The 1,153,433-nt window shown below is 41.7% G+C and overlaps 3 protein-coding genes, 1 non-coding gene and 1 pseudogene across 7 annotated transcripts; 3 read left to right on the forward strand and 2 right to left on the reverse strand.

Moving 5' to 3' along the window:
* Positions 1 to 195,932: 195,932 nt before the first annotated feature.
* RORA (RAR related orphan receptor A) lies at positions 195,933 to 919,450 on the forward strand. 2 transcript variants are annotated; one of them, XM_036841390.1, is made up of 11 exons: positions 195,933 to 196,199; positions 735,360 to 735,389; positions 877,813 to 877,898; positions 894,870 to 895,011; positions 898,593 to 898,988; positions 905,049 to 905,170; positions 906,767 to 906,899; positions 907,557 to 907,664; positions 909,395 to 909,505; positions 910,443 to 910,555; positions 912,459 to 919,450. In XM_036841390.1, the coding sequence occupies exons 1-11, from the start codon at positions 196,034 to 196,036 to the stop codon at positions 912,621 to 912,623; spliced, it is 1,572 nt and encodes a 523-aa protein (XP_036697285.1). In that variant the 5' UTR covers positions 195,933 to 196,033; the 3' UTR covers positions 912,624 to 919,450. The 2 variants fall into 2 exon arrangements, with proteins under 2 accessions (XP_036697285.1, XP_036697286.1); XM_036841391.1 differs by lacking the exons at positions 195,933 to 196,199; positions 735,360 to 735,389 and adding an exon at positions 820,211 to 820,578.
* A 9,731-nt stretch (positions 919,451 to 929,181) lies between these two features.
* On the forward strand, positions 929,182 to 1,017,718 carry ICE2 (interactor of little elongation complex ELL subunit 2). 3 transcript variants are annotated; one of them, XM_036843175.1, is made up of 22 exons: positions 929,194 to 929,265; positions 930,215 to 930,351; positions 932,323 to 932,428; positions 938,723 to 938,984; positions 939,925 to 940,044; positions 954,263 to 954,400; positions 955,530 to 955,646; positions 955,819 to 955,978; positions 956,949 to 957,130; positions 962,942 to 962,983; positions 964,367 to 965,363; positions 966,070 to 966,245; positions 970,907 to 971,036; positions 985,344 to 985,428; positions 986,687 to 986,737; positions 990,578 to 990,836; positions 994,679 to 995,395; positions 996,442 to 996,566; positions 1,004,218 to 1,004,326; positions 1,005,966 to 1,006,092; positions 1,012,068 to 1,012,218; positions 1,017,371 to 1,017,718. In XM_036843175.1, the coding sequence occupies exons 3-17, from the start codon at positions 932,325 to 932,327 to the stop codon at positions 994,799 to 994,801; spliced, it is 2,946 nt and encodes a 981-aa protein (XP_036699070.1). In that variant the 5' UTR covers positions 929,194 to 929,265; positions 930,215 to 930,351; positions 932,323 to 932,324; the 3' UTR covers positions 994,802 to 995,395; positions 996,442 to 996,566; positions 1,004,218 to 1,004,326; positions 1,005,966 to 1,006,092; positions 1,012,068 to 1,012,218; positions 1,017,371 to 1,017,718. The 3 variants fall into 3 exon arrangements, with proteins under 3 accessions (XP_036699071.1, XP_036699070.1, XP_036699069.1); XM_036843176.1 differs by lacking the exon at positions 962,942 to 962,983 and having other exon boundaries at positions 929,182 to 929,265; XM_036843174.1 differs by lacking the exons at positions 996,442 to 996,566; positions 1,004,218 to 1,004,326; positions 1,005,966 to 1,006,092; positions 1,012,068 to 1,012,218; positions 1,017,371 to 1,017,718 and having other exon boundaries at positions 986,669 to 986,737; positions 994,679 to 996,007.
* A 5,351-nt stretch (positions 1,017,719 to 1,023,069) lies between these two features.
* Positions 1,023,070 to 1,067,385, forward strand: ANXA2 (annexin A2). Its single transcript, XM_036843177.1, has 13 exons — positions 1,023,070 to 1,023,166; positions 1,034,470 to 1,034,528; positions 1,037,681 to 1,037,780; positions 1,051,843 to 1,051,937; positions 1,054,975 to 1,055,088; positions 1,058,587 to 1,058,677; positions 1,059,641 to 1,059,720; positions 1,061,108 to 1,061,167; positions 1,063,135 to 1,063,228; positions 1,063,814 to 1,063,909; positions 1,064,709 to 1,064,767; positions 1,065,879 to 1,066,001; positions 1,067,012 to 1,067,385. The coding sequence occupies exons 2-13, from the start codon at positions 1,034,481 to 1,034,483 to the stop codon at positions 1,067,069 to 1,067,071; spliced, it is 1,020 nt and encodes a 339-aa protein (XP_036699072.1). The 5' UTR covers positions 1,023,070 to 1,023,166; positions 1,034,470 to 1,034,480; the 3' UTR covers positions 1,067,072 to 1,067,385.
* Positions 1,030,565 to 1,030,637, reverse strand: TRNAE-CUC. Its single transcript has one exon. It is a non-coding gene; the product is annotated as a tRNA-Glu (tRNA).
* Positions 1,067,386 to 1,074,308: 6,923 nt separating the features above from the next.
* LOC118889838 lies at positions 1,074,309 to 1,076,257 on the reverse strand (annotated as a pseudogene).
* Positions 1,076,258 to 1,153,433: the final 77,176 nt, after the last annotated feature.

Consider the following 1,153,433-nt stretch of genomic DNA (forward strand, 5'->3'; position numbering starts at 1 on the left):
TATTTAGAGCATTTACATTTAATAAAAGTATTAGTATGTTTAAGTTTAAATTTATCATCTTTCTATTTCTTTCCTATTTGTCCCATTTGTTAGTGTTCCTTTCTTTTTTCCTACCTTCTTTTGGACTGAGTTGTTTAACAATTCCATTTTGTGTCCACTGTTGGCTAATTAGCTATACATGTCTTTTTCTGTTTTTTATTTATTGGTTGCTCTAAGGTTTACAATGTGCATTTTTATTTATATATGCATATCACAGTCTACTGTATACTTTATTGTAGCAGGAATCATAAGTCCCATATCCTTTTTAGAGCTTAGGTAGTAATTAAGTTGATTAGAATTAATGAGTGAGACATGACAAACAAAAATACAATTAATGAATCTTTATGTGAGATAGAGTATAGACCTACTTTTCATTGTAGGAGTATCTGAGTAGATTTTATTTTAAGACTTTTCATCCTTTTGTTTTAGAGTTCTAGAGAAGCAGCTCAATGTAATAGAAAGGGAATGTGCTTTGGAATCAGGCCATCTAAGGTTAAATACTCTGGACCACCACTTTCTGTTATGTGACTTTAGACAGATTACTTAAAATGTGTGAACCTCTTCTGTAAAAAGGGGGTAATAATATCTATTCTTCCGGAACTTTATGAGGATTAAATGGCATCATATGTGTAAATGCTTTAGTGGTAGAGAGCACATGCTTAGTAGGTGATAGTAGTTTTCAATTAGGAAGATGTGTTCATCTTCATTCAGTAATTTTTAAATGGCTTTTTTTGGTCAAATTTATATTGGAGTCGAAATGAATTTTTATTTCTCTTAAGATCCCCCCACACCCCCCAAAAAGTCAGGCTTCAAATCCTGGCTCTGACACTCTACTACTTGAAGTCAGGTAAATCGCAAAATTTCAAGTCTTTGCTTCCTCCTCCATGAAATGGAGATAGTTTTGTCATAATTTTTTCAAAAAGTGATTGTGAGAATGAGTAGAACTCTCTTTTTAAAATGGCTGTACCAACAGTATATCTTTATCCAAATGTAAGGTACTATTAAGACTTTGATGATGATGATAATGATGATAAATACTGGAGTTTGTTACCATGTTCTTACCCAAACATGAATAATCCAGACATGGATTGTGCCCCCAATGATCTCACCATCTAGTTGGAGGGAGATGGATAAAAATTTGAGATCATATCTAGCAATAATGGGTAGCATGTCATTACCATATAAGGGGCATAAGCAGAAAATGCTAAACTATTGCAGGGAAGGGAGAAGTTTGTGGACTCAAAGTCTTCCATCTTGGTGAAGGGATGTATGACCAGGTTCATAAAGATGGGTAAGAGTCATGTGAGTAAAGCAGAGAGAGGAAGGGGAGGCCAGGTGGAGCAGGACTGCAGCAAAGTGTTGGGGTGAGCAATGTGGAGGCTGATGTGCTTCTCCCAGAACATAGGATCCACCAGTGCAGCTGGGGTATGGTCTTGTAGTGGGAGACAGGGCCAGACAGGTACACCAAGGCCTTGCATCCTCAGTGAGGAATCTAAACATTTTTCTGTAAGCTAAATGTTTTGGGAATGGAGTAGGATAGAAAGGGATTGGCACTATATGAGGAAAGGGGTGTTAAACTTAATCAGACCCCGTATTTGTTGTTTCCATTAAGGTTAACATCTAGTCAAGAGCATCATTCCATTAAACTAACATCTTGCAACCTACAAACATGTTTTGATAAATACAGTAATTTTTCAGGAATATGGCAAAACGTTTTTATATAACCCTATTTATCTGGAGTAGTCAACTAGTTTTAAACTAAATATGTATATTTTATATAATAAGAGGATGTTATGCAGAAAACAGTACGTCTCTAAACAATTTTTGTTCCACTTCGTTGGAAACATTACGTAAGCACCACACACTCTTTCAAAATTGAATATGGAACCTGAGTTAGAAGACACTTTTCTTTCAAGGCTGCATTCCCATAAACTACCAACCCTGGAAATGGATTATTCTAGAACAGGGTTTGGTCTCCGATTTAAGAGACAATCCACAGGCTTTCACTTTGGCTCTTTCCAATCTGTGGCTTCTTTGTCCTGTTCTTTATTGACGAGTTTCCTCCTCATAAGGGAAAATGTGGGTAGCAAAGTTTTGCAGGTGAAGTAAAAGTTATTTTTAGCCTTTTTATAAGCTCCTGGGGAAAATTGCATTTCATTTACCATATGTCATAATGGCTCTAGATAGAATGGAAGACTATTGGACCTGAGGAACGTGAAGATTCAGGCCAGTAATATAAATGTTGTCAATCCAAAAACACTCAAGGACGGTACTCGCTAGAATAATTATTTTACTTAAGCTATGGCTAGTTCAGTTAACTTGGCAGGCTTGAATTGAGTTGAAATTCATTTCGGTTTTAAAAAACACTCAGGCAGGCTGATGGAGTTAACTAGTTATTTGACTAAATTGACTCCCAGTGTGAAGTAACTAGTCAATTTAATCAAAATGTTCCAACTGACTCTGCATGCAGAGGTAAATGCAGACAGTTGAACGTGCTCTCCTGGCTATTCTTTATTAAATGAAATAACAAATGTAAAGAGTTTTATAAAATGTAATATGAATAGCAGATGACATAAAATGGGCCAGAAAGCAAGCAGTTTCTGCCCTGGGATTAGCACTCAGCAATCTCACTCACAGAGTTTCGATCCTCTAAATATATTCGCCAGATTACTGCTTAAACTCACAATCCACCTTGGGTCTTCCTGACTATATCCGCTAGGATATTTCTGGTCATTCTCTGTAGAGCCAAAATGTTTTGAGGATCTACTCTGTTCTATACATGCCTTTATGCATACAAAGATTACATTTTCCACTTACGAGGAAAAAACAGAAAATTAGATCATTTGTAACATGCTCTAACAATGGACTAAAATATTTTCTGCCTGGGATGTATCACTGCCAATTGTTTTGTGTCACAGGAAGAAAGGAAAGAGGGAGGGAGGGAAGGAAGGAAGAAGGAAGGAAAAAGAAAAGAAAGTCACCGCATATTAGAGAAAAAATATTAAGTGGAATCGGCATCATATAAAATGAGTAGTAAATTGAACCAAGTTAAAGCATAGAATCAACCCCCTTCTAACCCTAAGAATCTCTGGGTCTCAAAAACAAAATCATCTCTTAGCATCCTCCTTCCTCCCTCTTTTGTAACATTTTATTAAGATGCTGTGGTGCTTCTTTTTAAAGAAAAGGACAGGTTTTTAAAGATGCAGGATATATTCAGTAGCATGCAGGACTCTAGAAATAGGGGTTTTGAATGCTAAGCCTGAATGTTACTATCTTGTGGGAAATGGGTTCAGTAGATGAGTCCTCCTTACTGTGGAGAAAGAGGAAAGTTGAACAGTTTGAAGACTTCTTAGCAGTGAGACTTGACTCTGAAGAGCCTTTGAGGTGAGTGAAATGAATCAGAAACATATGGATTACATTTCGCTTCAAGTGCCTCAGGGCTCAGAGTGTTTGGCTAAGTACATTTTAGGTTTTTCCCAGTACAGAATTAAAAAAATACGATTGCCTGAAGCAGTTTTCCAAGCCCAACTTGTACTAGGATTCAGTTCAAGGAATGTCTTGCCCCACTTCTATTAGAAATGCAAATGAGCCCCAAGCATTGGATTTTTCAGAATGCTCTCAGGGAGTACATGGCTGATCTGTAGGAGGCAGCTGTATAGATGGCATCATTATGAGAAGAGAAACAGAGAAGAAAGAGAACGAGAGAGAGAGAGAGAAAATACCCTTTCTTCAACTATCCAGATGATGAGTTATCAAATTCAACTACTAGAATCTTCTCCCTTTGTGCTAAAGCATTATTTGTGTCCTTTCTAATTGTCTCTTACCCTGAGCAAAGGGAATTCACAATGGTGTGTGAACCTCTGAGTGTGAGTGAGGTCCTTAGGTTGTCTCCAGTGAAGGTCACTAGAAAAGACTGGTCCAGAGGATCATACCAGAAACCTGTCAGATCCTCCAAAAAAGGAGAGACTAGTACTATTGCTAAAATGAATACAGGATACATATTTCTTCCCTAATACAAGGGTATTGGTGGTATTGGGACTAGATTTCAGTTGATTAACCTAGGACTCAAATAATAAAGATGATAATAATGTCAGATATTTACTTAATATGAATAATCTGATTTTGATAAATTTTAAGACCTCATCCCTAGACATTCTGATTTCAGTTTCTGGAATAGGGCATGGATATTTAGTGTCCAAGACAGAAGATGTGCACCAGGAAATGCATTTCAGGACTGTTGGGAGTAGCATTCTTTTTGTAATTAAAAAATAAACAGCCTGAATGTTCCTAAGCAGCAAAATGGAAAAATAAACTGTACTATTTTGTATTATGTCATACAATGGAATTTCTCTACAGCAGTACAATGGACTGTGGACACAAGTTATGAACACATAAATATGGCAGCATCTTAGAAACACATGGAGTGGACACTCCCACTGGAACAACCACTCCTCTTGCCTCTGGAGACCAGATGTAGCTGTCATTGCTGCCACCTCCCATCATCAAGACAGATGTTTGCTGTCCTTGGGGTGAGGATATCTGATTGGCAAGCCTGGCCCCTGCTTTCAAGGCAGCCTGGTAAAGCAAATCTCTCTGACTTTAAAATTCTCTAGTGGTAGGTAGAGTAAGGTCTAGATTGTGAGGTAGGAAATTTCCAAAATAGAGGAAGGAAGATTGATGTTGGGAAGCTGAAAAGAATACCAACCGTTATTGTAAACTCCACGAGAAAGGCATGAGATATGAGAAGCAGGAGTGAGTCAGGAAACCAGTGAACCCATTATTAAGTCTAAATAAGCTGTAGTTGATGCTTTAAAAATACTAGTAACACACTAGAATTTAACTCCTAGATAGTATCTTATGGGAGATGAAGAAGAGATGGGGAATTAAACACATCATAAATCTTTTGTCCAGTTTTGGAGAATAATATAGATAATGAGTAACTCTAGGGATTGATAGAAAAATATGTCTAAATATTACATTTAAAAGTGTAAGGATGAGGGGAGAGAAGTGAATAGCTGGAGCACAGAGGAGTTTTAGGGCAGTGCTCTGTATAATACCAAAATGATGGAGACGTCATTATATGCCCAAACCCATAGAATGTCTGTACATGCCAAGAGTGAGCCATAATGTAAACTATGGACTTTGGATGTCACATCATAATCATGTGACATTAAACCCAGATATCATTGGATCTTTTAACCTTCTGAAAGTTCCTTGAGTATTGTTAAAGTAGAAATAAACTCTGGCTTCTAAAAAAAATGTGACAGTGTAGGTTCATCATTTATAACAAACGTACCACTCTGGTTGGGGGTGTTGATAATGGGGGAGGCTCTGCACTTGTGGGGTCACGGGGTATATGGCAAATCTCTCTACCTTTCCTTCAATTTTGCACTGAACTTTAAACTGTTCTAAAAAAATAGAGTCTTAAAAAATTGTAAGGATAATTTCTTGGGGTAATCATTAGAATGGGCCACAAGAACGGCTTCAGAGGTGCTGGTAACGTTGTACTCTGATTACATCAGTGTGTGAAAATATATCAAGCTGTATGCTTGTGATATATTTTACTTCAATAAAGGTTTTTATATTTTATGAAAGAGCAATATGGGTACATGGTAAAAACACACACACTTTTTTTGAAAGTATAGAAAGACATAGAGTAAATAACGTCTTCCTATACCTCAGACCCACAGCGTTCTATGTCCCCTACCTAGAGGCAATGCTGTAATAATTTCTTCTAAATCCTTCCTGAGATATTTTAAGATTGTGTGGATTCATGTTTGTGTGTATGGGTGTACTTATGAGATATATATGTATATATACACATATATTTATGTACATATTTATTTATGTGTATTTCCCCCTCTTTTATATAATCAGTGTACTATTATATTCTACATGGTGTTCTCCATCTTGCCGATTGGGTTGATTTGCCTCCTCCTTTTCAAGGGCTCCACAGAAGTCATGGATTCTATTGTATGGTTATACCATTATTTATCCAGTCTGTGCCTACTCAAAGCAATACAGCAGAGAATATCTGTATAAATATGTCATTGAAGACATGTATGACTGTATTATATATCAGTTACACATATATGTATGAATATATGTATATAAACATATGAAATTGCTAGATCAAATGGTAGATGCCTTTCTAATTTTGATCTCACCAAATTGCTCCCTGAAAATGTTGCACCCTTTATATTTCACCCTTTATATTTCACAAAGTGTTATCAGAGTTTTTCAACATGGCCAATCTGATAAATGAAAAGCACCACTTGTTAATTTTAATTCACCTTTATTCAACTAGCTAATTTAATAGTAGTTAGATAGAACTTCTCTCATGTGTTTAATAGCCATTTGTATTTAGTTTTTTGTATATTCTTGTTTTGCTCATTTTTATAGTGAGTTGCCATTTCTTTATTAATTTTTATTGTGGTAAAATACACATAACATAAAATTTACAATTTAAACTATTGTTTTAAGTATACAATTCAGTGGCCTTAAGTACTTTCACAGTTATGCAGCCATCAGCACTATCCAGCTCGGGAACTCATCATTCCCAACTAAAACTGTACCCACTAAACAGTAACTCCTCATTTCCTTATTAATTTGAGTCCTTTATATATTAAGATAATTCATGATTTATCATTTAAATCCCCTTAATAATCATATGAAGTAGGCAGTTGCTTGTATGATTCATTCCAATCAGACTTTTACCCTTGGCATTCAACTAAATCTGCTCTTACCAAGGTTGTCAATGACCTCCATATTGATAAATCCAGTCATCACTTTCATTTCTCATCTTGCCCTATCAGCAGAATTTGACACAATTGATCACTTCTTCTAGTAAAACTTTTCACAGTTGGATTCCAAGGTGCCACAATCTCATGGTTTCTCTTTTATCTCATTTGCTTTTCCATCTCAGTCTCCTTTGTCAGCTCTTCTCCAAGTTTTCTAATCTTTGGAGAGGCCCAAGTCTCAGTACTTACATTACTTCTCTTCTTCGTCTATACTCACTCCTTTGGTGATCTCTTCCAGTCTTGCAGCTTAATAGCATCTATATGCTAATGACTACCACATTTATAACCCCAGCCCAGATCTCTACCCCGAACTCCACACTTGTATATTTAATTGCCTCCTCAATGTTTTTACACAAATATTTAATAAATATGTCAAAACTAACAGGTTCGAAATTGAATTTGTAGATTATAGCTTCTGATAATAGTACATCAACTTGGTTGGACTATCCCTCCAATAAATAGCAGTTTAAAACTGTGGGCAAAATATTTTAAAAACACATTAGAAAGCACTACAGAGCAAAAAAAATATATAGAAAGAAGTTGTAGGGAAACAGCCCCATGAAAAAATAGGAATTGTATGTGGTATATATACATTTTTGTGGCTATTTGCCTGAGGGCACTCCCTGATCCACATGAGGCAAGGCTAGAGAAAGTCACAGACTTGCTGAATTGAGGTGTCAGAGGACAGAGTTTTGGGCTGGCAGAATGACTTGAAAATTAAAGTTGGGAGAAATACCAGAAAGAAGGGGCTGAAGAGGGGTCAAACCCCCAAAATACGAATATAACTCTTACGACTATTGAGTAATCATTGAATCATGCATGTCATGGGACTATTCCAGGGGCCCTGCAGAAAGAGCATATGAAGGCTAAATGAACTGAGAAGAAATCTCAGCTGCTTCCCGCTACAGGAAAGACAGTTTGGGTTTGAGTCAATGCCCTTCACAGGGAGATGATGGAATTCAGAGTGTCTACAACTTACTACACACTGTCCAGCATTCAGTAAAAAAAAAAAAAGAAATACACATACACACGCACACACACACACTGGACAGATGAAGAAACAGGGAATGGAGATCCAGACCAGAAAAAAAAAGCAATCAATGGAAATGACCCAGAGATTTTTCAGATGTTGGAATTAGTAGATAAGAACTTTAAAGCTGATATTATATATATTTCAAGGAAATAAAGTTGTATTCATAATGAATAAATATGAGAAATCTGGCAGAGTAATTAAAACTTTAAAAGAATACAATAATTGAAATTAAAATTCTATAAGGTGAGTTTAAAAGCATATTGCAGATGGTAGAAAAAGAGTGAATTTGATGACGTATCAATAGAAGTTAACCAGTTTAAAAAAGAGAAAAAAAGTACTTAAGCAATTTGCTTCATAACCTATGAGAATATATCAAGCAGTGTAATATATGTGTAACTGGAATCCCCAAAAGGAAGCAGAATGGTGCAGAAAAAAACATCTGAAGAAATAATGGCAGAAATTTTCCAAAATTTGATGGAAAAACACTAAAATTTCAGATCCAATAAGCTTAGTAACAATGGAAATTAGAGAATATTTTGAATTAAATGTTAATAAAATTACAATATGTGAAATGTGTGAGGTGCAGTTAGAACAGTGATTAGGGAGTAATCTGTAGCTATAAATGCTTATTTTTTTAAAGTTTTAAAATTAATGATCTGAGTTTTCACTTTAGTGAGCTAGAAAATTAAGAGCAAATTAAACCCAATATAGTAGAATGAAAGAAATAATGAATACAGAAATCAACGAATTTGTAAGTGGAGGAATTTAAAGTCAATTGTGTTTCTACATACTAGCAACAAATTAATATTATTCATTTATAATGCCTACCAAAAATAACAGATTTAGGAATAATTTTTGTGTGAAAGACTCATATCCTGAAGATTGCAGACCATTACTGAGAGAAATTATTGAAGACTTAAACAAATAGAGAGATATATCATGTTCATGAATTAGAGAACTTAATATTGCAAAATAATCCATTCTCCTCAAATTGATCTATAGATTCAACACAATCCCAATCATAATCCCACCACAATTCCTTATAAGAATTTAGAAGCTAATCTTAAATTTTATATGGAAATACAAAGTACCTAGATAAACTGAAGAAAAGGAAGAATGAAGTTTAAGGACTTGCACTCTCTGACCTCAAGACTTTTTATAAATCTATAGTAGTCAAGGCAATGTGACATAAGATGTAGAAAGACAAATAGATCTATAAGGACAAAAAAAAGGACCTTAACCATTACTTCATATCAAACTCAAAGATCCATTTGAGAAGAATCATGAAATATAAAATCTAAAACTATAAAATCTTAGAAGAAATTATAAGAGAGTATCTATGTTACCTAGGGTTAGTCAAAGATTTCTTAGAAAAACAAGAAAAACAATTACCATAAGACAACAACAACAGAAAAGATAAATTAGACCTCATCAAAACTAAAATCATTTGTTCATCATTAAGAATATTAAGGAAATTAATAAATACACCACAGATTGAGGGGAAATGTTTGTAAAAACATATCTGGAAAAAGGTATTCTACAATCAAAAGGCAAGCAAACTGATAAAATATTGATATAAAGACTCGAATAGACATTTGACTAAAGAAAATACAGGAATGGTCAAGAAGCACATGAAAAAGTGATAACATCACATTCATTAAGAAAATACAAATTAGGTCCACTATGAGGTATGCATTGCCTACCTTTAAATTGGTGAAGATTAAAGAGACTGTTATGCTTGTCGATGGGAGTATAAAATGATATAACCACTTATTTTTTAAAGGTCTGATAATTTCTTTAAACATCTGTGACCCTAATTCCACCTCTACCTCTAGTATTTACCCAAGAAATAAAAGCACATATTCACAGAGACTTGTATAAGAATGTTCACAGCATCTTCATTTATAATATTTCCAAACTAGAATCAGCCCAAGTATTCATCAACAGAATGATGATATACAAAGAAACACTAAGGGGCAATAAAATGCGGTATATTCATATATTTATGCCATGGAATACTATTTAGCAATAGAATGGAACGAATGAGTGAATGGTGCAACAACATGGATGAATGAAAGTAGACTTACAGAAAAGTGTAGTGCTGTCTGGATCTCACAGATACCATGCTGAGCAAAAGAAGCCAGACAAAAAAGAGACACAAATGGTTCCATTCATATAGGCAAAGTAACTCTATTCTGAAAAATAAAAAAATAAAAATTGGAGCAGTGGTTGCCTCTGGTAACTGAGAGGGACAAGGGGGAACTTTACTGGATGATGGAAATATCTCATGTCTTGACGAGGGTTTAGTTTACACAGGTATATTTTTTTTGCCAAATCTCATCAAATTGTGTAGTTTAGATTTATGCATGTGAATATATGTAAATTTTAGATTAAGAAAAAATGTAAACTAATATTCAACTCAAATTAATAGGTTTTCTTTTCACTACCTTCTGTGTATTCCGAGCTTACACAAATGAGCAAATATGTTGAGGATAAGGAAGTTAGCTTTCTCACTGTTGGGGAAGGGGGTTACAATCAGGGGAGGGAAAAGGTAAGAATGTACCCTGTGCTTCTGGATTGGAACTGGAGATATCAGTATGAAATCATGACTCTTAAGGCAGGTATATAGATAAATAGACGGATAGATGAAAGAAGGAGAGTGAGAAATATTTATATATAACACAGGTATGTATATATATATATATATATGAATGATATATACATCTGTATGTCATAGATATTGACACATATTACCCAGCTCTATTTGCTGAGAGGGTACAGGAGCAATTACACAGCAGTATTACACAGCAGTAGGAATAAACATACCTAGTGCCCAGATCTTAGTTTCTGCTCAAATATCTTTCTTTCATACACCCATCCTTCAAGTATGTTCTTAAATGTCTCCTCAGTGAGGCTTAAGCTGCTCTATCCTATGTAAAATTGCAACTTTTCATCCAGTCTACTCTTCTCATCCAACATCCTTGGTTTTTGTGCACAGTGCTTTTTGTATCAATTTCTAACATGCTAATTAATTAATTATATATATTTTCTCTCCTCCTGCTAGGGAGTGAACTCCTGGAGGACAGGGATTTTTGGTTCATTGCTGATTATCTAGCACCTAGAACAGGGTCTGGCACATATTAGGTACTCAGTAAGTGTTTGTTGAATAAATGAATGTCTGACCACGTTACCAGAAACAAGGTTTAAATTCATGGCCAGTAAGTAACAGAGGTGGGATATAACACATCTTATATTAACTGCAGGATTCATTACACAAAATGCCTTTATCATGTGAAAGATCTATAATATGAAACCAAACGTGACTCTGCGTTGTAAGCACTATATCCCCTGTGGCACTGAAGGTAAACTTTCTTGCTTCCTAGTTCAGCCCAGGCTAAGGTTAGGCCAGTTCAGAGAGTAAACTCAAGAGATATACTTAAAATCCTTTTGTTCTGAATGCTCATTTAGGTCACTGAAGATAGACCAGGCCTTTTAGGTAGATATGGTGGCACCTGCCAAATGAGTTCACCTTGGGGGCATGGTTTCTCAGCCCCAGGACTTGCTGGGGCTGCAGGTCCTGTGTAACCTCTTTCTTTATCCTCACACGCTCACCAACAACCTGGTAAAAGAGTGTTCATGTGAACTCCTAAGAAATTTGTCCACGTAAGGGAAAAAAGGGAGTGAAAGGAAGAAAGATGTCGCATCTAGAGATCAAGAAGAAACAAAAATTAACATCAAAAGAAACAGCTACTTGTTTGGCAACTGATGACTGTTTTTTGAGAAAAAAAAAATATTTTCTCTAATATTAGTTTCTAAAAGGGTAACTGCAAAAGACAGAAACATCTAGATTTCTCCTTAGCAGAAGCACAAAGCTATAGACAACAATAAGCAGCTAAAGCAACAAAAGAGGAAAAGCTCTGTCTGGACATTTTGGCTTAAAGCAATTGGAATTCGGAAGAGGAAAAAGAATGTGACAGTTTAGGTATCACTCAAGTCTGTTCAATTGCAAATATGGACCTAGAGGTCCAGCAGTTCCTTTAGATTCCCCAGTCCATTAGGTTCTGAAGGGGCTGCTAATTATACAATATATTCCTTTGGTTGTAGGTAAACATATGACCTTTGCCTGGCTGATCTTAATACCAAGAACCCTTGGCCATGGTGTTTGGCTTAGGAATGATCTCATGCCTTAATGGGCAGGATCTTTCTGTAGATTTCATGTAGAGACTAAGCGAGATAAATCCTCATTTTCTCCTGAGTTTCCCAACCTGGGATGGCATAAACCTGACTTTGTTGGTGGCCATGCTCCCCGCTTCTTGTCAATGGAGAAAGCCTGTGGGCAGCAAAAACAAATGAAGCCAAAACCAGGTATGAACAGAGAGAGAAACAATGAGAGAAGCTAGGTTCACTGTCTGAATTCCTGGGAGCCTTCGAGACTAATCCTGCCCCTGGACTTCCTAGCTGTTTGGGTTTTTTCTAGCTACTTGCAGTAAAGAGAGTCCTGACCAACAGACCCACCCTTCAAAATGCCATTTGTCTATTTGTCAAGTGATTCTTTACACCGTTATCTAAGCACTATAAAGAGGAAGAAACTGCCATGGACCCAGTCTTCTGAGAGCTGAAAACAAAAAACATGCAATAATAGCTGTTGAGATTCTAAGAATTCCCCCATTGCAGTTTAGTAAACCTCAGGGTAGTTTTTTCATTGAGCCATGCTTAGCCATTGGTTGAACTCAGGTGGGCTCAGGAACCAGTCCCATTGGATCTCAGCAGCATAGATAAGTAGGAGGAGGAAATTGTGAGGAGACCAAGCCCAGGGGAACTTATGTAACTATAGGGATGACTCTGAGAAGAGCAGTCAGGAGACCAGCTAAGAGTGCTAGATTTAGGCCAGCCTCACAATCAAAGGAGATCCAACATGAGAGTGAGACAAAGGGGTAGAAGTGGATGAATCTGTGAGTCACAAGAGGTAGCAGAATTACAGTTCTAGGTGACTGATCCATGGGAGGAGTGGTATCCAGACTGTGGCTGGAAGTATGGGAGGTGGTACCAAGTTATACTGGCCAGAGTCCGGCAGAATTCCAGCCTAACAGGTTACAGTTCTTTGGAGATCTGGTTTGCCTTTTCTGTGTGGGCAAGACACCTATCAGCCAAATATTCAAGGTCCATGTGAGAACCCAGAGTTCAGAATTCACAGTGAGCTCTGAGTCTTCACCCAAAACAGTCTGGAGAGGGTGAGTCAGATGATGAGTGTAAGCTACAGTCCTAGAAAGGGTCCAGGGACAAGCCAGAAACCAGAGTTCAACATTCACATCCAAGGGCTTGTGGGGAATCCAGAACTGGAAATGAAAGACCAGAAGAAAGTGGTTCAAGGCTGAAGAACCAAAGGAACAGACTAGGAGACAAGAGAGATGATGAGAACAAAGTGAATGCTTCTAAGAAAATTTCACAAAGGACGTTGCAGTGCTCCCAACTTGTTTTTATTAATGGGCTATTAAGTGTGATGTGGCAGTTGGTGGACATCAGGGAATAGAGGAAGCAAAGGCAGAGGCCATTGACACACAATGAGCAAACTGTGGGCTCTGGGAAAGGCAGCATTCAGTGGGTATGCAGGTTGTTTGGGCCCTTTCCTGAATACTGTTGGGGTGAGGTAGTGGCACTATTCACTGGACTTATAGTCATGTCCCAAGAATGGCAGGATCCTGTTCTGCCATCTGCCCTGTTCACTCCAATAGAAGAGAGAGGTGTAATGGGTATGAGCAGACTGCCTGGGCTCAAATGCTAGGTTCACTGTTAACTAGCTCTGTGACCTTGAACAAGTTATTTAATCCCTATTCCTTAACTTCCTCATCTGTAAAAAAGGAGAATGTTTTGGTACTACTGCATAGAATTATTATAATAATATCATTAATACACATTAAACACTTAGAACTGTCCCTAACAGATATTAAGCACTCACTTAATGTTAGCAGTAATTACTCTCTCAAGAGAGAAATACATAGGAACAGTTAGGAAATAGGAAACAAAGGGCCACTTTGCTTTTATCTTGCAAGTATCTAATAAGCCCAGTGCAGAGCACATGATTTGAGTTTAAAGTCTAAGGGATCTTTGCTACTCCCTAAAGCTTAAATCCAAATCTTGGATCTTAACAATGTCTGGCCTGGCTTATTATCAGAAGCTAGAGGAATGACCCCTGTGCTTGGGAATGTTTGAGAAAAGAGTCTACTTATTCACCAGCTGCAGCGAAGAGAGGACAGCAAAATGCGGAATGATGATGCCCCTAGTAAATGTGGCCCAATGAATGCCCCAGGCTGCTCCCCAGTCATATTAGTAGCATATTTCCCTACCTAGGTAGGGGTACTTTGGAAAGGGGGAGTGGGCTGGATACATAGGGAGTAGAGCTGGGTCTCTGTGGAGAGAGCCGTGGCAGGTATGTCCATGCCTATACATGGATATCCAGCCAATTATAATAAAGCTACTTCCAGAATCCACAGGCTGGTGGGTCTGAGCTTGTTTCAAAAAATTCTGCCTCCTGCTTTCAGGATTTGCTTAGGAACTGGCTGGAACAAGAAGCAACTCATCACGTGCATGGCTAAGTGGGTAATACGGCAATTGACTGAAACTTTACCCTTGACCATACTTGTATCATTTCTAATAAAAAGTGTACAAACTTGGGTGATACTTTACATAACAATGAGTTTATATTGATAACATTTTATTTCCATCTTTTAAAGAAGCTATTTTTTATTACTAGTTGGCTCAGTTAAAGCTGTTTAAGAGGTGTGAACAGTGGTGCCTTTCAGTGCAGGGTCCTGTAATGCTCTTTCAACAACTCCTCCCGAGCCTTCAGCACTGCTGCAGGCTGCTTTCACACTTACAGTTTCCTTTTTTTTGTTTTTTAACATCTTTTTTGGAGTATAATTGCTTTACAATGTTGTGTTAGTTTCTGCTGTATAACAAAGTGAATCAGCTATATGTATACATATATCCCCATACCTCCTACCTCTTGCGTCTCCTTTCCACCCTCCCTAACCCACCCCTCTAGGTGGTCACAAAGCACCGAGCTGATCTCCCCGTGCAATGGCAGCTGCTTCCCACTAGCTATCTATTTTACATTTGGTAGTGTATATATGTCAGTGCTACTCTCTCACTTCGTTCCAGCTTACCCTTCCCCCTCCCCGTGTCCTCAAGTCCATTCTCTATGTCTGCATCTTTATTCCTGTCCTGCCCCTAGGTTCATCAGAACCATTTTTTCTTTTTCTTTTTCTTTTTTTTTTTAGATTCCATATATATGTCACACTTATAGTTTCTGATGATACTGAAGGCAGCCCCCCATGCAGAAGTTATATAGAGATATGACATAACCTTGGTGTGCACCCTAATTTGAAATGATGAGAATACACAGAAGGAAATGTGTGAGCAAATATTAAGAATATTGTATACAATTAATATTTATGTACAGCATGAGATGGGGGCATCTACTGGAACGTAGTGGTTGCAGCTGGGGAGGGTTGTTACCTGTGAATCCCAGTTTCTCTTCATTTTTGGCATATTGGATTCTACAGATAAGATTTGTGGCAAGCCTCCTATAGTGAAATATTGCTGCTTAACCTATGAGAGCAGAAATTTTGTTTTCCCTTTCTCACTTCTCTCTCACCCCAAAATAGTCTCTTCTGCTTAGGTATGGACAAATTTCAAAGAAACACAGCATTTCTGGTCTGGAAGCAATCTCTTAGCTCATCATTCTTTTTTTCTTGATACGTATTTCCCTTCTAGAATCATGTTTCTTTTTCTTAAAATACATCCTTTAGATATTCCTTGAGTGTACATCTGTTGTTGGTAAACTCCAACTTTGTTTGTCTAAAAATGTTTTTGTTTCATTTTCATTTTGGAAAGATCATTTTCCTGGGTGTATATGTGTAGATGGTTATTTTTCCTCAGAATTTTGAAAATATTACTTAACTGTATTTGATTTTTGTATTGCCGTAAGGAGTGTGATGTGAGTCCAGTTGTTATTTCTTTGGAGATAATCTTTTTATTTTAATTTATTTTTTTAATTTATTTATTTTTGGCTGCATTGGGTCTTCATTGCTGCACGCGGGCTTTCTCTAGTTGTGGCGAGCGGGGGCTACTCTCTTCATTGTGGTGCATGGGCTTCTCATTGTGGTGGCTTCTCTTGCGGAGCACAGGCTGTAGGCGCGCGGGCTTCAGTAGTTGTCGCATGAGGCCTCAGTAGTTGTGGCTCTCAGTTGTGGCAAGCGCAAGCTCAGTAGTTGTGGTGCAAGGGATTAGTTGGTCCGCAGCATGTGGGATCTTCCCAGACCAGGGGTCAAACCCGTGTCCCCTGCATTGGCAGGCAGATTCTTAACCACTGTGCCACCAGGGAAGCCTCCTGGAGATAATCTTTTTTAAAAAACTGTTTTTGAGATTTTATTTATCTTTTTTATCCTATAATTTTATTTATAGATAGAGATTTCTTTTCTATTTCAGATTTATTGTGCTTCTTGACTCTGAAAATTTGTGATTTTTATCATTTCTGAAAAATTTTCATTATCTTTCAGATATTATTCTTCCCACTTTCTCTGGTCTTTTCTTCTGCAATTTTGATTAGATGTTTTCTAGACTTTCTCTTTCAACTGTCCATATTCTATTACATTTTCATCTTTTCCTCTAAATAGTAAGTGCTTCAGTATGTACTATGCAGTAAGCTATTTCCTTAGAGCTATTTTTCAGTTCACTAATTCTCCCTTTAACTCTGACCATTCTGTTATTCAGTCCATCCACTGATTTTTAATTTTAAGAGTTATGTGATTTTTTTATTCATAGACATAATTTGTTTGGTTTTTCTCAAAATGTGCTTATATTTTTTCTTAATATATTGTTCCTTGATTGTCTTTTCAATTTCCTCTCTTATTTCTTTACATGCCAATTGTTTATTCTTTTTCTGGCAACTCCTTCCTGAAGTCCATGGAAGCCTAAATCTCTTTCTTTGTAGGTTTGTCAAATCTTACGCATTTCGATTTGTTTCTCAGAGTTTTGTAAATTTGGTTTCTCAACTCTTATTCATTTCAGTTACACCTGTATGAATTCTGCAAAGTCCGCTTTGAGTGTGATTCTTTACAGGAATAATTTGCTTTTGTTTCTGCCTGACACTTTGTCCATGACCATTGTAAGTTAATTTGGGGCTGAGGCTTCCTAAGTCATCTACATAGTATAGTAATCCATGTAAACACAGACCTGTGTTCACAAATTTGAGAATTTTTTCCTCACAAGAGCTTACATCCAGATTAACAAGTTTCTCCTCTTCCCAGCAGGCTAATGTTTTCTACCCACCCTTTCACTGAAGTTAAACTCCTTTTAAAGCTCTTGATTCTGTATAGGAGTCCTAATTTCAACTCTGTATCTTACATAGCCCCAGGGTTTGTCTCATGTCCTCATATGCAACCATTAAATCACACTGAGTCACAGGGACTAGCAAAGGCCCTGAGAGCAGCCCAAGCTTCAATATAAGTCTATTACTCTTGTTCCCATTCCTTCTTAGTTTTTGGCCCCTAAGGATTTCTCTTACTTTGTTGTAAACTTGTCCAAACCTTTAAACGTCTCTGTTATATTTTATCCCGTGTTTCTAAGTGTTTTGAAACAGGAGAGTTTTTCAAGATATTTATAATAGTTCTTAATAATTCCCTGATATGAGTTGCAAGGTTAACTTAGATCAATCTGTTCTTTATCATAACACAACTCTGATTTCAAATGTTTGTTAAATCAATATGTTTAAATAAATAAAATACAATAAAAGCAGAACTTCTCTGGCTATATAGCTGGGCAAGCTCGGAATTCTGCCTCTTTGGAGTTTTCCTTACTCTTCATGGCAGCATCCAAGATACCTGCTAGGACCTATAGGACTACACAGGTAGTGTAGGACTTCTCTCTTAGACTGAGTCCATGCCACAGAACGAAATGAGTTAAGACAATAAATTGAGGTAGCATCTCTCTACTGAGGCATTCGGCTTCCTATTTGTAAATACAAGTGGGGCTTATACCTAAACTTAAGGCTAATGTATTTATATGGTTCTAATAAGTTTAAGTGCAGGCTTACGTTGATTTCTATAGCTATGCTCATGAAAAATTTAATGTAAGTCAAATCCTACATTCCCACTTACTTTCATTGTAATATCAGAGCTATGTTACCATGGGAAAATTAGTATGGCCCCAGGACCCAAAATCACCTTAAAGAATGCAGAAAATCTATTATAAGTACATATTAATTGGAAAAAAACCAATTCTTTATAATAAAATATTATCTCTTAATAAAATATTAAGCACAAAAAATGGAACATTGTAAATTAGATTGTAAATGAGATATGGAAGAAAGAAGCTCTGTTTCATTAACCAAGCACTCCAGGCTTTAAAAAATTATATTTATTATATCCACAAACCCTATCACATGCAAAGACAGCTGAATTAAGCATGTCTTCTCTGATAGTTTCTGGTTCACACTTTTCCCAGGTATGTTAGAACAGTTGAAAATGTAATGGAGTAAAAAGCTGGTCATAGACACAGACAGGTTTAGATATCTGTAACCAAGAACCTCTGTCAGTGTGAAGCTCCCACACTTTCTCTTCTGGTCACAATTGCAGGCAATACCTTTTAGTGGCTGGTTTCAGAAGTCAGAGCCAGAAAGATTTGTGATCGGAAAGGTTGGAAAAGTGGGATTGGGTGGAAAGACCACATAACTTGGAGGTTTGTTTGCTTCCTCAGCAGGACAGCAAGAGCAAAGGGAAAAACATGAAAGTGAGGTAGGAAAGAGGGAAGGGAGACAGAACAAAGAAAAACACAAGACAGGATGCGAAAACCAAAGTGCCTTTACTGGAATGAGCAGAGTCAAATTTAGGAAGGGGCACTTGTATGTGTCGGCTCCTCCAGACTCCCTCACCCAGTGGCCAGTATTCTCTATATTTTGTGACATGTCTTGTCCTCCTTACTCAAATAAATTTCTTAAGAGTGGAGCATAAATAATAATTGTTATATTTCTGAAACACTTTGTTTATAATGAGATTCTCTCTTACCTTATCTCACTTATTATTCAAATTAAGGAAGGCATTTGTTAAGATTATCTCCATTTTACAACTGAGGAAATTGAGTCTCAGGAAAGTTAAGAGATTTGCCCAGGATCTCATAGCTAGTAAATGATAAAGCCAGGAGTTGGAACAAAGTACTTTGACCAACCTTCCTGTGTTTGTCCTACCAAACCAGTACCCATGTCCAGTTCACTTCTGTATCATTTATCACATCTTGCATAGGACTTTACACAGAGCAGATGTTTATTTATTGAAGGAATAAATGTTTCTGGAGGGAAACAAACTTTCTATTGAGATGGCTTGTGGGAAGCTTTTCAAGTATTCATGTGAAATTATATCATGTCCAATTTGACTCTCCAATTGTACTTCATCTCTTATGTTATATGTGGTTATCTGTATAGCCATGATTTTCCAAATGTCTCCAGACCTTTCTCCCACATGGGAGGGGCCCATTAGAAGAATACAGCCTCTTTCTGTAATAGCTTACACTTCATGATCTCTTCTTCTGGATGCTGGAGTTGGCTTACACCATTGGGAGTGATGGTTAAACTGCTAGGACTAACATTTGTAAGCCATCCACCAGAGGCCAGGACAGTGCTTGGAGTTTTAGAATCTTCATATCATTTAATCCGCTCAAAATATGATCATGGGCTTCCCTGGTGGCGCAGTGGTTGAGAATCTGCCTGCCAATGCAGGAGACACGGGTTCGAGCCCTGGTCTGGGAAGATCCCACATGCCACGGAGCAACTAGGCCCGTGAGCCACAATTACTGAGCCTGCGCGTCTGGAGCCTGTGCTCCGCAGCAAGAGAGGCAGCGATAATGAGAGGCCCGCGCACCGCGATGAGGAGTGGCCCCCACTTGCCGCAAATAGAGAAAGCCCTCGCACAGAAACGAAGACCCAACGCAGCCAAAAATAAACAAATAAATAAATAAATAAAATTAAAAAAAAAAAATATGATCATGTGAGAAAGAATTATAATCTACAAGACTCAGAGACATTGCCCAGGTTAAGTAATTTTCCCAAGATGATTGTGCTAAGTGAGACAGTACGGATGCAAACTGAGGGTGACCTCATTCAGCAAACATCTATGTCAAACCTACTCTCTTCTAGTAGGTTAAAATGCTAAGCACTGCCTCCAGGGAGTTTTCATTTAGCTGATGAGACAGATAAGCGAAGAGCTAGAGGATTGCAATGCTGTGTAGCAAGGGCTATGTGAGAACCAAGCCCGATGTGCTGTAGGAAGGGGTTTTGAGGAGTATCAAAAGAAGACTTCATGGATTGCCATATGATCCAGCAATCGCATTACTGGGCATATACCCAGAGAAAACCATAATTCAAAAAGACACATGCACCCCAGTGTTCATTGCAGCACTATTTACCATAGCCAGGTCATGGAAGCAACCTAAATGCCCATCGACAGACGAATGGATAAAGAAGATGTGGGACATATATACAATGGAATATTACTCAGCCATAAAAAGGAACGAAATTGGGTCATTTGTAGAGACATGGGTGGATCTGGAGACTGTCATACAGAGTGAAGTAAGTCAGAAAGAGAAAAACAAATATCGTATATTAACGCATATATGATATGTGGAACCTAGAAAAATGGTACAGATGAACCGGTTTGCAGGGCAGAAAATGAGACACAAAAGTAGAGAACAAACGTATGGACACCAAGGGGGGAGAGCGGTGGGGGTGGGGGTGGTGGGAGGAATTGGGAGATTGGGATTGACGTGTACACACTGATGTGTATAAAATTGATGACTAATAAGAACCTGCTGTATAAAAATAAAATTAAATTAAATTAAAAAATTAAAAAATTAAATTAAAAAAAGAAGCCTTTGAAAAGAAGATTGTCTTGAACTAAGTCTCTGGGGACGTTTGGAAGTTAGTCATATACAAAAAAGAACAAAATACATTAAAGGCAGGGGTTATAATATATATAATATACACAAGACAGTATATATGAGAAAGGAAAATGAAATATCACAGGTCCTTGGACATGATAAATATTCCATAGTAGTTTCATAAAGAATGAACAAGAGGGACTTCCCTGGTGGCACAGTGGTTAAGAATCTGCCTGCCAATGCAGGGGACATGGGTTCCATCCCTGGTCCGGGAAGATCCCACATGCCGTGGAGCAACTAAGCCCGTGCACCACAACTACTGAGCCCGCAAGCCACAACTACTGAAGCCCATGTACCTAGAGCCCATGCTCCACAGCAAGAGAAGCCACCACAGTGAGAAGCCCACGCACAGCAATGAAGAGTAGAGAAAGCCCGCGCACAGCAACAAAGACCCAATGCACCAAAAATAAAAAAATAAATTAATTAATTAAAAAAAAAAAAAGAATGAACAAGTGAATAGATAGATGGTTGTTCTAGTCAGAGAACTGTCAAGAGAGCCAGAACTTAAGAGGGTGCGTGGTTTAGTGGAGCTAAAGAAGTACGAAAAAAATTGGGCATCAAGCTTAAGAGTCTGAATCTGGTCCTGAAGTTAATAGGAAACCATTGGAAAGTTTTGAGCAGGGGAGTGCTACGAGATTTAAGTTTGGGAAACATCACTCTTACAGCAAGCTATGTATAGGGTATAAGTGAAGAAGGCTCAAACTCTAAGCAGGGAGAAGAATTAGGAAACTCCTGTAATAATAACACAAGAAGATGTTGCAAGAGGCTAGACTAAAGCAGTAATAGTGGAAATGGATGGGATGGGACTAACTTAAGAAAAACTTAGGGACAAAGAGTCTATATATAGGTTTGGGGAATGATTGGATTTGAAGATGACCTGGTGGTGGTCTTCTCTTTTAATGAAGTTGAAGATAGTGAGAGTGGCAGATTTGGGGGAGGGGAGTGGATTGTTACACTTGGTGATGAACACATTGAATTTGAGACCCATATGAAAACATCAGAGGACATCTAGATGAATATATCAGCCTGTAGCTCATGAGAGAAATCTACTCAAATGTTGATTTGGGAGTTATCAACCTACAGGTGGAATTTTAATCAAGAATTAGGATGAGATCACCAGGAGATAGGAATGGAGATCCAAGGATACAGCTTCAAGGAACACTGAATATAAGATACAAGAAGAAGAAGAGCCCAAAATGAGCCTGAGAGGGATAATGCTGAGGAGGAGGAAAACTAGGAAGGAGGGAGGGAAAGGTGGTATGGACACCAAGCCAAAGAGCGGGTAGTTACTCCTCTTAAATGTCAGAGAGAAAACACTTGAAACAAGGACACAAAGTTGTTCTGTGGGTTTCACAACAAGGTGACTCTGGAAAGGAGGACATCGGGTTGGAGGCATAAACCCCAATGCAGAGGGTTGCAGGACAATGTGAAGAGTAGGCAGCAGCAAACAGTCTTTCAAGAGGCTTGTCTGTGGAGGAAAGAACTGACATAGGACAGTATCAGAAGGAAGATCAGATATATGTGTTATGAATATTTGCTCCTGCTCTGAGGCTTATTGGTTTATTAATCATGTCTTTTGATGAGCTGACGTTTTTAATTTAGATAGAGTCCAATTTATCTTTTTTTTCTTCCTTTGTGGTTAGTGTTCTCTATGATCTCTCGATGAAATCCTTACCTAGCCCCAAGGTCATGATGATATTCTCCTATGTTTACTTCTAGAAGTTTTATAGTTTTAACTCTATGTTTAGATTTATGATCCATTGTCAATTAATTTTTGTGTATGGTGTGAGGTAGGAATTGAGGCTCTTTTTTTTCCCAATGAATATGCAATGGTTCTAGCATCACTTTTGAAAATACTTTCTTTCCTCATTGAATTGCTTTGGTCCCTTGTCAAAATGTATTTGACTACATAAGTGTGGGTTTGTTTCTACCCTCTATATCCTAGTTCATTAATCTATCTGCTTATCCATTTGTCAATACCCTATTCTCTTGATTAGCATGTCATCTTGGCTCCAATTATTCAATTTTTAACTAAGCAGTTAGTTCAGTTGACTCACCATAATTATAGAGACATTTGCCATTGTTTTATTCTTTCATTTATTTGTTTTTTTGTTTATTTAATGCATATTTATGTATTGCCAGCCTTGTAACAGACACTGTGGTTGGTACTGGAAAACAGCAATAAATTAATTAAATGTAATTCTTGTCTTAAGGAACTACCATAGTGAGGGAGACACTTAAAAAAACAAATCATTATTATACAATGTACTAAAAGTAATCAGTCAAAAAATATTTATTGAGCACATACATATTGAGCTTGGCAGTGCGGGTTACTGAGCTCATGTCAAATTTCAGCTTTGCAAATGCAAGTGTGAGCTGCTCTTCCTAACCTCATGTCACCCACATATTACCTTTTCCAAGCTACACATTCACTGCTAATTAGTTGGATCCTTCTCTTTTGAACATTTTCCTACCACAATAGTATGAATAGTAATACCTTATATTTGCACAGTGCTTTCAACTTTTCAAAGTGGTTTTACATCCATTATCTTGTTTTTCTCTTTACATTTCTCCTGTAATTTAGGAAGAGCAAATAATGTTATTTTTATTTGACAGAGCCAAGTAGATCACAGAAGTGTTAAGTGATTTGCTCACCGTCACACAGCTAGGTTTACAAACCTTCCCCTTTCCACCACCTCAACTCCCTTTCTGCTTCTTTTCCATTACTCTCTCTTTTCAGCATCTTACCAGTACATGCTGTACTGGGAAGGCTTCCAGTTTCAGGTACCACTCCTGGGCTCCAAGTTAAGCTGCCACAATGGTTCCTTATGTTGAAAGACTACAATAGGTTGTCAGTGTTATCTTCAAGTGCTGACGGAGATTTATGAATGGGAATGGAGAAAAGAATCATGATCATTTTCACTATTACAGTTGCCTGCAGAAGATTCATAAAATTTCTGACACATTCTTCATCCTTTTTGCCAGGCATCAGCTGTCAAGGGAAGGTCACCCCTTCCCACCCAGCTTTGGAATGAAGTGCTAAATGTGTCAGAAAGCTCATGCCAGGTGCAATCTTCTGCCTTGTAAACAGTTTTCATTGATAATACGTTAAAGTTTGCTTTCTTTTCTTAAGCCTTCATAAAGGTGCTTGAAAACCAGCACTGTCACTGATAAGTGTCTCCCTTATTGTGGGACTTTTATGGATATGGGCTTGTTTAAAAAAGTTAAGTTGTATAAGTGGCTGGATATCTTGAGTCTTGTTTGACAATACGTTGACCAGGGTGTCAGGGCAATTGCTTTTACATGAGGAAATCTACACCAGAGTTCTGAATTTTCCTGAGCTCATTCCCTTCTTCCATCCCCTCTCCTTTCCACCTCCAATAGCTTACAAAAAAAAAAAAAAACCCAAAAAAACCTTACCAAGCCTCTAAAGACATGGAAATGTTAAATGCATATTTTTTAAAAAAGGATTTTTAGGTCAGTTTATTTTTTTCAGTGTTAATGCAGAAAAGGGCCCCATTTTGCATCCCCGCTGGCAGTGTAGACAGAGTGAGGAGTGTGTAATTGGGATCACGGCAAGAAGTATGCTAGGGACTGAGAGAGTTTTGCAAAATTAAACTATCAAGAGGATGGGAGGGAAAAAAGGAAGAATATTTCTTTGGGCAGAATACGGGATACAGTACATGCCCATTTTTCGACAGAAGATGAAAGGGATGCATTATCCTACCAAATCAGAAAACAAAAAATGCTGGCAAAAACAGAACATGAAATGATCAGTTTAGCTCTAGGTATTATTATTATTATTATTAAATCATATATTATCCAACCAAGCTTCAGGGTAGGAGAGTAAAGTCAAAGTTGGATCGGAATTTTGGACCAAGAGTACGTCTACAGCGCTTTCACACTCTCAATTTCTTAGTCACCCAAACTCATTATCTTGGGCTCCATTGATGGATAAGTCAAGAGAAGCAGAGGTTTACCTAAGGTTACACAGCTGGAGACTGTCCAAGCAAGAAACTAAGTCTTTTTTGAGTAATTCCTCCTTTGCCTGATTCTTATCCAGTCTGTTACAGTACCCTGACAGTTTTTCTGCTTCTGTGCTTTCATTTCATCCCTGCTGCCTCCATGCTTACCAAGTCTCTCAGCACTTTACCTCTAAGGTTCTTCATTCTGACCTCCTCCTGTCTTACATGTACTGACCTCTGACCTTCAGAAACATGGCTCTCACCATGTTACACCCAGGCATGCCTGTTCACCCTGGGCTGCCTTTTTCTCAATGCCAATCAAAATCCCTATAACCCATGTCCTTCTGTATTCATTTCCTAGGACTACCGTAACAAATTACCACAAACTGGGTGGTTTGAGACAACAGAAATGTATTGTCTCACAGTTCTGGAGGTTAGAAGTCCAAAATCAAGGTGTCGTGGGGCCACACTCCCCCTGAATCTTTCCTTGACTCTTCCTTTTAGGGTTTTGCCAGCAATCTGTGCCATTCCTTGGCTTGCAGCTGCGTAATTCCAATTTCTGCCTTTGTCGTCCCATGGCACTCTCCCTGTGTGTCTCTGTCTTTACCTGGCCATCTTCTTATAAGGACGCAAGTCAGGTTGAATTAGGGCCCACCCTTCTCCAGTAGGATCTCATCTTAACTAATTACATCTGCAATGGCTCTGTTTCCAAATAAGGTTAATGACCTTATTTCCAAATAAGGTCATATTCTTAGGTATCAGAAGTTAGACCTTCAATGTATCTTTTTTTTTTTTTGGTGTGTGTGTTTGGGGGGGAACTTTTCAACCTGTAACATCTTAAAGTGGCCACATCCAACCTAGCTAGCTTTAAATCCCAAGCCTCCCAGCATGTAACCTCAGTCTGGTTCCACGTGTGCAATACAGACAAGTCAAGTGATAGCGCCACCGTCAAGGAAAAAAGGCTGAGTCCTGGGGAGAGTGTCTACCTGAGAGGGAAGTTTATTCAAGGCCTCCTAAGGCATAACAGCTGGAAGGTATTGTGGTCAAGGGGAGCATAAAGTTGCTGGAGAGGACTACATACTCTCTCTTGTGTAAGACTCACCATATTCATTCCCACTTCCAGAGCTTGACTTATTCTGTTTCTTTCCACCCCCAGATAATATCCATTCTGCTTAGCCTTCAAAATCCTATCCATTCCAGAAAATCATTTGCACAGTACACATTTTCTTGGAAGCTTCTGGACAACAATCCAATCTTCATTTTTAATTCTCCAGCCCTCATGGGACCTGCAGCTTGCATAGCTCAACTTTGCACCTAGCTATGTACTGCCCATTACTGTTTGCACCAGGTCTGACCATTCATTCTCTGTCCCCCAGAGGGCTATGGTCTGGGATGAACCCTTGGAAAGCTGGGACTCTTTAGGTTAGATAAAGCTTAGGCACCATCTATTTCCTGATTTCTTAAACTATGCTGAGAGGTGCCATGCAGATGAGTGTGGTGAGAGAGGATGTCAGTGGAAGAGCTTCTAAGCCAGCCACCCCTGTTCAATTAGTCATCCTACTTTGATCTATTTTTTTTTTTTTGGAAGAGCTATGTAAGACATTATTTGGATTTGAAAGAGTTCTCCAGCTAAAGAAAAGTTTGAAAACACAAATTTAATTTAGTTTCCTCATTTTACAGGCAGTTTACAGTTTAAACTGAGATGCGGACAGACTTAATGTCTCCTCCACCATGACACAGCTAGTCTGAGAACTAAACACCTTCTTTCTACTAGGAGTATACCTACTTCATCTGGTATAATTCTCTTAACAAACTTGGGGAACAGCTGTTATTATTTCTCTTTCAAAATGAACAAAATTTAATACAAAATAAAATTCACATGATTTGCTTGAGCTGTGCCAGTTAGCAGGGGTGGAGTTATATCCTAAAGCACCTGTTCATTCCACTGGACCACACTGTCTCAGAAGAATCAGGAACTCTTGGAGGTAAACCATGAAGATCATTTAGTTGAACCACTTTTATGATGTTTGTGGCAGACCTCTAATCATAAACTCATTAAAGGCTGGTTACCATCATGATGTGTGACACGTTAGGAATTCAGTGAAAATTGATTTAAATTATTGTGTCATTTGGTCATATTTTATATATGAAGTTTATATATTCAACGTTGTAATAAAAGTAGTATTCTGTTTCTCTATATCCTTAGTAAGCCTGAGATGGAATGGGTTCTTATTTAATGCATAGTCCTGCTGAAATTGTGCCATAATGAGGTATTTAATCTATTGGTTTCTTCTTTTTCTCATGTATTGTACTAAAAAACTTTAGTTTTCATTCATATTCCCTCTTTTTTGTGCCTCATGATTTCCAAACATGGCTGGCTTCTTCTAAAAGCACCACCGTAAGTGGTCTTGGGAAAGTATTTCAGTTCTTCTGTGGAAGCCCCTTTATAATCCAGAGAAGCTAAATTAGGCCACAATAACCTAAGGGTCTGCAATGGTCCTGTTTTTTCTGACCTCAGGCAAGAGACCTTCTCTGGTAACGAATAGGGATACCTAATCTCTCTTTCCCCCTGGACAGCATGATCCTGAACCCAAGATGCTATAGGAAGGTGGCATATAAGAAAGCTGACGAAAGGATCTTTTAAGTTTCAAGTGGTTATTAAATATTTTACTTTTGCAAGCCTTTAAATTGCCACAGGTGCTGGCTGGTGTCTCTTTGTGTTAGTTATGAGTGTTATAAAACTGTCTGGCCAATGAAAATTTAAAGGGATGCTTTCACTGTTGTCTGTGCTAGGTGATATTTCTTCTCAGCTCAGTAAGCATACAAGAATTTTTGAATTCTGATGCTGTGCTATGTGCTGCAGTGTTTGAATATAGGGAGAGGTAGAAATTTGTCTCCAAAGTAAGTATCCATTTAGAAAAAGGGAAAGGCTAGCATGAACCCAGCGGCGTTGGATTGGAATTAGAAGTATCAGTATGAACTCATGGTTTTGTAACATATATACAAAATGATAGATAAAAAAATAATTATAGGGCTTCCCTGGTGGCGCAGTGGTTGAGAATCTGCCTGCCAATGCAGGGGACACGGGTTCGAGCCCTGGTCTGGGAAGATCCCACATGCCACGGAGCAACTAGGCCCGTGAGCCACAACTACTGAGCCTGCGCGTCTGGAGCCTGTGCTCCGCAACAAGAGAGGCTGCGATAGTGAGAGGCCCGCGCACCACGATGCAGAGTGGCCCCCGCTTGCCACAACTAGAGAAAGCCCTCGCACAGAAACGAACACCCAACACAGCCAAAAATTAATTAATTAATTAATTAAAAAAAATAATAATAATTATAGATGTGTGTACACATGGGTTAATAAACATATATGGATTTCCTATCTCTGTCCAGGAAGAGGGCCTATAGGAAATGGCACTCTAGCAGCCATGATCACACCTAGTACCCAGATTTTGGTTTCTAAATACCATTCTCCAATAAAAGGAACCTGGACTTCTTGGAGAAGTGGTTGATTCCAGGGCTGGGGCAGGGAAAACACAAGATGAGCCTGGAGTATCTGTGGTGCCACAAAGTAAGAAGGATGAGGGCATGCTGAAAAGGCAGGAAGCTCTCAATGGCCAAAGCCAGCACAATTTGAACAACAGAAAATAATGATAGGGCTTCCCTGGTGACACAGTGGTTGAGAGTCTGCCTGCTAATGCAGGGGACACGGGTTCGAGCCCTGGTCTGGGAAGATCCCACATGCCGCAGAGCAGCTGGGCCCGTGAGCCACAGTTACTGAGCCTGCGCGTCTGGAGCCTGTGGTCCGCAACAAGTGAGGCCGCGGTGGTGAGAGGCCTGCGCACTGCGATGAAGAGTGGCCCCCGCTTGCCACAACTAGAGAAAGCCCTCAGACAGAAACGAGGACCCAACACAGCCATAAATAAATAAATAAAATAAATTAAAAAAAAAAATAATGATAGTATTGGATTAGAGCCCATACAATAAAGCAAATATTCATGAGTCTATGTTAATATAAATTAAAAATTGAATAAGTAAATACATGGGGAAGAAGGGACATTTTTTCCTTACAGAAGAAGTCCAATTCATCATTGTAAAAAGAATGTGCCAAATATGAAATCAACGTTAGAACACCATAGTAATAATTGTTTTAGGCAAGATCCACCAATGGATGCTAGAATTAGTGAGAAGAAATAGGATATTTGCATAGTCTAAAAGTATCTCTCCCAAGATTCTTATTCATTCCAAAGGGAAAAATAGTAACTTTACAGTGGTGATATCTGCAAGCAGCATTTTTACTAAGTGACTAAGGTCAGCTTTGACATCATGTATCCCCTGGTACGATACACTGTGATGTGCTTGCCAAGACAGCAAGACTTGACATATCTTGCCAAAATGTCTGACCTCAGTCTAATCATGAGAGCTCATCAGACAAACCCAGATTGCAGGACAGTCTACAAACTAACTGACCAGTACTCTTTAAAAGCATCAAGGTCATGAAAGACAAGGAAAGTTTGAGGAACTGTCACAAGATTGAGGGAGGCTACGGAGGCATAACAACTAAATGCAACATGGGATCCTGGGTTGGATTCTGAAACAGAAATAGTCTGTTAGAGGAAATACTGGTGAAATCCACACAAAGTCTGGAGTTAGTTAAAATTACTGTGCCAGTATTAATATCCTAGTTTCAGTCATTGTACAGTAGTTATTTAAGATGTTAACATTATGAAACTGGGTGAAGTGTATATGAGAGCTACCTGTACTATTCTTGCAACTGTTCTGAAAATATATAATTATTTCAAAATAAAAAATGTAAATGGTACGTAAGCATCCAGCTAGGACATTTTCTTTCACAGTGAAATTTGATTAATTGCAATTCAACTAACTGGAACCGTAAAGTATGGAAAATTTTCTTCTCTTTATCTTCTGTAATTAGCAAAAAACCTAGCAAATAGGCTGTTACCTAGGATTTATTCAGAAATTTCAAGGGAAAACCTGGAGTTAGTGTAGCTCCAGTATAGTCTATAGTCCTGGATTCTGAGGTGAGCCCCGCCTCACCTCCCTGTCTAGCCTCTTCCTCTCTGGGCAGCCTACTCTGCAGTTTCTAAACCAGTTTCTGAACCCATCAGGCACTTCCACATCTGTACTTTATCCATGCTCTTTCCTCGACCAGGAACTGCTTTTTCCCTTCATCTATGCACTGGCTTTGGGATCAACCAGAGCTTGGTTCGATTTATGGATAGTCCTGTCAAAAATTTGTTATACAAGTCTAAGTGAGTTCCTTAACTCTCTGAACCTTGGTTTCCTCATCAGTAAAACACAGGCACTAATCCTTGTTCTACATGGATTTTAAGGTGTTGAGCTCAGTGGCTGATCCCCACAGACACTCCGTAAAGGGTAGCCCTGCAGTTGGTATTAATGATGCAAGGTTCATCTATGCCATCTTTCCTGCGAACTCCTTAATTGATTAATTTATTTGTGTATCCATTAAACAAAGGTCTACTGCGATCTACCCCGTGCCAGGCACTGTGCTAGACCTTAGAAAGACAGCAGTCAGCAGTGCTGAAGGGCCCAGCTTACAAAGGCTAATGCAGGAGGCATGTATCAAACAAGTCCTTCCAAGTGAGAACAGTGCTGGGAGAGGGGAAATGTTGGTTTCTGAAACCTGCTCTAATCTCATTGATAAGAATCAGTTACTCTTTCCTCTGCTTTCAGACAGCAAGGACAGACTCTTGATATTCACCGATTTCCTCTGGTTAAGCAGGAGCAAGGGAAGGTAAAATTAAAATAGATTATTTACGACTATTTAAGAAACGCAGACTTCTCCAGAAAAAGTTCATTTCAATAGCAAGTGCTGCTCTCATTCATCATGTCCTAATTATCTGAAAATTAACTTTAATTCCTTATGAGTACTACTCTCTTCATCCATGCATTCAACTGAAATCTCTGAGGGCCCTAGCTTGGGCTGGATACTTTGTTGGACTTCAGCTTCAATGAGCTCCCTGTCCAATGGTTGACGTCAAGGTACATAAATATTATAATACAGTGTGATGAGTTAAAACCCAAAGGCGGGAGCATTAAATGCTGCCTCGGGGGAGAAGTCAGAGAAAGCCTAACCAAGGAGGTGATATTCATCTGGGTCTAAAGGAAAACAAGACTACTTTCTGTGAAAAGGACCAGGATGTCCTTTATCCTTCTGCAAAATGGTAGAGAATGTACTGCAGAATAAAAAAAAATTCATTAAATAGTCAGTAGTGTGTTCCCAGACCAATAAGTTGTCGTTTTACTTCTGTCCCACTGGATTTTGTAGGCTAGGAGGCAAGGACCAGCTAGGGCTCTGAGAAGGCGCACACTGGATGTTGTTTGCAGACTGTCCTGAGTGCCAAATGTAGGCTAGGCCTCAGTATGTATGTTCATCAAGTTTGCAGTCGTTCTGGGTGATTCTATTCTTTCTTCAAGTGTTAAGTTTCTTTTGATTAATATCTGCATATGAGTCACTCCCCAAGCTGTATTTTTTCATACTCGTCATATCTCTTTCAGTCATTTCCAAACACCTCCCTGCCTCTCAAATGCTTCTCTGCTGTGGGTGTTTTTGCAGAGAACACGTCCTGCCCAGAAGCCTCAGGCTCCCGTGTGTGCCACCAAATATATCAGCAGTCTATTCAGAATGAGCTTAGAAATTCTTGCCTGGAGGGCACCATCTAACCCCCAGGGATGGTTGCCAGAGGTTCTGTAAACTTTGTTTCTCGGAAGAGTCAGGCAGTGGGATGTGCCAGAAAGGGGTCATATATGCTGCACCTGGAATCTTCTTCAGAGTCTACTTTTTATTTTAATAGTATACAGTGGGGATGCTACAGCTGGGGTTGTAGAAAGAGCTTTAACCTTGGAGTCAGGTGATTTGGATTAAACTCCAGTTCTATCTCTTGTGAGCCACTGTGAGTAAGCGTTAACCTCTCTAAATTTCAATATCCTTTTCTGTTAAATGGGCAGAATAAAAATTGATCATGCCCATCTTCTTGTGAAAGTCTGATGAGATAATGAACATGAAAGCTCTGTAAACTGCAAAGCACTGTAGAAATTTGAGCAAGGTATTAATTTCAATGATAACCCTAAATAATTCTGAATATAATGGAATGATTCTTTGATGACATTCTCAGATTTAAAAATTAATCACTGCCATTTTTCTAGACAGCTTATTATGATTATCATACATTATTGGAAGAAAGAAATTATCATTTATCTGAGCTTTTCTAGATATATAAATTTTTGCTCTGTATGGTTAGTTTGTCATATACTTCAAAACCCCACCAAACTGCAAAATGTTAACAAGAGCTGATGCATTTATATCCCTCCTGCCTTTGAAGTTAGAGGAAGAAAAATACTGAGAACGCATATCCTGTGTTAAGAGCTCAGGCTGGGGGGCCAGGCACATGAAGTTTGGATCCCGGCTCATCTGGGTCACAGCTGTTTGACCTGGGCTTCAGCTCCTCGTGGGAATAATGACACCTCCTTCATAGGTTAGAGTGGATATTAAATAAAATAATGCATGTGGAAAACTCTTGGTAAACTATTCAATGCCTCAGATAAATTATAGTTACCATCATTAGGTGAGAGATCTTGTATTCTTTTTTAGATTGACACGAAACAGTCATATCTCTGGGCGGTGAGGTGTGTCTGACAGTGCTCTGTATCATAACACGTTAGAACATAATGGAAAAGACCATGAATTACAGTCACACTTCTTGAGTTCAACTCCTCTTACTAGCTCAGTGACCTAGGGCAAGTTATTTAACCTCTCTGTGCCACGGTTTCTCGTTTCTAAAATGGAAATGACAACTCCCTCAACTTCACAGGGGTGTTATGAAGAGAAAATGAGTAAGATAATGAATGAAGACTTGATGTCAAAGGTTAATTCTTTTTATTACTACATATTTTGTGTGCCCAGTATTTCAAAAGAGCCCCTTCTTTCGTGATCAGAGTGAAGACATGCCAAAGGAAACACTTATATACTGTTAATGGACAGCAGCCCCCCTGCCTCAGAAGCTGTTTTCCTTTGGCGGGTTTATTTATTTTATTTATTTATTTATTTTCACACACACACACTGTATTTTATTTTTACAAGAGATAAATAGACTGACACCAAGCATTGTAAATGGATGACCACAACAAAAGCAACAATGATTGCAATTACCAAACACGAAACACACTCATACTATGTCATAATATTGACATTCAGTCCAGTAATCCTCCACTGTAACAGCTCCTTTACTTTGCAGTGAAAATTGATTTGTATATTCTTTGCCTCTGAGTCCTTGTGGGATTTTTTTTTTTTTAATAGTTCAAACAGAAAGTCACAAAAATTATAATCATCCTGGCGGGTTTATTTATGCTGGTTTTCCATTTGGGAGGGCTTGCTTTTCCCCGTCTCTCCACCTGCGTCATAACTGGCTGCAACATCCAAAGGCAAGATTGGCTTTTTCTTGGAAACCTGCTGTGATAGGACACATACTAAACTAGAAAGGCTTGTTTGTAGTTTGCTCATCATATTTTAGGCACCGCCGTTTGCACGATGGGACACTGGTCTGGGAGTTGCCAGCTTCTGGCTCCAGCTCTGCCACCAACTCACTGTGGCCTTGAGCAAGTCTTTCCAGCTCCCTAGCTCCCAGGGTCCTCCTGTGTGCACTAAAGGAGAGATTCTCTGTTTAAGGAAATGTTCCAATTACCAAAATACTTCCTTTCTGCATTCTTCATGTTTAAATGTTATTTTTAATTTCTAAAACAAAGCAAAACAAAAGATGGTGGGCGTAGTTGATAGGTTATTTAGGGATTGTTTCTTTTGATGCCCATTTTGAGGCAGAATTCAAGGTGGCAATTCTCTCTTGCTATACATTTGTGCTTCTTAAACCCCAATTTGAAAGCCACTGCACTAGATAAGAGGCTGGCATGAGTCCCTCAGGGGTGACTGATAACTGAGCCCCACCTCCCCAAGCCCACTGGAAGGAAGGACATTTGGGGCTCCACATTCATTAGGAAAGTCTAGATTCCCGAGTGCATTGCAGAATTATTATTTCCTGGGAACAAAGCGGACAAATACAAAATGTTTAATGAACAGTTGTGAGAATAGATTGTTGCTTTCCATTTTCCTTTCTCTTTCCTCCTGGCACCATATCGTTCTTCACCTCCTACTGCAGTGATCTGTCTCCTCTTTCTCCCCTCTAACTGGAAGCACTTCCTTTGGGGCAGGGGTTATATCTTACTCCTCTCTATGTTCCTAGTGACTAGTACCTGACTCTGCACATTATAAACACTTAATAAACTTAGTTGAATGAATGAATGATGGATGGATGATCACTAAGATCCTTCCACCTTGCACACTCTAATTCCTATACCAAAATATTGACTGATTTACTTTTTCCGTTACATCTGGCATGGTCTCTGGTCTTTGGGGACAGCATTAAAGTATAATTTATTAAATATTGACGCATGTCCTTTCTCTTTCTTTTATTCCTTCCTTCAGTCTGTAACAGACACTGGGTAGGTATGACTGAACAAGACAGACATAGTCCTGCTGTGGATAGTAGGAAAGCAGAGTGCATGAGGTGGAGGGAAAATGCAAGCTTCCTAAGGTGGAAAACTCTGAAAGTCCAACTGGGATCTTTCTGTCGTCATTCCAAGGGTTAAAGTAAGCTATGTCATAGACTAGTCAAGTGCTTCTCCTGAGACCGTCCCTACTTAAATTCATTTCTGCCAATCATAATGTCCTACTTGTGCGAGCTTGCTCGGGTATTACCTCTGTCTCAGTAACGTAATCTTCTACCCTCTCCTCCCCGCGCTGCCATCTTACTTTCATCCTCATAGATCACACTTCCCTCTCTATCTGACTCAGCATCATATTAACTCCTCACTGGCCACCTCCCTCATTTCTCTTTTTCTGTTTTTTAGTGTTGATATTTTCTGCTTGTGTAGCTGGCCTTTCCACCACTGGCCCCGTTAGCTAATGGGAGGCAACAGATTTTAGAGAAAGAGTCTGAGCTTTGAAGACATTCAGACTTGAATTTAAAGTCTAGCTTCACTAATTAACAGTTATGTGACCTCGGGTAAGTGTCAATAATTCCAAATGCCCAGAGAGGTCAAATAAAATGAGGAAACTGAGTTTCAGAAAAATGTCTCTTACTGTTTTCATTCAATCTTGATTGGCTATGTGCCTTTTATAATAATAGCACTTAGGATGTATTAAGTGCTTTTATAAATGCCTTGCACGTATTCACTCATAAATTCCTCACAGTTTTCCTAAGAGATGAAATAATAATCCTTATTCTCATCTCTATTCCTACTTTATATAAGAGAACGCAGACACACAGTAAGTTGTGGTATGTGCCCAAGGTTGCAATAGCTCATGAGAGTCAGAAGCCTGATTTAAACAAGGGCATTTCACTCCACACCATGCACTCTGGCGCCTCCCTGTTCCCAATTATACTTCACTTTCTTACCTATAGAATGAGACTAATAATATACATTTCATTTTCATGAGAATTAAATAAGATAATGTATAGAAAATCCCTGATGCTCTCCTGCCATTTAGTAGATGGTAAACAAATGTCGGTTCTAACTCTCTCCTTTATTAAAAAAGAATACAGTCTGTGATTTTACATTTGTCTTCATTTTGTTATGATACACCCACTGTGTTCTACCTGTTCTTCATTCCACATAGATATAAAAAATGTGTCATGCTTTTCCTTTTATGAATATTCTCTCTTCTCTGTTCACTCATCATTAAGTCTCCTAGCTGCCATCCCATAGCCTTTATTTAACAAAAAATGATTTGCATCAGTGTAAACATGTATGTAGTTCAAAAAGGCAAGTGGTACTAAAAGATTTATCCTGATAATGTCAGTACCCTGCCTACTCTGCCCCGCATTCAAGTGCTGCTCCTAAGAGGCAACTACTTTTAACTCTCTTAGTCTTTTTCCTAGAGTTTGCTTTTATATTTTTAAATAGTATGTATGTGCTCTATATCTTGATTTTTAAATTTTATTGAAGAGTAACATTTTTATTGACATCTTAGGTAAGATGAGGGTTTAACAACTACCACCACCACTCCCAGTCACAAACACAACTGTCCCACACATCCTTGTATTTTAATTACATCACAGTTTTGAAAAACGTAATGTCCAATCTCTATATCATTATGAACACTGAGTTAAACATATGTAGATAGATAGATAGATAGATAATGTGTATATGTCTAGCTTATACATCATGTATATATACATATATAATGTGTGTATATAGGTGTGTGTATGTGTATATATATCTCTCTCATAGCTTAACCAAGTAGTATTCTATGATTACATTTAGTTTCTCAATCACCTTTTTGTTTTCCCTGGAATTAATAACTGCCTTTAGCTCTCTGTGTCTCATCACTAAATCATCTGACACGAGGGAGAGACCAAACTTTTAACAGAAGGAGCATCTACTCTACCTAACCCCTGGCTTCCAGTCCGGCACCTCACCTTTCCCTTCTCTGTGCCTCCTGTTCCCAGGTTTGGAGCTTCTCTGGTCCAGTGTTTTCACAGAAAAGACCTCTGGTTACTTTTGGGTGGAAAAGCAATAGAGATTTGTCTGCACGAGTTCAGAGAGGGGTGAGGGATCCTTTAAATTAATGGTTCTCAACTGGTGGGAAATTTTGCACCTGAAGGGATATTTGGCAATGTCTGGAGACGTTTTTGGTTGTCACAACTGGAGAAGGGGGTGCTTCTGGCATCTAGTGAGTGGAGGCCAGGGATGCTGCTACACGTCCTATGATGGGAGACAGCCCCCAAACAAAGAATTCTCGTGCTCCAAATGTCAGTAGAGCCAAGGCTGAGAAACTCTGCTTTCGACAGGATTTCCAGCAGTCATCTTGTTTGAAGCCCCTCTGCTGTCTCCAGAGGAACTTGCCATCTCTAATTCCTGAGCTTTTCAAAGGCCCTAAAGAATGAACCAACTGGCTTTTCACTCGTACCTCCCTGTGCAGACACTTATGTTCCAATGATCCCTCATCTACAAGTTTTCCACCTTCCAAAATACTTTTTAGCATTTCTGGTCCTCTCTTGTCTCCCATCCCATTTTCCTTGTCCTCATAGGCGCAAACCTGTTTTATTCCTTACCTGTCTTTTCAGTTGAGTTTTGAGAGAGAGCCGAAATAAATGGGTGTGTTCAATCTGTCATGTTTAACTGGGAGTTTACAGCTTTCCTAAAACTCTTAAAGAACTATTTTCCCACTTTCTTTTTACAGTCCTATGTCATGAACTACAGGTTGTTCCTATGTTTTTTATATTGGGTCGACCAAAAAGTTCATTCGGGTTTTTCCACATCTTATGGAAAAAAACCCGAATGAGCTTTTTGGCCAACCCAATACAAAGATTCTGGGAGTGAATTGTCATATAAGGATGGACAAGGGGTATTTTGTCCTCTGTAAATGTGTCTGCGTTATGAATAAAAACAGAAGTCAGAGGGCATGAAACATGAGAAAGCTTAGGCTCAAGTGGTGTAAGGGCTCTGAGTGATCATCTAGACCAGTGTTTTCTACCTTCAATCATATCACTTGACCATTCCAGCCATATCCATTTACCTCTTGTACAAATAATAGTACTCAATAAGCATACTTTTAAAACTTAAAATTCAACTTATTTTCAAAGAGAACGTTGTATTACTGCTATCAGTGGAATAGCAGGATCACTTGCCATAATTAGAAGGTGACCTTAAAATCAAATACCATTGGTGGGAGCGGTGGTGGTGGAGACAGTATTTCAGTTCTAGCCAGATACTGCTGCCTGCCAAAGGCTCCGAGCCTGAGGCCCACTCTTTTTAAAAGGAAAGTCAGTGAGGGATTAGAAGGGTGTCAAAGACATACCAGTACCAAACTGAGGCTTTCTCTATGATGATACAATGTGAGAAAAGACTGAATGAAAGTTGAAAAGGGAATTAATGTTTTTGCTATGTGGTTCAACGTGATCATATGTTCCCAAATCCCAGATCAGCAGCGTTAGGCCTCAGCTCCACTGGGTAGCTCTAGCCTAGTCCAAAGCTGCTCTTTATTCTTCAGATGATGAGTTGAAGGATGAGGGGGAAATACCCTTCACAGCATCCCCAGCTGGGTAACAGCAGTGTGAGTGCCCCATTCCTGGTCTCCAGGCCCTAGTCTGTGCTTTCTCTCCTGTACACATCCAGCGTCCCACCAAAGTACAGGCGCCAATAAGGAAGTGTTGAAAGAACTGAGTAACAAAATGCAAAGTCAAAAGCAGTGAGACCTGTTTCTCTTCCCCCTTTTCCTGTCAAACATGCAGCAATACATAAGGATTGTTAAATTGATGCACACGTGTCATGGAAGCCTGCTGGGTTCCCTCTTCCTTTGGACCATTTTTCGGTTAAGGATTGTTTTCCTTTTGAAAATATGTTCTAGCTACTTTTTCACAACATTATCCACACTCTACAGAAAGGAAGCTTATTAAAAGTTAAAAAGGAGCACAGAAAATAGCACTTAAGTTGGAGCCGAACAAAAGAATGCATATGGTGGGAAAACTGAGAATCGTGCCTTTATTAATTAACAGTATTACAGGTTCCATTTTCATATACATTTTTAACCCGACAGATTTAGAAATAGATATTGAACAGTCATGATCCTGAAAATATAAATCATATTTTGACTTGGAGTTTCAAAAAAAATAAAGAGAGGAAAGCTTATATCAGGCTAATTAATTCCATTCACCATATCTACAATAGAGATTCTCACAAAGAAACAAAACCAAGGAAACAACGTAATTCCCCCAAATTCCTGGGCTCTTTTATTTCTCCAGTCTTTATTTCTAGATGCATTTCAAAGGCAACTTTCACTTCTACAATTAGGCTAATTTTTGCTAATCAGGATGCCCCGAAATATGGGGTGCTGGGGAGTCTAATAATTATTGAACACCTTTTTGTGTAATGCAAGTGGGTATTTTTTTAATGAGGTGGAATTCATCCAAAAATGTTACTCCCTACATATTTTAAACATCTCTTGTTTTATTTGTTAGTGACATCAACCATAATAGATGAAGTGTTGGCATGTTAGTCATGACACATATGCCTCCCCGGGTCCTTTTTCATCCTAACACATGGAGCCCTCCCTGGCCAGGAAAGCAGAGCTGTGCTGCTCTTTGCACAGAAGTGGCCCCTTACTGAGGAAGGTGGTCATTTGACCTGAGACAGGCCTCTCAGTCAGTGGTCACCACCAGTGACCTGTTTTGAAGGGCTTTATCCAACTGGGCTGAAAATAATGAGCTAATTCAACCAGACTATCTCCTTCCTCAAATTGGCATTCATAATACAGAGCTACAACAGACACACAGCGATGGAAATGCTTTGCAAGAGAAGTCATTTGGGCCATTAGAGAGGAGTGGAGGGATCCATGGGCCTGATTCTGATCAGGTTTCTACTTCCAGGCTAATCTGCTTATATTTTTGTAATTACTCCCCTTTCAGGGTAGTCCAAGGGAATTCTGTTTCCTCACTGACAGAAGTAGGTATTAGCAGGCCCATTTTATAGGTGAGGACACTGAGGCTATGAGGTAGGCTATAAAAATCACTCATATAATTCAAATTCAGGCCTGCCTTTGTCCCAACCCAGTGCTCTATTCACCATGCCTTGCTGCTTCCCCAGATTCACCATCTGAGACCCCTTATCCCAGGATCACACAAGTCCAGAAACATTCACAAGAAGGGAGAAGAGACCTCAGTCAGTCCTATCTTCAAAATGCCTCCTCATCCTTTTCTCTCTCCCTCTCTCTCTCTTTTTTTCTCTAACTCCCTCAGTTCTGACTTGGCCCCCTTATCTTGCACTTGAAACAGGTGCTCTTGAACCTAACTAGACTTTTATTTCCAACTTCTGCCCTCAGCCAAGCCCTCTCCACACATCAGCCAGAGTGATTTTCTCAAAACATCTGTTGATGTTCAAATGATGCTCTGCTTCAAGATGGTGGATTGAGTGAAGCCCCTCACCCACCCCTCTTCATAAATCCCATCAGGCTTGGGAAGCATAGAATGAAGCACACTTTTCCAAGTGTTGAGAACAGGAAGGGGAGAGATATATCCATAGCAGAGATTTTGATAAATTTATGGAGGACTGACTATAAGGGGGATGGAGTCATGTTAACTGATAAACCAGGGAGAAGGGAGACCCAAGTCAGAAAGGCTGCAGGAAGGTGGAGGCTGCTCCCAGAGCAGCTCTGGGACAGGAGGCAGCAGACAGAATTCCTACTGAGGACAGAGGCCTAGAGGGGAAGCAGGTCCTAACAAGTCTGTGTTGAGTGCTCTCTTGGGTCTGATGCTCAACATGTTTCTTCATTTGTAAATATGGTAGGATGACCAAGGACCACCAGACAGCTGAGGCAATCCAATAGCAAGAAGGTGGACATCCACAACCAATCACCCAGGAGGTACAGAGAGAATTCAGGAAGAGAAGCAAGCTTTTAATAAATTCTTATTAGTATCCTCAGAGAGACTTAAGAATGTATTTTCCCTATAAAGCACAAAACAGGCCATTATGGAAAGAAGCAGTCAAAGAACAAGAAAAAATTCATGGAAAGAAAAGATATATATTTGCTTGCCAACAAATTCATTTAAAGAGCTACTAGAAAACATGGAGGAGTTTTTCTAAACATGGAGCAAAAAATACAAATACAGAAAAAGAGGAGCTGAACAAATATGAGACACAGAAAATCAATCAAGAAGGACCAACATCCATCAAAAGAAAGAATGTTTAGAATGCCCAAAGACAAAGCAGAAATAAAGAAAGAAAATATAATCTTGGAAATAAAAATGATATTAATATTAAAAACTCAATAGATGAGGTAAACTTTAGATTGGACACAGTTTAAGGAAAAACTAATGAAAGAGAAAAATGAAAAGTACTAAGCAGATGAAAAAGATGTTCAGCTTCACTAGTTATCAGGAATTTGCAAATTGAAACAGTAGATTCTATTTCACATCTCTTTGGTTGGCAAAATTTTCAAAAAGTCTTAAAATGCTAAGTGTGGATAAAGATGTGAATAGAAATGGGAAATCTCATATACTGCTGAAGAGTACAAATTGGCACCACCCCATAATTAAATATTTAGCAGGATCTAGTAAAGACGAAGATGCATATACCCAACAAACTAGCAATTTCACTACTTAGCATCCTAGAGGGAATTTCACACATGTGCACAAGGAGATATTTATAAGAAGGCCTACTGCAGCATTGTTTGTGGTAACAAAAAATTGAAAACAACTTTAATACACATCAACATAAGGGATAAATTTAGATATAGCAATACTGTTGAATACTTTAAAATACCTAAAAAAGAATGAATTATAATTATCCATGTATCAACATGAATAAATTTCAAAAACTCTATTGAAATATGCAATATATAAATTTGGAAAAAATGTGCAAACCAGTTCTACATATTGTTTAAGACATGTATGTATGTGTAGTAAAACTATAAAATTATGAAAGGGAATGAAAAACACCAAATTCACAATGGCAGTAAACTCTGGGGAGGAAGGGAGGAGAATAGTGTTAGAGAATGTTACCCAGGAAACTTCAGTATCTATAGTTTAAAAAGATATTGTGGGAAATTTCAAACATACACAGAAGTAGAAAAAATAGTAAAACATACCCCCCTGTACCTAACACCCAGCTTCAATAATTATCAAATAATTATCAAACACTTTGCAAATCTTATTTCATCCATTTTCCCTTCACACATATCCACTTATTTTTCTGGAATTTGTAAAGAAAATATCAGACATCATGCTTTTTTTACCCGTAAATATTTTAGTAAGCACTTGTAGCAAATGAGAACATTTTAAAAACTTAATTACTATACTATTCTCATATTTATCAAAATTATCAATAACTTCTATAGTAAGATGAATAGTGGTCCCCCTAAAGATATCCATAGCTTAATCCCTGGAATATGTGAATATGTTACTTTACATGGTGAAAGGGACTTTCCAGGTGTGTGAAGTTAAGCCTCTAGCAATGGGGAGAGCATCCTCAGTTATCCAGGTTAATTCAATGTAGTCATAAGGGCAATTAAAAGAGGGAGGCAGAAGTGTCAGAGTAGGTGATATGAGGAGGGAAGCAGAGTGAGCTTTGAAGATTCTGCACTCCTGGCTGTGAAGGTAGAGGAAGGGGATGTGAGCCAAGTAATGCAGGTGGCCTCTTGAAGCTGGAAAAACCAAGGAAACAGATTCTTTCCTAGAGCCTCCAAAAGGGATGCAGACCTACCGAACCCATGATTTTAGCCCAGTGAAAGCCATTTCAGACTTCTAATTTCCAGAGATGTAAGGTAATAAATTTGTGTTGTTTTCAGCCACTAAGTTTGTGATAATTTACTGCAGCAGAAAGAGGAAACTAATGCAATTTCTTAATATCATCTAGTGGACAGTCAATAGTTAAATTTCCCCATTGTCTCAGAAATATCTCATTACAGTATTTGTGCTGGTACATCAATAGAAGAACTAATTTAGGGGACTTCCCTGGTGGCGCAGTGGTTAAGAATCCGCCTGCCAATGCAGGGGACACGAGTTTGAGCCCTGGTCTGGGAAGATCCCACATGCTGCGGAGCACCTGGGCACTTGAGCCACAATTACTGAGCCTGCGCTCTAGAGCCCGCGAGCCACAACTACTGAGCCCACGTGCCTAGAGCCCGTGCTCCGCAACAAGAAAAGCCAGCAGAATGAGAAGCCCACACACCGCAGTAAAGAGTGGTCCCTGCTCGCCGCAACTAGAGAAAGCCCACATGCAGTAGCAAAGACCCGATGCAGCCAAACATAAATAAATAAAATAAATACATTTAAAAAAATAGAAGAACTAATTTAGGAATCAGAGGCCAGCCAGGATTTGTTATCGTGTGACTTTGGGCAATTCATTTGCCCTCAGTGTTGTTTCTGGTTTGTTTTTTAATGTGTGTAATGGGAAGTTTTTAATCAGCATCCCTATCACAGGGACTAAATTACCAAATGTAAACATACTTTAAAAAGTTTAAAATGCTGTGTACTATCAGGTGATTGGCTCATAATCCCAATTAGCCAAATAATATTTATTGAGCAACTATTATGTGCGGGATGCTTCCAAGCAGAGGCAGGACACCCGTATGAAAAAACCTGATTCCTGACCACAGGAGGTTTACCGTCTGGTTGTGAAAAGCATCCTAATGTCAGTGGAGGCCGTATGAAATAGTGGGCACCCCAAGATGTGAAAGTCAAACAGACCTATGTCCAAACCCAGTCCTATTCCCAGCTTGGCCACGTACTCTTGGAAAAGTTGCTTAAGCTCTGAGGGCTCTTGTGTCCTTCAGAGAGTTGATAGGGTGATTCAAGGAGTTAAGCCCTGTAAAGCTTTGGGTAGGTGAAAAGTGCTCCAGGCGAGCTGGTTTCCCTTCCAGGTGTTTTAGCAGCAAGATTAGCATTACTCAGCCTAGATTCATGACTCAGCAGGATGAAACTATCTAAAGGATGTCCAAGCCTGAGGTGTTGGCAGCTCAGAGAAGGTGAGACCATTGTCAGGTGGAAGCCCAGAAAATCAATGGCTTAAAGAAGATTGTAGGATTTGACCCAAGCCTTGCCAGGTGTGGATCATGTGGACAGGGAGAAAGTGGGGAGGAAGCCGTTCCAGCCGGGAGAGGACAGGGATGGGGAGGCAAGCTCACATTAGGAGTCAGACAGCAAGGAGATGGGGTCAATGGCAGAGGAGATTTACAAAGGGCAATAGCAGAAGAAAAGATGGGGATGGAAGCTCACAGCCAGATTACAGGAAGTGCTTTATCAACTCATCCTTCATTTACCAAGTAAGTCGTAGCATCTACAACGTGCCAGTCATTATGAACCCTTCTCTTTCCCACTGCTACTGCTTCTTCAAAGAACCTTGAACCCTGATTTGTCTTGCCTTTTGGAATTCTATAGCTTAAAAAATAAATAAACATAGTACAAGCAAAATTCATAAATCCCAGGCAATGGCATCGTGACAGAGAGCAGAGCACATTGAGGCCACTGCCAGAAGCCAGTTCCTGCTCTGAACCTTCCATTAATCCCCACAGTTTCCATTTAATTTGGAGGCCTGTACAGAATGTCCCACACAGAATTGCTTGCTGTCTTATTCACCTTCATCTCTGAGTTCCTGTTTGACCCTTACATCAGCATATATTACCCAGCCCCATACCCTTCATGGCTTTTTATTTGAGGGGAGTGACTCCGAGTGAAGCCATTCCTGGGTCATGGGCCCAAAAGAAGCTGAGTGAGCAGACATATGGAAGGGGAGTTGTTTCAGTGTGAAGTGCTTGTTTCTGTCCTCCTTTCTGGCTGTAGGTTAGGAGGCTGGATAGGAAAGAGTGCTGTTGGTTAGGGTTGAGAATAGCAAACAGAAACCTCCTGTGTATTTAAGACAGAAAGGCATTTAATATAGGAGAAGGACTTATCAGATCACGGGGAGGGCTGGAGAGAGAGCTCTAGGCTGACCCTGCTCCCAAATAGCTCCCAGAGCACTGCAGAACTGACCCACCAAGGGAGCCACCTTCTGTGCCCCAATCAGGAGGCTGTCCCTGGAGCTGAGGACACTCCAGGGTAACCAAGATGCTGGGATAGAAAGTCACTGCTACAGACACCATCCAATTCTGTAACTGACTCCCACCTCCACCCCTCACCAGTTTGTATGCTGGGTAACATACATAATTCTCTGAGCCTCCATTTCCTCTTCTGGGAGATGGATGTAAAAATCCAACCCAGATGGTGGTGGTAAATAGGAAAAGGGATAGGGTAGTGGAGGAATCTACCCCCACTGGTCTGAACTCAATGAATTTCCATCCCCTCCTCTTCCTTCTATGGCTGCTGAACACCTCAGAGAAAAAACACGTCCGTATGGGAGTGAAATTTTAAGTTTCTGGCTACTGACTGAGGGAGGAGCATCTGGGACAATATCAAAGAGCAAGTGAGAGAAGTTTTAACGCTGTGTTAAAAGTCCACAAGAAAGTCGTCAATGTATTCCATTTAGTTTAAAAACAAAACTTTAATTTGCATGCGTTGTGGAGATAAAATCGCCAGGTGGACAATGGCCTTTTCCACTGTCCAGGAGAGAAGGATGGCTTCATATGGACACTGCTTTATCATTCTTTGCCCCTTATCAGCTCCATCCTTTTTCTCAGCTGTAGAGAAGAGCTTCTCCAATGGAGCCCCAAGGAGCCAGCCCTGGGGCTCTGGTTGCCAGCAGTGTCCACGTCTCTATTACGATGTCTGCCTGCTCGTTTCTTGCCAGAATGAGTCATGGCCCCATCATAATCTTCATGAGTATCTCTTCAAACACAGTCTCCTCACTCCTGCTGGTGATCAATCTTTTTAATTCTCTTAACATTTCCTGGGAACTTACACAAGGCCAAACACTGGGCTGCCTCTGGAGGAAGTGAAGTAGGATCACTCTCAGACTAGAGAGGGTGGCAGGCATGTTAACAAAAACTATAATTCAGTGTAATGAGTGTATAAAGAGGATCAAGGTTGGGGGTGGTGTAGAGGAGAAGAGCCCTGGCTCTGCCAGGGGAAGTTGGCAGTGCTTTCCAGAAGGGCCTTACCTTCGTCACTCTCTCGGCAGCATCCCACAGTCCACCACTGCATCCTCCCTGGACCCTCCCCGCTTGGTTTAGGGGGACACTGCTTCCCCCTTGCTTACTCCCCCTTCCTCATCAGTCTCCTTTGCCATCTCTTCCTCTTCAAATGCAGCTCTAAATGTTGAGCCTACCCAGGGCTTCTACTGAATCCAATTTCTTCTTTCCCTAAAGTTTGTCACCATGTGACTGAATTCATTCCCATGGGTTTAAATGCCCACTTTCTGCTAATACACCCAACACCTCTTTTCTGAACTCATACATCCAACTGCCCACTTAGCATCTCCCCTTGAAGATCTTAAGAACATCTGGAAATTATGTCCAAAACAGAACTCTTGATCCCATGTCCCCGACCCAGGTTCCTCCATCTCAGTAGTAGTACAATCATCCACCCTGCCCTTTGTCCTCCTAAATGCCACCTTTCATTCCTCCCGTATACAACCCATTAGCTTGCTGGTGTTCAAACTCCAAGCTTTATCTCTAATCTCTAAGTTTAGGCCGTCATTTCCGGCCTTGACTACTGTTAGCCTGCCTCCGCTTCCGTCCCTTCCAATTCATTTGCACAGAGCAATAAACATGATATGCTAATAATGAGAACTACAGCACATCAATCATCTGCTTAAACCTTCTAATGGCTTCGCATTGCATTTAGGGTAAAATCCCAATTCCTTCCCTTCCATGTAAGGCCCTGTATGATCTGGCCCATATCTACGTCCCTAGACTCATCTCCTGCCATGAAACTAGATGTGTCAGAGAAGTTGCTTCAAACCCAGCTCCGGGAACACAGCAGTGCTGACAGGACCAGGACCAGTGAGCCAAAAGAGGCTTGAGGTCAGGATGGGGTGGGGGGACATGGCTACCTGAGCAATCTCAGGTTCCTGACCCCCGGTAGTGGTACCATCAGCACACCCAGATCAGACAGACTCAGTGGACCCCAGAGCAGGATCCCCAGTGACCAAGCAGGCCATGTGTGCTTTCACGGGAGGCCAGAGCAGACCCAAAGGACAGGCACACTGCCTCCTGTGCTCTGGTACCATGGAAGGAGGAGATGGGGGAGTCTGCTTGAAAGTTGAGAAAAGTACAGATAGGAAGTTTAAACTTTGAATTGATTGAACATTTATCAAAAGAGAAACTATTTTAAGTCATAGTCACTTAAGTGGAAATGCTTCTTTTCTTTTTTCTTTTTAACTCCATCACTTGGAATGGAGCTCCAGAACAAGGTGAAGACAATTACAGTAAGTTTTAAAAGTTCTTTATTTTGAACACATCTTATTTGTGACCCATTACAGATATAAATATAACTATAGATGTGGACATAAATTGGAAATAAGTTAACCTAAATGTTAATAATAGTCATTCCTGGGATGTGAGAGCAAATATTTTAACTTTTTAATATTTTTCTCCTTTCCAATTTTTCTGCAATGAGCATATGTGACTCAGAATCAGAATAGCACAGTTACCGTTTTTTTGAGAGTTCAAGCATCTCTTCATCTGTGAAGACATTCCTGATTCCAAAGGCAACACCTAAGAGCTCCTTCCCTGTCCTCCAATAATTATCTGGCTTTCTCACCAGGTTGTGAGCTCTTCAGAACAGGGGCAGTGTCTCGTCATCTATATAATCTCAGTGCCAGCCCAAGACACACAGCCATTGGACATTGAATAAGCATTTCTTAAATAAAAGATTAAGAATCCACCATGAGAGATTCTTCCTTTTGGCTTTAGACATTGCATTTTTAGGATACTTTTGTTCAATTGCTAATGTCTAATAGGATAATAAACCCTTTGTCAGCAATTAACATTCAATAAAGAATAGCCGAACAGGGCTTAGAAAAGCAAGGCAGCAGACCATAAATTGGGCTTGTCAAGGAAGAAGCTGAGGGACTTCCCTGGTGGCGCAGTGGTTAAGAATCTGCCTGCCAATGCAGGGGACATGGGTTCAAGCCCTGGTCTGGGAAGATCCCATGTGCTGCAGAGCAACTAAGCCCGTGCGCCACAACTACTTAGCCCGCGTGCCACAATTTCTGCAGCCCGCGCGCCTAGAGCCGGTGCTCCACAACAAGGGAAGCCATGGCAATGAGAAGCCCGTGTACCGCAACAAAGCGTAGCCCCGACTTGCTGCAACTAGAAAAAGCCCGCGCGCAGCAACGAAGACCCAGCGCAGGCCAAAATAAATAAAGAAAAAGAGGAAGCTGAGACAGGGTCAGGGGCCAGTACAGCCCGTGAAATGATGTAACGTGGAGGGAGGCAGGACCAGGGCTGGCGACGTGAGTGAGGCACTGACCTTGGGCACAGAATTTCAGAGGGCTCAAAAAACTAAGTGATCAAGATAAATCATATTTCAGTGCAATATTTTTAAAATCAAAATTTATGCAAAAAAATCCACAATAAGCAAAAATCAAACTTGTTCAATAAAAATAAGCTCAGTATCACTAATTTTCCTTTTTGCCTCAGGCTACAATGTGGTCAGTACAGTGCTGCTACTGATCTTGTCTTGACTTAAAAGTTTGGTAGTTTGTTCATCCTGGAATTTTTTTTAAATTAAGTTTAATTTTTTAAAATAATACATGGAAATATTTATCTTGATGATGGAGTTTTTGCCATCACCTTAAATTTTGCCCCAGGGTGAGTGCCTCCCCTCCTCCTAGTACCAACCCTGGGTGATTGCCAGCTATGTGGGGTGGGGGGGGTGGGGGGGTATTTGAAGTCCACACTCTGGGGCAGGAGAAGGGATCTATCTCCCTGGCCTAACACCAAGTGTCTTAGTCTATTGGAGCTGCCATAACAAAATACCACAGACTGGGGGGCTTAAACAACAGAAACTTATTTCTTGCAATTCTTGAGTCTAGAAGCCTGAGATCCAGGTACCAGCATCGTCAAGTTCTTGGTGAGGGCCCCCTTCCTGTCTCGCAGACAGCCACCTTCTCCCTGTGTCCCTTATGGTGTAGACAGAGGGAGAAAGCACTCTGGTGTATCTTCTTATTAAGATACTAATCCCATCGAGGGGTGCTACCCTCATGACCTCATTGAACCCTAATTATGTTCCAAAGGCCCCATCTCCAAATACCATCCCATTAAGGGCTAGGACTTCAACATATGAATTTTGGAGGAGCATAATCAGTCTGTAACACCAAGGGTGAGCATTGCTTTTGACAACAGTGCCCGAAGCAACAGCAGGGATATTAATAATATTAATAATGTCTTAGAGCATGTCCCAGCTTCACTTACACTGTCTCATCTAATCATCACGGGAAGTCTGTGAGGAAGGATGAGCAGGCATGGTTGGCCTGTCTACAGGATGGGGGGGACCTGATGAAGGCAAGTGGTACATGACTAGCAGGGTGTTGTTTGAACTCAGGGCTCCTGGTTCCAAAGCGATGCTCTTTCCACCACTAGAGCGCTCTCTCTCCCTCTCGCTCGACCGGTGAAGGACATTTACTTATCAGGTACTTTAACCTCTGTTATCTCCTTTACGATTCTATCCACTCTATGAAGTAGGCAGGACAGGGATTCTCATCACTGTTTTACAGTTGAGGACACTGAGTCCAAAAAGACATTGCGTTGGCTCAAACCATAGAACACCTAAGTGGGAGAGTCAGGTTTCAACCCAGGTTCTGTGAGCACACCTCCTCCCTAGCAGAGACACCCAGGTCCCCACCCCGTTCCATTGTGAGGGGTGAGGGGGTCCTGCCTGCTTGCTGGGCCTGGGCTGCTGTGATGACAGGAGACCTTGCAAACCTGCTAAGTGAGAGGGTGTCTTCCTGCCAAGGCACCATGGGGCAGCATTTGGCTTCTTGGCATGATGGAATGTGCTGGCATGCTGGCAAGCTGTTCACATCCAGCTTCAGCCTTTTCTGGAGGCCCTCTGATGTTCACAGCCCTCCTGTGGATGATGGCAGTTTCCAGGCTCACAATATGCAGATGGTCCTCAGGACAGGCTGTGGGGAGCCAGGCTCAGGTCCCTCATTTCACCTGCACTGATCAATTGGTAGCATGAGGGGCTTTCAGAGTCTCCCATATACCATGTTTTCCTCAAAACAGGAGATGTGCCCAGAGTCCCTCCAGGAACTGTAAAAATGCTAGCATGTGGTAAATGGACCACACATCTTAAAATTCAAGTATGGCGACAGGAGCAAAATACTGGGGAGAGAAAGTTGATCCCAGCCAAAGACATGTAATCAAAGAGGAGCCAGATGAAATCCCTTGAGGAAGAATTCAAGGGGTGTCTCATACAGAACTCAGCCCTTTGAAACCCAGGGAATCAGTCACTAAAGGCTTTCATCTGCTTAGTGGAGTAATGATGAGTCTTTAGAGAGAAGGATGTCAGGTAAATGCGTTTGTGGCTCCGAATAAAGAATTAATGCACACCAAAAGTTCCAGTGGCCACAATATTAACTATAATATGAATGACTGAGAACAACAATATCAGAGGCTGGCAATGTGTTGGAAGCTGCCAATGGGACGAGCATCCAAGGAAAGTTTTTTGTTTTTTTTTTAAAATTAATTAATTAATTAATTAATATATATTTCTTGGCTGTGTTGGGTCTTCGTTTCTGTGCGAGGGCTTTCTCTAGTTGCAGCAAGCGGGGGCCACTCTTCATCGCGGTGCGCAGGCCTCTCACTATCGCGGCCTCTCTTGTTGCGGAGCACAAGCTCCAGACATGCAGGCTCAGTAGTTGTGGCTTACGGGCCCAGTTGCCCCGCGGCAAGTGGGATCTTCCCAGACCAGGGCTCGAACCCATGTCCCCTGCATTGGCAGGCAGATTCTCAACCACCGCGCCACCAGGGAAGCCCCAAGGAAAGTTTTATCTTCCTTAGAAAGCATCTATCCTGTGAGAGTCTAGAGCAGACCACATTAAATAAGAAAACACCAGTTATTTGCCTTTTCCTCTTCTCCTTTTCATTCCTTCTCGTCCTCTTCTCTTTCCTTCTCCTTTACATGTTTTCCATCTGTGTCATATTCTTTCTCCTTTTTCCTCTTACTTCCTCTTTCTCTTCCTTTGTCTCTCTCTTCCCTCCTCTTTCTAGCTTTCTCTCTCACCAGTTATTCCTTTTTCCACTTCCCCTTTCTCTACCCTTTGCAGCTAGATTTTTTGCTCCTAAGTTCCTTTGGTTATGTGATCTGGGGCCACCTGGAAACTGAGAAGTCCCCCTGGAAATGAAAAGATTATACAAGAGGCTTGTTGGCACAGGAAAGGAGAGCATGTGTATTGCTTTTAAGTTTTCGAAACTGGAATGTTATACAGCCATTAAAAATGATGGCCCTGAAAACGATGAAATGGGTTGAAAACAGCTTATCTGCTACATTGAAATGAAAAATTCAGGATGCAAAATTGTATGTGCAGCATGATTACAATTGTGTTTAAAATCCAGCCTAAATCTATGCAGAGGGAAAGCCTGGAAGGAAATACACCAAAAGGTTGACAGCCATCTTTTTCAAGTAGGGAGACTTTAGGTGATTGTTCTCCATTTTTTACTCCTTTCCAAGTTTTATTTAGTAAGCACACATTGCCTTTCTAGTGACAAAACAGGCAGTAGGATGGTCTTGCCAGGAACTTGCTATCAGGGCACTACCACTTTGCAGCTTGAGGTCACACCTTGTAATGGGCAGGGCTTGGTGCCAGCTGAGTGAGAAACAGCTACTTATGAAATGTCTTACCAGTCCCCACACAATGCATGGTTCATGGAACCCTACTTGCTTTTCAACTTCGAGACAGGAAATTCATTTTTATTGAGTCCCCCAATGAGGGAGCCGGCATTATATTGGAAGCTTCACATACCTTATCATTGCAGCCCTAAGAGAGAGGGGCTATTATCATCCCCCTTCTACAGAGGCAGAAACTGAGACTTGGTAAATGATTCATTCACCATCACACAGAAACTCAGTCATAAAATAAACTTTAACTCAGTTTGGTCTGAATTCTCCATTACCCCAAGTGATCTCCAAGGAGTTCAAGCTTCTGAAAGAACCAAAGGTGGGGAAAAGCTCCTGAGGATAGTGAAAAATTATAGAAACCAGACAAGTTTGGGTTGGGAAAGGAACTAGCTTATTGTACGGAGGTGAATTCCCTGAGTACCGCATGATATTGGTTATCACTACTGGCTTCTGAGAATGTCTTTTCCCTTGACATCTTAGTTCAAAATGTTTCTATATGGAAGCAAACTATTAACTAGGGACCCTAAGAGTTCCACATTCAGTGCACATTACCATGCACTGCAAAAAGTAGATTTTTAAAATAATTTTTCGGTCTATATCATTAATTATTTTTACTTACTACTAAGACAACTTTATAATATATCATGAGGAAAATAAAGATATAATATGACCATTCAATCACATTAACTGTTCACATTTTTCATTGGTGTCTATAACTTTTTATACCTGTGTGTATGTGTTTATACAGTTGCAATCATACTTTTACACAATTTTTGTCTCCGTTTTGTCCCTAACATTTGATATATGCTTTTCCATTTCCTATACTTTGTTATTATAATTTTCAGTATGTACCTGGTGTTCCTGAAATGAATATGCCACAGTTATCTTAATTCCCTATCATTGGGCATTTTGTTGTTTTAATCATTACAAATAATGCTGTTATAAATATGTTTTATATATCACTTTTTTTTTCATGTGAATTATTACCTTAGGACAAATTCCCAAGACTTAGATTACTGGTACAAAATATGTAAAAATAGTAATGATTCTAAATATGTGCTGCTGAATTATAATCCAAAAAGGATAGACCAATATATAGTACCCAGATCTTAGTAAGTACTTAATAAATGTTTAATGAATACATGAATAAATGTCATCAGCAACATATGTAAATCTTCTTTTGAATATATAAACTGTTTAAGCGAAAGAGACATGTCCTTAATTTATTAAATGCATGTATTCTAGTCACATTGGATGAAACCAGAACTTCTGAGAACCAAATGTTCTTTTCTCATTTATTTTAGTTGTTCTAACCAAAGATTTCCAATAAGGGAAGGTTCTTCAGGAGACTGATTTGGAGACTTTTGCTAGGGAAAGGGTGGAAATGGGCCCCTTCACTGTGACCACTGGGAGCCTGGGTCTGGGTTGGAAGCCCTTGGGATTTCCAGGCTCCCTCAACCCGCCAGGTTTTCCCATGTCCACGTTGGCTTCCCAGGTCTGTGCGTATTTCCCCCATCCCTCAGGATCTCTTGAGTTTAAAGCTCCAGTGTTACCAGTTCTCCTCTCCTGATTCCAGACTTGAGCAGAGTCTTAGACAGTAGATCCACCACAGACAACCCAAATGAAGACACTGGAAATGAAGAAATGCACCAACTAGAACTCAGAATGTAAGCCTCAAAACCAATGTGTAAATTTGAGGGAAGTAAGAGGGAATCTTTCAAGAAAATACTCATTATACTCCCCACAGGACTAGAAAGCCAACAAGAGCACAGGGAAGACACCAGTAATGGTGGAATCGCCCTAAAGGCAGCAGAATCATCAGATACTAGCTCATTTGACAGATAATAGGAAAAATAATAACTACAAATGGGAGCTTGCAGGAACAGCAAAAGATAGCACTAAACTTGTAAATATGATAATAGAACCAAAGGGATCCATGGACACCTTTTCATCAGGGTAAAGAATTAGCTATAGAAGCCTATGCATATCCAACCCAAATCCCACAAAATGTACAAACATTTGATATAATGCAAGAGAACAAGAGACCTGGGCAAAAGAATGGGGGGTTACAGCCAATGGACAAAAGAAAACCAGGCCCAACAGGGCCAGTGGTGGAGAATGTAAAACAGGAGGGTGGGGGTGAGTCCAAGCAAAATGAATGGTATTTATGTGAAGAGTGTGTTTCTCAACTGCTGTCCTTAAAGATAGACCATCAGAAGGTGACCGGTCAGAATTGAAACTGAAGGACAAAGACAAGCTCTCCTAAGTGATCATATGCAAAAAATAAGAATTATGTCACACTTCGCCCATCCACATTTGGCCCAGAGCAAAGGCCCTTGGAGGGACATCCACCCAGAGCTAAGAGAAATAAAGCTAGTACACATACAGCTTCTTGCCAAGATTATTGTTCTCCTCGTAAGCACAAAGAGAATGTTCTAAGACCCACCCACAGGATGTGAAATGATTTGTCAACAAAGCTCCACAGATACAACGATCACTTTAGGAAGTAATGTAGATTTAAAGCTCAGCAGAGTACAACATATTTTTTCTTAAAAGATATTTCCTAGTAATTAATATTCATTTTACCAAACTTTGCTGTCTCATGTGTGATGTTCTCTAGCCTAAGTGCTTCTTGCGTTTGATGCTCTGGTTAATACACAATGAAGTGTTGTCCCTTCTTTTTCAACAAGTCTTGTAAGGTCAAAGCTTTGAACTTCATAAGATGAATTTATTTAAAATGATGCATTCTTGCGACTCTAGGAACAGTACTTAACACACTGCTCTGCGAATTTTGCGCGTTTTATAAGTGTTGGTAATGATAAAAAGGCCTGTGTCAAAACCAGGGAAAAATGTTTTCAAAGGGGTTGTATCATCATGCTCACTGAACTTGGATTTTTTTAACTTAATATTTATTTTTATCAAAGTAATACATGCACATAGTTTAAAAGTCAAATAGTTCTAAAAGCCTTATAGCAATTTCTAAGTAATTCCTTGCCCCACCACTTCACACTTTTTCCAATGTCCCTCTGTAGAGGCAACTATTTTGGTTTTTGGGGTGTTTCTTCTGGCATTTAAGCATACACATTTCTAAATAATATACATATATTGCTCTCTTTGGATTAATGAATTTTAAGTATTTTTTTCTGTCTATTATGATAGATGAGGATTTAGCTCCTTCTTTTCTGCTTCTCCTTCCCCATTATATTTGGATAAATCAATATTCAGTTATTTCTTATGCACATGTTTCTAGCTTTGTATTGTAGAGTACTACTCGATATTTGCTTTCTTCCTTGCCCTTTGTCTTTTCTGAAGTGGATTGACATGTGTGTGTGCGTGTGATTGTGTGCATTTTCATGTTACTAGTCGTCTTTGTATATGTTGTTAATTTCCCCCACATTTTCCCAAAGCTTTTCAGTACAATTTTCTACACAGTCAGCCACATCAAGAAATTTTAAATTTTCACTTTTTTCTTGGGTATATCCATCTGGAATACCTTTATCCTCCTCCTATCTCAGCCGAGTGCTGTCCAGACCAGTGGAACAGTGTCATGCTAGAAATTTCCTTTGGTTTTTCTCCTGAGTTGGATTTCCTGCCTTCGAATTTTTCATGATGCTTTAGAAATCTAAAGTTATTCTGATTCTTCTTTTTATGTACCTGTCCATTCTCATTGTCAGCTTGTAGGAACTTTTCTTCGAGCCAAACACCCTGAAATGTCACAAAAGTGTCCATTGATGAGATCCCAGTTCCTCCCACAGTACCCTCAAGGGACCCTTTTAATCTGGAGATTCATGTCCTTCAATTATAAGAAATATTCTTGAATCATATTATTGATTATTTCCCTTCCTACATTTATTCTGTTCTCTCTAGAACGACTGTTTTTTGAATGTTGAAACAAGTTAGTTGATTCTTTAACTTTTAAAAATCTTTTCAAAAATACTTTCATTGAGACTTTTTCATTTCTGCTATCATGTATTTGATTTCCATAAGTGTGCCTTGTGTGTGTGTGGGCGGGGGGGAGGGGTGTTTGTTCTAACTGTTCCTTTTACACAGCATTCTGTTCTAGTTTTGTGGATGTACTATCTTTTCTTATTTCTGAGGATAATGATGATTGATGATATATTTGTTGTTCTATTCTCCTTGTATAACCTGCCACCTCTGATTTGCATTGTTCTGTTTGTTTTGGCCTCCATCTTCTGTGTTAGAGGCTGTCCTCATGTGTTAGGTGATTCTTCTTTTTTCATGATAATAGGAAATAATGTAGTTGATTAAATTTGAGACCCGCAGTAGCATTTTGTGGGCGAGCTCTTTAGGGGAACCTCTCATGTGATTATTTTTTGGTCTCTTCCCTTGGTCTTGTCACATACTCCAGGGAGTACTGTTCCAGCACCCTGCTGGGAGGGCAAAATCTGGCTGCCAGCATTCTAAGCTGAACCACAGAAGAGGGTTGGAAGTTCTCAGCATTGGGTATGTTATTAACCACTCAATGCCGTCCACTGCACTTGTCTACTCCATGTCCAAAGACCTTTTTAAAAATCTTATCCAGAGAGTAAAGCTCCAAACTTTTCATGAAATGGGAAACGGATAGTTACCCAGGAATGAGGATTAGGGAAGGGAATCTCCTTCAAAAAAAAGTGCCTTTGACAATCATTTGATTTGATCTTTCCACCTCTTCTCTCCTAGTTCCAGAACTTCTGGTGCTGACAGTTCCCGAGCCTTTTAAAGATTCTACAGTACAACTTTGGTTGGTTGTCAGATTTCCTCACTTCATCTTACAGTTTTATCACAGCTGCTAGGTGCATTATCACTCATCTGCCTGCTTTTCCACCTTCAAACGTTTGAATTGTTGTTGCCTCTCCTGTTTTCCCTTCCTCTTAGGTTTATATCTTTTAAACCAACTACTTGCCTTGTTTTAGTGTATTTTAGGAGTGAGCTGTATTACCGTAGGTGTTCAGGTATTGCTGTTTTTGATTTGAGCCATATAAAGCTGCCATTTTTTATAGGTTAAAAAATGGTTTGAAACTGGCAATTTCATATGATTCAACCCTATGTATGCCTCTTTTTCCACATCACTTTAAAGTTCTCTCTTTTTTTTTTTTTTTTTTAAGTTTGGTAACTTTTTAATTTTTTTTTGGCTGCGCCTCAGGGCTTACGAGATCTTAGTTCCCCGACCAGGGATCAAGCCCATGCCCCAGCAGTGAAAGTGCCGAGTCCTAACCACTGGACCACCAGGGAATTCCCAAGGTTGGTAACTTTTTTCTTTTTTTGAATTTTTGAATTTTATTTATTTTTTATACAGCAGGTTCTTATTAGTCATCCATTTTATAAACATCAGTGTATACATGTCAATCCCAATCTCCCAATTCATCACACCACCACCCCAACCCCCTGCCGCTTTCTCCCCTTGGTGTCCATACATTTGTTCTCTACATCTGTGTCTCAATTTCTGCCCTGCAAACTGGTTCATCTGTACCATTTTTCTAGGTTCCACATATATGCGTTAATATACGATATTTGTTTTTCTCTTTCTGACTTACTTCACTCTGTATGACAGTCTCTAGATTCATCCACGTCTCTACAAATGGCCCACTCTCGTTCCTTTTTATGGCTGAACGTGGTACATTGTACATATGTACCACATATGGTACATTGTATATATGTACCACATCTTCCTCATCTATTTGTCTGTCAATGGGCATTTAGGTTGCTTCCATGACCTGGCTATTGTAAATAGTGCTGCAATGAACATTGGGGTACATGTGTCTTTTTGAATTATGGTTTTCTTGTATATATGTTCTTAAGTTGTGCTTCACATGAAAGCATGAGATCACCCTGTAAAATCAACCTGAGTATTTTTGACTGCATGATACCTGCCCACATTTTTACTCCCCGCATTAATTGCTCCTTTTCCCAGCAAAAGGATTTCTGTGTGCCTTGCCAGGGTAAATACACCAAGCTTTGGTGTATTGAAATGAGTAATGGTGTTGACATTAAAGGTGCAATTCTTACCTTCAGTATTTACTCTCTGTATAATATTAGGGATTCCCTGATCCTTAGTGTTTTCCTTAATAAATCCTTCTGTCTTTGGTGTTAGACAGCACTGATTTTACAAATTTATTAGCTGAGTGACCTTGGAGAGTCTTCCTTTCTAAATCAAAGTGATAGCATGATGGGAGGACTAGATGTGACCATGAAAGTAAGGGTTTTAGCATTGGTATCTGGCATGCAATAAAGGTCTCAATGTTAATATTATCATTATCAATTGTTAGCAGTATTAACAGCAATAATACATACACAACAGGTATTAAGTTATAAGGATCGAATACATGTTCATTTCCTCTCTCACCATCACTGCTCTATAGATGTGAGTCAGTTAAGACAACATATGGAAAATTTCTATGTAAATCCTATCTATAGTTTGCCATGTATTGCAGACCACTGATCAATATTTTTCTTTGGATTGGTTAACCCAAAGGAAGCTGCAGAATGTTTAAAGTAACTGCTTACTGCACCTGCCGATCAGACAAATGTACTTTCTGTTGCTTTTGTACCTTTCTGAAGTAGCTCCCCAAGCCACTGGGATCCAGACCAGCAGAAGTGACAAGTTAGGTGCAAACCAATCTCTTCTAGACCCAAATGTATTTTATTTTTCAAAACTGAAATTGGTGTCAAAGAATAATCCTTTCCCCTAAAGCTTTTAAGAAATGTAATAATTAAGGAAAGACTAAATGTTAGGCTTTCTTTTCCAAATGTGGTCTTCCCTGCGTATTTTTCAGATGTCAGTAGATGAGACTAACCAAAGCATTGTTGGTCAATGTGGCTCTTAGTTACACTACTGTGAAACCTACTGTGATCTTGTACAACTTTGTGAGATGTAAGCATATGAAGAACCTGTAGATGGATCAAAGGATGGAAAAAACTTCCCAGGTTATCTTCCCATTGGTTTGAGACTATTTCTATGAGAAAGTCTACAACAAGAGTGTAAGTCTTTTGTCAAATGGATAAAGTAGAGTCCAATAGGAAAAAGTCTTTAAAAGAGCTGTATTGTGATGTATTATTGCTAGTAACTTGTTAGGAAGAAATGTCTTATAGATTAAGAGAATTATTCAAACCATCCAATAGTCTGTTTTTAGAATTACAGAACACCACGGTTATAGAGCAATCAAAGTGGAGGAGCAAACTAACTGTTATTGAACACTAATTCTCCTTCTTAGCTCCCTGGGGAAGGAAAAGTGGGGATTATTATCTATTAAATGAATGAGTAAACAGAGACTCAGGGAGATTAAGTAATCTACTCAAGAACTCCCAGCATTTTATGTCGAAGTGGAACTGGAACCCAGGACTGTTCAGTTCTAAAGTGTTAGCTTTATATTCTCTAACCTGACATATGAGATAACTAAGACTTAAAAAGGGGAAGCGATGCACTTGAGGTTTCCCTGCTAGTTAGTAGTTAAATCAGAACCAGAACTTTGGTTTCTTGACTCTTAGTTCAGTTCACCATCCTCTACTTTATATTGTCTTTTTCACAAGTCACAAGTCACCCCGTAGACTGTCATTGTATAGATAATTTTGCCAAGTTCATAAGTGAGAATGGATTTGTCCTGGTCTCAGGTTCTAACACAAGGTTAGTAGAGAGAATGGAGATGAGTCCTGCCCTGGGAAGAGTTCTTAGATAGCCAGGAGCTTAGTCAGCAGAGATTCTTTGTCGTTTCTTGGCTTGGTCAGATAGTGGCTGTTGAGATTCATCATTTTGTTACTTCTCAGATGTCTGTGAAGTAACTGAGAACTAACAAGGCCCCCTTTCCAACTGTGATATTGAGACATAATCATGAGAACCTACAATGTTTGCTTGACTTTGCGTAGAGAAAGCTCATTTGTCTAAAGGAATAATCCCTTTGAGCATGATGATTCAGGCTGTCATTCTCTAAGTCCCCTCTAGTTGTTACAGATTCCACAGGCTTGGCCATGGCAGAAGGACTTTAAATGAAACCTCTGAAAATGTTTTAAGGGACATCTTGATAGCTAATTGCTGTACTTAATGCTAGGGTGTTGGAAATTTTTCTTTTAAGTAATGGGATGTTTTTCATGCAGTGAAAGAATTGCCTTACTAATGAGCTCCATGTTAAAACATACTGAATACCAACTCTATATGTGTATGTATAAATGACAAGAAAAATTATCATCAGGAAAGTTATTATTAACTTTCTAGAATATTCTAAGGGCAAAGAATGAATTACAGAAAATATTCAATAGATCCATGGAGATTGCTAGCAAATAGGAAGAACATGCAATGAAATTAAGCCTGTTTTAATTTTCACTTCAATTTTAACCTTATTTACTGAATTGTTAAAGTGTCAAATATAACATATGTGTTTGTACGTATAATCTGTGTAAAAATTAACTGGAATGCAGGTAGTTTGGTGAATTCTGATCTCATGGTGGAAAGATTTCAGCTTTGAAACCAGAAAGACATAGGTTGAAATTCATGATTTGCCACTTAATGGTTGTGTTATCCTTAGTGACTAGATGTAAGCATTTTGAGCTGTCTATGGAATCAGGGTAATAATGCCTACCCATGATTAAGCATCTAAGAGCCTGGAGCTCTTAGAAGAGTGCCTAACACATTGTACAGATTGTGTTATTGCCTCCAATTCGTCACCCTTTCCTGAATTCACATTGCTTGCTATGTATCTTTACAATGCTCTCCTGCTGTGAGCATGGCATACTCGCTTGCCTCTTGTCTTGGGTGTGGTCCTGTGATATGCTCTGGCCCATAAAATGAGGCAGACTGTGACATGTGACAGTTCCCAGCTGAGGCCTTAGAGGCCTTGTGTCTTTCTGCTTTGCTGTTGCTCCTCTTCCATCACTGTGAGAGCATGCTGGACTAATCTGCTAGTTTCAGGAGGAGGATAAGAGACATATGGAGTGGAATTGCCCTAACTAAGCTGCCCAAGCCTAGAGCAGAAACCCCACCACTCCCCTGCCACAGCCAACCCATATACACATTGAGTAAGTCCAAGCAGAATGAACAGAGCCACTTAGGTAAGCCCAGCCTACATTAGCCAACCCTCAGAAGCATTAGCTATAGTGATAAATGTTGTACATTTATAAAATCAATTGTTTTAAACCACTGAGTATTGAGGTGGTTTGTTACACAGCAGTCGCTAATTGATATACTCCTAATAGGTACCTAATAAGATCTTTTTCTTTTCTTTTTTTTATAAATTTATTTATTTATTTATTTGTTTTTCACTGTGTTGGGTCTTCGTTGCTGCGTGCAGGCTTTCTCTGGTTGCAGCGAGCGGGGGCTACTCTTTGTTGTGGTGCACAGGCTTCTCATTGCAGTGGCTTCTCTCATTGTGGAGCATGGGCTCTAGGTGCACGGGCTTCAGTAGTTGCAGCACGTGGGCTCAGTGCGGCACGCGGGCCCTAGAGTGTGTGGGCTTCCGTAGTAGTGGCATGTGGGCTCAGTAGTTGTGGCTCACGGGCTCTAGAGCACAGGCTCAGTAGTTGTGGCGCACGGGCTTAGTTGCTCCGCGGCATGTGGGATCTTCCTGGATCAGGGATCGAGCCCATGTTCCCTGCGTTGGCAGGAGGATTCTTAACCACTGGACCACCAGGGAAGTCCAAAATCTTTTTCTAATGAAATCCAGAGTTTAAAAACCACAACACATGAATCTTTCAATGACATACCTGTTTGTACCAATTTGGCCCCCTTAACAAACTCTGTACATGCATAACTGAGGCTACAGATACCCTACATATTCCTTCCAGAAGCTCAAAGTTTGTCTCCAGTGTCCTCCTTCTCTGTCAAGGTATCCTCAGATTCCATTACTTAGTGCCTGGATTCTTTCTCTTGGCCCAGCTATGCTGACTTTCGTCTTGGTCCTTTTAACAGCTTGAGTTTTTATTTTGATTGAGGCTGGACACTCTCACATAATATTCAGCTTTATGCCAGCAGCTCACAGGGCTTGTCCCACCACATCCCCATACTCAGCCCAAGCTCTGAGACATGATTTCTGACTTTCCTTTTGTCTAGGAAGAAAAACTGAGCAAGAATTACCCAGGATGATAATGGCTTAAGTAGCACTCTGATTGTAACTTTTGTTGGAATCTCTTGGCTAAACAATTCTAATTGTAGCATGAGGGCAAAACAAGAAATTTTACAGAGTCCTGTCAAAATCCTCCTCTCAGATAAGTGAGAGCCCAGGACACTGGAATCCCAGAAGCCCATACTGGGCAGAGGGTAAAATGAGACCAATCTTCAGGTTTATAGAGAATAGAAATAAAGAAGGTCCAAGAGACAACAGCAATGAACGAAACTCAAATCAAAAGCCAACTAGACAGTTCAACCAAAATATCAATACAAAGGACTTAGGCCAAGAGGCGTAATCCAGGAGTGAGGTGATAGCTAGGAATCCCAGTCCATGTTAGAGTGAGAAGATTTCCACTAGAGAAGGAAATGGGTCCTGGAGAAGATCCCTGAACTCTACGTAGAGCTCCTGAGAACTCAGCTATGGCCAGGGAAAAAAACTCCCCATGTCACATGACAATTCCAGCTGTACCTTCAGTGAACTAACTATACATCAACTAATCATTACTGTCAGAAGACTTCTAATGGTTCTTGGGCTTTGTACATAATACACATTCAAAATACACATTCACATTTTAACATTCAAAAAGCGAATCTCACCCAACCACGTTTCTCCCAATTACTCCCAATCATTCCACAGGAGAAGAGAGGAACAGAACAGCTGCCCTTACTCACCATACCCTGGGGACAGCTCAGCTTTCTCAGTTCCCAAGGATTCCATGGGTACAGGGAGATGTCATTGACAGTGGAGAGAACTGCTGTCTATATATGAAGAAAATTGTTCATATCTGCCCACGGGCCATATGTAGTCATAGAATTTTAACACAGAAGTGTGTGTGGTGGGGGAGAAAGAAAACTAGATGACCAACAAGGGATCAATCTTCCAATAGGTTGAGTTAGTAGAGATCTAGGTATGGATGTATTTCAAATGTCTAGTAAATCCTGTAGCCTTCTAAAATACCTTACATCTCTGTCTGACATTGTATCATTAGAGATTCATTTACTGGGTTAAAAGAATACCTTAAATATTTCTCCAAGAGTACTCTATTATAATAAAGTGGTCCTTGGGAGAGGTGAGAATCCACTAGTCATCTAAACTTTAGTGGCAATTAGCTTAATAGAATGAGGTTGGGATAGGCAGGCAGACTTGGTGGAATTTCATGGTGGGTATCATAAGGCCCTAAGCACCTGGCTGTGAAAACGGTGGCAGGGTAGGCACCAGGAGACAAAGAGAAGAGTAGACAAAGTGAGAGAACTGAGAAAATTTTCACATGCTCAATAATTAGAATGTTGGAAACAAGTAGGAGAAAGGACAAGCCAGGGTTCTAATGCTAACATCTTTCTCAGTGGACCATCTGGGGGACCACCTAAAATAACGTACATAAAGCATCTAGCACAATGCTTGACACACACTAGGCACCCAATAAATGACAACTATCTTAATTTTATTATAAATAAGTTTTATTTCCCTAAAGAGATGCCTGTGTTCTGAAACAAGTGGCCAGAGACCAGTCTTTGAGGCTCAGATCTGGAATCTCTAAACCTCATTCAAGCCCACTTTTAAATCCTTATTCTACACAGTTTTCCTGCTACCAAGCCTGCTGCCCATCTCCCATTTAAGCCCTTTCTCTCCCCTTCCATTTGGATATACCATCTGATTCTCTGGTCCTTCTTTCTCACCTGTTTTCCTTTCATTTCCTTTGTTCAGTGTTTACACAGACCTAACACGCTTCCTAGAATGAACCACCCTTCAGACTCTCCTCCTATATATGGTTACCCTTATGCAGACCTTTCTAGTCTGTCCTGGATTCACAGGAACAACCTTAATGGGAAGAAACTTGCACTTTTAGAAAAACTGAATGTTAGACCTCGTGCTGCCCTTGGTGGCTGTGTGACCATGAGAAACTAACTTATCATCTCTGAGCCCCAATTTTCTCATCTATAAACCTGAGATAACATTTTCTACCCTGTCTATTCATTCAGCATTTAATTCATATTTATTGAACAGTGATCCATGTAATAAGTATCCTATAGTGAGTGGAAAATAAACATGGTCCTTCTCTCCACAGACCTTATAGTCCAGGGTGGGAGAAAGCAACTCAGACATTACTAAATAATGTAAATAAATATAAAATAATAAACATGATTTAAAATAAAGTCAACTGTGGCAGGTGCTGTGAAGAAGGGGAGTTGAGGGGCTTCCCTGGTGGCGCAGTGGTTGAGAATCTGCCTGCCGACGCAGGGGACACGGGTTCGAGCCCTGGTCTGGGAAGATCCCACATGCCGCGGAGCAACTAGGCCCGTGAGCCACAACTACTGAGCCTGCGCGTCTGGAGCCTGTGCTCCGCCACAAGAGAGGCCGCGATAATGAGAGGCCCGCGCACCGCGATGAAGAGTGGCCCCCGCTTGCTGCAACTAGAGGAAGCCCTCGCACAGAAACGAAGACCCAACACAGCCAAAAATAAAAAAAATTAAAAAAAAGAAGGGGAGTTGAGCATATATTAATAGTAGAAGGATTTTACAGAGCAGTGGAATCAGGGAAGATTGAGTTGCCCTGAGGAAGTAAAGCTTGAACTAGGGTTTGAAGAACTGGTATGAGTGAACAGGACAAGAATATGTAGGAGAAAAGCATTCTGGGCAAATAGAACAGCATTTTCAAAGGTCCTATAATTACATGGGATATTGACAAGACTTGATGTTGAATTGTATAAAAAGGTGGAGAAGGTGAAGTTTTGAGAATGTTCTTCCTTTCTAGTGGGTGAATGGCAGTTCCAAGCAATGTATAGCTGTCAAAAACTGAGAAGGGTTGGGACTTCCCTGGTGGTCCAGGTGTTAAGACTCCATGCTCCCAGTGCAGTGGGCCCAGATTCAATCCCTGGTCAGGGAACTAGATCCCACATGCTGCAATGAAGATCGCTCATGCTGCAACTAAAGGAGCCGGCGCAGCCAAATGAAAGCAAACAAACAAACAGACAAACAAAAAACTAAGAAGGGCCTAAGATTTTACCCTACTTAGAAGCTAACAAGTTAGTCTCTTACAGTTTTATGGATGCTGGCAGAAGACATGAGACTCCTGGGCTAGAGACAAAGGACTTTCTTACTCATGTCATAGCCAAGTGTGGGTTTAATGTTTACATCAGTTTCCCTTGCCCCAAATCCCACGGGGGTGCCTGAAGTGGCCCAGGTGGATGCTGTGCACACAGCAGGTTCTCACAACTGGGGACCTCCAAGCTTAGGTAACACAAGTCCTTTATAATGAGTGCACACAAACCTGCCATTTGCCCTGGAAGGAGACATAATCTTTATTTTATTGGACAGCAAGCAAATCTGCTCTTTGTTCCAGAGGTTGTCACTCCCTATAGAAACATCCTTAATAAGACAGTCCACAAAAAGGCCATGAGTGCCTCTGCTCTCAAGATGTGCAGAAACATAAGAGTCCTAGAGGGAATTGACATCCTATGGTACTAAACCCTGGAGAAGAATCATCAGATTTTATGGCTGCCGTGGAGATTGAGGATGAAACATAACAATGTATGCTAAATTGACTGCAAAACTACAAAAAATTAAGAATTAACCATGTCACCATCTTTTCTTAGTCAAGTCACACTTTGTGTGTGCTTTGCTTGAAGCTTTGCAATCAATAAGAAGGAAAAGAAAACAGGGAGGGAAGTGACATTTGGTAGTAAGAGACTTTTGGGATATTTCTCACATGCCAGGTTGAATGCTAAGGTAGAGTTTCTTATTTTGCTCTCATAAACACATTATAAAATTAATTTTATCCTCATTCTACGTACATGTAAGGAAATTGAGCTTCAGAGAGGTAAAAAAACTTCCTCAAGGCCCCTCTGTAGGTCAGCGGTGAAGCAGCCATTCAATGCCAGGTCTCTTTGACCACTAAACCCATGTTCTTGACCACTGTTTTACATTATGTACCATTTTGCTGCATTTAATCTTCACACAAACTCTATCCTCAACTTTCACAAAAGAAAACTGACACTTAGAGAAGTTGAGTAACTGGCTTGGTTTTACATTCTGTGATATGTAGAGCTCTGATGGGCCACCTTTCTTAAGTCTCACCGATTAAGGTGACAGTATGCAAAGAGGAGGGGTCATGGCAGTGGCTGTCTGGCCTTGGTCAGTAGGGGTAGAATTATAATAGTCATATGTGAGTCTATGAGAAATGATGCCTTTTCTCATATCCCTTGAAAAATGGGCCAACAGGCCTTATTTGAAAATCTGTTATTAAAAAAAAAAAAGCTCTGTGAACACAACAAGTATCATGAATATGACACTAGCTAAATAAATGATGGAATATCCCTGCTCTGAGATACGATGTTAGCCATTAAAAAATAAAGTAGATATATAGGTACTGACATGAAAATAGCTCCAAGATATATTAGTATGTGGGGAAAAAAAGAGCAAGTAACAAAACAATATTTACATTATTTTCTACATTTGTGTAAGCAACAAAACCACAAATATACATGTGACTAGAGGTAGATGAATAGGAAGAGGATAAGAGGATCACTAGTTAACATGCCTGGGAATGTGTGTGTGGGGGAGGGAAGGCCAGCGAGGAGGCTGTGGCCCCCAGGGGGATCTTTACATTTCATTTTATATATTTTTGTACTGTTTGAATCTTTTACAGTGAGATTGCTTTTCTATATCACTTTGGTAATGAAATGTAAAGACGAAAAGAAGAATAACTTCACCACCCCCTTATATTTGTCACGTCCAAGTGTGTTCCACGTGCACAGTTGGCGCCACAGGACACATTTCCATGTATTACCGCCTAGCATTTAAACCCAGGGCTTGAATTTTGCGTGTGCCCAAGTACCTTTTAACATTGCCTATGGAAGGATTGTCATTTAAAATATGTTTTGTACTGCTTTTGAAACACATTTAATCTTTTCTCCATTAATCTGCTTTCCCTAAACCTTTCCCTAATTCTTCTCAAGGATTTCCCACCTGCTGTGCAGGATATACAACAGAGTGACTCTAATCATGTTTGGAATTATTTTTATCAATTTAATCCATATTTGGCAGTTATTTCCATTCCCAAGTCTTAGACATTTTAGGAAGTATGCTGATCAACTTCTCAGTGTTACATGACATTGGCAACAGATAAGATAATAAACAGATAATTATCTTCTGAAAAATAATGTTAGCTCTTCACATAGGCTAAGCTTAGCTGAGCTCTATCTACTGAATATGTTTTAGGCCTTCCAGTTGTGAAAGTTCTCTACAGCCGAGAATAATACTCTTTGACCAGGTTCTATACAGGCTGCATTTGTTTTGAAGCCCTTTTTATGCAGGCTTACGGGTTTGTTGTTTTTTGCTAGCTTATGGGCTACCTTTTGATGTGTGATCCAGTTTGAGACTTTAAGTAGAGAGGGAAGGTCTAGTGGCCCATCATTTGAAATTCTGCTTCCTTAGATTTGGCCAGGACTCCCTTTTGTCCTTGAAGGAACTGGGGGTCAGTTTCTCCCAGGGTTTTGACCCCCTTGGCTGCAGATGCTGGGTCTGCTGCCTCACTTTGCTTGACAGAAATGGCATGCCCCTCAGTGTCTCTTCATTTACGCAAGACACAGCCTTTGGGAGCATGCGGGAAAAGCAATGAGGCTGGCATCAGAGAGCACAGCCACTGGGCACTGGGTGGGCCCAGGGCTGCCAGGAGACAAGGCAGACATCGTGGAGTGTATTGTTTGACTTTGTTTGTTTGTTTATTATGCTTTTGTCATGAGAAGGAACCATGAAATGACACCTGGTAGTTCTGATAGAAAGCTCTGTGTTTTGAGCCATAGGGTTTATGTCCAGTTTGACATGCTGTGTGATTTGGACTCTATCTTCATGGTCTTTGTGCACTGTGAATTCCGACCTTTGCAAACTGGAAATTATATCCACTAGCCTTGTTCTAATGCTGTCATAAAACACTAAAAATCCTTTACATCAGTGAAACCTCACCAGAATGAAGTATTTAGTTTCTTTCTATACCCAAAGCTTTACGGGTCCAACACTGGCTCTGCCACTTACCAGCTGTGTGTCTTTGGACAAGTAATTTAATCTCCCGAAGCCTTGATTTCTTCATGTCTATAAAATGAACTTCCTTCATGAAATTGTTATGAGAATTAAATGGGATAAAAGTAACAACCCCGAATCTACCCCGCCTCTGGACTTCTCGTCGTGCAAAATAATTAATGTCTTTATTGTTTAAAACACGTTACCTGGGGATTCTTCTACTTGGAAACAAGAGCATCCTGACCAATGGGTCACATCTGATTTTGCTGCTTCCAGCCCTTAGGGTTATGCTTAAACAACTATAGCCTGGCCCCTCAGGACTCAGCCCAGGAAATGGCCATCCTGGGGGTCATTTTCCTTCTTCCCCTGCCTTCTGACAATAAACATGTGGTAGCATCTGGAACTAATACTTCGGTTCCTGAATTCTTGCCCTATATGCTATTTAATTGCTTCAAAGAGACAAACCCTTGACTCTTTCCTCTCAGCTATTCTACTTGGAGTCTGAATCGTGTGGCTGAGTGCCTACCCTATGTTTGTTTCATATCTGCCATTTGGCCTCAAATTTCTGTCCCATGGTTTCCTCCACAGCCACTGCTGTGACTTTCCTGGTGAGGATCTCCTGCCAGCCATACTTTATTTCTCTGCCAACAGCACTAAGCCTCATGTTCCAAGCTTCCCAATTTCTCCATAGTTCTTGTACATGAGGAAGACACTGCTAGGGAAAAATTAAATGATATTTCCTTTCCACTTTCTTTTTCCTACATTCTTTTTTTCCCACTTATATAATAATGCAATAATGTCAATATATATGAAATACTAAGACCTAAATTTTCTTAGAATCTAAGCTGTTTTGTTGAACTTCTTCAAAGCTCCCCATTCTTTCCTCATCAATACCAAATTCAGCTGGGTGTTGTGTGAAATAGCCTGTGTGACCCTGAGTGCATGCTCTGAATCGCTGTAATTGCTTAGAGTAGGACTGAGTTTCTTGATTATTGAATAGATGAATAGATTTTTCTTGCCTAATATAACTACTAGCCCCATGTGATTTTTAAATTTAAATTCAGTATAATTAAATAAAATAAAAAGTTCAGTTTTTAATCACACTAACCACTTTTTAAGTGCTCAGTGGCCACCAGTAGCTAGTGGCTACCATATTGGACAGCACAGATTATAGAACATTTCCATCATCACAGAAAGTTCTATTATACAGTACTGTTCTGGATCATGAAGTGTCAAATTTTAAAAAACTGAGTATTAATTTTCCAATTATGGAAGGGATATGAGCTTAAATATGGTGATAACTTGTTGACCTTCAGGGTCACACCTCTGCTCCACAGACTAACCGTGTGACCTTCAGCAAATTACTTCCTTGAACTCTAGTTATTCCAGATCTACAAAATGGTGGTAAAATGTATTGCCCACTTCCCTGAGCTGTTGTATATGAAAGTGCTTTGTAATTAAAAAATTCATATTGAACTTGGGGGGGATTGTGGGGGGTGGAGGTACTTAGTAGAAGTGATCACCATGTGTCCTTTGCCAGCTCTTAAAATAGGGGGACAATTTTGGGGCTGACCTTCACAAAGGTGGGGATAGAAATGTAGTATTGGCCACAGCTCCACTAGAAACTGGGATCCGTCACATGCTGTTTTTGACAGATTCATCATATCGTCAACCTTTCCTCTCGACCCAGCTGCACCCAGGAACTCACACTGGTTTACTTGACCATGTTTGACAACATTTCATCCAGGGCCACAGCCTTAAGGGACAATTCTTACCCACATTCTTACCAATGAGGATCTGAGTAGCACATAGGGGTCCCTCGTTTCATTCGGTGGCTGTCATTGACCTTTCAAGACCAAATGCCAAGAGTCCATTCTGCTTTTTGATTCAGGTACAGAGGACCACCACTCACCCTGGGATAATGCCCTGGTATAGCATCACTGAACTGACTCTTAAATAATCTCGTCACAAACAACCTGTAAGCCATTTGTAAAGTCCCACAATTTATGCCATTTTCCCGTGGTGGAGGACATTAGAAACTCAGCCCCATTTCATTATCCATTTGAATAACTTTTTCAATTTCGAGCTTGCTGCCTAACCATGGGGGCTGAATTATGACTAGATGCCCACTCTCGCTCTTTCTCTCTCTCCTGCCTAGTGGGAGCACTAAATAGATAAATAAAAATCACTGCAGAATAATTGTAGGTGCTGTGGGCTAGAAGCCAAACTGGGCTGATCTGCAGCCTCTGAGCCTTGTCTGTCTGGGTCTTTTTTTTTTGGCCCTTCATTATAGGGAATTCAATTATAATCTTTCTCCATAAGCACAGTGGAAGTTTGCATACACCAGCCCTGAGGCATTATTCATCATAATGCATTTTGAGAGTGAAAGAAAAAGAGGAAGATATCTCTGGTTTCCCCTAAAGCTGTATTTTTCATTTGGAGACTTGGTCAAATTTTAGCATTTTTAACCCTCCCCTAAGTCCCTTTCTCAAGCATAAGCTATTTTCAGAGTGTCCTCAGAAAAGTGCTAGAGGATGGCTCGAGTACGAAGTCAAGGCTTGTTGGCATTTGCCAGGGAGGGTCCCTCACAAAACGCCGAGCAAACAGAAAGAAATTTAAGCCTGGGAATTTGTCCCTTTCCTTGTAGGATTTTGGGACTGGGGGAAATCTTAGGGAAAGTTTCCACTGAAGGAGAGACAACCAGATCTGTAGGAATCTGCTTTCTCTGGTACTACACCCTGTCCTAGTAATGACAGCTACCACTGAATGCTTCCTACGGGCCTGGCACTATTCTGAGTGCTTAAAAGGTATTAACCCATTTAAAATTCATAGAACTCCTTTGAGGAAGATAGTATAATTATTCTCATTTTGCAGAGGCAAACCTAGAGAGTCTTTTTTTTTTTTTAAACTTAGTCCAGTTCAGAGAACTAGTAAGTGGAAAAGTTGGGATTCAAAATCTAGATAGATCCTCTTCCATTATCCTTTATATATACACAAATAGTTTATATCAAAATAAGGAAGAAATACTCACATTACTACGGTTCTCATGTCCGCATCTTGTCAGGTAGTTGTAGGTGTTAGTTATAACTATTTTTCCCCACTACTCATTCTATATTGTATTCAACAAGCATGTTGGTTGGTTGTGGTTCCTTTCCTGGTGGAGTGACCCAAACCTTTGTTCCTGAAGGGTATTGACCATAAGCAGTCCTGCATATATTAAGTTGTTGTAGTTTTTTAATTTAGTTTAATCATAGGTCAGGGGAGTATTAAGGGGCTCCAGGGAATTTCTTGCATTCCAGACATATTCCTCCTTTACTTCATGGTGTAGTAGCAAACCAATTTCCCCCTATAGTCAGGCTCAATCACCCCAGTCAGTAGAATAGCTCCCGTTTTTTGCCTGTTGATTCTCTGGTTTGAGGATCCCAAAATGGCCAGGTGGCAGTTTCAACTTCCACTTTCAGAGAACCATTGCTGTGTCCCATGGTGGAAGCGTTCCTCCTTCGGAAAGTATGTCCTGTACCAGATCCCTCACTTGTGGGGACAAGATGCAAAAATGTTTCTAGCGGATGACTAGTGAGAGAAGTCTCAGCCATTTCCACCCCGGTCACAGTCCCATGAGTCCTGTCTATGGGAGAAGCACCACCACATATTGGTTGCTGATTTAGGGCACATACTGCCTCCTGTGGAACATCGTCCCAGCCCTGCAAGGTTTTGCTACCCAGTTGTCACTGTATCTGAGTTTTAAAAGCCATTCCACTATTCTGTCAGGCCAGCACTTTAGGAGGGAGTGGGGGACATGGTAAGACCCTGAGCATGGACCCATTCCTATATTTCGTTTGCTGTAGAATGAGTTCCTTGACCAGAAGATAGGCTGTGTAGAATATTATGATGGTGAAGAAGGCATCCACAGGTCAATGGATGGCGGCTGTGGTAGAAATATTGCAGGTAGGGAAGGAAAATCTATATTCAGAGTAAGTGTCTATTCCAGTGAGAATATAGCTATGCTCCTTCCATGGTGGAAGTGTTCTAATATAGACAACCAGATAGCTGAATGATACCCCTGGGGAAAGATGCCATACCAAGGGCTCAGCAGGCTGTTGACAGATTGGGCACTCTGTAAGGGCAGAAGCCAGATTGGACTTCATAATTGGAACTCTATGTTACTGAGCCCATGCATAACCCCCGCCATGTCACCAGAACTACTTTGTTTGTGAGCCCACTGGGCAAGGATAGAGGAGGCTGAGGAAAGAATCTCACTGATGTTCACAGGACAGGTTAGCTGATCTACCTGATTAAGTTTATGATAATCCACAGTTATTCTTCAAGATGTATGTGTCTTCTGCATTGTTGAGTGGGGAGGTGGTAGGGATCAACATCCCTACATCCTTCAAGTCCTTGATGGTGTCACTAATGTCCATAATCCTTCCAGAAATGTGGTATTGGTTTTGGCTTACTATTTTGGTAGATAGGGTCAGTTTCAGTGCATTCCACTTGGCCATTATTACCATAGTAGCTCTCATTCATTGGACAAAGGAGTCAATATGGAGATTCTCCCAGTTTGTAGTACTTCTATTCCGATTATGCATTCTAGGCCTAGTTTAATGACTACAGTTTTCACTGTTATTAATGGCCTTTATAAGAACAACCACCACAGTTCTCTTTAAGGAGGCTGGAGCCCCCCTTGCAAATTTCTTGTTCACAACCTTGGTAAAAAGAATGTGTTTATAACTCCTTAGGGGACGTGATGAGGAAGTGAGTGAGCAGGTCTTACCTGATAAACCCACTCTAGCACTCCAGTCTCTCTAAGAGTTTAGATAACTTTACAACATACTAAGGAAGTTCTGGCTTCAAAGATATTCTTTAGACCTGTAAATGAATGTTCATAGTATCTCTATTCATAGTAGGCCAAAACTGGTAACAACATGAATTTTCATCAACAGATGAATAAACAAATTGTGTTATATTAATACAATGAAATATAGAATGAGCTACTGATACATGCAATAATATAGATAAATCTCAAAAACATTTTATTGAGTGTTAAAAGGCAGACACAAAAGAGAAAATATTAGATGATTCCCCGTTTGTATGAAATTTAGAATAGGCAAAACTAATATATTAGTGTTTGCCTAAATCAAAGGAGATTGGGGATTGGCTAGTAAGGAGTACAAGAGAACTTTGGGAGTGATGAAAAGGGCCTGTATCATGAATGAAATGTTGCATTTTTCATCTGTACACTTAAAATGGGTACATTCATTTTTTTTTTTAAATAACTTTATTTATTTACTTATTTATTTTTGGCTGCGTTGGGTCTTCCTTGCTGCAGGTGGGCTTTCCTCTAGTTGTGGTGAGCGGGGGCTACTCTTCGTTGCGGTGCGCGGCCTCTCATTGCAGTGGCCTCTCTTGTTGTGGAGCACGGGCTCTAGGCACGCAGGCTTCAGTAGTTGCGGCACGTGGGCTCAGTAGTTGTGGCTCGTGGGCCCTAGAGCGCAGGCTCAGTAGTTGTGGCGCACGGGCTTAGTTGCTCTAAGGCGTGTGGGATCTTCCCGAACCAGGGCTCGAACCCATGACCTCTGCGTTGGCAGGTGGATTCTTAACCACTGTGCCACCAGGGAAGCCCAGGTACATTCATTTTTTAACAACTTTATTGGATTCAAAATACCATATCATTCTCCCTTCATAAATTTACAGTTTGATGATTTTTAGTGAGTTAAACAACTGAGCAACCGTCACCCTAAAAGTTTCCCTCCTGCCCATATGTAGTTCACCCCCACTTATTCCCAGCCCTAAAGAATCACTGATCATATTTTTATCTCTACAGTTTTGCTTTTTCTTGAAATTTCATGTAAATAAAATCATGAAACACATAGTCTTTTGTATCTGACTTCTTTCATTCAGAATAATGTTTTTGAAGTTCATCCGTGTTGTTGCATGTATCAGTAGTACCTAACTTTTTATTGCTGGATAGTATTCTATTATATGAAGAAACCACATTTTGTTTATCTCTTCATTTATTGGTTGATTTTTTTCGATTGTTTCCAGGTTTTGGCTATTACAAATAAGGTGCTATTAGCATTTATGTGTAAGTCTCTGTGTGGACATATGCTTTCATTTCTTGTAGATAGGTAGAAGTGAAATTGGTGAGTCCTATAATAAGTGTACATTGAAATTTTTGAGAAATTGCTGCTTAAAAACTTTTTAAGAGACTTTTAAAGAACCTGCTTTTTAAGAAGCATCATGGTATAGTGGAAAGAATATTGGCATTAGAAGCCAACAAATCTGAACTGACTTTCCATCCCTGCTGTTTAGCAGCTGAATGACCCTGGATAAGTCATTTAATCCCTCTGTTTCCTCATCTGCAAATGAGTGTAAATAATTCTATATTTTATCAGTGTTGCAAGAAATACTTTAGATAATGTTTATAAAGTGCCTAAGTACAAAGATAAGGAACTCAATAAAGGGTAACTAAGAAATGAACCTATTTACAAAACAGAAATAGAGTCACAGATGTCGAAAACAAACTTACGGTTCCCAAGGGGGTAAGGGGGTGGGGAGGGATAAATTGCAAGATTGGAATGGACATATACACACTACTGTACATAAAATAGATAACTAATAAGAACCTACTATATAGCACAGGGAACTTTACTCAATACTCTGTAATGACCTATATGGGAAAAGAATCTAAAAAAGAGTGGATATATGTATATGTATAAATGATGCACTTTGCTGTACAGCAGAAACTAACACAACATTGTAAATCAACTATACTTCAATAAAAGCTAATTTTAAAAAATAGTAAGGATAATCACAATAGTAGTAGTAGTAGTAATAGTTAATGCCTCAAATACTTTGTTATTTGGGGAATAGAGTTAGCACAAGCAAATAGTCCACTGATCATCCCCAAACCCACAGCCAGATCAAACAACAGGTGTTCGTTATATAAAGTGTTTGCTGGTATTTATTTTCATTCTTCCTTCTTTTCCTGAGCTTCACTTGGCATATGGATCAGTGAACTTCTCCAAATGCAGGCCACTAGATAAAGTTGTTGACAGGAGAGAAACCAGAAGGCAAGAGAGAACAAACCAGAAAAACAACAGTAGTCTTATAACTGTGCCTAATAAAGCCTTCCTGAGCAGCTCAGGATCTCAGAGCTTATCACACAGGAGAAATCGGAATGAAAGAAGCATGTCTCCTTACTTAACCCATTCAGTGTAACAGTTTGTCTCTGTACCTGATGTGGCCAAGGAATAGGTTGTTAAGGGCTCAAGGCACCTGGGGAGGACTACGAGTATCCTCTAGCTTTAAGAAATACACCATCTAGTTAAGAAAAGAGCCTATCACTCAGGAAGGAGTCAGCCGTCTGTCTACACAAGACAGTGCATAGTCAGTTGCTCAGTGATGTGGTCCAGATTCACTGACTGCGGGAGTCTGGCGGGGAAAGATTTGTCTGTATATGGGGGAAATTTTGTCGAACAATGTAGGCTTGAAGTGGACACCAAGTATTTCCTTTTTTAAGATGGATAACTTTAATAAGGCCTCAGAGAAAGAGGAAATATAGGAATAGCGGACAGATATTTGGAGGGTAAAAGGGTAGAAATGGATGTACTATGAAATGATCACTCAATTTCTGGAACATGACACTTTAAGACATGAACTGATACCAATGTGGCCATTAAAACAAAGCTGATGTTCAGTTTAATGTTCATAAATCAAATAATGATGGGTTTTACACTCAATGATTTTGAGGTTAGCTATCCAGGAAATAGTCACCTTGCAAGAGAGAAGGTAGCAAAAGATCCTACAGTTATGTAGGATTTACTACATACTGTACAGTGTGTACATCGTCCTGATTGGTAAGTACAGTGTGTCCTGTGGGAACCTTGAAAAACATAGAAACGTACACATACACAAACATAACAAGGAAACTGATTTGGCCATAATCACACCATCCAGAGATTCTGTTTGTTAGAATGTTATCTTTATCTTTTCAAAAATGTTTACATGTGTGGTTGGAATGATTGTAGTGATGTCGCATATGCAGTCTTACACTGCACATTAAAACTCATTCATCCTCCCCTCAGATGAAGACCAGGTCAATTCAGATAATGAGAAGTCTTCCAGTCACCTTTGGTCACACAGCAGTTTAATTCAGTAATTAATGTCCAGCCCAGAGTAACAAGATAAAGTTCCATCTTTACTTAACGGCAAAGTCCCCACCCCCACCTCTCCCACCCTCCAGTTTGCCCCGTGTAGGTCCACTGCCTGCTGTGGGAAAGGGGGCTTCTTTCTTCTTTCCTCACCCAGTGCTTCTACTTCTCCTGTGACTTGCCCACTTGGTTTCTGATTCTATGGAGCTGGCATGTGAGAAGGGAGAAGAGAAAAGGACGCAGCAGAATCCGTACTTGACTGATGCTCAGTACTATCTGGTCTTGGCAAGTATTTAGGCTCCTTTTTTCTCTCACAGAGCATTTCTGTGGGTTTTTTGGAGATCCCCTCCCCAACCCTATTGTTGGGAATTTCTCACTTATAATTCCCTGGGTACTAGTGGATGCTTTGTCCTGGCTGATCATTTAAAATGCCTTGCTGAGCCTTTAAGATCTAGCAGTATATCTCCAGTTTGCTTTGCTGAGGTTCCTGTGTCGCTCCAGGTGGCCCCTCTTGGACAGGATCTCAGGCAACTTCTCACCAACTCTCTCTGGCATGTGGCCCTCAAATCTGGCCCACAAGAAACAAACCTTCTACCCATGACGGGAGTGAAATTACTTCCCGAACTGCCGCCCCTAGTCCCCCTCTGCCAGCTGCTGACTCCAGCTTCTCTCTCTCCAGACTTTTCAGGCATGAGTGACACACTCCAGAGTTCTCCACGTTGTCTCGCTGAAATCTCTTCCCTGGACTTAAAAAGGGGAAGAGAGAGATGAGCCTCACAAAACACCAATAACTCTCTTCCTCTCTAAATAACTCCTCTTTGCATCTGTAACTTCAGATTCTGTTTACACTCTTGAGGTGGATGAGAGGTTGAGTTGCAAGACTGTTTTGTGAACACCTTGGGAGATCCTCCATGCCTCTCTCACATCTGTTGTCTTAGGGTCACAGCTTAAACTGAGACTAATCTAGTTTTATGTGTGTATGTTTAAGTGGATATATATATAAACAACTTTTGGCTCCCATAAGGCATGGGATTTGGCTGTGGCTGAGATGAGATAGTGGTTCACTCACCATTTCCTCTTCTTCCTAGATATACAGCTATACAATATTTCCCTCTCCCCTTGCACTTATGTATTCTCATGGGAGTGTGACTCAGTTCTAGCCAAAAGAATATGAGTGAGTATGACACGTGCCTCTTCCAGGCCAGGCCTGTAAAAAACATCCCATACACGAACCCTCTAGATTTTTCCTTTTCCACTGCTTTGTGCAGTAGAATGCAACCGTCTTGGAAGCCACATGTTAAAAATGATGGCACCACAAGTGGAAAAAGCTTGGGTCCTAAATTTTTACAGGGAAAAAAGCCTCCCACCAATAAGGAACACACACTTATGTTAGACTTTACGAGAATGAGAAAGAATTGCTATTGTAAAAAGCCACTGAGATTTTGCTGTTGCATCTGTGGGCATTACCCTAACTAATATACCTTTTTTATGTTAGGGTATTGGATGTTTCTTCCTGATTTGCAAGATCCTTATATTTATTATTAAATATGTATTATTCACTTTTGTCATAAATTTTGCACACACACACAAAAATCCCAGCTTGCTCTTTGCATTTAAAATTGTCTTTATGTTGAGTGCCTGAAAAAATTAAGTTTTATACAGTGGGATCTGGCAATCAGTATTTTTATGATTTGAGTCTTTTGCCATTATGTTTAGAAAGGTATTCTTGAATGTTGGTAATTATAAATTCAATTGCCAACCTCTCCACTGATATGCTGGTTTTCCCGGCAAGTCTTAATTCCTGGTTTGGAGGCTTCTCATCTAGAGCTACACTAAGATTTTCAAATGGTCACTTGAAACTCACTTTGAAATTCTGAGTGAAAGGTTCTCAGCTAAAGAGGGAAACAGTATGTGCAGCTGGGCCTGGTGAATAAGATTAATCTTAGACCATTAAAGAAAAATGTCTTGTCAGAATTTACATAAGTAAAGTTCAACTTTAGAGTATCACTACTTTGTATCTTCATTCCCATTTCCGGCCAGACACTTAGCACTCCCAAGATAATTCCTGGATGGGTAGGAATCTTCAAGAACTCTCTCTTTATTCCTGGCCTTTGAGCCATGATTCACGAACCCAAGTTTCATGATGCCACCCTCCACCTTCTCTTGACCTCTATCCTATTTATTTAGATAACTGCAGTGAAAAACAGAATCTGAATTAACATGAGCCCTCACATCTGCATTACTTATTCTACAACCAAAGTGGCAAAGAATGGCAGAATTTGTGCAACTTTGGGGAGGAGACCCTTAAATTCATGCTACCTCAGGCGCTCCCACTTCATTTGTGGGTAGGGGTGACCCTGAGTTAGACAGTGATTAATGTAATTATTCAGCATCTGATTTGATCACTTGCCAAAAAAACCCCAGTGTTTTCAATGGTCTGATTTCCAGTATTGACATACTCAGGATTTCCGTGAAATACAAGGTGTTATTTAGGGAAAATGTTACATGTCAAAAGCATTTGCCTTCCTAGTACTTAACATAGTATCTGACTTATAAGAGCCACTCAACACACATGTGTTGAATGATTGAAAACCTTTGCCATCCTCGGACACAGAGAGTGGCTTGGAGGTGTCATGTACAAGCATACCCGAGAAACAAGAGTAACTGGAGGAAAAAATCATGAGAATTGAGGAGAATGAAAGCTTAGGACATCAAAACAACAACAAGAAGGAATGGCAAGACTAGAGCCAGGGATATGATCAGGTTGCTGTAGGTGCTGGGAGACAAGGGTTGTCCAAGAAAATGACACCAGCTTGAAGAACTGCCATTTGTGAGAAACCAAGAAGGAGTTCCAAGGGAGAGAGAATCTAGGAGAGACAAATATGACAGAGAGCCACTCCCAAAGCCTCATGGGAGAGAAACAGAAAGATCGGTGCCTGCTCTGGTGATATATGAGCTCAGTCACTCCCCAGTGAAGGACTCCCCCTCACACAAAGCAGGACTCTCCGTCACTTTGTGCACCCTTAAATCATCATGTGGGAAGACGTTGCTTTCTTTTTATTCAGCCCCTTACTGAAACACTATCCTGAGGGCTTCTAGAGCTGGGGCAGGAAGAGGAAGAATCTGAAATACTGGAAGGGGACTCCAGATACGGAGAAAGTTGACACCATCCCCCCACAAAGTGAAAAACATGACCAGAACACCCGACATAAGAACTGCACCCCTGAACGGGCTAAGATCTACCCTGACACTGTTTCATCTGAAAAAGCAAACCATTTGTATGTATCTAAATGTGTGGCAGGGGACTTCCCTGGTGGTGCAGTGGTTAAGAATCCACCTGCCAATGCAGGGGACACGGGTTCGAGCCTTGGTCTGGGAAGATCCCACATGCCGCGGAGCAACTAAGGCCGTGCGCCACAACTACTGAGCCTGCGCTCTAGAGCCTGTGCTCCGCAGCAAGAGAAGCCACCGCAATGAGAAGCCCACGCGTCACAACGAAGAGTAGCCCCCGCTCACCACAAATAGAGAAAGCCTGCGCACAGCAACCAAGACCGAACACAGCCAAAAATAAGTATAAATAAATAAATAAATAAATGTGCGGCAAATATGCTTAGCATTTAGCAAGTCCTCTCCTATTATTTATCATTATCATCTCATGATTTATTAAGTCAGAATAGCATCTCAGATTACTTTAGCAGTGAACAGGAGTGGAAGGATAAGAGGTCTAGGGAAGCTTAACTCCCATAAGAAGCTAAAAGATTAGATGGTTAAGGTCTAGAACAGTGGTTCTCAAAGTATGGTCAGCTGGACCAGAAGCATCAGCACAACCTGTGAACTTGTTAGAAATGCAAATTCTAAGTTTTGGATTTTTTCCTTAGAATAATTTCTCAGAAGAACAGTTACGGTACCAAAATATATAAACACCCTTAAGGTATGTTATATGTATTTCTAAATTGTTTTCTAGAAGGATTATATCAATTTACATTTCTATCAGCAATTAATAAGCATTCTAGTTTGACCACACATTTACCAGAATAGAGTTTCATTATTTTGGTTAGTTTGGGGCAAATATTATAGGACAATTATGGTACAAATAGAGGGGTGATTTAATTCTCATTCTTTTATCTCTTCCTTCCTTGTACTTGAAAGTAGAACATGAGTTGACATTGCCCATTCCCATCATTAAACTAGAACCAGAAACTTGAATTTTCTTATGACATTATTTGCTCAGGAGTCTGAATAGGGCAAGTCTGATTTGAATCACATCTAAGAGTTTAGTTAATTTGGTTCTCAAAAGAATTCTTAATAATAACACCACTTACAAGGTGCTATCAAGGTATGATCCTTGAAGTGTTAAATTGAAGTTTCAATATGAAAAGAAGGAAAAAGTAAGAAAAGATAGAGTAAGCCACATTCAGTCTTTATAACTCCTCATATTTATATTATACCTTTTAACTAAGCACTTTGACATCAATTATTTCATTTGTACCAACACTGTTATTCTAAGTCTTAAGAAGCTAAATAAAACAAAGCTTTCGGAGGTTAAGTGACTTGCCTAAGGTTACAGAGCTGCTTATAGCAGAGATTGACCAAAACCCTAGAATTTCTATTCATTCATCCGACTATCCATCCATTCATTGATTAAGTGAATAAATATATATTGAACATGCTGTATTTCAGTGCTAAGTCCTGAGACTAGAGCACCGAACAAAAAATAGAAGTGGTCCTTGCCCACATAAAGCTTGCTGTTAGACAATAGGAAACAGACAGGGAAGCACTCAATTACATAATACATAATCAACTACATAAATTAAATTGTGGTACATGTTATAGAGGAAGGAACCATGGAGAGAATAATAGAGAGCTATTTTATTTAGATAGAATGATCAGAGAAAGCTCCTCTAAAGAAGTGATGTACAAGCAAAGATCTAAAGGATAACAAGGCTTCAGGCCAGAGCATGGTGTGTGTGTGTGTGTGTTGGTGTGTGTGTGTGTGTGTTTGTGTGTGTGCGTGTGTGTGTGTGTGTGTTTGGTAAAAGGTGCATTCCAGATAGATCCTGATGTCCAAATACCTGACATGGAAAAGCTTTGGACAAGTTTCAGGAATAGAAAAACACCAGTCCGGCTGGTGCAATCTACAATCTCTGCCTCAAACTGCAGAGCCCACGCTCCCTGGAGCCTGTGCACCACAACTAGAGAAAAGAAAACCCACACGCCACAACTAGAGAGAAGGCCGCGCACCGCGGTGAAAGATCCCACATGCCTCAACGAAGATCCCGCCTGCCGCAACTAAGACCTGATGCAGCCAAAAATAAATAAATAAATCTTTTTAGAAAATTAAATAAATAAATAAATAAATAAAAGGGACCATTGAGTGCCCAGCACAATAAATGGGGAAAGACCTACAACATGGAACTTTCCATTATGAAATTTAGAACCCAGAGGTAGAAGACCCAGAGATAGACAAGAAGAAAATAACCACATACAAAGTAAAAGGAACCAGCATACCATTGGACTTTTCAACAGCAACACTGAAAATTAGAAGAAAATGAAGCATTGCTTCAAAATTCTGATCGGTCATGATTTTTAACATAGAATTATATTCCTAGCTAAATTTTTAACCAAAAGGATGAAAATACAATATGTATATTTTCATAATTGCAGGAATTAAAGTGAATGTATTCTTTCTTAGAAAGATTGAAGAATGTCCTTCAGCAAAATCAGGTTGTAAACCAAGAAAGAGAAAGTGATGCAGGAAAGATTTTACTTAACACAGAAGAGTGATGAAGGGGAGTCATGAGATGTCAGCTGTGCAGGAAAACAAGGATTGACTGAAGCAGGAGGGCAGAAGGCTATGGAAGTAAAGACTCCAGAGAAAGAAATGGAACTCTTAGATTATCTGATGTGTTTGCTTTTTGGAGAAGATTATAAAAAGCCAAATAATACTGTTAGGAGTCCATTAATTCCGTGCATATGCTTCTTTGATAAAAATGAAAACCAGTTAAAAAAAGGAAAAAAAAAACATAAGCCACTGGATGAGTTTGCTCAGGGAAAGAGAAAAGCAGCTACGACGGAGTCCTGAGAACATTCTGGCTCAGAGGTCAGATAAAGGGAAGAGTGGGTGTCATGGGAATCAGAAGGGAGGGTGTAAAGAAAGGGTAGATGATTGCTGAGACACTGAACAAGCTGAGAATTGAAAGCTGTCCTTTTGATTTAGCATCCTGTAGGTCTTTGGAAACTTTGGCATGCACATTTCCCGGGGAAATCATTGGCAAGTTGGAAGGGGGCAAAAGCCAGAATGAAGTGGGATAAGTTAGTGTGAAGCCAACGTATAGACAACTCTATTTGTCTTAGTCTATGAACTCAAGAAATAGTGGTATATGGAAAGAGATGTGGGGTCAGCAGAGACTTTTTGTTTTGTTTTCAATAGATGCAGGAGATTAAATAGAGCATGTTTGTTTATTGGTGGGCCTGACGCAGTAAGAGAGAGAGGGACTGAAACTGTAGAAAGAGGGAACAACCAAAGTAGGACAGTGTTTGAGGGGATGAGAGCCAGGGTGCACATAGAAAGGATTGGACTTTGATAGGCTAAAGGGCACTTTTTCCATTTTAACCAGAGCAAAGAAGGGGAAAATGGGCCCCAGTGAAGATTGCACGTTTGGTGGAGTAAAGATGGTTTTTCAATTTTATCCATGAAATGAGAAGTCATCATCTGAGAGTAGAGGAGGAAATGTAGGAGGTTTCAGGAGAGAAAAAGAAGTTAAAAGTCGTCTTCTCAGGGAATAGGGAAGTAAGTCAACAAGAGAAAAATACAAGACTTGCTGGGCAGTTTTGAGTGCCCATTTGAAGCTGGAGCTTGTGAATTTAAAGTGATCATATAGCTCCATTGCATTTTTCTATCCACAGTCAGGAGTTCAGGCACAAGTTCAGAGAAGGAGAAGGTGGAGTTTACCCAGTGCTACTGTCTTGTCTGATGAATAAGATGGAGAGAGTGAAGATCAGAGGTTTTCTCAAGGAAAGGTAATAGTGAGGGAATGCTAGAATCTAGACTGATGGCCAGAGGGAATGGGCTAAAGAAAAAATGGAGGGGATCGGTAGGCAGGATAGCTTTTTGCCCCCAGGGGCTTTGCAGTGTCGATGGAAAGTAGGCATCTGAATATCATGACACAATGTAATCATTTTTGCTGGGATGGTCATTGGAAGAATAGGGTTGCATGCTTGTCGAGAGAACCTGTGGGGCTTTCCTTCAGGCTGGTGTCCATGGCAGAGCTAAAAGTGCCAACTTCTGAGTTCCTGCCATCCTTCTTCAGAGTCCCGAGGGAAAGAATTTATTTAAATGAGGGTTGACCTAAAGTTGATTCCCAGGTCTCTTCTAGCAAGAATACCCTATGTCCTGTAGAAGCCAAGGCCTAGGCTATCAGAAAACTGGTGTTTTAAATCCTGGGGCTGCCACTTAATGGGCTGTAAGGCTTCAGGGAAGCACATAATCTGCCTGACCTTGAGAAATATCCCTGGTTTTTAACATGTTTCTTAAAGATCTGATTTTGAATGAGCAGAATGTATGTGTCCCGCCATAGAAAAGAGAACATCATGCATCATCTTACACATAAGTAATAGGGTTTTATTATGTCAAACGAGGAGTGTCCAACTGGCCTTGCTGAATACTTATTGTGAAGAGGAAGAGCTATGGATCAATTACTCTGAAATCAATTATCTTGGTTGACGTTTCCAGGAATAACTGCGTGGTAAATACTAATCCCATAAGATGTGACCATTTAGTTACTTTTTGCCTGTTCCTCTAACTAGCGTGCTTCCTCCAGCTTCAGGGGTTTTGCACCCAGGATGCTCTTCCCCAGATCCACCCACATTTAGAGCTTCACATTCTGCAGGTTTCATTTGAACACCACCTCCTTGGAAACACCCTCCCTGACCACCTCCTTGCGTACCGTCTCAAGCCCACTACCCTTATTCTCATAGACACAGTCTGTGAGTTTTCTCCTAGCACTTAGCTAGCAACTTTTATAATTATGTATTTATTTGTGTCATTTATCATCATATCCCCTATCTAGTGCCCAACAGATGGAAGACATTAAATTTATATTGAAAGGTTGAAAAACTGGAGAATAGTAATACCTTGGGTATGATGACTTTTTGTGTGATTAAGTGGTTATGTGATTGTGGGGTTTCCCACACTGGTCTTCTACCTCTATTTGGGCAGTGATCCTGTGTTGGTTTTTTCTTAATTTAAAAAAAAAATTTTATACAGTTTTAAAGGTTACTTCCCATTTACAATTATTACACAATATTGGCTTTATTCCTCGTGTTGTAGAATAATACATCCTTGAGCCTATCTGACACCCAATAGTTTATACCTCCTTCTCCCCCACACCTATGTCACCCCTCCCCACCACTGGTACCCAGTAGTTCTCTATATCTGTGAATCTCCTTCTTTTTTGTTATATTCACTGGGTTGTTGTATTTTTTAGATTCCACATATAAGTGATGTCATACTATATTTGTCTTTCTCTGATCTATTTCACTTAGCATTATGCCCTCCAAGTCCATCCATGTCGCTGCAAATGGCAGAATTGCTTTTTTTTTTATAGCTAGGTAGTATTCCATTGTGTATATGACAACTTAGGTTGTTTCCACATCTTGGCAGTTGTAAATAATGCTGCTATGAGTGATCCTGAGTTTTGTTCCCAAGAGTATGCCTAGTACGTGACAGGTGCCCCTGAAAATGCATTGGCTAAGTAAATAAATTGAGGGATGAATGAATGGATGGATAGACAAATATGTTTCACAAATAATTTTTCTAGAAGTAACATTGCCCAAATATAAGTGTTCTACAGACGTTTTATTGAGATTTTCTTTTAGCCGTGTTATGTGAAGTATTACTTAAGACCACAGTCATTCAACTATGTGGATTCAGAAGAGCACTTTTGGAGAAGAATCCTGTTCCTGCTCAGAGTTTTCGCTAAAATTTACTCACCTCAGAGCAGGGTTGAGACGGCTTTTGTTCAGGTTGTGTTCTTGTTAAGCAGCTGTGCCCAGTTTTCAGTTAACTCATTTGGGTCTCCACTCAACCAAAGCCCCCTGCTCTTTGAATAATCTCTGACTCACTGCTACTTAGCATCTTCCAAGCTGAGCTTAGGAAAATGGCACTGAGGGATGACAATAGAGAGAAAGGTTCCTTGAAGGATACGTCCATTTTTCCAAGTTGTCCAGATGTAGTTCTGAATTAAACCAGAGCAGCCAAAAGCTAGGTTCTAGACCATATCCCATTTGTCCCAGAAGGACTACATTTCTGAATTATGCTTGGTTTTGATGCATTAGCCTCCACTGGGGATCACTGTAAACATAACCCCATGAAAGCCATCCTAGGGTCTATTGTGAGTAACTGTTGAGAAAGTCGTTCACTGCGGCACACCATATTCCCTGTAGGAAGGGCCACAATAGATATCCTCACATGATCTGGGTGTGAAGAAAGGTTTGCTTTCGTTGAGAATTGTTTATATTTTTAAAATTACGTAATCACTGTGAACCGTTCAATGATCAGATTCCCCTTTTCTTGTTGGCTTCTGGAAAGTTGAGAACTAAGAATGGCTCGCCCCTAGCAGGCATGCATTCCTCATGTGCTCATTGAGAGCCTCGTTCCTGGCTCTACTTTGTTTGCACCCAGATTTTTCTTCTTGTCCCCACATTTAAACTTGTGCTGTCTTGTCCTGTGTGAGATATTCTTGGACATTGCTTCAGATTACTTTATGGATGAAAGTAGAACACGAATAACTGAAAATTCATAATAATCTCTGTCTTGCTGAATTACTGTAAGAATTACCCATAAAACACATATGCAATTTAAAATATCAAAGGTATTCAAGTAATGATTCTGCTGCAGCTACTATTATTGCTGGTGCTGGTGCTGTTATTGCTGTCTACACTCTATGGTCTCACCTTAAATTTCCTTACCTTGCTAATCAAGCATTGCCTGTAGCTTTAAAGAGACCCTGGTTAGATTATTGCGTTAGTTTCCACCCTCCTTTCTCCCACACAGTTACCCTAATGGCACATACTGGATAACAGCTGGAGAGTATTAGGGATGTCAGTCTGGTTTTAATTTCATTAAGAACTACTTGAGACTGCTTCACAGATCTGGCCGCTAACCACTTCGTGAGAGAAGGGAAGGTACTGAGCTTTGAAAAGAGGGCCTGTTCAGAATCCCGTGAATCATTCGGAAGCATTGGTCGTCAGCTAGGACTTTGCCACCCAGAGTGCGCTCAGCAAGCCAGCGGCATTGGCCCTACCTGGGCACTTGTCCGTCAGGCCTCCTCCAGACCTACTGAATCCGTGTCTGCAATTTAACCAGAACCCCAGGTGATTTGTATGCACTTTAATGTTTGAGAAGCACTGAACTAGGACAAACTGTGAGGACAGCAGTCCAGGCACCCTGCATTAGCTGCTGGAGAAGTGCCATGCCGCCAGCCCGCTTGGCAGAATTTCGATGGGATTGTGGGAAGCATGTGCACGCTGTGATCTGATGAGTGGTTCAGATCCTAGCTCTACCACTGGTGTGCTGTGTGACCTCAGACAATTGGCTTCACCTTTCAGAACTCGTTTCTTCATCTGTTATATAGAAATAATCACACACATGCCCCTGGGAAGGTTACTATGAGGATGGAATGAAATTGGGTATGTTAGGATGACCCACAAAGATATAAAGTATGACAGTTTCTAAACAATGCCTTATGACGACTGGGTGCAGTCTTTGCCTAAAGGACACTGGGTGTTGTGGGATGTCTCTAGACCACAGGACCTAGAAGGTGGCTATCTATGGACCAGGTGCCAGAGTCACTGCAGGCACTGTCTCTGAGGGTATAGGGCTCTCCAGACTGTGGGTATCTGCCCTTGGGGCTTCTGTCCAAGCAAAGCTTAGCCAGGACCTTCTTGCTTGATTCTACCCTAAGGGGAAACCAACTGGGAAGGAGTAGGCCACCCTAAAGAATAGGAATTATTAGTCCCATTTGATAGGCGAAGAAAGGGGAATTGATTGACTCACAGCTGACAGTCACAGACTTGGTGTTTGGACACAGCTTTTTCAACCCTGTGCTCTTTCTATCTACATGATGATTATTGTGGATACATTGACCCCACCATTATAATTGGGATTTAATTCATACCAGTCAAATAGTACCAATCCTAAGGTAAGGTGCCCTCCTGTTTAATACACACCCAGGATACACAGTCCATTCACCAAAATAAGGACTGTCTTGTTTAAACACTTTTGTAAATACAAATGGTGTCTCCTTAATTATAACTCCCTACTATCCCACTGGCCTTGGGGCTCTAAATCGATTTTATGGTTCTGCTCATTGCAATGAGGATTCATCTCACATTGAATGGTCCTTTTCCTTAAGGACAGTGACCAGTGGCTTCCTGGAGTCCACTCTACATGATTAACTTGGTAATATGTCGCCTGCATCTTCCTGGGCTAAAAAGCATCAACATTTCGCATCAGGACCTTGATTTACTAACCGTCTGCTCAGAAGTCTGTCATCAACGGGGATGATTTCTTACTCCCTCCAGACTGCACGACTTTGCCAAGGTTCTAGTGAGTCAAGGCCTGACCTTGAAGGCAAAAGGCATACTGTACCTCCCTCTTTAATTGGTTTAATCGTCTGCCTGTAAAGGTAGGCGGCAAGCTTTTCTGGTTTTTCTCGCAAATCTCCTACATGTTGGAGATGTGACTTCAAGACAACCTCGTATGTGTATCTCTGAGGAATTTCTTCTTTATCGAGACTTTATTGTTAGGATCTTTGATACAGCAGTCTTTTAGTTGGAAGGAACAGATTCGCTTCGTGCCTCTGGGAGGGAAAAAGAAGAGATGAAATGAAAAGATACATGTGTGTGCTCACCCAGGAAAAGTTGAAGAAGTGGGTAATAGCAAAGTCACAGACTGGGCTTTCTTTGGGGGACAGCTCTTCTTATCTGTCAACTACACTTTCACGAGGACTCCTGCTCTGCTTTTATTTCTGCTGTGTTTAGTTGTGATTTCCTCATAACTTTATCCCACATCCTACATCATGGCTGACAGGTCCTCTACTCCATGGATATTGTTTGACACTCAGGCCTTACTAACTGGCACCAACCTCTCAGTCTCCACATGGCAAAATTCCTTAAAGAGAAATCCGATTGGTCCAGTTTGTTTTGACTGGTCAGGCATTGATTGCCTTCGAGTTGAGTGTCTACCCCAGTCCAGTCTGATCATGGCTCCGTCATCTCCCTCTTTCAGTAGTGACCATGAGTGGGGTAGGTCCTCTGGGAGCCATCATGGGCAGGACATGGACTTGTTAGTCCAGGCACAGCCTTGTCATTCCAGTTCTCTGATCCTCGGTTGAGTCAGGGCAGAACAAGTATGCACAAAGTTACATCAGCTACAAGTAGCACCTGTTAAACTCCCCCATCCCCAGTGACCTCAGGAGCACCCAAACACAGCAAGCAGGGTGAGTGGGAGAACAGACAGCAAACACCCCGTAAGGAAGGATATTGCCCTGGCCAAATCCCTGGGGCACTCCAGGCCCCTCTGTTTAGACCCTCCAGGTCTTGTGTCTTGCTGACTTCCTGCCTCTAGTTAATCCTAACCTCTGACTCTGTAGACCCAGCCCCGAAATCTTAGTTCCCTGGTTCTAACCTGTGATTCCTGATCTCTGATGCTTGTCCTCTTATCTAACTTGTTTTCCTTTTCATATCCTCATTTTGAAAATCCAGCTTGAGGATAATAATATACTATAGTGTCTGCCTCAGTTATGGGCATCTAGCACAAGGATAGTTAGTGGAATGACACACATAAAATAAATTGGTTCTTTCCTCTAGAAATAATGTGATTGGGCCATTCACTTCATAGAATATCAAGTAGCCATCAACATTGAGAAAAAGCATATATGAAGAAAGATTCTAAAATAGAATGTTAAAAAGAATGTGGAACTGTTCTTACACTATGAACATTCTTATATAAAATAGATACAGGGATTAAGAGAGACGGAAAATTTTGAAAGAGAAAACCTAGGGGTGTTCACGTTGCACTTTTTCTGAAAATCCTTCAGAGTTTGGGTTGCTATACTGCTTTTCCATGTTGTTTAAAAGGGAGGTGGGGGTGGGATGAGAATGGTGTGAAACTGCAGAACAAGCGATCAGAGGGAGGAGGAAGTGCTTTCTAATTAGCTGCCACCGTTGGATGTGCGAAGTCGGCCTGATGCTCCCTCGCGCTCCCTTGAACACAGCAGAAATGTTTCAAGGTGCTTTGCCAAAAATGATCAGTAAACTTTCTTTCAAGTCTGCTTTGTCAAAGTCATGATTAAACGGTGGAGGATGCCGACCAGAAGTATGGAGGTAGAGTGGGGTCCTAACGGAGTGAAGGGAATAGAGTCTGGGGATCAGATTGAAAGAACAGAAGCATTCTGGGCAGGAAGCACCAACAGCATGAAGCAGAATGGCCTTCCAGGGTGATGTATTTGGAGGTAACTGAGACACCCAGAGAAGATCCGGTCTTGGTTGGTCTTTGGGAGTGCAAGGGACCCACGTCCCAAAGGCCTGTATGTTAACCAAGATTCCGAGGCCCAGGCGACAAAGTGATAGGGGGCACTCAGGATGGGGAGGTCAGCCCTCTGGAGCTAATACTGTCCAGCTACCAGAGTTACGAAAGCAGAATCGCCCAGCCATGTGCAGCACCAGGGATGGTCGCCCCAGGCCTCATTACATCAGCCTCCCTGCACTTCAGCTTTCCAGCAGGGCACCATGGCCTCGTGTGGTCTGGCTGCCCTGCTCTGAGCAGCAGTTAACACTGGGAGAATGTGTTGGTTTGTGTGCTGCATACTAAACTGGTCTCTATCGTGTATAAGTGACGTTAGACTTCCCAAATAAGCTGCTCTTCTATTGATGACTGTCATGTATCTGAATCCCAAGGAGCATGTCTGTATCACCATGGACTTCAGGTAGAAGATTCTGGGCCTTGACTGTAACCCTTTTGCAGCTTGACAGGAGATAGACAGTGGCTCTCTGGATGAGGATCTTAGTAAATCTGAGTTCTATTACCCCGTAGATGCCAAAGAAGCAAGGATGAGAAGTAAGGTGATAGGGTAGCCAGAATGTTGAACTAAGAGTCCAGGAACTGTATTCTCTCAGCAGCTCTGAAACTCACGTGTTGTGTACCTCTGGCAAATCATTCAGCCTTTCAGGATCTGAGTTCCTCTTCTATCCTATGGGAATAGAACTATTTCAGATTTGTTTTAAGTTATGTTAATAATTACCGGATTCAGTCCTATTCCTTTAAACCTGTCAGCCCAAGGTTTCCTAGCCAGAACCCAATAATAATGAATCCCTGGGAGTTTCTTATATGAATTACAGTCCATATCCTGAACTGTTTTATCCTGTCCAGCCTTGCTTCCTAGCTGCTCACACCTCAGGTCTTCTTGGCTTCTGCATCTCATTTCTCATCAATGTTGAGATGAGCTTCTTGGGGAAGAAGCCTCTGATTCCAGTCTGCCCCTTCTCCACACACTCTCCTCTTGGACTTGGCATTCTCTGAGACCCTCCCCATGGCAGCCTGACTCACTGGACCCTCCCTGGCACCATTTTCACTGCATTTCACCCTGGATCCAACAGTGAGAACTACATAATCATTATTTAGTGCTCTGTGATTTTTTTGAGAGTCCCGCCCTTAATCAGAAAGCATGTTGGTATAAGACAGGAGCTGGGCCTTGCTTCTTTCTCTTTTGCTGTTTAAGAAATATTCTATTTAATACTTCACATAATTGTCCTGACTTGGGGACTGACTATATTTTAAAAACAGAAAATCCTGAACGAACCTGAAAACACTCTGTTGTAAAGTTCATTACATATAAAGTAAGCCCTAAGAGACATGAAAACGTATCCCATAAACAAAAGAAGAATTTTAGGGACAGTTCGTTTGGAAAATGCTGTACCATGCATAAAAGCATATTAACGGCTCTGAGAAATACTGTATTAAAGAAACCTATTTAAATTTGCCTAATCCAGTATTTGCCACATTAATCTGACCAAGAATCCTTTGTTCATGAACATCTATTCGTATATACCACATCATTGGAGCTATGCAGGACATTTAGACAATTAGATTTAGACAATTTAGACAATTTAGATTGAGACAACTTTAATGTTCCCTATCTATCTATTTATCTGTCTATCTATCTATCTATTGCTATCTTTCTCTTTTCTCCTATCATCATCATTGTTGTTATCATTTAATAAACCTCCAGTTGTCTGAAGGTTATAATATTAGTGATCAGAAAAAAGTCTGATGCAGTGCTACACGAATACTGTGTTATACATTGAGAATGGCTTGTGATGATACATTGAACGTGTCGCTTAGAAATAACTTAATAGTTACCTGCAGGCATCAAGTCCTAGATATGTGAAGTGTATTAGACACTCTGGGGAAATAATCAAAGAAAAAAAAAGAGAAGACTTTAAGAGGCTTATAATCAAGTTGGAAGAAATAACTATCAAGTTACATACAAAATAATTTGAAAATAACTCTGAAGAAACCTATTAATGCCCAAAAAATAGTAAAATAAAGTCTATAGAGCTATCTAAGAAAATAATGGTCAGAGGAAAATGGAATTGATATCAGAAGTAACTGGAATTGGGTAATCAGAGAGCAATAGAATTCTGGAAAACATTTGGGCAAGGCATAAAGAACTTAGCAGACCTGGGAAAACTAATTCTAAACTCTCAGAGGAAATTGGCAAGAGTCCATTTTATTTCACAGAATCTGCAAAAGACTCAGGAGTTGATCCAGTCAGTTACCTCAGGAGGCACAGAGTTGGGGTACGGGTGGGGGATATGGAGAGATTAAAATTAAGGATGCTGGGTTGGAAGTCTACGGAGCATTTAGATCTCCAGATCCCCTTCACTGCTCCTAACAGCCCAGGAAATGCCCTTCCTTTACCCCCAATAAAAGGCTAAAAAGGATAAAACAGAGTCTCTGGTTTGGGGGAAGTCGGCACAGTTGAGGATGGGAGTACTATAGCGAAATTGCGGCAATTAGCAAAACATAGACATATTAAATGGCAAGAGCGCCAGTTCCCCCCACCCCTGCCCCAGTCGTTTTTTTTTTTTTTTACATCTTTATTGGCATATAATTGCTTTACAATGTTGTGTTAGTTTCTGCTGTACAACAAAGTGAATCAGCTATATGTATACATACATCCCCATATCCTCTCCCTCTTGAGCCTCCCTCCCATCCTCCCTTCCCCACCCCTCTAGGTCGTCACAAAGCACCGAACTGATCTCCCTGTGCTATGCAGCAGCTTCCCACTAGCTATCTATTTTACATTTGGTAGTGTATATATGTCCATGCCACTTTCTCACTTTGTCCCAGCCTCCCCTTCCCACCCTGTGTCCTCAAGTCTGTTCTCTACGTCTGCATCTTTATTCCTGCTCTGCCACTAGGTTCATCAGCACCATTTTTCTAGATTCCATATATATGCGTTAGCGTACGGTATTTGTTTTTCTCTTTCTGACTGACTTCACTGTGTATGACAGACTCTAGGTCCATCCACCTCACTACAAATAATTCAATTTCGTTCCTTTTTATGGCTGAGTAATATTCCATTGTATATATGTGCCACACCTTCTTTATCCTTTCATCTGTCGATGGACACTTAGGTTGCTTGCATGTCCTGGCTATTGTAAATAGAGCTGCAATGAACACTGTGGTACATGAACTCTTTTTGAATTATGGTTTTCTCAGGGTATATGCCCACTAGTGGGATTGCTGCCACAGTCTTTTGGCAAAACAATGGCAGGGAAGCCAGGCAGGTACGATCCAGACAGACCTCAGAAAGGGTCAGTTCTTGGGGATCTGAACTGCCCAAGAAGGAACATTGAAACAAAAAAGCACAGTGAAACAAAGATGTAAGACATCTAGGGAAAGCCTCTAAAGTGGAAATTGAAGACCAAAATAAACTAAAATAAGCAACTTGAAGGAAACAGAGATGAAATGGGAAGAAATTTGCAAAATATTATCATCAGTGTCCTAAGAGATAGATTAGAAGATACTTCAACCATGAAATAAGAACAGTGTACCGGGACTTCCCTGGTGGCACAGTGGTTAAGAATCCGCCCACCAATGCAGGGGACACAGGTTTGATCCCTGGTCAGGGAGCTGGGATCCCACATGCCGCGGAGCAACTAAGCCCATGTGCCACAACTACTGAGCCTGCACTCTAGAGCCTGCGAGTCACAACTACTGAGCCTGCGTGCTGCAACGACGGAAGCCTGCATGCCTAGAGCCCATGCTCCATAACAAGAGAAGCCACCACAATGGGAAGCCCGTGCACCGCAACGAAGAGTAGCCCCCACTCGCTGTGACTAGAGAAAGCCTGCGGGCAGTGATGAAGACCCAAAGCAGCCAAAAATAAATAAATAAATTTTAAAAAAGAAAGAATAGTGTACTATAAAAAGAATCATTCAAAGAACAACCACCACCGCCAGCTCTTGGAAATTAAAATTAATTAGAAGAAACAGACCAATTGATAGGAGTTTTCAAAGATTAGTGAAGGAAAATTCCTTGAAAGTTAGGAAAAACAAAGAGGAGAGAGTAAGAAAATTAGACAGCCAGTTCAAGAAGTCCAACATCTAAAAGTTCTAGAAAAGAAGAACAGTAAAAACACATGGAAAGAAACAATCAATAGAATACAAGAAAATTTCCCAGAGATAAAGAACCCAAGTTTCCCATTCAAGAAAGCTAAGTGCCCAGAAAAATAGATAGCAATAGACCCATACAAAGAAAATCATTCTGAAATTCCAGAACACTCAGCTTGAAGAGAAAAACATATAAAGTTCCACGAGGAAGAAAACAGGTCACATAGGAACAGCTATGAGGAATCAGAACGACTTAAGAGTTCTCAGAATTAACATTGGAAAGTGTTAAGCAATTGAGCAATACCTTCTTTTGAAATTCTAAAGGACTATTGTTTCCAATCTAGAATTCCATAATAAGCCAAATTATCATTCAAGGAAGAGTATAATAGACATTTTCAGTGATGCAACATATCAAAATATTTACTCACCCCAAGACAGTAGAAAACATGGGATACAGGAAACAGTAGATCCACCAAGAGGGAAGAATCCGCAGGTGAAGGAAGATCCATGGATGACAATGGTCCACTCGGTGTAGAGAGCAGTCAGTCTACTTTGGAGCAGGTCAGAAGTCTCCCATAGGGACTTATTCAGAAGATAAAGCTGATAAGAATACTGCATCTGAATGTCCTGAAAAGAGATTTAGACAATTGGTGAGCAGTTTAGTTTGGGATTTGAATTAGTGCTAAAACATAGAAGCTAAGCAAAGAAACAAGTAAAAATATCATCATTATTTAAGCAAAACCAACAAGATGCGGGAAAGGAAAAGCTGTCTCAGTTTTGAATAGCACTTAACATAGTCTTTATAATAAAACACTAATGTCATATTTAACCAAAATTACCATATGACTCCATTAATAGGTGGAGAGATGGGAAGAGTACATTGTGTGTAGGAGCAGAGGAAGGAAAGAAAGATAAATCCTCATCCCTTATAGTGAGAAATAAATACTTCTTACTAAAACTGAAAAGTCACGAGGTAGCAATGCAAGCATATTTTCCAGAAATCTTGAGGTAAATGTCAAAATGATCAGCTAAAAGTTTTTGCCGCTGGGGAGAGAAAAATGGTAGGTGTGGGGAGAGAAAAATGGTAGGTGTAGGGAGAGGTGCTGGGGAGAGGGAAGCTTTTTTTTTTTTGGTAGCAAACCTTAGAGAAACCATTTTACTCTTTAAAGTGTGTGCATTTATAACAAACTGTAAGAAAAAAAATGAGGGAAGGCTTTACAACTCATTTTATAAGGTTATAATAGCCTTGATATATATGAAAATGAATTTATAGACCAATCTGTTACAAGCATAGATACAGAAATCTCATATAAAATATTGACACATATAATTTAGCAGCATTTAAAAATAATATGCCAAATCCAAATATATTTAATCCCAGAAATCAAAGAGCAAAAAAGCATTTAAAAATTGAACAATATAACACACTGAGTTAACAAATGAAAGGGGAAAACATGAGACCATTTAAATAGATTTAGGAAAATCATTTGATAAAATGTAGTCTTTATTCAGGAAATAGACTCTTAGCAAACTAAATTGTAGAGACAATTTCTTTCATATGATAATAGGTATCTAAAATCTACATCATACATTATATTTAATGAAAACTTTAGAAGCAGTTCCATTAAATTGAGAAACATAAAAGAATACTCACTATCACCACTTCTAAGATTCTAGCCATTGCTTTAAGAAAAGAAAAAAAAAAAGTCATAAGTATTAGAAAAGAGAAATGTCTTTATTTATAGTGATTTTTTAATAGGAAGTCCACCAAAATTTACCAAAAACTTCCATAATTAATAAGAAAACTCAGCATGATATCTGGATATCATTTTACTATTCAAAAGTCAGTATTTTTATATATACCAAAAATAAACTCTCAAAATGAACTGGAAATAAAATTTTCATTCACAATAGCAACAAATCTCTGAGATAATTAGTATGAAATCAACAAATATGTGTATTATAGCTCTGGAGAAAATTTCAAAGCTTTATTGAATCACATAAAAGATTTTCTGATGTAATAGAAATTGTATCATGTCCATCAACTGGGAAACTCAATATCACGTATATGTCAGCTCTCACCCAATTTAATCTATAAATACAAAGAATGTCAGTTAAAATCCCAAGGAAGTTTTTAGAACTTGGCAAGTTGATCCTTAGGTTCATGAGGAAAAGAAAAATGTGTAAAGTAGCCAATACAATTTTGGAAAAAAGAACAAGATTGGGGTTGGTGGTGGTGACTGCCCTATCAGATACCAAGATGCCTTATAACACTATACTAAATGAGATAGTACATTACAGACAAAAAGACAGAAAAATAGACCAATAAAGCAAATAGAGACAAAGTCATCAAAAGTGAAAATTGATATATAACAGAGATGGCATTGCAAATCAGGGACAGAAATGGACTATTAAAACAATAAGAGGGAATTCCCTGGTGGTCCGGTGGTTAGGACTCCAAGCTTTCACTGCAAGGGCCCAGGTTCAATCCCTGGTTGGGAACTAAGGTCACACAAGCTGTGAGGCACGGCCAAAAAAAAAAGAAAAAAAAAAAAAACCTAATAGGATGTGGGGACAATTGGCTATCTATACGGAAAAAGATAAAATTGGAAATTTGGAACCCTATCTCATACCATACACAAGTACATTCTAGGTGGATTAAAGAATTGTAGGGGAAAAAGTTTCATAAAGTATTCTTTATGAAAATGTAGAAGAACATGTTATGACTTGGGGTAAGGAAGGATTATATAAACGACACAAATGTGATTATATAAAAATTTAAAAATTCTGTTCAACAATAGACACAGAAAATGAAGAAAAAAAAAGCCCAGGTTGGGGGAGAGTATTTGCCATAACATTAACTTACAAAGATTGATATCCAAAACCAATAAAGAACTCTAGAAATAAAAAGAACAGCAAACTGATGGGGAAAAGGGCAGAAAAATAAATATACAGTCCAGAAAGAGGCACCTCAAATGAAAAATAAACAATGTACCAACACTTATCCCTACTAACAATCCGAGGAAGAGGAAGGAATGCCAAAACAAGACAATCAGAGGCCAGTTCATACAACCAGATTGGCAAACATTTAAAAAGCCTGATGACATTAAATGTTAGCAAATGTGGGGAAATGGAAGCTCTCAAGAAACTGCTGATAATCATGCAAATCAATACTGCCTCTTTAGTGGTTGATTTGAAAATATCTAGAAAAGTGAAAATGTGTGTGCGCTTACATATATTCCAGCTTTTTCCACTTTTACTATGTACCCTAGAGAAATGTATACCAAGAGCCATGTATACAAAGAGCCATGCAGAAAAATGACATTCCTAGCATGGTTTGTAATAGCCAAAAACTGAGATATGATCTAAGCTAACAATGGCTGTACTGTTTGGATAGAAACTTGAATGCCATGACGTATCTTATGTGGCTGCATTAAATATCTCCAATATAAGCAGCTCAGAAGTTTTACATTCAGCCATTTCAGGCCCAATGTCATGTGAGCTACACACACTCTAAAAACAAACCTTATCTATTCCATGTTGCAGCTTGGTGCCTGTTATCAAAGGGACAAAGCCATATCATCATTTAGAACAGAGCTCAGACACCTCAGTTGTGACAGGTTCAAAGCTCAATTTTGCCAATTTAAGAGAATACAAATGTAATCTTTTTGGATATGAACAAAGACTGACAACTATGTTGATCAAATATTTATTTGCCAATTGTAAAAATGTCTTTTAATTTTGTGCGTTTGCTCTTAGTGAGAGCCACAGGTTCTACAAGTGTAAATGTGGATGGAATGGATCGATGTAAGCTGATTCCCTAATGATCAGTGGGCTCCTCTGAACAGTCCCTGGTGACACATTCTCCTTTGAACACTTAGTACTTTCGGCAAGAGGCACCACTTGGACCAGGCAGCTGTGCTTTCCAGAGCTCTGAACATCTGTCCAAATTGTGGCACAAAACCTGCCTGTCCCAAATTGACCTCATTACTCATTTATAAACATCCAAATAGATGATAGGGGAAAATCATCCTTGTGCTGCACGAGGGATCGCTCATTATTCTCCCCATCAGCTCCGCTGCTGGCTTGCATTACTGGGGAGACCTGGAGAGCTTTTCAAAGGGCTTAACAAACACCACGTTACCACTTTGGATGCAGCATAGACATAACAAGCCTGGAAGAAAAGAACAGCCTTTGTCCCACCTATTCAGAGATGATTCATATATGTAGTATGAACACATAGTCCAGAGCACTTGTTCTTTGATGCTTATTTCCTGTTTCCTCTTTTAATGAGCAGCCCAGGTTTCCCTGTGTGCTGTGGGCTTTGTGAGCCCCTAAATGGTTTCTAGGGAGCTGCCAGTAGCATTAGCTGGTTTGGTAAAGCATTTGGACTCTTGCCCAGTTTCCACTTCACCTTCAGATGAGGAGGAACCCAGTTGAAAGCCCTGATCAGACTCTGTGCTTCCTGTAGTTTTTCTAAAAGCCCAAGGGCAGCCTGAGAAGGATGAAATGTTTCTGTTCAATTTCAGATCAAATCCAAGTAACAGGAAATTAGTAATGCTGTTAAGCATGAGCTCCTTTTTTGTGCAAAGGATACTTTATTTTAGAATTAATTTTTATTCCGTTTCAGATAAAGTCAATAGATCTGTTAACAAGTATTAAGCATCTATAGATTACCTAGCACAGGCCATTTACAATAAGTGGCCAAGGGTATGGACAGCCTACATTTGAACCCTGCCTCTCTTATTTCCTAGCTGTGTGGTCTTGGGCAATTAATTGAATTTCTCTAAGCCTCAGTTTCCTCATCTGTAAAATGAAAATAATCCTAGTAGCTGCCTTACAGGGTCGTTGTGAGGATTAAACGAGTTAACACATGCAAAGAGCTGGGAACAGTGTCAAGCGCATGGCAAATATTCAATAAATGTTGGCTACTGTGAAAACCTAGTGTTATGCTATACATTTGGAGCAAAAAGAAATTATACAGCACTGCTGCTTCCCTCAAAGGTATTTAATTGAAAGAGACAAGTACTATTCATATGAGATAATCAGTGCACAAAGCATTTTCTTTGTCAGCAGCATAGGCTGAGGTAAACTCCTAAGCAGAGTGATGCAGGCTGTTAGGAAAGAGGATTGCATCTGCTCTGCCATTTCCACCACGTGGTGTTTAAAGAGTTAACAGAGCAATGAGATCTGAGAGCAATGAAAACATAAAGCAAGACTCACAGAGGAGACAGAACTTGACCTGGGCCTTGAAGTTTCAGCAAAATACACACAGGTAGAAGAGGGGTCTGGCGAGGCCATTTTAGAAGGAAGAACTACGTGAGAGAAGAAACAGATGGAGTAAATCTGGCATGTGAGGAGATGATGAGGCAACCTTAAAAATGGGATTTGGGCACCTGTCACTCTTTGCAGCACCAGTTTTGAACTGTGCACCTGCAATGACTTTCTTCATTGCTTTTCCACCCAAATACTCCTGTTTCTTTCCATGCTATCTCTTCCCCACTTTATCTTCTTTCCTTTACCCAACAGACCAGATGCTTCCAACTCGTGATTACAATTGAAATCTTCCCCTAGCTGAACAGCCTCTGGACATTCTTGTAAAAATCTCTCCCGCCTCAACATGGTCCCTGGTATCCATTCCCCAGGATGGTGCTCTTGTCAGAGTTGAACGTACAGGAAAAAGACACGTTAGTCATTGATATTCATTTCAACTGCTTCATGAAGACACTTTTTTTTTTTTTACTTTTATGTTTTTTATAAATTTATTTTATTTATTTTTGGCTGTGTTGGGTCTTCGTTGCTGCACGCGGGCTTTCTCTAGTTGCAGTGAGCAGGGGCTACTCTTCGTTGCGGTGCGCGGGCTTCTCATTGCGGTGGCTTCTCTTGTTGCAGAGCACGGGCTGTAGGCACGCAGGCTTCATTAGTTGTGGCTTGCAGGCTCTAGAGCACAGGCTCAGTAGTTGTGGTGCAGCGTGTGGGATCTTCCCTGACCAGGGATCAAACCCATGTTCCTCGCATCACTTTGTAGTGATTTCCAGTACAATTGCAATCTTGAGCCCTGTCACCCTCACCAATAGTAAGGCCTCCAAGTAACAGGGACATTGGACCTGGTCTCCAGCTGAGCAAGGTGGACTATATTCCAAGGACTTGCTCATCCTGGAGCCTGTTCCTTCTAGATTAGTCTATAGCTTCCAAGTTCTAGGGTTGTGCTTTATAGGAAGAGGTGATGGGGAGAGGGAAACTTTCTCAATGGGAAGATTTCCCATCTGAAGCCCAGGCTCTTCTTAACCCTTGACAAAGGAATCTTTTAAACAGTGCTCCTTTCCGCACTGAATTGTCAATATCTGGCCAGAGGCCTTGGAATCAGAACAGAATAATTCTGCACAAATGTATGGCAATAACTTGCTCACTCCTTGGGAATCTGGTGGCCTATGATGTCCTGGTAAGTGGCCTAGAGAAGAAACACAGTCAAGGCAATGATAAAAGGGAAGGGACTTTCACCTTTCTATGTTATAAGCCAAAGACTTCTATAGACAAGATGAAGCAAACCACAAACACTGCCTTAAGGCAAATATGCAGGTCAAGTGACCAGACCTTGCACGTAATTCTGAACTGGTCCAAAGACCTCAGAAGTACTAGGTGGAGTCTCCTCCAGTCCACAGACCTTTTGTCAGTATCTTACTACCTGCAGGGACTTGTGCAGTGCCTGGCACATTTGAGTATTTGGTAAGTTACCAAAGCTCGTACGTTAATGGCTTCAGAGCATCTGAACAGAATCAATCAGAAGAGTGAGAGATTGGGGAATCAAGTGGGTTAATGGGGTTATGATTATGTTTGTTTAGTTCATAGGGACATGCACATTTGTGATTTAACAGGTCAGTTTCATCCTTGCAGGAGAAACTCAGTGGTCCATGATGTGGGGAATTTTCATTTTCCTCTGGCCCTGGTTTGAATTGCACGTGCTGATGAGTTAATGTGTGTGATCCCATCAAATGGCTCCTGAGTGAGTCTAGCAGAGTGCTGGAATCTACGTTTGACACAGATATTTGTTCTCTACTCATATCTATGTATGTGTTTATGGGAAAATTGTGTGGACAAGTTGACAGTTTAAAGTTCCTGAGGGTCTCCTATGATTAAAGTCTTGTCATACTAGAAAAGGAAGGAGGCATCAGATCTAATAAAGGGTCCGATTAGAACTAAAGGACAAAATTTCCTTCCTTTCAACACTAGAACAGGTTTCTTTCCAGAGCAGCTTAATGATTTCAAGGGGGTCCTGGATAGGCAATTTTTCAAGGATTTTGTGGTCAGGGGAACCCATGACATCTGTCTTCGTACCTCCAGTACTCAGGTCAGTGGCTGGCACATGAAAGGTCTGAGTGAAATCATAAAATATTAGAGATATTAATGCTCTAATCCAACCACACCACTAACTCAAGAGGAAAACAAACACCAGAAAGGCTAACTGACACCCTCAATATCTCACACTGTGCCAGTACTAGATACAGCCCAGGTCTTTAAATGCCATTTCAGTGCTATTCCTGATAGAGAAACACTTCACATTTATATTCATAAAAATACTCTTGAGGGTTAGATAGGCTCACATATTAAGTGGTTTCTCAAGCTATTTCTAGAACTTCTTGAAAGAAAGGGTTGTTTCAGGACATGGTGAATTGGAACTTTTCCTTTCACCCTTAGCTTCACCATTGTACCACCTTCTCCTCCACGCAGAGACTGACATGAAAGGACATGAAAAAGGCACACAGTAGATTCACTGCCTCCAAAGGGCTAAAACCCCCTTTGAAAGAACTGGGACTTTAAGGACTCACTTGGGGGCGGGGGCTCACTTCCCAGTTCACCCTCATGATTGACACAGACGCATGGAGGAGTTTCAACCATGTGTTCAGGAAGCATGGATAGCATCATTTATGCTCCAAGCACTGGGCACTGTGGATGGTGCTGGAAGGATGTAAAGAGAAAACTGATGCTGATGCTGATTAGTCCAGGGGAGAGAGAAGACAACTGCTCCCATACACAGGACATGCACTGAGGGCCAGACGAAGTGCAGGGGAAGCTCCAAAGAGGGAAAGACCCCATCTCCTGGGAGGCAGTCAGAAAAGTCTTCTTGGTCTCTGAAGGATGTGTAAGATTTGCAGATGTGGTTTAAAGACCATTCCAGACACAGGGGAAGGAGTGGGCTAAGGCATAGGGGCCGGAAATCTCTGATCTGTGTGTGAAATACTAAATCATTCTGTCAGAAATGTAAGATTTATGAAGGAAAAACAGTCAAGCAGAGGTCAGTGTTTGGTGCTAAATTATTGGGACTTTGATATACAGAGCTTAGAGCATTTAGGGAGTCACTAGTGATTGCTAGGTAGAGCAAAGCAACGATTGAGCAGTAGTATCACAGTGTTTCGCTGGCAGTACTGCAAAAATTCGGGTGGTGGACGCTGTCAATGTTCTATCAAGTGCCTGGGTCCCTTAAAAGTCTTTTGCTATTTCTCTGTGCCCCCCTTCCCAGCTTCTATATGCTTCACTTCTAACAGCTCACAGCTGAGAGTTTATTCAGAGGACCATCTTTGGGCTACAGGAGGAACTTTGACAAAACCAGCAGAGTGCTGAAAGTGCTGGTGAATTGACATCCCTTGGGGCAGCCCTTAGCCAATGATTGACAGTGTAGAGGTATGAAAGCCCAGCTCCCTTTCCTCCACTTGGCACAAACTCTGAGGTGCAATGTACACTCCAGAGTTCCCTGCGGGATCAGGCGAAGGCTGGACTGTGTGTGAAAGCTCATCTTTGCTTAGATTCTTCCCCTCCCTGTCTTGCTTCCTGTACTTCCTTAGCAGTTTCTCCAAGAAGCACTTCTTGATAAATTACTTGCTTATGAATCCTCATCTCATCTCAGGGTCTGCTTCTAACAGACAGACAGGTTGGAATAGGAGGAGTGGTAAAGTCAGGCCAGTTAGGAAGCTCCTGCGAAACTCTAGGCAAGAGATTGCGGAGACCTGTGCTAGGAAAATGGTCATGTGATAAAGGTCAGGAAGGCAGAGGAGAAATATTCCAGAAACAAATAAACAAGACCCTTAGATACATAGGGGAGGTAGGGGGAAGTAGAAGTCAAATAAGAGCCTATAATTTCAATCCTACATAACAGGATTCTGTTAAAAGAGTTGGAGAAACCTATAAGGAAGAGCATATTTGGGAGAGGAGACTGGTTTAGTTTGGAGAGGCGCCCTTGCAGTACGAGGAGAAGAATTCTGTAAGAATGCTGAACAGCTGACAGAAGGGGTCAGGGATGGAGATCCCATTTGGGCCTTCATCAGCACTGAGCTAGTCACTGAAGCCATGAACTAGGAGAAGCTTCTGGAGAGAGTCTGGGCTTTGTGTCCATCTATGGAAGTCCCCAAAGAGGAAAACATGGCAAAGCTCTTAGCGTTTGGGAAACCAAGTGCAACCCCAGCAGTGGGCATGACAAGGTCTGGGATGGATCTGAGCTGACTTCTGTACCAATGTCTGTTGACAAAAACACTCAGTGAGAACTCTGCCTAGCAAGTGACCTCCACTCCTGCAGCCCCTTCTCTCAGAAATGTGTCTGGGAAGCATTCGGGGGCCTGATGCACACTGGAAAATAAGCCATGACAGTCCCGAGGATGTTGATCAAAAGGCAACATTGTCTGTAAAGAGTTCATTGGGGAATTGTTCGTGAATCTGTTATTTTATTCTAAAGATCTTATCACAGCATATCAAGGCCGGAAGAGACCTGAGAGGTCATTTAGTTCATTTGGCAGATGAAGAAACTGGCAGAAAACAGTTGCATGGTCAGGCTGGATCGTGACCAGAGAGCTCATGCCTCCTAAGGCCAGTGCTGGGCTCTTTCCTCACCCCACTCCTGTGTTCTCCATCCCTGTCCTGTCCTGCCATTCACATCCTGGTCAGGGGTGGGAGGCCCTCTGCATGGAGTCATGTTTCAAATGAAATGATTTTATAGCAACTGGAGCATCTTAGTCTGTCATAGGACAATTGTTAAGGATTTACTATGAGGAAGGATGTGAAAATGCAGAAGAATGCTATTCAAATGTAAGAATAACGCAGAATGTCTCTACTTTGTGGCGCTGTTCCTATGCGATGATTATAGATATAAATTAGGATCATGAAATTAAGTGAAGCCACCAGACCTCTGCAGGACTAAACACTCTTCTATCCTTTTCATTTACACTGGACTCCAAGCAACCAAATGAATATCATTTGTATCTGTTGAAGGGAAATCATGTTTAAACCAAAGCTCCTAGTTAATTAAGTCAAGTGGATGTCTCTGCCATGAAATAATCAAGCACAAACATGTACTGATCAGCAAACATGGGCCACGCATTGTACGAGGTTCTGGAGTTAGAGAAGTACCATCCATGCCCTCAAGAGATCACAGTCTAGCAGAGGCAAAAACTTGTAAAGAAACGATCAAAATACAGTGAAATAAGTGTATTGATAGAGAATTGTCCAAGGACAGTAATGGAAAAATAGGAGTGCAGGCTCTCACTAGGGAAGGACTTGATTTACAGAGAAGTTGGTGTTTTCCATGGAGCTTGGATGAGTTGGAGGTGAGCCAGGTAGGAAAAGCAGGAGATAAAGGACATAGAGTCAGGAAAGTCAACAACAATACCAAAGGCAAGGAGGTAGGGAGAGCTTTGCTGTTTTCAAGAGTTATGTGGGATTTAAGTATCAGGCACCTATTTGAATGGAAGGCTGAGTGGATGTCAATGAGTGGCAGCAATGGAGGGCAAGGTTGGAATGAGGAAAGGGCCAAATGATTGAGGGCGTTATAGACCATAATGCTTTGCTGGCTGTATACAGTGGAGGCCAGTGGTTCTCCAGGTGTGGTATCTCCAGGTGTGGCATCCAGCAGCATCACTATTACCTGGGAAATTGGTAGAAATGCAAATTGTCAGGCCCCAGCCCAGCCCTATTGAATCAGGAATTCAGGGGGTAGGACCCAGGAATCTGTGTTTTAACAAGACCTTCAGGTGATTCTGATGGATGCCAAAGTTAGAGAACCACTACTCTAGGCGCTGGGGAGAAAGAAAAAGGTGAAAGATGATTTTATGAAGACAAAGAACCACATTCATTTATTGGGGCTAAAAAGGAGAAAGAAAGCACTGACTTTTCTCTACAAAAATGCTAGCTCAGTCCTCCAGCAGTGCTCAGCTAGAGCCTTCTGGGGTCCTATCTGGGTCTTTTCAATCGAGTCCTGTCTCATCAGGTAAGTAATCTTGTAGAAACAGCACCTTATTACCCTCCATCAAATGAGCAGTGAGGAAGTACTTTTCATTTGAGTTAGATGACTGAAAAGATTTGTCTGGGGCAATCACAGTAGATGGCAGTGATTTAAGCTAAGTTCAGCTCTGGGAGACAGCTGAGCTATGGGACAACCGGTGTCAAGTTTAGGCTGAGGTGTCAGCAGGCATGTTGAACTGCACTCACACCCGAAATAGCAGGAATTCAGTGCATTCCCTGATCCTCTTTCAAACCAATTTCTATATTGAAAAAAATGGAAGTTTACACCTGACCCCTCATCTGAGGGTGAAGTCAGATAACCTTATGACTCGGTTGACTGAAAAAGCAAACAGTCACCCGCCACTATCACCTTCCCCCCAAGACACTAATGAAAGAAAATGGAAAAATCAGTAGAGAAGCCAAATGATTCATAAAAATCAATTGAAGCAGCATGAGATAAGCAGAAAGCTTAAATTTTAAAAAATGCAGTTAAGGCCATCAGACAATTCCAAATGAAAATAAATATCTTTAAACAAGACTCTGTGTAACCTTGGGTGATTGCATTGGGCAGGATTTGACCACAAAATTCATGGTTAAAATCCAGAGGGATCTCCTTGGCCAGGGACACATTATAACAGACCCAAAAGAGGTAAAAGGAGCGATTTGAGCATCAGCACACTGGACAAAGGCTTGGGCAGGATGGACCAACAGGCATGGAAGCTGGGTTGGTGTACATGTTGGAAGCTTCCCCTTTTACCATGACACACACTGCCCACAGCTCCCTACCCCGACAGCTGGAGCTGGTGTGGAAGCCGGCAGAGCACATGGTCAATAGGCAATTACAGTAATCGACTCTTGGAGGAAGTGACACAAGTGTAAATAGCCTACTCCCAGTTGGTCTGTGATTAACGTGACAACTTGGACGTGATTCCCTCCATGGAAGCAAGGACAGCCTAGTCACTTGGAGTAAAAATGGATAAAAGAGTGTCCTCTTCTATCCATCGTGCCCAAACTCTCAGTTAGTATCAGCTGAAGAGGAAATCCAGGATGGAAGGAATAACTGCATATACCTTGAAATAAAAAAAGCATGTGTTGGAAGTACCAAATATTTGCAAAAGACCTCACATATACATTAACGCACTCAATCCTTTATGAAGCAGTTGTTAGCATGGGCCCTATTTTATCCCTTTTTGACAAGGACACAGGCTCAGAGTGGTAAAACAGCCTTTTCAAACAAGCTGGGTAGCAAACGTCAGATTTGAGCTCACGAGTTTTCTGAACTTAGATCCTAAACTCCTCCAACCACAGGAAGAATTAAGATAATTAACTGGGGCTGCAGAGGAGGCAAAGTGATGCATGGGTGTGCAATCAAAGACATTAATGAAAAGCTTATTAGATCCAACCTTAGGCATTAATCATGGCCTCAAAACTCAACACCACCTCAGTCGCTATGGCTGTCGCTCCTTTGGGTACTCAAGAGTGTGGAGACTCTCCAGACCTTGGCTGTTAATGGACCCACAGAGGGAAAAAAGACTTCTACCTGCACCTTGGGATTCAAGAGATAGTAGCAGCAAACTAAGAGAGGTGAAGATTTTAAATGTGGTTTGGAAAATGAGGCTTGGTAGAACAAGTTAGGAGGAGAGCCATGTATGACAACCGTGATGGGAGAGAGTCATACCTCCCCAATGGGGTGGAGATTGGGAATTCCCAAGGTCTTTTGTTAATGAAGCTAATTTTAAAGTTACAGAGGAAAATGGAGGTGATAATTACAGCCCTTGGAGGATAAGATCAAGTGTATTGGAACCAAGGCTTCGTGTCAGAAATAGGGGAGAAGATGGGAAAGCAAGCTATTCTAAGGGGACAAAATGTCTTGGCAGACAGGAAATCTCATGTTCCTGGTAGAGGCTGAAGCTCTAGAGAAAGGAGCCAGGCATCATCCTGGTTAAGGGGTAAGAAGCCCAGGGTGGGCCACATCTCTGCGGGTGAGGAAGTGTGGGGAGGCCTCGGGCCGTGGGTTCAGCCTGCCTGGGGACCAGTGATACCCTGTATGCCTCTCTGTTTGCACTGACTCTCAGAGCTCCAGCTGACACGTAACTGGTGTCATCAAGGAGGGTGAGGACCACTCCTCACCTGTGAGCTATCAGACCCAGGAGAATTCTTCAAGCTCTCAGAAGCAAGTGCTTTCAGAGCAAGTGCTTTCTCCCCTTAGGAGAAGGGGAGGGAGGCTGTGCCTGAGTCTGAGGAGGCCTCAGTACCGTCTATTTATTTTGCCTTTTCCATAAACCATCGCTCCCTTGAGAGAACAGTCATATAATAGCTTATAGGGACAGGGAAGACATTCTCTTTGTTGTGAGGCAGCCAGTGAACGAGAGGTGGGAGAGGGGGAGATGCTCTAATAAGCTGCTTGTGATGGGGGCCAAGAGGACAAAAGCAAGCTCAAGTGACAAAAGATGGCCAGGACCTGCCTTCAGGAAGGAGTGTGCTCCGAACTGGAAGCCCTTGGTTTACAAATGCCATGATGAGTTTGGGCATCCGCGTGGGAGGGGAAAGGCTAGGAGAGAGTTAAATTGGCCTGACTCCTCACCCTCGAGAGAAGTTAAAGTTGGGAACAATTGAGAGAAGACATCCAGTGACACTTGGGAGCTCCATGATTCCTGGGTCAGGGATAAAATGACGTGGCCAAGAGGCCAAAGGGGTGTTGGGAGAACAGCAGTGTCCAAAGAGGGAGTTCAAGGTGTGGGTTGAAGGGTGTGATGTTACTTCCTTTTCTCTGTCCTCTACAATATTTGTCAGACTCTAGATGCTTATTGTTACTTTTCCATGAATGAGTTATTATTGGGGGTCAAGGTTGTCTAGGAAATGAGCTGAGTTCTGCCCTTTGCAGGGATCCAGGAGCCAATGCTTAGAGTAACAGCCCTCTGGGTTCTACACGGACCATCTCATTTAACGTTCTCAGCAACTTGGTGGAATAGATATTATTATCACCATGTGAGAGTGAGGAAGCTGAACCTCCAGGAGGTCTGGAAGTTTGCCCAAGATGTTGAGGCAAAGTTGCACACAGATCTTGGTGATGGTAAAGCTCCCTTGCTTTGCTTCCGTATGAATCGTTCTCAAATGTGGTCCCCTGCGCCAGCAGCATCGGCCTCAGCCTGGAACTCGTTAGAAATGCAAACCCACAGGCCCCGCTCCAGACCTACTGAACCAGACGCTCTGGGGGTGGGGCCCGGCATCTGTGCTTTACTAGGCCTTCCAGAGGATTCTGATGCTCACTCAAGGTTGAGGACCATTGATCTGTACTCTAGTGCCTCTCAGAGAGCTCACCCAGCCCTTCAGGTCTGATGGGTCTGTGACTCACTGCCGGGGATGTGACATGCCCCTTGACAGCTCCAGGTGCCTGAGTGAGCAAAACCTGCAGAGGCACAAAATTCAGTCCCTCGGCTGTACGATGAGATCAACTTCCAATCTCAGAGGGACTGATGGGACCCCACGGGTGGTAAGTGTGTGCAGACGTAATTATAGTTTGAAAGTCAAGGCGACGATGTTAGAAAGACCCTTAATCAGCCTGCTCCAACATCACCCTGCCTCCAGGCCACCTCAGTAGTATCTGTCTTTGGGCAGGACTGTCCACTTTTTGTTTTGCCATGTCTATAGACTGGGAAAATAGGGGCAGTGCATCTTTCAGATTTTTATATATAATATATACATATGGCTCTGGGCTGAGCCACAGAGAAGCAGAAAGTGTGGTGGAATGGGAGTAGCTCCTGGCTTTTGAGCTCTAAATTCACGTTTTAACTTCGCAGACAGTTCTCTCTGTGATCTGGGGCAACTCACATAACCTCTTTGTAAAGCAAGGATTATAATAACATCTACTTCTCATAGTTTGTCACAAGAATGAGAGACCCTGCATGAGGCAGTGTTTTGTAAAATGCAACATTTTATGTTGTTGTCATTGTTTAGAGAGTTAGAGTGTCATCTACTTTCCTACCCTACCTACTTCAGACTTCACAGGTAGGTGCCTCATTCCTTCAAATTTCCCCTCTCTCTGGAGTCAATGATTGATAACGGGTGTTCATCTGGTAAGTGAGTCCTGGTATTCTCTGATCCCTATTGGATAGCACAATGCCCCATGTAGAACATGCCAGGGAGTGCTGGGACAGGCCAGAGGTGGAGGGATGTTTCAGTCCTGGGAGCCTTTTAACCACTTTTCCTGAGGAGACCCATGGTTTTTAGGTCAGACAGGGGCACTTGGAAATCATGGAATCCATTCTTACCATCACCCACCCCCTTTATTTATAGATGGAGAAACAGAGCCCAGAAAGGGGAGTGACCTGCCCAAATGGCCTGTTTCTTTCCTTTTTTTAAAAAAAATTTATTTATTTATTTATTATTATTATTTATTATTATTATTATTTTTTGGCTGTGTTGGGTCTTCGTTTCTGTGCGAGGGCTTTCTCTAGTTGCGGTGACCGGGGGCCACTCTTCATCGCGGTGCGCGGGCCTCTCACTGTCGCGGCCTCTCTTGTTGCGGAGCACAGGCTCCAGACGTGCAGGCTCAGTAGTTGTGGCGCACGGACTTAGTTGCTCCGCGGCATGTGGGATCTTCCCAGACCAGGGCTCAAACCCATGTCCCCTGCATTGGCAGGCAGATTCTCAACCACTGTGCCACCAGGGAAGCCCTAGCCTGTTTCTTTTATTTATTTATTTGTTTGTTTATTTATTTATATTTTGGCTGCACTGGGTCTTAGTTGCAGCACACGGGGTCTTTTAGTTGCGGCATACGGACTTCTTAGTTGCGGCATGCATGTGGGATCTAGTTCTCTGACCAGGGATCAAACCCCGGCCCCCTGCATTGGGAGCGTGGAGTCTTACCCACTGGACCACCAGGGAAGTCCCAGCCTGTTTCTTCATAGCCTCCATTCTGAGAGGATGTTTCCCTGGAAGGCGAGAGCACCTGTCCTGGGCAGTGACATGGGGCAAAACCCTCCCCCCAGGTGCCAACACAGGCCATTTCTCTGGTGCATTTGTACGTGACAAAGACCTACTCCTGGCCAGAGATTTTTCTAGTTATAGTATGTAACCAAAGTGCCTGCTAGATTGCGAGTCAACGTGGAAGCTGGGAAAAGAAAAGAAACTTTTGAACGCAGTGCAGTTAGAATGGTACTTATAATCTGTGAAAGATAGCACGGCGATAGAAAGCATGCTAGCCTTGGGAAGATAAAGACAGTGTGAATTTACATATTCTTCATCACCATCATTATCGCATTAACATTTATTGGGTTCTTACCTAGTGTCAGGTATGATGCCAGGTTCTTTGTATGGGTTATCTCATTTCATCCTTCAATGGGTCCAGTGGATTAGGTATGAGTATCATCTCCATTTTGAAGATGAGAACACTGAAGCTTAGTTAGGTAGGAGATGCTTAGGTAAGTGATTTGCCTGAGGTCAAGTGAGCTCGCTATTAACCAGTCAGACCCAGAGTTTGAAATCATGCTGCTATCCTTTCTGAAAGGGCCACAGCTTACAAACTGGTGACTTGAGCCAGATTAGTTCACCTCTCTGAAGTCATCTAAAAACATTCCAATGATAGTAATCCAGCCGCCGTCACAGGGTTGTTGTGAGGATCAAAACAATAAATAAAAATCACTTTGTTAACTTACCACACACAAAACTAATTACTATTATTGCTAGCTTACTTACAAAAAGAATAAAGGACACATTTATTGTAGGGTAATTAAAATGGGAGTAAAGGAACAAGAGTAGTACCAGAAGGCCTAGGGTAAAGTGAGTTACTGCAACTGAGAGATGAACAAAATAGCTTGGAGCTTCCCAAAAATCAAGGCAAAAAAGGGAAACAGTACCTTTCATAGTGCTCACTGGCTTATCAAAGAAGGAATGCCATAATGTCAGGGAAGACCAACCTCTTGCACTACATTCTAAGGATAATTTATCCCCTTATTATTCTATAAAGGATATTAAATGACACAGTAGAGGCTGCTTGTGGTGATGACTTTACAAAAATTTCAGGAAAGTTTTTTTGAGTGACCTTACTTATATAAACCGAGGGCTTGATTGTCATTCTAGGAAGGTGTTCCAGTAAGTTAAAATGATACAGCCAATGCATGTGTAGTGTTCTGCTACCTCATAGAGAAATAGAATCTGTCTGAAGAAGAGTTTATAATTTGATCTCAGTGACATTAGAAGGATTTTCAGTATAGAGCCTTTTCCTTTGAGGACATGGGTCCAAGATTTCTCTAAAACTATTCCATCTTCTGCCTCCCGATATACAAATAGAGGCCTTCTCCAAGACAATTGTTCTTAGCCTTCTTTAAGAGAGGTGTATATGGCAGGGAACTATATTCAATATCCTGTGATAAACCATAATGGAAAAGAATATGAAAAAGAATAAATGTGTATAACTGGGTCACTTTGCTGTACAGCAGAAATTAACACAACATTATAACTCAACTATACTTCAATAAAATGTATAAAAGAGAAAGAGAGAGGTGCATATGGGACCACATGCCGAGGAGAGAGGTCCATCCAGTGAAGGCAGCCCAAACAGCCGCAGAGGGAAGTGAGATCAGTGAGGCAGATGAGACCAGGAGGAGGCAGGTGGCTCCCCTGGGCACCCAAGAAGCTGCCAGGTGGAAGAAGGCATAGGCTTGGTTTCCATAGCTGCAAAGACCAGGGTAAAATGAACAAGTGGAAACTCCCCAGAGATCCATTGATTCTATCACAGCCTCAGGTAGCAGTTATTGTACCTTAGATGCAACTCTTGGGTGACTTTCCTTCTGAGAAGTTAACTTGTATTCAGATTTTCATGGCTATGACATCTCTGGGGGATTGGATGGGAAAAAGGAAGCTAACTTGGAGGAAATAGAAGCATTTTCCTCCCTTTCTTCCTCTACTGTGAGCTTTTGGAAAGCAGCATAGCACAGTGTTGAAGGCATGGGTTCTGCCACTAAATTCCCAGGGTTCAAATCCAGCTGCTGCTGTTTACTGAGAATAATAGTAATACTTGGGGTTGAACTGGTTGTTCAGCTCCCACCTCAGATCCATTTCTATCCTTCTCTGCTGTACTCGGTACCTGAGAGGCTGAAGTTTATGGACTCTATCACCCAGCTCAGGGCCCTCTGAATTCCACTGGAGTTCCGCCAACAGAAAGTGAGAAGAGAAGGGTCAGGGTATTTATTAACTTTCAATACCTTCACTCTGCCCACACTCAGTGAGATCCTAATTGGGGCAGTGGATGCAGTCTTCGACAGCCACAGCTCCTGTGGGGCGGCCACAGCTTTCACCCCTAGATTCTAAATACGCTGTTACCCTCCTTGACCTTTCCTGTTGTTGTGATGAGCAGTAATGATTCTCATTGTCTCTCGTCTGTGGGTTCTGTGCCATTCTTAGATGATTCCCCTAATCCAGATGACACATCCACAAGAGTAAATAGCTCTTTTACTTAACTCTCTTCCCTTACACCCTGTGCTTCAGGCCATCTGTTTTCTGGCAGGGACCCTGATTGATACAAGGTTGTAGGGAAGTTAATGTGTTTAGTGCCTGACACATAGTAAGTGCTTGATACATGTTGGCAGTTATTATGAGCAGTAGCAGCCCAGGCCCTCCTGAGCCCCAAGGGAAATACAGAAGTTTTTTTCTTATCTCTATTGTGGGAGCCATCCCAGAACAAGAAGCTCTGCCTGGTGAACCATTGGGTTCAATGATGGGAGCAGATTAGCTGAAAAACTAAGAGAGGGAGTTTATCCTGAAGGGAGAAAAAGGATAGCTTAGGGTTGGAAACCTCCTCAGACATGAGCCCTGACAGCAAGTGCTGGGGCCAGAGGATGAGGAGAAGCCCCAGGAATAGTGGGAGGGAGCCCCCAGGAACAGTGACTGGCTAAGAGGAGCCATCCGAGACCCAGGCAGGGAAGGGCTCTCCGGGCAGCTGCCCTTGTATTTTGGGATGGGAGTCTCCCACCATTGGTTCAATGACAGTGTGAATCCTCCCTACCACACCTTAGGTCACATGTAAGGAGACCCTTAATGGGAGAGAGATGAGCTCCAGTATCTGCGATTTGGAAACAGGCTTGGTGCAAGCTGGGGACCCAGGGGAGAGGATACTCCTGTCACTTGTGGAAGAACTTCTAACTGTTGGAGTTGGCCCAAGAGAAACTTTGCATTGGTGGAGATGGTTCCCCACCACTAGAAGGCCCACTATGTTAGAGAAAGGTTGTGTCAGTCGGAGTCCTGGGAGGAAGCAGATGACACAGTCAAAGTGGGTAATTAGTGCAGAGATGAACACAGAGGCTGTTTACAAGGTGTGGACAGGCAGTAGCAGCAAGCCAGCTCAGAGGGGCCCATGACAGCCTGTGGTGCGTGCTCCTTCCCAGCTCTGCCTGCCTTGAGCAACTTCCTGTTGGTAGTTTGACATCTGCCATGATGGAGCATTTACATCAAACACCACAAATCAGGCTTTTGGGTTTTGTTTTTTGTTTTTCATTTTTGTTTTTGGAGAGCTGGTTTACCAGTATATCACCGTAAGAAGCATCCCAGGGCTATGAAGAGCTAGAAAGTGTTACCACTTCTGGGCTTGAAAGAACGAGGGGAGGTAGCAAATACCAGAACCTCCAGGCAGAGAGCTGTGAAGGCAAGACCTCTGGACAGAATCTGAGGTCTTTGGTAGAGAGACAGACATAACCCATGGCTACCCCCAAGGGAAGGAGCCAGGGAAATATTTACCAAACTACGCTCTCCTACTGCACGGCTCCCATTGGCCAAACACAATGAGAACCAGAAGGATAGGAAGCCAGTGGCTTGAGTTCATACAGGCCAGTCTCCTGAGTCTGGACGGTGAGCGTTGCAGGACACATCTGGAGCAAAACAGCAATCATGCAACCCCCCCTGGTAGAGGAAATTCAAGCACTGTGATGAGAGTGGAGATAGGGGCTGGACCTGGGAATTTTGAGCCTCTTGCAACCCAAGAGCCTATGATAACAGGAAGGGTTTTCCCAAGGTCCAAGGGTTCAGGCAGGTGTTGAGATGTTTGAGGTGAAGGGCAGGGTGCCATGGAAGGCAAAGAAGGAACTCCAACTGTGTAGAAACCAATCTGCCTGCCTCAGTCTGGTCCAGCGCAGCATAACAGCATCCATGTCGGAATTTGACTAAGGACCCCCCACTTCAGAAAACACGGCCCTTGAGTCCTTGGAATTCATAATGAATCCTTTTTCTTTGGCTTCTGTTATTTAGCACATTTCAGACTAGAAGAGAAACATAAACATTTTCATGCCACATCTAATACAATTATAAGGTCATTACACATTTTGTAGTGCAAAACAGCTGTTTCAAAGATTCTTATTAGAATTTAACAGAGTTTTATTTGTTTGGGGCAAAAAAAGCAATCTTTTAAATTATGACTTAATGAGACTGTTAAATGTTCATCACCAAGTGGTTACTTACTAAAGCTGCGTGGAGCTTGGCTATTTGAGTTCAGAAGAGGTTTACACACACACACACACATGCACACAGGAACAAATCCGCACATTTTTCTCTAAACCCTCTTTTCTCCCAAATTATGACCCATTCTTTTAAGGACAAACTTTATAAAGCGAAATAGATCTAAACTCCAAATTTCTGTGGCTGAGTGGCTTTTAAGTCAAATTCATGAGTCTTTGTAAAAATACCTTGGCTTCTAAAAATTATCTTTCCAGCACCTTTAAAGAGGGATGTGTTTGCATTGCAATTCACCAAATGATAAAATGTCTGTTACCAGCCCTAATATTTGGGGTTCTATATATATAGGTTCTTGTGGTTTTTAGAGTATTTCTCACTAGATAGAGAGACTTGACATACAACCTTCTTTTCTGGGGTGAGTGTTGGGGGTAGAGGGAGAGGAAGGATTTTGCCTGATGACCTACCAGTGATCTAATACAGATGTGTCATTTTGTCAGTCTGCAATACTGTGGCAGTTAATCCACCAGCATTTATAATAATTGCTGTATCCTGCAGAAGCTGTACTGTGATACAATGTATCCCTGGAATTCATAAGTAGGTTGTTTAAATGCAAAATAATTATTAAGCACTCATTCTTGGAATTCATCCTGAGATAAGTAGCCCTTAAGAAAATGTCTAATACAAAATGACATTTGGGTTTTAGAATATATAACCTTTTGTATTAATGGTATCCCAAGGTGTTTTACATAGTAATTGGATGGTAGTGTGGTAAGTATTTCACTAAATGAAATGGCTCTTGGGACTGAAGTAGAGGTTTAGCTATTCTTGGATTTCAAGTTGGATTTCATTGACTACGGGGAGGTGAGGGGGAATGCCAGGCTGTTTAAAAGTAGCCCACGGCCTTCTTGAAACTTCACTAAAAATATCAGCTTCGAAGCAGAAGGGATCTCAGAGGTAAAGAGACCAAGCCTCTCTATGATAGATGAGGGACCTGGATACAAAGGTGAGTTAGTGGCCCACACAGGGCTGGAAACCAGGTCTCCTAACTGAGAGGACTTGAGGCATAATATTCCTTCAGGGTTCACATTTCTCTCTGTCTACTAGGTCCTAGCTAGGTAACTCAGAGCAAGTGAGCAAGTTCCTTAATATTGGTGGGACTCCATTTTGTTATCCACAAAATTAAAATAAGTTAATCTGCCAGAGTCACGGGAGAAATAAAAATTATATATATACAAATTAGTTACACACACACACACACACACACACAAATTCAGTTCCGAACATTTTAAGTACTGATTTGCATCACTTTTCATATTAATGCTGTTATGTTTTACAATTACAACTTATAATTAGGCAAATATGACTCATCCGACTTTCCATGTCCAAGTCTCAGCACTCCACCCGCACATCAAAAAACAAACCAAAATGCAGTTAGATGCCGACTAGATGCTAAATAGAAAGTTTGTAATTTATTGTCTCATCGAAGATTACATTGTGCAAGTGAATTGATCTCGTGTCAGTCATGGACGTCTTGAGACTAGATGTACGTCAGACTTGGAGAAGATGAATGTAGATGCTAACTTGATATGTTTGGTGGGGGAATGCCTTAAATTGCAATGGGTGGGTGTTAAAAAGTACAACCACACAGCAACAGGCTGAGAGAGAGATTGCCGGGCATATTTGAACAGATAATACTCTGAATTTTTTGTACATTAGAATATATATTTATATACATGAATATCCTTATAGATTGACCACTGCCACCCAATTTAGATTTATGGAAGTTCATACTGAATCCTTAAAAAAAATTAAGAATAATTACTAATTTACCGAAGGGGTCACAACCAGCGGGTTCTTTGAAATGCCTCATCTCTCTAGTGTGAGTAAAGTATGATTTGACTTGTTTTAAAATCAATTTACGAGTAAAATTTTCAGGAACACATCTGCTAGGTAAAGCAAGTTCTGCCAGTATCCTGCAATGAAAGTGACAGTGATATGTTCAGTTTTTGTAATGGATAAAATTATGTGAGCAGAGAACATAATTATATATTTTAGAAAGCTCCTAGAAATACTTATAAACCTGGATTTTAAAAATCACATTTTAGATTTCTAAATCAGTATATGAAACTGTTCAGCATTTACCTCTTTCTCTGGATTGGCCACCTTTGAGACACCGGTTGGGTCATCCCGCAAATACTATGGAAAACCTACTAACGACTGCACTCTGGAGGCTGTTAGAAAAGCCACAAAGCCTTTGCACGCTGGTGACCTAATTTAATCCTTGGGCAGCTCTATGGACTGGAATATCATTATTCCCATTCTACTGACAAGGAAATTAAGGCCCAGAAAAGTAAAGCCATGGATCCAAGCTCACGAGGCCAGAATTCTGGGCTGGCTTCCTGCCTATTTCTTAAAGCACACCGCTGCCCCTTCTCCCACTGCCCTGGTTCAGAGCAGCACCATCTCTCACCCCAAGTAGCACAGCACCTCTTCTTCCGGTCTCTGCCTCCAGCTTTGTTCCAGTTCATACATCACAATTCTGACCTTTCTGCTCTCTGCCCCAAACCCTAAGTGGCTTCTTATTACCCACAGATAAAGTCCAAACTCTGTAACATGAATTCCAGACTCTCCGCCATCTGTTCCCCATATATGTCTCTACCCTTATTTTCACTCCTCCCTGCTTTGCATGTTTCATTCCCAGCCACGCAGTCTGACTGTAGGTCTCTGCAAACACTACATATGTCACCTTACTGCTTGCTTCTGTGTCTCTTCTCCCAGAAATGCCTTCCTCTCCTCTTCGTCTGGCTCACTCCTGCTTCGCCTGGGTATCGCCTCCAAGGACCCTTCTCTGCCCTCCCCCCATCTCCCTCGGTGGGCTTTGCTGAGCCTCCCCAGGGTTTTCATAATCCTCTGTTATGGCCCTTGATGCATTATTCCATGGGCATGTTATTGACTGGATGTGTCCCTCGACATCAGAGACTCTGGGATCATCTTCTTCTCCCCAGAGCCTCACTCAGGGCCTGGTCCACATTAGGTGCTCAGTAAATATTTGTTGGATGGATAAGTGCATGCATGAATGAGTAATGAAACATAGGCCAGGGCTCTTAAATGTAAGTGCAGTGTAAGTCTAGCTCTCTTTTCAATATGCCAAAGCTCTAAGTAACAAAACACAGCGAGCACTACCACCCACACCCCGCCTCATACTTAAGAAACTCACAGACCCAGCAGGCATGGGACATTCAGACCCAGAACTAGAGAGAAATGGCAGCAAGGGGTGCTGCATCAGGGGCTCATGGATTCCTTGTAGCACCCTACCCTCGGGGAGCTGTAGGGAAGAACCCTTCCTTGCCGCTCCCTAGCTTCTAGTGGTTCCCAGCAGTCCTTGGGGCTTCCTGGTTCGTGGCTGTGTCACTCCAATCTCTGCTTCCGTTATCGCATGGTCTTCCATCTGCAAAGACCTTCTATCTAAATAAGGTCACATAATATTTCACATTCTGAGGTTTCAGTGGATATGAATTTTTCAGAGACATCATTCAACCCATAGAAGAGGTGTCTCTCAGTTCTTTCTACAGATGGTTCCATTTACAAAGTGGTTACCAAGACCCTTCTTTATCCCCTGCCCAAGCCCCGGTTGGAATGTCTGCAGAACTTAGCTGGACTGGATGTCTTTCCCTTGAACCCCCAGTATCCCATAACTGGGATCCCAATAACCCATACCAGACTTTCTTTTTTTTTTTTTAATTAATTAATTAATTTATTTATTGGCTGCATTGGGTCTTAGTTGCGGCACATGGGATCATCGTTGAGGCACGCAGGATCCTTCGCTGAAGCGTGCGGGCTCCTCATTGTGTCACACGGGCCTCTCTCCAGTTGTGGCGTGCGAGTTTTCTCTTCTCTAGTTGTGGCGCGCAGGCTTCAGGGCACATGGGCTCTGTAGTTGTGGCACGCGGGTTCCAGAGCATGTGGACTCTGTAGTTTGGGGCATGCAAGCTCTCTACTTGAGGCGCGCGAGCTCAGCAGTTGTGGCATGTTGGCCCAGCTGCCCCACGGCATGTGGGATCCCAGCTCCCCGACCAGGGATAGAACCCATGTCCAATGGGAAGGTGGATTCTTTACCACTGGACCACCAGGGAAGTCCCTACCAGACTTTCGTGATATCAGCCCCTCTTTTTTCTGGACTCCAGCCATCTTCCTATCCCTTCCTTCTGTTTGGATGATACTCTGAACTACAGTGGCCTCACTCAGGACTTTTGTCTAATGGTACTTTGCATCCTCCTCCTGTTCCCCGCACAGACTGGCCCCCATATTCAGAGCAACCACAGACATATCTCCACGGATGTGCTCCCAAGCCCTGCCCTGGCTCCCCACCCTGACACTTGACCTTGCCTAGGCTGCAGCTCTGATGGATTCCAGTCCTGGCATTCTCCAGGCTGGCTTACCTCACCTCTCACAAAACCCTGATTCTAACAAAGTAATATATTTTCCCTGAAGTAATTTTTCCCTTCCTGAAATCCCCTATGACTGTTGCAGATCTCATTTATAAACTGAAATAGTCCAGATAACACGTTCCAAGTGTACTAACACTTCAGCATCATAACCTGTTAGAAGGGAAAAGATTCTTGGTCGTCTTCCTCTCTTTTAAGATGTTTTCTGTTGGTCAATCTGCATGCTTCCCTCTAGGGCCCCTCTTTAAAATACTTATAGAGGCAAAGGCAGAGGATTCAGCTATATTTGTACAATCGTTGCTGGCGTTATACAGGAGACAGATGTGGATTTCATCTTTCATTAGCACAGTACCTATAGTCTTTTAAAGCAGACCTGCTTATGAATGTGAGGTATGAAATACATCTGAATGTACTCTTCACCTAAAAAGAAACAAAAAAACCCAGCAAGTTTCACACCAGAAACTTCTTCCTGTATCAGGCAATGGGGTGAGATGAGGCTCTGACAAAAATGGTAGGTATTACATAACCGTCCCGTCTTCTTACAGACGCGTGCGCAGCTTTAAAATAGAAACGGCAAAGTGGTGCATTGTCTGCAGAAGCAAACTATTTGAGGGAGGTTAGCAACATTCCCATTGCCCACAGTATGGAAGTAACAAATAAGAAGGGGATGAAAAAGATCCCTATTGGGCATCTCGGAGTGATATCAGAGAAAGGATGCTGGTTAGACATCATTTAGGAGAGTTTCAGTGGTCAAAGGAAGAGTTTCCATCACCTTGAGGGGTCAGCTCTCCTTGAGTCAGGAGAATCTGTCCCTGTGTCCAGAAGCCACTTTGTAAATTGTACTGTCTATAGAAAGGATGTACAGGGTGGAATAGTGTCTCCTAAAAATTCATGTCCACCTGGAACCTCAGAATGTGATCTTATTTGGAAACAGGGTCTTTGCAGATGTAATTAGTTAAGATGAGGTCATACTGGATTGGAGTAGGTCCTAAATCCAATCAGTGGCTGGTGTCCTTATAAGAAGAAGGCCATGTGAAGACACACAGGGAAGACCAGGAGATGACAGAGATTGGAGTGATGCAGCTACAAACTAAGGAACTCCAAGGATTTCTGGGAGCCACCAGAAATTAGGAAGCGGCAAGTAAGGATTCTCCTGTTTTAAACCATCAATTTGTGGCAATTTGCTACTGCAGCCCTGGGAAACTAATCTACCACCCAACCCATTTTCACAACTAGGTAAGAATAAGCTCTCTTGCTACTGCCCCCCACGAGGATGCTGCCCCAAGTCACACAAATGCCCTCTCTGTTCACCTATCTGCCTTGCTCATTCCCGCCCCCAGGCGCCGGTTCACACTCTGACATTGCCCTGTCTCCTTACCCACCAAGTCTAGTTCTTTCAAGACCTTGCTCAAGGCCTCAGCCCTCATCAGGCTCAAACTAACTATTCTAGGGTGTCCTTCTGCTTCTCTGTGAATTGTTTAGACCAATGATTTGGGCCCACTGCTGTCAGTTTTGACCCCTCTCCAAATTCCAACCTCCTGCCATTCCTCCAGACACCCCCTGCTCCCCCAGCCTTGGGAAGGCTCTGCACTCACAAGAGACACTCACTGAATTTGTACTGAATTTGTGTCACATGTCTAGTGGGTCAACGGCCCAACAGAAAATTTTATAGCATGTCATATGGTCCTCTGGGGCTTGCTGCAGTGCTGGAATGCAGATCCAAACACGCTGTACACCTAAAGTGGGTTTAGAAGGTGGTTTGGCATTGTGGGAAAGAGACGTCACCTTGGAGACCCAAGGTGGAGATCCAAAGCCTTTGCTACTTATTAAGTATTGTAAGCAGATCAGAGGTGCAAGAAGGCAAATGACTTCCTCCCCCATTGGCACTTCTTAGTTTGGGGCCCATCTTTGAGCTTATGTCCCCTGTTAGACTGTTGGTTCCATCCAAGTGCACTGCCTTTGTGGGCAAGGAGAGGGTTAGGTGTGCTGCTGAGGCTCAAATTCAGGAATTTTCAGTGGGAGCATAGCAGAAGGGAACACACCACTGGGCATGGAACCCACGAAGCTAATCAGGAGAGATGTTCTCTGCCCGCCATGGGGTGCCCTGTCCCTTGCGTCTCAGATCCAGTTCCTCACAGGCCCTGCTGTAGCCTACAGTCAGACCCTGCTCCCCACCATCAGCTGCTGCTGCCAAGAGACAGGAAGGGGTGGGCAGGAAGGCAGCGGCCTGCCTGCTCCCTCTAAGCAGCCTGTCACGCCCCTGGGCCCCTGCTCAGGGCACCCACCACTCCCAGGGGTGGCGCACCCTTAGCATTAGTCCCAACTTTCATCAGAGAACTCACAAAAGAGTCTTCCGTCTAAATCCTGCTGCTTCCTTTGAGATATTTCTCATCGTTCCTTCTAGGCCATTGTTAGTTTCCAGTGTTGCTGTGATTTTTTTTTGGGGGGGGGGTGGGTGGGGAGTAGGGATGGTTTTCTTTCACTTCTAGGGCTTTAAAGCAGGAAGGGAAGGTCATCGTGTGTGCTCAATCTACCATGTGATCAGGAAGCCCCAGGCAAATTATTTAACTTCTCTAGGCTTTGTTATTTTAATCTATAAAATTAGAAAAATGATAGTAGCTATCTCATAAATACGGATTCAATGAGATAATGCACGAAAATGCATAGTACAATGGCCACACACAGAAGGGGCATAGATATTACAAATGCATAACCTTTGATGAATCACCTGACTTCTCTGAGCCTCAGGTTCCTCATCTGTAAAATGGGGTCATAATAATGACTTTGTATCTGACACCAGTCAATGTTGTGGTCTTTCTACTTTTCTCCTGAAAAACCTGCGCTCCAGCCACAGGGACCCATTTGATGTTCCTCACACAGTTCATTGTTTCTGGCTACTGAATTATCCTTTTTGCCTCTGATATTCACACTGTGCCTGTACTTTCCTGCCTAGGGAAACACTACTCATTGCCGAGGTTACTCAAATCTCACGTGCTCTGGTAAACCTTCTCCTTCCTTCAGTCATTCATCAAGAATTAGTCACTGAGCACCACACGAGGCTAGGAGCTGAGAATTCAGCAGTGAACAGAGTAGACAAGACCCTAGCTCTCACAGAGATATATTTTTAAAAATAGGCTTTATTTTTTAGAGCAGTTTTAGGTTTACAGGAAAATTGAGAGAAAGGTACAGAGATTTCCCATATACCCCCTGCCCCTACACATATGTAGCCTCTTCCATTTTCAATATCCCCCACCAGAGTGGTACGTTTGCTACAATTGATGAACTATATTAACACCTCATTATCACCCAAAGTCTATAGTTTACATTAGGGTTCACTCTTGGTGTTGTACATTCTATAGGTTTTGACAAGTGTATAATGACATGTATCTATTATGGCATCATACAGGGTAGTTTCACTGCCCTAAAAATCCTCTGTGGTCCACCTATTCATCCCTTCTTCCCACTAACCCTTGGCCACCATGGATCTTTTTAACATCTCCATAGTATTGCCTTTTCCAGAATGTCATTTGGCTGAAATCACACAGTATGTAGCCTTTTCAGATAGGCTTCTTTCACTTAGTAATATGCATTTAAGTTTCCTCCAAGTCTTTTTGTTACTTGATAGCTCATTTCTTTTTACCTTGGAATAATATTCCATTGTCTATATATACCACAGTTTATTTATCCATTCACCAGCTGAAGGACATCTTGGTTGCTTCCAGGTTTTGATGATTATGAATAAAGCTGCTATAAACATCCATCTGTGTGCAGGTTTTTGTGTGGACATAAGTTTTCAACTCCTTTGGGTAAATACCAAAGACCACAATTGCTAGAATGTATGGTAAGAGTATTTTTGGTTTTGTAAAAAATGGCCAAACTGTCCTCCAAAATGGCTGTACCGTTCTGCATGGTGCACCATCAGTGAATGAGAGTTCCTGTTGCTCCACATCCTTGTCAGCATTTGGTGTTGTCAGTGCCCTGGATTTTGGCCATTCTAATAGGCAGGTATTGGTATTTCATTATTGTTTTAATTGGCATTTCTCTAATGATGTATCGTCTTTTCACGGCAGCTAATATTTTAGGGCTGGCAATTCAGTCTCTCCTCTACAGAGCACAGAGTTCTCCAGACGCTCCATGCATCCCTTTATCAGTGTTTTCTCCTGCAGGCTGGCCGACTTTGGAGCAGGCCTGTCAACTTTCATTTTCTTATTCCCCAGAGCACTTGGCACAGGGTGGGTGCTCAATAATTGTATGTAAGGTGCCAGCATGTTGAATGATTGGTTGAAAATTTGATCAGCATGCTGGTTTAGAGGATTCATGGCAATGGGCAAGAGTAAAAAGGTGTGCAGCAGCATTTGTGAAATAATAAGCCACAGGCATGTATGCCAGTGCCTGGATCAAGTGCTGCTCTCAAAAGCTGCGAGTTGACTTCTGGCCAGAGCCCTCTTGGAAGTTTCCTTATTCTGCAAGTGCAGCTCTTTTCCTTTGCTTGACAGGGGAATGTATTGAGCGCTCCCAGATGGGCCTTTCCCCAAACAGGACCCACTGGGGCCCAAATGAATCAAGTTGAAGGAAGGTGAGCAGAGTTAGTAGCGAGAGAAAGTCTTAGCTGCAAGGTCAAGCCTCATCTGAAAACAGGCACAACGGAAGACAGGCAGTTTTTCTCATATCATTGTACAAGGAAAAGGGATATTTCCTTCCTTTGCTGGTGAATACCTTCTCACTATATGACTAAGTAATACTATCATGATTGATTCCATCTCCCACCTGAGATGAGATCCCAGGAGAATTCTGGCAAAATCCTGGAACCCAGTGTTGGAAGACCCAGTCCCAGCCCTACCACCACTCTAGACAACTCAGATGACCTCAGACTCCTGACCTCTCTGTGCCTCAGTTTCCAGATCAAATAAAATGGACATGGTGAAAACTTCCCCCTGGGTGTGTAGTCATGAAGAAGTATGGCAGTTAACTTGAAATGCTTTGAAAAACTGTAAAGCACTCTATAAACGCAAAGCATTAATATTTCCCTCTTAGAAGCAAGTTCTTAAAGTGACCCCTTGCCTACTCGGCATCCTTTTCTCTTCTCTGTCTCTGCTGCAGGAAGCAGCACCTGAAAAACAGGGAGAAAAGAGCAGAGAATGCAGACTTGAGGGAACTGATGGCCTCTACGAAAGGAAAGGAGCAGAGAAGCTAGAAAATGAAGGAGCCAGTAGTTCAGCACAAGGACGCCGAGGAATACCTGACCTTGTTAGAGTGTTTTGCCTCATTCAAAGCACGTTCCCCACACTGTTTTTTTCTCACAAGAGCTGGTTGAGTCTATCTAGGTCAGATAGATATTCTGTTCCATTTGAGTGACAAACTGAGGCCTAAAGAGGATAAGTGACTTGTGTGAAGTTCATGGAAGTTCAGAGTGGAGCGGGAACTACAAGAAAAATCTCCTAAATCCCAGCCTGGAGCTTTTTCCAATACAGCCCACCATGCTGCAGTATTAGGCAAGAGAGAGTGCGCCTTGGTCCTATGGTCCCTCAACTGAGAAGGATCCTGGGAGACAGTCTTAGCTTCTGTAATCTTAATAAACCACTTTGAGATCATGATGAAGCTCTGTTAAACCCAGCTTCCAGGAAAATGCATGCACCTCACTCCAATTTTAACACACAAGTTCAAGGGCTTGCTTGAAGCCAATTTACAGATCTGGAGTTGAGTCCCTCTTCTAGGGTGTACTTAGAGACGTGTTCTAAGCAAAGAGGTGAAACGTTACTGACTGCTTAGGGGATAACTGACAGGTAAGGGAGTCATTTTGTTTTCTTCTACTTAGAATACCTCAACTAACATATACATTTCAAAAAGGAACTGATTTTGAAAGCAGGAAAATAAAAAATAGACTTTGATCCAAGCAGCCTGTCCCAAGGACTGCCAAAACGTGAGTTACACATCCAATATTGAAAAGACTTCAAAGTAGACCCAAAAGGTTATTAATTTTAGAAATTGCCACTGTTACTACTATTATTGCTTTTTGAAATTATGACTTTTTCTGCAATTTCTGTCACTCTTTCTCTCTTAAACCTAAAATTTTAGCTAAGTAATGCTAGATAGGGAAGTTAAATGTAAAATACTGAATTTTCAAAACTCTTTGCTCACGAAGGCCTCAGCTGGTAGTTTATAAAAGGTCAACAGCTACTAATAAGAATAGTTGTCTCCTGCTTGTAAATTGAAATCGTGACAAGTTTAGAATGAATTTTGGTTGTGTTTTTTTTCTCCTACAGCCCAGTGTTAATTCTCATAGCCATTCCTTTAAGCCTTGAGTCCAAATATTTCTATACCATTTTTTATGTACAATCTAAATGTAAATTTATTTTAAAAAAAAAAGCACTGAGGAAACTCTTGGTTCAGTGGTGTCTGAGCTTCATAATCCAAGATGTGTTTGGTTCATTTAACGTGAGATCTGTTTCCTGAGTAGAAATTCTTTTAAACCTGGGTATTTAAAAAATCTTGCCCAAAGTTAGGTCATCCACTTTCATGGCTAATGTGAAGCCCCTTCAGACTCTTTCCAGGGTTTCAGTCCTTTACCTGAAAATTGGAGGTGTCCCTGGAATCCTTTACTTAAAATATCTGAAGCTGACATCTCTTTTCCCCTTGAAACTTATTCCTCAACTTCCAGTTCCTACTGAAGTCACCATATTTGCTCAGGTATGCAGGTGATAAGCCCCTAAGATACTTTGGGTGCTCCCATCCCTGTACCCCACCCATCCCTGTTCATTCCAGCCAGTTGCCAGGTCCTAAGTTGTCCATCCTCACAGCATCTCTCAACTGCCCATCACCTTCATTCTCACAGGTGCTCTCTAAGCTGCTACCTGGACTGATGTTACTGATTTTCCCACATCTAATATCGATGCGCTCTTTCTTAATGCTATATTTTTGAACAAAGCCCAAAACTAAACAAACAAACAAAACAGCTCTAATCAAGTCATTCCTGTGCTCAAAACCTTCAAAAAGCATTCTTATATCCAAATTATTAAGCATGGCATTCAAAGCTCTCCAGGGCCTGGTTCCCACCTATATTTCTAGGCTTTTCTTCCTTCTCCCAGTTACACACTCTAGACTCTAGTCATATTTCCCTGTTTTCTACTCCCAAGCTTCTTTCTGCTCACTCTTTACTCATTAGAGGAAGAGTGTGGGAGCTTCACTGCTTAGTTTTTCAAGTTCAGCCCATTACAAGCTGTTACGCTGGCAAGGCACACAACCTCTCTCTGCGTCTTGTTTGTAACAGGGGGATAAATAACACAGATGCTGTAAGGATGACTTGATTTAAGTATGTAAAACCCTTAGCAGAGTGCCCCCCACACAGGAAAGACAGAAATAATCGTCAACTACTGTTATATTCGCCCCCGATTTATTTTTATCCCAATTCCTGTCATTTTTCAATGCCAAACACACGTCATCAATCTCTTGAAGCCTTCTGTCATCCTCAAAGGATAATCTTTCTCCTATGAACTGTCCCACACCATTTTCTAACTCACATTTACTTGTATCCACACATTATCTCTGCCACCAAATTGTAAATTCCTTTTAGAAGCAGGATTTATTCATTCAGTTAATAGCACTTGAGGGCCTGCTATGTGCTGGGCTCTGTGTTAAGCACAAGATCAATATCTCATTCCTCTTTCTGTGTTTGCCAGCATCTAGCTCCGTAAGACATAGCTGGCACTTAATAAATATTTCTGTCATAAATGGATGATTATGCCCATTCAATTAATGGTTTGGTAAGAACATAAATGATCTCTTTTCCCCCAAATTGTGAGAGTGTGTAAGCCCCAATACAGTGAAATTAGTAACCTATTTTAAGACAAAACTTTAAAATCCTGTAATCTTAAGAGATGCTACCTTTTTTAATATTTTAAAAATGAATCATTTCATTTAACAAAATTCCTAGTTTTTTTTAGAACTTAAAAACATGCACAGGTTTACGGAATATTACTCAGCAATAAAAAGGAATGAACTAATAATACATGCAACAAGTTGGATGGATCTTGAGGGCGTTATGCTAAGTGAAAAAGCCAAATCTCAAAAGGTAACATTCTATATGATTCCAGTTATATAACATTCTCAAAAATGACGAAATTATTATTTTCTTAAAGATTTGATATTTGTATAGATTATACTTCATTTAAAGTTATTTTAAAGTATTGGCTATATTCCCAGTGCCATACAATGGATCCTTGTAGCTTGTTTATTTTATACATAGCAGTTTGTATCTCTTAATCCTCTACCCCATCTTGCCCCTCCCCCTTTCCCTCTTCCCATTGGTAACAACTAGTTTGTTCTCTGTATCTGTGAGTTGATTCTTTTTTGTTATATTCATTTATTTGTTTTATTGTTTAGATTCCATATATAAGTGATAGCATAAAGTATTTGTCTTTCTCTGACGTATTTCACTAAGCATAATACCCTCTAGGTCCATCTATGTTGTTGCAAATGGCAGAATTTCATCCTTTTTTATGGCTTATATTCCATTGTGTGTATATATTTACACACACATATACATAACATCTTCTTTATCCATTCATCTGTTGATGGACACTTAGGTTGCTTCCATATCTTGACTATTGTGAATAATGCTGCTGTGAACATTGGGGTGCATGTATCTTTTCAAATTAGTGTTTTCATTTTCTTTGGATACATACCCAGGAGTGGAATTGCTGGATTATATGGTAGCTCTATTTTTAGTTTTTTTGAGGAACCTCCATACTGTTTTCCATAGTGGCTGCACTGATTTTACATTCCCACCAACAGTGTACAAGGGTTCCCTTTTCTCCCCATCCTTGCCAACATTTGTTACTTGCAGACTTTTTGACATTAGCCATTCTGACAGGTGTGAGGTGCTATCTCATTGTGGTTTTGATTTGCATTTCTCTGATGATTAGTGATGTTGAGCATCTTTTCATGTGCCTGTTGGCCATTTGTATATCTTCTTTGGAAAAATGCCAAAATTATTGAGATGGAGAACATATTAGTGATTGTCAGGGGTTGAAACAGTGAGGGGAAGGGGGTGGGTGTGACTTGAAAAGGTAGCACAAGGGAGATATTTGTGGTGATGTTCTGTATCTTGATTGGGGTGATGAGTACAAGCATCTACACATGTGATAAAATGACAGAGCTATACATACACATTGCAGCAATATCAGTTTCCTGGTTTCAGTATTGTGCTCTAGTTACATAAAGTGTGACCATTGGGGGAAACTGGGTGATGGGTACACTGTACCTTGTCTATACAGTCTTTGCAACTTGCTGTGAATCTGTAATTATTTCAAAATTGAAAGTTAAAAACTGTCCAGGTTTAATTAAGGAAGTTGTCTGGGCTCTTCTGAGAAATTAAAAGGAATCACCAAGTTTCCTAGGGACCCCGTGGGCTGGGACCCTCATTGGAAGCGTAAGCAACTTCATGGAGACTCTCCGTTGGTCCTGAATGTCATTGCTCATCAGAGTTACTCCTGTCATCACATTACTCCTCTTTATACCTGTCACTACTTTCTTTTGGTGCACATCTGCCTGCTGTATGCCATTCTTTTGATCCCTTCACTTTTAACCTTCGTTATGTTTTAGGTATGTTTCTCATAAAGAGCATTTTATTTGTTCTCAATGCAGTTTGAGACTCTGTGCCTGCGAAGATGTGTTTCATTCATCTGTGTAATGTATCAGTTAGCATTTAAGTGGAGAAACAGAACAAGTAAGAGATGTATATTAGGAAATTTATTGCAAGGAATCAGGTCAAACAATTATTGAGGCTGGTTTGGCAAGGCTGAAATTGTAGAGCAGGCTGTCAGAAAGGGCAGGCTGGAACTTTCAGGCGTAGACTGAAGCTGCTATCCACAGACTTGAATTTCCTCTTCTTCAGGGAAGCCTTGGCTCTGCTTTTAAGACGTTTCAGCTGATTAAATCAGACCCTCACAGATTGTCTAGGATAATCTCCTTTACTTAAAGTCAACTGATTACGGACTTCAGTCACATCTACAAAATACCTTCACAGCATCCTCTAGATTAGTGTTTGAGTAACTGGGGACCATAGCCTAGTCCAGTTGGTAAATAAAATAGACCCTCATAAATAGTATATTGTTATCATTAACATATTTGGATTAATTCCTACTGTCTTATATGGATTTTCTCTTTTACTAGGTTTTTTAGTTGTTGCTGCTGTTCCTCTCCTCTCCTTCCTCCCCCTCCTTCTTTCTTAATTCCCTGCCTTTTGTTGAACTGTGAGTTTCTCAATTACCTTTTAGCTATTTTCTAGTTTGCAAGTTATAATTTTTATTCTTTATGTGATTGCCTTTAAATTTTTTAAGATCCATATCTGACTGTGTTTTTCTAACCAAGTCTAAAAGTAATCGTCTTTATTCACCCAAACAACAATGAGGAAAATAGAGTATTCTAATTATTTCTGAACTACTCCACACTTAAGAAAATAAGTCATGTTTTATAAGGCCTTATTTTTAAAATCATATTAATTGTTATTTTTTTCACTGCCCAGTGTCATTTTTATTTATGAACATGCTTACTAATATTTTTCTCATCATCACCACTTAGATTCTATTTCTCCCTTCTAGATTCGATTTCCCTCATCAGAAAGTTCTTTCAGTAAGTGATAAGCTCTTTGTATTTCTTAAAATATCTTTATTTCATCCTCATTCTTGAGTGATAATTTAGTTAAGTGTAAGATTCTGAATTGGCTGTTATATTTTTCCCTTGATACTGTGAAGGCATTATTCTTTTTTCTTCCAGATTACCTTCTGACTGAGGAGAAGTCCAACATCAATTTGATTGTTTTTCCTCATAGATTTCCTGTCTTATCTCTTCTGGTGGTTTTTAAATTGTTTTCTTTATATTTGATGTACTACAGTTTCTCTGTCTGTCCGTGTGTCTGTCTCTCTTTCTCTCTGTTTCTCCTACACCCCACCTCAGTTTTCTTCCATTTGGGAGTTTGTGTGTGACTTTTCAATCTGAAAACTCATGTCTTACTACAAAATTCACCAACATATTTGCATGTTACTACTCCTTTCCTTCCTCTCCCCTTCTGGGACTCTTTTAGACACATAATGGAGTTTCTTATTCTATTCTTCATCTCTTTCATTGCCTCTTTCTTTTATTATTATTATTTTAATGTTTATTTATTTGGTTGCGCCGGGTCTTAATTGCAGCAGGTGGGCTCCTTAGTTGCATCTCACAGGCTCCTTGGTTGTGGCATGCGAACTCTTAGCTGCAGCATGCATGCAGGATCTAGTTCCCCGGCCAGGGATCGAACCCGGGACCCCTGCACTGGGAGCATGGAGTCTTAACCACTGCGCCACCAGGGAAGTCCCTCTCATTGCCTCTTTCTTATCATACATCTTTGAAGTCTCTAAGTTGGATTCTTAAATTCATCTTCCAATTTATTAATTTTTGCTTTGGTCTACTTTGACATGTTCTGTTGAATTTTACAACTATGACAGCAATATTTTTCATTTCTAGAATATATGCTTATTTTCAAGTCTGCTTACTCTGTTTTCATAGTAAATTCTTCTAGCATGATGAGTTCAGTTGACTGATTTATCTCTTTGATCATTCTTTTATTTTTTATTTTTTAAAATTTTTTATATATATCTCTTTATTGGAGTATAATTGCTTTACAATGCTGTGTTAGTTCCTGCTGTATAACAAAGTGAATCAACTATATGTATACATATATCCCCGTATCCCCTCCCTCTTGAGCCTCCCTCCCACCCTCCCTATCCCACCTCTCTAGGTCGTCACAAAGCATCAAGCTGATCTCCCTGTGATCATTTTTTAACATAATTATTTTGAAGTCCTTTGGAAACTGCTCTATTTTCTTTAGTATCTCAACTGAAAATTCTCTCATTTGTTGTGTCTGTTGCGTCTCTCTTATGAGAGTGGGTTTCCTGATGTGCTTCATATTTTTTACTGTTAGATTCTTCTCAACAGTTGTCTTCCACAGTAGTTTCTCAGTAGTGCCCTAGATTGTGGAGGTGATCTCATCCAACAGTTAAGCATTTGCTTCTAACAGTGCCCTCCAGATTTATCAAGTATGGAACACTTAAAAATTGTTTTATAATAAAATATTTCAGGCATACAAAAACGTATAAAGAACAGTATAATGGGTACCTGTATAACCTTTTTCAGCTTAAGAAATAAAATATTACACATACTTTTGAGGCCTCCATATATCACCTTTCAATTGCAATTTCTTCCCCTCCTACCTCCAGAGATAAACACTATGCTGAATTTGGTGGGTTTTGGTCCCTTACACATCCATATATTCCTCCAAATAATACGTGTGATTGCTTTATATATTCTTTAACTTTATAAAATGGTATCACACAGTATCATTTTGCTTTCATTTTCAATTAAAATTTTTATTTTGTCATTTTAATAATACATAAATCTCTAGTTTATTTAGTTACAGTTCTATATTATATTCCATGGCATGGATGTACTATAATTTAATTATTCATTCTACTGTTTATACATATTTAGCTTTTTCCTAAATTTTGCAGTTACCAGAAATGCTGCTGTCAACTGTCCTGTACATGCCAACTTGTACACACATGCAAGAATTTTTCCAGAGAAAATCCCTAGGAAAATAATTGTTGGATAATAGGGAATCTGTTGTCCACTTAATAGATTTTGTCCAACTGCTCCCCAAAGCTACACATAATTTACTCTTCCACCACTTATAAATATCATTTCATCTGGCTCTTCATCTTCACCGATTCCTAAAATTATCAGCATGTTAATATTTCCCACTCTTGTGGGTTTAAAATCATATCCCTTTGTGATTTTCTCTTGTGTTTTATATCTCTAGTCCGCAGTAAGAGGAGACTTTTACACTTGTACATTTGCCATTTGAGTTTCTCCCTCTTATTCCAGTTCTTTCAAATTCTTTTTCTTCTTGATTTTGGGATGCTTTAGAATTAGCAGGATGCAAATTCCCAGTAGTAATCATTGAAAATGTCTCCTCCCAGTCTCACTTATCTTTCACTTTTCTAATGGTGACTTTTGGTTTATAGAAGTTTTCATCTTAATATAGTCAAAGCTCTCAATCTATCAGGTTAACATTTGTGCTTATTTGCCTGGTTAAAAAATCTTTCCACACTTTGAGTCATAAAAATATTTTCCTACTTTTTGTTTAATTTTAAAGTTTTGCTATGTAAATTTAGCATTTAAACCCACCTGGAATTTATTTCAAGTATGGTGTAAGATAAGCTTTGCTTTTATTTTTGTATATGAGTAATTAATTGTGCCAGTAACTTTGATTAAATTTTCTTTTTTCTAACCACTCTACAGTTCTACCACTATCATAGATCAACTTTGCATTCATGTACAGGTCGGCTTCTTGCCTTTTATTCTCTTCCATTGACTTATCTGTCTTCTCTGTGCCAATTCCACACCATTTTATTTATTATAGCTTTATAAAAACTTTGATATTTGATAGAGTAAGCCCCATTTAGCCTTCTTCTTCTTCAAAGTTGCCTTAGCTATTTGTGGCACATTGCTTTTCCATATAAATTTTAGGGCCAGCTTACCAAATTCTGTCAAAGAACTGTCCATTTTTATTGGAATCACATTGAAATATTAGTGTACATTGTGCATTTTACACTAATCCTACTATTTAATTATGTATATTAGTGTAAATTATGATATTGAGTCTTATAAATTCTTGATACTCAAGTGTGGTTTGTAGACCAGCAGCATAGGCATCACCTAGGAACTTGTTAGAAATGCAGAATCTCAAGTTTTGTTTTACTGACTTATCTTAAAATTCATTAATCCTTTCTTCTACTATTTCTTATCCACTACTAAACCAATCTATTAAATTCTTTTTATTAGTTATTATCCTTTTATGTCTAAACTTTTTGTTTAATTCCTTTTTTACAGATTCTGCGATGCATTCTCTAATGAAATGCTCTATTTTTCCCTCGATTTTCTTGATCATACAATCACGCTGTGATCACTTGTGGGACTATTTCTATTGTTATATTTTTAACTTTGGTCATTTGATCCCCTTTCTAGCTTTCTGTGGTAATTTCCATTGAATGCTGGACATTGTATCTAACAGTAAAAAATGTAAAGGCTCTGGATAATGTTATCTTTGTATATGGAGGGATTTAATTTTTTTCTGGCAGGTGCACAGAGTACAGGCAGATTACTTTGATGAGCTGAGACTGGGCTTCAGGCTTTGCTGGAGACAAGGGACTCTATTTTCAATTTGCGTTTGCTCCTAGGGCCCAGCTGTCAGCCCTAGAGCAGTCAGTCCTCAACGGAGTCAGTCCTCAACGGAAAGCCGGGCGTGTTGACCAGGGCCTCTCCACTTCTGTAGGTTCCAGCTCCAACCTCTTTCTCTCCAACCAAAGCCTCTACTCAAGCTCTTCAGCCTCACAGAAGCTGCTTTCCACTTGGATTCTTGGCACCTTGCCCAGTGCACATGCAGCTTAGGAGCTGAAAAACAGCTCTAAAGACAATTACCTGTAGAATTTTTAAGCTGACTTCTTTGCAGTTCCCACTTCTGTGAGATCTGGACTTCTCAAGTCCTGGCCACCTGGGTCATCCAAAGTCTCCAGCTCAGTGAGACCATCACAAACCTCAAGCTGCTTCTTTCTACTTTTCCTTGTTCCACAAATCAGCAAATCCCCTTAGGGGAACAAATAGAGGCTAATGTGATGTTGCCCTCAGTGGGCTTATCTTCTCTTTAAGACCTTGAACTCTCACATCTTATCTACCTTGGTTGATCTCTGATGACTTCAAACAGTTCTTCTTATACTGAGCAAAACAGTTTTTACCCAGTATAATTATTCTTGAATAGTTATTGTTGGTAGTAGGGTTAGTGTTATACAATTTTTCCATCATAGACAAAAATAGAAGTCACTTTTTTTTTCCATGAAAAGAGTATATTCTTTTATTGTTTTTGTTCATACATGTTGTTTCAACTTTCAATAGTAAAATTCAATAAATTTGATTCCTTAATTATAAAAACTTGCTTTACACATTATTTACATGTTGCCAAAGTCTACAGCCGTACAAAACATCACAAGGATTTGACTCTATGCATGGTACCGTCACAAAAACTATGTATAACTAAGTAGTCACTTTATACATAGTTTTATTTCAATCTATTTCCTAATTTTTTTGAGTAAGTGGTTTTCAATTGGTTTTCAATTCTTTTTCTTTTTTTCTAATAGGAGAATGTGAGGTGTGATGTTCTTGTATATATACCATTGTAACTATACCCCACAAGTTTGTATATATCCATTAGTATTTGGTTCTAAATATTTTTAATTGTCTACTCTGATTTATTCCTTGACCTATGAGTTATTTAGAAGTGGAGTTTTAACTTCCCAAATATTTGGGATTGTTTAGTTTTCTTTTTCTTACTCATTTCTAAGTCATTTGCACTTTGTTCAGAATTGTGATCTGCACGATATCATTTCTTTGGTATTTATTGGGACTTGCTTTGTGGCCTTGCTTTGCGAGACATGATTCTTGGTCAGTTTTCACAGAAAATCTATAAATGTTTGAAAAGAATGTGTATTCTCAAAAATTGTTGGGTATAAGGTTCTATTTGTACCCATTCTGTCGAGCATGATGATTGTGTTGTTCAAATAGTCTATATTCTTACTAATTTCTAGAGTTGTCATTATAGTGAGTTATATATTAAAACTTCCTGCTGAGATTGTGGATAATTCTATTTTTCCATGTAATTATGTCAATTTTCGCTTCTCTGTATTTTTGATATTCCAATTTAGAATTGTTATAGCTTTCTGGTGAATTACATTTTTATCATTATGTAGACAGTGCTTTCATCTCTAATAGTGCTTTGGGTCTTAAAATCTCTTCTATTTTTATAAAGCTTTCTAGCTTTTATTTGGATAGTATTTTCAATAGATAGATAGATAATGTATTTGTGTTTACATTTATTTATTCTTTTATTCTTTTATTTTCAAACTTTTGATTCAGATGTAAGTACTCAATTCTTATTTTTTAAACTAACCTGCAATATGTTTAACCACTGAGTTTAGATCATTTATAGTTATAACTCATACATTTGGATATATTTACACTGTATTATTATATGTTTCTTTTTTAATTTTCCTATCTTTTTGTCTCTTCCCTGGTTTTTCTTTTATAATTGGTCAGGGTTTTGGAGGGGATTTTTCTCCCCCATTTTTCACCTCTGCTGGTTGGGAAATTATATGTTCTTTATTCTTCTAGTGATTCCCTTAAAATTTTAGCAATGTGACATTTTCAGTATGGTTTCTGGGAAGAGACATCCACAAACAACTTTAAGCCTAAGCCCCTGTGCTTCCCAGGTAATAGGAATTTGGCCCACATGAACATAAGGCACATAGCACCTAGCATGGGATTCCAGTTTCTTTCTTAGGCAAATGTTTTACCCTCCACAGCCCAGGATGAGTTGTGTGCCACCGGCCACTTCTTGGGCTATGGATCTGAGTTGTTCAGCACAGTAGCCAGTTGTCCAGTACCAGCTGCCTACGGTCCGGACTCCTTCCTAGTCAGGACTTCCCTGCCCTGTGGCATCTAGCAGTTCCTGGCAGCTCCGTGGCCTCCCTATTGTCAACTTCTTGTTGCTTTTGTTTTGGGTGTCCTCCTCATTTTTGGTATCTTGATATTTTCACGTCTTGCTTTCATACTTAGTTACATTTCTAAGTTTTTTCAAATTCTATCCATAATTTCTCATGTTTGGAGAGAGAGAGTGGCATCCACAGTTAGCTCAATATACCCATCTAAATTCACTCTATAAAGCCAGAAAACTTGCAAAATTTAGAAAATTATCTCTTCTAGTTTGGAAGATCCTTACATCTAAATCCCCTCACCATTAAAGAGTGTTTCTACTACAGTATAAGGGATTGGTAGTGTAATATATCAAAAAATTCAGTTAGTAGGTAGACAGAGGACTTCATTCTGTGTCAGGAAATTCATGTGAGTTCTGGTTCCATTGTTAACTTTGTGACTGAGTAAGTTATTGAGTCTCTCTCTGAGATAAACTTTTGCCCTCATATAATGCGGCTAGTAGATGCTTCCACCTACTTCCTATTTCAAAGAATCCCCTTGAATATTAAATGGAAGATTAAAAGATTAAATTATGTAAGTGAAAGTTCTTAAATTTTTTAGAAGTATCTATCAACAGGTAATTACTACTATTATTGTCATTATCAATGGCTAGTTATATACCATAGAGGAGAAGAGTTGAAACTCCTGGAGCATAATAAGTACATTTCAACTAACCTACAGCTTCAAGCATAATGCCCTGAACAGAACAGATGCTTAGAAATTATGGATGGGGGACTTTCCTGGTGGTGCAGTGGATAAGAATCCGCCTGCCAATGCAGGGGACACGGGTCTGAGCCCCGGGCTGGGAAGATCCCACATGCCGCAGAGCAACTAAGCCCATGCACCCAACTACTGAGCCTGCGCTCTGGAGTCTGTGAGAGTCACAAATACCGAGCCCGCGTGCCACAACTACTGAAGCCCCGCGCCTAGAGCCTGTGCTCTGTAACAAGCGAACACCGCAATGAGAAGCCTGCGCACCCCAACAAGGAGTAGCCCTCACCCGCCGCAACTACGGAAAGCCCGCACGCAGCAACGAAGACCCAACGCAGCCAAAAATAAATAAAATTAAATCTTAAAAAAAAAAAAAGAAATTATGGATGGATCAATGTACAGCAAAGAATCCATAGCAAAACTTATAGACTAGTTTTTTTATTTGTGTTTGAAAGTTAATGCGTTTGAGGTATTAGGTCAGGAAATATTGTCAGTGTATTGCTCTCTAGAGTAGAATTAAAGCAAATCCAAATGTACTTTCAGTTATTGGTAGACACGTAAGCTTTTAATAATGGGTAAAAAAAAATCTTTCTCAGAATGATTGTCCTTGATAGCTGAAGTGTAGTAAGGCTTTAAAAAATACATTAACTAATTGCTTGTTTTCTCTGATGTTTGCTATTAATGGTTTTTAATTGTAACATATGAATTTTAATTCATTTGCCCCCAGAAACCAGAAAAAAATGAAAGTAAACATGGTGACTGCTGCCAACCCCAGGGGTTAGTGAGGTACACTTCACGTTTCCCCTATTTGGATGATATAAGTTGAATTCTCTGCATGAGACCTTCAGACAAGTTCTTTACGATAGAAACCCAAAGCGAGAAAGTTGATTGCAGTAGCTACCCTGGGCAGAGTCTTTCTGAAAGAGCTATTGCCCAGCATTGTTAAAAATGTACTTGTGGAATCTCAATGTGGTTTTTGGTCCCAGAGGGATATTGTAGGCACAAGCTTTGCCAGCAGGACAAGGGGGCAATCTTAAGATCTCTCCTTTATATTTATAGATCTGACCAAAATGTGGGAAACCATCAGGGAAGCTGAGGCTCTAGCCATAATTAGTCTGTGTTCACCAGTGCCCGTAAGTTACTTCCTGATGGGAATGTCAGAATCCTCATTACCTGGGGAGTGAAGGAGGGTTATCACCTCCTACCTTAAATCCACTTGTTTAAACTCCACCCTGGTGAACCCAACCAATGCTCTTTTCAGTCCAGCAAGCTTTCCCTTCTTCTAGTCGTCCTCTGCCTTGGTATTAAAACACCATCAATTTCATACCAATCTCCTACTCAGGAGTAAGCAATGCCTCCCCATTGGTTACTCTCTAAACTCATTCTGCATTCAGAGCCATCCACTATGTTTTCTGGCTTGGTTCTGATTCTGGTTCCTCTCTCCTGCGTTTACTGCCACTGCAGACCCTTGCTCTGACGGCCCACTCTATGTCGGGCTTCTGTGTGTTCTATTCATTCCCTCTTGTGTTCCTGGAGCTCCTCTAGCAAAAGCCCTCAGCTTTTGAAGGGCTCCACTTGGAACAGTGTGGGATGAAGGACATCCTTTAGCCATGCAGGTGAGCCAAACCAATCTAGTAGAATCACCTGCATGGGGGGTCTTGCTGTCAGCTGTCCCTCACATTCTGCCTTCTGCATCTCTTTCAAAACTAATCCAAATCTCACCTTTCTCAGCCATCTCAATGCATTCTCTTTTTCCTCTCAGTGATTTTAAATCTTAGAGATTTAAGATAAAACAGATAAAAGATAAAAACTTCCATATTGGGAATCAATATTTCCCAAACCTGAAAAATATATCAACTCTTCCAGTGGGGGAAAATAGTCTCTCATATCCTTACTGTTAACTTAAATTAGTGTTATGATGATATGTAAAATATACAACCATAAAATGAGGTACAAACCCTTTATAATTTTATATTATATAAAAAGTTATAAATTACGTAAAACAAAACTTCACAACCAAAAACAAGTTCACAGCATGTCACAGACAGTGTTCTTTTGCTGCATTAATTATGACAGAGGATGTCATTTTGCTGAAAGTAAACCAGCAACAAAAATGTGGTTCTGAGTGCCACAGTGCAAGTTCTTCTGGGTTCAATCAATAATCTGCCACTTCTTAGCTGTGTCACCTTGGGCAGATAACTTCTCTGAGCCTCAGCGTCCTCATGTGTAAAATGGGTCAGTGGCTGTATCATACAGTTATTGTGAGATCAAATACGTCTGGAAAGTATTTAACCATAGGACGTTTGTGAAGTTTTCTGCATAGTGTCTGATACATCATAGGTGTTCAGAAGTTGGTAACTTTTACTATCATTATTAGACTTATACCACTGTTCTCATTTTATAATTTTAAAATACTGAGTCTTAGTCAATTAAGTAACTGTCCTTAGGTAATGGAAGATTCTTTAGGTTAAAATGCTCTGGTAAGAGCCTACAGTACAGAGAAGAAACATTACAAATTTAGGCTTTCTTATGGTTATAGATTGACTCCATTCGGACAATAATCCAAACACCACAGAGCATAATGTTAGCGTTACAGGAATATTTCATTTCATTAATTTATTTATTTATTCCCAACCTTGTTCCCAAAAGCATTTGAGGCACCTCACATTATGTGTAATGCAAAAACATGATAAAATAAACTGAAGAGGAAAGCAAAATAAAGAGAAAATAGAGACTCTAGTAAGAAAGTCAAGGTTAATATCAGTTAGGCATACTCTACATTTCAATAAAGTCACTAAAGGTAATGCAAAAATTTCCAACTTTTCAAGGAACTGAAACATAAGGGATTTTCCTCCTATGAGTCATCAAATAGGAATACTGTTTGAAGGAGTGACCTTGATTTCAACAATGTTGTTGCTTGAACCCAATTGTGAGTTTTATGCAAATGATAACTGCCTTGTTCCCCAATGCAAGTGAGTAGCATAATGTCAAAGATATAGTCAGTAAGAGCCTACTTTTACAGTAGGGTAGCCCAGCCTGGTCTGCTGATGTGGAGGGACTGCCACCCTTCATGAGACCTCCAGGGACAGTTATTTCTTTCAACTGGGCTTTTGGTAAATACTGAATAACATATTTTTTGGTTGATAAAGATAATAAAAGCATCTGCATCTTGAGTGACTCCTATGGTCAAATCCTCAAATGCTTTGTATTATCTCTGATACACTAAGGACTACCGTTTATGTGATGCTTTCTGTGTGGCAGGTATAGAACCTATAAATAGTGACTATAAATAGTTACTGCATTTTATCCTATAACTATCCTATTTTACCATGAGAAACCAAGGCTCAAAGAGGTTATTTAACATGTCCAGGGTCGTAGAGCTAATAAGTAACAAAGCTGGGATTCCAACCCAGGCTCATCTGACCACAAAGCCATCCCATGGCTACAGATAATCAGCTCTTCTCAGAACTGCGGGGGGGAGACAGAAGGGCAGGACCAGGCAGTTCAGTCTTGCTTTTGTATATATGTCTTGTGGTTTTTATTATAGTAATGATTACAAACATTTATTGAGCCTATTATGCACCAGACACTGTGCTGAGCACTTTAATATCAATATGTCATTATAATTTAGTATTACCCTGTAAGCTAGGTCCTGATATTATTATCCCTATTTTATAGGTGAAGAAATTGTGGATTAGAAAGATTACGTAACTTACTCAGAGTCTTGGAGGTAATGGTGCCAGAATTTAAACCCCGGTCTAACTGTTTTTGGAGCTGGTCTTACTATGTTGCATTACTGCTAGGAAGTGTACAGAGGGCAGAGGGAAGGTACTATCATTATAGATCTTCGTATCTCCTGAGTCATATGGCCGTGCAACTGTGGGTACTCAGAAACTATTCATTGAACTGCCGGGAACATTATCAATCGTGGGTTGCGTGTTGATGGCTATCTACTAAGGATCCATATAGAAGGAGGTAAAAGGCTATGTATGCAATGATGGCAGATGACAGATGATGGATGGATGGATAGAAAGATAGATTGATTGATAGATGATTGATAGATACATAGATATAGGTAGATGGTAGATATATATATAGAGAGAGAGATAGATAGGTAGGTAGATTGATAGAGGTAGACGGTAGATATAGATAATGAGGGAGAGAGAGATTGATAGATAGATTTTACAGTACATCTCGACTCAGATACCCACTCCTCAGGTGTGTCATCTTCAAAACAGTTGACCATCATAATCATTGGTCAGTTTGCCAAAATAGCACACTCTTGTGGTTTCTGATACAGGTTTTATGTCAGCAATTTTGAATAGGGAACTTGTTCTTTTCCTGGCACAATCCAGGTTTTCATATTTTTAAACAATGAAGTCATATGGTGAAACATTACATTTGGTGCTCATTTTATCAGAAAATTAGTCCCAATTCTCCACTTCTCTTAGTAAGTGTAGCCTGGCCAAGTTGTCCTCAAACATCCTCTCCCACACCTGAATGCCAGCCAAGCTCCAGGGCAGAAGGTAACAGATTTCCAGAATGAAACCTTTCAGCACCGGCAGCCAATCACGTGGGAGTGAAGGAGGCTCTCTCCTACAACTGAAACCACAAGGGAGTTAGAACAGGAGGCAAGATAATTACCTACCTGGCCAACAGCCAGGGGAGCAGCCCGGCCTCTTGTGAAAATGCCATGGGAAATGTAATGACCACATGTGGTAAGGAGGACCTCGCTTTCCTACCTGATCTGATAAGCAAGGTCAAGGCAGGACACTGATCCCAGGGACAGAAGGGACCGGTATTTATTATTTATCCAACACTAGGCAACAGGCAGGTTCTGCACGATGCAGGGATTGGTCTCAGCACCTATTTTAGGGCTTAACATTTTTCTCTGGGGACCTAAGTTTCTTGAGTTTAGTGTTTCCCATTTCCTTAAGCTGAGCCCTGATGTCCAGGGGTCTCTAGTGACCTGCATGGGAGTGGGGGTCAAGGCTTCACAGATATTGGAAGTTCACCCTGTCTCCTCACTCATGAATTCACCTCGGCTTCTCTTCCTCTGTCCTCTCCATCTCCCTGTTGCTCATCCATCAGGACTGAGCTTAAATGTCTCTTCTCTGGTCCCCCAAGAGTGGACAGGGGACTCCCTTGGGGGATGCATAGCGCGTTGTAACATCTGCCACAGCGTGCACCTCACTGAACTTTGAACTCCTGTTTCTCTCACTAGACTGTGAGTTTCTTGCCATCAGGGACTGTTCAGTATTTTATTCAAAGGTGGTAACCAATACCATCTGTTCTTGTGTAACACGTGGTCCCTGTGATGCAAATGAGCTCATACACAAGTTGCAAAGAAGGGTATGGTGTCTGCGTGATGTGGAAGTCTCATTGGTTTGTAGGCAGTTCGTTCTAACACTTTCCTCTTGTTCCATCAAACAGCAGCCAGTGCAAACTAACATACTGACTCTAGCAAGCCACGAAAGGACACGGTCCTGAACCCAAAGCCCATTCACCTCAGTGTGTACAATCCCCATTTGTCCCCTCAGAGATGCTGTAGGTTTCCTGCCTGGATCCTTCCAGCCTACCTGCTTCTACCAGGGTCACTTCCAGATTTCAGGACCTGTCAGTCACTTTCTGGCTCTCCCTCACTGAGGGTATTCTCTGCCCTCCGGGAGGGAGCGCTTGGCTTGTGTATAAGGCAAGAAGTGCCAAGGAATTAGTGCCCCAGGAGTGATCTGCAACCTGCCAGGGTCCCACTTGGGGTTGAGTCCCAGTTACCCGCAGTGGTAGCTCCTCATTAATGGCACTTAATAAAGGGAAGAGATTTTCCTCCCTTCCCTCTTTCACTACTCTACTCCCTCATTGTGCTTCCTGAGATCACCTCCCAGTAAACTCCCTGCACCAAAATCCTGATCTCGAGGTACATTTTGGGGGAAAGCTACACTAACCCACCTCGCTCTTCCTCTTGACTGCATCTTCATGTGGTACTGTGGGTGCCTGTAGCAGGGCCCTCCATAGCCTTGCCCTTGGCCCTGGCCCTGCCTCCGTAACCCAGCAGCTTCCAACTCCCTTACCCCTCACACCCACTTCTACCAAGTAACATCACCTTTTGAAAACTACTTGTTTAATAAATATTTACTCTAGTTTTTGTCTTTTAGAAATTTAACATGTCTTTTTTAACTATGCTATATCTTCTTAGAACACCTATTTGTTGTTACTTGTGTTAATTAATGCTCGGGTTCCAAAATTGCCTAGGTTTTGAGTGGTCTATTCTAACCTTATTTTACCTCCAAGTCCTGCTATTTTTTTTTTTTTTTTTTTTACAGAATATGAGGTTTTTTAGGAATATGTATATTGTGTTACAGCATAGCCACCTGTGTTTAGCAAGGTGCCTGGCATTCATAAGTTGATCAATAAATGTTCAGTGAATAAATAAATAGATGACTGGCTGCATGAGTGTTCTAGTTGTCCCACCTAACTTTGGAGAAGCTGCAGTTTTCCATGTGACAGAACCTTCCATTTAAAACTAAGACACCAATTCATATGTCCATCAGAATTTTCAGCAATGTTTTCATTACGATGATTACCTATCTTATTGGATTTCATTATGTATCATTAAGGTATTGGAAGAAATTTTTAAATGCTTAAAGGAGAATATTCTAATGAAAAGGCCCTCTCAGAATTTGAATGTGTATAATTCATTATGTCTAGCTACATATTTATTTCTACAGAAGCACCACGACCTGTAAATTGGGTGGCAGCTATTTTGCTGTCTGCATGTAGGTTGTTTTTATTCCTGCTAAGTTTTAAAAACATTTTTCACTGACAACGTGCTATTATAAAGACTACAGTCAATTTATACAATTTAGATAAATATATTTCAGCCAACAAGATTAAAATGATCCACTTAACTCCATAGAACAGTCAATTAATCAGCATGTATGGAATTGATTAAACATATTTCACTTGGAAGGGACTATGCTATGAATCATGGGAAGATACACAAAAGTCTCAAATGATCATAATTTAGGTTTTTCATGGTTGGACTTCAAATATCCTGCCCTCTTTTCCCCAGGAGTACATGAGCCCCATTTTGGGGTTTGAATTAGGTAGTACCCATAATAATCAATATCCTCCATCTTCAAGGGGCTTTTATTTACATGGGAAGATAGACAAGCGTGGGAAGGAAAATAAATTGAGACAACAGTGCAAGTAGCACAGATCTATTTCCTCCCAAAATATGTTCCCCATGTGTCCTAAGGGTTCTTTGGGAGATGGGCGAGGAGCTGAGTGTGGAGGGTCTCGGACATCTCAGAACTCCACTTCTTTTTTCAAATTGGGCTCATGCATAATGTTTATTATATTTTTAAAAAGATTCCACTGCTGGGGGAAATGTTGAGATTCACAGGCAGAATCAATAAGAACAAAGAATTGGGAGGAAGGGTTGGAGCTGGGGGTTCCTGTGAGCTCTGGTTGTGTAGGAAAGCCTTTTGAGGGAGAACAAGGAGAAAGGGTCTTAGGTGGGCCTTGAAGAAGGGGTGAAATTTAAGATAAATGAAAAGAAGGGAAAATGTTAGGTCAGTAATGAGGCCCATCAATATATATACACACAAGGATATATAATTGCAACGAACAACTTAGTGCTGCCCTCTCCCAAAATACCAAACCAAAACAAACAAAAAAACCTGCCACCTGAAATATCTAGATATCCAAGGCTGAGTGTGCTTAACCTGAATTTTCCGTGTTTCCAAAAATTTTTTAAAAATTCACTTTGCTTACAATCACCACTTAGCTGAAGGCAGTGGGCATAAAACATACTTTGGGGGGGGATCAGATGTTCCTGGGGTAGAATTTTGCCTTTGAAACTTACAAGCACTCAACCTCTTAAGATATTAGTTTCCTCATTTGTAAAATGTAGAAATACCACCTAACGGGTGGTGTAATTATACACTCTACAGAGGGTGTAACACACTGCACACTACATCCTAATGTTTCATGTACTTTTTGAACATGAGTGAAAATAATTTAGTATGTTGTAACTAAGTTTTATGTCTATAAATTTTTCATTACTCATCACCTGCTAAATAAGAGTAATATGGGCCCTCATGCTTCCTATATTTGAGAGGGGAAGAAAAATATCTCTGCAAAAAAATAAAGTGCAAGATAGCATTAAGGCTGTGTGTAGCAGAGGATCAAACAAGTGACTGATGTTCCATGCGGAGACCACCACACTATTTTGGGTGTCTGTGCATTTGCACGTGCCATTTCTTTAATGTACCCCCTACCCTTTCCCACCTAGACCAGAGCTTCTCAAATGTTAATGCGTTACCAGGAATCTAGTTAAAATGCAGATTCTGATTCCCTAGGTCTGGGGCAGTGCCTAGGATTCTGCATTTCCAACAGTTCCCAGGTAATACCATGTTGCTGGTCTACAAACCACATTTTGAATAACTAGGACCTAAGACTAATTTTCAGTCTTTAAAACCCTGCCCTTGGGTAAGACCTCCCTTGAGGAAGCCTTTCTACCTTTACATTGTCTCAGTCATGGTGAAATGCTAAGCAATTAAAGCTTCAAGACAAGTCCTGTACCACTAGGATTGCCAGCTAAAATCCAAGGTTCTCAGTTAAATTTGAATTTCAGATAAATAATCCCCCAAATTTAGTATATTGCATGGGACATACTTATGCTAAAAAAGTATTTGTTGTTTATCTGAAATTCAGATATACCTTGGAGTCCTTTATTTTTATTTGCTAAATCTAGCAACCCTATCTACCTCCTACTGCTCCCACCTACTCCCAGCGCCTGCAATCACGTTGCTGCTCCTCAAAGTCTTAAACAGACATCCCAGAGCAGGCACAGTCTTTTGTCCACGCCAACATGGTAACTTGGGGGCACTTCTGATTTTTCACTTAGTGCACAAGATGAGCTCATTGTTCACTGGACATCTGTCTTCCTGTGAGCTCCTTGAGAGTAAGGACAGCAGCAAAGAAGGCCTAACACAGCCCAAAATAAATAAATAATTAAATTAAAAAAATATATATATGTGTGTGTTGATTAATCCAATCAAGGATTATCTGTCGACATATTAGAACCAAGTGTAGGCAGGGGAATAAAGGAGGAGCCCCTGCTTATCTCTAGAACTGTCTCCATCTTTCAGCCAAATGGAGCACTGACAAGGTGTTGCCATGTGACAACTCTGATATTCACGGAGGCTGACATAGGGCCTGTTGCCTCGAAAACCACACGAAGTCATGGAAGACCCATCGCAAGAAGCAATTTCAATTCATTATTCAACATTTACTCAAGCTTAGGTTCATTTGGTATATGTAATCGCTAGCAAGCCACGTTTCTTTTATGAAAACCGGGAATCCAAACACAGAGTAATTACTCTATGGAGGAAAAAACCACCGTCGGTCAAATAGTGCCACTCTAAATATTGACACTGTATACTTTCTGCTCTGGGTTAACCATGTGGATCCCACTGGCCTCCCTCTGTCATGCTGTCTCTGCATACAGAGAAGGAAGGTATTAGGTATAGGAGAATGATAGGGGGAAGGTTGAAAGTCTGAGCAGCAGCCCAGGAGGCAGAAATGAAATGGTCAGTGTGGTAAGAGGGAAAAAGGAAGAGCTGTACATCACATTTACAAGTTACAATGACCATCACCACCATAGTACCCTGTGGTTATCAACCCCCATGCTAAGTGCTTTATGCATGTTAGCTTATTTGGTACTCAAAAAAAGTCTTCTGGAAAGTTGTGCAATACCCATTTTACCCCACCATCCCTGAGGTCTACCCAAGCAGACCATGCACACCTACTGTGGATAGAGCAGAGGTCTTTTGATTCCAGGAAATCAACTTTCAACATCCCCTTGCTTGGATACCTCTATCATCCCACCTCCCAAAGTGAATTTCTGTTAACATTTGCTTTGTATTTTTTCCCCCTCATAACAATTTACGTTGAGCATCTTTTCATGTCAAGAATGTTTCCGTGAGAACTCTAGACCTCCGGCTGAGCTCAGGGTGGAAGTACAGGATGCCTTGTCCCCAAGGCAGGAGTGCCTTTCAGATTGTAGAGAGGCAATGACTTTGGGTGAAAACAGTCACAGGTCTTCAAAACCAATCAGTTCTGCTTTTTTTGTTTTGAGAGGTCAGACCCCAAGTGGACATCACAGTGGAAAGAGAATCCCAACACATTTATCATTCCAAGGAAAAACTTAGCAATCACATGCTTCAGTCTCCTTATTATTCCAGTGTAGAAACAGGCTCAGAGATGTGAAAAGCATGCCCAAGCCCACATAACCAGTTAACCTTCAACCTAATCTGTGCCTGTGCTCCACCAGTCTGCTACCTGGCTTCTGTCATGAAGCCAGTGCTAACTGGAGTGCCAAGCTAATCTGAGTCTCAAAACTACCCTGAGCAAGAACCTAAAACTATGAATATTCAGCACTCTCTTTCATACAGATGTGAAAGTTCACCCAGCAAACTTACAGCTTCAGTACTGTTTGCTCATTACTGAACAGAGGCTCCCTCTTTCCCCTCAATACCGAGTTTCCAGGATATCAGCAACAATGCTTCTCCAGTCTAGAAAGATGTAGACGCCCCCATTTCCAGGTGTGTGGGGCTGTTGAAATGTGTGGCATTGATAAGTGAAATGTCTTCCTAGTATTTTCTTCCAGTAGTGGAAACGCTTACTTAGAAGCCATGCATGATTATTATTTAATTAAGAAGATAAGGGTAATGAAATCAAATTTAAGGACATCTAAAATCTCATCACCCAGAGATAAGTACTGTCAATATTTTGTCTATCTTCCTAGGTATTTTTCTATGGATGTATGTGTGTATGTGTGTTTCTCTGTATTTAAATATATTTCTCTTACAAAAAGAAGATGGTATTATACTTACTGCTTAATCATTTTTCAATTAACAATAATAGCAAATTTCTCCTCATGTCAATAAATGCATTTCTTAACCTGTTTTGATAGATGGAGAGCATTTTATTGTTATGTATTCATTTAGCAAATATTTACTGAGCGCCTACTTTGCCCCACATACTGTGCTTGGTACCAAGGATAGAGAGTTGAATAAGACAGTCAGCATCCCAGCCTTCATGGAGTTGCATCACTACACAATATAACCAGTTTGCTTCCCAGCACCATTTGGGGTTCTGAAGTTTGAACTTCTAGGCCTGTGTAGCTGGGGCAATAGCTGGCACTCAGTATGTTGAGATAGCATCCTGCGGACACAGTTACCAAAGGCCAGGAGGTCTTTAGAATTGGTTTCCAGAGAAGTGACTTTCTCACGTCTCTCTTCTTCTCACCTTCTGACTCTGTTTTTGCTATAGGGCCTGATACATATTTAGTACCCAATAAATTCTTGTAGAACTTAGTGAACGCAAGTTATTGTTATGTGATATATGAATGTGCTCTCTGCTTATAAAATGTGCATTTTAAAATAATTTACTCCCCTGCAATGTAATGTTAGCAAGCAAAGAACACTGCACAGAAGTTACCTTGCTGTTCTTTTTTTTTTTATATATAAATTTATTAATTTTATTTATTTATTTTTGTCTGCATTGCGTCTTCATTGCTGCACACAGGCTTTCTCTAGTTGCGGTGAGTGGGGGCCACCTTTTGTTGCGGTGCACGTGGTTCTCATTGTGGTGGCTTCTCTTGTTGCAGAGCACGGGCTCTAGGTGCATGGGCTTCAGTAGTTGTGGCATGCGGGCTCAGTAGTTGTGGCTTGTGGGCTCGGTAGTTGTGGCTCTTGGGCTCAGTTGGTCCACGGCATGTGGGATCTTCCCAGACCAGGGATCAAACCCGTGTCCCCTGCATTGGCAGGTGAATTCTTAACCATAATGCCACCAGGGAAGTCCCACCTTGCTGTTCTTTATACTATATACTAGTATTTAATACTGTACTATATTAGTCTATTCTACACTATACTATGCTATGCTGTAATTAGTACCTTATGAATAGCTTGTCACATAATTGCTATACTTTTGTCCTAGCAATGAGTCCACAAAAAAACAAAAATGCTTTTTCATTCACTATCCTAGGTGATAAGGATAGCATTAGCCCCTTTTAAATGTGGGGAAGTGAAACCCAGAAACATTAGGTAACCCACTGAATATCCTAAACTAGTAGCTGTTGGAGCCTGAGCCAGAATACAAGCTATTGCTTTGCTTGTTAGTTTAGCTACAGAGCATCAGTAACAAAGCAAGTAAGTTCAAGTAAAAGCAAAGCAAACACACTAAATTGGAGGAACGGATAACAGAGTCAAGATGGCAGTGTGGGAAGACACCGCTTTAGTGTCTCCCCACAATTAAGGTGCCTGCTGGCCTCTGTTGGGGACCCTGACACCCAAGGAGACGGGAGGAACCCCCAAGTGAACTGGTAGGATGTTGGGGTACTAAGGGGGGAGGAGAAGTGGAGGCCAGACAGGATTGGCGCCCCTGAAGCTGGGGAGATCAGGAGAGGCAGGTGGGCGGGGCCTTCCGGGAGGAGCGAGAGAGGAGCAGAGGGCGATCGCACGGCCCACTCGGGCACGGGGAGCCTGCTGAGCTCACTCCCAGGCCGGTGCCCTGCCCTCCAGGGCCCACCCTCCCCCAGCCACATTGGTCCTGGGGGCATAGGAAGGAGGTCGAGGGGAGAACAGGAGAGGCAGGTGGGAGGGGCCCTCTGGACTGGAGGAGCAGGAGAGGAACGGAGGGCGTTTGCCTCACCCACTAGAGCCCAGGAAGCCTGCAGGACTTCCAGGTGAGGTCCCCTGCCCTCTGAGACCAGGAGTGGAGGGCTGTTCAGTTGAGCCTAAGCCCCACCCCCCACAGCCCCAAGGGCCTTTTCCAGCCCTGTAGGTCCTAAGCATAGGCCCCACCCAGTGCCCAAACCTCACCCTTGCTTAGGCCCTGCCCTCCACAGCCAAGGCCTTTTCCCCTTATTTTTTTCTTTTTTTTTTTCTTCTTTTTTTTTCTTTTCCCTCCTCCTCTTTTTTACTATTGTGGTACTGTTGTAACTTCCGGTTGTTGATTCATCTATATTTTTATTTTTATATTCTTTCTAACATATCTGTTAGTTTCCTGGTCTAATTTTATTTTTTACTTTGTTATGGTTCTCTCTCTCTCTCTTTTTTTTTTTTTCTGCCACCCCACGTGGCTTGTGGGACCTTGGTTCACGACCCAGGGGTTGAGCCAAAGTTCCTGTGGTGAGAGCTCAGAGTCCGAGCCACCGGACTAACAGAGAACCTCAGGCCCCAGGGAATATTCATCAGAGTGAGGTCTCACGGAGGTCCTCATCTCAGCACCAACACCCAGCTCTACCCAACAGCCTACAAACTCCAGTGTTGGAAGCCTCAGGCCAAACAACCACTAAGACAGGAACACAATCCCACTCTTAAAAAAAAAAAGAGATGGCAAAAAAATATGTCACAGATGCAGAAGCAAGGTAAAAACCTACAAGACCAAACAAATGAGGAGGAAAGAGGCAATCTACCTGAAAAAGACTTCATAGTAATGATAGTAAAGATGATCCAGAATCTCAGAAATAGAATGGAGGCACGTATTGAGAAAATACAAGAAATGTTTAACAAAGATCTAAAAGAACTGAAGAACAAACAGAGAGGAACAACACAATAACTGAAATGAAAAATACACTAGAAGGAATCAATAACAGAATAACGGAGGCAGAAGAACGAATAAGTGAGATGGAAGACAAAATGGTGGAAATAACTGCTGAGGAGCAGAATAAAGATAAAAGAATGAAAAGAATTGAAGGCAATCTCAGAGACCACTGGACAACACTAAATGCACGAACATTCAAACTATAGTGGTCCCAGAAGAAGAAGAGAAAAAGATAGGGTCTGAGAAAATATTTGAAGAGATTATAGTTGAAAACTTCCCTAACATGGGAAAGGAAATAGTCACCCAAGTCCAGGAAGCACAGAGAGTTCCATACAGGATAAACCCTGGGAAAAACACACCAAGACACATACTAATCAAACTAACAAAAATTAAATTCAAAGAAAAAATATTAAAAGCAGCAAGGGAAAAACAAAAAATAATATACAAAGGAATCCCCATAAGGTTATCAGCTGATTTTTCAGCAGAAACTCTGCGGGCCAGAAGGAAGTGGCAGGATATACTTAAAGTGATGAAAGAGAAAAACCTACAACCAAGATTACTCTACCCAGCAAGCATCTCATTCAGATTTGATGGAGAAATCAAAAGCTTTTCAAACAAGTAAAAGCTAAGAGAATTCAGCAACACCAAACCAGCTTTACAACAAATGCTAAAGAAATTTCTCTAGGTGGGAAACACAAGAGAAGAAAAAGACCCACAAAAACAAACCCAAAACAATTAAGAAAATAGTAATAGGAACACATATTGATAATAACCTTGAATGTAAATGGATTAAATGCCCTGACCAAAAGACACAGACTGGCTGAATGGGTACAAAAACAAGACCCATATATATGCTGTCTACAAGAGACCCACGTCAGAGCTAGGGACACATACAGACTGAAAGGGAGGGGATGGAAGAAGATATTCCATGCAAATGAAAATCAAAAGAAAGCTGGAGTAGCAATACTCATATCAGATAAAATAGACTTTAAAATAACGACTGTTACAAGAGATAAAGAGGGACACTACATAATGATCAAAGGATCAATCCAAGAAGAAGACATAACAATTGTAAATGTTTATGCACCCAACATAGGAGCACCTCAATACATAAGGCAAATGCTAACAACCATGAAAGGAGAAATCGACAGCAACACAATAATAGTAGGGGACTTTAACACCCCAATTACACCAATGGACAGATCATCCAAACAGAAAATAAATAAGGAAACACAAGCTTTAAATGACACAATAGACCAGATAGATTTAATTGATATTTATAGAACATTCCATTCAAAAGTGGCAGAATACACTTTCTTCTCAAGTGCACATGGAACATTCTCCAGGACAGATCACATCTTGGGTCACAAATCAAGCCTCGGAATATTTAAGAAAATTGAAATTGTATCAAGCATCTTTTCTGACCACAACACTGAGATTGGAAATCAGTCACAGGAAAAAAACTGTAAAAAACACAAATACATGGAGGCTAAACAGTACACTGCTAAATAACCAAGAGATCACTGAATAAATCAAAGAAGAAATAAAAAAATACATAGAAAAAAATGACAATGAAAACATGACAACCCAAAACCTATGGGATGAAGCAAAAGCAGTTCTAAGAGGGAAGTTTATAGCAGTTCAGTCTCACCTCAAGAAACAAGAAAAATCTCAAATAAACAACCTAAATACACTTAAAACAACTAGAGAAAGAAGAACAAAGAAAACCCGAAGTCAGCGGAAGGAAAGAAATCATAAAGATCAGAGCAGAAATAAATGAAATAGAAATGAAGTAAACAATAGCAAAGATCAATAAAACTAAAAGCTGATTCTTTGAGATGATAAACAAAATTGATAAACCCTTAGCCAGACTCATCAAGAAAAAAAGGGAGAGGACGCAAATCAATAAAATTAGAAATGAAAAAGGAGAAATCACAACTGACATCGAAGAAATACAAAGGATTATGAGACAACTACAAACAACTATATGCCAATAAAATAGACAACCACAAGAAGAAATGGACAAACTCTTGGAAAGGTACAATTTTCCAAGACTGAACCAGGAAGAATTAGAAGATATAAACAGACCTATCACAAGTAATGAAATTGAAACCATAATTAAAAATCTTCCAACAAACAAAAGTCCAGGACCAGATGGCTTCACAGGCAAATTCTGTCAAACACTGAGAGAAGACCTAACACTGATCCTTCTCAAACTCTTCCAAAAAATTGCAGAGGGAGAAACACTCCCAAATTCATTCTACAAAGCCACCATCACCCTGATACCAAAACCAGAAAAAGATATCATAAAAAAAGAAAACTATAGAACAATATCACTGATGAACATAGATGCAAAAATCCTGAACAAAATACTAGCAAACAAAATCCAACAGCACATTAAAAGGATCATACACCATGATCAAGTGGGATTTATCCCAGGGATGCAAGGATTCTTCAATATATGCAAATCAATCAATGTGATACACCACATTAACAAATTAAGGAACAAAAACTGTATGATCATCTCAATAGATGCAGAAAAAGCTTTTGACAAAATTCAACACCCATTTATGATAAAAACTCTCCAGAAAGTGGGCATAGAGGGAACCTACCTTAACATAATAAAGGCCATATATGACAAACCCACAGCAAGCATCATACTCAATGGTGAAAAACTGAAAGCATTTCCACTAAGATCAGGAACAAGACAAGGATGTCCACTCTGACTACTCTTATTCAACATAGTTTTGGAAGTCCTAGCCACGGCAATCAGAGAAGAAAAAGAAATCAAAGGAATCCAAATTGGAAAAGAAGAAGAAAAACTGTCACTGTTTGCAGATGACATGATACTATACATAGAAAATCCTAAAGATGCCACCAGAAAACTACTAGAACTAATCAATGAATTTGGTAAGGTTGCAGGATACAAAATTGATGCACAGAAATCTCTGACATTCCTATACACCAACAATGAAAAATCAGAAAGAGAAATTAAGGAAGCACTCCCATTTACCATTGCAACAAAAAGAATAAAATATGTAGAAATAAACCTGCCTAAGTAGGTGAAAGACTTGTACTCAGAAAACTTTAAAGCACTGCTGAAAGAAATCAAAGATGACATAAATGGAGAAATATACCATGTTCTTGGATTGGAAGAATCAATATTGTGAAAATGACTATACTACCCAAAGCAATCTACAGATTCAATGCAATCCCTATCAAACTACCAATGGCATTCTTCACAGAATTAGAACAAAAAATTTTACAATTCGTATGGAAACACAAAAGATCCCAAAGAGCCAAGGCAATCTTGAGAAAGAAAAATGGAGCTGGAGGAATCAGGCTCCCTGACTTCAAGCTATACTACAAAGCTACAGTAATCAAGACAGTATGGTACTGGCACAAAAGCAGAAATATAGATCAATGGAACAGGATAGAAAGCCCAGAGATAAACCCATGCACATCTGGTCGCCTAATTTACAACAAAGGAGGCAAGAACATACAATGGAGAAAAGATAGCCGCTTCAATAAGTGGTGCTGGGAAAACTGGACAGCTACATGTAAAAGAATGAAATTAGAACATTACCTAACACCATACACAAAAATAAACTCCAAATGCATTAAAGACCTAAATGTAAGACCAGACGCTCTAAAAGTCTTAGAGGAAAATATAGGAAAAACACTCTGACATAAACCACAGCAAGATCATTTTTGATCCACCTCCTAGAGTAACGGAAATAAAAACAAAAGTAAACAAATAGGACTTAATTAAACTTAAAAGCTTTTGCACAGCAAAGGAAACCATAAACAAGACAAAAAGACCATCCTCAGAATGGGAGAAAATATTTGCAAATGAAACAACAGACAAAGGATTAATCTCCAAAATTTACAAACAGCTTATGGAGCTCAATATCAAAAGAACAAACAATCCAACTAAAAAATGGTCAGGAGACCTAAATAGACATTTCACCAAGGAAGACATACAGATGGCCAAGAGGCACATGAAAAGATGCTCAACATCACTAATTATTAGAGAAATGCAAATCAAAACTACAATGAGGTATCACCTCACATTGGTCAGAATGGCCATTATCAAAAAATCTAGAAACAGTAAATGCTGGGAAGGGTGTGGTGAAAAGGGAACCCTCCTGCACTGTTGGTGGGAATGTAAATTGATACAACCACTATGGAAAACAGTATGGACGTTCCTTAAAAAACTAAAAATAGAACTGCCATATGACCCAGCAATCCCACTACTGGGCATATACCCTGAGAAAACCATAATTCAAAAAGAGTCATGTACCACAATGTTCATTGCAGCACTATTTACAATAGCCAGGACATGGAAGCAACCTAAGTGTCCATTCACAGATGAATGGATAAAGAAGATGTGGCACATATATACAATGGAATATTACTCAGCCATAAAAGAAACGAAATTGAGTTATTTGTAGTGAGGTGGATGGACCTAGAGTCTGTCATACAGAGTGAAGTCAGCCAGAGAGAGAAAAACAAATTCTGTACACTAACGCATATATATGGAATCTAAAAAAAAAAAAGAAAAATGGTACTGATGAAACAGTGGCAGGGCAGGAATAAAGATGTAGACATAGAGAATGGAGTTGAGGACACGGGGTGGGAGGGAGTAGCTGGGGCTAAGTGAGAGTAGCATTGACATATATACACTACCGAATGTAAAATAGTTAGCTAGTGGGAAGCAGCAGCGTAGCACAGAGAGATCAGCTCTGTGCTTTGTGATGACCTAGAGAGGTGGGATAAGGAGGATGGGAGGGAGGCTCAAGAGGGAGGGGTTATGGGGACATATGTATGCATATGGCTGATTCACTTTGGTGTACAACAGAAACTAACACAGTATTGTGAAGCAATTATACGCCAATAAAGATCTATTAAAAATAAATAAATAAAGTGGAGGAATGGGTGACAGCAGAACCTCCTCAGTCTATGTTGCAGCAGAAAGAGTAAGAGTTTTAGAATCCCAGGGAAGTGGGTTCAGATCCCAGCTCCACCATTTATCAGCTCTGATACCATAACAAATTTCTCAATTTCTGGGACTCAGTTTTGTCATCTTTACGTAGGAACTTGCAGAGGCATGATGAGGATTAAAGATAATGTATACAGAAGTGTCTTACATGGGACCTGCACATCATAATGCTCGATATGAAGATGCTATTGTTGAGAGCATCATCATATTATTACTATTGCTATTATTACTATTATTATTAACTTCTGTGAGAGGGAGGATATTCCCTTCTCCAATCCTTTATTAGAATATTCAGAAGCTGAAGAAGTTTGGAACTGCTCATCTGCCATGGGGCTCTGTTTACATCTTGAATTACTCAAATGAAATGTAAAAACAGCTTCACTGCATCGTAAAGTGCTCATTACTTTAATTCAAACAGCACAGAGTTCCCCTCAAAATAAATGACTCTGTCCATCTGTTTATTTCCCTATGCTAAACTGGTTTCCTGCTTTTCTTGGGCTGGTGAGAAACACTTCAAAGACAGCTGATGTAAACTAAGTAGGGAAGTCTCCAGCCCACATCACTGGGCCCTGGAGGGCCTCAGACAGCCTGGGTGGAAAGGCAGTAGTACAATATCCAGCCTGTGTATGTTGTGATGTCCACAGTCCATAGGCATTGTCACTCAGAGGTCCACTTTAGGGAAGGATTTTTGGGATGCCACTTTTGCCATTTTTTAAAAAATTTATTTATTTTTTGTTATTATTTTTGGCTGTGTTGGGTCTTCGTTTCTGTGGAGGACTCTCTCTAGTTGCGGCGAGCAGGGGCCACTCTTCATTGTGGTGCGCGGGCCTCTCACTGTCCCGGCCTCTCTTGTTTTGGAGCACAAGCTCCAGACGCGCAGGCTCAGTAGCTGTGGCTCACGGGCCTAGTTGCTCCGCAGCATGTGGGATCTTCCCAGACCAGGGCTCGAACCCGTGTCCCGTGCATTGGCAGGCAGATTCTCAACCACTGCGCCACCAGGGAAGCCCCTCTTTTGCCATTTTTGACATCAATTTCATTTTGTATGATCAAATATAATTTTATCTTTGTAGTCCTTTAGATCATGACTATCATAGGACACAATTTCAATCAAAATCTTGATGATAACACATAAATGATTCTGTGTAAAGGCCAGAAAAATAAATTGTATGAAATTGATACCTAATTTATTAAATGTGTTTGTCAGTATCTTATTACTCTTCTAAGCCTTGAAAACTCATCAAAAGATCCCTCAGGCATATGCAATTATTAAACTAAGTTATCTTCAATAATTTTCTTATTTTTAGTCATACAAAAACCATAAATTTTCACATATTTTTAAGTTCCGTCATTATTTGTCAAAACATAATTGATTAAACTGTCTTTTAAACATTTGATGCCTTTAAGTGTTTAGACTTGTTATATGTGGGCCTCCATTTGTATTCTTGCTGCAGGCCTAGCACATGTTAGGGACAGGCCTATTCCTGGAGCATGGTGACTACAGTGATTATATGAATCGACATGTCTGATGGTGCTAGTGTTGGATTGATCAGGAAGACTAAGAGACTTTGACAGAGTTATGATCTGTCAAAAATCTTCTTTTATGATTTTTACATAGAATTGACCCTTCTAATCTTTTTTAAAAATTGAAGTATAGTTGATTAACAATATTCTATTAGTTTCGGGTGTACAACATAGTGATTCAAAATTTTTATAGATTATACTCCATGTAAAGTTATTATAGAATATTGGCTATATTCCCTGTGCTGTATAATATATCCTTGTAGCTTATTTATTTTATACATAGTAATTTGTACCTCTTAATCCTCTCCCCCTTCCCTCTCCCCACTGGTAACCACTAGCTTGTTCTCTATTTGTGTGAGTCTGTTTCTGTTTTGTTATATTCACTAGTTTGTCTTATTTTTTAGATTCCACATATAAGTGATAACATACAGTATTTGTCTTTCTCTGTCTGACTTATTTCACTAAGCATTATGCCCTCCAGGTCCATCCATGTTTTTGTAAATGGCAGAATTTTATTCTTTTTAATGAATGAGTAGTATTCTGTTGTATGTGTACACCACATCTTCTTTATCCATTCACCTGTTGATGGACACATAGGTTGCTTCCATATATTGGCTATCGTAAATAATGCTGCTATAAACCTTGGGGTGCATGTATCTTTTTGAATTAGTGTTTTCATTTTCTTTGGATATGTACCCAGGAATAGAGTTCCTGGATCATGTGGTAGTTCTATTTTTTGTTTTTTGAGGAACCTCCATACTGTATTTCACAGTGCGTGCACCAATTTACATTCCCACCAACAGTGTACAAGGGTTTCCTTTTCTCCACATCCTCGCCAACATTTGTTATTTGTGGTCTTTTTGATGATGGCCATTCTGGCAGGTGTGAGGTAATATCTCACTTGGTTTTGACTTGCTTTTCTCTCATGATTAGCAGTGTTGAGCATCTTTTCATGTGCCTGTTAGCCATCTGTATGTCTTCTTTGGGAAAATGTCTCTTCAGGTCTTCTGCCCATTTTTAAATCAGGCTGTTTGTTTTTGTGATATTGAGTTGTATGAGCTATTTACATATTTTGTGGTCATATCATTTGCAAATATTTTCTCCCATTCAGTAGGTTGTCTTTTCATTTTGCTGATGGTTTCCTTTGCTGTGCAAAAGTTTTTAAGTTTAATTCAAACAATAGAATTTAAATTTAATAAAATCATGGAAAAGATCAATGAAACTAAGAGCTGATTCTTTGAAAAGATAAACAAAATTGATAAAACTTTAGCCAGACTCATCAAAAAAAGAGAGAGACAGCCCAAATCAATAAAATCAGAAATGAAAAAGAAGTTACAATTGACACCACAGAAATACAAAGAATCATAAGAAATTACTATAAGCCACTATATACCAATAAAATGGACAACCTAGAAGAAATGACCAAATTCCTAGGAATGTATGATCTCCCAAGACTGAATGAGGAAGAAATAAAAAATGTGAATGACCAGTTACCAGTAACGAAATTGAATCAGTAATGGAAAAAAAAAATTCCAACAAACAAAAATCCAGGACCAGATGGTTTCACAGGTAAATTCTACCAAACATTTAGGGAGAGTTACCTATTGTCTCAAGCTATTCCAAAAAATTGCAGACGAAGGAATGCTTCCAAACTCATTCTATGAGACCAGCAACACCATGATACCAAAACCAGACAAAGATATCACACAAAAAAAGAAAATTATAGGCAAATATCACTGATGAACAAAGATGCAAAAATCCTCAAAAAAAAATCAGCAAATCAAATCCAGCAATACATTAGAAGGATTTTACACCATGATCAAATGGGGTTTATCCCGGGGATGCAAGGATGGTTCAATATCTGCAAATCAATCAGTGTGATATACCACATTAACAAATTGAAGAATAAAAATCATATGATTATCTCAGTGGATGCAGAAAAAGCTTTTGACAAAATTCCACATCTCTTTATGATAGAAAACTCTGGGCATAGAGGGAACATACTTCAATACAATGAAGGCCATACATGATAAGCCCAGAGCTAACATCATACTCAACAGAGAAAAGCTTAAAGCATTTCCTTTATGATCAGGAACAAGACAATGATGCCCACTCTCACCACTTTTATTCAACATAGTGTTTTAATTCCTAGCCACAGCAATCAGAGAAGAAAAAGAAATAAAGGGAATCCAAATTGGAAAGGAAGAAGTGAAACTGTCACTGTTTGCAGATGACATGACAGTATACATAGAAAATCCTAAAACGCCACCAAAAAACTACTAGAGCTTATCAATTAATTCAGTAAAGGTGTTGGCTGCAAAATTAATATACAGAAATCTGTTGCATTTCTATACACTAACAATGAACTATCAGAAACAGAAACTAAGTAAATAATCCTGTTTCCAATTACATCACAAAGAATAAAATACCTAGGAGTAAATCTAGGGAGGTAAAAAACCTCTATTCAGAATACTATGATTCTGATGAACAAAACTGAAGATGACACAAACAGATGGAAAGATATACTGTGTTCATGGATTGGAAGAATTAATATTGTTAAAAAGACCATACTACACAAGACAATCTACATATTCAGTGCAATCCCTATCAAAATACCAATGGCATTTTTCACAGAACTAAAACAAATAATTTTAAAATTTCTGTAGAAATACAAAAGACCCTGAATAGCAACAACAATCTTGAGAAAGAAGAACAGAGCTGGAGGTATCATGCTACCTGACTTCAGACTATTCTACAAAACTACCATAGTCAAAACAGTATGGTACTGGCAAAAAAACAAAAACAAAACAAAACAAAAACAGACACCTAGATCAATGGAACAGAATGGGGAGCCCAGAAATAAGCCCACACACTTAAGGTCAATTAATCTATGACAAAGAAGGCAAAAACATACAATGGGGAAAGACAGCCCCTTCAATAAGTGGTGCTGGACAGCTACACATAAAAGAATGAAATTAGAACATTTTCTCACATCATATACAAAAGTAAACTTAAAATGGATTAAAGATGTAAATGTAAGACTAGAAACCATAAAACTCCTAGAAGAAAACATAGGCAGGACACTCTGTGACTTGCAGCAGTATATTTTTGGATCTGTCACCAAATGCAAAGGAAACAAAAGCATAAATAAGTGACCCTTCTATTCTTGATTATAAATCTCAATCAAATGTGCAGGGTTCTCAAACTGCTAAATTCTTAAGCACTACAAAGCTCCTTTTGATTTTCAGGCAACCTTAAATTCAGTTTCATCCTGGATAATTCCTAAATAGTTAATAGCATGCAGATTTTCCTGTTTAAATTAGGAAAAGAATTACCTAAAATCTTACCATTTCCACAAATCACTTGTTTTTATTTTTCTGTATGCCACCTTAGTCCATATCATTTGCATTACTAAGAAGAGTAGTATATTTTAATTTCTGACCTATTTAGAATTTTATATCCTATTTTTTTCTGCTTAACATTGTAGTATAAGTATTTTTTCTATGTTGTTACAGAATCATCACAAATAACTGCAGAAATTTTTATCAGTTTGGTAGACTGTATTTTATGTAATCATTTTCCTATTGTAGGTTTTAGTTGTTTCCAATTCTTTCCTATTAATAAATGTTGCAATATATTATTCTCTCTTTCTCTGACTGGTCTTATTTGTGGGATTTCTTAGCAGAACTAGTAGTAATAATAGTAGTAGAAGAAGAAGCATTCTACAATCCATTATGGAGAGCCCTTGGGAAAATTATGTTTCAGAATTCAGAATCATTCAGATTTTAGAAAGGTCATATGGTGAGTATACTATATATCATATAAAACTCCCAGTAGTGTCTGAAAGCAACACCCCATAATCAATCCCATTGATATTTTCAATAGTGAGATGTATGAGTATTCACTCTATATAGTAGAAATAAAGACTATAAATAGCCTCTCATCAGTTTAGCTCAAGGTTTTTTTTATCAGATGAGTTGAGATCAGGTCAGTTATTGCTGCCAGATGAGTTAGAAACCTTTTCAGAGATGTTTGGAATTGAAAATAAGAGATTGGAGGATCATATAAACTGTAATTAACACTAGCTACCATGAATTTGGAATTTATTATTAAGGCCAAGTACTATATGAAGCTCTTTTAAGCAGCATAGATTTGGATTTTTAATTTATATGAAAATTTGAAAAGCTTTTTCTTTAATAAGCAAGAAAAGTCTATTCATATTTATTTACATTAATGTAATCTTTGGTCTCAGTGCTTTCATATCATCTTACTTTTAATTATTGGATGTATTATGTTGTATTTACTAAGTGTCTGTCTCTGTTTGAGGTACCTCTTTGCTTTTTCAAAACTTTTATTGTAGTATTTAAGTAGGTCTCTATTTTTATTTTAATGGCTACATTCATATTAATACTTTTTATAGTATTCTTAATTCCCTCTTTACTTACTTAACCTCTTCCTCAATTATAATAGTATTAGTTAACTCTCATCTATTATATAAGTCGATGATCTTACTTTAAGTTCACTCTTTTTTTTCCCTTCTCTCACTTTTTAGTTTCATTCTTTCTATTCTATTAGAACATCTGATGATATTATTTTTTTTTAATTCTTTTTTAAAATTAATTTTTATTAGAGTATAGTTGCTTTACAATGTTGTGTTAGTTTCTACTGTACAGCAAAATGAATCAGCTATACATATACCTACATCCCCTGTTTTTTTGGATTTCCTTTCCATTTAGGTCACCACAGTGCTTTAAGTAGAGTTCCCTGTGCTATACAGTATGTTCTCATTAGTTATCTATTTTATAAATAGTATCAATAGTGTATATATGTCAATCCCAATCTCCCAATTCCTCCCACCCCCCATTCCCCCTTGTTATCCATACATTTGTTCTCTATGTCTGTGTCTCTATTTCTGCTTTGCAAATAGGATCATCTATACCATTTTTTCTAGATTCCATATATATGCATTAATATGCGGTATTTGTTTTTCTCTTTCTGACTTACTTCACTCTGTATGACACTCTCTGGGTCCATCGATAACATATTATTCTTCAACCCACAATGCCACTCTCATTCTAGTCTTATATCTTTAGCTAAATATATGAAATATTCATCATCAGTCCTTCTGCAAAGTTTTGTCATTTATCCTTTGGTTGAATGATATGCATCCTCTAAAGTAGAGACCGGTAAACGTTTTCTGTAAATTAGGGACAGAGAGTAAATAGTATTTTAGGCTTTGCAAGCTATATGGTCTTGATCATAAATACTCAACTCTGCCATTGTATCACAAAAGCAACCATACACAATATGTAGACAAATGGGTGTGGCTGTCCCCCAATAAAACTTTATTTAAAAAAAATTTTTGACCTGTGAGCTATAGCTTTTACCCCTGCTCTAAATCCACAGGAATGGAATGTATGTCCAGTATTCTCTGAGTTCTAGCACATTCAAAACTATTTTCATGTGGCCTTGATAGTTGAAGGAGAGTATAGCTGGATATAATAGCCTTGGTTTGCACTTTCTTCCTCAAGCTTACTGAAAATGCTGGTCCTCTGTTGCCTTGCCTTGATGCCATTCTGATCCTCTTGCCTTTGTATTCGATTTTATCTTTTTCCCTGGAGGTCTTAAAGAGTTTTCTTTTTCTTTAAAGATTTCTTTCTAATCGTTTTACCAGGATATTTTAAAGATATCTAAATCATTTTCCACAGTACCCAGTGAGCCCTGATTCAGGTCTTCTTTTATTTATGAAATGCTTTTTTTTTAGATTTTAGTATTAAATATTACACCTGATTTATTGTTTCAGGTTTCTTCTTCAGACCACAATTATATTTATGCTCAATCTCCTCTGCCTGACTTCCATTTCAACCACTTTCTCTCTAACCTGTTTTACTTTTTTCTTAATCTTGCTTTCATTCTCTTGGTTATTTACCTGTTTACTGCTCTTTATTAAGTTTTTATTTCTGATATAATTTTGTCTTTTTCACCCATTTTGTTCCTGAGTTCCACCAGCTCATGTTTAATTCTTCTTTTTTCTGTCCATTTGGGTTCTTAATTTTTATATTTCTGATTCAAGGTGTCCCCCCCACCCCAGTCTTGATTGAAGATATTTAATTCCATTTAGAATGCTGTGTTAAAGTTTTCTTCAGATTTATGGTTCACTGGGGTGGGGGGGATTTTTCAGCAGCAGAAGAGTTTTATTCACATCATTTGACTTTTTGCAGTAACTTTGTGTAGATATGGTATGCTTTTTTATTAGTTCTGTCCCTTGCATGGATAGATTTCCTAGTTAGAGAGCAACTTTCTCTGTCAGCTCTGTCTTCTTTGGGGAAGGTTCTTTCAATGATGATTTTGTTGGTGAGCAGAGGAGGGGAAATAATTTCACATTTAGTTTCCCTTCATTTCTTAAGAATCCTTAATTTTTCTCTTATTTCCTTCTTTTTCATCACTGCATCATTACCTCGGGATACCACCTTCTTTATATTTATCCCCTTCTCCTCCAGAAGCACCATTTCTTCAAAGCTGACACTTCTGGTTCTGCACACTCTTGAGTTTATGTTTTGGGGGGAAGGAGGAAAAAAAAGATTTATAATCAGGTGTTTACCATTGTTCTGCAAAACTGGAAGTCCCACCTGTTTATTATGACACTTTTGAAAGTATATCTTTTTTTATTTTTTATGGATCCAACAAGGAAGCCTGGTATGCTTTTTAAAGATACAATTGCACATCTCCTGGGTTCATAGTTACATCATGGAGACTGTCTTAAATATTCATTCCCAAGGATAAGAAACACCTACTAGTCAACCCTGTTTTCCTTTACATAAAAGTTCCTGGCATGATTGAACATAAATTCTTTCACAATGTAATGAGGTATTATACAACAGAGTTATTGTTTGCTTTCGTTATTCAGTTATAATTCATTATTATGTCTAATTTACTAGCCTTATAAGGACTTGTCAGCTTTTGGTACTTGAATACATTGTGCAAGTCATAAAATCTCAGAATGTTATCCTGAGCATCCTTCCTCAGCCCAGGAAGGGCACACAATCTGATGGGGTTGCCCCAGGGTTCATAGGCTCCGAATTTCTCTCCTCCTGCCCTTCGCCAAGAAGTAATGGTATTAATGGTTAAAGTTCTTAATTTTTTATATTAATGATAGTAAGTATTCCTGTTATAAATATATTATCAGGAGAAGAGGCACATTCAGTTATTACCATCAATTAACAGTTCAATGCTCAAGCATATCCCTGAGAAAATGAGAGTTAGGACCAGTAAGGCTGTTAAGGAGAGGCATTGAAGGGGCTAAAAACAATAGCAAAAACAAAACAGCAAAAGTAATAGTAGCAGCAACAGCGGTAGTATTGACTACCATGATACTGTACTAATCACAGAATTCCATCCGTTTGACCATCCTATGATTTTTAGTATAGTATAATTATTCCTATTTTACATATAAGGAAACAGAACTGTAAAGAAGCTAAGTCACTTTTCCAAGATACAAAAGAAATGCAGACTTGATGAACATAAATTATCTCATTTAATCCTATAATAGTGTTATGAAGAATTTAGTGTTATTTTTACTATTTTTCAGATAAGAAAATGAAAACTCAGGCAACAAAGTGTCCAACTTGAGAAACTTTAGAATTAGTTAAAAACAAAAATAACACACAGGCAAGTTAAAAAAGAAAAAAATTTAAATCACTCATATTTTTACCCTCTTGTGATGACTGCTGTCAATGTTTGGCTGTATTCCCTTTCAGTAAATACACATATGCACACATGGGATCCTACTAAATGAACTGTTTGTAAACTGTTTTAATAACTATGTGAAAATTCCTCATGTGCATGTATTGTTCCTAAAATTTTCTATTGTTGATCACTTAGGTTGTTTCTTTTTTATTTGTTTGTTTGTTAGTTTATAAGTAATGCTGTGATGAATATCATAGAGGGAAATTTTTTTGCACATGCCTAATTACTTCCTCTGGGCTTAATCCTAAAAGTTCATTTCATATTTAAAAAGTATTGTATCTTTAAAAGATTTAATACTTAAATCACATTTCTAATAATCTAAAATGTTCCAGATCAGAATGATGCCACTTTATGTCACAGTATTGAATTTCACTCAATATGTTGAGATGTGTGATCACAGAACTCTCTACATACTTGCACATTCATACTCCAAATGCATAACAGTGCCTAATAATATATTTCCACTGAAATAATTTTAAAAGCCCTATCACTGAAAAAGTAGACAAACATTTATGTAGATCAGAAACACCTAAGGCAAGTTGCATCTGAAACCTTGATCTTCTATTCTGCTTCCAGAATAGAAGCAGAAAAAGGCAGCCAGGTTTCATTCCAGGAGAAAGGAATCAAACACAGCTATTCATGGTGACAAATCATATTTAGACTCACTTTGTGAAAAAGGTTCTAGGGTAGGGCTGTCTCAGTGAACTGAGGTTGAAAAGGTTTAAACTCTTACGTGGGTCTGCTGAATGGCTGAGTAATTAAAGATCTAGTCCCATGGGACAAGAATTTAGGGGTTCCAAATATGAAACCTGTTTCTGAACAAGGGATTCTACACTGAGGGCCTCTATGAAGGCAACCAGGGAAAAAAAAAAAATCCAATAGAGAAGACTGAGATCAGAGAGAAAAACATAATGAAACTTTCACACAAATGAACTTGCATGCAAAATGTCAAAGCTAATGTGGAAAACTGAGGTGCAAAAGATACCTCATCAACCAAAATAATTTGACTTTGAGGAAATGCATAAAAAAAGGATTCTGAAAGCAATTTCAAAATAAATATGTTTAAGGTCTATAAAGAGATTAAGGAAGCAATGACAATCATAAATATAGTAAAGAAGTTACAGAGGACTATTAAAGCAACCAAATAGAAACCCTAGAAATGAAAAATATAGCCATGGAAAGTAAGAACTCACAAGACAGAATAAACACCACACTGACCAACACAGTTGAAAAGAGAATTGTTGATTGGAAAGATAATTCTGAGGAATTTATCCAGACTGCAGAATGGAGAGATAAAGAAAAGAAAAAAATATGAAAGAGAATTTAGGAATTACAGATAATAGAATAAGAAACTGTAATATATATTAGAAGTTCAAGAAACAAAGGACAGAACTGCAGAAAGCAGTGTTGAAGAGATGTTAGCTGAAATTTTGCAGAATTAAACAAAGATTTCAATTATCAGAGAGACAAAATGAACACTGAATTGCACACAGGAAAAATAAAAATGTGAGTGAAACTAATGAACCCTAAGTTTTCTATTATGTAGTATTATGGAGCATTTCTATTATTACAAGGTTACATGCTTTATTTTATAATTTTGGTCACTATTATTGGTTTTGTTCCTCTTGAAACAATTATAAAGTACACATGACTAAATAATGGAAAAAATACCTTGTGATACAATACAATGAACTAAATGACATGAATTCTTCCATACTAAACATGAAGGACTTCAGTATAGAGCTCAGTTTCTCCAATATCTGCCCACTAAGTACCACTTAAAGGCTATTCTTTAAGTCCACATAAAGGCGATTCTTTTTTATTTATTTATTTATTTATTTATTTATTTATTTATTTATTTATTTATTTATTTTTGGCTGTGTTGGGTCTTTGTTTCTGTGTGAGGGCTTTCTCCAGTTGCGGCGAGTGGGGGCCACTCTTCATCGCGGTGCACAGGACTCTCACTGTCATGGCCTCTCCCGTTGCGGAGCATAGGCTCCAGACGCGCAGGCTCAGTAGTTGTGGCTCACGGACTTAGTTGCTCCGCGGCATGTGGGATCTTCCCAGACCAGGGCTCGAACCCGTGTCCCCTGCATTGGCAGGCAGATTCTCAACCACTGCGCCACCAGGGAAGCCCAAGGCTATTCTTTATGTCTACATAAAGACAACTAATTTTAGGTTAATTTTTAAAAGATTTATCATAATTTTTATAATAAAATATTAACATTTTCAAACTAAAACATTAATGGTATTTTTATGTTAGTCCCTTTTATGTCAAGTGTGTATTGTTTACAATCTATCACCAACTTATCTGTACCAGGCCTACTATGAACTTCCCCAGATCTACCCAATCCCACTTACAGTGGCTATTTGCCTTACCTCCTGACCAAAGTTGCTTTAGCCATAGTTCACTCCATTCTCAAGATTATAAAGCCTAGGTGCTGCCACCAAATGCATGCTTAAGTAGCCCCTGTGTATGTTGTCAACTGATAAGGAGAGGACGCCACACCTGTGTACTTGTTGGAGTGGACCCATGGAGACTTCGGCTAAAGGAGAGTTGCCACCTTTTAAATGGACCTCAAACACTGGAGGAGGAAAGGCAAAAGGGAACCAGGAGATAAATTTGTCAACCTTTCTCCCACTTCCATCCCTCTTTACCTTCCCCTGCCCAGGGTTGTTCTGAAACATGTATGTTTCATATGGCCTCAAGGATGATACCTCTCTAAGAATGAACAACTGAGCTGTATTATGGCATTTGGCCACCTCAGTAATGCACTCCCCTGTATTTGATCTCTCCCCTTCCCTTAATTAATTCCCCTTTCCCTCACTCTTAATTCCCTGGAATTGTATCTCCCAATGAAGTGTTAACAGATTATCTTTTGCCTTAGGCTCTGCTTTCTAGAGAACCTGGGCCAAGACTGTATTAATATCTGAGAGATAACTTGAGCCATAGGCCACGTTCTGTATCCAGTCAATTTCTCTTTTTGCTCTTTCTATTCACTATATTAGAAAATCCAAATTTACCGTCACAGGTTGTCAGGAATGGCAGTAAGTTTTTGGTGATTCTGACAAATGGCTCTGGATTGAATATGGACATAGAAATTATGAAGAGATTTCCCACTGAAAACTACTTTCATCATTCAGTCAGATGCTAAATCAATTAGCATATCACATTCAAAAGCCAGAAGGTTGAATATTTCAACTTGAGAGATGGCAGCAAATGGATTCCCAATTTTGCTCTCATTGCATTTGATTTTGGAAAGTATGTCTGCATGTCCTTATGGTTCACATTTCTGATGAGTGTAGAAAATCAAGTGATGGAAAATGTCAAATTCTTAGTGGTAATGTTATTTGCACCACACTCTGGTCTTTGTAAGACATCCTAACTTTTATCCTTGACATTAAAAAGCATCTTTTAAAACCTGAAATAATAGGTTTATCTTATTCAAAAGGCTTAAGTTATTGCTAAGAAATACCACCTGATAAAACACCTGAATTCATAGAAATGGTCTTTATGAGAATTATGAGAATCATTATTTTATTTACTTTTATTAGACACATTTTAATATGTTATTATGAAAGTTTTTCAAACATACAGAAAAGTTGAAAGAATTGTACTGTGACCACTCATATATTACCTAGACTCTACGGTTAACATTTTACCTTATTTGCTTTATCATATATGTGTCTCTCTATCCATACTTCTATTCATACCTTAATTCATCTCATTTCTGATACATTTCAAAGTAAATTGCAGCATGAACATTATTAACTGGAGTTCAGTTTCTTTTATAGTTCCTTGTAAAAATAAAATTCATTGTATACAATGAATGTATAAATCTTCAGTATACTGTTCTGTGAGTTTTGACAAATCTAAGCACCTATGTTATACAAACCTCTCTTGATATGTAGAAAAGCTGTCACTCCAGGAAGTTCCTCGTGCCTCTTCCTAGACAGTTTCCACCTCTATCCAGAGACAATCACATTCTGATTTTTTTCACTATAGATTAATTTTGCCTGTTCTAGAGCTTCATATAAGTGGAATCATAGAGTCTACACTATGAACTGTTTTTTCTAAGAACTTTTTCACTGAGCATAATGTTTTAAAGATTCATCCAAGCCATTGGGTATACCCGTAGTCTATTATTTTCTATTACTGTGCTCTATTACATTGTACAAATACATCACAGTTTATTTAACCATTCTCCTGTTGATGGACATCTGAGCCATTTCCAGTTTGAGAATATTATGAATGAGCACCTATGAACATTCTTGTATAAATCTTTTTGTAGATATATGTTTTAGTTTTTCTTAGGTAAATACCTAGGAGTAGAATTTCTGGGATCTAAGGTCAGTGTATATTTACTTTGATAAGAAACTACCAGACCATTTTCCCAAAATGATTAAAGCACTTTTTACAGGCCACCAACAGTACGTGAGGGTCTCTGTTGCTTCACAGCCTTGCCAACATTTGGTGGTGTCAGTCTTTTTAGTTTTAGCCATGTTAACTAGTTTATAGTGGTAGTATCTCATTACGGCTTTAATTTGCGTTTTCCTGATGATGTTAGCACATTTCCATGTGCTCATAACCATTTGTATATCTTCCTATGTAGAATATTTGTTCAAATATTTTTGTGAATTTGTTTATTATTGGCTTGTGGAAGTTCTTTATACATCCTGAATACCAATTTTCTGCCAGACACATATATTTTTGTGAATGTTTTATCCTAGTCTTTGTCTTGTCTTTTTATTTTCTTAATTGTGTCAATTGATGAACAGAAGTTTTTATTGCAATGAAGTCTAATATATCATTTTTTCTTTTATGGTTATTGTGTTCTGTGACTTGTCTAAGAAAATTTTGCCTACCCCCAAGTCACAAAAAAATATTATTTTATATTTTCTACTATAAGTTTTAAAGTTTTAGCTTTTACATTAAGCTTATTATCTATCTTGAATTAATTTATGTGTATTATGTAAGGGAATGGTAGAGATTAATTTTTTTTTTTCTGAATGGACATCCAGTTTTTCCTTCACCATTTATTGAAAAGACTTTGCTTTCTCTACTGGATTACTTCTTTACTTTTGTAGAAAATCAGTTGAACCTCTATAGAACACTCTACTCAACAACAGCAAAGTACACATCTTTCTCCAGTGTACATGGAACATTTTCTAGAGTAGACCATATGTTAGGCCACAAAACTAGCCTCAACAAATTTTAAAATGTTGAAATCATACAAAACTATATCCTCAGATCACAATGGAATGAAATTATAAATCAATTTAAAATGGAAATTTGGAGTATTCAAAAATATGTGGAAATTAAACAACAGAGTTCTGAATAACCAATGGGTTAGAGGGAAGAAACTACAAGAAAAATTAGAAAATGCTTTGAGATAAATCAAAACAGAAACATAGCATTTCAAAACTTATGAGATACACTGAAAGTAGTGCTCCGTCAGAAATTTATAGCTACAAATGCCTACATTAAAATAAGAGAAATCTCAATTCAATAATCTGACTTTCCACATAAAGGAACTAGAAAAGAACAGCAAACTAAACCCAAAGCAAGAAAAAGAAATGAAATAATAGATATTAGAGTGGAGATAAACAAAATAGAGAATAGAAAAACAATTCAGGAAATCAGTAAGCCAAAAGTTGGTTCTTTGATAAGATCAACAAAATTGGCAAACCTTTAGATAGGCTGAACAAGAAAGAAAGAAATTACTAAAATCAGAAATGAAAGAGGGGCTCTTACTACTGAATTTACAGAAATAAAAGGATTCAAAAGATTACTATGAATAATTATATGTCAACAAATTATATGGCAACAAAGTAGATAAATGTAATGGACAAATTTCTAGAAATACACACAACTGCCAAAACTCATTCAAGCAGAAATAGAAAACCTGAATAGGCCAATAACAAGTAAAAGGATTGACTTAGTAATCAAAAAATTTCCAACATAGAAAAGTTATGACCAGATGATTTCACTGGTGAATTCAACCAAACATTTAAAGAATAACTGACAGCAATCCTTGTCAAACTCTTCTAAAAAATAGAATAGAAGAGAATACTTCCTAACTTATTCTATGATGCCAGTACTATCCTAATACCAAAGGCAGACAAACAAAACATATGAAAGGAAAACTAAAGACCATTATCCCCTGTGAATATAGATGGAAAAATTCTCAACAAAATACCAGCAAACTGAATTCAGCAGCATATTAAAAGGATTATACACCATGACCATGTGGGATTTATCTCAGGAATGCAAGGTTGGTTCAACATACAAAATTGAATCCTTGTAATACGTATTAAGAAATTAAAGAAAAAAATGATCATCTCAATAGATTCAGAAAAAGTATTTGGGAAAATCCAACTCCCTTTCAAGATAAAAACACTAACAAACTTGGAATATAAGGGAACTTCCTCAACCTAATGAAAGGTATTTATGAAAAACCCACAGCTAACATCATATTTAATAATGAAAGACTTGGGGCTTCCCTGGTGGCGCAGTGGTTGAGAATCTGCCTGCCAATGCAGGGGACACGGGTTCGAGCCCTGGTCTGGGAAGATCCCACATGCCGCGGAGCGACTAGGCCCGTGAGCCACAATTGCTGAGCCTGCGCGTCTGGAGCCTGTGCTCCGCAACAAGAGAGGCCACGACAGTGAGAGGCCTGCGCACCGCGATGAAGAGTGGCCCCCACTTGCCGCAACTAGAGAAAGCCCTCGCACAGAAACGAAGACCCAACACAGCCATAAATAAATAAATAAATAAATACATAAATAATTTTTAAAAAAAAATAATGAAAGACTTAAAGATTTCCCTCTAATACCATAAGCTAGTCAAGAATGTCAGCTCTTAACACTTCTATTCAAAATTATACCGGAAGTTCTAACCAAGGAAATTAGGCAAGAAAAATATAGAAAAGGCATACCTATTAGAAAGGAAGAAGTAAAAACAATCCCTATTTGCAGATGGCATGGGTCTTATATATAGAAAATGACAAGGAATCCAGAAAAAATATATTAACACTAATAAGTTAAGCAAAGTTACAGGATACAAGATCCATGTAGAAAATCAGTTGTGTTTCCATATACTAGCAGTAAACAATTAAAAAATGAAGTCAAGGAAACAATTCAATTTATAATGCCATCAAAAAGAATAACCTACTTAGGAATAAGTTTAACCCCTACACTGAAGACTATAAAATATTACTGAAAGAAGTTATAGAAGGCCTAAATAAAGGAACAATATCCTGTATTCATGAATTGGAAGGCATAATATTTTTAAGATGGAAATACTCCTCAAATTGACCTACAAATTCAATGCAAACCCTATCAAAATTCCAACTGCAGTTTTTGCATAAATGGGCAGGCTGATTTTAAAATTCATATGGAATGTAAGGAACACCAAATAGCCAAAATTATCTTGAAAAAGATTAGCAGACTCATTGGAGGATTCATACTTCCTGATTTAAAAATTTACTTTAAAGATACAGTAATAAAGACAGTGTACTGGGACTTCCCTGGTGGTGCAGTGGTTAAGAATCTACCTGCCTACACAGGGGACATAGGTTCGATCCCTGATCCGGGAAGATCCCACATGCAGTGGGGCAACTAAGCCTGTGTGCCACAACTACCAAGCCTGCGCTCTAGAGCCCACAAGCCACAACCACTGAGCCCGCACGCTGCAACTACTGAAGCCTGCCCACTCTAGGGCCTGTGTGCCGCAACTACTGAACCTGCATGCCACAACTAATGAAGCCCGCGCACCTAGAGCCTGTGCTCCCTAACAAGAGAAGCCACCGGAATGAGAAGCCTGCACACCACAACAAAGAGTGGCCCCCACTCACTGCAACTAGAGAAAGCCTGTGCACAGCAACAAAAAAAGACCCAATGCAGTCAAAAAAAAAAAAAAAAAAAAGGACAGTGTACTATTAGAAGGATAGATTTTATAGACCAAAGGAATAGAAGTGAGAGTCCAAAAATAAACCCAGACATCTGTGGCCAATTGATTTTTGACAAGGGTGCCAAGATCATACAGTGGAAGAAAAAATATACTTTTCAACAAATGGTATTCAGGCAACTGAATATCCACGTGCATAGGATGAATTTGGACCCCAACCTCACACAATATGTAAAAATTATCTCAAAATATCAACAACCAAAACTACAAAATGCTCAAAATAAAATGTGGATGCAACTCTTCATAATATTAACTTAGGCAATGATTTCTTAGGTATGATACTAACAGCACAAACAACCAAAATAAAAATGGATAAGTTGGACTTCATCAAAATTTAAAACTTTGTGCATCAAAGGTCACTATCAAGAAAAAAATGACAACCTACAGGATAGGAGAAAATATTTGCAAATCATGTATCTGTTAAGGGTCTAATATCCAGAATATAAAAAGAATACTTACAACTCAGCAATAAAAAGAGAAACAACACAGTTAAAAAATGGTCTAAGAATTTGAATGGACATTTCTTCAAAGGAGGTATACAAATGGCCAATAGGCACATGAAAATATTCTCAACATCATTAGCCATTATGGAAATGCATATCAAAGCTATAATGAGATACCACTTCATGCCCACTAGAATGGCTGTAATCATAGTAATGTTTTTAATGGAAAAATAAGAAGTATCAGCAAGAATTTGTTGAAACTGGAACTTTCATACACTGCTGCTGGAAATAGAAAATAGTATAGCTACTGGGAAAACTATTTGGTAGTTTCTCAGAGAGTTAAACTTCGAGTTTCCATATGATGCAAGAGTTCCTCTCCTTAGTTATATATGCAAGAGAATTGAAAATATATGTTCATATTAAAACAAATGTTTATAGCACTATTATTCATAATGGCCAAACAATAGGAAAAAACCCTAATGTCTATCACTGGATGAAAGGATTAATGAAACGTGGTATATCTGTATACTGGAATATTAATCAGCCATAAAAAAGGAATGAGGTACTAATATGAACCTGGAGAATATTACACTAATTGTACAACGTGGATGAACCTGGAGGATATTACACTAATTGAAAGAAGCCAGACACTATAAAGTCCACATATCATAGGATTACATTTATATGAAATATGCAGAATAGGCAACTCCACAGAGACAGAAACTAGATTAGTGGTTTCCAGGGAATAAGGGAGAAGGGAACAAGGAGTGACTGCTAACAGGTACAGGTTTTATTTTGGAACGATGGAAATGCTCTGGAATTAGGTAATGGTGATTGTTGCACAACATTGCAAATCTACTTTAAAAACCCACACAATTTAAAATTGTGTACTTTAAAATAATGAATTTTATGTCATGAATTTTATCTCAATACAAAAACATGTTTTGAAAAAAAAAATCAGTTGATGACATAAGTGTGGGTCTATTTCTGGGCTTTCTAATCTGTTCCATTGATCTATTTGTTCCTTATACCAGCACCACCCTGTCTTGATTATTGTAGCTTTATTGTAAGCTTCCAAGTCAGAGTAAGTTTTCTAACCTTACTCTTCTTTTTCAAGATGGCATTGGATAGGTTGTATAACCCTTGCTTTTAAAAACTCAGGTGCATGCCTTTCCCTTTCACAGCAAGCATACATCAGCGTAGGAGAACATTCTTGTACCTACTGCCCATTTCTCTGCACAGCAAATTGAAAAAACAATGTGCTTGGTGGCTCTGATTTGCTTATATTCACAGAGGTCAATATTTCCTTCAGTATTTAATCAAGATCAAAAGGAGCATTGTTTACTCCCAATTGCCTTTTTTGAATAAATCATTTTGTGGACTGGTGTTCAGGGAAAACATTTTTGTGTGTCTGTGGTAATACATCTTGTTGCATACATGCCTGGTGTTCCATCAGTATTTTTTACAATGTACCTTTTCCAGTTTAATCTTAGTTCAGAAAATGCCATTACCTAAACGCCGGTACATGAATTTTTTTTTTAATTTATTTTATTGATTGATTGATTGCTATGTTGGGTCTTCGTTTCTGTACTAGGGCTTTCTCTAGTTACGGCAAGCAGGGGCCACTCGTCATCGCGGTGCGCGGGCCTCTCACTATCGCGGCCTCTCTTGTTGCGGAGCACAGGCTCCAGACGCGCAGGCTCAGTAATTGTGGCTCACGGGCCCAGCTGCTCCGCGGCATGTGGGATCTTCCCAGACCAGGGCTCGAACCCGTGTCCCCTGCACTGGCAGGCAGATTCTCAACCACTGCGCCACCAGGGAAGCCCCATGAATTTTTTAATGATTCACAAACAAAAGCTTATCAAGCACTTCTTCCTCATACGTATACCATTATATGTCAGGACCTGATTTGTATGCTACATATTGCTGTTTCTTTTCCAATTGTGAGAGAATAATTGTTCTTTTACATTGTATGCCACAGTTGTTTTGCCATGTCCATCTTTTTCCTTTGATAAAGGAATTTTACCAATAGCTTGTTCTTTCTAAGTATAATATTTGTTATATTGGGGATTACTTTATAAGCTTTTCTTTCAGGAGTGACACTTGCTCCTTGTTATGCTATAAAGATGTGACTTTGAAGGATGCTTCTGTAATTTTGGATTCTTCTTTGCCTTTAGTAACAATGTACATCAGTTCTGTGTTTATTTTGTGTTTATTTTGGAAAGATTATTTTGTGTTTACTATGGAAAATCTAAATGTATTTACTAGAGAAGTCAGTGTGTGTAGACAGATTTTTTATGTGGCAGTTTCATACCACTATTTGACAATTTCATATCAGAAAAAACATTCAGAATTGAAAGTGAGTGGCTGGCTGGCTCAATAAAATCTAATTTTCAGATTCATCATGATTCTTTCTATTATCTTTTTCCTTTTTTGAATGTGTGTGAAAAATCATCACACTTGTAACTACATGTTGTCCCAGAACACAGATGCACAGCTTCTGTTTGCACTGGGGCTGTTCACTCTTCATGTTTCAGACATTATTTTGAATTGTGTTTGTTATTTTATCACCACTCGTGTGCTTCAGTCAGTGACTGCTGAATTAGTGATCATTTCAATTTATTGGAACTATAATAATAGAGTAACAGTAATAAATGCATATTTCACAAACAAAAATGATAACATACAAGAGACATAAAAAATGTTTTAGCCAATATTAACTCTACCAATTACCTGAAATTAGCCAAGACAGAATAACTAATATAATTCTAGTAGTGCATAACCAACATTTAAGAATATAGTGATTCAGAGTATAACTCAATTTCTAGAAAATCTTAATTAAGCTCATATTTCAAATGTATATAAACAGAATTTTTAAAAACCTTTTCCTCTGAAACCACAAAAGACCTGGAGAACATTTGATAGATTACCAGAGACCACCAAGATGCCCAAGACCCACCTGAAAAATACTGGTTTATAGACTTACTTCTCTATTGAGACACATAACCAGAATGTTTAAACATGGCCAACTACCAAGCCTGTCTTCTTGAACTGCTTCACTAAGTTGTTACCCAACTTTGCTAACAGTCTGTTCCCCTTGCTTGTTGAACAAGCTATAGTTCTTAAACACCTCCCAGGCCACTGAGCTTCATATTGCCAAATTCCCATCCAGAAAGTGTCTATCAACTTATATTTCCCACCAGCTGTGTGTGAGAAAGTCCGTCTCCTCAACTCTTCACCAACTCTGGGTAAAGAGAAGTTGCATTTCATATGATGCTTGTATTCTTAAGATAGCACTTAATACAGAAAATCAGATACAGTCCAAATGACTCTTGAAGGTCCCTTACATTGTCCATGAAGTATAGAGTGATAGGGCCAACATCTCTTGTCTCAAGTGCAAGCAGGTTCATTGAGTGGGATGTGAGCCAAATAACCCCAATAGTTTTCATTGTGATTTTTCTCTCCCTTTATCTTTTTATTTGTTTTTGACTGTATTATAATTGTTTTGTGCATTGCCTTTGTCATGTTTTAATTTGGAGCATTCATCTTTTTCTTATGTTAAGGATGTGATTACGTTTTATTATGTGTATAGTTTGAATATGTTTCCTAATATGCCATCTCTGTGCATGGAATGGCATGTGTGTGTTTGTATGTATGTGTGTGTATGTTCTGTTTATGGCCCTCCCCACTACTAAATTAAGTATGTAACATCCTAAATTTAATTGTAGAATACTTCCATTTTTCATATTTGAATTTTTAATCTTTATGAAATTCCTTTTTATATCTACAGCATGAGGTAAGCATCAAAGTTTGTTTTTCCTCAAGAGCTTAAACTACTATCTCCTGGAGGGACATCCTTGAAAGTTCTCTGATATTTTTATATTTTCCTGTTCTGTTTTTTATATAAGACTTAATAATCTGAAAGATAGGAAAAAATCAAGACATATTTTTCCTGTAACATACTTGTGCCCAGGGCTTTTCCTTCCTCTTGGAGGAGAATGGTGCTACTTCGATGCTTTGGTTATAAATAAGACAGTGGAGAAAAGACAGAAAGCAAGCTCTTTAAGCCTGTGGCAAAAGCTGTTATTTATCCCTCAAAATCAGTTCTTGCCTTCCTCCTTAGTAACAGAACTCCCAATTCTTAGCTAAGTACCTGACCAGCCAGCATGACTATATAATTACTAACTTCCTGAAAGCTGGGAAGTATCTGATTTTTATGAAATGTCTTTAAAGGTAGGAGGCATGACCTTTCTTACCTCTGCTTCTTTATTGCTGGCTAGGATGTGGCATGATGGCCGGAGCTAAAGCAAAAATGTTGGACTCTGTGGAATCATGTTAAAGAGCCCAGAGCAGTGAGACAGAAGTAGCCTGGGTCCCTGAATTTGTTGAGCTGGCATTTTAGTCCTGGACTGCCTGCTCCTTCTCTTTTTTTACCCAAGAAACAAAATTAACTCCTAGCTAGGGTAAAACATTGTTGTTTTGGATTAGATTTCTGTTATATGTAGCTGAACTTAATCCTGAATGATATAGAAACACAGAGAGGGCTATGTGTTATTCAGCATTATAGTCACAGGACTTGACACTGGACCTAGAACATAGTACATGCTCAACAAATGTTTGTAGGAGGCACATATTTCCATTTATAGGCAAGATAGTAGTGATTCTGAGAATTTCAGGAAGGTTGATATATATACATTTCGCATCTCATCTTTCATATTTGGGCCTATGACTTTGAAACTTTAAAGAAAACATTATATCCTCTCAGCCATATTTTCCTAATAGTCATCTTTCACAGGCAACTCTTTAAGAGACCTTCTTTTGTTTGACTTTTATTTTTTATTTTTTTATTTTTTTAATATAAATTTATTTTTATTTTTGGCTGCCTTGGGTCTTTGTTGCTGCCCACGGGCTCTTCTCTAGTTGTGGCGAGTGGGGGCTACTCTTCGTTGCGGTGCGCGGGCTTCTCGTTGGGTGGCTTCTCTTGTTGCAGAGCACGGGCTCTAGGCATGCGGGCTTCAGTAGTTGTGGCACTCGGGCTCAGTAGTTGTGGCTCACGGCTCTAGAGCGCAGGCTCAGTAGTTGTGGCACACGGGCTTAGTCGCTCCACGGCACGTGGGATCCTCCCTGAGCAGGGCTCAAACCCGTGTCGCCTGCATTGGCAGGCAGATTTCTAACCACTGCGTCACCAGGGAAGACCTAACTTTTATTTCTTAAGAATGGGCAAATCCAGGAGTACTCACCACCATTTTGATACATTTTCCCTTGGAGCGTACTATGAATGGGGGATGGTGAGTTATCTAGAATAGAGCCCAACTAAGCTCTGGCACTGTGGTGACAGCTCTCTGCAAGGTTCATGCGCCTATTCAATTGTAGTTACATCCTTCTGCATTCCCTGGGGGCCCATCTTTATGGAGAAATAGGCAGTTGTCCAAGGATGTTGGAAGTGAACATTCCTTGCTAATTATTTAATTTTCGTCTGGCACAAACTAAAGCTCTCAAGTTTAGCGGGACCTGTAAGTCAATTACCTTCCTTTGCTACCAAAGAGGCTACCACTTAGAACTAAAAACAAACACAGAGCTCTATTCTTGCCCTTGTCCTCCGCCTCAGCCAATGAAACTGCTGTTTTCTTTCACCTGCTGTTCATGGAATAATGAGAGCGAGCATCTCCAGCTTTCTGTTGTAGATTTGAGGCATCAGTAAAAACGGAGGGTAGACAAAAATACTGGCATCTCATACTCCATTTTCTTGCACGTGCTCAGATCTTCCTTTATTTAACCTACAATTTATCAAGTACCAGCTTGGCATGTAACACCCAGAACAGCCCAGGGAGAAAGATGTCAGGAAAGTAGGGCTTAGAGAGGTGAAGCTACTCACCCAGGGCCACACAGCTAACAAGTGGCAAAGCAAGGGTTTGCGCCCAGCTCTGCCCTGGTTCTGATTTAGGCCCCAGACCATGGTTATGTTACCTTTACTGTTAAGAAAGTTTTTACCTTCCTTCTTTTCTTAACGAACTCTTTTTCACCTTTCAAAACACAGCACAGGTGTTGCTTTCTCAGGATGTGGTCCCTAATGCCAGGACTGTGAGGCTCTCTCTGTGCTCCTGCAATGATCTGCATCTTTATTCCAATAAAATGTTTATTTTGAGCACTGCATTTACTATGTGTCATAAATGTTTTGCATGGATTACCTACTTCAGTTCTCACAAGGCTTCTTGGGGAGGTTACTATGATTGTGGACAATCGCTGAAGATGAAACTTGAATAAATAGAACCAGGGGTGCAAATTCAGGTCTTTTTGATTCTGGAGCCTGTGCACTTAACCATTGTGGTGTACTGTACTACAACGAATTAATTTATTCATTTGAAGATGTCCCTCATGGACTCTACGTTCCTTAAGACCAGGGACAGTTTGTATTCACTCTGTACTCTCAGTAGGTAGTACAGGATGACACAGAATAAGCACTAACTCATCTGATTTAAATCTCCCTCCCTCTCTGTCAGCCCTTGAATGGATTACCGCTGTAGGAAGTAGGAATGTTCATTTGTGGGAATGGACATAGTTCCCCCAAAAAGTGCACATCCATCAAAATAGAGAACTGTGGATTCATCTTCCTGTGGCATACACATACTTACAACTTGGCTGAACTTTTCTCCAGGTACTTCCAGATACGTGATGAAAAATAGCTTTCAAGGAAGTTCCCACACAGGAATGTCCCCTTTAGTCTGGTCATCATTAGCTGATTCACCAAATATTTCCCAGGCTCCCTTCTGGGAACGTGTTGGGATTTCCCTTCCCTGCCGCCTTGAATAAGGCGAGCCTGTGTGACTTGCTTTGGACCATGTAGTGTGGACAGGGTGCCAAATGTTACCTCCGGGCGAAAGCTTGAAGAGCCCTCATATGATTTCCCACTGGTCCAGTGACCAGCAGTATTTGAAATAGGACTACGAAGAGCAGATCCCCACCTCTGACCTGCAGTGAACATTAGGGTGAGCAAGACACAATCGTTGGTCGTTATAAGCTATTAAGACTGGGCAGTCGATTGCATCCACCATATAACAGTCTATCCTGACTGTGGCACTCTTGAAAGTCTCCAATGGAGTGATTCTTGGCATTTTAATTTTGCATTGAGGAATTAGAAGGAGAGTCATTAAGCTGAGGCTTAACCCCAAAAGCTTTAGACCTACTGGAAGTTTAATGACAGTCATCAAGCTGCAGAAAGTTCTGATTCAGAGTGTACTGCCGATCGAGTGTCCTCCATCTCCACAGGAGGCTGGGAACGTTGAAATGAGCCCAAGCTGAAGGGGTTTAAGTTAGATGAACAGAAATATTCTGAAGGTCAATGGGTGGACTAATGTTTCTGGAATCTCCTTCCTGACTCTCTTTTGAAAATCAACAAGATGTCAACCTTGCCTGAGACTGGGTGGTGAGAGTGTGCCCGTGACGGGGTGGGTGAAACTGCTGCTCTTGAGGAGTGCCTTCTGGCTTTGTGATTTCATATCTTCTATCTTGGCTGGTTAGAAGATTCATTTATACATTTAACCAGATTTTTTCCCAGGGTGTAAATTCCCCCCAGAGATAAATTAAACACTTTTAGGGATACAGTCAGTCTGTGAGGCCACTAGGGTACCATTCAGTGCTTTGCAGCAGCAATTTACCACACGGTACCCTGGTGACTTGGGGAGTGAGTGCGCATCTATAACAGGGCTTCCTTCACATCCAGAGATGCACTCTCAGAATCCTCCCTGCAATGCATGGACAGCCTAGGGTGGAAAATGGGAAGAGCAAGGCCCCCTAGCTGCTCTTCTATTCCCATCACACTCTCACGCTGGGCTGCTGTGTCAGTGGAAGATAAGCCAAGGTGAATTAGTGAAGGAGGGGACTCAACTCCTGAGTATGTGCCATTTCCCTTTGGGTTAGAGACACCTCTTCCCTGGGATCATCCCTCCCTGAGGGGCCGCTGTGTTGCCCGGATCCCAAATGTCAAGGGTTTTTTCCTGGACCACAGTCCCAGGAAGATGTCCGTGCTTTTCTCCTACCTTCTCTCTCTTGCCTCATAAACATATGACCCTGTTATTTTTCCTTCTTTGAGGATATTGAATTCATATATACATTCATTCAACAAACAATTACCAACTGCTTAGTATATTCAGGATAAAGTCTTAGTTAATCGCACAGTTTCTGATTTAGATGGATCTGGGTTTAAATTTAGACTCCACTATTTATTGGCCTCCTGCCTCTATGCCTCACTTTACCCATCTGTAAATTAGGGGTAATAAAAGTGCCTCCTTCATGGTATTACAGTAAGGATTAAATGAATCAATGTTTCTGAAAGGTTTAATAGTGCTGAGCACAGAATAAATATTACTTATTATACTTACTTACCATCTACTGTATGTGCCAGGCACGGAAGTACTAGAGATATAAATATAACAAGAACCTGTTTCCTACACTCAAGACGCTCATAGTCTAGAGCTATGATTCTCGAAGTGTGGTCCGGGACCAGCATCAGCAGCATCACCTGGGAACTTGTTAAATAGATGAATTCTCAGACCCCACCCAGACTTACTGAATCAGAAACTCTAGAGCCCAGCAGTCTTTTTAACAAGCCCTCCAGGGGACTCTGACCCTCACTCAGTTTGAGAGCCTCTGCTTTATATTACAGGAATGCTAGTATCTTATATCTGCAGAGCGCTTAAACTATAGAAAATATTGCTACATGCTTTTAATACTGGTAACAGTCCTGCAAAGGAGCAATGGTTATTTTTCCTATTTCCAACTGAGGAATGGGAGGTTCTGTAGCAGAAATGGCTGGCTCACTGACAGGACTGCATTTGTGCTTGGGTATCCATCCCTCAGGGAAGGTGACCTTTCAACAATTTAGAATGAACCTCAGTTAGCCTAAGCCAATTCTGGTACTCCCAATCCCTTTTTCAGTGGTTGGTTTAGGAGTGGGTTTGTGACTCAGTCTAGCCAACAGGCATGAATGAAGATATATTGAGGAGTTCCTGGGGCTTGTTTTCTCTCTTTAAAAAAAAGCACAAGGACGAGATGGCCCTCTTCTCCTGCTGGACATGATACCTGGTGCAGCAGCAGTCATACTGTCATCAAGAGGGAGGTAGCATGAGGCCCAAGCCGACATTCAGAGAATGCAAAGTAGGGAGATGGAAAAGCCCTTGTCGATGTCACTGAAGGCAGAATTAGCCAACCCCAGGACCATCCTATCATAGGACCTCTTGTATTATGACACATTTTTATTCTTAAGACATTTTGAGTGAGTTTTCCACAACCCAATAAAGTCCCACATGGAGAAAGACTGGCCAAGGGTAACAGAGCTAGCCATCTGAACTCATATTCAGAGGTTTTAAACCTCTGCTCTCTTCATAACATAACTTGCTGAAGGATGGATCCTGATGGATGATGGTTCTGATAGATGGGGCAAAATTAATACAGTAATTCACACACATACTTCATACTGCATTCCACACCACTCCCACCACCCACCCCATCAGCTTGTTTCTTGAGCTGAAATTCTAGACTATCATATCTTTATCTCCAGTACCTAGCAAAATGCCAGGCCCACAATAAATGGTAACTAATATTACTTTTACAATGCCCTAAAAAATGTTTGTCAATGGAGGGAATGACCAAATAAACAAATGAGTGACTATTGAAGGGTGGATGGCATATATGTATACATTTAAGGTACTCCCACTCTGTAAAAGTCAGTTTAATGGTAGTCTTACATGTTTAAACCCAGACAAGCTCTCACTGTAAAAAATGTCAGAGTTCAGTGGAGGAAGTACCGGAGAGGAGGGAGGCTTATTCTTTTGATAGAATCACTGCCCATAAGAGCAAAAGGGGAATTTGTGGTTACTGAGACCATCATTTTAGAAATAAGGAAACTGAGGTCCAGGAGAAGCAGTGACTCACCTGAGGAAACAGAGCTGGTTGGAGCCAAACCCAAACTGAAGGCTGTTTTCTGTGTCTCCAGAACACAGGGCTTGAACTTCTGGCTCTCAAATGCCTCTCAGCGCCTTCAAACACCAGGGCCCTTTGCTTTGAGAGGATTCTGCTGACCAAAGTGTGGAGGACTCCTCTGGGGGGAGGACCGGTGGGAGGGAGGCTGTCTCCACTCCCCTGGTCTACCCTCTTCCTCCCCCTCCTCCTCCTCCTCCTTCCCCTCCCCTTCCTGCTCTCCCTCCTTCTCCTTCTTCTTTTCCCCCTCCTTTCCCTTCTTACTCTTGTTGCTCTGTAATCATGTCTTTTTTTTTTTTTTTTTAAGTCTTCCTGTCTTACATAGAATCAGCAGATGTTAGATTTGGAAAGGACCCTACAACTCATCTAGTCTAGCCTCCTTGTTTGATTGATGAGGAAGCGGATGTCTGGGGAGAGGAGAGGAGAGGAGAGTGATTTGTCCAGGAAATCTGAACAGTTCTAGAGCCTGCATTGGGCAGTGAAGGGCAGGTCTGGTGTCGTCTGAAGTTGGGAAGGGGGGCAGAAGGGGGGCAGGGTTGTCACCCTCAGATCTGCCATCCATGAGTTGTATGATCTTGGTCGTGTTACTTATCTGCTCTCTGTGCTTCAGTTTCCTCAAATATAACAGGGGAACGATAGCTTTAGCTGTTTATTGTGTCATTGTCTGGGAAATATGTGTAAAGTGCAGGAAATATGTTTAAAGAACTTGAAGGCTGAGTGCTCAGTTGTTAGTTGTATAATAATATCTAATATCTGCTGATGAGGAGGATGAGACAATGATCAAGAAGAAAGACCTGGAATTTGGACCCAGGTTTCTTAATTCTTGTTTATTTCCACGGATCCATCCATCTGCCCCCTTTTCTTCTTCATTTCCCTAGCTTGAGATTTAAGCTTTAGTTTTGTTTTTCATTTTATTATTGTTTGCATTAGAAAGAAAATGTTGTCATAGAAAGAACATGGGCACTGCAATTAAACAGACCTAGATTGAGAGCCTATATTCACTGAATATTAACTATGGAGCTCTGGTCAAACTCCCTAAGAATCTGGGCTAAGTTTCTCTGTAAAGCAGGGAATCCATCACGCAGTTCCTAGCACTGTGATAACGTAAGTAACACTCCTTGTATGGTTCAAAACATGTTTGACTTTTCCCTGAAGCCACAACCCAGTAAGCATGCAGGTAAAGATTCCAAGTCGTAACTATATCTTCTCTGGGGCACCCCCAAAATTGAAGAGTGGAACTATTTGCCCAAATGGGCCAAGCCCAGAGTAACTCGAATCCAGCCTGATCATTTGGTTAAGGCTGAGGCCAACTGGTGACTTTGTAGAGTCATATGGTTAAGGTGTGGTTGACAATGAATGTAAAATATTGACCCCATTTGGGGCCACACTCATGGGGATCACGTTGTCTCCTATCTTAAAGGCTCTGTCTGTCCTCAAAGATCCCCCTGCTCACAGTAAAACAAATGGTGCTCTCAAGTGACCTTTCTGTCAGCCAAATGAGGACAGCTGCCAGTAAAGTTTGGTTTGCTAAACTTGGGCCCATGAAGCAGCCTGGGGCGGAGGGGGAGGGGTGGTAAGTGGGGAGATGGGGGTCCTGGATCCTCCTTTCACTCGGCCATCAGCTCTGTGAGTGACTTTGGCCAAGTCCGCACTGACCTCTCTAGTTTCCTTGCTGACACTTAAGAAACCTTCCTGTTCTCTGGGTCCACAGTGTTATTTCTCCATTTGATGAACTTCCTCAGCACCAGAACATTCCATCCGTAACATCTTCCATATTGAACATCTGCTTTATTCCATCTCTTGTAACACAGCTCCCTCCAACACTGTGTCTTTTGTAGTGCCAAGAATTCTTTTGGCAATTAAATGGAATTGCAGAGGGGCCTTGGAAATCATCTGGTTCCATCAGATGAGAAAACTGAAACCCAGAGATGTTGAGCAACTTCTCCAAAGCCACACAGCCTTTTGGCAGCTGTTCTGTGGCTCCTGCCTTCAGCCTCCTGCAGTGACACAGTGCTTAGTGCATGATGATGTATCCTTTTTGGTCATATCATCATGGAATAAGTGCAAAGGGTAACAGCTGTGTAGACCCAAGGCTTTATTTTCTTTGTTTTGACAACATGTCCCCAGGAAGAAAATATTTGCGGATCTAACTTTTGGATGTGAAGCAAGTGTCAAACTGAAATGTTATTGACTCTTTAGTGCTTCCTACTCTGATAAATGTATCCAATATGTTCCCAGTGACTCATCTGCAGGGCGGATGTATCTTTTTTTTCTTCTCCTTTGACACTGACATTTTTGTAGTTCTACACAGCGCTCCCCCTCCCCAAATCTGCATATGCATCCACAATTAGCCACAGCACTATGGAATTTCATCCAAAAATTAATAATTTGATTGGTTATTCAAAATCTCAAGCATCTTGACAGCCAGCAATCAATTGAGGGGGAAAATAATATGTAAACTGATGATTTATCTTCTTCTTTTTCCAACAAATGAGCCTGTCTATGAGCCAGACAACATGTTGGGAAATTATGGGAGGATGATTTGCTTGATCACTATATCTAGACGATCCCTGAAAGATATGAAGGGTTTTCTAAAACTCAGGTTGGTCCTTGAAATATTAGCTTTCTTACTGTAAAAAAAAAAATCAGAAAGGGGAGTACAACGTAATATTTTTATTTTCACAGTGTCATAAAGAGGTTCAGAAAGATCCCAAACTGAAAACTGTGAAATAAAATTAGTGATGAAATAAATGACATGAGAGCTTTAAGACTAAATATACACTGAGACCCTTAAGTGGCGAAAACTCTGCTGGGAAGAAGCGTGGTTTACAGACGACTAAAGCTGCTGATTTTAATTAGCCCCAGGTATCCCTTTTCCAAAATGTATGGCAGAAAACAACTCCCTTAGAACAGATCTTTATAAGATCAGTTATAAGGTCTTTTATAACTTCCACGTATTTACAGAATTTTGAATGCCAGAAGGCACAAAAAGGAAGAAAGCGAGAGAAAGAAAAAAAAATCTTAGTGTACCTACATACTGAAAATATGAAAAGATATGAAAAGCAAAATAAATACATACATTATCTACACAAGCATCCTATGCCTTGAGACTATAGATCCTAACTTCTAATAAGAGCAGGATTCTATACTCTTATACACAGGTTCTCCAGAAATATAGACATTTAGCAGTTAGCACCCACACCAGTGTTTTCACTTTAACGATAGATAAGTAGCAGACTCACCAGCAATTCATTAGAATTCAACCCTAAGAAAATCTCTGATGATACCTTTTTATGAATTTGACCTGAGGCTGCTCACTAGAGGGAACAGAAATTGCATCTGACACAATAATGTGCTTTAATTGTAAAAGGTCTTAAAAGATAGGGAGTTCCCAAAATGAATAGGAGCGGGACCTCCCCAAAGCAGTGGTCAAAATTTTTTGGTTTATTTTATTGATGGCATTTGGTTTAACACCAGTGGTTCGCAGAGTGGGCTGTTCGTTAGAGTCACCCATGGAGCTTTTACCACTCCCAGCCTGGGCTGCACCCCAAACCAATTAAACCAGAATCTCTGAGGGTGGGACACAGGCATCAGTAGTTTTTAAAACTCTCAGGTGACTACAGTGTGCAACCAAGCTTGAGAACCTCTGGTCTACAGATAAGCCATCTCTGATGATTGGATTATTGGCCGCAATTGTTCACTCTCCTGTGGTAAGTAGTGCTACACATTCATACCCTTGCCCTGGCCTCTTGGTGAGCTGAGGGTGTTTCCCCACCCCTTGACTTTGGATTTGGCCATGTGACTTGTTTTGGCCAATGGGCTGTTAGCTCATGTGATGCATGCAAAGGCTTGACCTGTGCTTGGTTGATGGGCTTGCTCTCTTGTGCACTTACCTTTGGCCATGAACAAAGCAGGCCTCAGTCAACCACTGTCCCAAGAACAATGAGAGATGCACAGAGCAGACCTAAATCCAGTCAGCCAACAGGAGCCAAGCCCAGCTGAACCCTAGCCTGCCTACGACATAAGAATGAGAAAAGAAGTGCTTATTTTTGTAGCCACTGAGTTTGGGGATGCTTGTTATGCAGCATTGTTGTGTAAAGTAACTGACATATGTAAAATTAAAAAAAATTATTTAGTGAGATGGCCAACTACATTTTGGGGCCAACTACATTCCTTTTGGCATGAAAGAGAGGAGCAACTTAGAACTATTTCTAAAGGAAAGTTTGACCCATAATATCTACTATGATGTAGCTTTTTGGAACAGTGCTACCGTCTTTGTCACCCTTCTGATCTGTAAGCAGAAATATTTCCTGCTGATTTCTTACTCAGTTTCACACAGGCCCTCCATCTAAACATTTATCTTCACCAGGGCAGAACTGGCATTCTGAATCATCAGTGCCCCAGGCTAGTTTAACAGGTTTTTTTTCTTTTGCCTTCTTTTTTTTTTTTTTTTTTTTATTTTAAAATTTAAGCTCTATCCAAGTTTTTGTGGAAAAAAGGGAAAAATGCCCTCTCTATGTAACTACCACCAAAATAATGAGCCCGGTATAGACTTAGTTATGGTAAGGTTCCTTACAGGGACGGGGTTGGGGGGTCAGTGGTTGTGCTGGAGATGTAGGCCAAGTTAAGTCCACAGAGGCATGGATCTTTTCTCTCATAATAAGAGCCCTCCTTAGGATTCATAGTTGTTCATATATGTGCATTTATAATTTAGGTAGTCTTGAATTTAGGACAGTGGTCCTCAAACCTGAGTGTGCATCAGAATCACAAGGATGGCTTGTTACAACACAGATTGCTGGACCCACCCCAGAGTTTCTGGACTCAGTAAGTCTGATGTGAGACCAGAAAATCTGTATTTTTAAAAAATTTTATATTGGAGTGTAGTTGATTTGCAATGTTGTGTTAGTTTCAGGTGTGCAGCAAAGTGATTCCGTTATACATATACATGTATCTATTCTTTTTCAGATTCTTTTCCCATTTAGGTTATTACAGAATATTGAGTAGAGTCCCCTGTGCTATACAATAGGTCCTTGTCAATTATCTATTTTTTATACATGGTAGTGTGTATATGTTAATCCCAAACTCCTAATTTATCCCTCCCCCCAACCTTTCCCCTTTGGTAACCATAAGTTTGTTTTCTAAGTCTGTGAGTCTGTTTCTGTTTTGTAAATAAGTTCATTTGTATCATTTTTTTAGATTCCACATATAAGTGATATCATATGATATTTGTCTTTCTCTGTCTGACTTATCACTTAGTATGATAATCTCTAGGTCCATCCATACTGCTGCAAATGGCATTATTTCATTCTTTTTTATGGCTGAGTAATATTCCATTGTATATATGTACCACATCTTCTTTATCCATTCATCTGTTGATGGACATTTAGGTTGCTTCCATGTCTTGACTATTGTAAATGGTGCTGCACTGAACATTGGGGTGCATGTATCTTTTCGAATTATGGTTTTCTCCAGGTACATGCCCAGGAGTGGGATTGCTGGATCATAAGGTAGCTCTATTTTTAGTTTTTTAAGGAACCTCCATACTGTTCTCCATAATGGTTGTATCAATTTACATTCCCACCAACAGTGTAGGAGGGTTCTTTTTTCTCCACGCCCTCTCCAGCATTTATTGTTTGTAGACTTTTTGATGATGGCCATTCTGACGGTGTGAGGTGATACTTCATTTTAGTTTTGATTTGCATTTCTCTAATAATTAGTGATGTTGAACATCTTTTCATGTGCTTTTTGGCCACCTCAATGTCCTCGTTGGAGAAATGTCTATTTACATCTTCTGCCCATTTTTTGATTGGGTTGTTTGGTTTTTTGATATTGAGCTGCGTGAGCTGTTTGTATATTTTGGAGATTAATCCCTTGTTGGTCAGATCGTTTGCAAGTATTTCCTCCCATTTTGTGGGTTGTCTTTTCGTTTTGTTTATGGTTTCCTTTGCTGTGCAAAAGCTTTTAAGTTTAGAAAATTTGTATTTCTAACAAGTTCCCAGGTGACTCTGATGTTGCTGGTCTTTGGACCACCCTTTGAGAACCACTGACTGGAGTACAAAGTATATATGTTTGAGATGTATTCTCTTTGGGACATTGCCTTGCACAGGGAAGATTCTTACATATTTCCTCAATGGAAAAATGCCTGTATATAACATTAAGAGTTGGTCCACCTGGAGAACAGAAATGGAGTCAGCAGCCTCAGTTCTCTTTGCAAAAAGCTCATCTGTTCCCACAACCACTTCCTAAATGTGTATCTTTAGTCCTGACTCCAGCAAAAACAACTCATGAAAAGCTCCCTTTTCAAGGACGCCTTCCTTGATTTCTCCAACAGGGAACACTGGCTCTTTCTTTCCAATCCTAGCACTTTATCTGAACCTGTCCCATGGCATTTAATACTACATAGCTTAGAGTACAGTCGCTGACGGACTTGTCTTAGACCCTCATAGAAGATGTACAATCTACCTGATTCATCTTAGAATCCCTTATAGCATCTTTCCATAGCAGGTGCAAAATAAAAATTTATAGAATCTAAAACCAATTAGTGAATATCTATGTGAAGGTGGCACAGAAGTTCAAAAGATTAAAACTTGAAATTAAAAGCCTGCACCATCGATTACAATGACCACTAGCTACATGTGGCTATTTAAGTTAATTGACATTAAATAAAATTTAAAATCCACTTCCAAGCTACAGTAATCAGGACAGTGTGGTATTGGTGAAAGAACAGACAAACAGACCAATGGAACATAATAGAGAGCCCAGAAATAGACCCACACGAATACAGTCAACTGATGTTTAACAAAGGAGCAAAGACAATACAATGGAGAAAATGTAGTCTTTTTAATAAATGGTGCTGGAACAATTGGACATTTACATGCAAAAAAATGAACCTAGACACAGACCTTACAACTTTTCATAAATATTAACTCAAAATGAATCATATTCCTGAATGCATAACACAAAACTATAAAACTCTTAGAAGGTAACATAGGAGAAAACCTAGATGACCTTGGACACAGTGATGACTTTTTAGATACAACGTCACAGGCATGATCCTTGAAAGAAAGAATTGATAAGCTGGATTTCATTAAAATTAATCATTTCTGCTTTGTGAAAGACAGTGTCAGGAGAGTGAGAAGACAAGCCATAGACCAGGAGAAAATATTTCCAAAAGACATATCTGATAAAAGAATGGTATCTAAACTAAACAAATAGCTTAAAAATCAATAATAAGAAAACAAACAGCCCACTTAAAAATGGGCAAAAGATCTGAAAAGATACCTCACCAAAGAAGGTACACAGATGGCAAATAAGCATATGAAAAGATGCTCCACATCATATGTCATTAGGGAAATGTAAATTAAAACAACGAGATACCACTACAAGCCTCTTAGAATGGCCAAACTTCAGAACAACAAGAACACCAAATGCTGCAGAGGATGTAGAGAAACAGCAACTCCCATTCATTGCTGGTGGGAATGCAAAATAACAGAACTTTGGGGGCAGTCTGGTAGTTTCTTACAAAATTCAACGTACTCTTACCATATGACCCAGCACCTGGGCTCCTTGGTATTTACCCAAAGGAACTGAAAACTTATGTCCAAACAAAAACCTGCACATGGATGTTTATAGCAGCTTTATAATTGCCATAACTTGGAAGCAACCAAGATGTCCTTCAGTTGGTGAATGGATAAATAAACTGTGGTATATCCAGACATGGAATATTATTCGGTGCTAAAAAGAAATCAGCTATTAAGCCATGAAATGACATGGAGGAAACTTAAATGCATATTACTAAGTGAAAGAAGCCCATCTGAAAAGGCTACATACTGCGTGACATTCTTGAAAAGGCGAAACTATGGAGACAGTAAAAAGATCAGTGGTGGCTAGGGGTTGGGAGGAGAGAGGGATGAATAGGTGGAGCACAGGATTTTTAGGGCAGTGAAACTACTCTGTATGATACTATAATGGTGGATACATGTCATTATACATTTGTTAAAACCCATAGAATGTACAACACCAAGCGTGAACCCTAATGTAAACTATGGACTTTGGGTGATAATGATGTGTCAGTGTAGATTCATTGACTGTAACAAATGTACCATTCTAGTGGGGGATGTTATTGTGTGGAAGACAGTGAGCGTGTGGAGGCAGGAGGCATATGGAAATCTGTGCACTTCTTGCTTAATTTTGCTGAACCTAAAACTGCTCTAAAAAAATAGAGTCTATTTAAAAGGAAAAAATTCAGTCACATCAACCTTATCTCAAGTGTTCACTAGCCACATATGGCTAGTGGCAATCATACTGGATAACACAAATATGGTTCTATTGGAGAGACTCCTCTAAGAATTCCCAAGTCACTTTCATCTATATTATCAGACCCTCACCAACTCTGCTGTAAGTGGTTAAAAAAAAGGTGATCAAACCCATTTTATAAATGGAAAGATGGATCTTTAGAGAAGTTAAGTGAATGCTTCATGGCAAAGTGGAGGAGTCTAATCTATAGAATAACTATGAGACATGAGAGAGTATCTAGAATCTAATAGGTGTTCAATAAATTGCACTCCTTTATTTGTTGATGTATTCACAGCTTCCTTTATTTTTAAACCATACCTGCATTTATCAATGTGTTAGACACAGAGCTCAGCACTGAGGATGCATAGGTGAAGAAGTGAGACACACTCCCTGTCTTCAAGGAGCTTACAGTCTAGCCTTCTTTCCCCTTGTGTATTCCAAAGTCAGCCAAAGACGTTAGTGAGCCCAATACCAGTGGGCTCATCATGATGGTTCTTTAACAAACACTGACCCAATACATCACCTCACCTCACCCAGGTGAAGCTTAGGTGTTTCAGGTTGGAAACACTGGACTGCAGGACACCTGTTCTTAGGTTCCCTGGCAATTGCATGTTGTCAAATGCCTTTTTTCTTATCAAAGTCGATGGCCTCAGGTCCAGAAGTGAACGAAGGGAACATTAGCTTCCCAGGGCAGAGCCCTTCCTGCTCCATTCCCTGAGGGAGATTCTTAGTTCCTTTTGTGGTGGTCTCTAGGGCAGCTGAAGCCTCATCACTGAATGCCACTTAGTTTTGGTGAGCACATCTTACTTTCTCTGTAAAACACAATAGTTTTGCTTCTCTTTTCCTTAGCACCCAGCTTAATGCCCTGCAAAAAGTAGGCACGCGATTAAGATCTTGTAAAATGACAAGATGGATGTTAACTTTTGACCCAGTGGTGCCCCCCAGCTGAACCCTAGCAGTTACTCTAGTTAAATCATTAGAATACCTACTATGTACCAGATACATTCCATACCAGCCCTGACCAATAGATGTATAATGTAAAGTACACAGTAATTTTATATTTTCAGTAGCCAGATCTTTAAAAGTTAAAATAGATGAAATTATTTAAATAATATATTTTATTTAACCCAATATATCCAACCTATTGTCATTTCAACATGCACTCAATATAAAATTATTAATGAGACACTCTACATTTTTTTGTACTGTCTTCAAAATCTAATGTGGATTTTTAACATTTATCACGTATTTCAGTTTGGATTAGCCACATTTCAAGTAGCCAATAGCCACATGCAGCTAGTGGTTACTGCATTGGACAGTACAGTTTTATACAGTATTTTATTAAAGATGCATAACAATAATAGCAAAATTTTGAGTGGCAAGCATTTTAGAAGGCTCATCTTATCTAACCCTCCTAATTACCCTCATCTATAGATGAGGAAACATAGGCGTAGAAATGGTGAGTGACTCATCCTTGACCACACTGCTAGTATGTGGCAGAGTTGGATCTTGAATTCAGGTAATAGGAAGATTCCACATCCTGCCATGGATTAATTGGGTGTCTTGAGCAAGTCACTTTAGTTTCCTCTTCTACAAAATAGGAAGAGGGGTGGAGTGGATCATCCAGAGTGGACATTGCATGCCTTCATCTTCCTTTTTATTTTGAAGCATCTGGCAAGCCTGGATCTCCTGTTCCACCCATGAGGACTTCAGATTTACACCGGTCCTCCTCTGATTTGAACAAAGTGCTGTTCTTAACCTGGACTTTTCTGGTTGGGGCTGCTCTGACCATAAACCTATAAACCTTGCAGCAGGATGGAGAGCCCCTCCCATGCCCAAGAGCGGTGCTGCATGTTCATTTGAGTTTCTTCTATTTTCAGCATATTGTCCAGCTGCAGTTTCTTGATGCTTTTTTGAAAGAAAAGAAACTTCTTGCCTGGGCACTTGGTTTTAATTTTCTGTCTTCTTTGTTCTTAGGTATGTTGTAGAAAGCTCCCCTCTCCCAAGGAAATTCTACTATATATTTCCATAATTTTCCTTCTCTCCCTCTCCAAGAAATGCAAAGAAAATAACTGTCAACATTTTTTTGCATATATAAATGTTAACAGCCCATACGTGTCAACTAATCTTTTATCCAGGAAGGAAAAGCTTATTTCAAGAGATTGAAAGTTGAAACACTTTGGTTTTCATTCTTGTTGTGTAATGGAATCACTGTGTGGACATGCTACCTTATGATTAGATCATCAATTCCATTCCTCAAATCCACTAACTCTAATAAGTTCCTACTGTGTGCAAGGGCAAAGCCCCTGTTTTCTAGGAATGGATCTTCCACCAGGGAGGGTAAGGCAAGTGTTCAACCAACCACAGCACAAGGCAGACCAGATGCCTTAAGAGGGGTGCACGGTACTAAGACAGTGCAAATATTTGGTTTGGGGTAAACCGGGGTGGTTGTACAGAGGAGCTGCCTTTTAGAATGGACCTCTAAAGAAAGGTAGGGATTCAATTAACAGAGAAGGCAGAAAGGGCCTTTCAGAAGAGGCAGAGGCAACTGTGCCTGTATCCTGCACTCCAAGCAGGAAGAGGAGTAGAGAGAAGCACGTGGCCTGGTCTGAGGATTACACATGGATTGCAGGAATTATGTAAGGATGTCAGGCCGTTTAGCAAACTCCTGGCGCCAGTGTCCCGCTCCCAATCTTCCACCCATGGGAGACAGCATTCATCAATCACAGCCCACACCTTTCCAAACAGCCTCAGGAGTTCCTTCATGAGATGACATCAATTTGCCATCCCTGGTGCAGGAGTGCAGGGCTAAGTGAGGTAGAGCCTTGAATACCTTGTTGACTAGTTAGTAGTTAATTGGATAGGCGATAGGGAGCCATTTAAGTCTTGTAAGCAGGGGAGTGACATGGTGGGAAATGAGAACTGTAGGTCAGGATAATGAACTTGGCAATGCTTTCTGAGATGGATTAGAATGGTTATAAGACCAAAGGCCAGTTATTTGGAAGGTTATGGTTTAGACGAGCAGTAATGTCTGGAATTGGAGTGTTAGCTGCAGAAAGGAGGGGCAGATGTCACAGAGGTAGAATTGAAAGCAACTGGCGAGTCTGGCCGGCTGTGGAGAGCGAGGTGCAGGAGTGAGAGAGGGGAGTCAAAGCCAACTCTGAGCTTCCCAGTAATGACCTTGGAATAAGAAAAAACTGGAGTCACCATCAAGAGGGGAGCCTGTGATTGAAGAGGAGGTAGGGGAGTTCTGGTGAGTTTGGGGAGGGCTAGAGGAGTCTACAGAAAATGGTTTTTAGGCTTCTCTCTTCTACAAAGCATAGGTTTTTCTAAGCCATTGTCTGTCTCAGAACTCAGTAGGCAAAGTAAAATAACCATTTTTAAGCAAACACTATTGCCTTTCACAATGAACAGAGTCTAAGGAAGGCTCCCATCCTTCCAAATATTTGGAAAATTGGAAAGCCTTATAATTAGTAATCAGGGAAGGGACATGAGGGAAGGAAAGAAATATAAACCTAATCACTGTGCTTCTCAGGTTTCAAATGCTTCCCCAGTCGAGGTAATTTACACTTTAGTAACAATGATTGACAGTCAAGGAATGTATCTAACTCACTTTTATTTTTCCCTTAGGGAAAGCATGTGAGTTCCCAATTGTTTTAAATTGCAGAAGCAGTAATTGTTTTAGGAAGGCAAGAGAAATGGCTTTTTGGTATCCTCAGGGGAATATGGAGTTTCTCTTAACTAAGGTCACTGGGGCCATTTTCAGGATGGTCTTTCCTGGGTAAACAAATACCAGTTTAGTCAAAGGAAAACAGCAAAGGAACCCATAGAGGCCCAGGGGAATAGATCTCACCCAAAATATTAATAAGTTGCTATTGGTACGTAAAATGAGCCAGAGATATTTTTTAAGCTGCTTGGATCCCAAATAGAATCACTGGTGAAATTTAATATGAAAAGTTTCTTTTCTCTCAAATATTCTAAAATAAATATGGAGCAGTGGATGTATTTTGACACACTTACTGTCCCAGAGGAACTTGTTTATTAAACCGTGCACTTTGATATATTTGTTTACTTAGAAAAGTCAAGTGTGACAAGCTAGGTCAATTGCATCAAGAACGTTATTAACAGACTGACCCATTGTAAATGGTGTGAAGGCTGCTCTGGAAATCTGTGCTTTGATGTATGGGGAAACCGACACATCTGATTTGGGAGGGAGGAGACAATCATGGCATTGTTTGTAGGCGCCACAACAGGCAAAAGCCAGGGATCCTTGCAGAGACTGGATTAAGGTATCAGAACTGTTCACATCTCATTTGCATCACTCCGAAGAGTGGACCACAGGTTTTGCTGATTAACACACAGACCATGGCAAATAGCATTGTGTATTTGAAATCAGACCAAGATCAGTAACAGTAACACAAACCATGTGTGAAGTTTGGCATATGGAGGTTCCTCTTAAGCTATTATCTAACTAGGTTTTTTTCCTTCCTCAACAAAAGCATTTTTCCAACCAGGAGTTAGCAAAAGCAAAATGTTCCCCAATTCCCCCCCCCCCCTAAATACTCAGATTTATGCCACCTTCGGGATATAACAAGAGTCAAAAGCAATCTTCTGAAAGGAAGGGGGCGTGTTAAAAGGGACGATCAGTCGGTCTCGGCAGGCAAGAGGAAATGGTGGATTGAGTAGGAGGCAGGGAAATCAGGCTACTACCACCTGAATATTTTCCACTCATCCAATTTGTATTTTTCCTTCACAGTGGAGTTCGGGATCAAAGTAACACTGATGCAATTCTTCACTACCCTTGGGTTTCATTAAGCACCTACTATGTGATGGGCGTGTTTCAGTGGAAGGGGGGAGAGCAGAATGATGCCTACAATGATGTGACTTATTAAAAGCTGTTAATTACCTGAATTTTATCATCCAGATGTTAACACCTCTCCAGTATATCTTTTATGGATGAGACTGTACATTTTATAGCAATAGTACCAGTGGGAATTGACAATTAGCAGCCATGCATTAACTAGATGCAGTGTGGCATATTTCATCCAGCTTAGATAGTCCTCGACCAAACAAGCCAAAGTTTTCTTTAGTAGAAATTGCCCTGCCAAGTGGTTTCTGGATCCTTCTCGGAGGAAACAGCAAAGGAGCTGAAAGCGACCTCTTTCAACCATACCAAAAATTGGCTATCCATGGCAATTCTAGACTCACAAATTGTGTTTTAGACACATCTATCAAACCAATACTGGAAACCCACTGGACGTCCCATCGCAAAGTAAGAAGTGCCACGTCCTCCGTCCTCCCATCCTCTGCCTTGCTTGGGGTGTCAGCCCAGGTCTAATTCCTTTTTAGTTTCTCCTCAGTCCTGGTCTGGGCTGGCAGGGAGCTACCTGCGATTCCCCAACGTGAATAACCGGATTTGTTTCTTCCCAGGCTGGCTGCGGATGGGGACAAGTTCTGCTCCCGGGAGTCTCAGAAGTAGGTACAGAATCATTGTCGCCAATCTTAATTTCCGTCCCTGGGCTAGGGGGGCACGTGAGGCTCTCCCCTCCTCCTCCACTCTTTTCCCCACCTCCCAAAATTGGCAGCCAGTCCGTGGCTCTCGGTCTGGGGTCTGGAGGGTGGGGAATGTGGGTGTGGGGACCGGCTGGAGAAGCTCTCGCTAGCGCTGCCTGTGGCCAGACCCGCCTCCCATCCCCTCTCCGGCGCACACACACGTCCACCCAGACACACTTCGCGCGCTCCCTTGCGCTCTCGCTCGCCCGCCCGCCCGCCGCCGCCTGCTCTCTCCTTCTTGCTCTCCCCGGTCTCCTTCTCCTTTTTTTTTTTTTTTTTTTTTTGGGTACCATAGAGTTGCTCCGAAAACAGAAGATAGAGGGAGTCTCGGAGCTCGCCATCTCCAGCGATCTCTACATTGGGAAAAAACATGGAGTCAGCTCCGGCAGCCCCCGACCCCGCCGCCTGCGAGCCGGGCAGCAGCGGCGCGGACGCGGCCGCCGGCTCCAGGGAGACCCCGCTGAACCAGGAATCCGCCCGCAAGAGCGAGCCGCCCGCCCCGGTGCGCAGACAGAGCTATTCCAGCACCAGCAGAGGTAGGAGGCTGCGAGAGGGGCTGAGGAGGGGGCGGCGGGAGCCCCGGCGCGGAGCTGGGGGCGGCCGGGAGCGGGCGCCCGGGGCGCGGGGTCGGGGGCCGCGCGCGAGCCTGCGCCGGCGCCCCGAGCTCGGAGCACCCCCTTCCCCTCCCCCCTCCGCCCCCCAGAAATGTTGCAAACTTTTGCAGCCCGTTCTCGGGTTGCGGGAGGAGAGGGGGGCGGGGGAGGCGGCAGGAGGCTTGACAGCCGGCGGGTTCACCCCCTGGCTTTGATTTTTCTGCAAAGAGAGGAGGAAAGCCGCGTTGCCGAAATTAAATACGCTCCCCAAAATACGGAGAACCGGAGAGTGGGGGCCCGGGAAAGAAACTTTTAAAGCGGCAGTGTCCTTTAAAAAGGAAAGGAAGGAAAAAAAAATTCTGTTTATGACCACCCTCTTCCCCCTTTACCTTTTCTCCTCTTGACAGTCTCGGCCCCGGCAGCCCGAGACGGGGTGGGTTTTCGGCCCCCAGCAGAGCTGAGGGGGGCGTTAGGAGTGGGTGACCAGGGCAGCCCCGGGGGTGGAGAGGGGGCGCTCCTGGACTTGGGGGGCGACGTGGGCACCTTCTCTGGAGCACGGCGGTGGGTTTGGGATTTGGAGATTGGGCTGGAGGAAGCAGGGTGCGGGCGCGCGAGGTGCTCGCCAAGTTGTCTGGAGGGCGCGGCGAGGGGAGATGCGCAAGTTTGCAGACCCGGGGTTCGCAGCCGGACGCCCAGCCTGGCGGGGGGCGTGTGCGCGTCAACTCGCCCGGGGCGGCGGTCCTGTGGGGCGCTCCACGCGCATTCGGAGTGAGCGTCTGCAAAAGCAAACAGGCAGAAAAAGAAAGATCGCCAAGGCACCCAAACTTATTTCTGACCTGGGAAATCCTTCCCTCTCCAAGCGTTTCTGCAAGAACCTGGGAATGGTCAGTGCGAGTTGAATGCTGGTTGGATAGTGCGATCGATGTTCCCCCCTCCCCGGGCGATATTTACACACTTCATTTTGTAGAATGTGTGTGCGTGTGTATGTGTTTGTTTGGGGGGGCTCCATTGCCGCCTCCTTGCTTTTTTTCTAGCTAAAGTGGAGTGTTGGGGAAAGCTCACTCTCTTCCTTCTTTCTTAAAGGTATCGGCACCTGATGTGGGGTTTTTTCTTGGGGATGGGGGATTATTTATTTGAATGTGCCTGGAGTTTGCAAAGAACAGGAGGAAGCTACGGCTTTAATTACTGTTGTTAATAATGTATAAATCATCCCTGTCACTCTAGAGGAAGCAGGCTAGCGCGAGCCGCCCAGGGCTGGGGGGCAGAGAGGATCTCCAGCCCTGGCTTGGGCACTGGCCCAGCGGGCCCCCTCCTCTTGCCACTCGGCTTCTGGCGGCGATTGGGGAGGGCGGGAGAGGCGAGTGCGGGCCCCCGGGAGCCGCTCCCTTCTTCTCGATGTTAGAGTTGGAGGTAGGAACATGGCTGATCATGTGCTAGCTGTTTTACAGTATTCCCCCCCTACACACACACCTTAGCCACACCCCCTGTCCAGGCGCTTTCCCATTCACGGAATTCGAGTACAGTAGAAGCCATCAGGATGACACACGCGAAAAACATTTAATTAAAGGCGATTTCGAAAGAGTGAACACGTTGAACTGCGGTTTGAGCGGGAGGGAGGGGGCAGCGAGGGTCGGGAGTACAGGGAGGGGGATCGGGGCTGGGGGCCGGGACCTGCAGCTAGCTCGGGGAGTTTGTGTGTGGCGAGCTTTTGGCTGCACAGAGTATATTTAGACCTGAGACGGTGGATTTGGAATGCGAGCGGGTTATGTAACAGGGTTAATCAGAAACACTGGAGAAAATCCCCTTCATGTGTTTCTGAGCCTTTTTTTTTTTTTTGGAAGGGTGGGGGACATAGTATGTAGGAAGCCACAGTAATTTCTGGTTTGTGCTGCCACCCCCCTCCGTCTTAGGCATCCCCCTCCCATGTGTTATTAGCATCTTCAGGTGTCATTCTTGCCAGAAGGTGTTCTTGCAAGAGATGGGGATGGCAGGCTGCAGAACCGACTAGCAAATCCGTAACTTGCTGTTCTTGCAAATTATATAACGATGGGGCTTTCAGTACCACCAGCCCCCTAGGCTCAGCAACAAGGGGAGAGGGACAGAGTAGGGGTAGGATGCATCTTGCACAGCTGACCTGCTGACCCACATCCCCTTGCCCCCTAGAGGGCCACCCCCCACTCTCTCTTCTTTGAACCAATCTCTTGTCCATCCTTCCAGAGATTTAATGGGGGGAGGGAGAGGAGGTAAGGCCCAAACACTCAACTCACATCCTGCACGCAGGCACTAGGTTATATAACAGTCTGAATGGAAAAAGGAAGGTCAGAGATGGAGGCATCCTTTAGCTAACACAGCAGTAGTAATAGCTTCCAGAAATTATGTGCATTTGCAGACTTTAACCTCAGATGTACTGTCTGCTCCTGAGGGGTACCAATCTTTGAACGTGAGAGCTAGGGAGAGAAAGAGAGAATGTGTAAGTATGCTTGGTAGATGAGAGTGATTTGAAAATGGGAAATGTTTGGGTTTTCAGATGATGTAATGGAGTTGGCAGAATATGCAAGTCGGCTCCCAGAGTGTAAGCAGCAAGAAAATTGGAGCTGGCATCCAGTATTAATGTTGCATAAATTACAATATCGGAAAGAAATTAACCTACACACTAGGTGATTACGCCTTTTTAATACTTAAAACATAAAGGCACACAACTCAAAAGGAAAAGCAAACATCGTCACCTTAAAATTAGCATTTTCAGCCTCAAGGAGGGTTGAGTGGAGTCCTTGGCATTGGGTGAAGAAGTGGGATGCTTTCTGATTCGGAAGAGGCTTTCCAGAGAGGTAGCTGGGTTAGCTTCCAGGCAGCCAGTGTTTGCAGTCCACAGAGATTGTGGTCAGGATTCTCATGACATTGAGGTGACCTCATGAGACATTACCTAGGTAGACTTGAAGCTGTTGCTGGATTCTGAACTCCTGGGAATCTACCGGTGAATGGGCCATGCACCGTGAGTGCCTGAGCTTCCAAAATCAGATGTGTGACTTTATAATCTGAAGGACGGCCTCCCCTTCTTCTGAAAACTGGGCAGGGAATGTTAGCAGTTTCAGTGGAACTGTTCCGTTTTCTGGGTGTTATTAATGATGGCTGGTGTCATTCAGTTCCATCTTTTCAGCCCAATGAAAGGGAAGAAAGAAAGGCAAGAGGCAACATGGGAAGTAAGAATGAAGCGGAAAAACTACAGCGAATCTTTAATTTAACAAGGCTTTCAGGGACTTCAGGGAGCCATGAGCATTGTAACATAACTGTTGTTAAAAACCCTCTTTCAAGTAAGTCAGAAAGAGAAAAACAAATATCGTATATTGATGCATATATGTGGAATCTAGAAAAATGATACAGATGAACCGGTTTGCAAGGCGGAAATAGAGACACAGATGTAGAGAACAAACGTATGGACACCAAGGGGGGTAAGGGGGGGGTGGGAGGAACTGGGAGATTGGGATTGACATGTATACACTAATATGTATAAAATAGATAACTAATAAGAACCTGCTGTATAAAAAATAAATAAAATAAAATTTAAAAATTCAAAAAACACCCCCCAAAAAACCCTCTTTCAGAATCTCGTTATTCTACGCATGCCAGAGCTTACATATTCTACCTCCCTAAAGTTAACCTCACGGAGCTGTGTGCCACGCAGCTGGTCTGGAACACCAGTGCTGAAGGTGGAAGGCTTTTAGGCCAGGCTGACCTAAGGGAAAAATCGAAGCCAAAAGATGGGATTAACACTGAAAAGCTCGGTTGGGTTGAGATCGAACCCCCTGGAAGCTCAGCTTAGATTGACTTAAAATCAGTTAAGAAGGCCTGTAGTTTATATGGAGCCCTGAGGACTTCTAGACCCACAGACGTCTTTGCCTTTCAAAGTGCTTTGCCACCATTCCCCTCCTCCGTCTTGGCTGATTCACTTTCTGGTTTGCTTTCTTGCCTGGCAATTTCGAGCACTTTCTAGAGATTGATTCTTGCATCAGCTTTTCTTATGTGGACCTGGCTCTCCCCAGTGAACAAATGATGCCCCATAGTTTGAAGGAGCTACTGGCTGGGATAAAATTCTTTGCCAGAGGGATGGAATAATTATTTTCTAAACTAAGGGACTTTCATTTTCCAGTAAATTGCTCATAAAAACATTTATAATTATACCCTTTAAAAATGTAATAGAATAATTTTAGAAAATGCATTTGATGATGATTACGATAACCTTTTCTGTTGCTTCCTCCTTCTTTCTTAAAAAGAATTGAATTATATTAATCCAGAAGTCAAAACCTGAGTGGCTAAAAACATTTACAACAGACTCTTTTTTTTATGTTAGTCACCTGCTGGAATTTTCCAAAACCTACCGGCGTTAAGAGGAGCCCTTGGCTTTAGAAAACGTCTCTGTTTCCAAAACTGAAATCTGGAGCCTGCATGGACCAGACCCCTCACCAGGAGACCTTAAGCTTGTGTTTTCCAGGTAGCAGAGGTCCGGGGGGTACAAGCACGAACTGCTGGTTCCACATCAGACTCCTAAGTGGGATGTAGGGAGGTGTAGGAATGTTAATCACAATAGCTGTTGCCTCCGGATGCAAATGTTCTGGGGTCTTTGGTGACAGCTGAATCACTTTTGGAAGCAAACTGATCCCTGTCCAAAGCTAACCTTTGGAGTGTGAGTGACACAAGCCCAGGGGTTCTTCTCCATGGGCCATACTCTTGTCAGTTCTGAGTTAAGATTCACGTTTTTCTCCCGATTCTCCCATTCTTGCCTTTAGGAAGTTGTGGTGTGATGTTGGAAGGACAGACTGAGTTGGGTGTCACTTCGAATTCCGTTGGTGTGGTGTGGTCCCTAACAGCACGTGCCACTTTTTCTGAGGGTGTCCCCCCCCCCGCCCCCCGCATCTTCCTGGTCTGAATGGTGCTTCTAAGCTTATCTATGTATTTCTGTGTCTGTGGAAGCAAAATACTTAACTACATTTCAGGTGTCTGGGGAAAGAGTTTTAATGTGATTGCCCCACGCACAAAATTTTTTACAGAGAACGCCACTCTCCTCAAATGACGTATCCTGCTGCTTGCCCTCTTTGTCTTTCACGAGCTAGTGTGCTAGGACTCTGAGGTGGACATCATCCTTCCCCTCCTCAAGGAGATTCCTGACCCATTCATCCCAGACTAGTAATAGGTTCTTCCAGAGCAAGAAGAGTCTGCTTTGAAAGGCCTTGAGGTGCCAGAGTGAGCACCAACCTAGAATGTGCAATACCTTTCTGAAAATGAAGACTGTCTTCCTTGCTGAGAATTTCAGAACAGCCTCCTATCTACTTCTTTCTCTGTCTCTCTGAGGTGTTCTCTCTTCCATCGTTTAAAGAAAATGTTTTTTTACGAGGGTGTTTTTTTTTTTGGTATCTCATTCAGAATGGAAAGTGTTGGTTTGAAATGAGCTGTTAAAATGTTCATCCATCTTATTAAGCTGTACATTAAGAAAAATACAATTGAGTATTGTGAATTAACACCTCCCCAAAACTCTACAGGTAGACAGTTTTGGAGCATTGATTAATATACAATAAACCATGATTTTTCTGTAAGAGTACTACCAAGGTGTCACTGATGAATTAGTTTTTCTGGCTAACAGGAGATTGATCAGAAATATTTTTTGTCTTTTCCTTACTGAATGTGTTTTTAAAGTGTGCTGGTCCCCTTTCCTGCCCTGGAAAGAACATTGAGGATGTAATTGAATCTTTCTTGGAGGTTCGAGGATCTTAGGGTACCACAGGGTCACTGTTCTGAGGATGAATTCTGATTGTACATTATACAACTGTAAATGGAGACAGTATCAGAAATTGGGCTAATCTGTCCTGATCCCTGCTTGGAAATTGTTTTCTGTTTTTGGTTAAATCTTCAATATCAGTATGTTTTGTTACTTGCCTCCTTTGTTCTCTGAGTTGCAAGTTGCAGAATAGAAATTCACATCAGTTAGTTGATTGTGATTAGTTGATATTTTTACTTTAGAGGAAAATTTCGACCTGAGTCTAGACCTTAATTCTTTCTCTAGTGGCGTAGAGGATGTAAAATCATCCTTAAGAATTTAGGAAGGCTATTGTATTTACAGATAAGTTACGTGCTGTATTACCGTAGCATTATGTAACTTCTCCCCTGTGTAGTGGTAGATAGAAATGTCAGCTATTTTTGCCTCTCCTTTAGATGAGTTGAAGGGGTTTCATCAATCCTGAAAGTTAGGAAATTCTAGGGTTAGAAGGAAGACTTACAAGGATGTCAATAAAGAACAGTTAGATTTCTCCAGAGGAGACTCTCTCTCCAAGCTTAGGCCCTTGTTCGCTGGACCAGTGTGGAAAGCATCCCAGGTACTACAATCAGAGGCTGACTTTCTCAAGACCATCCCACCTGATTTAATGGTAGTCTGCGGTTATCTTATGATATCTTTTTTTTTTTAACATCTTTATTGGAGTATAATTGCTTTACAATGGTGTGCTAGTTTCTGCTGTATAACTAAGTGAATCAGCTATACATATACATATATCCCCATATCTCCTCGCTCTTGCATCTCCCTCCCACCCTCCCTATCTCACCCCTCTAGGTGGTCACAAAGCACCGAGCTGATCTCCCTGTGCTATGCGACTGCTTCCCACTAGCTATCTGTTTTACATTTGGTAGTGTGTATATGTCCACGCCACTCTCTCCCTTCGTCCCAGCTTACCCTTCCCCCTCCCTGTGTCCTCAACTCTGTTCTCTACGTCTGCGTCTTTATTCTTGTCCTGCCCCTAGGTTCTTCAGAACCATTTTTTTTTAGACTCCATATATGTGTGTTAGCATACGGTATGTGTTTTTCTCTTTCTGACTTACTTCACTCTGTATGACAGACTCTAGGTCCATCCACCTCACTACAAATAACTCAACTGAGTTATCTTATGATATCTTTGATATCCTAGTGTTGGAAATTCAGCTTGGGAGTCTTGGTGTTCTTTTGTGACAGCCTTATTCTTATTATTATCATTATCATCATTATTTTACTTTTGGAGTATAGACATAAAGGAGATTGTCTAAAGAAATCCTTAGAAGAGTGGAGTAGGGCATGATGAGGAATAAACGTACCATAGCCCGTGGGTTAGGCTGGCTCCATTTCAGCTCTGGCTTTTACATGCTAATGTGAAAAGGAATTACAGGTAACAATTCCCTTGTGTTGGTGGAAGAACAATCTTTTTTTTCCTAACAGATGTTTATGGCCTCCACTGACACATCATTATTACAAACTGTCTTATCACATTACATGCTGTGGCACGTTGACAATGGCACGGCCCTGTGGTTTTCCAGTGATTGTCTTGTCCACAGAATGTGCCCTTCGTGGCCCTGTCTGCAGGACCCACCACAGTGGAGGGGACAGGTTTTCCCACACCCTGGAAGGTGCTGGAGGCCTCCAGGCTGTCCCAGGTAGTTTCTACACCCTTGCTGCTTTCCCTGGAGCTCAATCAGAGGCTGGAAACGGAGAGGAATAATCAAGGTGTAGAGGATTTACAGTCACCCAGCCTCCGATGATCTCTAACAGTGTGGTTGGGCATTTGAGTTTTGATCATGAACTATCGTAAAGTTTTTTGAAACAATTAGGAAGTTCCTACATCTGTGAACAGACCATAATAGATGAAACTCTTCCTGGGTACCAGGAAGGGTACCACTTGGTACAGGATTCTCACGCCTGTGAAGGAGACAGTGCACTGTTAAAAATACCTAGCTGACTTCGGGGGAGGATTTGGCTGAATACTGATGAAGTTTATGAAATAGGAATGTTGTGAAGTTGCTGTACGTAAGTGGTAGGCGTGTGTGAAAGAAGTAAAAAGCAATAAAATGGTGTATAAATGACACTCTGAAACTTGATGGACTTGTATACGTGACAAGAATGGTGACGTTCGGGTCTGTGCCTAATGGGGGAGAGTCAACTGGCTTAAAATCTATATGTCAGACTCTCAATGTGGGACTAAAAATTACAGCGTATAGAGTCATTTGACTTATTTTATAAGCGAAGACTGCTACCAAGGATAAACAGGCAGGTTGCAAAGAAGAGAGGTGAAACGGAATGGGGGGAAAACAGGAGGGACCAACACTTGAATTTATAATGAGGTATGGTAATCACTGTTTTAAATAATCCAGACTATTAACAGCTGTGCTGCTAGGTAGAGAATTCGTTATAGCCAAACAAAAGGCATCACTATGAATTTTAGGTTGTGTGGGAGAAATCCTCTTGATCCCCAAAGCATAAAGGCATGTGCTGAGAAGCAGAGCTGCACACGTAATTTTTTCTGTCTTATCCTGATTAATTGACAGCCGACTGTATGCCTCTTTCCTGAAGGTGACTTTACAATCTCCAGACACAGACATTTCTCTCAGAAGTGGAGTGAAGGAAGGAGAGCCACATGCTAAAGTGTGTTTCACTGGGTGAAGTATTTGGGGGGAAAGATAAGAGTGGTGAAATAGGGGAAGGGGGTCGTGCATACAGAGATTAAGGATGCTGCCTGTGGGGGGGCTGGGGAGCAGGGGGCTGTGAGTGAAGGAAGGGAATCTCTAGAGGGAAGGAGATTCCCATGCAAAAGAGGATGAAATTAGCATTGGCTCTGAAATGGCTGGGACTGTGCCTTTCTAATTTTAAATTATCTTTAACAAGGACGATGAACAGAGAAAAAGTTGACACTTTGAGAAGTTATGACAAACTTGTTGAGAATGCCAATTGACAAAGGCAGGTAAGGGAATATTTGGAGAAACAGAACAAGAACAGGTCTGAAGGGCAGGCCGATCTGCTGCCTAGTGTGTTAAGGGAATTGGCGGGCGTGTTTATTGACTCTTCCAATTAGTTTTAAAGAAACCCGAAGAAATGGACAAAGACGGAGAGAAGACAACCCGATATGATTCTGCCCTTCCAGAAGCAAAGAGGCCTATATCATCCCATATGATCGACGCCAGTTATGGGGAAGAGTGATTGCTTAGAAGTTAATGGATTTTCAACAGACAAATCGCAGAAGAAACGGGTACATTTCGCAATTCTCTTCAATAAACTGCATTGCTTTTCATTTTCACTGTACACTTATAAAGCCGGTGGATGGTAAAAAAGGCCACGGTAACAATAGAGCATGTACTCCCAGGAACGTTTGTGTGATAGGGATATTATATCTGGAAGTACAGAGCACCTGCTAGGGTGAACTGCCCATAACTCTCAATTGTGCAGGTAATGAAGCAGGGGGAAAGCAAAGGCAAATGAAATACTTTGATAATCAAAGACGATGCTTCTTCTAGTGATTGTATTAGTTGACTGATGATGAGAAGGATGAAATTGCTGGAGTTGTATTTTTTACCGTTTCTGGCACTGTGACCCACTTTGGATGAGCACATTGCTACAGAAAGTGCATGAAGCGTGGTGAGCTGCTAAACTTTCTCGAGGCCCCCCAGAAGAATCAGTAGGAGAACTGAATGTACCCCTGAAAGGGCTCTAGAAAATTCAAAAGCTCGCTTTCTCATCTTGAGCTTGGGGGTGTACATTAGATATGTAGGGCTCACTCATGAGGCTGCCATGGGTCATGTTTTATTAGACTAAAGCCTGTTAGAGCCAGAAGAGGCCTTAAGAACCATCTAGCCTACACCCCACCCCCCATTTGGACTGGTACCCACAGAGATCAGAATGTGCCTGAGGTCCCATTCCTAGTAGGTAGCAAGGCTGTGACCAGAACACAGGTCTTCTCCCTCCCTAACAATGTTCCTTCCACTTGTGTGCTATGTCAGGATGCTCAGAAGTTCCAGCAAGTTCTTGTCCACAGGAGACGCGCCCCCGCCCCGCCCCCGAGGCTATTACGTTATGTACGCAGGTTAACCCAGCCTTAGGTGGTGGTAGATATGTATGAAAGTAACTTTGTTTTGGTTGTGCATCACAGTAGAACATTATCAGTATTATTATATTTTAATCCCACTGGGCATTTTTATTATTCATTAAAAGTCAGCTGGTGAGCTTGTGGCTCTGCCAGTAAAGCCATTCGAAAGAATAGTGAAAATTGTGCCTGTGTCTCCCGCTCTGATTTGGTAGAAAGTAAAATACAGGACAGAGGGTGGGGCATCCAGTACTTGGAGCCCTTAGGTTTGCTGGAGCTAGAGGCAGCCAGCTCTAGCTGTGCAGTGGGGGAGGGTTATCTCTCAGCAGCTGTCCTCCTTCATCAAGGCAGAGGGTTTAAGGCTATGTCTTTTCTAGGGATGCTCCTGAGCAAGTCAGTGAATGGAATAGTATGTAGCCAGTAAAAATCATGTTGTAGTGGAAGATGCTTGGGATCTACCACTTAGTGGAAAGTCATGGCTTTCATAGTAGTGTGCACGGAATGGGATCATTTTTATAAAAACTATAGTGTGTGTGTGCGTGTGTGTGTGTGTGTATGTATGTATATATTAACATGGGCCCACGTGTACCTAAATGATGAAATGATAAAGTGGTCAACTCTGGATGATGGGATTATCTATGAGTTTCTCTTTCTCTGTGCCCTTCTGTATTTTCTGAGTTTCCTGCATTATGCATGTATTATTTTTATAACTCGAAAAAATAAATCTTTTTTTTTTTTTTTCGAAAGAGATTGTTTGTGTGTTGTGAAACTGAGGCTACTTTGAAGGAACTGATCTGAACTTAGTATGTTACACAGAATTTCTTGATGTTTCAGGATGGGCCAAGTTTACTGGCCCAAAGAGCAGTACCTTTGACAGTGATATTTAGCCAGGAAAGCAAGGGTCATTCAGCTGGATATGAAAACAAGTGTTCTAATATTGGAATTTCTTTTCCCTCTAGTGCAGTGTCTTTCAAGGGTTATTATGAGAAAACATAATACATTGTAAGCCAGTGTACACACACACAGTAAACTTTTCACATTAAGTATCCATTACCTGCAATGCACCGTTATTTTTGCTTTATTATTTAAAGACAAAATACAAGTCATGAGCCACCAAATTGGTTTCATGATCTATTTATGGGCTGCTCCTCGAAGTTGAAAACCACTGTCCTGGGCATGAGGTGTAGAAGCAGCCTTTCTGTGGGCTGTGGCCTGGAGGTGGGAGGAGAGGAGAGAGGGAGGGAGGGTTTCCACAGTAACTGATGTCGGACTCCAGGTGTTACTCATTATAGTTTCAAGGAAGAGTTGGGGGAGGGAGAATAAGGTAAATGCTTATTATTTGTAATCATTCGGTGTCTTTATGCCACTTATAGCACATGCTCATTAATATCCTGTTCCGTTTAGACATGCATCTGCCTAGTTTGGCTTAGCATGTAAATTCCGGGATCCCCTTTGCTTGGAGCTGTCATCACTGTGTACTGGCACGAGGGTGGCATTGTTTCAGTCAACAAATATTTACTGAGCACCTTCTCTGTGCTGGGCACTGTGCTAGGCTCTGGGGATAAAGCAGCGGACAAGAGAAGTCAGATCCCTGACTTCCTGCATCCTACATTCTCATGGTGGCATCTCAGTGTAGCCCGTTGTCTGGGTCGCCTTTGACCAGACACTCCTGAGGGTTCTTCTCCACATGTGTCTTGAACTTAGCCTCTTTTTACCTCTGTTCCTTGTATGGACCCTGCCCCTGGCCCTTCTCTTCTTCCCCATCCAATCTCCCATCTTATGTTCAGTCTCTTTGCTTCTTGAGATCCTACCATCGTTTTAACTTCAGATAAGACTCATCCCGTCCTTCCTGCAGTTCTCAAGCCCCGTGTCTTTTACAGTGGTCAGTCACATGGGCCTTACTCATTCAATCAGCACGTGGCCTCTTCCTTCGCCAGGTTCCCTTACACTATCTTCTAGTGTTATTTCCTGGGCAGGAGCCTAGTCCCTGCAAGAAGACGAGCTCCGTGGTTTATTCTTTCACCCCTGCACAGCGCCTTGCAAAAAGTTGGTGCTCATTAACTGTGCAGATCGTCTCTCCCACGTTGCCCTGCAGAGCTGTTTGCTGTCTCAAAAGATTCAGCTCTGCACCTCCCAACTCTGCAAGTGCAGCTTCTAGTTGCTTCTACTTCCAACTGGGCCTTGGGTTTGGACCCAGCCACCCTTGTTTGTCCCACTTCTGTCTCTCTTGGATCCACCAATCCTCCCCTCCGTAGCAGGTTCAGGCCTGCTCCAGTCTTGAGCAACTCAGACCAAGGCTAGACGTGTTGGGAAACAGCATACGTGGCTGGTACAAGCCTGCTGGGAGTGAGGCCCAGGTGTGCCGTGTGCTAGCTGTGTGACCTTAGGTAAGTTCATTCACCACTCAGTCTGTTTCTTATGTCACCTGAAAACCAGGGATGTTTATGATGCCGGCTTCCCACGGTACTTGAGAAGCTCACCTGCGAGGATGCCTGTGCAGCAGCTGGCGGGATGCCCAGCACACATTCGGTGTCGCTCCAGTGTTGGTGGTGACGGCGGAGCACACCCAGGAGCAGGGGGCCCTCTGGCCACTTCTCCCCTGTGGCCTCTTCAGGTCTGCAGCTCCCTTTGCTTCCAGCATTCCTCCCTGGTTCTGATTGGTTGCTCTGTGAAATAAGCAAGAGTCCTAGGGCATCTGAGTCTTTCCGTTTAACCACCAGTTCTCTTTCCTGAACTGGATCCTATCCCAGTCCCTCAGCTCCGCTGCCACAGGCTAGATCCTGCCAAGTGCAGGCGAATCACTTAAGTTCAACCCCATCAGCCCCTTGTTGGGCTTCCCTGAGGTTACACCCCACACCTTCAACTGAACCAGAGGAGGGCCTCATGTCTGCCTGCTCCCTTCCCCCGCCCTCACTATTCCTGTAGTACCGCTGGCCGCCCCCTCCAGCCATCTAGGCTGGGGGAGTGCCCTCCTTCCCACTCTGCTGGGTGCTCTCTCATGCCTCATTTCTCAGCAACCCATCTTTGCTTGCCCTCCCTCCCCCCTTAGTCACTTTCTCCTCCCTGCCAAAAAAAATCACAGTGGAGAAGCTTGTCTTCGAGGGTTCCATTCAACTTGCTCCACATTAATGCTCCACTATGGTGACCCACCGCTGAGTCTTTCACTTGTAATGTAATCTAATAATTTACATGCACTTTGCAAGCAATACTCTCAGAGACTCACAACCTGCTTGAAATCACTCTGCTGTTACAGTATTTGAGCTGATGAGAGAGCAGCACGAGAAAGAGTAGTTATTGGTACTACAATGGTATTGGGTAAATCTGGGAAAATAATGTTAGCACAAGGTGAGGGTGTGCCGATGGATTATAATATCCTTCCTTAGAGAATCATTTAAGCTTGCTAAGGGTCTTTGATTGATTTTTGGCTTGTAATTGGACTAGGCTCGGTCAACGTATTGTAGGGATAGAAGCATAGGAAGCTAGAGAAAGTGAGCTAGGCGTGGAATCCCATCTTCCTGGGATGCTGTGAAAATGTTTTCGTTTTGATATACTGTATGACTTTTACAGAATTAATTGGCACTGTGATTAGGTTGTTTTATTTCTTCACTCAAACATGTTGGAAGCCGAGCCTAATATGCAGTAGTAATGAAAATAGAGTAATGCTGTAATAATAGTGCCATTGTAAAGTGAATTACACCATTAAACATCTATTATGTCTAACTTGTATTGTGATGGTGTGAGTGATACACACACACGCAGACTTAGAGTAGCTGGTCTTTAAGAAACAGACTCTAGCTGAGAAGCCCCAATCCTATAATATTGAACAGTCAGTGAATGAAAATAAACCGTTGTTCAGTGAAAAAGTGAATTTTTATGTATTTAAATATAAATGTATATATGTATACACACATATATACAAGTACAAAACACATAATACACACAGGCACACAAATATTGTACCAGTCAGGCAGATCAAGAAGAAGATATATGACTAGCATCAAAGTGCTTGCCTGTGTTGCCTTTTTAACAAATTGGCTGGCCCGCCTGGGGACAGGTATCAGTTACGGCAGGCCAAGTCAATAATAGTATCAAGGGTAGGGTTTGAAAACAAGGCTTCGTGTATTTGTTTCAACCTTTTCATGCTTATTATGTCTGGGCACCTCTATTAATTGACATGTCTCAAGTTGGGAAAGAAGCATTAATGGCCCAGGAACTGTGGTCATTTTATTTTGTCATTTGTCTCCCAAGGAAGGACATTGGCCAAACAACTTCTACCACAGCAGAAAGAGAGAGGCATATTTTTACGCCTTAAGTCATAAGCTAACCCTAGAGCAGAAACAGGATCTGAGAAGGCGGCATCAGATGTGGCTGCTCCCAGTGGGGCATGTGAATTAAAAAGTCCCAGAATGAATTACACTTTGCTTTGGTTCCAGTGACTTTATCCCTGAACCTTCAGGAGAATTGGCATCAGTGGGATAGTTTGGCAGTAAATGTGCATGGATTTGCAGCCATTTCCGGGGAGGTCCTGAAGACTTACCTGGTTAATCTCCAGGCTCAATGCCGCCTCAAGACCTCCTCTCCATGTTTTTCGTGCAGAGGCCATCTGGAAGGGATTTTGTTGGTCGTCTCCACCTCTCACCTGCCCTCACTCCAGGATCTTGCTTCTGCAGCATTGTCAGTCATTACCACCACCTGATAATCTGAAACCCCAGAAAGACCTCGTCCAAAGAGTTGAGATTTTATGTACTTTAGAATATATCTAACTTTCATATATATACAATGCTGGCTCTGATGACCAGAATATCAAAAGCAAATTTTCTTCATAAACAACTGTGCACTTTCTGTATCTCAGGTCAACAGTGTTGATTTTTTAAACTCCGTGAGCATTTGAGGAAAGAGTACACAGCATCCATGCCTGCCATCTGGATTAAGAATATATTTAGTGGAGAAATTTTATTGCAAACCTCGATGAAAAAATATCAATATCACATTGTGCCCAGTAAAACATTATAATGAAAATTACCATGGTGTTTGACAACATCCTGGTATTAATTGGTCTTGTCCATTATTATTTCTTAGTAGCAAACACACTCTGGTTTTATCACTCATTAGTTATAGTCTTTATTGAAGTCACATTTTGCTGCTTCAGCTCTGTTTATCTTCTTATTGGTCTCAGTTCCTGGAGGGCAGCGTTGTAGATTGTCTTGAGTTTTCTGTCCCACATCTCTGCCTCTTACTTTGTCGTTCAGTGAATGCCCTCAGGATGCCAGTGACGGTACAGTTTAGAATCAATATGTGAAAGATGAGCCAGCTGAGGGAAAACTGGGATGAGGCAAGAAAATCTAATATTCTTCGAAAGCTTCAGATGTTTAAAGGTGATGCAGGGGCTTCCTTGGTGGCGCAGTGGTTGAGAATCTGCCTGCCAATGCAGGGGACACGGGTTTGAGCCCTGGTCTGGGAAGATCCCACATGCTGCGGAGCAGCTGGGCCCGTGAGCCACAATTACTGAGCCTGCGCAACTGGAGCCTATGCTCCGCGGCAAGAGAGGCCGCGATAGTGAGAGGCCCGCGCACCGCGATGAAGAGTGGCCCCCGCTTGCCACAACTAGAGAAAGCCCTCGCACAGAAACGAAGACCCAACACAGCCATAAATAAATAAATAAATAAAAATTAAAAAAAATATATATATATATATAAAGGTGATGCAATATATTGCCTCCTTTCATTGATACATTAGGTATTAATTGAGCACTTACTATGTGCCACATCCCCTGTTGGTCAGTGGAGGTACAGAGTTAAATTAAGGGAAGAATCGATAGGCAGGAAAGACACATTAACTAGTAAATTTCAAAAAAAAAATATGGAGCGTGCTATAATAGAGATATTTACAAAATGTATAGTGCACAGAAGAGGGAGGAAACATTTCACGAGGAGTCAGGGAAAGCTCACTGAGTGGGTATCTCTGCCTAATTTTTGGAAAATTGGGGAGTGATTTGCTTAGAGGGCAAAAAGTGAGAGGGCATTCTGGGCCAGGGTTCATGAAGTGCAAGTTCATGGCACATTCAGGTAGGGTGAACGAGGTGGAGCCTGGCCTAAGCATAGACTATGTGGGCAGGACTAGGAGATGAAGCTGGAGAAAGAAGACAGGGGCCAGGCTAAGCATTTTGGACCTTTTCCTAGGGCAAAATTTTGAGCAAGTGAAAACTATCTGATTTCTTTTTGGCGAAGTACTTAAGCCTAAGTATGTTGAGGTTGGGGTGGAGGATTGACGGTGATAAGGAGCCAAGTTAGGAGATCTCTGGGGTGCTTCTGGAGAGCCGTACTGTAGGCTGGGACTGGAATGCTGTGAGGAGGTGGGCTCTGAGGGAGCATTTCCCAGGGGGCGGAATTGGAGGTGCATGGTAGAAGTTCCGACAGGAGTCAGTCCCAGAGTTGGGTGGCATTATTGGCTGGGACGGTTTGGGGTGTGACGTGAAGAGGGGAGACGGCAGGGGTTCCATTTTGGATGGGCTGAGTTGGAGGTGCCGGGGAAGTATCTGGAAATGTAGGTCTAGCAGGGAGCGTGTGGACAGTGTGGCACCTTTGGGATTAGGAAAACCAGTCTTTTAACCAGGGCCTGGAGCTCAGGAGGGGACCGACGGGGCTGGAGATATTACAAAGCAGCATTTATGACAGGGGACTGGCAGGTGAAATTTTCTTTACACAGGACATGTTCCTGGATTTTGAAGTGAAACCAGGAGAAAATAAGCCTAAGGTCAGGTGGGTGTTGGCTAAGAAAGTAAGAGGATGGATTGGTGCAGCGAAGAGAAAAGTATCTCGGAAAACTGGCTTTGGAACTGGAAATCTTACATTTACTAGAGGCACACCACACACACAGAACAAACCAAGAATGTCTTTAAATTCAGCAGTGAGGTTTTAATGCACTTTGCTGCTTCGGATTGCATTTGAGTTTTATCTGCTTGGATTGGTGGTCTTGTTCCCAACATGTCTAATGATGATTGTAGAGTTGTTGCCCTTTTTAAAAAAACTTTCTACACAGTCCAGCTTTGATTTATCCTGTCTATAAAGGGAATCTGCCTCACACTTGACAGAACCTCAGGGTTGGGAGAAGTGGAATGCATAGTAGCTGTGGAGAGCCACATTGCCCTGGGAGAAAGGCTTTGTGGGAGAGAAGGTTGAAAGAGGGTCTTGAGAAAGGGTGTGAGATCTTCAAAGGATGGGTCTAGCCGTGGGAAACTAAAGGGAAAAAACTTTTTTTTTTAAGTTGACCAGGAAGAGACAAAGAAATGCACAAGTGTTTGTTGGTGGGCTGGTGGTGATAATGTTGATAATGATGCTAGTGGGATCGCTATTCTGCATGTTTGCAGCACTTACTGTTTGCAAGGAGCTCTCCAGTATTCAGTAGCCTCTGGAGGCCCTGGAAGGAAGTTGATAATGTCGGAGGCCACAGAGCGACTAAAGAATAAAGAAGTGTTGTGTAATTAGGGAGACCTGTTGACTTGAAACAACTCCAGTGAGTGTGACAGGAGGGGCTTAGCCTGTTGGAAGGGCCCTCTCTTTGCCTTCTGACGTGGTGGCCGAGCTCCTATTGTTTTCAGTGAACCCTGACTAAACACTTCCCCCGCAGGTACGCCGCTAATATGTCACATGAATTATTTGTGTTATCTCCGTGCTGTGAACTTAGAGGCCTCTCCCCACAGTGCGATACGCAGATTAACACGAAAGCCTGTTTTGTGTGGTATGGGGGAAACCAGGCACATATCAGGGAACAGTTTTGTGTGTGTTTGATCTGACAGTGGGGAGGCCTTGGGACGCCAGTGTCTTCTAAGACGCGAAAGCTGAGCTCCGGCTGGAGTTTTCTTCAAAGAGGTTTAAATTTTATCCGTTGGCACTTCTGAGAAGGGGAAGGAAGGTTTGGAGTGGGTGATTCTGTGATGATTCTTTTCTTGCTGCTGTTTTCTTCTCGGTCTTTTTAACTTTGCAGAAAGCCCTTCCAGTTGTACGGTCAGACCCTGTTCAGGACGTTGGTGGCCAAACAGTCCCCTTTTGTTCAGTGAGCGTCCTATTTTTGTTGCTCTTGAAAGGTGCCCTTTAGGACAGCGGAGCCTTTCTTTGGGCTGTTTAGAATCAAGGCCTGAAGAAATCTAAACAGAAATCATTCTCAGCCCAGGCCAAATGTCTCCTTTGCTTAGCGAGGCTAAGCTAACCCACACAAGATGAAATCTAACCAGCTGGTTACCTGAGAACCACCTTGGGGAGTTCTCCAGCCTGACTTCTTGCTTTGGCCACCATCCCAAGAGCCAGGGAAAGCTGAGGGTCACGGCCTTTCTGTGCAGAGATGCAGGAAGAGAGTTCCGGCTCCTAGTGAAGAAGCATAGGTTGGGTTATGTTTTAAAGGGTCCGGTGTCGGCTTGCAGACGGTTGAGGCTCTATAAGGATCCTGAGAGGAAATAGCTCAGAGTAGATATTTATGATCATTAGCTTAGTTGTCTTAGAGTGGTGCAGTTTTTTCCCTTTATCGCTCAAGCTTTCAGTGAGTTCATTTTATTCCGTTTACTTACTTTTTTTTTTTCAAAGAAAGAAGTATCCATAGCTTTAGCCCACCTCACATATTTCTATTATTCCCAGTTCTGCCTTTTTCTTTCACAAATTAGGTAAACTAAGTCATTTGAGAAAATTAGGCCATATATAGGATTTGATAGTTTAGAGGTTGTGCAGTTTGACGTTGTTTTATTTGCTTCTGTTATAACAGGTATGAGGTTAGGCTCTGTGATTTGTAACAGAATCTTTATTCCTGCCCCAAAGATCCTCTGGTTTAGGGCTCACAGACCTCATTGCACAAGTACTGCCTTCAGTTTTGGAATTTTTCTTTCCACTTTAGGTATCGCATGGGTCAATCAAGTGGAATAGGGGAAGAGTTTTGGGCTTTGTTAGAGAAAGACTGGCTAGACAAGTTTGATCCCTCGGGGCAGTTTGGAACCTTCTTGAGCATGAGGTCATTGGTATATTTAAATTCTGAGCTTCCACTCGTACTGGTCAGTGAAGCTCTGTCCCTCCTCATTAACTGTATATTTTCCTCTGTGTTTCCAGAGGAGGAGACACCTGCCTGTCTGGGGAACCCCAGCATCCTGGGAGTGTCCGTCCAGCTGGCCCCTGTGTATACAGACAACTGAAAAGTGAAGCGGTTTGGAGATGGGCATTGTTTTAAAGCTCAAGTCATATATTTCAGAAAGTTAAGGACTGGTTCTGTGACAGGGAAGTTGAGCTAAATATGCAGTTCTATTTTAATTTTCACTTTATGCCAAGGCGAAAGCATTGGTAGATAGGCTATAAATGTATAAGTAAGTCACTGCAAGAATAGCCCCTTGCAAAATGCAGATTTAGGAAGGCTAAATATTTTCTCACATACTTTAATGCACATGTATAACTAACCTCTGATTGAGTTCCTGAGAAAGGGATGTTGTATAACCACTTAACCTTGTTCACTGTAATGAATTGTACAGCGGTCTGCACAACTGTAATGGAAGTATTTGGTTGTCTTAGCTTAGGCTGCAGTGACAAAATACCATAGACTGGGTGGCTTAAACCACGTTTATTTTCTCATGGTTCTGGAACCTGGGAAGTTCAGACCCAGGTGCTGGCAGATTTGGTTCTTAACGAGGGCCCTCTTCCTGGCTTACGGTTGGGCGTCTTTTTACTGTATCCTCACATGATGGAGAGAAGTTCTGGTGTCTCTTCCTCTTCTTATAAGGGCACTATTCCCAATGGGGACCCCACCCTCATGACCTCATCTAAACCTGTTTACCTCCCAAAGATCTCACCTCCTAATATCATTACAGGGGGCAGCGGTTATGGCTTCAACATATGAATTTGGGAGGGGGCAGGGACACATACATATAGTCTATAATGTTGGTGGACACTTAACGCTTTTTAATAATTTTCAGGGTGGTCGATTTGTCTCCAGAAAGTTGTTTAAAATTCTTAACTTGCTCATTTGTTTGTTTAAACAGAATCCGATTTTTCTGTGTATGTTTTATCGTAGGCATGGCTGTGTCTCATCATATTCCTGTACTGTTTGAAAGCTACAGTAGTAAAGCCCAAGGTAATTAAGGCTGTGGTATCATTGTTTTAAATTAGTGTGGGTGATATTTTTAATGTAATTCAACGACAAATTCCTTCCTATTCTGCATAATTGGATCACATGTTAATTTTGTGGCAAATAAAGATCTATTTTACATTTCTATTAGAAAGACAAGCCCCTGTGGCTAGGTCTGAATTTGGATGTTTGCTGTTGGTGGTACTGAAGCAGTGAGCCTTTTAGAGTCGATTCAGCTTCTAAAAAAAACGCATCTGTGACTCTTTTGGGTAAGGAAAGAGTTTTCAATCTAAAGGTCATAAACAGGCATAGGTTTCACATAAAAACAAATATTGAGAAGACAAGAAAATGAAATATACAAGCACTAATGCAAGCAGAGAATAACTAATTCATAGGTTATCCAGTATGTTCTATATTCCCCAAAACGTTGACCTTTGACTCAAGCACATCTGTTTGTGAATGGTTATCTGTATGGTTAATGCCTTGGGAGTTTGCATGAAGCAAAATAATAAAGATAAGTTGTGAGTAGTGCACTAGACCAGTAATCAAGAGACCTGGGTTCTCATCCCAGCTTGACCATTAATCATGGAAGTGGCTTTGAGCAACTGGCTTTCACCACCACCACCTCCTCCCACCCTCCCCCAGCCCCCCAGCCCCACCTTCTTCAGGTGAGTCCCAGGTGTAGCTTATGGAGGCACTGAACTACAAGTTCCGCCAGCTCTAACGTTCTGTGACCTCGTGACTAAGACCCAAGTTTTAAATGCAACAATGAATATACATTCCTTATTTTTTTCTCCCTTTTTTAAAAAAAAGAGGCATAATTTACATATCATAAAATTCACCCTTCTGAATATACAAGTTAATGATTTTTAGTAAATTTATACAGTTGTATAACCACCACCACGATCCAGTTGTGGAACACCTTCTGTCACCCCCAAAAGATCCCTCATGCCCATTTGTTGTCACTACACCCTCCTATGGCCCAGTCTAAGAGTCATTCATCTACTTTCTGTCCCTGGAGATTTGCCTTTTCTGGATGTTTATTTAAATGTAATCATATAATATGTGGTCTTTTGTGTGTCACCTATTTTACTTAGTATCATGGTTTTGGAGTTCATCTATGTTGTAGCAGGTATTGGTATCTGGGTCCTTTTTATTGCTGAATCCTGTTCCATTGTATGGACATACCGCATTTGCTTTATCCATTCATTAGTTGATAGTTTCCTTTTTCTTCCTTTTTTGTCCTGTGGGGCACTTATTCTCACTGTAGCCTACTCCATATGGGGAAAGAACAGATCTCTCTTAGAGAAATGCTAATTCTTTATCTCATATCTTCTTTAGTAGAAAAGGCCAGAATTTTGTGTTTAAACCACTTAAAATCTTCCAAGTTAGTGGACTGAGCTGTCTGGGTCATTGAAAATGTGATCAAACAACCGTGTAGTAACTATCAGTAAATGGGAAAACACTAGCTGTGGACCCTTCTCCATGATATACAATTAATGTAAATGTGAGGTTTCCCCATAAATGAACTTGACTCAAAAACTTTCCCAATGACAGCCTGCTTGTTGTTTTACACATTGGGTGATGAAATACTTGGAAGCAAGTGTTAAGGATACTGGCCATTACTCTGACGTAATAATGTTACTTTTCAGCATTTTCCTCTGAAAGTCATCAGAATTATTATGAGCAACAACAAATCCAGAGAGGGAAATAGTTGCAGAGAAATTCATGCTTCATTTTTCAGCTATGAATCACAAAGACCACTGAATATAATTGTGAAGAAAAGGTGGATAGAATGAGAGAAGCTTGAGTTAAGTATTCGGGCCGTTGATTTCTTGAAAGAGATGCCATAGGCTAGACTCTAGGGATTTCGATATTTGGTGTTCTTTTTGCGTTGTGAGTGAAAATGAGATGTGTAGGCCCATTTGGTAGGCTCTTAGCTAATGGAGGGTAGCAATTCAGTACTCTTGATGCTTCTCAAATGGTTCTCCGGTTTGGAGTTTACCTTTTGAAATGTGGCTAATCTGCAGTATGTTTCCATCTTCATCTATTCCCAGGTCCATTCAGTTTTCTTGGCTAGTGTGTCATGGAGGATGAAGGAGAAAGACTACTCCCTTTGCCTTTCTCACCTCCATGGGGTCAATATGTTTTGTAGCCATGCTCTAGTCTAAATCTCAGAACTGGACCCACAAGGTAGTGTGTGTGTATGTGTGTGCGTGCACGTGCATGTGTGTATGTGTGTGTATGTACATACATATATATACACACATAGATTCACACACATGTATATTCTTCCAACTGCGTAATACAGCTAGGCCTCTGAAAGCCAGCAGCTTGACTCTGTTTTATTTAGCATGCTAATTATAAACAGCATCAGTAATATCTTTTGGAATTTAGATGTTAGACTGTTTACTATTCCCAGTGGTGGAAATGATGTTTAGAGCATCACACCCTGCCTCTTGGATCCTGGGAAAGCTTTGCCTTGGTTGAATCCATATGGTCGGTTACTGTAGAGAAAGATAAACCAGGACATTCTTTAGTAAACCTCAGACCCTCCTTTGTGCCGAGCCTGAGCTATGGTAGCTGTGGGCAGAGAAGCCTGCCCAGGGCTGGGTGCTTCCAGGCCTTCCTAAGGATGATCACATTCTTACCCTTCTCTCCCACGGCTTTAAAGAGGGAAAAAATTTCCTCCTCTCACGCAGGAAGGAACCAGTTAGGAGAAAAGTGTCATGTCACTTTGTGGGTGGGGTGAGGGAGGGAAGGCCGGTGGCCTGTCTTATTTGGACCCATGTTACAGTATCTCACATGTTGATCATTACTAGAATTTATGTATGAGTCTCTGCCCTATCATGAGATCCTTGAGGATAGGATTGCAATAGAGTTACCTCTGTGTTTTCCAGTGATCCCAACACAGGGCTTTGCATGCAGCAGGCACTCAACTATCGTTTTGTGAATAAGTAGATGATGAGTAGATACTTTCCATACAACAAACGATATCTGTGACAATGTTAGCATTCACTGTAGGGCCTGCTACTGTTGCTGGGAGCCAAAGATAGAGAAATAAAGGACCTAGTCCCCGGCTCTCTCCCTCTCCACCTCCCTGCCTCCTCCTCTCTCCTTCCTTCCACAACCATGTATTCAGTTCCTATGCTTACCAGGCCCTGTACTAGGCATTTAGGTTATAGATATGAAATAAAATATTACCCTGTACTAGGCTTTTAGGTTACAGATATGAAATAAAATATTATCTGTATCTTTAGTGAGTTTGCAAGAACAGTTACCTTGATATGTGATTTGATAAGAGTTCCTAATAGTTACGAGCTCCTACTTATTGGTCACTTACTCTGCTCCAGGCCCTGGGCACACTGAGCTCAGCTCTTAAAATTCTCTCTACCTCCCTATGAGGCAAGTATTATGATCCCCATCTTGCAGATGAGAAGACTGAGGCCTCTCGCGAGTGGCTGAGTCAGAGCCCAGGACGTGGACCTCCCCTACCACAGCTCACATCCCCTTCCCCTGACTGTGATAAGGGTGTCTAGACAGCAGCCCTGGGGCCCCGGGGGCCTTTTTGTCTCTGTTTATGCTCCTCTCCATCTGCAGAGGTGGGAGGTTGCAGTCTCGGCGGGTGGAGCCCCTTGGAGTTGTGCAGGGTTCAGCCAAGTCAGCTGACCACAGCCGCCCCTAGAGATGGTTCTTTACTCTCTCTTGCCCTCTGGCTGTTCCTGTGGCAGCTTCTTCATCATTCCGGTTGCAGGTTTTCCTTTCATTCCTTAGGTATCCTGTTGCCCTTCCCGGGCTGGAGGTGGTCCTGCCAGAGAACTCTAGAAAATTTAACTCTTCCTCACTGCCCTGGCCGACTTCTGGCTGACTAGACAAAGCGAAACCCCGATCTTCTGGAGGAAGTCCTGCATGCAGTCCTGACAAGTAACTTTAACCGACTGTTCAGAGCACCTGTGATTGCGGCTTGGCAGCTGCATGTGCCGTCGACTGTGCCTGTTAAAGATGCCGAGTTTCCCACGTGCCAGGGCCCGTGAACATATCCTCAGAACCTCCCCAGCTCCTTCAGCGCTTTGCAGCCCTAACAGGAGCTGCCAGCATAGAAGCTGCTGAACTTGGCATTGGCTGGGGCACGGTTTTATTCAGCCAGATTCTTGTGGGCTTGCCGCCCCTGGTATGGAAGCCGTCCGTACAAGAAAAGTCATAATTATTACCATGGACCCTTCTCTGGTTCACTGCTTTCGCAAGAAGGGGGGAAACCCAAACTTCATAAAGTTAGTGAGACTTTCCTGGGCCCACATGTGACACGTTGGTATTTCGAGGCAGGGTTTGGCCCGGTGCAGGGCAAACAACATGAGAACAGCAACGGTGCCGACAAGCACACTGAAGTTTTTAGATTGAAAAGCCTGAACAGAATGTTCAGCTGGAGCTGGGGACATATTCCTTTCCTATTTTATCTCTGCCATAAGCCTTGGGGCTGATTGGAAAACACACCCGCCGCAGGATGTGGATAGCCAGGATTTTATGTTTATTTCTTAGACCTGCTCATGCACGGTCTCTCGGTCTCTCTCCTTCCCTCCCTCCTCCACCCTGCGGCCCCTCTCCCCCTGCTTCCCTCTTCTCTTTCTCTCCCTCCCTCCCATCTTCTCTCTCAAGCTCTTTTGGGTGAAATCTGAAAGCTGCTCCTCATGTTACTGGTGAGGAAGTATTCTTTCTCCTTATAGAACAGTGCTAACTTCCCTGACATTGACACTAGGACCCAAGTGATTTTTGCAAATGCAATCTAATATACCTCTCCCTTGCTTAAAACCCTTCATTGAATTCCTATTAGCTCTTAAAAATAAAATCCACACCCTTTAACATAGCCTAAATTGGTCCCTGTCTAGCTTTCAAGCCTCATCCTGCACCTGTCTCCTCATCACCCCATCTTCCCCGCACTCACATACATACTCTGTTCTCTAGCCATACTGAACTTTGGTGCTCAAACATGCAATACTTTCTCGCCTTCACCTGCTTTCTCTTATACCTGTGTTCTAGCCACTCCACTGATTTGCCCGTCACTCATTCATTCAGTAAGCAATACAGAGCATCTTCCTCCCCGGTGCCAGGTGCTGTTCTGAATCCTAGGGATACAGCAGCGCAGACAGTCTTCCCTTGCTCTCACAGATTGAAGTCCTCCCTTGCTAATCCTGTTCATCTGATGGATCTCAGCTTGGATTTGCTTGTTCCTGGAAGCTTTCCCTGACCTCTCTCCTCTGGGTTAGATATATTTCCTTGGCCTTTTAGATAACCTGTATTTCTACTGTCAAAGTATCTGAATCCAGAGTTTTGAGCTCTTTGAGAGCGGGGAAGTTCCTTGACCAGGGTGGCACATAGTAGGTGCTCAGTAAAAACCTGTTGAAGAAGTGAATGAAGGATGCATTTAACATGGAAGGCTCTTAGTGAGAAAAATGTTCTCCCTGCAGTCATTTCAAACAAAATGCATTCTCCACGTTGTCAACAAGTTGGCAGTGGCCTTTGACCAATAGGAGGAACCAATTGTGCAGATGATGTGTTGGCTGTCAGTCAAATCGTTGCTTCTTTATAGGTAATTTGTCTTCCTGGTTGCTTTTAACCTTTCTCTGTCTTTGCTGTTCTGCAGGGTCGCTATGATATGTTTATGTGTGGATTTATGTGTTCATTCTGCTCAGGATTTGGTGTGCTTATTCATTCTGATAATGCTTTCCTTCTGGAAAATTCTCAGACCTTGTCTCTTTTCTCTCTCTTTCTGAAACTCCTTTTAGATGTATGTGAGATCTCATTTCGTCTTCTGTTTCTCTTCTCTTTCATATCTTTTATCTCTGTTTCTCTCTGTTCAACATTCTGGGCAATCTCCTTGCTTTTTTCTTTGAGTTCACTAACCTTCTATGTCTAATTTGCATCTAAACGGCCCATTGAATTTTTTACATGGTTGTTTAATATGCATACAAAGAATAATCATGGCATTACCTGTGAATACTCTTCTGTAATCGTACCCAGATCAAGATAGAGGACATTGCCCGTTCCAAAGCTAAACGTTCTTTTGACTTCATTGTCATAGATTAGTTTTGCTTTGATTGAGTTTCGTATGAGTGGAAACATACCAAACATATTCTTTTGTGTACGTTATTTGAGTTTTTAATTTAAATGACTATATTTGTCCTTTCTAGATATTTTTTTTCAAATTTGTCTATTTTTTGCCATAGTGTTCTGTCGCTTCATTATTTATCCTCTTTCTTTTTTTTTAACCTCTTTAATAATTTCAGAGTAGCTTATTCTATAGAACCTACCATAATATTCTATTATGTCAAGTTCTTATGGTGCTAATTTTTTTATTTGTATCTGATGTATAACAGATCTTTTCCTTATGTAGTTTTTGATTGTGGATTCATCTTCAATCAGAATTTTTCATCAGGGAGTCTTGTATATATGGAGCTGTAGAAGTGTTCCTATCTTACAGCACAAGGGTAGTATAAATTCAGAACCTGGATACAGTTGCATATTACATTGGATTAGGATTTCAACTTCTTATAGGAGATTTTTTTTTTATTACCCACCTGGAATTCTCAGTAGGTGGCGAGTTTCTTTTTCGCTTCCTTTGGTCAGAGGTAGAGTTTTTGTAGTGTTTCTTTCATGAAGGGGGAAATTTTTTATGGATCTCTGTTTTAGTTGAGATCTCAGTTCTAGCTTTTGGCCTAGCAAAGGTACAAGGTCACGTCTCCCATCACTGTGAGGGTGTTAGGACCCCGACCCCTATGTGCCCTCCCCAGGGTGTGTACATATAGGGATGTGTCCCCCCTGCCCCCAACCCAGGCCATCACTGCATCATGACGTCATTACTCTTCTGGCTCTAACATTTTTGCTTTGTTTCTGGCCTCTGTGTTTCATCCTAAGTTTTGCTTCTGGTAAGCTTGTATAACAGAATACATTATGGAGGCCCACCCAGATCTCCTGAATCCAGATCTTTAGAAGGAGGACGTAAAAACCCTGTGTGTTTAGGAAATGCCCCAGGTGGCTATTAAAATCAGGCAAGTGTGAGACATGTTACATATGGTAATCTCTTAGGTTCTGTTTAGTCTGTGATGTTACGAGGACCTAATGTTTCTTTCTCTGTTTCTGTCCATCCTCCTTTATCTTACCTCTCATATCACATCCCTACAAAAGTGGGCATTGAAATGTCTAATCTGGATATTCAGGCAAAAATGAGTTGGTCTCATTCTATTTTGAGTTACATTAATCTTCCCTGGCCCATGGCTGGAGGAGGCCCTGTGAGACAGTGGTTTACTATTTTCTGTCTCTGTCTCATCAGAAATGTCATGATAACCCAGTGGTGTGCAAACTTCTGAAGAACAATAGAATTACTAAATACTTTAGTTAATTCAGAAATATTTCCTGGAAAAATTTGAGTTAATATGCAGGGTTTGAAGATACTTGTGCGGTTAAGTACCCACAGGACTGAATCTGACTAGAGGCAAATCACCCAATTACTGGCAGGGAATGAAATCATGTTTACAGAGAAACCTTCAGAATCCCACCTGCCCCTGTTTCATCTCTTCACCATTTTTTTTGGCTCGCAGCATGATTGCATTGTTTTGGGGGCCTGATTCCAGATTTATTTCTTAGTGGGTTATTCTACCCACCTCTCTTACCAGCCACCATGGCTACTGTGCGATATAAGAAACCGCCTGTAATTCTTTCCCTTTATTTTGAAGAAGCAGCAGGTTCATGGGTGCGGAAACAAATTCACAGAGACTTTGACATTCACAACATTTAACAGGATTGGTCAACCTGGTCTGACCTTGCTTGGGCACCTGGGTCTGAAAACAATAGCTACCCATCCTTTGGGTTTGTGCGTGGTACCTCCAAGAAATGCCTCAACTTCCAAACAAAACCCAAATGTAAATTACGAGGGTGGCATGGAAGATAATAATTGTTATGAAGAACTGATTTAGAAAAATCGTTTATTGTGCTGCTCTATCACTGTGAAAAATACGTAGCTTCTTGCATTTGTTAAAACCAGCCGGCTTCTTCTGCTTTCTGGTCTCAAAAACACCTTATGCATTTTTTTTTTGTTTCCCCTGGGACCGTCAATTTAATTCAGGAATGATCTAATTATGAGGAAGTGAATCCAGTCCTCTGGATCATACGTGTTGACTACCGTGGGAGAAGCCCTGGCAGATGGTTAGTTCAGAGTGAATTTACCTTGGGATTGGGGCTTTAGACTGACAGCTTTTTTCACTCAATTATGTGCAACAACTGCCAAAAGGACAGCATTGAATTGATGCAGATCACGACTGTTTGCAGGCGTTGATAAGTTTAAGCCCATGCCCTGAGTCAGCCAAACTTGTTAGGGTGTTTCAAGGCACCACGTTGTTAACGGAAAGCAAAGCCCAGTGATGTACAGAGGAATATGAGGCCCCTCCTTTAAAATGCAGGTATTTATTTCCTTTTCCAGGTCAGTTGCTTTATTTAGGGCCTCTATTTTGGTGTCCTGTCTGTCAGTGATTCATTAGGTATCTCCTGCAGTTGGCTTTTGCTCTGGGCCCCGCGGACCCTGCAGTGACTCTGTGTTCCCCAAAGTTAATTTATTACTATTTTATTTGGGATACACAATGACCCCACTCTCCATGCCCTGCCTACCCTGGATGGCTCTCTAAACACCTGAGAGGCAGGGTCCCAAAAGGAGAGAGACCTTCCCAGCGGGTGGGGTGCTTCCTTACATTGTCGAGAAGGCCCACATAGCTTTCTAGGCCATTCCTCAGCAAGTCAGCTTAGGCCAGAAACTGTGCAGAGCGATTCTTCTCCCTGACTTCTGCCAGGTGGCGCTCGGCAGTCTCCAGTCCTCACCGCAATGGACAACTTTGACTTCTTTCTGTCTCTTTCCGCTCCCCAAAGAGTCCCCTGACTTAGTGCTGTGTTTCTGTGGTGTCCAAGGTCAGGACCCATTAAGATGTTTTTGAGCAGGGCAATGAGAAATTGCTTCCTGCAAACCACGGTCTTGGAGGTGGGCCCATCAGAGGGGCTCCTTTGCCCATCCCCACCCCCAGTACCAGGCCTTCCTCACCCTCCATCCTTCACCCCAGAGGCGCCCAGTTGCCCAGCAGTGCCACACAGCTGGTTCAGTGTTGTTATTTCTGTTTTACAAGCCTGGGGAATCTGAGCCTGAAATTCCTCAGTCAGGTATATGCCGTTGTCAGCCCATTATCAGTTTCCTGATTTACTGTGTAAGCAGTTTTGATCATCCCTGTCATATGTGATTACATTCCCCCCCCTTCCCATAACATCTCGGTGTAATTGGTTTGATAAACTCAACCTCAGTCCAGTAGTTTGCTTGGAATATACTTTCACCTTCTATCTGTGTGACTGAGATGGTTTTGAATTGCTCTGCTCAGGGAAAATCAGGCTTCGAGCACCAGGCCCTTAGCTGCGGAAGCAAATCACCTGGGGCAGGCGGCACAGGCCTGGGATAGCTGGGGGCTTCTGTTAAGCTTCAGGACTCGCAATGGAATTTTCCTTTCCTCCCCTGCTTGGTCCAACAGTGGTGTGTGTTTCTGTGCGTGTGTTCTTCAGCATCCAGAGAATATTCATGTTGTACCTGTATCTGGGACCACTGGATAGACCTCTTTTCCATACTTCATCTTCCTTTTTTTTTTTTTTTAAAATTATTTTTTATTTTATTTATTTATTTTTGGCTGTGTTGGGTCTTCGTTGCTACGCATGGGCTTTCTTTAGTTGGGGCGAGCGGGGGCTGCTCTTCATTGTGGTGCATGGGCTTCTCGTGGTGGCTTCTCTTGTTGCGGAGCACGGGCTCTAGTCTAGGCGCGGGGGCTTCAGTAGTTGCGGCACGTGGGCTCTGGAGCGCAAGCTCAGTAGTTGTGGCGCACGGGCTTAGTTGCTCCATGGCATGTGGGATCTTCCCGGATCGGGGCTCGAACCTGTGTCCCCTGTATTGGCAGACGGATTCTTAACCACTGCGCCACCAGGGAAGCCCCATACTTCATCTTTCTTAGAAGTTGGATGTGTTCGGTTTTTTGTTGTTGTTGTTCCAGGAGGAACAATGAGGAAAAGGAGCTTTATTTTTTCCATTTTTTTCTTTTTCTTTTCTCCCCTCCCCACCAGCGGTACTGCTCCTGAGGGCAAAGAAGGAGGAATCAGTATGCTTTGACAATGGGGCATTTTTGGTCAGTTAAGTGTTTTGGTTAATTTTGGGTTAAACTGAAATACAGAAGCTACTTGGAACTCTTTCTTACTAACATTAATTTGTCCTACAATTTAGCACCCAGAAGAGCTCTAAGGCTTCATGGAGAAGGTAGTTGTAGAATTGAGATTAGAAGAATGAATAAGATTTAGAGAAGGACAGATGGTTGAGCAGGTTCGAGAGAAGGGTGTTTCTGCTTCTAGGGGGCCACACCCTCAGCAAAGGCAGGAAAGCTGGAAAGCCAGGGTGGGGAAAGGGACAGGCCTCCTGGTATGTGGGTGGAGGAAGGGGGAATAAAGCCGAGTCATGGGAATTAGCATAGAGAGTAAGGTTCTTGATTACTTTGGGCTTTGGAGTTTGAATTTAAGTCTGTGGGCACTTGGGAGCCATGGAAGGTTTTTGAGCGAGGGGTGGCATCATCTGAATTATGCTTCCAGCAAAGTAAACATAACAGCTGCATACAGAGTTGTCTTTTCCTTTTAGAGGAAAATATAATGCAGGCCAAAGCTTTAGCAATGCTTGAATAGTAATTATTTTAAAGAACTGTCATTCTAGAATATACCTTTTTTGGAGAATATTTCCTTCCAGGACACAAACTTTCCTGGGAGTCATCCTTGAGAATTTGTGCACAGTCTGGTCTTAGCACATAGAAGCCGGATCCCCCTCATTGGCATATCCCACCAGCGTGATTCTGCAGAATAGTACTCATTCCCAAATATCCATGATCAGAATGTTTAGCAAATGCAGATGTGGATGTGACAAGGATGAGAATGTGGATCAGTCATCAGCGGTAATTTCCCCTGGTTATTTTCTTAGATCTAAATTTAAAGCGGGATGGGAAGACGTTATGATGGTTTATTTCACACAAACTAGACTTATCTTTTAGAAGAATCTGGCTGTCTGGTCATTCCTGGACTGCTCCTCTTTCTGTTCAAGATTCTGTTATTTTACTCACCATGATTTTTTTTCATGAATGTTAACTTTTAAAGTGTTGTATTAAAATATTATTTATCTTGATTGCTGAGTTTTTTGGTCCCCTTTAAATTTTGTGCCTGAGGTATCTCGCTTGCTTGCTTAGTCTGGCCCTGTTGAGTTTACAAAACAGAGTGGAAAATCTTCTCCATGCTGTGAATTTTTTTCAGCATCTCTTCCAGTCTGCTCTGTCCTTGTGAAATATGCCCCTCACACCACACGAAACAAACAACAACTAAACCAACACAGCTCTCCAGCCTCCGTGAACTCCCTGGGGGTCTCTAGTGGTGATGGCTTCTTTCCTGGCCACCCCCGCTCCCCATCAGGTTTTGAGATATGCAGGGGGGGAACATCTTATCAGTGGACACCTCTTTGTCGAGATCGAGTTCACCAAGGCTTTTTGGATGGGGTCCAGGACAAACCCACTTCATCATGAGTTCTGCTGGGGAGTGAAGAGGATTGGCAACATGGTCCAGTGGATTTATCTCTTTTGACATCTTGACAGTGAATGTCCTTCTCTTGGCCTCACCTGACATAACCCAGTTTTGAATGAGAGGTTCCCTGCAGAGTTATTCCTTGTCGGAAATGAACAAAGATCTGCCAATAAAACCAGAGGGAGAAATGATAGATTTGGAAGGGCCTCCTGGAGAGTTAACCCTTGTCCTTATTTTGCAGTTGCCAAACCTGAGGCACAGGGAGGTGATGGGGCTCCTCCTTAGCCCCGCGGCTGGCAGTGCCAGGCCTAGCACCCAGCCCACAGTTCCTCCCTGGGTAGCCTTCGCCACGCCGTGGCCATGGTGGAGCCCTCGCCTGGGGATGGGGATCCACTTTGTTCTCGCTGGAAAGCAGCTGGTTATTAAAGCCTTGCCCTGATTCTAGGTTTCAGTGCCTTTCCTTCCGGACTACATTAGGCCCCCTAAGTGCCTTTATTGCCATGTGGGGAGAGAGAAAATGCAGACAGCTTGGTAGTTGAACAACCGTGCTCTTGTCGGCCCTCGGTGTCTTCCAAGCAGCTATTATAGGGGGCTAGTGCCCTAGCATGGCACAGGCTGGCCGGGCTGGCCTTCTCCAGCAGCTCCTGAACCAGCCCCCTGGGGTCCACGGGGCAGTGTGGCTTTAAATTTTCATTGTTTCCTAAGTTGTGCTCTGGCAAGCCAGCTCTGCCTTAAACCTGCAGAGTTAAATTTACCCCAACTGACAACTGTATATGCAGGGTTTAGTTACATAACAGCAGTTGCTGCCTTTCACATCGTGCTAATCCAAACATGGGGCTCAAAGAGACCATGAAAACGCAAGCTTCCGTTTGGTGCGCTCCATGGATGACTGGCTTATACATCTTTGAATTTTTTTAAGCACTGTAACAATTATCCCATTATCCTGACTTGGGTGCCATTAGGTGACTTTTTAAAATATCTTAATTATTAGGTTAGCAGATGCTGTGTGCACATGTGCAATTTGTTAATTTATGCTGTTTGAAATGAAATCCAGTTGTTTGCAGCGTCTTTCATAATATTATGGCTAACTGAATAGGAGTGCTGCTGGAATTGTAAAGCTCCTCGCAGGGAAAATGTGCATGCGAGCCCCCGTGTACTCTTTGATCATAGCCTTGTGTGCTGTTGTGTTACTTCTCTGTGGCTCTCACCTCCCCAGTTTTCCTCTGAGAAGATCATTAGATCCCTTGCAACCTGTAGTGGGCTGGTGGGCCAGGCATAGTGTCTTAAGAGCTGCTGCAGCCAGAAAAGGAGGCTTTTCCATCTTGAAGCAGCCTTGGCTTGTTGGGGGACTGCTGAGCTGCTTGAGTTGTCACACAGAGGCTCAGGGGGTCTGAGGACTGGTGACACATGTTACTGGTTGGTTGATGGTCTAATCCTGCCAGGTATTCAGCACAAGCTGCTCCTTAGCTATTCAAGCAAGCCCTAAATATTTATTGAGGAGGTACTGCTCACGATGCTAAATAGACATGATTTAATGGGGCAAAAATACATGGCTTTCAGGGTCAGATCTGGCTTTGAATTCTGGCTTTTGGCTTACCTACAGTGTGGCCTTGGACAAGTAATTTTATGTCCTTAAGGCTCAGTTTCTACAAAGGCAATAGAAATATCCATCTAATAGCATACCGATCAAGATTATAAAACGGCCAGCAATGTGCTTGGCGCATATGAGATGCTCACTAAATGGTCAGACCTTCCTTCTATTGCTCTTGGACACTCATGTGGAATAGAAAGACATCTGTGGCCTCAGGAGATTATAGTCTCGTTGGAGAGGCAAAGCATCAATGTGTACTGAGTTAAATCAAGGTTCAAAGTAATCGTTTGAGATCCATCACAAATAGTCTGGGACTCATTGGCTAGGGATTGGTATAGACCTAAAGTTCATCTAAAGGAGGGGCTAGATCACTAGTAAGTTGAAATGCAGGTGTACCTTGATGAGTCTTTGAGGGACGAAAAGAATTTAGGTAGATGGAAAGCTCACTGGGGATTGTGTGTGTGTGTGTGTGTGTGTGTGTGTGTGTGTGTGTAGGGGGTCTCAGTTGCTTATAAGCAGGGGCAAAGAGTGTGTGAAAATGCACAGAGATGAAAAGGCCCATGGTCGATATGGGAAACAGTAGAATATGCTTTGTCTGGGAGTGATGGTTTGTATATGGTAAATAGTGGAGTAGGAGGTAAGAAATGTAGATGTGAACCCCACTGTGGAGAGCTCTGAATACCAAGGAAATCATTGCATTATCTAATGTGGTTTGGCTTGTTTAACCATGGAACTCAGGATAGACCAGCAGACCTCTGGGAAGCCCAACAGGGCAGTGAACCAGGGGATGGCGAGTAGACCTCTAGTGGCTGAGAGAGTTACTGCAAAGTCTAACGATACGAATTTTGCTTCACGCGTAATTTTCACAAGCTTGGCTATATTGTAAATTAGAAGCAGAATGTAAATAATTTCCAGGCTGACAGCAGTAATGGCTCACAGTCTGAAATCTCACAGTGTCAAAAGAACTACAGAAAGCAGAGAAAAAAATTATAAAACAGCCTGGGATCATTTAGGGATGGCACAAACCCACCTGTATACCACTGTTGATCCTAAAGAAACCACTGCTTTACAAAAAAATAATAATTGATGACATAAAATAACAACCTTAACAATGTTACTTATAATGACAAAAAAAGGGCTAATTTTCTTTTTACTGGCACAGTGCTAAGCATTTTACTTACTTAATTCTCACGGCACTTAAATGAGAATGGTCCTGTTATTATCCTTGTGTTACAGATGTGGAAAATGGAGCTTAGAGAGGTTAATTAACTTGCCCAAGGTCACAACAGTTGGAAAATTGTATAACTAGGATACAAACCCAGGCAGTGAGGCTCTACCTATGCTTTTAACAAAGACTCTCTACTTCCTAATAACCTCCAAACCTTTAGTCATTTTAAAATAATATTCAGGAAACTCTTTTAATAGCACACTGAAATGTCCAGTGTTTCATTCAAAAATACAAACAGTGAAAAACTAAACTGAGTTTCTGTTATCTATGAAATCAGTTCTGTTGCTTTCTCCCAACAATATGGTCTGAGAGAGTATCACACATTTTAAGTCAAGGTAAGAAGTATGTGTTGCTTTGTGCCTATTCCCCCTGCCCCCACCGTGTGCATTTTCTTTTCTTCTCTGGGAACTTGGAAGGGCACAGGGTCGTACATCTCTGAAAGGCATTCAACTTACCTTCTGCTCTAGAACTTGAAGCAATTTCATTAGTGCGCTTATTGATTCATGTTGGACTTCAGTGTACTTCTCACTGGCCATTCATTATGAGTCTGGCCTGGCTGCAAGGGTGAGCGAAGGGCAGCAGGAGGTGAGCTTTGTAACAGTGCCCTCCTCGGGGCTGTAGAGAATCACTATGGAGCCCCTTTCAACTAAGGCAGTTCTTGAAAATGGGGCCTTAGAAGACCAGTAACCCTTCCTATGCCTCAGAGCCATCCACTTAGGTTAGTGCCTCCGGTGGCTTATGGTGGTAATGGAGCATTAAGCCGGGAGTCTTGGCCTTTGATACTGGCACTACTGTGTGATCTTGGGGAAATTATCAAACCTCTCTGGTTCTCAGCAGATCTACCACTGTAAAAGTGGAGAATTAAAAAGATATCATACATGTAAAGCAATTTACATAACGTTTTTCACATTCAAATGGAGCTACTATTGATATTGGTATTGGTCACAATTCTTCTGAGTTCAAATGAGAAAAACCAAACTCAGACTAGCCAAAAGAGGAAATTAATGGGCTCACGTAACTAGAAAGTTTAAGGGGAAGGTCAGGACAGCCAAAGAGTTTCTGAGTTGGCCTTTCTCTGTTCTCAGGCATTTCTTCTCCAGTAAGACATCCAAGGGAAAAAGTACAATTGTCTTCTCTCCCTGGGGCTATGTGAATCCTTAAAAACATACTCATTGGCTCAGGCTGGATCATGTGACCCCACCCTGCACCCTTAACCACCTCTAGTGGGGGCTGTATGACCCTCCACGGCCACCCTGAATCTTGTGCCTGGCCTTGTGGAGAGCACAGTGGATTCTACAAATATATTATTGTTTGATGAAAGGATAGAATTTAGCTAGGCTGAGCTGAGAGAAAGACAGGAGTATTTCAGGATGATACGAACAAAAGTAAAAGGGATGGGAATTGACATCATGTGTTGCAGGATTAATCAAAAGACATTATGTTTGGAATAGATGGTTTATCCTGGAAGGGAGGGAGATGTAAGGTGGGAGAGGGAATATGGGCTGCAGTGGGTCTTGACTGCTGGGGTTTTTGTTATTCTCTTGGTGAAAGAGAGTTGCTGAAGGTTTCAACACTAAAGAGTTATAATAGTAATAGCAACAACTAATATTTGCAGACACTTCTGCATTTACCAGTCACTGCCATAGATACCTTGTCTGTTGGACCTCACAGCAGCCCTGGGAGGCAGGTGTTAGGTTTCTTTTACAGATGAGAAAGTAAGTACTCTGAGATATTAAGGGATTTGCTAGAGCTCTCTGAGAGCCAGAGGCTCAGAGCTGGGAGGTGCTCTGCTCACCAAATCACATATGCCGGGTGAGGGACACAGTGCGTTTGGAAGTGAACTGGGAGCCATGTGTGTCAATCATTCATTCATTCCCTGACTCACTGTTGAGTGCTAAGCAAGGAAAAGCAATAGACTGACTCACTGCCCAACTGGCTTTGAGTCTTAGCGAAGTGAAGAGCCACCTTGGGTCCTGCAGGCACCTGTATTTGGGATGCTTCCAGGTAGCTGAGACTGGGCCCAGCACAGAGCTGCAGATGAGGCCCGGTTACTGAGCACGGTTCCCCATATTTTGTAGCACGCCTGCCTTTGCTGGTGAATGGAGTATCTGTAGGCCCCTGGTAGGAATGGTAGATCTGTCATCCTTTCCCTGCCATTTAGATTTTCTCTTGGACCCTGGGTCGAGTGGGCTGGAACCCTTGTAGCCTGGTTGGGAAACCGGCAATCCAGAGTAATTTGCTTTGAAGCACAAGCCAGTACAACATGTCACTTTTGAAATAAAACACATTAATTTACAGGATGACTATTTTATGGTGAAGAGCAGCCTGCCTAAATGAGGGAAATTAAGGGCCAACGGTCAAGTCCTCTGCATTATTCACACCATCCTCCTCAATAAATCACAATGGCCGAAACCACAGGTTAGCACTTAACTTAAATAGCCATGTGTTGGTTAGGGACGACTGGTGTCGACATGACCTCTGTTTGCACACAACATGCTTTATGGAGAGCTATCCCCCAAAAGCTGTGCGTCTCCCTTGGCTGTCCACCTAAGTACCTTGTGCACCATTAAACAAGGTTGAGATTGAACCTGGCCTGCAGTTGTCATCTTCATTCCAGGCAGCCTTTTCTGTGAGAAGTGAAGCTTGAATGGCAATAGTCGTTGGCATTCAGACCTTATAGCACTCTGCAGACCTGATTTTTAAATATTCCTGTTGCCACCAGGTTTTCAGAACAGAAGCCAGACTACAGAATGCGGGGAAGCAGAATTCACGGATGAGCCCATTGGCAGCTTGGGTCTTGCTGAAGGTGCCTTGATGGACAGAACTGTACTTGGGGTTATGAGGGTGTGTCCTTGGGTTAGTGCGTGGGTCGTGGTTGCCTGAGTGCCACTTTATTGTGTTTATTGTTTAGAGAGAGAGAGCCTAGATCAGCAGTCACTCTCTCCATTCCACTGGAAGGAAGGGTAGAAGGGGAAGATGAATATTTTAAAGCTTGACAGTGTGTTCATCTGTGAAGCTCCGGTTTTGACTAAAGTGGTTTGGACACAGTCTGAGAAACCCAGTAGCCAGCCTTTTGGTGTCCTGGTGCACATCAACATGAACTTGAAAGGGGCTGGGTGGTGGTGTCAACTTCCCATTTCACTTTTCACTCTCACCTGTTAGGTGTGCCCTGATCAGAGTGGATTTCTCTTTTTTTTTCTGATGATGATACCACGAATAGCAATTTGTGAAATAATAATGTAGGTAACAGTTACAGAGTGCGTGCTCTCGGCCGGGAGTGGTACCAGAGGCTTCGTTTGTAGTGTTTCCATCCTGCATGATGATAGTGCAAGGGAAGGGCTGCTGTTCCTATTTTTAGATGAGGAAACAGAGGTTCAGAGCTTTGCCCAAAGCCACAGCAGTGGGGCCAGCCTTTCGACAAAGGTCTCTTCGACTCTAAAGATTATGTTCCTTCTACTACACAACACTGCTTCCCCAGTGAAAACCCAAATATACAAAATATCTCCCTGATGCATTTAGTCTTTGTTTATAGACCATTAATTTCTCAGCTGAAAGGCTAGGAATCTCAAAACTATGCTGTTACGAGCTGTTGAAGATCAATTGGGTGTTTGTTATTTTTAAAGGAAGCCAGTAGGAAAATAGAATTCTTATATATAAACAGAAGTATTTATGCTTTATGTGAAAAATGTATGAAATTATACATATATATACACACATATACATATATACAAGCATTCTTTAATATATCCATTGGGTGATATATAGGTTCTTCCTTGAATTCTTTATGTAACCTATTTTTCATGGCTTTATTTTTTAGCAAAAGCATCTTCTGATATTTAAAGGTAGGCTTTACCTGATGTAGAAGATGTCTTTGTAAAGTTTAGTCAGTTTAATTTTCACGAGACATCATGCTTTCCGTGCACCCTGTAAAATACTCAACTTTAGGGAACCTATTGGAGTCCCTTTTGTTAGTGGCCACCCTTTGTAAACTGAGGAGTTACAGCTTTTTTGTGTGTGTTTCCTCATTTTAGGTCTGAGCACACTGATCTTCTTAATGCAGGACACACTGATTTTTTTTTTTCTGGCCAACGTACTAACTGATGGAGAAAATAACTGATTTATATACATGAGAATTTGCTTCAACAGGCTTTTGGAGTGAGGAACAGATAAACTTCAAAATGTATCGTGGACTTCAAGTCAATGTATATAAATCTAATTTATTCCTTTTATTAAGAATTGCAAAATTTCCCATAGTGTAGACACGTGTTAATTTATTCATCCCTGTTGATGAATATGTATATTGTTTGCAGTGGGTTTTTTTTTTTTTCTTTTTTTTTCATTTCACACAATTCTGGAATAAGTACAGATATTCGTTCTATCTTTAGCATCTGGGGCCCCTTTTAGGCTGTAGCTCTCCTTCTTGCTGGGACACTGATATTGTATTGGCCTCATATGGCTCCTTCTTCTGCCATCTTTTAAATCATCTACTCTGGATCTACTAGGAGCTGGGAAGCTAGGTAAGAAGGCTAGTAGATCTTTTCTAAGAGAAGAGCCCAAGGATGCTGAGTAGGAACCTGCAAACACAGTGCCTACATATGGATGCTGTGTATTATTTATTGTCTTCATCCTTTCATGTTCTCTGTTATTAGACCATTAACCCTGGGAAGTCAAAGGTCATCTCATATTCAGTTCTGAATCTTTTATAACATCAAGCATGGATGTAAAAATTCATTCATTCAAGAAACATTTACGTACTGTGTTAACACTGAAGAGTCAAAGATGAAGACGTGGTTTTTATCCTCAGTGAGTTGCTACTTATCACCCAGCCAGGTCATCAAGAGAAGCAAGGTCTCTTTACTCTTGTTTTCTTTCCCCAGAGCTGTGTATTTTTTCATTTTCCATTCAGTTCTAGAAAATCTGGGCCTGGGTTTGTAGTGCCTTTGGTTCTGACAGGCTTGTAAAATGTTTCCTTTCTCAGTGAGTCCTCCAGATATTCTTTCTTAATATTGATAACGGTGGTAAGGCTTTTTCTCACTGACTTGTGTTATTCATGTGTTAGGAGACTATGTCCTCCTTCATTAAAAGTGTTTTGAGCTACCTGAGGGAATCTCCTAGAGAAACATGTGGCCTTAGATGCTTTTGAGATGCCCTGTTTGTGTATAAGCAGTAGGACCACTTTTATTACCTGCCCTCTTCCAATCACGGACCTCATGCTTTGAAAGATTTTGATCACCTAAGTATTTAATGGTTATTTCCCAGTTTTCATTAGTCAGACAATGGAAGGCATGTATTGTCAAAGTAAGTAGCTAATACAGTTCCAGCCGGGAGATCTGGGTTAGTCTGTGCTAGTATTGCAAACGCAAATACACCTTTTCTGTCAGAATTTTGGAACTATTCCATCCAGTTTTGCATAACTCATTAGCACCTGGATCCCTGGATCGGGCACTGCTGCTGTAGAGTAAGAGCCCGCCAATTTACAATCCACAGATCAAACCCGGCCCACGTACTGCTCAGTTGTGCAATAAAGTTTTATTGGCACACAGCCATACCCATTTATATATATATCGTCTACATGTGCTCTCAGACTACAAGGGCAAAGTTGAGTAGTTGCCACAGACACTGTAGGGCCTGCAAAGACTGAAATATTGGGGGGGAGGGATAAATTAGGAGCTTGGGATTAACATGCCCACACTACTATATATAAGATAGATAACCAACAAGGACCTACTGTATTACACAGGGAACTCTACTCAGTATTCTGCAATAATCTATATGGGAAAAAAATCTGAAAAAGAACGAATATATGTATATGTATAACTTAATCACTTTGCTGTACACCTGAAACTAACACAACATTGTAAATCAACTATACTCCAATAAAATTTTAAAAAATATCTTTCTTAAAAAAATATATATATATATACACATATCTTTCTTAAATTAAAAAAAAAAAAAAAGACTAAAATATTTACTATCTGGCCCTTGACAGAAAAAGTTCTCCCATCTCTGGCCTGGTCTAAAGGAAGGCTACTGAGGTAGGTGGTATGTGAAACCTCTTCAAAGCATAGGCAGCTCGAGGCTGGGTTAGATTGTAGTTGGAGGGACCACAGGGAATGTACAAGATGTTAACAGAAAAGGTGTGGTGGAGAAGGGCACCGCCCAGAGCCTGTCAGGACCCTCCCTCTCATGGGGCAAAGGTGGAAGGTCTGGAAGGCCTGAGGCAAAGAGCTCAGGGCTGTATTAGGGGAGCATCAATCACCGGAGAGGATGTTAGGGGACTGCCTTTAAATTCCTGCCTTAGGACCAGCGCAGAGGGAAGTAGAAACACTGACAAAGCGAGACACTGGGCAGTTCCGTCTTCTCCCTCACAGAATGTTCTCCAGAGCCCCCCAGGGGGCTTCTGGGGAAGCGACCAGATAAACAGCAGCTCTTGCCAACAGTGCAGGCTTGTAAACTCTTTCTCCTTCCTTTTTATGCCTGTGGTGATAAACATATGCTTTGAAGCATGAGATTTGATTATCCTGTCTTAGCGCTTATAAATACAAATGTGATTAATGGTCATAAAAAACAGGTTGACAGTGTAAGTCTAATTCTCCGCAAAGTCTCCCCGCACTGTTCTCTGGAAATGCTCATTTCTTACAGGGGCACGTTGAGCAGCGTGGATGACGCAGGCCCCCAGCCCGTCCCCACCCCATCCCCTCCTCCTGCTCCTGGTTTTCCCCTCAGATGCCCCTATCCTCTCCTAGGAGGCTCTTCCTCCTTGATCGTTAAAAGGGGTGGATTTTCCCCTAGAGAGCTACCTGAGGTAAGCATCTGAGCCTCTTTGTCATGCCATTAATAGTCCGGAACTCTGCAGAAAGGCATTTGGCTGCATCCTCCATTCCCCACTTGGGCCTGGCTGGCCGCCTATACATGTTGGGGAACAACACAACCTAAATCCGGACAATTTGTATTTTAGTAGCAACGGGGATCTTCGTGCTCTCCCTCTGTCATTTTGCATTAAAGACCTGCCACTAATAAAACTAATTAATAACTGCTGGCTCAGTGTGGAAGAGTTGGACTTCTTAAACCTGGCAGGCTGCCACCGCTGCTTTTGAAAGAAGCACTTCATCTCTGTCATGGACAGGATGAATATTTCTCCACACTTCTAATTGGACAAAGTGCCTTTCAAACTCACTGGCATTTCGGAGAGAGCAGAGAAGTAGTTTGTGTGCTCTCTAGATACAATCACCTCTCGGCTGCCTCTGAGATGGGGAGCCAGTTCCTGAGGGAAGCAGGCACGGAGGGCCCTGAACTTTCTCTCCTTTAGTGACTTCTTCTGAGTTCACCTCTGACCTCGGACCCCAGAGGGAGGGAGTTTGAAGGGCAAGCGGGTGACCTGAGCTCATCAGACCCACACTGTGAAAGAGTGAGTGGTTCTCATGTTTGGGGAGCAGCACAGTCAACTAGCAGGAGTGGAGAACCCAGTGGAAAATACCGATTTCCAGAACCCTCCCCAGTCCTCTGAGTCAGAATCTGCAGAGGCTGTGCTAAAGCATTTGCATTTTTAACAAGCTTCCTGGATGCTTCTGATGCACGCAGGAGCTGAGGACCACAGGTATAATCCCAGATTCTTTCATCTCCTGGTACAGGATGGTTTTTCAGTCACTCACTACCCCAACACATCTTTTTAAATGACCCACGTAGGCTGAGTGCTGTGCTGGGAGATATGAGGGAGGGAGGAGCTCACCGTCTAGTTAGAGACACAGCACATACGCACATGAAAACATCAGTGACAAAGAGTTAAGCAATTAAATGCAACAGACAAATTGTATTCCATAGACAATTCATAGATGCGCCATTCTTCACAGTGTGGTGGGTCCGGCCACAGAGAGAGCTTTAGTATGGAGTACTGAGTAATTCAGTGTGTTTGTGTCTTCCCTGGGGCGAAGGTTAACCAGAGCACTTTAGAGCTGGGCAGCGAAGGATGTATAGGAGCTTTTTACTTAGAGAAAGAGAGTGGAGCATCCCAGGAAAGGCGAGGGGTAGCAGAGCAGGTCTCAGTCTCTGGGCGTTTCACGGAGCTTGTGTGGTAAGAGACCAGAGGGAGAAGGTGACTGCAGACCATCTTCTGGTGAGGCCACCAGAGCCATGGGAGGAGCTGAGATTTTTGTTGTGCCTAAGGTCGGGTTGGTCTGTAGGGAAACCAGTGAGGCCCTTGTCCCAGACTAAAAGCAAGAGATGATGGAGGCTGGGATTTGAGCCCTGCCTCAGGATGGAGGAGAGACTTTTATAAAATTTGAAATAATGTCAGATATGCAGAACGGTTGCAAAGATAGTACAAAGCACTCCTGCCCGCTCCTCAGCCAGCCCACCCAGAGTTAGCATTCTCCACAGCATCCCCACGCGGCGGTTACCAAAACCGAGAAATGAGCCTTAGCAAGACCACGCCATCGAAACTACAGACCTTATTTGGATTTCACACTGGCTTTCCACCAGCGTCCTTTTTCTGCTCCAAAATCTAATCCAGGATCCCACATTGCATTGAGTTGTCTTGCCTCCTTAGTCTCCCGCAACAAGGACAGTTCCTTGGTTTCTCCTTGTTTTTCACAATTGAGCCTTGTGAAGAGCTTTAGTCAGGTACCTTCTAGAGTGTCCCCCAGGTTGGGTGATCTGGTGTTTCCTCATGGCTAAGTGGAGGCCAGGGCTGCTGGGGAAGCCCACAGTGGTGCACTGCCCTTCCCGGCACACCATGTCAGGGGAACAGGACCCCACTGTTTCCCATTTTGGGAGATGTAGACCCCCCATCCCTTAGTGAAGGTGGTGTGTAATAGGCTTCTCCACTGCTTAGTCACTCTTTTTCCCTTTGAAATCAACGAACACTTCAGGGAGACACTTTGAGGCTAGGCAAACGGCCCATCTTCTCAAACATACAGAAGTGTGGGCCGCTCCTCAAGCCTGGGCCTGAGCTCCCTCTTGCTGCCTCCTCGTAGGATCAGCTCTGCTGCTTCACGGTGATAGTCTGTCTTCCATCATCCCTCAGTCAGCTCGAGGGAATAAACACACATGCTATGGATGTTCCCGGGGTAGCGGTGGCAGGTGGAAAGCATTGCTTTTATTTATGTAGGGAGGAAGTGGTGCTCAGGGCTAGCGATTTGTCCAAACACACATTTCCAAACGAGTATCTGTACTTCTTTGCTTTGGTATGATGGAAACAGCACTGTATTGCAGGAAAGGACTGTTTCTGACAGTCCTTAGCTGTGTGACCCCATGTAAGGGATTTGAGTTCTCTGGGCCTCAGTTTTCCTAAAGTGGATGGGGTTAAATTAGTCACTTCCTGGGGTGACTTTCACCTCTTAACACTCTGTGGTTCCGCAATGAGATTTCCCCCTGGGCTAAGACTCTAGCTCTAACGAGGAAAACTGAGTTATAATGGAGTAAAGAAAAGAGATATGGACCGTGTCTGGGTGTTAGTTGACCTTGGAGTCTCTGATAATTGAGACATCCAATAAGGGTGGTTTGAAATCAGACTAATGAATGAGAAATAAATTGCTATTTTCAAAGTCTAACAAAAGGATACACATCCAATTATACAGGGTGGTTGTGAGGATGGAAAACCTCTTTTATGCTTCAAGACCTTTGCTCTCTGTAGCTTTTCATAAGATTAGATGGCCTTTAGTTACCCAATCTCAAATTTCCACTTGAGTGCTACTGGTATTGCTGTCATCTTTTGGAGGCATGTGGACATCTCTTCCATATTAGATTCTGGGCAGCATCTTAATTCTTACCATATGGCCACGTTCTTAAAGGTAAACGTGGAAACGACCTACTTTACCCATTTCTTTGCCAACACTAACCCTAGGCATACAAATTCTTCCTTTGCTGTACTAATGAAAATGTGTGTTCTTTGCTGATGGGCATGTCACTTGAAAGGTGGCAACAAAGCCTGATTGATCTTAGAGCGTGACTTTCCAGCCTTCTTTGATGTCATATAAGCATTCAGATAGTTAGATTTCCCCTCTTCTCCAGTCTTTTTCTGCTAATAGACTGTTTGTCACTTCACTACAGTTTTTTGCCTTGTGAAGTTCTTACCTTGGTTTGATTTATCATTTGCAATACTTGCCTCTACCATTTGCAATTTGTATCCTTTCAGAAGGATGAAAAGCTAAAGCTTCTTCCAGGAGATATGTTTTTAGGAGATGGCTCTCTTTCAGTGGGCTGCTCTTCATTCTCAAACATGGCAAGACTAACTCATCATCACTAAGACACACATGCTGGATTTCTAGCCGGCTGGAAGCAAGTAGAATTTCAAGTAGTAAACTTCCTTATTATTGTTTTGCATTGTACTTAATTCTGGTAGTTGTCTTATGCGTCTGTAAGGTGACTGACTAGAGTTTGTGTGGGTTTTTAAAATGTCTACAGTGTTTTGGTGCTGATAGGTACTGGAACACAAAGGTAGGCAGTGCGTGGGCCCTGCCTGCAAGTGGCTCAGGGTCTACTAAGGAGATAGTGGAAGTGAAGAATTTCAATAGCATGTGCTTCATGCTGCCACAGACATATGTACAAGGTACAGAGGTAAGTCAGAAGAAGGAATTTTTAATTTTTTCTGGGAAAGAAGGCAAGGAAAGCTTTTTGGAGGGTGTATTGTCCAAAATGGATTTTACAAGATAAAGAAGACATTTCCAGGAAGAAAGATTGGAAGAAGCACATGAACACCATGGAACCCAAGAAAGTTAACTAATTGGTCCACACAGATGACCCTATGACTTCGTGGTCTTCTTAGCACTTGAATCATTCAGGATGTTACATAATTTAATTAGCCTTTGTATAAAGTCCTCATAAACCCCTTTGGAAGGACATGCTCTCTGAATTCAGAGAACATACTGTTTCTCTGAAATGAGAAATAAGTGGTGATAGGATGGATAAAGGAAATCCACTGATAATGAGAACCCATTGCCACCAATACCTACCCTCCTTTACTTGCCTTTACCTGTCTTTAACCTGTACTTACCAGGCATCTTCTGTCTTTGTTTTGGCTCTACACTTTTGTGTTCTTACCATCTTTTAAAAAAATCATGTTGTGAGCGGGTACAGAGGCCTGAACATGGTCATCCCAGGGTCTTTACTGGCCATATCCATATATTGAACTCTGGAGTCTCTTGTACATTTAAAAATAGTTAATGCCCTTTAATCAGTCAATTTGCCAAACATTTGTGTATTGAGCATTTACTGTAAGTCAAGAACTGTGCTAATAACTGGTTGTCAAACTGTTTGGTTTCAGGATCCATTTACACTCTTAAAAATTATTGAAGACCTTCAAGAGCTTTTGTTTATGTGAGTGATATTTGCCATATTAGAACTGAAAATAGAGTTTTAAAAATATATTTATTTAAAAATAGTAACAAACCCATTGCATCCTACCATAAATAACATATTATAATAAAAATAACTATTTTCCAAAACGAAAACAGAAGAATGGCGTTCTTTTGTATTCTTGTAAATAATCTCTTTTATGTCTGGCTTAGCAGAAGATAGCTGGATTCTCAACTCTGCCTCTGCATTCAACCTGTTGCCATACACATCATGTAGCCTCTGGAAAACTCTACTTCTTGTGATAAGTATTATTATGAAAACAGTTTTGACCTCATCGGTTTCCTTGAAACAGTCTTGGGGACCTACAGGGGTCCAAGGACCACATCTGTGGGAACTGCTGTGCTAAATGATGCCCTTACTCTCCCTAGAGTGGGGATGCTGAAACACTGGAGGTGGCTTGAAAGGAACCAGAGGAAGCTGACTGCAGACTGGTGGCCTCCAGCCTACGCTACACGTCAAAAGAGGAGTCCACGGATATTTCATGAGACTGTGTTTCTCTGGGTTTAAGTCCACAAAAGAAAAGAGACCTCCTGTATTTAGGTTTTCTTTGTGCCAAAGTATATGGATGAGGGAGGGTCATGGAAAAACATTAAATAATGGACCAGATATACGAAAATGTTTTCATCCCATCAAAAGATATTTCAGAAGTTGCATGTATTCTATGCAGTTAGCTATTCAAGACTGTGCCATTGGTGTGATGTTTCTGTTTATCAGATGTCTCTTGGCAGTTTTCTGTTTGTCAGTTGTATGTGGGGTTGTTTTCCGTTTAAACTAACTCATAAACCATTTTCTCCTGTCTGGTGGTGTGTGCGTATTGGTAAAAGGGGTGTCATCATTGGTAGTTTCTTCTTAGAGAGTATCTTATATCTTTAAGGAACATTTTGGGGTGATGGTTTATTTTAGAGTTAAATTAATCAAAATATCAAAAAGCTTTCCAATGCTACTGTAAAAGCATTTTTTTTAATTTTTTAATTTAATTTTATTTATTTTTTTATACAGCAGGTTCTTATTAGTTATACATTTTATACATATTAGTGTATACATGTCAATCCCAATCTCCCAATTCATCACACCACGACCACCCCCCCCCACCGCCACTTTCCCCCCTTGGTGTCCATACGTTTGTTCTCTACATCTGTGTCTCTATTTCTGCCGTGCAAACCAGTTCATCTGTACCATTTTTCTAGGTTCCACATATATGCGTTAATATACAATATTGTTTTTCTCTTTCTGACTTACTTCACTCTGTATTACAGTCTCTAGATCCATCCACGTCTCTACAAATGACCCAATTTCGTTCCTTTTTATGGCTGAGTAATATTCCATTGTATATATGTACCACATCTTCTTTATCCATTCGTCTGTCCATGGGCATTTAGGTTGCTTCCCGTCCTGGCTATTGTAAATAGTGCTGCAGTGAACATTGGGGTGCATGTGTCTTTTTGAATTATGGTTTTCTCTGGGTATATGCCCAGTAGTGGGATTGATGGGTCATATGGTAATTCTATTTTTAGTTTTTTAAGGAACCGCCATACTGTTCTCCATAGTGGCTGTATCAATTTACATTCCCACCAACAGTGCAAGAGGGTTCCCTTTTCTCCACACCCTCTCCAGCATTTGTTGTTTGTAGATTTTCTGATGATGCCCATTCTAACTGGTGTGAGGTGATACCTCATTGTAGTTTTAATTTGCATTTCTCTAATATTTAGTGATGTTGAGCAGCTTTTCATGTGCTTCTTGGCCATCTGTGTGTCTTCTTTCGAGAAATGTCTACTTAGGTGTTCTGCCCATTTTTTGATTGGGTTGTTTGTTTTTTTAATATTGAGCTGCATGAGCTGTTTATATATTTTGGAGATTAATCCTTTGTCCGTTGATTCGTTTGCAAATATTTTCTCCCATTCTGAGGGTTGTCTTTTCGTCTTGTTTGTAGTTTCCTTTGCTTTGCAAAAGCTTTTAAGTTTCATTAGGTCCCATTTGTTTATTTTTGTTTTTATTTCCATTACTCTAGGAGGTGGATCAAAAAAGATCTTGCTGTGATTTATGTCAAAGAGTGTTCTTCCTGTGTTTTCCTCTAAGAGTTTTATAGTGTCCGGTCTTACATTTAGGTCTCGAATCCATTTTGAGCTTATTTTTGTGAATGGTATTAGGGAGTGTTCTAATTTCATTCTTTTACATGTACCTGTCCAGTTTTCCCAGCACCACTTATTGAAGAGACTGTCTTTTATCTATTATATATCCTTACCTCCTTTGTCATAGATTAGTTGACCATAGGTGCGTGGGTTTATCTCTGTGCTTTCTATCCTGTTCCATTGATCTATATTTCTGTTTTTGTGCCAGTACCATATTGTCTTGATTACTGTAGCTTTGTAGTATAGTCTGAAGTCAGGGAGTCTGATTCCTCCAGCTCTGTTTTTTTCCCTCAAGACCACTTTGGCTATTCAGGGTCTTTTGTGTCTCCATACAAATTTTAAGATTTTTTTCTTCTAGTTCTGTGAAAAATGCCATTGGTAATTTGATAGGGATTGCATTGAATCTGTAGATTGCTTTGGGTAGTATAGTCATTTTCACAATATTGATTCTTCCAATCCAAGAACATGGTATATCTCTCCATCTGTTGGTATCATCTTTAATTTCTTTCATCAGTGTCTTATAGTTTTCTGCATAAGGTCTTTTGTCTCCCTAGGAAGGTTTATTCCTAGGTATTTTATTCTTTTTGTTGCAATGGTGAATGGGAGTATTTCCTTAATTTCTCTTTCAGATTTTTCATCATTAGTGTATAAGAATGCAAGAGATTTATTTCTGTGCATTAATTCTGTATCCTGCAACTTTACCAAATTCATTGATTAGCTCTAGTAGTTTTCTGGTGGCATCTTTAAGGAACATTTTGGGGTGATGGTTTATTTTAGAGTTAAATTAATCAAAATATCAAAAAGCTTTCCAATGCGACTGTAAAAGCATTTTTAATAGACACAGTACTATGAGTATTTTTCAGTACCCTTGAAAGAAATGGGTATGCATATTCTAGATAAAATTGATATATTTATCTGTACTCTTCAGCTCACATAATGGAATTTGATCACTTTTGGATTATATTTTGAAGTATTTAGTGCCGGGTATTTAAAATGTTTTAAAAGTTAACTAGAGAGAAAAGATGAAAGACTTTTTAATTTCCTTGGATCTGAATAATTCAAGTTGAAAGCTTCTGTATTGAATTTTCCTTGACTTCTGTTGGTTGGTTTGGGATTTTTCTTGGCCTGAGATTGAATATTTTGTGTCACTTTAGGAAAGTCAGGATGTATCTAGCTTTTGAAGTAATAACCCAGATTTATAGTTGAATGGATTTAGAATCAAAGGATTTTGAAAAACACACATTAGGTCCATTGCTCTTTTTTTTTTTAATACCATTAACAGAGAATCAGAGTATTCCAACACACTTTCCGGTGGAGCTCTTGGAAGTTTTCCTTAAGGCTAAGAATAAAGAAATGGAAGGAAGACTTTTTTCCCTCCCTTGCTCTTTCCTTCCTCTTCACTTTTTTCTTCACTTTCTTCTTTCTTCCTCGTTTTTGCTTTAAAAACATTTCCTTATTCTTTCTCCCTCAGATTTGCAACATTCAGAGGTCCATTAAATTGTAAAAAACAGCGATGTGATGGAAACTGGGCCCTGGTGCTGACAGCAGTATTTTTCACGTGGTTGTGAACATGTGTGCAACCACAAATTAGTCTTTGGTTCAATTATTTGTAGTAAAAATGCAGTGATTTATAAATTTCCCCTTTCAAAATGAAATCTGGAGTGTGCAGACCACACAAATTACAAACATATTCAAAGATGTAAAATGTCCAGAGTGAAAAACCCAAGCCTATTAGTATTTTTAAAAACAGATTTCTGGAAACACAAGTCCCCACTCATCCCCTCAATCCCTGTGCTCGCTTGGATTCTCTAACCTTAACCCAAAGCAGCGAATCCTCTTCCTTTCTGCTAGAGGTAGCATTATTTGTGGGTGCTGAAATGTTCTAGACTTAAACATGAGAGCTCCTTCTATCATTTCATGGCAGACCTGTTATACACACTGAATGGCTGTATGGGGATTATTGGATTATCTCTTCAGTGTCTTTGATATCTTCAACCACCAACATCCATCTGAGGCCGACCCACCCTCCTCCCTTCTTTTTCACCATCTGCTTCCCCCCACCTATGGGAACAGGCATTCCACAAACACACGATAACATGTTAATAAGAGGTCAAGACATAGAAAGCATGAACAGTCATATCATAACCTTTGTCCCTCTTTTGATCATGTGTGAAGGCCTGCCTGAAGTTCAATAACAACCATAAGAGCGGTAACCATTTTTGTTAAATGCTTATTGTATGCCAGGCATCGTGTTGGTCACTTTATATGTATTATCTCATTTGATTTTGAATTGCACAACTTCTTTAAGGTAAGTACTATTATTTTCCCATTTTGCAGATGGAGAAACATTGGCTCATCCAAGTTCATGCCACTTAGGAAGTAAGTTTTAAAGCAGTCAGTAAAAATATTTTATTTTCATAGACTGGTTTACTGGAAGGGCTGGCCATCAGATGTGCCAGGAAACGGAACCTCTCTGAAAACTAAGGATTCCCCTAGTCACTCCATTTAGGCAAGATTGGCTATAGACTCCACTTAGGACACCAGGTTTTCATTTTGATCCACATGAAACTAAATGCGTTAGAACCACCCCCCCTCCCCCGACCCCATACTGGCGGGATTCATTACTTAAACGGCAGTAGGATGGCCTGCAGAATGTGCACCCCACGATCGGACTGTCCACAAGTAAGAGGCTGTTTGAATGCACTGTACACCCTCCTTGCTGTGGAGTGATGTGCAGCACTGAGTAAGAAGGAACTAGATCTAGTTGACCTGGGAATATAGTCAACATATGTTAAGTGATTAAGGTTCAGAAATGAATAGATGTGTGTGTGTGTTACATTTTTGTTAGTGTGAGTCTAGGAAATAGTATGACAGTATATGACTTGTACATATCAAGCTATTGATCTCTGGAAGGTAGGAGCCTGGGGTTAGAGTGAGACGGGGAACGCTTTTTTCTTCATGTCAGCTCTTCCTGTTCTGCTGCTACAGTGATCCTATTTTCTTTGTGATTAAAAAAAAAAAATTATTAAGGAAAAAAAGACAAGTCTGACTCACAGCAAGAAACATGGGTTAGGGCCTCAGCTTAGGGGCTTATTAGCTGTATGACCTTGGCAAACACCTAACTTCCCTGGGCCTCAGTTTCCCATCTTCAAAATGAGAAGATGAGACTGGGGATGTCTGGAGTCTCCCTAGCCCTTGCGTTTGTGAAACTTTGTGAGACGCAGTGCTGGCAAGGTGCCAGGTCCCCTTGAGCCCAGGGTTCTCAGGACTGAAGGGCACAGCCCTTGTGGCATCTTTAGTTAGAGGTGCCCCTGGGCAGGCTCGAACCTTTGCCTGATGAGCTCTGTGCCCCTGGCCAGTGAGCTCCCGTGATGAAGCTGTGTCCTTTGAAAGAGTGTTTTCCAGCCTCGATCTAGAGCCTTTTCTTCTTCCACTGATATTTTGATGTCACTACTTATACTCTGGAAAATCATAAGGATGTTCTTATTTAAAAATTAGCAGAGTAGTTAAGAACATGGGCTTTGCAGTCAGGCAGATTGGAGTTCAACTTTCAGCATTGCTAACTGTGCAGCTGTGGGCAAGTTAGTCAACCTCCTGAGTTCAGTTTTCTCATCTAGAAAATGGTGATCCTAGTATCCCAGAGGGCTCTGGTGAGGATTAGATATCATGCATATAAACAGAGGCTTCAGTTCCTGGAACACAGTAGGTGCTCAATATACATTAGCTGGTAATCAGTAAATTCTGTTCCCCCAGGGAACAGCTGCCAAGTGAAAATGTGGAGTTGGATGGCTGAGGCTTCCTGGGGTCTGGGAAGGTGCAGTCAGGCTCAGGAGACATTTGTTCTATTTTGGGTGTGAATGAGGTGGTTGATAATGATGACAAATGCAAACATTAAAACTTTATGTCAGTTTATTACAGGAAGTTTTGATCACAGTGAAATACTAGTTCCTGAGAACCATTTGTGCATTATTAATCCTGGATCACATTCTTAAGGGAAAAAATGAGCCATCATTTTTTTTCTCTTTGTTTAATTGCTGTATGAGCCCCTCTCCCTTCCCTTCCCTTTCCCTCTCCCTCCTGTTTCTAGTACAGTAGCTACTCCTGGTCTCCGGTGACAAATTAGACGTGCTAATCCTTATTAAGAACCTTCTTTGGCCAGTGCCTGTGCTGAGAGCAGGGGGAGCAAAGAAGGTTAGTGAGAACCGGTCCTATGCTTAAAGAGCTAACTGTCTACTGGGTCAGACTAGGGACAGCTCTCCATGATAGAAGGCAGAATGTAAGCAGGGTGCTGTGGGGGCGGGTGGGACCTGACAACTGCTAACAGGAAACAGCAGGCAAGGTTCTCAGAGGAGGCCTGGGAGCTGGGCCTGGGAGGAAAGGGTAGGACAGGCTGGGGAATGGTCCAGAGCAAAGCACAAAGCTGAGAGAGCAGGCAGTGTGCCTATTACGTGGTGAGTTGCCCTGGGAGATTAGAGTTATCATGTCTGTGAAGAGTCATGGTCAGGATGGAAATGTTGCCCAATCTTACCTGCCTATAAAGGTCTCCTGGGGAGCCTGCTACAGATTCTCAGTCCTCTCACCTCTTGTTCCAGACTCTGTGCATAACACAGTTCTGAAAGATGGATTTGAAGAGATAGTGAGGGCCAAGTTAAGAAGAGCCTTGAATGTCATTCAGAGTTTGGATTTGATTTGACCTTAGATCCCAGGGCATCAGACAGTATTTTTAACTAGCTCTTTTTGTGCAGACCTAGAAGATGCTCATTGCAAATGATACTCCGGTAGTTCTAGGTTAGGGGTTCCTCATAGGAGATCTGGGAGAGCTAGGGCTCCACAGAGACTTCACTGGGGATCTTCAAGCTATGTTAATTGTTTCGAAAAATCTAATGCAAGTTATGTGTTCATCCTTCCTAAGTTTGTAACTAGTTTAACTAGTCCTTTCTTTGGTCTGGAAGTGTATTAACATGGTGTGGCAACTTGTAAGGTAAGGCAGCACTGTACAGTGGTTAAAAGCACAGATTTTGGAGACAGATCTGAGTTTCAGACATGTTCCACCGCCTTCCAGCTGCAGGATCTCAAGCAAGTTACTTCACCTGTGTGACTGTAGCTCCTGTATGTAAAACGGGGATAACAGTAGTACCCAGCTCAGAGAGTTGTGGAGAGGATTCCATGAGAGAATGCATGTGTAGGGCCTGGCATAAAGAAACGCTCAAAACCCGTTATTCATATTAACCTGTCTCATGGAAAAATAATCATACATGACTATGTGTAATTTGTCTGGTAGCAAAACTCCGAGGAAATAAAAATAACAAAGGAGCCTTGAAGGTGAAGAGCCTGGAAAGCTTCTTAAAGGGCTTGTTTGGAAACAGCCTCTAGAGCGGAGAGCAAAGACATGGCTTTTCTTAGCTCCCCGGTCTAGGATGGATGCTCCTTAGAGGACCCTCACACTTAAGCTCTGCCTCTGGAATGTGATCTATCCTGGAAATGGTTCTAACGGAAAATAATAGAAGATTACTTGCCAGGAGAAGAATCAAGGGAGAGTGTGTATTTACTTTGGGCGATTTTCCCATTGCACTGGGTTAGCCTGCCAGGAAGTTAAAAATAGTGGTGATAAGCAGTCTGTGAATTGGTCCCTCTTGGGGTGGCAAGGGTCAACTGAAAGCAGAATTGTTCCCCTGGGCCCCTGAGAGCTCCACTGTATCCCCCTCTAAGTCTGTTTCGAGAACCCCTCTTGCAGCTTCTGTTGGCTGATCTCCTGCCATCTGCATACCCTGCCCGAGTTTCCCTGCCTGTCCTATCAATTCCTCAGACTTGTTCTCAGCAGCCTATGTTAAACCAACCCGTTTTGGATGGCCTCATGCTTTAAATACTCTATTTATAACCAGTAATTTATGTTTTCGTGATACTTCATGTAGCAGCTGGTCTTTGTGCCACCGTAGTAAGGGAATAATGAAATACATGGTATTTATATGGGTGGCTGTAGTGTTTGTCGTTTTGTATATGGATTGCTGTTGTAGGAAGCATGTCAAATTGCAAAGGGTCTTTTTTTTTCTCTTAAAGATAAGCCCCAGCGTATTAAATATTCATCTGCCATGTAAGAACATTACACCATCTTTTTGTTTCCTTCATCCTTATTTTCTCATGGAAATATATTCAGATGTCTATAATATATATTGCTCTCATAAAAAGCTCCTCCTTGCAACTGGTCCCCTGAGCAAAGTGTAAAAAAATCTTCATCAACAGTTATTCCAAAATAGGCTGATGTGCATGACCTTCAGGCTGGAGGGTCACATCTAAATACCACCACGTATTTTCAAAGCAGAAATAGAGACACAGACGTAGAGAACGGGACGTATGAATACTGAGGAGGGGGGAGGGAGTGAGATGAATTGGGAGATTGGGATTGGACATGTATACACCACTATGTATAAAATAGGTAATAATGAGAACTACTGCATAGCACAGGAAACTCTACTCAGTGCTCTGTGGTGACCTAAATGGGAAGGAAATCCAAAAAAGAGGGGATATAGGTATCCGTATGGCTGATTCACTTTGCTGTACAGCAGAAACTAACACAACATTGTAAAGCAACTATATTCCAATAAACATTAATAAAAAATTTTTAAAATAAATAAATAAAATAAATACCACCACGGAGCACACTGGAGAACTTGGCTCCCGAATTCCTTGAACCCTGGCAAGCTCATGACCTTGAGCTGTGGATGAGGTGTTGAGGATCCGTGGACCCAAGAACCTTTGCCCTTTTAAAGGCATCACCCCGCTGCCCTGCTGCCTCATTCCCAAAGGGGATGTTTGGTGTCTTACGTTGTATTTCATTGTTTGGCCCAGCTGCAGAGACTGGGAGGACCTGTGACCCAGGCCTCCTTCTGAAGAGGATACAAGGCTAAGGCTTCCAATAAGCGCCACCTGGAGGAGTCGGGGTGGGGAGGCGGGGGGGTGGAGTGAGCAGTGTGCTGTAGGTCCCGTCCCCTCTGCTGGATATATTAGTCAGGTTGCCCTAGCAGCTCTGTGGAAATCAAAAAGTGGAAAGAGTGGGTGGGGACCAGGGAGCATGGATCCCACAGACCTGAGCCATTTATTCTCCTCTAATGAATTTATCCCCAGATCACTCCAGAACAGTGTTTCTCAAAGCGTCAGCCAGCACCACCAGCAGCATCACCTGGGCGTTTGTTTGAAATGCAAATTAAGACCTATTGAAGTCTGGGGGTGGGGCCTATGATCTGGTTTCTCAGGCCCTGCAGCTGATTGTGATGCCTGCTCCCAGTTGAGAGTCATTTATCCATCTCATCGGAATCTCCTGCTCCTCAAAACATAACCAGGGCGTCGTGGCCCACATCCCCTTGTGTCCATCGATGGGTGGAGGGCTGAGAGGACACGAGAGAAGCACAGACCTGCCTTCTGCCCTGAAAGAGTGTGCTGGCTGCTGGCGGGGCCAGCCTGGCATCGTTCTGATGACCAGAGTGCGTGTGAGCCAATCCTGGTGCCTGGAAAGAGAATGGGCTCTTGAGTCGAACCAAAGAGGGTTCAAATCCTGTCCTTGCCAGACACTAGCTGAATAACCTAAACAAACTGTGTAGCCTAAGTCTTACTATGAGGAGTGGGAAGTAGTGGTGTCTAGTGGGTGCCCAAGAAACATTTTTTTACAAAAAATGAAGGGTGAGGCTATGAAACTAAAGGGATGTCTCTGGGCCACAATAGCACTTCCTGCGGCTCGCATTAAAATTTGACCACGTGGCCCCACTTTACCTAAGGAAGCACCAACAACCAATTCCCTCACTCCTGTGATGCTTGCATTGCTTTATTGCTGTAACCGTGGCTGACATCCTGGGAGTCCTTTCAGGGGGCCAGGCAGTGTGCAGGGGACTAGACATGTATTCTCTTCTCACATTTAAATAATGATCCTGTAGGGAAGGGTGGGAGGCACAATAATGACCCCCCAGGGATGTTCACATCCCAGTTCCTGGAACCTGTGAGTACATTACTTCACAGATGTGGTAAGTTAAGGACCTTGACCGGGGAATTCTCCTAGATGATGTGGGTGGGCCCAGTGTGATCACGGGGATCTTATAAGAGGGAGGCGGAAAGTCAGAGGTAGAGGAGAGGGGTGAGGAGAGAGAGCATGCCTGCACGCAGGAGAAGGAGGGAGGGAGAGAAGTTGGAAGATGCTATGCTGTTGGCTTGGAAGATGGAAGGGGGGGCCATGAGTCACACGCTGCAGGTGGCCTCTTAGAAGCTGGAAAGGGGAAGATAAACGAATTCTCCCCAGTGCTTCCAGAAGGAACACAGCCTGTCAACACCTTGCTTTGAGGACTTCTGACCTCCAGAACTGTAAGTAATACATTTCCGTTATTTAAGCCACTGAGCTTGTGGTAGTTTGTTCCAGCAGCCATAAGAAAATAATATAGGAAGTCTTACAACTGTCCCCATTTGACAGATGAGGAAACTGGGGATCAGAAAGACAAGGCAGCTCCCCCTGGGTCACTCAGCCGGGAAGTGGTACAACAGGGAATCATGCCCAAACCCAGCTCCAGAGCCACACTTGGAACTCTCATGATACACACTGCCTCTGCGGGAGAAGGTGTCTGGCATAGTATGACTTGAGTTCTGGGCCCCCTTTTCTATTTTACTTGCCTAGCAGAGTCGGCAGGAAGGTCGACAGCAGACTCAGCTCTGGGGTGAAATGAGATGAGTTTTTCTTCCCAAGGGTTTTGTACCATTAATGTGAGCCGTCTCTCTTTTCTAAGGCATTTTGTAAGGAAGGCAGTTTCTGGGGGTGGTGATGAGAGGAAAACAGGAAGTGGCTTTAGCATCCAGTGCAGCTCCGTCAGCTGATTCAAAACAGAGCCCCCCAAAGTGCTTTCTCATGAAAAGGGGGGAGAACAATTAAGCAACTAAGAAACACCGGGGTGAAGAAAGCCTTGTAAGGCTGGAGAAAGTCTGCGTGGTCCAGCTCCCAGCTGAAGTGTGTTGTTCATTTCCCATGTGGAGGAGGCTTGGAGGTGAGAGGCTGCATTTCCACTTATTTAGGAAGTTTATGCTCTGGGATCAAAGAGTCTAGGAGCCTAGAGAAGAGGCAGCAAAACTGCCCACCCGGAGAGAACTCCAGGGGGGTGGGGATGCCAAGCACAGCGATATCATCAGGATCCCAAGAGCCAAGCTCCAGACTGAATGTTTTTAATATCAAAGTCAGGCCAGGGTTCGAAAGAAGCTCAGACTTCGTTTGAAGCTGTGTGCAGGGATGCAAGAGGGAAAGGGCCAGAATGTCCCTGGTTAAGGCAAAAGGAGGCCCAATGCAGTGAACACCTGGGGGCCAACACTGTGCTGGCAGCTACAGGGGCTGGTTGGAGAAGTCAGGCCAGCTCTACCTCCAAGGGCCTTAAGCCCTGGTAGGAAGAAGACAGCATTTGCACAAATTGCTCTAAGGTAAGAAACAGGAGGATAGAGCCACAGGGAGGCACAGAGAATAGTGGGTGTTGGGAGGAGAAAGAAATCAGTGCCTGAGGTAGAAGGGAGAGAAGGGACTAGTTACGGAGGGTCGCTCTGAGGCAGGTTCCATGCTAGACATATTCACATAAATTCTCTCATTTAGGCAGTCAGAGATGCTGAGGTGAACGTTACACTGTTTTGTAGAATGAGGCTCAGAGAGGTTAAATAACTTGCCCAAACACAGCGAGTCCAGGCCAGAACCAGGAGTGAAACTTGGTTTTGGTTTCAAGCCCGGTCACACTGTGTTGACTCCTGGGGGGAATCATAAAATGCCTCCTGAGTTATTTAATAACGTGGAAAGATGTTCAAGAAATACAGCTAAGTGGATAAAGCAGGTTATGTGATCCAGCTCTTATTAACACACATTTATCCTAAAAGATCAAGATGCATATATAATACACTCTAATGCCCTAATGAAATCAAGTGGCTAACTCAGAGTGTTGAAGTTGGGGGTGATTGGTTAAAATTCTTCTTGCTATTTTACAGATTTTCTACAGGGAACAACACTTAATATATTGATAAATACTAACAGAACTCTGGGCTTCTAAACCCATTTGGAAGAGTTTGGTCTGAGCAGAGATTTCCAAGTATTTTAGAGGTGCCTGAAAGAGTGGGTGCCATTGGGGGATTTCCGAACATATCAGAAGAGCAAGAGCAAATGTGTAGGAGCAGGAAATGTTATGACTATTTTTGCGTCCCTGTGAATGTGCAGGAAACAAGGATTCACTACGAGGATCGTGTAGGACAGTAGAGGGGGTGAGCATGGTTTGTGGAGTTGTTGCCACCTTGGAGGGCCTTGAATGCCAGGTTAAGATTTGGTGCAGAGTTCAACATTTTATGAGGGACCTAGTCCAGAGGTGGTGGTTGAAATGCTTTGCTAAAAGTAGCAGTTGAAATGTGGCGGGGAATTAAGTGGGGGCTTTGTTTCTGAGGTTGCTTTTTTGATAGAGAAAACCTGGGGAAAGTCCCCTGATCCCAGCACTGCTGGTTCTGGGTTGTGGCACAGGATCACCAACTAGCGGTTACACAGCCAAATTGTAGGGCTAGTGGTCTTACAGTCCTGGGTTGTAGAAAAACTGCATCAAAGACAAAAATCCTGGTCAAGGTATCTACATCTCCAAAGACTTCCAAAGGTTTATAAATATCTGTATAAGGAAAGGAATATTTTAGTGTTAACCTGGGCATCTTTGGTGTGGACACTTCTTCAAGTAACTCAAAATTGTTCACACCCAGCAGATAGAAAAATAACATTTATATCCTCTGGAATATATGAGTATCTGGGTTCAGCTAGAAGTTGAGAGCACTCAATAGTTTTGAGACTTGTAATGAAGAAGGAAAAACTTTAATTCCTACCAGGTTGGCATTTAAGAGACTTAACTGAGTACCAAATGAGCAGTGATTTTTACGGAAGCCCTCGTTTCAGCTGATTCCACTGCCTGATTAGATGTCATTACAACAAGGACTGGATTTTGAACGGAAGAAGAGTTGAGGATGTAGCCGATTCTGTGATTTTTTTTTTTTTTTTTTTTTTTTTATCACTGCAACTGATTTGAGCCATCTTCTGGCAACCAGGACTTTTTCCTTTTCATTCTCTGTTGTAATTCTAAGGAGGGCTGGGCTGAAGAAGTGAGCACAGCTGGGCTCAGATAATGGTTCCTTGGTAAGGATGTTGGGGAAGGTGCTTGGGGAGGAATAACCATGATCAAGGAGATGTAGTGAGGAAAAGAGTCCTTTTTTTTTTTTTAAACTGTGTTAGCTTTTAGCAGGCAGAGTAGCTATGGATAAACACATACAGGATCTGTCTGCTTCCCATGGAGCCCTGTGTGTGTTGGGATGAGCACTTTGCAAAGAGTCCTGAGGTCTGGGTGCTAGACCTGGCTCCACCCCTAATTTGCTCTATGACTTTGGGTAAGATGACCTGAGGCCACATGTTCCTTAGCTGTAAAGCTTGGTTTTTTATCTGCCCTTTCTACAATATAGTGGTGCTGTGAGATTCAGTCAAACAGCTCTGAGTAAATATAAGGTGATATAATAGTTAATCAGTGGATGTGCAATTTCTATGAAAAGCCCAAATGCTGTGTAAAGTTTACCTCTAATTCTCTCCCCATTCCTCTCCCTTTGTACTGTTCCTGCTCCCATCTGTGTCTGTTCTTATTCCTATCTCTGGCCATTTTCTCTAGTCAGATTCAGAAGGTGGACAGGGGGAAATTATTCTGGCATTCCAGGTTGGCTTATTCGTCTGTTACCTACCAGTGCTTGACCATGTGGTGGGTATCCAGTAAAAACTGGCTAGTTTAACAGGTCCTGAATACTGCCAGTATCAATCTTGTCTCTTTCCATTAGATTCCTCAGTAACTTCTTAAGGAAACAGTTCTTTAAAAAGGTTGGTGGGACCCCAGGCCCCACTCGGCTCTAATCAGGCAGCCTGCCTTCCATCTGTCTTACATATGGGATTTCTTTGGGGTAAAGATTCTTTGGAAAAAAGTTTGAAAACGCCAGTGTTGGCCTTGGTCTAGGATAAAGACATTGGATCAAAAGAAAAGCGTTAGATAAAGGAGAAGACTCCGAAGAGGTGGAACAGCTATAAAATGATAGAAATGCTCTGGGAATAAAGAGTAGACCTAGATAGATGTAGCTGCTTTTGAACTGTTGAAGATGGGGCTATCATTCCAGTAAGAAATAACCCCAAAGGATGACAGCTGGAGTTGCATGTGCAATCAGTTGTTCAATTGATGGCATTTTCCTAAAGCTGGCGAAGAACTGACTTCTGTCACTGGGTGCTTGGTGTGGTATTGACCTGGGGATGCTCCTCCCCAGGTTGGAGCAGCAGGAAGGTGAAAAGAGTGAAACTTTGGGGACTTGCCTGGTGACGCAGTGGTTAAGACTCCACACTCTCAGTGCAGAGGGCCCGAGTTTGATCCCTGGCCAGGGAACTAGATCTCACATGCATGCCACAACTAAGACCCGGCTCAACCAAATAAATAAAAACAAATTTTAAAAAAAGAATGAAACTGCGTTCTTCCTACAAGACACAGATGCTGTGTTCACAATGATAGCAGTTGATTCTTTGGGTTTGAGAGGAGGGCCTGGGAAGAGAAACAGGATGCGTACCTCTAAGTAGGAGCTTCCACTGGAGTAGGTAGTACTGGAGGCAGGGTGACTGGGGGCAGGGCTCCTAGTCTGGCTTGGGAAAGATTCTCTGTTATAAAATCGCACTGTATTCTTTAGTATACACGGGCACTCGGAATTGAGTGGGGCTGGGCACTCGGAATTGAGTGGGGCTTCCTTGAAAAGTACTCTAATTACTTGCAACAGTCTTATTTTTCTGTTATACCTCCATACCTTTCTTTTAATAATTAAAAAAATCAAATTTGCAGCTTCCAGATCTCTTGAGCCCTTACAAAGGAGCCCTCTTTATTATCTGCAGATCTAGTACAGAAAAATAAGTGTTCATTTAGGCTTGATGGATTCAGAATTTGTGATCGCTGTGTCAGAGGTAGAGCAAAAGTGGGCCTAGCTCTGCTCAGGAGGAAAGGGCTGTCCAGAGCAAGTTCATGGGAACAAGGTGCTGGTAGGTAGTTAAGAGAGTGCCACGTGATGTCTTCATTACAAATCCTCCTTGCCTTTTCATTAAATCAGACCTCTCAAAGTAAGGTTGTGTTATGTAGGCTTCTGTTGCTCTTCTTGATAAAAAGAATGACACCTGATTGTTCAGGAAAAAGCAGACTTTTTCCCTTTAATTCTCATGATCCTCCATCCCCTCTTCTCCCTAATTAGTCTGAAAGAGAGCGGCTTTACCACATAGGAAAATTATCAGCCTGCCAACAAGTGCTGGCCATTTTTGGGTTTGGGGACTGCAGAAAGACAACAAATATGGGAAATACATTTAAAGTGCTGATGAAACCTTATCCTCAAAGTCAGAAAAAAACACACATTAATACATCATTAAGAATGCACTCCCCACATGTTTGTGATCTGAGAGGTCACTGAGCCACCTGGCTAACACATTGGCTGTTCCAGTGATAGGCGCACTCCCACAAGAGATGAAGTTTCCAATTATAAGAGCTTGTCTGGGTTTTCCATTGTTGTTTATTTTTAGCATACAGGTGATTAAATTATCCAGAAGTCTATTGAGCCCAGCCTCAGTAATCTGACTAATTTAGATCAAATTAGTCTGTGTTACCTTGGGCAAGTCACGGGATTTCAGCCAAGCCTTAGCTTCTGCATGTGAATTATGGAGATAATAGCCTCTTTTTGGAAAGAAACAATATGAAAAGAGCTCAGTGCCATCCTTTGCCTGTAAAAGGTGCTCTGGAGAATGATAGGTATGATGTTAGACAGGCTGTGCATTGGTTTGGATGAGAAGATGACAGCAGATTTCCTGGGAGAACTCTGTGTAAGTCATCTTTGCTCCAGAGCAAACCCACAGTTGTGATTTCTCTCCTCCCTAACCAACTACCACTGACTTTCTGGCTCACCTGTGTACCCTGATCTCCACACATCCCGTCTCAATTTTCTCACTTCCCTCCACATCCCCCCTCCTCCAGGAGGAAGTACTGAGCATGAATTGTTCTTACTTGAAGGTTAGGCTCATGTCTGAGTGTTGGTCGCTGGTGCTTTCTTGCCTTGTCTAATTTGTCAGTTTCTAGAAACTTCTACGTGCCCTGCCCTCTGAGGTCTTTCTGGTTTTTGGAATGATGACTTGCCCATGAACAGATAGTCATAGATGCCCTGACCCATTATGGCACTGATCTGTGGACTTTGACTTACCTGGGTGTGAACTGGAACACGAATGCCCTTGGTTTCTCCTCCAGGACCTAGGACCCTTGTCTGCTTAATTCCCATGTAACCTTCTGTGCTTTGGTAAACTGCCACTGAAGCAACTGATGTGTACAAACATAGACACACAAATAAATGGAGAAATAGATAACTGGAGAACAGTAAATAGAATTTGGTAAACCCCCCTGGAATAGATGGAAAGAAGTCATCATGTGTAACTACGTTGGATGTGATTCTTGGGCTGCCTGAAGCCATTGACATTGATTCGTTGATGCATTGAGTTACCCGGCCTGTATCAGGTCTGTGCACCTTATGAGCTATTCTTCTGGGTGCAGTGAGGGACACACAGATTGGAAGACCTGTTCCGACCCTGTTAAATTGAGCGTAAGACAATTCTACCTTCTGCCAAATTCCCCAGTGATCGTGGGCTTTTGTCTGGTTTTCCGTTGAAGAATTATGATGAGGATTGAGTAGCTGGAACCTGTCACAGAAAGCCCAGAAACCTGCTTCACAAAGTAGCTTGTATACAGCTGAAGGAGGACTGGATTGTGTGTCTGGAGACCTTGTTTGTGGTCTCGGCTCTTGACTAAGTGCGACTGTGGATAAAACACTTAACTTTCGTCTTGGACTTTGGCTTCTTTAGCTATATGATGAGGCAGCTGATCTAGGTGAGCCAGCTCTTGAATTCTATTAATTTATAAACATTAATTTGAAATGTCAGGGCTGAAAGAGCCCTGGATTGCTCTCACCTTATCCCTTAACATTACTCAGAGTTGGTAGATCCCCTCACCAAGACCATTGCTTGTGAGCCTGGTGTGGAAGCAGAAATGCCTTCTTGGGCAGCACCTGCTTCATGAACAGTCCACAGCATGTGGCTGGTCTCCTGGGTGTGGCCGGACAGGGCTTTTGCCAAGACTGGTTTCTTTAAAAATACACACTTACAAAGATGTTTCTTTTTGCTTTACCATTTTTTCACTTTATGTGATATGAAGAGCAAAATTAGCTGTTAGAAGTTATCACCATTGTAATGTGACCTAGAATCAAAGACTCCACCAGGTGGTCACTAAACACATCTTTCTCTGGGGCTGCTGATGACTCAGGGCACGTTGACATGTGTACATATGACACGGGAAAGCTACATGTATGTTTCAGAGCAAGTTCATTCAAGTTACAGAAGCCTATTATTAAACTGTGGAATATTTTTGAAAGCCATCCTTAATTTCTTTCTGATTATAGGCAAAATATTTGCTTATTTTGGAATAGAAAACAATAAAATATCCCAGAAATGACCACTTTTTAGCATATTTGTGTATATATAGATACATTTCTATTTTGTATATGTGTTCAGCCTCTTGTGTCAAATATTAGAACTTATCCATTTCCTATGTGATTAAAAGTAGTTCAAAAACATAATCTTCAGTGGCTGCGTATAGTCCATAATGGCTGTACTGTAATTCATTTAATCTTTGCCACAATGTATCAGTGTTTTTTTATTTAGACCTGGTGAGCTTTTTGTTCATTTTGAAGTGGCCTTTGTAGGTAGGAAGACAAATAGGTCTTCAGACTAACAGATTTGAAGTTTATGTTGATTGGGAGAAGAAACCACATGTAATTAACATCTTAAAATTTCTAGCCACAATCTAAGATGCTTAATGTTTAAAAATTCAAATAATACATAAGGACTTCTTTTGGAGATTCTATTTTTATACTTAAGTGTGACTAAACCCTACAGTAGAGATAAAAACAGTCAAAACAATAAAACATGCAGAAAAGATAGGAAGGGATGAAGACATTTATGGAACACAGGCTATGTGGATGCACATATGTTATTCATTCTGTTCTCACGACCAGGCAGTGAGATAAATGGTACCTTATTTCAAAGAAGACAAAACTGAGCTCAGAGAGGTTTTGCACTGGCCCAGGTTTATCCCGCTGGAAAATGGCAGAACCAGCGTTTGAACCCAGGTCTATCAAGTCCAAAATCCCAAATCCTCCTATATTTTACCAGTCTGCCTAAATACAATTAAAGCCTGGCTTAAGGTAGTCGCTACCTGCTTCCCTGCCCCACATCACTATAAATCTGTAGGAGAAATTCAGAAAGACAGCCACTGCTCTTGAGGATTCTTGGCTCCTTGGAGCTACTTGGGCCTGGGAGGTTGGGGTTCACGTGGGATCCAAGTTGATACTCAGTTTCCAGCATCTACCCTCCTTTAACTTCAACCAGAGCAACCTAGCTTCTCCTAGTATTACAGACTGGGCTTCTGAGTGAGATGTTTCCCTCCATTTTTGCAGCTTGCCCCTCCTCAGAGTAGCAAAATTCCTGCCCGAGTGTTGGACAGGAATGCGATTGGCTTTTCATGGGAACTTGGCTTGAAGCAGGTCTTTGCTCCCCTCAGCACAAAGTGGGCATGTTAGAGTGGTACATCCGCCTGAAACGTCCTCCCCAGATTTCTAATGGAACTCTTCCTTCATTGAACAGATTAGTGCTTGAGACTCAGTGAAAAAAATTTTTTCTTTGTACTAACTCTGCATTTGTGACTTTTATGTCTTCATTTATAAAGACAGTTCTCTTCATAACCCCCTAAGAGTTCCCGCTCAGAGAATTGTCTGTCTTTGCTATGATCAATTATGATAGCTCTAAAATAGCATGCAGTTCTGAAATTCTTCACTCGCCACTGTTTCTTATCACCTCTGCAGTGTATTCACTCATCCATTTATTCATCAAGCAGATACTAAAGACCAGCTCAGGACCAGACCCAGAGCCTTACTGCCTCCTCACCACTGTCCCTTTCTTACCATTTGTAGAATGCAGTTTTTCAAGGATTTTCTACCTTTATTGAAAGTACTAATAAGCATAAGCTTACTTACTTATTAGTACTTACATAATATAGTGAATATTAAAGCTCAAAAATAAGATGCTATAGTGTGAAATGTGTTTCAACATTAAAATAACAATGCTGTGAAAATAAATTTAATGTAACATGAACTTGTAAATTACAAAAAAAAAAATTATCTTTCTCACCTCAGTTACTTTACATATGTTACCTTAGGCTAAAGACCTAGCAAGTTAATGCCTATAAACAGGGAATGGTTTTTACTAGTATCAGCAATTGGAGGCAGGTTCATGCTACTTTGCTATTTTTTGTTTGTTTGAACTTCGTCTTGTCAATTCTTGGATTAGTGATTCCTGTCAGTACCGTGAGAGCTTATGTGGTATAGTGCTTTAATTTTGTATAACACTCTCCCATGTAAAAAATTCTTCACAACAGCCTGTGATGTATGTAAATATTAGTGTTCCCACTTTATAGACAGGGAAACTGAGGTCACCTAGCTGGTGATCAACAGAGAAGGGAATGGAGCGAATCATTTTCCCAGATTCCACTACACCATATTTTTCAGAACTGGATAGGAATGGTGTTTTTTATCATTTGGGTGTACTCATCCCCAGAGCCTCACAAATGAAAATCTCAGTAAACAAATATTCCTACTTAAATAAACAAATGCTTTTCATTCACAGTAGAAAACTGAACTTCAAGAAATGAATTTGGCAATAGCTGATACTCTTTATGGACAGCTGCCCAAACTAGTGAAACATACATAATATACACCTCGTTACTATTGCCCATTCAAAATGCAGTGTGATTGATGTGAAGGTACATTATTACCCTCAGTCAGTATGTTGCCTGAATGTATGAATGCAACATGGAGGGGGTATTTTGGAACACGATGTGAGGTTTCCTGATTGGAAATGTTCTTGAACTAAAATATCCTTAGTGAAAAGCTTTTTTGTGATTACAAAAAAAGATCAGCATCTCACAGGTTACGCGATTTGCTAATTACTTTGAATTCAGATCAGGTATTTGTGGTGAAATTAGCATGCAAAAACCAGTTTTTTACCAAATATAAAATAGATAGCTAGTGGGAAGCAGCCACATAGCACAGGGAGATCAGCTCGGTGCTTTGTGTCCACCTAGAGGGGTGGGATGGGGAGGGTGGGAGGGAGACGCAAGAGGGAGGAGATATGGGAATAGATGTATATGTATAGCTGATTCACTTTGTTATACAGCAGAAACTAACACACCATTGTAAAGCAATTATACTCCAATAAAGATGTTAAAAAAACAAAAACAACAACAAAACCATCAGTTTTTGACAAGGACTTCTGACGGAAGAAAGGGATAGCTGTAGGTGATAACATGGTAAGAGAAAAATGGGGAGTAGATCTTCAGAATTAAATTTTGTCGCCTAGGTTAGATGATTGCGTAATGTTTTAATGATGTTTTGCCAGAGTAGATGGATACATAGGAAAGGCAAAGCCATTTCTTAATGAGAAGTGTCTCAAAGGGTGTGGCTTTTCCTTCAAAAAGGCTAATAACTGAAACTCTCTTACGAGGGCTAAGTTACCCCCTCGCATTCCATGTAGGAGAACTTGCCAGAGCTGGTTATTTTCTAATTAGCAAAGGGTAGGAGGTTGTTCTTAATATATTTACTCAGAGGCCCTGATTCATTTATATCTATTTATATATATCTCTCCTGTCTGTATATTTATATGTGAGTTACTCTATGCTTGCCGTTTACTGCAGTCTAGTCCTCAAATGACTGAGGCTGAATCCAAGGAAAAAGCCTACAGACATTTGGGTCATGTGCTTCCCCTTTGTGGCTTCTGTCCTTAGCTACAGGTGCTGATAAAAACGTGAGTGCAATATTAACGATGTACTTTTTTCTTGCGGTCCTCCCCACTCCATCCATGCCTCCATCCTTTAAATGCGAGAGACTTTGCTTCAGAATGACTCACCCCTGAAAAGGAATGGCGCTCTTTTATTCTCAAGTCTTTCATCAAATATTGTTTTACCCAACATGACAGCTCTTGCAACCACCCGGATGACGAGCTGTTTCTTTGGGGCCTCAGTTACTACATCTGCAAACTGGGGGGAGGGGGGATAATGGTACCTACCTCAAAGGACTGCATGAGAAGTGAATGAGTGGATACTTGTAAAGCACTAGAAAGGTGGTTAGTACATAGCAAGGGCTCAAAGAGTGTTGATTCAATCAATAAAGGTAAAGACTGACTGCTCCCCGGAAAGTAATGAGCTTCCTACCTATTTAGACATAGAGGAGGTCAAAATAATGTGCCTGTGAGCAATGTTAACTACCCTGGGGCAGGAATGGAAGGTTAATGTCCAATTCATGTTCCAGATTGCCCATCCCCCACCAGTTCTAGAAAGTTGAGAACGCAGGACTTAGAAAAACATCCTGGCTGACTTCCAATAGAGATGACCCCTCCAGGGAGGAGACTGTCAGACCTTCCTGTAAGCCAAGGCAGATCAGCACGTATTTCCCTGTTGTCTGGAGGAATGGAAAACTCCACGCTGTCACTGCAGGCGCTCTGGAGATCATATCTGTCAGATGGAATTGCTCATCCCACACTCTGTGGGTAAGGGCTTGGTCTCCAAGTCTGACATGTGATCAGCGCTCTGTTTGGGACAGTGGTCCTGCAGACTCTCTTGGAAGGAAATTTGGTGGGTTTTCCTATGCATCAGTGTGCAGCTGGGGTTGGGCTTTGGCATGTTTTGCCATGGTTTGAACTGTGGCTCTCATGCCCTCCAGGGTGTGGGATTTGGCTGCAACCAAGGAACATACACATGCTTCCGAGGCCTGACGTTGTTTCTCTTTCAGACCCTGATGTGGGTCTGAGGCATGCGGTGATTGCCCGGTGCTGCTTTCATTTTCATCCATTCATTCTTCCACGTGTACATTTATCCATCCATTTATTCAGCAGTCATGTAATAATGGCCTAGTGTGGGGCGGTCCCTAATCTAGGGCTAGTCACTATAAACACTAGTGGGACAAATCTACGTAAAATCAATCACAAGGATTTTTATTTCATCTGCGCAGGCCAAGTACTTTTCATAGCGCCCGGCTCACGGTGGTGGGTGTGTCCCTTAAATCTTGGCTATTCGAGAACAATAGGATAAGTGTTATAATCAAGCTGAATGCGAGGTGCTCTGAGAACCAAATAAATGGTATTTGTGTAGCACAAATACCTGATTCTGTCCAGTATTTAACTTTACAATTTGGTTTCATATTCACTATATCCATTGCTTTACATAAATAACTCTTGAAAATTAAAAGGTGTTTTTCTTTCCTTGGTAGATGAAACACAGAGGAGCTAATTTAGCTCCCCAACATCGGACAGTGTTGGTTTCTGTGTCCAGCATGAACTGTGTCTGGTTTGAAGCCAGTTTTTGCATTCATGGCATCGCTTGTGTCATGCTAAAGGGCTATTCCCACCCCTCACCCCCCAGAGGTGGTAAAACCTAATGCTTCCAGTGATATCATCTGCTCTCGTTTGGCCAAAGTACTTGGTTTTGGTCATCTATTAATCCCACAAACATACTGAGTACCTACCACGGGCCAGGAGCTAACTTAAGTATTGTGTTTAAGATTTACTCCATGGACCATGTGGGGTTTTTCAGTTTTCTGAAGGTGGGAAAAGAATCAATTATATTCTACCTTGAAAAAAAATTTTTAATTGACTTTACTGAAGTATAGTTGATTTACAATGTTGTGTTAATTTCTGTTGTATTAATGTATTAATCATATTATTGCTTGGGTGATTGAGAAGGGTCTCGGGGCTCTGGCAGTCCCCAGGTTCTTCAATAAGAACATCCTTCTTCCCATTCGTTATAGAAGATAGATGGTGTTGAGCTGAGTCTGCACAGGCTGTCGTTTACATTCTGGAAGATCCTTTTAAAAGGCAAAGCCTCGTTAGGGGCTATTACTAAGTCACAGAAGTGTGATCTTGAACAAGTTTTTTGACCTCTTCTCACTCAGCTTTCACATGATCTGTAAAATGGAGGGGTCTGGAGGAGTCTCCAGTTCCAAGGGTCTGTGTAGTTCCAAGCCTTGGCTGTATTTCATGACCCTAACCTAGAGGATGGCTTTTAGAATGCCATAGTTACCAACATTTTTCTCCTTCCCAAACTGCCTCTACCTCCTAGGGTCTCAGGCTTCCTGTTTGCTTTTCACTCCCACAGATTCCTGCTGGGCTGTTCTCTGGCGCCATCTCTTCCTGTATTTGGGGAAGATAATAGAGAGGAGCTGAGAAGACTCCTTGGGGGAGCCTCTTCCCTGAGCTAATTTATGATTCATGTGCTGTAGGGGGTGCTGGCCTGTGTGGGGAGAAGGGAAACTTCCCTTTGTTTCTTCCTTTCGCTTAAAAGAAACAACTCAAGGAACCTCCTATCTCAGGCGGACTCCTCTTCCACACAAGGTATTGGACCAATTATCCTAAACATGGTAACAGAAACAGCTATTTAAATATCTTTATTTAAATATTTTAATACCTCCCTTGTGACCCACTCTTTTTTTTTTTTAATCCTCTGCTTTATACTCAAAAAAAAAAAAAAAAAAAAGGGACAGGCAACTGGCTTGTCACCCAATAAAGAGTAGGAACAGCTCTTTGGCTTTGAGCAGCTCATGAGACTTTTTGTCTGTGAAAGTTTTAGGGAATTTCTTCCAGAAAAGTCATGTGTGAGAAGGGTAAATGGTTGCAGCTGGATTAACACCCTGGCTGTTGGGTTCCGAGGCATCAGTGGCATCTTTCTCTCTCTAATTGATCCCATTTTCCAGAACACAAAGCCTGGAAGGCACACTTGCCCATTCCTGCCTTGACTTGTTGAAAATGTTGGAGTCACCCCTCACCTTGAGTGTGGGGAGGGGAAAGTCACTCTTGTGGGGTGTCAGAATCTCCGGACCTGTGTCCAGTGATTCACTATACTCTGTATCTAAACACATTATCAGCCGTTGTCAAGTTTCTGCTGTGGTTGGATAATTAATGTTATTGGAGGAAACAATGAATTTCTTCCCCTCACAGCTGAAGACAGAATTTGTCAAGCTTCACACACAAGTGTATTTTGCTTAATCTTTCCCATTTGAATGATGTCTGTTGCCCAATAGCCCAAGGACTCCTCCAAAGTTCTTCCCATGCCTGAAGCCACCACTCCCTAAACAGCCAGGATCCATTTAAAGAGGAAAAACCAAGCGACTCTTGCAGCTTTGCTCTTTAACTTCTCTCTTTTCTTGTTAGTATGGAAACACTTTTGGTGCCTTTTCTTAAGTTGAGTTTGGCTGTGTTTAAGGTTTACATGCCTAAAGAAGTGTTGGTTCCAACATCTTGAACCAGGGAAGTCATAGTATCTGCATCATTGATTAGCCCAAAGATCTTGCCCAGGTTGACACCCCCTCCATAAGGGAGAAAGCAGAACCATCATTCCTCACATGTCTCAGTTCACTCTTTAATGCTGAGCCAGTGAGTATTTTCTGCCACAATACATGGCAGACATAATCAATGACATAACCAATGACTTTTCCATGCAGGACACACACCCACATGGAGGCATAGATACAGTGGGAATCTTAGCTCTAAACACCACTGTTTTCTTTCTCATTTGAGGAAACATACCGGAATGTAGGGCTGCAAGAGGAGCTTTATTATGTGATAACATTCAGTCCCTTTAATTTATGTAGAAAAGCTTAATTGTTTGAACACTTGAGAAGGTGTCCTATTCTTAGCTACAAATAGTGGATGACACATCTGGAATGACAAGTCATCTAGAGTCACTGAGAACCACTTCTTTCCATTCCAGAGATTTTTCTACTGACCTCTTGCCCAGAAGTTTGGTTGGTAATGGAGCACTGTGGCTTAGTTTCTTAGTAATGGTATTTTTCACTTTGAAAACCAGGGCCTGAGAAGGCTTGTGGGCCTAAGAGTCATAGCGACCTGCCTGGTATATTAACAGTTGGCAGCTGGCCTCAGGGAAGTCTGGTATATAAGCATCAAATCAGCTTATCTGTGGATCCTTCTACGTTGCTCTTCCCTCCCTTAAATAGGATGTGCTAAGAGGAAGAGTGTCATTCAGAGACCCCAAAAGAGTAAAGTGGTTTTGTTGGTGGGGAGCAATACTTTCAAAATGAGCTATGGGCTTTGGAGAGGTGGAAGGGTAAATTATGCATGAGAAAAAAAGGGGTAAGTTGAAACCTTGGTATTGGGACAGGAAGGAGAGATGGAGAGAGTGTGGTTAGGAACTGTGGGGTATAAGTATTTGCGATCCACTGATCAAGCAGAAACATCTGCTTCATGTCAGTAAGTTGTGTGAGCTCACTGCAGGCAAGATGTCCAAGTGGCCGGAAGTGGCTTGGCCCTAAAGATTCTGCTCACTGTTAAGAGCCCGATAGATGCTAGCGAGCATGAGTGGTAATGGCTGAGAACCGCGCTCCAGCCTGGGCCTCCATATCATTGTGTGTCCTTGCATAACACTGTGCTCCTGAGGGTTCTGAGCAATTGAAGAGGGAGCCCATGCATGAAACCCACGATCCAGAATGCACAAGGTCATTACTGATGCATGTAGCCATAGAGAAGAGTCATGGAGTTTCAGAGCTGGAAGAAAATTTAGAGCGTGTCATGCCCAAATCCCCTCGTGCAAATCAATTAACAAAAATTATATAGCCAAGCAGTCACATCAATGCCCTGTAATTAGTAACTGGAGTTTGAGGTACTCAACAAGGTAATAAAGCCCATTAACAGCCGTCAGACCCGTGGAGTCTCTTTGGCACAGCTAGTCGGTTAGCAGCTGCTCACTGGATGGAGTGGTTGAAAGGAAGAAAATACTCTCTGGGTGTGTTGTGCCCCATCCAGCCTGGGCCAATCACACCCATGTTTCCTTTCCTGGTAAAAATTAGCAGAATTTCCCTTATTTGTCTGGAGACTGGAGGAGGATCAAAATCTTGAGGGACAAACCATCCCATCCCACTTAAGGAGTATACAGTGTAAGCTGATTAGAACAGGATATTAACCAGAAAATGGGTGTATCGTGTGGTTCTCCGTGGTTCAAGGACAAACTCCTGGACTTGGCATTGAAACCCAGCCCCTTGGGGCTCCAGCCTGCCTTTCCAGAATCCTTTCCCAAACCACACCCATGCTCCAGGTATTCTTGTGGATCTTCCAACCTTCTCTGCCCTCTCATGACTATATCTCAGATGGAATTCCTCCCATAGTCTACTTGGTTTACTTTGGTTCAAAGTCCAGTTCAACTATGACTTGTCTTCCCCTGAAAGGTAAGGAACACTGATCAGTCCTCTGTCCATAATGCTTAGTCCATACCTGCCCGATGGCAGCCCATTACAGAATCCTGCAATGCATTGATTGTTGGTCTGTAAGTGCTTGGATATTAGGATCTTTTTGTTCTCCCAGTTTAACCTAGAGCCTGGCAAGATGTATAGTTCCCTAAGAAATACTTATGAGTGTACAGAAGGACAGATGCATAGATGTGTATCCCCAAAGCTGCTTTTCTGGTTTTATAGTTTGTATAAATGTAAACTCTATAAGGGCAGAGAGGTCCATCTGGTTTGTTCACTGCTGAATGGCCCAACTTCTAGAATAGTACTTAGCACATAATAGATTGCAAAAAATATTTGTTGAATGAATGAAACCCAATAGAATATTTGTTCAGGACTTTAACTGAAAAGATAATCGACTTCTGTTCACAAGTATGATTGATTTAGAAGAAAATAATTATTAGACCTATGATGATTCTTTTCTTCACAGTGGGCTCACATTGTTGTTGTCTTCCTCAAGGACTGCATATTGCCACTTGCTTCTGGTAGCTTCTTGTCATTGATAGTTGGACAGGAACTTACCTCTTTCTTCATGGTAAGAATTGGGTAATCCTTAAGGGAAGGTGAATTGGAGGTGCTGACTTCAGAAAAAGGTCCATTTAAAATGTGTTTATAGCACTGACTTTTCTACCATGGCCTTTCCTGGTTTATCATTCTGTACCAGGAGATTTGGTGGTGGTGGGGCAGCAGGGAGGTGGAGTTGTTTTTAGTTTATGTATAGAGGAGAGAAGCTGTTGACTTGCAGAAAGTGTTTGAAATAGCCCTGGAATTCTTCCCAAGCTACTATGACTGACAGCTTGATGGAGAAAGATGAACAGCTATTTTAACCAACTCTAAAGCAAACTGGGCCTTCTTTATGACAGGAATACGGCAAGTGCAAGACAAACCACCCGATAGTAGCGGACACACAGACTGGAGAGCAGCATCGTGTTTTGTTTGTTGATTTTTGCCTTGCACCAATCATAGCAGTTTGCTTACAGTAGGGTATGAATAAATAGGTGCTGCCTTTAAAGGAAATTCTGACGAGTTTCATCATCAAAAAGGGTGTTAGAGGTCAGGTCTTTGAAACTTTCCATTTAAAAATGAAAAAGATGTTACCCAGGGAAGGGGATATTCAGTTCAAGGTGTCACAGATCTATAGTGGCAAAATCAGGACTGGTATGCAGTACTTATCCTGTGGGATTTAACTTGTGGGCTATTTGGATTGGCAGTCATGAGATGTATAGTAATGGGATGCTCAGTATTTTTGAATCCAGGAGTGGGTTGCAGTACTTTTCATTTGCCTACTAAGCTTCATTTGGTGCCCAAATATTATGACTTGATAATGATTAGGAGCACTGTTCCATACATGTCTTCCGCAAAGGAAAGGGGAAGGCATTAAAGAACACAAGGGAAATGTTGGTGTATTCATTCATCCCATTTAGTGATGGCTTATTAAGTCTACAACAGTGCCCGTGGTGTCTAGTGAAAGAGCACTGGATAAGTAGTGTAGAGTTCAGGGTGTAGTCCTGACTCAGGCTTAACTACTGTGCATCTTAACCAACTTGGAGTTTGGGGTCTTCATGTCAGCATCAGACTTGTCGACATCAAAGATGCGGAAAGCTTTCACCTGATGTGTTGGCAATTGGTATTAACTGCCTATAGTGCTGGGTTGAAAAGAAATCTGAGGCCACATTTGGGTGTAGAGTAAATGAATGCTATCCATGATTGGCTGGTGATATCTGCTATGGACAGTGGGTAGGAAGTTACATCGTGTGTGCAACTTAATTGCTATCCTGGATCAGGTAATCTGTGAAATTCTAATGCCTCTGCACTATTGCTCCATAAGGTTGAGTCATTGCCTTCCAAGAACTAAAAACCTCTGCAGATATGCATAGTTGTTTAGTTTAATCGAAAATGAAAGCACCAAAGGGCAACTGAAGCAATGTAATGATTACAAATGTAATGATTACAAAACTGTAGAGAAACGGCAGGGTTTTTTTTTTGTTTTTTTTTTTTTTACAAGCAGTTTTTTTTTTTTTTTCCTTCGGACCATTGGCCTTAAACAGAACAAAAGAAAGGCATAGTTTACCCTGGCCAATCCCGTTTCCATGTGTTTTGATGAAGAGTATTGAAACTATAATCCAAATGCACCAGTAGAATTCTTCCTGAGTTACTATTTATCCTAAATGAAAATTTAGTCATCTGTGCGTCATTTCAGTGAAAACCTTGAATCTTTAAATAAGTCACATGAAGTTTAAAAATATAAGCAAGAACCTTTTGTATATTTTGGTCTAGGAGACAGATTTAACTCTAATTTGAAGTTGTGTTTCATTAGGGATGTATTCTTTTGACTATGGGTTTAAATTAAGGTTGTTATACATAATAGTGTTAGCATAGGGAGGGCTGAACAAGGTCATTAAATATGGACCAAATTTGAGATGGTCTGCTTGTATGTACATACAATCTGTGTATGTTCATCTCGGCAAAGGCTCCAAAAGAATTATTTTTAAATTGTACATCCCATTTAAAAGAATGGCACTTGATGTAGATAAGCTTCAAAAGCCCAAGCAGGATCAATCAAACGAGGGTGGTAAGTGTTTTACAAGTGATTTTCTGATAGTGTATTTCTTTTACTTCTAAGATATATGGTAGAATGTCCCCCATCAGGTGTGCCTTATTGCTACACAGAACCATAAACTGTGATAGGATTTCTCCAAAAACTAAACTTTAGAGTTAATTTAGAAGGAGGATTTAGTCCTGTTTTACCATGTGTGGTACTCCTAAACTCTTCAAAACCAATGACACTCATCTTAAAAACCATGTAACGTTGGAATTGGAAGTGCCATACTTGGTTCTTGTCTCTTGTTTTACTGGAAATGTGAGGCTGTTTGCCTAAGGACCCCTGGCTGGTTATGGCAGAGCTCGTGACTCCTAGTCCAGTGTCTGTTCTTAAATACTTAAGAAAATAAAGGCAGTATAAAACAGGATGAAGTCATGTGGATATTATAGCAGAAGAAATGGGAGTACTTAGCCAATGACTTGACCTTCCCCAGTCAATGCTCTGAAAGCTGCTCTGAAGCTTTATCCTCTGGGGTATTAGTATGTTTGATCATTTCTGATGCTAAGAAATAAGCACTGTTAGGGAACAGCTGCCTTCACTTTTGTTGAGGCTCCTTGGACACCCCTGGTTAACGTTTGTGTTGAATCTCAACAATTCCTGATCCTTATAAGGTTAGTATGTTGACTTCTCCTTCTTTGGAACTGATTTTCTTTATGGTGTACCTGCCCTTTGCTGTAAGTTGCTTCAAATTCTCTCTGGGAGGAAATGAAAAAATAAAAAAGAAATAATTTAGAGAGAATGGTATCTTCTTAGCAGCTTGAATAACTTTTAGGTGTTGGTGATGGGGTTCTTTCGATGAGAAACTTGTCTGATACGCTCTCTGTAGGAGAGAAGGAAGCCTTTGGGGTACCCAGGTTTAAAACCAAAGATAAGGTGCCTCTGTAGATGAAGAGGGACGAGAGGGACCATAGATGGGTAAGCACAGAGAGATGTGGAAGGGACTGTCCAGTGGGGACTCTTCCTTATGGCCCCACAGATCTTGAATAACATGAAGAATCACGATAGGCCAGAATGGTTGAATTTCTCATGGAAGCTGGTGAAGGGGCTATCTTTGCTGTGGGTGATAGCACACAGTCACCTGACTAGATGAAGTCCTTAAACCTGAGTTACATTTGCTTCTGTAGACCTCAGCATTTGGAATCCCCAGGTGTAGCTTCTGTCCATTTGTTAGAAGCATCATCAAGGGGAACACAGCAAGTTGCCTGATACGAAGCCCCAACAGAGCCAGCAAGGGACTCCCATCTGACAAGCACGAGGGGAGGGATCTGAAATGGGTGCATCTAGATTACATGCTTTGTATGCAGGGTTTGTGAACTTCCTTTGTTTAATCAGCTTTCAAAAAGGGTCACCTGGGAGATTTTTGGGCCCATACAGAAGATCACCCAGGCCTCCTTTCCTCTTGGACTAGTCAGACCTCATGATTCCATTATGATCTGATTTCAAAGTAACTGCTGAGGAGGTTTATAAGGACCGTGTAATAATATGGAACATTTGATCAGGGTGTTATCTGCTCTACTTTCTGACCTGAATGAACTGGCTATGAAATTGCAAGAATGCTATAAACATATTAGGCAATTCCTCCCACTCTGCTTTTGTTGTTCTCCTTTCTTTTGGGGGGTGGAGGGGGGTGGTTTGAATTAATTTGATCTTTTAATAATACTTCATAGCAGTAGATCAGTTGTGTTTCATGCCTTGGCTATGTTTCCGGAGGTGAGGGAGAGCTTTTTGATAGTGAGCTAGGTGATGTGGTGACCCTGGTAGCAGGTCATTCTCTCCCTGCCTTTGTAGTCCAGCGGACTGTGTAATATCTGGGGAAATGAAACTGCAGGCCAGACGTCCAGCTCTGGCTTCTGAAACCTCCATTTGGATGTACCTTAGGCATCTGAAACTGAACACACGCAAAGCAGAGCTTGCCATTCCCCTCCTCCTCTTCCCCCTACACACTCCGCTCCTCTTCCTCTTTGCCTCCAACCCTTAGAGACTAGCGTTACCTTCTACCTCCCTACCCTGGCCTGATGCTCAGAGCCATGATGCCTCCTCTCTAAGCGTGCGCTGCTGCCCACCTCACTCTCCCCCATGGCCGCACCCTTGCTCTACACCTGTAGTCCCCTTCTCCCTGGACTGATGTGGCAGCCTCCTCGCCAATCACTGTATCCCCTTCACACCACTCGCCACCTTGTTGCCAGAGGGATGGCTCCAGGAAACAAATCAGACCCTGTCACTCTTGGTTTAAAATCCTCCTGGTGGCTCTCCATAACCTTCCCGATAACGTGCATATTTCTTAAGGTGTTTCTGAATGAACTGTCCTTGTTTCTGGTTCTGTTCTCTTTCTCACCATTTCCTCCACGTGATACCCAGGCTGTACGCAACTTGGGTTTATACAGTGAAGCAGGGAGGTCAAAACCCTAAAATCTGGGGACACATAGCTACACACACTCTTGCCTACTGACTGACGGCTCCCGTGTTAGAACTGAGATCAGGGTGCCTCCACTCCGGTTACCTGGACTTACAAACGTGAAAGGAGTGTCACCTGGTTAAGAGAACGCCCCTGCTTACTCTGCTTACCCTCCTTCCTAGCAGAATAAGAAGTTACTGATGGAAGGCTCATTTTTCTCCTCAATTTCATCTTTTTTTTCTTTGGTCTCCAACTATTCTGTCTTCTGGGAGGGCTGGAGTCAGGACTTCCTGAGCCAAAATCAGCTAGCATCTAGCAAGGGCTGGAAGCTTCCAGGCTTCTTCTTCAGTGTCCTGTGGCACCTGTCAGATGACGCACCTCTCGCTTCCCTGAGGGCTCGGGAGGGTGGCTGGGACTTTCTGTGCCCTAGTAACTTGGCTTCCATCAGGAGATGGAAGAGCCAAGCCCAAGTGGACTGGCCAAGCACCAGAGAAGGCCAAAGTCACGGCTCCCCAGCCTGCAGGTTCCTTCAGTGCCCCTGCCCGTCCTCACGGTCCCCTCAGATGGTGGAAATGTCTGTGGCTCAGGCCGTGGCTCTGTGAGTGACTCATGTGAAAGTTCTGGGGAATAAAATAAGACAGCCTGAAAAGGGCCAGAATGCATGAGGCATCTGCCAAAATTGGACCTTTTGTGATGCTTGGCCTGCTCATTGCTCTCCAGGCACTCAGGGGCGGCAGAGGAAGTGGAATCCGTTTAGTTCCCCCGTGACTGCCCCCCACCACGAATAGCCTGGAGAGGGTTTTCTTGTGAAAACGTCTGCTTCAGCCTTCTGTTGCTAGCCTGTGTTTTATTGTCTCCCCCTCCTCTGCTGCTATTTTACTGCCTCCACCCTGACAAAGCACCAGGTTTATTCTCTTGCTCTGTGTTTTTGCCCACTTGGATGTCTAACTGATGTATCAGCCTCAGCTAATACATTAGAATTTGAATAAATGTATAACAGCAGGTAGCAAGTGAGTGGTGACAGGGTGACATATTGACTTAATATCTTGTGTAGTGTGATATGAAGGATGTGCCTTTTGGTGTGTATTTTCATTTTAATTATTTTTTGTTGCTTTTCTTAGGCAGACACTTGTAGGCAGTTTTGCGTAATTGTCTGAAATCATTAACATGTTTATTAAATAAGGAAGCAGAGTGCATTATCTAGCGAATCAATTATGTAAATGCACGAGAAGCATAAGAAATTAGTCTTTAACTGTTGCTGAACTACATCCATTTTCTAAATTATAGATGAAAGTTGCTGGGTGTACGTGTGCATGTGTTGGGAAGAGGGGGAGTGTTTAAATTCACACACACACACACCCCCCGCCGCCGCTTTCTCAGTTTGAAAGCAGCAACAATTAATTTACGGTTTTCTTCGGGAGGGGGCATTTCTGAGGTACAGAAACTAGTAGGGGTTTCTGTAGATCCTTCGTGTAGATGACAACAGATGGTTGGCAGTGAGAAACAGAGCAATCTCTATTGAAGGGTCTGGGCAAAATGACAAACAGTGTCAGTGAAGCAGAAGCAATAGTATCCCTCCTCGGGATAACAATACTATCTAGGTTCAAAATCCTCAATATGTCTAAACCAACCCATCATTCACTCCGATTGCTTATGATTAAAATCTTTAAAAGGTTCCCGTCATCGGTTCAAGTCTAATTTTTGGTAACATTGGCTATTTTCATTTGGGAAGCAGTTGTCTCAAATATTCAGGAACTCAGAGTACCCACCATCCCCTAACTCATTAACTGATCTTGACATGTAAGAGAAGCATCCTTCACTTTGTCCCCTTCTTGGTTTTTTGTCTCAGAATTTTGTAGGTCTCCTTTCTCCCTACAGATTGAAATAGTTCACCCAAACAGACATAGGTTTCCCTTGTTCAGCCTTGAGTTTAGTGACTAACAGGAAAACAATGGTGTTGGACTCCTGCCCTTTCTCTTGGCAGAACATACTTCCCTAACCCTTGGTCTGATGGCAGTCCAAACAGGAAGACGGGCAGAAATCCACCTACTGTGAATTCTCTTCTAGGGAAAGGTTTATGAGCAGGTGAAAGTGTACTTAGAGGAGACAGTAGGAAGATGAAGACTTGCATTCAAGGATGTGAAATTTTAGCGCTCTCAGCTAGAGATACTTGCCTGTTACTGTTTCTCGATTTTCTTCAAAATGGAAATCATACCAACCATTTAGAATACCAATGGTTGCTTACAAAATATTTTGGGAGGCAAAAGTAAAATTCTGTGGGACGCAGGAGGATGTAGAAAGAGGTAAATGGCTAGATGTGAACTGGACTTGGCCACTTGGAGTTATCATTTAAACTTTGTGTGCTCTGTAAATTGGTAAAGTGGGCATGATAAGACATAACTCATAGGGTTGTGAAGATGAATTAGAATATATATTAGTGTCTATTAGCCTAAGTTGCGCATAATATTTCAGTAGCTCATGTTTGCTTTCCAAAAGTGTTAAGAACTACTAGTATTTGAGTTAAATTTACGGTATAGTTTCCTATGAGAATGTAAATAAACCTAGAGACTTTATATAGATTCCCTGCATATAAGAGTAAGTTTATGATAGTAAGTGAATCCAGGAGATCGTCTTGCTGTAGTAGTATGGAAACAAAAAGAGGGTTCTTTTAAATGTAGAAAATATCTTAATACATAGACCATAAAGATATCTCTATAGGTAGATATTTCAATTTCATGTTCAGATTTTCTTTTTGACCATTACTTTAAAAGTAATACATATACAGGGTGGGAAAAAAAAATCAGCATAGTATCAAAAGGTGTACAATTAAACACATCTCCTATCTGTTTATTTCTGGATTGACTCCCCAGAAGTAACTAGGGTTAATAGGTTTTTTGCATATTTGGGATATACATATGAATCTCTCGGTAGGAGCAATTCCGAGAAGTGGAGATGCTGGGTCAAAGAATGTGTGCATTTTGAATTTAGAAAGATAGGCCAGATTGTCCTCCAAAGAGGTCTTAGGGGTTCACAGTCCTCTCACCGGTGTTGTAAGAGTATCAGTACTGACCACTATGCGTTGGCTGCCATCTTCTCTTTGCCTCTCTAATAGGACAAATGGTACTCGTTGTTTTAACCTGTGTTTTGTTAGTTGTGAATGAAGTTGCGTATCTTCTAGTATGTTTGTTAGCCACGTCCTTTGCTTTTTCTATGTGCTGGCTCTTCGTAAAGCACAGGCCACAGTGCTGTGCTGCTCAGGACAAAGCTCCTGTTCCCTCAGCTGCTGCCCAGGCTTTAGCAAAAGGAACTGCCAGCCCCGCTTTGGGGACTGCTGCAGCTGAAGAGATCCCTCTAACCCGAGATCTCTCTCCCCTGCCCTAGAATACCCATATCCAGCTCTTAGTCAGTATGGGACTGTAAAGGCCCAACCCCTTTGCTGCCAATTTGGCATTTCCAGTCCCTGAGCTGCCCCTGGAGCCAGTGGAGTTCTTTGTTGGGATTTCATCACTGCCCAACTTCTTTTGTGTAGTTGCGGTTCCTTCCCTTCCCCAGTGGGTATTGGTCCTCAGAACACTCCCCAGTGACCCTCCTGCACCCTATTCTCCATCTCTAAATCTGCTTCCCAGAGAGCCCAACATTCAACACTAACCTTACCATTTGTATGCTGGAGTCTTGGTCCTTTTCTAAATGATTTGAAGACACTCTGTTTAGGAGAAATGAGCCATTTGTCTCACTTAAGAGTTATAAATATTTTTCTTCTTTGTCATTTGCTTTTCAGTTTCTTGTTGGTGCTCTTTGCCTTTCGAACGTTTCAAATGCTGATGCAAATTTATCAATTTTCTTTCCTTTTATTTTTAAACTTATGGCATTTGGTTTTTTGTCCCTAGCCTAGTAGAGCCTTCTTAGGCTAAGAATAATTTTTTTAATGTTCTCTTTTTTTGTTCTAACAACTTTATTTTTTACACTTAAATTTTTGAGCCATCTGGGATTTATTTTGATGTAAGACGTGAGAATGGAACCAGCAAAGTTTTTCCCCCTAGTAACTGGCCACTTGTACCCAACATATTTATTGGGTAATCCATCATTCTCCCACATCTGAAATTCCAACTTTATTATATAATTTCTATGTGTATTGTCTATTTCTGAACTATTTTTGTCCCATTTTTCTGACTGATTTTTTGCTAGTAATAAATTGTTTTAATTACCTTAGCTTCATAGTATGTTTTAATATCCAGTGGGGTTAAAAACTGTATATTTCCTGACAGTTCTCGCAGGTTAATTTTCCATGTGCATTTTAGAATTAACTTGGCAAATTTCAAAAACAGTCTTACTGGCATTTTTACTGGGATCACATTAAATTTATAAAGTAATTTAGGGGGAAATAATATCTTCACAATCAGTTTTACATCTGTGAACACTTCGTCTTTCTATTAATTTGTCATCTTACGTCTTGCTGTAGGATTTTGATTTTTTTTCTTATGAATTCTGTATACTTCGAAATTTCTTAATTCTACGTTCTTTTGCTCTTGTACCTAGTATCTTTATATTAATTGACTTTTGTTTTTATAAGAAAAGCTATTAATTGTAATCTAGTTTAGTAATCATCTAGCTTAATTGTCTTTTAATGTTTTTATTCATTTTCAGTTGATTCTCTTTGGTTTTCTAGATTCAGAAATGTATCATCTGCAAAAATAATAATTTTGCCTCTACCTTTCCAACTTTTAAGTGTTCATGACTGTATTACTGCTTGGGCTGCCATACAAAATACCATGGACGAGGAGACTTAAAAAACAAATCTATTTCTCACAGTATTTGAGACTGGGAAGTCCAAGGTGAGAAGCAGAGAGGAGCAAAAGCATGAGCTCCCGAGTACCTCTTTTTGTAAGGACTAACCCTATAAGATCAGAGCCCCACCAACAGGACCTCAGTTTACCTTACTCCAAATACAGCCACCCTGGGGGGTTAGGGCTTCATATGATTTGGGGGCGGGGCACAATCATTCTGTCCACAACAGTGACTTTCACCTACTTGCATTGGCTGGCGCTAATTGGGAAGTATAAGATTACAGAGTATTGGTAGTGGCCATTCTTGTCTTAATGAGGATGCTGTTTACGTGTCACCATTAAGCCTGGTTCTGGCTTTTAAAATATCTTTATATTTATTTCTTTTTCATATTAAGAAGTATTTATAGGGGTGGGAGGGAAAAATTAGGAGTTTGGGATTAATAGATACACACTCCTATATGTAAAATAGATAAACAACAAGGACCTAGTGTATAGCACAGGAAAGTGTATTCAATATCTTGTAATAACCTACAATGGAAAAGAATCTGAAAAAGAATAGATATATGAACATGTATAACTAAATCACTTTGCTGTACACGTGAAGGTAATACAACATTGTAAATCAACTATACTTCAATTTAAAGAAATTTAAAAAATTAAAAAGTATTTGTAGATTCCTAGTTTATTAACACATTAGTGATTGTGATTTTATCACATGCTTTTTTAGCATGTATGGAGATGATCGCATGGTTTTTCTCCTTTAACTTATTAATACTATGAATTATAGAAGTATAATTCCTGTTCTTGAAAGATCTCAGAATCCTTATAATTAGTCCTATTGGTCGTGGTATGTTTATTCTTTCATTGTGCTGGTGGATTCTATTTGCTAATATTTGAGTTAATATTTTTACATAATTATTTATAAGTTAGATCTGAATTTTCTTTTTTGGGGTATTTTGTCAGGTTTGAAATCAGTGTTTTGAAAAAGCTGTTTTGAAAAGATAAATTGGAGGTTTTCCTTCCTGAATACACATTTGAGTATTTTAAATGTAAATCAGCATGAAACAGCTTATTGTTAGTGTCTTTTTCAGTACGTCCCTAAATATGTTTTTTAGAGGAAAGTATTTGACGAGTTATAGTTAATAATTTTCAAGGCTGAACCTGTCCTATTCAAGCTGAAGAAGAAAGATGGAGGGCAGACATATATTCCTCAGTTAAGGAGAGATGCCAGAGGAGCTGAGAAATGCATATGTAAGTTCTATGAGAAGGTGAGGAGCTGTGGAAATCAACTGGAACACTCTGGAAATCCATAGAGAAATCTTGGAGATATTTAAGGTAGCAACAACCAAAAACAGCCTTTGTAAATTGGTCTTTTTGGATTGGTCTGCACACTGTATTGTGTGCAGTCTGCAATTATAACTCTTTATTCACACAGTTATCCTGTAGCAAAATGTGAGAAGGCTAAGTGGTGTCAGAGTTCCTTTGTCCTCCCTTCTTTATACTCTACTTGGTAGACCCTCCCCATACCTTAGCCTCCTGCCTCTCCTTCCCCATGTAGCCCAGGACCCACCTGGCACTACTCACTGGCCAGACACCAGGACTGTCCTTTCTCCTTCCCACCAAAGCTTACCCTTTGTGTGTAAGGAGCTGTTAGGCCAATCCAAACTCAAGTGCAAATTGGTCATGGTTTGGTTTTGTCTCCCAAAGGTGACCTGTGTGTATTTTGCAGGGTGCTGATAATATTTAAGCCCAAGGAGCAGGCAGTGTCCTACCAGGTGGGCTTGCTGGGCCTTTTTGTGTGTATGATGGAGCTGTGTTCCCCACATCTAAGTGGCTGTTAGGGGTCAATCTTGTACTTAGGAAGTCAGTTCATGGTACCATCTGATTCAGCCTCAGCAGTCTTTGCTCTCCTCCAATAGATTTCTAAAACTAAAATTTAAAAAACAGCATTTTTTTCTGGTTTGTTTCCCCCTCTTTCTCATGCAGGACAGTGGGATTAAACTGGATCATTTTGCTGCTTTTTTAGGTTTTTCTTTTGCTCTCTGGGTCTCTCTTTGCTCGTTCTGAGAAATTGCGTTAGACTTTATAACAGGGCAGAAGATTACTTAGGAACGTGTATTGGCTTAAACCTGTTCCGGTCACACATGGTTCTGATAAATTCATTCCATATTCTACGTTAATTCCAAACTTAACTGATCATAAAAATTTACTTCTAATAGCATAAATTGAAGAACATCGTATATAAGACAAATCTATGAATGTGGCTTAACACCAGCAGTCAATATGTACTCCTTTCTAAAAGATATATCTGCATCCATATATCTGAAATGCAGCCTCTTGAAATGTGGACAGAACTCCTTGATCAGTTTTTGGCTTTAAAAATGAGGAGGATTTTTTTTTAGGGTCCAGTTCACACTTTTCTGTTGTAATACAGATAAGGGTACTGCAAATAGAATGGGAGTTTAGGATTGAGGGTTCTGAAAGGAGGTTTCTTGTGTGAAAAACAGCTTTTCTTGACAAGCTGCTTGTCATCGTTTGCAGCAGCCTCTCTTTTCATTTATTTATTTGGTTTGAAGGAGTTAAGAAGGTGTTTGGTGTATTTTGTGCTGGCAGTTCACACGTCAAAGACACGAGACTAAAAATATTCCCCAAATATGAATATACAGTGGTTTCTTCTTCTTCCTTTTTTCTCTTCCCCCAGTGTTAAAACCCCTGACCCAGCCTGTTGCAATGCCCCTGAGGTGACCCCCTGTGCTTCTGCTCTTGATTTCCTGGGCCCCCCACCCCCGGCCCTACATTGTTATTTTTTACAAAGATTTTGGGGTTCCCTATCTGACCAGCTCCTCCCCCATGGTTTGAACAATTCCTCATCTCTTCGTCTACCATTGCAACTTAGCTTTCCTGGTTCGATTGCTTTCTGTTAAAAGATAAACTGAGGCCTGTTAAATTTGAGTCCATTTGAGCAAACATTGATTTGAATCTGGTCGTGCCAAACCGGAAGTGGTTAGGAGGACGGCCTGCCTGCAGGAGCCACGGGAAGGGGGGTGTAGAAGCCTAAAAGGGAAATGACATGACCGGCTGGAGCGTCAAGCCTAGTGGGCTGTTTGTGATTGGTTGTCCTTAGCATTTTGATTTTGTAACCTTGAGACATTTACAGGCTCAGGTTTTGGTTTGCTTATGTAGACTGCCAGGGAATTAGAGCCACCTCAGTCTGAAGGCCTCCTTGTTTAATTAATTTAACACTCTGTAAGTCAGACAAAGTCAAGTATCATATGATGTCGCTTATATGTGGAATCTGAAAAAACGATAGAAAAGAACTTATTTACAAGACAGGAGTAGACTCACAGACATAGAAAACAAACTTACGGTTACCAAAGGGGAGAGAGGTGGAAAGGGATAAATTAGGAGTTTGGGATTAAAATACATACACTACTGTGTATAAAAATAGATAACCAACAAGGATCTACTGTATAGCATGGGGAACTATACTCAATATCTTGTAATAATCTATAATGGAAAAGAATCTAAAAAAGAAAAAAATATGTAAATACACATATATAACTGAATCACTTTGCTGTACACCAGAAACTAACACTACATTCTAAATCAACTCTTTCAATAAAAATTTTTAAAAAACAACACTATCAGGACTTCTCTGGTAGCACAGTGGTTAAGAATCCGCCTGCCGATGCAGGGGACATGCGTTCAGTCCCTGGTCCGGGAAGATCCCACATGCCGTGGAGCAACTAAGCCCATGTGCCACAAATACTGCGCCTGCGCTCTAGAGCCCGCGTGCTACAACTACTGAGCCCGCGCGCCTAGAGCCCGTGCTCCTCAACAAGAGAAGCCACCGCAATGAGAAGCCGCGCACCGCAGCGAAGGGTAGTCGCTGCTCACGGCAACTAGAGAAAAAAGCCCGTGCGCGGCAACGAAGACCCAACACAGCCAAAAATAAATAAATAAATTTATTCAAAACAAAACAAACACTATCAAGGCATTGTCTGGAAGTTCTGGCAGAGGACCATTAAAGAGTGAGGGAGAGCTCACACCTGGGTGGGAACATGGTAGAATGTTTGTTGAAGGACATGACATTTAACCTGGATCTTTATCATGAGTAGGATTTTGACAGGAGGTTATCAGTGAAGCACACCTATTCGTGCTGGTCTGTTAAGTACCCCTACCAGGCAGCATAATTCCTAACTTAGTTGAAAAGCACCTAGAATGCAGAGGCCTTGAAGGAATCACAGAAATGCTGAAAATTTCAGGGACTGTGCTAGGCCTTCTGCCAAAACATGAAGCGAGTGAACTCAGAACCAAGTTTTCTTTGCATTTCTTTCTTCCTCTTTCTTTGCATTTTTGGAAGTGAGCAGATCCTGGTAAAATGAGGCAACTGACACGTTGAGGAGCAATTTTCTCTCTTGAAAAATAAGTTCGACATTGTGCATTCAGTGTACTGTGAATGTATATGCGTACTGGTGGTTACATTTATAGCAGTACAACTGAGAATGTGCAAATGGAGTCTGGGAGGTGCCGAATGGTGGCCTCCAGCATCAAGCAGAACTTTCCTGGGATGAGAGGAACTTCCAATCAGGTAACATTTCCTTTCATACCAATTTTTAAAGCAGTATTTTTAAAGAGAACCTGGAAAAAGGCTAGAGTTTTGGGAAAACAAAAAGAAAAGCTTTTGGAGAGCATCTTTTTTTCTTGTGAGTGCGTGTGTGTTTTTTTTTTAAGGTTCTTTTCTCCCATCGGGTCTTAAGCTCCCCCTGTCTCACCAGTCCCTGGTACCAGCCACCAAGGCAGAGCAGCACGTCAGTGCTGGCCTGTGGTCAAGTTGCTGGGTTTCATCAAGCCATAGGTGAGCCAGGGGTTTATCTGAAGATCTCCCTGCAGAATCGAGCTCATAGGCTTAAGGGATCTGCTTCCCTGGGCAAGATTATAGTCCCTTAAAGCTACAGGGTTACCATCAGGCTGCTAGCTCAGGTGGCCCCTGCATTGCCTCCATCACATTTTCTCACCTGCAAATCAAAAACCTTTCTATTAATTTATCCATAAGTTGACATGTTAAGATCCTCTTCTTCCTTTTTTCCCAGTCTGACTCCACGAATTGGAATACTTTGTGTTCCTTTATTTTTTTGTTGGTATGTCTTTATTTTCTAAAAAAGTAAATAAGACTTTGGGTTTTTTTCAGGCAAATTGACTAATTCTTCTCATCTATTAAGTTAAACAAGTGTTGTTACCCAAACTGGGTTCCATGGAACACTGGTGATTGGTGAGGGTGTTAGAGTTTTTCTGTGGAAAATATTTCCGGGGTCAGTTTAGTTTGGGGGATCACTACCTGCCTTGTCTCGCCTTGGTTGCTTCTCATTGCACATTAGCATATTAAAGACTGAGAGATTTGCAGGTAAAAGAAACGATCTGTAAAATTTGTTGAGTCCAGCATTTGCAGAATTATTTTTTCCTCATAGTACCTCTTAACATCCAGGGGACACAAGGTGTTCCACAAACCAGTCTGGACTGTGGGGAGTAAGACCTTCCCCACATCTCGTGAGGGCTTCTCTGTGTGGATCACAAGTGTTTTGCTGGTATAGTAGTTTGATTTTAAGGCGTGAAGGGACTTGGATTCCTTGCAATAGAAAAGCTCACACATTTTGCAAAAGATTTCCGAAGATCTGTGCTTAAAACAGGCAGCCGCTAAAATCTGAACATTTTCAGAGTGGTCTTCTTTGCCCTAGGGAAGGAGTGACAGCCAACCCGAAGCAGTAAGTTTTCATACTGTGTAAAGTCTGCTTGCTCTCTGAATATTTTTATTCAGACATTATTCAGCATACACGGAACCATCTAGCTCCATCCCACATCTCCGTGAGTCACTTTTTTTTAAGTACTTCTTTTTTAAAAAGTGTCTCATGCACATAGATAGAAAGAAAAAAGAAAGAGTAAAAATAAATCCTGTTGTTTAATTTAAAAACCCAAATGAACCTTAAGCACCAAATACATATGTTTCTCACTTTCTTGGATTACCAAGAATTATCACCTGTGTTCTGGTCCTAATCCAAGCATGTGAGTTAGCATTTTTTAACCATAAAAATGAATGCTACAGAAACAGCATGTCAAAATAGAGATGATACTGTGTTAAATTCTCCCAAATGACTCAATATAAACCAAACATGGAAAAGCCCGTTATAAGCATATGCTCAGGTTAACAGCTCCTTCTACTTCTCTTTCCAGGGTAATTATGTTGTCCTAATGGACAATACCTTTGCAATTTATTTGTCACTCTTTCAATATTGTTGCCCAGGAAATGGGATGTTGAAAGTTACTCACTATTGTTGAGTGAATTTACTCATTGTGTGATATTTATGTCGGAATTGTAACCTGTTACTGCTTATTATTTCATCATTAAATTCAGTGCATGAAAAGTGTAATTTTATAGCTCTCTATTACTGTGTTAATTTAACGTAATGCAAATTGATTGTTCAGCAGGAGTGGCACTCATTGCAGACACATTTTAAATTTAAAAAATGGTAAATGTATTTGAGCTCTGTTCTGAGAATGGAGAGGAAGTGCATTTTGTGGTGCTGGAGAAAAATCTGCATTTGGAAAGGCCTAGAACACTGACACAGGCACAGTTGTTCAGTGCTGCAGGGTGATGCCTTTCATCACCCTGCAGCTCAGTCTGGCTACAGACACATACTGCCAGGAAAGGGGGCATTTAGAAAAAGAGAACAAGTATGTGTGTGATATGAATTCTGCAGGAAAGATCTTAAGGCCTGTTCCTTTAAGAAAATTAATACAGTATTCACAAACACAAAAAGCAGTTGAACCTCATTCTCCAGGTTTGGGCTGCCTTCCTTTCTTGAGAGAAAACATCTTTGAAAGTTAGACCATCAACTACTATTGCTTCTGCATTGTATGTGCTGTGGACCAAATGAGTGATCAAGAGCCTGCAGTGAAATACAACTGGTCAGAGTTGGTAGTGTTCAGAAGACAGTTTAATGTAAATAGATCCAGATTTTGTTCAAATCTTGTTTTTCATTCATACTGAGAAATGTTGGCCACGTTTATTTGGGTCTGAAGACATATCTGCTCCTCCTTTTCTGACTCTTACTAGCCTTGATCTCCGGTCATCGGATATTGGACCATGCCTACTTGGCATGGCTAGATGCCTAGATGACAAATCCCAAGAAATATCTATATGTGAAACTGAGACCATCTTGACTTTGGACTTAAAATAAACATGATGTTTATGAATCTTATTTTAAGAGCATAAACTTGAGGAAGAGATGATATCCTGTACAGGAAAGCACTGCGAATGAAGTTTCAAGGGCTTCCCAAGGGCATTGTGTTATAATAGCCATTATTGTGATGATCACCATACTCAATGCCAGTCTCGTGTTGATTGATCCATACTGGTGTCTCTGAACTGTTTTAATTGAGCCCTTTAATCTGAAGAACTGCCCTGTTTCCCCCACCAACACCACCAAAATGAATGAATCATCTTGTTTTTCTAGTTTTACTGAGACATGACTGACATACAGCACTGTTTAATGTGTACAGCATAATGACTTGACTTTCATATATTGTGAAATGATTACGACAATAAGTTAACATCCATCATCTCATAGGTTTAAAAATATTTTTCCTTGTAATAAGAACTCAAGATTTACATGCTTAGAAACTATCAACACTGCCATATGGTATTTTTAATCATCATGTTGTACATTATATATCCCTAGGACTTATTTATCTTATAACAGGAAGTTTATACCTTTTGACTGCCTTCATCATATTCCCCCTCTCCCCACCTCTGGTAACCGTAAATCTCTTTTTCTATGAGTTAAGTTTGTTGTTCATTTTTTGAGTCCACAGATAAATCAGATAAAACAGTATTTGTCTGTCTGACATTTCACTTAGCATAATGCCCTCGAGGTCCATGTTGTTGAAAATAGCAGGATTTCCTCCTTTTTTTTGGGTGAATAATATTTCATTGTATACATATATGCACCACAACTTCTTTATCCATTCATCTGTTAAAGGACAGTTAGGTGGTTTCCATGTCTTGGCTGTTGTAAATAGTGCTGCTGTGAACATGAGACATCTTTTTGACATAATGTTTTCATTTCCTTCAGATATATTCCCAGAACTGGAATTGATGGATAATATGATAGTTCTATTTTAAATTTTGGGGGGAACTTCCATGATGTTTTCCATAGCAGCTATACTGATTTACAGTTTGACCAAGGATGCACAAGGGTTTCCTTTTGTCCACATCCTCACCAGCACTTATCTTTTGTCTTTTTGGTGATAGCCATTCTAACAGGTGTAAGGTAAGATCTCATTGTGGTTTTGATTTGCATTTTCCTTACGATTAGTGATGTCGATTACCTTTTCAGGTACTTGTTGCCCACTTGTATAGCTTCTTTGGAGAAATGTCTGTTCAGGACCTTTGCCCATTTTTAAGTTGGATTGTTGTGGGGTTTTTGCTACTGAATTGAGTTCTTTATATATTTTGGGTGTTAACCCCTTAGCAGATATGATTTACAAATATTTTTTCTCATTCTGTAGGTTTTTTTCATTGTGTTGATTCTTTTGCTGTGCAGAAGCTGCTTAGCTTCACGTAGTCCCACTTGCTTGCTTTTGATTTTCCTGCTTTAGGTGTCATATCCAAAAAATCATTGCAAAGATCCATGACAAGGAGCTTTCTTCTAGGATTTTTATCATTTCAGTTCTTATGTTTGAGGGTTTAATCCATTTAGCCTTAATTTTTGTGAGTGGTATAAGAAAGGGAGCCAGCTTCCTTCTTTTATACGTGAATATTCAATTTTTCCAGCACCATTTATTGAAGAGACTGTCTTTTCTACATTGAGTATTCTTGGCTCCCTCATCAAATACTAGTTGACCATATAAGGATGGGTTTATTTCTAGGCTCTTGATTCTGTTCCATTGGTCTATGTGTCTGTTTTTATGTAAGTACTATACTATTTTTATTATCATAGATTTGTAATATAGCTTGAAATCAGGAAGTATGAAGCCTCCTCCTGATTTGTTCTTTCTCAGGATTGCTTTGGGTATTTGGAGTCTTTGTGACTTCATATACATTTTAGGATTTTTTTTTCTACTTCCATAGAAGATGCCTTCAGATCCTTGAAGGGATTGATTGAGTCTATAGATGGCTTTGGGCAGTAAGGATATTTTAATAATAACAATTCTTCCAACCTGTAAACATGGAATACCTTTCCATTTATTTGTCTTCAGTTTTTTTTCATTGGTATCTTAGTTTTCAGTGTAGAGATCTTTTACCCCTTTGATTAAATTTACTCCTAAATATTTTATTGTTTTTGATGCTATTATAAATGGGAGTGTTTTTTTCTTTTTCAGATAATTCATTGCTAGGAGAACTGCCAATAAATGACTGTAGGTTCATTTATTGTTTGTTTACAAGAAATAGAAACCTCTTTTCTTCCCCAACTCTGTTTTGTGGTAACAAGGTACCCATTCTCTTTTGTCTCATTGTAGTCTATTCATGCCTTTTCTATCCTTTAATTAAAAGAACTAGTAACCAGACTTTTAAAAAATACTTAAATGATTTTGCTTGGATTGTTAACAACAGTAGATTGAACCTCAAACATTCGATAATGGCTACAAATTTGCTCCACTTTGAGCTTTATGACCACTAAAATGGAACCATCTCTAGGGTCAAGGGTAACAGCTGGTTAACAATGCTCATCTGGTGCCACATGACCATTTAATGGTATACAGGAGGATAACAGGGAAAGTATAATTTCTGAGAATGGGTTTTTTTTTTTTTGGGCTGCATTGGGTCTTTGTTGCTGCGCGAGGGCTTTCTCTAGTTGCTGCGAGCAGGGGCTACTCTTTGTTGAGGTGCGCAGGCTTCTCACTGCAGTGTCTACTTTTGTTGCAGAGCACGGGCTCTACGGGTGCAGGCTTCAGTAGTTGTGGTGTGGTGCGTGGGCTCAGTAGTTGTGGCGCATGGGCTTAGTTGCTCTGCGGCATGTGGAATCTTCCCAGACCAGGGATGGAACCCGTGTCCCCTTCATTGGTAGGTGGATTCTTAATCACTATGCCACCAGGGAGGTCCCTCTGAGAATATTTTAGTGGATAAATATTCCGGGGGTGGGGGAGGGTCAGATTTTATGTCGGTGGGGATGGACATGGATTCTGAGCTTGTATGGTGAGGAAATCTTTTCTTTCAAGAATAGCGGATAATAAATTCTGGAAGTGGCATGCTAGATTTAAATCAGGGTCAGTCCCTACAAAGGAAGATGGGTGATAAAGATGCTTACAACATGTACCACGTAGACGTTTTAGTAGCCCCTTTTGTTGAATTTTTGAAGATCCGGATGCTTTTTGTACTCCACCCCCCAGCTTCAAGTTTTTTACTTCTTCTTCTTTTTTTTTTTTTTTTTTTTTTAACGATCAGACATTGAGGATTCTTTTTTTAATTAATTAATTAATTTATTTTTGGCTGTGTTGGGTCTTCGTTTCTGTGCGAGGGCTTTCTCTAGTTGTGGCAAGCGGGGGCCACCCTTCATCGCGGTGCATGGGCCTCTCACTATCGCGGCCTCTCTTGTTGCGGAGCACAGGCTCCAGACGCGCAGGCTCAGTAGTTGTGGCTCACGGGCCTGGTTGCTCCGCGGCATGTGGGATCTTCCCAGACCAGGGCTCGAACCCGTGTCCCCTGCATTGGCAGGCGGATTCTCAACCACTGCGCCACCAGGGAAGCCCCAAGTTTTTTACTTCTTTACCCAACCTGTATACATAACCATGGGTCAGTTTTACTAATGTTTCAGAGGTGGCAGCGAGATGGCCGGCTAGGTCAGCATCTCAGTGGTGCGTACTTGATTGTCCTCCTTGTTCAATCTAAGATGATGTGTCAGGTCTTGTTCCCAGTGTTGCTTGGTATCCCTCAGACTTTCTAATCAGCTGGTTTGTCACTTTCAGCTGCCTCTGAGCTCACCACCCATGGTTCTAATCGTCCTGCTCTCCACTTACCTGGCGCCAGGCTAAGCGCTTGTGCAAAGGATGTATTTGTAGCTACATGGTTTTGGGATTTGGTGCTAGGTTTTATTTTATTTTTTGAAATGCAGAAATAAAAGTCTGACATTACAAATGTGAGAATAACATCAAAGTGTGAGAAAAGCTCTCACACTTACATATTATTCTCACACTTTGGGGAACAAAATAAGGCTTTATTGGTACGTTGTGTCTGCACTGCTATAAGTGGAATATATCATATTATTCCTCCAAAATTATGATATAAACAGATAACAACACAAAAGTTTTGTTAAAGCAAACATTTAACTAGTATACATCCTGGAAACAAAACAATATAAAGAAGAAGGGGAACTGGTTACTGTTAGAAAACAAAAGGAAAGGAGGCTACTTTCTGTGATTTTTCAAGGATTCTTGATCTTATCTGCAAGAATGGTTCTAACCTCAAGAAATGTACAGCCAAACTGAGTTCTTCTACTACTTAAGTGATGGAAGCGCATATCAGATGCTGACTGAACTAAAATCATGGTGCCCCTGACCTACTTCATTCCAGATTAAAAAGGAAGGAAGATACTAATTTTTTAAATTATTATTTTTAATATTTTATTATTATTATGGGTATTAAGTTTGAACAAAAAGACTTTAAACTGATTTCACAAACAGATGCATTCTACCTCTATTTGGGAATTAATGTAAATAGACCACCTATCTCCTCATCCATTTATGGTATGTTGTGTGAGTACCAGCTCTGATGTCCTTTGGTTTGATTTCTGTTCCTATAAAGGGTTCCCATCTTTAAAAGGAAGCTAATTATTGACCGAGATTGTTGACTTTCATGCATACCTTCCAAAACCAAGGAAAGAATGGAATAATTATCCAGATACCAAAGAATAAAAACATGTTCCCCTTGATTAAACAGGTAGTTAAGGCCAAAAGAATTCTTCTTATGTGCTTTTCTTGATAGACCAAATAATTATTTGAATTTTCAACTCTATCACCCTAGGGAAAAATAACCTTACATGGTGAGTTCTCTTGAAATCTCTCAGGATGTGGGATGTTGGAAAGGGCCATGTTTCTGGCGGTGATAATCAGTAAACGATGGGAGCTGTTGGAGTGATATACTGATGAAGGAAAATGCCTGCTCTCCTGAAGGCCCATCAAAACACAAAGACGGAAAGTCTCCAGGTGTGATCACACCTGTCAGACACTTGGTTATGTTATGTTTCTTAGGCCAAGGACAACCAGAAAAGGTCAGAGTTAGGTTCGAAAATTGTGTATTTGGTAATCTAAAAATGAGTTGCACATTTCCCTTTTTTTTAATAAATCAAGCTTGAGTCATTGCATAGTTGTGTATTATTCCTACCCAAGGGATTAAGAACAGGAATTCTTGCTCAATTCCTTATGGGTTCACTATCAAGGCTAATAATTACTGAGTGCCTGCTCTGTTCCTGGTACTCTTCTAAGTGACTTACATGTGTTCTTTTGACGCTGCCTTACGGAATTGGTGAGGTACGGTTACTGTCTTCTGGCCTGTCCATGAAGAACTGGAGCTCAGAGTTACCAGGGACCTGGTATTCAAGCACTAGTGGTAGCTGCAGGGTCTGTGCTCTTTGCTAACCCTAGACTAGCTGTTCTTAGGTGGGAGAGGAAATCTTTTGTAGGCCACACTGATCAAGAAACTTTTATATTAACACTATTAATCTTCAATAAGCTCTGAAAGTCTAGCAGACCATTCAGCACTTTGAGACTGGCCTGGCCAAGCCAGTTCTCAGACTTCGGCAGATTTCTTAGGGAAGGATGTAAGGTGTCAATGAGCCATAAATGGCTAAATGAGGGTGCTAAATGTGGGTGCCCACTGAGAGTTCCGAAAGCCCAGGGCTGCTCACTTAGTCAACTGTGGTTCCAGAAATACGTGATCTCCCTGCCTGAGCCTGCAAGGCGTCAGGCCTATCACAAAAGAAACCAGCCAGTGCTTTCAACAAACTGGGCTTCCCCTTTCAGTTGGGTTTTGGTAAGATGTTCACAAGAATTTGTCTTCGTAGTGGGGAATCTCAGTGTACTATGCTGCTGTTAGAATCATTTTCGTCGAAGCTAATGACATGGTAGGAAGAAGGGTAGGTGTTAGAAAGGTAGGGACAGGGGTTGGTGGTATCAAGGCAAATGTTCCTAGATTCTTGGAACTTGCAAGGAACCTAAAAAAGGATGCCGGAGAAACCAGTCCATTTCAACAAATGGCTGATTGATTTCAAGTTGGAGGAGAGCAGAGAAGGTAGGCTCATGGAGTAGATGTAGTCATGGCCTGAGAGTCCCTCCCTTGGAGCCGATGGACCTTGCATCTGTCTGGGCTTCCTCTGGCCACTCTGACTTCCAACTCAGCCCCATCCCTGGCTTGCGTGATGTCACGGTGCCCGCTGAACTTCTCCCTCTCCCAACGGTCAGTGGCCACTTCCGGTTTTCTTGCTCCTTATATATGCTTCTCCAGATTGTTCTTGCCTTGGGTCATTTTTGTTTTAGTTTGTTTTGTTTTCACAGTAAGATGGTTATGTAAACCTGCTGAAAGGGTAAATTTAACTTGTTTTACTGTTAATACAATCGTTACCAAAGTCTTGTGAGAATTAGGCAATGCCAATTTGTGTTGCTATCCCATAGTTAAAAGGTTCAGGAAGGTGTTCAGAATTACTTTGTCTTTACACTCCCAGAGGGCGTTAGCAGTTACCGTGCAGAACCTGATGTATTATCTGATTGACATTATTTTATATACATACTAATAATTAGGAAAGTACTTCAAAAAAAAGACAACTTGGGTTTGGGGGTAAGAAACAAAGCTGTTTTCTTTTATACATTTTCTAGTATTTACAGTTTTAAAGAGTTTGCTTTTTGAAGCATGCTTAGTTACTATTAAACTATTGTGTTCTCATAGTTGGAAAAATTGGAAAAATCTAGTGAAAAGTAGGCTATTTTAATTAACTGCCAGATTTCACAACAGTGGAGTGTTCCATTTTGATCCAAAGAGATATATAGCAGGATTTATTCAGCGAGTTCTTGATATTTATAAAAGTGTCACCAGTGAAAACGACACACATTTATACAGGTCAGTCATATAACTGTACCCGGCAAATGGTACCAAACGTATGGGCTGTGTTTCCCCCGCTAGCAGTGCAATTTGACCTTATTTATAGAACAGTAAGTAAAGTCGATGTTCTTTCAGCTGTTTGCATTTCTGACAGCAGTACTGTTACAGCAGAATGTATCCAAAAGCCAGAGGAAATTCAATTTATGTTTATAATCACTAAAGAACAAGCCCTTAATTATTGCACTTCATTTTTAAGAATTATAGTTATAGCACATTGAAATTTACTTTTTTATTATTCATCTTTCGACATTACTTATTACAGTATCATGAGATTATTAAATACAATATTGGAAGGAAAAATCTGAACTGGAATGTTCGATGCCTATAAAACAGGAACAAGGATGATTATACTTTATTATGGGAAATACTTTTTTTAAACAGCAATAACAATCTAACATAGGAGACACTTGGGTGAATCGTCTTTGTTTTGCCATGATGAAGGTCATGGTTTATTGATCATTCAAACATCCATTAAGATATAAAAAATTAATAATTTTCTTGTTGACATGTATATGTGCTAGCATTTAATGTGGTTACATTTGGGGGAAATTAAGATGAATTGAATTTATTTTTCCGGAATGCCATGGTTTCTGTAAACCACTCTGAATTACGCACTTCACTGAATTTCTACTTCCATTTTATTTGGAGAATAGGCAGATTAGTGAGCAAAGTCCCTCTTTTTTAAAGACTTGGATGCAAATCTGATTTCTCTTTTATAAAGAGAAGAGGGAGGGCAGGATGGAGAGTAAGAGGGAAGCGACTGGGAATGCCCAGAGGGACGTGAAGTCTGCCCATATGTTCCAGATCCTCTGGTAATCAGGTTCTCAGCACCCACCCCCCCCAGTTCCAGTTCAGTGCTGTTTTTCCATATGCAAATTTCTCCCTTTGCCAATGATGAAATTTTACGCTTAGAACCATTTGGTTCTAAGGCAGGATTCAGGAGTCAGGTCTGCTTTCTCTCAATCCTGTGCTCCTTCCCTTTGATTCCCCTGCCGGCCTTGGAACTTCTCAGTGTGTTTGTCCACTGCACCAAAGCAGGGCTTGGATTTCGGAATGTTGACTTTCATTTCATATTTAATGTATTAATATATCAAAAGTGCTTAGGACACCATCTAACAGATAGTAAACAGTATAGCAACGTTGGCTAGTAGTAATATTATTATTTTTGTAGCATTAGTAACTTGACCCCAGTTTCCCGAACTTTCCAATGAATGATCAAAGCCGCCCCCTAGAGCCTCCTGCCCTTGCCCAGCAAGCCGCCAGCCGGCCCAGCCCCCAACACAAGAATGGCTTCCAAAGAGACTGCAGCTGTGTTCCCTCCAGAGAGGCTGAAGCACCCTGCCCAGCAAGCGCTGCTTCAATCTGCTAGAAGTCTCTTTGACAAAGAATCTAGATTGATTTTTTTCCACGCGTGAATCAAAAACTTTCAAAACAACTATTTTTAACAGATAAATACATAAATAACGGAAACATTTTGCTGAGACATCAGCTGGATCTGGTCCTCTGGAGAGTTATGGAAATAGTCCCTGGTAAAAAACAAAGGCAGGAGTGTTTGAGACTATCAGGTTCACACCTAATGTTCAAAAGTGGTCTGACTTTGCCGGCCGAGCAGAGCAGGCTTGTTCTTCCCATAAAACACACTGGTGAACTAGCTCTGGGGTGGTTGGTGGTGGTTTGCGTCACTGGATACTATAGAGGGTTTGGGTAGTGGGTGTATCCTGGGAACTCCATATGCGTGCTAAGATTATTTATAAATGTGTGGAGTATTGGGAAAACTTTTATATTGGGGTCAAGAGACCTGCAATTCATCCACTACTCATGAGCTGGATCTTATTGATACCAAAACTACATTGCGAACATAGATGTCAGCCTTCTCTTCTTTGCTGCTGCTTTTTTTTTTTTTAAATACATTTTCTGACATTTTATTATGTTGAAACATACATAAAAGTTGAAAGAAATGTATAGGGAAAATCCATCCTAGAGTGGATTTCAGCAGTTGTCATGCCGCCAACTACAATGTACTGAGGACTTACGTTCCAAGTCCTGTGCTAACCCTTGACCTATATTTTCCTCATTTAATCCTCTTGGTGACATTAGAGATAGATAAACTTAGCTCTATTTTATAGATGAGGAAATCAGGCTGAAAGAGATGAAATTACTAACTCAGAGTACTTTTAGCTATTAAGTGGCAGAACACAATTGGAACTCAAGTCTATTAACTCTAAATTCTGTGTTTAACTGCCACCCTACTGCCAAAACATCTCATGCTGCTAGTGAGAAAGCTTTCACTTCGTTCTTTCATGTTCATAGAATCAAAATCTTCAAAGCCCACCATAAAACATTGTCTTTTTCAGGTCTTCAGGTGTCTTATTTGACCTTCCTGGGCCTCTTTTTCCATCTGTGAGATGAGGAGGTCATAGAGGATTTTGACCTCTTCCAGCTCTAAGATCATGTAGAGCCAGTTACCATTACCAGTCTTCAGATAGGTACATGTATGTCATCCCTTCCCAAACACATCTGAGTTACCTCCATTGTATGGATGAATAAACAAGTAAAATATTATGCCAACATCACTGTAACTAATATTATTATGCCTCCTCTTCAGAGCAATGGAAAAATATTAATTATGCTCTCAGGATTCAAGGGAAGGTTTCTACGGGTACTGTCATCTCCCCTACTCTTTATCCTCTTTCTGCTTCCTTCCCTCCCTTCCTGGTTTTCTCCTGCCTTCTTTTTATTTATTTATTTATTTTATTTATGGCTGTGTTGGGTCTTCGCTTCTGTGCGAGGGCTTTCTCCAGTTGCGGCAAGTGGGGTCCACCCTTCATCGCGGTGCGCGGGCCTCTCCCTATCGCGGCCTCTCTTGTTGAGGAGCACAAGCTCCAGACGCGCAGGCTCAGTAGCTGTGGCTCATGGGCCTAGTTGCTCCGCGGCATGTGGGATCTTCCCAGACCAGGGCTCGAACCCGTGTCCCCTGCATTAGCAGGCAGATTCTCAACCACTGCGCCACCAGGGAAGCCCTCTCCTTCCTTCTTGATAGGGAGACATGATCAGGGTGTAAGAGTCCAGAGCGTTTTGGAGTTGATGAGCAGTCATCTTCAATTTCCTGTTGTTTGCAAACGTTCTTAAGAAATTGAAAACATCTGAAACTTTGTTAGCTGACTGTGGGTTGGTCACCTGCTTAGTTGAACTCTCTGAGGACTTTCTGATGAAGAAGGGAGGGAGAGGTAGTGGTCTGTGTCCTTCTTGCTCTCTCCTCAATCTTGAACCTCTTTGAGCTGCAGACAGATGTCAGGATGAGAAGGTGGAAGCAGGCAAGCAGGTAGTTGGAGGTGTTTCCTTCTCTCATCCTTCACGAAGCCCTGGCAGAATGAGCAAGTGCCCAGAGTTTCTGATCCTTTGATTCATCAGAACCGAGACTTTGAACTTTGCCATTTAAAACTTTGTCACTTTTTTTATTGTGATAAAACACACGTAACATAAAACTGACCATTTTAGCCGCTTAAAAATATGCAATGCAGTGGCCTTAAGTACATTCACAGTGTTGAGCAACCATCAGCACTCTCTAGTTCCAGAACCTTTTCATCCACCCAAACAGAAACCCTGTCCTCACGAGCACACACTCCCCACACACCCATAATCCCCTCCCCCAGCCCCTGGCAACCACTGATCTACTTTCTCTATGTATTTGCTTATTCTGGACATTTCATATGAATGGAATTATATAATATGTGGCCTTGTGTGTCTGGCTTCTTTCACTTAACATGTTTTAAGAAAATAATGACATTTCTAATCTCCAGGTAGTTTTACTTTTTTCTTAATTTGCCCTCAGATCACACATGGTACCTGATTTTCTAAGCCTCTTCAAATACTTTCTGTAATATGCAGAAGGGGAAAATATCTAGAAGTGAAGATGATATCTAGAAATAGGAGATCAAATAAAGAGTAGACGTATTTCCATAATGACTTATAAAACTGCCAAATGCAGATTTTGATTTTCTGCCTGGCTGGAAAGTCATTGAGTGTTAACAAAACATGTGAATTCTTAAATTATTTTTTTAAAGTTATTTTCAGCTATTTTAATTCATGACACTAAATTGCTATTGTCCAAAGGGTCGGGGGCATTCAAAGAAGGGAATGGCATATAGGCACATGCCTGTGGTGGCCCATGTTTCTTCGTGGGTGGCATGTAAGTTAATGTGTAGGACTAGATGGGTGAGTCTCTTTCCCGGGCCATGGTCTGCTCATGACCTTGGACTTCACTTATCACTTGATGTCCTATCTGTCGGGATGCTTTCCCAAGGTTGGCTTGTGCCCTGAGAGACTATATCCCTTGTGATCTGCTTTCACTCCCTTGGAGGAAATTCAGAAGGCATTCTCCTCTCCCCTTTTCTGACAGTTATCACAGCATTCATATGTGTTCCTGGCAGTTGAGAACCAGAGAGAGAACACTGCAACCCTTCCGTAAAGCTGGAAAGACCAAGGGAGCATATGTGACAAAATTCATTGCACACCCCAGGTTTTCTCTCTGCCGGCATCCCTGAGTTACCTAACGTAATCCACAGCCTCAGAGGCCCGTGCTCATGGTATCTGTAATTAAATTCATTTGTATGGGTGCCCAGGGAATTCGAGTGACGAGCCCTCTGAGTGGTTAACTACAAACAGGAGCACACTGGAATTACAGCATCCTTTGGGGTCTTGCACATTTCATTGGACTGATCTGGAGTTTGGGTACTCTTTGGTTTTCTTTATTTGCAGTTGAAAAAATAAAGGCAAACCAGTCATTCTCAGGTCAGTTTATCATTTTTTTTCCTTGGTGCTTTTTCAGTGTACCCCTGGAGGAGAAAAAAAAAAGCCACACAGCAATCATGATATAGGGGAAATACAAGAATCAATCCAACTTAAGTAGAAATGACAAGCTGACTCCTGAGATCGTTTCAGTGTGAAACCAAAAGGATTTTCCCTCCGTTTCCGCTTCCTTTTTTTTTCCTTCAGATTTAGAACGCTATGGGTAAGCCTCTTCCACTGACTACAGAGTTAGGTAGATTAATTAGCACCTGCCCTATAGCTGTAAGAAGTTGGTGCATACAGCGTGGACTCGGAGTCTATGCCAGACCACTTAAAAAGGAACAGTGTGGGGTTCAACTTCTGGCCCTTAGACATTTTCATAAATTAGAAATATTGAGAGCCAGCCTTAGTGCTCTGTCCTCACTAGAGAGCCGGATGGTTGAATGGAGTTGTGCTGGGTGATTTGTCTGGATGGCCCATGTTAACGATGACAAATGAACTTGAAGACAACTGTTGAAAAAGCCTGGAAGGCTGAGTTCTGTAGTTGAAATGTTCTGTCAAATTTTTAAAAATCAGCTTAAATGCCAGCAGTGCAAATCTTCTAGAAGGCCACCGGAAGGAAATTCCTGCATCTCCAGATAGGCTGCGTATTTGTTATTGCCATTAATTGGGTCTGTAAATCATGTGGTGAGAGAAGAAAAATCTTGGGTGGTGGGGAAATGACTGCCTATTTCTTGGGATAAGTATTTACTAAACATTTCAAGTCAGTGAAATGACAAGTTGTTGAAACAAAAGGACTAAAGGGTGTAGAGTCACACGGGGACCTTTTTTTGTGACCCTGATTTTCCTGATCATGCACAAATTCCATCTCTTTATTCCCACCAGTTGAAATGCTGTATTTAATTTGTTTAATAATATTCATGAGGAAGACTTAGTATTCCTCACATGTCATCCTCCAAAGTGAATTGGTAATGGTGTTATCAGAGTTACTCCATCATGAGAAATAAACCAAGTCCTTTTGCTGTTGGAGAAAGGCTGCCAGGCATTGTTTACCAGACACTCAAGGTCAGAGGGCAGAGTCAGAAGTACACTTGGAAGCAGTTTGAAGACTGTGACATACTGCCTTTCAGAGAAGATCCCTGCTGGATCTTTCCTGGGTAGGTGTCTAATATTGTAATATAATATAATTGGATTTTAATTGCAATCTGATTTTAGTGTGTGTGTTTCTGTTTGCTGCTGCAGAAGGACGATGCTCCAAATGAAATTATACAGTACCTCTCCCAGGGCAATTTGTTCTCCACCAAAAATATACTGGGAGAATAAAATGCACGCTGTGTTGTTTGCCTTAGTTTAAAGACTTAACAACCTAAGTCACTTTATTCTTGGGTGTTTTATCTTCTTTTGTGGTTCACCCCAGCAGTGCAGCCTGGTGGAGAGAGCATGGGCTACGTTGCGGGCTATGGAGTTCCAAGAGTGACTCTGCTTCTTCCCAGCCTTGAGTGCCTGGGCAAGTTACTTAGCCTCTTAAAGTTTCAGGTTTTTTACCTGTAAAATGAGGATACGCAGTTTATATCAGGTGTGTGTATGTGGGTGAAGGGCGGTTATGATGATTAAATGGAATAAGTCATGGAAAGTATGTATCTGGCATGTGGAATAGAAAGTGACTTTCTGGATAATGGTAATTTTCGCATTTAGTATTCTTCACTGTCCCCATATAGTAATTATTGAAAAAAAATTTTGAGAGCCTTTGTTGATTTGAAGATAGGGAAAATCAAGGTCTGGCTGTTGACTGGAGGAGTGGTGAACGATAGCCAAGATTAATTCCTCATAGCGTCAGAAGAGGGACTATCTAAAGAAAAGTGACCAGAAATCTTCCCAGCTCTCATTACTCAGCGCAAAACTATAACTTAATGTCATTTCTTGAGGTCTCATATTACATTAATACTGGTGTCAACTGGTATTACAGTATGGCTTCCCAATGTGAAATTTTGCTTTTTTGGTTTTTGTGCTACAGTTCTGTGGCCATTATAGTATTGCGCACAGTAAATGTGCCAATTTTTCACTACCTTTTAGCTAATTGATTTTTTAAATTGTGCTAACGGCACTGATTTTATTCAAATCAAAAGCATTTGATATGGGACTTCCCTGGTGGCGCAGTGGTTAAGAATCCGCCTGCCAATGCAGGAGACACGGGTTCGAGCCCTGGTCTGGGAAGATCCCACATGCAGCAGAGCAACTAAGCCTGTGCGCCACAACTACTGAGCCTGTGCTCTAGAGCCCACGAGCCACAACTACTGAGCCCTTGTGCCACAACTACTGAAGCCCGTGCGCCTAGAGCCAGTGCTCCCCAACAAGAGAAGCCACCGCAATGAGAAGCCCGTGCACTGCAACAAAGAGTAACCCCTGCTCGCCACAAGTAGAGAAAGCCCGCGCACAGCAACGAAGACCCGACGCAGCCAAAAATAAAATAAAACAAAAAACATTTGATAGCCGGGCTTGATGGAAAACAGAAATTTTAGGTTCATCCTTGTTGGCGGTTGTGATTCAGCTAGGAGGAGAAATGGAGAAGGACAGAAAAAGAAGCAAAATTTTAACAGTATTTGCTAAAGAAATCAGAAGCATTGTCAATTAGAAAACTGTTCATAGAAAAAATAATTAAAACAGTATAATAAAGCTATCTTATTCTAATCTAATTTTTTTTTTAATTTTTATTTATTATTTATTTATTATGTTTATTTTTGGCTGTGTTGGGTCTTCGTTTCTGTGTGAGGGCTTTCTCCAGTTGCGGCGAGTGGGGGCCACTCTTCATCGCGGTGCGTGGGCCTGTCACTATCGCGGCCTCTCTTGTTGCGGAGCAGAGGCTCCAGACGCTCAGGCTCAGTAGTTGTGGCTCACGGGCCCAGTTGCTCCGCGGCATGTGGGATCTTCCCAGACCAGGGCTCGAACCCGTGTCCCCTGCATTGGCAGGCAGATTCTCAACCACTGCGCCACCAGGGAAGCCCTAATCTAATTTTTACAAAAGAATATTTGGGATAAAATAACACATCATATCCATTGTAATCTAATAAATGGAATGATTTGCTATATAATTGAAATAAGCATGAATTCTAACAAAACTAATAGACTTTCTGTGCCCACTTGTTTGAACGCCATTCAGAATAGTAGAATATAAATATCTCGTAATCTAAACTGCTCTGCAGATAAACAATACCAAAGTCCTGAATTTTGAAATTTGATAATACCTCTCTACTTGTAATATGAAGAATATTACCAAAACTCCATTAGTTTACATATATATATAGGGTATTTAATAACTCGTTCTGGCGTTTCCTCATCCTTTTTGCTCTCAAAAGATGTGCTTTTTGCAAAAATGTGATAATTGGCTTTTGCTACGAATACTAACATTAATAGATGTAAAATATGACATTTAGTGAGGAAAAAGCAGTTTTATATTTTATAGCCAATTAATTTTCATACCACCAATGCTGCAATAATAGGAAGAGTTGATAAAGATTTTTTAAAATTTGATTTATTTTGATTCTCTCTCTCCCACCAATCCAAACACACCTTTTTTAGGGGATGGGTTGTACAAGGAAAGGTAACAGTGTTAACTCCTGCTGTGGATTAGATGCTGGAAAAAAGACAAAGATGATAAATAAAAGGAATAAAAAGGTATTACAGTCTTAGAGTCCTGAGTTCAGCATGGAAAATCAGCAGTCACCTAGTGAAGTGTGATCTCCTTATCAGATGGGGAAACTGAGGCCCGGAAAGGCATTCCTTGTTCTTCAGAGTCCTGAGGCTCATTAACTGCAGCACCTGGGTTAGGATTGAGTTTTTATTGCTCCTGGGCCAGATTTGAAAAGTCATTAGGGAAAAGTGATGCTGAGGAGGGGAACAAAAAGAAAAAGAAAGTTTAAAAAAAATGGTTGAATAAATGCAGACAGGGGGTTGCTTGTAGTGACCAATGTTGGGAACTCCAGGGTTTTTCTTCTTTTGTGGTTCTCTGTCCAGAAAGCCATGTTCAAGTTCAGCCTTCTTCTGCTGTTGGTCTTGCTAAGCTGTTCTATGAGAAGCCAGACGTGTGTGGCCTGTCCACCCTCCACTTTTAAGTGGGCAGAGAGGGTGCTGAATCGGCATCCAAGGCAGGCAAGCGCCTCCCCGTGCGTGCATTTTGTTCCCGCCCGGAGGTAGACTGCAGTCAGGGTCCACATATATGGGAAACAAAACCTACCAGCGTGAATTATTATAAGCTGCCCCCACTAGAATATAAAAACAGTATTTTCCCAGTGTTGGCATTATCTCTGAGCCCTGATAAGGGAATGGCTTTAAGGAAAAGGAGCTGATACCTTAGTGGTAGAGGTTGCCAAGCTGCATAATTGGCCAAGAGGCGGGAGGCTGACCTTGGGGAGCAGGGAGGGAGATGCGCATTGAAGGGAATCAGCAGAGCCCCCGTGGTCCTGGCTGCTTAGGGATAAGGAACCTTGCACTGGCCTCCAAGGGCTGTTCGCTTGTACTTAAGGAAGTCTGAGGCCTGATAAGCATTTTATTTAGTAGAATAAGAAACTTCAAGGACTTGGAAGCGGTCAGAAGTGAGTTGTTTCTGTCTTCTCACCAGCATCCTACCCGGAGATGGCAAGTGCCTGGAAAGGTTGGCCCCAGGATGGAGGGTGTGGACAGCCTTCCCTCTTCCCCAGGCAGAGGTGGACATGGGGGGGGGGGGCGGGAAGACATTTTAGGTCAAAGGCATGCTGCGAAGTCTCACCTAGGCCAGAGCAGTGCTTCTCAAACTTGCCTGTGTATTACAATCACCCCGGGAGGAGGGGAAGGGGCAATTAAAAATCCCAATGCCTAAGCTGCCCTCCAGACCAGTAAGAATCTCTGGAGGAACTAGGGGAGCTGAAGCACCAGCATTTTTTAAAGACTACCTAGGGACTTTCAATCTGGATCTAAGTTTTAAGAGCTGGGGGACTAGAACATTCCCAATCTGTAGATAGTTTTATCTGAGGAGTTTTTGAGAGGGAATCGGTTGTCTTGGGCCACAGGAAACTTTTCAGAGGCTCTGCACCCTAAAGTGGATTAGACACACTGGTTTAGCCCAGGAGAAGGAAGAGGAAGAAGAAGACACAGACAAGATGGCACCCACCGTCATTATTTGGGGTGGTGCCCTAGCTACTCTGTTTTGGTGTACACTGGTCTGTGAGTCAGTGAAAGCTCTGTTCCCCCTGCCCCGTGTGCACGTGCATGCGAGCACACACACACACACACACACACACACACACAGAGGCAGTTAACTGAGCCTTTGATGTATTAAGAAAGATTCTCACTACCTATATAGGGTGCACCCTGCCCCCCAACCCCCCATAATAGAGCAGAGCCACAACAGAGGAGTGGAGCCTCAGGAAAGAAGTCTCATCATGAGTCGATTAAAACCCCAGCCTCCTGACCTGCAATCATAAGTTCCTGGCCCGGGGAAATAGCTCTCTAATGGGCTTTAGGCAATAAAGCAACAAGGTTGAAATTGAGGTTACATTAAAGCCTAATTTTCTTATGAGGAAAAATGTGCAAATGAATATGAAAGTGATGTACCTTTGTAATACAGCTTCTTGCCTGTGCCCAAACATCCTTAGCCTTTTGTCTCAATTTTCTCAGTACAGCATGTGCCTGAAGCTACCCGAATACATTTTACCCAGTAATGCGGTCTCTCTTAGCTGGGGCGTGGACAGAGAGGGATGTTTTAGCTCCACTTGGGGTGATTCAGGACTAATGAAGCTTGGTGCAGGTAGGGACGTCTGCCTGGCCACCACACACCTAACACAAGCCCTTTACTGGATACCAGAGGACGATTCCAGACGCATGGCTTTAAGATCTGCCCCTGACTAGCTGGGTAGGCTTAGGAAAAATGTCACACTATCTTAGCCTCAGTTTTTCCACCTGAAAAAAGGGTTACCCTCAGTAGGGTATTTATGAGATATCTGGGAAAGGGCTTGAAGCATTAGAGCCACAAATAAAATGTAAGTTATGGCTTTATTAGATCCAGTTCTGGCCAGGAAGCCAGCTTTGTAACCTCAGGCAAATCATCTCACTGTGCTGAGCCTGGTGTCCTTAGTTTTAAAGTCAGGAGTTTGGAATGGACACCTTTTAATATGTTCTAGCTCTCTATATAGTTCTTGTGTCTGTATTCTAAGGAGATGGTGGGTGTGCAGGTTTCTAAAAGTGTCCTTTTTCAAGTGCATCTTAGTTCTCAATGCCTCTCTTCCCCTCTCTGTTATCCATTGTGAAATTGTAGAAATAGAATGGGAAGTGACGGAATAACATGGAATAAAGGCGGCCAGAACTTTTCAGCTCAAACAGCAGAGTTGGGCTTGAGAAAGAAGGAAGTTGTGTGAGTGCAGGGAACTGCTGAGATGCCTTTTGGAAACACTGTTTACTCTCCTGCAAGCACTGAGAAAAGTGATCCAGAAATACCAAGTGAATATTTTTCCTCTTACATGTGCTGCTTATTTCCCTGGTGTTTCTAGGCTGTGTTAGCCTTTATGCTTAAGCAACCCGTCTTACATTGTCCAGGATTTCATACACAGTGGATGACATTATGCTATTACCACTTTTAATGTTGCAATAATGTTTATAACCTGCAGTATGTCTATGGATCCTTATTATAACTTCTACTTGGGCCTTTTTTTTTTTTTTTTTTTATAAGAAGTCATTTTTTTTCTTTTGGCAGCTACATTGCTAGGGGCTTTGAGGATTTTCTTAATGCCGTCACTCAATGGGTGTACATTCTGAATTGTCATTTTCTGCTTTTGTGCAGTTTCTCCTGTTCCTGTGAGCTTCGTTAGCTGCTCATGCAGAATATGACTCTTTGGAAGTCTAGATTGCAGGCAGCCCCAGTGATGCCCAGAGCCTTGTTAGGAGGGCATTTCTTCTTGCCCTTGGCATGACAGATTGGAGATTCTGGTGCAGACTGAAGCTGAAATGAATTGCAGAGATGAGACCCCAAAGACAAAGAGACATGCAAGTGGCTATGGGCTTCAAGGAGCAATTTAATCATTGCTGACTTCAGGTTTACTAGTTTGCAGAAATAATAATTCCTGTAGCAGCAAAAAGCTCCTGCTTTAAGAAGTTGTTAGAGCTTGAGTCAGAGTGGTGGGCTCCCAAAGTCACCTGATGGTATTTAGTAAATTCTCTTCGGAAAGGATGCATGGATCCCTCAGAAAAAAATACACATCCCTGCACCGCACACAGCCTCCTAGTTCTGCTTCTTAAAGGCTGTGTGCCCTTTGGGAAGAGAGTAACTTCTCTGAGCCTGTTTCCTCATCTGTAAAATGGGGCTCTAACCTATTTATTTTACAAGGTGGTGTGAAAGGATTGAAGCTAATGCTTGTTTAAAAAATCACTAAAAGGACTCCCAATGCATTTTATTTTTATTAATTTCCTCCTAGCAGATAGTGGAATGTAAGGCTTTGATTCCTCTTAAAAAGATTTGTGGCCTTTAAACAAGGGGATTTAAAAACATTTTTTTTCCCCTAGGACAAGGGTCTTCAGCCCCTCTTTTGCATATTCCATTGTGACTTAATTGGTCTGGAATGGGGCCTGGGGCTTTTAATTGTTTTGAGGTGTGATTTAAGATAGTATAGTAGGGACTTCCCTGGTGACTCAGTGGTTAAGAATCTGCCTGCCAATGCAGGGCACATGGGTTCAAGCCCTAATCCAGGAAGATCCCACATGCCGCGGAGCAACCAAGCCCGTGCGCCACAACTACTGAGCCCACACCACAACTACTGAAGCCCGCGCACCTAGAGCCCATGCTCTGCAACAAAGAGTAGCCCCACGCTTACTGCAACTAGAGAAAGCCCGCGTGCAGCAACAAAGACCCAACGCAACCAAAAATAAATAAATTAATTAAAAAATAACTTTAAAAAGTATAGTACACAAATCTTTAGTGTATGGTTCGAATTTTTACATAGGAATACAGACAGCCATGTGCTACCACCCATAACAACATGTCGGACATTTGACATCTGTATTTTTTTTCTCCAGATGATTCTAATGGACAGTCAGGGCTGAGAACCACAGCCCAAACAGATGGCCCACCCACACTGGGTCTGACACTAGCTTTTCTTCCCTCCTCAAAATGTCCTGTGTGTTTTCACACCCCAGTGCCCATGCTCTTCCCTCTCATCTTCTGTTTCACAAAGCTCTAGTCCCACCCCATCCATGTGCCCCCAGCGTCTATACCCTCCTCCTTTGTTGCTCCCTGCACTTAGTGCTACGAAGCGTGTGGGTAGAGCTTGGTGCTAGGAGCTTCTCCAGCACAAAGACTGGATTTCTCTGGCTCTTCATATCCCCAGGGCGAGCTCACCGAGCATGCGTGGAATAAATGAGTCGACCCTGGTACAATCCTATCATCCTGGCCATTTGCTTCTCACCACAAGAATTAACTGTGATAGAAGGGGTTCAGGGAACAGGTGCAGTTAAGTCTAATTTTTTATTGTGGCCCTCGTGGCCAACCTGGAGCAGCAGTGGGGCAAGCCCTGGTCACAGGCGACTTCTGAGGACGTCTCTGGGAGTTGTCCTGTCTCTGGACAAGGCCATTGCTGGTCCCTGCGTTCTGATTCATTCAGTGGCTGCTCTGCCTGCTCTGTTCACTGAATCTTCCCAGACTTCACCCCCAATTTGTGCCGATATCCTGTGTTTACAGCGTCTTCCAAGCACCCCAACCCTCCTAGATTTCCTTTTTTCTTTCCTGTTTCCTCTTGTATTCCAAGTCCATATCATGGTCGCTTATGACAAGCTTGTCAGGGCCACCTTCATCTCAAGTGAAAGATGAACTGAGTCTTAATACCTGTTCTGTTCTGTCTGCCTTGGAAATAAGTGGAGAAGAGTGTTTCAAAGATATTTGGGGAGTTTAAAATGTGGATTTTATTTGTTTACTTTCTGATGTGTTTTTATGAACAACCACCAAAAAAAGAGAAAATGACTCCTCCCATTTTTGGCAGGAGGAGTGTCATCCTTGAGAAGAGTGTGATGAAAGAAAAATGCCATCTCCCACCATCACCCCCACCCGGGCCTGAGCTGCTCTCGGACCTTTCTTCCTTTGCAGTCTTCCCCAACTCTCTGGGCCCTGTGTCGAAATTTCCTCATCTGTGAAATGGAGATGTATAGTCCTTTCATTTTAAGTCCTCTCTAAAAACAGATAAGATTGAGAAAATCGGCTGAAACTGGACTTTTAAAAACCCTCTTGCAAGTCATGTTTGGATGTTTTCCTTAATAGCCAGAGACGCCAGAGAACTCATTCATTATGCTGCCACTTGCTATTTCTCACCATGGAAAATAATCCCAGTCCCCCTTTTTTGTGCTTTAGTTCACAAGGCCCTTTTCCAGGCTTTATCTTACAAGAGCCTTACAACTGGCCTGTGAAGCCGAGACAGGGCAGGTATTAAGGCTCAGTGGAGGTATTCCCTTCTTTAAGAAACCTTGAAACCCTGACATTCCCCCCTCATCACCACCCACTTTTCTTCCTCACACTTCTCTGCCTATCTTTATCAACATACCCACCACATTGTAGGATCATCTGTTTGTATGTCTCTCTCTCCCCTGGACTGTGGGCTCTTTGAAAGCAGAGACCATCTATCATGTCGTTATAACCGTGCCAGTGTCTTGCTGTCAAGTTCAGTGTGTCTTCTTAGTTGAATGAATGAAAGAAAGAATGAATGAATAAGGTTGCAGAGTTCCACTTGATATCCTGAGACCAAGCAATTTGAGGACATTTCATCTATTTCTTCCATATGATTTTTGTGGCTGTTTTATTGTGGAATTTTGAAACCTTTTTTGGTTTTTGTTACAATTTTTTTATTGTTGTATTTTGTAGAATCAATCATTTAGAAGACCTACGTTCTTATTTTGATGGTTTATGTGATGCTTCAAAATACAAAATTCGGAATTTTAGAAGCCTCAGTACAGTAGGTAAACTGCAGTTGACTCTTTTGTTAGTAAATGACTTGGAAAGATTCAAGTGATTTCAAAATTCAGCTTCCCAGTGTCTGAGAGAACATTCCTCATACACACGTAGCAGTCAAAACAATTCTATAGGGTATAAAAGATGAAGTGATAGCATTTCTATTTCAAATTAAAGTTTGCTAATTCTATAAATGAGAAAAGGTTGAATAATGGATGACAAAATATTTTTAGCAGGAAAAAATTTACTTTGGGTGGCACTTAGGCATATTGTATTTTACTAATGTACAACATATGAGGCAGTTGATAGGAATAGAAGGAACCTGGATTAAGATAAAGAACTCTTTATTAACATTTACACACTAAAGTGGAAAAAGGTGTGTGGATGTGAACTTAACGAAATCATGGTAGATAAAGAGGAGAACAGCATCCTTGAATGGTTTTATTTTGGATTTAGTTACTGCCATTAACAGGATATTTGTGCCTGCAACCTAGTGGGGTTTGATTTTGTTTTAATCTGATTTGTTGGCTGAGGCAGTTACCTTGTTTAAAAAAAAAAAAAAAAAAAATATATATATATATATATATATATATAAAACTTTTAACATCCAGCTGCTTTTCTGAGAATTACCCATCTATGAAGGAGAAAAAAAGGTGGCACCATTAACATTTATGAGAAACAGACTTAACATTATCACAAATTATACAGTAAAGTATCTTGGCCTTGGATTGAAAGGTGTGTGTTTGTCTTTGAAGCTGATGTATTTTGACAGCACACCAGGAGGCAGCTCACTCTGAATAATGGGCAAGATGAGAGCCTCAGAGGGAAGAAATCACTCCCTTAAGTGAGCGTAAACCAGATAGGGGGTAAATGAACTTCCCCACCTGGACACATCGCAATTTTAGAAGGACTGATCACGCAAGAAGCTAGTGCTTGCAGGGACCTAGGAGCCATTTAGTTATATCTTTTCTGTTACAAATACAGAATCTTGAAGCTAGAAAAATAATTCTTTCAGCTTTATCCGGTGTGACAGTGGCAGAGCCTTCACGGGATGAGCACTTTGTTTGAGCTTCACATCCACTCCAACCGGAAAGTCCACATTGCAGTGATATTTGTAATCATCTGGGTCATTTCTCTATTTTACTACCTCGTCATTGCAGTTCGCCTCAAAGGAATGGCTGCTTGGTGTGGGAAGTCTAGGAATGGGGTGTCTCGGGGTGGGTGCTGGTGCTATGAGGGCTTCAGGAGAAGAGGCAACGTGGGGATCCTTTTACGGGCACTCTCCTTTTATTCTTCTGTTACCCTAGAATTTTCTTTTCTTTAGGCCAGTGGTGCACATGGCCAACCCCTATCCTGTAGTGTCTACACCTAAAATGCTAAAATCGGAACCACAGTTTGGCAGTAAGTCTGATGACTTGCTCGGCGGGGAGGTCATCTCTCGGGGGTGCCCTATTAATTGACATTTCCATATCCACCATCTTCATTCCAAAGCCATCTTACATCACACTTGAGTGATGACCGCAGACTTATCCCTAGTCGTCTTGCCTTTCCAATTCGTCTTGCCCATTATTGCTAAAATGGTTCATTCTCCATCAAGACAGTGCTTTTGAGAAAGTGTTGAAGGACCAGCAGAGGGTTCCTGTGGGTTGCCTACAGAGGTGTTTTGCCAGTGGTAGGTCTGTCTTTGACACTGAGCCCCCCAACCAATCTACCTTGTGTTCCCTACACGTGGCTCACCCTTCTCCACCCTACCCAAGTAGCTTTCCTCTCTGCCAGCACAGAACTGAGCTCATGACTCCCCCATCAAGGAAGCCCCTTCATTGATAACTTCTTGGCTTTTTGGCCCATGGGTGGTCCTGGCGGAATAATCACTGCATCATTCGGTTCTGGAGTCCCATTCCTCTTGTGGTGCTGAAATTGCTTCTTCCTTCCCAAGGTTCTTGGGGGCCAGCTTGTCTCCCAAACCACGTGGCACCTGAATCAAGTAGCTTTTCTCTTCCTGTCACACTTCTCTCGGGAGGCTGACTCTCTGAGACTGGTACCCTGTGAGGGAAAACAAGCCCATGTAGCGATGCCATCTCTCTCTAATAGAGAGAAACCTCACTTCGCTCTGTAGCCACAAAAATGTGCTCTTGGCTTTGTTGGAGGGTGTCTGTTTTGGAAATTCCATGGTCAGAACCAGCAGAGCCGTGGCAGGAGGCCGTGTGGTGTGGCATGTCCAGGATCAAGTGTCCTGTCTTTTGAGTCAGCCAGGCTCCCTTTAAAGCCAGTGGTTTGCTGAGAGATCTTGTGTGGGTTTTTATTTTAAATGGCGCCCTTGAATGTGGCTGGTAATGTGCATTTCGTTGGAATATCCATTACAAAGGCTTCATAGTGGAGCACCTCCCAGTAAGAGGGGCCAAATTAAAAGAGTTGAAAGGCAACTCCTTCCTGCACTCCGGAGATATGAAAGGGAGCAGTGTCTTCACTGAGCCAGACCCAAGATTCCAAACCTATGGGCGCTGGATCCCTACGGACCTCAGAGTCTTCACTAGGGATGTGGGAATCCGTACACCTCTCACCACCAAACAGTACCTACCTACTCATTGCACACACATCTTCTGTGCTATTCTTTTGGAAATAAATGTAGATGGTCTTGGGATTTATAAATACTTAAAGCTGTGCTAAATAATTTATGAGAGTTTTTAATTAATGGGCTAAAATGATAATGATGTGGGAGTTTACATAATATTTTGTCATAAAGGAGTCCTCACCCCCCTCTGGGAAAAGAGCCAATGTACAGAGACCCTGGGGGTTGTCTGTGGCCACATCCCTGTGGACAAACATTGGCCAAGACTGTTAAGTCAGAAGGGGTAAGCCTGCTTGGGCTGCGTGCTGTGGGAAGAGCAAGGTGTAGGGCTAGCTGTCCACACAGAAAAGCCATTTATTTACATAACCAACTTTATCCCCGGAGGGCTCACAGACCAGCAGCTTGTTCAAACCCTTTTTCAGGTGTAGCCTTCTACAGAATTTTCCCTGGAGGAATCACTGGTAAGTTCTTTCAGGCAACAGAGGTACGTGTTAACGCCCAATTTTTTTACTCACAGCAAGAACCATTTTAGTAAATATGGATGTAGTGAAGAAATTGAAGAACCAGCCCTAACAGCAGGACATTTTTTTTTGCTGAGGATGACATTCATAGAATTGCCCCCCTCCTTATGGAACAGGTGCTGATGGGAGTAAATTATCTAGTCTTTTTCCCCACCGTGTTTCTTAAAGCTGAAACTTACCTGAGCACTAAATGAGTTTGGAAATACGTGCCAGCCGTGCAGTAAAGCTGAAATTTCAGGCCTTTGTCACTTTCTCCAGAGTTCACTTGGGTTTTGGGGAGAGGGAAGTGGTGACATTGAAGAGACAGCACAGTGACATCAGTCTCCAGGCGTTTCAAAAAATAAAGGTCTCTCGTCGCCTCTGCGGTGAGCCCGATTTTCAGTCTCCGCAGTTAAGTTTAAACCTAGAGCTGTGTTGGCCGCAATAAGAACTTTGTGGAGTGACATTTCTGTTTTAAGGGCTTCTGTGGAGACCGTATTGCTGGCGTAGGAATTTAGCTTCGTGGGGCAGGAAACGGTTTCAGGCCCTGGTGAGTAATGTTTCCCTATTTCAGATGGAAAAACATTGAAAATCATGATTTTGGCCCTTCAAGAACAGCTATTCGTGGCTACGACGGTTAACTCTGTCTCTAGTTTTGCTTTGGCAACGATGGCCAATGTACCACAATAACAGGGACTTTGATTTTATGGCGCTTGACATTTTAAAAGTTGCCGAAGTGCCTCACAAGTTAGTAAGCGGACCAGACCGAATACACCTTCTTCTGTGTGGGGTCTCAAGAAAAGGTGGAGGTGTTATGTGTGTGTGTATATGTATATGTATGTGTGTATATTTTAATATTATAAATTATATTTATGTATTATCAATATTATGTTTAGTATTTTAATGTTATATGAAATATTTTAAAGCAGGCTCAAGAATTCCCTAGGTAGACATTTTAAGGCCCTGTCTGCAAAATGTGGACTTGGGAATGTCTACGGGCATCATAGGTACCTGGTTTAGGAAGAGATGACTGTGTTGGTTCAGCCCAGTTCCCCCCCACCCCCCAAGAGGACTGTGACCTAGGGCCCCATGAGTAACTGTGACCTAGGGCCACAGGAGTAACTTGGTCATTTTCACAGTATTGTTTTGTTGTGCCCAAAGAATGGGCTTTGTGGAAGCAAAGAGCCGCCCATAGGATTTTTATGCTCCTCTAAATTTCACCCTCAAATCTACGTGAAGGGTTATAAAGGCTTACTCTCCATTTCTGTACTTTTCCTGCCCCAGACAGGGAATGACCATTTTGAGGATGTGTGTGCTCCCTCATGCGCACACGCTCTGAAAAGTGCACGGTGACGCCATCTGTGTCTCTACTGGTACCATTACTCAGCTACATGTTGAATCCAGTGGCCTCAACCTCCCACACCTGGCAGAAGCCGTACATAGAGGGCGCTTGATAAATGAGTTGAGTTGAGTGAATGAGTAAATGAAGGCACAACAAATATTAGTTGAATGAATGAATTGATTGTGCAGAGCATATTTAAAACTCATAATCCTCAGGAAGAGTTTGCTTAATGGCATGCCAAAGGGATTATAATTTTTTTTATCGTTGCCTTTTATAAAATTCACTCATTTGCATTGCATATTAAGACTCATTCTTTTTCCTTAGTTTTTAAGATTTTCTGTCTCTGATAGCTAAATGAAGATAAGGTTTATGCTTTCACCAGAATATGGACATACTTGATAATATCCTGAGAAACAAGACATAGGTGAGAATCTTAGTAGTTCTCTAAGGCACACTTACCTTGTGCCTTAGTGACAGAATTTCTGAGTTTAATGAGTGCTAATTAGCAGAAGGAAGAGATTTTATATGTGTGTGTGTGTGTATGTGTGTGTGTGTGTATAACAGACTTGACATGAATAGTCACAACTCAAGAACCATAATTGAATTAACAGGGTAAAAGTTTATTTTGTGGTATTGCCTTCAATCACCAAGTCAATGTTGAATAGAAAGAAAATCTCCCTCCTGAGGTTTTCTTCCTCCTTGAGGAATGCACTCTGGTAATTTTCAGAGATGTGCAAAGGAACCAGTGTACCAGCTAGCAGGGCTGCTCTCCAGAAATCTCTGCTTCCGTCTCAAAAGAAGAGAGACCAAACTCAATCTCTTCTATTAACTACCTGAAGTTCTGAGGTTGAGGATGAGCTTATATACATTCTTCTCAAGAAATTACATACTGCTACTGTTTCTTACCTTAAAAAAAAAAAAATCAAGACTGGCAAATCATTCAGCTTTCTTCATTTCTTCATCTCTAGCCACCTCTAGTCTCACCTCGCCACAGACTCTTCAAGCCCACAGTGCTCTCTCCTTCCTTCAGGGTCCACGCTGCACAGTCATTCAGTTCAGTAACATTTATGGAGGTTTCCTGTGTGTGAAGGCAAGACACACAGAAGCAAATAACTACACACGTGTGATTGACAGTCTGTTGCACAAGTAATTTCAGGAATAATGCCTCTGTAGAAAGGAGGTACAGGGTGCAAAGAGGATGGGGATCATAGGGCGGACACTGACCCACTTGGAGGATGGGTTGGTCAGGGAAGGGTGCCCAGAGAAATGACATTGAACCTCAGACATGTAGGGTGGGTGGAAATTAACCAAGGGAAGTATTAGGGAATGAGCATTCCAGGACTTAGAGAGGATTCTGTTCTCTAACCATCAGCCCTACCAACACATGGGATTATAAAATTATAAAAGATAAGGTACTACTCACTAATCACCTCAGTTGCAGGTTTCTTATTTTCCCATAGGAAATAAATAAATATCAAAGAATGAAGTAAATATAATAAGCCACTCACATTAATATAAGTGTATATTAATACTTACTATGTAACAGGCACTGTGTGCAACAACCCTCTTAGTCAGGTACTATAATCGTTCCCATTTATAGATGGAGAAACTGAGGGCTGGGCAGTTAGATAACATGCCCAAGGTCCCATAGCAAATGAGTGATGGAGTCAGAGTGTGAAAGCTGGGCAGTCTTTTTCAGAGTTCATGCTTTTAACAGCTGCACTGTTCTGTGTGTGCTGTAGGCAAAAAACATCTCATGTTTCTTTTTAGGTTTGTAGTTTCTAATGCAGTGCTAAGTAAATCAACCCCCAACAAACGCTTACCATTTAATCAGGTTAGATTTAGTTATCCCATTGCCAAGGAGTCTTTATTTAATTGAAAACAAGGCGGGCTGGAGAAGCGCTTGCTGATTGAAGCACGTATTAGCACAGGCAGTGAGGTATCAAGAGATTGAAACCTCCTGGTTTCACATCGCCACTTGGCCACTTTACCTAATACTAGAACAAACTTTGTGGCCTTTTTGTGAGAACTTTCATTCATTCCTCAAATATTCGTTGGGTAACTGCAGTATGCTACCCACTGTTCTAAAGTACTGAGAATTCAACAGTAAACCAACCCTGCCCTTGTGGACCGTTTATACTGATCACCTAATGACGTGTCATGTGTGCAGTGCCTCTTACTGGTTATCTGTTACTTTTATTATTTGGTGCTTCTGTTTAGTGCTTTTTACAGGCAGTAGTGGTACATTCCTAGTTTTTTTGATAAGACACGTCAAATGAGAGGGCAAAACTGGGTTTATAGATGCTGATGGTAAATTGGATCATACAAGATGATGATGGTGGTTCTTTGGAGGTCTTCATCGTGATCACTGTTGAATTCATCATACAACAGTTGGCCTCAGTTTTTAAGATAGCCGAAGTGTTCTCTTTGGGCCTTAGACTAGCATTTTGATACTATGCATTTTAGTAGTAACATTTTGGTGGTAACAGAGGTCTACCCACTTTTTCTGTAAATGGCCAGATAGTGAACATTTTAGGATTTGTGGGCAGTGGGGTCTTTGTTACAACTCTGTCCGTCGCTGTAGCAAGAAAGCAGTCATAACATGTGAACGAATGAGCATAGCTGTGTTCCAAGAAAGCTTGTTTATAAAAGAAGTCATTCAGCCCATACATCATAGTTTGACAACCTCTGTTCCAGAAGGAAGTAAAAATTATTAGTGATAGCATTGTGGATGGCATTAGTTTTTTAAAAGAAAAGAAAATGTGAACTGACATACAAAATAACATTGACTTACGTCAAATTCACAAGATACTCCTTAGATACTTTTATGTTTGGATTCCACTCTTGATGGTTTATTTCTTACTTTGCCTGACCTTCTTTCTTGATTGGTTTAAGACCAAGACCAGTATAAGGAAGATGTTTCAAGAACCCGGAAAGGACATCTTTCCTGGAATAGAACCAGAGTTCTGGTTCTATCCCAGGGGATTTATGTTGGGTATAAGAAAGAATTTTCATCAGTGAAGACTTTGCAATAGATTTAAATAGATTACTGAGGTGGGTTATTGCTGAAAAGGCTTTTCCTTCTCTAGACATTTAAAATTCTAGATAGGGCCCACTCTGGCAGCTCGTCAACACAATTATTAATCACTCAGTGATGAAAAATCTGACTTTCTCCTTATCTTATCTGAGATGGTTAGTTCCTGATCTGGCCAGAAGGCTGATGGTGGATGAACTTAATGGATTGTATGTTCTCCCTGGGCTTGGGTGATGAACTTTATAACATTAGCAAACTAAGATGAAGTCTCACTGAAGTATAGTAAGGGAGAGGAAGCCGCTCTGAAATAGAGTAAAGGAAGCATTTTCTAATGACTTTCATGAAATGAAATTTTATTCAAGATGCCGAAAGTGCCACAGGGTAATGGGACCATGACCAGCAAACACCTATGTTAGATAAAAGCAAACTTAATTAACATATCAATAGTTTGTAGATCTTAGGTGCTTCCAAAGTGCTGGAGGGTGTTTGACAACTTTTTTCTTCCCTATAGCTCTTTTGCTTTCTGTTTGAAGAACTATTTTAAACAAAGAAAACCCCTGTTCCAATCTATTTTGGTCTCAAGGATGTCTGATTTAATATAATTTTCTCACGTTCCTACCAACTTGCCCAAGGTGAGGAATAATTTATTTTGTTAGAGCAAAAGAACAAAGAACTTTTGGGGAAATGGAGAATAGTGGACTTCTTTAAAAAAAAAAAAATACTGTAGTTCTGAACATATTGGCAAAACTGCCACTTACCATTTTTAAACCTCTATATTCTTATGGTCTTACTTGCATTCGGAGGCCTTTGTGAATTTTTTCAAATAGGCAGTCATGCAAAAATAGCTCTTGCTCTATCACCGGTCTCCTGTGTGTTTAGATTTGGTTGATGGGTGTATTAGGAACAAGCAGAGCAGAGGTGATTCCAGCCCATTGGATACGGCAAGTAATTACTTCAGCGATTTTGGAAGCAGTGAAATACATGCCCACTTGAGAAATAAATGTAGCCAGGGCCAAGGTGGGCAGATGCTGGCTGTTCAGTGACCGTGCTTCGAAGATGTGTGTAGGAGGGGAGCAAGGCTTCCAGGAAGACTCAGTACCTTCTTCTGGGATTATTAAGACTTAAATGAGTCTGAGGAAGGGACCCGGCACGTAGCTCCTTTTCCATAAAGGTGATTTTCCATCCTTACCCCATCTTTCTGCTTTTAGTTGCTCTTAGGAAGACTTACTTTGATTCAAACAAAAAACGCATTTGTTTTAAATCCACTGCAGAAGAATCAAGGGCCCATGGCCTCCTAGAGTTCATTACCAGATGGGAAAAATATATACTGAAAAATAGTGAAATGAGAGTTATGGAATAAAAGATGACTGGGTTTGATAACATGGGCCCTGATGATATTGAGTAGTAAAATTGATATTCAAAATATAAAAAATTTTTAAAAGTGGGGCATAGGGGAAGATGGAACTGGTCCAGAATGGTTAAGGAAGGCTTCATGGGGGAAGTGTGATTTGACCAAAGCCTTGCTGGGTGAGCAGGATTTGGATGAATGGGGAGGAAGGGGATCACGGGTGGTGAGAGTTGAGCTGTGGAAAAGCAGACATGTATTGTTCTTTTTAAACTATTGACTGGGGACTTTCCTGGTGGCGCAGTGGTTAAGAATCTGCCTGCCAATGCAGGGGACAAGGGTTTGAGCCCTGGTCTGGGAAGATCCCACATGCCGTGGAGCAGCTAAGCTCGTACGCCACAACTACTGAGCCTGCGCTCTAGAGCCTGTGAGTCACAACTACTGAGCCCGTGTGCCACAACTACTGAAGCCCGCACGCCTAGAGCCCATGCTCTGCAACAAGAGAAGCCACCAGAATGAGAAGCCCACGCGCAGCAATGAAGACCCAGCGCAGCCAAACATACATATATACATACATACATACATAAATAAGTAGAAGCAGTGGGATAATATATTATAAAAAAACTATTGACTGGTGTTTGATAGGACTTAACAGATGCTTATGAAATGAATAAATTATCCTTTTGATTTTTTTTCTCCTTTGGGCATAGCCTATACCACCCCACTTAGACCTGATTTCCATACTGTCTCACATGATCAAGGCAAATTGTCTGTCTGGCTACACTGTTGGTGCCTTGTGGGAAAGGCCCATGTTGAGTATTTCTCCCTCTGCTGGGGTTGAGTGTGGAGCAGATGCTGCCTGAACACTCCTCCTCAGTGAACAAGATGGCCAAAAACAAAGTGTGCTGAGCCTTGATAGAAGCTAGGATTTTGCTGGGCACTTTGGGAAAGAGATCTTTGTAACGTGAGTTGCTTTGCTACCACGGACAGCACACCTACCTCTAGGATCTGCATGACCCCCGTGGAAATGAGCCCATATACCTATGATGAGTGTCTCCGTGCCAGCTAGGGAAAATAACCCTTGATTGTCCTGGAAACAGATTTTGTGTATGAACTTGACCCATGCTGCTTCTACAATATGTCTACTTTTAGGCATGTGGACTTTGGTTTATGATGGTCTAACCTAAAGAGTGAAAGTATTTTCTTCACATGGTATAAGGGGGCTGATAGTTACCTAGTATTTACTATGTACCAGGAAATGTGCTGAGTGCTTGAAAAATGTCATTTATCTCTCACAGTGGCCTGTGGATATGGCATGTCCTGTTTTATAAGAGAGAAGTTCAGGGCATTGAAGTGGCATGGCCAAGGTCACACAAAAAGTAAGTAGCAAAGGCTGAATTTCAATCCAGGATTCTGGTACAGAGTGACGCTCTTCCCACTGTGTTAAACTGCCTCCTATGTAACTGTTTTTATGTAGTACATTTTTATGGGTTGACTAGGTTTGACTAGGCAGGGGGCGGGGGGTGGGGGGGAGAAGAGACCGATTCAGATGAGGTGTAATGAACTTGGTAGGAGAAGAAAGTACATTCAAGGGATTGATAAGAAATCATCTTGAATTCCTACAAGTTGGTGAGATTACAAAGGGTCCCGAAAAACTTCAGACTTCATGAAATGTCATGGGAGCTACTGGAAAATTTTTAACGAGAGGAATGACGTGACAAAATAATGAATTAAACACTTGTTGAGAGGGGAGAGTGGGATGAATTGGGAGATTAGGTTTGACATAAATACACTACCATGTGTAAAATGGATAGCTAGTGGGAACCTGCAGTATCGCACAGGGAGCTCAGCTTAGTGCTCTGTGATGACCTAGTTGGGTGGGGATGGGGTGGGAGGGAGGTCCAAGAGGGAGGGGATATAGGGATACATATAGCTGATTCACTTCGTTGTACAGCAGAAACTAACACAACATTGTAAAGCAATTATACGCCAATTAAAAAAAAAACTTATTGAACACATACTATGTGCCAAGTTCTGTGTTAGATCAAATTGTACATTGTTCCTGCTCTCGTGGAACTTTTATTCTGGTGGGGAAGACAGAGTTTATTTAAATAATCTCATAAATACCATGTATAGTTTCCAGCTGTGGAACATGCTTTAAAATAAATGTATAAGAGCCATGAGAGGGTAAATGTGAGGCCTTCCCTAGTCTGAGGAAGTGACTTTTGAGTTAAGACCCAAAGGGATGAGAAAAGGTTAAGTAAGTGAGAAGAGCGCCCCATGCAGAGGACTAGGCTATGCAAAGGCCCTGGGGCAGATGGAACTTGACCTATTTGAAGAATTGAGGAGGCAGCCTTCTGTGGGGGGCCGAGTATGATGAAGAGGAGAGTGGGGTAAGATATGGATGGAGAGGTAAACAAGACCTAAGTCTTGTCAGAACCCTACAGACAATTGGAAGGCGTCAGTCTCTGCAGTAAGGTGGTTATGTGCTCCGAAGGTGGCAGTGGGTGATGAGCAAGGAGATGGAGGATGAAGATAAAGGTGAAAGCTGCTAGTGACTGGGCCCTGATACTTCCTCTGTTTCCAAAGAGAAGGCTGAACGCTGAGGCGCCATCCTCCTGTTGTGTTTGCAAGCTGCTGACACAACCTGGAAAGGTTAAGAGTTTTCAACAGACTTGTCAGAGTTTGTGTTCTATGGAAACTGACAGAGCTTACAGGCTGAGGGGCTAATTTTAATAGAAATAACCTAGGTGGGTTTGTTAATTTTCTGCATTCTCTCGATGACCTGTCTGCCTAGCGTGAAGGTGCTTTGATGTGACTAGAACAGAAGGATATTTTGTGCATAGCCAGCTGTGAGAGGAATGCCGGTTTTGCAGCGGAGAAGCGCAGGAAGGTGACAGGTAAGTGGTGAGAAAGGGGGTGGGGGGGGATGAGAACAGGTGTGGCTTTTCCCGCCTTCCCAAATGCAGCCTTGTTCGTCTGAGATACATCTTCCTTCCGCACAGAATTCACTTTTATGAACTCGGGGTGTTCAGAGTTTTAAGGAAATTAAACAACTTGGTGAATTGTTTTGTAACTGGCATAGTGTGAACAACATGGGAGGGGAAGAAATTCTCTTTTCTTTCCTCTGATTCATTGAAGTTGTTATTGTTCCCCTTTGGTTCCATAAAACTTGTGGTGCTTGCAGAGGGCTTTTTGGGTCCAAGTCTCAGGGCACATTCTGCCTGTGTAAATGGATGGGATGGGGGATGGCCTCTCCCCAGCATGCAAATGATCTTGGTGTTGCCTTTGTCCAGTTCTTTGCTGGCCACAGTGTCTGGGATCTGTTCTGGGGGGTGAGTTGCCAGGACAGTGTGAACGCCGTGGGAATTAGAATCGATCCCTGAGCCGTCTGTGTCCACTGCCTTGCGGTCTGTGAGCTCTCCCTGCAGTGGCACACAGTCTCTTCAGGGGTGACAGAGCCGGACACCCAGGAAGGTATGGGTTAGTGCCTTGGTGGTCCTTTTTGTAGTCCTGGTATCTGTGGTGGTGGTTGTGTTGCAGAGTCAGCTGGATATGGGGGAACACTCTGTTTCTGAGTGTCCCAGCGCCCTGTGAGGGCTTGGAGAAAGCCCTCAACCTGTGGTTGACATAATGTGAGGGGAAGTCATTACTCTCTCAGCCTTCAATTTACTAGGTTGGGGGTGGGGTGGGCACAAAGGGCCCCCCTCCCCACCTCGGCCAAGTTCACATCCAGTTAACTCTCAGTGATCAGGCAGCTGATGACCCATGCAGTCATGATTCCGGCTCCCCACCCAGTGCCCCCTGATGCTCAGTGCCAGTCCTCCCTGCCAAATGCCTTGGCCTTGCCCGGAAGGGGACTGAAGCTCATGTTCCGCTGTGCCTTCCCGGGGTTCGCCAGCACACTGCTTAATCCTCCTCGTCCTCCCACTCTAGAACCTCCTGTCTCCAGTTTTCCACGTAAAATCAGTGCAAGAACTTAGGGGCAAGGAAGATGTGAGGGTGTTTGAATGGAAACATCTCTTATATAGATATCTTTCTGCCAAGCATATAGTAGGCACTCAATAGTTTTTGCCTAGCTTGAATCCCAGTGGACGTTCAAAATTAAGAGACATTACAAGTCAGAGATCACATTGATTCTGAGATAGAGGAATTGTGGGGGCGGGGGTCGTCTCACTGGGGCTTTGAGAAGTATCTGGTGGTCCCTCTTAGGAAAGCACCCAGTTCTTTAACTGGAGGAATCTGATTTTGTAAAATACCGTCACGGAGGGAAAAGAGTAGTCAAGCAAGGAGATGTTGAGAGAGGACTGTTTGATATTCACAGAAGAAAAAGTAGGGGCATCTTTCAGAGTAGGAGGTGGCGCTGGAGAAGGGCAGGTTGGGGGGTTGTAAGGATGAAGCAGTGGCGCGTGGGGATGCAGGTGCACAGCCAGGAAGTGGTGGGTGCACAGCAGAAGAATTTGGATCAGTCCCCCAGCAAGAAAACAAAACTGTGCTTTTGACAGTAGGGGCCATATAAAAGGGAAACTGGATATCAGAGGATGTTTTAAGAAGAGGCTTGGATGTCAGGGGAATGGAGCAGAGGGAATACAGAGCAGCCACTAAAAGCTTGGGAGGCCAGAGGTCCTCCGCTGTAGCCCTGACCGTGTGGGCAGCCAAGGCAGAACTCACAGTGGGAAGCAGGGCTTTTATTTTATCTTAAAGGAAGGATGTTTACAGGCCACTTAAGGAAGAGGAGAGAGTAGCTTTCACTGTCCCTGTGACATTGTGTAGTCAGTCATGGGCAGCCCTGAGCATGTCAAGTTGGTAGGGCTGAGGAAGGGGCTCCTTCCGTGGAAACCCCAAGGCAACTGTTGACAAGGATGAGCCCAACCACTCTCTTCAGTGGGACCAGGACCTGGACCAGGGTATGGGACCTTGTGATGAGGACTGGGAGAAATGTATGTGGAGCTTGTGCAGAACTAGGATCCAGGGGGACAACCTGGGGCTTGTTACCGTGCATTCCAACAAACGTATCCCAGGTGTGTGCTTGGAGGATGGTTTGGGAGTTGGGCCTACTGCCATTGGCCCTGGAGGTCTAGGTTAGCTTTGAGAATGAATAAACCCACAGACACACACTGTCTGCTTCACCCCCATATCGAATCCATCCCCCAGGACCTTGAAAGTTACTTCCAACATTCATACCAAACCCACCTACCATCCCCACTCTGCTCTTCCAGGGCCCTCGGGCCAGTCTCCCACTTTTGCCCTCACTCCCCACCTTTCCCTCCACCAAGACAGAGCAGGGAGAATGTTGTTTTTGAAATGCAGGTCTGGTTCTGTTCCTCTCCTGCTTGGAAGGCTTTCTTTTAACCTGAGGACAAAATTAAAAACCCTTCAACAGGTTTACAAAAGCCTTGCATGGATTTTGTTTTGTAATTTCAAAGGAAGGATATTTACTCGGGAAAAAGGAGGGGGGAATAGATTTTCACAATCACTCCTGCTTCACCTTCCTCTTGCTAAATTCTAGTCACATTGACCTATCAGTTTCTTGAATGTGTCAAGCTTTTTCAACCTCAGGGCCTTTGCACATGTTGTTCCCACTGCTTAGAAAACTTAATCTTTCTCCATTCTCCCTCCTCTTTCCCCCTGCTGCAAACCTACTCATCTTCCAGTCTCAGAATAAATACTATCCTTTCCTCAGTGTCTCATGGTTTCTTCCTACCCCTACATACCCTTACTTTTCCTTCATGTGTTTTGTCACAGTTTGCAATTGGGTATCATTTGTGTGATCATTTGTTCAGTGTCTTTCTTCTCCATTAACTGTCAACATCCTAAGAGCAGGGGCCATACCTGTTTCATTCATCTCAATGTCTCCTGTGCACTTTCAGTATTGATTATGTGAAAGAATGAATGATTGAATACACTATAGCAGGTTGCTCTGTCCCTCTTGGTGCTTCAATGTAGATAAATTTAAGCAGTTATTACCTATTTGTTCATTCTACAAACATTTAATGAGTGGTGAGTATGTGCAAGCCAAGAAGAAGGCATATTTCCTTTTTCAAGGGGATTCTGATGGAAGTGACAGTCTTATAATAAGCTAATATTCCACACAGTAGAAGTGTTCTAGTAAAGTTACAGACAAGGTGGCCTGAGTGCAGTCTCTTGTGCTGGTCTTCCAGGTAGGTTATTAAGTATAATTTCTGAAATTAAAGCTGGTAAGAATCGAGGTACCAGGCAAGTGATTAACCATTCCCAAGTCTCAACAGACAGATATTAACCTAAACTGTAAGGAGTGTAAGATAAGCTGTGATCTATTTAATTGTAACATGAGGGCACGTGTTGGTGAGAGATAATGTGGTGGCTGATAAGGAATAATTGAGAACCAGAGCGGGAGAGAGCAGTCGTGTGCCATAGCCGCTCACGCTCTGGGGGAGTGGAGACTCTCACTCCAAACAAACATCCGCTCTCTGGATACCAGTGGCCCTGCCACAGAGAAGGGCAAGCCATTCTGCTGCTTTCACGTGGAACCCCAGTTCCACCAGCTTTTCAAAATGCTATTTCCAATTGGGAGACATTTAAAAATTGACCACTCATAACTAGGTGTGGTGGGGAGAGGAAAGGGGTGACTTCTGGCTCTTTTGAATTATGCCTGTGATTTAGGGTGATTGTGACCACATTATTGGATTGAGTATATTAAACATATTTTCCTCCTTTATAAATTATGTATGACAAGAAATAATAGTACTGAATCCAAGTCGACCATTTCTAGAACTCTCTTCACTAACTCTAGAAAATAACCCTTAGATAGTTACTCCAAGAGTATCCCACAAATGGGTTCCCTTCACCTAAGGGTAGAAGGGCTTGAATTTTTTTTCCTGACTTGATGAGTATTTCATGATAAACCAGTTCTGGCCCATTAACTTCATTTCTCAAAACACAGGTTTTAAGAGTGTTTCCTAAAGGAGTTGCCACTAAAAATGGAATGAATTGAACTTGCTGGAAATAAAAATGGATCTGAACATGGTATACAAACTTGATGAAAATAAGTATTTTGGATTTTTTTTTCTTTTGGCAGGGGGTGTGTGTGTTTTAGTTTTGAAGTAGTAACATTTTAATAAATAGCAACCAACATGTGTCTGATGAACAGCAGCCTCGTATCTGAGAATTATTAAGAATGCCTGTGAAGTATGAGCCCATGTCCCTCATTCTCCTTGAATCTTCCCTAATTTATCTAGAAAATTAAACAAGGGAGGTAATGTTCCAAGAAAGCCGTCCCCTCTCTGGCGGGGGAGGAGGACAAGATAGACTGTCCTTTTGGAGATAATTGAATGAATACACTATAGCAGGTTGCTCTGTCCCTGTTGATGCTTCCCTGTAGATAAATTTAAGCAGTTATTACCTATTAAATTTGTTCATTCTACAAACATTTAATGAGTGGTGAGTATGTGCAAGCCAAGAAGAAGGCATATTTCCTGTATACGTAGATAGATTGATGCAAAATGAATTTGCCCAAATCTGCCTGTGCAGGAAAGTTGGGAACCAGAAGCATCGTGGAATTCCATATCGTAAGGTGTGGTCTCTCTTTCAAGGAATGTCTGCAACACCTACTCCAATCTGAGTAAATAGGCAGAGGAGCTCCAGTGGTGCGGTCAGTTAGCGTGAGGTACTTATATGAGTAAACAGGCAGGTAGGAATTGTCACTGGGGTGCACCATAATTAGGTGTGTTCTTGAGATTTTTAGAATGATTCTTTCATACCTTTTTAAAATCGACAGTGTATGAAAGATAAATTTTACCCACAGGTGTTTCATCTAATTGCCCCTTCTAGGTAAAGAATGGCCCCATTTCTTGATCCGTCTGATGATGACTTTTCATTTTCTGCCATAAACTAACCTAATTTGCAAATGAAAAATTTCACTGAAGCATACATAGCCTGCAAGGGAATTATAGCCCTGCACCTTTGGAAGGGTTCGTTCGGTAGAACACGTGATTGCATTTTAAACAAAAGAATTATGATCTTAATTCACAGTTAAAATAACAATTGCTCCTAAGTGGTACTTATTATTTTAAAAAGTTTAGACATTCCAGTCACAGTAATCAAGAGGAGTTATGTTTGCTTGAAAGCAATGCAAATGAGGAGTAATTGTCAAAACTTGTTTAGTATTTCCTGACTGTACTGGGAGGGAGGTTTTCCTCCAATTTTACCACATTCGCTTGTTGATACATTTCGCTGATGGTCTTTCTAGATAATCAGAGACTAGAAGCCCTCCCGGGCTTGGTGTCAAGCACAGGAGTAGTAATTCTCTTCCAAGCCCAACATATCAGCTGGGGTTAGTAGAAGCAAATAGGATTTAAACCAGGCACAGGACTCGGGTTTGAAGCTTAATTCCTACAGTGACTGACTCTGGTTGCTCAGAAGGTTGTTTGTCTTGAGTATCAGTTTTCTAAATTGTGAAGTAAGAATTAAAATGCAGCCGCGAACTGAGATGATCCTGTATTCAAGAGCTACAACAGTACCCTGGGAATGAAAGCTAATAGTGTATCAGGCTTAATATTTGTTACAGTTCCTCGTGGTTTAGGGCAGGTGAAGTGATTTATAGCCCAGATAGAGCTATTTAAAATGAAACAATATATATATCCAGGTGAGCTATATAAGGAAAGCTTCTACGTTTGTCGGTCCTTTTCTACTCTAGTTTAGAACTTCATTTTTATCCATTTATTCCAAAGATGCTTCTTGAGCTCCTACTGTGTGCTAGGCACTGAGGATAAAATTGTCAACAAGACAGAGGCCCTGTTCTGACGGTGTTTATCCTCCAGGCAGAGGGGAAGCAGCAGTGGAAAGTCCTGGAGGCTGGATGAGCTTGGGGAGCAGGGTGGCCGCACTCAGGGCGGGGAAGAGGAGGAAGCTGGAACTGAGGTCAGAGAAGGAAGCAAGTTGGGGACACGTGGGCCTGGTAATTTGGGAGAGAGGGTGTGGATTATATTTCAGGTATGTGGCAACTCCTTGCATTTACTTTGCATGCAGAATGTCCTTTAAAGTAGGGATATTTAGCTGGAAGTCTAAAGTGCCAGGACAGCAAGGCAGCAGGACAAGGCAGACACCTCTCTAATTTACCCTTCTCTTGCTGCTCAGTCTGACCTGTCTTTCTGGAACCTGTTCCCATCTCGTTCTTTCCCAGGATCTTCCAGCGTCTTCCTGTTAGAACCATTCCCCCTCCTGTTTGCTTTTTCCTTGGTGGTGTTCTCTTATTCTGCCTTGTTTGAAAGGCCTGGTGTTGGTCTCTCCTGGTAGAGGAGGAGCCTTGAGATGCTGGGCCCTGTATCGCTCACTTTTTCTTTTGCGTCCCTTGCCGTGCACATGTGCCTTCTACATGGGAAGTGCCCAGTAAATATCTATTGAGTTGAAATAAATCTGCATATCAGGCTAGCAGGGCCTAGTTTTCCAAAGCATTGTTTGTGCCAGAGAGAAGCTGATCTGAGAGCACTATGGAAAATGTCCTGAGCGCCCACAACATGGTTTCATTATTTTATTTGTCTTTACATTTTAAGGAACTTGATGGGTCCATAATAAAGTGGTTCATTTATGAGATGGATTTAATTGCGAGGATTGTTAGCCTGGATACTGCTATTAAATTCCACTTACAGAATGGATAAACAACAAGGTCTTACTGTATAGCACAGGGAACTATACTCAGTATCCTGTAATGAAGCATAATGGAAAAGAATATGAAAAAGAATATATATATGTATAAGTGAACCACTTTGTTGTACACTAGAAACTAACACAAATTATAAATCAACTATATTTCAATTTAAAAAATCAACTTAAAGTACATTTTGAAATTCTTTTTAAAATTTTTCAAAAATTAAAAAAATTATCCATTTAAAAAATTCCAAACATAATACATATTTATAAAAATGCAAACATTTAAGAAAATGCATAAGGTGAAAAAATGAAAATCAACCTCTGATTTCCCCACTATCACCCCTTGGTAATTACGGCTAAGAATTCCTTGTTTATTTTTCCATTATTTTTCACCTGCTATTCCATTTCCCTTCGGCCGTGTCAGTACATACAGACCTGCCTCTATCAGTAGACTCTTTATCAGTGATTGCAGAGTCTTCCCTAATGTGGGCATATTATTTACACTTTATCCTATTGAGGGCTGTTTAGATTGTTGCCAGTTTCTTGCTATTACAGTGAACTCTTCACACATCCGACTGTGCCATTCAAATGGTTTATTTTGCTGAGTCAAACTATGAGTGCATTCTCCATTTTTTTTTCAACGTACGTTTTTCGACTACCTGCTGTGTGTCTGGCACTTTACTTCCATAGTTTCCAGACCATGCAAAGATAAATTATACATTGCCTGTGCTGTCAAGAAACTCACTGCCTGGTGGGGAGAGCTGGCTCTCCATAAGTAATTGTACACGGTGAATGGGAGCTAGACTAGAGGGACACGTGAGGTGTGTGGTTCCCTAGAGGGAAAACAGTCAGACCTGCTAGTGTGTGTCAGGAAAGGCTTTGCCAAAGAGGGGCTGGGCTTTTTAATCAGGTGAGGGGGTGGTGGTCTGGAGAAGGGCATTTTAGGACAAAGAAAAGCACCAGGAAGGGTGCAGCTGGGATGGAGGATGTTGGGGAAAGGGGGAAGTGGAGAAGGTGGGGTTGAAGGGGTGGGCCAGGACCAAATTGCAGCGGCCAATACTCCTACGTTAAGGGGTTTGGATGAAACCTCTGAGCCAGAAAGAGTTTGGAGTTTTTCATGAGCTTCTTTCTCACTCCACTGCATTCAATGCAAGTATGCAAGAGGTTGCTGCATATTCAAATCCATATCTTTTAGAAAACAGTTCCCTGCTATTTCAAAGAAGCCTTGCCAATAAGCCAGTTCAGGAGTAGAGTTGCTCCTACAGTGGGCATTGCTTTTCAGCAGGAGAGCCCCTGGGTTCTGGTAACCCTGCCATCTTCCTTGCTATCTCCCCACTCCCGCCCTCCTCTCCATGTGCATGGAGTCGGTGTGCAGAGGGGGCAAGCATCTTCTCTGGATCCTGCACATAAATGTATGGGACTGGTCCCTAAGGATGTCAGCCTGGCAATCTTCAGAGTGTGAAATCCATTTAGAAAAGGATTGGGAGAAGAAAATCAGAAAGAATGGGGAAAGACTGTTTAGATGGGGTGGTTTATACAGTTAGCGGCTTTAATTTTTCTTTCCTGGAAAGGGTTTGCGAGAAAGACATGAAAGGTAAATTCTCCTGTGAAGTGCTTATAGAATTGCCACTCTATCAGTAGGGAAACCGCAGACCAGGGCAGAAGTACTGTGAATTTAAAGCAACCTTGGATTAAATTCCTCAGGTAAGCCTGCTGGTCATGTCTCCCCAGTGCATATTTATCCAGATGTCCTTTTGGGATGGGACAGGACTGATTTTTAATGACTCTGAACCGCCTTCCCTGGGCACCCAGAGGCTGCATTTTGCTGACTCTGGAAGCTCTTTGTGTGAGCTCCACACACAAAGGAAGATGCGGCTCTGGCCGCCTCTCTGGAAGCCTGCCCTTGTCAGTTTCTCCATCTCTGAAATGGGGATTATCACCTCTCTCATAGGGCCTTCGTTGTAACAGGTAACGTGGTGGGGCTCTTCTGTTAAGAAAAATAAAGACTTATGGTATTAAAATATGCATGTCTAAAATAGCTTTCAGTGCTATTTGGCTGTCTTTGCCCGAATTTCACTATGTCTGTAAGTGAGATTCAGCATTTTCTCGTGGACTGTGGATTGCTGCTCCTAAATGAGCTTGTCAGTCTCTGCTAAGGAACAGAATGTCCTTGGATTTACCCCACACTACATTGCATTGCGTGAATTTACCGGAGTGGCTAGATATGGGATGTACCCAATTCCAATTTTTCCCTTGAAAGCTGCAGCTCCATAAGGGACACAGGCGTACACCGCCATCGTGCCCCAGAGTCACATAGAAACCTCGGGAGCCTTCAGATCTGGCTCTGCCGCTGTCTTCCCCCACGTGGGTGTGTGCCTGGGTGAGGTGCTGCCCGCAGGGCCTTCAGTTTCTCATTTGCAAAAATCCCAGCTCTGGGACTCATCAAGAGGAACCGACCTTGTGCTACTCTCACTTTTCCCACGTGTGGATGAATTTGGGGAGTTTTTCTTTGTGGCCTATGAGTCATAATTCCAAACCCACTGGTGGTTCTACAGTAAGCAGCAGGAAGTCCAATCCAGATGCCTTTGGGGTACATCTTGTCATTCTGAGGACACGGGTCTCTGGTGGGAAAGCTGGGCCAGTTGGGAACTCTCCCTGACTTGGGGAAAGTACTTCGTGTCCCAGGAGACTCCTGGGTGGGTTCATTCAGGACCTCTGTGGGCTGCCTCCAGGGGTGAGGAGGGGACAGAAAATAATGCACTCTGGGGTCCCCCAGCCCCTACTAGGCCACCTCAAACAAGCATTCTTATTTTATATCTGATTTCCCTGCTCGTTATTACCTATGATTTTAAGGAAAGGGTTCTGCTGCTTTAAAAAAATGTGTTTAAAACCTCTAGCGTATGTACTCTGTGATTTCGTATCCTTGCACAACCTTGGAGCTGTCTTATCTCATTCTCCCTGAAATTGGAAAATGCATTTGTCACCGGGGCCCAGCCCCCAGACTGAGTTGATATTTACAAAGTTGCCAGGATTCCTCAAATGGGTAGCCACTGACCTTGTTTAGTTGTATCAAAGTCTTTTGGTTTTATATGTGGCTTATTTTAAAATCGTTAGTACATGTTATTAAAAGCTCTTTATTTCTAGAAAATAAGCCTTTTAAAAGAACTGCTTTTAAAAGTATCTTTTTGGTAAACAAATCCCTATTATTAGTATCTAAAAAGTTTCTGGAAACTGCTTCCTATGATGATCTCTGCACATCCCAGCCTTCCCTGCCCTTCAGACCGTGTACAGTATTCTCCTACGTGGCCATTCTAGCTTCTCCCTGGTGGAGCCAGCTCACTCCCACTCCCTAGACCACCGGAAACATTTTTCAGAAACAAGGATCCGACAGTGACTCCTCTGATTATAGTTTTACACCCAAAGGGTATTCTGTCCATCCATGTCCTGAATTCTCTGACTCGTTTGGTAACCTTGATCGAGTGCCCATGATGTTTGAGGCACTGCTGGACCCTCAAGAATCAAGGTTGGTGAGAAAAAAAAAATGAGCCCTTAAGGAGATATAGTGCCTGCTCCCTGGAATTCTCTTTTCTGCTTGATGAAATGTGGACTCACCTTTCAATAACCAGCTCAGATAACACCTCTAGTGAATTCATCTTCACTTTTGCAAAGGAGCTCTTCTTTCTCGTCCCTTAGACACTTTGCACACATATCCATTCTTGGTCTTCTGCATCAGGGCTATTGTAGTTAGTTGTCTGTTGGGTGCACTACACCCCTGAAAGGGCAGCAAGTGAGTTATATTTTTCAGGGTATCCCCAGCAACTAGTCCAGCCCTGGACACCTACTAGTTGTTCAAAGGATATCCCCATTTCTTCCCGATCTTTCCTATCTAAGCTGGAAATAACTTATCGCTCCCCTTTATGACATGTATCTTTTTCCACTCTTTAAAGTTATTTATATAGCTGTTTTCTATTTCCTACTAAAATGTAAGCTCCCAGAGGGCTGGTCTCTTGTCTGATGCATCATTGTCTTCCTAATAGAGCCACAAGAATAAGATGTGCTTGGTGCATTTGTGGACCTTATCACATCTTGTTGGAGAGACCTGGTGCCATTGCTGAGGAGCTCCCTTTTTGAGAATGTGAGCTGCGTTCCTGGTTTGCCCTCTAGCCAGTGGATCGTAACCTAGATGGGGCCGAGGCAAGTCTGGGCTCTGTACCGCCATCTATTTAAATAGGCCAGACAACGAAGCATCTGCTACATGGGTTCTGCTTATTTATACCTTGTAGACGTTTGATTAATTAGAGTGAGTGAGACGAAAATATCACTCTGAGGTCAATTTGATGGTCTAGATCTTCCTTCCTGTGACTGGAATGTGAATCTCTGCCACCTAAATCTATAGGTTTTTCTAGGGGCAAGAATTCTCAGTACTCTGAGATCTCCTTGGAAGCCATGGAAATCTCAGCATTTTTGTTCACTCACCTAAAGGAGGAGTCACCCCTTCTCAAGAGGAATGGATGCCTCTTCATCCTCTGTCCTTAGGAGAAAAAGCTGGATCTTTCCATTGAGTATTGCACCTTGACCTGCCAAGTTCATCAGCATGAGGGTCTCTCCTGGGCCCAAGTCCTACAGGTGAGGCATAGCCCTGGGCCATGTTGAGCCTTGGTGAAGATCTCAGGGCATCATGTGCCTCCTAGGACTTGGCAATGGAAACAGGGACATTTGTAGTTCTCCCCCCAAGTAATCTCTGTGCTCTGTGGGTCCATAAGTGTGGTGGACGTTGTTTCACTTTCATTCAGCACTTTCCCTGCTCAGATCCCGTTTCATGGAGCTCTGGACCTCTGTTGACTGTGAGTGATGGATGATGGCACATAGACTACTTCTAGAACTCGTGGAGCAAGAGAAGGACTATGCCTTGCTCCTTCCTCCCCTTCGCAGTTTGTTAGCTTCAGACATGGCTGTCAAGTAATTGGTCATGATGAGGACAGCTTTGTGACAGCCACGGCCTCCCAGGGTTTGATGTGAAACGTGCTTTTCCTCAGGAAGAGCTGCAACCCCCCACATCCAGGTGACCATTCCTGCTTGCTGTTTCCCCACCTGCAGTCACCACCCTAGCAAGGAATGTATCATGAACGGGTCACTCTCAAAGGGTTTTCTGCATCTCCTCACTGTCCAAGGGGACCCCTGAGTATGAGGATGAGAAAACCAACAGCTCAGCCATTGGTGGTGGAGAGGGAATTGTATTGTTTGCCCGCATCTCCTGGCTTAGGGGATAATGCCCAGGTAACCTGCCATGGGCCTTTGGGCCCACGTCATTTGTTTGACTTGTGCCCTTGACAGACCCATACCTGATGGCCACCTAGTACTAGACCTTGTGCTGTGTCTCGGGGAAACTGAGTCCAGGAGGGTCTCTAATGGCACCTAATGTATTCATATTAAAAAGAACCAAGTCATAGGAAAGGAAGATTCTCTTCCTAGTTAAGATTTCGAAAACGATTAGAGATGGAAGAACATTGTCTTTTTTGGTTCACTTACCTCTTTGTGGGATAACTGAGTAAATATTGTCACCTCAGTCACAAGAGAGAGCTATCAGCTATCAGTCTAACCAGAGAGTCTCTAAGAAGACAAAAGTAGTATTACTTCAGAAAAGAAGTCCAGGAGAATTCAGCAGCCGTATTCACAATGAGTAAAGGAGGCGCTCGGAGAGTGGGTCTGGAGGGGGGGAGTGTCTAAACGGCAAGAGGGCTGGGCGTCAGTGTTATAGTAGGTCTGCACCTAAGTCATCATTCCCCTACACAATCGCCTAGCTCCCTCTGGCATTTATCTGGAGAGAGGAGCTGGGGAGCAGCCCCTAAATCTCCAGTTTGAATTCCGTAAGCACACTGCTTCGAAACCTCAGTTGCTGTCTGTTCACTGGAGGGGAAAGAGGTCAGTCCTCACCATTTGACTGTGGTTAGTACCCCCCATTCTTTGCACAATGCCAGCACCACCCAGGGCAGTTCAGAACATTTTAATTTCCTCCTAAAATGTGATTTTGTTTCATTTTGCAATGTGTAAACCCATCAGATTGTAGAGATTTAAGTCAGTGGAGAATGTTATTTAAGTGGAATCTCATGGAAGACACACCCAGCGATCATTCTCATTCATACTTTTCCGTTTCTTTTGGCAGCAATGATGCAGCATTTCTAGTTTTCATTATGTAGTGTTCTGGGGCGTATTCTTTGTGGGTTTAGATTCCAGAGTAGTATATCTGATTTATACTTGATAAAGCAGTATTTGCCAAGTAAATTTGCTGAAAAGCAGCCACTTCGGCAGAAAGGGAAGAGCTTACTATAAAAAGAACAGAGCATGTTATGGAGCTGCAGTCAAGTTCATTGGGACCAAGAGACCTTGGCTACCAAGAAGTCTGGAGACTGAAAGTTTGTTTGACTATACTTAAATTTCTATTTTATTTCACATTTTTTGGACAGTGTGCCAGCCTTTAAGTAAACTGAGTTCTGTATTTGCTTATCACCAGGACCCTTAATCATTTCTTCCCTGTAGGACTGGTCACACCAAGCTAAACAATATAGGTGACTATACATCTGTTGTAACCATGGAAACAACTGTCAGTGATTTATTAAACACTCTTTCTCCTGACCCCAAACAATACATTGTGTTGGCACAAGTTCCCTGGAGGGTTGTCTTTCCCCTTATCATGCAGACCAACGGTAGCCTTACTTCTGTCTTGGTTTGTTCAGTTGTTTGACTATGGTGTTGGCTTCTTGAAACATAGAAGCCCATCTTTGGGATCACCAATAAGTGTTTAAAGTGTTTCTAAAAAGTGTTTCAAAGATAATTTTAGCATGTCCCATTGTATTACAAGTCGTGAAAAACTGAAGCTTACATGATCCTTTTTCTTCTATTGGATATGGATCCATAGAAACAGTACTTGTGTTTCTAATAGTGGATGGATCAACAGTACTTAGCTAGACCCTCAGCAAAGGTGTGTTGACTCTGCTTTCCTTGAAGTTGTCCTCTTGATGAGAAGTTGCTTGTGGATCAATAGAGAACGTCATGTAAACTCTCCCTAGAGTTAATCTATTAGGACCGTCAAACCACGGGGGCTGGGTGAGGTCAATGACTCGGTCCCAGATCTCTCATCCCAGAGGGCTTTGCTGTGTCCTTTGTCTGGGCACCATCGCTGAGGCCTGCCCCTGGGAAGTAGGAGTCTGTGCCAAGACCCAGAACGCCCTGGGCTTCCTTCATTAAACAAGCCCTTGAATCACGCTCAGGCAGTGGCAGTTGTAGCAGCGCTGACGGATGCCCATTTTGATGGCAATTTGGCAGGGAGTCAAACTTTGGCCCTAAAGCAGAGGTGGTGCAATTAGACAGCTGAGATGCATTCTCTAAACACACACTTTTAATTGATTTCAGCTTGTTCGGTTCACAAAGATAGAGCTCTGACACATAGCAGCCTTCTTAGAGGGGCTTATTTTTACTTTTCCTTTATTCAGCAGCGTAATTCAACAGCACCAGAAGCAACAATAATACAGAGCTCTAAAGAGCGCATATTTGGCATGGCTCGGATACAAAAAGTATTATTAAGAACTAATGAGTGAGATAGTTAGATGTTAACCGGAAAAGCATTAATGAGCAGAAGAGAATTCTGGCATAAACATCTGTTTCTGAAGCAGATGTTACCTTGTCAATCTGCTGAAGAAAAGCCTATGGAAATGGAACAGTGGGCCATTTTAGGTATTAGGAGGGACAGAACGATATTGGAAGGCTTTCAGACACTGTTTCTGGCTGTTCTGAAACTCATAAATGCTGGTGTGCATCAAGGCAGTGAATTTTGGGGGGTCGTTCTGGGGGTGACAAAAGGTATCAAACAGAGGCACGTTATGTATAGCGGCAGGTGACAGTGAGCTGGAGGCCACTGGCGCCTGCTTCACGCGGAGAGATTGGGGATTCACATTAATTAAATACCTTGCCTTGTGTCCCATCTTGTCTAGTGTACCACAGTCATTTTAGTACACATACATGGACTGTGGTTGCCGTCATCCTCCTGGGCTACAGATTTAAGACCTATTCTGCGCCCCCCATCCCACCCCCGCCCAAAAAAAATTACCTAACCTTTGGCTGACTTACTGGATAGCTTACTTCCTGTAAATGACTAAATGGCTGATAATGGTCATATTCTGAGATGATGTAATGAGCACATTTCAGCAGCTTTCAATCTTTCATCCAAGAGTCACTAGGTGGCAAGATTTTCAGGGATCCCCAGTGGAGGCTTGGGGTTTTTTTCAGAGCCTTTAAGTGACACTGGGTTGGCAACTGCCTCCTTCGTAGCCACAGAGGGACAACTTGATTTGGGTTACTTTCACTTAGTATCATGCAAGGAACTTAGAGCTGGCAGGAAGCTTTAGGATCATCTAGTTGGTCCAAACGCCTCAGCTGAACAGACTAAAAATATACGAGGTTCTGAAGGTGATTTATTATACTTAGCATTGCCCAGCAGTTGGTGAAAGGGTTAGTCCCCAGAATCCAGGCTTAGGTGTGGAGCTCTCCCCACTTCACCCCATTCTAGGGCAAAACTCCTTCATCCTTTTCTTGCCTACTGGAGGTCAAGAACGGGGAGTCTTCTCTAGGGGAAAAAGCCCCTTGGGAGAAGATCCCGGTCTTGCCCTATCTGGTTCTTTGAACTGGGAAGTAGGGACTAGGGCTAACGTGAATTCTGGCCCCCAGGCTGTATAGGTAGAGGTTGCCCTTGCGCGGCTCATTTGTTTATTTAGATCCACCCTCAGAATGGTCATAAGCATGGTAATTGGAAATTTTTCTTAACCACGCATCTTTGGGAAGCTGTGTTTACCGACAGTGTGATGAGGCGTGGCTCCCCCAGTGGTATACTAGGAGCTCACCGCTTGTCATTGCTGGTGGGCTGCAGAGGAGCCCAGCAAATCAATCCTGATTCTAGGGACCCAGAGCCTGCAGTGGTAGTTTTTGCTGCAGCTGGATGGGCCTTCTCTCCTTTACAAAAAAGGGTGGCTCTGAAACCTTTGAAGGAGAATTTCTTGATTAGGGTGATATTCCCCATTTGTGGCTATTCCAAGACTTTCTTCCTGGGCCTCAGGGGCTTCTGCCTGGAGACGTTTTGGAAGAAGTCCCCAAGGACGGCCTGTGTATTTAGACATCTCTTCCACCTTGCACGATGTTTGTAAGAGGTAGGGGTCTCAAGCCTGCAGACAGGATGATTCATTTCCTTTTCTGTGTGTGTGTATATGTGTCTGTGCATGCATGTTTGTTCATGCAAGAAAGAGCATGAACAAAGCCATAGCTGCAGGAAACAGGATGAATTCCCAAGTTAGCTAGGGCTATATTCTTCTGCAGAATTCCCTCTCACACAGAATTAAGGAAGACCTTGGTGAAGAGTAGCCACTCATCTTTAACTTTTCCCCAGAGCACAGGCATTTACTCATAATCATTAGGGGCTTTTTATTCTCCCTGAGAGAAACTGGCAAAGCTCATCTTAACAGAAAGGTCTAAATTAATTCCTTTCTTTTTTTTTTTTTTTAATGTTTGAGGTGCTGATTCATTTGCCTTGAAAGAACCTTTGCAGCTGTCACGTAGCTTCTGGTGTGTCAGAAGTGGGTTTTGTGTTATGTCGAGGGGAGGTCTGTATCGTACCCCGACGGTACTGGGCACATGATGGACGCACATGGAGCTTGTGTTGGCTTAGACTTTGGGGAGGTGCCTGTGGGGCTGTCATTTTGGACAGTGTCACTTGTGTTCATGATTCATCGTCTCCCTGACGGCCTTTCTTTCACCTGCATGACGATGACACAGGAAAATGGGAGATTCGAGCAATGTTGCCGTGCCTTTGGGCTTCCTTCCTTTCTTTTTTTTTAAATGAAATTTTATTTATTTATTTATTTTGGCCACACCGTGCAGCATGTGGGATCCTAGTTCCCCAACCAGGGATTGAACCCATGCCCCACACAGTAGAAGCGCAGAGTCTCAACCACTGGGCCGCTAGGGAAGTCCCTGGGTTTCCTCTCTTAAATGATTCCTTCCATCATTATTCAGTGTTGATGGAAGAAGCTATGGATAGAATTCTTAAAAAAAAAAAAAAAAGCCCCTTTCTTGCGTTACAGAGTAGGCGTGTGTCCTCCCTCGTGGCTTTGTTGACCGTTTACCAGTTTACTAGCCATTTTGCTCTCAGGACCCAGCCATCACCTCCCTTGACCCTCATACCGACCCTCGGAGGCGTATATTACTAACCGGACTCTGAAGATTATGGAAATTCTAGAAGTTACCCAAGGTCACACTATTAGTGGGTGATAAAGCTGGAGCTTGAACTGAGATCTTTTTTACTCCCAAGCCCATATTCTTTCCACATGACACAGCTGTGTCCTCCCAACCCCTGCCACTTCATGCTACACCAGTCCTGAACTCCATGGACTCTCTGGAGCACATCATCATGGTTCTTGGTTCAAACATGACCTGTAAGCAAACTTCCACAGCTCTCATCTTGGCCCCTGCTCTTGTCCGTGCAGAGCCCCCATGACACTCTGCCTAGCTCTGTGATAGTTATAGCACTTTCCATACCATACTGTGCGTATGACCTGTATGTACCCTGGCCAGTGTGTGAGTGCCTTGAGGCCAGGAGCCTCGTCTCGGGGCCTAGTCCAGAACCTGGCAACATACAGGCCTTACTAACTTTCTGCATATCTGAACTGAAGCAAGTCGATAGTGGGAGATTGCAAACCAGTGTGGCATTGATAACTCAGATGGCCTGAACTTCAGGCGTAGGCTGCATCCTTGAGCGGGTCTGGAAATGGCCCGCTAACAGAAGACATCTGTGTCTCTCTACTTTTCAATCACTGTGACAATCTCCACAAGCAAAAGATTTGAAGAACTATAACATTTATGGCTCCCCGGCCATAAATTCACTGTAGAATGCATAAAAAAATGCCATTCCCACAGGGTTATGGCAGAGATTCAGTATAGCAAACATCTGCATCTGAGCAGTAAACCTAACCTCTGGTGTGCAGCTCTCGACTCTTAATCGACATATATTAACATTAGTGACAATCAAATGTGATTATCTGAGATGGCATTTTATCTGCCAAGTGCAGACTTATGGCTTCTAAAAACCCAGTTTGCCCTCTTTCTCATATGTTGTCTTTATATGACTCAAAGCACACTCAGAAATTCATGTTGAGTGTGGCTGTGCTTTTGCTTTTTGGTGGACCTGGCATATGAATAAATTTTCAGTCCTTAGATTGATTTTAGCACTCTGGATAGAATAGCCTCTCAAAAGTTTGTTAAACAGTTGAGTGAATTTCGAAGCATTGTTACTTTACATTTGAAGACATTACTGAGAGTCAGGAAAAAGGCGTAGATTCTCATAATGGCTGATAGAGTTTTTGATCAAACAGGTTTGTAATTAATTTACAAGGTAATTGGTTGGAGTATATGTTATATATCACATCTTAAGGTTGAAACTGCTGTCATTACTTTCTTTCTATTAAGTAAACCAGGGTTTGGCAGAATTTTTGTTTAAAGGGCTAGATAGATAATATTTTAGGCTGTGCAGGTCATATACTCTCTGTAGATTCAAGTCTGCCCTTATAGAGTGACAGTAGGCAATACATAAACAGATAAGAGGGGTTGTGTTCCAGTAAAACTGTATTTACAAAAATAGGCAGCAGGCTATAGTTAACTTCCTGATTCAAACAAATACAGATTTTTCCAAAAAATTTTGGATAATTGTGGAAAAAACCTTTTCAGACCTGTTGGGAATGGACCTCTTATCTGGCTCCCATTCTATTTGGCAATTTCTGAAGTGGCCAAATCAAATTGTAAGCTACAGTATAAAATGGTAAATCAAAATTTTATTCTTTATGCCAGTACCATGATTCTTTTTTTTGGGGCCACGATTCCTAATATTTATTTGATTTTAGTTCATCAAATGCATATGATGCATTCCTAATAACAGCAGCTCACTACAGCGAAAAATTGCAGAGAGGAAAGGAGAAACACTGATCTGGTGGCATTACCCTGACTCATTTTCTCTAAGTTCTCTTTTAAAACTCTGTCGTAGCATGAGCTCTTGCATTTGAATAAGTAGAGTTTCAGATGAGCAGAAATGTTTAGGCATCTGAATGCAGAAGCTTAGAATCAGAATTCCTCTTAGACATAATCCCAGCATCACCACGCAGTGCTTTCTCCATTTCACACCAGGCCACGTAATTGTAAATATGGACCTACGCATGCAGGACGTTACAGATATCTCATGGGTGATGGTCAGGTTGCCGTATGGCAGAAAGGTTTCACAGTATGAAAAGGATCATAGAGCTAGGAGCAAGGTAAATATCTGAGAGTGTACCAGGTAATACTTCTATTTATATTGCTTTGGAGTTATTCTTTTATGCCTCTCCAAATAGTGAGTGAGACCACCACATTTACACTGCAGTGTTTCAGGTGACTTATGCAGTTGGCAAAAAATATGACCCAGGATAACAACTTGGCAGGTGGAGCCTATGTAACATATTCTTATTCCTCGTCCTTTGCTATTTCAAGTTATTTCCATCTTGTAATTTCAAATGGCTTTCAAGATGCCCTCACAGGTGTAGCAACTGCTGACGGCTGAAAGTTAAGCCAGTAGCACTCCTCACCCATATCTTTGCTGCTTGTCTTTGCAAATAAGTGAGCAAAAGTTGGGAGCAAGAGAAAAACTGTAAGTGCAGGAGAGGCCTGTGACTTTTGTCAGGCAACCAAATATTGTGACTTCTCAAGTGCCGGTGAATATGGGGATAGAGCAGTGGAATATCTGGAAGATAGCTTGGGCCAGTGGTTCTCAAAATGTGGTCCTCAGACCTGCCGTATCAGCATCACTAGGAAGCATGTTAGAAATGCAAATTCTCAGCCCCTATGGCCAAACTACTAAATTAGAAGCTTTGTAGGTGGGCTGAGGAATCTGTCTTAATAAAGGCCTCCAGGTGATTATTAGGGATGGTAAAGTTTGAGAAGTACTGCTTGATTCACCAGTCAGCTCTGTAGTGTCCATTTTTATGGTTATGGAAATTGAAGGCAGGAAACTTGCCTAACATAAAACAGCTAGATGGGGGTGGGGATCTGGTGGTGTGATTCCTAGTCCAGTGGTCTGTTCAGTGACAGGGCCAATCCAGACGGACTGTGGGGAGGCCAAGAGCCCTGGAATGAGTGATGTCTTGGGACCGCCATTTATGCCATGGTGGAGGGGTGCTGGGTGCGAGGAGAAATGGAAGGCTTTGTGACTGCGAGATCTCTTCCTACCCTAGGCAGCCTCAGTCCATTTTAAAGCCCGGTGACCCTGCTGTCGAACTTCGTCTTGTAAATAAACAGCTCCCTAGAGCATCCTCGCTGAGCTTAGCAACAAAGGGGGAGGGAGTGGGGAGGGGTGGGAGGAGAATGGGCTCCCCCATTACCATCATGTCAGTGCAATCACTGGGAATTACTGTTGAGGATTAAGAGTCACTTGGGGATAATTCAGTCGGGCCGGAGAGGGAAACACACACAGGAGCTCACACACACACGCAGGCACGTACATGCACATACACAAAACATAAACAGATTGCTAAAACTCATGGCAGAAAACAAACAGCACAGGGAAAAAAATGAGCGGAACTAAAAGGGCCTGAATTTTGAATAGGTGGTATAGGCTCCAGAATGATCTGTTTCCTAAACACTTTTGGTGAAGTTGTATACACAGTGACTAGAGCAGAGCAGCTGCTTCCCCAACTCTGTGCATTGCTCTGTTTCAGAACTCCTAGCATCCTTCTCCTCCAGGCATCTGTTACTGAGAACACTTGAAGGTTCTGCCAAGAGAACTCAAACTGGCAATAGACTACTTGAAATTTAGAAAATGAGACACACACACACACACACACACACACACACACTTCTAAAATGATACAGCAAGTCCCAAAGAAAAATGTGGGATATTTCCCAATATCTAGGCACCTCTAAGAAAGGTCAAATGCATTATCCATCTCCTGTGATCATCCTTGGCCTTGAAGAAGAGACCTCAGCGAGTCAGCGTTGTGCTTTTCCCAGAGAGGCTTTGCAGTTGGCTCTCACTTTTTGACTTTGGGTCTGTACAGTCAGTGCCTAAAAAGTCTTTTCTTGCCATGTGGGGTGAAACCAGCCTGATGGGCTTCTCACAAGCCTGGTTAATGGAGTCTAGAAGAATGTCATGCTTTTCCAATTAACCCTGTAAAGAGCTAAATAGACCAGAGCATTCTAAAGTAGAGAAAGGAAGTAATTTGTTCGCCTTCACCTAGAGGCTTAGCAGAAAATGCGAGTGAGGGGAGTGGCCTAGACAGTCCCTTCTGGGCCCCATCGGGGTGAGAGAGCTCCCTTGAACCCTTGGGTGTCTCTCACTTCAGGTGGCCGCAGGGAATCATCTCAGTGGTGGAAAGCCTCTTGCCTGCTTCCATCCAGCTGAGCCCTGCCCTTGAACAATAGTTAAACCAGGAAGGGGTGGAAACAGCCCCAGGCTTTCCATGCAGGGGTGGCTTGGGGTGTTTATGCTCTTAATATCACTCTGAGCCAAACAGAAATGACTCTTGAGTTATCCTTTATTTTTGTGTTCTCTATTATTCAGCTTTTGGATTTGATCATCAAGAGAGGTCTATGTACTCCCATCTTCTACACATCCTGTGTAATGAGGCTGGTGTGTTTTATTTCCTGGGGGTGAGCCATCCCCAGGAGAAAATGCTTGGGAGAGGTGGAGGGACTTGCAGGCCAAGGTGTTTTTCCTTTTCTCTCCTAATTTTCCCCTTTAGTGTTAGAGCACTGCAGATTCCTTTTCCAGATGAACAAACACTGCAACAGATGTGCCAGCAACAGTGTATTCTGGGGTTATTTGGGTCTGTTCAAACTGGGCTTTTCTTGCACCAGAGGATTTTGTGAAATGCGTAGGTTTTTTGGACACAGGTTTCCAGCCTCAGATTTAGAGAGGCTAGGAAATGAACTACCCCATTCCAAAAGGTCCGTGAGTGAGCACAGCTGTGTTTTGGGGAACAGCTTCAGGCCCAAGTAAGATAAGGAACAGAACTCCTCTTTTCTCTGATACCTACTGGAACTAGACATTGCATAATCTAGATCTTTTCCTTTGGATTCTGCCTGGGATTTTAATAATATGCTCGCTATCATTGAAGCTGATTTGACCCATTGAGGTGCTGGAGGGGTGGGGAGGGAAGCCAGGTCCGGCTTCAGGGAGGGGGTGTGAGTCCCTTCTGCCTATTGTGGACGTACAGAGAAAACATCCCGCTGTGAGCTCTCAGGTGCCACCCGCCACTGCCAGACTCGGCTTTCACAGAGATTCCACAGCTTTTGGAGAGGGATGCTTTTGTGGTCTCAGATGCTGGCTTCATGTGGAAAGCTGAAAAGGAAGGTTTTGTTTAGCGTGGAGCACTGCAGGTGGGGAACACTGCAGGAGTCAGGGGCCCTCCCATCTAAACCCAGTTCCGTGATTCTCTGTGTCATCTTGGGGAATTTATTCAGCCTCTCTCTGCCTCCCTTTCTGCATTGGTCAAATGAAGAGGTTGGATTAGAACTAGTTGCTTTCTAAGCTTCTTCTAATGACAACACTTTCTGACTCTTTGACTCAATATTAAACTGATCAAGTAAATGATTTGTATTGTACCTTTTCTCTTAGGATTCTACAATGTCCTAGCCAAAAGAAACCTAAAGAAATCATTGATGGGGATTTATTATAAACACGCCTTAACAGTTTTTAAAAAAATATGTTGGTGTAGCTCTCTCTGAAAGAGCAACCCCATTGGCATTTGCCCTTCCATCATTATGAGGAACTAGAAAGATCTCAGTTACTACTGAGACATACAGCACTTTACAAAATTCTTTTATGTATGATCATCACAGCAGATCTGTGAATGGACTGTGTGTTATCTTTGTGTTATGGAAATGATTAGTAAGTGGTAAAGCTGAAATCTAAATATAGGTCTTCTGGCTCCCCATTTTCTCAAATTTTAGTTATTATTCCCAGGGCTAATTCTAACTAATTATGAATTGTAAATTCTGGTTACTCTATTAATCAAGTAGGTTTTTAGCACCTGCTATGGGCTCCACTCAGTTTTCTTTGAAAAGTAAAATATAACCAAGAAAGGTATATACACCGAGAAATGATGAAACAGATCAGTTCATATTCAGTTGCTGCAAATATGTATGTATGTTTCCATCCTGAACTTGTAAATCATTTGAAAACTGACTCACCCTCCTGCCCTTTTTTTATAAGCTGTATCTAGTTCATTTCCTTTTTCCAAATATAAATTCCTAAAGGTTAAGGGTATTCTTATTTTTAAGGCAATACGGAACAGACAAAGTTAGCCTTTTCAGGTATTTTCATGTAGTCAGGGAAGCTCACCAAGGGAGTGAGGATAAGATGGCCCAGTGCCCTTGGGCCTTTAGAAAACATCTCATGGGGGTACATGCTTTGATTCCCAGCAGTGCAGGAGGTAACAGATGTGAGGCTCTCCATGGTGCTTGCCAGAAATATGTATGTTCTGTGGGACAGAACAAGGTACTTTGAAGACTGGAGAATTCATCGGCCCTGTGTTCACTTTATTGCTTTCTTCCTGTGCAAAATGTCTCTGGACCCAGAGGGAGAGGCACAGACAGTGAGGCAAATGACAAGTTGACAAAATGGTTGTAATTCTAGAAGCTGCAGTCCCATCCCAGTCTCTTTATGTAGAGGTGGGGATGAAACCAAAATCTGAAGCAGCTCCCAGGAGAGCAAGAAGATACTGTTACTAATGGTTGGACTGACCCGAATTCTTTCCACATTTATTTGTGCCCGAAGTTGGCATAAACATCTGAATTGCATCCACATGAACACCCATGTCGACCAACGGCGAACTAAGAGAAAGTCAGCCAAACCTCATAACGTATGCTGTACCCACCGGGTGCAGGACAAGCAGCTGATGCCATGTTAGAAAGGCCTCAAAGTGACACCACAATCGTCTCTACTTATCCAGAGATGTAATGACACCAGGCACAAGACAGGACAGCAGAATTCGATGCCGCATTTGAGCCATGTACTTTTTCTTAAGGGCATATTTGTGCAGGTTTAGACATGGTATCTATTTGCATTCATTCATGTATCTTCTAAACAAATGGTTATTGAGCATCTGCTACTGTCCATTATTAAACTAGGAGTTGAGAGAGCCCCGCGTGTGGTCCTGCCTTCCAGTTTCATACACTCTAGTAGGGGGTGTAGGCAAGCACGTAGGGACTCTCAAAGGTGAGTGACAGCTGCTGAGTTACGGGTAAGTTTAGGTGCTTTGAGAGCATCTGGGATGTTTAAGAGCATCACGCCTCTTGTGATGGAGTGGGAGTTTCAGGGAGAAATGGGAAGGGAGGTTTAGGCTGAGGCGAAGGATGAATAGAGGTTAACCATGTGAAGTTTGCACGGGGTTCAGAGGTAGGGAAGTGGGAATTGGAACCAAGCCAAGGAGTTCCAAGCCCTGGAGAAGTAAGAGAGGGAAGCTGTCAGGAACTAGTGGCTTCCTGAGCTGCCTGCGATGGGGCAGAATCAGCCAGCTCCCTTCTAGTGAACCGCGTGCTGCCCTTGACTTTATAGTCCTGGCTACATGCTGGTCACGTGCTGGCCCCTTGCTACAAGACTGGCTTCCTGTTATAAATACTGTTGTCTCCATTTACAAATACGGAAACTGAGTCTGCAAGAGGTCGAGTAACTTGCTCACAGATGCACAGTAAAGAAAGCACCAGAGCCAGGTTTCAGACCGGGTCTGATTCAGAACATGGGCTCTTCAGCACCTCCATCCAGAAGTGCCCCAGCCAGAAAGAGGGAAGCTCGTGGAACCCAATAATCCATGTGGTGTTTTCTGAGCGTCTCTCTGCCCCAGCTTCCCACCAGATCTTTGAAGATGAGGAACAGGGTGATTCTTCAGGTAGGCCTCCCGTGCCTAGAATGGAGCAGGCACATTATACCTTCTCAATCAACACTTGCTAACTGAGGTGCTTCTCTACGTCTAACTACCTTTTCTATCCTTCTTGTAAGAGTTCGGAAGGAATTCAACAATGACATTTGGACTTGAGCATTTTTTTTTTTTTTGGCCGCTTTGGGTCTTCGTTGCTGTGCACGGGCTTTCTCTAGTGGCGAGCGGGGGCTACTCTTCGTTGCGGTGCATGGGCTTCTCATTGCACTGGCTTCTCTTGTTGTGGAGCACGGGCTGTAGGCGTGCGGGCTTCAGTAGTTGTGGCATGTGGGCTCAGTAGTTGTGGCTCGTGGGCTTAGTTGCTCCGTGGCATGTGGGATCTTCCCGGACCAGGGCTTGAACCCGTGTCCCCTGCATTGGCAGGCGGATTCTTAACCACTGTGCCACCAGGGAAGTCCCTTATATGAGAATTTGAAGACTGTCTAAATGAATTGGTGGCATCATTTCTGATGCTTAGAATTCATAAGATCTTCAAGGTTATTATCTTAGAATAGTCCTGGATTAGAGTTAATATTTTTTTGTGCTAGTCAGGAGGATGATGGTAATAAATCTGCAATTGGTTAATGAGGGAATCTTGGACAACTGGAACCAAGAACTCAGAGTGGGAGGCACGTGGGCTTTCTAATTTCATGTCCTGTACCCACGCCCCGGGGAAACGTTAGGCGAGTTACATGGACTCAGCGTTTTCTTGTTTGTTAAATGAGGATAAGACAGCTCACCTTTCAGAGTTGCTGTAAAGTGTTCAAGTATCGTATGAAGAGCATCCAGCTCATTGCCCAACGCATAGTAAACATTTAAGCATTTGACTCCATGAGGCAGATGAGAACACATACCCTCCTTCAAATTGTCGCAGTGTAGGACATGCCCCGTTTCTGGTGTGGCTTCTGGTCATAGAGTATAAAAGCTTGGACACTGAACTCAAAGAGATGTGGATTCACATCACGAGCTTACTGCTATGACTATGACTTCCATAATATATTTATTCTGTGCATCAGTTTTCTTCTCTGTAAAATGGAGATCGTGGTCGTATCTACTAGGAGAGTTATTGTTGGGACTGAATGAGAGAAACTGTTTAAAGCCCTTAATATGGACTCCATGCATAGTAAGTACTCAGTAGATACCAATTATTATCTATTATCCAGGGGTCGCTTTACTAGGAAGTGAGTATCGCTTGCTTGCTCTCTCCATTTACTTCGCAAACAAGGTTGCAGTTCAGTGTTATTGAGGATGTGACATAGACACTCTGTGGAGGACAGGATTGGGGGCCCTCCCTCTGTCCTCCCCCGGTGCAGGGGATGTAGTTCAGGTGAGAGGGCGGGTCCACATGGGAGGGTAGAGAAATGGAAGAGCTACCCGGCAGGGTAGTGCACAAGGCCCTTAAGGAAAGAAGAGCCGCCTCTGGATGGAGTGGGATGGGAGGCTTCAGAGAAGTGCTGGGCATTCATTTTTATTTCAGGGACCTAACAGCACAGAGAAAGCACATTTTTGAAAAGGAGATTTCCTTGGAAGGTCTCCACCCTTCCTAGATGAACATGGAGGCGCGTAGTTGGCAGTAGGCTTCTCAGTTGCCGGCATCCCTTTCCTAGTCCCTGTAGCCAGGGCTGCCCATACAGAGGTGGCCATGACTTTGAGTGGAACGGCTGGAGGACTGGGCAGTATGGACAGACAGTTGCTGCCTCTCCAAGTCCATAACCCTTTCTAGGTAGGTGCATTCCAGCTGGGAGGAAATGATTCAGACTCCTCAAGATGTAATAGTGTACCTGGGCGTGGATGTAGAAAGATGGTAAAGAGCAAAGCACTGAATTCAGAATTCCCCAGTTTCCTGAAACGGTGTCATCTTCTTTAGGAATCTGAAGCTGCTAGGTCATCCATAATGGGATATTCTTCTAACATGACTCCTATTCCCTTTCCCTCCCTATCTTTCTCCCTCTTACCCCCTCCCCAGTTAAAAAATATGTCCCCCTTGATCACACTGGTATGATTTACAATTAAAGATGACTTCGACTGCTGACCATATACCAAGCTGTTCTCATTGTACTTAGCAGTGCCCTGTGCCTGCCAATCCCACTGCGGCATTTTCTCCATTTAAGACGTTGCCTCAACAAAATCCATTTTAGAGTTTTCCTTGCTTCTCTGTGCTGAATTACAGTCACGGTCAACGGCCCACTCGTGTGTAGTTCAAGAAGCAATTAAGGCTCTTTTCTTTGAACAAGCGAGGGAGACGGTAGAGAAAAATGATCATTATTCTGATGATTCCTCTGTGTAGCTCAACAGTTCACAGATCTTTGATGTCATGAGTCTTGGCACTTAAACCCATTTCTGTCACTGCCTTCTGCAGCCACTTCTGCCTGTCAGAGCTACTCCGTGGAGGTCAAGGACTCCAATGTCAATAGGTCACAGCCTCTCAATCTGATGTTAGGATTGTGATTAAACACAGTTGTCACAGCTGCTTAGTGATCCTCAGGATCATGATGGTATCACTGAAAATTAGAAAGCACAATCTTTGGAGACCTCCCCAGGTAACTTGCAGTCTCCATTGTAAGCCTTCTGTTTTATTCTGGGGGATTTATTATAATCAGAATATAGTAGTAGTATCTTTCTATGCCTGTCCACATGAATTGTGTCTGTCTTTAGCTTATATGTCTCTAAAGGGCAGAGACCTTTATCTTACTTACACCACACTGGGTCTAAAACAAAGCTGAAGACAGAAGCTGCTTAAATGATTTTGTTAAGATGATCAGTGAATGCCCTCCTTGATGTTCCTCAATAAGTATCTGCTATGTGTGGACCAGTAAGCCAGGCCCTGAGAAGAAACAAGTCTCTACATGTCAGTGATTCTCAGAGTGGTCCCTCAACTAGCAGCCTCAGCCTCACTTGGGAACATGTTAGATGCACATTCTTCGGCCCTACTCTCAGAAACTCTGAGAGGCGAGGCTCAGCAATCTGTGCGTTAACAAGCCTTCCAGGTAATTCTGATGCATGCTTATGTATGAGAAGCACGGGTCTACACCCCTCTGGCCCTCTTACACCTCTGCAGACTTTCTGCTGTGGAAAGGAGACTTGGGGTACTAGCAAGACTAGACGGGTGAGGACTGAGCTTCCTGGAGATGAGGACAAGCTTTGACACAGCCTCTCAGCTACCTCCACAGGGTAACAGCATGATGACTTCTGCCTTTGGATGTTTTAGGGCTGCATGGCGGCTCAAGGAGCCCAGTGGTTCCATACAACCAAATAGGTGAGACTGGATCTTGCCTTGAAAAGAATGTCTTCTTGCTTCTCCAGTGAGTATGCGTGTTGATGCAGAGAAAGGCACTGATTCTTGCTCACAATCGAAGCAGCAGTGGTGTGAAGAGAGATGGAGGTTTAGACGTGGAGGACTCGGGTCAAGGCACAGCCCTGCTCCAGGAGCTTGGGGACTCTGGGAAAATCCATTAACCTCACCAAAGTCAGGTGGACCTGAGTTTACCCATCTCAAAACCAGAGCTAATTACATCTGCCCTATCTGTTTCATGGGACGTTCTGCTCAATTGAGATACAGGTTGGATGGGATTTTGCCCAAACTTACTCACTCACTACACTCAAACTGATTCCTGGATGAAGGTGCCCTACCAACAAGAATCATAGCTCAGTGGGGACAGAGCACTTCGTTAATTTTTTAAATGGACACATTTACATACACACACACACTGTAGGGCTTCTCTGGTAAGGGGTGATAAAGCACAAGGCTGAATCATGTTAATCTAAATGGGTCCTCCCATCTCCATTTTGTGGTCGGACGCCCCATCCTGGTACCTCCCCACCTAGCCCAGGCATGAGAAGCTGGAACCCCAAGCCTGTGACCAGCGTCAGGGTGTGAAGACCACACGAAGGCAGGAACCTGAGTTGAGCCTGCCTAGCAGATGCCAGAATAAGAGAAGGAGGTGAGCCTAGAAGGCTGTGTGAGAGGACAGCAATTCTGCTGTCGTGATCGTGCCCAGTGATGGCCATGCTCCAACCCAGCGCATCAGGCATGCCCAAATTACAGAACCAAACTTGGGTCTGCTTGCCCAATGTGCAGCAAAGCCAATCTACTGACACCACATTGTGCTGAAGGAAAGTACAGTGTTAATTGCAGGGCACTGAGCAAGGAGAATGGGCAGCTCATGCTCAAAAGACCCAAACTCCCCCATGGCTTTCGGGGAAGAGTTTTTAAAGCCATTTTGAGGGAGAGGGTCACAGGGTGTGCGATCAGCTCATGTGCAATTTTCTGACTGGTGATAGTGAGGATGATGTTTTGGGAATCTTAATCATCAAACTTTTGATTCCAACCAGCCTGGGGTCTAGGTGGTGATTATAAGCAGTTACATATTTCCAGCTGGTGGGGGTTTCAGTCTCTGCAAAACAACTCAAGGATATGACTCAGGATATTATCTATAGCCCTTGAGGAGGAAATAAAGGTCCTTGGCTTTGTTTTATGGCTGAGCTATTGTTATTTTGTCTTACTTGACTATTTTCCTTTGTTTCTGTACTTCCTTACTTCTCTCATCAGATTTGCTCTTTGGAACTCGGGGAAGGCCTAGGAGGCTAAAGCTTTTCTGCAAACAGGAGGCAGGGATACTTGGGGCAGGGGGTCTGTCCCTGGGAAGGCCTGCAGGGTACTGTTTGGTTTCACCCCTCCCATGGGAGGAGCTAGCAAGGAGCAGAGGGTAGAGATGCAGGTCTGAGCAATCCCTATGGAACTCTTCTCAAATGTGAGAATGCTCAAATTCTCTACTCTTCAGGGTAGGAACTCTCCTTCTCTAAAGTACAAACACTATGAGAGGATGGAAGTTCCTTCCTTATTAGGTAAGCAATCCCTCTGAAAATGGTAACGATTATATCAGTACCATTTATAAAATGGTGTGATCTTGTGTTTAGTATTTCCTTTCTTCATTCTCCAAGTGCCATGACTAGAACCCTCTTTGGCAGGCTTGGCTCTTCCCTGCCTACTTGGCAGGGATGGATAGCAAATTAGCTCAACTGGTTGGGCCGGTGGTGCTGAGGCAGTTCAAGGGAGTGGGCAGAACAGAAGATAGTGTGGGAAGGCTGAGGTCAGGAGGAAACACAAATAAGAATCATCAGATAGGAAGAGGCACACAGTGAAACAAGGTGGGAGGCGGCTTATGGATGGATGCCTCAAACAGCGGCTGGTGTTCGGGATTTATTTCATGAGATAGCTGGGGCCTGTTGAATGGGTGGATTTGCTAGGGTTAAAATGCTAAGGATCTAGCACATTTTGGCCTAACCTGCTAGCACATGAGAAGCCCTCCTCCCACCACTAGGTGGGACTTGATGTGTGCCTTGATGCTGCCCTGCCCTCCTGCTATCCCCAGCCTACAAAAGGTAGCCACCCAAGGCACTAATGTGCCTGATCAACACGATTGCCTTTCTGCTTAAGCTATGATGCTCTGCCCCCTGCCGGGGCTGAAGTCTATCCTCCACCACAGCAGACCTGAGTGAGATCCTGAGAGACCTTTCCCATGGTGGCCAAACTCTGGTCCTGTTCTCTCATTACTGCCTGAATTTCCATTTCTACTTGCCTGGAGGCCCAGTGCTGACACTCATTTAATAATAAACATGACCCTTGGCTGGAGACACCCATCACTATGTTTTATCTGTCAGGTGAGACTCTGGGATTACTGAGGAAGGTGGCTGCATAAGATTGTGCACGTTGTATAGTATACAACTTGAGAGGATGCCTTCCACGTGGTAATCTAAGTATGTAATGTGTAATCACATATGGCAGCCCTGAGTGCCTTGGATAAAACCTGAGTTTGTCATACTTCTTTGCATGTTGTAGCTTAGATAAACAACTCTGCATAGCTACATGGCTCCTTGCAAAGATTTGCTCTTGGGGTAAAAAGGAGAAAAGAATAGGTTCAAACAGATAGCATTTTTAAAGTCAACAACTAAGTCTGGATGGAGATGCTGATGCTGATGACCATCACCCTCCATCCCCTACTACAACTGACATTTATTGAGCACATGGTACATGCCAGGCACAAACATGTTTGAAGGACATCTCAAGACTACCTCTAACTGAGATTTATTAGCACCATCTCTTCTTCCTAAATCGGAACTGACATGTTACAGTGATGAACTGTATTAAGTCTCCCTTGGAAGCTCCTTTCAAGATGACCTTGAAGGGTAGAAACACTCTTAAGCCTGCTGCCTGAGGACACTGAGATCTGATGGAGAGAGTCTCCTCCCGACTCCACATTCCTTAGGTTCCCACACTTTCTCAGCTCATGGTGCCTTTCCGCCTAGTAACTTTTTCACTCCCTAGACCAAGAGAAATACCAACAGTTCAATTTATTAATAGTTAGTTTCAATGAACTTAATAGTAGCAGTCTCTGCTCCTGATATGTCGCTATGCTACTCTGGAAATTTTAAAGTATCCCACAACCTTCCTGTGAGTTTGTTGCAGCCCACAGCTTGGGAACCACGGCCTTTACTTCATCTGAGGCAAAGAAGATGGAGCTTAAACACTGAGAAACATTCCCAGGAGTCTACCACCTTCATGACATTTTCCCCTGGAACAGTCCAGTAAGATAATGAGAATTTCTACTTATTCTTATGGGAAGGAAGGTAGTTTGGTGGAAAGAAGGTGATTTTGATAAATTGTGAGGAATTGGTAGACATGATCTGTTTCTTTAAAGGCACTTCAGTACCAGAACCATTTCCAGGCCAAGAATCCCTTTGGACCCACTTGTAGATGTGCTGCCTGAGTTTAGTTTAGAAGCAGTGGTTTCTTTCTGGAGTAACAGAATGATTGCCTGTATCCCACGTCTATTCCCATGTCTGTATCACTCAGTGGACCTTTGGCTACTTCAGGGCAGGGTCTGGTACACAGTAGGTGCTCAGTGTATGTTTTTGAATTACATAACTCCTTTATGAATGGCTTGTGGTTAGTTTTAATTCCCCAAGTGGTTTCCCCAATGGACATCACTGCTATCATTCTTTGGTCTTACTTTTTTAGGCCTGCAGGCAAAGGGTAGCATGGATATATGAAGCACTGCAGCTAAGGCTGCATTTAAAGATCCAGGCTCATCCTTTCAAGAGTTCTCAAGAAGCAAGATCAAAGTGTCTTGGCATGAATGTGGAGGGCCTGGTGGAGCTTTCTTTGCTTCTCAAGATAATAGCAAGCACACGCTTTGCAATTTGTCCCTAGGCTCCATTCTGTAGGTGTCTATGTTCTAGAGCAGGAAGGTATTGGAGCCTTACTGCCATCCATGTTTAATAGTAAAGCTTAGTTACGAGTGGTAAGGCAAAGCTTTGGTGATAAGAAACTAAAAAGCTATATCTTATGTTCATCAAAATGGACTGCTTGATAGTCTGGAAGATGAAAGTCTAATACCACTGAAATTTAACAATGAACTCGGCAGTGGCTGGCATTCGTGGTGGGAAAACGTGCAGAAATTGAGTAACTCCAGAAGAATCCCAACCGTTTTTTTTCTTTTAAAGTAGGTCTGACATGTGTGGCCTGTCTCTAATCCAAAGAAGGGTGAAGTCTAATTGTATGGACATAGGAAGTAGCTTGAGAAGTCAACATGTCCAGTTCCTACTTAGTATTTGCTTTAAGTCAAGATACCCGACAAACTGATATGAGAACTTTTCTCCGGGTTCTCCACAAGTCCATTTCCCTCTATCCCCTAGGCCAGTATCACTGAAACTCCCTTGGGTGGAGGCAAGTCACAGCCCTACCATACAAGCAGTCGTGCCATTGCTAGGCAGTTAGTGCCTTTTGAGAAATCTGAAGCCCTGAGCAGTACCTGACACTGCTGCAAGGCAGTGGACCTAGACAACATTTAGTATCCATTCCAACCCTGAGAGAGTCCATGCTTTTTGAGATGTGACCTGTTCATAATCCCACAGGGTCATCGAGTGTCTTGGTTTTAAATGAAACAGAAGCAGTGAGGAAGCTTGTTGTGACAACTAGTACACCTACTCACTCCCCTCTACCTTGCCTCACAATCAAACGAGCCTTTTAGCATATGAATCTCTACAAGCTGCTCAGAGGGGCCATTTACAGCTCAGAAGCAATAGAGAAGAGACCGTTTCCAGGCCTCTGCCAGTTGTAGTTGAGAGCACATATGAACTGCCTACTCTAGTTCAACTTCTTTGCTGCAATGAGTTAAGAAAAGATGCTTTTGATGGTGGAGAGAAGTGGATAGGAAGCCATACCTTTATAATAGTCTTTCCTTCATTTGCTGCAGAACCACTTTGGGTATGCCCAGACATAGATTCCTGGAACTGATTTTTCCTGGAACTCCAGTGGAATGGAAACACTGAACATGTAACATTATTCCAACACTTCTACTGTGGTCCATACCCTGTTCTGAGTTCTTTACGTGTATTAACTCATTTAATCCTCAAAATAGTATTAGAACCAATAAGAAAGATACTGTTTCTGTGATCCTTCAGTCCTCTTTAGGGTCATATGGTAGCCTGAGGTAGATATCTATCTTGACCCTATGTTAGTTCACAAAAATACTGGTTCCAGGAGTAGGGATCGCTTTATAAAATAGATGTTGTTGCTCAGAAAATAAAAACAATGTAACTTACAGTAACTTTTTGTTAATCTAAATTACAGAGAAAAGACCCCACCTTATACAAAACTTCATTTGGGTTCTTTTAAGATTCAGTTCCTTTTGTTAAATGGTCAACCTTTTAGGGTAGATTTATTTGTAGGTCATAGACGTATGTAGTTCTTGGGACAGATGATCTCTCCATCAGATACTTAAAGTTACAATCTTTCTATTCTAATGATGCTTAGAGTAGCTTGAAATATGGAAATGTGAGTTTGCTCCCATCACTGTGGGTATTACCCTATGTTCTAAAATCCTATCATAAAGATATAAACTTACTACTATATTTCTTGTAGCCTTATCAGTGCCCATTGCTCAGTGTCCGTTGAGGGGACTGAGAGAAGGGGGCATGATCCAGATAATATTTTTTTCATGAAAAGAAAGAAATGGAAATGTTTTGGCTTTCTTTCAGTAACATGTAATTTGTAAGGTTCTTCCCCTCATTTATAATCCTATCCGTGTATAAACAGTAATTTGCTCTTGTAAACATGTACTGTAGTAAGAGTTCTGTTGGGAGCATTTGTGTTCGTTATCTGTGACATCATGAGCATTTAAAAAACAATAATTATAAATGTCCTCTAGAGTGAAAAAAAATAGTAGAAAGAATTGGAGAGTCTGTCTAGAGAGACTAATTGTTTCTTATTGCTCTGCCTCTGAGTACCCTGACTCCACCCCAATCTCTTTGAGTTTGGACTCCCTTAAATACTACAAAACTCAGTGGAAGTGTTACCTACTGCAAAGCTCTGAAAATGTTACAGTTTGGAGAACAGTATTTAGGAACACAACTTCTTTACAACTGAAGTAAGTTGTTACTGTTGTAAATGTTGACCTTCCAATTCTGAAATCTGAAGAATATGCCTAGGTTCCTTTGTCTGACACAGTGAATTGTGGGTTGTGGTTTGTTTGTTTGCTTTCCCTTTCTTTGCTTTTTCAAATCCAAGGATATACCAGTGGAATGAAGGTGTGTATTTCTCTGAAAGGTTTGAGTTACAGAGTCACAACTGGTTCTAGTGATAGGAGGTTAGTCTATGAGACGCAAGCATAAGTATTTGGATGAAAAGGACCACTGTATCAAAGACATACTTCAGTTTCATAAAATTTACAGAGTGGCATTTTGACAGAGGAGACCATTAGATTACTAATGGGATACTTAGAAAGGAAAGGAGCAAAATTAGCATGGAATCTGAATATATAAATTGCTTATGTTCTTAAAGTCCAGTTTGTACCCAGTTTTTTGTAACTTGGAATGTATTCCCCTGTAGGAACTATATTTTGCATGCTTTTGGGCTCCCTAGCTAGCTTATGAAAATCTATGTCAAGTATAATGTAGTAACATGTTTTTTGGAAAGAGAACCGAATTAGATATCAGACGGCCTTGGGTTTGAGTCCAAACTGTAGCACTAACTCTTTGTATGGCCCTAGGCGGGTCACTAAACCTTTCTGTACTTTCGCTCATATATAAAATACACATGCTGAAACCCAGTATTTGATATAGACATTCAATAAATGTTTGCTGAATGAATGAACAAATGAAAAAGCATATATTTTATTCCTGCGGGGAAAAATCCATCCAAAGGTTGAGAGAGACTTTTACAACTTCTGCGGTATCGCTGTGGAGATTTCAGGCCAGGTACAGAAATGGAGACTTCTTAAGGAGCCTTTCTTGGCCATTTATATACTGTTGAGGTCACCTCTGCAGTGCCTGGTGGCTGGATGTCTATCTGCAGTAGCTTCAGAGGCAAGGCCAAGGCTTCGTGAAAACCTTTACAGGCTCCCATACAAGTAGTGGACACATGGCAGGGGTGTGGTGGCCATTTGTATGTTTGACTCGTGCACAAGTTACATGTTTGCAAATCAAGGACTTTGTATATACTTCTCCCTCTGTGAAATGTAACAAAAAGTCTTAAAAATGTCCTGACTAGAAAATATATTAAATGTAACTACATTTTGATGGGCCCAAAGGAGATAGGTTAGTACATTTAAAATAATGAGAAGGAAAAAAAAAAAAAAAACACTTAAAAAAATGAAATGCATAGTGTTATTCCCAAAAAGGAGCAAAAAGACACAAGGTATTCTAGACTTGGAGGCAGCATGTTCTGATTTTGGGAATGGACTTTAAGTTTATTTTAACGAAACCCCTGCTTTTCTAATTATAGTCATTTGTTCTCAAACAGGCATGGGTAGGAACAGTTTTAAATGTCTTCTATTTCAGTAGGCATACCTTCTGAAAAATCCCTAAAATTTCAAGAGGAGCTTTTTTTTTTTTCTTTTTCTTTTTTTGTTTTTTCTTAAGCAGTTGCTGTTTTTTGAGCTCCAAGGGCTGACAGCTGTTCTAGTTTTGCTTGGGGACTTTTTCACAATGTGGATTAATCAATGTTATGAACTGGGTCCGTGGGGTTTTGGGAATGTAATTGGTTTCAGATGACACTTTGCTAGTCAATCTGTGAAACAGCCGAATGTTGACACAGCTGAACAATTCCAGCTGTTTCCACTCGCCCCTTCCTCTTTCCTTGGACGCTACATCCTTTGCCTTTATTTTTGTCTGCCCTCTCTCACTGTGACTTTGCTAAACTAATTTGTTATCCTTTCTGAAATTTCTTTTTGCTTTTCTCTCCTTTGGGATATCAGGGCTCCCCCTTTATTATATCCTCCACCCAATTTTATTTTGCAAAACTTTTTTCTTGGCTTGCATAGTTATTTAAGGAAATAATAATTTTACCACTTAAGTTCGCTTTTATTTGTGGCGATCACATAGTTTGTTTATTTAAGGGTGCACAGCACAAATTTAGGCTTTACACAAGTGCTTGATTTCTGTGAATATTTGGTTTCACAACTGCTTGATTAACCTTTTATTTGTTTTGTTTTAATTACCAGAGGCATTCCACTGAATAAACAATACAAACCATTAGCTTTATTCAGTGCATAGCCGTGTTTGCTACTGTATATCCTTCTGAAACTATGAGAAAAAGATTCAGGTGTCAGTATTGCTGGTAGAAAGATGTATGCTTAGAAGGGAGGAATCCAAAAAGGACCGACCCTGAATTATGTACCGTATATTAACAGTTTATATACTGTCAGGGGAATGGTTTGTAAATTGCTTTCAGTGGTTTTTCATTATCAGACTAATTTCTCTTTGTTTTTTCAAGAGTACTTATTTCTGCATCTTACCCAATAGGGGAAAGGCTTTAACTGCTTATGTGCCCAATAAAATTTTGCTGTTTTATTGGGTGATGGGCTGCAGATCCAGGGCTAAATGAGCTAAACTGAAGAATAGGACTGCACAGATAGATACATGCTTGAGTGTGGTCGTCGTTCCCAATAGCTAAGACTCTTGATGTGGGCGAAGTAATCTCATTCTTCCCAGAAAGGTCTGTATTGATTGAATGGATGGCTCGGGTTTACAGGACAGTTGGGCAGCACCTACTCTGCCTTGCTTGCATAGACTTAGATGCACAGCACAATTAAATATTCCTAAGTCGGAGTCAAGTCTAGGATGTCAAAGAACGTGGAACAGTTGAGCAATTGTCATGAGCATTTGGTGAATAAATGCAATTGACATAGAAAATTTTTCCAGATATGTCCTTCTCCTACAATTGTTAATGAACATGATATCAGAGGAAACAGTCTCAAGGGTGGAGATTATCTTAGAGACAGGAAACAATGGGTAGATAATGTCATTTCTTTGAATGGATACTATAAACAGTCCAGGCCTCTAGACATTGGTTAAGGCTGGTCCATTTTAACACTTTTATATAATCTTGCATGTGGTGAAACTTCTGGGTCTTTCTAACAGTGAAATATTGAGCTGCCGTGGGCCAGGGGTGCTGAAAAGAGGCAAAAGAGCATCTGTATAAACAAAGCATGAGGCAAAAATAACTCAAATTGCACTCAGAGATGAGCAGCCAGAATTACAGGTGATAACCCAGTAAATGGGTTTACTTGTTATTGTAGACAGTTCTCTGAAGACCACCCAAATTGTGGTTATGGTCAAAAGGGCAGACTGGATGTAATCATGGAGGGTGCTGGAATCAAAATCAAAAGCCTGTCTCTGACCATTCATAATATACTCTACAGCTGGACCCATACACCTTGAGAACAACCTGACAAAGCTAAGAAAGGTTCTGGAAGGGATAAAGTAGCTAAGGGATTTGAGATATACCACAAGATCAAACGGATGTATCTAGTACCCTTCATCTAGGAAGTTGAGATTGGGTGGGATGAAGATGTCTAAGATGACAGAGGCTGGGGCAGTGTGAACCCAGACATAGTCCCCAAACACGGCAGAGGTATGTATTTTGAGGCTGGCACCCACAGTGTGCTGGGTAACAACACCAGTGTTCAAATCTGTGTTCTACCATTTATTTGTCTGACCATAGACGTTTTACCTAATCATTCTTATTCTTGATTTTCTTAATTGAAAATGGAGGCAATAACAATCTTACAGTAGTTTTATAATTTCATTAGATGAGATGTGTATGTAGAACGCTTGCCATAATTTTTTTAATATAGTGAAATATGTTAAAGAAATGGCTACCATTACCCTCATTGTCATCAGCAAGATCATCAGTATTTTATTTTTATCATAATTAATTATAATAAAGTTTAACAGAGGCACAGAAGTCAAATTGTACAGGTTAAAAACTAGAGTTTACAAGTCTAAACTGATGTATACATGTCAATAATGGTTAACTAGGGAGAGCTAGAAGCATGTGAGCTAAATCTTTGGCCTTTTGACATTGAAATCAGGATATGTACTCATTACCTTTCACAACTGTACCTTAATGCCACTGCCAGAATGACAGTGGACTAAGACCTATCCTATCCACCAATTTTTTTTCCTTATCTTATTAACTCCTTACTTTCACAGCATGTAGATCTAGAAAAAGGAAGATTTGGGCATTTTGGACTTGAGAAACCACATTTTTACATACTCGGTTTTGAGAGACTTGGAACTTCTTGAAAGGATGTTCTGCAATCCTGAATATGCTGTCTCTTCTCAATACTGTACAGGTCCTAGACTGCCCAGTTCTTTACTGTCTGCCGAGAACAAACAAACAAATAAAACCCCCAAAACCAGTTTATCCTGGAGAAACTTCAATTGTAGTAAATACTTAGTATTCTCAAGCTTGTGTTCTGAGACGCTGTTAGGGCTGGTGAGCATGCTGTGCACTCCTGTCTGTTTCTGGTTCCACAATGCCTGTCTGTCACCGTAGAATCCTTAACCTCTGTTAAAAGCTGACAGATGACGGGTGAAAATGTGCGCCTCATGTTGGGTTGGAGGGTAGGTGAGAGCCAGTGAACTCCTGCAAAATGAGTCCTTACAACCGAGAAAACACTAGACTTGGTAAATTTCTCAGACAGGTGAGCACACGTGAAAGGCCCAAACCCTCTTCAAAAGTAGATCATTGATTCAGTCGTTGGCTTTCTACTAGGGCACTTCATCCAAGCTGCAACCAACCTTGAATGCCATACCAGCCATGGTAGAAAGAGAAATTCCCTGCTTTTTGTGTAGAGCAGAGAAGTCATAGGAGAATATGGAATAAAGTCAGACTAAAGAATTAAGACCAGAGTCTTGCTTAAAGGAAATGGATTATGCAATAAAAACAAAGTCTTCATGTGTCACTCCTGTGCTCGGAGAGGCCCTTTCTCTCCCAGTTTTGCAGTCACACTAATGCTAGCATGGGGAAACTGAATTCCTTGAGTGTAAGAGCAGGAAGCAGTCAAGATCAAACAGCCTGTCGTGGGTAGAACTATCCAGGTATCTGACTCTACCCCATATTCTCTGACCAACCTCTCCAAGACTGGCATTATTGACCTTTGAATCCATTCATTTGTTCAGGAGATATCTTGGGGGTACTTTCTTTGTTAATTCCCTTTGTTGCCCTCATGGAGCTGGTAGGGGAATGAGACATTGATCAACCAATCACTAAAACACGGAATATGGCAGCTGCATTAAGTGTTGAAGAGGAGAGGAAGATGGTGTGCTGTGAGCATCTATAGTGTGAAGAGGTTTGACTTGGGTCAGGGAAGGCTTCTTGGGGAAGTGGCAGTTGAACCCAGGTCATTAGGAAGTGAACCAGGCTAGGCAGAGGGGAGCTAATGTAGAGTTGATAGAGATATGTCACCTACCTGCAAGGAGCTCAATCTAAAACAGTTACGGTGCATTATGATACCTGCTACCTGTGGCAAAAGTTCTGTTATCACCTAGGAGGGAAGTCCAAAACAGATTATGGGAGGAGGGGCTGTCTTCAAGGAAGACTTCCTGGAAGAAGTGACATTTGAGCTGAGCTTTGAATGATACTACTACTGTTAATTTGTGAAACGTCCTGGAGCCTTAAATACATTGTTTATAAAATTGCTCTGGACTCTGATTCTCCATGCTTGACAAACTGGGAACACTGGGTGATTCTTTTTTAGTCTGGGAAGGGGAACCCTGGAGGAGACCGGAAAGAGTGAGTAGCTCAGGGCAAGCCATGAGGCAGCATTAGGTATAAGGGCCAAGGGCTAGGATGGCAAACTTGGGGAAGGCTTATGACTCCCAAGTTGGCTTAAATCTTAGAAATTCGACAGCTCCACTTCAGTGCTAGGAAAGGGGATGGACAGACTGTGCATTAGTTTTTCTTGCTACCCGATGACGAGGGGAAGTGCAGAAGCTTCGGTTCAGGTAGTGGTTGCTCAGCCATTCACGTGGTCTCCCCAGAGCTAATCATGATGAGTCTCAGAGTGCTTTTCACAGTGTGGACCACTGACATCAGAGGAATTTGGGGAGACTGTGAAAATGGCACATCGCTGGGCTCCGCAATAGACCTGGAGAAACAGTGTGGAGGGAAGAGGGCCTGCATTTTTAACAAGCTCCCTAGGTGACTCTTATGTACTCTGAAGTTTGAAAATCCTGAAGCTGGGCACTAGGATTTTAGGCTAAAGGGGAGGTACCAGGTTACAGCACAGGTATAATGGGATGTAGCTCCCCAGTTTAATATAAAGCCAATAAGAATGGGCCATGTAAATGTGCCCTTTGTATTGCAAGGTATTACAAAAATAAAGAGCTATTCAAATATTTGGTGCTAAGAAGGTGCAGACTAAAATTACCTGGACAGCATTCTTAGGTGGAAACTGTGGCTCAAAAGAATGAGAGTTGTTTTTCTCCGTGATCCAATGTGCCTTAGTGCCCTTCCTTTCAGAATGTGATTGCATAATTGTACACAGGCACTCCCTCCCTTGAGGCAGAGGGCTAATTACATAACACAGCCAAAAGGCCCCATCACACTCTCCTCTAATTACAGTTTATGAAATGTACTGGGTTGACCTTTGCCATCACAGCTGCCCTAGAGGTTGACTCCAGAATGTTATGGCTGGAAGGGGCTTGAGACATTATCCAGCAGTAACTCTACCAAAGCTTATTCTGAAGCTAGTGGGAGGCCCAGCAAGGTGAAGCACAGTGCCCAAGACTTCACAGAAAGGTAGTTCAGGACCAGGACTAGAACTTGGCTTTTCCAGTGTTTTCCATAGTTAACACCTAGGCCAAACATGCTCTTACTTTGTTTTGCAACACTGGCTCATTTTTCACTGTTCTCATAGGAGACTCGATTTGGAATCACCTAGGATTCTTAAGTTGAAAAGCTGTCATTTAACGTGCCTACTATTTTATACTCACAATGGTTAATATTTATTGATCACATGCCATGTGCCTGACTGTGTTAAACACTTGATAACGCATTAATCATCTCATCCTCTCGGGAGGCCAATGGGGATGAATATCCCCATTTTAAACATGAGGAGAATGAGGCTTTTGACATTTTCAAGACCTTTCCAAGGACATATAACTAGTAAATAGGAGACCAAAGTTTCAATCAGGCCAATCTGATCCCAGGGTATTATTTTATATTTTACTAAATTATTAGTTGATCATGTTGATGTATAAAAATTCCTTTTGTACAGATACAAAGTCAGGCAACCTTGTCTGAATTATTCGTTACATTTAGATAACGCAAGATAAAGTGTGTTCAACATTTACACCAGGTTCTGGGTTATACAACTTTTGCTTTATCAGGTCACATTGATAGAGTGTAAATACTCCAGCGTGGTCTCACGGGGCTGTGGCTGTCTTCTATCTGCCTCCTTCCACCCCCATCTTTCTTACAAGCTCCCTTTTTATGCAGTAAGATAACCCAAGATGCAAGGAATCTTTTTTTCTTGTGGAGCCTTAATTTCTATTTAAGGACAACAGCAACTCCACAATGTGAAGGCATCGGCTACTATTTAGTCTCTAAGGGGAGCTTTGTTGTTGGCAGTGCCATTGAATGATGTGTCGTGATTGGTGGGCTTGGCATGGCCAGCCTGGGGCACACAGCTGTGTCCTGAGGGTCAGCAAGCACACTGGTGAACGTGTCTGATCTCAGTGCCCACTCTTGACCTTTTTACATTACGATCCATTTGTGTTGTGGATCTTCATCTCTGGTAATATACTCAAACTGTGTAAATTCTGTTGCATTCAGAGGATTGGAATAAATTAGAAAAATCCAGTATGGAAAAAGAGCTCACTTGAAGTGGGATGCCTTGTTCTACTACATACTTTATCACAGGCTTTTCGAAGGGAGCATGTCCCCCAGACCTTGGTAGTCAGCATGAAAATACTCCCACTCAAGATGGGAGACTGCGTTTCCCTGTAGACACAGAGCTCCTACCGCCACCCTATGTATGAGGGAGAGGAAAGCGTGTGCCACTATCATCACTCCAGATACGAATGCCGTGGGGACACTGAATGCATAAACTACAACATGCGTGAAATGCACCCACTGCCTAGCAATGCCTGGAGGCTGCTCATCGAAGAAACGGTGGTCACAGACATGCCAGCCTTTATCCAGGCTCTTCCGTCTGCCTGAAGCGCCCTCTCTGATCTTCTCTACCGGGCTTACTCCTTCTCTTTTCAACACTCTGCTCCAGGTCTTCTCCTCTGAGACCTCTTCCCTGCCTCTGTTCTGGCCAGCACTGCCCCTCCTTGCTGCTCTGTGCTGACCTTGGTCAGCTTCCACTGCGTGCTGGTTTAGAGTTGTTTATCTTCTTGGCCAGATCTGATTTTCAGGTCTCCCAGAGGCCTCTTCAGGGAAACACCGGTCCAGAGAAATGCCCCTTCCCAACCAAGGGAGCAGAAGTGATGACTTTCCCTTCCGTTGGCATCTGGGCCACTCGCTTCAGTGCAGGGACTGGAATCGTCAACATTACTGGCCACTGCATGGCCCTCCTGGGGCTTATCACCCAAACCTTACAACCTTTTCTCAGAAGGTGAAAGGGGCTGCTTCCAACTGTGTTGAGAAGCGGGAGGTCGCTAAGAACAGGAGACCTTGGGGAGAAGGACCAGAGCTGGATCTTGAGGAAAGGGCTAAGAAAGACATAAGAAGTGGGGAGCGTGGCCCAAGGCCATCTCCTCAGTTCTGTGGTTTGGCCAAACACAACGGGCAAAAGCCCTGTGTGGACACATGCCTTTGTCCCTGTTGAAGGCGTGGCATTACCCTTGTGCCCTGTCAGGATTTAGGAGCTAAGAAGACCTAGTGAAGAGGGGGCAGTGCCCCTTGGGGTGGGGTGCTGGCTTCACCTCTTATATTTCTATTCAACTCATTAACATTTATTGAGCAGCTACGATATGCAAGGTGCTGATACGGTGATGCATAATACCCTACTCTTTGCAGGCCATTTCTGCCTAGCAGCTAAAGCAGTAGTTTAAATTTCCTTTTAACTCTTGACATTAGAGAGACGCTATGTAAATCTGAATTACTTTCAGTATACCTGGGGTGAATAAATCATAAAGGGCTTGTGCATATGAAGAAGACTTAGTCTGGGAATTACACCTTAGAGTGAGGGATGAGGCGAGAAGGTTGTGTACCAGGTGTCTCCCACACCCACTAACATCATCCATGCCCCATATCAGCACACGGCAGATGTGCCTGTCACCTGCACCAGCATTACCTCAATATCAGCACTTCCTGCCATGCCCTTCAATGCCAAATTCCATGGGGGCAGGGTGAGGGGTGGAGAATAGCACCTCCTCCCCTCATAAACACTTTGGGGATGCCTGCCTTTAGATTCAGGCTAGATATGTATTTTTTTTAATTTTAAATTTTATTATTTATTTTTGGCTGCATTGGGTCTTCACTGCTGCACGTGGGCTTCCTCTAGCTGCAGTGAGCATGGGGCTACTCTTTGTTGCGGAGCACGGGCTCAGGTGCGCGGGCTTCAGTAGTTGTGGTGCGTGGGCTCAGTAGTTGTGGCTCGCGGGTTCTAGAGCGCAGTCTCTGTAGTTGTGGCACACGGGCTCAGTAGTTGTGGCTTGCAGGCTCTAGAGTGCAGGCTAGAGGGATCTTCCCAGACCAGGGGGTCAAACCCGTGTCCCCTGCATTGGCAGGCGGATTCTTAACCACTGTGCCACCAGGGAAGCCTGGGCTGGATATTTAAATTGTCTAAGATGCTGGATTCTTGCCATTTTGCTTGTTTTAATAAAAAGAATTAGGTGATGTGACCACTGATGCCTCCCAAACTACTTTTCCCTCGTGTTGTTGGGATGAGAAAGCGGAAACTCCAGTGACAGAGTCCCCGCTTTCACTGAGCATTTGAGTGGTCTCTGGCCAAGGGAGGTGTTAGCAACTGTGGATGGGATCTCCTCACTTCCTCCCCTGTTGTGGGTCTCAGGGTCTCCGCACTCCCTCCTGCCCTGAGGTGTAGGGGAAGGCCCTTGTCAAGGGCCTGCTGTTAGGGTGGGTTGTCATGGCAACCACCGGGTACCCAACCAGGGAGCAGGGGCTCCTACAGTGCATTGACTTAGCCAGAGCATGATGGGGAGGGGAAGGTGAGTCAGGAGGACAATGAAACAGGGGTCTGGATGCCAGAGGACCAGGGAACATGATTATCACGTGCTCACTTTTGCACAGCATAATGCCAGGTATGGTGTGGGGGGAGCCCGGGAAATGTGAAATCTGTCTCTCCCTGCAAGGAATTAGTTTACAATCACTTCACTCACCAAGTATTAATGGAGTACCTCTCTGGAACTACACTCTGCACTAGGTGATTAGGATTAATCAGATCATAGAGACATCTGCCTCCTCCTGCCTCCATGGAACTAATCATTGGGTGGCACTTATCAGAAAGGCATTGTTTTTTTTCAAATGCAGACCTGGGTTTTGATCCATCGTTTATATTTTGTGGATTATTTTATTGAACGTAACTAAATCCCTTTATTTTGATTAGCGCTATTAGCTGCTAAAACTGGAGCTTTGAGTCTACTTTAATTTTTCTCTTTGATACCATCTGTCCTTGTCCCAGCTCTTAGACTGATCCCTATTTAGGGACAGGTAAAGAAAATTGAGATGAAGAATCTTTTATTATATCCCATAAATAGCAGGAAATCCTGAGCTCTAATTTCCCTATGAAGGAAAGGTTTCTGTTGATAGAAATCAGAATAGCGTATCTCAAGGCACATTTTGAATGGAGTAAGGAAGATTCCTGCAAGCCTCTGTTCCTCCAGACACATGTGTAATTGCCCATACAATGGTCTTGAGGTAAATAGGCACATCTGTATAACTCTTTGGTAGGCAGGGAACCATAAAGTGAACCTGTCCTTCAGAAAGTGAGAAATAATATTTACAGCAGAGTAAACATCACTCTGAGGTATGCAGTGAACATCTTCCGAGGTCATCTTCCGATGGCTCAGGTGGCCTGCATTTTATGTGTTTCCTTCCATAGGCATGGATCTTGGTTGTTCTGATTCCATTTAAACCACTAGAAAATCTTTCTCTCCCTGCTACCAAGATGGAGGCACCCTGGAGGTTCAGTTACTGGCTTTCTCATCTTCTCTCTGCTCTCTCTCCAGGAGAGGGATGCGTCCTGATAGCCGTAACATTCATCTGCCCATTGGAAAAGAAAGGATGCAACGGATAGACATTAGGAGGGAAGATGCAGGAGTAACTGAATGTTATTGGTGGTGGGGGAGGGCTGGTAGTTATGAAAGAAATCAGAGACGAGCTCTCTCTTCCAAATTCCAACATCAGTCACATCTATGGAAATACTTCATTACCATAAATTCACCTGATTTTTGACAACCTCGTCATCCTCCAAAGTGGAGTCTCCCTGTATTTGTTAGTCTTTTGGGGACACCTCTTTTGTGTCAGGTGTTGTGCTTCCAAAGCTTGGAACGTATAAAGGCAAGTAAGACTCAGGCTTTGTCCTTGTCCAGTTTATAGTGTAATGGGCAACACTGACTAATGATAATACAGTGTGTTTTATCCTGTTAAAATACAAAGTGTTAGATCCTGGAAGTCTGGGCCCAGTGCCCCTAACTCCCTGTCTCTGTCAATGCTGTTCCCATTCTTCTGGTCTCTCCAGCGTAAAGACCTGGTTCTCCGTAATTTTGTCCTCTCTTCCCCATCTTACCCTCTGATAACCTGATAACCTGAATCTGTAACCTTCCTGACATTCCTCAAATTACCCACCTTGCTTTCTTCTGCCACCCACCTGAACCTTTCTACCTCTTACCTGTACCATTTTCCTTGCTTCCTGAGCTCATTTCTTTGCCTATGAACTGACTCCCTTCAGATCCATCCCAGACCTTGTAGCAAGAGTAATGTTCCTTCAAACATGTTCGTTCCTCCCGAGTTTTCATCTCCTGCATGTGTTTACCCATTCAGCAAACAGTTAAGAGGTGCCTAGAATCCCTGGAAGCTCCCCCTGGCTTTGGGGATGAACTCCAAACCTTAGCCTGAACTCCTGTCCGCCCGCACCCTGCCTGTCTGACCTGTATCTCCCCTCTCTAAATGTGACCCTCCAGGCAACACTGTTTCCTCCCCATCTCATATCACACCTTGTATGTTCTTATCTCCTCCTTTGCTCTTGCTCTGTTCTCTACCAGGGCACCAGATGCCCCGCCCACGCCCCCCCCCATGGTCTAATTGAAGTCCTTCCTCCTTTGTGTGGCCTCCCTGACTGCTGTAGCCATAAGGGGCCAGAACTGAAAAACAGAAAACACACTGTCCAGTCAGGAACAAACCACATTCATGTAAGAAGCACCCACGAAACCCCTAGTACCTGAATCCGTGATTGAATCTCTTCTTAAACTTTGTTCTGAACTAAACAAGCACCCTTCAAGATTCCCTATCCATAGTGGTCTGTTTTAACTAGTGTTTTGGTTCGATCCACGAATGAAGAGAGAAAATTTCAGAACCATGGAGTCCCAGATGTCTATTATTAGCTTAATCACTGCTCTTGAGTAAATCAGGGTGGGCTCAAGTGTTAGTGATGGATCCTGAAGGTGACCTTGTACAAAGACCAACATCTTTTGTGTGGTTTCACCTCCCGAGTTCCTTGTTTTAAGGAAAGTGGAAGGGGCAAAGAAACTTGAGGTTTCTGCAAATGTCTGTGACTCACTATGGCCCTTAGACACTAAGTGTGGGGACGCAAGAACATGGGTGCCGTAGGGATGAGCATAATTATTTGTTGTTACTTTCATTATTATATGACAGTGTTACAAGCCGATTCCAGATTTCATGTGCTTTCAGTTTTAAAATGCTTCTTGACATCTGAAGAAATGCTGAAGGCACTTGCCTTCCCAACAGAAAATACTAAACACCATCATTCTGAAAACTGCCGGCAGAAAGATCAAGGTGGAGTGTTTAGGGGCTTGAAGTCACATGTTCATGTATTTCTGCATTTGGGGGCTTGGCAGTCAGAAATAATACTCTTTGTCTTTTATCCTGTCTTTCCCCTTTCTACCTACAAATTAAAAAGCCAGGCATAATGAAGTGCATAAGACTGAAGTAGAAGTGGGTCGAAATACCTTCCTTTTGTGTGGAGGATCCAGTGAGCTTCCTCATGCTTCCTTCCTCTCTCCTTCTCGCCTGTCAAGTCTAAGGAGACCTGGCAGCTGGAGATACCCTTGGATGTTCAGGGAGATCATTGGAGGCAGGCGCCTTTGATGTGCTCACCCACCAAAAATGTCACATCACCACCATTTCTGTTGTTTCACGTTGGATGTGAAAGATTCACTAAAAGCTTCATTTCAAGTCTTGTCAAGTGTAGATCATTAAAGGCATTTTTGCCTTTTCATGGCACACCTAGAAAAGGCAGGGGGCACGAGGGAAGGCAGATGCAAAGGTGGAACAGGCCAAGTGCTGTCAGAAGCCCTTCGGATGCCCACATCAGGGGATTCTTATCTCCACACAGCAGAAGTAGTGATTGGTGACTATTTGCAGGAGGAAACCGGATGGGTGTTTGCCTTTCTTCATGGTAACATAGGCTTAGTCTCCTTTAGGGCTGGTTTTGGTAACTATTTGTCATTCTTTGCCTTTATTCTAGGGTAGAGATTGCCCATATTTTTAAAAAATGGTTTTTATGTTTCTATTTGTTTTGATTTCTAGGACCGTGTTTAAATGACAAAAACACCAGATTGAAAGACGGTCCATCTGGTATCTTTGGCTTTCGGAAAAGCCAGTTTGAATCACACCATAGTTGATCCAATGGCTGGGAAACACGTATTTACTCAAAATATGGTTAATTCGATGTCTCTGAATAATCCTAGATTTTGTCATCTTGGATGGGTCAGGCTTTAATTTCTCCCCTTCTTCTTTTCTTCAATATGAAAGGCATTGTGAATGGTGGAAGGAACATGGTATTCAGAGAGACCCAGACAGGAGTTCTGGTTTTTCCACTTGAGAGCTTTTGCCCTTGGGTTAGACACTTAACTTCTCTGAACCTCAGTTTCTTGATCTGCTATAAGACCGTTAATACCTACCATAGGATTTAGGATAAATCAGAAAACCCATATAAGAGTATCTAATGTAGGAGCCAGCAAGTTAATAATACACAGTCCAAAACTGACATCCAGTATGGATATTGTTTCCTAGTTTATTTTCTTGATTACTTCTTTCATTTTTATACTTCTTAATATTTTTCTTTTCCTTCGCTTTTTTTCAAAAATAGTGGTAGTATATGAATCTTTTTATGCATTTGAGTTGGTAGCATTAATTGAGTATTTAAGACTTGTTTATTACTTATAAACAGCATGGTTTTCTGAGACTTTTATTTAAAGTGTGCTTTTCAATAACAGTGCAGTTACCTTGAACAGTCTGAAGTTAGGGCCTCACATAAAGGAATACTACCTGTCAAGAGGCCTTTGCTCTACTAGATACAGAAGGGAGGAAGAGTGCCCTGATGTTAACTATTTAAAGCATTTTCTGAAAACATTTCTCAAACCCTAATGATTCTGTTTGTTGCCTATAGACAATTAGCAATGCTATTCCACACTTCCATTGAGGTGCTTCTAAAAATATAGAAAGGACATTTTGATGTGTGATAATATTTCAGGATGATCAAACTTTTCTGCCTGTGTACTTTATTTTTTTATATTTTTAATTTTATTTATTTATTTTTGGCTGTGTTGGGTCTTCATTGCTGCGCACGGGCTTTCTCTAGTTGTGGCGGGCAGGGGCTACTCTTCATTGCGGTGCACGGGCTTCTCATTGCGGTGGCTTCTCTTGTTGCGGAGCATGGGCTCTAGGCGCGTGGGCTTCGATAGTTGTGGCTCATGGGCTCTAGAACGCAGGCTCAGTAGTTGTGGCGCACGGGCTTATTTGCTCCGCGGCATGTGGGATCTTCCCGGACCAGGGCTTGAAACTGTGTCGCCTGCATCGGCAGGTGGATTCTTAACCACTGCGCCACCAGGGAAGCCCTGTGTACTTTCTTTAAATACTACTTTTAAACACCAGCTGGAATCTTTGAAGCAGACTTTTTCTTTCTAAATTTATTTTGTATGGTGGGTCTGATAATGGCCTACCAGATGACCTGAACATCTGAAACACCTTAAGAAGCTGAAACACCTGCACAGGGTAGGGGATAGGCAAAAGTGTTTTCTTCAGGAAACGAAGTGACTTTCTGTTGAATAGCGAAGCTGCAAAATAAATATTACTCCTCACTGTGGCCCTGGTCACTCAGGGAAGCCATGCTTGCTTCAGGAACTGCTCTGATGAAAGGTGAGGAAAAATCTGCACGAAAACCAACCCATAAAATATATTAAAACACACAATATTAAACTTTGCTACAGAAAGGGTAAATTGAGAATTCCAGTTCTTTCAGAAGAGAACTGAGAAGGAACAGAGGAAGCTTAGGATGATTAAGGTGGCATAGTTGACTGCGATGTGGGACAGCTCAGGTAAGTGCAAGACCATGTCTTTTTTTTTCTTTTTTGGATTTTTTTTTTTTTAAATGGAAGTATAGTTGATTTACATTGTTTCAGGTGTATGGTAGAGTGATTCAGTTATACATATATATGCATAAGAATCTGAAAATATATATATTCTTTTTCAGATTCTTTTCCATTATAGGTTACTACAAGATATTGAATACAGTTCCCTTGCCAAGGATCATGTCTTATATGCAAGAAAGTTAAAGGGAGAGTCAACCATTACTTCAACAGTACAGCCCAGAGACTTGGGCCTTTTTCATAAATAGTACATTGTTTGATGGTGTCATTTCCCCATACTATTCATGTGCCTCAAGCTTCTCAAAAATAGAGTATTTAAAATAAAATAGTTAATAATAAGAATATGCAAATTCTCAGTGAAGGGACTTAATTGGGACACTGAGTATCGTTTGGCGCCTAATTCACAAGGGCAGCTGTTTCTTAAGCCTCGGTGGGATGAGAAAGACAAGGTCTGGGGATTCTCATCCCGATGCCATGCCCCCAGCCTTGTCTACATTACCCTTGATTTCCCTCTCTGTGAGAAGACACTAGCTATCATTTGAGACATTTCAGAAATAGAGAATGGCTGTGCCAGGTAATGAAGATGAACTCTTTTGCATCTATGGGAGAATATTTGTTTGGAAAACAAAAATTCTTTTCGAGTGTTTTGAGGGGCTACAAGGAGACAGCGTAGCTGATGGTTATTTTTGCTTCCTGCCTCACTCTTTCTGTTCCTCACATGACAATACATGTCTTCTTGTCTTCAGGAGAAACTACATACATGTAAAAGCAACAACAGGAAGTATGAAGATGATAAGTCCATCCTTAAACCTTGCCATTTGTTCGTCACCATCCCTTTTGCTTTTCTTCCTTCATGCTCAACTCAAGTGGGTTTGCTTGAAACAAACTGCAGATTTCCAAGTCACACCTACCACCCAGCAGCTTTGGGATAAAAATGTCATGTAGTCTATTTTACTTTGAAAGGATTCCTTTTAAAGAAATAGCTTTGCAGGAAACAAAATAACTCAAGTAAGCTGTTCCCAACTCTCCCTTTTCTATAAGTTTTGAACTTTTTTTCAGAAGGAAATCTTCCCCCAAGAATGCAATAGGTATATTATGCCTTGGGAATGTTCAAGGAACAAATGGAACGTGAGCATGCTTCACTATTGTGCAGACGGAGAAACGCCTTCAAGGAGCACATTTGTCTGAACACTGGCCCGACTCTTATTCTACTTGTTTTCTGGCTACAAAAATAACCATCAGCTGTGTTGTCTCCCTGTAGCCCTTCAAAAAGGGAGAAGCAAGAATTTTGTTTCCGAGAAGCATTCTCAAAGGCTTTGCATCCAGCTTTGCTGCTGGGGCTCTGCCTGTCTCTCTGGGTCTCCACTCTTCCCCAGACACTAGCTTCAGAGCCAGCAGTGATGGGGGAATCAGGAGAGCCGTCCTGAGGTCTGTCCATTTGTAACTGCTCAGAGCCTGCATGGTGGCCATCGTGAAGCTGTGTTCCCAACGGTGACCCCTCTCACTGAGCTTTCTCTGAAGCAGAGGGGTCACCTGTGCAAAAGGAATCTGTCCCCTTTTGTCAGCATGAGTCGGTAGGCCACCGTCGAGTCTCGGGGGAAAGGGGGCAAAAACCAGATTTTTGTGTCCAAAAAAGAATGTTTTCACAGCTGACAGCTGTATGCAAAGAGTAACAGTCCATTGCGATGAGCATTTTTATATAAGAGGAGTTGAGATTATTGGCTTTGGGTGAAAACCAAGTGATCCAGGACCAAGTAATTGAGTAGTTCCAATCACATGTCTCTTCCTGACAACACTGGTATTGATCATTCCAAGGACAAAAGCAGGGGTGATATACCTGGTTAAATCTTAAGTCACAAAAAGTAAATTAATGAGCATGAATATGAGATTTATTTTTCTTTAAGATGCTTTTTTATACCACGAGACTGTTTATCCCCCCAAAAGCACTTTCAGTGAATTAGAAGAACATGTCCCTTCTGTAATACCTATACCAGGTACACAGCTAGGTAAGTAGGGTACAGACTGGATATTTTTGTGCAGGGCGCACAGCATAACCAACCATACATGGCACACTGCCTGGAGTCTTCATCTCTCTTCTCTGTTGAGCTTTTTGTACACCTTTTGTGCTTTTGTCTTGATGAACTGTATAGAGACAATCAAGAGTGTCCCAGAGTAGAAACAATCAGCAAGAGAATCAACTACCCAGTCTCAAAACATGCACTCAGAATGTCTGGAAAGGTTCCCACAGAATTGATGATGATGTGTAGAAATGGGCTGTCTTTGATCTAGTGAAGCAAATCCATTTTCAGAATCTACAATCTGATAAATGTCACTCATTCTCCATTTCTCTCCCGGACTGATGTTTTCCTTCCTTACGGAAAACACACAGTCATAGCTTATTATCTCAGCATCGTATGATGCTAGAACCACTGTTTGAAAGCAGTGTTAGTGCTACTGCTGCAGTTTGCTGTATTTTGCAAGGTGATAAGCATTATGCATGAGGCTTGGCCATCCAGACTTCGAGAATTCTAGCGGTGCAGTAGACTTCTTGCAAGGAATCTGAAATGTAGGGGGGAAGAGTGTGATTTGGCCGCAGAATTTCTCCTAAACCTTAATAAGGCTCAAAATATCTTCCCCTCTGCCACTGTGTTTGGCAGAGGAGCGGTTCCATTTTAGGAAAACACTGATATTTCTCTGTGTGCGTAAGCTACACCCGCATAGAACTAATAGCTAGCGCCTCTAACTCCTTCCATTCTGAAATGGTGGACGGAGCCTCACCACCCATCCTGCGTCTTTTCTGTTTCTGACTGCAGACGATAGCATTTTTGTGTAGTTTAGAAAGCAGATGCTGTATGCATAAGACTTTAAGGCTGTACGATCAAGAAAACATGTTATTGCAGCCAAATTCAGATACAGGAGAAGATGCATCTTCCATCTCTGTTGAAAGGCAGGATGCGAGTGTGTGTGAGTCTGCTGTTTATTCCTTGGTAATTTGTGCCACAGAGTTGGGCTGTTCCCTCTTAGCAAGAAATCACTCATATCTTCTGAGCCTTGCGGGGAATGGCTAATGCAACCGCAAGGAATGTTTCAAAACCAAGATGAGGCTTCGGACTCTTGGGTGTGGAAGTGTTGGCCAGAAATAGCAAACGCCAGGTCTCCCTGAAGCCTCTCCAGCTCTCTTTGGGAAGAACAGTACAGGCAAGCATCACTAGGTGGCGTAGCTGCCCTGGTGTATTATTCTTGTGGAGCCAAGCTGGTAACTGCGGTGGGATGCTTTGATGATATACCTGGTAGGCTTCTTGTCCAGAGGCACCAATACAATTCATTCTGGTCCAGCTGAAGATTGCATTAGCAGTGGATCACTGGATAGACTCCAAGACAAAGAGAAGCTACAGATTAGGATCCCTCAGTGTAAACATCTGCACACTGCCACTCATCCCGCTCAGGCTGCTGCTGAGACAAAGCTGCTGAGAGAACTCAGGCTTTCAAGTGCATGGCTCAATATGCCCCACAAGGTTTCTACGTCTCTGCCTCATCCTCACCAGCCCATACCTGCTCCCCCAAATATAGATATAGATATACACATACATAGGATTGGCCAAAAAGTTCGTTCAGATTTTCCCATAACATCTTACAGAAAAACCCGAACTTTTTTATGTGTGTGTATATATATATATGATATATATATACACACATGCACACACACACACAGATACATGCATACGTACATACATATATCCTCCACTTGGAAGTGATCAGGAAGGTTTTTAGGAAAAACTACATATATACATACATACATGTGTATACATACATGTATGTCTCCATATGGTAATGAGCATTGTGACATTAAAAGACTCAAATCAGTATATAACAAACCCATTTGATTTGACCACTAAACCATTTCCCTAAACCACACTTTTTACCGTCCTTATAGTTGGGGTCAGAAAACCACCACCCATGGGTCACATCTGGCCACTGTCTGTTAAGTTGTACTGGAACAGAGCCAGCCTCATTTGTTTGTTCATTGTCGATGGAGAGCTGAGTACTGAGACACTCACTGCATGACTCATAAAGCCTAAATGATTCACTCTCTGGTCCTTGACAGAAAAATATGGCCAACTCCTGCCCTCTAGGTAACCGTTTGGGAAACCCACTTCATTCCCAGGATCAGTATTTCTAACACATTTCTTACGTCATCATTGAGACACTTCCCATGGTCAATAGAGTTTGTTTAATAACTACAGTAAATAAATTTCTCATTGACAATTAAAGTATTTAGGCAATAACATGGCAAGGCACTGGGCCGTTGTGTTTGGTCTCTGTCTCCAAGGAGCTCACACTCTAGTTTGGGGGGCATATATGTGAGAAAGAGCACATGGTCAGTGGGTGCCAGTGGGCGTTCTAAATAATAAGAGGAGGCAACGTGGCATAGTGGAAAGAGTGCAAGAATGTGGGAAAGTGAAATGATCACAGAATTTAAGCCAAACGGTTGGGGTTTAGTCTTGGCTGTAACACGTTATCCTGTGATCACAACAAAACCTACTTTTCATTGAGCACTTACTATGTGCCAGGCACTCTCCCAATTGTTTGACATGAAGAATTTCTTTTACTCCTTATGATCAGTACCTACAGTGAAGTAGGTACTATTACTATCCCAGTTCGTCGAGGAAACAAAGTTTTAGGTTAACTAATTTATGAGAACAAAGCATTTACCTAGGAAGTGATGAACAAGAACCAACAGGAATGTGTGACAGGCGACCACCCTGTTATAGTGGCTCCTCCTGAGAGATATTCCCAGAGGTGACCGGCTGTCTGAACACACCTTGCTCACAGACATAGTGCAGAAAGTAATATTCTCATTGCTCTGACACTCTGCTTAGTTCACTGACTGAGCACCCACACAGCAGGCATCACGGCACCTCATGTGGTAGGAAGGTTACTTGGCGGTTAACACAGATGGGCTGCATCTGAGCTGGGTATTGAAGGATGAAAGGATGGAGGGAAGAACAAGGCATTTAGGGTGGATAGAAAGTGATAATGCCACATCGTCAACTTTGAAAGAATTAGGAAGGTTTGGGGAAAAAACATGTTAGAAATAGTAAGTTACATACATATATGCTGATTCGAGTCTTTGAACCTCACAACACCTAGTACCATATTAAAAGCTCTGAGAAGTCCTGCAGTTACACAGTTTTCACTTTAAACCTACAGCTTCCTTGCTTCTGTAAGCATGGAATGTGTTATTCATAGCGTATCAGCTAATTTACATCTTACACACCAGTATTCCTCACATGACCAGTTAGAAATGCTGGACTTTTTGCTGTTGATTCACTACAGTCAAACGTACTGTATCTTTTATTGATAGAGTTATTTGCCTTTATGAAAGTATCACTTTCATTGGAGGCCATGGACTTGCATGATGACCGATGTCTGCAATTCTGTGTCTGTCCACTGAAAGAAGTTAGCATCTCATCAGAAACGGGCCAGAGGCACTAAATCCAAATGGGAGGATGCTGGAGAAGGGGGTATTGCTGCACACTCTCTGTGCTGAGCTCCAGTGTTAAGTGGGAGTTCTTAGAGGCCGTGTAGTTTAATACATCTGTCTCCTTGGCTGCTGTGCCAGCTTTTCATGACAGCGCTCTTCATCATCTGAAACATGTAATTGCTTTTGACGATGACAAGAGAATTGTGGCGCGAGAACTCTCCACAGTTTCCGAAAACGCTGAGCTGTGCCAGTGTTTCAGGTCCAGTCAACTTCAGCACATGTGGTGTTGGGATGGGAGGGTTTTCAGACCCAAAGGAGGATGCAAGGGGGCTGCCTTGGAGTGGCTGCCTTGATGGGCATTTTTTTTCAAAGTAAGGATTTATAGTTGGAGGCTGGTCCACGATACAAACACATGATGGAAACCGGAAGGGGAAGTTGATGTGGAGGAAGAGATTCAAAGGTGCTTCTGTGTTTGCAGCGGATGACCCATGGCTCATCTGAGGCCAGAAGTGGGTCTTGTCTCCCATCAAGCTCCAGGATACGGTGTGTGCTCTGAGTCTTAAGTAGAAGAGACTGTAAATAGTAAGGCCAAAACTCACTCTCCACACCAGCCGCTGTTTAAAACCTCTGTTAGGCTTCCCACACAGATGACAATTGTTTGAGGAGACTGTATGGATTCTGCTGGAGTTGACATCAGAGTCTCCTTGTGTCCTGAGCTGATGAAGTTTCTAACACCGCGCATGCCAGCAGATCGTCTCTATCGAGCAGAATAATCAGAAACACGCTGCTCGGCCCTGATGCTCGCTGGGCTTTTGGGGTGAAGGCCACTGTGAGGTCTGGAGTGTGGGGCAACGGGGGAATAGTTCCTCCTTCACGGGGGGCCGAGACCCTGTGTCAGGAGACGTCTGTGCCTTCCTCACTTCCTGGGTCTGTCTGAGCTACTGACCTCTCGGGAGGCCTGGCTGATGGGAAAGAGGAGACCAGGATTCAGTCTTCAGCTCTCATTTCCTGGGGGAAAGTGGGCACTCGGGTATGTGAAACTGGGTAACTTAGGAGCAAGTTCTCAAAGGCTTAGGGATGAGAACCTGCAGAGCAGACCTGCATATAATTTAACCGGTGATACTGGCATAATCTGACTTCAAAGTGCTCTTAATGCTATTTAATTTTAAATACAATTTACAGGGAAGACATCATGAAGGATACTGATTTAAAATGCCCATGTGTCAGATGAATTTCAGCTTAGTTTTGAACACCTGGATCACACAGTTTATTTGGATGCTGCTAGCCCCTTTTTTCGCCAGCGCTCTCTTTTCCACGTCTAAATCTGTGGCTATATAAACACATGAATCACTTCTGTCTCTTGGGGAATTTTAAAGTCGCTCAGTTTGTCACCATGGGAATAAGCATCTTGGTTAAGATGGTCTAACCTGGAAAATGGGTTTGCAAGAAAGGCTGAATTAATGACTTTATTCTCTTTTCATAGCTGGGGAAACTATGGCAAAAAAAGTTGTGGCCAGAGGACAACACTTCCTCTGCTTTTCTTTCCAAGTCTATTCAGGATCTGAATAATTATGGGGCCACAAAGGCGTGGCGTGTATTTTGTGTACCATTAGACATGCAAAAAAGAAAGAATGTAAAACTCATGTTTTGCAAGGAACAATGCAGCAAAAGGAAAGTGACGCCTTTGATTTTTCACTGAATTTTTCCTTGACCACTTTGAACACCCTCATTCTGAGTTATTTCTCGAGGACAAGGTGAGAGACACTCCTAGGAGAAGTTCCAGTTGCCCTTTGGGGAAGGTAGAGAATGCATTGGAGGCTGCTATTACTGGGCTCTCCAGAGGCACTTCTGGGATCTTAATGCGTTTTACTCCTTCCTACTTGGAGAAACCCAAGTCCTGCTGTTTTCCTCTTCAGAAAGAATATGGGTATAGAGTGAGAAAAGTGGTCTTCCTTTTGAAATCCTTCAAAAGTCAGGGGACAGAAGTCTCTCCCCTGGTCGCCCTGCCTTATTTCCTAGTCCTGTCGGGGGAGGGATTCTGCAGGGAGCACCCAGGCCATAGCCACATGCCAGCTGGCAGGAAGAGAGAGGTTCAGATCCTGGGCACGAGGACAGACAGAACCCATTCACTCCTGGCATCAAAGAAGACCCTCTGTGCTGCTAGGACAAAGTCATGTGGTGCCACTTTGCAGCAGGCTAGAGACCCCCCACCCCTTCTAGAATCAAAAGAGAAAAGCCTGACAGGTTTATACCACAAGTGGCTACAGTATGGCTGGCTGCCCCATTCAGCGTAAGAAATTAAGGACTGTGCATGTTCTGGGTGGAGCTGCCTAAAATGAGCTGCCCCAGCACTCTCATCAAACCCAGATGCCATTTGAAGCAAAAGATGCTCTCAAAGAAGGAAGGGCCTTGAGCTTGAAAAAAATACCAACTCCACCTTGACAAGACGTGCCGTCTGGCAGGAGGCTGGCTCCAAATACTTCAGGGGGTGTTTATCTTTCATCAGAGCAGCTCGAAGTCAGAAGAACCAGGAAGTCTTCACACCTGGCAAGGCTGTTCCTTCCCTCTGGTCAAGGAGAGTCCATGGACCCTCTTGGAGCTCATGCTGGAAGCAATTCTGGCTCCTTTCCTCCACTGCGATACTGGGGCCTGCTGCACAAGATTGCACCCAGTCCAGCTGGAGTTGGTTGTTTCACTGGCAAAGGGGTCCTGCTGGTTGGTGTAGGGGCGTGGGGAGCACCGTCCTCTCACCGTGAATACGTTTGCGGTAACATCTCAGGCTTACCCCTGGCTCTGGCAGGCGGAACTCCAAACTGCCCTGTGTAGCGGCAGGCAGGTTGGCTGTGTTGTACGTTCTGTGTGCCCAAGTCCACCTTTCCCGTCACAAGAGGCTTCTCGCTGATAGAAACCTGCAGGCTGTATCCCACAGCCGCTCCTGGGGGAGCCTGCCCCCTAGGATGATTGTCAGAGCTAAGAAAGAGCCCATGATGTTTTGCCAGAAAGGGATGGAGCAGAGGTGAACTTGCAGGAGAGCCATCCGTGTTTTGTAACGCCCTCTGGCCACACAGAGACTCCTCTTCTTCCTCTTGCTCGTTAAAAGGGAGATTTCTTTTAAAGACACACCTTCATATCCCCCTCCCCTGCGTCCCTCTCTTTGTCTCTCTCCCCACCATGCGCTTGCAGTTTCTGATGGCATTTCCAGGACCTCATTCCTTCCTCTCAATTTCTCCCTTTCTCCTCATCTTCTTGCCTTGTTCCCCAGCTTCTTAGTCTCTGCTGTCTTTTCTCTCTACCCACCTCCCGCACTGGCCCTCTAGCCCTCTGTTTTTTCCGTCTGAGGGTGGCTGGGTGGGGAGGTTGCGGATTTTTGGGAGCAAGCACCAGGAGACGGAGACAATAGCTGTGACTTTTGTTTTCTGCATGCCACGACGTCCCTTTCCCTGAGCATTTGCTTCTGATTAAAAAAAAATCAGCTTTATGAGTGTCTGTTTTTATAGCTAACGTGATCAGACATTCCAGTTGTGTCAAGGATTTTAGGTCTAGAAAGGAATGAAATGCAGAGTTGGGATGCAGAGTAATCCTTTGTCAGATCTCTGCCTTGCCAGATACTGTCATGTGCCATGTGCTGTGGGACCCAGCCTTGCCCTGTACTCTTTCTCTGCTCCATCATCTCTGTCTAAGGCCTTCTCCTCCTCTGTATCTGGTGCTCCCACTTGGGTGCTCTGGGTCTCTTGAGATGCCAGCAGAAGCAGTCTTGCCCTGCTTGGATTCCTTTAAGTCCTCCCGCTCTGGTCTCAGCCTTCTTGCTTCTGTGAAGTGATTGAGAGCTCTCCCTTACACCCCAGCTTCTCAGTAATGTGCTTACCATTCACCTGGGGGGGCTATTTATCATCCTGATTCCAAATCAGAGAACCTGGTGAGAGATCCAGGATCCTGAATTTCTGACCAGCTCCTGGGACTCAGGGCTGTGTTACAGACAACACTTTTTCTCAAGGCCTGCATTTTCTCAAGGCCTGAATCTACGAGCCAGCTAAAATGAAAGGTGGTTAATCTGATGAGGACATCAATATTAATGCACTAAAGAGAAAGCCAGGAAAGGGCCTTACTCTTTTTCCCAAGTGTTCTGTGTGCAGCTACTTCCTAAACATAAATCATTTCTTCGTTTAACAAATGTTTCTCGGGTGCCTCCTGAGTTCCAAACAATGTTCTAGGCCCTAGGGCAGTACTTCTCAAACTTTAATGTGCATGCAGATTACCTGGGGATCTTGTTAAAATGCAGATTCTGATTCAGTAGGTCAGAGGTGGGACCCAAGATTCTTCGTTTCTAACAAGCTCCAGGTTGATAATTATGTTGCTGGTCCGGGGAGCACATCACAGCTGGCAAGGGTCTAGACCAGTGCTGTTCAAAGGAAATATGGCCTGAGCTACAAATGATTAGCCACATAGGCAATTTTAAATGTTTTCATGGGCATGTTAAAAAAGAAAAAAAAAAGTTAAGAAACAGGTGAAATTAATTTTGAAGGAATGTGTTATTTAACCCAACATGTTCAAAATACTATCATTTCAGCATGTAATCAGCGTAAACATTGTTGAGAGATGCACATTAAGTCTTCAAAAGCAGGTGTGGGTTTTGCACTTAGAGCACATTTCAGGTGGGAGTAGTCACATTCCAAGTACTCGAGTGCCCATGTGGCAGTTGGCTCTTGTGTGATACACGGCAGGTCCAGGTGCTGCCCTCATCGCTGGGGAGCTCAGTGCATTGACTCTGAGAAAAGCAGAAGATACCACCACGGGGCCTGGGACTCCAGTTACAGGGCTACGTGGTCTCCTTACCTGAGGGGCAGCCTCAGTGATGTGAATCGTAGACCAGCTCACTTCCCACCCCCATGTGAATAAATGAAATAGAAATCTCAGCACTCAAGCCCAGTTTCCTTCTACCAGAGGATGCTCACTGTTCTTGGGTGGGTGGGATTTCCTTCCATGCCACCTGGTATGCCCATCCTGCTTCATTAAAACGGACTCTCCTCCAACTCTGCTGCTGGGTTAGGAGAGTGGGAGGCGCCAGGGCCCCCTTCTGGTTCTGTCCATGTTTGTGTCTGATATCCAGTTTTTTGAATACAGCTTTACTTTGAGAACCAAATTCCGACTTGTGCATCACTGCGGGTTCTCTTGACACTCTAGCCTGCACGTAAAAATGAGAGATGGGAGAACGGTGCACGGTGCTTGTGAGTCACCACTCCACCTGCCAGACCAGCCAATCAGAGCAAAAGGACCAGGTTAGAGGACTGGGGGACATTTAAATAAAATCTTTGCCTTTCTCACCTCCTGCCCTCTTCTATGTGCCCCCTCCCCTGTACTCTGCTATTATAGTGTTTTGAAGTGACTTTATCCTTGTTGACAGTGTCCTGGTATGTGACCAGTGTGGCTGCCCTGGGAGACACCTGTGTGACAGGTGTGAACCTAGGACACGGTGCATGTCCATGGTTAGGTCGAATTTGCCCAGGCCCTGTGCCTGGTGTCCCAGTATTAAATGGCTCTATTAGATTAAAATAAATTCTGAAATCAGGTTTAAGTGCTGGTGCAGTGATAGAAATTAGCATTTATATAGCATTTCTTGGTTTATGTATCTTTTTGACCTCTCATTTTTACAAAGTTCTTGACAGGTAAGTATTTTCTGGAGGAGGAGAAAGGACTGAGCTGGAGTTCTCATCTGCGAGGTGAGGAGGTGGGAGGCGTGGGTCTCTCCAGTCCTGCTTGTCTCTGACATTGTGTTATCTGGGGTTAGTTTGTGCATTTGAATGTCCAGGCCCTGTGGATGAAAGGGTGGGCTCTGGGGCCAAATTGCCTAGGTGAGATTTGGGGCAGAATTTTTACTTTCTGTAAGTCTCAGTTTTTCCATCTCTAAAATGGGAATGATAATTGCACCTGCCATATTGAATTGAGAGAGCATTAAATGAAATAGTCCTGTAAAGCACCTTCTAAATTCTTGGTGGTATTTCTATCATCATCGTCTCTGTCACCCTCAGTGTGGTCTCTGTGTCTGACTATAGTTGTAAACAATGTGAAGAAGATGAAGGGTCTAGGTAACCTTGTTCTTGCTCAGTCCTATGTTTTCCTGCACTCCAATAGCCTGGTTCTTTTCTGCACTGTTTTAGAAGGGCAGAATTTTGGGTGTCTTTGCTAGTATTTTCATTTCAAAAAAAAAAAAAAAAAAAGGCCCAGGAGAAAATTGAAAACTACAAGTCAGAATTCATTCAGGCAGGCAAAAATGAGGTAAATAAAGAGCTTGGCTGATAATTCCCCCAGAAGCAGGCTTGGGAGGGATGGTGTTAAGAGCAGGTAGGAAGGCTTGTATAGAGCAGCCTCTGGTCCGTGCATTGGCCCCATCTGCTATTGAGTTATCACGGCGTCTGCTCAGCCAGCTAAGTACAAATAATCTCTCGTGGCTGACCAATTACGCACAGCCTTTTGTGAGCAAACAAGTTAAAAGAAATGCGTTAGGTAAAGCAAAGGCTAGCAGCTCTTGGGGTGAGATCAGGGATGGGCCTGCAGAGTGTCAGAAGGCATTTGATTTCACAGCTGTTTGTTATCCAGGTAAGCTTATCAGAAGGTCTGAAAGTGACTATATCTCATTGCGTGTGTGGACACATATTCATGACTAGGGTAGACAGGCACCCTTGTGCACCTGGGACGGTTCCAGGTTACAACTGTCGTCCTTGGGTAATTATGAATAGCACGTCCTTTCACTCTCAGATGAGTCTTGGTTTGGACAATGAAGTATATGGTTCCTTTAATTACAACCATGTAGGATGTCTACGTGTAATAAAAATGTGATTTACAATGCTGGAAGAGTCTAATAGGGCTCTAGTTGAGGTGTGCCTGTTTTGTTTTCTCTAGAAATGTAAATCAAAGTTGTATCCTGGAAAGAACCTGGCCTTTGGGAAAAGCCAGCCCAGACCCCATTATAGAGAGTGATTGGGTATGATAGTTAAGAGACTAGGGTCCAAAGCTGACCATCTGGGCTCCAGTCCCAGCTCTGCCACTCACTAGCTGTAACTCTTTGGGCAAGTTACTTAACCTCTCTGTGTTTGTCCTCTGACCTCTAAAAAGGGTATAGAGGTACCTACCTTGTAAGGTTGAAATGAGGATGAGAGGAGTTAATAGTTAATGCACATGAAACAATGACTAATGTTGATTAAACCATTAGTAAATATTTGCTATTACTTTAGTCTCAGCTTTACTGTTCTTCAGCAGTTTGGCCTTGGGGATGGAGCTCTCTGAGCCACAATTCCCTGTAAAGTGAACATACTAATTTCTACCTCCTGAAAACTTAGTAAGCATCAAATGCGATCATGTATGTGAATAGTTTAGTGTAGCACCCAGTTGTCAATGGATTCTCAAATGTTAATTTCTCCTCCCTCCCTCCTTTTCCCTAATGGGATGGGAAGAATCTCTGATGGCTCACGGAGGTCATCTTTCCTCTAGTTTGCTTGTTTCTTGAAAAATTTAAAGTTGTTTTCAGTGATGTCAGGCTGTGAAGCCCACCAGTGAGATAAGTAAACTTCCCAAGGGTTGCCTCCGTCATCTGAATGACGCACAGAGAGAGTGAGCCTGGGAATGATTGTAGTGAAGACAGCAAAGAGAGTTTTTAAAGATGCCTGAATTTTTATAGGCTTCTAGATCACCAGCTGCTAAATACCCTGGTGAGTTTTTTTTTTAACCTTTCCATCCCCCTTCCCAATTCCTCCTCCACTCCCTCCACCACTCCCCCAGTATCTACAAGTTATTTCAACTTCCAATAAGGTTTCTTTTTTTTTATTATTAATTAATTTACTTATTTTTGGCTGCGTTGGGTCTTTGTTGCTGCGCGTGGGCTTTCTCTAGTTGCGGCGAGCAGGGGCTACTCTTCGTTGCGGTGCACGGGCTTCTCATTGCGGTGGCTTCTTTTGTTGCGGAGCACCAGCTCTAGGCGCACAGGCCTCAGTAGTTGTGGCATGCGGGCTCAGTAGTTGTGGCACACGGGCTTAGTTGCTCCGCGGCATGTGGGATCTTCCCGGACCAGGGCTCGAACCTGTGTCCCCTGCATTGGCAGGTGGATTCTTAACCACTGTGCCACCAGGGAAGTCCCTCCAATAATGTTTCTATTTAAGTCATAACAAAAATGAAATGAGCTGAAGACTGCAAAGAAAAATCTATATGATAGTTGGTATTACAAAGGAGGGCATGTTTAAAATACCGTATTTCCTTTTGACTTCTGTGGGGTAAACAGCACCTAAGAGTTTAATCAGTAAGACAACCTTTGAGAAAATGAGTATTCATTGGTTAACATTATAAGCTCAATCTTTCAAACTAGCTTTATTCACTCAGTATCCAGACAAGTGAGTTTTTATTTATTGTCTGTCATCCAGCCATCCTTTCATTGATTTATTTATTCGACAAAGACTTATTGAGTGCTTACTCTGTGCCAGGCAGTCTGCTGTTCAGGGGTTGCAACTGTGAAAAGAAACTGTGTCTGTCCTCATAGAGTGTACCATCTACGTGTATATACAATATATTTGTCATTTACACACACTCCTGAAACATGAACTGTCTTGAAACATACAAGTGAAAGACAGAAACTGAGCTAAGAAGGAAATGCAGGGAAAGGATCAGTATTACTGATCTAGAAATAAACAAACAAACAGAAGCCTTATGGCAGTGTTTTGCAGGAAGATACAGCAGGTATTCTGAGCCCAGGTCAGGCAGACAGACTAGACTAGAGAAATGGAGCAGCCGTTTCATGTTAAAGCTGCCACATGGCTCTTGCTCTAATTAGTGGTCTCATATCAAGCCTGAACGCATATCTGCTTTCCTTTTCCACCTCATTTCCCTTAGACAAATTTTGATGGGATGAATTAGTGTCTCGTACACCATCTACCTGTTTAAGATAATGCCTACTTACAACTGATAGAAAATGGTTATATATGTATAAAAGCCTTGTGCTCAGACCCATTAAAACTGTGTTCTCGTGATACAAGTGATACACACAAGTCATGAAGTTGAAAGTGTCTGGGAAGAAATGGGTGTGAAAAACCACCGTCAAAAAAATCACCCAAATCCTTTGCCAAATATCATTAGTTACCGATATTTTCCAGGATGGTTGACAGACGAAGTGCATCAGAATTACCAGGGCCACTTGATAAAAAGGCAGGTTCCTGGGCCCAACCCCACATGCTAAATGAGGATTTCTAGAGGAAGTGTCTGGGGATCTGCAATTTTAACAACTTTGGTAGGTTCTCATGCACGCTGAAGCATGAGAACCATCAAGTTAATCCATTTTACCAAGAAAGAATGTAAGCATCAACCTCAGAAACTGTCTCTTTGAGAAATGGGCATAGCAATAATGCAGTAGGAAATAAAAAAGAAAAGTAATAAAGCATCTCTTCGAAAAAATACAGAGGAATCTTGGAATATTTGAGACTTTTCACGATGAAATCTATATTTACAAAGCATCATTGAACCAAATGCCTTGCAGGTTTTTGAGAAGTCCAAGATGACTTTCCTAATGTTTGAGGTTGACAAGAGTCCAAGTATGTTTGCCAGGAGCAGACTACCCCCTCAAATTTAACCTCCCCTCCCATGCATTTTTAGGGAAATGCAATCCATGTGTTCATGACAGTCCTGCCCGAAATTCATCAAAATGTCATTTTGTAACAATGATTTAGTAGCCCTGTAGTATTTCAGCGTCTTTTGTTCCCCCTTAGAAACCGGAAGTTGCCTTTGGCCAAGGACTAACTAACCCCAAACAGAGAGGTTTGCGATGACTCCAAAACACAAGCCCCACAAGTATCCTGTGAGCCTCCTACAGGCTCTGGGCGCTCTGCTTAGAGCTGGAAACTAACCTTCAAATATCTCTCTTGCCTCACAAGAGAAGGCATTTAATAACAGCAGACAGACATCCTGAAAGAACACTGGGCTGGGGGAAAGTTCATGTGTTAGTCTCAGGTTTTCCACCAATTAGCTGTGTGGCTTTGGGCAGATATTTTAACCTCTCTGATCCTCTCTTTTTTTCATGTTTAAATGAGAGGATTAAACTATATGACCTTTGGGTCTAAAGTACTTTTCTGTCTTAAGTATTATAACAATTATCAAAACTGCTGCCTACAAGCTTCCACGACCACAGTGTATTTTGGTTGCCCTATCTGTTTATTGCCTTTGCAAACACGATGCATTGCTCTGTCTTTGGCTTCTTGCCAGGAAAGACGAGCCAGTTTGATCGTGTTGCTTCTGGATGTCAAAACATTCTCGCCTGACCATGCCACAGAAGAAGTTTGTTGAAAGTGTGGCTGACTGACATGATGACTGACTGGCTGATAACGGCAGCTGACAGTGATTGATTGAGTGTAAAATTATCTGCTCTCATTACTTCTGAAATTGAATTCAGATTGGTTCTATTGGAGGGTTTCCATGGAGACCATAACCTGCTGTGGCAGGTGTTTGTGGATGCGGTGGCTTATTGTGATCAATACCTGTTTCCTGTGCTGGTCTGAAGAAATTATTAGTGATCGTAGTCTGGTGGAAAGAAGCAGCCGTCTATAAGGAAAAAAACTCTTGGGTGTTTTTGCTACATAAAATGCAGGCTTTCTTCAGGGTTCCGCTTTGGCCGACTAGTAGGTGATACCTTCACTAATTAGCCCCTCTTGAATTGTTATCAACTTAGAGGATTTGCTTTTGAAAAAGAAAAGTATTCTAGGATTTTTTTTCTCTTTGAAGAAGACAGAATAGTAGATAAATGTTCATACTCGTTTTTTTAAAATGTGATATGTTGTAGTAACAACAAACATTTAATCAAATCTTAAGCACACTCATGTGAATGCAGAGACAGGACTGGTCCCTCAGGCTTTTCCTGGGTTGTTTCTGTGAATGAAAATGTCATTAAACTATTTCATAGGCTTGCCTTATTGATCTCTTAGAATGGCATGCTATGTCTGCTCTTTAGGGAAGCCTTTCCTAACTGCCCCCATCAGAGTTAATTACTGCTTCCTCTGTGCTCACATGGCATTCTTCCATCTTGTGTTACAGCGTTCATCTCAGACCTTAAAATGACTTACATCTCTTTCGCACTCCAGATTATGACCTACCTGAGGATAGGTTCGTTTTCTTTTTTCTCTTTATATCATCCTCAGCATCTAGTGGAGTTCCTGATACATCACAGGGGGTCAACACATGCTTGTTGGATTGAATTCACTGGGTTTGCGTTGCCAGCTCATCGCCTTTGAGACCAGTGTTTAATGGCATTCCACCTGGCGGTTTGGTTACTTTGTTTCCTGCCCCGTGGCTGTGTCTGTGCCGGGGAGGGTTGTTAGGAAATCTTGTGTTATAAGAGGTTCATGTTATATAGAAAGTCTTCCGTATATATGAATAGTTTAATGACTAACTACAGCTTCTAGAACAGCACTGACCATACTGAGATGATGGTGGGAGGATACCTAAAAAGGATCAAATTTTATGCTTAGCCACATTCACTTATTGGTTCTGTTGGACTCTGCTTTGGCTTACCCTCTCCCCCTCCAAATCTGGCTCGTTAGTTGAAAGCACTTTTGGATGAAGCCACTATTAAGAGCTACTAACATTTTGGAACATCTACCACATGCCTGGTGTTACACTAAGTCCTTGACATCTTTTCAGTTCTTTCACGTTGCTACCTTTATCCCATTTTGAAGATAAGGGAACTGAAACACAGAACGGTTAAGTACTTTTTCTAAGATCACACAGCTAGGAAGTAGTAAAGCCTAGAGTCTGGCTCCAAACCCCACTCTTGAACTATTTACCATGTTGGGTCTTGGCAAAAGGGTTTTAATGTTTAGTTCCTGACCACCTGCATCAAAATATACAGAATCACATAGAGCGATTCTATCAAAAATCAAAATCACCTGGCAGTTTTGTTAAAAATACAGATACCACCAGATCTGCGGATTCGGATTCTTTTGACTGAGCCCAGTGAATCTGCACCAAGATGTTCTATTCTGTTCTGAGCTTCAGGAGCTTTGATGCTGGTTTGTGTCCTTGTTTTGTGAGGAGGAGGGACAAGTGATTTCAATACTACAACTTTATAAATCTCTGCTCTAAGGTAGACACACTCCTTGAGACTTGTAAATGAAAGTCAAGGCTCTGGGGTTTTTGTTTCTTTGTACTGCTTAACTTTAGAAATAACCGGCAATGGTAACATGAAAACATTTTTAAAGAGAATTACCAGGCCTTTCTGATAGAATGAGTGTTTAATGGAACAGTCCAGAGAACTCATCCAAGACTTTCATTAAAAGCCACAGACCTGTTCCAGTTAAGGGCCCAGCCAATGGTGTTAGCCCTGAAGGGACTGTTCTAGGGGCACATTCCACAGGGATCCCACCACCGTAGGCAGTGTGCCCGTGGCTTGCCAGTGAACTTGATGGCCTTCCCCTTAATCTTCCTGAAGTACATGTCCTGCTTCATACGGTATTTTCCGCACTGTAGTAAATGCAAACCAATGGAGATCTGATGTAATCGAAAGGCAACCAGACAAAGCTCTTACCTCCTCCAGAGGATTGTTGCTTTTTGCTTCATCTTTGCTGATGCTCTCCTATGTCCCATCCAGATCAAGTCATCTTTCCTGTCTTTCTAGCGAGTTTTGCCTGTTCTGACCCGAAAGCCTCCTTGCAGGAATTCTCCCTGCCAGGTGCTGCCTCCAAGCAGAATCTCCCCACCTGGAAGTTTTAAGAAGCTTATGCCTCTGGGGTTAATTCAGTCCTCGCTTTCTGTTGCTAGTTACCTTTCTGTGCTTGGTTTCCTAAACTCCTCTGAAGGGCAGAGGCTGTTTCTTTTAAGCTCTCCTGTTCTTACCCCTTCCCTCACTCTGGGGACAACCACTGCCACCTGCACATGCCAAGGCTGCCATTACCTCTTAGTATTTCTTTCTTCCCTCCCTACCCCCAGTTTTATTGAGATATAATTGACATATAACATTGTGTAAGTTTAAGGTGTACAACATAATGACTTGACAGATGTATATATTGCAGAATGATCACCACAATAAGTTGACATCCATTACCTCACATACTTAAAGCATTTACTTCTATTTCTTGGTTTTTGTTTTGTTTTGTTTTGTTTTTGCAGGAGGCAGTGGGGAGGGGTGTTATTTTCTGCCTCCCACTATTAGAATATTTAGAAAACAAATAAATGCTTGTGGGTTAATGGATTTTCTCCATCTCTCCTTCCCCCAACTTTTCCTCTCTCTCCCCAGTCTCTTAGAAATGCTTCTGTTCTTGTATGTGTAGCCATGTTCTGTGGGTGGAGTCATGATCCTGTCTTGATGCTATCAGTATTGGAATTTTGTATGTAGTGTAAACATTTTTTAATGATATTTGTTAGTGATTCGGGCACCTGTCATTCAGCTTACCTGCCGTTGCCTTCTATGATGAGCAGGAGACCTGTTTTGTTCTGGAGGCCAGTCATAGTTGAAAAGCCTCCAGGTGGTTTGCCGCAGGGGTCCAGCGACCTCCCTGCAGTCCAGGAAGGCTTCTTGTGACCTCAGCTGTGTGGTTCAGGCCAGATTCTTAGGACTCTTAAGTGAAATGGTCAGAAAATGGCTTGATGTATTTTGCCACATGAGGTACATTTAACTGCCACTTAGTTCTTAATACTCTTTGGCTTAAGAACTCGCCTACCATTGTGTGGGTAAATAAATTCTTTTAATTTTATTCTGTTTTAAAAAAAGAAGAAGAAAGGAGAGAAAAAAGTCTGGGCATTGTCAAAATATTTGCTTAATCTTGCAGATTTGGGAAGTTGTGTAGCTGCTTGCTCTGACAGACCAGAACAATGGTCATTAAATGAAAAGCAGATGCAATAAAGTGCGCAGTAAAAGCCTTCTATTACGGGCTGTGAGGGGAAAAAAATGAGTTGTTAACAGAACACAGTAAGCGTTATGGAATAAATCAGAACAAAACCATTCCCAATTACTGTACAAAGATAATTAAAGTCTACAACGCTAATTAAGGTCTGTTTATATCTATTTCTGTTTGTGTACAAACATATGCACATAGTTAAATATTTTCTATTGTTTTTTATGCGATGCTAACTTCAGAGTTGAATCTCTCTGCATTTAACTTTTGTTTTTATATCACCAGGAAGTACAATCTCCAGAAATTGAAACTCCAGCTTTCCCTCCTTGATTTTATTTTTCTTGGCTAACTTCATGAAATTCTTCAAGTATGTGACCCTACTTCCTTGAGTGCATTTTTTGGGTCTTCTGTGTTTTTAGTGGGATCAACTAGGTTCCCCCCTCCACCACCACCATTTTACAAAGAAAAAGGATTTTTCTTTGAACTTGACCCATATGCCAAATTATATTCGCACATTAGCAATACATAGGATTACAAACTGTCCTTTGGATATGAATCTCAAGAAAACTCAAACTTGAAGAATGAGAAATTGATAAATAATCCTCCCTACTGGCAGTTCCCCAGGGTTTTCTTCACAGGCTATAAATATCACATAAATATTCCCTGAACTGTAAGCTGTAATTTTTTGGATGGATGTCAGTGCTTTTTTAAGAGGGAGCAACAATGAGCTATAATTATCGTTCAAGAGTGATCAGCTAAACAATTGGAAAGGCAATAGCTTTCATCTAAGGTCCTGGAATAGCCTCTGTATATACTGTACTTGACTCAACCTTGGGAAGTAGGAAGAAACTTAATTCTAACTTGATGTTGATATTCTTTTGAAAATCACTTAATGTCAACAAACAGATCACCAATCATGTTTTTGAAAGAAAATGGTTGTTTCTCCCCTTTTTCTTTCCCTTTCTTTCACTCCTTTCAAACCCACCTACTTTCTCTTTTTCTCCCTTAGTTGCAATCCACTCAGGATTTACTATAGTTGCAGTTTTAATACAGTTCTTCCTTTTAAGACTGAACAGAACAAAATGGACTTGTTTGTGTTTCAGAACTGTAGCAGTCTTTAAACAGCATCAGCAAGCCTTCATTCTGGACCAGCACTGTCCAACAGAACTATAATGCAAGTGGCGTATATAACTTTACATTTGCTAGTAGCCATATTTTAAGAAAGTAAAAGGAAACAGAGGAAATTAATTTTGATAATGTATTTTGTTTAACAAGATATTTTACATTCTTTTTTTCATACTAAGTCTTTGAAGTCCAGTGTGTATTTTACACTTGGAGCACATCTCAGTTTGGACTAGCCTCATGTCACATGCTTACTAGCTTTATGGGTTAATGGTGACCAAACTGGACAGCACAACTGTAAATGATGCCTGGAGAGGACCCAGTATTAAATTCACAGACTCTGGTAGCTTGAGTGTCTTGTTTAGATGGAGCTACTTCTCTGGGTCAGTTTGGAGATAACGGAACAATCAACCCCTGTTTCTCACTTGGCTGGTGATGGATTTGGAGAAAGGCTATGGCAGGAGGTCCTACAAATTTGGAGGGTCCAACTGATAGCATAACATTTTTTTTTTTAACATAAAGCTATGAATTTGGGGCTCTTGAGTTCTACTTGTATGAGAATTCTCTCTTGTTGGGCTTCATGTTTTTATAAGGAGCAAGCTAGGACTGAACTAGAAGGATTGTGTTGGGAAGAATTAGTTCTCTCTGAACAATCTCAGAACAGAAGGAACATGGGAATTACAGGAAAGATCGGCACTCCTCTCTCCTGCTTCCCTGAGGCAACTCCTGCCACATCGAAGTCTCAGACTGCCTCTTCTGTCTTGTCTTGTACCCATAGACTGGAGCCTAAACTTATTCCCAGCTTGGTGATAGACACACACAGAGTCCTTGGGGTGGAGCCAAGAGAGCATGGACTTGGAGAATCAGATAGTCCTCTGTTTGAACAGCTGGGTGACTTGAAGCAAATTGCAGATCTGAATCTGTTTCCAGCTCTATAAAATTACAAAGATAATGCCTGCCTTGCAGAGCTGTTTGAGGAGTAGATACGATAAAGTGTACAAAGCACCTGGCCAAGTTCCCGACACATAGTAGGCAGTCGATAAATGATGGCTCTCATCACACCATATTACATAACTATGCAATATTTGTGTGGACGTCAATAATAATATGTAGTACCATATTGAATTACTGTCCCAAGCTGCTGCTGTGATCCTGTGCAGGAAGATTCCTTGTATTGCTCTACGGTCCCTGAATGAAAACTATGTTCTCTAGTTTATGATCTGTATGAAGATCCTTTTTGGTGAAGGTAGGGCAGGAATCTGTAGATGTCTGGGCTATGTTAGAAAACGTCTAAGTGTTAAACTAAACTCCTGCCTCTCTTCATTTTTTCAGAATGACTTAAACTGCGAGTGTAAAATGTCTCTAACATCTGTGCTTGGTCCAACCTTGGTGTATTACTGTGTGATTAAACTCCTTGTGGTCGTCATCGGAAAAGGTGGGGCAGGCATGCTTTGGTCTACTCTGTTTACCAAATATAGATGAAATTCTGGGTTTTTAATTTTTAGGGGCTTGTGGTTTTCTTGGAAACCAACTTTTTATTATTTGTGTTCTCTAAAGGTTACGACTTTAGCAAAATCTCACATGGACTCCTTCTCTTGGCCGGAAAGGCACTGTTTGCAGGAATTCTCTTTCATTTGGTGGGGGAGGGAGATGAGGGTCTTTGTTATTCCGTTCAGAACTCTTTGCTTTAGATGATGTTTGGGCTACGTTTCATAGCTTCTTTTATGATCCATAAAAGTGGTCACTGCAATTGGTTAAATGTGATGTGAGCCACTTGGAAGGCTTTTCTTTGTAATTCTACTACTTTCAAGCACCCTGCATGTAATTTTGCGAACCAGTCAATTAACTGAAGTGTTTTTCGTTGGTAGAGCATGTGCTGAATTTGACGTACACAGCTTACATAAAATACAATCCCTTTCACGGTGTACTTCTCCTGTGACACAAAAAGACACTGTTTTCAAAGGCAGGCCTTTTTTGGTAATTGGTGATAAAGTGACCATTCTTGGCAGGACGAGTGGGAGGGACAAATATCCTCCAACTCTTCAGAAAGGAGGTCACTAATATGGAGAACAAAATTATGAACATCTTTATCTATTATACAGAAACATCTGTATATGATACTTTACGTGAGAGGTTCTCTAACTCATGCCCTCGGCCCCCCAGATCATGATAGAACAGTAATAACAGATTGTTGTCTACACCTCTTTCTTCTTGCTGATACACATGTACATATGCATGGATATATACTTATGGGGGTGTCTCTGGGGGTTTTTTGGTATGGAAATAAAATCGTACTACACATATTTTTTTTTTTTCCATTTCATATTGCATCACGTACACACCTAAAGCTCAGTAGATACAGTTCTAATTCTATCCTTGCCACTGTAATTTGCTAAGATCTTTTAACAGCCTTCTACATGGAAGTTCAAAACACACAACTACATTATCTTTACTGACAGTAGTCCAGGAAGTTGGTTGCTTGCTAAGCCGAGGTCATGTGTTAGTTCAAAAATGCATCGAAGCTAAAACCAAAAGAGTATTTCCATTTGGTGTAGACCAGAAAAGAAATAACTGAAATAAATAAGAGGGAAGCATTGTGTTTTATGAACATTATAGATCCTAGATGAAGATGTGTCAAAGTAAAGGTAGTCTTCACCTAGAGACTAGTGAGGGTCTGGATAAGGAAGAATATAAATTACACTTTTGTAACTATCTCATTTCAGCGGGTTTGATATTCAGAGAGAATTTTTTTATATCATAATTGAGTTTCAGCCAGCAACAACTTGGGATTTCATATTTTTATGCAACTATTTCTCTTGCCCATTCTTTCCCATTGCCCAAGTACAGTCAAGAGGTTAATAATTGGTAAATGAATTTGGTTTGGTTTAGAAACTAAACTGAGTTGGTTTTGAAGTAAGTGTTTGGATGATATTTTAAACAAACTGTGGAATTATTTGTTAAAATGAAATACGTGTGTGTATACATGTAAACATACATACATATATACATACACATACTGAATTTTACTGCTTTGTGAGTTTTAAACTATCTATATATTTTTCTAATGTCTTTCACAATTGTTAGTTTGAGTTTCCCTCAAAATTGAGGAAGAGATAACTTAAAATATAGTTTATCTATTATTAGAAATAAATATGTTTACTAAGTTGCATATACTTAAGGAATCAGTTTAAAATGATTTATTTTTAAAGTCCTTGAATGTGGTTCAAAGGCATGTTGCTTTGTCCATAATCACCATTTTGATATGAGCCCCAAACCTGCCTGGCAGTCTCATTCTACTTCTCTGATCAACTCATTCTCCTGTTTATCAAGTCTTCTCAAACTTCCTTCTCAGGACTGATGCACCATTGATTATTCTCTTCTGTAATCTTCTTTTCTCTCAAATGCATCATGCCCACTGGCTCACAAAACAGTAGCAAGACTAGTACAAAGAACTTTATTTTCCTCTGAATCATTTGAGATTAAGTTGCCAACCTCCTGCCCTATTAACCCTGGAATTCTTTAGTATATAATCCCTGTATGCAAGGGTGCCTTACTGCGTATCGGTGATATTAACCATCAAAACCAGGAAATTAGCATTGATACATTACAACCTTCAAATCCATCGACCCCATTCAAGTTTCACCAATTGTCCCCATCCTTTAAATATATACGTGTATGTAAATAAAATATAAAGAGTATAATAAATTGTCTCTTTATAGCAAAAGGTTTCACTACAGAATCATGTATTACATTTAGTTGCCATGTGTCTCTGGTTTCCTTTCAAGTGGAACTGTTTCTCAATCTGTCTTGACTTTTGTGACCTTGACACAGTTGAAGATTATAGGCCAGTTATTTCACAGAGTGACCCTCAGCTTGGGTTTGTCTTACAGTTAGATTCCGGTTATGCAGGTGGTATCAGGCTCTTAAATGTTGGAATTCCTCAAAGCTCAGCTTCAGGCCTTCTTGTCTTCTCCCTGAGCCAAGGTCATGCACACCCATCGTTCCACTTATCTCTCTCTTAGGTTGCTCACAAATTCACATCTGAAGCTCAAGTTTCTCCAAGGAGCTTTGGAATCTTACAACCACTGTCTCCCTAGTTTCTTCTCTTGGTTGCTATCAATAAATATCAATCTACCACCTTGTCCTGTTGATTGACCTTCTTAAACATCTTGCTAATCTGTTCACCCCTGTCCTTCAGTGCCAGCTCCACCCTTGCTCTGGACTCTAACAGCCTCTTAACTGGTTTATATATATGCTCTCCGGCCCCCTGCAGTCTAGTCTCCTTACTTGAGCCAGAATGATCTTTTCAGAATGTAAATTGGATTGTGTCATACCCCGTTGCCTGTTTAAAACCTTCCAGTGGTACCCCAGTGTACTTAGGACAGACAAACGTGAACTTGGCTGATGGGCCCTGTGTGGTCTAGCCCCTTGCTCCCTCCTCAGGCTGATCTCATGCCTGACCCTCCCTGCTCTGGCCACACTGGCCTTCCTTCTGTCTTTCCGAGTGTGCTTTCCGTGCTTCCACCAACTGCAGCCCCTTTGCTTCTCAGCTCATCATCTTCCCAGCCTTCCAATATTTTGAAATAGCTTTATTGAGATAAAACTCACATACCATACAATGCACCCACTGAAAGTGTAAAAATGTTTTTTTAAGTATATTCAGAGTTCTGCAACCATCACTGCTATCTAATTTCAGAATATTTTAACACCCCCCCCCAAAATAAATCTCATACCTGTTGGTAGGCACTCCTCCTTCACACCCACTCGCAGCCACTCTTCACCCTGCCCACCTCCACCTGCCAACTGATCTGCTTTTTGTCTCTTTAAATTTTTCCATTCTGGACATTTGAAATAAGTGGAATCATACAGTACATGATGTTTTATGACTGGCTTCTTTCACTTAGCCTGATGTTTTCAAAGCTCATCCATGTTGTAGCATGAAACACTTCTTTATTCGTTCAAGTGGCTGAATAATATTCCACTATGTGGATATAGCATATTTTAATCACCAGTTGATGGACGTTGGGACGAGCCTTCAAATCTTGAATCAAGCATCCCTTTATCAGAGAATTTCCCTGACCTGCGTAGGCAGGCTGATCATGCTACATTGGGGTTTCACTGCACTGTTTCTCTCTCCTTGCTAGCATTTCTCATAGCTCCAATTTTACATTTGTTTGCACGCTCCTTGGCCTAATGTTATGCTGGTCTTTTCCACCACACTGTAAACTAGAAGAGGCAGGGACCATATCTGTTTGGACTCACCATGGTTTCCCAACTCCTAACACAGGGCTGTGCACACAGTAGGAGCTCATTAGGTATTTGTTAAATGAATAAATCCTAATTCTGCTCATTGAAACAAGATTGTATCTGGCAGTGTGGATATTTGAACCGTTTGTATGAATTTCCTTGGCATGGTCTCTATCGTGCCTTAGATTAGGGCCCTCCATAAACCATTCGGTTCTCCTTTCCTCCAGCAGGCATTTACTCAATTGTGTTTCTTAATAGAATTCAGCGTATATTGTATGTATTTATTTGAATTAAGTTGCAAAAATATAGAAGTAACCATGACAGGCAGAAACAGAGAAGCGTGCTGAAGTTAATGCATTGCTAGGCACTCGCAGAGCTGGAGCAGCCTGGGTAACTAACAGATGGGAAGAGAAAAGGGATTTTGGGGGCAGGCTTCTGTGTGTATCTGGGGGAAATTTTTTTTTAGTGAGCTTCCTCTTTGTCACTAGAGTGTGGGAAATGGTTTATGGTCAACATTTTTGCTTGAACAAGGGGTTAACTGGAATGACGGTAGCTACCTTTCCTGAATTGCTTCCTGAATTCCTAGATTAGGTGCTGTGCTGTGAGCTTCAGGTGTGGACATTCATTTCATTGTCCCAGCCACCTTGTGAGACAGGCATTACTGTTACCATTTTACAGATGAGTAAACTGAGGCTTTGAGAGAAAAAGTAACTTGGCCTTTATCCCATAGTACTTCTAATTCCAAATCTCATGTTAACTCCCACAATTTTAGATACTGCCTGTCCATTATGGCAGATCTGGGGTCTCCTTTTAGCTAGAAGTTTTAAAGTAGAGAATTAAATTTGAATATTAAAAGTTATTAATGATTATGCCTGAATTTTAAAAAATCTTTGTTGTAACAGACCGGAGAAAATAGCTTAGGCTCTGGAGCTACATGGACCTGGATTCAACTTCCACTCCTACCCTTTATTTGTTGAGCATGATATTTACTTTCCCTGAACCCCAGTTTCCTAATTTTAAAAGTGAGAATAATTATATCAATCTCAATAGGATAGTTAGGGATTAAACAAAACAAACAAAACCCCAAGCCAATGGCTGACACAAAGTAGGTGCTTAATTAAAAAGAAAAAAAAAAAGACACCTCTCCTTTTATTTCTTCTACTACTTATATATTAACATGCAAACGAATGGGTTCAGCATAAAGTTTTGGCTAGCTCTTCCACTTAATATTTTTTTCAGGCCAAGACTAGAAAGATATTAGCTGCTGAACAGTTAATATGTTTATTAGAAATAGAAAGTCGCATTCTCATCTTACATTTTCTTCTCATTCATTTCAGTGAATATCAATTCAACTAATGCTATTCGAGCACAGAAGTACATATGATGGTAACAGTCCTTTGCCCACGCTGGGCTCCTATTCCAGCAGAGGACACACGCACAAAAAAAGCTCTTACAGTTTAACCAAATACAGCTCACTTACTATGACAAATGCCGTTGAAGCTGCCTGGGGACATTTGACAACAGTTTTTGCAGGCCAAAAGGCTTTCTAAGCCTTCTTCTGATGCAGTTAAAACCTAAAGGCTTCTGGGAGCCAGTGAAAATCCTCACTTCTTACTTAAATGTAATTTCAAGGGAGAGGAAATTCAGTGTATCTTGTGAGGCCAAGTCTCTATTAGATACTCAAGGACGGCGTTGCTCAGATGTGCCCCCTAGTAATTCCTACAGGAGCAACACAAGGTATAGGTACTTCCTGTGTCTGGTTTTTAAGAGTTGAAAACCGAAATAGATTAAGGACAAATTTGGAGGCCAACTGGAAAAGTTTAATTCTGTTGATAAACCTTTCTCACTGCTTTGCTGTGAAATAGAAATTGTGAGACTGGCAAGTGGCTTATTTCACTATTCATGAGGCAAGCATATTAAATATGACAGAGACCAACTGGAGTTGTGGATGGTATTTCATGGAATGGTGTCAAATATTGAGGGCGAGAAAGACAGGGAGATGAAGTATCCTTGATTTTCTTAGAAGTCACTTTGCCCTTAAATACCCACATACCCAAAGTGTAAACACATTTTCGTGATTCCTTTGTATAAAAGCGAACAGAATGGCTACCATTGTAATTGTGCTGCTTCTAGCAATTCGCCAACAGAATACATCCCAAAATAGCACATATACAATGCAGCATATGCTTTGGTGAATCTCCTAATCTCATGAACTCCTTCGCTGCTGGGTTGGTAATCGACATAGCTTTCATGGTGAACTTTATAAAATTTGGAGCCTCATGAATCAGAAGGGAAAAAACAAAAGTGGACACTTTGAACAATGATGGATGAGTTGCTAGGGCGTAAAATTAAATGGTTGATAATAATTGTGGTAGCTCACAAAGACTGATGTTATTTACAAAAGCTCCATTTTGCATGTAATCAGATGTCTGTTCCCATGAGCTGGGTCATAATTCATATTCCACTTTCATGTTCATGGAGAATGTGCTTTTCTCTGTGTATGTATTATTTTTAGGATGTTATGTTTCCTTGGTGCATACACAATGAGCCTGAAATCCTTTAGGAATGTGTTTAATTTGAAAGTTTTATCCTCTGGGTCTGGTTAATTCAAATACACGGTGAGGAGCATTACCGTGGGACCTAAAAGAATGTGGACATGGCAGATTCTGTGCACAAAGGCGGCCCCATCCAGCGTTGCCGACACTCATTTGGTAAAAGGTAGCAGGGAGAGTTTTTTCCCCAACTTTTTTCTTCATCTATTCATTTGATTTTTCTGCACTAACTCTTTCCCTTAATAAGCTTGATATATACTGGACCAGATTTCCCTGCTTTTAAACTCAGAACCATCTCTGGTGGCTCTTTTGAATTTAAACGTTCAGCCCAGGGACTTCTCATAAACATGTGTCTTCCGCTCCATAGCTGCAGGGTGTCTTGTGGTCTCTGTTACATGCTGTCCCATCCTTAATCACAAAGATGGTCTGAGCTGCATTTTCATCTCTAGAAGTTGGGAAGAGTGCTAAGAGAATGACTCAAGGACCGTAGCTCTCAGAAACGAGCCGGGATTGCCCTGCTGCCTCAGAGGCGATGTGCCTGCGTTATGTCATCACAGAGCTGCCGGGGCCTGGGAATTTGGCCTGGCTGCCCTTCAAGGGGATGAGTGGCTCTCTGGGAGCTGAAGGGTTTCCTCAGGGCTCAGTGATACCCAGTCTGACATATGGACAGAGAAGTGTCTTATGATTTGAGAAGTCTGAGGAGAAACCAGATCTTGTGCTTGTGTACGGTGCCATGCTGAGGAAATGGTTAGAATGTTCTGGAGTACCCACAGCCTGACGTGGGCTCGTCATTTTGTACACGACAGGGCTTTGGCATCACAGAGACTCAAGTCTGAGTTCTGGCTCCTCAAATCATGAGACGTGTGACCTGGGCCTGGACCGAGACTTGGGAGACCTTAAACATGAAAAAAGGCACTCATTTGAAAACATGGAATGCAAAAAAAACCACATACCGAAAAACAAAAACAAAAAGTTAAACCGGAAAGTATCAGGAGATTGAGCAAACTTCTGCCTTTTCCCAAGATGATTGCCACTTGAATAATTCTTTCAGAATATAAAGTTATTTTCCCCCAAATTTTGCTTGTGCCCCTGCTAGGCTGGTGTCCTCAGTTGGGAATCCCAACACGTGGGATTACTGCTTCCCTCTGTAGGGGTTGTGCATATTAAATGATCAGGAGGATGTTATGAACCTTGTGCAGTGCCACGCATGCACACAATCAATTTCCTTTCTCATTCCTCATCTGTTTTTCCCCATAAACTCTTTAGAGACTAATTTAATGGGCCCCCAGTGCAGTGTAACTGGGCCTTGAACTGAACGTGGGTAGGAGAGCACCGTGATGTTATACATCAGTTTATTCACATTGGCTACTTTTGTTTTCTTCTTGAGCCACTGGGTGTTATGTACTGATGAAGATGACAAGTGTGGTGAGATCTCCCCTCCCATGTACAGTCTTTTTTTTTTTTTTTTTAATTTATTTATTTATTTATTTATTTATTTTTGGCTGTGTTGGGTCTTCGTTTCTGTGCGAGGGCTTTCTCTAGTTGCGGCGAGTGGGGGCCACTCCTCATCGTGGTGCGCGGGCCTCTCACTATCACGGCCTCTCTTGTTGCGGAGCACAGGCTCCAGACGCGCAGGCTCAGTAGTTGTGGCTCACGGGCCCAGTTGTTCTGCGGCATGTGGGATCCTCCCAGACCAGGGCTCAAACCCGTGTGCCCTGCATTGGCAGGCAGATTCTCAACCACTGCGCCACCAGGGAAGCCCCCATGTACAGTCTTGAAGGGGAAGGAGTTGGGTGTGTGATCATGATAAAGTTGCATCTTTTATAGGTTGTTTGTTTGTTTTACTGTTTGCTCATTCCAAGCAAGTTTTTTTAGATTAAAAAAAAAAAAAGCCCTTAACTGAAACAGTGTAGAACCACCAACAGCAGGTTTGCCATCTCAAAGGTTCACAGTGATCACGAGGTCGTCCCATTTCTTCGTAGCCCTGCAGAAGTTGAGCATCAGGTTCGGTCATTTCTGAAGCACTGGTTACCACCAGGAGTGCTTCTGCCTTCCTGCATCTCTTCCCTGAGGAGCCAAAGACAAACTGCGAACTTGGGCTTATGTTCAGCCCACCGTTTTCTCCTACCCTTGTCTAGACAGCCGAACCACAAATATTACTTAGGATGGAATTCACCAGTTAATTTTCAGTTAACCATTTTGCTTAAACCTGAATGATCTTTGCCATGGTGTGTCTTAGGGTTCATAGTTATGACCCAACTTTGAAATAAGAAAACACAAAATTCCAGAAAGCTGTTTTACTTATCAAGGCAGGGCTCTGAACATGACTCCATGTACCAGGTTTTAGTGCTGCACCCATCAATTTCACTGTGGCTTTCATTCAGTTCATTTTTAAGGCCTTGTGAAATAGAGTGCCTTAAGTGTATTGTGTGTTTATGTTTTGCTGAGTCTATAGCAGATGTCACATCAACACGATGTGTCTGTGTGGGCACCATACTGGCATGGAAACAAAGATGGAGCTCTGAAATTTGAGCTCTTCAAAGCATTGGGAAAATGGTATTGCCCTTCAGGTCAAGCCCAGTGGCCACAGATCCCATCCAAACTTTTCTTCTTGCAGTATCTTAGCACATGACGCAATTGCCACTCACATTTCTACTGAAATACATTTGTTCACACAGATTAATTAATGTGTGTGTTAATTAATGGTTGCCAAAATTTTTAGTGTTTTCGTGTCAGGCATTTTACATGCGTTAGCTCATGCAATTGTTCCAACCACCCTATAGGGTAAGTGCCTTTGTTATCATGATTTTACAGAAAGGGAAACTGAGGCAACATACTGGTGAAGTAAGTTGTCCCAAGTCTTAGATCCCACAAGTGGTTTGCATGGTATTTGAATACAGGCGATCTGATTATAGAGCTTGTACCTCACCCACTCCTCACAGCTGCCAGCCTATGGTCCTTTGTCTAAGCAAATTCTGCCCACGTTCCAAGGTTCCCTCAAGTCAGCACATGGTTAATCGACCAAGGCACTTACTCTGAGAAGAGCATCACATGACGCGTACCAGGGGGATGCACCCACCATTCACACCTAGTCCCTGCCCGCACAACCTCACTGTGCAAGTAAGATGTGCGGTAGCAGGTTCACAGGCACCCTGCTGGAGGTTAAAACCCCAGGGGAGATGTTTACATATCCTGGTTCGCCCAGAACAGTATGACTTCCTGGTGTAATTGTTACTTGTGCTTCCATTCACTCTCAAACGTGCCCTGCTTTGGATGATGGCATTGCCTTAGCCATAGGAGAAGTACATTTGAGGGTTTAAGGAGGGAAAGAGTGCCTCCAGTCAGGGGGATTGCATGCAAGATACTCTTGATGGAGAAGGTTGTCCTTAAGCTGTTCCTTGCAAGGCAGCTAGGAGTGTAGGATCTGGAGTCAGCCTGCCTGCTTTAGATGCCTCTCTGCTTCAGTTTCCTCACCTGTGAGCTCGTTGTAATAATAGTCTTATCTTAAGGTTACTGTGAAAATTAAGAGCTAATACCTTTAAAGCCTTTGAAGCACTGGCTAGCCTAGAGCAAGGGCTTACCAAATATTCGCTATAAATATTTTTTAAAATATTTATTTATTTGGTTGCACCGGGTCTTGGTTGTAGCACATGGGCTCCTTAGTTGTGGCAGGCAGGCTCCTGAGTTGTGGCATGTGAACTCCTAGTTGTGGCGCGCATGTGGAATCTAGTTCCCTGACCAGGGATCAAACCCAGCTCCCCTGTATTGGGAGCTCGGAGTCTTAACCACTGTGCCACCAAGGAAGTCCCTCGCTATAACTATTTAAGTAGACAGGTTCAAGAAGGATGTTGTTTTGAGTTAAGGCAGTGACATCTAGAGTGCGTTTAGGGAACTCTAATGATTGTCTACTCAAAGCCATTCACAAAGCTCCTTCTCCCTTGCCAGTCCCCTGCAGTCGAGGCTATACAATAGCAGTCACCTTCGCAGCCTCTTTTGCAACCGCGTGACTCAGTTAGGGCCGATGAGGCAAGAGAGGGGGGCCCTTGAGGAGTCTGCCTGTGCAGGCCTTTCCTGCTTCCTGCTTTGGACCATGAGTGTGGACTTGATGCTTGAAGCTGCGGCTGTCATCTCTTTTCCTTGAGGGGATAACCACCTATGGCCTGGAGCCCTGACCTTGTGCACCCTCTGACACAAAGTACAAAGCCTTCTGCCTCTAGACTTCATCATGTGAAGAAAAATAAATGCTTATTTGTTTAGGCCGCTGTCAACTGGGTTTCTATACTTAGAACTAAGTTCATCATGACGGATAGGGAACAAGAAATAACCTAATTTGGCACAAGGATCAGTTACCATTGGGGAGGTAGAGAAGATGAGGGGGCAGTGCAAAAATGTCCTCAAAAAATTATAGAGAACCCTTGAAGGTTTCTTAGCTTGAGAATAATATGACTTGAGTTATGCTTTAGGAAGTTAATTCTGGCTCCACAGTCTATGATGGATTAGAACAGAGTCTCCAGAATCTAATTGTGCACGAAAACGCCCTGAGAAACTTTTCAAAATGAAGATTTGAGGGGACTGTTGTTGACATTGTGAATCAGAAGCTCTAAGGGTGAAGGTTTGGGGAATGTCCAGTTTGGAGGAGGGAGACCTTGGTGGTGGTAGCCAGGCATCGTTATTTTCAGTAAACCAAAAGGAAAGGAGCCTCGTTCATATTTTAGAGATGGGAAAATTGAGCCTGGAAGAATTGAGACAGTGTTCGAAGCCAGTTCACGAAGGGGCAGCAAATTGGAATGAGGATCCTGGCTCATCTTTGTCCAGGGCATGTGTGCTTCCCACTGGTACAGTGCTCACTTCTGAGACAAAGGGCTCTTTCTTCGTGGCCTCAGGTGGGAAGGTTTGAATGCGAGTGGTGGGAGAGAGGATGGAATGTAAGTGACCCATGAGAGGAGATCCATGGAGGAGATACTTGCAAGCTGACCTAATGTGGGAGCCGAAAGAGGAGAGAACCAAAAAGACTTTATGAGGTGTTTCACACTTGCACATCTCGGGGAGTGGTGGCCCCAAAGGGATTTGGAAGGAAGGGGCAGCGTTCAGAGCTGGTTTCACGGATGCTTTACAGAGGAACATTCTGTGGTGGTGTCCAGCTGATGCTTGGAAATGTGGAGCGCCTGAGAGAAGTTAGCCATTCCTCTGATGGTTAAAGCCATCAGAGAGGTGGTGAAGGACCTAGGGGAAGGAGGGGAGGTCAGAGGTCAGGAAGTTGGCTCTGGGGGGTATACTGGGAGCTGAGCAGGAATCAGCAGGAGATGTTTGAGAAGTGAGAGGGGAACCTGGAGGGTGCTGTGCTATGGAGGTGTGAGGAGGGGCTGAAGGCATGGGGTGATTGACAGACTACTGGAGAGGACGCCACTGGGAACCTCATGGAGAGGGTAGACCATCATCAATGGAGTGGAGAAGCAGTGAAGCAAGATGCATGGAGTTAAGGAGGGGATTGTGAGGGACTGAAGTAGCAAGAAGGGTTTGTTCTTTTGAGACTAGCTCTGGAAAAGATGCGAGTGGGGCGGGACGGTTGCGATTGCTCCGTTTCCAGCTCCTCCCACCACTCATCCCAGAACAGCCTCTGTGTCTTCTGCACGTAGATAGCGGTTATCATTTGAACCAAACTATTCCACGCTAAGACTGAATCTTCCATTGGCCTCTTATCTTGTCTCTTGAAATCTCACAGATTGTTAGGACAGTAGTGTTCACTACATACTTGATAACTGACTGACAAACAGCGACCAGGAATTGCTCCACAAAATGGAGGAGGAACCCAGGGGAAGACATCTTTCCTCTTTAAAGAAAGAGCACGATGAAGGACGGACATGGGGAAAATTCTGTTCCTTTAAAATGTGAGAAGCACAGCCTGAGAACAAATGGGGTTATCATGACAGTGTTAGGAATTTGGGGCGAGTGATGCTGGCAGTATCCATTTCAGATGAGCCCTGCTGGAGCCGTGTGTTATGTATTCCGCTGGGCATGTTCCGTGGAGCAGTGAAGCCCGTGCAATTCTTGTGCCTCGCAGCAACTGGGTCCTTTTGTATTAGAGAGCTTTGGAGATGTTAAGAGCATTTGGGGATCTTAGCAGAAGTAAAAAAGATCTTTCCTTTCAGAGGGTGTATTAGATAAGATGGAAGAAAACTCAGAGGGGAATAGAGCTGGATAAGCTCTGCTTGCTTTAAGCCCTTCTGCCTGGGCACAGAGGTCTAGATTTAGTCCTGGGCCATTTCAGGTCCCTCTATTGCCAAGGGCAGAGGTTAACCAGCTCAGATACATGCACATGTAATGTGTGAATTGGCACATATAGGCATATATATGTACTAGTGAGCATACACATACATAATGAGTAAATCTGTATCAGTATGCCATCATATACATATATGCTCATATGCGTTATCAATGTGTCTTTACTTTGAGGTCGGTATATTCATATATACATCTGTACTTACCCATAGGTACGTATAGGTATGCACATGTGTACCTATACATATACAATATGAGCCCAGTATACATATGCATGAACATGAGTAAACACGAATGCAAATGCATGTATGTGTATACAAGTGATGTATGGTATATGTTTTCTTCACTACACACACACACACACGCTCACAATTTGAAGACCTGTGACATCTTACATTTATGAAGTACTTTCAGTACTTTTTTCAGACTCTTTCAGCATCTCTTTTCCCCTCTTTTGATTCCTAAAGCAATCCTGGAATGTTAATGGGAAGAGAAAAGCCCTTTAAAATAAAAGAGAGAATAAGCCCCCCGATGCTTGTGGCCTCTGAGCCATCGGACTACTTAGAACAAGTTACAGTCAGAATGAAACGGAGGCCCCAGGAACCTGTGACTGTAAGCCCACTGCACTTGGCTGAGGAATCAGAAGAGGGGGCCCCTCCAAGTTAGTGACCAGCCTGGATTAGAGACAATTATAAAGGCATTGAATTTTATCCCTTTTCTACTATGCATAGTGAATTATAATGGGCTAACAAAGTATTATATAGGAGAGTTTTTTTTGGGGGGGGGGCGGAATCTATTATACTAAATAGAAAAGGAAGTTAAATAGTTTTACAATTTTCTGTAACAACAATGTTTCTAAAAGGCTTGAGAAGGGCTTATTCCCTGACATAGTTGAGTGTGGGAGCTTCAGTACTTGTCAGGATGTTTCTTTGCTTTACCAACCCTCTCACCCCATAGGTAAAAGGTCAGCTTCTGCCCCACCCCTGTGGGAATGCTCAACATGGAGAATGAGTGGAGCTGAAATTCATAAGGTTTTACTATACCAGCAATTAGGAAGGAATGCACATGTGTTTGTCTCTGGGAAGGTTAGAAATGGAAATAAATGCAAAAATATGCTTTTCTGGCAAGTCATCATTTTTAATACGGAGACAGAAAGCACAAGACAGCTTTGTTTTGCCTTTTTTTTGGGGGGGGGGGGGGGTTGCCGTTGATTTTCTGCTTCCTGGTTTTTGCTAGAAAGAAACTTACTCATTTCCCACCCACTCCACACCCCCTCTCCCGAGCTGAAATCTCTCTAAGATCATACTTTTAAGTGCTCAGTCTTAGAAAAGGGAGAAGAAAAAGAACTGTGGTTTAAAATATATATGTACATCTTTTTTTTAAGCTTGCAAACTGGGATTTCTGGACTCAAGTTGTGTTCTTGAGACATTGGAGTGAAGTTTATGTATAGTTTTTGATGTAGGACCTAATTAGGCTCTCAGCATATCTTAATACTTTCTGCTACATCTGCATTAAAGATAACATTGCATACATTTGCATTTCATTTACATAAAAAAGTTAGCCATGCTGTATGTAACAATCACTTTAACCAAGTACCATTGACAGCAAATATTTTGAATAAGCATGTGAAAATCCATGTCTACACAAAGCCTGTCCTGGATTCTGTCACATCTCTCTCGTTTGGAACTTGTTTGTGTGTAACACATTCCAACGGAGCCCTTGAGGTTAGGCCAACAAATAAAGCCACAGGAGTCAAAAGGATCCCATGTATGTGATCTACTCAACTAGGGAAAGAAAGTCTCCACTGATACACTTTTTGATGCTGTTTATAATTTTATCAGTAGTGATAATCAATGGTAATAGTAATGGTGTGATTTTTTTATATGCTTTAAAAGAGAGGGGATAATCTTGAAATAAAAGTGTTCATTCATTTCTGTATTCATTCATATGTATTTGGATGAGTCTATATGGGGCAACCTTATTTTCAGGTCTCATTTAATGAATCTCAGGTTTATCTGGGCCATTTTACTTTAAAAAAGATCTTTTACCTGGGGACTGCTTCGCCAGTTTCCTTGGAATGAGCTACTTCTTGACATATGTCCTGGGCCACCAGGCACATTCCCTGTGTTTCATCCTGCCCCCAAATTTGTCACACTGGGCTCTTCTTTCCCTCTTATGGGTCCCATAACCTCTGGGTAGACTCCCGGGAGTGTGGTTTCTCGACATCAGATGATGATAGGGATACCTTCTGATGTGTAGGCTCTTCTGTAGTCATGGGACCCAGAGCTTGCTCTGCAGAACACACTCTTTCTAGGGAATATTCTTTTAAAATGGTTCTAACCAAACATGTCTGAGAACTATTACATCCTTTTACCTCTTCTTGGAGAGCCACAATACCTAGAGTAAAAACCTTGCTTCTTAATATTCTTTAAGTGGACATTTCCCACATCTTTGGGACTATGGAAGCCTTTGCTGGCATGCCACGTATTCACCCTGGGAACCCAGTTTCCTGCAGTGATTTTGCTGATTACTTATATATTACTCATATAATCTCATCTGATTCTCTCAAGAACCCTCTGAGTTTAAGTGCCGTATTCGTGCCATCTTAGAGATGAGAAGGCTGAGACCTAGAGAGCTTGAGCAACTTACTCCACTTTGTGCTGCTAGTAAGAGAGAAAGGTGAGACTGGAAACCAGGTCCGTGCTCTTACTTATGACACTGTCTGTGACCTCTCGCTAAGCCTGGTCCTCTTCTTCATCCAGGCGACCACTGCTGGTTCCTGCAGTCATTTCTCAGGTGTCACGACTCAAGTCTCCTCACCATCTCTGCCCCTCTCCCCCGGGTTTATCCATATCCCGTGTAACTGTGTTCATGCTGTTGAACACAGACACCCAGATGGATGCTGAGGTCTTAGGAGTCAGGCAAAACATCATCTCCTTTGTCCTGGACCCTTTAATTCAAATAATGCAGCCTAAGACTGCAATGGCTCTGTTACAAGCGTATAATTATTTTGTGTCATTTGGAGCGTATTCTCAGAATTGTTCAGTATCTTCCCATGTGTATGTGGCTGATTTTAAAAAGCTGAGATTTGTAATCTGTGGCAAGTTTTTTAACCTCTTTAAGCCTCAGTTTTCTGGTCAGTAAAATAGGGATAATAATAGCACGGGCCTCCTAGAGTTGGGGGGGCAACAGGGGAGCAGGTGAAGTCCTCACTATTGTGTCTTGTACCTAATAGCTATTCAATAACCACTAACTAGTGTAATCATTATTGTTGGTATTAGAAAATTCGGAATTGCCGTTGAGCAAAAAGCCTTTCTTCCAAACATTTTTCTGTGCATTCCAACATAATTAATTTTTCTTTACTTAAAAAATTTTGCATTAATGTCAATTTATAAGAGTGGCTCTGTCAACACATTTAAAATGATTCCCACAATGCTGATTTAGGCATTTTACATTTTCATAGGCGTTTTTAGCTGGTTTTCAAACTCTCAAGACTCCAAGGAAAAAAACTAATCCTTAGTTGGCAGGCAAGTCCCCTCCTCAAATCCTCGGATTAAAATAGAATCTGCCGCCAGGGCTTTCCTTGCCTTCTGTGATTGAGATCTGTCTCAGGCGGGAAGGCATCCAGTACCTGGGCATGGCAAATACATTCTTTAGAGATGGAATTTGCAACTTTAATATTTATCGATAGGCACACTAATTCTCTTGATGATGGTAATTAATGAGGTGCTTATATCTTATTTTGCGGTAGTTTAACAAGCTCCAGGCTAGTGGGGGAGATCTGGTGCTTGCTGTAAATGCCGAGAATCGAAGATGCTAGAGGAAAATGCAGAAAATGGAGCATAAAAATTAAGCTTTTAGTAGATAAAATGTATCCGATTAAAACAATCCCAAAACAAACCTTGGAAAGGCAGCAGCATTTAAAAACTGGTGAGACCTTTCTGGGGAGAAAAGTAACATGTTTCACATTCATTCCCGCCCCCTCCACTGCCCCCAATCATGCTGTTCATTTTGACCACCCACTTGTCTTTTCTACCCCTTTGGTCTGGTCTGTGTTAGTGTGAAGTGAAAAATTGAGAGGAAAACGTATTTCGCTTCTTAAGCCTTAGATAGTTACAGCCAAACTATTTTGTTGTTTTGGGTTTTGAATAATTGGACCAAATCTACACTTAATTTTGCCTTAGACAGCTAGCCTTATAACCCTAGTTAAACTGTGTTTTCTCTTGTTCCTTCATCCTTTGGAAATAAGGTCCACAGAATACAAATGCAGAAAGGCATAAATTCTAACTCCTCAGAAGACAGGAAAAGAAGTCAAAGTGACCTCAATAAATCAAAAGCAAGTTGAAGTTCAGTAGGGACAAATGTAAGGCAGGATTCTGATGTCCAATAAATGGACTCACAAATTTAAAATTGTCTGAGCACTTTTGTGGCAGAGAGGTCAGGGATGTGAGAAGGGCATTCATAGCCTGTCCTAGAACCTACTATGTGCCAGGCATTCTGTATAAGTCAGTTCATTTACAAATACATTGTTACAATCTCTACAGTAACTCTCTAAGCTCCATATAATTTCTCCTCTCATTTTCTAGATGTGGAAGCTAAGGTTGAGAGAGGTTAAATCATCTGCTCAAATGTTCACAGTTTGTAAATGACTTACCTGGTTTTAAACTGTGCTCTTTCTACTTGACCAAGAGTGCTTCATTACAGAGCTGTTATTTAAAAAGCCAACCCAGTTCTTGGCTGTATTAACTTGGATTTCACTCGAGAACCAGATAATAACCTTTCCAGTATGCTATACATTAATTAAAATTTAAAAGAAAAATGAACAGGAGAAACTGGAGCAAGTCCAAAAATACCTCACCCAGCAACAAAGGCAGTGAAAGAAATTTAAACCTGACCTAATAGGAAAAAGACTCGAGGTGGTTGGGATTGCTTAGCTTGGAAGAATGCAGCCACGGGGTGAGTGGCACAGTAATTGCCTATAAACTTTGAAAAGGCAGTAATATAGATTTACATTTTACATAAATATTGCAGTTTACAAAGCACTTCCAGATCAGTCATTTTATTGGTTTCTCACAGCAGTCTTCCAGAGAAGGAGTCGGCACACTTTTTCTGTAAAGAGTCAGGTGGTTAAACATGTTCGGCTTTGCAGACTGTGTGATCTCTGTCACAACTACTCAGTTCTGCTGTAATAGCACAGGAAAGCAGCCCTAGGCAGTTCCTAAACAAATGGGCATGACTGTGAGCCAATAAAACTTTATTTATAAAAAGAGGTGGCAGGGCGGATTTGGCTCTCAGGCTGTGTAGTACTGTGAGTACATATTATTGTTCCCATGATACAGATGAGAAAATTGAGGCTTGCAAAAGTAAAGTGACTTGTCCAACACAACTCAGTGAGTAAACAGTGGCCCTGGAAAGAGAATGCAGTTTCCTTGGTTCATAGTTTGGTGCCCAGTGCTCTAAATTGAAGACATGTCCCCAGAAAGATTTCAGAGAAGTTTGTCATCCCAAGCTACTACTGGCCCGTGATGGTGATTAAAATTTGGAGCCAACTAATCAGGATGTTAGGTGACTACCCGGTGTAGTGAAATAGTTTTTGCCAGGTACTTGAGAAGTGGTATCTTGTCAAAAAACATTTTCTGGCTTACCTGAAATTTCCATTAAAGCAGTTACTTAAGGATCTTCCTGAGACATGTAAATTTCATTTGAATTACAGCATTCCTTTACCTGGGAGAGAAAATACATTAGGTGGCTTACAAATTCCTTTGTCTGGTTATCATATTGGCGCTGAATCTTAGCTAGTTAAGGGTAGGATTGAAAGGGAATACGGCAGCAGGACAAGTTAGTATTTTAGTATTGGGATTCAGAGTGGGGAGGAAGGTTGTCAGCAGAAATCCTTATACCAGTTTGGGTGTCCTGTAAGAATAAATGGAGAAAGCATTAACATCTGCTAAATGCATGGGGTAATTAATACCATCATCTAGCACATGTTCTAAGTGCCGCACTTGAATGAATTCATTAAATCCTCCAAACGATCCTGTGAGACAAGTGCTGTTATTATGTCCATTTCAGAGGTAGGGAAACTGAGGCACAGAGGCTCACAATAAGTATGGTGGAGGTGGCACATCACAGTCATGTTTTCTGTAATCGTCTACTGGGGGTCAGAAGCTCTACACCACTGAGAAGCTTGGACTGCATACCCGTGCTTTCCATACAGTTGGCTGGACCAGGTGATCTAGCTTTTCTGTTGGCTTTGATAGGGGTGTAAATTGAGATAAGCTGTGGAGAAAACAGAGGGCACATTCTCTGGAAGTTAATGCATCATTCCTGGGAAGGCATGAACTCCAGCTGAAGAATGTTTCCTCTTGTTTGCTGAAAGAATCCTTAAGTGGGCACTTGCAGCAAGCTTGGTTAAACCTACCCTGCTCGGGGTTAAACTCTCATAAATCAGAATAGCTCAAGTGACCTTAGTAAATGCCAGGTACCCAGCAATGGCTGGAGTAATTCAATCTCCTTTATGTGTCAAGTAGCTAATACATTTTTTTTTTTTTCACACACACACACTGTATTTTATTTTTATAAGAGATAAATAGACTGACACCAAGCATTGTACATGGATGACCACAACAAAAGCAACAATGATTGCAATTACCAAACATGAAACACACTCATACTATGTCATAATATTGACATTCAGTCCAGTAATCCTCCACTGTAACAGCTCCTTTACTTTGCAGTGAAAATTGATTTGTATATTCTTTGCCTCTGAGTCCTTGTGGGATTTTTTTTTTTTAAATTCAGACAGAAAGTCACAAAAATTATACTCATCCTCATCAGTTCACTCAGTCCCATGTAATTCATTTTTTTTTTTCATCTTGATATTTTGTTAGCACTTTTATGAGTTCATCAGTTTTTCATTAGAGTTCTGAAAATGCTTATTCATTCAGTTCAGCAGTACAGTCAGTTACCAGAAACCTGTACTTGTCAGAGTCTTTTCCATGAATTTCTTGAAGATGAAACCCTTTTATAGGAACATATTTGCAAAATCATCAGAGTACACCCAGAACTGTCTGTAAATGACAGAAGACTTAAAAATGACCACGGTTAAAGATTTGATGAGAGTTCATAATAATGCAGTTGACAAGAAAATTAGTTATTTCTGAGATATACATTTTAAAGTAATAACTAGGATTATTACTTATAACATTATACCAGAACATATAAGATTTTTAGAAATTTCATGTAATGTCTGAAACATTTATATTAACATATTTCCATACATATTTCCATACAAATACAAATATAAGATTTTTAGAAATTTCATGTAATGTCTGAAACATTTATATTAACATATTTCCATACATATTTCCATACAAATACAAATATAAGATTTTTAGAAATTTCATGTAATGTCTGAAACATTTATATTAACATATTTCCATATAAATAACCCAATGAAAGTTTAGTATTAGTTGTTTTGTTTGTTTTTTTTATACTGCAGGTTCTTATTAGGCATCAATTTTATACACATCAGTGTATACATGTCAATCCCAATCGCCCAATTCAGCACACCACCAGCCCAACCTCACCGCAGTTACCCTGCTCGGGGTTAAACTCTCATAAATCAGAATAGCTCCAGTGACCTTAGTAAATGCCAGGTACCCAGCAATGGCTGGAGTAATTCAATCTCCTTTATGTGTCAAGTAGCTAATACATTTTTAAAACCTTTTTTTTGGGTGTGTATGGGAAAGATTTTGCAGATACACTTTCAATAAGAGTATTTTCCCAATATCTCCCTTGAGAAAATAGAACGGAATGTCACTTCTGTTTCTTCTTTAGGTTATAGTTTCTATTTGAAACCACTAGTCTAACATACTTAAAGTAGAAAATATTTATACATTTAAAAACAAATAACAAATGCAAAATGTTTTATTATTTTATTCGTGTTGACACTATTAGTTTTGGGATATCGTTATTATTAGAATTTCTTTTCAAATTTCCATCTTTCTCTTAGAATTCTGGAACTTTAATACCTGTACAAAGGGAGAGAAACAGATTGAGTAATGAGATAATGGATGCTTATAAAGAATAAGAATGTGTCGGGACTTCCCTGGAGGTCCAGTGGTTAAGACTTCACCTTCCAATGCAGGGGGTAAAGGTTCAATCCCTGGTCAGGGAGCTAAGATCCCACATGCCTTGCAGCCAAAAAACCAAAATATAAAACACAAGCAATATTGTAACAAATTCAATAAACACTTTAAAAATAGTCCACATAAAAAAACTCTTTAAAAAAAAAAAGAATAAGAATGTGAAAGATCTAGATAGTGGGAAGAGAAGGAAAGAAATAGGAAATGGAGATAGGAAGGAACGGATAAGAAGCCAGATGTGTGTGCAGTGGAATGAGGAAGCAGGAAGAAATGCTGGATTTGGAAATCAGAAGATCTGCATTCAGTCCCCAGCTCTGCCCCTTCCTTGCCTGCATGACCTTTGACTTGTCACTTGACCTTCATCAGACTCGTGGGAATCATCATACAAGCCTTAAAGAGTGCTGAAGTGACATGATGGGGTGGAGGTGCTTGACTTAATCAAGAAGATGAATGGAATCTAAGTCAGGGTCTTGGAATAATAGCAAAACAGAACTGAGGGACCAGGCTCAGGATGTAAGCACAATGGGAAGGAAGCATCTCAAGGAGTCAATTCATTTGGGTGCTCCCAGCCAACAGTCCTCATTTCCCAGCTCTGAAAAGTCATGGACCATTCTTTTTGTTTACAGCACCCACTTGCAACTAGGTCCTGATACTACCAGGTCACTAATTTTCACCAGAACCTTATAAGCCAGGAATATGGTCTAGGGTGTGTACCATTCTTACAGATGGGCACTTAAAGGGATAATTTCAGTACTTCAAGGACCTTTTCAATGGGGCTCAAGATGACTCTACTTGAAACAGAACCTCTCCATGATACTATTAGATTCAGGTTCTATTGTGCCTTGAAAAATTCTCAACAGAAATTGTCCCAAATGCTTTCAAGCATAGGCTCTTCCTCCCCAAAGCTAGGGATTTTCATAAGCTAGATTTAAATTTAATTCTTCTCTCCCAGCATCTTTTCATTTTAACTCACCATCTGACAGGGAATAGTTAGGATATAACCCAAAGCATATGTGGTAAGCTTGTTCCTCTCTGCCTAAATATGAGTTTAATATAAAAAAAAAGCAGTTAAACATATGTTAAAAATGAAGCAGTGCAGTTGGGGGCAAAGACTAAAAGGCGACACAACTATTTATTAGTTGTGTTTTTCATTTTCATGTTCAGAGAATTTTAAACCCTGATTTTTTTTTTTTTTTTTCCAAGCTGCAGCCAGATCTGCATAGTTACGTGCTCTATTTTGGTCTTTATTTCCTACCAATAAACCCTAGACTGTCAGTGTTGAAGTCCATGTCCAAAGCAATGAATGTCAATTACCAAATTAATGAATTAGGATCATTTTATGTGCCAATTGTCCGAGTTAATAATGTCAGGACTTATAATGTTTTACCTCAAGAGAGAGCGTTGGCATTATGTATGGAAATCAGTTAAAGAAAGTGTTAAGTGATCTTGGCTCCTGGATTGCAGTTGAAGATTGGTGAGATTGAAACATAGGACAAATCAGATGTTTCCGTTTCTCATTGTTGTTAACAGCTTTATTAAGACAATCCATCTGACTTGAAATCAGTGATTAGTCCTGACCTTGTAAGTGGAAATTAATTTGCCAGTTTTTCTTTTCTGTGTCATAAAGATGAATCAAGGTAGAGACATCTTTTATCTTGGTGTACCCATCTACACAAACCATGCTTGTTTAAGAAGAGGACTGTGCCCGTAGCCGTGGCTGTTTCTTTCATTGTAGTGAAACGAGGGCTGCAAGCCTTAGCTTTTCATTGCAGTGTGAATTTTCCCTATAGTAAATTTTTTGTCTATGTTTATGACGTCAGTGACAACTCTCTGTATCCACCTTCCATCCAAATGGACTGCTTTATTGGGAATGAGGTGACAGCAGGACAGAGAATGGAATGGAGAACACTGAGTTAAGGTTCTTCTTCCAAAGATGTTGGCATAGAAAGGCCTTTAAGACTCAAAATGATGAATCAGTCATGGTGTATACTGTTCATTTGGATTCGTACTCTAAATTTGCTACTCAGAGAAGTTATGCGAAGTAGTAGACAAGGTGTGCTTTTGAACTCCAGTTTATAGATAGGGAAACCAAGGCTCTGATGGCTAAGATGGTGAGTGATAGGACCTGGTTCTCACACCCCCTGTCTCTCTCTCTAACTGTGTTGAGTGGGTAACTTCCTATTTCTGAAGTTGCCCCTGGTCTGATTTGGCAGAGAGGAGGAAAGACAATGTGTGCCTCCCGCTAATTCTTCTATGTCATTTATTGCCACGTCTTTTTTATTGTTCGATTGTACGTGAATGCATGCAACTTTCTAAATAACATAGTGTACTTAGTTGTGGAATTTTGGCCTAATGAAGTCAAGGATAAAGCATTAAAAGGTGGTAAATAGTCAGATATGAGCAAAAGAGAATTCCATCTGCGTGCTAATTTTTTTCCATAGGATTTCTTCTATTCCCACAAATGATAAATATAAATTACTTGACTATTGCTTTAAGTCACAGATGGGAAACTTAGTTTTTCTTTCCTTCTATGAGTCAGATCTGTTCCACCATCAAGGAGCTACCCAATGTCAGACATCACCCTTGGCCTCAGAGCTGCCCTATGCTTCTTCCTGTTTATGTGCTCTGAGCACCTGCTTCACGGGAGAGCCAATCAACACCTGGCCTGTGGCAGCAGGTGGGGTGAGGCCAGATCTCCTGAGAGGACTAAATCAAATATTTTCTTTAGCCCCCTTAAACCCAATAAAATAAACGTCATTCTCTTGGGTCTCATAGAGGAAAAAGGATAGCCATGAAATGTAGTAGACTGAATTTCACTTGTTTTTCACTTGTTTACCCCCTAAAAAAGAATTTTGAGATTTTTATGTGCCTTTCTAAAATTTACCATTAAAATTTTTTCATCATAAGTGTAAATAGTTGAAGAGGATATAATTGCTGGCAAATTATAAATATTGGTGTTTTTTCAATAAAACTTTGATCGCCTTTGAAAATGCATTCAGTGAAATCCAAATGTTTTGAGTGAATATTCACCATCATTCATTTTTTAAAATACATGAATAAGCTGTTCTTTAACAGTCAAAAATGTTACATCTTTTTAAAAACTTGTATTTCTATTATATTTCCCCTGAGAAATTTTATCCTGTTACATATTTTTATGTTTAAAAGTCTTTTATTGATACTGCTATCATAATCCTTTGCAATAAAAATGTGTAAAAATAAATTTTAGAAGTTCCGTGATCAAAGGCTCTAAGTAATAGTCTTCTAAATTGATTATTACAATGATTTTTAGTACCAAGTTGATTAAAGCAACATAAGTGTATTAAACATTTTGATAGCTATTAAACACAAGGAGTAAAGATTTATTGGAAATGTGTTTCTTAATGAGATGGATGAGGCTTTACTTCCAATTAGTTTAACCCATGGATGAATATTATTTATTGCTTAAAGGTTCAACATCAGTTCTATTCCTAGTTTTAGTTTTTATGATGTAAGTGGTGAGAAACATTGTCTACATATTACGTGATGGGACAGATGGAGTTCTGTTAGAACAATATCATTTCTATCTTTAAGTTCTGAATTAGCCCAAAACAAACCACCACCAGCAGCGATATTTAGTCATCTCTCAGTTGGTTAGGTCTTGTTTGATTTTGTGAAAAGCAAAGAATTAGTGGGCACCTGACTTCCAAAAGCATTTGTTAACCATTCAACTTTCTCAGTGTATACCAAAAAATGTGTATCAGAAAGGCTATATTACCAAGACATTAAATGGGTAAAATTTATATTCCTTAAATAATTACTCTTTCACTTAGTGACATGCTGCTTAACTTGATCTACTTAGAAAGTGTTGGTAATTTAGAAATGTTGCTAATTTTAATAAACCTTGGCCTGCCAAACAATATTTTTATATAGTTATGGGAAAAAATGCTTTTATCACATTCTATAAATACATATTCCTCAAACCTTGGATCTGCAGATTTAGTTCATTCAGTGCATGGATAATATGCCCTAATTATCTGTCCTCATTATTCAATCAGCCAGCCAAGGCAGATTTATTTTGTGTCAGAAAAAGTCCGACTTCATTTTTCAATGAACATGTTTTTCAATATGTTAATATGCATCCCTGTGACAACCATATCACTTCTGAATTCAGATTGAATTTGACTAAAATGTAGCTCTGTGAGGACAGGGTTTTTTTGATTTTTTAAAAACTAATTTTTATTGGAGTATAGTTGATTTACAATGTGTGTTACTTTCTGCTCTACAGCAAAGTGATTCAGTTATACATATTCAGCAAAGTGATTCAGTTATGCATATACATATACCCACTCTTTTTCAGATTCTTTTCCCCATGAAGGTTATTACAGAGTATTGAGTAGAGTTCCCTGGGCTACATAGTAGGTCCTTACTTTGACTTTTTCTTTTTTAAATTTTTTTAATGAATTAATGAATTTATTTATTTATCTATTTATTTATGGCTCTGTTGGGTCTTCGTTTCTGTGCGAGGGCTTTCTCCAGTTGCGGTGAGCGGGGGCCACTCTTCATCGCGGTGCGTGGGCCTCTCACTATCGCGGCCTCTCTTGTTGCGGAGCACAGGCTCCAGACGCGCAGGCTCAGTAGTTGTGGCTCACGGGCCTAGTTGCTCCGCAGTATGTGGGATCTTCCCAGACCAGGGCTCGAACCCGTGTCCCCCGCACTGGCAGGCGGATTCTCAACCACTGCGCCACCAGGGAAGCCCTGACTTTTTCTTTTTAAGGGAGTAATTGTTCAATAAATATTTGTCAGAGAAAGAGAGTGATTGAGAGAGAGAGAGATTTGAGAGAGACAGAGACTGAGACTGAGGAGTGCAGCTGGGGAACCCTGAGCTTGTGGCCTGGCTGTGAGAAGGCTGTACAGCCATCAGTAGTCCTCACTGACTTTCTTGGCTGTAATGGGCTGGGCTGTCTACCTCTTTACAAAAGACTCAAAGCCCTACCCATCATGGCCTTATTAGTCACCTTGATGACAGGAGGCTTACTTCTAACCCATATATCAAGTTGGTCCTTTCTGGGGCCCTCCGGTGCTGTTCGTGGCTCTGGGCAGGGTGGCCCAGTAGATTTGCGATGGGTGAGAGTGATGTCTTTCTGCTGCAAAGTAGGAGAAGGAGGTGTAGAAGGAGTAAGGGGGCAGGTGAGTGTGCTGGAATGAACTCCTCAACACAGGTGCATGCAGACAAATTGAGGACAGAATCTTAGAGGAAGGAAGATTCTGGAAGTTAATTCCCTTAAAACTATGTGTCCATGTCCTTCTTGGAAGGCTTTTTGTGACACTTCAGTTGTATACCTTTCCTAGTTTGAAGACCACTGTAATAGAGAAAGGAATAACCTTTAAAAGACTGAGGACTGTAATTCAAAGAAGGCTGGAATTTGGGAGGGGAGGGACAGGCCAGGCAAATCTAATGGGCATTGATAATCAGGCATTCTTCAGGCAGAATATGTAATATTTCCCTTTGATTTTGAGTCCGTGGTCTTCCCTAAGACAATGAAAACTATGTATTAGGCATAGCTTGGAGAATGCCACTTCTGGGATTGGTGTGTTCCAGAAGACTGGCTAGAGAAAGGGGAAACAGCATTTACTGAGCAAGTATTATACGTGGGGTGCCTTTGCACATTTATTTCTTGCTTTGCATTAAGGGGCTAAGTGACCCTTCCCAGGGCACATGGTCAGTAAGTGGCTGCCTGACTCCAGAGTCCATTTGGGAAGTAGTCTGTCAGCTACTTCCTGCCTCTTCTTGAATCCTCCTGAATCCCAAGGAGTCAGATGATCACAGTCAGAGTATTATCTTGAAAGAAGAGCTCATTTTATTTTTTTCTTAGTTGCAAAGGAAATACATGCTCATTGTGGAGATCAGGAAAGCCACAGAGAAGCACAAAACAGTAACCAAAAATCATCTGGAGCCTACCCCTCAGAGATGACTATGGACATTTTAGAGTGGATGTATTCCCAAGGAAGGACACATGTACCCAGACTTACACACAGTCATTTTCACTTCAGAGAGAAAGTTTGTGTGGTTGAGACCAGCCCCCACCTGAGTTTAAATTTCCACTCCCCGTTTACCAGTTTCTTTATCTGTGAAAAGGCAATAATAGTACATACTTCATGGGGTTGTTGGGAGTGTTTCAGTAGCACACAGTAAGCAGGATGGATGGATGATGGATGGATGGATGGATGAATGGATAGGTAGTTAGGTAGGTAGGTAGGTAGATTAGACAGACAGATAGATAGGGAGAAAGACAGACGGACAGCTAGCTAGATAGCTTCCTTTTAGACTTTCCCCCCCCTTTGGTTAGCAACATTTCCTGAACATTTTTTTCCCATTTCATTCATCACTACTGCCCTCGGTATGACTCTTAATCACGTCCATTGTATGCATATAACACAGTTGACGTGACCGGTGTCACACTGTTGGGCTCTCAGATTGTTTCCAACCGTTTTCTATTCTAAACAATGCTGGGGTGAACATCCCACTGAATATGACTGATACAGTTAACTTCTAAAAGTGTGATTGCTGCACTGGAATCTACACATTTAAGGCATTTTCAACATGTTACCTAATTTAACTTCAGAAAATTCTACTAATTTATATTCCCACTCTAAATAGACATGAGAGTGTCTGTTTGCACAAACCCTCACCGACATTGGTATTATCTTTCTTTTTCATCTTTGCTAATTGGATAAGTTTAAAAAAGTGTAACACATTTTGGTTTGCATTTCTTTGATTATAAGTGAGGTTTGACATTCTTTTTTATTTCTTTGGACTTAAAAAAGAAATCTGACACTGAGAACGCATGCAGGTATTTTTTCTTCTTATGATGCTTACTGTTATTTACTTCCAAGTTTGTATCATCTCTTGTCTGTAGGAGGCATAAAATTAAAGTTCAGCTTTCCTGGAGTAGGTGTGTATGCATAAGAGGTTTAATCAATAACTGACAGAGGAAGTGGGGTTCAGAGTGCCCCCACCCAGGTCTCTGTGGATTCTTTCTCTTGATTCTGGCTGCTGCTTCTCTGACAGGTGTACTTCTTAGCTCCGGGGACCTGGACCAGACAGCCCTCAGCTCTCACTCTGCCCAGTGTGCCTTGGGACTCTGGATGCTGCAGAAATACATATGGTCTGGAGAATGCAAAAGGTCACAGGCTTATTTTTAGATGGGAAAAATAAGACTCCATTTTAAGCATAAAGAATCCTTTAATAGGACGTGCCCCCTTGCTGTGTGGTTTGGATTCTGGTATTAGTCTCTGTCTGTCTCCCTCCCCACCCTACCTGCCCCTCCCTCCCTCTCTCTGTCTCTCTCTGCCTTTCTTTCTGGCAAATTACACTTTCCCATAACAAGAAGTGCCGTCAATACAGAAAGCAAATGCATAACAAGGAATTTAAATAATAGAAAAAAAAAAAAAGTGCCCTAAACCTAGGAAGACCTTCTTGTTTGTAAACTGACAGGGTGAGAAGGATTTTTCTCGCTTTGCAGAGTTGAAACCTCAGCTCATGTGAGTTCTCTTCGCTCTGGGTTCTGAAACCTGTGAGAGAATTCCCTGTTGCTTCAGATCTTCCATGTTGGGATTTTGGTCCCCACCACCAACCAAAAAATTTTTTTGTTTTGGACCTCAAGAAAAGATTTCTCATCTTTGGAGAGATTGAAAGAGCCTTAGAGTGAGTGTGTGTGAGAGAGAGGCGGAGACAGAGAGAGATGGGGAAGTGACAGCCAGGGCAACGCCTGCGCCTTCCTCCCGTCAGCTCCCCTGTTTCATTTCCTTCCCACCAGGGACAGAGGCCAGGCCTTGGTAGCCTCTGCTGGAGTGAATTGGAACTATTATCCGTACCTTTTCTCACATTTCAGCCGATTTCTTTCTTCTTCTAAAAGCAATCTGGGATAAGGATAAAGTCTTCCTCAAAGCTGGCTCTATTCTCCTCCACTCCCATGGTGACCTTGTTTTGCATTTTGCAGTTGAAAGGACATGAAATAAACTTTAAAACGTGCCTGATTCAATAAATATTCACGGGCCTCACAGATCTGCACAAGCCCACATGGTCAGTTGGACCACACTCAGCATATGAAGGCATCAAAGATAAATCTAGTTTGTCTTTGAATTTGAAAAGTTTGCATCTCCCAGCTGGAACCCTCGAGTGGGCCTGCCTTCATATATATTCAATACCAGCACCAATGGGATCCTAATTAATGAGTTTGTTAATTCTTCTTGCCAGCTGGGGACAAAAACTATTGTTAGGTCTCTAGCCATTGTGTGTGTGTGTGTGTGTGTGTGTGTGTGAATTTGGAATCTCCAGATTTCAAATCACTAGATCAGCAGATTATATAGTCTTTTCCATGCCTCAAGATTTTTTTTTAAAGGGTAGACATTGTTTCTTATAATGGCTAATCATCAGAAGCAACTTTCTTTTAAGGCTGTATGCTATATAATTTTTCATAATGGACACACAATGATAAATGTTAGATAGTTACGTCCTTGTATTTTCAAGTGACTTACAGAAAACCCGTTTTGTGACATTGGTAAGCACAAGATATTTATATTCCCTTGCTGGGTGCATCCAATAACTCCTTTTCAAATTCGAACATCAGCTCCAAGGATGAAAGGATCACTTCTCAGAGTTTAAATCCTAAAGAGGCATCATTCATGAGAACGATTTGCTTGCAGAGATTATCTCTCTGACTAGATGATGTTTTGGATAAAGTAAGAAGTGGGCTGACTAGTTCCTAAATTACAGGTAGGCTGCGCTCCAAAACTCTAAGGTATTTTTTCAATATGATTCAGGCCCTTTAATTTCTCTGCATGGCATTGTTTTAGCGCCAAGCAAGGCTTCTCAAAGCCCAAGATTAAATTAGGAGAAATCCCCCCTGCTGCTTCTATTGAATTGAGTTAATATAATGAGTTTATTGTTAAATTAAACAAAATGAAACTTGCCATGTGGAAGAAATACGGCTGAGATCGCAGTGGGATGTTGTTTTTCCCTTCCTACCTTGCTTCTGTGTTACTTAGAGGTAGCTTATGGGCTCAGAGGCTACAACTCCAACATGCTGACGCACCTTTCCCTGGGAGATGAAAGCCGAGAGTTAAAGTTGGCACACGGAGCAGCATGCAACTTCAAGCTTTGAGGATGGTAAAATGTGGTACCCAGCCTTCCTACCACGAACTCCTTCGTAGGTGCGGCTGCCCGTGCAACATGGATGTGGCTTCTGTGTCCCTCCCCTTGCTTCTATTACAAGGGTGACACCAGCTGACCTACCTCAACAGCCCAGCAGAGAGAGGACCTTATTAGTCAGCAGCCAGCTTCCCAGCTGCCCCTCGTGTCCATTGGCTGCCTCGCCCAGCTACATTCTGTTTGATATGCGCTGTCTCCATCATATAACTGGTACCCTTTTCTCTTGTTCACTTGATCTGACTCTTGCCCAGACCTTTGCATGGCTGGGTCCTTTTTGTCATTCTGTTCTTGGTTAAATGTCACTTCTTCAAAGAGCTGTTTTTCCCTTTGCTACATAGAAGTAGCCCCTCAGTCACACTCTGTCATATTCCCTCGTTTTATTTATGTCATATTTCTTGCTACAGAATATATCTTCATCATTGGCTGGTGTGTTCACAGCTGGTCACCCCTCTCCCCAGTAGAGTGAAAACTCTTATCAAGGCACGGTCCACGGTGGCATCGCCCATTGTATCCCACAATGTCTAGAATGCAGTAGGCACTCAGTAGATACTTGAGGAAAGGGCGACTTCTCAGTCTGCCTACGTGACGTGGAGCAGGCTTCTTGACCTCTCTGAACTTTAGATCCCTCACTTAGGACATGGAGATAAAAAAATGTGCTTTCTCTGCCTCTTGGAGCCCAGATCATACTCAGCCAGCAAGTATATTATTAACTGGTTGCTGTTCCCAGATGGGAAGCTGAGCTCTAAGTTGAGTTATTAATGACTTTTCTATAGCACACTCTTCCCTCCCACAAGGATTTGTAATTCACTTTTCAAAAGCATCATTTCCTCCAGCAGACCATGGATTAGAAAGTATCATCTCTATCCCAGCAGTGACTGATATAGTGATGATCTGGCAAGTGGGTGAAAAGGCAGGCCAGAACCAGAATGTTGGGAGAACCTTCAAGAAACTATTGGGTCAAACATTTGTCCTTTAATAAGAAAATTTAAAATGAAGAGTCCTCTGCAACCTACTTGATACTCTTTTTTTTTTTTTAATTTATTTTTATTTATTTATTTTTGGCTGTGTTGGGTCTTCGTTTCTGTGCGAGGGCTTTCTCTAGTTGCGGCAAGCGGGGGCCACTCTTCATCGCGGTGCGCGGGCCTCTCACTGTCACGGCCTCTCTTGTTGCGGAGCACAGGCTCCAGATGCGCAGGCTCAGTAGTTGTGGCTCTCGGGCCTAATTGCTCCGCGGCATGTGGGATCTTCCCAGACCAGGGCTCGAACCCGTGTCCTCTGCATTAGCAGGCAGATTCTCAACCACTGCACCACCAGGGAAGCCTGATACTCTTTATTAACCTTCTCATTTGAGAGAAGGTTTTTTTATTTTTTAGGTTATTTTTAATTAAACAATTATCTTGAATCTGAATCTGAAAAAGAATATAAAAATATATATGTATAACTGAATCACTTGCTGTACACTTGAAACTAACACAACATTGTAAAGTATACGTCAGTTTAAGAAAACTCATCAAATTGTACACTGTGAATATATGCTGTTATACCAATTAACCCTCAAAGCTGTAGGAAAACATTTTTTAAAAAATAACTATTACAAGTTTAAAAATTTTTTTAAAAAGATTCTCTTGAGCTGGGAAGAATCTTAGAAATCATTTGCTGCAGACTTCACACCTTACAGATGAGGAAACTGAGGCCTGCAGAGGGTTAGATATTTATCCACGGAGTCCTCACTTGTTTGTGACCAGAGGGTCTACCCAGGCCTCCTTATTCTCTGGCTTATCCCTTCCCTCTTGGCTGGCTTCCCTTCTCAAATGCCCTCCTGAATTTCTCCTGCTTTCACTTAATTTTCCAAAAGCCTCTTATAAAAAGTCATTCGTGTACATGATGATAGTCATCAGGGTGCCCTTTTTCTTTTCTTCTGAAGTCACAACCACCCTAATTCCACTAATCTGTCCTCACTCGATCTGTTTTCCATCTAGTTAGTGATCTGTTTTCCATCTAGTTAGCGGCTTTGTTCCTCCAGAGTAAATCCTGTCTTCTCCCTCTGTCCCTCCCATTGCCGAAATTTGGCCTCTGTGCACCAGTGCTGAATAGAAATGCGGAGGCAGAGTTTTGGGTGAAGGAGAAAAGAATAGCTTTGTTGCTTTGCCAGGCAGAGGGGGCCACAGCAGGCTAATGCCCTCAACACTGTGTGTCCCACCCTGGAGGCCATAGTGAGGAGTCTTAACGGTATTCAAGGAGTAGGACGTGGTCAGCTCATGGACATTCTTCTGATTGGTTGGTGGTGAGGTAATTGGGAGTCAGCATCATCAACCTTCTGGTTCCAACCGGTCTGGGGTCTACGTGCTTGTAGGCAGCAGACAGTTAACTTCTCCCACCTGGTGGGGGTTTCAGTCTCTGCAAAACAGCTCAAAGGATGTGGCTCAGGATATTATCTCTAGCCCTAGAGGAGGAACTAAAGGTCCTTGACTTTGTTTAATGGCTAAACTCTTATTATTTTGGCTTGCTTGACTGTTTTCCAATCTTTCTGCAGTTTCTTACTTCCCTGATTAAATTTATTCTTCGACTAAAGTTTTTCTACAGACAAGAGGCAGGCAGGGACATGGGTGGAGGTCAGTTCTGGGAAGGCCTCCTAGAGTCTTGCTCGGTTACACTCCTTAGAGGGCAGTGGCCAGACATCACCTCGCCCTGCTCTCCTGAGCATTCTCCTCTGAGCCTGTGATCCCTTGACTTCAGACTTCTCTCACCAGCCTTATTGTCAGTTTCAGCTATGGAATGTTCACTTTGCATCTGATAGCAAGCCTCGATGCCTCTCATCTTTTCTATTAGTTGGCTGGTCAGTAGGGCAGTCTGTTCTCAACCTTAAAATTTGTGTATTTATTGCCTAAAAATGTCCAGTTAATCTTAGGTAAACCTGTATAAACCACATGTTAAGCTGATTAAAGTATGATTTAGTATAATGAACATTTTTATTTAGTGTAACGAACATTTAAAAAATTCTTGCCATCGTCATCAAGAAGGACTAAACATCCAATGTATTTTCCAAAAAGATCTTCTTTAGCTAATAATAAAAAAAACCCTAACTGCTAAGTATATCCTATAATTTTAATCTGTTAAGTGATCCGAACTGTGAAACGTTCATGCTAAAAAACAGTTTGCCTTTCCAGCTGTTGATCTGCTCTAAACATTGAACGTTACTGAACGGGAAGTCTTCCCTGCAGCCTCAAAGTAGTTCTCGCTGTTAGGATGCTTTTTGAGGAGGGATGAGGAGCAGATTAATTTTTTTGTCTGCAGTTCAGCTGTTTTCATTTTCTTTTAACATATAAAGTCTGTTTAGAATTTGCCCCCAGAATCTGATGTAATTCTAAATGGCCACAAGCTGGTTTTCATGGTCCTCTATTGGGAAAGGGTGGAGTCTGCTTTGAAGCTAGCAGAAAAAACAAGAACCCAGCAGCAAAATCCCTTCCTTCCCTCCTTGTCCACGTGCACAGTCAAAGGCTCCATGGATCCTTTTGAAGGCTGAGCCCCAACCTACACATGTACACGAAGCCATGATAGGACTGGGGACAGGGAGAGGTGGGGAGCAGAGGTGGTTTAAGCTTGGACACCTGTGTGAGGGCAGGTGTGTACACAGCCTGCCATATAATGAAGAGCATGTCTAAAATACAACATACCTGCTCCTTTCAAATATATGAAGATTTCTCCATGTGATATGGGGATATGTTTTATTTGGCTTCTAAGGTAAACTAATATCCATGAATTATGAGCTACCAGGACAAAGATTTCAGCTCTATGTTGGGAAGAAATCCTCTAAGAGTCTGGGCTGCCAGTAGTGGAGTGGACCTTAGTGGTAGAAGCTCCCCCGTCACTAAGAAGAACCTCCACGTTCAAAGTGCTCCAGGAAACCTCCCACAGCAGTGTTTTAAGGCCCCACAAACAAGGGGATGAATCTTTCCATCAAACAGTGAGGATTTTTTAATTACTCCACAAACAACCGTTACTCAATTTTGTTTTCTATGCCAGAGGGCCAAATAAGATTTAATTTCAAAAGAAATTCTGCTTAAAAAAAAAACAAACAAAAAACCTGCTCGGAAACCACCACGCCTTATGATTATTCAGCTCCCTTCTAGCTCTGGGGTGCTGTCACTGTAGTAGAATCCAGGATAGTTGGACATTGGGTTCTGGGTCCCCAAAACAACCACTGTCTCTCAAGTGGGTTCAGTTCTGTGTATGGGCAGTAAGTCACCCATGTTCAATGTGGCTGGTGGAGATCTGAATGTCCTGTTAGTGTCTGTTCATTGTGACTCGCTCTCTCGAGGAACAATATGTTGGAGACATGAGCAAGAGCATTGGTTTTGTTTTGTTTTATTAAACATAAGAATTGGTTTCCATGGGATTATGTTTCTTTTACCTTATCATTGGCAGTTCTTAGAGCTACAGAGAGACGGATGACTTGCTAATCAGTGAAGCACAGTTAAAAGAAACACTGACATCCAAATAGGAGAAAATGTGGGTTTGTGGTGATAAAATTGCCTTTGAGAATATTTATTCTAGGAATGGGGTATCAGCAAACATGAATTAGAGTTTTTAAAAGCCTAACTATTATAGAGAAGATATACACGAGTACCTTCTAAGGAGATAAACGTGTGTAGCTAAGTATAACACTAGACTATCTTAATTTTTAAAAACATACTTTATTTGAGAAGGAAACTTTCTCAGGGGAAAAATATTTTTCTGAAGATGTTTTAAAACACCAAATATTACTTTGTAGAAAGATGATTATAGATATAAATAACATATTTGTTTTAAAATATTAGTAGAGGACAGCATTTAAAACACAAATAATGAAAAAACTGAAAGGAGAAACAGACTTTGAGAGCCAGATGATCCACGTTTGGCAGAAATGGCTACGTATTCTTTGGAAAATTGCTTTCCTTCTCTGAGCCTCAATTTTTTTTTTTAACATCTTTATTGGAGTATAATTGCTTTACAATGGTGTGTTAGTTTCTGCTTTATAACAAAGTGAATCAGCTATACATATACATATATCCCCATATCCCCTCCCTCTTGCGTCTCCCTCCCACCCTCCCTATCCCACCCCTCTAGGTGATCACAAAGCACTGAGCTGATCTCCCTGTGCTATGCAGCTGCTTCCCACTAGCTCTCTGTTTTACATTTGGTAGTATATATTAGTCCATGCCACTGTCTCGTCCCAGCTTACCCTTCCCCCTCCCCGTGTCCTCAAGTCCATTCTCTACATCTTGAGCCTCAATTTTTATGTTGATTTAATAAGGGAATTAGACCACATAATCCAATGCCTTTTCACCTCTTAAATTCTTCCATTCTCTTCCTGAATTGAGCAAGTGTTCTTATTCCATCTGCAAATCAGTAATAGTTCAAACAAACCAACCACACTACCAGCCAGTACTCCCCACATCAAGGCTTTTGAGACTAAGTCAAGCACCTAATATACTTTACTTTCAGATTATAAGAATAGTAGTAACTGGTCATCTCACGTGTAACATACAACATTATCATCTCTCCCTCCAAAAAAAAAAATCTTTCTGAGCTACTCTGGATTATTACAAGCTCCTAAAATGTATCTGAGGATCGTATAGGAATTATTTTCAGTTCTTTTGAAAGTATTCCATTATGTAAAGGATAACTGATGAAGTGACGTAATGTATGTTTTTTCTGTGCATTTTTACAGTGGCAGCCGCTTCAGTAGGCTGGTATAGATGTAGACACAGTACTGGAATGTGAGCCCTTACATTGTAAATTTTTATGCAGATATAATTAAAACAAAATGCACAGATCTTATGATTCAGTTCAGTGAGTTTTGACAGTTGTATAATATGCTCATGTAATCACCACTCAAAATAAGATCTAGAACATTTCCATCCCTATAGAAACTTCCCTTATGTGAGCACTTGTTTTAGTATCTTAGTTCCTAATTTTTGTCCTTTTTATTCAATTATCAAATAATCCATGAACAAGAATTACAGAAAAAGTGGACAGTTCAGTAAGAAACTTGGATTGCTCCTTACAGGAACACTCTCTTTACCTTGAGCTTGATTCAAAGTATTAATTGCTTTCCTTGAACTGAATGTCCAGAAGCACGCTCCTTTTGTCATGTTCATATTCTGCGTGTGGACAGAATGTGTAAATAAATATGTGTGGCATACTGTTTTGTCTTAGGGACCATTCACAGAGCAACCTTCACTGTCTTGTGGGGAAACATCAGGGTATTCTGTCAGGGTGTCCACAGACTCCAGTTTGATGCGGTGGTCTGAAAAGTACTATGCATCAGGCATTTTCTGGTGGCCTTGAGTTGGACCATTACATGTTCACTCAGATACTTGAGGACAAGAGTCCTTGTGTTGCAGGCTTTTTACTGAGTGAGCTAGATGAAACCCCACCAGATTGAAAGCAGAGCTTGTCAATTAGGGGAGGATATTTGGGAGGGCGATGGAGGAACAAGTAGAGGAAGATTCTTCTCCCAAAGTCACCTTTATCAGAACCTGGAGCCCAGAGGTGGAGGGGGGTGCTGGTGAGTTCCTGAAGGCCTGAAGGCCACACACTGGCCAAGAATCTCTCAGCAACAGCTCCGGAAGATCTGCCACACCTGAGGCAGCCCCTCATTTATCTGAGCCTCTGTGCCCGGACTGCTAACAACCAGCTCAAATTGGCTTGATTTTTCCACATTTGTCAGGGAGCCAGCTGCACTGGCTCAGCTGAGCATCTGCAGAAAGGGAAGCAGAGAACTAGGAGAAAAAAAAAAAGCTTTTAAGTCATTATTCTTATTCATTTCCCTATTCTCTGCCCCACCCCCTTGCAGTCTCCACTGCCATGCCTCTTCTTCTTCTTCGTCTTTTTTTAAAAATCTTTTTATAACAATCTTTTCCTTTATGTGTTGAGAGCCCTTGGCATCCTTCCAGTGACCTGTCTGTAGAGAGATACTCCTCCCTTATAATTAGGCCTTTGTTACACCACTCCTTGATTTTCTCCTCTTTCTTTCCTTTTTAAAGCTTCTGGCCCTTGACACCCCAATGGCCCAGTGGAATAACCACACTTGTTAAAACGAAGGGTCTTCAAAAGGGTGATAAAGTTGGCTTCCTCAAGGAGGCCTGTGAGTTCATTCAGGCCTGTGGTTACAATGGACGAGGGCATGGAAGGACCCAAAGTAAGACACGTGTTGAGATGTCTTCATTCTTGTCGTCACCTCACCTACAGAGCTCGCCTAGCATCCCCGTCCTTATTCTTGGGCCTGTTCATTTCTGGATCACAATTTCTATATTTCATCATTCCTGGGTTATAATCATACAGGTTTCTGGGCAGGAGGATGGGATTTCTCGTTGTCAAATACTTCTGAAAAGACAGAAAGAGCTAAACCCCAAAGAGGCAGGGGGAGCCAGGGATGGAGGTGAATGCAGCTAGACCCCATTCTCCTGGGGCTCAAGCAGTGATGGTCAGAGGAGAAGGGACACACTTGGATTAAGCTCAAGAAGGGAGATACAGATCTGATTATTTACACAAATACTTGGTTGCATTCCATTCAATCCTCTTAAAGAAAATTGGTACCAGGGTATATGTAGTAACAGCTACTACATTTGAGGGGACTTAGAGTGAAAGCCTGGAAATCTCACAGTCACTGACGTCTTCAGAATATAAAGAAGAAATTATGAGAGGTTTTAGTTTTTCTGCATCAGGATTGGTGATGTTCCATTCTGCTCCCTTTGTTTTGAAATCTGTGGTTCAAAAACAAATAAATGCCAAACAGGCTAGATAGCCACTCTTGGTGATCTCTCTTTCTTGAAGGTGGCTTTTAGAAACGAAAAGCTTGCCCAGTCCAAACTTGGACATGATATCGGATTTTTGTTTGTCCTCAGATTGATTTCCTTATTAACCCAAAGTGTTACCAAGTAACACTTAGTGGGCTTAAATCAGATGAGAGATAAAACTAAGGTTTTGTTCCCACTTTTATGGATTTTAGGGATTTAGGGTATAGATTGTATTTCATTCCCCTTTGAAAATTATGTGTCTGTGGAGTATTATAAGGAAAAAGTGGGGGGTTTTTTTGGTGGGGCGGGGGTAAACAGAGATCCACCCCCAAGTTGTCTTTATAACCAGCCTCCTAGTAGAACTGTTTATAGGTGTGTAGTTAAAGAATACCAAATGCTCTTCCTGATGGTTTAAGAGATTGAAGTTAGGTCCCTTGGGACAAGTTTGGATTGGGTGAATGAAAATTAAGTAGGGTATTGATTGTAAAGGCATGTCTAAAACATTGAAGCTAGATCCCAGGTTTGTAACTTGCTTTGTAAGTTACTTAGCCAGTCTTTGAAAGGGGATCGTTAATACCTTCGTCACAATAATTTGGTGAAGATTAATGAGATCTCGTGTATGAAGTGCCTGGTAGGATGCTAGAATAATGCACAGACTAGCCATTTTTCAAAGGCCTGCAGTGTGCTTTTTCAACTTAGAAAAGTTACCCCTATCCAAGTAAGAGCTGAGTTTAACAATGAGAAACTGTAGGTAACCAACTGCTATCTATGTTGTTAGGTATCCCATGCCAAGGACGGGTAAGTTTAGAAGAGTGTGACCATGCCTTCCATTTCAAAATAGTCTGGTGACTAGAGGGGAGGGTATAGGTGGGTGAGACATCTCCAGTCTATGGATCACTTGTTTTCTGCTGAAGCACTTGGAGGTTTTGAGTCCAAGAAAGCCTTTTCCTATAAGCACAGTGAAACAGTGTTTTAAGTATCAGCTAAGTACCCAAAGTAAACTTTTTTTTTAAAGCACAGACTGACTTTTGACTTGCTTAGCATCTATAGTATTTTTTTTTTCTGTGAAACAGTGCGTTCTGATGTCTAGATAGAAATAATTCACCTCCATCTCCATAACTTATGTGAGTGGTTCTCTGACAAGTTCTGTGGTGTCACAGGCTCTGACTGTGGGATAAGGGCTGACAACAGATGGGTGGATGCTCATGGAGATAAACTTGAACCTTCTCAACAATTGAGGCTGCCAGAGAGGGAAGCCATCCCACTGTAGTTCCCCAGCTAGATCTAGACCGGATCCTCAACTCTAACTGGGGGCAAAGGGTTCCTGACTATCTTTGTTCCTATTCTTATATATAAGTTATCTATAAATTGAAAGTATGTTGTGTCAGGTGGACCCACCCTCTGTGAGTTGTAATGACAGATTTGTAATGCACAGGTTATGTAGGTCTGTAATCCTCCGGCAAATGTAGGAAATACAAATACCCAGATTTCCCCTCCGTGAATGCCAACGCTTCTTAAAATATGATCCCTGGACCATCAGCATCTCCTGGGAACTTGTTAGAAATGCAAATTCTAGAGCCTCACCCCAGACCCCCTAAATCAGAAACTGGTGATAGGACCCAGCCTGCTAAGGGTGTCTAGTGGACACTAGAGTTTGAGGGTTACTGGTGTAAGTATAGGATTCTTGTCTATACTGCAGTCTTTGGGGCAAAGGATGCCTGTGGAAAGTGGGCTGAAGAGAGTTCTGTGGACAAGATGAGGGGCTCAGTAAACTTTTATGGCTTTTATTGGGAATTTATTTCTGAAAGTGGGGATGCCAGATAAAATCCAGGAAGCCCAGTTAAATTTGAATTTTAAATAAAAAAATAATTTTTTAGTGTAAGTGTGTCCCATTTGATGTCCTGTGTTTTTATTTGCTAAATCTGGCAACTCTGTCTGGAAGTAAAGTTGGGTTGTGTAGAAACTTGGCAGACACCATCTTAAACAAGTGATCAAGGTTAACATCACCAGTGATAAACCATGTTAATATTATGTGCTCCCTGATAAAACGTGATCAGAAAGGCACTTCACCTCTTGAGCTGTTTTTCTTCAAAGTCCATAACCTTAATTATCATTAGAAAACATCAGACAAACCCAAACTGAGAGACTCTTCAAAAGTGTCAAGGTCATGAAAAACAAAGATTGAGAAACTGTCACTGATTGAAGGAAAAAAGCAGACATGGATGACTAAATGCAATGTGGGATTCTGGACTGGATCCTGGAAAGAAAAAAAGACGTTAATGGGAAAACTGGCAAAAGTTGAATGAAGGTCTAAGGTTCAGTTACTAGTAATGTACTAATGTTAATTTCTTTGTTTTAAGAAATGTACTGTGGTTATATGTGACGTTAGCATTAGGGCAAGCTGGGTAAAGGCTATATGGAAACTCTCTGTACCGTGGGTCCTCCTTATTGAAGGGTTCGGAATCCACGGATTCAGCTCCATATCTGTGGATGTGGAACCCGTGGATACAGAGGACCACCTGTACTACACCATTTTATATAAGGGACTTGAGCAGTCGGGAATTTTGATATCTGCAGGGTGTCCTGGAACAAATCCCCCATGGATACCAAGGGACAACTATGCTATTTTTGCAGTTCTTCTGTAGATCTAAAATTATTTCAAACCAAAAAATTTTTTTAAAGTTGGATTGGGTATACATTAAGAGCTTTGTGAGTACTACCTTCCTTTGTTTTCTTATGGAAACAAATATTTTACTTAAATGCTGAACTGTGTGAGAACATTTAGATGAATTACAAACACATGGGACATGGATCATCCAACGCTATAGGGGCCAAAACTGTTGCAGTGGTTTTAAATCTGCTAAAGCAAATGTAGTCTTCTCCATGAGGGTATAATGTGTTTTGCCTGGACATTCATGGGAATCCGTATTTACTGTTATGGCTTATTCGCCCCGAGTTGTTTGAGATGGATGGTTGGGAAGGAGGAGAGTTGAGCAGTGGGGTGGCTGTGTAAGAGGACATTGCAAAAGGATGGCTTCTCAGGTATCTTGATTGTTCTGGAAAATTCTGTTAAATTGCCCCAGTTTAGAGTTTTATCTGCGAAGTTTGGTCTGCATAAGCCCATGAGGTTGTGGATGAGATAGTAGATTTTTCAGCCAAAGAGATTTTCACAGAGCCAGCTAGCAAACGGTTGACCAATATTTTCTGGAATTCATGGTTTCAGATAAAAACCTTCTGGTAGTGCCTCTACTTGTAGGCATTTGGAATCAGGGTGTGAGTTTAGTTTATTCCCCATCCCACCCCACCCCACCCCCTTCAGTCGTTCCTGTATTTCCTTGCATGGGGATGTGTATGAAATGATAAATCCCCAGACCACAAGGACTGTGGTGTCTTCTTCCTAGAAACTGAGATGCTCAGCGCCCTCCCCACCGCAAAAGGTCTAATGACTGCAGTTAGCATCTCTGTGGAGGTTTAGGTTCACTTCATCCCTAGCTCAGTTCTTAAAAATGAGCGTGGCCTCAATCCTCCCATTAGTTGGAACTCTCTGTCTCAGACAAGTCTCATTTTCAAACGGTCCTCACCATCATTCCAAACCCATGGGCCTTTTCAGTGCCATTTCCTCCAGCAGGGATCCATTTTTCTTCCTTGTTTGAAACTCTTGTGCTTATTAATAAAATATATAAAAGCATACATTATAGTACTTAGATTTTTTTTTAAATATGTACTCATTTGAGTGTGGATTCTTTCACTCAATTTTATTTATTTATTTATTTATTTTAATTTTATTTATTTATTTATTTATTTTTGGCTGTGTTGGGTCTTCGTTTCTGTGCGAGGGCTTTCTCCAGTTGCGGCGAGCGGGGGCCACTCTTCATCGCGGTGCGCGGGCCTCTCACTATCGCGGCCTCTCTTGTTGCGGAGCACAGGCTCCAGAGGCACATGCTCAGTAATTGTAGCTCACGGGCCCATTTGCTCCGCGGCATGTGGGATCCTCGCGGACCAGGGCTCGAACCCGTGTCCCCTGCATTGGCAGGCAGACTCTCAACCACTGCGCCACCAGGGAAGCCCCCAGTACTTAGATTTTTTTTATACTGATTTTTTTCACTTAACACTGGTTCATACCTGCTTCTCCAAAGACTTGATTTTATTTATTCACTTATCATAATTCTCTTATTTCATATTGTTAGATAATAATTTATTACTATTTATTAATATTAAATGTTTAAGATTTATCATTAATTTATGTTGATATTTCTTATTTGGTTGTTTCTAACTTTTCACCATTTTAAATAACAATGGGATTTATATTTTTAAAACATTACTACTTTTAACTTCTTTTTCATCTTTTGAATCATTTTTATTAGGAAAAACTCTTAGGTATAGTATTATTGGACACAAAAACTCTTAAAATTTTTAGGACTTTTGATATATATTGCCTGTCAATTTAATTTTTGCATGTCTAAAATGACCCAAAATGTCCTCTGTTATCCTCACTAATCCACGCCTATCACCTCTTTGACCACCCACATTGAGACTCCCCTCACCCAGTGTGTAGTTTCCAAATAAGTTCTACCTACTTCTTGATTCCGTCTCTAGTGTTTCTTTCTTTCTTTCATTTATTTATTCATTCAACAAACAGTCCCACTTGCTTTAATGGTATTATAGTTTTGCTCTTTGGTTTTTGGCTAGAAGTCAACTTGATATCGGAAGTTCTGCTCTCTTCCCACTTGCTTCTGGGAAGAAGAATGAGATGGTTATTTTCTCCTAGGTATAATTGATGTCTTCTCGACAGGGTTTCCATTTGTTTTTAAAATTTTTATTTTTGTAGTATGCATCCAGTAGTTATTGAATAAGACTCATTCTCGCTAATTTGAAAAACAGTTGTAAATATACAGATAAGGATGACCTGGGATTTGGTGACACAGCACTTTTACTTAGTAACTCACTTTAGCTAAGTAGATCTAAGGTTTATAATTTGACTTCTACATGCGTGGTGTTTTGAGATTCCATTTATTTTAACTCCTTTATAACATCTAGTGCTTGGTACCGTCATGTGTTGAATTGGTGCATGTTAAAATAATGGTCCAAGGAAACTTGCTCATGCAGTTGGTGGGTGTTCAGGTGTAGGTGGCTCTATGTTCACACACTGGAGGATATAACTTTGTAATTGCATACATATATATTACCATATTTTAAACTGTTTGTTGCCTCATTCAGAGAACCCAAAATCTTCCAGAGTTCACTGTCTCACAAGTTTACTTTTCTCATGAATGGTCAGGATAAAAGTGTTTACTGTTTGATCAGCCATTTCTTATCCAGGAATAATAGGCTTTGAAAGAATTACACCATTTCTTAACAGTGTATAGGACTCGCCATTGTATTTTACTTTTTATTGTTTCCACAATTTACTGCAAACAACACAGGAGTAGAAATTTACTGATTTTCTACCTCTTAATGACTGAGTTACTGCCCAGTCATAATGTGAGACAAGTATAATTATACCTTAAAACAATGGCTAATAAAAAAAAAAATCACACGGAAGCCTTCCTAATTCCAAGCTATCCTAACACTTTTATAGTATTAATTGTCAAATTAAAATTTCATTTATTATCTCATTAAGCCCTCTGAGTATATAAAGTCTGCATTAGGGCATAATTGGAGCTTTTTAAAGTAAAAGTTATATTTGATCTAACAAGATAAAGTCTGTTGCTGCTGATTTGCCTGGGAAACAAAAAGCTCAGATCTCAGCAGGAGCCAAATGAAACTACTGGTTCCACAAGTTCAAATTAGTGTTATTAATCATATGACCTCAGGGTGTTTGGGTTGAGGTTAAAAGTTAGCAATATTCTACAAAATAATTATTCAGTGAATTTTTAGCCCAAGAAGCCCTAGGTTTAGTGGACAGACTATAGAGTTGGCAACCAGGTAGACCTGGGTCCCAATCCTAGCTCCACCAATAACAAGCTGAATGACCCTGGGCAGCGTACCTACTTTCTCTCAGCCTCAGTTTCTCCATCTTATAGCAGCTTACAGCAGCAGTTCTACTGCTAGGTGTATACCCAAGAGAAACAAAAACAAATGTCCTCCCGGAAGTTTATATGTGAATGTTTATCACAGCATCATTCATAATAGCCAAAAAATAGAAACAATCTAAGTGTCAATCTGTTATCTGGTGAATGTATAACAAATGTGTATATGTAGATATACATACACACATATATATATACACACAATGTAATATTATTCACATAAAAGAATGAAGTACTCATACATGCTACAACTTGGATGGACCTCAAAAACACTCTGCTAAATGAAAGAAGAAGCCATACACATAAGTTCACATATGATATGATTTCTTTTATATGAATTTCCAGGATAGGCCAATCCATAGAGATTCTATCTAAGCAGATTAGTGATGAGGAGAGAGAAGAATGGCAATGATTACCTAAGACATTTGGGGTATTTTTCAGGGGTGGTAAAAATGTTTTGAAACTAGAGAGAGGGATGGTTGCTCAACATAGTGAATGTACTAAAATGCCACTGAATTGTACACTGTAAAATGTTTAATTGTATGTTATGTGGATTGCACCTCAATAAAAATAATGCAATATGGATACCTCTCACTCTGAAGTTTATTAGGATTTAATTAAGGTGACATGCACACAGTAAGCACTCAAAAAAATACCCTTTTCTTTATTCTGCCTTTACCACTGCCCATCCCTCTGCGCTTTCTGGATGATTCCTTCTTGGGTGGAAAAGAAAAGAGTGAGATAATAGTATTTTCAACTGAAAGTGAGTAGAAATGAAGAGGGAGGAGCGCAAATACCAATTTCTGTGCACCTGGAGTAGATCAATCGAGGTCAGCCCTTTAAGATGTTGTGTCTATTAAAGCACATTGTGTACCTCGTCTAGAGTGTTTCAGGTGGCCTTTAAACACCACACCGTAGAGGGATGGGAAAGGATGCAGACAGCTACAGCGTCGAGCACTTCATCGAGAGCAGGCATTTGCCAAAGAAGCAGCGAGTCATAGTTCTAATAGTTTAGCAACAGGATTTGCCATGGTTGATAGGCTGTGACTTTTATATATTCTTTTCAATGGAGGCAGAACAACAGAACAACAAAAATCCCCAAACAGTGCACTCACTTGTCGAAAAATAGGCATTTCCTGAGCCGAATGAAGGTAGTTGCCTTTTGACCCATGAGGTTATCGGTTCATTTCCAGAAGCATCAAATGTGACTCCCCTGCCATTAGTATACTGTGACTGATCATGGGGATGTTTGCTCCTGGTTTTTCCACCCCAAGGGGAATTAATATTTCTACCTGATTCTAGAAATAGGTAAGCTATCACTTAACCACCAGTATCTGCTCTCTCCTAACCGCCCTTTCGACCCTACCAGACCTGCTGGGGGGTTCTGCCTGCACCCTTGATCTTACCTTTCCCACTTAGTTGCCCTATGAAATGTGGTTTGCTAACTGCCTGGGGTCCTTGGAATTGTACAGAATTGTGCTGATGCTCCGTATAGTGGCAGGCGTGAAAACAGAGCTGGAGTGGGTAGGCACTTCTCAACAGCAAGGAGGACAGCAGGCAAAGATGCCATGAAGAGAAGGATGCAATTGGACTAGGGGTATGAGTGCAATCCAGCTAATCAATCAGTCAATATTTGCACTTGAGCATCTTCTGTATGGAGAATACTTCCTATGATTAAAGAGGACTTGAGTTCAAGGCCAGACAGGCTCATTACTAGCTGTGTGGCCTCCAAGAAGTATCAGTGGCTCTGGCCCTCAGTTTCCTAATCTGTAAACAGGGAGTAAAAATCTCTCCTTTTCAGGGCTATTTTGAGAATTAAATGAAAGCAACCCAGTACCATCACAAAGCAAGCATTCCCTAAGTGTACACTCAGCAAAATAGAGTCTCTGCTTCAGAGATATGGGATGCCCTCACAGCCCTTAAGGATTTTGGGGGAGCTAAGGCCAAAACTCCTGAACTATTGCACCATCGTACAAGTAAGTGCTAAAGGATGTGGTTCTGATTGTTGTGTTTTTGGTATTCATGAGAAAAGAGCATTAGCCAAATAGATGATTGGAATAATAAAAGTTATAATACCCACCATATCTTGCACCTCTAATCCTCACAATGATCCAGAATTTTATAGTGATGAGTCTATCACTCAGATTAAATAATTTTAATTATTAAATTAATAAACCCCTTCGGGTCTGGCCAACCTCAAAGACCATGGTTTTCTTACCACCCAGTAGTGTTTTGGAAAGAAGCCTTTGTAGAAGAGGTAGAGTATGAGTTGAACCTGGAAGAATGAACAGAATTGGATAGACCTTGAGTGTATCTTAGGTAACCATGATGGGAAAGACCATCCTCAGGAAAGGAGGAACACCTGGGACAAAGGCCTGGAGAGGAGAATGACATCAGCCAACAATAAAGACACAATCCATGTGGAGTGGGAGGAAAGAATGAGACCTCACAACCCCGAGTCTTCAGTCTTAAAATCTGTTCTGAGCATTAATTTCCCCAGCTGACCACAGCATGTTGCCAGCATCATCCTTTCCGTTTTATGTGATTATAATCTTTCCATAGAGAGCCTAGTTTAGCCTCCACTAAAGGAACATTTGGCATTTCTGAAGATCAGAAGTAGCCTAATCTAAAGTGTTTCAGTCACCCAGTCTGAGGATTGTGCTAAATGAAAGTCTCAATGACTTTAGGTACTTCTGTGTCCCCCTAAACTGAGACAGAGCCGATATTTCAGCAAAGACTGGAAATTGGTGTGGGCTTATGTAACCCTTCTGGCTCAACCAGACCCCTGTGCAACCAGCTTGGAAAAAGTTGTCCTGCACGTAGAGACAAATATACATTAATAACAACTGTAGCGTGTGATGTGCTTTATGATCTAAGCACTTTTAGTGCCTTTCGAAGACTCAAGTTTTGTGTCTCGCTGGGCAAAGTGAGCTTGAACAGAGGCCTTCACCCTGCCTCTAAGAGCCTTGTATTGCTACCTGGTGAGCCCATGTCTGAAGTTCCAATGGCCAGTGACAATTGCCAGCTTCTTGTCCAGCTAGACTTCTCTGCCCTGACTTGCTGTGATCACCCAGGACTTTGGCTAGTTGACAAGGTGGCCTCAAATTGTTCAGGAATGTGAAAAGCAAGAACCTAGAGACTGATGGTTTGCAATGGCTAATTCTAGTAAGAGAAAACCACACAAGTAAGTGTCATGGGTTAGAAATTAGGGGATCTCATTGCCTTTACTCCCAATCCAGGGTCCTGTGTCCTAGTCCTACCTACCCATTTCTTACACAGGGTCCCCTGGGAAGTCTTAGTTTCTCATGACTGGGACTCTTCATCTCTAAGTTTAAGTGACTTGATTTGGCTTAGCCATGGTGCTCTCCAGTTCCCACAGGCTTCAAATGCTATAGAGGTTTTAATTTAAAGCTTTATGTAAATTCTTGATTTTGAAGAACTCCTTGATTTAAGAAAATGTATCGGACTGAACTCCTTGCCTAGCTTCAGCACAAGATTAATTTTTCATACATGAGCCCAAACACTGTCTTCACCCATTTCCAAATAGAAGTATGGCTTTTGAAAAGAGAGGTACTGAAGTTTAATAAGGGTTTAGTTTTTCTTAATTTGATCAAATATTCTGATTACTTTCAGTGCCAAACATTTTAATTTAGTTTTTCTTTCTCTTAGAGCAAGCTCTCCTATTTAATTTTGAAAATGAGAAGACATTTAATTTATGTTTTCTCCTTCACTCAAAGAGTCTACCAATCACACTATTTAAATTCTAAATCTCTTCTTTAAGGAACTTCAAAGCCAAGGAGGAAATGAAAAGATTTTAATCCACTTCCTGATCTTACCCCTCATAATGGAAAGGGTGCCAATATTCAGATAAGAGAGATGCAAAACCTTAGGAGAATTTACAATGCCTTTTGTTTCCCAACTTTAGGCAACTCAATCCTGGGATTTTCTCCCATTCTTCACCTATAATTTGTTACAATTTAAAGTGCCTCTTGTTCCATAAACCCTGCTCAAACCGCTGTAGTCTATAGTGATCACTCTGTTTCTCCAAATTCAAATAGTAAATGTTGCCCAAACCTTTCATTTCCCAAACCAAGTAGTACAGATTGTCTAAACTAGCATTTCTCAAACTTTCTGTAGTGAAGTACTTGTTTCTCCCTTCCTCTAATTTATTGCAGACTAATAATTTTGTTTAAAAAGAAAACACATCAAAAAAAAAAACCCAATAAAAATGAATTACCAGAAAAATGAAAAAAGAAAAAAGACATGTAAAATACAAGCCTAGATTTTTATTACTAAATTCCATAGTCAACACTTTTCATTTTGGAAGGGATATACCACATTCTCAAAGTATTGTAAGTTTCTAAACACTACTCTCAATTTCTGTATTTATCTTGTCTCAAACCGGTAACAACAAGCTTATAGATCAGTTCTGAACCATGAACTGTACTTTGAGTAAGTAGCACTGGTTATTACATGCAGTGCCTCTTTATTTTTGCATGTGTTACCTTCTATGTTGTGTAAACTACTTGTGGACAGACGTTACACAGTACATATTTCTGTATCCACATCCCCCTACTCTTTCTAGTAAGACTCATAAGTAGATAATTGTTATTAGTAATTATAATAATGACGATGACGATAACACTAACTCTTAAAAATAATTAGCACTATCAGTAATATCATTGAATTGCTATTATTATCATTCCTTGTTCTTTTTAAAAACAAAAATATTTTTAGAACTTGCTGTTTTCAACCTCTTTTTCTTAATATTATACTCCAAATATTCAATTGTTTCAACCTAGATTTTAAGGAAAGTGTAATGTTTTAAAAATCTAAAGTAATATAACCATCTTGCTAATTATTATTACTCAATCAGAGTGCTGTATATTCTTAAAAACTAGATCAGGAAATAATTGCATGTGAGAAACTCCATACATGAGCATATTTTCCACATCTTGGTTCTTGTACTGCTAACATATGCTCAAAAAGTTTTTATTATTATCCTCAGTGTGTTCAAGATCCAGGAGTGCTTGGGAAGAAAAATACAGCAGTTACAATTTTGCTATGTAATATACAAAACAAACAGACAAAAATACTGCTTTGCAGAAACCCCCAAGCCCCACTCTTCAGTCTTCTCCAAGGACTATAAAGGTAGCTGGCTTTCTGTGAGACCCGGAAGAAGTAGACACTCTCACATTAATAAGAGGGGGAAAAAACAAAGCAGGGGACATCAGAGAAAATGGTAAAGCAAGGAATTTTATATGTCCATCTCTCCATAAAAGCAAGAAAAAAAATGCGGCAAAAACTATCAGAATCAACCTTTCAAAACTCTGGAATCTAACCAAAGGCTTGCAGTAATCTGGGGAGTGTTTATTTTTTAAAATACAAACAGCTGGTTCTTAATAAAAAGAGCAAACTTGGTGGTGTCTTAATTTAACTTACTTTAAGTTAAGGATGGGTTCCCCACTCTCTAACTCAGCAGCAGCCTTGAAAATAGCAGTCCACACTCTCAGTGCAGGTGCCTGAGGGGGCAGAATGGACCTCATTCACAAAGAATTTTTATTTGGTCTGTCTGGTGGCTCTCTGGAAGGAATATCTTTCTCTCTCCTGACTAGGAGCTTGCCTAGTACTAAGCCACTCTCCAAGGGGCATGGTCTAAAACATTTAGAGGCAACCAAATAGAAATTCTGGAGTTGAAAATTCAGTAACTGTGAAAGAAAAATGTATTAGAGAGGCTCAACAATAGATTTGATCAGACCAAAGAAAGATCAGTGAACTTGAAATAGGTCAATTGAGATCTTCTAGCCAGAGGAACAAGGAGAAAAAAGAATGAAGAAAATGAGCAGAGCCTAGGAGGCCAAAGGCCATCAAGCATATCAATATACCCATAAGGGGAGTACTAGAAGAAGAGGAGAGAAAAGAGCAGAAAGGTGTTTTGAAGAAATAATGTTGAAACTCCCCCATTTTGATTTTTTAAAAATCTGTCGACACATACAAGAAGCTCAGTGAACTCCAAGTGAGATAAACTCAAAGATATCCACAACTGAGACACATCATAATCAAACCATCGGAAACCAAAGACAAATGGAGAATCTTGAAAGCAGCAAGAGAGAAGCAGTGTTCTAGTCTATATAAGGTATTCTCAATAAGATTAACAGCTGATTTCTTGTCACAACCCATGGAGGCCAAAGCGTTGGGATCATATTCAAAGTGGTAAATGAAAAATACTGTCAACCAAGAATCTTGTACCTGACAAAACTATTTTTCAGAAATGAAGGAGAAATTAAAACATTCCCAGGTAAAAATTGAGACAGTTTGTCAGTAGGACACCTGACCTACATTGAAAAAAGGAAAAAAGAAATCAATAACCTAACCCCCACCTTAAGTAACTAGAAAAAGAGGAGCAAACTAATCCCACAGCAAGCAGAAGGAAGGAAAAACAAAGATTAAACTGCAGAGAAATGAAACAGAGAATAGAAAACAATAGAAAAAACAAAACCAAAAGTTTGTTATTTGAGAAGATCAACAAAATTGAGAAACCTTTAACAGATGTTGACCAAGAAAAAACAGAGTTGACTAAAATCAGGAATGAATGAGGAGACATTAATACCAATTTTATAGAAATAAAAGGATTGTAAGAGAATACAGTGAACAATTGTTTGTCAACAAACTGGAATAGATGAAATGGACAAATGTCTAGAAACACAAGCTACAAAAACTGACTCAAGAAAAATAGAAAATATGAACAGACTTAAAACAAATGGATAGAGTTAGTAATCAAAAAGCTTTCAATGAAGCGAAAGCCCAGGACCAGATAAATTCATCGATGAAGTCTACCAAACATTTAATTCAAATAAGAATTAACATCTTTCCTTCTCAAAATCTTTCAAAAAATTGAAGAGGAAAGAGCACTTCATAACTCATTCTATGAGGCCAGTACTACCCTGATACCAAAACCAAAGACACCACAAGAAAAAAGAACGGTAGCCCAATGCCTTTTATGAATATGTATGTAAAAATTCTCAACAGAATACTAGCAAGGTGAATCCAGCAGCACGTTAGAAGTGTTGAGCACCATGACTAAGTCTAATTTATCCCAAGAATGCAAGGTTGGTTGAACATACCAAGTTAATCAATATAATACACAATATTATAGAATAAAGGAAAAGAACCTACACAATAATTTGAGTAGATGCAGAAGAGACATTTGACCAAATCCAACATCTTTTCAAGCTAAAAATATTCAACAAACTATATAGAAATAGAAGAAAACTTCCTCAACATGATAGAGGATATCTGTGAAATGCCCACACTTAAAATCATACTGACTGAAAGCTTTCCTTGTAAGATCAGAAACAAGACATGGATGTCTGCTCTCACCACTTTTATTCAACATTGTACTGGAAATTTTAGCCAGGAAAAATAGGCCAAAAAAAATTTTTTTTAATAGAAAGCATCTAGATTAGAAGGAGGAAGTTAAAACTATCTATATTAACAGATGGCATAATCTTACACATATAAAACCATGAAGAACACACACACACACACAATTAGAGCTAATAGTTGAGCTTGGCAATGTTGCAGGATACAAAATCAGTGTACAGAAATCAGTTGTTTTTCTGTACACTTGCACTGAATAATCCAAACATGAAATGTAAAAACCATTACACTTAAAATAGCATCAAAGGTAAGAAATACTTAGAAATAAATTTAACCAAGGAAGTTGAAAGTCTTGTATACTGAGAACTACAAAAGAGTTTTTTTTTGTTGTTGTTGTTTTTTTAATTTATTTATTATTTATTTTTATGACTGTGTTGGGTCTTCATTTCTGTGCGAGGGCTTTCTCTAGTTGTGGCAAGCGGGGACCACTCTTCATCGCGGTGCACGGGCCTCTCACTGTTGCGGCCTCTCTTGTTGCGGAGCACAGGCTCCAGACGCGCAGGCTCAGTAATTGTGGCTCACGGGCCTAGTTGCTCCGTGGCATGTGGGATCTTCCCAGACCAGGGCTCGAACCCGTGTCCCCTGCATTGGCAGGCAGATTCTCAACCACTGCGCCACTAGGGAAGCCCCAAAAGAGTTTTAAAATAAAGATATCCTGTGTTCATGGAGTAGAAGGCCCAGTACTGTTAAGGTAGCAGTACTCCCCAAAGTCATTTACAGATTCAGTGCAATCCCTATCAAATTCCAACTTTTTTTTTTTTTCAGAAATAGACAAGCCGATCCTAAAATTCATATGGTAATACAAAGGACACTGCACAGCCAAAACATTCTTGACAAAGAAAGACAAAGTTGGAAGACTCACACTTCCCAATTTCAAAATTTATTGCAAAGCTACAGTAATAAAAACAGGTTGATACTGGCATAAGGATAGACATATAGACCAATGGAATAGAATTGAGGGTCCAAAAATAAATTCATACACGTACATTTGACCAGTTGATTTTTAACAACTGGTTAAATTGTTAATAGTCTGAACAAATGTTGCTGGGATAACTGGATAGCCACATGCAAAAGAATGAAACTGGACGCTTACCTCACACTATGTCCAAAAAAAAATGCATCAAGACTTATATGTAAGATGGGACTTCCCTGGCGGTCCAGTGGTTGAGACTTCACCTTCCAGTGCAGGGGGTGTGGGTTTGATCCCTGGTCGGGGAGCTAAGATCCCACATGTCTCAGGGTCAAAAAACCAAAACATAAAACAGAAACAATATTGTAACAAATTCAATAAAAACTTTAAAAATGGTCCACATCAAAAAAAAAAAAAAAAAGACTTACATGTAAGAGAGAAAACTATAAAACTCTCAGAAAGGAAACATACATATAAATCTCATGACTTTGGATGAGGCATTGGTTTCTTAACTATGTCTCCAAAAGTACAGACAACAAAAGAAAAAATAACTAATAAGACTTCATCAAAATTAAGACCTTTTGTGCATCGAAAGATACTATCAAGAAAGTGAAAAACAACTCACAGAATAGGAGAAATTATTTGCAAATCATATATCTCAAAAGGATCTGCTATCCAAAATATGTGAGAACTAATGTAACTCAACAATAAACGATAAACAACCAAATCAAAAAAATAAAATGAGCAAAGGATATGACTACCATTTCTCCAAAGGAGATACTACAAATGGCCACAGAGGATATGGAGTAATTGGAACCCTCATACATTTCTGGTGTGAATGTAAAATGAATGACCCAACCTCTGTAGAAGACAGCTTGGCAGTACCTCAAAAAATTAAACAGAATTACCGTTTGACCCAATAATTCCACTGCTGGTATATACCTAAGATAAGTGGAAACATGTTCAGACAAAAATTGGTACATGAATCTTCATAGCAACATTACTCATAATAGCAAAGGAAGAAAAACAAACCCAGTGTCCATCAATTGATGAATGGATAAACAAAAAGTGGTGTATCCCTACAATGGAATATTATTCAGCTATAAAAAGGAATGAAGTACAGCTACATGGTACAACTCGGGTGAACCTGGAACACATTATGCTCAGAGGGAAAAAAAAAACAGACTTGACATGGCACATATTATATGGTTCTGTCTATATGAAATGTCCAGAATAGGCAAAACCATAGATACAGAAAGTCAATTAGTGCTTGCCAGGGGATGGAGGGAGAGGGAAATTGGGACTGTCTGCTAACAGCTATAGGTCTTTTTGGGGTCATGGATATGGTCTAGAGTTAGTTTGGTAGTTGTATAAAACTTTAAAATACTAAAAACTACAGAATTGTTTACTTTAAAATGGTTTAAATGGTGAATTTTATGTTATATGAATTTTCTCATTTAAAAAACAAAACCTTTCTTTTCATAGAAGAATATTTTAAATGAGTATGGATAAACATTTGGTTTTAACACAATATTGTTAAATACAGGGTGCTTTGTTAAGCTGACAACTGACATTTGTTTTTTAAAAAGGCTACAGAATACCATTCTTGCTTATATATCTTATAACACTAAATTATGTTTAATATCCCCTCCCCATCTCTTCCTTGAACTAAATATATAATAACTTCTATGGGCAAAAACTTCCAGTCTTCCTGGTCTTGGGAAAGTAATCTTAGAATTTAATCATTGATGGTTCTATAGCCTCTTCTCCTTCCCTCTAACACATTTTGAAAACAACTTGGTAGAACCTGTAACCACCTTATTTATTGTCCATATGGGACTCTTTGGTCATGAAAGTGGGCACTAACCATATGGGATGCTCGTACAACAGGCATAAACCAGACTGTCATGGGCAACCCAGGATGTATGGCCACCTGAGCAGAGGTGACGTTTATTTCCAGGCATGGGCTGGATACTCAGAAAGTACTTGGAGTGGGAGGGAGGATTGCTTCCGAGGTAATAGCTGTGCTGCTGTTCCTCCTCCTGCAGCAGGTGGTGGTGCTGAGCTGTGTGGCTTCCTCCCTCCTCAGCGGGAAGCAGTGGCTTCAGTGCAGCCCCCTGTAATCCCAGCTCACTGGGGCCAGGATTTCCGTGGAGGCAGGAAGGGTGAAGGTCTTCTAATGGCTGAAAGGTGCCTGTCGAGGGTCTCCTCCTGAGATTGTCACCCCTTTTCCTGTTCTGGATCTAAATCAGGGCTTTGGGCTTAGCCTGGGCTGCTTTGCTCACATTTCTCTCTCCATCATCAGCTGGTGTATGTGAGAACATCCACGTGGTCAGATCAAATTGGCCAATTTGAACTGTGCGTGCAGATGTTGGCGGGCCTGGGCTGTTCAGACACAAGCAGAATGGGGGGGATGTGAAAGAATCCATCTTCATTTAGCTCTGTTCTGATCTGCATTTGTCTGGAGACACTTTGGGATTATTTCATCTGCCTCCCTCATTTTATAAATGAGGAACCTGAGGCTCAGAAATGGTCACGTTGTTTCCATTTAGTAGCCCTTCTACTGGAGTAGGAATTGATCCCCTATCTACTCAGCTTCTGTTTTACTGGGGGTGGGGAGTTGGAGTCTTAAAAGGAAAGAAATTTGCAGAAGTGTTGGGTGAAAATCCAGAGGGTCCAAGGTACTGAGCCCTGAAGGGGTTTTTGCTGTCCAGGGGGCTCAGGTAACCGAGGATGATAATTCTGCCCCCCGCCGCCTGGCCCCATGCCACAACCAAGCTCCCACCTGGCCCATCCCATGCCGAGAGCCACAGCTCAGCAATCTCGTTAGTGGAATGGCGATCCTGCACTCTACCTCCCTGGGCTGGGTTGTGGATTACCTGCTCAGTGATCAGAAAGTACCGTAAAGAAGGAGGGATTACCTGAGTCCTTCCAACTGATCCCATCACCCAGACCAGCTGCACTGTGGGAGTCAAAGCTCTCTGAAAAGGCCCCACGCCAGAAAACCTCGCAGACTGCCAGGTCCTAACTGTTGGCTGAAAGTGGAAACTGAGTTAGGGGTGTGTGTGTGTGTTGATCAGTGGTGGTGGCAGCTTTGAATTAAGAGGGGGCACATGCCAGCCATGTAAGCACCAGGGAACTATGATAGAGGCCACATTTTCAGCACCCGCCTGGCACTGTCTTAGTTATTTTTCATCCATTCACTCTTTTAATCCTCCAAGTTCTTAGACATAGGCGTTCTCCTCCCTACTTCCTAGATGAGAGCGAGTTTGCCCCATAATACAGCTTAGCCTGGCTATGGAGGGTGTTTCATTACAGGTGGCCCAGATTCCATGCAGTCCTCATGTCCAGAATGTGGTCCCACAGGTTTATTTCAGCGGTTTTCATCATGAGCTGTGGGGTCGGCTTTCCTTACCGTCCTTTGAGTAGTGCAAACTGGAAGTGGCCTCCTTCTGGAAGGTCTGTAAGAATCTGTTTGACAAACCCAGGAAGATGCCATGACAGTGGTAGGACTTAGCCTGGAAGGGACTTGACAGGCCAGGTGATGTAGGAACAGGAATCCACCGCTTGGTTTGCCCACTTTCTCTTTTCAGACCTGACTTGACGTCTGCCTGCCTTCATGCTGTATGCCGTGATAGGTTGCATTGTTGAGGCCTCCTTGCTCCTTGCCCAGATCAGGGCAGTAGCTTCCAAGGGGCACCCACAGGCAGCATCCGTGCTCACCCTGCCCTGCCCCCTTCCTCCGTCCCCTCTCCCCGCAGAGTGATACCCCCCTTGTTGAAATCCCACTGCCCCTGCCCCTCCCCTCACTCCCCTCAGCCCCACAGATTCAGGGCTGCCTGCAGGCTGGCCCTGGCGCATCTCTCTGGCCTGCAATCTCCAGGCCCACACTCATTCACCCAGCCCAGCCATGAAACACCAGCTGCACCTTGTCCAGACAGGCCTGCCTTTCCCACCCTCTTCCTAATGCCTAGGACGGCCACCTCCCATTCTTCACTGGCTGAATCCAGGCAAATCTCAAATTACCTTCGACGTTCCCCTCCTCCAGAAAAATGGGCCTGGTCCCTTGGTCCCCTCGGGCCCGGGCTAGGAGGGGAGGTTGTCGTATGGTGAGACATGGCGTTTAAGTCGCACAATGCTGCCGCTGATCTGTAGGCTCCTTGGGGGCCTGGTGTGGGATTTCTCTCTACCCGTGTCCTTGCACAGAACCTGGGACAGAGAAGAGGTGCAGTTCACGTGGAATGAATGTGGCCTTCAGAGGGCTATATTTCTCACATATTTTGACTCTCAAGGGTCCTGATAACTCAGGAGCCACAAAGATAAAGCACAGAGTGAATAACTTCCCTGCTACCCAAGGGGGTAGGAACACTTTCCTTAGCAGGACATAGCCCTCTGTCCACAATCTCCTGGTGGCTGTGTAAAGGGGAGAGGTAGGCGAGGCAGATATTTTTCCCAGTTTATAGATAAGGAACTCGAGGAGTGGAACAACTTGATCCACATGAGCTGGCAAAGGGGAGCTGGTCGAGAGAGCTGCTCTGGGGTTCAGTTATGGTACCATTGCCATGCTTCCTACCGCACCCACCTTGAAGCCTGGAAGGATGTGAAATAACCCAAGCTCATGAGAGGCTTCGGGTGAGTCATGGGGAACTGATGCTCCCTTCTGGGGGGGGCTCCATGGGAGTCAGGCTGTGGGCATAATCCTCCCAGGTTGTCCACAGACTTTCTCCATAGGGGTCTTCATCTGGGTCACTTAGCCCTGGGACTCAAGGAGCAGCACGTTAGCTAAAGGAAATCAGTGAAAAGTCGTGTGAAATGCAGTGTCCTGCAGGTAGGGGTGGCTAGAATAAGTCCCCTTTAAAACGGCCCCTATTGCTGATTGCTGATAGGGGTTCCACGCAGAAGGGTCTCTCTGGACAGGCCAGAGGTAACGTCTCACATCTGCAACACACAGTTACAAGATGGAGAGGATACAGGAAGCTGGACTGAGTGGCCAGTGGTTTCCAGACCTTCAGAGCCAAGGTGACTTTGCTCTTTGTTCTTCCTGAGGCCCGGCCCTGACAGGGTCACCCCCTCCCCGGGCCTGGCTTCAAGGGTCTTAAGGGCAACTTCTGTTGTAAGCAGAAGAATGTTAACAGCTGGGACGTGCCAGTCTGTCAGAGGTCACTGCTGTTACAAGTTTCAGAGTGAACGTTTTTAGTAGAAGGTGAGACAGGAGAACTGCAGGCTGCGCTTTGAGGCCGCACACTTGAAAAATCAGAGCGTTTTCAGAGCAGCAGGCCAAGGCTGCCCAGCCTTCCCTGCTCATCCCTCACAGGCCCTGGCAGCTCACACAGACCCTGCTCTGAGTAGAACTGGGCAGGTGGCAGGGAAAAGTCAGTGGCCCCTGAAACGGGAGGCAGAAGCTTTTATCCTGCTCTTCCACCAGTGAGCTGTGTTGCCTTAGGCAAGTAATCTCACCTCTCTGGGTCACACTGTTGTGTGGACTGGAAAGAGGGTTCTCACAGATCTTGCTCTGACATTCAGTGAACCTGTGATTCTAGAATTCTCTCATGTTTTGGCATCTTCCATATTCCTTTCCAGAACCTTCCTGATGGCTCTTTCATGTCTCCACCCACTGAGACAAGGCGGGTAGGGCTTTAATTTGTGTCCTCCCCATGCCCAGCTGCCCAAACTGCCTCTACTTTTGAGTTCTAATCCCAGATTTCCTATGAGTCAAGTGATGATTTAGCAAAGCTGCCTCAGTTTTTGATGCTTTTTAATCAGTGAAAGCAGGACACCATCTCTTATCTGAAGAGAGATGAGGATTCTTGAGAAAGCTGGTCAGGTATGATGGAGAATCCTCAGGTCAGAGTATAATGATGACAATAATAATAACAATAATGGCAAGAGCAACAAATATTAGGAGAACTTATCCTATGCCTGGCCCTAGACTGAGGGATTAACACGTTTTACCACATTTAAATCTCCACCAAAAAAACACAAAAAAACCTATAAAGTAAGTAATTTTATTATTTCCACTTTACAGATGAGGAAACTGAGTTTAGAGAGGTTAAAGGATTTTTCTGAAGTCACACAACCTGTAACTTTTGGAGCAGCATTTGAACCCAGGCTAAACACTCTGAGGCCTTGTTTCCCCAAAGACTAACTAGAAAAATTCTGGACTTTGATTTTAAAGCAGTGAGACTAAACATACACACACACACACTTATAGGGTCGATTTATGTACTTGTTCCAACAGTGTCATAAATGCTTGCTTGGGGTTCCCAGGTTCTCCCGGGAACACTTCATGAGCCACACACATGTACAGTGTTTTTATATTATGGCCACAGTCTGCTTTTTTATTCTTTGTGCTCACATATCTTTTCACCAGCCTTGGCTCCAGGTGGCCTTTGGCTGTTTCCAATATGCAGATTCCACCTACCCTTAAAAGAAAGATATGTCACCATTCAACCAATCTGTCTGGCTGTATGCTTTCCCACTCTTCCAGTGGCTCGCAAAATATTTTAGCACCAGAACCATTTTTATTTCCACTGGAATCTTTTAAAGAAGCCCAATTTGTGAGGCAGATAAAAGCGGAGCGTCTGTGTTTGAAGTATGAATGGGAGGCATGACCCCTGTCCACTCTTCTCTCCTGCCCTTCCTGTTCTCCTCCTTGGCCTAGAGGCTACCACCAAGGAAGCTTCAGGTTCCAGGGAACCCAGTTTGAAAACCTCTGCCCTGGCGCGGGCTCCCCAGTGGTGGGAGGGGCAGTGCCAGGAGCTCCATGCCCTCTTGCCGGCCCAACGTGAGCAAGTCCTGTCTATGAACTGAAGGACCCATACTTGTCTCTCCTGAAAGTTCTTACTGGCTTCAAGAAAGGAGAACGTGACTCCTTGGTGAAAGCCTCCTCAGGGTCTTTAATCCACCATTCATATTTGTAGAAGAGCTTTAAGGGGTTTGCAGAAATGCTTTAAGGAAGGAAGAAGAGGGAGCTCGGTGGCTATAAATAGAAAGGCTAGTTCTGAGGTCAAGGATGATAAAAGAGGAGAGAAAAATTGAAGGACTGCAATGGAACGAGGAAAAGAACCACGAAGATATTAAGAAAAAGCACGGAGAGTGGGGATTTCCAGCAGAAAGTAGAAAGCCCAGGGTGTCCCAGTCCCAGGCTGAATGGTGGACGTCTGCTCCCCCCCACCCTGCTGATGTGTCCACCCTCCCACTGCAGTCAGGGGAGCACGAAGTCAGGAGGGGGAAGTGCAGACCAGCGAGGATCCCTTTCTTAAGGTCATCACTATCCAGTAGGGCTTACACTCAAAAACTCTCAATTCCAGGAGGAAATCAGGAAAAAGCAGTAAGGGAGATACACATGGAGTGTTAGAGGAGATCAGAGGAGGGGCCTTCTGTGAAAATACCTGAGCCAAAGCTGGGCTCCTCTAATGCATGACTTCCTTTCAATGCTTAAATGTGAACTTTGGGTGCATTTTGGACTCTAAAGATTTTATCCCATCAAACTTATTTTGACTCCTTCATCCTAATTTAGTTCTCCTCAAAAAATAAAAATTAAAAAATTAAAATAGTTACTCCTCTGTTTATACCCCCAGAGGAGGTATAAAGTTATAATCATGGTTTTTCCAACATGAGTCACTTGGACCCTTGCTTTAAGTCATGTTTGCTTGTGCCTCAGGAATTTTTCTGTCCTCCCATCTGAATTTCAGTGGAACACAGCAAGGCCTTTCCACTTTTGCTTAGTTGGTTTAAAGTTGCTTTCTCTTCAGAGTGTCGTTATCTAGTACCTCAGACCAACACGGAGGGGAAAAAAAAATCTCTTTGACAGGCAAGGGAGAAAAAAAAAAGACCTCTGTTAGTTTGCAGGCCTTGAGCCAGTTACTGGTAAGCTGGGGGAAAACTTCGTTACCATATGAATATAAGGAAACCAAGGGAGACTCTGGAGGATTGTCTCATCGTATGACTCACTCATTTTCTCAGCAGCCCAAGGCCTTAAGACAGGTTCCAAACCAAGTTCGTATTTCCTCTGGTGAATCAGTCCCTTTACTACAGATGGAATTTGAAACAACTCCTAACCTAGGGCAACAGTGGGCAGCCTTTCACTCTTGGCTTCGGACCTGAGGCAGTGCCTTGTTGTATTCTGTAACCCCAGGCCTAGTATAGTGCTGGCACACAGCAGGGACCTGCTCAGACGGTGTTTGTCGGACTGACCTGATCATGAACAAAGGCAGGGAAGTGGGAATGTGCCGGGTGTGGCTGAGGATGAGTCAGGTAATAGAAGTACTCAGGGCCAGTGCCATGCTAAGTACTTGATGTTTTCTTCCCAGCTAAACCTCATCAGACCTCCAGCAGGTAGGACCATTAGTATCTGTTTTTTAGGTGGGAAGCAGACTTAGGGTCAGATAAGTTTGCTACAGCTACCATAACAAAACACCATAGACTGGGTGACTTAACAGGAATTTACTTTCTCACTGTTCTGGAGGCTCAGCGTCCAAGATCAAGGTGCCATCAGGGTAGATTTCATTCTGAGGCTTCTTTTTTGGTTCATAGATGGCAGTCATCTTGCTGAGTGCTCACATGTCCTCCTTTTTGTGCAGGAGCATGGTTGGGGGGTCAGGTGGGAGACAGAGAGCTCTGGTGTCTCTTCTTATAATGACGCTGTCCCCTAGGATCAGGGCCCCACCCTTGGGGCTACATTTGACTTTACTTCCTTAGGGGCCCCATGTCTAAATACTGCTACCCTGGAGGTGAGGGCTTCAGCGTATGGATTTCAGTCCATAGTAAGTAATGAGCTTAAGGTTGCACAGCTAGGAAGTGTCGGAGCAGGAACTTAGAGCCCCTTGCCCTGAAGTCCATGCTCTTAACTGCGAGGCAGCACTTCCGTGGTGTGTGGGGTTACGGCCTTGTGTGCTCGGAGGGGTAGGACCTCATTGTTGGAGATGATGATGTTGGGGTAGTCTGGGCCCAAATGAACCCTAAACACTGAATCTCTTGCCACCCCCATCTCCATCCTACCCGCCAGCCATACTGAAACCTTGCGTTTTCCTGAAGCAGTGCTCATTGTCTTCGGTCCTCTGAATATGATACTTTGCTCTACCTACAGAAGTGGTTCTCAACCTTGGCCTCACGTTAGAATTGCCTGGCAAGCTTTAGAAAAACCAGGAATCAGAGCCAGGTTGAAGGGCTCCCACTGGCTGCAAACAAATAATGATAGTAACAGAGTATAACCTACTGAACAAAATAAGAAACCATGAGTTCATGCTGGTGTAAATTACCTTAAGGAGTAAATTGAAAGTTTGATGATAAGCAGGATATTTACATAATTTCAAAGTACCTCCTCACAAAGGACTGATTAATTACAAAAGGAAAATGAGTAAACTTACAGTGGAGAAGCCTGGCAATCACCCCCTTAAGCACGAGACCAAAGTGAACATCATCAGTATTGGGGCAAAGAGAAACCAGGTGCCACCTCGTAGGTTACAATAAGAAGGCACCATGTCAGGCTTCCCTGGTGGCACAGTGGCTAAGAATCTGCCTGCCAATGCAGGGGACACGGGTTCGAGCCCTGATCCGGGAAGATCCCACATGCCACGGAGCAGCTAAGCCCGTGCACCACAACTAGTGAGCCTGTGCTCTAGAGCCTGTGAGCCACAACTGCTGAACCCACGTGCCACAACTACTGAAGCCTATGCGCCTAGAGCCTGTGCTCTGCAACAAGAGAAGCCACCGCAGTGAGAAGCTTGTGCACCTCAATGAAGAGTAGCCCCTGCTCACGACAACTAGAGAAAGCCCGCGCACAGCAACGAAGACCCAACACAGCCAAAGATAAATTAATTAATTAAATAAATTTTTTTAAAAAAAGAAGGTGGCACCATGTCACAACTGTAATCACCCCGCGAAGATGCGTAACCTGGGTCCCGTCACGAGGAAACGTCAGACAACCCAAAATTGAGCGACATTTCTACAAAATAACTGGCTCATAATCTTCAAAATTGTCAAAGGTATAAAAGTTCACGAAAGACTGAGGAACTTTTCCAGAATAAAGGCGACTAAACAGGGACATGACAACTAAAGGCAACATGTAATCTGAACTAGGTCCTTTTGCGATAAAAGAAAAAATTTTTATTTGAACATTTGGCAAAACTTGAATGATCATAATACATCAGTGTGGATTTTTTGATTTTGAATACTGCATTTTAGCTAGGAGAATATTCTTGTTTGGAAGAAAATACACACTACAAAGAAGGGAGTAGTGGGACAATGTCAACAATTCCTTCCAAATGGTTCAGTAAAAAAAAAAAAAAAAGCTATTTGTACAATAATTGTAACTTTTCTGTAAGTTTTGAAATTCTTAAAATACAAATGCTCAAAAGCCCTGATATCCAGTTTGCACACCAAACCCATTAAGACAGTCTCTAGCGGGGAGACCCAGCATTCAGGAGCTGTTGAAATTCCCGGTGATTCCAGTGTGAGCCCGGGCTGAGAACCGCTGGCCTTTTCTCAAAACACGGTCCCTGAACGGGCAGAATTGGAATCAGTGGGAAGCTTGTTAGAAACAAAGATTCTTTGGCCCTACTCCAGACCTCCTGAATCAGAAAATCCGAGGGTAGGGCCCAGCAATCTGTACTTGAACAAGCCCTCCAAGTGCTTTTGGTTCATGGTTAAGTTTAAGAACCGTTGGTCAAGAAACTTCCTCACTCTTCTGTACATACTTGCTTCCAATTATGCACACAGAGTCAGGTCAGACCCTCATCGGGTCCCACCCCTGGGGCTGCCTCACTGTCTTAGGGTACACTTCAGGGTTTAGAAATCATCTTATGACACGTTTGTCACCCCCACCAGAGCTGGTCCAAGTATCATTCACGCAGTCCCTGGCACAGAGTAGGCACCAATGCATGCTTAATTAATCGATGCTTATCAAATGAATGTCGGAGCGTGGTGTTTCGTGGTGTTCCCCTAGGCCACATTTACTGCCATTTGCATGCCCTATAGAGGCATGCAGTGACACGTCTCAAGTTGTTCCGTGATGGGAATTTGATAAGGGGCTCTGTGGAGGCAGGGAACATAGCAAGCGTTTGAAACCACATCAGAATCACCTCTGCCTTTAAGGGAGAGCTGCTGGGCTCTCTAATTAAACCAGATGGACTGGATGATAGCTGATTAGATTCCTGACTTACCGATCCTCTTCCTATTTACTAGCATAAATATGTTGATGAGCCAGAAACCATCTCATTCAGGAAAAGCACCTCACTGAATATTTTCATTCAGGAAAAGCACCTCACTGAATATTTTTAGAAAATTAAACTTTCATGGATGATCCAGTCTGTGAGCAGCTAAAATGCCAAAGTCTGTTTCCTGTGGCACTCGGATGGTTGAGCTTTCAGCAGGGGAACCATGAACGAGTTTGTTTCTGCAAATGTGTGCCAGAATAACAGCAACAACAAATTACAGGCCCACCCGTCATATTGGATGGAGCTGGGAGCATGTCATAGTGATTGACGTAACCGGGGACTTGGGTTCTTTGCTGTACCTGCTGCTGCCTCTTCTAGCTCCATTTGTTGGTGACACATTTTGTGGATGTTGATTCTCAATTCCTTTGCCTCTCTTGATGGGAAATTTTGGGGTGGGGGTGATGAAGGCAGATGCTGCAAAGAACACGTAGAACATTAAAACATGTATTTACAAACACATGCATATAAATATAGCTACATCTGTCCATGCAGAAATACATATGCATATTTATATCAATAATTATACGTTATACTCTTTAAAAAAATAATCTACTGAAGATGTAGTTACTCAAGTAGCAAGGACCTTAAGTAATGATGGGGTTGAGAGATTCTTCACTTGAGTTCCTGCTAGTGATTGGAATCCATAGGCATGCCCTATAGAAGATGTGTAGGTGGCTCAGATTGGACCCATGGAAGGTCATTCTGTGTAATTCATTGTGTCAGAGTATTTCCAAGGTAATTCTGCTGAGATGACAGAAGAATGAGTGGAATATTCTAAAGGTATGACCTGGAATGCATGGGCCTGCAGAAACATCATGGTAGTTGAGAGGACAGACCTCAGTCCTAAGTGCCCAGATTGGCCTTGACCCGGTGAAAACTGGCGCTGAGCTGGACTGACTTCCTTGGTGAACTACATAATCAGAATGTTATTCATTCACACTCAAAGAGTATTTCTGACTGCCTGATGGATTGCTAGCATGTGTTTATTTCCGTGGCTGATGCAACATATTTAGAAGTTACCAGGTTTACCAGAAATACAGAAGTATTTCCTTTTACACTGAAAGCCAACATTAAGATTGTTCCCTAAAGGCAAGGTAAGTCTTGGGAAAGTCAGAGGGATGTAATTCCCAGTGTGGAACTTCCTGGTCCTTTATTCATTCATCTAGTATTTAATGCATTCCTACATGGTGCCAGATACTGTTCTAGGAGTAAATAGTGCTTAATAAGACAGGCACAATCTCTTCTCTCATGGAGACCACAAAATTTTTTTCTTTTTTTTAACTCTTATGTTGTATTGGAGTATAGTTGATTTACAGTGTTGTGTTTCAGGTGTATAGGAAAGTGATTCATTTATACAATACATATCTCTATTCTTTTTCAGATTTTTTTCCCATGTAGTTTATTACCGAGTACTGAGTAGAGTTCCCTGTGCCATACAGTAGGTCCTTGTTGGCTATCATTATCTATATAGCAGTGTGTATTATGTTCATCACAACCTCCTAATTTATCCCTCCCCCCCCCACCTTTCCCCTTTGGTAACCGTAAGTTTGTTTTCTATGTCTGTGAGTCTGTTTCTGTTTTGTAAATAAGTTCATTTGTATCATTTTTTTAGATTCCACATATAAGTGATATCATATGATATTTGATACTTAACTTCGCTTAGTATAATAATCTCTAGGTCCATCCATGTTGTTGCAAATGGCATTATTCTTTTTTATGGCTGAGTAATATTCCATTGTACATATGTACCACATCTTCTTTATCCATTCCTCTGTCAATGGACGCTTAGGTACTTCCATGTCTTGACTATCGTAAATAGTGCTGCAATGAACATTGGGGTGCATGTATCTTTTCGAATTATGGTTTTCGTGGAGCTTACAATTTTTGTGTTAACTCACTGTTAAGTTTTGCGAAAATGGAAATGAATGATGTTGGTGGAACTTGCAAACTAGTTGAGGAGGTAAGAATCGCCTTCCAGAAACGTATCAGAAAGCCATCTCTACAGAATATTGTTATGGCCTGAATTGTGTACCCCCCAAAATCCATATGTTGAAGTACTAATTCCCAGTACTGCAGAATGAGACATTATTTGGAGATAGGGTCTTTAAAGAGGTAATTAAGTTAAAAAGAGATTATTAGGATGGGCTCTAATCCAGCATGACTGGTGTCCTTATAAGAAGAAATTTGGACACAGATAACATAGAGGGAGATCATGGGGAAACACAGGGAGAAGATGGCCATCTGCAAGCCAAGGAGAGAGGCCTGGAACAGTTCCATACTTCACAGCTCTCAGGCAGAACCAACCCTGCCTGCCGACACCTTGATAGTGGATAGTTCTTCTAGCCTCCAGAACTGTAAGACAATAAATATCTGTTGTTTAACTACCCAGTCTGCAGTACTTTGTTACATTAGCCCTAGTAAACGAATACAAATATGTTAACCACTAAAATGTAAACAGGGAATAGACTGGCCTCTTTGGGCAGAACAAATAGGGTGAACTATTGCTCAGGTTTTGAGTAGGGAGGAAGGATGGCATAATTAGTGTCTCGGAGGAAAAAAAGAGAAACCAGTGCTTGCAAAAAAAAAAAAAATTGTTCTTGCAAACAGAGAAATCAAGACACAACTCTCCTTGAATCCTAATAACATCATCAATGGGAAAGAGGCTTCTGCCCTCTCCAGAAGGCACCTTCTCCTTGATATCATGTTTATTGAATTGTCTTGTTTTACAACAAAGGCAAATGGCTTCATGTTGGACTACCTCCTTCTTTCGCTCAGATATGTTATCTTCTTGCCATGTAAGACTTGCTTTGTCTCTCGTGATTATACACTTAGTCGTTTCCTTAACGCTGGGACTTAGAGTTTAAGCCCAGTGGGCAGAGACCATCGCTGATTCTGCATTTGGATTTGTGCCCGACCACTCAGAACAACATGAGGATATATACTCGGTGGTGAGAGAAGCGATAGAACTGAGAAGAGGGTGGTATTTTGCTATTCCTTTCCTATTATTGGAATGCTGTATGACGGGGTGTTGAAAGTTTAAGCTGGGAAGGAAGGGCGGTGCATGGGCTCAAAGATGTGAGGTGGAACACTACAAATACTTGTGATTGACGTGGTACTGCGCTGGTGCTCAAAGGGCACAGAAATTGGCGCAGTACAAGAGGTCCCTACGTCAGTCCTGCTGGCCTGGAAAGCTGACTTCATGGCGGTCTTTCAGACGTCCATGGGAAAGGGTCTGGTTGCCTTTAGCACTAGCTGAGGAGTCCACTGTCCCTCACTGAATAATAACATAGCTCACCTTCCTTCACGTCTTGAACCTCCTTCCCACTGGTCATCAGAGAGAGCCACGCAAAGGTGAGAGGCGTCGTTCTGTTCTGAGAGGGGTGGATACCAGCATGACCATCCCACCGCCTCTCGCTCTCCTGTGTTACAATTGCTAATTACTTCACCGTCTCCCCCCAGATGGCAAACACTCACCGACAGGGAGCGTCCTGTAGTTCTCTGAGTGTCTCTGAAATCCAGTCTGTGCCCGGTTCCTACTTAGTGCTCACACGTTTGCTCCAGGAGAGGAGGAGGGAGAGAAGCTTACTTTCTTTTGGTCTGAGGAACACCCTTGTGGTGTAATTAATATGGTTTAATTCAATGTAACTTATGGTTCCTGGGAGGCTCCAACAAGACCTCGCCCTATGCCCCACCCTCTTGTAACTGCTTCACCCAGAGGTGACTCAGGTGTGTTTCTGAAGCCAGTCCTCCCGGCTGCCATTCCCAGGCCTCCATTTTCCTGTTCTCCCACACCGGCATCTGCACTGCCCTGTGCTGCTAGGGCTGCAGTGCCTGGAGACAGGGACCGATGTTCTCCCCTGGTTTCTCCTGGTTACTGAGAAGGGCACCTGGCGAACTGCTCAGGCCACTGCATTCTGCCCCAGCAGGACCCCACACCCCAACTCCTGCTGGCGATACTTAGCCTATTTGCTACAAGGCAGCACTGCCTTCCTTCCACTCCTCAGGCCCCAGCAATTTTTCCTGGCTCTTTTCTTCTAGTTTCAGGGCTCAGATATGACGCCACAGGGAATGGAGCTGGATGAAAGCTCTGAATGACTCTCTCCCCTCGGACCCTGGCCCTGGCCCTGGCCCTTAACACCGTGGCTGTCAAGGCTTATTCCCTCAGGAAGCTCCCAGAGCCTCCTGCGATCAGACACAGGTTCCCACCCTACCTTCTACCTGCCAAACCTGAGTCCTGGGATCTGTGCCAATTAGACTCAAGGTGGGATCCCTGCTTCCAGAAGAAAGCAGGCCCGTCCTCCTCAGCCAGAGGCCATACCTCTTCTTACCCAGGAGGGCATATTAATGCCACGGTTGCTGAAAACAATCCATATACACTGCAGAAAGCCTTCAGCAGGATAGGAAGCCCATGCCAGGTGGGACTCAGACGGACTTCTATTTGAAACTAGAGGGTACCACTTGCACGCTGTGTGACCAGGGCAAGTTAGTAGGACTTTTTGGGCTACGGTTTCCCAGACTGTTAAATGGGATCATTCCTACCCCACGGGGCTGTAAGAGCTTTCTATGAGTGAAAACATAGAAAACAAGGGTAGTGTGTTGCTGGCAAATAATAGGTGCTAAATTCACCTTGATTTTCTTGTCTTCTTCCCATTCCCTTAAGTCAGGAGTGAGGACTAACTTGATATAAACCACCCACTGATGAACCTCCCCTTGAATATCCTAGCGGAAGAGGCCCGTGAAAGGGTGGATCCCCCTCCTGACGGCTGAGACGCATAAGTGTCTGAGCTTCATAGTGGTAACCAGGGCTGAGGTCCGTACCTGCCGGTCAGAGCCTCCCAGAACGTGCTGGCGGAGCTAAGTGGGCCATTCTTGCTGAGTTCTGTAGTGTCTGGAAGAACTCTTTCACATTAAGGTACTCAGAAAGGGCTTTGGATGAAGCTGAGGGAAGTACCGTAAGCACAGTGAGCTGGGCAGGGAGCAGAGGGACGGGAGGGGAAGCTCACAAGTAAATGCAGTCTCTTCTTCACCAGCCGACCACCGCCAGGAGGCCAGGGGGCCGGAAAGCAGAGGCTGCCAGCTCCCTGCCCACCACCAGCCAGAAATGGTTAATTGCTCTACGTCTAAAGGGAAATTGACGTAAACCTCTCAAGTTTCCCTCCCAACTTGGCCCTTTACCACCATTTGCTCCCAGCGTCCACCTCCACTGTTCCTCATCGCTGCTGCTTCTACACAGTGGGCAGTGCCTCCTGGGCCTCGCCCCCCACCCGCACTCTGAAGCTCTCCTGCCCCTCCACCACCCACATCAGGCAGGCAGAGTGGAACTTCTAGCTTCCGTGCCTTAGGGCATGAAGAGCTCAGACTTTACGATCAGACTTCATTGGCTCTTCCATTTGGGGGCTGGTCATTTACCCTCTGAAAGCTTCCATTTCTTTGAAATAGGGATAGTCGTATCCACCTTACAAGTTTGGGAGTGAAATGAGATGGTGTATGTAGGTCATCTGAGTGCATAGCATGTAGTACGATGGCTGTTTACAGCTGCTGTGGTGGTGGAAACCATGGCAGTTGTTAGATGCATTTATTCGTACCAGGAATACTCTCTCCTCACCTTTTAAAACCCTATCTCTTTTTCATGACCACAGATGGCATCACTTCCATGCCATCTTTTTTTTTTTTTTTAACTTTGGGTTTATTTATTTAATTAATTAATTTATTTATGGCTGTGTTGGGTCCTCGTTTCTGTGCGAGGGCTTTTTTTTTTTTTTTTAAGGTTTGCATTTTTTTAAATTTATTTACGGCTGTGTTGGGTCTTCGTTTCTGTGCGAGGGCTTTCTCTAGTTGCGGCGAGCGGGGGCCACTCTTCATCACGGTGCGCGGGCCTCTCACTATCGTGGCCTCTCTTGTTGCGGAGCACAGGCTCCAGACGCCCAGGCTCAGTAATTGTGGCTCACGGGCCTAGTTGCTCCGCGGCATGTGGGATCTTCCCAGACCAGGGCTCGAACCCGTGTCCCCTGCATTGGCAGGCAGACTCTCAACCACTGCGCCACCAGGGAAGCCCCCACCTCCATACCATCTTTCCCATCTTCTGTAACCACTTCATTTCTTTTGAATTCATGTTGCACCTACTTTCACCCATTTCTTTGGCCTTTATCTCTTGCTACCAATTCTTCTGAGCAAGTCTCATATTTTCCCCATTTGACTGTAAGCATCTTCAGACAGAGACCATGCCACCAAATCACCCTTCTAGCAAGTGTTAGAGTACAGGACTCCTGGGGGCTGTGAATATCAGTGAATATCAACATCCATGTTTGGGCAGGTGGACATGTTAAGGCTGCCGAGTGTTCATTTGATGGTGTCCAAAGCAGGGTACTAGCGTGTTGAGGACAGCTCAGAAATGGCTAAGGTAAAGTACAAGAGTGGGGAAGCCTCAGACAGAACTGCAAGGGCCATGTCGAGGAACTGCTCTCAGAAAAAGCCGGCTTCTTTGATCTGTGTGTTTCTTTTGGGACCAGGTGATTATAATTTAAGATGGGTCTGGGAATTTTCATGCTGCCGGAGACACCATCTGAGCACCTTCCCAGTACTTGGTTCTGACAGCAAATGCTGAAGTGGAAAAAATATTTCCATCCATCTGCACTAATCTCTTGTTTCTCTAGCAGTTAGAAAGAAAGAGAGGGGGAAAAAATAAATTAAAGGCTGCACCAGAAAAAAAGCTGAAAAGCCAGACTTATGTTCAGTCTGCTGCCAGGCCATTTTTTAGTAGGTAAAGGAAATGCCAAACTTTTGCAGCTATTGGGTAGAGGTGCTGGGAATATAATCATTTGAACTGTGATAATTGAAGGCATTAAAGAAGAAAGCCCAACTGAGAAAATTCCAGAAAAGCAAAGGCTCTCAGAATTCAAAGCAAGCCACTCACACCCTCCAGCCTCGTGGCCACAGTCAGAAGAAAGCTGCACTAGGTCATTATTGGGACCCCTTTCCAGGTCCCAAAAGAATCCACGCATCTGTGGCTGGTGCCCTGTGCCAAACAAAATCCAGCTCCATCACCTTCCCACATCCTTAGGTGCAGACTTTCCACATTTGTGTGTGTAAACCCATCCACATGGTGCCTGTATCACTTACTGCTTTCAGGCTGGGACCCCAGGGAGCAGAAACCTGCTGAGGGCTTGGCGCTTTCCTTCGGTTATACAATCTGCGTCTTGTTGCGCTGCCCATCAACTTAGCATGTGCTTGTGTTGGCTTGAGCTGGCGGTTCTCAGTGCTCCTGGAGGTGGGCCAGGCTGACAACATCTACCCGCGGATTAAACCATTAAAACCATAATGGCTTCTTCCCCCTCCTGCCTCCTCCTTGCCCGTGGCCCATTCATAGCCGGAGATGCCTCTGAAAGGGAAGAGGTTCCTGCCCATTCATATCCTAGGCCAGATCTAAAGTAGCACCTCAGGTGCTTCACGATGACAGAAAAGTGGTTGCTTCATAGGATCCGCACTTGACTTTGAAGTGTCTGTCATGTACATCATGGGTGATAAACGTTTTCTTGTTAGGTTGCATGTCTTTCCTTGTGGATCTTGGCTTCCAGGACCAGGTGTGTCTGTGTTGTGGGAATGGGGAGATTGAGTATGGTCCAGTGCCTGCCTAAGGCCGTCAGAGAACTCATCTGTGAACAGGATCCTTTTTGAGCATGACGTGCCATGCACCAAATACTGTGCAGAGCTTTGTAGCAGATGTAGACGTAATACTTTGACTGATTCCTGACTTGAGGAGGCTCACGGTCAGATCAGAAGCCATTCACACACAAATCGGCATGACACAACAGGAGACAGAGATGGTGAGTGAGAGGGTGTAGCAACAGAACAGGGGGGCTAAGAACTCTGAGAGAGTGTTTCATGAAAGAGATGGGATTTGTGCTTGACCTCAATGCAGTCATCAGAGTTGGAGAAAATGACAAGACGAACGTAGCCTCTATAAACTGGTAGTTAAGAGTGATGACTCTAGATACGGATGGCTTGGGCTTAAATTCCCGCTGTACCTCTTCCTAGCTGTGTGACCTTGGGCAAGCTACCTACCCTCTTTGTCTCTCGGTTTCCCCAACTGTAAAATGATAATAATAATAGTATCTGTCTCAAAGGGTGGCTTTGAGAATTACCTGAAATAACACCTGGAAAGCACAGAGCTAAACAGTGGCGATAATGGTGATGAGACAAACTTGTGGGAGAGCAAAGGGCAGAACTGTCCAGAGTAAGGGGAATACATTGTAAGTGGAAGGAATCAAGTGAAGCCAGCCTTTGGGGGGCCATAAAAGTCACCCAGAGGAGTTAAGACTTTGTGCAATAGGAAAGGGGAAAGTGTTTTTAGATTTTGTGTGTATTTGTGCACACGCCAGGGTGTGACATGGTGGAAATGGATTTTAAGGGAAAACTAGTGTGTCAGCAGTTTATCTTTCCTGGTCATTTAACTCTCCAATCCCTGCCCCATCATTAGATCATCTGGGCAGGCATCTAATCAGACGTCCCAGTGGCCCAAAGCATCAACCAGACGATTTTCGGAGTGATGTTTTATTTTTAATCAGGTGCACAAATGTGTGACCTTAATCAGTGCATAAAGTGCCACGTCATCTCCAGCCCCTGCTTCCTAAGAGAGTCACCCAGCGTTGAGGCTGGCTTCAGGAGGACAGGGAAAACGACAAGTGTATTTGCTCCTGGCAGCCATCTTGGCCACGGGGATTTTGTAAGAGCAACATACTTATTAAATACATCAGCCATAAGTTGATGATTTTATGATAAAGTCAAAATTTTTTCTATCAGCTCATCTCTATGGAGTCATGTAATTTTGGAGTGGGAAGGGGGGTCTCAAAACTAATCTAGTCTCTGTAGCAATGAGAGGGATATGAAGCCAGGTGGCTCCACCAACTGGGAAGAAATATCTAAAACCTGGGTCTCAGTTTCACGAAATGTTTTCCTCATTCCACAGAAAGTCCTGTTTCCATGTAGTCTGGGGACTTCTGAGGAAAACTTTACAATCCCTATTGGCTGCAAGAAAGTATAGAGGGCAGCCTCTCCTATGGCGAGCTCCCTACCTCCCATTTCCAAACCAAGCAATGGGTGGTGCTGAGGTCTTAGGTGCCGGATGGGAGAGGAATCGAGAGAGACGTTCACAGAGCACGTGTCTCTGCCATAAACCTACATGGCAAAAAGGAAACCTTCTCTAGAGGATCATGGGATCCAGCAGCAGAAGGAACCTCCACAAGCATTTAATCCAATATTCCTGAAAGTGTGTTGTACCAGTTTCCCAAGATGTTTAAAGGTGTCACATGTCATGGTCCACTAAATTTGGAAATGGTGGCTTGAAGAACAATAACAGGTCTATTTGCATCAGGAATCTCAGAATCTTTAATAAGCTACCATTAGCACTGTGACACTCCAAGAAAGGGATGTAAACATTAGCCCTATTTATGGGGTTTTGTTGTTGTGTTTTTGTTTTTTATTTTTGTGAAGAACCCTTTTATGTTAAGGCTCCCAGAAACATCTCCCAGCATTTGTGTTCTGTGGAGCTTCAGGACACTCTGATTTTGTCTGATACCTTTGTTGACAGATGAGGAAATTGAAACAAAGTCATTATCAAGTTCATGGTTGAAGTAGGATTCAAGCCCAGGGCTTTTGAGCCTCTCCTTCAGAGTTCCAGAATTCAAATTAGGTAGGCTCAGCTGCCCACTTTAACTGCCATTATCTGAATGTTTCGGGGAAACAATGTTTTTAAAAAATATTTTCTTTGACCTCTTTGGGTCCGTGTTTCTATTCATCACTCTGTCACACAGAGACAAACAGCCACGGAATATCTAATAGAGCCCTCTGTCCAATAGACATAAAGGGAAAGAAAGGGACACTTAATTTCTATTCCTTCTGCACAAAAGTGCCCAATAGGAATGGCTGTACTGCGCAGGCTAGTAATCCTGGTTTTTGAAGTTTCCAAAATCCTGCACATAATTAACCTTGGAACGCGTCCATAGGATCTATTAGCAGGTACATGTTTAGTGGGCGTGCCAAGATGCAGACTTTGGCAGTGTCTGAAGAGTTGTGATACTTTGGTTTGTTGGGGGAGAATCTGGCCCACGTGACCCAGAGGGGTGTGGGCCGTTGCCTGTCTTAGGTCTTGCCAGCCGCCCAAGAGTGTCCCGGAGCCAAGGTGCTATGCACACCTGCTGAGCGGACAACAAACATTGTGTCGTATCCTGGCCAACAATCAGGAACCTTCTTCCCCCATGGTACATTTTCCAGGTGATACATTTTGTGGACATGAGCTCTGTTAGATTTTCTTAATGACGACAGTGGCCGCCATTATTGCTGAGCTATCCATCACCATACTAAGCATTTAACGTATGTTTTATCTCATTTATTCTCACAGCAATCATCACTAAATCCTAGTTACCTGACCTTGAATAACATAACATGTTTATTCCCTCTGTGGTTCAGTTTTCTCTGGGGGGAGGAGGGGAGGGTTTAGGAAGTTTAAGTACTATAAGGTATCATTGAATGAGCATCTATCTCACACCTGGCATATACTAGGCAATTAATAAATAGTTGCGTATTGGGGCAGAAGTTATGCTATATAGGTTATTATAAAATTCCACTTCCCTCTTGCCCCACCTCTAGCCAAGGCAATTAGGCCAGAGTAATATTTTCGACAGTCATATGTTTTGGTAAAGAGGCCGTGGACCACATTAGCCTGCTAAATCCAGAATGACTCTCCAGGGCAGCTTCTTATCAGGATGAAATGGAATTTGATTCTCCGTACACGTGAAGACTCAGGTAATTTGAGTCTGATGTTTAATCCAGTATGAACGTCCTTTGTATGAAATCTCTGCCATCACCACTTCAGGAAAATTAATATTTATATCAAACATCTTCTGTAATGAGAGAGGAACCTCTGACCACCAATATTCTAGCTCAGATTTTAGATTCGCATGCTCTCATAGTCAGGTTTCTGAATAATTTATTGGTCCAATTGGAGAAATAAAGTAGATGAACTATTTCAAAGGAGACATTGAATCAAAGCGGATCACTAATTCTTCCCTCTTGGTTCAGGAAAATAAAAGAAGATGATTCTGAAATCAAACACACCTCACAGATAATTTTGACTATTAGTTATGTTTGCAAAGCTCCTTATAAGACAAACCATGAAAAGTAGGTGACATAATGTGATTGTATTTTGAGACCAGGTATTTAGATTCGAGAGGAAAGGTAGCAGTTCACTGGGATAAGTGGTTTTCTCTTGCAGAATAGTTTCTACCTTTTGTTTGTGTTCTTCCCTTTTCTGTCCTACCACCCTGCCCACCATTTTCTTTCCATCTAACTAACGTTTACCCTTTAAGACTAAGATCAGATGTCACCTCTTCTAGGAAGCCTTCTCTGACCTCCAGTTGGGCCAAGGGGCCTTTCACCATTTTCATACTGAGCCCTTTGCTTACCTGTATCTCATCCATGAGCACCGAATTCTGGAATAATTAATATGTGAGTGTGCTTGCCCCACTGAACTGCAGTCCCCTCGGGGTCTGAGCAAAGTGTCTTTTCTATCTCTGTTTAGCAGACACAAAGGCTGGCACGTAGTAGGTCTTCGGTAAGTGTCTACTTGAACTACAACACATCCTGGGACATTGGGTCTCACCACTGCCCTGCTGGGGGAAAGAGCCGAGGAGTCACGGGATGTCATAGGCCTGATGGAACTGTAGCTGCAGAGGCCCCCTTCATCCTAGCGCTTCCTCCTAGAAGAAAGGTGACAGGCACAGTGGAGTCCTCACCTGCCTTTCTTGGCAAAGTTCCTAAATGTGGGCGCTGAGAGGATGTTAGTCTTTTCTCTCCCAACAGGATTGTAGGCGGCATTCACATTTTTAAAGCATTTTTATACCCTTGGAGCCCCCAGGGTATCTATTTCAGTCATCGGCACATTGTAATAATACCTTACGTGAGTGCATATCCTAGTGTAGTCATTTATCATTTTACACGTCTGTCTCCTCTGCCATCCTGAGCATTTTTAAATCACCACTGTTCAGCACGGTACTTGGCACTCAGCAGGCATGCTGCCAACAGGCTGTGAATGAATGAATGAATGAATGAATGAATTTGCATCACACCTGGTACACTGCGTAGTGTGTTCCCTTCAAATCTCACTTGGCTTCGTACAGCAACACTGTGAGGCTGCCAGGTCTAGAGTTAACGTCCCGTTTCATAGCAGAAATCGGCCGTCCCAAAGATGGGAGAATTTCTCATGATCTTGAAACTGATAAAGGGCAGAACCAGGACTTACACCCAGGCCTTCAGATGCTTGAGCCATAGGCTCATGTCTCTAACTCATAGCTCCCTCCACTGTTTAAAGCAGACTAGATGTGTAGTATTTCATAATTGAAGGGATGATGGGACCTGCTAAAATACTTTTCCCAGGACAGAAAGAGTAATCATAGTAACAATTACAACTACTATTTATGGAGTCCTTAAGATGGGCACTCAGCTACCCCAAGGTAGCTACTGTTGGTATTTTCATTTCTCACAAGAGGAAACTGAGGCACAGAATGTGTATGTTTCTTGAGTGTGGGCGCAGAGCTAGTTCATAGCAGGGGCACAATTTAAACCAAGGCAGTTAGAGTTTAAAGCCCAAACTCTTAACCACTCTGCCATACTGCCTCCCCTGAAAGACCAGTTTTCTTCTAAATTGTCATTGTGTCCTAACAAGTCAACGCCTTGTGAGCAGTTTTGACCTTGGGCAAATGATCTAACTTATCTGGGCCTCTGCTTCCTGATTTGTAAAATGAAGAAATTAATATCTACCTTTTGGAATTGCGGTGAGAATAAAATGGTAATATACGAAGAATGTGCTTTGTAAGCTGGAAAGCATTATACAAATGGAAGTTATTATTGCCCAGTGGAAAAAAGCAACAAGCTACTGTAATAATAATTCGATTGAACAAGCATTTATCGAGTTCATACTGTGGGCAAATCATGATCAAAATAAGAGAAATACTTCTACTCATCCCTGAACATAATGCTATTAAATTTCTAGGGAGAGACTCTACTTTCCCTGCTTCTTTTTGTTACAAACCTGCCGGTGAAATGATCTAACAAGAAAGAAAACAAAACTAGGTAAAGCAATCTTGTTTAAAATTGTGCCAGCGTTTACAGTGTTGTTTATGATTTTCTGTTTTCAATAATACACTATCCCGCTTAAAAGCTTTGCCTACCATTATTGCAATTTCAGACATCATGTGGCCCCTTTGGAGAGCGTACATATGTAAACTGTCCTTTACTCAGTGGAATAAACAAATGGGATAAACTAAAAACATGTTAGAATGTTGCAGAGAAGAACCAGAGAGGCACTGGGATGTCAGGATTGGAAGTCAGACAGCTTGGCTAGGTCTGATTCCTCCTTTGGTTCCATCCTGGCTCTGTGGCCTTGAGTGACACACTTAACACTGGCTGAGCTTCCATTTCTTCACCAGCAAAACGCAGCAGTTGAAACTTTATAAAAACAGTTCATAAAAATTTTTGCACTGTGTAAATCTGAGTTCTTGTTTCATGTTGAATTTCCGAGAATATTTAGCCTCTTTTTGAAAATATTTGCATGACAGTTGGGACCAGGCATTTTAAAGGCACGAAGTCAATGTCCAGTTAAATTTATATATGGTAACAGTACAACGGCTAACAACTAACACGTATTAAGCACCTATTGTGTAACTGACATATGCTGAAGGTTTTACCTGTACTGTTTAATATAACGTTCGTAGTTCTTAATCTGAAATTTCAGCAGTCGGAAATAATACATGTAAATTAAATCGTCTTTAGAAAAATGGAAAACCCACATAAATGATAAGTCAACACAAGAGATAACTAGAGAAAAATACCCAGTTTTCCTTCATAATTACCTTGAATTAAAATCTGCCAGTTATTGGATGGCTGGCAAGAGAAATGAAATCCCTGTTCTCAAGGAGCTCACCATTCAGCTCAGAGTGTGATGAGAGCTGATTAACACCCATAAAGTGTTTGAGGGGCTCCGGAGAAATAATTAGTTCTGCCCGGGGATCATAGAAAGTATTCACAAAAAGGTAGGTGTTTCTCCTGCCACTTGGAGGTTGAATAGGATTTCTCCTTGAAGTTTGTGGCTGCAGGCTGTTTTCACTTTTGTTAAATCCAGCAGAAACCCCACATAAGCCCATAGGTGTTGGATACCAGATCCATTGAGGACCAAATCGGAACCTTCCTCCCAAAACATACTTCAGCAGAACAAGAACATTCACCATTCTCGTATAAGGAGGATGGGAGTCCTGCCTTTAGGTGTATGGCAAGTTTTCCCCTTTGAGTATATCCAGAGACTCTTTAAATTAAGACTTAGCCTCTAGCCTGCAGAGCTGGAAACTATTCTGAAAGCTTCCATAGCCTTAAACGATTCTTTTCATCCCTTTTGCAAAACCAGTGTTTGTGACACATAACAGATGGTATGAAATTGAAGCTTGACCAGTTGATTTCCCTTATAAACCAAGTGCGGAGAAGGGTGTAGGGAGCTGCAGAGTGGAAAATGTAATGCCGGTGACTTGTAGGAGGGGGTGTGTGGTAAGACCCCCGGTGCCAAGGAGGGAGTTACGAAGCATCCCCTTCATCCGTTCCCTGCATCCTGCAGTGGAGCGTCCAGCTCCAGAGCTCAGAGGAGGCCGCGATGACGAGAACAGAAGTGGAGGGGTGCTTGCGTTGATGTTTTGTGTTCCCTCTCAGAGCAGCTGCTCCACTGGTCAGGTCCGGAGCTGCATGGCATGCTCCTGAGTGTAGTGACACCAGGTGCCGAATGGAGTGGCGAGGGAACTCTGTTCGGGCAGTTTATTTTTACAGGCTGAACTTTTCACCCTTAGCTCTATACTGAGAGGTTTGATCTCTGTGAGCAGTGCTGGTAAGTAGCCTGACTTGAGAAGCCAAGCAGGATCTGGACCGGGAACTGACCACGTTTTCATAGCGCATAGGAGGAGAAAATTTGGCTGGCCTGCGAATCACGTGGGGTTCAGCCGCCTCCCCACATTAGGCTTTGGGCTTTTTGAGGGAGAAACCACAGCTTAGATGGATGTATGCTCCTGGACATAGTAGAGGGCCTGGCACATGCTAGGTGCTTTTGGAGTTGTTTGTGAAGGAGAGAATGAGTGGCTGGCCATCATCATTATGTTGAATTCAATCACTCTGGTTCATCTTAGAAAGACTATTCCTATTTTTTCTCCTCATTCACTGCTTAGAATATACTTCGGTTCACCCCTGCCTGTTTTCTATTTGCCTTTTCAAATCTTTGTATCTCCCAAATCTCTGGAACCCCTCTCTGACAACTTTCAGTGATATCTTCCTGTCTGAGTTCTGTCACTCTCTTCGGCATCCATCCTTTGGAACCAGGACAGAATATAACCAGGTTCCAGTTTTTCATTGTTTCCTGGGTTTGGGTCTCATGGCTCCTTGAAAGCAGGGAGTAGGGCCATATTTTTTTTGTACTCCACATGGGGGATACTTGATCGGGGGAGGGGGAGTGGCAAAAGTCTGGAGCTAGAATTGGAAGATCCAAGTATGTGACCTGGTTCTGTCCCTTGACGTTTGTATGATCTTGGCCAAGCCACTTAACTTCTCTAAGTCTCAGTTTTCCCAGCTTTAAAATAGGAATAAACAGTGCTTGTCACAGTGGGGTCTTGAGGATTAAATGAGGTTGCATATGTTAAAATGTCTGGCATGAATTAAGTGTTGTTTTTGTTGTTGTTGTTATTTATCCCCGAAAGAGGTTAGCACTAGCTGGAAACTTCTTCTCTTTTTACTCACTCTTTGTTGAGTGACTGAGGAAATGAACCATGGAGAGTGTTTTGCCTTCCAGGAGTGAGCCCTATAACTCATTTATAAATGCTGGCATTTTGGAGTAGAGAGAAAAAAAAATGGATTTCGTTTCTTTGAAGTGGATGGTGCCTTGCATTTGCATCACAAGAAGAAGCAGAGAGAATTTTCCATTCAGTTTTCTTTTTCTTCTTTAACTCCTGTAACTTGTATTTCTTGGGTCATATTTGCCTGGGAATAAAAAATAGGGTCACCAAATAGTTTTTGTTCCCATCCATTCTGGAAAGAATTTTAATCCCTCCTCTTCCCAAATATCTTTTAAGTAATTTGGGAGTCTCGGGGCATATCTCTGACCCAGTCATCTTGGCTGCCTTCATGTTCCTTGTGGCTCTAAGTGGTGACACCTTCTGAATCTGCTGATGCTAAAAACAGCAGCTTAGTCGATATCCAAGGAAAGCATCATCCACTGCCAGAGATGCCCATGGGTGGCCAAGGGAATGGGGTTGCTGCTTCCTCTTGCATTGATAGCATTGATGCTACTTCTCATGCCCACAGAGAGCTGCCTCAAAGGCCCTGAGACCCTGTGTCCTGCCCGTTCAAGGTGCCATCAGGGGTGTAGCTCCTGCCAGTAACCTCACTTAGGTACCAGCTCCCTCTGCTGAGGTGCAGGCAGCCAGGATGCCCTTGTGCCCACAAGGTGCCACCCATCTTTTTTGGGAAATAGCTCTTTCGTGTTTCATTTTGTTTTTACTCACCCATGCAGTTGCGGCTGTCCTCCCACGAGGCACAGGACAGTTGGGGCGAGGGATGCTGTGTTCCGCTCAGAACCACCCCTCCCTCTGATCCTGGCCCATTCTCTTTGATTCAGAAAGATGCACTTTGATTCAGTCTCTCCTTAGAATGCACCTTCTTTCTGGAGGCTCCTTGGTCCCACTGGCCCACATCCCACGCCGAATATCACGTCTCCTTCAGGCTTGCCTGAAGCTTAGAGTGAGCCTAGTGGCTGGAGATGGGGATCCTGCCACAGCCCTTACCTTCGAAGTGTCCAGCTGCCCGGAGAACTCATGACCACCGTCACCTGGGCCAAAAGGGCAGGAAGCGGACCCAGTTCGTCTCACGGATTGAAAGTTGGGTCGATAGCCTGGTTTGCTTCTGGCTTTTCAGGCCAGTTGCGTGACTTTAGGTGGTCCTGGCTTTCCCAGAAGCATGGATCACCTCATGATTTCAGGTGTCACCATTTGTTCTGTAATAGATAGGCATATACACCAATATGAGCTGTCTTGGGTTTGCCAAGGAGATGCCCCTTGCCTGAACCAGTTATTTCCCCTTCTCCAAAATATAGTTGTGACTCTATTCCTTTATTTCTAATACCACTTTTTGATGGAACGTCTTTTTTGCATGTTGGGGGTGGGGGCTGGGAAATGGAAGGAGTTTGAAGAAAGAACCCTTTTTCTCCCCTACCAGCAAGAAGCCGTATTTCTTCTAACAAGCTCTGTTCTTGGCAGTTGTAGAGTTGTAGCCTGGAGAGCCTCATCCTTCCCCGCACCTCCTTGTGTGCCGCAGCCACGATGTAACAGCAGCGTTTCCCCCCGACAGGAGCTCAGGCAAGCACTGTCTCCTGGATGCGAGCCAGCCTCCTGTGCTGGCCAGTTGGCATTGCCCACCTCCTTGCAAGAAGCCGGCGTTCTGCTGTGTCCCCGGAGATGTCAGCCCGGCAATGCCTAGCTCCTTCCACCAGGAACCTCAGAATACAGATATTTCCCTTATAGAGGAGACCTGAGAGCTCCTGTTTCCCCGCCATGATGTCAGTGGTTGATAGGATCATGAGTTTGGATTTTGGGAGAGACTGGGGAGGGAAATGATATTTTATAGGTTGTCTCTCCATTCCAGCCCCGAATTGCTGGGAATATTCAGCCATAGCCTTCCTCCCGACTCTGCTCTTAAGCCAAGCAGCTCCTGACTTGTTCCGTTCTAAAACCAAAGTGAGCTGTTTGCTTTTGTTGTTGCCGTTACATCCTCTTGATTTTGCTCATCTCCAGCACCTGTTACACCTTCTCGCTTTGGACCCTGTGGACACTCTGACGTGACTGTATCCTCTGCCTGTTGCTAAACCCAGGTCACTGTGGGAACTTAGACCCCGCCGGGCGTGTAACATCCTTCTCGCCCATGGGTCTGGCGTGCAGTTTCTCTTGTTGCTGACATATTTCTAGTTTTCTGCGGGAACAGTCACGGGAAAGGGTTTCCTGCCCTCTGGGACTACAGGAAGTATCATTCAGGAATTAGGGGCCAAGCTGCTTACCATGCACACATTTGGGATTTTTCTCCCTGCAACTGTGTCCATTAAGCAGTTTGTGCCATGTCCCCAGTGCCGGGTTCATTCAAGCTGGCCGGGTTTGGAGCAGGGGCTCTAGATCTAGATGCACATGAGAATCTCCTGGGGGCTTTGAAATAATACTGATGCCTAAGCCCCATGTCAAACCAGTTAAATCAGACTCCCGGCGACTGGGAGTGTGGTAGGCTGGGCTTCAGGAATTTTTAAAGCTGCCCAGGTGCTTCTCATGTTCAGCCCATGTTGCAGTTCTTCAGTTTATAGGGTTTCTCTGACAGCTGGCTGACCTAGTGTGAGCGTGTATGTGGTTTTCCCTTCACAGTGATGGTCAGCTGACCGACCGTGGCAAAGGCCTCAGTTTTATTTTGTTTAGCTAGAAGCGATATATTTAACCTCATGTTACAGACCCTCTTGCCCGGCTCCCTACATTTCCAGCTGTGGTGAAAGATGTCCTACTTGGAGAACAGGAGTCATGCAGGTCCTCGATGGGCTGAGACCCTCAGTCTTACCCTCTTGAATGCAGTCCTCTAAAACAGTGGCTGAACCTTCATACTGAAAACATTATCATCCCGGAACTCTGATCAAGAAATAACATCCCTTTTTAAGTGTGACCTTGATTACAGCAAAGAACAAGAGCATCTCGGAAGAGTGACTGCCAAAGCCAGAACAAGATGGAATGGAATCACAAATGATGTTCTTAAGCTAATTGAACGTGTAAAAAATAGAAGAAATGTGAAAAATGAAACTCTCAGCCTGGCAGCCCGCTTTTAAAGTGTCCTGCAGAACTTGGCGGTCTGGGTTTCCCCACAGCATCGTAGCAAAGTCGCCCTTCTGAACCACTAGCAAGTCTCAAAAGAAGACACTGCTGTGCATAGCTACTTGGACATAGATTCGAACTTGATGCCAACAAAGATGGGTACAGGTACCCTGTCTCAGTTTTCTTGGTTTAGGTGAAGGAATTGCAGAAGAGAGTGCACACTAAAAATAGGAAGCTGTTATTCAACCATTCTACAAGGGTAGAAAAGAGAATCTAATAAATTTGACCTTCAGTGAGCTGCTATTTTAACTCTAACAAGGCTTTGTGGGCTCGATAATATCATTAGCCTTGTTTGTTCCATCATATGTAAGAGCAGAAAGGGCCAGCCTTGAAGTTGTGAGTTTTTGCATCTTTTTCTCTCTCGTGATGTGTCTCTGCCTGTGTCCTCCCCACCCCCATCCCAGTATCTGTCTCTCTTACCACTTTTGCGCATAAACTTAAAGATGAAAGATAGTGTTTGGAGGGAAGATAGGGAGATCTGGGTTAAAGAGGAAACAAAACGTTGGTAGGTATATGCACATAATAGGCACACAGTGTTCTAGGAACCGAGTTCCAAACATCATCGGTAACAGGAAATTTCTTTTAAGCAGTCATCTTATGAACTGATTACAGGTCACTCATGAATGGCTGCTCACAGGAACGTATGCCTGAGGCTACATTGCTCATGTGAAGTAAAGTGCAAGACCTGAAAAACCTACACACACCTTCTTATCCATGGACAAATAATTCCAGAATATTTTGCTTAACACACACAATGAGCCTTGTGAATAGAAATGTAAACAGAAGCCGGTTCTCAAATTTGAAAATAAGCAGAGGGAAGAGCATTGAATTTGGGTTTGGTCCGACATGGGTGTATATCCCAGTTCTGCTGCTTACAAGCTGGGTTGCCTTGGACTTGGGACATGAACTCACTAGGACTCAGTGTCCACATTCAGTTGTATGGTTTGAAAGATCTACTGTATTCAGAGTACCTGACCGTTATTAGGGGCTCCGTAATTAGTTTTACGATTAGGTATGGCTTTTGCTGATACGTTGGTTTTCAGCCAGATCTATTAAGTAAAAAAAAAGTCAACGCTTTCAGAAAATTAAGAAGAATCTTCCCAAGACATTATGGGTTAAGTTTTCAGTCAACTTTATAGAAAGGAGGGCTTGCTTGAAGACTTAGCAGGTTTTATGACAGAGGAGATTTGCCTGCTCCCTGAACTGGTAGACAATGCAAAGATCAACAATGAACTTTGTAAAAGCTCTGCTTTTGAAAACCATTTTCTTGCTAATAACTGCAATGCTAGTCACCAGTATCAGGTTCTCATGTCTTTTCTATTCAAGGGCAAATATTAAAGCCCTTCCTTACCTGCAGGATCTTTGAAGAGATAAAAGAGTGATAAGAGAGGGGTCTTGGGTTACAGATGCTAATGTATAATAATTGCATAAAAAAGTGAGATAAAAAAATTCCTTGTCTTGAGACCTAAAAGTTTTCTTGGACTACAAAGTAAGCACTCACCAAGGAACTAAAAATAAAGCAGATGAGTCACTGGAGATCTTCCAAGAACCCCTCTTGGTAAGAACATAATAGAATCTGGCCACTGTGTCCACGTAGGGAAGTCAGCCTCGGGGTGTCAGCCTCTCATCATTAGGGTCCACTGTGGACTAAGGCACTGGTAATCTCCCCTCTAAGTGCTGTAGGCCCTCTACCCCATTCTACAAAATGCCCACACTGAGACCAGCCAGATTTAGTTGAGGGGGAGGGAGGGGGGATTACAAGAGCTAAATGGCACAACTGCACCATTTTTAAGTTTTAACAGACATTATGTCCAAATCCTTCATTTTTAGAGACAAGGAGGTCCAGGAAGATGAAACCACTTTCCTGAGACCACACCGCTGGTTATTAATTACTCCATCAGTTTAGTGCCTTTTAGACCCAGCTTGAATTAACCAGAAGTTGAACTGAAACTGACAGGACTTTTCTGTCACAGTGGTGGTCTATGTAGCTTACCATCATACCATAGAGATTATGAAATGCTTGTTCTCTACAAGTTGAGACCCACAAGATTGGCTTATTCATTTTTACCTAATGAGTATAACTCACTTTCCTATACAATACCAACGCTTGCTTGCTTTTTTTTTGAAGTATAGTTGATTTACAATATTAGTTTCAGGTGTACAACATAGTGATTCAGTATTTTTATAGATGATACGCCATTTAAAGTTATTATAAAATATTGGCTATATTCCCTTTCTGTCCTTGTTGATTATTTATTTTATACATACTAGTTAGTACTTCTTAACCCCCTCCCGTACCTGGCCCCTCCTCGCTTCCCTCTCCCCACTAGTAACCATTGGTTTGTTCTCTATATCTATGAGTCTGTTTCTGTTTTCTTAAATTCATTCACTTTATTTTTTAGATTCCACATATAAGTGATAACATACAGTATTTGTCTTTCTCTGTCTGACCTTTAACTTAGCATAATACCCTCTAGGTCCATTCATGTTGTTGCAAGCTGCAAATTTCAGTCTTTTTTCTGGCTGAGTCGTATTCCATTGTATACATACACCACATCTTCTTCATTCATTCATCTGTTGATGGACGCTTAGGTTGTGTCCATGTCTTGGCTATTATAAATAATGCTGCTGTGAACATTGGGGTGCATTTTTTGAATTAGTGATTTTGTTTTCTTCAGATGTATACCCAGGAGTGGAATTGCTGGATCATATGGTAGCTCTATTTTTAGTTTTTTGCGGAACCTCCATACTGTTTTCCTCAGTGGCTGCACCAATTTACATTCCCACCAACAGTGTACTAGGGTTCCCTTTTCTCCACACTCTCATCATTTGTTATTTGTGGTCTTTCTGACGATGGCCATTCTGACAGGTGTGGGGTGATATCTCACTGTGGTTTTGATTTGCATTTCCCTGATGATTAGTGATGTTGATCATCTTTTCATGTATCTGTTGGCCATCTGTATATCTTTGGAAAAAAATGTCTCTTCAGGTCTTCTGCCCATTTCTTAATTGGGTTGTTTGTTTTTTTGATGTTGAGTTGTATGAGCTGTTTATTTTGGATATTAATCCCTTATCAAATACCATTTCTCTCTTGTAGGCCTTCTGTCACATAGGAGGAAAAAAGTTAGTGCAATTTCTCTTATTCAGTAATCTTTGCTTGTAGGTTTTGTTTTGTTTTGCTATGTTTCCATTTATTAAGGTACTATTTATATATAATAAAACTCACCAACTTGAAGTGTACGGTTTGATGAATTTCTGTAATTGTGTGTACTTATATAACCTCCACCAGAATCAATATGTAGAACAGTTCTCGTACCCTAAAACAGCTCCCTTGGGCCCATTTGCTCTCAAGTCCCTCTCCCCACCCCTGGCCTCTGGCAACCACAGATCTGCTTTCTGTCACTGTGGTTTTGCTTTTTTCTAGAACTTCATATAAATGAAGTCATATATATATAGTCTTTGTGTTCAACTTCTTTCTCTTAGCATAATGTTTCTGAGATTCATCCATGTCATTGTGTGTATTAACATTTCATTTCTTTTGATTGCTGGAATGGTATTCTATATTGTATAGGATATAGGATATACAGTTTGTTTATCTGTTCACAAATTGATGGCTATTTGGGTTGCTTCCACTTGGGGGCTATGAGGAATAATCTTTGCTGACAGTTTTATTCTTGATCTCTCCTAGTCACCTAATACCTTGAACCAGTTTTCATTTTTATGATCCTAGACAATTTGCCATTACTATCACAGTGAAACATTTTCAAAAAATGTTGATGGGGTGGCGGTGTCGGCCTCTGATCCTCCCATCTGTGACTTTGGAAGTGATCTTCTACTCATCTTGAAGTAGCAGTGCCAAGGCCCAAAGTTGACGTGATGGCCTATTTAGTGTGCTATAATGTAATTTACCGTCATGACAGGCCTTCGGGGACATGACAGAGTGCAACAAAATGCAGTATCCAATATTTACAGTAGATAGAGTTGAGTGGTTTTTTATCTTGCCTGGTAGAAAAGTGCACCCATTCTGTTTTTCACCCATCCTAAGTGCTCGGGGAGGGAGAAGAGAGAAGACCAGTGGGCAATACCATCCCAGGCTAGTGCAGCCGACTTGGAACAACCTGGGATGAGTTAGCACTTAGACCTAACAGGAGAGACTCTTCTGAAAAATATGCTGTCCCCCTGTTATAATTCACACTAATGAGCAGGGAACAAAAGGTTGTGAAGGAGAGTGGTGACTGATGGCCGATACGGCCGCCCCGTGCTGCAGCTGGCGCGGCTCCCGCTGGCGAAAAGCATAATATATTATTGCTCTAGGTCGCAGAGTGGTAAATGAACACTTACGTCCGCTATGGCAACTGGATTGATTATCGCAGCTACCTCAGGACCAGCCTGGCCCCGGCGTTACAAGTGAGCACGTGCGTCCCTGCCGGGCTTCAGTCAGAAGAGCGCCTCAAAGGCAGTTTGTACAAACTGAAATCTCTGATGACTGCAAATCCCTCCTTTCTAGCCCCCGTGTCCAGCGGGGAATTGGGGTCAAGCTGGCCCAGATGGTTGGACCCCTCAGACTAGAGAGGCAGGGCTGCCCCGTCCAAAGAGCGGCTGGTTCATTGTGAGGGTAGGGTCGCTGTTTGTTGGATACAATCAAATAAATGAAATGAATGAATCCAAGAAAAGAATGCCAAGTCAAGGGCGAGGTGGGAAGGGAGGAGGGTGGGGAGGCCAAGGATGGTTATCAGCGGCTGGGATGCCTAGGCAGGAAGTCCAGGAGAAGGAAAGAAGGAAAGCAGGATGTAGCAAGTGGAAACAGACACACTTGATTTCGCCATTGCCAGTGACTGGACTTTTACATGTTGCTGGGAGCATGTCGCATGAATAAGCTTGGTTTGTTTAATAATCAGGGAATGGGCCAGTTCCTTTTCTTTGAATCTACAGATACTGTTTGGAATTTACACATAAATCTCCAATTTTTCCAACAGTAAAGGAAAGGGAGCAATGCATGCCCCCATTGGCAGGTCTAGTTAGAGTTGTAATAATGTTCTAGATTATTTTTCCCAATATTTTATTTAAAATGTTGAAATGAATTATTCTCTCTTCTGGTTTGTGTAAATTGATCTAAATAGGTACCATTGAGGAAGGAGGGTGGGTAGCATTAGGGATGCATTAACTTTCTGTTTTGAATGGCAGAAGATTTACCCTTTGGAATTTAAATACGAAGGTATTTTAATTCTTTGCACATGACCTCTAAGCTAGACCATCCACAATGGCAACTAAAGTGGCAACCACCTTCTCTAGGACCATGTTTGAACCCAGCATCTGATCTTCCATTGTAGGAGCCTAATGGCATGGTAATAATAATCTTTATTAATTATAGGAAATGACATGATGTAGGGAAGTTTGACAAGCATTTCTCAAATTTTTCTTCATTATTGCCTCCCAAGGAGTCTTTTTAGAGGTTGTTTTTCCTAATTGCCTTCCTCATGGAATTTTAATACCACGGATACACAGTATCCTTTCTTTATGTGTTGTATGTATATCTGTGTTGAATACATTGAAAAGTTAGATTATCTTTGCCCCCAAGAACCAATTTTCAACTCTTCTGAAAACGCATGAGTTAGAACAACCTGGGTTTAAATTCCGCTTCTGCCAATTCTGTTTCTCTAAGCCTCACCTTCTTCTTCCTCACCAGCAATGGAGATATTAGTGTCCACTTAATTGTGGTTCTTGGCACATAAGCAGTCAAGAAATGTTATTTATCGTCACTGTTATTGTTATTTATGCTCATATATGTTTTCATATATAGTATCTTCATTGATCCTGATTGTAAACTTCTGAGGTATGTGGGTTTATGTCACTTAAGTACAGATATCATCTCTACTTTACTGATAATAAATAACACAGATGGTCAGAGCAGTTTGGTGATTAGCTCAAGGTCATGCAGAGAGCACTGTTGGTTCGGGCTGAGACTTGAGCCTAGATGTCATAGTTCAAAACTCTCTGGTTCAGGAATCTCTCTGCTGCCCCTTGCTGCCTGTGGTGCTACCAGAATCGATTGTGTTATGAAGACCCAAGTTGGAGTTCGGGGAACTGGAGGAATCACCCACGAGAATAGGCTCTAATGACCAATCGTATATTTTTCTGCCCCTATTGTGTAAAAAGTGGAATTATCAAGGCTTTGAACCAACTGGTCACACCCAGTTTCAGGAAATCTATGATAAGCTTTTCCTGTGCTGCTTGGTAACTCATGGGTTTAATGAGGCAGGGTTTCCTCAAGCTTGGAAGAACTTGGCTCTCCAGCTGGTTGAGTGTGAGTCCTTTCTCCCCAAGATAAAAGCTTTATGAAACGCACAGTAAGAATCGCTCAGAGAGGACATAGTCTTGAGCATCTCCTGTGTTCAGGCTTGGTGCTGACCATCTAGAAGTATTCAGAGAATGCCTACGCTGGGCCTGGTGCTCTTCTGAGCTCAGCGAAAGGCTTTGTAGCAGAAGGGGACAGTCAGTTCTGGTGTCAGATCTTGGATTCTCCTCCCAGCTTGGCCACCAGCCAGTGGTGTGCCCCAGTTTCCATATCCGTAATCCAACATAAAGCACTCCATACTGTGCCTGGCACACTGTAGTGGGTAAATGCTTACAATTATAATCAGATTAAAAATGAACGACATACACCCCTCCCATCACAGAACATGAGATCTACCGCTCCTTTTATCTAATAATCATGCCCTATCTCAACCCAGTGCTTTCTATTTGTTTTTTGTGTTTTAAATATTTATTTATTTATTTGGCTGCATCGGGTCTTAGTTGCAGCATGCAGGATCTTTCACTGTGGTACACGGGCTTCTCTAGTTGTGGCACGTGGGCTCCGTAGTTGCAATGCGCAGGCTCTAGAGCGCGCGGGCTCAGTAGTTGCAGCGTGCAGGCTTAGTTGCCCCACGGCATGTGGGATCTTAGTTCCCCAACCAGGGATCGAACCTGCATCTCCTGCGTTGGAAGGCGGATTCTTAACCACTGCACCACCAGGGAAGTCCCTCTATTTGTTGAAGTGGTGTTACTTGAGTGGTTTCAGAAACAGAGTCCTTGGCATCTGGAGATTTCTACCATCTTCTCCTGCCCCATCAAAATCCCTGTCTTCCACGTGTATGCATATGGCTGATTCGCTTTGTTGTGCAACAGAAACTAACACGGTATTGTGAAGCAATTATACTCCAATAAAGATCTATTAAAAAAAAAAATCCCTGTCTTCTACATTTCACCAGTATCAACTGCTCATTTTTATACCTAGCTAAGGAGATATTTAATTCCCTGCACTAGAAAAAGAGGATGTAAGGAAGACAAGGGCTGGTTACTTGACCGCTGCTACCACTTGGTCGAGGGCAGAGCGGTCCATATTGGTTCCTGCACACAGTTGCTTTCAGGGCTGGATAGAGCAACCGTGATCTGCATTTGAGACGCTAGATGGTAGTGAGAGTGATGGGGAGGACGCTGAGGCAAACGTTCTCACTTCTGAAGCTGCAGAGGCTGAAGGCCTGGAAGGTGTGTAAGGATGCCTTCTGCTTCTACATCCAGGCTGTTTCTGGAAACATACCTCTGTGCTGCTCATCACAGCAGATCTCTCCAGACAAGCCCTTCCACAGGTTGCCTAGCACCAGGTTACACTGAGAACGGGGTGAGAGTAGCCTCGTTTGTTCCAGCTAAGAGAGGGCTATTAGGAGCAGCCAGAAGGAAAACCATAAGGAGCAAGGCAAGTGACGTTGCTCCCCAAGATGGGCTTCCTCCAGGGCCATAGATCCCACAGGGACATCTGTTAGGCTTGAATCTGGCATAGTTGTCTTTCTGCTGGAACTTTGCATGGAGACTCTGATGACTTCTCTCATGTATGGACTTCCTGCTGGTTGTGTTAATCCTGGTGAACCCTGAGGCTAGGTCACTGCAGGGCAGGCCAGTGGGGAAAGCCCTGGAGATGATCCAGAAACTTCAGCTGGTGATGAACTCAACATCAAGCTCAGTTTACCCAAAGAGATGTGGGTTCAGACTCACTTTGCAACCATCATCTTCCATTCACAGCAAACAAGAATGTTCTCCAGAAGGTCAAAGTGGAATATCCTTGGGGAATAAGACATACCTTAGGAATGACCTGCCTGGTCTCATAGGCTGGCATTTTGCTGGTCATTTGTATAGTATCCAGCTGGTGAAGGTCACCTCCTCCAAGGCAGTGAGGGATTAAGCTACCAGTTTGAGTCTGACGTTTTATTTATCTGTACTGGTAGCTTTATGTGTGCTGTGTTTTCTCTGTTTGGGCCTGAAGGCTGGTTGAGCAAAAGGCGGGAAACATAAATAAGTAATAGACAGAGAGGGCTGTCCATTTATAGACTTTCAAAGATGACCTGGTTTTCTGTTCCAGTGCAGGCATTAGTGTTGCATTAGAGTAATATGCGTCCGTAGATGTTTTTGCCGGTGCATTTGGTGGTGATGATCAGGAGAGACATATTCATGTTCTATTTTTACACTAAAAATTAAGAAACCTCAGGCCACACCGGAGGCCCTTGTTGGCAGCGTGGGCACCAGGAGCCTGAAGAGTCCATTTTTCCTTGGATTGTGTGGGATCGTTGTGTTCCTTTCTGCTCTTCTCCAGTTTCTGGTTATTATTAAACAACCCTTTGTGAGGGAGTATCTCTGGCTTTCCTCCCAGCGAGGAGATGTCTACACAAAGCCAGAATATCCAGCCAATGGCAGGCAAACGGGTTATTTGGTGGAGTGCAGGAACAAATAACTGGTTGACAAGCCAGTTCTTCACTTTTTGCTGGCTTCCCTTGGCATGGAAACAGCCTTCTGTAGTACACGGTGTCAATGCTCATGCGGGTCCCTCTATCCATTCATTCAGAAAATATTTCCTGAGGGCTCACTGTGGGACTCATTATTTCTAAAATGGGGATAATAATAGTACCTACTGCATAGAATTATGTGGATACAATGAGTTAATATGGGAAAAGGGTTTAGAACAGTGCCTGGCACACAGTTAGAACTTAGTCAATAGGAGCTTGGCTGGGAAGTTGGAGTTTTATTTTATAGGCAAGGAAGAGGCAGTGAAGCCAGTGGTCTAGGCGGGTGTGGACTTCCAAAAGGTGGTTCCTGTGGCAAAGGTGGGGGACCATCTTCATGGGGCAGAGCCTGGAGGCAGAGAGACAGTCACATAACTCTTGTCCAATCTCCGATAGCTTTCACTTGCCTTTCTGGGGGTGGCCTAGCGCAGTGGTTCTCAAAGTTTGGTCCCTGCACCTTGAGCGTCAGCGTCACCTAGGAACTGGTTAGAAATGCAGAGTCCCGGGCCCTGTTCTGCAGCTACTGAATCAGAGGCTCAAGAGTTTTGGCCCAGCAGCCTATGTTTTAGCAACCCCTCCAGGCGACTCTGACCCTTGCTAAAGTATGAAAACATTGGTCTTCCGAGGGCAAGTAGAAAAGAGAGCTTTAGAAAATCTTCCTTCCCTCGCTTGCCCCTCCCCACACATACACATTTCGATGCCACTGGGCCAGCACGAAGCAGGTGCACAAGCTTTGGGGAGGCTCTCTCCACGTGCCAGGCAGGCCAGTCTCCTTCTTAGCTGGTCACACAGAAGCGGGAGCCCTGTTAACACAGAGCAAGGCCACCCAGGAGCACAGCAAAACCAAACCTCCAGTCTCCAGCTGGCTCGCTGCCGGGAGGGCACTGTGACCCACCCCTGTTGATGCATGGTGTGTGTAGCTGGAGTGGGGCTCTGCTAAGTGGGTATTTCTTCACCAGGAAGACTGTCAGCTCCAAGATCCCAGTGTGCTTCTCATCATGTTGAGAAATGAGGGAGCCCAGGTGCCCTGGGCCCTTTCAGAGCAGATGCTGCCTCTGGCTCCTGGAAGTCTGTGTACACGCACCCAAAGACATCGCGTGGCCAACAGAGTGGATCACGCCGAGGCTTCTGCTTTTTCCCATATGAAAAGCTTGTGGCCAGGCTGCTTTTTATTCCTGGTGTGCAGCTCCTGTGGGACCAAGTACCACAGTGTAGATAATTTTAGAACACTTATCTAGAGCTTCTGAATTCATTCATTTATTCATTAGTACAAATTTGTATACACAAGCATAATGGGAAATAGGAATAAGATATCCTCCCGCCTCACTCCCATCATTTTCTAAGGAGCATATGCCATCCAGGAGGAGATGTAAGTCATTCATACAAAGGCCGGCAGTTCAGAACAGGGTGCTGTGCGCCCACAGGAAGGTACCAACACTGTATGGTATGAGATCAAAGGGGCTGCACCAAAGATGACCGGGGGAAGGTGTGGGGGGAGGAGGTGGCGTTTGATCTGGGCCTTGAAGGGTGGGCAGAATTTCAAGAGGCAAAGAGAAGGCATCTCAAGTAAAGGGACCTGCAGAGCACAGGACTAGAAAGGGCACTAGCTCGAGAGAAGAGTGAGTATTCCTCACTCACTTTGCCCAGAACATAGGCTACGAGTAGACTAGTGGAGGAAGAGGAGGCTTGAAGGATAGACTGGAAGTTAAATAGCAGGCCCAGGAGTTTGGACCTGATTCCATATGCAGGGGGGCCTGTGGAGAGTTTAGGTTAGGAGATTGATGTGATCATCATGGCGCTGGAGGACGATTGAGCTGATGATGAAATTTGGATGGGGAGGACTCGAGGCCTCCGGTGAGTGACTTGCTCAGAGTCCTAACCCAAGGAAGCTAGAACTAGGTATTCTGTGTCCACAAGTTCATGACCCTGGGAGACAACCTGGAAGCTCTAGAAGGAAGAGTGAGCTTTTAAAGTAAAGGTTGCCTGATGTTGAAAGCCACCCAAACTCTCCAGGGCTTGGGAGGCACGAGAGAAGGGCCACTGAGTGATGTCAGCTGCTCTTCTGGTCACTTGTCAGAGAGAGAGTTCATCCCTCTATAGAGGAACACCAGAGGTCCTCAGTATCTCATGTCAGCCAAGCCCAGAGCATCTCAACAATGGCAGGGAGCCCCGGCACGGGGGCCATGGGCTTGGTCCTGACTCAGAAGAGTCGGAACCACCTACTGAGTCATTTGCAGGAGCTGTGCTTTCCTGGGAGGCTTCCCAATCAGGTCCCCTTCCGCCAAGTGGCTGATAGCCTGCGAGATCTGAAGCCGCACGTTTGCCATGCCATGGCTTCAGGCAAACACAAGTTGCATCTCTTGAGCTGTTGCATGGAAATTGTTTCCTTGCTCTGCACAGAGAAACTTGGCACTTGGCAGGGACAGATAAACAGATGAAACTTTTTTACTTACTTACTCACCTGTTCGTTATTTGTTCTTAAGGTGGTCTCAGTTTCCCCAACTATGAATGAACAACTCCTTATGAACAGTTGTGACTTTGGAAAGAACTGATGGTTCCTAATGCTTTCTCTTTAGGAAGGTCCAGAATGCCCCACATTTTACAAAGATCTGCCTTTCCCTGCATGCCACTTGCCTAAGGCTCCTGGCTGGAATGGAATTGGGCCCAAGTCTGCTCATGGCACCTCCGTTTCTTACATCTTTATTTACTGCCTCTCAAGCAACTCTGCCTTCTCAGGTTTCTCCGATTACCCCTTAGTTAGTAACCTTGGAAATTTCAAATACCATGGAATCTTTGCACTCAGAGGGCCACCATGGCTTGTTTTTCAGGGTGAATTCAAAGATTCTGGTACTGCTGTCTTATTCCAAATACAAGTTGCCCCTCCACCATTGGATCTTTGTTTTTTGGAAAACATCTCTTGATTCAGTATTATTCCACAGATTGCTTTTAGGATTCAGGATTAGAATGGGTCCCATGGGTAAATTCCAGACCCTAATTGCCAGCAGGTATTAAGCTGGAGTGCCAAGCCAATACAGTGGCTTAACATTGCACTGACGTTGGTCAGATGAATATTCAGCTGGAGATCTCAGCCAGCTGTTCGAGGTCTAAGCTGTTACCATCATAAGGCAGAAGGGCTTGGGGAGACGGCTGAGAGATTTCCCTTCTTTTCCTGCCCTTCCATTTGGTGGCCTGGGACCCCTAGGGAGTTCTCCTGTAGGACTCTCTCTCTCTCTCTCTCTCCCCCTGCAGGGAGAGGCAGGCAGTTTTGGCCCAGTGCTAGATCCCCGGGAGCCTGAAGTCCTGGCATCAGGAGCACAGCTCTTGCTACCGGTGCCTGTTTTCTGGAGGCAAAGTAAGGCCACTTGATGCAAAGAAAGGAGAATTGAATGTCGGAGACTTGAAAGACTCCAGGAGCCTGGGAGGTTGGCAGAGCGAGACCTCAGCCAGCTGGATCCAGGCGTCTCCTCTCCCCAGCTCTCCCCCCTGCAGCTGTGAGCCGGGGTTCTGCCTGCCCAGGGAGCAGAGGCGTGAGTTAGGAAAAGCGCTTGAGCGGGGAGGGGGTGACTTTGGGTTGTCCCCTCCCTTCTGGAAGGAGGGCTCTCTGCCTCTGGCTAGTGGGCAACCCACCTCCCAAGGCCTCCTCCCTGGTTGGGCCTGGCTGGCCCCCCCCTCGCAGGCCTGAACCCTTTCTGCAGCTGCAGTCAAATACACCCTGCACTCTCCCAGGTGGAGTTTTCTCACGGTGGGGAGTTCCTCTTCAGACCCTCGACCTGTCTCCCTGGCATGTGGATTTTATCCCCCTGTCCTTTAAAATGTATGTGTATGGGGTGCGTCCCTCTCACATCACTATAAAGGGAGAACACCTGTGTTCTTTTACCGTCAAGAAACAGACCGCTTTCTGCTTCTCAGGGGCCAGTTGCCCATGTGACTGGCAGCCCTAAGGAGGACGCTGGGAGACCCGCTTCGGTCCGTGTGAAGCCACTTCATTTTAGTATTTACATCTGGTTGTGTTCCAGCAGTGTCAGCCGCTGGGCTAGGCCCTGGGACCCAGAGAGGAGTGCGTCCCCCTCTCTCCCCGCGGGTCACCCAGTCTCTGCAGGCTCGCAGGGGAACAGGTGAGGACAGTCACCCAGGCTAAGTGTGGGACCCATCTCAACATGGCGGAGACGGGAAGCAATCTACCTCGGACGCTTCAAGGAAGGAATTTAGTCTGAGTTCTCTCCATGAATTGGGCACCATTGACGACTAGGTATCTCGTGCATGCCACAGTGGGGAAGGTGCGGCTCCTGTCCAGAAGTGCCTACAGCACGAGCTGGGGGCCGGACGCCGGCCCCTTGCTTCTGTAAGTGTCTTCTGTTACCACCCCAGGGCTTGCTCAGAGCGTTGATGACGCTGTGCCGGCTCACTTGTGTATTGATCTTCTCTCCTGTGTTGGGAAGGGAAGGACCTGGTGCTCAAGGACCAAGACCATGTCTCATCTGAAGGGCTTCCCCACAACCCCACGTAGCAGGTGCTTAAGAAATGAGATCGCTCTGACTCTCCATGTGTATAGACCCTGGGAGTGGAGGAGGGAGGGTATGCAACTCCCTCCTGCTGTTCTGAAGTGACTGGAGAGGACACCCCCCAGGGCCTTGCAGTATTTTATTAGCTGGCAAATAAGGAGGAGACTGGTATAGTGGGTCTTGCGTGCCTATTGAGCTTTTCAGTTTGTACGTGCTCTTCAGAATTCAGATATGCAGAGTGATGGGCTGGAGCCTTTCTGTCCAATATGGTAGCCACTGACCACATGTGACCTCTTAAATTTCAAGTAATTAAAATGAAATCAAATGAAGAAATTCTCCTCTCACACTCGCCACATTTCAAGTGCTCGGGAGCCACAAGTTGACTCTTGGCTACAGTATCAGGCAGCACAGACTTAGGACATTTCTGTCATTGCAGAACTTTCAAATGGATGGCGCTGCAGACGCCAAGCTACGTTTCTTGATCCAAGGTGTACACCGCACATCATATGCATCTGAGTTATTTGAAGGCAAAAGGGAAGAAGAGTTTGTCAAAATACAAATTCCTGGGCTTCTCTGGTGGCGCAGTGGTTGAGAATCTGCCTGCCAATGCAGGGGACACGGGTTCGAGCCCTGGTCCGGGAAGATCCCACATGCTGCGGAGCAACTCAGCCCGTGTGCCACAACTACTGAGCCTGCGCGTCTGGAGCCTGTGCTCCTCAATAAGAGAGGCCGTGACAGTGAGAGGCCCGCGCACCGCGATGAAGAGGGGCCCCCGCTCACCGCAACTAGAGAAAGCCCTCGCACAGAAACGAAGACCCAACACAGCCAAAAATAAAGAAATAAAAATTAAAAATTAATAAAAAAAAAAATACAAATTCCTGGGTTCCTCCCTAGTCTTCCTGAATCAGAATCTCTAGGGGGTGGGGGAACTGGGAATCTGTATTTTAATAAGCACCCCCAGATGGCTGTTATGCAAACTCACATTCCCATGCTCCAAGGGAAGCCAGAAGTTGAATGGCGAAGCTGGGCAACGTCCTGGTACAGCAATTCTGAGCACCTGAGATGTCTCACAGCACTTTGCACTCCAGCGTTAAGATTTCCCAGCCCGACGTTTCCCAGAGTACGTGACTGGAGCTTCCTGGCTGGCAGCTAAGGGTGCCATCTCAGTAAAATCCTGGCTCTGCTTCCACCAAGCAGTAAATAATGAAGAAAGAGGCTGTCCTAGCATTATCTCCCTCTCTCCTCTTGCAAAACCAGGAGGATGGAAATAACCTCGCTGTTCCCCTCGAGCATGTTTGAATCACAAGTCGTACCTTCTCTCTCAAATAAATTTATTGTCTACTGCCTTCATCCCAACAAAGACCAGCCGGTGATGAATACCAGACTTCATAGCTTATTTGTCAAAGCTGCACACCTGTGAGGATTCCTGTGGAAGATAAATTTTGGTTTGGGGGAGCGGGGCCTGGAGGAGGAGGGACCCGGCCAGGAATAAATCTTAACATGTTGCCCCAGACGGTGAATGAGCGTTTGCCTCGCCAGGCTTGCCCTCCTGACAAGGTATGATAAATTACCCTCTTTGTTGACACCTTCATTGGGTTATTTATGGCTCATTAATTGAACCGAAAAGGGGCCTTGCAGACCCAGTGGGGGCACCTTACAATACTCCTCCAGTGGACCCAGCTCAAAGAGGAGAACAAAGGAGAAACGAGCGGGAGGGACGTACTCACATTTCTGCTCCTTGGCTGGAGATGCTCTTCGCCAAAGAATTCAAGATTTGTTAAAAAAAAAAAAAAAACTTTGGAAGCTCAGGTGAACCTCTCTGGGGATAGTTAGCTGGGTACCTCGTACCCAGCCTGTGCTGCTGTATGGCACCTTCTAGAGAAGAGGAAGCCTGTGCTGAGAGCTCTGTGTGTAATGGCCTGCCTTGCTCGAGGCTTGCCTAGGAAGACAGCACAGCACAGCGGAGGCCATCAGAGGAGCCGGACACAGGCCTCGCTTGTTCATGGATTTGCTGTGCTACTCTGGGGAGGTCACGCAATCTCTCTGAGCTTCAGATTCCTCTCTTGTGAAGTGAGGGCGTCAGACGGGATGATCTCTGAGTCTTTCTTCAGTTCTAAAGGGTCTAAGAAAACAGAATAGTTTGCTCTTCACTGACCATTGCATTGGGTTACCCCCTCCATTTCTGGTTACTAATTAGTTTACTCATTTGGCAAATAGTATCTACTGGGGTTCTACCACGTGTCCAGTTCTGAGGGGGATGCAGGCATACTGGGTATGCATGGCTTTGTTGTCGGCTTCCATCCATTTTCAGTCTAGAATTTTGTTTGTGTTTTCAAGAGCTGATTAGCACATAAAAATTAGTTTAATCCTTAAGTAAAGTACTTACAAGATCGTGCCTTGTCATAAACTCTCCTTTACGTGACAATAAGGGAGCCTGCAGTCTCTCCAGCTGCTTCTCCGGGGGGCCACTATGGTTCATGAGTAAGTTGTAAAAGGCTCTCTTTTAAAGTGCCAGGTGTTCTCCCTATTGCTGTTGCCTTCTAGAAGGCTCCATCCTTTGGAAAGAACTTGCCAATGAAAGGAATGACAGCATTGTTTCATTCATTTCTATACCCATTCGTCCATTTAGTCATTCTTTTATCCCACAAAATTTTACTGAATAGTTACTCTCATCTTTGTGTCAAGATCTGTGTTCACAAGATGAAGGAATGAGATAAAACTCAAGAATTCAAGGAAATTACACTCTGGTGGGAAGGTAAATGCACTCCACAATTATTGAGTGCTATCATAGAGTCATTCCCAGGAATCTGTGGGAGCATGTGGGAGGGAGCTTGACTGTGTCTGGGGGCTTTGGGAAGGCTTCCAGGATATTTAAGTAGGGTTTTGAAGGAAGACTAGGAGTTTTCTGGGCAAACAAGTTGTGGAAGACTATTCTAGATTGGGCAAAGAGTGTGTGTAGAAGCACAAATATGTACCTTAGCTGCTTGAGAAATTATAAATAGTGTAGTCTGGTTGGAGTATAGTATGAATTTAGGAGATAGAAGGTGAAGCTGGCACAGGTCCAGATCTTGAAGAGGTTCCTGTGAAATGCTGAGGAGCCTGCCCTTTGCCCTGAAGGCCATGAGGAATGTTTGAAGAGATTTATTCAGAAGAGAAACATGGTCAACTTAGTATTTTAGGGAGATCCTCTGGTGCCAGGGTACAGGAGATTAGGGGCAGAAAAACTTGCTAGATGACTTTTTTTTAAAAACATCTTTATTGGAGTATAATTGCTTGACAATGGTGTGTTAGTTTCTGCTTTATAACAAAGTGAATCGGCTATACATATATCCCCATATCCCTTCCCTCTTGCGTCTCCCTCCCACCCTCCCTGTCCCACCCTTCTGGATGGTCACAAAGCACCGAGCAGATCACCCCATGCTATGCAGCTGCTTCCCACTAGTTGCAATAGCCCCAGCAAGAGGAAATACAGGCTTGAAACAAGGGCCTGCGTGTGAGGGAGGTAGAGAGAGCACAGGAGCTGGCAGACCTGAGTTCTAATCCAGGCTCCGTCAACATCTACCTCAAATTATTGATTTTCTCCAGAATGTATGTCCTGCTCTGTAAAATGAGGACATTGGACTTGATGGTTTTAAATCTGACTCTGACATTTGGTAAGGACTGGGTTTTCTGTTAGAAGTGGGGAGAGGAAGGAAGGTGCAGGGTCAGTATTTACAATTGATAGAAGTGTTTTTAATAATAATGGTTGGAATGTCCATCAGCTGTGTCCTGCTGAGGATATAGATGGCCCACAGTAAATGCACATTCCAGCAGATAGTAGGGCAGGTTCTTTGCCTCCATGCCAAAACTCACAAGAGAGGGCTTCCTTAGGAGTCGTACAAAAATGGGGGTTTGTAGAACCCTCATTCTGCTTCAGGAATTGATTACCTGGCAGCTAGAAGGGAAAGGCCTTGGAAGAACTGGTCCACACAGGCTCTGTACTTTCTATCTAGTCAGGTGAGGAGGACGAGCATGACTCGTGCCTACAGCCTTAGAAATTCATGTCCACTGTTTGGAGAGAGATCTCCACTCTTTCTTTTTCCTTTCCAAGGTTGCCAGTGAAATTCTTTTTTATTCCAAAATGAAAATGATTATTTTTCTGGTGTTAAAAAAGGACATGCTTATAGTAAAGAGTTCTAGCTGGAAGGGAAGGAGGAAGGAAGGAAGAAAGGACGGACGGACGGGGGAGGGGGGAGGGAAGGGAAGGGAGGAAGGAAAAAGAAGTACAGAGTAAAATTTATTCCAAATCTCACGATCCAGGTTATAAGTTAACAATTCTGGAAGAATCCTTTTAGTCATCTCTCTATGTATAATAATCTGGATATCTTTACATGTATGGGCTGTATCACAAACTGTTTCATTCAGTCATCATATCTTGTGCACAGTTTTTGCGATATATTTGTGCATCATCATTTTAGGATGCATAGTGTTTCATCAGTAAATCATAACGTATTCAGCTGATATATCAGTATTAGTGGACACATGTTGTTTTCAATTTTTCTTTTATAAACAAGACTAAGGAGCATCCATGTACATTTGTGCACTTGTAAAATTATCTCCTACAAATGAAACTACAAGGCAAAGTGTATGCATGTTTTTGTTTGTTTTTTTTTTATATAAATTTATTTTATTTTTGGCTGTGTTGGGTCTTCGTTTCTGTGCGAGGGCTTTCTCTAGTTGCGGCGAGCGGGGGCCACTCTTCATCGCGGTGCGCGGGCCTCTCATTATCGCGGCCTCTCTTGTTGCGGAGCACAGGCTCCAGACGCGCAGGCTCAGCAGTTGTGGCTCACGGGCCCAGTTGCTCCGCGGCATGTGGGATCTTCCCAGACCAGGGCTCGAACCCGTGTCCCCTGCATTGGCAGGCAGATTCTTAACCACTGCACCACCAGGGAAGCCCCTGTATACATGTTTTTAACTTTTGCTGCATGTTGCCAAACATGCTCTCTGGAAAGATTTCCAAATGCACTTTAAATGTAATTTAATATTTTGTGTGACTGGAGAAGCAGTGTGCCAAGGGTTGGGTTTGGGCAGGATGAAGGCAGGGAGAAGTCTGTGGTTTGCCCAGTGAGTCTATTTTCTGAGCACTGCCGAATCCATAGGCCCGATGGGGGTCTGAGACTTTGCCAAGGGCTCATGGAAGGCTCCAGAGAGTCAGGGTGCCAACTGATGCCACGTCAGGTAGAGTGCTTTCCAGGTTCTTCTCCAAGATGGCTAACCCTGGATCTTGGGATCTGTGGCCTTTGAGTAGCGATGTGTCACTACACACACAAGCTGTAAGAAATGCAGATGTAGAGAGGCCTCCAACAGCAAAATCTGTACCTGTCTGAAATACTACCTTTTCTGGGCCCCTGTGCAATGTTTCCTGGTCCCTGATTGGGCAGCCTCCTGTCCTGGGTGTTCAAGAGCAGTTCCAGTTCAGTATATTCCATCCTGCTGCCTTCAGGGTGCCCGCATGTAGGTCCCATGCAGACTGGACATGGCTTCAGCATGTCTGGTCATCACTTGACACCATGTGATGAGTTAGAGCAGAATTCCACCATCATTGTGTTTCCATGGGTGACAAGCACGAAGTTTCCATCTGTTTATTCATTGCTCGTTCATTCAACAGATATTACTAAGAGCTTACATTATTGCAGGCACTGTGCTGGGCACTGAGCAGAACACAAAAATGAACAAGAATTTACAGGTTCATGGCATTTGGAGCGAGAAGGAATCGTATCAGGCCCAAGCCCCTCATATTCCTGTTGAGGAAACTGAGGCCCAGAGAAGTAAAGTGCTTCACCTCCGATGGTCCATCCGCTGGTCACTGCCCTAGTCGGTGTGGGGTGCTGCTCCTGAGGTGTGGAGGGGCTACGCAAACCTCCACGTGGGCCCCTCTGGGGAGGGGATGGCCCAACTCACCTGTGAGGATAGCCAGTCCTGCAGGGCCAGAGTCTTTATGACTGAGCCCTACAGACATGGTGGGGTTGTACTGTGGGATCTGGGAGGTGCAGGGGAAACAGAGCCGAGCTTTGTGGCCCCCGACAATGTGAGTAACTCGGCTTCTCTCGGCTGGCCTTGCTGGACCAGCCATCTTCTGTAGGCTTGAGTGTGGGAGCTCCTTTGGAAGTTGATCCTATTTAGAGAGGCTAGATAGTCTGAAGGTAACCAAATTTGAGCTGGGAGATGTTCCATCATTGAGAAAATGACAACTTTCCAAAAAAAAAAAAAAATACTATTGAGAGAGCATTCTGTAATTGTGGCTGCAGCTAGGTTCTCCCTGCCAAGATGTGACACAGAGGCACTTTCTCAATGGTTAGATTACCTTTGAATCCTTGAAAACAGTAACACATCTTATCAATAATCACTCTTCATATCTCTATGATCATTAGAGTTTACAAAGTATCTTCCCCCCATTAGCTGGTTCCTTCTTTACACCACCCTGTGTATTAGCGATTCACTAATTAATTTTATTATGTGTTCGTGCTGTTAGGACTCTGAATGAATCAATGAGTGACTTGTCCAAGAGCTAACAAGAGACAGAGTTGGATTTGAAACCAGGTTTTCTTTCTTCCACTTCCTTTCTTTACCCAGACCTGCCCTTGTTGGTTTCTGGGTTTGTACACTGACCAGTCAGGTGAATGGCTAGCTGAGAGGGTCAGCAGGGAAAGAGGCCTCTCTGCCTGGAGATCTGAAGGTGGGCTAGGAAAGACGCTTTGCCTTCACAAACTGTCCTTACCATGAAATAGTCATTCCTTTGTATCTTAGATGCTTTCTATTATTAAGTATTCCCTTTCAAAATGTAACTCTCCACTTCAGTAAATTAAAAATGCAACCATATAATAGAACTGCATGCATTCTATTCTATTGGAGTGAGAATGGAACAGAACAGAATAGAATAGAATTTATGTTCCATTAGGAATAAAATAAAATTCAGTAGAACACTGTGGGTAAAATGTGATTATGGACATGTAAAGAAATATACTCACTTAAAAATACATTAAAAAAATAGAGGCTCTGTAATTTCAAAGGCCTCTAGCATGTGGATCATATATGACAGCTGTAGTGTTCTTCTTTATGCCAATCTGCATACCTTCCTTTCATTCTCCCAGCACCTACACTGGTCACACCGTAAGCCTCAGAGAAGTCATCAGCTGACACTTTCAAGAAATGATTTGTCAACCAGCTAAGAGCCAGAGTTATCTTGTGGAATGGGAGAGTACATAGAGGGTCTGGGATAGATGACAGGGAAGGAAAGTTAGTACCTAGGTGGTTTTCATCCACTTGGTAAGATTTCAGTCAGCTGACCCTTCCTGTGCTCACCTCCACCTGTGCTCACCTCCTGAAATGCAGTGCCCTGTGCCCTCTCTTACTAATGGCCAATCCTCACAGCTCTGTTGACAGCAGAACCAGACTTGGACTAAGGAGGAAAGAGGAGGCTTCTTAGTCCCCGCTTACCCCGCTCCAGAGCAACTTGACTGAAGCACGTCCAGCGCATGGTGTGCCGTGGGGTGACTTAGGCGGGCGGGTTTCTCCTGGCCGTCCTGGGTGGGGTTGTTAGCGCTGTTATTTGTACTGGGAACACAGTAGGTGCAGAAGCTATAGGGCAACCAGCAAACAGAGTTGCGTTGCTGTAGCGTGTCTGAAAGGCGTCAGGGTTTTGCCCAGCAGTTAGTCCTCAGATGTAAATTAATAGATGGGTCAACACAGCATAGTAGTAAGTAAAGTAAATACATTCTAGAACTGGGGACTCTTTTTGAGTTGGAAGAGATCCTAGGAATTCCTGGAAGCCTGTGGAAGTTAATGGCTTGCCTTGGGTCACCCAGAGGGTCAGAGGCAGAGATAAGGCTGGACTTCAGGCCTCCAACTCCCAGTGTGGTGCTTTTCCCACGGGCTCTGCTCACTCTTGTTCACTGATTTATCCCACACGCATTTGTTTGAGGGCCTACAATGTGACAGACACTGTGCCGGGGTAGGGAGTCCACAGATGAATAAAATGAGGGCCCTTTCCTCAGGGCACTCATGGTTTAGTTGGAGGAGACAGAAACATGAGCTGGTTATTTCATAAAATACAGTAAGATGCCTCCTTGAAAGGAAGGACCTTCAGATGCATGCAGTGGGGGAGACAATCTGTTTTTCTAAGGAATTAACACAGGATAAAACCCTGGTTGGATCTTGGACCCTGCCTTTGCTTGGACCTCAGAGGATAGCATCCAGGGTGAGAGAGAACCCAGCAAGGATGAAAACGAAATAGCCGAGGGAAGAGATACAGCATGCAGCTTTCGCCATCATTTGGGCAGTATGTTTATTCGAGGAGCTCGAGACCTTTATTTTATCTGAATAGTTGAGACCAGATGCCACACTTCTCTGTCTTCCAGGGGATGTCCTGTACAGGGTTTCTTCTGTATACTGTGTGACAGTAGGAGCTGCTCTCCCATTCGTACTCACAGTCTTGTGCTAGAGGGTCTTTCCTGTATTGTGTTAGGTCTAGTTCTGAGAGTGACAGCAGCCATCCATTGTTCTAAAGAATTCGGAAGAGTGCTGTAGACAGAAAGGAGGGGTGTTTTTGGGAGGCTTCATGACAGCATGCTTTTTTTTTCCCTCCACAAAGGCTTCTGTGATTGGTGGGCAAATGTCAGAGACAGACTCTCTGCCCATTGCCCTTGTGATTTGTTAAGAGATCGAATGAAATGAAGAATGAAAAAATATATATATACATCACTATACCTTGTATGGGTTGATTTGAGCGAACCAGTTATAAAAAGACATTTTTGAGGCAATCAGGGAAACTTGGTTAGCTGCTGCAGTTGTAGCAGTACTTAAAGATAACGATATCATGATTATGTGTTTTAAAAGTTATTTTTTAGAGATGCAAAGTGATGTGTCTATAGATAAGAATATATATCTTTAAAATATACTTTTATTTTTTAGTGGTAGGGGAGTCAGATTTAGGTAGAACAAGATTGGCCATCAGTTGATAAGTATTCAAGCTGGATGACGGGACCATGAGGGTTTGTTATACTATTCTCTTTAGTTTTGTGTGTTTTCAATAATTTTCTATTCAAAACATTTAAATAGTGAATATTATTGAGCAGCTATCATTTGTCAGGTTCAGGGCTGGCTGTTTTTTATGCAGCCTCTTATTATATTCTCACAACATCTCTGTAAGTAGGTTGTGTTACACTGATTTCTCAGATGAAAAAGCTGTAACATAAAGGAAAAGTGAATTCCACATGTCACACAGCACATGGCAGAGCTGGGAATTGAACCCTGATCTTTTCCTTTAACTTTTATTTGAAGTGTAACACATATAGAGAAATGTGCACAAATCATATTTGTACATCTCAATGACTTTTTATGTGACCACATCAAATAACCTAGACCAACATGAAAAGAATGGAATAGTAGCAGCATCCCTGAAGCCACCTCATGACCTTGCCAATCACAATCCCTCCTCAGAGGTAACCACTGTCTTGACTCATAGCACCCTGGATGAGTTTCGCATATATTTTGAACATTATGTAAGTGGAATCATATTCTTTTATGTGTGGCTTCTTTTTCTTAACATTATGTGTGTAAAATTCATCCATGGTGATGCCTCAAACAGATCTTTCCCTTTCATTGCTGTATATTTCATGGTAGACATATGTCAGAATTTATCTGTTCCATTACTGATGGAAGTATTTCTGCTTTGGGGTTATTATGAGTAATGGATTGTGAACATTGTGGTACATGTCCTGAGTGGACAGAAAGATGGATTTCTGTCGTACTTATTCCTAAGGTGGAATGACAGGCGCACAGGGTAGCATATGTGAACCAGAAGCTCCAGTTTTCTTTCTATCACCCATTTCTCTCTAAACGGATGAAAAAATTAACTACCTAATGTAGTTAGTTCCATAAGACTGGGGATTAACATAGGGTCCTGAAAGGCTCTGAGGTGCAAACAGGATTGAGATTTGAGGCTGAAATGTTCTGGTCCAGCGCTGATGAACCCCAAGTCCCAGTTCAGGCCTTCAGTGTTTCATGAATCTTCCTTGAAATAAGTTTAATGCAAGGGAAGCACTGCTCTGAAGTGTCCTGCATCTGTGATTTAACATAACAGCCTGTCACTCTAGGATACCAAAAATCAGGTAACAGAAAGAAGTATGACTACTCTTGTCTAAGCCATCAACAAAAGAAAAAATGTTTCATAGATAAAAATTTTAATAAAATCCATCTTGATATTCAGCATACTTGAAGATTTGCCAATATTCTAACAATGGTGTCATTACTATTTCATTTTGAAGGATGAAAAATAGCTATTGTAACAGCCCATGGTTAACTATGAACCCCAGGGAATAGGCTTCTCCCCTTGGTTAGCTGGGTCATCCTCATCCTTCACACCTGTAGCCCCCAAACTTTTCTTCCTGGGAGTCCAGTTTGGGTGCTGGGAAAGCTTGGTGACCTTAGGCCTGAGAGAGACCTAAAGTGGGTGGCCTACTTTGACAACTTCAGGTGACAGTGATTGTCTGAGGATGTGAGGGATACTGTAGAAGAAAATGTGAGCATCAGATACAAATGGGGATGGGTTCAAACCCCATGTCTACTTATTATTTGACCTTGAAAATATGAATTCCGAACCTCTGCTTCCTTATCTGTAAGAGTAAGGATGTTGATGATACCAGTTTTAGAGAAAAATTAGAAAATGGTTAACTAGAGAGATGATCGAGGTAGTTCACTCCTCAAATTGCACGAGTCCAAGATCTCCAGGAGCCTTTTATTCTGCTTCTGACTGTTCTAGATATAATGGTTAGTGGGGCAAGATGGTGTTTCTGGTTGATAAAGGGAACCAGCCTCTTCTGTCTACTGTTTCTTTTCACAAAAACTGAGCTTTCCTCCTCTTGCATGTTGTATGTGCATAGTGCTGGAGGGGGCAGGATCCTTCCGAGCTTGGCTGTAAATTCTGTGAGATTTAGTTCATTAAACCTTGAACTCCAAGGTTTAAGAGTATTATTGGTTTATTTATATTTATGATTGGTTGATAGCCCCACCTCCATCTGGAAATTTTATAATGAAAGCACAGGTACAAAAAGATCAAAACAACTTACCTAACGTAGAAGCAAGTATCAAGCAAAAGAGAGGAAAAGAAAATGATAATCAAAACTCCTCCCTGAGGAAAGTTTGAGCAAATGAGCCCAAAATGTTGCCCTCAACCCCCTAGCAGCCGGGAGAAAAAGGGGAGTCATTGTGGGCTCCAGAGTTCCCATTATCTCGTGGTGGGAGGCATTTCGGGTGAGGAGAAGCAAATGTCTGTCTGCTCTTGGCCACTGAAAGGATTTGATACGGGAGTCTTTGTGTAAGGTTATTTCAAAAGGCAAGAAAAAAAATGATCCCAGACAGCTTTTAGGATGGATGTAGAGGCACTCCCCATCCGGCTATTATTTGTGTGAGTCTAGTCTCAATATGACAACATCAACTCTTCCCTCACCGTGGAGTTGCATTATGGAAAATCACTTGGAGGTGACAGATGTGCATTCCAGGCCTGGCTCTGCCGTTTTATCTGCTCTGTGACTTGGGCCCACACGTTTACCCCTTCTGGGCTCTAGATTTCTCCTCTGTTAAATGAACTCACCTTGCAGTTCTAAGAGCCCATGCTTGTGTTATTTTACATGTGCCGAGCAGAGAACCATCCAGAGGTCTGAGAACCGTCGCGTTATGTGGGTTTCTCCTCCCCGTGCCTCCATCTTACAAACAATAAGAGCAGCCTCAGAACTGCCATCTCAAGGGGACAGAGGAAGGAACAAGGAGGACAGTTTTGCCAAGAAAACCAGCCCTGGGATGATTTTTGTTTTCCGCGGGAGAGGAGAGGGGTGGCACATGCCCAGTATATGTTACGTGAGCTGCATGCCATTTCATAGCATCCCTCGCATGTGGAATCCACCATCTCCTCTCCTTCTGGAATCCTTTCTCCGACGTATATTCTCCTGGTCCCACACAGCAGACGACCAGGCAGTCATTCAGCCCCAGGACTCCTGTGCCCTTTAGCCCAAGCGTAGGTTCTCTGAGCTTCCTGACTTGCTCCTTTACAGGTCGATATTTCCCTCCCGTGCCCTGGCTCAGCAGATGTGGAGACGAGCCTGGTACAGCTCAGCGCTTGCACCCTGCACTAAAGCTCAGACATCTCTTTCTGCCCCCTCCCTGTCACCAGAGCACCCCAGACATGCCCACAAACAGGCTAAACCTGCAAGACTGCATCCTAGCCTGCCGGAAGAAGAAGAAAAAGATATTCCTGGTATCTCCGAGGTTCCTGCTTTTTCTGTCAATTGGGAATGCAAACGTCAAGTCCCTTACAATTAACGACCTGTCTTACAAGGCCTCAACTACTCATGTCATTAATGGGTAATTCCAAGGTAGGCAGTTGGTAGTAAACACACACCTCCAAAGTGCCTAGTTGCTACCTGGCAATTCCAATCATAATTACCATGAAGTTATATAACTGCAGATTATCCTGCCGTATGAGTGGTATAAATAAGTATGTTCCTGCTCTGTGACAATAAATTTGAATGACATGGCTAGTTAATTAGTAGCCATTGGAAATTCACTGATGGGCTACTGAAGCAATACATTTCTCCTAAAGGGGGAAGAAGATGGTTGGAGTTTGTTCCTTTTGGTTTAATGAAGGCCTTAGTGCAGGCCTTGATAGTCCCCGTCCTTTCTTTTCTCCTGGTCCCTGATCTTTGAACCAGGAAAGCAAGCCTCTGTTGAGTTGGCAGTGAGTGCTCCCTAGAATGAAAGCAGAACTTGGAGTCCAAAGACGATGAGTCCCGGCTTAGCCATTGACTTGTGTGATTTGGGGACAGTACTTAATCCCTCTGAGCCTCAATTTCCTCCCCTGTAAAATGAGAGCGAGGCTAGGTGCTGGGGACACACACCTCCTGGGGTTGTTGTGAGGATTAGATGGGTTACACACATGGAGGGTGAGGTAACCCCTCCACCCTCGCCAGGGTTAGCTGTTATCATTGACCAAGGCTGGGAGGAAAGCCCCACTTCACAGGCCATGTGACTTCTGTCCTCAGAGGGCTGGGTCTGATTCAGCTGAGTGTGAAGCACTGTCAAAGCAGAGACACGGTCACGCTTTGTCACTTGAGGGTGGCAGATTGAACCCAGCTCTGAACTTTTGCCATTTTCTAAAGGGAGAGTATAACTCCATTTCCATCAGGAAAAAAGGGGCGATGCCTCAGATGCGTGAGAGGAAGGGATTACACCCAGAGAAATTTAACTCCCGAGAGATTATGTTCTCAGCCTTTAGCTGAGAAATAAATCAGCCAAGAGTAAACAGTCTAGTAACACCTCCAGCTGTGCAACAGGAGGGCTCTGGCCTGGCAGCCAGAGCTGCCCCATCGCCAACTTTTCTGACCTTCTGCCAGCTAGCTCTTCTTATGGGTGCCTCACTCAGGCAGGAAAATCCCCTGAGGGAGAAAGTGGGACAGCGCCCAGCAATTTCCAAGGAGTGTGTCTACACTGGGCTCAGAGGACTTTCAAATACAATTTGGCCAAGAAAGGCCGCTTTCCTTAAGACAGAAAACGAATGCCACTGCTCAGCTTGCTTTTCCATGCGCGTAAGGGCTGCACCTTGACAAATAGGAGGCTGCTTTCGGGAGGTGATAGATTTATATTCCAAAGTACTGCCTAACTCGTAACCATAGTAACAAACAAAGCTATTACATAAAATGGCTTCACCATGTGAAAGCAATAATTATATTAACCAGATGGGAGGAAAAAGGAGAAGGAAGTCTGATCAATGTGGAAGGCACCGGTAAATTGGATTGAAAATGCATGACATTTTCCGAAATTACATCTCTTTGGGGGAGGGGGCGGGAGCCCAAGAAGGAGGGGCCGTGATCAAGTTGGGAGTGGCCCCACCAGGTGGCAGCAGGCAAAAGTGGTTGAAGTAGCTCTTCTGTTGATGGTTTCTGGGCTCCGGAAGCGGGCTTAATACTTCTGCAAGGCTTGATTTTAAAGCACCAGCCCCTCACATCACCAATTCAGTGGGGGATTTCCCTGTCAACGCTAACAATGTGGAAATGGCCCAAATTTGACTTTATTAAAGAGCATGTTGGTTGAGAAAGATCCCCGTTGCCGTAAGCAACGTGAGCTAAATAGAACATCAGCGTTATCTGATGAGGCCTGGAGTGTATGATATAGATCAGAGCTCCCCGTGGACTTAAAACTCCTGAGTTTCTGCCCAGATCACTCCCTCTGAACGCTTGGTGCTCAAATGTAGCTGCACGTTAGAATCATCTGGGACACTTTAAAAAGTACTGATGCCTGGCTCCCACCCTCGCCATTTCTGATTTCATCGTATGTGGTAGAGCCTGGGCATTGGGATTTTTAAAGATCCTCCAAATGATTTAAAGGAGGTTTGCAAGGGTCAGATGGATAGGAAGCTATTTATTTATTTATTTATTTATTTATTTATTTTTAAATTAGCTAATTTTTTTTTAATTTATTTATTTATTTTTGGCTGTGTTGGGTCTTTGTTTCTGTGCAAGGGCTTTCTCTAGTGGCGGCGAGCGGGGGCCACTCTTCATCGCATTGCGCGGGCCTCTCACTATCGCGGCCTCTCTTGTTGCGGAGCACAGGCTCCAGACGCGCAGGCTCAGTAGTTGTGGCTCACGGGCCTAGTTGCTCCGCAGCATGTGGGATCTTACCAGACCAGGGCTCGAACCCGTGTCCCCTGCATTGGCAGGCAGATTCTCAACCACTGCGCCACCAGGGAAGCCCAGCTATTTATTAAGATGGAGGTGATGCGAATTACTCACAGTTGGCAACTTTGGGAGCCACAGGAGTAGGAGACTGACTTTCTTACTACCTGCTTTTGCTTTAGACTAGTGGGTAGGTCTCTGGTTAATTATTCTAGCTAGAAAATACCAGCAAAATAGCACAGAAAGTGTCATCCTGATGTTTCAGACCATTTGTGCGCTTGTCATAGAATGTCAAGGACCCTTCCCTTGTTTCTCATGAACTAAAAATCTCAGTGAAGATGCCTCCTGTAAAATCCCTGGCTAGTCAGATCTGTTCGTTTACAAGGCTGGGAAGATTACACAACACAGACACGTCTGAGGGAATCTGAATATCTACCTAGATCTTGTGTAATTTGACCCAATCAGTCAAACAACACATACAGGGACAGCCCTGGGAAAAACGTGAAGTAGGCAAAACTGCCTTTCCTTCCCTGGCTCATCCCTCCCCTCCCCTCCTTCAGGGGCCCACCCAGTGGATTTTAAACCTTTCTCTCCTTCCACTCAATCTTCCATGTGACATCTTGGTGAATGAAACAGTGGATTAATCAGAGAAAGAAACTCCCCCACGCCTTCATGTGTAGAGCCCTCATCATGTGATAGACAGTACATTCAGAGCTTTATCTCATTCAATTTTCAGAGCACATTTGTATGGAAGCCATTAGTATCTCCATTTTATAAGAGAAGAAACCGAGGCTTAAAGAGGTTAAATATCTTGGACTTGGCCCCATAGCTAGCAAGTGGCAGGATGGGATTTGAACCCACATCACGTGTGAGCTGGAACACTTAATATCCTACCTTAAGCTGCTTCCTTCTCTGCTTCTCAGAGCTGAAGGTTTCTTCTTGCTTCTCTGTCCAATAGGGAGCCACTAGCCACGTGTGGCTAGTTAAATCTAAATTAGTTAAAATTATGTAATATTAAAATGTCAGTTCCTGAATCACACTAACCACATTTCAAGTACTTAGTGTGTGTGTGTGTACACATAGATAGATTAATAGATACAGATAGCTAGTGACTACCATATTGGAAAGTACAGAAAGTAGAATATTTGCGTCATCATAGAAAGTTCTACAATGCTTAGGCAATATCTGTCAAGTCTTTTCAATGGGCAGTCGAGGAACTAAGGGCCAGGGAGGAAAAGTGATTTGCCTCAGAACCAGCCCTCCCTTGCTATACCCCTCCCCCCACCGGTGGTAAAGCAGAGGCTGGAACCTGGGCTTCCTGATGCTGACCCCTTGCGACCTTCACACTAGACCAAACCTGCCACTCGAAACCATTCTCGAACGTTGACTAAAGGAAGTCAGCACAAACCTGGGGGGCTCTGCATTGTCTGTGCTGGGCAGCCAGGGTAGCCATAGGGAGGAGACTTTGAATGCTGCCATTCAAAAGTCCAGAAGGAACTCCTCAAGCCCCCAGGGTTATTGCTGCTAAAGTTGAGTCACAAGGGTCTGTGTAATAGCAAGGAAACATCTCTGCAGAGAAGCCCGTGCTCCATCAGTGAAATCAGTGCTGCCTGAGCACTTCCTGCAGGGCCAGTGCTGTGTCCTCCCTCAGGGTGGCTGGCTAGAGTCAGATTACTTCTCAGTCAAGAAGTGTCAGTGCCTGTGATCTGGGCTGCAGCTCAGGAAACACGTGTTAGGGCTTCTCCTGGTCCAAACCAAGGAGAGCAGGCTCCAGAGATGAGTAAGACATGTGCCTGCCCTGTGGGACTCCAAATCCAGAGGAATGCTAGGGGACAGATACATGGTAGACTGGAGAGAGTGTCAGCTTTAGAGTTAGATAGATCTGTGTTCAACTTCTGACGTGGCCACTTTCTAGCTGGGTGACCTTGGGTAGGATATGTAGTCTCTTTGAGCCTTCTCTCAATGATACAGTCACGATGACCATAACCATCTGGTAGGTTCTGTTATCAGAACTGAAATGAGAAATGGGAGTATGTGGCCAGATGCCTGACTCAGAGTAGGTGCCAAAGAAGCCTTAGTTCCCTTCCCTCCCCTTCATTCCTGCTTCTTCCTGGATGTCCCACCAGCCCCCAGAGTCCTCTGACATTTCTTCTTTCAAAAGGTGGATACTCACTTTAGGATCGCTGAGATTTTGAGTCTTCACTGCATTTCTTTTCTAAATGGTGGAACTCCCAGGCCTTGGTACGCGTGGATTTGCTTATTTCCCATTTGTTAACGTGTTCAAGGATTGCTTCCTAGACGAGAGAGATGGTCAATGGAAAATTCATTCCAGGACACTTGTGTTTTTAGAGCACAAAGGAACCAAATATACACATTTTGTGGGGAAAGAAGCCAGCCAGAATATGAAATATTCATTCACATCTCGAGTATCTCCTAAGTGCTTTCTGTGTTCTGGGTACTGGGGATGCAACAGTGGACATGAGAGACAAAATTAAAATCGTAAAGGCAATTTCATAAGCCACAAATGGAAAGCACACCTTTATATTGCTTGTTGTGGATATAGCTCTGACTACAGACATTTGTGAGGAGGATTGGTTGCCTTATTCTTCCAAAGCATAGCTGGGGCGTTATAAATGTCTTCTCTTCCGCTAGAAGGCCGCACTCCCTTGGCCTTCCCAGTGGACAAGTACTTTGGGAAAGCTCCTTCCCCAAAGCCTGCAGCCCTTTCTCTTGCAATCTAGCATTGCCATTTACATTTGGTGCTTCTTGAGTCCAAAACAATTTCTTAATTCACAAAATTATCATACATTGTTCCCTGGTCATGTAAAGTCTGGCAAATTAGCACAGCTGCCTGCAGAAGGAAATACTTGCTTGGCATGTGAGCCCCTATTTGTTTTCATGGTCCTTTCTTAGTCATTTGAGTGCAGATCATCTTTTGAGTGTCTTTTATATACCAGATACAGTGTTAGACACCAGGGTTGAATAAGACATGGTCCCCTTCCTGTAAGACTTACAGGGTAGAAGTGTGACGGACACCAAACAGAAACACTTGATCCATCAGCCTAAGTTCCACAGGAAGGGGTGACATGGGGAAAAGGCATGGTCATTTGTTTGTGTTTGGAGGACGGTGAGCTGGAAGGACAGACAGGAGAAGGAAAGAGGATTCTCCAAAGAGAGAATAGCATGTGTAAAGGCACACATACCTTTTGTTCAGACTCTCTTTAATAGACTCCCACTCCACAACTGTTACTTTGAACCTAAACGGTCAATCTGCAGTGTTGAAGTGGGTTCTGTACTTAACCAAATATTTGCTCATACTCATTCTTTACCCATGTCTACTGCTAACAGATGGCAGCCACAGCAGTGTCTTTGTTCTAGCGTTTTGCCTTAAACTAGGGCTGCCTTTCTGTCTTGCACTTGACTGCAGTGAAACAGAAAGACCTGGAATGAGGTAAGTCATTGATTTGGTCCCCTGAGATAAAGGACAGCATAGCCTGTCACATGACGGGCGGGGGTGGGTGGAGGTGGGGGAGTTGTGCTGACAGTCTCTAAGAAGTGCAAACACAGTAAGGGGACTTGGCAACCAGACAGGAATGCCACGATGTTGGCCAGTTTCCTTCAGGCTTTCCCAGGAGGGGGTGGGTGTAGGAAGCTGGGGTGGAGGGGCTGATCACATGCTTGTTCTCCTGGTTCTGGAAACTGGAGGTGTGACCAAGAGCTGTCTGTAACTTTCCAAGTAGTGGGTGTGGAGGCTGTGGAAGTGATGGTGGACCAGGGGCCTCTCCTTGAGTCTGAGTAGTGGGTGGTTGGGCTCTGAGTTCACCCCAAATCCCAGCATGCAGAAGCCAGGAAAAGAAGGCAGATCTGTTAAAAGCATGGCTGCCTTGATCCAGTGTTACAGTGGGGCCTCACTGAGGCAGATGATCATAAGAATAAATCCTTGAGTCCAAAGGACAAAAGGAAATACTCCTTGTGATGGGAAAGGAGTACGACCTTTTCAAAATACTATTTCTTCAAATTGAACTTGTTTCTAAAACTAGATTCTGGTGATGGTTATACTACTTGATAAGTTTACTAAATATCATTGAATCGTACACTTGCGGTGTATGGATTTTATGGTATGTAGTTTTATCTCAATAAAGCTGCTTAAAAATATTTTTTAAAATCCAACCTGTTAACAGATCCTCAAACCACTTCTCCAGTGCCTAGAATATTCAAGAGGCATTGCCTTAAGCCAAATAATGCAGTCAGTGTACTGTCTTGAGGGTTCCTAGTACACTTGCTCTGCCCTGTTCCCACCTCTGTGGCCTCTCCCCACGTCAGCTGCCTGGGACCCTCCTCTTTCGTCTCAGCCCCTCTTGCTCCCCAAAAGAATTGCTTAGTATTTTACTTATTCATTAGTGAATGAGCCCATTGCCCTGAATTGATTCTTTAATACATTTGCACTTTAAACCTGTGTCTCATTGTAGAACGATTATTTTTAAATCCCCATTCAAGGGATTTAAAACCTTAGGGGAAGGGATAGAAGAGAATTGGAGAGGTGCTTTCTCCTAAGAACCTGGAAATCACAACAGGAAGGCAGCCTCGTATTTTGTCTACAAGTAAAATCAACAGACCAAGCATGATGAAAGATTGCGCTGGTCCGATGTTCTTGGACCTGGCCATGTAAATGACCTTGGGAGCAGAGGGTATGCTGCAGGACTGGTCCAGCCGTTTCATCCATCCATCAATGAACCAGACACAGCCAGGTGCTGCCAGAGCTAGCTGGAGTCATACAAGGATGATTTATGTCTCTGGAGAGGAGCATGGACTGCTAAATAGTGATGTGACTGACAGGGTGGGGCTGACTTTAATTAGTTATTACAGCGTCGCTCTTTTTAACCTTTCAAAGCATTGTGCGTGTACCAAGATAGAAGCATTGTGATTCCATGCAGAGAGAATTGGTTGTGGAACCAGCCAATCTAGGTTTGTCCCTTCCTCGTTGTTCTCTAGCTGTGTGACTTAGATGAGCCACCTAACCCCTCTGAGCCTCAGCACTGTCATCTCTAAAATGGGACTGTTACCGCCAACTACACAGGGTTGTGTTTGAGGCAGGTGATATTCACCTGTTTACAGATATTACAGGGAATAATTGAGGTTGAGTAAAGGGGTTTTTACAAGTTAAAATGCTCTACAAAGAGAAAGTATTATTATTTACTCAAGCTTCCCGATCAATTTCAGAAAAAGATAGTGTAGATGGTTATTACCTATCTATTTGATGGCAAAGCAGGGCACCCATAGCTAAGTGACTTCCCTGCCCAGGATTAATATTCACAACTCCTGATAGAAACATGAGGCTTTCTGGATGGCAACATTTTTAAGATTCAGGGTTAGTTTCCACTGTGATTCAGGGAAGCTAGACTGGGGACGTCAACACTGACATTTCAGAACCCTTCCAATTAGTCTCAAGAGTTCAAATAGCTCTCTGTTCAGTACAACCAGGAGTGTAATTGTTTCTTGGTAATAACCTAGCCCTTGTTTAGCTTCATAGATCTGACTTTGAACCTGGACATCCCATGGACAAAAACATCACTTGCTTTTTATTGGCATGTTGGGTGGAATGGCTCCACACAGCTAGGAAACAATTTTATTTTTCCCCTTTGCAACTCAATTATAAGGCTGAAGGGCATATATAGATTTTTCTGCAGGACGCAAAGGGCTTTCAGGCTTACTTTATTGGTAGATTTCTGCATCACCTGGTGGAGGGTTAGCTGCTTTTGAGAGGCAGAAATACCCAGACTGAAACAAAGAAGGGAAAAATAGTAATATGTTCCAACTCGCCTTGTAAAAAAAAAAAAGAGGGAGGTGTTCTAAATCTTGGCCTTTCACTCCTGTCCCACCTGAGGCCCCTTTCTTTCTGGAGGCTCCATGAATCAAACCAGAAACCACAACAAGGGCCCTGGATGGTGGTAAGAACTCTGAATTAGGAGCCGGAAGCCCCGACCGGAGCACCATCCCCAGCTCCAACACGTGCCGTGCGGGCCTGTTCAGAACCTTCAGGCTCTGTTCTCAGTTTGTCTATGAAATGAAGGAAGTGGACCGGCTGCTTTATAAATGCCCCTCTGTGACTCTGTTTTCTGCAGATTTTCTCAGAGTACACATCTTCCTCCATTTATTTATGTGCGTGATTAAATATTGTGATAAAGTTTGTGAGAAGATGCACAAGCGGGAATAAACATTGGCCCTGGGATTACTGCTCGCTTGGCCTTTGCCCGCTAGCCCACCTTAGGTGCTGGGCCCCTAAGGAGCCCAGGTGTCCAAAGTATGGACACTTGGGACTTGGGGCTTGGCGAGGTATTCTTGCTCTCTTTCTGTTTTTCTGTTCAAATCCCAGAAATGCCCAGATGCCCCAGAGCAGCTCAGCTGGGAGTCCGTGACTGAGGCTGGCAGATGCGTCCAGCGTGGCATCAGGAACAGAACCCAAAACTGGGGGAATATTGGGAGCCAGTGTCGTTGCAGTGTGAATATTTGTGATCCGTCTCCTAGCCCAGTAGAGCTGTCGATGGCTGGCATGACCCTTCAGGACGTGTTTCGACCTGCCCTGAGATCAGTGGTGTGGGCAGACCCCCCTCCTCCACCCCCTCCCCGAGGTCACGATGGCAGGGGAGAGCAAAACAGACTGGAAAGGGCATCTGAGTCTGAGGGGGACAGGCTTTCTCTCCAGCACTGGCTTGTCTGTGTAACCTTAGAACTCTCCGTAAAACATAAAATTAAACTAAAGGAAAACAGTTCTCATCCCCAGTACAGCAAGCAGCAAGCAGCAAGCGGGGCATAGTGGCCCCAGTGACATGGCATCTGGCACAAGATTCATTTGGCAGAAACACACTGCCTCGTATGGGTAATAAGCTCGCTATCCAGCCTGCATTACTGGGGCAATGGTGACGGGAGGGCTGGGAGGGGGACAAAATGGGAGAGAGACCACTATGGAAATGAATATTGAATCCAGAGTATTACTGTTGGACTCTCTGGAGGAAATGGCTTCCGAACATACAGGATTTTCAGTACAGTTTAAAAAAGGAATGACTTCTGGTTTTTCCATTTATTGTAGCTTCCCCAAGCTTATTTTTAGTAGCACTAATAGTGCCGCCTACCCCTGTACTCATTTTCTACAGATTTTAAAATTTGGTATTATCCTGTCTCTCTAGAGGTGCCTTCTATTTCTAAAACAGTAGTACCATGGAGGGGGGGAAAATAGGGCATTTCTGAGAAAAAGGAGCCTTGGATATTTGCATTCCATTTTGATTAGTATTTTTGCTTCTCTCAGTTCATTCTGAATCGAGGGAAAAACATATTTAAATGGAAATAAATTGATGCCAAGGATCTCTGGACACCAAAGGTTCCCTTTGCCCCTGACACACAAACAACACAGTTAACTCAGGCACAAGTGTCCCCTCGGAGCTGGGCTGATGGTGGCCCTGACACTGGGGCTTCACCAGGATGCAACGACTATAACCCAACTGCAGAAGGCACCCCGTACCCAGGGTGAGCTTTGGGCTGGAAAGAAACCACCTAAGCATGTGGCCTGTGTGTTTCTGGGTGGATGTGGGGACTTCTGTGCTGTCAGGCAGACTCCAGGCACAGGCTCAGAGGCCAGCACTAGGCATCTATGAATGGAGGAAGTCAAGAAACTGCTATTATAGCAGGACCCTCTGTGTTTATTGTGCACCTGGGAGCAGGATTCTGACAACAGAGCCTGCAGCTGAAGGATGACAAGACTTCCAGTTGAAGTTGCAGACCTCAGTGACTTTGCAAAGACCTCTTCACAAACTGGGCAGCTTTGCCCATTGACACATGGGAACTAAAGGGAGTGAAGCATATGCTCTCTCTCCCTATTGACTCCTGGAGTGGCTGATTATTCCTGAAAGTAAGCTAACCGTGGGCATCCTCAGCCCATCACTCCTTTTATAAAGCAATGGCTTTGTGACAACATAGTTATCTGGGTTCTAAGAGAGACATTACAGGTCAAGTTTTGAGAAAATAATGCTATGTTAGATTTCTATGTATGGCCTCTCCTAGCTCGAAGAATTCACAATTAACCTAAAATGGTAGATCTGGAAGGGGCCAAGAGAGCTTTTATCTAACTCCCTGTTTTGGAGTTGAGGTCCCCGAGCCTAGAGAGGGGGCACCTGTGGCTGAAAATCTTGTACAGTTTGATAGGCTATGTCTCCGGACTCTTCTGTTACTCCTTCTGTTACCAAATAAAGTCATAAGTCATAAGTCATAGGGACCCTGCTCAGGCCCTAGCCCAGCAAGGCTCTGTGCCTTGGCGTGGGAGGGTTCTTTTTCTGTTTGGGTTGGAGTAGGCGAATAACGAAACCAAAGCTGAGATCAACACAGCACAAGCTTTAGTCAGTGGCCAAAGAATGAAGCGGGGAACTAAGTTCACAGATCGACTTCTCGCCCACCTGGTAAGAGAGATTTAATTTTAAAGAGTGAAGACAAAGGGAGGAGGAGTGCGGCTAATGATAGGGAGGCATATGCCTTAGACTACTGGGAAGGGGCAGGGCTTTTTCCGAGGGAGTGGGGTGCCACCCCCTTTTATCCTTCTTTGGTCCTTAATGTCTCATCATGGCCGCTGGTAGGTGTGTCGTATTTAATATGCTAATGTAGTCAAAACACCGTATAATGAGCCTGAGGGTTTGTGGGAGGTCAGATTCCTTGCCATCTTGGTCCCAGCTGGTTCCATCTGGGTTTTTTGTTGTTGTTCGTAGCTTCCTTTCTTACCTCTGGACCCTTTAACTTAAAGATTTATGTTTACCCCTGCTAAAAGTGAGGGGCGGGGAGTTGGCAGGTTCTGAGCAAGGGCACTCCTGCTAAAGCAGGTGGCCGGTGGGGGGAGGGGGGGTTGATGGATTTTGAGCAAAGACCTGGAGCAGCTCTGGCAACACGTCCATTGGTTGTTGAACAAGACAGACAGGAAGGCTACTGTGATGTACGTTTAGAGAGTCAGAGATTCCACTAACCCCCATGACTGGCTCTTCCCTCTCCTTCGAAACTCTTCCTTGCTGAGTATCCCTGAGTAAGTGGCTTTACCTCTCTGTGCTTCGTTTACCACGTGTGTAAAATGCTGATGTTGCTGATGGTGGTGGTGATGATGATCCCTCCCTCCCAAAGTGGTTCACGGGTCCAGAATGAGCTTTAGAGTCAGAACATTGTGTTCAAATTCTGGTGCTTCCTTATTCTAGCTGCTTGGAGCATTTGGAGTCAGGCTCTCTGAGCCTCAACTTCCTTGATTTTAAAACAGGGGTAATAATTCCTAACTCAAAGTTGTTGTGAGAATTCAATGATAAAATGTGTATGTAAAGCTCTTGATCCAAGTGGTCAATAAATGGCCACTGCTCTTATTATAATCACCAATGATAATAATAAATTAGAAAGATGTAGGAAAAAGTCCTTAAAAAGTCCTAACGAGTAGTAAAAATATTAGTTATTATTAACCAAAGTGACCACAGCATCCATTCCAAGCTGCCATCAAGTAAGATTCCTGCATATCTAGCAGCTAGATCAGCCCAAAGCTGGGTGCTAGATTTGCTTGTTAAGACAGCTTAAATCACTTGTTTGCCTCTGACACAGTCTGGCTATTTCTGACATGGCCAAAGAGATCACAGAGGGCATTAAGCTGCAGAAGAGAAACTACAAACAAGATTTCAGAGAGGAAGAGATTTCGTATAATGGTCGGGACCACCTCCCTGCCAGTTGGATCTCCTGTGTAGGTGAGTATGTTGAAAAGATTGACGTGGGCACGACCTTCAGACCTTGTTTGGAAATTACCACGTACAAATGGTACTCTAATGGTACATGTGGCGGTTGGGGGCTTGTGTTAATTACATTTGATTAGCGAGATGGTGATAACTCACTAGCTCAGCCCCTGGTAGTTAATTTTGTTACATCCACGGGAAAGTTCTGTTGGGGTCTATGAGTAGCTGTGGTGCAATTAGGCGGCCAGAAGGTTTTTGTCGGCACAGTTGCTATTGATTAGTATTTACTTTTAAAAGAGTAAAAGCTATTCCCTCGCTCCAGAGCTGCCTAATCTGTCAGGGACGAGGCTACACATCTCAGACTTGCATTGCAGCCTTTTTCATATATTATCACCCCCCCCAAAAGAGAGTCCAGTATAAAAATCTCCCCAACTGGTTTTAATGATACTCAAATAAAAGGCATATACCACAGCCAAGATCTCATTAAAAGAGGGAAGTCTTTTTGTAGATTTGCTTATTTATTTATGAAACGCCTCTGAAATATTTATAAATGCTTCCCTGATATTTGTCTGAAAATACGTTTTAGGGCTTCTTTGGTGGAGGGCAAAGGGAGGGGGAGAGTGGAGGAGAGGATGTGGGTAGAAGAAAAAGAAGTGAATTCGGCCCAATTCCTTTCTGTAGTGAAGGAGTGGATGCGCCAGGGTATACAAATGTGTCGCTAGGGGGTGCCTCAGGAACCAGACAGAATAACCTGCTCAGCACAGGTGACCCACTCGCTTGGATCTCTTAAACAGAGGCAATGGCAATCACAAGTACTCTGTTTAATTTTCCTGACAGAACCGGGGCAGATACAGACGCTTTTGAGGGCTTTATCACTTCCTTCACTTTTAGAGCTATTTATTAATTGAAATAATAGTTATGCTACCCCTTGCCTCAGACCTACTTTCATCTGTTTAGCAATTGCTTTCTACAAAATACAAAAGAGCTCAGCGATGACACCAGTATCTTAATTAACCACTGAATACTTTATAGAGCAGCTGTCACAACTCTTGTCACTTGAAAGAAGGCACAGTGGTCCCTGTTTTAAAAAAAAAACAACACATACACAGGAAAAAACAAAAAAAAAGTTGATCTAATGAGCTGTCTTTGACGTGCCTGAAGAATTATATTTTTTTTATTGTCGGGCTTTGCACTCTCAGAGCAATGCAAATGAGAGAATCGCAGGCCACTCTGGAGGAAACCTATGAATCTACTTTTCTCCCCACCTTGCAGAAAAGAAGAACTTGGTTGCACAGTGGCTCAGGGAAGTGGTCCAAGATCAGAGATGATAGCAGGGCTAAGACTGCATGTCAGTTAAAAAAGAGGAGGGGCTGATGTAAACTTATGTAACCACAATGTTTCCAAGCCTTTCCAGCCAGGGGTATGAATGCCTCTCATTAACATTAAGATCAGAGCCTCAAGCCCTCACCTGTTAGTTCAGGTAATACAATCCCTTACAAAGCTCATCCCAACCTCAACATTTCTTTGAGTTCCCAAAGTGGTGTTTTACGTGCCTTGAGGAATTAGTCTGGGCTTCCACTCATCACTAGACTCTACTTGCTATTCCAAGTTCCACTAGTGCCATCAACATGGGCTTTGCCCACCCCAAACCACACCACTCTTATTTTTCTTGACTGTTACTTATGGACTTCTGCTCCTTCGCATGGTTGATTGCTGGCCCCTGCTACCAACCCGTTCAGATCTTTCATTACCGTGACAATTGAATAGCAGTCTATGTTGAAGTGAGGAAGAAGGTTTCTGTCTCCGGGCTCATATAGGAGCACATCGCCTTACTAAAGTAATCTGAGCCCCGAGTGCTCTGGAATTGGATGAGAGAGTTCTTTTCTCCCCCAGAGTATACACAGCCCCTGGAAAATAGGGCTGGATGGGTTTAAACACCATCCTGGAGGGGAACATCCAACCCAGCTGAACATCTTCCCATCTGACTCCCAGACTTGTGGCCAGATTCTCCCATGGTGACCCTTGCTTTTCATCCTCATCTCCTGACTTTTGTCCCCGCACCGTTCCTCAGGCCATCATATTTGTCTGTACATATCTGAATCCCCAGTGTCACTAAAGTTCAAGTCTGCCTCCCCTCACGAGGAAGTTCCTTAGCCGCCATGCAAATCAATGCTTAGGGGAAAGACTTGTCTGACTCCATACACCCTGTATCTGAAGCTCCACACTGTCCCAAAGAGGACCTCCAAATCACAAAAGTAAACCTAATGAGAGAGGAGGCTTTTAGGAAAACCCAGAGTAAATCTTGGGGGCATAAATCTGTAAATGGCGTAATAAATTGGCTTGTTTCTAATACATTACTACAGTTACATTTGCACCGTTACAAAGGACATTGACCAAGTAACTGGTCTGCAAACTCTTCAAGAGCAAAACAAACGCTGTTCCCAACACTGAGCTTAAAGTCCAGAATTAGTGGGTGCTCAATACGAGAACGGCAGGGAAATCATGGCAACCCAAGGATTGTTATTATTGGCCTCTTGTTTTTCAAAGCAAACAAGATACTTGATATAACACTGTGTATGAAAGCAAAATGCGCCCCTGCAGGCTTATCAAATCAATGGAACAGCAAAGCCTTTTATAACAGGACTTTGCCATGGAAATTTTAACGTGTTAGAAGGTAGTGTACTCATTGCTACCTTATTTAAATCACTGTTAGGAGAACTTTGGCCTTCTTCTGTTTTGCATAATTCCAAATTCAGGGTCCCTGGGAAGGTAACCACCCCTGTAATAACAATTGCGTTTCTGTTTATTTCTTTCTGTGTGCCCTCATCTGTGAATTCGCATTGGGATAGCATGGTGCATTCTGAATGGCGCGTCTCTGAATTTGCCACCTTAAGTTGCACAGCACTTGGGGAAGGAGTTGGTGGAATATAATAGTTTTGCCAGTTAAATTTCAAAATAAAGCAGAGCTTTGGCAATGGGTACCAGATCCTATGCCTGGGGCCTAGAGCAACTGAGGAGGCCTGGTGCAAAGTGGACAGAGCTAGGACCCTGAAGCCCGTGACTCACACTGGACAGAATGATTCTGGAAGTCATTTTATATAAAGCTTCTTGCCAAATAGGCCAATAGGGCCCCATAAATGTGTCCATCAGTAGGGACAGTGGGTCCTGCTGGTCTCTGCCAATCGAAGACAGTGTTGCTTGATTTACTTTAAAGTTGCAGTGAGAAGAGTCTGGAGCTGGGTTTCTCTCACTTCTCATATAGTAAGCCTCCGCTCCCAGTGACCTTTTCCACTCCTCAGGACAGAGTCTACACTGTCTTCTCCTGGGACCCTCCAAAACAACTAATAGAAACACTGGGCCTCTGATTGGTGCCTCATAAACACCAGTCCACTTGATTTCCCTGGGCTGCAAGGCTCAGCCGGCAAGGTCAGGATGGTTCCTCACACACAGAGGGGAGGGCCAGGATTCATCCCCTCTATAAAATGCTTCCGATTAGCCTACTTTCTCTCCACAGTGCACTTTTTTTTTTCTTCGATTTGATTTATTGTGTCTGGGAGAAGTCCTCAATTAGGAGCTAATAAACCTGAACATTGGCATATCTTCCTTTCAGCCAAGAGCACGTCCCTCAATTCAGAGCATCCTGCAGGCAGCCATAGAAGGGGAGGAAACCCTTCTGCCTGGTGGTGGGATGACGGGGTGCTGCTTCTCCCCACCCTGAACTCAGGGACCTTACTCCTCCTAGCTGGGGGTTTCTGTAACAGAGAAATCACAACGCTACAAAGCAGGGCTTTTCCTCTTAGCCTTTGTCGAGCGCGTGTGGCATATACGACGTTCTGCGCCACCTCTCCTTACCACTCTCTTCCTGAGCAAGGTCTAAGCCATCTTTCAGCTCTGTAGACATGCCTATAACACAACATAGAGTCTGAATAGGAACAGGGCCAGCCCTGTTGCTTCCCTAGGCCTGGATTCTAGATGCCGAACAGCATACGTGCCAGCAGAGTTCGTAGATATTGAGCTGTTTTCACATGTGAAAGGAGAGTCCCTTCCTTCATCTCGAATGACCCTACATGGAGCTGATCCACAACAGCTCACAAGTTACTGCTAATGAGAAGGATCCTCCGGTAAACTTTGCATTACTGTATGGTTTTTGAAGTAAGTAAACATTTGAGATCAAGATAAGTACACGTTTGTCTGTTTGAAGCCCCAGAACCTTCACTGCAGAATCGATCTGGTGACCAGAGGACACTAGTCAGACATCTTTGAATGGGTGAAATATTAAAGGCTGAAAGGTGTAATAGAAATACAGAGCTCCATTATAACAAGTCTTGTTATTATTTAGGTTTATTTATAATGTTGTCCCAATTCATATTTCTGTGATACAGTAGCAGAGAAGAAGAATCTGATTTGATGTAATTGATTAGCCTTTTGGTTCCCAGACAATGAGCCAAGGCACCCTGGGTGTTGCAGCAAACTCAAAAGAGTGCTGGGAAATGCTTTAAATAGTTGAGGAAAATACGTCAATTCTTGACATCTGTCAGACAGTGTGTGAACTACTAGCTCAAGGTAGTTCATAGTTTCACTACTGGAATACACAACATTTTTTTCAGTGATGTCATACCTTTGCAAAGCTAGGGTTTTGGCAGTTGCTATCATGCAAAGCAGTACCACGTGGTACAATGTGGAGCAGGAAATAGGGGGTGGAGGTTTCCAGTCTAATGCCAAGGTTTGAGAAGTTGTGAAGTGCCCACCAGACACAGGCATCTCTTTAGTAAATACTTGTGATTATTTCACAATGAAATGAAAATATTATTTTCTTTACATTTATTGGATATTTTTTCAAAAAACTACGTTGTTAGGACATAAACACTTCTTAAGTTATTTGGGTCTAATTAATTAATAAACTGAACTGTTAGGTATTTCTTTTTAACCTAGGGGTGCTGTAAAACAATTACCAATACGTTAATCATGAAACAAGAATGTTTGGGAACTTCTGGGTCAGGCAGTACAAAAGGTAAATAATCAATGTTTGTTATTGAATAAATGACAAGAAGTATTTATTGTGTGCCTATTACATGTAGGCATGACTTCAAAGCTAAATGCATACACACACGAGATCTCTCTGCCCAAAATGTTTGCGGGGGCAGGAATAATCCTAAGGTTGTAGTGTGTGCCAGGTCCAGATACTATACATGTAATCTTATTGTATCTGTATAAAAACCTATGAGGAAGGTCATATGGTCGGCATTTTATAGCTTCTGAGATAGTTTCAGAAGTAACATTCTTGCCCCAAATCACACGTTGGTAATGAGTGTGTAGGCTAGTATCTGACTCAGCTCTATTTGATTCTGAAGCATATCCAACCTTGTTGTACAAGTGTCCTGGACTATATGATGGCAATATTGAAATAGCAGTCCGCGTGTTTCCACATAGATCAAGAAGATGTCATTTTTTAAAAAAAATTATTTTATATTTTTATAATATAAAATCAAGCATAGCTGATTAACAATGTTGTGTTAGTTTTAGGTGTACAGCAAAGTGATTCCGTTATACATATACATGTCCATTTTTAGACTCCGTGACAATCCATGTAACTGTGTACTCTTGGGCTACTTCTGTTTATATTTTCCTGTGTTGATCATTTTATGAGCATACTTAATTCAGTATGTGAGCATACATTTTAATTCTTTCTTCTTCCCCTAATGGTGTGACTGAACCATTTCACTTTGAAACATTCCATTTGGCAGACAATAAATGACCCTTGTAATCTTGGACTTTGTAGGTTGTACCCAGTTAAAAGTTAAAAAGCACCAGATGATCCCAGCTGCATTGTGGTTGTGAAGTTGTGTGATGTTCAAGCTTAACCCACATCAATTAAAGCAGCTCAGAGAAGGAGAATTCCATTCAGACTAATGGGAAAAGGCAACTTGCTCTTTCCAGGAAACAACTAAAATAACTGCAGAAAATTTGCTTTCCTGCTCTTTGTGTAAGGGAAATCAGGCTGGAGGGTGGAAGCTAGCAGACCCTGGGCCTCCCCTGCTCTCCTATGTTGGATAGATTAGGGAGTCCTTAATAGCACCTCAAAAAAGGAGTTTGACTTTGTGATCTGACATTTGTATAACGGATATTCTGTACACATATTCCCCAGACTTTGTTGATTCAGAGATTACTCAAACTCCATCCTGATAAAGCTGTATTTAATCTGGGTTTACTTAGTCATTTGTTTAGTTTGAACTGTAGAGAGTTGTTTTGGAAAGTGTGTTGCTACTTGCGCTGAAAAGGCTTTTTTTGCTGATGTCCCTACCTGGTGAAATGGCAAGAGGTGGTTTTAGTAGATGGTCAAGCGCTGGGTGAGTGCAGATATCTATCAACCTAAATTGAAAAGAGCGCCATGAAAGAAGTGTGGCTAAAAGCTGCTGGGTTATGCTTGCTCAGGAAACTCCCTGTCTGGGTTACTTACCTTTTATTACTAACTTTTTACCCAGTCATTCTACTGGATTTCCCCTTTTTCCCCCTCAGAAAATTAGTAATCATGACATTTCTAATCCACTTTTGTGCATTTCAATCAGATAAGAGCTGTGAAGGTACCATGTGCATATTCACGCTTTGACTTACTGCATGATGATCTGCTTTCCACCTATCCAGGTGGCTGAATGCAGAGTTGTATGTTCTCTATGTTGAGGACTTTTGAATATGATGTGTTCATATTCACGTCTCGGAGATCTTGCTTAGGAGATCCTAAAGCTCGGTAGATGAAAATGAGGTGGGAAAATGGCATTTGTAAAACGTGTTTGCGTACTGGCTGCCCTGTCAAGCTCAGGCAGGGTTTCTGTTGCACTGTGGACAACCCTTGGTAGTCTGGAGATGAAACGCTGCTTACTGTTCTCCTAAGTAGGATGTGGACCACCCCTGACCCCCATGCTGGTTAACAGTGGCATGAGGGTCAGTTGCTGCCCATGGGACTCTTTGCTGAATGTTTCTAGGGAGTATCTACCATGGTCTCATCCATCAATAAGCCTAAGATCATGGCTTGGCCTCCATCCCATCCCCTATACCCTCCTATCAGATCCCTGAAAACTGTATGCTAGAGAGAATGTCTTCACATTAATTTTGAATAGTTGTTCTTGGAGCACTTCCCCATCCAACCCCATGTGATATTTCTCAAAAAAATATTGCCTTGTTTTCTGAAGAGTTCTGCCCTGCCTGCCTCCATTTTAACCCCAGAGGACCTGAGACATACAGAGGTTCACCAGTTCTGTCTACTTCTAGTCCTTGAGCCCATGCCTCCAGTAAGCAGAAGACCTCCAAAACCTAAAGACCATCCTGACCCCACCCCACATGTGCTTTGGAGTCACCAGAACTCAGTTTGAATGAGTTCTGTCACTTACTAATATGAACAAGAAGTAGAGCTTCCTTTTCTAATCTTCCAGTTTCTTGACTCCTACTTAAGATCCATCTTCAACATTGTTCATCCAGGATACGATGGATGTAGAGTGGGAGGGAAACATCAAATCCTTTCTCTAACTCACTGTGGGCCTTGTCTATCCTTTTCGCAAGGTCTTCCTCTCTTTCTTATGGGCAGTTTTGCTTTCCCAACTGAATGACCTTGTGCTTAAGAGGAGGCTCAAGAAGATTGACGTGAATGAGTTAAGATGTGAGACGAACAGTTGTCACGAGTAAGCGTTATCTGTGTACGCATTATCTATAGACAGACATTGTAATATTTCCGGGTTCATCTCTTTCATTTAAGCATCATCTTTTCAATAAAAGTGCTATTTTATAAGAAACATCCACATAAATAAAATTCACAAATCATTTGGAAAACAAGTGCCTTAATTCTGGGCTCAGAAATATGTCTTTAGCTACAGTGGATCTACCCAGTGGGTGTGGATCACAAAAAACGATTCTTCCCTGAACAATGGTAAATCAGACTGTTGGAAACTTTCATCCTCACCCCCCAAAACAGGCATTCGTGGTCTCTGGACAAGTCATCAAGATAATTGGTTCATGCTTTCCTGTACATATCCATCTAGTGTTCATACCCCCTCCATACAAGAAAAAGATTTGAGGCAACTCTTTAATTTGATCTTTAGTGAAGATTGATGTGTACATCCTGATGACTCATTAATCCCACAGGCAAAGATCTCAAGATGTCATTTTTGAGATAATGCGTATGAGGCCCTTATATATAATCAAGTTAGGGCAGAACTGGAGTGAAACTCATAAAACTGTGGGTAGTGCTGGCAATCAGCTGACGAATGGGGTAGGCAAAAGGCTGTCCTCTCTCCTTTTTGTGGCTGTTTCCTCGGCTCTGCAGTCTGCTCTCCCAAGTGACTAATATTCTTCTTGTTTCCACTGCTGTCGGTTAAACAGCACGCGCGTGCTTGCACACACATGCACGCACACACACACACACACACACACACACACCGGGTAGCCCCCTCCTGGAGCTGCCTTTCCAGGATATACCCTGTTTCTGTTATCTTTTGTTAACCTTAGGAGGATAATCTACCCTGACCTCGCTCTCCCTGCCCAGCCAGCCCCTGAGAAACAGAATTCACATTAGTGAGCACTGCCCAGGGGGCAGACCCCATGTAGAGGGCTCTTCCTGTTTCTTTATTTACTCCTTGCAGGTAGGTCTTATTATTGCCCTTCTATAAATGATAAAGCTGAGCCTCTTAGAGTTGAAGTGACTTGGCCAAGTTCCCAGGGCTAGAAGACCATGGCTCTTGGATTCCAGCTCAGGTCTGTATAATCCCAAGCCTAAATTCTCTTGGCTATGCAACCAAAATAAAAGACTTGCTAAATTCTTTAGAGTCTTACTGATTAGATAGATTAAATAGGTTGCCTCTTGGAATAATTTAATACAAAAAGGATATTCCTGAGCATAAAATATCTTAAAGGATTTTTCAGTGGCAAAATTTTAGGCATAAGGTAGGTTGGGAAGGGAACGGTTTTGGGGTTGGACTTTTTGGTCACCCCCTCATATACACTATGCTAAGGGATGGCTGAGTATATTAATGCCTAAAACCAGGTTTGTAACTAAGACTTGCTGTATGGGTGTCAGGAGAAATGTTTTTGTCTGGCAGATGGATGTTTTGAAGGGGTCTAATGGTGGAAATGGGAAATTTGAAACATAGTCTGTATCCGAGGGGGTAGAATCAATCCTGATTCACATGGGGAGCGTTTTGCAAGTGTGTTAGCTTTCCATCGATTGGCACCAGTCACATCCAGGATGTGTTAGCTCTGAGAGCTGATATGAGAACAAAGATTTGGGCAGAAAAACTGGAGTGTAACCATCTAAGAGGCAGATAGGAAAATGGCCTTGCCTGGTCCCCCTCTCGTGGGGATAAATGCCAGTGTCTCTAAGTGCTTACGGTGTGAGTGGGTCTTTTCTACACACAAGCTTAAGACCTCCACACAGAGACAGACCTCCATAATCTAGTGATAGGAGCTCCAGAGAAGACTGTTCAGAAGTAGAACACAAGTCCTGATGATGGTTTTGAGAGAGTAAATCAGATGACCCTTTACTGATAGAATTAAAATGTGTACGCTTCAAAGGCTGCCAGCGGAAAAAGTTGAGTATTAACAGGGTTTGCCTTTTTCTAATTAAAAAAAGTAATCAGCTACCCACGTTCAAGGATGAAATTTAAATTTAAGCTCTTGCCCTTCCCAAAAGAACAAAGTGAGCAGTTAAACCTTAAGGAAAGAGTCCAAAATGAAAAAAGGTAAAAAGCTGAAGTAAGAGTATTAGCTTCTAACAACCCTATGTAAATTTTTCTCAGGGAAACTGCCAAGAAAAGAAAGGACCATACTTGAACATGTGTGTTGTATGGGCAAGCCTCTGAAATACGGTGCCTGTAACGATTTCTTTCCAGCCACTGACTCTGCTGTGAATGACAGAGTTTATTTTAGTTTATTTTTAAAGAAGAAGCCTCAGCCTAAGGAAACACTGTGCTTCCACAAGATGCCAAGCTATTGAAAGAGCTGTTCTGAGAGGAGGGTGGGGGGCAGGGGAAGTATATTTTCAAAGATTTTCCGATACTAAAACCCATTTACGACTGTTGAGAAAAATCTCTCTGACGGAGGATTTAGCTCTCACTAATCCTTAAGTGACTTGTTTTGACAGAGCCTTTATAGGAGATTTTCTCAGTAACTTTGGTTTGCTCTAAAGGAGCAATTACTGATTTGTCCTCCAGCACCATCTTTTTTTTTTTTTTTAACTTTTTCCTGTTTAATGTATGCCAGTTAATGAACTTCATGTATGTTCCAAAATAGCAAGAGAATCCAATCAGAACTGTTTACTGTAGAAATTCAGGAACGTTTGGATTTTCTTGGATCTTCTGTTCCCTTTCTTGCCTCCGGGTATCAAGGACCTGGATTTCATTTCGCGTGTCATGTGGCCTTCTCAGCAGATTCTTTGACTCGGGCTGGTGGAAATCGAGCCCTACTTTCTATTTACACTGCACTTTCTCTACATAAAGATATTTTCTCCTGCTTGAGGAACGAGCACGGGGACCCCGGGTTTTTAAGCCTCCCGGTGTTTGCTTTTGCTCAGATAGGCATTATCTTTTTAGAGGTGACTCAAGGAGCTGGAGTACACCGCTCACATCCTGTAAAAGGGACCGCTCGATGCTGATGCTAGGACAGCAGGGCCTTCACATCTGTGCGCTTTTCCCACCCTACCTGCTGCATCTGTGAAGGGATTTTTAAAATCCACCTAGCGTCCTATCTTGCACCTTGTAATTCAGTCCCACCCCTCTGGAGGCCTGAGGGGGTCTTTCCAGCCCAGAGATTCTCAACGTGTGGTCTTCAGACCCAGCAGCATCAGCACATCCTAGGAACTTGTTGGAAATGCAGATTCTCAGGTCCCACCCCAGACCTGCTGAATCAGAAAGTCAAGGATGGCAGTGGGGTAGGGATGGGGGGCGGCTGGCAATCTGAGTTTTAACACACTCTCTTGGTGATTCTGATGCAGGCTGAGTTTGAGAAGTACTATTTCCTAGTCCAATTCCCATCTTATTTGCAGGGAAAAACCGCTAAGGAACCATGCTCCAAAAGAACTACCACCTTCTGCCTCAGAAATCCCCAGATTTGTGATCCCACACTCCATTTTGGCTTGTGTCTTGCAAAGCTTCCTCAGCACAATTAGGTGTCTGGTCCTAATTTATGGCTGGGTTCACTCTATTTTTTTTTTTTTCCTAATTTCAATAAACCATGCCAGTGATGGGACTGCTGATAGGGTGTGGCAGGAGAGATTTATGAGTTTTCACGAAAGTGTACAAAACTCTAGACAAGCATTAAAATATTGCATTTTAAATTATTCTTGAGACTTTTTGAAAGCTGCCTGCTTTAATCCTCTTGTCAGGGAGCTGCCGTGCTAAAAAAAAAAAAAAAAAATGATCACCGAAGCAGCTTTGCCAGCTTCACAGAAAAAAATCAGCTGTGAGAGCTCTTCGCAGGGAAAGCTGTCTCTGGGCCCACGTGGCTGATGGAGATAATTTTTAGAGAAAGTGGGCAGCCGTGACATTGTTTTTTGAGGAGAGGAGCATTGTGGGTGGTCTCTTGGGGTTGGACGTGGGGTCCTCCTGTAGGACCTTGGAGTTCCCATGACCGTTTGGGGGGGGACTGTGGGGAAGGTCCTGGATGGGGACCTGGGAGGAGCTGGATCTGGGTCCTGGTTCTCCCTTCACAAGTTTTGTAACCTTGGGCAGATCCGTCAGCATGTCTGACTTTTAGTTTCCTCATTTATAAAATAGAGGAGGTTATACTGGGTGACCTCTGAGGTCCGTTCATCCTCAAAATTTGTGATTCTGGGATCCTGTCTCCCATCTGCCTCCCTGCGCTGTCCTTCCGCCGAGGCAGGAACAGTCGACTATATTGATCCCTCAGAGGCTCTGTCATCCATTCTTCTTCCTCCAAGCCCCGCTACCCTTCGGAGACTCTTTCTTTCAGGACTTGAAAAAAAATAAAGACAGATACAACAGCATCTTCTTCTTTTCAGCCGCTGGGAAATTTCACTACAAATTGGCTGCTTTGATCTCTTGTGCAGAAGTAAGGTGGGCACCCAAAGGTGATAGTGCCTGGGTCAGGGTAGGGGTTTGGTTGTCCAGAAACCCTTCAGAGAAACTCGAAATGAGAATGTGTAATACCCTCTTCCCTCTGAAAATCAGGGCTCCCAGCTTAATCCCATTCCCTCTTGCCCTGTCCTCTGAAGAAACCAAGCTGCTAAAAACACAGCAGAGGTGAGACAAAGGACACAGTTGCTAATTGCTGGAGAGCATCCTAGGATAGGGGTTCGAGGGGAACGTCCTATCATCATCTCTCATTTGCTTCCAGTTCTGGGAATTCTCCCATCTTTGGTCAGAGCCGTATCCTTAGGTAACCTGGCAAAGCAGGTCATTTGATGTCAAAGCGCTTCGCAGGGGGACATCCTGGTGATTCTCTTCAGCCCAGTTCACGGAACTGAAGTTGAAAGGTTAGATGATCCTTTGCCAAGTCGAGCCACGCTGGGGGACTTCACCTCTAATCGCAGACTCTCACGGAAGCACGGGCTGTGGGAGAGGGGATGGGCAGGCAAGCGATTCGCGTTTCTCACCATTTAACGTCTCAGGAAAGTGCATTATAGGATCCGACAAGCTGTTCCAGCTAAATTTAAGTACAGTGGTAATGTGACAACCCCTTGTCAGACTGAGAGTGTGCCGGCTTTCCTTCCCTTATACCTTGTAACCTTCTGAAGCTGGAACCCTCTGGAAAATTCCTTTCACAGTAAGACAGGGAAAGAGTTCATTGAATGAAACCGTTCCAAGTATATTTCTTTCTCAGGAAAGTTTCAGGTTCCAGAGTGAGGAGTGAAAGATGAAGCTGAAAAGGTGGCTTCAACTTCCTCCACTTTCTTGCCTGACCCCAGGGACTGTGCATCTTCTTGATGGTGTATTTGTGACATCGGAAGAGTCAGCTCAGAAGTCTTCATTTTAACTTGGGTAACAGGCACTGGCAGTACCGACAGCACTGACTAGAGAAGAGAAGGAAGGCAGGGCCTTGCGGAGGATTAGGCTGGAGAGAACATCATAATACACGGGGGCTCAGGTGAGGGGTGTCCAAGCAAAATCGCCAAACCTCTAAGCTTTTCCTCGCGGCTCCATCACTATATAATTATCTTCCTCGTCTGGGAAGGGCTAAGAATCTGTTAAGAGTTTCAATATTCCAGGTTTAGAATTAGGGGTAATCTTATCACTTAAAAGGAGCACTTGGTAAGGAATCACAAGCCCTGGAATTCCTTTCCTGATCTGGCTGTTAACTAGCCTTTGAAAGCTAAGCGGGTATTTCCTGTCTTTCAGCCTCAGATGCCTCATTTGGCAAATGAGATGCTGCTCTAGAGCAAGAATGGCAAATTGTGGCCCGTGCCCCTAAGTGGCAGGTATCCTTAAGTAACTGCAGTGTTCTTTCCAAATGGCTCCAGATGAGGCCTCAGAATCCTTCTCAACACAGTACTCTAGGCAGCCATGACCCTTGCAGAGTTCACAGCTGACCCTTTACATGAAACATCTTTGCCATCTTCCTTAGGTGGAAGCTTGGAAATTGGTATGATGTCATCAGAGCATGTAGGTGTGGTACTTCACCCAGCCTAAAGTTTGGGGGAGCAAGGAAGGCTGCCGGGAGGAGGTGACTCTAAAGCTAAATCTTGGAAGATGAGAGACATTATTAGGAGAAAGGAGAAAAGGTTGTCTAGGTACAGAGAACAGAAAGAGCACAGGCAAGAATGGAGACCAGCACAGAGTCTGCTGCGTGTTTAATGTGGTGACATATAAGATGTCACATGGGGGACAGCAGGAGATGAGGCTGGAAAGACAGGCAGAGAACACATGATGGAGGATGTTGGAGGCCAGGCTTTCATTGACCCGTTCCTCTAGTCCTTCACGCTCCTGCCTTGCTCCCCACTTGGTGACTATTAGTTTCTGAGTCTGTACCTCTCTGCTTCTGTCTCTTGTTGCCTTCATTCGTCCCTGGCTCTGACTCTCTGCAGCTAACTTTTTTCCTCTTACAACCTCCATCCGTGTGTCCCAACTAGGTGCTAACCTCTTGATCCAAGGCGCACCCCGGATGCTTGTCTGTTCTTGTACTTTTTGGGCAGCTCCCCATCCAGTTTCTCTACTTTGTACGTACATCTTATTCTTTGCTGCCCCCTCACACTCTCCACTGTGCACACACATGCACGGGCGCGCGCACACACACACACACACACACACACACACACGCACCAGATCTGAAGCTTCCATCAAGGGTGCTTGGGAAATATTACATAATGACAGCTTCCTTCAGATACAGTTTAGGCCGGTAAGAAAAAGAAAAATGGGCTCATTTGCAGGATCATATCAGCTCGCTCATGGAAGAGGGTCTTTTGAGGCTCTAATGGGCAGGCGACTGATTCTGACAGCAGAATTCTGGGTCCTTGATCTTCCCAAGACATCCCCCCCCCGTTTTGAACATCAGCAGTGGTGTGGGTCCTTCCCACGGAGAACTGTGAATCCTATTCAGCCGCCTCCTTGTGATTTGGACACGAACAGGGAGCTTTCTCTGTCTACTTAATTCCCTTTGAAAGCTTTCTCGTCCCCCTATTGGGCACTTCAGAGAGAGCACTGCATTAATATCTTCTGCTCTGGTTTCAACTTGGTATGGTTTTGTGATCTTAAAATAGACGGAATTACCACGGCAAGCATTGTTCTGCCTTGAACTTAAAGTCTCAAGAGCAAGTCCTTCTAAAAAAGTTAATCCTTTTCTTATTTGCAAGGATTCTGGACTGCAGTTTACAAAGAAATATGCTAAATTATTTATAATCCAGGATTATTGCAATACCGAAGATTTCCTTGCATAACATCACAGCTCCACTAAACTGACACAAAGAGAGCAGCCCTTAGCCCCACCTTATGACAGCTGTTCTCTGCAGTCCCTGTGACGGGGCCCTGGAGCATGCGAGGGTGGCCTCAGGAACACATGTTCTTTGAAGCAACACCTTCCACGGCTCACATGCTCATGATTCTACTGCTGGGCCCTCTGGGGCAAAGAGAAAAGCTGAGATGGTGTGGACAAGCGGTATTCCTCTTAATGGCTAATGTGTAATTTCTTTCTTATTTAAGATCTGTACCCTGTATCCTTGTGAGAGGAGTTAGGATCGTCAGTAGTTAAAGAGTGGCATTAGATTAGACATTTCCGAAACATGCAGTGTTCTAGGCCCACCTCTACTAAAACTTTGAGAAAACTCATTGAGCTCCCAGTTTTCCCAAATATAAACTAAAGGGGTTAAAATAAATCATCACAAAAGGGCCTTCGGCTCTAACATCGGATGACTTAAAACAAGTACTGATACCATGCAGGCATGTTTACGTGTATGGCGCAGACAACTGGAAAATAAGACAGTGACCTCTGAGTTTCTTATTATAGAAAGATGGAGGGCTTCCCTGGTGGCGCAGTGGTTAAGAATCCACCTGCCAATGCAGGGGACACGGGTTCAAGCCCTGGTCCAGGAAGATCCCACATGCCGCGGAGCAACTAAGCCCATGCACCGCAACTACTGAGCCTGCGCTCTAGAGCCCACAAGCCACAACTACTGAAGCCTGTGCTTCACAACAAGAGAAGCCACTGCAGTGAGAAACCTGTGCGCACCGCAATGAAGAGTAGCCCCCGCTCACCGGAACTAGAGAAAGCCCGCGCGCAGCAACAAAGACCCAACACAGCTAAAAAGAAATTAATTAATTAAAAAAAAAAGAAAAAATCGAGCCTGAGAATTATAATAGGGCCTGCTTTGAGCAGTGAGCCTTCTGGCATACATGCACATATGTATAATACATTTCCCTCTCTTTTCAGAATTGGGAAATTACTTCATGCTCTTTTAGAATCTCTTACTCTTTCTAAGTTGTCCCCAGTTTTCAGAAGTAATCTTCTTATATTTTGAAGATATTCTTATATCTGTTGCTATCCACAAGGGTTGTCGTGTTTCCCATTTCCAGCAGCGGTGCATTTTGGTTTTTATGTATGAGTTCCACCTAGTATAAAAATTAAACTCTGCCAACGGGCAAAGGTGAAGGGGGCAAGGTAGAAACCCGCATTTCTCGGTTTGGGTCTGTTGCCCTTTAACATTTTAACTTCAGGGATTCTGCATCTTTGCCCACGAGGCAGGCCAAATTTAAATTCCAGGAGGACTTGGTTCCTCTCAGACTTTCTCCCCTACACAGCCCTGCTCTCATTCTAGTTCGCCGTGAGGCTTGTTACACTGGTCTCTCCCATGGTCACTGTCCCCAACTATTCAGCCTTTCATTTTCATGCAACCTTGCATTTTGTTCTCTCCCAAGTAAATGTGTGTCCCAGCACCCACGAGCAAGTCTGCAGAGCAGGGAGACCTAATTCACTGGGGTTCTGGGAGGAGCTGAACTATTGAATGTCAGATGCCTAAGATATTCTCTGTCCTGTGGGTTTTCCAGAAAGGTTGGATTCTTTCCCTCCCTGCTTCCTTCCCTTTCTCTCTCTCGAAGCACCAGCTTCCTCCTCTGCAAAAGGATGCTTTACAAAACAGTCTTTTTTTTTTTTTTTTTTTTAACAATCAGTCTTTCAACAAACGCTTAGGGAGCGCGTCTCTCTGTTGGAACCGTGCAGGGTGCTGGAAGCACAGCCCTGGAGGACCTAGCTCCTGCCATCAGGAGTTGCTAGTCTGGTGGGAAGTAGCCAGCTATGGGCCAGGATGCTGGCGGGGGAAACACTGCATGCTTGAGGGACCCTGGGAGCAGACCTAACTCCAAGTCAAGGGCCGGGGGCATGGTAACGAAGACTCAGAAAGGTGCCTCAGAGGCGGCCTCCTCGATCTTAGACGTCCTTCCCGGTGCCATCACCTTCTAGGCTCCAGGGATTCTCCATGCGTTGAAGACACATTGCCTTTCCTTCTATAGTGAAGGCCGGATCTCTGCTCCCACCCTCCTGCCTCTCAGAGCAGAGGGAATGTGAGGGTCCAGTCCAGTCTCTCTGCCCGTCCCCTCAGGGCAAGAGACTCGCTGCCAAGTCAGGAAGGACTTGCAGAGTGGCGCACTCACATCCCAGAGGGCGAGGACAGCTTCTGTCTCTCTGCTCACTGGAACTGATAGGCACCTGCCTGGAATCTGAAAGGGGAAGAGAGTCTGGGGAGAGCCAGAAACAGCAACAGTGGAAGGAGCTGCAGGGCAAAGGCTGCCACCGGCTACACTGTGCCCAGAAATACCATGCGTGGGTGGGGCCGGCAGCTGCTGTTACCTGGCGGGTCGGTCTAATGTCATTCAGTAGAGGAAGAAATGGCCATGAGCTCCTGAGCCCTGGAGGATCATCCGTGTGTGTGCACGTGTGTGCATGCGTGCGCACGTGTACGCGTGTCTGCACGCCTTCCTCTGCCTGCCTGCCCTGGCTCCCATGCCGTGTAACTCTTGATGTCGCTCACGTGTTCTCTTCTCCACACTGAAGGAATTGTTAGTAAACCTACTCCAGAGATCAGTGCCACCCGGGACCAGATGCACTGCCCTGCTGCCCTGGTGTCAGCTCAGTCCAGTGCCCCTGGAGGGCATCCCTGACAGGCATGCCAGCCACCGTCCGACTGGGGCTGAAATGCCCACCTCGAGTGGTTGGAGCAAGAGGGCACGTGAAACAGCAACAGCAAAACCAGACACACGTGCCCAGATGAAGGGCTGCGAAATCAAGGCAGTGAAGCGGCCGTGTGGCGGGGTGTGTGTGAGGCTGGGAGAGGGAACAGCAGGGCTGGAGAGAGGCGACCCTGGGCTTCCTCCCGTCCGCAGACTGGGCTATCTCGGGATACATTTGTTGGCTGAATAGGGCTGATTTTTAGTTTATCTTTGTTTTGGTTCTCACTCGCCTTCTTTCTTAGATGCCCATGATTAGACTACATAAAGTACTAGACTATGTGAAGGAAGATGTCAGGAATCTGGTTGGTTTTGAGTGAAACAGAACATCACCGCTGGGACCCAGAGGGCATCTCTTACTCATCACTGCAGCCAGGCGCAGATCATGGTGTGGTGCTTACATGAGGACAACCCAACATTCTGTACTAGTAGTTTGGAACAACCAACCTTTCATGCTAGTACTGTGTCTTGTGCCAGAGAGAGTGGGCTAGTTTTTAAAAGCCCTTTGCTACTCAAATGCCAAATAACCACGGATGTATAACCACGAAGAAAGAAATAGATGTCCCCAGAGTTACATCGACGGTGCATTAAAAGAGACTTCTTTTCCTACCGATTTTGTACTCCTGCTTCTTGGCCTTTTCATTCTCTTTCTTCCTGCTCCTCTGCTCTTGTCTCTAATATGTAGAACACTTTGGTTTGCCGAACTCAGGTCTAATCCTGGTAAGGGTCTCCAGTAATACTGAGACTCCTGAAATTCCTGTAAAAACCCAGTTTGGCTTCCTTTTATCATGAAGCAGGCATGCACCCTAGTGACAGCACGACAGAGTAGAAACAAGAGAATGTCTTCACAACTGACCAAATAACTAGATCCCTTCAGGCCAGGAAGGGTTGCAAATCTGATATGCTTTACATCTCTCTTAAAAGATCACAGACGTCAGAGAGGTACTTGAAACCTTTTTTCTAATTCCAGCAATCGGTAGGTCTCTCTCTCTCTCTCTCTCTCTCTCAGCTCTGGCAAAGGAAAGTATCTTGCTGACAAAGAAGCCAGCCCTCTTCTGACCTGTCTTGGTTTTCATTTGTGATAACCTGATGAAAAGCAAATCACTTCCAAAAGCAATAAAAACTATCGAGGAAGGCAGTCTTGTGGTCCAGGAGCAAAAGAGAGAGTCACAGATGATGCTATTTTAGTGGGCTTTTAGGTTTAAATGTGGTGACCACGAATCTTGTCTGGTCTTTACAATGGCAGGGATTTTAACGTTTTTAGTTGTCTTCCAAGTCTGTGCCACAAACAGCAGGTATGCCAAACCATTTCAGAAATAGACCCGGTTGTCTAGGAAGAAGTTGTAGCTGTAAAATATATTCATTGCTCAACCTGGATGAGGACATAGTAATTTCAGTAACATCTTAAGTTGTCTTTTAAGGCTTTTCATCCTTTCATCATACTTATAATTGTTTATGCAGGCAGAGTTGCTTTTTTTATTACCGTCGACCCACCTCAGATGGAGATCAAAGCTGTATAGATTGATTAAGCCAATGGGTTGACATTTTTTGCAGGAGGAATTGAAATCCATGGTTGTAACTGGGTGGCCCTTGGCAGGCAGACTCTATAAGGAGTTTAACATAAGCAAGTGTAAGGAATGTTTCCCAGGAACCACCCAAGCATGGAGGTGGGGCCTTTCGTGTGAGATATTTCTGCACTTGGTCGTAGGCAAAAGACATTGCAGTGTAAAGCCTTTGAGACCTAGTTATGCCTTAACCTTCATGCGCTGTGGAATGAGATAAAATAACAGATACAGAGGGGTCCTGAGTTGCTCATCTTCCTCTAGTCTCTTAACTAAAATCCCCTATTAGGACCTTCTAGTTCTCTTTCTTACCATCTCATTCTCAGGGCTCCTCTACCTCTTTTTGTGGTTTTCTGATGCCTCTACATCTATTTTGGTTTCCAGATGCTCTTCCTTCTATCAGATCATGTTGTCTGATTTTGTTGGGGAAACGCTACCTCCCTATATAACCAGGTCTTGCCTCTTTCACTTTAAGGACCTTCTGCATACCAGATGGGGTTCTTTTTAAGGCACCCTCTATTTGCTAACATTCTAACAGTGAGTCAGGTTGAGATATAAACAAGACAAAGAGTGAGGCAGTCATTCACCAGGAAAAGTCAGAGTGTCCAGGAAATAAGGTGGCAGAAAAACTAGCTGAGATTTGGAAACCGGAGGCAAGGATAGGCAAGATGGTGCAGGGATCATGGACTGTGGAAGTCTCTGCCTGTGAGCCAGCTGCCGTGCTGCGTGCCTTACATTTGCTTACATATAACAGCACAACAAGTAGGTGTTGTTATTCCTGTTTTACAGATGAGGAAGTTGAGGATTAAAGTGGTTAATGATTTGCCTGAGTCATACTACCAGGCAAGTGAGACTGCTGAAACTTAAGCCAAGACAGACACTATTTGCATTGCATTGCATTCCATAAAGAGCACAGACTATATTTTATCTCATATTTCAGATAGATAGATAGATAGATAGGAAGAAAGAAGATAGATAGATACATTGATTTATGTTTGAGGCAAAGCCAATATTGAAAATGGACGAACATGATCACCGTCTTCTCTGGACCACACTATCATTGTATAACATGCTACCCCAAAACTTTGGATCTTATAAATACAACCATTTTATAAAGAAGATATATATCTCTCTCTCAACATATGCATATATATGTGTGTGTATATACATATGTATATATATAATGGAATATTACTCAGCCATTAAAAAGAATGAAATAATGCCGTTTGCAGCAACATGGCTGGACCTAGAGATTGTCATATTAAGCGAAGGAAGTTAGACAAAGAAAGACAAATATCACATGATATCACTTATATGTGGAATCTAAAATATGACAGAAATGAACTTATCTATGAAACAGAAACAGACTAACAGACATAAAGAATAGATGTGTGGTTGCCAAGGGGGAGGGATGGATTGAGAGTTTGGGATTAGCGGATGCAAACTATTATATATGTATAAACAATAAAGTCCTACTGTATAGCACAGGGAAGTGTATTCAATATCCTGTGATAAACCATAATGGAAAAGAATATATATATATAACTGAGCCACTTTGCTATACAGCAGAAATTAACACAACATTGTAAATCAACTATACTTTGATAAAATTTTTTTAAAAAACACAACCATTTTATTCCATCTCACAATTTTTTGTGGGTTAGAAATTCAGGCGAGACTAGGCTGTGTTTTTCTTCTGTTCCACGTGACATTAATTGGAGTCACTTGTTGGTTTTCATCTGTAGCCAGGCTGGTCTGAAGGGTCCAAGGTAGCTATACTCATGTGTCCAGTAACTTGGAAGGGACAGCTGGAAGCCTGGGGCCTAGCTGTACCCACCCCCCAACCCTTTTCATGCGTTCTTAAGTCATCTCCACATGGTCCTACCACAGAGTACTAGGGGCTTCTTACATGGCAGTTCAGGGCTCCAAGACAGCATGGTGGAAGCTACCGTCCTCTTATAGGCTGAGCCCCAAACAGGCATAGATAGCGTCACTTCTGCTGTACTCTGTTGGTCAGATCCTCATAGGCCAGCCCACATTCAAGGTGAGATGAAATTGAGCCCACCTGTGACCGGAGGGAGTGCCAAAGATATACTGCCACCTTTAATCTAGGGAGGCAAACATGCCTCCTTTCCATAGAGTCAAGTGAAAAGCCTCCTTTTTAAGACAGTGTTTGCTGTGGGCCAAACTATGAAGAAAACAGCACTCATTTTTGTGGCCTGTTATCCTTTCTGTGACTCCCAGCTTTCTCTCACCCTTCCCCTATGTCCCTAAAACCTGCACTTAAGAAAGATGAGATACCCACGACCCACATGCCCTTTTGGGGGCCATTTTCATCTTAAGCTGTATCTCTTAATTAGAGAATGAAAGGATTTTTCTCTTTTTGAAGAAATGTGTTGCTTCTCAAAGTCTTGGGGAGAAAAAGAAGGCAAGAGAGAACAAGTTTGGGCAGAGGGTCCTTGACAGATCCAGTAACCTGCAGACCACTCCAGTACCTGCTAATTCTACCCCGAGACAGTGGTGACTGCGTCCACTCAGTTTTATAAGCTTTCCTATCCCTGTCTCTCTCTCGCTCTCTGTATCCCTCTGTTTTTTTCCTTCACTCTCACTCTTTTACTCTGTCACCATACATACATGTGGATTTATTTATATATTTTTATATATTTTTTAATATATTTTATATATATATATGAAATTTTTATATGTATATAAATTTTATATACTTTTTTTAGATTTGTTTATTTTCTTCAATCACCCCACCAGCATAACCACAAGTAGTCAAATAGATAAAATCACCATTTTTTTTTTTTTTTTTTCTACCTCGGTGACATAAGGATCCAGCCATTCCAGGAAAGGGGCAGATGACATTTTTCAGGGTTGCGGTCCCAATGAGGCATTTGTGAAAAGGGAAAAAAAAAAAGTTCTACAAAAGATGTGAGAATTATATTCATGGGTCTGGCTTAACATTGGTCTTTTTAGGTTGTTCCAGAAGCTAGCCTCTCATGTCTGTGTCATTTTCTTCTTCTTCTCTCTCTCTCTTTGGGATACTTTTTTCTGTTCTATTTTGAGCTCCGCAGCACAGCTCTTTTATTCCATTTGTCAGCCGCAGACGCACATCCAGTTGAAAAGCATCCCCAGCCTCCATCGCCACAATGCCTCTGATCTTGTGGCCACTGGAGCCTCTGACCACACGAGTCTGTTGATCTGTGGCTGCTCTGTTGTCTTAGTTCTTGGAGTTACCAGTGGGAGAAATGCTTAGATGAGGGAAGAATGCTGGAAGAGTAAACCAGTTATGACCAAGGGCTGCTGCCCGTCCAGTGGGGTGTATACAATCCCCATATTTTGAATCCATGGTAGCTGTATCATGGCATCCCTCAGGTACGTCATGGAGTGGGCTGTCCAAGTGCCAAACGCTGTTTCCAATGACCCTTCCTACTGACCTCTTTCTTTTTCCCCCTTCCGTCCTTAAGTTCTACTGTGTTCTTTTACTTTTTGCATCAACAAAACAATCTATATATTTTTTTTCTGTTTTTAAAAGTAACACATGCTCATTGGAGAATCTTTGAAAAATAGAAAAAAAATTAAAAGATGCTGATTATCTTTAATATCGTCACTGTCTGGTAACCATATTCATTGATGCATTGCATTCATTCAACAATAACGATAATACTTACCTACTGTGTGAACTGCCTTTGGATACCAAGAATGCAGAAGGAATTGAAAAGGCAGGATCCCTGGACTCATAGACTTTAGTTTAATGGAGAGACCAACACTGAAATAATAAAGAACATGATTTTTAGCAGCTGCATGACATTCCATAATTTTCACATATTTGGGGTTAGGTTAACACTTTTTTTTTTTTTTTTTTAGTAATTTATGTATTTTGTTAAGCCAAACTAGAATTTATTAATCACCTGTATTAGATATTTGGATTATTCCCAGTGTTTTGTTATTATAAATAAAACTTCACTTCACATTCTTATACGTAAATATTTGAAACTCTTTCTTTCCTTGGCATAAATTTCTTAAGGGATGATTACTAGGTGAAAGACTGACATTTTTTAAGACTGTGAACACATGTTATCAATTTGTTTTCTAGAAGAGTCCACTACCAATCCCCACCCTACCACCTTGTAATGCTGGTCTTGCCATACTCTTGCCAGCAATAAATATTAAGCAATGAAGTGAAATCTTACTGCATTTCATATAGTTTTTCAAAATGAAAACCGTTTCTCATTTTTTCGGCTTATAAAAGCAGTCAATGCTTATTGTAAAAGCAAAACAAAAAGAACAAACCAAATAAATCCAAGCTGGACATACCAGAAAAAAAGAAAAATCCGTGCAATCTTATTCAGACGTAATTCCAGATTACCCTTCGGTGTGTATCCTTCCAGGCTTTCTTTTTTGTGAGGTGAAGGGCCATTTTAAGAGTAAGTCCTTTTAGAATAAACATACTATAGGGAAAGCATAGAACCAGCTAACCTGGGCGCCATGCTCAGCTGTGCTACTACCTGGCTGAGTTCCTGGCAGATCCTAGCCTCCCTCCCCCTCCCCGGGCTTCAGTATCTTCATCTGTGAAATGAGAGGTTGGCCTAACAGATTTTTATTACTGTGTTTCTTGTAGGCCAGAGATTCTCAACCTCAGTGATGTTGACATTTCGGGCAGGATTATTCTTTGTTTTGAGGGCCACCCGGTGCATTGTGGGGTGTTTAGCAGGATCCCTGGCCTCTCCTCACTAGATGTCAGTAGCTACTACCACCCCCAGTCATATCAATCAAATATGTCTCCAGACAATGCCAAGTGTACCTGGGGGGCAAAATTGCCCCCGACTGAGAAGCTAAAAAATACTATAATTCCACATCTAGTGAATTTTAATGGTTACTCCAAAGCAAAACTTTGGGTGGTAGCCAGCATGCTTTGTGTCAGGAGAAGGAAGGGATGGTAGATACAAGAACAGCAGGGCTGGTGGAGAAGGAAACACCACCTCGGTGCTGGCCTGGACAGCGGGTTGGGGACAGTTCTGGAACACGTACACATGAGGACAATGCTCTGAGCCACATTTAAAGTTTCAGGTGTCCATTCATGGTCAGCGGGTAGGAAAACAAATTTCTTTTGGAGCACTTATATTGTACGCCAGCAAGGTGATGAATTATTGAATGGGTCCTTTTTCTGTAAACATATTTATCATCTTTCTTTTTCATCCGTCCTGTGGTGAACAAGGAGAGGCAGAAATGGGGAAGCATTTTGCAAAGAGCTTCGAACGTTACCTCCCTTTGTGAATAGCTCCCTGGTTTGAGGTGTTATTTCCTTCCCAAGGGGTCTCTCTGCCTCAGGGACAACTTTTAATGCCACTATTGTTCAGAAATAGAGTCACCCTGTTTTCTAACACTTTCTCTTTCACTCGCTGTCTGTTTCACTTTGGTGGTAAAAGGAAGCCCAGGGGTTCATTAAAAGATGGGATGACAGTGGCCATTTTGTGTGCTTTGAAATGCGCTTTGAGCCTCAGCTGTAACGGCCAGCCTAGCAATGGAAGCAGCATCCTGATTTTCGAAGTAATGGCATTGAGCTTTACTGAATGTTAAAATGGTGTTTCATCCAGTGGGTGGAATGGGGACTTGAGGATAGTGGGATATATTGAGCACACCCTTCTGGAGCAATGATGGGGCAGCACTGGGTCCTGCTGGGACTGGTCAGCCTGTGTCTGTTTGGACCTCCTGGCCAGGTGAGGGACCTCTCTCCAGCAGAGACAGCCATGGTGGGAGTGCCCAGGAGGCGTGCAGTGCAAGAGGCCACGGAGGGTTTAGGATCTCAGGGGGAAGAGAGGCAGGTGCAGCCAAAGAAGCAGAGGCCATGCCGACAGTGATAAAGATGCACCAAGAGTCTAAAGGTCATGATGAAGTTAGGAGTCTGTAAGACTCATTGAGGGAAAGGCAGAGTGCAGGGAGGGCATTGTTCCCGAATCTGTCTTGTAATTAATGTTATCTGTTACAACTATTTGTTTAGATCACTGTTGTTCAGATGGTGCTTTGAGGAGACCTCAGGGGGGTCCACGGAACAGGCCTCAAGGTTAAAACGGGGTTGGGAGATGGTGGCTCAGGTGTTGAATGGGCAGGGGAATGGCAATATGTTTTGTATGTTAGTACTTGCCTCAGTTTTCATTTAAAGAGAGAAATCCTATAATTAAGGGGGAAAAAAGTTAAACGCATTGGCAGATTTTTGTATTTCTGGTTTTCTCAAAGTAGACATGTATTAAGTTTAACCATTTTGTTCCATAATTTTAACGTCTTTAAAAATCAAACCATTCATTTATACCTCATCCTCTTTTACAGAGGCTTTGATTGGCCTACAACATTACTATGAACTAAAAATGGAAAAAGTATGTTGAATCAAATGAAGTTGTTAAAATTCAATGACCTTTGACCTACAAAAGTGGTGATAGCTTTAACCGAATAGAAATAATCGTTTAGAGATGAGGGCCAAGGAAATGTGAAGAGAAGGATGCCGAACCGATGCCAAGGAGAGGATGGGGTGGGAGATAGAAATGCACAGACTTGTGGACCTGCAGCGTTGCTAGCCATTGAGCCTTAAATGTTCCTGGAAACCAAGGAGTAAAATGAGAGGTGGTTGGTTAGGTGAAAGTATTTCAATCTCTGAGGGAGGCAAACCTGCTCCTTACACTTTTATCTAAAAGAAATTCTGTGTGTAGGCCCTCTTAGGGGACTCATGGGTGATGGAGTAGATTATTTCTTCAAAGCATGCTAACAGGAAATACAGCTGCACATTTCATAAATCACCTTCTTCTAATGACTCAGATGACAATACCACATTCATGATGCTGGCTTGCATATTTGTTTTTAAAGGAAATAGGATTCTAGAATGGCACATAGAGGTGGAAGGTTTATGTTTGTGTCTTCTTTGACAAATGGTGAAAAAGGAAATTTTTTGCTTCTGTTAAATAACATTTAAAGGCATTTCCTCTAAGTGTGTGAGGAATTTCCAGAACCCTGACCCTAAACCCCAATTGTATCAGTCTGTTAGAGACAGACTTTATTGATGTCCTCTTATATCTGGTATCCACTGATGTCACTTCATGTTGTCTTAAAGGGAGTCCTTATAATTTGTTTCTGTAATCCAGATAATTGATCGTGGAAACTAAATGTTGTTTGTGGGAAAAATGCTTCAAGTCATATTAATAGTGCATTTATATGATGATCAGATTGTATCTAAGTAGATGCTTGGTGTGTCATTTTATTGACTTTGGATAGTTGTTTGCTTTTTCTTCTCCAGTTAACACTAATGTCTAATATTTCTGAGCATTTACTGTGTGCCAGGCTCTGTTTATAAGGGCTTTACATACATCATCTCATGTACTCTACCCAACATTCCCATGAAGTAGGTACTATAATTATTCCCGTGTTATTGATAAACAAACTGAAGTTCAGAAAGGCTTAAGAATAAAAAGCAGACGGAGACCTTCCCAAGGCTACCGAGCAACTAGCAAAGCCAGGATTCACACTCAGCACTGGGCCACACAACCCTTGTTCCTCATTGTGGTACACTCCAAGGCGTAGATGACTGTTCTTTGCTGCTGCTTTAATAGAGGTGAAGCATGTGTTTCTAACACACAGAAACAGCTTGACCTTGTCACACAGGAACTTGGGCAGTAGATGGACTGAGAGGCCGAGAGGACCAAGGGCAGCTGGATCCCAAAGAGAATGATCCCAAGAGCCAGCAGGGTCATTGGAGGTATTTGGGTCCTATTTTGAAACCAGCTCCAGCAGATGGGTGGCTGAGATGGAGCTTGAAGAGCATGTAGGTCCCTGGTGAAGGTCTGGAGGTCTGGAATCCCAGGAGCTCAAATGGAGAAAAGGAGGACTAAAGATGGTAGGACAAGGCACCAGTTCTGGATACCTAGAGGGAGGGCTACGTAATGGGAATTGTCCTTTAACCAACCCGCTGCAGTAACTTGGGGAAAAGAACCTTACGTCTGGCACAAGTTAACTTCATCTGGAAAAGTAAGCCCAGTAGGTCACTACAGTGACATTGCTTCGGATAGCTGCTGCTTCTGTGGGACTAGGCTTTCAGACAGAGGAACTCGGAAGTTAGCCACAAAGCTAAACGGACAAAGTACTCATGGAGGAACAGAGCTTCCCTCCAAGCAGGGCTTTCAGGAGCCAGGCCTGGCCTCAGAGGGTGGCCAGGACTCAGCTGCTGTCGGCCAAACAGGCAGACCCACGAAGGAACAAGGCAGTTTCAGCACATCTTGAGTTTCTGAGCTCTGAATTTGCTCCCTTCACACAAGCCACCAGCAGGGCCATGCCGAATCCGCAGCTCTAGCTGCGTCCTGAGAGGGTGAGTGCTGGTGGGGGGAATGTCACTCTGTCCTCCTTAACGTGGGAAAATTCTCTTAGCTTAATTTAGGCTCCACACTAGATTCTTTACCAGCCCAAACTCATTTCAGTGGATTCTGTTTTGAAAGTTTGTGTACTATGGTGAGCTGTTAGAAGTAGGGCATTTTACACGTTTAGTTTGCCTTGAATAGAAATGAATCCAAATCAGGTCTCATTAGAGCACGACTAGTGTATGATTTAGGCAGTTTTACCGTTATATGCAAAGAGAAGAAATCATGGGTACACTAAGGTGTAATTCTGTAGCATAAAAGTGAAATCTCCCTTTTACTACTTTGACTGCTGGATTTTATTTATTTATCTTACTTGCACTTCTGAAATAGTAAGCATCAAGAACCAGGGAGTAGGACCTCAAATTCTTAATGAATTTTTAGACCTTGGAATGGCTGAATGATTTTAAGGGTGAACTTAGGTGTTTTTATTTAAAAATTCTTGGTTATTTCTTGAATTCAGAAGAGACACTGGCTTTTTGATACTAGTCAAAAAATATTTACTGAATTCCACTCTGGGCCCAGGCCTGGGCAAGGCACTGGGGAAAGATAACCAAAGAGATAGAAGATATAGGATGCTCTAAAACAAAGTCCCCGTGGGCTCAAGTTTCAAAGGAGAAATCCAATCTGTAGTTGTTTTGTAAAGACTTCCACTAGCATGAAGTCACTGCTCAGTGACATTTGATACAGTAATGGTAACAGTGATGGTAATTATGAAGGAGATAACATCTACCATGGTTTTTTAAAAATGGCAGCTCTATTGAGATATAATTCACATACCATAAAATTCACCCTAATGAATTTTACAATGCAGTGGGATAGTCAGAGTGCAACCATCCTATCGTGATTTCAAAATATTTCCATCACCCCAAAAAGAAGCTCTAGTATCCACTAGCAGTCATTTCCCATGCTCCCTCCCTTTAGCTCCTAGCAACCACTCATCTACTTTGTGTCTCAATGGATTTGCCTATTCTAAACATTTTGCACGAATGGAATGATAGGATATGTGGCCTTTTATGACTCTATTCTTTCATTAGCCTATTTATGAGGTTCATCTGTCTTGTTACATGTGTCAGTACTTCATTTTTATTGCCTAATAATATTCCGTTGGATGGATATGCCACATTTTGTTTATCCATTCATCAGTTGATGGACATTTGGGTTTATTTCCATTTTTTTACTATTATGAATAATGTTGCTATGAATATCCACATACAACTTTTTGCATGGACATGTGTTTTCAGTTCTCTTGGTTTGACACCCAGGAGTAGAATTGCTGGGTCACATGGTAACTCTTTGTTCAATATTTTGAGCAACTGCCAGACTGTTTTCCAAAGTGACCACGCTATTTTATAAGTTCCCCAGAAAAGTATGAGAGTTCCAGTTTCTCCATATCTCCTCCGACAGTTATTACTGTCTGTCATTTGGATTTTAGTCTATTCTAGTGGATGTGAAATGGTATCTCATTGTAGTTTTGATTTGCATAATCATTGATGACACTGAGTATATTTTATGTGCTTATTGGCCTTTTGCTTATCTTCTTTGGCGAAATGTATGTTTAAATCCTTTGCTCCTTTTTTAAATTTTTTAAACTTTTTTTAAAATTTAATTTTGTTTATTTTTTGGCTGTGCTGGGTCTTTGTTGCTGCATGGGGGCTTTCTCTAGTTGTGGCGAGCGGGGGCTACTCTTCGTTGTGGTGCGCGGGCTTCGCATTGCGGTGGCTTCTGTTGTTGTGGAGCACGCGCTATGGGCACGCGGGCTTCAGTAGTTGTGGTGCACGGGCTTAGTTGCTCTGCGGCATGTGGGATCTTCCCAGACCAGGGCTCAAACCTGCATCCCCTGCATTGGCAGACGGATTCTTAACCACTGCGCCACCAGGAAGTCCCTTTCAGCATTTTTTTTTTTTTTTGGTCATTTTTACATTGATTTGTTTGTCTTTTTTCTATAGAGTTACCGGAATTCTTTACATATTGTGGATATAAATCCCTTTCTGATATATGACTTGCCAAAATTTTCTCCCATTCCATGAGTTGTCTTTTCACTTTCCTCTTTTTTTTTTTTTTTTAAGTTTTTTTGATGTGGACCATTTTTAAAATCTTTATTGAATTTGTTACAATACTGCTTGTGTTTTATGTTTTGGTTTTTTAGCCACAAGGCATGTGGGATCTTAGCTCCCAGACTAGGGATTGAACCCACACCCCCTGCATTGGAAGGCAAAGTCTTAACCAATGGACCACCAGGGAAGTCCCTTTTCACTTTCTTGACTGTGTCCTTTGAAGCACATATATTTTTAGTTTTGACAGAGTCCAATTTTTCTGTTGTTTTCCTTTGTCATTTGTGCTTATCTTATCAAATCTAAGGGACCATAGCCTAATCCAAAGTCACAAAGATTTACTCCCATGTTTTCTTCTAAGAGTTTTATAGCTTTAGCTCTTATAGTTAGGTCTATGATTCATTTTCAGTTAATTTTTATGTACAGTATGAGGTAGGGGTCTAGCTTAATTCTTTTGTATGTAGATACACAGATGTTTTAGAACTGTTGTTGAAAAGACAATTCTTTGTCTGTTGAATTGGCTTGGAATCCTTGTCTAAACCTTGATTGTTTTTTACTCATCAACTAGGTATCTTAGGATCACATCAAAATAGTCCCATTCCCTATCTTCAGAGAACTTGTCATCTCCAAGGGAGAAATGCTTGTGAAACAAACCATAACATTCATTCATTCATTCCACATCATTACTGTATTTTTACAAAATAGCAGGTACCTCGCTAGACCCTGGGGAGACTGTGATATATAAAAAGGATAAGAGTGTACCACACTGAAGCAGGTGAAGAAAACACAAGCTTTAAATTTATAGTAAGACCACCTTAGGTCCCAAGAAGTTCTAGAATCTGTATTAGTGTTTGTACATGCTCAGCCTGGCAGGTGCTTGCCTGTTTACTTGCCTTGGTGAACTATTTCTCACCCTCAAATTCAGATGTCATTTCTTCTAAAAGGTTTTCACCAATATCCCCAGAGTTGTAAATACCTCTATAATAGCACTTAGCACATGCACCTAGGTGTCTCTCAGTCTCATTCATCTTTGAGGGAAGAACCATGTTTTTATGACATCGTTTCCCTGATAATTCTCAAGAAGATGTCTCATACCTATATATTAAACAAATGCATATTTGAATCATGAATGCTAGACAGAGGTACTCTTTGAAAACTTCCTGGAAGTAAGAATTTGCAGATCTTCCAAGTGATCTCAGAAAAGATAGTAACAAAAATCTCAACAAGTATAATACGTTGTGTTACAAGTGGACTGAAGTCATGTGATTCTCTCACATTGTCTTGATTTGATAATGAAGGTTTTAAATCTGGGTAAGGAGATGGTGCGTAAGGGCACCAGTGCGGTGATGTGTAGAAATTCCAAAGAGAACATTGTCTTTGGCTTGGCAAGAAAGACTTTAAAATCAAATTCAAACCCAATATGACCCAGATGTCTCAAGTCAGCAAAATCATTTGTCAAAATGATAATTCTACCAACTCTAAAAGTGCCGTGGTCTTCTAGCCCTTCTACTTCCTGTCAGAACCCACAAATGATAGATCCCAGAAAGCAGCAACCTCAAGAAAAAAAATTTTTTTTTTTGCACCAGCCTCAGGAAGTTAATTCTCTGCAGTCTGTCACATTCACGATTAATTAGCTTAAAGTTCCTTGAGAGAATATTTATGTTGTTGTGGCTGATTTGTTTGAAATAGTAGAAATATGTGGGCCTTCAGAAAGGTGTAGTGGTACAAAACCCTTGGCTCTCATGGCTCTAGTTTTTTTTTTTCTTTCCCTGAGCATAACTTTCATTCAATACACTGAACAACTGTGGTCTTCAAAGGAGTTTTTGGAGAACCTGATCCCTAACTGAAACAAGTGAAAGGTTGAAAATAATTACCATGAAAAGTAATATTTTGAAGGGCTCATTGGGTGGTCACAACAGCCCACAGGCCAAATCAGGCCCTCTGCCTGTTTGTATTAATAAAGTTTTATTGGAACACATCCACACTTATTCTTTTACATATTGCCTACGGCTGCTTGTGTACTACAGTGGCAAGTATTTGAGTGTTGCAAAAGATAGTCTGGCTGTGACGCCAAAATATTTACTCTCCTGACCCTTTACAGAAGAAATTGGCTGACCCCTGTGCTAGAGTGTAAGTCTATAAAGCTGGGGACTTTATTCTGTTTACAACTATATTCCCAGCACCTAGAACAATGCTTGGTACATAGTAGGCACTTGATAAATAGTTTCAGGAAAAAATGAATGAGATAAAATCTTTTGTTTGTAACTTCTTCAACCTTGCCCTAGCAGACACAGCTTCAGTCTGCAAATAAGCAGAATTTTAGTACAAGCTATCCCCCCAAAGCTGAAAACCTATAAAATTTAATGTTCAAATATATAAATTTTATGAGCAGTGAACTCATAAAATGAGACTTTTATCAATTTTCTTGAGTATTTACTGAAGGCTGGGAAACGCTAGATGTAAAATAAGCAGTTAGGTTAGGTTTTTCTATCCCCCCGGCCCTGCTTCAGGACCTGCTGCCTTGGCTTGCTAAAATTAATATTGACACTGAAAGCTAGTTTGTTTTAGGTGGAGTCCCTGTAAAGCTAATCAGCAAATATGTCTAGGATAGACAGACTGCTTTGCATTCTGTATTTACCCCTTCTTTTATGAATTACTTTGCAAAAGATAAATTCCCTGGCATTTTACACCTGTCAATTACCTGCAAATTTTGTTTTTTGCTCCAGAATGTATTATTTGGGGATGTTTTGAACAGCAGCTGGGTATGTCTAGCTGTAGGTTGAATAGAGCTAATACAGCTAATTGGAGGTGGGAGTTGCTCAGTGGAAGGTACTTTATATTCCAGAACAAACTTAGAAACATAATAGCTATGGTGGCTTTCTTACAGTCATTTATCTTATCAGTGAATTAATTAATATCTGGTACTTAGTCATAAAATGTTGTCATTCTCATTATGTCATTCTGCAGAATGCTCTGTACATAATGTTAGAACTATATGAGCTCACTGCTGTCGCATGAGTGCATTTGGAAATTAATCCAGTAGAAATAACATGTAACATTTAATACCAAGTTTTTCTGGCCTTAGAACTACATACATACTTGTAAAATAGATCTGAGTGGCTTGACCATTTTATTCACTGATTTATTTATTCCTGTAACCTACCTTGTGCTGAATACTTGGCCAAATGATTAGGATACTAGAAACACACACACACATCCTTTACCCACAGAAGATTGCAGTCTGTTGTGAAAGGTGCTTGGAAGACAGCAAGAATATTGGATGAACAGTTTAATCAGGGACTAGGGGGAGGCACCAGCTGAAGTTGGGGGAGGGAAAGATCAGGGAAGAAACTTTTAGGACTTGACATTTGATGTGAAACCTGAAAACCAAGAAAGAAAAATGGGAAAGCCTGGGAGACCATGGAGAAAGGATTATGAAAAATGGAAAAGAAAGAAAAGAGGAGTCGGGATTATTCTGGTGAGAAAGTAGGGAAGAGGAGAAGCAGGTGAAGGGCACATAGCCTTAAACCATATGTGTACTTGAGAAACAGCAAATGGGAGATAACAGCTGGATGTAAGGAGGAGAGAACAGGAGCTGAGTAAAGGTGAAGGACCTTTGGGCCATGCTAAGCAGTTGAATTTGACAGTCTGGGTGCTGGGGAGCTCTGGAAGAATGACCAGATGTTCTGCCAGAGGGAGAGGACTAACTTGTTGGAATGACAGTTCAATAAGCAGTGCTGCTAGCATTTGGGGCAGCAAGAGTCCCTCTGCCTGTGAAGGAACCACCTCTTCAATCACTAGATGTTGGGGTGATTTCACTCCGGAGTTCCAGAGCTTCCAGGAGATGGTAAAGAAAACCTTTGCTTCTGTCACTGCCCAGTTTTGCGCTTGGTCGCTGAATCCCCTCTGTGTGCCTCAAAGCCGCCCTGGTGTCTTCTCTCGGGCACCATTTGAAAACTTTCTCTTGTGCAGTTTCCAGAGTTGAGATCAAACAATTCCTGCCTACACATTTGCGCATAGACCGTGTCTCTAAAAGTTATCAAGATACTCAGTGGCTTGTTAAATTTTTAGGACTTGACACTTGATGTGAAACCTGAAAACCAAGAAAGAAAAATGGGAAAGCCTGGGAGACCATGAATAAAGGATTATGAAAAATGGAAAAGGAGGTGTTAAGACCACCTTTCCAGTTTGTTGTGTTTTTAAGTTTTCAGTGAATTCTCTAAGGCATCTTTGCATTTGGTCCTCATAACGCCCCTGTGAGAGATGCAGACCCTCTCACAGATGCATGCTACAGGAGCTTACATGGCTGATCCAAGGTCATGGCTTTAATTATAGGTAGACCTGGGTCTTTGACACAGAGCTCCTACCTCCTACACTGGTGCTTCTCTGCTCTGTCACACTTCCTTTCTGGTATAGAGATTCCCTCAGAACCAGTGACTTATCCTCCAAAGTATAAGTTCATCCATAAAGTTTTATAATAAACTGTTTATTTTAGAACAATTTTAGATTTACACAGAGCTGCAAAGATAATGCAGAGAGTTCCTATATACCCTTCACCCAGTTTCCCCTATTGTTCATGTCATAACTATGATTCATTTGTTAAAATTCAGAAATTAACACTGGCACATTACTATTAACCGAAATCCAGACTTGATTTGGATTCCTTTAGTTTTTATATCAATGTCCTTTTTCTATTCCAGGATTCAGTCCAAGGCATCTCATGGCATTTATACATTTATTTACTTCATTGCATCCTTAAGATTTTTAATTATATGCGATTGTGGTTTATGGCAACTGACTATTCTGCGTAAGAGGCTTTAAACCTGGCAAGACTGGAGAGAGACATTTCTGTAAAAGGAAAAGGTTTTCCTTTATAAGTGGAAAAACCAGCCACCCTTTGGGATGTAGATGTAACATTCCCTTCATAAACTCTCCTAGACTGAATGGTTTTAACAAGGCAGACAAGAATTGGATGAGTCAAAATCTGACATGGTGATATGGGGGTGTTATGGGTCTGGCTGGCCATGACCTCTTGAAACAAATGGTGCTCATAAAAATACTTCAGACCTCAGGTAGATGACGTCCTCTGGTCCCATAAGCAGTGCTTTGTTTGCTAGGTCACTTAGTACACCTTGGGCTTGTAAGCTGAACTCCAAATTTAACAGGAAAGTTACCAAATACCTCTTAAGTGCCTTGAAGAGTTTGGCCTCCAAACGTGTGCTTTGGTGTGGTTGGGAAAAAAAAAAACAACTTTGATCTGCAGCAGGAATGTAATTTGGGAAGGTGTACACGATATCTGTTGCCTGAATCTCTCCAGCCTGTCTTTTTCCCTGGACCTGAGCTGTTGTGCGCTAGAGCCCATTCAAATTACCACTTGCCATGCTGCTTCTGATGTGCCATTTCCCAAAGTTCTCACTTTGGAGAAAAGAGGATATGGCTGTGTTTCCACAGCTGAGCAGAGCCCCTCCAGCTTTAATTTTCTGACAAAGCAGCCAGGTGTGTCTTCTGACAGGACCAGCGGAGTAACTGAAAGGGTTCAGAAGTTGTTTAAAAAATACTTCTTGACAGAAAGATCACATTGATTGCCTTGGAAAAGAATGATATGATGAGGAGGTGTCTCCCACGAGGGCCAGAGTCAGGCGTGTTCTTCTGTCACAGGGACAGATAGTCTGCGCTCTCAATGATGCATCTCTGACTGGTGGGGGTGAGGACTGAGCTAGCACAAAATGCAGGTAACCACGGAGAACCAGCATGCTCAGTGAGGAGAAAACTCAGGCCACTGCCCAGGTCTTATGCTTTTGTGACAACAGGCAGGTTTCTAAGCAAACGCGTTTGAGTGTCACCTGCACACACAATCATCAACTGACTGCCTCATGCAGCAGTAAAGTGTCTTTCTGCCTTCAGGACCCAGACGTTTCCTGGCAGAAGATCCCTCTGCCCCATCATGGCTGTCCCTGCACCTCCACCACCACCACCTTCCCATGTCCAGGTTCTTTTGATGCATTAAGGACCAGCATCTGAGCTCCCTCTTCCATGCAAGCTGGGGGATGTCCGTAGGAACAAGTTATCATTGCCTCCTCTAACGTCCTCCAAATCTCTGCCCATGGCTCTTAGACGCACTTCTTACTCTCCGGTTATGTAAGTAGGTATCTAATTCCTCCTCATTTAGTACAGTTAATTTGGGCACAGGATTTATGTTTAGCTCACCTTTGTATTCATTCCCCCACCGTGCTTAGCATGCTGCTGGGCACATACCAGCCATTCAATAAATATCTCACTAAATAGCACCTGGTTTCTGTAGCCAGTTCCGCCGATAACAGAATAACCCTAGCCCTGCTCATCACCTTCTGAGCGAAATCATGAATAATAAGAATTACTGGCCAGATGTCTGATTGAATTCTAATGCCATTGTTGCTCAGATCACTTCATGGAGATCTTTTCTTTAGCCTAATCAACCATGATGAGCTTTCAGCAGCAGGTGAGAAAAGATAAGCAGGCAACAGAAGAAGACAGAGTATCCCAAAGTCACTTTTTATTGCCGTGGCTGGGAATTCAGAGTCCAACACTGTGTCGTAGCCGAGCTGCCTCCAGTCTCTGGGATGTGGGGAGGGGAGCATGGAAGGAGGGGGAGTGAAGGCAACACACTCAAAAGCCAGAGGGGACCAGAGGAGGATGACACGGGTGTCGGGCCAGCGTTCTCCGTGGGCCAGCATCACTTACTCGATTTCTTATCTATTTTATGGTTTTCCAAGGAGAGAGGGAGCTGTAGTCTCCTGCTTGCCCTTTACGGTTTCTTCCCACCCCCTCTTACCCCCATCGGAAGACTGGAGAATCTCCTATATAAGAGCTTTCAGAAAGCCCTAACCTGGATTAGGTGGGGCAGTTTGAGACTTCTAGCAAAGATTTATAGCACCTATCATATGGCTGGACACTGCTTGTCACCAGTCCTGCCCACTCACATTTCAAGAGGCTCTACCAACAAGAAATTGCCAGTCCTGTTTCCAACCAAAGAATTGACTGACCCAGGAGTATTAAGTTGAAACCTGTCCTTCATGACCGAGGCTGCCATTTCTTCTCCACTTAGACACAGGTTACACCTGGACCATCTACATTGTGGACTACCGGGGGTGACACCTGTAGTCCCGACCTCTATAATAGATGCCCCTCCTGGGATTTCCATGGAAAAGAAAAATCTATCTTTAAAATCATGAAATCAGTGCATGACCTCTGTATCTCTGGAGAATTTCCCACCAATTCATTCTGCCCCATTCAGGTACCTGACAACTCCTTAGACAAAGGTCACTGGAAAATGGTTTCCGTGGTTGTGTTGGGAACCTGCAATTTTATGGTCATTCCAGCCAAAATGCTGAGAGTTGATGGGTTCCTTTTCCTAGACGTGGCGCGTTTTCTGAAGGACGCCACCATCAAAATCCAGGTATCCTCTGCTTTTCGAAAGTTCAGCTTATGCCAGTTAACTTTTACAAAAGACCTATATTAGTACCTGTTTTCACTAACCAAAAGAAATCTGAAGAGGATTTTCTCTTTTAGAGAGAAGGGTGAAAAGTGAAAACAGCGTTCAGTGTTTGTTTTGCAGTGAGCCATTATAGAGGCAGCGCGTACCCCTGAGCACGGAGGGCGGCCCCGCCAAGCTCCTTCCCCGGGAACCACACGCAGCATCTTAGCGTCCAGCCGCCATAGCGTCGAACTGTCTGTGAGCATCTGTGCTTTCCCGGGGCTTCTTTTGCCTACCCGTTAGCAAGATGTGTCCTAAGGCAACTGCTTCTTCACTTTACGCCATCTCGGTTTTCGAAAGATTTCATAGGAATGCTCTACTTTCGCATAGCGGGGGGAACCTTGACTGTAAAATAGCAGGGATGCATAATGGAGCAATTCAGCGTGAGGCTGCCAGTAATGAAACTGGGACGCCCATCACGTTCGGCATGCGTTCTGGACAGTTTCACTGTTGGAAGTGTGCTGTCTGTGCCTTCCCGGAAATAATCCGGTTGCCAGCCTATGTGTGGCACGCCATGGAGAAAGCAGCTCTTTCCTTACAGTTAGACAGCAAGGCATGAAGTGCTCTCCGACATTTCCTCCACTCCTCTCTTCCTGGGTATTTTTCCCTGGAAAATGCTTTAATATCCAATTGATAAGGTCCCAAATGAAATTTACGCATGAAGGAACAAAGAACTTCTCATTAAATGACACTAGAATCCTTTTCTTCCCCCAACACCCTTATGATACCTCTGAATGAACAGATTTGAAACGTGAGTATCGTGAATTTGGGGTTGGAAAAATGCCTAAAAGTTACCTCATCCAGCCCCTCATCTGCTGTGGAAATCCTCCTCACAGTGGCCACACAAGCAAGGTTGGTCCATGACTACACGTTCGAGATTCTTCTGCTGACTGTGGGCTTGCTCACCCAACAAAACAGTCGGGTTTGGAAGTGAACGTAAGCTAATAAAACAGCTTTCAATGCATGAGTCCTCTTTAGTGATAACCTCTGCTTGTTTTTCAAGTGCTCACGATATGTGTCAGACACTGTGCTAAGAGCTAAAGTGCTGGACATGCACTAACTCATACACTATTCACAACAACCTCAAAGGGAGATACTATTACTCCCATTTTATAGATAAAGATACTGAAGCTCAGTAAGCTGGCTGAAGTGCTTATCCAGTTTTTTCACAGACACCTCCAGTGACAGTGACAGGAATCACGCATCTCTTCTCTAAGCAGCTCCGACTCTCAGAAAGTGCTTTTTTATAAGGTGAGATGTAGCTCCCTATAAATCAAGCAGTATGTATTTACTGAGTATTTGCTGAATTTCAGGCATGACGCCCCCATTTCAGATTCAAAGAAATAACGGGTTTTATTTATGTATTTATACTTACCTCATTTGAAGGAATATTGGGGGCAAATTAAAAGGGAACTTCTGATATACAACAATGGCAAAATACAAGAGGGGCCAGAGAAAGTATAAGTAAAATTGAAAACTATCATGACCAAATTAAAGAATATACTATACAGAGTATATGGAACAAAAAAGATGATATCGATTCATTTCGTGTTTGACCTGGCCTTCCTGGCAGCCAAAGCAAAAGAGGAGACACTCTGTCAATTCACAGTTCCTAATATCAAAATGATCATCAAAATGGGATAGCTGTATTCCTGAAATTAAATAGTGAAAGAAATCTCATAGGGAACATTGAGAGGCTGACTTAGCTATAGTCTCAGCAGAATTCCTAAAAGATATGGATTAATCTACTTAGGGTGGTAGTTTTTGCAGCATCTTTTGTTACAACCCAAGAGCAGAGCATTAAAATAAATGTGGCAAACAGGGCAATACAGGTCACATATGTAGCCTGTGGCCTTCAGTCCATATTCCCACCCCCTTCCCAAAGCATAAAACATTGCCTCTGGCACAAAGGATCTTCATTATAGATCTCAGATATTGAAACATATAGACATGTCTGAGTCCCGGACTATAAATGTTAAGAGTAATAGAGAGCAGGAACCCTCCTGAGGTTCAGAGAGACAACCCATCACTGGGGGCTGAGCCTTAAAGGGGCCATTTCTAGGATGGCTTGGCATTTGGACTGAGCTGGACTGAACAAGCATTGGGAAGGCGATGGATGAAAGATGAGTCAGGCTGAATGTGGCTGATTTGATTTATTCCTTTTACTTAAACTGTGTTGTGCCTCACTTTTGTGTTTCTGCGGAGGATACTCATCCTTGGCACCAACTGGAAAGTGAAACTGCAGGGCGTTCATGGGCTGTGGCCAAGGAGCCATCAGCAATCCCATTACCAATGCTTAGAGTGAGTCTCCTAAGGCAGATTTGGCTCCAAGCAGCAACCACAGCTCTGTTTTCATAACGTAATTTCACTTATTTGCCCCAGTTAATATTAATAAGCCCAGGGCTACATGCTTCTACTTATCAGAGCACAAAGATAATAGAATAATGGAATGTTCAAGCTGAAATAGACCTTGGAGATCATCTCGTTCAACCTCCTCACTTGACAGATGAGGAAACAGAGGTGCAAGGAAGTGGAGGGCCAGGTTTCAGATTTACAGACTGGTTGGAACCCAGTTCCTCTGACCACTAGCCCTGTACATGGTTCATCAGTTCTGTCTGACATCTTCCTACCTCATCTCTGAGAACTAGAGTGTGGTGGAAAGAGACTGGACCAGGCAGTGGGAAAACTACGATTGAAACATACCTTCATTCATTTCATCTTGAGTTTCTCTAGCCTCTTAATTTCTCCCCACAACAGCAAGCTCATTGTGAAAATGGATGCCTGATACCATTCCCAAAGGAAGAGATGCGATAAGGCCAAGTGTCCACGGTACTGGTAGCATAGCATCATGGTCCTTTTTTTTTTAATTTATTTTATTCAAGTATAGTTGATTTACGATGTGTTAATTTCTGCTGTATAGCAAAGGGATTCAATTATACACATATATATATATATATATATATATTCTTTTTCATATTCTTTTCTGTTATGGTTTATCATAGGATACTGAATATAGTTTCCCATGCTGTACAGTAGGACCTTGTTGTTTATCCATTTTATATACAATGGTTTGCAATGCTAATCCCAAACTCCCACTCCTTCCCTCCCCCCACTCCTCCCCCACCCCACCCCGGCAACCACAAGTCAGTTCTCTATGTCTGTGAGTCTGTTTCTGTTTCGTAGATAAGTTCATTTGTGTTATATTTTAGATTCTGCTTATAAGTAATATCATACGGTATTTGTCGTTCTCTTTCTAACTTACTTCACTTAGTACCATGGTCCTTTTGAATCAGCCCAAACTTGGGACAAACCCAGTGCTGGCAGTACTTAGTGGTCTGTGACGTTGAACACATATTCTAGCCTTGGTCACCCTAAGCTTCACTGGACTGTTCCGATTACTGAGTGAGTAAATACATACAAAGCACAAGTACAAGGCCTAGCACTGAGATGCTCTTATTGTGCTCCTGCTTCCTTCCTTCCTGATAGATCACATGTAAGTCCATGTGTATCTCTAAGGCACATGAATCATCCAGAACTCCATGTAGTCAGAATGTAGAGTGATCTAATGTTCCTAAGTTACTTACGTCTTTCCACTAAGTCAGCCTGCGAGTCTCATTTCCATTTCTCTTCAACTACCCAAACATCCATTTTCACCTACATGGAACCTTCTACTGGCCCAGGGACAAATAAATCACATTTTGAGTGGTCCCAGGACAATTCAGCGTTACAGAAAAAGAAAGGATGGCAACGTGAAGGACATTCGCTGTGTTGGGCTGTCACCAGGTCCCCATCAGAACCATGAAAAATTATGGCCAATAAAATAACATTTTTCAAAATGTGACACTACCCTTCAATTTATCTTGGGCAATAAATGGATTTTGAAGAGAATATTTGAGGCAAATTCATTCTTCAAGCACTCAACAACACATCAAAAATGAATTGCATTATTAATTTATAGTAGCATCATTTTTTTTCTCTCAATAGTCATCTTTACAAACTCTGGTGTAAATTTTCTCTTTCTCTTAAAACATCTCAAAATATTAGCACATGCACCGCCGCCAGCATGCCACCCAATCGTCTTCACCTCCTGCTACAAATATAAAAATGGTTCCGATTGGTTGGCATGCAGAATCTTCTAGCCATCCTTTTGTGATAATGAAGAGAATAAGAACAAAAGCAGGTCACATTGATTGAGATTGACTGTCTGCCAGATAGTATTCTAAACAAGTTTAACTGTATTATTTAATCTTCCCAACAATCCTGTGACGTAGGTGCCATTCTTTTTTTTTAAATAAATTTATTTATTTATTTTATTTTTGGCTGCATTGGGTCTTTGTTGCTGTGCACGGCTTTCTCTAGTTGCTGCGAGCGGGGCTACTCTTCCTTGTGGTGCACGGGCTTCTCATTGTGGTGGCTTCTCTCGTTGCGGAGCACGGGCTCTAGGCGCGCGGGCTTCAGTAGCTGTGGCTTGCGGGCTCTAGAGTGCAAGCTCAGTAGTTGTGGCGCACGGCCTTAGTTGCTCCGCGGCATGTGGGATCTTCCCAGACCAGGGCTCGAACCCGTGTCTCCTGCATTGGCAGGCGGATTCTTAACCACTGCGCCACCAGGGAAACCCCTGTAGGTGCCATTCTTATGTCACTTTTACGTATTAGGAAACTGAGGCAGAGAATCCTTTCCTAAAGCAAAAAAAAATAAACATCATCCCCACCTATGAGGTCTCATGAATACACGTTTCCTAGACCAGATTTGCTTAAATCAGAATATGTTTGAGTGCTATTTCTTTTATTTAACTCAAAGTGTAATTATCCTCTTTAACTGTTTCCAAGTCTAAATAGTGAAGAGCAGAGAAAAATTAAGTAAAGTACCTATTGAGTTAAGACCAACACAACAATGTCTTTGGAAGGGAATTCTCTCTTTTTTTTTTAAATGAATTATACCATTGGGTTACTTGCCTATGTTTTAGTGTTAAGATGACCTTACTATGACATATACAAGTGTTTTGATTGTTTTGCTCTTGGAGAGTCAGGACTCCTGGGTGCCAGCCCTGGTTCTGTCACTATCTGTACCATATCAGGTAGGTCACTTCATCTTCCAGAAAACTGAATCTCAGTTTTCTCAATTGTGAAAGATTAACCCTACGATCCCAACATTCCCAGAGGTTTATAATGACCACAGGGTAGATCCAAGCAGCTGTTTGCAAACTCATCATGAAGATGATGAGGAGAAAACTACCCATCTTTAATGCACAGTCATCAACCTTCAAAACTCAGCGTTGCATTTCGACCTGTCTGAAGGGAGGACAGTATAATTGGACTGCAGAGAGGAAAAAGCCTATATGAAAGCTTAATAATAACAATAATCAAAAAAAAAAAAAGGCAGTCTTGAGGCATCACGACACAAAAAGCTCATTAAGATCTCTGTCCCAGCTATTACACTCCTAATTGAACAGTTACCCAAATAGATGTACAATACAATCGTGCCTCTAATTAAGGCTTCAACCTCAGAATCTAGTAAAAGCTCGTACAGTTCCTGCTCCCCCTTTAAAAAGCTGTTCTGGGCAAGCTTTGGGAAGAGAAACTGTCCTATTGTGACTTCACTAAAATAACATGAAAACTCATACAAGTCGCTCTTTTTGTTTCTTTTCCTACTGCAAAGCACACCTCTCACTGTCCCCTTCTTTCCTTTGAGTGCCTTTTGTTTCTTTGGTGGAAGAGGATGCAGTTTGCCAACTCCAATGGTGCCTGCCATATCGCGGTCAGCATTTTTCTACAGTGCCCTCTTCCAGCAGGGCCTTGGTCCGCAAGACTGTGGGTCTGAGAGAGTCCTGTCTTGCGCTCTGAAGCAAAGCTCTCTCCCTATTGGATAATTGATTTCTTGCCTATGTATTGGTTTTGCTTTCTCTTGCCGGGTTGTCCTTGCCCATATATACATCTCAACTAAGAATTTTAACAGGTAAACAGTTTTGAGTTTCTCTCTACTTTTCCCTCTTCCCTCTTGTCCTGACCTTTACAGGGAAGAGGGATGCCAGGACCCATAGGAGGGAACCTTGGGAGGAGTAAAAGTCAAGGGCTGCCTTTGAATAAGGGAGAGTCCACAGGTTTAGAAAATCCTCAAAGAGGTTTAAGATTTGTACATAGAAGATATTCATAAAATGCTCATTTCCTGTCTCTCTGGACTGGTCACCTTCCATGTTAATGGAATTTGGAATAGTCATCAGCTGGACCCAAGATGAAATCTAGAGTGAAAATAATTTAGTTGACCACCTCCATGAATTGTTTTCCTTCCTTCCTAAAACTAAGGAATGGTTTTGAGGTCAGCTTAGTATACCTGTTGAGGAGAGCCCAGAGACCTAGAATTCCTTTAGATCCTTCTGTCCTCTTCAGTCTGAGTGGGGTGGCCTTCTGCAGGGCCACTTAGATCAAGGAGAGTCTAATACACCAGGATACTTACTGTCAAATTACGTGAAGAGGAAGGCAGTTTAGAGAGATGCTTCATTCCTTGGAATTTCAAAAAAAGGATTTCTAACACTTTTAAAGTGAGGAATAGCTGCCTTTTGCTTGCCTCCCAACTCCCAGCACGGTATAAGACAGTTCACATCTCAACCCTGCACATACTGTCCATGTCACGTTACAGCAAGCCACCAACTACCCAGGGTGACTCTGAGGGCCCGATGAGTAAACACTTAGGAAAGTGCTCTTAACTAGAAAGGTGGCTTATCAATGTAAGTGGTTGAGTCTACAGACATACCCAGCTCCTCTACTGGGAACTGATTTACAAAAATTAAGAGGGAAGCACATTTTTCTGAGCTGTGTGATTGGCATTATTAAACTACCTCTGTTATAGATGGTTGACCTCTTTATCAACTCTGATATGCATGTGATTTCCTCATGAATTTTCAGTTCCAGTAAGGACATAGCAGTGGAATGGTGTCTTTGGGATCTAGTTTTATTGTTGGCATCCTCAGTTGCAACCAACAGGTCTTTTTTCAGAGACTGAAGCTGGAGCATAATTGTTAAGGATATCTCTAAGGACCGTGTGCTCATCGTGTGCCCAGTAAATATACATTGAATTAATAGCTTTGATATCTGTACCAGATATTTTAGAATTTTGTACTTCGATAATACTTAGTAGCATGTCACAGTTTGGGGAAATTTAGGAGATAAAGCTGAAGACTTTGGCTTTACTTTTTGGATTTCAACAATATCTCCACATCTCGTGGGGCCATAGCTGTGGGTTGCTGTGTCTTGAACCGTAGATGGGCTATCGTCTTCTGGGGCAGAAGGCACTGCTTAGGTTGTTGCTTCCTTAACATTCTGGCAAACATTTCCACTATTTTTAAGGCACAGTATCGTTCATGCCTATTTGTGCTGGACTTTGGGTCGAATGGCCTCTATTTACCTCGGATGGTTTGACTGAAAGCCTTTATTATTGAAACCTTGAGGTTTGGCACATTCTCAAAGGTGTCAAGTTTCTCTTGCAACTTTTGACCTTTGATGCTACAATTAGATTTTCCATTGATGAGCAAATGATGCGTCTGCTATTAGAGAAATGACTCTACTCTCTTGGATTGGGTTATAGGGCAAACTCTAACCGGTGATCAACACATTTAGAATGGTTTGAGAACACAGATTTGGTTTCAATCCCCAGCTAAAGGTTTGGATGATAATCTGAACTGGACTCGTCAGATCTCGATCCGGACCATTGAGTTTGCAACACAAAGCTCAAAACCTCGAGAGGGAAGCCTCTTGACATTTCTGTTCATGCCAGCTTCCCATCAGGAAGTTCAACGAAATGTCCTCAGGCCTTTTGGCACATCCGGTTCTGTTCCAGGTCCAGGTTGTGGTTTCTTTGAAAGTAGTAGGTGTAGGTGGTAGGTACATGGTACGTGGAAGCTGGCCACCAAACTCTGCAGAGTTCATGTTTCAGAACCACTGCAGGCCTAGGAGAGAGGGCTAAAGGATTTGCATTCCCTTAACCCTTCATTGTGTCCTCTTGGAAGAGAGAGAACTTCATCAGGAATGATTGGTTGCTTCAGGTAAATTACAGAAACACTGATCCAGTGTTCCCCACCCCATCCCGTCCAGTGTCTTAAACTTGAATGTGGCTGCGTATTACCTGGGTATCTTGTGAAATGGAAGATTCAGATTTAGTAGTTCTGGGCGGAGCCTGAGATGACAGTTCTCACAAGCTCCAGGTAATGTTGATTCTGCTGGACCATAAACTGTGAATATTTTTGAGAAGCAGAGCCCCATTTTCAAAGCATTGTGCCAAGTGTAGGGAATACAGATGTGAATAGAAGCGGAAGACAAGGCTGTTACCTTTAGGCAACCGCCTGGTGGCCGGGAGACAGCCAGGTAAACGGTATTCGTTCCACAAGTACTCAGGGCAGAGACTGAGCTGAAGGGAGCCCAGGTGGGCTCTGAACTGAGCCTTAGAGGTGAATAGGAGGAGACCAGGTAGGGAAGCCAGAAAAGAATATCTTAGGCAGAAATAAGAACCTGGGTAAGAAGAGGAATCAAATACAAGCTTGTCATCTTTCTGCAGAGGAGACCTCTAAAATAGTGCCCAGCTCATTCCCAGGCCTGGGCGGGGGGGTGGGAGGGGGGATGAAACCTATGAAAGCACAGCACCTTCCTGTGGCAAGTAGGCAATCGCTCACATCCAAGGGCACCAGGCCGTCCTCCTGCTGCGCAGTATAATTAGAGCATTTGAGACGTGGAATCGGGAGAGGCACCAAGCAGAGGGGATTGTGAGCCAGCCGAAGCTGTGAAAAAGTCCAGCAATCCCACTCTCAGCACTGTTTGCGACCTTGCTGTTATTTCTTGTGGAGTGACCAAACGGATGTTTTGCTTTTTGCTTTTTTTTTTGGTGTATTTTCTTCCTCCTTTCCTCCCTTCCTCCCTCCCTCCCCCACCTTCCTCCCTCCCTCCCTCCCTCCCCCCCTTCCTCCCTTTCTCCCTCCCTCCCCCGCTTCCTCCCTCCCTCCCTTCCTCCCTCCCTCCCTTCCTCCCTTCCTCCCTTCCTTATCTGAAAACTCAGAGTGAAACTCAGGCAGAGTGCACCATTTCCCCAGGTTTTCTCCTCTCCTTCCTGCTGCCCACCTCTGCTTCACTCCAATCCCACCATCCCCTGGAATTCCACCCAGAAATGAGAACAGTTTACATTGCACGTACTTGCAGGTCTCTTCTCACATTTGAGCTCCACACCGTCCCATCAAACTCTCTGATCTGACAGGGAGAGTCCAAGCATTGCAATCCAACAGGTGCTCAGAAAAAAATCTCCCCTGGTCTTTCTCTTTTACTGTGTATGTCTGGCCTTGCCTGCCCACTAACCAGTAGGGTGGCCCAGAACATACCTTGCCATACTGTAGCAGCAACAATTTGCTTGGAAACTTACACAGCTCTCATTTTCAAGCCTTGCACTGGCAAGTAATTAGGGCAGGAACCAGCACTCTTATCCGCATTTAACAGGTGGAAAAACTGAGGCCCAGGAAGCCACAGCTCCTAAGTGGTGGTCCAAGGATATGAATACAGTGTTCTGACCTTCTGTCATACACGATCCGGCCCTGCAGTAATCTTTAGTCCACCCTCACAGCAATCCAGGTTTCAAAGAGGCTGAGAGAGGCTAAAGAACTTTCCTGAGGTCAGTGAATTGCAAACTTAGGATGCAAACCCCACACTTTCTGATCTCAGAGTCTCCACTCTTACCCTGAGGCCATAGAGCTTCCTATATCATTCTGCAGTCCACTCTGCCTTCAGTTCACTTCTCTGGGCCTTATTTTCTCATCTGTGAAATGGAGACACTGTCTGTGATCTGTGAGACCTCTTCCCAGCTGTAATAGGCTGTGATCCTGTCATTTCGGCTCGGAAACCAGAGTTCTTCGCTGCCAGCTTCTATTCAGTGCTAATCATTGTGCTTAATTATGTTTAACTCGGAGTGTGTTTCACCGCAGCTGTCAACACACTTCAGTTTGTCGCGCTGATGAAGTCGATAGCTGCATGATAGCACCTGTGTGCCATTTTGCAGGGTGTATTCAGCAGCCAGCCAGACCTTCTCCTTGGCTACATGCTACCCTGTTCTGTCTTGATGCCAGCTTAGTCCCTCTGTTTACACTGGAAAGAAACGGGCATACCTTCAGCTACAAATACCCGGAAAGCAACATCGGTAACTTTTGACCGAGTGTAAACCACTGGCTGTATTCCAAAGTCTGGCAGCCTGTGTCGATGGGGTGCTCAAGGTGAAAGAGCAAAAACTCATATATGACACGTTACTTCCATGTTGAGGGCACAAGCAAAGAGAATTTCAGTCTCGGGCTTCTCCATGGTAACTCCACCTCCTGGGTAGCTCCCCCTGTGATTGAAATCTCTGCCCATTGTTTGCCTTCAAGCTTCAGGGGGTGCCACCTTATCTAGAAAGCTCTCCCCCGACACGTTCTGTCTGTGCTCACACTTTGCCTGTATGTCCCTGAATTTCCATGCATCACAGCCCTTGCCCCACTGTAATGAAAATGTCTTTCATTATTTTTCTGGCTGAGGGTACCAGCCATATGTCATTTACCCCTGGATGTATTCCCACTAAATGTTTGTTGAATGAAGAGTGAATGAATGAATGAAGCCATCACTTTCTCAGTGTTCAGATTAGGAATAAGATTTTCCTTTGTCTTTCTGATGTTCTTCCATTTTTCCTCCTCCTTCCTCTTCTGGCAGGTTTGCTCAAAGTTTATCCAATCACTTGATCTCTGCTCTGAGCCTTCTTCCAAGCTCCTCTACAGACAGAATAGCATCCCTTTTCCCTCTGTTTTCTTACCCCGTACACTCCTCTGATGGGCCAGGCTCTGCGTCCTCCACCTCTGAAATGATACCTCAAACTTTGTGAATTCTCTGTGTTCTCTGGCCAGAAAAGGGACAGCACTTTCTCTGTTACCCTATTTGAAATAAACATGCAATTTCCAGGACTAGTCTGTCTTCACACTCTACAGGATACTCTGTTCTTTCCCCTCGATCCAGACACAATGTGAAATACTATACATATGTATTTTTCAAGTTGTAAAATTACCAGTTCATTTGCATCAGTGACTTTTCTAAAATCTGTCCTTTTCAATTAATATTTTGGTATTATCTAGGGACCTTTCTAGTTCTAAAACAAAAATTTTTAAGTCAGTAACTCTGCAGATCAGGGATGGCTCTCCATTCAGGGGATCTGCTACCAGACCTTCTATCTTAATAGGTGACTTGTTGGTCGAAGGGAGACCTGGTCAGTGTGAATACATAGGGTGTTATTGCCAGGGAGAGAGTTGGAAGGGAAATAAGATATTGAGTAGTGAGAGGCCTCTGGGGGGTCTTCCTCCTTAAGATACAAAACCTACCATGTCACTTAATCGTGGCCTCAAGTGTGCCAGGAAGGGAGTCTTATCCGAGCTTTTCTCATCATCTCCCATAATTTCCTTCTCCACCTGACGGGTTTCCTGAGTTGGTGGTGATGATCTTCAGACTTTTTAAGGGCTGTGGTTGGTGAGGAGGAATCATGCAGCCATATTTACCTTCAGTGGGTTTAAGGATCTCTTGATGTTGCTAAAAGTTTAAGATTCCCAGGCCCTTCTTCAGGATTCCTGATTCAATATACATGGAATCAGCCCAGAAATCTGCATTTTAGTTATTTGCAGTTCAAATTTAATACAGGAACAAGTTTTTTTAATAAGCAAACCTTGCAGAAGAATGAGCGATAAAATGTAAGACACCACACGTTTGTCCTCCAAAACTGGAATTACAGTCTACCTGCACGACGGGAGAACCATGGCAGTGTAAACTCAAACGTAACTCTGAAATACAGAAATTCAAAAAAAAAAAAAACCAAACATAACTCTGCATCAGTTTCTGCTGGTGCCCTCTTCATAATCATATCACTAAATCTGACCAGTTCCACCAGGTGGAATTCTACTGTGCTGATTCTTAACTTTTAGGGGACTTTTAGGGGACAGGTTAGAGCAGGGTGGCAAAGACCTGTTGGAAAATCTGGTGAAGGCACAAACATCTTAAGCCCTAAGTATGGATTCCTTTGGCGAGGGGAATGGGAAAGATAAGGAATCCATATATGTCAAGTGAAAAAATCTTGCCCCTGATGAGCATTGCTTATCTCCTCAATACGGTTCCCTGTAGCTATAGACAGAAGATGCGCCGAGGAATGAATCAGAAGTTATGCAGGCGCGTAGACAGTCTGTCACGCGGTTTCCATGTTACCGTAAAAGTCGATTCTAAATTTTCGCAGCCCTGCTAGGCTGTGTTTCTCTCGCTGTCGTTTGCAGCATGAAAGGCCAGGAGACATCTCATTCCTTTGATAGCCAGTGCTCCAGGAAACTTGAAAGAACAGATTTCTCCCATGTCTTACCAAATAGCTTGTGTCTACCAATGAGTTCTATGCAGGCTAGTAAAGCAGCCGGTGCCAGCAGCACCCTCAAGTGTGGTCGGTCACACAGACGAATGTGATCTTAAGCTCTGCCCCAGATCCTGAGCCCGAGTCAGCTACTTTCAGATTACTATGCTATGCTCAAAACTTCTACAAGCATCTTTTCCAGATGTATTTACCGGGGTCAAGTTCAGAACTTTAGAAAGAAAAATCCTGGTTGCTATGTTCGGTGATTCTCTATGTTTGGGAGTGTCGCTGATACTACAATTGATTTCCTTCTGGTAAGAAAGGGGACAAATATTTTTAAACTACCAAACTATCGTTCCTGCTTTATTCTCTATACTTTGCAGGTTTAAAGTATCAGATTCTTCATTGCTGGGTGAGTTGCAAAATGCCAGATACCTTTAGATAGACCACACTTGGAGGGACCAATTTTACTGTTTGTTATTTGTGTATTTCTGTTGCTAGGAAGCTTAGCGGAAGGGCTACAAGTTGCTAATTTTGTTTCTGATGCTCACCCACCGAAGGCCACATTCAGCCATACATCATATATGTGCTGTGTGCCTTGGTTTACTTTTCTTCTTGTGTTTTATGTATCATCCCATCTAAATAGTTGTGTGTGTAGCATTTCCTAGATAGCATTTAGTCATCAACAGCAGAAGATCCTCTCTCCTCGGAGTGTCTAATATAGAAAAGCAGCCTTACCTCAGTGTGTACAGGGATTACCTCAGAGCGGACATTATCACTAGCTAATAATAATAATTATTATGATTTGTATTTATATCATACCTGATCATTTATAAAGTACGTTTCCATCGTTTAATCTTCACTAGGACCTTAAGCTGTAGATACTCAGATCATTACAACTTTCCAGATAAACACTGTGTTCACAGTACAGGAATGATAAAAGATGATATAAATTGCCCATCACATGGGGACTATAGCTGAGGTTTGAATGTTGGTCTGTCTGACTCCAAGTCCAGTGTCCTTCAATTCACCTACGTTTAAATTCCTGAAAGTTTTGCAATGACATAGGGGTACTGTTGCCCGTGCTGGGCCACAGTGATTGCACTTTTCCTAGAACCACGTGGTAAACGCCCTGCATTATTGTGTCAAGACCTGTCCAGATATACAGTGAGCCCGTTTCCACAACAAGGTGGCGTCGCGAGATGTTTTAATCGCTGCTTTCTCCTTCTTCTTCGATGTCTTCTTGTTGACAATAGTATAGCCATTTGCTACGCTACCCACTTAAGTCAGCAGCCTTGTAGTCTTTTGTAGAATGTGGAAGCTTCTCGTTTTATGCCTTGTGACGCTGCTTCATGGAGCCGACAAGAGACACGGTGGAAAAGGTTACAGTCACTCCATTTCCCTATTATCGTCTTCTCCTCAGAGCTTATCACTAATTTCGGTGTCAGAGCCATAGTCATTTTGAGGCCTCATGAAAGCCAGCATACTCCCCAGAAATGCAGACAGCCCCCCTGACCTTTGCGGCTGGAGATAATGGCCAAGGCAGAGGCGCAGTGACCTTTAGGCCACGTGTGGGTGGCAGCACTTTCTTTTCTGTGACATTCGTGTTGCTTTTTCCTCTGTCTGTGTTTTTAATTGGAAGCGTGTACAGTGTGAATCTTCCTGGTTCCCTCCACACACACCCTGAACTCTGAGAGATTGAGTGTATCTGATTCCCTTCATAAAGGAATGCTCTTGATGCTAAGCTGGGGGCATTACTAATTGCCACCGTTAGAGACACAAAAGATATTATGGGCGACCTTTCAGGGGGAAATGCTGTTTGCAGAACAGGGCCTTTGTGCCACCTGGCCCAGCCCATGCTTCTTTCTCATATTCATTTTACCCTCATGATCCCGTGAGATAAATCTGGCACTTGGAGTTTTTTTTCAATCGGCATGTTTTGTTGCCCCAGAACTCTTATTATTCAAGGGGAACCACAGTCACTTAAGTGTCTTCCTCAAGTTCCATCTCAGGTTTTTTGTCTGTTTGTTTGTTTGTTTTTAACTTCTTTACTGGAGTATAATTGCTTTACAATGGTGTGTTAATTTCTGCTGTATAACAAAGTGAATCAGCTACACATATACATATATCCCCATATCTCCTCCCTCTTGTGTCTCCCTCCCTCCCTCCCTATCCCACCCCTGTAGGTGGTCACAAAGCACTGAGCTGATCTCCCTGTGCTATGCGGCTGCTTCCCACTAGCTATCTATTTTACGTTTGGTAGTGTATATATGTCCATGCCACTCTCTCACTTCGTCTCAGCTTACCCTTCCCCCTCCCCATGTCCTCAAGTCCATTTTCTACGTCTGCGTCTTTATTCCTGTCCTGCCCCTAGGCTCTTCAGAACCATCTTTTTTTTTTTTTAGATTCCATATATATGTGTTAGCATACAGTATTTGTTTTTCTCTTTCTGACTTACTTCAGTGTGTATGACAGTCTCTAGATCCATCCATGTCTCTACAAATGACCCAATTTCATTCCTGTTTATGGCTCAGTAATATTTCATTGTATATATGTGCCACATCTTCTGTATCCATTCATCTGCTGATGGACACTTAGGTTGCTTCCATGTCCTGGCTATTGTAAATAGTGCTGCAGTGAACATTGTGGTACATGACTCTTTTTGAATTATGGTTTTCTCAGGGTATATGCCCAGTAGTGGGATTGCTAGGTAGTATGGTAATTCTATTTTTAGTTTTTTAAGGAACCTCCATACTGTTCTCCCTAGTGGCTGTATCACTTTACATTCCCACCAACGGTGCAAGAGGGTCCCCTTTTCTCAGGTTTGTGTCCTCCGAGAAGCTGCTTTCTGCAGGCTCATCCAGCACCTTCGTTCCCCCTCCGGGCTATAGACAGCTCAGCCCACACCAAAGAGCTTGTCATCTATTCTATTTCATTCTTTATTATTCACTGACTCTATCCTGTTCCCAAATGACTTTCTGCATGTTTATCTTGTTTCCTGAGATAGATTTTCTTTACTACTTGTCAAAGAAAAGTTGGCCACCAGAATTTCCTAAGCACCTACTGTGGGCTGGCCCTGTGTTAGGTGCTTTATACGTGGTTTTGTCAAATCCTCACAACACACCTGGGAGTTGGGTGTTGCTGTCTGCATTTTATAAATGAGAGACTGGAACTTATACCCAGTGTACACGTTATAAACTTGTCAGGGGTCGCAGACAGCTAGTAAGCAGGGGAGCCGTGCTGCCGGGCTGCTCCGTGTGCCAAACCCTGGACCCCCGGTGGGGATGGGCGGGGGAGGCTCAAAGCTTTACAGTGATGGGCTCCTGGAGGCCCCCAGACACGGGTTATGTTGCCCGTGTATCCCGCACTCCACGGTGCTGGGCCCGTGGCGGGTGTTCTGTAAGAGCATCTAGGATGGTGTTCTTAAAGGTGACACTGTTATGGCTGAATCACGTAGGGACAGGCTGCCCACTGAGGGTCAAGTAGCTGGGGCAGGGGTCCATAGAGATTGAAATCAGAAAAATGCCACAGTGATGCTGATCTTTCAACAGTTCCCTCAGCAAATACAGTGTTGGCACATGCTGGACCCTGGGGGGACCTCATGGGAAATGTGGTGGAGCCCTGGCCCTCAGGCAGCGGAGACATTATCAAGAACCACTTCCCCCTTCTTCAGAACCGTCCAGTGATGCAGAAGAAAAGTTCTCGAACTTCTGTCTGGTTGGCACAGTGATCTTTTTGACAAAAGTTGGAGAGAGGAAAACTGTTGTGAGGAAGAAAAATCACACACACACAGAGCCTTCAACCAAAGCCACTGAATTGTCCTTAATAAAGGAAAACTTGCAGAATACCAAGATTTACTTCCTCCCCCTATTTGACATTGCTTTTTATCTTCAGAAAACTCTGGGTAGAAGACAGTGGCTCTCTCTTACTTTGAGTTATGTGATGTGGACAGCCGAGACCTAGAACACCCCAATAAATACCCAAGTACGTCAAAACCACCACCCCCAGCCCAGCTCCAGGCACAAGGCTGCCAGCCCTCCCAGCCACTCACACGCATGCCCAGGGCCCCCGGTGCATCAGGAATCGAGCAATCCTGCCTTCTTCCTCAGGGGCAAGAGGAACACTGTTTCCCAGGTGGCAGGATTGACGCTTAAAATTGTCAAAGGGGATGACAAGGTGCCAAGGTCTTAGAAGAACACTGCGCTTTTATGTTCTGCCGACTTTTGAAATCCAGCTCCCGCTCGTAAATCGTCATGTAACCATGTCAGGGATTATGTAGGGTTTTTATATTTATATAAAAATGTGTGCACTGTTCTTCCTGATGATTCAAGCAGTGGGACTGGCAGGCAGGCTTGGTCCACCTCACAGAGCACTGAACAAGAGACCTGACAACAGCAATATGTTACTTCTTTTGTTTGTACCACATCTTCACACCCACTCACTGGGCTACAGCCTGAATGAAGAGTGCTCCGGTGCTTTGTGTGAGGGAGAAAGAGTGAAAATAATGGCCATTCAGGCAAAAGAAAGCTTTTTAGTGCTTTTCAGAAAGCAGTCTTGTTTTCATTGTTGCCCCTGTGTTCACATAATGGCCTCATCCTTGTCCTTCATTGAAACACACCCAAAGCAAGGAAAACATCTCCCCTGCACACAGCAAATGCGTGCTCTTAAAGTGATCAACCTGGAAGGCGTGGGCCTGTGAGGGCTGTCAGACTTGGTATGTAGAGGGGTGTGAGGAGAGGGCTTCCTTCTCAGAGCGAAGGCAGTGGGCGGGTGGCTCTGGATGGCAGGACCTGGAGAAACAGAATTACATGATTTTTACCATTATCACCATCATTGTGCATACTGACCGGCCACTTACTATGCCCCAGGCGTGGTGCTGCATGTATTTTTATGCATCTTGTAATCCTCACGTAACTGTCTGAGAAAGATATTATTATTCCCATTTTCCGTATGAGGAACCTAAAGCCTAGAGAGATCAAGACACCTCCCTACTGTCACTTATTTGGGAAGTGGCAGAGTCAGGATTTGAATCCAGGTACCATCTGACCCTGTACACCGACCTCGTAAATACCACCCTAGGATCCTCAGAACCAAATCTCCCAGCCTTACAAATTACAGGGGACGCTGCCTGGATGAGGATGGAGATTTCAGGGAGGGTGACTTTGAGAACCTTGGGTGGATTGTCCCAAGTTCACTTGACAGCTCATGTTCAGGCTGGGACTGCAGAGAGCTGCATGCATGTTGTATTGATATCAGTCGAACGAATGTGCAAGAGGCAGAATGCGTGAGGGCATCAGCCTGGTTCAGGTCTGGGTGTCCTATCCCCGGGTCAGCGAACACAGACTGTTCACTGCTCGTCCCTCCCCGTTGGTTGCCTGCGATCTTAGCTCTACCCCATCTCATTAAATTAGTGCTGGGCCGGAGTATCACCACAGTCCTCCTGGCAACAAGATTCTCTGCTCCTGCATCTCTGCAGACAGCCCTCTTCTGGGAGAGTTCTGTTAGTTGCTTTTTTCTGTTTGTCTCAAGGACAGGAAGCCCACTGGAGCCACAAGGACCATTGACCCCACTTTGCCAGCCCTGAAGAGATTCTTGCCTTTGTGTGCAGCAGGCCTCCTGCCCCCTCCTGAGGCCAGCCCCAGCCTACCAACACTTTAAATCCAGTTGAAATCCCACCTCTCAACAAGACCCTGCTTGTGTACAGCTCTTCCCAGTGCCACGTTCAGAGACATTATAATGGTAGCTTGAAATCAGTCATTGTAGGGGTATTTACACCACAGAAATTGGCAAGCGCTACAGATCAGGCCTCTGTTGTTGTCATGATTGTTGTTTTGAGAGCTGCTTTGCCAGCACGCCACTGTTCATACCTAATGCCCCACCAGTCATTTGATCCCAGCCATTCAGCACACCCGCCAGTCATTGTTTTATCATGTGCATGTCTCTCTACAGAGACTGTAGGAGGGATAGGATTAGTGGATTCTTTGTATCTCTGCAGCACCATCATGGTACCCTGTCAACAGTAAGCACGCTCCAGTATCTATCAGTGTTCTTCATTTCATCTACTTGGGTGTAATTTTTCTCTAAAAATGTTCAGATGTTATTCATTTGGTTGAAAGTAAATCTTTCTTTTTTAAAATTTATTTATTTATTTATTTATTGGTAGCGTCGGGTCTTAGTTGCAGCACACAGGATCTTTCATTGCGGCACGTGGGCTCTTCGTTGAGCTTCTCTGCGTTAGTCAAAGAAGCGGGCTTCTCTCTAGTTGTGGTGCGCAGGCTCCAGAGCGCATGGGGTCATAAGCTGTGGCGCCCCAGCTCTCTAGTTGTGGCACACAGGCTCCAGAGTGCGCAGGCTCTCTAGTTGTGGCGCGAGGGCTCTCTAGTTGTGGCACAGGGGCTCTCTAGTTGCAGCACGTGGGCTTAGTTGCCCCTCGGCATGTGGGATCTTAGTTCCCTGACCAGGAATCAAACCAGCGTCCCCTGCATTGCAAGACGGATTCTTAACCACTGGACCACCAGGGAAGTCCCAAAAGTAAATCATTCCCATAGCCAGTTGTCTGTCATTCTTTAACTCATTCATTCATCAACCATTTATTCATGCCAAGGAGCATCAACTATGTGTCAGGCACTAGTTCAAACGGCAGAGTCTGATAGCAGTAAATGATATGGAAAGAATAACCTAGAAGAATGGAATAGAGGAGCCTGGGTGCTGGGTGCTACGTAGTCTCAGATGAGGATGTGTATTAGTTTCCTATTGCTACTGTAACAAATTACCACAATTATTTTGGCTTAAGACAATAGAAATTTATTGCCTTATAATTCTGGAGGTCAGAAGTCTAAAATGGGTTGGCAGGTCTGTGTTCCTTTTGGAGCTTCTAGGGAGGAATCCATTTCTCACCTTTTCCATCTTCCGGAGGTTGCCTGCATTCCTTGGCACTGGGCCCTGCATCTCGCTGACCTCTGCTTGTGTCATCACATCGCCTTCTCTGACTCTGACTCTCTTGGCTCCTTCTTTTCCTCATAAGAACCCCTCTGATGACTTTGGGTCTGCTCAGATAATCCAGGATAATATTCTCATCTCAAAATCCTTGACTTCATCGTATCTGGAAATTCTCTTTTGCCTTGTAAGATAACATAACAACAGATTCCAGGGAGTAGGACATGGACCTCTTTGCAGGGTCATTATCCTGCCTACCACAGGAAGGAAGGGAAGGCCTCTCTGAGGAAGTGACATTTGAGATGAGACTCAGATGATGAAAACATGTGGGGGAAAAGTATCTCAGATAGCGAGAACAGGCTGCAAAGCCCTCGAGCCTGGTGCAAACCTGGAGATTCTGAGAAAGATGCCAGCATGACTGAAGTGAGCAACCAGAGGGAGGCTGGAGAGGTAAGCAGAGCCCAGGTAGCTCAGCAGCATCTACCTCTCTACCTCACAGGCAGGAGCATGGATTTCATTCTCAGTGTGACGAGGAGCTGAGAGTTGTGTTTTTCACTGGATTGATATGTCCTTGAATGGAAACAACTTTTCTGATAATTATCTAGAGTGGTGCCCTCCAGTAGAAATATAATGCAAGCCACATTTGTAATTTTGAATGTTCTCGTAGCCATATTTTAAAAAGTAAATAGCAGAGGAAATTAATCTTAATAAAACATTTAACCCAGTGCACCCAAAATATTATCATTTCCACATGTAATCAATATAAAAAAATATTGACGTAGTTTACATTCTTTTTTGTTTTGGTACTGTGTTGTCAACATCTGATGTTTGTTTTATATTTACAGCACTTCTCAGTTTGGACTAGCCACATTTTAACTGCTCCGTAGCCATCTGTCGTGACTGTTTTGGGCAGTACCTATCCAGACAGGGTCCTCAGGGTCCTGTGCAAAGTCTACACAGGCAGTGTTTGAAAAAGTGGTGAACGGTGAGATGTCACAGAAAATGTGGGGCATGTGTCACGCCCATTAACCATCCCCAACTTCGGAGGCTCTGAGTAGGCCATGGGAAGCGAGGGGTGGATTCGCAGATTCTAGAAAGGAGTATGTCCCCTGGTGGGGATGGTGGGACAGGCGAGGCTCAGTCCCAGACCCAGAGCGGACTCCTGTGTCCTGGAGCCCCCAGGGAACACCTGTCTCTATCCATGTGATCGGTCTTAAGGTTCCCCTCACTGTTCACCCCTCATATCTTTAATCCCCTGAAGGAGTTTTGGCCAAAGCCAGAATTCTCCCATTTCTTTATAGACCGGGCCATTTATTCTTCTCATTAGACCAGTATTACTGAAAACCAGGGCAGAGTTCAAGAACAGGAAAAATTCAGTGAAGCAACGAGAGGGCGTCAGTTGCTAGGGCAAGAACTATATCCCAGGCACTTCCCATACTCTCTTGTGCTCTTGTGGTGACCCCAATATTAACTGTAAAAGTCTAGCCTGGAAAGTTTAGTACCGACAGAACATCATGTACATTCATTTGGATTTTTACAGTGATGTTAGATTAAAAGTGTTTACGAAACAGAAAATAAAGATCTGAATTAAACACGTAGGTCATGGTGGTTTACATAAAGGCCAACTTATGAGAAACATATTCAACACTGCACAAGACAATACAAATCACAGCAGCATTTATTAAAATATGTAGAGCCAGTGTGATCTGCACAACACGCTCGGCTTTCAGAAGGGATGGTGCTGCGTTCCCTTCAGATGATGGATTTGGTGGGCTGGCATCTGGACCCTCACATCTGGTCTGTGGGAACCAGCAGCCCCATCAAAAGGCAGCTTGCCCATTTTGACATGTAGTGACAAAAAATCTACTCTGCAAGAACAAAGGTGTCTTCAGTGAGTGCTTTGGGGTTTTAGAGCATCAGTCAAATTACCAGTGTCTCTGGTTATTGTGTCTGCAATCTGGAGCAATCTACAGCTTCCTTCCAAAACAGGGTGGAATGTTTCCCTCTGACAGCACATTAGCACGAGTTCCCCCTTGGATGAGTTTTCCAAAATTATAAGGATGTGGTAGCGTGGGGAAGAAGCAGCTATGACGTAGAAACCTGTTGCCTTGAAAATCAGCTGTGGTCTTTGCAAACTATCAGCTGATTAACAAATATTTATCTAGTACCCATAAAGTGCTGCACTCTGGAGGAACTTCAGAAGCACAAGGTCCCTACTTTTCATGGGCTTAAGACGTGGTTGGGAAAAAATGACTATGCAATGAGAAATTTAACAGTACATGGTGCCAATGTGGTGCATATGTTCAGGCTCTGGCCTGCGAATCAGTAGATCTGAGTTCTGCCCCTAACTCAGCCACTTACTACGGTACTACCTTCAATCTAGTCATTGTCTAGCAGGGCCAGTAACTACTGGATCACTCAAGATTAATTTCCTGGGGATAAATCTCCTTACCTTCCTCAGGATCCTCTTCTGGACATCAGAAGGGTTTGAATGGATTATAATGATGGTGATAATAATAATAGCTCCATTTAGTAAGGTCTAACTTTGTGCTCATGATTGTGCTGCGTACTTTATTTTTTTATATATTTTTAATATTTATTTATTTATTTATTTGGCTGCACCGGGTCTTAGTTGCAGCATGCGGCATCTTTAGTTGCGGCATGTGGGATCTAGTTCCCTGACCAAGGAGCGAACCCAGACCCCCTGCATTGGGAGCACGGAGTCTTAACCACTGGACTACCAGGGAAGTCCCTGTGCTATGTACTTTACAGGAATTAACTCATATTTTCTAAAGGAGACTTAACTAGGAGAGGGGTTCTGTTATAGCCATTTTATAGATGAGAGAGTTGAGATGTAGGCTAATAACTTACCCAAAATCAAAGAGCTTTGACTAACGCAGAGCTGGGATTCAGTAGCAAGTCTTTGAGCCTGTAAAGTTTGGGGTCTCAATGCCCTGAAGCCCATCCCAGCTGTCACATTCTTTAGCTGTGGGAACCTTCCCAATCATGGGGAGGTTACTTGGAGGACTGAGAAGAGTGAAGGCTGATAAAGGAAACCATGTTGCCGTAAAACATGGACCAGGTGTGAGCAGAGCTTCAAAGAGGAGAAAGTCCATCGTCTGTGGCTTGGAGAACTCAGACCTACCTACATCAGAACACCAGGATGCTGAAGTTCAGCGTCCGGATCAGTCATTGCTGGTTTCTCAGGTTGCATTCACGGGGCACTGGTCATTCAGCAAGCGAGTCACACACCAGAAAGGGACTTCAAGGCTGCTGAATGACAAGTCTCACCTTTTCAACCTTTTCATTTTATACCCATCTCAGCCACAGATGGGGGGCTGTTAATTTCACTTCAGCCATCATGTTTAGTTGAGGACACACACGCACACAGATTGGCACCCACAGAGTCTTCACTTTGAGACAAGGGTGGTTTCGGTCGCCTCTGCTTACACCCCAAATTAACCAGTGCTGCCTGAGGACACTTGGGTTTAGATGGCGCGTTGGCCACAAGCTGTTTGGTTATGTGTTGCCCGGTGCCCTTGGCTTCCTGCACATTCTCTTGAGCAGATAGTTCATCTCCTTATCTCAGAGAACTGTTTCCCCAAGTGTAGGCCCAGAGTCCATAGCTTTGATACCATCGAGGCAAAAAGGTATTAAACCACCTTTTGTGTAATTGTCTTAGTCGTATTTTTTCATGTCTGCTTCATGAAAAGATGATGTGGTTAGATATGAGCTGGGCCTTGCCGAAGGTATCGTGTGTGCCTGGGGTTACCCACATCATCACGTGGCTTACCTTCCTTTGCAGCGAGGAGATCTTATCTTCTTTGCTGCACTTTGCCATCGAGCACCAGCTTCTCCCATCTTCGGTGTGTGTGTGTACACCGACGTGCATTCAGGTGTGCATGGACGTGTGCTCATGGCAGCAACTTGTAAAATGATACTGTACCATTCATTTAGAATGAGGCCTTTCCTGTACTCTTAGGAAGAAAAGAAAAACACCTTCGCTGGCTTTTCCACTTAAGAATCTGGAGCAAAATTTTCCTTAAGCAGACACATTTTTATTTACTTTAAGCTGGTAATTCTGCTGTTCCTTCTATGTGCCAGGAATTGACTGGCTACTCAGGGTACAAAGATAAATGTGACTGAGGTCCTTGAGAGATTGTCTGTGTAGCCATGGAAAGAGGATGTGTTAGCAAACAGCTAGAATTAGACCCAGCAGGGGCCAGGGAGGTGCCATGAACAGAGATGTGAGGGAAAACAGTTGAGGGGGACTAAGAGGGAAGGACCAGGGGATGCTATGACAAGGAGGAGGAGGTTAAACTGCATATTCAAAGTCAAGTACAAGCCTTGCAGTTAAAGAGGGAAAAAATATTCCTGGCAGAGGAAACAGCAAAAGAAATGATGAAGATGTGAAGGTGTGGGCCGTGTTTAGTGTGGCTTGAGCAGAGCAGGTGAATGAGGGTGAGGCTGGAGAAAGATGGGCTAGTCCAGCCAGGGAAGGACTTCGTGCGCCATCCTGGTGGATGCTTTAAGATTCGAAGCCAGTGAGTGTACCAGAGACCCCAGGAAAATCAAGAGAAAACCTCAGAAACTTCTCCAAACTGAAGAGGTTTGCTTTCCCAGCCAGACAGGGCCATGCCTGCAGGTCTGTCCCTTGTTCTGACCCAGCCCAGGGTTCTCCTTTCACAGGTGACTTAACCCTCCTAGGACCGGGCCTGCCATGGTCAGAATGTGAATCTTCAAAGCGTCCTCGACTCCTGCTGACCACTTAAAAGATACATGGGAAGAACTGTTTTTATATCTCCGCTGGCCCTTGGGAAGCCAGTGGACACTCAGCTCTGACCACCGCCCCCCCCCCCAGCAGGAGCAGCTGTTGGTTTGTGTGACCACAGCCGCAAGGTTGCAGGACGAGGGAAGGAGCTCGATGCCTGGGAGAGACCGGCACCCACAGTCTTGTCTGGCCTCTGTCACTCTCACGCTGAATGACCTTGGACACATAATTTCTCTCCAGGCTCCAGTGAGCTCATCTGTAAAATGAGGGGCTGGACTCTGCAGCTTCTAAGGGGCCTCTCCTGCCTCGTCTGAGTCTTTCTTACCTCTTTAATTTTTAAGAAGTCCGAGTGGGAAGTGTTTCATCTTAACAAGGCGGTTCTGGGGGTTTTGTGCCCTGAGCGGGTTGCGGGGGGGAGTTGGAATCATCCAGTGGCCCAGTGGGGACACTCCTCCCTCCATCTCCCTGGGGGGGCAAAGCAGCAGGGGACGGAAAGTCAGCACCCCACTTCCTGCCTGAGTAGTCCTTGGGTTTGGAAGTTTGGAGAGCTCGCCCTGGGGATGGAGCTTCTTCAGGGAAACAGGAGGTGACAAAGGAGGATGGAGTGAGAAGGAGGTGGCAGCCTTAGGACTGTGTGGAGGGCAGAGCACAGGAGTGGTTGGGCCGCCTCCCGTGGGGCCCTGGTTCAGGCAGAAGGGGAAGTGGCGAGAGGTGGTCACGAGCGTGGGTTTTCATATCATAAGATCCGGGTTCAAATACTGGGCCCGCCACTGACTTGAGGTCCAGCCTTCCGTGCATGGTTCCTTCACCGCTGCCGGCCTCATTTTCTCATCTGTGAAGTAGGACTCTCCTACTTCATCTCATCTCATCGTAGGACTCTCCTGAGAACAAACTCAGATAAAGCGCTTAACGCTGTTCCTGGCTTGTAGAAGTATCCCACAAACGGTAGCTTTAAAAAACTCTCTTATTTTTAAGGTCTAGAAAAGTAAGTTAGGGCCAGAATGTAGAGGCTCCTGTCTGCCAAGGCAAGGAATTTGGACATTGTCCTGTAGCCCGTGGGCAGCCAGTGAAGGTCCTCCAGCAGAGAATGGCATTAAAGAAGCTGGTGTTTGGGGAGATCTCCGCCTGTCATCAGTTTGGGGCAGCTCGGAAGAAAGAAGGAGTGTTGGTGAGGAGCCTCTGTCAGTGTCCAAGCGCAGTGAATGGGGGCCCGGGGAGGTGGCAGAGGGGATGGAATGACACCAGCAGGAACAAGCGCTTTAAACAGGAGGGTGGCTGCGCAGTCAGGGATGGGCGCTCAGCTTGCAGACAGCAGAGGAGGATGAAGGAGGAATCCAAGTTTGTTCTGAGGATGCACCCTTGCGGCATGCGCCCAGACGGAGGTGTGAACAGAAGGATGGCGCTCTTCTCTGTCCTGGGGTGGTGCTGCCATCTGGGGGGACGGGACCCTGGTCCTGAAACCCCGAGGGCATCTTTGGCACATTGATTGGTCTGTACGTTTGTGCCTGGCTTTGTCTCAAACCCGAAAAGCGTTTGAGACGGTTTTATACCTGAGGGAGTAGGTAGTTTACACTTTCCTCATAAGTGAAAATGAACTGAAACAGTAATCACTAAAGAAAAGAGGAGAGAGAAAACAGAGTAAAATGCTGAGGCATGGAGAGTGAGGTTATGACCGACAAGGGAGGGAGTGGTGTTGAGTCCCCGAATGTCGACTCTTGGCCTTAAAATTAAGATTGTACCATTTCTCATCTCCCTTTCTGAAGGAAGAATCCCTCCCAAAGGGACAGAAAAACCAGGTCCTTTGACCGCTTGTCTAACTTCCAGAATAACAGTGGGATACTTCTCAATGGTATTTTTAATCTTCCTTTTCTTTGCAGTGGAGAAAGCAACAGCAGTTGCTTCTTCTCCAGAACCAGTACAGCTCCCAGGAAGGGATGAGAGGGAGGGAGAGAGAGAGAAGCCAGCAAGAGCAGCAAAAAGGGAGAAAGAGGGAGGGACCCATCGCCAGGAGGCACTGCCAGGTGAACCGCTGGTTGGATGGAGGTGGAGGTTGCTGCCACAGTTATCCAGCTTGCGGCTTTGCTTCCTCTTTCTCTCTCTCTCTCGTAGCACAGAATCACTCAACCCTTGATCCCTCAGGGTTTCACGACCTAAGAGGTCTGGGAGGGCACCTTGCGGTGCCTGAGGCCCCGAGAGGGTTCACAGCGGCCGCAAAATGCTTAGATGCTGTGGGCAAGTGGCCTTTCTGCGGACGGGGTCAGCTGCTGGAGGCCCGGGAGAAAACAAAAACAAGTTGTGTTCTGCAGGTCTCTGCTGCAGTTGCTAACAGAGAGTCACCCAACATTTGGTATGTGCAGTGAATGTGTTTACTTTCGGTGCCCAAATTTCTCTGGGTTCCGGGAGCTACTGTTATCGAGGAAGGAGGTGGTATGATCGCCCCCTCCCTCCCCGCATGGTGTGACAGTGCAGGGATGGTTATCTCCACACCCAACTCAGTGTTGCTTTTTTTTGGGTAACAGCTTTTGAAAAACCATCCACTAGGCTCTAGCCGGTCAGGTTTCCTGGGCAGTTGCCACAGTGTGAAAAGGCGGGTGGCTTTGTCAGGCAGGCTGCGGACCACCGATGCAGGCTTTGGGAGATAATGAATGCATCCTCTCCTGTCACAGACTAGACTCTAGACCCACCCATTCCTGGGACATGGAGAGAGAAGGGCTGGGTGAGGGTTGTGCTGGTTAACCCAGACCTCCTTCCCGTCTCTGCTCTGCCAGTCTGGTGATGGCTAGACTTGTGCGTGGTCCCTTTCCGGAGAGGGTCGCAGCTTAGCAAACATCTAGCTCTCGTGACCCTCTTCCTAATGGGATCCCTGAGGCCCAGAGTAGTGAACTCGCTTTCCCGAGGTCAAGCCATTGCCACCCAGAGCTGGAACAGGATTTCAGGGGCCATGACTCTGAATCCAGTGTTCAAAGACTTTTTGGTTAAGAGCAAAGAGCCTGGCTTTGCAGCCAGATGGACTCGGACCAAATCTAGCCTAAGGACCTGGGAGATTTTGTCTTCACCCAGTGCCACGCTGAGCACTCAGTCCTCCCCACCCCCACCAAGAGACCAGGAGATGCCCAGGACACCTGGATGGGAGGACAAGGCATCTGGTGCCAGTGAGTCATTAGAAAGGGGACTCCCTCTTCCCCCTCCCCCCGTGAGCAAGCCCTACTAGGCTCAAATGGACCACCGAGAACAGGGCAGCCTAACGAAACCAAGGCGGGCCCCATGTTAAGGTAGCAGTTGGCAGCATCAATGCCCAGCAAGTAGGGTTCACCCCGGAAGCAGTTCTCGTTGCTGCTGCAGACCCAGGCCTCCCTCTGCCCACTGGGAGCCGTCTCAGGGCGGCTCTGAGGCTGAGCCCCCTACCTGTCTTCACGGCTCCCATCTCTTAGATGATCCTTCTGTCAGGAGGCCTCTCTTGCCTGACCCTGCCCCAGCCTGCCAACCACAGAAGAATATGACTCTTAGCTCTTCTTCCAGTTTGGGCATCCTCCTTCTCCATTTACCTTTTTTAATGTATTCATTTAATTAAGCAAGCAGCAAACCTGTTTGAGCACCTCCTGATTGCCAGCCTCCATATTAGAGACGATTGGTGATACAAAGACTTACATAGCCGTCCCTATACAGGATTTTTTCTCCAGCACTGCTAAAGCCTCTAAGTGAGCCAGGATGGATCCGCTTTGTCTCACAGCTTGGGGCGAAGGGGGGGGACGTCGTTTTCCTTGTGTCCTGTAGAGCACTTGACTCCTGAAGGTGCCAGTGACATGGAATACCATGCATGGTGCCCCCCAGAGCTGTGAAATCATCATACCGACCCAGGGCCCTCTCTGCCACGTGTGCTGTGCACGTGTGTGATGATAATGCAGTGGCTGAGTGTGTGGTCTCCAGACTCAAGCAGATGTAGATTTTCCACTGTCTATAAGCTGTGTGGCTTTGGGTCAGTTACTTAATCTGAGCTTCCAAGGAGATAATAATTGTATATATATTTTAGAGTGGTTTGATAAATTCAAGGAAAAATACAAATAAAGAGATTATTATTTAATGAGGCACATAAAGGGTCAATACCTATTAGCAATTATTATTATTATCAACATCATTAATGTAATTACTGCTTAGTCTTATTGTCATTATGTCCTTTAAAGGTAGGATATACTATGCTGACAATGCCCAACACATAAGCACTTAATAAATATGTGCTGAATGGATGTTTTTCAAGGATGATCAGATGGAAATCCAAATGCTCTCTTGCATGAAAAAGAAAATTGTTCAGGGGAGCTGAGTTAGAAGCAGAAGACACTAAGCTTTTTAATGTGGTTTTGGTTAAACTGTGTTCCCTGGGAACTGAAAGCAGAGAGGGAAATCTTGACGTGGCCACGCTTGGGGTACCTACAAGTATGAGCCAATTTTATCTGGTTGGGTGAGGTTAGTTGTGAAGACGGCTGGCATTCCCCTGACCCCATCCCACCCCCCTCCATGCTTCTTTTCTAAAGGAAACTTCCAGAATGAGAGGCTTTAGATCTGTAGTCTTCAGGGTGGATTTCGTCCTGCACAGAGATGAGGTGGCAGCCCTGGACCTCAGGGGTCTGATTCCACAGCCAACATGGGGTACCAGTCAGCCAAGCCCTGGGACCTCTGCCCTTCTGCTTGAACAGTCCATCCTGGTTGGTGGGATAGTTGCCAGGATGTTCCCTATTCCCCATGCCAGACATCTGGATGTTTAGGAACAGCTGGTTAGCTTTCTTTTTTTTTTTTTTTTTCTTTTCATTATGTTCCAGATACTTGGTGCTATGCAGTCACAGACAGGGTAAAATCCTACACCCAGGTACTGTGCCTTGGTCAACCTGTGTTTGGGGGTGAAATCAGGATGAGAATCCAGGACTCTTACAGGCCAGGCCAGGCTTAAATCAGCAGGTAGGAATCAGGTCTGAGCTGGTGGGGAGGACAGTGCACCTGTTTCCTAGGGTTGTTAGTAGATGAAGCAGACTGTGGGTGTGGTTCCAGAGGAGCTGTGTGCTGGGGAGAGAGATGGTGTCAGGGGCGTCTGTGGAACAGGAGACCGAAGTCATCCTGTAGCCTTTGAAGGCTCGAGGATCTCAAAGATCGACATAGGCAAGAACAGAACCTCTATTCAGAGAAGAGCTGGGATGCCAAACCTTGAAAGATCTGGAGGGCCAGCAATGCTCCACCTCACAGCATATGGCTTAGCTTATTTGTTTATAAGGTCCCTTCCTAGGCATTCATGGGCATTTCCTCTAACAACCTGTACTCCAGGGAACAGGGACACAAAGATGAGGCAGACAACCCCATCCTTCAAGATGCACCTTCACAATGCCAAGTGCCCGCATGCAAATTGAACAGGTAGCTGCCTCCAGAAGCTTGCAGATGTCCAGGCTTTGGGCACCATGAGAAGAAACAATCAGACGCTAAATTGTTTGGTGGGGCCCTTTGTGACTTCAAAGCAAATGGGGACAATGAAGGCTTTGCCCCCACTTAGCTCTTTAGAGGAGTAAATGGTGCACTATCTCCAACTTTGTGGTCCACATGGAAACCAAAGGCAAGACTCCACACCAACATGAGACATGACTTGGGGTGGGTACATCTCTGCACTCCAGATGGCTCCCCGTGGAAGGAGGTGGCTGTTTCCTTTTTGTTTTTCACATGTTCGACTTGTAGTACCTGCTACCAAGCCTGTGATGATATGAGCGGGGAGGGGTTGGCAGTGTGTAGTGCCCATTGATTGATATACGTGCATCCTCCTCACTGCATAATTATCAGAGCCCCACCTTTGGATGAGCTTGTATTAGCCAAGCTCCCTCCCATATCTAGAATCTCCTCAGTCAAACAACCTTCATTTTTTAATCCTGCTCACTTTCTTTTCCTATTACAATGTATTGACCAAAAAATAGAAAATATGGGATAGAGAACAAACAAGAAAGAAATGGGTTGTGTGATAAGAATTTAAGATGGGAAGATAAGTTTTCTGGGCTCTAGCCCAAGATCTACCTCTAACCTGCCATGTCCCTTCATTGCCTTGGTCCCCATTCAAGGAGCCTGGGGAGAGGGGGAAAGACAATGTTGTAGAGGACCTTAAAGTCAAGGTAAGGATTTCATACTTGATCATGAGTATAGGGAGTTGTTGAAGGATTTTTCAATAGAGAGGGTCCTGCTCAGATTTACCTTCTAGAAGCCTCCCTGGCTGTAGTATTCACAGGGGTTTGGATTGTAGACTATATGGGAGACATGATGGGCCTGACCTAGAACAGGGTGGATGGGGAGACCGAAGAGAGGACTGACAGGGGAATCTAGGAGATAAAAAACCCTCGGGGACTTAGTGACTGATGAATATGAGCTATGATGTTGGAAAGAGTCTCAACTTTCCTGCTGGGGTTGAATGGAATGTTTCCAGCCAAGATGGAGAACCCAGGAGGCAGTAGGTTAGGCAAGAAGGCCATGAATTTGATTCCGAAAATGGTACATTTGGAGTCCCCACTGGACCCGGGGGTGGAAATGTTCAGGGAACCAAAGGAGAGTGAGTCTAAGATTGGGAGGAGGCTCTGGTTCAGAGATTGACACTAGGGATTCACTGATTGCCCAGGGAGAGTGTGGAGCATGGAATGCCAGCCTGTTGATGAAGGAAACCTGTGGGACCACAATCAGGCGCAGGTGGACGAGGGCAAACCTGTGTGGAGATGAAGAAAGAATGGTCAGAGAGGTTCAAGGACAACTAGTGTAACCTTTCAAGTCTCTTCTCATCCTATCATTATCAATATGTGAAAAATCAAGAGCAAGAATGAAGTTTCTCCATACAAAATTTGTATGGAAACACAAAAGACCCTGAGTAGCCAAAACAATCTTCAGAAAGAAAAACAGAACTGGAAGAATCAGGCTCCCTGGCTTCAGACTATACTACAAAGCTACAGTCATCAAAACAGTATAGTACCAGCACAAAATAGACATATAGATCAATGAAACAGGATAGAAAGCCCAGAAATAAACCCACGCACTTATGGTCAATTAATCTATGACAGAGGAGGCAAGAACACAGAGTGGAGAAAAGACATTCTCTTCAATAAGTGGTGCTGGGAAAAGTGGACAGCTACATGTAAAAGAATGAAAGTAGAATATTCTCTAACACCATATACAAAAATAAACTCAAAATGGGTTAAAGACCTAAATGTAAGACTGAATACTAGAAAATTCCTAGAGGAAAACATAGGCAGAACACTCTTTGACATAAATTGCAGCAATATTTTTTTGGATCCGTCTCCTAGAATAATGGAAATAAAAGCAAAAATAAACAAATGGGACCTAATTAAACTTAAAAGCTTTTACACAGCAAAGGAAACCATAAACAAAATGAAAAGACAACCTGTGTACTGGGATAAAATATTTGCAACTATGCTACTGACAAGGGATTAATTTCCAAAATATACAAACAGGTCATACAGCTTAATATCAAAAAAACAACCCAATCCAAAAATGGGCAGAAGACCTAAACAGACATTTCTCCAAAGATGACACAGATGGCCAACAGGCACACGAAAAGATGCTCAATATCGCTAATTATTAGAGAAATGCATATCAAAACTACAATGAGGTATCACCTCACACCAGTCAGAATGGCCATTATTAAAAAGTCTACAAGTAATAAATGCTGGAGAGGGTGTGGAGAAAAGGGAACCCTCCTACACTGTTGGTGGGAATGTAAATTGGTGTAGCCACCATGGAGAACAGTATGGAGGTTCCTTAAAAAACTAAAAATAGAGTTACCATATGATCCTACAATCCCACTCCTGGGCATATATCCAGAGAAAACCATAGTTCTCAAAGATACATGCACCCCAGTGTTCATAGCAGCACTATTTACAATAGCCAAGAAATGGAAGCAACCAAATGTCCATTGACAGATGAATGGATAAAGAAGATGTGGTATATATATACGGTGGAATATTACTCAGCCATAAAAAAGAATGGAATAATGCCCTTTGCAGCAACATGGATGGACCTAGAGTTTGTCATACTGACTGCAGTAAGTCAGAGAAGGACAAGTATCATATGATATCACTTATATGTGGAATCTAAAAAGAAATATGCAAACGAACTTATTTACAAAACAGAAACAGACTCACAGACATAGAAAACAAACTTATGGTTACCAAAGCAGATAGCGGTGGTGAGGGCCGGGGGGGATAAAACAGGAGTTTAGGATTAACATATACACACTACTATATATATAATAGATAAACAACAAGGACCTATAATGGAAAATAATCTGAAAAAGAATATATATGTATATATGTATAACTGAATCACTTTGCTGTACACCTGAAACTAACACAACATTAAAAATTAACTATATACTTCAATTTTTAAAAATGGTTAAAAAAAAAGAAATAAAGTACAAAAGGAAGAAAAAGAAATATACCCATTGATGGACACATTAAAAGGGATCAGTGTAGTGGAGTTAATAAGTGTTTGGACAACACCCTGGGTATTGAATACCACAGAACTTGACAGTCCTTTAGACAAAGACAGATAAGCACCAGGGAGGCTGTTTGCTTTTAAATTGGTAGCAAGTTTTTATCTCAATGCTAATTTTTGGAGGTAAAATAGGTTTAATAATCTTTCCTACCTTTGAAGTTGAATCAAATGACACAGAGCAGTCATCTTCTAGGTTGCATCTGAGGATACTAAACTGAAACAGAGCATTGTAGTGATTAAACAGACAGTTCAAGTTTAAAATACAAATAAGCCACTGAGGAATTAGTGGAAGGAGGAGGGAGTCAGAAGACCTGGGATCAGGTTCCCCCACCACCACCTCTCTGACCCTCAAGCTCCTCATCTGTAAAATAGGGATGATAATAAAATAAAATCACAGGTTGTCATGACAGTTAACTGTGTATGAAAATGCTTTGCTATGTGAAGTGCGTTGGACACAGGTTGCTTTTATTGGTAACTGATCTTGGGAGAAAGACTTCACTTCCAGGTATGTTTCAAGCCCCTAAGAGGGCCAATCAGAGAGCTGATGGTCTTTCTGCAGGTTATGTTTTTGAAACCTTCTTTGGTCCACAAGGTTTTTGCTAACCCTCTCCACTTTACAAACGTCAGGAAGATTATATGATTGGCTGATAGAACACCAGCAACCCGGAGAGATACTGCATCACAGCCCAGGGCTATACTTTCCATTTTTATTAAAATTCTTATTAACTCATAGCCCAAGAGCTTTTAAGCCAAGCCTGATCTCCTTTAGGGCCCCTTGATTTGATCAGAGCAATTTGTGTGCAGTGTTCTGGTCCCACTTTGTGGCAAGGCAGTGCAGACATCAGTCGTGTGATGTTATTCTGAAAATGCTGGGGTCTTCTCTGCATCCAAAATCACCTTCCCTTACAGCAGCACTCCCGCCCTCACACACTTGAGTGCCACAGTGAACAAATCTGCTCCCTGACTTTAAGACCTCCTATCCCTTTGAAATTCTAAATATTTCTAGGAAAAAGAACTATCAGTCATTTGTAGCTCAGTGATGCTGAGTTTGTTGACGCCAGTTTTGAGTGCCAAGAGAGCTCAGTGGAGGGGGGGATCCTGAAAAGATAAGAGTCCTGAGGGAAAATATACCATCACAAGGAACAAGGGGAAAAGGGGATCAAGAAGGGACCTGGCAGCACTGGGCCAGCTCGGAGCCTCATTGAGCGGGAGCTATATCTGGGATGCTCTTGTCGTTCTTTGGGGCCAACAAGTGGCTTTCCCTCAACAAATGAGCAGAAGCTCTGCATGCGTCTGTGATGGGATCAGGTCCATCATCTGAGCTGTTGCGTGAAACAGCTTCTCTCTTCTTCCCCCTCGGGCTTCGTGGTGATTTTTATCCTTCAACTGCTATTTGTTGAAGAGGCCACCCTGAATTACTCACATTTATCTTTCCATTAATAGATAGTCTTAAACTTAATGTCATCACCTTGGTAATCTGCTAAACTATAGAGCACCTGAAAATAGCAGCTCTTTTTTGCAGCTTGCTGAGTAGAAGCCATTTCTTTCCTGACATAAAATATATCTGGACCCCTTTTGATTTTTCCTCATGTCGTGTTGAAGTAAAGGACACACAGAATTGAGGCTGAGGAGGGAGGTGCCGCTGTTCATGGAAACTAATCTCGTATCACTAAATTGTGCATTTAGACTGTATTGCTGTGAATTAATTAGTAATGTGGTGTTTTAGAACCTCTCACAGTTGCAGATTTGTGTCTGAGGTCTCAGTTTGATATATGCCCAATATTTTGTGCCTTCTTTGCATTTGAATGAGTAGATGTCCCGGAAAAGCCTTATTTTGTAATATTTAAGGAATGATTATATTTACCTTTTTCCCCCTCCTTTATTGATTCTATTCAGATTCGTGGAGTTGTCATGTACTCTGTCCCTGGCACTATGATAAGCCTGTTAGGAATATCTGGTGACTATTAGAGAACCAGTTCTCAAGAACAGTTAACATGGTCATGGTGCTTGATGGTTGATGAACTATTCTCATAGTATTTAATCTCAAAACAACAAAGTATAATAGGCAGAGGCGGTATTATAATCACTGCCACCTTACAGATGAGGAAACTGTCACTCAGGATCCCCCATGTAGCAAGTGCTGGAACTCAAACTTGAACCCAGATCTTCTAAACCCTAAGCTCTGTTCTCTCAACCACATTGCATCCCTGGATATTAGAATCTTTCCAGGAGACAGAGCTTAAACATGTAAATAAGATAAATGACTATACAAAGAAGTCTGTGATTAATTATCAAAGGTGTGGTAAAGACAGGTGTAGCCAGAATCCAAAAAAAGGACAAAATCATCATGGTAGCCAAAAATGGTAAAAGAGATGGGGCTTAGTGAGTTAGATTAGCTGGAGAGAAAGTAGTAGAGACCTTTAACGAGAGAGAAGCTGATTTGTCTTTCACGTAAAAGTCTGAGCTGGTGTGGCAGCTGAGCTGCATGAAGTTGGTACAGACCCAGCTCCTTCTGCCATTCTCAGCATTTCCCTTCTTCTCCATGTCCAAGATGGCTCACCGCCTTGTCCATATTCCAGGAAATAGGCTGAAGAAAGGGGTAGTGGGGAGATAATGGCCAAATATTCCACTTACGCCCGGAACTGGAACATTTTCCAGGATTTTCAATGCCAAAACCAGGAAAGTCCCTGGAAAACGAGGGGCGTTGTCAAGCTAGTTCTAGGGCTCTACCTGAAAGTTGCATGCTTCACCCTTGGTCACATCCCACTGGCTAGAACTTAGTCACATGGTCACACCTGGCGGCATGTGAGGCTGGGAAATAAAATCTTTATTCTGGGTGACCCTGTGCCCAGCTAAAGTCTTCATACCTACGGAAGAAGGGGGTAGGGGTAGATGATATTTGAGCCATAACTAGCTATATGTGCAGTAACACAGAAATATTTTTGTTGGCAGAAGAGAATAGTGTTAACAAAGGTTAACAAGCATTTGTGTGAGCGCCGGTGCTGTATCAGTAATGGTAGATCTGTAAATACTGTCCCCGGAGTCAGGCTGTGAGCTTTGTGTACATCCTACCATATTAGCTGCAACTTCCCCCTTTTCCCAATCCAGGAGACATATCTGAGAGTGATGTTTTATAAGGATAACATTGGACTCTACTAGCTTATAAAAAGAAAAAGTATTAATGGGTCACAAATGTTTCTTGTAACATCCTCACAATTGATTGCAACACACCAATGTGGCCAGATATGGAAACTCAGATGCACTCTGACAGGTCCTCAGTCTGGTTTTGAGTTCAGTAGTCATGAAATGACGTGATGCAAAAGTACTGGAGAAAGAGTCATCTGGAGGGGCGGTGTGTGTCTCTACTTAATCCCAAAATAGCTAAATGAGGTGACGATAAATGCATGGATCTAGAGTTTTGTATTTAAGTGTTATCAGAGGTATGTAACTGTGTGCTTCTAGAAGACTCCACCATAAGAAATTGAGGACTTACCTCAACCCTGCCCTCTGGAGAGGACTGTCCGTTTAACTAGCTAGTTAGCCCCCCAGAGCAGCTTTCAGAAAAAGGTCTGCTCTATGCCCCACACTGTTAGGAGGTGATACCAACCCTGAAGCTGATGTGTCGGAGATGGGGTGGGTACTATTGTACACAGGTGTAACCACTAAGTGGGGAGGGCAGTCACCTCCGCCCTGCCAGACATGCCATCCAGCCTTGTTCCGCTGGCTGTACCGGGGTGAGCGGGTGAGTTTTCCATGCAAAACCCTCCTAATCAGAGTTTCAAATTCACCTAACCAAACACTCCTGCTACAAGGCAAAGAAGACTGGATCGGGGTAGGATGGGACCCAAGGAGTGAAAGAGCCTATGGCAACATTGGGAAGCCAGTCATTCAATGGAAGAGAACCCAGGACTCAACTCATTCGGGGCTTCGCAGTCTGGTCAAGGCCCTTCATTACCTCCTCTGTCCTCATGGCCTTACCCGTGTTCCCAGTCTCACACCGATGACACAAGCCTGTGACCGACCATGGGTCGACTTGAAATTATTTTTTCTCTTCCTGATGGCTTAAGATAATGTTTTTTAGCAAAATCACTTTGTGGTAGAGAACGAAAATATTTCTGTTCCTGAAACGAGGTGTGGTCCCTCCTGCCCAAGTAAGTCTCAAGTGTTTTGTGAACCAACTAGACTCTTGCCATGTGTTTCTCATCATGCTCTGTGCCTGTTTTCTTGTGTACCCTGGAGCCTCCAACTTGAAGGGAATAAACATTCCAAAGGCATTAGCCTGCTGGTATGAATTAGTAACTTTGAGGAGGGAAAAGCCAAAGATGAGATCCAGCCATACTTGCAACAGCTTTACTTGCCTGGAAGTATGTATTTGTCATTTTGTAAAGGTTTTCAGTCCGCATCAGCCACTAGGATGGTTACGGAAGCCTGGGAACCATTTTGATTGTGCAGTGATTCAGGGAGTTATTAAGGACAATAAATCTGCATTAGTTAAAAATTGAAGAGCTGTAATGTAATATTATGCAGCCATTAAGTGTAACATTTTCAAAGAATATTTAATGGGTGGTAAAATGCTCATGGTAGAATGTTCAGTGGAAAAATCAAGATCTAAAACTGCATATACGGCATGACTCCAACTTCATCTATTTGTACATACAGAAAAAAACCTAGAAGGAAATTCTTCACAATGTTAACCGTATTGGTGAGATTATGGACAACTGGTTTTGTCCTTAAAATGATCGATCTTCTCCACGTTAAGTAAACAACTATCCCTTCTATTTTAGTGCAAACACATGCCACACTTATAACTATAGAAAGCTATTTACTTTAAAAGAATAAAGAAGTGTCGTTTTATGAATATGGGAAGAGATTGGTGAAAGTAGATAAGTTTCTGCAAAAATCCAAGGCAAATGTTTTGACTCCTCGCCTTTGAATGAGTTCTAACACACAAGTCATGTGCTCAGTGGGATATCTTTAAATTTGTTTATTCATTTATTCATTCATTCATTCATTCATAAACTATTTATTATGCTCCCACTATATGCCAGGCACAGTGCTAAACTGGCCAGGCTTTGGTCCCACCCTTGAGAAGCCAGCTATACGGTCAGGATGGGTTAACTACTACTGAGATATCATGTTCATTGGCTTATAGTGTTGTGAATGCGGTACGTGTTTACTGAATGAATGAATCAATGGATCAGTTAATGAACAGAACAAGAGTTTGCCCCCCGTGTTGTCCTCCCCTTCAGGAGTTTTCTGGTGCTCTGTGAGATTTCTCCCATCTCCTTGTAGAATCTCAAGTATCTGGGCCCTACCCTTTCAGTTAATTGCTTCATAAAATGACAAAAGCTCATGGAAGAACTGACCAGCTCTTCCCATGTGCTGTCCTGGAGAGCTTGTACCGATTGAAGAATGGATGATTCTGGAAGGAGTCAGAGTTGGAGGCCTCCAGATGTGCAGAGTTTCTCCCCAGTTATTGCAGGGTTCGTGGAACGAGAACTCAAGCCAGAGACATGAACGGACCACTACTTTTTAGCAGAATTGGGCCCAGCAGGAGATAGAAGTTAGTATCTCTACGGTGTGATCAAAAGCTCCTGAAAAAGCCCTTCTGTCACCCCCACTGTCTCCTGATCACTGATGCAATAACTGAGGACAGCATCTTCCACTCCAGTTGAGGGATAGAGTTTAACAGGTCAGTGCCCCAGGGAGCAGCGACCCACTGAATTCCATCAGCCCTAAGGTATAAATAAATGCCAAGGGAGACTAACACTTCCTGCTTTGAAACTCCCTGGGGCAAATCCTGTCTCCAGACTGGCACTAATCCAAGTAAGCAAAGGTGAGGCCTGAACCAGGTTGGGCCAGAGGAAAGACATCCCCTCCCTGGTAGATTCTCACTAAATGCTCTGCCTGACTGGCTCTCTCGCTCTCTGGGACATCCCACCTCCCCCCAGAGGGGCTATCAATTCTTTGGAAAGTCTTGTGGGGCAGGGGGATTCCTAATACCTTCTTTGAAGGACTCCTGGAAATCCTTAAATGATCTAAGTAAATGAGTAACTCTTTGGATATTGCAAGATGAAAGTAAATGAGTTGCCCAGGGACCGTAATGAATGCAAATGAATTCTGCACCTTTGCACAGGTTTGAGAGAGACTAGAGGAGCTTCCGGTGGCAAGACGTTGTCTGAAGATGAGAGAGAATCAAAATCAGTGGGAATCAGGAAGAAGAGAGGGAAGGAGAGTGTAAAGTAGTAGTCCTTGGAGAAGCTATTAACCAAGGCTTGGCTTTTATTACTTTATTCCTAAGGTTATAAAAAATATCCTGGGTGATTTCTGCCAAGTGCCTCCCAAGAGCTTTCTCTTCAAGGGTCCCACATCTCCTGTGGGTCTGGACCAGGGTAGAGGGTGCATCCATTTGCTGAGCAGGAGGATGCAGGTGCCTGGAGGTGCAGGAGGTGAACAGAGACACACACACACACACCCCAGCCCCGCCCACTGTGGCTGAGTCCAGATTTGACCGTCACTAAAGAGTCTCTCCACCTCCCCTTTCATCGTCCTCCTCTTAGACTCTCTTTCCTTCTGGGAGCCTCGTGATGCCCTCTGGGGCCCCAACCCAAGCCTTCCTTACCAGGAACAGACCACTGCATTGGCAGGACCGACCTCCTGTCCTACCTGCCTCTTCCCCTTCGCTCCAGGCAGAGGTCTGGAGTCAAGGCTGAAAGGGCAGGGAAGTGAATCTCTCCCCAGCCGTGCTCCCTGCGCCTCACACCGACCACCACTCCTCCCTGGCTGTCTGCTCTATTCTCAGCTCCCTCCCCACGTCCTCCTTCATACCTTCTTCAGGAAGCTTCTTCAGCCAGTTCCTTTCCCCACCGCTCCTGACATCTGTCACCTGTGCTTCACCCTCATGACCCCCTACAATGAAATGCCCCACATAGCTGGTACTGGTTTGTCTCTGAAATGTGCACAAATCTTTCTTACATCATCCAGTTCTTGCTGAGCACCTAACACCTGCCATCCGCTGTACCAGGGGTTCCAAACCTGAACAAGAGGTTGCGTCTGGCTGCTTAGAACACAGTGGCTACAATACAGTTTTCCGACTGCTATAATAGTACTGACTGCTCTAAAGGAGGCTTTAAGAATCCTGACCGGAAGCAGCTGTAATAAGGGACAGTCAGTAACCCCTGGGGTCCTGGGAAGCAGACAACAACAGATGAACCTGGCCTGTTCTCAGGAACCAACATAGGCATCTCCTTCCTCCTCCTGGATTCCTTCAAGAACCCCTCTCTCCCAGGAGGCAGCTCTGCATCCCCACGTAACTGCACCACGAAGATGGAGTACTGGCCCCCATGCTGGTCCCTGAACACACTTCGCTGTGGAAGCCTCGCCATGAAGGGTGGTTTGGGGATACCTTCAGGATTGTACTTCAAGTACGTTGTGGTTGAAACATACTTTTTTAGACTGCCCTTTGGGAACATAACCACCCTTCACAATTTTGCATTTCTGGGAAAAAGCTTTCAAATAACAAATGAACAAATGAGTTCATTTGGGATTTTATATACACCAGACGTTTTTGTACTAGCCCTAGATCCTTCAAAACTCTCATTCTCTCAGGGCTCCATTTCTACAACCTAACTCATCTTTCGAAGTCATTTATGTCAAGGTATTATTGGGTTAAAATGTTCCTTTCTTAAGTACGAAGCATTTTAGCAGAGGCTTCTGATGGACTAATGCCTTAACTCTAGAAAAGAAAAGATTTCTTCACTCTAGTAATTCTCTCCATAGCTGTAACAGAGGGGATCTCAGATAAGACAGTAAGGCAAGTCAGTAATAGAAACATTTGGGAAGAGGAGATTTAGGGCACTCTGAAATTATATACTTTGAGTCTGGTGCCCAGTATATGTAAGCACAACATTAATACTGTTTTCCAGTTAGGCTTACTGTTACACTTTACGAGATACTTGACATTATATCTGTATCACAGGTATGGGAGGGGAGGGGTTGGTCTACCCAGGTAGATGCCTCTAATTCGGAAATGTAATTGAAGGTTGTGAAGTTTCTGAACTGAGGTTGCACACCTTTTCCTTTCTGTGGTTGGTTAGGGCTTGGGAACTAAAGCTAAACACAATAAATAATACTAAGTTTGAAATTTGATGGGAAAAAAATAAAGAGTATGTCTTTAAAAAAAAGAGAGCAGGTAGAATAATGTCCCCAGGCCAGGAAAGTACCAGTCATTTTCAGATAAATTATACCTTCCTCCTCCTCCATGGGAAAAAAAAAAAATCATACTCAGACTTAACTGTCCCTTTGGCACTTTTGTCAAATGAGTTTTAGTAGCAGGAGCTGCTAAAAATACAAGCCAATTTCTTTCTTCATTTAAATCAAGCTGCTTAAAAAAAAGTGTAGCGCCTAGAACTGGTGCAGGGCTCAGCATAGCAGCGTCTGGTCTGCCAGAGTCCCTGAATAGTCCGCAGTGACAGGCCAGCACCCTCTCAGAGCTAAGGGGAGGCAGCAGAGAGCCTGGAAATTGCCTTTCCAGGGTGGGGCTGTTTTTAGCACCTGGGACCTAAGTTGAAAAGGTGCCCTTGGTACATACTGACCAGGTCAGATGCAGGAGGTACTCTCAAGAATACTTTCTTGTTTGGACATTCATTAGTCCTTCCTCCCTTCCTTCCTTCCTTCCTTCCTCCCTTCCTTCCTTCCTTCCCTCCTCCCTTCCTTCTTTCCCTCCTCCCTTCCTTCCTTCCCTCCTTCCCTCCTTCCTTCCTTCCCTCCCTCCTTCCCTCCTTCCCTCCTTCTCTCCTTCCTTCCTTCCCTCCTTCCTTCCTTCCCTCCTTCCTTCCTCCCTTTCTTCCCTCCTTCCCTCCTTCCCTCCTCCCTTCCTCCCTTCCTTCCCTCCTTCCCTCCTCCCTTCCTCCCTTCCTTCCCTCCTTCTTCCTTCCTTCCTCCCTTCCTTCCTTCCTTCCTTCCTTCCTTCCTTCATTCCTTCCCTCCTTTCCTCCCTTCCTTCCCTCCTTCTTCCTTCCTTCCTCCCTTCCTTCCCTCTTTCCTTCCTTCCCTCCTTCCCTCCTTCCCTCCTCCCTTCCTCCCTTCCTTCCCTCCTTCCTTCCTCCCTTCCTTCCCTCCTTCCTTCCTTCCTCCCTTCCTTCCCTCCTTCCTTCCTTCCTCCCTTCCTTCCCTCCTTCTTCCTTCCTTCCTCCCTTCCTTCCCTCCTCCCTTCCTCCCTCCTTCTTCCTTCCTTCGTTCTTTCCTTCCTTTTTCCCTTCTTTTTTCCTTCCATTCTTCCTTCTTTTCTTCCTTCTAAAAAGACAAAAACATTTTAAAATATCAAGCATGTGCCCTAACAGGATTTAGGGTTATGAATGCAACCAAGTCCACACTCTCAGGTAGAATGGGACCCACCCCATCCCCATCCAGCGTTCCGTTCCCATAGGGCTTTTCTCTTAGTCATGTTTGGAGAGGCATCTGACCAATTGGCCCTGCCTATAAGGTGAGAACTTGTAAAGGCTTAAATTGCTTTCAGAGTTACTTGCCTTTTAAGAGAAGACTCTTAAGAATGTACAAAGCCTTTGAAGACCAAGTAATATATTCATCATGGTAAAATGTCAGGAACTGTGACAGGGAGAGGGGGAGATGTGTTTTCAGTGGGGAGACTCTTCATGTTATCGTTTGTGACAGCTGTTGTGCCCAAGAATCATATAAATTAGATCTAAATTATGCATATCAGAGATCCCCTTAGATTCACATTTCGGAAGTGGAAGGGTCTTAGAAATTACCTAATCCAATTGCATATTTTTACAGATAAGCAAATTCTGGAAGGGTCAGGATCCCAGTATGCAGTCTGCTGTTGTCTCTTCCCTGCCGTGCTTTCTGCCAAGGGGAGGGGCAGCACCCCACTTGGAGGATGGAGATGTAAGGTGGGGAAGCAGGCCTACTCGGAGCTGACTGTGGATTCTGCTAGGAGTTCACTGGCCTTGGGACGTTTAAATGAGGCCACCTTGAATCAAACCCCTTATGGAGCTCCAGTGATTCAAACAAACCTCCTGAATGAGGCTCTGAGATAGCTTTGCCATAGTTCAAATTCTGGTCTCTAATGAATAGTGAACATAGTTATTAATGTCACAGTGACTTCCATGGAAAAGCTTCATTTTTACCACTCTTATCCAACCTGACTTTCCTATACGATAATTGCATTAACGCCTTCCGTGTGTATGGAGGGTGCAGACTTAGAAGTACCTACACGTGTGCTAGAAGCAGTGACGGATTGTGATGAGCCATCCCCACTATGCTTTCTTCCAGTTCTACTTGGTGACAGTGGCACAGAAATTTAGAAGGCTACCCAGATAACCCTGTTACCACAGCACAGGGGGAAGTCAACTGATTCCAATTAGGATTAACTCTGTAACCCTTTGTTCCTTACAACCATGCTCTAATCACCTGAGCTAATACTCAGGCATCAGCGTGAGACAACTCCAGAAGTTCTGGGCTGCCCTGTCCTACTTTAACCTGTTTGGACCCTCTTTATTTGTGATGTTTTATATTCAGGTTATTTTGTCCTTGATCAGCTGCTATCCTGTCCCTTAGCTGAGTTGCAGTTCATTGTGGGTGGTCTTTTGGATAAGCAAATAGATCTAAACAACAGATGGCATGGGTTTGAGATTGAGTTTGGTCTCTAAATAGTGATTTCTAACACTTCTGTAGCATTTCTTATGTGTCAGGCACCGTTCTGAAATTTTATATAAATTGCCTCAGTGCGTCTTCACAGTAACAATCGTACAAGCAAGGTACTGGTATTAGCTCCATTTTACAGATGAGGACACTGAGGTAAAGGGAGGTTATGTAATTTTTCCAAGGTCATACAGCTATTAAGTGGCAGAGCTGATATCTGAATCTGACCAGTCTGCTTTAATCACTAGAGCATACGGCCACTAGCTCACTAAGGTTTGAAACACTGATTTTATTATTGAATGTAACACCCCAGTTGCTGGCACTTTAGGATCCCTTTTACAAGGGAAGATGTCTCTGAAAAGAGCCAGTTGGCCTCTGTCAGCAAAACGGTATTTAAAGTTCACAGAGACAATTGTTTCTCTTCATTTGAACCCCCAAATCCCATCCAAGAACAAAGTTTATCTTGACTTCATAGATGAGGCCTGTTCTCCACGCAGTGCTAGGGAGAATTGTTGACTAGGTTAACTTCCAAAACCCGGCGGGGTCAAGATGTTTCCACATCCCAGACCTCTTCCTCCTCCACAAAGGCCCCCCTGATTATGCCAACATGTCCTGCGCCCTCTCTCTGTGGATCTCTTCCTTGGGTCTCCCGTGAACCTGAATCAGGACAGCTGATCTGACCAGCACTCATATTTGTAAGCATTCAACAGATCTGCAAATTGGAAATCACACTTCACTACTCACTAATTTATGTTAACCTCTTTATAATTCCACATCAATAAGCTCTGTTTTCACAACAGTTTAAAGGCCATGAACCATGTCTTTAAACGTCACTATTTCTCACGAAGGGCTTATTAATATTCTGGCTGCCCCAAAGCTACATTTAATAAATAGTTAGGGACCTGACCTAAAACAGCAGTAGTGTCTTAGGCAAGCCAGTCTTTTAGCCAGAGTTTTTACATTGATTTTTTTTCTCTCGTCAATATCAATTCTTTACTTTTTTTTTTTTTTTTGGTCTTTTCCTTTTCTTGGTAGTTGTCTAAAAATTCCTAGTTGCTTGCTACCTTGAGTTAAACTTCCTTGCTTATTTGTGAGGGAGGTAAACATGTTATTACATATGCTTGTGTTCTACCCAGTAAGGCCACAGCAATGAATTCTGAAAAATGGAAAATGCAATAACACATCTGTCTTGCCTATACATACCTAACATTCATTCACTCATTAAATTGGTATTTGTTGTGTCTCCCCACTGTGTGCCAGGCACTCTGAGTAACACAATAGGCATGGTTAGAACCTCCATTCATGAAAGCTACTGTCTAAAGTAGAGGGGGGTAGGCAAGGACAGTAAATAAAGGTATAATTTCACATCCTGCCGAATGGTGTGAAAACTAACAATAGAGTATGATGAGAGGAAATGATAGACGGCACCTAATGTAGAATCTGGATTTCTAATACAAAGCCCAGTGACGCTGCTGATTTGCGGACCACCCTCTGAGAACCACTACCCTAGTATATTATGGGTGGAAGACATTTCACTTGCCTTACGGATTATCTCAGGACTTATTAGAATCACCTGGAGGCCTTTAAAAAATAATGATGCCTGGCCCCATCCCAAGAGATTCTGTTATCGTTGGTCTGGGCTGGGCTCTGGGTATCTACATTTTCAAAGGCACCTAATGCACATCGCGGATAAAGAACCACTGATGGTAGATGGCCCCAGGGAGGGTGAGTGTTGCTTGCCGGCGGAGTGCTGGCTAGAGTATATATCCTTGGGTAGTTTGCAACATAAATGCTGACTCACTCGCTCACTGGTCAGCCTGCTGGTGGGGAGTTCTGCCTTCTTCCAGTGCAGATCTCACAAATCCCCAGTTGCAATGTGATTCTGTAATTCTACCCACCTGTCATATGAAAGAACTGGATCTCGATGGACTTGCTTCTGTGAATTTGAGCTCCAGCATGGAGTGTTTCTACTAAACCTGAGTCGTGGACAGTTGGACTCGCTGTTCCTGAGCTGAGAAGCCTGGGACCCGTGGGTGGTTCTGTGGGCGTGCAGCTGAAGTCAGGAGACCCAGGTTTGCTTCCAACTCTGCTTTGACGGGGTGGAGACTTTGGCCAGTTGTCTGACTCCTTGGGCTTCTTCATTCGCAAGATGAGGGCATGGAACTAGGAGGTCCCCAGGCTTTTTGAAAAATGATCAAATCCTAGCGTTTCTAGTTGTGAAAGTAAACATAGAACTCAAGCCCCATTTCCTCTTTGATAAAATCAGAGTTGGACTTAATGACTTCCAAGGCTTTGTCAGCCCCGAGTGCTGTGATTCTACTAATAATGATGAAACAGCTAACATTGAAAGAGCGTTGCTATATACCAGACACTGTTCTGAGAAATTTGCGTTATCTCATTTAATCCTCACAACAACACAATGAGATAAATTCTGGTATTATCATCCCCATTTCATAGATGAAGAAACTGAGGAACAAGGAGGCTAAGTAACTTGCCGGTCACACAGAGAGCAGGTGACAGAGTTGTATTCTGACCCAGGCCATCTCGTCCACAGCCGGGGGCCCCTCGTCACCACAATATTTTACCTTGGACACCTTGTTTCACTGCTCTGACCCTCAGTTTCTCCAGCAATAAAATCAGGGTTTAGACTAAATGGTCTCGAAGTTCCTTTTAGCTCCAAAATGCAGTGCTTCTGCAGCTGCTTCCTCTTGCTCATTTGTTCCTATTTCCTTTATTTATTTAGCAAACCTTGAATGAGCTCTTACCGTGGAAGTCAAGAGTCAGACTGCTGGGATTCCAATCCTAACCTGACTGCTTACTGGCTGTGTGACTTGGGTCAAGTTACCTAAACTCTTTGGCCTCATTTATTCACATGGGATTAATGAAAGTGTCGCTCTTGGAGGGTTGTCGTGAGGGTAAGGTGGCACAGTGCCTGAAAGCACCTAGCACAGGGCCTGCCCAGTAGTAAGTGCTCAATAAATGTTTCTATCAGTATCATGAGGCCCCACATTCGTTGCCAAGGACGCAAAGATGAGTGAGTCACAGTCTTGGGCATCATAGATCTCACAGCCTCGGCAGGGAGGACAGATGGATACAAATAATTAGAGCATGATGTGAAATGATAGATGTGTGTCCTGAGCCTTTGGGGAATGCAGTGGAGGGAGTGATTATTTCAGGGATGGGGGTAAACATGGTGAGTTGCCAGTCACATGGAAGCCTTCAGGACACTTTGGTGAGGAGAGAAAGTCTAGAAGGCTATCCTTTTCATGTGAGCCTCACCTTCTGGAGGGCCGAAGGCTTTGGGGACCCCTAGCACTGCGATCTGGGCAGCTCAAGGAGTGAAGCACTGAGGCTAGGAGCCCCTGGTCCAAACAGCCAAGGAGGCACAGACCACATTGCTGATCAGAGGAGCAAGTCAACAGTCACCCTGAAGGAGACGGGCAGACCTCCAGGAGCGGGGAGGTAGGAGGAAGCTGCAGTGAGGCAGGGAGTTGCCTAGGAGTGGAGGGCACAGCACCTCCGATGATCAGAAAGCCTGGAGGCATCGAAGGCGTCTTCGGTGGAGGATAGATGCCTTACACAGCCAACTGGCCCTGCTTCTGGCCTCTTCTTTGGGGCTGGTGGCAGGAGCCAATCTTGGCCAAGGCTGGAGGGCCTGCAGGGGAGCCTAGGTAATCGGTGACACCTGGCAGAGGTGAGGTGTACTCTGGCAGCAGGGTAGCTGCAGTTCTGGTGGTGCTTGTTTCCAGAAAGTCTAGACTCTTAGGGCAACAGAGCTGGGGTGGGGATTAGAAATCTGCTGCCCCCTTTACAGATCCCTGGACCATACCCAGCATCCTTTGGGGCGAGGCCTGGGAGCATGCATTTTCACAAGCTTCCCTCGTCGTCGTTCTCGTGTCTGTGAACTGCAACTTCGCTTCAAAACACGCGTGGTCGAGGGAAGCTCAGAAATGAAAAACCGAGACGAGGCTGACTGATAGTGAAGTAGGGACCTCCGGACATGCAGTTTTCACAGCTTAGGGGAAACCTGTGTTGTTTTCCTCCACATTTCCTTTAAGACCTATACACCTGCCCCCTCCACCCCACCCCCGTGCTCATTCTCACTGTGAAAGCTACAGGCCAGAAGAATCACATTTGGCTTAAAAATCATTTTTAAAAAATTTTACAGGTAAGAGAATCCACCTCTTTGACCTCAAATCTGAAACCCCCTTCAAGCAATGCAGGCCTCATTCTCACCAGCTCTTTCCCAAGCCTGAAATGTTTAATAAAGGGTTCACTTTCTGTGAGACCTCCGGCACACTCAGGGCTGGCGGAGAGGCTCTGTCTTTTCCCCACTTTTGTCAGCCCCTTGCAAGCCAGCTCCTGATACTGTCTAGCCTCTTATAACTTAAGGGAACTGGCATATAGTTTTGATGGGCAATGTTTACCTATCTCTGGGAAGAAAAAAAAAAAGGTTACTTTCAGAACACATGCTGGAACCTGCGTGAGCAAAGAGAAACCCTATAAATTCCCCGAACTACCCTCAGGTTGCTGGAAGGCAGAGGGCACCGTCCTGACTTGTAGCATCACTTGTCAACTTGTCCCAAACAACGAGTTTCCCAATCGCAAGATAGCAGGATGGCTTCAGACTTCGGTGGCCCAGGGGAGGCCAGAGTTGTGTGAAATGCACGCGCGCGCGCGCGCACACACACACACACACACACACACACGCTTTTCCTTTAGGTTGTCAGGGAGGGGAGGGGCTGTGTGAGAGAGGTTTCCTCCCAGGTTGCCCTGGAGCATTCACAGGGGTGGAGTCACCATCCCAGAAGCAGGCAGGATGCTTCTAGCATCCCTTCTCCCCCAAGGAACCTCCCTCCTGCCTCATTTGGGGTGCCGGGTCCTCACTCTGAGACAGGATGGAGAGGCAGGCCGTGAGCTCCACCCACGAGAAGATGACCTTTTGCTGTGTCTGGTGTGACCTCAGTCCCCGGATGATAGCATTCCCACAGCTCTCAGAAGTCCCTTACTGGAATTCAAGTGTCCAGCCAGCCAATGGTCCCAGGGAAGAAGGAGGGGGCTCGCACTGCCTGCCTTTCACTCCGCAGACAAGCCCCAGCCTCCGAAGGGCACCGGCAGCAGCCTAGACGCTGTGGAAAGTTCTCTAGGGAAATCTCACAAGCCTGTCAGAAACTTGACCTCATTTGCATTTTCTGATTGAATCACAGATAGGTTTTGGTTCTCTCTCTTCCCTTTACAGAGCCAGGCCCAGGAATGAAGAAAGGCGAAGTAACCTAGTATTTTTCAGGAGAAATGTGTTATTATTGATGATAAACTTGGTTCTCTTACACGTGGTATTTCTAGGCCTTGACTCATTCCACAGTAGATGTGTGCCTGTATCGTGTTACTTAAAAATCTTCCTTTCTTATACATCATTGTTTCATGAAAAGTTCAACAGCATCAGGGCACGCTCCTGAAGGATTTATTTGTTAACTGCATCTTCGTCCTCATGATGGTAGTGATAGAATTTCTTTCAAGGACCACAGTTCCTGTGATAGCATAAATCAAAGACAAGACAGTTGCCCGCTCTGTGTGGGACTTTTGTTTTTAATCTCGTTTTCCAAAGGGAGGGGAAATTTAGACCTCGGAAAGCAGAGAGTACGACCAAGTTATTTAGATGTCAGTAAGCATCTGGACTTCTGGCATCTATTAATTGGTGTCACAGAGCCTTTCGAAAGGCAAACAGTGGTGGAGGGCGTATGCTGCTGGGCTTCGTCGTGCTGGTTTTGCAAAAGTGCATAAGCACAGTTGTGTCTGCCAGGCCCAAACCATGGCAGAAAATGTTGCTGTGACAAGGGATTAACAACTTGCTTGGTGGGCCTACTTATGCAAAGGGACTCAGAGACATGTACCTAATAATAGGAAAGACAAACCAAGAGCCAAAGAAAATGAGTTCAGTTCCTTTTCCTTCTGATGAAAAAAATAGAAATTTTTTTTTTCATGCAAATGTAAGAAACCATTCTTCAAAGTGCAGCATTTAACACCGTAGCTGGATGCTAAGGGTTTTTTTTTGCTTTTTAGTTTTGTTACCCCCTTTCTCTTCTGCATCTCAAAGAGAAGGGACACTTGAGGGCCTCAGAATCCCAGAGGAAGTATGCTCCATCAGTGGAGTGGGCATCCTGCTCTCCTAAATGGATGGGATTTGGACACATTCGGGTTTCATGTTGGGTTTTGCCACTTACTAAGCTGTGTGACCTGGAGCAGGACACTCTAACTCTCTGAGCTTTTCTGCTTTCCTCTGTTACCTGTTGCAAAAATTACTGTCTAATACGGTGAGTGGAATAATAAAGGAGATAATGTATGTAAAGAATCCTAACAGTTTCCCCCTGCCCTCCCCATTCTCTTATGTGAAGAATTCCTGAAAAAGAAAATTTCAGGATGGTTTTAATCTAATCTTAACGTATTAGAATCCATGTACCTGTCCCCTACTTTCATTTTAGATCTTCCCCTCCCAGATATCCCTCTTCCTTTCTCACTTTGCCTTGTTCCTCATCCCTCCCACCTGCAGTATTTCTCTCCTTTCAGGAATCTACTCCTTCTTTTCTTTTCTCCCTTTTTTTACCCATTTTCCTTGCCCATGATTGGTATAGGGGAGGAGTAGAAAAGGATAAGGATGAGAGTCAGGGCATTGAATATAAGTGAATGGAATAGGAGAGAAAAAAGAGTGAAACGCTATTCTTTCATGCATTCGACAAATACTGATGAAGCACCTACTGTGCTCAGACTTAGGGCACAAGAGCGGCACACTTGGTGCTCCCACACGGTTTCATGCGCAAACCCGGAATTCAACAGGAAAGTGCGATTCTCTCTGCCAAGTCTTTGACCCAGGATACAAAGGATGTGGTGGGACACTGGGGAGGGCTGGGGAAGGAGGAACCGTCTACCTGAGAGCTAGAGGTAAGGACAGAAAAGACGGGGTTTGGAGAGGCTGCAGAGTAGCTTGTTAAGGACCGAGGAGAGAGAGACCCTGGTGTGTTTGGAGAAATAAAAACCAGGATGGAGGCACAGAGCTCACAAGGGAGGGTGTCTAGAGGTGAAGTGGAGGGGCAGTCAGGGTACCACTCGAAAGATTTGCATGACTTGGGGAAGCATTTAGACTTGACTCTGAGAACCAGAGGAAATCGGTGGCAAAAGTAGGGGGGCAGCAGCGATCAGATCTGTGATACAGGCGCCTTGCTCTGGCTGCAGCGGGGAGGCTGGGCCTGCTTATCTTGGCTCTGCGCCTATCTTTTCAGGGCTAGGTTGAGCCCTCAGAGTTGTCAAGTCCTCGCTTTGAAAGCCAGCCGCCTTGCAAAAGTCTAGTGCTTTCAGTGGTCCAACGAACCGCGATCAAAAGAGGTCCCCCTTGGCCAGGCGCTCTTTTAAGGACTCTGCTGAGGGTTTGAACTGACTAGTTTTGAAATGTAAGACAAACCGTAATCACTGGGCAATGCTCCCTTGTTTTGCTAGGGAGAGACATTTATAGGTATTAAACTAGATCCAGAAGGCCCCTAATACAGTTCCTTAAATGCAATAATAACACACAATTATTAGGGAGAACTATTATTATTATTCCAAGTAATAACATAATTTTGTGCCCATGGAGAGCATCCAAAGTGCTGAAAGAAATGAGCATTGGGTAATGAAGCCTCGCCACTCCTCCACCAGTTGGGTGAAGTATCATTAGATTCTTTTATAGAGGAGTCAATCGAAACGCTGTTGGCTTAGTTGACTTCCTTGAGGTCAAACCGTGGGAAGAGAAACTGGGGATTTTTATGTTTTATCAACCCCTTTTGCTTCATGTGTCCCACTTATGAACACAGATTCAGATCTTCCCAGTGCCTAAGCAAAGAATACTCCTTAAGGGTTAGGAGAGACCTTTGGGGAGAAGCACCCAGAACCTATCCTACTAACTGCACCCCCTGCTCTTCCACACTCGAGGGTTCTCTGCACACAGAGAAGCTGATTCACCGCCCTGCCAAAGGCGGCCCTTTGGAGGAGAATCACAGCACCGGTCAAGTCAGAAATGGTGAACAAAGCCCAACAGCACAGGGAGGGCGGTGAAAGAATAGAGAGGTGGCTGTTGGGGGGCTTCATGTTCAGGTAACAGGAGTACAGACCCCATACATTTGTATGCATCTGCTGGCGCAGCCCCTTTCTTCTCTTGCACCCATTTTCTTTAGCTCTGGTCTCCTGCCTCCAAAATTCTAGAATTCAAGCTTAGGAAAGACACCTAAGGGACTATATTGGGCATCTTGGGAAGCTCTGTGCTCTCTTCCAGATCATTTGTTTTTTTCATTCCATGAACCTTTAACTCATGTCAGGAACCACACTGGGCCCTGGAGATACAGAGCAGGAAAAGGCTTGATTCCCACCTTCAGGAAATCAAAGACTTCCCTGAAGGAGAAAAAGATACCATACACCCTCCATCCTGTCCGTCTCCACCCAAAATCAACAGCCTGAACACACATGTGATTTGTGCTCAGTACAGAAAAGGCAGGTGCAGGGCGCCTTGGAGAGGGCAGACTGGAGAGCTTGGACAAGACCTTGGGGCAAGGGAGTAGCATTTGAACCAGCAGTAGACAGATGAGATTACTGGGCTAAGATCTAAGAGAAAGTCCTCTGTGTGGAAGGAACAGCCTGGGCAAGGACATGGAGACATGAGGCTGTACGAGGTTTGGGAGCCATTTAAATACTCCATCTTTGTTACTCAAAATTGTCCTTTTGGACCGGAAGAACTAAATTAATCCCTAATTATATATTCTCTCCTAATTTTTATAGATTGTTTTATGAAATGTGGTAGGCCTCTTTATCCAGATGGATTCTAAATTACTTAAGTTCAAAGACTTTGTTTGCCCCATAGTACAGAACAGACCAATAATGCGTGTCCAACAACTACCTAAGACACACAAAGGAAAAGTCCAAGTTAGACACGAGTGAGAAGACCCGGTCTCCAGGGTCACTTCCAGCAACGGCTCACTGAGTGATTTTTTTGTTTTGTTTTGTTTTTGACTGCATTGGGTCTTCGTTGCTGTGTGCGGGCTTTCTTTAGTTGCGGCGAGCGGGGTCTACTCTTTGTTGCGGTATGCAGGCTTCTCATTGCGGTGGCTTCTCTTGTTGTGGAGCATGGGCTCTAGGTGCATGGGCTTCAATAGTTGCAGCATGCGGGCTCCATAGTTGCGGCACATGGGCTCAGTAGTTGTGACACACGGGCTTAGTTGCTCCATGGCATGTGGGATCTTCCCAGACCAGGGATCGAACCCGTGTCCCCTGCATTGGCAGGCGGATTCTTAACCACTGTGCCACCAGGGAAGTCCCCACTGAGTGATTCTGAATGTGATGCTTCCATTCTCTGAGCCTTCATTTTCTCGTATGTAAAATTATGATAATTCTGCTACTTCTTAAATGATTTTGATGATAAAATAAGGCATCAGAGATAAAACTACTTTGTATAAACTATGATATACAAAATATTGTTGTTATTAGGTCTGACCTAATAAATAATTATAATAAAGATATAATATTCTAGAGTAATTTCTTTTCTTTCTATTCCCTCAGCTGTCACCCATTAGAATCTCTAAGTTCAGCCGCAAGGCAGAACTGATGGAATGATGGGCAAGGGATACAGTTGAGTAGGGCTCATTTTGAAGACCAGGTTTTAGTCAACAGATTCCAGACCCCACTCACCACTAGAGGTGGAGCTCCAACCATATTGTCTGCCTAGATTCTCACTGCCTTGAGTATTAGGATGGCTAAGCACATAGGTTTCAGGTCTTGGCCACCTATGGGTTCTATGGGACTCGAGCAAAGAGACTGGCAGCCCACCATGCACAACCGTGGGTACTCAGTGAATAGATAGAAAAGTGTTCCCTGGAGAAAGCAGCTGGCTGTCCAGACAGATCTCCACAAAGGGAGTGTCCTGCATGAGGCTCTGTACTCACCACCCTGTCTGCTCTTCCTGGGCACACAGGATATGACATTTCCCTGTCTCCTCACAGTTAGGTTGGGGCCAAAAGACTGAGTTCTGGCAAATAGAACGTTAGTAGATGCGGTACGAGTTCTAGTGCAAGGCACTGGAGAATCTATGTGCCTTTTCTCTCTCCCTTCTCCCTTCTGTTGGAGACCTTGGAGACCGTGTGTTCCAGATGGTAGAGAAACAAGATGGGGAAGGACTATTGATCCACATCAGACTTGGTGGAATCAAGAAATAAAGCTTCTTCTGTTAAGCTACTGAGATAAGGATTTCTTTGTTACCACAGAGCCTAGCCTTTTCTGGTTGGTGCAGTGGAAATGCCTTGGCTATTGTCACCATAGTTCAGACTCTGGCAGTATCCTTTTTAAATATAATAGCAGGACATGCTTCTGGATGATGTTCATCCATCCATTGTGTACGTTCCATCAGTCATATCCCACTAGGGCTCTCTGACCTGAGAACTCTTTCTACCAGACTGTGTATTTCTTCTCAAATCCACCAGGTGCTGAATTTATCATTTAACCGTCGCATGACACTATTATTTCTCTTATATCACTGAAGAGTGAAGGAATGTCTCATTATCAAGCCAAGTTACAGTTAATGCATATCTATTAATTTTATTCCTAAGGCCTTAAGAATATGGGATAATAATGATTAGAATTAGCTAACATCTATTGAGTTTTTTCTATGTGTCAGTCACTAGGAAAAGTGCTTTATCTATATTTCCATTTAGTTTTCCCAATAAACTTACAGGGTAAGTGCTATTGTTGCTCTTTTACAGATGGGGAAACCAAAGTACAAAGAAGTTAATCAGTTTTTTCAAGGTCGCATAGAGGGAAACAGATTCAAATGTAGGCAGTATGATACCAGAGGCCATGCTTGTCAACACACTGTGCTTTTCCACAATTTGCACAATTCTTCAAAATTAAAGAATTCTACCACTTGATTCAACTTTGGGGTTTGGGGTTTTTAAGCAGGTAGGGAATAGCCATTTCAGAATTAAAATAATGAACATGCAAATGACTCAACTTTCGTAAATAACCTGAGATGGAAAATTGTTCCTTGCTCAAGAGACAGTAAATGAAATTGACATCATTTGGTCTTGGCTGACTTTGTACATGGCTCACCACAGATTAATGGTCAAATAGATATTTAAAAGGCTCCGATTACAAATCCACTGGACAGGACCAGGCCTACAGATATGTACTAGGCAGAAATGAGAATTGAGATATGGGCAATAATAAATGACATAAAGAAACTGTCAGTTTTCCAGTGGATTAAGATTTCTTTTCAGACAATGTTATTATATTGTTGGTCCAAAGTATATTTGACTATTTTACTATGTTAAAGACAGAATGAAGGAGCTTAGACAAAATGGTTAGTAACAGATAGCAGATTAAACACACATATTTAATTCTGTTCTCAAAATCCACTAGAATCCTTTGCAAAGAGTCTTTTTAAAGGATAACCCATAAGGCCACACATGAGAATACATCAGCAACTATTTTGGAAGCTAGAAAGCCAATGGAATACAGGTCTGTGCCTTACCAGATAAGAAAGCTGAATCCTGGGACTTCCCTGGTGGTGCAGTGGTTAAGAATCTGCCTGCCGACGCAAGGGACACGGGTTCAATCGCTGGTCCAGGAAGATCCCACATGCCGCAAAGCAACTAAGCCCACGAGCCACAACTACTGAGCCTGTGCTCTAGATGCCGTGAGCCACAACTACTGAAGCCCGTGCACCTAGAGCCCGTGCTCCATGACCAGAGAAGCCACCGCAATGAGAAGACCACGCACCGCAAGGAAGAGTAGCCCCCACTTGCCGCAACTAGAGAAAGCCCGTGTGCAGCAATGAAGACCCAACACAGTCAAAAATTTTAAAAAAAGAAAAAGAAAAGAAAACTGAATCCCAATCCAGTAATGGGGAAAATCTAGAATATCACAGAACTCACTGCCAAGAATTGATGGCACCAGTTATCTCTGAAAGTGGGGTAGGATGTGGGCTAACAATAGAATATTGTTTAAAAATCTGTTTAAGTAGCAATTTGATCCTAAATTCCCTCTGAGAAACTGCCCCAGCCCTTCTCTGAATAGAGTTATTCTTTGGATATATGAACTGGTGGTCCCTCGACTTGGGACACCATGCACAAGCAGTGGAGTTAAGGGTACATGTATGTGTTTAACTGAAGACTCCCTGCTTTCTTCCTCCAACCCGGCTCCCACACAAGGGCAGCCAGATGTATACCTCTTAGCAGGAGCTGGAGTCTTTGCTGGGGTATCTTACTGGCCTAAGAGGAATAAAACACTGAACAAACTGGCTTTGGAGTTCCCCAAGGAAATGGCCCAATCATTTATTATAGCAGTGAATGAACCCTTCTCATGAACCCCAAAGTCATACTCAGCTTTTTAATGCCCCACTCTTAAATATAAGCAAATAACCAAGAATTACCAGGCATTTGAGGAAAGCATCTAATATGAAAGACAGAGTTTTTTTTAAGTAGCAAATTAGAGGAAACAGAAACTAGGAAGGGAGAAGAAAAAAAACCTGTGTTTGTGTTTAACAAACACAGAAAGATAAATGGAGATATGACATCATAAAAGAATAATAGAATGTTCTAAAAGAAAAAAGGAACGCTCAAAAATAAAAGAGAGCTGTAACAAATTAAAAATCTTCACTACCAAATGTAAAACCGATAGCTAGTGGGAAGCAGCCGCATAGCACAGGGAGATCAGCTAGGTGCTTTGTGACCACCTAGAGGGGTGGGATAGGGAGGGTGGGAGGGAGGGAGACGCAAGAGGGAAGACATATGGGTATGTATGTATATCTATAGCTGATTCACTTTGTTATAAAGCAGAAACTAACACACCATTGTAAAGCAATGATACTCCAATAAAGATGTTAAAAAAAAAAATCTAAGAGTAGAAATGAAAACCAATACAGAGAAAAGGAATGGGGGAATGGAAAGGATAAAATAATTCAAGAGATGATTCAGAAAATTTTGAAAGTGATGGACAAGAGTTTTCCATTGAATCTATTGAATACCTATTATAATGGATGAAATTAGATCGATACTAAGGCAGGATCATTATGAAATTTCAGAACACCAAAGGCAAGGAGAAGACGCTTGGTTTCCAAAGAGAAACAACAGGTTTCCCATAAAAGATCAAGAATTAGACTGGTATTAGGCTTCTGAATGACAATTTTGGAAACTAAAAGATGATGGAGCAAGGTTTTTAAAATTCTAAGGGAAAATGATTTCCAGTGTAGAATTCTGTATCCCACCAAACTATCAATTACACATGAGGTTAGAGTAAAACATTTTCAGATATATGAGACCTCCAAAGTTTTACCTCACATACATCCTCTCTCAGGAGACTATGGAAGGAAGCTCCATCAAAATGAGAACATAAACCAAGAGAGACACAGACTCTGAGAACAAGGCAGTCAACAAAATAGAGAGTGAAGAGAGTTCCAGGATCAGGGGAAAGAGAAATCACAAGACAACAGCTGTGCAACAGCCCAGAGAAGAGCTAGTCCAGATTAGAGTTGGTCAGAGGCTCCTGGAGATACCACTTCGAGAAGGTGAAATGGGTAAAATACCTGATGTGTTTGAATGTATTGAGACTTATGCAACCAGGGGCAAGTTTGGGGTTGAATAAAGTAATCAGTAGATAGAAAATTAAGCAAACCAGTTCATGATTAACTCCAGAGAAACAATATTGTACAGGAAAGGAAGATTACTCATTGGACACAACAGGACCTAGCAGTGCATAGCATTTTCACTGTCATTAAACCAGAAGCACAGAATATTGATTCAACCAAATTGTGATAGAACTACATTGGCAGCATGGGGGAGAGGAAATGTGCATGTGTGTGGTAGGGGTGGGAGTTCTTAAAAGAAAGCACAGACCTCATCTTCTGTACTGGAAGTTCATTAGATAAAGCCTAAAGCTGAAAAGTCAAGAAGAAGTTACATAGAATTGGTACAGCCACTATGGAGAACAGTATGGAGGTTCCTTAAAAAACTACAAATAGCACTACCATACGACCCAGCAATCCCACTACTGGGCATATACCCTGAGAAAACCATAATTCAAAAAGAGACATGTACCACAATGTACATTGCAGCACTATTTACAATAGCCAGGACATGGAAGCAACCTAAGTGTCCATCGACAGATGAATGGATAAAGAAGATGTGGTACATATATACAATGGAATATTACTCAGCCATAAAAAGAAACGAAATTGAGTTATTTGTAGTGAGATGGATGGACCTAGAGTCTGTCATACAGAGTGAAGTAAGTCGCAAAGACTTACTAAAATACAATAATAAAAACAAATACCGTATGCTAACACATATACATGGAATCTAAAAAAAAAAAATAAAGATGGTTCTGAAGAACCTAGGGGCAAGACAGGAATAAAGACGTGGATGTAGAGAATGGACTTGAGGACACGGGGAGGGGGAAGGGTAAGCTGGGACGAAGTAAGAGAGTGGCATGGACTTATATACACTACCAAATGTAAAATAGATAGCTAGTGGGAAGCAGCCGCATAGCACAGGGAGATCAGCTGGGTGCTTTGTGACCACCTAGAGGGGTGGGATAGGGAGGGTGGGAGGGAGACGCAAGAGGGAAGGGATATGGGGATATATGTACACATATAGCTGATTCACTTTGTTATACAGCAGAAACTAATACACCATTGTAAAGCAAGTATACTCCAATAAACATGTTTAAAAAAAATTTTTTTTAAAGAAGTTACATAAACATGTTATTTAGCGATATGGAGGGAAATATCAAAAGAGTCAGCTAAGGGAGTTGAAAGTGGTTGCCCTTGGGGCATGAGAAATGGAGGGAGGGGACTGCTGGGTTTTCTATGAAGCTTTCTAGGGTTGTCTTTTTCAATAATATGCAGGTATAACTTTTCACCATGAATTTTTTCAAAGACAGAATTGGAATTCACTGTGAACATTTCCACAGATGATTGCAGTTCAGGCTGCTGTTACCATACAATTTACCAATCCAAGCCTGATGTCAGCATGGTCATCCCAAGAAGACAGGGAATTAGTTCTAGAATTTAGAGCTGAAGGACATTGTTCTATAAACACGAACCTTTCTCCAAAGAAGGCAAGTAACTTGCCCCAGGTCCCCCAGCTCAGAGCAGAATCAAAACTGAAAACCAGAGCCCCTCACACTTGGCCCAGTATTCTTTCCTCGACACTCTCAAGACTCCACTTTTCTCCTTTTTGTGTGTGAGAGGCTGCTCGTTCAGTGGCAGGGACCCGTGGTGATAGTGGAGGAGGTCACCTCTGACTCCTGTCCCAGCTCTGCTCCTGACCTGCTCATCTTTAACCTCACTCAACGCGTTGTTGTGTTTTCATCTGTGAAATGGGGATAATCATGCCTGTGTTGCCCACTTGGTAGCATTGTTGTGGGGATCAAAGGAGAGCATAGAGGTCAAAGCACTTTATGAAATTATAAAGGCTTTTCAGGTACTGGGGGTGCTGTTATTCTCATTGCCACTGCACCTCCCTGGGAGAGGCGGCAGTGCAGGCCATCTGAAGGTTCCCGTCAGGGGTATTGCTGAGCGTGCTGTGTAGAACTAGAAGGATGGCATTCCAAAAGGCGTGGCAAGAGACGTTTGAACCGTTCCATCGGGCTCTGGCCCGGAATTAGTCTGGTGCTACTGCTGTGCGTGGTGGGTGGATACACCTTCCCGCAGAGGTTAGCTTGTAATCAGAGTGCGAGTGCATTGGATGCTTTTTGGTCCAGCCATCCACTAGAATATGGACTTTCCTCTTCCCCTGAAGGTTTTGTTTTTGTTTTTTAAACCCCTTGCCTTTCTTTCCCTCTTGCGTTCCTACCAAGAAATCAGAAGCAGAAGAGTTAAACTCCTCTGACAGTTCTGACTTTCCTACAGAAGGGAAAAATTTCAAAGCAGCATTAGAGATGCCGCCGTGGCCTTGACTGGAGCATTCTAGAAGGAGGGAGGTATAAAGACAATTCCCAGGCACCGAATCCTGCCCAGTCTACCCTGACACTCCTGGGGGAGGGACAAGTATGGAGGGAAAGGGCTCCGGGCTCCAAAGGAAAGGGTTCCCGGACGCCTAAAATGTGCACCTTTGCCACTCGTGTTGACAATCTGGTATTGAACGATAGGTAGAGGAAACGATGCTGTATTAGACAATTACACTTGTATTTGGCAGAAATGGAAACTGACACCAAGTAAAGTGACTGTCTCAAGTTCCTCATCTGGCCGGAGGCAAAACCAGGACTGAAATCCAGGCTTCTTTCACGTCCTCCTTAATGGTGCAGCCAGCAGTTCGCCAGAGAGGGACACACTGGGCTCTGGAATGTTCACTAATGTACAGGGAAGGCAGACTTAACCATAAAATCTTAATTTAATAATACAGTATAAATCAGCTAACTCAAATTGAGGGCTACGTGCTTTGTGTTCTATATAAATACTCAGTATCTTACAACGACACCATGAGTTGGCTCCTATTGTTATTCCGACCTACAAATAGGAAAACAGGATGAGAGAGGATAAATAAGTTTCCCAAGGTTGCATCCCCAGTCAGCAGTACTGCTCGGCTCAAACCCAATGCTTTCTGACCCTTACGTTTCTCTCCAGCTGCGCTCTCTGTGTTTTAATTGTTTGTAGCAATAGCGCTCTCTCTCTCTCTCTCTCTCTCTCTCTCTCTCTCTCTCTCTCTCTCTCACTCTCTCTCTCACTCTCTCTCTCTCTCTCTCTCTCTCCCTCTCTCCCTCCCTCCCTCTCTTTCCCTCTCTCCCTCTCTCCCTCTCCCTTCCCCCGCTTTTTCTGTAACTCTTGAGTTCCCCAGCCCTGTTGCATTGTTGTTCATGGTTCAAATGACACGGTTTTATTTGGGCAGTTGTCAGAGTGATTGGTGTGGTGAAGTCACCCTCTGGCAGGTGTTCCCTTGCCTGTCAGTGGAGAGTGGCGTCATGGTGAGAGGGGATGGCCACATAAGGGGGGTAGGGGGGAGCAGAGAGGAGCCTGGGATGACTTGGGCTGCCTACTGGGGAAGTGACTGGTGGAAGCAGTGATTCATCACCCTGGATGTGCTCAGGACTGGATCCATGGGGTTCTCACAATTTTCACGCCCTCAACAAAACTGGCACATTTAAAAACTGTGGCTGGGAAGTCATTTTCCCTTGATTTACTTGGGCCATGAGGAAATCATTTTTTAAACTACACGTATAAGGAGGCCATTAAAAAAGAACAATGAATAAATTTGGATTTTAGGTTTCTTCTGTCGAAAGGGAGAGACGATTTTAATGTAAAAGCTGTGATCACAGGCTTATTAAGAGGAATAAACTGAGCCAGGATCCCTGAATTTACAATTCAAATACATAAACCCTGGCCAGAATACAAGGAGACTAGTTTTTGTGTGTGGCTCTTGCAGTCAGTCGTTTAATCTCATACATATGTAATTTTATCATCACACCTCTTTCACTTGTGGAAATTCAAAAATATTTGTAATCCCCCTTAACCACAGGTGATCGTAATCACCAGTGGAGCTTAAGCGATCAAACTTACTAAACCACATTTTAAAGGACCCTGATACATGAACTTGCTACCTTCAGCACTATGGAAATAGCACTTGTTTGGAAGTCAGATGGCCCTGGGATCAGATTCAGATTCTGCCATTCCCTGTGTGATCTTGGGCAAGTTACCTCTCTGTGTCTCAGTTTCCTCCTCTGTCAAACGGAAAGGATTAACTTGGGCCTCCCTAGGCTATTTGGAGCATTAAATGAGATTGTTTTATTCAAAAATGATGATGTAATACACCTAACATGGAGCAAACCCATCTTGAATGTTTGTTAGTATTAATGCCAGCTCCTGCAAGTGTTTTGTCTATTCCTGAGATGTGTGGAAAAAAGAGATAGTGAAACATAGAGAGCGGGGGAAAAAAAGAGAGAGAAAAAAAAATAAAGTGGAGATAGAAAAAGGAAAAGACCAAATACAGATTTCCCCACCCAGATGAATTAAAACCAATTCTCCATATCATGGGTCAGAAACTTATAGTCATCCCCACCCCATCTATTTTGGGGTAGCTGGAGAAACTAGTTATACTGTAGGGGTTATAGGTAGTAATAAATAATTGGTTGTAGTAATAAACAACTACTTCCTCTTGAATTAGAGCCATGGAATGTCAGTGAAGGAACACCTTGGACGTCTTTTATTTTCCTGCTAGGGATGCTGAAGCCCCGAAAGATGATATGAGCTGATCAACGTGACATACAAGTAGCAGCAGAACTAGGACCCTCAAATCCCAACATCTACTCTGGCATCCTTTCCAATCTGAGATGCTGCCTTATGGGCTCCACATCCCTCCATCTCGCTCCTTTTCAGTTCCTTGTCTTTTCTTAGAGCAAAAATGTAAAAGCTGACACACATGTCGTCTGCTCTTTGGGATGGAATTGTTGAACGTTTCAGAATAGGTACCTTCTGAACATGAGGAGGCCAAACAAGTCAACTAGAGAGGAGTGTTAGGCCCCAGCTTTCTTTCAGCCGGCTTCTTCCTCCTCCCCTGAGAATAAAGAGGTACCAAGCTTCCCCTCTCCCCTGAGCAGAGCACGGTTGGTCCTGAGGGGCTGCTGCTTAGGTGCAGATGAGAGGGAAGATTTCAGCCAACCGGAGTTCTAATTTGAGGCATAAATTAATGCACACCTGAACAGGTGACATTATCCACATGATAAATTGCTATAGGCACAGGCCATTGTGTTCATAAGGGTGATTTATGGCCCGGGTTTGGAAATAAACGGATAAGGAAGTATTTAAATGTAGCCCATTTAAAAACCAAGCTGTGAGGTTGAGGGCTGTCTTTTAAAAATTGAGGTGTCTTTCCTCTGTCAGAGTTGTCTGTATTAATCAAAATCGAGTGCAGTGGCTTTGTACATTTTTTTTAAACAGGAAAAAAAAAAAGCATTTATGTTTTAAATAGAGCACGTAAGGCTCTTTGTTCTTGTTTTATTTTTTTTTTCTAGAACATAGAACCCAGAATGAAACCTCCAGGAATCAGTACACATTTTCTTTACTTAGGCCTTCTCTCATCGTCTTGTCTTTTGAGGCTGAGCAGAAAATGAAAACCTTAATTGATTTCCTGCCTTATTGAATCTGGGCAAAGATTTTCATCTCTGTAGACACAGAAATATCTGAAAAAGACAAAGATGGTTTGTCAACTACAAGTGACTATCATTTCAAAAGTTAAGAAGAGTGGAAGAGAGCGGCCGCCAGGCTTACCGCTCCCCACCCAGCACACACACACACACACACACACACACACACACACACACACACACACACACACACTCACACACACACACACACACACACACAGAATATGCCTAGACAGGCATGGTTTTTCCTTCTGAACATGGAAGCCAGACACTTGAGCTATTTGTCTCTAGCTCAGCCCCTAAAGGGGCAAAAGAGAGATGGGCCTTATGAAACATTTAGGATTCCCACCAGGCAGAGTCACAAAGAACAAATGAAATTAGCCCCTTTCTAGGGCCAAGAGCCCTCGGTAAAGCTAGAAATAATGATCAATTTTTTAAATCCCTACCAGCTATTTTTTCTTCCCACCTCTGTCCCCCCTACATGGTCCTCACAACAACCTTTGAGTTGGGAACTCTTATTCATATTTTTAGGTGGGGAAACTGTGGCCAGAGGGATATGAGTTGGCCTGTGATCAGGAGGCCTGTCCTTGGGAGGCGCTGGTATAGATTCAGGTCGGCCTGATTCCAGCCCTTGCATCCCGTCAAATCCTCTCTACTTACAGCGGTGCCTTTTTTTATCCACCTCCCGGACCCCACCCCACTACTACCAGCCATCATAAGAGAGCTCTGGGGTCTGCTATAAGATCATCCGTTGCCCAAGAATTACACCTGGAGCCAGCCAAGGCACCTCTGTCAGGCTTCCTTTTCCACATCCGTAACATCAGTGATTCATTCCCTACCTAGTGAACATAGTTGCTGTGTCTAATAAAAGGGGAGAAATGTACGTGAAAACAGCTTTTCACACTGCCATACACCACCACCATCATGATCATTTTCTTCTGTAAGACAGTTAAGGAATTAACCCACACCAGCAGTCTTGTATTTTATGAGGAAACGCCTAGAAACTAAAAAGCCCACGAACAACGGTGCAACTCATCTGAGATAGTGAGTCTGGTTTGCAAGGGTCTGCTCACAAATTCCACACTGTGGCGAGCGCCTCTCCCCGGCTTTGGGCGGCTGCATCGGGGCATTTGAGGCCAGAGAGCTTCACGTCTTTATAACATTATGCATTAAAGTCATCTGTAAAATGAAGAGACATTCCAAATAGCCCTTATGTTTTTCATTTTTTCATTTTGGCACGGGGACACAGAGCAATTTTCCAGAATGTTTTAAATAGGAAAAAATGGTCATCCTCAAGACAGCCGTTCTGTATTCCTGAGCCCCTGGGTCATATCCACATTCTGAAATATCTGAGCCACTGAAGTCTGTGTTCCTTTAAATGCGCTGTTTCTTTTATTAAAACAAATGAAGGCAGCATTCATTCCTTATATAATATTCTTACCTCTGAGCCCTGTGGGCAGGGAGGGTTCGGAATCCTGGAATAAAGCTGTTGGAACACATTGGGAGGGGAAGGAGGAGGAGGAGGGCCACTATTGAGGAGAATGCTTCTGTAGTTCCTAATTGCTCCTGGCCACCCAAGTCCTCCAGGTGTTCATGAATTTTATCTGGCTGCTATGGGATTAAGTGTTTTCACAGGGTCTGGGCAGACAAGGGCTGTTCCTAGGGTTGGCAGTAATGTGCCACGCTTTTGTGTGGTCTGTCCTTGATAGTAACGCTTTACATTTTATATAAGATGTGCACAGTTTTAAAGCCCCTTCACGTCTAGTTTTTCAGTGGTTTACTTCAGTAAACATGCAATGATCAACTACTGTGTGCCAGGCACTGTGAAGAGTACTGGCAGTGTGGCCCCCTGCCCTTGGGGAGGTCACAGAGTGGCAGACATTGCGGGGACCAAATCTATAAGCAACTATATGCAGCCCAGCATAGTTAATGCTGTTTTTTAAATTTTATTTATTTATTTATTTATTTATTTATTTATGGCTGTATTGGGTCTTCGTTTCTGTGCGAGGGCTTTCTCTAGTTGCGGCGAGCGGGGGCCACTCTTCATCACGGTGCGCGGACCTCTCACTATCGCGGCCTCTCTTGTTGCGGAGCTCAGGCTGCAGACGTGCAGGCTCAGTAGTTGTGGCTCACGGGCCTAGCCGCTCCGCGGCATGTGGGATCTTCCCAGACCAGGGCTCGAACCCGTGTCCCCTGCATTGGCAGGCAGATTCTCAACCACTGCGCCACCAGGGAAGCCCCATAGTTAATGCTGGAATCGAGACAGGAGTGTTGTGAAGGAGCCATACACCAAAGAGCAAGCCCTCTTCTTCTGAAGCAGCAGAAGGAGCAGAGGCATGAGAACTGGGTTCTGGAGGGTGAATAGGAGCTCATCAGGGGGTAACCCTGCAAGTTAGGCAGAGGAAGTATTGTTTACTAGTTGATAGCAAGGAAACCTGCACTCAGAGAAAGTCACTTGCTCCCTGAGGTCACAAAGAGAAGGTAGCTGTACATGACTGCCCTCTCTGAGCCCGGCATCCTTCCTCTCACAGCCCTGTCCCAGCACTTAAAACGATTCTCTTTTTAACATCAAAAGAAATGAGAAACGATGTGAAATCTTCACCTCTTCCTTGTGGGTTTGTAAGGTTGATACTTTCCGCCAGAGCTGAGTCAGAGACACTATTACCAAAGAGAAATTTTGTTTTAAGTTAGTCTTCCTGGCATTTCTGTCTGTGCTTCATAACTAAATCCTAAGGTTTGTCATCCTGTTGTTGAGAACTTACAGAGGGTATGCTGTGAGTAGGGCCAAGAGAGGTGCTAGAAATGGCTGAATTAAATGGGACAACATGTCATTCTTCCTTTTTTTATTTAACAAATATTGATGGAAGACCTACTGTCAGTAATTTGCTGATAAATGTTTAATAATTGGCTCTCCAGAAAAAGAAAAGTCCTGATTTTCAATGTCTGTCAATTTCTATGGTGTAAACACTCCCATTGTAATCAGTTTCAGGCAGCCAGTGTAAATATCCCTGCATGCAAGGTTGACAGGACTTAGGCAGAACTGGTACAGGCCCTGGGCTAGGTGTTCCAGATAGACTAGTGCACAAAAAAGACATGATTCCTATCCCCATAAGAAATCAGAACCCCCATCACTGGGGAGGTGAGATATGGACAGTATTTTCCACTTGATCCTAGCAATATTTCTGTTATTGTTTTAAAGAGAAAGCCAGAGATAGAGACAAAAAAAGACTGAGCTATTCCTTACACACGTCTTGATAAATTCTGAAGTGCTTCAGCCATCTGTCTCTTCCTGTGCCCCTCCACCCTTATCTGCCTCTCTGCGATGGCAATCTCCAGCACATGGGTGTTTAACAGAACATCAGATGGCAGAGGAAAATGAGAAAAGGACAAAGAAAAGTGTGTTACTTCTCGGTGCATTTTAGCATGAAAGCATCATGATAAACTTAGTATTTTGGTGGTGGGATCTTCTTAGCATAAGACCTGGTCTCCCCTAGTGACTGAGCACCCCCCTCCGCAATATTTTTGGACCAATGTGGATTAGAGATAAAGGAACTGTGAACCAGTCAGAAGGGGAGCTGTAATGTTTTGAACGGATACCCATCTCGCTCTCACTCTGACAAGGCACACAGGTACCTTCGGCATCCAGGGCTTGGGCCTTATCACTGCCCCAGCCTCCTTATGATAATGTTTCAACCATCCAAAAGAAGCTGGTTACAGGTGTGATTGAGAAGACTCACCTTTGCTGAAATGTCACCGGTGGAGATGTATTCCTTTGGTTGATGGCAGTGCCCCTTACTAACTGATACCCACGAAACCTTTGCTTTGCTAGCGTCAACCACTGACACCTTAGGATAAACTAGTTTAATCAGATAATTTCTAGAAAAATAATTAGCTGAAGGTAGGTTTTAAAGAGAGAGGGAGAGCGTCTGAGCAGGGCTCCAGAGATAGATACAGAGGGGTGAAGGCCCGAGGTACCAGGGTCCTGGCAGAGGAAGGGGGTAAAGAGCCTTGTTGGAGGGAAGGTCCCTGCCCTCTCCCTGACAACATGCAGACCACATGGCTAGCCTCCTCCCTGATGACTCAGGATTCTCACCTCGAACATGAATAACCAGACCACACCACAATACCCTGATGTCCTCTGGTTTTTTTAAAAAAAAAAAAAGTCTTTATTGAGCAATAACCAGATGACTTTGTTAACTCATTACATAAATTATCTCATTTTCACAATAACCATGATAGGTCGATATGCCTGTCCCCACTCTAAAATGGGGATATATTATTCGTTAAGAGAAGGAAGCTAGCCGTCAGAGAGGGCAAGTAACTTACCCAAGATTCTGCAGCAAATAAGTGGCGAAGTCTGGCCTTCAAACTTGCGCCCGTGTGATTCGTAAGCCTGCACTCTGCCGTGCGGTCTGCTAGGGTAGGTAAGATTTGCTGGCTCCAGGCTGTTCGATTTCTGATTACTTCTGCTTGCTCTAAGTCCTTCTGGATCTTCCTCTTTTGGTGGTCAGGAATCACATACTGCTGCAGTCAGGGCGTCTGGCCTGTGGGGCTTCCTCTCCCCCTGCACAGGAGCCAGAGTTTGGTTTTAGGAACTAGATAACCAAGCTCGTTGTTTCTCTCTATAAAATAAGAGTCTGTCTTCTGAGTTGCGTCCTAAGGGCTTCTCCAGATTTACGTACTTGATCTTTGAGACATACCTTGAGTAGGCTTTTTTTTTAACTTGTTTTCTATTTCCTTGCTATTTTCTAAATAAATGAAATTATGAAGTATTACATCTTATTGGTAAAATATTCCATATATATTTAGATGTATCTTTTGGAGGTACACTATAGGTGAAGTGTGTGTGTGTGTCTGTCTGTCTGTCTGTCTGTGTGTACAGGAGGAAGAGAAGGAAGAAACAGAACTTGTGAGCTTAGCAACTTGTTTGGGGCTCATGCATCAAATAAAGTTGGTTTTTTTTCCAGATGCGATCATTGGTTTAGTGACTGTTGCCAGTTAAAAACTTTTGTAATCAGTGTCTCCTTCATGCCAGAATTCAAGCTCCATTGATAAAAGTAGTCATCCTCCTAGTTGAGCCGGGACTGGTCTGTGACACAGTTCTAGAACAGTGATGACTGTATTAATATTTTTGATACCTGGCTGACTTTAAAGGCTTCAGTATACAACACCCAAGTGTCAACCTAGCTCCTGGAAAAAGACTGGAACTTTTAGTAGAACTGATTTCCGTGCTTGAGTCCCTTCACCCATCTGGGTGCCTCTACGGCCTCACGTAGAGAAGGAGGACGTGGCTAGACCTGGCGATGGCTTGATGGGCCCATCCACATCTACAGCCAGATGACTGCTGCCTCCCCTCAACCACGTACTGGTCTTGGCGGAAGCTGAAGTGTGCTGCTATTTTATAAGTGACACCCATGTCCTTGCCTCTGCCAGTAAGGAGTTAACATCTCGTACGCAGAGTGCAAGGAGTCTTACATAACTCATTCAGTCTCATCTCATGGGTGTTTTTCTGTAAACTCTGCCAGAACTAATTTCACGGTTTTAAAACAACTCATGGTACTAAAAGAATGTGTAATGAGCTGCCAGGAGATATGATCGTTTCCTGTTTGTAAGGAAAAGACCTGTAGCTCCTTGGGACTTATTAGGAATAATTTCTCAATTAAGTCAACAACACAGGCCCTTGGAAGAGCACACATGGTGCAGCAGAGCTGGTTTTTGAAGGTTCTCCCTCTACTGGGGCTCTAGAACCTTCCCTTCCTCCTACCTCATCCCCACCTTTGTCTAGCTTTCTTTCTTTCTTTCTTCTTCTTAATTTATTGTGGTACATTACATACAAGATTTACCATGTTAGCCATTCCATTTCTTTTTTAATTCCTGCTAGGATTTCAATTAACATTTCATTGGCTTTTATAATTTTTCCTCATATTTTAAGAGTTATTTATGTATTAGGGATATAGACCTTTATTATAACATATATTACTAATTAATTCTTTTTTTTTAACTTTTTATTTTACATTGGAGTATAGCTGATTAACAATGTTGTGATAGTGTCAGGTGCACAGCAAAGTGACTCAGCCATGCATATACATGTATCCATTCTCCCCAGACTCCCCTTCCATCCAGGCCATGTTAGCCATTTTAAACTGCACAATTCAGTGGCATGTAGCACATTCACAAACTGTGTAACCAGCACCACTATCTCGTCCATAACGTTTTCATCACCCCAAAAGGAACCCCCTTCCCATTAAACAGTCATTCCCAGTTCCCAGCCCTTGGCAGCTACTAGTCTGCTTTCTATGTCTATATATTTACCTGTTTGGGGTCTTCATGTAAATAGAATCATCTGTTACGTGGCCTTTTGTGTCTGGCCTCTTTCACTTCGCATAATATTTTCAAGGTCCATCCATGTGGTAGCTTGTATTGGTCCTTCATTCCTTTTTTGTGGCTGAATAATATTCTATTGTGTGGATATACCAAACTTTGTTTATTCATTCATTAGTTGATAGACAGTTAAGGTTGTTTCCACCTTTTGCCAAGTGCGAATGGGGCTGCTACGAAGATTTATAGACAACTGTTTGTTTGAACACCTGCTTTCAGTCCTTCGGGATATATACCTAGGATTAGACCTGCTGGGTTATATGATAATTCTATTTTTAACCTTTTGAAGAACTGCTGAACTGTTTTCCAAAGTGGCTGCACCATTTTACATTCCCACCAGCAATGCATGAGGGCTCCAAATTCTCTCCATTTTTGCCAGCACTCTTTATTTTCTCTTCTTTCTGTTTAATTGCCATCCTAGTGGGTATGAAATGGTATCTGGCTTTCTCTTGGAGGGATTTATTTCTCAAAACAGTTTAATTTTTTTCAGTGGTGGAAAGCTTGTACAGGCCAAATCACTGCCATAGCCCAGCCCACTGAGTCCGTATCATGTCTCTAAGTTTAGAATCCAGCTCCTGCATTTAGGGAAGTCTGAAGGGTCACCTCTAGGATTGCAGGGCGCATCAGAACTGCCAAGAGCTGCCTAGCTTCATGTCCTTGTGCCATCTCGTGGAGTCCCTTCCAGCTTAAATAGTCTGTGCATCCCACCAGAGCTAGGCTATCACGCTGTCCGTGATACGGAGAGCAGGGCAGCCGTGGTCCAGCACACAGAATGAGATGGCAACAGAACCACAGCCAGACCCTGGTTCACTCCTCCTCCAGGCTTCTTTCCACTCTGTCGTGAACCACAGATTCATTTCACACTTCCTGTTTGGAGGATGCAGAGGTTAGAAAAATACTGCAGCGATGCTGACAGTATTTACGTAGGTTTTAAACATTTTGATACTCACAGTAATCCTGGGATGTAGGCCAGACATCAGGTAGTAGTATCCCCATTTTAAAGCTGAAGAAACCAAGGCACAGGGCCATTTAGGTAATTGCCCAGAGCTATTTCCACTGTAATAAGTTGCTGTAAATAATGTTCCATGGTGGTCCAGCCTACAAGGTACCTTTACCTTGAGTGGGGCTGGAGGAAAAGGAAGGATGGGGGTCTAGGTGAGAGGAATGGGCATACTTAGGGGGTGTCATAAAGAAGGTCTCCTCTGGGAGTGTGAGGTTGGCAAATAAACCTGTTGTTTCTGGTTGGCTCGTCGTGGAGGGAGGGAAGGGAGGGAACTGTTTAAAGTTGTAAACTTAAGAGCACAGTGGCTGCTCCTCATCATTGCACCATAGGATTAGATGCCCGTGCACCCCCATGGTGTCATGCTGTGCCCCACGGAAACGAGGTCAAGTACTGAGCCTTCTTCCCTCCAGGAGCTTCATGCACCCCCATGGTGTCATGCTGTGCCCCACGGAAACGAGGTCAAGTACTGAGCCTTCTTCCCTCCAGGGGCTTCCAGTCTAAACCATTATCAAGCTTTTAACCCCCCAAAAATACTCTCCTGAGGTCTGGCCACCTTTTCTGAGACATGTCATAGGAAGAACAATGTGGAAGCAAATTATGTATCACAAGCAACCCATCTAGGGGCTGAGGTTTTATTGCTGCCGCTACTGTTGTGCTGTGGTGCGTATAGCAGTAAAGCGACAATTGCTACCAGCCTGCACATGGTGAATAGCCCACGTGGAGCGCTGGCTTGGAGGCACCATGTTGAATTCTCTCTGTACCTGTCCCCACTACTAGCCTTATCGTCCAGGTTAGTTATCTAGAGATAAGGATTCTTTGTCCTGACTCCTGAGCTGGAAGATACCAAGGGGGTGGGGATTGTGGATAGCTGCTATTGCCCAAGAATACCCATGCCAAAATGGTCATAGCTTATAAATTCTGATGCTCTAGCAGTGTTTTCTTGAGGGTTTTATGTGGTTGGCAAGTGATAGAAGGTGGTGTCACATTTTAGAAACTAAGGTCCAGGATTTGGTTTTAGACAAATGCATCCGAGATCCGTCCCACCGCCTCGCATTTCCCACCTGGGCTTGGTTGAAGGTCTGGAAGTGGAAAGGCAGAACTCCAGGCCTAATCTGCATTGAGCAGTGAATTCAAGGATATGGGCAGATGGGCCAAAACACCCGTCTAAACAGAAAACAGGAAAGGAAGTCCATTGTTTTTTGCTCAAGTTCTAATGCATTGATGACTCTGCACTGTCAGAGGTGAAACACTGTTATTCGACGACCAGTGGCCCATGGCTTAGAAGGTTCTGGGTGTCATTTTGAAAATATATTGGATTTTACTGTCAGAAACCCACAGGCAGCTCACAACAGCGACAGTGACTCAGTTGCCTCTGACGTCAGTGGAGATTTGGATATCGGAAAGCAGGCTTTGGCTCACTGGTTAGAATTTTTCCCTAAGGCTTTCTCGTTGTCTTTCCCCCAAAGGACAGCATAAAAGCAGGTATAATGGTATTGAGGGGACAACGTTCAAATCTGTCTAAGAGCCATTCAAAAACACAAATGATGTGTATACCTCATTATGGGCTACAAGTTGGGAAGTTGGAACAAATTTAAAAAGGAAAATTTAACCTGGGATGCGTGTGTAGGAGGGGAAAAGGACTTATCAAGAATGATGCGAGGGGGCTTCCCCGGTGGCGCAGTGGTTGAGAATCTGCCTGCCAATGCAGGGGACACGGGTTCGAGCCCTGCTCTGGGAAGATCCCACATGCCGCGGAGCAACTAGGCCCGTGAGCCACAATTACTGAGCCTGCGCGTCTGGAGCCTGTGCTCCGCAACAAGAGAGGCCGCGATAGTGAGAGGCCCGCGCACCGCGATGAAGAGTGGCCCCCGCTTGCCACAACTAGAGAAAGCCCTCACACAGAAACGAAGACCCAACACAGCCAAAAATAAATAAATAAATAAATTTATTAAAAAAGAAAAGAATGATGCGAAATAAGCAGAAAATTATTCAGCATTTCTCTGCTCTGTTCATTAAAGCAATGGTGTTAGGCTTCGAAATTTTCTGTTTTAGTCAGACCTTTATTTCATTTATGCCAGTATTTGTAAATAATTATATTAACGTGACATTTTAAGTAGACCTGTTTCCAAACAGTGTGTTATTCACAGTGACTGTTTTCTGGGGGAGAAAAGAAACCCCTGAACACACTGTGCTCAGCAGAATTGCAAAGCTACTGCGGATAAAGGGATGAAATTATTCTGCCTTTCCTCTGCCACCTCAGAGGGGCAGCTGGGACCCGGGTCCTCAAAGAGCCCACTCTAGAGTACACTCAGTCGACAACCTTCTAGGGCTTGCTGAATCCAGCAGAGTGTCAGAGGCACTGAGGGAGGAGGGAATGGCCCCCTCACTCAAATGTCACAGAGCACTGTGACTGTGGAAGGTCACCCCAGAGGCAACCTCCCAGAATGTGGTGGCCAGTAAGCCTTGGAGTCCACAGATTGTCCCCCCAGTGAAACATGGACACACTGAATATTTAATTAACTGTTCCTAGTCCTTGGGGCCTTACTACTCTCTGCTTCACACACAGGCTGGACTTGTGCAGTGAACTTTCGCGCTTGGCTAAGCACATGCTGATGTGGTTTAATGTAGTTCCTCAGTGTTCAAGATGACTAAGAAACTGGCATCCAGCATCGATATATCACAAATGAGAAAGGGAATCTGACAGCTGGGATCATCAAACTATCTTACCTTTATCTGTTCCAGGCGTTACAGTTTGCAAAGCATATGTACTGTGACTTACCTCGTTTGATTACTTGAGCAACGGGAGCGTGTTTTGGGTTATTTTTGAACTGCGAGGCACAGAAGGGTTTGGTGTGTCTAAGGAGCTTCTGAGGTTCATTAGTTCTTGGGTAAATTTTATGAGTTCATCTAATTATTAAGAATAAGACTCAGTTGGGACTTCCCTAGCGGTCCAGTGGTTAAGACTTCGCCTTACAATGCAGGGGGTGTGGATTCGATCCCTGGTCAGGGAGCTAAGATCCCTCATGCCTCGTGGCCAAAAAAACCAAAACATAAAACAGAAGCAATATTGTAACAAAATTCAATAAAGACTTAAAAAAAAAAGAATAAGACACAGTTACCATAACTATAATAATGGAAATATAAATAATAATATTAAAAATTAAATGGAGAATATTATTAATATACTGCCCCAATTTAGTATAGCATCCACGTATGTTCAAGCCAAAAGGAACTTTTGAAATTATTTAGTCCATCTTTTCATTTTATAAACGGAGAAACAAATGCACAGATACATTCACTTTTTGCCTAAGATCACAGAGCTAGATAATAAAACCAAGTTTTCTTTACTCTTTTTTAGGGGGGAAGGGGTTTGTTGGGGGACAGGAAAAAACAGAATTTATATGATTTATGGGTTCTGTTTAGAGGCCATGTGTCATTTAGCATAGGGTAAAGTATGATTATATGGGATAAATTTGCTTAACCCTGAAAAAATTAATAACTGGGTACATAAAAATTTTTTTTCAGTGATCCTCATTCCTTCTTGTAGATCTAGTTATCAGCTGGTGTCATTTCCCATTAAACAGAGGAACTTCTTTAACCTTTCTTTTAGTGCTGGTCTTCTGGTAGTGAATCTCTGAGCTTTAGGTTATCTTGAAATGACTTTATTTTGCCTTTATTCCTGAATATAGAATTCTGAATTTTTCTTTCTGTATTTTAAAGATGTCATTCCATCATCATTTGGACCTTGTTGTTTTTTGAGAGAAGTTGGCTGTCATTCATATTGTTTCTTTTGAATATAATGTCTGTTTTTTTCTGGCTGCTTTCAAGATTTTTCACTTTATCTTTGGATTTCAAAAAATTGACTATGGTGTGACAAGGTATGGGGTTCTTTGTGTTTATCCTGCTTGGGATGTGTTGAGCTTTTTGAAATTATAAGTTGATATCTTTCACCACATTTGGGAAGTTTTCAGCCATTCTTTCCAATATATTTTCTACCCATGATCTCTCTCCTGTCCTTCCAGGGCTTCAATTTCACGTATGTTAGACTGTTTGCTGGTCTCTGAGACTCTGTTCACTTTTCTCCAATTTTTTCCTCTCTGTTCTTCAGATTGCATACTTTCTGTTGATCCATGTTCAAGTCCACTGACTCTCTCCTGCCATCTCCAATCTGCTGTTAAGCTCACACAGTAATTTTTTTTTCATTGTAGTCATTTTTCTTTTCAACTGTAGGATTTCTATCTGATTCACTTTTATAGTTTCTATTTGTCACTGAGGTTCCACATGTGTTCATGTATTATGTACATATATTTTTTCAATTCTCTGAACATATCTGCTTTAAGGTCCTTATCTGCTAAATGCATTATCTCAGTGTTCTTGGGGTTGGTTTCTATTGACTCCTTTTCTTGAATATGGGTTAAAGTTTACTCTTTCTTTGCCTTGATTAGATAATATGTAATACAAATGTCTAGTGGCCTTGATTAGATAATATGTAATACAAATGTTGCAGAGACTCTAGATTCTGTTATGTTCCTCTGAAGAGAGTTTTGTTTGTTTTTAAAGCAGCCAGTTAACTTGGCCAACTCCAGCTTTGTCTTCCCTGTGGTCAGCAACAGCTAGAGTGCCTTTTCTATTCTTTAATCTTCCAGCTGCTGCTTTTGTATTGAGCCCCCTGCATTCTCCTTCATGCATGTATGGTTTAGCAGTCAGCCAAGAATTGGGGCAGCTTTTACACACTGGCGTTATGACTTGTCCTTCTGCAGTTCCCACCCTTCTAGAATTGGTCCCCTACCTTTCTAGTTCCTCTCAAACCCTGATCTTATCTCTGACAGCTCAAGCTCTACAGATCCAAAAACTAACTAGGGTGTGTTTTCAGGCAAAAATCCTCAAATTCACAAATTTTACCAAGTGGAGGCCCTGTCTTTCAGGGTGAAGGCTCTCTTCCAGTTTCTGTTTGCTTTTGGTTATACTCCATTGTCTTTAAATCATTTTTAAAAATTATTTTGTGTCGATGTGTTGTTATCTGTGGGAGGGTTAGTAGACCATTTCCAAAAGCCAATATTCCTTATATTTACATTTAGATTTTTCAAAGCATGTTGCCTCAATATCACAGCTCTGTGATGCAAAACTCATTAAGTCCATACTACAAATGAGGAAACAGACTCAGGGAGGTGAAGTGCCCTGTCCCAAGTTCATACAGCTGAATAATGGCTGAACCAGGACTGGGACCCAGTCCATAGTCCATGTTATGCACATTTGAGTCTAAATGAGGCCGACTTTTCTTTAAAAGCTCCTATTGAATTCTCATCCCACTGAACAAATGCCAATCCTGACTTTTTGAAACGTTTTGGTCCAAAGGAAGGATCTGGGGCCTCTGTAGGTTAGATATCTCTGAGAAGAGAGACTGTGTCATGCTGGTGTTGGAAGCAAAATACCTGTGTAATCCTAGAACCAACTAATAGCTACAAGCCCTGGCATGCATGATCGTGAAACTGAAGCCAGCCCAGAAGCTTCTTTCGGGGGGAGCCACGTACAACCATGGCAGGAGTGTTGTGTGTTGCACACCCAGGACTATCTATTGAAATTCTTAGTGTTGCAAAGCTGAAAACTCAACCTGTGTTGGCCCCCGTGGTTGGGGAAGGTATTCTGCTCCTCTCCCTCATGGGGACTTGGTGCAAAGTGTCTGCAGGTTGAAACTCACAGGAAGACAAGGATTGGTCTAGAACTGGGATTTATGTAGGTATTTCCTAGTAAATCTACAGCCTTCTCTACTCTCCATGTTCTAGATGCATGTTTTCCACACCCTCTGTCAGTCCTGGATCTTCCTCAGGCCATGATGCCACATCGTGTTCAAGTCCAATTCCAGCTTCCTGAGGGAAGTCTAGTTGTCCGCTAGCCCTCCCAACCATCTCCCACCCGGTTCCCCCAACCCACTCCCTTCCAACATCAACATCTGTATTTAGTCAAGGTTCTCAAAGCATGGTCTTAGAAAATCTGGAGCAAGATCATGGGATTTGGGTACGGTATGTGACTGTAGTTAACAATACTGTATTGCATACTTGAAAGTTGCTATGAGAGTAGGGCTTTAATGTTCTCACCGTGACGACAACAACAAAATGGTAATTATGTGAGGTGAAGTATGCATTAACTAACTTTATTTTAGTAAAAATGTAGCTAGGGGGCTTCCCTGGTGGCACAGTGGTTAAGAGTCCACCTGCCAATGCAGGGGACACGGGTTCGAGCCCTGGTCTGGGACGATCCCACATGCCGCGGAGCAGCTAAGCCCATGCACCACAACTACTGAGCCTGCGCTTTAGAGCCCGTGAGCCACAACTACTGAGCCCGCGTGCCACAACTACTGAGCCCACGTGCCACAACTACTGAAGCCCACGCACTTAGAGCCCATGGTCCGCAACAAGAGGAGCCACTGCAATGAGAAGCCCACGCACCGCAACAAAGAGTAGCTCCCGCTCGCCGCAACTAGAGAAAGCCCGCGTGCAGCAACAAAGTCCCAATGCAGCCAAAAATAAAACAAATAAATAAATAAATTTATTTTTTTAAAATGTAGCAATAGGTATGTGTATCAGATTATCGTGTTGTATACCTTAAACTTCCACAATGTTATATGTCAGTTATATCTCATTTAAACTGGGGGGTGGATGGAGAAACATAATGGGTGTGCATGTATGTTTGAAATGCGGGTTCTCAGGCCCCACTCAAGTTAGAAGAAATTAGAATCTCTGACTCTCAGATTCACACCAGGGAATCTCCCATGTAGCCAGTGATCCAGGTGATTTAGGTGCTCACAGAAGTGGAAGGACCGCTGATCTGGGTGAAAGGTTGAATGTTCAGAGCAATCGCAAGTCTGAAGACTGAGCTGTATGAACCACATGTCTTCACTTGGGGAAGTCTCTTCATTTTTCTTTGGTCATAGGTTCTCAGATGGAGAAATAGGATTCTTGGAAATCAATTCTGACTCCAACCCCTATCAGCTGTGTCCTCTGGGCTGCTGTGATGTTAGAGGAGACTCTCCTTGCCCCAGTTCTTTCACTGAGTCTATCTTAGACCATTCGCTCAAAAGTAGTTCCTTTTCCTTTAGTCATTCAGTTCATGCTACCTACATTTATCAGATGCTTGTTATGAGCAAGGAACATTGCTCAAGAAGGAGACTTACCTCAAAGCTGATAAAGCTTAATCTTCCGAACCCCTCACTTGCACAGGTCTCTTCCAAGGCTGTGGGAGGAATCTTCATCATGTGTTCTCAAGGTTATACTTTTTTGGGTAGTATTTGCAAAAGTTAGATAGTTTTTATTGTTTTTTCTTAAAGAAAGTCCCCCAGCTTGAATAAGCTTCAGCCGCCGCCCCAAACCTAGATCTGTTCCTGCAAAGAGCTTACAACCAGTGGGAGAAAGAGACATACATGTGGATTATTAAAATACACTGTGGTAAGTGCAATGTGGACTGTCTTCTAGGCATTCTGGGGATATACTTGTGAGGAAGGAGGATGATCAGGGAAGACTTCCTGGAGGAGGTGTTGCCTGAGCTTGAACATGAAGTAGGGAAAGGAACATACTTTTAAAGAAATAGCTTGAGCAGAGTTACAGAAGTAAGATATATCATGGGGGGGGGGGGTGTGTGTGTGTGAGAGAGAAAGAGAGAGAGAGAGAGAGGGAGGGAGAGAGAGAGAGGGAAGGAGAGAGGGAGATATTAAAGCACTTTGCTATTTAAAGGCATTGCCTTTAGGTTGGGGGAGCCTCCGATAATACGATGGTGAACAGATTCCCCATTTCCAGGGAGCTGTATGGACTGTGGGGCTGTATCCCCAGAGCACACCCGATCCTCCAGATCCTGGAGCCCAGCTGACCCCTCTACTTGACCTTTAGGAGACCTCTTGGTTGACTCCATCAATAACTGTTCTTCAAGGAAAAATAGCCCTTTTACCCCTCACTTCTTTTCCCACATCCCTCCAGCCCTTCTTTATTGTCAGCCTTGCAAATCAATATTTCATTTTGAAGAGCCTTGTTTGATGCCAGTTCTGCTTATTTGCTTCACAGCCACTGTGGGTAATGCTTTTGTAGGTCTGTCAGTATGTAAATTAAACCAAGCATAGATAGCTTTGTGTTGCTTAATGTTCAGCTGATAAAAATTAATGTGGTGTGAAATGAGCATTTTATCTGACTGCAGATACAGTGACGGAGTTAATTAGACAGGCAGAGGGAAAATGTTATTAAGCGGGATGGGGAATTTCTCCTGGAAAAGGTCCTCGACCCTCAGACAGGAGGCTTGGATGGGCCGCGGGTATGGCCGGGGCGCCTGGGCGCCTGGGCTGAGGCAGGCTGGGTGCAGCGAGGCAGGGAGGGTGCCCCTCTTTGAGCAGTCAGCCCCACGGTGCTGCTGACTGTGTGGGTCCCGCCTGGGGAGGAAGGGAGGGAGGCACAGGCCAAGCCGGGCCGGCCACTTCCAGCTCACTGCAAAATTCATGCATCAGCACTTACTGAGGTGGCATCTTCTCCGTGCAACAGCACTGCCATTGGTGGAGAAAGGAGTTTCGTTCTTAAGCAAGGAAGAGCAAGATGAAGGGCCAGGCAGCGCCCCACACAGCAGTCAACCAGGGGAGCGAGGAACCCCCAACCTCAGTCTAAGGTGTCTTGAGCTCTGCTCTCCTGGCCTTTGCACATGCTGTGCCCTCGGGTGGGAAAGTGTTTCCCCCGCCCAGCCATGCATGCAGCACATCCTGTTATGATTATCTCCTCCCCGACTAGCCTCACTGAAGTCAGAGATGTCTTGCTCGTTGTGGTGACCACGGTACTGAGCACTGTGCCGACACACATGAATACTGCATAAACGTTAAGGGAATGAATGAATGCACGTGAGGCTCGCTCTGCTGCATCTCTCTTGCTGCCTGCACTTCCCGCCCCTCGGTCTCCTACACCCCTGAGCATCCGTCCCACCTCGGCTCAGTGTCACGTCCTCGCCAGAATTTCTCCCGTCTCCCAGACAAGATCAGCTCCCCAGGTAGACTCTCTTGAGATACCTTGTACTTTCCCTTCAGAGGACTTTCCAAATTTATGGTTAACCGTTTGTGTGTTTCCCCACCCCCACTAGACCATGAGCTCCATGAGGGTAGGGACAGGGCTATTTTGTCACCACTGTATCCTCAGCACCTGGCAGGGTGCCCAGCACATTGAATGTCAACGAATGAATGACTAAATGGTTGGTCTTTCCGATGCCTGGTAAATTTCTAGTCTTTCGTCAATACCTTGTTTCGGGAAGGTTTCCTAGGCTCTCCTGGCAGAGTTTCTCCTTCCTCTGAGTTCCCACAGCACCTGGCATATAACAGCAATAGGCGTGCAAGGGGGCAACTGTAGGTTGTGGTTTATGTGCCCTTCTAACCAATTAGGATATAGCTCCTTGAGAGCAGTCATGGTGCCCTATTCAGCTTTGCATTCTGAGTGCTTAGCACCGGGCTGGCCTTTGTAAGTGCTCCATACGGACGGCAGGATTAATCAAAACAATTGTACATATCCCTTGGTTAGATAAGCAATACTTCTGTTAGATGAATAGATTTTTAGCCACTAATATAGCTCTCCCCACTCCACGCCTTGCAAGGGGACACCCAGAAAGGACAACTGGCTGTGGCCATCCCTCCATCCCTCCTCAGCCTTGGCCACAGTTGGGGTGCATTGTTGTGCAGAAATGCCACATTTATTGGATCCGTCCTGATTCCACATTATCATGTGAAGAGGGTGTAACCTTTCCAAATGAGAAAGGGACTAGCTCAGTATTTAATCCTGTGACGACCACGTCTGTCTCTCAGCTGGGCCAGGGTCCCTGCGCTCCCCAATGTTGCAGTAACAGCGCCTTGCGTTCTGATAGTCCCGTGCGGTGACCCAGCACTTCTCTCACGTGTCCTATTAGGTCTCGTGGGATGAACCTACAGCTACCTTCACAGCATTCAGCGACTCACAGTAGACCTGCCGATTTACCTCTCTGCCCCCCCTTTGTAAAATGGGATGACATTTGCCTTTGAAGAGCTGTGGCCTGGAAGTCTTGATATGTTCAGAAAACACTGATGAAGTCCCACTCACACCCCACCCAGTGGTTCCCGACTCCCTTTATGCTGAGAAAGGCCACGGTTCTCGCTCTGTGGTCACGCGGGACTTTCCATACCTCTGCCCCTAAGATTGCTAAATGGTTATCACACCTGAGACTCCAAGAGGGCGCTGCCCCCGGGAGAGGGCTGGATCCAGTCTGGTGAGCATCAGGTAGGGAGGAGGCTTCCTGTGTGTTTGCCAAACCCAGGTGAAATAGGGCCCAAGAACCATTAGAGAAACTAAGGCGCTCGGGGCAGACGGGTAATTTGCTCTTGAGAAGAACGTGACGCCTTGCTCATGTCCTCTGGTCCTCTGCCATCCTGAAGCTGCTCAGTATCTCTGCTGCAGGGTGGTCATCCAACCACCATCCTCCCCGGGTGGCCCTGCTGGCAGGAGGGCAAGCTCACCCAGCTCCCTACAGGGTCCTCCCCTCTGTCTGTTCATCTGCCACTGAACTGTGCCCCCAAACTGGGCCCAGCACCCTCCTGCTGCGTAAGCTACATCTCACCCAAGAGGGTTGCTTCCATCATATTTTTCTGGTAAGGCTCAAGGCTCTTTATAGAGGTGGCCAAGGAGGTGGTTACTTGTAAGTAAAAAGTAAAATCAACATTTACCTTTTCAAAGCATTTGTGTTTCTGTTGTCTGGCCATTTTGTTTGTTTCTGTTTATCCTCTGGCCATTCAACAAAGGGCATACTGATCTTGTCACCATTGGACATGTGGGGAATAGAAGGGCAAAAAGGTCCAAGCAGAAAGGTACCATCTGGAAGACACCTGGATTCACTGATGCCACATTCTGCCCAACCCTCAACCACAGTGATCTTGTTTATGTGTGAAGAAGATCTCTCCAGCTGCTGAAACCCCCATAGGCCTGGAACCAGGACTGTTAAGTTATTCCACAGGGTGCTGTGGAAAGGCAGGTCCCTAAAAGAGGATTTTGGTGAGGTTGTCAGGGATGCATTTATTCTATTCATTTAGTACTTAAATAGTTACTGGCACCTGCCATGCAGATAAGATGGGCGCAAAGACTGGCAGTCTCTGTTCTGCAGAGCTTACAGTCAGTCTCCTGGGGGGAAAGGAGTTCATCAAATTGTAACCAAATAACTGTAAAGTAACAACAGCAAGGAGTACTACAGAGGATACACCCTGGAAGAATACATAACAGGGGTTTTGTCCCAATGTGAAGGGGAGGAATGCTTCCCTGAGGAAAGGATGATCGGAAACACGAATAGGACTGAACCAGGCAAAGGAAGTGTCATGTGCAAAGGCCCTGTGGCGAGGTGAAGCACGTGTGTTTGAGGAGCAGGGTGAAATCTACTGAGGCTAGAGCCCAGGAATGCGGGAGAGAGCAGCGTGAGATGCAGCTGGAGAGGTGGTTGAGGGGTCTTAGTGAAGCTTCCCGTGCCACAACGGGCCGAACATCTACCTTGTCTTTGTGCTACATGTGACATAATTTGCCAATGAATTTGTTCAAAATAACACATGGCAGTTACAACACTCTCTTTGCCCCTTCATGCCTAACTTATCCACAGTTAAAATTCAAATCCTTTCTCCATTTATTTAAAATATTTATCACTGGAAAGGGGAGGCTAAAAGTTCTTCTTCCTTGTTTGCATCAGTGACTTCAGGAAGAAAGCACACGAGTTTCAAGCCCACACAAGTCCCCCAGCTGGAGTCTCCAGTAGACCCTCTGAGGGTATGGATCAAGCCTGTTAGAAAGGTGCTCACCGATGTTTAAGTTTCAAGTGCGTGAAACCAGACACTGAAACTGTTCATTAAAAATTCCTATGTTCAAGGGAACAAAGAGAGAATCATTTCAGAAGCTCTGTAATGAATGTACAAGCGAGTGCAGGTTATCTTGTCAAACACAATAATCATGAGTCAGTGTGAGCGGATGCTACTTGTATTTGATTTTGTCTTTCACTGGAGCTCGCGGACGGCTGCCTCTGACCCTCCACCTCCCCTGGTGGGTAGGAGGACCCGCCTTTTGCTTTGGGGTCCCCTTTGCCCAGGGCTGAGGTAGGGGTGACAAGGAAGTGTGAGAAGCATCCAGTCGGGGCATAAGATGGCGAGAGTGAAATGAAATTAACCCCCGTGCAGGACTTTCTCATGACCTGTACACAGTGACGGCTGGGATGCCGGTGGAGGGTGTGGAAGTGTTTCTACACTATTGGAGCTGGAGAGGACCAGTAGCTACTCAATCCCACAGCTGTTAAGTGGCAGAACCAGGGTTCTAATCGGGTCTGCTGAACCCACATTGAAAGTTTTCATCTCAATTCCGCAGCTGGTCTTCAGATTTCACCCACGTTGTCTGTCCAGCTACAGAGTATAGTTTAACAGCAGTATACTTGAAGCTGTGTTAGTCACCAGAAGCACAAGGCAGAGGTTTCTTCACAACCTGGAAGGACAGACAGACACATGCAGTGATGGAAGCAAAGCTCTGTAACAGTCATACAGCACATTTTGAAGAGTCAACAGTAGGACCAGAACTTTTCACCAAAATGTTTGGTGTGGCCCCATGAGAATGTCCAGAATCTCTATATCCCTATTGAATGGGGATCCAAGGTCAATGTATGTAATGAAATAGTTTGATTTCACTTACATTTTGGGGGCCAATATAAAATTCCTGTATTTTACTGCAAAGAAATAGCAGGACAAACACCAAAAAAACTACCCATCAATAGTGACCATCTGTTCTCAAAAGGATGGAGTTTTAACGCCAAAAAACTGGAAAGGGCATTTATCTTAGAGTAAGAAATAATTTTTTACTTTGTATTTAGCTCCATGAAAACTTATTTTCCCCAATTGGACACAGACCAATGAAGACTAAAGCACAGACCTGCCCACACTGTTTACTGGCAGGCATGAGAAGCTGCTGATATATAGCAAAGGCATGGCTGCACTTGCTTTGACCAGAAATCATTGAGTTAAACCAACTGTGGGACTGGTTTATTATCATATAGAGAGATTTACTTCTTTGCCTGTCTGTGGTCAGTCACATAGACCTGAGTTTCCTTAATTTCAGGACGGATAAGAGACAGCTTTGTCCATCTGGAGGTTCTGAAACCCTGGCATTGAGGGTTTTCTCAGGTTCCCTCCAAGGGTGCTTCCAGGACTTGAATGGATGTGAGCTAATATGGCTGGTGTGAGGAGAGTGGGCCCCATTTTAGCACCTTTCAAAGTCATCTTATTTGGAATAAATGGAAGAGGTCCTCTGTAAAGGTGAGACTCCAAGGCCAAAGACCTGACTTAGACTAGAGAGTAAAGGATACAATGTGTTAAGCCTTCCCCCAGCATCCAGCCTGATGGTGGTGACCCTCTATATTTCATTATTTTCATTCAGGAGATCCTTAATAAAAGCCCCTTTGTACCAGAAAATAATTGTCCAAGGGGCCTCCTACTACATTCTCTATAATGCTCTTCTTTTTTTTTTTTTAATTAATTAATTAATTTATTATTTTTGGCTGTGTTGGATCTTCATTTCTGTGCGAGGGCTTTCTCTAGTTGCAGCATGCGGGGGCCACTCTTCATCGCGGTGCACGGGCCTTTCACTATCGCGGCCTCTCTTGTTGCAGAGCACAGGCTCCAGACGCGCAGGCTCAGTAGTTGTGGCTCATGGGCCCAGTTGCTCCGCGGCATGTGGGATCTTTCCAGACCAGGGCTCGAACCCGTGTCCCCTGCATTGGCAGGCAGATTCTCAACCACTGCGCCACCAGGGAAGCCCCATTTCTTTTATATATTAAAAAATGATGAAGAAAAACATTCAAGTAAATCCTATCATCCTTGTGATATTAAATCTTAAATTTTCCCCTCGTGCCTTTTGGAGTTTAATGTTGCATAATATTCCATCATCAGTATCACATAATTTGTTAAACCATCCCCGATTACCGAACATTAGGCTCCTTCTGGAATTTTGTGTGTATGTGTGTGATTAGATTTGATCATTAGAGACAGCGCTACAGTTTGTGTAACTTTTTGCTTCTGTCAGATTATGTCTTTAGTATACATTCCCAGGAGAAGGATTACTGGGTCAGAGGAAGCATATCTTGATGATTCTTGTTATACATTGCCTTAGTTCTTTCGAGAAGAATTATGCTGATTTAACTCAGTGCCTATAGCATTTGAGTCTATCAGTTTCATTGCAGCCTGACCGGAGTTAGGGTATTATTTAATAAGACTTAAATGCTACCTTTTCAAAGTTGCTTTAATTTGCATTTTTTATTACTAGCAGGGATGAACATTTTCCCACACACTCACTTATCAGGTACCATTCATTAAAAATGTTTTAGGGCCACATGTGGGTGCGGGGGGGTATGGGTGGGAAACTTTACTTCTCATAGCTGCAGGGCAGATGACAGCTGTGGATGAGTCTATATTAATAAAACTTGACTTGAGTTCTGTGATATGGAGTGACTGCATGTCACATGACCGCCTTTCCCATTTAAAAAAAAAAAAAAAAAAAGGTGGTTTTAAGTTTTGTGTAACCCAAAAATAAGTAGCCAAAATGGGACTTGTTTGTTTCTTCTGTTGTCCTTACTGAAAGGTTTCAAGGACCTTCTAGAAGGCCCTTCATCCTCCGATCTTTCCGTTGTCCACTTTAAGACTTCAGAAGCAAAAGAATGGATGTAAAACTCACAACAGGGTACGCTTCCCTTAACTGCAATTGTGCATTAATTTTCACATGTTCTTCAGCATGGGGTTCGGTCTACTGAAAACAGTTGTACAACAGGGCACGTTTTAAGGCCAAATAAACTCACTGCCTGAAAGCATCTGAGCCCTTTCACTCTGCCAGCCTCCCTACCCGCAGCTGTCCAGGCTCAAATGCGTAGGATTCAAAGATGATAGAATTAAATGGGAAACAAATTGTATGGGAAACAACGGTTCCAAACTCTCAAGTCTCGGGAAAGATTTCGAAGTCTGTTTTCTGAACATTACGCTAACAAATGCCTTTCCTGCTCACCCGCCCAGTCTCCCCCTCCAGGGAGGCACTCAGCCCAGTGGTTATATAACTGTGACTTGACACCACGGCCAAGGTACAGGAGCCCGGGAGCTCGGCTCACTGAACCACAGCAAGGCGTGCGTTGGTCTCCCCTGCACTTGCCAGGGAGCAGTGCAGTTAGAGGATAAATAGATGACTTTGAGTTACAGATCAGCCGCACCTAACTCTGTGGCCTGGCCGGGCACTCTGAGCTGCTGAAACATGGGAAAGCAAGCCAGGCAGAGTCCTGCCCTGGGGAACTGAAATAAATGGCTCTCAGGTACCACACTGAGCCCAGCATGAGGACTCCGGGCTCGTTCTGTTTTTTCCCCACCGAGAGAGAGTAGCCGCAAAGGCATCGCTGACCGTAAAACTGCTGGGTTTGCTTGGATGGGCAAGTTGAAGGGGAGGGAGATTCCTTAACACCAATCTTGAAAGCTGCAGGCACCCAAGATGCTGAGTTCACTCTGATGTGAAGCAGCACTGATGTAACAAGAGAAAAGGATGTGCTCAACTCTCCCCACCCCACCCCGACACAGCCAGCCCAGCTGAGCAGCCCACGTACCGGAGCCCCCCATACCTTCTATCTACTTCTGAAGCAGAATAAGATGGGGATATAAACTTGGCTTGCTGAGTCAGAAAGACCCAGATCTCCTCCTTACAGATTTTGTGACCTTCAAGAAGTTAGTTAAGCCCTCTAAGTCTCAGGTTCCTCATCTGTAGAATGGGTACAATAATAGAACCCACCTAATAAGGTTGTCGTGAGGATGAAATGAGATGTGGAACTTGAAAGATTACGTGACCCATGGAGGAGGCAAATAAAAATCAGCTTTTATCACAGCACTTATCTTATCCCCTCCCTTACTAGGCTGGGTGACCCTAGCATGTAGGGACTACATCTGCTTCATCCCGGTACTGCTAGGATCAGGCACATTTCCCAGCACACAGTGGACCCTCTGTAAGCTTGGTGCGTGCATGGCTGTGTGGAGGCAAGCTGTCTGAGAAAACCTGCCCCATGGATTACAGATGCAGCAGTGTGGGTTTTGTTTCATTTTGTTTTCTTAAATACTTTTTCATTTTAAGTTATTTTGGGGTCAGTAATGTAATTCCTAATTCTGCTCATCTCTAAAGCGAATTGTTTCTTTTTGAGTCCATTTAAATGAAAGTGAGAATGAAGGATTTCTTGTTTTAAAATAGTTTCTCATGTGAAACATCAAAACTTAATTACTAATTGCACAATGGCGCAAGTTAGAGGCAACTACCCGAGGAGCCCCTTGCCCAATTCTTTTTTGTTGTTGTTATTGTTGTTGTTACTGTTATTTTTTCTTTTTTATTGAAGTATAGTTGATTTACAATATTGTGTTGGTTTCAGGTGTACATCATAGTGATTCAGTTAGCTTTTCCTGATTATATTCATTATAGGTTATTATAAGATATTGAATGTAATTCCCTGCGCTATACAGTAAATCCTTGTTATTTATCTATTTTATGTGTAGTGGTTTGTATTTGTTAATTTTAAACTCCTGCTTTGTCCCTCCCCCTCCTCTTCCCCCTTTGGCAACCATAAGTTTGTTTTGCATGTCTGTGAGTCTGTTTCTGCTTTGTATATAGATTCATTTCTATTACTTTTTAGATCCCACACAGAAGTGGCTGTCCGATTCTTTTTAAAGGAATATCCCTCTTGTGTGTTCCCTGACAGGTGATGTAACTCACATGTAGGTGTTCACTGTCTACGCTGTGCTCCCTAGACCAGCCCAGTGGTTCCTGGACTTGTCCGCACAACAGAATTACAAATGCAGCTTTTAAAAAATACCTCTGTCTAGTCCTACTCCTGGAGAAGCATATTCAGTAGGACTGAAATAGACATGAGAGTTTACAAAAGTTCTCCAGATGGTTCTGATAAGCAGCCAGGGTTGAGATCCACCAGACTAAACTTTTCCACTCCCAGCATGGCAGTAAAGAAATTTCTCTCCCTCTATTTTTCCTTAAATTCCCATATTCATTATGGCTCACCTAAAGCTCTTCCTCCTACCATCTCCCCACGGAACAGACACATTTCATGTGTGTTCTGTGAAGGATGACTGTTGTTGCTTCTGAAGGTACTTTCGAGAGATGTATAAAGATTTGCTGGAAACCCCCAAGTGCTTTGGAAAATATGTATCCACATGTTTTTGATGAGGGAAAGCTGAAATCTTAGTGTCACCACCCTCTGAGAGGCAAAACTACTTGGTGCATATGAACTAGAAAGATAATTCCTCCCATGTCTCAGTTAACCATTTCACAATGAAAACAGAAAGACTATCGGTGCACATCAGTTTAAGGCAATTCATGGGGAAAATGTAGAACCGTGTCAAGGTCATCAGAAGCTCAGACATCTGGGACTGTCTTGAGAAAAACCTTGTCCAGTTTCCCACAAAGTGACCATCAGCTTGGTCTTTGTAAAAGATGTGTGGATTACCAAGATTAGCCAAAACGTTCACAACACAAAATGTGTTGGTCAATTTATCTGTATTCTTCCCATCTATCTATCTATCTATCTATCTACCTATCTATCTGCTTGTGCCAAATGGCATTCCCCTTATACAATCCAGCTACGGTCTTATATCTCCAGAGGCTGCAGGTCCAAGGTGCTGTGTGCAGGCTGGGTTGAACACGACTTGCATAGCAGAGCGAGGCTAGTAAAACTCAGGTAGTCTTACTAGAGGAAGATGTTGGACAGGCTTTGGCATTTAAATGACCCATTGGTGAGCCTTTGATCTGAGTTTCTTTGAGTTGTGTTGGAGAAAAGTAATCCCTTCTGGCCAGAAAACTGAGGGCAGAAATCGGTAGTGGTAGCCGTGCTGAGCTGAGAGATGCTGTTCTGACCAATGCAGAGAATCAGCTGAGCTAGGCTCGGATTCCTGAGCCTGGGACAGGGTTTTCATCAATTTCTGTGAATGAGAAAAGTCACGTGAGCCCTCACTACACACCGGAATCCAAGTTGCTCATCCCTTCACCGACTAAAGTCCATCTGGGCTTGGAACAAGTCATTCATCCTCTCCACCTAAATGTTCTCATCTATAAAATGGGGCTAATTCATACCTCACACGGTATTGGCAGGGGGAGTTGATTAGTTAATGTTTACCCTCTGCTTTGAACTTGAAAAGGATTCCCTCGAAGTTGTTATTAAGCCTATACCATTTTTACTTTGAGTTCTGGGGTGTGTCTAAACGGAAACTCAAAGCAAACTGCACAGTTTGCTGCACCCCCAGGGAGAGATAGAATGTAATGAAATTAATGCAAATTCCCTGAACACTGTGTTCTTTTTAAGGCTCTAAATTAGGGATCCTGAAGCAAAAGGAAAAGAAGAGTAGCCACCTTCCATGCGAAGAAGCAGGCAGCAGTTCTTCGAACTGAGAAATTGGAAACTGGGGGGAGGATTTTATTCTTTGGTAAAGGCAGCTGGTTCTCAGAAAATTTCGTTCTTGACCCCTCTGCCATCAAGTCCCCGAGGAAGCCAGACAGAGAGTCTGCCAGGCAGAGGGTTTACATGTAAGGCATTAAAGCATACTCAGTATAATTTAATTTCTAGCTCTTCTAATTTATCTTGTTGTCACTCAGCAGCCAAACAGCGAAATATAGACGCTGGTCTACAACCCGGTAATTGGGCTGTGCTATGGGGTTAGGTTTGACGCCAAAGTAATGCGTGACAGAGAGCACATTCATGGGCAGTGGCTGTTCGGAGCTGGGCGTGTTTAACCCTTCTGATGGAACCGGGGGAGAAAGACGGATCCTTGTGTGTGGGAAAAAAAAATCATGCTAACCGAATCCCTCTAGAGAACCTTCATAAACAGTAAAGATAACAAGAGTGTGCTCAGCTGTTCAGTAAGCAAGATCAAAAAATTATTAGCCACATCGATCTCTGAGCGCTGACCATTCCCACCAAATGCAGTTTGGGATAACTGTTTCTTACAGCTCCCTGTGATATGTATCGATACCAGGCCTGCGCAGTTGCATTATACTTTTCTTGCCGAAGGCTATGACTTGAGTTTTAAGTCAATTGAGTCTATACAACAGAAGCTCGTATTGGCTATTGGATTAAACAGCAAGTCAATTTATTTTTCTGGGTTCAGTATTCAAGGGTGCAAGCGAGCATGGAGATCCTCCAGATGTGCTTTTGTGAGGAGGTGGTAACCCCACTCCCATTGTTGTGATGCTTTGTAAGCCATTTGAAAGAGCATCTGCACACCCCTTGCTCAGCAGTTCCGTAAGCACCTAGTCTCTCTGTATTGTACTCATTCCCTGTGCTGGTGAGATTGCTGTTGGATTCTTGGTTCTTCGAAGTGGCTATTAGAGGTGTGCGCCTAGACTCGGCTGCACCAGGGGCTCTCAGCACCTGGCCTCTCTGAGTAAATGCCTGCCCTGCTGAGTAAGGATATCTACATGAAGGTGCAATCCACCTGGGGGCTGCAGCCCACAGCAAGGAGGGGAGGGGATAGAGCTTTAATTTCTCGCCCACGAATAATCAAATTTAGATAGTAGGCTATTTTAGCATCTTAATATCGAGTGGGACTCGGTAGGGTTATGCCATCTTAGGTCTATGCCGTCTTAGGGCTAGAAGTGATGCAGTGGGCACTCATTAAAAATTTGCATTGAATCAAGCTAAACTTGGATGGAGAAACTGAGGCCCAGAGAGGAAAGGTGACTTGTCTAAGGTCACACAGCTGGTCTGTGCCAAGCTGGGTCTTCAACCAGGGTCTCCCTATATCTAGGCTAGTGAATTTTCTATGATATTATGAGGCTTCTCCTGGTGAAAGAGGAGGTATTTCTGTGTTTAGCTCAGACATATGTGTTTCCTCCTGAGCTAATGTTCTGTGTTTGTGTATTTGTTTGTTTGTTTGCTGTTTCAGCTTTTCACTTATGTAATTGGAGTATACTTTTTTAGAGAGGACTAAACTGTGCCAGTGCTTATACTTTTTTTGTGTTGTTTGGTTTTGTTTTTGCTACTGCCTTAAAGGGGCTCCAGTGTTTTAGAGTGTGAGAACTGCATTTAAGAACTGACAATATTCATTCATTCATTTACATAGTAAATATTTACTCACCACATACTGTGAGCCAGGCACAATTCTAGGTACTAGGAATATATCAACAAACATAAATAAATATCCATGCCTTTGAGTTGCTTCTATTCCTGCAGGAAGAAGACAATTAGCAATAAATATCAGAAATAAGTAAATCATATAGTGTGTTAGAAAGTGTTAAGAGCTAAGGGAAGGAGGAAAGGGTAGAACAGGTACGGGGGAGACAGGTTGCCGGTTTAAGTAGGGTGGTCAGAATAGGATGGCGTCAATCCAGAGACGGTGATTGCACTGCTCTTGATACAGTCTCTGGACAGTGGTTGGTGCAGATGATGATTCAGAGGCTTTTTACAATACCTCTACTTCCCCCAACCAGATCCAGCCCCAAGCTTTGAGAAACCCAGACCTTGTCCCTGCCTTTTGCATCCATGGCTTGATTGCAGACCTTTAGGCTGGGGATCTAGGCTCTGCTCTCTCAGTTTGGTTTGCTTAATTTAAAAAGGAGCAGAGAAAGCACATGTATTTCAAGAAAGCAGGGTTGGGAAGTGTTTGATGCTCCCTCTTTTCTTTCTTCCCTGCACTCATCTCTTGTCTGGTGCTCCTAGCTTCTCAGCCCGTCACTCTCCACCTGGCAATCTTTGGCATCTACGAAGGCCAGGACAGAGTTGCCCTGCTCTCTTTTCCTCCTCCAGAAGACCTTATTAGGACATTACCTAGCCATCGGACAGACTCATTTGAGATGAAGCGGATGTGGGTAATCCACTGTAACACATCCTTCCTGAGTTATATTTGCATTTGAACAATAATAACAATAGCAGACACATACATCCCTTTTGATGTAGGCCAGGTAGTGTCCTCAGCATTTTAGAATACTAAATCGTTTAATACTCAAACCATATAAGAAAGAGACTCTAATTATCCTCATTTTACACTGAATGAAACTGAGGCACAGAATAACTTGCCCAAAGTCACACTGCTTTTATGTGGTGGAGCTGAGATTTAAACCCCTGAAGTTTAGGCTTATTCATTGCCTTAACCTAGGAAGGTAAATATCAATAGAATTCAGCTCCCATGTCAACTCTAGTGGATTCGTGGTGACTGCTTGAAGTATGGGAAATGGGAAAGTTCTATGATTGATTAGCAATGTCTGGCATGGGTTCAGGATGGGGGAATTCATGGTGTCAATGGTGAGGATTCCTTAACTCAGAGGAGTACTGGAGAGTCAGGCCTAGGGCATGGCCAATGAGGGAGGTGCTTAGGGGCCGGTCCCTATTAAATCATATTGCAACGTCAATTGTCTAATTTACCAGCTGAATTTGATTCTGTTCTCTTATTGTGGACTTTTTTTTTTTCCCATGAGAGCGGGAAGTGTGAGGTTGGAAATGCAGAGGACACAGTCTGAAGCGCATCCAAGGAAAGTGTCAGGGGATGGAGAGGAGGGCAGGGGTATGGGGATGGTGGAGAGGCTTGCTCCTGAAAGCTGGCTGTGAGTCCCTTCACCTCAAGCCAGTGGATGATCACAATATCCTGGGTGCTGTCTGAACTCACGTCTCCCAGAGACAGCAAAATACCTTCCCCTTCAACAAAGTTTCAGGTTCCCATCGAATTACCGATAAGGGCTAAGCCACAGAATTTGAGGTTGAACTAGTTCACGCACAGGCACTGCTGACATCTACAGATCTGACGCCTCCCCCGGCACTTAGGGATGGAAGACATGGAGTCAAAGGGTCGAAGGAGTAGAAGCCCAAAGCAGGGGACATTTTCCCTGCCATGTTGTACTCCGTAATGCCCCAGCCGGGAAAGGATGCGGGTGCTGCGCGAGATCATTCTTCTATGTCAGTAATTTTAAACCTAAAGAGGTTTGGTGTCCCATAAGCATATTCATCTTTCCATGTTTATTCAATTAAGCCCTCGATGAATCTGCAACAACATACTGTTCATTAATAGGAAAAGAGACCGTTGTTTCCCCCCAGGGAATATGTTGGCTCAGATCTGTTCCAACGTAGGCACAAATGAAATGTGTGTGTATCTGTGTGTGTTTGTGTACACGCGTGCCTTGAATAGGGGCAATAAGGGAGGGATGAAGAACAGAGAAGGAAAGTAGGAAAAGAGGTCTTCGAGCTTAGAACAGAAATATCCAAGAGGAGTTTTTAATCAGAACTAAATCTAAGTACTCCTGGTGGAGTGCCTCGCAAGGTATTAGTTTTTATAGGGAGAAAAACAAACATGTAATTGTAGTGTCTCCACAGGAAGAAAACTGCAGATCTGTTCAGGAGAACCCCCCCCATGCAAATTTGAAAACAGCTTACGTATAGGAAAATCAGTTTTTTCCTTCTAGCAACATTAACATAGTCAAACAACTGAAGAGAGAATTCTATTAACGAAGTCAGTCCCATCAAGTTAAAGCCTAGTAATACTGCCATCGGGGCTCAGTAGGGAATCTAATCATTTGCAGCCTGGACCAGAATAACGTGGAAATCCCATTCGTTTAGAGTCATGTTACTACAGATGCCGAAGGCAGATCCAGTGAGGACAACTGAAGGGAGCTTAAGAGAGAAGGATTGAAAGAAGAAAGAAGAGGGTTAAGATATTTTGGCAGCCATGTGATTCATAGGTGAGAAACCTTAGAGGTGTGGGGTGTCTCAGACCCCCCTGTTTCAGGACAACACACTTTACTCAGAGAATGTTACAGTAATAGACTCTCGAAATATCAGTCACAAAGGAAGTTGAGGAAATGTGTTGAGTAATCATGAATTGATACTACAATTACCCTAAATTTTCCAGTTGCCAGTTAAAGCCAATGGTTGTTTTGTAATAAAATCTAAGGAACGTGGTTATCATGTGGGTTTAACAAAGAGAGCGCTTTTGTCCTCAATTCGTATGCTCTGCTTCAGGATGAACATAAGATTACCATGGGAGGGGGCAGACTAGAACACTTAGAGACTGTAAGTGACTTCTGTCCACTCAGAAATACTAGTGACTGTTGTGGTGTGTCTCAGGACTTCAGTGTAAAGAAAGACGAAGACCGTGAGATATTTGAGTGACCTAGGTATGGGTATATCCATTGGAATTCTCAAGTGCAGCTAAGACTGGTAATTACTCAGAGCAGCAAGCTAAGTAGGGAAACCAGAGAGGGGCTTTCTCTTTTCTAGGAGTAAACTCTACTAGTAGAAGCAGGAATACCAACCACCATGTGAGCAGGAGTCTTTAGAAAGGCGTGTCTGGGGATTTCCCTAGCTTCTAGTGGTTAAAACTCCACACTTCCAATGCAAGGGACACGGGTTCAATCCCTGCTCAGGGAACTAAGATCCCACGCGCTGTGCAGCATGGCCAAAAAATAAAACAAAATGATCCATTCTTTAAAAAAAAAAAAAAAAAGGCGTGTCTGGTATCTTGGTGGAGGATCCAAGAAGGAGATTGGCCTCCTGTGATCCTTATGAGATCTTTGATGATGGCCTTTCAGAATTAAGTGGTTTCCAGTAATGGCTTCTAGATGAAGACATTCTCAGATGAAGACATCATGAAATGGGACAGCACATCTGAGGATGAATATTAAGGCTGACCTTGACATTGATAAGCACTATACAGACTCACCTGACCCGTGTACTCTGATAAAAGCTAATTCATCCAGAGCAGTAACAGGATTAAGTTCACTGGGGTAGAAAGCAGGGAACTGCCCTATTAGGAATCTCCAGAAACCATGGCTATGGGTATGAGCCAGCCCCTCAGTCTGAGTCAGGCCAGAGGTACACACCATCATGAAAGGACCTTTCAGCTGTGTGGTCTTCCCATTGCTGCTGAATGCTCCTGATTTATGCCTCCCCAGATAGCTACATAATATTTCATAAGCAATTAGTATCTTAAACTGAAGAGAAAAGATGTGAAATAGGTACAGCTATCATCAAGTCTTTATTACACACCACATAAATGCCTGAGCACACCCCTAAAAAAAAAAAAAAAAGACCTCTTGGCCTCTGCACTGGGGAAGCCTCCCTATCTAGACAGGGTAGTGTCAAGTCTGGTGGGGCAGGTGCTCTGAATGTTTGCAGTGTAGAGACTGACCTGGCCCTCCTTGAGTCTTTATGCTCTTATCAATTCAATGGCCAGAAGTTGGCCTCGTTGGCCTTTTATTTAACTACATTTGCTCCTTCATGACCAGTTTTGAAGCGCTTGTTAGCAGTGGCGTTTTTTCTTCAAAAGACAGAGACAATGGGTGGGAGAAAACTGCAGCCTCTGTGCCCGCCCCTGCCCTCCACCACCCACCCCTGAGGTGCGCCCATGACCCTGGGGCCCTGCAGTACACTGTCTGAGAAGCTCTAGCAAGACAGAAAAGCTGACTGCCTGAGTTCCTGAGCTTGTCTTGACTCTGCTGCCGCTGTGAAATGAGTTCTTTCTCATTTCTCTTTCTTCAAAATAAAGAGTTCTCTTACTCTTTCCTGAAAATATTATTTCTTCCCCTCCATTTCCACCTCTATTTTGTAACCAGATCTCAATAGATACCCAGGGTATTATTTACTGAAGCAGATTTCAAAGTACATTGATAGAGTAGATAGTTAATTGTAGCCATGTAATTTTTTTTTTTTAATTTATTTTTGGCTGCATTGGGCCTTCATTGCTGCGTGCGGGCTTTCTCTAGTTACAGCTAGCGGAGGCTACTCTTTGTTGCGGTGCGCGGGCTTCTCATTGCGCTGGTGCCTCTTGTTGTGGAGCACGGGCTCTAGCCGCACAGGCTTCAGTAGTTGTGGCTCATGGGCTCTAGAGCGCAGGCTCAGTAGTTGTGGCGCACGGGCTTAGTTGCTCCACGGCATGTGGGATCTTCCCGGACCAGGGCTCGAACCCGTGTCCCCTGTATTGGCAGGCGGATTCTTAACCACTGTGCCACCAGGGAAGTTCCGTAGCCATGTAATTTATGAAGTTGATGACTGTGGTTATGTCATCATATAAGAGAATATTCCTCTTCTTAGGAAACACACTGAAGTATTTAGGGCTCAAGGACCATGTTGTATATACCTTATCCTCAGACAGTTCATAGAACAAATTATGTATATCCATTTAGAAAGAGAAATAGAGGGAGAGAGAAAAAAATGTTTTAAGTAAATCACTGTGAATAATAAAGCCAAAACTCAGTGTATCAAGAATATCATTCTTCAGGTCAAAATTCACCATAGATATTTAATGCCAAGAGCCCACCTGAAAGCTCGTGGCTTTCTGTGCTGCAGCTTTCATAGACTTGTCACAATGGATCAAGGCTTCATTCCCGCTGAAACTTCAGATGCAAACGTGCTGTCAGGGAGCAATGAAGAGCCTCTTCCTCAGAGGCCGGGAGAGTCTGGATCTCCCATTTTAGTCCAGGGAAACTAAATGGCACTGGCAACCCCAAATATGTAATGATTCACCCCATGGTAATAAAGCAGCCTTGGAAAACTCCCTAGGGGGACTAATCTTAATCGGCAATTAAGATAAAGTCAGGGCACATGCTAATCCAGGGCTTAATCGAAGACATTTTAATGTGCTGCTGTGATGTGGCTTTAAGACTGGGTTTCCGCTCACTGAGCCTGGAATGTGGATGTGAGGAGGGGTGCAGCGGACGGACAGCCTGCCCATCCAGCAGCTTCAGGAGGTTTTGCAAGAGCCCTGGACGGTCATGGCTTGGCTGCCCCGTGGATGGCTCACCCTGCTCTCACGGCTCCCAGGTAAATGAAAGCCCCGCTGTCTTTGCGGCAATGCAACCAGAGCAAAAAGGGAAAGTAAGTTACTAACAAGATGTGTGGATCACTTCTTGCCTGGCTACCCTGTTCTGACAGCCCTGGTTCTTGAGATGATCAACAGCTCCCACGAGGTGTGGAGACCTGTAGGAATACAAGGAAAAGCAAAATGGAAAAATGAAAACAATGTAAAACAGTTTTCAGAGAAAGTTAAAGCCAGTGTTATTGTTCTTCCTAGAATTTCCTTTTCTGCGTATTTCTAAATCCAGATCATCATGCGATATAGTTTCTAAGTGTAAATTCCCAGGGACCATGGCATAGGCCCGTAGCTTAGCCAGAGAATCTTGACACATGCTCTCCAGTTGGTTTTCTCTCCCCTTGTGTCATTTTAAGTCCCATCTTGTCGATCGTGATTTGAAGATTTGATGCTGACATTAGCCCGGAAATCCTCATGAGAAACCCAAACATCCAGTTTAAACAGTATATACTTTGGAGAAGTTTTTTCTGTGTTCTTATCCTCATCACTAAACGCACTCCAGACACCATGCTACCTATCTTTTTCCAAGATCACATGTATCCTCAGGACCCTAGGAGGGAGGTTGGGTACTAGGCTCTTCTCCCAGATAAGGCATCTGACATTGAAAGAGCTCAAGTGCCTTGTCCACAGAAGAAGGGGTTTTGCATTATTTACTCACGTGTCCAGGAGAAATGAATCTGGCCATGAAACTTTTAATCAGGTCTGTGGCTGAATGCATGTGTGAAGGCTTCCCGTGTGCCTACTGGCTCACATTGTGGAGGGGGCACTGTGCCTTCCCTCCATGCAAGAAACCAAGTAAGGGAAAGTGGAAGCTGCAGGAGAGAGGGGCTCACTGACAATCAGCAGTCACCTTTGAAACCAGTAGGTATCTGGTGAGCACTGACCATGTGAAAGGCCTAGGGCTGCACCTTATGAAGCGCAGAAAAAGGTTGGAAAGGTAGGGCCACTTCCACGCAGGAGCTTGTGCCTTCGTGGAAAGAGTATAATATATAGGGGAGATGACTACCCACGCTCCTTGGCAGTGTGTGAGAGGTCCAGAGAGAAAGAGCTAGATGATCTAAATGGGGCAAGAGGTTACTTTTGGCTGGGTGTTCCAGGAAGGCTTCTCGGAGGAGGAGCATTTGAGTAATCCAGGGAGAGGGAAGGAAAGGAAGCTTTCCGGCGTGGAAAATAACCCAAACTCAGAGGCCGGTAAATGGCACACAGGATTGGAGGAGGGAGGAGAGGTCAGATATAGGAGGAAAGAAGGCAGAGAGAAGAGGGTCAGAGTCAGCGTATAGAGGAAGGACCCAGACGTCCTGGTTTAAGAGTTGAGGCCTGTCCTCTTAACACACTGCAGATGGGGTTGCCAGGTTTAGAAAAACACACAAAGCAAAACAGAGCATCTAGTTAGCTTTGAACTTTAGGTGAACATAGAATAATTCTTATGTCTCAAATATTGCAGCATGGGACATACTTATAGAAAAATTATCCATTGTTTATCTAAAATTCAGATATAACTGGTATCCTGTATCTTATCGGATCACCCTAACTGTTTTGGAATAGAAGAGCCCCATGAAGATAAAATAAACCTCTTCCAAAAATAAGGCTGAAAATCAAATATAAAGACCTGAGGTATTATGAAACCTTACTCACCATATGTGTTCCTTTATGGGAAAGCTCAGTGGAAATCTCATGCCCCATCTGAGGGGCTCCCTATAGGTGAAATGCATGAATTACCTGGTTATTAGACATGAGCTTAACACTTACCATGAATTCAGCAATGTCACCAATGAAGCGTTTGTCCCTAGGAAGGCTGATTAGTGTCGAGCTGGATTGGGCTTTGAAACCATCATTTCTTAGAAACCCCTGACTTCTAGGCTTTCTCCACCTGCCTGTGTGTGCTGGACAGTTAAGAAAAAAGGAGATCAGATATAATAGGCATGACATAAAAAGCACGATAGGAAAATAATATTGGACCACAACAATTTTCATTAAAATCTTTTTTCTCCAAGAACGTAAGGAATGTATTTTTGGAACGTTTGTGTAGTTTTTAGGATATTAATGGGCAGCATTCAGAAACAAAAAGCCCCTTAACGGAAGTGTAAATTGTGCCTTTTAAAATGACTTTTCTTTCCTACCCTGGTACCCACAGTAATGAACACTCCTACCCAATCAAAATATGAAAACAAAATTGGAGCTGTGTCAGCATCTTGGCTGCAAATAAAACTCAAAACAGGTTATAGCACATGCTAGGAATACAAAATAAGGTTAGAAATAATGCTTCAGCTGTGAGTTCTTCAGGCTGTGGAAATAATAGAGCATAATTTAGTAGAGGGGAACTAGGGAGTCAGCATACACAGGAAAAATGAAAGAAGCAAGAAAAATGCAGGGGGTAGGAAACAGTTGGAAGAAATTTGAAGAGGACACTGTGTGGCTTATCATTAGAGGAGAAGAAGAAGAAGAAAGGCCCAGCCTCATCAGAGAAGGCCTGGGAGGATAGAGGCCAGACTGGTTGAGTTTTATATAAACTGCTCGTAGTGAGTTTTCAAGGTGATTCTAAATGGACCTCAGACTTCAGAGTCAAACCAGTAGCGTTAGGGTTTATACCATCAGTATACGAGTCCTGACAAGACCAGAAAGAAAGAATCCACTTTTTCTGACCTGGTGACTAGAACATTCGAGAGCTATTAATTCTATTCGTCTAAGATTATCCCCTAAACCCTAACCAAATTTGTAGAGCCACTCTGTAATTATCTTGGTTTATAGATTCAGATATCAGTTCACCATGTTCAATGGAATGGATTTTTTTTCTTTTCTTTTTGCAACTTCACCAAGATATTACTGGTCCAGATTCCCCCCTCCCCCTCCCACCCCCGCCGAGAGCACCTGACCCTGGTGAATAGAGAAGAAACAAAATAGTTAACAGGTTTTCTGCTTCATATTGTACTTGCAAAGAGCTTATCAAGACAGTTATCTTAAATAACAGTTTGCACATTTACTTTCATTCTAACTCAATTAAAGAGTATTTTTCTTAACAAATATTGATCGTGGAAGTTAATTTCCCTTTGTAGTTTACTTCCTGGCACTAACAGTTAAGAATCTGTTACTAAGGGAAAGTGGTGGACTTTCTTTACCCTCCCTTAACACCAGGAAAAATAATTCAAAAAAAATGTGATCTCTGCCATACACCAATCCATCATACATCCACTGACACAGAGGGTATCAGTGGCCTGGTGATGATGATGACCGTGGTTTCTCAGGCTACGTTCACTGTTCACGTTTTAGAAATAACCACACCTGCAGTGCACATTCAGTGAAGCTTTGCTCAGGATGGGGAACAAAAACATGCCTATTAAAACTCCCCTCAAGGTACTACAGCCTCTCCTCCGTATCCTATCTTGAAATAATCATTTTGTGAGAAGACGTGTTTCTCACCTTTAATAATTCATTGCCAGAGTCAACACTTCCGTCCTGCGTGGTCATTCCTTTCTCATTGTCTGCATGTGATGAGTTCATTAGGAAGAATAAAACTCCATTTTATCAGGCCAGCCTTCCTTCTTTGTGCACCTGCTCTTAATTTTACCACTTATTTATGAGTCGAGCATGAGATGGAGTTTAAGCTTTGGCCTCTGGTTTGGTTTATTCCACACTTATGCTACTCCATATTATTTAATGAGGCCTTTAGTGGTTAGCTGTCGAGACAATTATTTTACACGTTCAAAAATAGTATGGGAGTAGAGAATAAAATTGGGAAGGTCAGTTGAGGCCAATGATTTGGAGGGAAATCAGTGTATATCCAGAGTTTCCCATACCCCACGTGAGAAAGAGATGTTCAGCCAGCCCTCGGCTCACATCTGGGCACACCTGCCATCCTTTCACAGGTATTTTCACAGGCTCTTGGTAGCACTGGTCATTTCCTGATTGAGTTTACAGCCGTGTCATGATCCTGCAGGGCACATATGCCAGTTCCTCATTACCCGTATGGTACCCAGCAAGTTTCTAATATGTTTCCATTTTGAAGCCGCTCGATGAACTTATCTGGGTATTCAAAGCAGTGAGTGTGTTCAGCCATCTGGCACCAGGGGGGTGAGTGGCAGTCTTGTTAAGCGTTGAATATGGAAGATAAGTATGGGTGCAGTAATGGGGCAGGAGAAAACAAACGAAAACATACATGGAATGTACTGTTGACCCTTCTTAGTTAATTTCACTTCCCCAAGGAGACCTTGACAGGTGTATGTATGGTTCAGATCCTTCATTCCATAGACCACCCTGAGTTGAATACGTACTGTTTGTCAGGCGCCTGTGCTCAGCATGTGGGATGCGGTGATGAATGAGATACGGTCCTGCCCTTAAGGACCTGACGGTCATCTGTGAGGAGACTTTGACCTTCTACCATGGGACACTTAAGTAAGAATGGGGGCTACAAGAGCTCCAAGGTCAGAATGACTGATTCAGGTGTTCATGAAAACCTTCACAGAGGAACTGACAATTAAACTGGGTTTTGCAGGATGGGGAGGCATTTGCAGGTCCAGAAGGAAAGGTAAGGAGAGAGCATTCAAGGCAGAGGGAAAAGCCTATGCAAAGGCAAGAAGTGACAAAATGATCTAGACTATCTGGGGTACAGTGAGAAGTTCAGCGTATCTGAACCAGAGCATCGCTGAGTGAGAGAGGAGAGGGTGGGTCCAGGAGCTCTTGGTACACCCTTCCCAGGAACTTTCTTGCATTGCTAATTGGAAAGAAGGATGCTTTAAAAAGCTAATAGCTCTAGTTCCAGCACCCAACTCTTCACTCAGCAGCTGCGTGAAATACTGCCAGTTACTTAAGAGCAGAGAGCTTCAGTTTTTCCTCGTGTAAAATAATGGGTGTTAGAATCCTAGCCTTGTAGATGTGTTGGGACAATCAAATGAGATGACATCTCTTAAGTGCCTGCTGGTGTCCCCCAAATATGCCAGTTGTCATTATCTGCCTTTGTATGTGTCCCTATCACGGGTCACAAACTCAAAAGGCCAGTGGCCCAGCAGGTAAGGTAAAGATAACAAGAGATCCACATCTAAGGTGCTTAATGTCATCTGTCGCTCACCTGAGTTGAGAGAGAACATCTGAAACAGGCCACATGCAGGGAGAAAGCCCTGTGCAATCACATCTTCCAATTTTCCAGGAGAATCTGGAAGTACAGATATCTAACTAAAATTTCCCAACTTTTCTATGTTGGCTGCTAAACCAAATTTAAAACACAGTGCAAGCAAAACAGTTCTGTGGGCCATACATGACCTGTGGGCTGCCAGTTTATGGTCTTTGATGTCTGTCTCCTCTCTCCCACCACATTACAGGCTCCTACAGGGCAAGGGCTGCGGTTGTTAATGATTTGTATCAGGGTTGGCTCATGGCGTATGCTCCGTGGTTGGGGAGCTCAGACTGGAGCCACGTACAGACGTCGGCACCGGGGCGAGGAAAAGCCAGCCAACAAGTGAGGTGTTCAAAAGTGCAGAATTCAAAGGGTGACCCAGTGCCATAGCACAAGGCCAGGAATGAAAAACTTTTAAAACTCGGCCCCAGCAAGAAGCTCCTGGGAGAGGAGCCGATTCTTGGGGGAAAAAAAAAAAAAAATGCGCAGTCTGTGAAGGGCAAAGTTTGACCATCTATTAAACAGCAAGTCACAATAGGCAAGTGTGGAGATCACAGAAGCTGGGATTAATGTACACACATCTATACAGGGAACTTTGATGCTTTCAAATGCCTGTTCGCCATCTGAAAATCAGGCAGCAGCCGTCGCCTACATATTTCACAGCAGTCTACCTGTCTAGGTGTTTGGGCTTGACAGCGGGAAGCGCTTTGAAATGAGGCTGAGGCATTTCAAACACTTCTGCTTGAATATCCAGTTTGTATATTCTGCTGATGGCTTTTTAAATGTTTTTATTTCATTTTATTTTATTTTATTTTTTTTACTAATTTTGGACTTGCTTATGAAGTCAGAGGTCTGCAAAAGAACAAATTACAAAGCTAAGATGCCTTTGACGATCTCACATCAGTAATCAGATACAGACTCCCATGCTCACACACCATCCCGGGTAACGAGGAAGGAAAGAAGTTTTATCCACAGATCAGAACTATTTTCAACAACAGCCCAGTAAAAAGTGCCAAATGTTTGAACCACTTGACTCCTGCCCAGATAATTTCATAATGGTTTAGGCAGGGATGTTTATGACTTTCCATGAGTAATAAATAATTTAGAAGCCATTCATTAAAACCTTCTAAATTACAGACACTGCAGGCAAATCCCTTCTTTTAAGAAGGAAAGGATAACCTGAAAATTGGTCCCCTGTCTCTTGTTTTCTTGCCTTTGATTGTTTTTTTTTCCCTTATTTTCTTACTAGTGAAGAAAAACACCAGCATTAGAAGGTTTACAATCCCATGGTATAGGTGAAAGTGAAGCTGGGACACACTGGCCTGGTGAGATTCTGGGGGGAAATCTGAAGATTTTAATTTTTATTCTCAGGTGCACACATATCTTGTTCATCCTTCTCTTCTCGTGTTTAAAAGGAGGGGCTGACGTCATGAGTGAGATGGAGAATGTGAAGATTTGCATTAGGGAGGTTTTGTGACTCGGGTATTCAAAGCTGCCACACAGGAGACAAAAAATAGGATCCTCGTCTGCATCATGATGGAGGTGTGGTGGCTTGCCTCTCTCTTCTGCCACATTGCAAGGCCTTGATTGTGGGGTGTGGGAATCTTACACAAGACCTAACCAAGCCAGAGAGGATTAGTTTTAATTTCATTCAAAAACTGTAAGTAGGAGAAAAGGTTGTCAGTACCCTAGGGCAATACTTAGGAACCAGTAGAAGTAGGTATGAGAGTTTGGAGAATGACAGGAAGACCGTGACTCTAAGTGGATCTCAAGCGCTCCCAGGCCAAACTCGGTAGGTACACATGAAATTAATTTTCACTGGGTTCGGTGGGGCATGTCGGGAGCAGGGAGTACTAGTTCAGCCCATAGATACTAAAGGAGACCAAACTGTTAACTTGGTTCTCCCATTTCACAAATAGCCAGTATCAACAAGAGAGAGAGGAATTAGAAATGTGCTGTAGATTCTAGGGTCTTCCCATCTCTGTCCCTAATGTAAGCATTTCTGATTTCCACTGTTTCGTCACCCATATTGAAATATAACACCAACATTCCCATTCAGATGGAATCAAGGCAACACGGGAGATGCTGTCTTTTGCGGTAACAATCTCTAGGCTGCCCTCCTTTCACTGAGGCAAGCCACTGAGAGGGCACGCTTCTGGTTCCAGGCACGGAAGCCATCTCAGCTACATGATGAACACATTTTTTAAGATGTCCTTTTCATGGTTTCTTAAATGACAAGGGATTTTAAGCACAACATGATCAAGGGGCACAATCATAAAGTAACGTGCTTGGGAAGGAAGGTATTTTATGTGAGCAGGAGTGTCAAAGCGGAGCTTTATCAATGAGTGGAATTTCCTGTATGTTAAAAGATAAATGAATTAGTAACTCAGAGTAATTTTTAAAAATACATATCCAGATGAAAGCTTGGATAAGTTTGATCCCTTTTAGCCAATGAAGTATGATCTCTAATTAGGTTTCCATGCAGACGGTGCAGGCTTGGAGTACATTTCTGAATCTACTTGACCTTTTCAGCTGGAGAAGCCAAATGATTTCCATTCCATGCTCTTTAATTCTGGAGGAATTTCTAATTTGTTGCCAGAGATAAAAAACTGACTCCAAACAGGAAAATGTTTTAAATAATCCAGAGTCCCATTTATTGAATATTAAAATCTGAGAGCTGGGAGAACCCTAAGAGATGGCTTTATTCACTCCCCTTATTTTACTGGTAATAAAACTGAGGACCAGAGAAAATCAAAGACTGGGCCAAGGTCACTCAGGGACATAGGACCCAGGGCTAGAACCCAGCTCTCCTGCTTGTCACCCCAGACTCCCTGAGCAGCTGCTTTCTCATCTGCCTGCCGGCCTTTCTGGAGTGATCCATATCGCTGCTGAATCAAAGGTCCCTCCCTGAACTCCAGCATCAGGCCTGTTTTGGGAAACTTCCATGGGCCAGCACCTACCCTCTTGCCTTTCTTAATTTCTTTTGGAAATTCTCTATTCTCTCACCTTATTAATGTTAAAACAAAACGGGTTCTTTTATTGCCACAGGCGGCAGGAAAGTGAACTTCTTGATGGAGGGAAGTGTCTTCCCTAGTGAGAGCAAGTAAATTAGTTCTGAGGTCCTCTCACTCACTGTAACTGTAATGAGAGAGACACCAGCCCTTCTTCATTAATGAGATGCCAATCACAAAGGGAGCAGCCTCGGAAAGCCTTTGGGGAGGGGGGTGGCTGCGGGGGAGAGTGGTGATTGGCACTGGAGCGAGAAGGTAGGGAGCAGAAAAGAAAAGCCTTCCGAGGTGGGAAACACACGTGGATGATCTAGAATTGGAGGGGCAGGTCCAGTGGGAGCTGGTGGTGTTCCTGAATGGGCCCATCTGTGTAGTTTATGGGGAACATCTCCGAAACGGAGCAGGAGAACCGGGGAGCTACCATCTGGCCTGTGTCCCCCCCGCACACGCTTCCCGAGGCAAGGTTGTGATCACGCTAAGTATGTCCCACATGGGGACCCGTAGGCTTGGTGCCATTTGGGGCTGGTTAAGGATGGGCTGTCTTGGAAAGTTGGTAGCAGTGCATCTCGTCTCTCCTCTGCCTCGGAAATTGTCAAGAGCTTAACATACTGTGGAACCTCCTAAACTTTGAAAAAGAAACTTTCTCTAAAAAAAAAAGCTAAGGACTTTGATGCTGAGGGAGTCTCTTCCTTGCACGAAATAATTTCCCTGGTAGGAGACCCTGGACTTAAGTTTACTCGAGGACCAGTTAACCCAGGGCAGGGGAAGCATCTAAGTCTGATTTGTTCAGTTCTCACCATCAAAAAATGGTTTGGGAGTAAGTCCTGCCCCTGGCAAGACGATGCTGTCTTTCCCCCTTAGCTGCCCAGAACAGCGTTCACCACACTGTCGAGACAGTTTGCGGAAAATATCTGTGCGAAGTCTCCTAACTCAGTTTTCAACATCCGTAGCCTGCTTTTGCTTTGGTAGCTTGGTAAAATTCTGTGCATTTCGGAAATGAATAGAACTTCCATTTGGAATTAAATGTCCTTTTTTTTCTCCAGTTGTTTTTTTTCCCTCAAAACATTTCTTTTTTATGAATATGGGTCTCTCTGAAGGTTAAGAGACTTTCAGCGCTCAAAACAACTTAATAAAATGGCTGAGCACACAATTAGGCATGCTTATGTCCTTCAAGAATCAGGTAGCGGAAGTTCTAATTGGCAAAGCAGCATTTTGAATGTCATTTTCTAAACCCATTAGACCATGTATAACAGAGAGAGGAGAAGCAGCGGCACTTTACAAAATACCAGTAGTGTCTCTTGGAGACACAATTTTAGGGTAACAGTTAGCTGGTATTGAATTTGTAGATGTTGCGAAAAACATAGCTACAAAGCCACAATCGCTTCAAGCAGAAGGACATTCATTTAGATCGTATGCACGCTCACCTATTCATAGTAATGGGAGTAACTATGTATGCTAGCAAGCTGGAAACACTTCTTCATGCTGTGTGTGTGTGTGTGTGTGTGTGTGTGTGTGTGTGCACGCCCCTCATTTTGTTTAGCCCTTTGGAAAATCTGATGAGGCTCACCTAGGAATTCCATTCCTTGTTGAAGGCCAACAGGAGAAATCCGTGGAAAATAAAGATGCATAAAGCCAACTACGTTTTATTTTTGAAGTTTTGTTTCTGCTAGAAACCTATTTTTCAAAAACTTGCTTTCCAAAACCTCATGTATGTATTTTTGTCTTCTTAAGTTTTAGACACCTGGGTTTTTAAAGATAAAATCCTTGCAGATGTTTTGGCTTAATTTGTTTTCAAAAGTGCCCATGAACTTGATTTCCAAAGACTAGATGTTTTTTCTTCATTACCAACCACTGTGGTTTTCAAGGAGGGAGAAACTCAACTTGTGATTGACTTGAGTGCAGTAGAGTCACGTCCTCCTGGGTTTTAGGAACATTTGAAACTAAGCAAAGCACAAGTGTGTCACCTGACTCTGAATATTTAAAAAAATAATTTTGTCAGCTTTGTCAAACCAAATTTCTCATGTAGTGATTTGAATGTAATTAGAGGCATCAGTAGATGGTTATGGGAAAAGGGTAGAAGCCTACCCAAAAAGTGGTTCATAGGAAAATGAGGGAATTTCAGTTTGACCTACTCAGGCATACTGTGGAATGGGTATTTCTCCAAGCTGATAAATGAACAATTTTTGCAGAAATTAGTAGTAGTAGTCCTGGCAAGAGCTTGAAAGCAGAGAAGGCCTGGGATAGAACATTATTTCTTTTAATATTGTAAGAGAATATTGCCCAGCACTTTCTTAACTAGTACCCCTAGTGAACTGGCTCTTCCACACATTTACCAGAAAATAATTGATGTTTGTAATGCTCACCCTCAGGCACTACAGGATCCCAAAGTGCCTTTTGAATCATCAAAGAATGATTCATTGCGTTCTGGGTGGTCTTCTTGTTGAGCGTATTTTATTGTATACTAATCCCTTTGAAAATTGGTAACACATTTATGACAGGTACCAGAGGTGTGCAATCAAGAGCACGCAGCCATAGCTGGCGAGTGGGAAGTGTCTTTGGTATTCAGGCTGAGTGCTCCCTGCCACATCCTCAATCCCACTGCCTCGGAGGAGGTGATACTGCCCAGGGAAGCTGCAGAGATTGGTCGCTGAAGGTTTCCATTCAACTCCCCGTCCCTCCTCCTTTTCCTGCATAGCTTGGTAGCTGGAGCCCACATGTAAACAGAATTCCATATTCCCACCCCTCCCTGTGCCCAAAAGGAGAAGGGCCAGAAACTTGGGGCAGCATGAATTAGGTTCAACAGTATGAAAATGCTGATATTTGACCACTTTCTATCTACAAAAGCAGCGACTTCAAATGGCCAATTTCAGTGATTACAAATATCAGGTGACTGTTGGTACTTGTGTCTGTGTGTGTAGATATGCATATATCATTCAATTACTCAGAAGATGCAATTAACAAGAGCACCAAAGTTCCACCAGACAACACGATTTGCTGCCCTCTGCTTTGTTAAGCAAATGATTTTTCCTTCTGTGCTGTTCTGTAGCCATTCCAGGAATGGAACCCCAGCGTATCTCGGCACTGCTATGTATTAGGTGAAAATGGCCTTCCTATTTCTTGGTATGCTCTGTTTATATTTTAATGCTGTTTACCAATGGAATACTCTATAAATATTCATATAGTGGCTGTACAAAGGAAAGGCTCTGAAGAGCTCTTTATTAACAAGCTCCCTTAAGTCAGGGTAACTATGGGAGAGAGGGCTTTAATCCATCCTCATGAAGTCCTTGCACAAAAATGGCTCTACCCTCTTTGCACATAACGTTGGGCTGACCTGGGAGTTACCAGCTAAATTCACAGCTGAAAGTGGCAGCTAATGAATTATTCCAAGTAAATTAACAGACCTAGGGAATCCTTTTTCAATCCCATACCAATGCTCCTTCATTAGTGAATACTCCGAATGTAGCAGACGTTATCAGCTGGGGGCCCAGAGAATGTTTAGCCCACATTCAGCCCCTCTACCGTTCCCCCGCCCCAGCAAAGTTTGAATTTTATTTTAGCATCAATCATCAATTGACATTTGTTAGAAGAACATTTTATTCTTCCAAAGAGCAGTTTGGAACATATTAAAAAAAAAAAAAAAAAAAACAACTCAGAACTCATAACGAAGCAAACTGAAACAATTTTTTTTAAAAACAATTTTGGATGCTTCAAATTTAAAACTATGAAAAAAATAGTCCAAGTTTGTACGTTAAAAATTTTTAAATACTGAGCTATTGAGTGACTGACTAGTAAGTCTCAAATGTTGTCAGACTGATCTTTGTACCAAAGAAATTAAAACAAAAATGACAAATCATTTGGTATCTCCTTGATGGGAGGGAAATAAGATCTCAAATGGTAATACCTTATCGTTGAATTAGAGACGGTAAACTATTCCTTACTTTCAGCCGTACAGGCTTAACTGGCAAGATAATATTGGGGGCAAGTCTAGGTAGAAGAAAGAATGAAGCCCCCTGGGGTCCGCAGGGCAGTATTTGGCAGGCACTTCTTCGAGGCCTACCCAGAAGTGGCTAATCAGAGAGTAGGGACGATGTCAGATTACATTAGAGGCAGATTTCTCTGTGTTTATGGGCAAATCTGAGACGGCCAGTCTTTCAGGTCTGGAGCTGCGGTTGCACGCAGAATGTGATCCTCAAAATGAAATGCCAGTATTTAATCCTTCCAGCTGCTCAGCTTCCTCATTATCCCCTTGTGGGAATTGCGGTTGCTACTGACTCAAAGCTGTCCCCCCGCCCCTCTGCTTGGTGATGTATTAATTGCTAGAGGTGGCCCCCAAGGTTCATCTCAGCCTGGACTCCAGTGGAGGGTCCTATCATGAGAATTCAATTAGTCTCAAGATAAAATCTAGCAGAAAGAACTTTTAAGCCTGGAAGCACACAATGCTGCGTATATATTTATGTGTGATGTGATGTTCACCCTCAAACACAGTCTGGACTGGCCTCTGTGGGTCAGGGCTCTCAGTGTGTTCCCTTGGGCCCTCCTTAAGGAATATTTCTTAGCAGAGCACATATTTGTTACATGAGGCCATAGCTACATGTGGCCACTGAATCAACCATTTTAACGTCAGTTCTTTCCAGTTGTCCTAATGACTGTTCATTGAGCATTTGATTGGATTAGAATAGGTTGATACAGTTCAACTAAATCAAGGTGTAGGAAGGAGAAGAAAACAAAAAAACAAAACCCAGTACATTGTAAATCTAGAGAATTATTCCAACCTCAGCTCAGCTACTGACTTTTTATGTGACGATCAAATCTCTTGACCTCCCTGAATCTCATTTTTGGTTTTTGGGGTTTTTTGTTTTTTTTTTTTTGGTCTGTAAAATGATAATCTAGCCTATCTTATCAATCTTTCAGGGTTTTTATGAAGATTAAATGAGTTGGTGGATGTGATAGCTCTTTAATCCATTTGAGTGATCAGCCTAAACTTTACAGAATTAATTGGCATAGTGCTACAGGAGAGAATTTGAGGATGGCTTTGCAGGGAATTTCTGTGCCCATCGGAAAACAATCTTTTAATATGTACCAGCGGCAGTAAGGAAATGAGAGTCAGTTGGATCATTTGGACCCACTTGATCACCACCGCTTTAAAGATAAGCAAAAAATAGTTGAGAGAGTCATGGTAAATTTTTTGCATTAGCTGTTAACTAAAGAAATGCAAAAGAGAATTCCCACTCCCCAACTGTGTGTGAAAACAGAAGAGTCTAAAGCATTTGAACAAGCCATGGTGAGTGGACAAGATGTCCTGGAATGACACTCTAGGTGTGAATAAATCACTGGAACTAATGGCATCCACCCAAGGAACTCAAGGGTGAAATTGTGGAACTGTTGGCCAAAATGTGTAGCTTGTTACAAATGGGTACTGTGCTCCAGACCTGGCAAATTGCCACTGAAACTCTGAAAGCAGAGAAGGACAAATACATGAGTCTCACTTTCATACCTGGCAAGCTGGTAGGGACTGTCTGAGTAGATAGTGTCACTGAATACGTGCTTATCATGGCCCAAAGCATTTATTGAGCATTCACCATGCCCCAGGTACGGTGCTGGATGAGGGAGGTGAACAAATGAAGGTGTCTAGGAGGCAGTGTGAAAAGGGGTCGGAATACTCCAGTGCTGTAGATATAGATTTGGGGAGTCATTGGCATATAGATCAGAGAAGTGGCTTTCATCTGGAGAACCAACACCTGTCAGTTGGCAGAGCTTGCCTGGAGGGCCGTGCACACTAGGACTAGACTGTTTTGAAAAGAGAGCTGAAATCTGCTAGTAATGTCTGCCCTGGGCAGCACCATGCTCCGTATTTGCCATCTCCGTATAGATGGGTGTTGGAATTCTGAGGGTGGCCATGGTAGCCCAAGGGAAGTGGAAAGTGTGAAAAGGGAGAAGAGAAGAGGTTGGAAGGCAGACTCCTACACAAAGCAAGCATTTAAGGAGTGAGTGAAGGAATAAAGAAGAAAGCAAAGGAGGCTGAAACAGATCATCATTTGCTCATCTGTTCATTTATTCAACAAATAACTATCAAGCACTTTCTGTGTACTAGGCACTATTTTTCACACTGGAGTCACATCCAGGGAGCAGGCAATGCTCTCTCTTTGGAATTGTTCCAAAATAAATAAATGTCAGACAGTAATAAATACTCAGAATCAGAAGAGGGTGATGTGGTGGAGTTGGGATTGGATGGGCGCTTTAGCAAGGCTGGTCAGCTTTTGGAGGAGCTGAGAGCTGAACTACAGGACTCAGCCAGCTACGTGAAGGACCAGGTGAAGAGCATTCCAGGTGGCAGAAACAGCTAGTGTAAAGGCCCTGAGGCAGAGGAGATGGCAGAAAAATATTCCTCCCTGAAGTTTGTCTGTGTAAGTTAGCAACTTGAGGGGGAGACAGGCCTAAGGAGGAGGTTTCCTGATGCTGCTTACAGCTGGTTGGCTGGCTATTTAGAGTAGGGAGACTTGATAATGTTTGTAGATTGAGGAAAAGAAGAAAGTAGAAAGGGAAAAATTGACTATACAGGAAAGAGAAAGGATGATAGATGGTGCTGAGAAGGACATTCATCTTGAGAAGGAGCATAGATAATAAAAGCAAGTCAGATATAAAGAGTTTAGAACAGTATTCCCCAACCATTTTTAAACTTGTGAAATCATTTTTTAAGAATATATATTATTTGGAGAAATTTTTCATCATCTGATCATTTCGCATGCAATGCAAAATTAAGCGATTTAATGTTTTAAAGTATGTGTGTCATTTTAGATCAGTATATATTAAAGATTTTATTACAAAATTAATTGAATACAATAGTTACTAATATTCATGGATTATAATAAGTTCTGAACGCGTTCCATCTAACAAGTGATGCACACAGTTTAATTTACTTTAATTATGTAAGAAATGACAATTTATAAAACATACATTAAAATGACATCTAATAGTGTGCTTAGTTTGGAAACCAAATAAATATTAAACTGTGGCTTGAAATTTAACTCATTATCATAGCATCAGATATTGACAAAAACAGACAAAATCTGCTTTTCCTAAGTAATGTTCAGAAACTTCTCATTTTGGGTAAAAGAAAAACAAACTTCTGGTGTATTTTTATTCTTTGTTTCTTTTATTTCTAAATAGTGAAATAGAGATTTTTGGTCATTATTTACAAGCACTTATATACAAGTAATTGAAAACTGAATTGGATATAAGGAATACCAAATTTTGTATTATTAACATATTTTTTAAATGATAGAGAGATCTCAGTGGGTTCTGTGAGAGGTCAATCAATGTAATTCTGAAATCTGGTGAAGAACAGCCTAAAGTATATTTGCAGAGTTACTATCCTATGTAAGCTCTTCAAAAACTTTTCAAATTTTTTCTTCAGAATTCTTCTGCTGTTTGCCTTTACCTAAAGGCCGATTATGGGTAAAAATTAGACAAGTTAATCAAGTAAACAACTAACAAAGAAAAAAAAACCGAAATTGCATGGCAGTCAGATTGCCACAGTGGCTGGTGGTATTCAGCTCAGCACCCAGTAGTGGAAACCAAGTCATGAGCACACGTACGTGATCCCAAACTCTTCTAAGTGGAAAACATATTTAAGTAAACAATGTGTTTATTCAGTTATTTAAGTAGAAATTAAAATACCTACCATTATCACCTGCAATGAGTGAACACTCCTGGAACATCTTTGTGCAACTCTGGGCTTCCCGCACATTGGGGACTGTCACTTAGGAGGAGAAGGTGGAGACATTGAGGGCTGATGAGCTCAACAAGGGCGAAGACTTCGTTTTGTTCGCTGCTGCATCTCCAACACCTGGGACGGTGCCTGGCACAGAATAGGCACTTAACAGATATTTGCTACTAAGTGAATGAGCAGAGTAATGAATGTGTGGTGAAGAAGGTCAAGCCCTCTGTGGAAGTGGGGAATGAGGTGGAGGGGGCTTGAGGAACAGGGAGGAACAAGAGAGGGAACCAGCAGGGGTTGGGTAGCAGATGGTTCCCATAACGAATGTAGCATCCATAGACAGTCATTTATCCCAAACTATGCCTTGAACAACTACTGTATGTTTGGGCTTGTGAAAGATGCTGTAGGATTCAGTGATGAAAAAGACTCAGCCTTTGCCTTCCAGAAGCTCACCGAGTTTATGGGGGTAATGAGACAGATATCCATTCTAGACTGTGTACACACCGTATAGTTCCACAGACGTCAGGGGAGAGGCAGAGGGGTCTGACACAAGCAATGCGAACCTCAAGAATCAGGGAGTGGGGTACTTGTTACAGCTTCAGCATCAACCAGAGAGTCATTTGACCTCCCTGACTCCAGTCTCCTCATCCATATAAGAAGGAATTAGGACTGGGTCTCCACTAAGGTGCCTGCCCAATAAACTCTGACAATCTCTCGGCTTTGCAAATTCAGAGTAGGTGGATGTCGGTGTTGGCAGAGGTATTGTGGAAATGTGTCTTCAAGGACATGGGAGTGAGTTGGCCTTGAAGAAATGGGGGGTGTTGTAGAAGTTAGGCGGCAAGCATTTCGGGCAGAAGGACTAGCAATGAACTCAGCCATGAGGGTAAAATGGTACAAAAATTTTTCTGACAACCATTTTATGAATTAGGAGAAGAGAGGTATGAACAAGCAGGGTCAAGTGATATGATAGATTCCATGGTAAAGTTGGAATTAGCATAAGTCTCTTTGTTGTAATGTTTTGTTGCTTATGTACAAGAAACAAAAGGTTAGAATGATCTAATTGGAGTAGTACCAACTTTGGAACCCCCATATACTGATGTAAACAGCAGCCTTACACAAGAGCTAAGTGAAAGAATGCATGATGGAATCTCCATGTTCATGAATGATGATGATATTACTAAAAGGTGATGGGAAATGCTACAAATTTTTACAAGGTGGAAAAGCAGCAATTGATATTCAAAGTGGGCAAGTACAAAAATACCCCAGGTTGTATTTCAAATGCGGATTTCTACCTAAACACAGGATGCCATGGAAACGCAAAAGACTGACATATATAGGCAGCATCCAGAAGTCTATTGAAGCCAAAACTGAAAACACTAGCCTCCACTTGTACATCCCCGTTGAAAGGAGGTTGGTGATCGGGGGGTTGGGGCGTGGCGGGGGAATAGCCCCTGACCAGTGTTCCTGTCCTAGGACAGTTCTGAGTCCAGTTTTGGCATATTGCTTAACCTTGGTCTCCTCAACTGTGAAATGGGAACTATCACACTGTTACAAGGATTAAATGAGACAATAGGAATGATGTGCTTTAAAACAAATGAAGAGCTGGATTTGCTGGAATGAGGCAACCGAAATTTGTGCATTTGTGGTGTCTGTCTAGTGTGTGAACATCTTGCGTAAACACAGTTGAAATAATTCTTTGCAGAATGCTTTAGAGTTTATCAGGTTCCAAAAAAGTATAAAGGGACCTAGCAGAGCTTTAAATTCAGAAAACCTAGGTTTGAATTCCAATCTAGTCACTTGCAAATATGACTTGGCATGGAGTTACTTAAAGTATGTAGGCTCCACTTCCTCATTTGCAAAATAGGGATAGTGATACCTACCCCGACAGCGTGGTTGTGAGATTTAAATGCTATCATGGATGAAGGGTGGTGAGGTGGATGCCTGCCCACACTGGCCCTCGGTGCACAGTGGCTGTCTTTATTGTCACACTTCACTAGGACGCGGGCTCCTAGAGCTGAGACAATGTCAGCTGGTATTCCCAGTGGCCAGCGCAGTTCCTGAGTTGGAATTGGTGTTCCATCAGTATTTGTTGAATGGATGGATGAACGGCATGAACAGATGGGTGAACACCAACTTTGTAATAGAGATGCTTTCTTGGGTGAGACAACCAAGGCTCAGAGTCTTTAAATGACTGCCCAGGGGTCAGTGTCAGAACTGAAAACTGCAAGCCCCGCGTGCGTCTTGAGCCCCTTTGCAAGTCATCCACTTGCTACCCTCTGCTGTAAACCTCCAGCCTTGGGTGAGATCACGAGCTACAGCGCTCTGAGCAGTTATTGCCTATCTTTTAGAAAAGCAGAGGCGATACTATTTGCCTCTGCTTTTTTTCCTCTCTCTCTCTTTTGTTGTTTTGATCTAATAAGCTCATGGGGTAAAAAATTCAAGTCAACTTAATTTTTTTTTTTTCTTGAAAAGGGGCCAAAAGAAAAAGAAAAGAAAAAACATGAGCACAATCTCAGATATCTTTGGTTTTGATAGTCCTTGGTTGGCAGGGTGCAGCCCGAGAAAATAATCTTCACTGAAAGGTACAGTTTGTTTCCTTCCCCCGCAGACGGAAATGTGTGTTTGGGAGGCTGATTCATCCGATGGCCCTGGTTCCAGGCCTGGGACCAGCACTTTTCATTATTAGCTCTGTTCCTCTTTTGGTTTACAAGGTCAGCGTCGATGTTTTGGTTGTTTTCCCAACAGTGCTCTACTGACCGACTTCGCTCTAATCCCTTGATGTCACTTAAATAAACTCGAGGCGGCTGCAGGTTGGGGGAGCGATTTGAGAACTCCAATGATTTCCGGCCGCTGTTGTTCTCGGCGGCAAATTAATTTGATGCTGTTATGTAAGTGTAATCATCCTCTCTAATCACATCACAGGATTGGGAACTGCCAGAAATAACAGAAGGGAACATTCGAGGTATCAAAGGGGAGCCACTCAAATCGACTGTTTATTTAGGTACCAAATTGAAACGCTATTATTGGAGATGGAAAACAACCCTTGCCACACTTCCTTTTCACACATCCCTACATTTCACATACTGTATTTATCAGTGTGCATCATCCAGAAGTAAAAAGAGATATGAAATCAGAGCTTCCAATTGTGCCATGGGGGAAGGAAAGGCACGGAGTCGGAAGTGTCTGAGCGTCAGTGGGTTTTTGTTGGTGCCTGAAATTTTGGTTGTGTTTATGCTGTTCTAAGAGGCTTCTCTCATCGCCTGATGTTCTTTCTTTATGTCTGCCTCACTCTCTTTCTTATTTTCCCCCAACCTGTCCCACTGCCTTCTGTCTCCCCAGTTTTTTTAGCAAGTCAGAGAACCTCTACCTAACTCCAATGACCCTCTCCAACTCCTTGGTAATACCCACTCACTCAGCTGAGGGGTCACAGGAGATGTGCTACATATTTACAGCTTGCCTATCTTCTAACACAATTTGTCCATTCTTTCCTCTTCCCAAACTCTCGCCCAGCTCCTACCTGGACATAGAGTCCTAGATGCAAGAGAGAGGGTCCCATCCTTATTTCAGAACGGGTTTCTCAGAATGGTCTAGGTAACAGCAGAAGAGCGGCTTGGAGTCTGTGAAGTCAGATAATGATAACACTGATCAGAATAGCAGAGGGTTGAACAAGATTGCATATTTTAAATGCTTGGCATACTGCCTGGCTTTCTAAGTGTTGGTTTATCAGCATTATTATCATTCTTATTATTGTTATTTATTGTTCTAATAGCAAAACCTAATTAAATAAAAACAATAATCATAATGATGATCCATTTCCTGCTCTCCCCACTTCTTATTCCCACCACTTATCTTCATACAACTGCAAATCACTCCTGATGTTATTTGCCGTAAGTCATTGAGACATGACAGCCGGGCTGAAGGGAATGAACAGTTGAACCCGTGGACAGGTTGTGGGGAGGGATGCCCGCCTAGGTGAGGGAAAAGACATTCAGCTGGACGAGCTTAGGAGACATTCTCCTTGGAGCCTCTGATGGTGGCCTCTCCCTGCTCTCCTGGTCTCCACAATCCTCTGCCTTGTTCCATGTTTAGTCCCCCGGCTGCCTTTCTTCTCTGCTTGGATCACCACCTGCTTTGAAATGCACTCCACCAACAAAGTCCTCGCATTAGAATGAAGTACTTCCTTTATCCTGGTGTAATGGAGGGGCACCAACCTGGGGACTGGGAGACTCAAATCCTTCCTTCCCTGCCCTTCACCCTTTGGGTGACTTTGTCTGTGGGCCTTGGTGGCTTTGACTGTGAACATGAATGGCAGGGGCATAGCCCATGTAACCCAGAGTGCCAGCTGATTCCCTGTTTCTGAAGCAACTACTAGGACATTGAATGTTACTTTTCCTTGCCTTGCTTGAATTTTTTTAAGTAAAAAATAAAAATTCACTTCTAAAACCATTCTCTACAAGCCCATCACAGAAGGGAAGAGATTACTATTCATGGTCATCTTTCACTCTTTTTCCTCTAATCTAATCTCAGGTCTCTCCTCTAAAGGTTTTCTACACAGGCGATCTAATGATAAGGCTGCCCCAAGCATCTGTTAGACCTGGGTAGGATGAGAACCGAGGTTTGAGCACCGGATCTGGACAAAGCTGAGCTCTGGGGCACTCAGACCAAAATAGGTTTGCAAAACTATATTGAAACTGAGATGAAGATGAGGTTTTTTTTCTTTTTCCTAAAGAAAAATATCTGGATAATTATTTTCTGTGCACCACTTCATTCTACATGAACTTTTCAAACTGCAAGTTTTAGCTGCATGATTTACGCTTAAAATAAAGGAAACACTGTTTGAGGAGACTGGTCACATGCAGTGGGGAGAGTGAGTTTTTTCTCAAGTATAGACACAGCCGTGATGTCTTGGGCTTTGGAGTCAGATTCTAGCTGTGTGACATTGGACCAGCTACTTAACCTCTCTGAACCACATTTTCTTCATCTGGTAAATATCAATAGGAATGTTGTGAAGACAGTATGAAATAATGAATGTAAAGTACTTGACACATAGAAAGGGTTTGATTAATGTTAGCTATTAATGTTATTGTGGTTATTTAGATTTAGCTCTTTACATGCCTAAAATCATGGGGCAGATTTTCTCTCTGTGATACTCCTGGTAAAGGAGATAGTGTCGAAATTTTCTAACAGTCACCCTGAAACATTTATCTGGGCAGGTCTAGATCATATCCATTTGGCCCATAAGGGTTACTTAGATGACCATCAGCTGTATTCTCCCTCTTAGCTAGTGTAAAAATAGCCTTGAAATTAATTTCCTAAAATAGCTAAAACAGCTCGGTATTTGAATGTATGTATCATAACTCACCACCATAGAATATTAGTTAGCAACATATAACAAGCATTTACAGAAATCTCATTAATTTGCGTTTCATCCATTCTTAGAGCAATTTGCAGTAATTCAGTCTGGATCAGGCTACGTTAACTTTTACATCTATGTTTTATAGAAATAATTTACTTGAAGAATTAATGGTACAAATGAGATTATAGGGGACATACTAAACTTTTTAAAGACAGCAAATATTTTTCTAACAATAATGGTATGTATGAAAATAAAACTTGTGATTCATACATGGATGTTGTTTACTGAATACATAGAGCAATGTTTCTCAAAATTCCATCCAAGAGAGAGAATCATGGGGAGAAAAAGTCCAAAAGTCCTGAATTATACCCCAAAACTTCTAAATTAGGATCCTGGGCCGGGAGGGATGGGGGACCTAGGAATGTGCATTTTAACAAACTCCTTGAGTGACTCGTAGGTTTACTAAAGTTTAAGAACAGCTGTTATTCAGAATATTGACAAATCACATATACCTTAACTGAAGTATCCCAGGAAACTCTTCTTAGTAGTTGAATAGAGCTCCTCCTTTCCTTACTGGAAAATACCAGGACCTCTTCTCTTTAAAATATTTCAGAATTCAGACTTTTCTGCTAGTGCAGACTCATATTCCCCGATAACAGGGAGGTGTTACTGAAACAGACCCAACTTCCCACAATCATTGCCAAGCTTCCTGCGTTATAACCCTCTGACAGTCAGAAAATCTAAAAATTATGATGGTAAGTAAGATTGGGATTCAGGCAAGGAGAGGAACCAGGCTGGGACCCTGGGAGGCCTGGAAAGAAAACCAGGGTAGAACCTGACAAATACTCGGAGAGACTTGCTCATAAGGGTTAGGTCAGAAGCCCAGTTATGGGAATGAAGGTTGGCAAAGAGCCTGCCTTGCTTCCCGCCACTGCACAATCCACCCTTGAGTTGACATGCAAACCAAAGTGGTGTGAACCCTTAGAATATCTAAGAATGACATGAGAAGGAATATTCTTACTCTATTTCCATATGACTTTTTTTTAAAGCAAATGGCTTGTTCAATATTTAGACCCATTCCTTTGTTAATAAAATAATTGCTATGTCTGTAAAAAGCACATTTATGGTTATCAAAGGGGAGGTGAGGGGAAGGGACAAGTTAGGAGTGTGGGATTAACAGATACAAACTACTATACATAAAACAGATAAGCAACAAGGATTTACTGTATAGCACAGGGATTTATATGCAGTATCTTGTAACAACCTATAATGAAATATAATCAGAAAAAATAACTGAATCACTATGCTGTACACCTGAAACTAACACAATATTATAAATCAACTATACTTAATTGAAAAAACAATCCCTAATGTCTGAAGGTGTTGGTTTATATCTCCTTAGATCTTTATTAACTAATTGCACCAATATGGGGTTAGAACTATTTTTTTCACCCATTTCTGGATGAAATGGGTGAAAAAAATAGTATACAGTATATATATCATGTAGATGTGCACATGTGAAAACACACACACATTTCAATCCAACTATGTACATAACTTAAAATAATTTAAGCTAGGCTTTGACTCAAAACTGGATCTTTATATCTTTTTTTTTAATAAATTTATTTATTTTATTTACTTACTTTTGGCTGCATTGGGTCTTCGTTGCTGCGCGTGGGCTTTCTCTAGTTGCAGCGAGCAGGGGCTACTCTTGGTTGCGGTGCACGGGCTTCTCGTTGCAGTGGCTTCTCTTGTTGCGGAGCATGGGCTCTTGGCACGCAGGCTTCAGTAGTTGTGGCACGTGGGCTCAGTAGCTGTGGCTCACGGTCTTTAGAGCGCAGGCTCAGTAGTTGTGGCGCACAGGCTTAGTTGCTCCGTGGCATGTGGGATCTTCCCAGACCAGGGCTAGAACCCATGTCCCCTGCGTTGGCAGACAGGTTCTTAACCACTGCGCCACCAGGGAAGCCCTGTATCTTTTTTATAATGGCAAAGAATGTACAACAAATACAAAATTCACCTAGCAGTCAATTTTAGGCCACTGTTTGCCAGAGATTAAGACCACGGGGTGAGCAAGTTTGCTTGTAACTAAAGCACAGACTCTTGGCTATTTGCAACATTTTAAACTTTAACAAGTGGGCAATGCAATATAAATGATGCTTTAAACATTTATGCATTGGGTGGGAATCTATATTAATTATAAAACAAAGGGCCAAGTCCTAGAAACAAAGAAGCATTAGTTTTTTTCTTCCTGAGTTGCTTTACTAAGAATTAGATCCCTAAAGGAAAGGCGCAGAAACAAGAAAGGTTCTGCCTACTTACTAATACTTGATTTGTGGCTTACCTGGGAACCCAGGACGACTCATCCAAGAATTTCCCGTGGTCTGTTTATGTATTCTATTCTGTGCCTTGCTTGTACCCTCCAGCCATCACACATTGTGTATCTGAGAACTCCTCTCCTTATGCACAGCACTCCTTCTCGTGGTCCATGTGAGAAAGCCTCACCTATTCTTTTTTTTAAAACATTTCTTAATTGAAGTATAGTTAATTTATAATGTGTTAGTCTCAGGTGTACAGCAAAGTGATTCAGTTATACATACGTATATATTCTTTTTCAGATTCTTTTCCATTATAGGTTATTATAAGATATTGATTACAGTTCCCTGGGCTATATAGTAGGTCCTGTTGTTTATCTGTTTTATATACAGCAGTGTGTATATGTTAATCCCAAACTCCTAATTTATCTCTCCCCAACCCTGCTATCCCCTTTGGTAACCATAAGTTTGTTTTCTTGTCTGTGAGTCTATTTCTGTTTTGTAAATAAATTCATTTGTATCTTTTTCTTAGATTCCACATATAAGTGATATCATATGATATTTGTCTTACTCTGGCTTATTTCACTTAGTATGATAATCTCTAGGTCCATCCATCTTGCTGCAAATGGCATTATTTTATTCTGTTTTATGGCTGAGTAATATTCCATTGTATATATGTATCGCATCTTCTTTATCCATTCATCTGTCGATGGACACTTAGGTTGCTTCCATGTCATGGCTATTGTAAATAGTGCTGCAGTGAACATTGGGGTGCATGTGTCTTTTAGAGTTAGAGTTTTCTCCGGATGTATGTCCAGGAGTGGGATTGCTGGATCATATGGTAACAAGCTTCACTTACTCTGAAGTCCTGAGATGGTAGAGGCAGCCTGAACTACAGGAAGTTTGTAAAGTGTCCCTGCAAAGTGATTGGGGCGTGTTAGCATTTTTCTCTCTGTCTAAAATAGTTGTTAGTATTTCGCTATTTAACAGGCCAAGGTTGAATAAAGAGATGTTGGTTATTTCCAGCCTGTTCCTTTATGTTTGCTCCACTTCCCATCACTTAAACTCTGTACCACAGAGGAAAGCAGGCTCTTCCTTATGCTTCTATCTCTTGGGAACGAAGACTGGTTGAATGTTTCCATCTCCCAATTTACAGTGTCTCTCTCATCAGCTCGCCTTTGTTCCCAGGAGTCTGACTTTTTTTGGACTCTCCCTTGGTGATTAAAACATGGCTGTTCTCTGGGAGGTGACCCCTACTCAACTGTTCTCACCGCAATGGAAATTACTTTGCTAGAGGAGAAAACTCCTAAGTAAGTTTTAAGTTGAGCAAGGGACTTCTCCCAACCTGGGATGCCGCCAAGCTTGAAGGGAGGGTCCCGAGTTGGGAGACAAGGGAAGCACAAGGGGAGGGTGAGGGCTGTGAAAACACATAGTCACCAGTTCACAGTTCAGCCTGAGGCTGACACTAACTAGAGTCGATTAGTGAGTTCGTGCTCACTAGTTTATTCAGAGTCATTTGATATGGAATTCGACTCCTCCTCACTGGAAATGAAGGCCTTAACTCCACAGGTTTAACTAAAGCCGGCGGCCTACAGTACGAAGTTAAGACAATAATCTGAATTATTTTTGCAAAGCCACCAAAGGAGAGAGATTTTTATGACCACGTATTTGAGATGGTCTCTGCAGGTTTAAGTGTCCAGTTGATTGTACCTCCCTCCGTTTTATCTCGTCTGTCCACGTATAGACTTAGTGGGCAATAGTCAGGCACAGTGAACCCAAGCCTGGAATCTTTACCTCTTCCGGAAAGTCAGTAGAAGCTTCTGTCTCCTTGAGTTTCTGTTTCAAAAGGTTTCAGTTTTCTCTTGGGAAAGGCCAGCAGGAGTCTGGATCATTGATCACAGGTAGTTTAAGGTCAGAATGTTTTCTCTCTCTTCCTTTCTAACTTTTAACCATGTTTATACAGAGAGTTCTAAAGACTAGAATTTATGAATCTCAAGGCTCATAAACCACTCTCCACCCACCGTATAGTTGTAAGCTGTGCCTCTACACATCTGCGAGGCATACCTGCCATGTGCAGCATCTGCAAAGCTACAACTGGGCGGCAAGCTGGAAAATCAAACCTCCATTCATTAAAAAAATTATAAAATAAAATAAATGCACATGGCCTGCCACCCCCCGACAGCTGGCAGCCTCTATTTTTCCAGCTGGGTTTTAGCTTAACACCTTTTGGGATGTTGTCCTCCAAGAGGATGTCTTTGGGCTTTTCACATCTGACTTTTGGATTTTTAAAAAAAATGGAGCCCAGAGACTGTGTTGGACACATTCTTATAAATCCATGAAGGCTTAGCCTACAGAAGCCACAGGAAATACTATGATATTTTGGAAAAGGTCGAGTTTCATAGATTCTGTAAGGCACTCAGCAGGTTGTAATTATTTTCTTTTATTTAAAAGCCCTCCAGATATTTTTTTCCAGAGGGTCTCTGCAATTGAGGGCAGCAGACATTTTTTTCATACTGTACATTCTTTTTGGCCGAGTGCTGGAAATACACAGGAAATCAAGTGGTTTTGGAAGATACCAGCAGAGTCCAGGCCAAGGCATGAAGTCACCGAAACAAAATGGGAAATCTCCAAATCAGCAGCATCAGGCTTTGGCTGCCTTGTCCCCCTCCTGGTGCAGGAGGGAAAAAATGAAGCAGGTGAAGACACTGATCTGTTGTGTTCTAACAGAAACCAAATGTCACTGTGTCCGCAGGCCCAGCTCAGCAGCTGGAATCGTTCAAGGGTTTTAGACGCAGGTCGACAAGACAGATCCATTGAGGCGGCCAGGAAAGTGGAATGAGTTGCCTGTGTCTTAATTCAAGGTCTTGGTGCTACTTTGAGCCCTGAGTCCTGCTGGCCTGGCTCAGGGCAAGGGCAGAACTGGCCAGGCCGAGGCCAAGGAAAGCAGGCCAGCTCCTTGTCACACCAGCCTCTGGGCTGCCTCTCAGGAAAATCCGCTGCAAGGACTCTTGCCTCAGACCAAGGAGGGAATGGGCCAGGCCTTTGGTCTCAGCTACTGAAAACAAAAAGGCAGGATCAGATTCTGAGGCAGCAGGTAGACATGTGTCTGGCTTCCTTTCCATAGGGAGGTTCAGCTCCTGGGAGGGATGGGAACATATGGGGAGAGACCTCCACGGGAGGCGGGCCCTTGGCTCCCGCCAAGCCATTGCGTCCGTGGTTGGATGGGATTCTCCTGGAATCCTGGAAAGCAAAGAAAACTCCCCTGGAAACATACTTGGATTGTGCAAGGTCCTCCCTCGCCGCTGTCTCATTCAGATTCTTTGTGGCTGCTTTGGGCTGAGTAGGGTTAATTTTGAGCAGAAAGGGAAAGAACTTCAGCCAGCATGAATGAAGTGCTCCCAGGACAAGTCACAAAATGGCCTTTCAGAGAGAGCCGTCCATTGAGATGGGAGCCAGTGGGTGAAGTCACCATCAGCCCAGGGCGCGGTGGCCAGTCATAGGCTGGATTCAACAGAATCCTGGCCTGGGCCCATTACACCCTCCAGCATTTCCATTTAATCAGTGGTGGAGGCCCTGGGTGAAATGAGGTAGGGAAGTTGTGAAGTTCCCAGTAGATTTCCTAGGACTGAGTTTATTCCTCCCTGGCTCCCAAGACAGAGGAGATACCAGGAAGGGATAGAGAGGACTCGCTAATAGCCCTGGGCAGAATCAGTCCTGGAACCATTCCAGCCACCATTGTTATGGTGAGTTACGGTAAGTGGCTGAATGTCATGTTGTCCAGGACGCCATGCCACGTGATGATTTGGGTAGCTCTTCACAGTTCACAGAACTGGCTCATATATACTTATCTCATTTGATCCTCACAGAAGCCCAAGGTGTAGGCAGATGGCACCATCCTTGCCCACAGTATACTTGTGAGGGCACTGAACTCAGGGAGTGACGTATCCTGAGCCACACAGCTAGTAAGAAGGTGAACCAGGACTCAAATCCTCCTTCCTCCTTCAGAGCTTTTAGAACGATGACAAGATGCCTCCTGGGGTGTATCCAGATCATCTGCATGGATACGGGTCCCTGCCCTCTAGAAACTGAGAGCTCAAAGCCAACCACACAGGTTTTTGTATGTAACCCGCATAAGACTAAGCTGCCTTGTATCTCCAGTATCAGCACCGTGTCACTGCCAAAGAAGCACACACTGACTTCCAAAAAGAATTTTGAAGCAATCTGTATCTTTATTACAGTTTTTCAGAAAATGCTAAAAGAAGGATTCCACCTATAGCTTACAGCAGATTTTCTGAAAAATCTCTTTATCTCCCCAAAACGCCACCCATCACAATATGACAGCTGCCTGAATCACTCCCTCTCCTCAAAACAAAAGGAAAAAGAAGAAGGTCTTCATACTTTTTCTCAAACCCAGTGCCTTCTGATTCTTAACTTTTCCTCACCTACCTCTTACCTTCCAAATCTATTATTTCCTCTTCCATGAGTCTGGTTTCTCCACTGTGAACCAGTCAAAAAAATCTCAGTTCCTTTTAGTCTCCTTCATCCCTAATCCATTACTCTGATTGGACCAACAAGGCCCAGGATCAAATTGGACCAAGGCTGTCTTCTCCCTGGAGGGCAGGTGGGAGACAGAAGCTGTGATTCTTCTATTTTCCTGGTCACACGTGCATATGACATAGAGACGGTGGCCTCAGACCTTCAAGCCAAGGCAAGCGGTGTATCAGCTGTGCCTGGCAGAGCCCCACACTAGATTTGGGTTTAGAATCAGACTCATGCTCTGTGATACTGGGCAGAAAGATTGGCAGATTTGCTCACCAGGCCCGCTTACACTTCTTTTGTCAACCTCAGTCACCCTTTACCTAAACCAATGTTTCCCACTTTTGCCAGACTCATCAGTGTCTATAGCAAAGTGATAACGGGATTGAACTTCACTCCTCTTCCACTTCACAGACGGTATCTTACTTGTGTTCACTGTTTTCTTTTTTTTTTTTTTTCGTGTTTTAAAAAAAGCTTTATTGTGGTATAATTCACATGCCACACAAATCTCTATGGATTTGCTTATTATGGACATTTCATATAAATGAAATCATAGAAATGTTGTTTTTGGCGTTCACTGTTTTCTTAATGACACTCCTAGTCAAGCTGAAAGTCTCTGCTTAAGCATAGAAATGATCTTTTCATGGTAGGCGTGTAAACAGAACCAATTAATGAGTAGCTACTTACTCTTTGCTATGTTAATTAGCCCCATTTTTGTCTGTGTCCTAGAGGCAATATTTGTCAAGAGTAAATGCATTTATGGAAAGAAGTGTATCCTGTAAAAATTTACCTCTGTATAGTGGGGTTTGTGTGATTTTTTTTTTTTTTTTTTACATTCTTCAGATAAGTTTCTACATCTACGAATCTAACTTTAGTGTGAGCATCTGACATTTTTATACTGAGTAAAACATTAAAATTACTTTCACTTTTTAAAAGAATAACAGCATTCACTGGGGGTGGCAGAGAAGGGACACCTAGGGACTTGGCGGTTGTTAGAGACAACAACTCCTAGAAATAAATATGTATATATTTAGTTAGGGCCGTGGGAATCATTTGCATTTCTCCCTAATCAATCTCGACTGGCTTCCTGGAGGAGGTCGGATTTCAGGAGTTACGTAAATGTTGTGAGGGAAACTTTTGTTCAGCTCGGAGGGAAGGTAGAGTTCTGAGGAAGCTTGGCAAGGGGTGGCGTGTTGGTTCCCAAGGAGATTTGTGCAGTTGGTCTGAGGCATGTGGGGGGGGGGGGTCAGCTGTGGCCGTGCAGGAAGTGGGGAAAGAAGACAAGGAAAAGCAAGGTTGCCGAGGCCTCCCACGTGAATAAGGAAGAGGTGAGGAGAGTAAGACGGGCCCTGAGGCTCTAAAGATGAGATTGGAGGGAGAGGGCTAGACCCCCATAGCTAAGTCTGTGGAGCCCACTAGGTCAATGAAGCTTGGCCGCCAGGTCTGTGCACAGAGCTGAAGTTCCAGCACCTGCCCTAGAGAATTACGGGGCATTGGCTCAATGCCCTGGGTGTAAACCTCCACGTTTCCAGGACCAGACAGGAAAGAAGCAGCAGCCATCTCTGACCTGGAACATGGCCCTGTGAGCAGTGTTGATGAGAATTTTCACAGTGTGTCTGACCCTACCCTCTGCCTTATTCCATTCTTTGGAAACTCTCACCCCAAGGAGGCATTTTCCCATCTCACTTTGCCCTGATCCTGGTTATTATAGCCTGCAGAAAGAAAGCGTGAAGCTGGCGGCCTCTTGAAAGCCATATTATCAGAGATCGTGTGGACAGGGAATAAACTGTCTTATTCCTTTTCTGAGAGGGAGAAACATGGGAGTGCAGGCAGCTCCTCCAAGGTAAAGAAAAGCTCAAGGTCATATGACGCAGAAGCCACCGTTCCTTAGGACACTGTCCTCTGAAGTCCGTACTGTGTGGCATGAAGTTTCTGGCTGGGAATGGAATTTGAGTTTGTCCACTGAACTTTCTCTTCCTGTCCCTCATGATTTGCTCGCAGCCATTGTTGTATAGGATTAGTCAGCTGAGGCATTTGGAGAGGACCTTGGGACACCTCCCGCGGTTCATCCTATACTGACCCAGAGCTGAGACCACCCATTCCTTCCACCGCCCAAGCAGGATGCCTAGGGCTTATATTTTGTAGTTGCTGAATACCATGCAGGAAATAGAGGTGCTCTACGTGTACAGCCTTAAGAAAGACCGCAGCTTCTTTCTCACTGGGGTTTGCTCAACCTTTGGGCTGAGTCTGGTAGGTCAACGAACTTGAGGATCTTTTTTGAGGAGAAAGGAGAACTAGCTTCTTCCACAAGTCACTGGGTCGTGTGTATGTACGTAACAGTATCACTTTTTTTTTTAAGTTAACCAAGACCTAACAGATTTATGGCTTGGAGTCACCACTACCATTATTTTATTATAATTTGTGCAGAGAGAAAAAGCCTTCCTAGGGTGATTTCAAGTGCTCCTCCTTGGAAACAGGAAATGCTTCGTGTTGGGCACACACACCCTCAAAGCCATTCCTATTATTTACTGCTCTAAGAGAACCTTCTCTCGGGGACAGCCTGCCTTTTGACACAGCCTAACTGGCATTGTCCTGGGTGCCTGTAATGATGACTTAGGCTCCAGTTCACATCCTGGGCTGTGAATGGTGTTGCCAGACCCAATTGTGTGTCTGCGAATGAGCTGGAGCTTTTGCAATTTAAATGGACAGGCCAAGTTCATGGACTGTTCAGTTCTCACTCTGTGGGCCCCTGCCCCCCGCCTCAGGCTGTGCTGCTTTATTTGGCTGTTTTTGTGTGAGGTGATTTTTGTGTGGGAGGGGAAGTTTCAAGGAGGACAGCCAGCACTTTGTTTGGGTTTCTAGAATCCTTTGGGAATGAAACCATTGAACCACAGACTGAGAAAGAATTTGGAGGCTTTTGTTGCAATGGGCTGATAGTAACTTTAAAAATGGAAGCCACAAAGGGAGTACTCATCTCAGGTATCCTTCCCAATCTCCCTCAGTCTTTTTTTCTGTTTTTTAATAGAGGAGAGGGGAAAAGAGGTAGCGTCTGGGAGCGATGGACGCATCCCTCTCTTTAGCTGGATCCTCCGTTAGGACCGAGGGGCAAGTTGAAGTTTTCTTGCAGGGGAAGAGAAAAGGTTAACATGGGGGAAAAAAGCATGAGATGTACATTGCCTCCGTGAAAATCAGATTTTTTTTAAAAAAAAAATGAAATTGTGTCCTTCCTCAATTCCTAGGAGGGCTCAGCTCCAAGAGACAAGCACAAACATGCAGGATGGAGACGTCCAAGCGGAGGAAGGTTGGCTCCTGATCTGGAGTCGAGGCAGGTTAGGGCTCACCTGGGCTTATTGGAAGTGGGGCGTTGAGAGAAGTTAACCTCCTCCAGGGTGAGTTGATCCACAGAAAATCTCCCTTGAAGTGTTTCTGAATCCTGAAATATTTCCTTTAGAAACAGGATCAAACTGTTTGATAAGTTTTGGCATATGTATGTGTAACACCCTTTAAATCTATGGTTTGTTGTATGTCAGTTACACAATAAAGCTGTTGAAGTATTTTTCTAAAAAGAGGGTAAAACTAAATGTAAAATGTCTCCCTCTTTAACCCCTGGGCCCTTATCTCATTTCTGATGCTTTGGAAACCCCAAACCTGCATCTCCCCTTCGGCATCCTAGAGGAGGCTTTGCACGGACAATTTCTCCATTAGACACAGAGTGTAGGCCCCGTGTTGCGTTGAATTGTATCCCCTCGAAATCCTTAATCCCCAGCACCTGAGAATGTGACCTTATTTGGAAATAGGGTCACATTCAGAGTAATTAGTAAAGATGAGGTCATATTGGAGTAGGGTGGGCCCCTAATCGGACATGATTGGTGTCCTTATATAAAGGGGAAATTTGGAGACAGACCTGCACACAGGGAGAACACCAAGTGAGGATTAGAGTTCTGCTCTCACAAGGCAAGGAAGCACGAGAAGCTAAGAGAGAGGCCTGGAACAGTTCCTTCCCTAACACCTTCAAAGGGAGCACGGCCCTGCTGACGACTTGATCTTGGACTTCTAGCTTCCAGATCTGTAAGACAGTAAATTTCTGATGTTTAAGTCACCTAGTTTACGGAACTTTGTTACAGCAGCCCTAGGAAGCTACTAACAGACCTGCAAAACGTAAATACTAACGTGTTTACGTTTTTAGTGACTATAATAGCAATAAGTGTATAATCATGAAGCCCAGCCTGGATTATATTTGTCTTTATACCTATACAGTCGTAAAATATAATTTAAAAAAATTTTTTGGGTCGAGGAAAGGGCTTGTGGAGACAAAAGCTCCCAGGGCCCACAAAAGGTGTGATGTGACCCTGAGACCCGGCATTGATTCGGAAAAGGAGTTGAATCGAGAGACCTCTCCGTTGCTGAAGAGAAGCCCTGAATTTGTGGTTGGGGAGGACGTTAGCCCACGTACTAAAAAAAGAGACAAAACGTCCAATAGCTTGTGTAAGTGTGTTGCAAAATATTCCTGAAGCTTTGCTGCTCTGTCCCTCCTCCTTACCTCTGGCGTATTGAGCTGTTTTCACTTTTGATTTCTGTGGAAGGAGGAGAGACTCGGGAACGTCTACGTTTGGTAGATTGTCTATGTTCCGATACCTTGTGCGGAAGCACAAAGTGAAACACAATCCACCACGGTCTCGGCTGGTCCCCTGTGGACGGCTTGCTTCAGGAAAATGAGAAGGTAGGGCTTAAAATTAAGTCTGGCCTCCCTCATTCAGCTCCCAATAGGTCTTTCTTTTCAACCGTCTCTTCCCATTCACTTTCGAAGCTATATGACTTATTTATGATCCAATCCAGTGGAAATAATATGCACTTAACTTGCACTCGTAACTGTTATCCTATTAATTACTCAGTGAAAATCCATAAAAGTGGATGGCTGTCACCAGCGTCTCTGCTAAAATCCTCACAAAGGGGAGCAGCTCTTGACAAATTCATTCATTAGGATGTGGTATGTCGTTCTTCAGAGTCAATAGCCTGAGCTTCCGGGAGCCCAGTGGCCTGTGAAGATGGGATCCCATCCTCTCCAAGTTGACAGTTCACACCAACTATGGAATTATAGTATCTCTTCCTGACAAGCAGCAATAAACAGAGGTCACTCAGGTCAAACAAACCTAAGTTTGTGACACTACGTTGACAAGTGGTGTGTACACTTGATCCTCCTGGGCCCCAGTCTGTACACCAGTGGCTCTCAAACTGTAGTGAGCATCACAGTTACCTGGAGGGCGTGTTAAAAGCACCAATGGCTGGGCCCCACCCCCAGAATTTCTGATTCAGTAGGTCTGGGAGGGGGCCCGAGAATGTGCATTTCTACCTAGTTCCCAGGCGATGCGGGTGCTGCTGGTCTAGGGGCCACACTTTGAGAAGCACTGGTCTAGACATCAGCCTTCAATTGGTCTTTATTGCTAATAGGTGGTAGAGAACACCATCCCGCAGTTGCTAGGGGACAGAATGAACTTTTAACATAGGAATGACTGCCTGAAGTCATCGAATCTTCTTTCCTGGAAATAGGAGTGGACACCATCCCTTTTCCAGAAGGGTTTTATGTAGTTTAGCTATAAGACCATGCAGCAGGAATGACAACGTGATCAACGTAATGGTACCCTGCTCCCGGTCCATGCAAACTGCTACCCTCCCCATTACCCCATTGGCATCCCCTCTAGTGATGTATAGCTATTAAATGGTTGTAGCAGGATGGTCCAGGATCAAGGCACTGCAGGGGTTCAGGTACGAAAATACACTTGGTTGCTGAGACACTTAGGAACTGCTGCACGGGGGCAGTCTAAGAAAAGGTACAGAGGGTTGGTGGGGAGGAGCAGTTAATAAAGATTTTGCAAGACCCTGTCTTCTGCACGATGGAGAAGTGGAGAGAACCTGAGTTCTCTCCTCTGTGTATTCATTGAGCACTTTTGCCGGGCACATTTCTGCGCTGGGCAGCTGGAGAATGCCCAGGTGATTCATCCAGGGGAGCTGACGTTCTAGTGGGGGAGAGTGAGTCAGGCCCACAAATCACGCGTGGTAGACAGCGCCACAGAAGCAGACTCACAGCTCCTCCAAGTTGCTCCGGAAATCATCATACCACAAACATAATTACGTTTCAGGAGGGAAAAAAAGATCAGAGTGTGTCGAAATCAGAGAATATCAAATTAGAGTTCATGAACTGAGAAACTGAAGCCAAAAGTCTTCAACTGAATGCTGGCATATGCAAAGGTCTTCCTCTGGGAGCAGAAGTCCTTTCTCTAATATTACTAAGTGCCGATGGGCCCCTCTTCTCATTGCCCTTCGGAAGAGGGAGACAGAAGGGGTTGTGCTTTGAGATTTTTTTTCCTTGATAAATCTGACCTCCTGTCATGCTGCTGGCACCTGTCATCTGCCTTAGGTCCCTGTAACCAGCTGACATTGCCAAGATGAAAGCTCTTAGCCCAACCAGGAAGTACTATTCCAGGATACTTTGGGACCAGGGGGGAAAAGCAGAAAAGTGAATCTGGGCCCTACACTTAGCCGGCAGCGAGCTGGCATCCCTGTTCACCCTGACTCCCACAGCCTGCACAGCTCCCCCACCAGACTCAGTCCCTACTTCCGATAGCATCTCTTTGATCCCTAGATGACTTCTTAGAGGTGACAGGGAGCAAGATAATTAGGAGCGGTGACAGCTGAAATGTGCTAGATGATGCCCTGGTGTGAAGGGCATGGAGACATCTCATCCACTTTGTGTTTAGAATTGGGAATGGAGGATTCAGTTGGGCTTGGACAGTCAAGTCAATACATCTTTCTCTGATGGTGAATAATCAAGCTTCCTGTTGGTGGCTTTGCTGCTTCCAGATATTTCATCCCAAATGGAAGTGAGGAATTGAATTTTATCTTAAAAAACACCGCATCTTGTCTCTGTTGTTCTGCTTTGCTTATATTTCCTGCCAAACTTCCTTGTGAAATTTTACCTACTGAGCAAAGCTCATCTCTTCCATGGAAGTTTCTCCTGCCACATTCTAATTCACATGGAACTTCTCTAAACACAAACATTTCAGTACTGAACTTCTGTGTACCTTGTCTCTTCTGGAAGCCAAAGTGGTCCCTGCCTTTCTTTTTTTCCTGAGGGTGCTTAGCACAGTTCTACAGATGGTGGGCACTCAGTAGTGTAGGTGTTTTGCTTTGTTTTTTATTAAATAACGTTAGTCTCTATCCCTAAATATATAGCAAATTAAGCAGGTAGGTATAGGTGTGATATACTTTCCCAGACACAGATTAGAATGATGTCTGCCACAGATTCAATAACACTAACTGGTCTTTCTTTTCTTCAAAGAGCTACAGAAATAGTGTTTGGCAATATTATATAAAAAAAACAACCTTTTAGAAAGCAAGCTATGTTTAGTTAGGGGTCAGATGATGCTTTGTTCAGTGAAAGACATTTCACAGATGTCTTTTATCGTAAGCAACAAATCTTTCTGTGTTGGTGAACATCTCTGAAGCTGATGTCCTGTGACCCAGGGTGGAGGTTCATCCTTTGTTCTGTGATATATTTGCCTTCTCTTGAATTGCAAGCTCAGTGACTCAGCTTCTTTCTCTCCTCTACAGAGATGTCAGTGACTGTTGTTTTGCTCTCTGATGCTTTATACCTCACAGGGATTTGCTTTTGTAAACTGCATGGCTAAGGTGCACACCTTAAATAACTCTCTTTTATACCCAACTGTGCTGCCCACAGTTGTCTACAAGTCAAGTCTGAGTGCACATAACAAAGAACGTGAAACAATACAAGCAGTATAGAAACACACACGAGAGTGATATATTGGATAGCAAGAAAACAATTTAGTTAGCCATTGCCAAAAGTTTCACAGAAATTTGTCACCTGAAAGTGGCCACATGATTACCATGACATTATACATAGAGCTGAATGGCCGTTTTGGAAGAGTGCACTAGACCTTTCTAAAGCATGGTACCAAGATGTGGGTCTCTCTCAAATCACAGAAACCTATTTTTCTGTGTCTGAAAATGGAGGAGAACCTCCCCCCAGCATACGGAGAAGTCAGATGTCCAGAAGCCTAGTAGTGGGTCATTACCTTGGTGACTCTCTCCTCTTGGCAAGGACCAGCTTTCAGCTCCCCCAAGCTCAGAGACTTGTCTTTGCAATATTCAGAGATGTGAGGACAGACTCAAATCCCACAGGCTCCCAAACTGATGTATAAAACCAGAATGTTCTTGTGTTTATGTAAATGAGAGATTTCTCCAGCTCTTTCTTCAGTGGAGCTCCAGATACAGTAGTTGACTTGTGTTTAGGGCAGTGGTTCTCAAACTTTATCGTGCGTTGGAATCACTGAGAGAGCCTGTTAAAACACAAACTGCTGGGCCCTACCCACAGAGTTTCTGATTTAGTAGCACTGGGTGGGACCCAAGTTTTCATGTCTAACAAATTCCCAGGGGACACTGATGCTGCTGGTCCAAGGATCACACTTGGAAACACTGGTTAGGGGTCGTACTGAATGAACAATAGCTATATTTAAGCACAGAAAATCGCGAAGCACAGAGAAATGCTAATAGGCTCAAGCACTGGGGCTGATTGAAGAACCAACAGGGTCACATCCCCTGTTTTCACCTCACCCTCCCTTTCTCTCTCCTCCTCCGCTTTCCTCTCTCCTTCTCTTCCTCTTTCTCTTCTCAGTTGCCCCCTCTCTTCCTCTGTCTCCCTTCTTCTTTCTGTCCCTCCCTCCATCCCTCCTCCCCTCCCTCTCCCTCTCTCTCCTAACTCCAGTACCTCATCGGCGTGTAGGTAGTTGAATACACTTAAATCAGGCAACTCAACTTCCTTCCTTGCCACTGGGAACAACTGATTGGGGCCTTCGGCCTGAAAAATCCCTAGAAGGGCATTGCCCAAGTTGGTTTGCATAACCTTCCTTTCTCTCTGGTCATTCCTTTCTTTCATGGTCAGACTTCATGGTCATATCTTCTTTTGATGTATTTCTAAATCAAGCAGGTTTCAAATTTTGTCTTCCAGAAAGACCTCTGTAAGGCAACTGCATATCTCTGCTGTGACTTTTTATGTGGGATAATATAGTTTAAGTTTCAGGCCATGGTCTTTTTTTCCTCCCTAGGACTTATTCTTCGGGGACACCTCTGTTGTCCCCAAATATTGGCAACATTACTATTTGCACTTTAGTTCAAGTATAAAGATCTCCTGTATTGAAATGTTATTTTGCTTGGGAATCTCACTGTGATACTGATCATTGCTCAGTGAACTTGGCTTGGCCCTCACTTGCCCATGAGACCTTAACCATATGCTTATCATACTCAGAGTACCTAGTTTGGCATTTGTTTCCTCACTTGTCCCCTTTCACATCTCAGTATGGGGCCCTGTTTATGGTGCTACAGTTGGCAGTTTTACTAAGTCAAAGAAAGCACCCCATGAAAGCAGAAAAGAAAAAAAAAAGATTGAGAAATGAGTAGGGGAGGAGGTTGAGAAGGACATTGACTAATGTATTTCCTTATTTAGCTCTATTTCCAAATTTAGGGAACTCATAAGAAGCATAATTGAGTCTCCTACTTATAAAAGTTCTGAGCCAGTATTCCTCCAGAGGAACAGGCTAATACCATCTCGGCAATAAAGGGGCCGACGGCAGAGCAGGTTGTGTGCTTATTTTCCACACGGTCCCCAGGGCTTGGTGTTGATGAGTGTCCCTTTAGAAGAAGGAGATTTCTATCAAAGGAAAGTCGTTGCTGTTGAGAAGGAAAATAATATGATGGGGGAGGGGCAATATCTGAGTCTGCTTCTCTGGGGGCTGAAGATAGGACAGTGTGTGTAATGTGTGAGTGAGTAGGTGTGTGAGTAGATGTGCGTGGATGTGTGTGTGGATGTGTGTGTGTGGATATGTGAGTGTGTGAGAATATGTGAGTACACGTGTGAGTTTTCGTGTGTACATGTGTGTGAGTGTATGTGGGTGGCTGTGGTATGAGTGGGTGAGTGAGAGAGAGAGACAATGAGGTTAATTATCCCATCGTAGACAGGCTGGATGGGCTTGCTTGACCTCCCTCTGATATGATGAACAAAGCTGGTCAAATCAGGTAAGGGCTTCTTTTATTTGCTGAATTTTTTTTTTTTTTTTTGACTGGGACAGTTTCTGCCCTGAAACTCCGGGAAGGCTTCCTAAAATGTGACGGTAGATTCTTCGGTGTGCCCTGGGTGCAGGAAGCCAGCTGCTTGTTGAAGATTCACCACAGGGAGGAAAGCTTTGGCCTGAATTCTGAGCAGGCAGCCCAGCTTTGCCCCTTCTCCAGAATCTGGAAGGTGCTGGCTCATTCTCACCTACCTTTCCATCTTACATTACGCAAAAAGTGGACACTCACACCCCCTTCCCGTCAGATTCCATTTCCGTTTTCCTTGATGATTGCCATATTTGAAAACACTGTATCATAGTTTTAGATAAGAGGTCCTTTTACATGTATCTAAGTTGCAGGGGGGAGGTGCATATGCAGAGGCTGCACTATCCAAACAAGACTTTTTAAGGCAAACTTTTTGTTAATTCTTGAGAGCTCTTAGACCGAGTGTCTGCTGGAGATGTGCTCTATTCCATTGTACGGTTGTTCATTTGGGCGATCACTCAACTCAGTACCTGCCATCCATTGGATGTTCTCTTGGGCTCTAGGGGAACAAAGCCATTCCCCGTGCAGAGCTTCCAGTCTGGTGGGGAAGGATCCCAGTTCATTAGCTCAGAGACCTCCTGTTTTCCCTGGGATGTGTCCTCTGCAAATACTTGACTGAAAAAGAATCCTAACAGCAGTTTTAAGGTTATGCAATTGCTATCTGCTTGTGAAATTCAAACCCATGGTTGGTCATAATGGAGACAGTGACTCCCATAAATGAACGACAAACTGGATTTCATTTGGGGCACCAGCTAGAGTCAATGCATAGTGGCTGCCTGGAGTGCTGAGTACAGAAGAAATCTGAGGCCGCGTCCTGGTTCAGTGGGAAAGAATGCCACAGTAGATTAGTGATGTCTGCCATAAACAGGAGTGGGGGTGTTGGGATGCTTGCTGTATTTCTCCACCTCTCCTCTGTTCTAGTCAACAAAAGAAAGCCACCTCCTTTATAAAAGTCTCTTTTTATTTGCTTGGTGAAATTATCTTTTGCTTGTAAGCAGTTGGGGCCATCTCTAGACAGGTGACTGATATTCAGCTAATTTGGAAATCTTACTGTTTTTATTTTTTGTTTTCTTCTTTAGGCACATCCCCTCTCTCTTGCATCTCTCCCTCCCCAGTTTTAGAATCCTCTTCCACCAGAAACACTCAATGTTTTCAGATTGAATCATACTTTCTGGGAAGGAAAGCACCCAAACAACTAAGTGGTTGCTCGTTCCGAAAACATGCATGTTTAAAGAGAATGTTTTAAAAAATTTAAAAAAAAAAAGAAATGTTTAGAGTTAGCCATATTTCAACCAAAGGAATGAATTTCTATTGGTGAAATTCAGGTGTACTATCTGGAGGTTTGAGGTATGGCCCATTTCCTGACACAGTTCAAATGACCATATTCACCATCGCTGATAGCTGTTCGCCCCATACGGCCCATCAGAGTTCTCAAGTCTCTTGAGGTAAAAATGATGCACTGCTTCACTCTTTGCTTTACTACTTGCTACTGTTTAGCCCTAATATATGCCAGATTATTGTCAAGAAACAATATAAATACTGCTCTTTCTGTAGAAAAAGCATTCCTTTCCTACATAAAGTAGCTAACTTCTGAGACACAACAATTCAGACTGTAATACACCTTTCAATTTATTCTAAATTATTATTATTCTAAATTATTATTCTATACAGCCGTTGGAAAGAACTATGCAAATATAGATATATCAACTTGGAAACCAATCCATGATATATTATTAAGTAAAACAAAATAATCACAAAACAATGTGCAAAGAAAGATATAAGTGAACACACACATACATATATGTATACATATATATATATATATATATATATAAAGCCTATATTTAAAGCCTATAAAGTAGCCTAGAAAGTTTAATATTAAAAACTTTTACCGTAGAAGAGACGAGAGGAGTTAGGGAATGTGGGAGGAAGTGAATGGGGTCTTTTGATTTTTTTATTCTACATCTGACTGTATTTTTTAGCATTTACAGACAGCATGTATTACCTCTATGTTTTAAAGAAAGAATGATTGAAATTAATTGGAAGAGAGCAGCAAAGGAACTCAGGCCATAAAAGGTTAAGGCCATTGGACCAAATGCAGTTATTCAGAGTGAGGAGAATGGCATTTCCTATGTCCTTGATCATCCTAAAGTTTCCAGCTGGTAATGATCATCTCCTGGGGTCCTGTACACACACATGAAATGAGAGAGGAAAGCCATCTTCCTTTATAGTGAAGAGAGCCTTCTAGCATCTCCTACTTCAGGCCCTCTCCTCTGGTCAGCTGAAGGAAGGTAAGATGCTAGGGGCCTCGTATGGAACTGCTGACTATTTTTAAATGATATCAAGGTCTGCTCTTTAAAAATTGCTTCCCACACGCTAGCTTTTTACTCTTGTTTGTGGCTTTATTTTAGTACGACAAGAGATAAACGTAAAGAGTGACAGGTCACGACAAGGGCCACTTTGATTCAGGGCTGTTACTACCCCAAGAGATGGAACCAGCAAAGAGGGAATCTGGCAATTTTTTAATGTTGAAGCTACATCTTTTGTCAGCAGCTAGCCTTAAAGCAGAGAGATGAAATATCAGATGGAAAATATTACATTATTAGCCCTACTCCTGACTATATAAAGCGCAGTTTGGATTAAATGCATAATGAGAGGAACAAGTAAACAAGTAACTGCGTTTTTATTACAGTCCAGCTGGGATGGATTCAATGCCATTTGTTGTCACAGTAGGACAAACCTACTCAAAGTACTGTAGACAGGGCTCCTATCAAAAAGATTCCCTGCACGTGACTAAAGTTCCCATTCATGGTTGTCTTAAAATGTGTCCATATACCTCGTGAGAGCTTTGTATTACATATTACGTATAACATGGTGACTCTGCTACTGTTGAATTTTAACAGTGAAGAAAACAGAGGCTCAGATAAGTAAATGGGTTTGTCCAGGGTTACTATAGTGAGTGATGAATGTAGGACTTGCACCCAAGACTCCTGACTCTACTCTCTCCATCTTTCCTCATACGGAGTTTGCTTTTGGTTCAGGACTCATCCCCGGAAGACCTTGTTAAAATATATTTTGTTGGAGGTTGGAATAAGGAAAACGACCAAGAGATTGAGCCTTTCCAGTTAATGTGTTTGCATTAACTGGAATGCTCTTCATTGGCATTTGTGGGGTTCCTGAGTGATGAAGTTTTGATGAAGCGGAAGGCATCCAGCGTATGGGGTGGAGTGGAGGATCTGGGAGGGAGGCCAAAGTGGGAAACTGCAACCTAAAGAGAGGGAGGGACACCAAAAAAATAGGAGGTAAAGATCAGCACCAGCTTCAGCTCTTCCTATGGGCTTCCAGCTCCTGTTGCTAATACTAATTAAACATAGAATAGATACCCCACCAAAGAAAGTTGTAAATATCCCATGTATGGAAACTAGAGTATCACTTTATATTCAAACGGGATAATTTAACAGGAGACCCCTGCCAGATGAGATGAATAATATTTTATGTTTATATAGCAACTTCATCATTTTATAATTTTTTTTAATCTGCACCTCTCTTATGGTACTTTTCACACTCTGACTTGCAATTTAAGTATATGTAGGTGTGACTTGCTCCCCCTCAATCACTCTCTAAGCTTTTTGAGGGCAGGATCTGCGCCTGCCTCATCTTTAGGTATTGGGAAATGACTAGCACTCAGCATGTACTTGTGGAATTAATGAGCTGAGCAAGGATGTCGACACACATCTTTTTAACTCTCTTTAGTGTATGATAGTTGTACGTGCATGTACTTATAAAATACTAAAAAGTGGGAGACTCATCTATCCTTCATTTTTAATCTGCTTGTTCAACTTTATAAGTGAATTGTGTGTCTTTATGGGAGTTTTGGACGAGAAGAATGATGATTTATTGAGTAGTGATATTTTAAAATCACACAGACGAACATATGTTTGTCTGTATTAACAAACTATAACTTGCTGCTCAACCAAATATATAATCACATAGGAGCAACGTAGTCCCCACACAAGCAGGGACAATATAATCCCTATTCCATATTGCCTAGATCCCAGGGCAGTGAGCATATTGGAGATCATTAATCAGTACTAATGAATGGTAAGAGAACATCTGTCTCTCAGTTATGGATTCGGGTTTAAAAAAAATAGAAAACAGAAACAAAGGAAGCATCTTCATATCATGTTAAATCCTACATAAAGAATAGTCACCCAGATGGGAAGTAGAAGTAAGATTTTAGTTTCAATAGCATGCAAGAAAAAATGGAAAAATTCCTTTGGCGTGCATTCTCTTGATACAGAGGAAAAACACTGGGCTCAGCGTTCCACAGACCTTGGTTTCCTAATCTCTGGTTAAAGGCAGGAGGCAGCCTGTTGTGAGCAAGCAGACCTTTCAAACCCGTTTACTGTGTATTTGGAGGGAGGAGGGGAAGCCAGGCCCAAGAGAACCTTCAAAGAGGGGACAGATACCTTCCGGCTGCTGTGACTGTCAGAAGCCCTGTGAACCTCTCCTAGGGTTTCACTTGGCAGCCAGGCGCCCCATTGAAACCACTCCCTGGGGATCTCATGGGATCTGAGATCCTGCTCCTTCTCTTACTGGGTGGGATGAGAACACTGGGCCGGTTCATGTGAGGACAGGGACAGATTCTTTTCATTTGCATGCCTTAAAAAAAAAAAAAAAAAAAAAAAAGGCCCAGACAACCTATTCCAGGCCTTTTTCCTTCGCAGCGTGGGTCCAAGCTGCCTTTTCCTTTCCATCTTTCTTCCCAAGGATCCCTGCACACCTGAAGCATAGAGCCGTGTGCAGTCTTTCCCTGCTCTGTTTTGCTCCTGAACTATTCTAGTTGACAGCTTGGAGCTTCAGTTCATAAGAGATCAGCTGTCAAGGGCAAGGAATGTGAGGCTCTCAGTTTGGACCGGATCTGGGCAGAGTCTGTCTGAATCCTTGCTTTTGTCTGGAAACGTTAAGAACGTTTATAGCACTGTGTGCCCAGTAGCCTAGGAGTGGAGGTGCATCCAAGCAGGGGTCTGTTAGCTAAGGAAGGTATGCTGGGAATTCAGTGGGTTTGCAACCGTCGGGATTCCAAACCATAGTAAAGGCTCAAGGAACACAGGGAAGCAATTACAAGGAAGGGACAGAACGGAGGCGCAAGTATTGTTGCGCTTGGGGCTATTCCTGCCAAAAAAAAAAAAAAAACCAAGCAATGGGCTGAGTTCAACTGAGCAGGGGAGTTAGCTGAGGGCAGAAATCTTTCTTTCTGGTTGTGGACATGTAATCGTGAGGCTTGCTGGGGAGGAAAAGCGGCCGACCTGCGCGGGCTGCTGTTTGTGAGGCGTTCACCGGAGTTTGCCATCCAAACGATTGTGAATGTGAAAGTTATTACTGCTCAAAAAACACTTTATATCAGGGTTAATTATAAGGAGATTCTGGAGTATAATTAGTGTTCTTTCTATGGAGGATTAAGGGGCTCTCCTAAATGGCCTTTTTGATTGCCTTCTTCCCTTTTTTAATTTCCTCCTTGTCCTTTTTTGATTATCTACCCCACGACCCTCAGGGCTCCTCAGTGTAATACAATTAAAATAACATTTTTGTGTTAGAGGGTTTTATTTTATGAGCTATTAACCCCCTGCTTGCCTGCAGTCTGGTGGCGTCTGCCGCGTACCCGCCATCCCCAGACACCTGGCGCGTCTGCAGCCCCGCGGGAGGGAGGTGAGGCTGGGGACCAACTTCGCTGGGTCTTTCAAGACCCCATTGGCTGCTGACTTTCAGGCGGGAATGGAAGGCAAAGGGAGCCCTTCTGGCTCATCTGGCCTTAATGCAAGTCTGCAGCTGGGTAATGTGACTGTGTCCAGAGTCTGTTCCACTCTGCACTGTGACAGATTGCCTTGCACACAGTAGGTGCTCTAAACTGGCCGTGGATGACCAGTGTTGAGAACCATTTGCCTTCTTTGATTTTGCAATGGTACCACAAGCAGGGACTTAGACCTTTCAGCTTCTCTTTCCTTTTGGTCCTGAACTCATTCATTTATTGGCCTTGCCAGCTAGGCCTCTTATTAACCTTTATTTCCCTCATTCTGAGCCTGAAGGAGGATTCTAGCTGGTACATGCATTTCAGATGAAGGTGACTCTGAGAAGCAGTATAAAGAAAAAGAGTATAATTTTGGGATCAGAGAAATCTGGAGTCCTACATGAACCCCACCCCTGTGTGACCTTGTCTGAGTTATTTAAATTCTCTGAAACTCATTTTAATCATAGGTAGAAGGAAAGGGGCATTATGTCCACATCCGAGGGTTGTTGTGATTACTAATCAAGTGCACAAAACATTTAGCCCGGTGCCTAGCTTATGTGGCCATTCAATAAATATTGAACAATGCCCCATCACCACCCTCACCTTCTGCCTTTCTTACCATTCATATTTGACCAGAACTTCTACAGTTCTGCCTGAAGACTGCTCTATAGAACCTCCCTCCACTACACTTATAAATACCCAGTAGTGGAGGACATTTCTATTCAGTTTATCTGAGGGACATAACCTTTTATGACATTCCATGGACTTTCCCAAACCACCATGGAACCAATACTTGAGTGGCTAAACTCTGTGAAGAGGCACAAGTCATGATGGTCTCTTGTCAAGAAATTTCCACAGGAGACAGTCAGGAACGTGGGGACCGTGAATTAACAATGCAAGAGTTAAATAAGAATCGGGCACAATTGGAGCTTCCCTGGTGGCGCAGTGGTTGAGAATCTGCCTGCTAATGCAGGGAACACGGGTTTGAGCCCTGGTCTGGGAAGATCCCACATGCCGCAGAGCAACTAGGCCCGTGAGCCACAGCTACTGAGCCTGCGCGTCTGGAGCCTGTGCTCCGCAACAAGAGAGGCCGCAATAGTGAGAGGCCCACGCACCGTGATGAAGAGTGGCCCCCGCTTGCCACAACTGGAGAAAGCCCTCACACAGAAACGAAGACCCAACACAGCCAAAAATAAAAATAAATTAATTAATTAATAAAAAGTACCTGAACCAGTAAATGATAATGGAGAATTATTTAAAAAAAAAAAAGAATCCACCTGCCAATGCAGGGGACACGGGTTCGAGCCCTGGTCCAGGAAGATCCCACATGCCGTGGAGCAACTAAGCCCATGCGCCACAACGACTGAGCCTGTGCTCTAGAGCCTGCGAGCCACAACTACTGAGCCTGCACACCACAACTACTGAAGCCGGCACGCTTAGAGCCCATGCTCCACAACAAGAGAAGCCACTGCAATGAGAAGCCCGTGCACCGCAAGGAAGAGTAGCCCCCGCTCGCTGCAGCTAGAGAAAGCCCACGCGCAGCAACGAAGACCCAACGCAGCCAAAAATAAATTTAAAAATAAATAAACTTATAAGAAAAAAAAAAAGAATTAGGCACAATAGTCTATATCTCTAAGTAAAACATGACTAATTGTCAAGTAAATAGCCCAGGAAATAAGAGCATAGGCGATGAAAGAGGGGAAAGACCATGTCAGAGCAGGAGAAGGAAGCCTTTGGTGCTGCTGGTGTTGCTTTAAGATGAATTGTTGCGGGAGAGGTACGGCGGGGAGAAAATGTTGAAATGCCTGAACTCCTAAGATAATTAAAAATGCCCATTCCAATTTTTAATATAGCACTTTTGAATATACTAAGTTAGACTGAAATCAAGTCAATTTTGTAATCACTAATCAAGAAGACCTTTTCTCCCTGCAAAATGTGCTTCTCTGTGTTTGATAAAACCTGGATGCATATGCTTTACAACTCACAGATTAATAGTTGCTTAACTTCAGAAGCAGCACCTAGACAGGTAGAACTATCCAAATACAAGTAGGTGAAGCTCCCGGCAGTTGCCGTCATGAGGGACCAGTGTGGGGAGGAGGGAGACAGGACCTGGATGCTTCTCTCCGGGAGGGCTGTACAGTGTTCATGGGAAAGTGATGGAGCCCTCATGCATCAGTCAACCCACACCAGCCTTGATTAAACATCTGCAGTAGCTCATATATGCTACCAGGCACTGACACCTTGAAAGTGAGGCGGACACAGCCCATGATCTTGAGGAGCTCACCCTCCAGAGATACAAGTGCTCAGATGTGGGGACCTCCTACTAACCCAGCCACAAGGTCAGGGAGGGGTCACAAAGAAGATGAGGCCAGTATTCCAGAAGGCCCCCAAGACTAGGTAGGGCCCAACGTAAGAGTCCTAGGGTCAAACAATAGAGTGAGCCCAGTAAGCAAAGGGCTTCTCTACCACCTCCTAACACATTACATCAACTCTCTGTGCTTCGTTTTCCTCATCTATGAAAAAGGGATAATAATCGTGACAGTCTCACATGATTATCATAAAGAAAAAATGAGAAAATGCTTGTAAAGTGCTTGGAATGATACCTGACACACTGGAATCCTCAATGAACATTACCTGTAATAATAAAAATTACCATCTTTGTTATTGTTATTACATGACCTAGTAGGGTAATTGTATTTATTTTTTTAAGAATTTAGACCTCTTTATTTCCCAAGAGGCTTTGAGGTGGCTAATAATAATAGAGACAGTACACAAGATACAAATTCAGTGAATAAATCAGGGAGGAAAGAAAACACGGGTAAAATAATAAAATGAAGCCAGAGGTAAAGTATACAAATTGCATGTTATCAGATCTTGCTAAGCTTTGAGAGAATTAACACCTTTACCTAAGTACCTAGTCTCTCTAACACAAGGTCAAGGGCTCCAGAGTTAGTTGGGCTACACAGATAGAACCACCTGGTCTCTAGCGTGGCTGAGGAGAGCCCTACACATCTGCACGTACTGCAAACTGTTGCCTTCCTGTCACCCTCCTTGAGGACTGAGAGCTTGCCTTGGTCCTGCTTGTAGCCCCCAGTCCTCAAGCACAGGATCTTGCACGTAGTAAGCCCTCGATAAATACTTCTTGAGTTGTTATTTGAATGGATGCATGCATGGGTGAATGCATGGGTGCATGGATGGTGTTGAAGATAGTCCTGCCTTGAGCCATCACGCTGAGCCTGATAACCTCTCAGGAGTTTATACCATATTTGTTTGGGGTGTGAAAATCTCCGGGAAGAATTATTTGTTTAGAATCTGCCATCTGTTTTATTTAGGGAGATTGAAATCATTTCAAGTCATTTTCCAGATTGTTTCATTGAGAAAGTGCTTAACCAATCCAAACCTACCTTCTTTTCCCTTGCTTTTCCCTCCTTCTGACTTTTCCAAGAAAATGGCCATTTGTGTGTGTGTCTGTAAATGGTTTGAGAGGGGTATATTTGTCTATATCTATCAGTTTTGAGGTGACAAATGATCTTTTTCTCTCCTTTCAGCGAGTCTTTCAACCTCTTTACTCATCTAAACCAAGGGTAGCTGCTATTGCTGAAATAAAAGTCCTCATATTAGGCCGTTTATAGCTGCATAACTGTTAGGTTTTTAATAAAATCTAGCCTTGGCACTATCTTACTTGGCTTCCTTCCTTAGATAAGGAGATCTTTATCCTAAGAAAACTTTTATGTTTTCTTATTTTATTATTATTGGAAAAAAGTGAAAGTCCATGATCTCCACACCCTTAAGGTTCTCAGCAGCCTGAGGACAGATACTCCAGAGAATCCAGCATTTCTCTCCAACTAGTCTTGTTCCATCTTTGCAAAGAGTGAGACAAATAGTCTCACTAGTCTCAATAGTCAATAGTCAATAGTCTGTAATATGTTCACAGGCAGAATTCCTGTGGCTTCCTGTCTCACTGGACCCTGATCACCTCTCTGGGAAATGTTCTCGTTGTTTGTGAGACATGGAGAGAGAAGGGTGAGGAATGGGAAGGAGGACTCTGGGGTCTGATGTTGGACATCACTGATGCAGAACAAGAAGGTCTGCGTCCTCCGAGGGTGTGGTCCTCCTTTCCCGTATTCTTCTGGGATGAGTGCAGGACACGGCTGCCCAGGAATGACCAGAGTCCAGCCTTGCGTGAGGGATCTGGCATGTAGACAGTCCAGGCCAACAGGGAAATGAGTCCAGGGAAGTCAGCTGAACCACAGAGGAGCAAGTCTAGGTGATACCCTAGGTGGGCAGGGCCCAGAGTCCAGGAGGTCAGACAGGTGACAAGAGCAGTAAAAGTGAGCCACAAACTCTGATTCTTCAGAAGGAAGCTTTCTTCTGGTGTCATCAGCCTCTTGCATGTGGGTACCCAGGTCCCTTCAAGGTTAATCAGAGTCAGAAGTTCAGAGAACTGCAGATAAGTCCTCTATAGGAATAAGGCAGGGCAGAAACACTCATTTTATTTGTGTATATGTAAAGATAAGAGTTCTAAGAAATAATGTAGTGGGTGACAGGAGCGAGCTACCACTTTAGCTGCACCTCAGTTTGGTAGTTATCTCCGAGATTTCATTTCCACTTAGTTTGCTAACTGCAGCATAAGCTCAGTTCTTTAATGACATGTAGATAATGTCATGCACTTATGTTGATGATATACATTACGTTGATAACACGTAGACATTTTCTTGGAATTCAGGACTCAAGAAATTAACCAGTATTTGGCAAACTGAAAGGGAAGAGAATGGAGTCAACAGTAAACAGTGATACCATGGGCTATTGTTATTTCTTTGATAGGCTTTCAGTAGAAAAGATGTTGGTATAATGTAGCCAGTTGTAATCATGTAGACTTTGGCTGGGCTAAATCCATAACAAAATGATTTGCTAAACAAACGAATATAGGTATATAGTTTGTTTAAACAACCGATGTGTTTCTAAAGAGCTGGTTGTACACGTTCTATGGTGAATTCTTCTGTAAGATAAATCACCAGCCTCTAAGGAATGACCCCCAAAGCGTGAAGCTCTGTTGGAGCGTCAGGCGCTTCTCACAGAGACGTCCCTTTGCCGAAATCATCTTTGCTCAAACTGCAAAGGATTTTGTCTTTTGTTTTAATCAGGAAGACCTATCCTGATTCATCTGTAATAGATGTGTTTCATATATAAATGTTTCCTGTGTCGGATTTGTTTAAATACCCTTGTATATAGATAGTGTAAATAAGATTTCCAGCAATTATTTTTTTCTACCGGAAGAGCACTTAAGAAATAGCTATTTACCAAGTTCTTCGAAGATACCCAGATCTGCCTTCCCAATGGCACATCTTACTATGAATTGCACATAGTGGTACTCAACAAATCTGGTTTGTATGAGTAAATAAATATTACTTAAATAATGTACGTCAGAATACGTAAATAAGAGTATTATTGCAACGGAAGCAGCGCCTCGCTGTCCTCTGAGAGGTACTTGGCTATTGTGGTTTCGGTTTCCTCTTATCTGTTTGTGAATCAGAACTTACACCAGGCAAGTTTATTTGTCTCGCTCTTGAGACTGGATATAAAATAACAAAACAGTATTTTGATCATTCAAAATTTTTGTTCATTTGGACTGTCCACTCCCCAGCGATCAGTCCATTTTTTTTTTTTAACATCTTTATTGGAGTAAAATTCTTTACAATGTTGTGTTAGTTTCTGCTGTATAACAAAGTGAATCAGCTATATGTATACATATATCCCCATATCCCCTCCTTCTTGCGTCTCCCTCCCACCCTCCCTATCCCACCCCTCTAGGTGGTCACAAAGCACCGAGCTGATCTCCCTGTGCTATGCGGCTGCTTCCCACTAGCTATCTATTTTACGTTTGGTAGTATATATGTCCATGCCACTCTCTCACTTCATCCCAGCTTACCCTTCCTCCTCCCCGTGTCCTCAAGTCCATTCTCTATGTCCAATCGGTCCATCTTAATGGGGTTATTTTTCTGTACAGGCTGATCTCTCTGAGACACGGAGTCAAAGAACCCGTGGCCTCTTTTTCTCTCTTCTGCCCCTGACTCATTCCGTGACCTTCAAAACGAATGCAGTGCTACCCCAGGAAAGGTGGTTGTATTGATTGCAGTTGAGAACGGAGGCTTCTGCGTTTCTCTGGTTGTTTGATTGATGATGTGGGATGCAGGGAAGGAAAGCAGCATCCGGGGAGACTCTCGGGGGTGGGGGCGGGAGGTAGTGAGTTCGCAAGAACCACAAAGTTCTTTCTCCCGGTTGAAATGAGAGCTAGCAGGGGGTTTTGGTTAAATTGTGTTTGAAAACCTTAGCATCCCCCAGACGAAATATGGCAAATTCAGACGTGAGGAACACTGTCAGAAGTCATACCCACAAACTCTGGGAAATTACAGCCGACAGTTATTAGTCATCCTTACGGGCAATAGAGAGTGTTGTTTAAAAAAAAAATTCAAATCTGATGCTGTGAGTAAAGAGTTGTTCATTCCTGGACCGGATAATAATATTTCCAGGATCGATTCAAGAAATTAATAGGAGCCCTTGCTCTGGGCTGCCAGCAAGCTTCCTTTCTTGTCAAGTTCAGCCGGCACACAGGTGTTCTTAAGTTCGTGGGGAACCATTAATACATAAATCCCAAAGCACTCGCTTATTTAGGCAAAAGTGCAGGCACTAAGGGGGACTGTTAAATCTGCTACTGAGAAAGGTGATTGGACCCATTCAGATATTTTTGACTGAGGAGTCTAGATTTTTCAATCACTGACTTAGATCCTGCTGGTTATCTTCTGCACCTCTCTGTTCACTTTAAACTTTGCAACCCAAATAGGACTCTTGTTTGCCATCTAGCTCTAGGGGAGGGAGATTTGGGCCGCCCTTATGGTGGGAAGGGCATGGGTGTGAGATGCTGTTCCCGTGTCCCAGAGAGGCACCGAGGCAAGGTCACTGTCTAAGATTCACAGCAGCACACAGCAGTAGGGGGCTGGATTCTAGGTTCCTGCTTCTTGGTTAGCCCATAGCCCTCCCTTCAAAATGCTGCCTCTGTCCAATTTTTGAACAGAAACTGGGAGAAGAAAAATAAAGGTAGGTGGGAGGTTTGTAGACCAAAGGCCTCTCCAGCAAGGTAGTCTATCCTGCATTAGATAACAAAGCTATGCCCCATATATTCCGAGCCATGTCTCTGCTCCTTCCTAAGCATATGACACATCTATTTGACCTGTGAACATCCACCCCCACCCCCAAATCAATTCTGCCAGTACCCAAGCACCTCCTCCAATCCTTGAAGCAGGAGTCTGCAAGGTGAATTTCCTAACAAGCTGACTTTTCAAAGGTTTTTCAGCTCTCGAAAACATGAAAGCCGTGTTTAAAAATTTAAGGGTCTGATATGTACCAGTTCTGTGGCGCAGCAGCAGGACGTAGCTCTTTGCAGTGCCATGATTCCCCAAACCCCAACTCTTTAAATTAAGATGTTTATGACAGCTGCTTGGGCTTAATGGAATGCACGTAGGATTGGCCATTAATTATTGCTCTCGGGTTTTTGCACTTTTTCCCTGTGTTTTACCGCAAAAGGTGGTATTGTTGTGTAAACTATTTTTAGTGCTTTTTAAAGAAACCCTCTTTATTTGGGGTTGGATTTTTTTTTTAACCTGTATTGTAAAAATTTCTGAACATACTCAAGAGTGGAAAAACAGTGCAGCTCTCCAAAGGACCCATCATGCAACTTCAGTAACCATCAACATGATATCAGAGTTGTTTTATCTACTCCCCCAACCCAAAAACACACATATACTTTTTAATTCTGCTGGAGTATCTTAATGAAAATCCCAGACATCAGGTCATTTCACTAATAAATATTTCAAGGTAGACATTCCTTTTAAGTTGTATATGTCCATAAAGCCATTATCAAAATGAAAGAAAATTAATAATTCCTTAATGTTGTATAATTTTGAGTCCATTTTCAAATTTACAAAGAGCCAAACAAGGAAGAAAAGCAGTGAATCATAACTGAGTGGTTGGCATGATGTCTTTTAGCAGCTTTAATTTTGTCAACCCTCGTCTAAAAGTGCCACACACACATACACACATGTACATACAAACACACACATACACACATAGAAACATACACTCACACACAGATGATCATTTTTTTTTTTAAAGCTCAAGAAGGGTCAGTCCTTGAACTCTGACCTCCACACTTCACTTTCAGAAGGGATCCAGAGCCTGTACTAAACAGAAACTTTGCCTTGGTAATGACACAGTGTCCTGTATCTATTGTGGAAATTCCTCAGCTTTGTGACAGAACTTATTATTTTATTGTGGTAAATATTTGTACAGTTGCTTTTGATGTTCATCAGTGAAAGGCACACAGTCTTGGTGTGCCTTTGAGAGATCCCTTTTCCACATATTAATGACTTCATCTGCTTTCTGCCAAGTTCTGTGCTTTGGGTTAGAAGGAGGTCAAGACGTGGATGTTTAGATGAATTTCCTGCAACCCGAGCTTTGTGTATTAAGTTCTCACTATTCCACTCGGGCTCTAGTTATCTTTTTTAAATTTATTTGCAACATGGTGACAGTTTTGACAGGAAAGTCAAACTTAGCAAACCACCACTATTCATCTGAATGTGCTTAAACCCAAGACTTTCATTCATATCCAGCCAGAAAACCCTCTTCTAAAGTGTTTTTTCCTATTCAATTTGTAAATCTAACTTTTTTTCATTGACTGGACTAGATTTTATAAGTTGGGGGGGTCCCCTTTTTCTAGGTGAACGTCTTTACTTCTCTGCTGTCACATTCACCTTGAATTCCACAGCAAGAGAAAGACATTTAGAATGTTGGCAGGTAGAGTGGCTGCATCTGAATGTAGCATCAGGGACGAGGTGAGAAACTTGAGCATTCTAGAAAGATTCTTCCACTGGTGACTGATGGATGACCAGAAGGATAAATATCTTCCCAGTGATGTTCAGACCACCATTTGTTTCTGCCTGTATGTCGAACTAATTTTTATTATGCCAACTCTGCCATGTTGACCTACCTTCCCTGTTAGAAGGTCCCAGCTAGAGAACATCAAATACTAGAATGAAAATGCAACATTTTGATCAATTATCCAAAGTTTTCCTACGTGAAATCCAACTAATCGGGAAGCTGGTCACATTTGGAGGCTTCATCTAGATCAGGGGTCCCCAACCCCCGGGAGCGGGGCCGCACGGCAGGAGGTGAACGGCGGGCAAGCACGAGCGAAGCTTCATGTGCCACTCCCCATCGCTCTCATTACCGCCTGACCCATCCCCCCGACTCCCTGGTCCGTGGAAAAAATGTCTTCCACGAAACCGGTCCCTGGTGCCAAAGAGGTTGGGGACCGCTGATCTAGATATTTGATTCAGTGTCTAGCACATAATAGGAGCTTTAATTAAAATATGTTAATTAAGTAATTGATGAGATCCAAAGACGCCCGTTTAGGAGTGATGACAGAACGTAATGCAGGACAAGGGTTTTATAACTTACCTGCCAAGAGAGGAAGATTGTACCTGTATTTCCACCCACCTTGCCTTCCAACTTCCAGTGTCCTGGGCAGATCTTAGTAACATGGTTTAGGTGTTACAAACCCCATCCCCTCTTCAAGTCTGTGCTGATCAGGCCACATATGAAGCGCTGATTCTGGGCATGACACTTTAAAGGAAGGAGGAAAGGGGCCTGATATTTGCTGAACTCCTATTTTGTGCAAGGCACTGTGCTGGGGTCTGTACATTCCCTCATTTATTCCCAGTGACAAGCGCATGGGTGGGTGTCTTAGCCCCATATTACAGAGGTGGCTCAGAGATGAGAATTGCCTGGCTAGTAAATGGTGTTGCTGAAATGCAAACCCAAATTTGCATGCTTTTTTCCTTGTGCCAGTACAACAGACTGCATCCTTTAGGTTAGGGACTGCAAGTACCTTCAGAAGAGTGGGAGGAAGATGGTACCGAGGCAGTACTGCAATGAGGGAAGATTCACAAGGAACACAGTGGTTCCTAGAAGCCCGCTCCTCTGTAACTGTCTGTGGCCCATTTCCTTCCCTGGTGAGAACGACGTTAAGTGGGCTACATCTAGAATTGTGCTACCCAAAGTTTCATCCATGGACCAGAAGTTGTGGTATCACCTGCAAACTTGTAAGAAGTATAGCATCTCAGGGCCCAGTCCAGACCTACTGAATCAGAATCAGCATTTTTAACAAGATCTCCAGGCAATTTGTATGCACATGAAACTTTGAGAAGCACCGGCCTAGAGGCTTGTGGGAAATGATAATTAAATATGCTGACTGAATAGTTCTAGTGTAGTGTAAGATCATTTCTGAGTAAAGGCACTTCTCCTGCATTAGGCTGAGAGGGAGAATCATAATTTTTTTATTAAAAAAAAAAGTATAACAATTTCTTCCAACTGTGAAGCTCCAGATTGGTGGCTTGAACTAGGAAATGGGTCTTTCCCTTCTCCAGCATTTAGATTGCTTTTGGACTACTAAACCTGGAGTATGTGTGTGCCCACACACACACACAACTAGAAAAAACTAGCCTATGAATTTATTAGAAACTGTTGTTGGGCAGTGTTTGGAACATTAATGGAAACTCAATTGTGTTTTCATTACATTCCCTTTCTAAAAATATGATTTTGGTTTTGTTGTTTTTCAACATGCAGAACAATTTGCCCAATTTGTGTGAATGCAAACCTTAAGGAATAAGTAAAATTGTGGTTTCTCTAGCTTTGTTCGCTCCGGCTGCCTCTACTCTCCTTAGACAATCTCCAAGTTAGCCCCCTTCAGTCGGTCATGAGACACCATGTGAAGGTCTTTGGAAAAACAGAGTTTACCACCCACCTGTTGCCAGGAAGCTTTTCAAGGAAGTTAGCAAAGGAAAAAGACGTTTTGCAGTTGGATGTGCCACATCACCTTGTTGATAGGAGGTTCTCAGTATTCGGTGTTTTCAAACTTTCATCACAACTGAAATTCTTTTTGCCCCAGATTTGTGCCTTTCCTCCTCACTGTGTCCTTGTACGTTGAATTCCTGCTCCTTGTAGGTCTTCTTGTAGAAATGATTATACACTGGAGGCATAGCTGAGGCATTGCATCACAGAGCCTACTAGAGAAGGGAGGGGGTGTGTTGCATAGCTGTTGAAGCTGATCCTCTCTTGCAAGAAAGAGCTAGAATTAGAGTCTTGCAAGGCTAACACTTTCCAACAGCATAGTCAATCAAGCCAGCTGCCAGAGGTGCCCTGTGAAATGAAAAACTCATTTGACGGGAAAGCCACGTGACGTGCATGCTAGCCCCACCATTGCCTCTAAGTAGTTAAGAGATTTTGGTCCTATTTCTTCAACTCTCAAGGGTTGGCTGGCACTTCTGCAAAAAGAGAGCTGGTACAACCTCTTCTGGCCTTGGAATTTAAGGATTCCATTATTCAGTCTACAAAATAAGGAGACCACGTTTTCAGTGCAGCAATAGGCTCATTAGATGATCTCCTTTTCTATCTGGTCACAGGTCCCATCAGTATACTATCAAATTGGGAAGGCAGAAGCCCATTTTGACACATCCCAGGATTCCCCATAAATACAAATTTTCTGTGGGGGAAGAATAATTCTTCTTTAAACAAGAAAGAGAATTAAGAAGGTGCTAATTCAATTGCTCTTGGGTTTCTGCAGGGTCCAGTTTTGCTAAACAAGGGCACCTCACTCATTTGAGATGGTTGCAGAACTTTATTATTCTATGAAATCTTAGCCTGAGAGGCTCCGGGTCAATGGTCTACCAGCTGGCAGCTATTACCATATGTTGTAAATCCTGTTGTAAGGTGCATGTCTGAGAAATCAGGTGCTTTCTTTAGAAAACTAAAAGGATAACAGCAGCTCCTGTATATTGAGCCCTTCCTATGTGACAGGTAGTAGAATCAGGGACTGACGTTAACCTCACTTTACTGACGGGGAGACTGTGGCACGGAGATGTTTGTGTACTTACCTAAGTCCACCGGTACCCGAGTGTGGTGATTAGGATTTGAACGCAGACAGGAGGGGAACATGACATCCGCCTCCCTCTTATGGGAATATCCCCAAGGGCCATCTATCCCTTGGCTGGGGAGAAGAGAAAATCGAGGAGCGTGGAATATATGGGGAAGTGTATTTTAAAATGTTTTTTTAAGTTTGGATCTTTTCCTCCTCGTTACCGCTGTTCAGTGTCAGTTTCACAAAACTCTTCAAATATATCTGTTCAGTGTTCTCTGATCACTGGGAATGCCGACAGTAGGAACCAAGAATTTTAAGTGCAGAATTAAACATTCCCTTTGTCCTTTTGCCAAACTGATAAAAGGCGCCATTGGTTTTCTTAGTGGGTAAAGAGGGGTGGGAGGAGGCGAGAAGCCATTTCCTTGAACCAGATGACCTCTTGAGCCTCATTGCTGTGGCCGCAGGAATGACTCTCCTGCTCCTGGGTGGCTGGGCAGCCTAATAAAAGGCGGAATTCCTGGGCTCCTCTGGCGTGGATTGCTGGCTTTAGCACGTTCATTTTCTTAGGGAAGATGACTGTATTAATGACTATCATCTTCCTACCTAATTTAGAACAATTTAGTGTGATTGTTTACAATTACAATTTAGTGTCAGTGAAACCCTGGCCACAGTCTGAGAAAAATAAAAGAAATGAAAAATCTGTTTGCCTTGCTGATTAATGTAACCTTAATTGTTGTTTTTTTCTAGCTTAACTGGGGTTCAAAGTATCCACCCTGACTGTTGAATAGGGTAGAGGCCCAATATTTTGGAGCAGAGAGATTTGGGGCTTGCTAGTCTGAGAGGCAGGATTTCCATCTTCAAGATAGGTAGATAGTTAGATAGATAGATAGAGAGATATAGAGAGAGAGGTAAACTCCGCCTTTTCTTGAATATAGAAATAATGCGGGACTTCCCTGGTGGCGCAGTGGTTAAGAAACCGCCTGCCAATGCAGGGGACCCAGGTTCAAGCCCTGGTCCGGGAAGATCCCACTTGCCGTGGAGCAACTAAGCCCGTGCGCCACAACTACTGAAGCCCGAGCCCCTTCTCCACAGCAGGAGAAGCCACCGTAGTGAGAAGCGTGCGGCAACAAAGACCCAATGCAGCCATAAATACATAAATAAATAAATAAATGACCTTTAAAAAAGAAGAAATATGGCAACAGAAAGCCTATATTCTATCATTATACAATCACATTATACAATTGATCTGAATGACATATTATGTATATTCATCTTAAAGGAAATATCTGAATGTTTAAATATTGGAATATAATTCAGTTTGTCAAAAGTGCTAAACAGCCATTTGTAATCCAAGTAGAACATGTAGGGAACCACTGGTGCGTCACCCCTGGAGTAAACCTTCCTCCCTAAACCGACACAAGGATATTTTCAATATGTCCTATTTAGAGTCTGGATTCCATTTGAAAATATCAGCCAATTCTTCTAAGATAACAAACATCACTTCTAATATTCATAGAAGGAAAATTACTGTTGTTGACATAGATTTCACGTCTAAAAGAGAAAGAAATCCATGTATTATTAGATTACCGATCACAAAATAGTTTTATTGTACTGTTGCAGGAAAAAAGAGAGTTGAAACCACTGTTCCTATCATTTATAGCATCTTGAGGGTGAGCGTGGGAAGGCTGAGGAATTTGGCATTTTATTATCATATAATTTGTTTCAGTAAAGGTGTTTTACATTTTGGATTTTTCTAGTAGGTACTGGATGTGAAAGTGTGTTGCTGGACACTTTTGAAAAATGTGGAAGGCTAATCTGAAATTAAACCATCTGCCCTAAAGGAATTATCATCTCCCCATAGTCTTTGAACTAGCAGGTATCAGGACCGGAGGAGGCAGCAGGGTCAAAAACAGTGAGAGGGAATAAGGAATGAATGGGAACAGAACAAAACCCACCACTAGGGGCGTTTCTCACGAGATGGGCAGCCCTCCACCTAGCTTCCTTTTCAACCGTAGAATAGCTCCCTAAAAAATAAACCCTTCTGGTTCATGGTGCGTGTGTTCATGGAAGGCAGGGCACAGTAATGGGGAAGAAGAGTCACCTTATATTACTGCTTCTTGCTGTTGGCTTCTAATTAACCACTGCCTCAAGCTGTCCATCTTCTTGAGTACCGTAGGCAACTTTTTGACATTTATTCATTATACATTCATTTATTTAATAAATATGTATTGATTACCTGCCCTACGCTGGCAGCTATTTGGGCAAAAAGAAGTTGGCAGTGAAGAGAGAAAGAAACATAGTCCCAGACCTGCAGAAGTATGCATTTAGAAGTAGGAGTGAGAAATGTACATTCATGACTAATTCCAGGTGAATGAAGAGATACATGTGGCCTTGAGGACATGTGTTGGGAGCTGCACATAGGAAGGGCAGCAGTGACCCATCGTTATGAGGCGTTATAGAGGCAATGCCTCTCCGGGATCAATTTGCCTACATTGGGCTCCAGGGGAAGAAGAGAGGCCTGGCACCATGGGATACAAGGAGCTCTGGGATTCTAGACTCAGCACACCACTCCCTAGCCGTGGGACTAGGTATGCAAGGAGCTTCCTTTCCCATTGCCTCCGTTTCCCACCTCTAAGTGATGGAGCTGGAGGAACCATCCCTGAGGCCCCTTTCTGCTGTAGGGGCTACAGGTCCTGACTGCATATGTGCCCTGGAGTGTGGAGGGGCAATGGTTGGCTGGGGTTCCTCCTGCTGGGCCTGCCCTCCCTCTTCTCTGGCCTGAGACCAGTGCAATGAGAGAAGAGCCTTGCTTTCCCAGGCACCACAGAGCCATCCAGAAGGCCCATCGTGCTCTTCAGGGGGAACTTGGGCCACAACAATGAGAATATGAATAAATATGCCAAGTGAAGGCCATCTGGCCATTAACAGCCAACGCCTTGTGTCTCACGGTTCTTGCCTTGGTAGAGATTTAAATGTCTCTTATGCCACATCCTAGATGGATATCTATCTACGATCTGCCTGAGCATTTACAGTGGAAGGTTATCTGCTCTATTGTTTGGTATAGATCATTCCTAGAGCAAGGAGGAATCCTTCTCTCCAAATCCAAGTGCAAGGCAAGACAAGACAGGGGCTTTGTCAAACGTGGCAGAGCCTGGCTTAGAATCTAATCTCCCTCTTACCAAGTCTCCAACCCCAAAGTGTTCCTGAGACAGTAAAATCAAGGTTAAAAACTCCAATTAACCCAACACTTGATATTTAATTACTTCTTCCCTCCGCATCAAAACCCTCAGGCGCCACTCTCTAGCTGTGGCCATGGCCTCCTTTGCATCATGTGGAAAGGAGGGTGGTCTAAGGGAAAGCGATGGGTTTTGGAATCAACAGGCCTGAGTTTGAGTCTCCAGTCTGTTACTTCATAGCTATGAGATTTTAGGAAGTGACTTTGCCTCTCAGTTCCTCAATCAGTAAAACGAGAGTAGTAATAATGATTTCTCAGTGTTGTAGAATTAAATGAGATCTGTATGTAAAATACCTGGTGCATAGTAGAAACCCAGTGAATGGTAGTAGCTGTTAATTACTGCTGCTTAAGAAACTTACAGTTAGTTCAAAGAGGAGTTTACATGCAGTTCATCAAGCAAGGGGAGGAAAGATTAAGGTATATTATGTTGTAGAATCCTACCACCGATCTTTTTGAAATAAGTTTGGGGGTGGGAAGGCCTGGAGGAAGGGCCTATGGCTCAGTGGTTTCTTGACAGGCTCTGGGATTCCCCCCATCCTCGTGGACTTTCAGGAACTGCTCTGAGATACTCATGTCTACCTGCTCACACACCCTTTGCTGGCTGCTGACACCACATCAAGGCCTTTTCCCTGCATGCCTTTGTGTTGTTCAAGGTCTGCAGTGAAGCCAACTGTACAGCATGGGGTTTTACCTTATCATCAGTACTTGTTTTCAGCCTGACCCCTGGATGCCCTGTTAGGCGACAGATCTCCTGATTCACTTCCTTCTCAGAATTCTACTGCATAAACAAGCCTAAGCTGTAAGATGTAAATAATTCCAACTCTAATACCAAACAGACTTAGCCGCAGTGTAGCTGCTATACCCTGGGAACAGGGAGGGTGAAAGTGTAGGGAACATAAAGGGCTTGGGAGGGAGGGGAAGATGTCAGAATTTCTATGGAGAGTCTGGGGAACTGAGTGAAAGAATTTTTGTCCAAATAGTATGGAAAATTCCCTCCTGGCCCTTTATATAATAGAAGCTATTTCTAAGTGTTTCTCCCACCCACCTTGGGACACACACAGGCATAAAATGACAAAGAAGCTCAACTTCTAATGCTAAGCCACAATGGAATGCCACTTGGATGAGAAATTGGTGACATTTTGATTTTTAAAAGAAGGTAGGTGCCTAGGAAAGTCCCAGTTGGGCAGTAAATACAGAAAACACAGAAGGACCCTCTGTGGCCAGAGTGCTGTGGGGAAGTTCAAAGGACCCGATACATAGTCTCTCTCCCCACCAGAAGCCTAAACTTTAAGCCTCAGTCCAAGGAGTCCAGAGTTTCTTTGCAGGGAGCAGGTTGAACAAACATCAATAATCATGTATGCAAATGGGTGATAAACATGAAATCAAGTATGTGTGCAATTAGTTTTATGTAAATCTTACAGGGCTCCTGAGATGATCAGGATGAGAGCAGATCTGGGAGAAATTAGAGTGGGATCCCAGTGTGGATAAGGAGGAAGGTGAAATTTTTTTTTTTAATTTATTTATTTATGGCTGTGTTGGGTCTTCATTTCTGTGCAAGGGCTTTCTCTAGTTGCGGCAAGCGGGGGCCACTCTTCATCGCGGTGCGCGGGCCTCTCACTATTGCGGCCTCTCTTGTTGCGGAGCACAGGCTCCAGACGCGCAGGCTCAGTAGTTGTGGCTCACGGGCCTAGTTGCTCCGCGGCATGTGGGATCCTCCCAGACCAGGGCTCGAACCCATGTCCCCTGCATTGGCAGGCAGATTCTCAACCACTGCGCCACCAGGGAAGCCCGAGGAAGGTGAAATTTGAAGGGATGGAGTGGTATTCTAGACTGGAGAATGGCCAGTGTACAAGCTAACAACGTGGCACAAGGGGGGAACTCAATAAAATAAGAGAAGGAGAGGAGACGAAGACATTTGATTTTGGAGAGGAAGGAGCCAAGGAGAATAATAAAAGAGGATTTATGTGGGAGTGAGAAAAGGAGGTGGTCCTAGGGACCACAAGAGTGACTTCAAGAAATAGAGGATCATGGATGCTTAAAGGGAATTATTCTTGCTTTCTGAGGGGCAGACTAGAGTCAGAGAGTTAATTCAGGGATTGGAGGAGAGGTCTTCCCTTTGCAATAGCCAGCAGTAAGCTAGTTTGCCATTCTGAGTTGCTTCAGCAGATGCCCAGCTCTACTAGCTAACCAAGACCCACAGACTCCAAGGACCACTTGAGGGCCATCAACTGACCTATTAAGTTCCAAGGTTGAGCCAAGTGGTATCTTTCCTCAGAACACACCATATACCTCCTCCATTTGCTAAACAAATGACATTAGTAGTGTCTTAAAAACAAACAAACAAACAACAGCACAAAACAAGTAACAGTTTCTCCTGAGCTAGGTAAGTAAGAATCAGAAACTGCTTATTATCTCAACATGTCAAAAACTGTAGTTCACATCAGAGGCGACTAGTTTATTAATTTGAATTTTCTCTTGGGGGTTTTTCCTTTTCAAAAAGTGATTTTAGCTGAGCCCAATTCCCCAGAGAGCTTGGCACTAAAAGAGTTTGAAGTTGAGGAAATGCTACCCAGGCTGTTGTTTTCAGGCTTGCTCACTCCTTGCTGAAGCACCCTCTTCAGTTCATCAGTTATTGATCAAGACGCTGGTATAGGCTTCAGTCTCCAGAGAGGGTGTGTAACGATGGGAAGCTGAATTCTGCCAGTGGAATGTTTACAGATGAAATGGAGCATTCCTTGAGGCAACAGGGCCAACACATTCCTCTCAGGACTCCCAGGATTAGATCTCTCTTGATTCAAGAGATGAGGATTTATGGCATGTTTCCTATCAATTTCATATCAATAGATAGAAAATAGCAAACCAATCATCCAACCCCCCTGAGCCCTTCTTACCAAGGCACCACACCCCAAAATACCATACACAAACCCACATTGCAGAGGGCCATGGACACCAGTGTGGTCAACCAGACCAAACCAAAGGACAATGAGAAGCAAAACTAGAGCCACATGGCTGGTGTGCTATTTGAGAGTACTGTGTCAAGCAGCACATAGAAAATTCGAGTTATCCACAGCATCGGTGCTATATCCAAGTTTGCCTTCTGAAGAGACCACCAGGCTAAAAGTCAGGAAATATGGGTTCTTTCATTGGCAGCCCCATTAAAGCTCATGACGCATGAGCACACTTGGGGGAAGGGCAAAGCATGCGGTCAAACTGTCCTGTCCTGCTGTTCATTCGTCAACAGTATCAAACTTGATTGATTCTTTTTTTTCAGTGAGTTGATGGGGTGCTTTGAGGTCATGCAGACGTAGGCGTGTACCCTTTTTACCACTCTTTATACAGCTCCATTTCCTCACCTGAGACGTGTTGATGATCTTGATGAACCTTCATAAGACTGGCCACCTCCCTTCCACCTGGGGACCCTAGGAGGATTAATTAGATAGTATCTATAATATGCTTACACTCCTTGGAGAAAGATTCTACATAAAAGCAAAGTAGGGGCTTCCCTGGTGGCACAGTGGTTAAGAATCCACCTGCCAATGCAGGGGACACGGGTTTGAGCCCTGGTCCGGGAAGATCCCACATGCCGTGGAGCAACTAAGCCCGTGCGCCACAACTACTGAGCCTGCGCTCTAGAGCCCGCGAGCCACAACTATTGAGCCTGCGTGCCGCAACTACTGAAACCCGCACGCCTAGAGCTCATGCTCCACAACAAGAGAAGCCACTGCAATGAGAAGCCTGCGCCCCGCAACAAAGAGTAGCCCCCGCTCACCGCAACTAGAGAAAGCCCGCACAGCAACGGAGACCCAACGCAGGCAAAAATAAATAAATAAAATAAATAAATTTTTAAAAGTAAATAAAATTTTTTAAAAAGCAAAGTATTATTATTTCTAAGAGAGATGATACTTATTAGCTCCTTATAGGATAATTAAGCAAATAAATTATGCTTCCCTTTAGAGAAATTATCTCCCAATTTTCCTAATTCTTACAGTCTCTAGAATGGAATATACACTCAAAACAAGAAAAAAAAAAAAGGGCAGGTTGGTTGGTGAAAGAGAATGGGTTGGATTCCTAACCATAACTCAACAAGCTTGTTTTTAAGGACATAGTTAAAAAAGAAAATAGACACTGCTATCACCTTCCCTCTGATTTTATAAAATGCCCTTGTCTCCTTTATAATAATTACATGGTAAAGATAGCTCTACATTTCTCTGTTTGTTCATTTTATGGCCTTTTGACTGTTCCAATTGTTGAATCCTTTGATTAAATGGCATTGTAGTTGAGTAGCTGTTCAGAAATCACAGGTCATCATTGCACTCATACCTGTGGTGATATTTTACAAATTGATAATGTGAGTTATGAGTGGAAATTTTTAAATCCAGACTCCAGTCCACAGAAATTTCAGGGAAAACTCAAACCAGTCTTCATTTTATATTCACCTCATTTTCCAGATCGTGTCAAAATGCCTTATTCAGCATTTAATACAAGCCCAGCCTTCACATGAAACCAGTTCGACGTGCCCTGTGTTTTGGATAGCTTACTACAATGAGGTGCAAACTGCCTAGGTTTCTTCACTACGTAGGTAGGGAACTGCTCACTTTTTCTTCTCCTTCTTTTTGTCTGACAGAAGAATTTCATGGTGAGAATGAGAATCTTTCTGGGGGAAAGCAAAACAAAGCACAAAGTAAAAAAAAAAAAAAAAAAATGAGACCTTAAAGTAAGTTGTTGAGTGAATTTTAGAGAAGAAAACCCAAAGCAAATGTATGTAGTGCCTCTGTGTGCCCACAAAGAGCATTGCCAGCCCTAGCCATCACAGGTCGAAGCGCATGCGAATCAGATCTTAATCCATTAAACTCATTCACAGGAAAATGTAATGTAGGTCACGGTGGAGAGCAACGTGGTGTCATGTGCAAGCTCATTCACCATCCCGAATGACATGAGTCAGGGGCGTTCAGTGTGGAAGATCTGAAGCCAGTATATTGCAGTCCAAAAGGTAACCGTGGAACGAACTGAATGAGTAGCCAACAAGGCCTGGTGTAAAGTGTCTCTAATACAGCATGCTGTGAACTGGCACCCATCCGACCTAGATGAAGCATTTGAAGCACCCACAATTTCAGTACTATCTCCTCTTTCTTTCCAGTGCATTCGTGGCCATCTTTTTCAAGCGTTTATCTTTTCCACTTGGTTTATTTTATTTTATGAGAAGGTTAATGCTTCTCTGAGGGATTTAAGCAGAACTCAGTCAACTTCTGTGGCCAGTAAGGGCAGGGAGAAAGGAGACAACAGAAAACTTTGCCCGAGAGAGCTTGGGTGATTCTTTTTATGATTGTTTTTATTTTTGCATCTCGGCCTCCTCAGCCCCACCCTCTAGGAGTATTGCCTTCAGCATCTCCAGGGAGACACCCAGGCAGTCTGACTACAGGGTTTGTGGGTTGTGTTTGCTCTTAGGATGGGTATGGTGAAAGGAGCATGGCCACACCCTTCTTTCTTTGTAACCACAGCCTGATATAGCTCCTCCCACAACTCCTCTCCAACCCGAAACCATGAAAAAGCTCCAGAAAAAAAAAAGCCAAAATGTAGACACTTTGGAAAAATCCTCAACTTTCCACTTTGCCCATTCAAGTTTGGGGTCACCCATTGTGACTTTGTCACAACTGTGTTGCCTACAGTTAGAGGTAAACTTCCTTGAGGGCGTTGACGGTGTTTAAAGCATATTTTGTCAGAATTGATTTTTTAAGAAATTTTAATAAATTATCAAAATCAAATTAATTTTATTGTCCACACTATAAAAGTAAAACAATACTCATTATTTAAAAATTGGAAAAGATATAAAAGCAGAAAAACACTAGACATGTCACAGTTAAAATTTTGATATATTTCCTTCTAGACCTTCTTTCTTCCTTCTTTTCTTCCTTCTTTCCTTTTTTGTTTCTTTCTGCACAGCAAAGGGAACCATCAATACAATGAAAAGACAACTTACCAAATGGGAGAAGATATTTGCAAATCACATACCCAATAACGGGTTAATATCCAAAATATATAAAGAACTCACACAACTCAACAAGAAAAAAACAAACAACCCAGTTTAAAAAGTAGGCAGAGGAGATGAATACACATTTTTCCAAAAAAAGACATACAGATGGCCACAGGCACGTGAAAAGATGCTCGACATCGCTAACTTTAGGAAAATGCAAATCAAAACCACAATGAGATGTCACCTCACGCCTGTTAGAATGTCTGTCTTCCTTCCTTTCTTTCCTGTAAGTGCTCAGATTTTTCTTAAACCCCAGGTAGTATGTTTCCAGGCTCAAATATGTGGTATTTGGACATATATTGCTTTAATCAAAACACAGGGGTGAGTAAGGATGCACCTTACATTACCCCATACCACCTCTCCTCCAGCACCTTCCCCACTCACATTGGCCCAAAAGGATGTGTGATGTGAGCTGGCATCCTCTCGGTCCCTAAAGCAACTGGAAAAAAATGTTAGTGACATCAACCTAATTGCCCTCAAGCAGATTAAGTCTCCTAGTTCTAGTGGTAAAACCTGCTGGTGACTGTCCTCATCTACACCCTCCATATCCAATGTTGATTAATTGCAAATATCCATGCTTCAAGACAGGGGTGAACACTTGTGCCCCTCCGGTGTTCTCTGCATGTTCTGTGTTCTTTGAGGAAAGTGGAGCCAAGTGGGAATGTGGCCAGCAATGCAACTGGCTTTCCGATGCATGTTTCTGTAACACATCTTAGTGCTATATTTGTCATTGGACTTAGGGCCTCAGAGAACTTTCCAAGGTGAAAACCTAACATTGCTTCCATGGATGTTAAGGGTAAAGCCCTTAACCCTAGGACTTAATGAGAACAAAATTAAGTGCTTCTTTAAGCAGCTTAGATTTACCCTGTCAATATAAGTGATGGGAGACTTCTTCGTGTGCTTTGGAAAAGAGATTGTGTGTCTGTGTGTGTGTGTGCGTGTGTGTTAATCTAAAGCATCGTCTCCTTGCTTCATTATGTCACCATACACACTGTTCCTTTATGATAGACAGGGTTCATCTATTCCCCTGCTCTAAACTTAATTACTTTGCAATTAATTCTTTGTTGAAAATAGCAAGGCTCCTAAACTCAGAACATCTCATTGTGAGAAAGGCTGTTTATGGATAGAGGTCAAGAGGATGTATTGGAATATTCCGCAGCACTGCCACAGATATTTTGAATGAAAGCAGCAAGAGAGAAAAGGCCCATTCCAAACGAGTTTGCTATGGAAAGTGAGGCTTCTTCCCAAACTGAGTTCAGAATTTTAAACTTAACACGATAGAAAAATCTCATTGCAGTCATCTTAACATTTCACATTTTTCTAGGGTTTACCTTGTGGCAACCACTCGCACATGAATTGTTTTAGTTAATCCTTATAAAAGTCTTCCCAGCTAGGTATTATTAACACTATCTTATAAATGACATAATTTCTTAAGATTATACAGATGGCCCCTAAAGGAATTCATTTCACGTGGTCATTGCTGAATAGTCTGCATACATAAGATCGTTGAATCCATTATGCCCGTTTTACAGATGAGAAAACTGAGGCTTTGAGAAGTGACTTCCCCAGTGTATTACAGCTGGTAAGTGCTAATCCCAGCCTCAGACTCCGTTGTCTGCCTGCGTTGTCAGCTGTGACCCTAAATTACCTCCCTCCCAAAGTCCTTGTCCTTATCTTCCACCAGCCTGGGAAGACAGTCTTTCAGGGAGGGCCCTTCATGCCAGTTGGTCAAATAAGTGTTCCTTGGAAGGAACTCAGAGGAAATTACAGAAGTGTGCCCTTTATGAGAAGATGCTTCTGTCTTATGTATCCTGGGGTCTGTGAGGATCCGAGGCTGACTAATCAGTCCCTGCGGTACCCACAGCCCTTTCCAAATGCTACCTCAACAGTCTTCCCACCAGACCTTGGAAGTCAGTGATGAGGACACTAGTGACATCAGTGGAGGAGGCCACCATCTTTCTCTTGTACAAAAATGGGTACATAGGACAAGATTGGGAAAAATCAGAGCCTCGGCAGTCAGGGTCAGGCACGTCCTGTAGCACGTGCTGCAGAGCAGGGTCTGGGCGCTGCTGGGGGTTCCACACATAGTAAATAACAAACGTTGTTGAGTGTGCGAATGAATGAATTCTCACAGTTATAAGGGCAGAGAAGAAGCAGTACATTGGTGAGTTCAAAATACTTTGCCCGCTTTACCCTAACTTTAGAGAAACTGGATCTCCAATGAGAAGTTTCTCTGTGAGACCCTGTGAGGCAGTGATAACCAGCTCACTTCCTCTGTGCAAATTTTTTTAACTTCTACTGACCCCTCTCATCTTCGATGGTTCTTGTCCGAGCCCCTGTTAAGAAACTTAACATATGAAACGTTATTTTGTGTGTTACAGTGCTTACAGGAAGATAAGGTACTCATATAGAACCGTGCATTTCTTGAAGGCGTTCCCTTTTTTAAAAACTTTTTACTTATTTATTTTTGGCTTCGTTGGGTCTTTGTTACGCACAGGCTTTCTGTAATTGCGGCGAGCGGGGGCTACTCTTCGTTGCGGTGCACGGGCTTCTCATTGCGGTGGCTTCTCTTTGTTGTGGAGCGGGGGCTGTAGGTGCTCAAGCTCAGTAGTTGTGGCTCATGGGCTTAGTTGCTCCGCGGCATGTGGGATCTTCCTGGACCAGGGCTCAAACCCGTGTCCCCTTCATTGGCAGGTGGACTCTTAACCACTGTGCCACCAGGGAAGTCCCAAGGCATTCACTTTTTTCCCTTTTCTTTAATTGCAGTGTAATTGACAGAAGGCATTCACCTTTGATTCATTCAGCAAATATCCCAGAGGTATTTTCTAAGGAGCTACCATGTGCCAGGCACAATGGCAGGAGCTTAGGACACAGAAACAAAAGATAGTGTCCCCGTACTTAACAGGAAGGAGTAGTATTTTCTGACTTTGAGAGGGAGGATGGTGCGTGATAGAGGACAGGGGCGTGTTCAGACAGATAAGTAAATAAAGATCATGTGGCATGACAGCTACGAAAATGGTAAGCACAGAGAAAAAAGGCAACTTTGGGGGAATTTAGAAAAGGCACCCTTTCCTAGAGGTGGATGCAGATGCAGACCCGCACCTGGGCTCATAGATTCGTGAAGGAAATATGTCCCGCCCATCCTTTAACCAGTGCCCGTGAGCTGTGACCAAGCTGCACAACAGAGCAGAGGCCCGATGAAGGGTACGCTGATGGCAAAATGGAGTTTGTACTGAGTCTTGGAGGTTTTGTGGGAATTAGCCCAGGAGAGAAAAAAAGTATCGCATTCCTGGCAGAAGAAACAGAAGACCAGAAATCTCAGAGCTCTTTAAGAACATGGAATACTTGGGGAGCTATAAAGGCTGAGAAACCAGGAGCCTTTCTTCATTAAGTAACTTCCTCGATGCCTTGGATACAGCATTATATTAGGAGAACGTTTATTGCTGGTGAAATATATCAGCAGAAAGATTCCTGATTTTTCTTGCTTTATCTACTGGGCTGTCCTTTCACACACACACACGAAGTAGAGGATGACTAGTTTACACCCGGTTCCCACATCCTTAAGGAGTGAGTTGAAAGTGTTCCCTGTGAGTGGAATGAAAAATTTCCCTTAAGCATCATCACATTGTCTCTGCTTCCTCCAATTTCTGCAAAACTAAAGATGTCAGGTGTTGGGGCTGTGGTGAGACAGGATCAAGGTCAAACCCCTGCTCCCCTTCTCTTACTGCAGGCTTTACTTTCCCTTAAGGAAAGCATGCTGCTAAAGATCGTGTTCTACATGACCTCTTTGCTGGCAATTGTCCTGGCGAAAGGAGTAATAAGGAAGAGTTGTTATATTTTAGACACTTTTGAATAGAATGGGAAATTGTTGTTCATATCCCATTCGATGACCAGGGTGCACATTATTTTTCCCATGCTCTAGTTTTTTCATAAAGTGTATGCTTTCCCCACCTACCCACCCCCCTCATTTCTCCTAATGAGCACAGTTCCCACATCTGGACAGGACAGGCCTCTCTGCAAGGTCCTTCCTGTCTCTTTGACCTCCCTGGCTTTCCTCCTGGACAAAAAGCAGATCAGCTAGTGGAATTGCATCGGGAGTGTCACATCGTGTGCTTTGTGGGAAATCAGTGAATGGGGCCCTCTTAGCTTCTGGAATATAAAATTCTGATCTAAACAAACTTGGGTCAAGAGCACATGGGGCCTAAGTTATAGAATCAGCTCTATTTAGAAAACTCTTGGTAACTATTAAAACGTCACCAGTAATTTTCATTGCAGCCCAATACGAAATATACTAAAGATAAAAGGGAAACTTTGTATGGTGCCAGGGATCTGCTATAGAAAGTGTTAGAAATTGGTGCTGCAGTTCTCTGCTTCTCCCCATAATCTGCATTTTACACAGAAATCAGGAAGCATGCCCAAGTTTACTTGGTGAAAACAAATTTAAGAAATGAATGCTTCAAATCTTAATGTTGGCCTCATTTTCTATAGGAGGGGTGAACTGACTCAAATTCTATATATAAAGCTTTTGGGCTAGAATTTGGCGCTAAGCCTTTTGATATTTCTGGTTTTTTTCCTGATGTGACAGGCACAGTGACATACCTCACTTGGGAGGAGAACAAAAAAAGACATAAGATAGTTGGTGTATTGTTTAGACTCAAATCTCAAGAAGTGGAGTGGAATAATTTATCTACAAGCTAAGCTAAAGAAAGAAAAAAAGGAAAGTATATCTAGATAAATTCCATTTGAATTTTAAAATTAAATATGAAGAATACAATCATAAAAGTAATTTTTTTAAATATAGGCAAATATATTTTTGGAATAGACAAAGTCTTTATAGGCATATAAACAAAGGCAGAAACTATAAATAAAAGCCTACTAGATTTGATTCTATCCCCTTAAATAAAATAAAATTTCTTAAATTTGCACATGTAAAAAGAATAACCCAAACAAAATTTAGATAGAAAATAAGCAACATACGATTAACTTTGCAGAATTATTTTAAATTGGTAAGTAAAAGACAAATACTACCATAATACAAAAATGAGCAGAGATTATGAACAGGCAATTAGCAAAAGAGGAAATACAAAAATCAACAAAGTTAAACAAAGCAATCTCATAAGTAAACAAAGAAATGTAAATTAAAAGAAGATACCTTTTTAGCCAACTAACTATCAAGATTTATTTTTCATGATGATGTTCTGTATACAGTACTCTAGGAATTATAAATCATAACACTTTCTACAGAATGCCTTAATATATATTCAATTCTTTTTAAAAGTTAAACTATCAAGAATGTACTTTTTAAAAAATCACCTGTTAATAAACATCTGTGTAACAAGGATATTTATAGTAGAATTCTTTTTAATAACAAAAGGAAATGGCAGAAAGCGCTATGATTATTAATAAGTGGTAGAGTTAATGGGATTTTAATTCTCTCCTTAAATCTTTAAAAAAATTTGTCCAGATATTCTGCAGTAAATATGTATTACTTTTTTTTTTTTAAGTGATGATGGATCTTAAGAAAGATGTTGGAGGGCTTTCACAGTGCCATATCAAACAGGGGCAGGTGATGGGAGTGGCTGGCCCTGGGGAAGGAATATTTTATCCCTGGCATTGTTTAGAATTGTCAGCCCATGGTAATCATCAAAAGCAAACCAGCTCTTAGCTGGGATTTTTATTGTTTTTAAATTATTGCCTGCATCCTGGGCCATTGCTCCCATGGCATTCTCCCCTTCTCGGTACATAACTGTGTCTGCTGATGCTTCTGGAAAGAAAGAGGAAGGGGTGACACATCAATTTCAGCATCAAGTATGTAAAAATCACTCAAGATGGGTACTTTCTACCAGTTTGTACCATAAAATACGTAATCATTTCATGACTACAAACACGGGAGCTTTTTTTCCAACTTACCTGGGTGATCCTACTTCAAGAGTGGAGTGGCACCATTTTCACTTTGTCGGCTTTCATATTCTGCGTGTGTGTGGAATCCCACAGGAGTCTCATTTGTCCTATCAGACAGGAACTTCACAGGTTGAGAGTTGTCAGCCGACTGAGAGGTATAACTCTGCGTTTCCATCCCGGAGGAACCGTGAATGAGATGCCATATAATATGAATGGCTGTCCCCCTAGGCGCCCTATAAATTTATTATAAAGCACTGGATTGTGCAATAACAAAAATAACTTATGAAACTGAAGGAACGTGTAAAAAGGAGAAATTTCTGTCTCTTGAGGGTCGCAGTAGACCCCAGATTGTACTGAGTGGCAGGCCTGATTTCATTAACACAAGAGCAGGCCTGGTGTGACCCAGACCTGGCAGAAACTCTGCAATGCGTGAGTGGCTCTGTAGTTTCTAGTGTTTGGGAACAGAAAGTTAGACGTGAGTCAACCAGTTTTTCTGGAAGGAAAGAGCAAATGCGGACAACTCTGTAGATTGAGAGGATGAGGACAGCTGGTTTGATGATACTTTGTTTGCTTTTAACATTCACTTTGTAAAAGATCCTTAGAAAGGTCCGATTTGGGGTTTTGACTGTACTTGGGAGATTGGGGTGAGGGGAGGCCTCATTTGGGCAGCTGTGTGGCACAAAGAGCATCTAACTTAGGCTTTTGGTTTTTGAAAAAGCAGTCTGTTGGGGTTTATGTAGCTCTGTAGACGTTTATTGTTGCAACTGGCTTGGCATTTAGTTACCTTTTAAGGAAGTCCTGAGTAGAGGTAAAATTTGTAATATGGACATTACTCAAAATCCTACAAAAAGCAATCCATACCAGCTGGAGTTGTGTTTCCTTTGCTGTGGCACAAAAATCTCTTGCCCTCTTTATTGTGTCACCCAGTCAAGAGCGAGGGCAGAACATAAGGCCTCTTTCAGATGTCGGACCCTCATTTTTGCTCCCCTGAAAAACCCTTTAGAATCTCAGAAAACAGTTTCCCAGTTTCAGTTGCCCACCCTAAGTGCAGGTATTGTTCATTATATCAGTTTAGCGAGAGGACCATCTCACACTCATTAAGTTGATTGAAAAATGATCAGAAGAATCGCAACTGTGTCCTTCGAGAATATAAATGCCTCCGAGGCCATCTCCATTTTAGGAAAATCAGGTCTTTTACCTTTGCTCTTGCCTCCCCTCAGCATTTTCTCCTGCAGCAGAAATAATGCGTTTAGTCATTTTGGAACAGCGGTTTAATACGTTAATGATTTCAGGTGCTGTTTCTAGAATTTTGGCTCTGCAAATGTGATCTGGTGAGTGGGTCAGAGGCGGTGAGTGAGGGTCCTGGGAAGTGAGGATTTTATGAAGCCAGGATGCACTGCAATGAAAGCACAAGCATCCCACGTAATTAAAACACATGAGGCATCCGTGCTGTGTAGCCTGTCAGAGACACATGTGGCCTTATGGTGGGCTGAGAGGAGGGGAGGGGAGAGTGAAAGGGGCATTAAAATGATGCGAAACCAGAGAAATATGGGCCTCCTGTTCCCCAGCTTCTGGAATTAGGGAATTGTTATATAATCCAAGCCAGCAGCATGAAGGGATTTGGCTAATAGTTAACTTAATTTTCTGGAATGTCCTTTTTTTCTGTAAGTCAGCCTAAGTGGAAAGAAAGTGGAACTCTTGTCAATGAATCAAATGGCGGGAGGGGCCGGCTGGGAGGGCTGATTCCCCCTGGATCTTGTACATATTACTCCATTCCTTGGCTGTACTTCCAGTGTAGGTTAAATGAATTGTTCCCATTAGCGAGCGGATAGGACAGCTCCTTTAGATGAAGGAGACTCTGTACTTTGAATGTCACCGTGAGGAAAAGGTAGCCCTCGTAGAAAAGTTGACAGTGCCACTTGTGGCGGTATTTTACTGTCATTGTTAAAACTATATCAAATGATGACTTACAGTGAGGCTCAGAGTTTCAGCATAATATATAATGATAATAATACTTCTGTCAGCTTAGAAGTGATGTCAGGTTTCCGTGCAGCTTCGTGCTTTATCTGAGACATGGTGTGGTCGTGGAAGCAGTACCTGGTGCCAGACTTGCTGTACGAGGCTGATTCATTCTGCCATGGATGCTCCTGACTGAGTCACATTCACTCTGATTAGCCACTTTGCCTTCATGTGCTGAAACTAAAATCCTGAATTTGCTTCATCTGTGTATTTTTTAGAGCCATATTTAAAGTACCCTTCAGTAAGTGACACCAAATATGACTGTTGGGGGAAAAATATTAATAATCAGGAGGACATTGAGTTGGCTGAAAGGTTCCTGATGTCTAAGTTCAAAGCCATGTGACATCATATTGACATTCCCATATTGGCAACAGGGAGATGGCTTGTTTTATTTGTTCTGTTACCTTGGAAACTGAGGCATAGGCTTTATTTGTGTAAATAAAGGGTAACGAGATCAGTTATCTTCATCATACAGCAGTTGTAGGAATTATTTGGAATATTCAGATCATATATAAGAATCTTTTAGAATGCAAATTTAAAAATCAAGATGTTTGTATGGGAAAATATATAAGCAGGAAGAAACCCCTGTCACATACATTCTTTGATGGACATTGGTACCCGAAAAAAGTCAAATAGTTTCACACTTTCCTTTGGTTCTGGGACCACATTAGTGACGGTTCTGAAAATAGAAGTAACTAAAGCTACCTCCCTGGATAGGGGTTGATTTCCAAATTCATAAAGGCCTTGAGAGCGCTGTTTTAATGTTGCGTGGGTGAAAGGGCAGAGGGCGGGACACGTGGCTGTGAGTGGCAGAGTGGATCACCGTGCGTTTGCATAACATAATATCACAGGAGTCCAGTCTCTCCCTCTGGCAGCAAGGAGTGTCCCAGAGGCTTGGGCAAGTCTCCTCCTGTGTTGTTCACAGATACAGGGAGCAGAACAAGGGGCACTCACTTGTGCAGCAGTAAACCATCTAAACTCTGGGTTATCAAATCCCAACTGCACAGAATGAGAAGGGACAGCCAGAACGTAAAGCTAGGAGAGCCTTTTGGTGAAAAAGTTAGTGCTGGTGGGAGGTGATGGGAGAACACAGGGAGCTCTTGGAGCCAGGATTCAGACGTGTGTCTCTGGTACCGTTTGCTGGGTGCCTTTGGTTTTTGGTGTGGGCATGGGAGGAGCCCTTAAAGGGTTCAGCCAGAGGAGGAAGTAACTGCAAGGACCACTGAAAACATCTCATGGCTGAGCTCTGGCCCCAACTCTGTCACACAGGGGCCAGTTGACCTTGAGCATGTCCCTCCACTTTTCGGACACCGTTTCCTCACTGTAAAATGGTTTGACAGTATCCTCACTGCTTACATCACAGAGGGAGGTGAGGGAATCAGAAGATGGGGTGCAAATATGCTGTCCACTGTACAAGAGTGAATACGTTGTTACACTGGTGAACTGCAAGTTGCCCTTGAATAATCTTCAAATGAGCTTTTTAAAGTGTAGGACTCAAAAAATAAAACCCTCATGGAGATTGTTCCATCTTGTTTAAATGAGGATCAGATTGCTATTCTGGATGATGAATTGAAATTACCTGCAGAGGGACAGAGAGAACAGACTTCTTGTTGCCAAAGAGGAGGGGAGGTGGGGGAGGGATGGATTGGGAGTTTGGGATAGCAGATGCAAACTATTATGTATAGAATGGATAAACAACAAGGTCCTACTGTATAGCACAGGGAACTACAGTCAATATCCTGTAATAAACCATAACAAAAAAGAATATGAAAAAGAATATATATATAAATATATGAATCGGGCTTCCCTGGTGGTGCAGTGGATAAGAATCTGCCTGCCAATGCAGGGGACAGGGGTTCGAGCCCTGGTCCGGGAAGATCCCACATGCTGCAGAGCAGCTAAGCCCGTGCGCCACAACTACTGAGCTCGCATGCCACAACTACTGAAGCCCGCGTGCCTAGAGCCTGTGCTCCGCAACAAGAGAAGCCACCCAATGAGAAGCCCGCACACTGCAACGAAGACCCAAAGCAGCCAAAAATAAATAAAATTAAATCTTTAAAAAAAAAAAAGAATCACTTTGCTGTACAGCAGAAATTAACACAACAGTGTAAATCAACTGTACTTCAACAAAATAAATTTTAAAAAAGAAATTACCTGCAGAGGGACTGAACTGCAAGTTGGAGACAGCCATTTGCCTTAAAATAACCATTTAAGAGGGTAGCCAGTTCCCTGGTGGCGCAGTGGTTGAGAATCTGCCTGCTAATGCAGGGGACACGGGTTCGAGCCCTGGTCTGGGAAGATCCCACATGCCGCGGAGCAGCTGGGCCCGTGAGCCACTACTACTGAGCCTGCGCGTCTGGAGCCTGTGCCCCGCAACGGGAGGGGCCGCGATAGTGAAAGGCCCGCGCACCGCGATGAAGAGCGGCCCCCGCACCGCGATGAAGAGTGGCCCCCGCTTGCCGCAACTAGAGAAAGCCCTCGCACGAAACGAAGACCCAACACAGCCAAAAATAAATAAATAAATAAAGTAGCTATTTAAAAAAAAAAAAAAAAAAGAACAACCTCAACACGTAACAAATTAAATGGCTCTCAACATTTCTCATTAAAAAAAAAAAAAAAAAGAGGGTAGCCAGGATTTCTCAGGTTTTTGTTTGGAATCATCAACCAAGAGACTTCTGATTCTGTTTAGGTTTCTGTGTGGTTAAGCTGGCCAGCTTTTAAGGGTGGCTGCTGTGATATGCCACTTACGGGACTCCATCCAGCCAACAAAATGTGGGCTGCTCAGAACAAAGGGAATCATGCAAAAGATTGTCCAAGAAGGCAGAGCCATCAAAACTCTAGTAGAAAGATGGTGGAGGGCTGGTGAGGGGCCGGTGGGATTCAAAGTCAGTTCCCCTGATTTATGTTCTACTGCGTGCTTCCTTCACCCGGCTTTAACACATTCCAGTATTCCCTCACCAACCAATGTTCCTGCAGTGTATCACGGTGGAGAAAGTCATGATTGGAAAGACTAAGACCTCATTGGAAATGAGAATTAAAGGGGAGGAATAAAAGCGATGACATATTCCTTTTCATATAAAAAATAAAATGAATGGCTAAATAAATAAGTAAATATTCTATGGGTATCTGCTCTACAAAGTATGCAAACCTGCTCTAGTGACTAACACTTTCTTTAGCTGCTGAGGAAATATGACTGCTGCGTATTCACGCGCACGGGCAGAGTCACTCCCAAACTCTGTGTGAGGGAGACCGAGCCGCTTTTTAATGTTTTCCAGCCAATAAGGACTTTTTTATTATGGAAACTTCAAACATATGTAAACGGAGGCAACAGTGTAATGAACTCCGGTATACCCAACGCTCAGATTCAACCCAAGATTTTGCCACACTTGCCTTATCTATTCCCTTTTTTCTTTGCTGAAGCATTTTGAAGCAAATCTCAGACATTGTATCATATCACTCCTACATATTTCATGTTCATTACAGCAACTAGATGCCTGGTGCACTCACATTTCCCCTTGTTTCCTTTTCAAGGCCACTCAGAAAGGTTTTGAGATTGTTGTGTTTTCTAAACCTGCTGTGTAGCATAATCTGGTTTTCCCTTTCAGTACTACTCCCATAGACACGCCCTGGACCATGCGGTCCATTTCTTCATCGATGAAGAAATGATGCTGCATTATTCAATTTAAGAAGAATGACCCCAAACTCACATATCAAATAATAATAATAATACAAGGATTTGAACTCTGGGGTATACAAATATAAAACAGAACTATCTTTAAAAAATAAAAATAAAAAACTAAATTTGGCAAAGAGACTTTTGCCAAACTGCTATTTCCTCTCGGTCCCAGCATAATTCAGTGGCGGTGGTATCCTGACTTTTATTTTTAAGTCACTTTGAATAGAAGGGAGATTGCTAAACCCAACCTCTATCTAAGAACCTTGAGTACTGAGGTCGCTGCTTCCAAAATAGCTTTCTCCATCTCAGCAGTGGGAGAGTTAAACTATTCTGAATTGCCATGTATGAGAAGCCACGCAAGCCCTTGCTTCTTGCTATAACATATGGATAAGTGGGAATTTTTCTGTAGGTTCTTTATTATCCCAGAGCCAATATGAGATTAGCTTTCCAAGTTGGGTTATAACCTTTACAGCTTCTATGTCCGGGATCCGTTAACAAGATCATAAAGATCTTGCTAACAGATAAGGCCGATGTGCCCTGTGTTCAGCTCCGGTAATGACCAAATTGATTTTATCAGAAGTGTTTAGAAGGGCCACTTTAACTTTGCTATCGATTGCCTGACCTCTGCTGTGGGCACTGGGGTCGGTATGTGTTCTCCCCCCTCTCGCTTTTTGTGTGGAGCCTTCCACTTGCTCTTCACCTGGGCAAACCTTTCCTTCTGTGCCCCTAAACCGTCTCATTTAGCACTTGGCCCACCATCTATATATTCCCCTTGGGCCCTCTGTACATTTCTGGAGGATTAAGCTTTGGGGTCACAATCGGTAAACTAGACGCATAGCTTCCGGGAGCCATCTTCGTTCCCTGGACAAATTTTCTCGAGCTTCTCCTTTGTGCCAGGTACATTCAAAGCACTAAAAAGTTCAGTGATAAATCAGGAACACGAAGTTCCAGCCGGCAAGAGCTGACCTTGTTGGAAAGACACACGTCAACTATTCAATAGAATGTCAGAAGAGAAATAACGGTGAAAAGTAAAGCGAAGTGGAGAATGGGGCAGGGAACACAATTCTGGATGAGCTGGTCGGGTAGCATCCTGAGAGGACGTGACCTGTGAGGGGAGATAGGAATAGATGTGAGGGAGGACTCGGAAAATCTGGAGGAAAATTGAACCAGGCAGAGGGAGTCATAAGCAGGAGGGACTCAGGGCCAGAGCAAGCTCAGAGCTTTAGAGAAAATCCAAGTGTAGAAGAGTGAGCTAGGCCAGGTAGAGAGCGGAGGACATGAGCTGGAGACCCAGGTGGGCTGGGTCGCGTGGAGGACCTTACGAGCCATGGAAGGAGTTTGAGCAGGAGACTGACGGGATCTGATTGACAGCTGAAAAAGTCGGTCTAGCTTAAGTGATGCTTCTAAATGATGTGGGTGGTCTGTTGAGGTGTCTTGTATGATTGTGGGGAGACTTGAACACAGCCAGGCCTCAGAGCCTGCAGAGCTGAGCGCCATTCTCTGCCCTGCTTCTCACTGGCCGGTTGACTTGGAACCAATTCCCTAATTGCTCTCAGGCCCTAAAGTTTCTGAGTCCTTATCCAGGGAGAGGTACAATTTCTTAAGACTCTTCCAGATCTAACATTTGGTGGTTCTAAACAGTAAACGAGAGTTACTTCCTGATCATTTGTATTTGTTAGGGTAAAGGCTAGAAGCTGCTGTAGCAAAGAGACCCGACAACACAGTGGCCTCTATGAGGTAGGGACTTGCTTCTCTCGCCTGTGGGGTTTGAGCCAGTGGAGGCTGCCAGGGAAGCCCGGCTCACGAGCTCTGCGGTCCTGCCTCCGAAGATGGCCCTTCCCGCATGGTTGGAGCTGGGTGGCGGTCTCATGCAAGTTCCAGTCTACGGGAAGAGAGAGGGGGGAGATCTGGGCAAGCAGTTTCCTTCATTTCCTTCTAAGTGACATGGAAGTTACACACCCTCCTTCGGATCACAATTCTTGGGGAGAACCTTGTGTTGTGGCCGTACCCAGCCCCAAGGGACTCTGGGAAATGCAGACTCTAACTGGCCCTCTGTCTGCCCATCTAAAATGTGCCTGCTGGGACTTCCCTGGTGGTCCAGTGGCTAAGACTCTGCGCTTCCAATGCAGGGGGCGCGGGTTCGATCCCTGGTCGGGGAACTAAGATCCCACATGCCGCATGGCACAGCCAAATTTTTTTAAAAATGAAATGAAATGAAATAAAATAAAATGTGCCTGCCATGGAAGATGGGAGAATGGATTTGAAGGGGTAGCAGGAAAACTGCCACATCCTGTTTTTGAAAAATTCCAGAGTATTGTCAAGATAACTTAAACTCTTAAAGTTTCCTGGACCTTTGTATTAATTTCCTGGGGCTGCTGTAACAAATTGCCACAAACTGGGTGGCTTAAAAGAGCAGAAATGTGTTCTGTCACAGTTCTGGCTGCTAAAAGTCCAAAATCAGCAGGGCCATGCTCCCTCTGAAGTCTCTAGGGGAGAATTTCTAGAAGTTTCTCTCCTAGCTTCTGATAGTTGTTGGCAGTCCTTACCATTCTTTGGCCTGTAGCTACATCCCTCCAGTCTCTGCCTCCATCTTCATGTGACCTTCTCTGTGTATCTTCTGTGTCTCTGTATCCAAATATCCCTCTCCTTTCTCTTGTAAAGACAGCAATCACTGGATTGAAGGCCCACCTTAATCCCATATGACCTCATCTTGACCGCATCTGTAAAGACCCAATTTCCAAATAAGGTCACATTCACAGGTACGAGGGCTTAGGACTTGAACATATCTTCTTGGGGGATGTAACTCAAGCCATTACAATCTTCTTAAGACTAAAAGAAGCAGGAAGAGAGAGAGAGAGAGGGAGGGAGGGAGGGCTGTGCTAACTGAAATCAAACAAATTATGACAAGATATATCAGTCTCAAAAAGAACCCATAGTTTGTTCCGAAGCTCAGTGCCACCTTAATGCCACAGTCTAAGGACGCATAGACCTTTTTTCATTCCCTTCTCCATGGGGACATTCCAACGCATTGGTGTAAGATACCTTGCTTAGGTAATGGAATTCAAGAACCATTGACAGCTTTCAGCTTTGTGGTGTGTGTTCCATTTGATGATCATAACAGCCCCACAAAGAAGGTATTCTTACCTCCATCCCACAGAAATTGAAACTGCAGCTCAGGCTAAGTAACTTGCCTAAAGTGAAATGACTTCACTGTTGGTGGTGAAGCCGGGCTTGCAGCCTGGGTCTCCTGTCTCCAAAGATCCTGCTCTTTACATTACATGGCTCTGAGTCCCAGCAACTTATCAGGGGATACTGACAAAATGGCTCACTCTTGTCTTGAGGGATTTGTGATCAGTGTCTGAGACCACACATGCTCTGCAGAGGTCTCCACAAACCCATGGGAGACCTGAATGCTAGAATGTGCTGACAGCGCAATCAGATACCCTTAGTCATCAGGATAAACAAAACCTCTATTAGGTAGCTAGAGGACACTTGTTTGCCCAGGAGTCAAGGCTTGTCCAACATCAGAGTCCAGGTTTCTCACTGCATTCTAGAACATTATGCATTGAACTCAAAAAGGCTTATTTTTCAGACCTTCATCAGCATGTTGATTGGTGGTTTGATTACTACTTTACCAAGTCCAACTGACCCTTGAACAACATGGGTTTGAACTGCACAGGTTCACTTACAGGTGGATATTTTTCAATAGTAAAAACTACAATACTACACGGTCCAATGTTGGTTGAACCCATGGATGTGGAGGAACCATGGTTATAGAGGGCCAACTATAAGTTATATGTGGTTTAACCCTGAGTTGTTCAAGAGTCAACTGTATTATGAGATTGCCCATCACCATGGGGCCCTCCTATAGTTGCCAGCTATGCCATCACACGTATACTAAAGACTTCAAATAGAGTTCCCTGGAGTGTGTAATGCAGTTAGTAGTTGCCATAGGAAACTGGGTCTCCTACTGGTCCCAGAGAGGTGATGTTTGCGATAATGACCAATATTAAGTCACATTTCCATTCATTATTTCATTTTAATATTGACTTTTCTTTCTTATTATTAAAATCTTATTTGTACAGCTTTATTATAGAAATTTTAAAAAACATAGACAAAGAAGATAAAATACTAATCATTCATAATTCCTCCACTCAGAGATAACTTTTCTTTAGACATCTTTCTTTGCGATTTTTTTTTAATTTTTAAAATGAATTTAATTTATTTTATTTATTTATTTTTGGCTGCGTTGGGTCTTTGTTGCTGCACGCGGGCTTTCTCTAGTTGCGGTGAGCTGGGGCTACTCTTCGTTGTGGTGCATGGGCTTCTCATTGCAGTGGCTTCTCTTGTTGCGGAGCACAGGCTCTAGGCGCGCGGGCTTCAGTGGTTGTGGCACGTGGGCTCAGTAGTTGTGGATCGCAGGCTCTAGAGCGCAGGCTCAGTAGTTGTGGCACACGGGCTTAGTTGCTCCACGGCATGTGGGATCTTCCCGGACCAGGGCTTGAACCTGTGTCCCCTGCATTGGCAGGAAGATTCTTAGCCACTGCACCACCAGGGAAGCCCGCGATTAAGTTTTCATTATTTTAATAATGGTAGAGTATTCCATTATGTCAACATACATCGTTTACTTAACTCTTCCTCTACTTTTGACATGTGAGTGGTTTCCCCCCTCATGTGTTGCTTATAGAAACAATGTTGTGATGAAAGCCTGGTGTTCATCCATAACTACTTCCTAAGCCTACATTTCCAGTGTTTGCACTGCCAGATGAGAGGAGAAAAAAATTTTCCCTTGTTTCAGAGATGAGGAAACTGAGGCTCAGAGAGATGAAGTATTCTGGCCAAACTCACACAGCTGGCAAGTGACAGAGCTAGACCTGGGATCCAGTTTTCCTGACTCTAAATCTCATATGGGAGAAGAGTTTCTGCATCTAATCATTATCACACTCGATAAATTCTGTGAATGCAAAGCAAATGCCCTGGCAACTACCTTCTTTTCTTGAATTGTCACCCAGCAGTGGTCAATCCAGACAAATTGCCAAAAATTGTCATCAGAGGAGAGTAGAAGGGCTATAGATAGTTGATTTAATTGGACTTTTTGTCTTTCTTCTTCAAGATGATAATAATGTTGACATTTTTAGAAACCTTTACAGACCCCTGGTATCCTGTACATTCAGGAAAAACTGAAGCCATCTCTCATTTGATACCCCATTGGATTCTGGGGCTTTTAGTTCATCCTAGTTCTGAGAGTAGAGCTCATTTCCTCCAAATTTAGAGCCAAATTCCCCTTGTTTCCACTTCAACAGATTCCCTCTCCTTTCTAGGTGATTCAGCACATGAGTGAACCCATGGAATTGTTTCCTCCTTTGCCGTAACTAGTATACCCTTGCTTTATCCATGCTTCTGACATCAGTAGCAGACTTTGGTTTGGGATGGCTGTAGACCAGGTGAGATTTCTTCTGTCATTACTTGCCTTGACCTGGTATGCTGACCAGGATCCACGGTCCATGAGGTATGATTATGTTGAGTATACAAGGACATAATATATGAGGAGTATCCATATACAAGGACATAATATATGAGAAGCCTGACTTGCTTTGGGGCTCCAACTCTGTAACCTTTGGGTCATCCTTGTCCAACCAGTTCTGGTAGCTTTGATTTGGGACATTGAAGCTAGAGCCACATGTTTGACAACATCCAAGCAAGTCACTTACAGATCATTCAAGTCAGTCCCTGCCCTATTAGTAGCAAAGATAGATAATTTCAACAGATTTCAAAGGCATATAAGTAAAGCGGTTTACTTATAAACGCTTATAAGCACTTAAGCATGGTAAAAATGCTTAAATGGAAAAAGCATGGTAAAATATGTTGATCTTTACCTGAGTTGGATCACTCACTTATAAGATAAAACTACTCAATTCCAGAAGGCTAAGCTGGAAGTGTTAATAGTTGTCAGTTCACATCTCTGCCCAGAGCTCTCCAAGATCAAATTTAAGTTAACCAAGTAATATCTAATGGGTAACTCCATTTTCAGGATAGAGACTTGATAAAAGGAAATCAATGTGAAAGAACAAAGATTCTTACTATTCTTAATGTCCGTTAGTGCTAATCATACATTTGGCACCAGCAAGCCATAAGAGGAGAAATTACCCTCCTTAGGTATGGACTTTTCGTAATGCAGTGAATAGTTATCTCTAAGAGAGAAAGTGGATGTTTCCCAAATAAGTTTAGTCTCAAAATTTCTTTCTAGGATAGACTGATGGTCTCTTGATGTTGCCTTTGCTGGGGGACCAGGAATGATGTTTTGTGCTTGGAACTGTTTTGTCAAAGATAAAGGGAGGACTTGAAAGAGTGTATAGCTCTGTCCTGGCTGCCCAAAACTAAAAGATATTTCTGGGCACATATGTCAGGAAATATGACCTAGAGATGGAGTGCAATCATAAACATTTTTTTAAAATTCACAAACCAGAAAAAAATTCTCTTATTCATTCCCATAACCATTTTTCAAACTAAAATTAATTTGTGTGTGTGTGTGTGTGTTGTAAAAAGTACCTCGATTGGTAAAGGAGCTGAAGTATTATCATCAAAACAGCTCAACCTAGGCTCAAATCTAACATAAAAGAAACCTCACGTTAAAGTATTATTTATCTTCATAATTAGTATTTCTAAATGACTTTTAAAGGCTTTTTAATGCAATTAAAAAATGTTTGATTGTCGTAATGTTGCTAATGTTTTGATGCCTTCCAAGTGTTGTCCTTGGTCCCTGCAACCCTGGCACATAATTTATTTCTCTTTTGAGTGAACCCTAAGCATTAGTGTCCATTAAGAATTTTTAAAACAAAGTCCAGAGATTACTTGGAGCACTTTCAGTAATATGTACTGATTATCATTAATAGCTCTTTTGTCCTAGACAAGGACATTGTTTTGTAACATCATTTTGTTTGGCGAGGCCCTATTCGGGCTGTGTTCCTGATCTGAATCCTGCACTGATTCTCTCCTTGACAGTGTGGAATAGAGCAAGCTCATGGGACAAGTCAGGACTGGGGGAGTGGGGACCAGAGGCCAGCACAAAGTGATAGGTTTTCTTTATGAAGCAATTGTTAGCCATTCAAAAAAAAAAAAAAAAAGCCTACATGCTGGGCCTTGTTTTCTTATCTCATGTTCTTACGCTGCATATAAATTGCTCTTTTAACTACCAGCTCCTTACAGTGAGGAAGTGAAAGAGAAGGACGGGAGAGAGCAGGTGGACCCAGGCGATCCCAACCTTGTCACTGTGTTTGTTGGTTTTATGGCAGGAGGGAGGTCTAATCTTCCAGATTTTAGTTTGAAAGTTCTGCCCTTGCTCTCAAACGTTTATTTCCCAGATTATCCACCTGTTTAACAGCAGGGCTCTAATTAATGGGTATTGGCTGTCTTCACCCAAGGGGTAGCTCTCTGTTTATCCAGTGCAAAGTATCTGCAATTAGAAACATCTTTAAAAGGAAGGAGACACTCTGCTATATGTCCCACATGAATTGCCGTATTTAAGTCTTACTATAAACCTAGCACTGAGAGTTTTATCCCTGTTTTATGGATAAGAAAACAGAGGTTCAAGAGTGGTTAAGCCATTCTCCCAAGACCACGGCTTGAATAATGGGCGTCTTATTTAATGCAGGCGTCTTGTGAGGAGGGAGAATAAATCTTGCAAAGGCCTTCGTATTTGGAGCCCTCCTTTTCTAGAAATGAAATGAAGAGTTAGTGTTCTGGGGCTTGTGTACATGCATGTAACAAGCGGGCCCATTACAGAACAGATTTTGTTAATTATCGTTCAGCACCTCTCCTTCTCCCTGCCACACACACTCACTTGAAATAGAGAAATACTGATCTATTTAAAAACAAAAAGAAGAAAAGAAAAACTGCACAGCATCTTATTTTAGGTATTTTTTTATTGAAGTATAGTTGATTTACAATGTTTTGTCAGTTTCAGTTGTATAGCAAAGTGATTCAGAGATATATATATATATATGTGTATCTATATAAAACATATATATATATATGTTATTTTTCAGATTCCTTTCCCTTATAGGTTATTACAAGATATTGAATATAGTTCCCTGTGCTATACAGTAGGTTCTTGTTGTTTATCTCTTTTATATACGGTAGTGTGTATCTGTTATTTCAGGTATTTTTTTGTTGTGTTTCTTTTTCTTTCTGTTTTTTATTCTAACACAGAACTTATACACGTTGCATATATCTCTGTCTCAACAATTGTTATCTCATTGTGAGAGAGAACAAGAGAAGGCACACAGGCTGAATATTAGCAAGGTGGCAAAAGGGCATCTTTGTAGCTAGGGACTTGTCCAAAATGCAGGGCCTCTGGAAATGCCATTGTGGTAATTGGTATGTCTGGGGAGGAGAAAAGATGCCATTTCTTACCAAAAAAAAAAAAAAAGTTAAAATAAACTTGGTACCCAGAAAATTGCCTAGAAACCAAGAGACAGTAAGAAGTCCACCAAGGAAGTTAATTGGTCCAAGATTTGGCACTGATTGGAAAAATCAGATTCTATCCCTCAAGTGCTCTGCTCTGCCATAACTGTAACTCTGAAACTACTAATACCCTGACAGTGATAAATTTGTGGTATTTTCGTGACATTTCCTTTGCTTTACTGTGAAGCATAGTCGGCTAAATAGAGTCAGGGAATCTTGCTATATTAGAGGTCCTAGTTTGGGGAGAGTCGTTGTGGAGATTTTTTCCTCTTCGTTTTAAGGATATTACTTGTCAATTTAAAATTGTTATCATAGCGTTAAGTTAGAAATTACTCTAAAGCATTACCTGGGAATGCTTCTCTCTCTCTCCATGTATATGATGGGCTGGGTAAGATTATAAGGAGTCTCACAACTTTATCAAAAGGTACCATTTTTCTCTAGCCCAGATAATTTAAAAATATCACCCAAAAGAAGTGTATCTTTTACTTATACAACGTTTTGTGGATACTGCCTTCTTTCTTCTTTGGTTTTTAAAGGCAAAAAGAAAAAAGTTTCAGGGGGTTGCCCTTGATTGTGAGCTACATTAGATTTTTTTCACACTGAGAAGTAGATCCGGCAGCCTATTGCTTAGAGGAAGTTTGGTTTGGTAGCTTGAAAGCACGGCAAGGAGTCATTGATCAAGGCTCTAGAAGGGAAATCAAGAAAGCGTGTAGTTCAGCTATCTCATTCTACAGATGAGAAAACTAAGGCCCAGAGAAGTTAAGTGACTTTCCCAAAACATCCAGCAAGGTCACTTTTGGTTCACGGTTTGTGAGTGCTTTGCATTTAGAGAGTTGGTCCCACCCATCACTCTTCCACAACTCCACGAAGTCCCAATCTCTGTGGCGTGCATGCCTCTGATCAGTGGTCTGTTTGTGAATCTCTGGGGAAGGATCTTGGTGTCACTTCCCAGGCATTGGGAAGTGTATCAAAACCTTCACAACATCTGGACTTGGCTTGACACCCTTTGGTGGTGGTGATCCAAGTCCTTTGCCCACTTAGCTTACCTGCCTCTGAGCAAGTATCTTCCCTTGATTTTAGAGAGTAGAGTCCAGGGGAGTTTGGGGTCTAGAACAGAGTACACTTACTTTTAGAAACTCGGTTCTCTGTCTTACGCTCTCCTCCATCAGATATGAATTTTGAAGTCAGAGCCCTTGGTCTGAAAGTCAGAATCCCGGGCTATGAGTCAGTGTGAAACCCAGGAAATCACGAGCAGCTATGGCATAGCTTTCAGTAGAACATTCTAATTCACCTTTGTTAAAGTAAGACTGTGTGGGTTGCCCACCCTTTGTGAAAGCTAATAATTAACATTTATATCACACTTCCCACTTTGTGAAGGTCTTTACACATCCTTATTTTGTATGGATTTTCACAACAGCCTTTTGAGTATTATTATGATTATATACAATTGTAGAGACCTGGAAATTCAGGCCCAGAGAAGTGAAGTAAGTTGCCCAAGGTCTCTCAGCCTTGGGTAGGAAAGTGGATGGACTAAGAATGTAAGTTCAGGTTAACTTGACTCCAAATCCAGTTATCTTAAAAACTGCCTTTAAAAAGTTTATTCTTTTCCACTTCTGGGTAGAATTAGAGCTATTTGCCTCCTAAACACTCATCATAATTTATCTTTAGAAAACCCAACTCTCCCAGAATGGTTGATTCAGGGTCACTGCTAGTAGCATTAGGTTTGGATAAGTCTTACCCCTTCCTACTTGAGGACAAAGATGGGCAACGTAGACTGCTGTGATTTCAGAAAGGATGAGCTCTATGGTGAGAAAGACAGGAATCGTGCAACCTCTGGGGAAATGAGAAGAAAGAGAAATGGAAGACCCAGCCACCCCACTTAAGGAGGAGGGAGATGAAGAAATGGCTGCTGGTTGCAAACCAGGGCACACAGACCTCTCAAGTAGCTCTTTCACCCAAGCCCTGGTGGGGATTCCTGGCTTAGCTAAGGCTGGGGCACAGGACCCTGTAGGTTTAAATTAGTTATAGAGCTGACTGCTGAGTGATATGCTTTGGGGAATAAATCTTTTTCTTTTTTTTTTAATATTTACTCTTATTAGATGCACTATCTATACCAGGGTTTTTCTGGTTTATATTGAAGTATAGTTGGTGTATAATATTATGTAAGTTATAGGTGTATAATATAGTGATTGACAATTTTTAGATTATACTCCATTTGTAATTATTATAAAATATTGACTATATTCCCTGTGTTGTATAATGTATCCTTGTAGCTTATTTACACATAATAGTTTGTACCTCTTAATCCCCTCCCCCATTTCGCCCCTCCCCTCCACTGGTAGCCACTAGTTTGTTCTCTATATCTGTGATTCTGTTTCTTTTTTGTTATATTCAGTAGTTTTGTTGTATTTTTTAGATTCCACATATAAGTGATATCATACAGTATTTGTCTTTCTTTGTCTGACTTATTCCACTGAGCATAATACCCTCCAAGTCCATCCAGGTTGCTGCAAACTGCAAAATTTCATTCTTTTTTATGGCTGAGTAATATTCCATCATATATGTATATGTGTGTGTGTGTGTGTGTGTACCACATCTTTATCCATTCATCTGTTGATGGAAACTTAGGTTTCTTCCTTATCTTGGCAATTGTAAATAATGCTGCTATGAACATTGGGATGCATGTATCTTTTTGAATTAGTGTTTTTGTTTTTTATTCAGATATATTCCCAGGAGTGGAATTTCTGGGTCATTTGGTAGTTCTGTTTTTAGTTTTTTGAGAAACCTCCATACTGTTTTCCCCAGGGGCTGCACCAATCTACGTTCCCACCAACAGTGTTCAAGGGCTCCCTTTTCTCTGTATCCTCACTGACAATTGTTATTTGTGTTCTTTTTGATGATAGCCATTCTGACCAGTATGAGGTGATATCTCATTGTGGTTTTGATGTGCATTTCCCTGATGATTAGTGATGTTGAGCATCTTTTCATGTACCTATTGGCCATTTGCATGTCCTCTTTGGAGAAATGCCTATATAGGTCTTCTGCCCATTTTTTAATTGAGTTGTTTGCTTTTTTGATGTTGAGTTGTATGAGCTGTTTATTTATATTGGGTATTAACCCCTTATCAGTCATACCATTTGCAAATGTTTCTTACCATTCAGTAGGTTGTCTTTTCATTTTGTTGAAGGTTTCCTTTGCTGTGCAAAAGCTTTTAAGTTTAATCAGGTCCCATTTGTTTATTTTTGCTTTTATTTCCTTTGCTTTAGGAGACAGAGCCAAAACAAATATTGCTACAATTTATGTCAAAGAGTGTCCTGCTTATGTTTTCCTCTAGAAGTTTTATGGTTTCCAGTCTTACATTTAGGCCTTTAATCCATTTTGAGTTTACTTTAGTATATGGTGTTAGAGAATGTTCTAATTTCATTCTTTTACATGTAGCTATCCAGTTTTCCCAGCATTACTTACTAAAGAGGCTATCTTTTCTCCACTGTATATTCTTGCCTCCTTTGTCATAGAAGAATTGACCATAAGTGCGTGGGTTTATTTCTGGGCTCTCTCTTCTGTTCCATTGATCTATGTATCAGTTTATGTGCCAGTACCATAATGTTTTGATTACTGTAGCTTTGTAGTATATTCTGAAGTCAGGGTGCGTAGTTCGTCCAGTTCCATTGTTCTTTCCCAAGATTGTTTTGGTTATTTGGGGTCTTTTGTGTTTCCACATAAATTTTAAAATTATTTGTTCTAGTTCTGTGAAAAATGCCATTGGTATATTGATAGGGAATGCATTGAATCTGTAGATTGCCTTGGGTAGTATGATCATTTTAACAATATTAATTCTTCCAATCCAAGAACACCATGTATCTTTCTCTTTGTGTCATCGTTAATTTCTTTCATCAGCGTCTTACAGTTTTTGAGTACAGTTCTTTTACCTCCTTAGGTAGCTTTAAATACATACCATGGACTCACTTCCCATCAGATATTAACTTTCTACAGAAAATTTTTATTGTGATGATTAAATTGTCCTTAGTTGACCCATCTGTGAAATGAGAAGGACATTTTCTTTTTTTTTTTTTTTCTGCTTTTTTTTTTTTTTTTTTCACTTCTGTGGAGTCAGTTAATATGAAGTACTGGAGCTTCTATAGAGAAAGGAGAGACACAAGACATTAGTGTGAGCACAGTTATTTTTCAGGAGAGGAGAAGGAAGGGAATTCCAATAAATTTTCTGATTGTTTCATTAAATTTGTCTTTTGTGTGTTCACATTGTTTCAGTTCGTTTGCTTTTCCTAGAGAAATAGAATTTTGTCTTCATAATGGCTATTAAGTAAAAAAATTGAAAAAAAGAAAATATTATGCACAGTTATGTCTCCATAATTAGGAGTTGTAATGCACTTTAAAAAATATTGCTTTTGTTAGAGGGATGTGTTTTTTAAGCCTTTCTCCATAAAAGTGTATCTATTAATTTATTGGTATGTTTTTCCTTGCATGTGATAGATATAATTTACATTTTATTTCTATAGGTTGGGGTTGCCAGATAAAATACAGGATGCTCAGTTACATTTGAATTTCAGATAAACAACAAATTGCTAGTGTCTGAAATTTAAGTGTAACTGGGGATCCTGTATTGTTTCTGCTAAATCTGGCAACTCTTGTGTAGGTATATCTCCCAATTACTTATACTCATCGCTAATTGGCAGTTAAACGAAACTGAGGGGCCGAGTTTGTGCTGTTACAGAAGTCATGCTGTCTCCTGGAGACAGATATGAGAAGTTTTAGCTCCGTGCTGCTGTGATCTCAAGGATCAGGCAGCTTTCCTGAAAAGATTTTCAAAATCTATTATCATTATAATCGTCATGAAAATATTTGATGAGAACACTGCATCACACTGTATAATAAATTTAAGTAGAAAAGTCAAAGCAGTGGTATTTTCATCAGGCCTTTGGTTGTCAGGAGAAAATAGTTCCACACTCAGCGAATATAGATAGGTCTGTTTGGGGCTGTGTTAAATCCAATTGTGTGAAGGTTCTGAATAATCAGGAGTGACAGCATAAGCACTTTCTCTTCAAAGTGATTTTACCGAAAGCATCATTTCCTAAGGAAAGTACACATATAGCTCTCATAATGCTGAAAGAGCACTAAAGTATCCATTTATTGGTGCTGGTGTCATGAGCTGGAGTTGCAAGTGGTATTCAGATTTTCAACTTGATTCACTGCTGCTGTTGGGGGCAGTTCCCTTCTCGTGAAAAAGCTTATTTCAAAAACTCCTCAAACCCTTTGGTTAGTTCCCATGTGAGAGAGCCTTCAAGACTCTTTGCAGAAGCTTCTAACTTCACTGTGCAAAGCCAAGTCAAACATGATGAAAAACAATAGTTGTGCTTTTCTCCTTAGAAAGGGGGGGGAAAAGAATTTGAGTTGGGCTATGTAATTTCAGCTTCCCTAAATAAGTCCTGTGGAAATTTGTGGGGGAACAAGTGTGTGATTTTGGTCTTGGTGCACAATTTTGGCACTAGCTTTTTTTTTTTTGATGTCTACCATGGATTTTTTTTTAACATCTTTATTGGAGTATAATTGCTTTACGATGGTGTGTTAGTTTCTGCTTTATAGCAAAGTGAATCAGATATACATATGTCCCCATATCTCTTCCCTCTTGCATCTCCCTCCCTCCCACCCTCCCTATCCCACCCTTCTAGGTGGTCACAAAGCACTGAGCTGTTCTTCCTGTGCTATACCATGGATTTTCATAACGGATTTCTTCCCTGTCCAATACATTCCATAGCTAAGTAATAGGTCTGATCTGAGTGCCAAATTTTTCAACAGTGTTACTTTCCAGAGGGGGGTTAAATAGTTCTCTTAATAACTTGAAAGAATAAAAGACATGCAAGGTTTACCACACTTCTTAGTCACAAGCTAAATGTTTTCAAGAGCTTTATGACTTTGAGCCTATTTGGTCTCAAGAATATCCCCCAAGAAGAATGAAGCATACAGAATTCAAAATGGAGCACTTCTGAAGTGGCGATAGCACTGTTTGCATTGAAGTGTGCATTCACGTTATCTTTCTGCGGTCTTATGTGCAGAATCTTGCCCAGTTCCATTCTTCACCCGCTCTCTATAAAGCATCTTAGAAGTATCAAGGGTGCTGACTCACGAACCCCTTATGTTTCCGCATAGTTTGTGTTCATTGTGCTGCCATTTGCCGAGAAGTAGCCCTCATTCCCCTTCTGACTTTAACAAGTATAGACAGAGAGGTACAGTTTGTGGATGTATTTTCCCTCACCATTAAAAGTGATGCTTCATGTGAGCACAGAGTCATTTTCATTAAAAAGTAAACACAAAATCAATGGCCAGAGCAAATTAATTGCTCTGTGGCTCAGTTCACTCTTGTCTGAGTAAGTTGGCTTCACTCTCTTGTGCCTTAAATCTTCCCCACTCTGCCTATAAACATGATCGTCTCCCCTATTTAAAATCAAAAATAAGTCTTCTCTCACTCTGTCTAAATACTGTCCGTGCTGCTACTTTTTACCACAGAACCTCTTAAGCCAGTAGGCAATGCTTGCTGGCCCCATCGTTAATGGTTTCGTTACACTGGGGTAGATCCAGTGACGCTGTATGTGAGGTGAGAATGCATCTTGCCTCTCCATCCCCATCTGAACAAAATGCGTTTCTGAGTACACTGGGGATGGTGTACATTCTAAGAAGTACACACAGGCTCCTTTCTTACCTTTGTCATTGTTTCTTCTCTTCTAGGTATCTCAGTAACAAAGAAGACACATACATGTAAGTAATGCATTTTTTTTTTTGTCCAAAGTTTTCTGAAGAGTTGGAATTCGCATATGTCTGGCTGCTGTGGCCTTTCAAGTATAAACTAATGTTTCAGCTGTGATCCATGGTCAACAGAGGTCATACTTCTCTACCTGTAGTGGTCGGAAGTGGTACATCTCCACCTGTTTGTACTGAGTGTGTGTTAAAGAGAGTCTAGACATAGTGTGATAAATTCTAGCGATTCAAGCCACTCATCTTTAGAAAAACCATAAAATCTAGCCAGGAGGATCATTTAATTACTTACTGATCACCCTTACTCTGGATCCTTCTTAGACGAGTTGGTATGTTTCTAGGAAACATCACCTTGATTTCTTTTAAGCTTTGGTCTCCTTTTCCTCACCACTAGTTCACGATTTAGGCCGTTTTGTACTTGTGTCTGTGGAGCAGAGGTACTGACCGGGAATCTAGGCGCTGCCGCTCGTGTGGCCTTTGGGGGCCCTGGTAAATGGCATGGGTAGTTTGATGTGGAAATGTGCGCTGGATTTATCCTCTGTATTCATTCCCACCTCTCAGGTTCAACTGCTTTCATCAATTGCCTTCATTCGAACTCCACCATAAGTTTACAAACTCACGTCAATGTAAAGTGCTGTGATCTGCATTCTGAGCAATGATGTTTGACTGTGCCTTGATCCTCAGGATGAAACCAATACGTCATTGATGGCAGGCAGTCAACTTTCACTGTACTTGACCAGCATATTATTTAGACTTTCACTTAAGAGTGTCATTAGAATTTGATAACTATTTTAGACCACAGATATGTGCTACCTACGAGATGTGTTTGGGCATCCTTCTAAGGCAAGCAATGGAGATATTTACGGCACAATTTAGGGCCGACAAAGACGTGTCCCCCAATTTTTCCTATTTATGCTTTGAAAATTTTTGATTTCATGTGAACCATTTGGAGGGAAAAAAAAATTCTGTGTACCATCAAAGTAGTTTATCTTGTGCCTCAGTTGATTCTTGAAATCTGCTCTTGGGTTTGTCTGTCTGTCTATCTGTATTTGTAGAAAACAAACATAAAAAGCAAAAAAAAAACAAAAATCAAACAAACAAAAAAAAAAACAAAAGCAACCCCACCCAATTTGATGGTTGCCTGACTTTTAGGGCCCAATCCTGCTGTCTCTCCACGTGGCTCTCCCGTGGGCTTCAGTGGAATGTTTGAGGAAAGAGGCAAAGCTCAGGCCCGTAACGGACACATGCTCAGGACAGCACCTCGTCTCTCAACACACGGTTCCAGTTGGCTGTCCCTCCACCAGGGTAGTCTGTGGCCCTTAGCTTTTTGGGGGTTGTTTTGTTGTCGTCGTTGTTGTTGTTGCTGTTGTCGGTGCATAATTGAGCTCATGATGACTGAGAGATTGACAGTGCAGGAGACTGAAGTCCTCTGTATATCCGCAGGGCAGGCATGGTACAGAGCGCTTCCTTGCACAGCCTTGCCCATGAGCTCGTCCCTGGCCTGGTGGGACCCACTCTAGAGGTGGTAAGTAATTCAGTCTTTCTGCTAGCTCAGTCCTGGGCCTCTCCTGAACAGGGGCGGATGGTTGTGCCTACTGTTTATAGCGGTTTGGGGTATGGACTCCTGGCCACCTGGCAACGTACAGAAAGCCGCTGACTGTTTGCATTATGACTTGGCTCCTGGATAAATGGACAAAAACCAACTAGTTCAACTCCACTGGATACAAAGAATACCCCTCAACGAATAGGAGAGAGACCATAGATGTTACTTAATATAGAGACCATCCATCCATAAGGACCTTTAAGGAATTGTCATCCCTAAGGATAATTTCATTGGCCTATTGCAGAAATAATAACCCGTGGTTGGATTTAAATTCACGGAAGGATGTGGGTGACAGCATGAGAGTGGTAGCTAGTGAAAAACAAGTGGCACTCCAGTAACAGGCAATAGAACAGGTTGGTCTTTCAGCAGAGGCTTAATGAACTCTATCAGCTATACCTGCTTTAAAACAAAAGCAAGATATAGCCAGAGTGGATAGATTTTGAGTGCCTTTCTAACTGTGAAAATCAGCAGGAAAATTCTTAGGGATTAAGCATAATGTAAATGTAGAAAGATTTAAAGCTTCCTTTATGTAGTTCAAATATTAAATTGATAGAAAGATTTAGATCAGAAGTCATCTTGGTTTTTGTGGCTGATGTTTACATTCATGATTTGGGGGAGAGGGCCCAAAATAAAATGGCCCAATGACAAGTTGGGGAGAAAGCTCCTGAAAAGACAGTTGACACAAAGCTTTGCCCATGCCAAGGAGAAATTGAATTGTCCAAGTTGCATGTTAGTGAAAGTCTTCTATGCCACGTAAACATGGAGATTGTTTTTGTCACCCAACTCAGCAGACAGCCCATCCTATTTCTGATCTTAGCATCTCTATAGGCCCCACAACTGGTGAGGAGGAGGAAAATCAATCAGTTCTTTCTCTAATAACTATCACCCAAATGACTCCTTTAGCATCTGTCGGATTTTTCTTGAAAACTGAACTGTCTTAATTTGCTGATAAATTTTCTTAAGATGTTAAATTTCAGCTCCTCTTAAATCATCTTGACATCTGCTCTTTAAAAAGTGTCACTATCAGGGAAGTGTGCGAATTCATTTTTGGGCCGTCTCAAGACTTCCGATTTTAGCCAGGGTTCAGGAAACCTTGGTCAAGGCTTGACTACATAATCATCAACAGCTGAAGTCAGCTCACATTAGCAGTTTCAATCTGGGTTTCCTAACTGCCTGCACAGAGAGATTGTTCCACTTACAAATGAACATGTACAGTTGCAGAATATATTATCAGACCCGAGTGTCAGCTCACAGGTACACCAGTCAGAGGTGCAAGAACTACAAAATGAACCTGAATAGTTGTGACACTTGATAATATTTTAGGCCACCTTGTTATCTGGAAAGTACAGGTATTGCTTCTTTAAAAAAATGCTTTGGGTGAGTTAAGCAAGAAATTCCCAGGAAAGGAAGTCTGATTGTTAGCTTCAGAGAAATCCACAAGCATGGTCTTTGGAGAACACAGATTCTCCTGAGTTCCTGGGATAGGACCGTCAGTGTTTGTCATTAACTTCACTTGGCAGGTGGGGGAAGGCAAAGCTTGGGGCTTCTTGTACGAAGTCATCATGACCAATTGGTCAAGGAATTCTTACATTTGCGATGTTCTTCAGCTGTTGACAGGAAATGTTGCTGCTGGGTTTTGCTGTGTGAACATAAAAGAGAGTTTTTACTTGTGGGATAGGGATGTACTCGAGAAATTTTACACCGTGGTGTAGAATTTTAATTTAATTTTTGTGGTTGATTATATAGCACCTGTATTTGATTGGACACTTGCAAGACTGCTTTTGCTTTGCGATTCACAAGTTTGTTCTGGTCTCATTCCTGCCGTAATAGTACTGTGTGGATAAGTATCTTTCTCTTGGAATCAACTGCTGTCTTGGTTTTTATTAGTTGCCATATTTTATTATTTACCAAATCTGTTCATTTGCTCCTGACTTCTTCATCTATTTCTGCATGGGTAGTTCTGCATTCACTAAAATGTTAGAAGATGACATATATAGAGATGAAAAAGTGAAAAATACAACAGAAAATAATCTTAGCTATTTCCAGCTACTGGGAAGTTTGGCATCATAGCTCATCACCTGAGGGAATCTATCAGCCGGCCACCAGAGCGCAGACCCGAAAGATACCTGGTCGGCTCCTGGATTGCTTCCAGAGTCAACAGACCATTGTCACTTCCTCCTGTTCTCATCCTTGTTTGTATTTCTTATTCTTTTTTGTAGAGTTTGTTTTTTATTGAATATGGTTGATTTACAATGTCATGTTAGTTTCAGGTGTACAGCACAGTGATTCAGATATAGATATAGATATAGATATCTATATCTATATCTATCTATCTATCTATCTATATATATATCTTTTTCAGATCCTTATCCCTTATAGGTTATTATAAAATATCGAGTATAGTTTCCTGCGCTATAAAGTAGGTTCTTGTTGGTTATCTATTTTATATATCGTAGTGTGTATATGTTAATCCCAACCACCTAATTTATAATCCTAAATTATATTCCTTATTTTTTTTGTTTAAGGCTCTTCTGCTTACTTTCTTCCACACTCGGGAACTTCCAAACATGTAAAAATTACAAGTTACTCCGTAAGCAATCAGGAAAATATGTCAGTTTGATCCAACTGAATGTCAGTTTTCCCTAGTAAATAACAAAATCAAATATGCTTCTGAAGCTTCTGGAATTTTTAATCTTAACCCAAATAACCATTAAAAATGAATTTAGTACGTTTGCAAATGTTTGGTTGCAGCAGGCTCATGCCTAAGATGTAAACTTAAAGCAGTGTATTATTTATAAAGAGATTTTAGTTCTCTAGAGTAAAAATATTTTAGTACAAATCAGAATATTTCTTTGAGAACTAATCCTTTGTATTTTTAAAGAAAAAAAAAGTATTTATTGCAATCATTTAAAGTGGACTAAGTTAATGTATTCACTTCTTACCCCTAGAGGCTTGGCTTAAGTTTGACTTAGAGAAAATGAGTTTTGAGGCCTCGACCACCTCTCCTTGGGTATTTGCTGATATCACAAAACCAACCCAACAATTTGTCACAGTTGTTGCCGCTTACTCAGGTGGCCCAAGAAGTACAGTCGCCTTATTTTCTCGTTTTCTTTTCCTTTCCTTGAGGTTATTCCTTTTGGTTGCAGACTCTTAGCAACCCCAAACTTGGGGCTCACCCACATTATTTTCGCAGTCCAGGAAAACTCAAGAACCATTCTTGGCAAAGCTAATGGAAGGTGCTTTGGTTATATAGTTAATAGGTTGCTGTGGCAACCCATGTGACCCATGGTGTGACTCACGGTGTGACTCACGGCAATTATAATTTCAGTTGCTGGCTGGATGTTTCATTAGGACAGACCTGAGAAATAGCCACACTCAAGTTCTTTCAGGAGGCTTTCGTCCAGCTCCCGTCCACCCATTGACAAACAGTCACAAACTAGTACTCACAAAGTTGCCAGAAGATTCATCTCTTAGCTTGCAGACACTGAGCTTGCTGCCGATGGGGCATGACCAAAATACAAGTGCTGGCCTCTTCTAGAGCTAATCAGTGGACAATTGTTTATTGAGGATCTACTATGTACTGACAGGTTCTTTGCCCTCAAGGAGCTTACAGACTAGGTTCAAGGTTGGGACTGCGGGAGAGTGAGGACACATAGTCACAGAAAATAATCTGAAAATACAAATGCTAAGTGTACCCTTTTCAGAAGATTTGGCTCATAAACTGGAAAGCAGACTAAGCCGGAAGTGTGGGAGAGGAGAGAAGAATTAGAGAGACCTCCAGGGTTCTGACACTGTGATCCAAGTATACAAGAGCAATGAAGGGAAAGGTAAATATTTAACTCTAGGTGCTGAAAACTACCTTTGCTCCTCCTCTCCCCCTATTCTCACCCAGAGGAACATCTATGTCATTCCTTCAAGATCAGTCAGTCCAAGGAAGTAAAAATGCCCCGTGCTGTCTGGAGATGTTTGCCTTGTTTAGACTTGGCCTGTATATCTAGAGCCAAACCTCTGAACTTAACAGGATTTCTCTGTCTCATCATATTAGGATATAAATGGATAGCACTTGGCCCTGCCAGTCAGTTCTTCCAAGGTAGAAGATTTGCATAGTCTTAAAATCCACAGTTCATAGTGGGGATCTATGAATTCCGTTTACAAATCTGAATAGTTACGGGCTTGGAGTGAGTTTGCTCTGATTCATAAGGTTTCTGAATAGGATTTGTGATGGGCATACTCTACTGATGTAACAGCATAGGTAGATACTTTATAAGTATATACATATATACATATATATTGGTGTTTTAGAGGCAACTGAGGCTACAGTAGGGTCAGAATAGTCATCTGGATCCCAGCAGATTGTTGAGCGGATTCATATTCACATCCACAGAGAGACATCTGCAATTTTCCTAATTGTTTGAGAGGCCCTTCCTTGTCAATAGTAGTAGAAAAGTTGGGGGTGGGAGAGGGATAAATTGGAAGATTGGGATTGACATGTACACACCACTATATATAAAATAGATAACTAATAAGGACCTACTGTGTGGCACAGGGAACTCTACTCAATACTCTGTAATGGTCTATATGGGAAAATAACCCAAAAAAGAGTGGATGTATGTATATGTATAACTGATTCACTTTGCTGTATACCTGAGATTAACATAACATTGTAAATCAACTCTACTCCAATAAAAATTATAAAAAATTAATTGATTAAACATCTGAATATTTAGCTAAATGTTTCCATCAGAGCATCCAGTTGGTTCAAGTTTGCTGTTCATAGACCTCAGATTTGTGAATTGAATTTGGACAAAAAGTATTTGTGTTCTCATCTCAGAACATAGGCTCAAAAGGGTGTATTGAGATGGGGAATGGCTCTTTAAAATCCACCATCACCGCTAGAAAATAAAAATGCCTAGCCTACCAAGTACTGGTGTCTACTTGACGGATTTATTGTATATTTAATGAAACTCCTGTACATGATTGAGTTGATCTTTAAAGAAGGGCCGATGTCTTTTCAGGATTTTGTGTTACTTCGAGTTCAATAATAATAATAATAATAATAGTGTAATAATAATCAAAGTGGCGATAGGAAAGGTCCAGGTACCAGTAGTCTCTGTAGCAGCAGCAAGAGCAGGAGCTACAACCTACTGCGCAGTTCTGATATTCCAGGCATTATGTTGAGCGCTTTACATGCATTATCTCATTTAATCTTCTCATCGGCCCCATGAGCTTTGTCCTACTTGTACCCCCAGTTTAGATGAGAAAACTTGTCTGAGGGGGTCAGTAACTTAACTTCGAGAAGTGAGAAAACTTGCAAACTCATCCAGCTGGAAATGGGCAGAGCCAGGACTCAGAGTAGATTGACTCCTTGCATGCACACGAGTACCGCACTGTTATCTCCAATATCAGCATTAGGTAATCGTTGTGGAGCACTTACTAAGTGCTGGATGCTTCTCTAAGCGCTGTGTACGTGTTAATTTATTTCATCTTTACCACAATCTTGTGAGGGAGGTGTTGCTACCATCCCCATTCTACAGGTGAAAACTGAAGCCCAGGGTTCTACAGCTAGCTGGTATGTGGTTGAGCCACGGTTTAAAGCCAACCCACAGAGCCTACGATAAAGAACTTCATTCCTTAGAGTGGTCCTTCCACTTGAAAATATAAGAAGAAAGCCAAGCGAGCAGTCATTCCTACAATTGACTCAGGTTATCTTTTACCTTAGAACTATTTTACCTATAAAGGCTCCTAAGCTTGGTGAACCAACTGATTACGAGAAGGAGGTATGCTATTCCCACCATATGAAAAAGTTCATTTAAATCAGTTGACCTAAAATGATCATTACTAATCTTTTTGACAACCTAACCTCATTCATCAAAGAACTGACATCCATTTAACATCACTATTCATTCACCTCAACTGATTCCATAATAAAACAAGAGTTCAAATTGGTTATTTTTGCTTCTAAGATAGTTATACCCCCCACACGAGTAGTAACATGTATTTCTTACAGCATGAACTCATTTTCCACTGCAACAAAGCCTTTAACAGACATTAATGACATTTATAAGAAAATTGTGCGTTAGCATTCTTTTGTCAGATCAACTTGATAATCCATGTATAACTTTCACTGCCACTAAGAGGTAGTATGATTCAGGATACTGTGGTTTCCCTGAAACCTAACCAAACAAACACAACCATGAAAGCTAAAAGTTCCTTAGGGAACTGAAATATATATCAAAAGGATGCATAAGAGAATTAAACATCCAGGTTTCAAGTACGCTTGAGAGTACCTGAATTTAGGATTGGATTTACAGTTGCACCAACTTCTCTCTTTATTGAGATCTGCATCCAAAGGACTGAAAACTGAGGAGCAGCAGAGATGTCAACGTGTTTGAAATATGAAGAAAGTTATTGGTCTACATTCACTTGCTTTATGAATTATACAAAAAATTTTACACTAGGTCTATCAACTGCACTTCCAGGAAGTTAGTGTATTTGTAGTCACATGGTCCTTTTGATTATAATTGATGTCCATATCTGCACAAACGGTGACTTTTTCATTTCCACGCATTCAATTACCCTTTTTCCTGTGACTGCCCGAGATTCCTCACAGTGAAATGTTCTCCACCCACTTCACCTCCAACTCTGGGTAAACATTTTTCTTATGTAGGAGTGATAGCTCTTTACCTGGTTCGACTTCGTTGAACTCGTAGGCATGGACTTTAGCTCCTAATGTCTTAAATAGTTAACAGCCGAGCATAACGATTAGAGGGCATATTGAAGAGAAGAGCAAAAAATGCAAGAATGTGCAAGATTCAGGTTTGGATTCAGTGAAAGAGGCTTAATCCATACATATTTTCTTATAATCTTTTTGTTTTAGAGGAGAGAAGGAGCAGACTATATGGTGGATGATCCAGATACCTGTTATACTGGAATCTAAGGAAGGCAGGCTGGAAAGCAGACCACAGCCAATCCCTGTACAAAGGGCAGGCGGCTGGGAGTCAGAAAGATTTTATTAGCTGAATATTTCTAACCCCTTCTCTGTGTCTGGCAGTGTGTTAGGCACGGTGTAAAACAGAAAGTTTAACTCAGTCCTCACACTCCAATAGTTTACATCTGAGGAGGAAGGATAGACCCACTTGAGGAACTTTTAGTAATGAAAGAATTGCAGGAGACTGCAGGCCTGTGATTCAGTTGGATTGTCTGTCTGAGTGGAGAACACGGCTGGGGAGCTGAGCTGGATCTGGAAGGGTAGCGAGGTGTAGGTGTGACCAGGTAGATTGATGGAGGACTTGGAGGGGGGAGGGGCGTTGTATAGACCTGTCTGACTACAGTAGAGTATTAATAAGAAAAGAAGAGGACGTGGACGACAGAGGTAAGGTTTTGGCTTTGTCTCATAACCAGCGGGGAGTCACAGAATGGGCGTGAAAAACACAGTGACCTGTAAACAGTGTTTTTATTGCTGTCATTTAGTGAGCATCATAGCAATCACAGGTTCCATACTTCATTCCCTTCTCTGAACTCGGACAAAATTCTTATCCTCAGATCGAGGTTCTTTTCTGGTCTTTCCTCTGATCACCTGTGTAGAAAGTGCTTCTTGAGCAGGAAAGATCTAGTCCAAAAAGAGAAGGCTGTTCTAATTATTAAAGCAAAAGCGTTTCTTTTTTTCCCTCCATCTTCCCAGTTTGAAGGTCTAATTGTCAGACCAGTGCTTGCCATTTCATTAAAGTCAGAGGAATGAAGCAAGCAGTGAAACTTGAAAACTACATGTGCACTTTGAATTGCGTGGCTAATGGTTCTTTTTGCTTTCTTTCCTTCCTGCTGCTAATTGGCTGGAGACGGCTGTAATATACTAGGACTCGGCCACACGTAGCTTTCCAAACATTTGAACCCCGCATGCCCAATCTTGCTCACTCCTTACGTAAAGCAAACTGCATTATTATTTTTTCATAAGCACAAAGAACTATTTCCCTTACATAGCTGGACAGTACAGTTAGAAGATAATGATACTCCCTTTTCTCTTTGTTGGTCTTTCTTCATTTTCCAAGAACGAGTTTCTATTGTTTCACTTAAAGAACACCAAGGTTCAGATGAGGCTTTCTGTTGGCTGCATATTCAGAAAAGTCTTCCGTGTATAATGAACCGAATCACGTTAATTTATCTGTCTCTCTCCACCGTGTCTTTTTGTGTTGACAAAACTGAATATTCACTTTCCCTCACCAAGTTGGGGTGTCAGGATAATTGATTGTTACCAGTCTCTGCTGTTCTTAGACAGGATAACACCAGTGCCTCTAGAGAACAGGTGAAAACTAAACTCTGTCCCCCGAGGCCAATGAAATAGCTGTTTGGTCCCTTGTGTGAAACTTCCTAATAACTTAACTGGGCAGCCTCTGGGTCCCTGGAGGCTTTCTCCACCAGAGTATTCCCTTTCTTTGTTAAGATTGCTTATTAAAAATGATTTTATAATGAAGTTGCCTCAAATAGCAGCTCTTTTCCTGGTTGTCCTTGAAGCTGTGGTGAAGAATCTTAGAGACAACTGTCTAGGGTTTTCCTCCTTGTTAAAAACTTCTCTCTTACCACTGTTACTCTTGATTTTTAAGGAGACAAAGTCTAACTGACACAAGTCCCTCTCCGGTTGATTATGTCGCTTAAAATCCTGTGCAAGGCATTATTGCTAGTTTAGCTTGTCATTCGGGCTCAGGAATCGAATTGATCTACATGGATTCAGGCAGGACATTTAAGTCTGCGGTGGGAACAAGGCTGTCGGGCTTCCCCGGGAAAGCAGCAACCCAGGAACGCGATTGCTAACTCTGCCCCAACTCCATCAAAACAATGATTTCCAATTATTTTATTTCTTTGGTCCTAGGTGTCTCCTATCTGCAAACTAACCACTTTCCTGCCACAAGGGACTGTCGTGAAGGGGTATCAAATAGTGATAAAAAAAAAATCAGTGTTGCATTCTTTGCTACCCATATACTGTATAAATTCAAAGACTTCTGATAAGTGTGGGCAGTTAGGAGAAAAATCACTTTTTGGTTGTTCACATCATCAGCTTGGCTTCCTGGCTTGAAAGAGCTTCGATATGCTGGTCTATTTAACATGAAGAATGATAAAGCAGTTGTCAGTAAGGCTCACCATTGGAAACGTGTTCTTCAGACTTGGTCTCCCAGTGGCCAGACGACTCAGGAAACAACAAACTGTATAAAGCTGTTCGTGACAGATTCAGCTTGGAATATTTTTCTAACTTTAAGGCTTGTCAGGCAGTAAATCTGCAGCAGAGTACTCAGGATGCAGCTTGGCACTCCTCTTGCTTTGCTGTGTGAATATAGTAGAACACCAATAATAAGAAGGACTGTTGTGAATCTCTTAGTGGAGAGATCAGTCTTGTCTCATGGTGCTAGGGTTGTGCGCTAAGAACATGCCTTGGCTAAATTCTGTTCTGTGAGACCAGGTATATTAGAAAATACTACCTTTCCATTCAGCAGTTCCTACTCCTTCCTCCCCCAGATAAAAAGAAAAGAAAAAGAAAAACTATGGCCTGCTTTGAGATTCCACTGTCAGCAGGATCTTCTTATTCTACCTCCTTAATGACCCTCTAGGGCTCTCCATTGCCTGAGGAGTCTAAACTACTTAATATGGCAAACAAGGCCCTTCACAACCTGGTCTTAATCTTTCCATTGCTCTTTCCTTGACTTCTATGCCAGCAGTTTTTGCCACACTGAATGACTAGTTCCTAGAAGACTCTGTGTGTGGGTATGTCTCAGTGCCTTTGGTTCTACTGTATTACCTTGTTTGTCCAGGAATGTCTTTTGCCAACTTCTGCACCCGTGGAAGTCTTACTGCTCCACCAAAGGCCAACACAAATAGCAACTTCCATGCAAAAGCTTCTCCAACCCTACCTTGTTAGATTAATTGCTGCAGTTCCTTTGCTCCCACAGGACATTGTTAAGGTCACAGTACAGAAAATGTATTATAGAATAGTTGTTGTTTTGTAGCTTTGTCCCACTAGATATGCTTTAATTATCTTGGTATATCTTGGACTTAGCAGAGTGATTGGTATCTACTATGTGCTCAATTAATTTCTGTAGACTTGATGTGTGTGTGTGTGTGCATGTGCACGTGTGTGTGTACATACACAATTTTATGACCACTCTTCTTGCACATTTGAATATGGAGGAAAATAATCATCTTTTCCTTGTTAACAGCTATAAGGAAGAACAGATATTTATTATGTGAAACTATATTGTGAGATTTGTACTATATTACTTTGGAAACCAATGCTACAACTCAAAGGGCTTCTTGATGTCTGACAATTTACTGTACGTATTTTGAGTCTCAGTTTTAGGACTGCTTGCTTTTTTTTTTTTTTACGTTGATCAAACTGCTCTGTTTCATGTTTTTAAATTTTTTTAATTGAAGTAGAGTTGATTTATAGGACTGCTTGCTTTAAAGTTTCTGTTAGCAGTTTGTAAGATTTAAATCAGAATCTCATCCAGAAAATTTAAGAATATTTTTATATCATCTAAAGATGAAGAACGTGTGACCCCTTAGATACCATTTGTTTGCATTATCCATACAAGATTTTATAAAGGAAAGAGACATTTTCAGTTACCATTGGCATCTATGTAAATGCAAAGGAGAAAACCACCTACTAGAGAAGAGAACTGGCTGGTCTTTCCAAGAATGGAGGGTATATTCTATCAAGGGAAACATCCTGTATTTGTCTGGTCTCTAGAGGAAAAGGTGATCCTGATATGTTAAAGAATCTGGGAAGTAGATGTTCTGATAATCCTAGATTACTTACTGAATCTTAAAGTAAATTCTGAAAAGAAATGACATTTATTTATTCAAGGTCAGAACATGTGACATTGCTATGTTTGTCTGGTCTGGAATGTAAATATGTTCCCTTAACTTAGCAGGGACCATTGATTTCAAAACCATTGTCCACTTCATAAGTAGCTGCACACAACCATGGTTTCTGTCTGCTATTCCTTAGAACTGTCTGTCTTTTAAGCTTTATGTGCAGCTTCCTCCCCACTTTTGTTTGTAACTTTTACTTGAGTCAAAACATGAGGAGCAAAATTATCCCCTGCAGTATCAATTCCTTGAGTGGAAAGCTTGCTTACAAATGAGAGGATGAGACGTGACCCAATAAAAGAATCTATTTTAATTTTAATTTATTTCCTGATGTCCTTTTATGCCTCCTTAGGCGATAACCTAACCAATTCCACCTTAACACTGATTTTTTTTCTTCCAAGGTCAAAAAGCACTTTAGAATGATTATAATCAGAGAATAAAAGTCCTTTGCCTCTAATGTAAAGTCCATCTCTTCATATGAAATCTAAATCCTAGTTATCTCAGCTTCACAATAATTCTTCTGTCATTATGCATCTATTAACAAGCTCAATGACAACAGGATGAACTTATGAGATCTTTAGGGACTCGGAAGTTGCTTTTTCATAGAAACACCATCTCTGGTAGTCTCTTTCATCCCTTTCCTTTCTCAGATGGGAGTTTTTAATAACGCAGGGAGAGGAGCTATCTTCATTTCGTGCTGCAGTTTCACACAGCAAAGTGCAATCAATGTAGAAACGGTCCTAAAAGGCAGCTGAACCTATGGTTTTCCAGGTTGGAAAAGGAAAAGCTGTTATGCAATCACACATACATACACACCACCATCCCTCCCCCCCCCCCCCCCCCCCCCGCAAAAAAAAGAGTTCTGACTGATATCTCTGAATCAAAGAACTTTCCATGGCCTGATTTGTGGAAGTTACCTAATCCTGTGTATAATTGGGGTGATTTGAGAGATGGGAAAATGTTCTCATTTTCATTATGGGAGCCACTGGGGGACAGTATCATTTAAAGACTCTGTTTTTATTGCCCTAAATTGCTTTACCTGATATTCTATTGATGTGTTTCTCTTAAGTTAGGTTTCTAATGAATAAAATGACCAATATGGGTCCCATTCTCACAGATTCTCCTAGTGCTTAAGCTACTCTTTAATGGTCAAACTATCCCAGTGTCTCACTTATAGGGAAGAATTCTAAAGGGTTGGGTTAACTCCTAACCCAAGAGAGAAGAGCCAACTTCTAACATTCTGCATACAGCCAAAGCATCCACATACTGTCCGTGATTTGTCTGTATTAATACAATAGTAAAACCTCATCATGAAATTTCTTATATGGTATGATCACCATTAAGTGAGCTCACCTTGCAATGCCAAACTTAGGAAACTTCTGGAACCAACCCTCTTGGCATCAAGGCTAGGCTGGGACTACCTCACACTGAAGAAAGTGAAGTTCTACCATATTCTCATCTAAAAACTCATCATTATTCCCAACTTGTCGCTCCATTAAAGTATTCTTAAATAAGTGGATATCTTAGATTGGGTTCCCCAGAAAATAGACTCGGAGACGCTGAGATTTATGTACAGAAAGCTGATTGGGGAGTGCACTTAGGAACAACACCTATAAGGAGTGAAGGAAGTTGAATTGGACAGGAGAAATTGAACTGTCATACAGTTGTCACCAGAGTTTGGCAGATGCCACACAGAGATCAGAAGCAGGGATACAGCCTTTAAGAGATGTCCCAGATGGAGGCAAAGGGACTGGATATTTTACCCTGCATCAAACCAGCCACTGGATGCCAGCTGCCCCCAGGGAAGGGCATCATCTTGGGCAAGGCAGCTCCCTTTAGCTAAAGATGAGGCTCAGAAAATGACTCAGCTGTGAGCCACTGGCAGTCAACACTTTGGGCCAGAGGGGAAATAAGGGCTTCAATCCTAAAGGGAGGGATCTGGGTGGCACACCATAGCATCACTGCAGGGGAGCCAAAATGGACATTAAATTTAACTTTTGTGAAAAACATGTTTTCTTTATTTAAAATGACACACATTTTATTGCTTAGCTAGGATTTAAACTAATAAAATATATGCTTGGCCTCAGCATTATGGTATACCAGAATTGCAAATGCTGAAGAAAAAAAAAATTTTTTTTTCTGTTGAATAAGGTTCTTCGTTAGAATTTCTGGTCCTGGATACGTGCATTATAAATCATGTGTGTGCAGTTCCACATAATGTATTATTTTTCCACACATGGACATTCCAGAGAGTTAACACATTTTTCTCAATTATAAAAATAAATAAGCCATTTCCATCTCTTTGGGCTCATGTGAAATGTATTCATATAGGAACAAAGAACATGCCTGAAAAGAACTAGTTGTACATATTACGTGTTACTTTTCAGATTTTAACAGTCTGCTACTGTTTTATAATTGAGATACAGTATCTGAAATATTTTGCAGGGCTGATTTATGTACATAATGTCTCTCTTTTTAGTGGCTTATGGGACTCCACCCTCATTTTGCCTGTTAGCAACTACTTGCCAAATAAACTCAGAATTAAGTTGGAGATTAGTGGTGGCTTCAGTGATGAGGACCATCCTGAGCCAATAATCCCAGCCCCCAACTGCTGTCATGCAAGAAAAGCTTCTCAATAGGAATTAGTGATGGAGTACAGAATGAATTGTAGTTTCATTCCTTAAAATCGCAACATAACCTCTGATTTAGCAAATTTTGACTTCAATTTTACTTCTAAGAATGAGAGATCCCATTCTGAGAAAATCCAAACTGTCTTCACGGAGTATTATAAATGGAAGGAAAGACCTAAGTGTTTCCACTGTTTTCACCTTGGTTCAAAATAATCCCCCCAACACGAACCCCAACCTTCTAAAGCCCCAGCTTTTTCTTCATGTGTTTCTGAGGTTTCCACGGTTCAGAATACCCCTATTCCCTCCAGAGCCAGAAGCTCAAGACACCTTGCAGATCTGAACAGGAGCTTTCCAGTTTCACAGATGCTGAAGGTATACATTTCTGAACCTGTCGAGTTCAGATGGAGTCAGGGTTTATCTCAGTGGAATTCAATCTTCATGGATTTCCACGGTTTAGCTTCTGTGCCTCTGCCTTGGAAAAGAGGGCCCCTTTCAGGCTGATAGTGAAGTTAATTCAGATTATTCTTTCCCTTATTCAAAGAGAATTAATAGATTGTAGCAACACTTTACCTTGTCTAAAAGCTTCCATGGTTCCAAAAGCTCCTACCTGGGAAAATCCCCAGCCATTATTTTGGAGATCGCTGTGTCTGAGGCCTTGTGAAAGGAATTCTGAAGCTGCCCGTGAATGTCAATGGCAGCCTCATCAGTCTGCCCTGGGTATTACCATAATAATTACAAGGTCCTCACAGATGGCAGCTTTTCAAGTGGCAAAATCATTGGGAGGATAGTCTCCTACAACTGGCTCTTGGGAGAGGAATCCCATATATATATCAAGTAACCCATCTAAATTTGCCATTTCACAGATTATGTCTGACCCAAACCATCCCATTGCATGAGCTGTGAATCCACACTACTTCTTTACAATACATGCTGATAGTTAGTGCAAATCACAGTGATTTTTTTTTTTTTATATAAAGGTAGCTAATGAGCTGACATGTAAAGTAATGGCTGTTTTCAAGGGACAGGATGAATCTGCTCCTTAACTTTTTCCTGGAAAAAAAATAGCTCCGTAATTTTTTTTTTTTTGCCAGAATTTATGAGCGATTCACATTCCTGTCAATTACACGCCCTGATTACGTAGTACAACCACGGGGCAGCTGTCCAGGAAAACACAAGTCTGAAAATGCTTCTGTTTTAAGAAAATTAAATTCATGGTTGCTCCTCGTGTGGGCATGTGCAGCAGGCAGGAAGCTTCCACTTTTCTGGCCAAGGAAAGGGATAAGGCCTTGCCTACCTCGCCTGGATTCAATAGCCACTCTGACATCTTGAGATCTTGATATCAATGCCCCGCTGCAGGGCTTGGTTTTGGTTTCTAAATAGTCTTGTTTGTTTGTTTGTTTCAGTGTGTGTTAGGAAACACAGACTCGTGTTATAAAACGGTGTTTCTAGTTATGAATCACAGCAGCTCCTGTGTATTACCAGAGAGGCCTGAATAGAGAAATTGTTCACCTTCCTCCTTCCCAAAAGTCAGAGTCTATGACAGTTTAGGGCTCCTAGCCCTATTTACAAAGCTGGCCTCTTTGTTGCTGTGTTCCTTCAGATGTGTCTTTTTCGAAGTAGAGATGAAGCTACAGATGAAAATGCTACATCTGCTGTTGGGCCGCTTTACGGTTTAGGACATTCAGCTTTTATATGGGTAAAATAAAGGCCACTAGGGTTTGTCAGATGGGATTCTTCCTGGGAATGTTATAAAGTTTAACAAAATAGCTTTAAAGCATGCAGTTAAAGTTGCCCAAATTGTTTACGCGTTTGAGAAAACTATGAGAATTACTTGATATCTTTCCAGTTGTGAGTCTTTAACTACATTTGTATCTGCTTCATAGAATAGGACATTTCAAATAATGAAATATTAAGTAGCGATGAAAGTGGCCTTCACATTATCTGTGTCCAGATACACTGTGTCTAAGTAATGGTAGCGTCTAAAAGAAATATTTAAAAGACAAAGAATTGTGACCTGGGTGAAATCAGTTTCACCTCTGCCCTGAAAAAGAATTTTTTTAGGTGGTTGATGAAGTTTGAATATGAACTGGTATTTTAGATGATGTTAAGGGATTTTTTACAATATTGTCATTCATAATAATGACCTGGCAGTTGTTCTTGTTTGTTTGTTTTGTTTTTGTTTTTGTTTTAATCTCTATCAGTTAGAGATGAGTACTGAAATCATTAGGGGATAAAATGATGAGATGTCTGAGATTTACTTCAAAATGCTCCAGAGGGGCTTCCCTGGTGGCGCAGTGGTTGAGAATCTGCCTGCCAATGAAGGGGACATGGGTTCGAGCCCTGGTCTGGGAAGATCCCACATGCCACGGAGCAACTGGGCCCATGAGCCACAACTACTGAGCCTGCGCGTCTGGAGCCTGTGCTCCGCAACAAGAGAGGCCGTGATAGTGAGAGGCCCGCGCACCGCGATGAAGAGTGGCCCCCGCTCGGCGCAACTAGAGAAAGCCCTCGCACAGAAATGAAGACCCAACACAGCTAAAAATAAATAAATAAATTAAAAAAAAAAAAAATGCTCCAGAAAGAAAGTAAATTGGGGATAGGTGAAACGAGAGTGACCAAATGTTTTACCAGGGAGGAAAGGAGGAGTACATAGAGATGTGTTATACTATTCAATTTTTTAATAAGCTTGAAATTTTTTTAATAGATTAACTTTTTTTCACCTTCTTGTCTGTGATTTATAAGCTGATTACTTTTACGTTGGAGGTTTGACCACCTTGGATAATTAGTCTTTAAGGAGAACAAGGTGACACTGATGAGCTTGTCAAATTCAGGAAGCTGATAATAATCTCTTAAAATCCATGCTTTGCTATAAAAATTATGCATGAACTGTTAGCAGGCATGTAAAAAAAATTACCTTTTATATTAAGGTTCCCTCACCTTCACTTCAGGTAGGAAAAAGGTATGAGCATTAGTTGCTCTGTTTTTAAATCTCTTCAATGTTATGGTCATAGAGGCCCAGATTTGAGAGTTGAATGGATCAGAGAGTTCATTTGGTGGTCCCCACCTCCAATATTTGAGAAGAGGACAGTTTCTCAGGGAAGTAGAAAGTGTCATGTTCAAAGTCAGTTGTCTTGTTCAAAGTCAGTTCCAGTTGCTTTTACAGAAGTGGAAGCAAGACTGGAACCCTTGGAAACCAGTACCCTTTTCTACTCTTATCATGCTACCTCAATCTTGTCCTTTAAAATACTCATTAACAATCTACTCTCTGGGGATCAAAGCAGTTTTCTAAATCCAGACCAGTGACTGTGAGTCAGATGTTCATGCCGGGTAGTGTGGCCCCAAATTATCTTTTCTTTTATTGAATACCATTTCCAAGTTGTGTGATAAGTCCCAGAAGTGCTAATGTTTAATTCTGTTCTTGTTAATGCTCTGCAGCAGGTTTGCAGCCTGTTCTTCCCCCTCTGGCTTTTCATAGACTTTCCGTCAAGGAAGGGTCAATATACTCAAATGACAGTCCAGGCTGACAGGAAGATACACTTGGCCTAGTGATTCCACAAGAACCATCAGCCTCTGCTATAAAGCCTTTCCCAAGGCCTTTTGTAATGTAAGCTGAAATTCCAAACATCACAATTGAAATAGGGATGTTTTTCTCTAAATGGAAACATTGATCCTGTTGAGCATTTGTGGCCAAAATCTTTTAAGCACAAACTTCCCTGCTAAATTTTCTCTTCTTTGCATAGTACGTAGTAGCAGCTCATTGGGATAAAGTAGAAGATCAGACTGGCATTTATAAAATAATTTTTACCCAGTCTTTTCAAGAGTTTTACAAAGAGCAACCTCTGATTCCTAAAAACATGGTTATACAAGTGGATAGGAAAATAGAAATAGAGACAGAAGGACTGCCCTGTTGGTGTGGTCTGTGAGGAAACCAGCCACTGGGTTTGTGTGTTCATTCAGGAATTGCCCTGCGCTTACTGACCTCCTAATGTGTAGAAAGCACTGGGGACAGAGAATCTGTATCACTACCACCACCCCCTTTTTTTGGAGGAGGCAGGGGCACAGAGACAGAAAAGTACACAAATGCAGGACCTAAGTGCTTTGGAGGCAAGTAATAAGGAAACAGATGACCTAGGACACCCCCCTGCAAACTGGGGGCTCCTGGAAATCACCTTGGGTGAAGATGTAGCTAAGTAATATTTCAGAGCATGAAGGAAGGTGAAGGAAGAGCTGAGAGAATATTCCAGGCAGAGGTAGATGGGAGTACGGTGCACAAACGTGGCTCTTTGTCTTGTCCAAGGTATACTTAATCCCAAGGAATTGAAAAATTCATTTCAACTTTTCCTTTTTTTCTCAAATTATACCTACTAAAAGACATCTACTTAACTTTCTAGAACTCAAGATAACGATCCCGTAGAGGGGTCTATCTTTGGACAAATGAAAACAGGGAAGTGCTTGATTTCAGTAACGGGCTCCCAAGAAGTTTTTGAAGGGTACCCGCTCTGGCTCAACTTTTCAAGAATTGGTTTTGTTGTCAATACAGGGAGGTTTGTTCCTTTTTCAGACCTTTGAATGCCGCATAATCTGACAGGGGAATAACTCCTCTAGTCCTTGAGGGGCAAAAGAATCAGCTTCCCTTGGTTTTATTCATGGAAATATGGTTTGTCCCATTGTCCAAAGCTGCTTGTGGATTCCTAGCTGGTTGTTGTCATGGAGAGGGCCTGTTTCTTCTGTGGGGTTGGCAGAAGCATCATTAGCTACAGTTAGACCCACCGAGATGCCCATATCCAAAATGAAAGGAGATGGAGGGGAAGATGAAGAGGAGAGAGTGGAGGAGGAGGAAGGGGAGTGAGGGGGGAGAGAAGGAGAAGTAGGAAACGCACAGGTAGCATCTGAGCTCATCCGGGGACTTTGTTCATGAGCTGACCTCCGAGCAGGCAATCCGTAGACAAGGCCTTTTAACTTTGTTCAGGAAACTCTGGAGATTTGTGGTTTCTAATATTCACGGTGCTGTGTGCCAACCCACATAGCCAGTTCTGCAAGCAACTAGTGCTGCAGACGCATGACCCATATTTCTCACAAATCCCACTATTCAATGGCCTTTCTTTTCTTCTAATTATACCCAAAAGAGAGTCTCTGGTGGGTAATAATCTCTCTTTGCTAATACTTTGTAGTTGGGTTCCAAACCAAGAGCTTTCCTCTATCACAGCTTGAGTGTGTTATTTTTATTTTAGAGCCAGCCACGACTAATAGGGAGGAGAGAGTGTCTTGGCCTCCTCAGGTGGTGGTCAGTGGATTTATCCTTTACTCGTCCTTCCTTTTTGACCCAGTGCCTTCTTTGGTTTGGCTTTCCTGGATAGACAGGAGATACCTGCCCAGAAGATCTCATCCAGTGTGCATTGTGTGGTCTGGCTTGGTTGTTTGTTTTTTCAAATCAGATACCCAAATACGGTGTTTTGTAAAATCCTTTACTAAGTTAAAGTCCAAATACTTGGTTTCAAGGAATCTTGGAAAAAGGAAGAATTTCACTATTTCACAAGTGTGATTACTATAATAAAAAAAACTGAAAAAAATGTTCAGGGGTCAGTGACTTAAAGATTCCTTTTTAGTCTCTACCACTTTTGTAGAGCCTACCTCTGTTTGCTTTGTGTCATAATTTATATGTATACGTGTTATCGCCCCTGCTAGACCATCAACGCCTTGAAAGCAAGATTGGTGTCTATTTTTATGTGCTTCAAACTTGTACCATCATCTGATGACGCAAGGCAGGTGGATATGCATATTGGATTCAGGACTCGGAAGGCCTGGGCCCCATTGCCAGAGAAATGTTGTTATTTCCTAGCCAGTGTGATCTGGGAAATGCCCCCTGGGCCTCAGTTTTCCTTATCTGTGAAGTAAAGAAGCAGGACTAGATGATCCCCAAGGCCTCTTCCTTTCTAAATTATGACCGTAAGAGACAGCCATATCTTAATGGGAAAACTAGAGTCATTTTTAGTCGTTATCATTAATTTTTTTCCGTTCCTATATTTTAAAAATGAATCATCTAAATCTCTCCAGTTTGGTAGAAGGTATTGATTTTACCTCTATGATAAATCTAAAAGAATCCTGAATGAGAAGTTACTGTAAATCACTAATATGATCGTTAGGTGTTAAGTTCCTTAGGAGAACTATTCTTCAATCAGCCAGAATGGCTTAGTTTATTTTTCTTTAAATTATAAGACTTGCAGAGATTGAACAAGCGAGAGGGTCTCAGAAAAGGTGGGGTATATTACTGTGGTCTGTAGCCCCTGTGGCCAAAATACCTGTGGCTTGTTGGCTCTGTGTGTGTGTGTGTGTGTGTGTGTGTGTGTGTGTGTCTGAGGTTAGAGGGTGCTTTCCTTTGCTCTTCTTTAGTGTATATGAGTAAAATCTGATGGAAATGACATCCAGGGAGACAGAGCAGGCAGAGGTGCGGGGAGATTGACATCTCCTGTAGAAGGCTTTGGGAAGGGGGTCGGGGCAGGGGTGCAAGGTCACGATTATACACTGGCTCTAGTGTCATTCATTCTACCATTTTCTTCTCTTTTTTTAAGATTTTTTTTTTTTTTGGATGTGAACCATTTTTAAAGTCTTTATTGAATTTGTTACAATATTGCTTCTGTTTTATGTTTTGGTTTTTTGGCCACGAGGCATGTGGGATCTTAACTCCCAGACCAGGGATCGAACCCTCACCCCCTGCATTGGAAGGTGAAGTCTCAACCACTGGATCGCCAGGGAAGTACCCTCTACCATTTTCTTCTTGAGTGCCTACTATATACTAGACTTTCTTCAAGGTGCTGGTATTTTGCATTGTACAGTATGGACACTGCCTTTTCTTCCTCCCTGTCTTCCTGGGGCTTTGAGTCCTTGGAAACACAGAATAGTTATTCTTAAAGCAGTCAGCCTCTAAAGGCTGTTTATCATGCTCTATGGCCTCCTGCACCTGCTCCCAGGAAAGAGCTTGCTAGCCCTGAAGAGTTAATGCAAAGCTGCATAAACTCTGGGGTCTTGTCATGGATAACTGAGTAACCGTCCACCCAACTGAGCTTTAAAGAACTGTTCTTCTCATCCTTAGAAATAGGGAATTTTTTAAACCAAAAAATGTTGCCTGAGTTGGGTACATTCCATTCTCATGATTTCCTTCATTTACATTTTCAATTTATTCAGTAAATATTAATTTATGAGTCCATATATATGCCAAGCACTATGCTAGATGTAAGAGGCAATAAATGATAAACGAGTTTATTAGTTTCCTATTGCTTCTATAGCAAATTACCACAAGCATGGGACTTAAAACAACATACATTCATTCTCTTAAAGTTCTGGAGTTCAGAAGTCTGAAATCAATTTCACTGGGCTAAAGTCAGGGTGTCGATAGGGCTAGTTCCTTCTTGAGGCTCTAGGGAAAGTCTCCTTCCTGACTTTTCCAGCTTTAGAGCCACCTTTATTCCTGGCCAAATGTCCCCTTTCTCCATCTTCAAGACCAGCAACATAGCATCTTCTGGTGTCTTTCTCTCTGTTGCTCTGCTTCCATGGTCACTTCACCTTCTGTGTCTCTGACCCTCTTGCCTACCTCTTAGAAGGACCCTTGTGATTACACTGAGCCCACCAGGATAATCCAGAATAATTTCCCCATCTCAAGATCCTTAACTTAATCACATCTGCAAAGTCCCGTTTGCCATCTGAAATAACACAGTCACAGGTTCCGGGGATTAGGATAAGGAAATCTTTTGGGGAGGGAGGGCCATTTTCAGCCTAGTGCAACAAAGTATACAATATTTCTAACCTCAAAGAGCTTAGGTTCTGGTTGACTAGCAAGGGGGAAATGGAGTAGGTTTTTTGTTTGTTTGCTTACTTGTCTGCTTGTTTGTTTTTGATGCTTTATTCCAGCCATATAGTTTCAGTGGAGTAAATGTGGAAAATAAAATGTAGAGAAAATATGTCTGTTAAATTCAAATTGTGTCAAGTTTAAAAATAAATCTTCCTCTTACAAAACTCTACCTTGAAAACCAAACATTAATGGTACCATCAAGAACTTTAGAGTATAAATCTTAACTGTCACATTATCCATATTTCTGAATGAAAAGATTTGAATCTTGATTTACAAAGGGAAGAAATAAGATTCCTCCATCCTTAGCCTATGAGAAACTTCCGTCAATGAGTCTTTATTCCATAGCTTCTTTGATTAAGATGATAGATATTCTGAATCCCAGCTATCCAGAGAGGCAGCGTTCATGACAAAGGAAGAGAAGCCACTTCTTTTTCTTTTTTTTCTTTTATTTATTTATTTATTTATTTATTTTTGGCTGCTTTGGGTCTTCGTTGCTGCGTGGGCTTTCTCTGGTTGTGTCGAACGGGGGCTACTCTTCCTTGTGGTGCGCGGGCTTCTCATTGCGGTGACTTCTCTCGTTGCAGAGTACAGGCTCTAGGCGCGTGGGCTTCAGTAGTTGTGGCACATGGGCTCAGTAGTTGTGGCTCGCTCTAGAGCGCAGGCTCAGTAGTTGTGGCGCAGGGGCTTAGTTGCTCCGCGGCATGTGGGATCTTCCCGGACCAGGGCTCGAACCCATGTCCCCTGCATTGGCAGGTGGATTCTTAACCACTGTGCCACCAGGGAAGTCTGAGAAGCCTCTTCTGCATCTTCAGTGTCAGCTGCACAGGTCGGGATCTCCTGGCAGAATCGATACTCTTGATGGGATTTTAATTGTCCCTAAAGTGCTTTGTAGCTTTGAAAGTTTGAACGTGAAAAGATGCCCTTGGGTATCTGAAGCATAAATTATAACATTAGGCAAATAAGAGAACCGACTTGGGGAGGGAGGAATCTGACCACAGATAGCAAGGAATATAATATCGGAGACAAACATGAGACAAGGTGGCTAAGGCAGGGCCCGAGAAGCAGATACAGTCAGACTCTGCACAGAAAGCTGGACAGTGTCCTGAGGCCTCCGAGGCATCATCGTAGGGCAAACTTGCATCTCTACCACCACCTGGAGTAACGTGGCTGTGGGCAGGCTGCGTGACCTTTCGGAGCTTCATCTGTAAAATGGGGATGACGGTATCTAGCTGAATAAATAAGGTCACGTGGGTAGAAGCACCTGCTTCCCCAGTGCCTGGCTGATCAATGTGTAATCACTGTGTAACCATCATTTTGTGATGAGGGTTAGGCTGGCAGCCCTAGTCTTATTAGCCCTCCTCTCATTCCCTATTGCACGATATCCTTCATCTTCTGTGGCCCTCCTTCAGTTTAAGACTGGTCTTGACATTCCCTTTGGCCACTATTTGTAAGGTGCACTTGTGATTCACTTCCTGTCCTGGTCACGTTCAAATGCACACACAAGCACAGGTTCACACTCTCCCAGAGGATGACCCTGTGTCTGTGACTCATACATGACAGCCAGTTTTCCAAGCAAACTCAAGCACTAGACCGAGGGTTGGGCTTTGCCCAGTCGGGTGGGATTTGTCTGCAGACTCACAGGTCATTTCTCCTAGCAAGCTAAAACATTCACTTTCAAAGTGGTTCATCACCTGTAGGAATGAAAGCCCATGGTGTAACATCTCAGAAAAAATCCAGTGTCACTCAGATCGGGTTCACTGGCTGAACCCAGGTGATTACGGAGTGAACTCTGTTGTTGGAAACCTGCATGAGCGTCCAAGTCTGTCATCACTTTTATTGGCAGGTGCCATGGGCTCCGACGGCACGAGGGCAGGATGGGAGAATACTGCTGGGCTAGTCCAACAGAGCCACGGTGGAGAGAAGGAGCGCAAGAGGCAGCGTACAGAATTTTGACTTTTCTAAAAATGGGACTATTTGTGTAGTGGGAAGTAATGAAAACATACGGCCACGTGCTTTGTGTTAAATGTTAAGTGTTTCAAAATGGTTAAATGTGTTCTGTGCACTCGGTAGAGATGCGTTTCTCTACCAACTGAGTGGAGGGGAAAAGGCATGGGAGGGATTAGTTTTCTAGAAGGAAAATGAAAAGGAGAAAAAAATAATGTCATTTTACTTTTATTCTCCACTGTGGATTTTGAGAGGATTTATCTTGGCTTTTCTGGAAGGACACATATGTAAATCATAGAATCGTCGAATTTCAAGGGCAGCAGGGAGAATTGCAGTAGCCACTCTCAACTCCCACCTGTGCCCAGAATCCTCCACCCAGCATCCAGGTTAGGCACAAAGCCTGCAGTAGCTGGTATCTACTTCTTCATCTCTTTTCACAGCAGCCCATTCTATTTTTGAGCCAGCCTCGTTTTTAGAAGGTTCTTTTGTTTGCTGAGCAGGAAATCTAGCTCCCTACAACCTCTCCCTATTGGCCCTAGCTATACCTTTCTTATACTATTAATTATCTTTAATAATTTTACAGTTGGAAGAACTAGAGCTAAGACAGGTTAAGTAATTTGTGCATTATTTCATGGCTACCAATGACAGAACAAGGACTTAAATCCAGCTCTGCCTCACCGCCAATCTCCTGTTCTTTCCATATGTCACCTAGACTTTCAATCTAGGTAAGAGAAAGGTAGCCTGCTGTCTGGCACAGGGGACAAATCCTAAAGACCGAACGAGAACTGAGTTCTGAGGAGGGAGGGATGAACCAGTGAGTGGAACCATGGAGCCAGGGGGGAAAGGGTACCCGTCTCTGATCGGGGCTACACTTTCTTAAGCCGGGCTGACTGTGCTTATCTCCATGTAACTCACTTCCAGCTATTGACAGCTCTCCACCTGGTGACACACTTAATGGCCCATGAAATTCTAGCCCTCAGGGCTCAAGCCTGATATTTATGGTTCCCCACATAAACCTAAAGTGGATTGTAAATTTATCTCTCTCAGATTTAGGTGACTAAAATGGCTGTTGGAAATTCTGCAAGGGGTAGTCGACTTTATAGACATGTTGTACCAACTTTAAAAAAGATTAGGGTGGGAGGAGGGTACCTCCTGGAGTGGAAGCCTTCTTGTGTACTTGAGGGTATTGATGTCATGGGAGAACGGAGGCCACGTAGGGAATACACATCAATTTTGTACTGTAGAAGAGATACATAGTTTGTATCACCAAAATATATACTTTCATAATGAAAAAAAGAGAAGTTGTTCAGCATAGGCAGGAAGCTTTTTCTAAGCTCCAGAGTAAGCCAACTAATTGTATAGCAAGGCGTGTATATGGTGGGAGATACGTAAAGAAAAACATTCTGCTTGTGGAAGACTCATTCTTTATTTTTTACTTTATTTTATTAAAGTATAGTTGATTTACAATGTTATGTTGATTTCTGCTCTACAGCAAAGTGATTCAGTTGTACATATATACGTTCTTTTTCATATTCTTTCCCATTATGGTTTATCACGGGATATTGAATATAGTTCCCTGTGCTATACAGTAGGACCTTTTTCTTTATCCATTGTCTATATAATAGCTTGCATCTGCTAATCCCAAACTCCCAATACACCCTACCCCACCCCACCTCCCCCTTGGCAACCACAAGTCTGTTCTCTATGTCTGTGAGTCTGTTTCTGTTTCACAGATAAGCTCATTTGTGTCATATTTTAGATTCCACATGTAAGTGACATCATATGGTATTTGTCTTTGTCTGACTTAATTTCACTTGGTATAATAATCTCTAGGTCCAACCATGTTGCTGCAAATGGCATTATTTCATTCTTTTTTATGGCTGAGTAGTATTCCATTGTGTATATGTACTATATCTTCTTTATGTATTCATCTGTCCATGAACATTTAGGTTGTTTCCAGGTCTTGGCTATTGTGAATAGTGCTTCTATAAACATAGGGGTGCATGTATCTCCTCAAATTATAGTTTTATCTGGATATATGCCCAGGAGTGGGATTGCTGGATCATAGAACAACTCTATTTTTAGTTTTTTGAAGAACATCCATGCTGTTTTCCATAGTGGCTGCACCAATTTACGTTCCCACCAACAAGGTAGGAGGGTTCCCTCTTCTCCACACCCTCTCCAGCATTTGTTATTTGCAGATTTTTTAATGATGGTCTGACCGGTGTGAGGTAATACTTCATTGTAATTTTGATTTGCATTTCTCTAATAATTAGCGATCTTCAGCATCTTTTCACGTGCCTGTTGGCCATCTGTATGTCTATGGAGGACTCATTCTTGCTGACGTATGGGTAAACCTTACTGAGACCTTCTCCAGAGGCAAGCAATGTGGGTATTTATGTGATTTTAGGTGTGTGCGTCCTTCAGACTTGACCCTGCTGGAGACAGCAGCTTTCTCATCTCTTGCTTCTCTGATGTGAATTTGCACCATATGCAGGATGGGACTTAAGTTTTACCACCAAGTTCCAACATGCAGATTTTAAGAAGAAATCTCTGTATATTTCCACGAAAAGATGCAGACATAGTAACAGTGACCGAAGTGCCAACATTTCCCTCCGCGTCGGGCCCACTCCCCAGTCAAAACTCTTTCCTATTCTTCTCCAAAAGTTTCTCTCTCTTCCCACTGGTAATAATACACTTTGTTAGGAAGGATGTAGTAAGGAGCTGATGTGGCATGTTAGAAAGACCTCAGGCATTAGAGGCAGAAAGACCCAGGTGTGAATCTTAGCTTTTCTACGTATTTGTTGTGTAACTTTGGACTTAATCTCTGAGCCTCAGTTTTCTAATTCATCAAATGGGGATTAAAAACACCACCCAAAACATTGTTCTGAGCATGAATGACCCTAAGAACTAGAAAGTAATGGGTTTATGAAACAAGAATATTGTTTGCAAGGGGTTGGCATCGTTCCTCTTTTATTCTGCAAGACAGTTTGCTTGGAAATTCAACTGTCTACCAAATCCTCCTCCCCAGGGACCATCAGAAAATTGCAAGCTACTTCTGAGTGGAAACCTTCACAAGGGTTCCACAGATAGCCTCTCTCATCTCCTGGTTTCGTCTCACAAGAAGAGTCATTCTCCTCACAGGCACATTCACACCATGAGAAAGCTTTCTCACCCTCTCTCTCTCTGTGGAATTTCTCTCTCCAGTTTTTGAGATGTCTTCGCCTCAAGGACAGAGCAGTAGTTTGGAAACAAATTCAAATCTATGTGCTTCCCCTCCCCCACACTGGGGTTGGGAGCTCAGACCTTCTTTTCTGAAGATACTTTGTGAGTAACCTGAAGTTGGAATGCCCTCCTGAGGTCGGTGTATAAAAGCCAGCAGCATAAATAGGAACTGAGGCTGAAGTGAGCACGAATGTTCTCAAACAACTTCAATAGAGAAAGGCTTGTTTGATCCTCTCTAAACTTCCTGAAACCGAGCTGAATATTTGTTTGTTTTGTGGTAGCTCAACTTTTTTTCCAGGCCTTGTAGTTCATGGCTGTTGGTTTCTCTGTTTAAAAGGAAAGTGCTTTTTCTCAGTAACGATGCTCGCATTCTGAACTCGGCGATACCCACTTCTAAAGGCCACTTCATCATAAAGATAAAGTTCTGCTAACTCTCAGGTCCCAACAGATAAAGGATGTGGCCAGTTACCATGACTTGTGCTTACCTCCCGAGTGTGTCATTCGGGGCACACACCTAAAAGCGTGTGAACAGAAAGTTTCTAGATTTATTTTCACATTGAAGATTGGAAAATATCAACGTAAATGACTATGCAAAAATGACAAAATAGCATTTTGACCTTTCATTTGCCAGAGAAACAAAGGCCAAGTTGAGGTGAGTTTGGTATTCTCTTGCTTTTTGAGGAACCTACTGGTAATTATAGCACTATTGTTTATTATTTGAATATTCGTGGAACCTCAGGGCCACAGATGCCCAGTCCAAGTTAGACAGACAGCCCAAGAACAGTACATGGAGAAACGGCCCAGGGGCAAAGCAAGGGGCTCATTTGCAGAAGATAGCGATGGAGGTGAGTCCTTCCTTTTGGCCTCCTTTCTGGTAGATGTGAATCAACACCATAAAACCAGAATATGAGGTCGAGCTGACAACTCCTGAGACAGAATGTTCCGAAGCTGGAAGAGCTCACAAGTGGCATGTCAGGGATAAGGTGCTTGGCAGAGGTTTCAGATACATGTAGAGTCTTTTTCTATACCTTGTCTCCAAAATGCTAACAACCCCATCTTTCTGGATGTCGCAGGGCCCCTCAAAGTGTGGGAGACAGCACTTCAGGCCGTGACAGCAATGGTCAGATATCCTGTCTGTGGCCTGTGAACACAGAGGAAATTTGCCAGGTGTCAGATGCGAGAATCTTATACGCCATGGTTTTTTTTTTCCTGGAAGCAACTGGAAACCAACTGAGTGACACTTAAGTCCTTCACCTGCTGCATTACTGTAGCCAGTGGGTGTGAGCCTAAGTGGTACCAAGAAGGGCCCTCATCTGAACAGCCGCAAGAGTTATGGACTCTGGCTTGGAGCGGAATGTTATACTATGTTCAGAGTCATGGCAACTTGAACTTGGCAGCCATATCTGCTTCTGAGGTTACGAGTGCCTCCTGGCCAAGTGCACCTGTGACGAGAGTTGACCTTGGAGTGGGATGTAGATTGAGAAACCTCCCTCTTGTAGCTAACAATTCATTTGAACTCCTTTAACAGCTAGATGCTTAAGTAGCAGTTTAAGTGTTGGAATTACCTGGCACTGCTTTCCATCCTCAATTTATTGAATGTAAGATATACATGGAATCGCTGAAAGCTCCCCTCCTCCCAAAAAAGAGAGGAGGTGCTCAGGACTAAAAGGATGTTTCCAGAGTGTCTTTTGTTTCCATCACCCAAGTACATAAAATGAACCTTATTTGAAACTGAGATCCCTCAGTGAAGTATAAGAATAAGTGCTCCTTGCAGAAGAGCTATTTTTCAGAGGATTGTTAAGACTGTATTTCACGGTAGACATGTTTCAACATATTTGCACTTCTCAGAACACGCTACATTTCCTTTCATGTGTTGTGATTAGCTGGTTTCTGTGTTTAATCTATAGCATGTGGTATTTTTCTATAACAGTGCTTCAGTAGAAAATTTTACTCTAGGCCTATGGGAGACCAGTTATAATGCTTTGGCTTGAAAAAGATCTAACATTTCCAATAGTCACATTTTCCTAAGAAAATGATCTATGGGCACTCAAGGTTAAAGTTCCAAAAATTATTTTTGCATTTTCTTTTTTTTAATTTTTATTTGAGTGTAGTTGATTTACAATGTTATGTTAGTTTCAGGTGTACAGCAAAGTGAATAGTTATACATATATGCACTCTTTTTTAGCTTCTTTTCCCATATAGGCCAGTACAGAGTATTGAGTAGAGTTCCCTGTGCTACACAATAGGTCCTTATTAGTTATCTATTTTATATTAGTATAATATATATGTCAATCCCAATCTCCCAATTTATCCCTCCCTCCCCCCTTTCCCCCCGGTGACCGTAAGTTTGTTTTATACATCTGTGACTCTATTTCTGTTCTGTGAATAGTTCATTTGTACCATTTTTTTAGATTCTACATATAAGCGATAGCACATGATATTTGTCTTTCTCAGTCTGACTTACTCAGTATGATAATCTCTAGATCCATCCATGTTGCTGCAAATGGCATTATTTCATTCTTTTTTTTTTATTTTCATTTTCTTCAAGTCATTTTTAAATACATTTGAGAAATTGTATTAACAATGCATCCAATATTGATGTAATTAGGATATATAGCATATTCTACTGATAGCAACCTTCTTTAATTTGTGTGTATATATTTAAGGTAGCATGTGGTTTACTGCATATCAAACTTCCCATTTATCCCCACCTTCTTCAGGACTGTATTTGGAAGACACCTTCATATTCACTTGCATACAAATGAGATACTGTCATGCTTTCAAAAGTGTCTTCTCTCCCGCTCTCCCCCTCCTCCCTCAGTCGGCCTCATGTTGAGTTAGCCAATCAGAATCAACCTTACATCTTCCCCTTTGGCCTCCTTCTTACATAAGCCTTGGTGGTCCCACGCATTTCCACAGCTACCGCCACACCTGGCTGGGCACCTGCAATAGCTGTCCCACTCTTCCACCTCCTCATCTGATCCCTGTGGCTGACCCAACTGCCTCCTGGGGTATGATGCCAGGGATTCTGAAGACAGCGAGGCAGGATGAGGGTACAGAGGAGGCGCTATGGAAATAATAGCCACTTTCTGGCCTGTATTCCTCTCTTGACAACAAACACTGCATGCGAAGTTTGTTTGGGGTATAAAGCTTTAGAATCTTTTTCTCCTTCTGAACAGTTTTGGTCTTTGAATATCCCTAGTACAGCAATGGCCTCTGTGATTACAAAACAAGCAAGCAAACAAAATGCAGTAAGGAATAAGAAGGTTTTTCAAAGTAGTAACTCAACCCACTGTTTTGGTTTGTTTTTCTGTCTCTCTCCTACCTTCTCACTGTTACCTCGGGATCAGTTGTTCTTTTGCTCAATCGTTCAGCAAAAAAATTGGCAATGAGGCTGCAGGCTCTGGCAGTGATGGAAACAGTGAATCTGCTGAGGTCTCCAAGTGCTCAGAAGAGAGATGCGTGTCTACGAAGCCAGGCAGAGTCGGGGGGGTCACTTGTGCAAGGCTTCACAAGTCCCTGTGTCTTCTGGCTCAGGGACCAATCCCTGTGGGTTCACTCACAAACTTTTGTGTACCATCTGTGAACCTTGTTTCTTTTCTTTTTTTTTTAATTTATTTTTGGCTGCGTTGGGTCTTAGTTGCGGCACGTGGGATCTTTGTTGCGGCAGTCGCATTTCTCTCTAGTTGTGGTGCGCGGGCTTAATTGTCTCAGGCCATGTGGGATCCTAGTTCCCCGACCAGGGGTCGAACCTGCGTCCCCTGCATTAGAAGGCGGATTCCTAACCACTGGACCACCAGGGAAGTCCCTGAACCTTGTTTCTGAGTGTGATCTGAGGGTCTGGGGACTGAGATAAAAGTTTCAGGCATCACAATACATCTGAGCATAAAGGAATCATAGAGAAAGTCCTTGGAGTCAGGGAAACTGAGGCCAAGAGGTAGCAAGCTGTCCCCATGAAGTTAGCAGCAAGGGCCACAGAATGTACTGGAATAAAAGAAATAAATACGTGGTCCTTGCCCCAATCAATACAAGTGAGCCATTTTAGGATGAGAATAGTAATTATAGTTTTTGCTAGACTCTTCTTCCAGCTTATAAACATTTCCTACCACAGGCTACTGAGCCCAAAGATAAATATGGGAAGAAAATCCTTTGCGTGTATGAAGCACTTTGTATTTTCTGCCTCAATTCTTAATTAAGCTTTGCAGCCACCCTGTGAAGCCGGTCATTACCACTGGGTGAGGAGTCCCACGGGAGCTATGTGACTTGCCCAAGCATACGAGCCAGACAGGCCGGGCAAGGTGAGACTTCCCAGTTTCTGATGCCCACGCCCCGTGTGCAATCCAGCCTCATCACCCTGGGTCTTGGCTCAGGGAATAAACAAATGACTATTACATTGCTTTTACTTCTGGGGAGCAAGGGGTTCTTATTTCAAAATAAGAACAAGGGGCAAGACAAATGGCATCCAATAGCAAAATTATTGGGGGAGAGTGGTACCGCCATTTAGGGGTTGGAGTTCTGCTCTTTCTGAAGCTGTGTGTCTACTTGTAAGTTTCCCTTTATTACTCACATCCCCAGGTTTTATTCTGCAAAGGACCCGTATGTCTTGCTGGGCAGCGGGGATTCAAAAGTGGTACCCTGAGGTCTTCTTTGTTGTGTGCAGGTTCAATCGCATGTGTATCATGTCATACGTGGTGTATTAGAGAAAGATATATATGGAGAGATACAGAAGTTCAGAAGAAGAAAATTACCCTCCCTGGGAGTCAGGGAAAACTCCACGGATAAAGTGACATTTAAATAGAATCCAAAAAGATGAGTAGGTGTTTGCTAGTTGGAAACAAGGGAAAAGAACATTTGGGCAACCGTGGTAGAGGTTCGATAAATCATGACTTCAGAATGCACCCCTGTATTCAAATCATGTCCCCTATTACCTACAGTGTAAAACTGAAACAGTAAGCTCTGCTCCCAACTCTGATGTCAAATAAGCTCTCTCTGCTCTTTGAGACGTCTCTCAATGCACTTTCCCCAGGCTGCATGGAAAGCCAAGACCTTGCCGGATTTCTGAGAATTCTAAGGTTTGAGAGCATAAGGGGGAGGCACCAGGCCTGGTTTTCATGGTCACCTCTGGTGCTGAATTTCTGCTTTTCAGTGATCCATTTCAGTTTATCCAGTGTCTTTTAGGTACATGTACGTGTATCTATACACACACATATATATATCACGTGCACATATATATACGTATACATATGTGTACATGTATATAAAATTCATCCCTTAATTGATTAAAAAAATCTATTTCACTTAACATTTTACTGGGGTGTAAAGAAGAGGATGGGCACCGAACAATGGATGTCTTTCACAGAAACACACACAACCTCAAACTGATCTTTAGAGACCTTGTTGTTGAAGCCCTCCAGCACCTGAAACACCATAATTTTTATTTTCACTTTAGCCACTTTGCCACAGGTCCTTTTGTCTTCCCCCTTTGTCCTTTTTCCCACTCACATCTCTCATCTCTCCCTCTCTCTCTCTCTCTCTCTCTCTCTCACCCTGAGATTCCTAGTTATTTCTTTCCTCCCTCTCCTTCTCCTTTCTCCTCCTTCACTCCACAATCCTGCTCAGCTCAGTGAAGTTGTCTCTTCGTTCTTATTGCCCACCTCATCATGGTCATGGCTTATCATGGAATTTTCCTAAGCAAAGACAGTTCCTTTCCTGAGAGAAGCTTTGAGATTACAGCGGTTATAATTTCCATTTGTCTGTGACTTACATAGCATGGCCCCTGGCAATAAGTGGGCAGTCAATATCATTTGTTCTATGAATTGATTAATCAATTAAATAGTACTTTTTAAAGGTTTGTCTTATCCTAGTGTTTGACTCTACTGTAATTCTGCCCTGAATGCTGGATGAAAAGAAGACTTGCCATTTAGTGAGACAGGCCCAGTGACTGCCCACTGCATGGTGATACCCATCCCTCACGGAAGCCTGGCTGCCTAGATACTCCAAAGGCCAAGTTCTTTAAACCAAATGGCTATTTGGTCAGGCCTGCAGAAGGGCCAAGGGTGGAAGGACGCACACCAGTTGAACAGGGTTTGCCTCTTGGGAAAGAGGAAGAAAGAAGCATGGGAATAGGAAAGCACAACCATAGCATTTTATTTCTTTTAAGAGCTCAAGTAGCAGTTGTGACATCTTGGGAATAGGATATGCATTTACCAAGTCTCTGCATTTTTGCCTGTTTTAGATCTTTTGTAGTTTAGAAAAGATTACATCATTGTAAAAGGGAAAAAAAATCCCATATCCAAGATGCCAGTTGAAAATGAAGTTGCCTTTGCTAATGAAGAGACATTTCAAAATATGTTACTCTTCCAGAAAGAGAGGCCCACAGCCCCCCAAAACAGGAGATGGCTCCCAGTGAATGTTATCAGCATGAGGCAAAACCCTCAAGTTTCACGAGAAGTCTTTATTGCTGGCGGTCTTTGTCTCTTACCACTGTAATGTGATTAAATCGTTACAGGCCCGTGGTAAAGACTCCCGTACTTGTCCACAGAGGCATTTGCTGGGTGTTCCCAGCTCTTAAAAAACCCTTGGTGAAATGGTCCTCTCTTCCCTCCCTCACCCTCCCTGTACAGGGCACGTTGCAAAGGGCTCTAAGGAATTTTCTCAAACTAGTCCCGTCCCCAAGTCATTTTCAAAGCAACGTGGAACTAGTTTTTCAAAGTGAATCATTTAAGAAAAAAAAAAAAATCCCAGTGGCTTCCCGTGTTATTCTAGTAACTTCCCGGGAAGGTGAGAGAAATGTACAGACATTCCCACAGCCACTTTTGTTACTAATAAGTCTCAGAGAAGCCGCGTCACGAGGTTCTGTCCAAGTGACCACACACTGTCCTGAACCTTCCTGCTCAGTTTATTTATTTATGTTTTTCCCATTCTAGAACAGCCAGCAAATGATTTCACACCTTTTTGTTTAGCTGCTAAAAGCAACACAATAACTCCCCTCAGGGCTGCCTCTGTGGGTTCCAAAAATAAAATGGGCTCATTTTCATGCTAAGCTTGCAAAGGCTCGCAGGGATTCTAATGAAAGGCGAAGGAAGGAAAGAAAGAAGGTGAAAAGAGGGGTCAGGCTGGGGGATGTCGCTGAGCAGGGGGTCAGCTTCTGCCCGGAGTTTCCGGCCATCCTGCCAGAAGGGAGAGGTAAAGGGTAACAGAGAGTTCTTAGACCACAAATTAAAAGGCGAGCTAATTCAGCTCTTAAACTCATCCAGCCTTATCGTCTATCCCTAAACCCAGGGTTATTTTTGGAACACAAACTATTATTCACCAAGAGAAGAAGTAGTCTGCTTCAGCCTTCCAGATAAGAAATCTCTTGGGTAGGAAATAGCCAGTAACTTCCTTCCGGGTCAGAAAGTAAAACCGTGGATCTATGAGATTCTAGCTTAACTTATGAAATTCAAAATCTCCTGGGCCTGAATCATTAGCAATAAGAGACTCATCATATTCTGCACATTACATACTAGAAAGAACGCTGTGTGATGCAAATCACACAATATTAGACCCCGCTAGTCAGCCTGGAATTCGTGAAAAGAGCTCCGTGAGAACTTGCCCACCTATAATGGGAAGAATTCTTGTAGGACATTGCTCATTAGTGGTCTGCCTGTCTGAAGTTGAAACATCCAGTGATGGCACCCGCTTATTGTATTTCCAAGCAGACCTTTGCTTATATATGAGGGCAGACTGACTGCTAGAAGTTCCCTCCATTTATGGCACCAAAATCTGCCTCCCAGTAGCTTCTACTCATCAGTTCTAGATTTGTCCCAGGGCATGTGCGGGACAGTTATCAGGCTCCGGTTCAGCTAGGCCTGCCTTCAATTAGGCCTTCCCGTTTTCTTCTCCTAACAGGGTTTCCAGTTCCTTCCCTAAGATTGATCCATTTTGTATGGTGTCCCTCTCACAGCCCAGCCCCAGAAGTGGAATGAATGACTCCCTGAGCTGAATAACATGCCATTCACGCAGTCTGTGCTCACCTGAGCCATTTCTTTTATCAGATGTGTTATGCTGTGGAATCATATTCCTTTTCAAGATCTGTGAACTAAGGATGTGCTGAGCCAACTGTAAATAAGATTGTTGGGAAAACCTTAATGCTACTGAAAGGAACACAGTTTTTAAATAGTAGTTTAAAAGGATCCCTTGACATGCAAATTATAAGTCCTTCTTATTTTTTTTCATTAAAGCAGATAGACAGTGTTTCAACTGGGTAAACCTAATATGAATTAGTATATGATGAGTATTTGAAAATTTCCTAACTACATTTCTTTTAAATTATTCTGGGATTCAGTCTTGCTGTTCAAGGCGTCATAGAATCTTTAGAAATGGAAAGACATAGAAAGACTGCCAAATCCAGTCACAAACTTTCAGGAAGTTATCATTACCCCATTTTATATATTTAATCAGAATTCGTTCACCACATGCTGCCCGAGTGTTCTGGGTTTATTCAGGGGTAAAAGGTATAGTCCCCTTCTTTGATGAAGTTTACATCCCCAGTGGGGGAATCAGAGAAGCAAAATTTAAAATAATTTCATGCAGTAATAAGTGCTATGAAAAAAAAATGGAATAGGGCTGTGATAGAGACTAGGTCAGGGAAGACAAATTTTACGAGAGAACATTGGACCTAACTGTTGAGAAGGTTTCAACCACAACACAATATAGAAGGAACTTCTTCCAAGCACATGCAAAGCCCCCGAGGTAGAAATAAACTTGATGTGTTCTGGGGAGTTAAATTAGGCCAGTACAGCTGGAAAATATTAATAGAAGAAGGAAGTGATACAGATGAAGTCAAAGAGTAAAGAGGTAGGCAGGGGCCGGATCGCAAGGAGCCTCGAAGCTTGTGATGAGGTTTGGATATTAGTCTCAATAAGAAGCCACTGGAGGGTTTCAGGTGGAAGAATGGCATGATTTAATATGCATTTTTTTAAAGTTCTCTCCGCCTGCTGTGTAGAGATGGATTGTACAGGGTTTAGAAACAGAAAGAGAGAAAGTAGTTAGAAAGCTGTTGCAGTGGCCTAGGCAAGACATCCAGTGGCTTGTACTGGCGTGGTAGCAATGGAGTTGGAGAGAAGGGGACAAATTCTGGATATACTTTGGAGGTAGAACCCAAAGGACTTGATAAGAGAAAAACAAGTAGAGTCCAGGGAAGCTTAAACAGTTTGCCTCAAAGGGGAGAAGGAGATGGGCACCAACAGAAGTTGAGCGCTTAGTAGTGCCATGTACGTTAATCCTAATGTTAATCCTAATAACACTGTGAGAGATATTATTTTACCTGTATTTTATATATTAGGACTCTGAGGCTCAGAGAACTTAAGTAATTAACTCCACATCAAACGTAGGGTCAGATGAAGCCAGGATTCAAACTCAGGACCATCTGACACCATGTCTCGTAGTCTCTTCCCACTGTTACTACATTGCTTCCAAAGCAGTAGTAGAGAAGGAACTTGAACACAGACTCCTGGCAGAGCGCCCCTTCTGTATCTCTTTTCTAACAAGTTATCGATGCTTAATGAAATTTTAAGCCGATACCATCATTTGCTATATACCCCCCAGTATGTCATTATATATTTAACCAAAACCTAGACTCCTTTCTCCCGTTTCATTCTACCCTCTTCCCTAGCTCCCCACAACCCCCAGGTCCGGGTCAGATCCTCTCTACTTATTTTACCTACCAGAGACATGAGCCCCAGTGACTGCTTCTCTTCCTAAGGAGCTGTAGCTGGAAATTGCTCGTGCAACCCGATGACAACTTATCTATATTTAGCAGAAAAAGTGGTGGCAAGGATCTGTCCAGCTCAATTTTTTTTACACTTCCAATGTTCAGAATCTCACAGACAGTCTCCTGAAAGGCACATTGGCCCTGACAGTATCTGAGTGGAAAGAAGCTTCCTGCTTCTCACTGGGTTATCCACTGCAAGCCTTATTCCAAGAAATTACGTGGACATCCATGGTAGAGCAAAGGCTACACATGCCTGACACTACCCCTGCCCCTGAAATGAGGAGCTACTTGTTCTGTGGGTGCTTTGATGGCTTTTAAGTCTTATTCTAAGATAGGAAAACAAGGTTTTCCTTTTCCTTTCCATGAAAGGTTTAAGGGAGAAATGGACTCTTACCTAATTGTTTATGTGTTGAAGTGATATGTACAGCACTTGGTTTTTATTTCTTTTCAGTGTGGCATGGAAAGGAAATACAGAGTGTGGCTTAGGGTTTAAGAACAAAGATAAACTTGCTTTGGGGCAGGGGGATGTGAAAAAATTACACCAGGTATTCTCAAGCGCTTACAACAACGAAATGATTGCAACCTTGGAGGCTGACTGTCGCTTGTACTTAAAGTGACTAATTTGAGGCTGAAGCACCGTTTAACTTTTCTCCAGCCAGACAAAACCAGATATGGTATATTGTCCCTGACTCTGACCCCCATCACTGTTTGTCAAACAGAGAGAATTATCTACTGATGAAAAGCAGAACAATTAAGAACTAAGAAAAGAGGAAAGGAGAGACCATTAAAGAAAAATGGAAACATTTAAGACAGTAAAAGAGCACCAATTGTATCACAAAAAGGGAATTTACAAGGAAAAAAAATTGTAGCCAGTGAGTACTTACTCATAGTTCTGTACTTTTTAACATGCAAGATGTATCAATCCTTGGTTGTCAAGGAAAGAAAAAAAAAAAAAAGCTATTGCAAAAGAATTCCTATTAGCTTTAGAAACAGAAATTTTAAGAGGTAGTTTTTCATACCTTTTTCCAGTTCCCAGCCTCATTTTGGGTTAAATCTTATTCAGAGGAAAAGCACTTGGTTTAGAAATGTCCTTTCTCATTTTCTCAAAATCTCTTCTAATGAGATGAATTTTAGTGTTGCTGTGTCTATTAAGAAAAGAGGTGAAGAAATAGAAAATCCACTTTTGGTACCGTTGCACTTCTTGGGACTAAGGCTTCCAGTACTGTATTTTCAGAAGTTAATTAACAGAACATTATGAAGAAAAAAACTTTTATGCAATTTGGGGGGAAAATGCAAATGTAATGACATTTAAAAAGAAAAAAGTCAACTATAACCCCATCATCCTAAGATACTCACTGTTAACAAGCCTTAAACACAGAAAATTATTCGGCACATACCTCATAGAACCCTAGCAGGACCACGAGGCTTCCTCTCATTTTTCATTTTGTGACAGTTTCTGGAAATTTTCTACAGATACATGGGTTGAAATCTTTACTGGTGCCCTAGAAGGGGAGATGATCTTTCAACATTAAACATCTTAATCTCCTCACTGGAAATTTTCTTTTCTTGAGGTGAATAAAAAGATATGTAACTTTTCTTCTTTATATTACTGTTACTATGACTATCAAGAAACTAAGAAAGTCCTTTTCTGATTTTCTGTGTCATAGCGGGAATCCCACCCTTCATAGACACAAGAAAAACTCACCTTAGGTGAAGCCTTAGGTGAACTGTATCTTGTTCACCTAAGACCCAAAACTATAAAGGCAGAGATTCTCTTTCTCCAATAATTTTAAACGATCTTCTTTGTACATAATCTTGGCCACCTTTTAAGTGGAAAGAATGCAATATAAGAGATAAAAGAACCTCTAAAAACAAAAATTAGGGGTGGAGAAACTACTGGTTAAAGAATAGGCAAAGAAATCAGTAGAAAACCCGGAAACATAATCTTGCATTTTTAAGAATAGTCTTGAATATGTTTATACAGAATACGTATAAAAACTGTGCAGAAAACAGTTGACAAGTGGTGCCAGGATAATTGATGGTTTATTAGGAAAAAATATATTTTTTCTCATACCATGTAACAAATTAAGTTCTAGGTAGATTCAAGAAATATTATTTTTGAAAAATCGATTAAATAACTAGAAGAATATATTTCTGCATATTTATCTAGTCTAGATGGGTAAAGATTTTCTATACATTAAAGCAATGGAAGAAATATCAGGGTAAAATGCCAATAAACTGAAATATAGAGAAATATAAAATTTTTATACCTCAAAAATAATCGTAACAAAATCAGAGGACAAAAGCAAACGGGCAAGATGTATTTTTTTCAAAAACTGGGGCACAAAGAAAGCTAATGACTGTAGTTTATAAAGTGTTACTATAAATCAATGAGAAAATGGACAAAGGTCATGAACTGATCATTCATAGATGAGAAAATACCAATAGCTTATTATATACTAAACAATTTTTCAGCCTCACCAGTGAATACAAAGTTAAGTAACAGGGACCTGACAGAATAGCAAAGATTTTTAAACGACATCAATCAATGCAGCCAGAGCTTCAGTAAGACATTCATGTACTGTGTTAATGTAAATTGATACAACCTTCCTGGTAATATTTACTAAAGACCTGAAAAATGATGATATCCTTTGATCCCATATTTTTCTGCTTCTAGTAGATTATCCTAAGGAGATAATTTGAAATGCTAAGATTTATTCACATACACAAAGTATTTATTTAAGTATACCCTAGATGTCTAATATTAGGAAAATTATTAATAAATTATGGTATAGTCATATGGAAAATGATACTACCATTAAAATAATATTTAAAGAATTAATAATAGCATGAGAAAATATTTTTGGTTGATTGAACAAAAACATGGTATGTGAAATTCTGTGTAAAGAATGATCTTAATTATGTGAAGAAAAAAAGAGCATAGGAAAAAATACTGGAACCATTCCTAGATGTGATTGCATGTGACTAATAAGATAAGATTTAGTCATGTTTTTGCATGCTTCTTGTAACTTCTATATAAATTCCAAATTTTCTACCAAGTATATGTCTTATTTTTAGGAAGGAAAAATTAAACTTGAATGGGATTCAGAGTATGCCACCCCAAAATATGCCACTCTGGCATAAGGCTTATTTTGAGCTGAAAACACAATTGAGAAAAAGCAGACACAAGACAAACTCTATGGCCTCCCTCTCACTACCAGGAAGGGCAGGCCAATTCTTAACCACCGGAGACAGCTCTAGACTCTTAACCAGCCCAGAAACTGCACCAGAGGACTCTACGTAATAAACTTTGCTAAAACAATCCTTATTTTCCATTGGTTTTCCCCATATATTTACCTTCCTACAGTTTACCACCCTTGGAAGCCTAAAACCCTTCTCCTTTGTATTGTCACTTCTCCATAAATTTATTGTTCTTTGCTAAGATGCCATAGAAGCCCAAGTTGTAAGCATTCCTTTGAGTTACTCATCACTGACTATTCTCTGTGTTGAGTTCATAAACTTGTTTTTCGCTCATTAATCTGCCTTTTATCAGTCTAATGTGGGGACCCCAGCAACGAACCCAAGATGGGTAGAGGAAAAAGAAATTTTTTCTTCCCCTACAAATTACCACAATAATAAAAAGAAGAACCGATGGTCGGCATCCTTCTTCAGCAATCTTAGATTGCGTTCTGCTTGAGAGTAGAGATAACTGGATACTTTCAAGCCCATAAAGGTACTCCTACCTACCGTGAGTCAGTTTACTGCGAAGGGCAGATTGCTAGGTGACTTGGAGGGGGGGGGTGGCTACTTTCCCTTCTTCTGCTTCGTCCAGGTTTAGTTTCCCCTTCTCTTTTACCCACACTTAATCCAAGTAAAAGCCAGGGAATATGAGCACCACACCCCTCCCCCTTTCCAAGAGTGGTGACATAGGGTTGTTTCCATCTGTCCTTCCCAGCCTGAGAAGAGAAAAGTGAAAAGGAGTGGTCTCTGTAAGGACCTGCACGAGCTTCTCTGCCCTCCTTCTTGTAGACCACTTCTAAATATGCAGGAACATGCTTCCTCAGGGAGTTTATTTGAGAAACAGGCACAGGGAATGTTTAACCTAAAAAATATATATTTTGGTGTTTTAAAATGGTGACTCTTAAAGTGATAAACCCGATGATCACTACCGCTACTAACAGCATTACAACCACAGTGAGAGCCAGATCTGAAAATAAAGAAACTGAAAATGCAGTCAGTCATACCAGAGTTGACTTGGGTAGAGGAAGGGAGATGAAGAGGCTCAGGATTTTTCTCCAGACAAGTCCAAAGTGAATTGGGTTTATTTTTTTTAATAAATTGATTTATTGATTATTTATCTTTGGCTGCATTGGGTCTTCGTTGCTGCGCAGGCTTTCTCTAGTTGCGGCGAGCGGGGTCTACTCTTTGTTGCGGTGCCCGGGCTCCTCGTTGCGGTGGCTTCTCTTGTTGCGGAACATGGGCTCTAGGCGCGCGGGCTTCAGTAGTTGTGGCACACGGGCTCAGCAGTTGTGGCTTGCGGGCTCTAGAGCGCAGGCTCAGTAGTTGTGGCGCACGGGTTTAGTTGTTCCTGGACCAGGACTCGAACCCGTGTCCCCTGCATTGGCAGGCGGATTCTTAACCACTGCGCCACCAGGGAAGCCTGGGGTGTTTTTTTTTAGTTGAAATTAAAAGCAAGATGCAGATTGTTTCTGTTTCTAAGGAAATGGAGGGCCGAGTCTCTGATTCATTTCTGTGATGCCACGCCACATCCTTGAATGAAAGCATCGCTGTCCAAGAAGCCTTGAACGCTTTTGGAAAGCCTTTGAACCTGTTCTTTTCCCTCTAAATCTTGTCGTTGCATTCTGATTGCAGAAAACATATTTTAAATCAGTAGGGGCAAATGTAATTAAAATCTGAGTACACAGATTTTGGGTGTCTGGCCAGAAACACCTTGTCAATGATCACAACTTCCTACAGTTTGATTATATTATTCATCATGTTTTCTTTATGTCTAGAACCCAGGAATTAGGAAAACCTAGCTTTTTCATCTAATTTCTTTGGATTCAAAGCTCTCTTTTCTCCCCTCTCTCCAACAACAGCAACAAAAATCTGATTTATTCAAGTTGGACTAAAAGACAAATTCAGCAATATGCCACCATCACCCTAAGGTTTAATGTTCTCTCCCCTGAAAATAAGTAAAAATAGCACATTATCCTCAAGCTTGGTGGTTAGGAAGAGAAAAATATGGGAAGAGTATAACCTAACAGCTACCCTTAAGTTGCAATTTGAGGGCCACACTCATTTGCATCCCTCCACCTGCCCTGAGGCAGCATCCCATGTGCAGAGTTCTGGACGTGGCAGCTTGGCTGGGATGACAGAAGCCATTACACCATTACAGAGAAGCAGAGGGCCAGGCCGTGCTCCATGGGTTTCATTAGCTCACTTGTTATGTAGGATGCAAACAATGTCTGAAGGGCTCTGGACCTGCTAACCAAAATGTTCATCGCTTAGAAACAGCGAGAAATTAGTTAGTGAGATGTTTATCAAGTACCTGGAACCAGAGCTGACTTTCTGTGAAACATCATTGTGGAATCCAAGCCAAAATCTCTCTCTTCTGTTCAGTTGAGCCTGAAATAAAACATCGTGTCAGAATTAGTAAGGCAAACAACAAAGAGAAGGGAATGAAAACAAGCTGATATTGAAAAGGGCTGCGGGGAAAATACCTGAGCTACAGTAATTACAGAAGATCTGAGATTCTGAGAGGTTAAAAAAAAAAATTGGTTGCACTGCTTCTTTCAGAAAGACAAATGTCTCAAATACAGAAGGGGTATTGAGTTTCTCAGGTGGGTCAGGGAGAGGACTGTGGTCAATAGGGTGTGATTATGAGGTGATGCTAAATGGTCTCCTTAAAATTCAGGTTGAAGTGAGTTTTAATGGGAGAGTATGTGTTTTGTATCTTTGTTTTTTACTTATTATGAAAGTAATAAACAATTACAGTTATTTCAAAAATAAAATATATACTTTTATATATTTTATAAATGTATAAGTAGAATAGAATAGAATAGAATCAAAAGACACCAAATAACCCTATGACTAGAAAAAAATAAAATTATATCAAAATTTTTTAAAAGTTAGGGGTATTTTTCATGCTTTTAAGCATATGCTAACATATTTCAGTGTATGTGTGTGTGTGTGTGTGTGTGCTGTGTGTTCAGTAACTACTTCTTTGCCTCTAAGAGCCCCTAAAAGTTTCCAACTTCCTAGCCATGGGGAGAAGGAAAGAATATCTGAAGATCATTGGTAAATAATACTTTGAATCTCTCTGCGGCTTATGAAATTGAATTTTAGTCCTATTTAAAGAAAAGTTCCTGTGGTAAAAAGTCTTTGTGTGTGTTTCTCAGGCAGGAGAAGGACAGAAGAAACTACCCACAAGACTTGGGTTAGGCAATGATTTTAATCGTGGTTTCTATTAATTACTCAGCAATTTCAGGCAATTCTCCACTTTCACACCATCGTTTTCCCTTGTGTAATGGGAAGGGTGATAGAAACTCTGAACTTGGGAACTCGGTCTCCCAGCACTGCTACAAGCTACACCTGTCTTTTGGCCAGCTCTTCTCAGCTGGGGTCACACATTCTGCCAGCTCACAGGAGCCAGGAGGCTTCATTACCCGTGGTTTCAAAGACCTCTGAACTCTCTTAGGAAGGGGGCTGTTGAAATGCAATGTCATATTATCCAGTTCCTGAAGCATTCATTTTAGAGAGAGAGAGAGAGAGGAAGAGTACAGAGATTGTGCTGTGCTCCAAAGGAAATTTAGGAAAAGGTTTTTCTATAAGTTTTAAGTTGAAGAAATGCTTCCTGGTTTGAGAAAAGTCACAATAGACTCCCACACAAATGAGATGCTTCTCGGAAATTAAATCCTTAAATTAGCTATTAATTTAAGGTCATTGAAATTCAAGCTGGCGGTGTTCACCTTCTCTTCCCTTTACTAGAAGTTGCTCTGTGATTATCTGTTACCAGCACAAACCTGTAAGATGTGCAGCGTTGCTGCAGGGCTTATGCTGCTATGGCACACCCTGGTTGGGTGTGCTCAGATCCCAGGGCCAGCACCACACTTCGACAGTTTCCACAAAACTGAGAGTGGTACATTGGAAGGCTGCCAACTTTATTTAAGAAGTATTATTCTTTTTTCTAAGACTGTGTCCTTCCTACTTTGGGGATATTCAAATGTTATTTTCTTTTATGAATTAATGATCATTGAAGATGGCAGTTGTGGTATTTTTAACATTCTTATTTGATCGAATTTAAACTTGGCAACCATATATTGATCTTCTCACAATTTCACAATTTCCTTTTCTTTTTACATTTTACTGCTCTGCAAAATCCAAACTCTGGAAAACATCAGTCTGTGGCTAATTCTGTCTATATGGTAATAGGGAGAATGCAGATAATCACCATTTTCAATCCAAAGTATCAAATTCTTCCCCTGCTAAAACATGAGCCTCAGCTGATGGTAAGTAGGACACGCAATGTGCTTGAATTGTGTTTCTCCCTGCACCCTCTAATAGGGTTCCTAAAATTAAGCCACCAAAAGGTCAAAAAAGAAGGAAGCAGAGGCAAAAATTATCTGAATAATAAATAAACCGGCTGAGTAACGGACCGAGTGTTGATTAAAAATGAATAAAAATATGTTCTATGTAATGTTTGGAACATACTTACACTAAAATTTTATTCACTGTTTATTTTTAATTCAGATCTAACTGAATATTCTGTATATTATCTGGCAGCCCTACACCCAACACTTTCTGACCCGTTAGAAAATACATAGATGGTAAAACATGACTTCAAGTAGCCTGTACATATAAATGGCTATTAATGAAATACACCTAAGTGGCTATTAATGACATACTCTTTTGGTTACCTTTATGTTGTCTAGTTTTCTCATCTATATGTGAAATATTTAGATGATTGGGTTCTCATAAAACATAACAACCTTCAGGGCTTCCCTGGTGGCACAGTGTTTAAGAATTAGCCTGCCAATGCAGGGGACACGGGTTCAAGCCCCGGTCCAGGAAGATCCCACATGCAGCGGAGCAACTAAGCCTGTGCGCCACAACTACTGAGCCTGCGCTCTAGAGCCCGTGAGCCACAACTACGGAAGCCCACGTGCCACAACTACTGAAGCCCGTGTGCCTAGAGCCCGTGCTCTGCAACAAGAGAAGCCACCACAATGAGAAGCCTGTGCACCGCAATGAAGAGTAGCCCCTGCTCGCCGCAACTAGAGAAAGCCCACATGCAGCAACGAAGACCCAACCACAGCCAAAAATTAAAAAAAACAAAAAAACATAACAACCTTCTATTAAATCCAGAGAGGAGTAAAACACGTTAACTTGCCCTCAACTGGCTTACCTTGCAAATGAGCTGATAACCAGTGTTTACAGGCAGGTGCTGCTGAGTAATTCCCTTCAACCCGTGTGATGTTTCAGGATCTGAAAGTTTGTGTGTGGGAAGTGAGGTGGAAAGCCAGGATCCTGTGAGGTGCTCTTCCAAGTACTCAGCATGCAGCCAACACACTCGTTCTTTGTTTTGCCCTCTGATGTTAAAACTAATACAAAGTTAAAAACTCTGCCTTTTGAAATAATGCCATTTGCAGCAACATGGACAGACCTAGAGATTATCATACTAAATGCAGTAAATCAGACAAAGAAAGACGAATGCCATATGATATCACTTATATGTGGAATCTAAAAAAAAAAAAACGGATACAAATGAACTTATATACAAAACAGAAATAGACCCACAGATATAGAAAACAAACTTACGGTTAGCAAAGGGGAAAGGGAGGGGAGGGATAAATTAGGAATTTGGGATTAACATATACACAATACAATATATAAAATAGATAACCAACAAAGACCTACTGTATAGCACAGGGAACTATACTCTATATTCTGTAATAACCTATAAGGGAAAAGAATCTGAAAAAGAAATATATATATTTCTTTGCTGAATGCCTGAAACTAACACAACGTTGTAAATCCACTATACTTCAATAAAAAAATAAAATTAAAAAAATTAAACTCTACCTTTTTTCACCAGACTACCTGGCAAATGTAGAGTTCTACACCTTAACCTGAAACAAAAGTAATAATAAAACTGTCCAGTAGTGCTAGTAACCTGTCTGGTAATATTTGCAGGGAAATTACTTTCCATCTGCAAAGTTGACACCTATTTTCTGTTAGGGAAATGAATTGATATGAGCTGGAGATTGGCACTGAAGTAAGAGTCCAGGTCAGATACCTGGTGTATACATTTCATTTAAACGAGTGTGAATGTGGGTAGTATTTTCTTTTGTTTTTCCCCCCGGCCACCTCAAGTTTATTGTGGAAGTAATGTGAGGGAAAGAAAATATATGGTGAACAGTGCTTGATATATTTGAATATATTCAAATGAATGTAGAGTCAGAGCCAATTTTGTGGTCAGTCTCCAGGTGAGTTGCTGAGGATTGGGAAAGGAAAGCTGGGTTAGAAGGTCCCATCCTGGCTCCAAAGCCATCTACCCAGGTGACTCTGGGCATATCACGTCGTCCTCTGGGCATTAGTTTCCTCCCTTCTCAAATGAAGGGATCACAGAGGTTAATACCTGCTGTCCCTTTTAGGCCTATCTAAGGAGGTACAGAAGAGAGAAGGAACTCCTGCGTTACAGGTCAGTGAACAGGACTCACCTGCTTACCTTCTGGGGGTTCAAAGGCTGTAGATTTAAAATAGCAAAGACACATTGCTTGATCTCATGTTCTGACCTTCAGATGTAGAAGTACAGCCATTCTTCATGCCTTCCTCTGCCCACTCTTACCTTGTCAGAGGACGATTGGTTGGACCGTGTTCTTGGTCCTCCTGGCGAACCCTGTGAGCTCTGTCACTGACGGTCCCTCTTGACTCCCAAACACACAGGTCATTGTTATCTTTCTTTTTTAGGGCTGTTACTTGGGTTGGATGAGAAATAGGCAGAGTTCAAACATTGTAATTATTCATATAGATATACACAGATGACACATACCACTTCAGTTTCTAAATCATACTCTGGACTCAGAGTTTCTTTGCCATATGCTTTCCAGGCCTTTTCCCACTGGGCTTGTTCCAGTCAGAATCTATGAAACACTGCCCTTTGGTCAGCGTTTTTAAGCTGGACTCAGATGGGAATATATATATACTTTTGGAGGTAATCAGTATATACTACAATTCTGTCCTTTGTAACCATGTAGAAAACATGGTGGAAATTATCCAAGATTTCAGTGGGGTCCTTTCCATTCTGAGCCCAGAAGCTCATTTTTCTTCCTGCTTCCAAAGATCGCTGTCCTTTCCTAGTACTAAATCCTAGAGCAAAAATCACATGTCTTCATCTTCCATTTTATATTTCTCACTGAGGAGCACTGACTTGAGTGCCCTTTTTTCTCCTTGGGTTTATGCCAACACCAGAGAAGTTAAACTGGGAACCCCCTTTACTTCCAGGAGCTTTTGTGTTATTCTCATTCATGGGGTACATTCTCAACTTAAAAAGACATTCCTATGGCCCCCAGCCCTCCCTTGACTCCACTTATTCCTTATCCCCCACTTTTTGACTATGAACCCTTTTTGGCCTTCCCAAGATGGAAAACTACTGGATCGCCTCTACCTCTGTGCAGCCCACACCTAGTACATTGCTGGCGTTTGCCCAAATTATGCCACCCTGTTTGGGATCAGCTGACACCACTGTGATCAGTCTCATGACCTGGCAGCATTCCACTGCCTACCCGGGCCATTGCTCCATCCCAGTGCCTCTTCCAGGGCTCATGGATTTTCTCGCTGTCTCATGTCTTGTCAGGCTCATCCAACATCAACCCTTTTACTTATTCAGCAAGATAACTTGAGTACCATTATGTGTGGGTCATGTGCTCTGCCGGGGTGAATTAAAAAATACAGTCCTTGTCCTCAAGGAGCTGAGACTCTAGTGAGAGAGACAGACAATAAAGAAATAAACAATCAGTATAAACGATGACAAAGGCTATGAAGAAAACAAACAAGGTTGCTGAGAGTGACAGGTGGAGCCTATTTTTGATAGTGTGGTCTGCAGGGAGAAGCCAGCCCTGAGAAGAGAGGGGTTGGAAATGCCTTCCAGACCTTGGGCTCAGCAGGTAAGCAGACCCTAAGGCAGGAAGGAGCTGGGTGAGTTTGAGAACTGAAAAGGGCCTCTCTAAATTCTCCCTGCTTTTTCAGTCCTTTCTTTCACGTAGACGTTGCTGACTTCACCCACTCACGCTGATGAATCCATCTCCTAAGCTGCCACAGGTCATTCTCCTGGCTCCCCTCATTTGACACATGCTGTCTTTTGTTATTTAACAGTGTGGAAGATCTTTACAAGGCTTGGGTTCCATACTTCATCTCTCCAAGAGCATCGATCGGGGTTCTATTTATATCGAAGGTGCTAAAGAAACACTTGAATTCTAGTCAGTTCATTAACCATTAAATCAAAAGCCTGGTCTATGCTAGGTGGTACATGCTAGGTATTTTGCTCAGTGCTGGTGTTTAAAAATGAAGAAACCCCAGTCTAACATGATAGAAACCCCAAATTGAACAACATTCTACAGCATACCTTACCAGTATGCCTCAAAACTGTCAAGGTCATCAAAAACAAGGAAAGTTAAAGGAACTGTCACAGACCAGAGGAGGCTAAGGAGACATAATGACTAAACATAATGTGGTACTTGGATGACATCTAGAATAGGGAAGGACATTAGGGAAAAACTAGTGAAATCTGAATAAACTGTGAAAATTAGTTAATAGTAACAACCTAGTGTTGATTCCTTAGTTGTAACAAATATACCATTGTAAAGCCAGATGTTACAACGAGGCAAGGGGTATAGAACAACTCTCTGTATTATCTTTGTATCTTTTTTTATAAATCTAAAACTATTCTAAAATAGTTTATTTAAATTCAAAATCAATAAACAATTAAAACATAGAACCTGCCTTCTGTGAGTTTACACTCCCGTCAAGAAAACACACATCTAAATAAACATTTGCAATACAGCATGATAAGAGCAACAACAAAATTATGTACCAAGTACAGAAGTAGCCCAAATGAGGCCATGATTGTCACTAAGAATTTAAGGAAGGATTCACTGAGGAGGGAAATGCCTGGAGCTGGGTTTTGAAGGATTATTAAGAGTTTGAAGAATGTGGAAGACAAGCCTGGAAAGGTTTGTTCAGGTCAACTCCTTGACAAGGCATGGAATCCTTTCAAGCAGTTTGGCATTGACGGAAGAGAAATAAGGAAGAAACGGGAAGAGCACCACTTGGGTATTTGCTGACCAGTTTTGGTAGAATGGTTGGTAACCTCATTATTTGTGGCTGGGGCTTGAGCACTGTCCGCCAGAATTCCCTCCCATCACTCTCCACCCTACTGTGAAGGCCACCTGCTTGGTCACCTTGGACTCTGTAGTACACTGGGCCAAGTTTCTGGAGGTGGCTAGAAAACCAGGAAAAGGCATGAGTGCAGGGAACCACAGGTGCGGTGATGTAGGGATTGAGACAAGAGCTCAGTGGTCAGTCATGGTCATTGTCTCCAAAGTGGACAGGCCAGAATGTCTGCCACCCCCATCACTGCAGGTCAAGGAGGTAGAAGGTGAATGCACGGAGAGCAAGGGCTTTGTGCTCTGTTGGTGCTGCACCCCCAGTGTCCCAGTGCCTGGTTTGAGGTCAGTGCTCAGAAACAAGTTTCGATGAGTGAAGGAGAAGACTTAACCCCAAGAGGCCTGGTAGCCCTCAGCCACAGGGAAATGAAACAGAACGGGAACCTGACCTGGGACAGCCCACCCTCGGGTCCGGAAGTGGCTGGCCACCAGTAGGGATGACCTCTCACGTTCTCTCTCATCGGAATAGACGGGACATCTGAAGAGGAGGAGGCCGTTAGGAGGCAGCTGAAGCCCAGAGGAGAACTTGAGGTGGAGGAGGGTCTCCAAGGACCGTCCTTGAAGGACTTGAGCAAGCAAAATCAATGAGTGAGCCCAGTGGGCAGTGAATAAGCCAACTGGTATCAGAGAAGCAAACATACAGGGAGAAGCTGCAGCCCTGAGGGATACCGTGTTGCCCAGGGGAGTGAGACTGAGGGAGAGGCACGTTTTCCATTTCCAAGGGCCCCGTCGCTCCGTGGCACCCGGGACCTCTGCAGTGTTCTGTAAAATGGGGGTAATAGCAGTGACAGCATCGTGGGTTTGTGGTGGGATTGAAGTGACATTATCCGAACAAAGCACTTGGCACAAGGCTTAGCACCTAAGTGCTCCATGTTGTTACTTTTGAGATTGTTGTTTTATTATTCTTATTGGATTCTCTTGAGAAATATTCTTATCACTCCGCATATAACCTTGTGATGAGCATCCCCTAGCTTGGTGAGTCTTGGTTCCTTGCAACCCCCAGAAGACACAAAACCTAATTCCAAAATTATCACTGGTCAGACTTGCAGCAAACGTTTGGCATAGCCCAGTGGGGGTCCTAATCCCTAGGGATCATTTCCCCTGTCAGTCCTACAGGGAGGGTCCCTGCATCCTCAGATCTATGTTTGATGGATCTGGTGCAGATCGGGTACTTCCTGGTTTGGGGACTGTTAGCTCAAACAGGTGCCAGGCTGACCCACCCTGAATTGAGCTGTGGGCAACCAGGGAAGTCAGAGACTGGGAAGCCAGGTGTTGAGAGGAACATGGGAGAGCTCTGAAGACACACCTCATCCAGCCCCACCATCCAAAAATAGTAAAAGGTTCATTATTTTACTTTGGCATTTGATCAGTGGTTTCACACACATTAACATTATTTGTTTAGTTTTTTTTGTAAAGGTCACATAGGTACATGATACAGCATTCAAACGGATATAAAGTAGAGGTAAACCCTATCCTTTGGCCAGTTACCAGTTTCTTATGCAGCCTTCTAGAAATCATCCATTCTATGGGACTTCCCTGGTGGTGCAGTGGTTAAGAATCCACCTGCCAATGCAGGGGACACGGGTTCGAGCCCTGGGCTGGGAAGATCCCACATGCTGCAGAGCAACTAAGCCCGTGCACCACAACTACTGACGCCGGAGAGCCTAGAGCCCATGCTCCGCAACAAGAGAAGCCACCACAATGAGAAGCCCACGCACTGCAACAAAGAGTAGCCCCCGCTCGCCGCCACTAGAGAAAGCCTGCGCACAGCAACGAAGACCCAACACGGCCAAAAATAAAATTAATTGATTAATTAATTTTTTTATAAAAAGAAAACATCCATTCTCTGAATATATGAGCATGATGAATCCAAACATGCATATTCAAATATGTTTATACATATATACACACACACACTGGTCTGTGTATTGGTCCTTTTCAATTAACACTGTATCTTTAGAGCTAATTCTGTACAGTGCATACAGAGCTGCCTTATTATTTTTTTTTTTTAAGTGTTCTTTTTTGTTTTTAATTTTTTAAAATTTATTTATTTATTTATTTATTTTTGGCTGTGTTGGGTCTTCGTTTCTGTGCGAGGGCTTTCTCTAGTTGCGGCAAGTGGGGGCCACTCTTCATCGCGGCGCGCGGGCCTCTCATTATCGCGGCCTCTCTTGTTGCGGAGCACGGGCTCCAGACGCGCAGGCTCAGTAACTGTGGCTCACGGGCCCAGCTGCTCCGCGGCATGTGGGATCTTCCCAGACCAGGGCTCGAACCCGTGTCCCCTGCATTGGCAGGCAGATTCTCAACCACTGCGCCACCAGGGAAGCCCCCTTATTCTTTTTAACAACTGTGTGATACTCCATTTTATGGATACACTAGCAGTTATGTAATCCCCTACTAATCAACTTTTAAGTTGTTTTCAGACTTGACTGATACAAACAGTGTTGTAGTGAGTAGCCTGGAGCATATACCATTTTGTACATATGCAAATAGATTTACAGGATAAATTCCTGGATATGGAATTGTTAAGATAATGGGAAAGATACATTTGTAATGTCAATAGATACTGCAAAGTGGTCCTCCATAGAGATTTTACCAGTTTACGTGCCCACCAAGAATGTATGTGAGTGCCTGTTGCCCTGCATCCTCACCAACCCAGAATGCATAAGTTTTTTATTTAGAAAAAAAAAAGATTTGGTTTTGCAGCAAATATAAACATATGGGCAAAAGCCTTTTGCCCAGTTTTTTTCTGAAGCCCAGTCTATCTCTCTGAATGTCTGTCTCTCTGTTCTCATCTCCTTTGCAGGTATGTGCACTCACACAATACCTTGCCCTCACCCTGCTGCAGTTTGATTTTGAAAGCTTTAATTCTTTCTTTTTCATATTGCAGTGGGTTTTCATCTTTGGTGGTTTCCATTTGCAAAAAAAAGAGAAAAGTAATTCTTGGGTGAGTGTTTTCACTGAGTCCTACATTTCCCAATGCAGAGGGTCTCTTAATTTTTCCAGAAGCGACTGCTGCTGCCAGTATGCCAGGACCCATTTCTTCATTAATTTTTCCAAAGCCCTGATAATACTGAGGAGACAGATACTGGGGCCGATAATGCCCAGTAATTCTCAGTAGTTACAGAGCTTCTTTGTCTGAGATCTCAAAGCACTTGACAGCATTAAATCATCATTCCCTTGGCTCTCTCAAAAGCATCTTTGAACCTAAATGGGTGATGCACAGAAATGAAAACTCTGCCTTCTAGTCAGATTGTCTGAAAGGTGACCAGGAAGAGAATACAAACGAACCAGGATAGTTTCTACCATAGCAGCATGTGATTTTGGTTACTCTAATTTTTTTACCTTTTGTGGATGCTTTTCCAGTGAATCGCCTGTGTATAAGCAGCAAATAGAAAAGTCTCTCTTCCATGCATGTGGTAAAGGGGTTAAATGATATCTGGGGGGTGAGTCCCTGAATGCAAAGAGAGGTGTGCTCAGGCCTTCAAGCCACTCACATTCCCTCTGGTCTGAGTCTCTGCTTGTCTTTTCTATCTGAGAAAATGTGTAAATATGACAGAACACAACTTCCACTGGCCCAGAAAAAGAAAGAAAGAAGAGAGAGACGGAGGGGGGAAAAGAGGAGTCAGGCAAGGTGAGGTGAGGGCCTAATTCAGATCTGATGTTTTCATTGAATGTTGGACTGTCCCTTATGAACAGAAAGCCCAGCCCGGCCTCATGCATTACATCGGATCCCACCAGTGAGTAATCGTCCTCAGAAAGAGATTTGCCGTCACCCCACCGTACCCCTCCCCACCTTTTCCCACCCCCTAGTCTCCACAATCGCCATATCCTACACACATCACACACAGAATATCAATCATAGAGCAAGTAGTTTAGTGGGAAAATGTTAGCAAATATCATATTTCAGATACAGAAACCAAGGCACAGAGAAGCTGTAATTTACTTAGTGACAAAGATTCTATGTTAGGCACACATATCCCAAACTGCATCTACTGAGTCAGGAATTATCCATCGATAGGGTTGACTTTTTAAAAATTAGTACACAAATAACACTGAACATGGAAATGAAAGTAAACATCACTGCAATCTCACCACCTCCAACCAGTCATACTGCTTTCATCCCCCCCTCCATGTCCTTTGAAATTCTTAGTCCACATGCACATAAAGTAGTAACCAGAACCTAGAGAGTATAAAATTGTGGGCAAGAGCCCAGGCACTGGAGCCACGCTACTTGTGCTTATATCCAACTCCCCTGTTGAGTTGCTGGGCCTTAGTTCCCCTGTCTGTAAAATGGGAATTTTAACAGTACCCACCTCATGGACCTGTGATGGGGAATCTATGAGATGCTCATGTTGGGTAGTTAGCAAAGTGCCAGGAATATCGTCTGCACCTGGTAAATCTTAGCTGCCGCTGCTGCCGCTGTTATTATTAAATTTTGCTTTCTGCTTTTTAAAATGTATTAAAAACAAGTACAACAAAATTGTTGGATAGATCACAAACCCTTACTAAGCTGACTGCCCACTCCTGGTGGCACTGCTTCCTCTAGGTTCCTGGGGGTGGGCCCTTCCACTGCAGAGAGACAGGCAGCATCTTTTAGCCCCTTTCCTTTCAGACCCTCTGCAGACCACACCTGCTATGAGCTTCACTGCTATCCTGACCCTCTCACCCTACAAATCTCAAGGTTTTAAGAAAAAAGAATAGGGTACGGATATCGTACATCAACTATACATCAATTTTAAAAAAGAACAGGGTGGGGAAGTGAAGAAGGAACCACAGAAGACACTGCACTCCTCCACACTGTTCTCCATAGTGGCTGTGTCAATTTACATTCCCACCAACAGTGCAAGAGGGTTCCCTTTTCTCCACATCCTCTCCAGCATTTGTTGTTTGTAGATTTTCCTTAAAAAACTAAAAATAGAATTACCATATGACCCAGCAATCCCACTACTGGTCATATACCCAGAGAAAACCATAATTGAAAAAGACACATGCACCCCAATGTTCATTGAAGCACTATTTACAATAGCCAGGTCATGGAAGCAACCTAAATGCCCACCGACAGACGAATGGATAAAGAAGATGTGGTACATATATACAATGGAATATTACTCAGCCATAAAAAGGAACGAAATTGGGTCATTTGTAGAGATGTGGATGGACCTAGAGACTGTCATACAGAGTGAAGTAAGTCAGAAAGAGAAAAACAAATACCGTATACTAACACATATATGTGGAATCTAGAAAAATGGTACAGATGAACCAGTTAGCAAGGCAGAAATAGAGACACAGATGTAGAGAACAAACATATGGACACCAAGGGGGGAAAATGGCGGGGAGGGAGGAATTGGGAGATTGGGATTGACATATATACACTAATATGTATAAAATAGGTAACTAATAAGAACCTGCTGTATAAAAAATTAATTAATTAAATTAAATTTAAAAAAAAAAAAAGAAGAAGAAGACACTGCACTCCTCAGAGTTCCCAAGGCCTAGGTGGGTCGCTGCATCAATCTGACCAAATTGTGTTCTGAATATTGCTTTTCGGAATGATGGTAATAAAAGGCTTTGTCATTCTGGTAGTTTTAAAACTAATTTAGTATTTTTTGTACTTTAAATTTTTAAAAAACTTATTGTGTTGGTGTAATTTCAAAGTTATAGAAACTTGCAAGTATAGCACAAATGCCCTTTATCCAGATTCACCATATGCCCTTTATCCGGATTCACCAGTTGTTAACATTTTGTCTTCTTTGCTTTATCATTCTCATTCTCTCTCTCTCTCTCTCTCTCTGCCCCCCCATATACAAGTGTGTGTGTGTATATATATACAAATATATATATCTGCATATATGTGTGTGTGTGTGTGTGTGTGTGTATCTAGAGAGAGAGAGAGAAAGAGAGAGAGGGGGTATTCCTCTTTATGCTTTCTCAGAGTAGATTTCCTCGGAACATGGTCTTTCTCTTCCGTGACCACAGTACAGTGATCATAATCAGGGAGGGTAATGTTCATACAATAACTGTTCTCCAACCCACAGTCTGTTTTTGTATTTTTAAAACCTCACTTGAAAAAGCAGGTATGGGACAAAGATGGTAAATGTACATCACAGCCTAATTAGGCCACTTGCTCAGCTGGTGACCTTCTCGCTGGAGTCATTCTTCAAAGCCCAGCTCTAACAAGACTCCCCAGCAAGCCTTTGTGGCTTCTCTCCCACCTGGCAGAAAAAAACTTCTCTGCCGGGGGGCCCTCTGTGCAGCCACAGCGATAGCCCTTCATAACATACAGCTACCGTTTATACTGTCTGTCTCCACACCAGACTATGAGCTTCTCAGGGTTCCCAGGGCCCCCTTGTGTAACTGACAGATAAGCGATGCGTAGGAAATGTTTGTTTAGGGGATATACGTATACATACAGCTGATTCACTTTGTTGTACAGCAGAAACTAACACAACATTGTGAAACAATTATACTCCAATAAAAATAAATAAATATTAAAAAATAAAATAAAAAAATGAAAGAGCAAATAGACAAAATGGAAGCCTCCGGTGAGTTGAACTTGTTAAAAGAGTTAGATTATTTCTTTAAATGTATGAGCTGAAAATTCAGCTGTACGCGATACCGTGGGTGAGATTATTCATTGATCTTAGGAACATCTTAGGGCAAGCAGAAAAAAGCATACATGGGATCTTGGCTCATGGCCTTACTGCCACTCCCTCAAACTTTTTTCTCCTCCCTCTGCTCCAAAATATAGTATCTGCTGAAAAGAATACAGTTATGTGCCGGGGACGTGTATAGACTAGACTCTCCGAAGAGCCGTGCCTGTGAGCATAAGAAACGCAGCCCAGGATTTCAGCACTTGGCAGCCCTGGGCTTTCCATCGTTCCTGCCACGTTAGCACGCAGTAACTTTCCGTGCCGGCTCCGGGCCGGGGAGGCGGGGGCGGGGCTCCGGGCTGGCCCCCTCGCCGCGGGAGCCACCATCAGCGGGCGCCAGGGTGCCCGGCAACCCCTCCTCCTCGGGCTATCCCGAAAAACCACATGTCCCCATCCAGGGAGCGCTCCAGCTGAGTTTGTGGCAAAACCTGGGAACTTCCAGGGCCCTTGAACTGGAGCATGGAGCTTGCTGTGTTCGCAAGAGCTGCTCCTTCTGGAAGATGCTGTCACCAACCAGCCCATTGGTCCTGGCAGCCGCTCCATCCCAGGCCCGTGCTGGTTCAAGTGTCTCAAAACAAAGACCTTGGTTGAGTTCAGCCTTTACTGAGCAGGCACTGTGGTAGGTTTTGGCATTGTGATGGTATTTCATTTTCATTTTCATGTTAACAAATGCCTCTGTGGCGTTTGCTGCATGCCTGGCACTTGTTTTACAAATATGAACTCATTTAATCCTCATGACGGTCTATGAAGTTGGTACTATTATTGTTTCAATTCGAGGGCACACAGAGAGGTTAAGTAACATAAGAGGATAGGACTGGGTTTCTGCCTTTGTTTAAACTAATACTGTGATGTCTTTTTCTCTTTCACATTTTCTACACTGTTTTCACTTACCTCCTTTTCCATTTGGCAATGATCTCATCAACCTTGTTGTTTGAATCAATCTATAAATATACGTTAATACTTCCCATGCACTCCAGAGAAGTCTGAAGGATATTCCTCACTTTCAATGCAATGGAGTTTGGTTAGGGAGGTGAAACATCTACACTTTAGCAACGAAGGGAGAGGGTGAGAGATGCTGACCATGGAGCTGAAAGGAAGGGGAGAGTCCTCCCATAGGCAGGAATGGTTGGGAAAGGCCTTTGAGAAGGTGGATGGAACTCTTTGAAATCAGATCAGCTTTGGATAAATGGAACCAAGAGGATCAGCCTTGGGTGGACCATGGCTTCTTGGGCTTTGACACCTGAAAATACAGGCAAAGATGCTAGGTACCGTCTGCAGAAAGTGTCTCAAGTAATGTCTGTGGTTCTACACCTGAAAATCGTAAAGCCCTAAAATCTTGGGTAGTTTGCTTGTTCTGCCAGCTCCCGAGCCCTAGGTTGAAGACGGCTGATCCTTGTGCTACAATCCATCGCGATTCATATGATGAGGTGATGATACAGAGAAGTGTGGGTGAGAGCAGACCTCCAACTTGAATGTAGACAGATTTCAATGCTATGAGACCCATGAAGTAGGAAAGCAGTTAATGTGTTTAAGTTTCCAGGATTGTGACTTTCTCAGTTTCTTTATACGTTGTGGTATTCTTATGCAGTAAAATTTAAATTTGTTAGCAATTAAAGCAAAAACAAATATTTTTCAAACCCGCTAATTACAAATGCACCCAAAAGGAATCATCGTGATACATCATTTGTGATATGGGGTGGCCATATTGGTAGCCCCAAGATATCTTACACCAGAATTGGTCAAAAGAAGCTGAAATGACTGCTGACAATGCAAAACACTAAATTCGATCCTCTATAATCAGAGGACTCAGAACTTACCTTTGTCTCCAAAGAAAGATAATCTACTGAAGAAGATGTGTCAATTTTTGTAGTGGTCTTATTACCATAATCATGGTTTAAATCAAAGAAGGAAGCCATTACTGTGTATTAAATTCTGGAGAGTGCACTTTTCATTATGAAACGTTACGGTAAGCAGCATATGTCCGACATGATTGCAATTAGAGTTTAGTGAACCACAGAAGGGACGATCCATGTAGGATACATCCGTGTAAACTCCTTTGCCAGGAACAAGTTTTAACCTTCGTACAGCTGTTGAGGGAAAGTTTTCCCTGTGAGAATATCTGTCAAGTTTTCATTTGAACAGGGAACACCTAGTTTATGTTTTCAAAGACCACTCCCTTCTTAAGCTGAGCGCCTTTGGGTGTGTGTCAGCAGGAGGCGTTGGGAAAGAAAAAAAAAAAATTGCACGAGCTTCAAACCCAGCAGATTAGCAAGACTTGGGGAAATGGCAAGACAGAAAAAAAATCCAAAGATTTTGTCCATTCCAATCTCATATATGTAAATTTGGGGAAGTGGTATTTGGAGAGTTATTACAGGGGCAGTGAGGAAGGGATTGTGTTTAAAAAATAAAATTCACAAGAAAGATGACTTTCTGTTCTCTTGAAATGAGAAAGTAAATTATTTTTATTTTTGTCACCAAGGTACGAAGAACATATTACCTATGTATCCTGACTTTCATAAAGCTCTTTTATGGACAATAAATACGTGAAAAAAGTTTTGTCCACATAATTTTATAGTGAGTTAAAGCTTGGTAGGGTCAAATGTAGCATGAGTGGGTACCCTGCCTCCTAATATTTTAATCCAGTCATTCAACATTTGACATACAGTTGGCCCTCCGTATCTGCAGTTTCCGCCTGCACGGATTCAACCAACCATCGATTGAAAATATTTGGGGGAAAAAAATTCCAGAAAGTTCCAAAAAGGAAAACTTGAATTTGCCTTGGACCCAGCAACTATTTACATGGCATTTATATCGTATTAAGTATTATAAGTAACTTAGAGATGATTTAATGTATATGGGATGATGTACATACATTATATGCAAATATTATGCCATATTGTATAAGGGACTTGAGCATCCTTGGATTTTGGTATCTTGGGGGTCCTTGAACCAATCCCCCACAGATGCTGAGGAACACCTGTACTTATTGGGCACTGCTGTGTGCCAGGTGCCTGTAGTGCACAGAACACAACATGCTTCAGGATGTGTATTTGTATGTGTGTGGGGGCTCTGTGTCAGCCTGTACTCGGAGTGTTTGTGGGGGGCTGTGTGGGTAGGTGGGGGGCAGCAAAGGGAGGAAGGTAGCAGCGGTCATCTCTTGGCCTTGGTCGGAGTTGGGAGAGGCTCGAGTCCTGCCACCCAGGCATTGCTCCATTGCTATTCCTGAGCATGGCATTACCATCACATTCTTGGAGTTCTCATTTACATGTGCCTCACCTCCAGGAACACAAGAGGGAAAATCCAGCCAAGCTAAGTGTTAATGGCCAAGAAAAGAAAAATATGTGATAATAATCAGAAGGATGTTTAACAACTTATCTGTGGCCTATAATTGTCATGTCCCAATCGGATCATTAAAAACTGCCCTCAAATACAAACCCCAGTCACTCCTCTATGACTTAGTAGTTTTAAGAAGCAGAGTTTGACTTACCATCATCGCTCTTAAGAGCACAACACCCTTTCCAGGGATCTCTCATTCCCAACTGCCTCCCTCTTTCCCCCATGCACACAGGGCCACCCCAGTCCCTAACACAACAGGGCCCTGCCTCTGAAACAGCTCCGTCCCAAGTTAGGCTTAGCAACTGTTGTCAAGGACCAGAGGAAGCCAGGCTTTCTGCCCTCCATGGGGCCGATCTGCCCATCACCAGGTATGAAGACTGGGCTGTGGAGAAGCTCATGGTTACGGGTTTTTCTGTGTGAGTGTATATATTTTTTTGCTTTATTCTTTCTTCCTGATTAATAGGGCTCGTCACCCACTGTGTTAGGAAACTGTAACAGGCATTGAAATTGGTGCATGGCAGCTCTACTGCCATTCCCTCTGAGGGAGCCTGTGAACAGGGTGTTCTCTGAGAGGGCGTCTCACTGTCACTGTTGTGCTTCTTGCTGAGTTGCCACCTCAGACCTTGCTGCCATTCAAGACTCCATACCGAGTTCACCTTTTGCTCCTGTATTTCCGAGGTAAAAATAGAGACCCCACATTTCACTGGCACCAGGTATAATATTTTTTTGCTTCAATTAGTGGGCAAGCACTTATTGGGAAGCCACTGGATTCCCCACGCTGCCTGATTGATTGATTGATTAAGTCAACAATTATAAGCAACAAAAATGGCACCCATTGTGTGCCTAGCACTGCAGTGGGCTCTGAGACCTTCTCACTGAGCCAGAGACAGTCCCTGTCCTAATGGGCTCACCAGCAAAGACTCCATATAGCCCCTGCCTTTGATAAGTCATGGTGAGATTGAAAGGAAAGAACACGGGGCTGCTGGTGGTTTTTGTTTTTTTGGTTTTCGATTTTTTGTTTTGAAGCATTTCTATATTGTAGACGTTTTCCCCCAAATGCATTGTCTTTTTAAATGAAGTTTGTCTGTCACAGTAAGAGCATTTCCATCATATCTTTTAAGTTGTTTTCTTAGAGAACTGCTCCAGAGGTGTGTGTGTGACCCTGGGCTGAGAACAAGGGGTTTCCTACAGCCTTGCCGTGGACTCAGCAAACCTTTGAGCTAGCTGGGCTTACCCTGGATCTGTCCCAGCCATAGAATGGAGGTGTGGTCATTTTTATTTGTGCAAAGTACAAGATTATTCAGGGAAAATCAGTTTATTTTTTACCTGACAGGCTTCCTTTTCCCAAGCTGTTTTCCTGGAACGTAGTTCTGACATATTTGGGGTCTGTTTTGGTTCCAAGATCAGAATCTCTTAAACCCTGTGACCACGGGAATTCCTTGAGACTTCCCCTAAACACTCCTCTGGGGCTCTTCCAGACTCTTGATTTCTTTCTGAACCTTTCTAAGGACTACAGGGGATATTTTCTAACTTTTGGTTAACACCAGATACCAGTAAAACAACAAACAGAAGTCGAAATTTCTCAATCATCGCCAACAGTCCCCGTGCAACTGGGAGGGTGCCTGGCAAGTATGGGAGACAGATTTTAATAGGCAAAAAGGGGAGAGAGAGGAGAGAGCACGTGTACATGCTGGCATCCGTCTCATACACACTGAAGACACGTCCCCGCACCACCCTGGAGAAACACACACCCTTCTGGGGTTTGATCACCACTTGTACTTAATTAACACTATCAAGACACACGTTCTCGAATTGACCTCACTCTTGTTGATCCCCAAACCACAGATACCTATGTGTTTATGTATATATGCACCCATACATTAAAGAGGCTATCAACTGTATTGTGTATGTAAGTGTGTATGGATTTACAAAACTTTCTGTATTTTCTAATCCTCTTCATGCTGAGTCTTATCAGTCAAATGGAGTTGCATTTGCTTTCCCTGGAGCCGTGACACTATAGGGCTGAAATAAATGCAGCTCACCCGAATGAGACAGAGCCATACCGAATGCTTCTGGGTTGCCCACGTGTAAAGGACTAGGATGGAGAGTGAGAAAACAAACTCCCTCCCAAAGCAGCCCTCTCACCCTCGGTCCACCAGGCTCCAGGCAGCTAAGGGTTTTCACAGCAGCAGGGCTTCATCAGTCCTTCTTTACTCATTAACAAAAGGACTTGTCATCTGGAGAACTGGTTGCCATGTGTTTATTATTAGGAGTTCAGGACAAACAGGTTCAACAACGCACCAAGGGTTTTTGGCAAACAGAAAACATAAACGGTTTCCGTATGAGCTGGACTGGGAGGGAGCAACTTCCCCAGACCCTGGTTCTCGTGAGCTCACATTCTGCCTATGCCCACCAGACGCTGCCTGTCATGGGTTTTACTGGGTAAACTCACGTGCCATCGTTAGCCTTCTCTTCCCCAGCTGCTGACGGGAGCTCAGGTACAGAGTCACCTGCCAGCTCCCAGTAAGTCCTCAGAGCCCTCATCCCATGAGACTTCGGGGAGAACCTTCCCTCCCTTTCTCATTTTCTACATGTTGCAAGGTGCAGGTTAGAGATACCGGCCGGGGTGTTATTCTTTTCTATTGCCGGCCTCCCAGATAGGCAAACCTTCACAACTTAGAAACAGTCTGTGTCGGGGCTCAGTAGAGAACAGAAGTCACCCTCTGCCCCCTTTATCTGTATCCCCTGACCCCAAGCGTGGGGTATTACAGGATTCAAAATACAGGAATCAGAGCGATCAGCTCAGCCAAGTGCTCCAGCCCCAAGACGAAGAAGCACGAAAGAGCATTAGGACTTTTGACTGTGGATAATGGCAGCTAATCCACCACCACGGAAGCAGAGTGGGTGCCTGCGGGGTGGTGCTGCCTCTTTTCACTGGCAGCTCTTAAACCATGGCTCCCTGAGAAAGCTGTCCTGGTCCCTCTTGTGCATAGAAGCCTGGATAGAGGCACAACCTTAACCTTATTAATTTCTTATTATCTCAGGATGGGAGTTCTTATTTTTTTCCTCATCCCTGTAGCAAGAATAGGTAAGTAATTTGGGAGCTTACTATGTTCCAGGCATTTTATATGTATGGAAGTGTGTGTGTGTGTAATCTCATGTAAACCTTATGATAACTATGACTATTAAGTATAACTATGAATATTAATTGAGGAAGCGAGTTTCAGATGTTAAGCAACTTGCCCAACCCAAACCCACATAGCTAGTGAGTGGCAGAGGTGGTAGCTACTTCTGTCAAATGCCGAAGCCCTTGTCCTTCCTACTGTGCCAGGCTGCCCTACACTTCCCAAGGGTTGTAGGACTAAAGCCAGAGTGTCAGTGAGCTATATTCTTTTTTTTTTTTTTTTTTTTTTTTTGCCCATGCTGCACAGCACGTGGGATCTTAGTTTCCTGACCAGGGATTGAACCCACGCCCCCTGCATTGGAAGCGCAGAGTCTTAACACTGAACTGCCAGGGAAGTCCCAGTGTGAGCTATATTCTAAACTCTTGAATACTTGGGGCTTTCTCCAGAGGTACTGAGCTCATCAGTGCACTTTATGGATGCCTCTTTTCTTCAAAAATATACACACAGCCCCCAAAATAATCAGCCCCTTAATGTTCCTCCCCGTATTACTTGCCTTACCTCTATAACTTTCTCATTTCCATTTTCCACCCACTCGGCTCCTAGTTAGAGCCCCTTTCTCTAAGTCTGCTCCCCTCAGCAGGTGGCCATCCTCCAAAATTGTCCTTCCTTCCTCTCCCTCAACTCCATCAGCACTCGCATTCACTCCATGCTCTTAGGAGGAAAGTATTCCATGAAGCCAAACTTGAATTTAAGTTCCATTTCTGAGATATTTACCTTTTGACCAGATAGCCCACCAACCTAAATGGGTGAATCGCCAATCATAGGATACTTTATTTTTCACCTAAATGTCTAACCTCATTATACAAATGAGAAGCATATTATAGGAGGAGAAAAAATGTAACCCATTTTTCTCAATAACCTACCAAAAAAGTTTCCAGTTTTCCTTTTTCATGTTTTATCATACACATAGGTCATTTTTATGTTTTGTGGTTATAGTATAGATTCAAAGTGCTATTATTTTTTCCTATATAATTTCTCTATATCATGCATCACCTATTTGAAGGAAAGGCTGACTAAGGTGGCAGGCAGCAATTTTTGTCCCCTGGTGCTGCCTTTTCATGAGTTATTAACATGGGAATTGAGGGTGCCCCTTTACTAAACAGTAAAGATAAAGGGAGAAAGTCCTTCTCTTTGACACCCCCTTTTCAGGTGAGTTTGGGGACCCTGATCCTACCACAAAAACCAGACATCAGATTTGAAATGTTATAAGTAATAATCCTCTCTTACATACTAATGATTTTTTAGGATTTTCAAAGATCAGAAAGAGACAGTCATTGAACACCACGTGCCTGGCACCCTGGTGGGCACGTTACAGTGAGTTGTCCGCATTTCAATCGTACAGCAATCCTGGGGGGAAGGGTACTATTACTCTCATTTACAGATAAGGAAACCAAGGTTCAGAAGGATGAAGCTCCCTGCCCCGGCGACAAGTGACAGGACAAGATTCAAGCTCTTTTCACTTGCCACCTGACGTCCTCTTAGAAAAACCTTCACTAAATAATAAGTGTTAGTCCATGTGACATTTCCGAGACATACCAGAGCAAACGTAACAAAGAAAAGGAAATGGACAAGGTTTACAGTCAGTGACACACACATATATTACAGGACAGGCGCACAGAGAATATGAAACAAATGTAAATTATTCAAAAATTATGAGAGAGGCAGCGGTAGTGATACATGTTAACAGGAGACCTATTTCTCATATTGATTTTAACTAATATTTTAGCATCTGACCTGTTTCCTTAATTGAATTGAAATGTCTTATGCAACACATTGTTTTACTGACTTTGGAAAGATTGAATCACATTCACCTACACTTTTCATTTTAAAAATAGAGGTCTTTGAAAAAAATATAATTCCTGAACAGTGGCCTTAAAGATAGTAAATGCAATTAGAGTTTTTCTTCGCTAAGAAATGCCTAGAAAATGGCAGTGACTTTGTTTCAAAGGGAAAAAAATAAAGAAATGGCATCTTGCACAAAGATCAGTGAGGTCACCTGAACGAAAATAAAATACGTCCATTAAACTCTTCCCAAGAATCACAGATCAAGTCACTTGGAGTCACTACTCTGCCCTGTTTAACTTAGTCAAAATTAGTCATGCCAAAGCCCTTAAATTACAACTAATTTCATGTTTGCAGAAAATACTTTACCCCGGGAACAGGGTAAATCAGAGAGGCACAGAGAGATTCTTACAGGAGCAGAGGCGTCTCAGATCTTGGCTTCTCAGGACAGATGACTTGCTCTGCCACACTGCAGAGAATGCCAGTCTGCTGGGTTTGCTAATGCCTGGGCTGGCACTATACCAAGGATGAGAATTCAAGAACATACCAGGAGATTGTTCACGAAAGCAAGTAAAAAATGATGGCTCTCACCTCAGGCTTCAACTGGGCTCACGTCCACCAGTCTCTGCCCTGGGTTAGCTGAGGCTTGGAGAAACATGCCAACACTAGGGGAGGTTCATTTTTTGTTTTTCAAGTTGGGCAGGTCTTGTCTTGGAAAAGAAACCGAATTGGTATACTAGCTTTAATGGATTATAAGATGATTGAGCGCTGGCCGAGAGCAGAGGGGGGATAAAGGCAAGCCAGAAAAAGAATTTTTTTTGAGAACTTGCAAGAAAGAGGTCTTGCTGGCCAACAGTGGCCCTAGGTTTACATCTGTTGTGTGTTAGTTTCAAATGCGTCTGTTTCTTAGTAAATGATCTCAGAACTTCAGTGATAGCATCCAGGGAAAATTACAAAATGAGCTTGAGGAAACATTTTTCTGGGTTCCTTCTCCCTGTGCCCAACAGGGAAAGAGCAGAGAGAAGCCCTGCCTAGTCTAACTTGAGGCCACCCATTGGCTGGTAGGACTAGGATGAAACATCAGCACCTTTAATGTGGGGTTGAAAACGGAATGCCAGGAAGTTAAAAGGACTTAGGGGAAAATGTCCTTTGGCCTTCCGCTGCGTGACAGGATTCTGAAGTGACAGCTAGTGAGCAGAGTAGACTCAGTTAGTCCAGTCAGAGGAAAAAAGCAGCAAAACCAGAGGACCAACATCAGTAATATCTTTGAGTACAGTGATGAAAGAGTGAGGATGGCTCTGCCAGAAAGGCGGGCCTCTTCATCAGCTTTCCCAAAGCAGTTTGTGTCTCTGGGCAGCTGTCGGAGGAAATGAGCCCTGCCTATTGGCTGGTATTTATTGAGCACCTACTAGGTGCTCAGAGTAGTCTAGACCCATCGTGCAAAGAAGACTTCATCCTTCTTTGTTGTTGCCAAGCTTAAGATTGTTTGAGATGGAGACAAGTGGTGATTTTGTTTCCTACTGGGACAAAGAAAGTAAAATGTAGAATGGAATAACGAAAAAAAAACATATTCTTGTATTGATAGGAATCTAGTAGTGTACAAACACCAAAATCTTTGAGGAGGGTTAAAGCTATGGTAAACTGAATCCGTTTTCCCTCCATCTGTGTCCTATTCTCATGCTGATTCAGTGCTGGATGCCTGGTGGGGTATGGGATGAAGAGCCAAAGGTAATAGACAGAAGAAATCAGAATCAGGCTCCAGCCACTCCTGTTCTAGAGACTCGCTTGGGGATTTTGAGATCTGAGAGATTGAACCCATTCAAGAGTAAAGAATTCTCCGTTCCCTGCTGCCTATGTAATAATACTCAGCCCGACAGAGTGAAGATAATCAAGTGGGAGAGATGGTTTATTTCCCTTCGTATGCAAACTCCCTTTGACTTATCCCTACTAAGGAATACCTCCTCCCTCCCTTTTGTCCAAATTAGGTTAATAGTTAGCACAGGAAAAACCACTGGCCCATAAACTTTTGATGATGCGACTTCTTAGCTTTACTACAAAATACATACATCACTTTTGATCATCTGAAGATTTTGTACCTTACATGAACCAATACACTCTCAATCCAGAGGTGTTATAGACAATTATCTGCATGAAAAACAGAATAATTCTAAGTCTATGTATTATATCTTCACAGTGTAATTTATCTGCATTGTATTTGAGTGAAATTGTTAGTTTTTATTCGGATGATTGCCCTGGACTTGGACACAGTCTAAAGAGTCTCTCTGATCCTTTAATTTTCTCTTTCACTCTCTCCCTTTCTCTCTGATCTGGGTGTGCTTGCTCAATTGTGCTGTTTCTATCGTTGCCTACTTAGTAACAGCAATGGGAAAGGAGCCATAAAAGTGATAACCCATCGTATTTTTTTATTCTGCTGGTCTCATAAAAAAACTACCAGTCACTTATTTATCTCACTTATGGTCGATCAGTCCCGCATTTTTCACCTCCTTACCGTGATTTTCTTTGTGCTGTGGTTCCCAGCCATGGCCCGCTTCCTGCTGAATTAAACTACAACCCACACAAAACCAAAGAGCATATCTCTCCCCAAGTTCACTCAGAAGGTCACCCCTGGTGAGATGGACATTGCAGATGTGCTGGAAAGATTAGAAGCTGCTTTGATAAAACCCACGTCTGTTCTCTGCTCCAGGTCCTCAGAGTGGAAGATCGGATGGATTGCCATCGCCTTGCATTATTTAAGATTTTGATGAGCAACTCCCGTCAAAATTCCCCACAGACTCTGGACCGTGCATGCGTGTGTGTGCATGTGTGTGTGTGTGTGTGTGTGTGTGTGTGTGTGTTTTAAACAGCATTTTAGAATGATTGAGATGTTCAAAAGGACATTGCCGCGTGAGCTCTTTGCAGGGCTCATGTTCCATTAGGTTATCCTTCCTTGAGGTCTCTTGGTGGCCCTTCTGTTCTATTTGATGGCAAATTCTGTTCATTCCAGATTGTATTAAATCCCTTTAGCAGCTTCAAACAGCTCTATGTGCTGCAGTTTTAGCATGTGGGTGCTGATCACTCCAGCCCCTGAACTTTTGTTATTTTCCACACCTTTGATGGTTTTCCTTCGTTCTTCTGTTTTCATTGGTTCCACTTTCATCTCTACTGTCTGTTCGTGATGGTGTTATCTATTCATCCGAGCAAGTCCAGCCATTCAGCCCTCTGAAGAAAAGGCTATTTTCTCCCCTCTCTGGCCTGGCTGCCCCAGTGGGTAGTCATGATTTGTGCCTTTCATCACACAACTGTGGAGGCCCCCTCTTTGGGCAACCACTTTGGTGATAGGATAAGGATGAATGTATCATGATTTCATTTTTATCAACCTCTTCTGTGTCTTCCCAGTTTTTAGTCGAGATGCAGCGGTTCTGTTATGGCAGTATTTTATAAGTGGCTTCAGCTCCAATCATTGCAAATGATGAAAGTTAGGCCACCTCATTTCCATCTCTGGACTTTCCACAGACGTATACTTATTGTCTCTTCCTGGAGTGTGACTGAATGATCAGAACATTGAATAGGAATGAGACCTTGAGGATTTATTCTGGGTCTGTCAGTATCTCTACCTGAGACTTTTACCCCTAGAGCTACCACATTTTTGTTCTGTCTAAAATCCTTGCCATAAATATTGCATGTTATTTTGCCCGATTAAAATTTTCACATTTTACTTCAAAAGCCCTACTATCAAGTAATAATAACGTTTAAAGGTAATATAACCTGTTATGGTTCTTTAATAAACTAATTCAGTATTTTATACCAAGCAAACGCTGGTAAGAACAAAGTTATGGGGGGCAGGATGCCAACTGAGCACCCCTTCAATGTGGAAGAAGTTTTGGAATTAATCATAGGAATCACTCCCTTATGCTATTGGAAGACACGTGTGATACAAGCTTGCCTGGACCCCCTCCCCAACCTGAATGGATAAAATGTTAAATGGTACCAGAAAAGTTTAAATTAATTAATGAGAAAGAGATCCATAAAAAAGGAGAGACATAACTTCAATGCATACTATTCTTAACTTCTGAGGCCATTGTAGTGATGGGCACCGGGGCCCCTTGCAAGCACTCCGTGTATATCTTTCACTCTGAAAGGGCAGAAACTGTGAAACAACATCATATGACCAGGCTTGGTTTGTAACTTGCATCATATGAGCTAGTTTCTTTGGATTGTCGTGAATCCAATAATTAACATTTAATTGGTGATTTATTGGTGGCATATCGTTGAAGAGCCATGTAAATTATCTCTTGTGGCAGGAATGAATGATAACACAAACATGTATGAACTGAAAGGAAGATACAATTAGTGACAAAAGTCTTCTGAAAAAATATGACAGACTCGGGTTTCATTTTCAGAAATCCTACAGTGGAAAATTTTCCTTATACTTGCCAATCTGAGTTTCTCAGAATATAATTCTTAAAGAATAGGAAATCAGTTTTCAATATCTAGCAAGTGGCAACATTTATTGAGCACTGGACTGAAAGTCAGAAGCCCGCACTCAAGTCCCAGCTCTCCCTTTCTCGATGTCCCAGGCTAAGCTGGAAAACCTCTCCAGGCTTCATTTACCCAATCTGCAAGTGGGGATATTGGACTCTGCCTGCTGTCTTCCTGGGCATTGGTGAATGCCGAACGGTAGCCTTTAAACTGTGTTCTCACTAATGAGGACAACAATAGTGATGAAGATAATAACACATTTAATAGCAATTTAGAGGTAGCCATGGTGATTTTAATGCAAAAAAGCATTACTCTGGAGCCTGGACATAGGTGGAGTGAAAGAGGCAAAAATCCAGAAGTATGGTCCAGGCAAGTTCCGAGAGGGTGGCTTCCCTTTCCTCCATCTAGCTTGGAGCGGAGAGAATTCATCTCGGACCTTCGGCTCCTGCATCGTAGAGTCTGTACAATGTGGATCTAGCTGGCAGGTATAGAGGCAGCAGTTTCCATGACTCCAATAAATTAACTAGTGTTCACGGATGTTTTTGCAGCTGCCCTGGAAACAGGCTAGCAGTTTTGAAAAGGATTATTGCAGCCATGAAGAAGGGTGTTGGTGTCATGAGTGTGCATGTAAAAAGCATACTTTTAAAACCTATCACTTCATCTGCCCTGAATGAAAACAATGCCAAGTTGTGCCCGATTGTTTTTCTTTTTTTTTTTTTCCCCATTGAACTTAATTGTACTAACTTTTCCTTCTTCAGAATTCCGGCAGGTTAAATATTATTATATAATAGCCTTTACTATTATATAAATAGCAAGTATCTTAATATAATGATATATATTTAAACCTCAGCCCTGAACACTCATAATTCAAGTAAACATTTACAAAACACTGTCGCTTTAAAAATGGGGTATTTGAACAGTTTTTATTTTATTGATATTTGGCTAATAATGAAATTGAATGAAATACTGGGGTACAAAACAGTTATTCCTACTATGGAAGCCCTTACTTTTCCAGCCGGCTTCAGAGTATTGCTTACTGAAACTGGAATAACCTAGACCCTAATTGTAAGGTCTGAAGTATTAGGGTTATTATTTGAAGTATGTGTATCAATGCCAGATTCACAAACATTATTAGAAAATGAGATATTCCATGTAAATTAATTTCTGGAATGTATCTGTCTAAGTGCCTAAACTACTTCACTCTGTTTGGCGGTGGGGGAAGCGTTTCAAAATATATTATGTAAGTCCCTGGCTTCTTAGAGTTCATGGGCTAATCCATTCTTAATGTTTCAAAGTCATTATAAACACTAATTATGATGGTGTGTACAGTATGCTGTAATACAGGATGTCCTCGGAGACTTTGCAGGTGTGGCTTGTTGTTTGCCCCTATGCTAAGTAGTCCCAAGCTGCTATAATTTTTGAGTTCTTATGTCTAACTTTTTATCATTTTTTATCTCTTCCTTCAGTATTTATTGTTTCTCCTTGCTCCTATGAGCAGAACTCTCTATTCCTTTCTGTTGGGCTTTTTTTTTTTTTCTAATATATTCTGGTATACTGGAAAATCAGATATCAAGGTTGTCAGAACTGTCTTACATAAGAGTAAATAGTCTCTGAGCGAATGCCTGAGGGATTTGTTTAAGCTCAGACATGAACTTTAGTTATTGGAATTTTAGTGGTATCTTTGTGGATCTTTCTTTCTCTGTTTTGTTTTCTTCCATGTTGCATTCATAAGGTTTTGAATGACAGTGCTCTAATATGAAAAGTGTGATAGCAATTATTTATACTACTTTGATAAACTGTTCTAACTTAGTGTCACTTAGATAAACATTTGCCTCACCTGTGGATATTCTGGAACCTGCACGCCTTCTACTATTCTTAATGACAATTCTTGGTGCGTCAGCATGGGTAGGTGTTTTTTTAACTTTATTTTTCAAATATCTCACACAGTACCTCGCCCACAGTCTGTTCTCAGCAAATATATGGTGATTATCTGAGATTAAAAATAATTTATCATGCACAAGCTACATACAAATGAAACTTTCAAAGAACTGTACTTGTCATTCATGTTCTGGAAAACGCTCCAGTGCTTTTGACACCTTAGTTTAAAAAAAAAAAAAATCAGGAAAGACCAAGTTGAGCATATCATTGAGAAACGATAAAAAAAATTGTAAAGGGGCTGAAAATAGAACTCTTCATAGATATGAATTCCAAGTACATTGCTGCTTTCCTGTGGGATTATTTTGTTGATGGAAGAATTTGTAGCTCATAATTAGAAACTCATTAATTCATTCATTTGTTCCAACAATAGCATTTATTGAATGCCTTCTGGGCCCACGAGGGATGCGCAGACCTATCAGACACAATCTCAGGAAACAGATATTTTGGCCAGAATTTGAAGGTTGCTGTGAGTCAGAGCCCAGCGGCCATATGTTAGAAGCATCTCCCCCAGTTAAAACTGACGCTTAATATGAAACTAGCCTTGATTACATTAGAATGATCCCAAGTATTTCATGTTCTGGGAAGAAATCTGGAGAAGTGGTGTCATAATGTTTTCCTGTTCCCCGACAAGTCATTCAGTAGCCCTGTCCAAGATCATTTAAAATAACATGGAAATAATCGGAAGTGATGTCCCTCTGTGGAAAACACTTGGAGGATGCCTGTCAGCAAATAATGTTTTAAACTCTAGGTTTAGTTTAGGCCTGTGTTAGGTTCCTTATAAGAATTTATGTGTTGAAAAAAATGTCGTTCTCAAGAAAAGTTAATATGAATCTAATTTAGGAAACAATGAAAGTTTCATATAAAATAATGATTATTGATTCTGAGGTTTTACTATCTGTTCTGCTTTGTAATCAAATACACAAAGTTAACATCTCTCCCTCCCTACCATTAGCTTTGCTTTGCCAGTGAATCATCATGCTTTGCATCTACTAAAGACCAACAATCTTAAATAGTGTCACTTAGTCATATCTGATCATCATAATTTTGTAAGGCAATCCTCTGTATAAATTTTGAGTGATGTACCATTGTATTGTTTATGCAATTTCTTTTCCACAGGACCTGAGCATTTACTGTGTTAGCCTTAGTTACACACAAAAGGATTGTGATGATTTTATAGAATTATTGATTTTTATTGCCTTGAAATCTTAAGGGAGGTAACAGATCTTTGCAAGAAAACATTTCAGGCAGAATCATGGTATGGTTATTAATTAAATTTAATTCTTTGTTTTTTCAGTAGTGTTTGAAGAGAAAAAATCTTGTTTCCAAAGAATACAAACTCTATGTTATTGCAGAGTGACTTTCAAATGTTCAGAAAATATTTTTGAAATGGAGTACATAAATCATCGTTACTATGAGATATAGTCATAGTATATAGTGTACATAACCTTTGATCTTAAAGAGTGTGGCTTGATGGAGTGCCAAAACTTCTAAAGTGAAAATTATCTTAACTATTGGAGTCCCCTGAGTTCATAAAACCAAATACATGAAAAGTTGGTAGTATGTGGATGGCTAATAAACTTGCTGTTCATAGTGTTCATCAGTATATTTTATACTGCTCATATAGTTATAAAAGTCTAGTCGTGGTTCATAACCATTCCAATCCAGTGACTTGGATATCACAGATACTAACGTTTTCAGGTTTATTGTCTGACTTCAAAGGCTTAAATTTTTTTTTGAAATATGGGTATTGTTTTTCCAGTTTTACAGGTGAGAAAACTGAGGCTCAAGGAATATAAGTAACTTGTCACCAGTTACACAACCACTAGTATTAGAACTGGGATGGTAAGACAGATTTCCAACTCCAATTCTAGTGCTCTTTCCACCATACATGGCTGCTTTCAAGAAGCATTCATTTATTCAACAAATATTTATCCAATGTGTAGTGTATACGAGGCAATGTGCTCAGCCTTCATGTTACAAGAGGTACAAAGGCGAATCCCTGCCTCTTAGAGTGTAAAGTCCAGTGAAGAAGATGGAAAAGAGAACAAATGATTACAAAAAACAAAAACAAAACAGTGTGAAGAATCAGGTTTACAGAAAGGGAAGAACAGGATGCCAATGGGAGCCCAAAGCTCATCTGATGGAGGCTAGCAGTTTGGACAAGACATCCTCAAGCCTGTGACATTTAAACTGAAACTGTAGGATGGCAAGATAGATAGATAGATAGATAGATAGATAGATAGGTAGATGGATGATGGTAGAGTTGATTCACATTATTGGCAGATTCGGTATTTGCATATTTGCTTACTCACCAAAATTTATTTATACCCCCAAATCAATACTTGCTGCCATTAACATTACTCAGCCATGAAAAGAATGAATAATGCCATTTGCAGCAGCATGAATGGACCTAGAGAATATTATACTTAGTGAAGTAAGTCAGACAAAGAACAAATACTTTATGATATCACTTATATGTGGAATCTAAATAAAACAAATTAAACTATATACAAAACATAAACAGACTCACAGACATAGTAAACAAACTTTCCCAAAGGGGAAAGGGAGGGGGGGATTAGGAGTATGGGATTAACAGAAACTACTATACATAAAGTCGGTAAGCAGCAAGTATTTACTGTATAGCACAGGGAAACTATATTCAAGGACCTTGTAATAATCTATAATGGAAAAATAATCCGAAATAATATATAACTGAATCACTTTGCTCTACACCTGAAACTAACACAATATTGTAAATCAACTATAATGTAAATCGATTGTACTTCAACTATAAAAAAAATTACTGGCTGCCTTTCTCACACTTAGGCAAGCGCAAAGCATCCTGACACACATGTTCCCAGCTGAGGTTGGTTGAGGCAACGTTCTGCCTTCTTGTTTCAGCTCTCATACTGTAAACAAGTGTCCTTTTCACAGTCTATTTAGTGCCACATTTTCTAATTGTGTGCTTTTTGTTGGTAATATTGCTGTTTAAAGTAGCCCCCAAGCATAGTGCTGAAGTGCTGGCTAGTGTTGCTAAGTGTGATGTGCCTTACAGAGAAAATACATGTTAGGTAAGCTTTGCTCATTGCTGTTGGCTGTCGGTTCAGTGTTTTGTTTGTTTGCTTGTTTTGGCTGCGTTGGGTCTTTGTTCCCATTACTAGATATTTACCCAAGTAAAATAAAAACATATGTTCACACAAAAAACCTGTACATGAATGTTCGTAGCCACTTGGTTTGTGATTGCTGAGAAATGGAAACAACCTAAACGTCCTTCAATCAGGGAATGAGTAAACTGCAGACTGGGATACTACTGAACTATAGAAAGTAACAAATTATTGATTTGCTCTTAGAGTGTATCTGAAATGCATTGTGCTAAGTAAAGAAACCAGAGTCAAAGGGCTACATTAATATATTTTTCCATTTAAATGATATTCTTTAAAGGCTAAACTATAGGGATAGAAGAGACAGATCTGTGGTTACCAGGGTTTGGAGAAGGCGAATAAGTTGGCTACAGAAGGACACAAAAGAATTTGGGAGGAGAGGGAGATGGAACTCTTTCATATCTTGATTGTGTTGGTCATTATGAAATTAAAAACCTTTGTCAGAATTCGCAGAACTGTTCACTAAGAAGAGTGAGTTTTTGCTGTATGTAAATTATAGTTTGATAAGAAATTTTAAAAACTGAGGTCTGAAGGATGAATCAAATACAATTCCTCTAGTTTTGCCACAGCAACATCAGAAAATACTATTAAAACGTATTTTACTACAGTTCTCATTGACAAAACACTGTTAGTGTAAAATAAACACTATGTAGTAATTTATGTTACACCATAATTGAGCAGTGGATACAATGAACATAAAAAACATGTTTTCTTTTCTGCTGTTTTGTAGTGCTTAAATTTAATGTGGTTCTTACTGGTTTACAGGAAGTATTTTCATACTGGTTTTTTTTTTTTTTTTTTTTTTTGGGCTGTGTTGGGTCTTCGTTTCGTGCGAGGTCTTTCTCTAGTTGCGGCGAGTGGGGGCCACTCTTCATCGCGGTGCGCGGGCCTCTCACTATCGCGGCCTCTCTTGTTGTGGAGCACAGGCTCCAGACGCGCAGGCTCAGTAATTGTTGGCTCACGGGCTAGTTGCTCCGCGGCATGTGGGATCCTCCCAGACCAGGGCTCGAACCTGTGTCCCCTGCACTGGCAGGCAGATTCTCAACCACTGTGCCACCAGGGAAGCCCCTTACTGGTTTTTGACAAGCGGTGAAATCTGCAAACTATACTGTAACTCTAATATTCAGTATATGCATTACTCATAAGAGAACAAAACTTTCCTTTGACTTGAATTACCCAGTGAAATGGCATATCGTCCCTGGGATAATAGAGAAAATACGAAAAGAGAAAAAATATAATATCACTTATCTTGCTTATATATGATTATTTAATGATAGGCAACTGTCAGACATGGACGGTTTAGCTGCTTACATCCTTGGAAGCAGGAAGACCTACCACATGACCTCTCTGAGTGTCTCGCAATTCTGATATGTCCTTTTAAAAATTTTTCCTTGTTTACCATGGCTCTGCCACATTATCTCTGTTACATTTCAAGGAGTAAAGATGTGGTAAAGTAAAAAAAAATTACTTTATATTTTACTTAAGATGTGTTGTCAAAACATCTTGAGGCTATGTATGTACTATGTCTTTGTATAAATAACGAGGCCATGCATGAGTATAGTCACTTTAAAAACGTAGACAATGATTTATTGAAAGTGTATTGAAAATTAAGTAGCTCTGCTTATTATACTATGGAAGCCATTTATTGGGTGATTAAAATAGGTGAAAGAAATGCTATATTATATGACATGTTGCAAAAACTATTTATGAAAAGAGCAGCCGTGATACAATTTGGGAAAGTAAAAACAGTAACTATCTCTATCTTGTGCTTTTCCTGTAGAAGAGGATGAAGTATAAAATTATTATTTTTTGTGTTTCTAACAGATTTGTTACTTTGTTTGGAGTCTTTTAGAAACACCAGCTTTGGCTTTTGTAACTTGTTAGTTTCCTTCTATTCCTATGTCACATTCTATTGCCAGTATTTAGAGTTGTTTATTCCAGAAGTGCAAAGAATTCCCCTCAAGAGTTAATGTGTAGCAAGTGTTTATTAAATGGACAAATGACAACATTGTTTTCAAACAGGATAATTACAAACCTGTACAGTATGTTTCTTCATTAGTAAGTAATTAAGTAATTTACTAAATTGTGCAATAATTCATAATGACACATGCTAACCCCGCTCAATTATGAGAGCTAGTGATAAAAGAATTTCTTGCACGTATGCCTAAATTTTATTAGAGTAGTCAACTTTGATTCCTGAAGAAGTCAGCTTGCCTTTTTCCAAATACTGAGTAGTGCACAATTCAAGGAAAATTCAGAAAATGTTTGAGAGTCATAACGTAGTTGTTAAGAGTGCATACCCTAGATTCAGTTCACCTGGGTTTTCCTTATGGTTCCTTGTGTTCTTGGACAAGTTACTTAATTTATCTGTGCGTCAGTTTCCTCACCTACAAAAGCCCGTTTCGAGTGAATTCAGTGTTAAAAAGCACCTGCCACAGAGTAAGTTCCAAGGAATTGTGAAGCAATGGGTGAGGTAAAAGCAAGAACAGCAGCAGTGTGATATAAGTATTGGAAAGCCATTTTGATTTCAGAAAATCATCTCTGTGGAACACAAGTTTTAACTGGAATACTCAAAATCTCATGTGAATTTTGGAGCCTCTGAAGGGAATGCCTAATTTAATGAACCTCCATCTTACAAAATGCAGGAATCGTTTTTTTAATTCAAGAGAAAAGTGTTGATTTTTTTAATGTGAATCTAATATATTTAGAAGAAATTAACATTTTTTATGAAAACAGAAAGACACACCCAAGTCTGTTCTTGTTTCAGTCCTCACAGCATACTTCCTCAGTGCAGGACTGGACATAAATAATAAGTGTACTTCTGAGGGCAGAGAATAGACTTCTGACCCAACATTGTCAGCCCAGTGAATTCCATCCTATGAGCTGGAGCTTAAATGTGAGCCTCAAAACCATTATTGACTTGTGGCACAACTGTCTGAAATGTCAATAGTTATAAAATGGGTATTTCATAATGCATAATAATTGATTACTTGGCTTGACTGAACAGAAGCATATTTTCTCTGCGAAAGCAAAATAATGCCAGCATTTTCTCCTGGGACGCTGCTAGCTGCGAGACTCGGATTTCCCAGTGAAGCCCACGTTACACTGTGGTCCTTGCTCATGCGTGACAAAAATAGGGAAAACCATCTGTAACTGCTTATCTTCTCCCCATTATTTGAAAATATATATTTTAAGAGTTCTTAAAAAATAACATATCACCTCTATATGAAGCATCTGTATTGATAGAACTGTCTCAGATCATTTTCAGAACTGAAATGGATGAGTTACGAAATCAAATAACATTCAGTTTACCTAGTTCCTCTTAAAATGCTCTGCTTAGCTTTTCACTCTGATGAAATAACACCCATTTCCAGTTTTATTCTTCCTGGGTGTGCTGTGATGTGGAACTCTTTTGCTCTATGTGTTTTATTAAGTGCAATTTAACTTTATGACTGTCAAACCAACTATTAATCCTTAGAATAAGACTATGAAATAGGCAAGCTGCAAAGAGATTTACTTTCTAAAGCACAGTTCCCTTCTTCTGCCCTCAGTTCTTTTTTCAAAACTCATTCTCTGACTGTGTATACTTTGCAAAGCTCTGTACTAGGCACGTCGAAGGAAAGTGAAAGAAATAGCTACAACCTATATTCTGAGCTTTCTCCCCTCCTTATCTATATGTACTTCATGATACTCTAAACCGTCACTACTAGTTGTTCCTTAAGTTAAAAATGTATTTTCTATCTCTGTTCTTTTACCTGTGTTCTGCCCTCCTTCTAAGATGTCCTTTTGCCCTTTATTCCTTTTTCTATCCCCTAAAATTTGATTTGTCTTTCAAGGTCTGGTTCAAGTGGTACCTCCTCCATGAAGTCCTTCTGCTTATAAAGTATAAGATTAACCCTGCACAGAGTAACCTCTCTTACTCTTGGCTCACATAGCACCTTACTTAGAGTATGTGTCACACATTCTGCCTTACATTATAAGCATTGAATTCATTTTCCTACTAGATTGCAAACTCTTTGAGGGAAGGTCTGACATCTTACTCTTTTTCCTTTCCTCTCCATGTCCCAGCACAGTGTAATGCACAGATGTTTATCATTGTTCATTGGATGGGAACTTGCATTCTTACAGGAAACAAGACATAAAAAAGCCTGCACTCTTATAGAAAATAATACATTTTAAAAAGAGGCCCCTTATGCCAAGGGGTAATTTAATATTTATTCATCTTTGTATTCCCAGTACCTAGCAGGTACTTAATAAATGCTTGCTACACACACACACACACACACACACACACATGCACACACACACATTTCAAAATTGTAGAAAGCTTATCAAAAGTGCATGCTGATAATCATGTCAACACATCTTTATTAAGGTCAATAATTTTTGCCAGGCACAGGACCTGCGTGTATAACAATGTGGGAATGGTGATGGTATTTCCACTTGTAAGTCTACTAAGAGATAATCGCTGTGTCCTTTCTTTAAATTGTTTCATTTAATCCTCCCAGTGTGCCTACAAGGTTCTACTATCCTTCTTTCACATATGAGGAAACAAAGATTTGCTCAAGATCATTCAGCTAGTGAGTAGGATGAAGGTTGGTTTGGAGCCCAGTTTTGTCTAATGCCAGAGCTCATGGTACCCTACCGTGGGGTTCAGTGAAACAAGGAAGGCTCCTTGGAGAAGGAAGTGGACATGGTGCCCCAAAAAGGAAGGGATGAAGGTGTTTCTGAGAAGGGGCTAGGACATGGTCCTGAAAGTAGTCACGGGATGTTTGAGTTGCAGGAACCCTTTGAGGTCTGTTCCCATTTCTTCATTCTACAGGTCAGGGGCCTGATGGCCTGAGAGGGGAAATAACTTGCCCAAGGTGACGTAGAACACTAGTGACAAGTGTGAAATTTGAACCCGGGGTTCCAGGTTCTGAGTTCACTTCTGCTACCCATATTCCTTTAACTTAAAAAAGAAAAGAAGAAGAGAAACATCATTTCCTATGCTCTTTACAACAGCCAAGACACAGAAACAACCTAAATGTCAATCAACAGATGAATGGATAAAGAAGGTGTGGTGTATATATATACGATGGACTATTACTCAGCCATAAAAAAGAATGAAATAATGTCATTTGCAGCAACATGGATGGACCTAGAGATTATCATACTAAGTGAAGTAAGTCAGACAGAGAAAGACAAAAATACAATATCACTTACATGTGGAATCTAAAATATGAAACAAATGAACTTATCTACAAAATAGAAGCAGACACAGATAGAGAACAGATTTGCAGTTGCCAAGGGGCAAAGGGGTGGAGGAGGGATGGATTGGGAGTTTGGGATTAGCAGATGCAAATTATTATACATAGAATAGATAAACAACAAGGCCCTACTTTATAGCACAGGGAACTATATTCAATATCCTGTAATAAACCATAATGGAAAAGAATATGAAAAAGAATATATATTGTGTATCTCTATATATATACACATATATATGACTGAATCACTTTGCTGTACGGCAGAAATTAACACATTGTAAATCAACTATACTTCAATAAAATAAATGAAAATCATCATTTCCCGAATGCCTGTTCCACTGCCAGCTGTAGGAGTGGGGTGAGGACATCTCATGGGAACACCAGGGATGGCAGTTCCTCTGGCCTCTGAGGTGAGTCTCCTTCCTTGCCGCCTTGGCAGGTGTGTATGTAGTGAGGCACCTCCCACCTACCTATTTCTGTGGGGGTTGCTTGGGTCTGAATGCCTGTGAACTTTACCCTTTCCCTCCTTGTGATGGTTACAACACATCTGCCAGTTCTTGAATTTCCTAATAGATGTATGAGATATGTGGTTCCAGAAACTCAGAATCCCTTCACCATTGTCTCAATGCAGCCAATTCTTTCACCTCTAACATCCCATTACACTAACAGCCACACTAATGATTTGCAGCCATCTATCAACTGTGAGGGGTGAAGTGCTGTACAAACATCTTTTCAATGGGTGACCGACCAGACACTGCCTTTCTTTAGGAAAGTTCAGACTCAGGGAACTGACTTCTATATAGAGTTTTCAGAGCCAAGGTCAGCTGATTAGGGAGCTTCTCAAGATCAGAGCTATTGTCTTGTTCTTGTTTGATTCTCCAGTATAGGGCCAGGAGCATAATACGTATTCAGTAAATGTGCTTGGTAAAGTGAAATATGTATGTGTGTGTGAGTGTGTGTGTAAAATTGAAGATGTCTCTTGCTATCAAAATATCATTCATTTCACTATATTTCATGGACTATGTATGTGCATACATACATGTACATTTAAATCTGGCATCTATATTTGCTTTAAAATCATGAATAAAACAGGTTATATTAATCTGTTCATCCCCTCCCCCTTAACACACATAAATAGGGGGACCCCTCTGTCACCTTGGTCTTACCAGTATTATTCCATTTATAAATGTTTCTTTATGAGACATTGGCTCCTTCCAGACTCAAAACTAAGCAAGGCTGTGATCTACTGTAGGCAAGTTTGTGTCTACTCTGGAGCTTCCCAAGCAGTCTTGCTCAGAACTCTCTAAGTCTGACCCTGTTTGGTCTGTAGGAGACCTAGTCCCCTGGCTTTATGTCGGCCTGAATGGCCCAACTCCTACAGATCACAATGCCATGGAGGCTAAGGATTCAGCTGAATCAAGCTGCCTAGGACCACATTAACCTTTCACTGATCCCTTTCTTGTTCAGGTAGGAAGAAGTTAGTTGAATTAGCAAGCTGCCACACACTGGAAAAAGAGAATCAGGGCCCAGGCGAGACAGAACCTCAGAGCCAAAATGCTCCCTCTCACGTGCATCAGCCAACTTTGAAAACATCTTTGTACTGCGAGCCACTTGCCGATTCTGGAAAAGTTTGTCAACCCATTGTTTTGCCATTCTCCCCAGTAGCACTCAGTGTGTGAGTTGGTGTGGTATACCGTGAGATCAGATTCCATTTGGTAGAAAACCAAATGTACTTTCCTAAAGTCAAGGATCATTTCTTTATTTAACCTCTGAAAGTGGGAAGACAGACACCAATTTACTGATTATACTCCAGTCTAGACCCCTGCAGAAATCCAGCAGGCTTTCCTCATAGGCATTTTGGAACAACCTGACATCGGTCATGTCCCTCCAATTCCTTGCTGAGTAACAGATCCAATGTGAAACCCAGTACATAGGGACACCACGTGGGGCTTTCTCTAGAGGACTCCGAGTTGAATTACATGTGTTTTAAGTATGCAGCGTGTGCCTTCTTTTTCTGAGATTAGCCAACAGAAATATTTGACTTGAGAATGCATGTATGATATAATCCCATTCATGGTAAAGAGTTCCCATCCTGTGTAATTATCTTCATGTAAGCAATATTCTATTTATGGGGTTTTTTTTTTTCAGAACGCTTGGTAAAAATTTTTCAGATGGGAAGAGTATACTGCTTAACACTGTTTTTCCCCCATAGCAGGCACTCCAGGAGTGTGTATTTAATGGAATCCAAATAATTATTCCTGCATTTTAATATTTAGCTGGTAAACTTTTGCACTGAAATGTGCATCTTTTTTGGCTCCAGTTTAGTAGTACTGAAGGGAAATACAGATCCTTTCATTCCTGACTGATTTACTTGGTTGAGGATGTATAACTCTGTAGAAAAGTTGTATTTCAAGAGGTTTTTAAAAACCTCTCATTTTTACTTTTGAAGTTTCACGAGAGCTTTGTGTTAATATAAAGAACACTAATATACCCTGGGTTAAAAGCTGTGTTGAAAATAAAAGAATACATTTAGTAGAGGCATGTATTACAGATAGCATCTAGCCACACAGGAAGGTTACAACTTAATATCTGAAATTCTGTTGCTCATTAGTTGCAGGGTGAGAATGGAATACATTTCTAAAGGGCAAGGTCAATATTACATTATCCTGGAAATGTCTTTGTTGAATAAATGTGTAAATATTTCAAATAAGTATTGTGAGAATATATTTCTATTGGGGACATATCTATAGGATGAATGATTTTTCTTGTAATTGCAGGAGCACATGTCATGTTACATGTCATTCCCAATTACCGATTTCATTTGAAATGGTCTGGAAATAAATACCAATTACTAGTAATGTAAGACTATTTACCTTGGAGTCAGATGTCTGACAGGCAGACCAAATGGATTTGGTCATTTTCAAAGCATTATTTTCTAAAGCAGCATGCTGTTTTAAAGTAACACTGAATTTTCAGAGTGGTGTATCTGGATTCGTTTGCAGCGAGTGTGGACAAACACCCCTATGAGCACTCACTCTCTGATGTTTTTCCATCCTTTAACAATACAAAGGAAAGAAAATCGTATCCAGGACCTACCAACAGGACAGCTTGGCATTACCCATCCTTGTTAAAGTCGTTAGGACGAGGGAAATCAAGAACCAAATATGAAGTATAGTGTCAGTGTAACTGAGGGGTGTTGCCTCACTGGGAGATGCAGTTGCATCATGGGAACGTGGTGTGACTTAATTTCATCATTATAAACATCACAGTGGGTATGGTTGATTCATTTGAAACCCTTGTCCACTTCGCTATGGCTGCACAGCTGAGTTAACATGGGTAGATCTTGACTCCACGCTTTTAGGATTTCTTATTTTTGTGGTTTTATTTGGGAAAAACTCTAAAGAAAAAAAGCTGTGTTAGGATGACTTTAGTTGAAGTCAAACTTTTATAAAGCTACAGCTTGATTTAATGTATGATGAATTTTTTTTTGACCTTCTAAATCAGAGCGCTCTGTAAATTTTGCCTTGAAGGGGGATGCGGGGGTGGGAGTGTATGAATCCTAGTTTTTCCAGTGTTGATTGTCTGCATGTGTTTTAAATTATGGCCCAACTCAGAGTCAAGGACAACTCAGTTATATGGGAAAAGATGTTAGGACTCTCCTTGTTTAACTACCATGAATGCAACAACTAATAACCATCTAATATTTGAGTTGTAAATGGAGACACAGACCATCAGAAAAGAAAGCAGAGTTGAAATTGTGTGAAGGAACTGGAGTAGGTAACAAACTTGGCTTTTGATAATTTTTTCTGCTACACTCAATACTGTTGACAAGCCTGCCGAAATTTTAAATAACACAGACTATGGGTATGTAGCATCTGAAATTCATAGTAAAGAGATTCATCTGATAATAATATCATGATTTAAGTTTCCACAAGACCAGTAAAAAGGATTAAGTATGGAAGGAATTAGGTCTTAGCTGCAAGTTAAAATTCACAAAGTTGACCTTTAGAGGTTGTTTGCTTTTTTGTTGCTGTTAGTTTTTTGTTTTTTGTTTTTCCTGTCAAAGTACCACAACATCTCATTTTTAGGGTATGACAACTAGAACCTTTTCCACTTGTGATGGGTTCTCTGGAGAGAATGGTGGATATGGAAGAGCCTGGGAAATTAGTGGCTCAAATCGGCTGGCGACGAGTTCATTTAGGTGATTCACACAGAGTTTTTCTGCTCTCCTTCCAGGTATCAGTGGTCCTGGGGGAAGGGCGAGGTGTAAACCAGGACCTTAGGTGTCGGTGTAATGAGAAATATCATCGTCTGGGTGGGCGGAGTTCCCCCTTCCCAGGCCGAGCCTCCCAGGCTCTTACTGAGGAGGGGCTTCCTCCACTCCCCGAGCAGTCCGGATGACTGCGTTCTCCACGGCCCCGGAGGGGGCTCTACCTTCCGAATAAAGCTGGGGCGATCTGGGAAATTGGAAGTGAGGGTGACTACAACACCACCCCCCCGCCAGACGGAACAAACCCCTCTTTTCCGCCAACGAGTTGGCACAGTTATCACCCCTGGGAGATCCGGAAAGAGAGCAGGAAAGTAGCGTCGGGTTGCGCCCCTCTAGCCCAAGGGGTGCGAGAGAAAGTAGACGCGCGATATTCCGGGCGCTGCACGCAGAAAGCGCCCGGGCGGCCACAGGTGCCCAGGGAGGCGAGCAGAAGGCCGGGGGCCCGGGTGCGGGCCGGGGGCGCGGGAGGGCAGCGCCAGCGCGGGTGCGCCCGGGAGCTGCCGGCGCCGCCGCCGCCGCGCTCACCTGCCCGGGGGGGCGGGGCGGGGCGCGGCGCTGGGGCGCCCCCGCCTCGCGCCGCCGCCTCCCGCCCGGGGAGGAAGCGGAGGGGCGCGGTGTAAACAGAGCGGCGGCCGTGATGTCAGCCGGTCACATGGAGCCTCTTATGGCTCGGGATGGCTCTCGGCGGACGGGCAGCTGCGGCAGCTGCTGCTGTGGCTCAGGCGGCGGCGGCGCGGCGGCGGCGGCAGAGGGGGCTCCGGGGTCGGACCATCCGCTCTCCCTGCGCTCTCCGCACCGCGGCTTAAATGATGTATTTTGTGATCGCAGCGATGAAAGGTGAGCCCGGGCGCCCCGCCGGGGCCGGGTGGGCTGGCTGCTCCGGGGGGCGGGGAGGCGGGCGGGCAGGGGGAGGGGTGGGCGCGCCTGCCCGAGCGCACGTACTGCCCGGGGCTGGGCGCTCTAGCCCCGCCAGGGCTTTTTGGGCCCCTGCAGGGCGCCCCCTGAGCCCGGCCGCGGGATCTGCCTGCCTCCTGTCGGGGGCAAAGGCGCAGGGGCTGGACCCCCCTCTTCTGTCCCTTCCGGCTCCTGTCAGTCGCCCGGGTCCGCCTGGCACCCGGCGGGGCTCCCGGAAGAAAGTTTGCTGGGAGTCGCCGCGCTTTTGGCAGGGAGGGGAGGGTCTGAGGAGCTCGGAGGAAGCCAAGGGGCGCCCGCGACGGGTCCCCAGGGCCCGCACCCCGGACAGCTCCGGCCTACGTAGGGAAGGCGCCGCGGCCGGGCCGGGCCGAGCGTGCGCCCGGGCGCGGTGTCATCCCTGGGGACTGGTCAGCGCCCCGGGCCTCGCGCCCTTCCCCCCCACCGCCCCCTCCGCCGCCCGGCGGCCCCGAGCGGCCGGGCGGCTGCTTGCAGGGGTAGTGCGGCCGGTCCGCGCTGCGTGCCCGCCGCGGCCGCTTCCGAAAGCGCGCAGGCCCGAGCGAGACGGGCTTCTGGAGCGTGCCAAGACTCCCTGGGCGGCAGCCGCAGCGCACCCTCACTTGATACTTTGCGTTGTGGATGGATGTGGGGAGGCAACTCCTCCCTCCCCCCACAGGATTCGCGGGCAGTGGTGGAGGTGAGACGGCGGCGAGGGCCGACGGGCGCGGGTTAGTCGCGGCCAAACCTCCTCGCCCGGCCTTCCGCCCTAATCCGAAGTCCTTTGCCGGGCTGGTGGCGGGATGGCAGCGGGGACTGGTTGCAGAGAGGACTGGCTTCAGGTTCTCTCAGGTGAGGAGGAAAGAAACCGTGGCAAGTCAGGGAAATTTCTAATGGGAAAGCCAAAGTTTGGAGGTGCGCAGCAACTCGCCTGCGCGGTCCGGACAAGCCGAGACACGCAAACAGCCCGAGAGAAAACTCAGCCCGCAGCCCTCCGCCGGCTTGTGCGCCAGCAGGTTCTTCGGGGCCGATAAGCTGCCCGCAGACCCGGCCGCTGTGAGTGGGGATTTAGAGCCCCATCTGTTTGCGGCGGACAGGGCTCCCCTCATACGCAGCAGTTTTGCAGACGCAGACTGTACTGCGGGTTCTGCCCATCCGTGCGGGCGCGGGGCGCTCGTTAAACGTTTGCTAAGGTTGAGGTTTTGTTGCAATCCTAGACGAAGGACACCAGTTCGGTATCTGCACTGGGTTTACTTTCGGATCACCGAGCTTTGCCTTTCTTCACTAGAGATTGGGTGGCATCTCTTTTATTAATTATTAACAGGCCGAAACGTACTGGACGCTAAGATGAGCAGCTTGAGATGAAATCTTTCTATACGACGTGCCCAGAACAATTTTTTTGTCTTTTCCCCGGTGGCTTGCGGGAAATGAAATTTAATCATTTTTAGAATATGCAACAGATAAAGGAAAGGGTAGGAGACCTCCACTTTCTTAAGCACTTAACTTTTTTTTTTCTTCCCAAAATGATTTGAAGATTTTCTTACCGACTTCTTATGTAGACGAAACGTATGCTCCTCCCCTCCCCCTCAAAAAAACTTTTATGCTATTTCCAGCGGTTCATTAATCCTGTAAGAGTAAAACGATTCAGATAGCCTTTGTAGTTAAGACATTTTCCGTTGTTTTCTTTAAGGCGTGAAATAGATTTGGGGAGGTGTCAAGGTTAGTCCTTATCTATTTTATTTAGTATGATTGGCGTCAATTGGAGAAGGGTGAGAAGCTGATACTATTTCCCCTAATGAACAGTAACCACCGAACAATAAGGAAAGTGCGTTTGAATATTTTAACTTAATTTTGATGTTTCTGAGTACATAGGCTTTTGCTTTTGTAGTTCTAGCACAAAATGAAGTTCCATACTATCCCTTAGTGATATAATCATGGGAATCACACCACCACCATATCCCCCAAAAGCTCTAGCCCACACATTTGTCTTGGAGTGACCTCTGGCTGCCAGAAGATAATAGATGCATAGTATTGTGCTTTGAGAAAAGTAGCGCAGATGTACTGGCAATTCAGTTTTTCTATAAGCTCAGCTGCGAGGGGGGGGGCGGGGAGGGGGGGGAGGTGTAGAAATAAAATGCATCTAGACAATTAGAATATTTCATTCCCAATATCATAATATCCTGTGTCTTAATGGGATTATCTTGCTTTGGAGCATATTTAAACTGAAGAAAAATAGTTTGTGGGAAAATAAAGAATGCTGTAAATGTTTCCGTATCAGATTTAAGGGGAAAAAAACTGGCCCAGAGTCATATTAAATACTTCCCTACTGCCTCTCAGTTTTAATAGTTAAATTGGTCCCATATGTAAGAGAGTTTGTGTAATTAGGTTTTTTATACAAAACAGAAACACTCTTTACAATATAGTTTTTTGGTATGTGTATGCATGTGGCCGGGGGAGGAGAGAACAAGCCACCGTAAAAGAGAAACGTTCTCTTCGTTGGCGGATTTACTGATGTTTTTAAAACATCATTAAAGCAGGCCTTCTGAACTCGCCAAAGAAGAAAATCCTTCCTCTGCGTTAGTTGTCAAATAAGTTTAGGCTAAAAGTGGGCTCATGCTTAGAAGTAATAAATCTTCATTTGAGCAACTCGAGTCTCATCCTTCAGTTTTGTTTTTGTTTAATTAACAACAGAATTCCAGTACCATTTGGATTGCTTCTTGAGCAAATGGAGAGAGCCAGAGATAACATTTATAATCAGGGGAGCACTTGTTCCACTCATCATAAAAGTGCTTTGGCCAAATGTCAGGCAGCAGCCAGTGCTGAAGGGAAATGCGAGCGCTTCATCAGTTTTAGCAGATTATACCCCCTTTGCTTCCTAGGAGCGGAGCACTCAGCCTGTGTACATGTAAATGGAGTTAAGGGAGTGAAGGGAGGCTTAAGGGGAACGTCTGTCCCATCATAGATTCTTCCCTCAGCACAATCCATGTGCAAACACAAGGCATGTTACCGCCTTGAAAATACTGTATATGTGGGTGATAAGGGGTATTTCCAACTCTAGTAAATGTGATTTTATAGTTTTAAAGAATTTGGCCTTGCTCTTTCCCAAATGAAATTTGAATTTTATCCCTCGTCTTATTTTAAGTACTGTGTCAGTGGTATCCCTTAGCTGGGATTTTTGTTCCATTTTCATGACCTTTGATGGGTAGGATTGGGAGAGGGTGATGGCTGGATCTTGGAAAGAGAAAACTCAAATGGCTATTTCAGCCCCCAGAGTGCTTAGCAGGCAAGGAGAGGTCAGTTCTTTTAAAGAAAAAGGATCTCTGAGTCCATTTGTCCACTGGGCGAGGAGGGAGCTCGGACCTTCTGTGAAGTAGAGAATATTTTAGAAGCACCATTTTCATGAGTAGTCTCTTGATTTTACATATTTCAATCACATCACTTTCAATTTATCATACTCAAGTAAACCACTTTGCCCTCGATTTGAATTGAGTACCATATAATTTCTTTAATGCTGCCCAGTTATAAAATAATACAATTTCTAAACAGACTTAGTCCTTTAAATATATATATGATTTAAATATTAGGGGTTTTTTTTTTTTTTACTATCTAGTAGATACATTAGTAAATATATTAATAGTTCTTACTAGACTCCTTTTTCTCCCAACCTTTCCCTCCCAGCCAAGTGAATCACAATAAAATGGATGAGGTCAGCAAGTAGATAATTGCAAAGCATCAGCAGTAGCACCTAGCTACTTTGTAATTTGCTCTGGGGCACCTAAGAAAATAATATTCACAAATGACCATTTACTGGGAGAAAAAGTTACTGGATGGTTAGATACATAGATAGATAGCTAGATCTGCAGAGGTAGAGTTAAGTTTTCTTAAAATTTTTTCAGCTTATTTTAGTGATCAATAAACCCCTTGTGTTGAACAAATCTATGAATACTTTGTCATAGAAATTTTCTGCATGGATTCTAAGTATTCACAGTGTTTATTAATAAGAAATCAAACCTGCCTTAATCTATATATTTCACATTTATTAATTTTAAGAAACCATAATTAGATGCTCAGAGTTAGCATTTATGTTCCTCTGCTTTAAAAATAATAATAATTTGGAGGGGTCCACCAGTGACAACACAGGTGTGAATTCACATTTGGTATTATCTCCAAGACCACATATTGACCCTTTGAGGAATGATTTACTTGTTCTCTCTCCCTCCTCTAGCTCCTCCACTGACGATACCTCCCTTCCACACCAGCCCTTGAGTCATGGCCTTAGAGATTTGCAATCAGAGATTTTTGTATCTGTCAGTATTGTCTGTGACATGATGGAACATGGGTTCTCTGTTTCTTGTCAGAGTGTTATATCCAGAAATAAGAGGTCTAAATACACAGATACTAGCATATATTAGCCAACAGGCAAAACGCAAGAAAGCAGTTGAAATCTTTTGTTTCTGGATTTTCTAAGTGGCATTTGTTAGCCCTCATCATAATATAAGGAAGAAATATGATGACTTTAAAATCTTTGTATAAAAATTAATGTCAAACCTATTCCCCAGGTTTGCCAGCGATTTCGTTTTTTGCTTTTGATTTCATTGCCTCTGAAATTTACTAAGCATTTCATAAACAAATAGCAGTTTGATGTTAATCTATATTTGTTTTTTGCTTTATGGTTTGCAGCCATTCTTGTCTCATTTAATCCTCCCTGGGAAGTCACTGACACTGTCGTGGTTTTTAGTCAAAGAAACTGAGGCTCACAGAGGTTATATGTTGGTTAGCCAAGCTTGACAAGTGAAGCGAGGACTAGAGCCCTAATTTCTACTGTCTTCACGCTGCCTCCCCTGGAGGAAGCTGTGAAAATGTCCTGGATATAACTTTGTCTCTAGTTAGTGGAAATTATAACTCTGGCATTTATAAGGGAAAAAAATAGATTCAATTATGTAATGCTTTGCTGAGCCTAATATCTTTAAATTACTATTTAATAAAATCAATTTGATACAAATAGGGTTATTCTTACTTGCTTACCATTAGCTCTCTTCATCCACGATTTTCATTAAGTCTGCTTGTTGTAAGAGGATCTGAGTGAAATGTAAGCATTACTTTCCTAAAGAATATGGAATACTATGAAATGCAGCTAACCTGTGTAACCTAACTCCATTATGAGAGAATCGAGCTAGACATTTATCTATATGGTCCACTTAGCTTTAGGCAAAGGGAGCATTCACAAACGCCATCTTCTAAATTTCATCTCCCTTTATGGAGTAGAAAACTCATGAATCCTTGGGCTTGTGAGTGCTGTCCTGGTTGTTTCCATGACAGCTAACGGGCATGATCATGGGCGTATTCTTGAGAAATCTGTTGTCTTTTAGAAAATCAGAGTCAAAGTTTCCAAGTAGATAGATCTGCAAAAGCTCATTTCTCACTTGATGGGGGTTTATTTCTCTGGCAACTGGATTGAGTGGTCTTTGCCTGAAAGCAAATAAGCATCATTTCATAGAGTCTCAGGGAGAGCAGAAACCTAAAATGTCATTCAGATACACACCCTCTTGGCATTTGGTTCCTCTCCACAGCGTTCCTGGCAAATTGTCTGGTTATGCTTGAACACCTCCTATGATGGGGAGCTCACTATCGTTAGAGGAAGCTTATTCCATCTTGAATAAGAAAATTCTTTTTATTTCAAGCATAAGTCTCTCTTTTGTACTTTTAATCCCTTCATTCTGATCCTTTCTTTTGGGGCTGTGTACAATACATTTAATCCATCTTTCATATGAAAGATTGAAAGATTGTCAGTTATTTGAAGACTAAGTATGAAACACACACACACACACACACACACACACACACACACACACACCCTCAATCTTTGCTGTGCCTCTCCACTGCATTCTGTTCACAGTCAGCCTTCTAGCAACCTTGGTCATTTTTTTCCTCAAACACATTTCAGTTTGACTAGAACCTCTTGAATTTTTGTACTACAACCCGAGTCCTAGTTGTGCTTTGATTGACTCAGCACTTAACCCATCAGGTAGTAAAGAGAAAAGAGTTTAAACTTTGTTTTTAATTTTTTAAGATTCATAAGCTAGGCTGTATCTTTTGAACGTCATGACTAGCCTTTGTGCTACCGTTGTAATTTGTGAAAGTGGACCTTTGACCTACTTAGAAATACTCTTGGATGAACTGAAGTTGATATTAAATATCCAAGAAAATCAAAGATATTGAAAAAATAATTGAACATTAGAAGCATTTCTGAGGTGCGTTTCGCCAGTGTGTCAGAGCTGAAATAAGGCTGCCCTCTAGTGGTTACTTTCTCATGGAATGCTAAAAGCAGTAACAGTGCCAATGAATTTCCCATCAGGCTAGTGGAGAAGGTCAAAGGTTGAAGTTATTTTCTCGATTGCTGTGGGACTTTCTACATCAGATTCAAAAGTGTAATTTATTGTTTTGCATGGTTATTAGAAATGCGTCTGTGGGAGAGAGAATGAATGTTAAAAGTTTGCTTGGAAGGAAGGGAATTTTTTTTTAAACTTAAGGTTGATTTATAAAATTCTGTTTGGCTCCATATTAAAGTTAAATATTTAAGTGAGATTTGGTTTGTGAGTAAACAGTTATGACCTTTGTGGTAATCCTTGTTTTTTTTTGTTGTTGTTGTTTGGTTGTTTTTAGAATTTCAACCTCAATTCTATTCCCATACCCTCGAATATTTTTTAAAAAGAGATTGTCAGTCATTTTGATCAGAGAAATCCAGCATTTTCCCTTTTTAAATCTAAAGCTTTTTTTTTTTTTCAAAAAAGGGAAACATTTAGAAAGAAGTAAACTATTGTAGATCTTTTTGGCAATAAAGCAATTTTTCAATGGATGCAAAACTATTAACCTGCTGGTTTCTGAAGACAGGGGTAGAGCATTTTGTTCACGTAAGTATATACAATTTGCCAAAGAAATTGAGAATATGTTACACAGGTTTTTAGAACATTATATCATTTATGCTTTAAAACAGTGCACAAAGTAGATAAGCATTCGTTTGTGTAATTTTTAGGATAATAGATAATACAAGTGAAATGTGTGCTTAGATTTCAGTGGTATATCGAGTGTGAAACAATTATGAAACAATCTGGTTTCTGTATTGGAATCAAAGAAATTATTATTGACCTTCCTATTTCCTTAAATATCTTTTGTTACTGATGCTACGGGGAGAGATGAGAATTCAAGTTTACGTGAATTTTGCGTTGCTCAAGTAGTCGAGGCTTCTGAGCTGAGCTAGAATAACCAGGGTGATCTTAATGACAGATAATCACCAGGATTTTAAAGGACGACAGTGCTTACTTGTTCCTACCGGAAAGATTAAATTGCATCTTTACATGAAAAAAGAAGGAAGGGAATAAAAAAAAAGCCAGGAAAACCTGCTGTTTAAACCTTTTCATCATAGAAATAAGGTAGTGGTTCAGAAGTGAAGACTTGTGGTTAAGTTTCAGATCAGTTATTGAAGCAAACCGTTTTTCAAACTGCGCCACCCAGAAGTGTGATTCTTTCACCACATGAGAAATACTCTCTTTTTCACAGAATGTTATTTTCATTTTGCAGTCGTTGGGTTTTTTTCTTCTTTTCTTTATCTCATGTCAAATCTTCGGTAGAACCCTGGGTATAAATAACGAAATAAAGTTGTTTCAGCAAATACTTATTAAGTGCCTATTGTGTGCTGCGTTGTTTAGGCGCCACCTGTGTGCTTTTATAATAGAACAAGGACACCTTCCTCCCTATCGTGTATCTTAAGCCATGAATCAGCGTTTAAAGACATGCACTGAGAAATTGCCTGCCACGCTTAACTAGAGAAAGCTGCTTTAAGACTTTTGAGCTTATAGGTTTGTAGTTTCTATGAAGTCCGTGCCATTTAAAACAAAGATTTTGCAACACGCAATGAAACATTAATGTAATTGGATAAAGTTAATCCTTCTATTTATGTGTGAACATGATTCCCTTCCAAATAAGCCATAAGTTAGCTCTAAAATCCTGCCTAAGCAGTGGCTCTGAAACTTTGGAGAGCAACCCATAACCCAAAGAGTTACAAAGGCAGATTTCTGGGTCCCACCCAGGGAGACCCTGTCAGCCTGTCAGACTCTGTCAGCCTGGTCTTCCCAACCCAGGAAGGTGAGTATTTAAAAGGTGTCTCAGGTGTTGCCAATTCAGATGGTCCTCCTCACTCCCTCTGTGAAACCTCGCCCTTGCCTGTCAGAGCTCAGATGGGCAGCAGAATCCTCCAACCCTTCAGTGGTTCCCAAATATCATTGATCTTCACGGTTAGCTGAGAAGCATTTAAAAAAAAATAAGGGACCGGTCTCTTATCACCACCTATACGGATCCTGATTCCGATGGTCTGGGGAGAGGCCAAGGAATTTGAATTTGTGAAAGCTCCCCTTGGTGACTGAGGATCTGACAGGTTTGGGAACTACTGCTCGGGTCTAACCCTCTCCTCTTACTAGTGAGGAAAGGATGCTCAGAAGGTCAGTGATATTGAGGGAAGCATAAACTTTCCTTTGAGGTCACTGAAATCTCCTTTCAGAGTGGGCGAGGTGCACACCATGAGCAGTTCCTGCCATTGTTTGGATGTTATTAACACATTTGAGATATTCTTCTGATTATTTCTGGCCTTTCTATCAACCAGTATGTAGGAAAAAAGTGGGCAGGCTCCCAGTCTGTTACCCCAAATGATCCAAACAGGAGAGGCCCCTGTGATACTTTCCCAACCCTGTATTCCTTTTCTGCATAAACCTTTCCCGGGAGCTCTGGCCTTCTAGCCCTCAGTGAGCCCCGGGGCTGGGTCTTGCCACCATTGTGACCACTCAGTGGGGCAGGCTGGGGATTGTGCCTCGAAAGTCAAGGCCAACTCCAGTGGCAACAGTGATGCCTTTTCTATGTTGCTTTTTTTTCAGCAACAAAGTACAGGTTTTAGAGCCCTGCAAGTTGTGAATGCTTCCTATTTATAAGGTGGTGTTTCTGAGGCCCTAAGCACCTGGCGTGTATCTGCCCCCGTCCAGGCACTGGAATGGCGAAGTTTGAATGACACAGACACCACACTGCCTTTGTGCAACTTAGATTCTAGTCTGGTGACACAGAAAAGTGGAACTACTCTGGCTGATGTGGAGGAAGGCCGACCCCCTTCTGCACCAACTGCAGCCCCTCCTTCTTTGGAAAATGGCGGTGCCATAGCCCATCGTGTGGCATATGTGATGTTGCCATGGGGGCAACAGCAAACACAGCAGACTTCACCTCTGGTCTCTTTGAGTGTATGTTCTCGTGGGAAGAGGTAGATAATACCTAAGTAAACATATAAATGAACTAGATAAATACAGATAGTGACAACAGCTCGGCCAACATAGAAATTGTAATGGCTTAGAATTGCTTATGGCCTCATGGATGAACAGCAGGGAATGAAATCCAAGAATTTTTTCTAACCAGTGATGAATGTTCCGCCGTAGACCCAAGAGGGAGTTTAGAGGTCATCTGGTCTCTTAGTTCTCAGCCTTGTCTGCCCACTAGACTGTCTAGAGAGCTTTTTGAAACACACCAGCCCAGGCTCCACTCCTGGAGGCTCTGATTTTATTGGTCTGAGGTGGGTCTCAAGTATTGATAATTTGTTAAAGCTGTCCAGATGATTCTGGTCGAGAAACCTCTGAGGTCCAACACCCTTATTTGACATGTGAGTCATCCGTCCCCAGGGCAGGGCAGTAGTGTTGGATGGTGGAAACCCCCCCATGTAGGGTGGGAGAAGACATGGGTTCTCCTGCCAGGTCAGGCTACCTCAATTGCTCACTTTCCCCATTTGTAAAATTGGGGAAAATTGATAGCCATCAAGAGCTTTTCCAGCTCTCTCATTGTGTGAAAATGTTTCTCTTAAAACAGAAGGAAAGGTCTGGTTTCTCATCCAAGACTGGGAGGAAGAAAACAAATGCACTCTGTTTCCTTATTCCTTGTCTCAACCCCTAATTGCTAGAGGTGCCTTCATCAGCTGATTAGTTCCTTTGGAGAGTGAAAATTTAAGGTAGAAAGAGGTAATTACTTTCTGCCAATTATTTAAATAAATTTAAGAATAAGCAAGCTTTCATTAATATTTATGCCCTGACTTAGTTCTGGTAAATTAGTCATACCTTATTTATCAAATTCCAACCCAAAGCCTTTTTTTTTCTTTTTTTTTTTTTGTGATTAATGCATTGACTTTATTTTTTATTTATTTTTTTATTTTTTTACCAAAGCCTTTTTTGATGGTTGAGTTAAAACCGAGGAGGGTCAGGGTAGGGAGGTTGCTTACAAATGGAAGCCCTGGAATAGTCTTAACCATCACACACCACAGTATTTTTATTCCTTACCAAATATTCCAGGCCAGAAACCGAAAGACATTGAGCCTCTCCCAATATATTGTTTGCAGTTTTTTAACAAGCAGAAACAGTGTATCTCCTGTGTTGCCAGCTTAATAAAAGAAAACTACAAAACTAAGTTCTGTCATGAAAAATATCATTGTACTTCCTCATCTGTGACCCTGTATCTCTAAGAACTTGGGTTTCGTTGAAACATTTATTCAGAAAGATACCAGTTCATTATAAACCAGCATGGTGTGATGTAAGCACCTTAACTTTATTTCCTTTTTGTGTGGAATCTCCCAGTGGGGTTTGATGATATTCGGCAGTTGCACAAATGATAGAGGAGTTTGAAAAGTAAATCTGATGGGAGCCGGTAAATGAAGTTAGAGCTGTGTCTTTTTCAACAGAGATTTTTTGAGGATGAGCACATTGCCTGTTTTGCATGTATATATTTAAGAAATTGGACACATGTTGATATACATCCATATGTTCTCCTTAGACAGAAAATTATAGAAAGCCATCTTCCTGTAACTTAAGTTACATCCATAATAGCAAGCACCTTCTGAAAATGATACCGTTTGACAAAATAATTGGCAGAAATCTATTTCAAAAGCAATGTTTCTATCACAAGCATAATCATGTAGAACAGAAGTGTTTTGTTTCCCCCACTGCAGAGCAACAAAGTCGTTTAATATGAGTCAAGACGTCCCAAAGTTTTGGCAGACTTTCTAAGCCCCCTGTTGCTGTTGCATTCAGAATCCCTTTTAAAGTGGCTTGGAAGTTTCTGTGTGATTTCAATGGCTGCTTAGGGGAAATATTGGCTAAACTCCTCGTTTCGACTGTTAAGATGGCTTGAGTGTTTTCAGAATGTTTTCATTTGCTAGAAATATGTTTTGCGCTCAGGCTTCTCTTGTTGCAGAAGGTTGGTTACCAGCCATCTGATGACGCCTCAGGGTGTTTACAGAAGATGTGGGTGCTGTAGTTATATTTGAGCACTGCCCTCCTCCAACGAAGAGTGTGGTAGTCAGCAGAAATGCGAAAACATGTACTTAAGGATTGATGCTTGTAAAAAGATGTGCCGTAAAGAAAAATGGTTGTTCAGATGTACGACATGACTGACAGCTCTCCTTGTAGGCATGCTAGTAACAATAAAGTCTAGAAGTTCAACATCAAAGCGATCACAGCTTACTCCACCAGTGACTTACACATCAAAGAGGGAGCGCAAAGACAAAGGAAGTGCACTGAGGTATGTTTCTGCCTCAGAGCCAGATGCTCAGGGGGGGCTCCCAGAGCTCCCTTCTTGAATGCAAAGTGATTCTTTTGCAGATCAGCGCCTTCATTTCATAAATGACCAGGAATATAAAAGGAGGGCAAATGAGCTCTATAATTGCTCCCCATCACTCTAAGTTTCGTTAGGAGAGACTCATCGCAGGAGAGATTGGTCTCTGGTTTCCTTAAGAAGCGAATTGTGTACCGGCGTGGGCAGCTCTAACTTCACCTAATAGGGTCCAGGGAGTTATTCACAAAATAAGAGAGTACAAATTGGATACATTTCAAGTTGGTTGTTTTGAATTATGCTTGACATAAAACTGGACCTAAGTTTCTGGAGTTGTCCCCACCGGCACCCCCCGCCTCCACCTTGCTTTTAAATTTTTTAACATTCGCCTTGTGGGTGGATTTTCTGCTGAATCAGGTGTGCGTTACCTAACAGGTGTGTGTGATAATGAAATTTAGACCTGTTAAACCGGCTCTTAATTAATCGCCAGATCGGTGCCTCAGTTCTATCAAGCAAATGGTGTGTACTCCAGAATGCTAAAGGTAGAACGGGAAGAAGAGTCTGGATTTGACTTCCCCCCCCCGCTACTTCTTGTTATTAAATTGAAAATAAAATTAACCATGCAAGCATTTTGGGTGGTTTGAAATAATGTGCTTGTTTTTTGTTTTTTTTTGCTTGCCTTTGACATTTGAAGTTCTTTTATAGTTCATCTTCAGTAATTTACTCATTTTCAAATGCTATCGAAAAACAGTAGCGCTCTGTGTAGTCATTAATAAATACAAAGCAGCTTTCTCAAGGCTCTAGGGAGACCTAATAAACAACTGTGTTACTAATTGATGCTATACTGAGCTGACAAAAGTAGTGCATCGGTAAACAGAAGTTAGAAAGCAAGAAGTTAAAGAACTATAGGGGATTATGTAGACATCAAGGGTTGGAAATTATAATAAGGCCTCTTTAAGGGAGCATTAATTTGCATGTGGCTGAATTAGGACACCCAATTATTTCTGAGGACACTATGAAGAGCTCATCCAGAATACCCCTGAAGTGAAAGGTTTGGGAGGGTTGGGAGTTAGACGGGATAGAGGGGGGACTGAGCATGTCATATTTCCTATAACTCACAATAGTTTTCCCAATAGCTTGTTAGAGTAGCTTTCTTTGTTAGGGAGAAAAATGATGATGAACTCAAGAGTACTGCAATTTCTTTGTTCTATACACACTATTTATGTTGGATTGCCACAATGGAATTTTTTTTGAGCAGGGAGGGCAGGAATGTGGAGACAGAAATAAACCTTTTAAATCTTCTTTCTGTGAACCCCACAAGGACATAAGCATTGAGCAGATTAGAGAGTGGATTTATACTGGTACTATCCACCACAGCAGTGGTCCTCAACGTGTGATCCAGGCACCCCTGGGGGTCCCCAAGGCCCTTTCAGGGGTTCCAAGAGATTAAAACACTTTGCATAATAACACTAAGACATTATTTGCCCTTTTGACTGTACTGGTCATTTGCATTGATAGTGCCAAAGCGCTGGCGGGTAAAACTCCTAATACCTTTGCAGGAATCAAGGCAATAGTCATTTTTGCTATTACTGTGGACTTGCTGGTAACAAAACATTACCAAGTTCATTTGAGACTGTCCTGATGAAGCAGTAAAAATTATTAAGCTTATTAAATTTTGACCCTTGAGTACAAGTCTTTCTGACAAAATGGAAAGTACACATAAAGTACAGAGCACTTCTGCTCTGTACCGAAGAAGGATGTTGATCTCCAGGGAAAAGTACTTGTGCCATTGTTTGAGTTAAGAGCTGAACTCACTGCTTTTTTAATGGAATGCCATTTTCTTACTAGAACCACTGACGGCAGTTCTTCAAACTTAGGTGTATGTCCTACATTTTCTCAAAAATGAACCAATTAAGCTCATCATTTCAAGAAAAATAGTTGACAGTATTTATTACTAATAGATTCAAGCTTTCAGGCAAATATTAGAATTTTGGAACACTTGTACCCAACACCGTGAACTTGGCAGCATCCTAATATATAAAAAATTTTCTGATGATATAGGTGGTGATATCAATAAATGTGATTACTTGATATAATCCCATTTGGTAATGAAATTTGGTAATGCAACATGTCAACATCTGGAAGAGCTACATAACTCATTGAACTAATAGCTTCCAAGTGACCAAATGCATGCCATTATAAAAATATGCATGGGTGTAAAAGAGTCATTCAAAGTACAAAATATGCCAATGTATTTGAATTTAACAGAATACAGAAAATTACTGGTATGGTTTCAGGTTCCATATTCCAACTAACCTTTAAGAAACTACCACTTGTTGAGTTTTGGTGTAGTATCAAAGAAGAAAATCCAGAATTATTTGAAAAGCCCAGTAAAATGCTCCTCCCTTTTCTAGCTGCATATCTGTGTGAGGCCAGAATTTCTTCACATACTTCAACCAAAAGAACACAACAGATTGAATGCAGAAGCAGGTATGAGAATCTACCTGTCTTCTCTTAAGCCAGAGATTAAAGATGCAAAAATAATGGCATGTTTTTACTAACTTTCTTGTTTTGTAAATATATATTTAAATACTTTATGTCAATATGTAATGAATTTATTCCTATTATTTTCAAATTAATTATAGATAAATATTGTTAAATGTTCTCAATTTTAATTCCTTGTACGGTAATTACTGATATCTAGCCCACATAAACAGAAGCTCTCTTAAGAGCATGAAATGATCCAGACACCAAAAGTTTGAGAACTCTTTACAATTTACTCTAGGAGACACAGAAGATTTTGTGACAAAGCACAAGGTAACGATAGAAGGGGCTTTAAATTTATACAGATTTAGCAGATAAACCCCCAGTTATATATTAAACAAAGCACTTTCAAACATGAATTCAAGAACAAATTTTCTAATCCCCATTTTCTTTATAATGTATTTCCTCTTTATTGGCCGTGGAAGACCATTGCTGATGGTTACCTTTTTGTTGTTTCCTTTTTTAATAAAACAGAGGTTTGGCATAAAATTGTGGTTTATGGAGGCTTTACGATTTATCTTTAATCATCTGCACCCTATGTTAGCAAACGTAGTAGTAAATGACTGCCATTTGTCTTTTCAGTTTGGACTTGTACCGAGAAAAAAATATTTTGTACAATTAGTACAACTTCACGAGGGATCCCAACTCCTGGTAGATGTGAGATTTTGGTCACTAATGTGGGCGCTTTGGGGAATCTTATTGCTGTGTGTAGTGATGGAAAGGTCTCGAGGTCCTGCTACCGCTCAAGTGATGGGTACCTTCCCCTGAGGTTCATCAGTCACACTTCCCTCAGACCTTCTCCGAGAGAGAAGAGTTTGCCCAGATATCCATTGGCACCTGGAGTGACAAGGAGGCTGAGCCTTCGACTGGCTTCCGACACACCTGGCAGAATCAGTTCCGCTAAACTAATGAAATGTATGAAAGTCCATCCTTCCCCGAAATTTCTTGTGAAAAATAATGGGCAGTTAGAAAGCAATGCTCAGATACTTGTTCTTAACTTTATGATTGCTTTGTTGGCATCTAACATATAGACATTGACATTGCGCTTTGTAGCTGGGCCATCGGCCTCTTTGTTGTTACCAAATAAGAGGCATGCAGGTCTTGGTTCCGTTTGGTTACCTACCAACAGACCATCAGTTGACTGGGAGCAAATGTATTTTGGCACATTGTGCATTGCCAGGGTCTTGCTCCTGACTTCTCTTGCTAAGAGAAGAGTTGGTGCCCCTAGAGCCAGATCAGCGGCAGAGTATCGGGTTACCTCGCTCCCCACATGGTTTTATTAGCCAATTAAAGGTTAGGCTGAAACACACTCACTGTGTGAACAGTGGTTGTGCAATGGCCCAGAGTGAGGCTGGCCAGGAGAAAGAGCGCCTCATTTCCTCCTGGATCTGCCCAAAAGCAGGAGGGCTAAGGCGAGTGAGAGAGTGAGATGGTCTCGCTTCAGAACAACACGCAATGATGACGTGAGGGAAGGATGGGAGTGGAGAGGAAGGGAACAAAGATAGCATCCTCTCTCCTTAGAAAGGCTGTGGGGAAGGCGAAGCCCTCACCTTTGCCAAAACGGTTAGAGAATGAACTGCATGCCTACTCATGGTTACAAAGAAAACAAAACTTCCTCCAAATTTCCGAGATAATTAATTCTCTTTGAAGGAAAATGGCTCTTCTTAGGCATTGTATTTTATTAAATTTCTAATATTTTCCTGCTAACTGAACTTAAAATAATACATTTTATACCTTCAGTTTTGCATTAGTCGGTGGTTTTGACCCAAGCATAGAAAAACTAAAAACCAAAAGGCATTTTTTTTTCTTGATCTGGAAGTGTTTACTGTGAAAATTCGTCAAGCTTACATTTGTGAGTTGGGCCTATTTCTGTGTATGTTGCACTTCGACAAAAAGCTTACTAAAGGGTGGGGGCATTCTAGTACCCTTTGTGTAAATAAGACACTCACAGTACTGAAAATATTCTCTGGACTCCAGGCTTTGGAATTTTTCACTGTCATTTAACACACATTGCGTTTATCCTCAATTTCTTCGTACCACTGCTTCACAAACAGAAGACTGAATCTGTGACCTGACGAAAGGGAAGCTAAAGGCATTTGTATACTTCAAATATGTGTACAAAGCCATAAACTATATCACAATAGCCACCTTTACATTTTTCTTTTCTTTTCTTTTCTTTTTTTTAATGTTGGCTTTTGAATGATCCAGGAGGAAGGTAGGAGGAGAAAGTGAATCAGAAGACGCGGTGATATTGTTACGGGTACAGGAAGTTCTTCTAAGACTTAATGCTTTCTGTGTACTTTTTAGCTCTTTGCTAAGGGTTCTGGTTCTAGGTAAGGATGGCTCAGCACACTGGCTGTGTTTTCAAAGTCCATCATCTCCTATCTCAGCACTCCCAGTGGTCTCCTGGCTTAGCAGCCCAGGGCTGAGTTGCACCACCCCCTGTCCCCCGCCCGGCTACATAAAGATCAGTAGTGCCTCTTTTCCAGACCGCCTCCTCTTCCCTCTCCCCAAACTCAGTGTTTCCGTCTTGTGTCCCATTCTCTCCCAGCTCTTCCAGGTGACATGAGGGAAATGAATAAGGAAGGAATGTAAGAAATTCGGCACAAGTATAAGAGCATGGGTGGATCTGAAAATTTTTCCAGATAGGTTTAAATCCCATAAATACTGCATGCCAGCTGAAGGATCTTAGGCAAATCATATAACCTCTCTACACCTCAGTTTTATCAACTGTAAAATTAAAAAATAATAATAACATGGACCTCATATGGGTTTTGGAAAGTAGGAAGTAACATATCCAAGGTGCTTTCTACAGTGTCTCACCAGTAAGAGGTGCTTAGCCCATCTTAGGCAGTGAACAAGCATTATGATGAATACGGTCCTCATCATGTTCACATGGGGAATGGGGCACACGCCATGTACACAGATTTGAAGTCGGGATAATGACCTCATCCAATCTTACCTCAGCTGATGCACACTGGCATTTTAACCGGGGCCTTTGCCGGTGCCCAAAGACGTGAGTTATGTGATTTGGTCACAAAGGGGCTGGTGGAACGGGCACTTGGATGATATTTCTCATCATACAACCTAAGAGGCTTCCAATTCTGCACGATCCAAGCCCTACCGCTGTGAACAGTAATACAAGTCCTAAGCCTGTCATTTTTAAAGTGCTTCCCCTGTGTGCCAAGTACTGTGAAGTGGATTCCCACATTTCATACTCCTGTGAGCCTTTCAGTGCCACCCCTCAGAGGCAGGGACCTGCCCAACGGCCACAGAGCTAGCACAGAGCTGCCCTTGGAGGCCAAGCCTGTCTGACCCCCAAGCCCATGTTTCGAACCTCCTTGCTGCTCTGACCCAACAGCGCAGCACCATGGGAGTCTCACAAAGATACATTGTTCCAGACTCTGAGCTTGGGTGCAAATTGGGGTGGCAGGCTCCTTCGGAGCACTTTCGTGGAGTGAGAGGTAGGCAAAATATGCGTAGATATTTATTGAGCATCTGCTGTGTGGCAGGAACTGTACAAAGTGCTAGAAGCAGAGAGACGGGAAGATGTAGTCCCTGCCTTCAAGGAGCTCACAGGCCAGTGAGGACCCGAGGTGGAAATAAAACCATGACACAGTGTCAGTGCCAGATTGGAGGAATGGGGGGTTTGTTGGGAGCACAGAGGAGGAGCCCGAATCAGACTGAGGGCTTAGGAACAGCTTTCTGAGGGAGGTAAAAGCTTAGCTGAGCTTTGAAGCGAAGGAAGGTCTTCCCAACAGAGAGTAGAGCTTGGGAAAATTCTCAAAGGCTAGACAGGGAAGGAGGTGAGTTTGGGGCTGGCAAGTACTTGAGTGTGGCCTGTAGGGACTGCAGGAGATGAGGCAGCTAGAGGAGGCCGGTGGAGTTCAGACCATGAAAGGCCCCAGCTGTCGCTCTAAGGGAGTTGTTCTTTAGCAAGGTGACGGTAAGCCCCTGGGGGAGGTCGCCAAACATTTTCAAGGCACATGGAATTCATTAGGAACAATCAGATGTTCTCAGTGTCGTCCTTTCCCTTAATCATTTCAGGGAAGGAAAAAAAAAAAAAAACGCTTTTTGGATGTTGCAAAAGACCCTTCTATGGTATGATTTGGGTTTCTGTGCAGACACTTTGCCTCTCGTATGCTGTTGAGAGATATATGAAAGGCATCAGCCACGAGACTCCTTCAATGGATTTTTGCACTTTGCTTGTTAGAAATTGATTCCGGGACTTCATTTTGATGTCGCGAAGATGAATGGGGCAGTAGTGTTTTGGCTTGCGCTGCCAGGAGGAGGGAAAACAAGGTTCTGTGGTGCCGCAGTTCAATCACGCTGCTTACAGAAGTAGGGCCATGAAAGGATGCAGGAGTGTGTCTTTGATACTGGAAGCCCTGTAGCCCTGTTGGTGCTACAAGCGAATGCTTAAATTAAAGGTTGGAGCCCGCTTTCAAGTACTGACTAGCAAGCAAAAAGCTCAGCCCACACTCATGCACCTACTCAAGCTTGTTAAAATAAAAATCCACTCTTGGCTAGGCTCGTGTCACAGCCAGCGTAATTATGACATGGAAGACTACTGTTTAAATTTGAGAGGCTGGAGCACACGTTTATTTAAAGCTACACTTGGTAATTGAATACGTGTTAGTCAGGACGTAGGCCCAAACTGCGAAGAAGTAAATATCATTGCCAGCTGCCTCTCAGGTTGTTTCTCCTTCATGTATTCAAGATCAACACTTGGCACTGGGCAGATTCATCCAGAAGAGAGGTGGTTTGACTCCCTTACCTTAGGACGGGTTACTTACCTCTCTCAGCTCTCACCCACCAACGGGGATAATCATGGCATCACCTCAGTGGATTGTTTTGAGGACTAAATGAGATAATACATTTAAGGTGCTTGGCAACCATCACTGAGTACTTCATGATGTAGTTTTTTTGTTTGTTTTTTAAGGTTGTGACTCTATTTATGTACTGACATATAGTTGATTTACAATGTTGTGTTAATTTCTGTTGTACAGCAAAGTGATTCAGTCATATATATATATATATATATATATATACACACACACACATACATTTTTTTTTTATATTCTTTTCCATTATGGTTTAATCTCAGGATATTGAATATAGTTCCCTGTGCTGTACAGTAAGACCTTGTTGTTTATCCATAATGTAGTTTTATTATCAGTATTATTTATAGATTTTTTTTTAAACAATGGGCAGGAGTATGACTTAAATGCCCCTCTTTTTGTCTGGCTACCAAAGATAAAGGCAGAACAATGCAGCTATCTGTAATAGCCATGGCCTTATTAGGCCCGTTGAATTAGAGTCCCTGCATTTCTGGTGGTTAGATAATATGCTCAAATTATCCAAGTGTTTGGGAAAGCCGTGGTATCATGCTCATTTTGAGAGCATGAGGTATCATGCTCATTTTGTGATTGGTTTCTCATGGGTTCTTCCCCTTGCCATATATATTTCAAAGTCATTCTCCCTCCTTGCCTTGTATGGACCATGTGAAATGCAGGGTAGCATGTTCTCCAACCAGTGAATCCCCTTTATACCCACTTTATACTGAGCTGCTTTCTACATTTAAGGTATTCAACCTTGCTATGTCATTTTAAGACCCCAAAATTCAGATTACAGATACTGAGGAACAGAAGAGGGTGTGCCTGGTATCTTTTCTGCAGAATCTATGGAATCTCATGCATGGGACTTAGGGGTTAGGCCTCCGTCTCCCCATCTCAGAGTGCTGGGATTTATGACCTCTGCAGCATGCTCTGGTATCTTTAAGTTAGGGCATTATTCTATTTATATAACTCACACTCTGCACTTTTGTGTGGATTATTACATTTTTTAAAATTAATTTATTTATTTAATTTATTTTTTGTCTGTGTTGGGTCTTCATTGCTGCGCGCCGGCTTTCCCTGGTTGCCGTGAGCGGGGGCCACTCCTCCTTGCAGTGAGCGGACTTCCCACCTCAGTGGCCCCTCCCACTGTGGAGCATGGGCTCCAGGCACTCAGGCTTCAGTAGTTGTGGCACGCAGGCTCAGTAGTTGTGGCTCGTGGGCTCTAGAGCACAGGCTCAGCAGTTGTGTCACACGGGCTTAGTTGCTCCATGGCATGTGGGATCTTCCCAGACCAGGGCTCGAACCCGTGTCCCCAGCACTGGCAGGCGGACTCCCAGCCACTGTGCCACCAGGGAAGTCCCGATTATTACATTTTAATGAGAAAAGTAGTGAGGTCAGTTTATGAGTTGGCACAGTGTTCTGATGAGTGAATTTTGATAACTCCCCAGCTGGGAGCAGGATTTTGATTGTGGAAGATGACATAGCTAAAAACAACAGTCCCTTAGCTAGTCAGGCATTTTATAGGATATTTGACCTATAGCAACTTCAGAAGTCATCTAATCCAATCTGTGTGCTTTGCACAGCAAGTACCTGGGAGATGAAATGCCCTGCCCGGGCTAAGCTAGTGGCAGGGTAAGGACTAGAATCAGAGTCTCCTTACTCCTCTTCTGGAATTGTTTTCACTGATCATGTTTCATCTGAGAGCTGCAAAGAGTTTACAGCTGCAAAGAGTTTACAGTGGAATATTCTTATTTCAGAGAGGGCTGTAAGTGATGTGTTAGGTCTGTTTAACTCTTTAGTAACAAGGCCATTCATTTTTATCAAAACGTCTGATTGCATCATTATTTGTATTTTCATAGAAAATGGACAAAAATTAATTCCAGCTAAGCGTAACAGCGCAGAGAAGACCTGGGCTTTAATGTAGTCTCTAAAACATGGAAAAACACAGGAAACCACTTCAAATATACCATCACAATGGGTTCAGACTGTGTCAGAGAAGCCAGCAGAATGGTGTCCCTTCCTGCTGAGTATTGTGAAAATCTATCCTCGTTGTTTGCTGTGGTCTCCCTGCGAGGGACACGTCAAAATTCCTCTCCAAGGGGGGAAAAAAAAAAGCAGGAACAGTAAATAACAACCCTCAGATAATACAGATGGGTAAACATTTCCAGCATTGATTATATAAAGTACTGTTGACAAGCCACGAGCAGGCAAAATGAGAAGGGAGTGGAAAAGAGGACTTTTATCTGCCATTCAACTCTGGGCTTCTGAGGCAGGAAAGAGACAGAGCAAAAGACGTGATTAACATGGTAATGTACATCATTGCCTGCGTAGGATCACAAGAGGGTCCTGAGAGTTATCTGGTCTGGGCCACTCCTGTTACTCCAGAGGAAACAGAAACTCAGAAAGGTTAAGTGGCTGGCCCAGTGTCACACGCTTCACAGCAAAGCCAGTTTTGGAACCCTGGTCTCCTGCCTGTCAGTCCAGTGTTCCAACTGCTGTAGCATGACCCCCTCACTGAATCTATGACAGGAGCGGCATCAGGGGTACAAGGTGAGGCTCATAGAAATTTCTCTAAATAGATAGATGTTTTAAAGTCATCCCCAAAGGGCAAAAACTTGTTAATTCAATATTGTATAAAATCGTAAGCTGTCATCAGATACAGAAAAGAAGGGACTTTTCATGTATATTTAGTTATGCAACAAATATTTACTGAGTGCCTGTGCTGTATTTGTGTGACCTGTGGTCCACGCTCAATTATCCTCTCTCTTTTCTTGGAGCCTGATACGCAGGGGGATCACTGGACCTGTCCGCTTCACCTCCCTTCTGTCTAAGGATGTCACGCTCACATCGCTCTCTACTTTTTCCTATCCTTTTAATCTAGTCTCTAAATGTCAGTTTCTGTTCTCGTCTCCTTTTCTAGCCAGTGTGGGTTTCTCCTGTTTCTCTTACTCTCCATGCGCTGACGTATTTGCATCACTTTAGCTGCAGTTAATATCTGCTAAATCAAACCATATTGGATTGAATAGCTTCCATTGATTTGTGAACAAAAGGATGCTTCAGCTGCCCAACCCTGCTCTCTGTCCCTTCTTTGTTACCAGCAGGGTTAACTTACTCAAAACCCTCCTTGTTCTTGTCCCTCTGTTACCCCTGTGTTGTTCATCCTCCCCCTGTTCAAGCCACCTCATCCTTTTGGACTGTCGTTACTATCAACACTATCTCTGTTTGCGGAGGTGCCTGCTATTTCATTTACTCATTATTTGCTGAACGAGAAGACCAGTTGTCATTTTTCTTTGCTGGTGTCCTGTTTTTACTTTTAGCCATCACCCCTCCCCCAAATGGTCGTGAGGACCACAATCCTTATTGTCATGAGCTAAGCCATATTGAGCATCTACTCCCTATTTTCTAAACATCGGAAGACTTGAATTTTGTAAAAAATGGAGGCTTTGGTTTCTTTTGAGAAGGGGTGCACAACGAACAAGCCACTTTCACTGATTAATTTAATTCAACCAATTTTCTCTACATAATGCCTCTCCCCAGAGGGAAATGATTAGATTCTATATGCCAAAAGAAGGAAATGTGAAAAGCACTAACCACAAAAATAGGATTTTGTAAGTCGTATCATCAGCCTATCTATTTTACACTCCAGGAAATGCCATAATCTTGATATTTCTTTCTTAGTTCAAAACCAATCCAACCTGAAATCCATATGAAAAATATCAAAACTCTTCGATCAGCTTTTACCTGCTTCTTGCCTTTGTCACTCAACAGTTGCCCACTCTTCACCTGCAGGAGAAGCTCGTCTTTTTTACTTATACCAGGAAAGCATACAAAATCACACTGACAGGTTGCTGATAGAACAATAATGCGTAGATTCAAGAGAAACTTATATTCCCGGAAAAATGAAGGAAGCTTTCAGATGATTGAGCTCTGTGTTGGAGACCTTAGAGTTGGAGGACTGGGAGGCCCTGGACGTGGTCTGATGTGTTCCGAGGTCTGTACCTGGCCTCTCCCAGGTGTTAGCGCAGCAAGCCCTGCTCTCCCCAGTGACACCCAGAGCGGACCTCACCACTGCCTTGTTGGGGTGCAGAGGCTTTATCTGTCCTCAGAGACATTCTGACGCCACACTTGGCCAGGGTATGTGAATGCGGAGGTTTGGGTCTTGAGTAAATCATGTAAGTTCCTGTCTTCTTTCCCTCAACTACATCAGTAATTAAGAGCATAGAAAGAGGGGCTCTTGGTACAAATGAACTTATTTACAAAAACAGAAATAGAGTCACAGATGTAGAAAACAATCTTATGGTTACCAGTGGGAAAAGGGGGGGGGGAGGGATAAATTGGGAGATTGGGATTGACATATACACACTACTATATGTAAAATAGACAACTAATAAGGACCTACTGTATAGCACAGGGAACTCTGCTCAGTACTCTGTAATGACCTTATTGTCCTGGAAACCCTCCTCCCCATAGAGCAGCCGTTCTCAACAGGTAGTGATTCTAACTCCTCGGGGACATTTGTCAATGTCTGGAGACCCGTTTAATTATCACAACTGGAGAGAGCTACTAGCATCCAGTGGGCAGAGGCCAGGGAAGCTGCTGAACATTCTACAGTGTCCAGGGAAGCTTCCCAAAATAAAGAATTATCCAGCCTTAAATGTCAATAGTGCTGAGGTTGAGAAATCCTGCTATAGAGCATGTTCTTTACCCCATGTTCACTGTGGGCCCCTCACACATGACATCTGCCTTTTCAACCCACATACATTTTATTTAAAAGTACTTATCTTCACTTATAAATAAAGGTATAAATGGAAAACCTCATTGGCAGGAGGGGCCCAAAAAAGGGGTAAAGGGATGTACTGGCCAAAGAAGCCAGAGATCATCAGTATAAATTATCTCATTGAAGTTAATGTATGCTGCTTGCAGTGGTAGAAAGACACGTGCTGTTGAAAGAGGACATCTCTTTAAAAGAGAAGGCACAAACCCAAATGTTTAGTGCCCCTGGGCAGGTGGTATGAGTGTGGCAGAGAGAAGAGGCACCTGGGCCACTGGACAGTACATGTACCATCTGGAGCAAGCCACCTCCCTTGGCTCTGACCAACTGTCCCCATTTAGAATAATGGGTCCACCATTGCTAGGCCTTTTGATTTTTTTCAAGAGAATCTGGAGAGCTGAGCTTTTATTGAAATTCCCTGGTTACTAACTGTTAGAAACAAATTTTAAAACTCATAAACTTTGTGCCGTTGAACAGGGATCAAAATCTCTTCTAATACATGGATCTGAACAGGCTGCCCAACCCCTCCATTCGAAATCTCTCAGTGACTTAGAAAATAAGTCCACATTCCTTTGCAAAGTATTTGAGACCGTTTAAGATTAGGTCTCACCAAGCTGGCTACCTACTTTCCATCTGTTAGCTCCTCTCCACCCTCCTTTGAACACACCACGCATGCGTATGCGGGGACCTCAGCCTGGCTTTTTCCCTCATGGCCATCGCAACTTTCTCTGCCTATTGAACTGCGATATTCATTCTTCATGGCCCAGATCAAATGACAAAGGATCTTCCTGAATTCCCTCAAAAAAATCTGGTTTGGTGTTTTATGTTATCGTGATCTTTACAACTTACCATGTATTCATCTAGTCATCTCCCCACCTCAAGGAAAATATAAGACTTGGAGGCTGGGAACCCATTTTATTTACTGTTCTCTCCTGCATGCAAACTTAGGTTTCAGTATATTTCAATCACCTTCTCCTTAACCATCCACCAGTATGCACTGTGATTAATATGGCAGTTTCGGTATGTAACATGAAACTCTCTGTCTTTCATTTCTATGGCCAAATTCTCGCCCCAAATTACAGTAACATTGAAATAAAATTATTAACGGCAATAAGGGAATTGTGAAATTTTTTGCATCATCTAGGACCTTTTATCAAGAGAAAAAAAGTAAAACTTCAGAGATGAGTAATACTTATTAGACACTTGGAATAGCATTAAAATAGCTACTTTTACATAGTTAAATATTTGCGTCTATACTTAGATATATAAATTACTATTTGAACTTGAAGTGGATTTTGAACTGTACTCGCCACAATTGTAATAATCATACAGTTTATTTGTTGGGCTATATAGACATTAACCAATTAATTCTTGATCACATTGCCTAATAAGGAGACTTTCCTTGGGTACCCTCTTTTTAGAGTACGCATAGGAGTGTGTGTTAATTATAGACCTCTGTTACTAACTTTGCATTATATTACCCAAATGCTTACTTAATAATTTACCAATGTCGAGGGGTAGGTGGGCAAGAAGCTTGTATCCGACTTAACTTCTGTTTTCAAGCCAGTAGGCAAGTGACATTTATAAATCCATCAAGTACTTGGCCTGAGTTCAAGGACAATTTATTTTCTTTAAGTGTTTGAGTGGTTGTTCAAGGGGATGTGTTGACTTTCGCAATTCAGGTCACATCATAATTAGCTAATTTTTGTTGGAAAAAACAGGGATGATAGATATATGTGTCTGAGCCAAATTGAATTTTATTATGATCCTGGTTCTGTGTAGAGGATATAACTAATAATTAAGTTATCCCCATTCGGTTATGCTTTCAGAAGTTGCTGTCACCTGCTGCCTATGTCATTTAAAAAACTACCTTCCTTATTAATTTTAACATGAAACAGATCCATTTGGAGAAAATCCATTATGAAGGAGACAGTGTTGTTTGTTCAGTAACATAGGTTCAGGCTCAAGGCTAAACATAAACGTGGTACAAATGGGAAGATATTGGACAAATGCGATTTATCTCATTATTCAGCAGCGAGGTATTCCAAATGCCTAATGAATGCATAAAAACAGATTGCATATAACATGCACACTGTGAGTCTCATTTGCAGAATTATTTTTGCCACCTCTATCACTGTCTGAAACCAATCCTGTTTGAATAGCAACAGTTCTTGAGCTTCCCAAGATTACAAGAAGCAGCTCCTTTAAAGAGAAAAAAGAAAACTCAGTGTCTTATCTGTGGAATTTACCTTTATGGAAGAATTCTTGGGAATCCATCAGTTTTATCTAAGTCCGATTGTGTTGTCCCCTGTTAAACCTCTATTGTCCCTTGAAATCGGCCCACATGAAAAGAAGACAGTGTTCTTCAAAGCTCTGGTGGACGAATGCAGAGACTGAGGTTTCTGGAACACTCAGTCTCTTTGCTGAGATATTGTTAGAACACAATAGATAATATTCACCGAGCTCACGGCGAGGACACTGCTTGCCCATAGCAGTTTGTAAGCAGTTGGTTGTGGCATTGAATTTAAAAGCCCCAAAGAGTGAAGCAAAAATGTGTAATGATGCTATTATTGCCCTGGTTACAGGGTTCTAACTCGGGTGTTATTCGGGTACTGAGTGATTTAAATATCACTATATACTCTCCTATAATTTTCTGAGACTAAGCATTATTTTATTTTTTTAATTAGTTTATCTATTTACTTATTTATTTATCTGGCTGTGTTGGGTCTTCGTTGCTGCGCGTGGGCTTTCTCTAGTTGCAGCGAGCGGGGGCTACTCTTCGTTGCAGTGCACAGGCTTATCATTGCGGTGGCTTCTCTTGCTGCGGAGCACGGGCTCTAGGCGCACGGGCTTCAGTAGTTGTGGCTCGCGGGCTCTAGAGCGCAGGCTCAGTAGTTGTAGCGCATGGGCTTAGTTACTCCAGGGCATGCGGGATCTTCCTGGACCAGGGTTCAAACCTGTGTCCCATGCATTGGCAGGCGGATTCTTAACCACTGCGCCACCAGGGAAGTCCCAGCATTATTTTACTTTGAGAAAATAGTGTTTACTCTAGAATTCTCTCTGATTCCCATTCCCCCAAATATGTTTGAACAATACATCTGTTGAAAGTTCAACAAGTCGAAGATGACTTGCTCTCGTGGGCCCCCATCTTTCATGGTTAGAGGATTGTCCTAATGAGACCGAAAGATTAGATTTACGACAGCCTAGGAGACTTCAAACACAGGAAAACAATTTTTTGCAGCCCTCCATTGTACTCTTAACCCTAGCCAGCTCTCTCCTAAGTGGAAGTAAAAGTAACCAGATGAGAGAGTGTGGATAATTCTCAGCAAGTTATCATCCCTGCATGTTAAAAAACAGCTCCAGAAGAAGATCCTAGTTGGAGGGCCAGATGTGTTACCATGTTAGGATAAAGTCAGCAACAATAACAACACAAGCTGTCAATTATTGAATCTTTTCTATCTGCCAGGCCCTGGGCTCAGCAGTCAACATGCATGGTCACACTTCACTTCTAACAGCTCCCTAAGTAGGAACCATGGTTACTCTCCTTTTACAGATGAGGGAAGCTGAGGATGGGAGAGGTCAAAGTGACTTGCACGAAGCCACATGGTGCTGTCAGCTGGGATTTGCATTTAGGGGTCTAACCCCGAGGCCTCTCAACCATGTCTCCACAGCCATGCTGTGTACCGATTGTTAAGTGTGCGCATTTCTCAGATGTCAGAGTCATTGTCTGGACATATAGTTCACAGGCTAAAGGAATGAAGTGTGTGGTGACAAGCAGGCTTAAGTTAGAAGGCCTGTGGAAGGCTGTACTGAGAGGACAAAGTGAAGGCTGGATATACTTCAAGCCCACAGAATACTGTGAGAGCATTTTACCCAATCCTGAGGGCGTGATCGCTGTTCAATAAATATATAGGCCATTGTTATCAATGTGTGTACTCGCCGTATTGGAAGCAATTTCCCGATGACAACTCAAGAGTGAACCACAGTGAATTAAAACCGATGTCCTCTGATAAACAATGTCTGTGATGTCGCCACACAGGAAAAGCCACGGTTTGAGCCTCTGGGAAGCCAGTTTACTACATTTACTGAGAGTCCTGTATCCCCCAAGCACTGTACTATCTCATTTCGTTTTTAGGACACCATGAGATAAGGTGAGTGGTAAGATCCCCTGTAAATAAAATTTTTAAAGATTAGAAAAAAATGAAGCCTCTTAATTTGTTAAATTTTCTTTTTGCTTTTCCACTGTTTGTACAATTTTCCCTAGGCTATGGGATATGGTAAAGAAGAAAAATATATATGAAAATATCAACTTAAAAAACTCTTCTTATGATGTTCTATTTATATTTACAGAGAATTTTTGTAAAGAAAAATCTTGAATATTGGTATAATTTGCATCTGCATCATTCTTTGAAAAACATGAATTAAGGTTTTTTTTTAAAAAAAAAAAAAGATCCCCATACTACAAATGAAGAAACCAAAGCTGAAGGAAATTTTCCTAAGATCTATTTATGTAAGTGGCAGAAGAGAAATCCTAATTGTTCTTTAGCACTGCAGTAGATGAAAATGTACACAGGGGCTAAAATCTCATGAAGCTTCCCTAATCAAACTCACAAGGTAGACTTCATTTTGAAGTGAAGTGAGACACCTTCTAAATCAAAGCCTGTTTAATATCTTCTATCCATTAGAATAAATGTACACTTCAGCCAAAATACAAGAAGTGGAATCCCACATGGAAAACTGCAGGCATATCCAGTTAGGCAGAGAAGCACAAAAGGCTGGGCAGTTGTCTAGCACACCTGGTATTTGCATAATCAGGATCTTGCACATAGTAGGTATTCAGCAAGTATTTGTGGTTTGTTTCAGGAACAGGGATTTTTGTCTGAGTATTTGAATACTCACCTCATTTTGGATTTGCTTCGGTAGGCTGACTCTGTGCTCACTTTGGGAGAATTTCAACTTCTATGGACATAGTTTTGGATTGACATTTACTTTCCTTCCGTTTTTCTTGACCCTTTTTAAAAATGCATTGGTATTTTACGACTTGGAATCTATGGAAGGGGGTCCAAAACCTTGGGGGCCATCTTGTGGTTAAAGCATCTTCCTTAAGTTTTCCTGCATCTACAGCACTGGGTGAAATTCTTGTGTTCATTTCAAAGTTAAAGAGTTTAAATTTTTTTTTATTACTTTTTTTTATCACAATTGCAATTATGTCTCAATTATTTATAAATATTTGCATTTTCTAATATTACAAAAGTACAAATTAAAATCCTGTGTATGGAAGCACTTGTATTTTAAAACATTAAATGTTTTAAAACGTGTGAGGATGTATGTATAAAGGCATGTACATATTTAAAACTTTGATTATGTCTAGGAGTGAAGACTGTGAAAACATTTTTTATACTTTTATTTTCTAAATTCTGTCCAATAAGCCTGTGTAACTTTTAAATAGAAAAAAATATTTAGCCTAAAATTACAGTTAAGTATTAGCAGCTGCTGCTAAGGGCAAATCAACAAATTGTCCAAGCAGCCACATTAGAGGGAGGATAGCTACTTGAATCCAGTTATTAAGCACAAATATAAAAAAAAATGGAATAGCAGCTCAGTTCCTGTGTCAATAAAATATTAAGGGTGTGACTGGGGCAAGTTGACCCTGATTGGGTCACATGATTTTTGATTGTTTCAGACAGCACTCTTGGAAACAAAAAGAAAACCGAAAGAAGAGAAAAGAAAAAATAATTTTTAAGTACTCTTATTACTCGGTGTTTTTTAAGTGACATACATCGTAACATACAGCCAGAGTGCATTTCGTGGCTGTATAATCATTTTCAACCTAAATCTCCTTAAGAAGTGAGTCAAATTCTCTAGAGAGATTTAAAATTAATACAGTCTCATAGGAAACATAATAAAGACTTGCTCTGATAAACTTCTTGCTTTGCCAGATATGAATGACACATGATTGGTTGATGGGGTCCAAAATGAACTCAAGCCACACATTCAAGTCATTCACAGACATCTTGTTATAACTTAACCCCTTAAGAAAAATCAACTATAGTAACTTTTGACTATCTGTAACAAAGAAGAAAAGACAGTAGCCAGAATTTATAAAGTCTATATATTTGGCTTGGAATATTTGGGGGGGAATCATAAAATTTGTCTTGCTAAAGTAATATCGAATCAGTTTGCTGTTCCTTAAAACATATCTACTTGAAGGCATTGAGAAGGGTCTGAGAAACTTTCTCAAACTTAATGTGCTTTCGATAATTATCAAGCCCTAATGCCAATAACAGAAAGGTGAGAGTCATACTCTCTGCACACACTTTCTCTGGGTAACTTGAAGAACATGGTCTTACAGTCACTTTGTTTGCCTTCCTACGGTAGCAATACTTCACCTATGATAAATCTGTCCTCTGGCAACCTCTTTTATCAGGAACCATCTGAGGACTTAAGCGGTAAGCAAACAGGCCTTTGGGTTGCCAAAACAGAGTCCCAAAGTTCAGGCACAACAGCTCATGCACTTGACCCAGAGGAAATCCCTGTAGACCCGATACATCCTATTTATAATTGGTCTTTATACAGGTCCTCTGACAAGTTTGGGTGTCTGGCTGGGTTCCAAGCACATAGCGGATTCTAAGATGAAATATTAGTTATAAGTAAGAGGGCCTCATGACATGTAGCATATGGCTACAGATGGAAGGAAAACAACTGATAAAGGGGAAAAAACTGTAAAAGGGACAAGAGACTAGGGCATTTAGCTTTGGGGCAAAATGTCATATAAACCTTAGAAGGCCCTCAGAGTATTATAGCATATAAAATAATTTTGTACTGTTTTGATAAGTTTCTATTTTGTACTGTTTTGATAAGTTTCTAATAAGTTTTAAAAATAAGTTTTGAAATACTGCTTCATCATCAGGAAAGAGTAAATTATGTTCCAAATACTCTAAGAAGAAGAAAAATATATCATGATTTTAGAAATATTCCATAAAAAAGATTTACGATAACTACCCCCTTTGTTTTGATGTGCTTGCTTGGATAAAACTCCAGCTATGAGAAAATTTAGCTTACTTAGTAAAGCTCTAATCAGCTGAGATTCATTGCCGTTTGCTCTGGTGATGCTCTAAAATACATAATGTTCACAAAAGTTTTCTGCAGGTAGGAGAATTTACTTCGTTGAATTCTGTGAGAGAACTATTTAGAAAATGACTATTTGTTTCCAGTTTGCAAGATGTTTCTCTTTTAGCCCAAGGGAATATGCTCCCAATGAATGGTGGGCCTGACAGACTGGAGGACGGAGGACAGAATTTCCTGTGTTTATCCTCCCATCCCAGAGTTTTAACAGTTGACTTTGGTTATTTAAACTCAAGCAAGGCTGAGCTTGTACTTCATTACATAATAGTACAAAGTTAGTTACTTAGCCAAAACACAGTGTTCACTACCCTGGCCCTTCCTGTCATGTAACCACGACCCCTGTGATTTTTGCTGCTTCCAAATGAAGGCCAAACCACATCTTACACATTCTCTTCTAGGGCCAAAAAGCCCCACTCTCTAGTTCCCAGGTAACCATAACGGTTGAGTGCAATTTAGATCTTACTTAATTAAGAAAGTGGGTTAATTTTAGGTATGACTATAGAGGAACAATGCAAATTCTTCCATGGCAACTTGAACTTCAGCCTTCCCAGAATCAAAGAGTACTGGCCAGAAAGAATACAGGTAGCAAAAAAATTATCCCTGCCAGCAAGGAGAAGGAGGAGGAGGAATTTCTTTAGAAAAAAGGAGAAAAAGACATCCAGTGACAGTGGGAGTAAATCAGAGAGTCCTCAGAGTTGGCTATTTAAAGGGTATTTATGAGGTACTTATTGCTGTTCAAGCATTTGGGGATGTTCATTTGGAGATGATACAGAAATATATGCTCCAATAAATCTGTTCCTTGTCATTTATCGTTGAATTAGGGTGGACATACAAATGTTCCTGGGGGGAAGGTGGGAAGGCAACATGTTCACAAAAGGAGGGTAAGGAAGTTCACACTGGCTACATGAATGGTGGTGGGAAACATCTGTTGTAATTTACAAGGTTTCTTCATTTTACAAGACTTGCAAGAGGAAGTAAGGTTTGAATCAAACATAGTCTATGGTAGAACCTGAAATGATGGGTAGAGAGGGGAAGCCATGAACTTCTAGGCGTAGAGGACCTCATTAGTGGCCAGTGGATTTGTGGATGCTGTCTTGGCCCACAGCACTTTCTCCTACCCCACCTTCTCAGAGTGTGGGCAGTAGTCAATGGCACTGTCTTCACCTACAGAGTAAATGGAACCAAGAAGATAGCCTGGATCCTCAGAGTAGGAAAAACATTTCCCTAAAATATTTAGATGAGTAATACAGAACTTGTTTTCAGATAACTGCCTTAGGTCTCTATTTTTGCATGATGTGCTCGTGAAAGAAGAGGGGCATGGGAAGAGGAGAGGATCAATGGTATAAATTCAGAAGTTGTTACTTAGGCCAGATTTTTTTCCTCCCTGTTCCTATTCATGAAACTATCCATAGCACCTTCAGTTTTGAGGATGGATTTCATCTGGAGATGGTGAGGGAATGGAGAGCCTCCCACCCACAATTGGATGCATCTAAAGGAGAGAGAGCATGAAATAAAGATGAGAGACACCCAAGAGGTATCCCATTTTTTTTTCCCCCTAAACACTCACCTGAGATGCCAGATGCTCTAAAAGCGTTCATTACAGATAATGCGAAACCTCTCTGTTGTCTGTGCTTCTTGGGAACATAGATGGACCCCTCTTTCAAGTGGGAGAGATTTGTGTAACAGAAAGAAATAGCAGAAAATAGGTCAACAAAGTCAAGTGACCCACACAGATGGGTGCTTTGAGATGTGTAAGCTGTGGTTCCAGAGTCACTACCCAGATTCACTTAAAGTAAAGGCCGGAAGTGGAAAAATATTCTCTGGGCAGGTGGGAGAGGGGAATATGGAGAAGTGGGTTATCATCCTTCTTTCAAGTAACTACTACTTGAAACATTTTTTTAAAGTCATTTTGCTGAACAGACGACAGTATTTCTCAGAAAAGAAGCAGAAGAAAATGTCAAGCAATGTGAGTGTTCTCCCAGCCTTCCCTCTCTTCCCACCTGTGAACACAGAACAATTCCTTTGTCCTTTATTGGCCCCGTTCTGCTTGAATATCGCAAAGTCGTGCAATCACTTCTTGTCTGAAACAGTAACCTAATACCAAACAGAATTTAAACACAGCCACTAATCCTTTTGAACAAGGCTGTGTTGGCAATTATGAAACAGGGCAGACGTTGGCAAGCGCTTTCGGAATAATTATAGGGTTCCTTGAGTAGTACAGTATAAATAATTGCGGGTTTAAAAGCGGTATTGTGAGCAGCAATTTATACTAAAATTTATATTTGCTCCTTGAAACCAATATACGTCAAGAGTGCCTCACTCCCACCCCCACGTCTCCACCTTGAGATCTCAAGGGCTTTGGAAGCTTTTGATTCCATTGCACTTTTCACTCAGCAAGGCAACTACAGGGCACATCTGGGCTGTAGTGAACAAGGGTAAGAGTGATGCATTTAATAAACGGGCATGAATGAAGTAATGAAACTCTTCCAGCTCTGGCCACCCGGCCTGCTCCCAGGATACTGGCATGCAGAAAGGCCATTTTGGTACAGAGAGAAGCTAAAAAGTGCAGTGGTATCACTTTTGCCTGGCAAGTAGGGCACACCGGAGAAGATTATCGCCTCCTCTTTGGCTGATGATGGGGTGGCTGCAAGGCACAGAGGACAGAGACATGTCCACTGCGGAAACTCGTGGAGATAATGCAGCTCTAAAATAGCCACAGAGACTTATTAAAATATCTGTTTTCCTCTCTGTGGAAATTCTCATTTTATCCTACAGCACAGGAAAGATGGGTAGGGATGTCAGGAAAGTAGGGGGTGGGGCTGGGACGGGGGTGGGAGAAAGCCTGGGTGATGGAGGGAGCTGTTTTTAAAGGGCTCTGCTCTTGGGGTGAATGCTGAATAGAGGCCTTTCTTTTTCCAAGTAGGTGACTGTACGTGGCATCTTCTTGTCTTTTCTCTTGATCCTGGTGGCTTCTCTTACCCAGTCTGAGAACTCCCCTGAGATGTTCACATCCTGAATGTTTCTCACCAAGCTAGCTAGTGTCCTCAGATAATGTGGTTTTTGTTTCAATTGCTGTTCCTGGTTTCTGCTCTCTAAAACCCTTTTAAACCATATTTTCCATTGATTGTTCAGTGCTGGCTTGGGTATTTAAATAAGCCTTTCAATGGGTCATTAGCTCTGTAATTAATTCCAGCTATTTTTAAATGGTGCCTTGGTTATTAAAGAGCTGCCATATTCTCAACAGCCTTGCCTTTCCTGAAGCATCCCTAAGCATTAGCTGATCTTTTCCTTTTTTTAGTGCCAAAAATATGGTAATTTTTTTTTTCTCCTTTCAAATATATTCTTCATGGGTAGGAAGAGTCAAACTTTTTGAAGGAGGACAGAAAATATTGAGCTGTTACACTTCTGCATGACAGCCTTGGGCTTTTATTTTTCTTTCAAATGATCTCAGCAGATAACCATCAAGGACTTCCTGTAGGCCAGGCCCTGCCTTATGTATTTTTCACTTATGTTTTTAAAATCAAGATTGGTAAATCACAGGATTTGAATAGAAAGTGATTTTATGGAGAAGAAGTGACTGGAACAAAATCACTTTAGCCAGTTAGTTACAGAGCTAGAGTTAGAACCCAGACCACCTGACCCTTAGCCCCTTCTTTCCGTTTCTTTGTGCTTTGTTATATAATATTAACATAGCTGTTAGTCTCTGTGACACTAGGAGAGGCTTACCAATTCTAATATTAGCACCAGTGAGCCTGGCCGCATACCCTTGGCAGACATCACAATCAACCACAGCACAATGCATCGCATCCAACATCCCAGGGATCCACTAGAAATCCATCTGACTTGGAAAATGAGCTGAAACCCACTTGCCACCTTGACCTTATAGTAATCCCAGGATAAAGCAGTAATGCCTGGTTCAGAAAAGCAGATGGAGATTAACTTTGATTATTGAGTATTATCTGAGATCAGATAAAAATACCAATAGCTCATATAATAATAGTTAATAGGGCTACCATTGTGTGCCAGGCACTGAGCTAGTTGTTTAGATGTCTTCTTGCATTGAGCCTCCTAACAATCCTGTGAAATCGTTACTATTACCTCCATAGTACAAATTACACAATAGAGGATTGGAGAAGTTAAATAACTTGCCCGTGATCACTGATCTAATAAGTGGCCAGCTCAGCTTTCGGACCCAGATCTCTCTATCTCTAAAGCTACTCCTTGCCTTCTGACAGCCCACACAGGGTATCCATGTGCTGACCACTTGTGGACCAGCCCTCGATGTCAGAAGAATATTCCTACATTTCTCATCCTGAGAGTCCCTCTTGCCTCCACCCCCAGCCCCAGCCTTTTTTCTTTCAATCCTGTGAGGTTCTAGTAAATGTAGTTCCGAAAAGAATGCTTGCCCCAAGTGATTTATGTTTGTTTCGTCTTTTACGATAAATTAGGAATCCTTTCATTTATTTTGGTTCTCGCCATGGTTTCCACTGCTAGAAGGAAATGCCTAGGGCTGTCTAGGATAGCTTTAACAACCCTTTCATTCCCTCTAGGGTACCAGAGAGTACATGCTAGAAGCAGGTGATAGAATCTCTAATTTTTTCATTTTTTTGGAGCCCCTGCTGTGTGTCAGGCACTGAACTAGGCACTGGGGATATTGGATAAGGAAGAAAGACTCATCCCTGCTTTGTACCCCTTCCATTCTCAACGTGCGGAGACAGCTAATAATTATGTAGCATTCCAGGGAGTGATAAATGCTATGAAGAATGAATCCAAGTATTATAATGGCAGATGACTTGGGGGTAGAAGGCTAGGAATGCCTCTGGTTTTTTATTTCCCGTGGACCCTAGCACAAATATTAAGGGAGACTTTAAAAGGCAAGTTAAGCTTCTGTATCTCTAGATATGTCTGCAGTGCACGGTGGCCAGGACTGAGACTGGGGGAAAATGTCCAGTGGACACAGTTTTATTTCGATATAATCTTCCTCTTTGGTACCACCGTCATTTTTTCAATCTGCCGGGACCGTATCTCCCTGATAGCTCTCTCCACCCTCAGCTGCCCGGCATTGTGTGTGTGATGCGAAAGCTCTTTGCGTCTCCCTACCACCACCACGGTGAACCATGAACTGTCGTGTGTTTCATGTCGTCAAGGTCAGGCCCCATGCGGCTGCCAAGCCCTCGACTAGCCACCCTGATAAATTAACCTCTGCTCACTCCTCCCAAGTGAGTGATTTCTGTTGACACTGGTTCTGTTTTTTCATTTGTGAAATGGGGAGTTTGGGGTAAACCTAGTTGGAAAGATGGCAGGAGAGTGAGCACATGTGGGTGGAAATCTCTCCTGGGTTACCCACCAACTTGGTAATCTCGGGATGGTCATTTTACCTCTCCGAGCCCCGGTTGTCTTGGCTAAAAAGTCAGGGGTGTGATTGGGTGATCTCAGAGGTCTTTACCGCCTGGAATTCTGTAATCTGAAACGTTAGGTTTAGCTCTTTAGAACACACTAAACAAAACAAAAACTATGATTCACGAGAGGCGAATCATACCTTTATTGTCTAACCCAGAGAAGGAGTTTCAGACAGGGAAGGGGGCCAGCAAGGTATCATTGCAAGGGCAGTAGGAGAAATTATTCGGGGTTTTCTAACTTACCTCCCTGAGAACAGTTAGTGTGATGGACTCTTACTGAGATTGTTAATGTAATGAGAACTGAGATGACTCTTAATATACCCAAACTATGTTTAATATATTAAACCTTGGAAATAGCAGGTTTTAATTAAGTCTGCCACATCTGCTGACCAAGATGTGGGAACTGAGCAGAGACCAGAATGAGCCAAAGCATCAAAATCACTTACTTGTGTAAGTGACCAGCTTCTGCTTCCTTGGTATCTGTCATTGTACTCCACATTGAGATCAGAGTGGTAAAGCCCTTATGCAGTATACGTCTCCTTTTGCAGTATACGTTTCCTTTTGCCTAAAAGATATGAGATTATCAAGACAACAGGCAAGGGCACTGAATCACACTTACCAGTCATTTCCAAATGCTGAAGATAAATGCGTCGTGAATCTAGTCTACATGGGTATATCAATGTGTTGCTTATGCCTTGTATAGCTATAATTATCACTCAATTGATATCACTTATGGAATCCTGAGACATCTCCTTGGAGAAATCTGAAAGATGAAAAGATGCAACTTAATTCACAGCTGTCTTGTCTTCTTCTAAAAGTGTTGGTTTAGTGTGATAAAGAACAAGTGGTCCACCCGGCGCATCTTCTGCACAAACTAAATTAGCAGAAAGAGCAGCAAAAGCAGTGTGGTTCTGCAGAGTGCTTCTCTTGTTTTCTGTAAGTGTGGTAATGATTTCACACAACTGAAAACTTATTTTTGTAAGCCTGTGTTTGGTTTAATATTGAGGTGTTAATTCAGTCATTCATTGCTTGAACTGTTATTGTTTTAGAATTAAAGCAGCATTATTTAGATTCCTTCTTCATCTCTTTTGAGAGTCACCATTTACCTGATAATACATACCTCTATTTACATCTTTTTCTGACTGTCCTTGAGAAAAACAAACAACGTCAAGAAAAAGATTAATTCTTTTCCAGTGAAAGCTTATTATACACTGACATTGACTTTAATCTCCTTAATGTCCAAATGAAGAGGATTGATAACTGGTAACACTTTCATTGATGTTTTCCAGAAATGATTCTATGGCAAAAAAAAATTTTTTTAATGCCTTTTTGGTGAGCACTAAAGGAAGATACCATTGATACACAGATTATAAATTCTTAGCCTTTAAACGTTATTTTTTGAAATGAATGTGTTGTGAATTTTGAAACTTTAAAATGCCCATCCGGATTTCAAGCCTTAGATGTTCCTTGCCTATACTTTTTACTAGGTCAAAAGCAGCTCAAATATAAACAGTTATGTCCTTTGGTCATTTAGTTTTCAAATATCAGTTATATTTTGTTTTATAAAGTGATCTACGTTGTCCTTGTGAGTTCATTCATGGCTGGAAGAAAATCAGACACTTTGTATAAAGCAAAACTTGCAAAACCCTGGAGTCCTATTTGTGGCTGTTTCATAATACAAGTGATAAAATATAAATTTTTGTTTTGTAGATTAGAAAGGACATGGGAGAGGATGGAGAGTGACACTGTAGTTTGAATTTATAATTTGAAAGCATAGAAAATAAGTGATATAAAAAGATTACCATAAAAGTATCACCATTTTGCCACCCACCCTGCCTCCAACACCCAGGCGATCTGTGAGAATTCACCTTCGCTGTTTAAAACTCATTGCAATAAAAAAGTGATATTAAAAATAGTATACTACCACTTTAGCCAGTACAACACATATGTGATATCCCGGGAAATTGCAAAACATCTTCTTATCCAAAGTTTGGTACCTCGCTCTTAGAGTTTTGCAACCAAGGAATATAGCAAATACTGTTTTACATTTCACCTATTCCCTGATGCTTTGCTTGTTTCTTAAATTAATTCACGGGCAATGCATGGCGGGAGGAAAATAATGAAAGCAAAATACACTGATGGTATGATAGCAAATACCACTTCCTAACACTACCAACCTAAGAAAATAGCTTTATTTTCTTCTCTCTTGTGCCCAACTTGATTGCATAGAGCAAAAAAATAGATGGCAACTGTTTTTTAATGTACTGTTAATTCCCTCCCAACCCAATATGCTTAATTCCTCATTCCTCATACCTTTGGGATGAAGTATAGTGTTTTGTTGCTTGTTTACAGTATAGTCAGGCAACAGACACCGTACATAAAAGGTGCTACATATCATCAAACATATCAGGAATGCCAGAGAGTTTTCTGCTTTCATCAATAAGACTGTTCCACTGTACATATCAAGACGTTCAAGGGGAGCAGTGTAAAGCTACTCTGCTGTTGTAATATTTTTATCCACTACATTATTTTTGAACCAACCCTATGTACCTTTAAATGTAGTATTCATACTTCTTGCCTTCCAAAGTTTGAGGATTTCATCATTCACTTATGGTATTCCTCAGAAAGGAACACGTTCTCTCGTGGAAATTAGTGGCTAACATTAGCAAATTCAGGCCACCTGTTCATTGAAGAGTGTTGTATTTATTTGAGCACCTAGAATGGATTGCCCAGAGGTTCTCTTTTGGAAAACTGCCAGCACAGTGCCCAAAATACCAGAGAGTGGAAAGTCGTGGTCTGGACGGGGAGTGACTGCTGCACTCATGAAAACAGTGTTTGCGCGTGGCTGACATTAATGACAACCCAGGGCTGTGCGTTCACCGAACGTTTTCATTTCAGAAGAGCATCAAAACCACCGAGTCCTTTCAAGTCATCTTCTTTTACTGTGAAACCAGAAACCATGCCGACGGCGACTTCCAGTAATAACCTGGGTCTCAGCTGCAGGCTGGATTGAACTGCTTGTCGTATAATTTTCTAATTTGTGTGTAGGTAGTTGTAGCAAACAACTTAGTTTATTTCAGAGCATGACATCAGAAAGCATATTTTAATGCAGCAGTGATGGGTCATGAAGTCAGAATTTCCACAAAATCTGCTCGAATTGAACAGTAACATAAGGAGGAGGAAACGGGAGACTCAGAGGTTCCTCCCGAAGTCAGTTACGTTATTAGGTAAGGAGGCTGATTTTAGTTTAACAAATGTACTAGAAGGTATGCTTCCATGGGAACATTGCCCCGTCAAAGCAGTCAACCGGAGAGGCTAAACCTCTGTACCTAAAACACTGTCACGGCCCAAAAACTAATACGTGATTTCTCTTCTGGAACCGCTTTCAACTCCTTTAGCAAAGTTTTAATATTCTCCATGGTGACCACTGTTCCTCTGAAAAAGTGAATTTGATTTTTGAAAACAACCAACAGTTAACTGCGATGAATAAAGAGAAGAAACCAAGCGAGGCTGTTTTCCTTTTAAAAAAAAAAAAAGTGACTCTAAAGTGACAAAGGTGTCTTTCTCATCTCATCTCATTGGCACTGAGAGCATTTGCCAAAGAAGGGACTCAAAGTAGTCCTGTGGCAATGACAACATCACTACTTTGAAGATCAGTGCTTATTCTGGGGTAGAGGCTGGTGCCAGTGATTTTGCTGGAAGAAAATACTGGCCGTTCATTTTCTTCTTCCAGAATATTAATATGGTAGATAATGGCCACAACAGAAATAAAGGATGGTCAAAAGCCATCCTCTGCCACAGCACAGGAGCACCTCCACGCATCCAGTATGTGCCCAGGATCCAGACGACCTTACCCTGATTGTACGTGTTTTCGGTTGTGTCAGAATTACTATTCCCCTGACTAACAGAATTGTACAGCAAGTGGCAAGGGTGGGAAGTCGAATGGAGGAAAAACAAAAGGGAAACTCCTGCCCAGGAGGACCATGGAATGGTGACTTTCATTGTCATAATCTGATGGTGGTCACAGGAGAATTCTGACTGCAGCCACCAGTTGAGAAATCATTAAGATGAAGCAGGGTTTGGTTGTGGGGCAGCTCGGTGCTTTTACTGCAGTCAACATAGAGTTCCCTGGTTCTGGGCTGGGCGAACCTCATCTGCTCTGCAGGGTTCAAGACAAGGGCACCCTGGGGAATTTGATGGAAACGTGAGTTGTGGCATTGAAGTTTTCTCCATGAGAAGTCCTTTGGAACTGCCCATGTTTTATCCTGTTTTGCAGTTTGATGTGTTTGGGGGTATAAAAATGGGCTCTCTTAAAGTTTCCTTTCTTTTAATGTCTATGAAATGCTACTGGATGATATGCAGAAATGCTACCTATCTTCTTGTCCCTATGCCTTTCTCGCAGGGGTTGTTTTGACTTGTTGCAGATGGAGAAAAACAACCACACGGGAGTGAAGTGAGCGGCAGCAGAGTCCTGGAGGAAGCACTCTTACATCTGCCCCTCATGATCTCAAACCCCTCGGCCCACTAAGCCCACTGCTAAAGTCTTTGTGACTAATCTCCCCCAGTTTAGCAATTACTCTCTCCATAGACTGACCAAACATTAATTCAAATAACAATTAATAGGAATTTAAATTCCTAGAATATTAAAATACATCATTCGTTTAGGAACTAAAACCGTCGGGGTTTTTAGCTTTCTCCTATATCATCCTTTCTTCCTCCCCGTCTCGCGATTGTAGTTGAATAGAATGTGGGCCTGATAAAGTCAGCAGGGATGGAGAAACCACACAGCTGTTTATCAGGTTAGAAGAGGAATGAAAAAACGTGGTATCCGGTGGGGTGAAGGCTCCCCAGCCCTTTGACCCCTTGACATACGTGAGGCTAAAGGCAGCCTGATCACCACTTTCAAATTTTGGTTTTCTCCATTTTAATCTCTTCCTGAAAGCCCCTTTAAGGAAAGCCCCTGGAATGACGCAATATAAAAGTCACACAGACCTTTTTTTTTTTTTTTAAACATCTTTATTGGAATATAATTGCTTTACAATGGTGTGTTAGTTTCTGCTTTATAACAAAGTGAATCAGTTATACATATACATATGTCCCCATATCTCTTCCCTCTTGCGTCTCCCTCCCACCCTCCCTATCCCACCCCTCTAGGTGGTCACACAGCATCGAGCTGATCTCCCTGTGCTATGCGGCTGCTTCCCACTAGCTCTCTATTTTACATTTGGTAGTGTATATATGTTCATGCCACTCTCTCACTTTGTCCCAACTTTTACCCTTCCCCCTCCCCGTATCCTCAAGTCCATTCTCTAGTAGGTCTGTGTCTTTATTCCCGTCTTGCTCCTGGGTTCTTCATGACCATTTTTTTTTTTTTTTTTTTTTTTTTTTTTAGGTTCCATATATATGTGTTAGCATACGGTATTTGTTTTTCTCTTTCTGACTTACTTCACTCTGTATGACAGACTCTAGGTCCATCCACCTCACTACAAATAACTCAATTTTGTTTCTTTTTATGTGAATAATATTCCATTGTATATATGTGCCACATCTTTATCCATTCATCTGTTGATGGACACTTAGGTTGCTTCCATGTCCTGGCTATTGTAAATAGAGCTGCAATGAACATTTTGGTACATGACTCTTTTTGAATTATGGTTTTCTCAGGGTATATGCCCAGTAGTGGGATTGCTGGGTCGTATGGTAGTTCTATTTTTAGTTTTTTAAGGAACCTCCATACTGTTCTCCATAGTGGCTGTATCAATTTACATTCCCACCAACAGTGCAAGAGGGTTCCCTTTTCTCCACACCCTCTCCAGCACTTATTGTTTGTAGATTTTTTGATGATGGCCATTCTGACAAGTGTGAGATGATATCTCATTGTAGTTTTGATTTGCATTTCTCTAAAGATTAATGATGTTGAGCATTCTTTCATGTGTTTGTTGGCAATCTGTATATCTTCTTTGGAGAAATGTCTATTTAGGTCTTCTGCCCATTTTTGGATTGGGTTGTTTGTTTTTTGGATATTGAGCTGCATGAGCTGCTTGTAAATTTTGGAGATTAATCCTTTGTCAGTTGCTTCATTTGCAAATATTTTCTCCCATTCTGAGGGTTGTCTTTTCGTCTTGTTTATGGTTTCCTTTGCTGTGCAAAAGCTTTGAAGTTTCATTAGGTCCCATTTGTTTATTTTTGTTTTTATTTCCCTTTCTCTAGGAGGTGGGTCAAAAAGGATCTTGCTGTGATTTATATCATAGACTGTTCTGCCTATGTTTTCCTCTAAGAGTTTGATAGTGTCTGGCCTTACATTTAGGTCTTTAATCCATTTTGAGTTTATTTTTGTGTATGGTGTTAGGGAGTGTTCTAATTTCATTCTTTTACATGTAGCTGTCCAGTTTTCCCAGCACCACTTATTGAAGAGGCTGTCTTTTCTCCACTGTATATTCTTGCCTCCTTTATCAAAGATAAGGTGACCATATGTGTGTGGGTTTATCTCTGGGCTTTCTATCCTGTTCCATTGATCTATATTTCTGTTTTTGTGCCAGTACCATACTGTCTTGATTACTGTAGCTTTGTAGTATAGACACAGACCTTTTTAAATCATTGCACTCTCTATGCCTGAGAACTCCCTGCCTTACTGATGACATTATGTTTTTGCAAAGTGCCCTGAACTTTGGTATAGGTTCTCAAAGAATATCTGTAAAATTATGCCCGAAGAAAACATTCTTTGAAATGAATTAGTAATGTCCAAAAGTCAAGAAAGAAAGGAAGGAAGGGAAGAAAGGAAAATAATAAATTCACTTTAAAATGAACTGTACTGTCTAATTGGGCAATGAAGTGTATCTCTTGAGCACCATTTAGCTCGACAGACCAGAAGAGGGGAAAGGATTGTTCTTTCATAGATGAAGTAATTCACTCTCAAGAAACATTTTGAAATGGACTGATATTTCTCTGGTAGAGTTACCTGCTTTGGTAAATTTTATGGTAAAGTAATCAGTTCATCTTGTCTAACTGACAACTCAAAAAGCTGATTCCAAGAACAGGAAATTGGCTTCAATAGAAATACTATTTGTTTATTTTAGAGGGTGGGGATGGGTAAGGACCTGGTCAAGCTTATTCTCCTGACTTATTTTGAAGGATGTTTTAAATGAATAATAATTCCTCATAAGTCATCCTTTTGATTATTGGTGAGTGTGTTTGAGGTGTGACTGATTTTTTAAACCTACCAAGGTTATGCACCTAAAAAAATCCTGTTCCATTCAGAATTTCAATTTGAAAGTCTGTACACTTATTCAAATTATTTTTTTCTAAGCCTTAATTTTTTTTGAGCTCCATTTTTTGGAATTGCTTTCAGTGACTGGTTTGGTTTCCCTTTAAATAACAGGGAAGGCAAGATCAGGGCAGGTCATGGTGAGTAGTTAGGTTGATTTTCCTGGAGCACTGGAATGACTCCAGTCACCCCTCTGGGCATTGGTTCCTCAACATCTCACAGGGAAGGCTCTTGTCTGATGAGTACATTTTGGTGTTACCACCAGACCTTGCTTCAGAATTTACTTCTCTATGTCCTAATGGTCCCTGACATGGCCTTGGACTTGGTCCTTGACATTTAATGCGTTAGACAGTTATAGCTGGGAACCATGTAGCTTGAGAGCCTAAAATGCTTCATTGGTGGACATGGTTTTATTTTGAAAAACACATATCAATGGGAAATAGATTTGCATTACTGATGCTACCTGCCAAGGGCTTTGCCTCTATGGATTTAAAGCAAAAGCGTACCTATTGTGGGCTTGGACGAGAGAGAAAAAAATAAAAAGCAACTAAGCCCCTGCACAACCAAATAAATAAATAAATATGTGAAAAAAAACCCCACCTAATTTGGTCCCAGAACTGTCAATTGAAATTGTTTACCTTGAAAGGAGAAAAAAATACTTTATTTTCCATTCACACCATTTTAGCATTGTGCTGCCCTGTCTCTTCTGTCAATATATGGCAGGGTGTGGTATTGAAAGGAATTCTCTTAGATAGTAATAAACACTATTTTTTTTTTTTTAGTAAGGCCAAAAAAGGAGGGGGCAGGTGTGTAGAAACAGAGCGTTCTAGCTCCAGTGGGTAGTCTGCCAGAGCTTTTACTCTGGACCTTGACGAGAACATTTCAGTGTGTTCCCTTGTCTAAACCAAAATGCAATTAAAATGGACAAAGTGGTTGCCAGATGGGCTTCTCTTCCACATTCTATGACTACTTTTCCTGACTAGTGACACCTGGTGGGTTTCGCCATTGACGAGATCCCAACTGTTGGGGAAATGACTGTTCAGCTCACTCGCAATCATCATATCACTGTGTAACACCGCAGGACCGGATCTGGCAGTTTATCTGGTGCAACACTACACCTAGGGGCAGGGAGTATCTACAGTATTCCCTAAGAGGGAAGCTGAGCCCTGGAGAAAGAAGGTCACAAAGTTTCACACGTGTCTGGTAAATTTCACTTGTTAGCAGGTAGATTTAGAAGCTTCCGAACCCTGCAGCTGAGTCCCTTCCCTACTTCACCACACAGCTTTTAGAAGCCTGGCTCCCACTTCTTCTGCTTACCACCTCTTCAATATGCCAGCCTTGCTGTGGGCTTTACTTAGAAAGTGGGGAGCTGCTTAATACCCAGTGGTTTCTTTCCATCATGCTTTGTACCTGCTTAGTGTTACTTCTCATATTAGACCTCAGCATTAGAAACAAAGCCGCTGGGACTTCCCTGGTGGTGCAGTGGTTAAGAATCCACCTGCCAATACAGGGGACACAGGTTCAAGCCCTGGTCCGGGAAGATCCCACATGCCGCGGAGCAACTAAGCCCGTGCACCACAACTACTGAGCCTGCGCTCTAGGGCCCGCGAGCCACAACTGCTGAAGCCCGCGCACCTAGAGCCTGTGCTCTGCAACAAGAGAAGCCACCGCAGTGAGAAGCCCGCGCACCGCAACGAAGAGTAGCCCCCGCTACTAGAGAAATACACGCAGCAGTGAAGCCCCAACACAGCCAAAAATAAAATAAATTTTAAAAAATAAATTAATTTTAAAAAATTTAAAAAAGAAAGCCACTGAACTCCATGTCTTTATCTGAAAGGAATATAATGACCTATCCCTCTTCAATCTTCTTGCTCATTCCCGCAACTCCAGTAGCAGCCCTTGCCAAATACTATTGTCCTTGAAAGATAGGTGGTGGTGGTAATGATGATGATAGCTAATATTTATTGACCCCTTACTATGTGCTATGCACTGATTCTATAAGCACTTAGTTACCCTATAATAAGGACGTAGGGGTCATTTTAAAGGCTAGGAAAATAAGGCACAGAGATTAAGAAAGCTGTCCAAGTTCACATAGCTAGTAAGTGACAGGGCAGGGATTCAACCCCAGCCTCTAGCGCTTGCAAAGTGATCCTCTCCACTTTACTTCAAGGTTGTACTTTTCTTTCTTCTTTAAAAAAAAGTGTCCACTATCATCCTTAATTCACATACAGTGAAGCTAATGTAACAAGATGATGTGGGCCAGTGGGTTCTGTGTACCCTCTTGACATCCCTGGTACCTAGTCGTGCAGGCTCCCAGCAAGTGGTGGTAGGACTTAACAGCTGGAGAGACCTGTGTGTAAGGGTGTGGAACGTGTGTGTGTGGCGGGGGGGGGGGGGTGGTGATTTAAGATGGTAGCAGCCATTGGCATTAAAAAGGACCTGCTATTCTGAGCTCTGGCTGTGACAGTAAGATGTGCCTGTAGCAGCTGTTAGCAATCAGAGTGTGTTTCCATCTGATGTGAAATGTGCTGCCATCACTTGTGAAGTGGATTTCAAAACCTCGCCGTCCTGAAGTACCAAAGTGTGTGAATGGTGCGCTTTTACTGCAAATTAGAAAGATTCACTTATGCCAGTGATAGTGTCACACTCACTCAAGCTCTCTTTAAGTGACAAAGACGCACATTGCCAAGTGCTGGCTAGCTGATAGGCGTATGTGCAGGACAGTCATAAAATGTCATCTGAAATGTTTGTCTGCAGGCAAAAGAAGCTCCTCAGATTGGAGGAGCAGAAACTGAAAATGGAAGAGGAAGGACAGTGTTGTGAACCTTATTTTGCTATCTTTCCACGGCTGTGGCGTTCTTACCCCACCCCTAGTGCATGACTTACATAAAGATAGTTTCAAGGTAAACCTCTAAGATATACATTTTCTTTTGTAGGGAAGAATGACATTTATTAGGTGTTAACGGTCTGGGAATTGATGCTTAGATGTCAGACCTTCTTAAAATAAATCTGACAATCTCTAAGCTTGGGCCAGAGCATCCCTTCTCCTCCTGTCTCACAACTACTTAATATCCTCAAGGCTCTGCTGCCTTTTTCTGTATTTCCCTTTCCAATGAAGAAATAGCTAGAAGCTCCTGCTTTCCCCCCTTGGGAATAGACATAGAAAACAACTCTACTTAAGCTATCAGCCCATATTGTTATCCATTGTCTAGTTGATGTTATATATTATAACTAAGAATGGAAACATTTCTTTAATAAGCAAGTTTAAAGAACACGCATTTAGATAGTCAGAAAAAACTCCTCCGGGCATTTGTCTGGTCATTCCTGTGTCCGGCTGAACTAGTTGTCTTAGAAAAGCATTATAAAAGAGAATTTTTAAAAAATTACCATTGACCTGCAGTCCAGAAATACATCTCTGATGTTTTCGAAGGCTGAGAACTTGCCATATCTGTTGTTTAGACATCATTGGCTATGTCCTGGAAATTGGAGGTGGAGAACCTAGTAGAATTTGTCTTCTAGGAATTGGTCACTCATCCTTCAAGATCTTAGAATCTTAAAACGATTAGTATGACAACATCTACACTTCTGCTTCTGGCAAGTCTAAATAATTTCCTTGTGATTTTTAATAAAAAGCAGACCTTTCCCTGGTCTCTTGCCCAGAGTTCCATTCTGCCTATTAATTCTAGGGAGACTTTGTGAAGTGGGAAACAGCACAAAGGTAGAATGGGGATCTGGGCTGTGAGATAATCCTCTTAGCCTTCCTCACCCACTAAAATGATCTGTGGACCAAGAAATTTTTGGTATCACCAGTCTGTGTTCCTGTGGCTGTGGATGTGTTGTCATCTTAGTCCTCAGTGGCTTAACATAGAGGAAAGCAAATGTGTTTTCAAGGTTTAAAGTTACAAGTTATTTCCAATTTTTTTGCCATGATTCCAAACAGTTTGGTTAGGGAATATTTCTTAAATGACATGGTCTAATATTCAATGAACAGTAATTGATCTTCACAAAAACTACCTAAGCTAATGGAAAGAAACAATAGGTTCCTCTGCCTGGTGAGCTATGATGACTTAACCTGGATTCTTGTTATTTTGACCCACTTCTGCACATCTTCAGCAGGTGATGTCACCGTTAAGGAGGATAGAAATTGTGCAGTTAGCGTTAGCAATCAGTAGCTGACTTTTTAGGCAGGAGACTTTGGCCCTTTAAAGAGAATTCTGAGTCAAACAGAATATTTTGGCTGATTTATTCAGTGAACTATGATGCTATGTGCTAAGCATACAATGGACCAGACTCATAGGAAGCCATAGAACAAATAGATTTAAACAGATATTCTACTTGTTTTTTTGTTTGTTTGTTTGTTTATTTATTTATTTATGGCTGTGTTGGGTCTTCGTTTCTGTGCGAGGGCTTTCTCCAGTTGTGGCAAGCGGGGGCCACTCTTCATCGCGGTGCGCGGGCCTCTCACCATCGCGGCCTCTCTTGTTGCGGAGCACAGGCTCCAGACGCGCAGGCTCAGTGACTGTGGCTCACGGGCCTAGTTGCTCCGCGGCATGCGGGATCCTCCCAGACCAGGGCTCGAACCCGTGTCCCCTGCATTGGCAGGCAGATTCTCAACCACTGCGCCACCAGGGAAGCCCTCCTACTTGTTTTAAGACCCACTTCTGTGTCAATGGATTTTTCTGTCTTTGGACTTTGGAATTGAATCACCAGGTTTGTTTCTTTTTGTAACATTCTGTGTATCCATTGAAAAACTACAATCTTGTAAATTGAAGTACCAAGATCATACAATACCTATAAGTTGAGGTGTGCATAGGCAGGTGCAAAGTTAAGAGGGCTGTAAAATGGAGTGCTTATCTCTTGGGCTTAGGTGTGAGAATTTGGGGGTAATGGTGTAAAGTAAGGTTATTTCATAAAACGCAGTAAGAGTAATTTTGATGTTTTTGGTAAAGCAGAAACTAGATAAGATCTCCAGATTTGGTTTGGTTTTAAAGATGTTCTTTTCTGTTGTTGTGGAAAACAGACTTTGAATGATGAAAGCAAAGAGCTGACCCCATTGCTCTCAACTGTGAGCAAAGGAAGACGTAACCTAAATGTGGCACAATTGCTCTTGTTAAGGGGAAAAAAGGGATTGGTATCTAGAGTGAGGTTGATCGCTAGAAAAGATTAGCTGCAGTTCTGTGAGTCAGATGACATCTTTTTGGGTCTAGTATTATCCAGAATTATATAAGGGACACATACCTATTGTTGGAAAAGAAGTTTTTAAGAAACTCTCTTGATCATAATCTAACAACTTAGTAAGATAGGATGGATTCTTTTTCCTGCTGATATGAAATGGCTTAACCCACCCTGAGAGATTCAAGAGGAAGATTAGACATTTCTGATTTCAAGGTTCAAGAAAATCTGCAAGAACTTCATATTGAAAAAATGTAGTCAATTCTAGAATCTTAGAAGGACCTTGAGAATAATTGAGAATAATTGGCTGAATGGCCGGTTACCTTTGTCTTAGTCCCTGATTTCACATAACCCCAGAAATCCTCAACAACAAGGCTGCTCTGTTGTTCACAAAAGTGATAGAGATTAGATTAGGAAAGACCAAAAAAAAATAAAGAATATGTTGCCTTAAATTGAGGTCTTCTGTGCATGACTGTGTCGTAGGAGAATTCTAGAGAGAACTGGATCTAAAAATCAAAGCCATCCACTGTTCCTCTATATGAAAAATCTGTTTCTTCTCTGATTTGACAGAATTTCCCCATCTAGGGACAAAAGTACTCATTTGGATCTGGCTTTTAGCAGAGATACATGTGCATCAGGGAATGCGAGTCAGTTTCTCTGGAAAGCTTAATCCAGTAGAGATAGAAACATATTACAAAGGATTAAGATTCAGTTCCCATTGTCAGAACTACCTGCACATTCACAGAAAGCCACGTGACAACACATACTTGTCTTCCTCATTCTTCAGGTATTTCCTGCATACACAGCTCAGCTTTCTCTGAATTCATATGGGCTTTAACTCTTAGGCTCCTAAGTCTTACATGTGTAAAGACTGAAGGAAATAAAGTTTCAAAAATCTAATTTTGTCATATTTTAGCTTTAGTTTGCAAATGCTTGATCTCTTGAAGAGTTTGAGGTGTGTTTATGTGTATGTATTTGGCAAGTATATGTAACACTTTTTATTTTAAACAATGATTTCTAAAAAGCTGTTACATTTTCAGCAGAAACCACAATCAAGTTAAAGCTTTTAAGAAGTGGCTTTAAATAGTATGTAAGGTGTAGGACTTTGGTGGGGGGGAGGCAGAGTAAGGTACAGGACCTTTTTTTGGATGGCTATAATTTGACAGGGTCCTTTGAGTCAGACATGAACTTAATACCAAGGGTCAGAATGTGGGAGGGCAACATGTGTTTTTATTGTGTATAACAAGTGGGAATCATACCATTTCCATGATACCTCTGCAAGACAACTGAAGCCCTGATGAAGGGCTCAGTTCAGTGACTTTGCTTGTGACAGCTGTTACAGAGAGGTGACTTCTCCATCTATGTGCTTTTTCTCTCAAACTGAGACAAAGATAGTAACATCTGGACCCATTAGTCCCTCAGGAAGGCATTTTGGAAACCAACAATTAAAAAAAAACTTTGAGTCTAGTTAGCAGATGAAAATTACAGTTCTGTGGACTTTTCTTTATTCTCTTTGTGGCAGAGCCTGTAGTGGGTAGTAAGGGCACAGCGTCCTGGTCCTTGCCAAGAATGATATGCCAAGCTTCCTAAAGCTTCCCATCTATATAGGTCTTTTCATCTTCAAAGAGCTTTGTGAGCATTCGTTTACCACCACCTGCCTGGGAGGTAGGAGTTATCCCCATTTTATAGATGGAGGGAGTGGAGTTGTAAGTGACTTGCTTGAGGCCACTCAGGGAGTTGAGTATCAGAGGGAAATGCAGGAGTGCCAACTCCACTTCTTAGCTGGATCAACCTCCAGCTCTTTCTCTCTCATGGCATTTCCCCTTGAGAGCCCCAGATTGATGATAACATAAATCTAAAGGCATCAAATAATACTGAGCAGGAAAGAGACACTAAGTCTGTCTTTTTTTTTTTTTTTTCTTTGGTGGCTGCTTCTACAATTAAACCCTGGGAAACCTAGACATAGAGAAGAAGCCATTCAACCCTCCTGAGGTTCACTTTCCACATCTGTAGAATGGGGCTAATAAGACCCATCTGCCTACTTCAGAGTTGTTGTGAACACCAAAATCAAAACAAGCTAGTGAGGACAAAAACTTTGAAAACCGTTACAGAGCTCTGCAAATATCAAGCATTATTGTTGTTGCCAGAAATGACCACAAGACTGCTCTACCAAAGGGGTAGGACTTTGCTAATTAGGGGGCTAACTGCTTTGCTGACGTTCAGCTAGGATCAAGTACTATCATGAAAAAATCCAAAAATCAGTAGAAGAAAAGACTGTACCGGGGACACATACCAGTATTATATTTAGTAGAAAAAATGGCGGAACAAGTTGATTTTTAGTTTGCAGAGTGTGTAGCTGGAACTCGGCCCTCCCCACCCAGGATGCTTATTGAACATGCCTGCACTGTGAAACAAATCCATGTTATACTCCAAGCCTTAGGTCCAGGGACAGAGTGTGCCAAACTGTTTGAATCCCACAGTCTGTTCTTCCACCATGAAGATGTATCGCGAGTTCTCTGCAAACCCTGATGGTGGCCTGGGGCCTCCAGCGGCAGCGCTGAGAGAGTGGAGAGAGAAAAAGGCTCCCTCCCTCCAAGCTGTTCCAGCCACTCTGCAGCAGGGCTCACAGGCAGGCGAATTTCAGCCCCTATTTTTGCCGCCTCGGCTGAGCCCCATGGGGCAGAGTCCTTGGAGACCCTGGAACTAGAGTTGGCCAGACCCAGAGGGGCTACAAAACTCTCGAAGTCAGGAGTTGCCAAAGTCCCTCCTCCAGGAAACCAGGTGAAGACTCCCTACTCCCCCCCAGCCCCCCCCTCCCCCCGCCCCCAGCTGGCCTTGACATACAGGCCAGACTGCCATCCAGGCAGCTGCAGAAGCCTTTAATACCCCAGCAGTTTTAAACAGGGGATAAAATAAAGTGACTAATCCATAAAGGACTCAAGCCATTTTGCTGAAAATAAAATCAAATGCCTTAGGGTTTTTCTTTTTAATCTTTATTGGTTTTTCTGCTTACAAAAGTAATACATGCTGGTTGTAAAAAATTCAAACGTTAGAGAAATATGTAACATAGCAGGGGAAAAGTCCTCCATATTCTCAGCCTTCCAGGAAAAACACGGTCAACAGATTGGTATAAAGATAGCTTTTTTTTTGTTTTTTGTTTGTTTGTTTGTTTGTTTTTAGCAGCAGTTCTTGACAGTTTTTGCAAGACACACAAAATTGCTTGGCATTCGTATGTGTGACATAGTGTCATGGGTGTACCCAAGGTTTGACCATTTCCTGGCAAGCCAGCAGTAACCCCACCCTGTTCCATCCAATTTGAGAAAGCATATGGTTGTGCAAGTGAGCGAGAGTGAAAGATCTTATGGGGGTGATCTTAGGTCCATGTTAGTTTATTTTTTTATATGAACCAGTAAAAAACTTTATTTTTTTTTTACTATTATTAGCAACAAATGCCTTGTGACACATCCCACACTGATTACAACATGCTGCTATGTTGTAGCAGTTAAGTGCCAACGTTGTAAAGGATCGCTGTGGTAGCTGGTATGAACTGCCTGTCATATTAGCTGGAGGCTAAGCCGCTTTTCTCTATCCCCGCTTTGGAAAGAGCTTAAAGTCTGCAGAAAAGAATTTCATTTCGCTATAAGGCAGGATTTCTTATCAACAATAACAATAATAATAACTGTGTTTTGAGTGCCAACTCTTTCTAAGGATTGTGTGTGATGTGCATATATATAGAGTACATGTATAAAATAATCATATGTGCTGTGTCATTTATACATTATATCATTGAATCTTCAAATAGAAAACTGAGACTCAGAGAGGTAGGTGAAGTAATTTGCCCAGCCCTAAGAATTGTTAAACATTGGTATTGGTCAGGCTAAGGTCAAGAACTCGGAATTTTATAAAATTGAGAATGGTCTTAGAAGGTTGATGATTATTTCCAGTTATAAACTAGTCAGGTAACTCCCAGAAAGACCTCTTGACGTCAGTTCTGAGTAGTATTAAGATTAACCAGATTACTTGTGAGATGCCTTTTGATCCTTGGTTAATAGTTTCCTACCAAGAGCAGTATATTCCCGATGTTTGTTATTGGAGTGATTTAGCTCGGCTATTCAGTATGATGAGAAGGGGGGTAGGGTGGAGAGGGGAATAAGCTTTTGAGTTAGAGAAAAAGACCAAAATGTGTCCAAATTCCAACCTTACCTCTTCCAAGCTCTCTGACTTTGGGCAAGTTATTTAGCCTTTCTGAGCTCAGTTTTCTCATCTAAAAAAAATGCAGATAATGATGATAATGATAATAATACCACCTACCTCACAGAGTTGTTGGAGCAGCAAATTAGATAATGCCTGAGACTTTATAAGCCCAAATACATGTTAAATATTATTGATCATTAATCAATCTATTTAGATTATCGTCGAGACATCACTATTCACCCACAGAATGAAGTGATGGGTACAACTCTTGGGCAATTATATATTTTAATACTTGGGCAGAATGGGCATTTTTCTCTGGACCACGATAAATCCAGAAATAGGTCCTGAGGAACAAGTGAGGTGTTAAGAATGCCAGTGTCTTGTTACCTTTTATAATGAAAAGTAAAAAGCAAACTTTTTTACAGAGGTGCAACGCTATATGACCGCCCAGCCTAAGGACCACTTGGCTAATTAGCACACCTGCTTTCCAGGATTTCCTGACGCCCCGCTGCCACTTGTTGTCAGCTCCTTGAAACTGCAGAAATTTGCCTGTGCAGGTGTGGAGAGCCTGCTTGAATTATTTAGGGTGCATGAAAGAGCAAATTATTTAGGCAGTAGAGCTGAAAATGTGGGCAAATTAGAATTTTTCATAGCAAGATTGTTCATTGTTAAGCCAATTCATGATTATATGTGTGCGTGCATCTTGCTTCAGATATTCCGCTACAAAATAAACCTCTTTGCTGCAATGAATATGGATGTGGACTAATTTAATCAATATACTTGTGACAGTAGTGGTGTCTGACAGATTTCATCCTTTGAAATACTGGCTGAGTCAATGTGTGCAGTATATATATGGGCCAAGACTCATAATTTTTGTTACAAGAAGATTATTTTGAAAAGACACAATGCTGCCTGTCAGAAAATGGAAAAGCCTGAGGGATAGAAAGCAAAGGGCAAGGGGATTTTTGTCCTGTTCCCTCTTATGGGTCTGAAAACTCAAATTTGTGAAACTAAACTGCTTTCCTTTTGAAAAATTTGTAAGGCATTGACTATGTTTCTTCTCCTTGATACATTTGAATTCTGTAAATTGACTAAAAGGTGAAGGGAGGTGGATTTTGTGCATTGTTGGATTAAATGGAAGACTAAGTAAGTGCCCTGCTCCGATCTGCAAATGTTTACTTTCTGGAAAGATCAACACATGTGATAGATCACTTTCAGAGAATCTGCTTTTTGGAGCAAGTGGATTTTAGTCATTTCCTAAAGAGCACTTGCACCTGAAATTGTCTTCTGAGATAAGAGAGCCACCCAAGGGAGAAGGCTAGTAGAATAGTTTAATCCAACCAATCAGAATATCGGAACCTGGCTTTGGAGAACCCTCCCATCACCTCACCATGAGATTCCTAGGGAAGCTTGTTCTAACTAATTTGGAATCTTTGGCCAGCATTGCCCACTGGAGCCAAGCACAAACACAGTGCGGCAGGGGGCAAAGTTCTAGGCAAATGGCCCCTCGCTTGAAAATGCAGGTCAGTCTACAGCGAGTCCATTCATACTAAGCATCTTGGCCTCCATAAAGTCTCGTAAAATATGTCTCAGCTTGAGTGCCCTCCAGATCTGAAAGACCCTGAGAGCTGAAGGAAGGCTGAAGACCAAGAGTTTGGGAGCCTGACTCAGGCCAGTGGTCCTATGCAGTAGTGGCACCAAACTCTGGATTTATGCTACAGTGACTTTCCCAACCCTCACACCCACCCTCTCCCCAGCCGGCTGAGAGCCATTCCAAGGGTGGAAGTGCTGGGCCAGGATGTCAATCCCAGGGGCACCCCCATCATGATCAGACCCCTCCCTGCCAGACCTCCAGATCACTTGCAAGATTACAGGAGCCTTTAGTAGGCATTTTGGTCACTGCCTTAAACATCATGATGTCACTTCTCATGGGTCATCCACTAGGAGTCCAGGCAGAGTGAACAACAATAACAACAATACACCATTTTCCATTTGATCCAGATACATACAGTTTTACTCAGTGTTCCCTGTCTGGCCTGCCCAGAGCTTTCCTATCTTACAAAGGACTAAATAGATTTGCTTGATCTCTCCATTACTAAGATGGAATGAAAATAACTCTTGAGAGGCCCGAGTTTAGTGTTAGAGTTGCTTTTAGTTTTGATGCTGACTTAAACTATAGGGCCTAATGAGGTTTGTCTAGTTTCTGTGACTACAACTTGAGGTGAGACATAAGCAGAAGCAGCTCAGTGTCTGTCTTCTTTATTTCTTGTATGAGTTTTATTTAATAGATTGTCCAAGTCCTTTGTGTTGTCTAATTCTTCTCTTCCTTAGGGGTTGGGGTAGGGGAGGCTGGTTCTCATTACAGACTAGTTAATTCCTATGGGAAAATCCTTTCAGCTGATACCACCTTTCAGAATTTCTCTACTACCACTTGGCTTTTATGAGTCTATGAAAAACGTGGGGCATAACCATCTCTCTCTAGAGCTGCAGACAGTCTGTGGCACAAAACTTTGCCTTAACTATGTATTAAAAATATTGGAGGAGCCGTAAGTGTGAAACATTATTAGAGTTTAGATTTCATAAAGAATTTTCCTTGAAGAAATCAAGCTAGGCTCTAAGATGAGGAGGCCGACTTGAAGATGACGGTTTTTGTTATGCGTGATCTTATAACGTATTAAGTTGCATAACTCAGAATAGACATATTAGATAGTGTACAAAGATGCCACTATTGGAGTATTAGAAGGCTTCAGGATTATGGCACATTTATTGGAGGTGAGATTTTGAACAGTCTCTAACTCTGGATAGTGAAACTCAGGATGTCAACCCTAAAAGTGACTGATAGGCAAAGGACTCACTAAAGGCACTGCAGTACTTTTAGTCCCCTTGAAAGGAAGTTAGCAAGGACACATGGTTTATAATGAGGTTAAGTCCAGTAATTTAATGTGTCCTCTTTTGAAGTATTGAATACAATTTTGTATCAGATCCAGAGTAGGTGGCTGTGGAATTTACCCCAGGGTATGAGATTACATTGGAAGAAAGAGTGGGCTCTGTGTATGTGTGTTACTTACGGCGTGCAATACGTTCGTTAGACTAGTCATTGCTTTGTGTGAGGCATGGCACTAGGTAGGGGCTTTATGAAAATGAAATATACTTGGGCACTTGCAACTGCCTTTGTGTGTGTGACTTAGTAGGTAATCTGACATGATATCCAGTAGTGAAAACCATGGAAAATAAATTGAGTGTAATGGAGCATTCCAGGTAAACTGGTGAAAGTTGTCATCCTGTATATGCAGCTCAGTGTTGGTTCTTTATTTCACATATAAATTGTATTTAATAGGTGGTCCAAGTACTTTGTTTTGCCTAATTATTCTGTTCCTTAGGGGTTTTTTTAATCCTTAATTATGCTCTTTCCAGCTCTGCTCAAGATATAATGTGTTTGCTTAGAAATGCGCTTTAACATATTTGAGAACTTTGGTGTAATATGTATGAATTATTTGGTTATTCTTCCAGTATGAGGCAACTGTAAGTAATCAGTTAGACAGAAACACACGCACGCTGTACCAGAAAATCAATTTCCAATGTAAAGAACTCTGAAGCTACATATTCTATTTGTCCGGATTCATCATTATTAAATTCAAATAGGATATGAACTTTATGGTGGAAAGGTTTTGATCGTACACAAGTGGACTAATTTTTTAACACATGGCAGGTACATTTATTTCAAAAAGATGAGTAAGGAATTCTTACCATCATATGTAACTTATTAATATTTAGAATTGAATCATTTTCCTAAGTAGTCTTGGCTTTTTGGAGTCTACTTTTCTCCACCAGCCGAGCTACAGTGCTCAGCCAAGACAGGTTTATGACCTTTTAAAAATAATGATGGAAAATGAGATCGGAGGAAACATTTTAGTATCTGCTTTGCTCTGAGGCCTAAACTGCGAACTCTCCAGTTCTTGAAGGCTTTGAAATGCTGATTCCAGTCTTCTTGTGGGTTCTTAAACACCTCCTCAAATGACCCATTTTAATAACCCGAAAGCTATTATATAACGAGCAGCCATAGTTTAGTCCAGGGCTCTAGGGGGACCCTCACAGTTCAGCAATGAATAGTTAATGCAGTATGATGTTTAGCAGGTTATTAGTTTTCACTATACAAATGCTGATCAGGGAACGCTTTTATAAGGTGTTTAAAAGAAAATGTAATTAACTGGTTGCGTGCTTCTGTTGCAGCTCAAATTGAAATTATTCCATGCAAGATCTGTGGAGACAAATCATCAGGAATCCATTATGGTGTCATTACATGTGAAGGCTGCAAGGTAAGCCTTTTTAATTGTTGTTGTTGTTTCTATTAACGTTAGGATGTATCTTTGTGACTTCTATTTTTTACTTCTACTATGCCTAAAAATTCACCTCCTTGGCACTCTGAGTGACGAGAAACGACAGGACAGAATAAATATTTGGGTGTTCGTTACAATCAAGGAAGTTATATATATTTTTATGCCTCCCATCACAATAGTGAGAGGCTGGAGAAAAGTATTCGAGCATGGCTTGTTTGTCACTTCCAATCCCAGAATTGATTGAACTGATGAAAAACTCTCTTTGGTTATCTTTTTTCAAAAAAAGAGATGACTCTAGACTTCTGTAAGGTCCCTGTTACAAGCTTTATAAGAAGACGTTTCCAAGAAGTTTAATGGGAATGTGATAGAAAGTCTTATTGCTGGCACACAGATGTTGACACATCTGGCCAAATCACGGCAAGGTTTTTAGCAAGCACTGAGTTCTGGTCCTGGGGCCGCCATTTGTCCCTATTGTTTTGGACATGTCTTCATCTTTTAGTGACTCTGTTTCTTCATCTGTAAAGTGGCATTCTTCCTACCTTTTAGAACTATTCCAAGAATAGAAATGATAACTGTAAATAAAAGTCCTTATAAACTGAAAAGTGCTGTTTAAATCTAATAGTCTTACTGCTGTTGTTACTATTTTAATTATTACTGATGCTGATCTCAGGGCAACATGGACAGCACATGCATAATGTGGGAATGGAAAATAGAGATGTTTTTCCTAAGCATTCAAGACCCCCGAACCTAGATTGCCTCCGTTATTCAAATTTCAATTTATTAAGATTTAAATCCTCCTGCTTATCTTGGAAGGGCCTTGAGACAGCTTATAGGATAAAACAGTGCCAAAAAAACAGGAGAGAAGCTATTTAGACATGCAGGAGGCCTCTGAGATAGTTGTTTGCCACTGAACCAGGCCTGAATTAGCCCTAAAGCGTTTGGAGGCTGAAGCAAAAAATAAAATCCACAAATTTGGTTAGCTTTCGTTTAGTGAAATTAGAAAAATACAATGTCATAAAATACAAAACCACCTTCAGACACAAATAACTACTGGGAGACTTCAGGGAAATTCGCCTTGTAATTTCCTTATGTCTTTGTTTTACTGTTAATCATCATAACACTTGCCACTTTGTACCTATACAAATGCTTCATATTGATCCTATCTTGGGGAAGCTTGAGATTTTTGCACACCACCTACCATAGTTCATTATCCAGAAATCCATCTCGGAACAGAAAAAGGACATTGTCAGAAAAACTGATGAAATCCAAATAAAGTCGGTGGTTTAGTTAGTAGCACTGCACCAATGTTAATTTCTTAGTTTTAATAAATATAGCATAATTACATAAGGTGTTAACATCAAGGGATGCTGGATGAAGGGTATAATGGAAATCTCTGTGCAATCTTTGCAACTTATTACTAAATTTAAAATTATTTCAAATTAAACAGTTTAACAAAATAAAAAAAAAAATTCACCCACCTTTAGGAATAGAGAGCTTTCTACTCAAAGGGGATTTTGAATTATTCACCTCTATGGTACCCTCAAGACCTCAAGGTTCTGGATTACCAAGGAAAAAAAATTATTTCCTCAATTTGTCCTCCCTCCAAATTAATTAATGAATTAAAATTAAACAAAATAAAATCAACTGCCTGGCCTATGTTATCCCAAGATGTAAGCAAGAGAGGTACCTGCCTGTGACAGCTGTCCCTCCATTGATTTTGGGGGGGTTAATTCGGCTGATGTGGCTGGGCAGCTGTTACACTGCACCCTCACCCACTCTGTGTACGCACCTTCTTATCACTGGTAGAGGATGGCATGGTCTTTCTTGCTGAAGGGTATATAGACAGCAGTGCTCCCCTACCAGGAGTCCCAAGCAGACTTGATTTTTGTGCATTGCCTATCACCTAGGTATTTTCTTAAGTGGTCTGGGTCCCAGGGATTAACCACGTGTGTACCTTCATGCTGTTCACGAAACTGATCGCTCTCTCTGTGTCTGTCAGTAATGCCACATGTAGTTTTATGTGGCAAATTGAATACGATACCTAAGAATGGCGCGCAGGGCAGGACCAGGGAGAAGATGGGGGCTACTTCATAGGAAACACCTCAACAATTCAGAAGATTAATTAACAACACGCTATTCAATAAAATCTGAATTCTCTGAGTACCACTGTGTTTACTGAGGCATAAACAATGTGTGTTTTCTTTTTAACCCAATGTTTATTTATGACAAAAATAAAAGCAATAAGAAAACAAAGGGCAGCTGTTATTTCACTGTTGTCATTTTTCTAGATTCCCTTCCAGATCTTGTACAGCCTCAGTGCCAGTGTGTTTTTCGGTCATCTGCAGTTCTGCTTCTCTTTCCTATTGACTTTATACAATGAAAATCACAAAAACAATCAATTAAAACTTCATTTTATTAACAGATTGGGCCTGTACCCAGCCTGGGACCTATACGGTAGTATGTGTTTATATTCAATGCATATAGTATTTGCCCTGCGTCATAGTTTCTGCTACAACTAACATTTTTTTTTTATTGAAGTATAGTTGATTTACAACGTCATGGTAGTTTCAGGTGTACAGCACAGTGATTCAGAATCTTTTTCAGATTGTTTTCCCTTACAGGTTATTACAAAATAATGAGTAGAGTTCCCTGTGCTATACAGTAGGTCCTTGTTGGTTATCTATTTTATATATAGTAGTGTGTACATTACAACTAACATTTTTATCTCTAGTTGTGGTGAAGTCAAGAGACTTCTTTTGCCACTGATGTTAATGATTTATCATGTTCTAACCAGGTGAAGGTGGTTGTATCATGACAAATTATAAATAATTTGTCTCTGTAATAGTATCATTAGACTTAAGGAAAATTTCTGATTAGATATATAAATAGAAATCTAATGAGAGAGGAAAAGTGACTCAGTCATTTTCTGAGCTAATCGCCTTGTGAATGTATTTTAAATTGCATTTTAAAATCAACAACCTGAAACCACAAGAAACCAGAGAACCTATTTAATTGCTGAAATGATTCTCTTTCACCACATACTTGCTCAAGTAAGCATTGCACATGAATGGCAAAAGTGGTGGACGTTTTGGTAGCTCTTTTTCTGGTTCCTGAGTATTCCCAGCTCACCCTCTCCAAGTCCCTTTGGCACTGTGTAGAGAGACGGTATAGTGTCAGGCTTATGCTCTGACTCTGGAACCAGACTGCCTGGGTTCAAACTCCAGTTCTGCTATTTACCAATTTGAGCAAATACCCAACCTCTCTGTGCCTCTGTTTCCTCATCTGTAAAATGAGGACAGAAATTGTAGTTACTTCATATGGTTATCACGTGCATATAGGTAAAGCACTTACACGAGTGCCAGGCACGTAACAAGCACACACTGAGTGTTGGCTCTTGTTATTATCATTCCTGGGCAAACTCCTCATGTCTGAGTAATGTGCTCTGTAGAGTCAGATACTATTCCAGTATATCTGTGGGTCCAGTCTTGATTTTGTGAACATTTGTGATTTGTAATGTAGACTCTGCCAATAAAAACAGCGAAAATAGGAGCACCCCCTTGGGTGTTCTATAAGCACTATTTGGAGTCCAAAGACATAGAAGACCGAATCCTTCCCTCGAGCAGCTTACAGTCTAGTTGTAGAGACGAGGCCTTCATAGCAAACGAAGAACTAGATACTAGAGTAAGGCCGCAGTCTGTGATGTGACCCAAGAAGCACACATCCACTAGGCAGCCAGAGCCTAAAAATGGGGAAGTCTTGGTTGTATAACCCGGTTTGACTGGAGCAGAGAGTCACTTTCTGCAGATAGTGGAAGATAAGGATAGACAGGTATGCCATTCCCAAATTTTTAAGAACTCTGTTATGCCAAGGTTTTCACTGTAAAATTAGTTTCCTTGTTCTTTGGAGATCATGAAGGAACAGTGTACGAGCTACTGGGCCAGCCCTGAATATTGCATTTCAGAAGACCGTTGAATCCAGGCCTGCAAGGGCTTAGTTCTGCCAGTAAAGACATTCCTGAGCTCTTGGAACAGAATTTAGTCCCAGCCCTGGGTGAGCGCTAGCAGGGGTGTAAGGTAGGCTGGGTAGGCCTGCCAGGGAGGAGGGGCCGGGTCACAGAGCACGGGGACAGCAGAAAAGGCCAGAAATAAAATGAAAGGCTGCAGATGTTAGGGTTAAGGTTCGATCTTCAGAGTGAATACAAGTGCTGAAGTGTTTATAGAAAAACGACGATTGGTTGAGGCTTTCTTTCCAGAAACGGTTCTGTTTATCATTCAACTTCATTTCCTAGCTTCAGTATTAGATACAGTGGCTGCTTAGAGGAGGAGGATGAAAAATGTATCTCAAGATTAAAAAAACACACACACACAGAATTTTTAATCCATGTCTTTTTAGACTTTGGGCCTCTACCATAACTTTTTTCCCCAATTTTGTTGAGAAATAATTGACATACTTTACTGTATAAGTTTAAGGCGTTCAGCATGACGGTTTGATTTACATATCTTGTGAAATGATTACCACAATAGTTTCAGCTAGCATCCATCTTCTCATGCACAGTTGACCCTTGAACAACACGGGTCTGAACTGCATAGGTCCACTTACACTCACACGGATTTTTTTTAATAAATATATTGGAAAAAATCGTAAATAAATATGAATTTCTTTTTAACATTATCTTTTCATTTTTGATGTCTAATGTCGGTAATACATATAACATCTCCTTTATCGTATATGACAATATGGATGTAGATACTGACAGACAATTCACCTTGAAAACAAAGGACATAAACTTATGGTATTGGTAAATACAGTACAGTACTGTCAATGTATTTTCTCTTCCTTATGATTTTTTTAATAACATTTTCTTTTCTCTAGCTTACTTTATTGTAAGATTATGGTATATAGCACATACAACATACAAAATTTTTGTTAATCAACTGTTTATGTTATCAGTAAGATTTCCGGTCAACTGTAGACTATTAGTAGTTAAGTTTGGGGGGAGTCAAAAGTCAAACTCGGATTTTTGACTGCATAGGGTTCTACAAACCCTAACTCCCGCATTGTTCAAGGGTCAACTCAGATACAATAAAAAGAAAAGAAGAAAGGGAAAGAAATATTCTCCTTGTGATGAAAACTCTTAGGATCTACTCTTGTAGCAGCTTTCCTTTATATCATAAAGCAGTATTAGCTATGATTATCATTCAACTATAGCTTCTTAAATAATAATGTACAGTTGAGTATTGAAGTTAGTGAATTGATTTCTGATTACATCTAAGACCCTTTGCCTCGTGATAAGTCTAAGAATAGAGTCCATTCATGTGTCAAATATTTATTCATCAATTAATACATTTAAGATGATGTCTTATGCAAAGCTTCCTCTTCCACCCAGGAAAGGGAGAACTTGGAATAGCTTCTTCACATTAACAAATATGCTCTCTGAAATTAACAATAAAAAGTCTTTTCAAAGATATCAAGAATGTATAATTGGTACTTTTTTTTTTCCTGAAAGAGTTAAAGCATTTTCTGGAGCTTTATATGTATTAGGTTAAAAACCATATCCACAAATGTTCCTTTTAGGCCCAAATTGTTTTTTAAAGGATTCTAATATTTTTATTTCAGTTGTAAAATATCACTAGCCCTGGATCAACTTGTCTACTTTTCAGCATTGGTACATTCATGCTCAACATTTTTACTTTAATATTTTATAACATTTGGCCCCAGTATTAGAGCTAGCCATTTAAAATGAAAATCAGACTTGGCTTTTTATTACATCCTGTGACATCAGAGTTTCATTTCTGTTATATACAGGTGATAAGAACAAATTTTTTATTGAGCAAAATCTTCCAGGCCTGTGATGAAATAAATGCACAAGTGGTAGGATGTGTTAAACCCCAATTTGCATCAAGATGATTTGAGGGGGGTTTTTTTTGTATTTTTCTAGTTTCTTTGGTTTGGTCTTAATCGTGCCTCAGCTCACAGAAGATGCTGGGCTTCTGACCTCGTCATAGATAGGGTCTAACGTGGTGTCTGGCTCAGAGTAGGGCCCCTCGTGCTTGCTTGGGAATCACTGTTGCTGAATGTGCCCACTGGATTGGATCTGAGGATGGCAAATCACCGTATGGCAGAGCAGACATCTCCACTTACCAAATATAACACACGAGGTCAGCTTTAATCAGAGATCATTTGCATATACAGTTCTACGGGGAGGCCAGTCACTACTGAACAGGAAAGTAGTTGAGGAGCTCCACATTTCCATGACTTATTGCTGCCCGATGCCTGAGTGTGGGACCATACCAGCTCACTTTGGAGAATGAGGTTTCCTGTTTTTTTTTTTTTTTCTAAAGAACAAATTTCCTTCTTATTTGCTTCCTTGGGGACTGTTATTCCTGTCTCCTCCCCCCATTTTAATTTTATCATTTCTTCTGCCTCTTCCTCTCTCTGATTTTAATCTATGCATGCCCTCTCTTTCCCCCTCAATAAAATTAAGTTGCCAGTTACCTTCCTTCTTAACTTTAAATCCTTAACTTTCTGCCCACGTTTATCCAAAGATATTTCTTGTTCCTCACCCCCATACTTCCGAACATTCCAACAGAAACTTCCCAAAATAAATAAAATTGAAACAGAGTTCATGCCTCCCCAACTAGGATTCTCAGCTCATCTCAGCCACAGAAATGGAATGAGAGGGATTCCCACGTCCACAGTCCCCCAAATACCAACATTTCCGTTGGATTGGAAAATACAATAATCCGCTCAGGCATATGAGCATTCACCATAAATCATAGAGTTATGAATAAATCTTGGTTGTCAAAAGCAAATGTGTAGCCGTTCCAACGCGTCTGCCATTAGAATTCAGCAAGGCAGCTGTCAGCTGTTTTCTTGTAATTAAACAGCCAATGAGCAGCTAATTAAGACATATGTGTATACAGAAGTGGAAGTGGGTATGTTAATGAACTGTAGGAATCAATTCATTAAGTGAAAATTGTCAAAAGACCAAACATCAGATCAGCATTTCAGCCTGTGCCTCACTGGGAAGGAGCCCCGAGCCGGAGGGGAGCCCCTCAGAGCTCTACCCCACTCCACCCCAGCACCTTTCCAACCACACCCACAGGTCTCTGTGCAGCCAACACCCTCTTGGGGGCAAAACTATTAATAACCCCAATAGGAAATGCCATGTCTATTTCAAAGCTTTTTATCAAGGAGACCTAGCAAAGGAGAGCATTTTCCTACTTGTGTAAACCTGGTATTCGATACCCTATAAAATGCCATCTCCCTCACCTTGTGTTTGAACCATTACATGGATCTTTGTACAACTGAGAAGTGGGGCATTTTTACTTGTTTGTTTTGTTGTTTATCTGTTTCTGTTTGGTCTGCCCCACATGTTTGTCTGGATGCCTTTTTGGATAGTGTATTAAGAAGTCTCTGGCCTTTGGGTTAAGATGCACCCAGGGTTCAGGGATTCAAATCCTGGCTCCTCTCCTTACCTGCTGTGTGACTTTGGATACATGGTTTAACCTCTCTGAACTGTCATTTTCTTATTTGTAAACAGATATAAAAATACCTACTTTGCAATGTTGTTGTGAATTGCAAATAAATCATGGTTGCGAAGTGTCCTCCACGGTGCCAGGTATAGAATAGGAGCTCAGCATATGATTGTCACCACTGTTTTTATCACTGGCATCATTTTTCCTCTGGTCATTCATTTCACAAGTGTTTGTTGACTGCTCCAAGTACTAAGTTAGCTCCTGGAACAAAGAAACAAAACTGTCAGTGAGGGAGACAAATTAGTAATACAGCAAGTTAAGGGCTATGAGAGGGATAGCTACAGGGCTCTAGGGGTGTACATGGGAGGGACCCCTCAACCAGCCTTGGGAAGGGCAAGGTCAGAGAAAGTGAAACCTCAAGAGAGGAGGAGAACTTCCAGTAAGGTTGCGGGGCCGGGGTTGGGGGGGGTGTGTGTGGAATCCTTTGAGGAACTGTGGACACAGTGGTTTAGGTTTGGCCAGAGTGTGACTTTGAGAAGAGGAGAGAGCCGCCTGGACGGGTGGTCATAGCCAGGTCATCAGTGAGGAGCGATTGAGGGCTCATAAGCATGGAAGGGACTTGATCAGGGTTCTGTTTTTAGAAACAGAACATCTTCGGTGACTGTGTGAGGATGGATTGGAGGGAGTGAGGATGGAAGCAGGGAGCAGTGGGGAGGCTGTGTAATAACCCATTCAGGAGGTGGTAGATGTGGACACCTGAGAAAATTGCAGTAAAGGTGGAGAAAGGTAGATGGATTGGGAAAACATGAAGGTGACCAGAAACAGCCTAACTTAGTGAGTGCATGGATGTGGGTGGCGAGGAGGCAGGGAAGCCCATCTTTGTGCCTCGAGTATCTGGGTGATGGTGGTACCCTTGACTGAACAAGAAAACACTGGAGGAGAAGAGGCTGGGAAAATGGTCAGTGGGTGGGGAAATGTTCTGTACAGAATGAAGATCAAGCCATTCAGTATGTATTGAATGGGTAAACAACAAGGTCTTACTGTATAGCACAGAGAAAAACTCTACAGTATTTAGTATCCTATGATGAACCATAATGGAAAAGAATATTTAAAAAGAAGGCATATATATATATATATATATATATATATATATATATATATATATATATATATATGTGAATCGCTTTGCTGTACAGCAGAAATTAACACAACATTGTAAATCAACTCTACTTCAAAGAATAATAAAGCCATTCAGCTGAAGTTTCTGGAGAGTGTGTGTGTATGTGTGTGTTGGTGATGGGGGTGACAGGGCTGTAGAAGGCCAGGCCACGACTTTGAGTGTGTGCCTGTCCAGAATACGGGGGAGCCACTCAGACAGCCTGGTGGGAAGCGAGGGGTCCAGCCAGGACTGGGCTCAGTCCAGTCACGTGCTGGTTAGTTTTTAGCAACCAACAGTGTCTATATGTATGTCCATAACTTTAGTGTATATGTCACTGATGTAATTTCATACATTTTATAAATAGTAAAATCGACAATATTATAAACAGAGAATATAGTATATAGTATATATATATGTACACACTATATTATATATATATACACTATATTATATATATATACACTATATTATATATATATATACTATATAGTGTGTATATATATATATATATACTATATAGTATATATATAGATGGCCGATTCTCACGGAATGTGCTCATTGATTTTTGCTGAACTCTCACATCCATACCTGTGGTTGCAGCTGACGAAAGATTGTAGCACCAACGTGATTTTTCATTTACATTAATGAATAAGAGGAAAGTGAAACATGTTTTGGAACTTCACTCATTCGTCAGTGATGACGTGAGCAACTTCTTTGCTGAATCAGATAATAGTTTTTAAAAACTGGAAGAATATTTCTTTACATTCTTTTTTTGTGCTCTTCACAGTGTGATGGCTACAGACATGACATATTTTTAAATTGAACCCACATCATTATCATTTTCTTCATCACTTTTTAAAAATTTTTATTGAATTATAGTTGATTTACAATGTTGTGTTAGTTTCAGGTGTACAACAAAGTGATTCAGTTATATATATATGTACATATATCTATTCTTTTTCAGATTCTCTTCTCATATAGGTTATTACAGTGTATCGCGTAGAGTTCCCTGTGCTATACAGTAGGTCCTTGTTGGTTATCTATTTTTATACAGTAGTATGTATATGTTAATCCCAAACTCCTAATTTATCTTCATCACTTTTTAAATCTAGACAGTAAGCAAAGCCATAAATCAAGCCCTGATCCATAGCACTTGTCAATTTCTGTGGCGGAAATACTCTCAGCACATGGTCAATTTCAAACCTCCCCACACGACATCTCACTGCACGCAGGATAAGGAAGAGGTGCACAGTAGCACACCGTTATGCAGTGAGCTACCATTCAGATATAATTGATGTAAATAACCTCAAAAACAGGGACAGTAGCAAAATAGTAATAAAATAATAAGTTAATGTTTAATAATGGTGATGTTTAACAGTTGGTTCACGAAATTCCTGAAATGTTAACATTCAACTCTTGCAGCCCCGTATCAGCCTTCTCCCACACCCATGGCCTCAGTCTCTGTCCTGGGGAGCTCCAATCTAGTGGAATTGATGAAAAATTTCATAGTATACAGCCAGATTGTTTTTTTAAAAAAATTAGGCAATAAAATTTTCCAGGGCTTCCCTGGTGGCACAGTGGTTAAGAATCCGCCTGCCAATGCAGGGGACACGGGTTCGAGCCCTGGTCTGAGAAGATCCCACATGCTGCGGAGCAACTAAGCCCGTGCACCACAACTACTGAGCCTGTGCTCTAGAGCCCGCGAGCCACAACTATTGACGCCTGCGTGCCACAACTACTGAAGCCTGCGCGCCTAGAGCCCCTGCTCTGCAACAAGAGAAGCCACCACAATGAGAAGCCCGTGCACCGCAACGAAGAGTAGCCCCCGCTCACCGCAACTAGAGAAAGCCGCGTGCAGCGACGAAGACCCAACACAGCCAAAAATAAATAAATAAATAAATAAATAAATTAAAAAAAAAATTTTTTTTTCCAGAGAATAGAGACAGAAATCAGAAATAAAACTCAAGGAAAGGCACTTTGAAAGACTTGGTGAAATAAGGGGAGATACACTTGAGAGTTCTCTTTGAGGCAGCAGGAATGGGGGCAGAAGGCTGACGTGTGTGAGGAAATCAAGACTGTGTGACATCGGTTTTGTTAGCCCAGCACTGCAGGAGAGATGCTTACGTGGGAGGACACTGCACTTAAAATTAGGGCACTGGAGTTTGAGTCCCAGCACTAACACGTAGCCATGGGACAGCCTTGGACAAGTCACTTACGATTCTGAGCTTCATTTTTGTTATCTGCAAAATCAGAAAACTAGAGTATAGACCTTAACAAAGGGAAGGCAGCAGAGTCTTCGGAAAGCTTTGTTAAATTGTTTGCCATACAAAATGACATTTCTTCTTTTTTGACCTATAAAAATGGTGCTTTCACATTGTTCAAACTAGTTTGTATGTCTGTGACTATACTCCCAAAGGTTGTAGTTCAATAGATCTCATGTGTATTTTATAAAAGCTCCATGGGTGATTCTCATACACCGTCAGTTTGAGAACTACTGAATCTGATAATCTCTCTACTTCGTTTCATCTCTAAAGGCCTGTTTGTATTATTCTAATGTATTGCAACAACTGCATGTGAGTATGCTGCCACTAGGTGGTGGTAGTGTGCCGCAGTCACACCAAGTGCTGTATCCTACCTGCAATTCATCATGGTGGCCCTCTCTGCTCAAGCCCACCATGTTTATAATGGCACATCTCTGTGTATCTTGACATCCATAAAAAGTGAACTTTTAAGAAAGCCAAAGAAGTCATTCATTAGCTCAGCTTTTAGAAATAGAACTCCAGAACTGTGTACTTAATATCTTTGCCAGCTGACTCACAGCTTCAGCACTTTCTCCTTTATGTATACCTCCTCAGTTCCACCCCAAAACTTCAAGTGCTGCCTTGTGCTGTCACTGCTCTTTGTGTGGCCTCAAGCTTCCTAGCCCCTAGAACTGGTGTCTCAGCTTACTCATTTCTCAGTGTGACCCTCTCCAGGATTGCACCCCAGTCAGTCAAGATCCTGCTTCTACATTTATGAGCATACTTCTCCCTTGAGGAAGTAAGGTACCTACCATACCTTCTCCCTTTCTTCCTCTTCTTTCTTGCTCTTCTAATCCTTCTCCTCTTATGTGTTCATCAGCTTTAAATACTTTATCAGTAATACTGCCCAAATCCTCTGACAAACCCCAAGGAATACTGAAATGAAAAGTTTTTTTGTTTGTTTGTTTTTAAGGGAAAAAAGGGGGCAGGAAAGGAAGACCAAGCCCTCATTCTGTCTGAAATGCAAAGTTTAGTGTGTCTGAGTCACCCAGGCTTACCCTCTTTCTCCCTTCACAGCTCTCACCTTATAACCCCACCTGACCCCTCCCACTTGGTATTTGATAGCTAGCCTTGTGGGCATGACTCTGTCGATTTAATCCAAAAGAAAGGTCTCTTCTCTGGGTCTCAGCACTGCCACTCCCTGAACTTTCCACAGGCATTTGCTCAAATGACTCAGTGAGAAATAAATGGTGTCGTAAAGAGTAAGGTGAAGCATCCATGCACAGGGAACTATATTCAATATCCTGTGATGAACCATAATGGAAAAGAATATTTAAATAAAGGATGTGTGTGTGTATGTATGTATATATATATATATATATATATATATATATATATATGTAACACTGAATCACTTTGCTGTACAGCAGAAATTAACGCAATATCGTGCATCAACTGTACATCAATAAAAAACAAACAAAAAACAAAGCTGAGGGATCCGAAGAAGTGTAGTCCTTTTCCAAACGTTGGTTCCAGCCTCAGTGCTGTCGCTCCAAGAGCATGTAGAAAGCCTCGTGGATTTGCCTTGCAACGGATGGCATAATTTCTCAGACATCTTCAATGATAGTGACTGTGTGTCCTTGAAGTCAGTTTGTTGTTGTTATTGTTTTGTTTGTTTTCTAAACGAGCCAGAGTAATTTAGAAATAAGTAACGTGAATAAAAGGGGACATAGTCCTCCCGGTCAGAAATGAGGGAAAATCACGAAATCGTGAGACTGGTTTCCTCATGTGAATAACCCACATCAGGAGGTGGCAGTAGAAGAGGAATCTGTAAAATGCCTGGACATTGGCGCCGTGACCAGCCAAAGGGGCTAACCTGAAGGAAAACGCTAATTTCAGAGCAGATCAGTCTCGCTCTTTTGTCATGCATACCTTGTGCCTTGCCGCTGCCTCCTTTCAGGACTGCCTTCTGTAAGAACCCCCAAGTGGGAATCCTTCTGACACTCAAAGGAAGCAGAAAAACAACGAAAGGGATAAACGTGTGAGTTCTGGAATTAAACCACCTAAATTCAGATCCTGGCTTTACCCCCATGCTGGGGGGTAGGGGGGAAGGGGGTGGGGGGGTTCTGAGCTAGTGCCTCTCTAAGCCTCAGGTTCTTTGACCTAAAAACCAGGAAAATGATAGCACCTGCCTCGTGTTGCCCTTGTCAAGATTACGTGATGGAATCCATATAAAGCACAAGGTACCTAGCAAATAATAAGCACTGTTTTAACGATTCCTGGGATTGGTTTTAATAAAGTAGGTGAGACATATAGACAAAAAATGACTGCTGTGAAGAGAGAAGTTTGTCAGATTCACAGACTTAGAGAGTGAACTTGTGGTTACCAAGGGGGAAGGGTTGGTGGGGGGGGGGATAGATTGGGAGTTTGGGATTGACATGTACACACTGCTATATTTAAAATGGATAACCAACAAGGACCTACTGTATAGCACAGGGAACTCTGCTCAATATTATGTAACAACTTAAATGGGAAAAGAATTGGAAAAAGAATAGATACATGTATATATATAACTGAATCACTTTGCTGTACACCTGAAACTAACACAACATTGTTAATCAACTATACTCCACTATAATATAAAAATTTTAAAAAAGAGAGAGAGAAGTTGGTTATAACATAGGTCCCTTGAAACAGGAGGCACAACATGCCACACAGAGGACCACAGTGGGAAGCACCAGGGTCAGTCAGGAGGCAGGTGGAATGAGGGGGAAACATGGGAGGAGGTGGCTGGATGTTAGGGCTCTGGATCGGTTGGTCTGCATATAAAAGGTGTGCGCCCAGGCAAGTTGTTTGCTATTTCTAGGAATTAGGTAGTCCTGGGAAGCATAATCTCTCCTGGGTTATCAAGATCTCAAGATGTCAAAGCATTAAAAATACAGAATAAAAAGGTATGATTAATACAGACACTCATTAAGATCTCTCTCATCATCACCATCATTATCATTATCATTATGCCCTCCCAGAATTCTCTTGTAGCAGAGCAAACTGGTGGTTGTATATAGCGTCTGTGCTAACATCCTGGAATTTCATTAGTGGTGGTTTGATGTTAACTTGAGTTTAATATGTGAAAACTAAAGAGTAGCCTTTTTTTCCTTTGATAATGATCCAAGCATTATTCAAGAGCTGTGTCTAGTCCTGGAATTCAGATTTTTTAAGAAAGTGGAGAAACTGGAAAGGATCCTAAGAAGAAATACTAAAGGTACAAAAGAACCTAGAAAGTAAGCTGACAGATGCTGTGATTTGGTCTACAGACAAGGTACTGGGAGATAACTTGGCAGCCTGCAAGTACTGGTTCCATTTAAAGAAAAAAGAGAGATTGTGTAGACATTCTCCATATTCGACGATTATAGAACGAAATGGAGCAGACTCATTCAGCCTCAACTAAAGGAAAAGCAAATAATTCCTGATCCTATGCACCTGCAGTGACAGCAAACATGGAGGGTCTGAAGGTGGTAGAGTCTCAAGAAAGTAATAAACACCTTTCAGCCTTGACAGAGATTATGTGTCTCAGACTCAACTGAATACCTAGACAGGTGACCTCTTGGTATCTCTTTCTAAGGATTATCTGCCTCTGTTACCATTTATATTTTCTTGAATTCTCTCCACTAAGCCCCAAAGAAAGCTTTACTTCTCACTTTCTTGTCAACAGAGAAAAAAAAAAAAAAAAAAAAAAACCCAGAGCTTTTTAGATATTTTGAGAAGAGAGAGATTGCCTCACAGAAGAGGCCAGACTTGGTATCAGGGAGATTTGAAGTACAGTAGAGAGACAGTCTGAGACCCTGGGCCCCCAGCCTTGCCCATGTTGGTCAGTGAGCAGCCTGGCAGAGAGGTGGTAAGAGGTCAGTGCCTGTCCCTCCCATCCTAAGTTGGTTTCCAAAAGGAAAGAACTGGGAACTGAGGTCATATCCATCATAACCATGACTTAATCCACAAAGTCCCCAGCCATCACAGAAGAAAGCAGATGTACTGAATAGTTCTTCCTGAGTAGCCCACATACCTTTCTACCCACATATTGTAGAAAAATCAGAAAGCACAGATGAACAGAAAGAAAATTAAGATCACTCATGCCACCACCAACCAGTGCCAGCTGTTCTTTTCATTCGAGGGCATAATATTCCAAAGTTTCTTCCATGTTAAATATATGGATTTTCCCTACAAAATTGGATTATATTGTGTTCAGTTCTTTAGCTGTTTTTTTTTATTCAACAGTATATTTTTAATAACCTTTTTATGTCAATAATTGTATTTCTAAAACACCATTTTTAAAGGTTGCTGAATGTATAGATATCCAGTATGACTCTTCCAATTCACTACTGTTGGACATTTAGCGTCTTTCTAAATTTTTTTTTTTTACCTTACCGATAGTGCTGGGATGAACATCCCTGTAGGTAAATCTTTGTACCATTCTTAACATTCCTTTAAAATATATTCCTTAAAGGGTAATTACTGGTTCAGTGGATAGGCATGTTTTTAAGGATTTTGATAGAACTGCCAAGTTGGCCTCCAGAAAAATCTTCTGGTGAGAGAGTGCTCTTATCAGTTTGCCCAGCACTCTGTCGCTCTGTTAGTTCTTCAGGATTTTACCTTACCTTCTCCACTAGTGTCCCCTTGGTTGGGATCATCTGTCTTTGCCATTAAAGATTTGAAGGTGACTATACTCTTTTGTACCTTCCATGGCTCTGCTTCATAGAAATGACTCTGGTTACCTTCTTTTTTTTTCCCCAGAGTACATCCCTAGTTTGAAAAACCACTGAGAGATAAGTAAACAATCAAAAGATAACCAGAAACAAACCCCCCATACGTTTGGAAATTAAGAAATGTGCTTGTATAGATAAACAACAATATCCTACTGTATAGAGCAGGGAACTATATATATATATATATATATACACACACACACACACACACACACACACACACACACACACACACATACATATATATGTAACTGAATCACTTTGCTGTACACCAGAAACTAATACAACATTGTAAATCAACTACACTTCAACTTTTAAAAATGTGCTTCTCAAGAACATGTGGATTAAAGGAGAAAGCTGTTGAAAACTAGAGCATGTTTCAGGTTGAATAATCATGAAAATAATACATAGCAGAACCTGTGGGTTGCTACCAAAACATAACTAAAAGGAACCCCTGCAGCTTTAAGAAGAGAAACAGCAGTGAAAATTAATGAGCTAATAAGAATCCAGCTCAAGAAGTTAGCAAAAATGAATGAGTCAATGAGTGAGTGAATTAATGAAATCCTTGAGGTCAGTACTCCTTACGCATCTCAGTACAACTCCTCATTTCCAAAACAGTGCTTAACAAATAAGTGGAACTGGATGAACATCAGATTGGATTTGTTCAATCTTCAAGACCATGATTCTAAACACATGGTATTTCCAAACTGTCAAGGGTAGAGTATTCCCAGTCTGATTGATCTGCCAAGATAATCCTTCCAAGTGTCACTTAACTTCTTGGGGCAGTAGATTCTGACTTGAGGGATGGAAGACACCTAAAAGATGGTGAATTTACATGGTCTGGTTGACATGACCACAGTGTACCAGGATTGCAGCCACCTGGCTTATGGTGAGGCTGCATTTTCTTATCTCTGGACACCCCAGAAGAGTGTTTTGTGTGTATTCTACTAAAAATGTTTTGGAGATATAGGTTAAAGATAAGTGCCTTTGTACCGTTTCATTAAGCACACAGCTTTTGATCATCAGAGACTAAGTAGAGAGGGCCCAATCCTGTGCCTTCTACATAGGCAGCCGTCTGCTGCAGTTAAAGAAAGTTTTGCATGTGTAAGGGACAGAGGATTGGGCTCTGGGGATCAATTTTACTCGAGGAAAACGAAGTGACTTTAATTTCATTAATGGTCTCCAGGATGATTGTGCTACAAGTTTAATTCTCCATTAAATATGCATGTTGCGTGGCACTCCGTTTCTTGCCTTTAGTATCATTCAGCCCCAGCTGACACTAACCTGTTTTCTATTTCATAACTGAATCACAGGGCTTTTTCAGGAGAAGTCAGCAAAGCAATGCCACCTACTCCTGTCCTCGTCAGAAGAACTGTTTGATTGATCGAACCAGTAGAAACCGCTGCCAACACTGTCGATTACAGAAATGCCTTGCCGTGGGGATGTCTCGAGATGGTGAGCGCCCGCACCCTGCGTTGTACAGTAGCACGGGCTTGTGAAAGCGCCCTCGGAAGCCTGGACGCAGATCTGCCAGAATATGTCCCCTCTGTCCCCCCACCCCCTCCACCCCTCCCTCCTCTGGTGGCTTTGTGGGTGTCACAGCAGTTACTTCTCCTCCATAAACCATTCCAGTCAGTTCACTGGCTGATGGGGGGCTGGGGGCGGGAGTGGCATGGAGGAGAAATGTCTGTGTGGTCAGAACACCTTCAGATTTTTGACGTTTAAAACAGGGGTCCCCAACCCCCAGGCCATGGACCACTACCAGTTAGGAGCTGGGCCGCACAGCAGGAGGTGAGCGGCGGTCCAGCAAGCTAGAGAAGCTTCATCTGCCGCTTCCCATCGCTCCCCATGGCTCACATTACCGCCTGATCCCCCCCCCAGCCCTGTCCGTGGAAAAATTTTCTTCTATGAAACCAGTCCCTGGTGCCAAAAAGGTTGGGGACTGCTGGTTTAAAACATTACATGTGGATGGATTGATGGAAGGTAAGTGTCACCTGAGGGTCTTAAAAAGGATACCTTCTAGAAGCATTTTTCCCCACAGAAAACACAAGCCAGAGCTAATTGTTACATGTCTTACACTAGTAAGGTTATTGGCAATTGGGATGAATTAGCTTTTATGCTAACTGGATCCAAAGTCAAACATTTGTACATACAGTATGTGTGAAAATAGCGCAAGGCATGCCCAAGTGACAAATGTTCTCTTCGTTAAGAGAAGCTATTTTAAGAACTAGAGACCATCTACCATTCATTTGCAAAACAGTTCAGGATCTTCCTGGAAAACTGTCTTAAGTGCGCGGAATAATCAACACCAGCCTTCAAGACTATTCTTACTTAAGGAAATTGGGCAGATAGTGTAGTGGATACTTTTTAAGGACTTTTCCGAATATACTGGCTGGCTGGTTCTCCTGAGAGATCCCTTTGAAGGAAACATCTCTTCCAACGGAGTTTCAGCCTGTGGAAAAATAACTTCAGACTGCTGGGCAGGCATTCTGAAGGTCTCCTTTCCCCATAATCAGATGTTCCTGGGGCCTGTGGACCCACCCAGGCACAAGTTGTACACAGGGTGACCTCTTAGAATTTGTAGGACCAAAGTGGAGTTTTGGGGATTGGAAGACGCAAGTCACAGAACTTACACTGTATTCTCAGAAATTCCTGTGATATGCAGCTCTGCAGATTTCATCTTCCAATGGCACTAAACTCACAAAATTAGCTATATCTCTTATGAATCTGTAAGTTAAAAATCACAAGTTGTGTGTGCATTTTCTCAAGACCCGATCCGGGGACTTCCCTGGCAGTCCTGTGGTTAGGGCTCTGGGCTTCCACTGCAGGGGGCGTGGGTTCGATCCCTGGGCAGGGAACTAAGATCCCACAAGATGCACAGCATGGCCAAAAACAAAAAAAAAACCTGATCCATTCATTTCACTTATGGGATAGTATGATTACTGTTGTTAATATTAAGAAAAGAGTTAAAACACAATTCAGAGTCATAGCAGAACAAGTTTCCCCTATGGGTATTAATCCTCTTGGGGGTTCCAGAGTATTCTTTTCAAAAAAATTAAGTACCTTCAGTATGCCTTGTGGAGATTTCTCATATAAGTGACAGCACACGTTGTTGTGGAGTTGGGGTGAATTTGGGGACTTATACAATTATAGGCCTGAAATTCAGAGCCCACATCAGCCTGACTGCTATCTAACCAGCGCCCCCCAAGTTTGTCACCTGAGTTGTGGAAACTGGAAATTGACCAGAATCCAGCTCACTTGTTTCCTCTGTGCAAAATGAAAGCACATCCTCCTTGGCAGGAAAAAGATCCACCAGCTGGCCTAGACGGTGGGCCCTGATTCCCAACTTCACTTCCATCTATCCTGCCTCCTGCCCCAAGACTCATAGAATTATGTTGATGGTCAGATGGGTGAATTCATCCACCTGGTCAGGTATCAATTGAACCATAATCAATTAGGAGGTCTTAATCCTTCCAGCAGCGGCTTTATCTACACATACAGAGTCAGGCTGAGAAATAAATGGGTTAGTGGGGGGTTCAGACCAGGAAATCATAGGATTTTTTTCCTCAATTATCTGGGTGTTTTAGGAGAAATCATTTGGGATTCTAAATGAACTGGAAAATTACTCTAGTCACTGTTCCATTTTAAATATGGGGACACATCGCACGGAGAAGGGCTGCACACACAAATTCTCCCAATGGGGATCTTCCACAGAGTCTGCCCTTTCCAAAATTCTGATATTCTTTTTACTTGAGGCTAAATGAGAACAGCAGAAAGTGTCCTTTAAAGATGGGTCCAAGGCATGGAAGCAACCTAAGTGTCCATCGACAGATGAATGGATATAGAAGATGTGGCACATATATGCAATGGAATATTACTCAGCCATTAAAAGAAATGAAATTGTTATTTGTAGTGAGGTGGATGGACCTAGAGTCTGTCATACAGAGTGAAGTAAGTCAGAAAGAGAAAAACAAATATCGTATGCTAACACATAAATATGGAATCTAAAAAAAAAAAAAAAAAAATGGGTCTGAAGAACCTAGGGGCAGGACAGGAATAAAGACACAGACATAGAGAACGGACTTGAGGACACGGGGAGGGGGAAGGGTAAGCTGGGACGAAGTGAGAGAGTGACATGGACATATAAACACTACCACATGTAAAATAGATAGCTAGTGGGAAGCAGCTGCATAGCACAGGGAGATCAGCTCAGTGCTTTGTGACCACCTAGAGGGGTGGGATAGGGAGGGTAGGAGGGAGACGCAAGAGGGAGGAGATATGGGGATATATGTATATGTATAGCTGATTCACTTTGTTATAAAGCAGAAACTAACACACCATTGTAAAGCAATTATACTCCAATAAAGATGTTAAAAGAATAATGATAATTTTAAAAAGACAGGTCCAAGGGTCTCACAGGGACCCCAAGACCCAGGAGCAGGAGAGGGCGTAGACTCAAGAGATGTAATTCATGGAATTGCAAATGCTTCGTCCAGTCTGTTGAGCTTTCTCAAGGAAGCCCCAGATTTGGCTGTTTGATCAGGAAGAAACTCATGTAAGCATACGGATTAGTGAAATGAGTGCAAGTTGAGGTTTGACTGCTTGTGCTCCGATAACACCTCCGAGAGTCAGTGCGTCCCTGTGCTCTGGTCTGAACACTGGGAAGAGAAACGTCTAGACCAACTGCCTGGGTAGAGAGGGAACAAGCCCATTAAGTCTCATTTCAGTAGCTCCCACTGAGCCTAGGGTTATGTGACAGCACAAAAATGTAGGTGGTCATTGCTCTGGGTCTCTTGTACCAGCCCTGGGTCTGTTTCTGAAACGTAGCTCCTCTGGGATGTGTCTTTGCTGTTCGGGATGTGGAACAAGCCTGTGTGAGGTGGGACCATTTTCACCTCGGGATCACGTCCTTATTTTGTGGTTGTGTGGTTTTTGATGGAATTGTCTGCAACTTCAAAGGAACTCCTAAAGCATGCTGGAGAGGATCATGGAGAAAAGCGTGTTGTATATGGTGTGCCTTGGCTTTTTTCTTCCAGCTGTAAAATTTGGCCGCATGTCGAAAAAGCAACGAGACAGCTTGTACGCAGAAGTACAGAAACACCGGATGCAGCAGCAGCAGCGAGACCACCAACAGCAGCCTGGAGAGGCCGAGCCGCTGACTCCCACCTACAGCATCTCGGCCAACGGGCTCACGGAGCTTCACGACGACCTCAGCAGCTACATCGACGGGCACACCCCCGAGGGCAGCAAGGCAGACTCTGCCGTCAGCAGCTTCTACCTGGACATACAGCCTTCCCCGGACCAGTCAGGTCTTGATATCAACGGAATCAAACCAGAACCAATATGTGACTACACACCAGCATCAGGCTTCTTTCCCTACTGCTCTTTCACCAATGGAGAGACGTCCCCAACTGTGTCCATGGCAGAACTAGGTAATGGCTTCCATGTTTCCATTGGGATGGACTACTTGTGCCATTTGAAGGAAATGGGATTTGTCTGACTTTCCTCTAATGAGTTATGTTATTAAAATAATGCATCTAGAAGGGTGAGTCACCTTTACCATTTGGACCACTTCATAATTCCATCCTGCCCCCTTGTTTTTGACTGTCCACTGTTTCCCATCATATATCCAAGAAACTCAGTGACCTCTCAGCATCAGAGCTGAGACAATATGAACTTAAAGCAATCTTTAAATTCCACAGAAAACTGTAAGTTCAGGGAATGGCCCCATTAACTCCATTGATTGAGTTATTTTCTAAGTATTGCTTTATACCCAAAGTTATAAAAATAGCAACCCACAGACTTAACCTGGCACATAGACATGGTTTTTTGACCAGTGCAGAGCTTTACAGTTTTTGAATTGGTTGCTAAAATTTTAAACCTGGACAATTCCACCTGAAAGTTCAGATTTTCAGTTTCTTGTGGAAGGAAAAAAAAAAAAATGATCTAGTTGCACTGGACCAGCATTTGGGAATGGCAACAACCAACTGGTACCACTTAGGGCCTAACGCCTTGAAATGGGCCTATCCCACTCTTGGCATTTATATCACTGCCCCAGTCCCTGTATGCATCTAAGTTTTGCAACTCTGACACATTCTATAATCGTTAAAGGGAAATTGGCTTCTTTATTTGCCAAAATGTTTTGGTGATGGATATTAATGCAAAACTGATGTATTTCATAGAAGACTCACCATGCCAAAAAAAACCCCACAAAAACCTGTAATTTCCTTATTCCTGTGACATTGGTGCTTCTTGGGAGATGTGACCTAGAAATGTTAACACAGACAATGGAAAACTTTTCATTTCAAGGAAGTTGTTATAACATCCTCTGTTATATTTAATCGATTTTTAAGTACAGCACTATTATTAGAGAAACTTTGATAAGGACCTTTACTGTTTGAGAATTTGATCTGTTCCTCCCCATGGTTCCTCACACAAGGTTATAATCCTTTGGGATATTTCAATTAGTTGCTATGAAGATGACTAAGTTAAGACGAAGAGAGAATGAAGACTTCACATGGAAAAGAACCAGCAGGTTCTGACTTGAGCACAGACGTCCTTAGTTCACAGAAATAACGGTTGTGTTCTTTAGATGGTTTCTCCACCTCTGTACCCCATAAAACATTTTTTAAGTGAAATTTATATTTCCAGTAAAATCTTTCTCCAAATAGAACAAATTGAATGTTCTTTACGGTTTTTACACAAGCACCTCTTTATGGGTCTAAATTTAAATCCACAAGAGCAGGGACATTTTAAGCCTGGTCTTTAACCACTGAACAGCATTAAAGGTGTATCACAGCTCTTTTGATTAACAGAGAAACCTCTGAACTAGAAGCCAAGCTGAGCAGAGCTAGGCTTGATTTTTTTTTTTTTTTTTTCTTGAACTAGAACAAAAACCTTCCGTTTTTGTCGTGAGATCTTGGTTGACTGAGCCTTAAGCAGAGCTGTAATGAAAGTAAAATTGTCAGAAATGAATAAGGATTTGATTGAAAACTGACATGATACAGTGAAAAATGACCTAGCTCGCTTTAGGTTTGCTTCTACTTTATCATAAATACTAGTGAATCTATGCCATTTGCTTGTCGAGTGTTCAACCCAGAAATAAACTCACACCGCTTGGCCTAAGTGTGGCTTGAACATGGCACTTGGGCTAAATGTGCACTAATACCTGAGTGGAGCCAGAAGCGGCTCAGCCGATTTCCCCAGCCCCTCCTTCACCCACAAATCCCTTTCCTCTTCTACAGCTGTCACCTCCCAGTGAGTCCGGGAGCCCTGCGCCCTCATCCATTCTCCATGTTCTCCTAAACTAGGGATTTTTCACACGCAACTGTGGCATTTTTTCCACGATGAATAAAACTAACTCATCACTAGGATTTGCCCCAAACCCAAAACTAAACAAAAATTTAGCTGAAAGGGATATAATGGAGCTCTGATTTTCTGTCCCATTTACAGGTGCAAAATAGTTTGAGGAGCTAAGAGTAGCGTAAAAGCAGCCAAAGACCTTGCTGCTACTTCTTCAAAGCTCTCTGAAGTTCCCTGACATTTCCTTGGGGGCTTAAGTCCGACTCTTTCTTTAACTAACTTGACTTCATTTTAGGCTAAATTTTATCATCAGATTTGAAACCAATGAAACCCTTTGTGCAATTGGAAAATAAATTGTAAATTAACATATCCTAAGCTCAGTTCTATCTTTCAATAATAGTATCTACTAATCCATTACTGTTAGTGGAAATACATCTGCATTCCTGGCTACAAAATTTTGCCCTTGATGTACACTTAGTACCTGAATTATACATTCCAGATAAACTATCTAGGTTCCTTTTTTCAAAAAAGCTAACTGGGGAATTCCCTGGCGGTCCAGCATTAGGACTCGGTGCTTTCACTGCCATGGGCCCAGGTTCCATCCCTGGTTGGGGAACTAAGATCCCGCAAGCCGAGCTGCACAGCCAAAAGAAATAAAAAATAAAAAAGCTAACTGCACTTATTAGTATAATTAATAACTACAGCCTTGTACATAAGAGACAAATGATATGTTGGGCAAAGCATGAGACAAAAAGTCAGCTTATGCGGGTTGTGGTCCTAGCTTTGCTGTAGGTTGTACAACCTAGTATAAGTCATGTTACCTCTGCAAGCTGCAGTCTCCCTACCCATGAACTATAAAGATTCAGAGCATAGACTCTGGAGCCAAATTGTGTATGTTTGAATCACCGTGCACTTGCCAGCTATGACACCTTGAAAAGTCACTTAACCTCACTGTGGCTTGGTTTTCTCATCTGTAAAATGGAGATAATACTAGTATCTTCCCCCTAGAGTTGTCATGAAGATTAAGAAAAAATATTTGTATATATACACAGTATATATATATATATATATATATATATAAAATGTATATCTATAGATGTAGGTAGGTATGTTATATGAGTCTGTTATATGAGTCTATGCTATATAGAGTTTACATAGTAAACTCTACCTAAGTGTTAACGTTTATCATCATTGTTAATGTTATTATCTACAAAGTGATGAGAGTTTGGACCAGATGATATCTAAAGTTCCATACCACTGTGAAAATCTGTGACTTTCTCAGAAGACAGGATTTTCCATCTGAAGTATCTAGACCTTGGCTGTCCTGTTGAAGCTATCATGGTCGAGGAGGTGAACTGATTTGCTTGTCACAAAGTGAGTTATCCAGCTGAGCTCAGACCAGAAACCAGGTCTCCTAACTCCTAGTTCCAAGGTATTTCACTATTCCAGACTGTTGGTCTGAGAGACCACACTAACTTCTTAGCTTTTGCTCAGTCTGACCATATTCTCCTTTGCTGAAATGGAGACTTAAAAACAGCACAGTGTCTAAAATCTTAACACTTGCCAAATCAAGTATGAATTTTGATCAAAGGCAGCTGGTGAGAATGCAGCCACTGCCCTCTACTGGTCATTGGACATGGCATCATTTGTTGTTGCTTCTGAAAGCTGGACTCAGATAGGTAGGGATGGATGGGGACAATTTTTAGGATGAAGTGAAACAAGAAGATGCGGACCATATTAACTGGAAACAAAGCATGATCTGGAAGAGAATACTGTGAGCTTCTTCCCATTCTTCCCTTCCTAGGATTCTCCCAGCTTCCCTGTGAACGCTTTGCCTTCATCATTTCTTTCATATTTACAAAAATTGAATTTACTATGTACACATTTATTTTCTTGTTTCTGATTCCCCATTATTTTGTCTTTATTCCCCTCTTCTCTTCACACACGTCACTGATTCTAAGACATAGTTTCTCTTTCTCTCTCTCAGTTTCTGTCTCCTTTAAGTTTTTTTCTTTTGTTTATGTTTTGTTTTTTATGATATTTACTTATGTTGTTTTCATGTCTGTGTGTTGCCAAGTAGAGCTGTTAAGGTTTATCGTGCTTCAGTGTTTCAGAATCTCTGAGGAGGTTCTAGTCTCGAGCTTTGTTTAGGTGAACCTGCTCTGTTTTCACACAAACAAATCTGATTCTGTTTGACGTAAGCAGCAACAAATTTCCAAACAAATAGACACTCTTACTAGTGTTGCTAAGTTTGCCCTCAGCACCACTGTTTCAAATAACTTTCCTATTAAATATTCAAGACCCTAGGAGGGGCATCACTTTGGGGTATGGTTTTGTATTCTTGGAGTCTTGTCAGTGCCTCTTCTTTTTTTTTTTTTTAATTTATTTAATTTATTTATTTTTGGCTGCATTGGGTCTTCGTTGCTGCTCACAGGTTTTCTCTACTTGTGGAGAGTGGGGTCTACTCTTCGTTGCGCTGCGCAGGTTTCTCATTGCAGTGGCTTCTCTTGTTGCGGAGCACGGGCTCTAGGTGTGCAGGCTTCTGTAGTTGTGGCTCGCGGGCTCTAGAGCGTAGGCTCAGTAGTTGTGGCTCACAGGCTTAGTTGCTCCGTGGCTTGTGGGGTCTTCCCGGACCAGGGCTCGAACCCGTGTTCCCTTTATTGGCAGGCGGATTCTTAACCACTGTGCCACCAGGGAAGCCCGTCAGTTCTTCTTTTAAAACACTTCTTGAATTGTCCTTCCCTTCCATGACAATTATTAGCAGCCTGTTTCAAGCTCTTAGTCCCTTACGTCTAGATTTCAGCAGCCTTCTAATTGATCCTCCTGCCTCCAGTCTGCCAATGACAAAACTGCTTGTTCTGTTGCCCCAAATACAGTGTTCAGCATGTCAGCTCCCTCTTGAGAATCCTGCTGACGCCTTTTGTTAATCAAGTCCATACTCTCAATCTCAACCTTCAAGATCCTTCAGGATGTGGACTCTTCTCTACCCATATTTCTGTTTTGACACCATCACTTTATCACATCTTCCTGTCTCCTGTAGATGCCATAGCCATTCTTTCATCTACCATCCCTTGAACGTGGAACTGGTCCACTGCCTCACATACTGGCCTCTGCCTACCAAATCCTCCCCTTCCTTCAGGGTCCAATCCAAATGTTCCTCCTCTGTCAAGAAGCATCCCCTAATTCCCCTCACCTCTCCCTTCTCTGATAGCACCTAGTATGTTTTTATTTTTCTTTCTCTTCTAGTAGAATTCAACTTCATGCTTTATTGTCTAGTGTCTTGAATTGTCCTTTCAGCATGTGTGTACATGTTCACCAGATTATAAGTCCCTAGAGAAACTTATTTGGCATCTATTTCTTTTAATATCTTCAAATTCGGTACACTTCAGGATAATAAGAACAAATGTTTATGTAGCAGATGCTGTGTTATCCTCTCTATTCTAAGTGCTCAACTCACTTAATTTTCACAGATGCCCTATGATAAATAGGAAATTAGGTACTATTTTCCTCATTTTACAAATAAAGAGACCAAAGCTCAGAGAGGTTAAGTAACTTACCCAAGATCACACAGCTACTAAGTAGCAGAGCTGAGATTCAAACCCAAGCAGTCTGGGTCCAGAGTCCATCTCATCTCTTAACCACCACACTATATATATATATATATATATATATATATGTATATGTATATATAGTGACATGGTAGACTTCAGTAATGCTTGTTCTGCCATTTTTGCAGGAAAAACAAAAGAAATACGTTGTTGTTGTCCCCAAAAACATACCATTTTCTAATTTTTCAGGAGTAATCCTTCCCCAGTCAATGTATATGGCAGATCTGTCTTTATAAAAATACCAAGTACAGGTCGTGTCAGTCATTTTTCACACTTCTCTAGGTCAATATTTTCAACTCCAACATTCACTCCCAGACGCTGGTGTAAAGGCACAGAGAAGGTCAGGTCAGGAGGGTCTTTGAAGACGCCAAGCCTTATTGCTAAATGTTGGCTTTGCCTGTCCTTCATCCTCATGTCCCCAAATATAGAATAGTTCCAAATTGCTTACTTAAATATGTCGAGATCATTAAAACTGGTTCAGCCATGTTGCTTTATACTTGTTACTTTTTAAATCACATATTAAGTAGGGAAAACCCTGAAGAACTTGGCTTTTCATGTTGTGATCTCCTGTTTTCTCCTCAGAACACCTTGCACAGAATATATCTAAGTCACATCTGGAAACTTGCCAATACTTGAGAGAAGAGCTCCAGCAGATAACGTGGCAGACCTTTCTGCAGGAGGAGATTGAGAATTACCAAAACAAGGTAGACTGAAGAATTTTACCTAAGATTGAGGCAATGTTGGGAAGGGTGTCTGTGCAGGAGGCTTGAATACAAACAGACCAAGGAATGAATGTTTTTCATCAGATAGCAGATTTCTATTTAAAAATCTTTCTTCCAGAGCTGATCACGTTCTTGGGGCTTTGTCACCTTATTGAGATGTCAGTGTGTGAAATTTCAGAAATAGCACTCAGATTCTATTGTTCCTATAACTATACACGTATGTCCTATCATTTGTCAACAGGGAGCTAGATTAAGGAGTTTCCAAAAGGCTCAGAGAATTGGGATTTGTCCCGATATCACAATGGAAGATTTCACGGTCCAGAAGTTGATGTAAAATAATCTCAGCCTCATGGTTCCGAAGTTAAAAAGAAGGAGTTTAGAGAATTTGTGTAAAAACAAGTTTGGAAGCTATGATTCTAATTCCAGTCTGAATCTAGCAATATGAGACTGACAAGTAGTGCTGCCAGTTTCCTTCTTCTATAAAACACTCTGATCAACAAATTACCTAAACAGGAGGGCAGGGCTGGAGAAGGAGGGCTTTTAATTTTCCATTCTGCCTTTAGTAAAAGAAAATGCTGTGATTTTTCCCAATAATCATAGAAATTCAGGTTTAGGAAGTACCGTAGAGATTATCAAGGTTAATCCTCCCCTTCATTTTACACATGAGGAAACGAGCATCCCTTGGCACATGGCTGAGGGTGAAAACATCAGGACTAGACCATGAGTCCTGGTTCCTAATTCAGTGTTTCTTCCACCCTGTTGTATTGGTAGAAACAGTCTTAAACTAAGATTGGGGAAATAAGTGAGCAACAAGATGGATCCAGGTTGGCCTGTAACTAAATTGGAGAGTGGGTATATAAAAGGAATTAAACAGGACAGGTTGGGGGAATAGCAGTGCATCACCTTGTTTACCTTTGAGATAGCAGGTAACACCAGCAGCCAAAATTACAAAGGGAAGCAAGAAAGCAGTAAACAGCAGCAAAGTGTGTGAAATGGGATTCAGAGTCAGAAATGCTGGGATTTGAATCCCACCTCCAATACCTTTTAGCTGTGAAACCTCTGTGAACATTTGTGTCCATTTATGGGAAATGGAAAAACGTTCTTGTGAAAATGAAATGAGACAAGGATGTCATAAAGCACCCAGCTCATAGCAGGTGCACAATAAATATAACTGACTCCCCTTTTCTTCCCTTACCCCAGTAAAGTGGTGTGAAATTCCCCAAGCCAAAATAATTGCTTACAAGGAGATTCTACTTTGCTACTCTCCATGGCCCAGGGTTAAATCAGTGGCGTGGGTTGCTTTCTTGACTCCCGTTTTCATCTTCCGCTGCATATATGCTCATAACATCTTCCCCCTGTCCCTTTGCCACCGAAATGGTAAGAGAGGAATTGGAGGAGACCAGGAAGAACTCGGAAGCAATCATCATAACCCAAGTAACTGGCCAACTGATTATTTTTAAATCCTCTAGCTTTTTTGGATCCATTTCCAAAGAAGGATTTTACACAATAGGAACAGTTAAAACAACTGTGTCAAGGGTATGGGTAATGCGGATGTTAATGCGTTTCCCTCTTCAACAGCAGCGGGAGGTAATGTGGCAATTGTGTGCCATCAAAATTACAGAAGCTATACAGTATGTGGTGGAGTTTGCCAAACGCATTGATGGATTTATGGAACTGTGTCAAAACGATCAAATTGTGCTTCTCAAAGCAGGTATGTGCTTTGCAAGTGAATTTTGAGATCTCTGACTAACCTGCTTTCACCAGCTTATTAAAGAAATGCTTGGTAAGGAAGGTGTCGAGAACAGTTTTTCTCCAAATGATAATAGCTCGGTTTCTCTTGGCAGAAACTGAGAGGTTTTTTTTTTTTTTTTAAGGTTTTTGAGCTATTTGCAGGAAACATTCCCTCCATTTTGCTTCTCCTCTGGGTGAAAAGATTAATTTGAAAGACACCTGCATTCCACAGTTTTAAGCATCACCTGTGTTTTGTTTCTGTGCCCCAGGTCCTCAGGAGGTTTTGGTAAGCTGTTAGGAAGAAGGCTGTTTGTGGAACTCAGAGAGACATCCCTGGGTGTTTGTTTGTTTTAATAACAGGAGTCCATGTTTTTCTAGCAACTCTGAGATTCTGTATTATTGCAGGACAGAGAAGTGCCCAAGAAGTCATTCATAAATCAATCTCTCTTCAGTAATACAGGCCTTAGCTTTGGCACAAGTCTTTAATTACTCTAATGAACTCTGCTCTTTTAAATAGAGAGCTAAGGTGACTGAGAGTCTGCTAGTTAAGCCCCGCCCCATTGACTCAGAAAGGGGTCTCTATGGTCAAAATCAACTCACCAAGACAATAACCCACCCCGTTTCTGCCTTTGCTCAGGTTCTCTGGAGGTGGTATTTATCAGAATGTGCCGTGCCTTTGACTCTCAGAACAATACCGTGTACTTTGATGGGAAATATGCTAGCCCCGACGTCTTCAAATCCTTAGGTAAGGAAATCTCTGGGTGCTTTGTCTTCAAATCAGGACTAGGGGAAAAGATGGGAGTTGGGTGAAAGCTCTTCTTGAACAAAATGGAGATTGGTTTTTTGGACACAAGAGTTAAAGGATTTTATACCTATGTTACTTTATAGTTAATCACCGTACAAAATATACACAGCTCAAATGCTTTTTGTGTATATTATACATAAGGGTCTAGAGTCTCATTTTATCTAATTGGTAATCGAAGAAATTTATGTTATATATCCTTCCAGTTCCCTTCTAGATTTTAAGAACCAGGTTTGCAGGGGATATATTATTCATTAAACTAGAGGATGTGATTTGCTACATAAAATCAAGCAAGGAGCTAAAAGTCTGCCCTTCCATACCCATCAAATAACAACCGTTAATGAGATATCAAAGAAAGAAAGTATAGCTAAGTGAAACTGTGACATATACTTTAAAAATAAATTACTTTAGATTTCTGTAATTTAACTAAAGTAAGACAAAGTCATTAAGAAGAATGGGACGGTATCCAAGATATGTTGTTAAGTGATTTTAAAAACAATTAAATGATGGAAGGTATGTATACTTGAGAAGAGCCCGTTGACACTTTTTTTTTTTAATTTATTTTTGGCTGCGTTGGGTCTTCGTTGCTGCACTCAGGCTTTCTCTAGTTGCGGGGAGCAGGGGCTACTCTTCCTTACGATGCACGGGCTTCTCATTGCAGTGGCTTCTCTTGTTGCAGAGCACAGGCTCTAGGCGCACGGGCTTCAGTAGTTGTGGCGCACGGGCTTAGTTGCTCCATGGCATGTGGGATCTTCCCAGACTAGGGCTCAAACCCATGTCCCCTGCATTGGCAGGCGGATTCTTAACCACTGTGCCACCAGGGAAGTCCCTAGCCTGTTGACATTTAACTATATGTACATAATATGGAAATCTGAAAGAACAGACCCCAACTTAACCAGCTTTGTGGGGGTGGGTTTTTATTTTATGGGACTTTCACATTCTATGTTTTCAGTTCTGTAATAGTTACAATAGGGACTTCCCTGGCGGTCCAGTGGTGAAAACTCTGTGCTTCCAATGCAGGGGGCATAGGTTCAATCCCTGGTCAGGGAAGTAAGATCCCACATGCCATGTGGCACGGCCAAAAACAAAAAAAAAATTATAATGGTTTTACCACCATAATGTGTCATTTGTTTTCATTTTTAAGCATGTTGTACATAAAATAGAGTAGAAAACAAAAAAATGAGTGAAGTTAACATTTCAGTTAGATTATAGCTGTTAGACTCTATTGGTTAAGAGTGTGGACTCTGAAGCCGGGCAGCTGGCTTTGAATCTCAGGCTGTCACTTCCTACTTGTGGAATCTTCAGCACATTCCTTTTCTTTCCAAGTCCATTTCCTTGCCTTTAAAATGGGGATAGTAACAATAATACCTCCCTCATAGGGCTGTTGTGAAATAGTAGAATACCCAAAGAATCCTCTCAGAGCAGCACCTAACACAGTAATCACACAACAGAAGTTCACTATCATTATTGCAAATGATGATGATGGTGGTGATGTTGGTGGTAATGGTGATGGTGGCTAAACTGATTTTTCTTTTAACATTTGAAAGTATTAAACTATAGAAATGTTATTACTATTCCCTCTGATCTTCAACTGCTAGATCCCTCTTCACCTTCTTCCATATTTTTCTCCTAGGATAATAACCAAAGTCCTAACCTGTCTTTAATTTTGGCAGGTTGTGAAGACTTTATTAGCTTTGTATTTGAATTTGGAAAGAGTTTATGTTCTATGCACCTGACTGAAGATGAAATTGCATTGTTTTCTGCATTTGTCCTGATGTCAGCAGGTAAGATAACCAAATACAATGGTTTTTAAGTTGTCCAGGTAAAGAATTTCAACAAGTACATAACTTACAATGGCTATAGACTATTCAGAGGGACTGCCACCCTTACTAAGTCTAATTTTAAGTTTTTCAGACAACAGTCCCCTGCTACACACGTACATATACATGTACGCTTCTAAGAGGACCTCATGCCATTCTGATAAAATCTTAAGAAATGAGAATTGAATAAAATCCCGTCTACAGTTAACCTCCTGCTACCAAGAGAAATGCTGTGGTAGAGTAGGTGTGCCCTTCTCAACACCAATCTCCAAGATAACATGGTTTTTAAAACATTCTGCTTTTAAAAAAAAATCCATTTGGATGTCATCCACAAGCCTATCTGAATTTAATGTATGTTTTCAACCAGTACTGCCTCTTGGTGATCATCACTTTTGCAAATTTGCTATCTTCTTTTTGGAATTCTTAAACATAAAGCCTTTATCCTAAATTAACAATCCTTAATTCATTTGGCACTCTCTTGACAATTTTAGTTGCCTTGGACTATAAGGCAATTTTCATATTTTCCAGAAAGACTAGCAGGATTGATATGAGTATGTCATTCAGAAACATAACTATTAGAAAGGCTTAAGGGCCATGGTGGTTTCATTTGCACTCGTCCGAGCATGGCCTTAGATTTAAATGGCTGTCTTTTTGGAAAGGGTGGACCCTTCCTTCTTTCAAGTGTCAGTAAAGATGGAAAGGCTTAACACTCTGTTTTGTAACTGTCCTAGATCAGTTTTTCACTCCTTTAGGAGCAAATTTTGAAAGAGGGGTGAAAGTGGCCTGTTAGTCCCTGACTCTGCAGTGTGGTGTAATAATCTGTATCTAGGAGTCAGGAGGAGTTGGGGTTTTCTGACACCATGTTGGAAGAATACTCAGGAGTATGGTTTTTCATATTTAGATCGCTCATGGCTGCAGGAAAAGGTAAAAATTGAAAAGCTGCAACAGAAAATTCAGCTAGCTCTTCAACACGTCCTACAGAAGAATCACCGAGAAGATGGAATACTAACAAAGGTGAGAGCCGAAGGTTTCCAACTGACAAGCCTGAATTATCCTTGCCCAGATCACGCCAGCCACGTTTATAAGTCATGCCACCAGACCCCAAAAGTATCAGTAAGCAACGGCCTACTGAGAAGAGAGAAGTATCCTCATTTCAAAAAATTATCTTGGGCCAAAATTCAGGTTAAATTCTATTTATTATCATTGGTTATAAAGTGTCCTGGAATAATAGAGCAATGATAGAATTTTTTTTAAAGCATTAATACATTCTGAAGAATCCTCCACTTATCCCATCAAAGATGGGCAGAAGGCAGAATTAATGTTCTGCCGTGATATAAACTAGAGAATTTAGAATTTAAATCTTTGATTTTAGAAAGACGAAGTTATGAAGGACTAAAACAATAGAATTAATCTATTCTAATATTAGTTCTAGTTCCATTAGAGTCATTAGTAATCCACAGTAAATGACTTTTGTATTTTCTTCATCAGTCTCTCATTACTACCCTGTATTCAAAGCATAGAGTTTCATTTTTGCTAATTATTATCTTTCACAATAAAAATATAATTAGGATGTCAATTTAAAATATGATAATATCCTTCAGTGTTAGTGCTAGTAGTATGTATTTGGTCTTAGAAAAATCAGCCCTATTCTTTCTTGGATTATTTTCTGTTTTCTTTCTTTTCTCCTGATAGCTAGGTTAGGTCAGAAAGGGGAAGTTGGGGGGTTAAATGTGGTTTTTTGTTGTTTTTTTTTTTAATAGTAATCTTTTATTTTTATTTATTTATTTATGGCTGTGTTAGGTCTTCGTTTCTGTGCGAGGGCTTTCTCTAGTTGCGGCAAGTGGGGGCCACTCTTCATCACGGTGTGCGGGCCTTTCACTATCGCGGCCTCTCTTGTTGCGGAGCACAAGCTCCAGACGCGCAGGCTCAGTAGTTGTGGCTCACGGGCCTAGTTGCTCCGCGGCATGTGGAATCTTCCCAGACCAGGGCTCGAACCCGTGTCCCCTGCATTAGCAGGCAGATTCTCAACCACTGCGCCACCAGGGAAGCCCTGTGGTTTTGTTTTTGACTTTGCATCTGTTAAATGAGACACTGAGGCAGGATTGGGAAAGAGAAGGAAGAAGAACTTTTCTCCATCTTCTTGCCCCAGTGCAAGGGTACCATTAGGGTCTTTGATTATAGAGAGCACCTAACACATGGCCAAGATCGATGCTCTGGTGAAAATGTTTCTTAGGATTATTCTGGGTGGAGATAATAAATCTTTGTGCGGGTACAGTGCTTTAGAGTTTAAAAAGCATTTTTTGCAAGTCATGTTATTATACTCAACAGGTAAATAGTCAATGCTGAGACTTCCACCAGGCCTGCTGACTATTTTTTTTTTGTTTTCCAGGCAGGGCCTCTTGCTCAGACCCAGAATTGCTTTGTTCTAGGCAGAGCTCTTTCTCCAGAAGAAACTTGTTGTCACTGGAGTTGACTAGTACTCATTTTGCATAAAATATGTAGGGGATGCCGTCATCTCTAGTTGCAGTGACCTCACCTACCGGTGGCTGTCCCCTTGCCCACTTCTCTGTTACCACATGTCTTCCTTTTCCCCAGTGGTAGAGGGCGGGGTTCAGGATGGTAGAGCAGAAAGCATGTTTGAATAGGAGGAGGAGGTGAGACACTTGGGTTCTTTTGCTTATGAACATCTTTTTGGGTTACAAATTATTTGTCTTCAAAATCATATTTAATGTATACCTGGTATTCTATGATATGACTATATCATCATTTATTTTTACCCTCCCTCTATTACTAGACGTTTAAGTTGCTTCAAGTGTGTTTCACCATTGTAAACAATGTTGAAGATCATCCAGGTGCCCTGATTTTTGATTCTCACGTCTCTTCTCTCCTGACCCTATGTCCTTTCTTCCACTTACAGTTAATATGCAAGGTGTCTACATTAAGAGCCTTATGTGGACGACATACAGAAAAGCTAATGGCGTTTAAAGCAATATACCCAGACATTGTGCGACTTCATTTTCCTCCATTATACAAGGAATTGTTCACTTCAGAATTTGAGCCAGCAATGCAGATTGATGGGTAAATGTATCACCTAAGCACTTCTAGAATGTCTGAAGTCCAAACAATGAAAAACAAACAAACAAACAAACAAATTAACCGAGACACTTTATATGGCCCTGCACAGACCTGGAGCGCCAACACACTGCACATCCTTTGGTGATCGGGGTCAGGCAAAGGAGGGGAAACAATGAAAACAAATAAAAGTTGAACTTGTTTTTCTCATGCATATGATTTCCATTATGCCTACAGATATGGACCCTTTTTCTGTCTCGACTTCTTGATCATTGACCTCTGTTTACAACAGAAGGCGGGTACTAAGGTCAGAGGATGTCCTTTTTTGTAGCTCACTGCCCACAGACTTTCTACATCTGTCGGTAACAACAGAGAGTCCAGCACTAATCGGTGACTGGTGTGCATAGCGGAGGTTGCGGCATTACTTTGCACAACTTGCTGTTTGTCTCATGAAGGAAGTTTTTATTTTTTCACCGATTATTGCCAGTCAGCAGGATGGCACGAAAAGGGTCCATAGCACTAGCAACAATAGCATTATAATATATTACAGGGTAAATGGGCATGAAGACTATATATAGCTAAAAGAGATATTGTTTATATATTGTTTTAATTAATATAAAATGTAGTTACTGGTGTAGCTTTTCCTGTTGAATTGATAAGGCACTTTCATTTTGCACCTTTTTTCTTTAAATTAAATGCTAGCGTGTTCACTGTCGTGTCGCATGTGCACCAGAAACACAAGTTTAACTGAGAAGGCTTGGAAGGTACGTCGGGAGGTATTTATGCTGCTGTTTACACAATTACTTTTAAAAGACTGGCTGGTCATATCTAGAAATCACGCTGTTGGATTAATTTTTTTTTTTTTTTTACACATGAATTTGGAATTAGAAACAGAACTCTCCCTAAATTGTACTTTGCTTTTGGGTCAGTTTAAGGATAGATGTGTTTATGCTTCATACAAAGTTGAGTGATTGATTGATTGGTGCTGTGGACTTACACCCTCGTGCACAGTATTTTTTCAAAGCTTTTGAAAACGCCACCTCATTGAGGCAGGGGAAGGGAGGCTCATTTTGCACAGCTGCGTAGTTATATGGACTCAGCCTCAACTTGGAGTTCTTATGCTTTAAGAACAGATCAGTAACCAGAATATTTATCAGAATCTAGCTTTTATTAGAAGAAGGACCCAAAGATTATATCTGGAGCAAATGCACACTCCCCATGTGAAAACATGAAGCATTTACTTTGTGAATGTTTATGTTCTTGGTATAATCTAGGAACCCTGAGAGTTTATCTCAGAGTGAATGGTTTCTAGACTAACTGCCTCTAGATGGTGTCATTCTAGAACACTGTGTTCTCCATATTTCATAGTCAATGGATAGGAGGGCAAAGGAGGCGTGCGATGTTGAACCAGTTTCTCTTATTTAAGTATTAAATATTTTAAGCCTTTAAAGTGAAGTCGATGCAAGCTGCAAACATTTACTTTTGTATTTATCTTCACTAGAAAACTGTGGACTGTAATTTATTTTATTAAGTCTTTAGAAGATTGTTTGGCTTTTGTGTTCAGGTGAGAAATATTGAGTTGTTTTTGTTTAATTTTGTGGCTTTTTTTTTTTTTAATAATTCCCAGTGGGGGAAGGGAGAAGGAACAGTCTGATAGACAAGTGTGCATATTTTAAAATAAGTGACCTTTGGGAATGTAGGCATTTAGATGATGATTTTAGTCACACTCGGAGTGGGATTCAAACTTCTGGTCTGCCGTCGAAGACCATGTTTGTACAGAAAAGAGAACATTTCCCATAGTGTAAAGGTGGGAGTTTCCAAGCAGCCCTTTACAGTGAAGAAAGCATCTCCCCTACCTCCAGGGTCCCTCCCAAATCTTCTGCAGGAATTCGGCTCCTGCTGTCGTGCTGGGTCATCAAGCACGAGTTTCCCAGAGCCTTCTACTCTGTTTTTAACTGCACTGGCTTTCTGACTTGTTTCCTGAGGGACTTGGAAACGGGGAAGGAATTATTCACACCGAAGTGTGTATGAAGCCTAAATGACATCTAAAAAATTGTTTTTTCAAAAATATAGTAAGGGTTTCGCCATAAATAGAAGACGAGAGTAATACTTACTTAAATTTCTTACAAGCGTATAAAACTTTATGTGACTTTATATAGAGAGGTAACTATCAGCATATAGTATTTATATTTGGGCAAGAAGGGTTAAATCAAATTTTTTATTTAAATAAGCATAGTTCCTTGAAAGATCAATAGTATTTATACTCTGAAAAGAGTACCAAGCTTAGTTCGGTTATTTATTTATCCATTTTTTTTTTTTTTTCCTGTTGTTTCTCCTTTGGGGGGAAATGGTGTTTTTTTTTTTTGTTTTTTTTTTGTTTTTTTTTTTTGTTTTTTGGTCATTCTGATTCACTAAATTTGGGGATGGTTTTATTAAAGTCTATTAACTTCTTTTAACCAAAGCTTTCTGAATATGACCAGCCTCAGGTGCTAGCGCGTTAAAGAGCAACTAAACCTAATTCCAGTGTCCATTTGTGAAATGATGAGAGCTAATTGAACTCTCTGAGGGTGAGAGAGAACGCAACGTTGAACTTAAATTCCTTTTCCCCGGAAAGGATTTTGCATGTACCTAATGCAAAAAAAAAAAGCTCTAATCTCAGTAATAGTCACACCATGGTGACATTGCTTTTAGAGTAAACCAAGATACATTGACATGATGCTGCTACTAGGTCTTTGTGAAAGAAAAACAGGGTGTGAGACTTTAAGACTAAGTACATCGACAGTGTAGGAACAGAGTAGAGAGTAATAGAGGCGTGCTAGGTGAAATGAGGGAACAACTATTATTCGGATCGAAGTTGGGATCTGAAGTTAAACAATAATCTCTGTTGAAAAAAATATGAGGTACAGAGAAGGATGTGAAAAACTTCGTATTTTTATTTTCTTCCTTATTATAGAAACACCTGTGTGATGACACAAAATAGTTGGTGATATAGAACAATTATTATTAATCGTTCTTATAATTAAAATTTCCTAAACTTAAATGTCCAACAGTCTTTTAAAGATTGGAATCACATCATTGTTATCCCGGCTGCTGTAATGCCTTTTATACATTTTTAAACATAGGGTAAATAAGGCTTTTGCACAGAGCCTGAATACCTTCGGTTACAGTGGTGTCCAAATGATTGCATTATATTGTGAAGAAACTGGCCGTGGTCACAATGAAATCAAAAGTGCAGATGAAAGTGCTTTTGGGGGCAGTTTGCAAATTGTGGTTAAAGCTACGGATTTTTTTTTTTAAGTGTTCAGCATCCCAGTTTGCTTTAAAGGTGTGGGTTTTTATTTTAAGTCTTCAGCATCCTAATTCACCCTTTCTAACTTAAAGAAAACATGACTTAAGACACTGCTTCTAAGTTTGGTTGTTCTTTATAGTGTGGATATTCAGATCTCTGTGAGTGTATGCGGGTGGGCTGAGGGTCAGATGAGGAGGGAGCGTGTGTGTGTGTGTGTGTGTGTGTGTGTGTGTGTGTGTTTATGTCTGTGTGTATGGTTTTCGTGTGTATGATGTGTGTGTGTCGAACCGCTTCTAGGCTACTAAGTGTCAATGGAAAAGAAAATGTATTCAAAATACTTAAATCAAAACTAGAAGATGGGAAAAAAAAGATTTATTCTATACAAAGCCTTGTCTGGACCACTTTAGAGAGACTTCTATTTTTTTAACCCTTCTATAAATATTTGATGGCACTTGAAATATTCCTGCAATAAAATGTGATTTGTGTAAAGAAAAAAAAAAAGATTTTGTAATGTGAAACAAAGAAAGAAAGTAATGTAATTTTCTAAAAAAAAAAATACAAACAAACAAACTTTGTATTATTTTCTTGATGGAATTTGTCTATCTGTCTTTGGAAAACTTTTTATTTCATTGAATGTGCCATAGTAGAAATACGTGTTTTTAGTTTTAGACTTAAGGAATAACTGTTTGTGTTCCGACATTCCAAAATGCAAAACAACCTAGTAGAGTCTTTAATGAAAAGGTTTAAGTAGGATGTAAGCTTCTCTCATTGTTGCTTTTTTGCACATGTTCTTCATTCCTCTCTAGTGCAATATGTACATAGAGCACTTGCGGGTGTACCTTGATCCCTCAGGGAAAAATACATATTTGTACAGTTTTTTTTTGGTTTTGTTTCTTGTTTTGTTTTTTTGTGGTTTTTTTGCCTTTTGTTTTTGGCTAAGGAATGTCGACTGAATCACTTGTTATTGTTGAGGGGCAGCCAGATAATAATCCTAAAGCCACTGTTTCAAACATTGATTGTTTAAATCATGTGTCCTTCCAGTGCTATTATTTGAAGATAATAATAATAAAAAGTTATTTTCTGACAGTTCTTTGTGCTGATTGGTGAAAAAAAAGGGTAAATAAGCACCTTAAAATTGACTTACTGTGAATGACAATCCACCTTGATATCAACAATAGAAGCCCTATCACTTTGGAGTTGGGGTTAAGAGTCAGAAATAATGTGCTCAGGGATCTTCTAAAACTCTTAAAACAGGGTGGCCAGTACTACTGGGACAAAATTGTGTTTTGTATTGTTAATAATAATGATAATACTATCCCTCCAAGGCACAAGTGAACTGTGTAGAACTGCGCGTGTGTATGAACTTCACTGTTGTTCATTTTGTTTTGTTCAAAATGTATGCGTTCTTCAGTCTTGTATGCTTAAAAACATTGAATAACTTCCAGAGCAGTACAAAGTGATGCCAGTATGTTCAAAAGATAAATTAATAGGTCATATATCAACAAAGAGCATCATTCGAAGTACAGTCCTGCCTACTCTACTTACCATTTCTCTAATAATTAAAATATTCTTGATAAGTATATTTATAGCATTATATGTTAAAAACTATTCTTCCAAATCCTATATAGCATGGATAAAAAATTTTTAAGCAGTAATGAGATGAGAGCCCTACCTATCAGTGCAGTGAGAGAGGTAAAAGATGAAACATTGGTTTTTTTTTCCCCAAATACCAGCAAATAACTCCCATTTTCACCATGTTCTCCTCTAGAAACAAACCAAAAAAATCTCTTTATGTAACACAGTTCTTCTACTTCCGCATTTGTAATCTGTACGAGAGCTAATGTTTAAAGACAAACAAAACCCACCAGTGTAACAGCAATGTGAGCCAGCTTTTAGGGTTACATTTTACATTTTTGAAACATTTTGAAAGTAATATTTCGATATATTACTTTCCATAAGGTCAGTGAACATCACTGTAATTGTTGGCTTTGGTTCCTGCACACCTAGAATACACTTTCAGAAGAAGCTTTACATGTTTTCTTACCACCATGGAAAAGCAAAATTTGGGATAACTTTCCATGTTGTTTAGGTAAAAAAGAAACCATCACTTTGTTTTGATGACAGACTATGGGAAATGGCAGAAATCTCTCTCTCTCTCTCTCTCTATATATATATATATGTATATATATATATGCACACACACAGACATTACTGACGTACATATTATAACATTTGGTTGCCACTTCTTACTTACAAAGATATGACACAGCAGAACCCCATAAAAACAACTTTATACTGTGGATCAAATTATATGCCCATAAGTGCAATTGCAACAGTAAATCTTCATCTGTTACTAAAAGTCTGTGATATGGGTCTTAATTGTATTCCCAAAACAGTAGTATTGTTAAAGAGGTTCCACCAGATTGGACGAAATCCAATTATTATTGTTTATTCTTAAGAAAAGAGCAGGCTGGCAAGCAATGTCTTTACAAAGCAATTGGTTTCACTTTTGGGTCTGTTTGCTTATTTGTTTGTGTAATTGTGGTCATTTTTGTCAGGCTCTCAGTACAGTTTTTAAAATAATCCAGAAGCCTGGCTTCATACCAAGGAGACATCGTAGATGGGGGGGAATCTCCATGTTTAACCAGACCCTCAGAACTTAGAGCAATAAATACATTCAGTCATTTATTTATTTATAAATGAATGACAGAATATTCAATCCAAATAGAAACAATGTTTTTTCAGCAATGCAACATAACATGGAGTCTTATGTTAAGAAGGTGAATATGAGAATATTAAGTAGATGCCTAGAAAATCCATGTTTGCTGTTGACATTTAGTGTGTTTGCCACATTAGTAATATCACACTTATTTTTTCTTTTTCCCTTCTAAGAACTGATGAAAGATCGCTTGCTGTTAGCTTTGACATGCTGCACATGCCATTATGTTGTTCTGTAAGAGCAACTAAATTCTTTGCAGTATTCGTGTGTGCTTCCGTTCTCCCTCATTATTACTTTAATGTGGATGAATACCATCTCTAGGAACTTGGTTATCATTGAACAGATTGCATATGTAAATGCAGGTAATTCTTGAGCAATATAGTGAATCTGATTTCACACACACACACAAAATCCGTATGTACTGTACACATCTTCCTGAATCCAAAACTCTCTCCTTATCCACAATGGTTTGAAATCTCATATAAAACAGTGGTAAATCTTTAAACGTTAGGACGTTAGCTGGCTGCTTCTTTAAATGTACCTGTATTGTCTGCCTGCTCCTTTTGTGGAGATGTGTTTTTGTATTGGATGTTTGGGCCAATGGGAGGCTTCAAGCTACAACATATTTTCCCAGTTTAAATATATTTAACATATGACAAACCCCAGACAAGGCTTTTAATATGTATAAAGAACTGCAGTGTTAGGTGGTTTATTTGCAAACCGTTTTCAATGTTGTCCATTTTTATGGCACCTTTAACAATATTCTTGTTTCCAAAAAAAAAAAAAAAAAAAAAAAAATAGGTTAAATAATCTAGCCATAACTGAATGTCAAGCAATAAAACAAATGACTTCTGTGCATAGACTTAAAAAGAATACAAATTTTAGACATCTGCATGTAAATGCAATCTCTTGTTTACTGCTTTCTTCAACTTGAGCAATTGATTCCTTATTTACTATTAACTTAAGAACTTGTAATGGCCTGTAAACATTTTCTCTCTTACTCTTCTTTCAAATTTACCTTCGTCCCTGCTTTTGAGTCATAATATTTAATGTTGTTCTGCACATCTCTATACAGTTAACTTTTTGGCTTTCATTCTGTATAGATAAGAAAATGTTATATTATAAACAGCCTACTCAGTGCAAATATTTATCTGTTTATCAAATCCACATATCTGCTGTATTGATACTGGTTTTACTATATAATCTATTTTAGACATAGCTGTTTAGAACTAGAGTGTGCTATTTTTGTGTTTTTCTGATGTGTGGTGCTAGATAAGTTACTTTTGTGAACAAAAAAAAAACCCCTTTTATTCCTAGACAATACCACCTTTGGGTCTTGTTAATTTCACTGAGTATAACTATATATTTGATATATATATATACACTTATATATATATATATCTACCTGTGCCCACTGGCAGCTGGTATCAGAGTGCTGGATTTGGGACATGCTTTTCTCTTTAAATACATAATATCATTATATAAATTATTCTAGAGTGTATTTAATTAGGATAAAATTACTTCCTTAGTATGGATATTTGACATCTATAGGGTGAATTTGTTTATAAATATGGATATATAAAAACGTATTAGCATTTACTTTATGTTTGCTACTTGGCTTTATACCATATCTCCTAAGCTGAAAAATAATTTGCCAGGCCTTCAAGATCCTAAAGAAACACTCTAGTTTAATGGAGTAATATTTTTTTCTTACTAAGGCACCTTATTATTGGCACCTGGCAGAGTTATGTATTAGCTCCTATTATAGATAATAGGCACTTATATAAAGTATCCTTGGTGGCTTGATGGCAGAATAAACCTTTCCCCTCCTACCTGAGCCATGAGAAGTATATAGACGTCCGCTATCATGGCAGAACATTGGCCATAAAGCAACTTTGACAAAGGGTGTTCTGTGTTAACATGACCTCAACCAGTTCCATGAACTGAGTGAAGGACCTTCATTTTAAAAGTCATTTAATAATGAGCTTAGTTAAACTCTTTCACCTGTTCTTCCAAGACCTATCGGCATTGTTAAAAAATCAAAGTATATCAAATATCTAACTAAGGATGTAGTTAACCTTATTAAATATTGATTAGAATTGTTCTGTAATATTACTGAATTTGTAAGATCTTTAGCAAAGATTTTTGAGCAATTTATAAATATAGAGCAAATGTTTCTGTTTATTGCACTTTTTGTAATTGAAGGTGATAAATTCTCAAGCCATGGTTATTGGCTTCCATGCACTGAATATTTACCCACAATTCTAGACATTTTCCATTTTTATGGAAGAGTTGCTGTTACCTTAATTATAAATGCAATCATGTGGTTAATGAGAGCTAATGCTAATAGTTAACCTTTTAAAGTGAATTGGCTACAGTTTAGGGAGAAATCTCTTTTAATACAAATCACATCATTCCTTATTGCTTCGCTTAGAAAGGAATTGAAATCTTTTTTTTTAAAGCACCATTTAGTATCCTAAGCTTCCTGAGGATAGAGATTGTATCTCTTTGTGTCTGCACAATGGCCAGAACATGTCAGCATTTGATCATTGTTAAATGACAAAAAGTATGCCCCAATTCAAACTTTTTTCCTGGGTTGTTTTGGTAAATTTGTAAAGTATGCCAAGCCTTATGGTTAAAACTTTCTTCTACAACTAAGTATTAAAGCCACATTTTAAAAGACCACATGAAATGCTGATTCTAATTGTGTGTAGGTCTTGAGGATTAAGCACACAAATTTCACAAAACTCTGTGAGTAACAAACTCAGCCTTCTGTAAATATACATGCAAGTTTGGAAACAGTAATACTGTACCTATAAATATATGCTGTCTGTTTTGTGTACAGTATGTAAAAACTCTTTTTCTGCCACACTAAAAATGCAAGCCATTTATGGGAATCCTAAAAATAGTATTGTACTAAAACTTTGCTAATGATCTTTATTAGAGGATCATCCAACTTTTCACTTACATTGGGTTTTCTTTTCAATTCACTCTTACAGTAGTCTGCTTATTTCCAGCTGTTTGTTATTTTATTGAGTCCTGAATTAAAAAAAAAAATATTTTGATTCATTTTGTACATACAAGCTGTAAAAAAAGAGAGATTTAATGTTGTCTTTTAAATACTCCGATTTTCATTCTAATATGAATGTTGTTATATTGTACTTAGAAACTGTACCTTTAATATTACATTACCTTTATTAAAAGTGCATTGAACACATCAATTTTAGATGTGCTTTATGTACTGTTATCCTATAATAAAATTTCAGCTTCTAATGGAACACTTGCCTTGTTTTTCTTCTTTTTTCTTGGTTCTTGAGTTGCATTGTACAGAGTTTTCTAGCTTACATCTTGTCTCCAGAGAATGGAGTAGTAGAACCTTGCTACTCAAAGTGTGGTCCACAGACCAGTAGCACTGGCATCACCCGCGACCTTGACCTTGTTAGAAATGCAAAATCCTAGGCACCACCCCAGACCTACTAAATCAGAATGTGCATTTTCACAAGATCCCCAGGTGATTGGTTTGCATATTAAGGTTTGAGAAGCACTGGTCTATAGTGTAGTACTTTAAAAAATATAATTCGTTTCTATTTTGCAGGGGACAAAACACATATACAAGGATCAAGCTGCCCTTTGATCAGAAACGGGGAAAGAAAGAAATCTCAACTTGTGAGTTAACGTCTATTGATTGATAGTAGCTGCCAGAAATGCAGAATTGAGGATTCTTAAAGGAGGACCATGACTGATCAGTGATACCTGCCCTGAGTGCAGGAGGGGAGAAATCCTGAATGCACACCACACTTTGTCATCTTTGCTTTAGAAATCATTAAAATAGAATGTCAGAATAATGCCAAAGACTTTAATGATGCCAAAGACTTTTTAAAAATCTGGCTTTACTGGGCTATCATTGTACCATCCCAGCCCCACCCCCTTCTCTTGAGTAGATCAGATAAGAGTAAACCAACAGGGTTAACATCAGCTAAGTATCACACTATTTTAATGATGCAAAACCTCATCATAAATTATTTCCAGAGTAATCTCAAGGACATTCAAATTATAAAATATTCAGAAGTCAGAACAAAGGCAACTGAGTTGGGCTTTCCCTCCACCCGCATTCTATAATACCTAAGCGTCTCTTGCACTTTATAAAATAAATATTTGAAATGATCCCAGAAGTCATTGCGTATAACAAACATCATGAATCGCATTGATGGATCCCCAGATTTTCTGAAGGCAAGCCTAGATTCCCAAGAGTGGCAGAAGCCTCTTGCTAGATTAACAGGCACTCTATCCTTTCCCTGTACCACCAGTTGTGAGCTGGAGAAAAATCCAGTTTTTTGCTAATGTCATTTATCTATGATGTGAGGAGCTAACAAACTAGTGTTTGTGTGTTTACTTTGATTCTGGATTTTTTTCTCTCCTTTGAAGGGGAAATACTGACTCTAGTAAGGTATAATCATGTCTCAGTAATCCATTTGTTGTTTATCTGCTTGATAGACTTCTCAAACAATATTTTTAATTCCAGAATGATTTCTTTGTGGGGGGAAGTTGCTTCAACTATGAATTGTTCTGTGCTTAGAGAACAAAAATTAATTTTGGCCTCACTCACAGTTAATTATGATAGTCACCTCCTAGCAAGTCTCACATCCATCCTCTACCATTCTCTCTTTACCCCTCCCATAAAATGCACACTTTATTGTAAAGACAAATATCAATAATTATTTAGTTATCCTACTTGGAATTATTTCTGCTATCATTACCTTCTCTCTGTGGGATAGTTAGATGCTACCTATAAAAGACCAGCATTCATAAAGAGGGTGTGGAGAAAAGGAAACCCTCCTACACTGGTGAGCATGTAAATGGGTGCAGCCACTGTGGAAAACAGTATGGAGGTTTCTTAAAAAACTAAAAATAGAGTTGCCATGTGATTCAGCAATCCCACTCCTGGGCATATATCTGGAGGAAACTCTAATTCAAAAAGATACATGCATCCCAATGTTCACTGCAGCACTATTTACAATAGCTAAGACATGGAAGCAACCTAAATGTCCATTGACAGATGAATGGATAAAGAAGACGTGGTATATATATAATGGAATACTAATCAGCCATAAAAAAGAATGAAATAATGCCATTTGCAGCAACATGGATGAACCTAGAGATTATCATATTAAGTGAAGTAAGTCAGAAAGAGAAAGACAAATACCATATATCACTTATATGTGGAATCTAAAATATGATACAAATGAACTTACTTACAAAACAGAAACAGACTCACAGACAGAGAAAACAAATTTATGGTTACCAAAGAGGAAAGAGGGTGGGGGAGGGATAAATTAGGAGTTTGGGATTAGCAATTACAAACTACCGTATATAAAATACATAAACAATAAGGTTCTACTGAATAGCACAGGAAACTATATTCAATATCTGTAATAAACCACAATGGAAAAGAATATGAAAAAGAATATATATATTTATTTATTTGTAACTGAATCACTTTGCTTTACACCAGAAACTAACACAGCATTGTAAATCAACTATACTTCTATTTAAAAAATTTTTAAAAGAAGACCAGCATTCAGATGAACGGTTATTTCTGGGTCTTTTTTTAGCCCAGGGACAATCTTATACAGAATACAACAAAATATACTATAGAAAATATTATCTTCTGAGTAGAAAAATTTGAATACTTTTAGACATTCCGTTCTGACACAGTATATCCTAGACAAAGCATAGCCAGTATTTTTCTGGTTTTCAGGAGTAATAATAATTCCTCCCCACTTGAAATACCATTTATTGCTGAAAAGCCTGATTTGAACAAACTACTATTGGCAACAGTATTTCCCCCACTAGTTTCTGAATCAATTACTAGATTGAAACCTCTTTGCTAGAGGGCTATTAATGGATTCTCACTTTGAAAGGGCCTTATGGATGATTGTAAATTCATGAAGCAATTCCCTGAGTGAAGTTGTTACCAGCCATAAAGTCTCCAAGGCCAAGTTCACCCCAGATCAAGCAAAGGAAGCTCTTTAGCTGAGAGGTAGGAAAATAACTTGGTACTGATAAAAAACAGATGATCTTGCACATTTCTCTGTCTTGATTTGGTCTAAAGAAATACACATCTAGAACAACTCTGATAACTTCACTTAGCCAGGTGCTTGCAGTTTTAAGAGTTATTTTTGAAATTGTGGTCCACTGAAACATAAACTCAAAATAAGTAACTACTGTTACAAATTCTTTCAAAAAGAAATTGGCTTCTCATTCAACTTCAGAGTTTGTTTATTTCTCAGTTTAGAAGAAATGGAAACCAAATCTTTTTTCTGCTTGAATATCCACAGAATAAGATGGAACAATCACTTTGGAAAACAGTTTGGCAGTGTCTTAAAATGTTGAACACAAATTTACCATACAACCCAACAATTCTATTCCTAGGTATCTGCCCAAGGGAAATGAAAACACAAAGTTCACACAAAGACTTGTATACAAATGTTCATACCAATATTACCCATAATAGCTAGAAAGTGGAAACCATCTAACATCCATCAAGTGTTGAAGGGTTAAAAAAATTGGGACATATACATAAATGTCATGCTACTATTCAGCAAAAAAACAACTACTAATACTTGCTACTACGTGGATGAGCCTCAAAAATGGATAATCTACTAGGAGAAAGAATCCAGATGCGAAAGACTATATACTGTATGATTTCATTTACATGAAATGTCCAGAAAAGGCAAGTCTGTAGAATCACAAGCAGTTTAGTGTTTGCCCTGGGGCTGGGGATGGGAAGAGAGATTAACTACAAAAGAGCACACAGGATTTTTCAAGGCAATGGAAATGTTCTAAAACTTGGTAGTGTTGATGGTTGCACAACTGTACATGTACTAAAAATTAGTGAATGATAACTAAGTGGGTGAATTTTATGGCACTTAGATTACACCTCAATAAAGCTGTTTTACAGGCACACACACACATACACATGCACGCACACACACACACACACACACACACACACACACAGTGGTTTCCCTATCACCCAGAGAATAATGTCCAAAGTTCCAAATTATCTAGCATGGCATGAAGACCCTCTCAGGCCCCTCCTCCCCTGTTCAGTCCAATGGCCTTCACTTCCCCCACAAGGCAATAGAGTAGCTGTTCCCCTCCCCACAACACGCAGCACTGTTTCACACTTCTGGGCTCTTTGCACCCCCAAAACCACAGCCCCTTCTCAACCCAGTGGACTCCTACTCGTCCTTCAAGACCCAATGTAAATTAACTTTCTTCTCTGAAGTAGTCTATAAATTGTCTGTCAGAATGAGTTCCTTCCTCATTGTGTTCCCATAGAATCTATAATATGTGTGTGCGTGTGTGTGTGTGTGTGTGTGTGTGTGTGTGTGTGGTCGACTGAAATAAAAACAAAATGAGAGGTGTGAGTTTCAATTTTATTTAGGGACTTACTGAGGAGTATAGCCCAGGAGACAGCCTCTCAGAAAGCTCTGAGGAACTTCTCCAAAGAGGTAAGTAAATATGTGAGAGGTCAGTAAATATGTGATTTTGTTGAAAGGGGGTATGTGCAATCAAGCACACATCTCGGTAGAAGGTTGCTACTAGTCACAAGGAACAGACAGCTTAGGTAATGGTTTTAGAGATTTTCTAAGTATGGGAAGATGCAAGAATTCAGGTTCATAAGAAATTTCTCCTGAAAATATCTATCTAAAGGCTAGCTCTGCCAGTTTTCCCAGAGCACAGAGTGTCTCATTCCTGATCTCTGCCCTGAACTCCTTTCAGGGTGTGTTAAAGGTCAGCGGCTACAGTGGCTAATTACCTAATCCTTGGAGAGCCAGATGGAGAGCGACATTCTTTAGTTGGCAGTGTATATCATTTCCTATTTATACTGTATTATAATCATTTGTTAAACAATGCCACCACCACCGTGAGTGGTCAAATGTATTTGCTTGTTTGCTTTTGGCATGAAAGTATATACTAATAGCTACTACTTGTTGAGCATTTACTCTTTGTAGTGAAATTTTTACATGTTACTTCTAATCCTCACAACAATCCTGTAGGTGAGATGTTACCTCACGCATTACCCAGATGAGGAAACTGAGGCCCAAAGAGGCAACACAACATGTCTGGGTCACACTGCCAGTAAGCAGGAAAACTGAGATACAAACCTATATCTGCTGGACTCCAAATCCATGTTCTTTTCTTAAACTGCTTAAACTGCTTCTGGTTTACAAAGCAGCGTGTAAAGAGGGAAGGATGCATAGACTTAACATATTTTAATGGCAAAAGTTATGAGACCTGATTTGTAGTATCAGCTTTATCACTGATCATGTAAATGTTAGAAAAGTCACTTGACAATGTGGGCCTCAGTCTCCTTATCAGGAAAACAAGAGAGTTGGACTACATAATCTCCAAAGTTCCTTCTTGTAACCACTGGCACTCAGATACACTGAACCAGAGCAAACTGATGATAATCTGTAATCTCAACACAGGCCATGTCTGGTGACGTTACCATGCCACACTACTCTGGGCTGGTGCACCCCAGCAGCATGAGTGCTTCAACAATTCTTGAGCAGTTTTTTTTTTTAAAGGAAATATTTATTTTTTTTATTTTATTGATGCATAGCTGATTTACAATGTTGTGTAAATTTCTTCTGTACAGCAAAGTGATTCAGTTATACATATATATATATATATATATACATTCTTTTTTTAATATTCTTTTCCATCATGGTTTATCACAGGACATTGAATATAGTTCCCTGTGCTATACCATAGGACCTTGTTGTTTATCCATTCTGTATATAATAGCTTACATCTGGTAATCCCAACCTCCCACTCCATCCTTCCTCCATGCCCCCTGCCCCTTGGCAACTACAAGTCTGTTCTCTATGTCTGTGAGTCTGTTTCCGTTTTGTAGATAGGTTCATTTGGGTCATATTTTAGATTCCACATGTAAGAGATAATCATATGGTATTTGTCTTTCACTTGAGCGGTTCTTGAGCAGTTGCTGAAGACTAGGACATGACTCCCAACTCTGACTGCATGCTTTGCGAGATGGTACCCAATTCTTAAACTTCTACACTGCCTTGATGTCCGTCTCTGTCCTAGCACATGAGTCAGCATCGCTCACCTAATAAGAAATGCTGCCCCACAGTGCTGGGCACTGCACCAGTTGATTTGCAAGCATCCACAAGCACTGTCTCCTAACTGGCCTCTTTCCTACAAGTCATTCAATACATTGCCAGATAAACATTCCTAAAACACAGAAGCTCTGACTGTGTCATTCCTCTCCTCATAAGCTCCCCTCTCCCCTCAGCATCCCATTTCTTATACAATAAAATCAAAATCCTTACTCTGGCTTATAAGGTCTTCTGTGGTCCATTCCCAACCTAATTTTCCAAACCCTTTCCTCTACTGCTCTTCAGAGACCTTGTAATGCAGGCAAAGTAAATTACCTAAGGGTCCCTGTATTCAAGGGAGATTTTTCACATACGTGTGATTTTTATGTAAACATAATTTTAAACAATATCACAAATCATACTAAACTTTAGAACATGCTTTCCTGCTAGCATACAGACTGGACTCTGTTCATGCAGTAGGTTTATGCAGCTCCCTGTGCTGGTCTCTCTCTAGAACCATCCTTTCCCATCTTCCACATACCTCACATTCTTCAAATGAGCTGACATGTCAAGTGCCCAAAGTGGTAACTGACATATAAGTGCTCAGTAGATGTCTTTAGCTATTCAAAGCTGCTTTCTGTTTCTCTCACTAGTGATTTCTCTCCCTCCCTGAACTCACACAATCTTTTCTATAATACCTTTCTTATGTAGCTCATCACTTTGTATTTTATTTTATAATTATTTAATGTGTATATCTTAGATTCCCAATGATCAAAAGCTCTTGGAAAAACCAGTATTGGCTCCGAGTCCTATGCATACGCAGCACCAAGCACAAATTATAAGTGCTCAATAAATCTTTCCTGAGCGAGTGAAAATCTTACACTTAGTGAGTGTAAGAGCCAGAGTGACCGCTGGTAGAAAATGACATCTAAAATGGGAGGAGAATAGAGAGGAGATGCTACTGCGTGCCAGGTAACTGTGCTGAGCACAGCTACATCCCTCATTTCATTTAATCCTTTCAAAAAACCCTACTAAGTAGGTGCTTATGATATCTCCATTTTATTGATGAGTCAGTTAAGACACTTAAGTAAGGTCACAACCAAGTCTGGGTCTTTCCAGTACTGTACTTGTCACCTGTCCTCCTTCCAGTTTATGATCTCCTTAAGGTCGAGGACTCTCTAGGACAATACACAGCCCCCCAGACCCCAAGGTGAACTCCAGCAACCCCTGTCTCACAGTTTCCAGCGGAAACTACCAGGAGTCCGGGGGCGGGGAGGAGGCGGGAAGGGGGCGGGGGCGGAGGGTGAGGCGGGGGACGGCCCTCTCGAGTTCGCGCGGGCCCCGCCCGCTGCGTCGCTGATGAACGTCAACCACGCAAGGCCGAGGCGACGCGGCCACGTCCTTTAAATAAGGCCTTCGGGAGACGCGCGACAGAGAGGAGTGAGTTGGACGGGAGTGAGTGTGTTTCGGGACGGTCTAGGTCGCGGTCCGGGGCTGAGGCGCCGCGGACCACGAGGTGGGCGGCAAAGGCTGCTTTGTTGCGGAGACTCGGCGGGGAGGGCGCGCGCTTGTGAAGGGGCGGGAGGAGGGAACATGGCGGCCCCTAGGCCGGGCCAGGACCTTTCGCACCTGGTGGCTAGGCGCGGTCCCCTCCCCCGTCTTTGCTCACGATTTACTGCATTTCTAGAACCTTGTTTTTCCTTTGGTTCCCTTTCCCTTCAGCCTTCCTTGTGCCTTCTTCGGCCTCTCCCGCCCCAGCCCCTCACCGGGCAGAAGCGTGGGAGGTGGATTAAGTGGGAGCAGGTGAGGCCGTCCGCTACCGAGAGATTGACTCCTACGTTTGACTGTCCGTTGCTTCACAAACTCTTTATCAGTCAGGCGCGGGGGTGGCAGGAGAAGCACTGAACATGCAGTGTTGACGTTCAAGCCAGATGCAAGCCAGATTTCTAGTGCTGGTGATCCTCTAAGTGATCCCGTGAAATGTCACTTAAGTTATCTGGGCCGTCAGTCTCCTCAAGAGTGAGGTTCTCTTTGAAAGATTCTTGATATCCAGATAGCTTTTGTCCTTCGTTGCTTGCCAGAATCTGCCCCATAATAATGTATGGTTGGGAAAATGGAAGCAAGATTTATTTTGACAATAAGGGAGTCGGGGCATGGGACTGAGTCAAGACATACAGCCCATGCCGGGATATTGTATGTGAGCAATGAGAACACCATTCTGTTTCGGTCTTCTTTCGTGACGTTCCTGGAATAAGTTAAACGGAGAAGGACTGATCCTATGTTAGCTTCGCTGTTCTGCCCCAAAAGACCTGGGAATATTCATCTGTCTGCTCTTTTCTATTTTAGGTGTCTGTGCGATTGAGGGTGGGTGTTAGGAATAGGTTCTTGCCTCATCTGAGTTAACAACATCTGGTCCAGCCAATCACCTGCTTTTGTGTTCTTGACACTTTGGTTTTTTTCCTCAGTTGAGTGCAAATTCTAGACCAACATCCTGCCTCCTCAGGAGCCTACACTGCCAGGCAGCAGAATTGTGAACTAGAGTGAAGCAGCATCTAGGAATATGAGCTCCATGATGGCCATGGGGTGAACCAAGGCTGAACTGGTGAGTTACATATCTTTTTGTAATCCCCTAAAGAGGATTGAAAGTGGGTCTGGTGGCTGCATTAGGAAAGGAGGGATGTCTGGCGGAGAGATTTGGACGGAACAGTGAAAGAAGATAGGTACAGTGGCTTAGAGTTTACCCCATTCTCAATCTACCCCCGTTCTTATCTACACCTGCTTGGCACTTTTGAGTTATCTTGACGCACTTCCCTCTCCTAAAGTGGTAACAATTCAGCACTTAGATTGCTTCTAGGTATAACTCCATCATGTATTTATTGTTGGTCTTAGTGAAGGAGAGATGCTGGAACTTTCCTGCGTTCAAGAACCTTTTTTTAAGAATAGGCAAGCTTCTTTTTGTTATATTGGAATCTATATCAAGTGATAATGTAAATGCATAGACTATTTTAGAAGTGTATGAGAACTTTACAAATAGAGGACTCTATTAAGTAATATGGTGGCTATGTAGAAATCTAACTAATGTGTGTGCTGCTTTAGATCAATTTAACACACATTTAGTGAGCACCTACTCTTTTTACTAGCGAAGGAGTTTGCTAGCGGAGGAGAATACAAGGGTTATAAGAGATTACAAAGATGACTAAAATAGTACCCTGAACTCAGAGAAGATTCAATCACTACGTCCTCTAGTATAATGCATATAGACGATGATATTGTCTATAATGATGTAATGTGATAAATATTGATTCATTGGCAATCATATTACAATATAGAAATGTTATCAAAGTAACAGTGCTGTGTACACCTTAAATTTACAAAGTGTAACATGTCAAATTTATCACATAATACACTCAGTATGTGTTCAATAAGTATTTGTTTATGCAAACAAGTGTTTCCTCCAAGGAGCTCACAATTCCTGAGGCCATGACTTTGTTTTGTATTGTTATGCAAAACACTTTAGAATTTAATGAGATGTCACAGATACAGCACAATAGCAAGTACTAAGAAACTACACCAGTGCATAGCAAATAAGACTTCTTAGTTTTATCATTTATACCTTAATTATTGTTTTAGATAAACACCTGTAAAACAGTAAGAAATGAGGTATGGAGCAAATATGTGAGATTTCCCATTTAGTAAGGGCCAGCCACAATGTGCCCATTTTGACTAGATTTTTTCTGTGTAAGTTTTAAGAGGTACTGAACATTTATGCTCCTTGCCATAAAAAATGTGTTTCAAATGCAGCACAGATGCTCTTATATACCATTGACATTGTGAAACCCAACGTGGCTTAGAGCCTTTGCACACGTATTACGGTCTGGAATGGTCCTTTTCTACAGAATCTTGTAATTTTTGTGCTCTCTAGATTAATCGTTCTCAGTGTGTTTAATTTTTAAATTCTTTCGTTCAACCAGCATTTATTTGGATGCTTACTATACAGAAAGCATTGACTATAGTATGTTAGTCTGTAAATTAATTACCATATAGAAAATCATATATGACCTTGCAAGAGTATTTCGTAGAGGCAAACCATTTATCACATTTGCCAAGTTAACAAAAAAAAGTTGGATATCAGTCTTCATAGTGTTTTTTTGGCTGAAGCACAATAGTGAATGAGACAAAAATAGGTTAAGAAGCATTTTCTTTTCAGCAATCAAACATCTTAATGTTATGCCACAGAGAGCCTGAGGTGAGCCTTGCCCCTGACAGACCCTTTATGATACTTCAATCTGTTCTATCTTTAACTCTCAAGTATCTCTGACATTTAGATGGTACTAAAGGAAAAAGCAAGGCTGATTGTTGGAATTGGAGAATTTCAGAATGGGCCTAGGTTAAAAAACTATCCAAGAAGTAAAACATCTAAACTCACACATGAAATTAAAATTATTAAGAGGTGATTTTCTGGGAAAGGGATGTAGGGGACATGTAGTTTTAAATTATAATTGTACCATTATGCTTGTTAATCTAGCATGAAATTTTGAATTGTCAAATTCAAGTAAATTACTTTGTTTTACAGGGATGTTTCCCCCAAAAATGGCCTTAAGACATTTTTCTCTCGAGAAAATTCATAAGATCATTCCATGGCTCCAAGTTTTAAAAGAACTATGTATTTTATCTAGCAGGTAATATGTTTATTTATTTGGTTATTTATTTCCATATTTGATTGTTATTTTCCTGATAGTTGAAGTTTTGTATCTATCTATATCCACCATGATAAATTCAAATTATAGAAATGTAGAAATTAAAAAAATAGAAGAACTCAGTACCAAAAAGCAACCACTCTTTGGTGTGCACATATATCTTTTCAGACCTTTCTCTCCACACATGAACAGATACATATTAAAAGAAAAATGGGGGGACTTCCCTAGCAGACCTGTGGTCAAGACTCTGTGCTTTCACTGCTGAGGGCCCGGGTTCAATCCCTGGTCAGGGAACTAAGATCCCGCAAGCCGTGTGGCGTGGCCAAAAGAAGGGGTGGGGGGATCACACCATAAATACTGTAAAATGCTGTAAACACTATAAAACTGTTTTGCAATTTGCTTTTTTCATTTAAAATAATAGTTTGGGTATTTTGTGCCCCTACATTAACTCAGTCTTCTTAATGGTTGCATATTATTTTACTATACAGAGATACTTTTAATTCTTTTAGCTAGTTTTACGTTGCAAAATGTTTGTGTTCCTCTTTGGGATTTTAAACAGTAACATTTATAAAGTTCTTGTAATTATTTCTGTAAGATAAAGTCATAGAAATTGAATTGTTTGGGCAGATTCTATAAACATTTTATATTTTAATAGATACCACCAAATTGCCATAAGAGTTTTTTTCTGGTATGAAAATGCCTGTTAAGTGATGATTTTCCCTTCTCACTGCTTACTTGCCTGTAACAGCTCTTCTTTCCTTTGTGATTAGCTGTTTCAACTCTGTTGTGGATGAATCTTAAAACTAATCAAGTTTACTAGAAAGGAGTGAAAATATGCCAAATGAGGAATCGGGGAGCTCCCCTAGGGGAGCTCAATTTTTAACTTTCATCCTTTCTCCACTCGTTTTGCAATGGAGGAATCATACTTCTAGCCTCTGCGTGGAATGGGACCCCATCTTTTCCTGCCTTTTCAGTACCCTTTCTGTCAATTAGCATCCCCTCTTAACTCCTGTCTCTCTTTTTTAAGCCATGCCGCGCAGCTTGTGGGATCTTAGTTCCCATACCAGGGATAGAACCCATGCCCCCTGCAGTGGAAGCACAGAGTCCTAACCACTGGACTGCCAGGGAAGTCCCTGTTTGTTCTCTCTTGACCAATATTTAAACATGCTCAAGTTTGTCCCATCTCAATCCCTGGGTTCCACATCCCCTCCTAGTTACTTTCTTAGCTTTTCTCTCATTTGTACTTAGACTTCTTTAAATACTTGTATATGCTTGCTGGGAGGAAATGAGGGACAAAAAATCTATAAGACATACCAAAAACAATTAACAAAATAACATCGCTGAGTCCCTCCCTCCCAATAATTACTTTAAATGGATTAAACTCTCCAGCCAAAAGACAGATTTGGAGAATCGATTTAAAAAAACAGGATGGAAAAAAAAATCCTTCCCTTTATTCCATATCCCATTGCACTTGCTTTCACTGAACATTCCACTGTAATCTGCCTTCTGCCCTCACTAGGCTACTAAAACTGCTCCTCTTAAAATCATCAATGAGCTCTTGACTATGGATATATCTCACTCTAATTTTCCTCCTAGTTTTCTGGTGACAGTGGTATTTCTTAGTGGAATCAATTAATTGCTACCACTGATACTCATTTAGGTTGTTTCCATTCCTTTACTGTTACAAACAATGAGCATCTTTCTTTTTTTTTGGCTGCATTGGGTCTTCGTTGCTGCGCGTGAGCTTTCTCTAGTTGTGGGGGGTGGGGGCTACTCTTTGTTGTAGTGCGTGGGCTTCTCATTGCGGTGGCTTCTCTTGTTGTGGAGCATGGGCTCTAGGTGCGCGGGCTTCAGTAGTTGCAGCACATGGGCTTCAGTAGTTGTGGCTCTCGGGCTCTAGAGCACGGGCTCAGTAGTTGTGGCGCACGGGCTTAGTTGCTCCGCGGCATGTGGAATCTTCCCGGACCAGGGATCGAACCCATGTCCCCTGCATTGGCAGGCAGATTCTCAACTACTGCCCCACCAGGGAAGTCCCCTGCTACTGCTTCTTAATTATTTTATGGCTCTTTTCAGATCCGGTTCTATTCAGCATATCCCAAGCGTGGGTTATAGTCTGAAATTTGTAAGGGAGAGGACGCCTTACTGGAAGTTGAGTACACTTAACACCTAAAATCTTTTTTTCTTAGAATATCACTTGTTGTTCTTTAGATTTCTATATAGCACAAAATAATTTGTTAGTATAATACACCTTTTAGCATAGAAGAAATAAAGACACAAGTCATTGATTTCGTATGTTTGTAGTCTTTTTTGCTAACCTTTAGTTTTATTATAGTAAGAATGGATTTTCAGACTATATTAAATTACCACAGTTTTCTTGATGAAAAAACTAGGAAGAAAAAAGCAAAAAAAGACTCGGAAGAATGTAAATTTATTAGCCCTAATTTTGTATTTTGTGTTCTATAAATAACATATTTGGGAAAATATTGATACCTCTAATTATGCTACTTTCAACAATATGAGGTTTTTATTCAACCCTTTTCCCTCCACTGAAAGGTAAATATTTGCCTTTTTAAAAATTAGTTTCTGGGGACTTCGCTGGTGGTGCAGTGGTTGGGAATCCACCTGCCAATGCAGGGGAAAGGGGTTCGAACCCTGGTTCAGGAAGATCCCACATGCCGCAGAGCAACTAAGCCTGTGCGCCACAACTACTGAGCCTGTGCTCTAGAGCCCACGAGCCACAACTGCTGAGCCCACGTGCCACAACTACTGAAGCCCATGTGCCTAGAGTCCGTGCTCTGCAACGAAGAGAAGACACCGCAATGAGAAGCTTGCACACTGCAGCAAAGAGTGGCCCCCGCTCGCTGCAACTAGAGAAAGCCTGCGTGCAGCAACGAAGACCCAATGCAACCAAAATTAAAAAAAAAAAAAAAATTAGTTTCTGTTTATAGATATTTATAACTGAGTTTTAAGCCAACAAAGGGGAAAGAAGCTTCAAATACACAAAAAAGAAAAAAGAAATTTTAACATGTTTAATGTATATAAGTAAATCAAATTCAGGAGGTACAGGTAGACTTCAGATGGAGGCTAGAAGTACCATTTCCAAATGCTACTTAAAGAAGCTACCCAAACCAGGAGACTTAAAGCATAGAAAACGAAAACTTTTGAATTCTGCCTTTTTTTTACTTAAAGTAAAAAAGGAGAGTGGGTAGTTGACAAAATGAAGGGAGAAAACTTCAAACCATCAACTTAAATAAAGTATAATGCTGTAAATGTGGATAGAAAAACCCCATCAGATGCTTTTGGCTTGCACCCTGATGAAGATTTTGACAGCGCTGCACACAGAAATGATCTTGATGTGCTGCCGTTTCATTCTTTGCTGAATGTAGCCAATTTAAACTGCTAGAATTTCTTGACATTCCTACTCTGGCATATCTGAGTCAGCATCTTGTTGCTGCAGCAGCTTAATTAAATTTGCCAGTTTGTGTCACAAGGACAGACATGTTCTCATATTCAGAGAGACAGCTGTGAAGCAGTATTGTTAAGAATTGCGGACACAATACTGTGAGGTTTGAATAGCTCTCAAGACATTTTCTACTGAGAAATCAATTTGCTGTAATACATTTCTCCCAAGATCAGCAGTTAATATTCATTTTGTTAACCTAAAATATGCTTATTTTTATGCAGTTATTGGAGAAACTTTAGTAGCTAAGTATGTCTTCTTTCACCTGTATTATTTTCAGAGCCAATCTAAGCATCCTTATTTTAATTTACAAAATTCTTTTTCCATTTACTAACCTGCTCTCTTGATTAGTTCTCCATCCAGAGTTTAGCTCTAAAAGAGTAATCTTGAATATTTTGCCTTATTTGAGGGCTCTAAGTCTTTTTTTTAAAGAATTTTGGAATTTTTTCCCATATTTATTCTAATATTTTAACGTTGATCTAAAACAGATTAATGGTAGTTTTGGATGGGACTTACCTCACCCTTTGTCCAGACACGGATCTAGATTGGTAATTCCCAAACTTACCAGGCTGAAACTCTCCCACTTTGCATAACAAATGTTTATAGGAAGTAAGAAACCTTGTTTACTATGAATTAAAATTCATAGATATTAGTAGCCATAGACATAATATTTTAAAATAATGCTCTAGATATATAAATGTGAAATAAAAGGAAAATAATTTATATTATGCATTGTAATAGATACTACTGCACTAGAAGATATAATGAAGTAGTCGGATGCACCAGCTAACATGACTAAGATTGGATTTAAGAGAAGTAAGAGAAACTATACCATAAAAAAAATCATAGAAATAAAAGAGTAAAATGTGTTGTTAGGATAAGTAATAACAGACCACACTTATTTGTATATGATAAGAGAAAGCTTGAAATGACCTTTGAAAGTTGTGCAGGACGCTACGATACATTACAGAAATCTAGTGTTCCTCACCTCTAAATGCCTTTAATTTTTTATTTTTAAATAAATAAATATATTTATTTATTTTTGGCTGCATTGGGTCTTCGTTGCTGTGTACAGGCTTTTCTCTAGTTGCGGCGAGCGAGGGCTACATTTCGTTGCGGTGTGCGGGTTTCTCATTGCGGTGGTTTCTCTTGTTGCGGAGCACGGGCTCTAGGCGCGCTGGCTTTAGTAGTTGTGGCACGAGGGCTCAGTAGCTGTGGCTCTCGGGCTCTAGAGCGCAGGCTCAGTAGTTGTGGCGCATGGACTTAGTTGCTCAGCAGCATGTGGGATCTTCCCAGACCAGGGCTCGAACCCGTGTCTCCTGGATTGGCAGGCAGATTCTTAACCACTGCACCACCAGGGAAGCTCTAAATGCCTTTAATTCTATTTTGGACAACCTAGATGCACCCACAGGCTTCCAGAATGCCCTGAGGGAATTAATACTGTTATGACTGAGAACCACTGCTCTGGATATTTCTTTCCCCTCCCCTTTCTTCCTCTTCATCTCTGATTTCTATGTCCTTAGGATTTTTCTCAGTCACCTATTCAATATGTTCAGTTTGGAAACCTCAGATCACCATAGTCATATTGTATTGGTGTTCATATTTACTTCTCTTTCTTCCCCATTCGTTTGTCTGATCCACTTGATTGTAAGGTCCTAGAGGGTAGAGACTGTATTGTGCTCAGTGTTGGTCATATGTCCAGTACCCAGCATAGAGCTGGCACATGGTAGTCATTCAAAATATTAATGAATCGAGGAATGAAGAATGAATCAACAGACATTTATCCTTTCATTAGTTTCCCTTCCTTTTTGGTTATTGTCGTTTAGTTTGGAGCCAGATCATTACTGTGGTGGAAATTAAAGTTGTAGAGGCTAAGGAAATGTAGTTTCGTGTGTGTGTGTGTGTGTGTGTGTGTGTGTGTGTGTGTGTGTACTTTAAGACTTTCTGAAGAAAAATGTAGATTATAACACTGAATAGCAGCAATAGAGACAGATTATGTACAAGATAAGAAATTTGTATTCATATACCTTAATTGGGGTAGTAAGGTGATTTTTTTTTTTAAATTGGGGGTAGCATTTCATAAACAGATAGGGTAACAGGTTCTCTAGCTACTCACCACTTTTTCCTGTAGTGTATTTCATTATAGATGTGCCAAGATTTCTCTTTTATATCTATACAAAACATAAAGACATTTCCATAGACTCAGCCACGTGCATGAGTGATAGAGGATTATACAACTTTTCTCAAACCACTGTTGTTTCCATAAAATATATCACAGAGTGTTGGGATTTTCTTTTTAATTCTTGAGATAATTAAAGCAGAGGAAACCAGAAAATTTAGAATCTCAATGAATTTATGAACTTCAAGTTTGTGACCCCATCATATCCTGCTCTTAGTGGCTTTTGTTCACCGCATTAACTGATATATCTTATTGAAGAATTTAGGTATTAAAAAACAACTTGAATTGTAATAAAATGTAAACACAAAATACCTGCATATATAACTAGCAAGAGTGATTTACCCCTGTTCAATAAAGGGAGGAAGCTTCCAAACTGAATAACTTGTCTAAGGATTTTGCCTCTTCCTCTCCATCAGGTAATTGAAGGTAAACTTGTAATGTGATCCTATCCTGCAGAATACTTAATTTATACTAAATGGCTAAACATCAAAATGCAGGTGGCAGAGTTAGATGATAATCCAGAATTTACTCTGTTAATCACTCTATATTCTCCCTGGTGATTGAGAATCATGAAGTTTCATGATAGTAATCTTCATGTGAAAAGCACATATTTGTAAATTGTATTTTTTTTTCCCAGACGTATAGGAGAAAATTTGAATGCCTCAGCAAGTTCTGTAGAAACTGAGCCGGCAGTTAGTTCAGCAACTCAAGCAAAGGAAAAAGTGAAAACCACAGTTGGAATGGTTCTTCTTCCAAAACCAAGAGTTCCTTATCCTCGTTTCTCTCGTTTCTCACAGAGAGAACAGAGGAATTATGTGGATTTGTTGGTTAAATATGCAAAAATCCCTGTGAGTTCCAAAGCTGTTGGAATAAATAAAAATGACTACTTGCAGTACTTGGTATGTATTCTGTTCTTCAGCGTCAGTTAAAAAATATCTAAAAGTTAGGAAATATTTGAAGTTTGCTTTTATGTTTTTAGGTTCAATCACATTAATAAAAATGGAAACTATAAGGAGTTTAATTGACAGAACATTGGTGCTTTAATTCTATTGTTTCTGTTATAGTTGAGGCATTTTGCTCTAGTTCTGAGTATATTTCACCCCAGTTCATATTAAGTACTAGCAGTAGAACTTTACCTTGCTCCTTGAACCACTTTAAAATTTTTGTTAATTATTACTTTAATTAAGTAGTTTCCAAATTCTCGATTAGGTAAGTGATGCTGTGCTGAATATCATTGTTGCAAACTCTTTGTTCATATCTATGATTGTTTCCTTAAGATAAATTCTTAAAAATATAATTACCAGATCAAAAACTATACATGTTTTTAAGGCTTTGATCTGCAGTTACACACGAGTAAATTGTTCTGAAAAAATGTTTAAACCAATTTGTATGTACCACTACTGTATGAAGGTTTTTTTCAAAATATCCTCACTAATAATGAACATTACTTTTTTTGCCTCTAATTTGATATGGAAAAAATGGCAGTCTCTTGTTTTATATTAACTTACAGTGGTTACTAATGAAAGTAAGCATTTTCCATGTGTTTATAAGCCATTTCTAATTCTTTTGTAACTTGCATATTTATATGTTTGCTTATTTTTCCATTTGGGTGTTTGTCCTTTTTATGTTAAGAGCATTTTATAAAATGAACTTATTAATTCCTAATCATATATTGTAGCATTAGTCATTAGCTTTTCTCTTTTTGTGGAGTGAACTTTTTTGTGATTTCTGCTTTGGACATGATACTTTAAGTCCAAATGATTAGTGCAGCGATTGAGAAGTGATTGTTTTTAACCAAGCTTCTTATTCTAAGATATGTCTACTTTTTTTCAAAATCAGGATATGAAAAAACATGTGAATGAAGAAGTTACAGAATTCCTAAAATTTTTGCAGAATTCTGCAAAGAAATGTGCACAGGATTATAATATGCTTTCTGATAACGCTCGTCTCTTCACAGAGGTAAAAAAAAAAAATCACATTTACTTAAACTGCCAAGTAATACGCAATAGCAGCATTTTAAAATGTGTGATGATTTTCCAAAAACACACGTTAATATTGTCGAATTAGAGACCAAACTGTATGTAGGTCTTTTATTCATCATGTATTTAAATAATAGAAATACTGATACTTCAAAATCAGGTACTATAGTATATTCATGTTTTTTTCTTTTAATGATCTAACTACTGTATTTGAGTTATATTTTACTCATATGGATGGTTTGATCTGATGCACTGATTTCCCTTGCGAGAGAATGGGGTTTAAGGAGCTATCTTGGTCCTTAAAAATCTGTATGGTCCTTTAGAACCTAGTCATATAAATTTATATTCACTATTTTCATGGTAACCGGCCACCGGATGGTAAATTTCATCAAATAATTTTTTGATACTTAAATTATTCATGCAGATTTATTTTTTAATTTTTTTTGAGGGCAATTATCATTTTTTTTTTTAATACATCTTTACTGGAGTATAATTGCTTCACAATACTGTGTATGTTTCTGTTGTACAACACAGTGAACCAGCCATATGCATACATATATCCCCATGTCCCCTCCTTCTTGAGCCTCCCTCCCACCCTCCCTGTCCTACCCCTCTAGGCTGTCGCAAAGCACCGAGCTTATCTCCCTGTGCTATGCTGCTGCTTCCCACTAACTATCTGTTTCATGCACGTTTATTAACAAAGCATGTAAATCCTCCCATCATGTAGTAGGCGTAGGAAAAATTTAGAGTACACTACTTGAATAGTAACTTAATAGTAGAGTTGTAGTAGAATCCATCTAGAAACACTAACACCAGTCTGAATTTTTTTTTTAAGCCTTTAAAACTAGTCAGGGCTTCCCTGGTGGCACAGTGGTTAAGAATCTGCCTGCCAATGCAAGGGACACAGGTTCGAGCCCTGGCCCGGGAAGATCCCACATGCCGTGGAGCAACTAAACCCGTGCACCACAACTACTGAGCGTGAGCTCTAGAGCCCACAGGCCACAACTACTGAAGCCTGCACGCCTAGAGCCCGTGCTCCACAACAAGAGAAGCCAGCTCAATGAGAAGCCCTCACACCACAACAAAGAGTAGCGCCCGCTCACGGCAACTAGAGAAAGCCCGCGCACAGCAACAAAGACCCAACACAGCCAAAAATAAATAAATAAATAAATAAATTTTAAAAATTAAAAAAATAAACCATACATGATAAAATTGATAAATTTGAAATAAATAAAACTACTCACTGTACAAAACAATGTGATATACTTAGTAGTATTGAACCCTACACTTAAAAATGGTTAAGATAGTAGGTTTTAAGGGTATTTTAGCACAACTTTTTAAAAAACTGCTCATTATAAATTGGAGGACAGCAGAGGGTATTAGTTCTACTTTAAAACAAACACTTTTTTAAGGTGAAATTTTGTTGTTAATATGAACCAGAAGAATGAATCTTATAAATCAAAGGCAGAATTTCATTTTTCTCTGAACCTATGTATGATATACTTAAACAGAGTGTCATATTTCTCCATATGTGAAAGGCACTGTAGCTGTTCCTATTTTAATAGTGTTGGTGAAAGGACCACAATGACAGTTTTAAAACATAAATCACATCCCCTCATTTTGCTGGTTTCAAATGGCTTCTCATCTCACTCAGGAAGAGACAGTCTTTAGAAAGTTCTGCAGTGCCCTACATGATCCCGCCTCCTCACCACCACCACCCCAAGCCTGCTTCATCTCCTGCGTGTTCCTCTCAGTTACTCCATTCCAGCCTCCTGGGCTCTTTGTGTCTCTTGAATACACCAGGCACGGTCCTGCCTTAAGGCCTTTGGCTGTTCCCATCTTTCTGGCAAACTCTTCCCCAGATACCTGCATGGATTAGTTCCTTGATTCCTTTAAGTCTCTCTCTGTTCAGATGCCAGCTATCACTGAGGATACTCCTAATTACCGTATAAAAAGTAGCATCACCCTCAGCGTTTCCTTTACCATGTTTTGTTTATCGTCTTTCTCCCTAACACTTGGATGTAAGTACTGTTTGCGTGCTGGGGTGTTCCCAGTCACTGGAATAATGCCTGGCACACAGTAAGTGCTCAGTATAATTACTTGTTAAGTGAATATAAAACTGTTTATGAACAGAGTACATTATTTGATAGCTAGCAATCAGCATTAGGTCTTGCTTTTTAGCCAGGTTGACTTGGCAGCACATTGTCTTATTACACTTTACATCTTACCCCAAAGACTCACTGATATTTTTCTAATCTTTTTATTGTTTTAAAATTTTAATTTTATATTATGAAATGTATTAGTATGTATAATATTAACGTTAATATGTTAATGTTAATATATATAATATTAACATAATATATAATATAATATATTAATATATATAATATATATTAATATATAATATTAACATTAATAAATCTTTTTATTGTTTTAAAATTTTAATTTTATATTATGAAATGTATTAATATGTATAATATTAACATTAATATTATACATTAATATGTATATTATAATATTTCATAATATGTATGAAATGTATATTATGAAATATATTTAAATACTATGAAAAAGTATTTAGAACAAATATGTACGGCTTAACAAATAATTATATAGTGAACACCTATGTAACTCTCTTCCAAGTCAAGAAATAAAACATTACCAGTAACCTAGAAGGCCCCTGTATATCCCTCCTAGATAATAACATTTTCCCTTGTTGAAGAAATAATCACTGCGCCAAGTTTGGTTTGATAATTTCCATGCCTTTAAAAAAAATTTTTTTTTGGTAATTCAAGTTTTCTTTTGCCTGTGTTTGAATTTTATGTGAATTCTTTTGCTCTTTTATGTGAACAGAATTCTTCCTTTACTCAATAGTGTGTTTGTGAGATTCATATGTATGTATGTGTATAGTTGTATTTCATTCATTTTTATTTCTGTACATGTATAAGTAAACTGGTTTATTCTGTTGATCAAAATCTGGGCTGTTTCCAGTTTTGAGCTATTCTAAGCAGTGCCCCTATGAAAATTCTCATACATGTCTCTTGCTGCACATGTACACATGTATCTACTGGGTATATGACTAGGAATGAAATTGTTGGGTTATAGAGTGTGCATATCTTCAACTTCAATAGATAATGTTAGACTGTTTTCCAAAGTGGTTATGCCACTTTACATTGTACCCAGCAGTGTTTGAGAGGTTTTTACTCCATATCGTCAACAATTGATACTTACAGTCATTTTAGTTTTAACCAGTCTAGAGGATAGGGTGCTATATTTATAAGACTGTATAACTTTTCCTAAGTTTCTTGGTCATTTCCTGTGAATTGAGTGTTCAAGTTTTGCCCTTTATTCTACTTGATTTTCCATCTTTTTGTTACTGATATGTGGGAGGTTTTGTATATCCTAAATACAAAAGTTTTATGGGTTGTACAGTAGTCCCCCCCTTAATCTTGGTTTTGCTTTACTCCGTGTCAGTTACCCACAAATGGAAATTCCAGAAATACTTCATCACATACCATTCAGAGTAGTGTGATGAAGTCTCTCACCATCCCGCTCCACCCCACCCACAATGTGAATTATCCTTTTGTCTAGTATATCCCACCCATTAATCTCTTAGTAGCCACCTTGGTTATCAGATGGACTTTCAAGGTATCACAGTGCTTGTGTTCAAGTCACCCTTATTTTACTTGATAATGGCTCCAAAGTGCAAGAGTAGCGACGCTGGCAGTTTGGGTATGCCAAAAAGAAGCCGCAAAGTGTTTCCTTTCAGTGAAAAGGTGAAAGTTTTCAACTTAGTAAGGAAAAAACAAAAATCATATGCTGCAGTTACTAAGATCTGCAGTAAGAACGAATCTTCTATCCATGAAGTTATAATGGAGGAAAAAGAAATTCGTGTTCTGCTGTCACACCTCAAACTGCAAAAGTTACAGCCGCAGCGCATGATAAGTGCTTAGTTAAGATTGAAAAGACATTAAATTTGTAAGATATTTTGAGAGAGAGAGAGAAAGTTGCCACATTCATATAACTTATTACAATATTGCTATAATTGTTCTGTTTTTATTTTATTATTATTGTTGCTAATCTCTTACTGTGCCTAATTTTTAAATTAAACTTTATCGTAGGTATGTATGAATAGGAAATGATATTCAGTCTTATCCACGATTTCAGACATCCACTGAGGGTCTTGGAATATAATCCCCCATGGATAAGGGAGACTACTGTATACATTGGGAGTTTTTTCTTTTATTTGATAAAACAGGTTTTTTAATCTACAAGTTCCCCCTCCATATTTTTTTTCCTTAAACTTTATCTTTTCAAGAACCTGGGTCATTTGACCTTTAAAGTTTCCCACAGTCTAGATTTTGATAATTATATATTCATGATGATGCTCAACATGTTCTTTTTTCCTCTATATTTCTTACAAATTGTGAACTGGATTCAGAAGCTTGATCAGAATTATAGTCTTGCCAAAGGGTTTGAACATATAGATGGTGGTGTATTCTTTAATCAGGTGGCACATAATGTCTGATTGTTTTTTGTGATGTTAGTAGCTATTGATGCTTAATGCCAGATTTATTCATTCACTGGGGTTTTCAAAATTGTAAGATTCTAATTGCATCATTTATTTTTATTCATTAGTTGGAATAATTTTATTAAGATATGTTTTTCCTCATCTACTGTTTGGCTTCCCATTTCATGTAGCAGAAAAAGTCCTAGATTCTTTATATACCAGTTTTGAAAAAATTAATTGGTTCCTTCTTATTTTACAATGGTCATCACTGTTTTTAAAAAAATATTATTATTGAATCATGAAGTTAAACATATTTGATGGGTTTTAGTCCACTACTGTTATCCTTTTTGAAACTCAGATAATACCAACTTTGACCAGTGATGGGGTCTTCATGCTGGCTTTTGAGTCCTTTTGTTTCACTCTAGGAGTCTTTGAGGCTTATTTTGTACATTTCCTATCCCAGCCCTGGAAACAGCTATTTTCTAGAGCCTTTGTTTCTTTTAGTGCGAAATGGCATTTCAAGACTACAGTCTGGGCACTGGGGATGCTCACTGCACCTGAGTTGATCAGTGTTTATGAGACTGTTTCAGGAGATGGAGCTAGAAAAAGTACATTTAAAGAAAAAATGACCACGTGTCTCGTTTGCTTTATCCCACATTATACTCACAACAGCCTCAGAATAATAATACAATGCCACCAATCAATAGACTTTCTGAAAATAGTTTGAAAAAAGTTTTTCATATGTTCTCACCATTCTCCCCTACTTTTTTTAGTACTGCATTTATATTGTTAGAACATGTAGCCATTATGTACTAAATAAACTCTCTCTTTTTTTAAAGTATAGTTGATTTACAATGTTGTGTTAATTACTGCTGTACAGCAAAGTGATTCAGTTATACATTTTTTACATTCTTTTTTTTAATATATTCTTTTCCATTATGGTTTATCATAGGATATTGAATATAGTTCTCTGTGCTATACAGTAGGACCTTGTTGTTTATCCATTCTATATATAAAAGCTTACAGCTGCTAATCTCAACCTCCCACTCCATCCCTCCCCCAACCTCCTCCCCCTTGGCAACCACCACTCTGTTCTCTATGTCTGTGATTCTGTTTCTGTTTCATAGATTGCTTCATTTGTGTCATAGTTTAGATTCCACATATAAGTGATATCATATGGTATTTGTCTTTCTCTTTCTGACTTACTTCACTTAGTATGATAATCTCTAGTTGCATCCATGTTGCTGCAAGTGGCATTATTTTGTTCTTTTTTATGGCTGAGTAGTATTCCATTGTATATATGTACCACATCTTCTTTATCCATTCATCTGTTGGTGGACATTTAGGTTGTTTCCATGTCTTGGCTACTGTGAATAGTGCTGCTATGAATATAGGGATGCATGTATCTTTTTGAATTATAGTTTTGTCTGGATATGTGCCCAGAAGTGGGATTGCTGGCTGATATGGTAATTCTATTTTTAGTTTTCTGAGAAACCTCTCTACTGTTTTCCTTTTTTCTTTTTTTTTTTAATATTTATTTATTTATTTTGGCTACACTGGGTCTTAGTTGTGGCACGTGGGATCTTCGTTGCAGCATGTGGAATCTTTTAGTTGCAGCATGTGAACTCTTAGCTGCGGCATCCATGTGGGATCTAGTTCCCTGACCAGGGATCGAACCTGGGCCCCGCCACACATTGGGAGCTCAGACTCTTACCCATTGGATCACCAAGGAAGTCCCTCCCTACTGTTTTCCACAGTGGCTGCACCAACTTACATTCCCACCAGCAGTGTAGGAGGGTTCCCTTTTTTCCACACCCTCTCCAGCATTTGTTGTTTGCAGATTTTTTAAAGATGACCTTTCTGACCAATGTGGGTGGTACCTCATTGTAGTTTTGATTTGCATTTCTCTTATAATTAGCAGTGTTGACCATCTTTTCATGTGCCTATTGGCCATCTGTATTTCTTCTTTGGAGAAATGTTTATTTAGGTCTTCTGCCCATTTTTGGATTGGCTTGTTTGTTTTTTTGTTGTTGAGTTGTATGAGCTGTTTGTATATTTTGGAAATTAGGCCCTTGTTGGTCACATTGTTTGCAAATATTTTCTCCCATTCCGTACGTTGTCTTTTGATTATGTTCATGGTTTCCTTTGCTGTGCAAAAGTTTATAGGTTTGATTAGGTCCCATTTGTTTATTTTTGTTTTTATTACTATTGCCTTGGGAGACTGACCTAAGAAAACATTGGTACAATTTATGTCAGAGAATGTTTTGCCTATGTTCTCTTCTAGGCATAAACTCTCCCTTTTTAATCCACATTTAACTTTAAATCAATTTTACTGAGGTAAAATTTACATACAATAAGCATCAATTTTAAGTGCGTCTCAGTGAGTCTTCCTGTGTAACCATGACCCCACCCATGATATGGAGTATTTCTTTTTCTTTTCTTTTTTTAATAATTTTTAATTTTTTTAATGTATTTTATTTTATTATTATTTTTTTAAATTTTATTTATTTTTGGCTCTGTTGGGTCTTTGTTGCAGTGAGCGGGGGCTTCTCTTGTTGTGGAGCACGGGCTCTTGGCACGTGGGCTTCAGTAGTTGCAGCACGCGGGCCCTAGAGCACATGGGCTTCAGTAGTTATGGCGCGTGGGCTGTAGGGTGCGTGGGCTTCAGTAGTTGTGGTGCGCGGGCTCAGTAGTTGTGGTGCGCGGGCTCAGTAGTTGTGGCTCGCGGGCTCTAAAGCACAGGCTCAGTAGTTGTGGCGCACGGGCTTAGTTCCTCCGCATCACATGGGATCTTCCCAGACCGGGGATCGAACCCATGTCCCCTGCATTGGCAGGTGGATTCTTAACCACTGTGCCACCAGGGAAGTCCCGATATGGAGTATTTCTATCACACTAAAAAGATCTCTGTGCCTCTTTCCATCCATGGCCCTAGGAAACCACTGATTTGCTTTCTGTCACCATAGATTAGATTTGCCTTTTCTGGAGTTTTATAAAAATTGAATCACACACAGTGTACTCTTTTGTGTCTGACTTCTTTTAGTCAGCATTTTTGAGATTCATCCACATTGATGCAAGTATCCATAATGTATTCCTTTTTATTCCTTTTTGTTTTATTGTATGGTTATACCAAAATTGGTTTACCAATTCAACTGTTGATGGGCAGTTGTGTTATTCCCAGTTTGGGGCAATTTTGAATAAAGCTATTAAGAACATTCTTGTACAAGATTTTTGGGGGACATATATTTGCATTTTCTTGGGTATATAACTAGGTATAGTATTTATAGATCATCTGGCAAGTGTACAAAGTTAAATTTTATTAGAAACTGCCAAGCTGTTTTCCATAGTAGATGTACCATTTTATACTCTTCGCCAACAGTGAATGTATAAGAGTTCCAGTTGTTCTCCACTTTAGCTAACACTTAACGTTGTTAATCTTTTTTAATTTTAGCCAACCTATGGTGTGTAGTAGTGTCTCATTATAGCTTTAGTTTGCATATCCCCAAAGAGCAGTGATGTTTGAACATCTTTTTTGTGTTTTTATTGGCTTTTGTGAAATGTCTGTTAACATCTTTTGCTAATTTTATTGGTTTTTATTTTTATTGATTTTTGAAAGTTCCTTATATATTCTGAATACAAGCCTGTTTTATATATATATATAGTTTTCTCCCAGTTTGTGACATGCTTTTTAATTTTTTTAATAGTCTCTCAAAAAACAGAATTTTAATTTTAAAGAAGTCTAATTTTTGCAAGTGTTTTATGGTTGGTGCTTGTATGTGTTCTAGCATAGAAATATTTGCCAACCCCAAGTGGTTCTTATCCGAGGTCACTTTTACTCCTTTACCCTGTGCCCACTCCCCACGCAGGGGACTTCAGCAGTGTCTGGAGATATTTTTGATGGTCACAACTGGCAGAGAATTACTCGTATCTAGTGACTAAAGGCCAGGGATGCTGTTAAACATCCTACAATGTATATAATATCCCCCACAGCAAAGAATTATGGAGCCTCAAAGGTCAATAGTGCTTGTGTTGAGAAACCCTGATCTAGAGGTTTTATAGTTTTAACTTTTATGTGAATGTGTATATGTTAATTTCAAGTTATTTTTTTTGTGCAAGATGTGAGGTTTGGGTCAAAGTTTATTTTCCTTTCATCTGGATATCTCGTTGTTCAAGCATAGTGATTCTCTACTGAGAGTGATTTTGCCTCCTACCAGACATATGGTAATGTCTAGAAATATTTTGGGTTCTCATAACTGAGGAAGGAGTGCTTCTGGCATCTAGTGGGTAGAGCCAAGAATGTTGTTAAATATCCTGCAATGTAAAGGTTGGCCCCCCCAACACAAAGAATTATCTGGTCTAAAACATCAATAGTGCCAATGTTGAGAAATTGTTTCACACTATTGGTTGAAAAAGCTATTTTTTCCCCTCATTAAATTGCCTTTTCACCAATGATGTGTGGGTCAATTTCATGACTCTAGTCTGTTTCATTAATCTATACTTCTGTCTTTATGCCAATACCACCATGTCTTGTAGTGGAAGACTACAAGAAACCATCTGGTGGAAATCCTACAACTTTGTGCTTTTTTAAAATTGTTTTGGCTTTTATTGGTTCTTTGCATTTCCATGAAAACTTTGGAATCAGCTTGTCAATTTCTAGAAAAAAACTAAGTGGGACTTTAATTGGGATTGCTTTGAATCTATAGAACTTATATTAAAGTTCTATAGATTCTATAGAACTATAGAAATAATTTGTAATTATGGAAACAAATACCTCTTAAAATGATGTTTAGCTAGAGTGCCTTTTTAAATAAGATCTGACCATCTCTTGCCTATTAATTAAAAAGTTGAGTCATTTACATTCATTGTGATAATTTATGTATATAAACCTGTTTATAATTTCTATTTGTCTTTTTCTAAACTTCTTTCTTTGACTTCTTTTGAGGGAGTTGACTTTTTCCCCCTTCTTTTTTCCCTCTCTATTGATTAGGAATTTATACATTGTTGTTGTTGTTGTTCTTAGTGGTTACTCTTGAATTTTCACAATGAATTTTTTCCTTATTGAATTACCTTGTCACCATTGACCTATGGGTAAATTTCTCAACTCTATTTAGTTCTATTAACCTATACATCTACAGAGACCATAGAGCATTTTGACTTTCATCACATCCCTCCTCATTGATACTATTGTTTTAATGCTGTCTCTTTTTTAAACCTACCTACATTATTATTTTATATGAACAATGTTTGTCTTCATTTATCTACAAATTTGGACCTTTTTTTGCCTTTCCATCTCTTCTTTTCAAATCTACATTCTGAAATCCTCTTCATTTTTCCTGAAATGTTATATGTTCTAGATGTTCCTTTGGTGAAGGTCTCTTGGTGATGAACAATCTTCTTTTTTGTTTACCTGGAAATATTTTTATTTTGTTCTCATTCTAATACGATAGTTTTGCTCCATTCATAGTTCTAAGTTGACAGTTTGTTTTATTTCTCAGCGTTTGACGATATAATTCTACTTTTTCTGGCTCACGTATTATTATTGAAAAGTGTATTGTTTGTTTAATTGTCATTTCTTTTAGGGAATCTGCCTTTTCTTTCTGACCGCTCTTAATTTTTGGTGTATTACAGTTTCATTACAATGTACTTTATTAGAATAAAATTCTACTTGTTTCATTGTGTGTCTTGTATCTGTAGATTCAAATCCATCATCAGTTCTTGAAAATTCTCAGTCATTTTCAATTATTGCTTCTTTTTTGTTTTCCCAACTCTCTTTCTGGAATTCCCAAACTTCCTAGGTTTCAGTCTGTCTTCCATTTCTCTTTTTTTGGTGTGGTAAAATATATATAACATAAAATTTACCATTTTAACCATTTTTAAGGATAGTTCAATGGCATTAAATACTTGCGCACTGTTGTAAGTGGATTTTCATCATCCATTCCCAAACTTTTCCATCGTCCCAAACTGAAACTCTATATTCATTAAATAATAACTCATCATTCCCTCTTCCCCCCAGTCCCTGACAACCACCATTCAATTTTTTATTTCTATGAATTTAACTTCACTAGGTACTTTATATAAGTGGAGTCATTTCAATATTTGTCCTTTTGTGATTGGCTTATTTTACTTAGCATAATGTCTTCAAGATTCACCCATGTTATAGCATGTGTCAATATCCTTCCCTTTTTTAAAAATAATTTTTAATTATGGTAAAATACACATAACAAAATTTACTGTCTTAACCATTTTTATTATTTTTTTAATAGATTTTATTTATTTATTTATTTTTGGCTGCACTGGGTCTTCATTGCTGCACACCGGCTTTCTCTAGTTGCGGCTAGCGGGGGCTACTCTTTGTTGTGGTGTGCGGGCTTCTCTTGTTGCAGACCACGGGTTCTAGGCGTGTGGGCTTCAGTAGTTGTGGCGCGTAGGCTTCAGCAGTTGTTGCTCGCAGGCTTTAGAGCACAGGCTCAGTAGTTGTGGTGCACAGGCTTAGTTGTTCCGTGGCATGTGGAATCTTCCTGGACCAGGGATCAAACCTGTGTCCCCTGCATTGGCAGGTGGATTCTTAACCACTGCGCCACCAGGGAAGCCCCTTAACCATTTTTAAATGTGCAGTTCTATAGTATTAAGTATGTTCATATTGTAGTATAGCCAATTTCCAGAACTCTTCATCTTGTAAAACTGAGACTCTGTACCTGTTTCTGAACTGTTTCTATTCACAACACTTCTGACACCAAATATGTGGGATTTTTCCCCCATGCCAACCAGTTCTCCAGCTGTCCAGACAGCAGGCCTAGGGTTTCCATGCCCCATCCCTACCTGAGTTCAATAATTAGGTAGAATGGCTTACAGAACTCAGGAAAGCACTTTACTTGCTATTTCCAGTTTATTATAAAGAATACAACTTGGGAACAGCCAAATGGAAGAGAGAGATGCGTAGGGCAAGGTATGGGGGAAGAGGCACAGAGCTTCCATGCCCTTTCCAGGTACACTGCCCTCCCAGCACCTCCATGTGTTCACCAACCCAGCTCTCCAAATGCCATTGTTAAGGGGAGTTTTATGGAGATTTCATTTAGTGAGCATGCTTGATTAAATCATTGGCTGCTGGTGATTAGCTATCTATGGGCCTTTTGTCATCTAATTAGCATAAAAAAGACATTCTTATCACTTAGGGGATTCCAAGAATTTTAGGAGCTGTGTGTCAGGAACCAGGGACAAACACGAAATATTTATTTATTATTGTGCCACTCACCATGCTACTTTCTGTCTCTGAATTTGTCTACTGTAGGTACCCCCATATAAGTGGAATCATGTAGTATTTGTTTTTTTGTGACCGGCTTATTTTACTTAGCATAATGTCTTCAAGATTCATACATGTTCTAGCATGTGGCATAATTTCCTTCCTTTTTAAGGCTGAATATTCCATTGTATGTATATGGACATTTTGTTTATCCATTCATCCATTGATGGACATTTGATTTGCTTCCACCTTTTGGCTGTTGTGAATAATGCTACTGTGAACATGGTTGTACAGGTATCTGTTCAAATCTCTGCTTTTCAAGCCTTAAATGTAGGGCTCTCCTGTTCAGCTCCCTACCTGATCTTAGAACTGGTTGAGGCATTTGCCCTCAAGCCACTTCACCTTCCATGGGTTTTCTTACTGCTCACTGCTCCTGTTTCTCCTCATTCTAGATGTTTGATGTTTATTTATTTATTTATGGTCCTTGGAGATTCTCCTCGCTTTTACTGAGCCCAGCAATGCATGAAAATTGTTAGTTGTAATTTATCCAGCATCTAGTGTTGTTTGGATAGGAGTGCTCTTCAAGGTACCTACTTTACCATATTGACAAAAGCAGTATCTGTTTAATTTTAAGCTTCAAACATGTATGAAAACATATTATATTTTCTCTTTCTGGAGCATAGTTATTTTCATCTTTCTTTGTAAATGATGCATGTGTTTTGGTTTGCATGTGTTTTGGTGTTTTAACTTTCAAGATACTTTGAGTGTTAAATAACGTTCGGGAGTGGGTGATGATGGGGAACAGCCTGAATCTCTTAACCTCCTTTGTTCACTCTAAGCAGTTTTTCAAACATAAGTAAATTACTAATTAAAAGTTTTTAATTAAATATATTAAATAATGATCCTTTAGTTACTTAATATCTACCAGTTGTGAAATACCTTTAATACTATGTAGTGTATCTGAGTATAGGTATAAAACTGTCTTAGATTTTCCCTTGAATTTTTCTCTTGCCATAATTACTGAGCTAAGTGAAACTCACTTAAAAAGCACTGTAACATCTAGCATAGTTTTACCAAGAAAGATGTGCTGATAAATATCTAACCAGAGTAGTCTATATGTCACATAGTTCTTATATATTGCTTTCCTTTGCATGTTCAGATTTTTGTAATGACTTCTATAGGATAGGAATATTAGGGGTGAAAGTTGACTAATATTATAAATGAGGAGCAAAGATATTATGCAGATCCGAGTTTGCAGTTTACTAGGGTTTCTAAGAGCAAACAGAACTTCTCCATATTAACCTATATCTGCCTTAATTGCAAGTAATATCCTGATTAAATATTAAGGTCATTATTGAAAAGCATAGAATTGAGGGGGGAAATGTGAAAGATAATAGAGAGGATTAAAGAAAGAGAGAAGAGGATATGAAACTATAGATAAAAAGATGTACTGGAGTAATGTTATTGATTTGTAACTTGACACACTTTATAAATATCTGAAGGGAAAGAGGGTGTAAGATATAAAAATATGCTTATTGCTAAAAGCTTTTGTGATATAAACTATATTCTAAAAGGTTCAGATTAAGGTTCATTGAGAGAAGAAGAGAAAACACATACATTTGGCCCTCCATATCCGCGGGTTCTACATCAGTGGATATGGAGGGCTGACGGTACTATACCATTTCATATAAGGGATTTGAGCATCCTTGGATTTTGGTATCCATGGGGAATTCCAGAGATGCAAGGGACAACTGTATCTTAGAAGATAATGTAGTATGTATGGTTTTATAACTCCCCTACCCGCTCCAAAACTGCTGTGCTTCTTTGAGTTGTTTACATGTTATCACATGCTTGGGTGAAACTGTGAATTTTTCTTCCTCATTACATTTCCTGGTAAGTCATTAATATTTTGAGAACATTTTGGAGAGAAGAAAATACTAAATACTCCATCATTTGAAGTAGTTATAAAATTTCTCATTTATTTTTTAGATTGAAGGTTAGAATGACCTGTAAGATAACTACTTCATTAATTCATTGTGCTTGGGGATCTTTTTAGGGTATTAAACTTACTTATTTCTAATCATTCATGTAACTGCTTTTATTCCCATAAAGTGTGTTAAAATTTTCACGTGGCTTTATTTCTTTGACAGTGTCTTAAATAGCAGAGAAAATATGATGTGTCTTCTCTAACTTTAAATTTTATTACAGTTGCTAATTTTAGTATTATTAAACATCAATGTTTTAAGAAATTAGGTTAAAAAGAATTGTTACGAAAAATAAGAGTTTAAATCAAGTAAGGAATATACAGTATGCCTGGATTGTTAGTTCGGTGAATGAAATGAGGCTCATATTTGAAATGAATAATTATTTAGTCACATGTAACTAAGTTATTTTTGTTGCATTATTAGAGAAGTACAAAAAAATGAATTTCTCTTAATTTTTATTTTTTAGCAAATTTTAAAAGCTTGTATCGAACAAGTGAAAAAGTATCCAGAATTCTATACTCTCCATGAAGTCACCAGCTTAATGGGATTCTTCCCATTCAGAATAGAGATGGGATTAAAGTTAGAAAAAACTCTTCTCGCATTGGTAAGGTTTACCATAAGAAAATAAAAATAAACTTATTTTTGTCTGAAACATCATCTGTATTTCACACAGAAGCATAATTTAGATATACTTCAGTATTTATGTTTAAATTTTGAGCAGTAACGAGATACAATTTTTAAAATACGCAATACAAATGTGTCCCCTTTTATTGTATGACTAGCATTACTTGATGTTTTTAAAAATATCACTACCGGGGACTTCCCTGGTGGTCCAGTGGTTAAGACTCTGCACTCCCAGTGCAGGGGGCCTGGGTTCAATCCCTGGTCAGGGAACCAAATCCCACATGCCGCAACGAAGATCCCGCGTGCCATCAGCTAAGACCCAGTGCAGCCAAATAAATAAATAAATAAATAAATATTTAAAGAAAAAGTTAAAAAAAATCACTACCAACTTTATTTCTTGATTTTCTTTTCTTAGTTTCCATCTCTTTTATGTTTCTGAATACAAGCAGAAAACCCCTTTTCTTTTAAGGGGATTTTACTCAAAATCATATTGGAAGTATGTGTGTGTAAAGAAGATATTTTAGAGTTTCTCTTATAACCTGCTATGACTTGTACTTCATAAAATGAGAGGTTAGAATTTAAAATGACAGGGAAAATTTCACAGCACCCTTATCTTGGACCCTTTTTTTAAAAAAAACCTGTATGGGGGACTTCCCTGGTGGTACAATGGTTAAGAATCCGCCTTCCAATGCAGGGGACGCAGGTTTGATCCCTGGTCGGGAAACTAAGATCCCAGATGCCGCAGGGCACCTAAGCCCACATGCCACAACTACAGAGCCCACACACCCCAACTATAGAGCCCACATGCTCTGTAGCCCGTGCGCCACAACTAGAGAGCGTGCGCACCACAACGAAAGATCCCGCGTGACCCAGCTAAGACCCAATGCAACCAAAAATAAATAAATAAATAAAATCTTAAAAAAAAAAAAAACTATATGGTGGTTGTCAAGTAAAAACATTAAGGTCTTGTCTTAAGAAGGCTCTAAATTTGATATTTGCATTTAGTACAATGAATTTTAAGTTATAAGTTTCATATGATGAAAAGATACTTCAGGAAAAAAATACATCAAGATTTCTGCAATAAAACATTCATTGTTTTTCTTATTTAGGGCAGTGTAAAATATGTGAAAACAGTATTTCCCTCAATGCCTGCGAAGTTGCAGCTGTCAAAAGATAACATACCTACCACTGAAACACCAGAACAAACAGCTGCAGCTATGCATTATGTAAGTAGTAAAGTGGTTTTGGATCTTCCCAAGCAATCTTCTGTACCTCATAAAGTACATGTAACCTGGTTGTTCTAAAGTACCCTTCCTGAATTTCTCCCTTCTTTTCATTATTTAATCAAAGAAGTTTCCAATAAGTGTAATCAATAACAAGTTTTATGTTGTTTTTCAGGACATTAGTAAAGACCCAAATGCAGAGAAGCTTGTTGCAAGATATCACCCTCAGATAGCTCTAACTAGTCAAGCATTATTTACCTTATTAAATAATCATGGACCAAGCTACAAGGAACAGTGGGAAATTCCAGTGTGTATTCAAGTAATACCTGTTGCAGGTTTGTGATTTGCCATGTCAAGTAACACTCTCAAAAGAGGAGTTGAAACAGTTCTATTTCAGCTGTCTAATTATAGGTGGTCATTTGTCAAATACAAAAAGCTAAGTTTTGATTTAAGGAGGATGTAAATTTGACAATTACATTCAGTAGAAGAACTTTTTAATATATAGTGCTAAGTATACAATTGACATTCATAAATGAGTTATTAGATTTACAGGACCTGTATGCATGCTGAGTGTGTGAGAAGTAGAGAAAAAATTATAGTTTAGGGTGGCCAAAGATACATGAAATGGTGAGGTTCTTCTGTCTTTCACTGAAATAAAAGGAATGTAATACTTTATTAGACAGCCTCAAATGGGTTAGTTTCCAGGGTTTATTTACTTACCTATTATTGGAATTCAGATTTAAATAAGTCTATACTTATAAATATAAGATAGTCTCTCTCTTAATGGTAAAATTAATATTTACACATAAATTCTGTACAAAATATTATTCCCCTTCTATTTTTGTTCATATTTAATAATTTTATCATATCTTTTAGAATTAATATTCTTGTATGTAATAACATAATTGGAGTAAATGAAGGACTATGTCTAAAAACAAAACTACAAATTAGAGTTAAATGTAATATATTCTCCGTGATAAACATTTTATCACTTTTTGAAAGTATAACCCAAGAGGAACCGAGTAATAATGACAGTAAAAGTATAACAATAAAAAACAGAAAATCTTTTTTTAAATTGTTAGAAAAAGAACATATTTTTCTTGCCAGTAAGAGTCTCTTGCCCTTAGATCTCTAAGGGACTTTAAAAATCTTTTCATTCAAGGCACACATATGGGACATGTGCTTCCAGTTTCCTATCCTGTGTCTCTTTGTTTAGTAATTCTTCTGTTATACATCCTGGTTTTTGTTTTTTTTTTTAATATGACTACTAGTAACTAATCACTCCCATTCTTTTTCTGTTTTAAGGTTCAAAACCAGTTAAAGTAATTTATATTAATTCACCACTTCCCCAAAAGAAAATGACAATGAGAGAGAGAAATCAAATCTTCCATGAAGTTCCCTTAAAATTCATGATGTCCAAAAACACAACTGTTCCAGTCTCTGCAGTATTTATGGACAAACCAGAAGATTATATATCTGAAATGGATGTATGTAATGCTTTCTTTTCTTTTCCTTAAGAGAATGTACTTGTTTATCCTTTTGAAGAATAACATTTTATGGCAAGTCTCTAAATCTGGTAGTTAAAAATACAGACTTCAGATTGAAACTTAAAATTGAACCCCACATGGATCTAGACTTTAGACAACTAATTTAACCTCCTTCAGCCTCAGTTTTCTTCTTTTATAAAAGAAAGATAATACCTACTTCATAAAATTACTGTCAGGATTAAGTTTGATATTTATACATAAGATGCTGAGCACAGTCTTTAGTAAGTATGTACTAAAAATTCAGTCAATAATGGTGATCATAGTGGTGATGGTTTTATTTAATTAGTCTCATTCGTATTCAAGAGTTTTTAAGTATGAAAAGGAACAGATGAGTTAGACTGGGGCAGAAAGAATTTGCCAGATTGTTAATCCTTTTTAGTGTATGCTTATTATCTGCGTGACCATAGGCAAACTACATAATTTCTCTGTGTCTAGTTTGCTCTGCCTGTAAGATGGGTATCATGATAACCTAACTCATAGAATTATTGGGGATTAAATGAGTTAATACACCTAAAGCATTTAGAACCATGCTTGGTACTCCATAAATACTAGCTTTTATTATTTTGTGTATTTTGAAATATTTTTCCTTGATCATTAGAGCAAGACATTCTGTTTATACAAAACTTTATTCATCCATTCCACAAATATTTATTGAGCAGATACAGTTCCATGCACTGAGGATACAGCAGTAAATAAAAATGAAGTCTCTTTTCTTTCAGAACTTACATTAGTGTCAGAGGGCACAGATAATTAAAACAGTATCAAAAAATCACGTATTGATAAATGCTCTGCTGAAAAATGGAGTAGGTTAAGGGGAAAGAGATGGGAATGGGATTCATGATCAGGAAGGCTTTTCCAAGGACAGGAAATTTGAACAGGGACTTGAATAAAGTGAGAGAGCAAACAAAATTAGAAAATAAAATAGAAAAATTTTTTCTTATTTACATATAAGAGCTCATACTATTTTAAGAATATTGGTCTTTTGTCTTTAATATTGGTTTATGTTTTTTTTGGTTTGCCATTTGCCTTTCAGTATTTTTATGATGTGTATGTCATAAAGCACTTCCAACTTAAGTTTTTTGGAGGTATTTTTGTGTTTTTGTTTTGTTTTACATTTTTAAATCTACCTAAAATTTATATTGGTGTGAGGTGAATGTCAGTAAGTAACAAGTGCTATGAAGAAACATGAAGTAGGTTAAGAGGGATGAAAAGTGACGGAGTAACTTCTTTCAGTAATGGCAGACCAAGTAATTCGGGCCTTCCATTACTGATGACAACTAAAAAAAGCTGGACATATCGTGTAAGTTTATTTCTTAGAATCATCAAAGACCTAACAAGATAGGGAGGACTTACAGGACTGAGATACTAAAGAAGACCAGAATCCAGGTTGGTAAACCTGTCACTTAGGGTAGTTTTTGCCCTGAATGGTATTTGCCAGTTCTGAAGAGGCAACAGAAAATGTGCTTTTGGTAGCATCACAGGACTAGGGGGACAAAAGTCAGAGTTCAGTTTTCCACCATGAGCTTGGACCCTGCAGGGCTATACCCCAGGAGTAAGAGTGAACAAGAAATAAATCAGCTTTCTTGTAGATTGTATTCTGGGTTTTCAGGCCTTGAACTTGGATTCAGATGCTTTGGGATTGCTAGTGTCTCTAGATACCTAGCAAAAGCAAGTGAAAATAATTCTTAGAGGAACAGAATGTCATTTTGAGCCTCAAATTATTTCTACAAGTAAGTTTTTAAATATAGCATCTGGAAAACATTTAAAGATAACTAGACACTGGAGGAGTAAATAAAAATGAAGTTTCTTTTCATGTACTGGATACTCTGAGCAACAACCATCACAAACAATGACCAAAGAAATAGACTCACAGAAATGGATCCTAGAATTATCAGTCACAAACTATGAGCCAACTCTGTTTAATTATACAGCATGCAGGAAAATTAAAGCCATGCTTTAATTGGAAGGAATATGTCTTGCAATGCAGGGGACGTGGGTTCGATCCGTGGTCGGGGAACTAAGATCCCACATGCCGCGGGACAACTAAGCCCATGCCGCAACTGCTGAGCTCGTGTGCCTCAACCAGAGAGCCCGCGTGCTGCAAACTAGAGCTCACATGCTCTGGAGCCCGTGCACCACAACTACAGAGCCCACACGCCCTGGATCCTGCACGCTACAGCTAGAGAGAGAAAACCTGCATGCCACAACTAGAGAGAAGCCCACACGCCGCAACTAGAGAGAAGCCCATGTGCTGCAATGAAGACCCGACGCAGCCAAATAAATAAATATTTATTTATTTAAAAAAAAAGTACAGTTAAGAATTCTGTAAAGGGGGTTATTAGCACATTAGATAAAACTAAAAAAAAAAAAAACTGATAAGAGAATTAATAAACTGGAAGATGGGTCTGAAATGACTATAATGAAACAGGCAACAAAAAGAAAATACGGAGAATAGGGCAAGAGGTATAGAGAATGTAGTGAGGATGTCTAACATTTGTGTACTTGCACCCAAAAGGGAGGTGTAAAAGAGGTAATGGGACCAAACCATACTTGGAGACAAAGAAAAAACTCTTAAAAGCCACCAGAGAAACAAAAGGCACATTAGCTATAAAGGACTGAGAGTTAGACTGGCAAGTAACTTCTCAACAGCAACGATGGAAGCCAGAAGACATTGGGACAATATATTCTCCTGAGAGAAAGTAACCCTCTTACTAAAATTCTCTAACCAGTGAAATATCCTTAAACAATAAAAAATTAAGAAAAGATATTTTCAGATAAAAACTGAGTTTGCTACTAGCAGACCTCGTCTAATGGATGTTCTTCAGGCACAAGGAAAATTAATCCCAGATGGAAAGAGGATGGTGAAAGATGCAAGAATGAATAAAGAATAACAAAAGTGAAAATAATGTGGATGGGCTCTAATTTGTAGGTGAGTGCAGGGGCACTCGGGAACTTAAATAGTTCTGAGATGACCTGGGTCCTAAGAACTGTAGAAACTAACCAGCCAAAGTTCCTTCCAAGACAAAAGCCTTGGCTCAGGAAAATTCACCAGTGGTAAAGTTCATATTGAGCAGAACAAGGACATTAAAGGTAAAGGAAAAATAAGTTTTCAGATAATTGTGGGAGAGGGAAATAGAGACAGCAGATACCAGAATGTACTAAAGATTTTATATGCACACACAAACACATACAAACCTACATGCATACATACATCCATCATGGTAACAGTGAAGCATGAGCTTAGAGCCATGAAGCTAAGAAAGCTATCCTGGCACACTCTCACACAGGATTGTCCTCCTGCGGAAGCAGGTGCGCCCATCTCAATTAAACAGGAGTAACAGAAGAGGATTGTTGATGGAAATTCTTCCAAAGTTATTAGAGAAAGAAAAGATAATTGCTATAACATTTCTACAGTCAAATGAAGAAAGATGTACCCACAGAACAGATGAAAACTAATGTGTTCATCCTTTGCCCTAGAAATCTCACTTCTAGAAATGTAGCTCAGAAGTACACTAGGAAAAGAATAAAATATTTGTGCAGGGTATTCACTGCAACTATAGGTATTCATTAGAAACAGTCGTCATGTCCCTTCATAGGGTATTTATTAAATAAACTGTACATCTTCAATAGCATACTATGCAGCTATTACAGGCATACCTTGTTTTATCGCACATTGCTTTATTGCACTTCAAAGATGCTGCGTTTTTTACAAATGGAAGGCTTGTGGTAACCCTGCATCAAGCAAGTCTGTCATCGCCCTTTTTCCAACAGCATTTGCTCACTTCATGTCACTGTGTCACATTTTGGTAATTCTTGCAGTATTTCAAATTTAATCATATTTGTTACGGTGATCTGTGATCATTGATTTTTGATGTTACTATTACAAACTTGCTGAAGGCTCAGATGATGGTTAGCGCTTTTTAGCAGTAAAGTATTTTTCTTAAGACATGTACATTTTTAAAGACGTAATGCTATTGCACACTTAATAGACTATAGGTGTAAACATATCTTTATATGTACTGGGAAACCAAAAAAATTTGTGTGACTCACTTTTTTGTAGTATTTGCTTTATTGTCATGGTTTGGAACCAAACACACAGTGTCTCCAAGGTATGCCTGTAAAAAGAATCAGAAAGCTCTAGGTATGCAGCTGTAGTGTGGTATCCAAGATATATTGTTTAAGTGAAAATGGTCACTCAGAGAATTAAGTGACTATACATCCTTAAAGATTTATATCCTAAGTTCAAAAAGAATTGCCAAAAATCTTAAACTGCAGTTAGTAATCATATTATTAGTAATGATATTGCTGTTGTTATTTTGAACACATTAGATAATATGATAAAGCAAATAAGTACTTATATTAGAAACCAAGAATTTTAGCATAAGAAATACAAATGCCAATCAAAGGACTTAAGTAAAAACCTTATAATAATATTGGAATCATATAAAAAAGATGCCAGTGCCAACTTGAAGGGTTTCCCATTGGCCAGAGTGTGTCAGTTTGACCATGACAAAGAATAACTGCAGTGGATGGAAACATATGAAATAGTTAAAATCCATGAATTCATAATAATATCTTTTTTAAAAAGTATTAGTCACCTTTGGAGGGTGCTAGTGTATCAAGTCATTATTCTGAAAACTGATTTTTGAAAATTCAAGTATTTGTCTTACTTTTCCATTACAAACTGTTTCAGGAAATGATGAAATATGACTGTTACCATTTTGCAGTTCCTAATGAAATAGTGAATCTAGGCAGTGATCATCATCAATGACTGCTAAAAGCATTAGAAGATTAATAAGGAATTTTAATGGCTAGATTAGTTTGTTGACCCTTGATGAATCAACAGAACAGTTGTAATATCGCAAGAAGAAAGATAACCAGACATTAGCCTCCTGATTGAAGTGGGAAGTACACAGTACTACATGTAACATGTTCAGATTTTTTAAAATGTGCCTGAATCTGATCAAGCTACTAGATCATTTTAATAGGAAATGTAGGGGAAGAGTGTATTAAATGATATCATGGGGATGCAAAATCCAGAATATGGAAAATTTTATAGGATAACTGATCTAGTTTCTTCTACAAATACCTGGTGGATATGGGAGTTGGCAGAGTATGGGGGAGAGGCATTTGACAAATAAATTTGAGAGACATCAGCCAAATGCAGTATAGGATCCTTGGTTGGATCCTGATTCCAATAAACAATTGTAAAAAGAAATTTATCAGACTAGGAAATTTTAACACTGATTAGATATTTCCAGCCATTAAGGAAGTGTTAATTTATTGATATAATTAATATGTTTTACAGAAGAATCCTTTTATAACCACATACTAAAATATTTACAGATAAACTGCTGTTTTTACTTTATCCAAATTTGTTCTGTCAGAGGTTGAGAACTTTGTTTTTCAATTCATTAATTTTGGTTTTATATTTATGAAATTTCTTCATTTTATTATTGTGATATTATTCTTTTCCTATTTCTTGAAAAGGCTATGAATGATGCTTCAGATTTTTAATGTCCAGTGTTCTCATTTTTATTGCTTTTTAAGTATTCTGTAATTATCATTTTAATTTCTTCTTTTATCCAATAATTTGGAGAGTTTTTAAATTTCCAAGTTCTTGGGTTTATTATTGTTTGTTTACTTTTTTCTTAATGATTTCTAATTTTATTTTCTTCTAAACAGAGAGTCAGACCTTAACAGATTCTGCTTTATACTATATTGATGTTTTCTTTGTGTATTAATTTATAGTCCATCTTTGGAAATGCCCCTTCGATCCTTGGGAGGGAAAAGGTATATCTTTGCAGTCTATATGTATGTTTTCAGTCATTCATGTATCTTTGTTTCAGTCATTAAATATTACTCATACTTTCTACATCCCTATCTTTACTAAGAGACAGTGTATCAAAGACCAAGTACAGTTGTGTTTCGGTCAAATTTTCCTTTTATTTTTCAGTTTTGACAATTTTGATGTTGTTATTTGACATGTCACAGTTCGTTATCTATTCATCATGGATTGCATCTTTTTCAACATAGGATTCCTGTTTCTATCTAATGCTTTTTGCATTGACTTCTCTCTAACACTTAATATTGCTAGTCCTTCTTTCTTTATTTCTTGATATCATGTCCCATTGTTTTGTTTTGAACCTTTTTGTGTAAGAATGCCTCATGTAAACAGCATATAGTTTAATTTTATTTTTTGACTAAATGTGGTAGTCTTTTTATTTTAGCAAGTGCTACCATTTGCTGAGAAACTACTTACTATGTACAAGGACTATGCCAAGAAACTTTCTATATATAATTTCTCATTTAATCCTGAGAACAAACCCAAAAGGATGACCCTATTATCCCTATTTCAGAGATGAGGAAATTGAGTTTCAGAGAGGTAAAGTAATTTACACAGGTAGATCTTTCTTACTCACTACCTGAGGCTGTCAGAATATTTTTCTCTCAAATCCTAAACTGTAATCCAATTCCATGGTATTTATCTAAAGTGCTCTGGCAGACTGAGGAGAGATGTTGCTACCTGGGGAGAAGATAATTTATTCCTGAATAAATTAGAACTGTCTGTAGTTCTTCCATTACCCAAACAGTACATGAAAAACTGTAACCTCAGTGGCTTCATGTCCCAGAATACAATAAAACCACTTCCTATCCATTTCTCCTTGTATTACTGAGAGTTGTTTTCCCTGAGTAGATGTATAAAGAAAGTCATTGATGTGAGAGGCTTTTGACACTTCCCCAGTTGCATTAGAGAGCAGCTTCCTTACCGTGGCAAAGACGCTTTCCTCCTGGTCAGCTAAGTCTCTGCAAGAGTGTATAAGTGGGTATGAGTGAAGATCTTCTGCCTTCCTATTTGGCCTTACATTTCTTCTTTGTGGTCCTGTCTGTTTTTGATTAGTGGAAATACCTCTTGAGATGTGGTAGTTCACAAGTATTCCCCATTTCCTGTGGTATTGCAACTTGGCAAATTTTTCTGTGTTTCATCAACATTTCAATGGGAAGGTAAGGTTAAATAAATTAGTTGCTAGTAGTTTGTCAAAGCAAGAACCTTTCAAAGCCATTAGACTTTTCTTTCTACTTTTAAAGAGTATGAACTATGTTTGTGATGGGACATTGATGGGTGAGGGGTGGCCTGGAATTTTTGCTAATAGTTTGCCAATATATTTTCTTAAGATGTCTTATGAAGTTAATGAGTGCCGAAAAATTGAGACCCATGAAAATTTGGATCTGGATTTTGATGATGATGTCACAGAACTTGAAACTTTTGGAGTAACCACCACCAAACCATCAAAGTCACCGAGTCCAGCAAGTACTTCCATAGTACCCAACATGACAGATATGCCCCCAGCCCCCAGCATAGCAATCGCATCTGAGGCACCAACTGCACCAGACATTACTGCTCATTCTAGAAGTTTATCTCAGATTCTGATGGAACAGCTGCAGAAGGAGAAACAGCTGGTGACTGGTATGGACACTGGCCCTGAAGAGTGCAAAAATAAAGACGATCAGGGATTTATCCCCTGTGGTGAAAATGTATCAAATTCTGAGAAGTCTTTGGTACAAGATAGTGACTTGAAAACATCTGATGCCTTACAATTAGAAAGTTCTTCAGAAATTGAAACCTCTAATAAAAATGATATGGCTTCTGATATGGAGTGTGTTGATGAAAGAGTGAATGTTCCAGAGAACACAGACAATAATTCAAAGGAAAAGACTGTTACATCAGAAGCAGCTAAAACTGAAGATGTAATACTTTGCCATAGTGATACAGATGAAGACTGTTTAATCATTGATACAGAGTGTCAAAATAATAGTAACGGAAAGACAACTGATATGGGTTCTAATTTAAGTTCTAAACCAGCTAGCCTAGATTCTTCCTCAGGACAGGCTTCTGTAGGAAACCAGACTAATACTACCTGTAGTCCTGAAGAGTCATGTGTTTTAAAAAAACCTATCAAACGAGTATATAAAAAATTTGATCCAGTTGGAGAAATTTTAAAAATGCAGGATGAACTCTTAAAACCAATTTCCAGAAAAATACCTGAAATGCCATTGATGAATTCAGAAAATTCTAAACAACCTCCTAGTTCTGAGCAAGCCTCTGCTACTTCAGATGCCTCTAGTTGGCCAAAATCTATATGGCCTTCTGCGTTTCAGAAGCCAAAAGGACGTACGTAAATATTTACAAAGAATTTTATATTAACTGTTTTGCTTGTTCCTTATCCTTAGGGTTTTTTTTCCCCCTCTTTCCCCTACTTTCTCTTTGTTATAATATGTTTGTGATCTTTATATAGTCATTGATAGTTCATTTTCCAATCTACTGATCAATATTTCAGCTTTCAAAACCTTCACTGTAACAGTGTACCCACAGTTGTATGGATTTTTGTAACCTATGTTTATCCAACATTTACGATGGCTGCTAAGCTATAGATAACGTGGTTTGCTGAACTGATGAAGGGAAAGTCCATCAAAAATAATGATAAATATTTATTAGTCTAAATTTACTTATTCTTGGTGTTTAGACTATAGTTTTGTACTTTTTCATTTTGTGAAATAGATATAAGGCTGCACCTCAACTCTGCCTCGATTATGAATAACACTACTTTTTTAAACTTTTTTTTTTCTTCATATGTTGTCTTACTGATTTATACTTTGCCTAGGGTTAGTGAAGGTAGTAGGTAAAAGGAAGAGAACCCTAAAGCTTTGATTTCAGCTCTTGCTGGAGTTCCAGTAAAAGTAAACAGAAATGGTAATAGTGTAATGGTCAACTCAGAGGAAACAGAAGGTTGATAGTTGAATTGTTTTATCTTGGATTATGATGGATAAAGGGCTAATGTATTTTAAAATAAAAATGACAAATATAATTATTTTTAAAGGATTGCCATATGAACTTCAGGACTATGTTGAAGATACATCAGAATATGTAGCTCCTCAGGAAGGAAATTTTGTTTACAAGCTATTTAGCCTACAAGACCTGTTGTTACTTGTGCGATGCAGCGTCCAGAGGATAGAGACCAGACCACGTTCTAAAAAACGGAAGAAAATCAGAAGAGTAAGTTGTTACCTGGGGAGTTAGGGTGTGGTAGCATTAGTAGATGATAAGCAAATATTTAACATGCCATTGTTATGAAGTTTAATTTTAAATTGTTGATCACTCTTATTAGAGTAGTTTTTTCAGGTTGAGTTTTTTTAGTAGAATACTGAGAACACTTTTAATTAAGTGTTTAGTTCAATGTAATAGTCATGAGTGCCAATAACATTCTTGCATGGAATATATAAACTTTGTGAAAAATGGCACCATTATAGATATGACCTAGACTGGCACGTATGTTCCCGCTTTCTCTGTGAATTTGGATTTCCTTTATGACATATTAGCCTCTTTCTTTCTTACTTTGGGAATCTTTTTGAGTCATTTTAGAAGTTCACATTTTGAAAGGTGGGCTTTCATACACATTTGAAATGTCTTCCCAGGACTGTTGGAAAACGAAATGTCTTCCTTTCTTTTTCCCCTATTCTTTCTTTTGGGATTTGATATAAATATTTCCCTCAGTTAAAAAAGTTTTTGCTACAATTTGAGTAATTGGTTCTTTTGGCAGTTTGCTATATTTGATATTTTAAGCTCTCTTTCAGATTAATTTGATTTCTGTGTGTGTAACCACTGAATTCAGGTAAATAAAGAGGAGCTTTTATGGTATAACTGATTACGTAAGAAATAGTGAAGTCTCTTTAATTTTTTCTTAAGAGATTTTTTTCAGTTGTATCCATTATATCATAGTTCACTTTTCCTTCCTTCCTCCCTCCTTCCTTTCTTCCTTCCCTCCTTTCTTCCTCCCTCCCTCCCTTTCTTCCTTTTTTTTTTAATTTAAAAAAATTTAATTAATTAATTAATTTATTTAATGGCCACACCGTGTGGCATGTGGGTTCTTAGTTCCCTGACCAGGGATCGAACCCACGCCCCCTGTATTGGAAGCGTGGAGTCTTAACCACTGGACCACCAGGGAAGTCCGTTCCTTCCTTTTTTGATGTCTCTGTTTCTTGCTATTTAACCTACCACCCAATAAGAATCCTCAGTGACCACTTTAGAACGTCAGTGTTTTGGACTAGGGAACATGTTTTGGACTAGGGAACAGGTGACTCAGGAACAGTGATGTTCCAGCATTGACCCTTATGGATCAAGTCCCTGACTACTACTTTACCATATTAAGTTATAACTGGAAAAAAATTTTAAAAAGAAGAAGAAGAGAAGAAAAAGAAGTGCCAACCTTTCTGAGCTGCTAATAGCAATAGTGTGAGGGTCTATCATGAAAAACCTCTAAGGCTAACCCATCAGGATCAAGGATGTATATGTTGTCCACCAAAATCCAATGGACCTAGTGGATCTTTTGCTTGATGATACTTTTGTTCTTAGAAGGAAGACTGTGAATAAAATTTTAAATTTCTAATTCTCGTAATTTGGTATTTCATCACTGGTTCAGACTTGAAATTATAGAAACCAACTGGTTTTGAATTAAATACATGGGGGAGTGTTTTTTATAAGAGAATGTCAGGAATGACGATATGCTATAGTTCTGATTTTAGTCTCCTCCTAGATAAATACAAATATTCCCTGTATTAAAAGATTTTACTTTATTTGCTGATTTTTTCCTGTCTCATCTGTATTTAATGGCCATAGCATGCATATCTTGAATACATATAGTGTCAGTGCTATGGACGGTATTTTCAAGGCTTTATTTCATTAATTCATATTTGCTATCTGATTTATTTGGGGACTAACCTCATTTCATTTTCTACTCTGTGAGCCCATACCACTCTGTATTGATCTGCCAGCTTACAGCATTTAGAAATTATTGATGGCCAGGATGTCTTAAGTAAGAATAGCCTAGGGATATTTTTGGACACTGTTTTAATTGTTGAAAGAGACAACCTGTTAAGGACATTGTCATTCACTTGACTAAAGTGAAATTTGTAAATATTAAGATAAAACCTTATAGGAGAGAATTCACTCTTCATCAAAATATATCAAAAAAGTCAAGCCCCAAAGATTAGCTAAATAGGAGCCTTCTATTTCTGACATGTCAAACCCGGAGTAAAATTTTAAAATTTTCAGTGAATGCTTATCATATTATACCTATCATTATATGTAATAGCTTAGTACACGTGGTTTAAATTCCTTTGTAGAACGTATTCCCTTTGGAATCATCTCCTATTCATCTCTGTTCCTCTCAAATGTTTTACTCCGTAGATACTCAATAAATAGGTATTGAACAAATGAGAAAAACTGAGGCGTGAGGAGAGAGGAGGGTGTTGTTAAGGAAGGGAAGTTGAGGCTGAGAAATTTTGAAGGTAGTGTTTAAACTCTAGCTAGGTAAGAATGCATCTTCATTAACATTTCCTTCTTAAAAACCAACGTGTTTAGGTAAAGCTTTAAAATACTCGGAAGTCTCTTCAACCTCTGCTCTGCAAGGACCTCATCTCTTCTTTTTTTCCTTTGGTTCTTCAATTCTGTGTTATTGTAGCCGAGATTTTACTTTCCAGTATCATTTATCCCTTCTCATCAAAATTCTGCTTAATAAGAGCTATATGACAGGGAGAACTTAAAGCAGCAGCCAGTCTCAAATGATGGCATGAAATAAAGAGGGCTAATTTGGAACACAAGATGAAGCTAGAACTTACTGAATTCTACATATAATGATGAAATCCAGACCACGTACCTTTGAATGATTTAATATTATGTTATCGTCTGTCTCAGTTAACCAAATTTCCTAAGAGTTATATTCTAAAGTGACTCAAAAATTTAGATCCAATTATATTAAAGTTTATATTGGCATTCTCGGGCCAGAAAAAAAGGATCCTGAAGGTGCTTGAATATTAGGAAAGAACAGAAGGTACCTATTGGGATTAATGACAGGATACTAGCTTTGAAATATTTACTTAGGAATGTATGTAAATGTTTGGAAGGTTTATGTAAGAAATTGGAAGACAGAGAACCAAAAGAAGCTTTCATTTAGAATGGGAGTGACCAATAAGGGATAAAGGAAATAGTAAATTTAATTTTTATAATTTGAAAACTTTGTACTTAAAGTTTCACTTTAATTTTGGAATACTGAGATCAAATATTCAGACTTTTCTTTCCCTTGGTTTCCTGGAGATGGCAGTAGAATACATATGGAAATTAATACCAGGTTCAGGATTTAGTTTTATAGATATGACAGTATTATCAAAGAGAATCCCCCAGAGTACTTTCTTCAGAAAGAGTAATATTTTTTAATTTGAAAAGAAATCTTGAATTAATTCTATTACCTATTCATGATCCAAAAGGGGATCTTCTTTATCAATTATTCTTTTTCCGACTCTGCTGTAAACTGGTTATCTCTCCTTGAGCAAATATCTTAGCCCTCTGGGCCTTCATTTCTTTATCTCTGGCTTCTATTGGCAACTATAAGCAGCCATAAATGCAGATTACCAGTTGCTGAAAAATTATTATACAATTAAGTGCTTTTAGCAATGAAATTATCCTAATCATAATTTTTTTTTTTTTTTAATTAAGAAGACACTGTAGGGACCTTACTACTCAAAGTTTGGCCCCTGGAACAACAGCTTGTTAAACATGTAAAGCCTTGGTTTTCACCTCAGCTTCTGCATTTATTTTAAAATGGTTAGTCACACACACTGAAATTTAAGAAGCACTCCTGTAGAGTTTTACAACATTCAAAGGTAATAATGAACCAAAGTTAATTGTTAACAGAAATTTTACTGGATTTGAATTGTTCTTAACACCACCATTGTGCTAATAAGCCCACTAAATTTGCCACTTCATGAAAATCAATAATGCTGAAACATTTATGAAATATTTTCAGGTATAAAAGTGAAATACAGCTTAGTATAATTTCAAAAGTACTAACCAGTTATATCACTTTAAGTTCCTTAAATCATGTATTTCTCCTTCTGCAGCTGGAAGTGAAGAGACTGCTATTAAGATTAGAATTTTCTTTGACAGAAATGAGATAATATGAGCACAGTGAACATGACTAGCACTATGTTATTTCACAAGCATGTATTTCCTTACATAGCCTCCTTTAGGCTAGTAGAGGGTATAGTCATTTTGCTTAATCTATTTAGTGTCCTGACCAATAAACCCTAAATGGCTAATTTGCCAAGTACTTAGTGTCTGGAGAAAAGCCTTTTGTATTAATGCAGATAGCAACATTCACGGATATTAATGTAGGTGTTAGTGCTCATACATTCGTAGAATGAAAACACAGTATTTAAGCCTGAGACAATGTGACTAATGCTTTAAAGGGGCAAAAAATTCCTACCTTTTTTTACCCTCTTGAGAATTATGAGTATGTATTACGGTCATGGCTTCCCAGCTTCTAGCTTTGAACCTTGGGCCATTATGTATCTGAGGCTTTGTTCCAAGGATTCTGTCAGTCACGTTCTGTGACAGAAATAAAATATGTGCATGTGTGGAGAGGTATGTTGATTTTGGTTGGGTGGGGGGCAGCCTCTGGTTCACGATCTCTTATTTATCCACCACTTGCCCACATCTACTAAGGGTTCTATCCGTCTTTCTGTCTGAATCCTACTGTATTTGAAAGGATGAAATAAGATTACCTGAAAGTGTTTTGAAAGTGGCAAAATTATATAGGCAAATATATTTACTGTTAATAGTAAATTAATGGAGCTTTATAAGAGTATAACCTTGGATTGCAGCAATTTCCGGTTTACGTACTACCAAAAGTGGAGTATCAAGCTTGTTATGGAGTTGAAGCTCTGACTGAAAGTGAACTTTGTCGCTTATGGACTGAAAGTTTATTGCATTCCAACTGCTCATTTTATGTTGGTAAGTTATGCAAGAGGCTTTGCTCTCCTTTTTAATTCCCTTGTAAATATATACAGTTCAATTCATTTATAGATACTTCCATTCTGTACTTTTAATTTTCAGTTTTCTGATTATATTAATATTTCTTTCTATTAAAACACCATTCCTACTCAAGAGTTAAATGGCAGGGTAAGAGTAGTGATTATAAAATGTTTTAATTTCTCTCTTATTCCCTTATTAGTTGTACATGAATGCCAATGTAATCATTGTATTTTTAAAATACTTATTTTATTTAGGAGTGTAACTAAAAATATAGACGTGTTTTGTAACAAGCTTCTTTTAAAAGTACTATTTAATTGGCTTTAAAATATATTTTTTGAAATTTTCTTAAAATTATAATGACATTGTTTTTTAAATCTCAAATATTATCTTGATGAAATAGTTTTTTACTTTGTTTTTGTTTTGGTCTTTAGTTGGGGGGGTAGTTAGGCATGGTCTTAATTTGTGTTGGCTGGGTTCATGTACAGTTAACATACTTCGCATGAAGGATTACTTGCTAATCATTGTTGATACTGTTCTGTTCCATCTGAATGCCTAATCCTGTGCTTCTCTGTTCATCCCATACGTCTCATGACAGCCATCTCAAGCTGCCCCTCCCTGACATAATTTCCTTCCTTTGATCTCTCAATGCATTCTTTTTTTTTTTTTTTACCACTTTTATGATTTGTTGCTTTCTACTTAATTGTTGTTTTTTATGCCTATCCTATCTTCCCCGTAGACAATAAGTAGTTTAAGGTCAGAGTCTGATGAAACTTTTATGTTCTCATAGTGCTTAGTGTAATTCCTGGTATGCGATAAGTGTTATAAGTGTGCTTTTCTTAATCAAAAAAAGGTTACTCACTTGAAAACTTTTTCCATAGTTTGGTTAATCAATATTCTGTCTTCATATTTTGTGGGAGTGTTAATAAGATCATTGATTCACTCTCTTTACTTAACCCAGAAAGGAAGTGGCTAATGTACTACTTGGTGGCCCTAGCCTCTTCGTGCCCCTTTATACACACTGCCAGAAGTTTATTGTAGTAGTTTTCAGCCAATAACCACAATTTCAGTGTTCCTCCAAAAGACCTGTTGCCATGAAACACACCAACAGTCCTCGTGTAAACTACTTGAAAGCAATCTCCAACCTCATCCATTTTAGGAAAGCACCAAACAAAAACCTATCATTGAAATCCTCTTTAAAGTACTGACAGAAAAGACATTCCTGACTAAAACATTTAAGGTTTTTTTTTTAATGTACAGTTTAACAGATAAAACTACCATCATCTATATCTACATGGCTTACTTCATCGAAACTATAGTAGTCTCGCCTTAATTGCAGTTTCACTCTCTGTGGTTTCAGTTACCTTCAACCAGTCAACCACGGTCTGAAATATTAAATGGACGATTCCGGAAATAAACAATTTATATGTTTTAAATCTCACACCATTCTGTGTAGTGCCTGGGACGTGAATCATCCCTTTGTCCAGCTTATCCCACCCATTAGTCACTTAGTGGCATCTCAGTTATCAGTGCTTATGTTCAAGAAACCCTTTTTACTTAATAATGGCCCCAAAGTGCGGCAATTTAGATATGCTGAAGAGAAACCGCAAACTGCTTCCTTTAAGTGAAAAGGTGAAAGTTCTCAACTTAATAAGGAAAGAAAGTTGTATGCTGAGGTTGCTAAGATCTGTGGTCAGAAAGAATCTTCTATCCGTGAAATTGTGAAGGAAAAAGAAATTCGTGCTTGTTTTGCTGTCAAACTGCAAAACAAACCTCAAACTGCAAAAGTTATGGCCACGGTGCAGATAAGTACTTAGTTAAGATGGAAAAGGCATTAACTGTGTAAGATATTTTGAGAGAGAGTGAGGGAGAGAGACACCACATTCAGAAAACTTTTGTTATAGTATGGTTAAAATTGTTCTATTTTATTATTAGTTATTGTTGTTTACCTCTTACTGTGCCTAATTTATACATTGAACTTTATTGTAGGTATGTATGTGCAGGAAAAAACAGTATATGTATAGTTCAGTACTATAGTTTCAGGCATCTACTGGGGGGGGGGTCTTGGAACGTATCACCTGGGGATAAGGGGGAACTACTGTATTCTTTAAAGTCATAAGTAATCATTGCCTTATGTGCTATTTATCGTCGGTAAATCCTATCCACTGATAAGCATTCATTTTAATGTAATGGAATGGTGTATTTGGTATCTTTGACAACAGAAACAGTGGTATCTGTCTCTCACTGTTTGGTGAGAAACTTATGTTGCATTGTTATATGGTTGTGTTTGCTTTGTTTGGGTTTTTTGTTTTTTATGTGGGGGTGAATGTTTTGAAATGCTATTTTAAAAGCATCTCTGAGTTTTGAGGGGTTTTATTTATGTATTTTATAAATTTATTTATTTAATTTTTGGCTGCGTTGGGTCTTCGTTGCTGTGCGGGCTTTCTCTGGTTGCGGCGAGCGGGGGCTGCTCTTCATTGCGGTGCACGGGCTTCTCATTGCGGTGGCTTCTCTTGTTTCAGAGCACAGGCTCTAGGCGCGTGGGCTTCAGTAGTTGTAGCACGTGGGCTCAGTAGTTGTGGCTCGCGGGGCCTCAGCTTTTTCGTCTGTATGTAATGGACATAATAATATTTTGTTCAGGGAATTCCCTGGTGGTCCAGTGGTTAGGACTGGACACTTTCACTGCTGTGGCCCTGGGTTCAATCCCTGGTCAGGGAACTAAGATCCCACAAGCCACGCGGCACAGCCAAGAAATAATAATGTTTTGTTCGATCTACCTCAGGGACTATATACAGAAATCCTTTTTCTTCCAATGATTACATAATATAATGCCCTGAAAGTACACTTCTCCTTGATGAAAATAGATACCCCAAGGTAATGAAGTGATACTTCGTATATTTCTGTACGGAGAAAGAACTAGCTATTAATCTAAAATGTAGATGAAAATATGGACAATCATCTTTATGATACAAGAGTAAAAAAGAGTAACCAAAGATTAAAAGCGGACTAAAACAAAAAAACTGGTAACTTCCCTATATTTACACATAATTTTAAAAATGTCTACGTAGTACTCCATCTGTCCTAAAATATTGTCAGTTGTAAAATACATCTTTGATTTGATAATGTTTTCTTTTCCATATGCAACTCTTTTTAAGTGTAATATACACTCAGAAAAGTGAAAAAAATAAATGTACAGCTCAAGGAATTATAACAAAGCCAGCACCTCTATAATTTGCACTGAGATCAAGAAGTTGAAAACTGCCAGTGCCCCAGAAGACCCCACCTTGTGCCACTTCCCAACATAGCCGTATTCTCTTCTCCAGGGGTAACCACTGTCCTGCCTTCTAATGTAATCATTTGGTTTTTGCCAGGTCTATACATATGGAATTATAAAGTTCTTTTGTTTATATCTTCTTTTACTTAACACAGTTTTTGAAATTTATGTGTGTGTAACAGTAGTTTTATTGTTTTTGACATATTCCTTTGTAAGAATATACCACCATTTATTTATCCGTTTAACTTTGGGAGCCTGTTTAGGTTGTTTCTATGTTAATGCAACTATGAACATATTGTAAGTGTCTGTTAGCGCAATGGGTACATATTGCTGTTGGGCACATACCTAGGAATGGAACTACTTGGTCATAGAATTATTGGGTCATAGTTTAAGCTTACACCTATCTTCAGTAGATAATTCCAAAAAGTTTTCCAAAGTGACTGTACCAATTTACACTTATATTAGCACTGTGAGGGTTACATTTTCTCCTCATCCTTGCGCACACTTGGCCTTATCAGTTTAATTTTAGCCATGCTGGTGGGTAGGTATTATTAACATCTCATTATTGTTTTAATTTGCCTTTCCTTGGTTATTTATGAAGTTGGACACTTTCATGTGATTAATAATCATTTGGATGTTCAGTTTTGTGAATTGCCTATTCAAACTTCTTTTTCTCTTGTCAAGTTTTTGTTTGTTTGTTTGGTAGTTCTTTGTTGGTTTTAAATGTTACAAATATTTTTCTCGTACTCTGTGACTTGCCTTTTCAGTCTCTTAAAAGTGTCTTTTGAACTTAATATAGACCAATATTTAGTCATTTCCTTTATGGTTAGTGCTTTCTTTGCCCGGTTTAACAAATCTTCCTTCCAGCAGCCTCATGAATATAATATCTTCTAGAAGCCTTTTTAAAATTATTTTTTAATTTCTAGATACACAGTTTATGTGGTGTTTATTTTTTCATGGAATATCAAGATTTTTTTTTTTCAGTTTTCATTACTGTTTATTGAAAAGACCACCCTTTCTCTGCTGCTCTCCAGTGTTACTTGTGTTGTAAATCATATATGTGAATCTAATCTGGACTCCCTATTTCTCTATCCTTGAGGCAGTACATGTCTTAATTACTCTAGTTAGAGTAATTACTCTAGCTAGACAGTTAACACTGTCTTAATTACTCTAGCTTTATAAAATCTTTTACTGTTTGGTAAAGTAAATCTTGTCAACTTTTTTTTTTAGTTAATTTTTATTGGAGTATAGTTGATTTACAATGTTGTTAGTTTCTGCTGTACAGCAAAGTGAATCAGTTATACGTATACATATATCTGCTCTTTTTTAGATTCTTCATCCATATAGAGTATTGAGTAGAGTTCCATGTCAACTTGTTTTTCTAAAAGAATTTCTTGGCTATTCTTGGCCCTTTTGCATTTACAGATTTTGGAGTCAACTTGTTAATTTCTCCCAACAGCAACAGGAAGATTGGGATTTTTGTTAGGAAGTGCATTGACTCAATGTGGAACAAATTGACAGCTTTACAAAAACAAATCCTTCAATCTGTGAACTTTAGATATTCTTCTATTTATTTATATCTTTAATTTCTATTAATATTTTTATGATTTTCTTTGTAGAGATCTTGCACATCTTTTGTTAAATGTATTTGTTGATAATTCTTTTATGTTATTATAAATGGTATTTCTGAAATTTTATTTTCTTATGGCTTGTTACTGATAATACAGGATTTATTTGCATATTGATTTTGTATATTGATATTGTATCTTAGTAACTTCTAAGCTCATTTATTCTTTCTAGTAATTTATATTTTCTAATTAAATAATTATGTTCTCTGCAAATAACGACCATTTTATTTCTTCTTTACAATCATTATACGTTTTTTTTTTTCCTTGCCTTCTTTGCCTAGAATTCGAATAGAAGGTGAATAATGGGCATCCTTGCCTGTGTCTAATCTTAAATGGGAAGATTAGACATTTTGTTTAGTATTTTGTATGGGTTTTTGTAGATAGCATTTATTAGAAGAAAGCAGTTCCTTTCTATGCCTAGTTTAAGAATTTTAATCATGAATGGGTAAAAAAAATTTATCAGATATTTTCTCTGCATTTACTGAGATTATATGATGGTATAACTTTTGTCTTTTATCCTACTAAGGTGATGAATCGTGTTAATTAATTTTAAAATGTTAATCCAATCTTGTGTTCCTGCCATAATTCCATCTTGCTCATGGTATATTACTCTTTTTATTTATTGGTAGATTTAGTTTGTTAATATTTATTTTGCTGTTTGTGTTTATGAGTGAGATTGGCCTGTAATTTTCCTTGTGAGGTATTAGTATTAAGATTAAGTTTATGGGGGCTTCCCTGGTGGCGCAGTGGTTGAGAATCTGCCTGCCAATGCAGGGGACACGGGTTCGAGCCCTGGTCTGGGAGGATCCCACATGCCGCGGAGCAACTGGGCCCGTGGGCCATAATTACTGAGCCTGCGCGTCTGGAGCCTGTGCTCTGCAACAAGAGAGGCCGCTATGGTGAGAGGCCCGCGCACCGCGATGAAGAGTGGCCCCCACTTGCCACAACTGGAGAAAGCCCTCGCACAGAAAACGAAGACCCAACACAGCCATAAGTAAATAAATAAATAAATTAAAAAAAAAAAAAAGATTAAGTTTATGCCATAAAATGAGTTGGGATTTATTTCCTCTTTTTCTGTTATCTGGTAGAATTTCTATAAAATTGGTGTTATTTCTTACTTAAATGTTTGGTAAAATTGACCTGTGAAGCCTAGAGTTTTCTTTTTTTTTTAAATTTTTATTTATATATTTATTTATTTATTTATTTTTGGCTATGTTGGGTCTTTGTTTCCGTGCGAGGGCTTTCTCTAGTTGCGGCAAGCAGGGGCCACTCTTCATCGCGGTGCGCGGGCCTCTCACTGTCGCGGCCTCTCTTGTTGCGGAGCACAGGCTCCAGACGCGCAGGCTCAGTAGTTGTGGCTCATGGGCCTAGTTGCTCCACGGCATGTGGGATCTTCCCAGACCAGGGCTCGAACCCGTGTCCCCTGCATCGGCAGGCAGATTCTCAACCACTGCGCCACCAGGGAAGCCCTAGAGTTTTCTTTTTGAGAAGTTTCTAATTATCAATTCAATGTTTGCTCTTTCTTTTTAATTGAAGTGTAGTTGGTTTACAGTGTGTGTTAATTTCTGCTGTACAGCAAAATGATTCAGTTATACATATGTACATATACATTCTTTTTTATATTCTTTTCCATTATGGTTTAATCATAGGATATTGAATATAGTTCCCTGTGTTATACAGTAGGACCTTGTTGTTTATCCATTCTGTATATAATAGTTTGCACCTACAAGCCCGAAACTCCCAATCCATCCCTCCCTCACCCCACGTTTCCTGGCTTCTTTTGTTTCTGTTGAAAAGTCAGCTGTTCATCTGATTTATGCTCTTTTGCAAGTAATATGTCTCTTTTCTTTGGCAGACTTTAAATTTTATCTCTCTCCCTTTCAACAGTTTTCGTACATTGTGCCTATGTTATGTTTTCTTTGTAAATATTCCTTTTTACATGTTCATTTTATAACATTGCTCCTTAATATGTGATTTGATGACATTTATCAGTTTGGGAGAATTCTTGTCATTACCTCAGCAAACATCACTTCTTCCCCATTTGCTCTCTTTCTCTTCTGGGATTTCAGTTTTATTACATCTTAACTGTATCCTTAACGTCCCTTACATGCTCTTCTGTATTTACCTTTCTTTTGACTCTTCATGCATGATTCTCAATATTTTCTTCTACTTTACTAATTTTATCTTCAGCTATCCCTAATATACTATTTCACCCATCACCTGAGTCCTCAATTTCATTTATTGTATTTTTTTGGTTCTAGGTTTTTCATTTGATTCTTTTTTATACATTATAGTTTTCTATAGAAAACTTAAGCGTATTAGGCAAAAATTACTTTAAAGTGTCTCTAATACCTCTGTTATCTAGATTCTTTGTGAATCTTTTCTATTATTTTTTTGTGTTAGTTTCCTAGCGCTGCCATAACAAAGTACCACAAACTGGGTGGCTTAAAATAATAGAAACTTCTTGTTTCACAGTTCTGGAGGCTGGAAGTTTAAAATGAAGGCGTCACAAGGCCATGCTCCTTCTGAAACCTGTAAGAATCCTTTGTTGCCTCTTTTTCCTTCTGGTGTTTGCCGGCAATCCTTGGCTTGTAGATGCATCACTTTCATCTCTGCCTCTGTCATCATGTGGAATCTTTTTCCTGTGTGTCTCTATTCTCTTCCTATAAGTACACCATTCATATTGAATTAAGGGTCCACCCATCATAACTAATTACATCTACAACAATTCTGCTTACAAAGGAAGTCACGTTCTGAGGTAGTGGGGGTTAGGGCTTCAACATATCTTTTTACAGGGACACTTCATTCCATGGCATGTTGTTTTCCTGTCTTCTTTTTTATTCCATGTTTTTTCATTGTATGCCAGAATATTCTTTATCAAGGGTCAGATATTGTTTACAAAAAATTCTAGAGCAAATATAAGAGCTAAAATGTTATCTTCCTCTAGATAGGATTACTTTTGACCACACTAGCAATCCGGATTCACTGTAATCCAGTTACAGGGATTTAGGTGATTTGAAGCTTGACTTTGGACCCTAGATAGGCCAATCTGTTTCCCCCTTATTGCTAGGATGTTGCCATTCATGGTCTGACATTGCCAGTCTTTGGAAAATCTTACTTGCAAGTCGGGCCCTCGGCCGGTGTCTGGGAACTTAGCCAGTAAACAGTTTTCTACACTGACATAAAACTTCCTTTAGCTGATAAGGAGAGTTCATTGTGTCTACACCGTTTGTATAAACAATATGGCTTATTCTGAACATCTGCTTTCCTTCTGAGAGTCTGGAATTTTGGTATGTGTTAGTCAGAGGGTGCCTACATGATGAGCTCCCAGTAAATACCTTGAGTGCTGGGTCTCTAATAAGCTTCTCTGGTATAAAAAGAAAATATTGCTGGAGGAATTAAGTGAATCTTGTGTGACTCAAATGGGAAAGGCCTCTTTTTTTTTTTTAATTGTGGTAAAATATATGTAACATAAAATGTACCATTTTAACCATTTTATGGTACAATTTACTGTACATTTTTTAGCATATGATTTAGTGGTATTAAATACATTCACAGTGTTGTTCAGCCATCATCACTGTCCATTTCCAGAGCTTTATCATCATCCCAAATAGAAACTCAAGAGAGGACTTTTGAAAATTGCATCTCATTTCCTCTGAACTTTACCCACACTTCTTTTCCTTTTGGTGATTCTCCTTTTGCTTGTATCCTTTTGCTACAACAAATCTTATCCATGACTACAACTGTATGCTGAGGCTATGAGTCCTTTTAGAGAATCACCAAGCCAGGATCCCAACTCAGAACTTGTGTTTATCTAAATCATAGACCCTGAACTCCAGTTTTTGTTCCTCTAATCCTGAGAGACTATTGAGAGCTCTGGTTCATTTCTTAGCTTCTCAGTTGCTTTTTCCAGATTAACAGGTACTCCTAAGAGAGAAGCAGCCCTAAGTGCCAGGCTTACATCACTGGGTTTCTTTCTTCCTGTGGTTTGTTGGCTCCAAATATATCCTCAATCCCTTTTTCTGGTAGCCACTAACAAATTATGTAATTTAACTAGTCATGGTATTTATTGCCTGTCTTTGTCTCTTTTGTTTATTGATATATCCCAAGCACCTAGAACAGTATCTGACACACAGAGGTGCTCAATAAGTATTTTTAGAATGAGTGAAGTTGGCTTGGATAATTGATTGAAGGAACAGTAAAAGTCAAGGAGAAGGGAGATGGTAGAAAACAAGCCATAGAATTTATGTACTTTATTCTTTTTACTGTCCCTAGATGTATGTAAGACAAACCATTGGGATGCAGGAAGAAAATATTATAACTCTTATTTATTTTTTGTATGAAAAATTAAAAATTAAACATTACTCATATTAAGTATGTGGATTGACAGGTGGTCCTCTCCTTAAAAACAATCAGTGTCATGCTTCAGTAAGCCAAGCAGTGAGACACTTGTTCCATTTGGATCTATGCATAATTGTGGGTATCTTTTTTTAGCTATGGCAGCTGTTAAAACCTGTAGCAAAATGAATTGAACTTTGCAGCCATCCTTCAAATAGTTGTTATCACATAGAATTAAACCAAGATTTTTCAAAACAACAAAGCATAGTTAATTATATATTGCATATTATTTTATTCTTTTCAAAAATTTTCATCTGTTTCGATTTCTGTTAGTTAATAGTTTTTAATGTGTGTTGACTGCTGCTCTAAATAAAAGAGAAAAATAAAGCTCAGAATGATTAACTTACGTATAGATACAGACTCCATCAGTGGCAGGATCAGAATTTAGTCACAGTCTTTTAAGTGTTTATAACTTTGCTGTAAACCTAAAAAGGGCTAGGGAAAAATTGGTGGGGGGGCGGGGGAGGTCAGATGTAACAAAAATGAAGCACTGTGAGTGTAACAATGTTAATCAGTGTGACTTAAGACAAATGATTCATTGTGTCTTAGAAACTGGGACCTTAAAATCCTAACCAGAAGATCTCCACGTGCTCGTATTCTCTTTCCCACGCAGTCATGCACCATAGTCCTTCTCAGTTGTGGCCTGTGTTTCCCTCACTCAACCGTTGCTAGCCACTCTTCCATTTAACTTAAGCATTTCGTTGTCAGTTTTCCCTGCCCAGCCCTATGATCTCAAAATTTCAAAGAAACTTAAGACAATCTCTTCTCAGAAATCGAAGTTGGGGACCAGTGCATTAGATCTTTTGGAGAGGACAGTAAGGGTAGAGTTTACGTGCATGGTTGAGAGATTCAGATACAGCATATCTTACGAGACACAAGTGAGTGACAAAGAATCTCATTTATTTAACTGAAGAGCATATTGGCTTATAGGACTCTAGTTCAGCAATTTTGAACTAGAGTCCTATAGTCTCTTTTTCAGGTAGAATAAACATACTTGTTTTTTGTTTGTCTGCTTTGCTATGAACATGTTCTCCTGTTCCTTTAGATTGCAGTATTCTTTTTATCCTCTTGCCCCATAAAAACATTAAGATGTATTCCTTAAAGAAAATTCCCAAAGTCATCTTATCACAAGTTCTGTGTCTACTTTCCAGTTCTCTAATATATATCAATTTTGTATAGTTGACATACAGGCAGTCCTTCCTTTGCGCAATTCTGATATACACAAATTTCAGTTATGAAGGTATTTAACTGTGAGTAACTGCATAAAGTACAGACGTTACTGCTGACTCTTCAGTCCACAAATCACTACATAAGTAACAAATGCACATCATGACCAGTGACCAATCACGTCACTTCTTTCAAAGTCTGTCAGTGATTGTTCACTGCGCACCTGTTACTGAGTTTATGCACAGGAAGCAAAATGTGTAGTTGTGGTCCCTCCTTGTCTCCCAGTGATAAACTCGTGTGATGTTTTACAAAAGTGGATAATCAGAAGAGGGAATTGGCCAACAAAGATTAAAGCACAACAAAGGAACAAAAGGTGATACTGCTGGAAGTTAAATTTGAATTGAGCATAAATGGAGTTACAGGAGAAATAGCTGACAGTAGAAATGTTGACACTGGTGCAGTTCAGGAGACCAGATATGCCAAAAGAGGAATTTAGCGAAGGTGAACTTACATAAATGAGGGAAGTGCTTGTGGCATAAAGGATGAAGAAGTGACACTGGCATAATATTTTACATTAAAAGAACTCTTTGAGATATATCATGATATTAAAAGCGCAAAGGCTATCATGTTGGAAGCTGATCCAAGGAGTGTGACCATTCACCACAGCATAGAAAAGGTGCTTGCTCTCTATCATAAGTTGTACCAGGAGAAGGCGACAAGCACTATTCAGACTGCTCTTTTTTTTTTTTTTCTTTTCACACACACACACACTGTATTTTATTTTTACAAGAGATAAATAGACTGACACCAAGCATTATACATGGATGACCACAACAAAAGCAACAATGATTGCAATTACCAAACATGAAACACACTCATACTATTTCATAATATTGACATTGTCAGACTGCTCTTAATGAGTTTTTTATAGTGAAATAACACTAAATCTCAATGTTTTTAATTTACAGTATACTAAATAAAGATTACTTTTTACTATTTTTTCATTTCTCTATACATTTATAACTGATGGGGAATTTATAAAGTTTTGACCAAAAAAATCTTAAAGGTAATGGAACAGTTGTAATTTATCCCATTGATTTTTAAAATTGCTTCCGTAGTTTTGGCTTATGTATGGTTATTTTTCTCATCCCATACTGCATGCAGAGTAGGAATTGCCTATGTATATGTATGTGTGCACATAAATATGTATGAATGCCTGCATGTATATAAAGCCTTGATTTGTATTATATAACCTTCCCAAACTTGACACACATAAAAAATATTTGGATAGCGCACTGTGATATACAAAAGAGATTGCTGTGACTGAGGGGTAATGTCCAGGAAGCTCTTGCCATCCCACGCCTTGCTCAGCTGCCCCAAGGACTGAGGAGATAAATATCTCAAACACACATGTTAACTCATTTAAGGCCCACAGGTTAAAACGCTCCAATGTTGAGAGAATTGTAGACTCCTTGAGGAGGTGGGCCCTCATAGCGCTTAGTATGATGGTATTCTCTGTATATTTTTGACCTAACTGTATTTGACATATACTATATAATACATACTTTTCATTGAGATTGCTTTGAAAAGGTAAGAACTGTTAGTGATTTTCCTCGAAGGCACATTTAGTAAATGTCTAAAAATGTTTTATTGTACGTGATATTCCCTTTCTACAGTTATTAAACCATTGAAATGTGTCCTTTTTATTAGAAATGTCACTATAATGAGTGTTAGAAATGCAGAGGTGAAACTGAAACTTGGCACAGGAAACGATAAGTAGGCGTGGGAAAAATAGATTTGTTGTTGTAGAAGAAAGGTATCTGGTAAAAATGTTTCTAATTCTTTTTATGAGCACAAAGCAAATGAAAGGGGACTAGATAAGAAAATGCGATATTAAATTATGTGCATTTTTTGTTGCACAATGATTGATGTCAGCTTTCCAGGTCATGTATTTTGATAACCAAATATTGGAAGCTGAAAAAAATTAAAATTAAAATGGTATTATATTCAGCATTGTTGAGTATTATACTCTTACACTATTGATGTATTTAACTGCTGTAATAACATGATTTTTGTATTGACATGGTTATATAACATTTAACTAAGAGCTATCTTTTACATCACTTCCTTGGAACATTTCAGGACCTCAGTGTTGTGTCTCAACCTGCTTTGTTGTAGAACGTACGCATTACTTTTTAAAATGGAAGTGTAATCTTGAGGATTTTCTGTTTTGTTTTTTGGAATTTTAGAATTAGGTCACGTTTGTAAGAAAGTAAGTCTTTGAGCAGACTTTTGATTTTTTTTTTAAACCATAGGAAATCTTATGGTGTGCTTTAATTAAAAAATAAGCCAGATTTTTTTAAGGTTTATTGAGATATAGTTAACTAATAAAATTTTAAGATATTTAAAGTATACATCATGATGATTTGATATATGTATACGCTGTAAAAGGATTCCTCCCATCTAGTTAAATTAACACATCCATCACCTCACATATTTATATTTTTTCTTTTTTGTTTTTTGATGAAAACATTTAAGTTCTACTCTCTTACCAAATTTCAGTTATATAGTACAGTACTATAAACTGTGGTCACCGTGTTATACATTAGATCCTCAGACTTTATTCATCTTATAGCTGAAAATTTGTACCCTTTAGCCCCCAACCCCTGTGAACCACTCTCCTACTTGTTCCTATGAGTTTGACTTTTTTTTTTCCAGATTCCTCGTGGAAGTGATATCATGCAGTATTTCTCTCTCTCTTTCTGACTTACTTTACTTAGCATAGTGTCCTCAAGGTCCACTATGTTGTTGCAAATAGCAAGATTTCCTTTTTTCTTATGGATGAATAATATTTCATCGTATGTGTGTGTGTGTGTGTGTGTGTGTATCACATCTTTATCCATTCATCCATTGATGGACACTTAGGTTATACATGTCTTGGCTGTTGTGAATGAGTAAGCCACATTTTTGTAATCTAATTTTTACCTTAACCCAGTCTGTCTTAGAAATTTGTAGAGCCTGCCCAAACTATAAATTTGACTTTATCTGCTTGCTTTAATAATAGGTACATATTTCTCTAAAAATTTAATTTCCATAAAAATGCAACTTTAATAAAAATTAGAAACACCACTATTTTAACAGTTGTTATTCTTAAATTGTGGGCTTAGAGATGATTTTTTTTTGTTATGGACATGTGTAAACTTTTCTGTGTTCAGCAGATATTTTAGAATTAATACATATTTATTTTATAATCTGACTTATAATGTCATTTTATTTTATTTTTTCTATAAATTTATTTATTTATTTTTGGCTGCTTTGGGTCTTCGTTGCTGTGCGCGGGCTTTCTCTAGTTGCAGCGAGTGGGGGGTACTCCTCCGTTGTGGTGCACGGGCTTCTCATTGTGGTGGCTTCTCTTTGTTGTGGAGCACGGGCTCTAGGCACGCGGGCTTCAGTAGTTGTGGTTCGCAGGCTCAGTAGTTGTAGCTCAGGCTCTAGAGCACAGGCTCAGTAGTTGTGGCACACGGGCTTAGTTGCTCCGCTGCATGTGAGATCTTCCTGGACCAGGGATCGAACCCGCGTCCCCCTGCGTTGGCAGGCGGATTCTTAACTGCTGTGCCACCAGGAAAGTCCCTAATGTCATTTTAAAATATATCTTTAGTTAATAAACTAAATAAAATGTCTGTTTCTCCTCTTTTTAGAATATAAAGTTACATTACAATTATTACAATTTTGTAAAAACATCTTTAAAGAGACTGGATAACTTGGCTTTTTTGTTTTTTAAATACTGCAATTGTTCTTTTAAAGTTTGACCTTTTATTTTAGGACATATTGATACATTTACTTCAAAGCTTTTCCTGCTAGAAGAAATCACCTCAGAAGACTTAAAAGAAAGACTTTCAGCACTCAAGTAAGAAGCTTTACTTTGTGGTGGGAATTTAAAAACTTAATATGATCACTAATTTTCCTTTATCTGTAAATATTGGTTAAGTTTAAATTATTTATTTTCAAGACTTTTAGTCCTTTTTTACATTGAGGCTTCCCCCTGACCCAGTTTGTGATCCATTTCACATTAATCATTTCCATTTCCAAATTAAATGTACTAGTGACACTAGTATTTCTACTTAAGACAAAGGAGACTAGAACAACAGACGAGTCCTCCATCTTGGTAGTGTATGGGAGCGTAAGACTCTTAGCTCTCAGGGATGTATGCACTCATTTGGACACCCTAACTTCTAAAAGTTTGTTCTTTTACCAACTATTACTGTACATCGGATTGAAATGAATTTAATTTGCATCTCACAACTTTCTGGGAAGGACTGGTGGTAGTTTTATCTCCATTTTATATATGAGGAAACTGGAACTTGGAGTGACTTTCCCCAGAGCATACAGCTGAACTAGGGTGACAACCTTGGTAGTTAATACGTTTGATTCACTTTGAAGGATGGGAAATTGTCCTGACTTTTATTACTTCCATAGTTCCAGCTTTGGGGCTTGTCATAGTTTTTGAAGCCTCCAGATTCAAACTTGAACTCTCTGCTTATACTTAAAAACAGCTACTTCTATTATAAGGATTGCTTCTTTTGAGGAGTAACTTTTTATTTACATATGTGAATAGAAAAGCTTTTCCATACATTACTCACTGCCTGCTCTGCCTCTTCCAATGAAAACCATTTTCAAATAAATAATAAAGGGAATGAATTTAAGTCTAGAAGAGATACTAAATCAATATATTTCATTTCCCTTTATTCATTTAAAGTACCTCTCAATTTCTCTGGTTACCACCACCATCTCTAAAAGGCAAACTCTTCTGCAGATTAGTTCTACTAAAGGCTTTTTAAACTTTTAATCTTTAAAAAAATTTTAAACTTATAAACTTCTTAAAAAGTTTATAGTTTCAGTATAAAATAATGATCTCTTTACAACTGCTCTGACTCACACAAGCCAAATACTTGATGATTTTGAAGAGAAATCAGAAAATGGCAAAAAATTAATTAAATATTATAAGTGAATCAAATTAGAAATAAATTTTGGTGTTCTGTGTTTTACATTATTTCATCTGTTGTTTTTTTCTGTTATTGAGGATATTTCTCTTCCTGAGGAGCTAAAATTGTTAAGAGTAAGTTTTCTTGTCGCTTAATTTTATATAGATTTCTTCTGTTTAATAGGATATCAAGTTTATTTAACATCCTTCAACACATTCTAAGAAAATTAAGTAGGTAAGTACTTTGGAGGCATTTTGCGTTGATACGTCTAATTTTCTTGGGTGAAAATTCATAGAAACTTTGAATATATGTTGTTAGGAATAGATAGAAAATAACCTAGAAATACAGAATTTATTCTACTGTGTCAAATTTGAAATTGTGAAAATATAAATAAGAAGGTAATATAATAGTCTCTGGCTTTAATGAGCTTGCAATTACATTTTTCTGTAAGGCTATTGTAATGGTTTCCTATTGCCACTATAACAAATTACCACAAACTTAGTGGCTTTAAATAACACAAATTTATTCTATTATAGTTCTGGAGGTCTAAAATCTGAAATCATTTTCAGTGGACTAAACTTTTGTCAACAGGGCTGGCTCCTTGTGGTGGCTCTGAGGAGACAGTTGTTTCCTCACCTTGATTTTCAGCTTCTAGTGGCTACCTGTATTTCTTTTCTTTTTTAATTGAAATATAGTTGGTGTACAGCATTATGTTAGTTTCAAGTTTACTACATAAACTTGCAAGTGATAGGACATTTGCAAACATTGTGAAATCACAATAAGTCTAATAACCATCTGTCCCCATACAAAGTTATTACAATAATATTGATCATATTCTTTATGCTGTGTATTACATCTCTGTGGCTTATTAGCTTTATAACTGGAGGTTTGTACCTCTTAAATCCCGTTCGCCTATTTCTCCCTACACACACCACCCGCAACCGGCAACCACCCTTTTGTTTCTGTATCTGTAAGTCTGTCTTCATTTTGTTTTGTTTGTTTCTTTTGTTTTTCGGATTCCACATATAAGTAAGTCATGTGGTATTTGTCTTTCTCTGACTTATTTCATGTGGCATAATACTGTCTAGATCCATCCATGTTGTTGCAAATGCAAGATTTCATTTTTTATGACTGAGTAATATTCCATTGTATACATATCACATCTTCTTTATCCGTTTATCAATGAACACTTAATTTGCTTCCATATCTTGGCTATTGTAAATAATACTGCAGTGAACATTGGTATGCATATATCTTTTTGAATTAATTTTTTTGTATTCTTGTGGTAGATACCCAGGAGTGGAATTGCTGGATCATACGGTAGTTCTATGTTTAATTTTTTGAGGAACCTCCATACTGTTTCCCATAGTGGCTGCACCAATTTATAGTTCCAACAACAGTGTACAACAGTTCCTTTTTCTCCACATCCTTGCCAACACTTGTCTTTTTGATGATAGCCATTCTGACAGGCGTGAGATAGTATCTCATTGTGGTTTTGATTTGAATTTCCCTGATGATTAGTGATGTTGGGCATCTGTATGTCTTCTTTGGAGAAATACCTATATATCTTAACTTGTAGCCCCTTACTCCATCTTCAAAGTACATCACTCAAATTTTTGCTTTTGTTGTCACGTTGCATCCTTAATTGCATTTGCAAAGCCATTGATGGGTAACATTCACAAGTTCTGGAGAGAGGATGTAAACATCCTGGGGGAATATTAGTCAGCCTTCCATAGCTATATTGTTTACATTTTCAAGGTAAGGAAGCAACATAGAGGCTAGTCACTCGGTCCATAGCAAATCTTAGAATATAGATTCTCCACGTGATCATTTATCAAACCGTTTCATTATACGAACCTTTGCATGCCTTGTCTTACGCCCTTACCAAAAGATAAACTAAAAAACAATTCAAGAATTTGAACAAAAGGTCAAAAACCTCAAAGTTCTAACTCTCCTACTTTTTATGCAACTAGATAGATGTCAGTTTCCTTATTTATAAAATGATGGTGTTGATTTCAGTGATTTCCTAAGTACTCCTCAGTTATGAGATTCTGTGATTCTGTGGCAAGATTTTTGCTTTATATATTCCATTCTTCATGTGAAGTACAATGCTTAAACACAAAATTTACCAAGTGCGTTTTGAAACTTGAATATCAATATCTTAGCTTATGTATTAGCTTTCAACTGCAGCTGTGACAAATTGCCACAAAACTAGTGTTGACAACAGGAATTTATTATCTTGCAGTTCTGTGAGTCAGGAGGCTAACAGGTCTTCTCAGGCTGAAATCAAGGTGTCATTTTTCTGCCTTCTTTTCTGTAGGCTCTGGGTATGGTCTGTTTCCTTGACTTTTGTGTATTCTAGAGGCTACCTGCATTCTTTGGCTTGTGGCGCTCTTCCTTTCCTCCCTTTTCAGACTTTGAAAGGGGAGTTGAATCCTCCTCATATCACATCACTCTCACCTCTTTCAAAGCCATATCTCCTTCTGAGTCTCTTCTGCCTCCCTCTTCTGCATTTTAAGGACTCATGGTTACAGTGAGCCCACTAAAATAATCGAGGAAAATCTTACATTTTAAAATCAGCTGATTAGGAACCTTAATTTCACTTTAATTCCATCTTAATTCCCCTTTGCTGTGTAATGTAGCATATTCACAGGTTCTAGGGTTTGGGATGTATGTTTTTGGGGGAGGCCGTTATTGTGCCTACTGATATTTGTATCCATCCATGTACATTGCTGCCCCCATGCAGCACTTTTAAGATATTCTTTCTTGAACTGTCTCATTCTCCATGAATTCTCTCTGTAAACCAAAGCATTCTTCATTTTTAGTGAAGGAGGTTAAGATATAAAGTTTCACTGATAAAAGCTCAGCGTTTGAAATGTTACTTATTCCCACTGTCAAATCAATTATTATTCATTTCTTTATATGGGAATAGAAAATGGGGAAAAAATGCTCTGAGAATAAGAATAGTTCTCTGAACCACTTTTGTCAATACCTATTACTTTTCTGTTTAAAAACAGTAATGAATTAATGAAAAACTTATCAGGTTTGTAGGAAGATCCTTGTAAGTATGAATAATCCTTATTTTTAATGATAGATTGTGGGAAAGAACTGATATCTTCCATTGTACCTTTGAGCTAGAATGTAAAATCCCCAAAAAAACCACAGTATATTAATCGTATCCTTTTAGCTCTTTATGTTGTTACACTGAATTCCTTAAAGCTTTCTAAAGGGAAAGGGAAAATGTAGATTTGACAGAACTTATTATTGTGACAATAGAGGATCATAATTAAGGGTATGGCTTTTGGTGTTCGACTGCCTGGGTTTATATCCAGGTCCTGCACTCAGAACTTTGGGCAAATTACTTAGCATGTCTGATTTTTGTTTATCTCAAATATGAGGTTAGTAATTAATATTATTCCTTAAAGGTTTGTTTTGGAGAATTTAATGATGAAATGGTTATAAACAGTATAGTCGTCGTTAGCTCATGATAAACATTCAGTACCTATTAACTGCTTTGGTTGCTATTATTCTCATGGTCCCTCGTATTGTGATTGTTCCATTGACTGTTTCTGCCACTTTATTTTAAACTTCTCAGTGTAGTGAATTTGTCACATTCACTTTTCTATCTCTGTTCACCTATTAGTAGACAGAAAGTAGGTGCAGTGTTTGTTTAATTAATTTAAATGTTGTGTATAGGAATGGTACGTGTATGTACTCATGTACTCATATGTATATGTATATGTACTTTTCCGTATGTGTTGTCCATGGATTAGAGAATTAGGCAGACTGTCTTTTTCCCATTAAATTTTTGAAATTTTACAAATTAACTGATGTAACAGTGAAAAGAAAATAATTATATATCCTAAACTTGGAATAAGAACTAAAATGAGTTGCTGAAAAGGCATGAAAATAGTTTAAAAGATTCTTAAATCTTATTTGGTCATAAAGGTGTTTTTAGAGGTGGTATCCCATTCCCCTAATTGTTTTCAATTTTATTAATATATTATGATTAAGAAAGTGCTATTGAATTTGACACAGTGAACCAATGAGTTGAGTTTCCTTGTGTGGATTTAGCTTGCAGGAGGGTTCCTACTTGTTGTCTCACGCAGCAGAAGATTCTTCACTCCTGATCTACAAGACCTCTGATGGAAAAGTTACTAGGACAGCGTACAATTTGCATAAAACACATTACAGCCTTCCTGGTGTACCTTCCAGTCTCTCAGTCCCCTGGGTCCCGTTAGACCCCAGTCTCTTATTACCATATCATATCCATCATGGAAGAATACCTTGTACTTTTCCACCTAAATCACTAGGTCCCACAACACAACAAAAGGTAAGATCTTTTTTGAAATTAAATGTTCCATTAGGTTGTTTATTATCAATCTGTTTCACTGACTATATAATATTTCAACCTGATGTCCACATTTGCCATGTTAATCACAACACCATTCTAAAAATAATATCTATAGGAAGCATAGATAAAGTTGTACGCTCTACTGAACCCAGTCATCATGTCAATGGAGCTTTTTATTTTTGTAAGGTTTATGAGTCAACTAAAGAAAATTGTATTAGCCTCCTCAGTGAGGGCATGGGTAAGGCAACCACATAGTTAAATCCCTATGTTCCTATGAAAAGCAAAGTTATAATTTTTTTTGCAATTTTTATTTATGTATACTGTTTCATTTCATTAAATATTTGAGGCAATTTGCAGAATACATGCAATAAAATTATGATGATACAATTAAAAATTAATCAGTAGGATATGGGAAAATATAAAAGCAAGTGTTAGTAATTAGTGACTGCAGTGCCTTATTAAAAGTACAATAGGGACTTCCCTGGTAGAGCAGTGGTTAAGAATCCACCTGCCAATGCAGGGGCCACGGGTTTGAGCCCTGGTCCGGGAAGATCCCACATTCCGCAGAGCAACTAAGCCCGTGCGCCACAACTACTGAGCCTGTGCTCTACAGCCCAGGAGCCACAACTACTGAGCCTGCACACTAGAGCCCGCGCGCCACAGCTGCTGAAGCCCGTGCGCTTAGAGCCACGGGCCCAACTAAGCCCGTGCTCCACAACAAGAGAAGCCACCGCAGTGAGAAGCCCGCACACCACAACGAAGAGTAGTCCCCGGTCACCGCAACAAAGACCCAATGCAGCCAAAATTAAATAAATAAATAAAAATTTTTTAAGTACAATAAGATATTAAGATGTAAATTGTGTTTTAATGCTAAGTATTTTATCACTCAATATTTTAGTTATAATTAATGTTATGCTCTTTATAGAATCCTTCCCCAGAAATACCAGTTGAATGATATTTCTCTGTCTGAAACTTTTGTAAAACCATGGTTAGAGATACTCTTTACCATGTCACTCATTCTTTATATCATATAAGAAGTTCCAGTTTGAGTTTAGTTGAAGGAAAAGTTTTATTCTCTACAAGTGAATCTGACTGTTCAGTCAGCAATAAGACAGTACATTTTCCTTCCCTGCTGCCAAAAATCTTTGAACCAAAATTATTGTCTGAATTCTCTGCTCTTCTCAATATTTTTACCACAGAAAATCTATCACGTGTATGTTTTTCACTTCTCCCTTCTAATGTTATTATTGAGAGGATCCTTTTAGAAATGACAACTTCTTACACATTCTTAGTTGACTTTGGCCAAGAAAATATATAAATGTGGTTAACTAGTTGGGACAAGTGAAAGAATGGAGAAAGTGAGTTATTAGTATTTTAAGCCATTTTAGCTACAGTTTTTGTTGGCTATTTCCAGTTTAAATTTAATATAAGTAGTGATTTTTATAACCTCCTGAGGCAACATTTTCTTAACTTAAAAATAATAATTGAAAACTGTTTTTGAAGAGTTTATATTATTTCTAAGAGAATGATTTTTAACTTAGAAAAATCTGATTATAGTTTCACCTGTAGCATTTAACTGTGTGAGTGGCTTATTCCTCTTTAGTGAAAATGAACAGTTTAATGTCTTGACACAATTCCATGTTTTCAGGATTTGACCACATAAATATAAACAGCTTAATTATGTATATGCTGAGCATTTGTTGATTTGTGTTTTTTTGAAGATATTTCATGCATTCAGTCCAAGGACAAATCCTTAGTGAGATTGTCTAGGACCAGGTTGTTGTACAGCCAAACATTAGGTACAGTAGACAATTAGCTAACTAGTGCTTGGTTTGATGTTTTTTTAAGCCCATGGAAAGTTTTTGGTGATCTCTTACACATCTCCCTACAATCTAGCCCCACATATGTAGGAATTACCCCATCTTTCTCCCTTACTTCCTCCTAGCGAGGCCATGGGAATGAGACGTTCTAGTCCTACCAAGCTAATAAGCACAGATAGGGATTTCAGCTTTAGCAGCAAAGGAAAAGACGAGAGCTTCAGGAAACCCTGGGACGTAAGATCTTATATGGAACAGAAATGATCTACTTATTTCATGATGTAAAAACTCATATGACAGATATCTCCGCCTCTAATACGATTCCTTAGTCCCTAGTCCACTTGAACTCAGATGTCCTCTTTGTGTAGTAGTACCTTAAGCACTAATCCTGAGAGATGCCCCAGTAGAGCCTGTGTCTGCCTCTTTCTGCATCAAGCAGAGCTTAATAGGAGGATCCCATTTGCTTCCTGTGCTACTCTGGACTTCTTCTGATTCTAGTCTTTTTGTAATGGCTCTGTGCCTATCCCTTTTCTCCTTCCGCAGCTTCTGCTATAAATGTGGATCACACACCCCCCATGCGCATACACACATACACATATAGGGTCAAAATGCTTGCAATATGGTAGATACAATCAGTGTGGTCAGTATACTTTTATAGTAAATACCAGTTGAGTGGGGAGTGGTATACATAATCTAAAAATCACAGCAGTTTTTTAATCTGTATGTTAAAAAAGTTCTTCAGATTCAGACAGACAGACTGGCAGACTCAAACCCTAACTCAAGTTTGTCTTTTCTAGTCATCTAATTGTAAACCAAAAAATGCCCCTAAAGAGACAAGATATTAGGTGAGGGTAGCTGGAGTTTGATTCATTCTTAGTGAGCCAGTAGCCTCTTGGGGCAATGCTAGTAATATTTCTGTTGTATAAGGAATATGAGAGAGTGTGATTGGAATTACAATCATTTCCAGATCTGAAACACACTGGAGAAGATGTGAAGAAATAGAAGGGGGTGCAAGGTCACTAAAGAAAATAGAGGTAGATATGGACAAGTTCTGGGGAAATGGTTTCAGGCTGTACAGCTTTTGTCCTTCTCTGTAAGGCCTGGCTTTCTCCATTACCTCATTTTAAAATTTTATACTCTTCCAGTGGCCAAGGGGATGACAGTATTTCCAGACCTCATCTTCAGCGGGACTGCAGTTAGCAAGGGGTTGCATCCTAAGAATACACTCTCTCTTCCCTAGACTGTGTGAGCTAAAAAGTGGGAGTGAGTAGCAGCTTGTGCTGAGGAAGAGTAGATATTAAGGTAGAACCAGCACCCCAACAAAGCTTCTTCCCCCTGCTTCCCTTCCTTTTTTCCCATCCTCTGTAATCGCCTTCCAATTTTTCCTTCCCTTTTTTCTTTCTTTCTTTCTTCCTTCCTTCCTTCCTTCCTTCCTTCCTTGCTCTTCTCTTCCAGCCTCTCAATTTTCCTTTCAAATTGGGGTCTTTTTTCTTTTCCCTTCGTTTCACTTTTATTCTTTTTATCCTTCTTCTTTTTTTGGACTCTTCTGTTTTTCTTACCCCGTCTCTTTCTCCATTTCATAATTTCTTCTCTCTCTTTACCACCTCTGACCTTCTCGTATTTCCTTTCCCTCCCTTCCTATTTTTCATTTCTCCTGCCCTTCAGTTTCATTATTGTAAGCACATTGCTCTAAAGTCCTGTCATTCCCTCATTTTCTCATTTAGCATTTCAAACTTTCCCAAATTTAGCACGAAGTGTGGTTTTCCTCTTCACTTCTCTCCATTTACCCTGATGTATCTCCTTCCCTGATTGTTATTTGAAAGTTTTGTACTTTAAAACTCTGTCAGATTAAAGCTTGCTTAGAAGCAGTTAAGTGGCTAGGGATTAAAAATATATAAAGGACCATTTGCAAGGTAATTAGTCCATGTGTAAATAATAGAGTTGACTGTGTTTGAGAATGTTGTAAACATGTTAAGCCGTCCTGTTCTTTGCTTCATCTCTTAGATTGGTGGAACAAGAATGCCTACCCGCAGCCGCAGGAATTCGGTTTCCATGGAAACCAAAAGTCTGCCTGCTCAGCAAGTTGAAAATGAAGGAGTGGCTCCAAGTAAAAGAAAAATAACTTAAGGACTGTACCATGGAAAACGAAGAAAAACCAGTTATCACAACATTCAATTTAGAAAAGTTTGAGGGGAAATATACCTGAAAGATCTGTAGGCAAGAGGAATGTTTTTCTTTTACTGTTCTTGAGAGTTTTTATAGTGCCTCGAAAATACACATTGACTATGTGAAGCAGTGTTCCAACTAAAATGGAATGTTGTGCTCTTAACACCTGATGTTTGAGGAGGCTCCAGATTGGCAGGGAGATAGAGAAGAAAGTATTTTTATAGTAGACCTTTTGCAAAAAATTGTAAGTAGGAAAATAATTTGCTTTTTTTCAAGAGCAATATTTATCATTATGTATTATGTTAATCATTTGAGTTGTATTGCCGGTCTGTTGAGGTTGGCTCAAGAGGTTAAATCTTGCCACTGTCAGAGATAATTTTGAGCTACGTAAACCTTATTTTTGACCCATCTGACAGTTTCTATATACTACTTTAAAATGATGATTGTTGCAGGTTAATGAAGTTAATATCTTTAAAAACTTGGAGAAATTCCATTGCAGAAGCCAAAAAAGGAAAAATAAAAAATAAAAAACTCTCTGCCTCTGAAAATTCACAAGTAAGTTAACAGTTTTTTGTTGGGCAATCATCAGTTTGTTTAAAAAGAAAAAAACTCTTGTGGTGTAACAGGTTCGGTGACGAATGCCTCTATCTCTTGGCACAAATCCTGGCTAAGTGTTGAAATACACTACTAAAAGCAAAGAGATGAGTATAGTTTCCAGAAAAATCTCATATTTCAACCAACAAGGCTAATGTGTGGTAAAACGGAAGGTATTTTTCTTCATCTACACTGATTCATTTACATTTTTCAGGACCGTGGAGATGAATTTGGAAAAGGGCATGATCAATTGATGTTATTATAGCCAATAATAAGAAGGGATGTACTTAAGAAGGGATGGACTTATTTAACTTTTGTATTCCTCTTCTTTAATGTGCACTAAATATGTGCCTCTTTTGTAAAATACAAGCTTTGTAATCCAGGGCAATATTTGCTTTGTTTTTGGAATTTTTTATGCATTTTATGTTAATATAAGAAACTAGTCCTAGAAACCTTCTCAACTGTTATAAATAGCAGTTAAGTATTTTATTTACTACCAAGTTTTGATTTTCCTGGTTGGTTATAAAATATTTTTTTAATTAATGAGCAATTACTAGTAAAGTTTTATGCATTTTAATATATAGTTTCCTCATCCTGCCATTCCCATTTTAAAATATTGAGCTTGGTTTTCAGTGGTCTTGATCTTTTTTTTTTTTTTAACTTTGTCACATACCCATATTTCCCAGAAATATTCCAGCTGTGAGTTATTTGGCAGTGAACCAAGGGAGAGGCAGGGATTCCCTTGGAATTTGCTCTTTTAAAAAAACTAAACAATGATTGCTTCAGACTTCTGAATACCAGAAAGACTTGGCTTTCATTTTTTTAGTGTACTTTTTACTTAGTAAAATGTGTGATCTTACAGGTGGTTATTTTGAGATTATCTTAGCCATCTATCTGAGTAACCATGATAATATATATAAAGCTAGACTTTGTTTTCCACTTGTGCTTTATCAAGCCTCTTTTTTCTAATGTATATTTGATCTTGTGTTCTTTTTCTTGATTTTTAGTACTGAGAATGTATAAGCAAGAAAGTGACATTGGCAGTATGAGCAAAGATTTAAAAAAAAAAAAAACAGACTCAGTGTTGGCAAGGATGTGATGAGCTTGACCCACTTATATCTCTGAGGTGAAGGTATAAACATTTCATTCAGTAAATGTTTGAGTGCATCTGTACTGTATGCCACATAACCTAAAGTAGGTCCTCACGTTTACTCTCTGATAAAATTCTTTTTTCATATATCACAATATTTGTTTATTTAACTTACTGTCTTTCTTCTTGAATAGACTACAAGCTATGCCAGGGTAGGGCATATTTGTTTTGTTCACTAGTATGTAACAAACACCTAATACAGTGTCTGTCGTAGTTGCTCAGTAGATATAAGTTGAATGTATGAATAAGTGAATGTCTAGGTATCGAGGATAGATTTTTTTTTCTCACGAGCTAACATTCTAGTGGAAGACACATGCTGATCTATGTGATAAGTGCCCCGATAAAGTAATACAAGAAAGTCATCTAATCTGGACCTGATAATTAAGGAAGGTTCTGAGATAAATGCTGAGCTGAGTCTTTTAAAAAAGAGTAAGAGTTATAAGGAAAGAATGAAAGATCTTCCACACAGAAAGAAAGCAGCATATGCAAAGGTGAAAGATGGCCAGATTGTAGGCTGTGGCGTGGAGATGAGAGAAAAAGCTATAGGACATGACAGACATACCATGCTATGGCATTTGAATTTTGTCCTGTGCAATGTGGGAACTAGTAGTGATTTTTTAATAAAAATAAATAACATGATCAGATATATTCTTCAAAAAGTTCTTACTGGCATTAATCTAGAGAATGGAATGGAGCTGGGAAAGACTATAGGGAAGGAGAAAAGTTGCAAAGGTATGTTATCAAAATTGAAAAATGGTAAAGGCCCTGAATTAAAGCAATAAGAGTAGGGATGGGGAACTTCCCCGGCGGTCCGGTGGTTAAGACCCCACCTTCCAATGCAAGGGGTGTGGGTTCGATCCCTGGTCGGGGAACTAAGATCCCACATGCCGTGTGGTGCGGCAAAAAAAAAAAGTAGGGATGGGCTCAAGTGATGGAAGAAAAAAAATGATAACTTGGTGATATAGTTGGTAGGGAGAATCAAATATGACTTCCAGGTTCCTCATACAGGATACTGGGTAAATAACAGTGTTACTTACTGAGAAAGTACGAGGAGGAGTGTGGTTAGAGTGGGGAGAGAGCTCACTTAAAATGTTCGTTTCCTTTCACCACTTGTATTCCTTGGATTCTGGGTCTGGGTGTGCCATTGTTGCTGCATAATAAGTTACCCCAAAACTTACTAGTTAAAACTACAAATAATTATTATCTCAGTGTTTCTGTGGGTCAGGAGTCCAGACGCAGCTTAGCTGGGTGCCTCTGGCTCGAGGCCTCATAAAGTTGCAGTCAAGCTGTTGGCTGGGGCTGCAGTCGTCTGAAGGCTCGCCTGGGGCTGGAGCATCTGCTTCCAAGGAAGCTCTCTCGTGGTAGCAGTGGAAGTTCTCAGTCTCTTGTTGGCTGTTAGCAGGAAGCCTCATGCTCACCACATGTACCTCTCTATAGGTCTGCTTGAGTGTCCTCTTGACGTAGCAGCTGGCTTACCCCAGAGAGAGCAATCCAAGACAGAGCAAGGAGGAAGCCACAGTGTCTTAAGGCCTAGTCCTGGAAGTCAAATACTGTCACTTATGCCATAGAAATAATGCCTTGTTAGAAATAAGTCACTAAGTCCACACTCAGGCTTCACCTCATGAAGGGAGGAGTATAAAAAGGTTTAGTGAACATATTTTTAAACCTTCACAAATTCCGTGAGCATTTTAGGCATACAGAAGAAATAGGTTTAGGGTGGAGAGAAAACAAAGGACACTTTAAAAAAATTCCTAACTACCAACATGTTAAATCTGACATAGAGATAGTTGGTGTCAAAGACAGTTGATCATTTGAGTTTTGGACTCAAGAGAGAGAAGCCTGATCTCATTAGTACAGATTTGGGAACTGGTGGTGTATCTGTGGTGATTGAAATAAGAGAAAAGGATGACATAGCAGTAATGAGTGAAATGAAGAAAGGACCATGAATAGAGCCCCAGGAAGAACCATAGAAATTCAGTAAAAGGAGAAGTTTCATTAAAGTGGCTACAATGGAAGTCAGATTTATAAATGTTAAGGAATAAGAAAGTGAGGTGGAAACAATGAAAATCTGTATTGCAAAACTTGGAAATAGTTCTGTTCGGATCTTCTTTTGCAACTGCAAAGGAAGTTAACCTATTCCTTTCCATTTCTACTTGGATTCTGTGTTTGGACACCATGAACGTTTTAGAGATAATAGAAGGAGGCACAGGTTTAAGGTAGAGAGGGGAGAAAACACTTTTTAATATTTTATTACCAACATGCTAAATATGAAGTTCTTGATGGACATGCTGGTAGAGATATTAAGATGTTTTTCATGTTTTATAGGCATATGGTAGGTACTTTTTTTTTTAACATCTTTATTGGAGTATAATTGCTTTACAGTGCTGTGTTAGTTTCTGCTTTATAACAAAGTGAATCAGCTATACATATACATATATCCCCATATCTCCTCCCTCGTGGTCTCCCTCCCACCCTCCCCATCCCACCCCTCTAGGCGGTCACAAAGCACCCAGCTGATCTCCCTGTGCTATGCAGCTGCTTCCCACTAGCTATCTATTTTACATTTGGTAGTGTATATATGTCCATGCCGCTCTCTCACTTTGTCCCAGCTTACCCTTCCCCTTCCCTGTGTCCTCAAGTCCATTCTCTACGTCTTCGTCTTTATTCCTGTCCTGCCCCTAGGTTCTTCATAACCATTTTTTTTTTTTTTTACATTCCATATATATGTGTTAGCATACGGTATTTGTTTTTCTCTTTCTGACTTACTTCACTCTGTATGACAGACTCTAGGTCCATCCACCTCACTACAAATAACTCAATTTCGTTTCTTTTTCTGGCTGAGTGTGGCAGGTACTTTTTAATCAGACCTTAGAGTATTTGATGTCAGGATTTATCGAGTTTCTCACTGAGATGTAGAAATAAAGGGTATGCATTTCATTGATCCTTCCACTCTTGCTGTCTTCCCTTGGCTAGTGTCCAGACTTCTTATCAAAGTACATAAGGGCAGACACACAAGCATCTATCTGGGGATTGGGTCCAATCTGCTGAGCAAAGCTTACTGAAAGAGTCGAGGCCCAGACATATATTTCTAGGATCGGTCTCCAGGTTGCCTCAACAAATAGGAAGATTCAGTTACCTTGGTGTATATGTTTGCTTTCAGTATATGAGCTACTGTTAGAAAGTGATCAAGCAAGGACCTACCGAGGGTTAGTTTTTAATTGTTGTACGTGCATGGTATAACCTGGTTAATTCTCTTAAGGAGCTGGGGTTGGGGGGAAGCCTGAGTGTAAATTAATTGCTGTTTTGAAAGTGAAGAAACCTAAAGAATCTGTGGTTAGTGGGTTGAATTACTCCTTCCCTTTTCTTGAAGAATATGCATTTCTTAGAGGGGAAAAGGAAACCTTTTTATATTCCCCACCCCAGGTGTTGCTTACCCAAAAATATACAGCCCAGGAGAGTATGTGCATGTTACTCTTAAGAGGCACACTCCAGTAAGGCAGTGCCACACCATTGCCACGGGTCTCAGGTCTCTCCCAAGCCCTGCATTAACGCAACATCTACTCCAGTCAGGCTTTACCAACACACAAAGTAGCCATTCTTGTCCCTACCTGCATGCTTTTACACATAAAGCTACATCTGCTTGCATTTATTCATGCCTCTCAAAACTTTGTCTGTCCTCTTTTGAATTGATAATGCATATTTTGAGCATCTATTGTAATACATTATACCAGTCTCTTGAGATTTAAAGATAAATAAGATTGGTTTCTGCCTTAAGGGTATTACCTAATCTAGTTGGGGAGATAGGTATGCACGATTAGCTATAATACAGAGCAGAATATTCAAGTGACGTAATAGTGACAGGAGTAAGAAAAAAGGATACTTGGAAGTAAGAGAAACTCATGGTAGAAATGACTTTTAAGCTGTGTTTGAAAGACAAGTAAAATATTAATGTGGATAAAAAGGAAGCAAAGCATTAGGGCATGAGGGAAATTCTTATGAAAAGAGCTAGTTTTAGGAAATAGCGAATATGCTTATTTAATAACCACAGAGGTAAAGGATGATAAATGGAAGATGAAGTTGAAGAGGTAGGTTAAAGCTTGATAGCGGAAGGTATTGACTGTTATTTCCAGATAGTTTGATTTGATTCTAAAAACAATGCAAAGGGCTTCCCTGTTGGTGCAGTGGTTAAGAATCCGCCTGCCAATGCAGGGGACACGGGTTCGAGCCCTGGTCCGGGAAGATCCTACATGCCATGGAGCAACTAAGCCCGTGTGCCACAACTACTGAGCCTGCACTCTAGAGCCTGCGAGCCACAACTACTGAGCCCGTGTGCCACAACTACTGAAGCCCTCGCGCCTAGAGCCCGTGCTCTACAAGAGAAGCCACGGCAACGAGAAGCCCGCGCACCACAACAAAGAGTAGCCCCTGCTCACCGCAACTAGAGAAAGCCCGCACGCAGCAACGAAGACCCAACGCAGCCAAAAATAAATAAATTTATTAAATCAATCAATCAATAAATAAAAGCAATGAAGATTTATTGAAGGCTTTTTGAGCAAGATGACATGATCAATTTTAGGAGTTACAATATAAAGGCTTATTTAGAAAGGAAAAAGTCTTCATACTATTTTACAATATGAAAATATTAGAGGTAGAATATGGATGGGGTGAAGAGACAACTAGTTATGTTTTCAACCAAATGTTGGCAGTACAATTAAGGTGATATCCTATGGAACCTATAGACTGAAAATGTGGGTCTGCAACTTAGGAGAAAGAAACAGGAAGGTTGGGGACCCACCTTTGGGCTGACATACCAAGAAATTGGGGCATGTCTGCAACCAAGATGGCCTTTTTTTTTTTTTTAACTCTTTTTCTTCCACTTCCCCTTTATTTGGGTCAAGGGGCTAAGAGTTTGGTTACATACCAGATTAACTGAGCAAATAAATACATTGAGAATAATGGGAAAGAGGAAGGCAAGAATAAACCCTGTAGTATTGGTTTGGAATTGGAAATGAAATCATGGTACTTAATATATAGAGAGGTGGAGAAATAGATGTGTGTGTATACATATGCATACATATTTCCTAATTCTGCTGATAGGGTCTAGAAGCAAGGGCACTCTAGTAGTAATGCGCACAGCTAGCACCAGCACCCAGATCTTGGTTTCCAAGTCCCATTCTTCACTTAAAGAAACTGGGGCTTCTTGGAGAAATTACTAATTCCAAGAATGGGAAAGGGAAGCTGTAAGATGAACCTGGAAGTGTGAAAATGCTCAAAGAATGATGGGTGCATGTCAAAAGAACACAGGAGCTAGCTTAAAGGAGTTCCCAGGTCCGTTTTAATTTGAGCATGAAATAATGATAGTAACAGATTGAAATCCTTTGAGTAAAATAGTAGTCCACAAGCTCATACAGATATGAGTGAATTAAAAAATGGGGCAAAAGGGAATATTCTGTGGTAGAATGCCAATCAATCTAGAGAGAATGATGGAATTAGAGAAGTCACAATTTGCAACCAGTATAATAATAATAAAGCTAAAAATCATCAAAGGATGTTAAATGCAGTGGGTGAAAATTTGATGGCAAATAGGAATATTTGCATAGTCTTAAAGAATCTCACTGCCAGACAGTTATTATTATTAATAAGTATAACATGCTTATTAGTTTACTTAATGCTGAAGAAACCTGGCAGAAACTATTTTAACCAAGTAACTAAAGTTGATATCACCAGTAATGAGACAAATTAACAATGTGTGTTTCTAGGTATGCACAAAGAAGAACACAGCATCACTTTTGTGGTATGTTCCTGCCAAATGTGCGTAAGTTATAAGGAAATACCAGAGAAACCCAAAGGCATAGTCTGTAAAGTGATTGGTCAGCAATCTTCAAAACTGACAGGATCATGAAAGACAGAGAAACACTGGAGGACTGTTTTACTTAAAGACTAAGTTAATGGGACTCATAATCCTGGTTTGTATGTATAGTCCAGTAAAGGACATTATTGGAACAACTGGCAAAACTTGAATGGAGTTTGTAGATTACATGGTAGTAATGTATCTATGTTAATTTCCTTTGCTGTGGTTGTGTTAGAGCATGCCTTGTACTTAGGAAATAAACACTGAAGTAAAAATTGGTAATGGAACATCATGTCTACAACTTAGTCTCAAATTGGAGGACTTGGGCAGAGAAACGTTAACAGGGAGTCTTGGTGAAAGGTATATAGGAGCTATATGTACTATTTCTACAACTTCTTTATAAATTTGAGATTATTTCAGAATAGAAAGTTTGTGAAGGGACTACCCTGGTAGCGCAGTGGTTAAGAATCTGCCTGCCAATGCAGGGGACACGGGTTCAAGCCCTGGTCCGGGAAGATCCCACGTGCCGCGGAGCAACTAAGCCCGTGCACCACAACTACTGAGCCTGTGCTCTAGAGCTCGTGGGCCACAACTACTGAAGCCTGCACGCCACAACTGCTGAGCCCGTGTGCCATAACTACTGAAGCCCATGCGCCTACAGCCTGTGCCCTGCAACAAGAGAAGCCACTGCAATGAGAAGCCTGCGCACTGCAACAAAGAGTAGCCCCCGCTCGCCGCAACTAGAGAAAGCCCGCGTGCAGCAATGAAGACCCAACACTGCCAAAAATAAATAGAAAATTAATTAATTAAAAACAAAGAAAGTTTGTGAAAAATGTATTGTTCAGTGTCAGATATTATAGGAAGGTCAAGGAGGATGAAGACTGAAGGGAAAAGGCTATTAGATTCAATAATCAATCAGGCAGAAAGACAGAAGAACCTAAATGAAGTGGCAGGTGGTGGGGGAATCAGGGACTCCTGTTTTTAGGGTCCCGAGCATGAAATTTTCCTTACAGTTCAAAACCCTAAAAACAAAACTTTTCTGCTTTAAATTCCTACTGTACTTATTATAATACCACAAATTTTGAATCTCAGTTGTTACCTACATTATTCTCTTTCAAGTATTTTGCACAAGTCCCTAAACAGACTGTAAGCTCCTCGCAGGCAACGATTATGTTTTTATACAGCTGTGTGTCTAACCCAAGACCAAGCACAGGGCGAGGCAGCCTCCAGATGCTGCATCAACACCTACTAAATTGTGCTGATACCTCCCCATTTACCAGCATGCGGCTGAGTTGTCTCTAGCTCAGTCTTAGATCCCTTACTCATAAGGGCAAGTCTATGGGCAGCTGTGAGCCCTGCACAAGAAAAGAAATTTTAAAACGTGTATTTAGGGAAACCCTTGGTGGTCCAGTGGTTAGGACTCCACACTTTCACTGCTGAGGGCCCAGGTTCGATCCCTGGTCCGGGAACTAAGATCCCACAAGCAAGCAAGCAAGCAATAAATAAATAATAAAAATAAAAATAAGAACTTGTGCTTATTAAAGGCCATGCCAGTCACCTCTCAAGAAAGACTGAAGTTCCATGTTTTGGATACATTTTTACAATACTGTCTAACTCGCAATGTTACTATATGTCATTTAAGAGCAACAAGGTAAGTATAAATTCAGGTTAGATTTAACAATTTGGAAGACACTGTATTTAAAACCTCTTAAAAACATTCTATCTAGCACCCAAAGCTTGTTTGGACATGAATATGTAATCTCTTGATTCTTTCTGTGGCAGAAAAACAAAAAACAAACAACTTCCCTTGTCAAAGAGTGAGACCCATGTCCAATCGCCGGCATGCTGAAAAGAAGCCTGCTCCACAACTCGGGGGTTGTGTGAATGCCAAGTAAACTCAACTCCTCCCCAGTTTGCAAACTGCTCTTTCAACAAAATTCTGCCCAACTTCGACTGCCGAAACTAAACTGTAAGGTATTCTAATTTTAGCCTGTTAGATAGGACTCCAAATAAATAGGATGTTGTGTCCAGGAACAGCCTTACTGACTCCATCCTCCTCCATGAGACAATATTTAAATTTACTCCTGAAAGTTTTCAACTGAAAGTGAGAAATGAGTCCGAAATAGATAATAAAGTGATTACAATCTCTTTGTTTAATTGAATGAGAAAGTGAACATTTCTATAAAACTAAGAAATAGAATGTATTTTATGGAGTTTGTGTTTTATGTTTAGCTAGTCTTGGGTCCCAACAATATGCAAACAGCAGTTTTACTAACGTGAAAAACAAATAATTGAATACATTTTACAAGTATATTGTCTGCCCTCTGCCCCACCAAAAGTGATGCAAATTATAGTTTCCCAAGTGCCGCAGTGGGCAGCTGGAAATAGTCTCTGTCCAATTACACAATGAGTTCAGGAAGAGGGTGAGGGAGACTGAAATCACGCTGCATCAGGCTTGAATGTCTCTGTATATGTGTGCATGTTGGGAAGCTAACAAAGTGGTAGGTCAGTCCCGAATTCAGTTTGGCTTTTTTTAATGCTACACTCTAGTGCCTGAAAACTTTTACTCTTAAGGAGCAAGGACTGTGTAACTTACTAAGTGCCTAAGGCCAAAATGTCATTTTGCATATGAGGGAGTGCTGAGTTTGCTGTCAGCCAAGCCTTCTGCCTCCCAGGAGCCCCTGCTAGAGTTAATTCACATCCAGCAGTTGGGGAAGTCTTCAGAATGTTAAGACTGTCAGCTGCAACTTGGAGAGGTATGAGAGGCTGAGTCTTAGAAGTAGCCAGTCCAGAGTTTGTTGGAAGAGGCAAGCGATGAGGGGGGAGCAGAGAGCACTGAGTTAGTCTCAACTCCACCATTTGCTAAGGCTGTATCTCTCCCCTCTTTGAGCCTGGGTCTTTTCATCTGTAAAATCCAGAATGTGATGCCTTCCCAGCATATTCTACAGGCTCTAGTGGCCTTCCAATAAATAATGGATATAAAAGTTCTTTTTAAACTGCAAGTCACTGTATAAATGTGAAGAATTGTCAGATCGCATCAATTGGAGATGTCATCTGAGTTAAAACTTGAAAGGAGTTTGTCAGACTGGAAAGGAAATTTCAAGCTGAGGGACAAAGTATGAGCCATACTGCAGAGGTAGAAACGTGCACAGCATGTTGTAATGGCAGGACATCCAGGGTGCCTAAGGCCTGCCCAGGGTAACTACGGTGAAGAGACCAAAAGGAACCTAGGAAAGTGTGCTTGGGAGAACTTAAGAAAAAGCCCTGAGTGCCTTCTTAGAAACAGAGGGCATTGTCTTGAGATGGGGAGTAATCAGAAGCTTTTTAATGAGGGTGGCAGTCGAGGTGGGCAACATGATTAAACTTCTGTAATGGAGAGTATGGCAGTAATATGTCAGATAGATTGGGAGGCAGAACGGACAGCAGGGAAGCCTGAGGGTGGGGGAATCAAGGGAGGCTATTTTTCAGTCTAAACCTGAGGTTATGGTGATCAACCTTACTCAGCAATCTGTTCACCTTTGTTTCTGCAGTACCAAATATGCCTGCCACATTTGTGAGAATGTGGCCGAGCCAATGAGATAGAAGGTGCAGATCTTAAATCTACTGGAGTTGGACACGTCAGAAATGGGTAATAAGTACTACAGATCCTCACACAAGGTAAGCCAGATGCCTCTCCTTCCTCTAGGGCTCAAAGCTAAATGGGATAAGGGTTCCTTTGCAAAAGTTGTTCTTTGGGGAAGTAAATTCCAGTTGTGTCACTTGGAAGTGGATTCTAAATGCAAAAAAAAAAAAGGTGGTATCCTCCCAAGAAGGTCGCTTAATAAAGGATGGTTAACTCTTTAAATGTTACTTTTACCTAGCTGGACTCTCCTAACCTTTTAAAGCTTGGACTCTAGAGTCCAGGAAGGAAAAAGAAAGTGAGGCAAGCAGCAGTGCCCAAATTGAAACCCAAGTTGCCCTCCCTCAGGGACTTGAGAATCTGTGTAAATCACAGCATGACCTCCTCCCCAGAATGTTTCAATGTTTACGTGATATTTATGTTAATGTTTAAACATTTAAAATGGATACTACAGCCTTGAGAGAGAAAATTGAACTTAACCCGTTAAAACTTAATAATAATATGGAGACCAACATTGCCAACCCATGTGGGTCTCGGGACATGCCCCCGCCCCCCATTCCTTTTCAGTTTGGTATCAAGTGTGTTCATGCTTCATGTATTTTTTTTTTTTAACAATACAAGGTGGATGATTCTTTTTTTTATGTTCCTAACTTATAAACAGACCAACTTGTTAAAAGACTAACAAAAGCAATATTAACAATTCTGAGAAATGATTTCTGTTTATGAAGGAAGAATAACTGCAGCTCCAGGAGAGTAGTCAACCTTTGTGAGAACTGGCTGGTAGAGGTCCTTTTCCTCTGCAGCTGTCTGGGGTTCTGTCTAGGTTTGTTCCAGCTCTCCAGAATGCCCACATGAATACCGCTGGCTCTGGAAGGGGAAAGGGACTGATGGTATTAACTGAATTCATTTTGCTGGAGACTTACAGGAGGCTGATGTCATTCACTGGAAACTGCAGCAAACTTGGCTATTCCCTTGCCCAAGGGAGTATTGGGTTTTTGAGAATTTTTTTTGTTATATGAGTACCTTGTCCATAGATATGTCATTATTGAAGATTCCACTTCAATCCAGTATATTTTTGGACATTTTTCACCAAAAACATTACTTTTAAATAGTATTACATAATTTTGAATATTTAGCATCTCAGGAACTCTGAAAACTTTATTGGGCTGATAGATATCCACTTCAGACCTCATATCAGAACAATCAAATTTCCTTAAAACTAGAAAAAAAGTACTACTGAGTCCATTGAACAATGTAATCAAACGAGGGCCCGATCACGCCTTCATGTGTTTTTAACCCTAGTTGGCAGTATTCTCTCCTCCTGCTATTTTTTGCTCTCTTAGTCATGGACCTTGTCTCAGAGTGACCTTTAGCTGTTCCTCAAAACTCCTCTCAAGTGACCAGGATTTGCCTTAGGCTCTGAGGGAAATACTTAAGTGGAGGATTTCCAAAAATATTTCCACAGTTTAGACAATGGTGCCATTAAATAAGTATACACCTTCTCCAGTGACTAATCCTCTTTACCTGTTTTTATAATGGAATGCAATTTAAAAAAATTTTTTTTTCTTTTTAAAAAAAATTTATTTATTTTATTTATTTATTTTTGGCTGCATTGGGTCTTCATTGCTGTGCACGGGCTTTCTCTAGTTGCGGTGAGCGGGGGCTACTCTTCGTTGTGGTGCACGGGCTTCTCATTGCGGTGGCTTCTTTTGTTGCGGAGCACAGGCTCTAGGTGCGCGGGCTTCAGTAGTTGTGGCACGTGGGCTCAGTAGTTGTGGCTTGCGGGCTCTAGAGCGCAGGCTCAGTAGTTGTGGCGCACGGGCTTCATTGCTCCACGGCATGTAGGATCTTCCCGGACCAGGGTTCGAACCCGTGTCGCCTGCACTGGCAGACGGATTCTTAACCACTGCGCCACCAGGGAAGTCCCTGGAATGAAATTTTTAAAAATTAACAGCCACATCTCTCTACATTGACGCTTCCCATGGATATGGAATACTTTGGTATATGTTACATTTCCTCTTTTATGATTGCACAATGACTTCAAATAGCTATGAGTAACTGTGAATGCGTTGGCCAAGAGGGACTATCTTACTTCCTTTCTCTAAGGGTTAAGTGCTGCTGGGCTCCCCTAGCATTTTGATTTCATTTCTGATACATTTGTTATATTACAATTACTCGTTTACCTCCACCAGATCTTGAAGTTAGAGTTAATGTGTTTTCTCCTATGACACATCTGCTATGCAGTCTTGCCCTAGTACCTGGCATATAGTGGATACTCAATGTTGGTTAAATTGAATGAATTTACCCTGATTTCTGTAGTCAGATAGATACTGGCAGCTTTCTCAGGGACATGAGTGATCAAAATCAAGTAGGCTTCTATCTATACTAGATTAAGCATTTTACTAATTTCGTAGAAAAATATGTGTAAAACGCTCAATAAACAAAACATTCATGTAATTGATAATTAAAGAGAAAAGATGGGGGCACCGGATATAGGGAGACCTCCTGGGAAAGATTAACAAGTTAGGAGTATAGTGAGTCATATTATTTTTCATTGTTTTACAATCTTAACAGCTTTTCTTAGATTCCTTCCTTTTGAGTTGCGGCATAACCTGAATATTAGGGTTGTTTTTTTTAACCCCACCCTGGTTGCTATAGTTGATGAGTCATAGAAACCAGAGAAGGGAAAGACCAGTGAAATCATCTGGTTCATCTCCAAATTAGGGAGTGGAGCATTGGGATTTGGGGAAGACTAACCTCTCATTTGAAAAGACGAAAGGAAAAAACTGCAACTAGAGCTGATGAGAGCAGCTCACCCATCTGTTTGCCTTTTGCTTCTAACACAGTCCTGAGATCCACCCTGTTAGAAAGCAATCTGGAATTCTTATCGAGGGCCCCAGGAAAACCAGATGCCAAAGTGTTGAGGAGTCGAACCAGAATTCTGCTGCCTGAGTAATAAAGTTGGATTATGAATCTTTCAGTGATTGTTGTAATGGAGTCTTACAGAATTTGAAACTCTGTTTTTAGCAAGGTCTTATAAATTTAAGAGCTAGCAAAAGCCTCACAGAAGATCTGGGCTAAAATGCCTAGTTCCCAGATGCAGAGACTAAGGTGGAGATGATAAGAGATGATAGGTATGCCTAGGTCAGGAGTACAGACTCTCAATCCCTTTCTCTCTGTGTCACAGTCGCACAGTATCCTCCCTCACAATGCTCTCCTCCACTGTCATCGTCCTCCTCTTCTCCTCCTCCTTCTTGTTCTCCTCTTTTGCATCGTTGGTTGAAGCAATGGCAGAGACGATTCAGCATCCATGTCTGCTCTTCATGTTAACCAAGGCTGACCCCCCAGGTATCACATGACCTTGGGCCACAGAGGCAAGTGGATGCCACTTCAGCCTCACCTGCAGCCTGTCTACCACGCTCCTTGCTCTCCTCCTACTTGCTTCTGTGTCGTTCCAGCCGCAGAACCTTGGCCTCATCTCCTGTTCAGACTTTGCTCTTGTCCTTTGAAATTTTTAACAAATCATAGTGTCCTCACCTTCCCCCTTGATACCTAGCTTAGCCCTCCCCCAACTTTTGACGACCCATAGCATCCCTGCACCAACTTTGGCCTCTTGGGTTGCAGAACCGGCTTCATACTGCTTGCTCTTTGCCAATGTCCCCTTACAAAATGGGGAGGACTCTTTGAACCTTATCAATGCTGATAGCATCTGTATATCCCCAATATAAATCCCCATATCTAGTTATCTGAGTATGTTATCACAGGTTCACATTGTTAGAAATCTAAATTCCTTTGCAACATTAGAGATATTCAACAGTTGCTTGTTATTTTATTTATTTATTTTTAAAAAATTTTTTAAAAAATTTATTTATTTATTTATTTTTGGCCGCTTTGGGTATTCGTTGCTGCGCACGGGCTTTCTCTAGTTGCGGCGAGCGGGGGCTACTCTCCACTGCGGTGTGTGGGCTTCTCATTGCGGTGGCTTCTCTTGTTGCGGAGCATGGGCTCTACGCATGCGGGCTTCAGTAGTTGTGGCATGTGGGCTTTAGTAGTTGTAGCTCACGAGCTCTAGAGCACAGGCTCAGTCGTTGTGGCGCACGGGCTTAGTTGCTCTGCGGCATGTGGGATCCTCCCGGACCAGGGATCGAACCTGTGTCCCCTGCATCGGCAAGCAGATTCTTAACCACTGCGCCACCAGGGAAGCCCCCTGTTATTTTATTTTGATAATAGTCTAACAGACTTATTTTACTTTAAAGTGATGTTTTTCAGTCACAGCTATACAGTTGAATAACTTAGGGACGAAAAACATGTTAGGGTCTCATGACCCAAAGACTCTGAATGAAAACAACAACTTTATGTGGATATATTCAGTTATGCAAGGGGTATTCTTCCCAACTTGGACAAAAATGGAATGCAGAGAAAGAAGGTGGCCAATTGTATTTGATAAAAATAATCTATTGATCTCCTTGCAAAGAGATATAATTTTGTTATTCAAAGTATTTCCATTTAGAAGTCCTGCTGGGTCTGTTTTAATGAGTAGATAAGACCTGTTTACGTTTAGTAACATCCATGTGCCTATAGACATTAATGTGCCTAAATTAGTTGCATTTGCATATTAAGGATTGAGTTTTAGAGCTAAAAGAGAATTTGAAGATTTTCTAGTCAAAGCCCCTCATTTTCCAGATAAGAAACAGAATCACAGATCCTGGGTGATATGTCCAAGTAAACACAATTAGGATAGGAGCTAGGACCAGAACCTCTGCTTCCTGGGGTCGATGATGACTAGCACAGGACTCAGCAATAGAGTACAGTCCAGCAAAGTCAGGTCTTTAAAGATGCAGAGCCTGCCATGGGCCCACACTGGGCGAGGTGCTGGAGTTGCAAAGACGAACAGGGAGCTCCCTGTCTAATGGTACAGCCTGGTACATAAACAGCCATAGTGCCATGGGATAAAGAAGTACTGCAAATAAGACAAAGGTTATGTGAATAAAGAAGTCTATTCTACCCTTCCCATAAACCTCATGCCATAAGGTATCTTATTTATTATATTATCTTGCTTAGCAAACCTTTTTATTTTTTCTATATAGTATATGAACTGTGTAAGCTTTGGCCCTACCTAGGTTGTATTATCATAAATTATGATTAGAGGAATCAAAATCAAATGAGGGACTTCCCTCGAGGTCCAGTGGTTAAGACTCTGCACTTCCACTGTGGGGGGCACAGGTTCGATCCTGGTCAGGGAACTAAGATCCGATGTGCCATGCGGCGTGGCCGAAAAAAAAAAAAGAAATGTTGGTTTAAAAAAAATCAAATGAAATTTTACTAGATTGAGTGTTTTCTTTGTCTGCAGAGGGTGCTGTGATATCCAACTTTTACTCTATAGTTTTTTAATTGTATTTTCTTGAATATATTTGAAAAAATACCATCAAGAAGATTGACGTTTTCCCCAAAGCCTGCCACAGGCTGTTATAATCTTAGTGTGTAAGACGGAAGCCCTCTTTTCACTATTTCTTTTTTTTCTCTGTTTAAAATTATAGAAGTAATATGTATTCATTGTTAACAAAAATCAAATAATATAAAGAAGTGTTTAAAAGGTGAGCATTCTCCTTTACACATACACACCAATCTTCTTCTTTCCCAAGAGCTAATCAATATCAGCTTGGTGTATATCCTTCCATATATTTGCATGTGTGTGTATATATACATTTATACACCTACACACATATGTAAATATGTAAATGTACATACATAGCTATTAACTTAAAACTACAGTCAAATTAATATTATTAGTCTAATTGACTTTTTTTAACTCAGGAGTTGTAAGGTCTTTAAAGTATAAAAATATTCAAACACTCAAAATGTATCTAGTAGACATTTAATAAGGATGAAAACATTTGAAGTGTAGTTATCTTTATGTGTGTTTTCATACTCACTAAACATATTTTATTCTATGAAAAATACTGTCCTATTTTAAGCAAACTCTTATGGCTAAGAGATATATTTTTTATTACAGAATTAGGATTTTTCCAGACGCTTAGCACCTAAGTAATATTTGTATATATGTTGTGGAAAATGCTGCTTGAAGGAATGATAGAGGCTGAGAGAGTTTGAAATATTTATCCTCTGACTTGCCGAACCATAAAAATGCAACAAAATGCACTGAGGTAAGACCTTCTTAAGATGCTACTCTGATGGCTCAGGAAGCATCCCAATATCTCAGCAATTTAATATAAGAGTGATCATGATGGGGTGGATATGTGTAGCCAGATCTGTTTTCATAATGTTGTATATATCAGTATTGCAATAACTTAGCATGCCAACAAGGCACAGGTTTACACTCACATTCTGCTTTCTCTTCTGTTTTACTCTATATTTTTGAAAACTGTCCATATTGATCTAGCTTCAGTCGATAATACAGATATTTCATAATTAATTTTAATTTAGCCTCACTGATGAGAGATATTTCATAATTAATTTTAATTTAGCCTCACTGATGAGCACTTAGGGCATATCAACCTTATAATGCTACAATAAAAATCCTTATACACATATGTTGTGGTCATGTATGACACCCTTTTCAGGATAGCTTTTTTTTTTTTTTAATTAATTAATTAATTTATTTATTTTTGGCTGTGTTGGGTCTTCGTTTCTGTGCGAGGGCTTTCTCTAGTTGCGGAAAGCGGGGGCCACTCTTCATTGCAGTGCGCGGGCCTCTCACTATCGCGGCCTCTCTTATTGCGGAGCACAGGCTCCTGATGCGCAGGCTCAGTAGCTGTGGCTCACGGGCTTAGTTGCTCCGCGACATGTGGGATCTTCCCAGACCAGGGCTCGAACCCGTGTCCCCTGCATTGGCAGGCAGATTCTCAACCACTGCGCCACCAGGGAAGCCCCAGGATAGCTTTCTTGAAGCAAAATCACTGAATCGAAGGGTATGAACATTTTAAATATTGATAGATACTGCTAAATTGCCTTCTCACCGATAACATATAAGCATTTCCATTTCAGCCATTTCCAACCACACTGGATACTATCAGCCTTTTAGTTTTTGCCAGGCAAGTTTAAGTATGAATAAGGGCAAGGTAATGTTTTATGGAGAGAAATCCAATAGTAAGAGGTACTGGGTAAGAGTGTCGGCACAACCAGTAACAACCAAATGCCTGTCCTCCAGGGGCTCCTGCCTAGTTGCAGAGACCAACAAATAAAAGAATAACAATGCAAGGTGATAACTGAGAGAGGAGAAGGACATTAAAACTGTCAAGAGAAACAGATAAGCACCAAATCTGCCCGCAGGGCTTGGGAAAGGTTTTCCTTCATGAGAAAATAATATTTGCTCTGATGCTTGAAGGATGAGGAGAAACTCACTATTAAGGAAAGTGGGAAAGGGCATTCCAGGCAGGGAAGCAGCGTGGAGAAAGGCATATTGGAGGTGTGAGTATGATTGGCAGTGGTGCAAGGTGGGAGTGAAGGGAAAGATGTGGGCAATTGGCTGTCAGGTCAGTCAGACCCTACCTACCAAGAAGGGTTTCCAGAGAGGGGTCATGTAATCAGACCTATTTCTTAGATAGATATTCTGGATGCCTTGTAGAGAATGAATTGAGACCAAAAGTATATGTTACAGCTGGGAAAGAGAGGTTGAAGTCACTGCAGACATTTCCCTGAAAATATCTCAAAACAAAACAGAAATTGTGGTTTGACCACACAGAGTACTCTGTGTGGTTTGGGTCATGATACCTGTATTCAACAAGTGTGTATTGAAACCGTATCATGAGTTCAGCAGGGCTAGATGCTGAAAGGACTCAAAAAGCCAATGAAATAGCCACTGTTTTTTCAACACCTACAATACACCAGGCACTTTTTATACTTTGTCTAATCTTTACATTTGTCTTGCAGTATCACAAATGAGAAAATTGCGGTTGTTAAAGAAGCAGAGGGACTTCCCTGGTGGCGCAGTGGTTAAGAATCCACCTGCCAATGCAAGGGACACGGGTTCGAGCCCTGGTCCGGGAAGATCCCACATGCCGCAGAGCAACTAAGCCCGTGCGCCAGAGCTACTGAGCCTGCACTCTAGAGCCCGTGCACCACAACTGCTGAAGCCCGCATGTCACAGCTACTGAAGCCCGCACGCTAGAGCCTGTGCTCCGCAACAAGAGAAGCCACCACAATGAGAAGCCCATACACCGCAACGAAGAGCAGCCCCCGCTCGCCATAACTAGAGAGAGCCCACATGCAGCAACGAAGACCCAACGCAGCCAAAAATAAATAAATAAATTTATTTAAAAAAAAACAAAACAGAAACAGAACAAGACGCCAGAACTGGTTCACTCCAAGCCCCACTCTTGTTCACGGACTCAGTCTCTCTGATTCTCCTCTACCTTCTTCCCTCCCTCTCTTCCTTCCTTCCTTCCTCCCCTCCCTCCTTCCCTTCCTTCCTTTCTTCCTCTCTACCTCCCTCCCTTCCATCTTCCCTCCTCTTTTAATATTTATCTTCAGCTAAGTTATACAGGTGAATAATTCTAAAAGTCACATATTTACACAAAATTCTATATCATTCTGTATAAATCAGAGTTAAGCTTGTTTGTTAGTAACAGAGACTGGATGTAAGTACTTTAAGTAAGGTAGAAATTTATTTTTTCTTTCATGTACAAGAAATCCGGAGGAAAGCAGTCCAGGACTGAGTTGATGGTTTCACACTCGTCAGGAAAACAGCCTCCTCCTGACTGTTTGCCCTGAGCTTTTGTTTTCATCCTCAAGTTTTTTGATCTCCATCCTTTGTGCCTACTTTCCATCTTCCAGTTTTCCTCAAGGTCCACAGTAACTGAGGGAGCTCCAGACATCACCTCAAGTATGAGGCAAAGGAAGTAGGAGAAAGAAGGGTGTTCAGCAAAAAAACCCAGACCAAACCAAACCACACCAACAAACTAAAACAAACAACAATAAAAACCCCATGTCAATTGTCTGTTTTCTCTTTAAGGGGATTTTCTTGAAGCTGAAAACTGCAATCTTTTAGCTGAGTATGTTGTTGCCCACTTTAAAGAAAAGGTTGCTAAGGAAAAAAAAAATCAGAATGTATATTGAGTCAGGAATTTGGATTTTCTATGATAGCTTCCACACGTGCGCTCCCTCTCTCTCTCTCTCTCTCTCTCTCTCTCTCTCTCTCTCTCTCTCTTTCCCTCCCAGGTAGCAATTACTTAACTTGATCCACAATATCCACAATTCCTGCTCCCAAAAGCCAAATATTTTCAACACTTGTAGCTATTTCTTGTGGAGATTCACCACTATACTTTTAAATAACATGCCAATGTTTCTTAATTTTTCAGTTTTAAGTAGTATCTATTGTGTACTAATGAAGAATAAGGTCTTTTACTCCTCACCTACAGTATACACACAGAATCTCAAAATGGTTACATTATTTTTCTCTAATGTTTACAGAATATGATTATAGAAACAGAGAGCCAAGTAATGTGTTATGTTTACATTTCCTTCTCATGGCAACTGTTTCAGCTATATGTTGCTGCATAAGTAACCAGCTCCAAATTTAGTTTCTTAGAACAATAATTTGTTTTGCTCACTAGTTTGCAGTTTGGACAGAGTTTGGTAGGAAAGGCTTGTCTCCACTCATATTTAGCTGGCATGATCCACCTTCAATATAGCTCACACAGATGTCAGGTTGGTACTGGCTGTCAGGTGTAGACTTTGGAACCTCTCCATAGGCTGCTTGGGCTTCCTCATGGCATGGTGGCTGGATTCCAAGGCAAATGTCTCAAGTAAACAAGGTAGAAATGCAATCAGGATCTAGTCTCAGAAGTCACGTAGCATGACTTATGCTGTATTCTGTTGGTCAAATAAGTCACAGCAGGTCATGAGATTCAAGGGGACTGGGCATACCCTCCTCCTCTTGATGGGGAAGTGGCAAAATTCTAGAAGAGCATCTGGGATGGGAAATATTACTGTGGTCATCTTTGGAGAATATAATATGTTGCGTCTCAGTCCATTTGGGCTGCTATAACAAACTGCCATAGATTGCGTGGCTTATATACAACAGAAATTTATTTCACACCGTTCTGGAGATAGGTAAGTCCAAGATCAAGATCTGGTGAGGACCCATGAGGCTTGTGGGATCTTAGTTCCCCAACCAGGGGTTGGACCTGGGCCCTGGACCCCCAGGGAATTCCCTGGGCCTCTTTTTTTTAACATCTTTATTGAAGTATAATTGCTTTACAGTGTTGTGTTAGTTTCTGCTGTATAACAAAGTGAGTCAGCTATATGCATACGTGTATCCCCATATCCCCTCCCTCTTGGGTCTCCCTCCCACCCTCCCCATCCCACCCCTCTAGGTGGCTGCAAAGCACTGAGCTGATCTCCCTGTGCTGTGCGGCTGCTTCCCACTAGCTATCTATTTTACATTTGGTAGTGTGTATATGTCAATGCTACTCTCTCACTTCGTCCCAGCTTACCCTTCCCCCTCCCCGTGTCCTGAAGTCCATTCTCTACGCCTGGGCCTCTTTTATAAAAGTACTAATCCCATATGAGCGTGCTGCTCTCATGGCCTAATCACTTCCCCAAAGCCCCATCTCTAAATACCCTCACATGGAGGGTTAGGTTTCAAGATACGAATGTGGGGAGGATATAAACATTCAGTTTATAGCATGCTGCAATAATTTTTTGTTTTCCTGGAGCTTTTCATTTGATATCAATAGTTTTTCTTATCACGCTCACAAATTCATTCCTAAGCCATCCAGTGAAGCTGTTAATGTCTTCTCAGTATGTTCAAACACCTGGGGTAATTTCTTCCTCCTACTCTTTCTGAGGCATTTGTGCTGGAGCCTTTGGTCCTCTTCTCCAAGCTAGACTGGTTGCTCTTTTTTTTTTTCTCTTTTTGGCCATGCTGCACGGCTTGTGGGATCTTAGTTCCCCAACCAGGGATCAAACCCAGGCCCTCGGCAGTGAAAGCGCGGAGTCCTAACCACTGGACCGCCAGGGAGTTCCTTAGACTGGTTGCTCTGTGTGCCTGCTGCACAGCTATTGTTCCAAGTTCTCTCTTCCCCATCATTCTGGGAATTCTGTTCACTTATTTGTGCATTGAATCCCTTGTTTTCTAGATCCAATGCTCCTGTTTTTGCTTTATTCTCTTGTTTTGGTGAAGTACATCATTCAGAAGTCTCCTGAGACGGGGTGTATAGTGGGATGAATGGTGGTCCCCCAAAGCTTATGTCTCCATCCTAAGCCTCAGAATCTGTGACTATTTCCTAATTTGGAAAAAGGGTCTTTGCAGATGTAATTAAGTTACAGATCTCGAGATTATCCTCGATTATCTAGGTTGTTCCTAAATCCAATGAGAAGTGTTCTTCTGAAAGACAGAAGAGGAGAAGATGCAGAAACAGAGAAGAGGGGCTTGTGAAGATGGAGGAAGAGATTGGAGTGATACAGTCACAAAGAATGACTGGGGCCGCCAGAAGCTGGAAGAGACAAGGAAGGATTCTGCTTTAGAGCCTCCAGAGGGAGTATAGCCCTGCTGATACCTCAATTTCACACTTCTGGCTTCCAGAACTGCAAGAGAATACATTTGTGTTCTTTTAAGCCACCAGGTTTGTGGTAATTTGTTATGGCAGCCTTAGGAAACTAACACAGGGCACATAGGCATAAACAACGTTTCTGAAAACTTAATTATGCATGCATTCTTGATTTATTGTTTGGCTGGGTATGGAATTCTAGTTGCAAAATAACGATTTTTTATATTTATCTTTCCTGATACATTAAGTTAGCATTCTTCTCTAAGAGCTTTCTCTGTCCCCTCTTTGTGTATTTTCTATTTTACTATCAGACTATTCAATGTGTATCATCAGTTCCTATCATTATTCAATATGATGCTCAAATTGCCCCCAGTTTTAACCAGTGAGAATCCCTTCAAGTTGGCTTTTGTGTCTTTTTGCTATGTTCCCATAAGTCATTTAACACAAAGCCCATCACGTCTTTTCTCTCTGTCCCACCTCTGGAACCAGCCATTTCTCTAAGAACTAGACCATTTACTGGGGAATAGTATTTGGAAACTAAGATCTGAGTCTCATCATGACATTCTCCTTTCTTACCTTTCATATATGACTTATTTTTTTAATCTCTCTGGAATCTTTTAGGAATTTCTCCCTGGCCCCATCCAGTGTTCTGAAATTTCATGATAATGTGCCTTGGGTTTGTTTTTCCATTTCTTATAGCTTTCTCAATCTAAAGACTCAGCCTTCAGTTCTAAAAAATGGTCTTCAGTTATTTCTTGGTGATTTTCTCCCCTCCATTTTCCCTATTTTTCTTTCTAGAACTCCTATTATTTGGATGTTGGGTTTTCCAGATAGATCTTTTTCCTCTTCTGGCCACGTCTTCAAATATAATACATTATTATATACTGATTGCATATAACAAGCCTCAAGGTAATAGCAGCTTTATGGTTGGTGAGACTCTAAGCCATATAATGTAGGGGACTTGGAGACAGCCTGTGTCTCCCTGAAGCAATGGTGGTATGTGAGAGATATGGTGTAATGGAAAAAGCAGTGGATTGAAAGGCAGACAGATGTATTCTACCCTCAGTTCTGCCACTTACTAGTTTAAGGATTGTGGTAGATTGTCTACAGAGGTGGTTGCCAACAACTCCTTCCACTCATGTAAACATATGTCTCTCCCTTTATGAAGAGGTGGAATCTATTTCCCCTTCCCTTGAATCTGGGTTATATGACTTCCCTTAATCAATGGGATGCAGCGGAAGTGGCACTGTTCCACTTCTGGGCCCAGCAGCTTCCACTTTCACTCTTGAAGATCAGTAACTACCCTGCTGGAGGCAGGCCCTTGTGGATCTTCCAGCCTCCTTTGAGTCTCCCTAGACAACTCTAAATAGACCAGAGATGAGTTGACTCCATGAACTCTGCCCTATGTGGAATCATGAACAACTACATCGGTTGTTGTTTTAAGTTTCTAAGATTTGGAGGTGGTTTATTTCCTAGTAATAGGTCACTGAAACAGAAGTTAGTATGTGGATGTGGAGTGTTGCTATAACAAAAACCTAAAATATATGACATTGACTTTACTTCCAGACAGTAACCGGAGAGAAGACTGTTAGTGGAGGTTGGAAAAGCGGTAAGGAAATTGCTACAGAAGGCTGGAGAAAAGGCAACCCAGGTTATGTATTGGCAGAATGTTTAACATTACTGTTGCCTGTGGTAACATGAGTGATAAGAAAATGTGCCTAATGAACTTGTGAATCTAGTCAAGGAGATTTCCGGGCAGAATGCTGAAAATGCCAGTGGTCTTTTTTAGCCGCTTATGATAAAGTACAAGAAGAAAAAAAATGCACTAAATAAAGATGTTTGGTTTTCAAGCAGAATTCTAGCCAATGAAAGATTTGCAAAGTAAGAAACGGCCTCAGAATAAAGATCCAATCACATGTGGCTGGAAAACTTTTTTTTTTTTAATTAATTAATTAATTAATTTATGGCTGTGTTGGGTCTTCGTTTCTGTGTGAGGGCTTTCTCTAGTTGTGGCAAGCGGGGGCCACTCTTCATCGCGGTGTGCGGGCCTCTCACTATCGCAGCCTCTCTTGTTGCGGAGCACAGGCTCCAGACGCGCAGGCTCAGCAATTGTGGCTCAGGGGCCTAGTCGCTCTGCAGCATGTGGGATCTTCCCAGACCAGGGCTCGAACCCGTGTCCCCTGCATTGGCAGGCAGATTCTCAACCACTGCGCCACCAGGGAAGCCCCCAAAACTTTTTTTTATTTTTAAAATTCCAGAAAGATTTAACGTGGTACTTTGAAGACCATCTCAGGGCTTCTAAGAATCTTAAGTGCATTGTTCCTGCCTGACAAGCTCAAAGTAAAGAGAGAGATCTATTATTAGAAAAAATAATCAATGTGAGTTTTGGAGCATGGAGTTAAGCCTCATTAAGATTTACAGAAATTCCACAAAGTTTTTGAGAAAATTGCATTGGATATGAATTTTGGAGCATGGAATGAACCTCAATAAGATTTATAGAAAATCCACAGAATTTTAAAGATAATTGTATTAATGAAAGGACTGCCAGGTTGGACACAGAAACAGTTGAAAAGAAGTTTCTGGGCCTTCAAGTTTCTACTAGCATGAAGCAGGTTGAGAGAGCTACTCAGCTACAAATATGGACCATTCTTAAGGAAAAGGAAAGACATGTCAAGAGAGTGGAATCAAGAGGCCAGAAGGCAAAGCCAAAAACCAGATGATGGATTAAAGCAAAGATTGGCAAACTACAGCCCATAAAGTCAATCCAGCCTATTTTTGGATAGCCCACAAGCTAAGAGGCCTGGCAGCTTCAGCTTTTGCTTTTTGAGAGCCAGCTTCCGTTATTATCCTAGTGTAGAGAGGAGGACCTGGCAGATGAGAGGATGGAGGGACCCAGCCTGCTCTCAGCCATTCTAGCAACCCTAGCTGAGGCACCAAATGAGTGAAGTTCCTTTCCATCCTACAACCCTAGTTCAGCTGCCCCATCCAACACCATGGAGAAGAGACAAGCTGTTGCCCCTGAGTCCTGTCCATATTGCAAAATCATGAGCAAATAAATGGTTTTATTTATGTTTGAACCACTAAGTTTTGGTGGTAATTTGTTAAACTGCAATAAGTAACTTGAGTGCATTTTTAAATTTCTGGACTGGGCAGGAGACTTTATTTGGGCTCCAGTTTCTTCATCTATAAAAATCAAGAATTGGAAATGTTAGTCTCTTAAGGACCCTCTCTGCTCTAACATTCTGTTATTGGGTGAATAATTCTATTATTCTGTAAGTTTTAGTGAGTGCCTATCACTGCTAGCTAGGCACAATTAGCAGGGTTGAGGTGCAGCAGAGAAAGTGTGAACAAAATAAAGTCAAGGGCTTCCCTGGTGGCGCAGTGGTTGAGAGTCTGCCTGCCAATGCAGGGGACACGGGTTCGAGCCCTGGTCTGGGAAGATCCCACATGCCGCGGAGCAACTGGGCCCGTGAGCCACAATTACTGAGCCTGCGTGTCTGGAGCCTGTGCTCCGCAATGAGAGGCCGCGATAGTGAGAGGCCCGTGCACAGCGATGAAGAGTGGCCCCCGCTTGCCACAACTAGAGAAAGCACAGAAACGAAGACCCAACACAGCCAAAAATAAATAAACAAATTTATAAAAAAAAAAAATAAATAAAGTCAAGGCTTTAGAGAACAGAACGCACAGCAGCAGACACAATCTGAGATCTGTTGTTGTAAACATTCTTCCAGCCATGGAGGAGAAAGAAAGAAAAAAGGATCTTTGCACTCAGAGATTCAAAAGCTCATTTAAACTGGCAGAATTGGCCCCCCATTCCTCAGAAAGAGCAAACCATGACTTCTGATAGCTTCCTTTTTATGAAAGTACCAGTGTGAAGTTCTGTAGCAAGAAGCAGACTCTGGTTATTGGACAGATCTGTATGTTTGGCTTTGCTGGATGCCCTAGACAAGCAAAAGCATTCTTCTGGCTACTTGGCTTTTAGGTATTCCACGTGATTTGAATTAAATCTTATCTTCTGTAGAGGGCCTTTCACAGCACAGCTGGGCATCAGAGGCCCAGAGAAGAGAAGGGAAGCAGAATCCCGGTCACCATTACGGTCAGCCTGTGTTCTCCTTCTGTTCCAAAATGTTTAGGCTGTAAAGCTTGCATTCTAAATTGAAGGGCTATAAATGTAAATCAGAAATTGTATCAACAGAATTGCTTTATTTTCTATTTGTCCTTCTGACAGTGCCTATAATGTTTCACTGAGTGAAAGAAACGGGTAACACTGCCCTGGGCTGAGTGTCCAGAGACCCCATTTGTGGTCTGGACTTGACTGTGAGCTTGGCAACGATGTCTTGGCCTTGCTGTTTCCTGATTCCCAGGAGTGAAGTGACGCTCAACTGGAAAGTAAAAACGGACGTTAAGATAGACGGAGGATTAAAACAGAACCATCAGGAGAAAGAGCTAAGTGAGGTCTGTGAAAAGAAGGAATTAAAAGGTGCAGAGAGATCTTTGGGATTCTTAGCAAAACTCTCCTGCTAGTTTGAGGTCTGAGTACAGTATTTGCGCAATCAACCACAAAGCCATGTTTGCCTGCATGTTGCCACTGCGGTTCATGGAAGCAGAGAGTGGAAGAAAAGCGAGAAACAGCAAAACCAAGCCAGGGAGCTGAGTCTGAGAAAAAACAAAAAACCAAAAAAACAACGGCAGTTAGGACAGAAGGAAGGGAGGAAACTTCTTTGTTGGAACTCGAGGTTCAAAGCCACCGGCCCCACCCAGCCCAGGACGGCCTGCCACGAGGACGCGCGGGAGGCCCGGAGGGTCGCGGGAGGCATGGAGGGAAGCCAAGCAGAGCGCGCTCGGGAAAAGGGCGCCTCCCCGGGCGGGCGGGGTGGGACCTTGGCTCCTGGCTTCGGCCTCCTACCCCCCCACCCAACTCCCACCGTGGCTCCGCGTCTCCCAGCGCGCTCCGAGGCCGGGGCGGGGCCAGTCCTTTGCCCGCCAGGACCTGGCGGATCTCCCTCCCCGCGCTCCTCCCGGCAATAGCCGGTCAGAGGTTAAGCTGATATGTTTGCAGACGGTAACGGGGAGCTGGATGCCAACGGCCCAGCTCAGGGGAATCACGATTTATGTTTCTTGGAACAATTCTTCCTTCCATTGCATTGACTGACGCCTTAAACAAACAAACAAAAAAGTGACTTAAGGTCAGAGTCGACGAAAGTCTTGCAAACGTATTAACCTGAGGCAGGGCTGCGCACTCGACGTGGCGCTCGAGAAGTAAAAGAGAAAGAGAGGAGGAAACTAGGCCGGTACTGGTGCTCGAGGAAGCCTCGGCGGCACTTCACCGGAGGGCAGAACCGTGGGCGTGGGGCCGCTCCCACTGGCGCGGCCCGGGGAACGTTCCAGGGCTAGGCGTCCCCCGCGACCGAGCGGGCAGGCCGGGGAGTCTGAGTCACCCCGACTCGGGTGCTAGCGGCCGGAGCAGGAGAAGGCGGGGCGGGCCGGGCGGGGCGGGCCTCTCCGTGCACCGCGAGGATGTGGCGGCTATAAAAGCCCCACCCAGGCCAGCTGGCTCCGCTCTGCATCTGGCGACGCTCGCAGCGCACTGCGCCTGGCCCAGGTAAGCGGGGCGCCCTGCCCGCCCTCCCGCCCGCGATGGCCCCGGGGCCGCCGCGCTGGCGGGGTGTGGAGAGCGGGGGAAGGAGACGGCCTTGCAAAGAGCAGTTCTGGAGACGGGGACTCGGGAGGCCGTCCTGGGAGGGGGCTGAAGGGACGGTCCGCACTAGGAGCTTTGCGAGGAGGGCGCCCAGTGGCGAGGGGGGTCTGGACAGGAGTGAGGGGGGCCGGGTGTGCCCCGGCCTGTGGGGTGCAGGGCAGAAGGAGGGGGTCGGGCATCCCCCACGAAGTGCTCACAGGAAGCCCGACGAGGTGGCGCCGGGGAGGGGGGCGGAGGGAGGCCTAGCATTCCAGACGCGCCGGGCGCCGCTGGGGGGCTGGGTGTGGCCTCCCTGCGAGTCCCTGGTCGGGTGGAGAGCAGACGTACGGCACCCTCCACGTTTAACACTAAGCGCTACGGCTGTCTAGAAAGTAATCCCCATCTGTTCCAAGTTAACTTTACTTGAAACAAACGCGCATTTGTGGAACTTGTGCCGACGAGCAGGAGGGAAGCAGTCGGGGGAGAACGAGGGGTGGGAGTTTTTAGCAGCAACCTCCTGCCCCAGTAAAACAAAGCAACGGAAGAACCTCCCCTCATTCTCCTTTGTCTAGCTTAGCTTGTAGGAGAGCAACTTCTGATTTCCGTGTATCTGGAGAGTTTGTTATTTGGTTGACTACTTTTGCATCAGGAAAGGAAGTGTTCCCCCGTGGTTCTGTGGGGAGAATCGTCACTGACTTACTGGCGCTGATGCGACATTGAGTCAGGGACAGAGGGTACAGAAAAGGGCGTAGCCCCCCCCCCCCCCCGGGCTGCTCCTTGTAGCTCTGTGAGATGGGTCCCAGCGCCTGGTGTTGTAGGCCTGGATTCCATCAACTCTCAGTTAAAAAGGTGTGGACATCAATTTCCTTATCTATGAAAGTGGTTTAAGAATGCACATTCTTACTTTCCCCACATAGTGTTATTATCGAAGATTCCAAAAAACATGTTCATTCAAAAATAAATTTGTAAAGCACACTGAAAACATAAAGTGCCGTACCAAAACCGAGTGTCATTTTTTTTGTGTTAAGATTTGCCGTTTTAAAGCTATTAAAGGTAAAAGAACAGTAACCTCATGGGGCACTCTGGGTCTTTACCAGGAACCCTAAGGTCCTGGAGTCCAGGGGTCGGGACCCCTGAGCTCATACTGACGGTACTGATGGGTTCTGTCCAAAAGTGTGCCCTACTGTGCCTGTCCGGAACTTGGTCATTTCGAATGCAGAATGCGCTGTAGCACTGAAACAATGTTATAGAAGGTGCTTAGGTTCTCAGGCTAACCCAGAAAACCCCTACCTTAACCTGCACTATATCAAAGTACTGATAGTACATGCCTAATTTGCGGGATGGGAGTGATGGTGGGTGGGGAGGGAGGGTGGGAGGAGGGTGAGGTATAATACATAAGAGTAAATCATTGAAGTATTTTACTGGAAGTTTTCTAAGTTTTAAGGTTGGCCCTGATTAAATTATTTTAATTGGAAAATTATGTCCTTATCACCCTCTCTACTTTTCTCTCTTCCTCCTGCCTCCTTGGAGAGCGCCCCCCGCCCCCGGCCCCGACATACTACAAAAGCCTGTCCTTGCTTCTGCAGTTCTGCTGCATTCCCCCCTCCCTCCCACTTCAGTGTTCTCATACCCAGCTAGAGACTAGCAGATTGAGTCAATATTCATTAATATTCAATGTTAGGAATGGCTGGTGGTCCTGAAATCCTCAGCAACCCAGGGGAGATGTGTTATTTAAAAGATAACAAGAACATTTTTAAACCTAAACATCTGTAATTTATAGAATTTGAGGCTGTGGAAGGAGCCACATAATATAATATTCAGGCATTTTGAAGGAAGATCTCATATGAGGCCCGGTTCAGTGTCCTTAGTGGTCAGTGGTGTTAAGACCATCCCATACAGCACTTCTGACTCCACCTGTTATCTCAAATCTTCAGTCAAGGCTTTCTCCAGAGGTATCGATTGCATCTGCAGTGCAAGGGTGTGACCATCAATGTAAATTTTTTAGTTGGAGGTTTATGATTGGGGGACCGCCTAGATTTTGTGATTTCCTGCAGTGCTAAATGGCTTGCCTGTTGCAAATGCCCAGGAAATATTGCTGACTCACTGGCTTTGAGCAGGAGCTTGGTCTTGGACTGGGGTCACGATACTTAACATCCTCTTGTCTTTGAGCTATTAAAAATGCTGTATCGATTGACATGCCGGCAATCGTGGCCATTGGTTTCCTGACTAATTTCTAATTTAAGTAGTTTTCCTGGCAAGGTAGATATCCTTCTTTAATTGTTATTGATTTTGAGGGTTGTAGGCTCTTCTTGCACCATCGGGCCTAGAATCTGGCCTTTGTTCTTGGTCTTCCCTTGTGTGGGGCTGTGGGCCTGCTGAGGCATTTCTTACAAACTGAGCATGGGTGTGTCACAAATAGAAGTCCCAGGCTCTCTTGGGATGCCTTAAACATCTGTTCATTCCACAATATTTATTAAGCACCTACTATGTTCTACTCACAGTATAAGCACTGAGGATATAGCACTGAACAAAACAGACCAAAACAAAAACAAAAACAAAACTCTGCTCTTTAGGCTTTAAATCTAGTGGGGAAAAAAATAAAATAGACAAAATCGAGTGAATTGTATAGACAGTAATTGGATTTTGAGCTTTACATTCTCCCAAATTAATATTTGTTTCCAAACTTGGTTGGGGCTCATTTCCCCTTTAATCCAGCTGTTCCACAGACCTGAGCTTCATAGTTTACTTGCTTTAGGGAAAGTGTTGTTTAAAGTTATCATTGACTTAACCTGCCTTCTGGATTTGACTGTGAGAATATAAACGGAAGGCTTCCCTGGTGGTGCAGTGGTTAAGGATCCGCCTGCCAATGCAGGGGACACGGGTTCGAGCCTTGGTCTGGGAAGATCCCATATGCCACGGAGCAACTAAGCCCGTGCACCACAACTACTGAGCCTGCACTCTAGAGCCCGTGAGCCACAATTACCGAGCCCGTGCGCCACAACTACTAAGCCTGTGCTCTAGAACCTGCGAGCCACAACTACTGAAGCCTGCCCACCTAGAGCCCGTGCTCCGCAACGAGAGAAGCCACCGCAATGAGAAGCCCGCGCACTGCGATGAAGAGTAGACCCCGCTCGCCGCAACTAGAGAAAGCCGAAAGCCCTCGCACGGGTAGCAACGAAGACCCAACACAGCCAAAAATAAAAAAAAAAAAGAAAGAATAGAAATGGAATGTTCTTTTTTTTGCATGCATATGGGAATCCACCTCCCTCTTTTTCTCCCCGGTGCCACACCCTATTCTAGTTGTAGGCTACATCAGGAGGAAACTCCAGTCTTTTAAAAAAATTTTTTTCCGCTCTTTCACTGTCAGGTCTGTTTTTCCTCCTCCAGTTGCCGTAGGCGGTCCCCATCTCCTTTGTTGGGGAGCAGGTCAGCTGTAGGGGTCAGGAGATGCCCAGCCTTGTTCTTTGCAGTGGCTCCAGTGAGATTACTTCCAAGTCTCCCCTAGGGTACACCTGAAGCTGTGAAACTGTCTGAGCTCAGTCTTGTCAGAAGTCAGTAGCATCTAAGTGGTCTGAGTTACACTCCCAGGCTTGGGGTGGGAAGTTCTGACTCAAGGGCGTGGCCGTCACATGGAATCCTTGCCCTTTGTCTCTCTGCCACACCCAGTCCCCACACTCCCAGCTCAGAGGAAATCAGAGTCCCAAGGCCACTTGCAAATCTTTCCTCCTTGCTGCCTCCTTCCCTGCCTTTCTTGCCACAAGGAGATGAAGGTTACTTTTCCACGTTGTCCCGTGGACAGAGCTACGAGCCAAGGGGCCCTGACGGTATTAAAGGTGGAAGTTGAGCTGTGGGAGAAGGTGAAGAGCTGCATATCGTATGAGAAAGAGGCTGTCTCCTGAATTGCTCTACCAGGCTTTACAAAGATGTGAACAGAGGCTGGGAATTGAAGCCTCCAGCTCTGAATGTATGGAACTGGAACTGCATTTGAGATACTCAGTCCGAGGAAGAGAAAGGAAATTGAGGAAGGAGAATGTAGTGGAAAAGAAGGAAAAAAAGATATAATGTGGAAAGACCCAGTGTGTGTAAACCATCCAAAAATGTGAGTGAACGCCTACGGTGTGTTAGGCACTGTGCTCAGACCTATGGGGAAATGGGGATGAATAAGACAGAAACCCTGGGGGCAGATAGAATGGAAGACCGCCTTTGTACCCTCAGCTCTGATATTTCACAGATACACCAAGAGAGACAGGAGCGCAGAGCAGGGAGAGGTACAGGAGAAAGGTAACAGTATTTTTTGTGTCCTGAAGTCTCCTGAGGATGTCAGCTGACCCAGATAGAGCATTCCCAGTAGAGGGAACTTGGAAAACCCAGGCCTAGAGGTAGTGGGACAGTGCTGAATGTGTTTGGAGAATTACCAATCCAGTCTGACTTCGGTGCTGGGTGTGTGTGTGTGTGTGTGTGTGTACGTGTTTGCATGTGCTTTATTTATGGAAAAGTAGGTAGAGTCCAGAGTGTGGAAGATCTTGAATGCTGTGTAGACTTTTTTCTGTAAGCAGCAGGGCCCCATTGGAAATATAATATTTGGGCCATAAAACACTGAAATTGAGTTGTAGATGTGAAGAGCTTGATTTCTCAACCGTGAGAGTACTTTGTGCCAAGTGACATCATTCTTCTGCACGTCTCTTTCTGCCCACTCCAACCCCACGTCGGGAGATTGAACGAGAGGCTCTGAGAGGTTGAGGCCACAGTGTGTCTGGAGTTAGTAAACAAATATTGATTCAGATCAGGCAGCAAAAGGGACAGGCCAGAGCAAGTGCAGCACCAGTGTCCATCCTGTTCAGTTTGATCAAGGCCCCTGGGCGGAATTCCAGGATTTCTGGGGAATGACTTGCCCCTGTGACTCAGGCATTAATCAAGCCCATAAAAACCAAGGAGAAAACTGTGTGCTTTCAGGAAGGTTCTGTTAAATAAAAATGCTCTGGGAGGGAGGGGTGGAGAGTGAATAAAGTGGGAACTCTACCCCTATCCCCCACTCATGCATTTTTTTTTCCCCCTCTTGGTTTAAAATTCCAGTCTGGTCCTGTAGACCCAGGACTGCACAGTAAGGGCTTGGCGGGTAATCCCAACCCTCCATCCCCACACCCGCCCCCATTTTTTTTGGTTTTAAAAAATCCTCCTTTGTATCATCCAGTCTCTGATTGATTCATCATGGTTGCTAGGGATGTGTTTTGCAGTAACACATCAACACTCCACATTTTAAAAGTGGGTGTGACCACGAAACTGCTGGGTTGTACTCAGATTCTGCTGGGCAGAGGAGCCCTGTTGCCATGTGTTTTTGTTTGTTTGTGAGAATTAATATTTGGGCTTTCTGGAGCTGGTTCTTCATTCATTTCAGTAGAACTTGTTGTTATTATTTGAAGCACTAACTTTTAGGTTTACTTTTTTTGTTTGTTTCAACCTTTTTGCAAACTTTCTTTTACTTTTTTGAGGGGGGCGGGGAGACGTTAAGGCTGTTTTACTTGTGCTATTTTTGTTGCAACTGTGTGTTGGAAGTGAAACAGTGAGGTGCAGTGTAATCTATTGGGTTTAAAAAAAAAAAAAAAAAGGACAAACTCTTAAGTTATCTTTAAGATAGTGCTTATGTTAGATGTAAGTTGCTTCTTTTCCAGCAGCTGCACAGATTTCTTTAATGTCTAGCTTTGTGCTATAAGAGCTTTTCCAGTCAGGCAATTAGTCTCATTTATTAATATTTTCAAGGCCAGAGGAAACTGTTCCGTTCCCTTCATTAGGGTGGAGTGTCTGTGTTCCCTTCCCAGTGGTGCGTTATTTCAAGCCAGTTTGAAGTGGGTATGGCTCTCAGTGAGTCTCCTTGTACTTCTCTAGTTATTTTCTTAAACAAAAAACTTTCCCTGAGGAAGGCGATTTTAACAATCTTGTCTAGCCACCCAACCCTTCCCTGCGAATAAGAGGTACTGGTATGTGGAGGTACTCATCAACAGATTGAATTTGCTGATTTTTTTCTTTTCCTTTTTTGCAAGTTGAAACCAGTTGGAGATCTGGGTGAGGCTGTAGTGTTGGAAAGAGTGACGCCATTTTTGTGTTCTGTGGAGAAGTCTGCCAGAAACGGAGCGGTTGTTCTGCTTTTAATGCGCTTATGAATTTTTCAGTGTGCTGAGTGGTCACTGGGGGTGGAATTGTCTCCTATGGTATGGAGACTTAAAAACAACAGGTACACTAAAAAGGCAGAGCTATTGTTTCAGTAAGAAAATTCAGCCTCCAGAGCAAATACGGTGAATGGATACTGAGTATTGGCATCAAATCCCTTTCCATAGCCAAGCTTAAATTTGCACCATTCAGAAACTTACATCTCAGGCCCCCCACGTGCCACCACGTTAGACATGGCTGGTTTTAAAGCTGGCCTCTTGTCCCCCCGCCTCCCCGGGACACTCTCCCACATCCCATCTCCTCAGGCTTTCCCTTGTTTCTCTGGCTGGAACCTTCCAGGGTGAGTGAGTGTCCTTCTCAGAAACTAGTCAGTACCTCACCTCTCAGACCCTTAGCCAGTCTCACTCATGCTGCTTTTGTCTTTCTCTCTCTCCATGTCTTAATCTCTTGGAATGAAGAACCGCTGTGGTGAAGTTGAAAGGGCAAGGGCCCAAGAGTCAGGGGACCTGAATCCTGGCCCTGGCTCCCTTACTCATTAGCTGGGTGACCTGGGCTAGTCTTCCGGGGCGAGAAGGGAAGAGAGCTGCAAGGTCCTGCAGGACTGGAGTCTGTGTGTCATAGTTTTGTGTGTGTCTCTCCCAGCCCTTAATGCGGGGCAGGCCCGGTGTGTGTGTGTTAGGGGCTTGCTGATTGATTACCTGGGTGTCACCAGTGTTTGTAACCTACAGTAGCCCTGCCAAGACTTTCTCTTTCTGCTTCCAAGGATAGCAGCACTCTTGACATCTTCTCATTAATCATATGCACTATATTAAGCTAATGTTTTAACAAACATGAGTGGCAAAGCCGACTCTTTCTTCTGGAGATTAATTAGTCGTCTGTAAGATGACTTTGTATTCCCAGGGGATTGGATGTAGTGAAGAGACCAGGATGTAGTGAAGAAACCAGCGGATTGGATGTAGTGAAAAAATGAGGGCCATGGTTTTTAAAAAAAAATTATTATTTATTAAATAATATTTTTAATATTTATTATTTATTTTTAATATTTAATATTTATATTTAATATTTATTTATTTTTAAAATATTTATTTATTTTGGCTGCACCGGGTCTTAGTTGCAGCACGCAGGATCTTTTAGCTGCGGCATGTATGCAGGATCTAATTCCCTGACCAGGGATTGAACCTGGGCCCCCTGCATTGAGAGTGCAGAGTCTTAACCACTGGACCACCAGGGAAGTCCTGAGGGCCGTGTTTTATTTCTAAGGTGAAAATGTGTTTGCCCTTAAGCTTGCATGGAGTAGGAAATATTTATATGGATACGGAAGACACTTGCATGGAGTAATCCCAAGCTTCATGGATATTGTTTTTTTTGTTATTGTGCCATTCTTTTCCTGCAGAATGATTATCAATAATATAAATATAAATGTTCATTATGCAAAATAGCAACTCATTTCTGACCGTTTATTTAGCACCTAGAGTGTGCAGAGGCCCTCTTAAATCTGTGGGGGAACTGGGACTCTACGGGGCAGATGAGACCCCATTTGGTTGAATTGTGCTATGTATTTGCCATCTGAATATGTGGCGCATGCGTGGCAGGAACTCAGGACACTTTTGCTCAGTGGTGAGTAAGTCTAGTGGCATCAGAAAGTGTTTCTGGCATTGAAAGGTGGGAGAGGCAGTGCCGGGGAATGGGGGCTGCAGCCACCCCATTGGAGCAGGTGCCAGAGGTGTGGTGACTTGAGGAATGGGCAGCATCTGTAACCAGAAGAAGGGACAAGGGTAAGGAGATGGAGCAGGAGACACGAATCAAGGTGCTGTGGATGAAAGCATTTACGGTGTGTTTGGGGAGAAGCAAGGAACAGTTTGGTTGAGGCCCACTTTTGCTGGGGAGTACATAGAGGGCTGGACGGAGCTGGAGTAAGAGAACATCACGGAAGGATGGATTTTGAACTATTGTGACAAGATAAAATAGAGGAATTTAGCTGGTAGTGGCACGTAGGACTGATGAGGTGAAGGAGCAGTACAACTGTCGACCGCTAAACAGAAAGGAAGACGTGTGGGGCTTTTTAAAATCCCCATTTTCGGCCTTCCCTGGCGGCACAGTGGTTAAGAATCCGCCTGCCAATGCAGGGGACACGGGTTCGAGCCCTGGTCCATGAAGATCCCACATGCCGCAGAGCAACTAAGCCCGTGTGCCACAACTACTGAGCCTGCGCTCTAGAGCCCGCAAGCCACAACTACTGAGCCCACGTGCCACAACTATTGAAGCCCGCGTGCCTAGAGCCTGTGCTCCACAACAAGAGAAGCCACCACAATGAGAAGCCCGTGCACCACAATGAAGAGTAGCCGCTGTTCGCGGCAACAGAGACCCAATGCAGCCAAAAATAAATAAATATATTTATATTAAAAAAAAAAAAAAAACTCAAAAAAAAAAAAAATCCCCGTTTTCTGTCTCTGTGTTGTGCCTGTGGGAGAAGGGTTACGTGAATCCGATGGTCTTTGGTTTGTACCGTACTGAGGGGTCCGTGTGGGACATGGTTAGGCAGCTGTCTCCCAAGCCGGTGCTCGGAGCTGGAGAGGCAACTTGAAAGAACTACCTGGCAGAAACTTACCCGCCTCTGCGGTTGCGATTTCCTAAATCTCAGAACCCATGTGAAGTAACTGATCTAATAAATAAGTAGAATTTAATCCACCCAGAAACAACTCTGACTTATTGGTCTTCTTTTTTGTTTCGGCATTTTTCTTTCTTAGCTGTTTACAGTGGGGACTAGAATTCTGCAAGGCAGATGACAACCGTTTACCCCTCACTGCAAACCTAGCCCAGTTCTGACTGAGCCCCAGGAGCGGGAGTCCAGGCCAGGGCTTAGGTGGTCCACGTCCTGGGGAGTTCATGTCCTCTTTGGTGATTCTCAACAGCATAACTGATGAGACGCTATAGAATGTTTCTTGGCCCAAGTTGAAGTTGGAGATTATTCTTCGATTTTACATTCTTCTTCTACTAATTCTTCCAAATCTGGTGTGTACTTTACACTTACAGCACATCTCAGTATGGTCTGGACACTTTTCAGTGCTTGATAGCCCCATGTGGCTGGTGGCTAGTGTATTGGACAGTCTAGCTACAGAGCAAGACTCTTAAAGAAAATAGACTTTATTTTTTTAGGGCAGTTTTAGGTTCACAGAATAATTGAGTACGAAGTCAGAGTTCCCATATATTCCCAGCTCCCCCCCTATATACACACACAACCTCTCCAACTATCAAAATCCCCCACCAGAGAAGTACATTTGTTATAATTGCTGAACCTACATTGACACATCTTTATCACTCAAAACACATAGTTTACGTTAGGGTTCATTCTTGGTGTTGTAAATTCTATGGATTTTGGCAAACGTATAATAACATGTATCCACCATTACTGTATCACAGCCCTAAAAATCTTCTGTGCCCTGCCAATTCGTCCCTCCCTCCTTCCCCTCTAAACCGTAGCAACCACTGATCCTTTTACTGTCTCCATGGTTGTGCCTTTTCTAGAATGACGTATAATTGGAATCGTACAGTATGTAGCCTTTTCAAACTGCTTTTTTCACTTAGTAATATACATTTAAGTTTCCTTCATGTCTGTTCATGGCTTGATAGCTCATTTCTTTTTAGTGCTGAATAATATTACATTGTCTGGATGTACCACAGTTTATTTATAGAGGATGACTTTACAAATTAGGATCATATCCCAGTGCTGTGATGCATTGCATGGGTTGGGGGTGTGTGTGATAGTGTCTGAGAGTTGTGGAAATGGAGGAGTTGGACTAGCTGTGATTTTCTTTTTTGCCGTGCTTAAAAAGCTTCTATAAGCATCAGTCAAGAAGAGAGAAGAAGTCGTATAGGAGAGAGCTCATTGTGAAAATCTTGCAGAAATAATTCCATAACCACAAATAAAGGCGAATCTTTTTCTCTTAATTCCTCTAACTCACTCCACACAGAGCCTGGAATCTGCCTAGTCCAAAACCTTCTGATAAATTAACAAATGTCTATGTCCAAATATTCCTTCAAAGCCAGTTGTATGAAAACATGTAGACTAAGCAAACTGTTGGAAGAAAAAAGAAAGCTGAATTGCATGGGCACAATTTCCTTGATCAAAGAATATTAAGCAAAAACAGACCAAAACAGGAGTTGCTGCAATTCAGACGTCATTCCCACTGTTTTGAGGATGCAGCTCTGCTCTATTTTCTTTATTTTGGGGAAGCTGCTGCTGAATGACCTGTCTTGTCTCAGTTGAGGTAAATTTCCTGCCAGTTGAGCACTTTTTATTGGCAGAGGTTGGTGTATCAATTCTGAAAACTGTGTGATTGCAAAGCTGGAAAGCCAGTTCATTACGTTGTCGTATCACTGTCCAATTAAGTGTATTAACTGAAAGAGGACTTCATTTTAGCCATTTTGAATCTTAAATACAAGGATCAGTCTTTTATGGGATGAGTTAATGTCAAAATCTGTCCGTTGTCTTTCTCATCAACAGTTTAATATCTTCTAAGCATTGGTGAGCTAAGAGAATAATTATGGATAGTAATAAAGGGCTCCATTTAGGAATCAGCCAGCATGAAAATGCTACTGATTTCAGCTCATATGCATAGTTTTCAGACTATGGATATATATTATATATGATATATTAAATTATTGGTGAAAAATACAGCAGTAATGGCTGGTTTGACAAGATTATCACTTTTTAGGAGAACCGGAAGATTCAGTCTTATCCTGTTTGGACGAGTTGCACTGGTCTTGGGAAGAAACATTTTGTTTTTGTATTTACAAGTCAATCTCCCCAGGTTCTCTTTAAACTGAGCAAGAACAAGACTAGCTAGTTCTGTAGTCCATCCCAAACCTAAGACGAACCATCTCTCAGCTTTAATTTTCACAATCACAAGATAGGAATTGCATCTATTTGCAAAAATTACTCTAATATCGTCAGATGAAATGGTCCAAGAAGTAGAGATGAGTATAATGAATCACGGCGCTTCGGGGGAAAGGAAAGCCTCTTCATAATAAAGACTTTTTGTTGTACTTTTTTTTTTTTCCAGCTTCTTTCAAAATGTCTACCGTTCATGAAATTCTCTGCAAGCTCAGCTTGGAGGGTGATGTAAGTATATCATTTTCACTTTGTGTAATTTTTGCAAATTGGGCATCTCTCTGGGTAACTGTGCCTCTTCCTTTCCTTGTACATCTAAGGAAAATGGGGACAAAATTCAGACAGTCATTCCCGGAATCCCTTTGGTTCCCTGTCTTCCCCAGTACTTTAGCTGTTCCTAGTAGTTCAATTTGAAAGAAATGTTATGGCTCCAGAAACTGTTTTGGCATCACATTAAAATTGGACAGACACTAGTGACACTGAGATGCTTGGAATTTTATCCTGCTATATACTTAACATGCCAGTGGTAGTAATTATTGTGGTGGTACAGGACTTTTTTTTTTTTTTAATTAGAGTATAGTTGCTTTACAGTGCTGTGTCAGTCAGTTTCTGATGTACAGCAAAGTGAGTCAGCCATACGGATACATATATCCCCTCTTTTTTGGATTTCCTTCCCATTTAGGTCACAACAGAGCACTGAGTAGAGTTCCGTGTGCTCTACAGTAGGTTCTCATTGATACAGGATTTTTAATGTCATGCCCTCGGATTTTATTAATGGTTGGCATAAGCTACAGCCATATTGAAAATGATCCTGCATGTTTTGGACTTCTTATAGTGTCCAGAGAGTTATTCCAGACAAGGACTTTTTAAAATTTAGTACCTGGGAAAGCTTTTCTCCAAAATAGCTAGAATTTTTTTTTTTAAACTAAATAATAGAAGTATTATAATTCATCTTGTTGCCTTTTTTGCTTTGGCTATCAGGTAGCTCAGACTTAATTGTCTTTCACAGGAACTTGGAAATTCTGATACATTTGCTTTTTTGTTTTACAGTCAAAATTTTTAAAAGCTATATGCAAAATTATAAGTCATTGCAAATGCTTTTAGAACAAAGTAGAGTATAAATTATGAATATGTAAAATACCTAATAATACCATACATCTTTCAGGTTATCTTGGCAGAACTGGCTTTTACAGAAACTCAGCAGTGACACTGGTTTGTAGGCATATCTTACAGATATTTCAAAATATGCTCTCACTGAAATTAAAATACAAAGAAGCACTCAAGTGGGTTAACAGCAGCTTGGGTCATGTGGTACAGAACCCTCTGTCTCTGGTGCCTGCCAATAAAACGTTCAGATGGATGATGTTGGTGCGAGCACAGGTTGTATGGAGTATAAAGCCTACCTGGTTTTCATCTTTCTTCTTGGACCTTGTGCACACTGTTGTTGGCAACCATACAAGCAGCATGTTGAGGTCCAGACAAGTCCAAGAGCTAAATAAATTTTTTCTTAATGGATCAGAGCATTAGATCATTTTTAGTATCGGGTTTCATCAGAGGGCTTTTCATGTGGCCTTTGAAGTTACTCTAGTATGATGTGCTTCTCTGTGGAGAGATGGGACGGCAATAGAAAATGTCATGTATTCCCCAGTACTTTGAGGGAAGAGAAACATCACTTTGGCCTCCATAACTTGATTTTCAGATAAATGAATTTTACAGGTAGTAAGTTCAATTATCCATTTAATTTTATTTCCAGAGTTACTATAAAATTATGCAAAACTTTTCCCTACTCACTGTTGTTTTTGGGATGAGATGACGTAGCACCTGATATATGAAGCCGTATTTGATATGGCTCGATGTCCAGACTGCCTGCCTTTGTAAATAAGTGATGGGATTGTTAATAAATAGGAAAATGTGTTCCCTTAGATTTCTGTCCTCATTTTGTAGCCACCGTAGCATATATAGTAAGTATTTCAGAATAACACTTTGTGTCATGACCTTTTCCTGAATGTGTGCTCTCTTCCCATTGAGTTAATCTTACTGGAAAGTTTAAGTAGTGAAATTATACGGAAAACACCTTGATAATCCACTGTGTTTCAGTTATATGTATTAACTGGATTTACTACTTGGCCAAGATGGTCACAAGTACATTCTGAAACATTTTGTCCAGCCCCGAACTTAGATTTGTGGCTTGTGCTAGGAGACATTTGGGAGGATGGCATCTTAGTTGTTTACCTGCACAGCCTCACTGCTAATAAATGCTGGGGTGCCTTGTAGCGTGATGCATGTGGGTGGAAAGGTAAGTCAGGGCAACTCAGTCTCCGACTATTCCCAGAAACAACCTAGACAGAGTCATGATGTGTTGGGAGGTGTGCAGTGTGGGGAGGCGGGGATGGGGAGCCTTGACGTTGAAGGCGGTGCAGTGGTGGATGGGTCCGCTGGCCATCAGCCAACCTAAAGAACATTGTCAGTCCTGTTTTGTCTGTCCTTTGCTTTGGGACTGGATAGCAGGGAGGAGGAAAGCTGTAAGAGCATTTCAAAGGAGAGAAGTTAACACTTTGGAGAGGAGAACTGATGTAGAATCATGCTGTTGTCCTTACCTCAGTCTGGGGTGGGTCGGGCGAGGGAGGGTCCATCAGATCTGGAAGGGTGATGGGCTTTGAAAAGCACTAGAAAGGAAGAACCCGTGGTTTAAAAGGCAGTGAGAAGAAAAAATACTAGGGAGAGTAGTAGGCAGAGGGGATCGTGTTAAAGACAGCAGAGTGGAGAGTAGAGAAAGCAGGCGGAACCTGGCCGATATGAAGAGGATGTGGGCCATGTGGCCTGACCACCTTGGTTCCACGGCGGTGGCCAAAGGGGGAGGATACAGGATGAAGATGCTTCCCTCACTTATCTCATAGTCTGAGACAGGCAGGCAGGCATTCTACATTTGCTTTTTAAAGAATTGTGAGCTCAACGATACAGGCTCAGTGGAAATTCATGTGCCTGTAGCAAAAACTTGGCTAAACACACTCGTCATTCAGGCATTTCCACATTTCCAGCTTGTTTCAAATTTTGGCCAGCCCAGTTTCGTGCTCTTCAAAGCCTTCCGCAAAGAAACGGGTGGTTTCAGGTGCCCAGCTTTGCGTTTTCCGCCTCTGAGCTTGCGTGAAAAGTAAGATGAAATGTAGAAATAGATTTATCGTATTCTAAACTAGTTGAGCCTTTGAAGAAGAATTCTCAATTCGAAATAAGGAAGTTTCGTATCCTATGTGTGAGTTACCTAGCCTAAGAATGATGTGAATTATTAAAAGAAACAATAGGAAAAAAAATATTTTAGGAATTGACATTTCAACAAGAGGATTTTAAGTATGTGTGATTGAAGTGTGTTTGTCTTTTGACCTCAGCACTCCACACCTCCAAGTGCATACGGGTCAGTCAAAGCGCACACCAACTTTGATGCCGAGCGGGATGCTCTGAACATAGAGACAGCCATCAAGACGAAAGGTAGGCCATACATTTGTCCTCCTCGTCAAACACTGACCAGAGGGTTTCTAGTCTCTTTCTTGAACCTTCATACGTTGGTCATTTGAAATTGTCATCAAGCTTTAATGGAGCGATCGAAACCTACCCTACCCCACCCCATCCTTCTCTCCTTCGTTCCCCCTCTTTCTCCCTCCCTCCCTCCCTCCCTCCTCTCTTTGGAGAGAAGAAGATTTAAAACATGAGAAACTAAATAACCGAATAGCATAGTGACATGGAAATAGGCTTTAGCTGAGGGCCAGGAAGGTCTGATCCCCTGGGTGTGTGCTTTGGGCTGAGTTCCTCACTTGGAGGCCTCATTGCCCCTTCTATAAGGAAGAATTTGGTCATGGTGTTCCCTAAGGGCCTCTTTTTGGTCCTAAATCCCCTTGAATTTTATTACATTTCTTGGAAAAATGCTGGGAACATTTTACTGCTTTGCTCTCAGATTGATCTAATGAGCGAAAAATTCAGACTTCTTTTTTTGTTTAGCTCTACAAGTTACGCCCCTCCTTAGTCTTGGAGCTTGTATTTGAAGAGCTGTCGGGATGATTGTATTTCCTAGAGTTCCAGGATGAGTAAGAGAGAACAAGGAGGCATAAAAGCCTCTGTTCCGAAATAAAGCAGATAAAGCATTTAATTGGGTAAGAGTTGAGCAAGGGCTTGCTCAGGTCATCGTGCTGTTTTCTGTATCCACAAAAGCCAGTGTTCAGACTTCTTTGGCTTATGTTAACGAAGCACGTATCTTTGGGGTTGCCCCATCCCCAGGTCCTTGGAAACACTGTGATTATTGTGGTGATGCTTGTGATTCACCACACTCTTCCCCTTTTGGACAAAGTGCTTCTTATATGAGGCTAGTCTGAGACACATATGTGAGCCAGCAGCCAGAGTGGCTGCTGGTTCATCCCCTGCTGACGAGTTGTGGGACATTAGGACGACGGAGTGTTTTTACTTACTGACACATGCATACAATTCACATACAGGTCACTGACCGACTGGGGACCTCAGTCAGGGTGACCTGGGGCCCTAAAATTGGCGTGACCATGTGTCCCCGTTATGCCTGCATATTTACTGATTGTGCCCCCTTTTTGCCCTCAGAATTGTCTTATTTTGCAGGATAGATTGCATAGTCACTTTTCCTAGAACCCTTGGAGAAACTGGTGACTGTGTTTCCGGGGATAGGAAGGAGTGTAGAAAGATCCTTTACGTCCTGTGGTTCTAATAGGACATAGGTTTGCATCACTGGCCTCAAAGCAGCCTTAGTTTCCATGGGGACATTGTGGGCACCTCCCACTACAGTGGCCTGGACAACTAACTACCTTCAAAAAGCCATCTTTTTTGGTGCTTTTAAATGACCGTACTTGTCAAAGGCCAGGCTGGGAAGTCAGGAAGTCACTAATCAGAAAATGAAACTAAAATCTGCAGGGCTTACCTCCCTGCAGTCAGTTCTACTTGGTGGAGCCTAGTGGATGAGAGCATATGTGTTTGTGGGTTCAAATCATAGCTCTACCACTAATTTACTAGCTGTCTGACTCTGGGAAAACATTTAACTTTCTTAAGCCTCAGCTTGCTTACTGTAAAAGGGGGGCTAATAAAAGTTCCCACCTCACAGGGTTGTTGTGAAGTAGGAAGCACTTAGCATGGTGCCTGGCATATAGATAATACTCAAAATATGTCACCTTAACACACACACACACACACCACACACGCACACACAATCCGCTCTCCTAAAAACTCACCTTCTCACTATTTGGATGTGCCTACATTCCTGGGGTTTCCCAACTAGCCATTGTAGAGAAGTTTAACAGTTAACTCTTCTGACAAAGAAGGTGCCTTTTACAAGCGTAAGACAAAGGCTGCTTTTATCCCTGCATGAGAAAGCTTTTAGCACACTGGAATGTAAAGATTGCGCAAATGAACTCTGGTAACAGCTGAAACTCCCAGGGTAATAAAAATACCTTCAGGCGCTTTCTGAGTTCGTAGAAAAATACTGTAGTTTCTAAGCAGAAACATCTGGAGGGCTAAGATCTGGATTCCTGCATTCCAGTTTGGTCAAATGCAGATGACGTCACCATTATCAGGGTTGCAGCTGCTTATTGAGGGCTGCTCATTATGGGCTGGCGTGGCACCAAGCACTTCAGGAACATTCTTCCTAGATGAACTTCAGATTAATCCTCTCATGTAGGGTGCTGTCATCCCCAATTTATGGGGGACACAATTTAGGATTAACATGCTCCAGGTCTCTTGGCTGTGGTTCAGATAGGGGTTTTAACACGACTCTTTCCAGCCCCAGGGCTGTGCTCTCAAGCACCCCAATGTTATGCTACCCACCTGCCAGGGTTGGGCTTTTTACTTGGCCATGAGTTGTTTTCAGGCATGAGAACATTTTCTAGCTGTGATTCTGTGGATATCAGATACATGTTATATTTGTGGGTCCAGCTTTTGGTCTCCTGTCTTCTTCTCTCCCAAGCTTAATGCCCAGTGGGTCCCGCTTCGGACTGCTTTTTATTATTTGTTTTTGGTGCCTAGTGATTTTAAAGAGTAACTGAATTTTCTTGAGTTAAGTCTGTTGGTCCTTTAAAATAGTTTCTAGATTGTTGGTATATTTAGAACCTTAAATCCTTCTAGGAAACTCGAGAGGAAAGAATATGATAGATATACAGAGCTCAGAGTTGTAACAAAGATGTTATTATCAGCATTGGTTTTTTTTTTTTTAACATCTTTATTAGAGTATAATTGCTTTACAATGGTGTGTCAGTTTCTGCTTTATAACAGTGAGTCAGTTATACATATACATATGTCCCCATATCTCTTCCCTCTTGCATCTCCCTCCCTCCCACCCTCCCTATCCCATCCCTCTAGGCGGTCACAAAGCACCGACCTGATCTCCCTGTGCTATATCAGCATTGGTTATGATGGTGACAAACCTAGATCCATCTTCTAGTTGGAGAGTGACTTAGTACATTGTGGTAACTGCCTTTATATTACATAGAGTATCTGTAGAATGTCACCAAGACATGAAAAGAAAAGTTTGCAAACAATTTTTTTACATTGTTATTGAGGTATAATTCACATCTCATACAATTCACCTATATAAAATGTACAATTCAGGGTTTTTTTAGTATATTCACAAAATTGTACAACCATCACCACAATCAGTTTTGGAACACTCATATATTTCACCTTAAATTTGTCAGTTGCATAGGAAATGGGCATAAAATAGCATATACAGTATGATCATACCACCACAATTTTTTTTATGTCAAAAAGAAAAAAATAAAAGGCATTTAACTGATATATAGAATTATGGGTAATTGATTCTTTTCCTGTGTTTTCGGTATATTCTGTTTTTCCCAATTTTTCTATGGTGACATGTATTACCTTCATAACGGAAAGCAGTAAACTAAATTAAAAACAAAAATGAAGTCATCGCAGTTTAACAACATGGGTTTGAACTGTGTGGGTCCACTTACACGTGGATGTTTTTCTCAACGGTAAGTACAACGGTGCTACGTGGTCAGAGGTTGGTTGAATCCACAGATACAGAACTGAGGATAAGGAGGGCCGACTATAAATTATATGTGGATTTTCAGCTGTTGGGGGTGTCGGCACCTCAAACCCTCCAGTTGTTCGAGGGTCAGCTGTAGTTGGGAAACTCACATCCCTTTTGTTTTTTTCTCCTTCCTCTTGATCTTTTTAGATACTAACACTAGTTTAAAAAAATGAGCTAATTAAGATCTTACCTTCCCTTTTAGAATGCCTTTCACTTTAAGTGTAATTAGGAAACTCCTGCCCCACCTTAACCGACCCTTTTCCAGGAGAATACAATGCAAATTAATTGGTGTTTCCCTAACATCCAAGGAAACTCGGTAAACTTCAAATGCTGATACAAACAAAGCCAAAGGACCGTGAAAAGATGACCCTCTGGGCCTCCCCTCTCAGATAGGGTAGCCTACCTGTGTGTGCACACGTGTGTGTGTGCGTGTGCCGAATGTAGAGCATGCTGGGCATTACCTGTACTGCCTGACGTACGTCTGCTTCCCTATCCGACTACTCGCAGGAAGAAGGGCTGTGAGCAAGTCACCTGTGGCCTAGGGTTGCTCACTGCTCTTAAACCCAAGGATTGTAAACCGAGGCAGGCCTGCAGTGGGGAGGATTAAGAAGGGCAGACCTGGGTGAGATCTATAGGCTGGTGCTGCCTAGACTGGTCAGAAGGCCCCAAAACAGCTCTTATCCCTCCCTTCTCCTCTGCCCTTATCTCTCGCCTGGGCTGCTAGGGCATTTGTCCTTATTTATTTATAAAATATTTATTTATTTATTTGGTTGTGCTGGGTCTTAGTTGCAGCACGTGAACTCTTAGTTGTGGCATGCATGTGAGATCTAGTTCCCTGACCCGGGCCCCCTGCGTTGGGAGTGCGGACTCTTACCCACTGCGCCACCAGGGAAGCCCCTGTCCTTATTTTTACGGGCCTCCTTGCCTCATCCAGTGCAGATTCTCTGTCTAGCTTCATCTCCAGGCTATTCGGTGCCACAAACAGAGCCTTTGCTCTCAGGACTGTGCAGCCCGCTTCTAGTGGGAGTGTTGGCCCACTTCTGACATCCAGGCAGTTCCCACTCATCTTGGCGTGAGCTGATGCACCGCCTCTTCTCCAAGCTTTCTCTAAGAGGGAGGCAGAATCATTTATTCCTTGATCTGTGTCTCATAATACTTTCGTCTCATTTATAGCTCTTGCCACATTGTGTTATAGTTATTTATCTATGGGTTTGTCTCTCCCACCAGAAAGTGAGCTCCTTGAGGGCAAGGACTTTATTTCATTAAACTTTTCTAATGCCCAGGCGCCTGGGATCATGTGAGAAAGTACATATTTAACCTGAATAGTAGTGAAAATGTACACAGATACCACAGCATACAGGTGAGTGCAGAGTCAGGATATGTGCCTGGCAAGAGAAGGCAGCAGAAGGCAGTTCCAGAATCTGGACCCTATCCCCAAAGGATTAACAGTCCCCTAGTGAGCTTTGATCCTTTTTTCCAAAATGAATTTAGCTCACGCTTGTAAGACTGCTTTGTTTTTGGTTTGAAGGAATCTCAGTGTTCCCTGAGCATGTCACCTAAACCAAATGCATGATTGCTTTGTGTATGCTCTGGCTTGAGGTAGACTCTGCAATTACTTACCTTAATTAATGTCTAGTTAGAAACTGAATAAAGCCATGCAAAAGTAGTAATATTGCTTAATTAACAAGAGGTTTCTGAGGCTTAAATCTGTAGGAGTCTCTTGGTCTAGATTGGCCTTGGGTTAAATATATACTGCAGAGTGTACAACACAGCTGTGAATGGTTTACCATATGGGTCCAAATAACTAGAAAGGAAAGTCAGCTAAATTAGAAAAGGATGAATCTAGACTACATAAAATAGATTGTAATTAGAAGCAGCACAACCCCGGAGTTAGTGTAAGTGCCAATAAACTGGTACAGCTTCGGTCTCTCTCTGGAAGGGGAGGGTAATGAATTGCCCTATTATTATTGCCAGTTTTGATTTTAGCAGTATTTGTGTTCTCCGGAAGGGTTGCAGAAGCGGGTGATTTTCCACCCCCCCCTTATAAGCACAAGTATAGAAGCATAACGGCAGCAAGTTGCTGCGCTTATTTTTTTCTTATACTTTTGAAATGGAGCCGCTTAAGATTTCCAGCGTGGCCAAAAGACTGACATCCCATGGCAGTGGGAAGGAAGCCAGGATGTGTATTTTTGCTTTCACCTGCACACCTGGAGGTATATTCATGTAGCTGAGACGGCGATTAGGAACGTATTCTCTTGAAGATACCAGGAGGCAGGTTGGCTCTGGAAAGTAGCTTCTCTCCCGCAGGAGCGGCGTCGGAGGTGTGGGCCCAAACTAGGAACCCCCAAGCCTGAGTGTGAGCGTGCTTGTGGGAAAGGCCCTTGTGCCCCCACGTAGCCCAGGGCCTTCTCACTCTAACCATCCCGGAAGTGAACCGGAGGGAACAAAACCTTCCCGTTGATGAGGACTTTCCTTTTGTGTTCAAGTTGACTTTAGACTGAATTCTCATCTTACAGCACTGCTGGGAACAAAGAGGGACCAGTGCTGAGTCACAGTCACCTTTACTCTGGGCACAGATTTTCTGATTTCTTTCAAGATGATCATTGTCTACTCGGGTATGTAGATGCCAAACTTAAGCCAAGGAGCCTATGAAACACGGGTGAAGGGGTCCCTGGTGCCTTTCTCATTGTAGGCATCGGCTGTGTTGCCTGCCTGTCAGCTTTTTCTTTTTTTGTAAAAAATGGTTACCTCTTTTCCATGAGGAAACCCAAATACCGGTGACAGACACCCAGGGACGATGGAAGTCACCACGTTCGTTCTTGTCTGGTGTCGGCAGTGCTGAGACAATAAATGGTAACTTCTCTGTCAGCTGAGTTCAGGGCGGGTATCAGTTTCTTTTACATCTGTTCAGATTTTTTACTTTCTGACTCAGGAAGCTGGTAGAGCAACAAAGGCACAAATTGGTGCTTGCATTTTATGCGTAACCCTTCATTTGCAATTTTATTTGATTTGGATCTTGAGTAGTGACCTTTGCGTTTTCCTGCTGGTCCTGTAGAGTATCTCAGAAATGTAATTATGCACGGAAGGCAGACAGGGTTCCAGATGATTAAAATACCCGGTGGGATTACCAAAGAGACTGTACTTAAATCCTTTCTAAGGGACTCAGCTGAGGTGAGACCAGAGCAGAATGGAAATAGAAGAAATTTGATTTCTGGGCCCGATCCTCTTCTTAGGCACTTAGCTAAACCACGCTTTCCCTGAGTCGGGCCAGGCAGCACCGCGGCAGATGGTGGGAAGGGTACTTTGGGCAACAGTGTGTGTGTGAGTGTGTGTCTGTGTGCGTGCATGTGCTTCTCTGTCTCTAAAGTCACTCTTAGTGGCATTTTAGGCTCCCATTGAGTTACGAATGGCTATTTCCTGAAGAGAGTCTTCTAGCTCTTTCTCTTGAAAAAAACCTCAGTTGGGTTAGCTCAGTGGCCATGCATTGTTACTGGGTGGCAAATCATTATCTACAGATTAGTCAATGGGTGTACATTTGTATGTGCTAAATAGTTAAGTCCAGTTCTGTAGACAAATAGACACGTTACTGTCTCCAATCCTTTTTAGCAACATGGTGGAGGAGTGTGGTATAAAGAAGTACCAAATTATAATTCAAAAAGGTACAGACATGACTCATAGAGATACAGGATAAACACGTGGCAAACATTTATTTAATTCATTGAGATAGGGCTGGTTCAAAGGGAAATTTGAGAGACTAGGTGTTTATAGGCACTGAGGAAAGAATGTTGGAAGAAGATTGCTAGGCTGGATACAAGACCGTTAATGTCCTTCAGGGCACTGAAGCCATAATCTTGGGGGCTGTCCTTTCTACTGGACCAAAATCTACAAGTTAACACGTAACCCCATAGAGCCTATGCCATAATCAGTAGTGAGTAGCAAGTCGAGTGAGAGCGTGCCCTGGAGAAACAGTCTTGGATGGGCCTTTTAGCCACACTGGGAAGACATGTTCCCTTCCTTTTGCCTTATTTTCAAGTTTTGGATTATCTTCTGTAACAGGAGGCAGAATAGCCCAACGTAGATATTTAACCCTGGTTTGAATCCCAGCTCTGCAAGTGACTTGCTTGTGTGACCTTGGGTGAGTCCTCGTCTTTTCCTCATTGGTACAGTGGGGATGACAATAACACCCATCGCACACGGACACGATGACAATTGCAGGAGAGCTTTGTACAGAGCACCTTGTAAAATGCCTGGCATGTAGGTACTCAGTGAATGGTCGATACTATTAATATTATAATAAAATAAAACCCATGGGTCTGTGCCTTCTCCTCTCTCTGTGGCCTGCCTATGACCTTGTTGTAAAGATGATTTCTGAGGTTTGATACTGATATGCCCAGTAACCTAAGCCAAGTCCTGGTTTTACCTATGATCTAGATAAGGAGCGGATCTGGGCAGTTTTCCTTTGTTCTCTAACTAGGCAGTCAGCCCTGCCTGGAGGGCCTCCTGAGTCCTTTATCGAACAAAATGAAATCTGTTTTCTCTGTGCAGTCAGTGTGCCTTGGCAGATGTGAGTCAGCATCCTGTGCAGAATGGCCTCTTGGTTCCTTGCCATGAACAGTAAAGATGCACATTTTCCATGCGTTGCCAGATGTGGAGCTGACTTGGGGTTTCCACCCGCAGAGAGGAGGAGGAGGAGACTCCAGGAGGCCCATTTTGTGGGTTTGGATTCAGCCATTATTTTAGACTGCAAGTGTTCTTTGTTTTAAAAATATGGCTGATGTTTTAAGGAACCCACGACCCCAGAGTTTTCTGTGTGAACCCTGCTGTCAGCGGTGCCTTCCCATGGCATCACTTGCCAGAGTTGTGGCTTCAGGTGACTAGCACTTAGAACAGGGACTGATTTTTTTCAGATGCCCCGGAGTGTGGGAAGCATTTTTGTAGTTAGCTGATAAGATTAGTTGGCCATTTTCATTCAGTGAATAAATGCTTAAAGACTTTCGTGCTGCTTTCCATCAGGAGCCAAATAAATTTATGTCTTAGTTCCTCACCAATCTTGAAAATCTTAACTTCTGTTAGTGTTGAAAAGACATTTAATATTTAATGTCCATCGACAGAGGATTGGATAAAGAAGATGTGGTACATACATACAATGGAATATTAACTCAGCCATAAAAAAGAATGAAATAATGCCATTTGCAGCAACATGGACGGACCTAGAGATTACCATACTAAGTGAAGTAAGTCAGACAGAGAAAGACAACTATCATATGATATCACTTATATGTAGAATCTAAAAAGATGATACAAGTGAACTTATTTACAAAACAGAAACAGACTCACAAGCCTTCGAAAATAAACTCATGGTTACCAAAGGGGAAAGGTTGGGGGGAGGGATAAATTAGGAGGTTGGGATTAACATATACACACTACTACACATAAAATAGATAATCAGCAAGGACCTACTGTATGGCACAGGGAACTCTATTCAGTATTCTATAATAACCTATATGGGAAAAGAATCTGAAAAAGAATGGATATATGTATATAAATATGTATAACTGAATCACTTTGCTGTACACCTGAAACACAATATTGTAAATTAACTATACTCCAATATAAAATAAAAATTAAATTTAAAAAAAGGCATTAAAAAAAATCTGCCTGAATCACAGAATTTACTGTGTTCTCACCCACATTCTGTGGGATCCTGCACTCATGTCATTGTTTCCCAATGTGAGGCTTTGCTTGGATTACTTTGTGACCTTCTGTATCAAACACAAGAGGAATGGGATGGGACAATAGGCATTTTTCACATTTATTGTTTTCTTTATGCGTTTGCTTCATCCACGTGGTTTCTTTTCGACCCTGGGCTCCTTCCCTCAGCAGACACTTCCCTTCGCACTGGCACAGGAGAGATCGGAAAGTGCAAATCCAGAGAGGCAGAGCCTCATCTGCCGTCGTCTGTGCCTACGTTAACCTTGTTAAATGTAAAGCTTTCCTGGTGTACTGGCACTTGCTGTGCATTTGTTGACGGTGATTGTGCTGACACAGGTAGCTGAATGTTCAGCCCTCATCCTTCAGCTGCATCCTGGGCAGGAGTGGTGAGTCACCGGATGACCCTTGCAGCTTCAACCTGGACTGAACTATTTTCCGCAGGAATAAACCGTCTCACCAGTTATGATGCCAGGTCGAGAGGAAGCAGCACTGTTCTGAAGATAAGATGGTTAAATCCCACTGGCAGATGTGTGCATTCTGGTGTTCCAACACAGGACATGCCTTACGTGGCTTTGAGTAGGCCATTGATCCCAGGCTCTATGATTTTTTTTCCTCTTTCTAGTTCAATTTGAAACTTGCGAACAGTGGTATGGGAGGAACAGCTGATGCAGGTGAGGCCCTCGGAAGGAGGAGGGGGCTTCCGCTGGTAGAAATAGCCTCCATTTACTTTCTTTGTGGTTGCTGGCATTAGCATTTGTGTAATGTATCACATCTTTCATTGGTAAGGGGTCCCAGCTTGCTGGATGCTGCATCACGGCAGGCTGTTTGCTTGGTGAATAATTTAGGTAAAATACACTTCGATGCCTTCAGGCTCTAGTTGTTGCTGAGTCCTAGGTGAGATTCAGGTTAACCACCCAGGCTCTTTATGGGGATTTCCAGTAACTGGATTGTATTCTGACTCTGTTGGCTGAATGCTAAGCTGCTATGAACACAAAGGTTCATTGTTTGATTGCTAAGAGAGGTTTGTTTCGTTGACTATAAGAGCATGGGACTGCACTGAAGTTTGTGGAGTGAGCTCTTTTCAGGTGTTATTTCTTACCTGGGTTGTTTGAACAAAGGTAAGCATTTCTTTCCCTAAAATTGTAGTTGACCCTGCACCTCACAGAAGCAGTTGGTAGAAGCAATTTAATAGTCTTATACACAGGCAGATTTCCAACGACCTTTCCAATTCCCACCCATGCTTTTCCATCTCTGTTGGCGATTCTCAAATAAAGAATCACCAGGGAGCTGGTTGAAATGCCCCTTGCCAGGTCCAAAGTCCGCAAGAGTCTTTAATCAGATCTCGGGGGCAGGGAGGCCCAGGGAGCTGTGGTTTTATTTTTGTTGTTGTTTTGTTTTTCTTTAATTTTTTTTTATTCAAGTACAGTTGATGTACAATATTATATTAGTTTCAGGTATACAGCATAGTGATTTGGTATTTTTGCAAATTATACTCCATTATAGGTTATTACAAGATAATGGCTATAATCCCCTGTGCTGTACAGTATATCCTTGTTGCTTATCTATTTTATACATAGGAGCTGTGTTTTTGTTTTTTTTTTAAGTTATACAATTTTTATTTATTTATTTATTTATTTATGGCTGTGTTGGGTCTTCGCTTCTGTGTGAGGGCTTTCTCTAATTGCGGCAAGTGGGGGCCACTCTTCATCGTGGTGCGCGGGCCTCTCACTATCGCGGCCTCTCTTGTTGCGGAGCACAGGCTCCAGACGCGCAGGCTCAGTAGTTGTGGCTCACGGGCCTAGTTGCTCCGCGGCACGTGGGATCTTCCCAGACCAGGGCTCGAACCCGTGTCCCCTGCATTGGCAGGCAGATTCTCAACCGCTGCGCCACCAGGGAAGCCCAGGAGCTGTTGTTTTTAATAAGTGCTTCATGTGATTCTCATTCAGGTGGGCTCAGGACCACGTTCTGACACAAACACAACTTTGCACTTGTTTCCAAGGGGGAATGATTTTTTATGGGTCAGTGTTCTTTGCATGCGTTTAGGTCAGCAGCCCAAAGATTGGTTTTAGGAAATATTAGAGTTGAGATTAGAGGGTATAATTGTATTTTGTTATTCTCCAGCATTTTCAGATTTGGGTAAGAAAGTTAAGTGTAAAGGAAAAAGACGTTTATAAACAAGTGGTTTTCCTAATATAAAGTTAAAGCTATAGAATATTGAGAGAGAACATATGTAAACACATGTGTGTGGGCAGGCATGCATGCCCATGTGACCAGATACATCCATGAAAGTAGCCTGGTAAGCCTTAATGAGTCTGTGAAGAAATCTATCCAGCCTGTACTTAAGCTCAATTTTTGGGACTTCCCTGGTGGTCCAGTGGGTAGGACACCACGCTCCCAACGCAGGGGGCCCCGGGTCGGGGAACTAGATCCCGCATGCATGCTGCAACTAACAGTCCGCATGCCGCAACTAAAAAGATCCACATGCCACAACTAAGAAGTCCGCATGCCACAACTAAGACCTGATGCAGCCAAAATAAATAAATAAGTAAATAAATAAATAAATAAATAAATAAGTAATAAAAGAGTTGCAGTACATTCTGTAGAATAGATTTTTTTTAAAAAAAGCTCGATTTTCTGTGTTAGTCTTTTGTGGAAGCAGAACTGGAGGTCATTGTTCAAGCCCCTTCCTCATGCAAGTGTAGATGCTAAGACCCCAGGAGGGCAGATGCTTCCACGGTAACAGTGGCAGAGCTGGACCTCCGTCTCTCTAAGCTTCAAGCTTCCCCATCTGTAAACGAGGAAGAGAAATAGCCATCCCCACATGGTTGTTGTGAGGGTTACATAAGATGGTTTGCATTCGGATGTTTTGGAAACCAAAGAGAATGATATAGATACAGTTCCTGAATATCATGCATATCGTGTTCTATTCTAACTAAAGTACTTAGAACCACACCGGGAATCTCGTGAGGTGAAGTCACTAGTTGATTCTAGATCAATGATTATATGTCATTCATGGTGTATATATTTTAAAAATACCCTTCTTGTGCTCATCATAGTGAATTGGAAACTATAGGTAATCAAAAGGAAGAAAACTTGAAATTATCTATAATCCTACCACTCAGATGATCCCTATTAAAATTTTGGTATAAACTAACACAGTATTGTGAACCAACTATACTCCAATAAAAATAAAAAAATTTGGTTTTGGTATGAAGGGTTCAACATATTTTCTTACACATGAGCATGCCTTTTACAAAAATCAGGTTAGATTGGGTGTACTGTTTTGCAACCTGTTTTTTTACTTAACAGTATATTGTGAACATTTTTTCATGTCATTTAATACTTTATACCGTCATTTTAAATGTCTGTATATTATCCCATTATATGGACAAAAACATTTATTTAATCAATCTATTATTAGACATTTTCCCCCTTTATTTTTTGCCAAAATAAGCATCTTCGAAACAATCTCATATTCAGCAGTTGGGTTTCTACATTGACACTGGCTACTCTGAAAATCAGAGCTAAAGGTATAAATGCTGCAGTTAAGGTAACTAACGTATTGGTATGAATTCACTTAAAAATGAGTATGTAAATACAAAAATGTTACTTATTTTTATACCCAGAAATTCTGACTTTCTGCTTTTTGATCTTTCTAACACACTTGAGAGTTTAGAATACCTTCTTTGTAAGTCTGCTCATTGCCTCTGTCTCAGAGCATCATCGTTCTGACCTTTCTGTTGCTTTGGAACTCCTGATTTCCTATAGGCTGGGCTGTTTGCAGTTCACGTGTGACCTTGGAGGCTTAACCACTCTGCTGTTTTCTCACTCAGGAATTACCTATCCAGTTATGGCAAAGACTTCCTTTTATTAAACTAAGTTCATAATCAGTCAGGAGAGAGACCTTTCACTTTCTGAATTCTTAAAATAGTGCTTCCTTAAGTTAAATGGCATGTTAAGAGTATTTCTGATATAAAATTGGAAACTTTCACATACCAGAAGGCATTGCTTATCTTTGTAAATACACATGTTCCAATTAAAATAGGTACTAAAATATTTTGGTGGCACTTCAAAACTCCCAGTTTAGATTTAATTTACATTAAAACATTATTCTTTTTAATAAAGTTATAAAATTGATTATTAAAATTGCCTATTGAATATTAAAAGCAGTGGAACATTTATTTTCCTTATAAAACAACTTAGTCTTCAGTAAGTAGGATTGTATTAATCAACTATGCTATTAAAATACAACTGCCATATTAAATATGACTCATCATGACAGTTTATATAATTATAGAAATTGTACCTAGCTGCTTATATAGCCATAATCCTGCAATAAATATAAATAATTGTCTCTATTAATTCAGGTCGCAGTTACTGTCTATTAAGACCTCAGTTAAATGGTAATTCGGGCACCTTCATTTAAAATCTTTCTAAATCTTTGTTGTTCCATCTGACTGCCAAAGCCCCACAAATGCACCTCCTACTGTTGAGTCCAGAAACCCAATTTATGAATGAAATTATTATTATTTTTTTTTAAATACAGATACTTAAAAAGGTCTATTTAGACTTGAGGTTTGAGGCTGTCAGGAAAAACAGAAAAGAGGGTATACGTGTTGGGTGGAGGGTGCTGACAGAAAGAAAACATCCTAATGTCTTGGTATTTCACTTTAGGGACTAATATATACATTTCAGGTTGAAAAAATGCTTAAAACCTTCTATGTAAGCCCAAAGGACTAGAGCATATGGTTGAGTAACTGGTCACTACTTGTGTCTTCATAGGTGTGGATGAGGTCACCATTGTCAACATTTTGACCAACCGCAGCAATGAACAGAGACAGGATATTGCCTTCGCCTACCAGAGAAGGACCAAAAAGGTACAACAGGTTCAGGGATGGAGGGCATTCCATGTTGAATTTCAGTTCCTCAGCCATTGCTTTTTTTTTTAATGAATTCTGGCTCTTCCCAGCAAGCGCCTTCTGGAACCCTAGGAGATCCAAGGTTTTCCCCTTACATCCTGTAAGAGTCACAACTCACACATACGTGGCCCCTGGGGTGCTTGGAGCTTATCCATAAAGACCACACCCTCTTCCAACCCAGAGGGTGTAAAGGGAGCAGTTCTGGAAATAGAAAGGATAGGGGAAAACAACAACAGGTATCATTTATTGAATGCTAACTTTGTGCCAGGTATGCCGTTCTCTACATGTGGCCACTCATTTCATCTTTATGACTTCTGCTGGTTCTTGATAAAATGTTTTAAATTTAATCTTGGGACACTAGCCTCCATTTGAGTATTGATCCTGACACACTCCTCTCATTCTTAAAAAAATACACTTGCGTTCCTAAGAGCTTTGCAACCACCAGGTTTAGTTTAGTAGTTCATTTGGTCTCCAGGCTATCTTCACCTTGCCATGCTCTCACTATTTAAAGGGTCTTGTGTGCTTTTTTTCCCATGCTTGTCCACGAGTGGTTGGTTAAGGAACAGCCCAGCACTTGTTCATCCTTTATTTTGTCGCAGTGTTAGGAAATTTATTTTTACAGACAGGCTGCTTTATTTTTAACTTCTTGCTATTAAAAGCTTTTGATTTATTCTTGGACGGTGCAGTAAGCATGGCTTCCTGCAGCTCCCGTTTGACTTACGGCTTTCACTCGTAGTCACAGTGGAGGTGAGCTGGAAGGATTCTAGAAAAGACATTTCTGCGCTTGGAGTTGACATGACCACCAGGGTCCAGGAAGTTGCAGGTCACACCCTGCTATATCTCCCTCTCCCACCTCTCAAAACAGTTGGAAAGGACATAGGAAAGCATGCAGCTTGTTTCCTCTCATATGCATTAAAATTTTTCTTCCAGCTAGACTGACATTAATCTACTATAGTGAGGCATGGAAGGGAGTGTTTATTTCTCCACTTTCCCTAAAGGATCTGTGAGCTGGTAGAGCTGAGTTCCAGTTGGAGCTGAAGGCCCACCTCTTTGGACAATATGCCTGTAATTGCTCCTTCAGCTGTCACTTACAGAGTGTGGTCTTGGAACACACTTGGGTGTGGACACATAAGTGTACATAGAAATATAGAAGCCCGGATTTCGATTTCAGATGAGATACATGGAGAACAAAGCTCTCACATACCCTGTTGGAGGGATGATGTTACAGAATCATGATGGGTTTGCTGACCTCACAGGCTTCATGGTGGGCTGGGGACAACTCACTCTCCTACTGATTCTTGATACCTCTCAGCCCTGGGCTAAGGAGAATTAATCACATTTTAAAGAAAGATACATAAAATACTGGAGATACTTTCTGAAGGAAATCCTGAAAGCAGAACCTTTTGTTTGCATAATAAAGGAGAAGGCCCTGTACTGTAGAGTACTTTAACAATAGGGACCCAGGCTGCCTAGGTGAGGGCGTGAACAGCATGGGTACAGCTAGTAGCACTGGACAGGAACTGGGACAGAAGATCGATGTTCTGTTTCTTTCATGTTCGAGCAGATGCCAGGTTTCTCCAGATAAGGAATGGTCATATTTTATTTGTCAAACATACCTGGACAAATATTCTTTGCTAAGTGCAAAGAAAGCCCTGTGCTTGACATTATGAGAAGCAGGAAGTTGGCTGCCCATAAGGAGTTTATTATAGAAGTGGAAGCAGTCAGTAGGTGCCCAAATGCTATTTGAAGTCTGAACAGAGAATGGGTAGAGGGGAGTGTCAGGGTAGGCTAAGTTTGGAATTACCTAACCTCAGAGTTCCACGCTGGAAAATTGGTGCTATAATTGGAAGGTGTAGCTTCTAAAGTTCTCTCCTAAGTGCTATGTGTTACTAGGACTTCAGGAAGCAGGAGAAAGTAGGTGATGAAAGGGTTGGGCCAGATGATTTCTAAGACCCATCTCAGTCCTCGACATCTGTGAATGATTTGAGAAGATTCTCTCTGAAGCAGGCTGCACATCACCTCTTAGAGCCTGCACATACCTCTAGGGGCTAAACGTCGTAGATGCCATGGGTGCTGCTGCAAAGCAGGAGAGGAAGAGAGAAGAGGGGGGAAAAAGTGAAAAGAAAAAAATAATTACAACAGGAGAGTTCAGCCATCACTCAATGCCCATGATTTGTAGGAAATCTAATCCCCGGGGAAGCATCTGTCAAAGCCACATCGAATTGGGATATCTGTCTGCCTGTGTGGGTGCTGACTCAGGCCTCTGACTTGAAATCTGTCAGTGGATTTTAATGGTAACAGTGGGAACCTTTAAGAAACAGTATACAGCAGGGAAGCCCAGGGGTGAATGGGGAGGGCTTTAGTCCCCACCATCTTGATAATACCATTCCAGTTTGGTATGGAAAATAGAGGTTCTCTCAGTCTTAGGTGAAGTGTTTTGCATAGGAAAGCTTCATGAGATCACTTCTAGCCAACTGGGGGCCTCTGGTTCCACCTGGAGACTTTCTGGAGCCACCTCTGGCACAGCTGCACAAAACCTTTCACAGGAGGATACCAGCAGGCCACGAGGGTTCTGTTTCCTTGGAGGCTCCCCACTTTGATCACCTCCTTCTTAGCAGGGGCCTTGACCCTAGAAAGTGCCCTGTCTTCCATAGGCTGTTACCACGTGCGAGTGTAAGCGTATTGTAAACTGCATTCACTCATAGCTTTCTGAGGCGTTGCATGCTGCTCTGGTTTCCTTTTACTGACTGGACGAGAGGGCAAAATCAGCTTGGATTTTAGGGGATTTTACCGGAGGAAAGTCTGATCTTTCCATTTCTGACCTTTAGGTCTGCCAAAGGGAATGCGGTTGAAGGATACTTTGACTGAACACCCCAGAGTTGTCAAAGAATCACAACCTGCTTTACAAACACATGCCTCTATTTTTGTCTTACTAGTTTTAAAGGAATACTGGTTACCAACCAAGTTTTCCATGTTGTTGCCTGTTTTTCTGAAGGAACTTGCATCAGCACTGAAGTCAGCCTTGTCCGGCCACCTGGAGACAGTGATTTTGGGCCTATTGAAAACACCTGCTCAGTATGACGCTTCTGAGCTGAAAGCCTCCATGAAGGTAAACACGTGTGAGATGCAATCTCTGTCAAATCTGCCATTAATATTTGTGAATTACAGCTTCCTGAGTGTAATTAGGTGATTTTCAGTTATGTTGAATTCTCATTTGGAATCATTTTTTGGGAATGAACTGAAGCTATAAGGCTCAGGATTTGTACCAAAAATATTTCCACTACTTTTTTTTAAGACTGTAAAGAAATTTCATGATGCAGAGAAGTCAGTTACCAGCTGCTACTGCTTGGCACCTGGGCAATTGGAATACCATTTGGAAAAACTACTTCCTTGATTACACTTCCTCTTTAAAAAAGATTTGTTATGATATTAAGGCAAAAGTAAAACTCATAGCTTTTAAGTGAAGCTTAACAAAAATCTGCGTATGCCGTTTTGGTTGTTTCTTGTGACCTTCTCCTTGCTGGTCCCATTGTTTGATTCAAATTTTGAGCAAAATCAGAACATCACAGTGCACATAAAGGGTGATTTCAGATCGTGAATGGTTCCTGTGTTTTGTTCAGAACAAAAGTATCAAGGCACATGCTACTGTCTTTTGTTTGTATTTTGCAAAGTTATTTTGAACATGGATTTTTTAGATTAAATTAGATAGTAAAAATTCCAGGTTGTAAGTTCCCCTGAATTTTGTGTGTACCTAAAACATCAAGTATTATATAAATGTAATAGATATATAAACATAAATGCATGTTTAATGGCAAAGCACAGAACCCTTTTCGGAAGTGTGCCTGCAACACTTTGAATAATCTGACACTGCCCTCTGCTGGTAAAACTGGGTAAAGCCTCAGAGTGGAGGGAAAGCTGTAGTTCTGATTTTTTTTCTAAGTCCGAGTGCATTTTCTGTGACGCCACCATTTCTGAATTATGGAGAGATGGAGCTGTAAGTCTGTCACCAGCTAATGTCACAGCTCAGTTGTCATCCCTTCCCCCACGGAGCACCTCGAGAGAGAGGCAGCTTCCCACCGGGTATTTCCAGGGCCCAGAAGTTGATAGCGCAGGGCTGCTGAAAGATTTGCTCTGAAATCAGTTTTCCAGCTTGGCCCAAGCTGTGCTCAGTTTATCTGAGCAGACTTGCTCTGAGTTTTCTAAGTAGGCTATGTTGGACAGAATGATAAAATGTCAATAACACTTAATGATCCTGTTTAATAAAAAGAACACTGAAAACACTCAGTCTTGGGACCTTTGGAGCCATGGATGAGTTGGACTCTCCTAGGTTTCTTCTGACCATCATCACTTCAGATCAGTTTATCTTATTTTTTGCCAAGAATTCATTGAGTTGTGATTTGTGCAATTTTATAAGTATCTATTACTAGGTATTAGTGACTTGAAACAGACCTGTTTGAGCTGTCAGTCACCATTGTAATCTATGTAATTGGGCCCAATGAAAGGTGCTTTGACTGCTAGATCTTTGACCTTGTGCCAGCTCTTCCATTAGCTATCACAGCTGAGTACCCTTCTGAAATCCATAAAGCTTGGAGTGACATTAACTGAACTATTATTTAAAAAAAATCTGTTTTGACTTCTGGCAATACCAGTGGCAATATCTGCCATATGTTACAGTAGACGTTGCCCTTGTGATGGGAACTGTGGACAGTCTGTGGAGAGCTTGGGCCAAGTTTGAAATTGCCAAGGTCACCTTTAAATATAGAGAAAAAGTACTATTAGAATTCTCTGATATTAACATGGGTATATCAGTGATGAAAGAAAACAAATCTTCTATTGCTATACCTGTTTCACGTTTCAACAGTGTCAGGATATAGCATTTCTTCCAATGCATGAGTTATTTTTAGACTATATTTATTATATATCCTTGAGATTGAAAAACTGCCCCCTAAAATATTTGAAGATGCTTGGTAATCTCTTTATAATATCTGTATAGAATATTGTGTAGACCTTTTGCTAAGAAGGTCTAAGAAGGGAAGAAGAAGGGAAGAAATTTTGCTAAGAAGGGAAGAAATTTTGGCTTTGCCAGCACCTCTACAAATCGTGATTAAAAACTCTGGGAGAGGGCTTCCCTGGTGGCGCAGTGGTTGAGAATCTGCCTGCTAATGCAGGGGACACGGGTTCGAGCCCTGGTCTGGGAAGATCCCACATGCCGCAGAGCAGCTAGGCCCGTGAGCCACAATTACTGAGCCTGCGCGTCTGGAGCCTGCGCTTCTGGAGCCTGTGCAGCACGGCAAGAGAGGCCGTGACAGTGAGAGGCCAGCGCACCGCGATGAAGAGTGGCCCCCACTTGCCACAACTAGAGAAAGCCCTCGCACAGAAACGAAGACCCAACACAGCCATAAATAAAATAAATAAATAAATAAATAAAAAATTTAAAAAAAAAAAAAAAAAAAAAAAAAAAAAAAAACTCTGGGAGAAGAGGCCTTGGCTCAGATTAGATGAGGAATAAAATTCAAAATTAACTATTAACCTGAGGCTTAGCTTATATAAACCACTTTTTTAGGGACATATAAACTCTAATAAGTTTAATTAATAGCTGACACACTTTTCATGTGGATAAGTAAGTTTCTTATTGTATTAACACCTTATAATTGATTTACATTTTAAACAGTTGTAATTCTACTTAGTTCAAAGTGATATTTCCATACTCGGAAAGACAAGTATTAGAGAATCCTGATTATTAAATCTTGACTTTGATCATGAAGCCAGCTTTGAAATACAAGTTTCATTGGGTCCTTTCAAGCTCTCTGGCATGCCAGCTCAAAAGTGTATATATTAAATTTGAATACATCACCCATCAAATTCTTATTCCTTAATAAAGTGTTGGTGTCTAGGTTTATTTGGCACTTCATTATTTCCTTTTGCTTCTCTAAAATGCCTGAAGAGTGCATCACAATCAAGCAAAAATGGAAGTACAAGAATGAAATTTTTAACATTAACCCAATTTTGCATTTCAAAGAGGTAAAGCTAAAAATTTTATCTCATCTATACCTTTCCCTCGTAAAAGACTTACTCCAATCTAACGATGCTGGCTGCAAATGACAGCATAAAATCTCTATATTCCTTTGTTTTAAATTTCTGAGCAGAATTGTATAATAAAGAAAATTATTTCTCATCTATTAAAGTAATGGCTGATTATTAGAGAAGTTGAAAAAATAAAGAAACATAGGGAGACGATAAAGTTATTCATTTTATAAACCCATCGCCAAAAGGCAACCCCTTTTAACATTTTGGTGTATTCCATTGCTGTCTCTTCCTATTTCACTATATATTTATATATAGTGGAAAAAAATTTTTTTTAATATAGTTGAGCTAAAAAAACATGTCAGTTAAACCATCTTTTATTTTGATGAAGCATTTTTTTAAAGGAATAGCATATAACTTTACCTTGTGCTGAGGAATGCAGTACAGATCCCTCAGGAGAAATGCAGGAAGGGACGTGCTACACACGCAATCTGTGTGTGTAGTTTACCTGATTGAGATCAGGGAAGTGGGCTAATGGCCTGGAGGGCTTTCCCTGCTGATGGCTGCAATGCCTGGTTCACAGGGGCTGGGGACCGATGAGGACTCCCTCATTGAGATCATCTGCTCCAGGACCAACCAGGAGCTGCAGGAAATCAACAGAGTCTACAAGGAAAGTGAGTAGCCCTAGTTCTGTGGTGCACCCTCTCAGCCCTGTTTCTGTGACCCCCCATCCTGGCCTGCTGGGCTGGTGTTCAGGATAGGGTGCCTGGATTACTTGTGGAGAAATGCTTGCCATCTGGACCGTCCAGGGGTTTGCTCTGTTCCAGGTCCCTCTCCTACATCTCCTGATGGCCTGGGTTTTGATGATTATATTCCCCTAGAACTAACACAAAAGGATATACAGGAGCAAAAGCAGAGAAAACAAACAAAAAAGAAAAAAAGATCTGATGGGGAGAAGTAGGAAGTATTTTACATGGATTTCTTGGAATGGGTGCTGTCCAGTTTCTGCTGAGAAGGTTCCCAGCTCTTGACTGCAGATCACTGTTGCAAGAGGCACGTGGACCTCTGTGCACCAAGCAGTGTAGGAGACCCGGGTGGAGTAAATGATGCAGCTTACATGTGTATGTGGTACCACTACGTTTAAACATAGATGCTATTTTGAATAATAAAGTAGAAATTCATTGAAAAGTACTCTTTAATTCTTACTAGTTTTTGCCATTGTGCATTTTCTCGATCAGTAGATAATAAACCACAGTTTGTGTGTGTGTGTGTGTGTGTGTGTGTGTGTGTGTGTGTAGTCCTCCAAATTTTTTGATGATCCAAATAAGTATAGATAGTCAAGAAGTTTGGGAGCCAGTATTTTAGCTACCCAGGAAGTCACTGATCAAAGGTGAGCTTGAGGATCCCTGGTCTGATCCTGCTCTGTGTGTCCCTTGTCACTGATAATAACACTGGTTCTGATTTCATGAGGGTAAAAATCATTCTAGAGAATCCACCTCCTTTGGGTGGGTACATCCGTGCTGCCACAGCTGTTTCTGCTTTTTAGAGGCTTGGCGGGCAGGGGATAAGTGGGGCCGGTGGCTGGCTGGCTGCACAGGCAGGAAGCGTCTAACCAGAGTGTTGTTTTGTTTTCCAAGTGTACAAGACTGATCTGGAGAAGGATATCATTTCTGACACATCTGGTGACTTCCGCAAGCTGATGGTCGCCCTATCGAAGGTTGGTTTCCGGTTTATTTCTTTGTCCTTGCTTCCTCCCAAGGCGAGTTGCGCGCCTCATTTTATACTTGGGAACGAATTAACTCAATCCTCTGTGCCTGCATCAGAAATTCCAGCTGCATTTTCGGCAGTGGGTTTGCACTGTCACTGCAGAGTTGTCATTTTTGTATAATAGGATTTCTTATCCTGCAAAACCGTATGGTCAGGTGGACTTTGGGGCCAGAGGAGGAAGAAGCGGCTCTCAGCTCCTGGCCTGGATTTATGTGCCAGCCCTGACTGTGACTTGGGGAAGGTCATTTTGCCCTTATCTGTGGTCACATAGAACCCAGTGGGAGGTGACCCTCTTGTTTCTTTTACCTGCTTTCATTTCTTAAGAGATGGTTTGCCCAGGTAGTGGTTTCCCTGGAGAGGTCTTTGCTTGTTTGCTAATGTTAACACATTAATGTGGATGAAAGGCATTTCCTTCCTGAGTCTGAGTTCTGACCCGAGTGCAGTTTAATGTGTATGAGCTGGGCGAGGGAAGAGGAATTTTCCCTGGGAACCCTGATGACAAATGGTCGTTGGGCATGCTGTATCCTGCCCACGCACCTCTCCATCACCGTAACAACTCCGTACCGCCCTCCCCAGCTCTCTTCTCTACCACGTGCCCTGCATACCGCCACCCACCCATCTTTGAAATCCACTTGCACCAAACTCCTGATCAACAGACATTGCTGCTGCATCAAATCCAAACTCTCAACTGCCTTTAAGCGTCTTCTGTACCCTGGCCCTGCCTAACTTAGTCTTCCTCGCTAGGCTTCCCTCCCGCTCACCTTCTCTTGAGCTGGGCGGCACATCGCTCCCCTGTGCCGTCCCTCCTGTGTGGAGTGGCTTCTCCTGCTCCCCATTACCAGCCTCATCTGACGCATCCTTTGCGGTTTACCTCAGCGGTACCCCATTGTCCACAGACTTTGCTGACGATTCTGCCTGACAGATTTCTTCCTTCTTTTGCATTTCACTTCTACTTAGAGCCACAGATACTTGTGTTGTTTTACCATTTATTCCATGCGTATTTCTCCATCTGGGCTGTGAGCTCTCTGAAGGAAGGAGCTTAAATATCATTAACTTTTTTAGGGGGAGGAGGGTAGATTCTGTAAGATGCTTAGCCCAGAATTGGGTAAAAAGAGGGTATAGCCCCCACTTCACTGCCTCAATTATTGTAACAATCCTTGGTCTTACCTAGACTTTTTTTTTTAACCTAGACTTTTAAGTGAAGAAAAATTTCAGGAGGGTGTTTATTCAGTAAATAGTGGCTTACATGAGTTGGGGAGAAGATAACATTTTCAGTTTTAAAATGTACAAAGAAATACATTTGATGTTCTTTATTTATTTATTTTTTTTCCCCGTAGGGTCGAAGAGCAGAGGATGGCTCTGTCATTGATTATGAACTGATTGACCAAGATGCCCGGGTCAGTGCCAAGCTTCTTGGTGTTTGAGCTTTTGTTTCCTAGTCTCTGGATAGTCTGTATAGTTATCTATCCTGCATAACAAATTACCTCCGAACTCAGTGGCTTAGAACAACTAGCACTTACTATCTCTCAGTTTCTGTGGGTCAGGAACTGGGAAGTGGCTCAGGACTTCTCATGAGGTTGGAGACAAAATGTTGACCAGGGCTGCATCATCTGAGGGCCTGACAGCGTCAGGAGGACCCGCTTCCCAGATCACCCACCCATGTAGTCCCCCACCCATGTGACTGTGGGCAGGAGGCCTTACTCCTTCTCCACGTGGGCCTCTCGAAGGGGTTGCTTGAATGTCCTCACAGATGGCAGCCGGCTCTGCCCAGGGTGAGTGATCCAAGAGAGACAGCGAGGAGGAAGCCAGGTGCCTTTTATGGTGTAATCTCAAGAGTCACACACACTGCCACTTCTGTCATAACTCTGTTCATTAGAGACGAGTCACTAGGTCTAGCTTCCAGTCAGTGGGAGGGGAAGTAGGCTCCGCGTTTGGAAGGGAGGAATGTCAAAGAATTTGCGGGCTGCATTTCCACTTTCTGGAAGCTGTAGTTACAACAAGATATACCCTTATAATGCTGGTGTTAGTTACAGGATCAGTTTCTGACTCACATTTGCTCATTTAGACTTTGCTTGTTTCTGCAGGGTGTGATGCTGGTGTTCACACTGGTGGGCATTTGCTACAAACACACACTAATAGGATTCACAACACAGAACGGTGGAAGGAGATGGTAGAGGCACAGGCAGGGACGGCAGGGCTTTACTGCCCTTGGTGGTGGGGGAAGAGGTGAGAGGGACAGAGGCCCTGCCTTCTTTTCTGGCTGAATAGAACTTCTGCTGGTTCTCGTTCCATAATCACCCGGAACTATTTGTGAAGCTGATTCAGATCACTGTGAGCTACATGCCTTTCCCAGAGGGTCGACAGCTGTCTCGAAGTATTTCATAAGAGCTGAAGAACAAAATTAATTTTAATCCATTTTAGTTTTAAAATTCAGTATATTTCACGTTGCCCACTTAGCAGGAGGTAGAAAAGGATTTTTAAAATTTATTTATTATTAAATTTTTATTTATTTATTTATTTTTGGCTGCTTTGGGTCTTCTTTGCTGCGCGGGCTTTCTCTAGTTGCGGTGAGCGGGGGCTTCTCTTGTCGTGGAGCACAGGCTCTAGGAGCGCAGGCTCAGTAGTTGTGGCTTGCGGGCTCAGTAGTTGTGGCTCCCGTGCTTAGTTGCTCCGCGGCATGTGGGATCGTCCCAGACCAGGGCTCGAACCCGTATCCCCTGCATTGGCAGGCGGATTCTTAACCGCTGCGCCACCAGGGAAGTCCCTAGAAAAGGGTTCTGCAACTCCCAGATAGTGGACGGTCACTGAATAAGTATCGGCTCTTGCATAAGCCTTTCTCCCTCCTTCCCTGCCATTCTTAGCATTACTTATAGCCCCTAAATTTTCTAGAAACTGAAAATGTGATTGGACCAGCTTTTTTTTTTTTTCCAGCTCCATCATTTCCAGAGTCTCTAAGAAGTCTGGGGGTGGGTACATGACTTGTAGCTGTCTTTAGTAGATGACCATTAGTTTATGTGCTATTGACCGTGCCAAATGGAGAAGAGCTGGATGTGCCAATGAGCACTGGCTTGTCCTTCTGTATATGAGTAGAGGTTCTTGGTCATCCCTACGGTGTTCAGGGAAGGAGATTTCTACAGCATCACCCTCACGAACAACCTACTGTCATGCCGTATGTTTGTGCTTCAGGAAGACTGCTCTTAAGACTTTTGACCTAAATAGCACATTTTTCCTGTGTCTGCAGTGCAATCGTCCTTTCTCATTTGGCATCCTGAACGTATAGGTTCTGGGGTTTTGTGCGTGACGGGTTTTTAATGAGCTTGCTCTGGGTTGTGGAATTAACTTTCGTGGCTGGTTGTGCTCGTAGGATCTCTATGATGCTGGCGTGAAGAGGAGAGGGACAGATGTTCCCAAGTGGATAAGCATCATGACCGAGCGGAGTGTGTGCCACCTCCAGAAAGGCGAGTGCTGTGCTGGGGAGGTCTTAGAGCCCCCGGGCCACAACGGAGGGCCCTCGCAAGCGGGCCAGCCGGGTGTCTGTGCTGGGGCTCAGGTCTGCCAGAACAGAGCCCACTCCCCGCTTTGTACCCCCTAATCGCACCCAGTTTTCCTCACCAAGTCCATTCATCCTTCTTTCCCATTTTGGATCGTTTTTTTCCCCTAAATACTTTTCATGTTTGGTGCTTTGTTGTGCTGCCTCTTCTCCTCTGGACCATTTTATCTTGCCATATCTGTTGAAGTAATGGACTTGGTTGGGTGCTATGTACTGTTTCTCGTGGCCCAGATAAAGTGGGTTCCACGCCGGAGAGATGAAGATGGTCAAAATATGTGGCTGGGGCAGTGCCATTTAGGACAGGTGCATGGTTCGGCTGTCCCAGGGCAAGGTACAGTGTCAGCTCCGGTCTGTGTGGCAATCCCTAACCCTCTAGGACGCTATGATCATCATCATCTTTTTGTGTGTGTGTGTGATGCGTAACCGTGTGGGTAACCATTGATAGCTTTGACCAGTGGCTCTGTTATAATAATTATCTCTTGCTTTTCTTTAGTATTTGAAAGGTACAAGAGCTACAGCCCTTATGACATGCTGGAGAGCATCAAGAAGGAGGTTAAAGGAGACCTGGAAAACGCTTTCCTGAACCTAGGTAAGCAGGTGTGGCCCCACATCCCTAGTGGACATCAGCTTTCAGTCAGCTAGCTGTGCTGAAGCAGAAGTAACGAATGGCCATCCTGTTAATTCAGGTGGCTTTGGGAGGCATGGCTTCTTTACATGATTTGGGTAGTTTCATAATCTTCACCGTATGAATTTAAGATATGGAACTGAAGAAGGGCTTACGTTGGTAGAATGGAGCGTTGCCCAGGAGGAATAAGATAACCAGAGAAAGGGCTCTGTCCTTTGGGGGAACTCACACATCCATTTGGGTTTCTGCGTCGCTCAGAGTCCCCTGGTTTAAGAGCACAGTGATGGGCTTCCCTGGTGGCGCAGTGGTTAAGAATCCGCCTGCCAATGCAGGGGACACGGGTTCGAGTCCTGGTCCGGGAAGATCCCACGTGCCGCGGAGCAGCTAAGCCCGTGTGCCACAACTACTGAAGCCCGCGGGCCTAGAGCCCATGCTCTGCAACAAAGAGAAGCCACCGCAATGAGAAGCCCGTGCACCGCAACGAAGAGTGGCCCCCGCTCGCTGCAACTAGAGGAAGCCCGCCTGCAGCAATAAAGACCCAGCGCAGCCAAAAATAAATAAATAATATATAGATTTATTTAAAAAAAAAAAAAAAAAAGCACAGTGGGCTGATTCAGAGGATTCCTGGTTTTCCCTGAGTGTTTTCTGTTTTGCAGAGACCATTCCTGTTACGTCTGGTCATCTGGTGGTGCCCCAGGTCAGGGCTTCACTCCCCCACTGGTGGAGGAGAGAGGAGTTACTGACCCTTTTCTTCTCTCCACAGTCCAGTGCATTCAGAACAAGCCCCTGTATTTTGCTGACAGGCTGTACGACTCCATGAAGGTAAGGGCAACTGGCCGAGAGGTCCATGTTTCCACACTAGGCTTTTTCTTCCTTTGTGCCCCAGACTAAGTCTGCTGACTAGCGGATGGAGGAAGGGACCCCACTGTCTAGGTGCAGGAACACACTAGTCAGCTCTGCTTTTACGTGACAGGTGAGAAAAGCACAAATCTGTCTTCTGTTTCTCCCAACTACTTGAACACGTGTTTGTGTACAGGTAGAAAGCAAAGTGCCACGGGAGAGAGAAAATGCCAGATGGTGATCATGTCAGATTCCTGTTCAGATTTCTCAGTGATTCCCTCCTGGTACACCAGAGTAAGGACAAACAAGGAAGAGAGGTTATTAAGCAACCACTAGGCAGTAGGCATTGTGCTACTACTTACTTTATCTTAAATCATTACCAAAAAACCTGTGAGGCTTGTGTGACTATTTTCTTTCTAGATGAGGAGAATGGAGCTTGGAAAGCTTCAGCTTGCTTGAGGTTACATAGCCAAACTTGAACTTGGGTCTGTCTGACTCCAAAGCCAGCCCTGCAGTTTTCCCTTAAATGGACTGTCTCTTCCCACAGTCCCATCCCCTTTTCCATGCCTTAGATGTGCCTTGTGCTTTATGGCTTCCAGGCCCTTGCCGCTGCTTCCTGGGTCACCCCCTTGTCCCATCTCCCCTCAGGTTCCATGTCAAGTATGGCCCGTTCTCTGGTCTGAGGTTCTGGATGTAAACTTCAGTGGTCCTTATTGCTTGTACCATTCAAAATGGCACAGAGCCACGGTGAGCGTGGTAGCCTGTGCTCTCTAAGCCCCCGAGATCCAGGAGCTTTGTGTTACGTACATAAACTCGCGCACTTCCTGACCTGAGCCTTGCAGCGGTCAGCGCTCAGTTCACGTTTACTGAATGTACAGCATGGGGGCTTTGTGCCGATTTCATGCTGGTGTGTTTGGAATTCCAAGGCGCTCATTGTTCTTAAGGGAGCAGTTTTGCTGTTATCTTTGCAGTCTCTTAGAGGGCGGCATCAGGAACCCAGATCAGTTCCATGTGCAGGAGAACTCACTAGACTCTTTTCTAATGATTAACACTGTCAGCGAATTGTAACTTGGAGCGTAAATTTGACTTTCAGGGCAAGGGCACTCGCGACAAGGTCCTGATCAGAATCATGATCTCCCGCAGTGAAGTGGACATGTTGAAAATTAGATGTGAATTCAAGAAAAAGTACGGCAAGTCCCTGTACTACTACATTCAGGTAAGGCCCCACCTGACCATCAGAGGGCTGGGAGTCCTGGGCAGGCGTTTGTCAGAACAATGGCAGAATGGCGGTTTTCTGTTTTTCTACCTCCCCGGGGAAGAGGTGCTCGTCATCAAATATCAGGGATTTATTCTGAAAGCGCTATTAGGATTTGCCCTGAAATCTTACAGAATCAGGCGAATATTTCGTATTTCCCACACCTGTTCTGCAGTGACAGTTGGTGCTCATGACAGTGATCCTGCAAGACTTGCTGACATCCTGAAAAGACTTAGATCAATCTAATCTACATTTTATTATATTTCCATTTCTTGAAACTCCTCTGTGATAAGCCTGGCAACATTTCCTCACTCAGAACTCCCATCTCTCCCCTCCCCATTTAGCCTGTCCCTGTTTTGGAGGGATGGAGTGTTCGTATATAAGGAGCAGTTGCGTTCACTGTGGTCCCTCCCACTGTGTTTAATTCAGACAGATGTTGCAAACCCCTCTTTCTGAAAGATCCTGAAAATTTCAGAGGCGTGTCAGTGGTTACCAGGGATGAATTCAGAGCTGGGTTTTGCTATAACTAGGTTTACTGGGGCATATGTTTAAAATTCAGGGAGCATTTAGACTCAGTAATTATTTCCTTAACTCCTCAGCTTATTCCCACGTGACCTTAAGAGTCCACGAAACAACACAGTCAGGCAGGAAGGTGCCTCGTGTGTCTTCTCTGGAAGGATGCAGGCCAGGGAAAAAAGGGGTGGTGTTGGCAGGACCTCAGTGCAGGAGGAGCAGACTGGGTTCTGTCCTCTGGTCACTTACCATGTTAATCCCCAGGACCCTGTGTTCTCTCTACCCTTGTGGCAGTAATCTCCCCTGGGCCACGATCCCTGAGGGTCCTCTGATGGTTTGGGTGTGTCTGGGCAGGTCCCACAGAGGCTCCGTGTGCTGTGGGCCTGCTTGTGTGTTTCTGCAGAGTGTGGGTCTTTCTCCTGACCCTGAATTTCTTTTTTCTCCTTGGCCACTTATAGCAAGACACCAAGGGTGACTACCAGAAAGCGCTGCTGTACCTGTGTGGTGGGGATGACTGAAGCCCGCAATGGCCCGAGGGTCCAGGACGGCTGCTCTGCACTCCCAGCTAACAGTTCTACACAATCAGCTTGTGGCTAACACCCCCCTTGTGCCCTTCCCTGGGAGGGTGGCGTTAGTGCCGCCCCACCCCACCTGCTCCATCCTTAGTTTAGTTGCCTCAGCATTACCTGGCTTTCCGGTCTAGTCTCTCTTTACAGTCAAAGAAGTGAACATTCCAAGGAATTGGAAGTGAAGTCTATGATGTGAAACACTTTGCCTTTTGAGTACTGTGTCGTCAACAGATGAATAAACTGAATTTTTACTTTAGGAACAAGTACTTTGTTGACCTTGCTCTCAATTTAATTGTTTCAAAATCAAACATGCTTAAGGGTTGTATTGTTTGGCTGGTAAGGCTGTCCCCTTGGGGAAGAAAGCTCTAGAAAGGAGCCGTCTGACATGGTAGCTGCTATCCAGATGTGGCTATTTACATTTAAATTTATTTAAACGAAATAATTAAAGGTCAGTTCCTCAGTCAAGCTATCCACATTTCAGATACTCAGTATCCACGTGTGGTTAGCACCTAGGGTACTGGAGAGCACAGGCAGAGTACATTTTCATTATCATAGAAGGTTCTGTTGCCCAGGGGATGATAGTACCTATGGGGGGAAAAATCCCAGAATGACCCCTTCATCTGCTCATCTTTATACAGGTAAGTTAGGTGAAAACAAGCCGCAGGGGCCTCAAACTGGGAAAAGGGGAGGATGGTGTGGGAGACTCCATTCAGCAACTATTGCCAGTGTTCCCGTAAGAATTACAGAAACAAGTAACATCCTGCCCCGGCCTCACCTGTCAGAGTCGGGCTACAGCATCCTTGTACAGGCGGTGTAACAAAAGTAGACGGGCACACAGAGAAGAAAGCGATTGGCTTTGCCTGGGAGGATTGAGAAAGATGACCCAGGGAAGAAAACATCTGAGCCGTGCCCTAATATCTACGGGGAAGTGTTACAGCTGGGAGGAGGTTCTCCACGAGCATTCTTATGGTTCTGATAAAGGTAATTCATACACCTGGTTCACATTTCAAAAGGCACACAGAGTCTGTGCAGTGAAAATTACATCTCCCTCCCACTCTCTTCCCAACCAGCCGGGGGTGGGGGTGGGGTGGGGGTGGGGCCTCCCTAGAGTCACGTGGTTTCTGGTCCTTCCTTCCATGGATAGGCTGTGTACTAAGCAGGTGTGTGTGTGTTGATGTACCTGTCTCCGCTCACAAGGTGAAGGTGCTGTTCATTGGCTTCTAGCCCAGGACCCTGCGGACGGCTTGCTCATACAGGTACCTCCCCTAAACTGGGGCTAGGGCTGGGGCGGTGTTGATGACGATCCCCAAGTTCTTACACTACATTTCCTCCTCGTAAAGGATGCTGTGTCAGTCACTAATTCTTTTTTTTTATAAATTTATTATTTGTTTATTTTTGGCTGCATTGGGTCTTCGTTGCTGCGTGTGGGCTTTCTCTAGTTGTGGCGAGCGGGGGCTACTGTTTGTTGCGGTGCGCGGGCTTCTCATTGCGGTGGCTTCTCTTGTTGCGGAGTACGGGCTCTAGGCACGCGGGCTTCAGTAGTTGTGGCTCGCAGGGTCTAGAGCGCAGGCTCAGTAGTTGTGGCGCACGGGCTTGGTTGCTCTGCGGCATGTGGGATCTTCCCGGACCAGGGCTCGAACCCGGGTCCCCTGCACTGGCAGGCGGGTTCTTAACCACTGCGCCACCAGGGAAGCCCCCAGTCACTAATTCTTGACGCCTGGCTGATGTTGGACGCACTTAGTGGTCTGCAGGGACTAGGCAGGTAGTGGAAATGCAGGTGTGAAATGGGCTGGTTGGACAGAAGTGGGGAGTCTGGAGAATGGAGAACACCTGCCCCACTTTCAGCCTTCAGATCCAATGAAAACAGCACCACGATAACCAAAAGATATACATCTGTGGACTGATTGATTTGCTATTTTGACCTTTGGCAAACTTGCTGTAGAAACTCAGATGGAACATGGCTCTTCAGTCACTAGGCCCATAAAGTGCCTGTAAGGCCACTGAGATACTCTTTAAAATGCAAGTTAGGCAAAAATAGGGTGTTTTCTCAAATGTCTTTTCCTATGCATATTAGATGTGATGCCTCCGATGCCAGAATATACTTTTGCGTGTGCTTGGGGCAGAGTTCAAGGAACTGCATAAGAAGCGGGGAATTTCTGCTTCCCCCCACATTGTTGTTGACCTCAGAACTGATCGGGCTATGCGACTTCCCTGGCGGTCCAGTGGTTAAGACTCCGTGCTCCCAATGCAGGGGGCAGAGGTTCGATCCCTGGTTGGGGAACTAACATCCTGCACACTGCATGGCGCGGCCATGAAAAGAAAAAAAGAAAACTGATTGGGCTGAGCAGAGGCTGTCAGGAGCAGTGTTTCAGGTCACGAAGTATTCAGGCTGTTTCTTCCACCACACGATGCGTTTCATGCAGCAGAGGGAAAGGTGGTGGAAAGAGAAGGCAGGGCTGGGCAGCCAGCGTGTGGGCAGGCTCCTGCTCCCGCTCTGCCCAGGGTGGCCTGGCCACTGGTCTGGCTGTTCTGGACCCTCCAGCAGGCGTGAGGGAAAATCCAAAAGGCAGGTTGGCGAAAGGAAGGCCCCCGGAGAACCATTCCAAATGCTGCCTGCTGTCTCCCCTGCATGGAACAATGGCTGTCTAGTGTTTTCCAAAACTGACAGAAAGGGCACTTGGAATTTGGCCTCATATTCTGGATTCCAGCTTGTCCTCCACAGTCAAGCTGTCCAAACCATTTCTTTTTTTTTTTAAATTAAATTATTTATTTGGTTGCGCCAGGTCTTAGTTGCAGCAGGCGGGCTCCTTAGTTGCAGCATGTGTGTGGGATCTAGTTCCCTGACCAGGGATCGAAACTGGGCCCCCTGCATTGGAGACGCAGTGGAGTCGTAACCACTGCATTACCAGGGAAGTCCCCAAACCGTTTCTTGAAGTAAAGAACCATCTGGAGATTTGACTGTTCTCCCAATTTTACTTTGTAAAGAGAAGGAAAAGGGAATGGGGCAGGCTTTAACAATGGCAGCTGATAATAAGAACTTTGTATTCTTTGAGGAGTTAAAGGTAAATGCATGCAGTTTAGTCACGGAAACTTATTAAACTGTGATTGTGAACAAGAAGATACGATTTTTTTTCTCCCTGACCTGTGTGGTGGAGCAGGACAGGACTGTCACGTTGCACAGCTCCAGACGGCACCCTTCACGTTGTAGCCTATGTGAATGGTATGTCCCCTGGACTTATGCAGTGCACAACCTGAGCGGCCATACATGACAGCCCTATATGGTGACCCTAGGTGTGTGTGAGATGGCCTACTAAGCCTTTTTTTCACATTGTTGGCTTCCAGATTAGAGTTGGAAGACAAATCTTACTTAGAAACAGGTGGCTAAACCTTGTCTTTTCCACAGACTCTTGATCTTTGGACCCATCTTACTGGGCTATGCACCAATGACTATGCATATGAATCTTCCCAGTATGTGAAGTTCCTGTGGCGTAAATTATTAGTAAAGATAGCTAGAGCAGGGGAAACCAGGCTCACACAGTGGCTGCACTTAGCAAGAAAAATGATTTGAGGACAGAAATCTTTTAAATCAATTTTTAGTCTTTAAATGACTCCAGTCTCCAGGCCTCTCCCCACGTTTTGACAAACAGCTTTGCCTTCTTATCCACATTAGTTTATCTGACCTCCTTTTTCCATCAACTACCAAAATGAAAACTCCGCTGCAAGAGAGAGAGAGAGGGAGCCATTTTAAACATCCCTTAGCAATGAGGCAGAACATGCTATAGCCATTAAGTTCTAGTTGTTCATTCTATTTACTGAAAAAAGCCTGTAGCCTGATTTCTTTTATGCGAGTACATTTGAGCAAGCAAAGTTTATAGAGATGACTTATCTCATTACATTAGAAGAGTGATTTGCTATCTCAGCATCTATAAGCAATTTTAACAGACATTTCTGGATGAAGAAAAGCTTTTGTAAATATATGCGAAAGACACGATTTCATCAAGCATTAAATTGGAGGTGCCCTGGAAAAATATTCCATTTGTGCATTCAATTAGCTTGATTGTGGCTGAATTTTGTCCACTGAAGGCAGCATTTCTACAGAAAAACAGGAGCATTCCCTACGTCAGCAGGTTTCTTAAAACAGAAAACACACTTTCCCCTTTGCAAGTCCTCTTTTGCATTTGTGCTGTTCCCAGCTACGTGTCCCTCATCAGCCTGCTCAGTCTCGTTCTCCACAGTGGAGGGGAAGGGGAGAGCGAACCAGGAGCCACGTTATTTAGGCCTTAGAGAAATCCCAACCCAACGATTCCAACGTTAAATAGCCTGCATCTAGTCTGAAAGCTAGGCAAGCTCTGGGCCAAACTGGGACTGGTCAAGTTCTCCAAACTTCCCTTCCTGGTCTCTGCAGGGCCTCTCCTTTCAGGGTCTGTGGGATGCTGTTTAAATCTTGGTAAGGCTGTTAGCCCATGTCTCTTTCCTGGAAGTAAGTGTATAGGGTCAGCTTTATCTTGGAATGAAGGCTTTGTTCCCATATAACGGGAATGAAAGGAGTTGTTAGTGAAGAAATGGGAGAATGGTTGGGATTCAAGAGGGCTTTCTTGGACCCCTGAAATCACAGTAAAGAAGTGAGCTAAGTATTTAGGATGATCACTAGCCCTTGCCCGCAACCCTTGCTGTTCTGTAGGTGAACCATCAGCTTTATATTAATAAGAAACAAACCAGAAAGGACATAATATGTCAATGGAACCTGGCTGTGGAGGTGGCTTGTTAAACAGTAGGTGAGGACAAATTACAACTTTCCCAGCTGTAATCCATTAGAGCCCAAGGCTATCGTACTTCCAAGTACATTTCTAAAGATTAACACAAGGATTAGCAAGGAGTTTGGATCAGGAATACGGAAATACTTCAAACAAGTTTTAGGTTTCTATATCAGTGAGGTTGCCAGATTTCTTGGATTCTTGAGCTTTGGAAAACCATCTTGGTCTTAAAGGATCACCTTTGTCCTAATAGATATGAACTCATCTATGACTAGGAAAAATTTTAAAGCCCAGAGTTGATCAGGTAATACAGGGTCTCTCAGTCATTCACTTATTCATTTATTGACTTATTAATGTATTCAGTAGACAAGCCTACTATACGCTGGTGACTGAACTAGTCACCGAGGGTTGGAAGAAGAACAAGGCAATGCAGAATAATAAGGGCTGTGATGGAAGCACAGGTGAGATGCTTGGGGGGGTCCAGAGTAAACGATTCTCACCTAGGATAAAGCATTTGGAAAGGTTTGGGGAGAGGCAATCCTTAAAGCAGGAATTTTTTTTTTTTTTTTGGTATTTTTTTCCTGACATACAGGAGGAATACAGAATCACTGTAGAAAGTTAAAAAATACAGAAAAGTATAAAGGAGAAAATCTGAATCACCTGGAGCTCCAACTAGAACCAACCACTGTTAACATTTTGGCAGGACAACTTGTTTGAGACTGAGCTCTTGTTTCCTTGGCAGTAAGCTCATCAGGAAAGAATGAGAGGCAGGTTTTCCTTCCCATCCTGAAGAGGGAGGGCGGAGTTTCAGGCAGTAAAAGTCGGGCCTCCCTTGCCTCATGGAAGAGTTAAGTGGATTTTGAGTTTTCCAAGTCCAGTTCAAGAAGATGTAGGCCTGGATTGTCTAAAAGGAAGGGTTCTGGAGTAAAGGAAGAAGCAAGTAGCCTAACCCTGGCTCAGCTGGGTTCAGAGACTGAGCATGGCAGTGCCCAGGGGATGGGGACAGTACCCAGCCTCCATGCAGTGCCTGGAGGGTCCTGACCTCTGGGAAGCCTGGGTATTTGCAGGGAAGTAAAACCTTGCCTGCTGTAGTGCTGGCTCCCGCAGGGAACATCTTAGTGATAGTATGGTGAATGGGGAGTGAGGCTCTGCCCAGTGTTAAAATCTATTTCCAGTCTTGCTCTGACTCTATACCATTTCCTCCCCAGTCACTGGGACAGCACACATCCCATGACCAACTGCTGGAAGGGAACCTCTGTATGTTTACCTTCTGACTTTGCTCTTTGTCACATTCTATGATTTACAGTATCTATTCCAGGTAAATCCTAAGTATTCCAGACAGTTCAGAGCTCCATAATTTAGACCTAACTTTGTGCTTTGAAGACCCTAAGTTAGTAGGGAAAACAGGTTCCTAGTAGAGTCTTAAAGGAAATGAAGGATGCACTCCAGATAGCGTATTCCAAATTGCTAGGAAAGCAAAGAAACCATAGAAAATGATTTCAGAGCATAGATGAAACAAAGGAAGAGGTGGAATCAAAACTTTTCAGCTCTTTAGTGGGATAACTGCCAGTTCTGTTTTAATATGAGGTTTCAGCATCGTTCACATGTAGCTTCTATTACGAACAGATCCAGAGTAAGAGAATGCATGTTAGCCTTATTCCTAGCCTCTGTATCCTTTGTTTCTCCCCTTGGTTGAAGCCTCCAAATCTCCACATAGAAATTCAGGCTTGTCCTGTGCCTGGTTTCAGGCCTTTGCTGGCCGGAGCATGGAGTATTTAACCAGCTTTGTCTCCCACTTGGCATGGCCTCGCTCAGTCCCGGGAAGCCCAGCTGTCCCAGGAACAGGCTACTTGCTTCTTCCTTTCACCCCAGAGCCCTCCCCTTGGAGAGAATCTGCCTCCACTGGGCTCAAGGGGTTCCAATCAGCTACAAACCCTGCAGGTTACTCTCCTGACTAGATGATGATCAGCTTATGCCCTGAAGCAACAGAGACAGATACTGAGACAGCAAAAGTTAAAAAAATAAGGTGGAAATCATGCTTCCTTCAAAATCAGTTGGCTTTGTAATTGCCTTTTCTCCTGGTCTAGCAACTGCCTTCTCCCACGTGGATACCGGTATTTATTGCCTTATGCTTGAAATGAAAAGGCAAATTTTGACATCCAAGGACTGGTTAGTCCTGAGAGGGCAGGGGATCTGGAAGAACAGTAGTTAGTCAGCACAGGCTGTGCTGTTGAAGCGGCTTGGCTTTCCTTCCCTCTGAGAACCTATCTTCAAGGTCAGTCTGAAGTTTGCAAGCCTGGTGGCCACTCTACCCCATTGAGGTAGCCTGACAGAGGGAGCAATTCAGTACCGCACAGCCATGAAATGTCCACGAGTTTAAAAAACAAAACCACAGTTGTTCTTCGGGTTGGGCTGGTTCCCCCATCCCAATTTTAGCAGGATGTGTATGTGGCCATGGAACTCCTGGTGAGCTCTGAGGCCGTCCAGCGGGTGGTAGGGAATGTGCAGTAGGAGCCCTGCACGTCAGGGCTCAGTGTCTGCAAATGGGCTTTACATGAAGAGCGGGATGCATCCTCCAGGCAGAAGGGATCCCGGGGCAGGGAGTGCGAGGCAGGATCTCAGGAAGTCAAAGCTGGGCAAGATCACGCTCCTCCTCTGGATGTGATCAATGGCCCCCTTCAGGCGGAACTGCTTGCCTCCATGACATGAGCTATGCAGATGGCAGGCGAACGGGAGATCCCAGCTTCACAGTGGACCAGGACCTTGCCTTCCTTTTCCCGGACCCAGTCACTGAAGCCTATTGCTCCTTGGAGGCAGGAGCGAATGTCAGCCGCGTGGCTGTCTCGCACAGGGATCCATTTGTAGTGCAGGTGGGCCGTGCAGGGCTGCGAGGTCCGCCGCCACACTCAGCAGGGCCGTGATCACGTGCAGGGTGGTGAGGAACCGGCACTTGGATGCTTGGTCGGCACTTCCAAGGTGGAGGAACAGAGAGATTGCACCTGGGCCGCCGTGGTCCTAAGGCGGCCGGTAGCTGACGTTGAGCACTGGTTTCGCACACTGGCTGATGAGCGCGCTCTCGTTTCAGTCTCCTCTGGTGAAATGGGTTTTACAGCCACGCAGCACTCGGGAATATTCCGAGTGGAAAGCCTCCTACCCTCCCCTGTAAGAAGCACACCTGCTGGCGGGCAGGCAGGCAAGGGGAGCAGCGAGGCAGGCGGGGTGCGCACCGCGGTCCCCTCGGCAGCCCCGCCGCGCGCGCGCCCTCTGTCGGGCAGCACGAGCGCGCCGCCGAGGGGAGATAGGCGTGGAGCGAGCCGCGCACGCTCGAGGCGGCCAAGGCGTGGGGTGGGCGTGGGCGTGCGCGTGGTCCCGCCCCCGCCCACGCCGCGCGCAGGTGCCCAGCCCCGCTGCCCGCAGGCGAGGCTCCGGGCGAGCCGGGGGTGGCGGCGCGGGGCGGCAGCTCCGCTCGCGTTTCCCGTCTCGGACGCTCGGCGTTCCGCCGGCAACTCGCCGCCCCCTGGAGTCGGGCCGGGCTGAGGAGTTTTGAACGGGGTCTGAGGATAACTCAATGTGCAGCGTTACTGGAAACTAAATATAAGACGTTTAACTGGAAGAGCCAGGTAAGATGGGTCATTTGACCCTTGAACCACGCGGGGGTTAGGGGCACTGACCTCCCGTGGAGTCGAAAATCCTCTCATGCTCAGTCTCTGCCTCAAAAACAAAGGAATTGGTAAACGACTCACCCAAGGGCTGGAAGCTCAAACAGTTTGGTTAGAATCAGGATTCAAGCCCTGGTTCTTTTGATTCCGCATAATGTGATCTCTAATTGAACGCAGGCTTTTCCCCACACTTAATTAACGTAAAGATCTGTATAATGAAAATGCAGGTGCTGTATTTGTTGGAAAAAAACTCCGTGTAAGTGGACCTGCACAGTTCAAACTGCAGTTCAAACCCATGTTACTCAAGGGTCAACTGTATTTTAGGATGGAACTCTGGCTTAGGTATCAGAAGTTTTTGAGGGCTCCCTCTCAGAGGTGAGTTAAATCATCAATCAGTCATTTTCTATCCCCACCCTCAATAAAGAATACAGGTTTGGAGTGTCTAGATCCGGGTCTGCTGCTGTAAGTCAGATGACTGCAATTAAGTGATAATAGTAAAAACTATAGGGAATATCAGGCTGCCTAGATTCAGGGGAGTTTTGCTCCCACAAGATCAGAAAACATGGAAAAGGCCAGGAAGCCCGCAGTCTGGGGTGTCTATTTTCTATGGATGTGTTAAACCGGTGTGGTGAGTCTTAGGTCTAGGCAGTGCTTCTCACATTTGCCCCTGTGGCCAAGTCCCTGTGAGTCACTTCTGGGGACATCACAAAATAATGACCCATTTTCCGTGTATTATATAAACCAGGAGTAGCTTTATGGATGGAAAATTTTATAATCACATATGTAGCATTTTCATGCCTCACAAATGTGTATGTAAAATATTTCTAGGAAATGACATGTACAGTGGTGGTCCTTCTTGCCCTATTCTCTCCTCCTCTCCTGCAGGCTGCCCTTGCTGAGGCCAGGGAAGAGAAGGAGGCCTTTTACAATGAAACTCCCCTGTGAGCTTCATAACATATAAGGAGGTTGGCTAGTGGGTGTGAACCCTTTGCTGGGCGTAGAGTGTGATTGTCTTTTTTTTTTTTTTTTTTTGGTTGCGTTGGGTCTTGGTTGCTGTGTGAGGGTTTTCTCTAGTTGCGGCGAGCGGGGGCTACTCTTCGTCGTGGTGCGCGGGCTTCTCGTTGCAGTGGCTTCTCGTTGCGGAGCATGGGCTCTAGGCGTGTGGGCTTCAGTAGTTGTGGCTCGTGGGCTCTAGAGCGCAGGCTCAGTAGTTGTGGTGCACGGGCTTAGTTGCTCCGCGGCACGTGGGATCTTCCCGGACCAGGACTCGAACCCATGTTCCCTGCATTGGCAGGCAGATTCTTAACCACTGCGCCACCAGGGAAGTCCCTAGAGTTTGATTGTCTTTTAACTGTCTTCTCCATTCTCAGGACTTGACCATGGAGCAGAGCTGAATCTCAAAGGACAGGCATGGAGGGGTTTCAGCATGAAGGAGCAAAAGGAAAGGCAGAGCAAAAGAAGGCACAGGGGCAGGGTGGAGAGAAGGGAGAGGGAGCACCTTTTCAGGCTGCACCCACAGAGCCAGGGACTAAAGACACATTTATATGGGCTGAGCCCTGGAGTCAGACTGAGCAGATGAGAGAAGAAATCTCCAAATCCCTCCCACCAGAAGGGCTTTCTGTGAGTTAGACTGTATCGCTTGAACCTGGAGTAGGTACCTGTTTGAATGTTTTTTGGGAACTGATATTGATGTTTGATGGATTAAGGGTAAGACTTTGTCATTCTGTCCTCCACAATAAAGGACTCAGTGTAGAGATTTTATACATTCTGAGTTTTTCTGTTGAAATCTATTTACTACCAGGACATTTGTCTTGTCAGTCAGTCTACACTGGCTAGCTCATTAAAGCAACAGTCTCTTGAGCTTACTCTATGTCAAGCACTGTGTTATGTGTTTGACATAGATTATGATGTTTAATTCCTCCAGCGTGCCTGGAAGTGGGTATCATGAGCCCATTTGACTGATGAGAGAGCTGAGGCTTGGCGAGGTTGACTTTCCCAAAATCACGTGGCCAGTAAGAAGCGGAACCCAAATCTCTTACTCTTTCTCCAGCGTGGTTAGTAACTAGCTCATCCACTGCTTCTGCAGCAGAATTTTAATAAAAACGGAAGAAAAATCTATTCTTTGATTTTTGTGTGTGTGTGTGTGTGTGTGAACTGGGAAAGGACTATCAACATTTTTAAAGTAAACTTTTAATTTTAGAATATTTTGAGATTTGCAGAATTACTGTGAAGATAGTAAATGTACCTGTATTCCCACACCCAGCGTTCCCTTTTTAAAACATCTTATGATAGTATATGTTTGTTACGCTGAATAAACCAACTTTGATACATTATTATTAACTAAAGTCCAGGGTTTATTCAGATTTCCTCAGTTTTCCCCTTATGTCCTTTTTCTGTTCCATGATCCCGTCTAGGATATCATGTTATATGTAGTAGTCACGTCTCCTCAGGCTCTTAGCTGTGGTAGTTCCTCAGACTTTCCTTGCTTTTGGTGACTTTGACAGTTTTGAGGATTGCTGGTGAGCTATTTTGTAGAATGTTCCTCAGTTGGAATTTGTCTGATGTTCTCATCATTAGATTGGGGTAGTATATTTTTGGAGGAAGACTACAGAAGTAAAATGCCATTTTCATCATCTTATATCAAAGGTCATCCTATCAATGTGACATCACTTAAATGTTAATGTTGATCACCTGGCTCAGGTAGTGTTTGTCAGGTTCTTACCCTGTCAAGTTACTCCTTCCCGCATTTCCATGCTTTCCTCTGTGGAAGGAAGTGACTTAAGAAGTGGGAAGTTACCAGCTCCTTGAGGCTGGAATATCTGTATAAGTTATTTGGAATTCTGCACAGTGGATTTGTCTCTTTTCCCTATTTCTTTATTTAATCATTACTTTATATCAGTGTGGCCTCATGGATATTTATTTCATGCTTTGGGTTATAATCCAATGCTACTTAATTTTCTTGCTCTAATTGTTCCAGCTTTGGCCACTGGGAGCTCTTTCAGTTGGCTCCTGTGTCCCTATGACACATCAACTTTTTTTTTTTTTTTTTTGAGCACTCCCTTATTTTCTGGAGCTATAAGATGCTCCAAACTCATCTTGTATATTTCCTGCTCCAGTCCTCGAATCTGCCATTTCTCTAAGCAGCTCTGGTTCCTTTCATTGGAGAATGGTGTTAGAAACCAAGATCTGGGCATTAGGTGTGCTCATTCCTATGGGCACTGTAAATTCTCACTCCAACAGTGAGGAACCTGCTTCCTGCCATCTGCCATCCATTTACTTAATTGTTCAGTTCTGGTATATGTGTACAGCAATATCAGAATTTTTAACCCATATCCCCAAGGAAAACGACTTTATCAGCTAGAGTACAGTGCTGTGTGCAGTTACTTTCTTCTTTGGTGTTTCAGATTCTCCTCATTTCCAGAGTTACTTAGGTTAGCACTATTCTCCCCCCCCCCACCCCCTTTAATAAGGTTGTTTCACACATTTGTAATACAGTTGGGTTGTTTGTCATATTTTTTATTCCATTCTGGGATCTCCAAAATAATTTTTTTCTAGTTTGCGTGTAGTTTACAGTATCACACAGAATCACCACCCCCAAAATCCTCTACACTTCACCAACTCAACCTCACCCCCCGCAAGTACTGGCAACCAGTGATCTGTTTACCACCTTTATAATTTTGCCTTTCCAGAATGTCATACAATTGGAACCATACAGTAGGCAGCTTTCCCAGACTGACTTCTTTCGTTTAGCAATATGCATTTAAGATTCATCCATAGTTTTTAGTGACTTGATAGCTTGTTTCTTTTTATCAAATGGGCAATGCTTCATTGTCTGGAGGTAGCACAGTTTGTTTATCCATCCACCTATTAAGGGACATGTTGGTTGGTTGCTTCCAGGTTTTGGCAGTTAGGAATATAGCTGTGCAGACTTTTTTGGGGACATAAGTTTCAGCTCATTTGGATAAATAGGAATACAATTACTGAGTCAGGTGGTAAGACTATGTTTTGTTTTGTAAGAAACTGCCACATTGTCTTTCAGAGCGGCTGTACCATTTTGCGTTCCCATCAGTACTGAATGAGTCTTCCTGTGCTCTGCAGTCGACGTTTGGTATTGTCGGTTTGTTTGGATGTTGTCATTCTGATAGTCTTTTTTTTATTTTTATTTTTATTTTAACATCTTTATTGGAGTATAACTGCTTTACAGTGGTGTGTTAGTTTCTGCTGTATAACAAAGTGAATCAGCTATACATATACATATATCCCCATATCCCCTCCCTCTTGCATCTCCCTCCCACCCTCCCTCTCCCACCCCTCTAGGTGGTCACAAAGCACCGAGCTGATCTCCCTGTGCAGTGCGGCTGCTTCCATTCTGATAGTCTTGTAGTGGTATCTCGTTGTTGTTTTCACTTGCAAATCCCTAATGACACGTGGTGTTGAGCACCTTTTCATCTGCTTCTTTGCCATCTGTATCTTCTTTTGTGAGGTGTCTGCTCAGATCTTTTGACCCCTTTTAGTTCTTTTTAAAAAATTGTTGACTTTAAGAGTTCTTTCATATTTATACCAGGTATGTGTTCTGCAAATATTTTCTTCCAATCTGTGGCTTAGCTTTTCATTTTCTTAACAGTATCTTTCGCAGAGCAGAAGTTTTAATTTTAATGAAGTCCAACCAATTTTTTTCTTTCATAGATTGAGCTGTTAGTATTGTATGTAAAAACTCATCGCCAAACCCAAGGTCATGTAGATTTTCTCCTATGTTTTCTTTTTAAAATATTTATTTATTTGGCTGTGCTGGGTCTTAGTTGTGGCATGGGGGATCTTTATTTGAAGTCTTTATTGAATTTGTTACAGTGTTGCTTCTGCTTTATATTTTGTTTTTTTGGCCAGGAGGCATGTGGGGTCTTACCCCAACCAGGGATCATACCCACACCCCCTGCATTAGAAGGCAAAGTCTTAACCACTGGACCACCAGGGAAGTCCCACACGGGATCCTTAATTGCCGCATGCATGCAGGATCTAATTCCCTGAGCAGGGATTGAACCCTGGCCCCCTGCACCACCAGGGAAGTCCCCTCCTATGTTTTCTTTAAGAAGTTTTTATAGTTTTTCATTTTATATTGAGGTCTACAGTCCATTCTGAGTTCATTTTTGTGTGAGGTGTAAGGTCTGTGTCTGGGTTCGTCTTTTTAAATTTAGACATTCAGCACCATTTGTTAAAAAGCCAACATTAATTTTTTTTGTTTGTGTATCTTTATTGAACTATAGTTGATTTACAATATTAGTTTCAGATACACAGCATAGTGATTCAGTATTTTTACAGATTATGCTCCGTTTGAAGTTAATACAAAATAATGGATATATTTCATTGTTTGTACGATATATCCTTGTGCTGTATGATATATCCTTGTTTCTTATTTATTTTATAAATAGTTTATAAATATATAACAGTTCGTATCTCTTTATCCCCTACCCCTATCCTGCCCCTTCCCCTTCTCTCTCCCCACTGGTAACTACTAGTTTGTTCTCTAAATCTGTGAGTCTGTTTCTCTTTTGTTATATATATATTCATTTGTTTTATTTTTTAGATTCCACATATAAGTGATAACATAGAGTGTGTCTTTCTCTGTCTGACTTATTTCACTAAGCATAAGACCCTCTAGATCTATCCACACTGTTGCAAATGGCAGAATTTCATTGTTTTTTATGGCTGAATAATATTCCATTGTATGTATGTGCCACATCTTCTTTATCCATTCATCTGTTTGTGGACACTTGGGTTGCTTCCATATCTTGGTTATTGAATGCTGCTATGAGCATGGGGTACATGTATCTTTTTGAGTTAGTGTTTTCACTTTTTTCAAATGTATACCCAGGAGTGGATTTGCTGGAGAATATGGTAGTTCTATTTTTAGTTTTTTGAGTAACCTCTATAATGTTTTCTGTAGTGGCTGCACCAATTTACATTCCCACTATCAGTGTTCAAGAGTTCCCTTTTCTCCACATCCTCGCCAACATTTATTATTTGTAGACATTTTTTTTTTATGTTTTGTTTTGTTTTAATATTTATTTATTTATTTATTTATTTATTTATTTATGGTTGGGTCTTCGTTTCTGTGCGAGGGCTTTCTCTAGTTGCGGCGAGCGGGGGCCACTCTTCATCGCGGTGCGCGGGCCTCTCACTATCGCGGCCTCTCTTGTTGCGGAGCACAGGCTCCAGACGCGCAGGCTCAGCAATTGTGGCTCTCGGGCCCAGCTGCTCCGCGGCACGTGGGATCTTCCCAGACCAGGGCTCGAACCCGTGTCCCCTGCATTGGCAGGCAGATTCTTAACCACTGCGCCACCAGGGAAGCCCATTTGTAGACATTTTGATGTTAGCCATTCTGACAGGTGTGAGGTGACACCTCATTGTGGTTTTGATTTGCATTTCTCTAATAATTAGTGATGTTGAGCATCTTTTCATGTGTCTGTTAGCCATCTTTATGTCTTCTTTGAAAAAAGTCTATTCAGGTTTTCTGCCCATTTTAAAATTGGATTTTTTTTGGTTACTGAGTTGTATGCGCTGTTTATACTGGGTTGGCCAAAAGGTTCATTTGGGTTTTTCCGTATTGGGCTGGCCAAAAAGTTGGTTCGGGATTTTCCGTAACATCTTACTGAAAAACCCAAACGAACTTTTTGGCCAACTCAGTATTTTGGTTATTCACCCATTATGGGTCATATGATTTACCAATATCTTCTCCCATTCAGTAGGTTGTCTTTTCATTTCGTTGATGGTTTCCTTTGCTGTGCAAAAGCTGAGTGAAGTAACTTTTGTACTATTGACATCTTTTAATTCAGCAGATAAACTTCAATCTCATAATAAGTACTTCCTTTTCAGACAGAAAAGATCATTCTAAATGGGTTTACCTTGTTTGGCATCTATTAAATGTTGATTTAACATTCTTAATTACAATTATGCCTTGGTTTGCTTGGTCTCTTTTTAAAGTTCTTTGATTAAGGGTCAGTACAGCGTGGTCTTTCACATATCAAGGCCATTGAGTCCTATTAGAAGGGTAAATTGTATAGTGAAATGTTTCACTGTGTGCAAATCTCAGCTGTGTTTTAGTTAAGTAAAAGCACATTGGCTTTTGATCACCACTCTATCAATTACTTATAATGTAAAAGGGATGGCTAAACAATGGGTGCATACTTAGTCAAAATTCCAAATGTAGCTCTGGGAGTAAAAGGGAAGAAGAAAATTGTTCCTTGATAATCACAAATAATAATGTTGCCTTTAAAATATTCTAAAATGGTTTTGTCATAGAGATGTTAATGGTTCACTAAGTCCTGACCACGCAAAGTGTGGTCTTCAGACCAGAGCACCAGAATCATCTGGGAGCTTGTTAGGTAATGCAGAATCAGGTCTTGCCCCAAACCTATTGAATCAGAATCTGCAGTTGAGCAAGATCCCCAAGATGATTTGTATGCACATTAAAGCTTGCAAAGCTTTTTGTTGGCAAAACGTTTCTGTCTGGTTTGTGGAACTAGAGTGCTGTGGAAGTGAGCTTTGAGAGTTCTGGCCCAGTCACTGAGGTCTTATAACCTCTATGTATTATTTTCCTTTTGCCCATCATTCCTGCCAAATCAGATGTTATCTGCCGCCTACTAAAGAGAACTACAAAGGCTTTGTTATTTCAGCAGCACAGGAGACGGAGTGCTGCGTGTGTATGTGTCAAAGATAGTAAAGTCCCTTCAGAAGGGAATTTGTGGAGCAAGGCACTGTAGTTGGAGAGCCTTTATTTTGGCCTTGAAGATAGAAAATTGTTAAGACGGGAGAGAGTCTAATTAACAGACTTTTGAAACAGAACTCACCTTTAAGAAAAAATATAGAATCATGTGGTACGTGTACACACACACACACACACACACACACACACACACACACACACACACACTCCCTCCCTCCCTCCCTCCCTCCCTCCCTCCCTCCCTCCCTGCCTCCCTCCCTCCCTCCCTCCCTCCCTCCTGTCCCAAGGCCTGGCATTCCCTCACAACATCAACACCTGTTTTCAGGCCTTTCTGTCCTCCATCATCACATTCCTCAGGGAAGGAGGGGGGCAGATTTTCACAACTGTGATGCCTGTCACAACATTAAACGTGACATTGTATGGAGTTAGCTACATATCCCATTTATTCTTACACTGTGTGGAGAATTTTTTTTTTTTTTTTTTTTTTTTTTTGCTTACCATGAATTAAAAATAAAGAAGAGTGCCATCTTGTGGGCATCTCTGTTACTACCACAACCGCATCAGATCTTGGTGGAAGTCCATCAACCCCAGAGAACCGTTCTGCTATGTACCCATCTATATGTAATGTATCATCAGCTGGGGGCAACTGATCAAGGACCTCTCTTCAGTTCTTTTACTTACAACGAGTCATTCTATGGGCTTTTATTTTCATAAATGACTAATAACCTATAAAGTGAATCATGGAGGAGTGCTAACATTGGCATTTATGACCAAAAATGGCACATTATCAGTTCCCTTACATACTCTTAATTCCATTTTGTATAAGAAGTTTGGTGGATGAGCCCCACAGTACATGAGCCCACATGGAATGGGAATTCTGGAAACTTCTGGGGAGGATGTTTGTATTCAATGTTGTGTTGAGTTTGGTCGTGGTTTTCAATGGCTGCTAGTCTTGTTTTAAAGAATTTGGTTGTCATTTATTTCTCATTGTGAGGAGAGAATAAGGACAGACCACTCGGTAGCAGGAAAGAAGTTTTAGTAGCAGTTCAGGGATCACTGAGCTAGAAGACTGTGGACCACAGGCCCCCATAGGGAATTGGATGCCAGGATGCTCTTTGGCAAAAGACGGGGCCAAGGAGGGTGGGTCATGCTAGTTAGTACAGCTGGGAGACTCCCTTCTAATCCTGGGTTTGCTGCTTTTTACCAGGAGACCTTGGGCAAATCCCTACACCTCATTGGGCTTTGTTTTTTTTAATCTGTAAAGTGACAATTTGCAATTTATGATCTCCAGGCTCCCCTCAAGACCTAAAATTTGATGTATGAAAGAGAGGGTCTCATTTCTCAATCCTTCTTAACACAGGTTTCCTGGTCGAAGGCAGGATTTATCATAAAGATCCTTATTTTCAGTGAAACTTCTAGGTAGAACCTTCTGAAGCCATAGAAATGGTTTATATTTTACATAGTTAACGAATTATGGAAATACTTGAATGTAATTACTCCCTTCACTATTTTTTCCCTCATTTTGAATTGCTGCAGCTCTGCTGGAGTGGGTATCACAAAAAAGCTACACTTACTTCCACTCAAAGACTGAGGCAGCTGGGCCCCTGGTCCACTGGGGATATATATTTTCCTTGTAGATGGGTGCAGTCAACACCCATCACAGCATTTTAAGACATCTCAGGCCGTGTTGGGTGACATTATCCACCCAGCCTGCAGCTGCTACGTCCACCTTATGCCGTCAGTATCTGCCAGGGCTGCTGATGCTGGGGAAAGAAAGCATCCCTTCCGTGGTCAGCTGAAGGACATTTGGGGATGGGTGCCATTTCACGTAGAAGAGTTTCTCTGTTCCCAAATCACTAGGAACATTGTGTTTAATTGGTGCATTTGTATGTTAAGAGATCTTGTACATTTAAGAATTCTCATACTTTCCTGTTCACTCGAGTGAATGCATTGCAAGTTGTTTTTGGAGAAGAGGAGAGGATCCAAAACCCGACAGAATATTAGAAAGTTCACCCCCAACTTGCAGCTTATTTTTGTCAGAATTATGCTACTGTGGATTGTTGAACTTGTTCTTTAAAAAAATGTAGAACAGAAATTGTGTTGATGATGTTTGACCACAAGAGGGCGGTCTAACAAAACACCGCAGCTCAAAAATCGACATCTGCTTCCTCCAACATTTACCTGCTACAATTTCTGCCTGGTCTTATGACATAAAGCTCAGTGTCACAAATATTGTTTCAAACTTCATGAAAAGAGTTTTGTTTTTTTTTTTTTTTAAAGAATGTTGGGAACCTGGGAAGTGAATCCTAAGCACAAGTTCAACTGCTTGTTTTGCTGGAGGTGCTTTATAATTCCTCCATCAATTTTCGGAAAAAAGCCGAGTTTAAAAACCTTTGCTTTCTTTAACAGACCAAACAATCCAAACTCAAAACACTTTAGGAACATTTGCATTTCCAAAGTAGAGCTTTTATGGATTATCTTCCTAAGAATTCTAACTCTAGATATATGATTAAAAAACAAAACAAACAACTCATTCTCTAAGCTAAATACAACTGTTAGAGAAAAATGCTGTGTTATCTCTTCCAGGATACAGATACTTGAAAAAGAAAGTGGGGAAAAGGCCATGTGATAATCTCTGAAGTAAATTAAAGCACCCAGACTGTGTTTCCCTAGAAGGATTATTATTCAGATAATACTTGAGGGGGTAATTGCCAAAAATGAATATCCTTTAAACAATCTTTACTGATAGTAAAATAATTAGAAAAATTTATGTGCATCTCTGCTATTATTAATGTGGCTTTGCTTAAAGGAGATTCAGTTGGTTATGCATGGATATTACGAGAATCTCCCTCCCCTGCTTCTCAGATGACATGTTTATACTCAGGCAGCACTTCTAAATGTTTAATAGAGACGAAGAGATTCCATTTAATTAGGCAGAATGGCTTGTTTATGTGCAGGTTATATATTTACGAGTTCTAATGAAGAACGGAAAATATCTATTGAACAGCCTTTGAAGTTTCACTGGTTTAAGGATAATTGTAAACCCAGTTCAGTGGAAATAGTATCTCAGTCAATCAAATGATTGGAGAGTCAAGCATACAGAGTTAAATCTAGGTAAAATAACTGCACAAATCGAGTGTCGATCAGTGTTCAAAGGATTTTTTTTCTCTCCCATATCAAACCTCTTCCTTCTTACACTTGATTGGAATATTGAAACTGGGTTATAGGAAAAAATGGTGAAGAGGTAACAAGATTTTTTTTCTTTCTTAAAAAAATACCCCTACCATTTATATAAAACCTTTTGCCTTTTTCAGTTTTTACTTCCTGTATTCCGTGCGGCCTATTTTACTTGCAAACTAGGTAAGATAAACACGTTACTGTCAAAAGCATTTTTTTCACATTCATAAATCCTTTCCGAAAATGAGAAGTTAATTTTTTCTTAATCTCTGACCTAAGGTAAAAATCCCAAATATTTGCGTGCCTCAGATGTACCGCAAAAAGGCCACCTAAATTAATGAGGTTTCTTGAATTGGTGTATAGAAATGAATTGCAAAGCTTAAGAAGTCGAAGAGATTTCTCATGATGTTTAAAGCAGTATTAATGATCGCATGGAATGAGATATCAAGCTTTGTGTTATTACTATAGGATTAGCTTTTAGTTCCTGAAAGCTGGTCTATTTATGGGTATATAGGATGGAATTAAACTTTGAAAAGGTTAATTTTTTTTTAGAAAAAGTGTTCTGTGGAAGGTTTATTTCCTATCACCTTTTATTAAGTTTCTCTTTGAATTGTAGTTGCAATCTGCATTTGGAGTGGGTCCAGGAAGCTTGCATAATAATCTAATCCCTGGCAGAGCCTCTCTTAGGGGAGGGAGTGTGGTAAATGAAATGCTACTTACAGGTTCCTGACAATATATTCATCTTGATATGATTGCAGCTGATGGCTTGTAGCAAGGCGACTCCTAGGACTTGCGTTTGCTGTCTTTGGGGTATGTTATAATTTCAGTGCGGAAAACAAAACCCCAGCGTACAAGAGAAAGAAAAACATCCCTAATCGAAAAATGGTACCTGAAAAAAAAGAAAAATACACTGAGCATTTACTCCATCCCAAGTACTTTACTAAGATTTTTTTTAAAAAAAATATTGGAGTATATTTGATTTACAGTGTTATGTTAGTTTCAGGTGTACAGCAAAGTGATTTAGTTATACGTATACATACATTTATTCTTTTCTGGATTCTTGGAAAATATTTGTTGAGAGCAAAACATTTGTCTTGTTGCAGGGAGAATGGAGAGTAGAGAATAAAAGGCTAAAGAAGATGGGAAAAGAAACCATTGCCCTTTGCTTTTAGCTCACCAACCATAGTGAAGGCTCTCAAACATTTTAGCAGTTAATTGCACATCCATTTTCTTTCTTCTGTGTACTTGTCTAATTTATTTTCATAAGAAAACTCTGCTCCTCTTGTCTGGAGCCAGCCTTATGTAGCTGAAATCTTGGATGCTGTGGGTTTAAGATCAAACAGGACCTAATCAGGTGGGATTTGTTTTCTTATTGATCTTTTTATTGCTTGGGTCCCGCTGACAAGCTGCGAAATGATGGGGAGGAATTAGGGCTGCAGCTCTTCAGAGAAATGTGTCCTGGCTGGGGCTCCACCTGAACATGGGCGAGCAAAAGATGGCAGACAGCTCCGAAGGAGGGGCTGAGGGCTTGCAGAGTGGAAGTGGGTTATGCCGGCAGCATAAACGTTAAAAGTGGAAGATGCTAGCAGATGTATTTGGGTTTATTGTCTATTCGGTTTTGGTAGGTTGGCTGATGCCCTTTAGAGTTGACCATCATACCTAATTCAAGCGTAACTTAAGCAACAAAAGTCTCCCGATTTTGTGGGAGACACCGGGAAGGACAGGATACCATCCCCATAAGAGAAAAGCAAAGGACATGGGCACTTTTTAAGAAAAGTTCCTTAGGAGTCAAATACGTAGGAGTTGTTTAAAGGAAGTTAAAGGAAATGTAAGCGAGAAAAAGAATTTCGTGAACATGTTAAACTCCCTGCCAGTAAATGCAGAGAGGCAGGGGGAAAGTGCACTATGCCTAAAAAGAAATCTTTCTGGTTCACTCCTTCCAAAAGCAGAGAATTGAAGGAGACAACGGTTCATGGTCGTATTCGATAACTTGATTGAACTGGGGAGCATGACTGTCTGTCTTCTCCGAGGGTGGAGAATACATGTTTCATGTCCCTACAGAACGAGAACGACAGCATTTTCATATTATTGGCAAAGAAGAAAATATGTCTATAGATCCGACATCATTTTAGACGACTGCTCCCGCCAGCACGGGCGCTGAGGATCACGTTCTGCCTCTGCCCACCTTTCAGTGTTGCAGAAAAGCAAGAGGGAAAACAGAACAGAAGGGAGTAGCCATTACAAGTGAAATATTATGGAGACGCTGGACTCCCTTTGCCCAGAGCTCACTTCTGAGGCTCTTTGGCCAGCTATTTACAGATGCAATATCTCTCTCAGTCTCCTCCCTCATTCCACTCTTTGTTCCTTTAATGGGCGAATTAGCCGCAGGTTCTTGTTAAATCTATTCCTCTTGGGAAGAGAAAATGACGTATATCCTTATGACTGGGAACTCCCAGGAGAGAGGTAGTTGGAGGAGAGTGTCCCCTTTCAGGGGTGCTTTTTCCTTGGGCTGCGGCTGTCACCAGCTGCTGCAATGTCACCCCCTCTATTTGCCCTCATTCCGAGTGTGGTCCTGTGGGGTGAAGGGAAGAAGATATTCAAAATAGTCCTAGGATGCACCTAGTTATATTTGCGCAGGGAGACCTCCCTTCACTGTTGGAGATGGGAAGGAACTTAGCGGACAGATGCTCCACGCTTTTCATTTCACAGATGGGTAAACTGAAGCCCTTTGAAGCTTAGTGAACTGTTTAAGGCAAGGCAAGGAGTGAGTGGTAGAATAATTTCAGGCCTATTTCAGGTAGGATAATTTCAGGGCACTCTTGAGGAGGACGCTGCTGGGGAGATGGGGGTGTCTTTCAGGGACCTGGAGGGGCCTCGAGATAAGAGAGTGTGCTCTTTGCTCCTCGAAGTGTAGTTCATGGACCAGCAGTATGGCATCACCTGGAGCTTGTTAGACCTCAGTCTCTACCCCAGACCTACTGACTTGGAATCTGCCTTGCAACAAGATCCCCAGGTGACTTCTATGCATAGTGGAGTTCCAGAAGCCCTGAGGCCCCAAACCCAAACTGGGATGACCGGCAGCTTATGGCTGCCTAATTTCAGCAAATGTCATAACCATTGATACCTCTGAAAAAGATGCTCTTGTAAGCAACATTTTTAGCTAAGGTGGGTACGTTAAAACTTAAAACTATGAAATGCAAAGAGTAAGAAGAGTGATGCCATAAAATGAGGGTGAAGACAGGGGGAAATGGTGGCTTTTAATGGTACAAATTTTCTGGAGGGCAATTTGGTAATAGGTATCAATGTCTTAAAAATATGCTTACCTTTTTAAAAATTTTTATTTTTTATTGAAGTATAGTTGATTTACAATGTTGTGTTAATTTCTGCTCTACAGCAAAGTGACTCAGTTATACATATATACATTCTTTTTCGTATTCTTTTCCGTTATGGTTTTATCACAATATTGAATATAGTTCCCTGTGCTGTACAGTAGGATCTTATTGTCCATCCATTCTATATATAATAGTTTGCATCTGCTAAGCCCAAACTCCCACTCCATCCCTCTCCCAGTCCCCTTCCCCCTTGGCAGCCACAAGTCTGTTCTCTATGTCCGTGAGTCTGTTTCTGCTTCGTAGATAGGTTCATTTGTGTCATATTTTAAAATATGCTTCCCCTTTGATCCAACAATTCAACTCCCTAGGAAGTTATTCTGGAGAAATAATTGGGCTAGTTTGAAAGGATGTGTGAACAAGAATGTTGTAATGTTTATTATAGCCAAAAAAAAAAAAAATTGGAAGTGGTCTATCCTCTACTATCAAACAGTAGAGCATAGTAAAAAAAAATTATGGAACCTATCGTGGAATTCTATATAATCACTTAAAATGATAACTTAGAGGAGCATTTACTACTCCAGAAATATGTTAATAGATGTTTGTTGAAAAGTGAAAGACCCAGGTTACCATACTCTGTATAAAATGATTTCATATATCTTGTTCAGATACATATTTTAAAACCCAGAAGGCCATCCATCTAAATGTTAACAGTAGTTATTCCAGACAGTAAGATTATAGGTTATATTCTTCTTTTTGCTTATCTTTATTTCATGGTTCTTTTACAGTTGATGTGTATTAATTAGCTAACCAAAGGTGGTAATATAGCCATTTTGGAAGAGCATTTTAAAAAATTCACATCTTAAATATTTTACTTCCCAGGCCAAATTCCTAACAGGAAAAACATTTTGACATCTTTGTGTGACTTTTTCCACTATACTGACATTATATTAAAATTATCTATTAAACATCTTCCTCCTCCAAGACTGTGAAGGCCTTGATGACGAGGACTGAGTCTTTGGCATTTGTATATCTAGGGCCTAGCACGGAGTGTGGCGCACGGCATGTAGTAATAAGTGTTTTAAATGGGTGGATGAAAGGGTCTTGGATGACAGTCTAAAGACTTTTCCTTCTTGGGTGTCTTAAGGGACTAAAGTACTTAGCACGCAGGAATTGATTGCTGTGCATATAGATAATGTGCGAGATGAGGTAACTGTGGAGGGCTAAGTTCTGTTTGACCTATTGGTTTAGCTGCAATCTCTACTTTGGTAATAAACTGCCACGTGAGATGTGGACCAGGGCTGAACGTGTCAGGAGGTCAGGCCATAGAGGTCTCTAAAGACTCAGAGGAAGTGTGCTTCCTGGGACCTATCCGCCATCTCCCATGGGGTGACAGCTCCCCTGGTGGCCCTAGGGGGATCCTAGGGGAGGATTGGTAGGTTCAAGAATGAGTTCACGGGCAGTGGAAACTGCACCTGCGGGTCCCAGTTTGTATTGTATTTTAGTTGTGACTTTGGATCTTGTCTCATCAGGAGACAGAGTTTGGAGAGGCTTGAATGGTTGCTGACGAGAACTCAGTTGGTTTCAGCATTATGCTAAGAAGCGTTTGCATACATTCCCCCACCTCATCCCACTGCTTCCTTAGGATGTGGGTACCCATTTTAGAGAGCAGGAGACTGAAACTGAGAAAGGTTACGCTACTTGCTCCAAATTAAAACATGAAGAGGTGGAGCTGGAATCCAGACAGGAGAGCCTGGGCTCTGGGTCCAGGCCCTCCTGCCAAGCTATAAAGAAGTTAGGGAGATGCTCTCAGGGTTCCCTCCGAGCTCTAGCACGTTTCCCTGTGTCTGGTCCAGTGGAGAAGTCCCTGGGCCTTCCTGAATTTCCCCAGTTCTCCTTGTGAAACAGATCCTAGTTAAGAATGGGCCTCTATGTTCTGTGGTCACGTATTTTTTTCTTGCTCTTGGCTCTAAGTCACCAGAAAATGCATTTTATAGTTAAAAGAAGTTAATGGAATAAAAATTATTTTAAATCAAGTAATTTATATTATTTAGAAATAGTCATAAGGTTCAAGAAAGTGGTTTGCATACTTAAAGGTGAACCTTAACTTTATGAATTAATTTTAATTGATAAAGTTCTGAGAAAATTCATGGAAGATTCACTGACTGTATCTGAACATAGGCTTGTTTCTTGGGATATCCCAGTTTCTGTATTTGGAAATGTTAACAGCATTAAAAAAAAATAAGTTCTGATCTACACAATTGGGGCAATGTTTCTGATGTTGAATGGTATAGTCATGAAATATGAATATTTGTTTACAAATCTTTTTGGCTGGTTTACATTTGGAATTTGCATAGTAATACAAAAGGGTTTGAAAACATCTGGGGAAGGGTCATGATTTGGTCTAAATTATATATCCAAGAGGTTTCAAAATCATAAAATGATAAAACTACTCTGGGCTTTTCTTAGTTCCCATCCCCCATGGGTTATATCTTAATTGTACAGTTTTTGACTTATATTTACTTGTGTGATTATTTTTTTGGTGTCTGTCTCTGCTGCTAGCCTGTGAGCTTCATGAGAGCCACGTCTGTTTTGCTTTTCATTGTATATACTTAGCACATAGTAACGCATCATGTAACAGCTACAGCAGCAGCAACAATGAATAAGAAGGAGAACTAATACTTGTTGAGCCCTTGCTATGTGCCAGGTCTTGTTCCAAGTGCTTGGTACTAACTCATGTAATGGAACTTTGGACAAACAGTGGTTAAGTGATTTTTATATAAACGAAAAGTAAATTTTGAGTTTAGTGTTGGGGAGGTTTTGGAGACTTTATTACAGTGAGAACTGGAAGATCTTGGACTCAGAGTGATTCAGAGGGACTTCCCTGGTGGCGCAGTGGTTGAGAATCCTTCTGCCAATGTAGGGGACACGGGTTCGAGCCCTGGTCCAGGAAGATCCCACATGCTGCGTGGAGTAACTAAGCCCGTGCACCACAACTGCTGAGCCTGCGCTCTAGAGCCTGTGAGCCACAACTACTGAAGCCTGCGCACCTAGAGCCTGTGCTCTGCAACAAGAGAAGCCACCACAATGAGAAGCCCGCACACCGCAACGAAGAGTAGCCCCCGCTCGCCGCAGCTTGAGAAAGCCTGCACGCAGCAGTTTGAAGACCCAACACAGCCAAAAAAAAAAAAAATTGATTCAGAAAAGGGTAGATTTTCTTTCTTATATCTGACAAATATTTAAGTTTTCATGTTTTCACATTCTTTTTTTTTTTTCACATTCTTTTTTATTTGTTGGCCTCCAGAGCAGATTTTTTAAGAAACAAGAGTAAAGGGCTAGACACTAATTAAAGAAATAGGATGGCAGTACCATTGACATTTAATTTTAATGGCTACGTCTTTGACTGGCAGCTCTTAACTCCGATGGTGGGAGGAGAAGATTGTCTTTCCAGAAAGTTTCGGGCTAATGTCTTTGCTGCTGCTGCAGTAACCTCCACTTAATTTATTGTCTTTAGGGCAAAAATTGATGAGAACATAACCTTTTTAAGGTTTTTATGTTTTGTTGGCTATAAAAGATAAAATATGGAGTAAAAGGAAGTAAAATAGTATTTTTGTTAGGTTGGAGGATGGATTTATGCTTTAACTAACTGATAGAATAATCAGAGGGTCATGAAGATCAGAGTCTCTGCCTCCTATCTCTTCTCTTTTTATGTGTGCATTCAACAAGCTTCTCTTTGTGGCTGTCGGGCCCATAGGAGCTCACCCAAACACCGGGCCCCTTTGTCCCAGGGCATTAACTCAGCTGTTTAGATCAAGAGTATCACGGAGGCTTCTGTTGCAGACATTAAGCAATTGGGATAAGTCTAAATGAATCAGGTACTTGACATGTGCAGATGGGATGTTTGTTCACTAGGGACTCCGGGCTGCATTGTGTCTTGAATGAACAGACAAAAACAAAGTGTGTGAGTTAAATTGAATTTTGTGGGAAACACACAGAGAGATCTGGATCTTCAGGAATTGCTGGTGATTGTTCGTGGTGTGTGGGGGGAGGATGCTGGGAAGGCCCGACCCCCCACCAATTCCCCCAACACACCCTCCCCAGCCAAAAAAAAAAAAAATTGGAAAGATAATAAACATATTTCAAAGTGATAAAGTGATTAAATTTGATCATCTAGGCCAGTGGTTCTGAAACTTTAGCCCATGCATCAGAATCACCTGCAGGACTTGTTAAAACCCAGATTGCTGGGCCCACACCCAGAGCTTGATTCAGTAGGTCTGGGGCGGGGCCTGAGAATTTGCATCTCTAATAAGCTCCCAGGTGATGCTGGTACTGCTGGGCTGGGGACCACGCTTTCAGAACCACTGCTTCAAGCACTTAGCTGTCCGTGGCGTGGCCAGATGGACGTGCCTCAGGGAGCTGTTACGTGTCCAGGAAGACAACTCGCCTCAGAGGGTGTGGCTGGGTGAGTCTCCAGGGGTGTGTGTGTTTCATGTACAAGCAAGCCGGGACCTGTCCTGGGGAAAAGTAACCACTTTAATCTTTAGAGCTTTCAATCTGTCATTGGGCTAAGGAATAAAACAGGCATGAATATCTTTCCTTGAACGTCCTGTTTTTTATGTAGGATTTGCTTCCCAAGTAATATACTTGCTTGGAGCCCCCCGAGGGTGCTGGTCTGTTTTATTGCCGTGTCCTGGACGCTAAGCACAGTGTCGGGTACCAGGCCTGCCACATGATGTGCAGGACTCAGTGCAAAATGAAAATGCAGGGCTCCGTGTTCACAAATGAAGTAATTGGGGGGCTTCCCTGGTGGCGCAGTGGTTGAGAATCTGCCTGCCAATGCAGGGGACACGGGTTCGAGCCCTGGTCTGGGAAGATCCCACATGCTGCGGAGCAACTAGGCCTGTGAGCCACAGCTACTGAGCCTGCACGTCTGGAGCCTGTGCTCTGCAACAAGAAAAAGGCCGCGATAGTGAGAGGCCCGCGCACCGCGATGAAGAGTGGCCCCCGCTTGCCGCAACTGGAGAAAGCCCTCGCACAGAAACGAAGACCCTACGCAGCCAAAAATAAATAAATAAATAAATAAATAAAAATTAAAAAAAAAAAAAGAACTACTGATAACATGCAACAACTTGGATGGATTTCAAAAGTATTAATCCAAGTGAAAGAGGCCCATGTAAAAAGTTCCTTTAAAAAAAAAAAAATGAAGAAATTGGGACTTCCCTGGTGGTCCAGTGGTTAAGACTCTGTGTTCCCAATGCAGGGGGCCCGGGTTTGATGCCAGGTCAGGGAGCTAGATCCCACATGCCACAGCTAAAAGATTCTGCATGCCACAGTGAAGACCCACCACAGCCAAATAAAAAGTAAATAAATATTTTTTTAAAAAATGAAGAAACTGAAGACAGTGACATCAGAGCCTTAGCCCCCATGTGGACCCTTCTAAGTGCAGGTCCCTGTGTGGCTGCTTGGGTCCCTCCTCCTCCACCCTTCCCCCACGAAACTGGGGCTGTTTATCACCTGCTAGACACTTGACACGAGCAGGTGGTTTATTAGCTCTTTTTCTCCAAAGGATCTTTGACTAAACGTTGATCAAGAAGGGATTTTGAAGGACCTCCTGGTTTGACTCCCTCTTTTTTTCTGGGTCGGGGGGTGGGTGGTGGAGGCATAGCCTTTGCCCCTGTTACCCACCCCTGCCAGCAGCTCTGTGACACAGGCATTATAAGCTCATTTGCATAAGGCTCAGCTGTGACTTGGCTGTAGTGATTTGGACCAGTTTTCTGAAGTCTAGTGCTTTTTAAAAAAATTTTATTTTCCATTACCATATTTGCCTCTCAGAGAGGTTTAGCTATTTGCTTGAAGACACACAGCTAGTGAGGGTTGAACAGGAATTTGAACGCAATCTTCTAAATCCTAGTTGGACATTCCTTTTACTCCCCAAGACTGAAGAAAGCAAGTTTTGGGAAGTTCCTTGATTCTATTGATCAATACTTTTGAGCTCTGAAACTTTCATAGTGGGCTGAGAAATCTCGTTGACTCCTGGTCTGTTTCTGTCCCTGTGTGCTGTTTAGTTCTGAGAACAGATGGCTTTCAGGAGAGTCCTGCCCCTTAAGTTATACTGCTGCTGGCTTGGAAGACCTCCTCTGAGTTAATCCCCCACTCCCAGTGTCAGTGTTCTTCGGTGATGCTACCCAATGTTTTTTTGTTTGTTTGTTTGTTTTATTTTTTTAAACAGCAGGTTCTTATTAGTCATCCATTTTATACACATCGGTGTATACATGTCAATCCCAATCTCCCAATTCATCCCACGACCACCCCCATCCCCCACCGCTTACCCGCCTTGGTGTCCCTACGTTTGTTCTCTACATCTGTGTCTATTTCTGCCCTGCAGACCGGTTCATCTGTACCATTTTTCTGGGTTCCACATATGTGCGTTAGTATACGATATTTGTTCTTCTCTTTCTGACTTACTTCACTCTGTATGACAGTCTCTAGGTCTATCCACGTCTCTGCAGATTGCACAATTTCGTTCCTTTTTATGGCTAATATTCCATTGTATATATGTACCACATCTTCTTTATCCATTCTTCTGTTGATGGACATTTAGGTTGCTTCCAGCAGTGGATATTTTAAAGCAGGCATTTTTGCGGGGGGTGTGGAGTGGATGATGCTGTGGGTTTTTTTTTTTTTTTTTTTGTAAAGAAGATAGAATTTATTAAAGGGAAGGGTTGCTGCCAGAACGGCGGGCTGACTTTCTGATAGGGAGAGTTGACCCCGAGCCTGGGTTACTGGTCTGTTTTTATGCCAGGGAACAAAGGAACTTGCGAGTCATCTGCTGATTGCGTAGGGTATGCATACTTCCAGTGTGCAGAGTGGGGGAAGAGCAGGAGGAATACCCTTCCGTATATGGGACAGGAAAGGAGCAGGGCAGGCTGCTTGGGAGGGTTCAAAGATGTAATGGTTGTTGCGTGACAGAGTGATGAGTCCGGTAACCCTCTGTTCCGGCGATGTTGGCCCTTTGTGTTTATGTTGTTCTTTGTCCTTGGAGCACCACATTTCTCCCTGTCTTTAAATAAGCAAAGAAAACAGCAATCCTCTTTTAACACTGCACAGGTCCCACCTCGGTTAGCTGTTAGTAAGGCTAAAGCTCTCCTATTTTGTAAAACCACTCCTGCTAGAGAATTTATTTGTTCTTGTAGAGTGTTAATTGGAGCTGCTAGGTTGACAGTCTGTTGTGTGAGTTCAAGAGAGAGCTGTTGGGCAGTGAAAACAGAGTTTAAAAGTCCAGCTGAGACTGTATCCTTTGGCCTTATTGGATACCCCGGTCACGTCTATCTGCCTAGCTCCCTCTCAGGCGTTCGGGAGCCCTTTTCGTAAGGAGAAGGGGCGACGATCTTTCTCTGGCTGCTTGCTGGGCGGGGGCGTTGTAGGGCCCTGGCTTCCCGTTGCCTGCTCTCTGCCAGGGTGTACCTGGTGAGGGGGGGGGGGCGCTCCATGGACCGTGATGGCGGCTTGTTTAAGTGCTGTCCAGGTGTTTACTGGCCGCTATTCTTGTTGCATTACCATTTGGAGGTTTATTTGCTGTATTCTAGAAGAGACAGACTTAACAAGGAGGTTAAAAATACATGGTCCGAAGATCAGTAGAAGTAGGAAGGCTGGACCTAGAAAAGGGGTTAGGCAAGAGAACCAGGACCAGATATTAGTCTTGAAATCCCACCAGTCGAATCCCCCTGAGGCTCCCTTCATATAAAACCCGTTAGCTCTTTCAATAATACTCCGAAGGTTAGTTTGAATTTTAATGCCATGTTTAAAAAAAAAAAAAAAAGTTAAACCTTGTAGGTGGCCATGTGTTCCGACATTGTGAGGAAATGAACATGTGCGTGTGTCTGTAAGCAAGTGCGTAAAGCAGTCATGAACTTCGTCCTTAGACTCTCCCTTCCTCTCCACCCAGTCCCTCAACCTTCCTGCGTTTTGGATGAATTGAATCCATGGTTTTATGAGGTTCAGGAGAAATCATTTTACTTAGATGCACTCCCTACAGCTTCTCATGCTCACGGTTTCTGTTGGTTTCCAGTATTGAGAATAAATGCAAATGTTGATTTTCCAAGAACTTGATATGTTTTTCTACACCCAAAACTATTTTTGTGCAGCTAAAATGCTAAGATAAATGTCAAGGAATGACATGAGATAGACACGTCTGGTTCCTGCTGCTTTGTCCTCATGGTAATGGGGGATGGAGGCTCTGTGTCTTTGAGCCTTAGGTGTCATTTCAGCGCCTGCTTGCTTGTCCCTTCAGATCTTCCCGTCCCCGTGCAACAGCCGGTGCTGCAGCCCTCCTTCCTCTCCACTCATCCTCCCGCCAGAAAACAACCTACGGGTCTAGGCAACCATTCAGAGCCCTTGAAATAGGGATGGGGCGCTTTGGATTTTCACAGAGTAATTTTTTTGGAGGGTGGGGTTGAGTGAATGAATAATAGGTGCATTGCAAATGCTAAGTTGCGATTGCCCATCAAAACTTGACTCAAGGATTACTCACTCCAGGTGCCTAAGGAATTGTCTACATTTTTGCATCCATTCAAGACACGTGAAATCACAACCATAATTTGGTCTCTATAATTTGACAACTTCATGGAAAAAAACCACACTGTTGGGACCCAGTTGAGAAGCCCACTTCCATTTTGGTACTGATGAGACTTGTGCCATCTCTTCTGTGATTTCCTGCCCCACCCTGTGGTTGACCCAGGCGATCAGGGATGCCATCAACACCTAAAACCAGAGACGGTGTAAGAACTTCACTGTTGCTATGGGGTTCTGTCTCTCCCCTCACTGTGTATAAAGAGACAAACCAGCCCTGCCTTCTCCTTTAATCTCCCTCTTCTCCGCTCTGGGCGCAGGCAGTGAGCCTCTGCGGAGGAAGAAGGCTGCTTCCACTCCGCACAACTCCGGTGCTAACGGTCGTGAGGTGCTCACGTGGACTCCTCATCCCTCTCCTCTGACTTCCCCTCAAAGGAGGAAGACCCTTCCCCGCTAGTACCCCTGCCCTTCCCTCTGACTTCCTTAACTTTCTTCTGAATTCCTGATCCAAACCAGGTTCTTGAGGCTCACCCTAGACCCATATGTCTTCCTCACCTCAACATCCAACGCGCACTGAATGGTGTTGCTGGCACCTCAGGTCTCTCTAGACTCCCTCCCTTCCTCGTTCCCACATTCCCTGCCCTGGTTTCAGCTGTTACATCCTGCTGAGGATGGCAGTAGACTCCTGTCTGCCTTCCCTGTCTAGTCCTGCCCCGGACTGTCAGTCCTGTGCCAGGCTCCTAGAGTCAGCTGAGAATTGCTATGATGGATAAATTTCACTGCCTCTCAGAATTGAGTCAAAACTCCTCTTTTAGCAAGGAATAACATGTTTTTAAGAACGTTCCCTGGCGTACCTCTCCTGCTACACCCACTGGTCTCTCAGCAGCAGCTGGAACACATTACTTAATTTCCCCCCAATGTGGCATATTCGCTTAACTTTCTGGGCTTCTTCCTGAGCTCTCTTCCTAGGGTCTTTTTTTATTTTTATTTTTTTTATTTTTTAAAAATTTTATTTATTTATTTATTTATTTATGGCTGTATTGGGTCTTCGTTTCTGTGCGAGGGCTTTCTCTAGTTGCGGCAAGCGGGGGCCACTCTTTTTTTTTTTTCTTAAATTATTTATTTATTTATTTATTTTTGGCTGTGTTGGGTCTTCGTTTCTGTGCGAGGGCTTTCTCCAGTTGCGGAGAGCGGAGGCCACTCTTCATCGCGGTGCGCGGGCCTCTCACTATCGCGGCCTCTCTTGTTGCCGAGAACAGGCTCCAGACGCACAGGCTCAGTAATTGTGGCTCACGGGCCTAGTTGCTCCGCGGCATGTGGGATCCTCCCGGACCAGGGCTCGAACCCGTGTCCCCTGCATTGGCAGGCAGACTCTCAACCACTGCGCCACCAGGGAAGTCCAGTGGGGGCCACTCTTCATCGCGGTGCGCGGGCCTCTCACTATCGCGGCCTCTCTTGTTGCGGAGCACAGGCTCAGTAACTGTGGCTCACGGGCCCAGCTGCTCTGAGGCATGTGGGATCTTCCCAGACCAGGGCTCGAACCCGTGTCCCCGGCATTGGCAGGCAGATTCTCAACCACTGCGCCACCAGGGAAGCCCCCTAGGCTCTTTTAATATGCTCTGTCTGGATAACTATTCTCAGCTCAAGGGTCACCTCTTCCTTGAAGTCCTCCCTGACTGCTCAGGCAGACTTGACTCCTCCCTCCTTTTCACTTCATATAAAAACATCAAAGCACTGGTGGCACTACATTATACCTAGTTTTTAACAGGTGCTATGAGACAAGGAGCTCATCATGCCATTAGGATTATTACAATATTTTTTAACTTTAATCATAGCATATTTTAAACATGTTTTTATGAACTGTAGCATTCAAGGAATGTTGTAAAGGTATATCTGCAGTGTAAAAAACATCTACCACAAAATCAGACACCCATGTGGCTATCACCCAGGCCTTACACATAGGACTTGGACAGTCTCCAGAAACCCCCTGTGCATCCCTCTCTGGTCTCAATCTGCCTCTGCCATCCCCAGTAAGTAACTAGTATCCTGAATTTGATGTTAATTAATAACTTGCTTTTCTTTGTAGTTAAAAAAAAAAAAAAAAAAAACGCCACCTAAGCATGTATTCCTAGGCAATATATTGTTTAATTGGCTCTCTTTTGGAACTTTATATAAATGGAGTTCTTCTGTTTGTATGCATTTGTGACTTGCTTCTTTGATTATTATGTTTATGAGATCTATTCTGTTGATAAGTGTTGTCATGGTTCATTCATTTCGTCACGGTTGCATAAGTTCCATTTTGTGAATACATTATATTTTATTTACTGAATCTATTATTGATGACTTGTTCATAATTTCAAAACCCAGAAAGAAGGCTCCGATGAACTTTCTTGCCCCTGTCTTCTGGCACACATGCAGCTTTGGCAATAGGATATATGCAGCTGGCAGCAGGACATCTGGGTGGAATATACATGCAGTTGAACCTTTACTAGGTATTTCCAAACATTTGCCAAAGTAAGTGTACTAGGGACTGTATCTTTTTAATCTTGGTATCCCTGGTACCTAAGACAGTGAATGGCCAAATACAGTTGCTCAATATACCATTGATTGAAAGTAGAGCAATAAAGTAGGTGTTTGGTCACAGCCCTTGTCTATGAATAGCTCTGAGAAATAAAGTCAAAGCAAGCACCTTTTCCACCCCACCCTCAGCCTACAATGTGGGCCTGTTGGCTTGGTATAGAATGGTGTATTTTAATAATAATAGAGATAGGAGTGATATAATTGTAATGTCTTACACAACTTTAAAGAGGATTCTTTAAAGGTCCATTTGAAATTATGACTGTAGCATGCTGAACCTTCAGAGCAAAACTGGTCTCAACTACCCTTTTAAAATAATTTTATTCCATATTGCTGAGGGGCTAGATCTTGGGAGCTAACCTGCCTTAAAATGTGGGGTTTTCTTCAGTGCTTCTTCTGCAGCTTAGAGTATAAAGATCCTTGACAGAGGAGAGACTAATGTTTCTAGAATGGGTGTGAAAGACCACAAATTTACAGTGCTACACAGAGAAAGACATAGATGGGCTTTCTGTGTAACAAAACACTGCTTAGCCCTGTTAAGATGCAGGTCATAAATTTGGATAAAGCATGAATTTAATTGTGTTCCTTGAAATAAATACCTCTCTATAAAACAATATTTTAGGGATCCTTTCTCTTATCCAAGCCTTCTTTAAAAATTGGTTATTTTTTAATATATATATTTTATATATAATATAAAAAATATATAAAATATATATATTAAAAGGGTTTCATCTTCAAGGAATTCATGGAAAAGACTCTGACAAGTACAGGTTTCTGGTAACTGACTGTACTGAACTGAATGAATAAGCATTTTCAGAACTCTAATGGAAAACTGATGAACTCATAAAAGTGCTAACAAAAGATCAAGATGAAAAAAAATTAATTACATGAGACTGAGTGAACTGATGAGGATGATTATAATTTTTGTGACTTTCTGTTTGAATTAAAAAAAAAAATCCCACAAGGACTCAGAGGCAAAGAATATACAAATCAATTTTCACTGCAAAGTAAAGGATCTGTTACAGTGGAGGATTACTGAACTGAATGTCAATATTATGACATAGCATGAGTGTGTTTCGTGTTTGGTAATTGCAATCATTGTTGCTTTTGTTGTGGTCATCCATTTACAATGCTTGGTGTCAGTCTATCTCTTGTAAAAATAAAATACAGTGTGTGTGTGTGTGAAAAAAAAAACAAAAAAAAAAGTTTAATTTAAAAATAATTTTGGATTTACAGAAGAGCCACAAAGACAGTGCAGGGCATACCTGTACACCTTTACTCAGCTTCTGCTGATGTTATCATCTTATATAACCATGGTATAACCACGGTACACTTACCAAAACTAAGAAATTAACATTGGTGCAATACAGTACTACTGGCTAAATTACAGACTTTATTCTTTTTTTAAAATTAATTTTTATTGGAGTATATTTGCTTTACAATGTTGTGTTAGTTTCTACTGTACAGCAAAATGAATCAGCTGTACATATACATATATCCCCTCTTTTTTGGATTTCCTTCTCATTTAGGTCACCACAGAGAATTGAGTAGAGTTCCCTATGCTATACAGTAGGTTCTCATTAGTTATCTATTTTATACATAGTATCAATAGTATATATATATATGTCAATCCCAGTCTCCCAATTCCCCCCCCCCCGCTTTCCCCCCCTTGGTATCCATACGTTTGTTCTCTATGTCTGTGTCTCTCTTTCTTCTTTGCAAATAATATCATCTATACCATTTTTCTAGATTCCATATATATGCATTAATATACAATATTTGTTTTTCTCTTTCTGACTTACTTCACTTTGTATGACAGTCTCTAGGTCCATCCACGTCTCTACAAATGACCCAATTTTGTTCCTTTTTATGGCTGAGTAATATTCCATTGTATATATGTACCACATCTTCTTTATCCACTCCTCTGTTGATGGACATTTAGGTTGTTTCCGTGTCCTGGCTATTGTAAATAGTGCTGCAGTGGACACTGGGGTGCATGTGTCTTTTTGAATTACGGTTTTCTCAGGGTATATGCCCAGTAGTGGGATTGCTGGGTCACATGGTAGCTCTATTTTTAGTTTTTTAAGGAACCTCCAATACTGTTCTCCATAGTGGCTGCATCCAAACTTTATTCTGATGTCACCACTTTTTCCACCAATGTCCTCTTTCTGTCCAGGATCCCATCTGGGACACTGCGTCCATACAGTTGTCACATCTTCTCCAATCTGACATTTTGTCAGTCCCTCCTTGTTTTTCATGACCTTGGCCCTTTTGAAGAGTACTGTTTAGGCATTTTGTAGAATTTCCCTCAATTTGGGTTTGATGCTTTCTCAGGATGAGACTGGATTATGGATTTTTGGGAAGAATGCCACAGAAGTGGAAGTGTGCTTATCGCATCATGTGAGGGTGCACAGTGCTGTCAACAGGACCTGTCACCGGCCATGTTAACCTTGATCACTGTATCAGGTTGTGTCCACCAGGTTTCTCCACTGTGGAGTTACAGTTTTTCCCTTTCTGTACTCTAGTCGTTAGACACTAGTCAGCAAGTCCGGCCCACACTGAGGAGAAGGGTGAGGAATATCAGAGAGTGTGTGAATGTGTATTAAAACCAGACAGTAATGAATATTTCAAAAGATATCTTGAGGCTATGCAAATGCCCTTTTTTTTCAAACTGGTTCTTTTATATTGGGCAGAAATGGAACATCAGACCCCCAAGAACAGAGATCAGTCAAAAGGAAATTTTGACAATAAAAGTTCTCTAGTTTTTTGACTCAAGATAATAAATATTAATGTTCATTATTAACAAACTGTTTTTTTTCAGGCCTCGGCTGTAAAGAGTTCTCTTGGCCTAAAGGTTGAGCAGTTGAAACCCATGTCATAGGAGGAGGAGCCAAAGTAAGGCTCATCCATAACCAAGCTCTGTGGATAACCGCTCATGACTCTTTCCTTCTCTTACTTAATTGGCATTGGTGACATCCGTTCACAACTTTATTTTTCTATTTTGGGACATTAAGAGTTGGGCTTTGTTAATAGACATACTATTAAGTAGTAAGCATGCATAATTTGTCTAGACAGAGAACAAGAGGTGAACATTCCATTTTTCTGTATTTGTCTCTTGTTACAACTTGTATAAATTATCACTTGGGATAAGGTTCTCCAGGCCTTGTGGTGCCATTGGTGATGTTTTATCAAGCCTATATATTTTTTCTAAGTGAAGCAAATGACTAAGAATACCCCTGACCTACAATGCCAACTTTTCCAAGGGTTTCCTGGCACAAAGAGGAACTTTATATTATTAGTTTGTGAGACTATACCAATTAAGCATTAAGGCCGAGGAAAAGTTCCACTAAAAGAATCCCTTAGGATTCTTGCCTACATTTCCTGGAAAATCATTATGTGAGTTTTAGAAAATTACTCTTCTTTTTAAAATATGTTGGGTTATCTATTTCTTGTATCTCTGTCTAAACTAGAGGTTCCTAACATGGGGGGGGGTCTGAATTCTTTACAGTCTGGGTTCTTATTTGCTAGTGACAGAAACTCCCTCTGCTTCTTTTAAACCAAAAGGGTCTATTAAGAGGATATTGGATAGGAACTGAGAATAGATTTGGAGCTGGCTGTGCAGCCAGACACTGTCCTTCCACTCAGGCTGCAGAACGAATCAGTTGAAAGCACATTGCTACTGACACTCCAGCCAGATGGATCCTGGGCCATCCCTCGTTCTTTGGGTCATTAGCTTCCGATTCTGGGTCTTGGTTACGAGTATCTTATTAGCAAAGCTTTTACTATTCGTGCACCATAGCTCTGTGGGAAGCTGGGAAAGTGACGTGTCTCCTTCTGTGGTGGAGTGCGCTTTGACTAACCAGGTGTGAAGCTCCCCAAGCAGAGTAAGGAGATTCAGATACTGGCAGCCAAACTTAATGACACATATTCACTACAGACCCTCATCTGTAAATTTCATATGATTCTCAAATAAGTCAGTCATTTTTTAAAAAGAAACACTGCTTTAAATGCTCTATGATAAACATGTATTACATCATAGTCATGTAAGAAAACCATTAAAAACTTATTTCCCTAAACCATGAGTTGACTTTATTCATAGGACTACTGTCAGTCTTTTCTTCTTTTGAGTATAGTGTGAATATCTTTGTGGCTTCTCTGGTATTTGTTTCAGTTTTTCTTTTTTAGAAAAACTATATATTTTCCTTTAAAAAGTTGGTATCCTAAATTTATTTTTCCTTCCTTTTCACTTAGAAATGCGCTTTGGGTTAAAAATGGTGATTGAATATAAACATTTACCCTTGCTCCCTCCTGACACCCCTCTGAAATGGCAGTAAGACATAGGCTCAGAATAACAGAGAGAGTGGGAGTGGAGAGGTTAACAATAACATTTTGCAAACTAGAAAGCAGGAGGATGAGTAGTTAATTGACTTAGCAGATCTGACAACTCTGAAGCCTAAGTCAACAGTGGGGAAAACATTTACTCAACATTCCACAAACATTTATGGAGTATCTACTGTAGGCTAGGCCCTCTTCTTGGTCCTTTGGACCAAGGTCACTGTTCCTGTGGAGTTACCATCCTGACAGGAAAAGCCAAAGAGTCAACCAGATTTGTACCTCAAAACTTCCAGTGGGCTCAGGAGTTGGGGATACCAGATATCTCTGGAAGTGGCAGTTAATGTAGGGCTGAAACATGAGGATTGATCAAAAGTCTATTTGAGAAGCAATAAGAGCAGTGCTGTCCAGTAGAACTTTCTGCAGTGATGGACATATTCTCCATCATTGTCCAGTACAACAGCCACTAGTCACATGTAGTTACTGAGCACTTGAAATGTGGCTAATGCAAGTGAGCAACTGAACTTTAAATTTTATTTGATTTACATTAGTATAAATTTACATAGCTTCTGTGGCTAGTAGCTGCTGTATTGGACAGCATAGAGTTAAATCATCTGTTCCCTCCCCAACCTGGAGCAGCTGGATGATATCCCCTCCCCCAATGCAACAGAAAGTTTTGAAGTTTATTCTTTGAACTAAGGGACATAAAGCATTTAAGAGGGTGGGGATACCATATTGAAAACAGGAGGATGACCTGAATTTGAGAACTTGGTTTTCTTCTTCTATTTGACTCCTGATAAGCTGGCAGCCAGCTTCTACTTCCAGGCATGAGATTAGGAATTTAGTATCTGAACAATCTGACTAGTCTACGAGAAAAGATCTAAAAATCGTGTTTTAGTGCTGTAATCTTAAATGTGAGCAGACAGTAAGGGATCACCAGGCATCTGAGGATGGCTTCTCTCTAAAATGAAAGGCACTTAAGCCAAAAAACAAATCTGAGGAGATTTCAGGAAGAAGTAGAAGGAAGAATCAGTTAAGAGACGATTTTGCATTAATAAGGCAAGAATAGAATGCTATAGTAAATGAAAAATCAGAAGGATAAAAGCTAAAAAGGTCTTGGAAAAAATTATGATACAAATCAGAAGCTGAATATAAGATTTGGAAAATAAGATTGTGGAAATCTTCTAGGAACCATAATAAGAAGGCAAGGAAAAATGTAAAATAGTAGAAAAAGAGGTAAGAAAATTAGGTCACATGAGGAACTTTAACATCTGAATAATAGAAATTCCTGAATTTGAGAATTGAGTGAATGAAAATGAGGAAATTATCAGATAAATAATTCCAGAACTGGAGATTGCAGCATGAAAAGAACCATCAAGTGTCCAGCAAAATGGATGAAAATAGATTCCTACTAAGGTACATCCTGACAATATTTCTGAACACTGGAATCAAAATGGTCCTAAAAGCTTCCAAAGAGCAGGGGGAAGATTGTAGACAAAGAATCGGAAATCCAAATCACTTTAGACTTTGCATGTGCTCTCCAACCTAGAATTCTGTACCCAGCTAAAATATCAATGAAGTGTTCCAGTTGAATAAATATATTTTTGAGACATGCGAGGCCACAAATATTTTACCTTCCCTGCAGCTTTTTCTCATAAAGCAACTGGAAGAAGTGGTTTATCAAAACAAAGAAGTAAACAAATGATGATGAAGATATAGATTGTGAGAAGAAGGAATTTAACAGAAGTGAGAAGTGACGAAAATTTTCAGGACGATGGTGGAGGGAGATTCCTGAATGAATCTGTGCAACAGAGCAAGAGACCAACCAGAAGATTGGAGCAGGTCAGAAGGTCCAGGAAGAGAGAATGCCAAAAATAGAATTGGTAGTGTTTGAATGTATTGAAAGGAAAGTTGGGTAATCAGAGGAGAGTCTGAAGATAAAGTAGTGAGAATTTCTAAAAAACTAAGCAAACCAGGGCTTCCCTGGGTGCAGTGGTTAAGAATCCGCCTGCCAACGCAGGGGACATGGGTTTGAGCCCTGGTCCAGGAAGATCCCACATGCCACGGAGCAACTAAGCCCATGTGCTACAACTACTGAGCCTGTGCTCTAGAGCCTGCGAGCCACAGCTACTGAGCCCACGCACCACAACTGCTGAAGCCCACATGCCTAGAGCTCGTGCTCTGCAACAAGAGAAGCCACCACAATGAGAAGCCTGTGCACTGCAATGAAGAGTAGCCCCTGCTTGCCGCAACTAGAGAAAGCCTACGCAGCAATGAAGACCCAACACAGCCAAAAAAAAAAAATTAAAAAAAAAAAAATATAAATTAAGCAAACCAGAAAACTAAGGAAAACAAACAACCTAAGATAAGTATTAACTCTAGGGAAAATAAGAAGTTGTACAAGAAAGAAGGAAAATTCTAATAGACTTCATGGTTCAGTAGTAGAATAGCATTTACATAATCATCATAATGTAAAAGTGAACAATGAGCAGACTAAAAATATGATAAAAATAGGTTGAGGGCATAGAGAATTGGGAAGTACGCCCATGTGGGGGTGAGTGTATGTGTGTGTGTGTGTGTTGGGGAGTTGGAGCAGAGAGAAAGTGAAATACCTTTTTTTTTTTTTTTTTTGCCATGCCACGCAGCTTGCGGGATCTTAGTTCCCTTACCAGGGGTTGAACTCACGCCCGCGGCAGGGAAAGCACAGAGTCCTAACCACTGGACTGCCAGGGAATTCCCTGAAATACCTATTTTCAATAGGGGAAATCGATAGGTAATGCTTAAAACTAAAAACACAAAAGGAAAAAGCTTACACTTGCTATCAGAAATATGGAGGTAAATGCCCAAATAAACAGTAAAGGTGCTGTACTGGGGTGGAGGGAAGGTTGAAGGAGAACAATTATTTTCCATGATAACTACCCCTTGTAGAACTATTGTGCCTTTTAAGACTCTTTGCACATAAAATTTCAATTAAGATAAAAACAAACAACAACCAAACATTAGAAATGAGGTGTCATTAGGTGGGACGGCAAACTTTGTCAATTTCTCAAAAGTTGTTTGGGGAAAGATTAAAAATGCTATCAGGAGTCAAATTCTCGTCTTTACTTTCCAAGGTTGTAGCAGTAAACTTATTTGCAGCAACAAACATCTGACATAAAATAATAACCACATGGTCTTGCATAACTTTTTTTTTCTCCCTAAAGTAACATAGATATGTTGAGTTGGCCCAGGCCCTTTTCCTACCTTCTCCTGGTAACAGCACTCCTTATCTTTGGGAAGTGGCTGTATTTCCGCTTCAGCCGGTACTGGTGGGTGCCTGCTGGTCCTCTCTCCTGGGCCACCGAGGTGGGCATGTGAGGAAGTTAGAGCTGAGCTCATTTACGCTCCCTCTGGTCACGTGACTGGCCTAGGCATGGCATTATGACTCACATTAGGCCAACCAGGATCCTTCCCTTTTCTAACTGGAACTGATGGAGAAGAACAACACTTTTTTTTCCAGTCTTGTCCATGTGGCTAGAGGGATATAAGCCTGGGTGGCTTGTGGCCATACTGTCTCCAATGTGTAGGGTCAATTGTGCAGAGAAATTGAAGCAAGTATGCAGGCAGATACAGAGATGGGGGGCAGAGGGAAGAGGAAAGGAGGGAAGGGAGACTCTGTGTCCCTGTATCCAGCTGACCCTGAGTCTAGCTCCATCCGTGCCCTTTTTATAGTTTGAACTCAAAAGCCAACAAATCTGTACCCCCTTGTTAAGAATAGAGTTGGAATTTTGTCACTTGCATCTGGAGGATCTGGACTTGTACTAGCAGCTAGCATGTTTTATATCCTTAGGCAGTAAGTTTTCCACATTAAAGAAGAGAGCATAAGACACGTCCATTACTCTCTGTTTAATTTTTTTTTTTTAATTGGGATTATATCACTGAAGGGAAAAGACTCTCAGATGGGATGGAAAAGGAATCTGATGTTTAACAGTCAACACACAGCGCTGGCCTGTGCCAACCGCAGCAACAAGAGTCTTTCACTTTTGCAATTTGTACAGAGATAGATTCGATTCAATTCAAAATGAAAAATTAAACATGTTTTTAGAAAATTTCTTAATTTATATATTTTTGGCTGTGTTGGGTCTTCATTGCTGCGCGCGGGCGTCTCATTGCGGTGGCTTCTCTTGTTGCGGAGCATGGGCTCTAGGTGCGTGGGCTTCAGTAGTTGTGGCTCGCAGGCTCAGTAATTGTGGCTCACGGGCTCTAGAGCACAGGCTCAGTAGTTGTGGCGCACGGGCTTAGTTGCTTCCTGGCATGTGGGATCTTCCCAGACCAGGGCTTGAGCCTGTGTCCCCCGCATTGGCAGGCGGATTCTTAACCACTGCGCCACCAGGGAAGCCCCCAGTGAAACATTTTATATTCAATCAAGACATTTACTAAGGAGTTAAAAACCGTGTTTAAGGGTCTAACAATGATCTTCTGGACACTGTTAGCTTTGGTACTTTGGAGAATTCAGAATAAGTATAAAGCATGATCCATGCCCTCATGTCGCTTAAAATCAGTTCACAAAAGATGATGTAGACGTGTGAAATATTTACATACAATATTATAGCATAAGGTCTCTAGGCACTCACCCAAAGGAAGGAACCATACTCTTTTTTTTTTTTAACTGAACATAATTAAACATTTATTTGATAATGCAGAAACATCATCAAAAACAGTCTGACTGCTGTGCTAAGCTCTTAAACAGAGATGTTCTCGGGGGTTACCAAGTTTGGCAGACTTGTATCTCCCTATTCCAAATAGCCCAAGACTATTACCATGTTTAAATGGAAGCTTCCATCTTCCTATAATTTTATTTTTTATTTTTATTTTATTATTATTTTTTTAAACATCTTTATTGGAGTATAATTGCTTTACAATGGTGTGTTAGTTTCTGCTTTATAACAAAGTGAATCAGCTATACATATACATATATCCCCATATCTCCTCCCTCTTGCGTCTCCCTCCCACCCTCCCTATCCCACCCCTGTAGGTGGTCACGAAGCATCGAAGCATCGAGCGGATCTCCCTGTGCTATGCGGCTGCTTCCCACTAGCTATCTATTTTACATTTGGTAGTATATGTAAGTCTATGCCACTCTCTCACTTCATCCCAGCTTACCCTTCCCCCTCCCCGTGTCCTCAGGTCCATTCTCTACGTCTGTGTCTTTATTCCTGTCCTGCCCCTAGGTTCTTCAGAACCATTTTTTTTTTTAAGATTCCGTATATATGTGTTAGCATACGGCATTTGTTTTTCTCTTTCTAACTTACTTCACTCTGTATGACGGACTCTAGGTCCATCCACCTCACTACAAATAACTCAATTTCGTTTCTTTTTATGGCTGAGTAATATTCCATTGTATATATGTGCCACATCTTCTTTATTCATTCATCTGTCAATGGACACTTAGGTTGCTTCCATGTCCTGGCTATTGTAAATAGAGCTGCAGTGAACATTGTGGTACATGACTCTTTTTGAATTATGGTTTTCTCGGGGTATATGCCCAGTAGTGGGATTGCTGGGTCGTATGGTAGTTCTATTTTTAGTTTTTTAAGGAACCTCCATACTGTTCTCCATAGTGGCTGTATCAATTTACATTCCCACCAACAGTGCAAGAGGGTTTCCTTTTCTCCACACCCTCTCCAGCATTTATTGTTTATAGATTTTTTGATGATGGCCATTCTGACTGGTGTGAGGTGATACCTCATTGTAGTTTTGATTTGCATTTCTCTAATGATTAATGATGTTGAGCATTGTTTCATGTGTTTGTTGGCTATCTGTATATCTTCTTTGGAGAAATGTCTATTTAGGTCTTCTGCCCATTTTTGGATTGGGTTGTTTGTTTTTTTTTGATATTGAGCTGCATGAGGTGCTTGTAAACTTTGGAGATTAATCGTTTGTCAGTTGCTTCATTTGCAAATATTTTCTCCCATTCTGAGGGTTGTCTTTTCGTCTTGTTTATGGTTTCCTTTGCTGTGCAAAAGCTTTTAAGTTTCATTAGGTCCCATTTGTTTATTTTTGTTTTTATTTCCATTTCTCTAGGAGGTGGGTCAAAAAGGATCTTGCTGTGATTTGTGTCATAGAGTGTTCTGCCTATGTTTTCCTCTAGGAGTTTGATAGTGTCTGGCCTTACATGTAGGTCTTTAATCCATTTTGAGTTTATTTTTGTGTATGGTGTTAGGGAGTGCTCTAATTTCATTCTTTTACATGTAGCTGTCCAGTTTTTCCAGCACCACTTATTGAAGAGGCTGTCTTTTCTCCATTGTGTGTTCTTGCCTCCTTTATCAAAGATAAGGTGACCATATGTGCATGGGTTTGTCTCTGGGCTTTCTATCCTGTCCCATTGATATGTATTTCTGTTTTTGTGCCAGTACCATACTGTCTTGATTGCTGTAGCTTTGTAGTATAGTCTGAAGTCCAGGAGCCTCATTCCTCCAGCTCTGTTTTTCTTTCTCAAGGTTGCTTTGGCTATTCGGGGTCTTTTGTGTTTCCATACAAATTGTGAAATTTTTTGTTCTAGTTCTGTGAAAAATGCCATTGGTAGTTTGATAGGAATTGCATTGAATCTGTAGATTGCTTTGGGTAGTATAGTCATTTTCACAATGTTGATTCTTCCAATCCAAGAACATGGTATATCTCTCCATCTGTTTGTATCATCTTTAATTTCTTTCATCAGTGTATTATAGTTTTCTGCATACAAATCTTTTGTCTCCTTTGGTAGGTTTATTCCTAGGTATCTTATTTGTTTTGTTGCATTGGTAAATGGGAGTGTTTCCTTAATTTCTCTTTCAGATTTTCATCATTAGTGTATAGGAATGCAAGAGATTCTGTGCATTAATTTTGTATCCTGCTACTCTACCAAATTCATTGATTAGCTCTAGTAGTTTTCTCGTAGCATCTTTAGGATTCTTTATGTATAGTATCATGTCATCTGCAAAAAATGACAGCTTTACTTCTTCTTTTCTGATTTGGATTCCTTTTATTTCTTTTTCTTCTCTGATTGCTGAGGAGCCATTCTCTTGATGCACCTTCTGGCCAGTTGAGTCTAGAACTTGCTTGTAAGTGTCTCCCCTTTGTAGATGGATGTTTTTTCTCTCTCTTTCCTTGAACCCAGGCCTGGGGCAAAGGACCTTGGCTAATGAAAGAGAATAGAGCAGCAAGGCTGCTTTTCTGGGTTGGGTTGTAAATAAACACCCCCGGTACAAACGTGGAGGCCGAAGAACTCCAGTGCTTTGTTAGGAAGGAAATGAAAAGCTCAGCTGTTCTGTAGGCCAGAAATGCTGAGCCTGCAGGATCCTCAGCAGAAGAAAAAAAACTGCTTTGCAATGGCTCGATGCCTCCAGGGTTGCCCTGCTCTCATCAGATGCTTTCCCTGTTCCTACAGGCAGCCATTGCCCAGAGGAGGAGGGAATGGCAAGGTGCCAGCCGTAAATAATGAATAGCACCCTCATTTACATTCTTTTTTAGTGGTGCCTGTTTGCACGCAGCATTGCAGGGACCTGGAGCCCGAGGAAATAGGACTTGAAGCCTGCCTGGGTGACCTCCCTCCAGTGTGCCTAGCTCAGGAAAAGGCAGGCTCTTCCTGTCAGACCATCTGGCTCTCTTGAATGTGCTTATTAGTAACAGTGGAGGTGGGTCTGTTAGCCTAGGACAGCATCTCAGAGACAGATGCTGAGTTTATGTGTAAAATATGGCTTCCAGCCAAAGCCCTAATCATGATCGCCTCTGAAGTGGTTCCAATCGTCTGGATGAGGCACTCCGGCTCTTATGTTGTTTGTACAAGCTGGTAGTTAGAGGTGTTGTGTACAAGATATTTGTAGTCATAATTTCTCCAAACAGGTTAAGGCAAACATTATGAGAATCAGCATATTAATGTGCTGTGTTTCAAATTAGAATTATAAACACACTTTCCTCATTGGAGGCCTAATCTGCTAGGAAGAATCCAGATGTTTAATGATGAAACCATTATTTAGGAGGACCTATCAAAGTAAAACAAATTGTTGTTTAAGTGGAGGGAAAAGGCTGCTTTGTGCAGGGGAATTAGGAAAAATTGCTTTGAGAGAGGCCTTGCTTGTGTTGAATTTCCATGCACCTCTTGTTGCTGCTCGAGAGCAAGGGTTTCTTCTAGAAACATCATTTAGCAAATGGGAGTACTGCTGTCCTAGGACAAAACTACAGGCCAGGACAGTGCCTTTCCCGGTGAAGAGGTGGTAGCTGGTATACTGAAGCAGTATTTGGGGAAAAATTGGGTCTCAGCAGCTTTTTCATGTTAACTTTTGATATCAACTCCCCTTCCTCTCTCTGTTTCTGAGGTGAGAGGCAGGAAGCAGTGTTTGATGGCCGTTGACATCTGTGTCCTCTGCTTGTCTCCTGAGCTGCTTCGTGTAGAGCTGGCTCCCCCATTCCTCTCGTTCGGGTGTAATCATTCTGTGAGCCCCTTACTATTTTTAAGGGGGCGCAACCCCACTTTTTGCATCTGTCTGTGAATATATCTTTCTTTCCTCTTCTCTTTTCTTCCTCCTTTCCCTCCATACTGCTCTCCGCTTTCTCATTTTCCCTTCCTTCCCTTCTCTCTCCCTTCCTTGTAGGAAGCACATCTTAGAGAATAGATCCAATTGCTCCTAATTTAGGCAAAGAGCACATGAAAGCAGGAAAAAGCACGAAGATGGGCATTGGAGGTGGTTTTCTAAAATTGAATGCCATCACATGTCTTGTCCTAAATATCTAAAATACTCCTGCTACTATTTTGAAGAGTTCCAATTTATTCACTTTCCCATAGTTTTCTTTGCTGTTGGCAGGTTTTTGGACTGTCCAAGTCCTTCCAGAGTACACAAGGCTGTTTCCTAGCAAATTAACAGAAGTCATTTTGGCAGGCACACAATTTTAGTCATTAAAACCATGAGAGGAATAGCAGCTTGAAGTGGTTAGAAACCACAGGGGTGTTTGGAGGCTTCTTTTCTGCTGGATTCTAGAATCTGGCAGCTGCCAAGTCCTGAAAGGATCCAGAGACGCAGCATGTCACCTGAAGTTTCTCCACAAAACTGGGAGGGTGCACGTGGCCCCAAGGGCTCATTCACCCCATCGCCTTTGCCACTGCAGGAGACCAGAAACATCATCCCGTGGAGATGAGACTTTGTTCTGTTACTGAAGACGTCTTGATTTATATTAATGTCACCTCATTTTCCTTGAAATAAATTTCGATTTCTCCTTCTAGTCTGTTTCCTGTTCCTCTGTTTCATTCATTCAAAAGCATCTATTAGGCCTTCCTTGTTTATATCTTTTTTATTTTAGCAAGTCCTAAAAGGGACTTGTAGGACTTAACTCAGCTTCCCATCTGCTACTTGAATTCTCTCAGCAGCATCCACTCACCTAGAGTTTTTCCAGCACATAATTGATCATATGTAGTGACAGGATGGACAACTGATGTCTTTCAGTGCAGCCTATTTCACCTCTGGCAACTCTAATTATTAGAATATTATTCTGTGCGTTGGTTTTAAATCTGTTTCTTGGTAACTGCCACTCATTAATATCAAGATTGTTGTGACAATTAAATGAGCTAATAAGTATAATGTACCTAGTGTAGTATCTGACACAGAGAAAGAACACAATAAAAGGTAACTGCCTTTTTTTTTTTTGGCTGCATTGGGTCTTCATTGCTGCGCACGGGCTTTCTCTAGTTGCGGCAAGCACGGGTTACTCTTCGTTGCAGTGCGCGGGCTTCTCATTGCGGTGGCTTCTCTTGTTGTGGAGCACGGGCTCTAGGCATGCGGGTTCAGTAGTTGCGGCTCATGGGCTCTAGAGTGCAGGCTCAGTAGTTGTGGCGCACGGGCTTAGTTACTCCGCGGCATGTGGGATCTGCTCGAACCCGTGTCCCCTGCATTGGCATGTGGATTCTTAACCACTGTGCCACCAGGGAAGTCCCCAAAAGAGAACTGCTTTTATCATTGCTATTACTGGTTCTTGTTCTGCTCCTTGGAGTTGTATAACACGAACCAACACAAACTAGTTCTCCACGTGGGAGCCCTTTGCATAATTGAAAACAACTATTGTCTCGCCTTGATCCCTAGTCTTCCTTTCAATATTTTAAGCTAAATATTCCCATTAACTTGGACTATTCCTCACATGACAGGGCTTGAATTTCTTCACTATTGTGGTCACTTGCCTTGAACAAATTATAGCTTGTTCTAGGCATAGCTTCTAGAAGTGAAAGTAATATTCATGTCGGGGTGGGTGCAGGGTGGGTGCGGGGTGGGTTCTGATTTGTGCATAGTAGCTGTTAACGAGGCCCAAGTCACATTATCTTCTCTGGAAGTTATATCAAATTGGTGATTCATACTGGATTTATTGTTGACCAAGTCTCTTAAGTTTTTCTTTTTTAATAGGATAAACCTATTCATCTACAATTTTTTTCAACCAAAGACACTTATATTTATCATAGATGAATACCATCTTGTTAAGTACCTGCAGCTTATTATTCTAGCTCTCAGAGACCTCTTTTGGCTCCATCTACATTACATTTTGCTGTTGGACCCACATAAATAGCTTTCCTTGTTTTCTTGGTTTCTTTGTTTATTGATTTGTTTGTTTTTTTTGAGGAAATTCTGGGTTTCTGCAAAATGATGTCTTAGTCAGTTTGGGCTGCTGCTGTAACAAAAAATACCATAGATGAGGCGGCTTATAAACTACAGAAATGTATTCCTCACAGTTCTGGAGGCTGGAGGGTCAGGGTGCCAGCGTGATTGGTTTCTGGTGGAGGCCCTCTTCCGGGTTGCAGACTGCTGATTTGTCATTGGGTCCTTACATGGCAGAGAGCAGAGAAGAGAAGCAAGCTCTTCTAACGCTTAAAAGGGCACTAATCCCATTCTTGAGGGCTTCACCCTCATGACCTCATCTAATCCTAATTACCTCCCAGAGGCCCCATCTCCTAATACCATCACATGGGAAGGTGGAGTTACAACTTAGGAATTTTGGGAGGACTCATACATTCAGTCCATAATAGATGAGGAGACTGATGGGGGGTTCGTTGGAAAGGAGAACAAAGAGTGTGGGTGAGCACAGTAGTTCAAAATAGCAGAGTTACTCTGAATTCAGTTAGAGTGAACAGGAACAGAGAAATAAGTAAACACAATAGAATGAGTGACCAGAGGCACGGATTTGGAGACATCATGAAAAGTTGAAAATAACCTAGCTATTCTGGTGGAATGCAATCACTAGCACTGAATTCAATTGACCAAGCATTTGAGCAGCTACGAAAAAACTCGACACTCTCCCTGGAGGGGCTGTTATTAGGATCAAATGAGATCATTATGAAAGAGGTTAGCATGAGGCTAGAAACCTAGTAGAGAATCAATAAAAATGTGTCTAGTAGACATTCATCCTCCCTGGGTACTTCTAAATCTTGACTTTGCCCTTCATCTTTTTCTCTTTAGTGATTTTTCTCTTAGGTGATTGCATCCAATCCATTATCTCTCTTCACTTCTTACATTTTCCATCTCCAGCCTTTCATTTTGTGAACAAACCCGTGTTTGTGGTCTCCTTACTCTTCATGATTTTATAGCCTTTGATCATTCCCCCTTTCATTCTCCATCTTCCCAGGCTAAAGGGCCCTTAGATTTTTTTTTTTAGTAAATTTATTTATTTATTTTTGGTTATGTTGGGTCTTCGTTGCTGCACGTGGGCTTTCTCTAGTTGCGGCGAGCTGGGGCTACTCTTCCTTGCGGTGTGCAGGCATCTCATTGTGGTGGCTTCTGTTGTTGCGGAGCACGGGCTCTAGGTGTGTGGCCTTCAGTAGTTGTGGCTCGCAGGCTCTAGAGCTCAGGCTCAGTAGTTGTGGTGCACAGGCTTAGTTGCTCCACAGCATGTGGGATCTTCCTGGACCAGGGCTTGAACCTGTGTCCCCTGCATGGGCAGGCGGATTCTTAACCACTGCGCCACCAGGGAAGTCCCAGAGCCCTTAGATTTTTAGCTTACCAAATTCTCTATCTCCTCACCCCAGGTGGCCCTCTCAGGACTTTCCTAGCTCTCAGCCTTACTTGCAGAAGGGCTTCTTCTTGGGCTTGTCTCCCAAATCCCCTTGCTCATTTTCCCTGGCCTCCCTGTAATCTGTTTAGTTTCTCCACCTGTAAAGTGGGGCATGAAGCCAGTACTACCACAAGAGGAAGTGATGAGATGTGAGTGGATGAATATAAATTTCCTAAAGCAGAGCACGGCATGGAGGGTCACTCAGAGATGTCATGGTAAAACCATCATGTTCTTAATTAAGTCTCCTTTTGTAATTTGACTTGGAAGCCATCAGTGTGAAATAGGCAGGCCTCCCTTAAAAAGTCACACTGTAGATTTCTGATGAGGAACACAATTTTTCTAACCAGTAACAACTCATTTTAGCCTCCTGGTAACATGCTTTTGTCACTTGTGTGGAGAATTGTGACAAAGAAAGCCCGGTTGAAGTCATTCACTCTGTCCTACTCCCACCTAAACCATACCCTAGGTGGTTGATAGCTCTTAGAATCTGGACTTAGGGATTCCATGAGCCTGATAGGAGCACACCTCTGAAAAATGTTGACCTCTATCTCACCTGTGAACTTCTCTACCATTAACAAGAGTGATGATGATGTTGATGATACTATTTTTGAGCTACCTACTATGTGCCAGGTACCGTGCTAGGTCCTGGGGTCAAAAGGATAAACAAGATAGTCATAGATGAGTGACCATCTACATAGCGCTCCTACCCCAGTGCCTGGCACATGGTAAGGAAAAAAAAGTGATGCTCAGAGTGTTTAAGTGATCTCCAAGGAGGTCTTTCAGATTCTTGAAAAAATAACAACTTCATATGAGGCTCAAAATACATCCACTCCATCAAATTCAGCTCCTTGGCGAGTGATGTGACTCTGAGATTAAGTTGCTTTTGGGGCCCCTTCAGTTCTCACAAGCTTATTACATGAGCCCGACTGGGTTACTTCCTCTTTAGTTCCTTCAGACTTGTCCTTGGTGCCCCACACTGTTACATGGAGCACATCTTTAGACCAGAGCTGGCAGAGTGTGTTATAGAAAAGAGATGGCTGAGGCAGTAGGGCATTCAGTTCATCTGGATGACTTTTCTAGGTGTGTCAGCCAGAATTTAGGAAGACAATGCTTTTCTCCCTCACTTTCTCCCTTTTCTTTCCCCTCAGTTACTGACAGCAAATGGTTCTTTTTTTTTAAATTAATTAATTAATTAATTAATTAATTAATTAATTAATTAATGGCTGTGTTGGGTCTTAGTTTCTGCGTGAGGGCTTTCTCCAGTTGCGGCGAGCGGGGGCCACTCCTCATCGTGGTGCGTGGGCCTCTCATTATCGCGGCCTCTCTTGTTGGGGAGCACAGGCTCCAGACGCACAGGCTCAGCAGTTGTGGCTCACGGGCCTAGTTGCTCCGCGGCATGTGGGATCTTCCCAGACCAGGGCTCGAACCCATGTCCCCTGCATTGGCAGGCAGATTCTCAACCACTGTGCCACCAGGGAAGCCTGGTTCTTAATTGTTAAACAAGTAAGTTGTTCTTAAATTGCTTTGAAAATAGGGATGACATCGACAAACCATGCTAGAGCTCTCTTGTTAGTTGGAACATGGCAGTACTATTGCTGTAGCCAGGCTCTGTGTGCGTGTGTGTGTTGTGTGTGAAGTACAGTGTGTTTGTTAAATGCTCTTGATTAGCTTAACTCATGCTTGCCCAGGTCTTTGTGGCTTTAATTTCAGTTTTAAATGACATTCAGTGGTGGATACATAAGGTACTTTGCTCCTTCTGCCTCTTAGGGCCCATTTGTTAAATTACCCATCTCACTACACTTGATAGCCTCTGGGTCCTAAGGAAGTTAATGCTCCCATTGAAAATGAGCAACTTTATTCCTGAGCTTTCCATATTAGAAGGATCATCCCCAATGTTTTTGTATTACTTACAGAGGTGAAAAATATCTTTATTTTCTATTTGATGACACTTCTGGGTAATGTGAGGAATTATAGTATAATACCTTAACTTGGAAAGGATTTTACTCCAAAATACAATCAAGTCAGATTCTCAGCTGTTGCCTGTTAAGTGCCAGTTTGACATTCGAAATGATCTGAATTTAGTGATTTGGAGAACCCCACAGTCAGCAGCTATAACTTTCATCCACTTGAAACCCATTTGGCCATGACTGATGAAGGGGCTCACTGTGTTTGGGAGGATTGAACTGGAGCAATTGGGAATGAAAACATAAGACCTAATGATGGAGGATCTTCTGTGCAACTTCAAGGTCCAGATTTATGTTCACTTTAAACACTCTTACTGTTGTGCCTTTTTTCTTGGGAAAGTTAGGGTGGAATAAAAATAAACTAACATTGAGAACTGTAGAAGTAAGACTTCTAAATATTCTTTTGGTTTTAGGAGGCCACGTTGCGTTCTGGCCAACCATAGGGCACTGGAGTCAAGTCCTAACTCTGCCGTCTATGGCAGTGTGACCTTGGGCAAGTTGCTCAACCTTTCTTGGCCTTGGTCTCCTCAGTTTTGCAACGAAGCTAGAAATAATGTGTTTCTCAGAAGGCTGGGATGACAATTCAGAGGACTTCCCTCTATAATGGGTTTAACATGTAGAAAGCACTAGTAGGGGCTCACTCTTAGGAAAACCTAGGTGGGAGGTGGTTTACCATGAAGCTTATGAAATTTAATTTTCAGGACTCCTCACTTGCACATAGCCATTTTATTTTATTTTATTTATTTATTTTTAAAATTAATTAATTAATTTATTTATTTTTGGCTGTGTTGGGTCTTCGTTTCTGTGCGAGGGCTTTCTCTAGTTGCGGCAAGCGGGGGCCACTCTTCATCGCGATGCGCGGGCCTCTCACTGTCGCGGCCTCTCTTGTTGCGGAGCACAGACTACAGATGCGCAGGCTCAGTAGTTGTGGCTCACGGGCCTAGTTGCTCCGCGGCATGTGGGATCTTCCCAGACCAGGGCTCGAACCCGTGTCCCCTGCATCGGCAGGCGATTCTCAACCACTGCGCCACCAGGGAAGCCCCACATAGCCATTTTAAATAAACGTTTTCTTTTGTACCTAATTTTGTATTCATTATTGCCGTGTTATCTTAAACAGGACCTCCCAAATTACATGCTTCCATAAAGCCTTGATTCTCCTTTGTCAAGCCCTCTTCATAAGTTGGTTCCATTATTCCTCTTACTTGGGCGCAGACTTCAGAATTCATCAATTTAAAAAATGCTTTTAATGACTGCTAAAAATAAGACACTGTTTTTAAAGCATCTGCATGATATATGTTATGATAGAGCTCTCTCTAACAGGAATTATCTAGAGGGAGAAGGATTAATTTGTCTCCACACATATATTAAACAGTGGATTTATTTCTGCCGAGGAAAGCAAGAGTGTAGAAGCTTCCTTGATGAGATTTAATAATTTGTAGACTGATCCACTGATGAATGTCACCTGGTGTTAGAACAATAAACTCACTGCAATAAGATACATAGTCTTTCTGGACCTCTGATCTGAACCCCAGTTCCATGAACATTTTATTGTATTTGGTTAAGTTGGTGAGTTTATTTTTTGCAGTCTTGGTTGTCTGTTTTATTGAACCTAGAAAAACTATGTGTCTTCTTTAAGGAAAAGAGAGGTATGGGCCCTTCTAACTGAGACCAGGAGGGAAAAACATTCAGAAAGAGGTGTCCAGAGGTCATGGGTAGAGCTATGAGAGATACATGACATGTAGGCAGAGTATGACAGTTTCTTCCCAAAGTATGCAGACTTTTTCTTACAGGGAGGAAAGAGTTCAGTTAATGAGGCATTGACGGAGGGAAGCTTTTCATTGGAAGTTACAGCTCGTGCCAGAGGGGGCATTCTGATTAAGGAGACACACACACACTCACACTCACCTCACAGGCTGAGAGAGGTCGAGTGAGTGGAGGCTGAGGGAGATAGGCACCAAGAAAGGCTGACCAGTGTGAATGGAGATGAGAGCAAAGAATGCTTCCTCTCAGATGAAAGCAACCAAAGCGGAGGCTCATTTTGGAAGAAAAGGAAAAGAAAACAAAGATTTCAGTCAAAGATTTCAGAGGCTAATTTTGCTAAGCTGAAAAGCAGTTAAAAGTGTAGTTCCTGGGGACTTCCCTGGCAGTCCAGTAGTTAAGACTCCACGCTCCCAATGCAGGGGGCAGGGGCTCAATCCCTGGCCGGGGGACTAAGTTGCCACAGGCCACATGGCATGGCCAAAAAAAAAGTATACTTCTGCTTCTGAATATCATCAGAAATGGTTAGGAAGAGCTCAGTGAGAGGCCAGGGGGGACAGAATCACCAGGGCGACCTGCTCCTGTTGGTGGCCCAGGTGGCTGAGGCAGCTTGCCCTGGCAGGGGCCCAGAGTGGGTTGGACTAAGCTTGAGAGAGTTGACATGGACCAGTGGAGGCCAACAGAGCCATGAGCCTGTGTAGAAGGAAGGCATCTTCACAAGAACTGGTTACATTGACTGAGAATTCACTAAGTGTTCTAATGCTTTGTGGTTTCTTCTCTTGAGTGACTCCTATTCATTTCATTTACCAGTTACTTAGTGTAACTGGCTTATTAACCCATAGTATACATTTTATTGGTAACAGTAAATACCATGCCACAGTTTTTTTTTAGCGGTGCATACAGTTCACATGTGTCCTGTAGTGACAAGGTTTCCTGCTAAAGTTACATGTAGAATTCCTTGGTAATAGTGACATCTGAGCAGTGAAGAGGTCAAATTCTTGGCTGGGAGAAAAACCTGATTATTTTACTGAGAGCGCAGGTGATGGTGAATGTATGCTACTACTCCTAACAGCCGTGTAGCTGGCTCTTTGCTGGCCATGGTATAAAATCATTTAAGGTTTGACCCGTTTTCAGTTCTGTAGTTATTTACTGAGTGCATCCGGTCATGGGCTGGGGCAGCTTTTACAGCCCTCAAGAACTGATGACGTGCTGCATCTCTTCCCAACACTGCTTTCAGTGACATCATCTTGGTTGCTTGAAGTTCGCCCTGATGGGGGTATTTACACCATGGAAACTGGCCATCGCTCCACATCAGTTTTCTCCATCCCTGGAGAGCTGGCCAGCAGACACATATTCCATGTGCAGGACACTGTGCTAGGCACTGTGGGGGAATTAAAATGTGAAAATGTGAGTAAGATACATCCCATTCCCTAAGGATCTTATAATTTGGTGGAAGGAATTTATGATGATGATGATGATGTTGATAATAAGTGATCACTTAATATATATCTACTCTTCTAGAGCTTCACAGATATTAGCCCATTTAATCATTACAGAAAGGGGGGGAGGTTTGAGGAAATTAATTAATTGCATCGATTTACTGTGGAAAGCAGGGTTTTATCCTAAAATGCCTCTGTTTGCAATGTCAAAATTGCCCCTCTTTTCAGGTCCCCACCCCTTCCCCAGTTCTATTCTAGCATTTTGTGAACAAGCTCTTGTTTATGCTTTCTCGGTTCCTAATGACCTTTGGTCCTTCTCCCTTTCATTCTCCATCTTCTCAGACTGAAGGGCCTTAAGGCATTGAGCTCACCAGGCTCCCTGTCCTCTTCCTCACCCCATTCACCCGTCTCAGGACTTTCTCTGTCTCTCCGCTTTCGTTGGGAGTGGTAGGTGACACCGTATCCCCCTGCTCGTTTTGAGGTCAACGTTTTGAGGTGCAAAGGCAACATCCATATCTTTGTTTATTCATAAAGCATCTTAAAGGCGTCCCTTGAAAAGGAAGGACAGGAGATATTAATGATCATCACATCTTTGGAGCGAAGGATTTCAGAAGAAGCCTTTATAAACACTTCACAGTTTTGCAGTGTCTAAGTCATGTAACAGCACAAAGGGCTTGGGGAAATGATTTTCACCGAAGCTGTTTAGTTGAGAGAGGTCGATATAGCCAGTGCTTGTCGAGGCTTGTAGTTTGAACGGTGGCTGAGCAGACCACCAGGAGGAGTTCTCGGCGTGTGTAAATCTGCATTCTTCCTCGACTGTTTGCTGTAGGTTCAGACAAAACCGGGATTGGAGTTGGGATTCCTGATTCAAGCCTTCTTTATTATTTGCTAGACCACGACATTTACAAGTAGGATATTCTTATTCATCTGAGGTGGAAATGTACTATAGCTTCTGGGAAGCATCAAGAGTTTAGCTAAGGAAACTTATTTTAAAACCTGAACTTGATCCGCCAACTTTCTTGGCCAAAAGGGAAACCAGCAAGCGGGTGTTTGGTTTAAAATGGGAAAGGAAGAGCCAGCCTTTGCTTTGGAGTATGTAGTGATAGCTAATTCTTTTCTTTCTTCAAGCTTCCTCCTTCAATTAATGTAAATACGTTAATGTGATATGATTTCCCTAATAGACAACACTGATAGGAACAGGGGTGGGACCGAACCTTAATGGTTTCTGTAACATGTTTAATTTCTGATGTTGCTGTTCAATGTTCAGGAAAATTAGTCACATTTAGAACCATCTGTTTCCAAAAGTGGTTAAAGTGTGAATTGCCTTCTAACTAACCATTTTATTGCTTATGATAATAGTTGTGGCATGAAATTATTCTTTTGATTCCCTTTGTTTTCTGCTATGAATACTCACACATTTTGCTTCTAGGGAACTGGGATTAAAAATGTAAAAGGACACCCTTCAAGTGTTTTGGCCATCACAGATGTAAAAAGGAATCTAAATTCTTACTTTCCTTTCAATTCCAATATACCTTATCTTTGATTTAGATACAGTTATGGATTGGAAGCCATAGTTAAGAAGTATATGAAATCTTCAGTAGTAACAAGCACTGCGTGATCAATGGATGGTTGAAGAAATGATTTTGGAGGATGTTAATATGTGGTGCCTTACACATTTTATTTCTTGTGTTGTTTCTGTTGCGGGAATGGGAAGAGGTAGCGTATGGTGGACAGAGTCCCTTAAATGTATGCATGCCTTTCACAAGAAGGAAAAACCAACTTTTAAAGCTGGCAACCAAAGAATTTGGCCAGCGTAACCTTCAATTTTTTTTTTTCCTTCTGAATGGTTGTTTCCATAGAATGGGCATGAAACTTATATATGACAGTCCAAACCTTTTATTGAGCAAGTCAAAGTTTTCGCAAGCCTAACTGGAATATTTGTTAGGGTATTTAAAATATTCACATAATGGGTTTCTTTAGGAAAGAAAAAGTCTCCCATTTTGGGTTGTGGATGGTGCTTTATTTTTGAGTGGTCATTAGAATGGCCACAGTTGCCTAACTTTGGATTACTCCTTGACATGTTGTTATGTAAAAATTAAATCCAAATTCTTTTTCTGTCCTGAATGGGTATGGATGTTCAAATCTGCTCTGATGGTGAAGCAGTAATCTCTGTGCTGTAGCACTCACACAGGGGAGGAAGATTGACCTGCTTTACCTGCTGCCTGTCTGCTTGGGAACACTGTTTCTACTTGACAACATAAGAAAAGTTTTTCTTTGGGCCGCACCGCGCGGCATGCGGGATCTTAGTTCCCTGACCGGGGTATCAAACCCTTGCCCCCTGCAGTGAAAGCACGGAGTCCTAACCACTGGACTGCCAGGGAATTCCCAGAAAAGTTAAAAACAAAAAACGAAGAACCCTTTTTTGGGAAAAAGAAGTTTAAGAGAAAAAAAGGAGGGAGAGTTTTTGAAACCCCAAATCTATTTTTTATTACAGCTATATTGAAAGTTTTGTTTTTCTACAAATTAAGAATGAGCATAACCCAAATGTGAAATGAATTTTTTTAAAAAACTGTGTTACACGGTGATTGTAACTTCCAGATGCGTAAAGGAACAAAATGTTAAACTGTAAAACATTTCACTGTACAGTGACAGTAGAATAGCCCTCGCTTTATGTCACCAGGAGTGGCAGCAGCTGGGATTACTCGCTTGAGGTTGGATGTTACCTGGAGCTTTGGATGCTCAGTTAATGGCCTAATCCTTCCGAGGGCAAACAATTCCTCCCTCACTGTCTGTGGCTCTTGGTACGGGAGAAACTGGCTATTTTCTGAACTACTTCTTGTGTCTTTTGAATAGGGGTGGGGATAGCTAAAATGGAGGCCTTTTAAAATTAAGAATTTGAGCTAACTGGTGGTGAAGTTCTCCCTTCCAGTATCTAGCTAGGCAAGCACCTAGGTTGGTCCCTACCAAATGATTTGTGAAATGGGTTGCTGACAGCTTGTTCAATAATCCTCCATGACAGTAATTTGTAAATGGCATTTTGCTCCTCTTAGGGCAGTGGAATTGCTGGCTTGCTTGCAAAATTTTTAAATGGTAGCTTTTTATGGTATGTTTTACAGAACAAATAGGGACTGGAACACCTTAATTAGGCCACTATAAAAACGAAATGGCTGTACTTACACCAGGCGGAATCCTCCATGAAAGTTCCGCAGAGAGAATTTTTGATGGCTGTCGTTGAGTGTAGAGCAGAGCCACGTCACCAGCTAGCTGCATGTGGAATCTGTAATACAAAGGGCAGGAGCCGTTCAAAGAGAATTGATGCGATTAGCTTCACCTACATTCTGTCGGCATTCTCTGAATTACCTCCTGACCCTCTCTCTTTCCACCTTTCTCCTGTTCATAGCCAAATCAGCCCTTGTATACAAATAATCCTTTATTCATGCCTTATGCAGGAGGGCTTTTGCTTGGAATTTTTAACAATTTTTTTTTCTAGCTAAAAAGTGAATATGGATGTGAGAAAAGGAGGAAGAGATCAGGGACTGAATGTCTTTCTTCCCTGGAATATCTACTTTATACAAGGAGAACTTACAGTGTAGGGGAGAGCAGGGGACAGTATTATGTATTCTTTGCTACTTTTCTCTCCCAGGCGAGTCCTCTGCTGCAGGTGACTAGCGGTATATAGATAATTTGACTAGAAATAGCTGACAGTATGGACACGAGTGATAATGATGAACAATTAGTAAAAAAAAAAAAAGTGGTTAAGAGAATTTATTTTCCCATCATGAAACAGTTGCACAAAAAAGAACTTTGACATTCTCTTGTGTTATTAAAACAGGTTATCAATCTTGCATTAGTTTCTGGTATACAGCAAAGTGATTCATATATATATATATATATTCTTTTTCAGTTTCTTTTCCCATATAGGTTATTACAGAATATTGAGTAGAGTTCCCTGTGCTATACAGTAGGTTCTTTTTTTTTTTTTTTTTCCTTTTATAGGAACATATTTGCAAAATCATCAGAGTACACCCAGAACTGTCTGTAAATGACAAAAGACTTAAAAATGACCACGGTTAAAGATTTGATGAAAGTTCATAATAATGCAGTTGACAAGAAAATTAGTTATTTCTGAGATATACATTTTAAAGTAATAACTAGGATTATTACATATAACATTATACCAGAACATATAAGATTTTTAGAAATTTCATGTAATGTCTGAAACATTTATATTAACATATTTCCATACATATTTCCATACAAATACAAATATAAGATTTTTAGAAATTTCATGTAATGTCTGAAACATTTATATTAACATATTTCCATACAAATAACCCAAGGAAAGTTTAGTATTAGTTGTTTTGTTTGTTTTTTTATACTGCAGGTTCTTATTAGGCATCAATTTTATACACATCAGTGTATACATGTCAATCCCAATCGCCCAATTCAGCACACCACCATCCCCACCCCACCGCAGTTTTCCCCCCTTGGGGTCCATATGTCCATTCTCTACATCTGTGTCTCAACTTCTGCCCTGCAAACTGGCTCATCTGTACCATTTTTCTAGGTTGCACATACATGCATTAATATACGATATTTGTTTTTCTCTTTCTGACTTACTTCACTCTGTATGACAGTCTCTAGATCCATCCACGTCTCAACAAATGACTCAATTTCGTTCCTTTTTATGGCTGAGTAATATTCCATTGTATATATGTACCACAACTTCTTTATCCATTCGTCTGTTGATGGGCATTTAGGTTGCTTCCATGACCTGGCTATTGTAAATAGTGCTGCAATGAACATTCGGGTGCATGTGTCTTTTTGAATTACGGTTTTCTCTGGGTATATGCCCAGTAGTGGGATTGCTGGGTCATATGGTAATTCTATTTTCAGTTTTTTAAGGAACCTCCATATTGTTCTCCATAGTGGCTGTATCAATTTACATTCCCACCAACAGTGCAAGAGGGTTCCCTTTTCTCCACACCCTCTCCAGCATTTGTTGTTTGTAGATTTTCTGATGATGCCCATTCTAACAGGAGTGAGGTGATACCTCATTGTAGTTTTGATTTGCATTTCTCTAATAATTAGTGATGTTGAGCATCTTTTCATGTGCTTCGTGGCCGTCTGTATGTCTTCTTTGGAGAAATGTCTATTTAGGTCTTCTGCCCATTTTTGGATTGGGGTGTTTGTTTCTTTAATATTGAGCTGAATGAGCTGTTTATATATTTTGGAGATTAATCCTTTGTCCGTTGATTCATTTGCAAATATTTTCTCCCATTCTGAGGGTTGTCTTTTCGTCGTGTTTATGGTTTCCTTTGCTCTCCCATTGGCTCTTCTGTAGATGTGATGGAGGCTGTCAGAGCATCCATCTCTCTTGTTATGGAAACCCTGGGTTGAAGATGACTGAACTGTGCCACTAGTCCTGGATGACGAGCTCCTAGACTGTGATCGCAGAAGAGAAACTTCTGTCTTGTCTAACCCATTGTAGTTTTGGATCTCTGTAGAGACTGGGCCAAAATATTAAGTACCTTTTAAATAAATTGTATTCATGAATGACTCTTAGTTATTTAGCAGAACATGCCTTGACATGTACCTTTATATGTTCATTTAGTCACTTTTGTTTAAAAATTTTGAAAAATTTCAAACGTACACAGTTATAATAATCTTTTTTTTAAAAAAAATTATTTATTTATTTATTTATGGCTGTGTTGGGTCTTCGTTTCTGTGCGAGGGCTTTCTCTAGTTGCGGCAAGTGGGGGCCACTCTTCATCGCGGTGCGCGGGCCTCTCATTATCGCGGCCTCTCTTGTTGCGGAGCACAGGCTCCAGACGCGCAGGCTCAGTAATTGTGGCTCACAGGCCCAGTTGCTTCGCGGCATGTGGGATCCTCCCAGACCAGGGCTCGAACCCGTGTCCCCTGCATTAGCAGGCAGATTCTCAACCACTGCGCCACCAGGGAAGCCCCTATAATAATCTTTTAGTGATATGTGCTTCATATTTTTCTTTTCTGTTTTTTAAAGTAATAGGAAGCTATATTTAGAGTTAATACTTACCTCTGATCCCAATGTTCTTTTTTTCTTCAGAAGCCACCTCTATTCTGATTTTATATTTATAATTCTCATGCATACTGCTATACTTTCAACTACATTTTATGTGCCTTTAAACATATGTAGCATTTTTATATGTTACAAAAGCATACTTTTTTCTGATTAGGTTTTTGTGATTTGTGTATGTTGATTTATATATGGTTGGTTCATATCTTAACTACTATGTAATATTTCACTGAATGAATATAATTCACTTTAGTGATCCTCTTATTGACGAATTTTGAGGTTTTGTCTAATTTTTAACTATTGTGAATGTTTGCTGTAAGAACACCCAGTATATGTCTTTTGTGGTCACATGCAGCAGAGATAATGGGGCAGAACCAATATTTGAAGAGCTACTAAGGGTTCCCAAAAATGAGAAAAGGTATTAAATCAGCTAAAATTCAAGAGGCTTATGAACCCCAGAGTTGATGGACTAGTCCATCATTTTGAACATTTGCAGGTATCATGACAATGGGAAGAGAGCTCTGAAAGATTTTGCACTGACAATTAAAGCTCTGGGTCTAAAAGTGGCACATGGTACTTCCTCTCACAACTGTTGGTCAGAACTAGTTACATGACCCCACCCAACCACAAGGGACCAGGAAGTATAATCCTAGTCTAGGGTGTGCCCAGAAGGAGAGACCAGTTAGGATATTTGACAGTCAACATGACATTACCATAAACTTAAACCATACCTCTATTAAAATCACCAAATCCAAAAGCAAATAGTTTACTTTCTACTTGACAATCTTGTCAGGATTGATAATAACAGCAAATAAGTGGCATTTCTTAAGGGCCCACTATAATCCCAGCTCTGGGCTTTATTTTCCTTATTTAATTAAATATTGTCAGTAGCTTTAGGAGGAAGTGGTATTATTATTCTCATCTTACAGATGAGGAAACTGAGGAAGGATGAATAATTAGGTCATAGAGCTAGGGGGCTGGAGAGCCTGGGTGTAGACTCCGGAGCCGGCCTGGGACTCTTCCCCCTACACAGACCACCTACGTGAGTCCTCCAAGCCTCTGGTCTCAGGCCTCCTTGTCTAGGAGAACCAGAGGTGAAGGCCTCTCTCTGCCTGTCCTCACAGTTTAAAGCCACTAGTGCTCTCCGGAACAGAGTTTAGCAACCTTATGCTCTCACGGTAAGTGTTCAAAGCACCTCTGCATTCTAGTCAGCAGATAAAACAGCTGTTTCCTCCAAATGGCTTATACTGAAATGTAAATGAACAAGGACGTTATTAAAAAAAAAAAAAAAAAAGGCAGAAAAAGAGGAAAATAGATTTAAGCTCCTGCCTTTTAAAATTTTTATCATTTCCCATCCAAGCTTACTGTTTTTGTTTAATCTTGCCATTCCTTTTCTTCTTCCTTGTGTGCTCTTTTTCTTAGGGATATGCAAACTTTATTAGTCAGCTCCTCTTTCAAGCTCTGTATGCTTTTGTGTTTGAGAATTGGGAATCAGGTGCTTTTACTGTTAGCCTCCGGGTGGATCTGAGCAGGAGGACGCTTTATGAATAATCGAGGTTGACATCTGCAGCGTCGTTCCTTCATTATAAATATTGTTAAAGGAGCTGTGACCACCATGGGCTCCCACTGAACAAGTGTGCACGGGGAAGGCAGACACAGCCTTTGATTTCAGCTCTTTTCTGGTTATCACTTCACTGCTGACCCTGGCGTTGACAGGTCTCTTAGATTTGGCTGCCTTTTTTTCTTTTCCCAGAAAGTTTCTTGTCAATTAGCGTAAGTGTTTGGTCTGCAAGAAGCTGGGTTCATCTTGCCAACTCCAAAGGCTAAGAACCACAGTTAATATTAGTGCTTGAGCGTTGCCTTTGCCTGAATCCCTAATGAATGCCGAGCTGCTTTGTGACTTTAATCATTTTAAGTTCCATTTGGATTAGGTAGAGCATGATGATCTTTTTCAGGGAGAAAACAAATTATAGTGCTCAAGGTCTTTGGCCCTTCTCCCCACCTCCTGAGAAAGCTCAGGCGCCACAAATGTCTGAAAAGATACTGGTATTCCATTCATATCTCTACCAAATGCCTTCTCCCACCTGTACCCCACTAATCCCTGGTCACATGATTAGCAAACGATCCTTTAGATTATTCTTGTTATCTTGACACTGTTTCCATTTTCAAAATGGAGGAGATAGCAAACTTGAATTTACATCATGTGAGTAAAACTGCAGATTTCCTGTCTACCCCCCTCCCCTGCTCCATTGCCTTCTATCCCCCCACCTCCCAGTAGATGCCCCAAAGTATTACAGAACCTGCTATTACCTGCTAAGAAATGTTATGGCCTTCATCTCATTTAATTGTCTCAATAGCCCTGTGAGGAAGGTGATATTGCTGTTCCAGTTTCCTTGAAAGATGCAGAAACCCAGGCTTAGGGAGTGAGAGGACTTGCCAAGGTCACACAGTGACTCACAGAATCTGAGATAAGATGCTGGGCCTATAATTTAAATTGTTGACTCTCCAGCCTAGTCCAGGATTATTAGCAATATTGGCCATGCATTCATTCTGCCAACATCATTGAGCATTTGTTTATGTCAAGCACTGGGATTACAAAGATAACTAAAACAGTAGCTCAAATCCTGGTGAGGAAGGAAGCCCTGTTAACTGGTGGTGATGATACTGCGTTACTAGCATAGTAAGATACTCAACAGTGCAGTGGTTGAAATGGGGAACTTTGGGGGTCACAGAGGAGAGCTGTGTACCGTGCTCTCAGGGGCTCAGGGAAACCTTCTTGGAGGAAGTGATGTGTGGGGATGAGTGTTAAGATAAAAAGGTAAGTCTCATTGAAAAGGAGCTGAGAGTCTGCTTTCAGGCAGAGGAAGGGGAAAGAGTTTCCTTCCTTTTCTAGGCCCTTTTAAAAACGCTTCAAATACTTTGGAGTAATCCTGCCAAAATTTTGATGTGTGTATATACACGTGTGTGCTTGGGGTTCAAAAAGTCACATTCCCAAATGTAGAAATGCATTTTTGATTTGCCAGATATGGGCATAGGGAAGACAGGAGTAGTTGCAGGCTTTGGAAGGAAGTTTGGAAGAAAATATGGGTATTTGGTTTTGGGTATGTTGAATTTGAGATGTTTATAGGACGTTCAAGTGAAGATACACAGGCATTTGGCTGAGGAGTGGTGATCTGGAATTTAAGAGAGAAACCAGGGCTGGAGATGTAAATTTGGTATCATAAACTGATCCAGGAAGGCAGTGATATCAGCATGCAAGCAGACAGATGAGAAGAAAGCCAAATCTTGAGCCCTGAAAAATATCAATGTTGAGAGGACAAGTAGAGAGAAGGTGCCCTCAAAGGAGATTAAGGAGGTGGGAGGAAAATAAGGGGAGTGTCGTGAAACCCTAGGGAACAGAACATTGGGAGAGAGAGCACAATACAGTCTAATGTTGCCGTCAAGCACATAATTGTCAGTGACACAAGGCCATTGGATTTGGCATCCGGGAAGAACTGTCAGCCTTGTTGAGAGCAGTTTCAGTGGGGTGTGGGTCAGTCTCTAGGCTGCAGGAGTGGAGAAGTGAACAGAGGATTGGAGTAGAGATCACCTTTTATGAGGTGGCCTTTGAAAAATGATAGACCACTTTTTCTATCAGTTTCTCTGAAGAACAAGAGAGATGTAGGGAAGTATTTGTAGAGGGACACAGTGTTGATGGAGGAGATTTTAAGGTGGAAGAGGGCATTGGGATGCTCATTGGATGTGTCTAACAGACAGAGAGGGGGCAACCAGCTGAGCACCTCTCCAGGGGTGGGGAGGGGTGGTGGAATCCCAGGCCGAGGTGGAAGGGTTAGCCTAAGCAAGAGGAGGAATCTTCTTCCCTGTTGACAGGGAGGTCTGAAGAATGGCTCAGGACTAGGATGGGTAGTAGGAGTCAAGACCCCAGGATAATTTGCTGCGTGCTGTGTGTCAGGCACTGTGCCATTCACGTACGTAAATAAACTGTTGTAATCCCAATATTACAGACGGGGAAAGGGAGGCTTAAGAAGTCCAGTACGTTTCCCAAGGCCACAGCTGGTGGTGCAGAGCTGGGATTGGAACACAGGCAATGTCACCGCAGAGCATGTTCCCCGACCACACGCGCAGCTGCGTCAGGCTGATTCTTAGGCAAGAATCAGGAAGCTCCAGGAAACGATGGCAAGAGGTCTGTCTCGGGTCTCCTTTGTTGCCCTGGTTAGTCCTCTCCCTAAGCTGGCTGTCTCTTTCTACTTCATGAATATTAATTTACTTTGGTCCTTGGAGGTCAAGTAATTGTGTGTATTTTGAGGGTGTGAATATCTGACACCTCTTTATCCATTATCTGCATCAATTCATTGCCTCTGATTTATCCTGTGTAGTTGTCAAATGTTTTTCAAACTATTAAGTTTTCAAATGAATTTTAGGGGAGCTGTGCCTTTTCTATAAGAATTTAAACTGTTTTGTTTATCTTTGTTAGAATCTCTTAGTATAACTATACTTTGTGTCGCTGGGATGATCACCTTGTAATTAGTCCTTGCCCCACAATTTCCATTCCCATGTTACATTTGTATTATAATTGTATTGGCACCAAGAACCCAACTATGATGATTGATATTGGGCTAGTGAGAAAAGATCAGAGGCTTAAGATAAAAATAATATATCTATACTAAGTGAAGGGTAAATAACCTCAGTGAACAAATATTTAGTGCTAGGTACTATGAAAGAAAACGAAAGATACAGGGAGAATCTAGAAATCAACTGCACTTTCAGGGAGACGATATTCTCTTTGACAAAATTAGACTAACATAAAACAATTGGTAAGTTTTTAGGGTTTAAGTGGATGGGGTTTCACTACGGTTCTCTGATAAAAGAAAGAAAAATGTGGCTTGCGCTTAAGGTCAAATGATACATCCTATTCCATTCAAAACCCCCTACCTACCTTATCACTAAAGTGAGCATTGAAACCAGTATGTTCCATTGAGCCTGTGGGAGTAGAGTGGAAGGTGATTGGGTCTGTAGTCCTAGCTATACTCCTTTCTCAGAGGAGGTAGAGAGACGGAGGGCCATACCTGAGAGCCAGGTGAGTGGGGGAAGGGAGTAAAGAGAATGTCTTTATTCCTGTCCTTGAGGACCAGGGGAGGGGGAAGGGTAAGCTGGGACAAAGTGAGAGAGTGGCATGGACATATATACGCTACCAAATGTAAAATAGATAGCTAGTGGGAAGCAGCTGCATGGCCCAGGGAGATCAGCTCGGTGCTTTGTGACCACCTAGAGGGGTGGGATAGGGAGGGTGGGAGGGAGACGAAAGAGGGAGGAGATATGGGGATATATGTATATGTATAGCTGATTCACTTTGTTATAAAGCAGAAACTAACACACCATTGTAAAGCAATTATACTCCAGTAAAGATGTTAAAAAGAAAAAAAGAGAATGTCAGTTGGGCTGCTAAGGACAGCCGCCCTGTCTTGTCCTGTCGGTGACCTGACAAATGTCTGAATCTGACCAAAGCAGTAACTCCTCCTCCCTTGGAGGGAGCAGGGCTGGAAAATAAGGCAAATCAGGGTCTGGTGGGGGGAAGAGGGGTTGCAAGGTACGCACCTCCTGCATGATTGATGAGGCACCAACATGTAGGTATTGTCGTTATAGGATCCAGGGCATTTAGAGTCACTGCCAGTGTGGGAGTCTTGATAGCACAGATTGTATCGCTCAGCTTTTCAAGAACAGAACTCCGTTCATTTTCCCAGAGGGGATTAGGCTGAGGAATCAATTCACATGCACAAAGCCCCCAGGAGACCGATACGCAAACTGGAGTGATGATGTATTAATTGGCAGTGGGAGAGTGTGGCTGGCATCAGCTCCCCACACCAGGCACACTCGCCTTTGTGCGTATATGCTTGCGCTGTTATATTACAGGTGAGAAGGTTACTCGTTGAGTCCCAGGTTTGAGGAGAGGAACTGAATATTCTTGAGTGATAACTTGATGAATTGCCCATCTCCAATCCAAGGACGTCTATCATAGAAGTCAACATTATCTAGAATTAGAGTAGCAGTCTCGTGGACAATAATGTTACTGTAAACTAGAGGCTTTTGTTATTATATTTCTTCAAGACAGTGCTTGTGGTAAGTTTGGATCATCTGATGATAGTTACTATTTGGACTGATGTATTGCAGAGAACGTTTTGGGATGGCACCTTCGTCTTATGTCACCAGTCATCTTTAACTGTGGGTAATATACAAGGATGATTTCCACAGATGGCCATTGCAATAATGTTACATTGACTCTTATTTCAGTAAGAAACTGAAAATTTCAGTTTCTTAGAGCAATCTCTTCTTTTCTGGGCCCATAATTCTGGATGTACCCTATATTTGGAGCTTAGCAGTTCAATGTTCTGAGCAAGGTTTAGAGCAGACTAGAGTTAAGACAATGAATTAACATTACCGAGTACTGTGTTAAGAAATTGAGAGCTGCCTGGTGAGGTAGGAGAACCCCCATGTTAAGCCTTAGGAAGTTGAGCTCAGGAAGGGTCAAGAACTCTGTCCAAGGACACATGATGGCTGGAAGTAGAGGACCTTGGAGTCTAGGTTAGTCCTGCACCCAAAGGAAGCACTTCGGGAATTCAAAAAAAAATTTTTTTTTTACTTTAAATTTATTTTATTTTATTTTTTTAACATCTTTATTGGAGTACAGTTGCTGTACAATGGTGTGTTAGTTTCTGCTTTATAACAAAGTGAATCAGCTATACATATACATATATCCCCATATCTCCTCCCTCATGCATCTCCCTCCCACCCTCCCTATCCCACCCCTCTAGGTAGTCAGAAAGCACTGAGCTGATCTCGCCGTGCTATGCGGCTGCTTCCCACTAGCTAGCTATTTTACATTGGGTAGTGTATATATGTCCATGCCACTCTCTCACTTTGTCCCAGCTTACCCTTTCCCCTCCCCGTGTCCTCAAGTCCATTCTCTACGTCTGCATCTTTATTCCTGTCCTGCCCCTAGGTTCTTCATAACCGTTTTTTTTTTTTTTTAGATTCCATATATATATGTGTTAGCATACGGTATTTATTTTTCTCTTTCTGACTTACTTCACTCTGTATGACGGACTCTAGGTCCATCCACCTCACTACAAATAACTCAATTTCGTTTCTTTTTATGACTGAGTAATAGGGAATTCAAAATTTATCTCTGCCAGTTGAAGGGTTTCATATAAGAGGTAAGACTTTAGCTGAGTCCTGAAGGGCAAGTAGCAGTAGGAAGAGGAGAAAATTTTCATTTAATAAGCAAGTCTCTATTGTCCTAGCTAACCCACCTCTTGGTTTTTCATTCAATTCCGGCTGCTACACTTTTCAAAGACTGTAGATAAACTGGAGTGTATTTAAAGCAATGGTTCTGATCCTTTAATCCACCATGGATCGTGTGGTTTATCAGATTCACAGGAGGAAAATACTCACCTGGGTATTTTTAGTTTCTTCCAAGTCTGTGGCACAAAATAACGTAGAAAGTAAGTTATCCTTAATTCTGAGTGTAGTTGCTATAGCAATTTACCTTTTCTCCCCTCCCCCTCCCCTCCCCTCCCCTCCCCTCCCCTCCCCTCCCCTCCCCCTCCCCTCCCCCTCCCCTCCCCCCTCCCCTCCCCCCTCCCCTCCCCTTTTCTTTTCTCTTCTATAATTTAACATCTGGTATCTGTCTATCTAGCTGCACCGGGTCTTAGTTGTGCCATGTGGGATCTTTAGTTGTGCATGTGGCATGCAGGATCTTTTAGTTGCGGCATGCAGACTCTTAGTTGCAGCATGTGGGATCTAGTTCCCTGACGAGGGATCGAGCCTGGGCCCCCTGCATTGGGAGTGCGAAGTCTTAACCACTGGACCACCAGGGAAGTCCCAGCAATTTACCCTTTCTTTTCTTAGTGATCACAAGAATGATTGTGTTACAAAATCCTGGTTGAAATCCACTGATACAGAGATTAGAAACCAGGGTGGTGATAGAACCAAAATCACGTTCTATGAAGAATGATTCAAGGAAGCAAGCATCTTTGGAAGAGAGTGTTGAAGACATGGTAGGGGATTTCACATATTTGGAGGACTGTCAAACAAAGGGATTAGGTTTGTCCAGTGAGACTTAAAGGGCTATAACTAGGATCAAGGATTAAAGCTACAGGACAGAAGAGTTGACTCAGAATAAGGAAAACATTTTTAAGGTGGTATAAGAAGACAGAATGATCTCTGTCCCAAGGTAGGGAGCTCCCCATTGCTGGGGCTTTTGGGGCAGGGGTTGGACAACCCCTTGTTACAGATGTTGCTAAAGAGATCCAAGCTCTGGGTGGGGCGGGACCAGATGTGCTTTAAAACTCATTTCAACTCTGGAATTCTAAAACCAATAATTTTATTTTATTTTATTTTTTTGCCTATAGCAATGCATTTTATTTTTTTTTAATTTTATGTAGAGTAATACAATATATATATTTTTTTAATCTTGTTTCTTTCACCAGCATAATTATCTTGAGATCCATCCATGTCATTGCATGTGTGCATAGTTCACTCCTTTGTATTACTGAGTAACATTCTGTTACTAAAACTAATAATTTTAAAAGCTATATTTTGGCTTCTTATTATCTATCAAACACCAGAGTACTATTAGTAACCGGATTAATAACCAACAAATTGAAAAGTTTAAATCTTTGTCCTGTAGGAATCCAACCGTGCATTTTATCTTCAAAACTCCAAAGCTGGAAAGGTCCTGGTTTCCAAAGAGATTACAAAGTTGATGGTAGATTATTGATTGTGTTTGAAAAAAGTATCCTTGAAAAGGGAGGTTTTTTCAGGAGCCATCACATTAGAATAAAGGAGTCCTTGAGAATAAAGGGGCTTTAAGAATAGATGCGTCCTTGGGATGTGTCAAGAGTTTATTCCCCACCCCCAAACCAAGCTTATCATAAATTATTATTAAAGTAAGTTAGTCATCTATTTGGTCTCTAAGGATTTAGTACGTAAAAGCCACGGTAATGTATAAAATTACTTCCAGAAAGAACGTAGGGAAAGAAAGGGCCAAGTGGTCTGAAGTTGTCTCTCTGTGTGTGGTATTTCCTGTTTATCGTAACTTGGAGCATTTGTATTGGACCTGCTCGTGTTTGTTTTAAGTGATCTTTGGCTTTCAAGTGTTTGTAGAACACAAAGTATTCTTAACCTGGGATATTATAATGGGTGTCATAGTAATAAATTTTTATCATATGGATTTTTCTATCAATATTTCAATAAATACCAAATTTCTATCAATAGAAAGCAGTAATCTTATTCTAGTTACTCTTCAGAGTCAAAGAGATATATAGGTATTGAGGTTTTGCCACAGCAAAGCAATTTTTGGTTAAATATTAGGGTTTTCTAAACTATAAGAAATATTTGAAAAGGAGCAGCGGGGAGGGTCCCTGGGTGCTGATGGCTACCAAGCAAATTGCTTATTAGCAGGGTAGTATCATAATGTTAGAAGAGAAAGAGTGTGAAGAATAGATTTCCTTCCTAACACTATATCAGTCTTCTGTCTCTATATTGCTAACAGTAAGCAGAGTACCTAGAGCGCGGGAGGCATTCACCAAATGTTTTGGGATGGCTGAATTTAAGGAAAAGGAAAACTAAACTTCAGTTATTTCTTTTATTGAGACCATGTCTGTGTGACTGAATGAAAAGTGAAAATTCCAGTCATCACCCGGTTGTTAAATATTTAGGCTGCCGAACCATTTATTTGATTGATGTTTATACTTTTGGAATTGACTGACTGCTTTGGCTCTAGCTAGGCACAGCATGAGTCATATGCTGTAGTTCTTGTCAGTCAGTGTCTGCGTTTCCATGTATAACCAGTTGACTTTCGTTGGTCACATCAGGCACAAACATAAAGCATGACAGTCTAATAATTGGTGCTTGGGTCTTTTCTGGCTGGAATGATTTCTTGGCCATTCTGGTGTTAATGGCACTGACTACACTCAATCATTGAATAGCATAGGCCAGTTTCCTACCCCAAAAAGATCTTAAAATACAAAGTAAAATAGAACTGTCCAGTGAATGTGGGTTCATCTCAGTAAATGCAATTCTAGAACATGATGGAGAAGGACTCACCACTGAGAGAAGCTGGGCAAAGTTGGGATAAAGTAGGACACAAATAATATGTTTTTTAGATTTCTCGTTACAAGGGACAGACTTGAAGGTGGTCCCCATAATCTCTGTGTCCTGGTGTTCATGCCTTTGTATAATCCCTACTCCTTGTGTATAGGCAATAGAATATGGCAAAGGTGATGGGCGAGCACGCCTGGGGTTACATGATGTTATATAAGGCTCTGTCTTGCTAGCAGAATTGCTAGCAAAATTGCTGTTGGGTCTTGCTCTCCTTGATGGCTTTGAAGAAGCAAGATGCCATGCGTCCTGTGACCACAGGCACGTGAATTCTGCCAACAACCTGAGTGAGCCTGGAAGCAGATCCTTTCCCAGCCAAGCCTGCAGAGGAGAACCCAGGCCTTGATCATAGCCTCGCAGAGGCCCTGCTAATCTGTGTCTGAACATTGTCTACGAGACGATAAACATGTGTTTTAAGCTGTTGGTGGTAGTTTGTCATGCTACATACAAAATGTATACGCTACTCATTGTTCTTATGTAAAATGTTGACTGTGGTGTTGGTGTTCAAGATACATACCGAAGAAACAACTGGAAAACGTCCTAACATGCTAACTCCTGTGGATTAGCACACAGAAATACTGAATACTGACTTGTGCAGGGCAGCAAGAAGCATAAAGAACAGGGATGGAGTCTGTATTCCTATTGTCAAGTCTAATCATTTGTCTATTTGAATTATTGTTAAATAGGACATTTGTGTTTTAAGAAAATACAAGTATGGTTGAATTCCCACACACGGTTACACTTAGGATTTGAATTTACGGTCAGTGTGGTAAATACTGTTTGCCCACCATGGTTCCTCCCTCTCTGTCCTCGTCTGGCTTCGCTGTGGGTGGACTATATTTCCCTGACCTGTTGATGTTGAGCTTAGCCATTAGACTTGCTTTGGCTAATGGAACACAGTAAAAGCGATAGTGTACAAGTTCTGAACTAAGGCTTAGGAGGTTTGGCAAATGTCTGATAGCAATTCTGTGCTCCTGTTCTATCCCACGAGAAAAGCACACCCATAGTAGACACCGCTTTTTAGCCTGGGTTCCTGAATTAGGAACACCTGGGACACGCCTGCGTTTGACCTACTGCTTGAAGTCAAATGGTCCCAGACCATCCAGAGACGCATCAACGAGAAGTAAATGATGTTGTTATGTGTGTCTGAGATTTGGAGATTGTTTGCTCTGTGGGCTTACTGCAACAATATCTGAATAATCCAAAATTCAAAAACTCATTCATATTAGATTATAAATGAAACTAGCGCAGTTTTTGCCCCTCACTTTTAAGTGTAAGTAGATAAATTTGTTAATTGTTCTTCCCTACTACAGTAGTATATTGGGTCTTTATAGGGCAGGACCTTTTAGAGCAGTGTTTCCAAACTCATGTCCTGTTGAATACCAGTGTTATTTACGATGTTTACTGGTGTTTTGTGAAACAAGGATTCTATATTCATGGAAGTTAAAAGACTGATAACGTTTATTAGAGCTAAGAAATTCTGTCTTGATAAAAGGACTCCTACTAAATGTAATTTAACCCAGTATTGTCCAATCTCATTTGACCATGGAAATTTCCCTAAATATTTAACAACCGGATGATGACTGGAATTTTCACTTCTCATTCAGTCACACAGACATGGTCTCAGTAAAAGAAATAACTGAAGTTTAGGGTAGTTTTCCTTTTACTAAAAGTCAGTCATCCCAAAACATTTGGTGAATGACTCCCGTGCTCTAGGTATTCTGCTTACTGTTGGCAGTATAGACAGAAGACTGAAATAGTGTTAGGAAGGAAATCTGTTCTTCACACTCTTTCTCTTCTAACATTATGATACTACCCTGCTAATAAGCAATTTGCTCGGTAGCCATCAGCACCCAGGACCCTCCCCGCTGCTCCTTTTCAAATATTTCTTATAGTTTAGAAAACCCTAATATTTAACCAAAAATTACTTTGGTGTGACAAGACCTCAATACCTATATATCTCTTTGACTCTGAAGAGTAGCTAGAATGAAATTACTGCTTTCTATTGATAGAAATTTGGTATTTATTAAAATGCTGATTGATAGAAAAGTCCATATGATAACAATTTATAATACTATGATACCATTATAATATCCTAGGTTACGAATACTTTGCATTCCTACCATATATAAAATAAACAACAAGGATTTGCTGTATAGCATAGCAAGATATTCAGTATCTTGTAATAACCTTTAACGGAACAGAATCTGAAAAACAGAATATAGATATATACATATTTATGTATAACCAAATCACTTTGATGTGTACCTGAAACTAACACAGTATTGTAAACCAACTATATTTCAATAAAAATAAAAAAGAAAGAATATTTTGTGTTCTACGAACATTTGAAAGCCAAAGATGACATAAACACAGGCAGGTCCAATACAAATGCTCCAAGTTACGATAAACAGGAAATGCCACACGGAGAGGGACAACCTCGGGCCATTTGGCCCTTTCTTTCCCTATACTCTTTCTGGAAGTAATTTTATACATTCCCATGGCTTTTATGTACTAAATCCTTAGAGAGAAAATAGATAACTTACTTTAATAATCATTTATCATAAGTTTGGTATGGGGGTAAGGGATAAACTCTTGACAAATACCAAGGGAGGATCAGTCCTACTTGCTCAAGTTGTAAGGTGGTTATTTGCATCCTATGAATGATCGATTCCAATCTAATACAGAATGACTTGATATTTGGCCCACATTGATCTCAAACTGCTGATTTGGAGGTCTGACTTGTAAGTCCAGAGGATCACTTGGTAGAAGTCCATATAAAGTGCTGTTCAGACGTATGGAGTTAAAGGTGTTATCTGCTGTGACTGAATTTGCTGTGGGATGAATGTTCTTTCTAATTTATGGCTGGAAGGAGGGATCTTTACTGCTTATAAGCAGCATTAAAAATGAACAAATACAAGTACAACATGAAAAAACTTTTAAAACATTCCTCAAATACATCAAACCCCACATTGGGGATGGGAAGTGATTTCTTGCACTTCATCAGGCTATTTCTTCAAACTATGGTTGACAATTCCTGATAGTCTAATATAGTATCTGCCTCTTGAAGATACTCAGTTGTCAAAAAGAAATTAAAATGGAGGCCACAGTTTGAATATACCCCTAGTCCAAACACTCATAGTCGCATAACCAAAATATAAAACTGCCCTGATTTCCTTGAAATGCTGTCTCTGGCCTTAACAAAAATAAAGCATTCTTCATGCCAGTGGGACCTTGCAGCTTCCTAGCTAATCAGCTACAAACAAGTAAGCTTATGTAATGAAAAGGAATGTAAGTGTCTGATAACAAATTATAATAGAAAACAATGTACTTACTCATTCATACTTTATCATCTGAGCTCTTAGTACTGAGTGCCAAGAACTAACAGTTTGTTTCTTGTTCAGTGAAATCTAATCAAGTAAGGCTCGCTGAATTTCTTTTGACACAGTTTCCTTTAATGAGAGTTCTGATTCCTTCATTTCCAGCATTTGGGAGCTGGGTCTGTGCTTTGAGAAGGGAATGGCAAGGCCATTCTAGGGCAGGTGGCAGTGACTGGAGAAGCCATGGGGGTAACTGCCTTAAAAATGGTTGTGATGGAGGAATGAGATTAGCATATTAATTAGGGTTTCATATCCAGTAATGATCTCATTTGCTTATACAAACAGATGACAACAATATTTTGGAGAAATATCTTAATCCCTTTTCTGTTTGTTTACGAGTGAATTTTGGTAAAATGCCGAGATGGTTATTCCAGAGCTCTGGAAGCTAAAGCCAGACATTCTGTTTCCATTCGCTGTGCCTGGTTTTATGTGCTGATCCCTTCTTGTTTGCTTGCTTTTTCTCATCTATGAAACAAGGAACTGTGACCGGGGGACTGGTTATAATGTGTCTTGATAAACCTTCGTAAAGCAATGTGCTGTTGCGAGTAATGGGCTCCATTCATTATTAGCCCAGTTGATTTTCATTTACACTTGGCTCTAACAATTAGCTTGAGCAGGTGTGAAGGTGATGGAGGGGCTGGGACACCCAGAGGTCAGCCTCGGCTGGATGTGATAAATTAACCATTATTATCAGCAGTGAAAGTGGTTCTTTATGCTTGTCAGCAGCAAACAAAGGGACAACATATCTCACGTAAACTCACTGTTCAGAGCTGGGTTTGCTGGAGGATCAGAGTTTCCTTCCAGGCCCTACAGGTAGATGGGAGGGAGGCAAAGAACCCACAAAAGTAGAGGTGAGGGTACCTTGAAGGGATGACTTTGTTGATGGAGAGGCATATGGATATCCCAACCTGGGTTGTTTTGCAATGCTCACCCATTCTAATGTGAAGCTGGCATCAGCCTCTGTTGATGATGGAGGATCTACCTGTGCTGAAGGATTATTAGGGGGTGAAGAGTTTGTACATCAACAGAACAGACACAGGTTTTACACAGGGTATAGATAGATGCATATTTCCATGTACCAATTAATAGATATTTTTGAACAATGCCTTATAATTGAGCACACTTATATTCACTGAAAAGAGAAAGTTAATCAGCGTTCTTCAGCTCTCCATCTCTACCAGTTTTACAAGACTTCAACAGACTTAAAACTCAGAAAAAAGGCATAGTAGTGTCCACAGAAGGTAACATCAGATACATCTACTCTAGACCCAATGGAACTGAATATACTGTTTCTAAAACAGAAAGTAGTGGAGACTTACTGAGCACACCCAGAGGAGAAACAGTCAAATAATAAGGGAAGAGGCGATGGTTGGTAATATACTGAAACCCCATAGATAAAGTTAGTTTGGTTTGACAATGTTTGGGGAACTATTCTGAACTAAATGTTTATGTGTCTCCCCTCCCACCCCCATTCATATGTTGAATCCCTAACTCTCGAGGTCACTGTATTTGGAGATGGGGCCAAAAAAAAAAAAAAAAAAAAGTAATGAAGATTAAATGAGGTCATAAGGGTGGGGCCCTGACCCAGCAGGTTTAGCGTCCTTAAAACTGTGATACCAGAGAGCTCACTCTCACTCTGACTCCATGCACACGGTGCTAAGGAAAGGCCGTGTGAGCACAGAGCAAGGTGGTGGCTGTCTAAAAGCCAGGAAGAGAGCCTGTGCCAGAAACCAGATTTTCTAGCACCTTGATCATGGAGTGCTATCTTCCAGAAGTGTGAGAAAATAGGCTTTAGTCGGTTGTTTAAGCTGCTCAGTCTATGGTCTTTTGTTATAGCAGCCTGAGCAGACTAAGACAGGAACTAAAGATCGGTTTGGAATGTTGTCCAAATGGTGGGTGGACAAACATGGGTGGATTTGGAGACCATAAACTTTGTTTTCGAATGATTAGATTGAGCTTTTAGTGAGGAACCCCTGATGTCCGTATGTACATGTCTTTGCTCTTGGGCTGATAAAACTGCATAGAATTTTCCAGGCTCTGCTTGGGGCTGATTGCCTGGCTGCCAGGGTCCTCTAAGCTAAGCCAGGTAAGGCTGGGAGGATTGTCTGTTCCATGTGTTCCCCCTGTTTCATAAATGATGTATCTACCAACAATTGTACCTAGTAGTTTTAAGTCCAAATACCCTTTGCTTTAACCTCATCAGATAAAAAATTTTCAATCCTCTATTATTATCAATAATAAGTAGTAAGAAAGGAACTAAAACAATGTCTGTAAAGAAGAACTATAAGAAAAAAAAGAAGAAAAGGTGCAGCAAAATGTATTAGCAGATGATCAACACTCACCAGAGAGATATTGTCATGAAGCAGATAAAAATTGTGAACGAACATTTTGACATCAAAAGAAAAACAATAACAACAACTCAATGAAGCAATCACTTCTACTAACAAGTCCCACCAGGTAGAAGTGCAATATTTGAAAGAAGAGGTAGTGAGACAGGAGGAGAAGAAATATAAATTTGTGGGACTCAGGAAAGAAGTAGAGGGAAAAAATGAACCAACAAAAAATAAAGAAAAAATTGAAAGAAGTAACAAACAGTATGGAAAATACTGCTAGGGACATAAATGATAAAAGTAAGAAGAGGGAACACAGTAAAGTAGAAATCAAAGAATTAAAAAAATTATGAGGATAGAAGATATACAAGTGAGATCCAGTAAGCACTTAAATAGAATATCCAAAGAAGAAAACCAAAAAATGGTTCATAACAAATATTTTAAAATACAGTTCAAGAAAGAAAAACACTTGAATCTCCATATTTAAAAGTCTTACTGTGTGCCAGGGAAAAGTGACCCAGAATGATCAACAGTAAGACAGATCCTAGAAAAGTTATTAGACTTTAAAGATAAAGAATCATTGCAAAAACTAAAAAAAACCTGAAGACCACTTAGATGAGAAAAAAATTGGCTGGAATCAGACTTTTCCACAGCATCTTTTAACTCCAGAAGATTATAGAACACTAACTACCTGGAAATTCCTCAAGGAAAGAAAGAGTGAGCCAGTCAAGCTGTTCTTCAAATGAAAAGCATGAACCTACAGAGCCCAAGGAATATTTAGTGCTTTGGGCACCAAGTTTAAGAGGATGTCAGAAAGTTCAGTAATCAAGAATAATATTTAATGCAATATTAAACTAAATAAAAATTAATGGAAAAACATCCATGATAAATAAAGTATCAAAATTTTAATGGGAAACCAGGATCATTATTACTGATTTTTTCTTTTGCCCCAGGCTCCAGTATGGCTTGGCACAGCACTCTCAGGAGCCCTTCCTGAGGAAATTGCTAGAACACAAATTTTAGCTAACCAAGCTATGGCTAGGTTAATAATAGTGAAAGGATTTGAGGTAAGTGCTGAATATATTTAACAGTATAATTAAGACTAATGTGGGATTAGAATGACAGAAAAAAATTATTATGTATCGTCTTATAATTCTCTAATAAGCAATAATTGAGTGAAAGAGAAAGTATAAACTCAAATGCCGGGATAGCTAGAAAATGATTTCTAAATAGTACATATCAGAAACTATGGGATATAACTAAAGCAGTTCTTGGACAACATATATGTATGTGTGTGTGTGTTTGTAGGTGTACGTATATACACACACTATAAAAATAGAAATACATGATATAAGCATCCAATCTAAAAGTTAGAAAGGAAAAATAAATTGAAAGAATGAAGGAAGGAATATAAACAGAAAATAATGAGTTTAGTAGAATAAATCCAGAAGCTTTGGTGAGACAAACGATTTGCTTATTTATTCAGTAAAAAAGGAGATAGAGTACAGATACAAAAAATAGTCAACAATAATGGGAAATTATAGAAAAGGTAAAAACTAGAATAATTATAAGAAACTACTCTGCTAAATTTAATGCAAATTAATAGTTTATCAACTAGACTCCAAAGTATATTGGAAATCTAAACAGCTATATCAAAGAAACAGAGGAAATTGTCTAAGAACCAGCCCCCAAATACTAAGACCAGATGGTTTCACAGAGAAATTCCAGGATGCTGTTAAAGGTCAGGTCATTTTAATGATAATTCAGTTTTTCCAGCATGTCGATCAAGGAAGAAAGTCTCCAACATCTCTTTAAGAAGTGAGTGTAAAACTGATACCAAAACCTAAAAGAAATTAGACAAAAAAAGAAAATTACAGGCTAATGTCACTTATTAATATAGACCTTAAAATTCTGTATAAAATATTCACAAACATAATCCAGAAACATATTGAAAGTACAAATCATGTGGGGTTTTATTTCAGAAATACACATTCAAATATTAGAAAATCTTTGATCATAATTCATAATATTAGTAAATCCAAGAAAGATATCATATGAATATATCCACAAATGCTAAAAATGCTTTTGAAAAAATTCAACATTTATCCTTGATAGAAAACCCATAGTAAAATAGGGTATCTCTTTGACGTAAAATATTTTTGTCTCAGCCCCAAAAGAAGCATTATTTTAATTTTATTTTTTTAACATCTTTATTGGAGTATAATTGCTTTACAATGGTGTGCTAGTTTCTGCTTTATAACAAAGTGAATCAGCTATACATATACATATATCCCCATATCTCCTCCCTCTTGCATCTCCCTCCCACCCTCCATAACCCACCCCTCTAGGTGGTTACAGAGCACCGAGCTGATCTCCCTGTGCTATGCGGCTGCTTCCCACTAGCTATCTATTTTACATTTGGTGGTGTATATATGTCCATGCCACTCTCTCACTTCGTCCCAGCTTACCCTTCCCCCTCCCCATATCCTCAAGTCCATTTTCTATGTCTGTGTCTTTATTCCTGTCCTGCCCCAAGGTTCTTAAGCATTATTTTTAGTGGGGAAACCATAGACTTATTCCTGATTTATTACCTATTAAAGTTAGGAATAACACAAAGATGTAGTGCAGTTGCCATTGTGTTGGAGGCTGGAGATACTCCTCAACATCTTAAAATAAGAAATAAATTAAAATTACAGAGGAGGTTTATTTCTACTGGCAGATGATATTGTTGTATACTTAAAAATCCTATGAGAAAAAACTAAAAATCTAAAAGCAAGTAGAGCATTTAGTAAAATAGTAGGGTGTAAAATGAACAAACAGAAATTAAGAATTTTCATATGCACGAAGAGCAATCAGAAGATAAAAGAAAGAAAACACCCATCTGCAATACCAACCCCAAAGATAACATACTTAGGAATAAATTTAGCAATAAAGGTAAAAGTCTTATATGAAAAAAACTTTAAATCATTCCTGAAGGACTTAAAATAATTGAAAAAAGTGGGATAAAGCGTATCCTGTTCTTTTATTTATTTATTTATTTATTGGCTGCGTTGGGTCTTAGTTGCAGTACATGGGATCTTCATTGTGGTGCGCGGGCTCAGTAGTTGGAGCATGTGGGCTGCTGCCCCGCGGCATGTGGGACCTTAGTTCCCCAACCAGGGATCAAATCCACATCCCCTGCATTGGAAGGAGGATTCTTAACCACTGGACTACCAGGGAAGTCCCTGCTTATCCTCTTCTTGGGTAGACAGACTCAATGTTATAGACATGTCAGTTAATTTATAAAATTAACACAGTGCCTCAAAGATACAAAAGAAATTTTCTTTTTCTTCAGAATCAGGCAAAGTTATTGCTACATGTAAGATTTTTTTTCCCCCTAAAAACAGCTAGAAAACCTTTGTAAAGTAGCAAAAATTAGTGGGACTAGATATTCCAGATATCAATGTATGTTATAAAGCCTTAGTTTTAAGTTAGTGTGGTGTTACTGCATGTAGTAGGACAATGGAATAGAATAGAAAATCCAGAGATAGGTCTCAAAATATATGCAGTTCTTTTTTTTAGAATTTTAAACAATATTTATTGGTGTGTAGCACAGAACTGCAATAGTAGCACTAATATTTGTTTATTCAATAAAGAGGTGATCTGAAAGTTGCAGAAAATTTGGGGGAAGAAATTTTTAAAAATTCAACAAAAATCTCTAAAAGCATTTTTTCAGTCAAACATGAAATAAGAAAGGTGAATAAAAGTGGATATTTGAACTTTACCAATTTAACCTATATACAGTTTTAATATGTGAAAGGTGGTGATGCAAATCAGTGGGAAAAATGAACTATTCAAAAACTGTTGATGAGACAGTGTGGTAACCTTTAGAAAAAATAAAGTTGGATCCACAGTTCACACTATATACCAAGAAAAATCCAAATGCATAGAAATTTTAATATCAATAAATGAACCCATTAAATTAGAGAAGAAAGCACAAAAAAATCACTTTATATCTCAGAATAAGGAAGGTTTTATAAACTGTAACAAAATCTAGAAGCCTTAAAAGAAAAGATCAGTACATTTGTATGTGTATTAATACGCATGTCTGTATGTTTTTTATACATGGCAAAACTCGTGATAAGCAAAATCAAAAGAAAGATGACAGGGACCTCCCTGGTGACACAGTGGTTAAGAATCCTCCTGCCAATGCAGGGGACACGGGTTTGAACCCTGGTCTGGGAAGATCCCACATGCTGTGGAGCAACTAAGCCTGTGAGCCACAACTACTGAGCCCATGCGCTGCAACTCCTGAAGCCCGCACACTCTAGGTCCCACGTGCCGCAACTACTGAGCCCGCATGATGCAACTACTGAAGCCTGTGAGCCTAGAGCCTGTGCTCCACAACAAGAGAAGCCACCGCAGTGAGAAGCCCACGCGCTGCAACTGGAGAAAGCCTGCCCGCAGCAACGAAGACCCAATGCAGCCAAAAAAATAATAAAAAAAAAAATAAATAAAGATGACAAATCAGGAAAGTTATTTTAGGCTCATATTGCAAATGTCTAATTTCCTTAATGTTTGAAGAGTTCCTACAATTTCAGTAAGAAAACAATTATTGGAGAGTTCACCAAAAGGGAAATAAACGTAATCCCTAAATACATGAAAAGATGCTCAACCTCACACATGATAAGAGAGAAAGGTCTATCAAAAATACAGTCAGATACCTTTTTTAACCAGTTTAGCAAAAGCTAAAAGTTAGATAATGTATTATGTTGGCAAGGATGTGGGGAAACAAGCACTTTCATACATTGCTGGTGGGAGTGTAAATTGGTACAAGTCCTTTGGAGGGCAATTTGGCAATGGTGTGACAGTTAAAAATGTATATACCCTTTGACCTGGCAATTCAACATCCAGGAGTTTACTTTACAGTAATAATTCAGGCACATAAGACAATTTATTGCAGCAGTATCAAAAAATTGGAAGCAACCTAGAGGTCTATCAATAGGGGACTGTTTAATAAATTATGGCACGTTCATACAAAAAACACTTTGCAAGTGTGAAAAAGAATGTGGATGTTCTTTATATCCTGATTTGGAAAGATCTCTAAGGTACATTGTTAAGTAATAAAAAGAAGGTGAATAGCAGCATAATATTTTGGATAAAATAAGATGCATACAGTTATATACTGTGCTTGCATATGCACTTAAAAAGTCTCTGGAAGGATAAACCAGGAACTAATAATGATGGTTGTCTGTTGGAGGAGGGTGGGAACTGTGTAGATAGATACATGGATGGGAGGGAAGCTTCAGAGTATGTTATTCTGTACTTTTTGATGTTTAAGCCACCTGAAGATTTTACCTATTCAAAACAGTAAATGAATATATATTTTAAAAAAATCTAGAAGTAGAGGTATAAGTACTTAAATAGAATAAGTACTTATATCTAGAGGTATAAGTACTTAAATAGAACTTGCACATTTGAAATGGCCAAAAAAAAAAAAAAAAGTCCTTACATTAAAACAGAATTGCAACAGGAATCCCAAAGAGCTATGCTCTTTGGAATTTGTGTTGCATTTAACTTTTGAGACAAACACCATGTAAACAAGAAATGTAAACCAGGAATTTAGTCACTAAACATCATTCCAAACTGTGATAGCTGAACCAGTGGATATTAAACCCTTACACCAACATTCATGGTTCTCTGGTTATGATTAGTGATCTTTTTCTTCATAAGCTGTAGTTCCTATGAGATGCTTAAATAAGAAGGAAAGATGTCTTTGTGTTCACTTGTCTCAAATTTATATCAAGTTCTTAATCAGCTTCACATTGTAATAACTAAATGAAAGTAAAAACTTAAGTCTTAACTGCTTTGGATATCACATAGATCGAAATTGATTGGCTGATGGATTTCACTGAATATAATTAGATCATTGGGTTTTTGTTGACTTAGTAGGCAGGATATGGACTAAAATACTTACACCATCCCAAAGTTCTTTTGCTTACTTTTCAGTTAACTAGAAAATATAATTAAACAGATTAATCACTTTCCTATCATTATATTTTCTAACATTAAAATAATGAACATTTATTGCATACAATTGAGATAAAGAAAAAGGAGGAAAAAACCCTATCATATAAAATAAACTTTGCTAACCTTTCGATGTCTTTTTCTAGTCTCTATATATGTTTTTAAGAAAACACACAAAGAAATTTATCCCACTTTTTTATGACCTTTTCATATTTGAAGATTTTGCATACACTTCCAATGTCAGTTAAAATTCTGGAACATGATTTTTAGTGACTCCTGTGTCTTATTGTGTGGATATACTCTAATTGATTTAACTAATCCTGTAGTCGTAGACATCTAAGGACAACTTATTTACAAAGCACTTTGTTTAATTGAAATTTTCCTATATTTTGCTTATGGTGAATTTAGTTTGCTTATTTTAAAGATGCTTTGTAGAATTTTTCACGCTGGTTGCCTGAGAAGGATGTGATGCTTGGTCTTGTCTTGTAGTCCCAAAGGCCAGACTTTAAATGTGCCCGCCTAATTTTCCACTGGAGGGATGAGACTGGTCATCTTGAATGGACCGTGTCTCTCAGAGCCTCTGGGAACAGTGATTATGCTGGCTGATCTTGTTTAGATTAGACTGTTGACAAGATGTTTTAAGATATTATAGCAGCACTTTTTAAAAACTGAGGGTGTGGTGTTCTAGGCAATGTATCTTTTCTTTTTAAGTGTGGGATAAGGCCATCACTTTTGGAAAGCTAGGCAGGAGTTTGGCAGGGTTAGAACTTCCAGCCTGGCCCAAGCATTCTGAGTCAGGAGCTTTGTCTCAAGTTCTACAAAATTACATGGTTTTAGAAAATCACTCCTTTCATTTTTTTTTTTTTTTTTTTTTTTAAATTTTATTTTTGGCTGTGTTGGGTCTTCGTTTCTGTGCGTGGGCTTTCTCTAGTTGCGGCAAGCGGGGGCCACTCTTCATCGCGGTGCGCGGGCCTCTCACTATCGCGGCCTCTCTTGTTGCGGAGCACAGGCTCCAGACGCGCTGGCTCAGTAGTTGTGGCTCGCGGGCCTAGTTGCTCCGTGGCATGTGGGATCTTCCCAGACCAGGGCTCGAACCCGTGTCTCCTGCATTGGCAGGCAGATTCTCAACCACTGCGCCACCAGGGAAGCCCACTCCTTTCATTTTTTTTCAGCATTCTTTATTAAACAATATGTTGTATACATTTCCACTTGGACATCAGTTTGTATTCGATTTGCAATGTGAAGGATTTCATTAATTTTGCTTTAGTCATTTGTAATGTAATTGAAACTAGACAAGTTATGGCCTAGACAAGTTATGGCCTATCTGTAGTTTCCTTTGAAGTGAACAAACTTTACTTCTATGATAATGAATATAAAGATTGCAAGTGAATGTTAAGCTCAATATATACTATATGAGTGAAACAGTTTTTAAGTATTCCCAAGCACGTGAGATAAATTATTCTTTTCTATTTCTTACATTGTCTTCTAAGGCTTATTGGATGATATAATTAGCTTCCTGTGAGTTATTATATATATTGTGAGAAAAATGATAAAAGTGGGATTTCTTTTTCAATATTCTTTCGTGAAGTTAATCACAAATCAGTGAGATTCTATTTTATATTAGTCAGTCTGTCCTTGCGCATTTCCGAATCCTCATACCTAAGATTTTTTAGTGAGGAAGGAGGGGTTCAACGGCAGATACTAGAAATTGTACCTTAGAATGTGTGCTGAGGCCAAGTAAGAGCAAGCTTGAACATCAAAAGTGGAAATAACTATAGTCAAAGTATGAAACCGGAGGAGTGATTGCTGATGTGTCCAGAATGTCAAGAGCCAGAGCGTTTGCACAAATGTTATGTGACTGAATCTAACATTGAAGCTGAAGGGATTCTTCCAACTTCCTCTCTCCCATCTTGAAGACTCTGGGATGAGGTCACCTCACAGGCCTTCCTTCATGAACCTGGGGTGCAGTCCCATGAAATAAACTCGGGCATATGGCATGACAAGGAGAAGTGGCTAGCGACTTGCCTGAGAGGCTTACCCTAAAAGGGCAAGATACCTTTGTCTCTGGGTCTGCAGAGCAGATAGCCACTCTTGGGACCATGACAGAGAGTATTGGCCAAGCCAAGAGAATGGACCACAGCTACACTAGCTGCACATTCCAGCTTTGAGGCTGGTTGGACACCCAACAGCTGGACATTGTCCTGGAGACCCACAAGTGCCAGCCAGCACATGCCCAAGGGTCCCTTTTTCTCTAGTTCACCAGCACGTGTAGACATCATCCTCTCCAGAAACCCAGAATGTTCTCTTGAGAGACAAATAGTAAGAAGGAAATGATGCTATCTGACAGGCTGAACATATTCTAAAAGGGCTGAAGAAATAATCAGATCAGACTTAGCTTTGAATTCAAATATTTAGCTCTTTCTTTCTCACTAAATAGTGGATAAGAACTTGTGAAGGAAAACATCAACTATAGATTAAATAAAGAAGTTACAGGGCTTCCCTGGTGGCGCAGTGGTTGAGAGTCCGCCTGCCAATGCAGGGGACGCGGGTTCGGGCCCTGGTCTGGGAAGATCCCACATGCCGTGGAGCGGCTGGGCCCGTGAGCCACAGTTGCTGAGCCTGCGCATCTGGAGCCTGTGCTCCGCAACGGGAGAGGCCGCGATGGTGGGAGGCCCGCGCACCGCGGTGAGGGGTGGCCCCCGCTTGCCGCAACTGGAGAAAGCCCTCGCACAGAAACGAAGACCCAACACAGCATAAATAAATAAATAAAAAAATTAAAAAAAAAAAAAAAAAAAAAAAAAGAAGTTACATTTCCCTCCACTTATAAATCATTATAAGTTAAATTTGTGGTTCTAATAAAAGCAAAAAAATGGACTCCTTTCATTCATGGGTCATTTTGATCCTAGGATATTAGTTCTATTCACTAACTCTGTTAGGCTATTTCTCTGTAAGAGAAATAAATTGAAAGTATTATTTGAGCTGATATTCAGTGCTAGTAGAGGCAAGTAAATCCACAAAAGCCATGGTGACTAGCATTTAAATTCTGATATACACATTTTAAAG

The sequence above is a fragment of the Balaenoptera musculus genome, chromosome 2 (assembly GCF_009873245.2).
Source record: "Balaenoptera musculus isolate JJ_BM4_2016_0621 chromosome 2, mBalMus1.pri.v3, whole genome shotgun sequence".
Taxonomy (NCBI): domain Eukaryota; kingdom Metazoa; phylum Chordata; class Mammalia; order Artiodactyla; family Balaenopteridae; genus Balaenoptera; species Balaenoptera musculus.

Excerpts from the sequence above, each read along its gene's own strand:
- RORA (XM_036841390.1), top strand. The coding sequence starts at position 196,034 with ATGGAGTCAGCTCCGGCAGCCCCCGACCCCGCCGCCTGCGAGCCGGGC. Across the intron at positions 895,012-898,592 it reads CGTGGGGATGTCTCGAGATG|CTGTAAAATTTGGCCGCATG; the intron begins GTGAGCGCCCGC and ends TTTTTCTTCCAG. Across the intron at positions 909,506-910,442 it reads ATTTGTCCTGATGTCAGCAG|ATCGCTCATGGCTGCAGGAA; the intron begins GTAAGATAACCA and ends TTTCATATTTAG.
- ICE2 (XM_036843174.1), top strand. The coding sequence starts at position 932,325 with ATGTTTCCCCCAAAAATGGCCTTAAGACATTTTTCTCTCGAGAAAATT. Across the intron at positions 938,985-939,924 it reads ATGACTACTTGCAGTACTTG|GATATGAAAAAACATGTGAA; the intron begins GTATGTATTCTG and ends TTTCAAAATCAG. Across the intron at positions 955,979-956,948 it reads TCAAGTAATACCTGTTGCAG|GTTCAAAACCAGTTAAAGTA; the intron begins GTTTGTGATTTG and ends TTCTGTTTTAAG.
- ANXA2 (XM_036843177.1), top strand. The coding sequence starts at position 1,034,481 with ATGTCTACCGTTCATGAAATTCTCTGCAAGCTCAGCTTGGAGGGTGAT. Across the intron at positions 1,037,781-1,051,842 it reads GACAGCCATCAAGACGAAAG|GTGTGGATGAGGTCACCATT; the intron begins GTAGGCCATACA and ends GTGTCTTCATAG. Across the intron at positions 1,059,721-1,061,107 it reads TGATGGTCGCCCTATCGAAG|GGTCGAAGAGCAGAGGATGG; the intron begins GTTGGTTTCCGG and ends TTTTCCCCGTAG.